The sequence below is a fragment of the Megascapheus bottae genome, chromosome 8, assembly GCF_031878675.1.
Source record: "Megascapheus bottae isolate mThoBot1 chromosome 8, mThoBot2.hap1, whole genome shotgun sequence".
Taxonomy (NCBI): Eukaryota; Metazoa; Chordata; class Mammalia; order Rodentia; family Geomyidae; genus Megascapheus; species Megascapheus bottae.
In genome coordinates, this window is record NC_143516.1 from 25437028 (window position 1) to 26590460 (window position 1153433).

Genomic DNA, 1153433 nt, shown 5'->3' on the forward strand with positions numbered 1-1153433 from the left:
TAGTTTATTGGTTGTTTTTAATCTTGGAATTAGACTGTTTCAGTACCTCCCAACTCTTCTCCCTTCCCTTTTTATAATTTTATTGTTATTTTTAATTTGAGCTAATGCAGTGATACATTAAAACATTAGTGGGACAGCATGCAATATGTTGATGCATACATATATAATATAATCTTATATATTATATATATTTCATAGTGTTTACATTATGGTAGCCATTTCCCCCTCTGAAGATACTCATCATTTCTTTATGCTTACAGCATATTAAAACCTATCTTCAGGCTGTTTAAACTGCACAGTTCACATTGTGTTATCTATAGTTACTTATGGTGCAATAGCACTTTAGAACTTTTGGGTCCTAGCTATAACTTCATATCTGTTGCTCAACCTCACCCACCCTCTTTGCATTCTCCCTAGACTCTGCAACCACAATTCTACTTTTATCTTCCAGGAGATCATGTTGTTTGGATTGCACTCAAGAATGAGATCATGGAGGACTTTACTTTCAGTCTATGTCTTTTGTCACTCATCAGAATGATGTATGGTTCCATAGTGCTGCCACAGATGATACTTCATATTTTTTGAACAGTATCATTAGCTTCTCAACAGAAGTAACACAAGTTATTTCTATTTCTCGTTTATTTTACCCTAATTTTCAAATAAATTATTTTGTTGAGATTTTATATTGAGTTTTCATCTCTGCTTTATTCATTCATGCTCTTAGATTCATCCTTTTCTTTCTGATAACTTTGCATTTGGTTTGTCCTTTTCTATTTCCATGATATGTACAAATAGATCATTTATTTCAGATCTCCTTTTTTGATGTGATCTTCTTTATTGATTGTTGAAAACATATCTCTTCCTACTACATTTTTCTGCAATTTATAGCTTTGAAAATCTTATCTCCGTTTTCATTTGTTTCAAGGATTCTTTTAAATTTCCTTTTTTAATTTCTTGAGTCATTTTTAATTCGTTTATTTTTATTTTATCTTTGAACAAAGGAGTTGCCATTTAACAAAACAGTTTATGAATATCATATACATTGATCAAAGTTACCCCTTTCAACATTCTTTGCATTTCAATTTTTATTGTCAGGGCGATGTGTAGAGGGTTGCAGTTACATTCATTGTTACCCCTTCTCATGTTTTTTTCTCCCACTTCCCCTCTGCCCAACTTGCAAAGTTGACTCATTTTTTTCTGAAAAAAATTGTTTGATTTTTATGTATTTAATATGTTCATTAAAGTTTTTCTTGTTTTTGATGTCTAATTTCATTACCTTTAGATTAAATATTTGACCATATTTAAATATTAGATTTTGATTAGATATTTGACCACATTTAAATTTTTTTCTTTTTGCATATGTACATGGCAATGAGTTTGAACTCAGGGCTTTGTATTTGCTAGGCAAGCATTCTGCCACTTAAGGAATGTCTTATATAATATATATACATACACACATAGATATATAGCTCTAGTTTACTTTTCAGAAAGGGTTCCATGCTTTTTTGCCTATACTGCAATCAGATTACATTCCTCCTATCTCAGCCTTCTGCCTCCCTGGAATTACAGATGCATGTTACAAAGCCTAACCCTGCTTTCATTTTTTTTTCAGGTTTCTTACCAAAAAAAAATATGTAATTGGGTTAGTCCTTTTAGTTACTCTATATTTTTCCGTTGGAGAGTTCAATTCAGTTAAGCTCAAGATAATTGTTGCTAGGTGAGGTGTTTTCTCCACCATTTAATAACTTGTTCTCTTATTTTGTTGTAGTTTCCTTTTCTTTCTTTCTCTTTCTTTCTTTCTTTCTTTCTTTCTTTCTCTTTCTTTCTTTTTTCTTTCTTTCTTCCTTCCTTCCTTCATTCCTTCCTTCCTTTCTTTCTTTCCTTCTGCCTGCCTGCCTGCCTGCCTTTCTTTCCCATCGCTTACTATCTTTCTTTGTGATTTTGTAATTTATAATAACAGAGTATTTTTTTGAGGGGAGAGGGGTCATGGGGCTTGAACTCTGGACCTGGGCACTGTCCCTGAGCTCTTCAGCTCAAGGCTACCGCCCTACTCCTTGAGCCATAACCCCACTTCCCTTTTGCTAGTGATTAATTGGAGACAAGAGTCTCACTTTAATGTCTGGGCTGGCCCCACTGCTCATCTTCTAGTGGTTAATTGGAAATAAGAGTCTCGTGGTTTTTAGTCTTTAGTGCCCGGGCTGGCTTTGAACCTCGATCCTCAGATCTCAGGTGTGAAAAACCCACACCTGGTCTAAGTGCCTCTTTTTAACATATTAGTATTTTTTAATTTTTTGGTTATTTTTATTTAGCTATTTCAATCTAGTTATTTTTTATGTTTTAGTAGAAAGATATAATAAATGCATTAAACTCCCTGCTTATAAACATTCTGAATTTGTTTGCTTAATGATTCTTATCGGTGAATTTTATGCCTTCCTGTTTTCTTCTTACTGGATGTTCCTTTCCACTTGAAGAACTTCCTTTAGCATTTCTTGTAGAGCAGGTTTAGTGAAGATAGAGTGAGCTATTGTTTATTTGGAACTATTTGTATCTTTCCTTTATTTGTAAAGGATAGCTTTGCTGGTTACAGTATTCTCAGTACACAGGTTTTTCTCCCCTTTGAAAACTGACATTTTCATACCTCTCACCTGGCCTGTAAAATTTCTGCAAAAATCCACTGTTGGGCAAATTAGGACACTTATTTATTTATTTATTTGTCTCACAGCCTTGAGAATATTCTCTCAAGCTTTATCTTTAAAAGACTGATTATCAGATATCTGGATAAATGGTAAAGGTAAAGGATGACTCAGGGATTTTTGGTTGTTTTTTGTTTTGTTTTGTTTTTTGTTTTTTGTTTTTATGCCAGTCCTGGGGCTTGAACTCAGGGCCTGGGCACTGTACTTGGACACTTTTGCTCAAGGCTAGTGCTCTACCACTTGAGCCACAGCACCACTTCTGGTTTTTTCTAGTACATTGTATCAAGGAAACAAACCCAAGGCTTAGTGCATTCTAGGTGAGTACTCTACCACAAGGCTATGCTCCTGGCCAAAGGACGATTCTTGATTATTCTGTACCTAGATATTTTTAACTTCGTTTATCTTGGGGAAGCTTTCTGTTATTGTTTGTTCAAATAAGCTTTCTAATCCCTTGGTATTCTCAAAGTCTTCTTGAATCCCAATAATCTGAATACTTATTCTTTTAATATTGTCCAAGAATTCCTATCATTCTTTGTGTTCTTTTCATTTTTTTCTTTACTTCCCAATGGTGTATTTTGAAATATTCTGTCTTCCAGCTTACAAATTATTTTTTCTGTTTGACCTTTCCTGCCATTGACATTTTCTATTACATTCTTAATTTTAATCCTTGATTGTGTATTTTCAACTCAAGAATATCTACTTGATTTTCTAAAATTTTTTTCCACCTCTTTGTTAAGCTTCTGGGTTAAGAGTATTGAAATAGTCTCTTTTGTTTTCTTCAAAGTTCCTGGTATCACTAAAACAACTGTTTTAAATATAAAACTCATATTTGAGAGTTCTCCAGAACTAAGTACTGTTTGGTCTCTTTCTAGCAATTCACAAGTAAGTTCATAGTTTCCTGAAAGTTCATCATCTTAGCATTGAAGAATTAAGTACGTATGCCAATCTTCCTGGCCAAGCTTTGTTGATACTTGTCGTTAAGAATTTTTTTAAACTGCTGGCTGATTATTTCTGAGCTTGTAGACATTTCCACCATTTCAGCACTGAAGGGCATCTGGATTTAGTTGCCTGGGAGCCTGCTGTTGATGTGCTATCACTACTTTACTAATAGAGGAAAATACAATTCTAATTTTTTTTCCAAGTAGACTGCGAGCATGGTTGATTAGAATGAATTATTAAAAATACTTAGAAAGTGAAATCTATCCCAAGACTTTGCTTAGGGCCAAGGTAGTTCCAGCTACTTTTTTACCATATGCCAACCTATGGCCTAATATTGAAGAATTCTGCTTCGCTCTGGTCAGAGTCACCATGGATCGATCATCCCATGCATTATAGCTGTGGCTACAATTCCACCAAGCGGTCACACTCTGCTCATAGCCCATTAGTACAATTTCCAATATAATCAAAGCCTTAACTTTTGCTGAAGTAAACTCATGACTGAAGACCACTAAAACCAGCCACAAGTCCTTGGCAGCCACCAGCTGCCACGAACTTCTCACGGATTGGCTCAGGTATCTTTTCCTAGGACTAGAGTTCCAATGTCTCCATCCATAGTCCACACTGAAGGTTGAAACCTCAAGGATCTACTCAGTGTCAGGTTTTACCAGCAGAACTAAGTTCTGAGTCAAATACATCCATTTACTACACTGATCTACCCTGGTAAATGTCTTCTTACAATCCCCTCTGCTGCTAGTAGTTGAATAATGTTTCTAAAAGCAGTCTTTTGGCTACATAAACCATCATCAGTTATCAAAGTAGGTCTTTTCTAAGTTTCATAGCTGCAGGGGACTGCATAGGCTTAAAAAGAGAACAGGCTACCTCCAAAAGACTGGAAGGAATGCAGGCCAAAACATGAATCTGTCCTGAGGCACACAGGTCTCTACTTGATACCCAAGAAGTCTCCCAGCTCTGTCAGCTCTAACCTGTATATAACTGAATATCTGTTTTTATCAGGTGATATCACAAAACCTTGTGCTTGCCTCTGTGTCCTACTGTTCAGGGTGTGAATTCCTGCTCCAGTGGGGAAGAAGGGGTGGTAGTTGCTGCTTGGCATAAGGCAATTTGAACAGTTGAGTCTGTTGGAATTGAGCATGTACTAAGGGCTCAAGGGGCTTCTCCCAGCACTTGCTTTTATCAAGGAATGAAAGTAATCACTCATTCATTTCCTACCCTCAAATGGGAAGAATTTCTCTCTACCTTCAAACGGGAAAATAACTCTGTTGAGTTATTTTGAGTTGTAAGAGGGGCAATGCCAGAAACTCTTGCCTTCTCTTCTTCTTCAATAGCATTTATATTTATTTTTATATTGAAAGTAGATGCTGTTATCTCTCCCTTGATATTCTTACCTCTTGTGAAGGTTGTTTCCTTGGTGAAGCTGCTCAGTTTGGTGTGCAGGGGGCAAAGATTATTATAGGACCATTTTACTCAGCGACTATTTTGCTTAGTTTCAACTCTGTTTGGGAGATTAGTTCTATAGAAGAAGACACAGATGGAAGATAGGACAGCACTTGCCCAATAAGTAAATATTGAAAAAATTCATCACAAATAGAATTTTCTCTAGTTTCTAGATTGAAAAGTAATTTACTCATATGCACTACAGTGAAAGAAGGAATAATAAATACAAAGATTAATAGCTTTTATTATAAAAGAATTTAAATACTGCAAAGAATGAAATGTAAGTAATATTAAAATGTCTAGAGCAAACTAGAAAATATTAACAGATAAATATTTTAAAAATTGAGATTATACAAATGTTCATAAAAACAACATAGAATACACTAGTAAAAAATATTCCAAAAAGTTCTTAAGATATAATAATTGTAGCCATAAGTTTTACAATAAAATTGATCTCTAAAAACAAAAATGATTTAAGTAATCAACGTATACTTTTTCACAATTTGTTTAGGAGAATGAGTCATGTGACTATCAATGTCTGTGAATAGCATTAGAAACCCAAATCAGATGACTAATTAGCAAAGATAATAATGGGGTCAAGACAAAAAACAAAAAACAAACCAAAAGAAACCCCACAAAAAATAAAGATGCATTCTTCACTACAGAAAGGATTTCCAAGCAAAATCACAGGTAAGGAGGTGGAGAAGGTCAGATGCAAAGAATCTCCAGCAAAGACAGGACACAGATTTTTTAGTCAGGTGACAAAAGCTTTCTTGCTGACATGAGAAATCTTTCTACCAATGAGGAACTTCCACCACTACCCTTCATTTCCCCGATGGATATTATCATTTGAGATCCCGTTAATCTATTTGCTGATAAAATGCTCAGGGTATTTTTTAAGAGGCTAGATTTTGCTGATCTGAGTATCAGTGTGGAAAGAATTGCACACAGAGAGAGGATAAGACATTGGCACAGATCACCTCACCTTCTAGACTTGGGATGAGAACTGATCTGTATATTTCTTTGAGGAAACTCTGGGTATTAGAAGGGGAGATTCACAGTGTGTCAGAAGACCATTTTTTCCTCTGTGGAAAATAAGACCTTGGGTGGAATACACACAATGGCTTTCCCTCAGCAGTGTTCAGAATTTGCTGTCTGGATCCCTAAACCAAAGATAGGAATTGAGACCTTAAAGAACCGGTCTGTTCCTGGATAACTTGTGTCTCATTGCAAAGCTCAGAAACATTTATAATGATACAGGAACATGCAGTGAATTTCACAACTCTATCTTGTATATATAAAAAGGAAATAAGACTTTTAATGGATAGGAAAATACATCAATCAAAAATTGACCTAGAAATTGCAGAGATAATAGAATGTATAAGCCAGGACAATAAAACAATTTACACAACAGCATACAGGTGTTCAAAAGCAATAGAAAATATGGAAATTTTTAAATATAGATGTTGATAAAAGGAAAAAGACCTAAATCATACTAATCACACTGTAATAATAAGCTTCAGAACAGATCTCAAATCATACATAAAAATTAACTTTAAAGTCAGGTGCCTGTGGCTTACACAGGAAGCTGAGACCTGGAGGACCATATTTTGAAACCAGCCAGGGCGATGATTAATTGGAGAGGGAGTCTCCCTCTCCAATTAATCATCCCCAATCTAAGAGCACAAGACTTTGAGTACAAGTCCCAGCATCAGCACAAGAAAAAAATTTGATATCACAAAAATATTTGCAACAATGCAAAGCAATGGGAACTCAAATATTCTTATTGAGAATAGAAATTTCTACTATCTTTGGAAAACACTGTGGGAGTTTCTTATAAAGCAAAACATTGTACTTAATGTTTTTCACTGTGTTTCATTCCTAAATATTTACTCAATAGAATTAGCCATATTCACAAAAGGATTTGTAAAGCACATCCAACATGTACTGAATAAAAATAATTTCCATGCAATGGGATATTACACATATATGAAAGAGAACCAAATACTGATCCATGCAATAGCATAGGTAAGCATCAGAAACATACAATGAAACTAAGAAGACCATATACTATTCAATTTCCATCTATATAAAATTCAAGAATAGGCAGAAACAAGGTGTTCATGGGGCACAATCCTAGCTACTTAGAAAACTGAAATCTGAGTTTCACAATTAGAGGCCAGGCTTTTATCTCTAAATAACAGCCAATAAATCAGTAGTGGAGCTCCAGCTATAGAGTGCTACCTTTGAGCAGAAAAAGCTAAAGGACAGTGTCCAGGACCTGAATTCAAGTTTCTTTACAGACATACACACACACACACACACACACACACACACACACACACACACACACACACACACACACACACACACACACAATTCTATACTTTAGAGAGAGAGCTGACACTGTTTACTGGGAATCAAGGGTAAGAAATGGTATTAATTGAAATGAAACAGACACTTTTAAAATGAACAAAATGCTTATTTTACTGTTTTTCCTGGAAAGTAACATCATAATCAGTGAGTATATTTGTCAAAACTCATTAAATTATGTACCTCAATTGGATGTATTTCTATACATAGTGTGAATAAAATTATGTGAGTTTTCTGAGACAGTATACCATCCATCTCCTCTCTAAGAAACATAGCTCTAGTATTTACTTTTTATCACTCTGACAAAAAAATTCTGAGAAAAGGAGAAAAAAAATAATTATTTTATATTATGGTTTCACAGGATTCAGTGTATGATTCCTGACTGCATTTTGGAGCCTATTGTAAAACATGGAGTCAGGATGGAAGACTGGGACTTCTCTGGAACAGAGAAGCTAATCTCATGGTAGTCAGGATGCAGAAAATTTGCACAAGATATAGAGAAAAGGTCTACCTTTCAAAGGCCTACCCCTGCTAGGCTCAGTTTCCTAATATTATGAATTAATCTGCTGAAAAAATTAACACATCAATTTTTCCCAAAAGTGCAGGTAATTTGTTTTAAAGAGAAAATTTCAGAAAACTCACATGTTTGGCAATCATTACCCTTTTTATCAAAGTCACAAATGGGACACTGGACACCCCTGATTTCACACATTTGACAATAAAAGTTTGTGTTAACAACTATATCATAAGCCTAGAGGTGCTCATGATCAAATAACTGAAGTTAAACAAGTCAACCAGGATTTACATTTATTTCCATGCATTACTCTTGTGCTGCCTTGCAATATTTCAATCTCATAATGACTGTGATAGATGCTGAGAAAGAAAGTTTTCCTAATAAGCAGAGCTATATTGAATTTTTTTCTTTCTTTTAAAAGAGATCTATATGATACACAATAAATAAGAGATTTCCCATTACTTGAAATTTTTGAAAGAAGCTTAAGAAGAAATTGATGGAAGGTTGGAATAAGAAGTGATAAATTTCTGGAAATGGGTGAAAATTGAAATTATTTGTTTCTCAAAATTAGTGCTCACAGACACTCATCGCCTCCAGTGTATTAATAAAGTAGAGATGATGATACTTTTGCTGGATGTTAGGCACTCTTTTTCTACAGTCACTCTACTTTGACCAATGAACTCATGAAAAAATAAAGTGAAGTATAGAAGCTTGATATATGTTTTAAAATATAGCCTTCTTTTAAACAAGTCTATTCTAGCTATAACTACTGCCAAATACCTAACATGCCATTAGCTTGATAGGATTCCCTTTTGTGGCTTCCTCCCCAAGGATATCTGTTAGTCAAGCTGATGATTTTCATCATCAAAGAAGGAGCAACATGTTTCACCAGAATAAACACAACAGATATATCAGGTTTTCTCTAAGTGCCCTGCTTTTGAATAACAACTACCTGTGAGCTAAAGGAATGCCAGATTCTTTATAATGATACCCACACAACTTTGCTTCCAGACAAAGAACATATTTGCCAGGAAGGAATGAGGGAAAGGATCACACCCCTACAATTTATTGCTCTTATCATGTTGCACATCACCTCAAGATGGCTTGCCTAAGAAAGCTGTGGAATTCCCAATTAAAGACCTAGTTACTATGCAGGCTAAGTATTTGCTTTTTGTGTTGTACTATTTTCATTATTTCATTATCTTTATTTACAAAGAGGGCTTATTTTCTAAAAATGAAACCAATATGTTACTATCCTTTCCCACAGCCAGAATTCATGGATCAAGCCAACAAGAAGTGGGACTAGAAGGAGCTTCTGTCTCTGTACTATCCTTTAAGATCTGATTTTAAAAGTCTTTCCTTCCTATTTCACGTCTTCCAGCTCTGCAAGTTTAAGGGATTCAGTTTCCGAAAACTGTTTCCAAAAGAAAATTTAATCATTATTTCATAGAATTTGTCATTCAAACTACATCATATCATTTTGGATTCTTCACATCAATTAAATCAACCACCCTAAAAGAATTTGCTGTACTAAGTGGGAAAGCTGAAGTTAATTGTTAAGTAAGTAAAGTTGTTGTTATATAGTTAGACAAAGACAATTCAAACAATTCTTTGAGTAGCCTATTAGTACTCATGTATTCAAAGTAAAAGGCTAAGAAAAAAGAGCAATGTGGTAAAGGCAAGGCTACTAATAATGCCAGCACTTTAAAAACAGAGTTTTACATTACTTCATCGGGCAAAGAATCATGACCAGACAAGATGCTTACTGAAGACAAACGGAAGAGGTAATGAGAGAAAGAAATTAAAGCAGTAATTATGACCTCCTAATTCATCTGCAAACCTTAGGCATACAGAAGCTAAGTGCATTTCTTTTCCTACTTTACAATATAAATATTTGAATACATCAACCCATTTTTAACCAACCTTCTTACTCTTCTATCTAACATGAAGTATTAGTAGAGATTAACCTAATAGTTCATCAGTTAAGTTAGAAGATATTAAGGGGGAGTTGGAACTCAGCCAGCAAAAGAACAGTCATCGCATAGAGACAAAGATAATGATTCAGAGAAGTTGCATTCATCCTTCAAGGGAGATGATAAAACCATATATGGATAAGACACAGTTAGATTATGTGGTAGCATGGAGTTAGGTTTTGTTGTTTTTGAAATAACAAAGTAGGCAGAGAAACAGTACTGGGCTAGGAATAATGGCACATGTCTATTAGTCTGGATACTCTGAATACAGATATCAGGAGGATTGTAAGTTGAAACCAGCCAAGAAAATGTTAGCTAGGCTCCCTCTCACCTAAATAATCTGGGTATGATCATGCATGCCTGCTACTTCTACTAAGAAAGAGACCATAGGAAGGCGGATCATACAATCAAAGGCCAGGCCTGACCAAAGTCATGACATCCCAAGCAAAAAAGAAGTGATGTCATGGTTCAAGTGGTAGACTACTTGTTTGACAAATATAAGGTCCTAAGATAAACCTTAGCACCACCAAATACAAAATCAAATATATATATACATATACATATATATACATATATATAGATAGATAGATAGATAAGAGAGTATACGCAGATGTTGAACTTGTCAGATTTCTGTCCCTATTTGGTAGTATCATGTCTATGTTTTAGCTTAGGAGAGAAATTTGAAATTCCTTTACCTGAAGACCATTTTAGTGGATGGCTATAGATTAGTCTGAAAAATGACAGGCAAAGCATTGTAGTATGGAAAACAAACAGGAAAAGTATATCACTTCTGGCAACAAGAAATATGACGTGAGAGATTTTCCAAGTCAGTACCATTGGGTACTTATAAAGCAGAAATATCAGCAGTTACCTCTGAGATTCTGGAGATTCACACAGCTTCCAGAAGACCTTGAAATCCTCTCTAGGTCAACTGGCCATTAATAACAACTACATCTATTTCTGCATCTATTTCTGGCTTCAGAGATAGCTTGCTGAAATCTAACAAATATAGGAAAATATTTATGCTTGAAATGGATGAAGAGTGAATGACAATGCAAGAATTAAAAATAATAACTGAAACCATGTCAGTGTCAGTTTTGATAAAGTCCTTCATGAGCACTGAACTCAGTGGAGGGATATTCTTCAAGAAGTCTTATCCATATGACAAACAGAAAGACTTTCGTCCCATTTTTTTCAAATCTTTACTAGCATACAAAACAGGTGGTATTTCATTGTAACATTTACATACATACATATGTGTGTGTATAATGTACCCCCATAATCTCTCCTTTATCATAGTCCTTCATTCCCTTCCCCACTTTGTAAAATAATATCTACAGACTTCATTATCCTATTATTCCAGATGCACAGAAAGTACTTCAACCATATTCATCCTCTCTATTCAATCTCTCTGCTCCGATGAATACTCACTCCCCTCATACCCAACACAGCCTGCAAAATCTCGATTCTATTTTTTAGGGTTTTTTTTGTCAGTTGTGGTGCTTGAACTCTGGGCCTGAGCACTGTCCTTGGACTTTTCTTAAAGCTAGAGCTCTACCCTTGAGCCACAGCCCTACTTCCAGCTTTTTTCTAAGTATGTGGTATTGAGGAATCAAACCTGGGTCTTCATGCATGCTAGGCAAGCACTCTACTGCTAGGCCAAACTCCCGGCCCCATTTTTAGGATTTTTTTTTTAAATTAACATTCATTACTTGAACAGAGATATTTTGTCCCTTACCTTTACAATAAAATTCCAGAGCAAGACATGGCACTTAGAGCCCAGTGACCTTTTCCCTATTTCTAAGGAAATCCACATACTAGATGTAGAACAAATTGTCTAGAAATCAGCGACTGTGACATGTTTTTTAAAAATGAAGGAAACTATATATTTAAATAATGAGAGGAATGTACATGAATGGCACCTTATTGAAGTAGAGAAAGACCTTTTTAAAATTTGCTACAAATTATTAGAAAGTCTGAGAATTCAAATACAAGAAGTAGAATTCAAAGTTTGCTATAATGAACAACAAATTTGGGATGACAGGAGGAATCTACACTTGAAATAAGGCAATTCAAATTATCCCTTGTCATTGTTTAAATATCAAATGCTCCCCAGCTCATGTGTTGAACGTTCAATGCTTAATTTTATTGAAGAAAGTATTTTAAACTGTGAGTCTCTAGGCTATTCTGCTAGAAGAGGAAAGAAATGTAGTTGACCACTGAGCATGAACCCAAAGCTTTAGTAAAATGAATTCCTTCACAATGCTTACAAAGGAAGAAAAAATCCTACACACCCAAATCTCTCATTTGTGTTTCATAGTTAACCTCCTAAACATCATTATTGGTAATCCTAGAATTACTACTCTAATTTACCATATTTAACATGCTAGCAACAGTTTATGAGTTATCCATCACCTGTGGAAAAGTGAATTTCATATCAGGTAAGTATTTACTGGGTTCATAGGTAAAGAAAATAATTCCATTTCCTGCTCCAAGAAACATTTTATGCCAGTAAGTGTAATTTAGGTTTCTTCTACAAAAATAATCATAAAATTAATTCTTAGGAGACATTCTTATGCATGCCATAATTAAGAACAATCTGAATAAAGGTACACTTCTAAGTACTAAAAGTTCTTAATGAAAACTGTCTATGTTTCTGATTTTATATTTTGTTTGTAAAAGATTACTCTCACTTAATAGGGGAAAAAGATTATTCTTACTTAGTAGGAAATATTTGTGGGTGTCAAAAAGAAATGTTATGGTCAATTAATGTTCCTTGTAAGAGCTTAAATATTTCATTGTTACAAGAGAACCCATCATTCAAATCACTGAATATTCATTCCTCTTTTGCATACTAAAAACAAGACTAAATGAAAGAAATTATTTATTAAAGATCCATTTTGCCTATAAGAAATAAACAAAACTTTTCAAGCTAAAAATAATCCTGGCCTCTTGCTATATTCTTAGCATGCTAGCAAATGGCATACTGATAGGAAATGAGCTAGACAGCTACGTGAAGTCATTGTATCTCTTGGCCCAGAGTCAGACAATGTTCTATCAAGCAACACCACCATAATGTGACACCGAAGTCTATCACCCGCTTCAGCTTCCAGATATGTTTCACAGTTGACATGTTCTCCTTAGCATCAAGAGGCAAGAGAAAGTGTCCAGCCAAAAGTTTTTAACTACACATACCCCAGAGGCATGACAATCTAATCTGTGTTCAATCAAGCATTTTGACCAACTGATCAAAATGTAACCAGTGACAACCAATTATGAGATAAATTGATTCTATGACAATAGCAAAAAAGACAGAATACCTGAAATCACTCCAGAACACACTACAATCTGAACTGAAACAATGCATGAAGAAGGAGAAAAACCAGAAAATGATCATAAGGAAGCAGTGATACCTCTTAGAGACAGAGTCAAAGAAAAAAATTGGAAACAAAAGGTTGCAATAAGCAAATGATCTTGAATAACAAGCATTTTACAAAGAACAGAAACTGAAGCAAAAAAAGACAAATACTGAATACTCCCTGGCAATATTTTTAGTCTTTTGTAAATATTGACTATAGGAAAATAATAATAATCACTGCTATATGTTGCCACCTATGCTAAACCAGATATGCTATAGGGCTTTTTACTACTTCATCTTAGTTAAGCCTTTTCGAAAAGTGTTTAAGGGGTCATTATTATCTTCATTTTACAAATGACAAAACTATGATTCAGAAGCTAAGGGATTTGTCCAAATCCCCAGAGGCAGCAAGAAGAGTAAACATTTGACCCCAACACTCCCTGGTTCAAAGTTGAATCTCCTACAGACTGGAGAGCCTAAAAGATAACAGTGCATACATACATACAAAAACGCTCATTCACCCAGAGTAACCATATACAGATTATTATAGTAGCTTTCATAGTCAACCTTTGAGCTCAAAGCTGACCATACAACCCTGAGGGGAAAGAACAAAAACAAAGAACAAACAAAAAAAGAAAATAGCTATGCTGACTTTACTCTGCTTATTAACTCCCTTTGAATAGTGAAGACAGCATAAAATCATGAAAATAATGGAGATAGATATAAGGGGAAATCAGTCCTAAAATAGGTTGAAAATATATAAAATGTTTTTGTCATTCTCTGGACTTTTTTACACTATTGAAACAATCTCTCTTATAAAAGGTAATTATTAAAGACAGTTGTTACAAGTCAGAGACATGGAGAGGACTTTGGCAAGGATTCTCTGAGAGGAAAAAGCATCAGTATGCAGTGAAACTCTTCTTATCGCAGAAAATTCAATAATTCTTTGATACTATTTGCCATGAAGTGAACAGCCTTTGGGTGTACCCTGAAGGAATAATCAGATCATACAAAAACTGGTCAAATGACAAAGTGTAGATTGATTTTCCGGCTAAAGATCCAAAAATACACTCACGTTTTCAACAAAGAAAGTTCCAGAAATTGGTAAATATTGCTGTTATTGAACTTTTACCTCAAGTTCAGAAGTAAAAATAGAATCTTATTCATTGTATACCACCTAAAAATTCAATCATAAACTTATCTGTTCACCTCTGGCAGTTGAAAATGTCTTCCATGCTCTGTTTTAGTAATCCTGGTAGTAGATTCAGAATATCTAGGATGAGTTTCCCTGGAAACTCAAAAGGGGAACAAAAAGTGAATAAAGGCCTCTATGTCTATCTGTGATAGGAAAGAAACCCAGGACCATTGTCTAATTAGCTGTACAAACTTCAGCAATTCAATATCCTGGTGTGCTTTTTATTTTCCTCCACTATAAAGTAAGATAATTGAATCAGATGATATCTACCAATTTAAGCTGTTAGTTCTGGCTGAACTCAAGGAGTTGGGTATCCAGGCTAGTGTTATCTTCCATGTTTTATTATTATTTAATGATGAACTTATATCATTTCTGTAAACAAAAATATTAATATACACTTTTTAGTCCATTATACTGTGATAACAGGCACAACTGAATTCTGTTCCTTTTGTTACCCATCGTAGTAACTATCCACTAGGCATCTTCTAGAAATAACCTCTGTCCACCCATTTTAAACACCTGGCAGACAATCATCCTTTCCTTTTTACAGAAGGGATCAGTTTCATTGGTCCTTTTAGTGAATAAATACCCCATCTTACCATCTCGTCTTTTTCAGCTTTAGTTCAGGTACTCTAACAAGGGACCTCATCAGGCTTCCCACACTATCTGACCAAACTCAGCATGATTTGAGCTTTTGGGGGTGGGGGAGAGGCCTCTTGCATTTCCCTTTTGATCATGTGTAGAGTATGTCAATCTTTTTCTTGTTCCAGCAAGAATGAGGCTGGTTTGCACTGCCAGGTCATTATCAAGTTTCTCTTGCTCATGCGATAAGGGTTTGGGATTTCAACTGACTGAGAGAGGACTCCCTGAAATTGTTCTTGCAGCTAAATTCCCTGAATTATCTTCATCTGGCCTACATCTCTGTGGACATCATGAAGTTAGGGGCTAGATTATAATGTTGCCTTTGTGTAAGATGAAAACATTTCTTACTAGTTTGTTCGATGTAAATTTACTAGGTCTGGCAACCACAGGGTAAACTCGAGAAAAAGGGTGCTTTTGTAGGTAGTCTCTTTTGAGTTTTGAAGCAGCAGGGTTTCTTTGTATTTTTGTAAACCAATCATTCAAGCCATTCATTTAAATTGGACTGCTCTTCAGATCTAGAAAATTCAGACACATTTGTTTCTATGGGTTTCCATGTTGAGAAACTATAACATAAATCTGACCAGGTGATGTTCAAAGAACAATCCAGAATTTGAGTAAATACTACATAAAATTTGACTGCAGTCTCCAGCCAGTATTGTAATGATAAAAGTTCATATCCTTTAGGTGACTAATGCTGACGAAACTGAAGGAGTCAATGGCATAATCAAAAACTAGAGCTCTCCCCTTCTAAGCCAAATTCTATTACTTTCTAAAGTACTTAGAATCAGGAGTGATGATGTTGCCTTCAACTCTGAAACATCTACTACCTCTGTCCATCATGTTCTTCACACTTTATTTTTACGTTTCACCATCTTACATACACTATTTAGAACCACGTCTTCCCAACCAGTTGGAATTAGTATCCTCTCCAATACAAACATTACTTTACAAACTATACTCCCTTTCTAAGGCTCTGATAACAAATTACCACAAATGTATAAACTAAAGCAATAGTAACATTTCCTCACAATTCTAGAAGCCAATGTCTGAAAGAACTATGCTCCTTCCTTCTAAAAGAACTATGCCCTAGTGTCCTTACTTCCTGCCTGCCTGCCTTCCTTTCTTCCTTGAATCACAGTAATTCTTTGGGCTCTGATATTTACCCAGGAGTCTATGGACTTCTATGAAAATATCCTTGCTTCCTATCTTGCCCATTAAGTCCATAACATTGATAAGTAGGCATGGTATGAATTGGATCCAGTTCTCTAAATGTTGAAAACTATTGAAGAAAATCTCTGACACCCCCAAATTTCAAGGACTTTTGGAGACCCTCAGTGTAATATGGGAGGAAAACATGAGGCCATCCAGGGTGCCTATGAGCGATTAAAGTAAAATGAAATGTCCCAGGATTTCTTCACCAATGAAAGAGGTCGCAATCAACAGGCAACTATGCCAGGGGTGGGAGGGATTGGGGTTGTAAGAAGGAGGAGCATAATGCATTGAAGTCCAGGCCCCCCCCCCCAAAAAACCTCTCTAGCCTGAAGATACAAAAACTGGCACAAACAAGTTTTCCCATGAGCAGGGTTCTTTCTCATTCACAAGGTAGCTGGGCAGAGAGCCATAAGAAGGAAATTATCCTGTAGAAAAGCCAGAAATTATACCGAGCCAGAAAAAAAATTAAGCTTATTTTTCTAACAATAAACTTGCCATAGAAAACTTGCAAAGTATACTTTAAGAGATTAAAATTTTTTTGTAATCCCCATTACCTAGATAAAATGACAAATGAAAAATTTTGTTTATTGTCACTATTCCCCTATAAAATTATGTGTTTATTGTTTATTTTATCTTTGATGCAACCATATAGTCATGCATACTATTTTGAGCTCATGTTATGTTTTACTTAACCTTCCATGAGGATAAATTTTGTACTTGTTAGGCATTCATAGCGAGCACAACTTCAATGACTGGATATAACTCTTGTGTAACTTTACCTCAGTGATCTTTAAACATTTGCTTCAAACTTTATATTACAGAAATAGTCCTGGAAAAAATATTCTATTACATAATTTGTCATATATATTGCTGATGTTTCCTATAATTTCATAGGTGCATGATTAATGTCAAAAAGATTAACATTCTAGCCAGGTGCCAGTGGTTCACACATATAATCCTAGCTACTCAGGAGGCTGAGATCTGAGGATCGCAGTTCATAGTCAACCTCCATATTATCTCAAATTAACCACCAGAAAACCAGAAGTGGCACTGTAGCTCAAGTGATAGAGTGGTAGCCATGAGCTGAAGAGCTCAGGATAACACCTAAGCCCCGAGTTTAAGCCCCATGATTGACAAAAAAGAAAAGAAACACTTCTAAGAATTTCAACACATTTTTCACTAGCCATACAACAGACAAAGGCCTCATACCTAAAACATATCTACAACTGAAAAAATTGAATCTCTCCAAAACAAATCTTCAAAGAAGCAACCATCCCTTTAAAAGAAGAGCTGAAGTCTTAGAGAGAGACTTCTCTGAAGAGGAAATAAGAATGGCCTAAAGACACATGAAGAAATGCTCCACATCTCTGGCCATAAAAGAAATACAAATCAAAACAACTTTGAGATTCCACCTCACCAGTTAGAATGGCCATGATCAAGAAATCTAATAACAACAGATACTGCTGGTGATGTGGCCAAGAGGGATCACTACTACACTGTTGGTAGAGTATAAACTTATTCAACCACAATGGAAAGTAGTATGGTGGTTCCTCAAAAGACTAAACATAGAGCTTCCCTATGACCCAGCAATTCTACTACTTGGCATTTACCCAATCATCCAGAAACAAGGACATACTAAATCCACTAGCACAACTATATTCATTGCAGCACTATTTACCATAGCAAAGATATGGAAGAAATCCAGATGTCCCTCAATATATGATTGGATCAAGAAGATGTGGTACTTATACACAATGGAATTCTATGCTGCTGTCAGAAAGAATGACATTGCCCCATTTGTAAGGAAATGGAAAGACTTGGAAAAAAATCATATTAAGTGAAGTAAGCCAGATTCAAAGGAACATAGGCTCAATGGTTTCCCTCATTTGCAATAATTAGTACAAAACTTGAACTCTCCTAAGAGAATTACAGTATCTCAAAATCTAGGTACATAAGGTCATATAGGATGAGACTAAATGAAAGGATTTCTAGGATATGGAAGCAAGAGCTTTATCTTGTGTGATTGTTGTTCTTTTTTTTTCATACTTTTAAGACCAACCATTTATTTAACTTGGAATAACATAGATTGTACAGGTGGGAATATAAATTAAAACAACAAATGAGTAGTTGTTGCTAGTTATATTCACAAAGATTTAAGACAGAATACTTTTAGGATTAGCAAAGATGCAGAGAAAAACACTTGTGCACACTGCTGACAACACTGAGAAAGTCATCTGACTCTGCCTGAACACATACACTGGGAAATCTACCACTTCAACAAAACGTGGTATAAGCTGGGTATAAGCTGGGCGGTAGCTAGCTCACACGTGTAATTCCTAGCTATTCAGGAGGCTGAGATCTGAAGGTCAAGGGTCAAAGCCAGCCAGGCATAAAAGAACCCAAGACTCTTATCCCCAATTAATATCTAGAAAATGGGAAGTAGGGCTTGGCCCAGGGGGGTAGGGCAGTAACCTTGAGCTGAAGAGCTTAGCAACATTGCCCAGGCCAAGTTCAAGCCCCATGACCCACCAAATAAACAAACAAACGACCAGGGTATAATCTTTAACCAGAATTATATGGGCAATGGACAAATGTAATCTGAATGTCAACAGGGCAATACCTGTGTACATTATGTACAGTATATCCATAGTTTATGATACAATAAATATAGATAAATATAGAAAGGCCTATACATTGGAAAGAAAATTGCTGTGTACCGTATGGACCCATTAAACTCTCCACAGCAACTTACATATACGGATGTTTAAAGAGGAGAGGCAAACTAGATGCATCTTAATCTGTCAATATCCTTTAAGCAGATAGGATTCAGAAAAGTTGGGCAAATTAACTTTTTGTTATTAACATCCTGTTTTAGTTTCCTAACCAATAAACAAAAACACATAAAATGAAAACTGGATTTTTATTAAGGTTAAAAAAAAAAAGGGATAAGTTGATAGCTCAACAAAGTGGTGAAAACAGAAGCAGAGCAGCAAGCACCTGAAGAAACACAAGAGAACTAGGGATGAAGTAGCATGCTTTGTCTGAAAAACAGAAATAGGTAAGAAGGTCTCCAAAATGACTTTGCTCATCATATCTCTGTATCTTTACCATATTGTGATTGCTGTTCTTAATGTACTATGTTATGTTGCTTCTCTTTTGTTGCCCTTTGGTTAATCTCAGATTGTTGCTGTATTGGGCTTTGTTACCTGATATATTATACATATGTTTATTTGTTTTTTGAAATAAGAAAGGGAAGGGGGAAACAAGATGATTGGGAGGAGGTGGGGGGAGGGAAATGGGGACAAAAACATGAAAAGGGTATCAATGTATGAGAAGTAATGTGCCTACTATCTGGCAAATATGACTGTAACCCCTCTATACATTACCCAGACAATAAAAAATAAAAAATAAAGCAAAAATGTGATTAAAAAAAGAATTTCATCGTATTTAATACTTTATATAAGTAATGGTACCATTTCTGCTGTATACACAGTACTAACTTAATGCTAATTCTTAATAATAATTTGCCATTCAAAACTATCATATAATCGATATTTTCATTTTCATATTCCTTTAACTACCATTTAACTTGAAATCCTTTTCTGGATCCCATTTGATGTTGAGAGATGAATCCAAATTTGACCCTCTACCAACACTAAATACCTATTTCCAGCTTCTCTGTTGGCCTCTGGAGGAGTGTGGTATTTATTACACTTCAATTTCTATGAATGAACCTTCAAAATGTTCCAGTATTTCAACAATGCATTTCCCAAATGTAGAGAAATGAACAGATGGCACATCCATAGACATGAAAATGAGAATTATTCCACATGGTTTGATATACTCTAAGGGATAACATTTGACTTTATCTAAGCATTGTCCACAGAAAAGATATCAAATTAATTCTGTTTCATAAAGCACCCAGCATACTGACACTGTTAACATTTGTTTCTCCCTCCCATATTTCGAAAAGCACTTTTGATTCAATGCAGAGTTGTGTTAGACTTGCCATGCACTTGCACATAAGGATGATTTATAAGGGTTCCTTACCAGTGTGAGCTACATAATCCAAAAGGGCTGACCTTTGGTCACTATTAAAATTGAGAAGAAATTAGCTCATTAAAAGGCAATATCATATCCCTTATTCAGCTGTCATGAAGTTCAGCTTGAAATAAAATATATGTTGAGCCTAAGCATGTATTTTTTCCAAGTCTAGGTCTTTGATATCATAGCAAAGACTCATTTATCCTACAAGAGAAATCATATCTTATACTTGAAACTGTAACATAAATTTTTCTTGTTTTAACAGTAAGTCTATATGTGACCATTATCCTAATCTCTCAGCATTGCTGTTGCAAGTGAACTCTTCTGTGTAACATCATTAGCTGTACACAGTACATTGATTTGAGCACTCATTTCAGTTTGAAGGTCAGAGGTGGGGTTTCTGCCCCAAGCCCATAATTGTCTACAGCATGAGCCATGTATTCAACATGAGATTCATATTTTAGATTGTGAGCAACTAAAAGACAACAGATGAGTACTCAAGATATATTAAGTGGAGATAAATATTAACCTATGATTTCAACACACATATTCTGAAAACTTTAAGTAGGAAAAAAATCTGTTCATCCTTAGAATAAATGCTTGTTGCTCACACCTATAATCCTAGCTACTCAGGAGGCTGAGATCTGAGGATCAAGGTTCAAAGCCATCCCAGGCACAAAAGGACCAGAGACTCTTATCTCCAAGTAACCTCTAGAAAACGAAAGGTAGGGTTTGGCTCAAGGATAGGGTGGTAGCCTTTAGCTGAAGAGCTCAGGGACAGCGCCTAGGCTGAGTTCAAGCCCTATAACCTACAAGAAAAAAAAAAAAACTTGTGTCTGTGGTTGAGATTTTTTTGTTTTGTGCCAGTATTGTGACTTGAATATGGGGTCTGGGCATTATTCTTGAGATTCTTTTGCTCAAGACTACCACTTTAGCCACAGCACCACTTCTGGGCTGTTCTGAGTAGTTTATTGGAGATAAAAGTTTCATGGATTTTTCTGCCCTGGCTGTCCTCAAACTGTGATCCTCAGATATCAGCCTCCTGAGTAGCTAGGACAACAGCACAGGTGAAAGTATTTATCAGAGAGAGAAAATAAAATAAGGAAGTTAAGGTAAGAAAAAAATTATAGAGTAAAAGGAAAGATTTATGGCAGAGGTGAGAATAAGAAAGGAAGTAGGAAAGATGTTTTCATTAAAGGGAGAAACTGTAATTGATAGGTGGCTCTGATAAGGAAATGGATTTCTAAGAGTGAAGAAAACATGATACAAATGAATGGGTATCTAACTGATAGTAAGCCATTGAAAGGTGAGTGCGGTGGGGATAACCTACCCATCTTCACCAATCTCCTTGGGTCTCCTGTTCACCAGCTTCTGGTCAATCTAGTATTAAATTTTGGTACTCTGTGTTGATTCATGGCCTTTGTTTTACCAGACCTTGACTTCATCCTCTGTTTTTATTTTCTTTTGTTGATGTTGGCTCTATACTACAGCTTTACAAATTATTAGAACTATGATCTCCAGTCCCAATTACTTCCAATGGATTTCTGCTCTTTTTTCCCCACTCTCCTCCTCCTTGTAATAGATTAGATCTGAAATACTCTCAACTGGCCCTTGGTTAAACTCACCATTTAAACAGAAAGAGACAAATGTCCTTGCATTAAATGTCAACCTCACAATCACTTGAGGGGGCCCACCCATCCAGACGAATCTATACTCAGCTTTCCTTGAAGCATTATGTAACATAGCTAACCCTTCTATAAGCTCCTATAAATAAGTATAAATTAATTCAATAGCAGCCAGTTGAACTCGAGAATACTTCTTGAGTTCAGTTCAGGAAGGACTCCGGTATCTGTACAAATAATAATAGGTTAGAAGATAGCTTTTTATGAAGAATGGTCAATAGTAAACTCAGGCTCACTAGTGTTTCCCTCCCCCTCTCTGTTTTTCTGTCTCTCATACAAATATACACATACAAATACCAGGAATATTTGAAATCTTATTTTGCATTTAGGTAGTCTATCTCAGATCATGGTAAGAAAATAAGACCTTATAAAACTGAGTTCTTCTATTTACAATGGTGTAACAATTTTTTTCCATTTTAAAAAATTAAAAAATTTTATAATTTATGTATAAAATTTTATAATCTATTTTAATAGGTATTTATGCCCTCAAATTATAACATGCTTAATAGTCTTGCATTTTTTACAGTATAACACATGCATATACTATAATGTTTTAAATCAATTAGTTTTGAGTCATTTAGGCTATTTACAGTTCAATTATTCAACTTCTTAATATTTTATTATTTCTGTCATATACATGTAAAAAGAAAACCAGCAACTTAAAGGGTACCAATGTTCATTTTCTGAAATGTTTTGAATCAAGTACTGAGTAAAAATTAGATTGTTTTTTTATTTGTACATTTTTTGCAGTTATTCCCTTATTTACTCAGTACATTTTTAGTACTTATGTACAAATTCAGTGCCAATTTTTTGAAACTGAGACAACAAAGATAAACAGCCATAATTCAAGCCACTAAAAAGCCTTGTGGTGGGAAGAAACAAACACAGATAAAAATAAAACTACTGTAAAGGAAGTGAGTACTTTAAAGCAGTATGGGTTCCAATTATACCTGTCCTCTTTAAATTATATACTTTTATATTCAAAGATGTTTTTGAAGTTGTATATTTTTTCCAGTAAAGAATCCTTGGAATTTGATATTTCTCTATGTGGTTTTCAACATCCATGTCTATGTAATCTCAATTATTGGAAACATTCTAATTACTTTAAAGCAATGATTAAGTTTTTTTAAATTGTGATTTCATTGTCTCTCCATTTTCTTCCAAAGAAATTTATCAAGAGTAAAAGCAGGATACGATATTGAGTAGACTGCCAAGAAGTATTGGGAACTTTGATAAATAAGTAGAAGTTGTCTTGTCATTCTCTTATCAAGAATTACAAGCAAATTTTAAATAGCAGAGTAAATGTAATCAATCTGTATCTGAAGCAGTGAGACTTTTTATATTACATTTAAAGAAAAACAAAATGGGATTACTTCTGAGAAATAGAAATGTATAGAACATAATTCATTTTGGAAAAGTAGAATAATTATAAAGAAAGAAATATTTCCAAATGATTTTTTTAACTTATTCAAACCTTCAAATAAATTACTGGGTTGAGCACATTGTTGTAACAGTTATAGTTTTGTTTGTGGTGTTGGCGATAGGACCTACAACCAGCAAATACTAAGTAAGGTCTACCCTGAGTAAAATCCCCAAACTCCAGTGGTTTTTTTTTTTTTTTCTGACAAGTCCAAGCTGACCCTGATTCTACAATTCTCCTATTACCAGCATCCTCAGGGCTGGAATTAGAAGTCTGCAGAATTAGCGGCTAAGCAGATATTTTTACTACACATATTTAATAGTTTTTTCATGTTTAATTTGCTGTCTTATTCATATACATATTTTGGAACTCTTTTACTCTTATCTTTTGTTTGTGCAAAAAAAAAAAAACAACACATACCCATTCTAGAAAAATCCCAAGTTTTATAATATCATATGAAAGCAAATCAAATCAGACAACCCACGGACCATAATTACATCTCCTTTGATCTTGAAATTTCATGGAACTAAATTTGTGTGTCCAGATTTAATCATTTAAATACTGTTAATTTGTCCTTCAATTGCCTTTTTGGATATTAAAATCTGGAGTAAATTAGTAATCAAGAAGATTAAAAACCTAGGCTCAAACCTTCTAGAATGTACTTAATCTATAGAGAGACTGCAGAAACAGAAGGGCTCTAACAAGAAACAAAATAAACTAAAGAGCCAGAGCTTTGTGAATTTCATAAATAGGTAGTACATAAAGAGGAAGTACTTTTGTCATTCCCCTACTCATCTTTCTCTGTAATCCAATAGAAAATTAAAAAAAAAAAAAAAAACCTCCTATCCTAGCGTAGGCAGTGTTAGGATTGTGAGAGCCACGTCCTAAACAAACCATAAGCTCACATAGCTAAACGTTCTACAATGGGGTTTATAGGAGAAAAGTGACTTATCAGAGTTGGAATTTCATAATAATCCAATATGAAGAGGAATAAATGGTTGAAAAGAAAATTTTATTTCTATGAGTATCAATGATTTTATACTGACCATACATTGTAGAAAGAGGAGAGTCAAGGTAAAAATATACTAAAGTCATTGTGACAAGAGTAAAAACCATGTACACACACACACACACACACACACACACACACACACAAATAGCCCCTCCCTAAGCTAGCATAGAACCTCCAATTATAAGCTCCTTAGTATATTGCTTATGAAAATAGTTTTGACTAATATGTCTCCTTTGTTTTTTTTAATAGTCCTACCTTCCTGCTTCTAGTCTGTAATTTAATTCAATTAAAAAATAAATTTCAATTAACAATTAGGCTTATCTCCATCTAATTTACCTATATTTCATCTATGTAACATGGTTTCAGAGACAGAATATATAAATCCAAGGAAGTAAATTTGTGCCTTGAACCTAGGTATAAAAAATAGTATGTCCAATGAAGGGAGTAAGTAAATGTCACAAGGTGAAAGGTGAAATGCTTTTTGAGGTCAGAGAAAGGAGAGATTTCATTTTGAGGTCAGAGAAAGGAGAGATTACATTCAATTGAAACGATCAGAGAAGGCTTTATGTAGGAGATGACATTTCAGAAAAACCTGAAAACATGTACGAATTTTATTAGGTGAAACTAGGAAGAGGGATATTTGCTTGCTAATTAAAAACCCTGGAATATCTTAGAACATTAGCCATAGAGTTGGGCCCAGATGCAAATCCAAACTAAAGAATTTACAACAATCACCTCTTCCAAGTCAGAACTTCAGCAATTGTTCAGTCTATTGCTTTTCTAGTGAATTATGCCTGTTTTCCAAAGCACTTTTGTTCAGGTCATTTAGGAATTATTTACCATGTTAAGAAAGATGGGAATTAGGCTAAACATTTAAATAGGAAGGAAGACTTGAAAAGTTTTTTGAATCATGTTCTAAATCATATCTCGTCTGTTTTTTCATAAGGACATATGTAGTAATTTTCAAAGATGTCTAGAATGCCACATTATTGAAATATTAGGTTAAAATTCTTAATTGGTTTTCTAACTGAGAAAATGCTAAATCAATTAGAAAGCAACTACAGCTACCAGATGCAGCTCTATGGGAGACTTCCAGAAATTTTGTGTATGTAACCTTCCACACTGTCAAGAGGACCTCTCAAATTCTGGAGAGAGAGATTTTTCTTCTCTCTAGTCTGAATCAGAGAATGTCATTGCTTTGCTGATACTCTGAAGGCTAAGGGCTCCAATTAACTCTATTAAGAAAATAGAATCCCTGTTTCATCTATGTTGTCTCTGCCCTTTATCTGAACAACAGATCAAAGAAATATAAACCTTATTGACCAAGGATATCCTGACTTAGGAAAGTCCTAGATTTTCTGAAATTTTCCTTAGCTAATTGAATAAATAATCCATTTATTCAAAAATATTTGCACTTGGGCCCCGAGCATGGCCTAGTGGTAGGGTGCTTGTCTAGCATGCACAAACCCTGGGTTCCATTCCTCAGTACCACATACACAGAAAAAACCAGAAGTGGCGCTGTGCCTCAAGTGGCAAAGCACTGGCTTTGAGCAAAAAAGTGTCCAAGGACAGTGCTCAGGCCCTGATCTCAAACCAGGACGGGCACCCCTCCAAAAAAAAAAAATTGCACTGATCTGGAATGGAAAAAGTAATCCACTTAACACCTCCATAATTAGAGTTATTTGCATTGCGGATGATATATATTTTTGAAACATAATTTATTTTAATTCTGTTTCAAGAAATGGGAAATCTTAGGAATTATCCCATTCTTCCCTGAACTCAAAATGTTATTCTTGCCATTTTTAATTGTATTTTATTGTCTGGATAATATGTAGAGGGGTTACAGTTACATTCATCAGGTAATGGGTACATTACTTCTCAAACCTTGATAACCCTTCTAGTGTTTTTGTCCCCTTTCCTTCCCCCTCTCAGTCATCTAAATCCATCTTCTCTCATGGGATTTTATCTGCAGTTCAGTGCTTTCTCTCTTGCCCTATATTGCCCACAGCTATTTTGAGCTTTTATAACATCTACTTTGAAAAAAAACCTGAACTATTGTTTACAATGATACTGCTAAGTAAGAGAGGGAAGTCTTTGAATTCCCCTCCTATTTTCCTATGTTCCCTGTCATCAGATTCAAATTTCACCTGTGTTGCTTTTTATACTCTCAAGTTAAACTAATTCTATTTCTTTTACCTTAAAATTAGTGTCTTCATCATTGTCCAAGATTCTACTGTTTGTCTTAGTTCTGGTTTCTTCATAATAAGGTACTTATTTGTCTCCCCTGCCACCTGTCATCAACGATTATCAAACACAAATGATATCTACAATGAAATGCATAAGGAAAACTGCTATTTGATGCTTTAATGTCTTCTTATCCTTTGCACATAATTGAAATATCAAACTACATCCCCATCCTTGTCTACCAACACAAACACAGACACACACACACACACACATTTACTTCTGGTTGGTATCTTCTTTTCCTTTAAAAAGCTCATACTATACATTTGCCTTGAAAATATTCTTTTATAGTAAATTTTGAAGGTGCATAATATGTTGCTATTTTCTGTGTGCATTTTTATATAGTGTGTGGATTCTTCACATATATTCCCTGTCTCATAGTAATAAGCATTTCCTTTTTTATATTCTTATTCCCAATTCACAGTGAACTTCTTGAGGATACAATTCACATTTTCATCTCTGTATCATGAATATCTAACCTGGTAGTTCAATGTTTTCAAAATACTTTGAGACATTTTTCAATGTTTTAGTAGGTTTAAGAGGTTAAAAACTAATTCCTTGAGGCAGAGAGTTTGGCCTAATGGTAGAGTGCTTGCCTAGAATACACAAAGACCTCAGTTCTATGCCTCGGTGCCACATATATAGAAAAAGCCAGAAGTGGAGCTGTGGCTCAAGTGGCAAACCGCTAGCCTCGAGAAAGCTCAAGGACAGTGCTCAGGCCCTTAATCCAAGCACCAGGAGTGGGTGGGAAAAAAAGCAAAGCAAAACAAAAACTTATCCCTTAATATAAACTTGTTTTGTTATTTTTATGCTTTTTTTATTTTGTTTTTTGGTTTTTTGCCAGTCCTGGGCTCAGGGCTTGAGCACTGTCCTCAGGTTTTCTCAAGGGTATGGCTCTACCTCTTGAGACACAGCATCACTTCTGGCTTTGTTTTTCTATGTATGTGGTGCTGAGGAATCAAACCCAGGTCTTCATGCATACTGGGAAAGCACTCTACCACTAGGCCAAACTCGGAGCCTGTTTTGCTATTTTTATAACTTGATATTCTCTTGGCTTATAATGTAACACTCCTGTCACATTAAAGAGATAGCTATGAAATTCCTAACTTTATTCTAAAGATTACATAATGGGTATTCAAGTCTAAGCTAATAGAGTGGAAGTCATTAACGATAAAACAAAACACAACATTCCATACATTTTTATTCTGCAAGAGCAGTTAGTTAAATAAATTAGGCCGAGTTTACTTGCTGATCTTTTCTTTAATTGGCTTTAAAACTCAAATTTATAACCCCATTAAGAAATGAAGACAAATTACTTGTTGTAGACAGCTTGTGAAGAAATTTGGCAAATGTAAACTAGCCTGTATAATTTCATTTGAAATTATTTTGGAAACAAAAAACACTACAGAAAGATAAACTTGCTATTTTTAGCTAATATTACCTTTATTGTCTTTATTATATGCATTCATTATTTCTTAACTAGTCAGACAGGTAAGCTTAGATTTGTTCTTACCAAACAAATAATTAAAAGGTAGCATGGACTTTGAGGAATTGCAACAATGATATAGCCATAACAACTCTAAGAATATATTTAAAGGGTTGAACTGTCTGCTAGGACTGTTTATCCTCTTATGCTAAGGAATTGCACAGGTGGCTAAAGAAATGAAAACAACATTTGCTTAATGCATACCTAACTTGTGACATCATTACTGAATGCAATCTAAATCCAGGGTAAGATAACAACTCACTTCCCCCAGCACAATGACAAAAATGAGTCACCTTCAGAATTTGCAATGCATCTTCTCCATGATCCACAACTCGGCACTTAAGACCATTCATTCCCAGTAGAGTGTCCATCAAGGCAGAGTCAGTAGTAAATTATTTGATGTCTTTTCTGACTCTCCATGGCATAATTCAACTTTCTTCCTTGGTTGTCTGATGCTGTGGCTATCTGCTATACTCGTTAGTTGCTTATTTCTATTATTTCATTTATTTGAAAGGAATCCCTTCATTGATTATTTTTAAAATGGTGTTAAAATATTCTGAATAATGACCTCATGCAAACTACATGAGGGATTCGAGATTAGAACAAAAAGCAAAGTCTTTTCTTCATGGGCTATATAGGTTTTCTGAGTAGGGAATGATATTATTCAAAGATTCAATTAAATACATATAATTCTGAACTTCACATAAGGTAATATGAATAGGGTGATAAAGATGTTTTATGGAGAAGTGGTAAAAGATCTCCTCTTTTAGTTTTTTTTTGGGGGGGTTGTTTTGTTTTACATTCTCACTCTTAATTCTTCTTAGTTCTGTTTATTTCCCTGCTCAGAAATTGCCCATTAATTACCCATTAGTAAAAGCTTAATTTGCCAAACATCACACAATAACTATCATGGAATTACCACTGAGATGTGTCATGTGAATAATCATCTTCCAGAGAAAAGTGAGCAAAAGCTGTGATGATAGTCAATGTCAAGTGGAAGTAGGTGAGTTGAGGTGGAGAGTTCAGCGAGCTGCAAGAGAATGATGAAAGGAGCACCAGGATCATGGTCTAGTGGTAGAGTGCTTGCCTAGCATGCATGAAGCCCTGGGTTCAATTCCTCTGTGCCATATAAACAGAAAAAAATGCTAGAAGTGGTGCTGTGGCTCAAGTGGTAGAGTGCTAGCCTTGAGAAAGCCCGAGGACAGTACCAGGCTCTGAGTTCAAGACCCAGTACTGGCAAAAAGGGAGGAAGGGGTGACTCAGAAGCATGCATTGTGTTAACCAGCTGACAAGTCAAGTTGGTATCTCTGTACAACTACTTAGGATAACAAAATAAATACAATTTAAAAGTGAAAATAATAATTATCTTCCAATGTATTTACATACATATTTATATTTTTACTATAGATACATTTACAATTGTGCAACAATTGTAAAGAAATCATACTATTGCCTGCTTTTTAAATGTGAGAGAATATTTTGGTTATACAATGGCCTTAGGGAACGTTAGGACCAAATAATAATAATAATGCTCTAATAAATAAGCTATATATATATATACATATATGGAAATGACTCCTTTCTGTGAGAGTGCATGCCTACAACTATATGGGAGAGAAGAGGAAGAATCATTTTTAAAGTCTCATCATTGTTCTATGGGATAATAATAAAATCATCTTGCATAAGGTAATTACTATGCACTAAAAGTGGCCTGGCATTCACTTGAACTTCCACATTCCTTTGCCAAGGTGAGATTCAGTCATACCAGAATGGTATTTAAAGCACCAGAAACTGTAAAAAAAAAAAAAAAAAAAAAAAAAAAAAAAAAAAAAAAAAAAAAAAAAAAAAAACTGTGTCCACTCTTTAAAACTTCAACCTGACTGATTTTGCATATGAAGCAAATTCTATATAAATATTAATTTGACAACTGTCAGTTCTACATAGTCAGAGTTAATGTTACATAAACTGTCAACCCACAGGCAGGTTGGAGAGGGGTTAAATATACTCTGGGGAATCTATCTTAATATCCTTCTTTCTATTTTTTAAGGAAGGGATCTGCAGAGTCAAGGGCAAAGCAGAGAGAACTGCAGGTTTTATGGATCCTCTCGGGTTAGGATTTTACTACTTAGGACAGGTGCACATTTGGCTTTAAGAATCCCTTTTCCGGGGATCCAAGTAGAGAAAGAGGAAATAAAACTATCCCTCTTTGCAGATGACATGATTCTGTATTTAAAGAATCCTATAGACTCTACTCCCAAGCTCCTTGAGCTGATTCAAAACTTTGGAAGAGTAGCAGGCTATAAAATCAACCCTCAAAAATCAACTGCCTTCCTTTATGCCAACAGTGAGAGGAACGAGGCAATAATCAGGAAAGAAACTCCTTTCACAATAGCCTCAAAGAAAATAAAGTACCTAGGAATTAGCTTAACTAAGAAAGTAAAGGACCTTTTTGATGAAAACTTTAAAACCCTAAAAAAGGAAATTAAAGCAGAACTAAGGAAATGGAAAAACCTCCCATGCTCCTGGATTGGAAGAATCAACATTGTGAAAATGACAATCTTGCCAAGAGCTATCTACAAATTCAATGCAATACCCATCAATATCCCAATGGCATTCTTTAAAGAAATAGAAGAGGCAATTCAAAATTTCATATGGAATAATAAAAGACCCCGTATAGCAAAAACACTTCTTAGCAGAAAGAACAGCGCCAGAGGAATTTCAATTCCAAACTTTAGACTGTATTACAGAGCTATAATTATCAAAACAGCTTGGTATTGGCACAAGAACAGGCCTGAAGACCAATGGAATAGAACTGAGGACCCAGATATTAAACCACAGACCTATGGCCACCTAATCTTTGACAAGGGAGCCAAAAAAATAGAATGGAAGAAAGACAGCCTCTTCAACAAGTGGTGCTGGCAGAACTGGTTAAGCACCTGCAGAAAACTAAAGTTGGATCCTTCTTTGTCACCTTGCACTAGAATTACCTCCAAGTGCATCAAAGACGTGGAGGTAAAAGCTGACACACTGAAAACTTTACAGGAAGGAATAGGAGATACACTAGGCCTCCTTGGCACAGGTCGAAACTTTCTTAATAAGGACCAAGAATCACAACAAATCAGAGAAAGGCTGGATAAGTAGGACTGCATTAAACTGCAGAGCTTTTGTATGGCAAAGGACATAGCTAATAAATTAATTAGGAAGCCTACAGAGTGGGAGAAGATATTCACCAACCAAACAACGGACAAAGGCCTCATATCTAAAATATATCAAGAACTCAAAAAATTGAATCACTCCCAAACTAATCTCCAAAGTAACAACCATCCCATTAAAAAATGGGCCAAAGACTTAAAGAGAATCTTCTCTAAAGAAGAAACAAAAATGGCCTATAGACACATGAAGAAATGCTCAACATCTCTGGTCATAAAAGAAATGCAAATCAATACAACTCTAAGATTCTACCTCACTCCAGTTAGAATGGCCAGGATCAGGAAAACGAATAATAATAGATGCTGGAGGGGATGTGGCCAGGAGGGATCACTACTACACTGTTGGTGGGAGTGCAAACTCGTTCAACCACTATGGAAAGCATTATGGCAGTGCCTCAAAAGGCTAAACATAGAACTCCCCTATACCCAGCAATTCCACTACTTGGCATTTACCCAACCATCCAGAAACAAGGACATACTAAACCCACTAGCACAACAATGTTCATTGCAGCACTATTCACCATAGCAAAGATATGGAACCAACCTAGATGTCCCTCAGTTGATGAGTGGATCAACAAGATGTGGTATTTGTACACAATGGAATTCTATGTGGCTGTCAGAAAGAATGACATCGACCCATTTGTTAGGAAATGGAAAGACTTAGAAAAAATCATATTAAGTGAAGTAAGCCAGACTCAAAGGAACTTAGGCTCAATGGTTTCCCTCATTTGTCATAATCAGTAGAAACCTTGGGCTCTACTAGCAGAGATCTGCAATAGAGCAAAATCTTGATACATAAGGCCATATAGTATGAAGCTAATTGAAAGGACCTCCAGGATATCGAAACAAAAGCCATATAACGAATGATTGTTGTCCTTAATGTACTATGTTGTCTCTCATCTCCTTTGCTGTCCCTTGGTTATCTCATATTGTTATAGTATCTCACTTTGTTATCTGATATATTGAATTTATTTGTATTTGGTTATTTGAAATTTGATAGGGTGGGGAGTGTGGGGGGGGAGGGAAATGGGTACCAAGACATGTGAAAGGGTATCAATGTATGTGAATTAATGCACCTTCTATCTGGCAAATATCATGTAACCCTTTTACTAATTAAAATAAAAAATGCAAAAAAAAATAAAGTGGAAAAAAAAACAAACAACAAAAAAAAGAATCCCTTTTCCATGTGGTCCTGTTGAGACATGACTGAGGTCCCAGCACTTAGGAGGCAAAGACAATGAAATCTGGAGTTTGAAGCCAACCTCAACTATACAGCCAATTTGAGCCTCCACTAATCTGCAAAGACAGGTCTCAAAACAACCAAAAAAGAAAAGAAAAGTCTCCTTTCCCTGTTCGCAGAAAATGATTTTGCCAAGGAGGTCAAAGATCGGTATTAATTCAGAGCATGAAGATTTTTCCTAGGGAACTCATGATATGATATTATTTCCAGGTAACAGGGCTTGTAGAAACTGGAAACTTTCTAGAATGCTCTATTCTACACCATAGGGGAATGAGAAAGGCAAAGAACAGAGTAGCCCTTGGCCAAAAAAAAGAAAAAAAAAAAAAAGCCAGGTTCATGGAGCTCTATCTCTGTTTGGGTCTGACTTATCTGTCCAGCCTTCTTGGCATCCATTCCAGTTCAGGTGCTCCAGATCAAGGCACTAGCTTAGTCCTCACTTCCCCCACATCCTTGATCTAAGTAGAGTGCAGCTCCTCCGCCCCAGGCATGAGGCTAGGTCAGCTCTTCAGCTGGAACTGCAATGCCTCTGGACACTCCTTGCCTCCCTCAGTGACTCATGCTAGCTCCCACCCACTAGAAGCTGGGAAGCCATGGGCACAAGTAGCTAGTTGTAGTCTTGAAGCCCATTCCTCTCCCCACACACGCACATCAGTGTTTTCTGCAGAAAAGTAGAGCATACAGCTCTACTTTGCATTCCGTTGGATTTGCCTAAAACTGTGTTGGAAATAGAAAAGGAAACCCACAAAACTTTAGATACATACTTTCTTCCCAGCCTGCTTTTAACTCAGCTCAGCACCATCTTACTATACTGCATCACTGATAATCTTAGGGTTTTACCATTTCCTGATGGTCTCCTACCTTAACCCCACAGAATAGATAAATACATATTCTTAAATTGCTAATTATCCACATCCATTCCAGCCAATAAAGGATACTTTGCCAAAAGAATTTTTCAAACTGCTATCTTCATCAGTACTGGCTCGTTACTATTCATTGTGGTTCAGAAATGACACTGTAACATTCAACAAATATGGCTTACTAACCCTTACAGGAGGCAGGAAAGTACTGGTCGATCAACTCTGCAGGGTAATCTACTTTCTATTTGCAAAGCTGATTTACAGTATGGCAGAAATGTACAGCTGCAGAGAATTGCCATTCAAGCACTGTTCTCAAACCCTGTGTGCCATAAATCCTCACAAGATCAAGTGCATTCCAAAGAAAGCAGTGACCATTCTCTTTATGTTCCTTCCATTCTGCCAGCATTCTAAAATTAATATAGAAGAGCATGAACAGAAGCACATCCATTGAAATCAGAGTGGACAGCATCAGGCAAAGAGCAGATCTCACGACTCATTCCAACTGCTTATAAATAAATGTTTGTGACCTTGAACAATGCTGAGTCTCAGTTTTCCCAGCTGCTTTCTGTTGTTTATTTTATTTTTCAAGGTACAAGAAAAGACCACCAGGAAATATCTGAAATGTCCACCAGGCCCTATTTATTTTTATAAATACATACTTTTAATAAACTTTAATTTCTAAAGTAGGCAAAATAAGACACTATTAACAAAAAGTAATAATAAAATAGAATGATTAGAATATTATGATATGTTACTTCTGACAGGGTTATGTTCTGAGATGTGTCAGGTGATTTTATTATTGTATGAACTTGCTACAATGTAATTAGGTAACCCAAGATGGTATAACCTATGCCACTTTAATAAATGGGATACACAGCATAGCCTATGACTCCTGGGACTATGATAAACAGAAAAACAATCAAGCTCAGATCAAAGGACCCTAGCAAGAGATACAATAAACACAAGGCTGCTGTCAGCAAAATATAGCAGATTGTTTACAATGAACTTTGTATATAAGTAGGAAAATGCTCTACAATGTAACCAGTACCTTAACCAACCACAAAGCCATCTATTATCATCGGTATGTCATCTAGATGTGAGCTCTTCTATACTGGCAATGCAATCGGCTTGTTTGTGCCAGCATTACCCCTAATACAGGAGTGAGATGCTCGGTGTTGTGAAACAGCATAATGTTTCAACTCCATTCTACTCTCTGGAGACTACCTTCATACCCATGGTCCCTTGTTGTTTGAACCATTGTTCTGTGGCACCATGACTTAAACTATAAAATTCTCAGCATCACCAATAACTGCACTCTGAGGCCATTATCAGTGATCTAATTAATTGAACACAAGCTCCATGATTCTGTGACAAGCAATCTCTCAACCTAGGCAGCTGTGAGCTTGTTTACTAACCAAGCTGAATATGCACATACATATTTACAGGTATACATTTACAGGTAGCATATACAGTGTGGATATTTTGAACCAAGGGTGATTCCACATTGTCAGCTACCGTGGCTCATGCCTGTAATCTTAACTACTCAGGAGGTTGAGATATGAGGATAGAGGTTCAAAGCCAGCCTGGGCAAGTCCATGAGAATTTTATCTCTAATTAACTACTAAAAAAAACCCACAAGTGGCATTGTGACTCAAATGATAGAGTGCTAGCCTTACGTTGAAGAGCTCAGGGACAGGGCCTAGGCCCAGAGTTCAAGTTCCTGGACCGACAAAAAAAAAACAGAGAGAAAAAACACCATCCATGTCACAAACAGTATAGAGGAAGGTAGCAAGAGATTTTTGTCATGTTTAGAAGGTGGTGCAATTTAAAACTCATTCATTATTTCTTTCTGGAATTTTCCACTTGATATTTTCTTTTTATTTATTTATTTATTTATTGTAATTAGTAAAAGGGTTACATGATATTTGCCAGATAGAAGGTGCATTAATTCACATACATTGATACCCTTTCACATGTCTTGGTACCCGTTTCCCTCCCCCCCCCACACCCCCCACCCGTCTTGGTTTTCCCCCCTTCCCTATCAAATTTCAAATATCCAAATACAAATAAATTCAATATATCAGATAACAAAGTGAGATACTATACCAATATGAGATAACCAAGGGACAGCAAAGGAGATGAGAGACAACATACTACATTAAGGACAACAATCATTCATTATATGGCTTTTGTTTCACTATCCTGGAGGTCCTTTCAATTAGCTTCACATTATATGTCCTTATGTATCACCACTTGATATTTTCAAACCACAAATAATCACAGATAACCAAGACTATATAAACTGAAAGCAGTGGTGAGAGAGGACTGCTTTTTTACATAAAATATACACAGACTCATGCCCAAAACTGTCTGCAATGTCTCCTAGCCTATATTGTTTTACTTTCCTATTTTGAATCTAAAAATTTCTATACAAATATTCTACTAATTGATCTCCAGAAACATATCTAAACATCAAGATTTGAAAGTAACAGTCAGTGTATTGAGAAGAATCTTTTTTTTCATATACTTTTTATTGTAATTAATAGAAGGGCTACATTATATTCGCCAAATAGACGGTGCATTACTTCACATACACTGATACCCTTTCTCGTGTCTTGGTCCCCATTTCCCTCTCCCCAACCCCAGCCCCTCATCTTATTTTCTCCCTTCCCTAAGTGACTTCAAATAACCAAATATGCATATATACATTATATCAGATAACCAGGAGAAATACTGTAACAATATGAGATAACCAAGGGACAGAAAAAGAGATGAGAGATAACATAGTACCTTAAGGACAACAATCACTCATTATATGGCTTTTGTTTCTATATCCTGGAGGTCCTTTCATTTAGCATCATCCTGTGTGGCCTTATGTATCTAGGTTTTGCTCTGTTGTAAATCTCTGCTAGGAGAGCCCAAGGTTTCTACTGATTATGACAAATGAGGGAAACCATTGAGCCTATGTTCCCTTCGGTCTGGCTTACTTCACTTAACATGATTTTTTTCTAAGTCTTTCAATTTCCTTACAAATGGGGCAATGTCATTCTTTTTTGACTGCAGCATAGAATTCCATTGTATATAAATACCACATCTTGTTGATCCACTCATCAACTGAAGGGCATCTGGGTTGGTTCCATATCTTTGCTATGGTAAATAGTGCTGCAATGAACATCGTTGTGCTAGTAGATTTAGTATGTCCTTGTTTGTGGACAAGTGGGTGAATGCCAGGTAGTGGAATGGATGGGTCATAGGGGAGCTCTATGTTTAGTCTTTTGAAAAACTGCCATAATGCTTTTCATAGTGGTTGAATGAGCTTGCACTCCCACCAACAGTGTAGTAGTGATCCCTCCTGGCCACATCCCCTCCAGCATCTGTTATTAGTTTTCTTGATCCTGGCCATTCTAACTGGAGTGAGGTGGAATCTTAGAGTTGTTTTGATTTGCATTTCTTTCATGGCCAGAGATGTTGAGCATTTCTTCATGTGTCTATAGGCCATTCTTATTTCTTCTTCAGAGAAGACTCTAAGTCTTTGGCCCATCTTTTAATGGGATGGTTGTTACTTTGGAGATTAGTTTTGGAGTGATTCAAGTTTTGAGCTGTTGATATATTTTAGATATGAGGCCTTTGTCCAGTGTATGGCTAGCGAAGGTTTTTGAGAAGAATCTTAATGTTGTGGAAGAAATAAAGAAATAGGTGTCTTTTTTGGGACTAATCAAAACGACTCTTCAGAAATAAGTATCAGTGTCTAAGAGGATTTCAAGTGTCGGTCAATAATAAAAGAAACAGAAAAATGTAAACTATGATCTCACATATGATTTGAAGACCTGATAGAACAATAATTAGAATCAATGTGTCTCACATGCAACAAAGAGCTACTATCTTTAGCCCATGACTGTGTAATTGTCTCCTTTCAGTGCTGCTGGAGACTCATTTGGTGTTTTCAAACACCACTGCTGTTTCCAGAGCTTTCCTGTTGCTAAAGCTCTGAGGGCAGATAAGAAAGTCACAGAATTTCCATCAGTGATACTGAAGTTAATTGAAGAAGTCTGAAACATTTTCAAATTTGGGGCAGGACACCAGGATGCAGTCCCACGAGGTCCAAAAGAACCCCAATGGATTAAAATTGACAAAGACTTGTCTGAAGGGTAAGAGGACCATGCCTTTCTCCTCTCCAACCCAGACCAAATTCATAGGTTTCAATCAAATAATTTTTAGTATATTTGCTTGCAATTTTTATTCCAATGTAATGTTATAGCACTTATGATAAAATCCCATGACAGTGAAATATTATCATCCATAAGTTATGACTATACGGTTATTTACCCTTATCTTCTCTTAAAGACTCTCTCTATAAGACAAAGAAATCTATTACTTATGATTTGAAGGTATTGCTTTCTAAATTATTTAACTGCAGTATATAGGCCATATTTAACATAATCACATAAATAGGTTTTTTATCCAAAATACATGCAGCCATTTTGGGGATGTTTGTTCCATGTTCTGGTAATGAGGCTTGAATTCAGGGTCATTTATACTATCTCTTGCTTCCTTCTTTAAAACTGGCAGCCAACCACTTGAGCCATTGCTCTACTTCCAGCTTTTTGGTGCTTAATTGCAGATGAGAGCCTCATGGACTTTGAATTTAGATACTCTATCTCAGCCTCCTGAGTAGCTAAGTTATGAGCGTGAACTTGTAGCATAGTTACAAATATCTGTACTAAGTGGTCACAGGAGTCTGCCTTGTAGACTTTTGACCTTCAGGATAGTATTCTATCCTGTGTTTCTGTGTTTACCTTTGCCAGTTACCTTTGTTCATTAACAGATTTTCTTTCCTGTGTTTTTGTTTGTTTGTTGGTTTTGGGTTTACATTTTGTTGTTGTCTTATATTTGTTTGATTTTTGTGAAAATGTGGCTGGACTCATGCCTCATTCTTGCTAGGAAGACATTGTACCAATTGTGCATGGCTTCAGCCTTTTTGTTTTAATTATGGTTCAAATATTCTCTTACTTTTCTCCAGAGCTGGGGTCTGGGATCATGATCCTTCTACCTTTCCCTTTACTCAGATAAATCTAGGACATTCTAATCTCCAATTAATCAGCAAAATCCTAGAAGTGAATATATGTCTAAGTGGTAGAGCACCAGCCTAGCTAACAAGCCAAGCAAGATCACAAGACCCTGAATTCAAGTCCTAGTATCAGCACATGAGAAAAGATAATTCACTTCATAAACAAGAACAAACAGTAAAGATTTGGGGGGGGGGGAGCTAGGATCTCTAATTCCTATTAGGAAAAATCTTCAGTGATCTGAAGACCTTAGGCCCTGCATGCTTTTACTTCTTAAAGAGAGAAAGAACCATATTGAGGCCTAGACTTTCCATGCATGGACTTTTTGAGAACGTTCCACATCAAAACCATAGCATCAACGAGCCAAGGTTTCACTGCATTTACTTTAATAAGTATCTGTGACTTCATTGTATTTGGTATTAACTCCAAGACTCAATATTAGGTACTTAATGTTATGGATATGGCCTTGGAGATATAAACATAACTACATAGACATAAAAATCTATGATGGGCTATACACCCTATAAATATGATGTTTTATTACATATATCAATATGTATCTATGACAGCTATCTTTTTTTAAGTCTTCTGAACATTAAAATCAAGTATGACAATTTAAAAATGTTCATTTTCACTATCAGCCTTTAAACATATTCTAAATAATGGTTTGTCCAAATTAATGAGATTTTATTATAAAGAGACAAAGTATAGAATAAGGTTCTATATAACAATAATATCTATATAGGTTTGTGTTGTATTTTCATAATTAATCTGTCCATGATCAACTTCTACTACTCAATCACCTTATAGAAAAATTCTTCATAACAAAATCATTTTCTCTTCTCTGTGACTTTAACAATCACTTATTTTGGTCAAATATATGGCTTGAACATATCTTATTTGCTCTGGAACAAAGGAAAATGCTTAGGAAAAAAACCCAAGACTTATTATCTGTGACTTGAACAGTAATTACCCTTTCACTTCTTTCAAAACTCATTCCAACTTCCAAATCAAGGTTTGAAATTTAGGGGGGAAAAAAAGAGACAAGTAATGAAAGAAATTCAGTAAAACGACCTCTTTTTACCACCACTTCAACTGTATTTACTGTTCAATAAACTTGCAATTTGTAACAATGAGTCCAAATTTTATAACAGTAAGGCCACTTGATTTTCCCAGGAAGCTTGCCATAATGGAATTACCTTTCAAATTACACACTGTTATTATTCAATAGTACTAAAATACTCCTACTGTGGGTGTTAATTTGTACAAACTACCATCAAACTTGGCACAGACAAAAATACAAATAATACAGCATAAGTTTTAGAATTGCATTTGTATTTGAAAGTGTGTCTAGTACCATTCTTTACTCTGAATATTAGAACCTGCCTGTGGATAATCTTAGGAGAAGTTATGTGCATCTGATCATATAAAATAATATTTCTCAAAATGAACTTAAAGAAATGGAAATAAAAGGTTTCTTTTTCTTTTCTGTTGCTGTTTTTTTTTTCTTTTCCTTTTTTGTGGTTTGTCAGTTTATATGTCTTTGGGAGGGTAAAAGGAGCCTCAGAAATGGTTGGAAAAAAGGATGAACAGATGCAGCAGTGGTACTGAATAGACACTGTGTTGAAAACAAATGTACAATCTATGGGTGAGGATATAGGAGGGAAAAACTAGGAGAGAGGAAAGGAAAGGGTGACATTGTTCAAAAAGAATTTGTACTCTTGGGGCCAGGAGTTTGGCCTAGCTACAGAGTGCTTGCCTGTCATGCACGAGGACCTGGGTTGGATTCCTTGGTACCACATACATAGAAAAAAGCTGGAAGTGGTACTGTGGCTGAAGTAGTAGAGCTCTAGCCTTGAGAAAGACCAAGGACAGTGCCCAGGCCCTAAGCTCAGGGCCCAGAACTGGCAAAAAAAAAATGTACTCTTTATCTGACTTGTGAAACTATAATCCCTCTGTATATCAACTTGGTAATAACAATTTAAGAAAAGGAATGAAAAGCAGGGAAACCTGCCTGTGGCTATTCTGTAAATTTATGACATTGTCCACCTAATGTTTGCTAAAATGAGAACTACATGTGCCCAAAACAAATGTAGTCATCTATAACTATGAGGACTATTTCTTGTATGAACTCCTCCCCTTACATTTAATTTGAGGAGAATTCTGGGTAAATGGAATTTACAAACACCAGGAAAAGTGGGAACTTATCCTTTAACCCAATAAATGACTGTGCTGTATAAATTTGTCTGCTTTATTTCCAACTGATCTGGAAATCTGAAGTCTATGGAACTCTTGCAGTTTCCAGAAGTTATATACAGTACAATGCTGTGGTTTGACCCATTAAACATTTTAGCATAAGAACAGCTACCAAAACTCTACAGACACTAAATGAAATGGGGGTTCTACAACCAAAGGAGGGGCTACAGCTCAGTCACTGACATCTATGCAGACTTTCTGGAGAAGCTTACTTGCAGCTGTGGGAGCAGACTGTTCTTTGATCAGTGATGGCTGCTTCAGCTCTCACAGGTTCAAACAAACAGCTAGCCAGGTTTTTTACTTCCTCATTTCTGTAAGCCCATTACCTCCTGCTGAGGTGATTACTAGGTCTGATTAAAGGTTGGTGACCCCTCCCATTTTTCTTACTCCCTTACTGAAAGACATATATTTAAAATAAAAATGTTCAACAACAGCTACAAATACATTTTTTTAAAAAGTGATTGAATCTGAAAGCAAAGAATCTGAAATAGAACTTAAGTGACTCCCAGGTTCTATATCAGACTGAATCACGAACAGCCTAACTTATATAAGCAAATACAAAAACAAAAACCCAAGTAAATGGAATATAGTGAAATCACATTAGTAGCATCAAATATTAGATTTTCATGAGAGAAGAGATAAACAGGGAGAGAACAAATAGGAGAGAGATAAGACAGAGAAAAGAATATAGCTCGTTGAAAAAAAAGACCTGATTCAAACATAATAGAAAAAGACTAAAACAACCATTTGAAAAATACTCAAGGAATTAAAGAAATATGTGGAGAAAAGAAAGTGATGCATGAAAAACAGGTTCTATTTTCAAACTAATCCACAAAAAGCAAGGCTGGACTCATGATTCAAGCAGTAAAACATGAGCACACTAAGTATAATCTCTAGGTTCAAAGAAGAACTTAAGATCTTATCTGGAAAAGTAGCTTAAAAAAAAAGAAAAGATAAGCTGGGGGGGGTGGAGCTGGTGACTCACACCTGTAATTCTAGTTATTCAGGAGGCTGAGATTGAGGATCAAGGTCCAAAAACAGTCCAGGTAGAAAAATCCAAGACTCTTATCTCCAACAAACTACTCAGAAAAAGCTGAAGTGGTGCTGTGGCTCAAATGGTAGAGCACCATCCTTGAGTAAAAGAAGTTCAGAGATGGCACAGTAGGACCTGAGTTGAAGCCTAATTCTGACAAAAAAAAAAAAAAACCTGCCTAAGCCGAGACCATGTCTTCAGACCCCAATAACTTCCTCACACAAGATTCTCCCATGAATTTCTGCTGTTCCGACCTATGTCCCTTAGATAAAGAATTAGAATTCCAGACTCATTTTGTCATCCACCCGCACCTAAAGTTCAACATAAGCCTTGAGATATTTGGAATCTGGCAAGTCCAGTTTTGCCTCTCTTTTCTGTAATCTGCTGAAGGACATACTTGGAAATTTCCATATCCAGCACAATCATTTTCATGTGAGGATAAGGCCCAAAGTTAAAGACAGGTTTCAGAATAAGAACGTAAGATAACACGAATGTAATAACAATCAAACAATAATAGTAGATGTCAAGGAATCATTAAAAGCAGCATCTAGCACTTCTATGCTGTATGAGGGATTTTAAGACTCTTCTATGAATTAATTTAGAAGAAGTACCATATTTATCCTCAACTCAAAGATGAGAAAACAGAAACAAGTAACATGGGAAGTTCATTTAATAGAAAACGGATAGATTTCCATCCAAATTAAGATATGAATGAGTCACATTCTTTGTGAACAATGATGCCATTTCAACATTTAATGTGAAAATCCATGCCATCAATATCAAGTTGATTGTATATACTAGAATGTCTGATGCTTTGGACCAAGGCAGATTGCTTAATTTCCATCTGTAGAAACATCCGCAATTAAGGTGTGACCAGCATAACTTCCTCCTTCAAGGGCTGCAATCTTTCCTTTCCTTTGGGGTCAGCCTGTTTCCCATTCCAAAGCTTATGCTTAGGCAATCAATCATGAAACCAATCATAGGGCCTACCCTTTCCTGTCACTAGATACCAGTGTAGCCACTCAGGCAGGAGTTAATGAGGGATATTAGGTTTGTTGGTGTGCGGGAGGTAGAATGCTGATTACAGAGTGAATTTGGAGAAATGCAGAGAGGTTAGGCAGAGGGTACAAGTTTCACTTAGACTGGAAATCTGCTGAACACTATAAGTAATAGTATAATGTATATTTCAAATTGCTAAAAGAGTCAATTTTAAATACACAACCACCCAAAACATAAGCATGTGAGATCATAGATATGTTAATTATCTTGCTTTATTATTACACTAGATAGAAACATTACATGATGCCTCATAAGCGTGTACAATTTTATTTGGAAATTAAAGATTAAAATGCTTAAATGTGGGAAGGGAAGATCATATGCTACTTTCTGAGACACATAGCTAACAATGATAATGATGATTTAATAATAATAATGATTTAAGGTTGCCCCTCCCTAGAAGGGCAAAGGTGGCTGGGCTGCTTTATCACTGTTCACCTTCCACAATGGGGCAGGGAACTCAGGCATTCAGGATGACGGAGTCCCTGCTCCCCTTAACAAAAGGAGGGAGGGCGGACAAGTGCAAACCCTAGAATCAAGATATGTTTTTCGAAGGCCTCTTCCCTCCCTATGACCTACTTCCTCTAACCAGGCTCCATCTCTTAGTACCCAAGACCTCCCAATGATGATTTCATAAATTGCAATGATACCTTTATAGACATGTGGTAGAAACCTCATCAACAGTCAAAGGTAATACAGAGACAAACTGGCATGATAGATGGGGGGAAGGAACGAGAGATTTCTGACATTCTTTGGCCTCCCATTGCTGCCCATGCCTGCGTTAGGAAATGCCTGGCATGGGTGCTGGACACCATGAATTCTTGCTTCAGAAAAAGTTTAAAGAGGCATTCTGTCCCTTGTAGCTGAGAGAGGTCTACTAAGAATACATTGGTAAACTAGGTATCTGGAGCAGCACACATTATTAAGTAGACTGATTTGCTTTATATTGCTGCACAAATGAATTAATTTGCTGAGAGTGCTCCTACCTAAACCTTTATAAAATGTATTGCTTATAATGTGAGACTCAGCAGGAGACTATTGCCCTATTTATACCATCCTGGGTGGTGAAGGCAACAAATAATCCTTGATAAAAACAGGAGAACAATTTAAGGTTCTCAACCAACTTGTATACCAGGCTCTGCCCACATATCCAATTTAACACATAAAACAATTAAGAGCAGTGACAAACAATTCGTAAAAGAGAAATTGTGCAGCTTTTATTACAATATAAATACAAAAAAAACCAAATTGCTATTTCTCAGCTATAAAACTTGAAAAGAAAAAAAAAGGAAGGTGTGATCAACCTAATTCATGTATCCTTACTGATGTTTTATTTATTAATATTAATGTACCATTGCAAGTTTATTTTGATTCTATTATTACTGGTGGAATAAACCAGAATATTGCTGAAAATATTGTGAAACATTCTTTTGCCCATATTCAAATCTGCAAAAAAAAAAAAAACCCTCTAAATATCATTACTCCTAAGAAAGGTGATAGGCAATGTTAGGCAGGTTGAGCTTAAGTTTTAGCCTTCCAGAGGAATGAATCTACCCAATCACAGCTCACCACACTTATACCTAGGTATCTGAACAACACTAGGGCAGAGTCCTTTGCAAATGGCAAACAACAGACAAGAATACACTTCTTCTGAAAGCCAGATTTGAGATAAAGAAAGAGGATAGTACTTAACTGACTATATTTTAACTACTTCCAAACTCACCAGTCATGTGAGTCCCTGTGATGGTGAGTCATCTAGACTGGGTGGAAAAGGCTGGCATGGAGAGAAAGTTCCTCCACCACAACTGCTAAGTCTCAGGAGAGGCATCTCACTCATTCCTCTACTGGAGCAAGGATTCTCCTTTGCTGGTGTCCAGTAACTAATTGACTTGCTGTTTTCTGCAACTCTAATCTCTCAATGTCTCCCAACTTCTTCGTAAACAAATCTGGCCTTTTGTTTATCAAGCATGGTGTTGATAAGCTCTTGGAGACAATGAGTTGCAGGATCAGCTTACCACTTACTCCTCTGGTGTGAGTTGTTGGAGAGGAAAGAAAGCTGCTGGAAGTAGATAATTGTACTAATTTATCTGTTGAGCATTCCATAGATGAAATGACTTAACTACTATAAAAGTTTTGTGTATTTTATGTTTTCACTCGATTTCTTTCTCAGGAGGAGAGGGGGAGATTCTTTCTTGGGTTTGAATCGAAGGCTTTGCATAGATTAGGCAGATACTCTGTCCCTTGAGCCATGCCTCCAGTGCTTTTCCCACAGAGTATTTTTGAGATAAAGTCATACTTGCCACCCTCCAGTTTATTCTTCGTATCACAGAAGAGACGGCAAGGGGCCGGGAGTTTGGCCTAGTGGTAGAGAGCTTGCCTAGCATGCACGAAGGCCCGGGTTCGATTCCTCAGTACCACATACGCAGCAAAAAGCCAGAAGTGGTTCTGTGGCTCAAGTGGTAGAGTGCTAGCCTTGAGAAAATCCAGGGACAGTGTTCAATCCCTGAGCCCAAGCCCAGGACTGGAAAAAAAAAAAAAAAAAAAAAAAGAAGAAGAGACGGCAAGTGAGAACCACCTTGCCTGTTTTTTGGTTTGGGTTGGGTTGGGTTGGGTTGGGTTGGGTTTTTTTGTTTGTTTGTTTTTCCAGTCCTAGGGCTTGTACTCAGAGCCTGGGCACTATCCTTGGGTTTTCTCAAGGAAGGCTAGAGCTCTACTACTTGAGCCACAGCACCACGTCTGGCTTTTTCAGTGTATGTGGTACTAAGGAATCAAACCCAGGGCTTCGTACATGCTAGGCAAGCATGTAGGCCACACTTCTGGACTGCCTGGTTGCTTATGTTGAGATGGGCTAGCAAGTTTTTTGTCCCAGCTGGCCTCAAAGTATAATCCTCTGAATAGCCATGATTATAAATATATACCATTAGCATCAGGCCTCTTCGACATTTTTGAAGTATGTTTTAGAAGGCATATAATACTTAAACCCTTAAGACTTCAAAAATATTAAAAGAAACTCTGACTTCTGGGCATAGTGGCTCACACCTGCAATCCTAGCCACTCGGAGGCTGAGCTCTGAGGATCAAGGTTCAAAGCTAGCCTGGGCCCAAAAGGACCTGAGACTCTTATCTCCAATTAATTTCTAGAAGACAGGAAGTGGGGCTGTGGCTCAGGGTAGGGCAGTAGGGCAGTATCCTTGAGCTGAAGAGCTCAGAGAAAGTGTCCAGGCTGAGTTCAATCCCCAAACCACATGACCCACAAGAGAGAGAGAGTCTCTGAAGCCAGACTCAATGGCTCATGGCTCACACTTGTAATCCTAGCTACTCGGAGGCTAAGATCTGAGGATCATGGTTCAAAGCCAACCTGGGCACTAAAGAATATGAGATTCTTATCTCCAGTTAACCACTAGAAAAATGGGAAGTGGGGCTGTGACTCAAGGGGTAGAGAGATAGCCTTGAGATGAAGACCTCAGGGACAGCGCCCAGGCCGAGAGCTGAAGCCCCATGGAGAAAGAAAGAGAGAGAGAAAGAAAGAGAGAGAGACAGAGAGAGAGAGAGAGAAGGAAAGAAAGAAAGGAAGGAAGGAGAGAGAGAGAAAGAAAGAAAGAAAGAAAGAAAGAAAGAAAGAAAGAAAGAAAGAAAGAAAGAAAGAAAAAAAGAAAGAAAGAAAGAGAAAGAAGCTCTGATTTATTACTTTCATTATATGAAATTTTTTCCAAAGGCAAATGCAGTAAATTGTCTTGATTTATTTAAACCAGGTGGTAACTTAGTTATGTTAGAATCTATTTTTTTAATCTCTGAAATGTTTTATAATAAAAACAGTAAAGTTTTTTTAATTCTAAAGTGGGCACAAACACCTATGTCTATTTAGATTTTAATAGTTGGGGTGGTCTCACCCACGGATGGGGGCCTTATTTCCTCCATGAAGCAGTGCTGAGAAGGGGAGTCCAGTGGAAGCATAACCCTGCTGCATGGATTAATGCCTTTCTGGAAGAATTGGGTTCTTATAGTGAGCTCTCTCTCCCACTCTCATGAAACTCAATTGGTTACTTGGAGAGAAAATTGTTATACAATGAGCCCACTGCTTGTGTATGTTCACATGTACCTACTTCTTTACTTCTCTGTTGTACATTGAAGAGAATGTACATCTAGTATGTGTCAGAAGCCTGCTGTTGACTACAATCAGAAGCTAAATAACTTCGTTTTTTATATACTGTTCACTTACAAGAATTTTTGTTCTAGTAGCAGAAAATGGACTAAGACAAAGTCTTCTCTTTCATTCAGTTCAGAAACAATGGTAGAAATGCACTCAGAATTCAGATAAAGGTCATGTCCTCTTATCACATATAGAAACTTGAGAAATATTCCTTCAAAATATTAGCCCAGTGGCCTTGCTAGCTCTGGTCCCAGAGTGTGCTCTTTCTGACACTGGTCCTGAGGGAACCTACAAGAGCAGATCCATCTCTCATCCTGAAGGAAACCCAAGCAAGCATCTCTGCAGGTAGACAACCCTGAAAACATTGGCATAAGCTGTTAATGTAGTTGTACAAAGGAGTTATATCATCCAACACATCAGTGCATAAGCACAGCACATCTTGATTGACAGGCCCCTTTCCTCATCCCTCAATGGTTTGTTTTCTTCTCCTTCATGCAGGCTAGAAGTCTAAGTAGGTTTGCCTTTTCAGGCTTCTTAATATAAGGTTGCATGAGAATTTTTCTGCTGGTACAGACTCTTTCTTAGTGTCTTTACTAGTTTTTATGGGGACATATTGTAGTTGGAGACAACCTTATGGAGCTTTCTTTTTTTTTTTTTTTTGCCAGTCATGGGCTTGAGCTAAGGGCCTGAGCACTGTCCTGGGACTTTCTCAAGGTTAGAGCTCTACCACTTGAGCCTCAGCACCATTTCTGGCTTTTTTCTATGTATGTGGTACCGAGGAATCGAACCCGGGTCTTTGTGCATGCTAGGCAAGCACTCTACCACTAGGCCAAACTCCCAGCCTGGAGCTTTCTTTAAATGTATGCCTCTTTAAAGACCCAGTCTCCAAATATACCCATACTGTGGATTAGGGTTTTGTTGTGAACTGCATGCAGGGAATAAAATAGTTCCATCCCTAACCTGTGATACACTTCAAACACAATCAAAATGAATGTTTACAAAATGGAAATGGGTTAAATAAATTAAGAGATGGAATTCCTTGTATTATTACTTTAAGACAAGTCCTTCCTTGCTAAAGGGAAACCATACAAGAGAAATGGAAGCCTGTGGCAAAGAAAGGAAAGAAACAAAGGAGGATTTGTTGCACAGAGAGATCTGCCAGTGCAGACTAGTTTTTCCTGCTCTGCAAGTCCAAGGTAGTTTGGGAGAATCCCTACTTCCTCATACTGAGACTCACTCATCAGTGTTACTCCAGTGATAGGGAGGGAAGCAGGGAGAAAAAAAGTGAAAAATGGGCATTTGAATATTAATAGTATATGAGTCTGGGGTGAGAGAAAAAGGCAGGGAGATGGGGGAGAATAATAGGAAGAAGGAAAAAGAAGTAACTAAGGAGGGATTGAGAGAGGAAGAGAGAAAAGGGTAAAAAGAGAAAGACAGGAGAAAGAATAGTTAATATGACACTATAAAGAGGTAAATATAACCGGGTGTGGAGGCTCACACCTATAATCCTAGCTACTCAGGAGGCTGAGATCTGAAGATCAAAGTTCAAAGACAGCCTGGGCAGAAGAAGACCTAAGACTCTTATCTCCAATTAACTTCTAGAAAACTGGAAGTAGGGCAGTAGACTTGAGCTGAAGAGCTCAGGGACAATGTGCAAGTCCAGGGGTAGGGCGGTAGCCTAGAGCTGAAGAGCTCAGGGACAGTGCCCAGGAGGAGTTCAAGCCCCATGACAAAAAAAAAAAAAAAAAAAAAAAAAGGCAAATATTTTTATGAGAAGCACACCTTAGTTTATGTCCCAGCTCATCCACACAAAGGCTTTGTGACAGTAAGGATAATCTCCCTCTGCCTCCTTTTTAAAATCTCTCCAATGACATAAAGAATGGTCATCCATTAGATGACCATTTATAGAGCCAATTAGGGTCATCTATGTGCAGCTGGCAGGTGTGGTTGGGCAAGTGCTCTGTTAGCGTCCACTGTTTTTTACCACTTGTGTTTATTGTGCACTTGGGATCCAAGGCATAAACCAGCCATGGAGGACTTGCTCAGCCTGGGAAATAGTTCATCCGTGTTTCTCTCCCACGATCGCTTCTCCAGCATGGCCAACTTTGACCACAGCCACTTTCAACAGATTGCCCAGTTTAGCTGTACTGAAGCCACTGGAACTTACACTGTAGTTCTTCTGTGATCCAGTAACTTCTGATTAGACCTCATTTCCTATCTAGGAAATGCTGATATTTCCTGCCTTCTCATTCTACAGGTAAGCAAAAAGTCGACACTTTTCCAGTTTTATTTTATTTGTTCACTGAAGATGCATTTTCATCCCTGACTTGGAAGAGTGACTCAAGTGGTAGAATACCTACACAGCAAATACGAGGTCCTGAGTTCAACCCCCAGTACTGCTAAAATAATACTAAAGTAGAAGCTCTCTCCTCACCAATTAAAAAAAAGAACACAGCAAGGCCCTTTTATTCTCTTTCACTTCACTGCACACAGGTTGATAAATGACACTAGCCTCTGAAGAGGACCACTGCTGAAATATAAGAGTACAGATTTTACTTACTTTAACATGGGCACTTACATCACCTGTCACCAGAAACAACACCACACAGAAAACAGAAGCTAAGAAAAGAAAAAGAAAAAAAAAACCACCCACCAGTCTTACTGTGTCCTTCCTTAAAACTTGTCAACAGCTAATTCCACGATATCACCCAATTAAAAGCATCACACATGGCATGATCCCCATAAATCTGAGGAACTGCTCTCTGGCAGGTAAAAAATAGCTTGGCAGTGAAGAATAGGGTCCTGTAGCTTCATTCATGCACTGGGGAAGCAGGATGTGGTTCATCAGATCTAGGGGTTGCAATGAGTCAGCGATGGAGACAAATGTTTCCATGGTGACCTTCTCCATTCATTCAGTGTGAAGCCTCTGTAAACCCATGAGGATTAATGACATGGCATTAACACTGATAATCATAATGAAGAGAGCTATCTGACAGTGGGGCAACCCAACCCTGACATTTGGGAGGATACAGGGAGGAATTTAGCCAATTTTTTTGAGAAAGAAAATTTTGAGAAAGAGAGAGAGAGAGAAAGAGGAAATTCATTTCTTCCCTTTCTTAGAGAATAGCATTCCTGCTGCTGACAGACTTCTGTTGTCTCCCCTCTGGGAATGCTCCTAGGGTTAGGACAGAGTGAAGCTGGGGAAAAAAAAATAACCCAAAGAAAAGATTCAGCTAAGGTTATAACAACCAGAACAAGAGAATATGCAATGTGCTTAAATGTTCTTAAATTCTACTTTATTTGTTATATATCATAAATTTTTCTTTAGGAAAGAAAATAGAATAACTGAGTTCTCAGATGGACTTTGTTACATGTATTGACATTTGATTCATTTGCCTTTTCTAGGCCTCAGTTTATTATCTATGAAATAGAGGTCAACATAATATTCATTTCTTAATGTTTTAAAAGAATTACATGGTTCTAGATAAATATATGTGTATATGTACACATATATTCATACACGGACAGTGTTTAAGATGAGTTTGTGTATCTTTTGAAACTTCAGTTAAAGTAGTGTACTCTCTCCCAGAAATATTCACAACCACAAGAACTTCAGTCTAAAATCATGGAATTTAGGAATTGCCCAAAGCCATAGGCTGCTTAATAAAAGGTTCTTTTATCCAAAGGAAGGAACCATTTTGCTGTTAAACTTCTTGTTAGGAAACTGCAGGTCAAAGTTAATTACAGTCAATACTCTACAGTAAATATTTCTCTACGATTGCCATCTCCTAAGATTTCTTAGTTCATTTATGTTAAAAACATACCAAATGAGAAAAAAAATCTGTGCAAATAAGGGGTCTTATACAATTACAGTAGCTCATACAGAATTGGTTCATAATAATAAGAAAAATGACTATGTGATTGTATATTAACTTATTTCTAAATGTAACTGTGTTAAGAATAAATTTTCATTTCTTATTTGTATGACATAAAAATTTCTTAAGGGAATTCTTTTCAGGAAAATCTTCTTTCAAAATTGAGATTTACATTTCTCTTAAACTTCATGGTACCACTTTGTCCCTTTGTGGGGAGAACACATTCTTCTCACATTGAGCTAATAGCATTTTCTTTTTCGTTTACAGAGATGCAGGACATTGTACAAATTGATAAAGTGAAACATTAGGAGCCTGCAATCTGACTCTGATGCCAGCCTCGGTAAAATTATTGACACAAAAAGAAACTACTACACTTTCCCAGAGCCACAGATACACACAATCTCACAGGGGAATATGACTCACCATTTACCTATTATTTGCATGATTATCTCTTTTTATTAAATTTTAAGATTCCATGAAACAAAATCATCTTATCATCTTTGTCACTTCGCATTACACAAACACACATACATTCGCATATACTAATACTCAGTCACATGAAAGAGCATAGTTACACAGAAGCTCTGACCCAGCACTCTGTCTTACCTCATAACTACTTATCTACTAAATGAGCAGATCTCACCAGATTAAAACTGTGAACAGGACAATTAAGCCCTTGTATCTGACATTTAAAAATCCATAGAGCCAAAATATAATGATTTTTTTAAAGTAATGTAACACTGTTTTGCTTTTAAGTGTTTAGACAAGTATACTTGACAAAAATACAATAAAGCCTCAGAGACTGTACATTTAATTTTTATTTTAATCATGAGACTCTTAAAGTAGCTGAACTATTCAGACTGATTAAATGATTTTTAGCAGAGCACTGATGGTTGGATCTACCGTGACATTTCTCAATCCATCAAATATTTAGTGGGCACCCACTTTAATAGCAATTTGCTCTTCTCAATCATCTTTCTAATTGCTTATGAAGATTCATTTACTAAATCTTCTCTAACAGGTAAGCACTATTATTAAAAGATTTTCAGACAAGTAAACTTGCTGAAATTTATATAAACAAGGGGGAGTAAGGTGAAGCAGGCTATCTAGCTCTAGACTACAAGCCTAATACCAGTTACTGAGTTTGAAACTAGAGATACCATAAGATTCAAAGGGTGTATGTACCACACAGCTTGGAGTATGAAGGGAAGACATGCAAAAACAATCAACCATAATCAAAAGTGGCAAGCGCTAGAAGGGCTTCTGGTGACAGTGATGCCATGCAGATGATCCTAATCTAATAATTATGAGGCTTGTCATACTCAGGAAAATATATTGGTAACAGAGGAGGTGAGTATCATTTTCCTATTGACCTTGTTTCCTAATGGCCTTTAGTAATGAGCTATGAATGGCTTGACCTAGAGATATTCAGCCATAGTCAGAAGGGAAGATAGATTTCCAAGTGTTTCCTAAGGCCGACCTATAGAAACTTTGGGAAACATACCTTCGGGAGGTCTGTTGAAGGGCAGAAGGTTAGCATTGAGTAGACAGAGACTATCAACCAAGGGAGACATGTCAGGTTAACCTTGGAGGGACAGTGTTCTCATGAAGCCAAAACTATAGACCAGTTCTTTCTAGAGACATGAGAGGTCAATAGGGATGTTGCTAAGCCTTATTGATATTAAAGAGAATGAATGCTTACCTACCAATTCTAAGAAGCCAGGAACCTGCTGAGAAAGTCTCTCTAAAAGTCAGTATAAATTTCAGCCATTCATTAAATACTCTTATTTATAATCATAATGATGAATACATATTGAAAAGTCCCTGTGTGCCAAATCTTATGATAAGATATGTGTGTGTGTGTGTGTGTGTATTTATTATGTAGGAAAATTCAAGTTCTTCGTCGATGATTTAATGTTTGAGCCTGCTAAAAACCATACTGACAATGGATTGATAGGAGAAAAACTATAACAAATTTACAAGGGTCACAGTGTATGTTTGACATGGAAGCCTTCAACTTGAAGATACCAAGACCCAACCCAGTGAATGATCCATTTATGGTTATATCTGGTAAAACATGGATATGTATATGGAAATAGAATTAGACTAAAAGGATATAACATAGTTATAATGGACTGAGAGTGGAAATCCAGCAACTCTTAGCTGTTCAGATTTTTTTTTTGGCCTCTGTATATGGCCACTTGGAACAAGACAGGACTCGTAACAACAAAAAGTGAGACCCCTTTGTACAATAAATATGTGCTACAAGCTAACAGGAGAGCAAAACAGACTCTGTTAGGGAGACAGGAACCAGTGGAAAGGGAAAAGCCAACAGAGAGGGTGAATTTGGTGGGAGAACTTCATAAGCATTGATGAAACTAAAACAATGAAATCTGCTGGAGTTATTTTTTGAAGTGATGAGAGGGGCAGTGCAGGGTGATGGAGAGTGTGACTCTCATGAATGACATTGTATACAGGTATGGAAATGTCAAAATGACACCCCTGTGCGACTAATACATGAGAACAAAACTTTCTTCAAAATGCTGTAGATCAGAAATTTTTCTTATGGCTATTTCTTGGCCAGAAAGGGAAGGAAAATTATATTAATATTCAGAGGTTTTGCGACAGCCTTTAAGAGAATTTTACTATCTATGGCTTGCCTCAAAATAGAAGGAGGCCAGACAGGATGGGAGATGTCAAAGAGAAATTTGTTTCTGAGGCCTTCACATTTGGATATTTCTATCTGAATCTCAGCACTGTTATCCTGGGGCAGAGTTTGGCTGAGATCCCATCCTCAATGCTTTCCAAAGCAAACCCTTCTAAGTAATGATGACTCTCTTCCAAATTCTTGCTTGTAGCTGCAAATGAGGAAGTTAATAAATTCATAGCAAATACTAAGGACTCATTGGATCTGTATGAAAACCTTAACCCAGGATCTCTAAATGAGTCCTAGAACAAACTTATCACTTGTCACCACTGATGTCTTTGTGTAATGAATAATACTCACCCAAGAAAACATTTTGGGGAAAAATGCAAATTCTCTCCTCGATTCAAAGATTTTCAGAGTTTCTAGTATCAGCCCAGTAGCTTCTTTCATTCGGGTTTCATTATAGCAGAAGACAGCAGCAGGGCAGAGGGGAGGTCAGGAGAAAAGCTAAAACTGGGGAGAAACACGTGAGAATGTCAAGAGGATAGAAGCACAAATCAGGAGTTTTGAAAGCCCTTGCGATCAAAGAGGCAAGTCATCAGAAATGGTTGGAAGAGCTGAAGCAACTCAGAAAGTGGCGAAGAGATGAAGCAGGACTTGTCTGACCTACAGCAGAACAAATAGAGGGTTGAGGCTGTATGCTCTGCTGCCCTGCTGAGATAAAGTAGCTGGGCAGGGTACCACTCAACCTGAAAGCCCAAAGCAGCAGCTAGTACTGGATTTGAAGCAGCAGCAAGCAATGCTATTGCTGACTTCAATGAAATGCTTCTGGGGTACAAAAGATAACTCACCGAGTTCATATAAGTTAACCTTAAGTGACTGAAGAATTTTAGATGAAAATTCCATTTATGTTCATCAAAATAAATGACTGAAAAATCACCTCTAAGACAGTTAGGACCAGAAAAAAAAATCTCACAGTGAGCTAGCTATATACTTGGGAACTTTCTAGAATTCTTCCCCCCTCCTCCCCAATCTTTTCCCAACTGTGTCTATGTGCTTTCTGGGTTCATTCTTTTTCAAACAGACATATCTGGACATCACATAAATTGCAGGTTAAGTCAGGCTTTTCTGTGGCAATCACCTTATACATGCCCTGAATTGTACCTTTATATCTGATTACAATTATTTTGTGGCTTATCTGTTAGTCTACGTTGCCTCATAACTGGGATTGCTAAATATTGGGAAAGGGGAAGCTAACACCCTTTATAAAACATGGCAATGTTTAAATAAATACCTATTCAATTCCAGGCATGACTCTACTTAACTATGGTATTCCTTTTGTAGAATGAAAGCTTAACCTGAGGTTGTTACTCTCAAATAATTCACTTGCTTCTTTGAAAACCCATATTTGAATGAGTTTCAAGTTTGAGCTTTCAAAAATTAACCAGCTCACTAATAGTGTGTGCCAAAAATAATTTCCTTATATTAATAAGAAGTATTAGAATTACATGTAGTGGCTTGGGTGGTATGCAGGTTAGAATTATGAAGGCAGAATTCCCTTCCTTGGATATTAACTCCTAACTGCAAGATAGTTATTGCCCTTGATGTGAGTACTTCCAGCTGGTTAACTAAGGATTTGTCATACTGTCTTTTGTCCTTTTGGATCCTGTTACTGTCTTCCCTTTTTTGAATTTTCTTTTTTTTTATGGTATCTATTTGGTTTTTGGAATCTGTTTTTCTTGGGTTGCTTTTTTCCTTTTGTACAAAATGTTGTCTTGTCTTTCTGCATTCATTTCAAAAGGCTCCCAAGTGACTTGAATTTGAAGGCAAAAAAAAAAAAAAAAAAAAAAAAAAAGCTTCAGGGTTGTAGCTCAGTGGAAAGCTTAGGATGACAGTAAAATCCCTATACAGAGAGACTGTGCCTTCTGAATAGGGAAACCTAAAAATAAAAGCTGTCTGCAGCAAGGGCTGTGCACCAAGACAACTATCAGGGAACTGCAGAGGAAATCAAAACAGAAACACACAAAACAGCTTGCTGGGAAGAACTCTGGTATTAAGTAGATGTCAGTGTAGAAAAGCGGGAGGCCAGCTTCGTAATATAGATGGTTGATCACCCATAGGTAGTTTGAGGTACAGCAAATTGCAAATTCCATTCATCCAAGGAACATCATGGCCAAGAATGCAAAGAGAGCTCAAGAAGCTCTAAGTCATTCTTACTCCTCACAAAAAATGAAAACAACACAAAATAAACTGAGAGGGCCCTATACCCCATCCAGTAAAACCTTTCTTTCTTCTTCCTGGTTAGTTGTTTTCCACCAGTACTTCTTTGCAATAGTCATAGTTCAGGATCTACTCTACCTGGTGGAGCAATATTTGTTCGCTGAAGGAACTTGAGGGGAAAGAGTAGAGATGGTGATTAGGGCCTCTAAAATGTCATTTGTCTCCCCAGCTGGATATATGTCCCCCGCCCAATACTGCCTGGAAAGTCCTTCCAGTTCTTTCAGCTAGGAAGCCCAAGTGGCATTTCTACTCTTCACTAGACTTTTCAATCTTCTATATCCTAAGTTATATTACTTTTTAGTAAAAAGCTTTTAAGAAAAACAAAAACAAGATGAGGGGTGGGGGTGGGGGGAAGGGAAACAGGGACCAAGACATGTGAAAGGGTATCAATGTATGTGAATTAATGCACCTTCTATCTGGCAAATATCATGTAACCCTTCTATTAATTACAATAAAAAGATATGAAAAAAAAAACAAAAAGCAAGATCGTGTATCATTCACAATCACTACTGAGATGCCTCTGACCTTGTCTCTCCTCCCCTCCTCTCCCTCTCTTCCCCTGCCTCTTTTTCTCCCTCCTCCCCCTGGTCTTCCACTTCTTCTTCTTCTTCTTCTTCTTCTTCTTCTTCTTCTTCTTCTTCTTCTTCTTCTTCTTCTTCTTCTTCTTCTCCTTCTCCTTCTCCTTCTCCTTCTCCTTCTCCTCCTCCTCCTTCTCCTTCTCCTTCTCCTCCTCCCTCTTCCTCTTCCTCCTCCTCCTCCTCTTCCTCCTCCTCCTCTTCCTCCTCTTCCTCCTCCTCCTCTTCTCCCTCTATTCTACTTCTTCTAACTCCTCTGTGGCAGGATACTCAAAACTCCCTGAGCCATGATTTCCTTTTTTTCAGACTTCTGGAATACTTTAGTCCTAAATAAGCTCCCTGTTAAGGTGGCATCTTGCTATCACCTTCCAAGACAAGAAGAGTGACAGAATGGCCTTCCTCACTAGTGATAGCTTTCCACATCAGAGCTGTGCTGTTTCACAAATCCCCACACTGGGTGGAAGTCTTGTGGGAGGCATGGCAGCTAACATTGCTAGCCATCTCTTTTATCTCACAATGGAGTCTTCAACTTTCCCATCTGTCCTGGGAAGCCAGCAACAGCCTTGGAACTTCTCACTGCTTTTTTCGTGGTTTGTTTTTTTGTGTGTGTTTGTTTGTTCTTTTTAGTTTCTACCTCTTTGTGATTTTGGCTGTTCTTCTCTTCCTGTCTCCAGAATCTAGTTTCTTCTGTGTTATGAGATTCATCTCCATGGGGTCAGATAGGTAAATTCTTCTAATCCTTGAATTTGCCATGCATTGTGTGTATGTGTGCTTAATTAATTGAGTAAAATTTTTGTATTTAACCCTTTCACCCAAGCATTAGGTGAAATAAAGGAGCTTATGACCAGTTCTTAGGTTTTCATATGTCCAGAATTCTGAAGTCTTTTCACAAAGAAGAGCCATTTATGTCCCTCTGCCTATGATTCTGCTTTTATTCTATGTTAGTGAGGATTTTATTAATGAGCAGCAAAAAATGGAGTTTAAAATATCTTCTCTCCAACTTGGAAAAAATCATATTAAGTGAAGCCAGACCCAAAGGAGCATAGGCTCAATGATTTCCCTCATTTGTAATACTTAGTACACACCTAGGACTCTACTAGCAGAGGATTACAATAACACAAAACGTAGATACATAAGGCCATATAGGATGAGGCTAAATGAAAGGATATGGAAACAAGAGCTTCATAATGTGTGACTGTTGTTCTTAATATACTGTTATTTATCTTCTCTTTTGTTGCCCTTTGGCTAATCTCATATTGTTATAGTATCTGACTTTGTTACCTGGCATATTGTATATATGTTTGTTTATTTGAAATAGGAAAGGGAAGGAGGGGAAAACAAGATGATTGGGAGGGGCTGGGGAAGGGAAATGGGGACAAAAACATGAGAAGGGGTATCAATATGTGAGAAGTATTGCACCTACTATCTGAAGAATATAACTGTAACCCCTCTATACATTACAATAAAAAAATCTCTCCACCTTTTAAGTATTCAGTGTATTTTTTCATATATGTATTCAGAGAAAGAGTTATTAAGAAAAATAATATATATACATAGATATATTAAGTTTAAAATATATAAATTTATATGTGTAATATGTATATATACATGTATATATATACTGTATATATACATATTGTATGTATATATTAATATCTTGTCTGTTGCCTTGGCATCATCTGCTCATTGATCTCTCTCTCAGTCCTGTAACTTCTCATTCTGCATTAATGAGATTACACTACTTGTTATTTTCCCTGAATTGATCTTGCAGTTTCCTGCTCTATGCTTTTCTTCTGGATTTTCTTCTATAGGGAAAGCACCTCCATCCACTGACCATCTGGTAGGAACATCTTTTTAAACCCTCAATGTAAGCCTACAAGTTTTCTATTTCATTATACCCATATCCTTTCCAAGTAGTAATAATGCTTCTTTCCTTTGGGCCTCTAGCATTCCCTGTATATTTGACTGCTCATGTTCCAGTAACATTTAAATGCACTTGTTTGTTCACTTGCCTTTCATAAGCATTTTTTATCATAGAGCACATTTCTTTCCTTTCTTTAGCCTATGTGCTTATCACAGTATTGGCAGTGGAAGGTAGTAAATTAACAAGTGACTGATTTACTGAACACATGACAGAAGGAATATTAAGGCTCCCCATTGCTACCTATTGCATATAATCTAGTACTATTTTGATATATAAACAATATTTTAAACTGAAGAAATTAAATTGGGATGAAAATTACAGTATTTCATCAACATAGAATAAGAAACAACAAAGTTTGTTGAGTACAAAATTGTACACAAATTTCTAAATGTTAATTGGATCCTCTGTATTTTTTCTTTTTCTACTTTTTAAAGAAATACAGACTGACATGAAATCTATAACATCTTCAGAAAAATTTGACCAAGTAATGGAGACTAGAAATGAAACAAAGAGAAGGAATGTCTTCTCTGGCCAAGTAAACATGCAGCAAATGTGCCATTTCACTTTAGGAACTGGTAGAAGGATTAAAAATTCGGGAGAGGGGTGCAGAATGTGACTCTAAGGCACTGAATAAGAAGTAGTCTTTTAAAAGTCAAAGTTTTAATGACAAGCAATTTTGACCAATTAAAGTTTAGACTAATTGCTGTGGTGATTTTGAAGAAGAATGAAGCTAATGAGTTTTTGAATGTCAACTGCAATTTTTGAGTACTTTTAATTTAGAATCCTTTTATTTAATGGAGAAAGCACTGAAGTCTCATTCTAAATGTATTCAAACTGCATTTTCATTTTTACAGCTGTATTTTGTATAGGAATTATGTTTAACTATAATATCCACTCAGGTTTTTATTTTTATTTTTTTTGAAGCAAAGCCTTAGAAAGGTTCATCTAGGACTGACACTGCATTCTGTAACATACCAAAAATAACAATGCTACACAGAAAAGGAATCTGGCCTGATATTCTAATCCTGTGATCTAGAAGCAAATAGCTAATAGATTTCTTGGCCCAGGAAATCATTTAGTTAACTCTGTTAAGCAGAGCAATGGCACTGCCATTTTTAACATAATTTTTTGATTCATATCCATTTCACTTAAAAAAAGACCATTGTGGGAAAATGCTAAGGATTTTTGAATTCGCTATAGTTTCAATGTCTGTTTCAGGTAGAAAGTAATTATTCTTTTTCTACATTTGCAGAGACAAATGGAGAAAATAATAAGGACAATTACATGTCTTTTCCTTCATGCTTTTCTAGATGTTAATTACAACAAATGCAAAATGACAACACACGAGCTACCCAGATAAATCTACTTCAGCCTGGACACTTACCCAAAGATCAATAGTTAGAAGTTCAGCCTTCAAGTATGCACATACCTAAATAATTGGTGCTTAGTCTCACACTTGAGGATTTTTTCCCTTTCATTTGCTAGTATTGATGTCTACTGTGAAATGATAGAACAAATCAAATGCACCAATCACAGAAGCCCAGTCTCACAGACGAGAGAGGTAATGAGCTGTTTTGCCTCCTTGTAATTTTCCCTTCTTGATTTTTTTTAACTCAAGAAATATGAGAAAGGGTATCAATGTATGTGAAGTAATGCACCCTCTGTCTAGTGAATATAATGTAATGCTTCTATTAATTACAGTAAAAAATATATGGGAAAAAAAGAAATATCTGATATGGGAGGAGGGGGTGAATGCACCATATAAAAACATGAATAGCCAAAAATTTTATTTTTTTTATTTTTTATTGTAATTAATAAAAGGGTTACATGATATTTGCCAGATAGAAGGTGCATTAATTCACATATATTGATACCCTTTCACATGTCTTGGACATCAAACTAGGGAAGCCTTACTGTGTCTATATTTCAGATTCAAGTTGCCAATTATTTCAAGTCTTAAGAAATTCAGAGACACAGAATGGCCTACTCCTACAGATATGATATTTTCCCATTTGTTTCTAGGGTGCAGGCAACATGAAAACAAACAAGAAATTATGCATTTGCACTGTTTATATTCAGTTAATGGTTTCCTAGTCTAACACTCTCTGAAATGAACTGCTGAAAGACAAAAAAAAACAAAAACCCTGTCTTCTAATATTGCTGTCCTCTTGTACCTGATTCTAACCACAAATTACATTAGATCTGAGAATTTTGCTTGATATACATTGGACTGATGTAAAAGCTTTGACCTTCATCATCTAACACAGGGGTACTAAGATCTGAAATAAACTTTAGGCAAGATAAACATACATATACAAAAGAGGTAATTACTGAGGACCAGAAGTCATCAAACTTAGTGTTTATATAGATAATAATGCCCATTTTCTACAGATGTATTATAATAAAGTATCTATAATTTTGTTTTTACTATAATATATTAATATACATTTTCCATAAGTATGATAAGTAAATTTTATATATTTATTTATTTATTTTTATTCTATTTATTTGATTGTGTGTATTTATTTGTGTGGTGTATGTGCACGCCAGTTCTGGGGGCTTGAAATTCTGGCCTGGGCATTACCCTTTAGTTTTTTGGTTCAAGAATATCACTCTACCAATTGAGTCACTGTTCTACTTACAGATTTGGTTAATTAAGAATATCACAGACTTTTCTACCAAAGATGGCTGCAAACCATAATCCTCAGATTTCATCCTACTGAGTAAGTAGGCATTAGCCAACAATGCCCAGCCAAAAACACAAATTTTCAGAGAGAAATTTTACAGCTTTCTTGTGGATGGTGATTACTGGAGCAATAGTCCATTTAAGTGATACCTCTGGAAATTTTTACACAACTGTTCAGAATGAAGTCTCTATTCAACTATTATTTTCAGAAAGTATTTAAATGATGTTTCAAATCCTACTACATTATCTGAATGATAATTTAGTAATATTTATAAGTAGAAAGACTTTTAAACATTTTACAGACAAATCTCTTTGACATATGAAGAAAAAGGCCCTGAGTGAAGCAAAGACCTGTCCAAGGTCAATCATGAAGTTCATAGAGCAATCAGAACTATAAACAAAGACTTAGATTTTCAGATATGCTCATCATCACTAAATGCCACTGAGCAGAAGAGCTTCATTGTCTTTTAAAATTCTGCTTAAAGACTGCTTACGGAAGCAGTCTTTAGTAGAGTATTTCTTTAGAATCACTCTGATATGGTTGACTTTATTTTCAAATTCAGGATTTTTCCAGTATAATATATTCTCTCTTGACGATAAAAAGGTTTTATGTAGCATGAAAAAAAACAACTTGGATTTTTTTTTAAAATATAGACATGCTTGTCAGTTTATATGTCACCTGAAATTCATTCAGCATTCAGGATCAAGGACTTAGGGATTGTTTATTATTCCATCTCTGAAGTTTACAAATATTAATAGAATATTTATCACTAGCTTTTTTCTTTTAAAGTCCAAACATACTTGGTAGCAAGAATGAGACTAACAAGTCAATTTGGAACATTAATGATTATTCATAAGGTACAAATGTTCTTATAGACTGTTTAGAGAAAAAGTCCAAAATGCATATTCTCTCAGCTGATTTAAGCACATTGATTTTATTTGTATGTGTACTTCTGTGTCTGTGAGTGAATACGTGTGTGTGTGTGTGTGTGTGTGTGTGTGTGTGTGTGTGAATCTATGTGGGTTTAATGTCAACATCTTAGCAAAAATTTTGATCATGGAAAAGAGCATTTGGTTAGTTATAGAACACCTTCTCTCTGACCACTGATTTTTATTTAGACAGGAAGAAAATATTAATGGAAGTTAATTTAGTTTATGGTATGCCCTGAAAAAAATGTTTTATTGCTACAAAGAATAAAGTTTACCTTACACATATTCATTCAAGTGTCTTAACATTTATTGAGTCACAATTTTGTCTATGAAGATTGTAAATTTAAGAGATCAAGTCACAGGTCATCAAAGGCTCTCAATTAATAAATATATCAATTGATATTCCCTTACAATTCTAATTGGTATCTTCTAGTATAAATTAAGCAGTGAATCATCTTTCTCTGTCTCTTTCTTTCACACACACATACACACATACACATACATACATGCATGTCTAATTTTGTGTTCTATATGGAGAGATATACCTGAGTGTTCATTGTAAACTAAAGAAGCATTAGTTCCTCCTTTCTATAGGGCATATTTGGCCATTGTTCAGTGACGGTAGCTGCTTTCTATGGAATCTAGCTTTGTATATGAGCCTCTAGTCTAACAGATATAATGATGCTTTATATCATGATCATGAAGCATTTAATTGCACAGAGCAATTTGGGAAACAAGAGTCTGGGGCAAGACAGATCATAATCTAAGACAGATAACAGTGATGTGGAAACCTTGGACAGAACACAAACAACAGCATGGTAAGTCGTGAATAATCATAGTGTAAACTTCATAGTTTCACTGTAGTTTCATTCAAGACAATTGCATTTTGGACAAGTCATCTTTCAATTGCTTTAAAGGGCCATCGGGCACTATTATTTCATTTATTTAGTGTTCGTAACTGCACACCACTGTATCATGAGGTAAATGGGTGTGAGTGTATGAAGAAGTACAGTGAAACAATAACTCCAAAGTATGATTGCTGCACAATATCACTTGAACAACTTGTGCCTTTAATTACAAAAAAATTATGCTTTTTCTATACCAGTCTTTTTGCTCAGGAAACAGTAGAGTACATGAATAACATATTATCACAATCTTTAAAAAAGCATTTCAGGTAAAACAGATCCACTCTCCAGAGTATTCAGTTTATAGGATGGAAATTCCAGAAATGAGAGGGGTCCAAAAAGTAGTTTATTCAATTTTACAGTTGTACAAATAGAGAATATTTCCTAAAAATATGTATTTTTTTTGCCAGTCCTGGGACTTGTACTCAGGGCCTGAGCACTGTCCTTAGGCTTTCTCAAGGCTAGCACTCTGCCACTTGAACCACAGAACCATTTCAGGCTTTTTCTCTACATATGTGGTACCGAGGAATTGAACCACGTCTTTGTGCATGCTAGGCAAGTACTCTACCACTAGGCCAAACTCCTGGCCCCACTAAAAATATTTTTTAAAAATATTTTTAAAAATATCCCATTGGACATCGCATGCACAAAGACCCCAGTTCAATTCCTCAGTACCACATACAGAGAAAAAAAGCCAGAAGTGGTGCTGAGGCTCAAGAGGAGAGCTCTAGCCCTGAGAAAGTCAAGGACAGTGCTCAGGCTCTAAGCTCAAGCCCATGACCAGCAAAAAAATAAATCACTAATATATATGTATGTATATTTTTATAAATATACTATATATTAAATATGATATATGTGCATATATTTGTTACATGTTTATAGCAAATATAGCCTTGATGTTGAAAAGGATCTAAAGTTTCCAATTGTAAAACAAGATGATTGGAAGGGTAGGGAGAGGGAAACAAGGACAAAAACACGAGAGGGGGTATCAATGTGTGAAAAGTAATGCATCTACTACCTGACAAATGTAACTGTAACCCCCTTATACATTATCCCGACAATTTAAAAAAAAAAGAAAAAAGAAAAGTTTCCAATTGTAGATTATTGTGAAGTGTGGAAGGAACATCTTTTAAACTCAACAAAAAGTTTTAACACTAGATGTGGACAAATGCCAACCTGTGAAATGTAATTTTAAATTCGATGCCTTTCTGCAAAACACATTTGTGGTTTTTTGCATTCACCTTGTTTATTCAGCAGATGTAGTATTTCTCACATAAGCAAACTTTCTCTTATGCTTAATATGTTTCCCCCTGATTTAAGTGAACACATTCACATGATTTTAAAAGGATAATTATTACAACACAACAGGCTGTATAATTTGGTTAAGTCAAGATTTTACTGGTAGGTACTAAATATAACCAGAAAGTAATTTATGTGGATCTCTGTGGTCTGGTTCCACACTATTAAAAGTACAAATTAAGTAAATGAATTGGTTAAATTCACAAACCACAGAATAGTGTCAATTGCCATGTTTCTTACACTAATAGTTCACAAATTTTAGCATGATCAGAACCAATTGTTGTGCATGTGAAAATTTATTTTTGCTCCTCTTCCAGAGTTTTTTTTTGTATGTTTGTTTTTTCTAATTTTCTCAGGAAGTGTTTATGCCTCTGGGCTGCAGAATGGGCCATCGACTAAAACTATTTGTTAGATCAACTATTGCTGAAAGCTTTTAGGGCATTGTGTCCCAATATTTTTCAAGGAAGAACACCCTTTTTCAAGGTCACACAAATGAATGCGAAGAACCCAATAACATACCTGCAACATTCTTTGCTCCAGTGTTAGTAACAAAAGAAACAATGAAGCACAAATGATAAATGTAATGCTAAGATTAACTATATGTTAGGAGTTTAGATCATTTACCAAGTATTTGTCCTTCTCCATTTTATTAAAACTATGCATTTGTAGGAAGTTGACCTCCAGGTGGCACGATTCAAATAGATTACATAGGTTAATCTTACCCTAGGCATCCATAACTGTCCAGGAGTGATGACTTGAGGACAAATTTTAGTTTCATTTTTTTTCAAAACACTGATCTTAAACTTTGTGCTCTCTTTCCTTCCCTTTTCTTTCTTTTTCTTTTCTTCTTTTTCCAGTACTGGGATTTGAACTTCAGGCATGGTTGGCAAGTATTCTACCACTGAGTGACACCTTCTGACCCCTTGGAAACAATGCTCTCATCCTACCAAAAACCACAGCAGATACAATGGTCACTCTAAGTTGTGACAGCCATTGTAAAGCAATAAGGCAAGTCAAAGTTTGCAGACACAGTAACCAAGAAAATGGCAGAGAAATTCATCAAGATACTTCATTAGTCGGAATCCGTAGAACACACAAAAAAATTTCAATAACATAAATTGATCAATTTTTTTGGGTTTTAAGCCAGCTTGAGTTGAGCTCACTCTTACTCAGACCAAAAGTAAAGCAGATAAATTTTAAAGAAAAAGGTCTCTTTCCTAAGTAGATAGAAAGCTAAGAAATTAGAGTTAATAATGAAGTCAAGCAGCAAGTATATTAAAAGGATGTGTAGAAATCTCTTGATGACATTTTCCTTGAAGTGAACCTAGGCTATTCATAATGCCAGGGTCAAAATTTTGTAAATAAGAGTTGTTTACCATGTCATGAAAAAGAGTATCAATGTTTGTGAAGTTATGCACCTTTTATCTGGTGAATATAATGTAACCCTTCTATTAATCACAATTTTAAAAAGTCTCTGAGGATGTAAAACATCTGGAACAATAACAAGCTTTTCCCATATTCATACTAGCTAGTCCTTAATTTTCTACAATAATATATGTAGAGATTTCATTTTACTCCAATCCAAAGGATCACTATCAAGAATACAACTGATAATGGCTAGTATATTGGATATACAAAATCCTCATGCACTCTTGCTTGGGAGGTAAACATGTACAAACCCTGTAAGACCATTATGGAAGTTCCTCCCAAACTAAAAGAACTACTCTATGATTCTGGGATACCATTCTTAGTCATTTGTTGAAAAGAATGTTAGTCAGGATACAATCAAGGAACTTAAACACTCAAGTTCACTGCACTACTATTCACAATAGCCAAACTATGAGGAAACTGCTCAAATATTCTACCACTGCTGACTGATCAAGACTATATAGTACACATATACAATGGAATATTGTTTGGACATGTAGAAGAAAAAAATATGTCATCTGCAGGGAAATGGGTGGATCGGAAAATCATCATGTGAAGCAAATAACCCAGGTTCAGCATGACAAAGGTCATGGTTTCTCCCATCTGCTAATCATCACACATACAATCACACACACACACACACACACACACACACACACACACGTTTGTAGTTATAAGACTGTTTGCCACCTGGAAATCAGTATGGAGATTCCTCAAAAGACTAAACATAGAGCTAGCTCCCCTATGACCCAATATTCCCATTTCTGGGCATTTACTCAAATGTCCTGAAGCAAGCCACACTAAACCCACCAGTACAACCATGTTAATTGCAGCATTATTCACCATGGCTAATACATGGAACCAACCCAGATGACCCTCAGTAGATGATTGGATCAACAAGATGTAATACATACACACCATTGTGTGTGTGTGTGTGTGTGTGTGTGTGTGTGTGTATATATATATATATGGAAATGGAAAGACTTGGAAAAAAATCATATTAAGTGAAGTAAGCCAGACCCAAAGAAACATAGGCCCCATGGTTTCTTTCATTTGTAACAAATTAGTATACATCTAGCATTCTCCTAGCAGAGGATCATGATAGCTCAAAAGCTACGTACATATGGCCGTATAGGATGAGGCTAAGTGAAATGAACTCCAGGACATGGAAACAAGAGGTTATCTTCGTGATTGTTGTTCTTAATGTACTATGTGAAGCTATTTCTTTTCTTTTCCCCTTAAAATTGAAGCAAGGACTCAACATGCTAAACAGGTGATCTAAATCAACTTTCCCCATCTCCAGCTGGAATAAACTCTCTGTGCCCCCTGAACCACCAGTTGATTTCTCTGATAAGCAACGTTCACATCTGACATCGGGACCATGAAACCGAAGGGTTTAATTATTCTTAGAAAGTAAGTGATAAACAATGAAGGTGGGGAAAAAGTAGTGGCACTTTAGAACTCACTTGTCTCCTGGAATACTTCTACAAAGCTGCTGAAATTATGGTCCAATTTACTCCTGCTTGCCAAATAGTAATAATCTCAAAGTGCTGAGTTTAAGAAGTGTACCTTTACAGCCACTTCCTGCTGTCTTTTTATATAATAAAACATTCACCACTAGACATTCCATCCATCAAAAATAATGCTCATTTCTAGCTATATATTTACAAGGCATGTGTTAATATGTAGGTGGCTAGAGTTCTGGTTTGTTTTGTTTTTCTAGTTGTTTTAACCTTATTTTTCCATCAGCAATGTACTTTTTAAAGGGCCTTTCTTGAATGCTAGTTTCACTTAAGAAAACTGTAGAATATACTCAAATCAATATGTGTGGTAAAAGAGTTCTGTGGTCTTTCAGCCTACCATTGACATCATACTATTTAAACTTACCCTTGGGTTTTTACTTGTAACATAGAAAGTTACGGGGAAAGTTAACTTAACAGAAAGAGTTGATGGTTCTCAATGCACATAGTTGATTCCCAATTTTAGCATTACTAGTGAAGATGGGATTTGTACCCAAGCTGGTCTGAAGATCAGTCCTCCTATTTACAGTTCACTGTTATCTTTAGGAGGACAAGCATTTGCAGATACGCCTAGCCTTTTCTTTTCAGACATGTGGCTTGAACTCAGGGAAGGGCAGCTGTTCCTGAACTGGCATTCTATCATTTTGAGCCACAGCTCTCTTTCCGGTTCTCTGGTGATTCATTGGATATCAGAGTCTCACAGATTTTCCTACCTGAACTGGCTTGAAGCTCAATCCTCAGATGGCAGGCTCCTGAGAGAGAAGATTATGGGCAGTATGAGCCCCACATCCTAGCCAACACGCTACCCTTTTGTGCTGAGATGGAGTCTTATAAATAAATGATTTTACAGGGGCTAGCCAGGGAATCCCCATGATAAGAGATATACTTTTGGAGGATAAGAAAGTAACTGAAGACAAGATTGTATCCTTTTATTCTATAATAAACATTGGGAAATTATATTTCTCTCAGAGCCAAACAATGTGTGGTTTTCTCCATGTATGTGAGAAAGAAAAAAAGCCTTCTACAATCTGCCAAATCTTTTTAACAAAGAAGATGTTGATACACTTTGATTCTATATATTTCCCATATCTTTTCCACATTCACATTAAAGTTGAACTCATAATACCTAAGTTTTCAAAGATGTTGTAAATTATATCCAGTACTGTCCTTGCTGAACTCAGAGCCATACATAATATGTTCTGCAAATAATCCTCATTTACTTCTCCTTGCATTCAAATATTTAAATTAAGCATCTATTATGTGTCAGGAAATAAAGATAATTCAAAAAATAGTTCTATCCCATACATTTATAAAGTTTGTAATTCAGTGAGAACGAGAGTTTAAACCTCCTTTTAAGAATGTATTTCACTGAATCAACCAGTATTTCTAGGCAATCAATAATTATATGCCAAGTTTATTCCCTGAAGAACTAAAAAATTAAGTTGGGTTAATGAGTATCGGTGTCAATATTCTGAGTTTTCTTTCCAGGTAGCTTGGTTATTAACCATTAGTTCTTTTTTTATTCTTTTTTCTATTGAGGGGGGAATTGTTTGTTATTGGTTTGTGTATATTTTATCTGTGTATGAGTGTTCTAGTGTCACCTTGTATTATTTTTAACACTTTTCCAAATATATTGCTATCAAAATGTTATGATTATTTATGTTTTCTTCAATAGCTATATTATGAGCTTACTGTGGATTGCATTTGGGTTTCTAATATGTATCAAAATCCAGAGATTTATAGATAATAAATAGTGCAAGGAAGGGAGGAAGAATTGCCTTTCTCATCACGAGCCACAGCAGTGAGTGGCTCAGGTTGGCCTAACCAGACTTAACTGGAACATTGTGGTTGGTACCTCAATAACAGCAACAGGATGAGGGAAAACATGATGTCACCCTCTCTTTGTTTTTACTTTTTGCCTGAGCTACCTGGATAATTGGCTACACCCTTCATTTTACCAGAATGCTGAGAGCGGACACAGCTATATGTGGATATTTGCCAGGTCTTAATCTATAGTATCAAGTCACCTAATTACTGAAACTAAAAAACAACTAAAAACACTTTAGGAAAAGTTCTGTTAAATTGGCATGCCCGATGCTTCCAGACTTGAGAAACAGAAACTCAAAAATGACTTTCAGGAAGACAAAAACACAAAAACACTAGGTGCAGTCCTCAGAGCAGGTTTGACTGGTGTGGCTGCAATAAGGTCACTACACCAAGTAGAGTGCACTGAGATTTCCTGCCCAGGGCATCTTCCCTGGTGGGGAGGAAGGAGGAACAAGAATGGCTTCCAACCACCAACCTGTCCCAAGAGGATATCTGTTCGGACAGCAGGAAAGCTATTATTCGCCAAAATAAAACTTTTTTAAAAAATCAAAAGTTATGATTGCACCTTCAATACAACCCAGCGTGTGGTGTGTCAGCTTTGCTAACGTTATTTTCCTATTACTATTCCAGGAAAGATCTCTATTACTGACTGCCTGCAGAGTAGGAAAAATGTCTAAAATAGAGCATTATAACCCCAATGGTAGGAAAAGAAGAGCAGCGACAAACCCGGATCACATATCCTTCTGACCCTGAGGAGAGGGAGGGATTTACTTGATTTCATAGAGCTTAGCTTACTCATGGAAGATTCTTTTAGATCCTGGAACAGAAGGAAATGCTGCATCCAAGCAAATTAAAACATATCTAAGATGCAGATGGATACTACCAGTCATATTCCAAACAGTGTTTCAACTTCACAGTGTCTCCTGTATTATCCCAACTGCAAATGATTCATTATCCTCCACGGTGGTTTGCATGTCTAGAATGTTCTTTCCCCTATCATCTTTTCCAGACCCCTCTCTTGGTCTAAAGGTTCAGCTTAAATCACCCCTTCCCAGAGAGACTGCTTCCCAACCTTCTCCTTCAATTAGTTTTCTTAATTGAGCTTTTTAGATGATTCCTACAGAATATATAAATATATATATGTATCAGACTATAACTATTTCTGCCATTCATCCTTTCCTCTTGGTAAAATATAATCAACCAGAATGAAAGTGCCGTCCCTGTCTTCTTGATCAGTCAATCTCAATGTCTAACTCAGAGTTTGACACACACGAAGTAATGATTTCTCTTGATTTTTTATTTTTAAATTTAAATTTTATTGTACAGAGGGGTTACAGTTACATAGGCGAGGTGATAAGTGCAATTCTTTTTGAACAGTGTGACCACCTCCATTTTCTCCCCCATCCCCACCAACTCCTCTCCCGCCCAAGTTGTGAAATTCATTCCCAACTTAGTTTCTAATGAGTATTACTGTTTGTTGGCTCACCTTTGTGAGCCACCATTTCTGTGATTGTCCTTCCCTTCCCTCAAAAAGGTATTTTAACTAAATGAGTGAATAATACAAACTGTTTAGATATAATAGTTCACGTATAGCCTTTGTTGTATAACCTTGAGAGTTATTTCCCTCTGTTAATGCAATTTTCCTTACATCTAAAGTAATGATAGTATATAGACGTACTAAGCATCAAGTGAAATAGTAAAAGTACAGACCATTAATAACAGTTTTCTAATGTTTTTCGTGCCTACAAGGTGAACAGATAAGCCGAACCAGATACTCACTTTGACTTATGTATGGAAAGTAGAGACACTGAGTTGTTGATTTTCAGCTTCTTGTAGGCAAATATTTCTCTAGTATAATTTAATTATACTATGAGGCATCATGCCTCCAAAGGAATAATCATCATTGACATACTTCTCACATAACATATTCAGAGGTGGTTCACTACTTCTTTGAAGAACTCTTAACAACTACCTTGTATATTTCACGAGCTCTATTTCATTCTCTAGAAGAGTTTGATATCAAAATTGAAATATTTAAGTTACATCCTATGGACAATATCTCTACTCACAGTAAATCTAGATTTGCCTAAATATTCTAAGTACAGAAGCTTGTACACGAGTTTGTTGTTGGGGGAGGGGTTGTTTGATTTTTTTCAGAGCATTTCATTTCGTCTGGAAGAGATTTCTGCTTATAGTCTAAGAAACCAAATGCATTATACTCCCCTATTACCATCAAAATAAAACTTACATATGAACTGATTTCAAAAAGACAAAAATAAATAAGGAAAAGGGGGAAAGAAGGAAAAAGAAGGAGAAATAATATCCTCAACTATAAAGTCACAGGTCTATAATAAGGAAAATATTATTTAAAGTAATTTACATGTAAACATGAACACATAAACACTTTATGCAAGAACATTACTAGATGTGTGGCATTGTCAGATACTTGTATGTACATGAAATGAATGAGGTATAGTTTGTGACAAGTAGGAGGATGTGTACTTGTTTTGTATAGGTATAGGGACATACAAGAATGGAAGCATTCATGGAAGCTAGAGCAAAAGTTGACTCCAACTGTATTTTCCTACTTTCCTAATACCCTATTGTACTGCATCTAATCCTAACTAAAACATCTCTCTGTCTCAGTCTTTGACTTTCTGTTTATTTCTGACTCTCTGTCCCTTTCTGTGTCTCTGTCTCTATGTCTCTGTCTGTATCCCTCTCTGTCTCTCTGTGTCTCTCTCTGCCTGTCTGTCTGCCTGTCTGTCTGTCTGTCTGTCTGTCTCTCTCTCTCTCTCTCTTTCTCTCTCTCTCTCTCTCTCTCACACACACACACACACACACACACACACACACACACACACACACACACAGAATCGAATATGATTTCATATCCCAAAAGGATCAGAGGCCAGTAAAATTTCCTCAAGTTCTCAAATTTCCCAGATGATAACAGAATATCTTCAAGTTCTCATTTCCCTATTCTGGACTCTGGAAACTTGAAAGTAGAAGCAATATTCAGCAGCTGATGTAGTTCAATGTCTTAGTTCAAGTTGCCATAGAGGTTTGTGTGTATTAAAAATCATTCTAGGGGCCAGGAATTTGGCCTAGTGGTAGAGTGCTTGCCTAGCATGCATGAAGACCCAGGTTCCATTCCCCGGTACCACATACAGAGAAAAAAAGCTGAAAGTGGTACTGGGGCTCAAGTAGTAGAGTTCTAGCATTGAGAAAGCCCAAGGACAGTGCCCAGGTCCTGAGCTCAAGCCCAGGACTGGCAAAAAATATAAATAATAATTCTAGAAAACTACATACAATGAAATGTTTGTACATTATTAAAAACAGGATCTGGATTCAGATGAAATTTTCATCTCCTTGAATATTTTGTGGGAAAATTTTATGCCATCTACAACTGTTATGTACACTGTAAGACATCAGTAAACACTGGCACATTTAGCACACAACATTGTGCCAAAATAGGAACGCTTTTGACAACCTGGATAAAGTTGAATTTCATCATAGAAGTTAGTGAAAGATATTGAAGCTTTTTTTATTTGCCAGTCCTGGGGCTTGAATTCAGGGCCTGACCACTGTCCTTGGGGTTTTCCTCAAAGCTAGCACTCTGTCACTTAAGCCACAACACCACTTCCAGTTTTTTCTATGTATGTGATACCAAGGAATTGAACCCCGGTCTTTGTGCATGCTAGGCAAGCACTCTACCACTAGGCCAAACTCCCAGCCCCCGAATAAAATCTTTTTAAAAGGAGAAATACAAGCTTTTATGCATTAGCCCCTTAAGGAAGGGAATATACATCCTAGTGTCCGCATAGTATTACCAGAGAAGAACCAAGATCATAGTAAATAGTTGGCACTAAATAAATGGATAAACAGATAGGTGGAAAGAAAGGAAAAGAAACCAGAGAGAAGAAAACAATTTAGAAACTAATATAATTATTTAATTATTAAAGGTACCCTAAACCAAAATATTATTAGTGGAATAGTAAGAAAAGCACAGATGATAAATATTTAGAAGAAATGATTTATAGGTCCTATGAAACAGTAAAATGTTGTAGCTCAAACATTAGTTCTTCAGTCCTAGTTTAGCTAATAATTTATTTCAAGCTCCAAGAAGGCACAGCCAAATAACAAGTGTTTATGAATTTATTTGTTCCCATAAGATATGTATAGTTTCTCAAGTGAATTTTTATTTTCATATTTCATAGGATTATACCCAGTTATATAGCAAAACTTGAATAAATTCTTGAATTTGTATGAATAAACAATATTTTTAGTCTCATTCACTTTATCAGGCTATTCAGATTCCCAACACTGTTAGAATTTCACCAATGCATCTTTTCCAGAGCTGGCTGTTATTGGATGAGCAGATTCTGTATACATTGGTGCCATGCTGAATTCTTTTCCCAATTTAACACTTGATGGTTGTGGATTTTGCCAGTTCCTTTTTGAACTGATCAGTTTCAATAGCAAGCACTTGCATGCATCATTAATTGCCAAAACAATACCATGTACATTTAAAGAAAAATATAACTTGTGGTAGGGGAATTTGAAGAATCTTAGTTATAAAGGATTCTTTTTTCATCATATAGATGTGAATTTCATAAATGCAACCATCTAAGAGAGAACAAAATCATTTAGAGAGTGGGAGGTAAATGGAGTTGAAAAAAGAAGAGAGAAAGTTAAAGACAGAAAGTCACAGACAGTGCAAAGGAGAGGCAGCTCTTGACAATCAAAGGAGAGCAAAGGACAGACTTGAGTACAACATGGAAAGGAAAGCAGAGTGGATTATAGGAAGCTTGATTTGGAGAGGCACAGAATAAGTGAAGGTTTGGTTATTGATTGGCAGCATTGACTTTGAACATCACACAGAAGAATAGAAACCATATGGCTTTATTGAGGAATTCAAGTAATCAAACAATTACATAGTGAAATTAAAAGCATTGTATACAAGTTACACTATGAAGTTGACAAAAAAGAAGCCAATCTTTTTTTATTTTTTTCAATTGTGTTTTATTGTCAGGGTTATGTAAAGAGGGGTTAGAGTTACATTAGTCAGGTAGTGGGTAAGTTACTTTTTGAATGCCATGCACCAAAAAGCATGAAAAGAAGATGAGGCAGGACAAATAGATGAGGAGACACAGGCTAATCATTTTATACAAGTATCAAAGAGGGCAGCCTATGGAATTAAAACCAGGAGGCAAGCTAAAGAATAGCAACTGGGTTCTTTCCTCAGCATCCTGACTTCTGGATGTTAAATTACAAGAACAGAAGAAATGAGGGGCTATCTTCATCTTCTTTCTCCTCTGAGATGCTAAAACACTCCAAACTCTTTCTGAATGGGTAGAAACAGAAAAGATGGAAGGCAAGTCTTCCAAAAGTGAATCCTTTTCTTTTTTTTTTTTTTTTTTGCCAGTCATGGGCTTGAGCTCAGGGCCTGAGCACTGTCCTTGTACTTTCTCAAGGTTAGAGCTCTACCACTTGAGCCTCAGCACCATTTCTGGCTTTTTTCTATGTATGTGGTACTGAGGAATCGAACTTGGGTCTTCGCGCATGCTAGGCAAGCATTCTACCACTAGGCCAAACTCCCGGCCCCAAATCATATATATATATATCTATATATAGAAATATATATATAGATATATATATAGATATATATATCATATATATATGATATATATTTATCTATCTATATATATATTTTTTTTTTGCCAGTCCTGGGCTAGAGCTCAGGGCCTTGGACTTTCTCAAGGCTAAACCTCTACCACTTGAGCCTCAGCACCACTTCCGGCTTTTTTCTAAATATGTGGTACCGAGGAGTTGAACCCGGGTCTTCGTGCATGCTAGGCAAGCACTCTACCACTAGGCCAAACTCCCGGCAAAAAAGTGAATCCTTTTGTCTAGACTCACCCACCCCATAATCTTACCCACCCCAAAGCACTGGATTAGGAGTTGTATTCACTCAACTCAGAAATAAAAATGGCGAAAAGTAGGAGCCCCCAATTCTGAGTCTTCAACTCGTATTTCCTGCCAGATATATGGAGAGCAGGAGCAGTATCTTTCAGTTTTGTATTTCCCTCTATTTTATCCTGTACACTAAAATAAATAATAGAAGGGTTGCATTATAGTCACCAGATAGAAGGTGCATTACTTCACATACATTCATACCCTTTCTCATGTCTTGGTCCCCATTTCCCTCCCCCCACCTTCACCCCTCATCTTGTTTCCCCCCTTCCCTACCCAATTTCAAACAACCAAATACACATTTATCCAATATATCAGATAACAAAGTGAAATACTGTAACAATATGAGATAACCAAGGGATAGCAAAAGGGATAAGTGATAACATAGTACATTAAGGACAACAATCACTCATTATATGGCTTTTGTTTCTATATCCTAGAGGTCCTTTTATTTAGCGTCATACTGTATGACCTAATGTATCTAGGTTTTGCTCTATTGTAAATCTCTGCTAGGAGAGCCCAAGGTTTCTACTGATTATGATAAATGAGGGAAACCACTGAACCAATGTTCCTTTGAGTCTGGCTTACTTCACTTAATATGCTTTTTTCTAAGTCTTTCCATTTCCTTACAAATGGGGTGATTTTGTTCTTTGGGACAGCAGCATAGAATTCCATTGTGTACAAATACCACATCCTGTTGATCCACTCATCAACTGAGGGACATCTAGGTTGGTTCAATATCTTTGCTATGGTAAATACTGCTGCAATGAACATCATTGTGCTAGTGGATTTAGTATGCCCTTGTTTCTGGATGGTTGGTAAATGCCAAGTAGTGGAGTTTCTGGGTCATAGGGGAGCTCTATGTTTAGTCTTTTGAGGAACTGTCATACTGCTTTCCATAGTGGTTGAATGAGTTTGCACTCCCACCAGCAGTGTTGTAGTGATCCCTCTTGGCCACATCCCCTCCAGCATCTGTTGTTATTAGTTTTCTTGATCCTGGCCATTCTAAGTGGAGTGAGGTGGAATCTTAGAGTTGTTTTGATTTACATTTCTTTTATGACCAGAGATGTGGAACATTTCTTCATGTGTCTATAGGCCATTTTTGTTTCTTCTTCAGAGAAGACCCTCTTTAAGTCTTTGGCCCATCTTTTAATGGGATGGTTGTTACTTTGGAGATTAGTTTTGGAGTGATTCAATTTTTTGCGCTGTTGATATATTTTAGATATGAGGCCTTTGTCTGTTGTATGGTTAGTGAAGATCTTCTCCCATTCTGTAGGCTTCCTATTTAGTTTACTAGCTATGTCCTTTGCCCTACAGAAGCTCTGCAGTTTAATGCAGTCCCACTTATCCAGCCTTTCTCTGATTTGTTGTGTTTCTTGGTCCTTACTGAGAAAGTTTTGACCTGTGCCAAGGAGGCCTAGTGTGTCTCCTATTGCTTCTTGTAAAGTTTTCAGTGTGTTGGCTTTTACCTCGATGTGAGACCTTCTTCTTATGGGACAGCTTGAATTGCCTTTCATGGAAGGATCTCACGGACCTGTAATTTTGCATAAAAATTAGAAAACAGAAGGCACCCTCATCCATTATCCAGGGACAAAGCCACACATCTTCTTGACAAATTTTCAGATTGCATTTCCACTTAGCAAAATCATTTAATGTACTTTTGAGTCCATAACAAGCAAATATGCTTTCACTATTCTCAGGGAAACATATCCTAAGATGATATGGAACAGGGCTACCAGCCTTTGTTCTCTGATCTAATGGATAGAAACTTCACATTGCTGCAGGTAATTAGAATTACTTGCTGCTGGGTGTGATGGCTTACGCCTGTAATCCTAGCTACTCAATAGGCTGAGATCTGAGAATCGAGGTTCAAAGCCAGTCTGGCACAAAAGGACCTGCGACTCTTATCTCCAATTAACCTCTAGAAAAGGGGAAGTGGGGCTTGGCTCAAGGGTAGGGCAGTAGCCTTGAGCTGAAGAGCTCAGGGACAGCGTCAGGCTGAGTTCAAGCCCCATGACCCACACACAAAAAAGAATTACTTGCTGATTATTTAAAAGCTATGACACACATTCAGATGATGGGATATAAACAACAGTTTTGCTTGGCAGCGTGCTCAGAATGAGACGATTGATTCTTGGCTCATCTGCCCCATCTTTTTCTCTGTCAGTATACCTTTCTAGGTTCTATACATTCGCAAGGTTTACCATTGGATTGGTCTTCATAGATAATATCTATTAAAATATTAATTGGAAGTAGAATGTGTTTCATACTCAAATAGAAAACAACCCGTTTTAGAAACAAAACAAAAGCATCTGGTACCAGGTGGTAAAAGAGGAAATTGGGGAATTTCACCATACACATAGATGTATGTTTTAATTTTTCATGTGTTCGCTGTATAGAATTCCAGAGGACTATTTGGCATCCACATAGCCTATGAGAATTTGAGTAAATTTGAATTAAACCAAGTATTCTTCATCCATCATCAATCCTCATTCCTCATTTATTGCTTGTGGAATTATGAATAGTAAGGAGAAATTTGACATAATAGTTCAAACTACAGAGAAAAAAGAAACAATGAATAAAAGAAGAAAATGAGATAATCTGTGTGATGAATACATGTATTTTTCATGCTAATAGTTTTTAAAAAGATCTAAAGATTTTTAGGACTATGGTAAAAAGTGTTGAGAATGGAAAATAACTCAAACAATAGATAAAACAGCATAGATAATACAAAGGTAAACAGGGGTCCAAAAGCCTGACAATAATAATGTTTGTGTTTTTTAAAAACTTACTAAAGGTAGGTGTTGATGAACTATAAAGTGTCTCTTCTACTCTATTTTCTTTTTACATACTCTATGCATTTTATCTGTTCGTAGCAGCAGATGAATTTTTCTGATCACATTATTAATTGAGGATGAATATTATTTCAGAAGATAAGGCCTTTGAAAGAAAAGTGTATTGTATTTCTTATTGATGGATGCTGTCACATGTACAAACACACACACACACACACACACACACACACATACACACACACAAATATTGTGGCAGCAGCCTTGCTGTCTTGTATCAATTATTGCTAAAATGATTAGAGTATTTTAAAACTGCTAATTAATTATATGTCACAGAACACCTATCAACAATATCTAAAGGAAAGCAGCAGTGAACTTACCAGTCCTGATATGATTCAACAAGCACGTAGAATGCTAATTTAATAACAGCACTGTGGCCTTTTAACAGCTGTTTTTCTTCAGAGTTCTGACACAGCTAGTAGAAACCTCTCCAATAATACAAAAATAAGAGGCAGAATGTTTTCTCTTTATGTGGATCTTAAATGCAAATTACAACTTCTTATGTAAACACTCACACACAGGGGCATATGCATCTATATTGAACCAAGCTGGCTAATGCATAGAACCTGAAACCCCATGAAGTACCTTTGAACAATTAACAGCTTCACAAAATAAGCAGCTGGAAGATGAAATGTGTGTTAGATGAGGGGACTAGAGGGAGGTGACAGATGAATGGAAAAGGGAACCGTAGACAAATACAGTCAGAAAACTCATTAATCTGTGTGACCAAACAAGTACAGAATGATGTGACAGGTGGGAAGAGAGGAGAGTGGGGCAAAAGTGATAAGAGGGGGCTGGGAGTTTGGCCTAGTGGTAGTGTGCTTGCCTAGCATGCACAAAGACCCGGGTTCGATTCCTCAGTTACCACATACATGGAAAAAAGCCAGAAGTGGTGCCATGGCTCAAGTGGTAGAGCCCTGGCCTTGAGAAAGCCCAAGTACAATGCTCAGGCCCTGAGTTCAGGTTCAGGACTGGCAAAACAAAAAAGAAAGAAAAAGAAAAGTGATAGGATTAAAATGTGCTGTACATATAAATGGATATGTTCTATTGCTGCCCCCTGGTACATCTGTTCATACATAGAGATTCTTTTGAAAGAATTTAAAATAAACTTAAGAAACAATCATTTAACAATTCTTTTAGTTGAATTATCACAGCTTTGTGAAATGATCATTCTATGTAGTATTCAAAAATATCACTTTTATCTGCCATCTATTACTTTTTACTTATTTTTCACCTCTAATATTGTTTCAATCTCTCCTATTTTTCCACACACAGTGTGCTTTTGATTTTTATTGCTCCCGCTTCCTTCACAATATTGATCTTCCTTTCCTGATGTAATGATATGCCAGCTGATACTTTGTGTCAAATCTAGTTCAGTTTCCACCCTCTTCCTCCATTTTCTTTATCTAATAAATGACCCTCTGTGAGTCATCTATGTGTTGTTCCCTTGGTGTTTAGGGATTCCTTGTATTTGAAAGCTATATTTCAAACCAGTGCTGGTTTGTAATAAATCAGGGACAAAGCAGAAAGAAAAAGCAAGGATCACAAAAAACAGCCCAAGTATAAAAAGTTAACTTATTGGTACTAAGAATCCTAGCCTTTAAAATTTCTTGAAACTTTTACTCAAAGATCTGCTTGATCATAGTTGAAAATTGTCCAAAGAATATTCTTGAAGAGATCATCATCTATGGGAAGTAGTCAATAGAGTGATGATATGCATGCCGCATTTTCATTTTTCAGAATTTCAGTTTCTGAAGAAAATAGAAACAAATTCTCTTATGGAAGTATCATGTATTGGCTTCAATACTTGGGCATTGGATAACTGTCCTCTCGTAACTATAGGAAAGCAATTATTATGGTTTTTCTCTGGTAAACTTTTCTTCACATTCTTACTCTCTTTGATTTTGCTTGTTTTACTACATCTCAATTTGTACTTACATCCAAGAACACTACAAAAAAAATGTACCATCTATTCTCAAAGGTACTTTAGTTTTTCCTGTACCCTTTTGTAACAATGTAATGCTCTAAGGAACAATATATAATCTAACCTAAGTTATGGATAAGCTATCTTATTCACTCTTAAATGGCTGGTTGCTGTGTTTACTATTATATAAAGAGAAGAGAAAGGGAGGAAGAAAATTATGTGGAGACAAAGAAAAAAGGAGATGAAAGACAAAGGAGAGAAGAGGGAAAAGAAAAGAGTTAATAAAGAGCACTTATTTTATTTTACCTTTCTTGTTTTCCTTTTGAAGATTTTTATTTATTGTGCTAAGTCATTGTCCTTACTTTAAAGTCCTAGAAAACATAAAAATAAGTGAAAAGGTAAATATTTCTAAATTCCCAAGTTTCATTTAAAAATGTTTATGCTGTCTCTTTTGCTGTCCCTTATCTCATATTGTTACAGTATCTCACTTTGTTACCTGATATAACGGATATATTTGTATTTGGTTATTTGAAATTGGATAGGGAACGGGGAAAACAAGATGAGGGGTGGGGTTGGGGGGGCGGGAAATGGGTACCAAGACATGTGAAAGGGTATCAATGTATGGGGATTAATGCACCATCTATCTGGCAAATATCATGTAACCCTTTTATTAATTACAATAAAAATATAAGAAAAAAATTTAAAAAAAGAAATGTTTATGGTGAACTTTTATCCAATATTTTTATGCCAATAATATCTTAAAATACGAATACAGATCAAAACCCATACTCCATATATACTAGACCCAAGTCCTTTGAAAGGTAGACAGTGTGGAAAGAAACATTAGTGGAAATTATTTTGACATAGTAAAACAAAAATGTAAAATGGGCAAACTTTTCATTTTAGATTGGAAGCTGATAGGTACAAATGCAGTGCTGTTTCTTCATTATCCAATTATATGCAAAAACAAGAGGCGCCTAACAGTTATCTGAATGTCTCTGCTTATTGTTCTATAGCAGATCTTCAGAGCGTGCCTCACAAGTACTGATGGACAAAAATAATTAGATTTCAGGTAAATGAAAAGAATCTACAAAGTTTAAAATTTTAAAGATTTTTTTAAAATGGAAAAACCATAAAATGATGAAGCTCCATAAAGTGGCAGCAAATGGACATTCACATACAATGCATTAGCTATAAACCAATGTTTAAAACTCAGAAAAAAAGTATTTCTTATTGTCAATGAGCATCATAGGAAATCAGCCTTGTATGGTAGCTTAGTAAGTATAAAATCATTCCCTTTTCTTGTCCAGAAAAGAGGTCACAGACTTTTCCCACTCACTTTCCTCTTTGTCTCCCTGTCTTTCTGTCTGTCTGTCTGTCTGTCTGTCTGTCTCTCTCTCTCTCTCTCTCTCTCTCTGTCTCTCTCTGTCTCTCTCTGTCTGTCTCTCTCTCTCTCTCTGTCTTTCTGTCTTTGTCTCTGTCTCTTGTCTCTCTCTCTCTCTCTCTCTCTCTTTCTCTCTCTCTCTCTTTCTCTCTCTGACTCTCATACACTCTCAGTTTTGAAGACAAATCTGTAAAGATATTTGGCATCTCATCAACAGAAACAGCAGCTGGAGAAAGGCCTTTCTTACGTGCCCTGTCAAGGGAATTGAAAGTTTAGGTGGATTTTAATAGACATCACAGGTTCACTGACATGACATAGATTGAATGCTTTCATCCTGTCTATTATCTGTGTCTTTCTCTTTTCATGGAAATGAAAACAATTATGAAACAGAAGACATAAAATTTTCATCAGAAATACAGTATTATATTGAACGTGGAGGAATAATCCAGCGAATATATGAGTATATAGATATTTACACATTGGATGTCATTGATTAAACTTAATTTCTGTTTTTGAATTTTGTAGTAAGGGCCTGTGAAAGTCAATCTATCCTAACAAATCAATAACATCCTACCTAAGTAGAGGAATCTATATAATATTTATTTATAAATATTTATAATATATGTTATATATTCATATATTACATTAAATATTGCAATTTATTATTATATATTATAAATATATATTTAACTGTTTTCTTGCAACTGTCTTCTTTACATTTCTAATTCTAATACCTTATTTATTTTTAAAATTATACACAATTTGTACAGAAGTACAAACTTGGCAAATCATCTCTGAATAAACCTCTGAAGATTTCACTCACTAGATGTTGACAGCTTTTCAATGAGCAAGCTCTGTGCCACCCTTCTGCAAGCAGTGGCCTCATGTTAAACATGAATGGTACTGCAACTCCTGCAGAATCAGGCTTCCATCTAAATTAACAGAGAATTGCACAAATACTACACTTGTTAGGGCTCTGTTGAATATATGAGGCGTAGGCATTATTAAACCGTCAAGTTACCCTGTGTTTGATTCATGTATAATTATAGGACCCATGAATAAAGACATAGGGCCAGAGTCACCTGCCAAATTCAACCTTCATTTTAAAGTAACTTTAAATTTTAAAGCTAAATCATATTTCTTGCAATAATTTTGGGAAACAGGTATCATTTGGCCATAGTATGTTAAACTCTTTCATCTATTTTCACTTCACCTTCACAGAAAGTAAGGAAAAGTATGATTAACGAAAGATTAAACCTGCTAGTGCAGAAAAAAATAGACAAAAGACAACAGAAAATTAGGGAAAAGGCAACAGTGGGTGTGAGATGTGAACAAAGTTGGGTGAGATAAGATGAACACGGAGTCACAGAGCCGTGGCACCTGTCTGTAATTTTAGCTACTCAGGAGGCTGAAATCTGAGGATCAAGGTTTAAAGCCAGCCTGGGCACAAAAGGACCTGATACTCTTATCTCCAATTAACCTCTAGAAAATGGGAAGTGGGGCTTGGCTCAAGGGTAGAGCGATAGCCTTGAGCTGAAGAGCTCAGGGACAGTTCCCAGGCTGAATTCAAGCCCAATGACCCACAAACACACACACCAAAAAAAAGAACATGGAGTCACATTACTCACTTTGGCAAAGCAAGATGAGCTCTAAGACTTGAAAGATTATTAAAGAGCAGCTTAGAGCTGGCGGTGGTTTACACCTGTAATACTAGCTACTCAGGAGTCTGAGATCTGAGGATCAAGATTCAAAGCCAGCCTGGACACTAAAAGACTAGGAGATTCCTATCTCCAATTAATCACTAGAAAAGGAGAAGTGGGGCTGTGGTTCAAGGGGTAGAGCAGTAGCCTTGAGCTAAAGAGCTCAGGGACAGTGCCCAGGTCCAGTCCCAGGACCCACAAAAAAAAAAAAAAAGAAAGACAAGAAAAAACTATCCCATCAAAAGATGGGCCAAAGACTTAAAGAGAGTCTTCTCTGAAGTAGAAACAAAAATGGTCTATAGACACATGAAGAAATGCTCTACATCTCTGGTCATAAAAGAAATGCAAATTACTCCACTTAGAATGGCCAAGATCAAAAAATCCAATGACAACAGATGCTGGAGGGGATGTGGCCAAGAGGGATCACTACTACACTGCTGGTGGGAGCACAAACTCATTCAACCACTATGGAAAGCAGTATGGCAGTTCCTCAAAAGGCTAAACATAGAGCTCCCCTATGACCCAGCAACTCCATTACTTGGCATTTACCCAACCATCCAGAAACAAGGGAATACTAAATCCACTAGCACAACAATGTTCATTGCAGCACTATTTACCATAGCAAAGATATGGAACCAACCCAGATGTCCCTCAGTTGATGAGTGGATCAATAGGATGTGGTATTTATACACAATGGAATTCTATGCTGCTGTCCCAAAGAACAAAATCACCCCATTTGTAAGGAAATGGAAAGACTTACAAAAAAGCATATTAAGTGAAGTAAGCCAGACTCAAAGGAACATTGGCTCAATGGTTTCCCTCATTTGTCATAATCAGTAGAAACCTTGGGCTCTCCTAGCAGAGATTTGCAATAGAGCAAAACCTAGATACATTAGGCCATACAATATGACGCTAAATGAAAGGACCTCTAGGATATAGAAACAAAAGCCATATAATGAGTGATTGTTGTCCTTAATGTACTATATTATCACTTATCTCTTTTGCTATCCCTTGGTTATCTCATATTGTTACAGTATTTCACTTTGTTATCTGATATATTGGATAAATGCGTATTTGGTTATTTGAAATTGGGTAGGTAAGGGGGGAAAACAAGATGAGGGGTGGGGGTGAGGGGAGGGAAATGGGGACCAAGACATGAGAAAGGGTATCAATATATGTGAAGTAATGTACCTTCCATCTGGCGAATGTAATGTAACCCTTCTATTAATTACAATAAAAATATATGAAAAAAGTCTGATTTGTATTTCTCAAAACTGTCAAAGTCATTAAAAAGAAGTAAGGTCTAAGAAACTGTCATAAAGAAGAGAGGGGGGAGGAAGAAGAAGAAGAAAAAGAAATCTTAGATGATATCTTGGGACAAATGCAGGACATTAGATAAGAAAAGAAACACTAAGAGAGTATATGTTTTAATGATAATATATTAATTTTAGTAAGTTAATTGTACAATGCAAGATGTTAGGGTAAACTTCACCAGGATAGGTAGATATGCTTTGTGCTTTCATCTCAATTTTTCAGTAAATCTAAAATGCTTCTAGCAAATAGTCTATTTGAAAAAAAAAATGAGTTTGGAATAGATACATTCTTTCAATGGGGAAGTATTCTACTTAAGATAGGAATTTCAAAAGTATAAATAGTTTCGAAAAGTGTGGCAAACATCCACCAACCATATGACTTATTCATTGTACTGGTAGAATATATCAGAATTGATTTGTGACGCAGCATGTAGATATAGAAACTGTCATATCTATGCAATGTATAACAAACCAGCATAGTGTGTGTGTGTGTGTGTGTGTGTGTGTGTGTGTGTCATGGGACTTCAACTCTGGGCCTGGGAGTTGTCCCTGTGCTCTTCAGCTCAAGGCTACTGACCTACCCCTTGGGCCATAGTGCCACTTCCCGTTTTCCGGTGGTTAATTAGAGATAAGAGTCTCATGGACTTTAGTGCCCAGGGCTGGTTTTGAACCCAAATCCTTAGATCTCAGCCTCCTGAGTAGCTAGGATTATAGGCATGAGCCACCATGCCCAGCTTAACTAGCTTTTTTAAAATGAATAAAATATTAAAGCCTTAAAATAAAATAAGGCTTGTGTTTATGTAAATTCAATATACATGTGTAGAGAAAGCATTGTTATTTTAAGAGAAGGGTTCCATGTACATCAAAGTTCCTTAAAAATATGACTTTAAGACTGAAAAGTAGAAAGTGAAAAAGAGAAAGAAGGAGGAAGGAAGGAAGAAAAAAAGGAGAGCAAGGAAAAGAGGGAGGAAGGAAAGGAGGGAAAGTGGTAGAGAAACTTTCTTATTGCAATCTGCCTTATAGAATTCTTGAAACCTCACATGCAGAAAACATAAAATGTTTTCTTTTATGATCAAAGAAAGGAAATACAAATACTCTGGATATATATGAGATGTGCTCCTAAATGTGAATTAAATGGGCCAAGACAGTAAACAATTACATGATTCACAGATCAGGGTGGCAGACCAGTAAGAACCATCAATCAAATACTTTTAAAACAGTTATAGTATGGTAGAAAATCATGGCATTCTTAGCAATTAATATAGTTAGTGCTAGGTGTCTGCTAATTAAAATGTGCTGGTAAAACAAATACATTTAAGTAGTTTTATCTAAAATTTACCTTCTTAATTTCCATCCCCAACAAGGCATAGTATCTTTTCCTTTGTTCTAAAGATATAATTTTGATTTGAAATCTAGTGTTTCCTCATTCTCTCTAACCAAAATAACTCCAATCCCACTTTTAATATTTCAGAAGAGTCCCTGAATTATTAATCCCTAATCCATTTCTAAACACAGCTGACCCTTAATGTAATTGAAATTAACTCATTTTTAAAAATAGATGTGAAAAAAAAGGTTGAGAGCTAAAATAAGAGAAATCTTGAAGGCAACCCGAGTCTACAGTCCCATTTCTGAGTCCTGTGGGGCTTGATGTATCACAATTAAGAACTTTTAATGTTGGAGTGGGGGAAGGTGGAACGTATCATACCAAAGATTGCAAATCCAGTGTTTTCAAAGATGACTGTTTTTGTCTATATGATCATGCAAACCAGATCATAAATAATTTCATGTTCAACCATGACAGATGTTTCATTAATGAAATTCAGGATGCTCTTGTTATCAAGATCGTGTTTGGATTTTAGATTTGCAGATATGGCATTGTGGATGTGCAGAGCTCTGCTCTGCATTTCAGTATTTAAAAATATATACATTTTAGGGGCCGGGAGTTTTGCCTAGTGGTAGAGTGCTTGCCTAGCATGCACGAAGACCTGGGTTCAATTCCTCGGTACCACATACATAGAAAAAAATCTGGAAGTGATGCTGAGGCTCAAGTGGTAGAGCTTTGAGAAAGTGCAAGAACAGTGCTCAGGCCCTGAGCTCAAGCCCAGGACTAGCAAAAAAAAAATTATATATGTATATATATATATACATTTTAATTGATTCCTTTACTATTAATAATATAGGACTTATTGATGATAATTGTTCAAATACTGTATGTTGGGGATTTTTAAGGATAAGTATTATCTGTCCTGACACAGATGACTTCTCAGTTGCCTTCAGCCATCTGCCTGTATTAAAATTTTGTATGACCCACAAATGATACTATAAATATTGAAATGGTTCTTGTCAGAAAAGTTGTTCCCTTCCAAAGTACAGCCATTTGGGTTTTTGAAAAGTGTAGTTATGTCCACTCTTTCAATGTTAACATCACGTGACTCCGTCTTTCATTTTGACTTTTTTTCAAAATTGTGAGCCTAAGATTTAAAAAGACAGTCTGAGATGATCTTGCCTAAAATGCCTACTATGGAAATAATTTATCATATATGTTATGTTAGTTTTATCCAGTGGCTGTAACAGAGTAATACCAATCTAGATACCTATGAAAACATAAGCTTATTCTCTCTTGTATCTGAAGACAAAAAGAAAATCCAAATTAATGTGTGAGTATGACTAGATAAAGTTCTTTTAGAAGAGCCTTTAGAGATTGTAGAGATGCTTAAAATAAAAATATGTAGCTATGAATTCTGAAACCAATGTTTATATTTTGCTAATTTTAGATGAACTATTATAAACAAAGAACAGATGGCCAAGTTAGCAATTTGAGTAGAAGCTAAGCAAAGGAAAAAAAAAGAATATAGATGAATTAGTCTCTATCAATAGTACTATTTTTAGAGAAAACAAAGTGTTATGAATGCTATGGTAGGCAGACATGTAAGAACTGTACTATATAGCGTATTTCAGATTGTATCCTTGGAACATACTTCAGCACTTGCCTTCTATTATGTATCTGGGATACAATATTACATTCCTATTACATTGAACCTTTTCATGATCTCTGGGTATGAGTAGGACAATCTTGAAGGTAAGAGTATTATGGTATATTTTTTAGATCCAAAACATGATAAATTCAGTTGCCTTCTTCTGTTCCAAAATACAGCATAAGACACAGGTGGCTCATGCCTGTAATCCTAGCTACTCAGGAAGCTGAGATCTGAGGATAGTCAGCCTAGACAGGAAAGCCTGTGTGATTCTTTTCTCCAGTGAACCACCTTAAAGCTAGGAGCAAAGCTGTGTATCAAGAATGTGAGCTCTGAGCTGAAAAAATTCATAGACAGCACCCAGGCCCCGAGTTCAAGCCCATGACTGGCATCAACAACTCCCACTCCTTTCCCCAAACAGAACTTTAAGTGTATTCCATTTTGATGGCTAAGCTAGTAGACATTTTCCTGTGTAATGGTCCTAGCTAATAGCCTAATTTTTGGCTTCATTTCAACATGGCTTTTATGTATAAGATTGTTTATTTAAAAATATGATTTTTACTCTGATTAAGTTGGGCTTATTTGATAAAGAAAGAAAATGAAAGAACTACTGAATATACATGAAAATTTGCATACTTACTTATACAGGTAAAACAGTTTTAGAATGCTGTGTCTCCATTGTGCTTCTCAGCAAATAAAAATAAAAACTGTATTTCTATTCTGTGAATCATCTAATGAGCCTTTCTCTTCATTTTGTGAACACTCTCTTCTTCAATTTCTAAATGTTTACTCACACAAAGAAAGGTAATGATTAGGATAACTATTACAACAATAACAGCAGCAACATACTCTGTTCCAAACCACTCAGATATTGCCATCATTACTCCATTCCTCAGATGGGGACCATTATATATTTCATAGAATGAGCTTAAGAAATTTATACCTTTCTATGTCGCTAGACATAGAGCCTTTTTCATGTTAGCCTTTTTTTTTTTTGCCATTTCCCAGGCTTGAACTCAGGTTCTAAGCCCTGTCCTTGAGCTTTTTTGAGGCTAGAGCTCTACCACTTGAGCCACAGCACCATTTCCAGCTTCTTATTCTATGTATGTGATACCGAGAAATTGAACCTAGGTTTTCGTGCATGCTAGGTAAACATTCTACCACTAGGCCAAACTCCCAACCTCATGGTAGCCTTCTCTTCATCTGGACAACACTTCTCAGTATGAGATGAGCTTATAAATTCCTTTTCTTATTTTTTACAAGGCCTGGGGCTCAAACTCTGGGCTAGAACTCTATTCCTCAGCTCCTTTTTGGCTCAAAGTCTAACACTCTACCATTTGTGGTATATAGCACCACTTCCAGCTTTTTCTGTGATTCGTTAGAGAAAGGAGTCTCAGCAATTCTCAGATCTCAGCCTCCTGAGTAGTCAGGATAGGAGAAAAAGTGTGAGCCAGGCTCAGTATTTTCGTAATGGTAAACAATTCTACATCTCAAAGATTACTGGTGTAAACACAAATACTCCCCAAAAGTTTCTGACAACCAGCCTAATAGATTCTTCAGAGCTATACCAAAATCGAGTAGAAAACAATGACTCGGGAGCTCAGAAATGTTTCATTTGTACTCTTATCACTATTATCCTCTCATTACTAGGCTAGATTGCCTAGTAATTACTTTTAGGTTCAAATGTCTCCTAATCTGAAATTGAGAGCTCTTGATACTTATCATTTGGGGGTCTCTTGTCTGAGCATTCTGAGTCTGAGTAAAAAATAAAAATAAAAATAAAAATTCATTGGACTCACTATGCCCTATTTAAACTACATTTCCATCTCTCTGGCCAGAATGTTTAGACAACTCCAAGAAGGGGCCAGATGTTTTGGGACATTTGATTAACGGCAGTTATCCCTCTGAAAGCAGGAGGGATTTATTTTGAGATGTGTACTGTTACTCCGGCTGCTGTTCCAAAGCTGTGGGTTGTTCTTTCCTTTTGCTGTAGCAGTACTTTATAATTTCAGTAAGATTCTCTCTGCATGAAATAATGTACTTTAATGTAGATTTCCTGCAGCAATCCACAAATACTTCTCTGTGGGGTTTTATGTTTCCACCATTTCACTGTACTCATATCACTTTTAAATTCATTTTTACTTACATTTTTATAATGTTCACCCTGACTTGTAATTTTAGCCTTGCGAAGTTTTTTTTCGGTTGTACTCTCTCGAAGTCTGAGAGCCCTAGAATTCTGTAATAGAACTTGCAAAATTCTCTTGTTCTCGGACCCCAATTTCAATATGGAATGATATGTCTTAGATCACAGAGTAAATGTCAACAAGGTTAGCTTGGTTTACAAAACAAAACAGACAACTTTTGGTAACTCGCCTGATGGAGTGGTTAGAGGTAGAATAAAATTTTTGTATAAAACTACATATATATATATATATATATATATATATATATATATTTTCCAACTCCTGGATTGGAGGTTTTGGTTTAAGCTTTTTAATTCCAGTTCCAATTTCAATAAACTTTATTGGCATGGAAAGGAATGCAAGCATGACTAGAATCCATAAATTATGTTGTGACTTTAGGGCACCAGGTCTCACAGAGGTAATAGGATTTTTCCCTCCTTGCATCTCCATTTCCTATTAAGTAAGGGAAGTGGAAGAGAATATTTTAGTTCTAGAAAGACAGAGAAGAAGAGGAAGAAAATGTACTTCTTCCTATAGCTGCTTTCTGAATGAAACATGAGCCAGAAGGAAACATTGTTTATAAAGAAATGTAAGAAAAAATTCAATATTTTCTTGTAAAATAACATGTCTATCTAGGAAAACATTCGGTTTTATGAAACCCAAGGTTTATACTACTTTGTGGGCTCTTTCTGAAAAAAATTAAAACATACAAAACTACACTCAAAAAATCAGTACTCAGGGGCCAGGAGTTTGGCCTAGTGGTTAAAGTGCTTGCCTAGCATGCACGAAGACCCGGGTTCGATTCCTTGGTACCACATACATAGAAAAAAGCTGGAAGTGGTGCTGAGGCTCAAGTGGTAGAGCTCTAGCCTTGAGAAAGTCCAAGGACAGTGCTCAGGCCCTGAGCTCAAGCCCAGGACTGGCAAAAAAAAAAAAAAATCAGTATTCAAAATGACAAAACAAATTATATAAATTTTTTTAATTTTTGAAAGTTGATTAATATCACAAAATTCAAAAATGAGGCATTTTTAGTTCTCAATTGTCTGCCATACCTTTATTCTTTTCATCTCTTTTATTTTATTTTATTTTATTTTATTTGGTGGGTCATGGGTCTTGAACTCTGGTCTGGACATTGTCCCTGAGTTCTTCAGCTCAAGGCTAGTTCCCTACACCATGAACCACAGCGCCACTTCCCATTCTTCTAGAGATTAACTAAAGATAAGAGTCTCACATTCTTTAGGTTCTCTAGTGCCCCGCCGTGGTGGCTTTGAACTGTGATCCTCAGATCTCAACCTCCTGAGTAGGTAGGATGACAGGCGTGAATCACCATCTTATCTGGCTCTTTCTCTCTCTTTTTAGTGTGTGTGTGTGTGTGTGTGTGTGATTTTCAAGTCCTTTTACATAGGGATTTCAATGTAACATTTCAATTTATGCATATAATACATCTTGATAAAGGTCACCCATTCATCACCCTGCCCTCTATCTATCCCAACTTCTACCCTCATCTAGGTCATACTTGTATACATTTCCTATAATGTTTTTGTTTGTATATTTGATCACTCCTGATATGACAAATATTTTCACTACTGTCTGCAGTTAGAAAGGAAACATATTGCAGTCTGTGCTCTACCATACACGGTCAAATGTATTTTAAAGTAATTGGAGTTTAGAAATCTTTACTTTCACTTCACAATTCATCACTGGTAATGCCATGCAGAGACTGTCCTATAAGCAGAGATGCATTGAGCATGTAACTTTAAGGGTAGATACACATGGCTTTACAGCCATTTATAGGACCACATAAGTCCTATAAATCCATTTGCATAAATCTCATCCAAAGAAAGAATTATGGGACATTTATAATTGTGCATGTGGCCTTATTATGTTCCTGACAGAAGAGTACTTGTATCCTGAGTAGTCATCTTTCTCTTAATTGCACACATTCAATGCTTGGGAAAATAATCTCAGCTTTTGGCTTATTTCAAACCTTTGCCTTTCAGCACCTCTATATGTCTAGTACCAATTACTATACAGCAAGGTCATATAGTCTTATCGTCTCAGGTCCTGCATCTTTATATGGTGACAATTATGTAGAATGTTATGGAAATTCATTTTCCATTCATACACAACTATGAATAACATAACTATGTTTGGAAGTGTTTGCAAGTCATTAAAAAATATATGCTGCAAAGCCAAAGTTTCTCAGCTGTTGGCACTGCCGACATTAAAAGCTAGATTAATCGATTTGGAGGAGGGGTTATTTTTTTGAATTCCAGGATATATGCCAGCTCCCTTATTTATTGACTAGATATCAATAGGACTTACCCAACACCCATCAGATTTCCTTAAAAACAAAAACCAAAACAGACTTTATTTTTTTCTTCCCTGGAGCTGGAACTCTGTCCCAGAGCTTTTTCACTCAAGGCAAGCACTGTACCATTTTCTTGTAGTTAATTGGAGATAAAAATCTCACAGACTTTTCTTTCCATGCTGGTTTCAAATCACAGTTCTCAGATCTCAGCCACCAGTAGGCTAGGATTGTCAGCCACCAGCCACCCAGCACCCATCTGATTTTTATACCCAAATATTTCCTGGGAAACAAAAATCGCTCCTGGTTAAGAACCACTGTACAACACAAACTATATGCTCAACTCATTGTATCAATTACTCATTCAAATCTATCTCTAACATAAAAATATGACATAGACCAAACTGAAAAGAAACGAAGAACCCAGTAGGATATCTTCCCCCTCTTCTCTTTCTCTTTCTCCTCCCTGCTCTTCTTACTCTCTTTCCTCCCTCTCCCTCCCCTCTTTTTGTTGGCCTTAGGGCTTGAACTCAAGGGCTTAACAGGGTGCTATTTCTGAACTCTTTTGCCCAAGGCTAGTGCTGCCACTTGAGCCACAGTCCCACTTCTGTGTCTTAATTGGAGATAAGAGTGGCATAGGACAGACTTTCCTGCTTAGGCTGGCCTTGAACAGCAATTCTTAGATTTCAGCCTCTTGTGTAGCTAGGATTATAGGCATGAGCTACCAGCACTTCAGTACAATATATTTATTTTCCAATTTTTCATAAAGCATAATATCATAAAAAGAATTAGTATTAAAATCATCCCCAAATTTCAGAAAGAATTCAATTTAAGTCTATTAATCTGACTCCATTATTAACCAATTTCATTTGTGCTTAAGGTCACAAATAGTCACTTTGGGTATTTTTATATTCTATTGCTTGAGGGTTTGTGAGGTTTCCAGCGGGATTTGGTTATTTTAGTGGTGCTGAAAAGCAAAGAACCTCCGTCAGTGGATGGTTCTGGGGTTTCTTACTCAGTATTACTCATCTTTATCAGTAGTGTGGGGTTGCTGAAAATGAGGACACTAATTCCTTCATATTAATAAGTCTTCTACTCTCTCAAGTTAGTCACTTCTTGTTTCCTGTTCCAGACAATCCTATTTTACCCTTAAGAAGCAATGAAAAAGGATAGTAAAATTTCAGATCACCAGCTACAATCAAGGACAACTTAGTTCTGAGTTAATAAATTAAACTCTACAGACCAGTAATAAAATGGCCTGAAGTAAGAGGTGATGAACTACAGATAAATGATTGTAGCCCACCAAAATGGAAGAAGCCATTTGATATAATACCAAACATCCAAATATTTGTGTATAATACAGAGAATCTCTTCTAATGCTTGCTTTACTCTACTGTCACATCAATTTCCTTAAAACGGACATTCTGAAAGAAATAGAGTTTGGTGGCTCTTGTTACATAAAAGAAAAGTCTACATTTATTGCCTTGCAAGTTAAGGAAGTTATGATCTTCACAATCTGCTACCTCTTTTTATAATTTATTTTATGTATTGATATTACCCAGCCCATGTTATGAACACAGAAGCAAACTTATTGAAGTTAAGAAGATTCCCTTGAACATCTAAATGATTTATAAATTTACTTATGTCTCAGAAACCTGTAAGAAATTTTAAAGTCAAATATAGCTAGTAACTTTATTTTGGTCTCCAGATAATCTCGCAATCTACAATAACTTCAAACTATGGAAATCAATCTGGGGAAAAAAATGTTCTAAAGACCCAAATGATTCTGTGTTTCTTGTTACCTCTATTTTCTCAGAATGAGGGAGAGATTTTTTTTCAAATCCTTCCTAACCAACTTCAACTTTTAGGTTTAAAGCTGGGTGTAGCTATTCTGGAGGCCGAGATCTGAGGATCAAGGTTAAAAGCCAGCCAGGTCACAAAAGAACCTGATACTCTTATTTCCAATTAACCTCTACAAAATGGAAAGTGGGGTTTGGCTTAAGGGTAGGGCAGCAGCCTTAGGCTGAAAAGCTCAGGGACAACGCCCAGGCCCAGGGGTAAGGCGGTAACCTTGAGCTGAAGAGCCCAGGGGCAGTCCCCAGGCTGAGTTCAAGCCCCAAGACCCACAAAAGAACAAAAAAAATAACCTAACTAGGTATGTGTTCCATACTAAAGAGGATTTCTTTAAGAAAAAAAAAAGCCAAGTGTGTTGGCTCCCACGCGTAATCCTAGCTATTCAGGAAGCTCAGTTCAAAGCCAGCCCAGGCACTGTGAGACTCTTATTTCCAATTTATCACTAGTAAAGGGGAAGTGAGGCTGTGGCTCAAGGGGTAGGGTGGTAGCCTTGAGCCTTGAGCTGAGACACAGCGCCCAGACCCAGAGTTCAAGTCCCATGACTCTCAAAAAAAAAAAAAAAAGAAAGAAAGAAAGAAAAGAAAAAGAAAAAAAATCCTTTAAGGCTAAGAAATTAAGTATTAAAGTAAGAGTACCTAAATTAAAGAAACTAATAAACTAAACATTAAACTGAGTTAAACATATTTTATTTTCTAGAAATGTGGTGTTTCTCAAACATAGCTAACAATGAATACTAATATTATTTGGATATAAGATTTCAGAATGCTATTATAGTAACTGAGAATATGAGATTTGACATCAGGTAGTTTGGTGTTCAAACTGGCTCATATCTTTACCAGCAAAGTGATCATAAAAGTTAATTAATTTTTCTAAGGCTCTGAACTATTGTTATCTGTAAAGCTGGGATCAAGGAAAAGGAGTAGAGGAATAAAGAAAGAAGAAGGGGAAAAACACAGTCAAGAATTCAATGCATATCCTACAAAATTTAGAATGAAGGAAAGGGTGGGTAATGGAGGAATGGGTGAGAATGTTGACAGGGTTGACATTGATCAAATAAACTAAATTCATAAACTGCTTTGTAAGACTACTTGTAGATAATTTAGAAAATTGAAATAAAATAAAATCTTTTTTTCTTTTTTTTTTTTGCCAGTCTGGGGCTTGAACTCAGGGTCTGGGCACTGTCCTTGAGCTTTCTCAAGGATAGTGTTATAACACTTGAGCCACAGCACCACTTCCGGCTTTTTCTGTGTACACACTCCCAGCCCAAATAAAACAAATTCTAAGTTGCCAGGGAAAGTAAAAAGAAATAACCTGCTTAGAATATTATTATATAATTTGAAACTAGCACAGAGGAAGTACCCTGTACATTACCGAGTATACATACATTCCGGTTCATGTTTGAGAGTGTCTCTTTGGAATTCTGCTTTGATCTCTTTATTCATGTCTGCAATCATCTCCTTGAACAGAGTCATGTTTCATGTCTCTTCAGGTGTCATTTCTTTGGATGGTGACATCTCTCTCGTCCCCTCACTCTTGTGAGCGTGTCTCTTTGAAAAAGCATTCAAGAAGCATCAATCTGATGTCACAGAAAAAATACTTATACTAACTTAAGAAATCCAACATGATAAAATAATTTAAACAGGAGGGTAAATAAGTGGGAGACCATGTGCTCTGTTATCACAGGGCATAAAATATGACAGTCACGTGGAAGGTATATTCTTCCACAATGGCTCTGAGAAAGTATTGGTAAATTTATAATTCATAGGCAACCAGGCTATTTTACACGTACACTCATGTATATTTTCAGTCTAAGAAAGACATCTGCAATTGGTAGGTCAAAGAGAAGTGACTTAACACAAGAAAACTATTGGGAAGTCTTGAGAAGACGTTAGAATGTTACAGGAGAAAGGAGAAAGCATACAGAACTGAAGACTAATCGTTCCTTGAGCAAATTTGGTCACTAAGCTGCTCCTTCATTATATTAAGTGAAATGCAGAACTTCTTCTGTGGTTGACATGGAAATAAATCTCACCCTTCAGCTTCCCATCTGACAGCCTGGATCCCAAATAGTCCCCATTAGAAGTGAGAGAAACAGATGGGAGGAGAACAGGCAGAGTGAAGATATTTGTCACCTACCGTTGCTAGAGATGACAGAAATTAATTGCCTCTTCAGCTGTGTTTTCACAGCGGGTTGTTTGTACCTCCATTGTGCTTACTGTGTTTGCATTTATTCCTAATTCTTTTCCATTTGTCATTATGATTGTCCATGGTGCTAACCAATGGATGGTAACTTTCACTCTTGGGGAAGTGAGTGCCTGTGCTTTATCTATGTCTCCTCAATGTCAAGTACAGGACAACAAATCAATCAGGAAAAGGAGAGGCAAAGAAGGAACTGCCATGTTGGAAGGTACTGAGTGGTATGATGTGTGAGAAGGAAGGCTGGAACTTGGATGAGTTGAAGTGGGGAAAAATAGAAGTGGAAGGTTAAAAGGAAGGTAAAGAAGATATTGCTGTTAGACTAGTTGCAAAACCTGGTTTCCCATTCCCTCACATTTTCTGATTATTGCTGACAGCTTTGCAGAGTTGCGCATGACAATTTATATTGAAGTAGTTTAGGACCAACTTTTCAATTTATTTCACTACTAAATAATTAATCTTCCCCTTGGGCACTTTAGGAAGCTGATCAGCTGTTGGGTTGCCACTGGACAAAGTATAGCTCTGGGATGGCTCTTGTCACTTTAATTTAGGCATCATTTTTCTCTAAGAAATCATACCTTTAAATCCAAATCACATAGTTGCTTTTTAATAAAGAGGTAGATAGCCTTCATTCAGAGACAGTTCAGATACTTTACCCAGTCTCCATAAACATGTCCAGTTGCACTGATTTATACAATCTGTACCAAGATTTATTTACAATGTTTGTAAGATTTGGGGAGAGTTGCTCATGTTAATTTTTTCCTTCAAAAAAAAATAGTCAATGATAACTCACAGAATAACAATGGATCTGATAGAAATCTTAGAGCTAAGAAAATTCTGAGTTAAAGATGCATAACTTTACATTCTTTTTACTCAATAGCTTTCAGAACACAGGAACTATTCTTACTTCAAATCTACCATAGCAAATGATTAGTTAGCTGATTAATTAGAAAGTAGCTTATAAACCAGGCTTCAAGATCCATTATGAATTCTTAAATTTCTGTAACTTGGCATTTTTTATCCAAAACTATTTAAGAGTAGTGGTTATCCCATGAATCTACAAAACTAAAATAACTGTTCTTTTTGGAATAATTTTGCTTATTGATCAGTACTATACTTAACCGGTATATTCAAACATAAATAAATATATTGAAATGAGATCTAAATCAGAATATGTTGTCATTGCACAATCCACAATTTAATGACATCTGAAAAGTTCCTTTGTCTTGTAAGGTAGAGTCTCAACTTCAAAGATTACATCATAAGAATCTTTTCTTTTATGGCAATATGTTTCCGTTACCTTGTTTACTGTGCCACTTAAATGTTTGTTTGTTTGTTTTGTATGTTTGTTTATTTTGAAACTTAACTGGTATTTCTGGTAGTCAGTGGCTCATTCATATGATCCTAGATGCTCAGGAGGCTGAGATCATGGGTTAAAAACAGCCAGGGCAGGAAAATTTGGGAAGATCTTATCTCCAACTAACCAACAAAAAGCTGAAAGTGAAACTGTGGCTCAAGTGACAGAGTACAGCCTTCAGTGAAAAATCAAAAGGACAATGCCCAGGCCTTGAGTTCCTGTGTTAATACTGAAAAAAAAATTACACATATTATTTCTTGTGTACATTTGTCTTGCCCATTGAGCATCTCTTTAATTTACTATGAAGTAATTAAATGGCCATCTTATAGCAGGTAGAAATTGAAATCACAATAAACTTCACTGTTTCTGCCTCTTTTCCCAGGCTATTTGAACTTGTCCTTTGACTCTGTAGAACATTAGCTTTTATCAGGTGTAGTGATCAACAATCTAAGAAGTTAATTGAGTATTTCATTATAGCCCCAAGAAATTGCATGGATTTTTTACAAATATAATGTGCTCATGTTAATATTTCTTAACGAACTCTTCTGAGTTTGTTTCATTTTAGATAGCTGCCATACTTTAAAAACATATAAACTGATATTATGAGAGATCTATTACATATTTTGTGCATTTTATTACACAAGTTTATATAATTAAAAAAGTGAGAAGCTGGCACAGTGGCTCATGCCTGTAATCCTACCTACTTAGCAGGCTGAGATCTGAGGATCGCAGTTCAAAGCCAGCCTGGGCACAAAGTCTGTGAGACTCTTATCTCCAATTAACCTCCAGAAAACTGTAAGTGGTGCTGTGGCTCAAGGGGTAGAGCAGTAGCCTTGAACTGAAGAGGTCAAGGATAACAACTAGGCCCAGAGTTCAACTCCCACAACCACCACCAACAACAACAAAATGTAGTCAAGAGCTGGTGGTTTGTGCCTGTAATTCCAGTTCAAGAGTCTGAGATCTATAGATCTTGGTTCATAGTCAGCTCTGGTGGAGAAAGCCATGAGAAATACTTTTCAATGAACCAGCAAAAAAAATTTAACTGCTCAGGTGGTTGAGCATCAGCTGTGAGTTCAAGCCCTATTAAAAGCTCAAAGAGAAAAAAAATTGAGCACTCATCTTCATGCTAGAAAAGTATCACAGTCAATGAGAGCCCCACTTTGGTTATTCACAGGTATCATGTTTTTTTCCCAGGAAGCCTAGTTCAGCAATTTAGCTCTTTAGGATTTCGTTTTTTTGTTTGTTTGTTTTTGTTTGTTTGTTTTTGAACTCAGTGCCTGTGAACTGTCTGGGGCTTTCTCAAGACTTTCTCTACCACTTGAGCCACAGCACCACTTCTGGCTTTTTCTATGTATGTGGTACCAAGGAATCAAACCCGGGCTTCTGTGCATGCTAGGCAAGCACTCTACCACGAAGCCAAACTCCCCGCCCCTCAAGACTTTTTTTTTTAAAGAATTTATTAACATTGAGTTTTACATCATATTTTAAATGACAAGTTTAACAAACAAGTGTTCAAGGGCCTCTCAAGACTTTTGTCTCCTCTTTCCTACTACAATGATCATTTGCTTCAAAATCTAGTTCAAAACAAGCCAGGCTTTTTTCTACATGTGTTCTTCATCATGAGACACTTTGTTTTCCATTACTTCACCTATAGCATGCATGTATTACGTATCTCTTTGAAATATGTGTGCATGTACGCACTTTGTGCCATTGCACATGTATTATGTTTTTATTCATTTATCTTCCTCTTCCTTTAAGCAGTGTGTTGTCTGTTATTTTATTTTTTTGTCTGCTGATCTAAATGTAAACTACTAATTCTTCCCTGTCCCCCATGGTGTAACTGGCACTGGGTTGTGCACTTAATAAGTGCTTGCAAATGACAAAATGAATTCCTTGCTTTGGTTAAAGAGGACTTCAGCATGGAAATGAGCCCCTGTGTTTGTATGTAGGTTTCAGTGGTTCATTTTCCTGTCAGACTTCCCCTGGCTATGAATGCTATGTCGGCACCGACAGTATGAAGGGAGGATTTTATTGGAGAACATTGGGAGGATTAGAAAAATCTCCAGGGCTTTGGAAACACGACATTTTGTGTTCAGATTTCTATTTCATTTTGTCTCAAGACCAGAATAAGCAAAGAAGAAAGATGGCAAGATCCACAGGGTTCCATATTTGAAGCCAACCCCCTAACCCCCTTCAGAAATAAGTGGGTGGAAGAAAGGAGTGTAATCATTAGAGAATTTCTTATTCAGCTGTGTGAATTCTCATCAGGCTGCAACTTTGCATATGAGCTCTTAACCCCACAGAATGTCTTACTGAATACATGATGTATTTAATTAGTTTCAAGTTATTCTCCTCAGTTTTTTCTAAACTAACAAACAAAAAAGCATCCTAAGATAATGCATGCATTCAAACCAAAAGAATTCAATGAGGCTCAATGGGATAGTATATCGCTGGTACCTTTCTTCCTTTCTTATCTTCTTTCCTTCCCCCAAACCACCCCCCCCCCGTACTAAACCTGGAAGAACAAAACACAAATTTGGGCATGGAGAATATTCAGTACAAAAAGAAGAATAAGGCATGATTTATCATATCCCAGAAAACACAATTCATAAAACACACTAGGTTACTATTAGGCCAAGCATTTGTTTCCTTCTCAAAGTTTATTCACTTATTACTATCACTAGATTAGGCTTTCTGAAAGGGAAAGCGATGCTTTGTATGAGAATATACCAATTCTGGAAGTGACTGACACTGTCCCATTCCTCCACCTCAATCCAATTCACACTTTTATGATTGGCTTCCTGTTTGACCCACGCTTGTTAATTATATCCAGCTGTAGGCAAATTGAGCTTCCAAATTGGCAACACAGAGCTCTCAAGCTGCTCCTATGTTTTTTCCCCTTCCCTTGATAAAACCTTTGGAGCATGCATTTTCTTGACTAGTGTTTCTGAACTAATCCCCAGTGACGGATATTTTTAAAAGGTTGAAGGGAGTCACAAAATGACTCTGATTTTGAATATAGGGTATTTCTTTCCATTCTATCAAAAGTTACCTAAGAACACATGGGAAAGAAGTTCCTTGGAGACTTGGAGGAGAATTTCTTCAGAGTCTAAGTCATATGGCCATCAGGATTCCTTGCAAGTATCTAGTTCTTAGCAACTCCTGAGAACTGGGTTTTCCTCTACTTCCAAGGCTCCAACACCCACACAGCACAATGTTTTTTATGGGATTAGCGAACACTTTCAGAAAAATTTCTACAATTTTATGTTCTATCCAAGGGCATTGCTGTTCATAAATTCCCTGTCTCTCCGTTCTCCAGGGATTCTGTTGACAAAACGTAAACCCTTGCAATAATTCTATGAAGCTCTTTTTCTTTTTCTTTTCTTCCCCCCACCCCCTTTTCAACTTTCAGGGGAGAACAAAATAGAAGCTCATTTTCACCTCCTACCCCAAGAGACTCTGCCTGATAAATTGGCCTTGAGGATGAGAATTAGCTACCTAGGAATCAGGAAGGGGAATGAGATACAGAATAAGACTCAGGTCAGAGTTATAGCCCAGCTATTAACCAGCTGCATATCCTTGGACCAATAGATTAATCCTCTAGGCTGTAGTTTTTTTCATTCGTTCTGTGGAATTAATAATACTACCTGCTTTGCCTACTTCACAGGACTGGAGTGAGAATAGATTGAGATCACATGGGTGAATATGTTTTGCAAAGTGAAAAGCACATAACCAATTAGTTCCTACTAACAAGCTGAGAATATTATCTAATTGCTTATAAATGCATGCTGTGTGTACACTCCTGCTCTGTGAGTGGGTGACTAAGACCTTGGTTCTGACGGCTACAGATTCGTTCAGTGAACAAGGGAGGGAGATGAGGAGAACAGCATTTATTAAGTATTTATCATCTAGGCTTTTTAGTACTTACAAATCAACTATTCTAAGGAAAAATAGATTTTATCTAATTAAAACCTGTAGTTTAGGAATCTCATTTTCATATGAAATCAAGATACAAACATACTAAGTACTACTAAAAGTGTTTCTTTCCAATTCTTTTTTTCTGCATCCTACTTCTGAAAGATTCCTGTTGTTTGTATCTTGACAGCCATCTCCTCCATTTCCCCCAACCACTCAAAAAACAAAGCTATTATTCTGAAGGCTTGGTACCGTTGGGAAGAGTAGAATATTTAAGACATGAAACCAGTAGGAAGTACTCAAAGGTGGAATGACTTCAAAGGGTATATCTAGATCACATGTTCTTCCTCTCAGTCTTTCTCTTCTGTGAAGAGAGTGGCTTCCTTCTTCAGGCTTTGGTTCCCTACCCTTTTTATCTTCTCACAGACCCAAAGGCAACAGGGCCAGGTGACCAAGGACTGAAACCATGAGCCAGAATAATTAATTTTTTCTTCTATATTGAATACCTTAGCTATTCCTTCAGTGATGGAAGGATACATTTGTCCATGCTTTCAAATGGAGGAACACTGCATACATTGCTGTCCTAGGCACCTTACCATATTGGTACTCATGGAAAAGATCTTACAAATGAAGAAACCTGTCTGAATTTGTTCAATCCAGGATGCTACAAAGCCATTTAACTGTAATATTATGTTTTCCAGTGACACTAATATGAACATCAGATGGAACTGGGGTTCTATGGAAAACATTTTACTTGATGCTGCTCCACGTTTGTGATTTGGAATTAGTCTATGGTGAAGCAGAAAGAAATAATGCTAATCTCTGTATTTAAAGAACCCTATAGACTCCACTCCCAAGCTGCTTGAGTTGATTCAAAACTTTGGAAAGGTAGCAGGGTATAAAATTAACCCTCAAAAATCGACTGCCTTCCGATATGCCAACAACGAGAGGATGGAGGCAATAATCAGGAAAGCAACTCCTTTTGCAATACCCTCAAAGAAAATAAAAGTACCTAGAATTAACTATGAATGTAAAGGACCTTTTTGATAGAAACTTTAAAACTCTGAAAAAGGAAATTAAAGCAGAACTGAGGAAATGGAAAAAACTCCCATGCTCCTGGATTGGAAGAGTTAACATTGTGAAAATGGCAATCTTGCCAAGGGCTATCTAGAAATTCAACACAATACCCATCAATATCGCAATGTCATTCTGTAAAGAAATAGAAGAGGTGATCCATATGGAATAATAAAAGACCCCATATAGCAAAAACAATTCTTAGCAGAAAGAACAGCACAGGAGGAATTTCAATACCAAACTTTAGATTCTATTACAGAACTATAGTGACCGAAACAGCTTGGTACTGGCACAAGAACCTAATCTTTGAAAATAGAATGGAAGAAAGACAGCCTCTTCAACAAGTGGTGCTGGCATAACTGGTTAAGCACCTACAGAAAACTAAAGTTGGATCCTCCTTTGTCATCCTGCACCAGGATTAACTCCAAATGGATCAAAGACCTTGGGGTAAAAGCAGATACACTGAAAACTTTACTAGAAAGAATAGGAGATACACTAGGCCTCCTTGCCACAGGTCGAAACTTTCTTAATAAGGACCAAGAAACACAACAAATCAGAGAAAGTCTGGATAAGTAGGAGTGCATTAAACTGCAGAGCTTCTGTATGACAAAAGACATAGCTAGCAAATTAACTAGAAAGCCTACAGAGTGGGAGAAGGTTTTCACTAACCATACAACAGACAAAGGCCTCATATCTAACATATATCAACAGCTCAAAAAATGGAATCACTCCAACTAATCTCCAAAGAAACAACCATCCCATTAAAAGATGGGCCAAAGACTTAAAGAGAGTCTTCTCTGAAGAAGAAATAAGAATGGCCTATAGACACATGAAGATATGCTCCACATCTCTGGCCATGAAAGAAATGCAAATCAAAACAACTCTAAGATTCCACCTCACTCCAGTTAGAATGGGCGTGATTAAGAAATCTAATGACAACAGATGCTGGAGGGGATGTGGACAGGAGAGATCACCACTACTCTGTTGGTGGAAGTGCAAACTCATTCAACCACTATGGGAAGCAGTATGGCAGTTCCTCAAAAGACTAAACATAGAACTCCCCTATAACCCAGCAATTCCACTACATGGCATTTACCCAACCTTCCAGAAACAAAGACATACTAAATCCACTAGCACAACGATGTTCATTGCAGCACTATTTACCATAGCAAAGAGATGGAACCAATCCAGATGTCCCTCAGTTGATGAGTGGATCAACAAGATGTGGTATTTGTACACAATGGAATTCTATGCTGCTGTCAGAAAGAATGACATTGCCCCATTTGTAAGGAAATGAAAGACTTAGAAAAAAGCATATTAAGTGAAGTAAGCCAGATTCAAAAGAACATAGGCTCAATGGTTTCCCTTATTTGTCATAATCAGTAGAAATCTCCTAGCAGAGATTTACAATAGAACAAAACCTAGATACATAAGGCCATATAGTATGGCACTAAATGAAAGGACCTCCAGGATATAGAAACAAAAGCCATATAATGAGTGATTGTTGTCCTTAATATACTATGTTATATCTCATCTCTTTTGCTGTCCCTTGGCCATCTCATATTGTTATAGTATTTCACTTCGTTATATGATATATTGTATATATGTGTATTTGGTTATTTGAAATCTGATAGAGAAGGGGGGAAAACAAGATGAAGGTCATGGGTTGGGAGAGGGAAATGGGGACCAAGAATGAGAAAGGGTATCAATGTTTGTGAAGTAATGCACCTTTTCTCTGGTGACTATAATGTAACCCTTCTATTAATTACAATAAAAATATATGAAAAAAACATTTTCTACTATTAAAAAAAGAAATAATGCTAATCTGTGCTCAGTGAAAAAGATTTATTATGTACCTGTACCAAAATAATAAGAAAAAGGAGCAACTTAAATTTTATTATTCTATATTTACTGGTAACAAATTTATTATGGGATGGTTATTTATTTACTTTGCAGTGCTGTGGATTGAACCTAGAGCCTTGGGTAAGCTAATTTGGCATTCTCCCTCTGAGCTGTCTTCCGCCCCCCCCCCCAACCTCCTGTTAGTCTTCTTCTTATGTCTTTTTTTCTTTTTCTTTTTTTAAATCAAAGAACAGACATTTGTCATCTGTTTTTACTTATTTATTTTTTAAGTATTGGGGATTAAAACTTAGGTCTTTATGTTTGCTAAGTAGACACTCTACCAGTAAGTAATGCCCCAATCTTCTTTCACTGGTGATTTTTGAGGTAAGATCTCGCTTTATGTATATTTTTGTGCATTGGATACTATACTCCTTCTTATGCTTCCCTCTTTTGCTAGAGATATGCCCAGCCATTGTGTTTCTGCTGTTACTAAGATAACAAGGCTCACACTACCCTGTTCAGCCTTAGGTTGAGATGAAGTCTTGATTGTTTATTTGTCTAGGGTGGCCTCAAACATAGCTTGTCATTTGATTTTTAATGTATACACACACACACACGCACACACACAATTATAAATTTTATCACACTAGTACTTCTGAGTGTATAGTGTGTGTCATTAATGTGTTTACATTTTACCTTCTTAAATCAAAAGCCTGTACTGTCTGCTGATCTTTATTTTTTCATAAGCATTTTTCCATTTTTTTTTTCAGTTTACATGTTTCACACCATTCCTTCAGCTCATAATCGGCCTGTTTCTGGACATTTGCAATGTTTACACTTTTCTGTTTTGTGGGTTTTTTGGACTATATAATGCTTTTTGCATTTTCATAATTGTTGTGGGCCCTGAGGACAGAAGGGTTGTTGTACTAGTCCAAAAGTTTTATTGCATTTCTTTGATTTTAGAAAAAAGTCACCTTTGCTCTTTGCTTATTATTAATTCATTAATTTATGTTTTACTACACCCGGGGCTCGAATTCAGGGCCTGAGCACTGTCCTTGGGCTTTCTCAAGGCTAGAGCTCTACCACTTGAGCCACAGCACCACTTCCAGCTTTTTCTATGTATATGGTACTGAGGAATTGAACCTGGATCTTTGTGCATACTAGGAAATCACTCCATCACTAGGCCAAACTCCTGGCCCTATTTCCTTATTTTTGAAGTGATAATAATTCTTTGCTTTTTGCCTAAACTCAAAGAGACATGGAACATTATTAATGCTGCAGTCTAATAGGTATTTTATCAGTAGTACATCCTGAACAGGCTGTAAAACACTACCTGCTGCTGTCACTTCTCCATGACAGAAGTGAGTGAGGTGCAATCTTCTTCCAAAGAATGGGAAGGCAAGAACTGCAACACTATATAAGTCATACTTTAAAGAAATTTGATGACTGTATTTCATCTTTCCTATAGAATAGTGCATATTAGTATACATATAAGATATATACTAATATTATATATGTATATTCTATATATGTATATATGATATATATATATACATATTATATGTTCTCTTTCTGCATGATAGGGCTCCACATATAGTCCAACCTGGAACTTGTGATCTTCATGTCTCAGACTTTTCATGTCTCAGACTCCCAAGGCTGTAATAATAGGAATAATAACATGTTATTCTGTTCAGACCTTTTATATATATGTCTTCGAGCTTTTGATTACTTCCGATCCAAGAAAATTTCTCAACTTAGGAAATAGGAATGGTGGTAGGATGTATTCAGATTACAGGTTAATGAGTTTAGAAAACATCTGTTTTGTACTCTGTTTTGAACTTTACTATGCTAAATGGAATTGACAGGTTTTAGGGTTGATGATTATTTTAATGTGCAAGGTATCAGGTTTAGAATTTCTGTTTAAAATAAACTTCTTAACAATTAAAAATGTCTTTCCAGCCATATAGTTGCATTACCATTTTTGGGTTGTGCAGTAGGCCTAATCATGTGTGATTTGATAAGTTATGCGAACACTATATTAAATTGACTATTGCATTCTCTTGATTTTGAAGGGCTAAACATGTCTGACTGACAGGTGTCAGTCAATACACTATAGTTAGAAAGTTGTAAAGATGCCATAATTCTGAATAGCTTATTCAACGCAATAGAACACATTTTGTGTTATTTTGCAAAAGTGAACCAAGTATGCACTGTACAGTTTTTTGTTGTTTTTTTAACCACAGGAGCAAGTCGGCATGGCATATGGTGAAACGACTTTTTGCTGCTGCACAAGTAGCGAACTGTAAAATTCTTCACTGTCGTAATATGGCTTGATGTTCCTCCTTGCTGATTATACACTGTTGCTTTCATTGCCAGTGTGGATTCCATTTGTTAAGTATTGGTATTTTAAGTGTACTCAATATATGAAAAATAAAAAAAAATATTGTCTACTCCATCAAAGACCTAGGTGAAAGGAAAGAGGCCATCACTGAAGTAGAAAGTTAAAAAGTCCAGCACCCTCTCAGGTGCATCACCAACAGCACAGAAAAGGTGACGCGCCAGCTGTTCACCTTGGAAAGTTACCGAACGTTTATTTTGGTCTGAGTCTTGTGTGTTGTATGAATGAGGATCCGTCTATTTTCTCGGGGGGGGGGGTGCCTAATTCTGTCTCAAGCAGTCTGGTTATTCTTCTAGGGAAGGATGGCTGTTCCTGCACACTTCCTTCCTCCCAGCAGTGGATCCCCATCTGGGGGCACAACCCCGGGTGGCCCCTCTGCTCGGGAAGGCGTCCCGCCACTCTGCTTCCATTCCCATGGTCTTCTGCAACAGGGCAGGCCTAATAACGTCCCACCTCCCGATCCTTGGGCGGCTCCGGGGTCCTGGGAAGAGTTGCCAGCGGGCGGTTGGAGACCCAGGCGGCGAACAAAGGCAGCAGTGGCGGGCGGTGAGAGGCCGGGCGCCGAGAGCGGGGCGCGGGGAGGGCGCGCGCACGTGCGCGCACGGCCGGGGCTGGCGCGCGTCTCTCCGGTGGCGGCGGCGGCGGCGGCGGCGGCGGTGGCGGCGGGGGCGCGCTGGAGCCTGCATTCCTCCAAAGCGCCCGGAGCCCGCCGGGCGACGTCACCACAGGCTCCGCCCCCCCGCCCGGTCCCTCCCCGAGCAAAGTAACTCTTGACTAACAGGAGCTGCCTCGGCCGAGCATGGAGAGCTGCCGCCGCGGCGGGCCGGGGACGCGGGAGACGCGGTCGCCCCGGAGCTAGTTCGGCGAGGGCGAAGAAGGAGGCAGTGGTGGGAGTGGGTGGGTGGGTGGGTGGGGGAGTGTGTGAGCGGGCGCAGACTCCCCAATCTCGCCCAGCCGGCGTCGTCCTGGCAGCTCGGTGGTGGATTTCGCCGCGAGCCCCTCCGGGGCAGCTCTTTTCCAAAGCTGCTTGGAGAAACTTCTTCCAAACTCTCCATGGATTCGGCGGCGCCGGCGCTGCCTGCTTTTCTGGCGCTCGTGCTCCTCTCCCCGTGGCCTCTCCTGGGGTCGGCGCAAGGCCAGTTCTCCGCAGGTGAGTGGCTTGGGGTTGGGGTGGTCGGGGTGGGGTGGGGGTCCGGGGTCCAGAACCAGGAGAAGGAGAGGCTTTGGTGGATGGCTGGGGGCGGAGGGTGGTGGTGGCCGGGGTCTGGAAAGAGATATCCTCCGAGTTTGTGCCAGGTGGGACGCGCGGGGCACTGGGCCGGCGCCACTTGGCGCAGGTAACTTTGCTCTCCGGGACCCATTGTTTCTGTCGGAGTCTCGCTTCGGGGTATGGGGTGGCACCTCTATGGCCAAAGTGAGTGGACACATTGTTTTTTTCTTGGGCGCACTGGTGGAGACTCGGGGTCCGGCGCCTCTGGTTTCCCCGAGGGGTTCGAGGAGGGGGGGGAGAGATGGAAAAAAAAAGTAGTTAAGAGTGCACGGACGGCTACTCTGTGGCTGGTTGTGCAGGGTTGTGGCTGCTGGCTGCACCCCCCGTGGTTAATAATAATAATAATAATAATAATAATAATAAATTGCCGAGGGCGCCTTTGTCAGGAATGTGGAGCCGCCACGGGACGGAGCTAGGCGCGCTTTGCCAGGTGCTTTTTGTCCGGGGAATAACCTCGTCCGGTGGACGTGGTCCCACCACTTCTTCCCGGTCGTCGCCCAGTCCTCGGTTGTCCCTCCTCCCGCAGCCCCAGCCTCGGGTTGGGACTGCTTGGACACTGTTGCTTGTGTATGTTGGAGGAGTCTTTCGAGATGTTTTGTAAATGCCATCATCCAGGATCCAGGCCCAGCGAACCCGGGGGGCGCCCGATCGGCAAAGCCTGACCACACTGGTTGGGGACCCGCTTGTCCCATGAAGCCATCGCCGGGTTGGCTCCGCACCTCCCGTGGCCCCGCCAGCGTGACCGGGGCTCCAGTGACTCCTGCCCGTCGGGATGAGGCCATCTGGAGTGCTGTTCCTTTCCTTTGAGCTTTTGGTGAAGCCACAATTGGGAAGTCCGGGGGCCTTAGCCCTCGTGGGAAGGGGACGGGGGAACCCGTCCTGGGGTCCTTGTTGTTGCTTGGTTGCTTCTACCCTTCTCCTCCTCTGATGGTTCTGAAGTTTCATCCAGTGGACGCTGGGCAACGGCCACCCAAGTCACCACCAATTTGCTTCCTTCCCGGTCCTGATAACTTTTCCAGCCAAGCCTCCCAGGTTCAGCTTGGCTTGCTGGTTGACTTTGCAGATGGAAATGCACAGAGTGGCCGGGAGGTGACCTAGAAGATAGGGGGAAACGCCACAGCCACACTCCTGGGCTCAGCCCGCAGGGTATGCCGAAAGAACTTACTTAGTGCTTGACCGGGTCTTTGTTGAGACTGCTGGATTTCCTGGTAATAAACGCACACTGTTGTTTTCCCCGGCAGTAGTGTGTAATTCTCTTTCGGTCTCTCCTGCCTGCCCTCCTCCCTCTCCCCCTCCCTCCCCCCGACTCAGAATTAGACCACAAATTCGGGTGGCAGCTTGTGTCATCCACTTAAGTAGAGGCGATGAAATGGCAGCAGGCAGAAGAAAGGCTATGGTTATGTGTGGAGATGATGTGTGCCAGAGCTCTGTGTAATGTTTTAATTTAATTCTCTTTGGACTGAACGTTACTGCATGCATCTCTGACACACTTACCCCTTAGTATTGGAACCAGGCTTGATGTAATTTATTATATGCAGCAAGTGGGAGTGGGTATCGATTTTTTGCACTGTTTGTAATGGCACAGAGAGCCTGCGCTTAAAAAGGCGTGTAGTTTGTTAATTGAAAGTTTGAACTCTACCAGTTGCATGATTAAACTTACATGTTTTCAGCAGCCACAGCTATTAGTATCTCAACAGCTGATGGATGTATTTTCAATAGTAAAGGAACTTTTTTTTCTCTTAAGTGTTATTTTCGCTTTAATGAGTTAGGGAATGTATTTCTTATGTATTTCAATGTAGTGATGGGCTTTCTGATACCTGGAGTTTTGATGTCTCAAATGAATAATTGTGTTCACGTACATCTAGTTATAAATGATTTTTTCTCAATATGCATGGCTTTTCTCCTTAGTCACTTTATATTGTATTTAATTAGTAGTCTGTGCAGTCCTAATAATTATAATACAGAGTTGGACATAAAAAATTTTGCCACTCAGGACATAGGAATAGTTGCTCAGAGGTGGATGTCTTTTATTCTCATGTTTAAAAGTCAAATTGTAGACTTTATAGTCTAAAAGTTTGGTCTCTAATTATTTCCATGTGCTGATTAATCATAAATCATTTGAAATTGTACTGTCATCAAACCCTGTGTCAGTCAGAATTGATGAAGGACATAGACTACAGATAAATCCAAGTTGATATTTGAACTTTTTTTGGACAAATTTGCATAAGCATACTTTATAATAAAGCATGCTTTAAAACAAATCCTTTTTTAAATTTGACTCTTCAGTTATTCTTTTAAGCATGTCTTTTAAATCACACTACTCAAGGCCAGTTCACAACCTTCTGAAATTATTATGTGACTCCTAATGTAGTTAGCTTATAAACAGTTTGAAAGGCAGATAGTTGAGCTTTTGATATATCATGTACACACTTAGTTTGCCTTTTTAAAATCACAATTTAAGACTCTTCATTATTATGTCTTCTTTCTTAGCTTTTGGAGTTAAAAAAACATATATCTCTATTTTAAAACCAGAATCTCTTGTAAAGTTCAACTTGTAGTTTTTCAAGTTCATTCATTTCCTTAAAACGTATGGGAAAACTGAAGCATAGAAATGCAAAAGAGGTTATATAGTACAATATATGTTTTGGGTTGTTGAGCTATTGCCTCCTGATATCATGTAAGAGAGAGTTCTATGGAAGAACTCAGATGACCTACAAAAACAGTCTCAGGGGAGATGACTTGAAAACTCAGCTTTCCCATCTATAAAATGAAGATAATAATACCTGTCCTGATCATTCCAGGTAGTTTTTATGAGGATGAGACAACATAGTTTATGTGACCTAGCACTGTCAATTGTAAAGCATTATGCAGCCGTCTGGTGTGTAATCATCATATATTAAGGTAGCTAAAGTACCTGAGTTTCAGTGTTTACTGTCCCCAGAGTCTTGGAACTCTCTATTGAGTGCTACTGATGACTGTTTAGAGTGTGTGTGTGTGTGTGTGTGTGTGTGTGTGTGTGTGTGTTTCACTAGTCTTTTCTTTTTCTCTTTTTCTTTTTTGTACCAGTCCTGGGGCTTGAACTCAGGACTGCATTGTCCCTGAGCCCTTTTGCTGAAGTCTACTATTCTACCATGTGAAGGTCAGCTCCATTTCCAGCTTTTTGGTGGTTAATTACAGACCAGAGTTTCACGGACTTCCCTGCCTCAGATATCACTGGATTGGGATCCTTAGATCTCAGCCTGTTGTGTAGGTAGGATTACAGGCATAATCAATATCCTCTGATGACTGACTAGTCATTCATTTAAATCATTGTTAAACAACCGTCTCCCATTATCACAGACAGTGACAGCACAGTGATTAAGTTATTCTAAATTCATGGACAAGCTAGTATCAATATTCCCAGCATTCAAATTACAGGAAAAATAATACTTTTAACCAGCTTTTTTTTTTTTTGAGCTATTTGTTGAACTGTTGGCTTAGCTTTTCCATCTCAGTGTAGAGAATAATATGCAGCTTTTAGATGCAGTCTTCGCTGTGACCTAGAGAGGGACTATTGTCTCTTCAGTATGATGTGAGACAGAAAATGCAGCTCAGGATCCTGCCTTGGCTGTGCTTCCTGGCATGTCACACTGGTAATCCCTTAGGACCTTGCAACCCATCTAAGCAGTGCCACTGTCCTTGTGTATGACTTCATATCATCCCTAAGACAAAACTGTTTTCACTTATATTTATTATCTACCAGGAAAATGCATTCTAGCCAGCTTGTATTGAAGATTGCTTTTTAGTTCCCTGGTTTTAATTGGCCATTATCTTTAGATAGATGTATTTGGTGTCTTCGTATATAATGAATCCACCTTAACATCACTAGTACTGATAGGTAACTGTGTATTTCTAGGCTTGTCCCTTTCTATCTGACTATCTGAATGCTGACTTTCCTAGATTTTGAGATGTCATGTTTTTGTGTCTGGCCTGCCCAGACAGAAGGAGGCAGGTTTGGCTGCTATTTGGGTATTGGCATGTATGCTGCTGACAGCTCCTCTCTTTGTGTTTATAAATGGGAATATAAAAAATAAATCAACCCCTCTGTCATTCCAGTCTTCCACATTCCTTCCCACTCATTTCTATCAACAACCAAGCTCTATCTACATATACACAAAATTGCAATCTTTTGAATTTTACCAAATATCCTTGGTGGTGGGGCAGGACCATCCTGGATTTCTTGCCTCTTCCTGCTCTCTAGCACAAGCCCAGTACTGACCTGAAGCCTTATTTTATTATTAATTAACAAGTAATAACTCTCTATATATACAAAGTTCAACATGATGTCATCATATAACACAGATGTGTCCTTTATTACTCCCACTGACAAAAAAACGAATACCCACTCTCCCACCAAACATCACATGCCTAGCAATAATGCTTGAACACATTTATACTTATTAAATTCATGTGATCTGATGCCAGCTAGAGGAAGTGTTTTGAGCCCTACTGTTTTTGAAGTACATGTTGCTAGTTCTACCGCGGGTGATATTAAGGGCAGTGTAAATCACATTGCAGGTAGACCTGTATTGTTCCCATTTCTTCTACTAGCTCTTCATAGAGGAAGAAGAGTGCTGGAAGATTGAGAGCAGGAAACCAAGAGAGCTTACACATTGTTTTTTCAGAACATAGGGAGTGTGTGTGTGTGTGTGTGTGTGTTATTTTCAGGAGAGGGAAAAGCATCCTATTTTTGACTTGTTTATTTGAATCAGCCTTTGCCTTTGTTCAAGAACATTTCATTTCTTATTCAGTCAATGTAAAAATTTTCCTCTGTGTATTCCTATCAGACTTTACCCTTTGATCATATGTATCTTGGTTTGTGTTCCTTTATTAAATGGTGTTTCTCTACCTAAAAAGGTTGTAATTGCTTTTGAACATGACTTTAAAAAAAAATCGAGATTCTTACTGTTTGTTGTAGTTTCCAAAAAATTGTGTAAGAAATATAAAATCATAATATATATATGTATATATCTTCAAGTAGTGTTTAATAATAAAGCTAGTTAGTGATCCATCAAACAGAGTACTTTTATTTCAAATGAAGCCAAAAGCCAATTGTATAGCCATGAAAAAACTCTTTAATGTCACAGGATGTTTATTTGTTGTATTTATCTGTCTCTGGATGAAAAAAGAATGAGATTTATGTTTCTTTTTGTATATAAGGATAGAAACTTTGAGCATCAGGTTGCATGGAATGTTTGTGATACGTTACATGCAACTGTGCTTTGGAATTTTTAAAAAGAGGTTATTATTTTTGAATATTTTGCCATACAAAGTTTGAGGTAATTTGCAAACTTCAAACTTCATCTCAGCACAAATAACAAGTCTTAAAAAATCATAGTTACAGATAAGAAATGTATCGTGAAGGTTCTGTTATGAAGTTTTTCTTTTTGTTTTCTTGTTTGAATTCTTTGGATTTGTTAATAATTTGGTAATAAAAGCTGAATGGTACTCATTTAAAAACTTGGTTTTGTGATATGTTTTTTCATTGTTGAGGTTCTGGAGTAACATTAGGCTTGGGATATGAGGACTGGATTGATTCTGTTGTGGAACTTTGCCATTTTCCTACTTTAGTTGAAAAAAAATTTTTTTTTGAGAAGAGGGGGTCTTTGTGTTTTATCTGTTGATAATCCATAAAAATTATCAGTGGCTTATTTTGTCACTTACAGTTGCTTTAAGAGCCAATTAAGTAATCCTAGATGACATGATTCATGCTTCCACTTAATATGATTGTGGAGCTCTGTTAGCAAAACAATGATTAATAGGACAGTGCTAGTTCCTCCAGGTGTCATGCTAGGAATTGCTTTAATAAGAGGAACTCAAGAAAAAAGCCACATGAAACAATGTGGAGTTCAGATACTACCGACACTGATTTTGCTGGGAAAGCTGTAAGTATGTATATCTTAGCAATGATAATTCATTGTACAAAGGGTCAGGTTACAAAGATGCTGAGCACATTTGGGATAATACAAAACTTACATTCTTAAAAATACTATTGGAAGTCAGGTGCCAGTGGCTTAGGCCTGTAATTCGAGCTACTCAGGAGGCTGAGATTTAAGGATCATGGCACAGGAAAGTCTGTGTGACTCTCATCTTCAGTTAACCAACAAAAAACCGGAAGTTGTGCTGTGCTGTGTAGAGTGCCAGCCTTGAGCTGAAGAGCTCAAGGACAGTGTTCAGGCCCTAAGTGCAAGCCCTCCAACTGACAAAAGAAAAAAAATAGTATTGGATATAGGTTTTATATTTTCTGTTTAATAGATGGAGAAACTGTGGTGATGATTAAATGGACTAGACATTGTATCCTCTCCTCTCCTATCCATCATTTCTTCAGGAGAAAGCTATCAGTTATCCTCTAGGTTATTGTCTATTGGTATAAAACTTTCCCAGTGCATCCTGTATGGATTAGACTGAGTCTCCAAATCTGCTTACCCAGCCAGAGGAATTCCCTGATGCAATGGGGTCTGGGGGAGTAAACCCACCAGCAACTTTGTCAGGCATTCAGCCTCATCTAGAGTGGAGAAGATGACATTCTATAGTGCTTACAATGCACTTAATCAGCTGATGGCTGATTGTTTCACAGTCAGGGTATTCTGGCCCTGCAAAGTTCTCTTAGGGTTTTGCTACCTAAATTGTGGTCCATGGACTAGTAGCATCAGTGTCACCTAAGAGAATATGGGCTGATCTTAAATCAGAGGTAACATATGACCTACTGAATCAGAATCCATACTTTAATAAGGCTTTCTTGTAACATTTAACTTTGAAAAATACTACAGGAAGACAAAGCCCGTATTAAAAAGAATCTCATGTGCACTTCTTTTAGAACTTGAAGACTATTGTGAAAGGATTATTTATAAGATGAAACAATTCTTTTGGATTTACAATTCTTATCAATATTTACTTGATTATAATTTAATATCCCAGACACATCAAAACATCCCAGACACATCAAACAACAATGCTACCTATTTTTGTTTTAAAGAATACTTAGATAAATTTGCAAGTGTTAGGTTCACAGGAAAATAAAAATAAGGGTAAATAGTTTTATTTATGAGTGCTTTGATTAGAATGTTTAGCAGCAAATATACTGAAGAACCAAAAATACCAAGTGCAGTTCATTTTACTTAATGCAGTTTATTTCAGGAAACTATTCCTTCTGACATTATTAGTGGCAGTGTCTTCATAATTCTTTTCTTCCAAGTATAATATAAGATCTTCATAATAAGAGCTCATTTATAGGACAGTCAAATTTAATGAATGGGAGTTAGGAGGCAGACTGCATTAAATTTCACAAGCATTCTTTTTACTATGCTTTATGCTCATATTTAAGAACAGAGATTCTTGTCAGTTTTCTCAAGAGAAAAATTATGATGTAACAGTGTATACTATTCTTGTCAAAGCACAATTTCGCTTGCATTTTATCGCTCGCTTTAGCATTCTTTCAGAAAATGAATTTTCCCAGAAGACCTAATTGCATTCTTATTAATGAGCCTGTGAAGTTTTTTTTGTTGTTGTTATTATTCATTTAATTCTAAATGTGTCTACTTGTGCTTGCTGTTTCAACAGTGAAGTCTCTGATTAAATCACAACTGGTGTATTTGTTTTTGCCATTCACTAGTGATTCAGAAAGTGCTGGCATAATGACATGGTTATAGCAGAGAATAATGAAAGGAAAGTCGAAATTAATGTAACCATAGTAGTTGGTAATACTGTGTTTTTAGAAGCTAGACTTACGGATAAAAGATAGTGGCTGATTTTCTTTTTATGTTTTTAAGGAAAATTTGTTCTTAGTCTATATTGTCAAAACCCTAAAACATATAGCTGATGGATTAATTATAAATCAGCATGACTTCTATGTTTTCTTAGGGAGCTTAGTGTTTCAAGGAAGTGTGTGATCTTATTGGAGACATTACTGAGAGAGAACTAGAGGTAAGAACCCTTTGCAAGTCATTTTTATATATCATCAAGACTTTTGGATTTCAAATGTTCTGACTAGTTAGGTTTTTCTAAATTTACCTCAAATTCTGGAGCTTGCCCTTTTCTACTACTCTACTTTTATTCTTGTCAGCAAGAATTAGGTTCATTTTTTTTTTTTTTAGGTTCTTTTATTCCTTCTCAAATTTGTGAAGAGAGATTTCTTCCCCACCCCCCACTTTTCCCCCAGAATATGACAGAAACAAGAATAGGAGCTCTCACTTACTGAGAACCTTATCCCAAGTGGCTGCGTGAGGAACTGGGTGAACCAAGTTATGTAGACACATGTTCAATAACTTGACATTCAATAGTAATATTGAATGTGTGTAGTAAGTATACATTCATGGTTGTACATTAGCAGAAAATGCAACCCTGTCTGGGGCAAGAAGAGGAGAATTTATTGTCTCTCTTGACAATTAAATAGAATTTCAGTTAGAAGTCTGCAGGATTGCACTGGGACATAGTCTCTGCCTGCTCAATGTGGCTCTGAGGGTTTAAATATAGAAGCAAAGTGACCAAGGCATCTCCGCCCACCCAAGTTCAGGAAAGTGTGAACTTACCAGTTTTCAGAGACTCTTGATCTTCACTGAGATTGCATCCAATGGATCATTCATCCCACTAGGGTACGAAAGGCTATGACTAAAGGGAAATAACTTGAAGACTTAGTTCAGGGTTCTGGGTTCAAGCCTAGATGCCACTCAGGTTATATGTGGACCCATTAGGGAACTGTGTTACCCTGTAAATTATCTGTTTCACACAGAGTGGGAAATAGATTCTGAAAAGGAAAGTGGAGTATGTGCTTGTTATGTAGTACAACTGGACTTGAACTGTGAAAAGAAGGTGTGAGAGAGCAGCCTGTTGCTGGTGACTCAGACTGTAATTCCAGCTACTCAGGAGGCTGAGGTCTGAGGATGGCAGTTGAAAGCCAATAAAGGCACAAAAGTCCTTGAGACTCTTATCTGCAGTTAACTATCAGAAAACTGGAAGTGGTGCTCTGGCTCAAAGTGGTAGAGCACCAACCTTGAGCTCAAGAACAGTGCCCAGACCTCAGTTCAAGCCCCACAGCTGTCAAAAAAAGTCCCAATAAAAAGAATATTTGGTGTGTGTGTGTGTGTGTGTGTGTGTGTGTGTGTGTGTGTGTGTGTGTGTAATAATCCTTCTGAGAAGAAGAAAAAATGATGTTTAGGAAAAGTCAGTTAGATTCAGTTGGATTTGATGGCAATACCAAGAGAAAAATGTAGCCATCGAAGCCTAAGTTTCTTAGGAGGCTTAATGGGTGGAAGAGCAAGAGAACAAAGGTATATGTGATTGATCGAGACTATATGTATGTATGTATGTATGTACGTACGTATGCATGCATGTATGTGTCTGTCTATCTCTGTCTGTCTATGTATTATCTATTTTTTGCCAGTCCTGGGTTTGAACTCAGGGCCTGGGCACTGTCCCTGAGCTTCTTTTAAGAAGCTCAAGGCTAGCACTCTACCCTTTGAGACACTGTGTCACTTCCAGTTTTTCTATTTGGTACTGAAGTATTGAACTCATGCTCAACAAGCACTCTGCCACTAAGCCACATTCCCAGCCTAGGAAATATTATTTTTATGTTGGTTTTATCTTTAATGCCTACTTCACAGCACATTTGCTTTTATTATTTTCATTATTCTCTGATTCAGTGTTAAATAAATCCAACATTAAATTAATGACTCCTTTATCTGAGATATTTTGCTCAGAGGCATAGGTTCTGGAAGAATTTGAGCTCAAACTCAAAATTTTAATATAGGGGTAAGTGTAGTACACACACACACACACGCACACACACACACATTTGCACCGATGTAGACATATGTAAATGTATATACATCTATGATCTTAATGGTAATTTGCATAGGTGATTTTTAAGAACTTCTAGAATTATTTTGGTTTGTGTCTAGAATTTTTAAAACACTGTTTCCATACACAAACTTGACTTAACGATGAGCTTTGATTGCAGTAATATTATGTGTATGAATGAAAGAGACCATTTTAAATATAACTGCTTGATGTTCGGGTATCCTAAAAGGATTTACTTGTGTATATATGTGCATATATTTATTTTTAATTACAGGCAGAAAGATTGCTCAGCTGTGCTATATTATATTAAATAACAAGAAATAAAAGAGAAATCAAACCCACTGTTTGGAAACCAATGTTAAAAAACACAAGAGGTGAATTTGTATAGAATTTTGATTTTCTAATCTCTGCTACCTAACTATAATGCTTATCTGAGCAATGTGGGTATTAGGAAGTTGAAATATTTGAGATATTGTATAATGAACCAAATGTAGGGAAGTAACAGCTGGATTGCCCTTTATCTAACCTCATTTTTAAATACTCAGGGAATATAGGAGGTAAAGGAGCTTTCAGGTCCCTGAGTCAGAGAGGGCCAAAGACTTTGGAGATCAGGGTGGGAGGCTGTCTCAGGCAATAGACACAGGGCCTGTAACAAGGAAAGACCTGGATTCCAGACTCAGCAAGAGAGAGAGCATTTGTCTTTATATATCCTTGGGACTCTACACCCAAAATAGCAAAAGATTACCAAAGAAGTATGCAGTGATTGCTACCAAGATAGTAAAATTCCACTAAGTGGAATTTCCCAAAAGTTGAGTAATCTGAAGAATAACACAGATGGTTGTAGGAGCAAACATTTGTTTCCTGGAGGCTCATGTTAGAAAAATGCTAGAGGTAGAACTGGGAAGGTTAAGTGGTGGGCAAAATCCAGATACAAACATTCTGTTTGGCTCTAGATTCAGACTTGCCACAGCTTTCAGCTGTTTGAACTGTCGGTGCTCCCAGGACCATGTAAAGCCTACTCTCTACTGCTGTTTTTTGTGGAACCCATTGCCTTGAGTGGTAGGCAGCCACCTGGGAGAGGGAGGCCAGAGACCAGAGGACTTGGCAGGGACTACTGAGGAAGCCTGGGGCTCCCCTCTCACTTCCTCAGCTAGCACCTGTATCTCAGGAGCAGAACAAATTTACATTTTGGCACTTCTGTCAGTCATTATGAAGTAAATAAGAATATTTACATTGTAACTTCTCCCACTGTTTTAGCAGAAAACAGACATTTCTTTCCATTTCTGTGTTAAAAAAGAACTTGGACTGTAGCACATGAATTCTGGAGAGAATTTCAGAAAAGGGTAAAGATTTCCTAGGCAAAATTAAAATTGTGGGCCGGGAGTTTGGCCTAGTGGAAGCGTGCTTGCCTAGCATGCACAAAGACCCGGGTTCGATTCCTCGGTACCACATGCATAGAAAAAAAGCTGGAAGTGGTGCTGAGGCTCAGGCCCTGAGCTCAAGCCCAGGACTGGCAAAAAAAAAAAAAAATTAAAATTGCCAAATTTCTCTTCAAACTTGAAAATACAAAATCTTAGAAAACTTGCTTCACTTGAGTCATTAATATTTTGTGCCCATTGTTGCAGAAATAGCCAAACACTGATTTTTCATTCAGAGGATATAGCATAATACGGAAGTGCAAAAGTGCTGGCGTCTGCCTGACAGGATCCAACATTTTCTTGTTTTCTGATCCTGACACTTCTCTGTAGTTCTGACTTTTGCAAAATGGGTTATGAATTTTGAAGAATCTTGACTATAAGCACCAGGCACACTAATGATATTCATTCGTATTAGCTATTATTATTGCCATCATTATTACTGGAGTAAATTAACTAATGTTTGCAGAATATCTAATCTCATGCTGTTATCGTTTCAAACCTCTAACTGCATTATCTTTTACTTTAAAATAAGACCAGCAGAGAGTAGATAATCAACAGAGAGTACATAATAGGATACCTGAAATAAATTAGCTCAGTGTGCTGATTAACACAGACACAGGCAACACTGTGAAGAATATAACCCATTGCTCAGGAAAACTAGAGACAAATTTACACCAATTTTTAGGAATCAGAATCTGTGGATGAATGATCACAAGAGCTATAAACAACTCTACCACCTAAACTCACCAGTACATACAATAAAAAAAACAGCTTCCCCAAGAGCAGGGTGAGGAGGAAGGTAGGGAGGGAAGCGGAAAAGAAAAGGCACATTATTTTTTAGGTATAAGAATACTCATCAGTATCTGATATATTGGATTTATTTGTATTTGGTTATTTGAAATTGGATAGGGAAGGGGGGAAAACCAAGACGGGGGGGTGGGTGGAGGGGAGGGCAATGGGGACCAAGACATGTGAAAGGGTATCAATATATGTGAATTAATGCACCTTCTATCTAGCAAATATCATGTAACCCTTTTATTAATTACAATTAAAAATATAAAATAAAAAAAGAATATTCCTCGGACTAGATGAAAAGTGCATTTCAATTTTTCTTTTCATCTTGTCTATAGTGGGAATTGAATTTAGGGCTCTGCCATGCTTCAGATCTTTCTGTTTTTAGGGTCTTGTACTTTTGCCTGGGATCAGGATCCTCCTCTCTGCTTTCCCAGCAGCTGGGATTATAGGTATGGACAACCACCTGCAGTTCACTTAATTTCTTTTAACCACTGGAAAAGATAGGAATTTTTAGGCGTATCTTAAATTATCCTGTGAAAAGCTTGACGGTCAGATAAAATAGGTAAGCCATAGTCTGGGAATCTGATTCCAGAGGCAATTGGCCCGAAAGTGGATGAGTGAAATCTCTGTTACTTCATTGTCTGACCAATGCGATTAGTGTCCAGTCTAGGAGACTAGACTAGAGAGGAGACAGATTAGTAAGCAAAAATGTAAGATCTCCATATACTAAGGATTATAGAGTGAGGAAAGGTTTGTTTGCATTTGACACCTGGACTGAGCAAATGCACACTAGCATTTAAAACATCTATTTACTCCTGACTGCCTTCATTTTTGTTTTTGTTTTTGAAGACTATGGAGATTTAATCTTCTTTAGTTCACAAAGTAATGAGGTAGTTTCAAAGCTGTTTACCCTAAAACCTTTTTAAGCCACTGTCCACTGACTACTTTTTAAAGCCATTTTTAGTATTGCACATGCTGTTGAGATCGTGCCAAACTCCTGACAAGTGTTAGCCCTTTTGCAGATTTGTTCTCTGGCCAGTCAAAGCAGAAGCAATCCTCTGTAAACTTCCCCAAGGGTTTTATGATCTACTTAATTTGTATCTCTTGTACTCTTTCACTTTTTTTTTAAAACAGTATCTTTTCCAGCTTTAATTGAAACCATTTTCACTTTTTCCTTGTACCTTACTTTGCTCTCTAGATATTTATAGTATGCAGTTATCTTTCTTACCAGAGCAGTGCTTTTCACTGCAGGCTTCAGCCTGACTCAAGTAAAGGTCTTCATGTTTTTCAGTGTTACTGTAACAGTGGAACTTTAGGCTTTGACTGTAAGCCTCTTGGTTTGTGCTGGAACAGTGGCAACAGGTATCTTCATCAGCCCCCTCTATGTCTAAAAAGTATCTTTTAGGTTCTTATAAGTTGCTCTAGCTGTTGTCATTTTGGTGTACTATTTGACCAGCGTTATTGACTTAATAAAAATGAATATTTTGTAGGAACACAAAGTGTGCTTTCCATTGAACTGTCTCCACAATACCTAAGTGATAATGAGTCAGAAAATGATTCACTGCAAATGGGAGATTGGCTTGCAGTGAAAAATCACACAATAGACAGGATGTTCATGTACAACAATATCCATGAGAAACTGTAAATTAATCCATGTGAGTGAGGTTCTGGCTTCTAATTTTTTAGCCATAGGGATTTGGGAAAACCACTATCTAAAGATCTAGGAGAACCCTAGTGCTGCATGGGCGTGGTCTTAGTCAAACTTTTAGTGTGTTCTTTGCTTGCTGTTATCAGCCATGTATATTCAAGCAGAGAAGCTTTGAGTGCTGCTGTGTGCACCTTTACTTTAGGTCAGAGGAACTGTTGATAATCCTTCAGGTTTCCCTGAATTTTCCACTTGAGATCTTTCCTAGTGTCTGAATAGTTTCCCCAAAGTCTCCTCAGTCAGCACATCATGGGATACCGGCACACTATCCACCCCCACACTTATTAACAACTATCTTAGAAACTTTACCAAGTGCACTTTTTTTTTTTAACAAAGCATGTGATTTTGTTAATGTTTCCAGGTGTTTTATATATTAATGAAGTGAAGGGTAGGGGAGCTAGGGGATGATGTCATATTAGCGTTCAACTTTCCAGGTACAATGCCTGGGCAGTAACAAAACTTTCTTGGGCATAGGCTCTTTTTGTTGTCATCTCCTCTATTGTTGGAATTATAGTTACATCAAATATTGTCTTTTATGGAACAATGACAGAGAGGATATATCTTTTCTGTATATTATGGCAATAGATTTGAACTTGTGACAGCCTGTCAGATATAATATCCTTTGGAGCTTGTTAAAACAAGTGATAGCAGCCTAAATCATTAGCACCCTTTTATTACAGCTTGTTGGGGACAGGAATCATTGATTTGTTGCATTCGTGTGATCGATTACAATCCCTGTTAGGTAGGATGGTAAACCAGTAGCCTCTTCATTCAACAGAATGTGCTTGGTAGAGCTGTCTTTTTCCCTTCATGCTGTCTACAAAAATGTGCCAACTAGTAAATTCGTGTCCCCTATGTGCCAGACCAGTGTGTGTGTGTTAGTCAGCACAGAGGGGAAAAAGATGAAATAGTTTACCACCCACATCTCTGCATGGAAGGACATTACAGACTCTTTGGAGGATCTAAAAAAAGTAAATAGTTGTAATTCAGAGTAGGGTCTGACTGTGAATGACATCAGGACGTGAAGTGAGGGAATCAAACTCAATCCTAGTGTAATTTACTCTTTTTTGGGTTAGGAAGCCATCAACTAAAGCAATCCCTAAGAAGAGCCACACAGTTCACAGGGGAAACTGAGGCAGTAATGATAGTGAATATTTAACAGTCAGTTCTCAAAAATGATCAGGCTTTTGCTGTGGCCAGTATCTGTACTAGTAACTGCCACAGTGGTCAATTTCAGACTTAAATTGGACAGATATTAGGAAGCATTGCACAGATAAACATTGCTGTGCTGTACTAACACATGGATAGATACAAGCAAATAACCCAAAGAATATAAATAAGATAGTTAGGAAATTATGTAGTTTTTAGTTATTAACCTCTGCTTTTCAATATGATTTATTTAGCTAGGGGTTTACATAATTTGATTTTAAGTAATGACTGTCATTAACACTGGTTAACGAAGTTCTTGAAAGTTATGTAACAAATAATGTCAGGAATGGCTAGGTGCAGTCTCATTTTCAGTACATGACTCTAATAAGCCTTTTAATTTGGAGGTGAGTATAATGGGTCCAATGAGTGAACTGTCTTCAACTACAAGAAATTTTTGTGAACATTTTTGAAGTTATCTTTAACTAGTTGTACAAAGGAGTTACCATATAACAAAGCAGCTTTAAGTACAATTTATCTTTATCAGTGGCAACCCTTTAAACATTCTTACCCATCTTTCCCCTCCCCATCTAACCCCCACCTTAGTTTTGTAGGCTATATACATTGAATTCTTTATTATTGTTATTATTATTATTTAGTTATGAGAGTTGAATTCTGGGTCTGGGCATTGTCCTTAAGCTCTTCAGCTCAAGGCTACTGCCCTGCCCCTGGAGACACAGCGCCACTTCCGATTTTCTGTGGTTAATTGGAGATTAGAGTTTCATGGACTTTAATGTGTCCAGGCTGGCTTTGAACCTTGATCCTCAGATCTTAGCCTCCTGAGTAGCTAGGATTATAGGTACATGCGTAAACCAGTGCACCCGGCTATAGGGTGAATTCTTGACTGCATTCTCCCTATCTTTTTTATTTGCCCATCTCTTTCCCCTTAACCCTCACGCCACCCCTTCCCAGTGTTTTATTTTGCTGAACTTTCACTTTGCCTTTCTAAGGAATTATACTATTTGGATTCTCCTTCAAATCTTCCATATTTCATTTAAAATATCTGTGAACATTTGCATGCCACCCAATGTATTTCCTTATAAGTAGAAACCACCAGACTTTATGAAGTTTGTTTTTTCTTGATTTGGGCTGTGTGGTAGGTACAATGCTCTCAGATGGACCTTCTGGCAATTCAGCAGCTTGGGGGAAACAGCTATGCTTTTTGGTAAGTGAGGTGTGTTAAATGCATTTTTAACTTAAATTGGAATGTAATCTCCTTGTTAAGCTGGGGAGCTTCTGTATAGGACAAAGTGCTGACTGTCTTCAAGTGATTTATTTTTAGCAAAATGGATTTCTTACTGTTAATTCTCTCAGTATATTTTATATGAAGTCTTTTCCTTCTTATCCTTTATATATAAAGTTTTCCCAAATCTGGGAGCTTTTTTGTACTTTGCAGTTTAAGACCTGATTTTACAATCAATATTTCGCAGACTGTAAAACAAAATACAAATTTCAATTTTGCTTAGTCGTGTCTCTCTTTGAAAAAATCAAATAGGAGACATGACAAATGTACTCAAAATTAATAAAGGTAAAATACTGATGGAGCTCCGGTGACTGATGCCTGTAATCCTAGCTACACTGGAGGGTGAGATCTCAGGATCCTAGTTTGAAGCCAGCCTGAAAAACAAAACTGGGAGAATCTTATCTCTAACACCAAAAAGTAGGAAGTTTAGGTACAGCTCAAGTGGTAGAAGAACAGTTTTCAGCAACAAAAGCTAAGCAAGTGTGCAAGGCTTAGAGTTCAAGCCTCTATATTGGCATGCATGTAAGTACACACACACACACACACACACACACACACACACACACACATAAATACTGACTTGGCTGGAGCTTTTTTTTTTTTTTTTAATTTACCATGTCTTCAAGAAAGAGGCACTTTTTTTCAGGCTACAGTTACTGTGAGCCTGTTACTGATAGACTTTGAACTCAGTTTCTCACCTTTATCTCTATAATGCTCTAACAACATCCAAGCAGACCTGAATTAGGTAAGTATAATGATAGATTATACTTTCATAAAGCTGAAAAGATTACTAATAGATGACCACATCCTTAAAATGAGATAATCTCTAAGTTAATTATATGATTCTGCCAATCAGGATGGCCTTAGAGCATTTGTTTTTGAGAGACTGCTTTTAGGTTGCTTTGTACCACAACATGCCAGACTTCCACCACGGCTTGACAAAGATCTGAGTTCATATCTCACCATAATATTGTTCCTCCTTTTCAGAAACATGATGCCTTGATGACAGCAGTGTGTGCTGACATTGCATCACTAAAAAATGTTTTATGTCTGGTTTTAGTGGCTCAAGCTTGTAATCCTTGCTACTCAGGAGGCTAAGATCTGAGGATCATGATTCAAGGCCAGCCAAAGCAGCGAATCCCAAGAGACTCTTATCTCCAATTAAATACTAAAAAATATGGAGGTGGAGCTGTGGTTCGAGTGGTAGAGTGCTAGCCTTAGGCAAAAATGCACAAAAACAGTGCCTGGGCCCCAAGTTCAAACCCCAGAACCAGCACACATGTACAAACATATTTTAGGTTCACTCACTCAGTGATAGAATTTGTAAAAATATCGTTTTTGATAACTTGTATTTTGTGTTTATTTTTAGCCTAGCACTACTAAGCACTATAACCCTTAATGTGGCTGTCCCTAAGCTCTTCAGCTCAAGGCTAGTGCTCAACCACTGGAGCCACAGCACCACTACCAGTTTTCAGATGATTAATTGGCGATGAGCCCAGGCTGCTTTGAACCGCGATCCTCAGATCTCAGCCTCCTGAGTAGCTAGGATTTTAGATGTGAACCACCAGTACCCTGTCGCCCCGCCCAAGATTGGCATTTCTAGCAGACTGTAAAGAACTCTGGATTGTGCTTAATTTGGTTATTAAATATTGGGTTTGAGATACATTTAATCAACCACCTTTATTTAAATCTGGTAATTAGTATTTAGAGAACCAAAGAACACGTGCTAACAAATAATAATAATAATGCCTTGTATTTGTATTTGGAAATGTCTATTCACATAAACTACCTTCTTTGTTCCTTTGAACCTTGAACTAATGGGTGGTATTATGATTGCAATGACTTGCTCTTTTGCTCTTTAAATACCAATTGACTACCTGGCTAGGCTAGGGAAGTTTAGATTAAATGTCTTTTAATGTATTTCCCTGCCTTAAAATTTGCAATCCAAGTTTCAGCAGAGGAGGTAACTCCTGTGGAGTACTTTATATAGTCCTTTGTTTCTTGTTTTTGACAAGATGTTGTAGTGAATGAAGAAACTATGGTTTATATTTATATTTACATTTTCTATTTTGGTATTGCTCTTGACAAAACAACAGAAGGCAAATGCACTTTGAATATACCTGTATAAACTCATTCATTTGTCTTCAAATAAACTTGAATCTAGATTTTTTTAAAGAAGAAAACACTATGGGCCAGGAGTTTGGCCTAGTGGTAGAGTGTTTTCCTAGCATGCACAAAGACCGAGATTCAATTCCTCTGTACCACATACATAGAAAAATGCCAGAAGGGGTGCTGTGGCTCAAGTGGTAGAGCTCTAGCCTTGAGAAAGCCCAAGGACAGTTGTTGGGCCCTGAGTTCAAGGCCCAGGACTGGCAAAACAAACAAACAAACAAAGAAAACATTATGCAAATAAAACGGGGTTGTCAAAAAATTATGAAACCATAATGATAATTCAATGGAACATTTAAGTCCTCCAGTCCTCTTTTTTTTTTTTTTTCATGCTGAATACTGAACTCCAGGCCTTGCACTTGCCAGGCAAGCATTCTTTCACTGAGCTAAATCCCTAACCACTAATCCCAAATCCTTAGGTTCTTAAAGTAATATCTCTGCCATTCCATTGTTGAGGCCCAGAAAATGACTACATAGGCACCTATTTTTTTTTTAATCAAGAAGTATATTTTTATTTATATTTATTCTATGGTTCAAGTTTATGATGCAATGATAAACATAGTTCTCATTTTGAATGATAGCATTGACATTGCTTCATTCAGTATGTGCCTTGAAGGTTTAGAGTTATCGGCATGACCATACTTGGATGTTTCTCATTTCTGGGACAGAGGAACATTCATAACCACTCTCTAGCAGCCTCTTGTCTGGTCTTCTAAAAGCTAGGAGGATATTGCCATGCAAATTAAGTTAGGGTCAGGGCTTCTGGCCAAGTGTTGTTTATTGAACTGAGTATCTCCTTCTTGGGTTGAAGGATGCTGATTAGTTGAAACTGGCAAGAAAATTTTGATTTTCTCCTATGTATCTCTCAAAGAGAGGCGAGCCTGAATTCCCCCACAATGAAAAGCTCAGCTTGGGTAGGCTGTTTATTTTGAAGCTGGAAACTAGAGATATTTTGGAAGTGAGGATTAGAATGGAAGCTAGGCTGTACTTTTTCTAACATCTGGTTGGGCAGACAGTGTCAAGGTAATGGAATGACTAGAATTTCTGATGATTTATTTATAATTCCCAGGCTAATTAATTCTCTCCTTCCTTCCTTTTCCCTTCCTTTCTTTTCTTCTTTCTGTGCCTGTACTGCAGTTTTTTGTGTGTTACTTGGCCTTTTCTGCTCAGTGCTGGCACTCTACCACTTGAGCCATACCTGCACTTTAAACATTTTCCTGATTAAGTGAAGATTAGAATCTCATGGAGTTCTCTGCTTAGGGCTGGCTTTGAATTGGATCCTCAGATCACTGCATCCTCAGTATACTAACAGCAAAGCAAAGCATTCATATATATATGTAAAAAAAATTCTTTACAGGACCTTTATCAGTATGACATCAAATTGATTGTTAAACAATACTTAATAAAATGTTCTTTACAATTCAGATTTTAAAATGACCCATAGATACATCATTCCACCTCAATTAGTGAGATTTCTTTTCTTTTTTTAAAATGTCAATCCTGGGGTTTTGAACTCAGTGCCTGAAAGTTGTTTGGGTGCTTCTTTTGCTTAAGACTAGCTAGTAGCACTCTTCTACTTTATCCAAAGCTCCATTTCTGTCTTTTTATTTATTTAATTTTGGGGGGGGAGTGATAGTTTATTGGTGATAAGAGTCTCATAGACTTTCTTGCCTGGGCTTGTTCCCATTTGCCGTTCTTAGATCAGATCTCAGCCTACTGAGTAACTAGGGTTACAGATGTGAGCCAGCCTTGTCCAGTAAAAACCTCTAACACCAATAGTGATAAAAGTTCAGGTAAATGATAACTCACTTAAACTTTGATCCAGATCCAAGGGAGCTATGTTTCTTGACTAAGGGAAAAGATGTAAGGCTGATGGAGTAAGAAATAAAAGAGAAATTGAGCAAATTTAGTCAAAACAAGAAGGGGAGAGTGTATTATTCTCATTTTGACACTGATTTGAGTACAATGTGGAGTTTTGTTTTTATTGATTTTTCAAATGAACATAAAATATCAAGTATTTAGAGGAATTTTACATACATTATTTGTTATGTATAGTCTGGAATAATGAAGTTAAGTAGATTTCAAAAGTGAGCTTCCTTTAATGCCATTTATTTCATTTATTCTCTGGCATTGTGATTAGTGTTCTGTAACTGCTGGTGCTTACATCTTTTTTCTTTTAACTTCTGAAATTACAACTTAACTGCTGGTAGTATGGAATATAATCATTTCAGTTTTGACAATTGCTGCTTGACAGTTTCATAAATGATTAACCATGTACTATTGTATATATGGAGAATTATCCTTTCTGAGTGTTATCTTTTTCAGTTTATAAGTTATCTTATGTTTGTTTCTATAGGAGTGGAAAGATGTGAAACCTTTCCTCATTCCTCATAAGGGCAGAGGTGTCACTCCTGTGAGAAAAGATAGATTAACAGTAGAAACAATAATAATAGTTATTTAATTAAAATTTTTATGACACCAATAATTCAGAATGAAGATCGTAAGACTCAAGAAAACTCCATTTTTTTTTGCATAAATTTGATGAAGAATGAAAAGTAGAAATGTGACTGAAGAAAAAGGATGGGGTCAAGAGCATGGCCTAGTGATAGAGTACTGGCCTAACATGCCTGAAGTCTTGGGTTTGATTCCTTGATACCACACATACAGAAAAACTCAGAAGTGTTGCTGGGGTGCTCCAGTGGTAGAGGTTTAGGATGGTAATAGATTAATGGGATTCTAGGGTTCTGTTCAGACTGTTCAGATTTGTCTTGGCTTCTGGAATGACATTCTTATAATTTATTGTTAGACAGGGTGGGTAGGTCAGAGAATTTCATTATGGCCAGAATGACTGGGAGTGGTGGTGGTGGTGGTGGTGGTAGTGATTAGAGTAACATTTGGAGGCTCTAAGATCTTTTGGCAAAAGAGGTTCATGTTTGGATGACCTGGCCTTTGGAGGGGATGAATGGTGAAAGACATTTTCTCAGGCTGTTTCTGAAGAAGGACTGACTAGGGAAAATGGTAAAGGGCTGCTGGGAATTCAGAGATTCAACCTTAAAGCTTGTCCATATAATTTCCTTATGATTAAGGGAACAAAGTCATTTCTGGGGAAATGAAGCCAGATAAACTAAGGAAAATGAGGAATGGTCAGCTTATTAGCAAATATAGGAGCTATTCTTTCATATACTTCCCTAAAGATTAGGGAAACAAAGTCATTTAAGTAATAAGTTAGATAACTTAAGGAAACAGGTATGGTGAAGGCAACTCAGAAGTATGACAATGAGAAACTTAGAAATGCTATCTTTGCTTCAGAGAGAGACAACAGAATCCATTAATTCTTGAGGGATAAATTTACGGATCCCCTCCTGAGAAAGATGTTTCCCCAACATTAAGTCACCTGCCCCAAAATGCAGTTAGCAGGGCCCTGCTTATATCAAGGATAAGGATCAGTCTTATGGCAGGATGCATTCTTACCTGGAAACATAGAGAATAATGGCAGTTGTGATTAAAGCACAAAGAAGCCAGCTTTGCGTAACTTGAAAGCCAGACCCTCTGCCTTTACCCTATAAAAATATCCCACAGCCCAGGGAGCTAGGTGTCTCTTTGGGTATCTCCTTGAGTCTTTTTGGAGTATCTCTGTGTGTGTGTGTGTGTGTGTGTGTGTGTGTGTGTGTGTGTGTGTGTGTGTGTGTGTGTGTGTGTGTTTTCTGCATGTTTGTCTCCCTGTGTCTCTGTCTCCCTATGAGAGCACCCACGCTGTGTTAGCATGTGCTCCTGTTCTTCTGTTTGTTTGTCTGTGTGTTTGCCTGTTTGTTTACTTACTCAATAAAGCTCTATCAGGTTTTCTTACCATTTTGACTTGTCTAGAAATTCTTATTCTGCATTCCAAGTCAAGGACCATAAGAGTTCATACATTTAACTAAATCCACTAGCACAGTGATATTCATTGCAGCACTATTTACCATAGCAAAGATATGGAACCAACCCAGATGTCCCTCAGTTGATGAGTGGATCAACAAGATGTGGTATTTATACACATTGGAATTCTATGCTGCTGTCAGAAAGAACAACATCACCCCATTTGTAAGGAAATGGAAAGACTTAGAAAAAATCATATTAAGTGAAGTAAGCCAGACTCAAAGAACATAGGCCCAATAGTCTCTCTCATTTGTCATAATCAGTAGAAACCTTGGGCTCTCCTAGCAGAGATTTACAATAGAACAAAATCTAGAGGCATTAGGCCAAATAATATGACACTAAATGTGAGGACCTCCAAGATAAGGAAACAAAAGCCATGTAATGAGTGACTTTTGTCTTTAATGTACTATGTTATCTCTCATCTCTTTTGCTGTCCCTTGGTTATCTCATATTGTTACAATATTTCACCTTGTTATTTGATATATTTTATATGTGCTTAATTGGTTATTTGAAATTGGATAGGGAAGGGGGGAAATCAAGATAAGCGGGGGGGGGGGGGGGGGGGGAGGGGGAGGGGGGAGGGAAATGGGGACCATGTCATGAGAAAGGGTATCAATGTTTGTGAAGTTATGTACCTTCTATCTGGTGAATATAATGTAACCCTTCTATTATTCACAATAAAAATTATTTAAAAAAACAGTTCATGCATTTAAAGGAATCTTCACTGAACCTCACCTCTGTCCTGTGACACTTCTAAGTCTTAAAATATTCAGCATGTTAAAAGATCTATATGTTAGAGTACCATTTTCTAATTCTTAACATTACCTGTAATGTTTCACTGATTCTAGACACGCCTTGGTTTACTGAACTTTTTTTTTTTTTTTTTGCAAGTTCTGGGCACTGTCCATGGACATTTTTGTTCAAGGCTAGTGGTCTACCATTTGAGCCGAAGCACCACTTCCGGCTTTTTCTGAGTATGTAGTACCTGGGGCTTCATGCATGCTAGGTGAGCATTCTGCCACCTGGCTATACTCCTTGCTCTACTGAACCTTTTTTGAGTTTACTCTAATTCTAAGCATTGTGCATGTAAATTTGACTCAGAGTTTTTGGTGTTTATAATAAACATATTTAAATGAGAATACTGTCATTCCCAAAACTATGCCTGAAACTGTTATATTGTCATTATTAGTTTATTTTTAATCTCGTGAAAGATTAATTTTTTTTATAAGTATATGGACAGGGTGAGGTTTTTTTTTTTACCTCATTTAGAAAAAAATAAATTTCCCAAGGTAGTTATAACTTTATACTTCAGACATGTTGTTACTTATGAGCAAAACCGAAGGGTGTTGCATTATTTGAAGAACATCCATTTAAGTAAGGACTACACCAGCACCTTGTCTTAAGTCCTTGGATGCTAAGTTAAACTTGAGTTACTTCAGGTGGCTTACTATTTTATGTTAGAAATGACCATCCTGCAAATATTTATTGAATGTGATTTGTGTAAAATATTTTGATAGTAGCAATGGGCATACAAAGACTATGAATATTTCCTTTGATCAAGTATATAAAAACCAGAGAATTGTGCACTTAAGATTTAGTCTTAAGTCTTAATGGTTTAGTACTGTTCTACTCAGTAGCAACCCTGTTTTTCTACCTCCTGATTTAGGAAATGTATATTTGCCATCAAGCGCACTGCTGGCATCTAAGATGAGGTTTTCTCATTTGACATGCCTTCTTCTGAGATTTTTGGAAGACACTATCAATCTTTTAAGTACGTGATAAACACCTTCTCTATGGCATGTTTTACGGATTGAAGATGGATCATTTTCCTTATGAGTCTTTTTTAAAAAAAATCATGGGCCTCATAGTGACAAGATGTTAAATAGATTAAATAAGTAATTGTACATTAGTCAAGTTCATTAAAGAAAGAGAGCATAAGGGGGCCTGGAGTTTGTCCTAGGGGTAGAGTGCTTGCCTAGCATTCACAAAGCCTTGGATTCAATTCCATGGTACCATATCCACAGAAAAAGGTGGATGTGGTTCTGTGGCTCAAGTGGTAGAGCACTTAGCTTGAGAAAGTGCAGGGACAGTGCCCCGGCCCTGAATTCAAGGCCTGTAACTGACTCCCCGCACAGCCCCCTCCCCCCCAAAAAAAGAGAGAAAGTCTCTCAGGGATTACACTTGTCTCACTGATACATCAAGAGTGAGTGGGAATTCTTGATGTGAATCAAAACTAGCAGAAGACTCTAAGCAAAGAATTTGAGTTTTTTGAGGAGTGGAGACTTGAAAAACATAAAGACACTGTTATGGGTGTGATAGACCCCTGACAGAAGCCCACCCATGACCATGATAAAGAGACTGATGAGAAACTTAGCAGAGAGTGGCAAGACTTTATTGCCAAGACCCAGACCATCCAATATTAACTGTTCAATTATTATAAGAATTCTGAGGAAAAAATTGGAAGCAGAGTAGAAAAAACAAAGACGTGATGTGATACCTATTTTAGGAGGATCTCTCTGAGAACTGTGGGGTCAGTGGCCTAGAAGACTCAGTATGTGTTCTAAGAGAAGGATAATCAGTAGTCTAGATGAAGGTATACTGGGAGAGAAGTGGTTGGGAGAAAGAAATATCTGGAAGGTAAGATTTGCTGACAAGCGTTTGGGGAATGAGGAAAAAAGAAGGCTTAGTAGTCTCCTGAGCACTGCTTTAGGAAAATTGAGGCTGGACTTTTGTGGCCTTTGCTGTAAAAGGATTTGAAAACAAGTTTGTACGTTACATATTCCTCTTCTATACAGAGTTCTAGTTTAGGTGACATGGTTATTTTTATTTCTGTCAAAATTACTTCTACTTATGTTATGGCTTACCACATACATGGAAGTAGTATATGTGCAACATGTTGGAAGTTTGCCATTGGAAATTACCAATTTCAAGTCTACATAGAGTAATTTGATCCTTATTCTAGATACCTTTCTTCTCTATTGTTTTCCTAGCTTTCTGTCTTGAATTCCTTCATTGATAAGCTTTATTGTTTTTGAGATTCTTCCTTTGCTAGCTTTTCTCTTCTGTAGACTACATATGAATAGACAATACATGCATCCATGACTATACTTCTATATGCATTATTATACACCTACAAACACAGCTGATTCCAAGTTTCTCTGTGTTGGTGTGTAGCAAAATTTGGGGAAAGGAAGAAAAGACTTAAAGTGGATTGTTTTATAAAGCAGACACATTCTACAACACTGAAAACAGATTTGTGTGTGTGTGTGTGTGTGTGTGTGTGTGTGTGTGTGTGTGTGTAGCAAACATTTTACAATATGTCTGCTTAGGAAAGGCAACAGAATAGATCCAGTGGTTTTGCTTTTTCTCCACATACTTTTAGGGCATTATGACGTTTCAATGTGAATTGTAAAATGTAGGAAGGTATATACTCTAATTCTCTTTCACGCACATAAATCAAGTTTCAAGCTCTTTTGGAAATGTTTACTCGAAGAAACATCATGGGCAGATTTTAAAATGCTTTTGGATTGCATGACTGCATGGTGCCACTTCGATTGAAGGCTTGTAATATTTTATTTTCCTTCCCAAAGAGTCAAGATAAATCCTGTAAACATTTTTTCTCATTTTGTTGTTTCTGTTGTACTATTGTGTTTGGCTGTAACCTTTTGCCCCTGGGAAACAAAAGTGTTTTTTTACTTCAGTGCTCCTGCTGAGCTCTCCAGCTGTCGGGCAGCAGTTTCAAAGTTGTTCTTTATTTACACACTATAATTCTGGCTGATCAGAAAGCTCCCCAAAGTCTTATCTGAATCATAACATACAGATTTTAAGGAAGATATTTTTGAAAGGGACTTTTGGGTCAGACATTACCGGGACCATCCTTTAAAAAATTACATATAAAATCCATTTTAATCACATCATTATTGCCTTAAAAATGATTGTGCTGAACCATAATGTTACATACACTAAGAAAATCCATCAAATGTCATTCATTCAGTATTAAACAATCATAGTATATGTCGGGTGCTATATTGGGCTCTGCTAAGGATCTGCAAAATCTCTGTGAGCTTTAGTTTATTTTGAGAGATGGAAATTTGATAGTGCTACTGCTTACTAAGGAATTCATGGAAGAAGTGGATACCCTGGAGAATTTGGGAACATATCTCACAGAGATAGGGACAATTGTGTTAGAATTTAGCCTTTGAGTTTGTGGAAGACTAGAGATATGGAAGAAAAATGCTGAATACCAAGGAACCCCTGTTACAGTGGTTGAATTTGATGACTTTTTTCTTTTTTGCTGTTGTTCTCATATCTTTCTGTGAATTGGATATGGTTTAAACATTGGTTTTAAGTCTGTTTTAAAACTTGTCTTGAGGAATTGGGGCTGTGGCTCAGGGAGTATGGCAATAGCTTTGAGCTGAAGAGCTCAGGGACAATGCCCTGGCCCAGAGTTCAAGTCTCACAACCAACCAAAAAAAAGTGGTTTGAAGTATTCATATATAGTAAGTTTAAAAGAATTCCATTTCAGTTCTGAGTCTTGATGGATTTTGTTAAATAGAATTTGCTTTATAGAAAAGTAAAAATGAGTAATTGCTTTCTTTTTGTAGTTGATCCATTCAACATATATTGTGGATTATGTGAAATATTGTTTAGTGAACGATGAAAAGAAACATTCCAATCTACTCCTTTCCATATCAGTGCTTAAATTTTGATAGCCTGTCTATCAAAAAGCCAGAAGTGGTGCTGTGGCTCAGTGGTAGAGCACTAGACTTGAGCAAAAAAGAAACTCAAGGACAGTGTCCAGGCCCTGAGTTCAAGCCACAGGACTGTAAAAAAAATAAAATAAAATAAAAGGAAATGAAAAAAGAATAAAAGAAAAAGTGTTTGCGGTACCACAAATGTCAAAATACATTACTTTGTCTTTTCAAAAAGAAAATGTGTTTGATAGTCTAGCCACAGAGAATGGAGACAGTGTTATTGGTTGTGATGGGGTTTATGTGGAGTGTGTGACAATACAGTGAATTTCTTGAAAGGCAGGACTTCCCAAGACTATGAGATAGGGTATTTCAGAGAATGAGAAAAATTAAGAGTACTTTTAGGCCAAAGAGTTAATCTCTTTGAGACAGGTACAGTAGCAAGTATATTTATATAATCCTTCAAAAAGCTCATAAAATAAGTATTATGTCATTTACATGACAGCTTCTCTACGGCCACCTAAGTGGTAAATGATAGGGAGAAGTTCCAAAACCAACATTATCAGAGAGGCAAAGTTATAAATTCTGAGCCTTCTACCATTCCAGCTTAGCACCAGCACTGGAACTCGGAGGATGCTGGCTGCCAACAGGCATTAAATGCTGGAATTTTGGTGTTTAGGTTTGGTCTGTGTGCTACTTTTTGTTGCTATGACAAAGTACTCAGTCAGTGGCCAAAAGAAGGAGGATCTATTTTGGCTCATGTTTTTAGAAACCTCAACGAATGGTCTGCTAACACCATTGCTTTTAAGCCTGTTGCAAAGGAGAAATATCATGGGGGAAAGAACACAGCTAAGGAAAACTGCTTATCTCATGGTTGCCAGGAAGCAGATGGAAGAGGAAAGGACCTGAGCCAAGAAAATTTTCCCTCTCTCCTTCCTCTCTCTTTCTCTTTCTCTCCTTCCTTCCTTCCCTCCCTCTCCCTCCCTCCCTACCTCCCTCCCTCTCTCTCTCTTTCTTTCTTTCTTTCTTTCTTTCTTTCTTTCTTTCTTTCTTTCTTTCTTTCTTTCTTTCTTTTTTTTTCCCTCCCTCCCTCTCCTTTCCTCCCTCTTTCTCTCTTTCACTCTGTTTGTCTCTCTCCCTTCCTTCCTTCCTTCCTTCCTTCCTTCCTTCCTTCCTTCCTTCGTTCCTCTCTCTCTTTCTCTCCCTCTCTCTCCCCTCTCTCCCCCCTCTCCCTTTCTCTCTCTCCTCCCTCTCCCTCTCCCTCTCTCTCTCTCTCTCTCTCTCTCTCTCTCTCTCTCTCTCTCTCTCTCTCTCTCTCTCTCTCTCTCTCTCTCTCTCTCTCTCTCTCTCTCGTACTTGGACTCACAGCCTGAACACTGTCCTTGAGCTTTCTTAAGGCTAGCGCTCTACCACTTAAGCTGCACCACCACTTTCATTTTTTTCTGTGGAGGTAGTACCAAGGAATTGAACCCAGGGTTTTCTGCATGCTAGGTTACCACTAGGTAACACTCCTGGACCCAGAAAAATTTACCCTTTAAAGTGACACTACCAGTGACTTACTTCTCTCTCCCGATAGTCACTTTGCCATGAGTTCATCAATGCATTTGCCATTGATGAAGTGGAACCCTTTTGGTCTCGGTGGTATCACCAGCTGCGAAGCAAGGCTTCAACACATGAGTCCTGTTGGGGTACTTTTCCTATTCAAACTACAACACTAGCCTACAAAATACTGTTATAAGTTTTGAGTAAATACATGCTTAAATATTTAACAGGTAGCAGTATAGTAGATTGCAGTATGATAGATTCACAAATAATGCTGGTAGCCTTGACTGAGTTGTGGGAACATACCAAAGAGGGCAAACCATTCAGCTGGGAGTTTGCCCTAGGAAATGATACTGGCATTGAGAATGAAAGGTGGCTCTGAAATTAAGGTGGCCTTTTTAGGCAGAGTAAACAGCCTGTGACACATGGGGAACTGCTGTTGGTATCTTTGAAGGTATGAGAGATTAATGTGGCACTTTGTTTGGACTATGTCATGAAACACTTGTGGCCTGTACCAAGGAGTACTGACTTTATCTTAGAGGCAACATGATGCCATTGAAAGGTTTTTAAATAGGGGAGATATAGTATCAGACTCCTACAATTGGAAGATGATATTAAACTTATTTTGGTTTTAATGCAAGCAGTAGTGAACTAAAATGATCCACTTCTTAGGGGAAACTGAATTGCCTAAGAATCATCCCAGCCTTGAAGCTTAGGCACTGTGTTCCAGTTAGCCTTGTGCTTCACATCATTTTGCTTCTCTTCTCTTCGCTGTTACCCATCATTCTATTCTTTAGCCTCCATGTTTGTGGCCTACAGAATCCTGGACAGGGTCATAAAGGCCAGTAGAAAAAGTAAGAAGCCCAAAAAGTTTTGGAGTAATGTAGGCCTAATGTTTAATCTGTTAATAGGAAGCTTCTGTGTTCTAACAAATACTCAAGCCTGTCTATTAAATCTGATGCACTCACCACAGTTTCCAGCCTGGGAAATGACTGCAGGTAAAATAATTGGAACTTATTGGTGTAGCCCAGACTGTATTACAGCTGCCAAGAGTGAATACAGGGGAGCCGGCTGCCTTTGTCTGCCTCCTCATAAACATTCTTTCTGCATTCTTTATCAGCACGTAATCTGGTGACACACACACACACACACACACACACACACACACACACAATTCTTTGTATCCTACTGGGCATGTGAAAAAATCAAACTCCTATCTGTCTGTTTTTCTCTTGCTTAGGAATCATTACATTTCTATATTAGCCACTTGTGTTTTAAATTGAGGTAAATATTACCAGCAAGATGTGTCCTACATTTCCTTCCTAAGATGTCCATACAAGACATCCCTTAAGCCAAATAATGTATCTGTTTTCAGGCACTATATCTATTGGATATGATACATAGATAAAATTTAATGACACTTCACCACAAAGCACTTTACAAAGCACTTACATAGAACTTCCTATTTGCCAGTCACTTTACCTGTATTAACACATTGAATCATCAACATGATCATGAGAGATAGATGTTATTGCATACGCTCTTACAGACCCAAATGTGTCCCTCAGGTTCATATGCTGAAACCCTGGTCCCCCACGAGGCAATGTTTTTAGGTAGTCCCTTAAGGAAGCAATTACAATTAATTTATGGATGGGATTCTTAAGGTGAGTTACAGAATATGTCCCGAAAATGAAGACAAAGAATGAATTATATAGAGTCTTCTTGAGATTGGGCTTATTTCTGAGTTTATTCTGTACATTTCCAACAAATGCAACTGTGTAGGTTGTATAAGAAAATACAACCTGCAACAAGAGCTTAGACCCACCATTCTTTTTTTTTTCATATATTTTTTATTTTAATTAATAGAAGGGTTACATGATATTTGCCAGGTAGATGGTGCATTAATTCCCATACATTGATACCCTTTCACATGACTTGGTCCCCATTTCCCTCCTACCCACCCCTACCCCTCATCTTGTTTTCCCCCCTTCCCTATCCAATTTCAAATAACCAAATACAAATATATCCGATATATCAGGTAACAGAGTGAGATACTGTAACAATATGAGATAACCAAGGGACAGCAAAAGAGATGAGAGATAACATAGTACCTTAAGAACAACAATCAATCATTATATGGCTTATGTTTCTATATCCTAGAGATCCTTTCATTTAGTGTCCTACTATATGGCCTTTTGTATCAAGGTTTTGCTCTATTGCAAATCTCTGCTAGAAGAGCCCAAGATTTCTACTGTTTATGATAAATGAGGGAAACCATTGAGCCTAAGTTCCTTTGAGTCTGGCTTACTTCACTTAATATTATCTTTTCTAAGTCTTTCCATTTCCTAACAAATGTAGACCCACCATTCTTTAATGGTCTAATTAAAGGAAGACTAGTCTTTGTGATTCCTTAATAGGTCTTTTGTAATTTGTAATTTGATAGAAATGATAAGAATTACATTTAGATTGTGTTGATTAATATGTTTGATTTTTTATGCTTTAAATTTATATGCTTGAGAGAGTTGTCTGAAAAGAGTAGTTTTAGCTTTGGAAGTCATGTTAATACCACTAGATACGTAGACTGTGTATCATCATACTAGACTATGTATCATCTCAGGTGTGTGGTTTTGCTTCTAGTCCATGGAACCTAATATGTGTGTGTGTGTATCTATCTATTTATCTATCTATCTATCTATCTATCTATCTATCTATCTATCTATCTATCTATCTATAGATTCTTACCAACACCTGAAGAAACAGAGGGATTTATTACGTTTTACTCTAATTGTGAAACCTTTATTTGCCTTTGGAATGAATTAAGAAAATTTTATCTCTATGTTTCTGTGTATAATTTCAGTAGAAAATAGATTCTACTTTTAGCATATTTAGCCAGAAGGCAAATAAATGCATCTCACCCCTAACATGCTACCATCCAAAGAACAACATATAATAGGTCTTGGTAAGGGTGGGATGGGGGAAAGGAACCCTTGTATACTATTGATGGGAATGTAAATTTGGGGACACTATGATTAATATAGAAGTTACTCAGAAAATTGAAGGACAACTACCATGTGATCTGGGGTTATACCAATTCTGAGTATGTCCCCAAAAGATTACTAAAGTGAGCTAACTACTGAGATGCCAGCAATTTATGTTCATTTTGGCACTTCCCACAACAGCTGGGTTATACAGTCAGACTGGATGCCTAGCCAAATGAATGAAGAGAATGTCTTATACACACACACACACACATGCATGCACCCAACTGGAGTTATATTCAGCCATAAATAAAAAATGAAATTATGTCAGTTGTAGGACAAAAGAATTGGAGATCATCTTGTTACGTGAAATAAAATATACTCAATTTCTATTCTGTGTAGAATCTAGAATACCAGGCATGAAAGTAAAAGAGGGACTATAGGAAAGGGAAAATTAGAAAAAGAAATTTAAGAAAGAGAATATAGTGAAAATGACTAAGGTATATAATATACATGTATGGGGATATCATAATGAAACTCCATTTTTTTTGTAAATTAATCCATACTATTAAACACATACTATTTTTTTTTGCCAGTCCTGGGGCTTGAACTCAGGGTTTAGGCAGTCTCCTTGGACACTTGGTGCTCAAGGCTAGCCCTCTGCCACTTGAACCACAGTGCAACTTACGGCTTTTCCTGTGTATGTGGTATCAAGGAATGGAACCCAGGGCTTTATGTGTGCTAGGCAAGTACTCTACCACTAGGCCATGCTCCCAGCCAAACACATATCTTCAATATCAAAATGTAACTATCTTAACATATATCTACTAATGTCAAAATAAAGCCAACTTTTAAGATTTACCTTATTTATTAATACTTTTAAATATACTTTGCTACTCATTGCACTGAAATTAGCTGTTATAGAAATATTTTTCAAAACTCTAGGATTGATTTATGGGAAATGTACCAAGCACCAAATGAAGCATGCCATATTTTTTTTCAGCATACTTTCTTCATGCTTTATTACATTAAAAAACACAGACATGTAACTTGTAAACAGATTTCTCTAATATATAGTCATCTTTCTTTCCAGCTACCAATCAATGGCTTGTGCTAGGTTTACATGTATATTTTTCATGGAAGTAATTTTTCCCCCCTAAACCATTGTATTTCTTAGTGAAAGCTGAAAGTTATAATCATTGTACTTGAAAATTCACAGCTGAAATTTGTTTTCTTTTGAGAATTCATATTCAGATTTCTAAAGAACTAAATGAAGTTTAAATTTGCTTATTGAAAAAGTACATCATGATAACCTAGGTGTATAAGCTGTTCTTACGAACAATATTCATTCAAGACTCAATCCCACAGACGTTGGCAGAACACATGAGTAAGCAATTTTAGCAGTAACACAACATGAAAAGTGGAGTGGAATGTGTTTCAAAGATAACACAAAGAGCATATCCTAATGAATCTTAGGGTAGGCAACTGTGTAGTAGATGTTCAGTATCTATTTCCTATTCTAAGTAGGAAGCAACATCCAGATTGTGCCATGGGAAGTGGTGTGTCCTCATTAGGTACAGTCATCTGTCCATCATTCATGGGACCGTGTAGCCCTGCCACATCCGAAAATACGAATCTTATCCCAGGACTGCTTCAATTAGGACCAAGAGAGGCATTCTCTGTGGCTAATAGTAAGACTTAAAATGTGAAAACTCACAGTATCCATCTTCCTCGCATTTGAGCAATGATGGGAGATTGTGACAATGGGAAACGAGTTTTCCTGGCATGTTGAAAAATCCCCAGATCTGGTTATTTATGAGAACTTGCTCCCTGCATATCTTGTTGTTTAATTATTTAGCATTTTCTAAGTTAGTTCATTTTCTCTTTTGCCTAGTGTGAATTATAAGTTCTGTCACTAAAACTAAAGCAGTAGCCACATTAACCAAGTTTTTTTTTCTACATTCATATTCTCTGGTCATAGGCATAGATTATTTGCAGTAATTATAGTAATATCATGTAGAATTTTGTTTTCTGCTTCCCTTCCCCATTATTACACATAGTAACACATGCTTCTTTTCTTCCATCCATAGTAACACATGCTTCTTTTCTTCCATCCTTTTTTATAGATGCCATAAGAAAACCTGTATAATGTATAAATTGGCATCCTGGTTTACTATTCGATCTATATTTGTCTTTTAAATTTATTTTTGCTTTTTCATTTAAAAATAAAATTAATGAGCTTCCTGAATTTTTTAGTCATGTTCCCAAGTTAATTTCTACAAGAGTGATGTTGGAGAGGAAAAAAAAGATCATGCCACTTAGTAAACAAACATTTATTTTGGAGCCCAAATATGACTGCATATAAATATAAACTGCCATTCACTGTTAAAGTAGTATTATCAACACTACTATTAATACTACCAAGAAGTTAAGCAATTATTTAGCATCTTAGTCAAATGAAGATAATAATATCCAACTTCTGTCTTCATTACTAGAAAGGAAATTTAAAAATGTATGTAGGTTATAAAAGAAAACAACAACAAAAAACCATGTTTAACTTTGAAGGGAAACTCATTATTCTTTATTGAGGTACTTTCCATTTTGAATATTTGATTATTGCCAACCTATTCCTTAGCAACATATTTCTGGCAGGAGCAGCACCATTTCCTTGTGGACACTGTTTACTTCATTATTCTGCTTCTACATCCTTTCTGTGGTGATCACCTGCAATCTGGGTATTCTGGTGAGCTCGCAACTCTAATTCCTCCAAGGGGTCTTTGCTTCTTTGCTTGAATCGTTCATTGTAACATCATCTCTTCTTTCTGTCCCATTCTCTTCTACCAGGGTCTTTGTTAGTTAGCTTTTTCCTTTTAAGGATGCTACTACCACTTGGCCCACCCCTCAGCTTCCTGATTTTTGCTGGTCAATTTCAGAGAAGAGTCTCACAGACTTTTCTACAGAGGCTAGCCTCGAACTGCAATCCTCAGATCACAACCTCCTGATTACAGTGCCAGACTTTGTTTTAACGTAACAGCATATATGAATTGTCTCCTCTAATTCTGATATCTTTCCTTTGCAATAAAAAATCATCACTGTGTAAATAGTCATTATCTCTGTATACTTTTTTTCCCCTTAAAACATTGTCTCACTGTGAATCCATGGCTAGTCATGAAATCTTTTGTGTTTTAGTTTCTGTGACAATCCTGGGGCTTGAACTCAGGGCCAGGGTATTGTCCCTGAGCTTTCTTGCTCAATGCCAGTGCTCTTAACAATTGGGCCACAGCTCCACTTTTGGCTTTGTCCCTGCTTGAGTGGAGATAAGAATGTCATGGACTTTCTTGCCTGAATTGGCTTGAGCCACCCATCCTCAAGATCTTCTCAGTAGCTAGGATTACAAGTGTGAGCCACCAGTGTTTGGCTAGGCTTGAACTCTTAATCTTCCTCCCTCTGCTTATTGAGTGCTGATATTGAAGGTATATATTGCCATGCCCAGCCTTGCAGGTATTTTCACAGCATAACTTACGATTTAACACTTAGTTATATGGATATGTAAGGTTCTGTCAGCATCAAATACCAGGAATATTTTCTTCTCTCCAGTCTAATTTTTATTCCAAGGGCGAAAAGCATTGGAAATTTAATAGCCACAGAATTGAGTGAAAAATAAATAACAGGATAGCTTCTTAGCTTGCTTAGAACCTGCTGATAACTATGTTCTTGTGTTCTTTTAAATAATTGGTTTAAATTTATGATGTCATTACTTAAGTGATTTTTACCAAAATATGATTATGGGTTGATTACAACAAAGTCATAAGTTAACATTTTTATAGACTACTAGACAGTTTTGATAATTTTTATAATCATAGTTGCAATGAAATTATATATCCTGAGTTTTTTGGGGGTTAACATTAAGTGTCATATAATTTACATCTCTTATATATAGATCATTTCTCTCTGTTATTGTAGGTTCAGAGACCTCCTTTTAATGTTGAGAGCATCCTATTGATTATCTGCCTGTTTGCATGGAAGTTCAATTTTTATGAGATTTGTATGTGTTTTGAAGCAAATTAAAATCACAGTACTTAGGGTTGTATATTTAATTTGAATTTTCTGGAAAGAAGGATATTACTGAGCTTAAAAATGTGATTTAATTTTTTTTTTGGAATAAATAAGAGTTTTTTTTTATTGTAATTAGTAAAAGGGTTACATGATATTTGCCAGATAGAAGGTGCATTAATTCACATACATTGATACCCTTTCACATGTCTTGGTACCCGTTTCCCTCCCCCCCCACACCCCCCACCCGTCTTGGTTTTCCCCCCTTCCCTATCAAATTTCAAATATCCAAATACAAATAAATTCAATATATCAGATAACAAAGTGAGATACTATACCAATATGAGATAACCAAGGGACAGCAAAGGAGATGAGAGACAACATAGTACATTAAGGACAACAATAATTCATTATATGGCTTTTGTTTCACTATCCTGGAGGTCCTTTCAATTAGCTTCACATTATATGTCTTTATGTATCAAGATTTTGCTCTATTGCAAATCTCTGCTAGTAGAGCCCAAGGTTTCTACTGATTATGACGAATGAGGGAAACCATTGAGCCTAAGTTCCTTTGAGTCTGGCTTACTTCACTTAATATGATTTTTTCTAAGTCTTAAAAATGTGATTTAATTTTTAACAAACAATGCTAATCAAATTTATTTTGAAGGACACTGTTTGGAAAAATATAAGTAGCTGCAATTAATTTTCTATTTCTTTTTATTGGACTGTAGAAGAAGGACTCAGTATTTTCTTTCCTTTTTAAGAAAATTTATCTTAAAGGAACAAAATCAGTATTTTCTTAAAACTTTCAAAACAGAGCATTAATGAAATTCATAAGTGGCTTATTTGTGATTTGAAATTTACTTTTTGAAACATTTGTCAGGAAATGGTTTCTTCCCTAGTTTATTTCTAACCACGGGAACAAACATATGTAAATATTATCACTTGACAACTGGCCAACAAGAATGAAATGAGCATCCCAGACTCAAAAACATGTAGGTAGAAGTACACTGAATACTAATACTTGAAATTGTATGCATACAAATAGTATTGAAAAGAACTTTCAGGGAAACATTAGTTTTCCAAAACAGATGATGATTTTACTGTTAGGAGTGATGTACTTATTGACAGGACTTCTCGAGGAGAAAGTAGAAAGCATAGTGGAGCTGAATTCTGCTATTTTTAGGAAAATATGTAAGTTTTGTAAAAGATTACAACTGTAAACCAGCTTTAGTCTGTCTTGGACATAATTTCAGATCAAGGATGATGAGTAAGCCTGTTAATGCCAAGTGAGAAAAACCAGGGATGCCCCAAGTCCCCCCATGTTTTATTTGGTCAACATGTCAAAGGCAATACATGTTTAGGATTTATCAGTTCCTACATTTGAAGAGCATTTTGGTGAGTAATTAGGATATGTTAATGATTAGGATATGTTTTTAAGGAATCAGGGGAAACTGGGGATTTGTAACAGACCCACGAAAGGGGGAAAATAAATTGAAAAGGAAGTGACTTACTCTGGAAATTATTAGGACATCCTGCGCAGGATGTCATTACCAAATCTTTGTTCCGTTATTTTTATTAAAAGATAAAATCTATACACACAAGAGGACAATGGCAAATGTAGACACAATTGGCCTGTGGATGCTTAGTACTTGTAATTTAAATTTCACTGTAATTACAGTTTAATTTTAAAATAGTTGCAGGCATTGGCCAGCTAATGTTGGGTACAGATATTATATTTGCAGCAAACTTTTCCAATCCGTGAACACCTACAATTGTGTGCAGAATGCTTATGAGTGACTATACACACAGTGACCATACTTTGGGCCATGGGAAATTTCTGAGTTCCTTTGGTATCTTAAATATTCATTACTCTTCTTTTTCCTATTCCCTTACTTATTAAGAAGAAATAGCATTTCTGAAAACAGGGTCAGGGTCCATATTGCTATGCTTGGACTACTAATTTATAATCTCAGGGATAAGATGTGAAAAGGAACAAGAAAATCAAAATTAGATTACTATCTATCTACTTTTTTTAAAAAATAAGAAACATCCTGCTCTTTATTTCTATGAAACACAGGGTGAACTGGTTAATTGGACAAATGAAATTGGTAGAAGACAGTTACTATTCATGTACAAGTAAAAAATTATTTTAGTTTCAAATTATGTTATTTTTATGAAAGCTGTGGTACTTATTTTACTCTTAAACATGGTAGAAACAAGACAAAAATGAGTCCATGGAATTAAAAATTTGGTAATAAACGTAATTCTTATAAGCATTATAAGATTATACTGTAATACATCACTCAACCTTTTGAAAAATAATACAGTAATTGCTTAGCTCAGTGTTGGTGGTGTACTGCACAGTGAAGAGCCCTATTAATTCATATTAATTACTAATATAAATTAGGCATTAATATTAGTGCCTATGAAGTAGGCATTAATATTAGTAGTCATTCCTATTAGCAACATTTTATTTGATGAAAAATCATGCACCTAAGGAAGTTAGCTCTTCCTTGGCTCAGCTAAGAAAAGAGCATGGTGTTGACGAATCAAGTGGTTTTATGAGCAGGATACCACCTGGTTCCTCCTTATTCTGCCTTCATTTGTTGTCTGGAATAATGAGAACTGTTCATTGGCTTAATGCCTTTACTTGTAGGAGACAGATGCTATCTGATCAGTCCTGTCAAAAGTATTCCCAGAATAAGCCATTCAGATCAGAACAATTGGAGTCTTGTTGATTGCAACAGTAGAAGAGGGAATTCTCTGTATTTTCTTGCACCCCACTTCTTTTGTTCATGTCTGCTATCAATAACAAAAAATAACATTTACTGACCTGACTGAAGTGGGGTGCATGTGGGTAACATTTGTGGAGTTGCTTCTCTTCTGTGATGAGGCTGCTGTTTATGACTTTTATGTAACTGTTTAGCACCTACAGATACCTGGTTTCCTTTCCCCATCTCAGTCTCCTATTTCACAACTGTGGTCACAAAACTTTCATAGGCAGGATTTTCTATGTCCCTATTTTGGTACATTTTGTCTTAATATATCTATTTCTATAGATAGATATAGATATCGGTATAGATATTGGAGAAATGCCCAGACTGCAGTAAAGCTCCTAGCACAACCATGTTCACTGAAACATTGTCTACTACAGCTAAGATAGAAAACAATCCAGATGCCCCTCAGTGGATGAATGGATCAAGAAAATATAGTATACATACAAAATGGAATTCCCTACTTCCATCAAAAAGAATGACATTTTGGGGCCGGGAGTTTGGCCTAGGGGTAGAGTGCTTGCCTAGCATGCATGAAGACCTGGGTTCGATTCCTCGGTACCACATACATAGAAAAAAGCTGGAAGTGGTGCTGAGGCTCAAGTGGTAGAGTGCTAGCCTTGAGAAAGACCAAGGACAGGGTTCATGCCCTGAGCTCAAGCCCAGGACTGGCAAAAAAAAAAAAAAAAAACAACAAAAAAAAAACAATGACATTTCCCCATTTGTTAGGACATGGAAAGACTTGGAAAACATGCTAAGCAACAAAAGCCAGACCCAAAGAAATATAGTTTACATAGTTTCTCTCATTTATAATAACTATAATGTGTCTGTAAATCTTCAGGTAAATCCAATGGATAGTAGAAAACCAATCATTACTCTTGGTTATGGTTAAACAAGACTCTTAAGCATTCACACAGTAAGAACAAAGGAAGATATTCTTAGGAGAGGATTGCAAGAACTCAATAACTATGTGCATATAATGATATAAAATGATCCTTACCAAAAAAGAACTCCAAGAAATGGAAACAAGAGGTTTTTTGGTTTGGTTGTTTGTTGTTTTGGTCAGTAGTGGGTCATGAACTCTGGGGCCTGGGTGTTATCCCTGAGCTCTACCAAATTGAGTCACAGCACCACTTCTGGTTTTCTGGTGGTTAATTGGAGATAAGAATCTCATGAGGCTGGGAGTTTGGCCTAGTGTTAGAGTGCTTGCCTGGCATGCATGAAACTCTGGGTTCAGTTCCTCAGTACCACGTACCTAGTATAAGCCGGAAGTTGTGCTGTGGCTCAAATAGTAGAGCGCTAGCCTTGAGAAAGCCCAAAGACAGTTCCTAGGCACAGAGGTCAAGCCCCCGAACTGGCCAAAAAAAAAAAAACATGTCATATGGACTTTCCTGCCTGGGCTGGCCTTGAACCATAATCCTCAGCTCTCAGCCTCCTGAGTAGCAAAGAATATGGGCATGAGTCACTGGCACCCAGCAAAACAAGAGGTTTTATTTATTTATTTGTTGTTTTTGTTTTTTGTCAGTCATGGGGCTTGAACTCTGGCCCTTGGTGATGTCCCTGAGCTCTTCAGCTCAAGGCTACCACCCTACCCCTTGAGCCACAGCACCACTTTTGATTTTCTGGTGATTAATTGGAGAGTCTTATGCACTTTAGTGCCTGGGCTAGCTTTGAACTTTGATCCTCAGATCTCAGCTTTCTGAGTATTTAGGATTACAGGCATGAGCTGCTGCATCTAGCAAGATATTTTTTTTTTATTTTACTTTTTGTGATTCTTTTTTCTTTGTTTTATTCCCTTTTGTTGCTGTATTTGATTTCTGTACCCTTTGTCTTGTTTGTAAGTCTATCTGATTTGGGGAGGGGAAGTGGAATTACAGAAACAGTGGGCAACAGCGTTTACCAATTCAGCAGTGTTATTTATTTACTAGTCTTTGTTAGAAATGAACTGTATACTTGGGTGTCGGGGGGAAGGGAGACTGGAAGACAAAAACTGGGAGAAGTCCAAGGAGTAGGTGACTACTGTTCAAAAGGAAATGTACTCATTACTTGACTTATGTAACTATAATTCTTCTGTACATCACTTTTACAATAATATACAAACACACACACACACACACACACACACACACACACACACACACACACACACACACACCTCCCAGGGCAAAATGAACTGTGAGAAAAGATGGATGGCGATGAACCTTGTATGCTGGGGTGGATATTACAGCCCTGGATATTTCAGTTACACGTTCAGTTCTTCCAAGAGCTGGATATTGTTTGCTGATGTCATTTGCTACATATCTAGCTTGCATTTGGGTTCAGAAGTCATTATTGTTCTTTGAACTGGTAGGGGCAAATGTTAGCAATAAGTAGCTAACATAATCTGCACCATGTACATTAGCCATTTGTGATACTGCACAAAATTTAAAAAGTCCATGTAAAATCCTAAAATCCACATAAGCATAGTTCATTCATGTGGATATACCTTTTGGATGAAGTTCTAGGTTGGAGAAAAGTAAATTTGGAGAGGAAGATGCACAGCAGTTAGATGATCTGTTTTAGAATCCCTCTTGAGATGCTTTATCAGGTGGCTGTTTTTAGCAAAGTGTATGCTGTATACTACTGGAAAGGTAAGAGACCTGTAGTTTGTAGTATATCAGTTCTTCTGAAGAACTTGGAAATGAATATTCATGAAACGTTTTGATACAAGCTGAAGAAGAGCTTTCAATGAATGAATAAAGGTATGATTTAAAAAAGAACTGAAGGTAATTGAGGAATGGTTATTATATTGGGTCGAAAAAGGAAGAGGGAGGAAGATTGAGAATTGGAGAAGAAGGTGTGGAAAAGATTCTTCTGCTTTTGTTGTTTGCTTTTGTATTTTGATATTGGAGTTTGACTTAACTATCTTGTAATTGAACAGATAAGTGCTTTACCCTTTGAGCAATGCCTTTAGTCTGTTTTGTTTTATTTTCCAGAGCATCTTGAATTTCTCTCTCCCTAGGCTTGCCTGGATTGTGATCCTCCTAATTATTATTATTATATAGCTGAGGTAATGGGAACATCTACCACACATACAGCTTTTGTGCTGAGATAGGGTTTCTCCAGTGTTTTGCCTGGGCTAGCCTTGAACTGTGATACTCTTCATTTATGCCTCCCTATGAAAAAGAGATTCTCCTAGTAATGGAAGCAATTCTCATTGATTTACCCCTTAAAAAGTGAGACTCAATTCACTCATGTTTGCCCACTGTCTCAAGGTCTGAATTGGTTAGTCTTTTGGGAATATTGCAGGTTATATTTATATCTATATCTACATCTGATAATACATAGTAAACAAAGTGCAGTACAATTGGTACCGGACAATTTGTAATTTGCGAAGGAAAAAGAAAAAGGATTTTCGCTTCTGAATTTGGCATAGAAGTTAAGTGTCCATTAATAGTTGAATTTAGATAATTTTTATGTATTATAGTCTGGACAAAATGAAAGATATGATGGGATTAAACAACATTTTTTTTTTACTTCAAAGGAATAGGGTATTATTTTTTAAAATAATTTTTCCCCCTTTGCAATAGGTTTAAAATGCAAGCCCATTTGACTCTAAACTTATCTTAAAACTTTTCTCAGGGATATACTGTATCTAGAATAGAGGACTGTCTGTTCAGGATGTAGTATATCACTGATCCAGCAATGAGATGAAAAGTTATGTGGGCTTGGGTGTGACAAGGAGTGTTTCCTGGGGCGGAAAGGTTATGGTGATGAGTAATGAGTAATAAATCTGGAGAAGCAGGGGAGGAAGTACCTTTAAGTGTATGAATGGTGCAGGCTTTGTGCAGTGTGAGGCCTTTTACAGTGTATGATGTGTGAGGACTCCAGGCCTTGCCTGTGGGTGATCTCTGAGGCTAGAGACAGCAGTGGGTGGAACAGTGGACCCAAAGTCATGGAATATGGAAATGTGAATGTGTTACTTCACCTCTTTGACTTGGTCACCAGAACAATGGTCTCTAAAATGCCTTATGTGGTGTGGGAAACCTATTCTGGCATTTCAGTGTTGAGAACACAAAGTGAAAGCAGGAGGAGGAATTTGAATTTAAATTCGAGAGATAATGGCTTGATTTCAAATGACATTTGGAATTGTTGAGGGAAATATAGGTCACAGAGATTAGGTAGAGGTGGAACTGGAAATTTAAGGACAGGTTGAATGTGGAATGTGAAGAGAATGTAGACAATAACTTGAATTTGTGAGTTTAGAGGATTAGGAGGTCAGAGGGCACAGGGATTGAAAGCTGTGGTGAATGTCTGGAACACTTGCTGATGGTGGGGAAGAAGATGAGTTTAGGTTTTCACACACACAGCTTTGGTTGACATCCCTTTGTGATATCCTACCAGATTATGGAAGAACAAACTGGAGAAGAGAATAACCAGCCAGATGTTGGCCCCTGGGTGTTAGCCACAGCCAGGCTGCCTTTAGACAGTGAATGACAACTAAAGAAGGTTGTAAGTTAGAAAACAAAAAGTGTTAGCTTAAGATTTGGTTCTGGAATGGGAGTAAGGGAGAAGTCTTTCATGGGAGAGAGCCAACAGCATGGAAATCAAGGATGGAAGAAACAGAAGAGAAATGAGAAAGGACAGGAAAGTGACAGAAGGCTAAGGGAATGTGAGAGACTGAGAAAGCCACTGGGTTTGTTAATGAGATAGCAGATAGTCTCCAAGCATTTCCCATGACCCATTTTTTTGCAAGATTGAAATAGAAGAAATATTTTTATGGAGGAACTGGAGATTATAGGAATAAAATTCCTTATTTAATCAAAAGGCAAGAATGAAAGCTCTAGTAGGAAAAGCAATAGTGTTAGGTAAAACTCAAGGTACTTAAGTTTCATGGCATGCTAAGTAAAAAGGAGGCTACTTTTTCTACTTTTGCTTTCAATCCTTGCTCATTTTTCCTCTTTAAAATGTTACCTATACTTCACTCTGACCTCAAGCCAAATGAAGTAAAACTCTCTCCTAGGAAGCTGAGAGAGAAACTTAGATGTTAGACTTATCCCCTCCAGTACTAATGATGACACAATGACCCCCTCACCCTCAAGTCTTGTTTACTGTGAAAGGAAGTCTTCACATGCTTAAGAATCTGTAAACATTGGGTCTGGATTAAGATGGATTCTATCTCTGTGGAATTTGGACATGGACTGGGATTGAGTCAGTAGAGGAATTTCTTACTCTGTTCACTTGGTAGATACTTAGTAAATAAAATGTTTTAAAGCGAAATTCAAAATTTGAAATTCTCAGGGGTCTGTAGAAGGAAGGTTAAAATTACTGTTTGTTTTTTTTTAAGTTTTCATGACAGATCCATTTCAGAATGAAATGCTAATTGTTTGTTTTTATTTTCCTGCCCAATTCCAAGACATCTGATTTGCTGTCATAAATTTGCATCAGAATCATTGTTTTGTTGACACTGATGAAGTATAAGCCCTTCAGTCTTCTTTGGCAATTGAACACATTGGCCAGGCCAGAGGAAGTTTTTTTTTCCCCCCAGAGAAGAGTCTTCTTAACCTGACTGTATAAGTCACTGAGAAGACTGCTTTCAGTGGCAATGTCAGCTGCTACTCAAGCATGGTTAACCTTTGATCTAGCTTTCCGCAGCCTTTATTCTACTCCTTTTTCTAGTAAGAACATCTTGTTTTCTAGGCAGCTTCTAGACATCGATACCTGCTGAAACTGGGAGAAAAGTGCATACCTGAGACTGATAGGGAGCCTAGTGTCTGCACAGATTGTAAAATAGATGGGCTGTTGATAGAAGGATTTCAGTGCCAGCATTAAATATTGTATATAGATACTCAACCTTCAATATTATAATGTGGTGTCATCTGTTTCTCCTCTAGAAGAAGACCCTATTATTTTCATCAGTGAAATGATGGCTGTCAAATAGATATTCCAGCTCAGAATTTTCTTTCATGCTTCAGATCTAAAACTAACCCACAAGGATGTCTAGCAGTACTGCAGACTCAACACTTCTAACAACCTTCTAACAACCTTTCAGTTGTAGTTACCTAAGCCAAAAGCCTGAGATTTTGCCTTGATTCTTGTTATTTACAAGATTTGTAACATCTCCTTGAAATCTCTTTTACTTAGGCCTTCTTCCTTTGGGTGATGCTAGGATTGAATTATCATCACCAGGCTGTAGTTGTACAAATAGCCTTCTCTAATGTTCTATCATTCATTATGTTCTCATAGTCATTATAAGAAACAAAAATTTGATGGATGATGGGAGTTCTGACTTCAGTGTTCCTTGTCTTTTTGTTGCGAATCAGCTATAGCTTTGCTTCTTTTTTTTTTTTTTTTGGCCTGTCCTGGGCTTGAGCTCAGGGCCTGAGCACTGTCCTTGGGCTTTCTCAAGGCCAGAGCTCTCCCACTTGAGCCTCAGCACCACTTCTGGCTTTTTTCTATGTATGTGGTACCGAGGAATCGAACCCGGGTCTTCGTGCATGCTAGGCAAGCACTCTACCACTAGGCCAAACTCCTGGCCCCTAGCTTTGCTTCTTAAAATTTTTTTTATGTCCAAGGAACTCTTTAAATAAATCATATTGTAATCATTAACTGAAGTATTAGTTATTTTCTCTATTTTACAATAAAAGAACTTTCTGGCTTAAACAGTCTAATTCTAGATGTCTGGTAGGTAAACAGCTTTATTTAATACTTCTATCATGACTTAACACTTCTAATTCTTAGCTTTCCATGAAGATAGAGTTTGAAATTCAAAGTTGAAAAGAGAAGAGAGGTTACTTTTATATTGTTCTATAACCAAGAATATGGACCTTCTGTATTTTCTAAAAGGCGATTGTTTGTAATTTTATACTGCGAAATTAACTCTGAAAGTGTTGCTTCTTGACCTGGTGAATACTAATGGTTTTGAAGCTATTTTACATTGTATGGTTTAGGTATAGTTGAGACCTGGTACATTTTGAAATGCATTCGCAGCACTAATAACAGGATCATTTTGTTTTAGCTGTGTCTTCTCCTGACCTTGTGTTGTTGACAATTTGGGGCAGATGTCTTACTACAGAGAAAAATTCGACTCTAAATGTTGCTATAAGGCTCTTTCTTTGCTGCTTTTGCCTGAAACCGTCAGGAGTTTTCCCTTGTTACACAAATTCAAAAAAAGTTTATAATTCTAATGGACTGAGCTATTGCAAGGCTTTTCTCTTTAAGTTTGATTTGAGAAGGAGAACCTACGAATACAACAGTATTATCCGGCCTAATTTTCTCATTTTTTTGGTCATTCTTTTAATCTGTATTCTAAACATGTATGCTATTTTGTGAAGTTGCAGGATTTCTTTTAAGGTAAAGTGAATATCATAGAGCATTTTTTTTTCAATTGAAGGGTGTATATTTTCTTTCTATCTGTCTGTCTGTCTATCTATCTATCTACCTACCTACCTACCTATCATCTATCATTGTGGATGATATATAGTGTTTCACCCACTGGAAGACCATGTTATCACAGTTTATTTGTCATCATTCCTTTAAACATTTATATTCCTTCTAGCACATGACTTTCTGGAATTAGGGGAGCCAGGTATATAATTGGATAATTGGTTTAGTTTTTCCTTGAAAAAACACTGGCAATTACTTTAGGTATGATTTAATTAGTGGTTATTATTTATGATTTCAAGTCCAAGACAGTTGTTACTGAATGATGACCTTTTGCCTTGATAGATTTAATAGGATGGATTGTGGGCAAACTCAAAATCTAGAGTATATTAAAATGTGATAGATGTGTGTGTGTGTGTGTGTGTGTGTGTGTGTGTGTGTGTGTAAGCACGTGCGCTGCTTATCTCACATGCCTCTTTCCTGCTATCCACTGCATCCATGAATGGTCATTCTGATGAGGGAAAAATCTAACACTTACATTACTAGTGTAATCTAACACAAACGCCTGCAGGAACCTTTAGTTCATTAAAAATAGGAAGAAGCATTCTCCCCAGTGAGTCCATCTGTCTGGTCCATTTTGCATCTAGACCACTCTCCTCTTATTGATTGGCCTGCTTTTGTTGAGGGTTTTCTATTAAGTGCATTTCAACTTTGCAGTTTTCACTAGCTCATTTTTGTTTCCCTTTCCGATCACTCTTCTCTGAACTCTGACACAGTCCTGGTACAGTTCTGTTGGCCCTCATTGCACCTTGTGCTTGTCATTCTTCCTGGCAACGCTGACATTATTGGTTTTCTTCTAAAATGGTTTGTCACTATCTTTGCAGCATACCTTCTATGATATGTTGAATCCTCTGCATTTTTCTTTGTTTCTCTATTCATTTTCTGTCCCAGTTTGTACTAGCTAACGGTAGCTGGAAAAATATTGCATATATGTATTCTCTGGTGGTTTTCTTCTATTGACCTTGACTGCGAGTCACTCTGAGGAATACTAAATACATTTAAAGCAAATGGAACATTGTTGCATAAAATTTACTTTTAAATGATGTCCTTCAGTGGTTTTCATATATTCCAAGGATATTTTGATATTCCAGCTTACAGGAGATTCAGCCTAGCTCTCTATATAGTAACTTTCCTTGTCTTGTTTCTTTCTCAGTTTGCCTATCCCCATCTCCCCTTAATATCTAGAAATTCAACCATGGTTAAAAACAGAAAAATGTATGACAAGTTATGGATGATAAGCAATATAGCCAGACTGTGTAGATATTTTTTAAAAAGATGTATTATTCCTTATTCTAGACAATTCCAGTAACTATGTTTACGTTGGCCTTAAAATAAAAATTCTACACCATATTGACTTTTTTTCCACCCCCGTATTCTGAGATATTACAGTGCCTTGTCTTGCTTGAACTTGTTCTCTGGAAGACGGAAGTACCATAGCAAAGCAAACTAGCAGTTAGAGACTGAAAATGAGAGTCAGGGATTATTATGAATAATTGTTTGAATTTACATCATATTTAAAATGAATGCTTTTGGTAAAAAATATGTTCATTAGAGGTTAACAAAATGATGTCATAGGAAAAGTCCAATCTCAGACAATGTTTTAACACTTTGCATTTAGGTGGCAAAGACAGAAGGAACTACAGAGTTCCAGGAAACCTTAGGATAAGCCAACAAATTCCATTGTATCAAAAAAAAAAAAAAAGAAAGAAAAAGAAAAAACATAATAGGAAACAGAGCCAAAGAGCCAAAGAGAAGTAATTTTGTAGGGCCTAAGGTAAAGCAGGCATTTTTTTAAAAAGATCAAATTATATATATATATTATAGTAAGATGATATATTAGTATTATTATAAACCTAACTCTTTGTTGTTAAATGCAGACTATTACATACATTTTCTATGGCTTCTTCAGCTATTTCAACAAACTCAGTAACTAAAAACATGGCAAATGTTTATTTTGTTACACTTGTGGTCAGAGTTAAAGTGGGCTTCTCTGGTTCCATATAGGTGTCTTCAGAGCCATGTCTCTTCTGTAGGCTCTGGGCGAGTGGCCATTTTGCATTTCTCTTACTTGCTCTTCCCACCTTTCTTTGCTGAATATTTTTTTTTAAATTTTCTTTAAGTAGTTGTGTACAGGAGATATCATTCAACAGAGAAGCTTATAAACACAGTGCCTCTTGATCAGTAGTATCCTTTCAACATCTTCATCCCCACCCACCCCTATTCGCTTACTTTCCTTAATTTTCACGTTATGTATTGATTTTTTTGCCATTTAATAAAGACATATATGGATAGAGTGCATCTTGATCTGTGTCATTCCCTTCAACCCAATCCATTCCCTATTTGTTCTTATATCTGTGGTATATATAATGCATTCTTTTTCTTTTTCAGTCCTGGGACTTGAACTCAGGACCTGGCACTGTCCCTGATCTTTTGTTCAAGGCTAGCTCTCTACCACTTGAGTCACTTCTGGCCTTTTCTGTGTATGTGGTGTGGAGAAATCAAACCCAGTGCTTCATACATGCTAGGCAAGCATTCTACCACTAAACCACATTCCCAGCCCATACCCTGGTACTATTTAATTAGTCTTTTTGAAGAGCTATACTATTTTCACGCTCCATTGAGTTTATTATACTTCAGTTAATTCATTTATAACCAGTTGCATACTACCTAGTATGTTTACTTATAGATTATGGGAAAGTCTCATCCATCAGAAAGAGTAATATTGTACCATTTGTAAGGAAATGTAAAGACTTGCCAAAAATTATATGAAGTGAAGTAAATAGGATCCAGAGAAATACAGGCTACATGGATTCCCTCATTTGTGGGAGCTGGAATGTTCCTGTAAATCTTTTCATCTTCTGGAAGTTATGAAAAGTCTTCTAGGTATATGATTTTGTGTGTGTGTGTGTGTGTGTGTCCTGAGACTTGAACTCTGGGCCTGGGTGCTGTCCCTGAGCTCCAAAGCTCAAGGCTACAACTACCCCTTGAGCCACAGCACCACTTCCCATTTTCCAGTGATTTTTAATTGGAGATAAGAGTCTCACAGTCTTTAGTGCCCAGGCCTGCTTTGAACAGCGATCCTCATTTCTTAGCTTCTTGAGTAGCTAGGATTATTGGCGTGAGCCAATGAGCCCCACTGTCTGATTCTTTTTTTTTTTTTTCATCTTTACAACCAGCAATATCAGATGGTGAAGCCCTCCCTATACTGCGATTTATCTGTCTCTCCTCTTTTTTTTTTTCCTCTGTCTTTTTTTGTCTCCCACATCTATGGATACTTACAATTATATTTGGCTTTACTTGTGTAATCCAGGATAATCTCCTGATCACAAAGTTAGCTGATGAGCAATCCTAATTTCTTCTTCTACTCTAATTTCTCTTTAGTATACAGCCTAACATATTCACATTTGTCAGGGATGTCATCATTGACACTTACCAAGCAATGGGGTGGGGATTGGTGGGGGGAGAGTTGTTATTTTCTTTGCTACAAGTAATCTGGATAATCATGTTAAAATAAAAACAGGACTGGGAGCAGCAAATACTTATTTGTTCCAAGGCACAGAATCAGTTTATTTTGCTGTTTTATGGCACTTTGGTCCTAAATCCTTATGTTAGAACATCTACAGAAAGCTACTGAGGTGTTCATAAACAGCAATAAAATAAGAAATAGTCAGCATTTTGTCTTATTGAATGTAAAGGCGTTTTCTAGGTCAGAATATAAATTATCTTGGAGGCAGTTCCAGGTTATGAAAGTTGAGCAAATCAGCTGTGCTCTTCTTGTATGCATTCTCACTTTATTAATTTGTACCAACACCTTCCCTTGGCATACCTCTGCGGCTAAGTACATGAGATAACCTTTTGTTTCATGATGGGTGCCTTAGTACATGCTTTCTAACTAGATAAAAATACACAGAGGGAAGCACTTCCTCATAGTGATCATTTCTCTGTGTGGTTTGGTTAATCTTGCCAGCAAAAATGTTATTTTTCCATAAAAGTGAATAATACATTTGTCATTGCTATTTAACAAGTACCACATTCCAAAATTGTAAGCTTTATTTTTCAAAGGAAACTTCTGTGAAAAAAGAAAACTTATTGTATATTGGTGAAATGAGATCTTTAGACATCTTCGTTTTGGGTGGAGGTGTTTAATGTGGATCTGAACTTCTCTAGTCTAGGGTTCTGCTTTAATTTGGCATTAAAAATTGGGGAGTTTTTGTTGTTGTTGTTGTTGTTGTTTGTTAAAGAGAACCATTGCACATTTTCAAAGAGGAGTAGGAGGAAGTGGCACTGTGGCTCAAGGGGTAGGGTGGTATTCTTGAGCTGAAGAGGTCAGGGGCAGCATCCAGGCCCAGAGTTCAAGCCCCATGAAAAACAACAACAACAACAAAAAAGAGAATTCTCTGGTTATTTATAAGGATGGGGAAACGTTTACTTGACAAGGACCACTTGGGATATCTATAAATCATTTGTGGGCCATACAAAACTATCAGTATAATCTGAGGACCAAGGATAAGAAGTCTAAGAGAAGAACTAATATCTGGTTTGTCATACAGTAAATGATTTGTTGAGACTTATATGGCCCATAAGTCAGAAGTTACCTTTGATGAGCTAAGTACTAGAGATGTAGAAATAATTATTAGAAATAAAACAGAACCAGAACAAAATCTGATCGCTGGAGGGTGCATATATCCAAAAATTACCAATGGCAATTAGATATTGCTAACAGAAATATGGAATTGCTGGTGGTTTGTGGGAAATTGTTTACTGCGAACTTTACTTCAGAACAATTTCTACTGATAACAGGCTGTACAGTACTATAAATACAGACACAGAGATAAAGGAGTTTAAATAGAGACATATGACATAAAAATAAACATTACATGATAAGAAATGTCCAATCATAATATTGACTGGCTTTTAAGTGGCAGCACCCAATAAATACTTCCTAAAGACTATAGGTAAAGACTGAAGCTTAAAGCTGGGAATTCAAGATTTATGTAATGATGCTAAATTGTAGTTGTATCTACGACAATGTATTATGCACATATATTTGGTAACAAAAGTCTATCACTCTGTTAGTTTGTTGTTTTGACTCAGTCATTAGTAAGAAGATGTCATCTCTATCATTAGCTAAATTTCTCAAATCATATGAGACTTGAGTGTCTACTCATTGACCTGCATTATGGTAGCAGTTAGGAGTAGAATACAAAAGACAAATACATTTGATATCCGATCAGGAACTTATACTCCTGAAAGGGAAGACACATAATAATCAATTGCACAATGATATGTCATGCAAAACAGATACATGGTAACATGTTAGAAAATTCATCAAACCTTTAAGGTGAGAGAAGTTGGTATCTTGATTAATGTTTAAGGATATGGAAAAAAGAGAGAATGTTAAAAAGTATAATCCTAAGTCTTGGTGATGGATTCAGTGTGTTGATAAAGGAAAAAGGGATATAGGGAAGAGACATGCAGAAGGAGAAGGGTAGAAGGAAAGATGAAAAAGTGAAAAGAGAAAAGCAGTGTTGAAGTCTCAGTTACAATGTCTTCCAAAGTTTGAGAAGAGGAGCCTTCTCAGTTACAGGTGAGGTGTGTTAGTGAATATATTAGTGTATATGCCTAGAGACTGACAAATCAAGTAGATGTTTTGATCCGTAGTACCACAAGTCAAAGGAAGTGGCTGAATTAGAGAATTCAGCTTTAATGAGACAACGACATTAGCCTATTATTGTAAAGATTGATACTAATGAGAAATCCCATTTAATGGCTAATTAGAGGACCATGGATTTGAAAGGAAATGTAGGCGTGACCAGAATGGTTATAAGAAACTTGAGGACATGTATATCATAAAAATCCTGAAAGTGAAGAGTAGAGCATGATTATTAGTATTTAATTTTGCAGAAACAAGATGCAAATTACATGAGTGAAACAGAAGTCATCACTGACCATGCTTTAAATGTCTTTTTTTTCTCATCAGTGCTGACATTAAAACTCAGGACTTTTTGCTTTCTAAGCAGGCACTTTATTACTTGAGTCACACCCTAACCCATTTGCTTTTAGTTATTTTTCAGATAGGTCTTGTATTTTTTTGCCTGAGTCTGCCTTTCACTGCTGTTCTGTTATTAGGTCTCTCATGTAGTTTGGGTTACAAGCCAGCATAATGAGATGGGAGGAGGGAGAGCTCCCCAACTTTTTTGCCTGGGCTAATGTGGAAATGTGATCCTCCTCATTTCTGCCTTTTGAGTACCTATAATTACAGAGATATGCCATCATGCCTAGCCTGATTTTTTTCTTTTAGCTTTACTAGATCTGTAAGACTTACTGACATTACTTTAGGGTATATTGGATTTATCTATTATTAGTCTCTTAGTTTTTACTTAAATTTTATGTGTAGTTAATACCTTAGCTTAATGAAAGGACTGGGCACAATACTTTTAATTATACTAAAGCTTTTCTTTTGCTTCATAATAATTGTATATTAATTCTATTAGTATGAGTCATATTCTCTTTTTTCTACATTCATAAAACTGTTATACTTTCGTCATAAACATCACTTACTGTTAAAGTGTCTAAATGTCTGGCCATAAATAACACCTCTTTCTGTATTATTAGAAATATAATTGTCGCCCATGTTTCTGGTCAGTCTGACATTTCAGAAGCCTGAAATGCCTCTGTTGACATTCGTTACCTAAGACCAGTAGGAAGTCCTTTTACATTATGCACAGGATGCATCTCAGCCGTAATTGCTTTATTTCCCAGGTTAAAAAAAGGGCCATTTGTTTATATATTCATTTATGTCATTTTTCTACATGCTGTTATTCAACTTTCAGGTCTAATTTTCTTTTCCCTTAAGTATGGCAAAGCAGATTGTCTGTCCCATGAATTAATTGGTAAGATTTGTGTAGCCAGTTACTTTTTTTATTCTTCTTGTTAGGAATCTATTATTTATAATTGCAGCACTGATAAGGTCTTGGCAATAGATATTGTAGAGATTGTAATAGATATTGTAAAGATTCAACAATGGAGATAGTGCTAGTTTTCAGTTGATGCTTTCCGCTCCCCGCCTCTTTGATTTGAATAGTAATTCAGAACTTGCTACATGGGCAGGCATCAGAATCCAAACTCAGAGAGGGATTACACTTTGGGTATAGTGTCTTGGGCTAACTGTGTTGAAGTTGCGGGTTGTTGTTTTTTTTGTTTTTTTTGGCATAACTTGATTTTGGGTTTTGTAAATGAAGCCTAGGAGAACAGTGGACCTAGAGCTTGAGGCTTGGATGCTAAATATGCATATAATTGACTCCCATAGACTCTTTCTGTGTTCTCTACCGATTCTCCTACCTCCTACCCATTAACTGTCTGCCCTCTGCCCCTCCAGGGCCTTGGACAGGGAATGGGGACATTTTAGTCAAGCAAGTGTCTACTGCTTACAGCATTATGCATGACACCTTGATGTGTCTCTGAACACTCCAGGAGTATTCCCTGCCAAAGACAGTAAATATCCAGTAACAAATAGAAAAACAAAAAACCCATAATGGTGTGTGTGTGTGTGTGTGTCTGTGTGTGTGTGTGTGTGTGTGTGTGTGTGTTGGTGTGTCTGTGTATAGGTGTGAGAGATCTCAAAACAAATGTAAAATAAATTTCAAAAGTTATAATGTAAAATAAGTTTTTTTGTATTTTCATTTTGTCCTAGGCAACTTAAGTTTGCCTTGAAAATGGTCAATGGTGAAGTAATTACTAGAGACAGACATCACCTTTGCCAACTTAGTGATTGTATTAGAAATAAGATCAAGAGTGGTACCTCAGATTTTTACCTTTTCTGAAATATGCAGGAATGAATTGGGGTCTAGTTTGAATCTTAAGGAATTCTTAAATATACTATTTTAGAGCTTGCCTTTCCAAAACCCATGTTGTTAGTCTTTTCTTTTACATTTTATCTTCAAAATTGAGCATTTCTGTCTTTCATAATAGTTGTAATCTGAATTTAAACTGTAGATTTGCACAATTAATCCAAATTTTAATTATGCTTACTTACCCTGACCTTCAAAAAATAAGCTACTTGTTTTAATAAAAATTCATCATGGCTTTTAGTTAAGATTTTATTTCAGTTTGGTAATTGGAATGTTGTGGTATATGTGTGTGTATGTGTGCATGAGTGCATTGTGTGTATGTGTACAGGTGTATATGTATGTATATGTGTGTTAGGCAAGCAGTCTGTCTCTGACCTACATTCTCAGCCCTAAGATTTTTTTTCCCCACAGTCCTGGATTGAGCTCAGGGCCTGAATACTGTCCTTGGACTTTCAAGGCTAGAGCTCTACCCCTTGAGCCTCAGCACCACTTCCATTTTTTTTTTTTCTATGTATATGGTACCGAGGAATCAAACCTGGGTCTTTGTGCACGGTAGACAAGCAGTCTACCACTAGGCCAAACTCCTAGTCTTCCTAAGATGTTTTAAGTAAAACTTTATATACCATTACTACTGAGCATAGTTATTTAACCACCTCTTCCTTTATACTAGTTTGGACTAAGTTTCTAAACTATTTTGGTTAGAAATTACAACTTTTTTTTTTTTTTCCAGTCCTGGAGATAGCTCAGAGCCTAGGCACTGTCTTTGAGCTTTCTCAAGAATAGCACTCTCCAACTTGAGCTATAGCACCACTTCTAGGTTTATTTTCTGTGTAGGTAGTACTGAGAAATCAAACACAGGGCTTTGGGCATGCTAGACAAGTACTATACGACTGGACTACACTCCTGGCCCAAAATTATGTTAATAGGTATGCTTTATTAAAACCTATTTGCTTTGACTGGAGACTTAGAATATAGCCTATTATTGGCAAAGTCTCAAACCTTCATTCAGTGCAAAAGAAGGTGCCAAAAAAATAGAGACTAAATTGGCTTTAATCTTTCTATCCATAGCTGTTGTGACCTTTTATTCCACTCCTCTACCCTTGTAATACTTTGGTTGTATTGTTGTTGTCTATTTTTTTAAACCAGAGCAATTTTGTTTTTTTTCTCTAAAAACAATTGTCACACCTTGGCAGAGTTAATCATACTGGTGTTAGAGGTACTGTCTGTGAAACGTGCTGCAGCCATTGTGTGGCCATCTGTTGTTTTGTGCTTTTCCCTTTCTTTTAAACTAAAAGCTTCTGTAGGTCTTGTGATGTGTCTGTGTGTGTTATCTCTCTCTCTCTCTCTCTCTCTCTCTATATATATATATATATATATATAATAGATAGATAGATAGATAGATAGATAGATAGATAGATAGATAGATGTGGAGAGATATGGACATATGGAGAGAGATGAGAGCTTAAAAACGATTAATTTATTACTTTGGATTATGAGCCATAGCAATAAAGTAGAGACTGGAGATGTGTTTGTAGATTTTACTCAACTTAACTTTTTACTTCTATGACTGTTTTCTAGGGCAGATTAAAAAAAAGGGACATTGTGGATGATTAATGCTCTTCTCTCTTTCCCTCAAATCTTAGAGATTTTAAATAATTTTTCTTTGGCTTCTATGCCAGTATTTATCTAATTAATTGGCTTGCATTTTCTTTTTTTCTAGCAGTTAGACTGATCCTCTGTTGTAAGAATTGAACTTGTGACTTTTTTTCTAGCAGTTAGACTGATCCTCTGTTGTAAGAATTGAACTTGTGACTTTCTAAATTATTCCCTAGTAGAACCAACTGTTTAATTATAATGTGATATCTGAAACTTGCCTGTTTACTGTAATATTATGCAAGACTGAGTATGTACTTCATAGTTTCTAACTCTGTCATGGAATTAATGGGTGGAATCACATATTTAAAGTTGAGAAAGTTCAGTTACTTTGGAGCATTTTGAAAAATCTTTGGTTGTCTCGTCTTTTCTTTTTTAAATAGCTACCTTAATTTTGTTGTTAGCTAAAAAGTGAATACTGAAGTATAGATTTGTCTGGGGTGAGATTTGTTGGAGTGGTGTGCGGTGACTTGGGGTATAAGTCAGTGGAAGGGCACTTGTCTACTGTGTGTATGGCTCTGGGATACATCTCCAGCACTGGAGAAAAAGAAGGAGTGGGGAGAAATATGAATATTTGTAGGATGTGAGAATTAGCTAGATGTGGTATTAAGATGCAGGTCTCAGAGAAAAGCGTGACCTTAGTAGTTTTAAGTAGTGATTGTGCATCAGAGACATTTAACATGGGTAAGCAGAGATCCAAATAAAAAATGGATTATTAATCTTGGGAATAGCATGTTGGAAGCTGCCAGGTGATCAAAACAGACTTTTAATTTTCACTGTTATAATAGTGACAGTGGATTATGTTTATAGGGTAGTAGTAGGGGCATGCAGCATAGAAGAACGGCAGTTCTAAATGAACCCTCCTGTTTTTAGACCTTTTCTGTATTGCTTTATCTGCATTTATTATAGAGAGCACATAACATTCTAATTACTGATGCTTGCATTTTGATAGTTGTAAAGTTATAAGACAACATGTGTTGTGTAGAAATTCAAATTTATGTGTTTTCCCCTGACAGTCACTTCTTTCTCCATACTCTGTTTTTTATGATTAGCAGCATTATCCTCAGTTTCTTATTCTCTCTCTAGCCACTCTCATCTTTCTTTGATGCCTTTCTCCTGGTACTCTATAGATCTGGCAACATTTTAAATATATTGGATTACATAAAGTACTTGTAAAATTAATTTTGTTCCAGTTGAGGTGGGTTGTGCCAGTGATATTTGGGTGACTAAAATTGTGAGGCTATGATTCTAGGAGAACACAGGAAAAAAGGGTTCATGAGATCTCATCTCAACTAATAAAAGTTGAGTCTGGCAGTATAGGCCTTTCACATCTATGTGAGAAGTGTAAATAGAACGAGGTCCAGGCTGACTCAAGCAAATAGTGAGATTCCTTTTGAATGAATACCTAAAGCATAAAGAGCAGAGGGCAAACATTAAGTGTTAGATGTCTTAGTAAATGTGAGGTCTTGAGTTCAAGCCCAAGTACTCCAATTAAAAAATACTGGATTCTTTTTTTTCTCTAAAATCAAAATATATATGTGTTTCTTCTTCTCCTTCTCCTTCTCCTTCTCCTCTTCCTCCTCCTCTTCCTCCTCCTTCCTTTTCTTCTTTCTTCTCCTTTCTTCTTCTTTCTTCTTCTCTTTCCTCTGCCTCCTCCTCTTCCTCCTCCTCCTCCCTCCTTCTTCCTTTTCCACTTTGTCTTCTTTGTCCTCTTCCTTCTCATCCTCATCGTCCTCCTCCTCCTCCCCTCTCCTCCTCCTTCTTTTCCTTCCTCCTCTTCCTACTCTTCCTCCTCTTCTTCCTTCCTCTTCTTGTCAGTCATGAGGCTTGAATTTAGGGCTTGGTCACTGTCCCTGAGCTCTTTTGCTCAAGGTTAGCATTCTACCGCTTTGAGCCACAGCACCATTTCCAGCTTTCTGGTTGTTAATTGGAAATAAGAGTCTCACGGACTTTCCTTCCCAAGCTGCTTTTGACCTGTGATCCTCAGACCTCAGCCTCCTGAGTAGCTAGGATTATGGGCATTAGCAACTTGTGTCCAACTCAATTTAGAATTATTGCACACATTATATTCCTATGAGAGAACATTGTTAGAGACTGTGTCATTGATTTTTTGTGCCAGTCCTCTGAGGACATGTTTCTGTTCTTTCTGTCTTCAGTTCTCAAAAATATTTTTCTTGGGGTCATGAAATTGGGAAACTGAAATATACCCAAAAACTGTCTTTCAAAGCAAGTGGTAGATGGACTATAATTTAGTAGTTATCAATTGAATAAATTTTAATTCATGTTACCATGTAGATGAACATAAATATGTTATATTAAGGAGAAGAATCTAGGCATATATATCTGGAATTACATGTATATATTTCATATATATGTGCATATGTGCACATAGTATAGCCATGTATATACAGATAATATATTTCATGTACACACACATATATATGCATATATATGATACATCTTGCAAAGGGTAATCAGTACTCAAAGTAGATCATTGGGTACCTTGGATGGGAGAGATGGAAAGTGAAGAATGAGTGACAATATGTCCTTGGTTTCTTTGATTGGGGGCGAAATATATAATCAGATAGTAGTGATTTTTGCATAACTGAATATATTAAAACATCCTGAATTATGAATATAATAGAATGAATTTATGTAATGCAAATTATGTTTTATAACTATTGAAGTAGCAAATATCAGATTTTGCTCAGGACATTAAGGGGTCTTTAGTTGGCCTTCATAGATAGTTTGTTCCTAGTTAGGGCAAACTCATCTTTTTATTTATTTATTTATTTATTTTGCCAGTTCTGGGCTTGAGCTCAGGGCTTGAGCACTGTCCTTGGACTTTCTCAAGGCTAGAGCTCTACCACTTGAGCCTCAGCACCACTTCTGGCTTTTTGCTATGTATGTGGGGTACCGAGGAATCGAACCCGGGTCTTCATGCATGCTAGGCAAGCACTTTAACCACTAGGCCAAACTCCCGGCCCAAACTCATCTTTTTAAAATGACTCAATTTACTTTGTATGTCTTATTAATCTGTCTAGCTATCTGTTTACTACTCAGTAACATACTATGTATGTTTCTATTGTCAACAATGCTTTTGTCTTAAGTATTCCAAAAATACATCACCGTGTATAGGAAATTTTATAAGTGATTACTATTCCTTTTAAAATATTAGTCTATATGCAGAACAGTTATTTTAGTGCTATTTCTTCCCTAAACGAGAGTTGTTAGGCAAATGTATTTAAGTATGACTTTAATGCTTTTTAAAAATAAACTTTTACTTATTCATTTATACTTAAGTGATATTCCACCATTTGATGGATTGTGGGTTTTCATTAGGACATCTGGATTTTGTCTATAGAAAAAAGAAAAAACAAAAGGGAAAAATATTTTCATAAGGTAGCTACACATTTTAAACTATCAATATATGCTTATATATATATATATACATATATATATACATTTTTTTTTTTGGTAACAATCCTGGACAATACAAGTATCTGTGTGTTAAAGAGAAACATTTTAATTGAATTGGTCCATTAAAGAAAAGTGAAAAAAAAATAATGTTAGAGTAATTTTTAAACAATTTATTTCAAACTGGATTTTCTTTTGCCATTTGCTTATATATGTAACCACAAACTACCCTGTATTAAATAAATATTTTTATAGCTCTTCCTCTACATTTTGATTATTTTCTCTATTCTCTTCCATTACAGATGGTTTGTTTTCTGTCAAAAGAAAAATTAAGCATCTAAAAAATGAATTATGATCCATTTGATTTTAAGTGAATTAAAAAATCAGAGATGAGGTCTGGGAGTTTGGCCTAGTGGTAAAGTGTTTGCCTAGCATGCACGAAAACTGGGGTTCGATTCCTTGGTACCACATACATAGAAAAAAGCCAAAAGTGGTGCTGAGGCTCAAGTGGTAGAGCTCTAGCCTTGAGAAAGTCCAAGCACAGGGCTCAGGCCCTGAGCTCAAGCCTAGGACTGGAAGACCCCCCCCCCCCAAAAAAAAAAAATCAGAGATGAAAGTTTGGTGGTTCTTATCATTCCTTATATAGGATCAGGTTCTTGTGTAGAGGGCTTTCTTTCTCCCTCTCTCTCTCCCTCTCTCCCTCCCCCCCTCTCTTTCTAGCTTTCTTTCTTTCTTTTTGGTCTGGTAAACTTTTGACAGTAGCTGAGCCTTCATTGTATTAGGTATTTTACTTCAAAGAACTTAGTGGCTTAATTTGTGCTGGTGACTTAAGAGTCAAAGAATCCCTAAATTTTGTGATTAAGTCCTTAATAATAGTACCTTCTGCTGAAAACAAAAATTACTTTTGATGATGTAAGGGGCCTATCTATTGTTAATAATGGCAGGCAGGTACTATCTTCATGCAATATCTTTGTTCTGGCAGGTACACACAATCTTCTTGCTTATTTTAAATTAATGGTTAAGTTAATTTAATTAGTGTTGTATTGCCTGCTTGCTATGCAGGCACTATACCCCTAGTGGTTTTTGCTTTGGTTATTTGGATAATGTCTAGTTTTTTTGCTCGTGGCTGTCCTTAGATCATGATCTTCCTAACTACCTCTTATCATTGCAGTTAGGATAACTGATGCATATTGCCACATCTAGCTAATCTGGCTGATTTCCCCCCCCCCTCCCCCTCCCCTCCCTCTCCTCCCTCTTCTCCCTCCCTCCCTCCTTCCCTCCCTCCCTTCTTTTTTTTCCTCTGTTGTACTAGACCTGTAATCTTCTAGATCTCTACCTTGCAAGTAGTGGAGCCACTGTGCTAGGCCTCTCATTTTAGAAATGGCAGTCCATGAGCTGAAGATCTGGCTCAAAGGGATAGAGCACTTGTTTGTGTTTATATGCCATGAAGATTTATTATTTGGAAAAATGTAAAGAAGTTAGTAACCAGACTATTGATAGCTTCTTTCTGTTTTTAGAAGGTCAGACCAGTCTTAGATATGACATGATTTGATGTTTGCAAATAATTCTGTTTGTGGTTGCCGTGGTTAGTTTATGAGTTGGTGGCAACTATGGGTATAAAGGTTTCAAAGACAGCATTTCTTAGTCTATAGAAAATAATTTGAGCTTATATTTAAAATTACTTAGTAGAAAATTATCTGCCATTATTGGTTAACTGACTAGAAATCCATATTGTATGAAGAAATTATCTTGTATTTTGATTATCTTTATTTCACAATAAAGGACATGAACTTACTTCTATGGATGAGCAGATATTTGACTTATTAATCTGCCCAGTGTTTCCTGGCTTTGTTTCCTCCCACTCCCCAAACAATTACCCACTGTCTACCTTTCTTTAGCTTTGATAAGTGGAAAGGGATCAATTTTGTTGTTATTATTGTTCATCTTGACAGTTTAGGCCATTAACGTGAATACAGGTGGAGGGATGTCTGAGAACTCAGGTCTCAAAGGGGACCCTAGTGTTGCTTAGAAAAAAAAAGTAGAGAATGCAAATTGTGAGAGACTTCCTTGCCTTCTCCACCACTTACTTGTACATTTGACAGTGTAATGTGTTTGAGGGCAGTGCATGTGGGAGTGTTAAAGAGTTAACATTAATAGAACTGTGGCTAAACAGATGGTGTAATTAACCCGCAATAGGGAAGAACAATGTTTTCATGTGTGGATAAAAAGGGCTCCCTGTGGGAGGTAGAGTAAGAGCTTCTAAATGTCAGTGCCTTACGAAGATCATTGTATACCTCATGATTTAGAAATTTATGTCTTTATGCACTCATATGTAAGCTACAACCCTTTTCGAAATCAAAGTAAAACAATTCTTATAAAAATTATCTTCAAATAATTATTCAAGTGGTTTTAATAAACCTTAGACTGAGAGATATGGCTAAGTACTTTGGAAGATATAGAAAAAATTGTTTTTTTTTTTTTGCAGGATGTTGGTGGCTTGTCTGTAACCTTAGCTACTCAGGAGGCTGAGATCTGAGGATAATGCTTTGAAGCCAGTCCAGGACTCTTATTTTCCAAATAAACAACAAAAATCCAGGAATGGAGCTATGATTCAAGTGACACAGCACTTAGCCTTGAGCAATAGAGCTCAGTGATAATACCAGTTATCTATTAGTCATGGGACTTGACCTCAGGGCCTAGATGCTTTCCCTGAGTTCTTCAGCTTAAGGGACAAATAGCAAATGTGCAAGCTCTGGCAAGCATTCTATTAGAATATGGTATATTGTACTTTATATTATCTGTATATTAAAGCAAAACAAATACACATCATTAGCCAAGTTCAGTATTCTTCACAGAGAAAAGAATTTCATTCAGTAAGAATGGGAAAAAATCAAAACTGAGTTGTCTCTTCCACTGGTGGAACCGTGTCATCTACTTCCTTATGTGGAATAATTTGCTTTTGTCAACTCTGATTTATTCTCAATTGGTTATATATTTTGCTGCAGTACAAAATGTAATGCTATAACCAAAAAAAGCATAATCAAATGAAGCTTACTGTTTTCTTTGCATAATTTGAAGATGCTGTCCTCCAGCAAATTTACAGGTTCAGATTGGTTGCATTCTGAGCTGTGTAGGTAGGTCTTACTCAAGTTTTTATAATAGTATAAATTTAGAAGAGAAGTGCACACCTTGGCTAATTATTAGAGATATTTGCAAAGGATTTTTCCCCTTGTCAGCCCATCTGCTCTTATGATACAGTCATAATGTGGAAAACATTGACATCTCAATTATTTCCATGGCAACAAATTGATGCAGGCATCCCACATTTGACTGCACTGCAGGACCAAATAGGACTTGGATTACAAGGGTGTGCTGGGAATTTTCACTGAAGTGCTGGTTTTTAAGCACTTTAAATAGGAATGTCTTTGGGAGATAATTGTATGTGTGTGTATGTGTTTGTGTGTACACATATGTGCAGGTGCTCACGCATATGTACATATGTGTTTGTATGAAGTTTATGTGTACTTTTAACACTGCGCATAATGTTCAATGACTGCTTTTGTAAACAAAAAGGACATTTGCTCTGTTTTTGATGGTTGTAAGTAAAAGCTGGTTTAGTGTGGCTGAGAGCCTGGTATGGTGCAGACTCCAGCACTTGTCAGTACTACCAAATCATGAAAGTGTAGAGCCATCACGCTTGGAGTTAAATAGTTTAAATAGACAAATATAAGTGTTGCAGCCTCACTTTAAATGATGTAGATCATCTCCGTGTCTGTGGTTTAATGTACTGTAACTGGAGTTGGCCATCCATACTACGTAGACCGCATGCTACATGAGTTTTGGGCTTGTGTCATTTTCCATTACAAAGAAGGAAATTTAGTATTGTCTTAATCAAGATATGAGGCCTACTGATATTGCTAATACTCAGGGGACACAATTATATTTGATTCCTATTAACAAACTCCGTTGAATGTAAAAATATTTCTGATACCTTTTCTGTTCTATTGCCCTTGGTATGTAACTTGCTGTGAGGCTAGTTTCATTATCTCACTTGGGCTCTGGCTCCCTGTCTTGATTATGAAGGTGAAGACTTTTTTTTTTTGTATTGATGGTGTCTCTGCAGTTCAGTGTTGGGTTGTGAGTTTTATAGTTTAAAAATTTAATCTGTTTTTAAGAGACTGATAATCTGAGAAAAGACCAAATTATTGTATATAATTGGTAATAGCTCATTGATTCTGTTATCTTTCTTTTTTGTTTGTTTGTTTGGTGTCAGTACAAGCCTGGGTCCTATCCTTTAGATTTTTCTCTCAATCTAGTGCTCTACTGTCTGGTTAATACTCTACCACTCCACTTCAACTTCTGGCTTTTTACTGGTTAATTGGAGATAAGAGTCTCATGGACTTTCTTTCTACAGTGGCTTTGAACCATGATCCTCAGATCTCATCCTCCTGAGTTGCTAAAATTAAAAGATTGAACCATAGGCACCTGACTCTGATTTCATTATTTTTGAGGATCACAGTATTGATTACATGGTTGTGGGATGAATTAGTCTGGACCTTGATGAGTTAGTTGATGAGTTAGTATATAAATGGTCTGTAGATTTTTCTTTTCTGGTACTCAACAGCCGTTTTTTTTGATGGGAGTGTTTTCTTACTTGCCAGTGTGGTGGATGATGCCACCAACAATTTTGTTCCCCTCGCCTCAAGAATGACTTGCATGGTTTCATTCTTCCATTAGGTATTACTCCTGACAACAAAGTGTGCATACACGTTTCCATTTCCTTATGTTCTCCAATTCTAATGTTCCCAAATTTACACCCTGTGAGAATGGCTACCCATGTAAGTACAGAGGGTCTGAGGGTGAATGGGCATCCTCACTTTTCAATCATTTTACAGGTCTGGCTATGATTTAACTAGCATTAAACCTTTTTTTATATATTTTTATTGTAATTAATAGAAGGGTTACATGATATTTGCCAGATAGAAGGTGCATTAATTCACATACATTGATACCCTTTCACATGTCTTGGTCCCCATTTCCCCCCGCCCACCCCTCATCTTGTTTACCCCCCTTCCCTATCCAATTTCAAATAACCAAATACAAATATATCTGATATATCAGATAACAAAGTGAGATACTGTAACAATATGAGATAATTAAGGGACAGCAAAAGAGATGAGAGATAATATAGTACATTAAGGACAACAATCATTCATTATATGGCTTTTGTTTCTATATCCTAGAGGTCCTTTCATTTAGCATCATACTATATGGCCTTATGTATCAAGGTTTTGCTCTATAGAATTAAATCTTTTAACACACTTTTCCTTGTAAGAGAATGGAAAGGGTAGACACAAATGTGTAGTAACTCCAATGTGACTTCCCAAACTAAGAAAATGCTGGGACTTGAATCCAATTTGAAAATCAGGGTTTTTGCCACTGGGTTCCTTTGGAGATGGACAGATAGTGGTTGGAATAGCACACATAGCTGTGTTTGAACACTTCAGTATTGGAAAGTAAACAGGTTTCAGATACTCAGAACTTCTCAGAACAGTAAGAGCAGTAGTTTTCCACCTGCAGCACCCCTGCTCTCTATGTTGGTGAAACTATGGATTGGCATGAGACAGAGGAGAAAACGATTATTCTTAAGGACAAGCATTTATAATGAGATTTCATATGAGCAAATATGCCTGTTTGGGTCCTCTCTGCAGCTTAATAGCACTGTAATAAAAAATTTGCTAGTTTAGATGATTTGTAGCCAGCACCTGTCTGAATTAACTGACAGTCTGAATCACAGAATAATCTTATAGAAATTGCATTATTATTTTTTGATATGCATAATTTGTGTATCATTTAGGAATAGGAAGAAAAACTAAGATTCTGAGTTATTTAGTTTATATTAGCACTGTCATCTTGTTTATGCTATTAATCAATTTGGCAAATAGTCACATATTATCTACTTTGAGGTTGGCTTTTTGGAAGAGGCTTTCGTGTACATTGCCGGAGTACACATGTACAGAAGGGCGACCTACCAGCAAAATAAATTTATCACAGCTTGGAGCTAGGTTTAAGGTGAAGATGCCAATAGATTCAGTACATGGTGAAGTAACTACCTGGTTAACAGCGAGACTGCATCTGGCAGCACCTTCATGCTGTTGGAAGGTTGAGGACATTCTCCAGGGTACTTTTATCAGGGTACAGATCTCATTATGAAAAGCAACTTTCTTAAAAGCACTACTCCTACATATCATTATATTGACGATTGGGGCATTTTGTGGGGACATAAACAATTGGTCTACAGCATTAACTAGTTTTCTTCTTTCCTATAATCTTTCCTTTCTTTCCCTTTCCTTTTCTTGTCCCTTCTCCTTTGCCTTTCCATCCATCCATCTAGATTATATTTCCAAATCATAGTGGAAATGTGTTTTAGTGGGTTTTTTGTTGTTGTTATTTGTTTGGATAGTTTCTTGATTGTAATCCTGTTTCAATCTTCCAGGTTCTGGGATTACATGTGTATATTGTTATACCCAGCAATAATTGTTCATTTTTTTCCTGGATAGTCATTAGAAATTTTCTTTTATGTTTTTGTTCCAATTCAAATTTGTACTCGTTAGACTGAATCATTACTCAATGGGGATACATTATTGATTATATTATTATTCTAATGTTTTGCTAATCATCAATAATCATTCTTGAAATAGTGACTGTGACTGACTTGCACGGTTTAAACATCTGACGATGTAAGTAACAGATCTGACAGGGGCTCTGCTGTGGAAACTGAAAAGTCACAATAAGGAATTGGGAGCTGTGTTAATAAAGAACAGTCATGTTGATGGTTAGAATCAACTCGAGTCAAGAACTTGATTGTCTTCAATACCGTTCAGGTTTCTGACTTTATCCTTTCCCTTTCATCATTTCTTCTTTCCCTTTCTCTTGAATCTTCTTTGTCCCTTCTGATCACTTCTCCTGTTTATCTTTCTCGTTCTTTTTTCCTAACTTCTCTTTCATTCATTCTACCTTCCCTACCTCTTTTCCTTCCTCTCTCCTTCCTAAGCTCCTCCTCCTTTACATTGTCCCTTTTCCCCCTCAAGTGCTTTCTACATCATTTTTTTCAAGAAGACATTGACTTGTGTCATGTCATACTGATAAAGCTGTGTTTCAGGTGGTTGAGCACAATTGTTTCATTATGGTGTTAAAGTTTATGCATGTGGAAATATTATAGTTTATAGTGGCAAAGTAAGATTGTTATGTGTTTTTTCTTTTCTTTTTCTCCATAGTGAGGTGGCCTGAGTGCTGTCCCTGCACTCTCCAGCCACTTCTGGTTTTCTGGTGGTTAATTGGAGATAAGTGTCTCATGGACTTTAGTGCCTAGGCTGGCTTTGAACCGCAATCCTCAAACCTCAGCCTCCTGAGTAGTTAGGATTTTGGGTGTGAACCACTGGCACCCAGCAAGATTATTTTCTTTCTTATGTGTTAGCTTTTGTCATACTAAGTTGATGTCCCAGCACACATAGTGTTTTTAGATATCTCTCCACGTGGTTGTTTTGGGTAGAGAGGATCCAGTGTAAAGTTTGGATGCATATCTCATATCCTCAGGTTTTACTATTTAACGTGAAAGCAAATTTATGTAATAGCTATTGTTTTCCACTACATGATTTATTCTGTATCACAAGAATATGGATTTCATTCAAAGCAATTTCTGCAAGAGTGTTTTGGGAGTTGCTTGCTTATATTCATTCATCTACAAACTAAAGTAAATGAACCATGGAAGAAACACTCCAAGGGTAGCCTGGAAATAATAATGCAAGAGCTAACATTTGTTTAGGGCTTGTTCTGTGTCCACTTTCTTACTCTGCCCTTCTGAGGCATCATTTCATTTGATCCTTGTAACACCTCTGGAGGCAGATAATCTAATTCCTGATGTAGCAAAAGAAAAAAAAAACCAAGGAGTTAAATTTATCTACAGTTATGGGGCTAGAAAAGAGTGAGGCTGGGAGTGAAGATACAGACTGCTGGAAAAATGAGAAGTCATACCATGAATTCAGTTCTCTACTCCTTTCAGAATGAGGCATTTCACATATGTAATTCATTCCCTTGTGAGGATTTTTTTCCAATTCCCATTTAGAGGCAAAAGCTGGAATGATTTTTACTGTTTTAATTCTGCCATAAGGGAATGACATATGCACAGTATATATATATATATATATATATATATATATACACATATATATACATACGTATATATATGTATATATATAATGGTTATTTTGATTAGACCATGATAACTAATATTTTCCAAGTGATTACATTGTGATGCACACAATATTATTTCTCTTCATGAGATCATTTAATCTAGAAATATGCAATTGTTACTAGTTTAGGATCAAGAAAAGTGAATTCTTCATGTGACACTTTGTACTTTGAACCTGAATTCAGCTGATTTCACAAGCTCTTTTCTCTTTACTCATTATGTTGACTAGGCAGAGGAAAATTAATAGGAATTAATGGTAAACTGGATAATAGCCTGCCTTACAAGCCAATTAAAAGTGGTCTTCCAGACAAAACAAGAGATCATATGTAACAACAAGCATTTTGGAGATGGTGACCCAGATAACCCAGTGTCTGAATTTGGTCTCATCTTTACAGTTTACTTATTTCAGTTTTCAGTATGCCCTGATGTTGCACTGTGAAGGAATTGGCTATTCATATTCAAAATGTTTTTTTTTTCTTTTCCCAACAGGTATTGCTCAGTATTTTGAAATAAGCACTCAAGAAGAAATTTTGCTATGTCTTATTCTTGCATGGTTTTGCTTCATTACAATGGAAGAATTTGAAATTTAGAAAAACAATCTTACTCATGCTTTGTGGCATATGCCTATAATCTCAGCTATTGAGGAGAGATGGGTGATAGGAGCATTGAAAAGTTCAAGATGAACCCTGGAAAATAGCCTGGGAAAATAGTGAGATTCTATCTCAAAAATGAAATGAAAAGCAAATGAGTTGGACTTAGACCTCAAAAGGTAGAGGTACTGCCAAGAGAGCAAAACCCAGCCAACAACAATAAAAAAAAAAAAAAGAGGAAAAGGAAAGAAAAGTTAAGACTATTTTCTCCAATGGCTTTAGCCTTATTTTATTTTGTGTGTGTAAGTGTGTGTGTGTGTGTGTGTTTGTGCTGGTTCTGGGTCTTGCATTCTTGTTGGGCTTTCTTTTGCCTAAAATTCTACCATTTGAGCCCTACCTCCAGTCCAGCATTTTATTGGCTAACCGTAGATGTAGTCTTTCACACTTCTCTGTCCCTGCTGGTTTTAAACTACTTAATCCTCCAAGTCTTATCCTCCTGGGTAGCATGGATCAGAGGCATGCTTGCCCTAGGAAAACCTATCAGATGCTTTTGTTGTTTGGTAGTGTGAGGGTATGAACCCCGGTCCTCAAACTTCCTAGGCATGTGAGCAATCCCCTAACCCCCTTTTTTATTTAAAATTATTTTTTATAGATGGCTTTGCATTTTTGCAGGCACTCCAAATGCATTTGCTATGTGGATGATATCTTTTAGTAGTTATCATATGATAAATCAAAATGGTCTCACTGTGTTTATCGTAAAAGAAAGCATGATGCTGAAATTAGCCAGACACGGGTGGCTCATGTCTGTAATTCTAGCTACTTAGGAGGCTGAGATCTGAGGATCTTGATTGAAAGTCAACCTAGCCAGGAAAGTTCAGGGCATCGTTATCTCCAGTTAATCTACATAAAGCTGGACATGGAGGTATGGCTTAAAAGACAGAGCATTAATTTTGAGTGAAATAAGTAAAGGACAGCATCCACACCCAGAAGGGGGAACCCCTAATACTGGTATACACGCATGTGTACACAATCAACCACACACCCACACACATACACTCATGTGAAACTGAGAAAAACAGTTAAAACCCCACTATATATCAGCATAATTTTATTTTTTTTAATCTTTGTGTCTGTTCTGGGGCTTAAATTCAGGGCCTTGAGCACTTACTTGGATTTGTTGCAAGGGATTTGTTGCTTGAGCTGCCTTTGAACCTGTGTCTTCAGATCTCACTTTCCTGAGTAGCTAGGATTATAGGTGTGAATCACTGGTGTCTGATAGAACCCAGGGCATTGAGCTTGCTGGGCTGGTGTATTCCTATTTCTCAATGCCAGTCCTCTAAATTTTTTTGTAAGTTTTTAATCTCCTTGATCTCTCCAAAAAAAAAGTAGAGAAAGTAGAGTTTATTTTAAAGAGATATTTTGCAAATCTCTTATTTTTAGCTTTCTAGAACATAGTTAGATGTTAGTATCTGCAATTGTACTTGAATCTTTTATAATGTATGATTATATATCCGTAGATATCTGAATATAGTTATCATGATAATATATCTTGTTTTTTGTTAATTAGGTAGCTTTGGAAAAGGGGCATATTTCATTGTCTTTCCAAAGAAATATAGATATTTCTTTGATGCAGTACTAGAGTTCCATAGGTCTTTGCCCTCCTTCTTCTTTTTTATTTCCTCCTCTTCGTCATGATCTTATTTTTCCTCCTCCTGCCGTGGTTTGACTTCGGGGCCTTACACTTCCTAGGTAAGTGCTCTACCATTTCAGCCACACCCCTACTTTCTTAAGAGTATTCATAAAGAATATACAACTGCATCAATAAACACTTTGCCACATTCAATTACATTTAAATATTTAGCATATATCCTTATGTAACAGCATGTACTGTTCAGTTGTAAAATGATGTTACATCAAGTGATTTAGCTACGAACACCATGTACTATGAAATGTTGACACCTTTCATTATATATTAAACATCAAATTTACTCATATCAGGAAAACTTTTAAGTATCAGATATCTGTCAAACTGGTGATTAAACACTGTCAGCTACTGATGTTTACATAAAAGCTCCAATTTTATCATTGGCAACATGTATCAGTTAATTTCCTTCCTGTGACAGGCTCACTCCTTCATTTTTCCAAAAATGTCATGGTCACATTGAAATTATTTTGTCTTCAGTCACACACTCAAGTCTACATAATGTTTCATTCAGGTTGTATTTGCCCATAAGTGGTCATACTGCCCTATTGTTTACAACAGTGTACACTTTTCTTTTAATGTGGAGTTAAACATGTATTAATTTTACAGGTTTATCTAAGACATGTTGAGGTGAAATTGCATTGTGACCGCATGTAGGTTAAGCCTAAGATGACTATTAGAAACTGGCATCCCTGCCCTGATTCATGCTAAGGACTTCCACACTTTTACTTATCAGCCTTTTCTTCACCAAAGACTAGAAAGATAAATAATGTCATGGTATCATCTTGAAAATATGTGACTTCATAGGACACCCCGAAGGCTTCTGAGGAATTCCTAGTTTGAATGCATTTGGTTTAGGAATGTGGTAGTTATGAACAGTAAAGTCACGTCATATATGTTTATGTAAAAGTTATTACTCTGCATTTCTAAAGATAAAATGCCTTCCTTGTATTAGAATAAATGCTTTTGTTTAATTGGTTCATTAGCAGCTCCGGAAAGTTAGATTGCCATTACAAAGAAAAGAATAATTCATTTTTAATTTTCAAATAAATTAAGCACAATGATACTTCCTAGGGCACTTCTTTTTTTTTTTAATATTGTATAGAGGAGTTAGAGTTACATTCATAATAGGTGCACTATTTTTTGCACATTGATACCTCTTCTCATGTTTTTGTCCCCCTTCCCCTCCTCTCACTCCCTCTTAATCATCTTGCCTTTCTCCCTTCCCTTCCCTATTTCAAATAAACAAATAAATGTATATGCAATATATCAGGTAACAAAGTCAGATATAGTAACAACTTTTTTTGCCCATAAGGGCAAAAAAGATAAGAGAAATAGCATAGTACATTAAGAACAACAGTCACACAAGATAAAGCCTTGTTTCCATATCATAGAGTGCATGAGTACACTTCTTAATAGTGATCTTGTTTTTTTTTTTTTAACCTTTATAACAAATACGGTTTGAGTAGATGTTACACTTCTCTGTGTCCTAAGTGTTACTTATTCCTCTGCTTCTGGATTCCTGGTCTGACTTTTGTGCTACTGTATTTTAATTTCATAAATGTAGGACACGGGAAAGAATAATATAAGTGTAAATACATTTTACTTTAACTTACTGAATTCATACAGGGCCTGCTCTAAACACCAGAATTAAATATTAATTTCTACCTTTTTTTTGTTGTTGTTGTTATTGGTCATAGGACTTGAGTTCTGGGCCTGGGCATTGTCTCTCAGCTCTTTAGCTCAAGGCTACTTCCATACCCCTTGAGCCACAATGCCACTTCTGGTGGTTAATTGGAAATAAGTGTCTCACAGACTTTAGGTCTGGACTGGCTTTGAACCACAATCCTTAGATCCCAGCCTACTGTGTACCTAGGATTACACTACACCCGACTAATTTATACCATTTTTAATCATCAAATAAATTACGTATAGCAGGAAAAAGTCATTGCTTTCATTGTAGAAAGGGATGAGTAATTTTTTAAAAAATATTTTCTATCCCCTTTCTCTGAATTCTACCATCCTTTCAATCTGGAATTTCCTTCTGGGAAAATGAAACAAAACAAAACTAGCTTTAACTATAAGGTAGTACAGGTTTTCCTAGTGTGTCAACAATTGTGTGAATTGGTACCAAATGGCCTGAGTGAACGAAATAGCAAGTTCTAATAAAATAGAGCACAAAACATAGATCTTAATCCCTTTTAAGTAATATAAGGATGGGTTGGGGATTTAGCTCAGTGGAAGGGCACTTGTTTGTCTGAGCTTGGTTCTCAGCTGTGAAACAAAACAAAAAGCTTAAATAATATAGTGATGTAGGTAAATGAAATATTAAGAATATTGAATCATTTTTTCCAAATGCACATACAGAATGAGGTTTTTGTGAAGCTCTTCCATAATCATGTTTATTTATGTCTAAAATGGCCAAAGCACAAACGTTTACATCCATTTAAAAAATTTGGGATGGTGGAGGACAGAAGCATAAGAAATTGGTGTGGTCATGGGAAAGTTTTGCATTTTGTACTTGGTGATTAAAATGGTAAGTTAGAAATGATTATTGCTATTTCTTATTTTCATCTCACTACCAAATAGAAACATCTTTGAATATTAAGGGGAAGAGCTGTTTTTACATAAACTCATGAAGAGCTGTTTTTACATAAACTAGTTATTTTTTTTCTAACCATTTTTGCTTTTAATTTATAACTTTTATCTATATAACATATAGAGCTCACATGTCTAGTTTTGATCTGGGTGAATGTTACTAAACTAGTTATTTTTAATAATTGCTTAGTGCTTAGTACAGAACATGATCTGCATCAAAAGTTCAAGACCCATGAAGCGAAAGACCAGTTTTTATATTTTAATAGAGGATACTGTAAATGAAGAAAAAGTGTTAACTTCTAAAGCCTATGTTGTGATGCCTTAGCCACAGTTCACTTCTGTTGTAGTGTGTATGTGTGTGTGTGTGTGCGTATGTGTATGTATGTGTGTGAGAAAGAGACAGACAGAGACACACAGATTGAGACAGAGACAGAGGGGGAGAGGGAAGGGGAGAGAGGGCAAAGAAGCCCTTGCAGGCCAGATGTGAAGCTTTGATTATATGTTTTCAAATGCCTTAATTATTAAAAATAGCAATCCCTGAGCCAAAGTTATTAGTTCTTCATGTAGTGCTGCCATATTTATTTCTAAAGTATCTAGAACATCTGTTTATGGAGCAGTCCTGGGAATACAGACATGAATGCAGGCCACAGGCCAGTCTGGTAGGACAGTCACCTAATATCTGTAGCATACACTAAGGGTCCTGGAAATGAGACCGAGGGACCTCTCACACAGCTGGTGGCTAGCCATATTGACGAGACATCCATACTTGTCTTCATGGAAGAATGGAGATGCTTCTGAATCATGAAGCATTATTTTATGTGTATATAGAACCAGTTAAATGAAATTATTTTTATTTTGTCGGTCCTGGAGCTGAACTTGGGGTCTGGGTGCTATGCTGGAGCCTCTGTGTACTCAAAGCTAGTGTTTTACCACTTGAGCCACAGTTCCACTCCCTGTTCTTGAGTGGTTAATTGGAGATAAGAATCATGAGTCTTTTCTGCCCTGGTTGGCTTTGAACTGTGTCCCACACATCTCAGCTTCCTGAGTAGCATGAAACACTGATGCCCAGCCAAAAATTGATTAATTTAAAATGCCTTTGTTGTCTCATTCATCACTAAGGAACATGATGGTAAATTTGTACCCTGGAAAACAGTGAAGGTTTTCCCAATGTCTTAGCATTCAAAATAGTTTTCTTTGGGTTTAATTCCCACCACTAATTAGGGTTTGAGTCCTAGGATGAGGTAGGTAGCATTTCTAAGCTTTACTATCTTCCTCTGTAAATCAGACATTAAAAACAGTAGATGACTCCTATGGTTTTGTGAACATTTGATAAAGTAACCTATGTAAAAGGCTTATCAGTGTGATCAATGTATGTATAGTGTGTACTTGTTTATATATTATAATCATCAGCATTTTTCTACTAAAGGAATTGAATAAACTTCTTAGTATTTAGCCCTCAAAATAAGTCCTAAATAGGTTTCATTTCTGTTACTTCACTAGTCAGATAGAAATGCTGTAATTCTTCCAAGGTTTTGCACCAACATGCAAGAGAACAACCTTTCTTGCTTAAATAAGGAGCAGCTTTTTGTGTTGTAATTAGAGAGAATATTATCTCTTTTCTATTAGATTGGATATAACATATTTCTTAACTCTTCACCATGGGCAAAGCAGTGGGGAAGGATCTGAGATAAGAAACCTCTAATTGACATTATTCTGTCCTTTTAAGGTCATAAAGATAAAACTAAATTATTTTGATCATATTAAGTGAAGTAAGCCAAAGAAACATAGGATCCATGGTTTCCCTCATTTGTAATCATTAGTACACATCTAAGACGCTCTTAGCAGAGGATCACAATAACTCAAAAGCTACGTAAATATGCTCATATAGAATGAGACTAAACCGAATGAACTATAGGATATGGAAACAAGAGGTTTATCTTTGTGATTGTTTTTCTTAATGTACTATGCTATTTCTTTTCTCTTTTTTCCCCCTTATGGTTAATCTCTTGTGGTTACTGTATCTGACTGGTATATTGTATATACGTTTATTTGTTTATTTAAATTAGGGAAGGGAAGGGAGAAAACAAGATGATAGTGAGGGAGTTGGGGTGGGAAATGGGGACAAAATCATGAGAAGGTATCATTGGGCAAAAAGCAATGCACCCACTACTTGACCCCTCTATACATTACCCCGATAATAAAATTAAAAAACAAAATTAGTTTGTCCTGAATGAGCTTTCACTTCATCATCTTAAATAAGGTAATGTAAGGTAACATTTAACAGTACAATAAAATGCAGTTTCTTTTAAGTAAGGGCAAGTATTACTTAGGTTTGTCTCATTTAACCTTCAGATATTCTAAGGGATAAAAACATCAGATTGCAGTTGTTACAAAAGGCCTTTGTTAAACATCTGTTTTCGAATGTTTTCCCTACTGCTCCCCTTAGTTTTAGTTCCAAACTAGAGCAGGTATTAAAGATGGAAGTATTCTGGTGGGAGACGTAGCCCAGAGTGCTTGAAGCAGTGCTAATTTCAAACCTTGTAATTTAGCTAAATTGAAACATAACTGCATTTAGATGAATGGGCTGCTAGTTTTCCTTCCCAAAGCAAACATGCCAACTTTTCATTACTTCCTGTTTTTGTGCTATTCAGATCTGCTCATTTACACATAATTGACATGTAACACTATTGCATATACGTGTGCGTGTGTGTGTGTGTGTGTGTTGTGTATACAGGTTACTTTCTGCAGTGTACCCTATCAATCATCTCATTTTCCCATTCAGAAATGACGAGAGTAAGTGCAGTGTTTCTGTGGAAGGTGCTTTGCACTTGGCTCAGAGTTTTACAAACCTGGAGGTGAATAAAGTGACACAGTAGGTCTGATTACAAATACAGTTTATCTTCATTTGGGATCCATGACTTCTATTAAATTTAATTACTTCCCCTGTGGCTTCTATTAAATTTAATTAATTTCCCCTGCAGCTGGCTTGGGAGAGGTGCTGCTGCTAAATGAAGGTGATTGTTAATTGGAGGGAGTTTTCTGAAAGAGGTTTTACCCTTTCTCTTGTTTATCAGGAATTGCTTATCCAGCCAGACATCTAAGCATGTTACTGAGGAATTGCTGGTTACAAAGTCCTAAGTGAGTTCATTACCATTCCTTAAGTAACTGTAGATTTTGTCTCCTTCATTTTCCTTCCTCTCTTCCCAACTCATTTTTCCCTTCTGTCTGGTCTATCAGTTAGCCTGTCTTTTGGTGAGAGGCTAGTGTAGGATTCTAAGGGAAGAAAACTGCCCCAGTCCTAATGTTGACAAGACAGAACCTGCAGCCCTTGCTACATGAAGAGGTTTCTGGCAACTGGATCAAAGTTAATTATTGCTCAGTTTTAAAAGCACAGAAGAGAAGCAGAGAATTTTGGGTAGTGTATTACTCATCTTGTGATCATTCCTTGAGGGACTTCCTCAAATTACAGGTGATCTTATTGTTAATATAGGTTGCTGTACTGTGTTGTCCTTCTCTAAGAATGAAGATAAATATCAGTCTACAGATCTAAGATAAAGCTAAAGAATTGAAAGTACTAAGTAAAATGAAGATAGTGCAGTCACTATATACCTATTGCTAATGCTTTGTCTCTGAAATTTGGTGAGCTGTTATATAGAAATACATGTTGTAGTTTGATGTATGTATTTTAATGTACCTTTTATTCTCAGCTTTTAACTTTTTTTTTTTTTTTTTGTCGGTCAAGGGACTTGAGCTCTAGACCTAGGCATTGTTCCTGAGCTTTTGAGCTCAGGCTAGCACTCTACCACTTGACCCACAGCGCCACTTCCAGTTTTTAAATTTATAATAGAAAAGGAGTTGTGTTTTTGAGTATCAACATATACCAAAAATTATATATGTACATTATCTCCATACACATTTTTTTTGTTGTTGTTGTTGTTTTTTAGCTAGTCCTGGGACTTGAACTTGTCCTGGGCACTCTTCTTGGGCATTCTCATGGCTAGTGCCATAACACTTGAGCCACAGCACCACTTCTGGCTTTTTCTGTGTATGTGGTATCAAGGAATCAAACCCAGGGCTTTGTGCATGCTAGGCAAGCACTCTTAATACTGGGCCATGCTCAATGGCCATACATTTTATAAGAATAAATATTATGTAAACTATTTTACATAATTGTACATAAATATACTGTAATAGCATACATAGATTCATAGTATGTATACATTAATAATCCCAACAGTCCAATGAGATTTTTTTTTACAAAGTTTTGAGACTTAAGTTCTTATCTTTTCCTTCAGTAGTTGTAATTGCATGCATAAATAGTAATATATTAGTTATACCTGCCTCTCTAAGCATAGTAATATATGTGTTTGAACAAGTTCTATTGACCTTTGAAGAGACTAACTACTCTCAATGTTAAGGTCTTAAAAAAGTCACTTATTTTTTATAATTTCATTTTTCCTCCTACATTTCTAGATACTCTGGAAAGTTTTGCTTAACTTTAATTATAAGGTCATTGTCTCTTACTTTCATTTCCTTGGTGCTTCATAATAGACCTGCTCTTTTGTATTCAACACTGTTTCTATGATCTATAAAGTCATATTATAACTATTAGTACCATGCCTAAACAGACTCATTATTACTGTTAAGTTATAACTGCAGTCTGTCTCCAATAAGTCTTTTAAAGAAAACCAGAGCTGCATAATAGTTGAAGTGTGTAAAAACAGATTTTATTCAGGAACTATTGCAATGGGGCCTCAGTAGAGAACTTGATCTGATTCTTTCTGTAATAGGAACATGGTAAAGGAATGGGTGTGTGTACTGAGGCGGGGGGAAAACAATAAATGAAAAATAACCCAGAAAACTTGAGGGGAAGGAATAAGAGGAAAGATTCTAGTTAAACAGTTCTGAAAATATTGTTTTAAGTCCAACATGATCATCTGGGGAATATTGTGAGATGAGAGATTTGATCAGGGATAGCTAGTATGTGCATGTGAGGGGAGCCAGACAAAGGAACCCAGTCCCAGAATCTTTTCTCCATTCATGTTCTCACTTTAGGTGTTTTCCAGTCATAGGATAAGACCTAATGTATTCCTGCACATTTTCCTTTGTCTTCATCCTTCTTAACCTTGACTTGGTGGTTAATGTAGACATCTGGGAGTCATAATTTCTCCCTGTCCCTAAAAACTCTATTTTTTTTTTTGCCAGTCCTGGGCTTTAGCTCAGGGGCTGAGCACTGTCCTTGGACTTTCTCAAGGTTAGAGCTCTACCACTTGAGCCTCAGCACCACTTCCAGCTTTTTTCTATGCATGTGGTACCAAGGAATCGAACCCAGGTCTTTGTGCATGCTAGGCAAGCACTCTACCACTAGACCAAACTCCCAGCCCCTAAAGACTCTATTTTAAACAATAAGTTCTGTCTAGTCTATTTTCACAATGATGTCTTGTTCTGTTTTACCCTTGCCTCAAAACTTTTAGTCTGTACCACTCAGACTATTGTGTGTTCTAATGCTTGTTCCCTAATGTATTTAGTAAATCAGCTCAAAGGGTAAGAGCTTTCTGGTTACATGATCATGGCAGATGAATAGAAAGGGTAACAGCCACATGAAACATGGGCCAAGTGCACAGGGTGCCCTGTTTTGAACAACTTGCTCTAGAAAGCAAACCTGATGCTGTGATGTGGAGCTTAGTATCACTACTGTTTGGTGGCACCACTGGTCTTCTGTGAAATGGTTTTCTAGAGTCTCTTTGGACGATGGTACAAACTCTTACTAGTCTTTCTGCTTTCTTCCCTCCCTTTCTCCCTCCCTTCCTCCTTCCCTCCCTCCCTTTTTTCCTTCCTTCTCCCCCACCATTTTCTTTCATTCTCAGTAAGGGTGAATAAAACCAATCCCTAGACTTTCCTGTTTAACCATTTTTATATTTCTATTTGATATACTTTCTTTTTTATTTTTTTTTAGATAAGTTTGGGTATATCTGTTTATTTCTTTTTTGGAGCTAACGTTGTTATATCTCTGTTATTTTCATAGATGATAAAGCTATCTGACTCACAAGCTTCTGTAGATTAGCTTTATTCTAGGTGGTCTAGAGAGACAAGACAAGATTTAGGGCCTTAATAATAGGATTAGGGCAGACTTTATACTTTGTGTGTGAGCTCTGATTCTTCCTAACACATAAACATAAGTCAGTTGGCTTAATTTTCTGTTTTCTTTTGCTTTTCTTAAAAGAAAACTTTCAAACATCTGGGCCAGGCTAACTATATCTCTGTGGATTATTTTTTTGTCCAATAATATATTATTGTGATCATTTTCATCTTGTCTGAAACAGTATCACTTAAAGACTAAATAGGATGACTGAATCTCCAAAAACCCAACAGATATTTTTCTTTTTTTCTACTGGTCATGGGATTTGAACTCTGGGCCTGGCCATTGTCTCTGAGCTCTTCAGGCCATGGCTACTGCCCTACCCCTTGAGCCACAGTGCCACCTCCCCAGATATTTTTCATAGGTTTAAATGACTGCCCCAACTTTATACTGTTGCTAAGATATGAAAACACTATAGAAAAAGAAGTATATACTTGTAGATAGATGAAAAAGATGTTCATTCACCATCTATTAAAGGAAGCGCCTATTAAGATTACTAAGAAATGTAATTTTATTTTATATACTTAACATTTTGGCAAATATCTACAAACATAATAATGCTTTTGTTAGCAAACATTTATGAAATTGCTATTTTTTCCACGTTGATATATATATATATATGGACAACTCCCTACAGAGGGTAGTTCAGTTGTGTCTGTAGCTGTTAACATCTTCTTTCAGGAATCAGTTCAAACTATCTATGAACAAATGTTTATAATTTTTATAGCAAAAGAGTAAAAAATAAATATCACTGTGGAGCTTAAGTGTAGTGCCCTTATAAAGCAGAATACTTTGCAGCTGTTGAAAAAGTTAGAACTGGTAGGTTGTTCTTAGCAAATATACAAAAGGGCAAGGCAATTTATTAAAGATTTTCAAAACTAGTATCTAGCAAGATGTTCAATGTGCAACAGATGCTTGTTTACTGACCTAGTGAAGAATTAAGAGGCAGAAGAGTAGTAAAGTGTAGAAAAGCACGAGTACATACTCTTTCTGAGAGAGGCCCACAGCAGGCAGCCTACTGGGATCTTATTGGAGGGTGGTTATGTTATAGGGGCCCCTCCCAAATCTGAGTTTGGGCTCTGCCTAATGGCCTGTGCACACCACTGCCCTAGCTCACTTTGCTAGTTATCTTGTCTCAGGTTATTAGTACAGAAAGAAATCCAATTGGTCCCAGCTTGTTATGTACAGTATGGAAGTAGTTTTGATTGACTCTGCCTGATTGTGCACTACTAATGTGGGATTTTAATTGGGAACCTAGGGTATTGTGGGAATAAGAAGCACCATGATGGGCCAAAATGTTTCCATTTTTCATCTTTGCCTAATTGTTCTCTTTCCTTTTACCCACAGGTCATCTTAGCCAAAAGGCTGAGAAGCAATAGCCAACTATTAAATAGGTGATAAAACAGGAAGTACATACATACATACATATGTACATACAGGCACAGGTTTAGGAATATACTAATGAGAATACTACAGTGGGCTGGGAATTTGGCCTGGTGGTAGAATGCGTGCCTAGCATGCAAGAAGACCCAGTTTCTATTCCTTGGTACCACATACATAGAAAAAGCCAGAAGTGAGGTTGTGGCTCAAGTGGTAGGGTTCTCTAGCTTGGAGCAAACCCAAGGACAGTGCTTAGGCCCTGAGCTCACTCCCAGGACTGGCAAAAAAAAAAAAAAAATACTACAATATAATAGTAGAAGTTTTCTATATAAGGAGAACTTTCTATCATGTTTTAAATTTTGTTTGGGATTTTTAAATTTTGAAACAGCATGTATATCATAACATTAAGCATTAAACATATAGCCAGGCATTGATGGCTCATGCTTGTAATCCTAGCTACTCAGGAGAGGCTGAGATCTGAGGATCATGGTTCCAAGCCAGTGCCAGCACTAAAGACCTTGAGACTCTTGTCTCCAAATAATCACTACAAAATTGGAAGTGAAACTATTTCCACCGATAGGGCAGTAGCCTTGCGCTGAAGAGCTCAGAGATAGTGTCCAGGCCAACTTCTCCCTCTAACTATCCAGTTTGAGTTTTGTCAAGAACATTAGTTATTTAGTATGTTTTTGATTCTCTAAGGAATCCCTTGCTACTCACCCCACACATACATTTTTTTTTTTCTACAAGATCTCAGGATCTTGTGCTCACAAGTATACTCTAACCAATTTGAGCCATACTCCAAGCTAGTTTGTTTGAAATTTGTGTTTTAGAGAGGACCTCTCTGATATTGCCAGGGCTACCCTGGCATTCAAAATCCTCTTGCCTCTATCTTTCCATAGCCGGGATTACAGGCATGCAAGGCTGGAGAATTTCTCATTTAAGCAGCAATCGTTGGATTATTGTAAGGTATTTGTAATGCTATTGCAGTAAGGCAGTGGCTTACCTCTCCCTGCTTGGAAACTTTGGGCACTGCCTGAACTCAATTAGGTGAACTTAGGACCTAGCCTTGGCCTTTATTCTCAGGTCTAATAAATAAATAATATTAATAAAAGAAAAGAAATGCAGGAATACATAATATGTAGTACTTTGAATTTATGTTTGGAGCATGATGCAATCACTAGTTAAATAATTGCAAAGTAATATTTTAACTATTTTTCCTTCAGAAATTGAATCTTACTCAAGCAAAAACACCTCCTTGAACTCATATAGGGAGTTCTCTGTGTACCTAGCACACTAGAAGTCCTTTAAATGCTAAGCATTATTTTGTGATTAACTTAGAAATAACAGATCAGTAACTGCTTACATGGTGGTATTTGTATTGTCAATGTGTTTAAGTTTCAGCCTTGCAGTATGAATTCTTTTGTCTTTCGGTTTTTCTTAGCCCAACTTAGTACCTGGGGCATCAGTAGTTCACTGTTCATGTCTTCATAAATTGATTCTGCGTTGCATTTGAGGTGGGTAACAGCCCTTTGATTTGATCACTAAATCAAAGGAGAGGAGATGAAGGCAGGCAAAGAGAACTGGAAGCAGTGAGTTGGACAGAACTAGAGAGATGAATGCTGACTGGCTTCTCTTCTTGGTTTGCTCTGCCAGTGGCAAGCAGCCAGCTGTTTCCTTAATTCAAACTTCTGTGTGCCCTGGCAGTGACAAAGCACATTCTTCCTAGAGAAATCCCTGCTGGCAATTGCATTTCAAAGAAGAAACTTAGAGTTGAAGAATTTTTATGGCTTTAGAGTGTTAATATGTGTAGAAATACTATAGCTGGTGTGAAGAGCCACAGCCTTGAATTGGCAGACATGGAGAGGCAGTATGCCAAATCTGCATTTATTTTCTTGCTTATGATTAGAGGTGGGAAATGACTCTGTGTGTGTGTGTGTATGCATGCGTGTGCACATGTGCATGTGAGAGCACGAATGCATGTGAGCAAGGGAATGGCTTTGCCACTCACAAGTTTCCCTTTAATATCCTCAGTGATATAAAGAGGTTTGATCCAGACAGTCAGTCCTAACATACACACTCTGGTGGCTACACTTTCTGGCCTAAGTGAGGAGCTGTGTATTTTAACCCTCTTCTTTACTGTCATGCCCTGTTATATGCCATAGCACTGAGCAAACACTCTCCCCCCTCCCATTTGATTTTTCTCTCCTTATTGCTCATTTAATTAGCTCATTTTCTTTCTAATGTGACTTTTTTTTTTTGCTTCACTAACTGCCTTTGGTCACCTTAACACATGACATTTGCCTGTTGTTTAAGATACATTTATTTTTATGCTTATGACAGCCACATTTATTAAAGTAAGTAAAACACAATATGAAGAACACTAATTGTGATAATACTCATAGTATATATAATCACTAATTGTGATTATACTCCTACTATAACTATGAATCATGAAGCAGATCTCCAGAATTATTTATCTCACATAAGTTGAACATTATACACATTAAACATGTTCTCCTTTTTGCTTTTTGTAGACTTTGGCAAGCCCCATTCTATTTTCTGTGTCTTAGAGTCTGACTATTTTATATAAGTTTTAAGAGGAATTAGGCTTCATAGAAAAATAAACACTTCCTGGGGTTTAGTTGGTTTAGTTTTTTCTTTTTTTTTTTTTTTTGCCAGTCCTGGGCTTGAGCTCAGGGCCTGAGTACTGTCCTTAACTTTCTCAACATTAGAGCTCTACCACTTAAGCCTCAGCACAACTTCTGGCTTTTTTCTTTGTATGTGGTACCAAGGAATCGAACCCAGGTCTTTGTGTATGCTAGGCAAGCACTCTACCACTAGGCCAAATTCCTGGCCCTCACCTTTCTTGTGTTCCAAACCAGTTATCTAATACTCTATGGCTTTCCTTTCCTTAAAAAAAAGTGGGCCAGTAAAATAAAGCAGATAAAATTCTCATCATTTCATATGGAACAATCTGATTGGTTAGCTTAATTATTTGGCTGCAAGTGTACCTTTTCATTCAAGTGTTATCATTTCAATTGATGTAATTACTGCCTATATATACTCAGTGTACGGAAAAGAAAAGTCATTTTTGGAGAAAGTAGCTTTTCACCAAATTAAAAGTAAGCGGAAATGTCAAAAGTTATGTTTAGAAATTTTATATATTTCTCACTATTTCCTTTTCACAGAATTTTCAATTTTTTTAAGTCTCTAACAGGAGAAACCTATTTTCATAGATTCCTTCAGTTGGATTTTTTAAAAATTATTTTAGTTGTTAGTCTTGTACTTCATTATTTCTCATTTTACAGTTCTAGAACAGACGTTTTGCAAAACAGTCTGAAACCGAATTTAAAGCCTACCAATTTTAGGGAGCTGTCTGGGAAACTTACCTTTTTTCTTTTTCTCCTTTTTCTTGATTGGTCGTTGGACTTGAACTCTGGGCTTGAGCTCTTCAGCTCAAGGCTAAGACTATACCACTTGAGCCACAGAGCCACTTCTGAAGCTTATCTTTAAAACAAACAAACAAAAAACAGGGCTCAAACTGTGGTTGAAGTGGCACAGCACCAACTAAGCAAGAAAGTTAAACAAATGTGATGCCAAGAGTTACCTAGTTTAGTTATGTTAAACTAGTTGGTTATATTGGGGCATCACTGGCTGCCCCTTGCTTTCCAAACTTTTAGAAATTTCAGATTTTTTTTTTAAGTAACTTTATAAATGACCTGGAAGGATGAGAAGAACAGGTATATTTTTTGGTTTTAAAAATAAAGGAAGTGGCTTTGAGAAGCTTCCATTTGAATCACATATTTCTTTCCTGAAGTGAAATAATTGTGTTTTCAAGTTTAGTTTGCAGTGGACCAAAAGAGAGAGGGAGAGGGAAAGGGAAAGAGAGGGAGGGAGGGAGGGAGGGGGGGAGAGAGAGAGAGAGAGAGAGAGAGAGAGAGAGAGAGAGAGAGAGAGAGAGAGAGAGAGAGAGAGAGAGAGAGAGAGAGCGCGCCCGCATGAAGAAGGAGGAGGAGAAAGAGATTCAAATATTTTAAATTTGAATTCTTATTTTAAACTAGTTACATTTGCTGAGTTAAATTTAAGTGCCAAACATGCTTCTAAGAAATGTGGGACCCGTTGTAGGTCCGATGCGTGTGTAGAATAAATGGATTGCGATTCCAGGAGGTTAAGCATTTTGTTCAAGGTCATCTAGCTATTAAGTGTGGGGCCTGCTCTATGAATACTCATCCACTGGATTCTGCTGTTCTGTGAATGTGTGCGTCTTTCACAAAATAAAGCAGAAATAGTTTCAGAAGTATCTGGTTATGCTCTGTTCTGAGTCCTTTGGAAACCAAGTGAAAAAAGGCTTATTTAGTAAATCCCATGTGTGTCTTTGTCTCTCCGAGGAAGGTTTGCTCCAGAGAGAAAGCCACAATCATATAATAGTGCTCAGAGACTATGGCTTTTAATACATGCACCTGCCTCCACAGACAGTCTTCAAATTGTCCTTGAGTCAAGAAAATGCTTTTTTCTTCAATTCACCTGGGCTGTTGTTTCACAGGCCAGCTTGTTTTCAGCAATTGGAGATAATTTTACCTATGCAGTCCCTAGAGTGTCTTTGAAACGGACAAATAGTTAGCTTGGCTCAGCCTGGGGTGCCCAACTTACAATTCCAAGAGTAGGGGCAGTGGGGCTGGAGAATTGTGAGTTCTAGGACATCCTGGGCTATGTATGAGCCACATATTCAAATTATGATTTTTACATGTGACTTGTGCAATGTTTTTCTTTGATTTTTCTCTTAATGAGTTTCCTAGTATCTGTTTAAGGTGGGGGGGATTTCATGCAAATATCTTTAAAAACTATTGGGAAATAACATGGAAAATCAAAAAGGAATAAAGAGCAAACATTTACAATAATATTAAAATCAGGAAAAGATAACATGGTTACAAAATCAGAAGACAAATGAATATGGTTGCATTGAGGAAAGAAATTTTTTTTTTCCAGTCCTATGGCTTGAACTCTGGGTCTGGGCGCTGTCTGTGAGCTTCTCTTCCTCAGGGCTAGCTCTCTACCACTTGAGCCACAGCACAGCTCTGATTTTTTCATGATTAATTGGAGATAAGAGTCTCCCAGACTTTTCTGCTGGCTTTGTGTTGTGTTCCACAGATCTCAACCTCCTGAATAGCTAGGCCGATAGGCACTCTGCTTAAAGAAAGAAAATTTAAAATAAGATAATGACTAAATGGAAGTTAAAATAAAAGCATCAATGTAAAATTAAATTACACTGTTTCAGCTGTATATGTGTATTTTTACATGTTGTAAACACATACATGTCTATGCATATACTTTAGAATGCTATCACTTTGGAACTGACTTTTTAAACATTTGTTCCATTATAGTCTGGCTATATTGTGAAAGACATAATGTTTTATGCTTTATTTCAGGAATATTGTTATTATGTTACATTGCAGGATATGACTTGGCTTTTCTTTTGCCATTTGTGGGGCTTGAACTCAGGGTCTGAGTACTGTCCTTGGACTTTTCTCAAGGCTAGAGCTCTACTACTTGAGCCACAGCACTGCTTCCAGCTTTTTTCTAGTATATGGTACCGAGGAATTGAACCTAGGCCTTCGTGCATGCTAGGCAGGCACTCCACTAGTAAGCCAAACTCCTGGCCCAAATCTTGACTGTTATGAAAGAATCCAAGACTTTTTTTTTTTTTAAATTTTATTGGCTGTTAGTTCAGTTGCTTACAATGATAGTCAACTTCACATCATAGATTTCTAACCTGGTAGACCATAATTTTTCTGCCTTTGTTGGCACAAGTTTGAAAGAGCACCTCTCAGCTCTGTCACCAGGAAGTTGGGACAGGGCAGATCAATGATTCATGTGGGAAAAATTACTCAACCCTCAGATATTATGATCACCAAAATGTAGGAATTTCTGCTTAGAAAATCTGTTTTTTTGTTTCATTTTAGAGATCAGAAAATGCCTCTTGCCTTAGGCCAGTGAAACAAGGTGGATTTAAGACCCTCAAATTAACTATAGAATCTCTTGTCAGATAATGGAAATGATCTACAGATTATTGAAATACACTTTGGGTATTCTCCTAGTTTGTGCATTAACAAGTTTGATCTTAGAGGCAAATCATGTTATCAAGTTGTGATAACAAATGTTCATTAGGAAGGAGGAAAATTACCTAAGTCCTCTGATTCTTAGACTTTCTTAACTATTTTTTTCTTTTTCTTTTTTTTTTTTTTTTTTTTTTGCCAGTCCTGGGCTTGAGTTCAGGGCCTGAGCACTGTTCTTGGGCTTTCCTAAAGGCTAGTGTTCTACCTTGAGCCACTGCACACTTCTAGCTTTTTCCCATGTATGTGGTACCAAGGAATCGAATCCAGGTCTTTGTGCATGCTAGGCAGGCACTCTACCACTAGGCCAAACTCCTGGCCCCAAACTTGCTTAACTTTTGACCCAACATTAGACAGTTTATCCTAGCCATCTTAGGGAAATTACTCTTAATCACATTGTTGCTCTTGTACCTGTCTTCATCATGTTATCATCTCTTTAGTAAAGAATTCTTTCTAATCCTCTAGACTACATTTATATATCTATCTGTTTAACATGTCTCCTTAGTAGCTGGTTACCTGTGGCTAATACCTGTAATCCTATGTTATCAGGAGATGGAGACCTGAGGATTGAGATTCTAAGTCAGCCTGAGCCAGGAAGTCTGTGGGACTCTTATCTCCATTTAACCACTAGAAAATCAAAAGCGGTGTGGTAGAGCACTACCTATGAGCAAAAAGAGGTCAGGGACAGTGTCTAGGACCTGAATTCAAGCCTCATGACTGACTCCCCTCACCAGAAAGAGGGGGAGGATACGATTTTTTAAACATCATCTTTGTTGTTCTCATTAGAATACTGACCATATTTAATAAAACTTACTGACAAAATCTGAAAGATTATAGGATACATATGGTAAGCTTACAATGTGAATAGACTTATGTCTGATAGTTACAGCTAATTCTAGCTGTGGAGAAGACTAGATGGAGAAAGGAAGCCTGATGTGGTCTCGCCATCATCATGGAATTAAAGACTTCATTTCACTTTGAGAGGCTTGAAAATAATTAAGAGAGTCAATACACTGTCTTGGTTTATCTAAAGGTATATGCATTAAATTACAATGACTAAAAATCATGTTTATATTTTATATTATCTTCCTACAGGATACCCTGTCCTTGAGGGAACCACATACATTATTGCTTTCTAATATCACTCCAGTATCATTTCAGATCATCAGTAACAGGAAGAAATGTATGCTCATTGATGTGAGGGGTTCTCTAACTATGAATGCGATTGTATAATATTTCTATTATGTCTTAATACAAGTCAGGCAGAAGATCATGGTGAAAACCTATTACTAGCTATTGAAATTAGACTGATTGCATAACACCTCCCTAGATTTTGATATGTCTTCGTAAGAAGTAGTACTGTCTTCATAGAGTTGTCCTGAGTGTTAAGTGACATGAGCTTTACACTTACACAGTACAAAGTTCATAGTGAATGCCATTATAAGTTTAGCTATTGTTTGATTATTATAATTATTTTTTATAGCATTAGGCTCAAACATAAGGCCTCACAGTAACCTAAGGACTCAATTTTTTCCCTGACTTCTCAATCCCTGTTGCTATAAGCAATGCAGTCAATGCTAGATATGCTTGGCTGTTCAGTACAAATGCAAGGTTGAACACCTGAAAGGGAAATACATTGGAGAAAGTTTGTAATTAATCTTTCAATGTCTGAGGATTTTTATGGTTTGAAAGAATTTATGCCTCATATAGTTACAATGTTGGTAATATAGACTATCCCCTTAGGGAAGGGTTGCTATTAACGAATATCAGGAAAACTCAGAGCTCTGAGATCCTGAGTGTATATTAATTTATTAGAAAGAATAGAAAAGATTCCTTGGGCTAGGAGTTTGGCCTACTGGTAGAGTGCCTGTCTATCTTACACAAAGATCCAGGTTTGATTCCTTGGTACCACATATCTAGAAAAAAAACCCGAAGTTGGGGGGGAGAGGGAAATGGGTACCAAGACATGTGAAAGGGTATCAATGTATGTGAATTAATGCACCTTCTATCTGGCAAATATCATGTAACCCTTTTACTAATTACAATAAAAAATAAAAATAAAAAAATAAAAGACAAAGCAATTAAAAAAAAAAACCGAAGTGATGCTGTGGCTCAAGTGGCAGAGTATGAGGCCTTGAAAAAGCCCAAGGACAGTGTTCAGGCCCTGAGCTCAAGCCCAGGACTGGCAAAAAAAAAAAAAAAAAAAAAGAAAGGTTCCAAATGCGTTTTTTTTCCTGTTTCTTCTTGAACCCCCATTCCAAATATGGATCATACAAAATGACAAGAAATGCAAAATGTTCAGTAAAAATTTATAAACTATAACCTTTTCTTCTGAAAGTGTTAGGCTTTGTTCTTGTGTAATTTTAAAGATGTACTGACATTAAATGCTGACATTAAAAATTTTTTTTTCAAAGAAAAAAAATACATAAAGAAGCTTGGTGTTTGACCAGGGTTATAAGAAGTTACAAGGATTAAGCTAGATGTGAATTTTTCACTTAAGACATAATTAAAGTCTGTTGGGTGCTGAGAGCAGTAAAAAGATGGATAAAGTCCAGAAGCTACTTTCAGATGGATTATAGAGATTGAATGAAATACTAGAAAAAATAGCTTCATTGAAGTGGAAGAGTAGACACTGAAAACAGAAGTAGTAGAATTGGTGTCCTGGGCAATGTTACTTCTAGCTGGGGACTTCAACATTTAAAAATAATCAGGTATTTTCACTTGGTCCTGAGAGAGATCGAATTGATATCTATTAATATACTTTGTAGGGCATGAGGAGGAAATGTGTGCATGAAACAGGACTATAATGTGCAAGGACTCAGGACAGATGTCAGGAAGAAGGGTGGGAAAGACTAAGCATAGTTTATTCTACTGAGAATACTAGTTCCCGAAGACGATGGACACAGAAAGGTTTCTATGGTAAAACTAGTTTCAGAATCTTTAGGCATTGGGAAATTTTTAACTACAGACATTCAGTAATTCTGAGAATTTATTTTACTAGAAAGGTGTTTACTATTCTTTATACTAGCTTATTTAATTATACTTTTATAGTAAAATATACAAAGTTACTGTGAAAAGATTTTTTAGTGAATGTGTGTGTGTGTATTATGGGGCTTGAAACTTAAGGCCTGGGTGCTGTCCCTGAGCTTTTTTTATACTAGGCTAGTGCTCTACCATTTTGAACCAGTTTTCTGGTGGTTAATTAGGGATGAATCTCACATACTTTTCCTTGCGTGGGCGGGCTTCAAACTGTGATTCTCAGATCTCAACCTCTTGAGCAGTTAGGATTACAGGTTTCAGCCATTGACACCTGGCTCTTAATGATTCGAATTGGAAGTGCTGGTCTGCAAAGGTAAATTTCAACAAAATATTGGAAGGTTTAGATCAGTTAAAAATCTGTGGTATGTGTAGGATAACTTCTGCCCCTTTCAAAGGTTAGTATGCAGATTATATGAGATGGGATGGATTGAAGACTGGCAAGAAATTTGTGGTGGGTGTCTTATAATAAACCTTATTCAGAGTACTAAGCTTGAGTTAATGTAGGTATTACCTGAGTTGGTATGGTAGTAATCTGAAAGGAAAGAAGCCAAGTCAGCCATTCTTAAATATTTTTAATTTTTATTTTTTTGCCAGTCATAAGGTTTGAATTCTGTGCCTGGACTCCGCTTTTCAGCTTTTGTTTTAAGGCTAGTGCTGAGCCACAGCACCACTTCTGGCTTCTTCTGAGTATGTGTTACTGAGGAATCAAACCCAGGGCTTCATAGACAAGCACTAGACAAGCTAGACAAGCACTACCACTAGGCCAAACTCCAGGCCCAAATATATGTATATTTTAAAACCTGGACTTGGGAAACATCTTAACATTAATTTATGTCAATGTTTAATTTCAATGTCTTTCAATATTTAGTACTACAAAAATAGTTAGGTCGACCGAAATACCTTTGGGAAGTATATTTTGAAGTAACGGAGCAGAGTCGTTTGGGAGTTATTTGGATCTAGCAGTTTGGGTTGTATGATGTGCTCCATTCCTGTTCGGGAAGATGGGCTCCACTGGAAGGTCCCTGCAGGGATGTGAATCAAAGGAGATACTGTTTTGATTCAGAGAAACAGTGACAACACACCAGAACCAGGATTCTCTCATGGATTTTGCTTCTCTTCACAGGTCCTTGCAACCCATTAGTGAAAGGAAAAAACGTCCTTGGGAACTAGTTTTGCTGATTTACTTATTACTCCAGCTTTCCGAGCCATGAATACTGGGACTTTAAGTAAAATTGCTGCTTTGTTGAAAAATGGGGAGCTTACCCTCCGCCTTCTAGATTCTAACTTGATAGGATGAACTTGACATGTTTCCTGTCTCATACCACTTTTCATTGCTGCTAGTCTCTCTTGGGTATACATCTTTGTCCTGAAGTTGTGAAAGTAAACATTTTACACCATAAAATTTACTTGCTGTATTGTTCTCTTAGCAGTTATCTAATCTGCTATTTTTAAAACAAAGACTCTGCATGACCTGTATGTGTTCACTATTATACATTCTATGTTTGTGGTCTAAAAAGCCCAGTTTAATATTAGAGAATATGAGAGAACCTCTTCATGAATACCTATGCCAAAACTTTTTAAAATGAATAAGGATTATTCAAGTTGCAGTTCTTAAATTGCTTGTTATGATTTAATTAATATGTAATTCTTAATTGTTCTATAATGCATTGTTTAGTTCTATATGTACATGAATGGTATCATTCATGATTTTTTTCATAAATTATCAACTAACTTCTCTGTTATGTTTTGACAATTTAGTCACTTTGTGAAATATTAAATTTTTGATTTTTCCTTTGAAGGTTTAGATTGGTAATGTTTCTAGTCAAGAGAAGAGACTAAACAGTTTTTCTATGTTGCTAATCACACTTATATTACTAACAAGTAGTTGGATTCCACATAAAGATCACAGAAAAAGCATGATTTTTTAAAAATAAAAATAAGTTGGACTTTACAATTTTCTTTTCAGATGGACCGCTTAGCTTGACTGTAGGTAATCTAGAAAATACTAGGTGCAAGTTGATTTGTGGAAAAGGTTTTATTTTGAGAGGGAGTGATCCTGTTTTAAAGAGTTATGCTGTTCTTGAGTTTGAAACACAAAGAATACAGAACCAAGAGGGATAATTGTGAAATTTGTAGATTAAAAACAGTATTATACGTCTGATTTACCAGGTTATTTTGTGGCTCAGCTTCAATCTGTTTTCAAATATTTCTGAATAGCAGAAAGGTTTGGCTTATGTATTTTATTTAATAAGAAACATCTGTAAATGTTTTGAGTTCTTGGGAAATAAGTACTCCCCATGATATAACAAATGGGACTAATAATGTGTTTGTTAGGAAACTTTTGATTGTAGACAAAGATCTGAGTGTGGAAAATAGCAAAGAAATCTGTTAGGAAGATATATGAGAATCCAAAGACAAAATGAATTCTAAACAGCTGGCCATGAGGAATTTAGGGAACAGTTATAGCAGGATGAAGAATCCACAGTATTTTCATCTCAGTTCCTCTCATTTCTCTGCTTTTCTTTCCTCCACTTTGTAGTATGCTCTTTTTCTCTACTGAATAGTATGGCTACTAAACATACAATGACATAGATGACGTATGTTGTAAAATAGTGAGTTTATACTTGTGGAGTAAGACATCAAAATTTATTCACCACATGTAGGTACAACATGCAGGAAATCAACATTAGATTCAGAAGAAATATTAATTAAAACTGTACATGGGAAAAGCAAGGTGCCACAAAAGCTTGTTCATAAACATATCTGCATTAGTAGAAAACACACCGCACAAAAAGAGTTTGGAATTGGGGAGGCACTCTTAAGTAGAAGTACAAAGCAGCTTTGTTGGCTCATAGTTGCTGGCTAAAGCTGTAAGGTAGGTGAACCTTTGTAGGTTGCTTAGCAATGTGTGTTTTTTTTTGAATGGACTCTGCCTCATGAATCATGAATTGTTCGTTTACAAGAGAAAGGTGTTCTTAGAAGCCTGCCAAAAATGGTAACCAAACCCACACCTTGTTATACCAAATGACTGTAAGAGCAAAATTTTAGTTTTTAGATTTGTTGCAAACTTTAAGGAAATATTACTTGATAATTCTATCATTATAATCAGACACTCATTAAATTTTTTTAATGCTAATCTCAGTGATTTGTCAGACCAATAGTGTCGCGGTCTTTCATCCCTGGTCCCTCTCTCCTAGTAGGGGGGATGGGGAAAAACACATCCTGACCAGGCCAAGCCGCTAAAGGAAGGGGCCCACTGTCCTCCCCCACTCAGCCTTCTTACCCTGGAGCAGGAACAGAGACTCCACACAGCTTCATCAAGGCAGGAAGATCTCTATTCCCTAAATCCCTCCTTATATTGGGTGAGGGAGCCTATCAGTATACAAGATGGACAGGACAAAGAGGTCCACGTGTTTTATCCCTACTACAAGCCTCAGCAGAAAGTTATTAGACATGGTGTTACTCGGCCCCCAAGATCTCCCCTGTTTTTATCTTAAAAAAGACAAAAGTTAGGATATGTGGGGCTACCACCATATTAGATCAGCTGTGCCTGCCTTAGGTGTCTCCAAGCTCATTAGTCTTCTTACCCGTCATGGGATCACCAAGTCCTTTTTACTTGGCTCCTGTCTTAGGTCGATAGGCTAATAGCTGGGACTTTCCTGTCTTTGACTACCAGCTGTCTATTTAAGCAAACTAGACCTGAGGGGATGCACCTATTTCCATGGGAGCAAATGCCTGTTGCATTAGCATTCACTTTCTGTGTTGACTTTGTATTATTTTAGGCAAGCAATATAGACATATTACAATTATAGCACACAAAACAAATCCAAACTGATCAATCCTGCCCATCTTTGATCAAGTCCTAAAATAGTCTCTAATAAAGATAACCAATCATTTTAAGTTCAACATGTGTCTGATTAACAATAATGATTTGTGTACATAGAGAAGTCAAGTTGTCAGTGTACAGAGAAGTCAAGTTGTCAAACTAAACATTAGACAGATTAATCGCTCAACTGAAAATGTTATATGGCAGTTCCATCAAGCAAAATCTGGAACAAGCAGCTACACAAAAGGTGTTTATCACATGCTCCAGAATATTCAGTTGTTCTTACAATAAATCAATTCACTGATCAAGCATAACAATTCCATTCCTCATATGCTGATCAATGGCTTCTGAGATCTACAACGTAATATTCAAAGCATTCTTTGTAGAAACTGCAGTGGCAAGGGCAATACTTGAAGCAATAACGGCAACTGCAGATGTGGCAGATGTGGCCACCACCACGGTCAGGAAAATACTAAAGTCTTTTTTTTATTGATGAGCGGGAAAGCACTCTCCTCTGCCTGTACAGGCACTGTTATATACTGGGGGCTCTGACTACAATAGCCAGAGAAAACAGGGAAGCATTCCAACATTAACTAGAACAACATTATTAATAATTAGAGATTGAAACCAATAGAAAACAAAAACTATCACATAAGCAAACTGTATAGCAAAGCAATAGAAGAATTAGAAATACTGAAGAAGTATTGGTTAGAGGAAGTGGCCAAGACTGTTCAGGTCCCAGCAGCGTGATCGTGATCCTCAGCGACGTTGATAGGCTCATCACTGCCGCGTGGATTCATTTGGGGAACTGCACTCATAGTAGAAGTCTTCATCTTGACCAATAGCTTCCGAGGAGTCTCCACCATCTGACGTATCAGTCTGTCCGGCACCCAAATGGGACTGTCAGCATCCTGTGGAAAAACACAAACACTTTCTTACCCCCACATGAGGACAGGGTCTGGTCCTTTCCAGTTTCCAGAGAGAATATCTTTCTTCAATACTAAAGGTTTATGACTTCTAGAAGGATTAAAATGTCTGTCTCCTGCAGAATGTCCTTCAGCATCAAGAGTTAGAAAGTTTAAACTAAAAAGAGCTATAGCAAGTCTATCCTTGGGAGTCTTCCAATCTCCCCCCTTTTGTTTTAAACTACTGTTCAAAAATGACTCTGGTCCCTTTATTTTAAGGGGGTTATGGGCGAAGATCCATTTTCTGTAACTTCTTCAAGCTGACTCAGGGGCATTGTCTCTGTATTTTGCTAGGGACCCTAAAAAGCTTTAGCCTGTTTTCAACTAGTCTGAACCCAAGCACAGGCTTTCTAAATCACTACCACTTAATTCTTAAGTATTTTTCCAAGTGTCTCTGTGCTTCTTTTCACCTGTTCTTAAGCTGTTTCTTTGGGTGAAAGTAAGTACTCCCGAGTAAGTTGCCACATAGGAAATGTTCCTCGGAGGTGGTCTCCCTGTTTCAGTGCTTTCTCCAAATCTAATTTATGTAGATCCCATTGTGGCACATTAAGAAGTTCTTCCTTTAAAAATCAAGGACTTATTTTTGCTATCATATCCACATAAGCCTCAACCGTGGCTTCTTTTACTGCAGTACCATTAGCTTTAAGTAAATCTTTTATAACTCTAACCATTCTGTTCTTAGAAACATCTGAACCCATTATTCCGGCTTTTTTTTTTTTAAAAAAAAAACAAAACCCCTTTCACACACATTTACGGTTGTTCCAGTATGAACCCATTCGGTTCTATTCTAAAATACCGGTTGTTCCGGTCTGAACCCATTTGGTTCTATTCTAAAATCCCTTTCACACACACATTCGCAGTCGTTCCAGTCTGAACCCATTTGGTTCCATTCTAAAATATCCTCGCCCGTATACTGCTCTGAGAGGTTCCTCCCTACCATGCCTGAAGTGACCCGCACTTCGGAGGTGATCTGGAAATAATTATTGCCTCACCCTCCGAGAGATTCCTCCCTACCGTGCCCGAAGTGACCTGCGGAGATGATCTGGGAATAATCTGTTAAAATCTTTTACTATTAAAACACCTAGCTGCTTCTGCTGTGCTTGCCTCTCCACTTTGACACAGCTGCAGCTTCTTTTTGGGTTGCCTTCTTTATGGGTTTTTTCAGGTTTCTCTGGTTTTTCAGTCTTTTCTTTAGCCTTAGGTTTGGGAGAAGTTTTTTTTTTTTCATGTATTTTTTATTGTAATTAATAGAAGGGTTACATGATATTTGCCAGATAGAAGGTGCATTAATTCACATACATTGATACCCTTTCTCATGTCTTGGTCCCCATTTCCCTCCCCCCCCCGCCCCTCATTGTAAAGAGTATTCTTAAATGCTTTGTGAGGAATTTCTACTCTTGCTAGTTATCAAGTATTGAATCTTTCTAAGATTAATATTTCTATTGCATTTTTTACAAGGAACTGTTAACACTTTTTTCTTGTTTCTTTATTCTTATTTTATTACTTTATTTTTGAACGATAAACAGACTTCCATCTTCTTTTAATAGCGCAAGCATTTCCTTACAAACATTCATGATATTGCTTCCAACAACGGCAGTCTCTTCTTTCCCTTTCCCCTTCCCCTCTTTCTCCTCCCCCTCTTCCCTCTCCTCCCCTCTTCCTCCTCCCCCAATCCCCCCTCCTCCCTCCTCCCCTTCCCCTCCTTCCCCTCCCCTCCCCTTCTTGCTCTGACTTTGTTTATTCTTTTGGATACTGTTTTCTCTTGTTTTTTTCAAACGTATGAAGAAGAAAATTACACATTTTAATATAGTTGGTCTTTGTAATGAGAGATGTATTTCCTGTCACACCTTTGTTGCTTTGCTTTTTTTTTTTAAAGCTATTTATGTATCTATCATGTCTGTCTGTCTGTCTGCTTTATTGCTCATGGCTACATAGTTATTGAAGAAGAGTCCATTAATACAGTAACTATAAAGAGAAGTTTTATGTACTGTTCATACCTAAAAAATATAGCCCTTAATAATACAAACTCCCAAACCAATAATCTAATATAAATCATGGAAATCATTTAGTAATACTGACAGCATCAGATCACTTTAACAAAGAAAAACTAATTTGTTGTTACATCATTAAAAATTCTGAGTCTATTACTGCTATAAATCCTCTGATCACTAAGAAACATTTAATAATTAGACAATAGCATTTAGACTTCTATCTTGATTTGCTTAATTACTATCATATTTCTTTAATCACAGGATTTTGGTCACTTAGTTTCTCTTAATTTCCCCCATAATAATAGTGCATGAATTTATGGAAATGAATTCTTTTGGTCCCTGAAAAACCATCAGAGTTCCACAAGTGATTCTTGTTCACCTGGTATGATAACAGAAAAGGAAGTGCCTGGACAAAGTGACCATTATCTTAATAGTACCTCCACCAAGGGCTTTGTGAAGTTGATTTGTGAGCAGGATGACTTTGTCTTAGTCTTTTTTTTTTTTTTTTGCCAGTCCTGGGCTTGAGCTCAGGGCCTGAGCACTGTCCTTGGACTTTCTCAAGGCTAGAGCTCTACCACTTGAGCCTCAGCACCACTTCTGGCTTTTTTCTATATATGTGGTACTGAGGAATCGAACCCGGGTCTTCATGCATGCTAGGCAAGCACTTTAACCACTAGGCCAAACTCCCGGCCCTGTCTTAGTCTTTACTGTACATCTCATATTACACTTTTTCCATTAATGAAATAGGAATATTGTCTTTTTGTGTTTTTTATCATAATAGTTAACTTTATTAAAAGTGAAAGCTTACTTTAATAGAGGAAACTGTCTCGTGGCCTTGGACTGGATGAAACACGTTAACTTAGTTAACTTTTTTTTTTTTAACATGATGCCTCCTCTAGATTCTTAATAGAAGAAAAACATTTTGAGTAAAATGCTGTTATGTTTACTTTTCTTGCCATTGAAGATAACCAAGGGTTATGGGGGGAAAGAGTGAAAGCTGGCACCCAGAGACTGTTTTCTAGCATATTGAATTAAGAAATAAGTATGAATAAATTAGAGAAATGTCACTGCATAGACACAAACAAAACATTACTGTTACCTTGGTAACGAGGTGAGGTACATGTGAGTAGTTTCTTCTCTTTCTTAATTTTATTACCTGTAATTAGGACGCTGATGGCTCTTGTTTTAAATGGATTGTTATTGTTTTGTTGTCAGATACATAATACTTTCAATTCTCTAATTAAGGATGTTAGTATCTTGGCTAGGTCAATGAATAATGATGCATCTCAATGTTCCAGTCTGTAAAATGAGAATATTTTCAATGATCTTATTTGAAAATAATGAATGAGATATTATCTCATAAAAATTTAAAATATGGAAATTAGTATGTGGAAATATTACATTAAATGATAAAAAATTAAATGAAATGTTCAAAAGCATTAAATTAAAGTACTAACTACACTGGCTGATTTAATAAAGCCAAGTGGTTTAATTTCTCTCTTTCTTTCTTTCTTTCTTTCTTTCTTTCTTTCTTTCTTTCTTTCTTTTTTTTTGGTAGGTCATGGGTCTTGAACTTGGGAGCTTTAACTAGGCCTGGGGTACTGTCCCTGAGCTCTTCAGCTGAAGGCTACCACCCTACTTTAAGCCAAGCACCACTTCTCTTTTCTAGAGGTTAATTGGAGATAAGAGTCTCAGGTCCTTTTGTGCCCAGGCTGTCTTTGAACCTTGATCCTCAGAACTCCTCCTGAGTAGCTAGGATTACAGGCGTGAGCCACCACGCCCAGCACGTGGTTTAATTTCTTTTTAAAAAGTCATTGTTTTCTTCTTAAAACAATTTCTTTTTAAAAAAGTTACTGCTTGGTTTCTTATTTTTAAAAATATGTACCACATTTATTAGGTAAAGATAAGAATGGCTTTGTTAACTTTAGATAAATGAAAGAGATCAATAAAAAGAACCAATCTCCTGTAGAAGATGAGGTTTAAAAAAATAAGTACTGATAAAGCAATTCAACTACTCCCCTGTTTCATTCATTTAAAAAAAATTAGATGAATGACAGTATCTTTTAAATTTTTTTCCCATAGTAAGAAAGTTCTATTTATGCATTCTAGTAAAAATAAATAAATAAATTGGCTCAGTGAGGCCAGTTGAATAATAGCTAATCTACATTATTGAGGGTTATAAAAGGGGTGGGGGAAAAATTTTCTCTACTAGACACAGGAGTCCTGGGCTGTGGTCTTTTATAATTCTTTTAGTCTAGGAAGTCAATTAACCTTAGAGTACAGCACCTTTTTTGCCTGGAAATAAGGAACTCAGTCATGTTAAAATTGTTGACATCTCATTACTTTTATTAAAAGTTGGGGAAAGCATCCATTTTCTGTGAACATTTATGTTTAACATTACACATTTACTTGATCCACATGGGTTTGTGCAGTTAAATATGAGTTGGGTCACATAGAATTTGTTATTTTGTATAGACCTTCTTAAAAGCTGAATAAATCAATTTTCAAGTTTTTCTTAGTTATAACTTATGAGATGTCATGATGCCTATTAGTACTGTAATCTGATTTCTTTTGGTGACTTCTTAACTTTTATTAGTCTAAAAATGTCAGCATGATCAAAGTGACATCAGTAGGATGGAAAGAGAAAAGTATAAAGGACCTTCGTTTGAGTAAAGAAAAGTTGGTGGGAATGAAGCTTTCTTTAGAAAGGTCATCTTTTAGAGTAAGCCATCACAGTAAGCTTCACTTGTGTGGCCCTTTTACTTCTCTAAGTTAGATTTACTTCTCTAATTTGGATTGTAGTCTAGGTTAATGCCTAACTTGTGCCTACAAGTGCCTACATGTCCATTTCTTAGGTCTACTGGTTGTGTGAAGTCTACTGGTTGTACTAGGGTATAGCTTTGGAGAAGATCTAATTTCTCAGAGACACCATGCCATTCAACGTGAATAGCCAAGTGTTTTCAAAGATATCTTGGAGAAATACCATTGACTTCACAGGTGGCATATCTTTCTTATGTTGAAGAACATGAAAAATATCTAAGCAGATGCACAGAAGCCATCTGTCCTGAGACTCTAGAGGACATTCCGAAATTGGGTGGAGACTTGTCCTCAGTGAATCTTGAGAATCCTTTGCAGTTTCCCATATAACTAAGTCCTTTGACTTTAAGAAAATGAGCAGTTAGAATAGAAGATTTCTTAAATTTTACTAGAGAATGAGGATTGATTTTGCGGAAGACAAGGACAAATGCCCATTCTCTTGTACTCTTGCTTCAAGCAGCACTCTGCAGAGAGGAGTTGGTAGGTATCTTTGATATTATGATTCTTTTGAAGGATTGCATTGAACTCTGTCAAAAGACACTTAGATATCACTGCTGTGTCCTACTTTAGAAATACGTAGGTGGTTTAAGTACTGTTCTATCCTGAAAATAGTGAGTTTTAGTAAATTAAATGCCCTTTACTACTGAGGAAATATATAGGTTGTAGATTTTTAAATAAACTAGGTTAAAAACATTTATTCCACAAAAGAGATGTTAACTGAATGAAGCATGTATCTTGATCTCCCAATAATTTCTTGCATGTAAATAGCATCTTCACAGGCTTGTCCAAATTCCTAGTGCAGGCATGTAGAATGCACAGCTGAGTCACAGCTGCTAAAAGAGTCCATGCACCCTCCTTCTCTCTCAAGAGAACTATTGGGAGAAACAATAGAACTAGTGCCACAACTTATTTAAATCTGCTGGCTTCAGAAGTCTGTGAGGCTCTTGGGCTAAGGAAAATGATTGTTGTTTCTGCTTCTTGCTTTGTGACAATTGTGAGGCTTGAATTCAGAGCCTAGACACTGTCTCTGAGGTTGTTTGTTGTTGTTGTTGTTGTTATTGTTGTTTTCTCAAGGCTAGTACTTTACCACTGGAGCCACAGCTCTACTTCTGTGGTTTTGTTGGTTAATTGGCAATTAAGAGTGTTAGTGACTTGCCTGCTCTGGCTGGTTTCGAGTAGTAATCCTTACAGCTCAGTCTCCTGAGTTGCTAAGATTATAGGAACCCATGCCTAGCTGTACTTTCTTCTTTCTCTAGAAATCTTCCCTTCATATCTAGAAAGAACAGAGTTATTTGGCCTTTAAGAGTCTACTTATTTAATCTGCATGTTTGAACTTGTAATACCTGAGATATTGGTTGGGTCGTTCTTCCACTTTTCTTTTTGAAGTGCTCATTTCCAACCGTTCAAAAAAAGTTGGGAAATGCTGGCTTTGCTTGATTTGGATGCTGGCTTGGACTCTTATTAGCAATATGATGAAAAAAATGAAGTTTCCTTTACTGTATTTTCTTCATTAATAATATAGGGAAAAATGATAACACATCTCTTAATGTTGGAGTATTAAATTTATCCATGCTAAATTCTTACAGTAGGGTTCAGTATGTAGTAGCTACTCTGTCATCTTTGGCTGGGGTTAATTTTTTTTTGTGTGTGTGGGGGAGGGAGTCATGGGGCTTGAACTCTGCCCTTGGTGCTGTCCCTGAGCTCTTCAGCTCAAGGCTACCACCCTACCCTTGAGCCACAGCCCCACATTCTGTTTTCTAGTGATTAATTGGAGATAAGAATCTTTCGGCTCTGTGGCTTTGTATTGCCTGAGCTGGCTTTGAACCTTGATCCTCAGATCTCAGCCTCCTGAGTGGCAAGGGTTACAGGCATGAGCCACCTTGCCTGGCCTGGGGTTATTTTATTTTATTTTATTTTATTTTTTGCTGCTGCCTTCCCAGGCCTCTTATAGCCTTCCGCTGCATCCCCTAACTCAAAACCCATTCTATGGGAAGGAGATCAGAAGATACATGTAAGTGGATGGTAATCTTTTAGTCATTGAGTGCCCCAGCTAATAGGAGGAGGCTGGTTCTTTTCAGTTCAGCTTCAGCAATTGTTATTTTTTTGTTGTTATTAATTTTTTCTCCATACTGAGACATAAATTCACACTGAGACATCACAGTGGATTCAACTGCAAAACTATTGGGTTTAGATCATTAGCAACATGATTGGCAACTCACAATTTTTAGAGACATGGTTACTTCCCAAAATGTCATCAATAACTGAATACCCAATATAATATGTAAAAGGTTAGAAAGGAATTGAAGTACATATATTAACCCTCAGGATCTCAGGCTTAGTAGGAAGATATGAGATCTTTTAAAAGAAATAAATCCTATTGTTTATTTAACCCATTCTGTGTAGTGAACTGTGTTAAATTTAGGTATTTACAAAATAACTGTTGGCTTTATACTTCATTTGTATTCTGACCAGATGTTGTCATTAATTCCTTTTGAGAGCCATAAAGCCTATCCAACATATTTGTGAATTTTAATGCATCTAAAAATTTTAATTATAATATGCATTTGAAATGATATGTATTGTAATTTGATGCTACTGATATCTGATTGAAGCTGTCAATATCTGGGAAATAGATTTGATCATAAGATTAATGGACAATTGCTGTCAATTTTAGAGTGAAAACTTAAAAACTTCACCTCCTTTCTGTATGTGAAAATATTATGTTTTCTATGTATTCTTCATGCATAGTAAAATAATTTCATTTTCAACAAATTGAGGTGACTACATTGAAGATAATAATAACAACAAAAATAACAAATTTCTATAAGTATCCAAAATAAAAGTCAGTGGGTTTTCTCCATACAAAGGAGGAAATTGTTAAAATTTGCATAGTTTATAGACATACTGCATAAACTTTCTTTCCTCATATATACTGGATAATAATGTATCAAGGCAATTAGCATTACTATCTTTTAAAATCTTTATTTTTAAATGTTGTACACCTTCAAATCCCTCCCCTAATGCTTAAAACAAAATGCATAATAAATTGCTATGAATGACAGTTGTACTGTGTCTTAGAACACTGCTACTATTCCTATCTAACTATATTTTGCTGCCTCTTATTTCCTTATTTCCTCTCCCCTCTTTTATTCCTAACTGTATTCTGTTTTTGATTTCTGTGAAATCAATATTGCCTTTTATAGTTGAGAGAGAACATGCAGTATTGGTTTTCCTGTTCCTGTTTTAAAATTGTTTTTCTTATTCCTGATTTATTTTACTTAAGTTAATGTCCACCAGTTTTATTCATGTTGCCAAACAAAATGACAGGATTTAATTCTGTTTTAATATTTAAACCATATAATGTTGATTCATTTTGATATGCCTTTTTTCCTAGGTACCACTGAAATTTGGAAATTTAGAAAATACCATATGCCTAATACTTAGCATCATTGTAGAGTTTTACTTTTCTTCTGTTCATTGTCTTTGGAGGCTGTGGTTTGTGACTGTGGTTATAAGCTCAAGGCTGTGAAGAAGGAAGTTTTGCCATTGAAGCTCAACTTTGGTCAGGTTGGTGATGAATCATGAAGTCTGCTTTCTTGCTTCAATTACTGAGTCTGATTGCTCTTCTCTTGTGACTTCCCGATCAGTACTTTATAGTACTATAAAGTTTTACTCTTGGGCTCATTGGAGTAGTAACCAGTGCAGCTCAGTCAGATTTAATGCTTAGTTTAGTGAGAACTTGGGGTTTTTTTCACAGGATTTCAGTTTAGGACTGGATTTCTCTTGTGATCTTCACCAGGTAGTGCCAAGACTCTATATTTATCGACTTCGGACATTTTGTTAGAAATTATATTCCCTGACAGGCACTGTTGGCTCACTCCTGCAATCCTAGAAGCTCAGTAGGCTAAGATTTGAGGATTCCAGTTCAAAGCCATTTGGAGCTGGAAAGTCCATGACACCCTTATCTCCAATTAATCACAGAAAAAACTCAACATGGAGCTGTGGCTCTAGTAGTTCAGTGCTGCTACCCTTGAACAAGAGATACTCAGGGACCTCACCCAGCCTAGATTCTCAGTTCAAACTCCAGGACTACGGACATTAAAAAAAATAAATCTTGAAAAAACTGTGTTTTATTCAGCATTTCTAAAGCAAAATAAGTAGTCTTTTTGTTTGTCTTAGTATATTCTCATAACATCAAAGGAAATACACCTTACTCAATCCTTTTGGAATACCTAAGAGGGTGTGGGAGCATATTACAGGTTTCTATCAATAGGTAATGTTCTTTTGGGAACATTTCCTTGTGGATCTGATCACAGCTTGGAATAGCTTACCATCTTATACATTTCTGTGTAGATTTGGCAGTCCTTGTCTGATAAAAAGCTGAATACATCAAAATTACCTATCTATTATGAATTTGTAGGCATCTCTTCAAGTACTACTATTTTATAGACTTCATGGTATCATGAGTGTCATGTAACTTATTTCTGAATTGGGGCTTTCTCATTTAGACCATGTGGCACTAAGATTCTATTACAGTTTGTCTAGACCTCCATTTCAGGGGGTTTCTATGCTCATTTTCCACCCTCTTGGATCTTCCAGAATTACTTAGCCCCCGCTCTTTCTCCCCTGCAACCTAGAGTCCCCTTTCTTGGATTAAAAGATAATTGTTGGAAGGTGTTTGTCAATTCTCCTGAGGTGTTTAATATGTGATTTCACTAATTGAGTGCATTGTGTAAATGATGGTTCAGTGCCTTGAGTAAAATAAATTTTATTTTGCTAATATCAGATTACTAGTAAAATGTTATTTTATACAATGTTATAAATAGGAGTATCTATATAGTCACAATCACAGTTCCAGTATTTTATGAAGAAATGTGATTATGTTTACAGTCTCTGGTTCAGTTTTGAGCCCACCCTTTGCTAGGAACATAAATATTTTTGGTGTGTTATTTTGAACATTTTTTAAAAATAAAGTTTAATTATCTCTAAGTAATTATACAAAGAGATTACATTTAGCGAAGCAGTTTATGAATATGAAGCATCTCGATTAATGTCACCCTTCAACAGTCTCATCCTTCTCTTCCAACCCTCTCATTCCCTTTCTTTTCTTAATTTTGTAGTTATACACACACACACACACACACACACACACCACACACACATATTGCATTCTTGACTATTTGCGTTCCTGATTCATTAGATGATGGAGGTAGGAAAGCGAAGCCAAATTATTTCTTTGGTGGTATAGAAAAAAAATTTCAGCACCCCCCCCAAAGACCTGAGTCTTATTGAAGACCAAGACAGAACCTCATTCAGTCTTCTCTCACTTGAACTGTCTTCATTAGGTTAGAATGACCATGGACTTAATAATGCCATTTAAAAACCTGTGTTTAGTGCTTTTTGTTGCTCAAAAAACCTTCCTTTTCAAACCCAGGGCTTCATGCATGCTAGACAAGCACTCTACTACTAGGCTACAATCTCAGCCCTGAATTATAATTTTTTAAGTTCTATTTTTAGTAATTTTTAGGAAGTCTTTAAAAAATCATACATGGGCCTGTGTTTTTATATAAGTTAATTCTAGATAACATATTCATAGAAAATTTTTATTTTATTTTTTGCCAGTCCTGTGGTTTGAACTCAGGTCCTGAGCACTGTCCTTGGGCTTTCTCAAGGACACAACTTGAGGCACAGAACCGTTTCCAGCTTTTTCTGTGTATATGGTACTGAGGGATCAAACCTGGGTCTTTGTGCATGTTAGGCAAGTACTCTACCATTAGGCCAAACTCCTGGATGAAAAAGTCTTATTTTAATGCAAAATATGGAAGGATATTTGTCATCCAATTGTCTGTCTGTGGAATGGTATTTTGGCCTTTTACTTGGTAGACAGATGTTCTACCACTTGAACCATGCCTCTTTTTGTCTTGCTTATGATCTTTCCTCATGACCTACAGGCTTGGGTCATTATCCCCTGACCTGTGTTCATCCATGTTGCTGGGGATAAGAGGAACTAGACACTGTGCCCAGTCTTTGTGTTTCCTTAGCTGGCATGTTAGGTACATGCTACCATGCTCCACCTTTGGTTGAGTTGGAATCTCATAAATATCCTTTTTGTGTGGTCTTGTCTTGACTATGGGTCTCTGCTTTCCAAATAGGTAGGATTAACTCCAAGCTTGAACCACTAGCTGGACCAATTTTTTACCCCCTTTTTATGATGCATTGAATAGTATACCTCTCGTTAGATATGTGTTTCCTTCAAGTGTATTCCAAAGTCTTCTCTGAGTTGTTGATCTTGAAATGTAGTTGAGCTTATTTAAGATGCTTTTTGCCAATATGATATCAGACATTACATTTAAAGCTGGACTTTGCCCCTCCTCTAGAAGGGTAAGTCAGAAAGTCTGTTTTTCATGGTTTTACTCTTCCTTAGAACTTCCTTAATCAATGACAAATGATCTCCCATCTATCATGCTTGAGCTGAGTCAGGAGCAATTTCTGAAATAAGCCAGAAAGTGTCTAATGTGGGCGAGGTGAGCTCACCAGTAATTCCTCCATGGAAATCAAACAATGAAAGGCTTCAATATGAGCTTGGATGATTTCCAATTTTACCAAAATATAAATATGGCTTCAGTTGAGAATTCTATTTTTCACTACATTTATTCTCAATTACATTGTTCAGTGGTCTTCTCTAGATTGTGTATCTAATGCTAAGCGAAAAAGATGAGATTTTACTGGAATTATTAAGAGGATAAAAAGTAGTAAAAGAAAAAAACATCTGTTTTTTTACAGTTAATGTGAAAATAGGATGGAAAATGATCAGAGCAAAATTGCTTATAGTTTTGTGAAATGATTTCATTAAGTCAAAGACAGTTCAGTCGTTTGTATACATAGGTTTCGGGCAAGGTAAGTAAAAAGTGAAATTTGCCAAGCTAGATTCATAGGTAGTTTAATTATCATACAAAATCTTAGCCCATTCCAGTAATTTCTTGTACCCATCAGTAGAAGTTGTACTGAATGGTATATAATCTCCCTGGCCTAGTCTTGGAATTTGTGCTTGTCCTGAGGCTTAAACTCAAGGCCTGCCAGTATCCTTGAGCCTTTCTGCTCAAGGCTAGTGATCTATTACTAAAGCCACAGCTGTATTTTTGGCTGTTTTGTAGCTCATTGGAGATAAGAGTCTCATGGACCTTCTGGCCTGGGCTGGCTTTGAACTATGATACGCAGATCTCAGCCTCCTCAGTAGCTAGGATTATAGGCATGAGCCAATGTTGCCTGCCAGTCCTCCATTATTATTTTATTTTTTTTATTATTTATTATTTTTCATTGGTTGTGGGTCTTGAACTAAGGCCTGGGCACTGTCTTTGAGGGCTTTTTGCTCAAGGCTAGGACTCTGCTTCTTTAAGCCGCAGCTCCACTTCTGGTTTTCTGGTGGATAATTGGAGGTAGGTATCTCATGAACTTTTTTCTCTGTGCTGGTTTTGAAGTGTCTATACTCATATCTCAGCCTCCTTAGGAGGCAGGATTACAGGTTTGAGCCACTGAAACCTGGTTACTTTCCTTATTATTATTATTTTTTTTTATTTTTATTTTTGCCAGACCTCGGCTTGAGCTCAGGGCCTGAACACTGTCCTTGGACTTTCTCAAGGCTAGTGCTCTACCACTTGAGCCTCAGCACCACTTCCAGCTTTTTTCTATGTATGTGGTACCAAGGAATCGAACCTGGGTCTTTGTGCATGCTAGGCAAGCACTCTTACCCCTAAGCCAAACTCCCAGCCCACTTTCCTTAATTTTTATCACCATTTCATGTAATGATACAGGTTGAAGAACTTACAGTGTTTAAGTTTTGGTTTTTCCTTTGATATTTTCTTACTTTGGGATCATGAACAATTTTATTTATTTTTTACAATGAGATAATTTTTGTTAATATGTTGCTCTTACATTTTAAGAAAGTCATTTATTTTTTCATATATTTTTATTATAATTAATAGAAGGGTTACATTATATTCACCAGATAGAAGGTGCATTACTTCACAATCATTGATACCCTTTCTCATGTCTTGATCCCCATTTCGCTCCCTTAGCCCCCATCTTGTTTTCCACATCTTATTTCAAATAACCAAATAAACATATATACAATATATCAGATAACAAGGTAAAACACTGTAACAATATGAGATAACCAAGGGACAGCAAAAGAGATGAGAGATAACATAGTTCATTAAGGACAGCAATCACTCATTATATGGCTTTTGTTTCTACATCCTTGAGGTCCTCTCATTTAGCATCATACTAATGGCCTTTTTGCTCTATTATAAATCTCTGCTATGGAGCCCTAGGTTTCTACTGATTATGACAAATGAGGTAAACAATTGAGCCAATGTTCCTTTGAGTATGGCTTACTTCACTTAATGTGATTTTTTTCCTTACAAATGGGGCGATGTCCTTCTTTCTGACAGCAGCATAGAATTCCATTGTGTATAAATACCACATCTTGTTGATTCACTTATCTGAGGGGCCTCTGGGTTGGTTCCATATCTTTGCCATGGCAAAAAGTGCTGTAATGAATATCATTGTGCTACTGGATTTAGTATGTCCTTGTTTATGGATGTTTGGATAAACGTCAAGTAGTGGAATTGCTGGGTCATAGGGGAACTCTATGTTTAGTCTTTTGAGGAACTGCCATACTGCTTTCCATAGTGGTTGAATGAGTTTGCATTCCCACCAACAATGTAGTAGTGATCCCTCCTGGCCATATCCCCTCCAGTATCTGTTGTTATTAGATTTCTTGATCCTGGACATTCTAACTGGAGTGAGGTGGAATCTTAGAGTTGTTTTGATTCAAATTTCTTTTATGGCCCAAAATAGACCACATTTTAGGGCATAAACAAACCTGTGCAGATTCAGAAACACTGAGATTATTCCCTGCATTCTCTCAGACCGCAGGGCATCAAATTGGAACTGAACACCAGTCTCCACCAACAAAAACCTTGTAACTCATGGAAATTTAACAACACATTATTGAATCACCAATGGGTCATGGGGGAGATCAGAACAGAGATTCAATAGTTTATGAAATTTATCATACAGGAGCACAGAAAATACCAACTCCTTTGGTACACAGCAAAGGCAGTACTCAGAGGAAAATTTATAGCTCTGGGTGCATGCATTAATAAATTGGAAAAATTGCAAGAAACTCATTTTATCTGTGAAATCATTTCTAAAGCTACTGCACATTAACTCACCCATTAATACCTACCTATTAAGGTTGGATGAAGTTATGTATGTACTGTCCAACCTCCATATGTTCCTGAATCTGAGAGTTTGGAAAAGAAATTTGAATAGTTGATACCATCTTTTCTGGATCCCTTCCTACCATGGGCATGTGATTACATTCATTTAAAGAAGAAACTTGGCTTACATTTCCCCTATTCTCTATCTTTCTTATTCACATTATTCCTCTTTATTTCACACATGGAAATAATACTTCTTTGGTGACTGTAGTAGGACCAGGAGGCATGCATGTGTTTTCATGTTATGTGTAGGGTCACTGTATATACTGTATTTCCTTTTGTACTCTTATAGGGTTGAAGCCTTTGGACTAGAGAACCTTGAAAGTATCTCTGTCTTATAATCTCATAGATTTTAACTTAATATTCCTGTCCAAGCAGACAACAGAATTAGATACAAACAGAACTATCATTCAGACAACATTTCTGATTCAGTTTCCTGGCTGCTGTCTGCTGCCACTCATGTTGATTGATATATGAGGAAGAAAATTGAGTTATATGGAGGTAATATAGAACCATAGACTCTTTTGTAAGGTTCTAACCAGTTTATAGCAATGTTTTAAAGAATACTTAACCCAAAGGTTGGTAAACAGTTGACTCTGGGCCATATCTAGCCTGTAACTTGTTTTATTCAATGTTCTATTGGAATGGAGACATGCTCATTTTTTAGCTATTTCCTGGGGCTGGTGGAGAGCTACAATTATAATGAACCATTATAGTTGCAATAGAAATGGTAAGACTGACAAAGCCTGAAACTGTTTACCAACTGACTTTGTGCAGACATTCTGGATCTGAAGGAATGTATTTCCTGTTTGAAAACTTTTCCGATGACTGCTTAGAGAAAATTAGTGTCTGTATTGTAGTAACTGTCTTTAAATAAACAACCTGTAGTCTTTCTATGCAAAATAGGTGGAAACCATCTTTTACAGAAACGTGGCAATAGGTACATTGGGTCAGAACTATATATAATAGCACATGGAATAAGCTGAAAATAGTCAGAGTGCATTTTTAAAAGTCTGTTGAGAATGAACTTTGTGTCGTATATTGTGACTAGTCCATCATTGCACTTTACCTATCACTCCCCCTTCCTGAGGAGGAAATTGAAGATCAAAGCAGTGAAATACCAAAAACCATGTATGTAGTTATACATGAATCCATGTGGCATCTATGTACATATCTCTTTTGTGCTACCAGAATGAACATCATATGAATATTTTTATTTTTCTTGTTTTTGTTTTGGCTAGTATCAGAGCTTCAATTTAAGAATGTACACTCTTGCTTGGTATTTTTTTATTGTAATTTGTTTATTTTTGCCTATGCCTGGTACCACTTGAGGCATAGTTTTTTTTAGTGTTGCCTAAAGAATTTTTTGTATACAGTAGTAATTGTGAAATTATTGTAGTAGCAACTGGGATATATAGCTGAGTATGACATTTCAAAGCTACATCTGTGTTGGATGTTCACACACAGAAATGGATTCCTTAGCAAATTTTATCCTGTCCATAATTTACAAAATGCCAGAAGCCTAAGTAAAGTATAGTCAACAACACACTTGGTTGAGCCACATTTCTTACTTCTATTTTTTTTTTTCTTTTGCCAGTCCTAGGCTTGGCTCAGGGCCTAAGCACTGTCCTTGGACTTTCTGAAGGCTAGAGCTCTACCACTTGAGCCTCAGCACCACTTCCAGCTTTTTTTCTATGTATGTCGTACCAAGGAATTGAACCTGAGTCTTTGTGCGTGCTAGGCAAGCACCCTACCACTAGGCCAAACTTCTGGCCCTCTTACTTCCATTCTTTTATTGGTTAATTATTATTAGAAATCTCTCATGTTTGTTTGTCTAGGCTGGCTTCACACCTTATCCTCAGATCTCAGCCTCAGATCTCAGGTAGGATTATAGGCATGAGCCACTGATGCCTAGTGACAATTTCATAAGTCTTCAGTAATTGAAGTACAGAAGACTTTAATATCATTTCTATGCAAAGATAGAAGAATATGAAATTGGATGTTTTATTCCATTCTGCTTAATTCAGTATTATTAAAGAATGATTATACAGTCGAAGTATAGCATTTGCCTTGAGTCATGGGCATTTGAATAGAAGCCTTATCAGATAAATAGTCTTGGATTATATATATTAAACATATATTCTTGGTTGGAGTTGGAACACCAAGAGTGAACAATTGCATAATTAATGGGTATGTTTGAAATGAGTTCTTTTGTCATCATTAAGATATATTTCTAACTATAATAAATGATGGGCCTGGATTTCCATAAATGTGTCTAAGTTCCTTTTTCCTTATGAAGTAGCTAGACTCAAGAAATATTTTCACTTAGTAATCAACTGTAAGCACTGGGAAGCAGATTCTTCTAGGTCTGACTTATCTTTTTCTCTATATATCTTTCTTCCTTTTTTCTTTTTTGGTGTCAATTCTGGAACTTGAACTCAGAATTGTATAGAGGGTTTTTTTTCTCTCAAAGTTAGTGCTTTATTACTTGAGCCACAGTTTCACTTCCATTTTATAATTAATTATTTTGTTTGTTTTTTCCTGAGACTTGAACTCTGTGCCTGGGAGCTGTCCTTGGGCTCTTCAGCCAAGGACACCATCCTACCCCTTGAGCTACAGCACCACTTCTGGCTTTTCTAGAGTAATGTGGTAGCCCAGTAATCAAAGTCAGGGCTTTTGTGCAGTGCTAGTGCAAGCACTCTATCCAGCTAGACCATGCCCGCTACGTCCAAAAAGATTTCATTAAAAATATTTATTTTTAATGAAATATTTTTGGAGTTGGGGCATGGTCTAGTGGTAGAGTGCTTGCCTAGCATGCACAAAGCCCTGACTTTGATTACTGGGTACCACATACTCAGAAAAAGCCAGAAGTGGTACTGTAGCTCAACTGGTAGATTGCTAGCCTTGAGAAAGACCAAGGACAATGCACAGGCCCTGAGTTCAAAAGTCCCAGGACCGGCAAAAACAAACAAAAAATTGCTTTTGCACTTAATAAATATAGGCTCGAGCAGTTTATCTTTCTTTAAAAATTTTTTTAACATTGATTTTTTTGCATCGTATTTGCATGTCAAGTTTAACAAGTAAGTATTCAAGAATGAGATCTCTATATGCAATCACTGGCACATAAATTTTGGAACAAAATTAAAATTAAGTGGAGAGTTTTATGTTATAGATACATATCCATCCATATAACATTATGTCTATGGAGTATATATCCCGTCATAGATTTTTACATCTATGTAGTTATATTTATATCTCCAAATTCATATGTCAATGAATTGGAGTACCTGAATCATCACTCCTGTACTGTTTGGATGTAATATCCACATATCAAGGAGACCATGCACCTGTTGTTCCTTTGGTTTTGACTAATCTCACTCAACATGATTTGCTCTAGTTTCATCCAATTCCCTGCGAATGCCATTATTTTATCTTGTCTGGTGGTCATGTAGAATGCCATTGTATATATGTACTACTTTTATTTGTATCCTTGAATGGATTATCTTTTAAAAAGCTCTTATTCATAAAAAATTCTTAGTTTTCTTCTTACTTGGTATGGAATTGCAGCACCACATCACAAACAGGGAATAATCTATAGGTTCCTTAAGACATTAAATTTTTGTAGTTTGATTTTGGGGGGGTATTTTAATTTTGGCACATACACTGAGAAAATGTTGCTTTATCCTAAAATGGATACACAATTCCTAAATATTGATCATATCTCTCATTCTTGTTCTGTAACATTCCCAGAAGTTAATAGGGGGAAGTATTTATTAAGGCATGCAGAATATTTCCAGGTCCATACATATTTTATGTAAAATCATCAATGTCTGTATTTTTTCGAATAAGGTATATTTCTGGGAATAAACTACATTTGTTCAGATTACATTTGTTCAGAACTACATTTAAGATATTTAGCAATAAGTCTCATTTAGTCTTTAATTTTTTGGAAGTAAATTGGCTTCTTTGATGAATTTTGGATATTATACAGGTAAATTTAGTTTATGGTTTCTGATTAGCTTAATTAATGATGACCTATTCAAAAGTTAGTTTAGCCCAGTGTTATATAATTCTTAAGGCACCGTGTTTTAATCTTTTTCTATGTCCCTGATGGAATAAAGATCATTCTAAAGTTGATTACTTCTTTATGCACAAATTTGTGTACTGTAGCTTGATTCACAATTTGAAAAAGTTAATTTTCTCTACTTTTGAAAATGATCAAGAACAATTTTCTTTTTAAGGCTAATATATTTCACATGGTTTAATAAAATAAAGTCTCCTATATTTTCAGCCAAATAATGCTTGCACTTTTTAAGCTGTAGGAGTTCTGAGGAATGATTTTCTTTCTTGCGATTATGATATTCAGTCAGAAAATTATAAATATGCAAGCGTTTTATGTGGGAAAATATGAAAGATTTTTCTGCATTATCTTTTAATTAAAAGATTGTCATACAAAAAATTGTCAAGACTTTAAGGACTCTATCCTTCTCCTATTTAACCTTATTTAAGTTAATCTAGTCTTGGAGTTTATCAAAAAGTTTGGTGTCAGAAAGGATTTGAGTTTTAATATATTCAGTTTTCATGCATTTTATAGAAAATTTCCTGGTGCCCATATTTTTTTTATGGAGTTAACACTTATGTGAATGAGTATTTAAGGAATGTTAGATATTTGAGAAATAGTTTTGTGGCTGGAAAAGTCTATTGTTTTATATGCCAGTGTTACTTACTCCTTCCATTGAACTTTATAGGGAGGACAAGTCCAGATGAGCCTGGTTTTATATTCAAGTGAACAGGATGCGAAGGTCATGAAGTTGCTTGTCATAGTAGGATCAGAATCTGGCAGCCAGAGAACCCTCTGGTAGCTGATTGATTGGCAGGGAAGAATTAGCAATCTATGAAATACACTCTAGAAGTAATTCTCTTCTAAGGGTCAAGAACTATGGTCACTCTTTTCTCTGGTATGATTTGCAGTCTTCCAACCACTGAAAATGGAAGATGTTTCCTCTTTTATTTTGCTCCCTTTGTCTCATATCAAATTTGTATTGCCACCTGCTGTACTGCCATCTATCTGAGTGAGACTTAAAATTCACCAGCCTTGTCTTTATTTATGAATTTGAGGCTTGGTATTTTTTCTTTTAAATATTACAACTCAGAACATGTGCATGAAGGACAGTATAACCCAAAAGATTTGGTAGTTAGTGCTGTGTGATGAATCTTAAGTAATCTTGAAGGAGAGACTATGATGGGACATACACACACACACACACACACACACACACACACACACACACACACACACTCTTTTTCTGTTGTAAGGCTACCCAAAATTTGCTATGTCCTTTTACGTCCTTCCAACTTTTTATTCTCTGTGGCTGCTGGAGTTGTTCTCATTATTTTTTAATGTGGCTTGAAGCATGTCATACTCTTAGGAACAAATCTTTTAATGGTTTGAGTACAATGGTAGGGAAAAATACGAACTCTTTCACAGCCTGTAAAATGTGTCTTATTTGTGTTTCAAGCTCATTCTTTCCATACTTTTCATGCTTACTAATCAAAAGTTACTTGAAGTTCCCCAGTATTTCATGCTTTATGTATATAAATATATATTTATATATAAATGTTTTATACATGTGTGTTTTGTGTATGTTTTATATATATGATTTTTCTTCTACTTTATCTCTATATATGTGCCTTCTCTTTTATCTCTATATACTTTATCATATATATCATATGTATCACATTTATCACATATATATATGTATAAACTCTTCTGCTTTATCTGTGATTGCAACCACATTTCCTTCTTGCCTCTTTTTCTGGTGACATCTTTGAGTCTTTTCATTAAGTGTGACTCAGTATGAACTTCACTAAACCAATCTAGGTATTCAGATCTTCTGTATTCTTCATATTGTTATCCCTTGTAACACCATATTTGTTTAATTCATTTGCCTCAGTTGATTATTTCATATTTCTAATAATTTTCTATACTAATATTAGTCATTTTCCTTAAAATACAAGAACTGTTATAAAATAATTATAGTAAGGGGCCAGGAGTTTGGCCTAGTGGTAGAGTGCTTGCCTAACATGTACAAAGTCTTGTGTTCGATTCCTCAGTATCATATACATAGAAAAAGCAGCAAGTGGTGTTGTGGCTCAAGTGGTAGAGCTATAATCTTGAGAAAGCCCAGATATAGTGCTTAGGCCCTGAGTTCAAGCCCCAGGATTGGCAAATAAAATAAAATAATTGTAGTAAGCTTTAAGTTTGTCACTGGTGGTTCATGCCTGTAATCCTTGCTATTCTGGAGGCTGAGGTCTGAGAATTGTGGTTCAAAGCCAACCAGGAAAAGTCCTTGAGACTCATATCTCTAATTATCTACCTAAAAATCCAAAAATAGAGTTGTGTATGAAGTGATAAAGCATCATCCTTGAGTAAAAGAGCTCAGGAACAGTGCCCAGGAGCTTCAGCAATGGCACATGCACACACACACACACACACACACACACACACACACATACACACACACAGACATATACACAATTGTAATAAAAATATTTTACCAAAGATTTATAATATATGCTTTTTATATGCTAAGTAGATACATGAGACCCCTTGGATTAGAACTTAATTATAAATCATATACATAAAAATCATCTTTGAAAATATGTGCTCTCATTCAATCATGATTTTTAAGACTCAATGGCATTCCTCTATTAAGAATGATATACAATAACCCACTGATTTTGTACTGTTACTCCTAGTTCATATTGTTAATCAGAATTCTGGCATCTAATATTAGCAGTGGCTATGAAGGGCAGCAATTAAGGCCATTTGTCTTCCAAATGAGTCAGTGCAGATTCAACTGGCAGTTTAAATGTATGTACAGAGGGCACTTGTACCAGTAGAAAGGGTAATGGGTGCCCTGAAGGCATGTGTTGCAAAGCAATAAATCATTTTAGGATTGTGATATCAAATTACATTTTTGAGGAAAACTATCCTCTTGCAATGTGAAATGCATTTTTTAGCAACCTCACTTGTGTTTATTAATTTTAAATTAAAATGTGCATCATTTTTGATGGCATAATGTTTAAAGAGAGGTGCTTGGGGAATACTCGAAAGAAAATGTGAAAATGTTAAGTTTTCAAATGGCTAGAGATTGGGTTATTTTAAAGGAATAATATAGTCTTCTGAGGAATTCGAGGATGCTCACAATATATTTTACTTTTGAAAGTTTTTAGGGCTATGGTGTTACCTTGTCTATTCTGATATGTGCTTAGCTATTGACATAGCTCTTCTCTATCATTAGTGAGGGATGTGACTTTCATGAATATTTAGATTGCCAAACTTTTGATGGGGAGAGTGAGATGAATTTTTACCACCTATTAGCCTATTGTTTCTGGTTCTAGAAATCACTCTGCTTCTTCTCACAGATCCCCATGGAAACTAAACAAATAAGCTACTTGAAAGTCGACAGGTTATTGGTTTTTCTCATTAAAGCTGCTGCTGGATTTTCATTAGTTGTAATCCATTTTCTTTCCAGATCAGACATATACACCAATTCTTACTTTCAATATTCGAATAAACTAAGTATGTTGTTGGGGGTGTGCCTGTATAGGTTGGCTAAGAAACAAAAGTAATCAATCTACTTTCACAATGCAATTACAATACAATTACCCAGATAATAAGAAGTAGGTTATTAGATAAAGTGGAATTGGGGAGAGTGATTGTAGGCTAATCAGTTGATTTTGTGGTTAGTTCTACCTGCAAATCATAATTGTCTATGAAAGTAATCTGAACAAAGTATGGAAGTGTATATCTCAATCCCCAAACACTATGGGCCCTCATGATAAAGGTTTAAGTTTCGTTACTGCAAATACATTTCATAGAGTTGTTTTAAAGCTAAGGATGTGATAACACTTCAATAGTAACTTTACTACTTTTTGAATTTTCATGGCAAGAAACAACAATTTCCACTTTTTCCTTGTCTTCAGGAAACTATTAAAAATTATTTAGTGGTAATGTGTATCTCAGAGAAACTTCACTGTACATGTGAAATAAATAAAAATTCAAAATCTTTGCCTCAGCCTTCTTTCTGAAGCTTAAATTTGTTGATTATTCAAATATAAAATGCTAATAGGTATTTCTTTTGAGGTGAAAACTCGAAGAGAATAATGGTAACAGGATTGTTGAATATGAGTGACACATTACATGTTTTACTATAATGTGCTTTCCCTAGTGTTTTCCTAACCTTTTTACAAGATTTGTTTAGTGAGTGCATAACGATGGTCTCCTTTATCTAGGTGGCTGCACTTTTGATGATGGTCCGGGAGCCTGTGATTACCACCAGGATCTGTATGATGATTTTGAATGGGTGCATGTTAGTGCTCAAGAGCCCCACTACCTGCCACCTGAAATGCCTCAAGGTGAGGTGCATGCCCTGTACTCATTACCTGGAATATTTTGGGGGGCTATGTAGCATTTTCTTATCTTAATTATAAAAACAGTAATTTATTTGCTAGCAAAAATTAATTGGCTGCATCTCAGATTCTTAAGGAATTATTTGACATAATCACACTGAGGGGACAGACTTTGCTTCCCTGGTCATATGACAGACTGTCTCAGTCTCTTAGCTGATCGTGAGCATGCCATTGGCTTGGAAATAAAATTGGAGAGAGATGGTATTTTCTGAGTGAATTATATAAAACTAGGGCTAAGACATAAGACATATTCATTGCTTGTCTAGACTTTGTCGTATCCTTTGATTTTTGTTGTTGTTGTTGTTGTTGTTGTTGTCAGTCCTGGGGTTTGAGCTTAGGGCTTGGGCACTGTCCTTTAGCTTTTTTTTCCTCAAGGCTAGTACTCTACTACTTGAACCACAGCACCAATTCCATCCCTTTCTGTGTATGTGGTACCAAGGAATTGAACCCAGGTTTTGTGCATGCTACGCAAACACTCTATTATAGCTAGGCCACATTCCTACTTTCCTTTGATTTTTTTTAATGTTTTAAGGTAATACTAATTCCTATTTTTTATGACACATTGATTCATGTTTTCTTTTGCTTGTGAAAAACACATTAAGCTAGCACATAAATATGTGCATTCCATTTTACACAACCCTAAGCTAACCTTTGTGCTTTCACTTCTGTATATTAATTTGGAACTAGTTCTAAGTCATGCTTAATCATAGAATTAAAAATTGTAAACATATTAAAAAAATTGGACAACAGAGCTATTTTGCTTTTTTTGGGGTGTGGTGGCGTGTTGTCATAACACTTGAACTCTGGGCCTAGGCATTATCCCTGAGCTCTTTAGATCAATGCTAATGATCTACCACTTGAGCCACTTCCAGTTTTCTGGTTAATTGGTTTTATGCCCGGGCTGGCTTTGAACTGAGATTTTCAGAGCTCAGCCTCCTGAGTAGTTAAGATTGTAGTCATGAGCCAGCAGCGTCCAGTTTCCTTTTAATTTTTAAAGATGAATAAAGTATATAATTACAAACTACATATATATATATTTATACCTATATAATCATTATAGTATGAAATCATAAAATTGATGTTGATTTTCTATTGCTAATAATTTACTTAACATATATTTATTGTTTTTATTATGACATACAATATAATAGGTTTTTCTACAATTTAAGACAGTTCTTCTAAACAGTGTAAAATTAGTGTAAATGTCAATTCCAGTGATTGACATTATCATCTCTAAACTTGCTGCTTATTATGACTTATAATGTCAAAAGGAAAAACCCAAAAATTGATCAAAAACATGCCATAAACTACACAAAGAAAACAAAACAAAACCCACAGATTAACATTCATAGTTGTTGGTCATAAATGAATATGGTAAATATACCTATGAATATTCATTTTGTGTTTGAATTGAAGTTATTTTTTATTCTGAGATGTTGCTATGAGTGAGTATGCTAATTGTTATTTCTCAGTCTATAGAGGCCATAATTTTTTTTCCTGGCAAATATATTGACACTTTGTAGTTGACATCCTTTACTTCTTATGTTTGACCCCTACATTGTCAGCAGACTCATTTATTTTTGTGTCAAAGATTGTATTTCTTTTCAAGCTGCATAACCTTATTTTCCTGGTGCATTTTAATTAAAGAAACTACTGTAATTTTTCACTTGAATTTTCTCTGTGGTATATTTAGACTGAATTTTCATGTAAAACTGAAGAGGGTGGGTTGAAATGCCCATATTTTGACTGTTTATCATCAGAGAATAATCAGAAAGGCCTTGATTTATGGAAATGTTACCATTACTAATTGCCATTGATGGTGGGTAATGAATAGCTGAGGAGATAGTGCAGTGTGCAGATGACCTTGTTGGCTCACCTTTGTGCACATCTTAATCGGTGGTTACAGTAAAAGATGATATGTGCATAAAATGAAAGTGTTTGAAATTCACCCACATCCTCCAATTAATAGGACATTAAGTAATTAATCATGCAAAGAAGGGTAATGGGTCATGGGTACTTTGTTTTTGTCCAATGATGTAACTAGCTATGTTTAGGCTAGAGAGAGATGAATGAAAGCACTCATCTGAGTGCTATATATTCTCCTCTTTTAAGGAAAGATTCTAGGTTTTCCATTGTCCATAAGCTGTTACTTAAAAGTACAAGTTGAACATGATCTGCTAAGATATTAGCAAAAGGACATAGAGATTTATTTTTAAATTTTAATGACCACCTTATTTTCAAGGAAATAGGCAGGCACGCTTTTTTCTGTTTACTCAACACACAACACACAGCACACATATACACACTCTAGTACAAAACACAAAGGGAGCATTAGTCACTTCAATGGTAACAAGGCTGCCTCAGTGACATCAACTCCATAATACTTGGGGTTGTTAATTGTCTTTAGTGCCCATTGTTTTCTGGCATTTCTGGTCTTTCTGGTCTAGAGGGGGAAAATTAGAAAGGGCAAATAAATGGCATAGAATCAAAGAAGAATGAAGATGGGTAGATGGAAGGCCAGAGAAAGGACGCAAATCATTTCTTCACATGAGAAAAAAATACTATTTCAAGAATTGCTCAGATTGTTCTCTACACATATACTTTTTGGGGCTGGGAGCAATACTGAGGTTTAAAGTCAGGGCCTCACTGCTGCTTGAATGACACCCCAGCAGCTCTTAGGTGCTTTAGTTATTTTTCAGATAAGGGCTTTGGTTCTCTGACTATGACTTTCCTGTCTACCTTTTCCATGTAGCTGCGGTTACAGGCATATTTGTTGAGATGGAAGTCTTACTTACTTTTTCTTATGCTGGCCTTAAATTGAAATCCTCATGACCTTTATCTTTATAGTACTAGGATTACTCTCATGTACAGCCCCATATACTGCTTTTTTTTAGATGAAAATGATGATGGCTAAAATGCTGGCTAGATATATTTGAAAATAACATGCAAAAGATTAAAATGTTGACCAAAAGAGTTTTAATGGCCAGAAGTTACAGGGTATGAGCACCTACTACACTAAGTCCTCAAAGAAATGCAAATTAAAGCCATAATGAGAAACGGTTACACACATGACAGGATGACAATTATAAAGCCAGGTGTTGGTGAGACAAATATAGAGCAAGTGAAACCCTCACATAGTACTGTGGGAGGACAGATTTCATGTATTCAGTTAACAGCAAGCAAATCCATTCAAAGTTCTATGAGATCTGTGTAGATAAGTTACCCAGTAAAAATACAGGTATGTTCATAGCATAAGCATTAATAGTCGTCCCAATCAAAAAGTAATTGTAATTACTTTTGGTAATGAAATGGGCAAATTAATGAGGATCTAGTCCTATAGTAGGATTTCATTACTTGATATAAATGAATAAAATACTACTACACATTATGCCATAGTTGAAATTTGTAAACATATTGAGGGAATCAAACCTAAAGGAATACACATTTTATTCCATTAATATAAATTTAAAAATAGGCAGAACCAATGGGCACATTGTAAATCCAGTTAATATTACTTACAACTAATGCTGGTTATTTTTGTCTTGGCCTAAATGTTGTTTTTGTAGCTGTGTTCAAGCTGTAAAGGCACATTAAGCACTCCATTGGTGAATTATGTACTTTCTTGTATTGACTAAGTTAAAAAAAAACAGTAATGAAGTATGACTAAAACCAATATTCAGATGGATACCAGTGGTTCACTCCTGTAATTCTAGTTCTACTCAGGAGGCTAATATGTGAGTATTGACGTTCAAAGCTAACCTGGGCACCAAAGTCCATGAGACTCTTGTCTCCCAATAACTACCAGAAAATCGGAAGTGGCATGGTCGCTCAAATGGTAGAGAGCTTGTCTTAAGCTGAAGAGTTCAGGGACAGAGTTTAAGTCCCACCACTGACCCACTCCCCCTCCCCCTTAAAAAATTAAAAAAAACAAACAGTGTTCAAAAAAACAGTTTTGGGAAACTAGTTTTGAATGGTTCAATTTCTTCTGTATTGAAACCTAGTTCTATTCCCACCTGTTTTTTGTACAGAATGAAATGGCTGGTCTTGTCCTGGTATCATTTTCCTTTTAAATATTTCCTTTCCATGATACACCATAATTTCCTCATGAGTATACACCATATCTTTTCATATTTCATTTCCCAAGACAATATTCAATTCATTTCCTTAAGGGGAAAAATGCCAACTTCTATAATATAATGCTTAAAATATTTTGGTTAGAATTTAAATGTTGAATTTTTTTCTCTTGTTAAAATGTAATTGAAGAAAAATTTCATTTCCTATGCATCTTACCAAATTTATTTTTTTAATGTAATTTGAAGAACCTCATATGAGTATTAATATTAGGCCTTTGCCCTTACAAAATGAGATTACCCATTTATTTGAAACACACTTAAATTTTATTAAATTTTCCAAGAAAGAGCTGTCTTTTACCTTTTTTGTCTCTGCCTCTTGTCTTTCTCTCTCTCTCTCTGGAAATTAGTACCTGTAGTCTCAGAAACCTATAATACAAAATACAGACCAAGAGAGAATGAGATATGTCTCATTGAACTAGAAATCATTCTTTGATCTTAGAAATCTATGCAAATGACACTCTTTTGTCTTGTAGTCTAAGTATACTTTTATGATTATGACCCCATGAACCTAATTATTTGATTATTTTATATATGTTCTTCCCATATCTAAGAGTAGAGATTGTGAATGACATCTCAACACATTTGTCTTAGAAATTATAACTGCTTTTGCTTTTTAACAAGTTTCTATAAAGTGACTAATTGAATTTTAGTTTGAGTCTCTAGAGTAACCATTTGACAGTATTTAAAATTATGACCCTATTATATTCAACCTCTGTCTGCTACATTTTACTGATAATGTAAATCATCATGCAGTTCTTCATTTAAAATGCACACACTGTATATTATAAAAATAAAATTTCCCTGTCATGAGAGTAATCTGAGGATTGTAGCAAGAAACCATTCTTCCTCTCATAAAACTTAGTGAGCTGTGATCCACTACTTTAAGGCCCTGCTAGATCTCAATTGCGATACACATCAAAGCTTCCAACTATTATTTGGGGAGCAGAGATTACACAATAAAAGAAGAGAAATGAATAAGCTGTTAAGAAATGGTCCTTTATATTTATTTGTTATTCTTAAGAATAGATGTCTTTTTTCTCTTAGATGAACCTATGAATTATTAACCAGGTGGTTAAAATAAGGCTTGCCTTCTTCAAATATTTATTTGGTGAGACACAATGTGCTTCTGTGTTTGGTAGGGAATGTGCATTGGTCATATGATTTTTGTGGTTGACTTTCTTCTGATAGTGTGATGTCATGAAAATTCAAACATTGTTTTCACAGTGACTAATTTACACATATACAATGGTTGGTATATACATATATGTTTGTATATAAATGTTTATATACAAATATATGTGTGTTACATATATATGTATGTTTAATGGATAAGTAACATTATTTCAGCTGATTTTTCTAATTAATGGCATGTCTTTTAGATTTTGTGTCCCTATTGTCTTGGTGCCATCTTCAATATCTTTTAGTTTTATAGAACACAAATAATTTACTAAAGTACTATCACCAGTGTCATGAACACTTTTTAATGCATCTGAACAGAACTTTCAAGGGAGTCTAATTTACCATTTTGAATGTTTAGACTTTCTCTTTGAGAAAGGTATTCACTTACTAAATCTAGTAGATCACTTTGTTTTTTTATTTTCATCACATACAGTATAGAAAATAGATACTAAGCCTTTTATGAGATAGGATCTCACTTTAACTTAAAAGGCACGTTTTCATAAAAATCATACCTGCTGGGAATCTCACACAGTTGAATTAATGGAATTTTTTGACCGCATTATCTGCTAGAAACAGAACATGGCAGTGAGTGGTAGAATAAGGTTTATAGGCATGTGGTGTTGCTAATGAGATGTCAGATTACTAATACTAAGGTTAGTTTCTTGCTTTTTATCTCGAGAGCACAGCTGTTGGTTTACTTTCTTATTTATTTATTTATTTTTGCCATCTAGCCTGCATTGTTTACTAACAAACAAAGCAGGTGTGTGAGCAATCACTTGTGGTGTGATCATATGTGTGATCTCCTGCATTCCTCATAAGGAGAACTGCGAACTGAAGTGGTGGTGGGGAAGGAGTAAAGTGGAAGGGGAGAAAGTATCAAAAACGATGAAGATGATGACACACAAGTTCTTTAATACAGGTGTAGAAATCTATCAGCCCTCGGGAGAGGAATTAAATTCTGTTTTCTTTTAAAAATGATCTGGAAGCAGTGGTACAGAGGTATCAATTTCACTGCTTCTGCTGTTCTTCCCCATCTCTTGAAACCCTACCCATCCCCTTCAAGTAAAGATTCGCTTCTAAGGATTCTGGAACCCTAAAGTTTCAATGTATAACAAGCTAGGGTTTGGTCCACAAATTTGGTCATCTTTAAGCAACTGGTTTCTTTGTTGTTGTTTTTTGTTTTTGTGTGTCATGAGGCTTGAACTTGGCATGGGCTCAGTCCCTGAGCTCTTCAGCTCAAGGCTACTGCCCTATCCTTGAGCCAAGTCTCACTTCCAGTTTTCTAGAGGTTAGTTGGAGATAAGAGTCTTAGGTCCTTTGGTGTCCAGGCATGCTCTGATCCTCCGTCCTCAGATCTCAGCCTCCTGAGTAGCTAGGATTACAGGTGTGATCCACAGAGCCCAGCAATTTTTTTTAATCTGATACTTAGCATTCAGAAATGTAAAAAAATAAAAGATGGAACTAAATATATTGATACCTGCTTACTCTGTACCATCTTGTCTCCCCTGACCCAGCCTCTTTCTCAGTACTCCAGCATCCTCAGCTAGAATCTCAAAAAAACACTGAAAAGTTTTAAGACCCCATGGCTAGTTGGCAAGCAGTAGTTGTGCCAACTCGGATACTTTCAGATAAGCGTCTCTGAGATGAACATTGTTACTATTGTTAGCCATCACTTGCTGTTAGATTTCAGTTTTATTATATTTTGAGATATGTGGTATGTACACCTGTGTGAGCATACTTGTGAAAATACAAACACCCATGCATATGTACACACATTTGAACCGAGGGCCTTGCAATTGCTAGGTTTATGCTCTCCTACTTGAGCCATTATACTCCAGCTCTTTTTGCCATTGTTATTATGATCATTGTCATCATCATCATCATCATCATCATCATGATCATCATTATAATTTTTTTTAAATTTTTGCCAGTCTTGGGGTTTGGCCTTGGGGCCTAGGCACTGTGCCAAGAGCTGTTTTGCTACCAGTTGAGCCTCAATCCACTTCTGGCTTTTTGGTGATTAATTGAAGATAAAAGTGTACAAGGCTTTCCTGAAAGGGCTGACTTTGAACCATGATCTCCCCATCTCTCATTGTCATGTGTGCAACTAAAGTTGCACACATGAGCCTGTTTTTCTATCACTTTTTGAATCCAGTCTCACAGTGATGATCTGTCTGACCTGGAATTTTACCCTCCTATTATGTTTCCTGTGTAACTGAGATGAAAATGGTATGCCACCACACCCAGCTCTTTCTTTCCTTTTTTGGTTGAGATGGTTCTCACAGACTTCTGCCTCATTAGGCTGAAAATTTGATGCTCACCATGTCTGTCACCTAGTTTTTTAGATTGCATTATAGATGTAAGCAAATCTATCTAGCAAGATAGTATGTCTATACTTTTGTTCTACACAAGGACCTACAAAGTAAGTGAATAAATCAAATAAATCCAGGAACAGAGGTCAAATTTAGGTCTCTCCACCTAAATATTATAAGTCAATGTTGTCTCAGTCGCATCCTGCTTTGCCATTGTATCTCTGCTGACTCATTTCCTTGACTTAGACATGAACATTAAAATCTACTATGTAATGAGTGACTTCATTTATTCTATGTATGCCACGGTGATTTTTTTTTTTTTTCTGTTGGTTGTGAGGCTTGAGCTCTGGGCCTGGGTGTTGTCCTTGAGCTCTTCAGCGCAAGGGTAGTACTCTACCACTTGCCACTTCTGGTTTTGTAGTGATTAATTAGAGATTAGAGTCTCATGGAATTTTCATGCCCAGTCTGGCTTTGAATCACAATCCTTAGATCTTCTGAGTAGCTGGGATTAGTGGCATGAGCCACTTATGCCTGGTGCCATATTGATATTTATTAGTAGTTTTCTTCTTTTAATGCTGTAGAAGTCCATTTATAGGAAATGGACTCTCAGGTCTTCCTTGTTTGGAGTTGCTACTGAGATCTAGGTTTCCCTCCATAGCATTCTCAGCTCCTATGGGGGTGCTCTGCCCTTGATTTGATTTACCTGTAAGCTATTTTTAGTTATTTGATGAATACTTGCTGTTCATCTGTGTAAATCAACCTTAAGAAACACATATCATTTTTCTCATGAGAGCCTGGCTAGTAGGCAAGAAATTAATGGGCTAAAGGAATCAGATGAAAGTTAGGGTTTGAAAATAATTTCAAAGTTTGTTTGCAGTGGGGATATTTTAGGTCAAGAATTATGGGCTTACTTCAACTCAGTTCTACACCATGTTATCAAGTGTCTGTTGGTGCTTTTTTTTTTTGCCCTGAGCACAGAGAAGAGAGTTTACTACTTTCAAGTTGCTTATTAAGTGCAGTGAGAGTTGGAGGCAGTACAGGGTGAGAGTGAAAGGGTATAATGAATGGACTGCTTGAAGGGTGAACCACTAAATGAAGGCTAGTTTTTAACGTAAGGACTATTACCCGTATAGGTATAAATGCAGCATGAAGAATGTGTAAATTACAGAGGATAGAACTGGCATGCTGAGACAGGAGGTTTGCGCACGTCGCGTGTGTGTGTGTGTGTGTGTGTGTGTGTGTGTGTGTGTGTGTGTGTGTGTGTGTTGGGTGGGGGGATGAGGAGCTGCTATTTCAGGGATGTAATGTATCTTAGTTTGGTATATCCCAGTATATCTCAGGGGAAACACAGCTTAGTATTAAAAGAAAAAAAAGGAAAAGAATTATGCTCCTAAATAAATTAAGAGGTAAGAATATACACTAATTTCAAAATCTATATAGTCACCTATAATATATTTTAATATCAATACATAGTCCAAGGAAAACAAAAATTGCTTTTCCTTGCAAAGAGTATGAAAGTACAGGATGACTTTAGACAGTTCGTTTCTAAAAATAAACTTGTCTCATGATAGCTAGGATCTATCTCAGTTTACCAATGTTTATTATCTTCCAGACATCACAAGAATGATTTTGAAATAAATTGAAAAGTTACAAAAAGGGAAGTAATTAACATAGGCCTTGCTTAGGAATCTAAATGATGTCAATGATCTCACATAGTTAATGTTGTGAAAGAAATATTTGGCAATCAGCTATAGTAGTGGTATTTTATAGTATGAATATTAATACTTAATGATAGTAGTAATTGCATTAGTATTGTAATTGATTTTAATATTTAAAAATTAAATAGAAGAATGTAATGTGACTATAAAGAAACAGCTCTTGCAGAATATTTTGTTTTTAGCTGCCAATACCAAGATATCAGCCTACTCTGCAAATTATTTTGCAGAAATAAAATTACTCAGATTAAATATAAGACTAAAAGTAGGTCTTAGATTAGATGTGATGTTATGCACTTGTATCTCAACTTACTTAAGGAGCCACGGCAGTACCTTAGTAATTCCAGGCTAGCCTAGGTAATATGGAGAGGAGAGACACTATATCAAAAAAACAACAGGGCTGGGAATGTGGCTTAGTGGTAGTGTTGCTTGTCTAGCATGCCTAAAGCCGTGGATTTGTTTCCTCAGTACCACATAAACAGGAAAAGCTGAAAGTTTTCCCATGGCTCAATTGGTAGACCACTAGCCTTGAGCAAAAGAAGCTTCTGGGACCTTGCCCTGGCCCTGAGTTTAAGCCCCACGATTGATAAATAACAGCAACAGCAAAGTAGTAGAATATGTGCTAACTGATGAAGTCACCAACAGCACTACCAAACTAAACCCAACCAAAAACAAGATTAAGTCTTATAAACTTCAGGGCCTGAGCACTGTTCTTGGGCTTTCTCAAGGCTAGAGCTTTACCATTTGAGCCACAGCACCACTTCTGGCTTTTTCTATTAATGTGATATCAAGGAAATGAATTCAGATCTTCATGCATGCTAGGCAAGCACTCTACCACTAGGCCAAACTCCTGGCCCATTTTACAAACTTTTATTAGCCCCATACTGCTAATGCTAAGATTAGTTTGCTGTTTTAACAAAGACTCTTATTTAACACAGTATGATTTCAGTTCAGTGTTATTGTTATGACAGTGAAATCATTGAGGGAGGGAGAAAAGAGAGGACAAAATAGAGAGAGAGAGATAGCTGGGAAGATATAAAAGGCTGTTAGAACTAAATCAACTTTGGCAGAAGTTTTGCAACAGAGCCTATTACTTGTTTTCAGAGCCTTACATTTGTATCATATTCAAAGAAAAATTTTCTACAATTTTTTGTTACCTTTTCTAATATCCCTTTAGTTTTCATCTTTGTCTAATCTTTTGCATCTTCCAATAACCAGAACATTTATCAATCCCTTAGAGAGAATTACTGTATTTCCCCTGATACTGCTGTCTCTATTTCAACTCAGCAATCTCCAATTAATGTTAAAAATCTGTTTGTTCAGAAGTTCAGAGGTTCTCTGTGAGCACACTAACAGATAATTTTTCTATTGTTCTTATTAGCATTATTAGTACCATTATTTTCATGGTGCTGGGGATTGATTTATCCTGGGTAAGCCCTTTATCCTTGACATACACAGCTTTTGAAGTTTTTGAGTCAGAAGTGAAAGTATTTCCTCAGAAAAAGTTCAAAATATTGCCAAAAATATTATAGGGCGATTTTTCTGTTACGTGAATATGTTGAGAAATCTCTAGGGGAACGTTTTGTCAGTCTTTTGCTGTGTAGAATGTATTTCCAAGAAGACAATGTGAAGAACCAAAAAAAAAAAAAAACAATGCTAGCGGTTCAGGAGTTTGGCTTAGTGGTAGAGTGCTTGCCTAGCATGCACAAAGACACAGGTTCGATTCCTCGGTGCCACATACATAGAAAAAGCTGGAAGTGGTACTGCGTCTCAAGTGGTAGGGCTCTATCTAGCCTTGAGAAAAAAGCCCAAGGACAGTGCTCAGGCCCTGAATTCAAGGCCCAGGACGGGCAAAAAATATATTACTAGTTTTTTTTCACAAAAATTATTAGTAGGTTGTTTTTACAAGTCTTGACTACACATGACAATCAAACATATTTATTCTTATTTGTCTTTATGCTTTAGTGAGAAAGGAGTAGCCACAGAAAAGGAAAAAGTTACCTTGATATATTATTTTTTACTTAATAGCTGATAAGAAGAGAGCCTAATTAGGGTGAGAATGTAACTGAACTGAGTAACAACAGATTATCCTTCTTTTTAACAGTGTTTAAGAACTAAATTCAGTAGTAACTGCAAAAGTTCTTTGGATGGTTAGTTTTCTTCTAGGGTTTGATTTTGAAGAGGGTTAAAAAATAATTTGGCATTTTATACAACAGTATAACGTGTTTAGATTCTCAAGACTTGTGAAAATAATCTAGTACGAATTTTGAGTTGCCACTTTAAGGCTTCAAGGAATAACATCTAAACTATGTTAGAGAGTATGCTAGTGTTTGTAAAACAATTATACTTGTGACAAAAGATAAGAAAATATTGTTAAGAGTAAGGTGAGACAATGTCATTTCACTCTGCAGTCCCTTCACAAGACAAAACAATCATTGAAATAGTCAATGAATAACTCAAAAAATCTTAAAATGTGATTTAGTCTTTTTAAATTTTCTGTTTTTTTTTTTCTTGAGAGCATATATCACTTGTGGAATTCAAATTTCTGAATGTGTGGAAAAATGAAAGGACAATATTGGTGTAGAAGAAGAACAGTGAGCACCCAGCTGGGTAATTCACTTTGTAGAGCATAAGACTTTTAAAAGAAAAAAAGAAAAATATTTTGGCTAGGAGTTTGCCCTAGCATGCATGAAGCCCTGGATTCGATTCCGTGGTACTACATACAGGGAAAAAGCTGGAAGTGGCGCTGTGGCTCAAGTGGCAGGGTGATAGCCTTGAACAAAAAATGTCCAAGGATAGTGCCCAGGCCCTGGGTTCAAGCCCCAGGACTGGCAAAACAAAACAAAAAAAGAAGAATATTTTGGAAAATGATTTGAATTTAACACAGTACAATATGCTAAAATATTTTATTTTTGCTCCTATTTCTTTAGAACCTTTTATCTTTGTAGCAGTCTTGGAAGATAATATTTTATGGTATGTTTTATAGTTTACTATAACTACTAAGAGTATGGTTGTCATCTTTCTTTACACTGTACACCAGTGAAACTAAGCAAATAGATTTTATGTAGTAGTGAAAGTTTCCTGGATTATTTTCCCCTATTCACATAACAAGCTGATGGGAAAAGCCAACTATTGCTGCTATATGTAACAGTCCTTATCTTTAAACCCTAAATTTCTCTCTACTCTTAAATTAAATTACAGCTCTTACCTGTAATTATAGCTAGCCAAGAAGCTGAGATCTGAGGATTACTGTTTGACTACAGCTCTAACAGGAGAGCCTCAGATATTATTATCTCTAATTAGCTACCAAAGTGCCAGAGTTGGAGCTATGGCTCCATTACTAAAGAACTACCCTTGAGCAAAAAAATGTTAATGAATAGAGAGCCTAGGCCCTGGATTCAAATCCCAGTTCTGGGACCCATACAGTAAATAATATAGTCTTTATATTGCTTTCTTAGTGTGCAAGCTGAGCCATGATTTCAGAGGATGAAAAACAGTGTTCTAAAGCACTTTGAAAATTTTAAGGGTCCATATATCAGCCAAGGAAATAGATACCCACAGGTGTCTATGTGATATATATATATATATATTCCATTTTGTGGACACTGATCAAATATACTGAAATAAAAAACATTGCTTGATGCTCAGTTTGCCTGATTTTGACATAGCAAATGCCCAGTTTAAATGTTATAGAACCCATCTTGGTAGCACATCAGAACTGGTTTAGCCTTTTATTTTGTGAACAAGACAACTGTACAAGTATTTAAACAGATGAAAAAATTAGAGTAATGAGTTTTAAATGTAGATTCTGCTGGCTACAATTTGGTCATGACTTTTAGATTTTCTGAGCTTCCATTTCACTATCAGTGAATTAAAAGATTCTTCCTCAACTTTTGTTGTGCCAGTGCGAGAAACTACAATGTTTGTTTAGCATCTTGGTAGTTCCTGGAATGTAGTTTTTGCTTAATGAATATTATTTGCCTTTTCCCTTTGGTCCAAGGTGACATGGTTGGTTAGTAAACTCATTAATCTGTAAGAAATTGATTTGAATGCCTTTCACTTACTTATTTTAGCACAGAATAAATTGCATTTCCCCATTATAATTTTTCAGCAGCTCGTTAGGAATTATTTTATGTTCAATTCAGAAAATTACCTTTCCTACATAATTGTTCACTGCATGCAGGTGCTTTGTGCTATGATACATAATGATATCTGAAAACGATTTCCATAAAACAATATTGTAGGTCAGCTTGGACATTTGAAAGATTCTTCAGTAAGATAAAATTCTTGAGATGTGCCAATTATTTTTAGAAATGTTTATTTTTCCTTAACTCTTTGATAACATTAAAATGTAGTTAGTTGTATCTTATTCTGTAGTTATCCTATTTGCATGGAATCACTTCGTGGCTTCTTTTACTTTAATATTTTTTTGCTTATAAACTTCATCATTTTGATTAGGAGCATAGTGTAGTGGTAGAAGACTCGCCTAGAATTCACAACACCCTGGGTTCAATTCCTTGGTACCACATACACAGAAAAATCCAGAGAAATCTCAAGGATAGTGCCCAAGGCCCTGAGTTTGAGCCCCAGGACTGGCCAAAAAAGAAAAGTATCTCACTTTGTTACCTGATATATCGGATATATTTGTATTTGGTTATTTGAAATTGGATAGAGAACAGGGAAAACAAGATGAGGGGTGGGGGTTGGGGGAGGGAAATGGGGACCAAGACATGTGAAAGGGTATCAATGTATGGGAATTAATGCACCATCTATCTGGCAAATATCATGTAACCCTTCTATTAATTACAATAAAAATATATGAAAAAAAGAAAGAGAACTTCATCACTTTACTTATTATTAATAGCACAGTATGTAATTTGAGAAAGGTAGAATTAAAATATTAAGCTTTTTTTTTTTTTTTCCGGTTGTGGGGCTTGAACTCTGGGCCTGGTAATTGTCCCTGAGCTCATTAGCTCAAGGCTACTGCCCTACCCCTGAGCCACAGCCCCACTTTCTAGAATTAAAATATTAAATAAAATTAAAACACCAAGAAATGAACAATATTTAAAAACGTATTGCCTTATATAGTTGGAGTCTCTGTTACTATATTCTTAAGCAGTCACTAGAGCATACTGAGGCTGTATGTGACTAATATTTGCCCTTGTTTTTAAAACCTAAATATTCAATAATACATACAGATTTTATTTCTATTTTATTCATTTTTATTTTAATTTTTATTTATATCTGTACAAGTGCTTATTTGGATTTGACATGTTTGAATGATTTTTTAAAATAACTTTTTACTAGCTATTAGGACTGAGTAGTTGTTCTTGTGAGTTCTTGTTAAATGAAAAATTATCCTATCTCTGCTCCGGTTATCTCCTCTGAATAGTGAACTAGGGTGTAGGCTCATTTTTTTCTGCTTTTTATATATCTTGTCTATATATTATGAGCATGATAATTATTGTATTATAAGTGAATGAATACTAGATGTTGCAAAAAGTTTATAATTCTTTAATCATTGTTTATATGTGTGTTTGTACATTTTTGTGTAGGAATGTATTTAATTTTTTTAAGCACTAGCCCATCCAAAGACTTGCAAAGAGTAGTGAGAATGACATAATTTTATAGCATATAAAGGAAAAAGTGGGCAGTGTACTAGGTGCAAGGTCCTTGCTTCCCACCTTCCTCTTTCCCTCTCTTCCCCCTTTCTTTCTTTTTCTTCCCTTCCTTCCTTCCTTCCTTCCTTCCTTCCTTCCTTCCTTCCTTCCTTCCTTCCTCCCTCCCTCCCTCCCTCCCTCCCTCCCTCCCTCCCATTCCTCCCTCCCTCCCTCCCTCCTTCTCTCTCTCTCTCTCCTCCCTCCCTCCCTCCTCCCTGCTTCCCTTCCTTCCTCCCTCCATTCTTTTCTCCTTTTCCCTATTCCCTATTCCCTTCTCTGTCTCCATCCATTTGGCTCCTCTCTTCCTCTCCCCCCTCCCCCCATTTTGTTTTGACACAAAGCTTTCTCTATAGTTCAGGCTTACTTCATACTTGATATCCTCCTGCCTCTTCCTTCTCCAGTGATAGGGAACCATATAAATTATTATGAAATTCCTTTTGCTCCTTATTCATTGTAGCACACTGTTGATCATTACAAGTTATGTTATCAGTGAAAACATTATCACTAACAAACAACAAAATGTTAGCAAATATAAACAAACAAAATTAGCATTCAGAAAACCTGTTTCATACCCTAAAGTAACTATCCTAGAAAGGTGGAGTTTGTTTCCTCACAAATTGAGCATGTAACTAGCATTTTCCACAAGTCTATGAATATCCTCCACATTTACACAATATATTCCAGAAAATATCAAAATTGTTTCTTTTGTTTTCCCATCTCAGGAAGAAAAAGTGAACTCTTGTAACATTTTTTTTTCATCATTGTATTTCTTTTCTTTCTTTCTTTTTTTTTTTTTGTTGGCCAGTCCTGGGCTTGAGTTCAGAGCCTGAGCACTGTCCTTGGACTTTCCTTAAGGCTAGTGTTCTACCCTGAGCCACCACACCATTTCTGGCTTTTTCTATGTGGTACCCAGGAATCGAACCTGGGTCTTCGTGCATGCTAGGCAGGCACCCTACCACTAGGCTAAACTCCCGGCCCTGTACTTCTTTCAACAAGCTCAAAATTTGGAATGTGAAGTTTTGATTCTAGCGTTTATACCACATAACTAAGACAAATGGTCTTCTCTTTCCTGACTAGTAAATCTGAGACATTATGGACTTAGTTTTACTTAAGGAAGTTGTAAGGATCTTGTTAAGTTATCGTTGTAAGCAAACTTTGAAACATTGGAAATAATTTTTAATGATCTCTGAAAATATCCACGTCTAATTTCTGTAATATAAATGGATTGGACCTTAGATATTTAATTACTTCATGTCATTTTACTATTTCATACATCAAAAAAACTGACTAAATTATATGGTTCATGGCAATGTAAGACTAGGTATTTTATGTAATTGATTCACAGTGTTTTATTCCATGTCTTTAGGGAAGAGGGTAGATGGAGAATCGGAAGCACAAATGATGTAAACTGGAGTGCAAGGGAATAAAGATAGAAGCTTTTAGTCAGAAACTGGGCAGACTGATAAATTATCAGAGAAGTTAAGGGCCACATTAAGAAGGTAAAATTTAGGTATGATGTTATATTCTTTGCTTTCCTTATATATTGTCTAGATTATATTGTATTATTGTGGATGTCAAATAATTAAAATCAGTTCCTATGTTTTAGTATTTAAAGTTTTGTTTTGTTTTTGATCAGTTTTGTAGCTTGAATGCGGGGCCCGGGTGCTGTTATTGAGCTCTTTTGCTCAAGGCTAGCCCTCTACCACTTTGAGTAACAGCTCTACTTCCTGCTTTTGAGGGAGGAAAGAGTTTCATGGGGACTTTTATGCCCAGGCTCATTTTGAAGCACAATCCTCAGATCTCAGCTTCCTGAGTAGCTAGGATTGTAGGCATGAGCCACCAGCACCCAGCTTTTAAAGTTGTTTGAATGGTAACTACTCATTTCTACATTTTATTTTTATCCTTATTTGAACTTTCCAGAATACAATAATTTTAGTGGAGCTGTGGTAAAAGTAAGAGCTAATTCTTAATAGTTAAAACATAACATTTTTAGAATGAATAGAGGAAACTTTGTAATCACAAACCTTTTGTATATAATTCTATTGGAAGTTACTCAGTTATATAAGCATATTATTCACTAAATTCTTTAGATTTCATTGGGCAGAGAATATTCACTAACTATAATTATTTAGTTTAATTCATGCACTTTATATTTTTTAAAACAGTTTTTGTTCTTTGTAACTTTAAAATATTTTTACATATAGAATATGAAATCAAACCTTATAAAAATTGTGTCTCATAAGCAATTAATAGTCAATATTTTGGTGTTTATTCTTCACAGTGAGAGGCAGTCCATACTTTCATATGCTTAGAGTATTTGTACATCTATGTATGTAGTATGTATATGTATGAAAACCTAATGAAATAGCATATATACATTTACTTCGCTGCTATAATTAATATGGCAGCAAACATCTAGAATTTCTGTCCTTTATAGTAATTATCCTTCCAAGGTTGATTCAGTAAGGTCTTTACAGTCTATCCAGAATCAAGGCCTACTTATGAACTTCTATCACTTACTATATCATATTTCCTCTCTACAAGATAAATATTAATTTTAATATATGTAGAAAAAAGCAACTTATAGTTCATCTTTATTGAAATATAACTTGGTTAACTATATGTGGTTATTTATGTTTCTGTGAAAGTATGAGTGGTAGACTTCATTCACAGATTATATCAGAACTACTGTTCTGGACTTTATTGGAGTCATGTGGAATAAAGAAAAAGTACTTTTCTATATCAAGAACGGAAGAATTTTTAATGTTTTAAAAATACAACCTAGTTTATATGCTCATAACAGGCTTGATGTTCATTCAAAGTCTGTACACGGAATGAAAATTATATGCAGCTCTCATTTTACTTGACCTTCTATGTTAATTAGGACTTTTTATTTTTTATGGCCAGTCCTGGGCCTGAGCTCATGGCCTGAGCACTGTCCTTAGATTGTCTCAAGGCTAGAACTCTACCATTTGAGCCACAGCACCACTGCTGGCTTTTTTCTATGTATGTGGTACCAAGGAATCAAACCTGGGTCTGAGTTACTAAAGATAAATCTCTTCGGTTTCTAGCGCATTTTTCAACTTATTGGAAACTGTTTTTAAAGATCAAATGAGCAAACTACTACACATAATTTACCTGTCATTTTTTCTTTGGTTTTCATAGGTACATTGAAAGTTAGAATTTTCTGGGGTTTTTTTTTGTTTGTTTGCTTTTTTTTTTTATCTTGACTCTTTTGTTCTTAGGTGATTTTGTGTAGGAACATGGTTTTAAGCACAGATCCAAGCTTAAAAGTGCTTTCTTCTCTATAGATCATTCATCAACTTTATGTCTCCCTTTACAATTTAGTTTTTTCCCCCCATCTCTGGTCTTTTGCCAGGCCTCTGTGGTCCATTCCCTTACTTGCTGTTTGAAATCACTAGTAGAACTCTTCATACAAAATTCTAACAACATATAGTAAAAGTCTTATAGTTGGAACTTGGCATCGAATAAAATGACTTGGGCATGTGGCCAATTTGCCCACAAGAAAGAAGTGTTAAATAGGGCCTGAAACAGTAGAGAGAAACCCAAGCAGCCACTCTAGCACTATAGTATATAGAGTTCCTAATCTGTGATCAACTTTCCTCAAAACAAAACGACATGGTATTCATGGATTCATCAGAGAGAAACTAAGAATGTGAGGGTAAAGATCTTTTCCCAGAGATTAACATGTTTATTTGTTTTCCCAAGAAGGAAAGGTTAGTGGTTGTTTGGATGAGTTGGTGTTAGTGTTATTCTCAGTGTCTCACGTCCAAACCTCAGTTGGTAAGCCAGCTGTTAGTTCAGTTCTATGAGCTTAAAGAATGTGTTTCATGTATACCCAAGAATCCAGATGACATTAAGAGTTCTATTTATTTCAGTGTATGAAGTAAACTTGCTAATAAGCTATCCATTGGATAGAAATACATTGCAATAAAAGTGCTGGTTCAGGTGCTATAGAAATCTAAATGAAAGAAAATGTCATACAGCAGATAGTGTATAAACTGGTCAAGCAGATGGGCCTGATAAAAAGAATCAACAGATTATTCCTTGTAAGGGGAAAGAAGTAATCATAAAGCCACTGTTTCTCTATAAAATTTTGGTTGTTATGGGTGGTCTAAAGGCAAGTATGTGGGAAAGCGCAGTACTGTATAATTCATAGATAAATCCCAGTATTTTTGTTTGTTCAGTTTCAATTCACTGACTTGTCTGATTATAATTAAGTTGTTCATATTGCTTACTTGAAATGTTTTGAGGCAAATGAAATCTTTGAAGAATTCAATTATACTGAAACAATAGCCACAAGACACAGTAAAGTTATTGCTGAAGCTAACAAAGGGCACTGAGGGAAAACACCATCGGTAGTTAGTCGTCTTCATGCTATTGCTTGGAACCAAATATTTAAATTAATTTCCAAAGCAAACAGACTTCAATTTAATAATACACTTTTGTAATGAATCATAAAGGCAAGCATTTTATCTTTTAAAGTAATACAGTAAAAATGCTTTTTAATGAGGTGAGCTGCTTAAAAAAATGGCAACAACAAAAGTCTAAAATTAATTTACTGTATGATGACTTGTTAGCTGGACTTCTGTGTCTAAAGAAACATTTGGAATATTACTGTGATAATTTTGAGTTTAAAACAAGAGTTTTATGGAAGTGAAGAACTCAATGGAAAATAATACTCATTTAAAATAAAAAAATATAAATAAGATTTAAATGCTTTAATATTAGAATGCACTACCTCATAAATAGTATGGCTATCAAAAATACTTAAGACCCACCCCCCCCAAAGACTTCTAAAGGGAAGAAAAATAATATTTAGGATATGAAACATTATCTGGAGCAGTCACTTAGGGAGCCCTCAGTTCTATTCCCTATTTTACTATTAATTCTGTAGCTCTGAGCAACTAATTTAACCTTCCCAAAATCTCTCCCTCATTTGGGTATGGAATGAGTAATACTTTCTAGCTACATCAATAACAGGGATGCCCTGGTGGATGATGGTGTTTATTTAGTACATTTGTCTCTGTGGGTGGGAAGGCAAGCAGTACAATATGAACACATGCTATCATCACTGAACCTCTAGTTTTTAAATGCTTCCTTAAAAATATTTATTCTGGGACTGCTAGGGACCAAAATGATGCATTCTTCCCAGTAGACTCAAAGCCCTCCTGAAAAGCAGATTCCATTTCTTACTCCATTGAAGTCTTTGCTGCCCATGCTAGACATCTGTAGATGTCTAGTTAGGCCACGGATGTTTTGAATGATCTCAGATGTGAATGATTGATTCCTCTATGATGCTGACAGCCTGAGGAAAAAAAAAGAAACTTGAATTCTCTGACTTTCTTCTCATCGTTTGTTACTGGGATAAAATGTTCTGTTCTGGAATAGATTTCTTTCTAAGAGAATATTTTCCAAGAAATGACATTTAAATCTTCATGGTACTTGCCACAGTAGGTATCTACTCTAATGTTAGGGAAAGGATATAAGATAAATTACTTTGTAAAAGACTTTTTTTTTTCCCCCAAAGAAAGTACTAATTTTTCATAATGTATCCAGCTCTTTAATAAGTGAGTTTTCTATAAGCTTATTCTTAAATATCTGCTACATTTTATTCTTTGGACATGGACTTCAACCGACATATCAATTCGTTTTCTCAATGTGAAGCATTAACAATCAGTTCTGACTTGTATAATTTTATTTTATGCAGTGAAATATAAATTTAAACTTACATTTACAACTAGGGCCAGCTCTGATTTGAATGTCTTATGAGATGTTCAGGTTGCATGGTTTTCTAGTGTTTTTACTTATATTGTCAGTCTTTGAACCTTATTTACATATGGACCATTTTTTATTTTCCCTTGAGAGCTCTTAGAAAATCAAAACTGTACTTTTGAAAAAAGCCTACTCTGAAATCATTGCACTTCTGCAAACTATATTTATTTTTAGGAATATAGAAGTAGGAAATGATTCATTAAAACTTTCATAAAAGAGTGGTTCGACAATGGGGGGGATCCATGTGTAAATATACTTTCAGTATAACTTTTTTTTTCATTTGGAGAGGTACCTACTGTGTCTTAAAGGCAGCCAGCTTGGCTTGTGAAGTGGTAAAGTTGAAATTGCATGCAATGCCAAGGCTCTTGAAAAGAAAGTGAATTAAGTCGACTATGCAGCTTAGCTCTTTGGTGATTTTTCTTTTGGAAAGAAGTGAAGAGTTTTATTCTTATGTAGTCTCTGCATAATGGAAAGATTTTCTGGTATCTGCATTTTAAAACACCATTATTATAGTCTATAATTTTAAAGTACTTTCGAAGTAGTTGTTACTGTTGAAATCTAGCCCAACTTCCTTCCTTTGACAATATCAGAACCTATTTCCAAAGAAGTAGGACTATTTGCAAGTGAAGAGCATTAAGCTCCTTAAAATTAGAAGCAGGAGATACTGGTCCCTCACTCTAGTTTTGTGACCTGAAAGAGTTAAAGGAGAACTACTTCTGAGTCACAAATTCTTTATCCCAGTTAATGGCAACCTTGGGTCAGCAGCTCTTATTTGGTGTTAAAAATAACTTGGAAATAACTTGAAAAGAATGACAAGGCTTCACAGGGGAGAAATTAAGATTACTCAAAGGAAGCTTCAGTTAGTCAGAGGAAGCAACCAGGAAAGGAAGGATCTTTCTCATTTGCCCTGTCACAGAGTTGATATTTTTTTTTTTCCTTTTTAAAAAAGCAAAAACAGATTACAATAAAAAATATACTAAAAAAAAAGCAAAAACAGTTAATTGTTAAGGGACTTCTCCCATCATTAAAAGTGGACTGTTCCTACATTATTGATTTTGTTTTGTTTGTTTAAATAGAGCAAAATCTTCCTTCAGTTTATTTTCTCTGCTCTCTTTCACCTTGGATTCATTTTCTCTATTCTTCCTGTTATCCCTGTCTGCTTCTAACGACCTTCTTTCTTTAAATCTAAAATCCAGGAAAATTAGTATCTGACAATTTCCTGACATCTATAAAGCCGGTGACATAAAATATATTCAGCAATGTTGGAAAAAGCTAGAATGTACGCATTTCACAGTGTGTTTGAGTAGGTGTGGAGATTGACAGTGGGTATACATTAGAGAGTCATATCCCCAGCATTCATCCTGGGTTGTTTCTTAACTTGCTTTCTAAAACTAAACTCACACTCTAACCTATTATAGTGAGAATAGTTTCTCAAATTTTCAGGTAGAGAGTGGATTTGGATTTTGTGTTGTAGTTCATGGTTTCTATTTCAACAGTGTGAATTAATGTACTTACGAGATCTATGTGTTAAGGCAAGCATCTGGGATTAAATGGTTTAGGGGTTTCAATTTACATATTTAACAACTTAGAAGGAGAGGTGTTTATTATTGTCATATTTTGAAATTATATTTTAATATGGATTTTCTGCCAACTATTAACTATTAAGCACAGTGGTGATACAACTTGGCTGGTTTAGACAAGTCTGGAAGTCTTAAAAAAAAACAAAGAAAAACAGTTGTGTAAGGTCCTACCTAAGACTACTTACATTTAAATCTCTAGAAATAGGAGCAAGGGTATTGACACTTTGAAAAGCACTCCAAATATGTCAGGGTAGGGAATGCACATATATAAGGATAATCATTGAATTTAGTAAGAGAAAAGTTTATGTGGGTATTTTAATGGAGTAGCTTTACATATATTCAGAAATTTATAATATTGGGAATTTCTCTATGTAATTCAAACTGTACAGAACTAAATGGAGGGGTAGGTATGAATCAGATAATTCAGCATTACTTTTAGACAGTATTGGAAAATGACTACAAAGAAAACAGTAGGCTTGTGTTTAATTTAACCATCTACCAACATATATTTACTGAGGGTCTGCCATGTGATAGGTATTAAGAGTTAGAAGGTAAACTAGATAATAAAATATTCTTTATGGAGTTCATAACTTTGGTGAAGGTACCTCATAGGGGTCAGAATTTAACATAACTATTTCCCCAACTGCACCTATATGAGATAAGACTTGCAGGGATAAGAAGTAAGTAACAAGATTCAGAGGTATCTAAGTAATTCTCATTATTCACTTTGACCTCTGTCACATTAGGAAGTGCCTCTGAGCTTCCTTTTGTCTGTAATTATTTCTGTCAAGTTGCAACAGTATTGTGGCTACAAAGTCTTTGAATCAAGAAGATTTGATTTAATTTTCATATCTGTCTCCTGTACTTTATCTTCAGCTTCTTCAGGCCCTTATTTACTCAGCCGTAAATTGGACTTTGGAATTGTACTTTGTAAGGATTCTGTGCACTTTTAAAGTATTTAAGGCCCTCAGCCAACTACTTGGTGTAGTTACTGTTAGCAAAAGTGCTCATTTTTATTTAATACCTAAGATCCAGAGCTGTGTAAATTATGAAAAATGTTAGTGAAGAAGAGGCGTGAAACATAATTTATGTCTTTCCTCACCATTTAAAGGTTTTAACTTCATCAGTTGGTTTAGCAGATTTTCTTGGTGCTTTTGCAAGATGTGATCCATGTTTGCTTCCCCCACCCGAAAAGTTTTACCAAAAGTATTACCAAACGCTAACAATTTAAAACCTAAAAAGTTAGTCACACATGAGAAAGGGTATCAATGTATGTGAATTAATGCACCTTCTATCTGGCAAATATAATGTAACCCTTCTATTAATTACAATAAAAATATGAAAAAAAGTTAATCACAGTGATATATTACTTCCAGAAGCATCCAGGGTCCATTTCACTTCTGTGCTTACCTTTGACTTCTCTGTATGACCCCAATTCAGATGTTTTGCTTTTAATAGTAAAGGCTTATCTGTCAAGCGAATTCTACAGAAAGCCTTTCTCTCTGCTACTCAGATAGATAACTCCTTTCCTGTAATTAATCTCAACTTGGCGCAAGGGTAAAACACTATGGTTAGAGATGTGAGGATCAATATTACCAGTATGAGTTTCTTCTGATAGAGTTAAAAATAGTGTAGCACTTGAGTATGAAGCCTTGTTAGGTTTTAAATGAATCTTTTCAAATTGTCCTTTCTTTTTTTTTTTTTTTGGTTTAGCTTCAATATTTCATAAGATCGTTTGCTTGGAAAACACTCAACTCTAAGGAGAGATACTTGTACCTCTTCTAAAAGTACATAGGCCCAGATAGATACAGCTAATCTAATCTAGTACACACTCAAATATAGCCTCCATAGCTATTAGCTACAGAAGCAAGGACACTGTGGCTTGTGAATATGTGACACCAAGATTCTTATAGATATGAGTATGTCTGGTCTCTGGGTAGAAGAAATACAAGTTCTACTTCAGATCCCTTACTAAAGATTTTTCAAGGCCTTTTAGAATCAAAATTTTGATCTTCTGAAAGTTACTTTTATTTTGTTAATGAATTGGGATTTAGTTAACTATAACCTCATTTCCTTTTACATCTACCTCTATCCAAATGAATCCAAATTGCAATTGTAATTTAGATACTTTTAAAGTTATATTCACCAGATAGAAGGTGCATTGCTTCTCACACATTGATACCCCTTTTCATGTTTTTGTCCCCACCTCCCTCCCTCACCCCTCCCCTCATTTTTCCTCCTATTTCAAATAAACAAGTAAACATCTATATAATATACCAGGTAACAAAGTGGACAGAAGTGACTTTTAAAGGAACTGTCTTTGGTGGTGGCTGTAGAAACTTAGATAAGGTTGTTATTACTAGCAGAAAAGACGTGCAGCTTATCCAAATTTTATTGTAACTAGGCAAAGAGAAGTTATTGATTTCACCATTACTTCTTGTAAAGCTCAGATTGGATGTCAGATGGTAATTTTTTGAAACATAATCTTAAGTAGTTTCTAGTTTTATGCATAACTGAAATAACAAAAGACTATGCAGAAGATGAAGACAATTCATTACTATATTTAATTTAAAATTTAAAAGAGAAATTTGTTTAATTTGGAGGGAGAGGGGAATAAGTGAATGGTTGTTCTAGACTTGATTCAAAAACTTGGTTAATAATGCCCTGATTTTGTTTAGAAAAGTATACAAGATGTAGAATGTCAGACTGAAATGTTGGCACTGTCTTAACTCAGTTAATGGATTTCTAATGACATATTCCCATATATAAAAAAATAAAAAATGAAAGCTAAAAATTCTGTAACTAAAGCAAGTTCATGTATAGATCTTTTGCTGTCTATAGTAGGAAAACAAACAAAAGACATAATAGAGAGACATAATAGAAGACGAATTTAGGAAATATAAAGAACAGATGGAGTTCAGCTTCCTACCTTTCAATTTAGAGAATTCTAAATTCTGACCTGGCTTGTATTACTATATTATACTATTTTTTCTCCATATCTTGATCTCTGTATTCATTTCTATTTTTGAGGAATGTTTCCTAACAGTTAAATATATGACTAATTCATACTGTTATTGGCATATACACATTACCATGTGATGGGAATTTATAATTATATTTGAAAATTTCATTTTCTCACTTTAATGGAAGGTTTTATTGTTGAAAAAGAAGTATACATTAATGTTCTCCAGTTCTTTGCCTTTGTTTGTTAGTCCAGGTCTATTTGAAAGTGGCCTTTTTATGTTTAAAATACTTTTATTTTTTGTGTGTGCTTTTACTTGGGCTTGAACTTAGGGTCTCATGCTTGCTTGCTCATAGCTAGTGCTCTACCACTTGAAACACACTGCAGCTCTGCTTTTGTCTGGTTAATTGTAGTTCTTTGTTGGATAAAAGCGGCTGAGAGACCTGAAAGTTGATTGGAAGCCAGCATTGGCAGAAAAGTCCTGAACACTGTCATAGTTAACCAACAAAATATTGAATTGGAGATGTGATTTAAGAGGTAGAGCTCTAGCTATGAGCAAGCAAGCTCAGTGAGCCCTGGTACCAGTAAAATGGCAAATCACAAGAACAACAACAACAAAAATTAGTCTTCTGTGCCTAATTAAATACATGACTAAACTTGTGCTATGAGATAATAATAATGATGAAGATAATGATAAATAACAAATTTAAATGAATTATTTATTAAGGGAAAGATAAAGGTTTAATTTTACTGAAGAAAACAGTTTGCCATTCATTGGCACAAAATGAGAATGAAAAGAGCAAATTCTCTTATGGGGTTTTAAAAATTATTTTAATTGTTTGGTTTTGTGCTTGATAGAGAACAACTTTCTATGAATGGTTTTGGAAACAGCTCATATATAGCAAATAATTGAAACTGCTTCTCCAATCCCTGTAAACCACATTAATTATGAAGCATTTTAAATGATTGAAGAGCTACTCCTCACAAATGTAAATACTGCATACTTGACAGTATTGATGTAAAAAGCACTAACAGGAAGACTGGTTTTCACATATCCCATTTTCAGTATTCCAAAATAGGCTCTTGTAGCAGGGCATTGGTAGCACATACCTGTTATCCTAGCTACTCAGGAGGCTGAGATCCTAGAATTCAGCTATATGGGGATAGACTCTTGTAGCTTTCTACAAGAGTCTAATTTCCAATTAATGACCACAAAGCTGGAGTGTAGCTGTAGCTCAAGTGGAAGAGCTGTAGTCTTGAGAACAAGATCTCAGGGATAGTGCACAGTCCTGAGTCAAGCTTCCAGACCCACATGCATTCTCTGTCTCTGTCTCTGCCTCTGTCTCTGTCTCTCTATTTCTCTCGGTCTCTATGTGTGTCTGCCTCTGTCTCTCTCTGTCCCTCTCTGTCTCTCTCTGTCTCTCTCTGTCTCTCTCTGTCTCTGTCTCTGTCTCTGTCTCTCTCTCTCTCCCTCCCTCCCTCCCTCCCTCCCTCCCCCCCCCCCCTCTCTCTCTCTCTCTCTCTCTCTCTCTCTCTCTCGCTCGCTCGCTCTCTCTCTCCCCCCTCCCTCCCTCCCTCTCCCTCTCCCTCTCCCTCCCCTCTCTCTATCTCTATCTGTCTCTATCTCTATCTATCTATCTATCTATCTATCTATCTCTATCTCTATCTCTATCTCTATCTCTATCTCTATCTCTATCTTATCCACATGTACATAGACACAGGCTGTTGTGTTTTTAACACCATAAGCTAGTAAAACCTAAACAGCTCCTAGTGTTCACTAAAGTGTTGTTATTTTATAATTGTGACATTTCTCATCACTCAGAAAATGACAAGATTTGCATATCAGAAACAATGAGTTCTTTTCATATCAGTGGTGCTCTGTGGAAAGATGACTGGGAACGCTTAAGTTGTATAGTGGGGAAAAAGCATCCTCATTCTACCCTGTGTTGTGCCTGGCTATTGGCCTCTTAGTGTTTATTTATAAAGTTACTAAAGTTGTTCTCATACCTAAATTACAATGAAGGGAGTTACATGAGACCCTGTCATAGGACTACTTTTTTAGAATGAGTGGAGGACTCTGTCAAGGGAAGTTGAAGGCATAGAATAAAAAATGTAGAGGTAAATTACCGGTTCAGACTTACCACACATCATTAAAAAAAACCACATTCAATATATATGTTTCCATTTCCAATTTGTTATTCACCTTGACATTATATAATGCCATCTATCATCACATTTCAATATTTTGTGATTACTTCTTTGACACTGGTTGATAAAATTTCAAGGCAATGGTGTTGACATTCTGGCTGTGCTAGTTACAGATCCTGGATTTCATGAAATGTTTCCTTTACTGGAATACAAAGATTAAATGAGGTAATAAGTGTCAGAGTTTAGTGGTCTGATCTTAGAAACATTTGCTTCATAATTCATTTAAAAAATTTTATTGTTATGGTGATGTACAGAGGGGTAACAGTTATATTCATCAGGTAGTGAGTACATTATCTCCTGACTATTTTTATCCCTGCTCATGTTTCCCTCCCACTTTCCTCTCCCCACCCCTCCCACTCATCTTGTTTTTTCCTTACCTTCCCCTTCTCAAATAAACAAATAAACATATATACAGTATACCAGATACCAAAGTCAGGTACAGTAACAACATGAGATAAACCTTAAACATAATTCTTAGTTATGTTGTTTTGAATGGTGAGAGGTGTCCTGGATAATAATATGAGTTCATATTTATTTATTTATTTATTTAGTTATTTAGTTAGTTAGATTTAAGTTAAGATGTTATAAGAGAAAGCTCTGTCCTTATGAAAAAATCATGACTGTTTCAAATGTTGATTTTTGTTTTTTAACTCTCAATAGCATCTAACCCCAAAGAACAAACAAAAAAAATTAGGAATTAGTTATTTTAAAAGACAAGTAAGTTTTTGTTTGAGGTTGAATGCATGCATATTGGTAAAGAGTATGTTTTCCTGAAATGAATTGGAATTATAGAAGTGAAGGCTGTGAAAGAAATCAGCCTTCGTTTACTTCTAGATCAATGAATAGAATCATGATTTCTCTCATTTGTGATGATTAGAATGTGCTTATAAATCTAAAAGTAAACCCCGATGGTTAGTAAAAGGCAAAAAATCACACTTGGACATGATAAATTAGACAGGACTCTGTAAACATTTACACAATGTGACCAAAGGAGGATATTCTTGGGAGAGGATAACAAGGGCTCAATAGCTCTGTGCATATAAATGTATAAAATGATGCTTATCAAAATTAACTCCAAGAGACCAAAACAGGAGGTTTGTTGCTTTACTTTTTGTGTTTTTTTTTTCTGTTTTCCCCTTTTATCACTGTTATTGATTTCTGTGACTTTGGTCTTGTATGTAATTAATTTGGGGAGGAGGAATAAGAAGCTCAAAAATGATGAGACAAAGAGCAAACAAATTCAGCAGGGATACTCCCTGGACACCATGTTGAAAATGAAGTACACAACTTGAGGGGGAGGGAATTTGAGAGAGAAAAAACTAGGAGAAAAGAGGAAAGAGGCGACACTGTTCAGAAAGAAAGATACTCAATGGGGCCAGTAGTTTAGCCTAGTGGTAGAGTGCTTGCCTAGCATGCACAAAGACCAGGGTTCGATTCCTCATTACCACATGCATAGAAAAACCAGAAGTGGTGCTGTAGCTTGAGAAAAGGACAGTGCTTAGGCCCTGAGTTCAAGCCCCAGGACTGGCAAAAAAAAAAAAAAGAAATATACTGAATGTCTGACTTATGTTACTGTAACTCCTCTGTACATCACCTTTACAAAAATCAAAAAAGAACCATGCCACATGTACCACCTACTAAAATATTGCTATGTAGCCTAAGGCTAGTTTTTCACTTGCTGGTGGAGTTAGAAGGCAAACATTGACTCACAGATGTGCTAGGCAATTTTACTGAAGTACAAAAAAGAAAGAAAATAATTTTCTTATTTTGAATGCTATTAAATGTTATAAAAATTTATTCCCTAGGGAAAATTGACACATGATATCTTTACACTGTGAATAATGTGGATTGTACTTACAGAATATACTGCATTTTAAATTAAAATTGTTGGTAAGTTGCATAGATTACAGATACTGTTACAAAATTAAAACAAGAATTTCAGCATATAGTAGAAAAAGCCTGGTTCTTAAATAATAAATACACCTGTAAAACAGAATATAATATGATACCAATGAGGTAGTAAAAGTACTCATGGCATAAACAAATGTGATGTTCTACCAAACTGGATAATGGAAAACTATTTCTTTTTTTAATTTATTGAGTTCTCGCTATTTTTTATTTTAATGTGTAGAGGGGTTACTTTTACATTCACCAGATAACAGGTGCATTACTTCTCACACGTTGATACCCTTTCTCATGTTTTTGTCCTCATTTCCCTCCCCTCACCTCCTCTCAATCATCTTGTTTTTTTCCCTTTCCTATTTCAAATAATCAAATAAATGTACATACAATATACCAGGTAACAAAGTCAGATACAATAACAACATGAGATTAACCAAAGGGCAACAAAAAAGAAGAGAAATAACATAGTACATTAATAACAACAATCACGCAAGATTAAAGCTCTTGTTTCTATATCCTGGAAAACTATTTCTAAACTTCACTGTTTATCACTTGACAAAACTCTCTGAAGTTGATCAAGGTGCAACATTTTCTCATGTAAAAGAAGCCGTCTTTCATAACACCTGCCTTGATTTTTCCCTCCATTTTTCTTTTTAAGGCTGCCAGGACTAGGGAGGGTATAGAGAATTAGGAAATCATGTTAGCAGTTTTCAGAGTGTGACTCCATACCTCTGAACTCATTACAATGTTTATACTGAAAGAGATTGATTCAAGAATCAGAGCATCTGGATGTGCAACCTGGAAATTGACCCTCTTGATGAAACACCACTGTGTTTTCATTGCATACACATCCTTAGGTAGCTCATGTGGTAGAAACTATGCTTGTCTCATGTAAGTAAAACTGTTACCTATATCTCTCCATCTCTGTATAATCAGTCTCCATACCCTACTCTTCCCTTCCCTTTTGTCTTCAAGTATGAATGGTCTCTTCCTAATTGAAATACATTGCTGCTTTCTAACTGCTAACTGCAGATACTTAAAAAAGTCAAAACCAGTTTCTCATTTTATAGTTATAATTATTATTTTTTGCCTATTCATGTGCTGAGGTAACATGCTAGATATTTTTATCATTCAGTTGGGTAGGAATTCTGTTTGCATGACTTTATTTTGCTATGAGACAACAAACACAGAAAGACATCTTACTGCCGAGTAGTCTGTTTCTGAAAGACTGTATCCTTTTTTTTTTTTTTTTTTGACAGTCATGGGGCTTGAACTCAGGGCCTGAGTTCTGTCCTAGGGATTTTTCCTCAAGGCTAGCAGTCTACTACTTGGGCCACAGCTCCATTTCTGGCTTTTTCTAGTATGTGGTACTGAGGACTCAAACTCGGGTCTTCATGCATGTTAGACAAGCACTCTACAACGAGGCCAAACTCCCTGAAAGACAGTATCTTTGATTTGTTGTTCTGTCCAGTGAAAAGTTTTGATAGATGAAACTTCCCAGTATTGGAAAAATACCCGAGAACTGTGCTCATTTTCCTAATGTGGCTTAAACATAGGGATGCATGACATGTCTATTCAAAATGCTGTTGGAGCAGCCTTCCCATTCTGTTATACATTGTTGGGTTGCACAGAGCAGGCAGCTGCTGTCTATGGGACTCCTCATGCTACTGATTCTGTGAGTGATGGTGGGTAGAGAAGATAGGACAGCTTGCATGGTGTGTTGAGAGAGACCTGCTGCTCAACCAATGATGGTGTCTGAATGGAGTTGGAGAAATTATTCTGAATGAATTGGAACCCACTGCTTCTTTATAAACTCAGTTGCCTAGAATTTCGTTTCACTACCATTTTGACTGGTTTTAACTTTGTGACAGACATGCCAGTTTTGTGAGTTATGTAAATATAAATTTAATAGATATGATCATTTCTCCTACTCGCAAAGCTGAATCTGTTGTTTCTACAAAAGAAGGCACTCACAAAAGTAATGTTTACAGTCAAGCTGGATAGATTATATATACAAATACTAGTTAATTACCAGCATGCTAGATCATTAGCAAGAATCATTAGTGAGGCACTGAAAATAGAAGAAAACCCCCTAGCTTTCATTTGGAAAAAAAAAAGAGACAGTGTCCCTAGAATGTATGAATATTTATAATTATTTGGATGATGTTGATCTCTTCTGATTACTGAGAATAAGCTAGTATATAAATATAAATAGACAGAGGCTGGGAACAGTGTGTGCTGTGACAGTGGCTGGACATGATAAGCTCTTAACCCTCCTGTTGTATCTAGATGTCAGAAAGCCTGGATTCCTCACCCGAGCCCTCTGGTGATCTCTTTCTGGGATTTTCCCCCTAGGAACTGACAACATCCTCAATGTTGTTATACAACTTACAATAAGCAATTAATAGTCAGGGGTCTATGAGCCCTCTTTTTGCTTTTTCTCTACTGCTTAATATTGTGATATCATAGGAGATTATTAAAATGTGAACTTTGATCCTTACCTGATTAAATAGCTTCAAAATGACTCCTGAAGATTGAACAGGCTTATGGCATAGACTTCATAGCAGCATAGTAGTAACTGACTCTTATTGTTTCCTTAGTTGTTTGAATAGATAGTAGAACAACAGCAGCAACAGAGGGTATTCTCTCTTCTCTTATCTTTTCTCATGCTTCCACTTTTTCTGCATTTTTCAGTTTTGTCTAGAATTTCTTCCTATGCTAATCTCAAGTCTTAGAAATATGCCAGCTGCTTCTCTACCCAGTGGTATTACTATCTAAGCCAAATCACTTTCTATTTCTGATATATGTTTTTTAATGAAGGTAAACTTTAGATTGTCCTTACTAAAAGAAAGGTTATTCTTTAAATTGTGATTATTCTTTAAATTTTATTTGTCATGCTCACTAGGTAGGTGCTCTGCCAGCTGTGCCATGTGCTTCAGGTCTGTTTGATTAGTTAACTTTTCAACTGGGTCTCATTTTTCCTGTAAGAATGATGTAGCTGGTATTATAAACTTGAGCTACCATACCTAGGCTCAGCTGCATTCAGTTATTAATCACTAGTAGGAAAATAATGCTTATTTGTAGAAATGTTGGACTTTAAATATTTTGCTACAATTTTCTCTCATACATGTGTGTACATATATGTGTGGATATATAAGGAATAATTTCTCCTGTTTCTACAAGAACGAACCTCCAGATTCTCAAAGGGGACACAGTCATTCTAAGATCCTCTGTTTCTGGTATCAGACATAGGCTGGCTGGCCCCTAGTATAATTTCCTTTCTAATAATGCTGTCTATCTGGAAGTAGCCTTCGATTCCTCCTCTTGAAGGCTCATTCCCACGAAACTGTCCCTCTCTTTAAATGGCAGTCACAGGAAACATGTGTTTCTCTCACATAACAGCAGTCATTCAAGTATTCTCCCTGTCTATTCCTCAGATGGGATTAGTTTGCTTGAGTGTCTTACAAAGTCCAGGAAAGCATTTTATCAGCTTATTATAGATAGCATTACAAAGGATTGAATAAAAGAGAAGAACACATGAGTTCAATTATCAATCAGCTCCCCAAGCCCAGGACTTTTGGCTTTTATGGAATACTACATGTAGATGATATGCAACATAAGGTAATATATACATGCATGTGCATGATGTGTATATGCATATATGGATCTGTGTATATGTCTACGGGTATATCTATATATAATATATGCATATACACATGCACATATACCTACCTATATTTATCTATATAGCTAGATAATATACATGATATGCATTGATTCAATAAATCATTGGCTATTCACTTACTCTCAAGCACTGCATTACAGAGAGTTGGTATAGAGATGGCTAGGATGCAAGTCCCAATATTCTAATCCTCCTTGGTTTTCATATACTTAGCCCCCATTATAGATGTAAGCAATGTCAGCCACCAGACATCTTATTGGTGTGTGGATGTCACTGATCACTAAGGAGATTACCAAGAATTTTAATGGTGATATGTAAGGAAAAGTAGACAAAAAGTAAGAGAGAGAGAGAAAGAAAGAGAGAGAGAGAGAGAGAGAGAGAGAGAGAGAGAGAGAGAGAGAGAGAGAGAGAGAAAGTTTGTATGTATGTATGTGTGTGTGTGTGTGTGTGTGTACAGGTTTATGTCTGTTTTGAGTCAAAGAATGAGTACATTATTATTGCTCAGTAAAGAAAGTGTTCTTAATATACATAGTATATTAAGATGTAAGTATGAGCGATTTTAATTTTCTCTCAGTATTTTGATTTTTTCTGTTTTTTTGTAAATACACACATATTTACAAAATATATATGTATGTATATTTTATAAAATATACATGCAGATATTCTAAAACTACAGATTATTCCAAATATATAACATTTGGGCACTGAAAGCAAAGAACAAGAATAATAAACCTTTATTTGGAAAGCAATGCCTTTCTATGAAATGAAGCATGTCAGTACTATGGTTTGAACTCAGGACCCAGGACTCAGGCCCTCAGGCCCTCAAGCTCACTAAGCTTCCTTGGTTGGTTTGTTTGGGCTACTGACACTCTTCCACTTGAGTTCCCTCAATCCTTTCACATTGTGTGGAAGAGGCACACTAGATCCACTGTTTATTTTAAACTCCAGCTAGCATGGAGTTTTTGTTGTTTCCAAACAGGCAAATGGAAGCCTGAATACATTTTATATATGCAAGTAAGTGAAAGAGAAGATCACAAGATGATATACTCTTGTTGCTAAGCTTTTAGTTTGCTATTTGTGTCATTTACATACAAGTTTATAACTATTTTCTAAAGTTTGTAATGTTGTGATGAAAAATTTCAAAAAACATTAAATAATCATTAATTTTATCTTTCATTATAAATACTTATTTGCATTATTATCTAGCTAGGATTGGCATTTTTATATTCTACAGTACTGAGCAAGTAAGAAGTGCTTAGAATCATTGAAACTTGAGATGATGAGCTTTGTTGGGGGTTATACAGGATGAGGTGGAAGCATGTGAAGGCAATTGTGTTCTGCATGAACAGCACTTAGCCAAGTAAAGGTGGAGTTTGTAGGGCACTGAATGTGCAACGATTTGTAGATAGGAAATGACATGGCATTATGGAAATAAAAGAATCCCAACCAAAACATGAGAAAGGGTATCAATGTTTGTGAAGTATGCACCTTAATATGACCCTTCTATTAATTACAATAAAAATATAATATATGGAAAAACAAAGAATCTCAATGTTGCTGAATTACACAGGAAGAAACTAGCAGAGAAGCTGTGCAGGTTTGAGAGGCAGTGTCATTGTAGCCCTGCAAGACTGGCTCATGTCAATAATCCCAACTACTTCGGAGACCGAGATCTGAGGCTCACCATTTGTAACCAGTTTAGAAAGGAATTTCTCTGAGATTCTCATATCAGATTAAGTGCATGTGCACGTACACACACACACACACACACACACACACACACACACACACACACACACGCCCCCAAGAGGGGCTGTGGTTCAGATGATATAGAGTAGTTGTCTGGGGCAAAAAAGGCCTGGGACAGCTCTCAAGGCTTGAGTTTAGGCCACAGGAATGGACACACCCTCACACCCCCCACGCAATCACAGATAATATATATATTATATATATATCCTAATCATAATAAAACACATGGTAGTTTTTTCTCTCTAGAATGGAGAAATTGACAGGCATGTAATTGATCAACTTAGTATTTTATATTTAGAGTTGTTTGAAGATTTATGTTTGCTTGGTATTTTGAGTTTAGTAATGATTTTATATTACAGTGGACATATTTTGCCTAAAACTGAGATGATGATCCAGACTGCAGAGGCCCAATTTCTTTAGACTACATCCAACTCAGACTCTGTCACCATCACTGTCTTTCCAACCCCTGGATAATTCAATGATCTTTGTAGGCTGGACTATATTACATGGAGGCCTCGGAGGCGTTTTTACTTTTATTGGTTTTTGTGTAAATTTCATTGCATGATTTAATTTTGACATAGATTTTTTTCTGTGAACAAAGTGTTTGAAAGTCTTTGCCCTTAGGGTTTTGGGAATTCAGGTTGGTAAATGCTAATTTAAAAAAGGCAAATTTTAAACTCCTACTTTTCTTTCAAATAAGAATCAGGTGAGAAAATGAACTACCAGAAACTTTTATTTAATCAATTTGACATGTGAAAATTATGTGAGAAGCTGATGACTGGTCCTTTGAGATACTTTATTTGTAAAGTTTAAGTTTCTCTGTTCTTTTACTGCTTTTTATTATAGGCATTCCTCTAGAATTTCAAGGAATTGCTCTGATGGTTTCCCCTCTATCTATCCTATATGTCCCACTCTGTGTTAATTTATAGTTCATTTCCTGTATTATTTTCTATATAAAATAGGACCATTACTGTCTGGATTTACAGATGTTCTTCATCTATATCTCTAGTAAATTTTCACTTCTTTTGACATTATCTTGCTGAGGTTAGGTCAGCAACCTCTTCAGTTTTCTAGACCTTGGATTTCAAGTATATAGAAGTTCACTAATTGAAAGACTGAATGGATCACATTTCAATTTTAGACTCAGTCAGTTCCTTTTCTTGGGGGAAAAAATGTTTCTAGATGACCTCAGAACTTGCCTCTTGGCACGATTCAACGTAGCAAGCAGCATGTGTACTTGTTTATAGAAGCACAAAAGAATTGAAGAAGTTGAATTGAAGTAATTCTGACCCTTGTCCCTTATTAACTTCTCTTAGTTTAAAGTTAAAGGAGCAAAACATTGAATTAGAGGTTAAAAATACACATATCTTATTCTCCCTTCCCAAGAAAAACAAAACAATTAGCTTTCCTGGTAAAGGAGTTATTGTGGTTTGCCAATCCTGCCGGGGCCAACCGGCAGCAAACCAGGGTTTGCAGATTGGGGTTCCTGAAATAGGGGACAAGGACTAGGAAGAAAAAGAAGAGAGACAGACACACCGGGTCCGGGATGTCCGCAGTCCAGGCAAAGACTGCTGAGACTGCTGCATTTATTTTCCACTCCCCCTTCTTCCCTCCTCCTGACCCAGGGAACCTCCAGGTGTTACATTCATATGGTAATTCTCAGGTCATTTACATAGAATAGGGCCAGAAAGCAATAAGACAATAAAGCCATCGTCTGATGCAAGTCAAGGTACAGTTTGATTCCACTCTGGCTCCCAACACAATCCAATGATCTATAAGCCAGAAGGTAATAGAAGCTGACATGTTACAAATTTTTAAAGTGTAAATACTGAGTACTATAGTCACCTTTGTTTGCTTTATTAAATTGGGGGCTCATCATTGTATGTTACTCTCAGTTGTTATAGAGGAATAAAAGGATCCAATATTTAATGTTGCAGTTTCATTTGAAAAGTATTGACTTAGTTTATAAATGTCCTCTGTAACCCAAAGTTTTCTGTGCACAGATTCCACCTCATTACGAGTCTGTAAACTTTGATCTGGAGTCCACATTACTAGATTGTATGTTAGTGAAATGAAGTTCATGAAGATGCCTCTGCAGGCTCCTTCTACCTTTTTTCCTCTTTAAGAAAACTGCTAAGTCTACTGGCCCTTGACTTTTACTTTCTCTTTCCCTTTTATTTTCTCACTCGAATAAATATAATTGTTGTTTACTTCTTACAATAAGAATAAAACTTTCAAATAGTGAAATCATTTTTACATCTGACCCTATTTGATACAGTTAGTACTTTTACCTTGCCTCATTATAGGCTCCCCCTTTAGTAATCTAGTGAACTTTTGGTGTCTTTGATCACCTAACTCATCTTTCTTTGTTAACTGGAGATTTTACATTTTCTTGTTTCTCATCAAGTTGAGGCATAGGTGAGGTATGTCTGTCGACATAGCCTCCGTGTCTTGTTTCATTAGTATAAGATTTATTTTTTCCCTCAATACTGCCCAAGATGCAATTCTTCCATCATACTGAATTGCCAGTATATTGTAATTTGCTGAGATATAATGGATTATGCCTTGTTTCTTGAACAAAATTAAACAGTACCTATTTCTTCTCTGTGTGTGACTCTATACTTTGGAGAAGGTTGTTTTTATTGTTATATTTTGTCATTCCATAGGCTTGAACTCTGGGCCTCGGCACTGATCTTTTTCTCAAGGCTCCTGCTCTACTGCTTGAGTCATAGCCACAATTTGCCCTTTTCTGGGTGGTTTCCTAGAAAGAAGGGTGGCATATACTTTTCTGCTTAGGTTGCCTTCTAACCGTGGTCTTCCTGAGTAGCTAGGATTACAGATGTTTTGATTTTGAAGTACTAGAGATTGAACTTGGGACCTTGAATATGCAAGTGCTTTACCATTTGAGCCCCACTTCCCCATTTGTATTTTGTATTTGTCTGAGTTGACCTTGAACATCAGATTTTCCTGCTTAATCTCCCCAAGGAGCAGGAATTAGAAGTATGCACCACTGTACCCAGCTCTATTAAGGATGCCTACACAGTCACTTGTGTCATGATTTTTCTCTTCCATAGTCATCACTGAGTTGACATTGCCCAGTAGATTAGCCCAGACCAAAGCGTTTGACTAGATTAGATGCATAAAATTTTCCTTTTACATCAAGAAATCAAAACAATATGACAATCCTTTTTGTTCAGCCCTTCTTTTCATCAAAATACTTCATGTAGTTCACAAATAAAGTTAATAATGTATACTGACATATACCTGCATTTTTTGAACAGGATGAATATGGCTGTGTAGCATTTTGCTTCCTTAAAACAGAATCAGCTTATGAAGATCTGTGGGTTTGTTGTTAAGTGAAGCAGTGAAACAGCGCAAGCTTTTCATGTAAATTGCCGCCATGGGTCTCTCATCTCACATTTCACTTATTCACTTATTTATATTTGACACAATAAAAAAAAAACCAATAAGAAGGCTGAGACCACAAAAGTAGCAAGCCAGAATGGATTTCTGTGTTTTTATTGTTAAATATCCCCTTATTCATCTGCAATGGTACATTCAATTATATGCAATTATCAAGGGGATTTAGATTAAAAAAAATTCTACCAGGATTTTTTTATGGGTAAACTGATGTCAGTGTTTTGTTTCCTTCTTACAATTGATTAGATGAATGTGAAGGAATAGTGAATAGTAACATTGTGCTAAGTTTGTAAACAATTTCCCTTTGTTTTTGTTTGACAGCCAATCTTTGTGCCTTTTTCAAGATTCTGCACTTGTGCTTTTTGGAATTTTGATGAGAACTTGCTTTCCTGCCTTAGTAAGGCATGTGTTCATGATTACTTTTTTATCTTTTATTTTCTTTAACTATAGTGTCTCTTTTATTTATTATAAATAAAAGGGGCTGTAGTATGTAATATCTGTTTATTGAAAGCTAAAGCAATCTCTAACATTCTTAGCTAGGTGGGCTTTTCATATTTAATTAGGACATAGACATTTCTAAGATTTGATGCACACGTGTTTTTATTTATCAACAACCAAATTAGAGCATTGTTCTTATTTGTGCTTGATAGGAAGCTTGACTTGCTTCCCTTTCAATTTAGAAGATAAGCAAATTGGTATAGGACTTCCAGAGATTTCATATGCGACTTATCACAAACGTGCCTACAATCCTTAATGAGTAACTAAAAAGTAATTTTCTCCAGTCTGATTGTTAAAGTTATATGCCTGACAAATCTGTTTTTTATAATAAAAACATAAAAAATTAAAAATCAATTGTGTATATGCTAACATGGGACATGGAAGTATCACTTCAGTCACCAGAGGGTACTTGGATCATATTTTTCAGAAATTGTTTTGTAAATTATTAACGTTATGATATTCAATATAAGCAAAATACAGTAAGCATAGCTGTTAATGTCAGTCATTTTAAAGAGTTGGGAATGAATTTTAAGTAAATAAAATTAATCATATGAATATCTTAAAAGCTGTCTTTGAGCTATATAACTGGTGTTCATTGAGCTCATAAAAATTCAAAAGTCGGGGCCAGGAATTTGGCCTAGTGGTAGAGTGCTTGCTTAGCATGCACGAAGACCCGGGTTTGATTTCTCGGTGCCCCACATATATAGCAAAAAGCCAGAAGTGGTGCTGAGGCTCAAGTGGGGGGACTGGCAAAAAAAAAAAAATCCAAAGTCTTAATCAAGACTTGATTAAAATGTTTATTTTAACAGAATTTTACATTGTTTGGTCTTGGTTTACTAGAGTATTTTAGTTAATAAGAGGTTTGTAGTTAAATATTATTTTATATATTAGTGAATTAATGAGAAAATTCATTACCAAATTATACCAATATGTATATATTTGGAAATAGCATAGCTTCATTTAATGTATCTATAATACTAATAATGCTATAGAAATTTCTGAATGTTATTACTTTCCTGAGAATTTTAGCAAAACATGTTTTTGGAAGCAGCATTAGCTGATATTTGAGAACCATGTTTTAGCACTTTTTTGGGTGGGGAAGAATTATATTGGAGTAATTAGAACAGTCTAATTCTCATTAGGATTCTATTGGTGGTAAAGCAAAATTTTACAGACTTAAGAGAAACAGTAAACAGCAATGAAATCAACCTACTAATACTTCCAATTCATCTAATATTATATCCTTATACAGGGTTGCCCTTTAAAAATACAATTATAATGTAGAGATTGATGTGTTATAAACAAAATGTAAGGAACTCTCATTTCTTAATAAGCTTATTTCTAGATAAATTCAATTCACTAACCTAATTTATAATGAAAAAAGTAGTAGTATATGCCATTTAATTGAATATAATACAATAAATTAATATAATATATTGCAATATATAATATAAATATATTACAATAAAATATATGGAAAATATGAACTATAAATGATGCAATATACCCACTATCAGAATAAATAAAGATCATTTGTTTCATTTCACTTCAATACACACTTTTGTATTAACAGCCTTTTCATGTTGAAATATAGCTTTTGTTTGTCTTTCATTGCAAAAAAAACTGTACAGTCAACACACTGGATTTTTTTTTCTTTTTCAAAAATTAAAAAAAAATTAGTAGTGTTCCTTGGGCAAAAGAATTATAATGGAGCTTTAAGACCTTTAAATATGAGATTACATTTCCTATATTTTTCTCTATACTCATGCATGCTTACATATAGGCTTTTATGTATAAAATGAAACATTTTGATATATTTGGTACAGGCTTGATTTTTTTTTCTGCTTTTTAGAGAAACATATAAACAATTGAAAAAGAAATGTCAACTTCCTGTATTGACCCGTATTATAAAGGTGTACTCAGTTTATTTAAGAATACTAAGGACATCTTAAATGCTAAGTTCCAACTGTGTTTCTTAAATTAGCACTGTTTGGTGGTACCATTTTTGCAAGAGAGAAAGTGCTATAAACAGTCCCACCATGATATTAATGTACACATGGGCAACATCAGCTTTCTGTGAGTCTGGAGACAACAATGAGTATGTGCTTGACATAGTCCTTCTTTCTGTTACCCAGTTCTCCTATCCTGCTTGCTGTTGCAGGCTAACTTTTTTTTTTTTTTTGTGACCAGAGATCCAAGAGTAAAATAATACCTAAGACATTATTATCATTGGTAGCAAAAGAATGTTGCATTAGTCATACATTAATACATCATTTAAAATTTTTATTAATGTGTTTGGGGGGGGATCAGATTTATCACTGAAGGCTGTTTGGTACATGTAAGCTAATAGTTTATCATTCTTTTCCTGTTTACTATTGGAGTTGCAAGCCATCCCAAGATGTGGGAAGCCTCAAGCCAAGTCCTGTCAATTCTGTGAGACAGAATGCACACCCCGATTTGACAGATGAATGACCTGTGTTTCACAATAGGAAAAATTCAAGATCATGCATTTGTACTATTTGTACTGCACCTATCAGCTATGAATTTCCTGGTTTTTTTTTTTTAAATCTTGCCCCAAATCTTCTTGTTTCCTAAAGGAATATAATCTTCATTGGGTGAGTTTGTTAGGCAAGTAAAAAGAAAAATAATCAATTAACATAATTTGGAGTGTTTGCCAAATCATACTTAGAAAATGAGTGAAAGTCTTGTTATGATACCAGATATAACAGAAAATTGGTTAGAAGTTCAACTTTTATAAATGACATGATTATGCTCAAACAAAAATAAAAAGACTGCCTGTTAATTTTCAACTTTCTGTTTTCCCCTGCTTCCTTGAATATTTAAGATATTTGCCATATGTCACTTCAATGCGGTGTTTTTCAAATCTATAAACTACAGAATGTACATATGGCAGAATCAAATGATCTGTCAAATCTGTACAAACCACACAAATCTGAGTTTTTGATCATACTCAGCTTAGTAAATAAGACATTAGTATTTAAAATACTCCAACACCACTATTTTGTTAACTACTTCTGTTGATTAATTGGAATTTTTTAAAAAACAAATGGATATGTACCAAAGTGATAGCAGATTCTTTCTTTGCAAGATAAAGTTTTACTGCTTGAAATATATATAATCTTTAAAATCTTTAAATAATAACTGAAAATAGCTAAAAATAACAACAGATTAAACAACAGTTAGGTATTAAGACTATATCTACCACTTTGTAGTTAAAGAAAGCTTTGTGTTGTTTTAATAATTATACATGTATATTATCTGCAGACATCCTATCCTTATTTGTATGTATATAATACATATATAGTATATCATATATAAGGCTAATGGAATGAGTGATGCATTTAGAAGCTGATAATTTAGAGATTACATGTGAGATCACACTTGAAATTATATATGAAATTACTTATGAGATTAAATGGATACCTTAAGGATAGGAAGATATACTAGAGGAAGGACAGAAGAATGCATAATATGTATTCATTCCTTCGCTTGGTGATTAGCTCACACTATTATCTCTCTTGCCTGTACAGATAATTCTGCACAGTGCTGGAGGAGTAATACATTGGAAAACATTCTTGCATCTTCTGAAGCTGACTCATAGCTTAATTATCTGTGTCTCAGATGTTGGGATTTTTCTCAAATGTCAGTGATTCAATTAGCCAATACTTATTGATTCCTGACCCCTTTTTTAAAACAACGTTGAATGCTCTAGTTTGAAATAGCACAAAGTATTGCCATCAGCAAGATGGCCTGTCTTATTGAGAAGAAGGCAAAAGCACACAGGATAATCAATCAATAAGCAATGGGCTAAGAACAGTTACTGTTTTTCATTACTGTTCAAACAACTACTATTATTCAGTATTTAATGACAATCTAAGCATTAATGTTCCATATATTTAACAGAAACAAAATTACATCTTGCTTAGACTTCACAGCTGAATTCTCCTTGGTATTGTACAACATAGCATGTATTCAGTATAAACAAACTAGAATATGTTCACTGAAAAATCTACTATATGATTTTTATGTATTATGTACATCTGTTGGTACACATATAATATACTAAGTAGAAAAAAACTTGCTTTAAAACAATCTATCTGATTTCTCATACTTTCAAATCATAAAGTATATGCCACAGGTGCCTTTAATATTCTTATATAATAGGTACTGATGATTCTTTTGTTCAGATAGAGTCCAACTATATATGTGAAGGGGAAATGATGTATGAAAATGACTGTGTGGCACTAATACCAGGATTGCATCTAATGGTAATTTGAATCCCAAGTTGATCGTCTCAGCAATATAGTTAGAAAAACAGAATGGCAGATGTTTCTTAACTAAAAAAGCTGTCCTTTCTTTCAAGTGGACATGGGACAAATAAGAACTTTTCCTTTGTATATTTTGTCAAGCATTTAAGAATGTGAGCAGCACCGTTTTCACATCATTTGTGAAGTTTTTTTTAATAAAAAACATTCTGCAACAGAATTGCTAGTTTCAATTGCTTCTGTTTTATTATGAGACTTTATCAGTAGAACTCTCATTGTATTTTGTATAGCTATGTTACATGAATTATGGTCTGTGAATCATGTCTTCAGTTTCTGAGTTTTTATAGTCTTAAAGTTAAATAAAATCTTGGATTATTCTTAAAATAATCCTCCAATTTAGCCTTTTATTTATTTGTTATTTTGAAGGCAAGCACTCCTTAAGTTTTTTTGTTTTTATTTTATTTATTTATTTTATTTTGTTGCTTTATAGCCTCAGACCAGGATTTTCCTTTCAGTTCTTTCTACGTTACTGGGATCAATGTAATGAACCATCATTCCTAGCTTTGTTGGAACAAGATATCTCACTATCTTTTTGCCTGGACAAGCCTCAAATCTAAGTCTTTCTAATCCCCGTCTCCTACTTAGCTGAAATTACAGATGTGCACCACCACACCTGGCTTCTTTTTAATTTTTTTTTTGTATACACATATCATCTTTCTTACTGCACTAATCCCTATTTTCAAGCTACATGAAAAAACAAGAAGTACTGTTTTACTACCACCACTCCCAGTTTTAGGGGAAATATTTGTAACCTTGCAACAATGAAAATAAATGTTTTGAAAAAATTACTAGAATAAGCTTTTTTTTTTTTTTTTTTTTTTTTTTTTTTTTTTTGGCCAGTCCTGGGCTTGAGCTCAGGGCCTGAGCACTGTCCTTGGATTTTGTCAAGGCTAGAGTTCTACCACTGAGCCTCAGCACCACTTCCGGCTTTTTCCTACATATGTGGTACTGAGGAATTGAACCTGGGTCTTTGTGCATGCTAGGCAAAGCAATCTACCACTAGGCCAAACTCCCAGCCCCTATAATGAGCCTTTTATTTTTTTATTTTTATTTATTTATTTTTTTTGCCAGTCCTGGGCTGGAGCTCAGGGCCTGAGCACTGTCCTTGGACTTTCTCAAGGCTAGAGCTCTACCACTTGAGCCTCAGCACCACTTCCGGCTTTTTTCTATGTATGTGGTACCGAGGAATCGAACCCGGGTCTTCGTGCATGCTAGGCAAGCACTTTAACCACTAGGCCAAACTCCCGGCCCAATATAATGAGCCTTTTAAAAGGAAAGATGTTATGTGATTTGAGTTCATAACAATTTTCCTTTGACTCTATGTTTTTTATTTTATTCAAAATTTTGATTTTTTAATGTTGTTCTAACAATGTGATAATCAATTACAGTTATAAAACACTCTGATTAACATTTATGATACTCTTGACAAGAATATACGTAACTGTTCACAGAAGATTAACTGATATTGTGGCAGAGGCCTGACTCCAAGATGGACATCTTTTCTTCACATAGCTATATATGATTTAATGTCATGCTAAAGAGCCAGTAGATGTCTTAGTAATTCTTGGGTATGGTTTAGTAGGCAATAGTAAATCACTATCATTCTTCACAAATTTACATAGAATTGTCTCTTAATGACTTAGAAAATTGATATTAATAGCAATTTGTGATTAACTTGTAGTTAATAGAAATTATTTCATTTATGTGCACTCTTATGCTTTTCTTTGTTATATAGGTAAATTGCAGTGATACATATCTATGAGAATTACATAAATAGCAATGAACAATAAAGAAATAGTGTCAGCTGTAAAAATGCAATCATGAGGGCCGGGAGTTTGGCCTGCTGGTAGAGGGCTTGCCTAGTATGCACGAAGACCCAGGTTCAATTCCTTTGTACCACATACATAGGAAAAAGCTGGAAGTAGTGCAGTGGCTCAAGTGGTAAAGCACTAGCCTTGAGAAAGCCCAAGGACAGTGTCCAGGCCCTAAGTTCAAGGCCTAGGACTGGAAAAAAAATGCAATCATGGTTATAGAATCATATGTGTGTCCAATAAGACTAAATTCTAAGGCCTAAGAAAGCATAAGTTGCTGTTTAGCTTGACCCTCCAGATGCAAAGCTTTCTTATAACTGGTTTGTAAAGGAAACGATTTTTAATTCACAAACCCTCTCCTAGGTCCAATCATAAATTGTGGTGAAAGAAAGTTACAGGAAATAGTGTTAGTTTTTTCTTTTTTTTTAATTGTTTGATCTTTTTAAGTGAGTTTCTATTAAAATTTTTATCTTCAGTAGAATCAAGCTATGGATTTTCTTTTAAGAAAATGAATATAGGTGTGTAGAGGCACATTTTGTTCCACTCTGTTGTTGATTCTTACTCTTTCTTTTTTTTTTTTTTACTACAGTTACTTACCTTTTGTGATAAGTTTTTGAAATTGAGTTTATTATTAAGTTAGATTTGAACTCAGAATTCTTCAAGTTGTATAAAGTTTTTAGATTTTGTGTTCTTACAGTTATTAAAGTCATCTAAGTATGGTGATGTAGCCCTCTAATCTTAGTCCTGAAGCAGTAGAGATAGAAAGGTAGAGAAAACAGATTTGAGAGATGAGTTATTTAGTTTGGTAATTATGATTTATGTTAATCATGGGGGTTGAATTCAGTATGTTGGCACTATTTCCGAGCTCTTTTTCCAAGGTTAGCCCTCTGCGGCTTTGAGCCAATGTACCACTTCTGGTTTTCTGGTGGTTGATTGGAGAGTCTCAGGAATTTTTCTGCCCCTGGTTTGGAACTGTACTCCTCAGAACTCAACCTCTGGGGTAGCTAGGACTATAGGTATGAATCACTGACACCAGGCTCAGGTACATTTGAAATATTTGTGTTTAATTCTTGTCTGTGTCAAGTATGAATCTGGAGTTTAAATGTCAGTTTAACAGCAATTGTTTGCCTTGTAATGCATGAAGAACTACCAGATGATAAATACACTATTTCCTTTTTTCATATATTTTTATTGTAATTAAAAGAAAGGTTGCATTATATTCACCGGATAGAAGGTACATTACTTCACAAATATTGATACCCTTTCTCATGTCATGGTCCCCATTTCCCTCTCCCCCTTCGCCCGCACAACTTGATTTCCTCCCTTCCCTCTCCCATTTCAAATAACCAACTAAGCATATATAAAATATATCAGATAACAAGGTGAAATATTATAACAATATGAGATAACCAAGGGACAGTAAAAAAGATGAGAGATAACAGTACGTTAAGGACAACAATCACTCATTATATGGCTTTATTTCTTTATCCTGGAGGTCCTTACATTTAGCATCCTACTATATGGCCTTATGTATCTAGATTTTGTTCTATTGTGAATCTCTGCTAGGAGAGCCTAAGGTTTCTACTGATTATGACAGATGAAGGAAATCATTGAGCCTATGTTCCTTTGAGTCTGGCTTACTTCACTTAATATGCTTTTTTCTAAGTCTTTCCATTTCCTTACAAATGGGGCAATATTGTTCTTTCTGATAGCAGCATAGAATTCCATTGTGTATAAATACCACATCTTGTTGATCCACTCATCAACAGAGAGGTATCTAGGTTGGTTCCATATCTTTGCTATTGTAAAAAGTGCTGCAATGAACATCATTGTGCTAGTGGATTTAGTATGTCCTTGTTTCTGGACGGTTGGGTAAATGCCAAGTAGTGGAATTGCTGGGTCATAGGGGAGTTCTATATTTAGTCTTTTGAGGAACTGCCATACTGCTTTCCATAGTGGTTGGACAAGTTTGCACTCCCACCCACAGTGTAGTAATGATCCCTCCTGGCCACATCCCCTCCAGCATCTGTTGTTATTAGATTTCTTGATCCTGGCCATTCTAACTGGAGTGAGATGGAATCTTAGAGTTGTTTTGATTTACAGTTCTTTTATGACCGGAGATGTAGAGCATTTCTTCATGTGTCTGTAGGCCATTCTTATTTCTTCTTCAGAGAAGATTCTCTTTAAGTCTTTGGCCCATCTTTTAATGGAATGGTTGTTTCTTTGGAGATTAGTTTTGGAGTGATTCAATTTTTTCAGCTGTTGATATATTTTAGATATGAGGCCTTTATCTGTTGTATAGTTAGCAAAGATCTTCTCCCACTCTGTAGCTTTCTAGCTAATTTTCTAGCTATGTCCTTTAGACTCTACTCCCAACCTCATTGAGCTGATTCAAAACTTTGGCAAGGTAGCAGAGTATAAAATTAACCCTCAAAAATCAACTGTCTTCCTATATGCCAACAGTGAGAGAAATGAGGCAACAATCAGGAAAGCAACTCCTTTTGCAATAGCCACAAAGAAAATAAAGTACCTAGGAATTATCTTAACTAAGAATGTAAAGGACCTTTTTAATGAAAACTTTAAAACCTTGTAAAAGGAAATTAAAGCAGAACTGAAGAAATGGAAAAAATCTCCCATGCACCTGGATTTGAAGAATCAACATCACGAAAATGGCGATCTTGCCAAGGGCTATCTCCAAAGTCAATGCAATACCCATCAATATACTATTTCTTTTAGGAGTTAAAGATATTGTGACTCAGCATCTGATATGTACATATTAATGTGGGCATGCTTATTGCCAATAAATGTAGTGGATCTAGAAAATAATTTTTATTAAGTACTTTGAAAATGATTCCTATTTTATCCTTTTGGGATATATTATGAAACTTTTTGGTGCATCAAAATGAGGAATCTGTGGCTGGAAGTCATCATTGCCTAAAATAGCAAACCCTATGATGAAATTGATTTAAAATTATCTTTTTTCATGGCCAAAAATTAGAAGAATCAGCTGGGCACAGTTGCTCCCACCTGTAATCCTCGCTATTCAGGAGGTTGAGATCTGAGGATCACAGTTCAAAGCCAGCCTTGGCACTAAATCCTTGAGACTCTTACCTCTTAACCAACAGAAAACCGGAAGTGGCTCTGAGGCTTAAGGGGTTGGGTGGTAACCTTGAGCTGAAGAGCTCAGGGACAACGCCCAGGCCAAGAGTTCAAGCCCCACAACTGACCAAAAAAAAAAAAAAAATCAGAAGAAGCTAGCAGTGAATATATTTTATGCACAATATAGGTTAAATTTTTCTCTACCTTACATAATACTTTATAAATTTATTTCTCAAAAAATGTCAAATAAGCAATAGTTTCACTTTTTGTTCTTATACATCTGTTGCTTATAAAAAATAAAATACTCAGGTACTTGTGCACAGTTCAAATTAATGTTTAACTTTTTTGAGTTAAGTTTTGTCTTTCAAAGATTAATGATTTACTCATGTTTCTGAAGCATTGAGTCACAGCTTTGCTTTTAGATTGCTTCATGACATGTGAATTTTCTCTAACAGTTTGGACCTGTTGACTCTTAGCTCTTTTTATAAATTTGTTGGAGCATGGAGAAATAATTTGTATTTCACAAAATTAATTATTTTTCCTCTTTGTTTTCTTTGTTGTTGTATTTTATTGTCAAGGTAACATATGGAAGGGTTACAGTTAAATTTGTAAGATAGTAGGCACATTACTTTTTGAACATTGATACTCCTTTCCATGTTTTTCTTTTACTTTCCCTCTCCCCACCTCCACCTAATCAAATTGTTTTCCCCTTTCTTTCCCCAAATTATTTCTTTTGGCAAGGAGTTTTAGCCACTGGAGAAACTGATTCTCCTGGAAAGTTTTCTGAACATATCTATGAAGTTTGTCCAAACAGTTAGGCTTTTTGTCCTCTTATATTTTCTGTTTGCTCGGTTTTTCCTTGACACCATTTTCCATTTCTAGTTTTATTTTGGAGAGGATATTAGCTTAAGCATTATCTGGGACAACCAGAAAGATGGATAGGATGTCTCCATCCTTTGCTCACACTTCACATGGTAGCTAACCTATTATTGGGCTGTTTCTGTCTGTCAGTTTGTGAGAACACCTATGGCCTGAATGCTGCCCCTTCCTAAAGAACCCCTAGGGATCCACTCCTTTCTGATCACCCAGCAGCAAGTTCATCTGCCAGAAATGATGGTTATGAACTTGGGGTTAGATTCTCATTCATGTACATCATTTTTCATATATCGGAGAGTAATTTTGTGCCTTTCTTGGCTCCCCAAAGCAATTTCAGATCAAAACTATTAGGGAGAAGATCACACCAATTGTGTTTCAATCATAATCATTTCTAATTTTGGCACTCCAGATACATATGTCTCTCGTGGCATCTTGTCAATTCATTCTTTTCCAGAACATATTGTCTTTACATTGAATGATGATCAAGATAAATGTGCGAACACCATGCTCAACAAGGAATTTAGGTTTTGTGTTTGAGTAAAGAAAACAAGTAAATGCCTATTGAGATGTGAGATGTGTTTCCTGAAGGTCAGGAGGTAATTTGTGTGTGTGTGTGAGGTATCCAAAATAATTGCGTATGCTTGTACGTGTTAAGATTAGATGGCTTTTATCCAGCTTTAGTCAAGTGTCTGTCATGAAGTCACCCAACGTGTTAATCATTTTTAGAGTAACACTTTGGTTAAAAGAAATGGGAAGATAATTCTTCGTTATGAAAGCTACTCATGTAATTTAGAGATTAGGACTACATATAATCTTCCTTGCCCCTTGTAACATTTCTCTCATGTTTAATGATGAAAAAGTTTGCAGTCATTTACCATTTGGAAAGTTTACAATACATCATGGAATGAAATGGTTTTCAGTGTTTCATAATGATATGCACGGTAGCCTTTTATAAATTTACCCTTATATTTCATTTACATAATATTTAAGATCCCTTTGTTTTTACAAAAACAAAAGGCAGCATTATGAAAGTTGTATAAACATATACAGAGATAAACATATTAGAATAATACAGATATATTTATAATGTATTATTTGCAGTGCATTAAAATAATTACTATAATCGTTGTTATACATATTATAAATTATGGTTAAGATATCTCACTCCTCCTTGACGCCTTTCCTGGAATTCATCAACAATATTCACACTTTTCATTCCTTACAAAGTATTTATCGTTGTTCTTGCTAGTCTTTCCTTTATTTGGTGAATTTCTTGCCTTATGGGATATTATAACTCTTGAGGAAGAAAAGTGATATAATCTGTTAGCCATCCTTTTACTAAAGTATGTCCACAGATGACCAAATTTTCACTGTATAGAGCATCCCTAAGAATTTCAGATAGGAAGCTTATAGAGAATACATCATGACAATTTTCTTCTGGAAGATAGAGGTCCAAACATACATGCAGGTTAGCAAAGTGGGTCCTGGAAAAAACTGATGGTAGGGATTTGGGAGTGTTTTGATCATTCCTTCGACTTCCTAGTATACTTCAATTCTCTTTTCTTTTAATTTCTGGATATAATATAGTAACTTATGTTATCTACATTGAAGAATATTAACTTATCTCTCCCCTCCAACTTAAACTTTATCCAGTATAATTTGGGTTTAGAGCACATGTCTCTTATATCTTATATATCTGATACATTACTAATTCTTCTTCTTCTTCTTCTTCTTCTTCTTCTTCTTCTTCTTCTTCTTCTGCTTCTGCTTCTGCTTCTGCTTCTGCTTCTGCTTCTGCTTCTGCTTCTGCTTCTGCTTCTGCTGCTTCTGCTTCTGCTTCTGCTTCTGCTTCATATGTAGGTCTTTGCTCAGTGCTTAACCATACAGCTGTAATTAAGTATAGACTTTCTGTTCTTGGACTCTGCAAGTTTTTTCTATCTAATCTCACATCTTCCCGAATGAGCCATGTCTCCTTTATTTTTCTGGCAGGGTCTTGTGGAGTATTAGCCTTGAGCAATGATCCTCCATTCCCTCTTCCTACCTAACTGGGTTTTAAGTGTGAACAACCATGCCTGACCTATATTAATTTCTGTCATCACCATATTGAAACCAGAATAGTCCTCCAAAATGTGAATCTCAGCTGCAGTTTTTTCTTTTTCTAGCCTAAATCTTTTCTGTGGACTCCTATAGCCTCCGAGGAAAAGATAACCACTTGCCTTTGAATGCACGACCTCCTTGGTCTTTGTACTTTCCTCATCTTCATATTCAGCTCTTTCACTCTCCTTAATCTAGCCAAATTTTCAGTGTTATGTCTTCATTCATTACCCTGAGCTCTGCCAAAGGGTTGCAGAATAACTCTTTGACTTTTTTCCCCCCTGTAGGTTGTGGTCCTTGAACTCAGGGCTTATGCTCTGTCCCCGAGCTCCTTCATTAAGGCTAATGTTCTGTTTGGAGCCACAGCACGACTTCTGGTTGTAGAATGACTCATTGGAGATAAGAATCTCAGGGCCTTTCCTGTCCAGGCTGGCTTTGAACTGCCCACCTCAGATTTCAGTTCACAGTTGTGAACCACCAGTACCCAGCTTCTTTCCCTTTGGACTATAACTCAAGCATTAATTTCTCTGAGTCTTTTTACCTTCTTCGTGAGATCATATCTCTATAATGCATACTCTTATAACCAGTATATCTTTCATGCAGTCTTTCTTTTATTTATATATGTTCATGCTTTCCTTGTGCAATGTAGAACCACTGAAATATTTGTTAAACTGAGAGTCACTTTATTTTCTGTGACATTTCAAAACTACTTAAATTATATTATCCAATTTAAATTTCTTACTGCAAAAAGCAGCTTAACGTACATGCTGAAGAAGATTGTTAGTGAGAGTTGGATACATTTGCTTAGCTTTTTTAAATCTGACCTTTCTAGTCCTTTTTTTTCGCATTTAGCATGTAAAATAATCACTGGGAGTAGAATGAAGTCATCCTACTAATTAATACAAGCTACCATCATCACTTCGACTGATGTAGTATTATCATCCATGTTTAGATCACTAGACAATGAGAGGTAACAACCATTAAGAAGTTTACAACTTGGGAGGGGTGGGGGAAGGGAGACGGATAAAAATACCTGAAGGGGTATCAATGTGTGAGAAGTAATGCATCTACTCCTTGATGAATATAACTGTAACCCTTCTGTAGTTTTATCCCGACAATAAAAAAAGAAAAAAGTTTACTACTGCTGATTTTAGAGAATTCTACCCAGTCTAATAATAAAAGATAAGAAATATATGCTTTGTTAGGTACCTAAAACCTTATAAAATTGAACATAAGAATTTATGGAGAAGTTAATATTGGAGATCCCTAGAGCAGAATAGAACAATTTAAGACTTTAGGAGTGGGGGAGAATGGTAAATATAGGTTACAATATATGTATATATACATATATGTACATACATGCATATTATTATTATGAAGTGTGGCTGGTTTGTGACAGATAAACACTGAAAAGTTCTTATGGTTTAATTTTGAGTGATAGATTGTATAGTTCTTAGCTATGTTCAGACTTGTAGGGAATTGTTCAACCAATAAATTTGTGTTGTTTCTTTTTGGTGAATACATAACTTTGTGAAATAAAATAACTCCTGTCACCCTGAGATACTTGCTGAGTTTATTCCCTACTTGTAGGATCATCTCAAAGACTGTTTTTGTTGTTAGTCACAGTTCCTAGGAAGATATTTGATAACAACATAGTGAAAGAAAATGCCCGAAATATATCCTTGTATATAGTTATTGACAAGATTTATGGATATTAGTGAATCCTGAAAATATATGTGTGTAATAGAAAGAGGGGAAAGCTCAGTGTCTTGAAATTGTTGCCAGTTTGTTAGTCTCCGTTTGTTATGAAAAGAAAGACTACCCTTGGTCTTGGGTATGGGGTTAGGGGACACCTGTGATGCTAGTTGGTCAGATATCCCACTGTTACTTGTTTTGGTTGGAATTCTTTTCTATTTTAGTTTCTTCAGTGCACCCCAGAAGGAAGTTTTAAAAAGTGAGAAAAGTCTGAAAAGTCTACAATTTCACAATGATTATCTTTACCTACTGAGCTGTACGTTAGGATTTAGAAAAAAAATATTAAAGAGCAGTTCTTACTTGTTTTCTAGGTTAAACACATCACAGAGGCACACACAGAGGCACACCCCCCCAACCCCCCCCACACACATGCAAACAGGCACACATGCATTCAAACAAAAACACTTTGGGAGTGATCATTTGCACCATACTGCTTCTTTGCTTAGTTCAAAGGAATGTTTCATTGGAGGAATAGCTTCCTATGATTGCTATTTGCTAAGAAGAAGTTGTATTACTTGTCTGTTTATATCATCAAAATGTTAGCTTGCTGGGATGTTCATCAGTGGCCTATGGAGTATTTTGTTAACTAACCCAGATAAGTTTAGGAGGTAGGTAAAGTAGTTTATCACAAAGAACAGTGATATAATTCACTATTATACATTCTTGAGGGACTGAAAACTACCAATTTCAGTGGAGATGCCTTAAAGTAATGTAGACTTTGAAGACTTCATAGACTGATCATAGGTGTGTTTTAAAAAAATTATACTAGGGCGGAATTTGGCCTAGTGGTAGAGTGCTTTTCTAGCATGCACAAAGACCTGGATTCAATTCCTCGGTACCACATACATTAAAAAAAGCCGGAAGTGGTGCTGAGGCTCAAGTAGTAGAGCTCTAGCCTTGAGAAAGGCCAAGAACAGTGCTCGGGCCCTGAGCTCAAGCCCAAGACTGGCAAAAAAGTAAATAAAGAAAAAATTATGCTAAAATATGGAATTATACATTTAATTTCTTGTGGTTGAAATCTGAACATTTGAGACAATGATGATGTTGTTTTGATTCCTGAAACTTCATTTTCGTTTATCCTGTTTGATGGTTTTTGATGTTTTTATAGAAGACAGAAACAAAATAATCCCATTTATCCACCATCTTTGTCTTATCTATTGCCCTGTTTTACCATCCCCACATATTAAAGTGTATACACAATTGTCTCCACTTTTTACTCTACTCAGTCTTTCTGTTCTTTTTGTTGTTGTTGTTGTTGTTGCTGTTGTTTTTTCTTTTTTTGGTTTTGGGTTTTATTATTATTATTATTTTTTATTTATTTTTTCCCAATTCTCATTTGCCCTTATTCCCTTATAACACAGGATTGCTAATCCAAGAAAGCAAACAATCTTAGATAATACTATGTAAATAAAAATGGGAGAAAAAAATGTTTGTGCTTTGACAGTTTTCAATTCTGTAATCCTTACAGCAGTCCTCTCAAGTGATATTTTATTATGTTTAAAACACTTACCCTTTCTGAACTCAAAATTTTCATCAGTGAAATATGTCAAAGTGAGGAGAGCTAGACCATTGGGGATGGTGATATGTGCCACAGCCTGCATTCTTAACCTTTTCATGACCAGAATTTGCAAAATGGTGGACAATATTCTATTCTTACAATTAGTAGGGCTTTCATTTTGGGGAATTGGACCTGGATTCAGAGTTTTGCACTTGATAGGCAGATGTTCTACTGTATTAGTCATTTTTCCAGCCCATTTTGAGCATGTTATAAGGTATCTGTTTGCTGTAGTAATAAGCAATACTAATGGTTTATTAAGTGTATGAAGGAAAGGAATCCCGTAGTTTCCCAGTTTAAACTGCACCCGTCATCCATTCCCTTTGAAGAACAGCGCCCGGGTTCTTGACTTGATTATTACTTGTTATTACATTGTTCAGAAATGAACAGTATTATATTACCATAGTTAAAATCAAGTAATTAAGAATTGTTAATGAGTTTTGAATCAACATTAAGGCCTACTTGTTCCTTTGGTATGTTCAGAATCCTGGACTATAAAAACATGGTATTGTTACTTAGAATGTTTTAACTTCAGGAATGGCCATTTCTATGGGACAGGGAGAAGCATGGTACACACTTTATTGACCTTCAGTGCCGGCCTTCTATTATGAACAGGGCTAATATATATCCAGAGGACAAGTTGCAATAGTGAGGTTGACATTTAGTCTCTAGGTTATAATCTTCCAGGGACTGCAAGTTGCACTGCCTTCCTTTACCTTTTCTGTTCTCTCTAGTCTTGATTCATTGGGAAGGGAAGTGATTACAAAATTGGCTTCAGGACAAAGACTCTTGCATTTTCAGGATAATGCAGATCTGATTACTTCCTCTCAACTTGCCTTTCATTTTAGCAGCTACTTCTCAAAACATTTCAGTACCACATAACATAAAATGAAAGTTATTCAGGTTAGAAAGCTATAGTAGCATAGCAGTATTACAGGAATGAGAAAAATCATATACTAGCACTTAAGGTTAGAGCATGAATTCCTTAAAATTGGTAGTGTGTATGTGTTTCTGAAAGGGAAGATAGAAGAGCATTCCAAATTTTATGATCTCTAAGTGTGATATTCCAAAGAAAGAATGAGTGAGAAAGGGAGGGTTAGGGAGGAAAAAAGAGGGAGAGAGAAACCCAGAGGAACAGATGTGGGGAGGAGGCTTGGCTCACATTCAAATGAAAGGCAGAGTTGTAAGGGAAGGGTTAATGATGGTTGTAACGTTTAAATGCTAAGAAATTGGAATTTTCTGTACGTACTGCTCTTTATCACTGTCATTTCATTTTTAACATTTCAAAATGTTCATTTCACACATTTCCAGCGTTCTCTATACTGTGTGGTTTAGAATGAACAAGTCCAAGAGAAGAAATTATGGAGGACTTATCCCTCCTGCTCTTCAGCTTATCATATAGACTGAATTCCTATTATCAGAGGGAGAAATGTGTCAAGATGAGGTAACTAAGGTAGAGATGTGAAATTATTTTCATACCACCTACTGTTGGTAGATACATGAGAAGTTGAAGCATTGAAGATCTAGTAAGTCTCAGAAAGAAGGCAAAACCAATCATAAAATTTATCATTTTAAAAAAGGAGACCAAGGGCCAGGAGTTTGGCCTAGTGGTAGAGTGCTTGCCTAGCATGCACGAAGACTCAGGTTCAATTCCTTGGTACCACATACATAGCAAAAAGCCGGAAGTGGTGCTGAGGCTCAAGTGGAAGAGTGCTAGCCTTGAGAAAGTCCAAGGACAGGGCTCAGGCCCTTAGCCCAAGCCCAGGACTGGCAAAAAAAAAAAAAAAGAAAAAAAAAAAGAAAAAAAGGGACCAAGACATGTGAAAGGGTATCAATGTATGTGAATTAATGCACCTTCTATCTGGCAAATTATCATGTAACCCTTTTATTAATTACAATAAAAGTATCAAAAAAGGAAACAAGATATTAACTATTTTAACAATCACTTTATAGAGTTAGCTATCTCAAAAAGTTCAAAATGAAATTTTTGTGTTTCAGATAAGGGTCAGATGCTCGGGTTTTTTTCACAAAGGGTGGTTGGTAAAGAGAATTTAGAGAACAATGTTAGACTCATCTTTAAATTTTAGCAGGTGCCAGAGAAACTGTACCAGAAGATAAGTTTTCTAAGAAGCAGAAATACTTAGTTAACTTTTAGCTTCTGTGTGTGTGTGTGTGTGTGTGTGTGTGTGTGTGTGTGTGTGTATGATGTCTGAAGTCTGAAGGTTTTAGAAGTTTTTTTTTTTAATTAAGGTATCTTTTGGGTTAGCTGATAATAGCAAACATACAGTTGTTACTTGGATGGTAAGAGGGAGTTTATTTTTCAGAATAGGAAGAAGCAGTTATATGCTGGGTTTTTTTTTCCCTCTCCATTGTTATCAAGAATAAAGTTGTTTAGACCAGAATTCTTCAGAGATGTAATTCCAATTCTTTTGGAGTTTCCATAGCAAGTTTAGTTTTCCTAATGTGACATTTTAAATAGGTACCTTTTTCTGTCTTTGGAAACAGTCTGTGGGGAATAGAGATGAACTGCCACTCTATGAGAAGCATTAGCTTTAAGAATGAAATACTGTAAAATTTGGAAAAATTACTGATGGAATCTGCAAAAAAAGAAAAAAGTGAGGGCAATTTCTCTCTCAACCAAAGAATAGACTCATTTAGGAAATTTTCAAGATTGAAGACAATGATTAAAGTCACTTAAAATTTCATTGTTTTCCTTTTTAGTTTATTTTTGAAAGTAACAATTATGATTTCAGATTTTTGTCTTCATGATTGCTTGCTTTAAGTTGAGTTGACCGAGTTTAAAGGTGTATCATCCCTGCTATATGTTGTTGGTGAGAGAAAGGGCTTTCTGATCTTGGAAAGTTTATATGTGGAGTAGAGAGATACACAGACAAGTATTCAGCATAAAAGAGAGCATGCATTAGATATATGCCCTGGAGTCAGGAGCAAGTTTCAGTTAAAAAAGAAAAACCAGCAAATTTTGTTATGAAGGCATTCTCAAGATAGAATGCTCAGTGCATTGTTCTAGACCTTTGGGTGAATAAAATAGTGTGAACACCCACATTTGCATACAATTTTTCAGTCAAGTAAACAAAAAGTTAATTCAGTTGCAAGTGATATAAAGTTAAAATGGAAGTGATTTTAGTTATTTATATTTTATTTTTTACATATATTTTTATTATAATTAATAGAAGGGTTATATTATATTCATCAGATAGAAGGTGCATTACTTCACAAACATTGATATCCTTTCTCATGTTTTGGTCTACATCCCCACCCCCTCAGCTTGTTTCCCCCCCTTCCCTATACTATTTCAAATAACCAGATAAACATATATACAGTATATCAGATAACAAGATAAAATGCTGATTTATTTTAAAGAGTCTTAAAAAGAACTATTAGTTGTCAGAAGAAAGAATGCTTCACCAGCAGGCTGTATTAGAGCACAGATGTTGGTGTTGAGATGTTTAAGGAGGTAGCTTTTCCTACGTAGAGAAACTGGACAACATAAATTCAGACATTTTAAAGGACAGGAGGAAGCCCACGGTGTCTTATCATAAGTAAGGGGAGGCAAGGGATAGGAATAATGTGGGAGCTGACATGTACCAATCATATTGAGGTAGAGGAGTAATGAACTTGGCTTTTGTTCACATTGTAATGTGAGAATACAATAATAATTAATTTTGTATTTTGAAAAATTAATCTCCCTGCATGTGGAAACTTTTGTATGACTGTTTGTATGGAACACATTAAACCAGTTGAAGTTATATTGGTTGTTGTTTGTAGGAATGACCAGAGTTTGGTTAAAACAAAAACAAATCAACAAACAAAACCTGTTGAGTATGAAGAGAAGTGGGTTGGTTGAAGAGACAGCTTATCAATGGAACAAAAATAATTGCAGATGAGTTATAGAAGAAAGCATGGTAAGGAAAATAATAAAGCTATCCCCGACTTCTTAGTTTTAGCACTTTTGGTGTTGTCACTTAAGTAGATGTAGTAAAATATTGAAAGAAGAAAGAAAACATAATACTGATAGTAAGGGAAAGGTATTGTCTTCAGTTCATATATTTGCGCTGCAAAAATTATTTAATTACATTAATTTTAGAATAACAAAAATATCCCAGAAGACCTCTTGTCCAAATTCTGACTGTAGTATTTACTTCTCTACCGGAGATCTCATTTGTTGCTTCTTAAGCTTTCTGGTTGTGAAATTATAATATGGTATGTTTTCTTTAGTTTTTTCATAGCAACAGTTTCTGGCAAGTTCTTTTGTTTCTACTGGGAAAGTTTCATTCAATGCCAAGAACTCACTGTGCTACACAGTGTTTTGGAACTTTGTTGCTATTGAAAATGATCATAAGAACAGCAGAGAAATATTTTCCTTATTAGAAAAGAGTACTACCTATGTATACTACCTTTTGCATACTGATATGATTCTGATTGTGAGCAACTAGAAAAGAGGAAAGCCCTTTGTGGTACTTAATTTTGTCTTGTTTTGTTGCAGATACAGTATTCCCAAATACTTGGCTGCACATTCTTTCTTAATCTGCCTTACTGTAAGATTACCATTTGAAACAATAGAGTCAAGCAGATTACCCTTCCTCAACCTATCCACTGAGGGCCTGACTAGGAATAGAAAATTCCCTATAGGCATGATTATTTTGAGCTCACACATGAGTCTTTAGACTTCAGACTTAGACTTGTACTGCCTTCAACACCATTTTCTTTCCTAATTTTTAAACTCTGATCTAAATAGGAATGTATGCAATTGGTTCCCTTGCTTTTTAAATCTTTCCTTTCAGACTTTGGCTTTCCTGGACTGAAAGTTTAACCTCCATAATTTGATGTCCACATACCTGTCTTGCATGATTGACTATCTATCTATCTATCTATCTATCTATCTATCTATCTATCTATCTATCTATCTATCATCTATTATCTGTCAAGATATGGATACATTAATCATCCATCTGTTTGTCTATTGATGCATGCATGTATGTATGTATGTATGATCTATCTGTCTATCTATCTATCTATCTATCTATCTATCTATCTATCTATCTATCTATCTGTAATACTGACAATATATATAGATTTAAGTAAGAATACTGTCTATAAGATGGATTGGATATACACCTCATAAGTATCATACAGCCTCTTCTACAGTCAAATTATGCTAACATAAATTAAATTTAAAATGTTATATACCATAAAATATATGTGTGCATGGGCCGAGAGTTTGGCTTAGGTAGAATGCTTTCTAGCATTCACAAAGACCCGGAAGTGGGACTGAGGCTCAAGTGGTAGAGTTCTAGCCTTGAGAAAATCCAAGAATAGTGCTCAGGCCCTGACCTTAAGCCTAGGACTGGCAGAGTGTGTGTGTGTGTGTGTGTGTGTGTGTGTGTGTGCGCGCGCACGCGCGTGCAAACATAGACACAAGTAAGTACTACAAATCTGTCATTAAATTTTTAGATTAGTTATCTGGACCCTGAACAATAGAAAAAAAAAACTTAGTAAAACTGAATGAAGTATTGCAATTTTAAGACTGTGAGGACAAACTGTTCTGAACATTTAGGAAGGCTAATGGGACCATTGTATCAGATATGTAACCTGTTGGGTAATTTGTGACTATATCACATCAGCTGACAAAGTTTTAATGGCTTTTAGTGATAGCACTCACTTTTTCCTGGTTCTGTGAGGTAAATGCATTGTTATCCTGTACTCAGAGAATGTAACAACATCAGGTTTCATTGAAAAAAAAGAGATTTAATTTTCAGCAATATTTTATGAAAATGAGTCCTTCCTTCCTTCCTTCCTTCCTTTTCTCCCTCCCTCCCTCCCTCCCTCCCTCCCTCCCTCCCTCCCTCCTTCCTTCCTTCCTTCCTTCCTTCCTTCCTTCCTTCCTTCCTTGCTTCCTTCCTTGCTTCCTTCCTTCCTTCCTTCCTTCCTTCCTTGGTTTGAACTCAGGACCTCAGGCTTACTGTATATGTGTTGTAATGCTCAGCCACTCCTCCAACTCTTTCAGTTAATTTTGAAGTAGTCCTGATTTCTGTGTAGGTGAGCACCTGGACCTTAGCCTTCTAGTTTTCTTTGCCTTCATAGTTGCAGTGACTGGTGTGCTACCATACCACAACCAGTCTCTTTCAGTGGAGATTTGCAAACTTTTCTGCTTTGCCAGGCCTAAAACAGTGATCCTTCAGGTTTCAGCCTCCCATGCAGCTGAGACAATAGGCCCATGCTATTGTATCTAGCTATGGATTGTGAATAGGGTCTCTTATGTATGCTCAGGATGACTGGGGCTTAAACCATTATAATCCTCCCAATCTCACCTACCTTAGTATTGAAGATTATAAGTGTGTGCTGCCACCACCTGGCTCGCTCTGATTTCTTTATTAGTTAACCTGTTTTGAGAGACATTGGAATGTTGAAATAATTTAGATAAGCTTTTATATGTGACTTTTGCCTTTCTACTTGTCTAATTTGGAGGATTTACAAATAAACATAGTTTATGTATCCCAATTCTTCAACAGGTAGCCTAAAAATGCAAATTGCTAAATGGTTAATGTCATAATGTATAATTAAAATAAGATATTAAGCATATTTTATTACCAAATTTATTTTTATCAAATGAGAAAATGACCACTATGAAGTTAGTAACATTAAAATAGATCATCAGAAGCTATGATTGACACAACTTGTAAACAGGACTTAGATGGGGAACTGTGATTATACATCAGTGAAAAAAAATTTGATAGCAGTGCAGAAATAGGTCACAGGTTTATGAAAAATGTGAGGCCTCAAAATACTCAAAAACTTACAGAAGATAAGGCCTGATACTAGTTAAGATCTATAATTGTCTGCTAGTATTAATAGTATTAATGAATCTGAAGGCATCTTGTAAAATCAGCTATTTCTTCTAGAATGTGAAGATTATCAGAAATAGAAACATCTGCTTCTGTAAATTAGATTAGGAAACAGGATGTCCTATTACCAAAAGATACAGACTTTACAAAAATATACACAGATGATTTATTTTGTTGTGTCATATTTAGGAATCCAGAAGAAAAATAAAACAAGAATTCCAGTTTTCAGAAAAGATGTCAACGGAAACTTGAAGTGAACAATCATGTCATATCACCCATTGCTTTTGTAGTATGTGTATGTAATGAAGGGGTAGACAAAACTCTTCATGAACGTTCTAGAACCACAAGTCACCACTCCAGATATGAAATTTATTGCTGACATAGTTGAGTTTCTCCTCTTTTCCATAATTCAAACCTATTACTTGAGACTTGTTGAACCATTAAGAAGAGTAGTCACTGCTTATTTGATATGTCTTAGGTTTATGTTACACTTTCCTGAAAAAAAATACAGAGTACATATCAGAGATGCAACTGAATTTTATAACATTAACACCTTTTAATTAAGGTGGGGGTATTTATAACATAACTTTATCTACTTAAAATGTGACGAACTGGAATATGTATAAGTTATGTGCTATCTAATCTCTGTTAAATCAACTGAAAGATGAAAGCAACTGTTTTTCATGGATAGGTTTTTACATTGATTTAGTAATCTAGTTTTGAAGGCCTGGTTTTTGTTTTTTGTTTTTTTTGTTTTTGTTTTGTTTTTTGGGGTTTTTTTTTTTTGCTAGGCACTATGTAACTTTGCCTGCAGTGAAGTCTACAGTAAGTTGTGCAAAGATGGAACTTCACTTCCTTGTTCGTTGAGATCTCATGCTATGTGAACCATAAATATTTAAGCAAAGATTGTGGAACAAGTTAGTCTCACACTTGGATTTTGTTGACTTAGAAGGCCATAGGATATTGCAGAATTGAAATCAATAGGAATGATAATGGGCTGACAACTTAGTGGTTGAGAATATATTGAATCTATTGGGTATTCAAGTGTTACTTCTAGAAAACTTTAGCTGATATCCAAACTCTACAAGGTGTCATTTGTCCATGAGCCGAGGTTGAAAGTGGTTAATAAATGGAAATTATACAAATAGTAATGTTGGGATTTAAAATTTATGACAATTCCATTGCCCGTACCATTGCATTTCTGGGCCATTCTAAATAGCGTAAAAAGAAAATTGTCTCTTCTATCTTCATCAATTTTAGGAAGACTAGAGAATTATTAATGAGATCTCAGTTTGAACTAGTTTCTACCTATTGACCCTGAAATATTTTTTAATTTTTTTGCTTTTTTGATGGTGGCATTGGGTCTGAAGCTTGGTGCTGTGCGTGAGCTTTTTCCCTGGAGGCTGCACTTTACTATTTCAGCCACAGCTGTACCTTAGGGCTGGTATCTTTTAATTGTCTTATATTCCAACTTGGCTAATGTATTCATTTACTGTTTTTATTATTTGTGATGTCATTTCAGGTTCTTATATGATAGTGGATTCTTCAAATCATGACGCTGGAGAAAAAGCCAGACTTCAGCTGCCCACTATGAAGGAAAATGACACTCACTGCATTGATTTCAGTTACCTACTATATAGCCAGAAAGGGTTGAATCCTGGCACTTTGAACATACTGGTGAGGGTGAATAAAGGACCTCTTGCTAATCCAATTTGGAACGTGACTGGATTCACAGGGAGAGATTGGCTTCGGGCTGAACTAGCAGTGAGCACCTTTTGGCCCAATGAGTATCAGGTAATCACCTATGGTTTTCTGCTTCATTCTCTGCTTTTTTGGATATTATTCAATGTATCATTTTTGGACATAAGCATTGGCCCCACAGAAAGTTTGTTCCTTTTTTCGTCTCTTATTCTTATTTTTGAGGAGGATTTTGAATATGTTGGCATAAACCCCTATTAGTGGTGAAAATATTTCCACACATTAGGGGAAAAAAAGTAGGTTGAGGTCCAAAATTTGTTTTGTGTTTGGCAAAAACTTCTTTTTGGCAATCATGTTTCTATGGCTTTGTTCAACAACAAGATTTGAAACAACAAGAATTGACTGTACTATTCAGACTAAATTGGTATACTGATTCTTGAAAATAACATTTGGAAGATAAACATGAAACAGTATTTCATGAAATGTTATCTTGCGGGGTGGCATTTTGATTAATTATTTCTATTTTTGTCAAATAAGTGGAGTATAAAAATAACCAAACTAGGGGCTGGGAGTTTGGCCTAGTGGTAGAATGCTTGCATAGCATGCACGAAGACCTGGGTTCATTTCTTCGGTACCACATACATAGCAAAAAGCTAGAAGTGGTGCTGAGGCTCAAGTGGTAGAACTCTAGCCTTGAGAAAGTCCAAGAACAGTGTTCAGGCTCTGAGCTCAAGCCCACGACTGGCAAACAAAACAAAACAAAACAAAACCAAAAAACTAAAAAGACAAGTTGTTTTACAACATCTTTGAATTTTTCCACCCAGAAATGCTTCATCTGCTTATGATTAAATCAGACCACAAATAACATCGTTAAATGCTGTAGGTTTATCTGATTTTTATCTGGATTAATAAACGCAAAACAAACAACACAAAAACATTTACCATTTACCATTTTGAAGACTTGTTCAGTAACATTGCCTTCTGCACCTGGAAATAGTTTCTTTTCTCAAACCATGTGGTGTGTGTATGTTAGATAATGAGATTTAAACAGTTAATGGAATTGCTTATGTACAGCTTGCTATAGAACCTAATGACTGTATTTGTTCAATAATTTACTTTATGATTATCAGTTCACTTAGTATATAAAATAGCTGCAGTTTTATTTGTGCTTCTTAAGAATTTTTTTCTTCAAGATAAGTTTGATTTTTCTTTCTGAAGACAACACAATGAACACTTTGTCTTGCATTTTCTTCAGATGATTATTTTTTTCTGTTTTATTTAATATTTCTTACATCCTAGGCTTGGCCCTATGTGTAAAGTTCTCATTTTGGGGATATGTGTCTTGAGATGTCTGTGGTTTTTCATTCTGTATCTGTTAACTCTGTCAATCCTGAAAAGAGGAATGTTTCTAATATTTTCAGGGCTATCAGTTTTGGGAGGGCTGGAAATATGTAATAAGGTGTGTGTATGTGTGAATGCTTGCACATGTGTGAACACACCCATGCACTTGTGTAGTGGTATAATTTATAATAAAGCAATGGCTGTGAGAGAAGAAAACTTGTATCCAACTTCAGTAGTTTGGTAACTGTCAACACTGGATCACTTCATAATACATTATCGGCATACTGACTTCCTGACAGTCTCTCTTTGAAGCTTAACCTAACACTGTATAAAAAGCTGTTATTCGGCAGAATAAAGCTGCCAACACATTCAGATTCCATAAAGCAAATTACACCCCCCCAGAATAAATCTAACAACATCATTACATATGTTTTGGCTGGAATCTGATTGCCCATATTCAAACCTGTTCGCTTTTTGTTACCTGTGTTGATTGTTAGATGTTTTAGTAATCAAACTCCTATTTATTCCTTTAGAAAACAAATAGCATACAAAAAGGTTTAGATAAATCCAACTGTGGTTATCTTTTTCCCCTTCATAATTAAGGAAGTATATTCTCAGTACTTTGTTTTCTCTTTGAAAACATCAGTAGATATTAATCAAACTTATAGTACAGCTGAAATATTATTCTTCATATTGAGAAACAGTGCCCCAAACTGGGTAAATGAATCTTTGTGTAGTCTCATTTTGCCTCAAGGACCTTTATGTGGACCTGTAAAACAAACTGTGTCTGCATTTTTTTAAATTTTTATTAATTAATTTATTAATTTATTAATTAATTAATTTATTTATTGCCAGTCCTGTGCTTGAGCTCAGGGCCTGAGCACTGTCCTTGGACTTTCTCAAAGCTAGAGCTCTACCACTTGAGCCTCGGCACTACTACTTCCAGTTTTTTTCTGTGTACGTGGTACCAAGAAATGGAACCTGGGTCTTCGTGCATGCTAGGCAAGCACTTTACCTTTAGGCCAAACTCTTGGCCATGTGTCTGCATTTTTATTGTTGGTGTTTTGGTTTTTCTGAAGTAATTTTTTTCTTACTTATCTGGTATTCTATTAGTTGAGCCAGACCCACAACCCTTTTGGCTTGAGTTATTTTTCATAGGGTCTTGCATTTTTTTTCCTGGGCTTGCTTGAAATATTATCCCCTCGTTATGCCTCTTGTATAGCTGAACGAATATTCGCCACTATTCCTAGCTTTGTTGGTTTTGATGGGGTCTTTTGAACATCGCCTGTCTAGCTTTAGTACAATCATCCCTAAATTCCACCTTCTAAGTAAAGGGGATTTAAGGGGATTAGCCACTGTGCCTGACCTCCAGAAACATTTTACATAAACAGATTTAAAAATTATTTTCTAAGAGAAAAGGAACTTACAAAGTAGCATATCCTTGGAACTTAGAAAATACCACATGCCTATTTTGAACAAAGAAAATTTGAGACCACCAACTAGATTCATATATTGTTCATTACGAAGATAGAACATGTTATTAGACTTGCCAGGCTGAACTATTTTCAGATCAGGGAAAATTTATTCAAAGAAATCTTCCATTGGGCTCTGTCATTTGCTATTTCCTACTTGAATTTTGCTGTTGCCATCCTTTGTGCAAGTCTATTTGGTGCTCTTCATGATTGCTCAAACTCATGCAAAAGTACTGTCTTCATCATGTGACAGATTAAATATTTCCAGTCACTTTTATGCAGAAGATAGCTATTGACAATATAGTTTTCTTAGCATTTTCATTCCAGTAATATACCAATACCTGAAGAACTGTTTCTCACCTTTGCATTCAGAATAACAAACATCTTTTCAGCTCAGCTTTCTAATAATAGAAATTAGATTTTTTCTGTCATTCTTGGAAGATACTATTGCACAAATTTTTATAGTATGTAAGCTGATGTAAATTTTAAAGTGAGAGTTATATAGAAGATAAAATATGAAATCTAAGTAAAATGAGGTATAAGTTAATATGCATAATACATATATAGGACACATTATATATACATGTTATTGTACATATTATACAATATAATATATACATTTATTACATAATGTCACAATACCTTAATACATTAAAATTACCTATATTATACCAATTGTATTGACCCAATTAGCATATTTAATTATGATTATAATTTTATAATAGTGTACTGATCATATCATATATCTTAATATATATAATTTAACACAGCTCAGCATCACAGTATAACAGCAAATCTGCATATCTTCTGAAGAGTAATTTTCTCCACTCTAGAAAACTGACCTGTCTTGTACTCATAAAACTAAGTTCTGCTTTGGGATTAAATCCATTGCTTTCTTACTGCACAGTAAGGTTGTTACTAAATGAGGCAGACAGATGATGCACATAACTTTCAAAACTGTTAGTGGAAACCTAATCTGCTGTTTTCCATTAACTGGGTGCACATCATTAATCACAAAAATGATGCATGATGAAAACTACAGGGGTTTGAACAGAAATTGGAAAAGTGACAGTTTAGCAGAAAATCCCTCCCCCTGACCTCCACTTCACTGAGAAACAAACACTGCACTTTTTTCCATATATTTTTATTGTAACTAATAGAAGGGTTACATTATATTCACCAGATAGAAGGTGCATTACTTTACAAACATTGATACCCTTTCTCATGTCTTGGTCCCATTTCCCTCCCCCCATCCCCACCCCTCATCTTGTTTTTCCCCCTTCCCTATCCTATTTCAAATAACCAAATCAGCATATATACAATATATCAGATAACAAGGTGAAATACTGTAACAATATGAGATAGCCAAGGGACAGCAAAAGAGATGAGAAATAACATAGTACATTAAGGATAATGATCATTTAGTATATGGCTTTCAAACACTGTACTTTTACAGTCCATTCTCTTCATAACATTTTCTTTGTCTTGTTTAAAGAAATGTAGGACCAGGAGAAGGAACCTTTTAGTTTTGTCTCTTTTTAAAAGGGTTTTGTTAACATGTATCACACTGATTTTAGCAGTAGAAACCTTTCTACATTCTAGAAATCCTGCTGGCCTTGGGTCCAGAAAAGTTTGGTACTAAGCCAGGTACATGGCTCATACCTGTAATCCTAGCTACTCAGGGGGCTGAGATCTGAGGATCAAGGTCCAAAGCCAGCCTGAGCTCTAGTCTGTGAGACTCTTATCTCCAATTAAGTACTAAAACACAAGAAGTGGGGCTGTGGTTCCAGGAATAGGACAGTAGCCTTGAGCTGAACGACTTAGAGACAGTGCCCAGGCTCAGGGTTAGGGTGGTAGCCTTGAGCTGAAGAGCTCAGGGGCAGCGCCTATGCTCAGAGTCCAAGCCCCCCAGCTCCCCCCCCCCCCTGCAGGAAAAAAAAAAGGTTTTAAAAGATGGATTTACAGGCAGAGGGACCTGTGTAAGTTGAGACTCATGACTGGTCCTGCAAGGAGCAAGGAGGAGAGCTCAGTCCTATGATAGCTCCTGGGATTTCTCCAAGTTTTGTTAGTCTTCTTTCATCTATATTTAGTCACATTTTTAAAAGGAAAGGGAAAGGAGTATTCACTCCTAGACATGGCCCACAGATGTACTTACTTAATTTGTATGCAACGCAAGTGATTCTGAATCATTATCTTTAGTATTGAGCTATGTTTTAGTTATTGTTGTTTTCTAATCAATAGTCATTTTCCTCACCATCTTCTCTATTTGACAGGACTTCATTTGCCTTGATTTTCTTCCCCATTCCCTTCTAGAATGGAGCAGTTTTATGATATCCATCTAGATAATGAGTTAGAGGAATTTTTTTTCAGATTTCATGCCAGAGAGAGGAGTGTTGCTGTATGAGTCTATGGTGCCTTTTACTTGTGAAGCTATCTTGTCACTATGAAATAATAGAAAGTCCACTCCTAAAAGTGATAGAAAAACCTATGCAAGAGCCTAGGGCATACTCTCCAACAATGCAGAGACTACAATAAAAATAATATCACTGATAATTAAACAATATTTACATAAGTAATCTGTGGAACTAAAACCTTTCAAATACAGTATATCCTATTTTTCTTGAGCTCTTAACATGTATGACATGAAAGAACTATCATGGAATCTAAGACTAAAGTAATAAATATTTCTACTCCATTTGGATATACAACACAAGTGTACATAATTGGAAAGTCAATAGCATCAAGGACTTAAAAGAAAGGAAAGAAAAGAAAGGAGTAAAAAATGCAAAGATGATGCATTGTGTATCTAACGTGTATAGACTCTGGGCTGTCTACTTTCATGTGTGATTTGCTTTTAGTATTTTGTCAAATGCTAAGTAAATACTTTTTATCTCCATAGGTGTACATAATTTCTTGTAATCTATTGGTGGCTCAGAATTAGTCTCCATTTTCCACTGTAATAATTTCAAAAATTGGGGATTTTGTTTTACTAGTAACTTCTGAATTTACTCATTTATTTTGCTTATGGCAATAGTAATTGCCTGACATGTTCACTGTGGTTCATTTTCACATTGCTGAAAATTTACCTCCAATTTTATAGATGATTAACAAAGTAGTCCTTTGCCTTTTTAATCTTCAAAATTGTCTTTGTTACAACATAGTGCACTTAACATAGCTTTGGAAAGACTTCGATGTTATCATTGTCATTCTTTTCCTAAAATTTGGAACTGTGTGATTTCTCCCTGCTTCCTCAGATTTGTCTTTACTTTAATTAAAAAACTTCAATCCTACTTTAATTCTAAATTCTGTATTGAGTAGTCAGTGAATATTTGTCCTATAAGTTAATAAAAATAAATGGACAGGAGTTCTGCTACTTAATGTCATTTGCATGTGAGACAAACATAGTTGTTCACTCTTTTACAACTGTTTTAATTGAAGGCAGCAGCTGCAACAGCACTCCTAATTTGCTTTGTGGGAATATTTTTTTTTTATTGTAATTAGTAAAAGGGTTACATGATATTTGCCAGATAGAAGGTGCATTAATTCACATACATTGATACCCTTTCACATGTCTTGGTACCCGTTTCCCTCCCCCCCCACACCCTGTGGGAATATTTTTATTAAATAATTTAACCCCTTTTTACTGATTGAAAAATTAGTGAGCATTAATGGAAGATAGGCATTATTCATTGACATTTTTTTCCTTAGGAATGTGTTTTATCTGAAGGAAATAGGTAGTTGAAGAATTGCAGGTTCTTTACCTTTGTCTTTAATTTGCACTCAGTTCAGATGGTTGAATCTGAGTCAGCATACTTCATATTTCTCATTTTGCCTATGTCTTTATAAATTATGTAGTTCATATTTGTTGAGTCAGTCCTCATGAACCATTATAAAAATCATGGAGCCAGATGCATTATTTATCATAAAAATCATTTCTTTGTGAACAATTTAATGATGTTTCTGACAGTAATTCTATGTTACAGAGAGAATACAGGCAACACTTAATTTTTTTCTTCAGTTATCTGCTGATTTTGATAGATTATTAGCACTGGTTTTGAGGGGCTTTCTAATCTTGAACACCATCCAGTTTTGTGCCCTCCCTCCCTCCCTCCCTTCCTTCCTTCCTTCCTTCCTTCCTTCCTTCCTTCCTTCCTTCCTTCCTTCGTTCTTTCTGCCTTTCTTTCTTTCTTTCTTTCTTTCTTTCTTTCTTTCTTTCTTTCTTTCTTTTTCCTTTCTTTCTGCCTTTCTGTCTCTATCTCTTTCTTTCTTTCTTTCTTTCTTTCTTTCTTTCTTTCTTTCTTTCTTTCTTTTTCCTTTCTTTCTGCCTTTCTGTCTCTATCTCTTTCTTTCTTTCTTTCTTTCTTTCTTTCTTTCTTTCTTTCTTTCTTTCTTTCTTTCTTTCTTCTCTTGTCTGTCTGTCTGTCTGTCTGTCTTTCATTTTGTTGATTGTGGGTCTTAAATTCTGGGCCTAAGTGCTGTCCCTAAGCTATCCATGTCAAGACTTTAAGCCATTTTGCCACTTCCAGTTTTCTGCTGATTAATTGGAGATAAGAGTCTCACCGACTTTTCTGCCCAGGCCAGCTTTGAACCATCATCCCCACATTCCAGCCTCCCGAGTAAGCTAGGATTATAGGCATGATTCACCAAGGTCCAGCTGTCCATTTTCATTTTCAAAGACTGCTTCATGTTCAGAATAATCTGCATGTAATATGGGCACAAAATGTTGGCTCTCTAAAAGGAAAAGAGAAGTAAATGGCATTATGTTTTTATCCAAAATTAACTTTTTTGCTATGGGGGTTTCAAATTCATTTCTTAGATCATAATAGGACAGTAAGGATGAGATTATTTTAGTATAAGTTTCAGCTGAATGTGCAGTAGGGAGGAAACAACAAAGGTAGGCATATTGGAATATTGTAGTCTATATGTATTATGTCATTTTTCGGCTAACACGAAATTTAATTTTTCTGTTATTAGTAGTGCAAATCAGAATGTAAAAAAAACCAATATTCTAAATGTAAGTAGGTATTTATATCATATAGTAGAATATTTGTAGTTAATTTTATGTCTTTAAAAAAAGATATCATTAACACTTACCAGGAGCTGGGTCTGTTGGTACATGAGTGTTATCCCAACACTTTGGAGCCTAGGTCAGGCAACTTATGAATTTGTGGCCAATCTGGAAAATTCAGGGATACCCTGCATCTTCTTCCAAAAAGAAAAAGAAAAAAAGGCATACCATACAACCACAAAGCAAAACAACTTGTCATTACAAAGCTAACTGCATCATCTTATTTCTGTATTTTGTTATAAATTACCCGTATTCAGCAATGGAATTCCTTGATGAGCATAAGATAATATTCTTTGAATGATCTTTTAAAAGTCATTCTTCTTAGCTTCCTTGAAGCAGTAAATCAATTCTCATTTTATGTTTAAAAATAAGGTTTGTGGTCCTACCTTCCTGCCAAGTAATCCTTCAGTAAAGTAATAGTGAAGGAATAATTTCTGGCTCCTAGATAACAACTACCTTTAGATCCTAGTGTTTTGCAACAACAGCACAAATACAAAGATTGAAAACCCACACAGTGCTTCGCTAAGTTAATAATTCTTAAAAAGACAATTAAGGTTTCATTGTGAATGTCAGTGAAGCAGAGCTTACAAGGCTCTGAAATCAGTTCAGTCGCATAAACAGTAGGATACATGTCTCTGCTTAGATTTAGTTATAGGTTATTTCCTTTTTTTCTTTCTTAACATATATATTTAAATATATGCTTATATTTACATAATATATAATGTACTTATTCATATATTTTATGTATAGTATACTTGTGTAACATATTTACATACATTTATAGTATTTACAAATAATATATATTATATAATAGATACACATGTATAGATAACATTATAGATGTAACAAACAAAACAATAAACATAACTCTATTTTTTTGAGGCTGGAGTCTGCAGAATTAGGAGTAGCAGTTTTCATTATTATATGGTGGTAGATAATGGAAATGTTTTGTCAATTAGGTAAATGCTTGAACTGGATATTATTTGACCCGTGTTCAATAGATGTTTCATCTGGTCAAAGCTTTCATGCTTACAGACAACATATGTTGTGGTACCTTTTGAGTTTTATACCCTGCAAAGTGGGATGTTTGCTAGTCTACTCATAGCAGGTACATTTTATTAGGCTTAAGGTATAATAGTAAAGAGGTACAAAACCATTTGGGAATTCCCCCGACATTTGAGAAAAGTTGAATAGCCATGGTGAACCCCTGAGACCCACATTAGCCCATGGAAAAACACCTAGGGTTCACTTTTAGAAGGTGTGCTATGGTTTGTATATTTTTATGTTTGTTAGTTATTTATATTTTCATTTTTTCATATATTTTTATTGTAATTAGTAGAAGGGTTACATTATATTTACCAGATAGAGGGTGCATTACTTCATATACATTGATACCCTTTCTCATGCCTTGGTCCCCATTTTCCTCCCCCGACCCCTACCCCTTATCTTGTTTTCTTCCCTTCCCTATCCAACTTCAAATAACCAAATATGCATATATCCAATATATCAGATAACCAATACTGTAACCAAGGGACCTGGAAAGGCATAGATAATATTTGAATGCCATAGGTGTTGAACAAAATACAAAAGTAGAAAAATGTAAGAGGTGGAGTTTTGGATAAAGAGTTAGACCAGTTGCTTTAGGAAGGAGTACATGAGGTCACCTTCAGTTTACTTCTCTCTGTTAATAAAGAACTAGCTCTTTGAAGGTGGGGGGAGAGGCCTTAGCTGTAAAACACACACATATCCCCCAGCGAATCACTAAATCCAGAAGGAGGTTCGCATGGAGGAGGCCGGGACTTGTGGAGAGTGGTCAAGCATTACTTTTGTCAAGATGGGATGCTCTACCATTTGAGCCATAGCACCACTTCTGGCTTTTTTTCTATGTATGTTGTACCAAGGAATCAACTTGGGTCTTCGTGCATGATAAGCAAGCACGCTATCACTAGGCCATAGTCTCAGCTAGGATGCATAGATTCTAATGAAGTGGATTTCCTTATAATCTCAGCAAGGAGTGACTAGTTCTAGAGTTTTTTTAAATGTACGTTTTACTGTTTTTGTGAAGGTGATGTAGAGAGATGTTACAGATTGGTAAGTCAGGTAAAGAGTACATTTCTTTTTGAACAGTATCATGTCAGGGTTTTTACTTGGTCCCTCCCGACCTGCAGTAGGGATAGAGAGAACACGCCCTGACCAGGACAAGCTGAGAAAGAAAAGGGCTGACTAGCTCTCCCTTGCTGGAGGACAATCAGGTGTCAGGGAGACCCGTCAATACAGGAACTCATTTATTGAGGAAGTACATTCAGCTAATATAGGATGCAGGAGCCTATCAGCACAAAGTTGAGCAGGGCGGGGGAGGTAGGTAAAGAAGGAGAATTATGTGCTGTCCAAGGGGTTTGGACCTATTCCAGAGGTGGCCTTACTTTACATCACAAACCACAGCCACAGCTTCCAACCAGGCGACAGGCACCATCTCAGCCACATGTGGTCTCAAAACCAGGAAATGAGCACTGGGTCAAGAGTTAGGCCTCTTTTTCTACAGCATAGGTTTCCATTTCCCTTATGTGATGTGCCCCACAGTATCACTCTTTCCCTCACTTTTTCACAGTCTTCCTGTCCCCACACGTAAGCTGCATAATTCATTTTCAACCTAAGTCTACTAAGTATAACTGCTGAATGTTTTCACCTTTTGTCTTATCATTTCTGTTCCCTCCCCCTTACTCTCCCAAAGACAGATAAATGGTATCAAGGGATCCTGTTTACTCATTCTTGTTCTCATCTGGGTGCATACTCAAAGTTTGTTTTCTCTTGAACTTTTTTCTGCCTACTCTATTCACAGCTTTGATTGTCCCATTCCAATAACAGCAACAGATCCCTAATTGTACCACTGTGTTTTGAGCCATCTTATAAATCACTTGCTTTTCTTGGAATGTTAATTTGCTGATATTGAGTTCCTCAGATATTGCCAGAGTTTCTTTTAAAGTATTGCCAAAGTTTTTTTTTCCCTTAAAGCTAAATCTCAGTCTTTAATTTGAGCTCCTCATAATTTAATATTCATCAACTGCTCCAATCTGTAACTTTTTTTTCCTTTTTTTGTAATAGGATTTAAACTTGGAGCCTCTCACTTGCTGAGCTTTTATCATTGATTGGCATTTTGAGCCATATTTTCATCCCATCTTTATGCTCATTATTCTCTGCTGGGGCTGGCTTCGAACTGTGATCTTCTAGATCTCAGCATTCTGAGTAGCTAGACTAATAGAGGTGAGCCACTGCTTCCCTGCTGTCCAATCTCTTTATTTTTTTTCCCTTCCACCCCTTTTATTTTTTTTAAATTTGTTTTTATAGGCATTTCCTGATTTGCTTACATTGCTTTAATCTTTGGACAGTTTAGTAACTTTTTTTCTTTCTGTTTATACTTATTACATATAAGTCCAAAATACCTTTGTTTCTTCTTTGCCTTCTTTTCATCCTTAGGGAAAATTCCTCTGAAAATTATATGAGTATATGATACAGACAGTGTAACATATGGTATTTTGTATTTTGGAATGTAATTAAAACATTAGAAAGAATTTATCTTCCCAATAGTTTTGTGAGATCACCAGGAAAAGGAAAAATGTGACTATCTTTAAATAAAGATAAAAATTCATTGGCTTACTGTAGGCCATATCGCTATCTGGAATTCATCTAGGTCTCATGACTAGTGTGTTGTGAAGTATTCCAATCTGCCATGTGAAGGGTGTATTAATCATCATTTTGCAATCTTGGTGCCAGAAGAAAATTTGGCTTGCTGGTTAAATTTTCAGTGATGATTCCCACAGAAAATTATAATTTCTTGCCCATAAAATTTCCCATGAAAATAATCTTTTAAAAATATGGGTTAGCAGGTGCTAATTTACAGGGTTGCTGGTCCCTGTAATTCTAGATACATAACGAGGCTGAGATCTGAGAATCAGAGTCCCAAAGTAGCCTTGGCAAATAAGTCTGTGAGACTCTTGTCTCCACTAAATTACAGCGAAAAAAAGAAAGTCAGAAGTAGACCTGTGGCTCAAGTTTGTGTGTGTGTGTGTGTGTGCGTGTGTGTGTCTGTGTGTCTGTGTATATATCAAGGCTGTGTTATACATATAATATTTCTTTTGAAATGTTAAATGGTTATATAGATTTGCTCTCTAAAAACTGAATGCAAGAAGTAAGCTGAACCTTTGAGGGACAACTCAGAACTGATGTGAAGTGAGTTTAAATTCATTGTCACAAGTAGATATTGGGTTGCTACAACCTACTTAAGCATTAGCCTGGGCTTTGCTAAAATGTGAACAAAAAGGTATCATATCAAGTTTTATTTTTACTTTTCTTGAGGGAAAAGAAAAATCCTCTAAAGCAGTTTCTCACTTGTTGGTACTTTTTGTTATTAGATGAGTGTTGAGTGATGTTTTCCTATATAATTATTCTATCTATGGGTGAAAAGCCTATAATAAAGCAACAAGCAAGAATGTCTTTATGGAGATGTAACATCCATGTTGGCATATCTTGTGACATAACTAACGATGCAGAGAAGCGAGGAAAATAGTACTACTAAAGAAGCTCCCACTAGAAAACAATGCCTAGGCTATGTGGTCAGAAAGCTGGGCATGTGTTAGGAAAGGCTGGCAGGGAAGGATTTGGGGATGTAGTCTGGGCTTCACAGTTACAGACAGCCTCAGATGGGCAGAGATGGGAATGATCACATTGGGTGCTGCAGCCACCACACTGGCCTGGCTGAAATGAAGAGGAATGGCAGATTACTCTGAGTACATTATACCTTATTGTGGAGGGATTTTCAAGGCCAGGCCAAGAGACTTTTGTCTGTTCATTTCGATTTCAAATGCTTGTAAAGTCATCCAAAGAGGCTAGTCATCACTGTGTGGTGATGACACGGTGGTTTTCAAACTCATTTTAAGGATGTAGCTCAGTAGAACAAAGGTGGGCTTGCTCTGAGTCATGAATGGTCTACTATCCCTGACTCATATCTGTCTTTTCAAACTACACTCTTGAAGGCATGATGTTTCACATTTTTGGTTGCTCACCTGCAAGGCAGAAGGTGTTTTTTTTCTTATCTTTTGCAGCTATAGCTTGATTTGAAAAGTAATCTGATTTCTGCAGACATCTTCACATTTTAAAAATAGAGGGGGGTCTATTCAAGAATTCTTCTTTTGTCAACAGAACTGCTGTATTTTTATTCATTTCTGCTTCTTTCTGTGGGGAACACTAGGGAACTTGCCTGTATTATAAAAGATGAAGGATGTCCAGATGATGCTCTTCTCCTCCATCTGCCTGCTAAGTCCTTAATCTTCTACACCTGGGTGGCTTCTAATCTTTTATTTGCTTTATGTGTCAGTGGTTCCAAGGCGGGTGTCCCATATGCCATGCAACTTTCCCTGTGCCATGAAAGGGCATGCTGTTCCCGCAGATTGCTGGAAAATAAAGTGAGCTGCTGTTCACAAAATGGACCAGGTTGTATTAATACAACCTGGTTCAGAAGTGGCAGTCACTCACTCTATAACCAGGAGTTCCCCATTTATTGGCAGCATGAAGCTCCTTGTTCATCTTGAGAGTTCCTTTTTGCTGGGCTGCTGGCTGATAAGAATTATTAGTGCACTACCTTTCTGATGTAGCTTAAGGTCCTGTTTCCTTTTCCCCTTGCCTTTTGCTTCTGGGTTTGGAGCCATATGAGTTATTTAGTCATAGCTCTGTGCTAGAAGGTATGATTGTTTTTTGTGAGTTTGTTTTTGGATTTGCTTTTGTCTTTTTTTTTTTTTTTAAAGACTATCCAAGCCCAGAATACAGGAGACATGCCTTCTTACTTATCTCTATTCTAATTTAAATTCCACGAATGACCAAGTCAAGAGGTTATGCCCTGGATTGAATTTCAGCCTCCAGTCCCACTCAAGTTTGAGGAGAGCTCATGTTGCAGAAATAATTCTCTTACCTTGGGCCACATAAACCTTCCTAAGAAATCATCTCTACACCCATGAAGACCATATATATCCATCAGTTAGTTTACAAGGTGACAGAGTGAAACAGAAGGTGCAATGTACATCGGATTATCCAAATAAATGCCTCATCATCAACTGAAACATGATGGTTCCTGGGCCTACACAGTTGCTCATTAACATTACAAAATATGGAGAGGAGAGGAGAAGAAAGAGAAGGAAAAGAATAGGGAGAAGAGGGGGCAGGAAAAAACCACAAATGTTTTCCATTGTGAAATACTTTTGTATATGTGATTAGTCCTAATTTAAATGCATGGCTTGGTTTTTAGGAATATAGACTGAAATAAACTTGTAGTATTTTTTGAATATTGGTTCCACTATTAAACAGTAAACAGGTTTCGTGTGTGCGTGTGTGTATGTGTGTGTATGTGTGTTGTGTGTGTGTGTGTGTGTGTGTGTGTGTGTGTGTGTGTGGTGTTATTAGAGTTTGAACAAAGGACCTAGTACTTGGACAGGTATTCTAACACTTGAACCATCCCTAGACCTTTCTTTGCTTTCGTTATTTAATTTTATTTTTTGAATATAGTGTGACATTTTACCCATGACTAGCCTAGGTCCATACTCCTCTTACCTGTACCTTTCAACCACATTTACGCGTGCGCGCACGTACACACACACACACACACACACACACACACACACACACCCCATTTTGTTGAGTTGGGGTGCTCATTAACTTTTGCCTAGGCTGACCTCAAACTATATTCTTCCTGAACTTCAGTTTCTGAGTAGCTGAAATTACAATCAATCATAAGTCTCTACACAAAGACAGAAGGAAATTCATAAATGATTATTTGGAATCATAATGCTCAGAGCAAATGAACTGGCATCTGACTACAGAGGAGGGATTTTCACTAATAATGGTGATTATCAATCTAGAAGAGAGACAAAAAAAAAAAGAAAACTTCGAATACTTTAGCTTATGGAGAATTGTGTGGGAATTATCATTCCTTTCCTCAGTGTTATTGAAAGTTTAGTCCCAGGCTCATCACAAGTTTCTGCCTGTGATAATGTAAGTAGCTCTTATCACATCTAGGGTGTCTGTCACCATATATAATGTTGGAGACCAATGCTGCTGTATCAGCTCTTGATACTTTCACACTAATTCCCTGGTTCCCAGAGACCTCTGATTCCGCCTGGATCTTAGACTCATCCACCCTTCTCTGCTTTCAGCCTTGGTCCACTAGGTCCTATTTCTAATCTTTTTCCTCTCTCTGACCTCTGAAGAGCGATGCCCCTGTTTGGAAAGAATCTTGCTCTGGATCAAGAGTTAACAAAATAGGGGAGTGAGAGAGGTGATGCTTCTAAGATAATCTTTAATTACACTCATTATTAAAAACTAATCCTAGTGAGTACTTAAATGATTTAGAGTCCATGTTAAATTACAAGGTATTGAACTGAGAAAGTGTTCTGTAGCAGGGCTGTAATTTGTAACCTACTGACCTATTTTAATAGGGAATATCTGCACCATAGTTTTTGAATGACCACAGTTAGATTATTATTCATTGAGAAGTGATCTATTCTCCCAACTTCTTTTCTGTGGCATCTTTGGTGATTTTTCTGGTTCACTGAGTGTCCCCAGATCTCCTATCCCTTTATGCATTTCTATGCTTAAAAATATCATGGTGAATCTCCTGTGTTAATATATATATAGATATATATATATATTTTTTAAATAGCCCTTTGGAAATGGTGCTGTGGCTCTGGGGGCAGGGCAGTAGCATTAACGTGTTTTTTGTTTTCATTTCTCCTTTTCTGGTCTTCTTTCTTTTCTAGTCTTCTTGATGTTAGCAATTCTAAGTATGGGGCCAGTGTAATTTTATAGATATTAATTCTCGGGGAAATACTTTACGAATATCTAACTAACATGGGGTATGAAAAGTAGAAAAACAAACATATATAAAGCTATAACCCTGCTTAATTAGCTAGTAATGTAGCTCAGTGGCAGAATGCTTTGCTTATACAGCACAAGGCCCAGAGTTCTACTCTCCTCACCCACACCCCTGGTTTTTGCATGTCTATCATTTACAACCATTATAATTCCTTATCCCATACACATTATTAGAATGAGTCATGGGGGTAGTTTTATAAGTTAAAATACATGTGGTAAAATTTTGCTTCTTTTATTTGAAGTGGTGCCACTGTCAGTAGCAATATTAACTGAAAAGTTCTATTTCTCCCTAAAATGATCTTTAAGTAGTTGTACAAAGGAAGTGCTATTTAACAGAACAGTTATGGTCTTGCTCAGTGTCATCCCTTCAACATTCTCACCCTCTTCAGCCCCCTCCGTCCTTCACAGAGCCTGTGGAAAGAGCTCTTCTGTCACTCAGCGTTTACCAGTGAAGAGCAGAAAGTATCATTATGGCTCTCACAGTGTGTTTAAGTAAGCCAGAGAAAAAATATCTACACACTCCAGGATGGCTTTAATGCTTCAGAACTGCGGAAGTCATGGGATGTGATAGGATTTTCCCTGGCTGTGTTTCATTCTGACTAGAAGGCAGCCTTTGTCTTCTGAAGGTCAGCTTCTCTGTTGTTTCAACAGGTACCTAGACCTCAAATGGTTATGAAAATTTGTGCTAGAGCAGAGATAATCAGTTCTTTTGTGTAAAAGCTTATGTCCTTTAAACTCTAAGTAAAAACTCTTCAAGTGTTTTAAAGAAAATCTTATTTCAGAAAGAAAATATTTGAACAATTTATTTTAAAGCATATTACATATATATGATATGTATGATATATTTATATATCATATATATTTTTCGGGGGGAGGCACTGTCATTGAGCACTTTTGCTCAATGCTAGCTCTCTGCTACTTGAACCACACAACTACTTCCAGCTTTTTCTGTGTATGTGGTACTGAGGAGTCAATATACTAACAGATGTGATTTCCTAGCTAGCTGAACTGGCAAGCCCTAGGAAGCTTGAGGCCTTGAGTTCAAGCCCTGGTATTACCTAGAGAATATCCGTGAGACTCTTACCTCCACAGATATTCTATGTCCCACAGGTTGTCCAAGGTTATCTCCTCATAGACTGACAAGAGACCACAGGTCTTTTAACCACACAACCAGTTACAAGGAACTTCCCTAGTATATAGAAAAGTAGAGTTCAGTGGACAAATAAAGAGAGGCTAACTTTGGAGTATCTATTTGAGAAATGAGAAGCTAAAAGGGAATACTGAACTCATCTGATTTAGGAGATACCTGTTGTGGTTTAGGTAAGAGATGGGGACAAATGGATTGAAATAGCCACTGACAGTTCCAAAGTGGGCTGTGTCCATTAATTTCAGAAATAGCTTCAAGGTAGAACTGATAGTGAAGGTAACTTATTTGGTTATGTGACTTTAAGGGAAAGAAACTAGAGGTGATATCTAGTTTTCTAATTTTAGTAGTTTATATGTGCTAAGAGTGATTTTTATTGAGCTATGGTCTAATTTGATAACTAGAAAAATGATATGTGTATATGTCTGTCTCTGTCTGTCTGTATGTCTCTCTCTCTCTGTATGTGTGTGCATGCTAGGAGTTGTAAGAGTAGGAGATGCTGATTGTTGGTCAGTTATGTGGATTTAATTCTAGTTTGAATATCTGAAACGTATGGAGACAGCTGTTAACGAGGGACATCAACACAGAGAATGATCTAAGTAAGAGGAAGCTAGTGTTGACCAAGAAGAATAAATTTTATAAGAAGAGGGTGTCTTGGACCATAACAGTTAAGATAACCTATAGGATAGTCCCATAAGGCCAGACTTCAATGAAACCATTGAAGGGGAATAAAAGAATACCAAGAATTCAGAGAAACTGTGATGGTACAGGAAATGTAGCTAAGAGAATATTTTGGGGAGGGGTTAAATGACTCTAAGAAAATAAAATTATAAGGAAATACTGACTTTGGTATGGAATAATTTGTTTTTGGTTTGTTCAAAATCATATAGGTAGACAAGATGGAGCTAAGGAAAGGCAAATAAGTTCTGTGGAAGGAAACTTTTGATTTATAAAATGATAGGCTTTTAAAGTTTCTTTTCTAATTCTTTTATCTGTCATTTAGTAGTAGAAACTTGGAACAAAGCTATTTGGTCTTACCTACTCTGAAAAGACCAATGTTTGAAGGTGCTACATACTTACCTGCCAGTTACAGGCAAGATAGTACATGTTTATCACTTTAGTTTACACAACCTAGAACATAAATTATTGTGAGAAAATCCTTAATAATTAAATAATATACTTTTCCAGTAGTCAAAATAAGAAGGGTAGTTATGAAAATGTGTTAGCAAGAATAATTCACTTACTAGAACTCATAATGCATTTTTTTCTTCACTTGTGGCTGATTATCTTTGAATGGTGATATAAAACAGTCACCGTTCAGCGAATCAATTTATGAATACAATGTGTTTTTACTGATGTTACCCCTTTCATCATTCTTCCCCATCCCTCCTAACCTGATTTGTTTTGTGTACAGTATTTTTCTGAATTTCTTATATTTTTAAAATAGCAATTAATTGAAGAATTTACCTATAAACTGATAAGACACTTAAAACATTAAGTGAGATGAAAATTACTATTTGGTGTTAACACAGAAAATGGAGGAGTTGAGTAAACAGAATGGAAAATTTCTGACTTTAAGATCCCAAATAGATAATATGAGTGAAAACATTATTATCTTGGGAAAAATAGAATTTTTAAGTGCTGCCAAAAGTTATTTTACAATTGAATGATTGTATATTTTCATTGCTTTATTTAAAAGAAATTATATTTATCTTCTATTAAAGCAAACCTTCATTTATTTATTCAACAAATATTTCCCAAGAGTCTTTTTCATGCCAGGCACTATCTTGTGTGCTTTCAATGTACCAACAAATAAGAGAAACAAATAAATCTCTGTCTAAAGAAGTCTTTTTGTGATGTGTATGTGGAGGAGGGGACCCATAGTAAATAATAAGAAGCTAACATTATAAATTGGACTGCATGGTAGTAGCTATCAAAAAGAAAATAGAGCATTGTGCTTTTAGAGGTGTTTAGAGGTGTTGTTGTTTGGCAATGGAGAGAAGGAAGACAGGTTAGGATTTTAAATTGAATTGAAAATACCAACATGGTTGTTGAGAAGAAAGATGAGGGTATAAACTGCATACCTGTCTGTCTACTCGTCATGGCAAAATGCTGGTCTAGTAAGAAGCCACTGTTGGGGAGCAGTGAGCTTTGGGAAATAAGGGAGGAAATTTATAGTGCCCGGGAGGATTTGGCTTACTAGAAAGATGTGGAGAAGCAATAGAAGTCTCAAGGAAGAGAGACTTGATTTCTATGCTGATAATAACATTTTTTTAAAATAATATACTGTGCACTGAAGGATGCAATTGACCTTTTTGTTTTAATGTTTACAACAGTGAATTACTACAGTGTAGCCTCCTGGCCATATGTGGAATTGCTATTTGACTATTTTTAGGATTCTCAATATGCCTTGTTAAAGATATGGTATTTGAACTCAGGGTCATATTTTATTGCAATTGAAGGCCAGTTTTCCTCACAGCATCTTCTATACAAAAATATAAGTGTTCAGGTGTCACTGTTTCATTGCCTTCATTACAATTTACTACATTAAAAATAATTGACAAAAAAATCTGTTATTCCTACTGAGGACTAATTTGTTTAAAAATTATTGCTTTATACTTAAATTGAGAGATACTTAGGGCAGAAAAAAAGAAAAGGAAAATCTGTTCTAAGTTCTTTTTTTTTTCTTTTTTCCTACCACTCTAGGGTATTGATTTTGACAAATTATTGCTAGCTAGCCAAATTTGACCTGTATCCTGACTTTATACATACGGTATACCTTCTGATAATGTTTTCTTGCATTTTTGAATAGATAAAATGTTCTTGACATAGTGGCTGTGCTTACTTTTACCTGCTTGTGCTAAGGTACAGAAAAGCTTTTAGTCAACTGACTGAGAGTTGCCTGAAATGAATGAAATATTTCTAGCAAAAAGTTTACTCTCACCTGATGTAATGCTTTTTAGGGTATGGAATTCTCAGAGATTAGAGAGGGACCTACGGCTGATTCCGAAGTTCTCCTGGGTGACCCTTGCCTTGAGGTTTATCTGTTTGAATTGACCTGTCTCCCTCTAGCTTACTCAAATAATTTGTGGAAAAAGGAAGTAGATTTGTTTTGTTACTGGTCTAGAATGGATCTAAATTAGCCTAGTGCAAACAAGAAATACAGTTCTAAGATACAAACCACATACATTAATTTAGATTATGTGTTTTCCTTCCTACAAATATCCGAGCACATTAAAATACCCATTTCTGTTTTCTTTTTTCATTCCTTAACATTTGTCTTTTTAATTTTTTGTCATGTGCTTTATAGCCTTTACAAGTTTCTCTCCATTATTCTTTGTGGAATAATGATAGGATGTATTAGTAATGCTTTATGTATCATATTTTTTTTCCCCATGTGTCATGGGACTTGAACTCTGGCCTGGGTGCTGTCCCTGAGCTTTTCAGCTCAAGGCTACTACCTACCCTTGGGCCTAGGCATTGCCCCTGAGCTCTTCAGCTCAGGCTACTGCCCTGCCCCTGAGCTAAACCCACTTCCGTTTTCTAGAGGTTAACTGGAGATGAGAGTATCAGGTTCTTTTGTGCCCAGGCTAGCTCTGAACCTTGATCCTCAGATGTCAGCTTCCTGAGTAGCTAGGATTACAGGCACGAGCTACCACACCCAGCTTGTATGATCTTTCTTTCCTAATTTCTTTTCCTTTTTATTTTAGACAGCAAATATAACCCAGAACTATAAAGTTTTTTTTGAATCATATATCATTTGAAGAAAAGTAGTTAAAAATCTTCATGCTGATAAACAGTTTATTATTGTTTGTTTTTTGATATTTTTTATTGTAATTGATAAAAGGGTTACATGATATTTGCTGGATAGAAGGTTCATTAATTCACATACATTGATACCCTTTCACATGTCTTGGTCCCCATTACCCAAATGGATCAACAAGATGTGGTATTTGTACACAATGGAATTCTATGCTGCTGTCAGAAAGAACGACATCGCCCCATTTGTAAGGAAATGCAAAGACTTAGAAAAAAATCATATTAAGTGAAGTAAGCCAGACTCAAAGGAAGACAGGCTCAATGGTTTCTCTCATTTGTCATAATCAGTAGAAACCTTGGTCTCTCCTAGCAGAGATTTGCAATAGAGCAAAACCTTGATACAAAAGGCCACATAGTATGACGCTAAATGAAAGGATCTCTAGGATATAGAAACATAAGCCATATAATGAATGATTGTTTTCCTTAAGGTATTATGTTATCTCTCATCTCTTTTGCTGTCCCTTGGTTATCTCATATTGTTATTGTTTGTTTTTTGAATCCAGTCCAATCAGAATAAACTTACGAGAGAAAAATCTGATGTTAAAAGAGTTTTTTATCTAGTATAATGAGATCACATAAGGAACTCTAGACCTCTTAATGTGTGATCTTATATTTTTGTATCTTATTTTACAAATGTGTTTTCTTTTTTGATGTTCACAAAAGATTTGGATATAAATTTTTGTACATGTTAGACAAGTCTTTTATTTCCCTTAGCCCCACAAATGTTGCTTTGAGAGGTGTGTGTGTGTGTGTGTGTGTGTGTGTGTGTGTGTGTGTATACACATGCAGTGGTTCTATGTCATAAATTCAGAGCCTAGGACCTTCCAACATCCCTTCCCCCCCCCCAAGGCTAGTGTTCTACCATTTAGACCCCAAATGCCATTTCTGGCTTTTTTGGTAGTTATTTGGAGGTATCAGTCTCACGAACTCTCTTGATCCTCATGGCTTGAAATCATGATCGTCAGATGTCAACCTTTGAGTAGCTAGGATGGCAAGTATGAACCACCGGCACCCAGATCAGGAATGTATTTTAATGATTAAGTCTCTGTTCCTAAAACTCTACCACAGATTTCCATTTGAGTTGGTCATTCCCTTATCATTTACATATATATAATATAATAATTTTGCTTCCATGCAATTTAATAAAGATAGTTGAATTTGGGATAAAACATAGGATACATCATAAAAACTTTGAACTTAGCACATCTTAAGACAGTTTACATAGAACTTTATCATACCAGTTTATGTTTACTCCCTTGGATTTGGCTCCTAGACAATGTGGCATTGAGCTAATTCTTAAAATGTGTTGTTAGAGAAGACACATTTTCAATTAATTTAAAATATGCTCTGTCTAAATGTGTAAGATAAAATTCAATAGGCTGCATCTTTTGTCCCTGACATTTAATTTGATAAATTAATTTGCTAAAATTAAATAAGCAAAATGCCCATAGGTATGTGCTAAATTTCCTGACTGTAGATGGAAAAAAGCAAGATTCTGAAACGTAGGAGCAACTTAGACAAAACCAAACAGTTGGTTAATTCAAATTTCAAAGAAGAAAACATTATAACAAGATTTCTAATTTAGGGTGCAGTGAATAAAGCAAAAGGGGGAAGGATTTCATATGCCATACCAAGGTAATTGGGGGAGAAGATGATTGTGTCATGAAAGAAGGCTGTTGTTTATTCAGCAGTAGTCACTGGAAAGATTGAGCTTCAGCTCTAAGGTTACAATGAATCTGCTCTTAACAGTCATAGGAAAGCCACCATTGATTGATTTCTTATTTTTAAAGAAAATTTGCTTGATGACTGAACTCTGCAAAATAAAATGTAAGTTATTAAATATATTTAAGGAATGTATTTAGTATATCAATATGTCAAGTAGAAAATAAATGCCTTTATTGGAAAAATAATGTAATATGGTGGAGGTTGGGAAACATGGGGAAAAAAAAACCCACAAACAGCACCAAGATTTCGAAAGAAAAGATTCTCAGCTATAAGCACAGTCATTATTTCAGTGGGATAGAAGTCAGGTTTTCCTCCTACTGTGAGGTAAGGTATTGTCTGGTGAGCCCAGCTGGCCAGTGTATGGGCAGGGAACAGATCCTGTCCTGTGTTCCTGTATCTGCCTTGTACATTTGCATATGACTTATCTGTGCTAAGCATTCCCCAAAATGGTTGAAATTAATTCTACTTCAGTCAATGAACACCTTCTCTTTGCTCTGTAGCTAAATTACATTATTGTTATTTAATTATAGTGGACACAACAGCCTGTAAATCAGATAATTCTGAGAAAGGAATTTGAGCTGGTATATTGCTTAGAAAGGGTCTTGAGCTTTGCTTTTCCTAAAATTTTTTTAGCTGCTTTACTTTGGTTTTAAGATAAGCTGGTAAAGGAAGGTTGGCATTTCTGGTCAAGTTTCAGAAGATCATGGTCAAATGAAACCATAGTTAATAAAAACTTGGTATGTTGTCTTTTATACAGGGTTAATATGGCTCTGTTTTGAATATTCCCTCCAAAGTTCAAGTTCTTCCTATGTGATAGTATTGAAACTTTAAATATTAAAGTACTATACTTCAAACACTAGCTTTAAACTCTAAGCACTGATGCCATCATCTGGCTTTCTTTTTCAAATAGGAATAGGACATTTATAAAAGACCATAGCTTGCCCTCTCCATCCCATGCCAACAGAAGGCATAACTCCTCATTTCTGAGGAAGAAACCACTAGGTACCATCTTAGAAGCAGAGAGGAGCCTTAAACACACATCTTAAATTGTCAGAGCTTTAGGACTTGCTCTCTTCCAAAATTGAGAGGAATTGATATCTGTTCCTTATGAAACACCCATTTTGAGGTATTTTGTTATGGTCACACAGAAGAGCATACATAAACTGCATTATGTAATTTGATATTTTAACAGTTGGGTGAACTGAAATATTAATGAAATATGAATTAAACTTAAAGACTTTTGAAATTTTCTTAACCAAGGTTAGACAGCAAGTAAATAAATATTTGTTGGACTTGTCTGGGTCACTTGTTTAGGATAGGTATTCTTGGAGTGTGTAGTTGCAAATTGATTGTCATAGCTCTTTTGAAACTCTAAGTTGATGGTCAGTATCTGTCAGTGTTCTAGGAAACCCAGAAGGGTACTAGCATTTGCTTAAGACTGGCAAAGGAAGACTATAGAACACATGTTTTTCCCCCCACATTGTACTTAAAAGAGAGGAGAAATTTCAGGACAGATAGAGAAATAGTGTATAATCCAGAGTTGGGAGAGATGTTTTAGATATTATATTGCTTTGATATAAACCATGGAGAAAAGAAATATAAATTAATATGTGATATAAATCAGTATTTTCAAGGGAAGATTTGTTAACTCCTCAAATTCATATATTAATCTTTAGCTTGGATAAAATGACAGAATGTCAAGGTTTTTGGTACTTTACATTTATACCCTTTCTTTTTAAATTTTGTTTTCTAGTGACAAAAATAACCTCATGTGTTTTGAACTGCTTTCTATAACCCTAAACTATAGCGTAATCTTTCTAATGGACTGCTGATTAAATTCACTACATTCAAAGAGTTGTGAGCTGGTACTTCAATCCTGAAATTCTAGCTACTCGAGAGGCTGAGGTTTGAGAATTGTGATTGAAAGCTTTCCGTGGCAGGAAAGTCCCTGAGACTCTTATCTTCAATTAACCACCAGAAAACCTGAAGCGGAAGTGTTGGTCAAAGTGGTAGAGCAGAGTGGTTGAGCAGAAGAGCTCAGAGACAGTGCTGAGACATTGAGTTCAAGCCCATGACCACCAGAAAAAAAAAATGTTTTCTAATATTCTATTGGTAGCCATTGATATCATCTTCACAGAATGCCCTATTTATCTTTTCCTCTCTAACAGTGTTATAACCCTATTCCAACCAAACAACATTTCTGCAAATTTGAATTGACTAAAAGGCTGTTATAATTGTAGATGACCCCAATTCAGAAAGAGAATAAAAATACCAGGGGTGTCTCTGGTTATCAGTTTGAAAACAACATGGCACCATGGGGAAAAAAATGAAGATGTTAAAAAAAAAAAGTGAGACCCAATAATGGCTCAGTCTTTTACTAATATTGTGACATAGGGTATGTTACTTGTTGTGTTAAATATTCAAATTGCTATGATAATATAGTAGCTGAAAATGATCAAATTTATAATGTTATCATTCCATAGGTCATGTGTTTGATTCTGGTTGGTGGGACAAAGTTAGGGGTTTTCCAGGAGTTTCTTTCATTTGGCATATATAGTAGAGGGTTTATTTTCCATTCCTTTTCATTTCCTTTCTTTTCTTTTCTGTTCTTTTCTTTTTTTTCCCAATCCTGGGGCTTGAACTCAACACCTGAGCACCATTCTTGGGCTTTTTCCTCAAGTCTAGTGCTCTGCCACTTGAGCCATAGCACCATTTCCAGCTTTTCTATATAAGTGGTACAGAGGAATTGTACCTGGGTCTTGGTGCATGCTAGGCAAGCACTCTACCACTAGGCCAAACTCCCAGCCCCTAGAGAGTTTCTTTTCTTGTCTTTTCCAGCCAGAAGAAGCTACTGTCCACTATTATTAGCTCATGGTCTTTTCTATTTCAGAACCGGCACTAGTAGATAGATCTCTTTTCCAATTTCGTCTTGCTTTTCTGAAGTTTGCCTTTGATTCTCATCACCCTCTTCTAATTTTTAAGACCAGGGTTCTCAACCTGTGTTAAAACTAGTGATTGCCAGTCTTAATTTTCTTCATAGCATCTTTCTGAATTCCATGGGGCTGCTTTCTGCTTTTTATACTCTATCCAGCAGTCTAATAGTCCTCTTCCCACTTGTGTTTTCCAAACTTGAGCAGGCCCAGAATACCTAGATCTTACCCCTTCCTAGGCTGTGTCATTCAAAATGATGTGGAAGGACTCAAGAATGGGCATTTCTAACAGACTCAAGAGTGGTTTTTGGTGCTACTTGTCTGGGTAGCCTTGTGAGAAAAATGCTATTTACATTCAGGGCTATAAAGAAATGGAGTTAATTGGACTTACTTCCCATGTGCGCTAAGTGTACTGTTCTGACATTTTATTGGCTCATAATTCTCCAGAAGTTGGAAATGGTAGGAAGTGTCATGTTTTAATGGAAGTTTTTCTTATCTTGGGTACAAGTCTACTTTCAAAAATATTTTTATCAGAAGTAACATATCTTGTAGCAATAGAATAGATACTAGAACTTGGAATCCTACACAAGGATTTGCATCAGACAGAAATTCGTAAGGAAACCTTAGTTATTTTCTACCTCTGTCTACTCAGTTAATAAGGCTGTTTTTCAGTTATGAAAATGACAAAATGAAGTAGTTCTCTGATTTTTTCATATTGTAATTAATAGAAGGGTTACATTATATTCACCAGATAGTTCTCTGATTAGTTTACAGCTTCCTAAATTAAGTTTCTAAATAACTGTTTTGAAATTATTAAACTTGGTTACAATATTTTTGTAACATGACATTGCATGGTAAAATACTTTGTTTTTTAATGCATGAAAAATAAAATGTTTAATTAATAATGTTGTGGGAAACATCATTGAAATTGTCCGTAAGTTATAGCAATTTGAAATATATAATGATTTGTGTTATGTTCAAACTCAGAATGCTTTGATATAAAACCTGGAATAGGTTTTTAAAAGTTTTTTCATCTCCATAAGCTATGTGAAGGTAGCAGTTGTCAAATTTTCTTCTTTTATCTAGGTGGTAAATGTTTGAGACTTTAAAGGGAGGAAAAAGAGCTCAGAGATATTGCATCAAAACCTTCAAGTAGTTATTTAAATTTTTTTATTAGAAATTTTTAAAGAAGTTTCATGTCATTACATTGATTAGAAAATAAGAGAAAAAAGCATTAAGTAATTTGATCTTTGCCTCATTTAAACTATAAATCAGACATTGTGTTCCAATAGTTTTGTACTTTGACTAGACTTAAATTTTATAAAGTTGATTTGTGATTTATACTCATTTCCTGAAAGAGAATAACAAACAATTAATCACATTTGGTGATGTTAATGTTGATTGGGATATTTTAGTCAGATAATGTACTTGGACACATCCACCCTTCCAATGATAATGGGATTTGAATTTCAGATTTTGTGCTTGCTAGGTACAGATTGTATTGCGGAGCCACAGCTCCAGCTCTTTTTACATTGGTTAGTGGGCTATTGCAGTATAAATAACTTATTAAAATGAACAAATAATTTAACTAGATAATGTACTTTCTTAATACATGTTACTGATCTTAACCTTAGTGTACAGGTTTCGTCTACTTATGTTTTCTAGTCTACGTTTCTGTATTTGGGAATGATGCTTTGGGAATTGTTACATTGAACAGATTGGGTTGAACAGGATAATTTGGATAATATATGTCAGGTGAAATCATTTGGTGTGTGACAGGGCAGACATTTATGCTTCTCTGTTACCTGTAGCCTGTCTGATAATAAGATTTTATAATAAGATTAATGATAAGATTTTGTATGTCTTGCAGGTGATATTATACAGCTTCCCACCACTGAAAGAGCATTAAAAATTATTAACTTTACTGGGTGATGTTTAGGGACTTACAGTAGCGACTTGTACATATAAGTGTGTATATTCTTAAGTCTTTCCACAATCCAAAGCAGGATTCCTTTTGAGATAGGAGAAAATTGCTTTTCCATTGTACTTCAAAATTAGGAAACTTTTGCTATTAATTAAAATTGCTAATTACCTTTTTAGCTCTCCTAAGTAACTTCATCTCCTCATTTGATTTCCATTTTGGATTCCAGTTTGTTGAGGAGATGGGGCTTTATTTTAGAGCCTCTTCATTTTCCTTTTTTTTTTTTTCCCCCTTTCTGTCACCCTTTCTAAATTGATGGCAACACCTTTGGGGGAAATGGTCTGTGAAGGCAAGGTTTAGGGTGAGCTGAAAGCCCAGAGAAAACAACACTAAGCTGGGTTCATACTGTACTTTTCTTTCTGGAGGACTCAGAGCTTTTTTGAGGGAAAACCTGGCTTGTTAACCCTTTATGATCAGAAGATTTAGTGTAGTGCTCTGAGCAAAGCACCACCCTTTGTTGTATATGTAAGACTAATATATTTATATTTTCTGCATTTTGTCAGTCCTCTAATCTCTTTTATTAGCTGTCTCATCCATTTTGATCCCAACTACTGTGTCTTTAAAATTAAAAAAAAAAACTCATAGGTAAGTTACATGTCATTCTTCCTTTTGTGTCACAAATTGTTGCTATATAATGAATACATAGAGTTTGTAAGCTATTTTGATAAGAGCTCTCACAGTGCTTTCTAGAGGTATGTACTAATTAATCTTTATAGAATCCCCATGAAGTAGACACACTGGATAGGGTAAACAGTACACAATGCACCGGACTGTTCTGTGTCTCTGCGGTGAACAAGAATTATTATTATGTTCATAAGGCCTTATAGGATGAGGCCAAATTAATGGACCTCCAGGACATGGAAACAATAGCTTAATTATAAATGACTATTATTCTTTATGTATTATGTATTTCTCTCTTGTCTTGCGTTATCCTTTGGATAATCTCATATTGTTACAGTATCTCACTTTGCTATATTATATAGATTTTTACTTCTTTTTTTGAAATAGGAGGGGAAAATGAGGGGAGGAGGTGGGGGGATGGAAATGGGGAAGAAAACATAAAAGGGATATCAATGTGTGAGAAGTAATATACCCTCTATCTGGTGAATATAACTATAACCCCTCTATTCATTGAAATAAAAAAATTAAAAAAAGGTTAAGGTATAAAAGATGAAAAAAAGAATTATTATGTTAAAATGTTTATTCACTGAGCATATACATTTGTAGAGATTGGTGTGAACCAAATCTCTTGATGAAAGTGAGCACCTGTCAATAGCATAAGATTGCAATTGTAAAGCAGGTTTTATCAGCTCTGGTGTGTAAAAATTTATTCCAGATATGCACTACTGAACCATTGTTGGATAGTTTGTTTCCTTTACCTTGCTTTTTGGGGAGTAACCAGGGGGCCAAATCTACCTGATTGTAATTTCAGCATTTTTCATTGCATGATTTAAAAATAATAGCGGGGGAGGGTGGGAGGGAAATTGGGACCATGTCATGACAAAGGGTATCAATATTTGTGAAGTTATGCACCTTCTATCTGATGAATATAATGTAACCCTTCTGTTAATCACAATAAAAAAAGAAAAAAATAATAACAAGTACCCATGGCATGTGTATGACTTTTCTATGTGGTTTATGTGATTAGTTAGATTTTGCTGATAATCAAAACCAAGCATTTAGTTGCTTCAGGCATAGTTAGGGAATTTGGTAAGAATCATTTGTATTCCTCTTTTACCAGAAACAATGGGTTCTACTGTGTTTAATGGAAAGCAATTACATAGTAGTAAGTCACTTCAGTGGATTCACTCGGACCAGGGCAATTAAAGCATAGTGTGAACTGGAATGCTGGAGAGGTAGGGTTTAGCCATCATTTCCCTTCTTTCATTTGTTGTTGTTTCTCAGTTTAGGCTTGCTGCCTTGCTCTCCCCACCTCCTCTTCAACTTTTTACTGCTGTGGATATTTGAGAAAACAATGATCTTTGGATTTATATATTTCTGCTGAACAGGCAATGATAGGAAATTGGTTCTAGCTTGTATTCTTGGGTGTACCAGAGGAGCATGGGAGTGGTAAGGAAGTCATGTTTACCTACCAGTAGATGGCCTTACGTTATGATAGAGGAGGGCAAGTGTGGGGGCGAGAGAATTTTCATATGTAAACATAAGGGCTATAGCAAGATAGAATGAATTTTGCTACCACTAAGGTAGAATTTCCCTGAAAAGGATTTGGAGAGAGATTCCAGAGTTATGTAGTCAGCTGTTTCTGAACTATGATAAGGCATAAGATGAAGTCTATAGTAAGACATAAGGGGCTGCTAGACATCAAGAGGAAGAAGGGCCTGTGCCTTCTTTAGAGAAAGAAGTTCACATCTGGCCTCCCTGGTTGACAGTTTACCTCCCCCCCACACCCAACAACAGCTGCTGGGCCTTGATCTGCCCTCTGATCTCTGACCCAGCTCTGCAGGGTTCAGTAGAGTGGATCTTGCTCATGGGGTCATCAAGATGTCAAACTGTCCTTGTATATTGAAGCAGAGAAATAATTGCTGCATTGTGCTTAATGTGGTCACATTATTTGCAAGTATAGATTTCTTTTGACTCCTGTATTCTCACAAAGAAACAAATTATCACAGAGTATTTTTTTCTTAGATTTAATTTAATTGCCCGCATAGTTTTTTGAGAAGGATTATTCAACTATGTGCTACAAAAAGAAAATTTTAATTTGAAATTATTTCAAGTTCCAGATATGTAACCTAACTGCAATTAATATGGTGACATTTTCTAGATGTTCAAAAGTATTCTTTTCACAAAGAGGGGGCCATAACCTGTTTGAAAATTGAAATGTCCTTGTGGAATAACATTAACCCACCTCATTTTGGCCTTGGAAGTCAGAAAGGATGGCTAATGTCTTCTGTTGCTAAATTGTTTTCCCTTAACAATGTTTGAGTCACAACAAGTCACTTTGCAAATATAATTTTGTGAGGTAATATGATTTTTCCTCATTTATGAAATCCAATGCAAAGAGGAGAGTGATATTTTTTTTGTCCCCTAAAATTTATATAGGTAATTTAAAATTCTCACTCTTTGTTCTCACTCTTTGTCTTTTAGAAGCCATTCAGTGCCCTGATCATGAAGACAGATTCCCTTGCTCATTCTCTAGACTCTGAGGAGACACTGGTCAGGGAAAAGCTGGAAACCAAAAACCTTGCTAGTGGCTGTCAGAGAGGTTTGAATTGGGAGGTAGAGGACAAGAACCACACTAGCTTAAATTCTAGTTATGTTTTCAGAATGTAAGAAGTGGGGAAGCAAGGTTAATTTAGTCAAAAACACAAAAGCTTGTATTTACTATGCCTATTTGAGTGGAAAAAAATTGCTACTAATACTCAAAGCATTCTCCCTCTTCCTGTACCTCCCTCTCTCTCCCCTCTTCTTTTTCCTTCTTCCTCTCTCCTCCCCTTCCTGATACCCTGATGATGGACTTTTCAGTGTTACAATATTTACATTATTTTCATCTCTGTGAGATAGGGAGCAGCAATGCCTTGGGAGGAGAAGGGAGGGGTTGTTAACATGACAGGTATTAGCTGAGATCCTGGAATCCTCTTCTCTCACAGCACTAAGTTACTAGTGTATCTCCGCCATTGCAATGGTGGTAGAGAAACGTGTACCAAAAATGACATAGTCTCAAAATTTAAATAAAATACTTTAATGGTTACTTTGGGGATGTATATTTTTTTCATTACTTATTACCCCTGAAGATCTGAAATGATGCTTACAAAGAAACAATACTTTCTTCCAAGTAGCTCTTAGGTTTACCACTGCACTATGCATTACCCAGATTCCAGCCGCATTGATCGCTATCAGAGTGGCTATTGCTCTTACAGATTTAACTGATAAGCAGTTCTCTAATCTGCAAAGAAAAGCCATTCATTGGGGGAATGAATCCATTTACTCTGTGTTTTTAATTAAAGGTGTCTAATGCTGAAGTACTTGTTGCTTTTCCATTTTCTCAAACAATACAAATCAATATTTTTCTATTTTTCTTAAATCTCCAGTTTGATGTATTAATTTTTTTGGGGGGGGAATTGCTTTTAATTAGAATCAGCCTGGACCAAATTGAGTGCATAAGTTTTAAGCACCGAACAATTTCACTTAGCTCCCCTTCCTTCCTTCCTTCCTTCCTTCCTTCCTTCCTTCCTTCCTTCCTTCCTTCCTTCCTTCCTCCCTCCCTCCCTCCCTCCCTCCCTCCCTCCCTCCTTTCCTTTTTCTTTCTTTTTTTGTGGTTATTTTTCAACTGCCCTAAGTAGAAATTGTTAGATTTGTGCCCTTAGGGGTTAGCATGATTTCCTACTCTGTTATAGCCTACTTGCAGAGGCTCTCAGTGTGTGAGCTGCTTCTCCTCTAAGTAAGTGCTTAGGATGATTAATGACTTAAGGGGAAAGCTAAACACATCACAGTTTGTGGACTAAAGACCAGATCAGAGCAGTCCTAATTCTGCTCCCTTCCATGGCCTGTATGTGCAAGACTCACTTCCTCACCTGTTCTTCTTACTGATTACAAATGTCCAATCTTTTGATGTATGAGCATGTTGCAGTGTAATATGAGTGCAGACTGAGAAACCAGGTGAAAAGTGGTTTAAGATTATTCCCACTAAATTTTACTTTGCTAGATGTATTTCATTATCTTAATACAATAATTCAATTTTCTCAGCCAGTGTGTTAGTTTTTCTTCATATTTCTTACTTGTGTTCAGTAGGTATTTGATAGTTTCATTTTCTTCTTACAGTATTGGGTAATAATGTTGCAGCAGCAGCAGCAGCAACAGCAGGGGTAGCAAAAAAACAATAATACAAGGAAACTAAGGCTAAAAGACCAAGCTTCATACAGGATGCAAGAGGAATTCTTCCTGCACAATAACAACCTTTTTTTAAGTATGGAAGGCACATTAATCATAAAGTGACATTGCTCTGCTCTTATACCTCTGTTTTGCCTATAAGTGAAGGGTAAAGATTTGCCAGATACTTTATTAAAATATGGCAACTGAAAGCTGCAGTATTTCCTTTATCCATTGTTCAGAGATTTCTAACATTTGTTTGAAAATACTCAAAAAGTTTTCAGTTAAAATACCAAAATAATTTTCCAAACTTTATTTGGCAACATTGATTCCTAGCTTTTCTTTTCTTTAAAGGCCCGTTTATTCTGTTTTTAAATATACTAAAATTGTATTTTCCTTATCTTCTCATGTTCTACCCATTTTTATTATTTGCAATAATGGTGAATGAATAGTACGTTTCTGATATTCTCTCAACAAAAAGTTTTAAGTTTCAAAGAAGGGTCAGCTACTTCTGCAAGTTTTCTCCATATTTTAGGATGTTGTTTGTTTGGACTAAGAGACTAGAATTAATTTTAGTCAATGTCACTAGCTGAGTTTGATTCATAAATCATTCTAGAATGTTATTCTAACCACACAGAAATGAATGTGTGTCCTTTCCCCAACCTTTACTTCTTTGGCCAGGAGTCAGTTATGAGCTGGGCTGCGTAAGCTCCATATACACTCCCACCCCAGTATTGATCTCCTTTCAAAATCTGTCTCTATTATTACTATTTCTAGAGTCAGGGTCAGCAAGAATATTGTTTTCAGAGAGCAGGTCACATATTTCATTAGAGTAACACATGATTGTGTTCTGACCTCTCCTCTCTTAAGTTGATTCTCAATGTTTGGCAGAGTCTGTATGCCTGTTCCCTCTCCATAGACTCAAGATCACCATTTTCTTTCATGACAGTTTCATAGTTTGTCATCCTAATCAAAAAGTGCCGTGTGTCATGCTGATGCATTATTTTCTTTGGGAAAGTTATTTTGACTTTTATACTTATCTGGCAAATTAGTTTATTCTTCAATGATGCTTTTATAAGGCTAAACATGCAACTGTCTGTTTTATTAAATTACTTTCTAGATGAATATGAAGTTGTTTTAACCATAGTGAAACTTTCAGAATGTTATGTCCGTGACAGGCTCTAAGGAGAATAATTTCTTTAGATATCAGGTCACTCATGTCGGAATCTTGCATTTAAATGTCACTATTGAAAATTTTTATGGGGTGTATGTTTCCAAGGAGCAGTCTTAAGCTCTTTGCTTCCTCTATGTTTTCATATTATCTACATATCTATCCCCAAATCAAACCAGATATTCAGAGACTGGCACAAGGAGTGAGTCAGTTTGCCTTTCAATCAAATTGTGTTTCTCAATCAAATTAAATGAGGAGCTGCTGGCTTGCATCATTTATTGCTAGAAAACTTAGAGCCAAATTGTCATTCCCTAATAAGAAGTATATAAATGTTTATGGTAGACATTTGAGTTTTATTCCTGCTCTAATTGATGTCTTCATCCTCAGTTTCTCTCTCTCCCTGTTCTTTTTTTCTTCAAATTTACACTTACCCTGTTTTCTTAGATTTGATCCACTTTTTTTGGTCACTTAAGCTGATCTTTTCTAGAGTCAGAATCTAATCAAATATGAAGTATCTGTGGCAGAAACGTATTACTAGAAAAGTATGTATATGTTTCTTTTCAACTTGTTCTATGGTTAAAAGCAATTTTTCTGCTGACCTTGATAAAGGTTCTGTGGTAAAAGCAGTTAGTAGGTCTAAATAATAATGAGTGTTGTTGTCCTTAATGTACTATGTTATCTGTCATCTCTTTTTGCTGTCCCTTGGTTATCCCATATTGTTAATATTTCACCTTGTTATCTGATATATTGTATACATGCATATTTGGTTATTTGAAATAGGATATTAATTACAATATTAATTACAATAAAAATATATGGAAAAAATTCAGGTTTAAGTTTCTTACAGATACCGTAAAATTTATATTGCTTTGAGCAGAATTCTAGGCTCCTGTTAATTGATTAATATGGTATACTTATAATTAAGACACAGTCTTATATTAATTGTGACTTAAATATGTAATCTCTAATGTTTAATCCAATATTTAATATTTATCTTATGTGAATACTTTATTTAAAAACTTCAAGTATATTGATGAAAAATATTGTACACAAAAGCAAACTTAGATCTACATATATCATACCTCACATTATATGAGTAACTGGGTTATGTTATGCCAAAACAATTAATAAAGGAAACAAGGCAAAAAAGTATAAGATATGAAATTCTGAAGTAACTTAAAGATTACTTCTAATTTATCAAGTACAAGTTACTTTTAGTTTCATGACATTTTTATACAGAAAACGGCCTTAGAAAGCCTTTAGTCCAAATATTCCATCTTATCACTGAAAATGCTGGAGTCCTTAAAGAATTCCCCACTTAATGATATATACTTGGTTATGAACAGAGTGTGGTTTAAAGTTAAATCTTTTGATAGCCAGTCTGGTCTGTTTCTCCTAAGCCATGCTTCCTATTGCAATGGTCCACTGCAACACCAACACTTTTAGGAAAGTATTAACCATCCTTGTCATTGGGACCACATAATGGTATAACTTTATATTAAGCAGTATAATCCTTGTTTTTCTCCCAAGAGTAGATATAAGACCTTTACCTCCTGGTTCAATATTCTTACACTTTCAGTCTCTTAATTATTGCAATCATTCTTAAAATTAAATTTTATTTCTTTCACTTAAGAGTTGATGAGCTGTTTTCTCTATATATCTAAGTAGACCCTGAGTGAAAAAATCCCATAGTAGGCCCTTGATCATTGTCTTTATTCTTTTGTGAAAGGTTATGGAATTTCTTCATTGTTCATAAGAATTAATAAGCAAGGATTTGGGTCATGACTAAAGTGGTAGAGATCCTGCCTAATTATGAAAAGGTTCTGATTTCAAAACACATACATAGATACAGACACAGCACATAAACATGCATGCACACTTCTGAAAGCCAAACAGAATAACTAGATTAAGTATCCAAAAGTCTGAATACACACCTTACACTAATGAAAGTAAACAAACACATTATCAGGCATAACTTGCTCACGGCAGTGTTACTGAATGAGAATATAGGAAGCTTTTAAACATGGTTCTGCACAATAACTTTAGTTCAAAGATTTTACTGGCAACAAAATTCCATGTTTATTTATATTGATATTGTTTGTAGCTTAAACTGGAAATCTGCTTTTTGACTTCTAGATAATCTAGTTACAAAATCTTAGTTCCTATTCCTCTGTGAACTGACCTATAAATTTAATAGTGAGACTGTCTTGTTGGAAGTATATCTGAATCATTGGTTAAGACTCCAAACTCATTTTTTTTTTTTTTGCGGGGGCAGGGGGTTAGGTCATGGGGCTTGGATTCTGGGCCTGGGCATTGTCCTTGAGCTCTTCAGCTCAAGGATACTACCCTAGCCCTTGAGCCACAACGCCACTTCCAGTTTTTCTAGTGGTTAATTAGAGATAAGAGTCTTATGGTCTTTAGTGCCTAGTCTGACTTTGAACCTCCATCCTCAGTTCTCAGCCTCCTCAGTAGCTAGGATTACAGGCCTGAGTCACAGAGCCTGGCTTCCCAACTCCTCATTATCCTGAGATAATGTGTGTGTGTGTGTGTGTGTGTGTGTGTGTGTGTGTGTGTGTGTCTGTGTGTCTGTGTGTCTGTGTCTGTGTCTGTATACGTGCTCGTGCGCACACATGTATACATGTGTTTGCCCGTTCTGAACTCAGGACTTGGGTCCTGTTCTTTAGGTAGGATTACAGGCACAGGCCAGTGATGCCCAAACAGCCTGTGATTTCTTATCTGAGTACAAATACCAGTCATTGAGTCTGCAGTTCTCTTGTACCTGGGACTATGACATAACTTTAAATTTATTCAGGTGCCTTTAAATTATAGGAAACAGTTTACTGTGAGGTGGTTAATTCCCTATCATTATGGGGCTTTTGAGACATTATATTAACATTTATTATTTGTATATTGCCTAGTTTTCTACAAACTCCATACCAATGTGCTTTTAAGTATAAGGTTTGTGAGTACAATAAAGAGATTTTTCCATCTCCGTACAAGTTCTACTGGCACATGGCATATAGGCATGGTTTAGGATACAGCATGATCCTAAAGTGACTATAATCAAAGTCATTGCAATTTAGACTAAGTCTGCAGGAGTTTGGCAATTCAGGCTCATAATGTGGGATCTGTAGATCAGTAGTTTGTCTAATTTTGTGCTTCAAAGGCTTGTAAACTCAATTTTCCACTCTTTTTGTGGAAAAAGAACTTCGGTTTTCATAGAGAGCATTCTGAGCCTTCACAGCTATTAAGTACCATTACTTTCTATGAACAGTTGATTCAATTTTTTTTTCTGTGCTTAATACTAAAAAAGGAATTCACTGTCTTTTTTTCCCCCCTCATGTTTTAATGACTCGTTCAGATGTGGATAACGCCATTTTAATCAATGTATAAAATTTCATTATAATTGAAATTGAGCTTCTGTTTTAGGAAATTAAATTGTTGTCATATTAAAGAGTGCTATTAATGTGCCAGTTCTTTTTATTTTATCACCATAAAGCTTTCATTATTTATAGTAATTTTAGGGCACTCTTTTCAACTTTTCCCATAAAATGAATAAACCAGTCAAATATGCTAGAACCACAGAGCCTTGAGTGGAAATTAGGCATCACTAGACTTGGAAGAGAACCAGGGATATTACAATCGTAGCCAAGTTGGAGTGATGATGCCTTCAAAGTTGAGAACTCCAGTGTGTGAATATTATGTGAATGCTTCAAACTTTAATGGAAGAGGGGGCTTCTGAGCTTAGGCCAGGATACCCAGGGTGATTTGCACCTGACCAGACCTTTCTTTTTTTGAGTACTTAATAGCTGCTTCTGCCAGAAAACCAGATCAAAGCATAGCAGGGGAGATTACTACATGGGTTTTATCAGCCATTTTTCAGCTACAGCTCTTATAAAGCTGATAACAGGGTGGGGGTGAATGAAATCATCTGCTTTCAACCTCCCTGTGGTGCTTTCATCTTGATTTGTTTAAGAACCTGAGAGGACCAAGTCTACTGTGTGGACACCTGGTCAATCCCCTCTCCAACCCTGTCAGAGTTTCAAACACTAAACTGGTAATCACTGCTCTGACTCTGGCAGTTGGGTGCCATGTTTCCTTTGCTTTTGACTTGGCAACTGCTGTGGCTTCTTCAGCACCTGGTCCTCTGCCAGCCATCTCCCTTGTCTTGGATTGACTACAGAAGACTTTTCTGAAGGTTATTTTTCTCCCACTATTATCAAGGCAAAGTGCCACAGGTTCCGTATCCTCCCTCATGAAGCTTTTTGTCTGTTCTTTTTTATTCCTTCAAGGCTGCCCTGTTGTTTAGAACGTGTATAAAGCAAATCTTACTTTCCCAAAGTTAACAACTAAAGCCAGAATGATAGAACTTCAAGATTATTTTTAAAGACCTTACTCTGCCTTCTCTTTTGACCTAGCATATTCAAAATTAAATAAAACAAAACAAAGCAGAAATTACAATCTTGGTCTCTTGTTGCTTGGTGATTGCACTGATTGCCCCATTGAAAAAAAAAGGAGGAGGAAGAGGAAGAAGAAGAAGAAGAAGAAGAAGAAGAAGAAGAAGAAGAAGAAGAAGAAGAAGAAGAAGAGGAAGAGGAAGAGGAAAAAGAAAGAGAAGAAGATTATTCTATGATGGCTACATTGAACCACAATGATTCCTGACATGGTTTTATTTTTTCTTTTAGGCTGAGGAACAAATTAAAAATGTCCAGAATAGCAGTGTGAAGAAATATGCATTATTTAAAACATCTCCAAAAATGTTTTCTTATATTAAGACTACAGGATGTTGTATACTACAAGCTCAGTAAAATTTACATATAAAATGATATTTGGGATATTACTCATGCACACTATACATGGAATATCTTCAGAACAGAATATGATGGAATTACATGTTTCCCATAACATATGTCCACAGTACATAATTTGGCTTTTCTTTTTAAGAAAATCAGTATTTGGGCCCAGGAGTTTGGCCTAGTGGTAGATTGCTTGCCTAGCATGCACAAGGACCCAGGTTTGATTCCTTGGTACCACATACATAGAAAAAAGCCAGAAATGGTGCTGTGGCTTAAGTGGTAGAGCTCTAACCTTGACAAAGCCCAAGGACAGTGTCCAGGTCCTGAGTTCAAGGCCCAGGACTGGAAAAAAAAATCAGTATGCATTAGTTATTCATGACCATAGTAGGTAGATTTATAAGGTTGGTGAGAAGTGAAGAATAACAGAATTTAAAGTCAGTAGAACAAAGTCCTATTTCTGTCTGCTATATATGGACCCCTGTGGAGTCAGATTTAAGCTCTGTATCACTTTTCTCATTGAAAAAATATGATGCTTCATTCATTCTGTTTAGGCAGCTTTCTCTATTTCCACTACTATCTTTATTCCTAACTGGGCTTCTGACTAATTGACCTTACTGTCACCAGGAGACCAGTTAGAGCATTTTGATCAATGAATTTCTGTGAATCATTTTGACATTGAAGAACCCAGTCTTTACCCAGATTTTCAGGCCCATCTACTCCTAACTCCTCTTGATTTCACATGAGTTAAAATGTAGCTTTTTGTTTAGGCTCCACAGCTTCACCTGACCATCTGTCCTCTGTGTCTCAGCAGATCATAACTCCCTCTTATACAGCCCATATAATATCCTCTGCAACCATCTTTATGTATTCTTATCCCTGACTGTTCCAAATGTCTTTATTTTCGTGTTTGCCACACTGCCCGACACATTCGAGATAGATTGTAAATGAGCTCTATTTCTACTGAGAAGAGGATTCCCTATATTCAACATCAACCTTTCCCAATTGCACTGCACAATGCTGACCATAAATTATACATGAAGATTCAGCATTGTCACTTAACCTTTATGGCAATTAGGGATATATTCTGATTTCTGTGAAGTAATGATCTTCTTTCACAGATTCCTGTAGAATAGTATTTGTTTTAAATGCTTAAATACTGAAGTATCCTTTTTGTTGTTGTTTGAAATCGAGGCCCCACCTTTGCTGGAGCTCCACACACCACCATCCTAGCTGATTAATTGTGGAGCTGAAGTCTTGTGGACTTTTCTGGCCAGGCTAACATTCAGCTTCTTGGTTCTTTGGTTCTCAGTCAACCTAGTAGCTAGGATTATGGCCATGAGCTACCAGTTCCTAGTCTCTAATTCTTTTATATATTTAACAATGAAACAATATTTCTTCATACTGACAGATATACAGCACTTACTTATGGTTGTTGGTCCACAGTGCAGTTAGTTATTTCTTATTTTAATAATGGAGAAATTAATGAACTTAATGAATGAAGTACTTACAATTCCAAAAGCCAATTAGATACTAATTCAGTTTTCTTATATGACCGATAAACTTTGGAATTTTATAGAAAATTTTCAGACGTCATTTCATTAAGCTGTCATTATTTTAATGAATAAAATAAATTCCTGTCCTCTGGGACTTTGCTGGCAGTAATTAGTCCTTAGGATGTGAGATATGAGACACTTATTATCAAGTGGTTCCCTAACTTCTGGCTTCACTTGACAAAGATATTACTGGTAGATGTGATATCTGTTTCTGTATATAACATTAGAACACCTATTGCATTCTGTTTTATCTGGATACTTTCTTTTGATGAATGTAGTAAAATTGGAAATGATAGAAGAAAATCACATAATAGATGAACATGTGCTCTTCCCTAAGAGTTCACATTTTTATTCTGTTGACAAGAAGTGATGGGTAGCACTCATGGGCATTCACTGAGATGGAGAAAAGAAATTGGAAAAGTGCTCCTTAAGACCTCTCTTTGTTGTTACATTTACTGATAAACATTGTATTTTTATCTTCAGGTAATATATGAGAAGCAACAAATAGAACACTAAGAATGGCCTTAGTATATTGAAAATATGTTATTTTTTGCTAGGTACTTAGTACTCTATAATGGTCCTTTTTAAACTTCAGCTATCAGGTTATTGCCCAGTAATTTAACTATAGCCATTGCATTTGAGAGATTGTAAAACAAATGAATTGTTGAAAATAATTTTACTGTTCAGTGGGGCACGGTGATTATAACAGAATAATGACTTTCTATTGGCAATTCAGTTGGCAAATATAAGTAAACTATTTTACTCTTTTTTTGGGATCTTTGATGCGTTGTCTTCCTGAATATGGACTTCATCTCTACCTCCCAAATTTAAAACCACAAGCATTTCTAATTACTCTTTTCATTTTGCATATACTTTAATTAGTATCTTTCTCATTTTATTTATATTTTTATGGTTCCTTTCAGATAGAAAGGAAAAACTGAAAGAGGAACAATAGACATTTTATGCTAAAAGAATATTGGTAGTTCTATGAGGACTCAGTAGATAGGTTAGCTAAACTGTTCATTTCCATGTAATCACTAGAAAATGAGAGTGGATCTATTAATGGGAGTAGACTATTAATACCTATAGAGATTAACTATAGCATCAGTTCACTGACTATAGCTAGTTTTGTTGTTGTTTGTTTTATTTTGTTGGTGCCTATACAGGAACTTGAATTGTAGTCCACTTGCCTAATTTTTTTTGCTCACAACTAACATTCTATCAATTGATCCATAACACCTCCACCTGTAGGTTTTGTTTTTGCTTTTGTTTTAGCTGGTTAATTGTAGGTAAGAGTCTTAAGGATTTGTCTGCCTTCCAACCATGATGCTCAGATCTCAGCCTCTGCAGTATGTAGACTTATAGACAGCCTCTGGGACTCATCAAAACCAGTTTTTGCTTGTTTGTATGTTTATTGTTTATTCATTTACTTACTTGAGGCAGAGTTCTTCTATGTACATTACACAGTAGTATGTTACACGGTAGCCCAAGTTATGGAATTATTGGGGTATTGATTGCCAGGCATTGGCTTTAACTTGTGGGAGAATACTACTAAGCTGGTCAGCAGAAGTGCTCATCACTACCTGACAGACAGCTGTCCTTTGCTGAGCAATGGTGGGTAAAGGAGTCATAGAAACTATACCATTTTTAGTAGGAAATTAAGCATTTTTCGAGTCCCTCTTTCGTGTTAAGATCAATCCCATCACCACTGACTTAAAGAAGGAAAGAAACAAATGGGAGGCTAACATAAAGGTCCCAGAGTTACATGTAAAAGAGGACACATGGCCCAGCTCAGGTGGGTGAAGGCTGAATATTAAACTTGGAGGGAAAACCTGCCTTCATTTGTAAAGTCAACTTTTAAAGTTTTTCTTTTGGTTAGCATATTCTAATTCCATTAAATTATAGTGTCATTTCTAGTAGGGTATCTAATTGGTGGTACTCTTAGTTTGTTTCACATAGATATATACCCATATCTTTTTTTCTAATTTTTGTTATGGACACGAGAAATACATTGGGTTTACAAGATCAGTTGGCTTTGAAGAAATAAGTGAGAGGAATAAAGAAAAGGACATGGCATAATCTACAGATTATGGCTCTCAGTGATCTCTCTTTTTGCTAAATTGATTGAAAAATATTTTCATTTGCTCCTCTGAGCATCTCTGAGCAGGTAAGTCACAGACTTATACCTCCTTTCCATTTCCTAATATATCACTGATGTGTTATTTTCTTAGTGTGTAATAATATGTGAGTATTTATGTTTAGATCCTTTGGGGAAAAATATTCAAGTTAGAATTTATTTAACTATATGATTTTATGAGATAACTAACATAGGAGTGTCATGATAAATAATACAACATTTCATTGTGAATTTATTGATTATTTGTATTTTCAAGGTAAGAAATAACTGACATTCATCAACCTCAGCAGTTTCTGTATTTCTTCAGTTCCCTCTTTTATTTTGTTTTTGATTATCCAAATGCCACAGCTGTTGCTTAGGTAAGCTTAGAAGCTTTGTTTTCAGAAAATATGTGAAACTTTCTGAATGATACTTAGCTTAGCACAAATTCATTTCTGGTGTCATCTTAGTCTTTCCTGAATTTATTTTCCCCTTCCCTTTGAATATCTTGTGACATCATTTGTTCTTCCAGACATGCTGCATTCCATGTGGCTAATACAGAATTATAATTCTTGAAAGAGCTCAGATTTTGTCACCCAGTGATTTAATTTCCTAGAGGAAAGGATTGTGGCCTGGAGAGATGATATGGTGGTTATACAACTGAAGATAGCATAACTAGAATTAGAACTTGGTACCTGACTATCTCCTTTATTTACATCATCAGTTATTATCTAACCACTGGAAAGTGAGGAGAATTAGAATTTACTAGGTATTTTCTATATACCAAGCACAAATAATCTCCAGAATTCAGATAATAATTTTGTGTCTTTTCTTGTGCTTCAGTAACTATCACTCCTCGGTTTTTCAGTCTATTTCTGCTACCCTGTTTGAATAGAATATGTCTCTACTTAGCTTTTTAGATTGTTATTATAAAGTACCATGAATTAGGGAACTTTATAAACAGCACACGTTTATTTGTTACTTGCCCAGAAGAGGGAGGACCCCAAATAATTATCCTGACACTTTAAGTATGTGGTAAAGACTTATTTTCTGGTCCACAGACTGATTTTCTCACTGTGACCTCACATAGCAGATGGGGCATTCAATCTCTTTGGAACTTTTTTTAATAAAAAAATCCATTGGTGTAGCCCTAGCTACTCAGGAGACTGAGATCTGAGAATCATGATTCAAAGATAGCACAGGTAGGAAAGTTTGTGAGGTTTTTTTTCCCAAGAAACTATTCAGAAATAGCCAGCAGTGGCACTGTGGCTCAAGTCATAGAGTACAAGCCTTGTGCACAGAGAGGATCAGAAACAATGCCCAGATAGGAAGTTCAAGCCCTGGGGACAGGAATGGGGGAAAGTGGATCCTCATGACTTTGTTGTCTGTCTGAGACCCCACTCCTCATGCCATAATCACCTTGAACAATAGGTTTCCACAAGATTCATCAAAGGACATAGACAATACAACCATCATATGTAGTTATTTAAATTTCAAGATGTCTTTTTAAATGCCTAAGGATCTAGCAAATTTTATACCACCACAGAAATGAAAATGTACCTTCAAGTTTAAATTGAAAGTATTCCCGGTGATGAGTTTTACATGCATTTTATACATTACATGAATTTTGTACATTTTTACAAGCCTCATACCAAAAAGTAGAGGACTGTGATGCCAAACTTTTTCCTAGGTTTGAATCCTGGTAGGAACATGCCACTAGCCATGTGGTGGTGATGTAAATCAAACAGCACTTCTCTTTGTTACTATGTCTTCTTTAATAATGAGAGCCCTGTGAAATATAGCATTTGAGAGGACTCTGTTAATGAATGTTTTTGAGTCATAATCTTTTCAAGTATATGACCATTAATATCTATTTTTTTAACAAAATAATAAAATTATGATGGTCTTGAAAACATGAGTTTCCTAAAACATTGGAATTTGATTCAAATTAAAAACAAAATAGTTGCCTAGCAGAATGTTTGTGTCTTAGTCACGGCACAGATAATAATAAACCAGCTAGAATCATGGTTCCTCCTGATCTAGTAAATGTAGAGAATAGAGCAAAGTCAACTGAATAAGAAACTTCGTAGGCCTTTGAGCATATATTGACTTTTGGCTTTTAAGTGATTTTACTCATCTTCATTTTTTTTAGTATCTGTGAATACCTCTTCACAGTACCTGGAAAAGCTTTTGTTGGGATCAAATATAATAATGTGCATTAGCATACCTTGTAAAATATCTGAAATAAATAGTGTTATTACTGTTTAGTGATGATAACTTGCTTACTCAGAGCACTTTATATCTCCTTGCCATTGATATAAATCTATGATAGAAAAATGTGCAAGCAGAAATAACAAGACTCTATGTATCAACATTTGCCTGATCACAGTATTTAAAGTAGCAAAGAGCTTTTCTTTGAAAATCCCTTAAGTTTGTTTCCAATTTTGTGTTCATAGCAGCAACCTTTGTACATTATTCTAAATGATAGCAACTTCACCATCTATTTTATCCATTCATTCAAAGCTTTCAGTTTAGGAATGATCTGACCTATTTCCGTATATCCAGCAATTATTTTCAATTAGGTTTCATAAGTCATTCCTGACTGACTCTTGACAACATGTTGAACAAATTGGATAGTGTTCAATCATTTCAGACTATGAAAACTTAGCTCTATTCAAATTAAGTCTGCCCTTTCACAGTTCACATTCTCCTCTAACCTATCACCTGTACTTGCTGCTTGGCGATTAAAAGAGTGGACTTGGCTGTTTTTCTTGTTTTCTCCCACTTAAGCCTAGGTTTGGTAAGAAATGTGTAAGAGTCACTTATCTTCCCCCTTAACTGATGGATGGTGAGTGAAGGAAAGACCACATGATCTTGCTCTGACTTTCTTCTTTTATAGCTATTTAGTCTATGCACCAAAGCTCCATGGATGGCATGATGCTTCCTCTTGGTGCAATGCTTTTCTTGGCTTCATAGAAGCCACTTCTGGTTCTCAGGACTCCATTGGAATGAATCAGCCATGTTCCCTTAGGATCAAAGGGATCCAGTCTTCTGGCCTTATTAATAAATTTTACATAGCTGCTACCTGGGCAGACAAAGTACCACTGATATCACATCTATGTGCAGACAGGGAAAGTGCATTGTCTGTTCAGGCCACCAAGGAAACTTTCACCCACTTACCTGGCTTGAAATGGCTTGCATATTCAAAATGTGAAGGCGTTGTGACGTCATTACTAACATAGTCTTCACTCAGTGTATGTTCTTACAGGTGATATGAAACAGATTTAATAACCCCTTTATATTTATCATGTCTAATTACTTGCTGCAGCTGTGATTGTCTGTGCACTTGATGTTGCTTTGCATCCAGTTCCATTTCATGCTGGACAATATTGAGATGAAAGGTTCTCCTGAACATTCTGACCCATAGAACAATTCAAATTAGGAATAGGCTATGATGGTAGTATATCCACCACTGAAACAGATTGAAGAATTTACAGTTTGTCATCCCTCCACCATCCAATTATTGTTGAACAATAGAATCTTGGGCTCACAGCACTTTTTTTTTTTCCTTTTTAGTCCCTCCAGCTCTAGGCCCTAGACTCTTTTTTTTTTTTTGCTTTACAAAATATAAGTATTTTTATTATTATAAAAGTGATATACATTGGGATTAGCATTTCATAAGTCAGATAATGAGTATATTCCTTCTAAACTCTTAAGTGATGCTCCTCATAGAGAAGGGAGTTCCCTTTTTATTCTCAGGAGCTTTTAACCTTCCAAGAACTGCCTTATAAACAATTAGGCTGGCAGCCAGGTGCAAGTGGCTCACGCCTGTAATTCTAGCTACTCAGGAGGTTGAGATCTGGAGGTTGCAGTTCAGAGCAAGCCTAGGAAGAAAAGTCTGTGAGACTTTTATTTCCAATTACTACCAAGAAAATCAGAAGTAGAGCTGTGGCTCAAGTGGTAGAGTGCTAGCCTTGAGAAAAAGATCTCAGGAACAGTACCCAGGCCCTGAGTTCAAGTCCACCACCTCCAAAATAATAGAAAGAAAAGAAAAGAAAAAATAGGAATTAGATTGGCTGCTTCCTCTTTGACAGGTACTTCTTTTCTCAATGAGTGATTCTTTTTTTTTTTCAAATAAACCTTTTATTATATTAAAGTATAGTGGGTATGTAGAAAAGCACACAAATCATAAAATCAAATTGAATGAATTTCACAATATGAACATAGTCATATCACTTGTTTTTCAGGTCAGGACATAGAATAATAACCACTGTAGCAGTTCACTTCCTTCTCCCCTAGAGACATCCTATCCTTACTTATGAGTGATTCTTTTAGAGAGCTGTTCTTTCATTTGGACCTGAGAAAGTAAATAATTTTTCTTATTCCTTAATTTGGGAAGTTAGTTTTGCCCATTTGCTTTTTGTATGTGAGAATTCAACCTTTTTCAAAAGAACTTACTATGGGAATAAAATAAAAGTGAATGGTTAAGAGCTTAAAATCATAATGTATAGATATTGCTGGTAAATGTTAATACTTTAAATTATGATTTTCAATGATTCCCTTATGACAACTCTGTCCTTTTAACATATACTTTATATTTTCACTGTCTTGTACTTAGACTCAGTAATTTAATCTTGAGTTTGCTTCACACTGTTGGAATCTCTGAAGAAAATGTGTTGGAACTGGACAGAAAATTTGTGAATGAGCAATTTTGAGTTTCAGTATAACTTTCACCATGCTGTTTAATTTGTCATCCATAAAATTGGGATGACAACCAAACCTGGAAAGTAATATATGACTGAAATAGCAAGCTATACAGCATTACTTGAGTCACATAAAGCACACTCGATTGGTTCTGTCATTTACACATGTGGAGAGTGTTTGTTCAGGCTGAGCAATTCCTGGTATTAGATTCTACACTTAACATGTCACTCTTGCTTGTTCATGCTATGAAGTAATTAGTCCTCCATGTAAGAGTCCAACTTGAAACTGTCCTCTGGAATACAACATACATTCTTGACTCTCATACAGTTTATCTTACTCTGATTTGGGAATTTGTACTGATATATTTGTTGGGTTTTTTTTGGTTACTTTTTCTTTGACTATTAATAGCACACTTCCTCTGTGTTTTTCTGCAGATTTGAAATTCATATTGCAGAGTTCTTCTGTTCAATGAGATAGCCAGTAGCCTGATACATCATTAAAGTCATAAATCCATTTCTTTGATCTGACTTGCCACAATTCAAATATTCAATGTCTATGTTGCTGGCTAGAGTCTCCTATGTAGAATGGACATAGAACTTTGCTTTATGCTTTTAAAATTGTTTTATTGTTAGGGGTTACAGTTATATACACAGGGAGATAAGTACATTTCTTATCTAACACTGTTTCCCCTCCCATGTTTTTCTCCCACTTTCCCTCCCCAAGTTGTAAAGGTCATTTCCAACATATTATCTTGTGAGTATCACTATTCCATTGGTTCATGTTAAAACAAAGGACAAAGGGTGAACCAGTGCTTTATGCTTATATGAGATAGGTAGGCTATAGATTGGGAAGTTGTACACATACATTATTTGAGTTTAATAACTTCATATATTTGGCTATATTTCAATGTGTTTTAAAAATCTTACTCATTTTGAGTTGATGACAATTTATTTTGTAAATATAAAGAAATCTGTTAGATTGTTACAGTATAATGTTTCAATTATATTAGAGACTAAACTATTTCTCAAGGGCTACCTTGGAAAATGACCCATTATTTGTTATTTTTAATATTTTTATCCTCTTCAAAACATTACTCGAATTTCATGCTCCTGTGATCTATTGAAAAAAGTGTGTGTGAATATAAATTTTCAATACTTTAAGCCAGATGAAATAAAACAATAAGTTGTCTGATTTGAATAGAAGTTTTAGTGGTTTTTGAAACTATTGAATTGGATCAAGAGAGATAAAAGAGAAATTATTGCCATCCAGGCTCAGGATGCAATGCTAAGTAGAAACATTAGCCTATAACAAAGGAGAGGGATGGCAAAAAAGATAAATTAGTTAAGTATTTTGGGATAAAAAATCATTTTCAGGCTTTAGAGAATGATACAATTAAATGTTAAATTGTTATTGAAGTATTTCTTAAGTATCTTCCCAACAACTCAATTTGACTTCAGTGTTTCTTTTCTCACTGTTTCCAACATTTCAAACTGGGTTTGTTCTACAAGTTCACTGAAGAAGAGAGCATTCTGAAATAATTTTGCTCACTTGCTTTCAAATTTATTGTAAAGCTTTAATACTCTGAGGATTGGGAGATTGGTTTTAGAAGTAGATAATACACATATATTTTAAAGAGAAATGTTACACCTCTCTAACTCAAATTGAAAAAGCAGTAAGCACAATCCAGCCTTATACTCGGCCTTCCTTCCTTACCCTTTCCTTCAGACATGTTTATGGAAGGCAGCACACTACCTGTCACTTGCTCAGCTAGATATGGGCCTGACAAAGATAAGACTATTTTCTCCATTTCCTAAGCATCCTCATGGTTAATGTCATTCTCTCTCCTTGAACAGCTACAGCAGTCTCTTTATTATTGTCTACGATTTTTCTCTCCCATAAGCCACTTCTCACAGTCCTCAATATAAGCTTCTTTAGATCATAATTCAGATTATGTCAGTCCTGTGCTATAAACCCATTCGGTGACATTTAGAATAATGTTCAATCTCTTTCTAAAAAAATGAAAAATGGAATTAAAAATATATGTTGGGATAAGTCATATCATCAAAAGTTTAGTCCAGAGGGTGTCAGTCCCACTGAATAGGCCTAAAAAGATTTTCTGAATTACATAGGTGACATGTTGATACTGATGTATAAATATTCAAATAGAACATCAATAAAATAGAAAGGGAAATTTCTCCTATATATCACTGCATCACTTCCACATAAACTCTCTCACTATAGGCAATAACTGTTTGGTTACAGACCTTTACAAAAGAAATAATTTCTATGTTGTCCATTGCTTTATATGTCTGATGACAGACTAGAGCAAAGAGGTTTTACAGACTACTTTTTAGGTGCTACAGAAGCAACTCACATTCTTTATTTCTTTTTTTTCACTTTGCTTAAGTAAAAGGATATTTCTATATAGCTCCAGGCCAGACTTTCACTATCTATTTTTTTTTGGCCATTCCTGACGTTTGAATTCAGGACCTGGGCACTGTACCTGAACAAAGCTAGTGCTCTATCACAAGAGCCACACTCCACATCTTTCTGTATTTTGGGGAGTTGATAGATAATAATCTCATGAACTTCACTGCTCCAGCTCTTTGCACCACAATTCGCAGACCTCATCCTCCTGTGTACATAGGACTAAAAAGCTTGAGCCACCAGCTCCCAGCTTATTGAAAGCTCTTCTTATAGTATACTGGTCTTTTTTTATGATTTAATCTATTTTTTACTAATTTTATTTTTCTTATTTTTTAATTTATTTTTTATTGAAAAGTTGATGAGTGGCGGGGTGTTACAATTACATTAACATGATAATGACTACATTTGTTTTGAAGCACTGTTACTCATCCCTATTTTATCCCACTTACCTCTCCCTACTCTCCTCCCTATCCCCCATCCTTCCCTCCCAATCAAGCTGTGCAAATCCAACCTATTGTCAAGCATTCATCCTTTTTCCTGCTGTTTTTGTGATTCCCTTTCCCTTCTACATATCAAGTACAAGGCACAAGGTAAAGAAAACTAAGAAAAATGAAACAAATAAAACCTACAGACAGGGCATAATTAGAATGTCTTGTTTCCATGTCTTGGAGTTCATGTTGATAAGCTTCATTATATTTGGTCCTGTACCCTAAGCAATTAGATTATTGAGCTTCTCTTTTAAGACATATTCTAGCCTACTTTTCTTTGTCTGTGACTTACTTCACTCATACAACAGACAAGGGCCTCATACCTACATCTCAAGAAATTAAATTACTCCAAAACAAACCCCTAGTGAAACAACCACCCCATTAACAAGTGGGCTAAAGGTTTAAAGAGAGAATTATCTGAAGAGGTAATATGAATGGCCAAGAGATACTGAGGAAATGCTCAACACTGGCTATAAAATAACATGAACGTTAAAACAGCATTAAGATTTTACTTCACTCCAGTTAGAATGGTCATTATCAAGAAAACAAATAACAAGTGCTGGTGGGGATGTGGCCAAAAGGGAATGCTGCTACACTATTGGTGGGAGTATAAACTTGTCCAACCACCCTGGAAAGCAGCATAGTGATTCCTCAAAAGACTAAACACAGAGCTCCCTTATGATTTCTACTCCTGGGTACTTACCCAAATGACCACAACCATGTTTATTGCAGCATTATTTACCATAGCTAATATATGGAACCAATCCACCTGTCCCTTCATAGATGAATGGATCAAGAAAAAGTATATATGCAGAATGTGATTCTATGCTTCTGTCAGGAAGAATAACATTCCCCCATTCTTAAGGAAATGGAAAGACTTGGAAAAATTATATTAAAAACACTGGTTTTTAAACAAGTACATTTCAGATATTTGCAATGTGCACCTAAGATTTGTAATCCAGCCTTTTATTATCATAGGCTTGATTTCTGTTGAACTTTGTATAAACTTGCTCTTCTCTGCCTCTTCCTTTGCCCTTTGATTTTATCATGCTCCAAACTTGCTGCTTTGTAAGGTCTTTGTGCTTGTTATTGATCTTGCTGGGATGGTATTTTCTCTATCCCATTCAGGAGTCTATTCATGTTTTTACCTTCTTAGACACTTGCCTTATTATCCCTTATACCTCCATTTTGAAATTCTTTCCTCAGAGGTCTTAGGTCAGCATGACATATGTTCATGATCTCTTCTCTGTACTAGAGTGTCTTACTTAAAGATATCAAATTAATCAATTTTGTGCTCATGTTCCTCACTTTTGTACTTTATTAAATGCTGGATAAGTAGTTATGTAATATCCAAGTACATACATTAAAAGGGCATGTATTTGTATGTATATGTGAAGGGGTAAGAAGACAACAAAGGGTACATAGTGTCTTTTATACTTCTTTCATTCTTTCAGGTTTTTTTTTTTTTTTGCTTCAAATTTCCTGCTAAGACAATCTCTTTTTTTCTTAATAGATTTCTTAATAAAAATGTTTGGCCTTTGGCCTTTGTTTTTATACCAAGATTTAGTATGACTTTATGATCAGTAAAGCTTAGCTCTGTGTACAAATACTTTGGGTTTTTATGATCCATTGCCTCCTGCGGTAACATAGCCACTTCAGGAATAGGTGAAAAATTCTGTTATGCAACAAAATCATGAATTAAACGATTGAGATGGCATCCATTGATTATATAAGGTATTTCCATCTTTTTAAAAACATTTTTAGTGTAATTGAATGGAGCTTTGAAACATTACCTTGTGTATATTTGGTCATTATTGTATACAGTAAAGGTTGGAAAAAATTAAGATGAAATCAATCACATTCCATTTAATGGTAAAGCCCTGTAGTCATTAATACACAACCAGAACAAAGGACAGATCCTTCAGGTGGCATGATATTTTCTGCAAGTTAAGGTGCCAGCCTCCAGCCTACCAGTCCTTACTCCTCTGTTGCACTCATCCTAGGCTGCTTATTCCAGAGGTCATGTTGTTCCCTATTTTAGTTCTTGTGCACATTGATGCCAGTTGAGCAGCATTTCTCACATTTCCACTATTTTCCTTTTGTTTTAAAATCCTACTCTAAAATTATTTTTTGGACAATCATTATCTGTTTTTCCAGAACAAAATAGTTCATCAAAGATTTTCCAATTTCTATGTAAGCCATAGCGTTTTCCCTTTTGTATTTACCCTTTCGTATTTCCTTGTGTATTTACCTTTGAATCCTCGGTGGATAAAATATTTAGCTGTGTGCTCACTAAATGCTTGGTGTATGAAGAATGTTTCCTTTGGTCAGAAAAATATTTGACAGCCACCTTTTCTGCAGTCTTTTGCTCTTCTCCCAAGTGGAATTTTTTCTCCCTCTTTTCAACTCTCTTATTACCTGTCCAGCTTTGCTTTTTCACAAAACAACAACAAGAAAAACCTCAAGAAACTATGCTATAGTTATTTCTGAATGTGTCTGACACTTTGGCCATATTGTGACTCTCTTGAGTAAAGAGTTGGGAATTTCTTAATATCTAATATTATTCAATTAAACTTAGATAATCTGAAAATTATTGATTTACACTAAAACCAACCTCTAATTTAGATGCGTATTTTGTCTTAGCTATCTGATAAGGAAATTCTGTGAATCCACATTTTTAGATTGATTTTCTACACAAAGAAAAAGTTACTGAAGCAAGAAAACTGATTTTTAGAGCCAGTTCTTCTTAGAGACTTCACAGCAATCTCTAGCTCAGTTTCTCAGCACCTGCATTATGGAAATCAGCCTGTATATGGAGTTGTATTGTTATCTATTTGTTCAGTTCTCTGGACAAAAAGGCTTTTGGTTTGCATACACTAGATTGGCAATCTCTTTTAGGCCATCCAAACCAATTTAGGCAGACTTCTACCCTTTAAAGAAAATACCTGGTTATGATAATATCTTGTGCTTTCCTATGATTCTAACCAAGTCCATCTAATAAAAGTAAAGCTTTCTCTCCTATTCTATCCTGTAAAATTCATTACCTTTTCCTAGCTTTCTTTACAAAAAAAGATCAGTTTCAGTATTCATTTATTTTATATATGTAACAAAATTGGTCTATGAATCAGTCATATATTGAACATACACACACACACACACACGCACACACACACACACACACACACACACACACACACACACACACACAGAGTTTCAGAGCTTGTGTTTGCTTCCTCTCAGTTTTTCAGTTTTATTTTCTTAAAGTCTACAAACCGTTTTATTGACCATCAGACATTAAGATAGGTTATTCAAATTCTTTAATTTTTTTTGGTGTTTTCTTTCTGTTGTAGTTGATTAATTACTCAATCAAAAACTCTAGACTCTAGTTAGCTTTTTTTCTAAACCTGAAAACTTTCAGCAAGAAAAATTGTCAAATTCTTAAAATTCTATATTTTACTGAATTCATGATATATGAATTTTAAATCACCAAATACATGAATTGATATTTTACAAAGAAAAACCTGGACTGTAAATTTGCAGTTTATTCATTTTAAATACATCTTTTAAGTCCAGGCAAATACTATTTACACATTAGTGTATTTGTTTTCATTTTTTAGTAAGGATGCGATTTTTTAATGTTTCCCATTATTTTCTTCTGTAGGAATTGAGTATAAAATATGTTATGACTTCTCATGAATAGATTTGAATTCTGAGTAGGATTTTTGCTAGCTCAAAGCACTAACCTCATGAATTTTACAAACTGTAACAGATATTTGTATTGCTTAATTCTTATAACCCAAAGATATCACTTTTTCCTTGATTATTTTACTTTGGGGAAAAAAACCCCAAATTCCATAAAAGAGTTCAGAATCATTCTATCCCTAAACTCAACTGAGATTATATAACTACTCTGTGAACTAGATGTTGAAAAAAAAAACCTTCTCACACATAAGTCTTATTTTAATACTTATAAAGTACTTTTGAACTTGCTTAATTCTTTAACTACTATGATATATTTAGAGGGTTTTCTGATACGTAGTTTTTAAAAGAAATAATTGTTCATTAATATGTTTGAATTTATGATTATTGATAGTCTAAGTTTAGAATTTGATTGACTTTGCCTAGATGCAGAATAGTCAATTGTTGTTAGATTCTTAGTGATGTATGAATCAATCACCCACTTTACCTAAAGCTTACATTTCTATATCAGTGCATATTGTCCATGGATTTCACAAGTGAAGGTATTTATTGTATCAGTATGTATAGAATGCATCACTAATTTTGATTTTCCTAATTTCATTTGTGATTCTACATTAAAACTCAGTTATACTTGTCAAAAAGCATTTTTTTTGCAGATATAGTTGTGTAGCTGTGTAATATTGTAAGGTTAGGCCTGTGAATTGTAGGAAGACAAATGGCACATCTCTGGAAGAGAGGAAAAATAGTACTGTAATTCAGTGTCATGTTGATAGAAATAGAAACCTTAACCAGTAATCTTTTATTTTTGGCTCAGACAAGTAACTATAAAATATAACCCAGATGGTAGAGCTCTGATAGTAAAGATACAGAAATGACACTTTGCTGATGAATTTTCTGCTACCCTTCTTCCGCATTTTCATTTTTATAACAAATCTTTTGTGGTTTAAATTCTGTGGTTATGTATCAAAGGACAGATTCATAGGATTAAAAAAATATGTGTGCAGTGGAAATTTTATGCCTGGATTTCTTAGTTTCCTCTACTAATTATTCCTTTCTTTTTACACTTTTCTCTTTTTTTCCCCTTATCTCAGACATAACATAAGCAATTCCATGCATACTGTATCATATTTTAATTTTGTTTCTGAATACATAGTTTAAATGGATTTAGAATATATTTTCTCATTTGCCTGCATGTTTGTCTGTGTTAGAATTGGAAAGGCCTCTAAGGAAACTGCAAATGTGACACAATTTGTCCTGTGATCTCTACTTTTAGCAAGCTTCACTTTATTTTTGGTTTGTACTGAAACAGGAAAGAAGCCCACAACCCACCGCCCTCCAACCTCTGAGGGCAGTTTAGTAATGGGCAAGTAAGAAACAAAGTAGGACAGATAGTTGATCTGTAGCACTGAGTTTTTGGAGTACAGGAAGACTGAGCTCTCTATCCTTCTCATCTCTAGCATCATTGTTTCTGAAGCTGCTCTTGTTTCTCACTTTGTAGGCTTTTAGGCATTCTCCTTTATTAATTTCTGAGGAAGAACAATTTTGAAGGAAAGGGTGAATGTCTACTAATTTGTGTATACTGTAATTTCAGTCACATCTCACAGTGACTTTGTAAGATCCAAACTAGAATTTGAATGGAGGTCTGTGTGAATCAGTGTTGAGGCTATGCTGCCTAAGGTTGACAGGTGTGTGTGTGTGTGTGTGTGTGTGTGTGTGTGTGTGTGTGTGTGTGTGTGTGTGTCTGTGTGTGTGTGCTTTTGTAAATACCTTTTCTTCAAAAGTGTTTTATTGATACAGGTAATATGAATAGAATACAAAAATGTCTTGTTTATGATGTGAATAATATTTTACTTGAGTTTACATTTGGGGCTTATTTTCAGAGATGAAAAATTTATCTAGATCATTTTTTCATCAAATGATGAACCTCAGAGTCATTTTAGCACGCATCAAGAACTTTTAAAAGTCTTAAAATATACCATTGGCCATCTTTCAGAAGTACACAGTTTCAGTAATGAAGAATTAATTTGAATAAGTACAGGACTACAATGATGAACTTGGACTGTTATAACAGCTGAGAAATGATCGTTGTTAATTTCTTCATTTAGAAATTCTAGATACTTTTGGTGATTGCAGTAGAGAACACCAAATCCCTGGCCTAATCCACAGTACAGGAATTTCAATGTTTACATATTTACCTCAGTAACAAAATTCGTTAGGCTTATGTTTTATACTTTTATATAAAGGCTCTTAGGTTTTCTTTTTTTTTTAGGTCCTGATATTTTAGTTTCTGAGACCTTGGCATGTGCTTTAATCGATGTTCTGTTGCATATCAGATGAAAAGTAATATCACTCTGAAAAGGGTTTTTCTCAGATGGGTGCTTTTCATTTGTCTAACCTCCTCACTATTTTAACCATAACTCATCCTTTAAATACCTATTTTTTGTTGTTTATTATCTTGAACTATGATTTTGTGTTTCCAAGGAGTTATACTGTGTTCTCTATTAGATATATCTGCCTATTAGAAGGGTTGAAATCAGGGCCTGGGTATTGTCCGTGACCTTTTAGCTCAGTGCTAGGTCTCTACTATTTGAGTCACAGTTCCACTTCCAATGTTTTGGTTCTTAGTTGGATCTCATAGGCTTTTCAGCCTTTTGAAGATCTGAGAATACAGGTGTGAGCCACCAGCACTTTTTTTTTTTGTGCCAGTCCTGGGGCTTGAACTCAAGGCCTAACACTGTCCTTGGGCTTTCTCAAGGCTAGTGCTCTACCACTTGAGCCACAGCACCACTTCTAGCTTTTTTCTGTGTATGTGTACCAAGGAATCAAACGGAGTCTTCATGCATGCTAGGCAAATACTCTACCACTAGGCCAAACTCCCGGCCCAACCACCAACACTTTGTACAACCAAAAATTCTTGTAAGAAAATTCGTTGATGTTTTATTCAAGGATATTTGGTAACCTGAAAATAAATATTTGCAATGTAAAATCCATTTACCACTGTTATATTGCAAGAAGAACACTGGTAGGTAGGCAGGTAGGTAGATAGATAGATAGATGATTGATAGATAGATAGATAGATAGATAGATAGATAGATAGATAGATAGATGTAGATACGCATTAAAGAGATAGTATATATAAACTCTTAAGTAGCTGCTGCTGAGTTTCCTATACTATAGTCATACAAAAAGTCCATATCAGGAAACGTGAGTTTTAGTTCTGAGGCCCAAATTACTTCCTAGAGACTCTAAAATCTTTATGTAAAGTCATATGATAGTGGCTCACTCCTGTAATGTCAGTTATATTGAAGGGTAAGATTAAAAGGGTGAGAGTTTAACACCAGCCATGATTCCACCTCTAGAATAAATAGCCAAAAAAAGGGCTAGAGGCATGGCCCAGGTAGCAGAGCACCAGCTATATGAGCAGGAAGCAAGAAAATAGCCAGTATGAGACCATGAGTTCAAATTACAGTACCATCTTCTTTTCAATGAAGAAAAAAAATCACATTCAATTTTGAGAGGACTAGTTATAAAATAAAGGCCATTGTAAAGAAAATAACGGATTTTGAATTCTAATGTATGTATAAGTTGTGGTAGTACCAAGGATAGTTAAAATGTGAGACATCTAAAATCTGAGTTTAGATGAAGAATGGATTTGTGCTTGATTTTATGTATGACCTGCTTTGTATATTAAGTTAGCATATAATTAGAACCCTCCAGAATGTCTCAGTAATTCCCTGTTTACATGTCTATGTGCCTTTGTGATGTTCAGGCTTCTAGCTCCATGAGAAATGAAATAACTAAGTAACCAACAGACAAGTGATAGTAACAAGAAATTAGTGTCAGAGGGGCCCAAGGCCTTAGTCAAACTATTTTCATACTTTATTTTTGAAGATGTGAACTGTTACAGGAGTTAGCAAGCAAAGGGCCATTCAGGCAGCCTTCTGACACAGGAAAGACCCTTTCTTCCAACACTGACAGGCAAATCCTGCTTGATAAAGCAGAATTGCAAATTGATGGTGTCTGTGCCTTAGTTACAGCAGGTTAAGGACAGATACTGTTTTCATGTTGAGCTTTTGGTATCACCTATCTATCAGGTGTTAGTTTATTTTTAAGTATGAATGAAGATTAAAAAATTTACATTTGGAAAGTAATCAGACTGTAGAATTTAAATTTTGCACATATAACACACGTGCACACCCATACACTCATGCACACGCACATACACACACATACAAGTACATACATATATTTTAGAGAAGATCTGCAGCCTTTCAGGCAGAGGGAAGTAATTATTTTTTCATGATTTTTAAAATCCCTTGCTAAAATTCTTCAGAACTTTCTGAAGGGAGTGTTATTTTATTTTATTTATTTATTTTTCTTCCAGTCCTGGGCGTGAGCTTAGGGCCTGAGCACTGTCCTTGGACTTTCTCAAGGCTAGAGCTCTACCACTTGAGCTTCAGCACCATTTCCAGCTTTTTTCTATGAATGTGGTACCGAGAAATTGAACCTGGGTCTTCGTGCATGCTAGGCAAGCACGCTACCACTAGGCCAAACTCCCGGCCCCAGAGTGTTATTTTATTTTGTCAAAAACATTTTATGAGTTAGGTATAAATGATCTAAATACCTCATCCCAATTTTTCCTTGGAGAAAGCATCATTCATTAGGATCTACTGATATCACAGTGTTTTCTATGGCTCATTGGAACTCTTTCCATCCCTGACTCCTAGTAGGATTCGTGTGATTCAGTACTAATATGAGAGGAGTATGTGAAGTCACTGCCCTCAGTGTCTTTATTCTTATAGAAACAATAAAAATCAAGATTTTATTTCTGCTGGCATTATGTCCCTACAAACATATGATTTTCTTCCAACTGTCAGACACATGCAGACTCCATATTGATTCTCACGTAAGTTACAAAGTTACAGCCAGGCCCAGGGGATAGGAGAAAACTTTTTTTATTCTCTTTCTCGCTTAGTTTTTCTTTTCCCACTTAGTTGTTTTCCCCCTTTTACCCATGTCATTATCGTCCAGTATACACTAAAATCGTATTTTTCTATTTAGCATTACTTGTGTTTTGTAGTCATTTAGAGTGGATCTCGCCACTCTTTTAGGTGGCTGTCATTTGAGTACTTCCTTCAATTTCCCATCTCCAAAATTTACCACCCTTTTATTTTTTTAACCTCAGTAAGCTGCTGCTTTGTTTAAATAGATGTCACCTTGTTCTATAACTGTCTTAACTGTGCATGTATGCCTCTCACTTCCTACTCGTAAGTCCCTGTCATTTCCCTGAATGCATTTTATTAAGCTTCCTCCAACCTCATAGAAACCCAGCCTGTCATGCGATCTGAATTCAGGTATCTTGTCAATAAATAAACTTGTATTTCATCCTGATTAGATTTTTAGACATTGTCCCTGTCTTTAAACAGTTTTGGTTTCCTTATACTCTATGCGCTTTTTCTGAGCTTAAATCTGAAGACTCACCACATAGAGGGAGGTACTGAGGATTAACTCAGGGTCTCTCCTTCACTAGGCAGTAATCTGACATGGAAGCTATGCCTTGACCCTTTCTTGGCTTTATTTTGAGGTAGGGTCTTTTGTTTTTATCCGGGCTGGCCTTTGACTGGGATCCTCTTATCTGGTTCTTTCATGCAGCTGAGACCAAAGATTTTTCTTCACACCTGGCAAGGACAGGCCCAATGTTTTGAAGCTCTACCTTTTCAGTATCTTGATTTACCTGTATGAGACAAGGTGCTCAGCATTGTAATAGGTTTTCTGCTATTTCTGCCAATAAAATTCCTGCCATTACTGTCAGTGCATGCTATGATATTCCTGGAAATTCTACTTGCTTCGTATACTTGTCTTCAGTTTCTTGTCTCATTGGTGTCTCTCTTCCATGACATTTGGCTCTTTGTAAACTTCCATAACCTCTTCTGTTTATCAGTTCATAGCTAAGAATATTAAAGCCATATCACAGATCCTCTTTTAAGGTAAATCCTGCAAATTATATCACCATACATCTTTTTCTTCGTACTCTTAAAAAGTTGGTGCGCCTCGTGTTGCCTTTGATATAGATCCTATCCTGTCTCACATTAGCACATCAATTTTCTCTCCTGTACAATCAAAAATTGTCTTATCAAGTTAACATATTAATTTCTTTGCTTTACTCGTCAGCATAAGAATAAGCAGACCTAGTCTCCTGGACAGTCAGGGATATCTTCCCCTAACATGTGATACTTTCTTGTCTGCATTAAACATTTCCCACAGGATAAAATTGCCTTTGTTCTTTGGATTTGCCACATTTTCCTTTTCCTCCTCCTCTTTAATTCAACCTTACTCCATTTATTTAGTTAATAATCCAGGAATGTTGCTAGAGTAGCAAAAATTTGATGAGAATCATCACCTTCTGTATTTCAGGTAATGGACTGGTGTAAAAACAGCTTGAAAAGTAGAGCCCCTGGTCTCCAGTTCCCAGGGTGTCCTCCCGGACAGGTTAAAGTTGACATCTGCTGTGGCACCCATTGTTTTCTTCTTATGGAAAGCCTGGGTTGATCACTTGACATCAGCCATTCGATCTGACCTGAGCATTAGCCCAAGCAAGTGCTGTATAATTAAGCAGTTGAGATTTGTTTCCCCTGGTTGGACAGAAGAGCTTTACAAGGTGAGGTCTCAGTTGAAGTGGTAATGCTGATTACATCGTAGTAGTAAAGAAATCTGATCTTAGAAATTTCCTCTAGCTCTTTTTAATGATGCGAAGACAACACTTAGAAGAGAAAATGAGGTCACTACAAAAGAGAACCCCCTTTTTTTTTCTTTAATAAAGAACCAATCATCTTGCCTTCTTTTGAATCAAGGCCTAAATTTATTGTCCTGAATAAACCTCAATTTAAATGAACAAATAAGAGTGTCTTCTCAGGGGGATAGAAATCTTGTTTAAACTTACAACCCATCAGCAACAAGAGAACTTAAATGACTCTAGAAAGTAACACTAAGGTAAGCCAGGAAGTTAAAATAAATTTAACTGTGCTGACAAAGGCAAACTGAAATAATTAACAGTGGCCAACTATTATGCATATATATTGTTTATTCAGTAGAATGTAACTTTTTCATAAACAGAATTTTTTCTTTTTATTCTTTTCCTTGAACCTCTCTTTACATCAATAAAAATGTACTTTCCTAAGGTTCAGTTTACATCCTCACCTATAAACAATGCATACTCATACCAATAGTAGTTATCCATTCCCTAGGATTCCATACATTTCATCATGAAATTCGTTTTATATACACATTCTAAGGTGAGAATGTGTTCTGGAAGTCTCCCAGCTCAAATCTATGTGATTTGCTTGAGAATATGCTAATGAGAACTTGGAATAGGATGCAGATTTCTCACTGGCAAGATAGTATTCACTACCCAACAATCATCTGAGTGACATATTGAATATTTGCATTCTATTTTCCATTCGTTGCTAGTCCTTTGTCCTGTTATTAAATAATCTGGCAATTGGATTTAGTCTAAAACCATTTATGTGAAATGCAGACACATCCCCCTACATTTCTATGCTCATACATTAGCAATTGTGCTAATAGATAGCATTTTTTTTCTGAGACCTCATTCTCCTGAGCTTCAAATTAATAGAGCAACATCAGTATCATCAAGGGAAAATTGGAACTAGAAGATGTTAACAAAGAACAGAGTTTGAGCTGAGAATGTATGGAGAAAAAAAGGAATCCTAAGTTCCAACCTACTAGTTAGTTCCCTTCGTTAGTGAGTTTTATTTAGGTAGTTGTAAAGGTATTGCATGAGATAGGTGTCCATGATATTATCATTTATTCAATATGCTATATGAACAAGTGTTCTATTTGAAGTAACAGTACTTCTTATTTAAAATTTAGCATTTAGAAAGGACATTTGAAGCCCATTTTAAATGAAAGTCTTTCACACTATCCATTCTTAATGTGAAAGGCCTTCTAGGGTCCCTCATGTAAACAAGCTCTCCTAGACAGTGTGGTTCCACGCAGTTCTGGTGAGCTGTACTACTTGTTAGTTGCTTGTCCTTGATCCATTTCTTTTCTTTAAAGTGTAAATGGATATAAAACTTACCTCACTCCTACATTATCTGAATTTATGTGTGTGGGTCTATATAAACAACAATGCAAAAGCAAGTATGAAGATGAGTGCTGGCTTAGGACTCAATCTCCAATTTTTTCAGAATAAAATTCTGCTAGCCAATGTTACCTGAGATGTAATGGCTAACTCTCATCAATACTTTTAAATTTCACTTTCCCTGGACCCTCTCTCCTGTGTTTGTTATTATTCAGTATTACTTATATCATTACTTTCATTCAACAAAGCCTGTATATTATTAACCTGGAAGGCTCACTGCTTCCACTGATGACAAAGGTCATCAGTTCCTCAGTGTGTGTTGAAGCAGAATCACAGCCTGATCCAGGAAAGGCAAATATTCCCTTGGGAAGGGGGAAAATGGTTAAAGATCAGGAGGCAGTACTGGAAAGGCTCTCCCCACCCAGCATTTGTGTTCATTGCGTGCCATCATTTATCCTTTATTTTTCTTTCTGTGCTGTCTCACTCACCCATCACATTAGATTCAAATTAAGAACTTCCTGCCATCGGTGGTGTGTTGCTACCTTCTAGATTGAGTCCGTTATTTTAGAGCCATCTTTTCTCCTCCATATGTGTCTACCTAGTTACCTCTTATATGTCTCATGGTGAAATTAAATTTGACATGTCTGAAAGTATCTCTCTTCCTTTTCAAATTTGCACTACATTCTGTATCCCTGGTCCTGATGAGAGTCTTGATAAGCTCATTCACCTAGGAGCCCAAGCCAGAAATCATCTGTCCTCTCCACAGCCAACCCTTCAAAGAGTTCTAGCATGTCCCTTTGCTTAACATTTTCCTTAATACCTTGCTTTCCATCTTTTGCATGGCTACCAGCATATTGCATACCTGTTCCTTACAGATTATCTTCCCCTACCTTAGAAGTGAAATACATTTCTGTAGACCAACTTGATTATGTTATATCCATACGTGATACATCACTTCTATTCTCTTTTTCAAAATGCTTTGCAAACTGCACCAAATGTTACTTCTGTACTTCTGTGAACATTGACACTCTAAAGGCTAAATCTTGGTTTCTACTGGGATCTCACACAATATATAAAAGACATGTGAAATATGGTATTTGCATGCATAATAGCCAGCTCTGGAGCCTGGATTGTACTATGACAACTTATTTTTGTTGTTTTTTTTATTGTCTATCTTTGTTAATTTTGTTGATTTTTGTTATTGTTGAGTCAAGATATTCCTCATAAATGAAAAGATTTAGAAAAAATCATATTAAGTGAAGTAAGCCAGACTCAAAGGAACACAGGTTCGGTGGTTTCCCTCATTTGTTATAATCAGTAGAAACCTTGAGCTCTCCTAGCAGATATTTACAATAGAACAAAACCTAGATACATAAGGCATATAGAATGACACTAAATGAAAGGACCTCCAAGATAAAGAAACAAAACCCATATAATCAGTGATTGTTGTCCTTAATGTTATCTCTCATCTCTTTTGCTGTCACTTGGTTATCTCATATTGTTACATGGTTTTCCTGGTTATCTGCTATATTGTATATATGCGTATTTGGTTATTTGAAGTCAGATAGGGAAGGGAGGAAAACAAGATGTGGGGCTGGGGGAGGGGGAGGGAAATGGGGACCAAGACATGAGAAAGGGTATCAATGTATGTGAAGTAATGCACTGTCTATCTGGCAAAAATAATGTAACCCTTCTATTAATTACAATAAAAATATATGAAAAAAGATATTCCTCATCTAAGGCCTTCAATATGTACTTCTAACGTCATGCTTCTCATTGGATGCTCCAAGGCTTTGGCTGTAGTTTATTTAATTGTTCATCACTCAGTGTGCTTGTAATTCTAATAATGTATGTTTGTCTCTATTCTTAAAATCTACTACTTTATTTTATTTGATCTCTTTGGCAGTTAGCACTTATTTTTGAAAATAATACATATACCAATATCAAATAAATAATACAAATAGAAAAAAATGATGAGAAACTTTACTTTTAGAGTTAACTATTTTTTATCTCATTTCCCATTCATACTAGTAGCTGCTTCACGAAAATCTGAGCTATTTGAATTTAGTAATATAAATATTTTTTCTTTGTACAAGGTTTCCTTGTACAAGGCTGTGGATACAATGAGCCTTTCAGTTCTTTAAAGAGTTACAATTCTTAAAAGAATTCTTTAAGAATTCTTAAAAGAATTTAAAGAAGTAAAAAAAAAATCAAATTTACATTTTATGTGTACAATAGCTGTCTTCTTACTACTATGGCCGTCCTGCAAAATTGCTATTGTAAATGTTTCTTGTTTCTTCCCAACAGGTAATATTTGAAGCTGAAGTGTCAGGAGGGAGAAGTGGTTATATTGCCATTGATGACATCCAAGTTCTGAGTTATCCTTGTGGTAGGTTGTGATTCTCATTTGTTTTTTTTTTTTTTTTTCTCCTGTGTTCTTTCAACATATGTCTTTCATCAGCAATGACTGTTGATTGTTTAGGATGTGGTGATTGTTCTCCTTTTAATTACTGCTAGTCCTAGCTTTTTCTTCTTTTGAAAAGAAGACAGACATATTTTTCGAATCCCCATTCCAGTATTTTTTTCCAGATTTGTATCTAAATATTAAAGGGTGGTTGTAAATGACTTTGTTTCTGCAAACATAAATGCAAAGACGACTCTCAGTTGGAAGTCACATCACTTCAGTATTATCCAAATGTGTAGGAAAATTAAAAAAATAAACAAAACCTGGCTGAATTATTTGAACTGCTGATTTCAAGATCAGGCACAACAGAATTAATTTACCTTGTTCTTAGGGCTGTCTTTTATTTTGATGTAATAGTGAAAAATGTCTGGTTAGTTGACATTAAAGAAGTAAGTTGACAAAACAGATGCCTATTTACTAATCTAAATGGCTTATGAATGATGTTAGAAACATATAGATTGGTTTTTAGATCATATATCTTTGTTTAAATCAAATTATTCAAAAGAAAATTAATTATAGTATACACTTAGAGGAGCTTAAGTGTAATGAGACATAGCTTCAGATTTTTCTTGTTATGTCGCAGCAGCAGCCATGAAACCCATGTACACTGGATCTCCTCTGTGTAATAATCCTTTCTGGTATCTCCATCTCTAACTCATTATAAACATGATGCACAGGGGACCCCATATAAATGATCAAGTTTTGTGTCCCAGCTGGCTAGTTGTCATCCTCTAGTGCATCAGAATCCCCTATAGAGAATGGTAAGTCAGAATAGGCTTGGGTTCTCCCCTGAATTTGACTCATTAATTCTGAATTGGGACCAGAAAATTTACATTTCCAGTCTATTTCCAGATGCTGCGGATGCTACTGATGTATGGATTTCTTCTTTGCGAATGATGTTTCTGCTATTTATTTTAGCTCAAACATTGGTTCCCCCCCTGAGCTCTTAGTAAAGTTAAGGCCCTAAAGAAAGATGTACCCTCCAGACAAAGGTCAGTTATATTGTCCATATTGTATGTGCTTTGTTAGAAGAGAACAAAATATTCACTCAAAGTTCAGGTTGGATTAGTAAATTTTTTCCGTCTATATGACAAAAACTGTGTGTGTTTCTGTACACTGTTCATGTTCAATTCTTAAATGATAGATGGACAAAGAAAGGCTTCATGAATAGGAAATTGTGAATTGGCTATAACAATGTCACTTGTTCCCTGATAGGGTTTTCTAAGAGTTCATCGTTTATTCACAGTCTTCACTTTTTCTGTTTATGTTTTCTGGAAATGAAACGTACCAATGGAATTTCAGTTTCAGAAGGCAATTGCAAGACTCAGTTGATAATCATAACTCATAGACATTGAATACAATCATCTTTTCATTTATTTAATATTTCTTTTTGATACTGTTCTTATGATTATAAAAATAGGAAGTTGATTTAACAGGTAAGCAGTTTTCTGTTTTTGAAAACTATAAAAACATCCCCCTTTTCTTAGAAAATGGGAGTTTTTGAAGAAAGGGAAGGAAGAAGGAATGAAGGCAGGGGATGTAGTTACTTGAATCATAGATAACAATAACTACTAAATTGGAATTATATGTTCTAGGCTTTACGGTGGTCAGTATTTACCAATTGTTATGTTTTTCTCTCATACATCATTTCTCTTTGTTCTCTTTTTCTTATTTTGTCTCACAACCTTACAATCTACTTGTTGCAAACAAGTAACATGAAATATTATTTTCACATTATGTTTTTCTACATTTACAGATAAATCTCCTCATTTTCTCCGCCTGGGGGATGTAGAAGTTAATGCAGGACAAAATGCAACATTTCAGTGCATTGCTACAGGGAGAGATGCTGTGCACAACAAATTATGGCTTCAGGTAAGATCCAACCAGCACCTGAACTGAAGAATTTATGGGTGCCTTTTTCAAAAAAAAAATAGCACTGGTCTTTGTGTGTGTGTGTGTGTGTGTGTGTGTGTGTGTGTGTGTGTGTGTGTAAGTGGGATAGACTATGTGAGGTCAGTATCTCACTTTCTAATGAAATATGAATAAAATATGAGAGCACATAGTCAATGATTGCATTGGTCTCTAGTAAAATCGAATGATTCTCTGATGCTTCCTTCAAACTGTAAGGAAAAAAAATCTGTAGATCCAAAATTGGAGTGAAAAATGAAAATTTGCTAATTGAGTAATTCTTGGAAAATAAGAAATAAGAGTATAGTAGTTAATTCTTGGAAAATAACTAATAAAAATATAGTATATACTTAAGAATTATCTTTATCTGTGAAAGTATTCAAAAATATTTTAAGTAACTCTTAGTATTATTTCAGGAGATTTCAATTGGCAGAGTGCCAATTAAAATTTTGTTTAGCTTTTTTTTTTCCATAGCAGGGATAATTGCTGATCTATAGTTAAGACATCTGCCTTAAATATATTTAACTTTTAATAGATCTGTATTTGCCAGTGACAATTTAACATACATGAAAGAATGTAAATGACACATATAAATAGCTTCAAAAGAATCAGATGGGGAAAATCCCAACTCTGTACAGCAAGAAATATTTGTTTTCCTCCAGAGAAATTAATGAAAATCTTCTGTCAAACCTGAAGTACTGAGGGGAGGGTGGAGCTTAGGGAAACTCAATAAAGGAGATGGGACCAGGGTCAGGCGGTGGTTGAACTAACTAACATTGAAAGCTAGATGATATCTAAGTAATCATTCTCCTAAACATTATTATTGCATCTGCATAAGGAAAAGGATTTAATTAGTTTTGTTTTTTTTTGTTTTTGTTTTCTTTAATGGGGCTTGGACTCAAGGCCTGGGATGTCCTGACCTTTTATGATGAAGGCTAGGGATTTGAGCTACAGTGCCACTTTTGGTTTTCTGGTGGTTAATTGGAGTTTCAAAGACTCTCCTGCCCTGGCTGGATTGGAAGTAAAATCCTCAGATCTCAGCTTCCTATAGTTAGGATCAGAGTTGTGAGCCATTAGCACTTTGCACTTGTGACAGTGCCAATCTGGATCTTACAGAAGAATCTGTGTATGCTTACCTTAGTTTCTTCAATGTGGACATCGGGATTTGTTTCACTATATTTCTTGGGGAAGGAGAGAATCTTGTGCAGGTATTTTTTTCATATATTTTTTATTGTAACTAATAGAAGGGTTACATTATATACGCCAGATAGAAGGTGCATTAATTCACATACATTGATACCTTTTCTCATGTCTTGGTCCCCATTTCCCTCCCCCCCGCCACTCTGACCCCTCATCTTGTTTTCCCCCCTTCCCTATCCAATTTCAAATAACCAAATACAAATATAACCAATATATCAGATAACAAAGTGAGATACTGTAATAATATAAGATAACCAAAGGATAGCAAAAGAGATGAGAGATAACATAGTACATTAAGGACAACAATCACTCATATGGCTTTTGTTTCTATATCCTAGAAGTCCTTTCATTTAGCGTCATACTGTATGGCCTTATGTATCTAGGTTTTGCTCTATTTTGTGCAGGTATTTTGGATTGAAGTTATAATATATGATTATAGAAAACACTCTTACTATACTGTTTGGTAGACTAGGTGTTATATGTGTGTTACCTAGTTTCATCAGGATAGTATAATTAATACACTTACTGTTTTGTATTAAATTGTTTTCATCATTTTGTGACTTATAAATAGCTTCCAAAGAATCAGGGAAAAATCTCCCTATCAAGCAAGGATTATTCACTTTTCTTCAGAGGACATAACAAAAGTCTGTTAATCCTGAAGCAATGTGGGTGGGCAGAACTTAAGGAAACTGAGTCAAGGAGATTAGATCTAGGTTAGATGGCTATTGAACTAAACATTTAAGGTTATGAGAATACTATCTCTCTTGCCCAAATTTACAAAGCAAAGCTTTGTTCTCATTATGCTAATTTCCCCTACAGATATTGAAATATATGCTAATTTTTGCGTACTGTACACATACTGATAGTTATATCACGTCATTGTAAAGTCCTTTTTTTAAAAAAAAAGATCTTTTCTCTGTCCTTAATGTACTATGTTATCTCTCATCTCTTTTGCTGTCCCTTGGTTATCTCATATTGTTACAGTATTTCACCTTGTTATCTGATATATTGTATATATGCATATTTGGTTATTTGAAATCGGATAGGGAAAGGGGGAAAACAAGATGAGTGGTGGGGGTGGGGGAGGGAAATGGGGACTAAGACATGAGAAAGGATATCAATGTTTGTGAAGTAATGCACCTTGCACCTTCTATCTGGTGAATATAATGTAACCCTTCTATTAAGTACAATAAAAATATATGGAAAAAAGAAATCTTTTCTCTCTTGGCCAATGCAAATGGCTTAAAATGTGATTTAAATTTTATTTTCTAGTTATTCAAATTCTTATTTTTTTCATCTGAATAAAAATATCAGTCAGTATTTGGCTTTAGTTGTGAGCCATCTAATTTTTTTCTTAGGGACAAGGCTCTGTAGTCTGGCATTGTAGCTTCAAACTCCTGAATTTAACATGGTAATGAAATAAAAAGGGTTTTGTGTCCACAGATACCAGCTGTCTTGTGGCAACACAGACATTCTGGACTGTCCTGGCTGAGTAGGTTGCAGTCATAATACTGTTCATTCTTTTACTTTTTATCTTATTTTGTACATTGTCTCATTTATTATAGTTCCTTATTTTTTCCTTCTGTTTTTCATAGAGAGAATGCACTCAGTTCTACTCTCTCCCCCTTTTTCACTTTGCATCCTTCACAGAGGTGAACTGTGTATGTGGTTTTCATGTCAACATGACCATTTACACAGGTTTCAGCAGTATATATGTATCTCATTTATCAACAAGGCATTCTATCTTTTACTCTACTACCATGTAAACTACTTTAATTTACCTTTTCAAATCAGTGTTTTCATATTCAAGATGTCAGAATACATTTAATCACTTACCATGGGGGTATTTGCAAGTTCACAAAAAAAAGACTTCTTGTGATGATATCATGTTACAATCAACCATATAAGACCAGTATTCATATATATGACTGTAACATAAAACGACCCTTATTTTAAAAAAATGTATTCATCTTAGGTTGAAATAATGAAAGAAATATTTTACCCAGAAAGAATTCTGATTACATGGTCTCTCAGCTAACCCAAACACATAGATGTCAAGTTATTTTCATTTAGGATTGCGACCAACCTCATATAGTTCATCAGACCCAGTTCTTAATTCTAACCTTAATTCTAACCCTTCTATCCTAATTAAGGACAGTGAGTTTAGAGATTTTGTTAAACTGTTGTGGCCTTTTATTTCTTTATCTATAAAAAGATATAATTTGATAGAGACTAAAATTCCTTCTGGCTGTCAGATACTATATTAGGATTTTATATTATTTTTGATGACCTGAATGTGACCTTGATAACCTCCTTTGTTTGATGGAATAATGTAAAATTTTTTCTGTTATTAGTTTTGTATGGGAAAAGAATGGTGTCTTAAATTAACTTTCACTGTGAGAACAAGCGCTGAGAATACCTGTGGAGAGTATTGAGAATGGATGAACTTGAAGCAACTCAATGAAAGGTCACTGCATTCTATCACAGAAGTAATGGAATAATAGAGTAGCTATTACACCTGCATGGTCAGGTGAAATCATAAATGGCAACCAACTTTCCTTTTAAGTCCTTCAAATAACATAGGTATGTTGTGTTTAGCTTCACTCGCTAAAATGCTGTATAAATATAGAATTAAGTAGCAAGCTTCCAAAGCTGCCTATTTTCTATTATAACCCCCCCCCCAAAAAGAAAGAAAACTATATGAGATAGGTTAAGTAAAATAGCTAAACATATTTGTTATTTTAAGACTTTGCATTTTTTTGTACTGGGGATATGGAAATATGTTTAAGGACTAACTCCATTCCTTTATTTTTTTGTTATGGTTCATATTTCAAAAACTTTGTTGTCTAAAATTAGTTGGCAGTTTGGTAAATTGAGAAGGGGAGAGAAATTAAAGTGACTTATGATAAAGTTATTGTTTTCATTTCCAAATTACTATTGCTTCATAAAGCTCAAAGAAGTATACATCTATTCATAAATACTTAAGTAATACCTTTTTGCCCTTAATTATTTATAAAATTTGTCATATAAGCATATATTTCAGGTCTTGAAAATTTCAGAATTAAGTTTTATTGTGTTCCTAAAGACTTCAAAGCTAGAAAAATTTGTAATTTATGACTAAGGACTTAAAATGAAATTGAGATTATACAAAATAGGATCACAAATTAAATTCAACATAAAACATGTACTGAAATAATATATTAGACAATTGCCTGATAATTTTCATGCATGTAAAATGACTATTAGGTTGACTACATGTAGAAATGATAGTTTATATTTTTGTTATTGTATCTTAACACAGAACAGTTCAAATGATGGTAGAGTAAATGATGAATTTTGAAGCCAGGACCAGTGGCTCATAGCTGTGATCCTAGCTACTCTGGAGGCTGATATCTGAAGCTTATGTTTCAAAACCATCCAAGGCAGGAATGTCCATGAGACCCTTATCTCCATTTAATCACAGAAAAACTGTAAGTGGCACTGTGGCTCAAATGTTATGGTGCCAGCCTTGAGCAAAAGAGATCAGGGATAGCACCTGAACCCCATGACTGGGAAAAAATTTTAAAAAGGAATAGAAAAAGAAAAGAATTTTGAAGCATATAATACAATGCAGCATTTCCACTCCTAGGTATTTACTTAGGAAAATTGAAGACATATGCCCCATGAAAAGACTTGTACAAGAATGCTCATAACCTGCTTATTTATAACAATTAATGAAGAAACCTTCATGTCCAATAATAGAAGGATGCATAACATTTGAACATTCAACCTGGGGTATGCCTTTTATGTGTAAAAGGGAATGAACTACTGGTTCATAGAATGTATATATGAACTTTAGCATCTAATATCTTACACAATTCCATTTATAATAATTTTCAGGAGAAACAACTGAAATCAAACTAGTGATTGCTGGCTTGATTTAAGAGTTGGACTAGAAGTAGGAATGGGGATATTTTCTGAGGGTAATGTTAATACCACAACTTGATTGAATATTGGGTTCTATGGGTGACTGACATACAACAAATATTAACACCAGCCTAATTCACTGAATAAACATTTTATATAAATAATGGGTGACTGACATACAACAAATATTAACACCAGCCTAATTCACTGAATAAACATTTTATATAAATAAACTCAAACAAGGACAACCTCAAGGTAATGGTTCTTTCTTTTTTCAACTAGCCAATGTAATGGCATATTGACTAATCTCTATAGATGGTAGTAGGCCACATGACACATTTTGTCAACTCTCCTTTATATGGATATACTAATCAACCTAGTAGGTGGCGCTAACCTGCTAACATTACATGCTTCTTTGGCTATCTTGTCCTTTCATAGGGTTTTAGTTCATGTCAAAAATAATTTGTAATCATTTGTTTCAATTAAAATGGAGAAGAAATCTTGCTCAGTTTGTTCTAAGAACACCCTTTAACTGGAGGATGAAAAGAAATTGGAATGGGTTTCACTGTAACAAATAAATTAGCATTTTGTTCAGGAAGGTCCAGTGTAAGTGGACCATCTACATGGCAAACCAAATAAAACCCATTCCTAGAACATCTGTCAGACCATATGTTTTGGCCTCAGGTTCAGCAGAGAAACTAAAATGGTAATGACTCCATCCATCATTGCAGAGCCTGGCAGACATGCATCACTGAACTGGGCAGAGAAATTCAACAGTAGAGTTATTGAAAGTGGGAAACTGTGTGGATAGGTTTGGTGGCACCATTTGTTTTGGTGAATTAAAATGAGACTGTTTAAAGTATGACTGGTAATCCTATGCAGATTGCCCTCAAAGCTCTGGCAATTGGGCCAGTCTGTCAGCCATCGCCGCAGGTGCTGGCCTGGTGCCGCCTCTGTGGGCCTGCCAAAACAGGAAAGTCAGCCACCACTTTGCCCTTGGTGAGTGTCGTCACTGCTAATGTGGTGTGATACAGCTGGTTTCTCAGCCAAGGGAAATGTCATTCCTTATGGAGCAACAGATAATTTAAGCGATGGCTTGAGAGTAATAATAGGAGAGTGAAATTAGTAAAATGAGATGCAGATTGCTCGGGAAAAAAAAAAACAGCTAGAGAGAAACTGACCTTTTTGAGTGCCAACCCTTGCCAGATGAGGGTCAACAAAAGTAGCTGATCTGAAACTGCCCCCCAAATGGTATATTTTACCTGCACAGGCAAATGCCATACTTAGCCTCATTCCTATACAGCATGTCATCAAATAGTAATGGAAATTTTATGGTAGACAAGTTTTTGTAAACAAATTGGAGAGGAATTGTTCACAATTCACCTGATTAAATGTTAATATGTGATCTGCTTACATTAGTACTTCTTACATTAGAAAGAAATACAATATTTCAAAACTTTCTCACCACCAGGACTTTGTCAAAAGTTTTGACAGTTGTAGGTAATTAGAGATTGTCTAATATCACTCTGAGATACTAAAGTAACAAAGGCAGCATTTAATCTCTAGCACACAAAGTGAACATAAAGAATGGGATTTCACTTTGGCTTAAGGTATTTGTTGCACAAACATACCTTGTGGAAGGTGAGTATGTAGATAGCTGTGCTGGGAGGTAATAACATGACACTCTGAGAATGTCCAAACATAGTGCAGATAAACATTTGCCAGAGATGTATTAGATCAGTTAGGCCCTCATCTGAATGCTTTGCAAAATCACTTTACCTCGAAGGAATTATCCTATAACCAAGTAAGCATGTCTTTTGGAAGCAAGGTGTTCAAAGTGAGCAAACACAAAGGCGCATGCCTATGACCATATAAAATAATATTCCTTGGAATTAACTCTAGAAAATGAAAATGAATTTTTTTCCTTGTTATTTTTCTTTTTTGTCATTCCCTTTTGTTTGTTTGTTTAACTTTCTTTGGAAGGGTAAGGAGGGGATCCAGAAATGAAGGGACAAAGAGTGACTAGTGGTACTAACAAGACACTGTGTTAAAAATGAACTATAAAATTTGAGGATTGGAAAGTGAAAGAAAAACTGAGAGTGAGGGATGGAGTGACATTGGCCAAAAAAAGAAATGTACTTATTACCTAGCGTGTGGAAATGATAACCCCACTGTATATCTATATAATAGCATTAAAAAAAATAAGACTATGTGCTGGAGGTTCACGCCTCTAAATCCTAGCTACTTGGAGGATAATATGTGAGGATCAAGGTTTGAATCCAGTCTAGGTAAAAAAGACCCTATGATACTCTTATCTCCAATTAATCATTCAAAATCTGGAAGAGGACCTGAGGCTCAAGTGATAGAAAGTTAGCCTAAAGGAGCTCAAGGACAGCATCCAAGCCCAGAGTTCATACCACAGGACTAGCTAGCTAGCTAAATAAATAAAAAATTAAAGCAAAACAAGCAAAGAAAGTTTAACAAACACAGAGAATGCAAGCCATCTTACTAATCTCAGGATTGAAATAGAGCTGCAAAGAAATGTTCTTTCTCTTCTTATTCAAGGCTAAGACACAGACCTTCCATAGCTTTGGTTCACTGGGTGGCAGATATTATGTCCTCTAGGGTCTTTGGAAAGCTATGTATGGCCTAACTAGAAGCATACTACCACAAACTGTTCACTAGTGGAAGATGCTAGAAGGAGGTGCTAGCTACTAAGCACTGTAGGAGCACTTACTGGTAAGGGAAGGAGAAAACCAATAAGATGAAGGTTAGAAACATGGACTACGATTCTGTGAAATCATGAGTAATTGATGGATCACTTGACATTGACATAGGACCTGAATAAACAAAGATGTTAAGAGGGTATGATTTTTTGCGGCAGATTTGAATCACAGGAAGCATGTAAGTGTCTGTCTGTGTGGTGTAAGATGGGAGTGCAACAAGAGGATCTTCTTGAAGTGAAGAAGAGGGAGGGGTCTGGATCATGGAGGTAACTGCAACTGGCTGTGTTGTCAGTATTGATGTCAGTTAATCAGGGCTTTCTGTTGGACAGTGAAAAGATACTGCATGGGAGGTGCTAGGCTTAAAGAAGACAAAGGGATTTTACTCTGCTTGGTACAAAGTTGACAGAATCTATGATGTTAGAATGAAATCAGAACAATTTTCTAAATTTCCTCTAAGTCAACTTTTTTCCTCTTTTTTTTTTTTTTTAAAGTATTCAATGAATTTGTTTTCTTATTTTCAGTGTAGGACCTAATTCATCTATTCGAATCACTGTGCATGTTTTTTTCTTTTTTAAAAAATCTTTTTTCTACTTTCATAATAGCATATAAGTGATCCTAAGTAGGAGTGAAAGATGAGGCATTCTGATGCCTTTTGACTGTTTTTTATCTTAATATATGCCTTCAATTTGAAGCTTGTGGTTAACTTAAATTTCTAGGCATTCCCGATACCACTAAGGAGAATGAAGTGATCAGAGCATGATTGATATGGCCAGTATTTGATGCTTCAGTTCCTATGGCCAACAGATCAGGGTTCTGAAGTGATCAAACTTTGTTTTTATTCTGTCCTGACTTCTTGTAATTTGCCCTATATTTAGATTGACAGATAAGTACTGGCTTGCTATTTGATTCTAATTTTCCCAGCTTATCTTTTCATTAAGCTGTAGTGATGTTTCCACATACATCCTGGTTTACAATTAATTCTGTTCCAATTAAAGGACCATATTCTATCTCTAGTTAGTACCTGTTGCTCTTGTCAGGCTTGGTTTTGCTGGGGCTATGGGATCTTTGAAGTCCCTGCATTGTACTCTTCATTCCTGGATTTATATAAAGTATTTTCTTTATTGGACTAGACATAAAACCACTTACAATCTGCCATGAATTGTAAGGTTAATCTTTTACTTTCTAGTGCGTATTATCTGGTGAGCACCACAAAGTTCAACACTTAATTTTTTAGGGTTGTTAAATATTTCTGAGCTAGTTGGGTTGCTATTCTGTAGCTTTCTATATAGAGAGTTCAATGTGTTACCCTCATAGTATGTTATTTTATTTTTTAATAATTTGTAAATTCTGAATTAATGTCTACACCTTGCAAACATGATTTTAAACAAATAATATGTGGCATATTCTTTACCTGCCTTATCTATCCCTAGAGCATGACTCTTACAGATTGAAAATCATATATGCTACATGTTTTCTCATATCATTATCTGTAAATAATGACTTACTGCTTTCCCTGAGCCTGAGTGCTGAGTAGAATTGTCCTGTTAGTGTGTTTTTGGAATGCAAGACATCAGACACAACAAGACTTTCCTAAAATCAGTGAGCTCCTAAAATTGGTATTAAAACATGGAGATTAGGCAAAGACCAGAGTTCTTCCTTATGATAAACAGATGGATAAACAGATCTAATTGACATAAAACCATTTTATTATACAGTAGAACATAGATAATGGGAGGAAACTAAGACTATTGTGATGCAATGAGTTTTTATAGAACAAATGCTATTTAGTTCAAGAAAGAAATGTTATGTACTGGGGGACCTAGGGTTTTTGCTGTGTAGTTTACCACAGCCTTTAGTTTGGTAAGCTAATGGTAATATCCTCTTTATTACAATATATCTGCCTACTTCTCTGTATTTTCTGCCAATTGGAACCTGGGAACAAGTTTGATCCCTTGGCAAGATCATAAGTGATACTTGGTATAATTACATATGGCACAAAAATGTTTCTTCTTTCTTTATGGATCTGCACAGCTGCTGATGTTAAATGCCTGTATTCTTTCCTCAAGGTTGAAAATTATAATGTTCTCTTTTTACCTTCCTCATCTCTTAGCTCTTTTGTATTTGTGTAGCTGACAAAGAAACCCTTTTCTCTATTTTGGTTACCCAGGGAAGCAGTATCATTAGAAAGCAAGGACAAATGTTCCTCCAGTCTTGACTTCCTTATTTGATTTCAGTGTAGGAAGTTGATTTTCCCTCCTTCCCCCCAGTGATAACTGATTTTAAAAAATCATTATGAGTACAAAATTTAAAAGTATTTAAAAAGTTTTGATTCACTGTGTTTTTTACTGATGTTAATGCTCGTCTCCAATCCATAATAATTGAGTCTGTGATACTTCTTGACATGAGCTTTGTAGGTTTTGTGAACTTTCTTGTTACCTGAGGATCTCCTTCAGGTCCTCAAGCAATTCTGTGAATTTGTTTTAGTTAACTATACTTTAAAAACAATTTCAGTGTTGAATAATATTCATTGTTTGCATAAGCTTGGAAATAGACACTTTTTCCCTGTCGTTTTTTTTTCTTTTGTGGTACTAGAATTCATATTTATTGCCTTGTACTTGCTAAACAAGTGTTCTGCCATTTGCTCGGTATAGCCTTTTGTCCTTTAGTCATTTTTTTAAAATAAGGTGTGACACATTCTTTTTTTGGTTTGGACTGTTGCCATCTTATTTGTGCTTGGTGCACAGTAGCATAAATATATACAACTCTGTCCAATTGGCTAAGAGAGTATCCTGCAAATTTAGTCTCATCTCATCTGGCCTTGTTCTCTGAGCCTTAATGTCATCACCGTCCAAGAGGCCAGCATTCGAAATGTGATCCATTTTGCCTGGCTCATGAATATATATGTAAAGATAAAGTGTGAAGTAACAAGAGAATTCCCATTGCTATATCAAATTCAAGTCTAAGGATGTCTCAGCTAATATTTCCCCCATTGCAGTTTCTCCATTACATTTCCGTTTAGCATTCTGGTAATGTTGATTGTCATTGATATTGGCAAATTAGAAAGTTCCATAATTTCTCATTTTTTTGACCTTATGTTATTTTAAATACTTAATACCAGGCTTCCATTTCCAGCAACTTAAATACCACCATCATAATGTACTCTCCCACTTAGACCTTATTTAAGCTTAATATTAAATATGACTATTTTGAATGTGTGATGTCAGTCTCTATGCTATGTTTTCCTAGTTATTTTATATATCTGTACTTAATGTTCACTCTTTTCACATTTAATATTAATTTTAATTGTGTCAATACTCTGATATAATACAGTTTACCCTTGTAATTAAGATGTATACAGATCGGCAATGCAAAGTATATTCTTGTTGCACAGTAGACTTGAAGACGTTGAAAACTGAAACCCTCTGAATAATGGCCTCTTTTTCCTTCATCATTCCTCCCAGCAGCCAATCCATAGCCTACATTATGTTTCTCTGATTTGCACTACTTTGAACCATTCACATAAGTGAAGCCAAACTGTATTGTTTTTCTATCACTCACTTCATTTTTTAATATATTTTTTATTGAAATTAATAGAAGGGTTACATTATATTTGCCAGATAGATGGTACATTAATTCTCATACATTGATACCCTTTCTCATGTCTTGGTCCCCATATTCCCCCCCGACCCCCATCCCTCATCTTGTTTTCCCCCCTTCCCTATCCAATTTCAAATAACCAAATACAAATATATCCAATATATCAGATAACAAAAAAAAAAGTAAGATACTGTAACAATATAAGATAATCAAGGGATAGCAAAAGAGATGAGAGATAACATAGTACATTAAGGACAACAATCACTCATTATATGGCTTTTGTTTCTATATCCTAGAGATCCTTTCATTTAGTGTCATATTATATGGCCTTATGTATCTAGGTTTTGTTCTATTGCAAATCTCTGCTAGGAGAGACCAAGGTTTCTACTGATTATGACAAATGAGAGAAACCATTGAGCCTATCTTCCTTTGAGTCTGGCTTACTTCACTTAATATGATCTTTTCTAAGTCTTTCCATTTCCTAACAAATGGGGCGGTGTCATTCTTTCTGACAGCAGCATAGAATTCCATTGTGGCCAGGATCAAGAAAACTAGTAACAACAGATGTTGGAGGGGATGTGGCCAAGAGGGATCATTACTACACTGCTGGTAGGAGTGCAAACTTGTTCAACCACTATGGAAAGCAGTATGGCAGTTCTTCAAAAGACTAAACATAGAGCTCCCCTATGACCCAGCAATTCCACTAACTAGGCATTTACCCAATTGTCCAGAAACAAGGTCAGACTAAATCCACTAGCACAACGATATTCATTGCAGCACTATTTACCATAGCAAAGATATGGAACCAACCCAGATGTCCTTCAGTTGATGAGTGGATCAACAAGATGTAGTATTTGTTCACTCACTTCTTTTATTTAGCCTTCTGTCATACAGATTCATCTATGTTACAACATGAGACAGGATTACTTTTTGAAGTTTAAATAACATTGCATTGCATGCATATGATACAAATTGCTTTCATTACATGTTTTCATTTTAATTAGTATATGATACCTGCTGTGTCATATGGAAAGCCAGGTGATGTTTTGGTAGTGATTGTGTGAAATTCACACTAAGGGAAGTGTATTTGTCGTCTAAGAAATGTTGTATTTCATTATGGCAGAAACCTTAAAACTCCTTTTACATGTATATTTATATATACATATGCATTTCATATATACATTTCACATGTTTATATATACATTTCACACATATCTATATATAATTTCACATGTATATATAGGAAATATATGTGAATGCACATATAATCATCCTACATGTGTCTAACCCTGCATCTATTTCCTTTCTAACTTATGCAGTTGCAGTGATCAACCTTTCATCATTATTCCTTTCCCACTAAATCCTCTGGCCTTTGCTAACCAGCATTGCAAATCCAATTTCTATGAGTTCAGCTTTTGTTTTTTTCTTATCAAATGACACGATGTGGCATTTATCTTTCTGTTCCTAGTTTATTTCACTTGACATAATGTCTTCTATCCACAGAGGTTGCCAGTGGCAGCATTGATTCCCATTTTCATGGCAGAATAAAATTACATTGTGTCCATGTGCTGTTTGTTTCATCTGTTTTTCCATTGATGACAACTTAAGTTTCATTTCTTGGATAATGTTGTAATGCTCCAATAAACACAGGAGTGCAAATGTCTCTTCCACACACTGATTTCCTTCCTTTAGAAGTGATACCAAAGGGGAAGGATTGATGGATCATGTAATAGTTTTAGTTTTAATATTTGTGGGGACATACATGGCGGTTTTATAATCCATTTATCTACATCCCTGTGAGTGATCGGTACAAGTTTCCTTTCCTCCACCTCCTCTCCAGTGCTTGTTGTCTTTGTCTTTTGGTTGACAAGTATTGTAACTGATATAAAGTGATAGCCCATTTTGACTCACATCTCTGAGATTATGTGTGATGTTGTCATGCTGAGTATTTTTTCCCATACATTTTGGATTTAATTGTGTTTTTTTCTTTTGAGAACTATTTAGATCTATCATCTACATTTTAAAAATCAGAGTATTGACTAATCTTTTCCCCATCCCCCTCCCCCACGCCTCCTTGCTCTTCCCCTACCCCTGCTCCTCCTCCTCCTCCCCTCCTTCCTCTTCTTTCCCCTCTTTTCCCCCTCCCCCTCCTTCTTCCATGGGCAAGGTGTTGATTCTGACAGTTTTACTTTCTCCTTCCCATTTGGGATTTCCTTCATCTTGTTTGTCTAATTGTTCTTTCTAGAATTAATAATACTACTACTACATTGAATAGAAAGATAAACGGCATTCTCGTCTCCATCCAGATTTTAAAGAGAAAGCTTTGAACTTAATATCATCCAGTATGATGTTTGCCCTAAGCTAAACCATGGTCATCATTATGTTTTCTTTCATACTTATTTTATCCTGAAAGGCTATTGCATTTTATCAAATGGTTTTGTGTACCTTTTAGATGATACTGTTTTTTTTTCTATTCTTTCCATTGCTTTTTTTTTACATTTAATTTGTACTAGTTGCATTATCTTTGCATTACTAGGATAAATCCGCTTGATTGTGGAAAAAACACACAAAAATTTTTAATGTGCTTTAGAAGTCAGTTTGTTAATATTTACCAGAAAATTCTTAACCATCTATAACCATCAGGAGTAAATGGATTTATGTTTTTCTTTTCCTATTGCCTTTGTCTGATTCTGGTTTAAGGGTTTATTTGTTGTCTAGAATGAGTTGGGAAAATTTATCTTACTGAGTTTTTGTGAGTGGTTTAAGAATTGTTAGTAGTTACTTTGGTAGACTTTGTAATGAAGGCATCAGTTGTTATGGTTTTACAAAAGGATAGGGGGTTTGTAAACTTTCTGATTTACTTGTCTGTTCACATTTTCTATTTATTCATGAATCAACTTAGATAAAGTGTATTAGCCAGCCCATATCTCCAACCTAGATAACTGCTTGCTATATTAGAAAAGGCGTCTCAGGATTTTCTTATGGTAACTGGCCTTGAATCTTGGACCATGGGATCTCAGCTTCCTAAGTGGCTTTGATTAGAAACATGAGCCACTTGTGCCTGTATTTATTTTGTGTGTTTTTATGTGGTATCATGTAAAATCTACTCTTATCTCTGGTATATTTCAGTATTCTTTCCTTCTTTGTTATTATAACTTTAGTTTTATTTATTTATTTTTATCTTTATTTTTGCCAGGCCTGGGGCTTGAGTTCAGGGCCTGAGCACTGTCCTTGGGCTTTCTCATGGCTAGAGCTCTACCATTAGAGGAACAACACCACTTCCAGATTTTTCTATGCATGTGGTACTGAGGAATCAAATCCAGGTGTTGATGCATGCTAGGCAAGCACTCTAACACTAAGCCAAACTTCCGGCCCCTAAACTTTAGTTTTAACCAACCAATAACTCATCAATTACCAAAATCCTATTACCTGTACTCCTAAAATTCTGTGACCTTTGTGAAGTTGAAGACAAGCTGCAATGCACAGAAGGTTCCAGGCCAGCCTGGTTGCAAATGAGGCAAAGAACATACACATATCTGATATCGCTAACCCATAGTGAACAACAGTGATACACATTCTGGTAAAATGTAAACTTGAAATAAATAGAATAGCATCATCTTGACAGCTAGAAAAAATATGACTTAAAAGAAGAAAATTAAAACTTTCTCACCAAGGGTTAGTATCTACCTCCCAATAGCTCTATCAAGATGTGAATCTATGATGGGATTAATATATTGTTTTGGTCAGCTTCACTATACACTTCAGAAAAGCCCAACCGCTACAAACATTTTGAATACAGTTAATTAAACTACATTTTATTTATTTTTGTGTGACTTCATACTCAAAGAAAAGAAATCCAGTGAAGCATAAATCCCAAAATGACTTTTTAGCATTATTATTATTATTACTATTTTAGTTCAATTTCATAGCTGAGTTTCATTGATTCCATTTTTCATCTCATGACTCATTTTTTGAATGCTAATCTGGGGATATTAGGTCATTCTTTTGATGTATTTTGTACAGATATTTTTCTGATTACTTTCATTAACTCTAGGGTCTCTTTCAGTCTTGAGTTGCCTTAGATAAATTTAATCTTTAGACTCTCTATTTGTTTATTTTTATGTGAGATATGTATTTTTGAGATTTATATTGAGTGAGCATACAGAAAAATTTTCCTAGATTCATAGATTTCTTTCACAGCTTGCTTTTGGGGGCTTCTATACTTTGTTCTATTTAGACATTTGTTTTCCTTATACTTCCTTGTTTGTTTACCTGTCTGTTTTAATATGCAAGATTCAGAAAATATTGCAAACTTTCATTTCTGATATAATTACTTATGAAATTGAAAGTTTCACATTAAGGGATCTTGGTGTTATGAAGACTTAGTATTTATGTACTGTCCTTTTTTTAATTTGAAGTACTGTGTTTATATTGTTATAATTTATAAGAGTCAGAGTTTATTTGGGAATGAATGGCTAAGGCTTATAATCCTAGGTTTTTGTGATCCTCAGGTTAGGATTCATGTTTAAAAGCCAGCCTAGACAGACAAATCCAAAAGAATCCATCTTCAATTATCTAGGCAAAAAAAGCTGGACTTGATGTGCCACTCAGATGGTCGAATGCCAGCCAAGCAAGCAAGCTCTGAGCAGTTAGTAGGCTTTGACTTCAAACCTTGCAATCAACAAAAAAAAAAAGAAATCTCTAATTTTTCTCTCTGACATATTTAGTGAATATGATTCATTTGAACAAAATATCCAAGCATCATTTAAATAAAGACAAAAATACTCAATGACATGAAAGGAAAACTTGTAAATAAACACAAAACTTCTATCCTCAGAATGACATTGATATACCAGAAATAAATGTACTTTATTGTATTAAGATACAAAATATAAAAACTAGGTCTCAAATTTTAATATAGGTCTGTGAAGGGTATTTGGGGCTAAATCTATGACAGTACTCAACAGTAAAAAGGTATGCTCTACAGTGTAATGGAAATAAGAATCTCGCGGGGGGGGGGGAGGGAAGGGATGCTGGATAGTTGATAATATGATGGGGGAAAAAATCTCAAGGTTTAGCCATTGTTAATTTGTTTCATGATTATTTTTGTGTAAGAAACTAATTTTTGCAGAAGTCAGTAGATTTAAGATAATTACAAAGAAATTAACAGTATTGTCAATGTATATACTACAGAAGTTAAATGAATCTGAATTCTTTGATGTTCAGTTCCCTTGCATCACCGGCATGGTAAAGTAAAGGAGGGAATATAAGGTCTCACTGAGATCAGAGGACTGAGGAAATAGAGAAAAAATTCCCACCAGTAATTCAAGAGGGAAAACAAGCTTATTGTCAAGTGGTAATGAAGGCTATCAGAAAATGATTAAAGTTTTAGTCTGACAATTTTGTCATATGCAAACACAATCAAAGAAACCATATTGTCGTTACCATTAATGTAACCACCTTTGAGGTTAATAGAAGTAAATATTTTATATTTTCTTTATATCTTCTTAGTTAATGACTTTTAAAATTTAAACTCAAAAATTTTTATTATGTCAACAAGAAGAAAGTAAAGAATAATATTGACCAATTCTTTTTCAAAGTGCTTCTCTTTGCCTTTTGCCCATGTTAAACATAGCTTTTTTCATATATTTTTATTGTAATTATTAGAAGGGTTACATTATATTGACCAGATAGAAGGGCATTACTTCACATACATTGATACCCTTTTTACGTCTTTGTCCCCATTCCCCCTCACCCCCGCCCCTCATCTTCCCCCCTTCCCTATCCTATTTCAAATAACCAAATAAACATATATCCAATATATCAGATAGCAAGGTAAAATGCTATAACAATATGAGATAACCAAGGGACAGCAAAAGAGATGAGAGATAACAGTACATTAAGAATAACAATCACTCATTATATGACTTTTGTTTCTATATACTGGAGGTCCTTTCATTTAGTGGCATACTATATGGCGTTAAAACATAGATAGCTTTTAAAATAAACAACTTTAAACTTTTGGAATAATGATTTCCATTTACTTTTATTGGCTATATACATTTTCCTTTTTATAGCCTGCCTACTTTTTGATTGAGATTTTATCTTACCTAACTGTAGATCTTTACATGTCCTCATTATTTATTTTTATAGTTATTTTTTGACAAATATCTTAGCTCACAGTTCTCTTTTCCACTTTATTTGTGCTGTGTTTCAATAGATAGAAGTTATACATTTTACACACCTCGGACTCTCCTAGCAGAGGATGACAATAGTGTAAACCTAGATACATAAGGCCATATAGGATGAGGCTAGATGAAAGGATCTCCAGAATATGGAAACAAGATCTTTATATTGTGTGATTGTTGTTCTTAATTTAATATGTTATTTCTCTTCTCTTTTGTTGCCCTTTGGTTAATCTCATATTGTTACAGTATCTGACTTTATTACCTGGGAAATGGGGACAAAAACAAGAGAAGGGGTATCAAAGTGTGAGATTAATGCAACTACTATCTGGCGAATATAACTGTTACCCCTGTATACATTACAATAAAAAAAAGTAGTTATACATTTTATTACCACTGAGATTTTCAATCACTTCCTTTATAGTTTATACTTATTGGTCTTGTGTATAATACCTTACATCATAAATATGCTTTCCAAATTTTCATTTTCAAAATTGACAGGTCCTTTTTTTAGGCTTTTTTGATTACTTATTCAAAGTGAATAAATTGACTCCCAATGACAAAGAGAAATGTGATGCAAAGAGTGCAGATTTTGTTTTGATTCTAAATGATTCATTAGGATTTTATTGTCATTCTGTGACCAAGGAATGCTGTATTTGTGGAGTTCAGAGCTGTGCAGGGTGTGATGTGGATCTTGTACAAGAACAAAGACACTCAACTTATGTAAAGCAGTGTGAAAAAGGCTAAGTGAAACCAGTCATACACACCTACAAAATCAACAGGATGGGACCTTTTGCCATAGAGCCATTGTTTCTTGTTAATTCATATTATCTGCTATAGGGACATTACATAAAAAAAGCAAAACTACAGCTATAATATCAACCATGTTTTTTTTTAAAAAATTCCACAATTACCGAATATCCTTTAGTTATTTAAATGACAGTGGTAAAAATTGGTAGAGATTTTCTTTGTAATTTAGCAACAAGAATAATTTAGCACAGATATCCCTTGCCTAAAATGCTTTAGATTTATGGGAAAGTTGCAGACTTGCTTTTAAAGATGAGTTTCTGTTTGCAGAGACGAAATGGAGAAGATATACCTGTCGCCCAGACTAAGAACATCAATCACAGAAGATTTGCTGCTTCCTTCAGATTGCAAGAAGTGACAAAAACCGACCAAGATTTGTACCGCTGTGTAACTCAGTCAGAACGTGGTTCTGGTGTGTCCAATTTTGCTCAACTTATTGTGAGAGGTAAAATTGTTTTCACTTCATAAAATTGCATGTGTTTATTAGCACAAAAGCACTCTGTGGTCATTTTTGATTGATTTTTAAACTGCAGTGTTCTATATTGCAAGTCACTATAAATAACATATCATTACCCACGTTCTGATAATGTCTTAAGTTAAAATTAAGACTATATTTTTAAAGTTTGCTAATCAACTTTCCACAAAGTGATTTTCATCAAAGGTATCTGAGGTATCTGATTTACCCTGCTCCAAATAGCATGAGACATATGAAATGCTTTCTTTATATTGCAGTCATTTAGTTTGCATTAGCTCTGTTTCTTTTGCTTCAAAAATGTGTCTCAGCTGATACTGCTGTGCCTTGTTCTTCAAAGCACTGTAAAGTCAATGAACTTCTATTCCCATGCAGATTATTAATTATACCAGTATTAAATCACCTTAGTATTGTTTATTAATTCTATTCTTAAATACAATTACAAAAACTTAGGAATTTTGAGAAATCCTCATCTTAGCATTCGTGTGTGTGTGTGTGTGCGTGTGTGTGTGTGTGTGTGTGTGTGTGCGTGCTATTACTGTGGTTTGAACTCAGGGTCCTGTGCACTTGCTTGTCCTTCTCTATTTAAGGCTGAGTCCTGTCGCTTGAGCCATATCTCCATTTCTACTTGTTTGCTAGTTAATGGAAAGTAAGAATCTCACAAATTTGTTGATCTCAGCTTGTTTCTAACAAAAAAATCCTCAGGTATCATCCCTGGCTCTTGTCCTTAGTATTTTTAGATGCAACAATTAAGAGAGGACTAAGACATGTAGGACAGAGCTTTAGTAAATTTAAAAGATGTTCAAGAGCAAAATGTGCACCGTATGCATTCAAAAATAACAAGTCTATTATATATAAACAATGCTGTATATTGTTATACAGATATATCCAGAAATGAAATATCAAGTTCCTGTCCACATGGCACTTAATATTTATGAACTTTAGGCCATTTCTCTACCAAAATATAGAAAATCTAGTGTCAAGTCATGCAGTGTTTTTTGAAGATAGCATGTTTTGAGATGTGGCAAATGAATTCAAACCTTAAGAAAAAGTAGAATTTAACCATATCAAGATGAGAAATAATGTTTTTGTATCCAATATTGAATATAAATTGATATTGATATTCATGAAAATAAAAACAAATTGTAAATCTCTTCATGGATAAGTTTGGCAGCCTCTAAACTGGGTTAAGGTTTGTTCAAGCCACCAGTGAAGATACTTAGTAATGACTTTTTAAAGGTTAGATCTGAAAGTCAGAAAATTTTCTAGATAGGTCATATGGATAAGGAAGTATGGGTTAGAAAAAGTGCACCTGCTGGTTTCTAGCCCTTAGAAGAAAAATATGCGGTATGTCCATTTTATCTTAATTTTTTGGGTAAAGTTGTTAAATCTTACTAATTATCTGATATATATGTAAATATGTTTATAGACATATATTTGTAAAATCGCAAGATTTATTAGATTTTAATATTTTAACCTTTACTAGTTATATAGGGAAGGAAACAAATTCAAGTTATTTGGCAATTTTCCCAGCATCACAAAAAGCTAGTAAATGATGGAGCCAAAACACAAATCCTATTTTTCATACCCTAATAGGGAGATCATTCTTTCCCTACTCAGCATTCTCTCACATCAACATTATTAATACTGTCATATGTTAGCCTCTTAAAAGTTCTGGGAATACTCAAGTTTTAAAATGTTTATATTTGTAGGTTGAATTTCTTTCAAATTTCAGTGAACTTTCTTTCATAGTTTTATTGTCAGCTCATATCACCTGCATAAGTTCTGAAATTACAGACCCACTAAATCAAGAAAATGTGAAACTATGTAAAGGAAAAGTTCATAGAAACGATTTGTCATATGATCATATGTGATAAGTATGTATGCTCATCTTTGTGGAACTTCAGGTTAGAATCTTTTTTCCGTGTGCCTAAGTTTGAAAGCTGAAATTGAAGCTGCCCCTGTGGGTGATCCTAGCATGATTAGTATACTTTGGGTGGAAGGATCTGGATGTGTTGTTGATTTGTCATCTTCACATACCATCTGTGCATTCACTACATGTGTCTACAAGGGTAGCATCCTATCGATTAAATTAATTAGTATGGAAGCCAATACATGACTCGTATTGTGCTCAACCGTTTGAGCTGTGCCTTGAGACATTGGGTTTGTGTTTTACTTTAGGATTTGAAATAGGGTCTCCTTAGCTTTTTCTGAACTCACCCCAAATATGTGACCCCCCCACTGCTTTCACCTCTACATAGCATGAGTCATGGGTTAATGGCATCATGCCCAGCTAAAACAATTTTGAGGCCATGCGCCTGGAATGTGTTCATTAAACATGTGGCAGAAAGCAAGTGTTGATTCATCCAGGTTACAAATTATACATATAACTAATTTTTGTATGGCTATTTATGTTTATCTTAGGAGAATCAATTTGCTTTTATTGAATCTCTCTCATTTATTTTTGCTTTTGTGTATTTATTTGTTGTTTTGGCAAACTCAGGGAAGATTTAATCAAGAGTCTTATGCCTGGCAGCCATCAACTATGACCCCACACTCCCTGGCTCAATTAACAAATTATGATAAAACTTTACCATTTTACAAAGCCTCTTTTTCAGTAAGTTTTAAAGGAGCATCCTTAAATTTCATACAAAGTTTCGATTTTCCTTCTTTTTAGTCATTTTTATAAATAAGTATTTCCATATTTCATGTGTATTTTATCTCATTGGGTTAAAACTTAATAGGGCTTTGAATGTGCTAATCAGACTATCTGTCAACGTTGTGGACATGTATTTTGGTCATTTTGACCATTGTATTAATTTTTTTAAATTTTTTGGATCTATATCTAAAACTTATAGGTGCTATTTTATTGTATTTTATTGTCGGGGTACAAAGGGGTTACACTTATATTCATCAGGTAATAGGTACATTACTTCTTGAACATTGATACCACTTGCCTCCTTGATGTTTTATTAAGAACCAATATAGGTAATTTTTTCTTGTTTCCCCAGATAACCCCAAATAAATAATCCTAACAAAAAGTAGACCCTTGGGGTTCCTCTGTCCTGGTGTTGAAATGGTTTTGAGCCTTAACTATGGTGACAGATCGTGTCTCTCATTGGCACTTTTGAAATGACATCTTGTTACAGAGATACAAAAGATGGTAATTTTAAAGGAAATTTTTAGGGCATTGATATGAGTAGGCTTTAATAAGAGCTGGCATCATGTTGCCTGTTGTCAAACATGACCCATGGGTAAGAGTTTATTAGTGCATTTTCTCTTCAACTGAAACTGACAGGGTATGCTTAAGGCTCTTTTTTGTTGTTGTTACTGTTTGCTAAAAATGAAAATTTTCATTGTAAAATTCTCATAACGAGGAGTATTATTGATCTTTGTTTTCCCACATCCACAAGAAGAACAGGAAAGGATAGGAAAACTGAATGTGTTCTGTTGTGACTTAAGCATTACTTCTAAGTCATTTTGACGAATAATAACATCACCACTTGTGGAAGTTGATCTTTGGTGACAAAAAGTGTTTGGGTACACATGAACTAGAGGAGACATTTTTGTTCACTGATTCAGTAAGACCAAGTGGTAAACCCTGTGAAAAAAAATGTATTTGTACTCCTTGCCACCCACAAGCACACACATGTGGAGGAAAAGTAGAGTTCACTTGTTTCACAGGGAAGGAACCAATTTCCTTGTCTGTGTTCTAAGTGATTTTGATCATCCTCTTTTTGTGATCTTCTTTTTCTAACGGTGTAGAACAAAGACCCATTTATACATACCAGACTAACTGACTCACTGTAAATTTCTTTAAAATTCTCTAACTGCTACTCTGGATTATTATATGCTTATTTGAGCTATTTTAAACTTTGAAATTTCAGTGATACTTTAATATCTTTAAAGTAGTTTTGATTGTTATTAGTAATGATTCGATTATTGAAATGTACTGTCAATTATTAGCTATTATCAGAATGCTCTAGATATGGAAAGTATTCATTCATTTATTGATCTAGTAATAGTAAATAACAATGACCTCTAGCTTTAGATTGAGATAGATGCCAATTCACTTAGCCACATTTATTCAAAAATTTACCAAAACTGTATGGTTGGTGAAGATCTTCTCCCACTCTGTAGGCTTCCTGATTAGTTTACTAGCTATGTCTTTTGCCATACAAAAGCTCTCCAGTTTAATGCAGTCCCACTTATCCAGTCTTTCTTTGATTTGTTGTGATTTTTGGTCCTTATTAAGAAAGTTTCTACCTGTGCCAAGGAGGTTTACAGTATCTCCTATTCCTTCTTGTAAAGTTTTCAGAGTGTCGGCTTTTACCTCCAGGTCTTTGATCTATTTGGAGTTAATTCTAGTACAGGGTGACAAAGAAGGATCCAACTTTAGTTTTCTGCATGTGCTTAAACAGTTCTGCCAGCACAACTTGTTGAAGAAGCTATCTTTCTTCCATTCTATTTTTTTTTGGCTCCCTTATCAAAGATTAGGTGGCCATAGGTCTGTGGTTTAATATCTGGGTCGTCAGTTCTATTCCATTGGTCTTCAGACCTGTTCTTGTGCCAGTACCAAGCTGTTTTGATAAATATAGCTGTGTAATAGAGTCTGAAGTTTGGTATTGAAATTCTTCCTGCGCTGTTCTTTCTGCTAAGAAGTGTTTTTGCTATACGGGGTCTTTTATTATTCCATATGAAATTTTGGATTGCCTCTTCTATTTCTTTAAAGAATGCCATTGGGATATTGATGGGTATTGCGTTGAATTTGTAGATAGCCCTTGGCAAGATTGTCATTTTCATGATATTGATTCTTCCAATCCAGGAGCATGGGAGGTTTTTCCATTTCCTCAGTTCTGCTTTAATACAACAGACAAAGGTCTCATATCTAAAATGTATCAACAGCTCAAAAAATTGAATCAATCCAAAACTAATCTCCAAAGTAACAACATCCCGTTAAAAGATGGGCCAAAGACATAAAGAGAGTCTTCTCTGAAGAAGAAACAAAAATGGCCTATAGACACATGAAGAAATGCTCGACATCTCCGGTCATAAAAGAATTGCAGATCATAACATCTCTAAGATTCCACCTCACTCCAGTTAGAATGGCCAGGATCAAGAAAACTAATAACAACAGATGCTGGAAGGGATGTGGCCAGGACGGATCACTACTACACTGTTGGTGGGAATGCAAATTCATTCAACCACTATGGAAAGCAGTATGGCAGTTCCTCAAAAGACTAAAGATAGAGCTCCCTATAACCCAGCAATTCCACTACTAGGCATTTACCCAATCGTCCAGAAACAAGGACATACTAAATCCACTTGTACAACGATGTTCATTGCAGCACTATTTACCATAGCAAAGATATGGAACCAACCTAGATGTCCCTCAGTTGATGAGTGGATCAACAAGATGTGGTATTTGTACACAATGGAATTCTATGCTGCTGTCAGAAAGAATGACATTGCCCCATTTGTTAGGAAATGGAAAGACTTAGAAAAGATCATATTAAGTGAAGTAAGCCAAACTCAAAGGAACTTAGGCTCAAAGGTTTCCCTCATTTGTCATAATCAGTAGAAACCTTGGTCTCTCCTAGCAGAGATTTGCAATAGAGCAAAACCTTGATACAAAAGGCCATATAGTAGGACGCTAAATGAAAGGATCTCTAGGATATAGAAACGTAAGCCATATAATGAATGATTGTTGTTCTTAAGGTACTATGTTATCTCTCATCTCTTTTGCTGTCCCTTGGTTATCTCATATTTTTATAGTATCTCACTTTGTTACCTGATATATCAGATATATTTGTATTTGGTTATTTGAAATTGGATAGGGAACAGGGGGAAACAAGATGAGGTGTGGGGGTGGGGGAGAGGGAAATGGGTACCAAGACATGTGAAAGGATATCAATGTGTGGGAATTAATAATGCACCCTCTATCTGGCAAATATAATGTAACCGTTCTATTAATTACAATAAAAAAATTTACCAAAAGTTGTTCAATATTAGTGCTTCAAGTGATAGGAAATCTTGATTATTTTTAATCAAGGACTTGGAAGTCAGTTTGAAACATGAGTTTTTACTGATTTTTATAACGGTTAGCTGCAGAGGTATGTTTCAGTGTTGTTAGATCTTGTCATTAGATCTAAGTTCTTTGCAATTTTTCGTCCCGTACTAAATGATTTTTGATTTTAATACAAGCCTCAATTGTCTCAACAGCAAAAGACAATTGATTCCTTGGTTTCATCTAGTTTGGGATAAAAAGGATGCTCTGTCAAACAATTATGGCTTGATATAGAGAACCATGAGACTGTTTACTTGAGAACTTAATGCAGAGTTCTTTAGTAAATAAAGTGTTAGTCATAGTTATTCTTTGTATTAAGAGTGATAGTAGCTGTGGAACTATTTCAGGAGAAGGTACATTATTACCACAAGTGTTATAAATACTTTGAAATATAATACTCTTGGAGGAGGGTGTTACATTTTTAGGTCAACCCATGGGATGACAAATTATTTGGCCCATGGTGTGATGTTAGTGGATTCGTTAAGTAATTGCGTTTAAACTGTAGTAGTCTACTTTGGATGTAATTATCTGTAGTTCCCATAGGGTTTTTCTAGTTTGGATTTGTTTATTTCCATAACTAGCATAAATATTTAAATAAAAGCATGGTATACTTTTCTCAAATTAACAAGTAAATTATATAGACCAAGTTAGAATAATTGGCAGACCCTGGGATATGTAGAAGAAAGGTGATGAGCCTCAAACTCCCACCCAGTCTACCAGTAGGGTGGAACTTTCTGCTGGAGAAGAAATGAGGATGTCAGTCATTCTATAAAGAATGAATTTGTTTCTTTTCCCTTAAAAGGTAAACTAATAGAAGTGATTCTTAAATTTAGCTTGAAATATTTTTGATAAATTAATGTTGATTTCACTAATATTTTAGTGTTCTGCATATACTAAATAAAATCAGGTCTGAATATTTTATTTTTTAGTTGCAATAGAATGTTTTAAAAATAGAGAGACATGGGCCTGGAGTTTGGCCTAGTAGAATGTTTGCCTAACATGCATGAAGACCTGGGTTCGATTCCTTGGTACCATATGCATAGAAAAAACCTGGATGTGGTGCTGTAGCTCAAGTGGTAGAGCACTAGCCTTAAGAAAAGTTCAAGGATAGTGCTCAGGCCCTGAGTTCAAGTTCAAGTCCCACAACTGGCAAAAGAAAAATAGAGAAACATAATTGGGTGCAAAATGTCGGTAAGACTCTCATTGAATAAGCTACCAGAAAACTGGAAGTGGCAGTATAGCTTAAAGTGATAGAGTATTAACCTTCAGCTGAAGAGCTCAGGTACAGGGATTTAGCCCAGAGTTTAAGCCCCATGACTGACAAAAGAGAGGGGGGGGAGGGATGCAGGCAGAGAGAGAGAGAGAGAGAGAGAGAGAGAGAGAGAGAGAGAGAGAGAGAGAGAGAGGGAGAGGGAGAGGGAGAGGGAGAGGGAGAGGGAGAGGGAGAGGCAGGCAGAGAGAGGCAGAGAGACAGACAGAGACAGAAGTAAGGAAAGAAAGAGGAACAGAGAGAAAGAGGGAAAACATTATATAGTTTTGCTACTTGCTTGCTAAAGGCCCTGGATTTTCTAGCTTTAGACCTTCAACAATCCTTCTAATAGCACACATTATTGATTTTAGCTAGTTTTCATAGTACAACTGTCAGACTTGTGAATTCTTGTAAAGATATTTTTTTTTCATAATGGTGACTTCAATTTGCTGTTTCCTTATACTGTGAAAGCTAGTCAGCTGAACAGGAAGTTTGGAGTTCTTTGACAAAAGGCAATTTAGACATCGGTGCTTTATACAATCTAAAATAACAAAGGTCTCACAGTCCATTGATAAACCACATTTTAATTTTCTTCTAATCCTCTTACATAGTTAAAGGAGCCTTACTGTTAGTCCATATCAAATATCTTAAATTTGAAGGAGACTTGAAATGTCTCTCATTTAATTTAAAAAAAAATTGCTACCCTTGAGGAAGTCAAAGGAAACATTCAGAGTCTCCTTTCATTCATAGTTCCTACTTATAATTCAGGTGATTTGTTCTTCAAGATGTCTGGTACATATCTGAATTTTAAATGAGCAAAAGAATACTAGATGTTCTTGTTTCAAATGGTAGACTGTGGTACAACCAGAAACGATACTGTTTTAAAAAGTATTCATATAATAATATATTTTTCAAATTTGATAAAACTAATTCATATCATTTAAAATTCACAGAGAAATGATTTATACGTTTAATAGCAATATTGATTAGAAAGTAGATCTGCATGTGTATACTATTATTGCAAATTCTTTTATCTGTTTTTTCCTCCTGTGAATTTCTTTTTAGTTTTCTGTAAGTATGGTAGAATGCTGCACTTGTTTACATGTAACTATGTTTTGTATTTATTAACTTTACTTTGAAAATAAAAGTGCAATGGTATTATTTCTCAAAGTATATCAGAATATTTTCCATGAATAATTCATGAATGTTTAATACAACATGGAAGTGGATCATTGGGGAGGGTGTGTGTGTGTGTGTGTGTGTGGCCAATTATATGACTATGCACAGGTTCAAGGAAGTAGAAAAATCATTTAAAATGACCCATTAGATATCTGTGGAACTTGAGGAAATTTGATTTCAGATTATTGATAACTGGTCCATGCTCTCTGGAGCATTTCATTTCTCTTCTGGAGTTTGTGGTAAATATAATCTGGGCTCACTTCTATCAAAGGACTTAAGTCCACTTTATGTACTAACAGTGTCTTTGTTATTTATACTCTGCTTCCTCTTCACTATTTTTCTTACCCTTATCCCTAATCGAAAATAAAACAGCAAAGTCAATTTGTACTAAGATTTTTCATTCTCTCTGTGTTCCCTTGCAACTTCATTGAAAAATCAGCTATCAGCCTTTACTGAGTACTTAAGGTGTTAATAAATAGGCTGTGAGTCACATCAAAGACACCACAGTTGCAGTTCCAGGCCTCAGATAGTTTTATAATTTAATTGGCTTTATAGAAAATGTACAACTACAATCTTGACACAGGATTTTCAGTAAGATTTTAGTCACATTTTTAATTCTATAAGAAAAAATATTTTCTAATAAAAATAAATGCCAAAAACACTGTTCTATTAAATTCTATTACGCAGTGCTAATATGGTAAATGCTGTTGTACTTCCTGGGTCTTCTAATTGAATCATAATTGAACACAAGCATTAAAGCTGACATTAAAGTCAATCTTTGGTGGTGGAGAGGTCATTCATAGTGCTTGGTGTCATAAACAATAAGATGGTGATTTAAGTTCTGGGAAAGACATTACCTTGTTAGGAACATTTTTATATTCTGCCTTATAGAGAGTGAATCATAATTGTCTCATACCAGTTTGTTCCCTGTGGCTAGATTTTTTTCTATCTGTTTGGTTTTGCAATTAACATGAATTACTTGTTTGTCAAATATTAATAACTTCTGTGTGTGTGTGTGCCATTTATGGGACTTGAACTTATGGCCGGAGCACTGTCCCTAAGCGTTTGTGCTCAAAGTTAGCTCTCTACTGTTTGAACCACAGCTCCATTTCTGGCTTGTTGGCTGCTTATTTGGAGATAAGAGAGTCTCATGGAGTTCCCTGCCTGGGATGACTTTGGACCATGATCCTCAGATCTCAGCCTCCTAAGCAGGAGTGATTACAGGAATGAGCCACCATCATCTGGCTAAATATCAGTTTTTTGGGGAGGGGAGTTGGTTGTGGGGCTTGAACTCAGGGCCTGGGCACTGTCCCTGATCTCTTAAGCTCAATGCTGCGCTCTACCACTTTAGTCACAATACCACTTCTGTTTTTCTGGTGGTTAATTGGTGATGAGAATCTCATGGACTTTTGTGCCCAGGCTAGCTGTGAACCATGAACCTCAGATCTCAGGCTACTGAGTAGTTAGGATTGCCGCATCTGGCATAAGCATCATTTTCAAAATTAGCTAGTTTACATTCTGCCTACTAGTCAAACGCAACTGGAAGTCTATTATTAAACATTTAAATCTCAGGAGCTATAAAAGATACATTCATGTCATATTAGATGTCTTACAAGGAAGGTAGATAATATAACTTCTATAACGTCATGACTAAATCATTATTTGCATACACAATGCTATGGACATGGTACTGGAAATATAAACACAACTACATAGACATAAAAATGTATGACTCTGAAGACATCATGTTTTATTACATAGATTAATATGTATCTATGATATACAAACCCTCAGCCTAATTTTAATTATGTTCTAAAATCTAAGTGCCAGTGATTGTATATAGAGATTCCCTTCTTGAATACTTGTTTGTTAAATATGTCATTTGAAATAGGATGTAAAAATCAATGTTAATAAAAAAAAACTTCATAGGTTATCATAGTCTATGCAAACCTCTTTGGTTTCCATCTACGTTAGTATGAATGAGATCATTGCCCTTTGTAGGAAATATTTAAAATCAAGTCTAAAGTTAACAAGAATAGCTACAGATAAACATTTGTATATTTTGTTAGACCACAACATGGTTTTTGTTTACTTTTCAGTCAGTGGTTTGTAGAAAAGAGGAACATTTTTACCATTTCAGTGTTAAGTATGAAATACGGGGACTGAGTCCAAGCATGTAGCTTTCCTTACTGTGATTTTCTATAGCAGTGTTTTTTTTTTTTCCATACAGGTTTACCTTAGTTTTATGATTGTAGAGGAAATATGGCCCATAGATTTGTTCCCCCTATTATGACATACAATATTGCTTGAATTTAAAGGTATAATCAGATACTCTCAACGATCTTTTTCCTGCCAGGTTCACACCCGTAATCCTAGCTGAGGCTGAGATCTGAGGATCTCAGTTCACAGCCAGACTGGACACTAAAGACCTTGAGACTCTTATCTCCAATTAACCACTAGAAAACAGGAAGTAGGGCTGTGGCTCAAGGGGTAAGACTGTAGCCTTGAGCTGAAGAGCTCAGAGACAATGCTCAGGCCCTGGATTAGGGCAGTAGCCTTGAGCTAAAGAGCTCAGGGATAGCTTCTGGATGCAGAGTTCAAGTCCCATGACAGACGGAGGAAAAAAAAAATATATATATGTATATATTTTTTTTCCTCCTTCCAATTTGTGCTTAAAACTATTTTTTCCTGCCATATTGTCCAATTTGGGACCAGATATACCTGTTAGACTGCAAAATTTATGATTGTAGTAAACAAGTAACAACCACAAAGCCCCAAATGTGTGAACTTTACCATAATTACAATAAAATTTACCCACATGGTTATTTATATTTTTCTAGTTCTTATTCATATGGAAGACTTGGTTACCACTTTCATGTTACAGAACCCCTGCCTCTAGTTATTTCCATTCAAATTAAGAAAATAGAAATTTATTTTTCACAACCTTTTCTAATCATTGGGTCTTCGGTGAAATATTCACAGTCGGTTATTCCAGATTTCTTTTCTCTCACCTCCTGCCTTAGACCTTTGTGTTCACTGCCCTCTCAAGTTCACTCTCCTTTTAAATGATGTATATTTATGCTCTCCTACATTATTATTTTATTCAGGTTTATATTATTTTTTTTGAAATATCCACAGGCCAACTGTTAATTATTTTTGGTATTTGACGTGATTTATATAGGTCTATAATTTCCCCAATATTATTTAGCATTAAATTTTAAAATATTTTGAAGGGATATTCTTTTTTTTTTTTTTTTTTTTTGCCAGTCACAGGCTTGAGCTCAGGGCCTTAGCACTGTCCTTGGACTTTCTCAAGGTTAGAGAGCTCTACCACTTGAGCCTCAGCACCATTTCTGGCTTTTTTCTATGTATGTGGTACCAAGGAATCAAACCCGGGTCTTCATGCATGCTAGGCAAGCACTCTACCACTAGGCCAAAATCCCGGCCCCTGAAGGGATGGGATATTCTTAACACAAAATCAGTGTGAAGCCAGAGAGCTTCCTCCAATATTTTGCCTTACTGAAACATGAGCACACAGCAAGAAATTAATTAACTGCTTCCAGCACTTTATTGTCCATCTCTTTTCATTTCCTTCTCTGTTTCCACCTGCCCACAGCCCATCTCTTCTTTACCTCACTTCTGGAAGTGGCTTGTCTACTGGATTTCCTCCATTAGCACCAAGTCCTTCAAATCAGTCCTTACAGATCGGCCTCGGTGACCTTATGGCACAGAGTAAATTAGATAGTGGTGAATCTGATTCAGTTGCATATAAATATCAGGATGATCATCATTGTCTTCAGAACCTTCTTAGTCTCACTGGGGCAATCTTCCGGAAACTCTCATGAAATTTGGTGGTCGCTAAAGTCTAACAAAGACTTTCTTCTATTTACTTCAGTGTATCCACTTCCCTGTCATTTTCTGCCACACTTTCTTCATAAGTACTTCTTCCCAGATCTTCTAATCCAACCTACATTTTGACAGCTGCCTCTCCTGCTAGACTAAGGATGCTTAGTACCATTGACCCATTCTTGACGGTGTCTTGATATCTAGCACCATGCCCAAAGTCTGGCAGATGCAATCAAAAGAATTTCTTATCAAGAAACACGAGCAATTTGTGTTATAATCTTCCAAGGAGAGGCCTGGATTTAATGTATATGTCAGAGAACGCCACCCTTAGTGCCTCCTTTCATGGTCATTGTGTGCATTAAGGCAAAGATGAAGCTGCACATGCTCAATGATGGATGGATAGGAATTGGACAGCCGGAATAAGTCAAGAGTGTTGTAGACAGAATAGCAAAGAGAAACATGTTCCAGACTCATATTAAAGTAGCTGTAATACAGTGCTTTCGAGGGGAGAAATCTGTGATAAATTGAAGATCCAGGAGGTGGCTTTACTGTGGAAGTATTTGAATGTTAAACTAATAATTAGAAATGCATTGTACCATTTAACTTGGGAATCTCTGAGAAATTTAAAGTTGGCTACTGATGCATTCACCTTTGTTTCAAACAAATTCCAATTGGGTACAATTTGCAGAATATCCTTTTTGAAAAAAATTTTTTCAGTCCTGGGGCTTGAACTCAGGGCCTGAGCACTGTCCTTGGGCTTTCTCAAGGGTAGTTCTCTACCACTTGAGCCACAGCACCATTTCTGCCTTTTTCTGTGTATGTGGTACGGAGTAATCGAACCCAGGTCTTCATCTATGCTAGGCAACCACTCTACCACTAGGCCAAATTCCTGGTCAAGCTCTTCAGAATTTGATTGATTTTGATAACAACACTCCTAGGTCTATCTTTTTCTTATAGCAATTTTTTTATGTTTTCAGAGGAGGGGAATTTTCTTTCTAAGACTTTTGGCCAACAGCATTTCTTATTCCTCAAAGAATGTCATTCACTATAGTAAGTGGTTTGAAAGTATTTACCTAAGGGCAGATAAAGAGTTTCTGCCTGTCATAATATCCCTGTGTTAAAACTCCCACTAGGTTTGACATTTCTATGTTTTGTGCAGGATTGCTTAAAAGTAGTTACCATGACCAGACTGATGGGTGCATGGTAATGATGAAAAGCAGGGTGTTTGGAATTCAGTATGGATAGTAGAAATGCAAGATGTCAGAGAAGCCATATATTAAACAGAATTTGAATTGGAAACTGAATCCCAACCTGCCACCAGGAGCATTTTGATCATTTTGATTTATTAAACTTTTATAACAGCATTCAGATAGAGCTGAATTAAAACCTTAAGTCTTGTGTAGTTTATGGCATGCCAACTACTTTTTTCCTAGTATCGTTTTGAAAATTCTCTTAGCACTTATAGAACAGGGAAAGAATTAGTGAGTGAGAGATTTATATAAGGTAGTCCTTTATTTTCATTCTGTTGCTGAAAGATGTTTTTCAGTATCCATGTATAAGGTTCCTTAAACATTTGATATTTTTATCAAGGATATTTGAAACTCTGGTGAATCATTTTCTGATTAAAATGTTTCACACACATATACATATATGTACATGTATTTCTATACATATATATATATGTATATCATATCTATCATATATTTTATTAGAATATGCCATTCTGTCTTTTCATTTTTATGTATGTCTTGGTGCTCTTAGAGAAATCTAGGCCTCACTGTGTAAGTTTGTCTCTGAGTTTTGTAGGTAAATATTCAAATAGAAACACTAATGCAGCTCTGAACTCTAACTTGGAATGCATTTCCCAATGACTATTTGAATGATATCCATCACCTTCTTTAAAAATTATCTTCCAGCATCAGCAACCTTGCTTAGTCTTTTCTGAGCAGGGCCTCCATGATAAAGAGAAATCAATTACTATTAGAGAGCCACTGCAGGTTAAAGACATTATAAGTTTACACTTGGTTTTGCAGCCATGAGGGTATACCTCACTGTGAGTCAGGAATGATGGAAAAGATGGATGAGACAGAGTTCAAAGAGCAGTAATGTGAGGGTCCAGACTATCATTTCAAGCTGTCTCAGCTATAATGATGGATGATTCTGTGGCTAGAAGTAATAATACCAGATGATGAAACATACATTCCAGCAACTTGAGCCTCAGCATATCGTCTACCTGTTGGAATTCAGGAGCTTGATAATTCCTGATTTGAAACCAAACAAGTCTGCTGCATTTAATAACGCAGCTTTTTGGCAGTTATGGAGGAAGCAAGTAGCATATCGAATAATCCTGCACATTGTAAATTTAATTACCTCATATTTATGCATAGTAGTTGTTGACAGGAACTTGTAAGCTATGCTAATATGTTAGGTAATTTGTTACCTACAGAAATCATTTTCCATGTGTCTTCTGATCATTATCATGAAACATGATAAATGATCTAGCCCATGAGGTATAAATGAAAATGAAATGGATAATTGGATTCTATGTCTAAATTGTGTCTGGAATCATTGCAGAAATTATAATGAAATTTATCTCATAAAGCTGCAGTTGGTAATGTATCAGTGACCTTTTATCATGTTGAGCCAAGATGGTATATGAAACTATTCTTAGGGGTGATTACAAAAAACAATGTTCATACAAATCTTTCTTAACATTTAAATTTTATCTTTACCTATTCAGTATTAATGTACCTTCTTTATTCACTGGTATTTAATCAATTATTGCTAGTAGTCTTATTTTTATACTAGCAGTAAAGCATCTTCTTATTTACTAATATCTTGTCAAAGGGCATTGTTTTGGAAACTACAAAATACAATGAGATTGTTTTACTGAATTCCTTTAACATTGTCAGTCAGGTCTTTCTGGATAACAAAGATGCTCTCTGTGCCTATGTTTATTTTGATATGTAGGAAAGAGTATTTCTTAAGTGCCAAAGTAGAATAGAGTTTGTTATATAAATAATCAGTTAATTCCTGTCTTCTGCTTCAGTGTAAATAAAAATTACACCATGTATTTAAATGTATCATTTTAGTAAAAATAATATCTACATCATTACTTTGTTCATTGATCAGATTACAAGTTGGACAGCTCCCATGAGATAATCATTATTAACTTCTTAGCAAGTAATTGATTAGCTTACTAGCAGTTATTTTCTACTAATAAATGAGATATATAATCTATACTGTTATGATTCAATTATAGTTTTTCACAGTCTCCTATAATTCTTTTTTCTTATCTGGATTCTGTTTATGAGAGTTCAAGAAGTTCATCCAGGCCTGTTTGTACGGATTTTATATTTCCTCCTAAAGAAAAAGTATGAATTTAACTTACTCTTGCGATGATTAAATGTTGTCTGGTAATGTAACTTTTCTTTTGTATGTGACATGTCAGGAAGCAGACCATGTCCCTAGGAACTTCTTTCCTTCTAAAGGGGGAATGTTTTAAATGTTATAAATTTCCATAGTGATTGATAGTGAAGATGGCATAGTTTCAAGTTGTAGCTTATTTAGTAACTGAACATTTTAACTGGAGATAATGAACTTGGTTTAGTCATTTCTTCCCTCTAGTAAATGGAAATTTGTTTAAAATAGGATCTAAGGGTTTACTACAAATGGTAATAATAGACACCTACTTAATTATCCCACATTGACCATGTGACAAGTTCTGTGATAGATGATTTACATATAATGTTTGTATACTTTAAGAACAGCAACATTTGTCATCACTCTTTACCAACAACTTAGGTAGACTTACTTTGTTCATGTTTCTCAGAGAGATTAATAATTCACATTCATCTGCACCAGCATACTGTTCTTTTTTTTTTTTTTTTGGTGAGTCATAGGGTTTGAACTCGGCCTGGCACTCTCCCTGAGCTCTTCAGCTCAAGGCTACCACCATACCCTTCAGTGAAGCCCCACTTCTCATTTTCTGGAGATTAATTGGAGACAAAGAGTCTTGGGTCCTTTTGTGCCTGGCTGGCTTTGAACCTTGATCCTCAGATCTCAGCCCACATTGTAGCTAGGATTATAGGTGTGAGCCACTGCCACACTATTCTTTTAATTTTTCTATATGGTAATACTACGTAAGAATTAATTCATTATGCTAGCATTAAAAAATGTTACTTGAAGCAATATTTAAATAAATAAGAATAAGAAAAAAAGATTTGTGAGATTTTCCTCTTAAATTTAAATGACATTCAATATTACATTTCTCTGGTTATTATCTTGTCACTATATGAACTGGTACATTTACTTTTAAATGCTTGGCTCTTGTTTTCAACTGTACTTTGCCTAGACAAGTAGCATGGTAGCCATACTCATGCAGATGCATAGGCATTTACAGTTTTTATTTAACTTAGATCCAAGGCCAGGCAATCTTTGTTACAATCTTGGAATAGCCAGACACAAGAATAGTTTATGCAAAGCAAAGAAATGATGTTATCATTCCTCTTAATGAAAAATCTCATATTTCAGAGTTAGTTGTTGGGGGAGGGAAATGAAAGAAAAAAACTTAATAACTTATTCTCTTTCTGAAGACAGTGTGCTTACTAAGCAAAGAATGTCTATCAGCACTTAATCTTCATTTCCTATGAATATTAAAATCATCCTCTGATGCTCAGCATGGTGGTGTTTTGAATGACCCAAACATCTTTGATGGAATCATATGGCAATACCAATCTCTCATGTTCTTTCTGTTGTGTCACTCCATATTCCCTCTATTACATTTTTGCATTGGGGTACAATCCTTAAAGACCTCAGCATGAGATTCTTCTTGGGGGTACTTTGAAGATGGGAATTAGTGAATTTTTTGGACTTCACTTTGTTTATTTTCCCCTGTAATTTTGAATTATGTTAGTGATTATTGAAGTATTATGTAGATATACATGAAAGTAATTTATAAATAAACACATCACAATAAATGTATACTTCTGTATGCCTCCACTACATTATAAAACGTCTTTAAAAGGCTGATAATTTTGTCCAAGTGGCAGAGTTCTTGCTTCTCAAATGAGGTCCAGCACTGAAAAAAAAATCCTTGAAAAAGGACTGGGATATAGCTCAGTGGCAAAATGCTTGCCTAGCCAGTGCAACATCCTAGGTCCAATCTCCCATGGAAAAAAAAAATCCTTAAAAAGTATCAACAATTGGCTGGGCACAGTGGCATATTCTTATATTCTTAGCTATTTGGTTGCTTGGGATAGGAAAGATCGAAGTTCAAGGCTAACTCATACAAAAGGATATAGATCTAGTGGTACAAGCTTCTCATCCCAGATATATAAGAAGAATAGGAGGAAGAGTGTATGGTCCAGCTTGACCTGTAAATGAGAGGACTTATCCACAAAAGAAGGGAAGCAAAAGGACAGGTCTCAAGGGATACAGTGCCTATATAATAAATACAGGTCCTGAGGTCAAACCCCAGAACCAATAAAAATAAAAAATATCAATAATAGAGATTTAGCTAGTCTATAATTATTCCTGTATATCTCTTATTAATATGACTAAGATATTGTATATTTGACCTCACTATGCCATCACAATTATTTTTGCATTAAAAGTTTCCGAATTTCACTTGTATGCCTGGCCAACCCTTTCTCACAAGCTATGTTTTGGTGCATATGGTCCCCAAGCATTTGTAGAGGAATCACTGTTCTTGCTGATATTTTCCTTTTGATGCCTTCCTTTACTACAAGCAGCCATTTTGTCTTAAAATGTAGTATTATAAAATAAATATAAATGGAGTTATTGTGTTCCAAATTCCTTTACAATAGTCTAGAATGGAAACATGATCTTTGCTGTGTAACTGAGACATTAACATGCAAATAAAATGTATATTTTCATTTCCAAACTAAATCCCCTTCTATTCATTCTCCAGATTTCTACCTCCTAAAGAAGACTATTGAGATGGTGATGTGATTATTTATTTATGGCTTTAGACTTAGGAAACCAAGCATAGATTGAAAACTTCCCTAGTTTTGCTACTGACTTGATTGTTATTCTTCGAATTACCTGGATGTTCTTTCTCTGAAATGTTAAGAACAGTTTAAGCTCTAAGAAAGCTGAAATGCGGATTAAATGATTATAGGAAAACTCTCCTATACTTATTAATGTACACCTTGTAGGAAAGGACCTACAATTTTCATTATAGTGTTTAATAATGTTCCCTGTCAGCTTATTATACTGAGAAGAATGTTTGTGAAATGTTAAATTTCCACAATATTCAATCATTCTGCAACCAATTCATTTCATAGATAATACATAGGAAGAGGGTAGATTTTGGAGAAAATAAGGTACAAATTTAATTATCTTACAGATTTATTTCATGGGTCCCAAAGCAATAAACTTTACTTCTCAAAATCCCTTCACCTTTTTATGTAGCTTACATATGATTCTAACCTTGTTTTTTATTTTTGCTGACTGATCAAAAATAGTATTTTGCTTTTGTACCTTTTTATTTCAGGCAGGTAATAAAGTTATTTCAGCAGTGTTTTTGAGTCATAGTGAATAAAATGCCCTAGTAATGCATAGGATATAAAATTCAATATGCAAAATTTCCAATTTCATTACTGAAATGATTCTTCTTATGTCAGCATTTTGACAGCAAGTAAAAGCAATGCCATAGAGATTAAATACTTTGATTCTACAGATCTTGAAGATTTAGAAAATGAATACACCTTGCATAATGACTTCAGATGCAAAAATGTAAGGTTGTTTAATATGAAGAATGACATATTTACCACAAGAATTTCTTCTTGTCCTTACCTAAGGTTTTTTAAGCCAAAAAAAAATGTATATATGTCTTTTTTCTTCTTCAAGGAATATGTATGTGTGCATGTGTGTGTGCAAGCTTGTAAGTGTGCCCCTATGCAAAAACAATTATACAAATATACCTATGCATAGATATACATATATTCTCTGATATGATTTCAATTCTATATGAACACATATCTATATAATAAATGTGTATTTGTGTGTATACATGAATAAAGGCAAGCAATTTTAATAGAATAAAGGTAAGAAATGGAAAATAGGGAGAAACATTTCCACCTCTTCAGGCAAAATAAATGGGAGTGCTGGTGCCCATGGCTTACATCTGTATCCCAGCTCCTCCACAGGCTGAGATCTGAAGATCTTGGTTCAAGGCCTGCCCAGGCATGCAAGTCCCGTAAGACTCTTATCTCCAATTAACTACTGGAAAACCAGAAGTGGCACTGGCTCAGAGTTCAAGCCCCATGACCGATTTCCCCCGCAAAAAAATATTAATGGGAGTAAAGATACAAAATAGCTATACTTACCTGTTTCCATTTTATTTTCTCTGCTGGGAGAATACTCACGGGGGTTAAATTATCAAGAACTGGTTCTGTTTATATTCCATGATAAGGTCTTTTCAGTTGTTACTTTAAACAAAATAGAGAGAATCTGACCAACTGAGGTATAGAAGAAAGTATCAGTGGCCCCTTTGCTTATCTCTCCCCCTCAATTAAGTACTGCTACCCCTTGCACAAACAGAACCAAGAGTGATCAATAATTGATGTATCTTCATAGGATAGATTTCCTCACAAAGAGTAAGATATGTAATGGTATCATACTAATCAGTTAACCATATCTATAAGAATCCATTCTTTGTGAATGCTTGGTTTTAGTTACTTTTGGAAGAGTTGACAGAACTGATTAGATTTTGCTGATTTTCACACATGATATCTTTTTTGGGTGTGGGCTGTCATGGGGCTTGAACTGTTTTTGGTGCTGTCCCTGAGCTCTTCAGCTTGAGGCTATCTCCCTACTCTTAAGCCAAGTCCCACTTCCAGTTTTCTAGAGGTTAATTGGAGATTGGAGTCTCAGGTCCCTTTGTGCCCTAGCTGGCTTTGAACCTTGATCCTCAGATCTCAGCCTCCTGAGTAGCTAGAATTACAGGCATGAGCCACCATACCCAGCCAAACAAGCTGTCTTCATATTAATAATGTCAGGATGGCCTGCAACTTGCTGTGTATTCTGAAGTGACCATAACCTCATGGTTTACCTGTTTTAGTTTCCCAAGTACTAGGATTACCGATATGTGCCCTCCTGTCCCTGTGACTCTGTCTTTGTTTTGACAAGTTACTCTTCTTTGGACAAATTTCTCTGAAGGTATCCATTTACCAAATTCTGTATGGTTTGGCTTTGACTGGCATGAGGTGTCCTGAATCCCAACACAACCTTCTTAAACAATTTAAAATAACCATGAGATTTGGGAAACTGGGCTTACCTAATATGCGATTCTGTGTTTAGTTTTATATGCTTAGCTTTGGTTGTCTCCTAGTATCATAAAAATGATAATGCAGTTCATTATTTTTCATAAAAGTGGTTGTGCAAAACATAAAGAGACAACAGTTGTAAATGTCTAAAATATAAAACAAGCAATGAAAGCATATAGTTAGATAAAGCGGGTTTTATTATATACTTAAAAGAAATCTATTGACAAGATAGGTATGTATATATGTGTTTGTGTATTAATAAACTATCTCTCTTTACTTTAAAGTCAGTTATAATGTATATTTATAAGTAGGAAGGAATGTTGCCTATCATAAATATTATCCTAAAATGATCTATGCAGTGAAAATAGCTACATTATTTTTTCACTTGTTAAAACATTTACAGGTTTCTGGGAATGGCTGTTCTAAGTGTTCTTGTCATTTGCAGTTTGGACTATCTATCTCTTAGATATTATTTTACTATTCATTGAAATAATCTGTAACATGTAGCTGTTTTCAGATATTAAGTTTCAGTTATATATTTTATATGATTAATGTGTTCAAATTTTATTTGTATTTGTATGTATTTTATATATTCAGATATCTTTGAAGATATGGGGGGATTTTTTTCTGTGGAAATGCTTTTAAAAAGCATTTAAAAATTTTATATCAAATCAAATTATTTGATTTGGCTAAAAGACAAAATAAGAATTAGTTCTATATTTGTAGCTGGGAGCTTTTTTACAAGCTACATATATCTTGTAATGCCAGTTGGTCACTAAGCAGTTGTTTAGAAAGTATTCTTACTTTCCAGTCAACTAACTCCTTTAATTAAATAGTAACATTTTGTAGGTGCTGTGTATCAATGTCAGAGCAATTGCCTGGCTACATGGCTCAGAATCAGAGGTAGTAAATCTTACTTTCAGCACACTTAATTTCAGCACCTGAAGAAAAATTTTGTAAATAAAATTACACAAGTGGGTCAGGAGCGTGGCCTAGTGGTAGAGTGCTTGTCTAGCATGCACAAAGACTCAGGTTCGATTCCTCAGTACCACATACATAGACAAAGCTAGAAGTGGTTCTGTGATTCAAGTGGTAGAGCTCTAGCCTTGAGAAACCCCAAGGACAGGGCTCAGGTCCTGAGTTCAAGCTCCAGGACTGCTCCTCCCCCCAAAAAACAGTATAGAAATATTACCATCTCTAAATGATGATTCTTAGAATCTAAGGAATTTGTTGGGATTGAAAATGTTAACTGTTGGGAAAAATATGAAAACCATGAAAGTATATTGCTCTTTACAACATGAACCTAGGTGAGAGCCCATAATTGAGGATACAGGTAGAATCTTGTTAAATAACTCGAAATGTTTTCAAATGTTTACTTCATGTTTCCAGCATTTGAAGAACAATAAAATGCAAGTATGCTGCCCAAAGAAACTGCTCCTCTTTATAAATGATCTACTTTCTGTTCATAATGAAGTGAAGATTATCTTCCTCTTCATCACTGATGTTATTTCCTGTCTGAAAACCCTCAGATACTATTCACTTATCCTCTTATCTCATTGAAGGATAATGCAAAAATTATTCTAGGGTAGCTCATAAATTAAATTCCCGAAATATTTGGTTTAATGATGTTATTTTTTCTTTCTATCAATTTCTCTACTGTCTATTCTTCCTTACATAAATATAGAGAGTGAATTTAAACAATAAGAGAAGTGAATATATTATGTAACAATCACATTTGGACTAAAATTTCAGTGAGATGAATACAAAGAAAATATAAAGTTTTTTCAAATTATCTGCTTAATTAATAAAATTGTACCAAATAAAAATTTGTCTCCTGCATATAGTCTAGCATTAAATTTTAATATAATTTCTACATTCTAAAATAGCATTACTTCTGGGGCTATTTCAATGTTCCTCATCTTATTTTTTTTATTCCTACCATGACAAATAATTAGTGAAAAGTAATATAGATAACTTTCAGTCATTTAAAAGAATCACTTCATCTGCCTAAAGCATTAGGAAATTATGTATGTATGTATGTATGTATGTATGTATGTATGTATGTATGTATGTATGTGCTGGTACTCATGCCTGATCCTAGGGCTTCATATTTTTTTTCCCAGTCTTAGGGCTTTAACTCTGGGTTTGGGCGCTGTCCCTAAGCTCTTCAGCTCACAGCACCAATTCTGGTTTTCTAATGGTTAATTGGAAAGAAGAGTCTCACAGACTTTAGTGCTCTGGCTGGCTTTGAACTGTGATACTCAGATCTCAGCTTCATGAGTAGCTAGGATTACAGGCATGAGTCACCTCCCTTGGCCCAAGTGCTGTCGCTGAGCTCTTCAGCTCAAGGCTACCGGGCTTCGCATTCTTCATTCTTGCTCAAGATTTTTACTCAAGGTTAATGATCTGTCACTTGAGTCACACCCTTACCAAAGTAACTAGAAATCATAATGCTTAAGCTATCTCTCGCAGGGTGAAGGAGATCCTCCTGCTCCATGCCTATCACAGGCTGAAAATGTTCCCAAATTGTATTGGGTTTTCATTGTTTTGTTTCATATATTTTTATTGTAATTAATAGAAGGGTTACATGATATTTGCCAGATAGATGGTGCATTAATTCACATACATTGATACCCTTTCACATGTCTTGGTACCCATTTCCCTCACCCCCACCCCCACCCCTCATTTTGTTTTCCCCCATTCCCTATCCAATTTCAAATAATCAAATACAAATATATCCGATATATCAGGTAGCAAAGTGAGATACTGTAACAATATGAGATAACCAAGGGACAACAAAAGAGATGAGAGATAACATAGTACCTTAAGAACAACAATCATTCATTCTATGGCTTATGTTTCTATATCCTAGAGATCCTTTCATTTAGCGTCCTACTATATGGCCTTTTGTATCAAGGTTTTGCTCTATTGCAAATCTCTGCTAGGAGAGCCCAAGGTTTCTACTGATTATGACAAATGAGGGAAACCAACTGAATGTTACATTATATTTCTTGATAGTATTTTCAGATGTGCTTATGTTCAGGAGTTAGGAATGGTGAGCCTATCTTGAATTGTGCATGTGTCCCCAATGCATTCACAATTTTCTGCAAATACATACCACTTACTAGAGACAGGAATGGAGAACGGAAGGGGATCATTGGCCAGAGGGGTTTGAAATAAAACCACGTACACCGGCAGACACAATTCATTCCTTTTGCTTAGGATCTTGGAGTGGCAAGGAGTAGAATTCTCTGACATTTTTATTTTGATTGAGTGCTCCTGATTTAGTTTACTGGGTTCAAGAACAATAAAATAATAGATTTTTTCCCTCTTAAAGTAGCAAAAATTGCAACAAAGCTTATTGTAATTTGCTCCAGAGGACCCAGGAGACTGAAGGGACATCACTGCCTACTTCTCTAGTGAGAGAGTTAATCTTAGAATATTTCATGCTAAGGCTTCATTGACAAACAAAAACCATTAGGAGAGAAATAGAATCACAAGGTGTTTTGTTTCTCTACTTGGAAAATGGATGTAGAAGTGTTATTTGCCTTGACATTTACTTTGTTACTGACATTTTCTGGCTTTGTGACTTCTGTTTGTGATTCTGCATTTTATTGATTAGGTGACACTTGATAAGCAACACATGCTTGTAAAATACCAATAGTATATTGATATTTTCTGGATGAGAATACATTTTTATAGTGATTTGCTTGAGTTTCACTACCTAATGAAAAAAAGTATTTGAAATACAAAATTAGTAAGTTAATTGAAATATATAACTGTGACATTATAAAAGGTAGGCACTAGAATAATGAATGTAAGTCATTAATTGGTAAAGTTTATCTTGTATTTTTGCGATTGCATGCTTCACTTCATACTTAGTGTGCACTTGGGATTTATTTCCACCATACCTTTGGGTCTAGTGTTGTATTAAGTTATGAAGAATATTAATATTGCTGCAGAACAATTACTTGTTCATTTGCTAACTGATTAAAATTCATGTATAATTTATCGAAATGAATAGGGATTTTATAAATAAATCTCCTTGCTCTCAAGGGTCCAAAAACAAAGTACATATGCTAATATAAATCTAGTTTTTGCCTCCAACATAAAAAATTAATATGTAGTGGTATATTACTCTCATTAATGTGAGTTTTCCTTTTCATAGTCATGCTGCTATTCAGTGCATATGTTTGGTGGACTCCTGTAATATCAGCACCATTCAGAATTGGAGCTAGTGCTTTGCATCTGAGATTGACCCCCTTTTTTGTGTGTGACATAGCTGTGAAATAGGAAACTGGCCACATGGCCTTGCTGCCTTTCCTGAGATGACCACACTTACTCTCACAGAATACTAATGTTGAATATTCATTTCTGGTTTTAAAATGTATGTACCCACTGGACAAAAAAGAAGCAATTAGTATCACTGATAGGGCTTGAGGTTTTATTTAGAAGTATTAAACATTTAAAAACTCTTTTGTATAATGCCAAGTTAAATAACTTGATCACAATTTCTGTGCTTTGAGTATATAGGACTGTGTGTATTGAAAGTTATCTTCCTCATTCCAAATTTTATTGTATTGATATGTCACTGTGTAAAGAAAGTAACCATAGAAACCAAATGTTTGTTTGGAATATTGTGGTTAGCTGTAGCTTCTGTCTCCTTTCCTCTCCTTCCCGTCTCCTTCGCTCTCAAATCTTGCTTGCTATTTTATTTTACTAGATGGCAACTCCTTGCAGTATTTCTTAAATTATTTTATCAGTATAGAGTTATGTATAAAGGTTACATTTACATTCATAAGGTGATGAGTACATTACTTCTTAAACAATGTTACCCCTTCCCATGTTTTTTCTCCCACTTTCCCTCACTCCCCCCCCCCACCAAGTTGCAAAGTTCCTTTCCTACAGTATTGTCTTGTGAGTATTGCCATTACACTGGTACATCCTTTATTTGTTTATTTGAATTAGGGAAATGATGGGGAAAAACAAGATGATGCTCTTTATTTTCTATGGCAAAGTATCAAGAGTGTCAAAGGCTCGATCTCATATTGCATAGAAAAACATAAGGCTAGGTTTCTGAAAAACCTATTAATTTGTAAATTAATGAATGTTATTCATGAATTATTTCTTCCTGTTCAACAGCATGCTCAGTTCCAGAACTGCTTAGAGCAATGCTGAACTGTAAAATGAGTGAGGTATTGTGGCTCTGGCATAGAATTCCAGAACTGTGGACTTATCATTGTTTTCTATTTTAACTTAAATTAGTCCATATATGAGCCATCTGGAATGAAAACAAATGTGGTACTCATGAGGCCACCCAGCTTATTAACCAAGTACAGTATGTTTTTTAAAATATGGCTAACATTTAGAGATGGGAAAACATTTGCATGCTTCCGCTTATGCATATCCCCTTTATAGTTCAGGATTTAGAGAAAATTATGTCTTTCTTCCTGACTAAAATAAAAATATTAGAAAACTCTAAAGTTCAGAGCTTTAGGCTAGTTGGTAAGATTTTATTTTGAAATGAAATGAATATCATTTTATCTGATAAGTGAAACTTTGAAACTATTTCGGCTTACTTTAGCTCTTTCCTTTCTTTCTTTCTTTCTTTCTTTCTTTCTTTCTTTCTTTCTTTCTTTCTTTCTTTCTTTATTTTTGAGAAAAGCTTCATAGAATTCCATTGTAAGATAGAAAATAATTTACCCGGGGTACAACTTTAACTTCATATTACTAAATCAGTTCGCAAAAAAGACTAGATTTTCTCTTTACCACATTAAAATCAGGTGTAAAGAACTATACTTTCTTATAAGTTGTTCTAAATGTGTATGATGGTTGTCGTACACATTTGTGTTTATTTTCTCTTTAAGCATAAGTGTAGTCAATCAAACAGTTGTATTGTTCTTTAAATAGCTAGTTTGAAGGGTACAGCCTTAAGGAGCTGATTATTTAATAAAACATTACTTGTATGGTTAAGGTGATTTTTTTTCTTTTTCTTTTTTTTTTGTTGTCTGTCATGGAACTTAATCATTGGGCCTGGATATTGTCCCTGAGCTCTTCAGGTCAAGGCTACTGCCCTACCTCTTTGAGCCATAGCACAACTTCTATTTTAATGATTAATTGGAGACAAGAGTCTCAGAGACTTTTCAGTACCCAGGCTGGCTTTGAACTGTGATCCTCAGATCTCAGGCTCCTGAGTAGAGAGGATTACAGGCATGAGCCACTGTGCCTGGCATTAAGGTGATTTTTGAAGTGAAAAAAATGTATTCAACTCAAATGTGCTATTTGTTTTATGCTAATTTCATACTGAATTTAGTTTACATTGTCCATTCTTCCTTCACAATGTTATGGATGCCTAATATCTACAAAGACTCAATAGGAGCAGTTACTCAGTAAATATTTGCACTGAATCATGGCGTATTCGTGGAAATTATTTTCGCTTCTGTGAACTTAGATGAATTAAATCAGCTTGAGACAACTAATCTGTCTCATTGTAGAGATCTGTGCCAGATATTTCTGTCCATAACAGCAGAATTACAAGCTGAAAACTCTTGATTCATTTAGACTTACATAAGAATGTGAGGGTTTTTTAAATCATAGTTTCTGAATATCATGTATTGCCAGTGGATAATATCACAGAGCCGGTCTGTACCTAAATGTTAACCTATATTGGTTTCTTCTCCAGTCCACCTTTGTGTAGGTTGATTAGTGTGAGGGAAGTATTTTGTGGTTGCATTCAGATTTTCCTTTACAATGTTTGCTCTATTAAAAAATAATGTTTAGGGTTGGGAGTTTGGCCTAGTGGTAGAGTGCTTTACCTAGTATGCACGAAGACCTGGGTTTGATTCCTCAGTACCACATACATAGAAAAAAGCCAGAAGTGATGCTGAGGCTCAAGTGGTAGAGCTCTAGCCTTCAGAAAGTCCAAGGACAGTGCTCAGGCCCTGAGCTCAAGCCCAGGACTGGCAAAAAAAAAAAAAAAAAAGCAATCTTTAAATCAATTTTATGGCAGTTACTGGTTTAGAAGAGTAACATTTTGCTTCATACTCTTTTAACTTCTCGGTGAAGTGTGAGAAGTGTTTTAGAAGTTAAAGGCATCCCTTTCATTCTCAGTCCATTCATTAGAATTTCATGTCATTGTATTTCCCATGAAAGACATACTGACAGATCTAAGGCTGCTTTACCAAATGTCCCTCTCAGAGGCTAAGGTTAAATAGAAATTTGTGATTTTTTTCCATGGTGTCAATTTCATTTTCCCACTCTGTGAGGTAAGTATGTAAAAATCAGTGCCTTGCCATATAGGATGAGGCTAAATGAAAGGACCTCCAGGATATGAAAACAAGAGCTATATAATGTGCGATTCTTGTTTTAGTGAACTATGTTATTTCTCATCTCTTTTGTTGTCCCTTGGTTATTCTCATATTGTTACAGTATCTTACCTTGTTAGCTGGCATATTGTATATACATTTATTTGCTTATTTGAAATAGGAAAGGGAAGGGGGAAAACAACATGGGGGGGAAGGGAAATAGGGACGAAAACATGAGAAGGGTTATCAATGTTTGTGAAGTATTGTACCTTCTATTTGGCAAATATAACTGTAACCCTTCTATTAATTACAATAAAAAGAAATCAGCAACTTGGTCAAATATAGCTCCTTCTCTTATCTGCTGGTACTGTGAAGAAATAAGGAACAAAAATATCTATCTGTGTATCTTTCTTTCTTTTCCTTTCTTTTTCTCTTTCTTTCTTGTTCTCTTTCTTTCTTATCTGTTGGATCTTATCAGTGGATCAATCTACCTACCTACCTACTTACCTAACCTGGCCATTTTAATTTTTACATGAAGCAGGGTATTAATAATATGCTCTTTCCATTTGGATCTTATGAGGCATTGATCGCCAAGTAGATGTTCTTCATGTCCTTTCTGTACTGTCGTTTATAAGTTTATACCACAGAGAAGCAAGGATTCTTTTTGTGAAAAGAGTACATGCAAAAGTTTTCAAAACTTAAAAAAAAAAAAAAGAAGTCCAGTGGCCAGGTTGTTCATCTGACTTTCTTTTCGACACTTATTTATGCTTCTTAATGAATGATTCATTGTCTTTAGTGTTTTGCAGATGCTGACACATTTTTGTATTGTCACATTTTGGACTTTTTTTTTCCTAATGAGAGTGTACATGCATCTCTTACAGAACCACCAAGACCCATTGCTCCTCCTCAACTGCTTGGCGTTGGGCCTACATATCTACTGATTCAACTAAATGCCAACTCTATCATTGGTGATGGACCCATTATCCTGAAGGAAGTAGAATATCGCATGACATCAGGATCCTGGACAGAAACCCATGCAGTTAATGCGCCGACATACAAGCTGTGGCATTTAGATCCAGATACTGAATATGAGATCCGTGTCCTACTTACAAGACCTGGTGAAGGTGGAACCGGACTGCCAGGACCGCCGCTGATCACCAGAACAAAATGTGCAGGTAAGACTCCACCTTAGAAATATTTCATAACAGTATTGGATAATATCCACCCAACATTACAGTGTCAAACTATGGGGCATACAATGTGAAAAACTGCTCTAGGAAGTCTCTATTTTGGTTATGTCATAATTCAGCTGGTACAGGAACAGTGTCAATACTTACTACCATTCTATTATGAATCTGGAATCTTTCTTTGAAGGTGTGTTTGATGAACTTTTTTTTTCAGCATAAAGAAAAAAATCTCTTGATAACTGCAGGAGGTAATTTTTTGAGAGATTTCTTTTGTTTGAGTAACACTGAAAACTCTTGTGCTACTTGGGAATTATCTTCCTCAGTAATACTATCATAGTAGATGAAGAACTGTCACTACACAGTGCCACAACATGATAAATAAATACTTCATACAGAAAAATTCGATTGTTGACAATTTTTTCAACTGCTTGATGGCCACCGTAGGATCTTCTCTCCTCTCTGTCACAGTTTCTGTCTCTGTCTCTGTCTCTTTCTGTCGCTCTCTGTCTCTGTCTCTCTCTCTGTCTCTCTCTCTGTCTCTCTGTCTCTGTGTCTCTCTCTGTGTCTGTCTCTGTCTCCTCTCTCTGTCTCTCTCTCCCTCCCCCCCCCCCATCAGTTCTGGAGCTTCAATATGCGCTGGGCACTGTCCCTGAACATTTCAGTTCAAGGCTAGTGCTCTACCACTTTAAGCCACAGCACAACTTCCGGTTTTCTGGTGGTTTACTGGAAATATGTGTATTAAAGGACGTTTGTTTCCAGGCTATCTTTGAACTATGATCCTCAGATCTCAGCCTACTGAATAGCTAGGATTCTAAGTTTGAGCCATCACCAGCACCCAGTTACAGATATATTTTCTTTGTTATTTCCTCACCATACCTGAAACCAAGTGTTGAAAACAGCAGTAGGTGAACTGAACACTAAGAATGGAATAAAATACAAAGTAATGTTTTATGTATCTTTTCTATAATATATTGTTACAAGTTATTTGAATATACATTACAATGCAGTGGGTTTTTTTTTTTGTCTTTTTTCTTTTTTTAAGACTACCCCACAGCTTTAGTTCCTGTTGTTGATGGTTAATCAGAGATAAGAATGTCATGGCCTTTCTTGCCCAGGTTAGCATTGAACTGTGATCCTCAGATCTCTTCTTGCTGAGTAGCAGGAATTACAGCCTTGAGCAACCAACACTCAGGCATTGAGTTGTTTATATATATATTAATTGCACCTCTCCAAGGAGCCTTACTAACTGAAGGAAGTATACTTGCTCAACTATCCATTTAATAGTTAGTAAAGTCTAACAACTTGGTGATTATCCTATTTATACTTGGTCTTTTAAAGTTGTAGAAGATATATTTTTATCTCTAAGGCAGGGTTACAATTTGCTTTCAATATTCTGTAGTGCTGTATCCCCCTGTTTGAGGTCATAAAACAGTTCTTACTGAAGTAGGTAAACTTTCTGATGGGAGTTACAGTGAGCCCACAATCTCAGTACTCAAAAGAGGTCATTATAATGGGGAAACAATGTGGAGCCTGAGAAGTAGTTTATTCTCCATTACAAAATTAGCATCCTGTTTTAGCACAAAAAGATAATCAAGGGTCCATTATGTTAAGTATATTTTTACATACTTTTTTATTGAAATGATCTTTTTTCACATTTAATTCTTATAATGTATATACAAATTACCATAGTCAGTATGGATTTGCCATCCCATTCATCTTCTTCCTGACTTCCTTTCCTCATGAGAAAATATCCAATCTATTTTCTTATTTTTATTCACATCAATTCCATTTTTATTTTATTTTGTCTTCATTTTTATTTTAAAGTTGCAGTACAACAGTTACCATACTGAACTTTTTTTTTGTTAAATCTAGGGATTGTTTGCAATTGATCATTACTGTGAGAAGTGTAGAAATTTCACATAAATTGGACTGTGGTTTAAGGCTAGTGATAATGAATCAAGTAAGTGAAATCACTATGTTAATCAACATTGATTTATCTTTAGTGAATGTGTATGTTCAGTGTGCATATTAAAATGTGTTATGTAAAACTGGCTCTATTATGCTTGGAGGTGTTTTAATCTGAGAGCAGCCTCATTGGTATCGGAGGGAATAGAGTAAAAATAAATCATAACTCCTGCCTATCTTAGGAAATGCCTTGAAATGTTGCAATTATATTAATCTTTTTTATCTTATTCTTTGTTTCAGCAACATTTAATTTGTGTACTCTTAATGGAATTAGATAGTATTAGGCTGAATCATTAGTGATTTCACTTTTAACTAGAGAGTTTTCACATGTGATGAGTCGTTGTCACACATGTTTATTATAGTTAATTAATGTCCTCACAAGTTTTGGCTGATGCCAAGTTCTTGGCTGGTCTTAAGGAGTGTGAGATAATCAAGTTCATTTTGGATTTGAGAGAAACCATGGTTACCAAATCACTAGGAATGTTTTATTCTAATATAAAAGAAGGGCACCTTATGGAAGGATATATGATATTTATCTTTAAACATTCCCTAAAAAGAAGTTGAACATAATTTATAAACATGGTATATCGAAATATAAAATCAGTACCAGTTTACATTAGGATGTCCATCTCCTTTCCTTCCTTCCTTGTTTCCTTCCTTGTTTCCTTCCTGCCTCCCTCCCTCCCTCCCTCCCTCCCTTCCTTCCTTCCTTCCTTTTTCTCTCTCTCTTCCTTCTCCTCCGCCCCTCTCACTTCCACTTCCTCCTCTTCATCTAATACCTGCTTTCTCTTTTCTCAAATTTCAGGTTCCAAATATTTTATAAGTACCATCATTAGTCTCCAGTGCCTACAAAAGCCAATTCAAATTGTGATAACTCTCTAGTAAATATTTCTAAAGCTTAAAAATTCTTTATAATATAGACAAATAATCCTTTTGAGATATCAAACATAATCTAATTCTGTGAAACTTACCTTCCCTGGTCACTGACCAGCACTCAATGCTCCATCTAAAATCAGTCCTATTTTAATCAGGGAAAGTGTGCTACATTCTGAATGTAGAATCTTAGCCATTAATATCTTTTGGTTGAATAAATGTTTACCTTGAAGTTGCTATTTTAATATGACATACATGTGACATCACCTGGAAGGGTTTTTCAGAAATCTTTGCATTAATTTTCTGTATCATAGAGAAAACAATTTACAAGAATAGATTACTTACCACTTACAATTTTTAAATCCCATTTTAATGCATTTGGATCACTGCCATTTTATTTCTGGCAACAGTATCTGTTGTTTACTTTGAAGTAATCTGTCAATATTTGATTTTTCATCCAGGCAATTGAAAAGTTTTACTTGAATGTATAATGAATGAAATTTTACCCTTTGCTTTTGGAAAGAGAATTTGTATTTATAGTATATCAGTATTGATTTGCACTACTACTTCAGAATCAGCATGTTATGAAGCTATACCATATCTTTTGTTTTCACTATTAGATATACCATTATCATATTTTCAAATTTAGCAAATCATGTAGTGACTTCTCTAGCAGCTCCCATCTCCATTACATGATGCTTTAGGAGGCAGAAAGCCCCAATTCTCATTTTTCCTCCCTCTTCCATCCAGCCTGCCCTGGCCCTTAGAATAGTTGAAATGTGTAAATGAAATGACAATAAGTTCTTGGAAGTAAGTTCTTCCACTTTTTTGCAACTACAGTACATTGTACTTAAGATTTCAATATAAACTATATTTTTGGACTTTAAGCCCTGTTTAAAGAGTATGAAATGTGTTTATCCATGTCTGAAAATGTCCTACCTTGTTGGCAAAGCTATTTTTTTGTTTACTTTCTAAAGTACATTAAGTTCATTTGGTAAAGTACAATTACCTGCTGCAGGGTCTCTCAAGTTGGGTTAGGTGGAAATTACAGCTTCTCTTGGCTGAAGCCACCCACGCCTGCTTCCTGCTTCTCAATAAACCTGAGGGGTATGATTATTCTACTGTTAGTCTATAGCTCCACTCATGCTATTGTTCACATAACATTTCTCCATGCATTATATATAAATTTTGAAAAGTGCTATAAATGTGAAGCTGTCTTCAATGGGAAATAATTCAGATACTCAATCAGAGAAATCACTCCTCCATGTCTGTTACCTCTGGGAATAACATCTGGGATGGATGCTAGGAAAATACAGTCTCTCTCTCTCTCTCCCCCTTATTAAATGGAAATAAAATATGCCCTCATCGTGAATTGTCTGCCTTGCATGCTTTTGCAAGTGCACGTTAAAATCGCTCTTTTAAATTGCTTTCTGCCTTAAACAGCTTCATGATGAACTGACATTTGAGCAGCATCTCCTTCATAGGGAAGGTCAATAGTTCAGAGTGTCCAGAATGTAATATAGTAACACATTCTGGGAAAACTACTCTGTACCCTTGTATTGAACTTCAGTGCTCTTTGCAACTTTTAGTAAAACGTGTAGCTGCATAAGGCACTGAAATGGAAAGTGTCTTTTTCAAATGTAAACATTTATTAAAAGCCACAATTTGAGGAATGAAATCTTAAATCTTTTTTTAACAGTTTTTTTTGCATTTTTTATTGTAATTAGTAAAAGAGTTACATGATATTTGCCAGATAGAAGGTGCATTAATTCACGTACATTGATACCCTTTCACATGTCTTGGTACCCATTTCCCTCCCCCCCCCCACACCCCCCACCCATCTTGGTTTTCCCCCCTTCTCTATCAAATTTCAAATAACAAAATACAAATAAATTCAATATATCAGATAACAAAGTGAGCTCCAGTAGCGCAATCGGTTAGCACGCGGTACTTATAAGAAATCTTAAATCTTTAGATATGAATTTCATCAGCAAAGTTGTAACATTGAATTTTGATATGTTGTATGATAGTTATCTACTGGAAAGACCAGGTTACTGCTGGCACTAAAGAAAGTAAACTACTCTTTTAAGAATTCTCTTTTGTTCTTGAAAGGATGACATTGTTCGATTTAAACTGAAGGCTTATATCGGTACTGATATTTTTTGAAACATAAGTACATGATCTTTTGTCTTTGTGAGTGAGAGTTTAATAAAAAGCAATGCTACTATTACTGAAATCAAGAAAACTAAACATTTAAAAAACGTAAGAAAGTACTGGATATCAGTCATTTTTCTTAAATATTAAAACAAAAACCCAATTTTGAATCTTCCTACTGAGTAATAATCTCAGTTAACTGCAGTCTGTTTTTCAGATTGTGTAGAGGACAATGACAATTTGAGAAACATTTCCAGCACCTTTTGTTGGCTTCTTTCTTTGTTAGGCATCTGGATTATGTACTGGATTCTCAAGTTATACAAGGAGTGCTTTGCCTGTCGGCCTTTGTGGTCACTAACAACAGACATGTAAACAAAGCAAAATGTTAAGAAGATATGAAGAGAATTCCAAGTAGAATCCACCAAATGTTTAATACAATGGTAAACACTGCAGATGTTTTACAGCTTCTGAAAATAAATGGATGCAATGGATCACAGGTTGTTTCTTGGCTTGTAGTTTAAACATGTCTGGTGGTATAAGCTTTGGCTGAGTCCTACATGACTCAATTGTTTTAAAGTTGATTTCCTGAAACAGGGACATGACTAGCTTGGTCTTACAAAGGCAATCCCTTCCCAAAACAAAATGGACTAGATTTGAGAAAAACATACAAAGCAGAGAGAACATGAAAACATATTCATAATTTATATAAAAATATTTCCTATGATCTTTTCTTTCTAAGAGAAATAGAAAACTCTGTAAATACTTAGGCAATATTACCATTTTTGGAAATTTCAATATATTTAAAATTCTTAATATTCAGTAGAGGTTTTACAGGTATTTTGTAATTGAGTTTTTAGTTTAATGTGCAGCTTAGTTCATTGTTTGAATCTCATTGTGTAATTATTTTAAAGGAAAAAAATCATGAATGGGCAGAAATTCAAGTGCTAGTATATATTTGATGAACTAGATACATACTTTCTAAGTTTGATCAATGACTCAAGTTGTGCTTAGTTGTATCTTCTGTAGAAGATATAAGATACGACAAAATTTCTACTATTTGGCAAAAATAGTCTAGCTTTATACAATATAACTTCACAGTAAAAATAGATACTTCAATAAATTTGAAATTCCTGCATCAATTTCTGATCCAAATATTTTTTTCCCAAGCACTATTAAGTTTTCTAAAAAAGGTGAAATAATGTTACGCTAGACAAACCCAGAACGCATCCCTAATTCCTTATCTGTGCTATCATAGAATATACATATAATGAGTCTAATCAGTAATCACTTCATTGGTTGCTTTGCCTTCCTTCTTTACTTTCCAATCTTCTAAGAATGTCTATGCAACAGATGGAGGAATTATAAGTAAGGCTGTTATTCACCTTGTAATTTAAATCATCAAAATAATTTTGTGGGAAATCTGAGCATTACAAATTTGAGAAATGCTATTCTAAATATTTATGGAGAGAGAAGCAGTTTTAGCAGGTAATTGACTTCAGTGTATTCAGCTAAAGGTCATGGTAGGTTCTAGCCAAGAGTGATGAAAGCTTAAGAAACATGAAATCATGCCTACTATGTCCCTTATTTTTTAATCTTTACTTGTGAAACAGAATATGCAATCATACAATCCATGGCATAGTCCCTTATAGGTGACATCATCCTTAAAAATGTAGTTACCTCTATTAACTAGAGTTGGTTTATTTTCAGCTTCAATTTTTCTCTTCTGATTTACATTGTTGATGAAAAACATTTGGCAGCCTGTGAAAATTACACTATATTTATTTGTCCTTAGTACATTACCACATGTTGAGTCTGTTAATGTTATCATTAAATACTCTTTTTATTGGCTCCATTTGTTTTTATTGAATTTTTCATACTGAAAACAAGTTGACAGGTGGAAATGATTGAATAACAGCATCAGTCTCATGATATATCATGAATCTTCCCCAAGTCTTAAGGATTCTTACTTGATATCAGCAATTTGAAATAGGTTTAACAAGAAAAAAATCATATATGAAATATATCAGGTGCTGGTGGCTCATGCCTGCAATCCTAACTACTCAGGGAGGCTGACATTTGAAAAGATTTGAGCATCATGGTTCAAAGCCAGACTGGGCAGAAAAGTCCATGAGACGCTTGTCTCTAACCACCAGAAACCCAGAAATGGAGCTGTGACTCCAAGTGTCAGTGTGTTAGCCTTGAGCAGAAAAGCCAAGACTTGGAATTCAAATCCCATGATTTTTGACTTACAGAAGGAATGGGGAGAGAGGAGGATAGAAGAGGGGAGAGAGGGAGAGGGAAAGAAGAAAGACAGAAGAAAAAGAAAGGAAGAAAGAAAGAAAGAAAATAATATGGGTGTCTAATGGGAAAAAAATGTATGAAACCAGACTCAGGGGCCCCTGCTTGTACATTTGTGATCTCTCTGATGGCTAGTCATATTCATGCACAAGGATGTATTCATGAGCCTCTTCCTTTTAGATAATCTACCTCTTCTATCTTCAGTTGTCATTCCCTGTTTATTTTTTTTCTTTGAATTACAATATGTATTCTTTGCTTTGTGATAACATTGAGTTTGTGATAACATTTGTTTCGTTTTTGAGTAGCTGCTGGAGAAGGTCAGCCAAATGATTTGTTTTAAACCTCACCATTCTAAACTCTTATTCATTTTTTGATGGAATGTTGGTTAGGTGATATTGTACCATTCCTATTTTTTCTATCATATTTCTATCATTTTCTTTAACTTTTCTGAATCTGCACATGCTAACATTGCCTAGAGACCTAATTTTCAGGTCTTTGCTACCTTATTACAGAGTAGTATTACTTATAAGCATTATATGTAATTATAACAATTATAGAGATGACTTACACAACCTCAGAAAAGAAAAAGAAAAACAGCTTATTTGGAAGAAAGGGGCATGTGGTGAAGTCCAATCTAGAATCTTACAAAACACATCAAACTTTTGGAGCCCAGTAAAAATTAAATTTTAAACAGTAGAAACTCATGCTATTCATATTATAGTAGGCAAACCTGTGCAAATTGAGCTGTCCTTACATATGATCTAGAAATCATTGACCAAGGTCCATTTTAATTATTTCATCTAAACCATGTTAGTGACTGTGAGGTTAAATATTTAACTGTCTTTTCATGGTTTTGACATTATTTTCTATTTCTCTATATTTTTCTCTACAGTAAGAACGTAACAAATGACCAGATCAAAGTTTATTTTTATGTTACCCAAATCACTCTTTTAATATATCTTCCATATTTGCTTTTGCCATTAAAATAATTTATTTAGATCTGGAATCTGTTTTAAACTTATATTACCAAATAACACTCAGAATTGCATTGTTCCAAGGCTCAGTGCTGGTGACTCACACCTGTAATTTTACCAACTCAGGAGGCTAAGACCTAAGGAAGACAGTCTGGGCAGGAAAGTCACTGAGGCTCTTATCTTCAATTTACTACTTACAAAAAGATGGAAGAGGAAATGTGGCTCAAGTCATGGAGCACTAGCCTTGAGCACAAAGGCTCAAGAATAGCACTTAGGCCCTGAATTCAAGCCCTTGGTTCCCCTCTCCCCTCCCCTCACCCTACACAGTCATTATTCCCAAGTCTCTTTTCATGCTTCTCCATCTGTCTTTTTAGTATTATGTATATGTGAATGGCCTCTAAACCAATCAGATTTACTCTGCTTAATTGGAGAAAAATGACGAGGGCCCACTATCACTTAAGTTTGAATTATTTGAAGGTTCACTGCTATAAGTACCATAATCAGTAAAGAAATTCACATACCCAAATTGTTTTGTACATTTTGTGGGATAAACAATACCACATTTTACAAAAAAAGAACTTTTGAAAAAGCAACTTTCATAACACTTCTGTAGTCATAGAATTGTAACTGTGACGGTACTCAGAAGGTTGGTGGACAATGTCACATGATTTTATTGATAGCAGGGCTTTATAATTAATCAAGTCCTGCTCCTCTGTTACTCAGCATTCTTGTCACTGAGACTCAATAGTGAAGTACTTTGATCAATATCAGTTACTTGATGAGAAAGGTAAGGCTACCATTCATTTTGTATTTTCTTGTTTTCTTTCCCTTGAGTTTCTCCTCTATGTTAGCTAGCATTAAAGCTACCATTATTCTACAATGAAGACTCATAGTGTAGGCACTCAAGAATTGTGATCTTGCTGAATGTTTGTATTGTAGCAGATATAATTTGGCACTCCCGAGTGCGTATCTGTTGTTCAACTTCCTAGAGAGGTAAGGAGATAGGCATGTAGGGAAAAAATTAGACTCATAAGCAATATTTAAATGTGCCCTGTTGTGGTACAGTGGAGCTCCATATGATGACTAGAAGTTTTATTGAGAGAGAAGATCAAAAGGACTAGTAGTTATGGGTGTCATTTTAGGAGGGTAATATTTTCAAATACAGAGAGAACCCAATCTCTCCAATGTTCCATTTCTCACATGTAAAATAAGAATCCAGAGTCGAACCTGCCCACATTGATATGTGTGTATTGATTAGTGATGTGTTGAAACTATTAAATATGTGAATATTTTCTCATTACCTATTTGGGTTTTTTTAAGTGAAAGCAGACAAATGGAGGGAAGAGGGTAAATAAATGCAGTCATTGCATGCAAGGAACATTATGTAAGCAATGAACAAAGAAACTGGAGAATGACAGAGGGGGGTTTGGGGGTAGGAAGCAGCTGAGAGGATGACATTGATCTAGATGCTTTGTGCTCAGAGCCTGACATATGTAATTATACTCTCTTTGTACAACTACTTAATACTAAACTAAACAACACAATCTACTATTTTTCTGCACATCCTCTGAAATAATTCATATAGGCTGCTGTACCAGTATGTGTACCAAAGGTTTTACTAGAAGTTGCTGTATTAAAGCATGTTTCATTAATGATGTTTTGCTGATAATCTAAAAAAATGTATCTTCATATTACCACCAAATAACAAAATATATAGTGAATACCCCAAATCTAATAGTATACTGTACCTTTTGGTATTTTTGTAATACCTTGCATTTATGTATCCATTAATATCTTAGTTTTTATATGAAGGAGAAGAATTGATTCTGTGAATTTTTCACCAGGATATTCAGAAGGATCTATATGTTGTTTAGAAATATTTCTCTAGTGGTAATTTAGGGAAAGGATTGAAAGGAGATTTCAGTGAGATTAGAAGGCTGTGCTACTTCACTGTAAACAAAAATTGATCAGAGTTTGAACCAAGGCAGTAGAGATAAGAATTCCAATGAGGAGTAAAGGTTGAGCGAGATTTGAGGGGTGTAATCAGTGGAATTTAGTGACATATTGGGAGTGAATTCTGGCTTGGGAAATTAAAGTATAGTGACAGGTTTTAACTTGAAGGAGTAAATACAATGGGGAAGTCTTAGCAGGAAAATTCGTTTTATTTTGAGGAATGAGATAGTGGGTAGACAATTATATTCTTGGATCTATGGTTCAGTAGAGAGTTCAAGGAGCAAGCTGCACAGATTTGAGTGTCATCACATTTTATTCACTGCCTGAAAATCACAGGTAAGTTATAAGTTCTATAACTGGAAATTGCACCAAGTTTCTTTCAGTTAGTTTCTTAAAAGATACTCTTTTTTAAAAGTGAAAATTAGCCTGCATTTTTAATATCTTACTGCATGACCTATTAAAGGCAGATATTCTTAATGTTTCTTTTACACAGATGCATTTTTTAATGCATCAGGTTGTTTTGTGTTTGCAAATTATTAAACTTGTTCTAGCTAATTTTTAGAAAAAGTGATCAGTTTGTTGAAGGGTGATATACATAAATGTTTCTTAAACATTTCCCATACTAGACAATTTAGAACTGTTTGGCTAAAAATAGAAGCAAAATGTAGTCTAGTGGAGATTTTCACTGCCAATCCTGGGCGTACTTGGCAGTGTGTCAATATAGTTTGAATGTATTTTTTCTATTGCTCTTCTATATTGCATTGCCCTTCTTTTTTCATGGTACCCTTTTGCCACAACATAATCTTTCAGGTGTCTCTACAAGAAGCAAGTGAATCTGGGAGCCAGTGAACTCTTTTCTTTTTCTTTTTTCCTTTTTCTTTTTTTTTTTGTCCTAGGGCTTGAACTCAAGGCCTGGGCACTGTCCTTGCACAGTTTTTGCACAAAACTAATGCTTTTCCACTTGAGCCACAGTACCATTTTTGGCTTTTTCTGTGTATATGGTATGGAGGAATCGACCCCAGGGCTTCATGCATGCTAGGTAGGCACTCTACCACTAGACCACATTCCCAACTCCAACCAATGATACCCTTTTACTCTGCCATGCTCAATCTGATGAATGGGATGCTTCCATAGGGCAGTGAGTGAAATGTTACAAACATGATTTACTATAATTGCAAATTGTTACAGCTTTAAAAAAGAAACAACTTTGTCTCAAATGTGAGGCCTCTGAAATTCAATTATAAATATATAGATTTGTGGCATTTTCATGAAAGTAGAGGGAATAGAATACCTATTTCTTTTTCATTGGAGAACAGAAAATAATTGTTGCTACTCTCTCAAATTTGGGTAAAATGTTTTACAAACTGAAATGTTGGTCAGCAAATACGAGGTTTTCTTTTGGGAATTTGTTTAAATATTTTATCCAAAATAGTTCTATATTTCTTATTATTAAAAGGAAAGGTAGGGAATTTTTTTAGTGATTTATTTTTAAAGCATTTCAATTTTTTGATATAATTGTTAACCAATGCCTTCTTTTAAAGTTATGATGATTTTATTATCTTGAGTTTTCAAAAGTGTTTCAATTGCAGATTTCAGTTGAGTACCATGCATCTTTTTAAAGAAAATTACGTTGGTGTACAAAGCAGTTGCTATTTATCAAGTCAGCAAATGTGTAAAAAGGATCACTGTCACCCTTTTTGTCACTCACACCTATCTCTCTCCACCCTATCCATCCCCTCAATTTTTTTCATTCCATTTACCCATATATACACAGGATATTACATTTTCAAGATATTTTCTTTCAGTTACAGTATTTCTGTAATTTTCAAATAACCAATAAATTTTGACTTTTCTGAAAATTATCTAAGTAGTTTTATAAAAGCATTTTTATTCAATGTTTCAATATATGATAACAGTGCATCTTAATCACGATTACTCTTTTCATCCTTTTTATCATTCCCAATATTTTTTTTTGGTAGGTTATGGGGCTTGCTTGAACTCTGGACCTGGGACCTACCCCCTTGAACCACAGCCTCACTTCATTTTCTAGTGATTAATTGGAGCTAAGAATCTCAGGTTCTTTAGTGTCCAGGCTGGCTTTGAAACGTGATCCTCAAATCTCCGCCTCCTGAATAGCTATAATTGCAAGCAAGAGCCACCACGCCCAGCCTCAGTAAACTATTCTAAACCTGTGGTTAATCAAACCATTATTTATATGTAGTTTTTACAAAATATTCTTAATATACACCTGTGTTCATCGGTTTTTCATTTCTACAACAAGTAGTTGAGGTAATTAATGTTAGAAACAGGGTTAATTTTTAGTCATGATTTTAGAAATTTGTGCTCATCAGTGTTCTGCTTCTTAGGGTCTGTAGAAACATTTCCTGACAGACAAAGCACTCACTCCTAGCTGAGCAGTGAAAAACACATTGTAGAATTAGCTCCAGAGATATGAAAATCTTCCACTGGTCCCCACTTTTTAAAAGGTTTGTATCAAAATACCCCCCTGTAGGCATAGAGCTTTTGCATTATGGGCTTTGGAGAAATTAAAGATCCAAATGACAGCCACCTCCTAAAATTGGTTGAACATTGGTTTTATGTTCTTTCAAGAAAATAAATATCAACATGATCGTGAGAATGGCTCTGAGCAAAAATGAAATTTGAAACTGCTAAATTCTTGGAAATATTCTTGAGTCCTAAGCATATATATGTATATTTGTGAATGCAAAGACAAAAAGTCCAATGTGGTTTTTGTCTCAATTTAAAGATGAGGAATTATTCTGATAAAAATTTCTTCAGAAGTAGAAATGGTCTAAAAACTGAAAGAATATAATTATAATTCTTTACTATGAAGACTTTTTTTCCTTTTTTTCACATATCTTTATTGTAATTAAAAGAAGGGTTATATTATATTCACCAGATTGAAGATGCATTACTTCACATACATTCTCATGTCTTGGTCCCCATTTCCCACCCACACCCCAGCCCCTAATCTTGTTTTCCCTCCTTCCCTATCCTATTTCAAATAACCAAATAAACATATATATATATATCACATATATAACATATCAGATTATAAGGTAAAATATTTTAACAATATGAGATAACCAAGGGACAGCAAAAAAGATGAGAGATAACGTAATACATTAGGGACAACAATCACTCATTATATGGCTTTTGTTTCTATATCCTGGGGATCCTTTCATTTAGAATCATCCTATATGGCCTTACATATCTAGGTTTTGCTCTATTGTAAATCTCTGCTAGGAGAGCCCAAGGTTCCTACTGATTATGACAAATGAGGGAGTCCACTGAGCCAATGTTCCTTTGAGTCAGGCTTACTTAATGTGATTTTTTCTATCTTTCCATTTCCTTACAAATGTGGCACTGTCGTTCTTTCTGACAGCAGCATAGAATGCCATTGTGTAAAAGTACATCTTGTTTCGCTACTCATCAACTGAGAGGAATCTGGGTTGGTTCCATATCTTTGCTATGGAAAATAGTGCTGCAATGAACATTGTTGTGCTAGTGGCTTTAGTATGTACTTGTTTCTGGAAGAGTGGGTAAATGCTAAGTAGTGGAATTGCTGGGTCATTGGGGAGTTCTATGTTTAGTCATTTGAGGAACTGCCATACTGCTTTCCATAGTGGTTGAATGAGTTTGCACTCCCATCAACAGTGTAGTAGTGAACCCTCCTGGCCACATCCCCACCAGCATCTGTTGTTATTAGATTTCTTGATCCTGGCCATTCTAACTAGAGTGAGGTGGAATCTTTGAGTTGCATTTCTTTTATGCCCAGAGGTGTGGAGCATTTCTTCATGTGTCTATAGGCCATTCTTATTTCTTCTTCAGAGAAGACTCTAAGTCTTTGGCCCATCTTTTAATGGGATGATCGTTTCTTTGGAGATTAGTTTTGGAGTGATTCAATTTTTTGAGCTGTTGATATAGTTTAGATATGAGACCTTTGTCCTTTGTATGGTTAGTGAAGATCTTCTCCCATTCTGTAGGCTTTCTAGTTACTTTGCTAGCTATGTCCTTTGCTGTACAGAAACTCTGCAGTTTAATGCAGTCCCACCTATCCAGACTTTCTTTGATTTGTTGTGTTTTTGGGTCCTTTTTAAGAAAGTTTCGACCTGTGCCAAGGAGACCTAGTGTATCTCCTATTCCTTCTTGTAAAGTTTTCAGTGTATCTGCTTTTACCTTGAGGTCTTCGATACATTTGAAGTTAATCCTGGTGCAAGGTGACAAAGAAGGATCCAACTTTATTTGTCTGCAGGTGCTTACCTAGTTCTACCAGCACCACTTGTTGAAGAGGCTATCTTTCTTCCATTCTATTTTTTTTTGCTCCCTTATCAAAGATTAGTTGGCCCTAGGTGTGTGGGTTAATATCTGGATCCTTAGTTCTATTCCATAAGTCCTCATGCCTGTTCTTGTGCCAGTACCAAGCTTTTTTGGTTACTATAGCTTTGTAATAGAGCCTAACGTTTGGTATTGAAATTCCTCATGTGCTGTTCTTTCTGCTGAGAATTGTTTTAGCTATATGCTATCTTTTATTATTCCATATAAAATTTTGGTTTTGTTTTTTGTTTTTTGCCAGTACTGCACTTGAGCTCAGCGCCTGAGCACTGTCCTTGAACTTTCCTCTAGGCTAGAATGCTACCCTGAGCCACCGCACCACTTATGGCTTTTTCTATGTGTGTGGTACCAAGAAATCGAACCTGGATCTTTGTGCATGCTAGGGAGGCACTCTACCACTAGGCCAAATTCCTGCCCCTCCCATAGGAAATTTTCATTTGCTTCTTCTATTTCTTTAAAGAATGTCATTGAGATATTGATGGGTATTGTGTTGAATTTGTAGATAGCCCTTGGCAAGATTGCATTTTCACAATGTTAATTCTTCCAATCCATGAGCATGGGAGGTTCCTCAGTTCTGCTTTAATTCCCTTTTTCAGGGTTTTAAAGTTTTCATCAAAAAACGTCCTTTACATTCTTAGTTAATTCCTAGGTACTTTATTTTCTTTGCAAAAGGAGTTGCTTTCCTGTTTGTTACCTCGTTCCTCTCATTGCTGGCATATTATAGAAATCCAGTTGATTTTTGCGTGTTAATTTTATACCCTGCTATCTTGCCAAAGTTTCTAATCAGCTCAAGCAGCTTGGGAGTAGAGTCTTTAGGGTTCTTTAAATACAGACTCATGTCCTCTGCAAAGAGGGAAAGTTTCACTTCCTCTTTCCTATTTGGGTCACTTTATGCTTGCTTCTTGCCTTATTGCTCTGGCTAGGAATTCTAATACTATGTTAAAGAGGAGTGGAGAGAGTGGGCATCCTTGTCTCCTGATTTTAGAGGAAATCATTTTAGCTTTTCGCCATTAAGTATAATGCCAGCTGTGGGTTTGTCATACACAGCCTTTATTATACTGAGGAATGTTCCATGGATTCCTAGTTGCTCTAGAGCTTTTAGCATAAAGGGGTGTTGGATCTTGTCAAATGCCTTTTCTGTGTCTACTGAGACAATCACGTGATACTTGTCCTTGCCCCTTTTGATGTGTTGAATTATATTAATTCACTTGCATGTGTTGAACCAGCTTTGCATCCCTGTGATGAATCCTGTTTGATCATAGTGTATAATTTTTTTGATGTGTTGCTGAAGACGGTTGGCCAGTATTTTGTTGAGAAGCTTCGCATCAGTATTCATCAAAGAAATGGGTCTATAGTTCTCTTTCTTTGTCTAGTTTTGGGATGAGGGTTATAGCAGCTTCGCAGAATGAGTTTGGCAAAGAGCCTTTGTTTTCTATTTCATTGAAGAGCTTGAGGAGTATTGGTGTGAGCTCTGCTTTGAAGACTTTATAGAACAGCTATGAATTCATCTGGCCCTGGGCTTTTCTTGGATGGGAGGTCTCTTATTGCCATTTCTATTTCAGTGCTTGAAATAGGCCTGTTTAGTTGGATTAGGTCTTCTTGGTTCAGTGTGGGTATGTTAATATTGGCTAGAAATTCATCCATTTCTTCTAGATTCACAAATTTGTTAGCATTAAGGTTTGAAAAGTATCCCCTCATGATGCTCTGGATCTTGGTAATTTCTGTCCTGATATTACCATTCTTATCTGTGACTTTGTTTATTTGCGTGTGCGTCCTCCTTTTTTTGGTAAGATTTGCTAAGTGTCTGTCAATTTTGTTAATTTTTTCAAAGAGCCAACTACTTATTTTGTTGATTCTTTCTATTTTTTTTTACTCCAATTCATTTAATTCTGCTTTGATTTTAATAATTTGCTTCCTTCTGATGGGATTACGGTTGGTTTGTTGCTCTTTTTCCAAGAGTTTAAGGTGTGACATTAAATTGTCCGCTTGTGATTTTTTTTCCAGTTAATGTAAGCACTCAGAGCTATAAATTTTCCTCTGAGTAATGCCTTCGGTGTGTCCCACAGGAGCTGGTATTTTATGTGCTCCTTTTTTGTTAAGTTTCATAAACTGTTGAATTTCTGTTCTAATCTCCTCAATGAAACATTGGTGATTCGACAATGTGTTGTTTAATCTCCATGAGTTATCACGTTTTCTTTGGTGGAGATTCATTTCCTATTTGATGTCCTTGTGGTCTGAGAGAATGCAGGGAATAATTTCAGTGTTTCTGAATCACAGGTTTGTTTTATGCCCTAAAATGGGGTCTATTTTGGAAAATGTTCCAAGTGCTGCTGAAAAAAACATATATTGTGATGTTGCTGGGTGGAATTATCTGCATGTGTCTGTTAGATTTAGTTGGTCTATACAGTTGTTCAATTCTGAAATTTCCCTGTTGAGTTTTTGCTTGGTTGATCTGTCCATAAGTGAGAATGGTGTGTATATATGGTTTTACTGAAAGTAAAGTGTACTTGATGAAGTTCTGCGCTCTGGGATTCGGTGTGTACAAATTTAGGATGTTTATGTCCTCCTGGAGGAGAGATCCCTTTATTAGTGTGTAATAACCTTCTTTGTCTTTTCTCACTAATTTTAGTTTGAAGTCTATTTTATCTGATGTGAATATGGCAACCCCAGCCTGTTTTTGGTGGCCATTATTAGCTTGATAGATTTTATTTCAACCTCTCATTTTTCAAAATACTATGAAGACTTTTATAAAATGTCTCATTTTATAGAGAAATACGTGTCTACCTGCCTGGAGTAAATCAGGGAAACTGATCTGCCCCTGTGTTACAAACAATGCATGCTATTTTAATTTTCATGGAATTAGTAAAGCATTTGTCATATTCTGATTTTTAGCAAGGAATATTTCATGTGCCTTCATTTTAAAATATCTTATCAGCTTGGACAGGTGGTATTTAGGATATAGAATGAGAAATGGTTTGGCAGTATAACAAGTCACATTACAAGTGCCTGCCTTGCAAGAAAAGAGAAGGAGACATTCTCCATTACTACCCACTGTTAAGGGGCTTATATTATACCCTAAACAACCTTGTGCTATGGCAGTAATCATGCATTGTCATTTTTTTGTACTAATATGTACGTGCAATTCAATCCTTTTTGACAAATACTACATCACTTCTACTTGGCAGTTTTTGTCACTTTTGTGTGAGTGTATTGTGGCATACTGGCTAAAATCATCTAAGATTAACTGTGTTGCATAAGGAAAATTTTCCATGTTATCTTCCCCCCCCCCCTTTCCCTGCTCTCTCCTTTCTCTGCTGTCTCCTGGACCCTGTTCCTGTAAGTTTGGATTCATCCCACTTCCATGTTCCTTGACAGAAAACTGCACATCACATCTATGGAATATCTTTCAATGAAACTGAAGGAAGTACGCCATATGAAAGTGCAATGGGGCTTACTTCTTTTCTTTCTTATTCAGTCTCATTTTCTGTAGAGATCAATTATGTCGCATCTATACCCCTGCCCTCTAATGGTCATACATTTTCAATTGGTGTGAGATGTAGATATTCTGCATTTTTGCTTTTATGACCTTGTGGTTGAAAGTCTTATTTTCCTAAATTGACCTTTACAATTATATGTGGTTTGGAGGTAGCTATATTAATTTTTCTTCTTCAATAATGTACACATCAGTCATGGAGGAGAAACAATTAGAAAGGTTATTGGACTTATGTGAAGAGATCTTTTCTCAGGTAAGTTAATAGTCAGGTGTTATCTATTTGCATTTTACATACAGTGATTGAATCAAGAAATTTTATGGTTAGAAAATGTAGAATGAAATCCATAGATTTTAAATCCCAAATGAGATTGTAAATAAATTACTCATATAATTAATCTCTTTATTATTTCTTTGCAGAATAGTACCCCAAACATATGTAGGATTAGTTATTGATAGAGATGTCAATGGATGCAAATTTTAAATAGTTATATCCAGTACAATGTACTTTTATTTTCTCTGGTTCTTCTGTGTGGTAAGCACTACAGTTTTAATCAATACCTAATATTCGTACCAAAAGCATGTAGTCATATCTGCCTTCTTTATTTTACATTGGTTGTTCTATATATTAGGCTGTCAGTTATTAAAGTTTTATACTTTACATATAATACCCCATTACTATTCAATATCCAGGAAGGATGAGGGAGTTTCAGAAAGGATGATTGTGATTGAAATACATTGTCGGCAAATGGAAATTACAAAAATCTAAGGCCGATAAAATGTAGAGAAATAAGCTTATATTGACATTATTAAATAAAATTAAGAACACAATTTAATGTAAAATCAGCTAATAGGCATCAATCACTTAATCTAAACACTCTGCCTAGTATTTCTCATAGGATCATTTATTGACATTGCAGTGACCATGCCAGGAGTCCATATTGTTAGAATTTTATTTCCATGAATAGGATTTCAGACAAGTGAATTCTTCTTCCTGAGGGCACACAGGTATTTAAAGGCTGAGCTGAAATAGAAATCCAGGCTAGACTCCACAAACTTTGCCAAAGAAATAAGTTTTCATAAGGAGATAAATAAAAAAGGAGGATTGCCTTGATATGAGTGTTTTTAAAAAAAAGCATATTCTGTGGAGTTTAGGCTGACTCAAAAATAAAATGGAAACTGTACAGAAGAATGTCTATAATGCATATCCTTCAGGCAATCCTGGTGAGTATCTTTCTGCTTTTTGTCCCTACAAAATTACTGTGTCTTTAGGCTGTGAGTGAATTGATTTTCTCAATGGAATGTCTTCTATAAGTAAATATTAATGCCCATGGGAAGATTTGTGGGACAAGTTTCCTGAACAAAATCAAGGAAAAAGGCTCATAACTGAGAGCAGAAGTCTAAAAATTGCTATATTGTGCCGAATTTGATAAATACAAAATGCTGGTTTTAAATGTTTTTACACATACTATATCAATCTTTTGTCTTTTAAGTCATTACATTTATCAATATAGACATCTTCCTACATCATCTTTAACAACATATTTCCTAGTTATTAAGAAAGTCAGAATGGTACTGTTATATGGCATGTCCATTTCAGTTGTTATTTAAATAGTGACATTTTACTCCAAATTGTCATATTTCTATTTCAATCCCAACTATTAAATGTGTCTAGTTCTATTTAATATTATCAAATTTTATTGTTCGGTATAACAACAAGTGTAAAGCTGCTTATATATAATGAACGGTGGCAACACAATGTTCATCTCTCCCTTCCCCTCTCCTTCTCCCTGTCCATTCTCTTTTCTTTTTGGTGATGCAGTACTATCAAATTAAACTGAAGACCTCAAGCTTGCTAAACAATTGCTCTACAACTTAAGCCATGTCCCAGTTCTTACCTTTTGCTTGACACTACCATTTTTTAACTTTCATTGTGATTGTTTAGAGAATTTGTATAGTCTGAAGTTTGTATAAAAACAAAAACAATTTAATATCTACCTGATATTCTTCAGCTGATAATGAGTTTGTGTAGGTGTGTGTGTGTGTGTGTGTGTGTGTGTTCATTTTCATTTTGTAGATATCCTTTTTTTAATTGTTGGGATAATGTATAGAGTTGTTACAGTTACATTCTCCAGGAAGTAGGTGCATTACTTCTCATACACTGATACCCCTTCTCATGTTTTTGTTCCCATTTCCCTCCCCAACCCTTTCCCAGTCATCTTGTTTTTCCCCCTTTTCTTTCCAATTTCAAATACACAAATAAACATTTATACAATATACCAGATAACAAAATCAGATACTGTAACAATATGAGATTAATCATAAGAGCAAAAAAAAAGAAGAGAAATAACATAGTATAGTAAGAACAATAATCACAAAGATAAACCTCTTATTTCCATATCTTAGAGACCATTCCAGATGTACATAGCTTTTGACCTATTGTGATCCTATGCTAGGAGAATCCTAGATGTGTACTAATTATTTCATATGAAAGAAACCACGGAGCCTATGTTTCTTTGGATCTGGCTTTCTTCACTTAATATGACTTTTTCCAAGTCTTTCCATTTCCATGTGAATGGGCGATGTCATTCTTTCTGATGATAGCATAGAATTCCATTGTGTATGAATACCATATCTTGTTGATCCAATCATTTATTGAGGGTCATCTGGATTGGTTCCATATTTTTGCTCTAATAAATAATGCTTTACAGATATTCTTGTTGTGTTCTTCCTTTACCTGTCAGCAACTTGTTAAATGTTTGTAGTTGTTCTTCATGTCCACCTGTTTGCATATTTTATGGTTTGCTTTTTAAAGCAATTATATACCTACCAGCAAAGTTATATTGATTAAAGATTAAAAAGTAGAAATTATTGAGGACTTAATTCTGTATTTTATTCCTATTTAAATATGGAGATACTTATTTAGATTCATTGTATTGGAACAGTACACACCATTTAACTTTTTACCTTAAATTAGCAGTGTTAGAATAAATATAACACCCAACTGGGTACTATTTTCTTATACAAATTTCAAGTAAAATGGCAACTGGTGGCAACTCAATATATGTAGTGAGTGAATTCTTCTATGAAGAATTCAACTGAGAGTAGATGGAGTTATGAGTTAGAGAAACTATGATATAGGTTCTTACCAATTTCATGAACAATAGATACACTTTCTATTATGTGAGCTACACTTTCAAACTTGAACCATGAATATCTCCCTGTATTGCTTGTTTCTGATTCATTATTAATTCCACTCCCTATGAATTTCTCTGTATGAATATTTTTGTCAGTTTTAACCACTAGTAGGAGAAGTGTAATTAGAATCAACTGTAGAATAGCCTACAAAGAGGAGAAGCAACAAGGGACATAGATTTCCACAGAAAATGACAGTGTCATAAAATACTCCTCTATACCAGGGATTCTAAATTTAGGCATTCTTAAATCGCTTAGGCAATTGGGATGTGAAAAATATTATACCTAATTTCATTAATATCCACCTCTAAATTAGCATTTTCTTCAATTATAAATCACTCACCAGCCACAATACTTAAAGTAGTTGTGTCCAGTCTTCAGCACTGATATTTTTAGGTGATGCTTGAAAATTTAGAATCTCATTAATGATATTGTTATTAGAACTTTGAAATTTTATCAGTGACTCTGCTTTTATTTAATGCATTAGTAATTATTTGTTATTGAACCAAATATAAATAACTATTATGAACTTCAAGTAATAGCCTCTTGAGGGTTTTTTTATGAATTTTAAACTTTTTCTTCACAAGGGGACTAGATTTTAGTAGATTTCTTAAAGGTACCATGACATAAGGTAAAACACAAAAATCTTTGCTTTAATCAGATCATTGTTTTATTTTTATAAGATTAAATATAGCTAAAACAATGAAGATAAAGTTGGTAGCTTATTTTGTTGATGGTGTGTGTGTGTGTGTGTGTGTGTGTGTGTGTGTGTGTGTGTGTTTCCTGATCCTGGAGCTTGAACCCAAGGTGTAGGTGCTTATGCAGTCTCTGAGCTTGTTTGTGCTCAAGGCTAGTTCTCTACTCCCTGAGCTACAATATCACTTGTCTTTTTCTGAATAGTGTATTTAAGATAAGGATTTCATGGACTTCCCTGCCTAGGTTGGCTTCCAACCATGATCCTCACCTCTCCACCTCCTGAGTAGCTAGGGTTATAGGCATGAGCCATTGGCTCCTGGCTAATTGGGGTAAATTTTTCAATGCTATTCCAGTCCCAAAATTCGAAACATCACAATGAACAAAAATCAGAATGGAAGTTGAATTTCAGAAATTTTTCAATAAGCAAAAAGTATTTTCTATTAAATAATATCACTGATTTTGTTTTCATTTTCATTTTGCCTTTGTGAAATAGTTTTAAGAGGAATAACTTACAGAAATATGAAATACATAGCATGTAAAATTATGCTTTGCAGGGAGGAAAAGTCCTGTGTGTTTTGGTGTTTACTTGGCTGTTCTTCCTGAAATTTTGATTATCTCTGAACAGGTTTCTGTGCAGAACCTCTGTCAATATTTGTAAGAGTCCTGAAATTTATTTTATGATTCAGTTTCTACCATTAATGGAACTCTTCCAAATAGAGTGAACTATTAACTAAGCATGCCTTTTTTTTTCCTTTAATCACTTTTCTCTCCATTAATCAAGCACATTAAAAAGGTACTTGGCCCATTCTTGAGTTGAAATACAGCCTCCACCAAGGATTTGACAATTACTTATTTCTAAATATATTTGGAGCTATTGCTTTCACCTCAGGCTCTTCTTGTGTGAGAATTGTCAGGGCAGCGTTAGGAAATATGGGAATGAGTCCCACATTCTGGTTCTTCTTGCACAGAATGGACAGTGAAACCCTAAAGAAAGATCACTTTTCTATCCCTTTTTCATTTTTAAGCTGACAAATATACCCAAAGACAAAAAGAATATAAATGAATATAGAGTAAAATTCTCAGAAAAAAATGAAACTGTTACGTCATTGATTATCATACATCATATCTTTTATTTACACATATCAGTCTTAAATAATATAAATGATGTAATCAGCTTGTAAAACATGTAAGCCTGTGAGTCCAGCATAAAATCTAAACATGAAAACTTGTATCTTCATTGGCTTGTATTATGGTATATTGACACTTGCTGCTATTTAAATGTCATCCTAATTTCCTTTTTGTCATGCTGATGTTAACCTTGTAAGCTCTAAATTGTGTGGAAGTTAATTGTCTGTTATATGAGTTTGATATCTCCTTATGAAAGAATATTAGATTATATTATGCAGTTTGAAATGTAACTTGATCTCATAATCATAAATATGACATAGTCTTGGTTGAAAATAAAGTTTTTTTTGTTTTTTGCTGCTGCTATTTCTATTGTAGAATAAGTGGACAGGTTTTTAATGTTTTGTATCTCTAAATGAAACAATGACCTAATTAAAGGAAAAGATCTATCTTGTTAGGTATATTTATTTGCCTATTATCTATACCTTGGTTTAGGGGATAGGGAAAAAGTAAACATTTTATAAAGACTAGAGTGTTTATTTTGAAAATGAAATTTTATGCTTATATATTAAAAGTTGGTATATTGTGCAGCATTTAGTCTGGATGCATATACGCTCATGTCAGAGTTTAAGAGTTTTTAAAAAATTTTATAAGAGTTAAATTTGAATTGAAGCTAATGTAACTGACAAGAGGGAAATAGAAGCGATTGGCTTGCACTAAACAAGTTTGAATGGTTGTTAATGTGAATGACTTTCAGGCAGTGAATGTCAGAACAGTAGATTACTTTCCTTACCGCAGGCATTTTAAGCCATCTCCTGTGGTAGGACTGACATAATTTCTCTTCCTCTCTATTTCTCTCTTGAAACTGGGAAGCAAAGTAATTGGAGTCTGGTAATTTTGGCCCATGGCTGATGAAGATAAATCATAATGAGCTAGAGAATACACACTGACAATTCACATAGGGCTATGAGAACATGAACTCACACTAATGTATTAATCAAATGTTGATGTCTTCTGATTCATATTCAAGAAACCGATACAACTGTTTATTGTGACTATAACTAGTATTTTTCATTTTTGACTAAATTTAAGATGCCAAACAAATTGCTTCAAAATGTAAGCAATTATGTTTTACAAGCCTTACCATTTTCATTACATCTATAATACATGAGTTCAACTAGTACGTGTTTAACAAACTGTTGGAAGTTTTAAAATAATAGAGGTGGAAGAGAATTTAAAGCCATCTGCTCTGCCCTCTATCCTTAGGGATAATAAATGTTTAAATCCTTTTGAACAGATGGAGGAATAGTCACCTAAAAAGTCTTAAGATGTTCATTAACTTGTTTTTTTGAATTGGATCATTTGAACTGTTAAAATATTCTGGATTGTACCTCTTTTTTCTTTTCCTTTTTTGTCAATCGTGGGGCTTGGACTCTGAGCCTGGACACTGTCCCTGAGCTCTTCAGCTCAAGGCTACCACCCTACCTCATGAGTCACAGTGCCACTTCCAGTTTTCTAGTGGTTAATTGGAGATAAGAGCCTCATGGACTTTAGTGCTGGGGCTGGCTTTGAACAATGGTCTTCAGATCTCAGCCTCCTAAGTAACTAGGATTGCAGGTGTGAGCCACCCCACCCAGCTTATACATCATTTTATTTAAAGTTATTTCATTACTTCAAGTAGACTTTTGACAAAGTATTTAATCAATATTTTATCATAATTTTTCATTTACTTTCAATGCATTATACTTTATACTAAGTAATTACCTATATGGTTGCCTTCTATGCAGGGTTCAAAGCAGTTTAATGCTTAATTACCATTATAGATTTAGGAAATTGAGGCTTGGGATAGGTCAGTAAATTAGCCAAGTCACATGATTAATGAAGATTTTTCTGCATCTTAGATGCATTTTTTTCTGCTTGAATTCTTTCTTACTAAACTACTCTTCCATGATGGACTTTCAGCTCTTTACTCTTTGGCACTCGATTTTGGTTTTTATCAATCTGTAACTTACTTTATTTACCCAAAGGGGAGTTGTCATTGTTTTTAAACTTGTGTACATTATCACCTTCATCAGTTATTTTAGAAAATTATTCTCTTATCTCTCCTAGTGAAACATTAAAGCCAAAATATGCAAACTTGCTTATTTGCTGTCTTTAAATAAATATATGAACCCATCTCCGTGGGAGTGATAGTGGTCCTTTAGATCACGTATGTGGTATATCACAATTATCCTTTCAAAATTAGACAAGCACATATTCCAGTTTCTAAATTTTAGATTAATTTGTTAGGGCATGAAAATTTTTTTTAAATTTTATTGTCAGGGTGATATATAGAGGGGTTACAGTTACATTTGTAAGGTACTGAGTACATTACTTCTTGAACATTGTTACCCCTTCTCGTGTTTGTCTTCCAAATTTCCTTCACCCCACCCCTTGTCAAGTTGTAAAGTTCATTTCCAGCACATTGTTTTTGTGAATAGCGACCTGTTACATTGGTTTATCCTTTGTCCTTTTTCTCATCTTGTTTTTTTCACTTCCCTCTTTTATTCAAATAAACAAGGAAAAATGTATACACAGTATTCCACGTGCCAAAGTAAAATACAGTAACAACAGGGGATAAACAGGGGAAGAAAAAGAAGAGGAAAGAAATAACTTTATAATGTACATTAAAAACAGCAACGAAAAAGATAAACCTCTTGTTTCCATATCCCAGATTTCACTAAGCCAGACCCAAAGAAACAGGCTCCATGGTTTCCCTCGTTTGTAATAATTAGTATACCTCTAGGATTTTCCTATCAGAGTAAAGCAGTAGCTCAAAAGCTATGAGCATATTGCCATACATGATGATGATAAGTAAAGAATTTTGTTTTTGCCAGTCCTGGGCTTGATCTCAGGGCCTGAGCACTGTTCTTGGACTTTTTCAAGGCTAGAGCTCTACCACTTGAGCCTTAGCACCACTTCTGGCTTCTTGGTATGTATGTGCTACCGAAGAATCGAACTCGGGTCTGCGTGCATGCTAGTCAAGCACTCTACCACTAGGCCAAACTCCTGGACCATAAAGAATATTTTTAAAATCAGTAATACTCATCTTTTTAAAAAATTATCTGAGCCAGGCTAGGTGGCTGTAATCCTAGCTACTCAGGAGGCTGAGATCTGAGGATCAAGGTTCAAAGCCAGCCTGGGCACAAAAGGACCTGAGACTCACCTCCAATTAACCTCTAGAAAATGGGAAGTGGGGTTTGGCTCATGGGGTAGAGCCCTAACCTTGAGCTGAAGATCTCAGGGACAATGCTCAGTCCCAGAGGTAGGACGGTAGCTTTGAGCTTTGAGCTGAGACACAGCTTCCAGACTGAGTTCAAGCCCCATGACCCACAAAAAAACAAAAATTATCTGAATTTTTCAATTCCTTGGAAGATTAGAAAATTTTTGAAGAACTATATAAATACAAATATGAACTGTCAAAATAAGTGAAATTAACTTAAGTATTCCAATATAATTTGTGCTATTGAAATAAAAACAGCAAATAAATATAATCTATCTATGGACTGTGCCAAATATTCTGTTTATCCTCTAGTATTCCATTTTTGGTTCAAATCCTTATTCCTTTCTGTTTTGACGTCACAGTTTATTGCCATGGAAAAGATTGATAGTTCATATTTATCTTTATGTCTCTGCAGTAGTTTTTCATAAAGGAGATTGTCAGAAAAAAATAGACTTCATTGGCATTGGTGGACTTTTAAAGATAATATACCTCTTTTTATGTTCGTCTTCATTTTCTTTTGAAATATGAAAGTTGTAAGTAGTACTTCTGAAAGTACCCAAACTTCATTTTCCTTTTTCTAATTTCTTTCAAAAAACATATTGAGAATTATGGTGCTTTGTAAAAAAAATGTAAATAATAGGTTTTCCAAGACTGTTATTTTGTATGTCAAATACACGTTCTTACAACTGTTGGTCAAGAAACTATAATAACAGAACAGCCAAAACACCATGAAAATTACTAGGAGATTTTTATGTAGTTGTTCCTTTATTTGTACTATATAGCTTCATTGAATCACCAGGATAAAATGAATATTGAAAAAATTTTTGCATCTTACAATTATACTCACTATTCAGGTATTCACATAGATGGAACTAATGGTTTAGAATGCAAAAAAAAATTCTCTCCCACTTTTTTCCCCATGAAACTTATTTCTGTCCTATATTGAATTTGTCAATTTTTACATCTAATATTGTCATATTTAATTGTGTCTTTGTCTCTCAAAAGAAATTTTGACTTTATAGTATTGCATGATATATTCAAAATTTAAAAGGAGTACTATACAGTAAATCAGATTCTCTCCCAAATAATTTTCATATATCTTAATCTTGAGAAGTTAAGAGGAACTTCAAAATTTATTACCTGCAAGAGCTACTTAAGCCAACAACTGCATTTTCTATGTACATTCTGACAAGCAGGCTAGTGTATATCCTACTGATGTGGAAAGCAGGCTTGCAGATCAAATTAGGGGAGGAGAAAAATAAAAAGATCTAACAAATGTTTACTTGAGAAATGTTGAAAGGAACAAAGATGAAACCGGAGGTAGCCAATGTGTAAGTATGTTTGGGATGACTTAATGAGTCATGTATTTGCAAGCATTAATGCTTCAAAGGAAAAATAAGAAAATAAAAAGTGGAAACCAGGAAGCTTATGTGGACCTGTACACATTAACTTCTGATGATTTATTTGAAAATGTCTGAGTGTCAGGGTTAAAGCATTCAGACCTTGCTCAGGGGCTTTGACCCTCTTCTATTATGGTATGCCTTGCTTTTTTCAAGGTACACAAAACTCAGGTAAAATGAGCAAGACACAGAAGCCATTCATTTTAAAAGTTTTCATTTTATCAGAAATTGCTTAGAAATATTTTTTCTTAAATATTTAGGTTTAATGTTTTAAAATATAAATAAAATTAGATAATTGAATATTGGAATGTTTTCAGTGCACACTAGCTGTATAATAAACCATTATTCCTGTAGCACTTAAAAGCATTTCATTCTTTATAGAATTTATAGTTTATTTGGCAATTTTGATTACTTCATGGTGTTAATATAGTTCTATGTATATATCTAAAAACTATTAACCTAATAAATATAATTTCAGAAATAAAATTATCTCGAGAAATTGAAGCATTTTTTCCCATTTAAAAAAAAAGTGAAAGAAACTGGGTGCTGTGGCATACACCTTTAATCCTAGCTACTCACAACACTGTGAGATCTGAGAATCAAGGTTCAAAGCCAGCCTGTGCAAAAACAGTCTGTGAGACTCTTGTCTTCAATTAACTACCAAAAATCTGGAAGCAGAACAGTAGCTATAACCTGTAGAGTGCCTTGAGCAAAAGAGTTCAGGGACAATACCCAGGCCCCAAGTTCAAACCCAAGAAGAAGGAGAAGGAGAAGGAAGAAGGAAGAAGGAGGGGGAGAGGGACGAGGAGGAGGAGGAGGAGAAGGAGAAGGAGAAGAAGGAGGAGATTTTTGTGGGAAAACAATTTCCTTGTTCACACATGAAAGCCTAAAAACACATAGGTTTGATCAGGCAGATTAATACCTCTACAGACAGAATAAGCTGTTATAGCATAGATCCTTAGATAGTTTTCTTAGATTTTTTTTCTTCTGACTTTTACTTAAAAGATTAGTTCCTTTTTTTTTTTTTTCTTTTTTTGCCAGTCCTGTGGTTGAGCTTAGGGCCTGAGCCCTGTCCTTGGACTTTCTTAAGGCTAGAGCTCTACCGCTTGAGCCTCAGCACCATTTCCAGCTTTTTTTCTATGTATGTGGTACCAAGGAATCGAACCTGGGTCTTCATGCATGCTAGGTAAGCACTCTACTACTAGGCCAAACTTCCAGCCCCTATTTCCTTTCTTTAACTTATTTATATTCTCACAGTTACATAAGTCATTAGCATGCCCATTTTAAAGGTAAAGAAACCAGAAAAGAAGAGTTTAGTAATTTATTTGAATCACCTGAGTCTTAAAAGAAGGAGGTGAATAATCTGAAACCATTCAATCCATAAATTTATCGGGGTCTTGCCTTCCTATTTTGAGAGATATACACAAATGTATGAAGCCACATGTTTACATAAAGAAGCAGTAAAGAATCCATTAGAAGTAGTTCCTGAAAACACTAAGAGTTATTTACATAAAGATGATTTTCTCATAATTATTATTGTATACAATACTTATCTTTTAATTCTTCTAAAGCATATGTTCTTTCTTGAGATGATTGTCAGACCTAATTATTATATTTTGTTTTATAGATTAGAAAGTTCACTCTTTTCTGCCAGTCCTGGGCCTTGAACTCCGAGCCTGGGCACTATTCTTGAGCAAGAGCTCTACCACTTGATCCACAGCACGATTTCTGGCTTTTTTCTATGTATGTGGTACCAAGGATAAGAGTTTCAGTGACTTTACTGACCAGCTAGCTTTGACATATGATCCTAACATCTTAGTCTCCTGAGTAGCTTGGCTTATACTGAATCACCAGGGCTTGTCTTCCTTTTAGGAATTTTCATTAACCAGATGGGCTTGTGCTTTTTATTTTGCAAAGATATAGGGACACTTATGTAGAAATAATTCTCCTCTAAATATAATTAACTCACTATTAATGAACTTCCCTTGTTAGTGTACTGTTAACATTTTCTTGTTGCTGTAGCTACTTTTAAAAGTACTAATTTTATTGATAGAAATCAATTAAAACATGAATGTACCTGGGCCTATATTTGATACCAAATACATACATACATACATATTTTTTTTAAAAAAATAAGGATCAAGGACAAGGAGTTTGACTTAGTGGTGGAGTGCTTGCCTAGCATGCATGAAGACCTGGGTTTGATTCCTCAGTACCACAAACATAGAAAATAAACGGAAGTCATAAAGTTCTAGCGTTGAGAAAACCTGAGGACAGTGCTCTGACCCTGAGTTCAAGTTCCAGGAGTGGCATAAATAAATGAATGAATGAATGAATGAATGAATGAATGAATGTCAATATGAAGGATGGTAATCTCTGCCACTCCAGAAACAACAGTCAACATGATAGGTTTTTCTTGGCCAGTCAGACCAAAACATTAGCAAGGCTCCATCCCAATCAAGAAGCCAGGTATGAGGAAGGACGTTGTTAGGCGAATGGAAATAAGACCCTAACTAAAAAATGGCCAAATAATGAAACAGATGGAGGGTGTAGCTCAATGGAGAAATACCTGCTTTTTAAGCATGAAGCCTTGACTAAATTTTTAAGTTTTTTTTTAAATTTAGTCTATAAATAGAGATAATATGAATTATTTCTATTCTATTTGTATCTTTTATTTATTTATGTTTTTGCTCTATAAATCTGACTAGGAAGTGTGAAATGAATGTGTTTCTCTACCACTCCCTTAAGTATTCTTTTAGAAAATCTTAATTGTCTCTAATAGGAAAACAGTTGGTGTCCTACTTACGTGCTATCATTTTTAGTTAGACACTAAGTAGATGGTATCTACTTAGATACTATCATTTGCAGATATTGTTTTGTAAAGTTTAGTAAGGACGATTTTAAGAAACAGGAATATTACTAATAATCATGCTAGCCTGTGATGAATGTGTAGGTATATGTATATTGTATAGCTTTCTGTTGTGATGGTGGTTGGTTTTCTATTGTTGCTGATGTTCTTTTTCTCTTTTGATCTCGGTATCCATATGGAAAAGTCCATGGTCTTTTTTTTTTTTTTGTAAGAAAGTTTTTACATACTTTTTTGTGGTCTTATTCTATTTGGTTTGAGGTTACCTCATTATGTGTTCTCTCTGTTGGAGGTTTTCTTCACTACTTGTATTTTCTTCTCAAATGGAATATATCACTCTCCCTAATGATTTTAAGTCAGAATGAGAGGCTGCCTTGGTTTATGAGTACCATGCAATTAATAAGAATAAAAGCACAAATCTCAAATGGAGAAAAAGCTTCTTCCCTCTTCTTGCTGTCAGCATTCTCTTTGTCTTTAAAGTTCCCATTCCATTATAAATTCATCTCAGCTTAACATACTTTTTTAGCTTTCTTTAGTGCCTGTTTTCACACTTTTTATATCTCAATCAAAATTACTCTCCCATCCCATATTTCTTAATTTATTTTGATTATTCTTCTAAAACAAAACAGCATTTCATGTAAGTTTTACTGACATTTTGAAAGATATACATAATTCAATTTTCCAAATACTACCCTACTGACTTGACTTTATGTCTTATTCTCAAAACAAATTTTAAAACTGCTTGGTGTCTTTTTTTTCCTGTAATGAATGAGAAACAAAAGGTTAAATTAATTCTCTTAGAATTTACCCTGCATTTGACCTTGGTTATACCTTTCCAAAGCCTTGTACTATTTCTCCCCTTCCATATTTGTACATTTGTCTACCTGAAACTGCACAAAAAAATGTGATATTTAGGAGGGAACAAATAGATAAACAGATGTTTATGTAATATGATAACAGGGTGCACTTTCAAAGTACTGTCTGCAGCTGACTGTTTGAAAGTTGTATGAATTGGAGAAGGCCAGACAGAAGGAGTAACATTTGGCATGCCTCTAGAAACAAGAACAAGGCTGGCAGGAGAGAGAGGTGTAACATTTTTCCTAAGGAGGAAATGTAAAGTACAGATGCTTCAGAGGCCAGTAAGCCTAGAACACAAAGTTTCTACAAGGTTATGTGGCTTAGACTGAATTTTTACATTGACAGGGTATTACAGATCCTTTCTCATATACATAAACATACATACATACATATGTACACACATTTCAAAAGGACTAAAATTATGATTGTATAATATTAAGTGCTTAATGTAGTAGAAACAAGCCAGTGAAGTAATTATCAAACTTTTATGGATTCTTATTCCATCCTCTAGGGATTTTGTCATTTCAGCTTGCTACTGTATCAGATATGTCCAAAGTGCAGCCACAGCCATCAATCTTGAGGCACTACTTTTAAACCAAGTTGATACTAATGAATACCTTAATATCAGCTGTTGCTTCTGTACCTTAAGCTAAGATTCAGTGTCTTTCATGTAATGGTCACTTAGGGTTATTGAGATACTGTAATTCTTATGAAATTCAGGTTGGTTGCAATTCTCAGATTACCATTTTCATAGTAAACACCTACAATTAGCTGGACATGATCTCAGTTTCAAAGATACTTAACAAAGATTGCTTCAATTATGTATCTTTTATGTGCACAGAAATTCAGAACTGGTTTTGTTTTGTCCCAGTATGGATTTAGCAAGAGATGCTGTGATTATTACAAATAAGCTTCAATGTCACAAATACAATAAGGGTTAGAACTTAGAAGGGATTGATAGTCTAGCAAGTGAGAGCCACACTCCCACCTTTTGGTTTTGGTTTATTTATTTATCATCATCATCATCATCATCATCATCATCATCATCATCATCATCATTATTATTTTGACAGTCATGGGGCTTGAACTTGGTGCCTGAGCACTGTCCTTGGACTTTTTTCTCAAGGCTAGAGCTCTACCACTTGAGCCACAGCACCACTTCCAGCTTTTTTCTATGCATGTGGTACCAAGGAATCGAACCCCAGTCTTCATGCATGCTAAGCAAGCACTCTACCACTAGGCTAAACTTCCAGACCCTGGTTTATTTTATTTTAAAAATATTTCATGCTTTTGCTCAAGCCAGTTTTGAACATGGTCTTGATACTTCAGTCTCCCAAGAAAGTGGAATTGTAAACATGATCCATTGCTAGGTTCTTTATCAAATATTTTACATACATGTTTTACTATTTATTTTAATTGTCCCAACTACCTTTTAATATGTATGCATATATTTTAATATATATGTATGTATATATATTAAGCTTTATAAAAAATGGAAAAATAGCCATATTAGGTTCAGGTAAAGTGTCACACAGTAGATATTGGATTGGAATTAGACTACCTGCCTAGCCTATCTCCTACATGTATGTAACTACAAAATAAAAAATGTTTCAAAGTTAAACTACTGTTCCTACATTAGACACCTCTTAAAAAACATTATAGTACATTTCTCCTTTAATAAATCTGCCTTGTTCTTTAGAATTATTTATATTAATTTTACTTTATTTGCTATGCTGTGTCAAAGAGATTTTGTTTGATATTCAGTGACAGCCTACAACATCCTATCAAAGCAGCCTGATTAAGTTCATGGTTGCCTTTGATTAAAATGCATCATTCATTTTTATAAGATACGGTCGATGAATTCCCCTTGACATCATGGAAGCAGGTAATTAAATTCTGTCATTTTCCCAAACTTTGACTTTGTTCTTTTTTTGGAAAGACATTATATAATCTTAGACTAAACTAGGTCTCAAACCCCCAAAGTTAATAAACATGCAAATATATTTCCTACACACTAGTGATTGCTTTTAGTATGTAAATCAATGTAGATGGACATAAGATTTTTAAGTATATTTTTTTTATTTCTTCATAACTCCAAAATATTTTGGAAAATTTGCAAAGGTAAGAAATGGAAAGCTAATGTATTCTTTTTGCACAGTCAGTTCTCCCTTTCTGCTCTGATTGTTACATTGAAGAAATACTTTGCCTATAACCTGTTACACTATCTGATTTTTGTTACCTGGCATATTGTATATATGCTCATTTGTTTATTTAAAAAAGGTAAGGGAAGGAGGGAAAACAAGATGACTGAGAGGGAGTGGGAAGAGGGAAATGGGGACAATAACTACTCGATATATTACAATAAAAAATACCTAGTCCCTTCAGGAAAGGAATATTAATATGTTCATGGTCATCATTAACCATTTGTATTGGAAGGGATTGTACTGAAATGTTGTCTGTTTCTTGACAATAAAGGTTTTCTTATACTGGAACCCCAACAACATTTCCTGAGACCTGTGAGACTACTTGTAGTACAAATTCTTTGAGAGAAGTATTTTGTATTACTGTTATTACTACCTGAAATTCCAGTGCATTGCATAGTGTTTTCTTACATAACATATGCTGAATTTGTGTTTATAAATATTTTAAACTAATAATTAGAAAGCAATTTCCTTTTCAAAAGACAGTATCTAACTATTTAAGTAAAATGTATTCTTATTAAATTGACAAGAAATTGTCAGACTCAAATTCTCTTTCCATGGATGTTCAGCAATTGTTGAACATTCCAACAAGTTCATCTTGGTCCCCTGAAAAATGTAATATGGAGCAAGGAGTTTCATATACTGTGGTTCAACCAAGTTCTGAATGTAAGTATTTCACTTCCCTCTTCTGGTCACTGAGACTACTTTACAATTTTCCACAATCTTTTCTTGGCCCAAGTTTAGGAATCAACTCAGTTTTCTATGTATACTTTTATTGTTCTTTCTTTCCACCATATGTATTATATATAAATTGACACAAAACCCTTCTCCACAAGGAAAAATATGTGTATATTAAGAGTTGTGAGGGTGGCAGAAATAAAGGAAGAAGACTATTTTTCTTTGATGACCAGAGCAAGGAGTGGGGAGACAACATGTACAGTTATGTCAGTGTTTTGGACATCATATGTCTTTCCCTCCTGCCCTTCCTTCCTTCCTATCTTCCTTCCTTCCTTTCTCTTTTTACTCTCTCTCCTCTTTCTCTCCCTCTCCCTTTCTTCATCTTTCTTCTTTTAATTTATTCATTCATTTTTGGTGGTGTTAGCTAGCAACTGAACACGATTCACACATGCCAAGTACACTTTGTATGTGTGTGTATGTGTTTGTGTGTGTGTGTGTTTGTGTGTGTGTGTGTGTGTGTGTGTGTGTGTGTGTGTGTGTGTGTATAGACTTTGAACTCAGGGCCTGGACACTGTCCCTGAGCACTTTTACTGAAGGCTACCACTTTGAGCCACAGCTCTACTTCTGGTTTATGAGTGGTTAGTTGAGGATAAGCGTCTCCAGGGGAATTTTCTGCCTAGGCTGGCTTCTAACCTCAGTCCTCAGATTTCAGCTTCCTGTGTTGCTAGGATTACAGGTGTGATCCACTGGAGTATGGAGGTGTTTTTGTTTTAGGGTTTTTTTTTTTGTTTTTTTTTTTTTGCCAGTCCTGGGCTTGAGCTCAGGGCCTGAGCACTGTCCTTGGACTTTCTCAAGGCTAGAGCTCTACCACTTGAGGCTCAGCACCACTTCCGGCTTTTTTTCTATGTATGTGGTACCGAGGAATTGAACCCGGGTCTTCATGCATGCTAGACAAGCACTTTAACCACTAGGCCAAACTCCTGGCCCCTTGTTTTGTTTTTGTCAGTTGTGGGGTTTGAATCCCTCAGGGCTTCAACACTGTCCTTGAGTCCACTACCATTTTGAGCCACAACTCAACTTCGGATTTCTGAGTGATGAAGTGGAGACAAGAGTCTCACAGGGACTCTTCTGCCGGCACTGGCTTCAAAACATGACCTGTAAATCTCAGCTTCCTGAATAGCTAGGATTACAGATGTGAGCCAGAATCAAGGGTAAGCACATACTTGGTTAGCTCTCCTTCTTTAAGCTTCTCAGGTATCTATTCATTCAAAACATTTCCTTAATTGGGTTATGTGTTTTGTGTTTTTATCCTATGTCACTTTCATATGAATTATTGTTGAACTGAGACACACATCTATTATTTTGAATTTAGTTTCAAAGGTATTCATAGGTACCTACATTCAACCTAACTAGTCAATCACAGCCTAGCAGCACAGAAAGATTTGCCTGAATGAGTAATAAAAACTGTTGAAATTTACCTATTAAATTCATTATTTATTAAAAACTTAACTTAGGGCAGGGGGTGGGGGGCATGTTCTGGAACTTGAGCTCCAGATCTGAGTATTGTCTGTCACTGAGCTTTTGTGTTCAAGGTTACTGCTCTGTTACTTTGAACTACAGCATCTTTTCCAGCTTTGTGGTGGTAAACTGGAGATAGAAGTTTCCTGAAGTGTTTTGCTTAGGCTGACTTTGAAGCTTAATCTCAGATCTCAGCTTCCTACGTAGCTAGATTACAGGAGTGTGCAACCAACATCCTATAAGACTTAATTTTTTTTCTTGTTGACATTATATTTTTGTTTTCTTTAGAGACTTAAAAGTCTACTTAAACAACAAAAACTAAACCAGGTCCTTTCATGGGAGAGAAACATTGACATATGTGTTTTGATGGTAAATATCTAAAGGGGTGCCCTGGAAAGCAAATTAAGGTTTTGCTTTTTAGTACCTAATAAAATGATAAATGATTTTTTTGATATCTCAAGCTGCTCCTGATTTTATATTTCCATATAAATACTGTACAAAAATTTATCATGGCCATTTAGTCTTGAGTAGAATATTTATTTACTAGAATTATAAACCTTTTTAAAATACAATTTATGTGTTCACAATATTTCCTGTATATATACACTACACTTCATATTCCATACATAGTACACATTGAAATATGTATGGCAAATAATATGTACTTAATACCCAGGGTTAATGTTAAAAATGGAAGCACTATCTAATTTATACAAAAGCAATTCCTTGGTAGATAACAAAAAATAAACAGAGGTGGAAGAATGAGCTAATTAGATTGAAATAGAAGAACCATTCTCACTTTGTTTCTCAAGTGCCTGCTTTTATTCAGGCTATTCATTTATATTAAAACATGTTCTTAATTGAAGCAATTACATGATGCTTACAGATTTTGCAAATGAGATATGCAATTGTTGGATATTACATACTGCTCCACTGAATAATATGAAAGTATTAATTTCCTGCCTTGTCACCGACTCCTATATCATGTTTACAAAACAATGCAATCTATCCAAATTGGTAAATATATTAAAACAATTCTAAAACACGCCTAGTAAAACATCATTGTAGCATATAACAAATTATATGAAGCAATACATTAAACTTTTAATTTTTAAAGTCAGGTTTATTATAGTTTAATAGAGTAAATTTTTTTCCTTTTTGGCATGTGATTTTATGAATCTTCATAAAAATATAGCACCAAGCTGTGCAACTTTTGCATCACCTCAAAATAGTTTCCTCATGTCCTCTTATAAGGCATTGTTAATGCCAATAGATTTAGCATCTCCTGTATTTCAGCAGCACCCCAGAAAGGGAGTGAACCTATGATCTCTCATTGGCTGGCCTAATTTAAATATTAGTAACTTTGTAGGAAAGAAACTCATTGTGTTCATGGAGGTGAAATTATATTGGGAAGAAAGAAGAGCAGTAAGTAATAAATAAGGTTGCCCAGTAAATGATTAATTCCGGGAAGCAAAATCATTGTGAGGGAAATGATGACATTTAATTTGGGGAGATATGATAGAGTGGACAAAGGAGATAGCTCTAATGTAGTCAGTTTGAACTGAGATTAAGAAGATAAAGACATGTCCTGAGACTTGGGGAAGAATACAACTGAGTAAGTAACAAAAGCTACATCTGAAATGGATGGCACTTGGCTTGTCACATTATATTGCATAGAGTGTCACCACGATGCTAAGTTATTACTGATGTCCAGTAAGATAAGGCAAAACTTGAGTTTTTACACCAACGTCAATGAAGTTCTTGAACATATTGAATATAACTAGGCTTATTCCCAATTGGAATGATTGCCTTTCATCACAAGTAATTTAAGAAGCACTCTGTTAGAGGAAGAAAAGGGAGTTACTTGTGTGAATTAGAAGAGTCTGATTGAGCTAGGTAGGGTTTTTTTCTCTTTTGAGTTCACAAATGCCATACCAAACAGCCAAGACTAAGAGTAGAAATAAAAAGAATCAAGGGGGAAGTGACCCTGTGGCTCCAGGGGTAGGGCAGTAGCCTTGAGCTGAAGATCTCAGGGACAATGCCCAGGTCCAGAGCCTAAGCCCCAAGACCAACAAATAAATAAATAAATAAAAATAAAAGAATAAAGGGACCAAAAAAAAAAGATGTTGGGACCAATAATATCACTGGCTGCCTCTCACTTCAGGTTGAGGGTAGGGGGGATAAATATAAATCCAGTAATCTGAGTTATTTCTTTTACTGTTTTTCTTGTTCAGATTTTTGTTTTCAGCAGAAGAGCCAGAGACAGGATTTAACCACTTGTTGAGTTTTCTTTCTCTTGCAAAATGTTAAAGGGGAAGAAAAAAGATTTGAAAGCTTGTAAAAGAGGTTGATAGTGATGTGTTTCTGGAATCTCAACTGGATAGATTGGGATTGTGAGGCCAAAGTAGATGGTAGGGAATAAAAAGCTTCCTGGGCTGATGGGACCAGTGAGGTCTGGAAGGAAGCAGTGGGAATGCCGCAGACCACGGGCCCAAAGAAAGTACTGTGAGTCAGTAGAGCAGTAATCCAACAGGTGATCTGGACATGATGGGTCTTGGTAAGGGCTGAGCCGGAAGAGGTCTCCTCATGTGGCAAAGTTCTAAAATAAAACACTGGCGGCCTCATTTTCAAATTTACCTAGATCAGAATAGCAATCTGGTAACCAAATTTTAGGGAGTTACCTCTCAACACTAGAAAGACAATATTGATGCATACTAATGATCCTTCCCATTCCAAACCATATTGTGTTTTTTTTTTAATAAGGCTTTTGTAATTCCTTTTCTTCTCAGGGTCTTCATGTGCTAAGCAAGTGACTGAACACAAGCTGTAATCTTCACCTCTCAAATGCTTTTCTTAAGTAAATATTTATTCTCATCTATTTGTGTATCTGGGAAAGGTTAAGCTCATTTTGAGGGGATTCCATGCTGCTAAAAATGATAGAAGAATGGAGGGGGAACCAAGAGCTGACTTATTTTATTAGTGTAAATTATCATATAGCAAAAGAGCCAACTTCTGTTGTTTCTTTAATTTACTCTGTCTGGGAAATGAGGGAAAAAAGAAAGATGCAATAGTGAGATTTGCCTTAGAGAAGAAAAACAGGGAAAAAAGTATAATAAATTTCAGCACCAGTCTGCTTTAGAAAAAAACAACACTGAACCAGGGCTCAGTGTCTCACACCTGTAATCCTAGTTACTCTGGAGGCAGAGATCTGAGGATCACCATTCTAAGTCAGCCAGGGTACTATAAGGCCAGGAGACTATCTCCAATTAATCACTAGAAAAGGGGAAACGGGGCTGTGGCTCAAGAGTAGGGTTATAGCCTTGAGCTGAGGAGCTCAGGGACAACACCCAGGCTGAGTTCAAGCTCCATGACTTCCCCCCCCCCAAAAAAAAAGGAAAAAGAAAAAATAACACTGAATATTTTGAATATTCGGGTTCCTTCAACAGAGATGTTTTAGACTATTGTTGAGAAGTAAATGAATCAGGTAGAAGTAAGTGAATCTTGTGTAGCTGTATTAAATAATGTAGAATTTTCTTAGGAAGCAAATTATACTTGCTTATGGCATAATATACTGTGCTCTGTATTTGATAGCTTCAGAGATTACTTTTATATGTGAAAATTGACTTTTAAATTTCTGAAACCAGTATATTGAGATGGCAATGCATAGTATAACTAGAAAAACATTCCCACCTTGTTAAAAGTACTCTTTATTTTGTTGAAAGCTGAGTATTAACTGGACTCCTTTGGATATTACATACATATGCTCTAATTTTCTTGAGTGTCCTTTATTTGAAAAGGACATTTCAGTATTTTTCTCTGTATTTTTTTAAGGAGAAATATATTTGCATTTGTGAGACATAGTTTTATAAAGGCAATATACATGGGTACATTTTTCAGTATTCATATTCTAACTTTCAATGGAATCTTATCATTTCCCATGTGTTTCCACTGTTTGACTTCCCTCGGTGAGAGCTGTGATAGATTTGTTCATTTTAGATGCTATTTATTCTTTTTGCCTCATTACACATCACCCACCTATGCAAGATCTCCTGGTCTGTGGTAGACTTTATACTCTACTAGACAGCTTATCACCTTCTTTGCAGGCTCCTCAATTTGAATTTTAAAGTAAAAATGAATATAATTATGTTTCTTGTTGAGCCTATATTCTGAACAACTGCTCTCTGCTTCTGGGGTGATAACTGGAGCAATGGATATCAATGTCTTGGACTGTCACCTGCAGTTGCTGCATTGTATTCATGTCATCTTTGTAAATACACTTATATGTATGCACATATATGGGGATACTCATACCTTATTAGTATATAACTAAATGCAGATGTTCATGTTAACTAATATTATCTTTGCATGTCTAAAGGAAAAGAAGTATATAGATTACTAGAAAGAATTTGATGTTTGAAGAAAAGATAAATGTACCATCGACAATATAAAATGAATCATCTTTCTGGACATGGTGGTCCATGTCTGTAATTCCTACACTCAGAATTGAGGTAGAAGCATGGCAAGTTTAAGGTCAGCCACCACCACATAAAACTTTTTTGTTTCTTCATGGTGTGATTCAAACCAATGGTTAACTTTATCTCACCACATGAAAAAGGGCAGTCTCAGAGATGAAGGTCAAGATGAAATGCTACCATTTCATAATTGAAGAAACAGGTAACCATGAAAGGAGCTTTTCAGCCAACATGTAATAAAGATATCTGTAACCTCTCAACACAGTTACTTTACCACATAGGAAAATTGCTATGGTGGTTTGCTTTAGCTCAGTTTCTTTCTGCCATTGCTATTGTTGCTAATTTCACATTTCACAGAATTTTGGTATGGAGATAATCTTTCTGCTTTTATTTTTCTTTATAAGATCATTTGTTACTGGTGAATGAAATCTAAAACCTCCTCACATCCTCACACATTTATTACATTTACAAGAGCTTATACTTCTATGTCTTTAGAGCAATTTTGAAGGTAATTGAAGATGGAAATTTATTTCATTTTAATTTATAATACATAGCCCTTTGTCACAGTGTATAAAATGATACTTTTTAACTTCCTATCCTATTTGTGACAATATTTGTCACTATTCTATAGAAAATTTAATTGTTATAGATTGTTTACTCCAATTCTCAGAAAATTTATAATTGCAGTGCAGATTTTCATAGTTCCATTTATGCGACATTGATTTTGGATGCTATTTAACAAAATATTAAAATAGCCTAGATCTTTTCTGTTTTAAATTCAACTTCTACATTCAAGAGATCATCCTCAAGCTTTTACTTTGTACAGGGGACCTTTTGTGGGTCAAAAGGGAAATCCCCTTAAAATGTAGTATCATAAAATGTATGAACTGTAGTTTTATAGGTTCTTCTCTGTGTGTGTGTGTGTGTGTGTGTGTGTGTGTGTGTGTGATATTTTGTCTCTGAAATTTCTGCTTCTGAGACTGTTTTAAAGCTATTTGATTCCCATGACTTCACAAATGCACAATTGAACTACTTCTAAGCCTACCTTTAGAGAATAAAATCTCTGTACACCAAGTGTATATCTTTTCCTTATACTGCTTTGACTTCTATATTCAAAACCTGCCAGGACATACCATTGCAACATCTATATCCCTTGGTTAGGATTTACAGTCATATGGCTATTCTCTTTCTAATCTTGTTTCCTATTGTCATCTTACCCGAGACTCAACTCCCACCAGCCATAGTTCTTTTCTTTCCCCTGACCTCATGTTATTTACTCTCTGCTCCTCTAGCTCACATCACTTTTCCATTCTCTGAACTATTACTGAGGTGATGCATGTGGTGTTTAATTGCCTGCACTCTACCCCATTTGACTGAAGTCTCTTAGGGTGACAGAGTCCCTGTCATTACTTTGTATTCCCCACATGATGTGTGTGATGAAGAGTGCTGTCTACAGGGAAAAGCACTCAGGTGATTATAGAATATGTCCATTAGGTTTCCTAATTATAAGCCCCCTGCTTTATCTCCCATTATTCTGCCACTCTGAAAACTAAACAACGACTCTGAAATGCTCAGTGTTGCTTATGCTTTAAAGAAAGGCTATCTAGTTTCCTGGAGTTTCAGGCAGGAGATGGAAAAATAATAGTTTTAGTATAAAATTGAAATTGTTTAGCAAAGCAAATGGGAATAAATGAAAGTGGAGGTGATTAAAGTTTATTGAAGAAGTCTTGATGAGAAAAGCTTAGGAAAAAAAAAAACACCTGAAAAATAAAGTCACACCAGGGTCAGTGGCTTATGCCTATAATCCTAGATACTCAGGAGGCTGAGAATTGTGATTAGAGGTCAAGTCGGCCAGGCAAGTCCAACAGACTCTGATCCCCAGTTAACCATGAAAAAGCCAGAAGTACAACTGTGGATCAAGTGGTAGAGTGCTAGTCTTAATACATTTTAAAAAATAGGGGGGTCGGGGGGAGGGTAAAGGGGACCAAGACATGTGAAAGGGTATCAATGTATGTGAATTAATGCACCTTCTATCTGGCAAATATCATGTAAACCTTTTATTAATTACAATTAAAAATATTAAAAATATATAAAAAATAAAAATAAAACATAAAAAATAAATGGTTAGGGAGTTCAAGCCCCAGGATTGGCACCATGAAAAATAAAATAAAATTTAAAAAAACAAAGTAAAATAAAGAAGCATCTTTGGAAAATTTAAGAAATTTAAATCCATAGGTTAATTAACTCTAAGATGCAGCAGATATTTTGAACATTCCTGAATGAAGAATGAAATTATAGAGCAGTCACAAAATCATGTGGTCTCTCCATTCTTATTGATCAGTATCAGCAGTCCACATTATTACATTTATACTTCTCAGATGAAAAATAAATGAAACCAGCTGGGCACGGTGGCTCACACCTATAATCCTAGGTACTCAGCAGGCTGAGATTTGAGGATCACGGTTCAAAGCCAGCCCATGTACTAAAGACCCTGAGACTCTTATCTCCAGTTAACCACTAGAAAACCAGAAGTGGTGCTGTAGCTCAAGGGGTAAGGGAGTAGCCTTGGCTGAAGAGCTCAGGGACAGTGCCCAGGCCCAGAGTTCAAGCCCTACAACTGACAAAAAAAAAAAAATGAAATCAAAAATGGGAAGTGTGACAACTTAAATTATACGGTTTGTATAATTCCTTTATGTTCACATGGGGCGTCTGAGAAACCCTTATACATAAGCATTCTGAACACATTCTGACCAGTTCTTAGTACTTTGTAAGCATTCATATTCAACAGCTCTTCTATCTTGCAGAACGCTGAAAGGATACCACAGACATCATTTTCAATTTTAATTTGGAGACTGTATATATTAGTCCCTATAACTATTCTGTCACACATCCAGATTCACTTTTTCCCTTGACCAAAAAGAAAGAAGAAAGCAATGTGGCTCTGTTTTTATAAAGCCATACATTTTCTAACCCTGTCTTTGTAAATATGTAGCAATAGTTGTATTTCAAATGGACAAGGAAAAGACCCAAAGTGATAGACATGAATTTTGTGTCATGATCCACATTGTGTGAAAAAAAAAATCTTAAAAAGGGAGACCATTTCTACATTTAATGCTTGGCAAGTTTCACATGGCCTAATAAAATTTTCATTAGTATATATTATTTTAGCTAGTGAGAACATTTAGCATAATTATTTTGAGTGTTCTTCATTAGATTTAGTGCCTCTCTGAAGAATTCAAATAGGATGTGTATTCACTAAGTAGATTGTGGAGTCTGGAAAAAAACCTGAAGACCATCTGTAATTATTTTCTCAGATGTTTCAGTTCCTCATTTTCTGATACTTACATGCATTAATCTACTTGAGCTAACATTACTGAATAGCTGACCTGAACAACAAAAATTCATTTTCCCCTGCATCTGGAGGGTGAAGTTTCAAGATCAAGAAAGATTGGTTTCTTGAACTTGACAGCCCTCTTGCTTTGTCTTCTTGCTTTGCATGTACACCTATCCATCTACCATGTCTATCTGTGTGCTGAATTTCCTCTTCTTAAAATAATATTGGACTAGGGCCCATTTTTATTAATCTTACTACAATTTATTTGCTTCCTTAAGACCCTATCTCCAAGTGTAGTTAGAAGTCTGAAAAACTTACAGTCAGTATGACTATATAGGAATAGGGCAGGACAGAACACAGTTAAGCCCACATAACCACATTTATTGATATGACTAGTGACTTTTTAGTATTCAGACAGTATCCTTTTGGCTTACTTCATAGCAAAGGCCTTTGCATGGTTTTAACACTTACTCAAGGGTAAACTCAGAGCACATCTTCTAGACTTTATGTCATAAGAAGTTATCTTCTTAGTCTATGCTTCTACAACAAAAAGTCTAGGCAGTTTGTAAGGAATAGAAACGTATTTTTCTCATAGTTCTTGAAATACTCTTTGTACAACACATGAAGGCATCTGAGGGTAGAGCAGAGTAGTTTCCACCACCCTCCAGGTCACCCTTTAGGCCAAATCTCAATAGTATTGAAAAGAGGTAAATTCCAAGGCTCATACATCTTTTCATGATCTCTCTCTCCCTCTCCCTCTCCCTCTCCCTCTCCCTCTCCTTCTCCCTCTCCCTTCCCCTCCCTCCCTCCCTCTCTCCCTCCCTCTCCCTCTCCCTTTCCCTCCCTCCCTCCCTCCCTCTCTCTCTCCCTCTTTCTCTCCTTTTTATTTTTATAATAGCAGTATTGCTTAGGTTCAGCAAAACTTCTTTTGTGGACAGAACATTCCCCAAGTTGAGTTGAAGTCTTAAACTTTACATTAGCATGCATATTATTTTACTGCCTTACTTAGAGAAGTAGAATTTGTAGCTGTACAATACTTCATAATTAGTAGTCTGAAAAATTGATTTGACCTCTGAAGACATCAATTTTGTACATCAGTGGGATTAATTTATTTAAAATGTTTATAATCAAACTATTAACCAGTCAGTATTTTCCCTTAGTGTAAAAATAAGCACTAGTGTAGAAAAATGCAGTGACTCATTTTTCTACTTTCATTTCATGTTACAAAACGTTACAGAAGTACTTGCTTCTAATTTGGTATGAAATAAGTGCAGCAAAAAATAGTTAGAAACGCTGGCCATTCTTTTTAATAACAATTAAATCGTGGTTTAAAGCACATTTCCATTTATTTAAACAAATACATAATGATGTACATTTTATATGCATGTACAATTTATGTGTGAACTATTTATAATAGTACAATTACTATTTGATTTGAAAGAGACATTTTATTATGCAAGTGTCCAAATTTTGCTTCTGGCTGGAGGGTCAAGGGACATTTTTTTCAGCAAGACCTTAATGAGAAATGGATGTCTAGTATCATGAGATGCTAAGGAAGAAAATCGTTAATTTTACTATTGCCTAATACTAAGTGGATGACATTGATCTAAACACGTACCTGTCATCTTCCCACAATAAGCTAGGACATTGTAACTAGTGACCTCTCATGTGATGTACCTCCTCTTAGATTTTTGTGAGGTTAAGCATCCTTTGCTTAGCACCTCATATGATAGTACTCATTGTGTTACCAGAGACAAAGCTTTTCAGCCAACACAGAGCTTTCACCTCCCCTTGGTTATGAATTGAATTTTGTCCCTGCACAATTTGTAGTACATCATTTGAGTTGTTTGTACTGCTTGAATTGATTTTGCTTTTCCTTTTCATTGTACCACCCTTTCCTCAATTCACTTTCCTTAAAACAGAATAGAGAAAGAAATAGAGCATGAAATGTCTGGGAAATAGAGCCAAAAAGTAGATAGTTACAATCCCAGGAAGTTGAGAAATGGATGGAAATTATGACATAGATAACCACCACTTGCTTATTCTACACCAAATTATATAATGCTGAATTGAGGAAAGCAACCTCAGACCTTAACACCTTTAACACTCAATTATTTAAATATAGTTCAATCACTCAGTTATCTAAATGTGTTTACTGTCAAGTATGTCCTTATTCCTGGAGTATTATTGAAATTAAAAGTGGCATCACTAACTTTTTATAACAATACCATTTTTTTGGCTTACAAGAAAGTAGATTACTGTTTTCTCAAATAGTCAGTAGCATTCAGTATCATTTTGTGTATTGCCTAATAAGTTACTTTTGAAAATCACAGTGCAGATACACATGATCCAGGTTCCTTATGTTTTATGAATGTGCATATACCACAACGTTTCCAAGATAAAATACTGTTTTCTCAATCCTTTTCATCTGGTTTTGTTGTATTACTATATATACACTCATATATATGTGTATATATGTATATATTCAAGAATTGCATAGATTTAAACAATTCGAAAAGTTTCTTACCAAGAACAAATCCCTTAAGAAAATATAATATTCATAGAAGCAGATTTTGTACTCTAGGTATAAACAAAAATAAAACTTTAATATATGAGAAAATGTGTAAGCAGAACTAAGTAAAACAAATCATATTCCATTTCAAGATATTTTCATCTTAGATTTTAGAAAGTACTCTACTTTGGATTTATTGCTATCTGATTTAGAGAAAATATACCATAACAACACCATGCTTAATGTATTCACGTATCCCCTTGGCAATACATGAGCAGAGCTGTTCATTTACACTGACAAATACGACCTGGCACTGAAGCTCACTCCTGTAATCCTAACTACTGAGCAGGCTGACATCTGAGCATCTGAGAATCAGGGCTCAGACACAACCAGGGTAGAAATTTCCTTGAGATTCTTGTCTCCAATTAACTGGCAAAATGCTAAAAGTGAAAGTACAGAAGAAGTAGCAGAGCACCACTCTTGAATGGTAAAAAAGAAATATGCAAGCACTAGGCCCCGAGTCCAAGGTCTATTCCTTGGACAAATTAAACAACAACACTAAATAAAACACAAACACACAAAACAAAAGGGTGGTATGATAATTGTCTTCATCTGACATCAGCTGATGATACGCAGATAAAAGCGTTTAGACATAGAAGAAAGAGAAATGCTTCATTACTTTCCGTGGATATGATTATTTTTTCTTGAGTCTAAGCAAGATTAATGTTCTCAGATGACACAGTGACACCTCTAGCTGTGAAATGACAAAGTAATGCATGCTATAGGGAGATGGGATGCTTACTAAAATGCCCTACCTTATTTATGTTTTCTAAATAGTATTAGTTTGAAATTGAACTGGAGGTGATGATGTTCAGCTTGTAAATGTGTTACATCAGCCATTATGTTTATACATTATATGTGTGCACTGTTTTCATTGGCAGTGATGAATCATCTCACCATCCCCTTTGCTTCTGCCTTAGGAAAGTGATGGTGTTTCTTACTTTGTTCAGGACTATTTAACTAAGGTTATGAGAAATTACTCTATTTAAGGTGCTGTGGAAATTGTCTTTATTCATGCAAAGAAAGAGGAGTACCTGACAACATCAACTTGGTTTAGCAAGTTTAACAAACAACCATCAGACAATTTTTTTTAAAAAGTGGTCTCACATTTAATTAGTAGGGACAGATGCAATAAAGCAAGAAACAATTTGATTTTTCAAGCAACTAAGTCAGGAAAGCAGATACTCCCCAGGACTAACATCCTGAATAGTAGTGTTACTGCTATAGTAGAAATAGAGAAATCAGTTGAGTACATATTCACCTAAATAGTGAATAGATATCATGAAAATAAATAGCTGTAGACAATCATAAACCAACTTAAGCATGTAATGATAAAACAAAATTAAAAGATCCAATTCTTAATACCAAGATTACCCCATGAAAATCTGCGGTTCTACAAATATGGCCATATTCTCAGATTTGAAACTATTTCCCTATAAATTCAATAGGCCTCATTTAGCTTTACTTTATTCCACTGAGTGAATTATTAGAGGACATTAGAGTATTGGTTCATGGTCTTTCTGTGCCTCACTAAGGAATCATTTATAAAGTCTTTTTTGCATAATAATTTTGATCATACAAAAGTAATGTATGTGACAGCATCTCCTATCAGATATCATCTATATTAGAAAATGACCTCTGACAAATTCTGAGAAAATTGAGAATACCACAAGACTACTGTATCTCCAAGAAAAACGTTTGTTGACTATGTATGAATTTCCCTTTTGTTCTTCTGGTATGCTAATGTAATTTGGTCCCTAAAGTTGGATATTTAATGGAGTTTGGGCACACTTACATTGTGGTTCCTACTGTGTCTGTTCTGGGAGTCTACACATGCCCTCATTTGAGGAACACATAATCATTTAGATATTGTATAACCGTCATGAATTATTAATACAATGATCGATCACTCACTATACTCTCAGAGGATTGAGGGAAACATGACTGTTCCTGAGAATCCAGATAGAATTTTCGGTAAGCCTTGGATAACAGGAAGGCTTTTGGTGAGGTGGGAAGAAGAGTGGATCTCCTAAACTGAATTAATAAATTTCCCAAATTAACTGATGCAGTAGTAAGTCAGCAGAGTTTAATTTGGATGGTAAAACTCAAAGGTTTCTCTAAAGACTATTTTAAAGTCATCTGAAATACATCAGTGTTTTACTGAGTCAGCTATTTAGTTAAATTATGTAATTAGCCATTTCGACTTACTTTGCCAATGCCTGCATAAGGTCTAGAACTGGCCGACAAGGTGAGAATATCTCCAGTAAGGATGAAATGATGTCTAGATATCACCTTAGCTGGCTCATTATGCAGACTATGGATCTGGGCCATTCTATATAGAGAGTACAGACAATTCATTAACACTGAACCCCATTTTCAATGAAAGTGTTACAATAAATAACTTTTAATCGATAGTTCCTTCAAATTTTAAATTTCAATATAAATTAATCATTGAAAAAATGCTTTTTGATAAAAAGTTTTAGAAAAAGAATTGGTTTTGATTGACAATGACCATCCAGTTGGTTTTGCACTCTTTTCAAAACCTCAGAGTCAAACAAATATAATTCATATAGATAATGCAAATAAATGAAAAAAATGTAATTTTTTATTTTGCCATGCTAGTATCGATAATCTCTTATTAAACTGACTCAGAAACTCTTAGAGAGATATAATTGGAAAACCTTATTTTGACTCTGATTAAGAAATTAACTGTTGCTTACAGTGTTAACTAGTTGGATTCGTGTGGAATATACAAACATTTTGCTAGACATACAATGTAAAGATATATGTAACTGTCCTTATTCATAGAAGATGTGTTTATGTAGAAATAGTTTATGAATCTACAACAAAAAGAAAATAGTTCCTGGGCTGGGATGTAGCTCAGTGGCAAAGCGCTTGCCTAGGAAGTGCAACGTCCTGGGTTTGATCCCCAGTGCTAAAAAAGAAAAGACAAAAAAAAAAAAAGAAAAGAAAACAGTTTCCTCGTATGAGCAGTAGGTATAATGTCATTTACAACAATGTTTGCATAGAAAAAGGAAATTCTATACATTAACAAAAACAATGGAATTTGAAATAAGACAAGATAATTTAATAAAATACCCCTTAAAAAAGGAATGCTTAGATATAAATCTAGCTTTGACTGTGAAAATAACTAACAGTTAATATAAACAAAATAATTAATATACTACTAAATAGTAAATATTAATAAAATGAATAAACTTGCTTAGAGTACACTGAACGTATCTATGGAATTATCATAATGAAACCCCTCTGGTATGTTTTTTAAAAAAGCTTAAATGTATAAATACTTGAAGGGACTTACTGTGCTGATAGAACCTACCAAGACTTAATTTTTGTTTTTTGCTATATAGATACAACCAAATCCATATCCCAATCTCAATCTAAATCACAGCTGTTTTTGGAAAAGAGAAATAAGTATATGTCAGTACATTGTAGCATCTCTACAAATTTTATGTAATTGTATAGCTTTGCTAAAATTTAACTTTGGACATGCTCTTGGAATGTACCCCAGGGTCAACTTAAGAAAAACCTATACAAAGCTGTTGTAAATCACATGCATTCATTTCCTATAATTGATTCCACAAATGATCATAATCTGAGTGGAACTTATTCCTTCATGGTTTTGAAGGACAGAAGTGTGAAATCAGTATGTCTGCAGCTCTGTGTGTCTTCTAGGAGGTGCGTGTTCTAGGAGGTAGCTTTGTCTTGCTTCCTCCCTACTTACCTCCCTCCCTGACTCCCTTCTTTTCTTCCTTCCTTCCTTCCTCCAACTTCTGGTGATCTAATGACTTTTGCCTTTTCCTGGCATTTCTTGAACTTCCAATACTAAACTTCAGTATCAGCCTCCATCTTTACATGACTATGTCCTCTTGTGTTCTTGCCTTTCCAGTGCCTTGAGAGGACATTCATCATTGAGTTTACAGAACACTCTAATCCATGATGATCTCTTAATAAGACCCTTACCTTAATTACATAAACAAATCCTCACCTTAATTATATATGCAAAGAGGCTTATTCTAAGTAAAGTCCCACTCTGAAGTTTCCTGTGTTGATTCCTGGTTTTGAAGTCACCATTCAATCTACTTACATCAGGTCATATCTCTAGGACATTAAAACAATGCATAGACATGACAAAAGAAGTCTACAGAAAGAAAATTAATCTTTAGTATAAGTGAACCTAGTAGTTGTCTCCCAAGTGAAATTTGTCTTAATAATAATGATAATAATAACAAGATATTGAAGTCTTATGAAATGATTATGTATGAATGTTAAATTTGTTTTGTTTGCATCTTTGTACTTTAAGCTACATGATTTCTTGTTGACAGAGTAAAAGCACTGAGATTGAAGAAACATGCCCCAAATCACATAGCTCATAAATTTCATATATGTGTTTAAAAGTGTTTATTATACTTGAAACACAAGTGAAATGCATGCTGAATTCTTTATTCCTCTTCTACAACTTGAAAGTTCCACTTTAATGTGTAGAGCTATGCAGGAAGTGATGTTAGCCTGATGTATTTTTTAGCTTCTCTGTGTGAAGATATCTCTCTCTCTCTCTCCCTCCCTCTCTCTCTCTCTCTCCCTCCCTCCCTCCCTCCCTCCCTCCCTCCCTCCCTCCCTCCCTCGCTCTCTCTCTCTCTCTCTCTCTCTCTCTCTCTCTCTCTCTCTCTCTCTCTCTCTCTCTCTCTCTCTCTCTCTCTGTTTAAATGATGGAAGGCTGGAAGTACCTTGTAACAGAGATCAATAAGGCTGTAAAAATGTTTGGATTTCAGGCAAGATTCCACTTCCCATTATTTAACTAGCTTCCAAACAACACTTCTTTATTAATTTCTGTTTCCTTCTAAAGATGGCCTACTTTCTTCATCAACTTACCCTCTTCTTGGAATTACCTGCTCACCTCCAAGCACATATGCCCACATGTGCTTTTTTAAAATCATTTAATTTTTGTCTTCCCCCAAAGACTTAAAAATTCCATCTTAATTGTGTAAAGTCTCACAAATGCTGTTATAACCAATATAGCATTTCTAGAGGCTATTAGAAATACACAGATGCCAAGTAAATGTATATGATGAAGTAAGTGATTCAAATAGAACAATTAACAGATGGCAGGAACAATTACTTATTCATATTTCTGGCCAACAACATTTGGTAGATATAATTACCTTACAGGTGTTAACTGCCCTTGTATCATGGAGTGAGACATCTTTAAACACTAGAGAGGCACAGTTAAATGACTGATGGTCACAAATTAGCAAAACTTCTCTTGGCTCAGTTTTTAGACTTGAATCAGAAAGCTAAATTCAGTTCTTGGAGTCTACAGGAAAGTTCAGAAAAAAAAAAACGTGGAACTTAAATGGGAGAGCAGGTGTGGTATAATCTTCAGGTTGATTGCTGGGGTGGGAAAAAAAAACTGCACATTAAAAGACATTTAAAATTTACTCTGCATTTGGAAGGTACAAAGTCCAAACAGGCAATCATTCAGGGAAAAGGTAGCAGCTGTTATGACTTATTCCTTTGAGTTTCTTTCATTACCTTAGTTTCATATGCAAAATACCATTATTGTACCACTTTCAAGTTTTGAAGTTTGCAGAAAGTGTTTAGTTATATTTTTTTTCCTGGCATGAAGAGTATTACACTAAAAGGAGGACACAATATACTATTTGGTTTTGCTATTTTTGTTTTAGCATTTTGTTAAAAAGTACTTTAAAATGCAGTTAGCATTAACACATTTAAACACTAATTAGGTCATTCAGCATTCTCACTTTTTTTTTAATTTCCTACTGGGAAGAGTAAATATTGAGTATTTTGATAAAACATTTGAATTAGTTGAAGCTATCTGCTCATGGAAGCATTAAATAAATATCAGTTCCTACTGGGATTGATAGTGTCTGATTACACTTAGAAAATTTCACCCTTTCTATTCTACCTTTTCATCAAATCTGAATCATTGAATTTGAGCTATCATAGGCACCTTTATTTATGGTTTTTATTTAATTAATGCTTTAAAATATTTTGACTATCATTGTTTGCAAAATAATATTTTCAAAACTATGTTGTAAAGTCCTTGAATACAATATGTTTGGGATTTTATTTGTGGGCAATAATTATAATTGTAAATGTTTGTAATTGCTCAAGTTCTATATAAATAAACCCCCTTGCACCTTTGTGAAAGGTGGTGTTTATACTGCCCAGGTTGCTTGAGCTTCCCAGGTCTTCCTGCATTAGCATCCTGAGTGATGGGATTTCAGGCACAGCCTGCCAAAGTGAAGCAATTAGGTATCTGTCCTGCAGTTTTGCTAATATTGGTTCTATAGAAATGAAACATACCTAGTATAAGTATTTTAGAATTTTTTCTCATGTACTCTGCTCACTAATTTTCCATTATAACTAACCCCATTTTGACATTAAGCACGAGTAGCCACGACTTTGAAAACTATGTGAAAGTAAGTCTTTCCCTTTTGGGATAAAATCAGTTTAGTCCTTGAGTAAATTTACTTTTCCAGTTATTATTTTCTCACATATAACTTTTGCTTATTTTTAGAAATAACTGCCAGTTTTGGTTGCATGAGTGGTAATACTCTTGAAAATATTTCCACGCTTCTATATCATTCTGATTTTTGTCATTATACTTAAGTAAGGTTATTAAATATATGTTGTAAAGAAAATTAATCATCCAGATCCTTTACATTTTAAGAGAATTTGCATTCTTCATTTGACAGTAAAACTGAAACTTAAATGAAAATTCATATAAAACAGAACATTACTTAATATTTGAAGGTTAATTGAAAAATAGCAATCGAGGTAATACAATGTTGTTTGATCACATCCTTTTCATATTTTTACTTTATTATGTTTTAAAACTGTGTCTTCAAACTGTGCATAGTGGCTCACACCCATAATCCTAGCTACTCAGGAGGCTGAGATCTGAGGATCATGGGGTTCAGAGCCAGCCTGGGCACTCAAGGCCTTGAGACTCTTAAGACACTTAACCACCAGAAACTGAAAGTGGCATTGTAGCTCAAGGGGCAGAGTTGTAGCCTTGAGCTGAAGAACTCAGGGACAATACCCAGGCCCAGAGTTCAAGTCCCATATATTTGTATTTGGTTATTTGAAATTGGATAGGGAAGGGGGGAAAACAAGATGAGGGGTGGGGATTGGGGGGGAGGGAAATGGGGACCAAGACATGAGAAAGGGTATCAATGTACGTGAATTAATGTACCTTCTATCTGGTGAATATAATGTAACTCTTCTATTAATTACAATAAAAAATATATGAAAAAAAGAAAAGTCCTCATTGCTGAAGAAATTCATTCCTAGATAGGTATTTTTTACTATACATTTAAGTAGTTACACAGGAGTTTTAATTAGTAGATGTAAATAGATGGATTATACCTAATGCTAACAGGAAACTAAAATTGAAATTTTGCCTGGCCTTTTGAGATTTATTTCTATACTGATTGAAAGCTAATTTCTAGAATTAGAGTGTTTAAATAATGTTTCTTACTGATCTATTAAAGGCTATGCAATGCCTTACGTGACAGAAATACAGGTGAAGAAGAATGTCTGGGTGGTTCAGAACTAACAACAACAAATAATGTGTTTTTTTGGTCAGTCATGGGACTTGAACTCTGGGACATGAACTCTGGGCATGGGTGCTGTCTCTGAGCTCTTTGCCACAAAGTTATGCCCTACCCCTTGAGCTACAGTGCCACTTTCAGTTTTCTGGTGGTTAATTGTAGATAAAAGTGTTTGGGCTGGCTTTGAACTGAGATATTCAGATCTCAGCCTCCTGAGTAATTGGGATTACCACCGTACCTGGCTACATTTTTTTTAAATAAAACTATGAAAGTTGATAATCTTGGACCAAGAAGAAAAACTAAGTTTCTTCACAGATATAATAATGTAGAATGGATATTTAACAACCTAGAGATAAAAGGCTAACTTCTTAAATGGAAAAGGTTAATAGTAAAGATGTTCTTCAGATATGTGTATGTTTGATAGTCTTGAATTTTTTAATGATTTAGGAGATGATTTGGAGGGTTTTTTTTCCATTTATATGATGTCATCTTATTTAGATAATACAAAGAAAGGGAGGATTCAGAATAGAGGTAAAAGGAAAAAGTGAACAACTTCTTTTAGTTCAGAAATCAGAGCTTGCCTATTATTGCCTATTATTGGTTGAATTTATATAAATTGATGAGTAAGAAATTTAAATATTTAAAGATTGTGTTTGTATATGACAAATATTGTACTGGAATTGGCATTGTTATCTGTATTCTATACTCAAACAGAAATAGCCACATGAGTGAAAAGAATGTAGAGATTGTATATTCATAATTTTATTTGAAATAGAACTAATTATGCCTTCCTTCTCTTGAACAATTTTGGCAGCATTGGGCCTGGCTAATTGAGTCTTGTGCTCAACTCTGTTGAGTAGGAGGACAGTTCATGGAGTTATTTGAACCAGAGAGCACAATGGTTATAACAGATATAATTATTGCTTGCCTATAAATGTTTGACAATAAAAACACCTTTAGGTAATGAATGATTTTTTTCAAGCATTTTGTTTTATGGGACTGTTCTCATTCGTGTATAATATGTACGTTTTCTGACTTCTAGATCTTATTTGCAGTACTACAATTCAATAGTTCTTATTTTTGCTTGAACTTAGGGCTGGGCACTGTCCGTGAACAATTTTGTTCAAGATTAGTGCTCTGCCACTTGAGCCACAGCACCACTTCTGACTTTTTCTGTGTATGTAGTTCTGGGGAATCAAACCCAGGGCCACTAGGCTGCACTCCTGGCCCCAGTTCAATAATTTTAATTTAAAAGTCTATGATTCTTGCTGGGCACAGTGGCTCATGCCTGTAATCCTAGCTACTCAGAAGGCTGAGATCTGAGGATCAAGGATCAAAGCCATCCTGGGCACAAAAGGACCTGAGACTCTTATCTCCAGTTAAGCTCTAGAAAACAGGAAAAAGCTCAAGAGGTAGAGTGGTAGCCTTGAGCCAAAGAGCTCAGGGACAATGCCTAGGCCCATGGGTAGGGCATTAACCTTGAGCTGATGAGCTCAGGGACAGTGCCCAGGCCGAGTTCAAGCCCCATAACCAACCAAAAAAAAAAAAAAAAAGAAGTCTATGATGATGCTTTTATGTAAGCACTGATATATTGAATATTAAAAACTTACATTTTAAAAACTACAGATCTTTATTGATAAAGTAAATGAACTTGTACTCTTAAAAATGCTCCAAAATTTAAAGTGGGCAGATTATATAATGTTGTCTTTATGTAACTCCTCCAGCTTATAAACTATTTTTTTAATTGGAAGGGCTTTTATAAGACTTTAGTATGAAATGTCTCTCTTGACTTAATTATCCTTAAAGAGCTACTACTATAGAGCAAAAAAATTTCTTAGAAACTTTCTAATTTCCTTTTGATAATCAATTCTCCTATATTAAACTAATTTCTTTCATGGCATCTTACGCTATGTATTTTGGGCATTCTGTTATTTTCACCTAAGTTTATGTTTGAATTGTGCCCTATATAGTTGCCTGGTCAAATGCAGCAGCCTGTGCACTTCAGAGAAATCCCTTTTTAATTCTTTGACCCATCTTTTAATGGGATAGTTGTTTCTTTGAAGATTTTTTTTGGAGAGATTCACTTTTTTTAGCTTCATATATTCTAGATATGAGGCTTTTGTCTGTTGTATGCCATGCCAGTTTTTAATCTCTGCAGCTCCTCTGGGATTCAAGAATTGTTTTTCACTAGAATGTCAGACAGAGGAAATGTGAGAATACAGAAAAATTACTAGCACTTTATTATTATTCTTTTCATTGTTTTCCCCTCCAGTCCATGTGTGCATATGTGTAGTGCTGTGTCTACCTTTTGTGTATTCTGTGCCATCTTTGTATAACCATCATATGCTTGCCTATGTCATTACAAACACAGAAAAGTCCAATGGAGGTGGAGAGTAAGATATTTAGTTAGGAGGTTATGTTGTTCTTCTTCAGGGAGACCTTAGAACAATGGGGGATTTCCAAAAACACATTGGAAAGTTTGATTGGAAGTTGATTTAATAGAAGTATATAAAAGAGGAGAAAACTAGGGCAAATAGAGTTTGAGTAAGTATATGGGCAATGGTAGAAGAATCCAGTTTGAAACACAGACAGGACTGATGAATTCATCAGCTGACATGAAGCTGAATTGCCCTTTAGAAATCAAACTACATCGTCTCAGTGAATTAGTCTGTTTTAATTCCCAGAGGAAGAGAAAGCTGAAGCATCAGGCCTCTGACCTTTATGTGCTAAACTATATTTAGCTTCCATGTTAGTAAAAGCATGGTGAATTATTAAGGGAGAGTGTGACTCTCTTTCCCTGGAGAAGTTTTGCAAATACACAGAAACATATGTCTTCTGTGTGTAAAAATGATCTAGCTGTGGTGGAACAAATGTCAGCCTAGGTACCTGTTAAGTCTCTTCCAGCAATCGAACCTGTGAAACACTTTTTTCAGATAAACTCTGTCACCAGCCATTGGCATGCAACATTCTTCCTAATGACATGTTCACTTCAATAAGCTTGAAACAGTTCACCGAAGTTTAGTAAAATCCATACCTGGCATCACAACTTTAAATGTCAAGATCTCATATTAACTAAAAATGTACTAATTCTTCAACACTTAATTTTCTTTTTAGTGTGTTTTCATCTGAGGAGTATAATCAATACACTTTGAGAAATTATATTGTATGCATTAGTGTAGAATACTGTTATTCTGCCATATATTTCTCATTGATTTTAAGGAAATTTCATGAAATGCATTTACTCCAGAAAGCAAGAAAGCAAGAGCTTGGGTGCATTAAAATAGAATATGGATTAAGAATGGGATATAAAGACTGGCTCCAGGGAATTACACCTGGGAGCCTAGCAACTTGGAAAACTGAGACCTGGAGGGTTGTAGTTTGAAACCCTACACTGGGAAGAAAGTCCAAGGGAGCCCTTCTTTAAAATAGACAGCAAAAAGCAAGACTCGAGATATTGAGTTTCAGTTGTAAGCACAAAAAAAAACAAGTGAGGGTGAATATAATGAAACTCTTCTATTAATTACTATAAAAATATCTTTAAAAAGAAAACCAAGTGAGAACAGGAGGACTAGAGTTCAAAGCCTCAGTACTGACACACCCATAAAAATAGAAATACATCAAAGGATTTAGAATAGCTAATATTTCTATTGAGCAAGTCTGTAACTGCTCCCTTCACAACTAGATTTACTTCTCCACCGAGGCTCAGATACTGAAAGTGAGTCTAGCGATAACATTAGAAGAATAAACTTATTAAAGCTGTAAAAGTTTTCCAACACCTTTCTGTCTGCTTTCACAGGTAAAATTGAGCATTCCTTCAATCAGAAGTCATTTATGGCAACACCTCTTGTGTGTTAGGTATTGTGCTAGATTCTGGGAATAGAAAGCTGAAAATGAAAGTAGAAATACTCTCATCTAAACCCAGAGGAATTTCGGCTGATAAGATTTGTGCTAGCTGGATGTTATAAAAGCAACTGCTTTATTCAAAAACACTTGTCCTAAGTTACACAAGATGTAAAGAAAGTGAGCCATATAGGTTGAGTCGATGAGAGAGGAACCACCATGGCGGAAAATTCATTTCAGAGGACCATCAGGAAATACATCTTCGAGGTGAACAAAATGAATCTGAACATGGGAGCCACAGCTAGCTTAATATTCCAAAGATGTGAAGAGGTAGGCAGTGAAGAAGTAAATAAAGTTTGCACCATTGAAAGTATTGCTCATTTGGCTAAGGGATTAGTTCTTTACCGAATAAGCCTATGTTTATCTCATTGGAATTTAGAAAGCATAGTTATAAATACATATTTTTAAGAAGCACAAACTGTTTTCCTATCAGAAAATGATGTCACTTATAGTGGTTTTCTTTGCTATTATTATGTGGAATTATATATTGTATATCCAGCTTAAGCTATAAATCTAATCTTTCTTATTCTTCATTGTTTAAAGTTAGGCAAGGGCCAAATAGGAATTATAAACCGATGAAAATTATCTTTATCAAGACTTTGGTGGTTGGCAGTTCTTGAAGTTCTAGTTAATGTGAAATTGGAAACAATAAAGTAGTTTATTATAAAGGATATTTTGCAAACTGTTGGATTTGAAATGCGTAATCTTAATCTGTATTTTAAATTATAAGATAATACATGTTCTGCTGTTACATTCAGGAATGGAAATTACTTCTATGATGTTACAGCACTGGATGTATTTTCAAATATGTGCCAGAAGAAATCAATCATTTTTCCTCTAAACATACTGGAAAGCATTTGCGTAAAGTAGATTTAACCTTACAGTAATTGTATCAGTTATAGTATTTTCAGTTAGCTTAAGAAAACTTTCTTTAAATTTTCCTTAGTAAAGTAAATATGCTTATAATTTGGTTCCATTATGAAGGATTTTAGGAACCTATGTAAATTGACTATATTGCTGAGATTGTATTATTTGAGTAAGCTACTTGAAAAGGTTAGATTACTTCTTAATAGCATGGTCAAAAATAAGAAAGAAATGTCTTGAATTCAACTTTCGTTTAGAGCCCACGTGAGCTTGCTTCTTCTCCATAGTATCTTTCAATATGGCAGAGATGTTCTGTATTCATTGCCTATTTCTTTACTGGGTACATTAAAAATGCCAGATGATTAAATTCATTATAATCATGAATAATAAAATTTACGATTATTACTTCTTTCAACACTGAAACAAGATCAAGTATTATACTTGACTCAGCTATTCCAAGATTCATTAAGTATCCTTATTGATATTCATACTTGATTTTTTTTCCTTCTCCATGGAAGTTTGTGTTTAATCAGGATTGAATCCAGTGCCTATTTCCTATATCAGTAGTCCTCGTTTGTACAGAAGAATTGAAGCCAGGGCTTCATACATGCTGGGCAAGCACTAATTTACCACTAAGACACATGCCCAGCCCAAGTTTTGGAGCTGTTTATCACTGTCGTTTATTCCACACATCCATTCAGAACACATGTCTGAACATCAGTGATTTGATTAGCTAACACATGCAATGTCTGCAACTACTTTTAAGAGACAAGCATTGCTTGTTCACTGTGTGTAACTCTGACAGTATGCCATGTTGAACAAAGTTTATTGTTATAAACATCTTGCCAATACTTTTCCTGATTCTCTGAGTGCATAATAGTTTCCATTAATTTTCCCAGTGGCCTTCTAAAGAAGCCTTTCAGAAATATTGGGTCTACCAATATTAGTTTGAACTCTCTGCTTTTGATCTTTTTCCTTTCTAGTGATTCATTCACATGTGTCACCATGGGAAATATTGTCTTGCTATTATTATTCTGTAAGAAGTTTTGTGTCATTTACAGAATAAGTAACAAGTCATTAAACTTCTTTTAAAAATGATGAATAATGTCTCAATGGATTTAGTACATATACTAACACTGAAGATCATTCATAGAAGAAAATCTAAGTTTCAAGTAGATGAGTTATATTTTCTTCCTACCTCTCTTGCCAACTCTTTGTCCCAGCTGAGACTATCACATAGTCCTCTGTTATGATATGCAGGCTTTCACGGACTAAATCTGACACACGAATACATTTTATATTATTGCCATATATCAGCAAAACAGTAACCATTTAAAAAATCTATTTAATATATGTAAGTAATACATGCTGCTTAAGAATGAGATGGAGGAGATAACTGGGCCAGCAGGTGTGAGTAATTAATAATGTAACAACTATTAAAAATGTGTGTCCGGTTGAAAATCATAATTTTACTTTTCAAGCTTCTGACACATGTGAAGCAGGGCAAGGGTGCGAAGCATGGTGCTCCTTCAGGACCCATCTGTAAGCTGTCATTGTCAGCTGGATCACTCTGTCCCATTGTGCTGTCGATGTGAATTGAAGTAGATGCTTGGTAGCTATTTTCACTGTTATTTAATGTTTCATTATATCCCATTCCCTTTCTGTGTGTTATGAGCTCAGTATTTGGTCTTTCAAAAGGCCTGTGTTGAAGTTGATGATGAGATGATGTGGGAGGTAAAGACGGTTTCTGGCATCTATCAAAACTGGGCTTTTGTTCTGGTGGTACTGTTTTAAAATTATAAAATCCACTCTTGCCTTGTTATCCTCTTTCAGAAAGGAAAGGGATAGAAATACTCTTTGGCATTTGTGGCTGCATTCAGTAAAGTAAGACACTTGAAAATCTTGAAACTTTTCCATAGCATAAACTACATGGGCAAGTTAAGCGCCTCTGCCTTTTCCCCCTCCACCCTGGGTATTTATATGAAAATTTATCTTACTCTTTTTTCATTGTTTTTTTCCAATATTTAATGATTTAGATATTCCTAATCACTACAATAAATAAATAGGGAAGGAACTCAATTACAATAGTTAAGCAGTGAATAACATTAATACTAAAATAATATCAGCCTTAAGATTGTTCTTAGGAATCAGTTTTCAGTGATTAATGTGTGTGTGTGTGTGTGTGTGTGTGTGTGTGTGTGTGTGTGTTTACTCTTGCTAGTTATAACTTCATTTTGATTTTGACATGGCCTGGTGACATAATGAATAAGTGATCACTTCCAAACCCTTGTGAAGTTAGAAGAAAATTGTAGTGATGATTGTATTGATGAATGAAAGGAAGTCAGATCATGTCAGGAAGCACTGAGTCCTCTCTTGGCACAGTCTTTGGCATGTGCCCATGTGTGGAGCTGCTGTCTCACCCAGCAGGAGATGCCATTGCAATTATACCACTCAGCATGAGCCTTGCCAAATGACACAAGCCCATGGTGATGGAATCAGGGTTTCCGTTGAAAAGGCTTGAACATTCTCAATCCCTGAACCATTCCCCCAAATTATTGCAAATTTATTATTTTGCACATAGTTTATTATATTGTAAAGGAAATGTGAAAGACTACAAGACAAATTGATATTGTCTTATCCTTTTCGTGTTAATTTTGATAAATAGCTGTTCATTTTTAACTTAAATATATATAAGACATTAAAGATTACTCTTTATCGCTTTCTGTACTGTTCTGCTTTGGAATAGATTAATTAATACAGCTTTCTGCTTCATGGGAGATGTGTCAAACTGTCTTCAAAATATATATTTTTGTGTGCCACATCTCTTGAAAAGCCAGAGCAATCAATAATACGTTCTCTTAGAAAATGCATACCAAAATGTATTCTCATGGCATATAAAATAGATGAGGCTATTACAAACTAATTGATAAAAACTATTTTTTCAATTTACTTAAAAGCCTTTCATTTTTGCTATAAATTTCTTCTACAATCAGGAAGGACATAGGCTATTACTAAACCATTAATTACCCTAAGTGTTATAGTATACTTATATGTATTATTCAAATTGCTTTTTTTATCCTAATATATTGGTGTCTGGAACTATTATACAAGATTAAGTATATACATTCATATAATTTAGAACAATCTAAAAATTAAAAGTGTATGGCTACATATTTGAACCCAGTTGGAAAGTATTCATAAGCTATATTTTGTGAGAAATTCAGATATTTTTTATATTTAACAAATTCTTTGTCTTTACATTTACAGACAATATTCTAAAACATTCCAACAAAGCATGAAAAAAATACTAAGATATTATAAATAATTCTAGTTTGAATATAGGTTTGAATATGAGTCTGAGCTATCAGACATAAGTGACAAACAGACAACAAAAACTTAAAACAGTTTTCCCTGTAGCTTTACATTCAAAACATCAATATTTGAAATATTTAATACTAACATTCATTTAAAGATGTATTGAAATTTTCACTTGCAGAGGAAAATGAGGGGTAGACCCAGGGGATTTACTTCTATAGAAAGGCTTTCTGATCAGCACAATCATGTCTTCTTCCACTGATATTTCTCTTTGTTAAGTTTTTGTTGTATGTTAGTGTTGTTTATATTTCAAGTTGGATTGTTCCTCCAGAATCTTATCCACATATTCTCCAAGGACCAAAAATTGTTTTAAAAAAATCCTTTTATTGTATTTATGGAAGGCAGAAGATGGACAGATAGCCCAGATGACATATCATTGTATTTTAGAAATGGGAAAAAAACAAAATAATTCTTCCCTAACCCTTCTGGGCTATATTCTTACATGTAACAATGCATACTAGAAAATAAAGAAATGACAGTAGAATTAGTAGGCACATTTAATTCAAAGTTCATGCCAAATACATTTAGGATTGTTTTATATGTTGCATCTTAATTTGTCCTTAGTACAACTCTAGGAGCTATGATTCATTTACAGAGTAAGTAACAAGCCAGTAAGCACCTTTTAAGAATAATGAATGTCTCAATAGATTCCATATACCTAGAGACCATCCATATAGCAAAATCCAAGTTTTCTTCTATTCCATGGCTTTTTCAAGTAAGTTGTACAATATCCATAGTTTGAATCCAAATCCACCCTTTCATACTGGCATGTGTGTGTGCGTGTGTGTGTGTGTGTGTGTGTGTGTGTGTGTGTGTGTGTTGTTTATTTAAGAGAAAGGGAACAGGAGAGGATTGTGGTCCTCCCTTATTGTTACCCTTGATAATTTAAGATGTTTGTATCATGTACAAATTCTTAGAAGCCTGAATTTTTTTCTGTATCACTCCAGTAACCAAACTGGGAGAAATTATAAGCAGTGTACCAGGGGAGTTGATCCCACAAATAGAGACCCTGATGGACAATCAAGTCATGATAAACAAGAATGATTCAAGCTCTAACTAAAACAGAAAAAAACAAACAAACAAACAAAATGAACCTTTAGGTCTCTATAGGAATGAAAACAATCACGTGTACATTTAATAGCACCCTCTGTTCTACAGTGTACTCTAAAACAAAATCAATTATTTTTTTTGTTGTTGTTTTTTCCCTTGCTGGTCCTGGGCTTCAGCTCAGGGCCTGAGTACAGTCCTTGGACTTTTCTCCAGGCTAGCACCCTACCACTTGAGCCACAGCACCACTTCCAGCTTTTTCTTATGTATGTGGTACCGAAGAATGAAACCTGAGTCTTTGCATGCTAGGCAAGCACTCTTCCACTAAATCAAACTCTCAGCTCCAGGAAAATCAATTCTTTATAAATTAAGTTTAAGTTATGTAGAACACATAATTTTTGAGCTACAGTTATGAAGTACTTTAAGACACTGAAGATCTGTTCTTCTTTTATGAAAGCAATAGCTATTCACCTCTATGAAATTATTCTTGTCTTGAGATTCATTTTGATATTTTATGTGCAAAGCCATGGATTTCATGATGTATCTTTTGGGGCAAAATTTTTTTTTTATTGTAATTAGTAAAAGGGTTACATGATATTTGCCAGATAGAAGGTGCATTAATTCACATACATTGATACCCTTTCACATGTCTTGGTACCCATTTCCCTTCTCCCCCCACACCCCACCCATCTTGGTTTTCCCCCATTCCCTATCAAATTTCAAATAACCAAATACAAATAAATTCAATATATCAGATAACAAAGTGAGATACTATAACAATATGAGATAACCAAGGGACAGCAAAGGAGATGAGAGACAACATAGTACATTAAGGACAACAATCATTCGTTATATGGCTTTTGTTTCAATATCCTGGAGGTCCTTTCAATTAGCTTCATACTATATGGCCTTATGTATCAAGATTTTGTTCTATTGCAGATCTCTGCTAGTAGAGTGGGGCAAAATTTCTTAAAAGTTAACGCAGTCGTTTCCTTGCACTATGCAATAGTACACTGAATAAAATAATAAGAGCCACAATAACAAGTAGTAAATATGCCCTGCAGCAGCTTGTCTAGTTGGAAAAAAATGAGAAAAATTTAAAAATTAAAAAATACTGTATTTAAATTAATCTGGTTTCCTGACATATATATGAATCTTCAAATTGACCATCATTAAATGTATCCTTCTTGCTATCAAAGATCTTTTTGTTTTTGGCCTTACTTTTTGTAAGGGCTGTTAACCTTTTTATCTCTTGGAGTTGATTTCTCCCAGTCATTTTTGTTAATCACATGAAGTCAGTTTTCCTTCTTAAGCTTTAAACAAGTTAATTCTATAATAGATTGGGTTGAAAACTTGTTTTAATCTCACAACTGAATTCAGACATCATTTTACTTTTCTACTATATAGAGAATACCTTTCAATCAGCAAAAATTTGGAACTTATGTGCCAGCAGCTTACTAAGAGAAGATGGGAACTGTCAGTCTAGTAATTCATATATTGAATAACTCATTCATTTCTTAGAAAATCTGTTCAATAAGTTTTGCTTATGAAGCCAGAATTATAATATAGAAAGATGATAATAATATAAGTAAGATATAAATTATGTTAGCAATACATTATGAAGAAAAATGAGTTACTGGATGCCATTTTTAAATAAGGTGGCCAAGGAAGTCAACGATAAGGTGACATGATCTGAGAAAGTGTGGTTGGCTGTTGGTAGAACATTCTAGAGCAGAAGAGTAAATGCAAAGTTCCTGCATAAGGCAAGAGCGGTGTCTGGCCTATTTGTGTGGAGTGAATAAATAAATGTAAAAGAACAGGAAGCAATGGAGTGGGAGGCAAAGTATGCTGGAGGATATGGAAATTCATTGTGAGTGCCTTCACCCTTATACCTACTTAGCTCGTTCTCAGTGGAGAAGTTTGACAACCGTGAGAAGAGTGGCAGAGGGGGGAGCAGAGTTCATCCTATTTTACTGAATGCATTCGTGTGATAATGGCTAAGATCGAAGCAATCGCATGGTTAAGTGGTCAGATTCTACACACATTTGGGAGGGATATGGGGAAGAATTGATGGATGAAGTGAACTTGAAGTGTCAAAAGGAAGGAAGACCTCCAAACATTGCTTAAGATATGGAAAGACTCCTCAAGAAACAGCCATTTGGCTAAGATTTGCAGATTTTCATTTGAGAGACTCCCTAGACAAACAACCTGAGCTGTTTGCTAGGCAATGGGAAGTAAGAATAAAGTTACATTAGAGCACCCCCTGGAGCTTAAATTCATACTCCTTGCTTTCCCTGTGGTATTGGAAGTCCCTGTCTGGTATTCCAATAAAAACTTCCTACAACTCTGTCTTTCTTCCATCCTAGTGAAAACATGTCATTCTTTGACAAAGATCTTCATTGTTCGTTTAGTGAAATGGCATGTTATTTCTTCTATCCTAAATTTTAAAAAATCATTTACATCCCAATAGTGTTTATTCTTTTTACATTAGAGTTTATGGGCTCACATCTTCCTCACACTGTGATTCAGCTAAAAGAAATTCTGCCTTCTTCAATCACCTTGTACCATGATTATTTGCCCTGGCACAGTTGGGTAATTTGGCCCATTTACCTTGGCCCATCTGTATTTACTTGATTATTTGATTATAGTTTGGGACATTTAAATGTCTAGGAGAAACTGATGTTAAAATTTATTTTTGTATTTTAAAACTATGTATTAGAAACATTTGCTTATTCTACTTTTAACATTGCCTCGATACTTTTTCTAAATGTCCTGGTTTATGTGAACAGGTTTATAATCTCTGTCTAAGGCATAGTTTCAACTTTGAGTTATAAATAGAAGCCACTGCATTTATTGTGAAGGCTCTGTTGAAAGTGTGAGAATTGAAGATAACTTTTCACATTGTCAAGCTAGACAAACTTTCCCTATAAGGAAAGTGTATTTTACATTGGACATTGAAACATTAAGGGAGGTTATATTTTAACTATAATGTAGGGTAAATAGTACTTGGATGATAGTACTTAAACTGAGCAATTTTACGTGAACTTTATATTGGCAGTTGTCGAGGATACTAAGAAAGGAACTGAATTACTGTAAACACTATATAGATCTTTGGTTATAACACAAGAGATTTTAGTACATTTGTACAACATTAAGAAGCCTCACCCAAAAAAAAGTTTTAATGAATGCTATATAATTAGAACTGCATTTTGGAAGGCCTAGATGAGACTGTACTTCAAACATTGTGAAGAACATTAATTACTGATAGTTGAAGTGAGAGAATATTAAAGCTTCAATTAAAGAGAAGGGCGAAGAAGGAGTAGTGATTTTATAAAGGGATGTATTAAATAGATGGAGCAACAAAAGAGCTACTATATGAAGGGCAGAAGAATAAAAGGTGTCTTCAAGTTTTCTGTTAAGGGAATAATGCCTTTAAAAGAAGCTGGAAGGTGAGGAGGCACTCAGGAAGACATAGTAATTTGTGGGGGAGAGGGAGTCATGGTGCTTGAACTCTGGGCCTGAGCACTGTTCATGAGCTCTTCAGCTCAAGGCTACCATCCAACTCCTTAAGCCACAGCCCTACTTCCCCTTTTGTAGTGATTATTTGGAGTTAAGAATCTCATGGTCTTTAGTGCCTAGGCTGGCTTTGAACCCCATCCTCAGATCTCATCCTCCTGAGTAGCTAGGATTACTGGTATGAGCCATTATGCCTGACATGGATGTTAAATGTTGTTTACACTGATGTTGTATATTAGCATCCAGATGGAAATCTGCAGACTGTTTAATATGGAGAACAGGATTCAAGCCATGAGTTTGAACTGCTGATACTTGAATATTGAAAACACGTGATCAAAAAAGGAAACATATATCCAGAACAAAGAAAGTAATTCCCCAGTGATTTTACACTTCTCCACACTATCTACTCTGTTTACATTTTTTCTGTGAACCTCGTAATGATTAGGGAATTCTGCATAATATTTCAAACTCATATTTTGTTTGCAGAATCAAAGAAGTTTCCTGGTTTGTCATTTTTGTGTGTCTTCAATAATCTTTGCTTTCCTTTCTAACCATTTGAAGATATTATTAGATGTTCATAGCAAATATCTTCACAAAATGCCATGCATAAAATAGCTAATGATATATAAAGTGCTTGCTTACATACATAATTAAAGTAGATTTCAGTTCCTGTCAAGGCCAATAGAAGAACACTGAAACATGTGAGTGACCTTCCTACAGCAGATTACATGGCTCAGGAAAGTCCATTCCATGCTATGGAATGTTCTTTTTTTTTCCCCGAAGCACATAAGTGGAGTTTAATATAATCTAAATAATGTATATTAAGATGAAATACCTGAATATGAATCATCAAATGTAGTGCTGGCAGATCTGGGATAATATGAATAGTGGAAGAAATTTTCAAGGAGAAGCCCTATAGCAGTATTAACAAACCCATAATATAATGTGAAAAGGGGAGAAAAGGACTTTGAAATTGATACTAGCTTTCTATAATGTTTAGTGAATATGTAGATTCTTCTTAACTTTTCTGGGAAATCATCAGACATTACATAGTGGACATAAAACACATAGGGGAAGTTGAAACAATGTTCAAGAAGTGATATACTCACTACCTTATGAATGTGACTGTAACTCCTCTATACATCAACCTGACAATAACATTTTAAAACACATACACACACATACGGTATGTTAATGGCTTATAAAGTAACAATATTTGTAACACAGATTTGGCTATACCTTCTGTAATCCCTACTTGCTTTCTTTAAGATAGCAGTATGTATTCTAGAAATTAAAAAGACAGTCATTACTCCTTGATCTCAAAGGAGATTGTGAATTGTCAGATTTGCCAGGTAGAAGTTAAGGAGCTCATTATTTTCTTTGTCAATTTCCGCATTTACAAATGAGCTGAAGCAATTAAATCTTGAAAGTTGCCTGTATTAATTATAGTCTAAGGCGGTTCCCTTGCAGTTTTGTAATTCTTTTTGTCACATTCTCCCTGTGTTTACTATCTCAGCTTGATGCTTGTTGACATGCTGATTCATGCTTTACTGCAGTAGATGGGTTTATTCATCTTTAGGAACCAATAAAGAGAGGTCACACCTATAATCACACCAGCATTTCTAGTATGTGCAGGCCATATATCTCCTTTTAATTTAATCTCTTAAAAAATGTACAGGGATTTCTGCCGCTAAGCTCTACAAATCGATAAAATTTATAATCAAGGCTGTCTAATCGCTAAATCTAATATAAAACTTCACCACTATTGATTGTATGTGAAGGATCTGCAAGCTGTTAATCAGGCATGAAAACATGGAATAAATGGTGGCGTCAGCCAAGGAAATGAACAAATAATCATCAGCCTTGCAGCCCTTCTTTCTCTCTATTTTACTGAAGCAAGCATACTACAAGACGCTTGTATTTGGTGGAATTATATGATGTGTTAAAGTGCGTTAATAGACAGGATCATTTTGGAAGCTTAGGATACTTTTCTTCTATTATACCTTAGAAGTTATCAACTTCCTACAGATACATAAAAAAAATTGGCCATTGTAAATAAGTTCATAGAAGGAATAAAACATGGATATATGTTGTAAATCAAAGCAGAGTAATTAGTCTTGGGAAAAAAATGAGTGGTAAACACTTGGAATTTTTTTTTATATAATACAGTTTTTGTTTAGGTAAAGCATTTTCCATGTTAATATGATACCCTCCTTCCTTAACTCATGCTTGTCCACATTGCATTTGCTAATATATTTTAAAAATGATTTTCCACATTTGAATGGACTCATTTATTCAAGGGCAGATAGAAAATATTTATGGAAAACATCTATAGTTGAAAATGTAATGTTAGACATGTCTGGATACAAATACATATGTGAATGTATTTTTTCTGTCAGTCCTGCTTACACAGAAAGAAATGTGTACTGAAATGTAAACTGAGCTTTCGTTCTGCCTCCAAACTCAAGTTGACATACAGAATTAAAATATTTTAGTAAGTATGATGTTGTAAAGAAAGGATAAATTACTTGTAAGCTGCTATCCCAAGTATTACTCCAGAGTGTTCATGGGTCTTAACACTTAAAGGAATTGTTATTTTTCTAGTATTTATTAGTCTCTTGAAGCATGGTAAAGAAATTAACCTGCTCTCCAAAGCACCCAAGAAAAAAGACAGCATGCACTGATTTGAAAGTCAGTCTTTAAAGCACGTTCTCTACCACAGTGGAGTCTGGCACATGTCATGCTCTTAATAAATATTTTCTAATGACAAAAACAAATTGCTAAGTGTGCTTGTGGCAGCACCACACAACTCAAAAGTTCTGCGATTGTGGTTTTGTTTTATGTTAACATAATCACTGTTAGAATCTTTACGATGATATTAAGTGAATGTATTAAATAAGAAGAGGAAGCATTAATGTGTTAGTCTCTCCTCTGTGGCACAGTGAAGTTGTATATTGAGTAACTTCTGGGACTGGCAACTCAAGGTTGGTGGCCGGGGGAGGAAAGAGAGGGGTAGTGGTGTTTGATCAAGTTGGCTTTCAGTGATTCAACTCTGGTCTGGAAACTGGACTCTGCTCCATTCTTATTTGATGTTTAGGAGCTGTCTGAGCAAAAACACAGGGCTTTTTGAGATACTGGATGACATCTAAGGTACCCCCACTTTCGCTGCATTCTGTTGAACAAAACAAATCACACAAGGCAAGGCTCAGATCGATGGATGAAAAACAGACACTGTGAGGAACTGTGCAGTGACAGGGTAAACAGTGAGGAGAAAAGACTTGGATCATCATTACAAATCCTACAGAAGAAACTGAGATTGCAGGTTGAGGTTTCATTTGTTTTGGGACTGAAAATGTGTTAAGTCTGTATTGTTCATAAAGTACAAATTGTCAAGCATATAAATTGTGCCTTGCTTACACAATATTTTTCACCTTTTTCATAGTAGTGTAAAAGGTAGATCATTTATCTTCTTTAAGTAGTGAAGAAGGCATTGAAGTCTTCTTTTAGAATTTCGTTATTGCTTTATACAACTTTAACAAAGTCACTGTATTTTTTACACTGCCCATTATCTAGCAGTGTTTTACATATTATTTTTAAGGTTTATATGCAAATCATTCTATTTTTTGTCTGTCATTTAGTCTGTTGTTATAAAAGGGTATGAAAAAAATAAAGCTTGTTTTTCTAGAAGTGTTATTCTCTTAGCTCTGTAAATTAAGAAAATTTGTTCTTTGTATATTGTTTCCTCCAATATTAGAGTTCATCATAGAAACTCATTTATGTTTTTGTGGTTTAGTTCATACCTGTAATGTACAATGCCAGAAAAGAATCCACAGTGAAATCATTGGGCATAGTTACATGTTTTCATTCAACACATTCTAATTTGATTATATGAAATATAAGTGAATGAAAAACATTAAAAGGCTCACAAATATTCAATCACTCATATTTTGAGAAATAAGTCTCCCAAGACCCACTGGGGGATTTGTTTATTGGTAAAATAATCACCTTTGTCTTTTCTTTATTAATATTACTATTCATGTCACTTTGATAATACTGTTCTTAAAAGAAAAATTAAGCAAATGCTCAAATGCCTTAGCATTGTTGTAGAGAAAATTGAGCTTGGAAAGATGAGAAGGGCAGCAAGGACTTGCTTTGGCTTAATGTGATAATGTGCTTAGGGTGGTTCTGATGGCATTGGGTAAATATTATTGGGACTCTGCAGGAGAGCAAAGAGATTCACGCACCCTCCGTCACTGTTGTCCCCTGAGTCCAAGAATGTCACTTTAGCCACTCAACCAGAAAGCTAACAGAACTGACAGTTGGCTTGTGATTATTCCTGGTCCTGAGGCTCTCTCCTGTTACAGCCCTAATCAAGTCATCTCTTCAACTTACCATTAACTCAATTTGACTACTGGGAGCGGAGCGGGGATGAAATCTTTTTTTTTTTTTTTTTTGGCTATAACATTGAAAAGATGTAAGATGTAAAACCTTGATTATGTTCAATCCTTACGAGGAATACAAGGGAAAAATGCAATAGATTTAAAAGTAAGAGTAAAAAAAAATAAAGTTTTCTGATGATCTAAATTTTTTTCCTTAAGTGACACAGTTTTTTTCCTTTCATTCATTCATATAGTCATTCATTCGTTCCTTTATTTGTTTATTTAAAACTCACCTATGTTCTGAAATCACCTCAGTTCTTTCATATTTCACACTAGCAAATATCTTTTTGGGCACACCAGAAAATTCTCTTTTCTTTTATTTCTTTCAAGAAATGGAAAGGAAATTCTGTCTGACAGCCAGGTTCTAAGATTTCTGATGAAAGGACAGCCAGGAGCAAGAAGCTGCTGTCATGCTTCAGTGTTTTTAGTGTGTGCACAAGATCTTGCCTTTTATTTTCCTATGCATGGGCTTTGGGATAGCTTCTGTTTTTTTTTTCTGACTGACAGTTGGATAATAAGTTTCATCATTAAAAACTGATTCTAGGGAAATATGATCCCTGCCCTCCATCTCTTATAGCTGCTAAAGCTTTTGTTTTCACAACTCTTTCAGAATAACTGGAGATTATCACTACAAAAGGACATCGATATTGACCTGTGCAGCATGTGTTGTTTAGCAAGTAACAAAGAAATAGAATTCCCTTTCATTTATTCTCTGGAACTATTTCATAAACCTAGTTGTTGAAAGATGACTCAAAGCCAACCAGTCCAATGTGTCCATGTTGCATTTACTTTTACCAACTTCTAGAAAATTATCTAGTGATTCTTTATTAAGTTGGGTTAACTTTAATTCTATAAATTATTACAGACAAAAATTCCCATTGATCTGTTCAGAATTTTAAGTGAAGGCAAAAAGATGTTGTTTCTATACCTGCTAATTATGTAATTATGACAACAGATTTTATTTCATATGATTTAGGATACTCTCTAACACCTAATAAATGGACAGTAAAAAAATCTAGGAAACATTGCTATACTTTGTTGGTCCATATTTGGATATGATTATGAAACGAATAGAAACACTTCCCATTCCAATTTTTTTAACTTGTATTTTATTGTTGGGGTAATGTATAGAGGGATTATAGTTACATTCCCTAGGTAGTGGGTACATTACTTACTTTTTTGTTTGTTTGTTTGATCAGTCATGGGACTTGAACTCTGGGCCTAGACATTGTTCCTGAGTTCTTCAGCTCAAGCCTACCCTAGCCCTTGAGTCACAGCACCACTTCTGGTTTTCTGGTGATTAACTGGAGATAAGAGTCTCACAGACTTTACTGCCCAAGCTGGTTTTGAACTGAGATCCTCAGATCTCAGCCTCTTAAGTAGTTAGGATTACAGGTGTGAGCCACCTGCACCTGGCATATATTACTTCTTGAACATTGATACACCTTCCCTTCCCTTGTTTTTCTCCCACTTTCCCTCTGCTCCCCACCTATTTTTTTAATTAAGTAAGCATTTTCATTGAATTTATTGGAAATGAATCAATGAGAACTTTATGACAAAGTATTCATCTGTCTAATGGAGATATAATAAGAGAGACCAACATTCATCAGCTAAAGAGCAAAGTAAAATAAGATGGATTTTGCTTCTTGCTCTTTTTCTTTTAGCTGCTTCTTAATATTCTATCTGCCTCCACCTCTCTTCTTCAAGCCTGGCATATCAAAATGAATGAAATTTTAAGCTTTTTTAATTTCTCTTCTCCATCCTATGTCACAGATTTTATCCTGTCTTCTTGATTGATGATTTACTAGGAAGAGTTGGCTCAGTAATTCCCTTGTAAAAGAATTGAGGAGAGTTTGATTACTCCTTTTACCATCTTAACTTTAACTTGGTCTTTACTGACTAATCTCTAATCTGATTATTCTCTCCATTTTATAAGGCTTATAGTTGTTATACAAAATAACTATTTTGACTTATTCTACTAAGTAGATGTATCCATACTCTTCAGGTGAATTCTTGCTTTTTGTTAAGCAGTCCTTTTATCCCTTGCTGTCTGTCTGTCTGTCTGTCTGTCTGTCTGTCTGTCTCTCTCTCTCTCTCTCTCTCTCTCTCTCTCTCTCTCTCTCTCTCTCTCTTTCTCTCTCTCTTTCTCTAATACACACACACACACACACACACACACAAACATATCACACATCACAGAGCTATATATAGTTATACACATCTACTTTTCTAGCAGAAAGGTTATATTAATAACAATTATATACCTATGCTGTGTTTGGTTCATTTAGAGTTACCAAAACTTATATCACATAATGGAAACAAAATTGCAATACACAAAATCAGGAACTGATTTAATCAAGGCAAAATCTAAGGTGAACTCAGAACTAGAAGTGAGTTTCAAGAGCATTCTGGGTGAGAATTCTAAGACTAATCCTTCACAGAATTTGCCAGTTGTTACTGCATGCACATATTTTATCCTGTCAAAACTTTTCCCTTAATCCTGTGACATAATCTCTTATCTATATTTTAAAGAGAGTCAATGCAGTTAGATTTCTTTGTGGGGGGGGATTTGTTTTTCTTTTCCACATTTGAACTTTCAATCCTGTTTAGTTTTTGCATACCTGATTTATCTAGTGTGACTTATAACATATATCATCAAATAAATTATAAGTAGATATTACTCTAGGCAATTTGTTTCATCATCTTGAGCCTCAAAATAAGAATGACAAATATTTATTAAAGACAAATATTTATTAATCAGACTCAATGCTGTGAGCCAAGATAATAAAGTTTTTTTAGAGTAAAGCATTATCTAACCATAAACTAACATTACTTTCCATATCATCAGTAGATAGATGTGATGTCATGCATTTGATGTGCTCTTTTGTCCATACATGACATGAGAACACCTACCCTGAATCAATGGAACTATAAATATGATCTGGTCTCATTCAACAGAGCACATTTCTTAGATATCAAAAATGTTCAAACTGAGAGAAAATGAAGTATTTGATCATATTATAGATCAAAATAAATTTATTGTTAGTGTATCCATTGTGGATGCATTTCTTATGTGTCCATTCCTTTTCTCTTCTTTCTCTGTTGTCTTCTATGTTGTTCATCTTCCTCCTCTGAAAAAAAAAAATGGTGGCTTCCTGTTCCTTGAGGAAGGGGCAGGCAATTTCATTTAAATCTTTTTGTATTATCTGGAATGTTCTTTAATTACTTTAGGAACAGACCAATTTAAATGCTGTTTGTATATTTTCAATCCAAAGAACATTCTCCAATTAATCTTTGCATTATTAGTTCATATATACTTCCAAAAGAAAGTAGTAATCAATGATACTACATACTTAGATCATTTTTTCCTGTCAGTATGTCCCTCCTTGAGCTTACTCTTTCATTTAAGAATACTGTAATTTTCTTTACCAGTCCATTGTAACATTTTAGCTACATAGTATCCATTTACATCTCAACTGTAGACCAGTTTTTTTCAGCTGTCCTCACACATGTTTTACTTAACTATTTTTCATAGCATGTTGTATTCTTTTGATCTACTTCAATATTTCTATACTTTACATTGCCCTCCAAATTAATGTTTCTAAAAGATGTCTTTTGATTTATAATCTGCTGCTCAGAGACTTCCTATAGCCCATTAGGTTAAATTATCTAGTTTACCATGACATCGAAAGTTTGCTCGTCTATTTTTCCAGCCAGTTTTTCCTACATTTATTCTACCCAGTGTTTTCATAACAAGCAAATGAGATTATGTTGTTGATACTTATTCACTTGTGTTCTACATTTTTATTTTTATTTCCTTTAATTTGCCATTATTTACCCCAAAACTATGTCTATTGCTATTTTTGTCTTCTGAGACCTCCAAAATATTCCCCCTCAGGGATTCCTATGTAGTAGTTTATTCCATCCATGTATCATTCCACTCGTTTCTCTTTTGTTTTATCTATAATAAATAAATGGAAAGTTCCTGAAGTTCTAGTTTTGTTTTATTCACATTAGTGTCTTCAGTGGAGCTCCTTGCACTTCTATAATACACATGCATTTTTATTTTGTAGTATATGTTTAACTCGATCTAGACATCTTTATAAGCATTTGCTAAATTAATGCATCTCCATTGCTGTGTTTCTGCCCAAGTTTCTGATAAAGCTTTGTTCTACAACTTTTTCACTTCCTTATTTTGCTGCAAATTACTTTTCAGCAGGAAAGTGTGGAATAACAGGGGAAAGAGAAAAAAATGACATAAAATATTATATATGTTATACATATATGCATACATAAACCAGATACCAGAGGTTTACACCTGTAATCAGAGCCATTCAAGAGGCTGAGAGCTAAGAGCTGAGGTTCAGGTTTGTAGCTTGAACAGATGAATTGGAGAGACTTGCCTCCAACTAACAAGCAAAAAGCCTGATGTGGAGGTATGTCTCAGTGGTTGAGCATAGACTTAAGCCAAAAGTTAAACAAAGCTGTGTGCTTACACACCTGTATCCTACCTACTCAAGAGTACCTGAGATTTGAGGACGGAAGTTTGAAGCAGTAAAAACTGGAAATTCTGTGAGGCTTATCTCCAGTTATCTACCGATAAATGAATAAATGAAGGAACAGGTAACAATGGTTGACAAATATATTCACTACATATGTAACTATAACCTCTATGTATATCAACTTGACAATATAATTAAATTTAAAAAATAGTATAATATATTGTAATTTAATAATAATAAAAGCCAGCCAAAATGCTCAAAGCTACCATCCAGACCCTAAGTTCAGCCAAAGGGACAGCACACACACACACTCACATAAACACATACAAAATAGAAGTTAAAGAAAAGTGCCCTGAGTTCAAGGCCTAGTACTGACACACACAAATAATAATATTAAAGATAAAATAATACATAGTAAAAAAATAATACATATGCATTTCTCAACAGCAACTTATCACAAAAGAGCCAAAAAATTGGAGAAGAAAATATTTAGCATATTCCACAATGATCAGTGAATATGATTTCCATTGTTTTACTGCCATTGGTTATTTACATTGCTATTCCTATAAATGCCCACTACTGTAGTCTCTCAACTGTCCTTTATCCTTCTCATCCTTTCTTTGTTATTTAATTATTAAAATACCTTCTATCCTCATGATTTATACAATATAATGGGTCCCAAAGCAATGTTTTCATGGTTTCAATTATTCTGTGACAATTAAGGTAATTATTATTACTTAGAAACTTATTTTTTGTATAGGTATGCATACTGCAGGAATACTATTACTAATAGTCCATTAGTTAAAACGAATTAAAATGAGAACTTTTTAGTTCTTTGATAAAAATTTCCCTTAGATTTCCTAAAAAGCTTTGCATTGATTGCTAGCCAATGATGTTTATAAAAATCCATAGTAAGTAATTATCAGCTCATGTTAAACTAACACTTAAGAGGACTTGAATGACCAAGTGTTTATCATAAATATGTTTGCAAACATATGCATACTTCAGTACATAAATGTGTATACATATGCAGTATTTGTATACACACAGACAGACAGACATTGACACACACACACACACTTGAGAAGGTGCCATCACAATAAAAGTTGACAAAAATAGGCACTTGCCAAATAATAGAAATTTTAATTTGACCATATCACTTAATAATAGTAGCGTTCCACTGATAGTATGTGTTTATACCTGTTGTGCCATCAGTTGGGAGGTGGAGACAGAAGAATAGCAAACTTTACGACATAGTGAGACTGTGTTTCAGAAGATCAAAACAAAATTAAGCAGTGAGAAATAAGAAAAATAAGTGTTAAATACAAAGCATAAATCTCTGTGTCAGCAACCGCAGGGCATTTTAGAGCATTTATCCAGTGTGTGAATATATGAATTATAAATTACACAGATGTGTTGAAAAAGTCTGGCTTACAAAAGTATCTCTATACAGTTTTCAAAACTTAAGTTCAAAGTGGGTTGGTCACTGAAATTTTATGATAATATTATATATATATATATTCAGAGGATTAAATGAAGCTACTTCTTAGTTTTAAGTGAAACTTCTTAGTGTAATTCACTATGAATGCCAAAGTCAACAAAATTTAAATTAAAAATATTCTTAAAGTGAGCCCTGTGGATTTTTATATAATGGTAAAAACATTTTTCACTAAGTCTTAAATATGGGAACTTAGAGCTACACTTTACAGCATGTAGATGTTGTTATGATTTAAAATTATATTTGACTACTATGGGATTAACTTAAACTTAATATCCAGACAAAATAAGACCACATGATGGCATAGAACTACAGAAATTGATAGAATGAGAAGTCATCAGATTCAAAATGAGACATCCATGATACTAGTCTAAATATTGGGCCTAAACAGCAGTACATGCAGGAGAACATGTTATTTTTCCCTATTTTTTATTCATACCCCTCCAGGTACTTTTCTAGTAATGCTTACTCTCTTATACCATAAACAAGTAAAGAATAATTTTTAGCAATACACTTCAACTTGAACTTAGCCACTAATGAGCATCTTGTTGCTTCTCGGCCACAGTAAAATCAAGTCTAACTGGAAATTGTTAGTGTTCTTCTAGCTGCTTGGTCATCGAGTGAACTGTAGTAACAGAGTAAGTCTTACTGGGTTGAGAATATCATTGTTATTTCTTTACCAAGTGGGAAAAAATGTTAGCAAACATTTATTTAAGTATTTAGAAAGCTATATCTTTCTTCCAGTCTATATGCCTAAAGTAGTGTATATATAAAAAATAGGGAGAGTAGATAGTCATAAGTTTGGAAAAATAACATTTAAACTGTAGGCATGGGCACCATCCAAGGTTTAATTCCAATGTTTGGAAATGAGTTTTGAATTATTGAGTATTTAAATTAAATACCTCAGAGATAGTTTTAGTTCCCACATTAAAATCATTGAACTGACTTCCCAATTTAGTTATTACCATCTGTGTGGCATACTAATTATTTTCATAGAATTGAAATTTATATTCCTAAAATAAGGTTGTATAAAAACACCCAAATTGGACTTTGGTGTATTTTTTTCCATGACTGATGATGTTCAACTATCTTTAGTGACTTTAGGGGAGCACAAAAGCTGTAGCCTTGGCCCTGGCTTTTATATTTTTGTCAAATCAGTATATTAGAGTGTGTGTGTGTGTGTGTGTGTGTGTGTGTGTGTGTGTGTGTGTGTGTGTGTGTGTGTTTACTGTGTAGAGTTTTCATGGTCATTACTTTAATAGAGTAATTAATTTGATGAAGTTAAACTATTAAACTTACTCTTGCATGAGAAAGAATGCACCTGGGAAGTGATGATGGAAGGACTCCAGTCTTCAGAGTGTTCCATTCTGTCAACATTTTCCAATTAAATGGAATTTCACCTCCTAATGTTGGCTTGGGAGACAGTGAATGGATAGTTAGGCTTGTGTATTTACTAAAAAAAAGTCAAAAAGAGATGAAGAAAAAAGGAAGACAGTCTTAATATCCATATGTGTTCTTGTAATCTTTTTTACTTTGATGAACAACATCATTACTGAACTAATTAACGTTAATTAATAGCTGTGTCATTTTTTTGTAAATGGTAGTTTAGTGTTACAATTAGACTAATTACTGTACACCATAGTGTAGTGACATGACAAATCATAGAGCAGAACACTCTGACTGTTATCCATTTTGATATATGAGCTAACCAACTTGCTCTGCAATGACAACAATAGAGGAGACCAGGAAATGAAGCGAGCAGTAACAAGAGCAACAACCAGAACATTCCTAGCTTTTCATTTTTCTGCCAAGTTCTTGACTATTAAGAGTTGTAGTCTCTTTTCCCTTATTTTATTTAGCTTCTTTTCCACATTGGTGAATCATAGCTCTGAATGAAAACTTTCAAGAGTAACATGATGAGTAAATAAAGCGTAAATAAACAACAAAACATGACTCCCACATGACTCTGGGTTTGCATGTACTCTATTATGCTAAGTGTCTGCTTTGTTTTGTTGTATTTTCCCCATAATAACTTATGGCCAAATTTACCACTTTCTACTGTTTTACTCTTCAGAACCTATGAGAACCCCAAAGACATTAAAGATTGCTGAGATACAGGCAAGACGGATTGCTGTGGACTGGGAATCCTTGGGTTACAACATCACTCGGTGCCACACTTTCAATGTCACTATCTGCTACCATTACTTCCGTGGTCATAATGAGAGCAAAGCCGACTGTTTGGACATGGACCCCAAAGCCCCTCAGCATGTTGTCAGCCATCTCCCACCCTACACAAATGTCAGCCTCAAGATGATCCTCACCAATCCAGAAGGGAGGAAGGAGAGTGAAGAGACCATCATTCAAACTGATGAAGACTGTGAGCCCCTGTTTTCTTTCTATGTAGTGACAGTAATGTCATTTCTTAAGCTTATTTATCTTGCCTACTAGGTTAGACACTGAAATAATGCTAAATTATTTTAATACCGTTAATTTTGCAGGGTTTTCCTTTCATAAAATTTTTCTTCTGAGAAGAATCCAGATTCTCAATGCAATGTACCTCTATTGTCTTTTCTTTTTAAACAATGATAAAGGAGTGACAACTGAAGTTTTCCGTATCAACCATTAAAAAAAAGATTGTATTATTTATGTCAGTATATGAATTACCTATGATAAAGTTAACTTCATTACCAAAATTAGGCTTTTATATTTTAAAGATCAATCTTATAATCAATATTATATTTTATTTTTAACTAATGTTTGAAAGTAACTATACCCAGTCCATTTAGATTTACACGGTATAATGTGAGTTCACATACAGAAGAAAGCACTGATAAATCTAAATAAAGATCATAATAGACATTTTTATCTGTATATTTCCTCACTACTGAAGTAATAGAAGCCTACTTTATTCAATTTCTGTTTTATTCCTGAATACACAAATTATAGAAAAAAATTAGACTACTATTTAAAAATACATTTATCTGCTTTAGCAGTGCAATGCTTCATGAATGTGAATATGAACACATTTCCTAGCCCAACAATTTATTTATTTAAATATACTAAGATTAACAATAATATACTTGCATTACAAGATGTTTCATTTCTAAATTTTATCATAAATTTTGGCATGCCGAGATGAAAAATGCTTGCAGTCGTAAGTCCTCTGTAATAAAGCTCAGTAATTTATTTCCCCTGTCTAGCTGCAGATTTCTTATTGATCCTTGAAGTAGTTAATGGAGATAATCCCTGAAGTTCCATAATCTTCCAAAATTCTCATTTCATTGCTGGCTTAATGAGAAGGCCACACAGGCTCAGAGAAAAAAACTGTGTGATTTACAGGGAGATCTTTACAACTTCCCTCTAAATTTTAAGTTCAAATGTATCTTTCGATGCCTACCAAACAGGAGGCATCCATACAATGAGTTAATAATACATAGTTTCTGAGATTTCTCCTACTCTTGAAGTAGAAATGTCATTGTCTTGTCCTGTTGTTTTATTGTAAAATCAAACAAAATAAGGTAGAAGTGAGACCTTCTTACATACTAAGATTTCAGAGCGTAAACCTAAAACTTATTTGATAAATGTGCTTTTAATATAGTCTGAGTTCATCAAATTTAAAGTATTTCAAACAAGTAGCAATATTTGACAAATCTACAGTGCCACATGAAAATTCTTCTGCCCCTCTTTTACAAACACACACACACACTCATACACACATGTACCATTCACGTCAGATTAGAAATAAGCTATTTTCACTTGGCATCTTTCCAACATTAACTTTTTTAAATCATGGGTTTTTTTATTATATTTTATTGTTGGGATAATGTATAAGGGAGTTACAGTTACATTCATCAGGTAGTGAGTACATTACTTCAAAAAATCATGATTTTTTTTAATTGATAACTTTAGAAACATTCGCATGAATTTTGTGGTGAAAAGCATAGCCAATCACCCTTTAGTAATACAGTTTATGTTGGTTATGTTCTTTAGTGTGGATCATTCATCTACTCTTTTCTCCACAAAAGAGTGCATTCAGGTTTCATTTCTTTAGCATACAGAAAGTCTATTTTAATAACCGAATATGAAAAGCTGTGCAATTTTACTCTAAGTTGATCAGATTTTTCTGATATTTAAACTACATGCAAAATTAGGTTAGTAAGAATAAAAGTAACTGTATATTCTAATTTTAATGCTATTTTCAGGCCTGAGTTTAATTTTAATTTGTGATTTTAATATTTGACTCATCTAAATGACATTAAGGTTCATTATTATTTCATACCATGATCACAAAATAACCCTTCTGGTCTGAGTGGTAAGATTTGTTCTTGCTCTTTCTGTGTCACATATAATACCTAATGATGGATCTACAAACTTTTATGAGGGATTTGTAAATATCTCTGTCTTCAAATCTACCCATATGATATTCTGTTTCTACACAGAATGCTTGATGTTATGAACATTAGTTCATAGACAGAAGAAAAATATCTAAATCATGACCCAGTATTGGAAAGATCGATGGACTGTGATGATCTGATTAAGGCAGTCTTACTAAATTATTGCTGCCCTACATATATAGAAAAAGAATAAATTATCAACCATCCAATAAAAGGGTATAATTATATGAATAGCATACTGGGACACCCATAAATCATGAAAGCAAAGCTAGCATGATTTCCCACTAGAACCTTAAGGTAGAATTTATATTTAATTTATTGCACACATTTTTTCACTCGTGGGCAGAATTTTTTGCATGACTTTTTTTGTTTTCATTTTTTATTCCTGCTTTCATAAAAATCAATATTATGACATTAGCTGTGTAGAAAATCTGGGTTGGGTACACTTTTTGATAATAGAAAGCTATTTTTATAAATACATTTATCACCTTTTAAAGATGACAATACTATGCTTATTTAATATAATCTAGCCCCTTCATCCCACCTGTGCTTCATTTTTCCTTGCTTTTCCATTCTGTAAGTTGTATTTTAAAAGAGATTGTTACACTTTTTTTTTAAAAAAGTAGCTGAAGCAGCTCTAATGTAAATCACAAGCATAGAAACAAAAGTCAGCATTCTGTCTCCATTAAAAATTGTTGATGTGGAAATGTGAACTGATGTCCCTTACAGTCAGTAGAGGCTGTGGCAAGGCTTTCTTTACTAACTTTGTGCTGCATGCACACATGGACTCTTAAGTAGACTGTGATAACTTCTGTGAATATAACTTCAACTCCCTGCAAAAGAACAAAATTAAGGATAGAATTGGCTTGTTACAACATGCCATCCTTAACTACTTCCATTTTGTGAGTGTGTGTGTGTGTGTGTGTGTTTTGAAACCCAGTGAAGTGTAGGTCTTGCTTTCACTCACTCAAATTTGTCTAAGGAATCAGTAGCATAGCACATTTTGTCCATATTTTCTCCCATTCTTTCCATCTCCAAAATGTGACTTACGGATAAACGTATGAATTTTATCGTTTCATCAGCATTTTATATGTCTATGAAGGACATAGATATATATAAATTCTGAAGAAGTTTTCCAGTTCTTTTCTTTCACTGCAGCAAGGCAAGCATTTCAATCAGTTCCTAATTGAACTGGTTAAGTGAACAGTTTTAAATATCCCCACGACACATTGCAGGCCAAATAGTGTTAGGGGAACATAGGTAGCTATATTTCTAACATCATTAAATAAATACCTTCTCACTGCTGGGGATTTTGTCCCTTCCTTTTTATCACCTACCACGAATGAAAAGTAAAGAACTATCATTCCCTTAGTTACTGCAAGGTGCTGCATCATTGGTAGAATAGCAAAATAGGCCTTCCCCTATGGAACAGAGGGAAACATGGCAGCCTCAGCCAATGCCACACATTGCACAGCACAGAGGTGAGGCCTTCAGCTGACAGATATGGGGACACTCCTCTTCTAAATTCAGTGCTGGCATCTTTTCTGTTAGCTATGGTTTTCATTCCTCTGTGAATTTATTATTCATGTGCCAAATGATGTTGCCCGTCTCAGAGGTCATAACATCATTCATAGTCTCCTTGTAGATTGATATAAATCTTATTCTTGTGACACATCATTCAGAATGTCTTGATGCTGCAGCCAAGAAGCAACGCATTTCCTTTGATCCAGTGATTTTTAATTTATTTCTGTCCTCACAAAAATTGCTCTATACTTTGAAAGGGCATTTCTAGATAATGTCATGTGTGAAGTTCACTGAAACGTTAGACTAAGGGAAAAATACTAATTAAAAAAATCATACTTGCCCAATATTGGTTGATGTTTTCAAAAGGAAGCAAGTTTTGAAGCTAAGGATGCTATGTTGTACATAATAGTAAATCAAAGCATTATCAGAAATAGATTTTGGGCAATTGTGTGAATAAATAGATAAATAGTATATAAGGTTATGAATATATATATGAATTAAAGTAAAATATAAACAAAGTCAAGGAAGGAGTCAAGGGACCAAGGGTGGTAGGCATTTGCCTACCACATAAACAAAAGCAAAAGCACTTTTTAACAGATCATTGACTTCTAAACCAATAGGGTTATAAACTAGTTTAATTCCTAGCACTGACATTTGAATATGTCCATCTTTAACACCTTTAAAAAACTAATTGTAATTCTCATCGCTGTCTTTTTAATTATACAAAAGTATAGCTGTAAAAGTCTAGATGATTATTAATGGCCATCTCAAGTTAATGCAGTGTGATTTGGCTTTTGAGTCCAAAGAGTGCTAATTATTATCAGTATTCATTATTTTATGAACTTTGTTTATGGAGACTTCAGGGGATTATCATAATCTTCAAAAATCCTTCTGGGAAATATAGGCTTTGTTCTTGAAACAAACTACAAATAAGATCTGCATGTTATTATAGTTATATAGCTGAGAAAACTAGATTGTATCATTTATATAATTCTCTAAGGTTATAGAATATTCGTTTGAGTAAAAATAACCAAGTTATTTCTTTATATTTTCTCTTTAAACTTAAAGAATAATTTTAAGTTGCCATATATTGGAACAAAGTTAGATAGCTACTGTTATAGCCTTTTATGTTGTTCAAAACGCGTTTGCTTTTATTTCAAATTTTGTATGTGTTTTACATGATGTACTTTTTCTAATTCTGAGGGAACCATTCTTATAACTGAAAATACATATATTTATAGTGCCTGGCCCTGTTCCAGTCAAATCTCTCCAAGGAACATCTTTTGAAAACAAGATTTTCTTGAACTGGAAAGAACCTCTGGATCCAAATGGAATCATCACACAATATGAGGTATTGAGAGACAAAGAAATTAATTCAAATGTGGGAAAGGAATAATATGGAGGGGGAAAAGGTAGAGGAAAATAATGGGAAAGAAATTAGTAAAGATTGAGCTATTGAAATATTACTTTTTCTTTGCTTTAACTAAAAAATTCCTTCATTTTGAAAAGGTTTCTCAAACCAAATTTTTTTTTTTTTTTTTTTTTGCCAGTCCTGGGCTTGAGCTCAGGGCCTGAGCACTGTCCTTGGACTTTCTCAAGACTAGAGCTCTACCACTTGAGCCTCAGCACCACTTCTGGCTTTTTTCTAGGTATGTGGTACCGAGGAATCGAACCCGGGTCTTCGTGCATGCTAGGCAAGCACTTTAACCACTAGGCCAAACTCCCGGCCCCCCAAATTTTCTTCTTATAAAATTAAGAAAATCATATTATGCTATTTTAGGAGAGGCAACTGAATGTCAGTTATTTCAGGGTGAGAAATGGATATCTAAAAGAAACTTAGATTACAAAGTTGTTTCAGAGTTGCATTACAATTTTGTTTACAAATCACCATGTCTTGAAATACAGGAAGTTAAAGAGAAGAAATAGAAGGGTGCATTTAATTGCACAAATATACAGTTCTGTTCTTGCATAGTCAATGTTGATTATAACATAAATTTTTAAATTTCTACTTGCTACAGAATGAGTCATGGAAAAGAGAAACTACTCTGATATTTTTAACTATTTTAGCATGTTTAAATGTTATTTTGTGGATTTGTTACATATTTTAGGCAGAATATTTAATAATAATAATAGTATTTGTTAATAGTATATGTATACATTAAAATAAATAGCCATAAAATTTTGTAAATATATAAATATCAGTTTATTACTTCATGTTTTTAATAATATATATATTCAGTTAGTCAATATAGATCTGGGATAGGTATAGACACATCTCTAATATTTTTAAATAACCATATAAAATTAAAATGAAAGTGCAGAAAAGATTTATAATTGACTCTACAAGGGAGCATCGCGTATCATTTTATTCCATTCGAGGTTTAGTTTTTGTTTTACTTCATTATGAGTTGTCCTGGATATGTATTTGAATATGTCTTTTGCACCACAGGTCAGTTATAGCAGCATAAGGTCTTTCGATCCTGCAGTTCCAGTGGCTGGGCCTCTGCAGACTGTATCGAATTTGTGGAACAGTACACATCATGTGTTTATGCATCTCCACCCTGGAACCACCTACCAGTTCTTTATACGAGCTAGCACCATCAAGGGCTTCGGGCCAGCTACAGCCATCAATGTGACAACAAATATCTCAGGTATGCAGGAAGTGAAAGGAGGACTGGATTTGCTCTTGACTTAGATAATCTTTAAGTATGGGCCTGAAGAATTACATATATAGTGTGTGTTGCTCACTTTGTTTATGCCATCTTTAATAAAGTTACTCATGATGGAAAGCACTTCAAAGGGACCCTGTAACTACAAATTACTATTGGTAATATGTTCGATTCTAAGCCCTTCTCACATTTAATTGACTAGAGTCATTTCAAAGCTTGCAGTATATTAATATTTTTAAAAACTCACTGAATTTCATGATGGAGGATAATAGTATTTTATTTTGTAAGGATTCAGTAATGGTATTTGACTTCAGCTATAAATTAATTATTAATATAGAACTCCAAAAGATAGTACAATATCTGTAATAGTATTAAAATACCACATAAATTTTCTCTTCAGTATTTCTTAATATTCAAGAATTATAAATAAAAACAGACTGTCCATTTTCTCTTTAAAGGAAAAAAAAGCTCCCACGAAAGCATCTAAATTTTAGAACTTACAGGAGAATTTTAAATTGATAAAGATAATTAAATTTTACACCTATCGTAATCATAATTTTATAGTTTGCATTCGCCTATATTGTTTACATACAACATTTCTTCTTTAGGCCATCAATTGAACCGATATAATTCTTACAAGGAATTTATTTTATAATATGTCCTAAATTTATTTTAATTTCTAAAATGTTTCATCTGATCTACTTAAGATTATTATAAAAATTGTAGAGGTAGAGAGCTAGTGTTGAGCTGATAGAGCTGAGGGACAGTACCCAGGCCCAGGGTTCAAGCCCAATGACTGACAAAAAACAAGTATAACACACACACACATACACACACACACACACACATACATACACATTACACATCTGGAATTAAATTTGAATGGTAAAATTTTAAATGTCATCTACCTGACATTAAGGAATTAATTCAGGCTTTGAATTATTTTTATTCATTTTCATTATTTTTATATAACACATTCATGATGTATCAAAATATTGATTATAAATTCTTAACATTATTCTGAATCTGAATATTTATATCAAAAGGAAGAGTCTCAGTACCTAAATTGTTTTCAATCTAAAATTTTATTTGGAAATATGTTAAATGTAATATAAAACTGGAAATGAATAGCATGAATAAAATTAGCTATTCTAATGTTCTCTTGCATCATATTTGATTAGTAAAATGAACATTTTAAGATAACATCCATATGCTAGAGAAAGTGAATTAAAATTGCTATTTTATTTCCTGTTGGAACAATTCTGGGTCTTCAAATTAAAATATAAATGAATCACTTTATTAGAAAATAATATTTGGTGATGTTATGACAGTTTCTTATCCTCTTTAATTAGCAGTAGTTCTATAATTGAGTGGGATATTTCCATAGAGATCACTACAAAATTTGCATGAGCTTGTAAAACGGAGAATATTGAACAAATGTACATTTCTGAGAGCCGTTTATATATTCAGAACAAAATCCATTGTTAACTATCCTTTAACCCAATGATCATTTTTCCTAGAGAGTTTCAAATCAATTGAAGTAAAAGTAGCATTATTGTTGGAGTTGTAATAGTTGGAGTTGTATATGCACATTCATACACACATACACAATATGTGTGAACAGATGCTGCATGTATTATGTTTAATATTTCTTAGATCTGCTTACTAAATAAAAGTATTTTTACATTCTAATTTAATTTACCGGGTAGGGTACAGTCAACCTCACTTATGCAGATAGCTGTTTAGAACACACCCACACATCCAGTCCTTCCAGGAACTAGTATCTTCAAACACTGTCTGCGATTACTGAAATTAACTTTATCTTACCCATTGCTTAAGCCCTGAAGTTTTCTTCTATTTTATCATTTCTGGTTCAACACCAGATTTTCAAAATTGTGTTTCCATCAAAATATCAGCTTCACTTGAGGACTTTCTAGGAATGCATAGGTTTCTTCCCAGACCTACTGAATATGTCTGTGTGCTAAAGAGAGGGACAGTAATATGTCTTTGAAAAAATTTAAAAACAAACACTATAAATATTTTCAATCTTAGAAGTTACTGCTATTTTGGCAAGTTACCTACTTATCTACCTGCTTTGGCCACCTACAGTACATTTATTGTGTTTTTATGAGAATGTCTATTTGTATTACATTTACAGTATATAAATGTCAAAAATGATATTGAATGCTATATAATCTGTAAATATTTAATGAACAGGTGAACTTCAAATAGTGTACTGCTATTGCTCAAGTTTTTATGATAATGCACATACTTCTCTGGGTATGTGTTCCTCAAATATATTTATACCTTGGAAATAACCAAAATCTTTGGAAGTTATTCTTTGATCCAGCTCATGGTCAGGAATCAACCAGTACCCACTTAAACAGTACCTAATATTATTACAATTTATACTTTCATTTCAAAAATGTGATAGCAAATGGAAGTTTTCATAATGAACCAAGTAAGATTTATTAATGCTTCAACTAATAAAATTAAGATGCCCATCCCTATTCACCAAACTTACATGGTGTTTCCATAGTGATCAGAAAAATGAAGAAGAATCCATAGAAGAATGCCAGTTCTTCTTCTAAGTCATTAAAGTAAGAATGGCCCTGTTCCACCAGGCAGCCTTAGATCACTTCTATGTTTTCCAAGTCTTCCATTGCCAGTATTCTTGAATCTTACTTCACATCCCTTCCTTGCTGAGTTAAAGATCCTCCTAAAGTGAAAGCAAAAGAGTCTTCAAAAAAATCATTCAAAGCTGGGGTGTTGGTGGCTCACACCTTTAATCCTAGCTTCTCAGGATCTGAAGATCATGGCTTTTGTCAACCCAGGTAAACAAAGCTGAGAAGCTTTTCTCTGTAGTTAATCAGCCAAAGCCAGAATTGGAGGTGTGGCATGTGTCTCAAGTGGGAGACTGTTAGCACTGATCAGAAATTGATCCAGAAATACAAGGCCCAGAGTTCACTCCCCAGTATATTCTCCCTAATACACATACACACTCTCTCTCTCCCTCCCTCTCCCCTCTATCTCCCTCTCTCTCTCTCTCTCTCTGTCTCTCTGTCTCTCTGTCTCTCTCTGTCTGTCTCTCTGTCTCTCTCTCTCTCTGTCTCTCTCTCTCCCCCCCCCTCCTCCCTCCCTCTCTCTCTCTCTCTCTCTCTCTCTCTCTCTCTCTCTCTCTCTCTCTCTCTCTCTCTCTCTCTCTCTCTCTCTCTCTCTCTCCCTCCCTCCCTCCCTCCCTCCCTCCCTCCCTCTCTCTCTCCCCCCCCTCCTCTCTCTCTCTCTCTCTCTCTCTCTCTCTCTCTCTCTGTCACACACACACACACTAGGCCAGGAGTTTGGCCTAGTGGTAGAATGCTTGCCTACCAGAATTCGATTCCTAGCTACCACATATATAGAAAAAAGCTGGAAGTAGTGCTGAGGCTCAAGTGGTAAAGCTCTAGCCTTGAGAAAGTCCAAGGACAGTGCTCAGGCCCTGAGCTCAAACCCAGGACTGGCAAAAAAATAAAATAAATAAAATAAGTAATAAGTCAGTCTATTTAAGTGGATTCGTTTACTTATACTGATCCATGACATATTGTTGTAAGCTGATATATTCTCTTTCTCCCTCTCTCCCTCCCCCCACCTCTCTCTCCCTCCCTCCCTCCCTCCCTCCCTCCCTCCCTCCCTCCCTCCCTCCCTCCCTCCTCTCTCTCTCTCTCTCTCTCTCTCTCTCTCTCTCTCTCTCTCTCTCTCTCTCTCTCTCTCTCTCTCTCTCACACACATTGTTCACTTTTCAGCTCCAACTTTGCCTGACTATGAAGGAGTAGACGCTTCTCTCAATGAAACTGCCACCACCATCACTGTGCTGTTGAGACCTGCCCAAGCCAAAGGTGCACCTATCAGGTAAGAGGCAATAATTGCCAACAAAGCAGCTACTTAGAGAAACATGTTCTCATGGTTACTTAGCAGCAAATAAAGTAGCCCTAATACCTTAGAGACATTCTACTTTATAATTAATGTCAGGAAGGTTTTATTTTTGTTTTTATTTTCTTCTGGTTTTGCCTATTCACTTTTCATTTGGATGAAGCCTGTAAATAGGCCAATAGTTAAGAGCAAAATTCTAAGGAGATTTGAGATATTCATGAACTGAACCATTCACTGCTGAGCTATTTGATTGAAGAGCTTTGCTCCTTTTTTTTTCTTTAGTCTCATTTCATTTTGCTTCTTATGTTGGTGTCTGTGGTATAAAAGCTTTGAAGATATTTTTCAGAAATAGAATGAGGAAATGACTCTTGTTCACTGTAGTAAATCAGTTATGAATAATTTCATGAGTGGTTGAAAAATAGGAAGCTTTGAGGAAATGTAAGCAGAATAGTGAAAATGAATGAAACCTATGTGACCTTTTGGTTCCTACATTGTTCTTTATCAGAAATTCTGTAGTGAATATTAAAATATAATTTGCTATTTCCATTACCTTTCCAGTGTGAAAATTTATCATCTTTCATTAAGAATGATTTCATCTTTCATAAAATTGTGAGTCACGTCCTCATAGGGGACTAGTCACATCATACCAAACATTGTAATTTTTATTGTGTATAACCTGTGAAAATTTCCATTTGAAATTAATAGATTAATGGAAATTTTGCTGCACACCTTCAAAGAAGAAAATCCAGACACAGAAATTAGTGCAGATATATAATAATGTAATCATCTTAAGTAGTTCACCTATTTTTTCTTAAAAAATTAAAATGTTTTTGTTCTATAGGTAAAATGAATGTACTTGATCATAGGAGCACTTTATTAACTATGTATATATGATATTAATTATGCTATATATTATCAACTATGTAATACATACAACATATCAATATATGTAACATATGAGACCATAAATCATAAAGCAAATTCTCACTTTCTATCTGGCTAACTTAGGGGAACACCGCACTTCCAAAGAGAGGTACCTAAGTGTACTTGTAATATAAACACTTCTGAAATACTGACTACTTGAAAATTCAAAGTAAGAATATAGTGCTATTCACGAATCAATGATCTCTGAGTGTATCTGATTGCTGATCCAGAGGAGAAAGGGAAAATGCCGCACTCAACATCTTTTTCTACTGACAAGTAATCAAGGTCATTCACAAGTTCCTACCTGTGATAAAAATTACTTTGTAGGTGTGAAGTTCTGTTGCCATTTAAATGAGCTATCAGATACTTGCATTTATCGTAGATGTATGAGTGAGGTTAGTTTTATTTTACATGGACTGCAAACAAAGATTATCATCAGTTATTATTATATTATTATTATTATTCCACTGCACTATGCAAATATAATTTATATTAATTCTCTTCACTTGCTCATTTTTTCCTACAAAATTTAACTGACCGTATATTAGGTATTTGGTATTATAATGGGTATTGTAAACCAAATATAAAATGACCACAAGAAAACACAAGGTCTGTGACCAGGTTTGTCATAGACTATTATAGAATATTGGACATTCTTGCCATTTTGTAAGTCATTTTATCATTGATGATGTTCAGGATTTTAGTATATATTCTATAGTACATTTTAAATTCAAAGTCTCTTTATTTTGTTCACCTTTTTATATCTCAGAACATTTGATTATTAAAAAATGCATGTAGGGGCCAGGAGTTTGGCCTACTGGTAGAATGTTTGCCTAGCATGCACAAAGACCCGAGTTCGATTCCTTGGTACCATAAACAGATAAAGCTGGAAGTGGTGCTGTGGTTCCAAGTGGTAGCCTTGAGAAAAGCCCAAGGATAGTGCTCAGGCCTTGAATTCAAGCCCCAATACTGACCGCAAAAGAATTCATATAAAATGAACTCTATGAATGTGAAAAGTGAAATTTTGACGAACATACAACCCTTTTTTCTGTCACAGAAATACACTTTATATTTTAGTTAAGAAGGTTTTTCATTGCATATGGATTAGAGCCCAGTGGCTGAAAATTCCAAGTAATAAAATATAGGAGAAGAGAGCTCAGAGAAAATCACCTTAAGTTACAGAATACTATAATAAACAATTTAATAATAATATAAAGAAATAGCCAGTTTGAAGTGAATGTTACTATTAAGGAAAACTGTTGATTTCTAATTGATATCCTGATTGCACCCAGTACCACTACAGGGCATCTTTAAAGACTTGCTCAGACTAATGACAGGTGGAGCCAGTGGATGGAACTTCTTGGTCTCATCAGAAATTCCATGTTAAATGCTTGTAGAGTTTTCTAATCAAGTATTGCTGCCATTTTCCTGTGTCCACAGTCCTGTCTTCCATTTCACCACCAAAAAAACGGGAGCCATACTTAGGGCTTTATATGGTCCATTGCTCTACAGTTTTCCCTAAAGAAGGACAACTCAAGCTGATGTCTTCAGCCTCGGTGGCACTGACTATATGGTCTAAACTTGCATACCTGTGGGCATCCATCATCTACTTAACTGTACTTGAAGCTATTTGAAATTCCTGCTTTATTTCTTTGTTACATATCAGCCTATAACGGTCTATTTTTGCTTGTATTTAATGCCACCCTACATTATCTGTGGTCTCCCCCGCAAAAAAGGCAGCACAATTTTTCACAAGCTAAACCTCTAAAGAGCCAGCTGATGATTATCTTGTTGGCTGATCTCAGCCTGAAATAGTGGGTCTGTCTTTCCCTACATCATAATAATTCTACCTTCTGTTAGATAGCGTTTTACCTAACTTGTTTTTCTAGCTCCATTGGAAATGTATTTTTTTTTGCCTCTGATACTCCTAATAGCAAACAAACTCTGATTCCAATATCTTTTTTTTGTAGTAACTATAAAACAATATTGTATAGCGCTTATACATTTAATTTCAATTAGTGTTCCTGAAAACTGAAATTAAGCCAGGTGCCATTGGCTCATATCATCCTAACTACTCAGGAAGCTGAGATCTTAGGATGGCAGCTCAAAGCCAGCCTGGGCATGAAAGTCCAGGAGACTCTTATCTCCAAGTAACCACCAGAAAACAGGAAATGGCGCTGTGGCTAAAGTGGTAGCCTGCTAGCCTTGAGCTAAAGAGCTCAGGAACAGTGCTCAGGCCCATAGAGTTCAAACCCCATGACCAACCAAAAAAACAAAAAAGAAAGAAAACTGAAATTAATAATGGTTTCCATCAGTAGCATTCTAAGTGTGCCAAGAATTAAGTTGGATTCGTATGTCCATGTGTGAGAATTGTAAGCTCACAAATTAGTAACAGATGATAATTCATAATATTACAATGATATCTGATATTTACACGGGGTAAGTTCTATGACAGCAGATAGAGCACATATTCTATCTGCAGGATTATTAAGGAGAGGGAGAAACTAATTTGGCCAACAGTCACTTTGACCAAAGGAACAGGTTACTGAAAAGAAAAATAAGCCTTCCAACTGACCACAAAGAAAATAATGGCATATGTGATCTAGCACAGCACATTTGAATAGTTCAGATGGGACAGTAACTGAGGCTGGAGAGTTAAGCAGGGGCTAGAACATGAGGCTGTATAGTGTCAGCCTAAAGACTGAAGTTGGCCACAAGACTGTAAACTACAATTACCATGAACAGTTTTACATTTTAGAAGGATCACCAAGAGAAGCATAGAGGATGGCCTGAGGTTAATGCTGACAGAAGATTGAAATGGTCCCTGTGTGATGCACTAATATGCCACATTAAGACAGTAGCGATGAAAATACAAGCACAGTTGTGCTCTTACACAAATTCTTAGGCTGTATTAATCTTCCACAAGTTAGGACATGTAAAGCTTAGAGGGAACGGAATACAATAACATTTGTTTGTAGCTGAGACAAAAGAAAATATTCAAGGTCTTGTTTTTAAAGATATTAAGTAGTATTTTGTTTGTGTACCCACCCTAACTCAAAAACTTTCCCTAGAGATTGAAGTTATTTCATATATGCTGTTTGCCTTGTCAATATTTTTCAACAAGATTTTCTCTTAAGTTCATGGTAATTACAGTGAAAACACCCATTGTAAAAGATACAACAGTCAGCACTGCTTACCACTCTGCCCATCGCAAGTGCTCTGGTGTACTGTGTGTGGAGTTGTTTTCACAAGTATAGTCCTTCAAGAAAGTTACATTCTTACTTTGTAACCATTCCAAAGATAAATGTTACTGTCTTAACTAGAACTTCCTATTTCTTTTCTGCCTTTTTTTTTTGAGATCTGTCCTCACACCTGTCATCACTTGACAATCATTTCTATGATTCAAAATAAATGTAATCTGCATTTAAAATCAATTTCATAGAATAATTTGGCTCACTTTTTTAAAAAGAGTAAAATGTTATTAAAATGCATGCTAGTTCCTCTGTGACAAGGGTTAGTTTGTTATGAGACAACGTAAGTGGATGTGCATTTTGAAATGTTCCAAATGTAGGCTCAGTGTGTGTGTGTGTGTGTGTGTGTGTGTGTGTGTGTGTGTGTGTGTGCATGCTAGTAGTGGGGTTTGAATTCAAGGCCTGAAAAATGTTCTTGAGCTCTTTTGCTCTATTTCTTGAGCTCCACTTCCAACTTTCTGATGGAGACAAGAGTCTCATACACTTTGCTGCCTGGGCTGGCTTTGAGCCTTGATTCTCAGATGTCAGCATCCTGAGTAACATTACAGGTATCAGCCACCAGTGCCCAAGTCCTGATGCCTGTTCTTGATTTATTGTTAAAGTCTTTCTCTGGTTCTTTTTTTTTTCTTTCTCTATTTCTTTCTTTGTCTTTCTCTATCATGCTGCCGCCTACCTGCCTGCCTTCCTTCCTCTCTCCCTTCCTTCCTTCTTTCCTCTTTCTTTTTTTCTCAAATTTTCATTATCTCTAAGTGGTTATAATAAATGGTTTCAATTCCACATTTCAGCTTCTGATTAAACAATAAATCTTAATAGATCTCATCTCTTTCATCATTCTCTTTTATCCCAACTCCACCGATCCCCTCAATTTATCTGGTTCCACTTTCACACATGTACATCTAATTTTGAATTTATATATCGTATAAATTAGTGAACTCATTAGTAAGATAATTCAGATATAATCATGAAATACAGCTTAAAAACACACTGTTTTCTTAAATTATGAAAAGAAACTGAGTAAGTAAATAAGTCCAGTAAGAGCAAGCTAAAGCAGACCAAAATATAGAAGTGAGCCAGGTAAGTGCTAATGGTTCACACCTATGATCGTAGCTACTCAGCAAATCCAAGATTCTCTCTTTACTAATTAACAAGCAAAAAGCTCAAGTGGATAGAGCACCATTTGTGAGCAAAAAGCCAAGCAGAAGCACAAGGCCTAGAGTGCAAGACTCAGTACCAGCAAAAACAAAGACAGAAGCCATTCATTCCATCACTGTATATTAATAGTCTTCCTTTGTCCACTTAGTCCTGTATTCAATTTAAACATTATGGATACAATCTTTGGTCATCTCCTAAATTTAAAGGAATTACACTAAGCACTATCACAATAGCACCACCAAAATAATAACTTGAATTTCAAATACAAACTTACAAAAAATTTTTGCCATTTTCTGACCATGAAAGACATAAATTCCTGTTAAATCAAGTAAAGCTTAAGTATTTTCTGCAGAATCATATCAGATGGAGTTATTTCTACTAGACAATGAGAGGAGAGGCATCCTTCCTTTTATGTCTTTCCAGCCTTTAGATGCCTGCAGCCTCAGCCTACAGTTCATTGTAACTTCATGAGAAAATGCAGCCGAACTCTCTAGCAAACCTACTTTTGCATCTCTGACCCCCAGGCACTTAAGCTTACCTATGTTGATGATTTTGGTTACAAGATAATCCATTACATAGGAAGGAATAATAATGTCCATCCATATAACTGAAATCTTTTACATCAAGATTTCTGTCAAAGGATTTTCAGGTTTCTTAACCATCCCATACAATAGCACTTTCCATTCCCATATTTCCATTTCTTTCATCAGAGCCCTTATTACCTTTTCTGTTTTGTTTTTGTTGATGCTGGGATTTGAAGTCTGGAACTAGATCTTTTTAGGCTACTGCAATACCACAGATTCATACCTTCAATATTTTTAATTACCAATAATTTTTAGACCGTGGTGTCACTCCCTGTCAGGGCACACCTGTGCTTCCATCCATGCAATCGTGCCTTCCTGACATTATTTTGATCACAGAATGTACCACCACACCCATCTCCCCTCTCCTGTAGCCATTTTTCATGAACTTTTCTGCTGGGTGCACTGGTAATACAATTCCCCCAATCTATGCTTCACACGTAGCTTTAGATGACAGGGGTACATCATTGTGACCAGTTATGAATGGAGAAGGGGTTCTCATCAACCTTTATCCCTGCATGGTCCTGAACTGCTACTCCATCATTCTCAGCCTCCCACATAAATGTAATTATAGGCCTGATACTTACGCTTTTATTTTTTTTAACATCTTTCCACTAAAATGTAAGCTTCATGAAAGCAGGGTCTTTCAGTACTATTTTTGTTACTTCGGTCACAACGTTGAAACTGACCTATAACAATTACTTAATAAATATTTTGTGAATAAGATAGTACTTGTAATTAATGAGTTCCTAATGTCCTAAAGAAAAGACACATAAAAAGATACTTGGGCAGCATAATAACAAAAAGGTGTTTGTAGTACTCTATGTTCATGGAAGCAATATATATTTTTTACTTGCCCCTTGGCCTTTCTGCAATACTAGGATGTCTGAGGATTTAGTCAGTGTCAGTAGCATTATAATTAATATCAGTAGGTAGGTAAACAATTAGATTGACAAGCCATCCTACTCAACCACAAGAATTACCTTTATTGCTTCTAGAAGAGAGGAGTAGTAGAGAATGCTTCTTAGTTGTGATAGAACAAAACCATAAAGAGGAAGCAGGAACCTCTTGATGGTGCATAACACATATTTGAGTAACCAGGCCTTACTAGCTTCAAAGAGATGTTATGTATCAGTGCAGAGAAAGAGTGAAAATGAACTATATGGAAAGGAATGTGATGCGCTACTAACCCAGTTAGAGTACATAGCTTGGTTTGTGAAATGATGATGTGATGATTTCATAACTTAATCCTATACAGAAATCAAGATTCCTTGGAGAACTGGCTTATGTGCATAAGAAGTGAGTTGGTGGAGACAGAATTAAATAATTGGGATGGAGGGTGATAATTTAACCTTACTCTTTTGGCCATTAGAATGTTAACAGCAGGCCATTGCATACAAGAAAGACCAGGGGATTGGAGAAATACATTGGTGAGGGGAAGAGTAATCTTCAGAGCTAGGAAATCTCTTCTAAAGTATTAGGGGCATTTTAGACAAAAAAAGGAGTTGCTTGTAAACTACTGAATAATTTGCCATTTTGTTTTCTCCATGAGATTATGCAGCCTCAAACTCACCAGATCCACAGATTTACTTAGTATCATTCTTTTTTTCTAGAATCCATGGCAGTTTAAACCAGGTACTACTGGTTTCAATTGAACATTAATAAATTAGGAAAACTATCTGCCATAATATCATATCTTTTTGTGAGCTAATAGAAAAAAATTCCTTCTGTTTTCTTACAGGCTTTAAGCTGCAGGGAAATTAGATGATAAAAGGTTATCATTTGGCCTCCATAAAACCTAAAAGTGAATACTACTAATGCTCAAGTTTTATTTTGGAAATGAATGTAATTTTAAAATTTTACACATGCAAATATTTTATTTGTGTATTGGCTAAAAATTCATCTTGACAGTATATTGATATTAAAAAATCAGTTGAAAGGATTGGGAAATATGTGAATATTATGGGATGAATAAAAATATAACAATAACTTTGGAATACATTAGCCCTATATACTAAACTCAAGTAATTTTTGGATCTAAAAATAATGTTAAGTAATTAAACAACCATAAAAACACAAAAGTACTAGATCACTTCATGTAATCAATCAAATCCCTTCTAATTTGATTTCTTATTGTCTATCCTTTAACTAATTCATATTGATAAATAAGGTAATACAGGTAAAAACAGATTTTAAAAAGTGGAAGCACAAGGCCCCCAATTCAGTCCTCAGTATGAACAAAAATAAGGGGAGTTACGAACTTTTCAAATTGAAAAATGAAAGAAAAGCAGTTTCTTTAAGAACAAACTTTGAAATTCATAGTGAGGAGTTCCATTTTAAGTTCATTGACTTTAGGTTATTTTCATAGTTCCTTACCATGTGCAAATATTTTGGTAAGAAGTAAGTATAATTACCGTTCATGTCACTGAACATTAAACACATGCTTTCTCAATGTGCAAGAAGAAACAAGAACAAGAGCATAAGGTGATGTATGTTTGAAGGAGCTGATTGAAGTCTGTCCAATAATGACAGAAAATACTACTAGAGGATTTTGAGCAGTGTTATTATAGGAAAGATAACCTTTCATTTTTCTAAGATGTTGATTGGCTATAGCAGATGGATGTGAACCAGATTTCTTTTTTTTTCTTTTTTTTAAGTATTTTTTAGGGAATGTTTCTTGATCTATTTCAGTCTGGTTTGAGCGTAATAGAAAGGGACACAGGAACGATGTTCTAAGATGATTCTGAACATCTCCTTCTGGGTGGTTGTCACTGTCACTTAAAAGCATGTTGTGCACAATGACAATTCAGAAGTGGAAAGGGTTTTAAAGAAATTAGATATTTTATTTTTTTGTTATTGTTTTTAAATTGGCTCAATCTTGAGAGGGATTTGAAAGCATTTCAGCAGTAGTAGAGTTCTTGACGTTTTGGAATACACAGAAAGCAAAAGCAAATACAAAACTCCTAAGAACTGGAATGTTTACACCTTGATCATTATCCTATTTACAGAAACATTAAAAAAAAACTGGTCTCTTCTCTCTTGGCTTGTGGAGTTAAACATTGTTGAGGTTGAAAAATATCCAGAAATGGAGCTAAGTGTCACATCATTTTTCGGGCACGCTGAAGCAATGGAATGGAAGCTGAGTGGCAATAGGAAATGTTGCTCTCTGTCTTCAGAATATCTTAAGAATGTGCCTGAAAGCAAGATTTCTCGTGTCTTTTTCATATGAACACTTTTCTGTTTGCTCACACTCCAGCAACAAAATCCTAGATAGCTTAAATGATACATTTCTATTTCTCACACTTCTCAATACGGCACAGCCTAAGAACAAGGGAATAGACTCAGTTCTGGCTAAGAGCCTGCCATTTTAACCAACTGATTTTCAAAGACCTCCCCGTCTCCACATACTATCACATTTGTTTGGGATTTTAACTTGAGAATTGGTGAGTAAGGCTTGGCACAAACGTTTAGTATGTGACATTAACATAAAACAGAGAACATGAGACTCATTGGTGTATGTCTGTATGTGTCTTAGCTTTACAGTAGTAACACAAGTTCAGTATTTCATTCCTCCTATGACATTCAAAGATAAATGAAGAATCCAGGAGCTGGTGGCTCACACCTGTAATCCTAGCTACTCAGGAGGCTGAGATCTGAGGATCACAATTCAAAGCCAGGGCAGTCATGAAAATCTGTGAAACTCTTATCTCCAATTATCCACCAGAACACTGGAAGGGATACTGTGGCTCATTGTGTTGGAGCACCAGCCTTGAACTGAAGAGCTCGAAAACAGTGCCCAGGCCCAGAGTTCAAGCCACACGACCGAAAAAAAAAAATAAACAAACGAACAGTATTAGCAAATAAAATTTTGTATTGCAAGATTAATATTATTTGTATGAACAGGTATAAATTTGCCTTATTGAAATAACTACAATTTACAGTAACCACAAACATCCCCCTTATTTAATTGGCAACAGTACCAAATGTGAAAGCTAATCAAAGGTTGGCGTTGATTCTCTATGGAACTGTACTCAAAATATTCTTTCCCTAAGAGCAGATTATACCTTCCTTTTCTTGCTTCTGAAATATCTGGAGAACCGCAAGGTGTCTTGCATGAATTAGCTAAATTTGAAATGTAGAAACATTGTCAATTTAAGAGAATTGGTTAAAATATACTTTCTGGATTTTTCTAGAAGTGAAGAATAATTAACAATATGCTGGTTCTTTTAAGACAAGCTAAATTATTAGCAAGGATGGATAACTATCATTATCAATTATTGGGAGCAGAATAGAAAGTTAAATTTTAATAGAAAGATCAGTATACATGTGTAAGTCTATGAGTGTATCCATAGGTCTATGAATTATAAATTCAAAGGGGCTAGATTTGCTTAACATGTCAATGATGACCATTCTTTATATCGTTCTCTGGTGCTAAGCTTGCATATTCTCAGCTGTTTAAATTGACCAGTATGTACTTAATGGGAAACTGGAGAGCATGCATTTAGTCAATAGCACTTCTGCCATTAGTAGCCTAGCACAGCAGAGTTATAGAGAAGCATGCAATACTCATGATTTGAAATTACAAAACTTCTGACTAAAATCATAGTTTATAGCATTAGTAAAAATGTATTTCCACTTTCAAGAGATACTAGGTTTTATTATCTTAGTAATATTTTAATGAAAAAGAATGGAAAGTTTATAATTTATAAGAAAGGAGATTCTTTGAATTAATAATTAAATTTAGTTATTTTGCTAATCAGTGAAGGTCTTTGGTTATTATGTATGAGAAAACATCAATTTAAATTAAAATCTCATACCACATCCTAAATTGTTTTAATTTTCCTATATGCAAACTCAGATGTCTCTCACCCTTCATATTATTAAGGTATATTAAGATATACTTTGTTTCTTTGGAGAGCTATTGAATAGTAATTGTTTTACCTATAGAGAAGGACTAGAAGGAGAAATTTTGCTAAATTATGAAGTTTTGATTTGCAACCTGTATTGCTCGTCTGTATTGAATTTTTTTGTCTGTATTGAATTTATACAAGCCTCACCAGTGAATTTTTCTGGCAGTATTAAAGAATGTAAAAAAATGTATTTCTTTTTTTTTTGTAAAAAATTATTTCTTTTAACAACATCAATAGTATATAAAATTACAATGTCTAGTTTCCCAGCTATACCTTCTCTAAAACTTTGACCCCCCCTCCACCTAGGAAATTTTCTATGAAGAAATAATATTTATATCTCATGTTCAGTAATTTATAAGAAAAATTATTAGATATTAGAACATTAGGTTATCATTTTCCTTTTCTTTTCTCCATAAATTAGCAGCAATTTTCAAAAAGTTTTAAGATGTTTAAGCAAGTCTGAGAAGGTTCAGATTAGAGTTTTAATAGGCCAAATGCCATCTGTTTTTACAACTTGTAACATTTTATTATTAACAACTCCAGAAGAAGGAGGCGGTCTATTTTAGTGGTGAGGACAGATTTCTGTCCATCTGTGCCCACATTGCCACATGTCACTTGTACTTTAGCTCTGCATAGCTCTGAGCCAACAAAGATGCCATAGCAAGGTCAGGAGGTGAAGAAGCCTGTCAGCACTTTCTGTTGCTAAGGCTATGACAACTGCAAGCAGGCGCCTCCAATCCCACCCTGAGGCTGTCATTCTGCCAGGCCTTGGAGCTGGGTCCCCCATAATACCATCTCAATAGAAAATGTGAACTTTAAACGCTGAAAAATACTGAAGAACTTCATCCACAATGTGAGTCTGCTTAATGTCAGGGTCCTTAAGAAGTGGCTTACTCTCAATCTTTGAGTAGGTGAATGCTTGTCTGGTGGTCTTCCTTACTTTCCTCTGATCCTTAGCATCTCCGTTAGGGGAGAGGGGACAAAAATGCATGCCAAACCATTATTTTTATTGTGAAAATCATATAAACAAGAATGCAGTGGGTGAAGATTGATTCTTTGAGATGTTACATGTTCATTGTTAACCACTTGTTCTTTTGAAAAACTGGAAGAGGTAACCGTGTTCAACAAGACATGTACTCACTACATTACTGTATAGCTGTAACCCCTCTATACAGCACCTTGACAATAAAATTCAATTAAAAATTTTTTGAATCTTAGTATTAGGTAAGTCAAGCTCATAGCGACAAATGGTGCATAAGTTTCTCTCATATGTAGGAGATAGACCTAAGATACACTGGAACATAATAAATTAGTACTCTAGGCATTCACACAGTAAGGCCAGAGGAGGATATTCTTGGCAGAAGACTTGCCTCTGATCATATAAAATAATATCAAATATTTGGCAAATACTTATCAAGTGAACTCCAGGTAATGAAAATGTGGCTTATTCTTTGTTGTTTGTGTTTTGTTTATTCATTTATCTGTCTTTGAGCTGGCAAGGGAGAAACACAAAGGTGAACAAATGCAGCAGTGGTACTTACAAGACACGATGTTGAAAAGGAACGACACAACCTGTGGGTGGGGGCAGGAGGGGAAAGCTGGGAGAGAGTGAGGGAAATGTACTCTTTACCTGACTTGTGTAACTGTAACCCTTCTTACATCACCTTTATCACTCTAAAAGACTTATCTTTTATAATCTTAATGTGTGTGGACACATTCCCATTTACCGACAGAAGAATATTAGTCATGAACCAAAAAGTATGTTATCTGTGGGGAAAAATGGACCTAGAAAAAATTACATTCACTGAAGTAAGTCAGGCTCAGAGAGAAAAACAGCTGTGGAGATCAAATCTAATATACAGAATATATGAAAACATATATGAGGGTGTTATATGCCTAAACATACAAACAAATTGACTAAAGGATGGTATACTCAAGGAAAGAGTCCAGTGACATAACCCCTGTGAATAACTAATAAGCCATTTAATCAATTAACAAATGAATAAAGGAGGATAAAAAGAGAGGGCACATGGAGGAAGGAAGTGTGGAACATAGTGATTGTGTTTAATGTATATTATATGAACTTGGAACTGCATAACTTGAGGGCAGGGATGTGAAAGAGAGAAGATGAAGAACAGTGAATCCAAATGCACTTCCTATTGTACTCATAAGCAGACTAGTGGGCTTGAAGCCCCATTGTACAACTACTTAACTATCAATGATGATGATAATAATAATAATGCCTTAATGTTCTAAGTGCAGTGTGTTTCCTCTCCCCACAGTGCTTATCAGATTGTTGTAGAGGAGCTGCACCCCCATCGAACCAAGAGAGAAGCTGGAGCCATGGAATGTTATCAGGTTCCTATCACATACCAGAATGCCATGAGTGGGGGCGCATCCTACTACTTTGCAGCAGAACTGCCCCCGGGGAATCTACCTGAGCCTGCCCCATTCACAGTAGGCGACAACCGAACTTACCAAGGCTTTTGGAACCCCCCACTGGCCCCACGCAAAGGATACAACATCTATTTCCAGGCCATGAGCAGCGTGGAGAAGGTGAGTTTTCACTCAGATTCCCTGGGTTTCATTGCTCTGAGGAAAAAGCCAGAGCCATATTTTATAAATAGGAGCATGTATCAAGAATTTTATGTATTTTCTTTAACGAAAAGAGAATCAATGTGTGGCTGGTGGTGTTGTTTCTGTGGCTGGTGAGCAGTAAGCACAGTTTGGGACTTGGGGGGAGGGTGGGAAGGAGGCCAGGCAGCAAGCCAGTTACATTTCACAGATCCCTGTCTCCTAGTAACGACTGCTGCTTGAGTTTGCTTCAGGAAAGCCCACAAAAGCAACTGTGAGTAAACGATTTGGAAAAAGTGGGTGTACAGCAGCCCACACTCCACCCTGAGTCATTTTCCCTGCATTGTTCTGCCCGCCTTGGCTCCATAGTGGCACACTTCAAAAGATTAAATTTATTGCAGGATAAACAGAGTGTGTGTTCCACAGTGGGCTAATAAACCCTGATAAACTTTTTAGGGGGTACAAGCCAAATAGCACATAACAGGTAACAATCCTCTGATTACAAACTAACTGGAGTCCTGAGGTACAGCTGACAGAACCTAAACAGAAGGCTGCTTGGTGATGGCTGATGAGGTGCTGTTACAAAAGTGGGCTTTCCAATTCCCCAGCTGCCCTTCCTTTCCCCAGGCCACCCTCCCCCCTCCTTTTCCCATTTTGGACACAGTTGTTTTTGAACATTGCCGCTGATCCCAAATGAATATTGAAGAGGAAAACACAGCAGGACAAGCGAAAGTACACCAGCCATTCCATGTGTGGAGAAACAACCTGGCCTCATGCTGTTTCTTTTTGAAAGATTTCTTTCCTAACACTTTCATTTGTGTGTTTATTTATTTATTTAGAATTTGGACAGAGGTATAGGAGAAAATAAAAATATTTGAGAATAGAAACTTTCACAATTTAGAATCTCATTAAGTATTGGCATTTTGGAGGACTTATAGCTAAGTAAGAAAAATTGTTGCATTTGTATACATGAATCTCCTAAGGTGAGCACTTGAGAGATCACATAAAACATGTGATCTACTGTGTGCCAGTGGCTCACACCTCCAATTCTAGTTATGTGGGAGGCTGACATCTGAGGACCAGCATTTGAAGCCAGCCCAGGTGGGAAAGACCTTGAGTTCCTTATCACCAATTAAACACACACACAAAAGAAAAACCCACAAAAAATAATAAAGAGAGGAGAGACAGAGAGAGAAACAGAGGAAGGAAGGAAGGAAGGAAGGAGGGAGGGAGGGAGGGAGGGAGGGAGGGAGAGAGGGAGGGGGGAGGGAAAGGGGAAGGGAAAAAGAAAAGGAAAGGAAAGGAAAGGAAAGGAAAGGAAAAAGAACACTTCTGATACCCATTTTCATCAGTCCTATTCCATCTTGAAATAGGACTATTTCAGCAGAGGTTAAGAACTTAGGTTCTTAAATGAAAGCTGTATCTTTCTGCTTGCCCATGAGATTAGCTTGCAGTACACAGTAAAACAAAAACAAAACAACAAAAAACCTGCCACAGTCTATTCTAAGATATTGTGTATATGCTGTAAAGCCAGAACCTTTCATGGTTGAAGATGCCCCGCATCTCTAGCCTCTTTCCATGGCAGTGGGGAAATGTGGAGGCCATGCCTCCCTCTGTGTCCTTCCAAGGCATTGGTGGTGGTACACCTGGGCTTCTCAATGAAGAGCATGCTGTGAACATTATTCATCTATTCTGAGCACAAATACCAAAGTTAGAAAACACAGTTCAGTGTTTGGGTTTTCATGAAGAGTTTTAAAAATTGTTATCCCTCCCAGCCTATGGAACACTAACAGCGACGGCTTTTAGGAAATTAGAATTTCCTTGGACCTCTATGAGAGTATGAAAAATTCTCCTTTTTTATTACTTCCTCACTACTTTAATTTCAAAATAAATGCTTACAAAGAGATGATATAAATTATCTTGGATTATCAACATACCTAACTATTCAAGGTGCCATTATAAATGTATCTTGTAAGCAAGCAGCCTCTTTCAAAAAAGATCTACTCCATGGAAGAGAGTTTACTGTGAAGGGGGAAGCTTTGAACAAAAAGATGTAAGGAAGACATGATCAGGTCCTGATCCAGAGATGTACAAAATGCAATTTATGATCAGGGAATTATAAAGATAGCCCTCATGGGGGGCGTACATCTTGGTACAACAGGGGATCCTCACACTCTGTGTCAGAAGGAAGGGCATGATAACTTCCTCAAAGATGAGCCACAGCCAAATCAGTGTACCAGGGCTTCTTCAAAATCTATTCGCCTGTCCATTATCAGTTAAGAAACAGTCCAAGTGCCAGAAATTGGCACAAAGCATTTGACTGGCTCTCTTATGATCTATAGAGTTCACGATGCACAGCTGAAGCATCTGGCTGCCAACATGGAATTAAAGCCAAAATGGTTGTAGTTAAGTCAAGGTGGTTCTTTCAAGACTGTTTTGCTCCTTAGCTTTGACACACTGTCTAACCATCTTTTTTTATTTTAATCAAAAATACACATTGAGTGGACTAGGTCTTTATGAAATGAAATTTAATCCCAAACTAGCTATGTTTTCTCCCACCACTCCACTATATTATTACAAATTATGATAATTGTTTTCCCTTCATCCTTTGCTTTTCCTACTTCTGCTCTGTCTAGTAAGAAGTAGAAAATGACCCACATTGGAAAACTTTTTAGATCAAAAGAGCAGACAAATCATGATGTAAATGATAAGAAATATTTTGATGATCTTTCTAGAGGTTACCATTTAGCTTTTCAGCCATGTAGGATTCCAGTGATAGTATATAATATTCTTCATATCTTAGTCTGTAGCTAACAGAAGAAAATTAAATATTCGGTTCTGATTTATATTAGCTTTGCAGACATATTTTTCTCTCTGATAGCTAAGAAGCAACAATAAATGCAAATAGCAGACTATACTACTTGTCACCAGCGGGCAAAGTCTACTGTATCACAGAGTGAAAACCAAACATCAGCTTCTTTAGAAAGTTCTTGAATTTTTAAGGTTTTATTTTAGATTTTCATTTTTAATTGCCAATAGCAGGGCACCTGTAATCATGCCTGTAATCCTAACTACTCAGGAGGCTGAGATATGAGGACTATAGTTTGAAGCCAGCCCAATTAGAAAAGTCTATAGGATTCTTCTCCAATTAGCTACCAAAAAAAATAAGCAACAAGTAGAGCTGTGACTCAAGTGATAGAACGCTAAACATAAAAGATAGAGAGAAAGAGAAGAAAGAAAGAACGAACGAAAGAAAGAAAGAAAAAGAAAGACAAAAAAAAAAAAACCATGGTGTCTGAGGTCTGAGGCTCATGTGTACAAAACTAGCTACTATGGGAAGGTTATGGTTTAAGGTCAGCCCAGACAGTAAAGTTCTTGACACTCTTTCTCAACAGATACTTAGGTGCAGTGATGTGGGCTTATTTTCTCAAGCTAATTTGGTGGCTGAGCTGGAAGAATCATAGCAGCACACTGGCCTGGGAAGAAAAGCCAATGAGTCTATATCACAAAGTGAAGCTGGATATGATAGTGGGTCCCTGTGACCCTAGTGATAACAGGTAGTCTAAAAAGTAGGGAGGTAGCATATCATGGCTGACATGCATACTTTTATTTTTGCTTTTGTTGTTATTGTTTGGTCAGTTATGGGGCTTGAACTCTAGGTACTGTCCCTGAGCTCTTCAGTACTCTATCACTTGGAGCCTTAGCACCACTTCCAGTTCTCTGCTGGTTAATTGGAGATAAGAGACTCCTTGGATTTCATCTCCAGGCTGACCTTCTGAGTCGCTAGGATTACAGGCATGAGCCACTGGCACCCAGCAACAGCTGTGAGTCATCTTAAAAATAACCAGTGAAAAACAGAGCTAGAAGCATGGCCTAGTGCTGTTGTGCCACCTAAGCAAATATGAGGTCATGAGTTCAAATCCCAGTATTCCTCCAAAAGTATCTCTGAGAATATATATCAAGAAACAAAAAAAAAGTCTTAATACTGTAAATGTCTGGTGACAATCATATTTTATGACCCCATTTTCGTCTTGATGATAAAGTTTATGAAACAAAGTATTATCTCTACATTGACTTACATTATTTCATTTTACTTTATCAGGAAACAAAAACCCAGTGCGTAAGAATTGCTACAAAAGGTAAGAGGTTTTACTTTTTTCCTCCCCCCCAAGTTCTATTCATCTTCTTTCTAAAATGAAAGAGCTTTGTTGCCAGCTTCAGGCAAATTAAATGTGGCATTTCTATTACAGAGTATTTGTACTGGGGCTCACTTAAAGTACCAGCCAACTTCTCCAACTCACTTGGGTATCTTTATACATTATGGGTGCTACATCCCATGCTCTAATACTTAACTGAAGGAATCTTCTTATGAGAATAGAAAGGATTTAGAAAAACCATAGAGGGCTTACTTCTGTCATTGAGTACCTAAAAAGTTTGTGCTACTTATCAACCACTCTCTTAACAAGAGCAGTTCAAAATAGCAAGTTGCTTATTTTAAAACCTCTATTTGCTTTCTGTAATACATGATCGAACATACAAAGGCAAAGCTAATGATACATAGTTTGGGTATGGAGATTGTTCTATCTTGGTACTATAGGGCTGTAAAAAGCATGGGGTTTCTTTTATTGAACTGTTGAGAAGAAGAAATATTGCTGGGATGGCTGATAATCAGGTCAATTCCTTCCAACCTGATGATTATGATTTAGCTGGCTAGTTTTTTGGCAGAACATATATATTCATCTTTGAATGCATATTTAGAGTTCTGTGTGGAGAAAAATCTCCTGTATTTAAGCCATTTGATTGTGTCAACAGGTGGAGATGGTTACTTAATATATTATAGCAAGAAAAAGAAGATAAAGCTGTCTGCATATATTTGTACACCTCCTGTGGGTTGGTTGTCTGGATGCCAGTTAGTATCAGACCCACATTTTTAAGCCTTAGTTGATTCATTTATGGGGAAAAATATGAATAGCCATGTTCTGTTTGTGTTGGCAACTTTCCTGTCATTATTTTACTCCCTCCAATCACCACTATGTTCAATAGATTTGTAAAGGCAATAAAGTTCCCCTGTCCTGGTCCCTGGCTCATGAGACTCAGAAAGAATCTCTCAGAAGTAAAAGCACACTTGTTCAATTCAAATATGAAGATTATTTCTCACAACAGCCTAAAAATATGCAACTCTTAACAGAGAAAACATCTAAAAATGTATAGACATTTATTGCATTTCCAAATTTCAGCCAGTGGATCAGGAGTTAAAGTTTTGGAAGTTAATAGTGAAAGACATGTAGATATATATCACCTGTGCTTTTCCAGATGTGAAATATAAACATATAAAATGAAATATGAAAGGTTTTCACATTTCCTGGTAAGAAAGTTGTGAAGATTGGATAGCAGTGCATTTTTATAACTGAGGAAAAACACCTACAAGTTTATCTGACATTTAAATTTTTCCTACTCATTTATTTGTTTTTGTATGAACTGTTTAAGTGACATTTTGTTTCTCTCTGAGGACAAATAAAAGCACAGTGACAAATAGTATATACTCTTGGAGATGGTTGAGCTGACCGAAATGGACCTTACTATGTAAAATAGGATGTCTTCCTGATAGTCAGAATCCTGTTGTGGCCATTCTTCCTTGTGTAGTGAGATAGTGAGATATCCCTGCTATACTTCTGGAATTGAGTTGAAAGAGTGATGTCATGAGTCAGACAAGGACTCTGGTTCAAGTTCATTAACATAGGGAAAATTATAAAAGCCCTCATCCTCCAAATAATTGGAATACTTCCTCTTGTGATTATGAAATTGGTATATACAGTCACCCCTCATTGTAGATATGGCTTTTCATGATTTAAGTTACCTGTGGCAAATCATAGCTTAAAAGATACAAAATTGAAAAGGTTCAAAAGGGAACAATTCATAAGTTTTAAATTGCATGTCATTTTAAGTACCATAATGAAATTTCTTATCATCCATTCTGTCCCTCTCAGGACCTGAATCTCTTCTGTGTCCAGTGCATCCTTGCTGAATATGCTCTCCCACCCACCTGTTAGTCACTTAGCAGCCACTCACCTGTCAAATCCACCATGTCAGAAGGCAGTGCTTGCACTCAAGCAGCCCTTACTTTGATTACTACTGTCCCCAAAGTATGAGACTATGGGTGTGAAATACTATTTTTTTTGGTCAGTCCTGGGTCCTGAAATCTGGGCCTGGGTACTATCTCTGAGTGAGTTCTTCAACAAAAGGCTAGTGCTCTACTACTTGAGCCACAGCACCACTTCCAGTTTTCTGGTGGTTAATTGGAGGTAGAAATCTCACCAACTTTTGCTCGTCAGCTGGCTTGATCCTTAGATCTCAGCCTCTTGAGTAACTAGGATTATAAGCATGCACCACTGGTGCCTGGTGCCAAATACTATTTTGGGGTTTTTTTTGGTTGGTCATGAGACTTGAACTCTGGGCCTTGGCATTGTCCCTAAGCTCAAGGCTACCTCCCCACCCCTTGAGCCATAGAGCCACTTCATGCTTTCTGGTGGTTGAGATAAGAGTGTCACAGACTTTAGTGCCCTGGCTGGCTTTGAACCACTATCCTCAGATCTCAGCCTCCTGAGTAGTTAGGATTACAGGTGTGAGCCACTGCCCCCAGCTGAAATACTATTTTTATAATGTAATATAATGTAATTAATTGTTGAGTTTCATTATACTTGTGAAAGTTTTACTAGCTTAATTTATAAGTTAAGCTTTATCATAGATACTAGATATAAGTAGTATTTTTCTTCAATGCTTAGATTTAAACCCAGAGTTTCATACTTACTAAGAAGGCACTATTCTACTCACTTCTTACCTCTTTTTATTCAGATTATTTTTGAGATAGGAGGTTATTTTGTTTTGTTTGTTAGTTTGTTTTTCTAGGCCAGCCTAGACATCGGTCCTCCTATTTTCATTTTTTATTATAGCTCGAATGACAAGCTTACATCACTAATCCTAGGGAATTCTGTTGAGGTAGAGTGCTGCAAACTCTGTGTGCCTGACCTAGCTTAGAAGTACTATCTTCCAGATCTCAGCATCATACAAGGTCTTTCACTGGTTTGAAATTTTCAATATAAACATAAGAAGTTTGAGTCCGGCGTGTAGCCATTGCTTAATATGAATTAAGCCATGGTTTTGATTCCTTAGTATCACAGACACAAAAATACCAGAAGCAGTGCTATGGCTCAAAGTGGTAGAGCCCTAGCCTTGAGAAAGCTTAAGGACAGTGCCCAGGTCCTGAGTTCAAGCCACAAGACTGGAAAAAAAATAATAAAATTTAAAAATAAAATAAAAAGGGTTTTGCCATGATATTGTAATATTGTCAAGGCACAGTAAATAATTAAATGACATAACATATTGACTAAGAAAAAGCATTGAGAAAATGTTTAATGAAGAATGGACTAAGTTATTAATAAGTGTGTACATGTTGAAAATTCTTAAACTATATAAATCAAACGCAGATGCACATATAGGCACACAAGAAGGTAGTTATTTCCTCAATGTGAAACTTAAAAATGAAGAAGACATTAAAACTGAGTGGCCATAGGTAGAAATAATGCTGAGTGCACAGAGAAAGCTCTGGCATTTGGAAGGCTGTTCTTTATGACGTCACTATTGCTTTTCCCCATTCCCCAAGCCTTTTCATTAAGCAAGACAGGCCCAACAAAGGGCCTTTGGAAGTCAAGTTTAATGTTGTGATTTAATGGTCTTGTATATCACAATATCTCCAGGAATAAATATATGATGAAAGTTATATTAACTACAACAAATATTTGGTGAATCAGTCACTGAATTTAAACTAAATTTATGGCAGATGATTCAGTTTTAATGTTGAAACAAACTAGTTATGACACTGCCTGAAATTCTGAGTAGTGTATACATGAGTTCAAACACATTTTGTATACAACTAGAGTTTTGTTTCTTTGTTGCTTTTTCAAAATGTTTATTAACATTAATTCATATACAAAGGGCTTCCTGTTGTTTACAAGTGTAGCCCTTCTCTTTCTTTTTCTTTAAACAGTTTTGTTAGGTTATATTGTGTTATACTCATACATATAGATTATCTCTCTAATATTTATCCCTGTAACATTCTCCTTGTTTCTATAAGTGTGCATATATATCATGATATGTTTCACTTTCTAATATAAAAGCTAAAACCATTTCATTCCATGTAGAACACAGTAAATTAGAAATATTACATTAAATCAGTCCTTAGCTATCTATATGTCTGTTTATTCAAATATATTTTCTTTCACTGAGTTCTGTGACAATTATTTGTTAATGAAAGAGCTACATTCTAGGATAAATCGATAAATCATCCTGCTTAAGTTCTCCAACTTGATCACTGCCATTTTTATGACTGTATTCTTCTATTCTATAGCTTCTTTCCTGTCCTGAAATGTTCTTTTTACTATGAAAGATGCATTCTTCTGACTTAAACAGAATTAAAAATTATGATGTGTTCGGGCAGAAGTTTAAAGGAACTCTGGAATTGACCTTGTATTACTTAGATTCTGGAGGTCATCATTATGATGAGAAATTAAAGCTTTATTAAATGTCATACCCACAATTACAACTCAGAAGCATGAGAATAACACATAATTTTTTTTTTGCTAATGAGAAACTTTTTGACTTCATTTGGTGTATTCAAATGTTACCATCAAAGACAAAATAAGAACTCCGAATCTCTTGATGGACCTCAAGTGTAAGATACACATTAGAAAATGAGAAGATGTGTATCACTTACTGCTATTTTGAACATTTTTCTTTTCCTAAAAATTTGAATGAAAATTATGGTTTGTTCTCCCATATCACCTGCTACTCTGTAGCTTTCTATGTTGAATGGTCCCTTTTTGGGAGGATCTTCCAATAGATATAAACTTCTCTATCTGCCCCATTTATTTTTATATGTAAACTTTTATACCCATGTTCAAGTGAAATATCTTACTCAACTAGGAAACAAATATTAATTGAAAATTTTTGAAGAAGAAAAGACATTCTCTTCATTCTGTCCCTAAACAAGATGGGAATTAAGTATCCGTTACTTTTTAAATTAGGCAGATAAGTTGAATATGGTGACACAAGCCTGTAATCTTGCTATGTGAAAGGTAGGATTCGAAGATAACACTTTGAGGCAAAGTCTGGCATGAAAGCCCACAACACTCCATCTCAGTCAATGACTGGACACTGGCAATAAAGGCTCAAGTGGTAGAAAACATGATTTCAATCCTCAGTACTTCCATATGTACATTCTGCATTTCTCCAAGGTTATATTAGAGCAGTATATGGAAAGTGTCCATCATGGAAACTTCTTAGAGGCTTGGTGCCCAAGGCTTTGGCAACAAGGAAGGTGGATACTCTCTAACTTGTAATTACCATGATTCCATATTTGCAGAAGGGAAACAGATTTTCAGCATAAACAATGTTGTTTGCACAATGTAGACACAATTTAGTTAGTCTGCTGTAAGTGGAGAAGCAGTCTTGCATTCGAATTTAAAACACTTTATCCTTTTCAGATCCTTCTAAAAACAATACTTTATTTTGACACTTCCTTTAGGGGAGCATACTGGCTTACACTTCAATTCCCTACTTCAATAATTATAGAATTCTGAAAAAAATTACGTTTTCCCATTTCCTATTCATTCCTGTGCTGTGCAATTCAGATGTTCAGGGAGGTAAGTGTAACTACTTGAAGAGCTATTTCAATAAAATAAAAGAAAGCAGCAGAGAGATTAAATGAGCAGATAAAACTAAGTGATAACATGTACTTTGTGAATCTCAGTGATATGTAGAAGTAGCACTGAACAGAAGAATAAGACATGTAGAAGGGAAAATTAGAGGTTAGTTTCCACAAAAACATAGCCTTTTGGCCCTTGTTAATGAAAATTCCTCACTCAGCTTAGATATGTACTGAAAAGAAACTAAAAACCAGAGACATTAAAGAAGAGTGAAGACAGAGTGAAGGACAGTGCCACAGAGGCCTGGCTCTTTTGCTTAAAATGAGGGTAGAAATAAATGAAGAAAAGGAAAGAAAGGTAAAGGCAATGAAGACCACATAATACTTTACCTGCCAGGACTGACCTCAGAACTAAGGCCAGGATTCAAAAGCCTACTTGATGTACCCAGCCCATAAAATATCTGGTGCTGTTTTACAACATACTGAAAGCTGAGGGAAATGCATGTTCAGTCAGGGTCTTTGTGTAGAAAGGTAGGATATGATATGGCAAAATATAGGAGGGACATATAAAGTGAAAAATGATACTGGTGAGTAATTTGTTAGTATCAAATAAATAAACAGAACTGGATAATGTGTGGTGCATAGATGATATAGATCCAATTTAACCCTTCTTACTTAAGTTTTAAGCCATATTTAAAGTATAAGCATGAAACTATATACCATGGGACCTGTTTATTTGCATGTCTTCATTTGAGGCAAATTATAGGCTAAAGTGTTTCTCCTCAGTTTTGCTACTGATTTTGTCATACTGTCTCAGTTTTTGATAAGTCTTTGAGTGTTGTGTTGTTTGCTTAAAAAGTTGGAATCAAGGCAGGGCATGGTAACTCACACCTGTAATCCTAGTTTCTCAAGAGGCTGAGATCTGAAGATCATGGTTCAAAGCCTGCCCGGGCACTAATGTCCATGAAACTCTTATCTCCAGTTAACCACTAGGAAGGTGAAAATGGCGCTATGGCTCAAGGAGTAGAGTGGGTAGCCTTGAGTTGTAGAATTCAGGGACAATACCCAGGCCCAGAGGTAGGTCAGTAGCCTTCAGCTGAAGAGCTCAGGGACAGTGCCGAGGCCCAGAGTTCAAGGCCCACGATGGACCAAAAAAAAAAGTTTGTTATATCAGAGTAAACCTATCACTTATTTGTTCACTAAAAATAATAGTTGAGTTTGAATTTTAGGTTGTCTCTTGAAGCTTTAGAAGCTTTCAGATACCTAAAAATAATACTGTAAGAGGGATTTTTATGCTTAAAATTTTAGTTCTACAGTTTTGCTTTGCAAGGAATTCAAAAACAGAACTTGAATAAAATGGAGATTATTAAAGTCATGTAGTCTAAACACCACTTAATGTAGAATCATGTCCAGGAAGATGGATAGTAAGTGTTTGGTCAGCCTTCCCGCCACTTAAAACAATTTAGAGCAGACACGCAGAGAAGTATTTAATAGAGCAGATTTATTTTAGCTAAACTAGAATTATTAAAGCAGAAGAGATGATAAAGTAATAGTGCAACACTGAGGGAAACTGAGTCCCATCAAGCAGTCAAGTGTCCCCCTTCAGCAAGTCTTTGATACTTTTTTTTCTTCAGTCATGGAGCTTGAACAGCCTGAGAGCTGTCCCTGAGCTCTTTTTCTCAAGCTTAGTACTCTAGCATTTGAACCACAGCTCTTGCTTTTGTTTGGGGGAAGTTAAATGGAAGTTAAAAGTCTTATGAATGCTCATGCCCATAGTGGCTTTGAACTCTGATCCTTAGATGAGAGTGTAGTCTCCTGAATAGCTAGAATTAATGGCTTAAGCCACAGGTGTCCTAGCTCTTAGTTGTATACTTTTATGTATGTTTTCATTATTATGCTAATTAGTGTGCTATGGTATGTTATCAATTATGACATTTTCCAAGAAAAAGAAAGGCATTTTGAAGAACCAGGGACATTTAAATTATTTATTTTTTATTAAAGTGTCCTTAGTGTCAAGATGGCCTTTGATAAGATGGAACCTCTAGAATAGGGAAAGGTTCTATAAGAGTTGTTGCCAGAGGCTTTTGGCCACTGGAGCTAGAAATAGCCTCAGTATTTATTCCAGGACAACAGTGGGGCCAAATGTGTGGCCAAATGTAACCAGACATGGCACTGCCACTATCTTGGTCCCTTTGTGCTATTTTTCCCTTTCTACTTGCCAAACCCATAGCAGAAGGATTCAGGAAGTTAATGGTCTCTTTGAACTGTTGTCATATCCTGTGACTTAAAGTTAGAAATTAGTCTTCTTCCTCCCATACCGTGAATTCCTTTCTCTCTTTCCTGGTCAGTGTCTTGTATGAAAAGACTCACTAGTGGTAGGGCTATGAAACTGTTCCAGTACTATTTAGTTCCTAACAGGACTTGAGCAATCCACTGACTTTCCTGTGACTGTTTGTGTGTACAGAAGAAATGGAGTTGAAAATAATTAATTTTCAACTCTAACAGAAACTCAGCAATAACAGATAGGAACTTCTTAGTAAAATACTTCACATGAGACATTTTCATTTACTATCTATTATAATTCTTGTTGCTACTGTTGTCATTATTAATAATACTCATAATTACTTATGGTTAGGAAGCTAAGGGAAAGATTTGCTGGAAGAATAAGCATATTAAATTGAACTTTTAAAAATGGATATTATTTTGTCAGTTGGAAATGAAAGGCAAAGCATTCAAAGGAGAAATAATTAGATAGAACAAAAGCTTTGAGACTAGAAAGTATATCCTTACATAGAAAAATACTTTACTACATCCTATTCATGTTAATGTGGAATAAGAACAGCTCTGAAATGCATGTTCACATTTGACAGGGCCTTCAATTCCAACTCCGTCTCAGAGGAAAACAGTGAATCACTACCCAGTTTGGATCAAACAATGACTTAATTCCAGCTGTATGTGATACTTGAAGTACAAAAATATTGTGTATTTGTTAGACTAGCACAGTAACACAATAAAAATCAAGAAATGAAAAGCTTTGTACAACTCTACTTCATCTTCTTCAGTCTTTTCTTTTCCATCATGTCATAAACAATTCAAGCTAAAAAGCAGAGTTCCAGTGGGATGCTCACAACAGAAAAAGAGAGAAGCAACAGAGGCTCTCATAGCTGATTAGAGCCTAGGAGAGGGAGGCAAGACATCACCAAGGAGGAGAAGGCTGGAGATCAGGATGTAACTGCTTCACATTGTCATCAGTATGGATGGCCTAAAGCCAGTGTGAGCAGTCAGGGTTTGAGCAGGGTAGAATAAGTGTCTACCGGAGGAAAGTTTGGGAACCTAATTACAGTGAAGAATTAAATGGGGAATTAAGGCCCCAGGCTTGTGAAAAATGCTGTCCCAGAAAGAGGGACAACCTTGCATGTGGTGTGCAACAAGAAATTAGAGATAAGGATAGAATTTGATTTGGGTAATGACTCAAAGTGATGTTCTATAACTGTGTATCAACACAGAAAGGTATCAGTATGAGATAGTAGATTCTTCCTGATCTGGGTTAGATGAACTTGCACAAAGGTTTGCCATGTTCATGAGGCCTGAATCTGTATGTAGTGAAGATCATCACAGAAATGGAAATGAAAGCAGAGAAGGAAGAAGTGTGTGTGTATGTGTGTCTTTATCTGTGTACCTGGGAAAGTATGTTCCATAATTCACTGTGAGGGTCTGAGAATAATTACACTAATATCCTAATTATATTAGGACACCTGAAGATTGGTGTCTAAATCCCATTATCTCATGAATGTAAATAGTGCTTCTTAATGAGAAGTCTGATTTAAAGCTGGATCAGGAAACTACAATGATTTTGTTTTGTTCTTGGGCACTGTAATGATATCACTGTATAATCAACAGTATCTTACCTTTATGTGTCGATATTCTTTTCAGAGTGATTTTGGTTTGTTCTGTCTTTTTACATACAATTTGTAACATTTCCCTCATTTTGTATTATAGAATTATAATTATTAGGTCGTAAGTATTTTGTCCTGGTACTATAAGAAATTATACTGACACAAGTACTCAAAGGAAATAAGTTTGATAAGTAATATCTTATGGTTTCATTTTAAAGTATTGACTTATACATATAAATTCTAACAAAATATATGCAGCAGATTTTCAAAATTAGGTTTCATTCATGTTAAATTAATAGGAAATTATCTTCAAAAACCTTCCATTTTATTATGCTGTTCTATTTAGCCTGTCATTTAATTTTTTCTCAGTGTATAATTACTGAGAGAGCCATGTATTCATTTATCTAAAATTATTCTCAAAGTACAAGAGACAAACAATTATAAGAATCCAGATCTTAAATACTTCTGTGGAATAAGGCTAAAGACTAAATCTTGATGTTGGTGCTACTATGAGTTATAAACATGTATAATAAAATTAAGGAACAAAAAATATTAAAATGGTTTGTAAATCATACAAACACTAGTAACATATTTCACTTTCTTTTTTCTTCTCTCTATTTCCTAGTTACTTGATAAAGACATATTTTAAAGAAGCATTTTTTCAACTTCATTTTATCTCATTCTGTTTTATCTTTATTGGTGCCCTTTTCTCAGAATGTGCAGATGGATGAAATCCTTTTCTTAAGTGACAGACATTCAAAAATAACAAACATAAGAAACGGAACACCAAATCTGTCAAGATGTTATAGAAAGACTATGAATTCCATTTGGTTATAGCTATATCTGTGTAGAAATTTTTTCACTGAGTTTATTGTCACCAAGGCACACACTTGAACTTGAATTTTAGAACATTTCTAAAAGCTGGCTGCTGGAGTTCAAAGCCAACTCAGATGACTAAGTCCATGAGACTCATTATTTCTAATTTACTACCAGAAAAGCAGAAGTTGTGCTATAGCTCAAAGTGGTAGACTATTAGCCTTGATCTGAAGAGCTCAAGGATAGCCCCTAGGCCCTGAGTGCAAGCCCTAAGACCAGCAAAAATACATATAAATAAAAAAAAAACTTCACAGTGAGTCTCCATTTTGTAATAGAAGCTTTAGGCTTTATCATTTTACAGAACTTAAAAGGAGTAGAGGATAGTTTAAAAGCCAGGCTAAGACAAAAGTATATTCAAGTGAATTATTCCAAGTTTAAAATCTAGGTCTTAATACTTTATGTTTTATTAAGAGGGAATCAGCATACATCATTCTATTGTTTATTGTCTCTGTACTTGTTTTTAAAAATTAATCTTTTTGGCTTGGGGTTTGGCCTAGTGGTAGAGTGCTTGCCTAGCATGCACGAAGACCTGGGCTCGATTTCTTGGTATCACATACTTAAAAAAAGCCAGACGTGGTGCTAAGGCTCAAGTGGTAAAGTTCTAGCCTTGAGAAAGTTCTAGCCTTCAGAAAAATCCAAGGCTCTGAGCTTAAGCCCAGGACTGGCAAAAAAAAAAAAATTAATCTTATTTTAGGCTTCTTTTAAACTCAGAGGTAAAAAATTACAGGGAAATTATTTTACTAGTACATTAATTGAGCCCCACCTAAGGAAAATGAACATATACAAATCAAACCAAATCAGGATAAAAATCAATACTTAAGAAAACTCAAACCAGTGTTCCAATATTTCCTTTGATCTGTCAGACTTCTTCGCTAATGACGTTTTTAATAAAGTTAGTGAAAATTGCCAACTAATAGAATTTCAACCTGTTTAATAAAGTAGCCTTTTCCTTTTGAAACACGAGCAGAATTTAAAAAAAATGTAGTATTTCCACAATGAATTCAAAGTTTGCAGGAGTAAACTTATTCATTATTCAGAAATTTATCAGGATGAACTTTCAGCAGACTATTAAGTTGATAAGGGTAAGGATGACAATGTGCATATATTTCTGTCTTTAACTGATATTTAATTGAAATGTATCAATCTTTCTGAAATAGACCAAAGAGTATTTGATGTTAATCAAAGTGTTACTAGGTAAAATAATTCAGAATTACTCTTTCCAGTGCCCTGAAGATATATCAGGTGTTTTTCTACTCTATGCTTGTATTCCTGCCTAGAATATTAATTTGAGTAGAAATTCTGCTTGTGTTTTGTTCTGTTTTGCATCCCCCAAATGATTCTACAGTCTCAGAATGAACAAGACCTAGGGAGAAAACTTTTTCCAGAGTTCTTAAATTTATTAATTCTCATATTAAGTCTCGGTGTTTCATCAGGAGAAAACCAGGTTTAAAAAATTAATTAAACGTTTTCCCTCTTTCTTCCCAGAGAAAATTGTAATTCCTGTAAATGGCAGAGGCAATGATATGAAATTACTTGATTTTGAAAAACTTAAAGACCTGAGAAAAATCTCAGTCTAGAAACCAATACAGTAAAAATTGTTTGTGTTGAGCAATAGACTGTGTTTGTGTTGAGCAATAGACTGTGATCACAGCACTTTATATGCAAGTGAGAAAATACCCCAGGTAAAACCCTTTTGTATGATAAATACTAATTAAAGAAAATTTTCTGACTTTTGTATACTATTTATGTAAGCATCCTACACGTTGGGATCTGTGAATAATGTCAGTGGTTTCTTAGGAACAAAGTCTTGGAAGTGATGAATTCCAATCTGTCTTACGCTTTCATTTGAATTATGTGACTGATATAAGCCAATATAGAAAGGTTGTAACTCAGACATTATCTTAGCACTTTCCCAAGTTCATTCATTTATTCAAAAACAAAACAAAAAATTTAAATTCCATTCCTTATCCCCACTCATCACCCTAGGTGACAGAGTGGAATGGTGAATAGCATATTGCTTCTTTGAAGGAGTTTAAATTTTAGGTGTGGAGACAGAAGATATGTACAAATTAAATAATCAAAGGAGTTTTAAATTTCTGAAACATTCAAAGAAGAAAATAGAACTGCAAGATGTGATTTCAAGTGAGTTCACTGAGTGAAGCTAATTCTGATAGGATTTCAGATAAATCCTTTCTACAGTGATGCTGGATCTGAGACTTAAAATGGAAAAAAAAAAAAAAGTGCAAAGCCAGCAATCTGAAATGTCCGAAAAGCTTACCAAAGAGCTAGACCCTCCTGTCAGAAAAAGCTACAGACATTGAAGGACTAATGAAGATCTCAAAGACCTTATAAACTATGGAAGAGGGTTTGCATTTTGGTTTATGTATAAATTGAAATCACCAGAGCATTTAAACAGGGAATTGTGATTTCCTTTGTTCTTTTAAGCCAAGGATTATTCTGGAAACCCCATGGAGTAGATGATAATGTCTGATTGTGTTAGGAGAGTGCAAGTTACTGAAGAATATTGCAGTTTTAAATGCAAGGCAGATGGTATCTAAGGATAGGCAATGGGAATGGAAAGGAGAGATAAATCCATAAGACTTTGTGATAGATTAAATGTATTATATGAAAGAAAATAAAATTAAGGATGATTCGATTTTGCTTTATAAAACTAAATAGATGTGTGTCCTGTTTCACTTGGTTGTATGAAAATGTAGATGTATGCCCTTTCAAATTTGAGAAAGTTAAAAGTGAAATCCAAAAAGAATATGAAGGTTGAAAGTGTAGTATTTGATACAGAAGAGCCAATCATCATTAGAAAATACATCATAGAATTTTCAAACTCAAAGATATTTAGTAATTAATATTTTCTAAAAATTTACCCAGTGTATTTTGCCAAAATTTTAAAAACTTTGAGCATATGGGCTCCGCTTTATTTCTGAAGTGTAAAAGACAAAACTTTTTATTCTAATGATATTGAAATTATATGACTGGTAAAATCATGAAATTGCAAGTTCACTTGCCAAAATGATAATATAATAGGGCAATTGCAGGTGCAGATATTTCAACAACCAAGTAGAATGTTAATGTGAGTACTGTTTAAAATATTGTTTGTTATCCTTATCACCTGGTGTCAAAATCATCATTCGATGCTTGTTTTCACTAATAGGCTTTATAATTTTTTTTCGAGAAAATATATGGAGGGGTTACAGTTACATTTGCCAGTTAATAGGTATATTGCTTCTCACACATTGATATCCCTTCTCATGTTTGTTTTTATCATATATTTTTATTGTAATTAATAGAAGGGTTGCATTATATTGACCAGATAGAAGATGCATTACTTCAGATACATTGATACACCCTTTCTCATGTCTAGGTCCCCATTTCCCTCCCTCCACCCCCACCCCTCATCTTATTTTCCTCCCTTCCCTATCTGACTTCAAATAACCAAATACGCATATATCCAGTATATCAGATAACCAGGTGAAATACTGTAACAATATGAGATAACCAAGGGACAGCAAAAGAGATGAGAGATAACATAGTACATTAAGGACAACAATCACTCCTTATATGGCTTTTGTTTCTATATCCTGGAGGTCCATTCATTTAGAGTCATTCTATATGGCCTTATAGAACAGTTTTGTTCTATTGTAAATCTCTGCTAGGAAAGCACAAGGTTTCTACTGATTATGACAAATAAAGGAAACCATTCAGCCTATGTTCCTTTAAGTCTGGCTTACTTCACTTAATGTGATTTTTTTTCTAAGTCTTTCCATTTCCTTACAAATGGGGCGATGTCGTTCTTTCTGACAGCAGCATAGAATTCCATTGTGTATAAATACCACATCTTGTTGATCCATTCATCAATTGAAGGGCGTCTGGGTTGGTTCCATTTCTTTGCTATGGTGAATAGTGCTGCAATGAACATCATTGTGCTAGTGGATTTAGTTTGTCCTTGTTTCTGGACTATTGGGTAAATGCCAAGTAGTGGAATTGCTGGGTCATAGGGGAGTTCTATGTTTAGTCTTTTGAGGAACTGCCATACTGCTTTCCATAGTGGTTGAACGAGTTTGCACTCCCACCAACAGTGTAGTAGTGATCCCTCCTGGTCACATCCCCTCTAGCATCTGTTGTTATTAGTTTTCTTGATCCTGGCCATTCTAACTGGAGAGAGTTGGAATCTTAGAGTTGTTTTGATTTGCATTTCTTTTACAGCCAGAGATGTCAAGCATTTCTTCATGTGTCTATAGGCCATTCTTAGTTCTTCTTCAGAGAAGACTCTAAGTCTTTGGCCCATCTTTTAATTGGATGATCATTTCTTTGGAGATTAGTTTTGGAGTGATTCAATTTTTTGAGCTGTTAATATATTTTAGATATGAGGCCTTTGTCCTTTGTATGGTTAGTGAAGATCTTCTCCCACCTTTCTAGTTAATTTACTAGCAATGTCCTTTGCCATACAGAAGCTGTGCAGTTTAATGCAGTCCCACTTATCCCAAATTTCTCTGATTTGTTGTGTTGGTCCTTATTAAGAAAGTTTCAACCTGTGCTAAGGAGACCTAGTGTATCTCCTATTCCTTCTTGTAAAGTTTTCAGTGTATCTGCTTTTACCTCCAGGTCTTTGATCCATTTGGAGTTAATCCTGGTTCAGGGTGACAAAAAAGATTCCAATTTTAGTTTTCTGCAGGTGCTTAACCAATTCTGCCAGCTTCACTTGTTAAAGTGGCTGTCTTTCTTCCATTTTCCTAAGTAGACGTATCCATACTCTTCGAGTAAATTCTTGCTTTTTGTGTGTATTACTTCTCACACATTGATACCCCTTCTCATGTTTTTGTCTCCATTTCCCTCCCCAATCATTTTTCCCCACTTCCCTCTCCTATTTCAAATAAACATATGTACAATATACCAGGTAACCAAGTCAGATACAGTAACAATATGAGATTAACCATAAGAGAAAAAAAGAGAAGAGAAATAGCATAATACAGTAAGAACAACAATCACACAAGATAAAGCTCTTGTTTCCATATACTAGAGTTCATTTCATTTAGTCTCTTCCAATATGACTTTATATATCTAGGTTTTGAGCTATTGTAATCCTCTGCTAGGGGAGTCCTAAATGTGTACTAATTATTACAAATGAGGGAAACTCTTGAGCCTATGTTCCTTTGGATCTGACTCACTACACTTCATATTACTTTTTCCAAGTCTTCCCATTTCCTTACAAAAGGGGAGATGTCGTTCTTCCTGAAGGCAGCATAGAATTTCATTGTGTCTAAATACCACATCTTGTTGATCCACTCATCAACTGAGGGATATCTGGGTTGGTTCCATATCTTTGCTGTGGTAAACAGTGCTGCACTGAACATCATTGTCCTTGTTTCTGGATGATTGAGTAAATGCCAAAGAGTGAGATTGCTGGGTCATAGTGGAGCTCTGCGTTTATTCTTTTGAGGAATTGCCATACTGTTTTCCACTTCATAAGTTTTTTTATTTATTTTACTTTATTTTATTTTGCCATTCGTGAGCTTGAGCTCAAGGCCTAACCACTGTCCTTAGACCTTCTCAAAGCTAGAGCTGTACCACTTAGTCTTCAACACCACTTCCGGCTTCTTTCTGTATATGTAGTACCGAGGAATCGAACCTGGGTCTTTGTGCATTTTAGGCCATCACTCTACCACTAGGCCAAACTCCCAGCCCCCCACTTCACAAATTTTTAAACGGCATTGCTAGTAAGTTTTAACTTAGACTTATTAATAAAGTATTTGAATTCAGTGTAGTCTTTTTTTTTGCAAAATGATTTCACACTACAAAATTTGGATCCCCTGACCGTAACATCTTCTTCTTGTGGATGGTATTCACTGATGACTTGATTTCACCAGAAAATACATGATTTTTTTTTTGTAGGTAGTGAGACTTGAAGTCTGAACCTGAGCACTGTCTCTGACTTCTTCAACTCAAGGCTAGCCCTCTACCACTTGAGCCACAGTACCTCTTCTGTCTTTTTCTCTGTATGTGGTACCAAAGAATCAAATCCCATGCTTTGTGCATGCTAGGCAGTACTCTACCACTAGGCCAAACTCCCTGCCCTAAGCACATATGATTTTAAGTTTGAGAATAGAAGTCATTTCCCTATATTTGTTCTATGTATCATTTATTCCACTGTGCCTGTCTAGAAAAACTAGCTTAAACATTATTTATGTTCCCTCTTCACCATCATGTTAACAATGGCAACACAAATGCCCACAGTAGCCATCAGTCTTCTAATATGATTAAAAAACCAATTTTGAGATTTAATTTGGAGAATTTGCCCATGTAGAGTTTTATTCAATATCAACAATGAAGTCTCAATGTAATTCCAGGAACATGATCACGAGTGACCAATAAGACTGAAATAACTCCACAAATCATGTAACATGTTCATATACATTAGTGATAGCAAAGATAGCAAGACCTGTGTCGACAGGATGAGCCCTCCCGTGTCTGTTTTTAAAGTTGTCAGTCCCGTAGTAGCTAAAACAGTAACCATTTTTACAGTGTTGTATTAAATGGATAAATTATTTGCAATATACATTCTGAGTCTCAGAAGGTTGTACATTTTAACTCTCATGATAAAGGTGACTTTGTCATTGTAATTCATTTATAGATCATGAGATGAGAAAATTATCTTGACTTTTCCAATTATCTTGACCTGAGTATCATTACCAGAATCTTACAAGGGAGAGAAAGAAGGGTCATAGTCAGAGATGGTATTTTATGACAGAAGCAAAGGCTGGAAAGAGATGCTTGGAATAGGAATGGAGCCATGCCTAGGAATTATATAGAAGAAGAAACACTGATAGATATTCTTCCTCTTGAGTCTCTAGAAAAGTAAAGTGTTCCCAACATCTTGACTTCAGTTCCATAGGACTCCTTTAGGAGGACTTAAGAACTCCAAAATTATAGTAAGTTTAAATTGTCTAGCCCACATTTTGGTCATCATTATTTAGAGCCTTATTACAGATTCCAACAGATTTTGTCATCTAAAAGGATTCCGACCTGAGAATGTAGAAATGACCTTGGAAATGTGCAGTGGTTCAGAAACTTAGGAATTTTGACGAGCATCCAAGAAAAAAAGCCTAGATTCCTTTAAACCCACTATTTACAGAAATATGAATATTACAAGAAAATAAGAAACATGTTCTTAGAAACTGAGGGAAATGTTATCTTTTTACATGGCAGAAATCTAGCTAAATTGTGTCTTATTGTTTTGGAGAAAGCAGAATTTGAGGCAGATAAACTTGGATATGAGATAAGAAATTGTTTAGCAGTGCCTAAGAGGCAGCCTTTCCATACACACACACACACACACACACACACACACACACACACACACACACACACACACACACACACCTATGCCTTTGGTAAAACAAGGCTAAATACATATAGTAAAAATATATGTGTAAACATCCATAAAAGTTCTTATTACTATTATCTATGGAGTGGAAATACAAATTCCCAATTTTAATCCCTTGAGCAAATGATAAATCACAGGAAAATCTAAGTATCTTATTCTTAGCAATTAAAAACAGGTCTTTAGAGTGAATCCCTAAATCAAAAGGATTACATTAGTTTTATTGCAATATTATGGTAACATGATCTCTGCCACTCTTTTTTTCTGTGTTTATCCTGTTGTAGAAAAAGGAGATTAAAATCCTATTTGGTCTCCTCAGGATACATTTACAGAATGTTATAGAGCATAGGTTTATGATTATCGCTCTTATTACAGACAAACAAAATGCCCTTTATCCTCTACCAGTTTAGCCTCTGAAATTATGAATTCTATTCAGTTTTTAATGAAATGTGGATTACTTTGAAGATTATCTTCCTGATTTAATAAATGGCATTAGAGTTGAAAGTTAATTGGATCTTCCTTGAATGAGCAGTAACCACTATGTGTGATTGATTGAGGAAAATAGTAATGGATGTAACTAGACTTCTTTTTTCATGTGTCCAAAACTATCTTAGGCTAAAAAAATTTTTTTGTGTGAACAGTTTCTCAAATAAATTGGGTAACACCCTTAATATTCACAAATAGTAAGAAGAATTCAAATTAATTTTCAGATAAAAATGTCTTCTTACCTTTCGTAGTATGAGATACAAAAAAAGGCCTAATACTTCAACACAAGTGTTGTATATCCTAAAGACGTAGAAAATGAATCTCATCCCCTCACTTGAATGTTCATAGTGTTTGAATGGATTTGGATTTCTTCTTATTTTTGACACAGCTGTTAGCTGAGGTTCAGTGTTTGGAACCTTTTCCCACTTTTTCTGTTTCCTATTCTTTATTTCATATCTTCTGCTAGTTTCTGTACTTTCATAAACTTGGAAAACTGTATCTGTAGTCTTCATTGTTTAAAGGTTCATGTGTGTGCTGATGGCAGAATGAGAGATGGTAGAACTGATGGTAGAACTGATACGTGATCTTCATCACATTTTTGTATGGTCCTAATAGTGGCAGAGAGAAGTTTACAGCTTGAATAGTACTGATCCTTCAGTTAAAAATACCAATTATCTTTTTGAAAACCATGCTACTCTTTCTGAGAGATGTTTGTGTATGCAGGTGTGCTGTCCATATTGTCAGTTCTGAAAGATAGGGTTTGAATTGCTGGCTGCAGCTGTTATTTACAACACCTGGCTGTGCATCTGTGCCTCTTAAAATTCCAGTCCTGGCCTTTGTTTGAGGAGGCCACCCAATTCTGGCATACCTCCTGCTTTCTTGTTCTGTTTTCTAATCTGTTTCCCAGATGAAAACCCAAATAGGACATGCTTTTCAGGCTTGGGTTTTGCTGTTGTTGTAAAACTTTCTTGTATTCATCCTGATAATATCTTCGCCATTCAGACTCCTTTATGCAAATATACTTTATGGTATACAGATATTTTATTGACAAGTTCAGTCACAAAGTGAGCTAGGTCAAAAAATATGGTTCATTACTGGGAGACTAGCTGTGGATTACAGAATAGAACAAAAAATTTAATGTAAAAATTAGAAGAAAATGAAAGTCTGTAGGCTAAGCTTTTATCTCATGTGATGGTTGTAGACTTTTGTTTTGTGCTTTTCTAGCATAACATTTCTGAGATATGAAAATAGTAAATTCTTTATTGCTTTTTTTTAATTTAAATTTTACGTTGGTATGGTAGCACAAGCCACAGAAAGAATGCATCTTTTTCATTGTTTAGTATCCGATACAATGTTTCTACCATCTGGTAAATATTACAGATTTAGTCATTCCTTCAGGGAGGATTTATTGTGCATTTTCTGTCAGGTACTGAATCGGGTACTGAGATCCAGGAAAGATGGTTGTAGGAGGGAAAGCATGATATCTGAATACAGTAACTATGTGCACAGCAGGTTTCGGCTTAAAGCAGCCTTTGACCACATCACATGAGCCATTCCATAAAGTCCTTCTCAAAGTGATTTCCCAAGTCTGAAGTATCCTATCAGTAAAGTGCTTACAATCTACGTCACACCTTTCTATACTTAAAGTTTACAAATAACCTTTGTTAACAAATTACAATTCTCATCTAAAACCATAAAAGACTTTTTTTTTTCTCTTTCAGTTCTGATTTGATGAAACAAGTCACCAAATTGTTTTCAACTACTGGTGCTTATTTGCTTAGTAGGAGGATTTCTTCTCAGATCTATCTATATATCTATATCAATATATAATATAAAATATTTTTAAATATCTATTGTTCTAAAACAGTGGCCTGAAACTTTTAACTTTTTTTTTTATTCAAACAACATGTTGAGTGTCATTTTTAAGTTAGAAAATGAAGACCATACATTGTATGGGTGTACTTTCATGCCATTTACATTGTTCAAATTTTGTGGCAATTGACTGTAATCCTTGACAAAGCTCTTTGAAATACAACAATTCCCTAGAATTAATAATAGTAGGCCACATAATATGTATATATTAAATAGTTATAGCCAAATTACCCTGAAAATTGTTATGTAAATTCACATTTCATTGTATTGGAATCTCCTTTCTCCATATCCTTCCCACTATTAAGTAGTACCATCTTTGAAAATATTGCTTATCTCATCAGCATATATTTTTAATATTTCATGATATTTGAGTGTAAATAGCTTAAATGAGGATGCTACTAATTGTTCAAAAACTGTCCCACCAAGAACAAAGGGATGAATTCAGTTAATCATTTCATTTAGGTGATACATTTTGCCTTAAGTGGATGAGTGAAAGATGTTAGGCAAATACTCCAAGCTCTTTAATTGAAGACTTCTCCTTAGGGGCAATCCCTGGAAATACTTCTATTTTTTCTTTGGTGTATAATAGTCCTGTCACACTGTCTGAGCTACAATAGATGCTAAATTGTCATGGATGGTGATATACCTTTATTAGTCACTGGTAGTCTGAGATATTAGAATTCTTCAGATTTTTTCTTAGTGAGGGGAACAGCATTCCCCAGAATCTGTAAAAAAAAAATTGTATTTCTTTATTCTTCAATAAAGGTAAAATGTGTCAAAAAAGGGAGGGATAAGGAGAAGAAAGCTACACAAATTATTTAGAATTTGTTATATAATCCAATTGGCAGAAGCAAAATGGGGAATGTTTTCAAATTCACTGTGAAAGAAAAATTCTTTTTTAAGGCTACAATAAAACCACTGTTCAAAAAACTTCATCCAATACTTTTAAGGAACGACAATAAGTGGAATGTCACAATAATCATAAAAATGCATAAAATACATTAGTATTTTTTAAATTCTCCTGGAAGGAAAATAGCTGCCTCTCTTCAAAGACATATAACAAGTTGGAAGAAAAATATTAGAAAAATATGCACATCATATTTTAGTTTAGTTTCAGTTCTGTTAACCAGATGTTCTAATAGACATCTTTTTCAGTATTCAATAGAATGAGGTCTGTGTCTCACATAGCTGTGAAATATCTAAGCTATTTAATTAAAATGACATGGAAAGTTTGTACAAAGGCAAAATTTAGTGTGACTTTCAATAGAGTGATCATTTTAAAGGTCTTAAAGATATAAAAGACTTTACTATTTTACTACTACTGTTTACTAGTATACACACACACACACACACACACACACACACACACACACAGAGTGTGGCCATCCAGAGGACTATAATAAATATAATAAAATGATTCATATGGCCCAACTAAAAAACACTTAGCCAGGAGCAGTGGCTCATGCCTGTAATCCTAGCTACTTCGGGCTGAGATCTGAGGGTTGCGGTTCAAAGCCAGCCTGCGCACTAATGAACATGAGACTGAGACTCTTTATCTTCAGTTTACCATTAGAAAACTGGAAATTGTGCTGTGGCTCAAGGAGTAGGGTGGTAGCCTTGAGCTGAAGAGCTCAGGGATATCATCCAGGCCAGAGTTTAAGCCCCATGACCCACTCCCCCCCCCCAAAAAAAATACTCATGTAGTATTGAAATTTAAATACTCATGTAGTAAAATGCTAATTTTGCTTAAAAATTACATATGAATGAATTGTATTTTAGGAATGTATGAATGTCAAACGAATGAGCTACTCATTTTAAGGTATGCATTCTAAATAAATGTCCTAAGTGGCTGTAAGACAGTTTACTTGGGTATCTGTACCTGGCTTGTCCCACTTTTTTTTTTTTTTTTTTTTTTTTTTTTTGGGTCATGGGGCTTAAACTCAACCTGGGCACTGTCCCTGAGCTTTTCAGCTCAAGGCTACCGCCCTAATCTTGAGCCAAGCCCCACTTCCTGTTTTCTAGAGGTTCATTAGAGATAAGAGTCTTGGGGACTTTAGTGCTTGTGCTGGCTTTGAACCTTGATCCTCAGATCAGTGTAAGCCACTGAGCCAGGCTTTTATCATACTTTTTTTTTTGCTCTTTTGTTTAGTTCTATTCCCAGGAACCATTGCCTATCACACAAACTATTTTTTTAATGACCTACATTAACTTTCCTGAAGGAAATGAACTGACCACACAATCCCAGACTCTAGTGACAAATTTCCCCGATATGTAAATTAATTCCATCTTAATCTGGGATGATTTAAATGACTAAGTACATAATGTCTCTCTCAAAGAGAATCTTATCAGTGATGAGAGATCTAATTATACTGGTCTGCTTTCTGAAAAGAGGAAGAAAAGTCCAATTAGTTTAGGATAAAAGAAAGGAGGAGCAAGGAGTGTCTGTACAGTGAGTATTATGCTCTTCCTAACACAACTGAAAGAATGAGTTAGAGAGATGACAGAGAAATCAGGTCACTTATATTTAAAAGATCTTGGAATCATTGATAGTACTTTTCATACATCCTTTATAATTTTGCCATTCTTATTCTTTCATATTTATTTCAGTATTCTATTTTATTAAGGCTTTAAAATGCCACCCTCCAAATATTGACAGTGTCAGAAATACAAATATGAAAAAGATATGCATGTTGACTTTAAGACCTGCACAGCCTTGTTGCTCTCTCCATCTTTTGACATTTTCATGGATGAAAATTATATCATCTGGTGTTCACGGCTAAAAATTACTTTTTTAAAAATCATATTTTGTTGCATTTTCTGACCCTTAATATTTCTGCTCTCTGATTTAGTCCAGTGTAAGTCCTAATGTTGATCTCTGAAGACTGTCCTAAGGGAGGCTGATTCCAGAAACCCAAAGGAGTTCACATGGATTATAAGTACACAAAAATCTCATTGAGTTATTGGGTTTATTCTCTCACCTTTGAAGAGGCCTTGCTTGTCTCTAACTCCTTGTGTTCACATTTTGAGGCATGCCTGAAACAGTGGCCACTCAACCCTGTTTCTGACACTCTTTACCAAAAGAGAGACCTAAATCCCATTTCATGGGCCAAGACACACCAAAAGATAACCAAATTTTAATGATAAAAACAGCTAAAGGAAAGTACTTAACATATACTTATTAGCTGAATGCTGGAAAACAAACACTTGAAAAGACAGAAGGTGCATTTCTGCTGTTTGGCATTGCTCTTTGAACCACAGTGTGCAGCCAGCACTGGGTCAGCCTGTCCTATGCTTCTAGATAGGGTATCAGCCATGACCTCCTCCCACTAAATGCTACAGGACTTTACCTCAAATTAGTGAGAGATCAAAAGACCCTTACACATCATTTCAAAAAATCACTTTCTGCTTTGCTGAAAACCATTGTTATAGAACATAATTACCAAACTGTCTCGTTTTTGACATCTGTCTTAATTTGATAACTTATTTCAGTGATGGTTTCTCTCTAAATCTTCTATGAACGTACTAAGTCATGGGAGATGCCCACTGTTAGGTATGCTGTGTCTTTATCAGTGGAAATCCAATCTGTGCTTATGTTGTGTCATTACTGTTATCATTTTGTTTCCAAAAGATCTTGTGGGAAAGCACTTAATTATTCAATTATGTTTTGCCAGAAAGAAATTTAATATAATTGTCTGAAATAAGCAATGTCCTCTGAGTAGAAAGTCAGTAAATTTAGCAGGAGAAAATGAATACTTCCTGAATTTTCTTTAGCCATCACAGCCTGGAGCAGCTCCACAATTTTTTATCTCTTCTTGTTGTTACCATGTTTTTCTGACACTGTACAAAGCATCACGTATTATTTCACTCATGTGTATGTTTAATAAAACTTTTACTTTGTCTAAACATTTTATTCAATCCACGATTATTTATTAAGGATGCATATATTTTGTGCTACTCCAGTTCGTGTTTTGATCATCAAAAGTGCAGACCTTTTGTGATGCCCAATCTTTTCTTCAAATTAAAAGCAAAACAAGGCTGGGTACTGGTGGCTCAAATCTGCAATCCTACCTAATCAGGACACTGAGATCTTAGGATCACAGTTCAAAGCCACCCCTGGGAAGGAACATCTTTGAGACTCTTGTCTCCAATTAACAATCAGGAAAGTGGAAGTGGAGCTGTGGCTCAAAGTGGTCAAGTGTTAGCCTTGAGCACAAAAGCTGTACCTAGACCCTAAGTTCAAGCCCCACAACCAACAGAAATAAATAAATAAAATTTATCTGTACAATTACGCCATGCTTCAAAGAGGATTTGTAAATTATAAAACTAACACTTCTATTTTTCCCTCCTCATGGCATGTTTACTAATCTCTAGATTTCATACCACGTAAAACTTTGTTTCATATCACTTTTGAACCAAAATATTTCCTTTACAGAATGTTCAATATCTAATAATTTTGTATTGAATGAATGAATGAATACACCTTGCTTGTTAAACATGGCTACATATTTCATTTGTGAAGATGTTACTGATTTCTTTTTTACTACTAGGAAGCTTATGTTTACAACATCAGAGTGTTCTAAAATCTGCTGATCAAAAGTTTATGATCATTTTGAATGCGAGTTATCTTTTAAAAAGGAAAACATTATTTTTGGGTTATTTCTGCAAACACAAGGAAGATGTTGATAGAGGTACTCACATGCCTTTTTCCCTTACTAGGTATAATTAGTCTTTACCCTTTTTAACTATGGCTATGGATGTTTCTGTTGATTTTGTTTTTTAGATATACTGCTTGTTGCTTAAAACTGATAGTTTAGTTTCAATGATGGTTTATTTTACACAATTGTGTAAATAGAATGTATAAGTATTGCTTATTCTGACAGATTAGTCTATATTCAAGAAGGTGTACAGAAATACAAATGAGCATTTCTTTGTATGTGAAAGTGAGGAGCTTTATAGATGCAAGTGAGGACGTCAACTTCTCTTTAACTGACAAAACAATAATCATCATCTATATTGTAGACTATGTCATCCCCAGCTAGTTCTGACAGCTCCCACCTGTAATCCTTACCTATTACAGAAGCTATACTCCAGAAGACGGAAGTTCAAAGATAACCACGGCAGAAGAGTCTTTAAGAAACCATTTCCATGATAATAATCATCAAAAATCAGGGTTTATGAGTGTGTTTATAGTGGTAGAACACTGGCTCAGCAAACTCAAGGCCCTGAGTTCAAGCCCTAGTACGAGAGAAAGAAAGTGAGGGGGGGGGAGAGAGAGACAGAGATTGACACAGAGAGAGAGGAAGAGAAAGAAAGGGAGAGACAGAGAAAAAGGAATGGACAGTGGGAGGAAATTAACCTCTAAATTCCAAAGTTTACTTTATAATTCTAAAAGCTTTTACGTATATACATATTCACCATTCTAAATGCTGGGTTTAATACCTAAATTATTATGTCAGTAAAATAAAACATTTATCTTCATGCAGTAATAACAGACATATCCTGTTCTGACGTGTCCTCTGAAGTCTGACAAAGTGACACCTTGTGAAAATAGCTATGATCTCAAGCAGTTTGAATGTCATTCCAAACATTTTGGATAGAGAGGTTTGTCAGCTGAATATTTTCCTTCTATATCTCAACTCAACAATTGCCATCTTTTATTACAATTATATACCTTCATATCCACTTCCGCATCCCCTGACATTCCCAACAGCGCCCACTGTGAGACTGAAAGGCCAATTCTGTCGTATGTGTGAGACCTCAAATGATACCTTTCTCTATCAAGATCAGTAGTGCCTTTCCACATTGCTTGGTGGGCAACTGGAAGTGATTTAGAAGTATTCCATGTGAGCTACACACACATATGTCCAACTTCTTTGCATCTCCTGCCTCCTCAGTCCTAACATTTACACATGGTCTTCATCCACCTTCCCATCAGTTATCCACACACAGCTCAAGGGCTTCCTTCCTCAGAAAAGGGCATGGCTTTAGTGTGGACTACTGGGTTATCAGGACTAATTGTCAAATGACATTTATCATTTAAAAGAGTAAGATCTGGGCCTGGTATTCCTTCAGTAAGAATCTAATCAGTGTCTGCTGTTAAGGGTTCCTTTTACATGAGACTGAGTATTAAAAAGATAAAGCCATAGACTTTACATTTGGTAGACTTTTGGCCCTAGAATCTGGACTTACTGAGTTAATCTTTTCTTAAAGAGTACATCTTTCCCTTTACCACTAAATTGACTATATATTTTTGATGTTTACTGGACCTTTTTTTATACCAATTTACAATGCAGAAGCTTGATCTCATTATAAATAACCCATGAACATGGTTGAACATCTGTGGAACTGTGTATCCTTAGAGCTCAAATTACTCTATTAAAAATCTGAATGAGCTGAGCAAGGTATCTCATGCCTGTAATCCTAGCTCCTCAGGAGGTGGAGAGCTGAGGAGCACTGGGTTTGGCCAGCACAGGAACTAAAGACTGCAAGACTCGGGGCCAGGAGTTTGGCCTAGTGGTAGAGTGCTTGCCTAGCATGCACGCAGACCTGGGTTCGATTCCTTGGTACCACATACATAGCAAAAAGCCGGAAGTGGTGCTGAGGCTCACGTGGTAGAGTGCTAGCCTTGAGAAAGTCCAAGGACAGTGCTCAGGCCCTGAGCCCAAGCCCATGACTGGCAAAAAAAAAAAGACTGCAAGACTCTTATTCCAATTAATCCTAGAAAACTGGAAGTGGTACTGTGGCTCAAGGGATAGAGAACTAGCCTTGAGCTGAAAGACCACACAGGCCCAGAGTCCAAGCACCCAACAGAAAAAAATAATAATAATAATGAATCAATGAGGCTACTAGAGTGGTAGTTTCACTAACCTATAACTGAAGAGCCAGTGTTCTCTTTCTGATGTGAATTACACAACTGGCTAAGCCTGAGAAAAGCAGTATGATAATTCACTTCACACAGAGCCAGAAGCCTGAAGGAGGAAAACTATAAAGTTGCTAAAAATAAAATAAAAATAAATCATACCAAAAAAAAAAAAAGAAAAGAAAAACATACGTCAGAGAAGCAGGAAGACTGGGTAGAGCAGAAACCAACCATCACTGCTTGGAAAATGGAGAGGCAGGAACTCCAGGAAGGCAAGAAAATGAATCCTGGGTAGTTTGCATTATACTGAAGCTGGAAATTAGGAGCAAGTCATAAGTCCAAATCCAATAGGATGGTTGAGATCATAGTAAGCGCAACAAACCAGAAACATTAAGCTGTTCAAAACATACCTGATTCTGGCAGTGAAGTCCCTGCCACTGATGCCACTCTGACCTGCTGAAGCCTGAAGCTGAGTATCCTACCCCAGATGGGGCTATGGGAAGAACCCAATACTTACCCACCATACACCACACTCGGATGTATTGAGGCTTTTCTCTCAAGAAAAGGGAAGAACAATATGTCTCTGTCAATTCTCTATTTCATTCAAATTATTTCAAGAGCTGCAAAGTGGAAGTTTAAAGATGAAAATAAAAGTCATCTAGATACCAGTAGCTAACTACTGGGAAAGCTAAGATCTGAGGATCTTGATTCAGAATCAGCCGGGCAGACAAATCCTCCAAGATTCTTATCACCAATGAATGAGCAAAACAAAACAGATGTGGAGACATTGCTCAAATGGTAGGAAAAACCAGCTTTGAACAAAAAAGCTAGATAGGAGGTAGGTGTGGTGACTCACAGTTGTAATCCTATCTACTCCGGAGACTGAGATCTGAGGATTGAAGTTCAAAGCCAGCCTGGGTATTAAAGACTATGAGACTCTTATCTCCAATTAACCACTAGAAAACCCACCGGAAGTAGGGCTGTGTCTCAAGGGGCAAGGCTCTTGCCTTGAGGTGAAGAGCTCAGGGACAACACCCAGGCCCAGAGTCCAAGCCCCACCACCAGGGAGGGAAAAAAAGCTAGATAGGAATTTGGGGCCCTGTGGGCAAATCTACTAATTGCAAGCATGTGCGCAAGCGTGTGCACAAGCATGTGCGCAAGCGTGTGTGCGCGCGTGCACACACACACACACAAAAACAATTAATGCCAACTTCAAGCAATTTTAATTATAGAAACAATGATGAGAGGATATATCAAGACAGAAATAGTTAAAACATACAGAACTAGCCTTTTCATTCTCTTATATTTTCTCATTAACTCTGTACTTCCACAGTAGCAAGGATCTTCACTATGTTTAGTATATTTCATTCTTTCTGTTTTCCTTCATTTTTTAAGAGGTGCTCACAGTATATAAGCTGGCCTGAACTCACTGTGTGGCACAGGCTTGTTTCCAATGAGCAGCCATTAAGCTACAGGAATGTACTGCCATGTCTGTTATTAGTCAGAATATTCAACTATTCCATTAGATATAAAAAATTCATCATTAGTTTCTTCTGTGAATGATTTGGTGGAATTCCATGTTTGTAAGATATTAGTATAATACAATTTTGTATTAGGAGTGTACAATTCTCTTTTCTAAAGTACAAGGTTTCAGAGAGCAAGAATTACATATTATATATATATAGATAGATTTATATATATATATATATATATATATATGTTTGCTGAATTTTTTTTTGGCCAATCCTGGAGCTTGAACTCGGGGTCTGAGCACTGTCCTTGGGCTTTCTCAAGGCTAGAGCTCTACCACTAAAGTACCACTTCCAACTTTTTTTTCCAGATATTTTTTATTGTAATTAATAGAAAGGTTACATTATATTCACCAAATAGAAGGTACATAACTTCACAAACATTGATACCCTTTCTCCTGTCTTGGTCACTATTTCCCTCCCCCCGACCCTTGCCCCTCATCTTGTTTTCCCCACTTCCCTATCTAATTTCAAATAACCAAATACGCATATATCCAGTATATCAAATAACAAGGTGAAATACTGTAACAATATGAGATAACCAAAGGACAGCAAAAGAGATGAGAGATAACATAGTACATTAAGGACAACAATCACTCATTATATGGCTTTTGTTTTTATAACCTAGAGGTCCTTTCATTTAGTGTCACACTGTATGGCCTTATGTATGTAGGTTTTGCTCTACTGTAAATCTCTGCTAGGAGAGCCCAAGGTTTCTACTGATTATGACAAATGAGGGAAACCATTAAGCCTATGTTCCTTTGAGTCTGGCTTACTTCACTTAATATGATTTTTTCTAAGTCTTTCCATTTCCTAACAAATGGGGCAATGTCATTCTTTCTGACAGCAGCATAGAATTCCATTGTGTACAAATACCACATCTTGTTGATCCACTCATTAACTGAGGGACATCTGGGTTGGTTCCATATCTTTGCTATGGTGAATAGTGCTGCAATGAACATCATTGTGCTAGTGGATTTAGTATGCCCTTGTTTCTGGATGATTGGGTAAACGCCAAGTAGTGGAATTGCTGGGTCATAGGGGAGCTCTCTGTTTAGTCTTTTGAGGAACTGCCATACTGATTTCCATAGTGGTTGAAGGAGTTTGCACTCCCACCAACAGTATAGTAGTGATCCCTCCTGGCCACCAGCATCTGTTGTTATTAGATTTCTTGATCATGGCCATTCTAAGTGAAGTAAGGTCACTTGCAGCTTTTTCTATGTATGTGTTATGGAGGAATCAAACCTGGGTCTTCATGCATGGTAGGCAAACTCTTGACCACTAGGCCAAACTCCTGGCCCCAGGAATTTCAGATTTAACTGATAGAAAATGTACCAGTCTAGAAGCAGGTGCTAGCAGAGTATAAACTTAGTGTGGAGGCCTTAGTCAAATCACTATTCATGCTTAGTTGCCTAAGCTGTAAATCCTATTGAAAGAGTTCACGTGGAGCAACAGGAAGTGAGGGCATTCCCATCTTAGGTTCTATTGTTTGTGCTTTACTTCCAGTGCCTCAATTCTCAATGTTTCATGTAGAGTTTGTGCATATGACTTTTGTTGTCTTTGTAAAATTTATATTACTACCCATGAGTGGTAGCTCACACCTGTAATCTGAGCCCTCAGGATACTGAGATAAGAAGATAAAAAATTAAGGCAAATATGAGCTATTTAACAAGATCCCATCTCCAATACCAATAATAATAGCAAAAATTTATTGGTGTGCAATTTCTCCAAAACTTGTCTTATAACCGTGTATGGGAGTAAAATGAATGTTCTGATTCATCTAGGCAGTATTCAGATTTTCATATCACTTACCATGTTCAAAGTTTAGAATAACCTAGAGAGGGATCCTTTAAGGGGAACTAGGATAAAAATTCTTCATGAACTTGATTTTTGCCTTGGAGAAATAAACAAACCAGATGTGCAGTGCTTTGTAGAGAATGAGCTGCTTTCAGAAGAACAATCCAGGTGCTTCTTGATTAGTGTCGTAGGACTCAATTCACAGACATGAAGAAGCCTTCCCTTTTCAGCTTCAGTCACCTACTCGCAGAAGGGACTCTTAGATCTTCTAGAAACACTGCTGTTTACTTTGCAGGTCTTGTGGTTTATAGCTTTTCAAATGTGTCTCCTTTTTTGCTGCTTAATATTATTCCTAAAATGCCAGTTACATTGTCTTTTAAAAGTCATGTTTGTGTGACAATACTTGCTTTTTGTGCCCTGGCCAGAATCCTTTAACCAAACTTATAGAAGTGCCAGTTGCTGCATTAGTTACTGATGTTTCTGACCCATCAGAAAACACTTGCTTAGCCTAGGATGTTCATGGCTCACCTCTCTATCACTGGCTCACAGCCAGTGACTGACTAACTGGAGTTGGGTGGGGGGGGGGGTAAGGTCACTCCCTCACTTTAAGGCAAGGTCATTCTCACAGTTTTCACTCTACAGGTCCTCATGAGATGAGGTTGATGTTTGACTGCAGCTATTCTTACATATCCTTGTGTCCCCTGCCCTGCTTGTCTTGTGTCTCTCTCCTTTTCATCCAAGAGCGATGCTTTAATAAATCATGTGTACTCCAAATCCTTATCTCAGGCTTTGCCGCAAGGGAACCTAACCTAAAGTAGTGATATTTCTGACAACACAGATTTTGTCATCTTTTATCACTCATCCTCATTCTCTAGCACACCTGGAATATGGTATTTATAAGTTTTTTGAAGCATGACCACAGTAAGAGTTTTGACATTAGCACTCACAGTAGAAGATGCATGGTTGAAATCACAAACAGTCCAGCACAATGATAACCATGCTTTGACTCTGAACTCTGAAGAACTGGGACCATAGCAGAAATCAGCAAGTAAGAAGTATTGTAATATCAAATTGAAATCCATTTTATATCCTAATAAATCAGAAACCAGTAAAGCATTATATATAAAAAGAACCAAATGTTTTCACTTTTAAAAAGTTTCTTAAAACACTTAATCCATGTAATGCTGTTACACACCTACTTTCTATCACATATCCTATACTAAGTATTGAGCAGAATTTGAAAATAAGATTTTCACACTTAGAAGTGTGACTAGTGAGAAAGCCTGATAGAGGAGGTGATAGTGCCATGCAGTGTGTGTAGATATAAACCAGAATGCCATAGAAAATGGTACTTAGATAAATTGGTGGGAAAGATTCAAAAAATAAACATAGCAGTATGAACCAAGGTATGAGCTAGTAAGAGCTAATAGGAGGTTAAGGAAGAATATATAGAGAAATATATATATGACATTAAGAATACTGTACTATGAAATGGCTGTGAGAATAAAGGTTCACTGCCTTGAGAATAGATGAGCAGGTCTTCATCTTTTCTCCTTTAAAAATGGTTGTAACAGCCAGGCATCTGGTGGCTCACATCTGTAATCATAGCTACTGAGATCTGATGCTCGAGGTTCAAAACCAGCACAAGCTGAAAAGTCCATGAGACTCTTAACTCTAATCACAGAAAAAGCCAGAAGTAGAGTTGTGACTTAGGTGGTAGAATACCAGACTTAAGCAAAAGAAGCTCAGGAATGGGGCCCAGATCTCCCAGAGTTCAAGCCCAATGACTGGCAAAAAACAAAAAAGTAGTTAAAATAATTTAAGAAACATAAAGATGTTTGGGCATAATATCATAAGCAAATATTAATATTTTTGTTTTATTTTTCATCAAGCACTTATGTATATATTTTCCACACTTTCACTGATGGTCATTTGCTACAAATAATTTTGTAGTTGCAATTGTATCCTTAGCTTTTCTCTCAATCATTGGTATTTTTAATGTTAATGACTAAATACTGTCATAAATCATGTGACTACTCTTTCCCTATTTTCATTTTTTTTTTTGGCTGAAAGCCATGTCCACATTTATATAGGGCAAAAACAAGTTTGTATTTAGGTCTTTACACAGAATGTATTAAGCATGCATTTTTAGATTGGGCTGAATAGGAGAGAGGATCAGAACCATCAGTGAAGTAAATGGCTGGTAGAACAGAAAAGAGGTATCCCAGTCCTTGCCTAGCAAGAGGAGATACAGCAAGTCCCAGAGGTGCTTGTGAAAGTTAATTGAAATAATATATTAAAAGAACTTGGCATTTATGATGCTCCTAAATGATCATTCATTCGATGGAGAAATCTGTGGGAAAAAAAATTAAAGGTCAGTTTGACTTTTTAGGTATCCAATTTCCTAAAAGTCTCTGAACTCTTAAATTTAAGAAATGTCTAACTCATTCCATGTGATCACTGCCCTGCCTGTCTTATATTATTATTGTACAATGTGTCTATTTCTGCAGCAGGTGATCTAATGAATGGTCAAATAGTAAAGAAAAAAAACAAACAAACAGGTATGTAGGTTTTTCCCTTGGGTGGTTCTGAATCCAAGCCTCCAAATAATAAAAATCATGTACATCATAATGGAGCTACTTTATCTTAAAAAAAAACTCTATTCTTTAAGTACATGGTACATGCTTATGTTGTAGGGAAATAGACTAGTAGAGTTTGTTCTTAAGGAATATGTTCTTAAGGAATCTAATAGCCCAGGAAACAATGCGTAAGTGGGCACACATCATTCATCATGTGGAAGTAGATGTTTTGTTCTCTTGCCATGAATTAGCTAAGTGTTTGATGTAAATTATGAATGAAATAGATGAGAGCCATTAATTTTCCCATTTTTTTTCTGATGCTTGTGAAATAAGAACGACTTAAAAAGGAGTATATTGACTTTTTCCTATGTATCACTGAAATTAGTACACCCACTTCCCTCCTGAAAGCAGAAGTTGGCTCAGACTTAAAACTGCTTCATCCTATAACTTAGCAGGTATTTAAAATGTTTATTAAAGAGATTAAAAATGCAAAGTGAATGAAATGGGATGCTGGCTGCAGTTCTGGGTGAACCAGAACTGTGGTGCTTTGTTCTACTTAGCACAGTAGGAAGGAAAGTGGCAAAAGTAAGTAATAACCTGCTTACCTGCTACTAAATCTCTATTCCTTTATAAGCAAATACATGACAAAGATCTGCTACATAAGACAAGCTACATAGAAAGAAGTTTTTTTCTCAAAACTCTATAATCCTCTCAAGAATAGAATGCATTGTATGCTGTTGACTGCTCACTTCCTCACACTGACAGTGATAACAGCTACGTTCTCACTGTGTGCTAAGCTCTTCCAGGCTCTTAAACGTATAGTTAATAATCTTTATTATAAACGTGCAGAGCAGGAATTATTTATCTCACATTAATGATGAGAAACCCGTATCAAAACCAAAATTGCAGAATGAGTTGTTTCAGGTCAGAAAATTGTTTTTTTTTTCTGACTCAAACTTTTTTCTAGCTCAGGGAATAAATAACTCATCCTTTTATCTATTGGAAGCAGCTATTATGACTGGCTTGTTAAGCTATTTTTGACACATATAAAAACAGGAGAATAAAGTATGGCAGTACTTTTTATAATGAGTATTTATGTGAATGAGTGGAGAACCAGGAGAAGTTTTGTTTTCTTCCTTGTTCACAGTGGCCTCACTTAGATCTCTTAAAACGTAGATCTCTTGGGATTTTCTTGGATACCAAACCAAGAAGTCTATTATGAAACAAATATTAGAAATGTGTGTAGTTAAAATAATATCAGATCCTGAAATAATAGTCAGATCCTGATACTATTAAATTAATGATAATAGTGTCAGATCCTAGAACCTGTAAATGTTACCTTTTAAAGAGATTTAAGTAAAGGATCTCAGCAGGGGAAAATTATCATGGATTAGCATGATGTGCCCTAAATTGGGTCAGATATGTCATTGGAAGAAAGAATAAGACAAACAGCTTGTAGATGAGAATGACCTCCAAACACAAGGAAACACAAGGCAATATGACACAGAGATAGAGACTGCCTTGCTGTCATGTACTAGCCGACAGCTGCCCATTGCTGGAACAAGTGAGGAGTTGAGCCAAAGAAGCCTCAGAAGCCCTCCTTCATCTCAATGTGGCCCAACTACATTGTCTTTGGATTTATAGCTCCCCACACTCTGCTCAATGTTGTTTCCTCCTGTGAGATTTGGGAGATTTTTTTTTTTACAGTGAACATGGAAAACATATGTATACATGGGAAATGGTTTTACAACCCTTTCCCTGAGGTGCACGTGTTTAATCAACATTTTATCTTACTGAGCTGGGATCCAACCAGAATTTTCTAAATGTAACAACAACAACAAAAACCACATTGATTTTTATCCTCATTTAAATGTATTTACCTATTCTTTCTATTCAAGGTAGGACAATTTAGCACAAGATTTGTAAAACAGTGTTGTATCCTCTGAGATTCAGATTAAATAACTGATATAACAAAAGTCAGGGAAAACAATCTTTGAATCAGAGACTTCAGAATATGAATGCATACAAACTAATAAAGGAAAACAAAACTTAGCATCAGAGGGAGACAGTGTCTTATGCAAATCTTGTCAGCCAAATTCATTCAAGCAGAATGCAGAAACATGGTTCCTTGTTTGCCAGAGATTTAGGAATGACTTGAGATAATGTAATTTAAAAGGACTAACAAATCATTTTTGCTTTGTAGAATTTATTCCACATATGTCAAAGTATACCTATTATACTGCCAAATGAGCTAGCACTATATGTAACCTTACTTGTAAAAGTAAATATTTCAGTTTACATTTTATTCTCCCATATTCATTCATTCTATTTGGCACATGTTAATGAATAGGAAAAGTATAGCATTGATGTTGCACAATGTGCTGGATGTTATCAGAATTCAGTTGAAATGTAGTTCTGCTTTGTACACGAAAAAAGATTAATGTTAATTTTCATCAACAATCCAGGTAAATAAGATTTTGTAAGACAATGCTTTGCTGAAATCATAGCAACAGAATCTTAGATTGAGAACATCATCTACTACAATATAGGAATGTGTGCTCACATACTTAGACTCATTGCCCAACTTCATGGTGATATGACATGATAAGATTTGTGCAAATATTTACCCAGATTTTACACAAAATTATTTTAGTATATGAGTATGCAGTGAACTTAAATGGATTGAATGACTTATGACTCAAAACATTTAAGTAGCTCTGAATTGTGGAAATAGGTTCAATGCCTATTTAGAATAGAGAAACAATAAAAGTAGACAAAAACAAAAATATGTGAATTGCTTCATTGCCTTAGAAATGTTAATTATTTTGGTTAAAATAGGAGATGGACTGATTCTGTTAAAATGTATATGCTAGATGAAAGTGATGGTGTTTCTTTTTTAGTTTTGTGTGTGTGTGTGTGTGTGTGTTTGTGTGTGTGTGTGTCTGTGTCTGTGTGTCTGTGTGTCTGTGTGTGTGTTTAAAAAAAATACTTCCCAGCTGACTTTTAGTGGAACCAATCTACAGCAATGTAGAACAAACAGAAACTTCATTTTTTACTTTAATATGTTTCCTAGTCTTCCCTGTAATCTTGCTGGTAACTCTAGTGATTTGCAAATTTTAGTTAACATATTGTGGATTCATATGTTATTAAAATATTAAGTTATTGTTTCTTTCTAATACAGAATTTATGCATTTGTTTGAACTGCAAGTGGGATCATTCTTTTGTTGTTCTAGTTCCTTCAAAATATTACTGAGAAACAAGAAGATTCCTAAGTTTAGGGTTTGCTGATCACTCTCAGAGCCAGATGGCTCCAACAGTCCACAAAAATGGAGCAGACTAGGCCCCGCCGTTTCCAAGCAAGAGTCATTCATACTTTTTTCCACCAGACTGCACTATCCAACCAATAGCATAGTTTTCCAAGAAAGATCCTATCTTATCCAGAGGCAATAGTATAAAAATATGGAGAGTGAAGAAAGAGTTTAAGTGTGGGAATTTGGCCAAGTTGGTATTCTATCCTATGGTTTCTATCATTTTTAGAAATATCTGTGTATACTTAGACTTTCCAGAGAGTTTCTCTAAAGATATATCATCCTCCTGCTCTTCACCCTCCTTCCATAAGGCTAAGTAAAGAATCTTTAGTCTCAATCCTTGTTTCAGAAACCAACTATGTCACACTCAGGCTCTTTCACACTGCATACTGGTGCTCTCAGACATTAGCCCGATTTCTTCATATCTGTGGGTCAGGTTAGAGAATGTTAAAGAAGTAAAGGAGGTAGCATATAATAGCAGGACAACAGGTGCTCCAAATCCTGTGCAGTTCTTTTCCAGCAATGACTGTGTTGTGCTTAGTTCTCTTTACTAAAACCGTTGTTATGCAATAACATAAAAAATGGGAATAATTTCTCTTTGACTATGACATAACTTGAATTCAAAAAATCACCTGTCAGCATCATTATTGCCTCCACATTTAGTGAAATCAGATCTCCCCATTGCCACAGGTTCACAGTAGATAAAAATGCCTACTATTGTGCAAAGAAACAATGGTATTGGTTGGACCCACCTGAGACCTGCTGGTTCCCAAGAGAAGTCACAGAAGTTGCCTATGTCCATTCATTTCACTATCAGGGATTGACAGGATCTGCTCTCATATGTCAATGTGTATTGAAATCCTTTGAATCTCTCATCTGCTTCTGAGGACTGGGGAGAGTTTTGCCAGTTCATGCTGCCATAAATACAGCCTGAAAACCACAGGTGCAGCAAAAGCTGGCAAGTAAGAGTAGGGAGCCTGCATGGGCATCACGCCACACTGTTGCCCTAGTATTTGCAGTCACAAGGCTAATATACTTGGAGACGGCTCACAGGTCCATGATAGTACAGAAAGGAGGCATGAGAAAGAATAGAGTATATATTATCCAGGAAATGGAAGGAGAAGAAATTGGGGTGAAAAAAAAAGAAATGAAAGCTAGAATAAAGACTAATTTTCATTTTAATTCTTGTAATACTGAATTTTATTTTCCTGATACTTTTAATTCTTGTGGTATTTCTTGCAAAGCTGATTATATAAAAACTCTTCATTTGAATTTTCAACTTGTTTCTGACTAAAACAATTAAAAATTAATCTCAAAGTAAGTATTTTAGAATATAAAAAGTAGTGAATAGTTTCATGGATCTGTTCCTCAAATTGTGTTCGTTTGTTTTAAACCTTTAGCCTCTGCCTTACTTGTTTTGCTTTTGCCCCTGTTTCTTTTGTTTTTTGTCCCACTTCTTTTTTTTCCCACTGCACACTTCACTACAAGTTAGAGACATTGTTCCTTATTTTAAAGCAGGAAAATCTGTTGAAAATAGGATTTAATCATTTAAAGTTTTGATGATTCTAAGTTATGTAGAATCCAGCACCCAATTTCTCACGTTAGTGTAAATATGCAGGAGAGTTTTGTTGTCCTTAATGTACTATGTTATCTCTCATCTATTTTCCTGTCCCTTGGTTATCTCATATTGTTACAGTATTTCACCTTGTTATCTGATATATTGGATATATTTGTATTTGGTTATTTGAAATAGTATAGGGAAGAGGGGAAAACAAGATGAGGGATGGGGTGGGGGGAGGGAAATGGGGACCAAGATATGAGGAAGGGTATCAATGTATGTGAAGTAATTCACCCTGTATCTGGTGAATATAATGTAACCCTTCTATTAATTATATTAAAAATATATGAAAAAAAGTTTGTCTAACTATGAAAGCATAAAGGGTGAAGTGACTGAAGAAGCAATGTTCATAAATATGAGCTCAATGAAGTTTCTGAGAAGGAGCAGGAGCAGTTTCTGAGATCCTCTTGAGGTAGGGCTTCCCAGAGGTATCACTGTGTCTTCTGATGATTCAGGGCATTCTTCAGAATACATCGCATTTGCTTTCTTTCCAAATGCAGAGGATTAAGAAACCAACTTGAAAGAAGGCAGAACAGTTAGTGAAAGACATATGTAATCACTGAAAGAAAGAAAAATGAAGTCACTTTAAAAATTACTGAAAAGTAGATTTGAGAAGGAAAGTAAGAAGCCAAATGTTTCGGTGGCAAATTTCCAAAAAGATAAAACCAGCAAAAGCCCCTATGGCAGAGCTGGCCTAGAATGTACAGCACCAATACAGAAGAAAATATTGCCCAGAATATGGTAGAAAGCACTAATGCAAGCTTAATTCCATCTAAGAATTAATTTATATCACCTACTGTAGCTTTAGCACAATAGGCAAAAGATTAGTAGCTCATTTATATTTGTACTCTAAAACATCTTCCCAACAGTGGCAATTGTGCCAAATTTCTTATGTAAAGCTGTGTATTTCTTAAACGTTTCTTCCTTTCTAGAAAGTGGAATGCTGGTATATGGCCTCACAAAGACAGTTGTGGAAAAGATACAGAGATCTGACTTTATCATTCTTCTTCAGTGTTATTTAACCCAAAGTACATAGGAAAAAACATTATCACTTCATTGTGTAAGAGAAGCTATATAAACACCTCTATGTTTAAGCATCACTTCAGAACTCCTTTTTCTTGCACTTTTTAAACCCTATTTTTATTCAGGTGCCAGAGGCTCATACCTCTAAGCCCAGTTACTCAAGAACCTGCAACATAGCAAGTTATATTTCAAAGCTTGTTTGGGAAAAGAGTCTGCAATATTCTGTCCTCAAAATAACCAGCAAAAACCTCATCTGAAGATGAGGCTCAACAAGTAGAATGCCAGCTGTCACCAAGTGAGCCCTGATTTTGAGCTCTGATGCTAGCCAAAAATAAAGATTAAAATTAATTTAAAAAATACAAGCAAACAATAACAAAAACACTTTAGGACCAGAATGTGGCTGAATGGTAAAACACTTGTCTAGATAAGTCCCTGAGATCAATTTGATCGAAGGAGAGATGGGGATAAGTGAACAGGATGGAGGAATTCAGAAGATCTGGGTGGGATGAGCATCTTAAAGCCAGCTACAAGAAATAAATGAAACTTGCTCATACTGAAAAGGTCCATTTCTCACAAGGAGAAGGTGTTGAGTACTAAAAGGTTAATTATCGAAGAGCAGACAAAATGTTCCCATTAAAGTGTCTCAGATATAAGGGTATGTTAGCTAGTTGAGAATTAGAAACTGCAAAATGTAATCTATAATATGTATAATTTTCAATAATCAAACATTTGAAGCTACAAAACCCAGTGCCACACACCAGAAATCCTGGTCACCCTGAGAACTGAGGTCTGAGAATTGTGGTTTGAAATCAATCTGATCAAACTAATTGTCAAGATTCATATTTCCATTTAACTAGCAAAAAGCTGGAAGTGCATGGGTGGCCCAACTGATAAAGGACCAGCCATGACAGAAAAAAACTGAACAAGGGCACAATCCTGGAGTTCCAGCTTCAGTACCATAAGGCACATGCATAAACACACACACACACACACACACACACACACACCACACTCACAGTGTTGGAGACAAGGCTCAAGTGATGAGTCCTAATCTATACACAAGCCATGAGTTTAAACCCCCGTATGCTTCCTCATTTAAAAAAAAAAATAGTGGCTATCTATTCATTCACTCAAAGCCAAAAGATATTTTAAGACTAAGAACCAATCTCAAATGCCAAAGCATTAATAATTTAGAATTTATACTAACCTATCTTAGAACAGCTGCAAATCAAATAAAATCATTTTTTAATCTGGCTCCTCTCTCCAGTATTAAGGCAATCTCTAATTTAGTAAATAAACACCTGTGAAAATTGCAGTGCAACCTCTATTAATATGATTTAAACCATGTCGTGTGTTCTCCTGAGATATGCCAGATTAATGAATTATCTAAGCGTTGGTGGAAAATGACCTGCTCAAAATGAAAATAGAATTCATAACTACAAGCAGCCAAAAACAACAGCTTGTCTTAACCCTTTGATTTACAAATTAGAACAGAGAATTTGTGTAAAGCTACATCATCTTTGTTATTTTAGAGCACATCACGCTTTTATAATTTGAGCATTACTATAGGTTTTGATTTTTAGTTATTTCTCTATCCTTCACCATATTTTACATACAAATATGGTTTTCTTTCTGTGCCCCCCATCTGTATTTTGGATAACATGTTTGGACGATTGTGCCAGGTATGGCATTCTGAGTTTATGCCAAGAAAAATGTCAAGTGCATTTACCTTTTAATTACTGCCAGTACCTAGGTTTTATTATTCCAAAATTTTCCCTGAGGAAGAAACTCTTCTGATCCTGAGGTTCATGAGAGGAAGGAAAATGCCACTGACATTACCACAAAGCTTATTTCCTCTAGCATTTCCACGTTTTACAAAACATATCACGTGTAAGTTTAACCTTAGTTGTTCCCTAACCTGTTCTGCTCTGTAAAGATTATGTGTAGTATATCCATGATTCAGGATTGTTGGTTTTAACTTCTCTACATCAGTTCCAGGGAATCATCAGCTCAACCCACTTTACATTTAATAGGCCATCACAAATTTACTGTCTCACACATCATAATCACTGTGTAGAAGAGGCGAGTCCTTTCCATTCCCTTTCCTTTGCCTATAGCATGTATGTGGATGGGCTTGTTGTTCTGTGGAAGTACAGATTTATATTACCTAACTTCATAGACAACCTATTGTTATGGTCCAAACTCATTCCTTACTTGATGTGAGGAAATGATTTTATTTATGAACTAGACAGCTTATCTCTGAACTCCCTTTGTTACTGAGTATATGGGAGAAACAAATACAAGATCCTTTTCTGTTGCTAAGAGACAGTCTACCTTATGTCTGTGAAAAGCTATGCCATCCTCCTCCATGTCTTTTTCCGAAGTGTTTCCCCATGTTCAAATCTTCGGTACTCACCAAGCGGCTTTCTTTATTATATCTTAAGAAGACAGATAACATTTTGCTATCATGGGATGATTATGTATTGTGTATTGTTGACATCACAAGAACGTAAATGATGTAGAGAGGAGGCATTCATTGAGGATTGTTCAAGTCTACAAATATGCCTGGGACCACAAATAATTTACAAAATTTATGAAAGGAATGAAACAATGAAAAAATAAAGTACCTTTCTCATAAATTTAAGACAAAAGCATGGAATATATTTTTCTCTTATTTAACATTTATTTTCATGATTTCAAGCAATCACTCTCCTGGATTGATTCCACCTCTCTGATGAAGTCTGTTTTTTCTCCTGAAGGAATTTGTTGGCCCTGTCAGTCTATTTGTATTTTTATGTTTCTCTCTCTTTAACTTTACTTCTTATGAAGCAGTCATTAAGGTTGGCACTTCTCATATTCTTTTTCCTCTTTATTCCTATATCGGATATATTTGTATTTGGTTATTTGAAATTGGATAGGGAAGGGGGGAAAACAAGATGAGGGGTGGGGATGGGGGGAGGGAAATGGGGACCAAGACATGTGAAAGGGTATCAATGTATGGGAATTAATGCACCTTCTATCTGGCAAATATCATGTAACCCTTCTATTATTTACAATAAAAAATATATAAAAATAAATAAAGTATAATAAATACATGGAAAATGAAAAAAAAAACTAGGTGGCAGCAAAAGAACTTTTTTAGGGCTGACAACATTCTCTCCAAGTAAGAAGGACACATGAGTGATCAGAAAACAAAAGCTCTATATTTAATTGTGTCCACGAAACTAAAACCATGAGAAGTTTTTCCCCTTTAGAGCATTTTGTTTTCTTATCTGCAAGTTAACTTGAATGCTTATGAAAATGATTTTTTAATGGTGATGTCAGCAAGCCACATACAGTCTCTTTTTCCTATTCTAGCACCTTATTTTTGCCTCCTGGGTAGTGCTTGCCCTAACTTTAAGTACAGTCATTCAAATATCACTGCTTCCACTTACAGATTATACACTATTTAAAAGAAAGCTCTTGTTTATTGTTGATCATGTTAGGTTTTGTACTGTTCATCCAGTATGTGATCAATAACATTTAACCAAGTAACCTGATAGTCAGATTTCTGTTTTTATAACAAAAATAGATTATTGACCTGCACCTTCAGTAGTCAGATCTTTAGGCTGTTTTGGAGACCTCAGTTAAACCCCTTGATACTGTCCCTAGACATGACGGTATTTCATAGTGTGGAAGGTAAAGGAATCTTCTGTGTTCACTGATGCTGGGAAGCAAAGAGAGAAACTGGGCTGACTTCCCAATGTCCCCTTCAAGATGACACCTCTGATTATATAACTTCCTTCCCCTAGCACTGCATCACTGTGGGGGAGGGACTACAACATTAGCACATGGACTTTGGAGGACCATTCAAGACCTAAGCCAAGTCTAATCAAATCAGATTTGTTCCAAAATCCAAACTATATCTATTCTTTATCAACAAATGCTACATAGAAAAGATTTTTTTTCTTAAAGGAAAAGTTCTAATCATCGTAAATTCAGTTAGCACTATGATTAATATATCTTTTCACAAACATTAAAATGTTGTGTAGTTCATTTTAATTGATATGTGTTCCTGTATATTAGCACACTTTGAGAAATAATGATGATTTTTCACCTGTTATTTATTTATCTCTGAAGTAGAGACAACACTTTCACCTCAGATTTGCTACTGTATAAATCTTTAGAGATTTAAAGTGTGAGCAAGGCTGTTGTTTTTCTGTCTTCCATCACCTTCCCTATCTACATCTGTTGCAGACTTACTGAAAAGTACTTATAACAGGTTTATTTGTTATCAATGTCTTAGAAGTCTGAGCAGAGTGTCTATGATGGATTTCAGAGATAACATAGCATATAGGGCTTTCCTTACCCCATGTGAATATTTTTAACTATATTGAAAGCTTGTTGAAAATATTTCTGTACAATAAAACATTTCCGCTTAAATTACCAGAAAGTAAAATAATAGTTCTACATTTTTCTCTTGAAACATAACACATGATATATTGGGGGTTTTTTGGCTTTTCTTTTTTTCATATATTTTTTATTGTAATTAATAGAAGGGTTACATTATATTCACCAGATAGAAGGTGCATTACTTCACATACATTGATACCCTTTCTCATGTCTTGGTCCCCATTTCCCTCCCCTCCACCCCCGCCCCTTATCTTGTTTTCCCCTCTTCCCTATCCCATTTCAAGTAACCAAATAAGCATATATACAATATATCAGATAACAAGGTAAAATACTGTAACAATATGAGATAACCAAGGGACAACAAAAGAGAGGAGAGTTAATATAGTACATTAAAGACAACAATCACTCATTATATGGATTTTCTTTCTATATCCTGGAGGTCCTTTCACTTGGCATCATTCTATGTGGCCTTATGTATCTAGATTTTGCTCTATTGTAAAGCTCTGCTAGGAGAGCCCAAGGTTTCTACTGATTATGACAAATGAGGGAAACCATTGAGCCTATGTTCCTTTGAGTCTGGCTTACTTCACTTAATATGATTTTTTTTCTAAGTCTTTCCATTTCCTTACAAATGGGGCAATGTCATTGTTTCTAACAGCAGCATAAAATTCCATTGTGTATAAATACCACATCTTGCTGATCCACTCTTCAACTGAGGGGCATCTGGGTTGGTTCCATATCTTTGCTATGGTAAATAGTGCTGCAATGAACATCGTTGTGCTAGTGGATTTAGTATGTCCTTGTTTCTGGATGATTGGGAAAATGTGAAGTAGTGGAATTGCTGGGTCATAGGGGAGCTCTATGTTTAGTTTTTTGAGGAACTACCATACTGCTTTCCATAGTGGTTGAATGAGTTTGCACTCCCACCAACAGTGTAGTAGTGATCCCTCCTGGCCACATCCCCTCCAGCATCTGTTGATATTAGATTTCTTGATCCTGGTCATTCTAACTGGAGTGAATTGGAATCTTAGAGTTGTTTTGATTTGCATTTCTTTTATGGCCAGAAATGTGTAGCATTTCTTCATGTGTCTATAGGCCATTCTTATTTCTTCTTCAGAAAAGACTCTCTTTAAGTCTTTGGCCTATGTTTTAATGGGATGGTTGTTATTTTGGAGATTAGTTTTGGAGTGATTCAATTTTTTGAGCTATTGATATATTTTAGATATGAGACTTTTGTCCTTTGTATGGTTAGTGAAGATCTTCTCCCACTCTGTAGGCTTTCTGGTTAGTTTGCTGGCTATGTCCTTTGCCATACAGAAGCTTTGCAGTTTAATGCAGTCCACTTATCCTGAATTTCTCGGATTTGTTGTGTTTCTGGGTCCTTATTAAGAAAGTTTCGACCTGTGCCAAGGAGACATAGTGTATCTCTGATTCTTTCTTGTAAATTTTTCAGTGTATCTTCTTTTATCAATACATTTGAAGTTAAAGAAGGATCCAACTTTAGTTGTTTGTAGGTGCTTAACCAGTTCTGCCAGCACCACTTGTTGAAGAGGCTGTTTTTCTTCCATTGTATTAACAAATTTGAAAAATCGCAAACCAACAATTTAATGTGGCACCTTAAGCTCTTGGAAAAAGAGCAACATACCAACCCCAATCCCAGTAGAAGGAAGCAAATTATTAAAAATCAAAGCAGAATTAAATAAATTGGGGTCCAAAAAAACTATAGAAAGAATCAACAAAACAAGGAGTTGGGCTATATTGGATTTTTAAAAATATTTCTACTCTTCCTTGGAATTTTGTGTGACATTTTGAGCTGTATTTTTAAAATTAAATGCAGCTAATCTAAGATCTAAGCAGTCTGGATCTGAGATGTAAGTACTGTGAAATTGATTTTAAGTATATTAATTGATACTTTTGTTTCTTAGTTATTTAACTTCTTCATAAGGTTCTGCAATTTTATCTTTCACATCAGAAATTTTGAAAAACATAATCTTTAATATATGAATACATTATCCTCCCATTTCTGTTAAAATGTGTGGCATGTACTATTCCCTTATTTCACCAATGACAATCAATGAACCATCTTTAATAGTCCACAGTCTAAAAATTTACACATTTCCTGAGATCATGTGAAGTGATGAAGCAGAACAACTTCAAAGGATCATTCAGTTAAATAATAAATACTTCAAGACGCCTGTAAGGCTTAAGCTGTCCACTGTGGCAGGCTATTTAATTAATAACATGTACTTTACAAAATCCACCATTATATATTTATGTGACAGACTGCTCAGACTTTTTAAAAACTGCTTTTTCAATACTGTTACTTCCCCTCTTTCATACATTTTCACTTTTATTTGATAAACCAAAAAGGCTAAGCCCTAGGTTATATCGGCCCAATAGACTTTACTAATACTTTGTTTTCACACCATTATGGTACTTGAGATACTTATAGAGCACATAATACAGGTGCTACTATTATTTTGTAGATGAAGGTATTTAGAGATGTCAACTTATTCATTATAATGCTGCAAATCATGACGATGGATTTTGAATTGTTTCATGAGAACAATGTACACTGGGAAGCAGTTTAGGTTATCATCAATCCCCTGGCAATATCCAGTTACCTGTATAGAATAATCTGTAATCAAATTTGGGCCAATATTTAAACTGTCTAGGGCATATTGATTTCATGCTTATATTATATAGTTTTAATTACTATAGCCATAGAATGTTATAATATATGAAATATGTTCATATATGAATATATAAGAAGCAGGTGTCCATAATTCTTAGCATCTTAGCTCAGTGTTTTTCTGGGTCACTGACTTCAGATAGGAAGTCAAACTAGTAATGCATTTCATCAACTAAGTGAAGGAGCTGAGAATCAGAACAGAATTTCTGACACCAAATCCTTGTTCTGTGTGTGGCTATGGAATTTCCTTTTGCTATTTGGTGGTAGATGTTGGCGAACCATGGAAACAAATTCTAGGAGGCATACTAGCTCTTGGGCATGACATGAGGAGAGTACTAAGAAATGTCTATGCCAGATATATCTTCATTGAACCTCTAAAACAATCCTGTGTTTTTAGGAAGACAGATGATTTTTAATATGCCAATTCTAGCTACTATATGTAGGATGAATGTCACTTGTTATCATTTGTGTCACTTGTATTTTTTCTACTTTTGCTTCTTTTTAAGCCCTACTAGAAATACAATGATAAGCAAAACGTCCCTGCTTATGTGGACTTTATTTTAGGAAAGGGAAGCCAGTGGAGAGTCTGTCATCTCTGCAGTGATCCTATCTGATTATTATCTTATTATATTATTATATGCATGTTGATTTAATATAGGCAAAGAGGACAGTCAAAGAGATGCAGCAGACCATATGAGCAGGATAAGAGATTATATGGATCTGAGTTAACGTAGGAGGATTGTGGATGGAAAGAAAAGAAATAGTTTAAAAGTACCTGATTACATGAGCAAGAGAAGTAAAGAGACGATGTTGCCCAGGACAGTTCAGACTTCTATCTTTTCTCCAAGCACCATTATTAATAGCATCCTCTTTCATTTTCAAAAGCATCTGAAATTGGAGAATAATTTATGTCAACCTTCGAGGTAAAGAGAGGGAAAGGTGTAGAATAGCTAAGATTGCTGGTGTGAGCTACCAGTGCCTGGCCTTGATTAATTTAATTATTATAATCTTTATACTCTGAACTTAAAATTGTTCATCTATCATTTTCATGACCTATATGTATTTACTATGCCTGGTGGAACTTAATAATTCTGAAGAGTCATATAAAATAGAGCTATATGTGGCATAGTGTTATGTGATATATAATTAGAAAATTATCCTATGGCAGCCTTAGCCTTTGTTGATGTTTGATTGGTTTAGTTTATGCCAATGCTAGGGCTTGAATTTAGGGCCTGGGCATTGTCCTTGAGGTTTTTCTTTTTCTTTTACTTTCCCCGCCCCCCCTCAGGCCTAATGCTGTACCACTTGGGCCACAGTTCCACTCGTGTATTTTTTCAGTGGTTATTGGATTTGAGAGTCTCTCACTTTTTTCCTGCCCAGACTGTTCAAACCACGATCCTCAGGTCTCAGCCTCCTGAGTGGCAGCTAGGATTACAGTTGTGAGTCATCAACACTCAAATTCGATAGCATTGTTTTACTGAATTAAAATGTTTTTGAAATGGGATGTGACCTGGTTGTTTGCCCTCAGTAATGGTACAGACCCCTCATGTCTGTACCATGGAGTCCCTTAAGTAAGTGAAGGACCATGTTGATCTCAGTCACAACATTTCTCTGGCAACTTAGGTAGGTCCCTTGCTGGCCTGGGCAGTAGTGATTACCGGATGTTATTAGAATTCATGGGGCAGTGGCTATGGAGCCAGAAGAATGCTTCATCGACCGTCAGCTGTGGTTATAGTGTAGCTTCCTCAAAATGTCAACTGTGGAGGAGTTGACACTGACCAGGAGCACAGTGAAACTGTCTATGTAAACCTGCCCAGGAGACAGCCAGGCCATCCTGAAGGGGTCTATGAGGTGTCAGCTAGCACAGCATATTGTCCTAGCCTCCAACTTCCTCTCTCATAAAAAGGAAACATAAACACTAAGGAAAAAAAATCGTGTAACCTGACCAGAGTCTCAGTCTGACATTCCGAGTAGGGTTGGTAGGAATTGAGGCTATCTAGTACCCCTTTCCTAGAATGGGAAAGATGCTCTCAGCTTCAATTGCCCCACATTAATTTTCTACATGAACCCCTCCCCCTACCTTATCTTACTCTTTATTGTTGTAATTAATTGGCTTTAAAAAAAAAACTCAGCATAACAGAACTCAGTTGGGGCAGGGAGAGTCTCCAGGGTCCTCTTTCCTCTTGGCAGCACCCCAGGAGGTCAGGTACTGAGGGAGACTACCCCATCTACCATTTCCTTCCCCTAACCCCCACTCCCAGAGGCCCTAGGTGGGGCTATAGTCTATTTTCAAACACCTTGATGGGGGGGGGGAGTGGGGTATAATTTTGTTTTTTGCTGAATTAGAAGAGCAATTATGTTCTAATTTCCCAAAGAAGGGGAAGTATCCTGGGTCACATTCCTGTACTGGCCACCTCTTTTGTCACTCCTCCCATAATTGTTCACATCCCTCCAGAGAAAGGATCAATTCAGGTCCAAGCTTCAGGTATGCATTCCTCTCATGTCATAGAAAAGTGATTGATGATGATGTCCATTCAAAAGTGTGCAGTCTTAATGTACAGTGCAATAACATCAATAGTTATTTGGTAATATTTAACAGTAATCTAAGAACAATAAACCCTTGTACCATCACCCTAGGGAGCAGTGGATTCCTACTGGCCCCCACAAACACATATTCTCATATATGTGGTGGGGGGGTATGGAGGTGAAATCAGCTCTGTGAAGGAAGAGATGTCGTGTATTTTGGAAAAGAACAGCAGGAATATGTGCAATGTGAGGATTACTCGTCATTATGGGGCTGGAATTGCCCTGCAGTTTGTATTTATGCAAAGCAAAAAATCATACAGGAAAACTCCTTTTTACTGCTAGAAAACCTTGGTACCAATGATTATCCTGTAAATTAAAATGAAGAGGCAGTTAGAGTGAATTGTTTTGCAAAGTCAGTGTTCTCTGCTTTTTTTTTTGAACAATTACCTATCAAAGGATATGCACTCTTTTTTATTTTTTATTTTTTCTAATTAAAGCATTTATTCTTATTGATCTGTACATCATATTTCAAATGTCATGTTTAACAAACAAGTATTAAAGAAGGGAATCTCTGTATACAATCACTGGTACTTAGGTTTTAGAGCATAATTAAAATTAAGCATTAGCTTTAAATTCCTGTATTGTCATACAATGTGTTAGTTCCTTTAAGCTTCTGACTTTGAAAAATTAAAATTTTATTGGTCTCATTTTGATCAAAACTGTGGACAAAGTGTTGCATACGTTGACATATATAGAACTTGGAGTTGGGAGAAAAGACACCAAGAGGAGAAATTAAAGAAAGGATTAAGCAAGTGGAAAAATAAATAAATAATTCTTTAAAGAGAATGAACTGTCTGCTGGAATAAGGTTAGGCCTCTTCTACATAGTTGCTCACGTTGTCACTACCTCTAGCCTCCATTATCAGGTGCTGGGATTGCTGTCTATCTTAATGAGCCCCTGGGCTTTGGTCACATGGATTCTTAACAGTAGGGGCCACAGATCTAAAAATTGAGAAATTCAGTTTATATCCTTGAGCAATTTATAATCTCTCCTTAATTCTATAAGCCTCGGGTTTTCTGTAAAGTGTAGATAGGCATTCTGTTTTTGCTCTTCTCAAACTCAGTGAAGTAAACGAAAAATATCCTCAGAAGGTTTCTAGGGCTTATATAGTGATTAATGATTCTAATCTCAATTGTGTATGTACATGAGTGGTGAGGTTAGTTTTGGGAAGGAAAAGGAAATGAGAGATAAAAGTAGTCAAAGAGAAAACCATCTTTCCCAAAGTCATCTCCTACACATATTATCTGGGTTTTATTTGATGAGAGAAAGTGAAATAATCCTGAATGTATTGCTTTGTGTATTTTTTCCTGTTGGACTATTCATCTAAAATCTTACAGATAGAATTATGTGTATTTACCGCTAAGAGTTAGATGAAGCATTTATTTAACCTAACCTCTGTATCCCAAACTAATGTCAAAGATACTGCATTAAAGCAACAACTGCAGTACTTGATTCAAGAAGTAGTTTTTCCTGTGTAAGTTTGTTTTTTTTCCTTTTGATCTTTTTTTCTTTGCTTTTTTATTTTTGAGGTACCTCAGATAGGCCTCTAATTCCAGATCTCCTGCCACAAGTGCTCTACTTTTACAGTGCTGGAACTATATGTGTACAGTACTTTTATGTTCTGAATTTTAAGAACATACAGAGAAAAACAGCCCTATCTTTTGATTTTGTGTTGTTCAATAGAGGGGAAAAAAATCCAGAATAAAGCTTCTTTATGAGAATGACCTTAAGCCTCTTTTGCCTCTCATGCCTGCTTGTATATTTATATTTTATGTTATTGTTATTCAAATGTAATATAGATTGTCTTTTATAGTAGGTTTGGTTGGGGATAAATTTCTTTTTTGTGAAAATTAGCTGCTCTCAGTAACTTATTTTTCTGATTTGTTTAGCAGCAGCAACAGAAGAACCAGAAGTGATCCCAGATCCTGCTAAGCAGACAGACAGAGTGGTGAAAATAGCAGGCATTAGTGCTGGGATTTTGGTGTTCATCCTCCTCCTATTAGTTGTCGTATTAATTGTTAAAAAGAGGTAAGGTCTGATGCTGTTCTTTCCCCTTACGAGGGATGTGACTAATTTTCAACTTCTTTTCTTCCACTGAGTATCCTAAAATTGGAAGAAGAATTTAAAATTGGAGAGATTGCCTACACTTGTGTTTTTTTATTCAGATTTTTATTTGGTTATTTATGTTCTGAATTTGGTAATACATTTTTTTATTAAATTAACTGAAAAATCGCCGTAAGAATTTAGATTTCGTCAATGCAGAGATACTTGACTCATTCATTTATTTTGAGTAACAATACATATTTTTGTGCTACTTGGGTCATAGTATGTTATTCTATGTTCTGTGTTTTTCTAAATCCTGACTGCAAATAAGAAATAAAAATATAGCATAGTATAGTGTTGGCATGTGTTAAATTTTTACTTACTAAAAATTTCAAATGTAAATTTTTGTAACAGCATAATCTTTTCTAACAACCAAAATAAATCTTCCTTAACTATAGAGGCATATTAAAATGTGGGATAACTTCAATTGCTCTTTCTGAAGATTAAAATATATTTCTATGGAAAAATATTTCAAAGAACCTCATTTTTATTATTTGAGTGTTTCACCACCAGATGAAATATCACAGTCTGTAAATAATTGTCTTGGAAATTAATACAGCACTCCAGTCTTTATAGTAATGTGTTTTTAGATAATAATACAGTGGGAAAAAATTATTGTTTTTTTTTAAAAAAACTTTACATGAAGAGTACATTGCAACAGCTTGTGTATAGAAGTGGTTATACTTCAGTGAATAATATCTTAAATGACATAACTTATATTAAATTGAATAATATGCTATTATGATTATGTGATACCCAAAGTGAAGCATTACTATTATGGATGACTCATACTACCTGTTTTAACAATTCCGTGAGCATTTATTTTAATATATTGCCTCTTTACCCCCTGGAGATATATATGTTGGAGAAGACACATCTGCATTAGAAACATTAGGTATGCATTATAGTGTTTTGTGTTAAATTAGCTACATTATGTGCTTTCCCAAAATAGTGCTTTCTCTTTTTTGCTGTTGTACACCTCTGTGATTGGAAATTACATCCTATGTGAAGCAAGAAGATTAGAGTGTTTAGAAATAGCAAATTTTCCAGTAAGGATCAATAAGATTGTGGGACATAATCTTATACCTTATGTCTCTGTCCAGCCTGAATTTATGTCTGGAGAAAGAGATATAGCCTAAAACAGTTTAGAGATGGAACTAAGCATTACACCACAGTTGAAATTATCATAGATACTTCAAGTTGGCTATGTGAAAATGGCCTATGTCTTTGGCTCTGTATTGGAATAGACTTTCTATTGTTTGTTATTAATTTGAAAATATTTATTTGTATTTAGTTGTTCTCCTCATCCCATGGTAAAATCTGTTGTTGGAAGAATGAAAAAATATTGAAAAACGTATTTCCTAAAGCATGCTAACAACAGTCACTAAATGACATTTGAGGAGGGGGAAATCAAATGCTCTAACAAAATTAATATTGCAGAATGTAATTTATCTGGAGTTTTATAATTATGAATAAATTGATAGATGGAATCTAGGACTTTTCTTTGTTACCAGCATCTCTATGACTATAGACAAATTTCAGTTTTATAGATGGATCAAGTTCCATATGTTACTTTCTAATATGTAATATTAAGACTACAGTACTCACCGACTAAGCAACTTCGTGAAGACTTTTACTCATAATGTCACAGATATATTATGTATGAGTTAAATGCAGATATGTTTATTATACATACCAAAAATCATAGCTATTATAGAAATATTGGATACAAAGTTTAGCCTAAAATTTTAGGGTAGGTACTTTCCCTTTTCATACAGAAATTTACATTAAAAAACAGGAAAGCATAATATATTAGCATTTTCTTATCTGCATATTTCTGGGAAATTGTTGTTTCTCAAAACTTTAGCCCATACTGGCAGAAATACATGTGGGTGTATTTCTCACATTGAAAAAAAGCTCCATGTGCTTTTGGCTGTAAAGAAATGGTTTTGAATTCAGCAAAGTAAAATATTACAGCTGAGGGTTATATGAAGTAAGTTTTTAGCCTAAGAAAAGGGATATTGCATCTTTCAGAACGCAATGTCATTGTTTTTAATTTAATTGCTGTTGAGCTATTTCCAAACGTATGCCATTTTTCCATTGATTGTGTATTATATATTTTACATGCACAACATGAGCACATTAATAATTGCAAGCATCTATTTGAAATTATTTTTAATACAGTAAATGTTTGTACATGGCATCATGTTTACATGCATCTACTGTAGAAATAGCTTTGTGTATATGTATTATTTGGTACATATGTATATTAGCATAATACATATGTATACCTGTGTGTCATTACAAAATCATTATAGAAACTGGGGTGTTATTGTCCATATATTTTATATTACCATAGTAGATCTTTATGTTTATATCTAAAGAATAATAGTATGTTTAGTGTACAATTCTATACACAGCTGTTCCATCTGTCATGACACTTTGATGGTAGTAGATGTTACTATGCTTTACTGCATGTTGAAAGATAGACAATCCATTGAATTTCTTCAAATTTTGGCAATAAAAGAAATGTCAGCATGTTATTTTTTTCAAATTAATGTATTTCAGATTTTATTTTTATTGCATATCTGTCTGTTAATTGCATGGCAAAAGAAACCTAACAATGCATGTGCAAAATGAAATGCAAAGCAAAAAAAAACCCATGAGTTTCATTTTATTTTGTTTTCTTTTTTAACGCACATTTTCTGCTTTATTGAATGTGACAGAGTCACGCTTTTCATTCACCATTGCTTCTTTTTTTCCACTGTCTGTGATTTGCTTGCCAGGAGGAGCTACTATTCTTACTCCTACTACCTGTAAGTAGAAAACGGGTGATGTACTTTACATGTGTTAAAGATGCAGTATCCCTTTTCAAAAAAACAAATGAACCATGTTTGTTCCTTTGGTAATTTTTTTAAAAATTACATTTTTCTGCTCTCTAAAACTTCCAACTATATTCTGTTTTGGCAATCTTTTTAAAAAGGGATATTGTATTTTTTTGTGTGTCCAGCTACTTTTAATTTTTATTTACATTTTTTCCATTAATAGCTCTAGTCTACAGCCAGAGAAACATGACTTAAATTGACTTAAATGAAGCCTATACTTTATTTTAGAAATTCGACACTTCACTCATCTGGTAGAGAATAGTGGTGAAAATCCCCCATCTCTATTGTTATATAATTCTGTTATATATGTGATATATTTATAGAAGAACATTCACTGAGCCAGGTGATCATGGCTCATGCCTGTAATCCTAGTTACTAAGAAAGCTGAGATATGAGGACTGTGGTTCAAAGCCAGCCCAGGCAAGGAAGGTCCATGAGATTCAATTCACGACCAAAAGGCTGGAGCTGTGACTCTAGTGGTAGAGTTAAAAAAAAGTGGTTGAATAAAAAAAGCTTAGGGATTATACAAAGACTTTTATATTTAAAGTCAAGTCCCAAGAACAGTGGATGTGCATGTTCTCACAGATATGCGTACACACGTGCGTGCACAGGCACACAAACACACACACACGCGTACGCACGCACACACACACACCTGCATTTACCAAAAGCAAATAAAATCAGGTGTACATGTGATAACATCTCTTTTCACATTTCCAGACATGCAAGGTGGGTTATAACTTCAGAAGACCTTTGTTGACCATTAAGGCAATCATTATGCTCTAGTTAAAATGAACCAAATCATGATGATTCATGGGGAAGAAAGCAACTCAGTTTCAGAAAAGGAAAAACTTGAACTTATTTAGTATGCTTTAAATAGGACAAAGACCATGTAAAATCAAAGCAGGAAAAGAAAGAATTAAAAAAAAAACTTGAAAACCTCATTTGTTCTTTCTGAGTTTACAACTCTTCTAGATTGAAGTCTAGCAATTGTATGTTTGGGTAGGTATCCCACAGCCTTAACTGCACGAGGTAAGTTTAAGATAGCTTTGCAACAAAATTTATGAGTCAATCAATAAAACACAAGTCTGCCAACATTTTAAATATGACAAACATTTGGCTTCCTAAAAATCGGCTAAAATAAGCAGGTGTAAAATAACAGTGCTCCTAGCTTATTGTGATGAATCATAATATGCTTGTTAAATCATGTTTGATGAAGCCAAAGGTAATTAACTGTACCATTTCGTACAATGATGGAGTACTTTCCCCCTTTATGGCCTACATATACATCCACCTGCAGAAGTTTATGCTGTTGGCTGCTTTGATAATGAAAGTCATTTGCACATCTGTCAAACTCAAGTGCTTACAAAATGAATTGCTTAACTGTCCTGAAGTGCACATTTTATATGCTGCTTGCTCCAAGGAAGACAAAGCATGAGCTATACTAGAATCAATAAGTATTTAATTATGAGAATGTCAGTAAACTACCATTAACTGTCACTGTATCTGTAAAATTAGAATGGGATTTGCTTTGTTGTATGTTCTAAACACTAACATGCTTATGTTACTGTGATACTTATGTTTTTGGGGGGTTTCTAAGCCCTAACTAAAAAAGACAATTGGAGGGATGGGGTGTGTGTGTGTGTGTGTGTGTGTGTGTGTGTGTGTGTGTGTGTGTGTGTGTGTGTGTGTGTGTGCCACACACACATATGGGCTAAAAGAAAGACTTGAAGTCACAGCCTCTCATTCTCACTTAGCTTTTTCCTCATGGCTAGTGTCTCCCACTTGAGACATGCTTCCAGTTCTGGGTTTTTTGCTTGCTAGATGGAGATAAGTGTCTCTTGGATTTGTCTGCCCAAGCTGGCTTTGAGTCACAATACTCAGTTCTCAGTCTCCTCAGTAGCAAGGGTACAGGCATGTGCCAATCATATTTGGGCATAGAGATGTTTCTTTAAAGGCTACACATCCCTAGAGACACTAATAGGAGTCAAGAATTTTATGTCATCAAAGTAAGGATAAACCAGAGTAGAGCTTAGAAAACAATGTGTAATCTTTCAGCTAAATTCCATTGGCATCGTATCATATTAGCTGTCAGCTTTTTTTGGACATGACTTTAGTTAATTTTTCTTTGTTTTACTATAACTTGAATAAAAACCTATCTCACAGGGTTGTTGTGAGGATTAAAATGTAAGAAAGAACTAAGCTGATAAGACATGACATCTAGCTGTCCACAAGATTATAGATCCCATGTAATTTGCCAGCAACATCCTCAGTTTGTGGATTTGGAAAGTAAAAGTTCTTCATTGCATGAAAACTTTCACTTTTCATAGATTTGAAAATCCATTACTTCTTAGTTTTATCCAATCTTATGAAATACATATAAATTAGGTTTAAGGAAATTTGTAATTATCCTTGTTACTTGTTATTTTCTATTTGTGTAACTTCAAAATTTTAACATTATTTTGAATCTAAATCTCAAATTGTTCTACTTTCATCTAATTCAGTCTGTTATTTTTTGTTTCTTCTTTTTCAAATCTAGGAATCTAGCTTGTACAAGCTAGGAAAGTGCTCTGCCACTAAGCTAAATCTTAAAACTCTATATTCCCTTCAAGTAACCAGGTTCACAATTAGTGAAAACAAACAAAAAACAGTCTAAGTGAGCTTTTAAATGTAATTAAACATTTAGAAGTCAGGGATGCTTTATTTTTTTATTATTGTAAGTTTGATAAATGGCAAAAGCAAAGATTGGACAGGCAAGAACATATAACATAATCAACCTAACCAAAGAATAATTGCAGAATTAACATGGGAAGCAGTTCTTCAGATCTGCTTCCAGATACCCCTGGAAAGTGTTTCTTCAAGAAAATTATGAACAAAATGAGAAACTTGGTCAGATATAAGTAAAAGGCCTTACAAAAATGGCTCTTTCTTATAATTCTAGCTACTCAAAAGGCTGAAATCTGGAGGAACTTGGTTTGAAACCAGCCTGGACAGAAAATCTGAGAGATCCATATTAAAAAAATATATGAATTAACTAAATTAAAAAGCTAATAAGCAGGCCAGGAGTTTAGCCTAGTGGTAGAGTGCTTGCCTAGCATGCACAAAGGCCCAGGTTCTATTCCTTAGTATCACATACACAGAAAAAAGCCAGAAGTGATGCTCTGGCTCAAATGGTAGAGTACTAGCCTTGAGAAATCCCAAAGACAGTGATCAGGCCCTGAGTTGAAGGCCCTGGACTGGCCAAAAAAAAAAAAAAAAAAAAGCTAAACCAAAGGCATTTTAGGTACCTAAAAAACCCATACAAATTGAGAAGTAATTATACACATTTATAATTTCCTAGTATTCGTTCTTCAGTTGTCTCACATTTTTTTAAGTAATCTTACCATATCTCACAATTTTTAGGGAATGAACTATTTGTTCTGGCCTGAGAAATTAAGATTGGAATCCCTAACAGATGATCTTCCTCTTCATAAAGCATCCAGTGGAGTAAAAGAGCAAAAAGTATTAGCAGTGATATGTAATGAAAGTTATTAGAGTCAAGCATTCTACTACAAAAAAAATCACCTGAAACAGACTGTAATGGGATCACCAGATAAAACCTCCACGGTAGCATGGTAGATGACTCACACATAGAATTCTAGCTACTTAGGAGGCTGAGATCTGTAGATTACGGTTCAAAGTCAGCCAGGCAAGAAAATCCATGAGACTCTTATCTCCTGTAAACTACTCAGAAAAAAAGCCAGAAATGACTCTGTGGCTCAAGTGATAGGGCTTTGAACACAGAGAAGGCTCAGGATCAGAGCCCAGGCCCTGAGTTCAAGCCAGAACTGGCAAATAACAAAAAACCCTCCCTGGTAAGTTTTCTTCTAAACTGAGACAGAACAAATCAACTGTTGCTGGTTATTTAGAGGGTAAAGACCATTGTAGGTTCAAAAGCAAATTCTGTATGATGGCCTAAAGCAAAGTTTCAAACGGATATATCTATAGGCTAAGTATGGCCTGTTGATATTTCATTAGGCCTACATACTGTTTTAGAAAGTAAAACTACTACAAGGAAATATTTAAAAACACATAATATAAATATTCTAAATAATGGTTGATATTACAAAGCTGTAGTAATAAAAAGAGCTTAGTACTGACACAAGGATGGGCCTGAAGACCAATGGTATAGAATAGAAGACCCAGAAATAGACCTACAGACCCATCACCATAATATTTGATATGGGAGCCAAAAAGCACAGGATGGAAGAAATGCAGCATCTTGGATGGAGCTGTCAGAATTGACTATACATGTGCAGAAAGCTGAAGTTAGATCCTTATGTATCACCCTGTACCAGAATGAATTCTAAATGGATCACAGACCTTAGTGTAAGACGAGATACCCTGAAAATATTGCAGGAAGGTGTAGAGGAAACCTTAGGGTTCCTTGACACAGCTCAAAACTTCCTAAGTAAAGATTCATATAAATGGGATTGCATCAAACTAAAGTATTCCTGCATGGCAAAGGATATATCTAGCTCAATAAATAGCCCACAGAATGGGAAAAGATCTTTACTAGGACTTTTTTAAAAAAATCCAAGCTTAATTTCAACATTCAGATTGAATGTAGTAGATCAAGAGAGTTGTACCTGTTACCTGTCTAAAACCTATGTGTTTGTTAAGACATGTTACCTTTTAGCCCAATAAGAAGCACTGTTGCTGGTTTTGTATAGAGAGCAAATATTGACGGTGGTGATGGGTGTGATAGTTGTATAGATATAGTTGTGGTGGTGATGGTAATTGTGTTTCTCTCACTGTCTTCATAAATATTACCATTACTCTAATTATTACTGTTATTTCCTTGGGTAAAATGAGTTCATCTCCGATGTAAGATCTGTCCTACCAGAGTTTTCTGTTTGGGATGTCTTCCCCGGGGCCAAGTACTACAGTTTACAAAAACAAAATCAAAACACATTGGAGCAACACGCAAATTGTTCAAGGAATGTTTCAAGGAAAAGCTTTTCAAGAAAAACACAAATCTATTGAGGTAGCTTTTATGTCTACTACATTTAAGCGAGAAAAGCCTACTCATGAGGGTCAGAAGAAAAATCTGACTGTAGTATCTGAGAAACGGTGTTCTTAAAAACAATTGAGTAGACTCCTGCCATAAACTTAACTTTTACATAATTTGCCTAGTATAGGCTTTTCCAGTATGTTATTTTAATATCCTATTTCAGATGCCTGGCTAATGTGATGTAAACATCTTATATGCCTTTAATCTTTTCACTTGCATATTTGATGAGTAGTTTTCACACACACACACAAAAACTATATGTAGCTTATATTCCTGATAACTAAGATAAATGGGTCAGTGCTAATTCAGCTAATTTCCAGAAAAGCTAAATAATCTGCCTTGCTTTCTGTATTTATAAGGCATTTTTAAAGTGGATATTTTGCCATCGTTAGAAAAGATTTTTATAATGTTTTTAGTTTTTTACTATATCAGAACTCCAAGATTATGATAAATTACATTATACCTTCATGTAGCATTTATCCTGTTTTAGTATCATTCTCACATAATATATAATTTAGTCCTAGATATTGTCATCTCCTCCGAAAGACTTTAAACCAGGTTCTGATAAATGTTATTGATTTATTGCCAAATCTATTAATGATACGCATGTTGCATTTTTACTTATTAGTAGCAGACAGAATTAAGAATGAAACTTTTATTTGTCCTAACTGAGTATCTATAATAAGAAAGACTTAAGTCATACTGTTTCTAAGAACTAAGTGTTGATCAAAGAAATTAACTATCCAGATCACAATATAGCTTTGACGTAAATCATCTTTTGACTGCTCCACTACACAAATGATTATCTATTCTTTGCATAAAATAGACTTTTTGAAATTTGTTTTGAAATAAGAAAAGAGATAATCAGTTTGGGTTTTCCATTTGAGTATTGATATATGCAGCCAAAAATATTTAAAAGGCAGTTTTACAGCAACCAATCAGTATAATGGTTTGAGTGTCTACTTAATTTCTGAAATTGTGACTAGTTGATTGGGTTTTTTAATCCATGTCTATAAGCTTATTATCTGCGAGCCCACTTGAACAATTTGTTGCTTCATGTCTTACACTTAAGGACCTTTTGTATTTGCCTTGGCAGCAAGCTTGCTAAAAAGCGCAAAGATGCCATGGGAAACACACGGCAGGAGATGACTCACATGGTAAATGCAGTGGATCGAAGTTATGCTGATCAGAGCACTCTGCATGCGGAAGATCCTCTTTCTATAACCTTCATGGACCAGCATAATTTTAGTCCAAGATGTAAGTTCTTCTGTTCCTATTTTAATAATTGGCCACCTATTACATTTGTTTTAAATTCTTCATGTTATTTTTTGAGTAATGAAAGAAAAATGAAAAGGGTTCAGAGAAGGAGCTAGCAATAGAATTAGAGGATAGTATGGAACTTGCAAGAAGATGATGTTTGCTCCTGATTCTGGATTTGGTTTAACTTCAGATTGTTAAACCTTTATTACTAAATCATAAGAAATATTCCAAATGTATACTACTCACAACGTTAGAGATTTAAGTTAACATGTGATTTCCCACACTTGGGCCCTGTCAGAATTTATACTTATTTTTCCCTTAGCATCTTCCTTAGCGTAAGGATAAGTTTCTTTCTTTTGAGCAAGAAGAATTAGCAAATCTTTCTAGATATTGATAGTATGGGTAACATTATTCCATTAATATAGTCTACCATGGACCTTGGAGAATTCCAATACCAAAAAGTTATCTAAGGAAAATTTAGTTTATATGTTCCTAAATATCTAGTACGAACTCTAGAGGTGTACTTAAATTGGTGAATTTGAAGGGATAGTATAATCTATCCATCCACCCCTCATAAGAATTACTAACATTGATTTGTGAAGGCAGTCCTTTGAATGTATTTCTACTAGAGTACTATTAAACAGCAATTTGAATAATTACCTCAGAATTGATAATATTATTTAATCTTTAACCTTTTCCTATGAATTTTAATTCTGTTCCAGAGTGCTTCTGTTTATGTTGACTTAATTACGTTTAATTTACCTAATTTTATTGTTTTAGATTCTTGTGTGAAATTCCTCATCATATAAATTTACAGAAAGTAGAAGTTAGAAATGTCATATGAGCCATTTTGTAATTTAATTGTAATTTAATCGTGAAAAAGTTTTTCATGATTTCTTGTTTTACTGATAATTTGCAAGGGAGAATGTAAAATAGTGCTAATATTAAGAGGAAATTTAACTGAAGATATAAATGTGTTATCTTGAAGTACTTGACTTAATGCTTAATCAATTCCACACTTACAAGTATCTCTGATAACCAAACTTTTCTGCAGGTTGTTTGTATAGTATTAAAAAGTTCCAATTCAGCTATGTAATCATAAATATCTATGTATGGACATAAGGAAAGAATTAAATCTACTTCATATATTTAACTAAATATTTATTTTGAAAAGAAATGATAATTATTTCTATCAGTACCTTACATATGTACAATATAAAGTACACTTTCTTGTCACCTAATTTTGCAATATTTATAATGTCAAGCTGAACCTTCTGGTTTTTCAATTGAACAGAGTACCAAGCTCTAATTACATAATTTTCTTGATGTTTAGAGATAACTAAAACTAGAAGTGAGCATTTTAACTTTGCAGTTACCAAAACTAGTTCAATAATTATATTTCTTAAGAAACTGTAAGTCTATTATAAGGAGAAAAATCAGAATACAATTTTAGAGAAGTATATTCCTTCATGAGCTTTGTTTTCCTGCAGTGCCCAATGATCCACTTGTGCCGACTGCTGTGTTAGGTGAGGCCCTAAATCTTTATCACCATTTTCATTTTATTTTATTTTATCTGCATGGATCACAACTCTTTGCATGGGTTGTAGCTTTGTCCATATAGTAATGACTTACCGAAAGCATCTTGATATTTAAAGTAAACACCCACCGTCTTTTCAGAAACAGCAACTGTGTTCTATCAAATCATAGATCTTAAATTAGCAAAGTATACTGTTTATGAAAGCACTATATTCTTCAGTTCATGATTCTACAAGATTTAAAGCAAAAATTCTGTAGCACCATCTGGGCATTTCTAATGTTAACATACCCAACCAAGCCAGAGAAACTCAAGTGCCTCTAATATTTGCGCAGCAGCCTTATGGAAAGGGAATTTTCTAAATCCTCCTAATTTTATAGCAAGAAAAGAATACATTTTCAGGTTAGCATTGGGACTGTGTGCCTTTGCTTTTGTTTTGTCTTTACTAAGAATGTACATCCAGGTAAAATTGTAGAATTTTGATATAGGATTTAACCTTGTATGTAAGCATTGCATTCACAATAGTATTGTCTTTAGAATACTTGGCTTACCACTATGGGGAACTTGTAAAAAAACCATTGGTTTTGTTAGTGATGATTCCAACATTTCAAAATACAAAATTACATTCACAATTAAATCTAGCTATATTGCTTAGAATGAAGTGCTTTTTTGTTTTTTGTTTTGTTCTGTTTTGTTTTGTTTTTTTTTTCAACTTTCAACTTGTACCCTGTTTCGTGATGAGTTTAACTTACACTTGGGCTCTTGTTTTTATGATCAAGTTACTCAGTGGCTAATTACATTTTAAAATATTTTGGAGTAATATAACAAATTTCAGTTACATGAAATATATACTACTTAATGACACAACTATTTCTTTAAACCTTACTTTTATATTTGAAAAAGGCATTTTTTTAAAACATGTGTTGTTTGCTTCCTGTATGAGCACATCAATAGTGGGTGATTTGTCCCAACAAGTAGCCTGGTTACAGAGAGAGGAGCCATGAGTGAGAGTCACAGACCTCAAATGCCCTCTGCAAATGTCAACTTTGTGGAGTACTGTAGAATACTCACTGCCAGTACCCAGTGGGTAAAGCAAGTTCAATGAAAGAAAGAAATCACTTGCCTTCATTATAATAATTTTCGGGGAACATCTAGAATGAGGTCCAACTCTCCATGCCTCTATTGACTTACAATAAGAATTTATTTTTTAATGCATTTATTTAAAAAAAGCAATTTGCATCTTTATCCTTCCATTTTTTAAAACACTATAATCGTGTCCACCATAACATTTCCTATAAGGTTGTAAAGAGAAAATGAGATAATGCCTGTAAGTTTTACAAATCACAAAGTTGAAATAAATATTATTAAATTTTTCCCTGTGAAAATAGATGTTCAGGCCAAGGAAGAATTGTGCTAACACAATGGAATCCTAATATAATCTTCTATCATGCATTTTATTTTTAGTTGGAAAATAAAGCAGGCTGATTTGTTTTTGTTTTTGTTTTTTTAAATTGGCATTCGTTAAAAGTGGAGTCACTCATTAACCATCCTAGGTGTCGAAATAATTTGGTTATCTTTTTCATCATTCTTTGAGTCATTGTGTTTATAATTTTGCATCCAATTGATTTTATATTTATAAAGCAATTTTTGAAATCATTTCAAATATTGCTTAGCATTAATTTCTACTTAATTAATTAAAGGGGCTTGTAAACTTTTCATATTGATTCATATTTTTGTTTGTGTTTTTTTTTGTGTGTGTTTTACTGCTTCATTGGGTTTAAGTCCCTATAACTGGTAAGTGTATTACAAAGAACTCTAGAAAACCTTTCAATGAAGTATTTAGTCACAGTTATTCTTAAATGTATAATAAGGATAATGATTAGTACATGTACCCTCACTAGTAGTCACATTATTAGGTGGTTTAATGAGGTGGAAATGTGTTAAGATTAATAATTCATTTGTCATGATTTTAAGACCTTACTGCTGATTGTACCACTGTATTAAAGCTTAATGCAATATAAAAGGCACTGTCTATTTCATATTGGAATAGGATGGTCTGTAAGATTTGCAATATGGTTGAATTCTGTGTTTCTCTCTAAGCCTTTTAACAATTGTTAAGATCTCCCCCAGCCAGTAGCAGTAGCCTGTGGGTTCTAGGATTGCTCCTCAGAGCCTCAGAGGCCTGGGTAAATTACTGTACCTTGAATAGTCACCCATTTTGCCTCCCTGACAGCATATGCTCTCTATGTCTTGTCTTAAACTTTTTATTCTGTGGCGTGCCTATACTAGTTGCTATAGGATTTAATTTTACTGGTGAGATGTACATATTCTTTATGTCAATCTATGTAATATTTTAGCAAATGCAGACCAGTTGATTACAGCCTAATAGAAGAGGTGATGGTCCTGAATAATGTTTGCTAGCAAATGTTTGTGTTGTAGAGGGTTGAGAAAAGCCTGAATAAAAGACATGAATATTTTAGGGTAGTAGGGCACAGCAGAATGCACTGGTTTTGTTTTTTCAGTGTGGTATTTTTGGGAATGAGTGCAAAATAAATACATTCAGCTTACTAAGACAGAGTAAAGATAAATGCAATCAAGCTAAATTATAGAGGCACACAAATCTGATTGTAGGGTTCTTTTTTTTCCTCCTCCAGGAAGAAAAAATGTTTATCATGGGGACAACAATTCATTTTTTGCCATATCCTATTTGTAGAGTTGGTGATAGTACAGGCAAATGTACCAGCACTTGAAATATGTTAACTGTTAATTAAATATCATTCTCTACAGTATGCATTATCATTAAAAACAAAAGTTCCCCTAAGAGTGTACTTTCTTTTCTGTTAATGAGTATGACAGTATAAAGCTTTTCAAACATCCCTTAAAACACTTGTTTTTTTAAAGTGGTAAGTTTAAATGTGATAAATATAAGCATGTTTCTCATTGTAATGATTAGTACTTTTGGTCATTAAAATACTGTTTATTCTTCATAGGCAAAATGTTCTTGTTTTTTTCTTCCTCTTTATGACAGAAAGAAAATTGAATATTTATTTCCATTTTGAGCTAACACAATTGAGATGGAGGGGGGCCTACACTTAAATATGGGTGGTAAGGGATTCAACTAATTTTAACCAATCTATCAAATTGGGGTATTTATTGAACTACAGATATGTACTCGAATTTTTTTTAAATAATGCCATCACTCTACACTCTAGGCATTAAAGGTTTAGGAACAAAAATAGTCGTGTAACTAAAATATGAGATGAAATGACCTAAAAGCCAAGGATAAATAAGTAGCCTTATTTCTCATCCAAGGGAAATCCAGAGGAGGTACCCAAAGTTTTCTTCAGCTCTGATTTCTCTCATGTGGTGGTCAAAAGAGTCAAAATACATTAATAATGAAGCCAGTGATAAGAAGGAGAAACTAAGGAGCAGAGACCATATAAAGGCATTTGTTAACTGACTAGCAGTCAGAGTGGGTTAAGAAATGATCCTATCAGTACTCACAATTCCCCACTAGGGTGTGTGTGTGTGTTGTGTTAAGAAGCCTAAGACAATAGTGCAAAGGGAAGCCACAAGAGCAAGAACAGCCATGAGGAGAATGGGTTGTCTAAGTCAGGCCTCTGAGATTGGTTGGGCTCTCTGATTGGGAAGGAGTTTGCTCATCTCACAGTGAAAGAACATGTCCAGTTGACAACTTGGTCTTTTGTTCACCAGCTTCTACTGCTTAGGACTATAGGTACAAAGTACTGAAAGAATTCAGCTAAATCTTCTCATTGTAGACATTTAGTCTACACAGATGTTTCCCCACATGTCACAGTATCTGTTGTCTTCCTTATACATTTGTCCCATGCTCTGACTTCAACCCTTCAGCTGAAGTGCAAGATAAATAAATTTTTAGGTTGCTGTTCTAGGCCTGTATTGGCTAGTATTTCTTACCCCTCCTTCTGTTATCAGAAAGATCTTATAGTCTTTAAAAAAAAAAGTCTTCTTTGCATAGATGTATGTTAAACAAGATAACTTTATTTCTTTTTTTTATTCTTCTGTGATATGAAAATGCCAGATGAGAATCACAGCGCCACTGCAGAGTCCAGTCGCCTTCTAGATGTACCTCGCTATCTCTGCGAAGGAACAGAGTCTCCCTACCAGACTGGGCAGCTGCACCCAGCTATCAGGGTAGCTGACTTGCTGCAGCACATTAACCTCATGAAGACATCTGACAGCTATGGATTCAAAGAGGAGTATGAGGTGAATGCTTCAGAACTATGATAAATTTGGTTTTGATCATTTGTTTCAGTAGAACTTAGCATAGGGAGAATGTAACACCCCATGGCTTCTCTAGCACAGTATTTATGAACATACGATCAAATGTCTGTTCAGGGCAGAGGAATGAAATTTGAAATAAAGATTACTTCCCAGAAATGGAATTAGGTATACATTCATTTTGGGATTGTGTTATTCATTTTACTTTATTGTTAGAAGCATGTCATTCATTAGACACTCCTTACCATTCCTCCTTGACAAATTCAGTAACAAAATACCTGGGGTTTCATTGCATCATTATGGACCACGAGACTTGAACATCTTTATTACTGAGATTTTCTCTGCTGCCTCTTTGTTGACTGATCTTCTCATGAAGAAAGATGAAGCTATGTGCTTTGCATGTGCTACTTGCCAGTCAGTTTATTTTTGTTTGCAATTAGTGGCAGAGAGGAAAAAGCTCACCAAATCAGCATACAACATTCAGCTGGCCAGGGAAGAATGTGGAAAATGCCTCTTACAATACTTCTCTGTCCCACTTAAACCAAAATGGAAATTGATTTGAACCCAACATTCCAACAAACAGAAATAAAAAAGACTTAACTTTTATAGCTTTCACATATAGAAAAATGTCAATCTGGAGTGGAGAAGTTTATCCATAGACCTGCCCTACACCTACCCACACACATGCACAGGCTCACACACACGCACACACACATACATTTTAGACATAAAGAATGAGACTATTCAAACTCCATCCAACTTCATGAAAGAAAAATTATTTAAGTTCCACATTGTACCTACAGACTACTTGTGTGCTTTCATTTGGAAGTGAATTATCTTTGAATTTTAAATGTTGATTTTTGCATATATGCTGAAACATTATGCTTTCCTAATAAAATAAGTACAGGGAATTACAATAATCAGCTAAAACTGGATTTGGGGGATTGTTTTGTTTTGGGGGGGTAGGGAGACTGGTTTATTTCATGTGGAGTCCTGTGTACTTTGCTTCATAGACAACTGGCACTTTGAACCTTCATTTCCTGTGTTGAGAAAAGCTGAAGTTTGCCTGGAAAAGGAAATCTTTGCCTATGTTTTTGTTACATACTCTAAGTAAACCAATCAGCAAATTCATCTCTCTCTAGATTCTCAGAGAAAGGGACTCTTTATATATCAGGCAGTCTCTTGTTGCAGAGACTCAATCTTGTTCATGATTTTCAAAGACACTAAAATGTGATGTATTGCACATGACTAAATGAATAATTATGTGCAGTTTTCTCCTGTTATAAATGCTAGAGAATACACATTTGAAAGATACTCATTTTTAATAGTTTTTGCATTTTTTGCTGCATTATTACTCACTGTATTTTGAAAGAAAATCATCTTTTTCTCCTTAGGTCTCACAAAGTTAGAGCTGTATTACATTTGAAACACTTTCAAGGTCTTTTTTTCTACAGTTTTTTTTTGTCCTTTATTTGAATTCAACTCAATACAAGATAAACAGGAATGAGTCCTACAAGCCAGTGATGAGGTCTGAGAAAGAAAGTTGTTTCCTGCTGTAGGAATCCCCATCACCCTGAGAAAGTAGCTTTTACTATTTTAATCTTCACAACAGATAAACCTCTTTTGAAAAGTGGAATTAATTTTAATCTACCTTTTTCCCCCCTAGAGCTTCTTTGAAGGCCAATCAGCGTCTTGGGATGTAGCAAAAAAAGATCAAAATAGAGCAAAAAACCGCTATGGGAACATCATAGCATGTAAGTTCTCATAAAATTCATGGTAAATTTAAAGTATTATGTGTACAAAGATAAATCATGAGTGACAAGTTTTCCTTACATGTTTTTACTTTTTAAGAAAATACTGAAGCGTTCTACACACTTCTGTCTGGATAGTCATCTATTTAATGTTAAAAACAGTTCTAGCTACTAACAGTGACTCTGGGATCGCCACAATCCTCATTCATTAATTTGATAAGAATCTTGACCTGATGAAGAGAACGTACTGTTTGATTTCATGTATGTACATCCATGAAGTTGTTATCAAATAGCTGAGTATGAAGATAATAAAAAAGATTTTTTAGTTATAAATTACTGTAACATTCCTACAGAACATATTCAAATTTGGAAGATTAGTCTTTCCACATAACTTACTTTTTTTACTTGGAGCCAGGAGCTGAACTCTAGTTATTCTGTACTTTACATCGTTTACTACTTTCTCCTGATTAGGTCTTCACAGTGTATACATTAGAAAAATAAAATCATCACCATTGGAAGCCACACAACAGTAAGGATTAGATAGTTTAACTTGTAATTAACTCCCAATCTCCTTAAGCCATTCTATTCTGAATTTAAATTATATGAAAGCATCTAAAGTATCTCAAAATGTAACCTTGAACTGTTAAGGAATAAAATATAAGTGGAGCTCAGAATTCATGGCCTGGTTCTGCTTAAAATCGTTAAGGAAGAGGAGGAGGAGGAAGAGGAGGAAGAGGAGGAGGAGGAAGAGGAGGAGGAGGGCGAAGAGGAACAAGAACAAGAAGAGGAAGAACAAAAGAAAAGAAAGAAGAAGAAAGAAGAAGAAGAAGAAGAAGGAGGAGGAGGAGGAGGAGGAGGAGGAGGAGGAGAGGAAGAAGAGGAGGAGGAAGAGGAGGAGGAGGAGGAAGAAGAAGAAGAAAGGAGGAGGAGGAGAGAAGTACGACATCAAATCAGCCAGGCATCAGTGTACTCTAACTGCTTAGGAGGCTGAGATCTGAGAATCACGGTTTAAAGCCAGCTCAAGCAGGAAAGTCTGTGAGACACTTCTCTCCAATTCATTACTAAGAAGCCAGAAGTAGAGCTGTGTTTGAGTGGTAGAGCATGCTAGCCTAGGGCTGATAAAACTCAGGAACAAGAGCCAGGCTCTGAGTTCAAGCCCAGGACCTACACAAAGCAAATATAAAGTTATTAAAGAATCGGTCTAGGAAACAAAAGGAGATGTTAGGCAAGTTCAAGTTTATAGTCAATTCCCTGACTCAGACTTCAACATCTTCTCTGCAAGCTTTTTAACTCTGGAGGTACAAGTCAGTGTGTTCTGGGTGATAATTGTAATAAGTAATGAGCTCGTTATTATTCTTGCATTTCCTCAAATGACTGATTACCTAACCTTGAATTATACATGGAGTATTGGCAAGTATGGATTGCAGAGACTGAGTTACTTTAAATCGCTCCTAGTGACATTGTCTCAGGAGAAATATTAATGGCTTTCATTTTATTATTTGACCACTGTAGATGATCACTCTAGAGTAATTTTACAACCTGTGGAAGATGATCCTTCTTCAGATTACATCAATGCCAACTACATAGATGTAAGTAATTTTTATAGTGTGTGTTTTATATAGTACAGCTGCTTATTAGCTTGTAACTGAGCCCTTTTGGTTATGTTAAGTATAAAGTGATTGCTGCCTTTTTAAATAAAGAACAAACTGTACACTTTGCCCTGTTCTACGTCCCAGTACTTACTGATGTTGTTGTGCTTTCTTTCACACCTGACTTTGGTTTGGGCTGTAGATTTGGCTGTACAGGGATGTAAGTACCACTATATGTAAATAACAGCACTCTATTGTAAATATTTAATATGAATATATTCTTAATTGCAGTTGTTACTAATGCTTACTAGTTATTTATGCATGCTTCACCTAATTAGTCTCATATAGTATATGTCTCATTTTTTGTAATTCTTTCACATGTGTGAAGATCTATTTTTACCCCCTTCCCTTTCCTTGTTTAGAAAAGAGGATCATTTTTTTGGCTTCGACAACATTTATTATGTACTTGGGTTTTATTTGTTGATGATTTCTGTTTCTGGTTCTTACCTTTCCTAGAACACATGTGAGAAGCTGGATAGTATGGATAGTGTGATGTGTATTGGAGTTACTCGATTTTTTATTTTACATTTGATCTTTGATGTTCAAAGAAAGCAGGGAAAATATTTTGTGGTATGTGGTATTGGCTTATAAAGCAGTAAAACTTTTTCAAATAATTACTAAGTCACAATTGTACAACAATACATCATATATATATATATATATTATAACCTAAAAAGAAAAGTTTGTGCACATCAAACAGTCCCGTTGGGGGAGTCATTGTCAAATGAAATATGAAGCACCATGAAAAGAGACAATACATTATATCTTATATAGGGAGATTAGGTTCTTTGGCTCTACTACCTTGTTCAAAATCACCCTGAGAATCAAGTGAACTTGCTCCCCCGTGATTCAGCTCCTCATCTTTACAGTGGGGATAATATAATTAGTACTAATTCCACTTGATAAGGGAATTAAAAGAATGTTCTGACCATGCCTATCAAGTACCAAGCTCTCATTAAGCCTCAGCTATTATTTCCCAAGTAAAATGGAGGTGCTGAGTTTAATTGATTGAAAGTGTACATGTTTCTGCAGCAAAATGTAGAAGAGCAATATTGCAGCACTGTGTGTAACTTTTATACATAAAAGTACTAACTATAATGACCAACCTTTTTCTAATTCATATGTATAGAAAATAATGTTCGTCACCCTTTATTTGTTACAGTTATTTTCATAGTTATCTTTATTTAATTGAATCACTGATTAAGTATAATAGGAGTATGTCAGTTAAATGGCTGACTATAACCTTATACTCATTCAGTACCTAAATTTAACATATAGACACTAAGGAATTATTTAATTTTTTTGAGGTACTGGGGTTTGTGCTCAGGACCTTGTGCTTGCTATGGTGGTGATTTACTGGTGAGTCAGGTCTCCAGTCATTTTTGGTCATTATTTTTTAGGTAGAGTCTTATATCTCCTGCTCAGGAACATGTCAGGACTGTGATCCTCCTATTTTAGTCTTCTCAGTGTAGCTAGGATGGCAAGCTATGTCACTATTTCTAGTTTCTCCCATTGAGATAAAAGCTAGCTGTCTCTGCTAGCTTTAAACTTGAATGCTCCTGATTACAGCCTCTGAAGAAGTGAGGTGTCTAGCTATTGGTGTACTCTTAGCATTAAAAAAAAATCAACATTAGCCAAGTAGTCACTAGAAAACCAGAAGTGGTGCTGTGGCTCCAGGGGTAGGGTGATAGTTTTAAGCAGGAGAGCTCAGAGAAAGAACCCAGGCCCAGAGTTCAAGCTGGTCTTTCTGCTAAAACTCCACTGTGTTTTGGCTGATAACCACACAAGTTTATAATTTCCTTTCCTATTCAGTTACTATGTTTGAAAGACATTTGAAAGTGGTAATTATTTCATTAAAGACAAGCTTAAACTTTTATTCATATTCAATGTTGGCATATTAAAAAACATAGATCTTCAAAATTTGCAGCAGTATATTGCCCAAACTATTAAATTTTAGATTGGAGATCCCAAATGGCAGTCTTTTACGAATGTATTAAGTTGCCCACACCAAAATGTGGACATATCACAGACTGTCAGTAAAACTGTGATGACCTTGAAACAAGTGTACAACTTAGTTCCATCATCCCAGCAGTACTTTTCAACTCCATTTTGCCGCAAATCAATTCATTATAAAGCAATTAACAACTCATTGCCTATCAGGAATAATTTATTGGAACAATATTTAATGTTTTAGATGAGCTTTTGGCACATTAGGAGGAAACTACCAAACTTTTTGTTCAGTTTTGAGAACTCTTCTTTGTGGATGCGTGCCTCTGCAATTATCACCATTCTCAGCAGTTAGCAAAATTCTTTTATACAGATTTCTGAACATGTTACAGAACAGAAATACTTATCTGAGAAAAACCTTAGCAGTACTTTGATTTGAGACATGCATGCATTGTCCAGTTCTAACATTGGAATGTTCTGTTGTTTTTTTTTTTATGGTTCTAATATGTCCTCGTCCATTTGTAATGCAGTGTGTTGTACTTTTGGATGATGAAATAAGAATTAGTATTTTAAACACAGTGTTTCCAAGTGTGAATGACTAAAGATTAACATGAAGGCATAAACAACTTAGTAAAACTAAACAAAATCTATGAGGGTATACCATAGCAATCCAAACTCAATTAATTATACAATATATTTATATTCTAATCCAGACTCTTTTTAAATATTCAATTTTGTTCTATGTTTACTTTTCAGATGGCATAGGTTTGAGAAGTGAACTGTGTGTTCACTACTCATTTCTGGACTTTTTCTATAACTTAATCTTAACAGGTGGTTGTCTTCATCTTTTTATGCCTTCATTCATTTGTTTCTGGTACTGATGTAAAATGATAACCAATTTGATCTCCTATTTTAGGGCTACCAGAGACCAAGCCATTACATTGCAACCCAAGGTAAAACTTTTGTTTTTTTAAATATTGTAAATTGGGTACATTTGGAGTATTTAGTCACATGTGATTTTTTAAATTTAGATCAATGAAAAAAATCACTACTTAAAATGATACTGCATTTTTTCATTTTGTAGAGCAATATTTTATCTACGTATAATTTACATTTGATTTTTTTAAAGTAAAATGTTGGACTGGATGTATGGTTCAAGTTATAGTATGCCTTTCTAGCAAGTGCAAGCCCCTGAGCTCAAACCTCAGTACCAACCAAAATAGAGATAGATAGACAGACAGACAGACAGACAGATAGATAGATAAAAGTAAATGTGGGGCCAGGAGTTTGGCCTAGTGGGAGAGTGCTTGCCTAGCATGCACTAAGACCCGGTTTCAATTCCTTGGCACCACATACATAGAAAAAAGCCAGAAGTGGTGCTGAGGCTCAAGTGGTAGAGCTCTAGCCTTGAGAAAGTCTAAGGACAGTGCTCAAGCCATGAACTCAAGCCCAGGAATGGCAAAAAAAAAAAAAAAAAAGTAAATGTGAAGTTGCCAGGTGCGTCTGTAATTTGGTCCTTGGTGTCCAGAGAGCACAATGGACTAATGTAGTGCTGAGAGAGGAATTACTTACCAGATGACAACAAAGCAGGCTCTTCACATGTAAGGACCCTGTCTTCTTCCAGCAGACTTTGGGTCAGCTTGGAATGTCTTAATATCTCCTACCCATATTGTGATAATCAGGCATTACACTATCTTCCAGCAATTTCTTGGCAAGTCATGACTGGACATAGCGGGAGGGAATTTAGGCAAGTTTGGGTTTTTTTTGCAAAAAATAATAACAAAGTGGGTAATTCTTACAGAGGTGCACTAGAAATGAAAGTATCCAGACTAGGAAATATATACACATTTGATTATTTCTCCAAAGTGACTATTGCCATTCAAAAAAAGATTTGCTGAGGCCCTGTCTCTGAGCCTCTGTACACAGGACTAGTGCTCTACCACTTGAGCCAAAGTGCCAATTTTCTTGTTTATTTTAAATGAATATTTTTGAATATTTTTTGAGTAAGTGAGTTTAATTGCATATTTTCTAAAATTTAAAGTCATCTAGTGGGCTGAAGTTTTACAGTACTGATCAAAGTGTAATCTACCCTATGTTTTCATAGCTTAGAAATAATCCAGTATATTGGGATGTGTCCTGTCTATGTAAGGACACATCAACTTCATCAACTTCTAACTATGTACTAATTACAAGTGGTGGACAGTCATTTTTCTAGTAGCAAAATAATTATTTTTTTGCTAATTTATTATTAATTACCAACTCATTAGTTAATAATGAATTATAGTTATTAAGAATTTATGCTGCTTGGTAGATGGTAAAATAAAAGTTCTTTTTTCATATAAAGGTGCATTGGAGTGATTAAGTAAAAGTAGAACATAGCAATTCTTTTTAACTGGGAATAAAAGCCAAGCTGCACTGAAAACAAAAGCAACTTGCATATGCCTATTTTTTCCTGTATGATAAATGCATCTTTGAACCGAATTTAAGTCATTTCAGTAACATTTGGTCCTTATCTTTTTCAGTTTATTTCATTTACTGTGCTTCTTAACTTGCAATTCTCATATTGACTAAAAGATTTCTCTGGTATCATAATAAACCCAATTAAAACACCATTTCTAACAAATGTCTTTGTAGGCCCAGTTCATGAAACAGTGTATGATTTCTGGAGGATGGTCTGGCAGGAACAATCTGCCTGTATCGTCATGGTTACAAATTTAGTTGAAGTTGGCCGGGTAAGAGAAAAAGATTTTTTTATATATAATAAATGGCAGCATAGTTGAGAAGCAACACATAATTCAGTTTAAAGAGAATGTCATCCAATTATCTAAAAATATTTCATCAGAATACTATTTCAAATAAATGCTTCTAAGTGGATCTTATAACGCAGAGAATTATTTGATTTCTCCTTAATTTTTTAATATACTACAATCTAATTGAAGTACTATAGTTATGTTTTCAGAGAGCATGTAAATCTATTATGTAACTTTTTTGTCAATGGTTTTCTAACTGGATTTTTATGGTGATTTAATGTGCTATTCTGGGACTTTAATCCTCTTGACTAATTTTTGCTATGTGTGTATATCTACCTATAAAGTATTCTTTTCGGTCATGTAGGTTAAATGCTATAAATATTGGCCTGATGATACTGAAGTTTATGGTGACTTCAAAGTAACCTGTGTAGAAATGGAACCACTTGCTGAATATGTGGTTAGGACATTCACGCTGGAGAGGGTAAGTACTGAAAAAAATTTTTTTTGGAAAATTCTTGTAAGAATATCTATACTGAAATGTTTTTCTCTGAAAGTCCCTGTCAGGTTTTGCTTTGATGATCCTGTGAAATCTATTCATTCAGTCTCTTGAGACCTAACCATGTGTCAGATATATTTTCTAAACCTTAAGACAAAGGGAAATCTCTTCTTGAACAACTATCATACATTTAAAAACTTTTATGACAGGAATGTATAAAAGGTCCTATTTAGGGCAGGAATGTAAGTAGTATGGAGAGAGGGAGGGAGAATGGAGAGAAAAGAAGGTGGATATGATCAAAATACTTTACATATGTGAAAATAGAACAATAAGTCTTTTAGAGATTGGTGTGGAGAAAAGTTGAGCAGAAAGTGAACTAAAGAAAGATAGGAGAAAGAGTAATTGAGCAGAGAAGGTGATATGGATAATGGAAGCAAAACAGACTGATAGAGTGCTATAGAACAAATTTACATTCATAAATGGCTTTGTTAAATTGCAACTCCTTTGTACAACTAAAAATAATAAAATAAACTTTTTAAAGAAAAGGTGAATAGGTTTGACCACACAAATAGACAGTAAAAACACATGTGTGTGATTATCAGTACCATTAGTGTCTCTGTGAAAAGACTACTACTAAAATAGCTATTTAAAATATTTACCTTAAGTTATACTAACAGCTTGTGTATGTCAGGAGGCTAAGACCCAAAAGATCAAAGCCAAACCAGGTTCAAGCCAAACCAGGCAGAAAAATCTCTAATATTCCATCTTCAGATCACCAACAAAATGCCATACTGGAGGGGCCAAAAATTTGTCTTAGAGGTAGAGTGCTTGCCTAGCATACATGAAGACCCGGGTTTGATTGCTTGGTACCACATACATAGAAAATAGCCGGAAGTGGCACCGAGGCTCAAGTGGTAGAGCACTACTTTGCGAAAGTCCAAGGACAGTTCTCAGGCCCTGAGCACTGGCCATAAACAAGGAAACTGAGTTGAAACCCCAGTATCAGGACCAAAAGAAAACCCAAACAAAAAAACAAGAAAACCCTTACATACAATATGCTATTTTGTAACTTCACATAAATGAGTAATGTTAAGAAAGACTAATAACACTATGTGTATTGAGGGAGATATTTTACATGTTGGCAATCATAGTTAAATTCTTTAAAGTCCTCTGTAAATCAATAAAGCATTAAATCCTTATAATCTTAAATTATTGAAACTTTTATGCAGTTTATACCTTCATGAACCATTCCTTGGTGATTTATTTATACACGCTAACTTCATTTGCAAATTCTTTGAAATTGAAATGAATTCTTTGAAAATTATAGATAACTGTATATAACAAGAGTAGAAGTAGTAGTTAAACATAAAATCTAGAAATAGCATTCTTTACCCATATATATATATATATATATATATATATTTTTTTTTTTAGTGGATTATGGGACTTGAACTCTGGGCCTGGGCACTGTCCTTGAATTCTTCATCTCAAGGCTAGCACTCTACTACTTGAGCTATAGCACCATTTCTGGTTTTCTGGTGGTCAGTTGCAGATAAGGTCTCATGAATTTTCGGAGCTGGGAGTTTGGCCTAGTGTTAGAGTATTTGCCTAGCATGCACGAAGACCCAGGTTGGATTCCTCTGTAACACATACATAGAAAAAAAAAAGAGTCTCACAGACTTTCTAATGCCGGACTAGCTTTGAACTGTGATACTCATCAGCTTCATGAATAACTGGGATTATAGGTGTGAACCACTGGTGCCCAGCTTTTACCCATGAGTTTTGAAAATAATTCCCCAACATCAAAAGGTGATTAGAGAAAAATACTAAGTAGAAAGTAGCAGCACACAGAACAACATAATTACAACGATCAAAATTCTAAAGTACAAATGGAAATTTCTTAGGCATATTATAATATTATAGTAGAATAATATAAGTGTTGACAGGGAGATCTTAATCATTTATCTTGATTTAACAAATAATAGAATATGCATTTTCTTAAAATTATGTTACCTAATTATATAAAAATTGTTCATGAATTTAGTAAAGAAGAACACCAACTATTTCACTCACTGCTACTCACAAATCACTGACCTATGAGTTTACAAGTTAACTAGAAGCCATCAAACTGTTGTTTGAAAACATTCTTGAATAATTTTCTAAAAACTAAAGTTGTATAGCAAAAAATAAAACTAGGGTCCAGGAGTTTGGCCAAGTGGTACAGTGCTTGCCTAGCATGTACAAAGACCCAGGTTTGATTCCTTAGTACCACATACATAGAAAAAATCCGAAAGTGGTGCTGAGATTCAAGTATTAGAGCTCTAGCCTTGAGAAAGCCCAAGGACAGTGCTCAGGCCCTGATCTCAAGCCCAGGACTGGCAAAAAGAAAAAGAAAAAGAAATAAATCTAAGAATTCATCCTAAAATATTGTATTGCATAGACCAATTTCCATAAAAGTTGCCTCATTATTACCATCTAAGAAAAAGTTATGTTCATAAATGATTCCTATCTTGAAAAACACTTAAATCCTGAGAAAGTCATAAAATTTGCAAACCAGAAAATAATAGAGCAAAATAAAAATATAGATATGGAATACAAACAATAAAATATAAACCCCTATTCCCTTGAGAAGATCAATAAATTGACTAAATCATTAATTTCTAAGCAAAGCAAAATGAAAAATCCTAATATTCTATAAAGTCAACTATATCAAAACACAAAGAAGATCTAATGACCATTTTATATTTACTATTAGGAAAGCTCTAAACAAAAATATTACATATGAACTTCAGTGTGGATCTTTATCTACACTTCATTTTATTCCAGAGACAAATTATTATTTCGAACAGATTTTAACTCAAAATTGGCTAACAAAGAAACAAAAATTTCCAAGTAGTACAAGAAAAGAGGGTGAATGATAAATTTAAAATTGGACTATGGTAACTCAAAAGAACATAGGCTCGATGGTTTCCCTCATTTATCATAATCAGTAGAAACCTTGGGCTCTCCTAGGAGAGATTTACAATAGAGCAAAGCCTAGATACATAAGGCTATATAGAATGATGCTAAATGAAAGGACCTCCAAGATATAGAAACAAAAGCCATATAAGGAGTAATTGTTGTCCTTAATGTACTGTTATCTCTCATCTCTTTCGCTGTCCCTTGGTTATCTCATATTGTTACAGCATTCTACCTTGTTATCTGATATTTTGTATATCTGGTTATTTGGAATAGGTATATCTGGTTATTTGAAATAGGATAGGGAAGGGAGAAAGATGAGGGGCAGGGGTAAGGAAGGGAAATGGGGACCAAAACATGAGAAAGGGTATCAGTGTTTGTGAAGTAATGCACCTTCTATCTGGTGAATATAATGTAACCCTTCTATTAATTACAATAAAAAGTATATTTAAAAAATGGGGCTATGAGGGCTGGGAGTTTGGCCTAGTGGTAGAGTGCCTGCCTAGCATGCATGAAGACCCATGTTCAATTCCTCAGTACCACATACATAGCAAAAGCCAGAAGTGGTACAGTGGCTCAGGGTAGAACACTAGCCTTGAGGAAAGACCAAGGACAGTGCTCAAGCCCAGGACTGGCAAAAAAAAAAAAAAACCCAAAAAATTGGACTGTAGTTTCATAATCTACTCAACTGTCCTTATTCTTTTAAAGAATAGCCAATACTATCCTAGTCAAACCATTTTGGCCAAAGAAACACATTAAAAATAATCAGGGGCTGGGAGCTTGGCCTAGTGGTAGAGTGCTTGCTTACAATGCACGAAAACCAGGATTTGATTCCTTGGCACCATAGAAATAGGGAAAAAAAAAAGCTAGAAGTGGTACTGTGACTCAAGTGGTAGAGCTCTAGCTTTGGGAAAGCCCAAGGACAGTGCTCAGCTCCTGAGCACAAGGCCCAGAACTGGCAAAGACAAAAAGAAAAGAAGAAATATATCAAAGTGCATTTAAAAAGCTCTCCTAACAGTGGTATCAGAACTAACTAAAACAAACAAAAATATCAGACTGGAGAATTAAGTGATAAAGAGTACTAGCAGAATGAAAAAACAGCTTAGCAGATGCAAGTCCTGAGTTCAAACATTGGTACAGGTAAATAAATCCATAAATAAAAATAGTTCTTTATGAAGCTCATTGGCTCCATGTCTCCCCTTTTGTGCGCTCTGTTACTTTAGTACACACATTGTAGACCCATTCAAATCCAGAAACAAATTTCAAAGTAAAATGGCAAAAGTTTGAATCCAGCAGTGAGCTAATTAATGCTTAATTTTAATTATGTTCTAAAATCTAAGTGCCAGTGATTATATACAGAGATTCCCTTCTTAAATACTTGTTTGTTAAACATGACATTTGAAATACGATGTAAAAAAATCAATGTTAATAAATGCTTTAATAAAAAGAAAATCTCACAGCAAGGATACTAAGAATTGAAGGATATTTTAGCTGTGGGAGAAAACCTAGCAAGATATTTCATTATACTAGTACACTAAGGGTACAAATTATGTGTTCTTATTAACAAATTAATGAATTTAATTTTATTGAAATGATGTTTAATATGATAGCAAAATAAACTTTGTAAACATGATAAAGCACTAATCAGTAGCATGATAAAGCACTAATCAGTAATGTATATCTTAAGGAGTGGATTACTAAAAGCCTCTTAGTTTGCTTATAACCAGTATAAAAGATATTATTGCTATTATCACCAGGAAATAAATATATATAACCTTGCATATAATCTTATATATACATTATATATAATATATATTGCATACAATATTATAATATATTATATAATATTTAATATACAATATTATATAATTATATATTTATATTGGTCAATCATAGGGCTTGACCTCTGGGCCTGGGAACTGAGGCTACCATTCTACCACTTAAGCCACAGCACCATTTCTGGTTTACTGGTCTTAATTGGAGATAAGAGCCTCACAGACTTTCATGCCTGGGATAGCTTTGAACTGAAATCCTCAAATCTCAGCCTCTTGTAGCTAGGATTACAGGCGTGAGCCACTGGTGCCAGCTGAGGTGAATATTTATTCTCACTAGTACTTAATTTTATTGAAAATTGTAACAAAGTAAATAAGAGCAAAAGAAATAATCTGTAACAGATTAGAAAAGGCAACATTATTTCAGCATTAAAAGATTTTACATTAAAAAACTATTTTAAATGAAACAAAGAAATGTTTAAACAAGTAAAGTCAAGAGAAATACTATAATAAATGATTAATTCCTTTACTAACAATAAACTGCAAAATACATTTTTAAATTCTTTTTTAATATATTTTTATTGTAATTAATAGAAGGGTTACATTATATTCTCCATATAGAAGATGCATTACTTCACAAACATTGATACCCTTTCTCATGTTTTGATCCCCATTTACCCCCCTCCCCCCTCTTCTCTAGCCTATTTCACATAAACAAATAAACATATATACAATATATACATATATAGAATATATACAAGGTAAGATACTATGAAATAACCAAGGGGCAACAAAAGAGATGAGAAATAATATAATACATTAAGAACAACAATCATACATTATATGGCTCTTGTTTCTATATCCTGGAGGTCCTTTCATTTAGCATCATACTATATGGCCTTGTGTATCTAGGTTTTGCTCTATTGTATTGCCCTATTATATTATCTTGCCCTATATTAAATTTCCTTCATAAAAATAAAAGTACCAAAATATCTTTGGCTGTATTTAACAAGATTCAAGTCCTAAATGAATACAGCACAAAAGAGTAATAAGTAATGAGTGAAAAGACATCATTTTCTCCCAGAATATGGGAGTTCCTAACATCAATATCACTGTACAGCTATATATACAACACACACATACACACACACACACACACACACACACACATATACATTTTTTTGGTGCCAGGCCTGGATCTTGAACTCAAGGGTGCCATCCCTGAGCTTTTGTCCTCAAGGCACTTGAGTCACGGTTCCATTTTCATCTTTTTTTTGTGATTAATTTCCATGGAATTGCCTGCTGCAGTCCTCAGATATCAGCTTCTTGAGTTACTAGGATTACAGGAACAAGACCTAAGCAGCCAGCTCACTGCGCAGATTTTTATAATAATCCAGTGGCCCCATCTTGAGATTTTTAGTTTCAGTTTTCTTCTCATTATTAAGAACGCGAAACAGTTATTTGAGGAAAACACATTTTGTCAATCCACTGGAGATTTTAGATAAAAGACTGATTAGGAGGAACTTAGCCAAGCAAGAGGGAAAAAATATTTTAAGAAGGAAATATTTTATATATAACAGAAGGACAAAAAGTACTGAGGCCCATTATAGCTACTCTAGTAAAATGTATCAAGGGAAAGGTAAAAATTCATTTATGACCTTTATTCCTAGAGTTGAATTGCAAAATAGAAGGAAAAAAAGGGATAAGAAGGTGATTTTTCTTTCATTTGTGGGATTTGAACTCCTTGCCTTGCTGAGCTTTTTTACTAAAGGCTAGAGCTCTAATTGAGCCACAGCACCGCTTCAGTTGTAGGGCGGTTAATTAGATGAGTCCTCAAGACTTTTCTGCCCAGGCTGACTGTAAACTGATCCTCAGATATCAGCCTCTTAGGTAGCTAGGATTGCAGGCATGAGTGAGCCACCAATGCCCAGCTTCATTCTTCTGTTTCTATGATTCCACAACAGTGTTTGCCCTGGAATTATAATTATTTGTTGAGCGTTGCTTTGTGGAGCTTATTTATCAGGAACAAGAAATGAAAACTATCCTAAGATCTTATCACTAAAGATCTTAACACTAAAGTTAAACAGCCTTTCTCTATTTGATTTGTTTATTTCATATGATATGTTTGCCTTTTCTGATAGAAGTGATGAGACTGACAGCCTCATAGGAAGCACACAGTAAACTTAGACTGGCAAAAATTATAGCCGGTTCAATTCGATAAATATGAATTTCTCAGAAATGAATTTTGCACTATTTCATCTGTACTCTCCTAGCTATGCTGCCCCCAAATCTATGTTTTTTATCAAAAAAAGAGAAGGCTTCAAAATATATATTTACTTGGTTGTGTTCAACTACCCCAATAGCCAAGATGGGCAACAGTGAGAGCCTTGCTCCTTTCATTGTGTGCTTTTGTTATGTGCTGAATTATTTCACAGAGCAAAGAAACTAGTTTACCCAGAGAACAGTTTAGTTGCCTATGGGTTTTCACAAACCAATCTAGATCACCACTGTCCTGGAAAATCCCTACATGCTATGCTTCAAAAATATTTTCAACTTGGATAAGCAAAGCATTAAAATCTCTCAGTGAAGTGAGAAGCTGGAAAGTTGCTGTTAGACACTGCTAGAAAGACCAGACAGTGGGTCTGTTCGGCGGCACTTAAACTTTAGGCTTTCCCTACTTCTCCCAAAATAATTTTATGTGTTGTGATTCACAGTCAGAAGCAAGCTGCCAGGATAAATTTTTATTTACCTTGACTTAACAGAATTGAGCTAAACACCTCGATTTCTTTGCTACCAATTTTCTGAAGATAAAGGTAGACCCGTAGGCCAGGTTAAGCCAGTATCCTTGTTGAGGAAAGTCATGATCTCTGCTCAGTTTTTAATTATTATTGCTATCTATCAGCTCCATTATCCATAATTATATCTAATGGCTTATTTTGTCCCTTGTGATATCACTCCTTCCATTTGGGCACAGAGAGCATACAATGAAATTCGTGAAGTGAAGCAGTTTCATTTCACTGGCTGGCCTGATCACGGAGTACCATACCATGCTACAGGGCTTCTATCCTTTATCCGGAGAGTCAAGTTATCCAACCCTCCCAGTGCCGGACCCATCGTAGTGCACTGCAGGTGAGTGACAGTCCAGATGTCTCCACTGTGCCCATTCAGCTTTTGAGAAGTTTATCAAGTTAAGGCTCTTCACCACAACAGCTGATGTTCTTGCTTTCAACATGCACAACAGAAAATGTGAAACTACAATCAAAGAAAAGTTTGCTTTTAAGTAGAATGTAAAACAAATTAGGAGCTATATACATTTATCCTAATGTGTGTGATGTTACCCACAGTTATAAATGTGGAAACTGCCTTTTAGTGCAACATCTGGGTTTAGGGAGATTCTTAACACTTCCAATATTGTATGGGATGGTAGGTTGGAGTAGAGATTCCTTGCCAATCTAGTAAATTCCCACTAGAACTCTTGCTTTTAAAGCTGAATTTGAAACATACAGAGTTACTAAGTGGCCTAAATTGCAAGAATTTGTACCGTGAAGCAACTGTTTAAAGTTTTGTTTTTCAAACCATCATCTATCAAAGGACCTTGAAAACTACATCAGTGAGAGTCATTTAATATATGCCAACAATCATGAACATTACATCCAGGTTTCTGATGAGAAGCTTCTCTTAAAACAAGTATTCTGAGACACTAAAACAAGCTATATGTCCTCATTATTTTAGATGAGATAAAGAAAAAAATAAGTACAGCATGTAAAAAGCTTTTCTAAGTGCAACACTCCATCTTCAAATATTACTACCTCCAAACTTAAGGGGATATATTTAAACACAAAATCCAACTTTTTCAAGATTTCATTGACCTGTATGAAAGGCGGTGGGGGAAAAAAAAGCAAAAGGAAAGCATTCTGTAAGGATCTGATACTGTGCTCCTTGAAAATAAATCTTCATTTCAATCTTCTGGAGAAATCTGATGTAGTATTCAATTACTTTCCTGTCTCAAGCATGAGAACAGTGATTGAGAAGATGTTAAGGGAAAAAGAAATAGAGATAGCCACAATGTCTCTTGCTTAAATGTCTTTAAGAACAGTGACTCTAAGAGAAGTGACTGAATCTAGATAACAAAGAAATAATGCTATTAGCTTTCTAAGCATTTAGGAAATTAGATAAATAGGTTTCAGTTCAGGCATCCCTTCAGAAGTCAACTTTCTCATGAATTGCTTGCTTCGTAGTTCTCCAGGATTCTCACAACTTCTTGTGAAACAGAAGTAGCATTTTCCTCCACACTTTGGCATCTCTGCATTTATGCAAAAGCAAGAAACTGATTGCAATGTGACTTTTTAAAAAAAAAAAAAAAGGAAAAAACCTTTATCTTGTTTGCTATACTGGCTTCCACACATAAAACTGGAAGTACATTTGCAAAAACTAAAATAAACAATGTGTAATTATGAGTTTTTAATGAGATATAAGATGACTATAGGGGTGGGGGTGGGGGGGAGGGAAATGGGGATCAAGACATGTGAAAGGGTATCAATGTATGGGAATTAATGCACCATCTATCTGGCAAATACCATGTAACCCTTCTTTAATTACAATAAAAATATATGAAAAAAAGATGACTATCAGTGTAACCTATGGAAAGACATATTCTACATGTCACAATTCATTCCTAGTTTCTCTATTTACTGTGATTTAAATAACCATTATCCTAACTGGCCCTACTTTTTATGTATCTTGGCAGTTCCTGTGAATGGTAGTTCCATCTCTAAACTGTAGGATGAAGATGCTTAGCCAGCATTATTGCTTGATTGTTGGAGAATCCATACCTTAGAAGGGTATAGATTTCAGTTTGGAGTTAAACTTAGATCCACCCCACCAATTCTTCCCATTCAATTACAAAACAAATTGGCATAGAATGCCAATGGTGTGCTGATGGAACTAGAGTGACATACACACGTCATTCAGGAAATGATTTGGTGCTCTTATTCTGATTTTTACACCCAACCGGATACTCCATGTGAAGCTGTTTGTGAACTTGCGAGTCTTCACATGGGATATATAAAATGTGCTTTGCACACTTGTTAAATCCATTTGATGTCACTAAATTAGAAAGTACAAAATATACTTAAGGTTATGAAGATAAATACTTGGTACTATTTTTTCTTTTTAATCTGGTGTTTTTCAGTGCTGGTGCTGGGCGAACTGGCTGCTACATTGTGATTGACATAATGCTGGACATGGCTGAAAGGGAGGGGGTAGTTGACATCTACAACTGTGTCAAGGCTTTAAGATCACGGCGCATCAATATGGTCCAGACAGAGGTATACTGATTTGCTGGTAGTAATTATTTATCTTAGTTATTTTTATTTTTGCTTTTTCCAGGAAAACAGTAGATAATTTTTTGTGTACATTTTCACTATCCTCTACCTACTACTGAAGAGTTTCCTTAGAAGATACTGAGTGTTTCTTCTTTCTTTTGGTAGGAACAGTACATTTTTATCCATGATGCCATTTTAGAAGCCTGCTTATGTGGAGAAACGGCCATACCTGTCTGTGAATTTAAAGCTGCATATTTTGATATGATTAGAATAGATTCTCAGACTAACTCATCACATCTCAAAGATGAATTTCAGGTATGGACTATTTCTAATGCCTCTTTTATGACTTATTACAACTCATTCTGGGTACTAATAATTCTTTCATGAAAGGTCTTGGCAAGTCAAAATTGCAACCTTTGACCCTACTTCAAGTGTAATTTAATACCTGTCTCTTCCATTATATGTGTTACAGAATCACGTTTGTACTAATCGACTTACATCTGCCATGTCCTGTAGGGCAAATGAGTTGCATATTCACGGAGGGAAAGGCTTAATAAAAGTCAACTTTGATGGTGATTTGTACCTTTTTTTCATGCAGCTTTATAGATATTTGATTATGTCATTTTCAATGTGATATATAAAAACAAATAGCTACTCAGGAGGCTGAGATCTGAATATCGTAGTTCAAAGCATGAAAGTCCGTGAGACTCTTATCTCCAGTTGACCACTAGAAAAAGGAATAGTACCAGGCCCAGATTCAAGACCCATGACCAACCAAAAAAAACAAAACAAAACAAAACTAACCAGTAACTAAAGTGTGTACTAAATATTGTCTCTAACTAGCCAAAATGGTTCCCTTTCCTTAAAACATCTCTGAAGATAAATGGGAATGAAGTCATGAATACCCATAGAAAACAAGTACTTTCCTTCACAGTCTGTTTGTTCTACCAAACATTCATTGTGAATCTTCAAGTGTGATGTGCCAGAATGTGATTACAAATTATACTAATACAGATTCCAATTTAGATGGGTCAGCAGCAGCAGCCTGGCTTATCTGGGTTGTTTTGTGTTTGGTTAAAGAATGTATTTTTCAGGTAGCTATGTTGTTTCACTTGCCTTTTCCTTTTGAGAAGTACATTACACAATGTATGTCTTGTTTCCTTGATACTCTTCAGGCTTAATTAGCTTTAAGTATAAAGTCTTATCAGCCTGCCATGCTACTTACATGGCTTGCAAAATCTTTCCCTTTCTACTTGGTCTCCTGAATACATGTCAGGTCTGTGTCTTGCTATTATATGGGTCATTGTCTTTTAACCCGGATTCCCATTTCTTTTTAGACTCTGAATTCAGTCACCCCTCGACTACAAGCTGAGGACTGCAGTATAGCATGCTTGCCAAGGAACCATGACAAGAACCGTTTCATGGACATGCTGCCACCTGACAGATGTCTGCCTTTTTTAATTACAATTGATGGGGAGAGCAGTAACTACATCAACGCTGCTCTTATGGATGTAAGAGACTACCCTCTTTGTTAGTTGAAAACGCTATGAAAATCCACGTATGCCACTGAACACTGGCTACTTTTCTACAAAATTGAATGACCCAGAATGGAAAATTGGAAACTTGTATGGACATTTTTTTTTGTAGAAAGTGACCTCCAGATTCATTTGACCTACAGAGTCTTAGTAACTATATATTTTTTTAGCTTTACTATAGAATTTGGGCTTGATTAACAATTGTTGTATTCATAGAAGAAATTCTGAAAGTTGTATTTTTTTCATTTTAATTGTTTTGCTAGAAAATAATGGAATTATGCCTTCTTTATTTTGATTATCATTAGGAATGCCATATCTTACCAAAGTTGGGAATTTTATGTGTTATATAATATTCCCATAATTTATAGGTAGCATTTTTATATGCTATTAGTTTATAAGGACTTTTTTGGAAATAAGTATATGACATTACTGTGTATTAGCCATAGGAGCTATGAAATGGGGCTTGCTTGTCATTTGTCATATTTACTTCTTTGAAAGAAGTGATAATTCATTTCTTCACTTGTATTCCCATGAAATTAACTCAGTAATGATTTCACTATATTCCAGTGGTCCTCATGGTTTAGGCAACATTTTGATCCATCACTGCATGAAATGACTGCTTCCTCTGGCAGTCATTTAAATCTGTTGGAACAACTATCATTTGTGTGCTCACATTTCTTCATCTACTGTGTTTCTTCACAGAGCTACAGGCAGCCAGCTGCTTTCATCGTCACCCAGTACCCACTGCCAAACACTGTGAAAGATTTCTGGAGATTAGTGTATGATTATGGATGTACCTCCATAGTGATGTTAAATGAAGTCGACTTGTCCCAGGTTAGGAGGCATCGGTTGCTTTGTGCATTGATATACACAAAGTATATCTATAGATAGACAGACAGATAGATATGCATTGATATACATATATATATATGTATACACAGAGTTTAAAATAGTAAAGATCATAATTTCTACTGTATTAACCCTAATTAAAAAACTTCATACTCATTTCTTTTTCTTTCAAAATATTTCTCATCTAGGGCTGTCCACAGTACTGGCCAGAAGAAGGGATGCTACGATATGGTCCTATTCAAGTAGAATGTATGTCTTGCTCAATGGATTGTGATGTGATCAATAGGATTTTTAGGATATGCAATCTTACCAGGGTAAGTCTTTGTTGAGTCATTTGAACTGATTTAGAACAAATGAATAATTATGGTGATGAACATAATTCTTCCCAGTTATCTGGAAAAGATTTAGTAAGAACTACATAATGCATGCCATATCTTATCCCTTGGTATAAGGACAAGAACAACAATCAAATCAAGAAAAAAATGGAGGGCTGGGAGTTTGGTCTAGTGATGGAGTGCTTGCACGAAAACCTGGGTTCGATTCCTCAGTACCACATACACCAGAAAAAAAGCCGGAAGTGGTGCTGAGGCTCAAGTGGTAGAGCTCTAGCCTGAGAACGTACAAGGACAATGCTCAGACCCTGAGCTCAAGCTCAGGCCTGGCCAAAAAAAAAAAAATGGAAACAGAAAAGTCCATTCTCTTTCCAGTTACTAACTAGGTTAGCCTATCGCATCCAGAAATCTAGATTCAGATATAGTAGCTCAGACAGATTTTATAGCCAGGCCTGCATTCTCAGAATCGCATGCACTTCAGAAGAGGTGGTCTGCATATCCTATTATTGATGTCTAACCAGAAAAAGGCCTTTGATTGAAAAGTAAGAACATATATTGATGATGACAAAGATTGACCTCAGGAGGGAGGAATATGTCAGAGCCTCTATTGTAGGAAACCCTTAGACCTGCAATCAAGGTAACAGTCCAGGCCTGAGGGAAACTGTATATAGTCACCATCACGTAAGATTCTGCAATTACCCACAATTCTGTTTTCCTAAGCATGCAAGTTCTGGCTCTTCAAGACCTAAAGGGAGAATCTGCTGCCACCATTGTGCCTGTCAGGAGTTCTTCCCCTGACTTGTCATATGCATTTCACTGAATAGCGAGTTCTTCCCCAAAGAAGTACTAATAAAGACTGTTTAGATCATTTCACTAGAATTTGAAAACCATAGTTAGAAAGCTGCATTTTTATAAAGGGAAAGACTGCCTCTGTTTTCAAAGGACCCGCTCTATGTTTATGTATTATTTTAAGTGTGTGATTGGGACTGTCATGTTTCAGTGTTTCTTAGATGAAAATGGCTACATGTGTGTCTGTTAGTCTATGTCTATATAACTATGAACACGGGGTAAAATCCTATCCAATTCTGTCGCTCATTTCAGTGGAGAAAAATGCATATCTTAGATGTTAATTTAAATGAAATCTCATTATATCTGCACATCTATGACATTATGGTTCTAGTTATATTTTAGCTGAGCAACCATAGCTGCTAAAATAAGAAAGTAAAACACCTCTGTGAATTGAGCTGTTTATATGAAAAGTCTTGTAGGAAGAAAATCTAAAACCAGTGTTATTTTTTTCAATATGAATGTTTAATTATTCCTTTATTTTCCTCTATAGCTGATGTTTTGGTACTTTTTAGGACATCATAGTTTTTCTGTTCCTGGTCTCATTATTTAATATGATTTGCTTCATCATATACTTAGTATGCACAAATGTCAAATTGGGAATTGTATCCCATAGAGACTGTGTCCTGCCAAAAGATATGTAAGCCCTTGGCATGTAGAAGTTCAGATATGATACTTTAAGATATGGCTTACTCAGTTTATTTCATATTCATGTCTTGTGAGTTTTACATTTTGATTTCATTTAGCAGTATTGGTATTTGGAAGGTACTATGCAAAATACTTGTGACAGAGTTTGAGGCAAAAGAGATATATCATTAGCCTTAGGGAATTTATATTTTATCAGGGAAGATAAATACTAAATAAGTAATTGTATAGGGCCAGAAGCATGGCCTAGTGGTAAGAGTGCTTGCCTAGCATGCACAAATCCCTGGGTTTGATTACTTGGTAACACAGAAAAAGCCAGAAATGGTGGTGTGGCTCAAGTAGTAGAGCATTAGCCTTGAGACTGCCCAAGGACAGTGCTCAGGCCTTGAGTTCAAGCCCCTCAACTGACAAATAAATAATCATTTATTTACTAGCATGATACATATGAGACAGAGGGAAAGCACAGCATGCAGTTTATTTATAACCGGAAGGTGAGACATACCTATGTGATCACAGAAGGCATCTCTAAGATACTGGTATTTAAGACCAAATTTGAAATCTGTAGGTGGTATGTGAGGGTGAGAAAACAGCTATCTTGATTTGCTCAAGACAGAAAACTTTCCCAGAATACATGGGTTTCAGTTCTAAAGCAGAAAAATTCACAGGCAAACCAGGGTCAAGTTACTCCCCTGCGTGGATTAAGATCAAGTTTCCAAGGCAAAGGAGACAGCATCTGCACAGATGCCAAAACAAGAATTGTCTTGATGATGATGATGCATGGATGAAAGGAGACCAGTGTAAAACTAAGTCACACTGGCTCATGCTGGCAATCCTGTCTAGTCACGCTGAAATCTAAAAGATCTCAGTTGGAAGATGCTGGGGCAGAAAATTCTAAAAGACTCCACTCTAATTAACCAACAATGTTTATGGACTGGAGGAACGGCTCATATAATAGAATGTAAGCCATGAGCAAACAATGAAAAGCTAAGTGAGAATGAGAAACCATTTTATCTACTAACTAGGTAGAATAAAAAGAAGTTTGGAAAAGGATGTGGAATGAGATCATGTAAGGATTTTCAGGTCACAGAAGAGATCTGGATTTTATGCTGAGATCATTTGAAGTCATTCATGTTATCGACATCATAGATGTCTGTAGTAAGAGTGGATCCAGAAGGTGTCAAAGTTTATTCAGAAAGATCCACGTCAATTATTAGAACTTGCAACTACCAGTGGCATTAAAGTGATGGAAATGAATATGAAAGAAATGTAGTAAGCAAAATCATAAGACTCAAGCCCTGGAGTGGGGATGTGAGGGAAACCACAGATCTTAAGACAGTTCCCATGTTTCTCACTGCTATCACATGGAATTCTGTATGAGCATGTGTCATCTAGACTCCAGCCAATGCACTTTATATCAGAAAGGATGTCATTCTTACATTCTTGTGAAGGTTCTATTTTTACCTTACTCTCATAAAAGTATTTTTCCGTCTTCAGCCACAGGAAGGTTATCTGATGGTGCAGCAGTTTCAATATCTAGGGTGGGCTTCTCATCGGGAAGTGCCTGGATCCAAGCGGTCATTTTTGAAACTGATACTGCAAGTAGAAAAATGGCAGGAGGAATGTGAGGAAGCAGAAGGCCGGACCATCATCCACTGTTTGTGAGTAGGGCAGATTATCCTGGCCACAAGAGAGCGCCTTAGAGCTCATTTTCTTGTGTGCTTTTTTTTTTTTTTAATTCTTTATTGTTATTGTAAAAGTGATATACAGAGGGGTTACAGTTATATAAGTCAGATAAAGTGTACATTTCTTTTTGAACAATATCACCATCCTTTCCCTTCCTCTCTGCCAGCTTTCCACTACCCTGTACCCCCACACAAATTGTATAGTGTTCAGCATAATGTCTTAGTATCACTACTGCATTTGTTCACTCTTTGTTCCTCCATTTTATATGTGCCCCCCCTACCCTCCCAAAGACAGATAAGTAGACAGAAAAGACAAAAAGAAATGAAAACCAGCCACAAAAAGAAAAGTTAAACCTCTTGCTTCCAATTTCCTGGCATTCATTTCAATAAATATTATTTCATATGTTGAGATGCACACAGCTCTTGCACCTTCATCATCCCTCCTAAGAATACCCTCTTTGGATGTCAAGTGATGTATGCTAGAGTTTCTTACATCTTCAACGAAACTCTTGAATCTACCATATTTCAGATAATACATTTTCATACTCTCTCATAAGAGAATAATTAATTGACTTTCATTTTGTATTTTCTTTTTCTTCTCTTTTTTTTTGCCAGTCCTGGGGCTTGAACTCAAGGTCCTAAACACTGTCCTTGGGCTTTCTCAAGGCCAGAGCTCTAACCCTTGAGCAACAGCACCACTTTCAGCTTTCTCTATGTATGTGGTACTGAGGAATAGAACCCTGGGTCTTTGTGCATGCTGGGCAAGCACTCTACCAACTAGGCCAAACTACTGGCCCCTCATTTTTGTATTTTCTAGATATTATTATATAATTGCTTTATGACTTAAACTCTTTTGAACACTGCACTGAAAAACTTCCCTGATGCGATAGTGTACACATATATTGAAATATCAAGGTATACAGGATATTCCTACAGAATAGCTCTCTATATAAGCTCCTGAGTAACCCCATCCTCATATTTCTTATTTCCTACCCCATATACACACATGCACACATACAGTGAAAAATCAAGATAAAAATGGAACACCACTTAAAAGCTCATGTCTTCTATAAGTATACGTGATTCTATTGCTTTTGGTTCCCTAAAGCTGCCAAAGTAAATTTGTTTTCTCTACTTTCAGAAATGGTGGCGGGCGAAGTGGCATGTTCTGTGCTATAGGCATTGTTGTTGAGATGGTAAAGCGGCAAAATGTTGTAGATGTCTTCCATGCAGTGAAGACACTAAGAAACAGCAAGCCGAACATGGTGGAAGCCCCGGTAAGTCACAGGGCTTTAGACTCATGAGCAATCTTAGAGATTGGCTTATCCATGGATGTCATGATTTCATTTCATACAGATGAGAAAATAAGCTATTATGGGAACCTTCCCCCTAATTTCTAGATTGCAGAGTATCTCTCATTCATGACAGCTCATCTTTTATACATAAACAGTTACTAATTTTAAAAATGGCATTTTTCATATAAAATATAGAATTTTCTTATAAGTATATCAGTATTTGCTTTAAGAAAATGAAATTAAGCTCTTTTCTCACTTTTTTCTTATTTTTATTTTATTTACTAATTGTTGCTACTGGGGCTTGAACTCAAGGCTTCATGCTCTCATATGGTTTTTGCTCAAATGAATGCTCTGCCACTTGAGTCAGACCTTTACTTCTTGCTAATTAATTGGGGATAAGAGACTCCCTGACCTTTCCTGACTGGGGTGACCTAGAAACTTTATCTTCAGATGTTTGCTGCCAGAGTAGCCAGGATTATAGACAGAAACCACTAGCACCCAATTTTTTTCCCATTTTCTAAGACATATTGGGTTAACTAATAAAGCATTTATTTATAGTCATGTTCATAGATTATCTCAGTGTCTTTGGTGTCAACGTTTGCTTTTGTTTTATTCTTCTTCTTATTATTATTATTGCAGTGCTAAGAGTAGGACCCAGGGCCCCACCCATGCCAGAGCTACAACTCTAACCCAACTACATCTAGGATTTTTAAAGGCTGACACTGAATCACTCTGTTATTTTTTTCCTGATTAAATTATAAATTATTAAACTATCATTGCTGATAGTTTTCAGCTTTTATCATCTATAAAGTATACTTCATGTGATACCCCATGAAGTTGCCTGGGCTTGCAAAATCAGAATATGGCTTACAAACTAAAAGCAAGGAGTGCATAAAAGTGAAATTTCTCTTGGGTGAAGCTGTGTGCAAAGTAAAAAGATTATTACCTCTCTGACATATTTTACTTCTAAACCAAGATGTCTGGGTTTCACACATACACAGGATAGGTCAAATGAGCATCAACTTTGTAGTTGAGACTCAAGAGGAAAGTAAACCAGAAAAACCAAGGTATCCTTGTTGATTGCCCTACACTTATCAAGATGATCAGATAACTAAAATGAGCAATTCAGTAAACTTTTCATGTATTTTTTTTACCACTTCCTGCTTCTGGGTTGTTCACACAAGAGATGAATTGCTTCCTGAGACAAAATTTGAAGACTTAGGTTTGTGCTATTTAACTTTGATAAGGAACAGTAGACTACTGCCTTTTCTCAAGTGGTTTACTCTCTTTATTTCCCTATGGACATGATGATATAGGTTTTTTTCTAGATTGGTAGCAACTACAATTGGAAAAAGGTGAATTTGTGGAATGCTTTTGGTAGAATTTTCAGATCTTTACACAAAATGGATGGGGTACTATTTAAGTAATTCTAACTTGAAGAGCTTTAAACTGTAACATGCAGGCTCTGGGAAGCACTCATCTACAGAATTCAACTTTTGTTCCATGTTTAACGTTATTGTCTTTCCTTTCCTTGAAATTAAAAATTTCAAGAACACTGCTTTCTTTTTTTGAACATTCAGGTTTGATTAATACTAAACACCTTGTTGAATCACAGTTGATAATTAATTCAGGAATTGTTTGGCTAGGAAATTTAGAGTTAAAATTAGTAGCAAATGTTTAAAGAGACAGAACTGATCCCAACAGTTTTTGGCTTAAAGAATGATCTCTAAGGGGTAGGGAGGTAGCCTTGAGCTGAAGAGTTCAGGGACAGCGCCCAGGCCCAGAGTTCAAGCCCCATCACCCTCCCCCCTGAAAAAAAAACCTAACCATCTCTAAGATGGACTTGCTGCAACAGCAGGCTAATTTAAATCATACTTACTTTGAAAAGAATATTAAATACCACTTGCTAAAAACTTCTATAAATAAGTAATATTCATTTATAAATAATATTAATTTTAGATTATTCTCCAGTCCAGTTACTTAGACTAGATTGAGAACTTTTCGATGAAATGAATATTGTATATCACAATTTGTAATACACTATAAGAATTTTTCTACCTCCTAAGCCAGGCACCAGTGGCGCAATGGCGCCTGTAATCCTAGCTACTCGAGCTCTGAAGATCACAGTTCACAGCCAGCCCAGGCGTGAAAGTCTGTGAGACCCTTATCTCCAGTTAACCATCAGAAAAACTGGAAGTGGCCCTATGGCTCAAGGGGTAGAGTGCTAATCTTGAGCTAAAGAGCTCAGGGACAGCACCCAGGCCCAGAGTGTAAGCTCCACAACCAACCAAAAAAAAAAAAAAAAAAAAAAGAATTTTTCTAAATCCTTACTAGTGGAGTAAGTCATTTGGACTGGCAACTCAAATTATCATGTATAATTCAAATTTTTATTGTCAGACACATTCTCTTATGTAAAGAGAGGTTTACCTTAATAACATTTGATGCATAGGTAGACTTGAAAATTTCAAGAATCACTTGCCATCTGTGTACAATTTACTTAAACAGTAGTCAGGTGGACTACGAGCTATAGCAAAAATAAAAAATTCGAGCCAAGCCCAGGTGTCTCATGCCTGTAATCCTAGTTACTCAGGAGGTTGATTTCTAAAGATCGTAGTTGGAAGCCAGCCCACATGGTAAAGTCTATAAGACTCTTATCTCCAATTGACCACTAGGAAACCAGAAGTGGTGTTGTAAGTGGTAGAGCACTAACCTTGAGCAAAAATACTCAGGGACAGCACCCAGGTCCCGTGACCAGCTGAGAAAAAAAAAACAAAAAAGAAAAAGAAACTGGGAAAGGCAATTCATAATAATTAACTTTGCTTCGATCTTCATTCTTTCCTTTTTTTTTCTCTCCTAGGGATATAATATACAATGTGGAGAAAAATAATAGCAAACATTCTTTGTAGCCATATAAAAAAGAAAAATAGAAAAACCCACTTACTGATCCATAGCATAGAATTTTTTAATATTAAGAGATCTGTTAAATAGAAAAGAAACATACCAATGTTACATAAAGTAAAATAAAAAATTGTTTTGAATGTTTATTCTAAAATGATTATGATTTTTAACTATGTTCTTTAAAAAACATAGTAAATTAAGGCCATATCTTTACAATTTCTTCTTATGATTGAATTATATTTCTTCTGTTTGTTTTTTATTTCTGGGAAAATTTTCTGTAATGATGAAATAATACTGTTATAACCAGGTGTTTTGTAATCTGGACAATTAATGCTTCTCTTGACGAAAAAAAGTAGGTGGGCAAAGATAAAATATCTTTCCTCATTGTTTTTTTTTCTTAACAAAGAATTATTAGACTCAAATAAAATAGTCCTCCTATATTTAGAAAAAAGTTATTTTGCCACTGTCTAGTGATTTACATCGGGTGTTGAGTTTTCATTTAGCAGCTACTCTTCACCATTAGCTTTTTTCCTAACTCACCCTTTCTGTTGTAATATTTTGCAGGAGCAGTACCGTTTCTGCTATGATGTAGCTTTGGAATACTTAGAATCTTCATAGTTGGGTGAGAATTTCCACAGTGCATCCACACACAAACCTGTGCATCTGTTCAGCCAGCAGCAACTATAACCCGTTACACCTGTGCAGAGAGATTTTAATGTGGGGGGTGGGAGGATTTTACATTTGAGAGGTAAAAGTATTTTTCTTATGAAGATGTATCTTAATAAAAAAAAGAGAGAATTTGATTACTTTCTATCGCTGTATTAAAGCATCCACATTCAATGCCACATGAACTATGTTTAATAAGAACCAGAGATTCAAATGACAACTTCTCTTGTAAATTAAATGCACAACATTTTCTCTCCTGCCTTAGGTAAAGCAGCCACTACATGTTGCATGAATTAATACTTTTTATGTGGCATTTTCCTCCATTTCTAAAATGAAAAACTGTTGAATCCTTAAAGGAAGAAAAGGTGTTCAAATTCACAATTAATTTCACTTTTATATATGTTCCAAGTGTAGCAGATATCTATATAAATATATAAATATATATAACTGGCTTATTTTCTTTTAATGTGCAATGATGGCTGGATCATAAAAAATTCTTTTTAGAAAATAACATAAGCCAAAGACTCAAGTGTAAATATGTGTATAAGGAAAAAGCACATTCTATTTATTGGTTACTTACATTCCTTTTTTCAAGGCAAAAATACTACCACCATGCAATCATTTTTTGTTTCCAGAGAGTTTCTTTTCCTTTAGCAAAAATCAACTCTAAACGATTTTTGTAGATTATTTTTTGTATGTTTTAGTGTAAGTAGAAGATAAACTTTTTATTCATAAACCAGGAAAGCAATGTTCTTTATAGTGATTCCCTTGTGTACATGCTTGTGAATTAAATTTATGTAAAACACCTTGGCAATTGTCTTTTAATAGAGGACCAAATTAAAAAAAAACATTTTTTGGCTGAAAATGTAGTTTTTCACAATTTCATTAGTAAATAATAATTAGAGAAACACACACTGCTACATATTGGAAGGCTTAGTATGTGATGACACAAGGTTTCACACAGCCCTGAAATGTTATCCTGAAATGTTATTTAGGTTTTGAAGGAATCCATCTCTTCAGACTGTAAGCCCTAGTCAGTAACACTAACAGAAATACTGATGCTTTTTTAGGTCAAGTTTCAGCAAACTGTGGATTGTCATTGTGATAAAATGTCAATGTTTACATGCACAGACTGTGGGCTCGATCATAGCAAGTATGAGCAAATCAGTGCCAGCCTGATGTGTGTATTGTCCTGAGATTCTCGGGTGAACTTCTCTAAATATGGTCATGTTCCGTGATCCATGAAGCTGTAACTGCCCATTGTCAGCTTGCAGTTGACAGTGACTAAAGCTTTCTAGTGTCCTCTTTCTACATTGCCAGTTCACGACATGGTGCTTCTAAAGATTTAATGGAAGTAAGTGTGAAATAAAGATTTTATAATTACAACAGCTACTGTTTACATGTCTTTTTCTCCTCTTCATTTTCACATCTTGTTTCTAAATTGTTGAGACTCTGAGGCTACAAAATTCTACTAAAGTGATAACTACTCTAATTTTTAAATTGTTTTTCCTAATTTAAATAACAGCCTGGGTAAATGATAAATGAAATAGCCAAGGATTGTCTTTTTCTCCTTCCTTCCTTCATTCCTTCTTTCCTCCCTTCCTCCCTTCCTTACCTCCTTCCTCTCTTGCTCTCTCTTTCTTTCCTCTTCCTTTCTACTACATATCTGAATATCTATATTGGTTCACTCCACATGTGCACTATGACAAAATACCTTAAAAGTAGGAAAAGTTTAGTTTGGCACACTATTTCAAAATTTCAGTCCAGGGTGAGTTGGGGCTGTGGACTCAGGCCTACATCGAGGATGAGCATGTGGCAGCTGTTATTATTTTTTAAAAAAAGTCCCTCCTCTTTAACCTGTTGAGCTACAAATATATGAATGGAGGTGATTCATCCATACATTGGGCTAGAGACCTCATGATCCCATCACCTCCCAAAGAACCTGAGCACAGGAGATGGGGGAGGTATTCTATGATATGAACCATGACATTATCCATTTAAATAGCACATTTCTGTACTTCTTTGTAACAACCTTGATAATATATGTATATATATATATATGTATATATATGCCAGAATAAGGAGATTCACATCTGAGGCTGACTTAGCTCTTCCATCCATTGCCTCTGTGTATACAATCTTGCAAAAGCAGTCACTTCATTCTTTTTTTCTCTTTTTTCTTTCTTCTTTACCAGTCCAGGCCATGAGCACTGTCCTTGGGCTTTCTTAAGGCTAGAGCTCAACCACTTGAGCCACAGCACCATGTCCAGCTTTTTTCTATGTATGTGGTACCAAGGAATTGAACCTGGGTCTTCATGCATGCTAAGCAAGCACTCTATCACTAGGCCAAACTCTTGACCTCAACTTCATTTCTTATTATTGGTTATTATTTGGTTTTCTTATGAAGCATTAACATTACGAACATTCTCAGGCTCTCCTTTGCCACGGACAAGAGGAGAGCACTAGAGACATCCCTCAGTAAGGACGCTTCTCCTAGGAAAACTTTTCAAATAAAGATGGAAACGTTTAACAAAGATGGAGGCTGCCTGTAACCCAATTTTTTTGTTTTTACTATGACAGATTGTTGTGGAAAGCAAAGAATTACTTTGGCTCTGGTCTAGAGACTAGAAAAATCTAAGACCTTTGAATCAACATCTGCTCTAGACTTGTGGGGAGGGCCTTCCGCTGCTTTTCCTAGTGGAGAGTGGAAAGGCAGTACTTGCATGTAAAGGAGAGAAGGGCCCTGCGGAGAGCTATCCCGTTCCCACAATTGACCTCCTCATGGGCGTTTCACCCTGTCACCCAAAACCATCCACAAGGCTTCCCCTTCCAACTTGAGTGTTAGTAGAAACAAACCAAGCCTTGATAAAGGCATTCAGCCTTTATCACAAACTCATCCAATCTACCTTTTTTTTGCCAGGCCTAGGCTTGAGTTCAGGGCCTGAGCACTGTCCTTGGACTTTCTCAAGGCTAGAGCTGTACCACTTGAGCCTCAGCACCACTTCAGGTTTTTTTTTTTCTATGTATGTGGTACCAAGGAATCGAACCCAGGTCTTCCTGCATGCTAGGCAAGCACTCTACCACTAGGCCAAACTCTCAGCCCCATCCAATCTACCTTTATGTGGCAAGATTCTATCAGGGCTTCAGAGGCTTTTACTTGCTGAATGGCAATAATGTCATTCCGACTCATGTGAATATATGACACTCCACCAAAGTCATCGTGAATATAGCTGTCCACACAGTTCTTTCTGCATACATCAAAAAATCAAGACAGGTACTGGTAGCACACACTTGTAATCCTAGATACTCAGGAGCCTGTGGCTTAAGACTCTTAATTTGAAGCCAGCCCAGGCAGAAACATCCAAGAGATTCTTATCCACAATTGAGCAGGAAAAGCAGAAAGTGGTAGAGTGCCAGACTGGAATGAAAAATCTAAATGAGAATACGAGGCTCTGAGTTAAGGCTCCACTACCATTACAAACAGGAAAAAAGAAAAAAAAAAAGACAATCAGGCTAGGTGTGTGGCTCTACTAATAGAGTGCCTACCTACCAAGCACAAGCGCTGAGTTCAACTCCCAGTAACATCAGAAAAATAAACTATTTTTCAAAAAGGATAAACAGGGGCTGGGAGTTTGGCCTAGTGGTAGAGTGCTTGCCTAGCATGCACGAAAACCCAGTTCGATTCCTCGATACCACATGCAAAGAAAAAAAAAAGCCTGAAATGGTGCTGAGGCTCAAGTGGTAGAGATCTATCCTTGAGAAAGTCTAAGGACAGTGCTCAGGCCCTGAGCTCAAGCCCAGGCAAAAAAAAAAAGACAAACATCTCATGCCTGCTTCATTTGGGCACTACAGAAAACAGTTTAACAGGAGACAACCAACATGAGAGGTCTAACTTTTTCTAAGAACTCACATTTGAGCTGGATAGGGTTAGGTACACCTGAAACGCCAGCATTCGAGGACACTGGATTCCGAGGACTGAGATTTCTGAGCCAGCCTGGGCTACATAGCAATTTCAAATCAATTTTAGATTACCTAGTAACCTAGTAACACAAACACGACACACAAACACACACAACAGGAAAACTAAATACTTTTACTTTATACCTTGAGGAACTCATTGAGTAGACCTAACTCTCTAGAGGGCAAGGAATCTTGGCAGAGTTCCAAAGAGTTGCCTCGCCTTTCACAGTTCTCCATGCCTATCAGTTGTCCCATAAGGGTTGTCACAAGTCAGACTTCAAGATCCCTTTCCTGTATATTTACACTAGGGACATGCTGGGAATATGCATTTACAGAGAACCTAGCATCTAAGAAACATACCAGACTCCAGTAATCATTAAAAGTCAGGGAGAGTATTGTTTATAGCTCGACTAAAAATAAGACAATCTATTAAGTTAAAAGATCACTTTTGAGATTGGCCTTAATTTCATAAGGGAGTGATATTTGTCCATTTGTATTTAATTTCATAAGGGAGTGATATTTGTCCATTTGTATTTAATTTCTGTGAGCTTTGGCTGGCATTCGTTTTTCTTAACAGACTAGCATGAAATGAACTTTTTGTCACATAATTAAAAGTAATAGGTAATGTCTACCAAAAAATATTACTATAGGCAGAAACTTCAATCCTCATTGATTCCTTGGAGAATTATATAATAAGCAGGCTCAATATGATATTCTATGATATGACACTACTTTATGTAAATATAAAAGACAATTGTCTGTGCTTCTCTTGGTTACTTCTACTTGCACACTTCCATAAAATACCCCTGCAACTTACTGAGTAGAAGTGGGAGTGATATTATCTGAATGAATTCCCTATGCTGGCCTAGCTAGGCAGTCTACAGAGTAGAATATTACCTCTCTGAAACTAAAAGGAAAAGCTTTCTCTTGGGATCTATCTTACATAAGCTATAAGTAACTTCTGGAATATAAATTTTCCAAAAAAATCAATGGAAATGTGATAGATGTATAACACTTCTGAACTTCTAGCTTCTTCCAGAGTGAATTGAAGTACTCACCTGGAAGATAACCAATCCCACAGAAGCACTGTTGTTATCAAATCCTAGAAGAAATTAATGGATGGGTTTCTAAACCACTGAAACAAACATAGATCCCTATAGATTTTCTGAAAGCTCTTCTTTTAATGTTAAAATCTGTCCTGGGAAGGAAGCAGGGAGAGATTTTATGACAGATAAAACCTGTCAATGTACTTGCTAGTTGTAGAAAATGAACTACAATTACTAAAATGTAATACAAAAAATCAAATGCTGATTTATTCTGATGTAGTGGTATTCTGAACATACTGACTTTATTTTAGGTTTCATTAATCTTGATTCAGTTCTAAAAATGTAACAAGAAAAAAGAAATCCAAATAGACAAAAAATGACCCTCAGAATTTCCAGGCCATCTATGAAGATACAAGAACAAGAATATTTAAGCAGAGTCACCAGAGACTTCTTTACTAACCTAGAAACTAGAATGTACAGACAAGCAAAGTCTGTGTTATGTGGTCTTGGAGATAAACATCAAACAGAAAACAGAGTGCAATTGTAGTGGCATCCATTATTATTTATTGAGAAAAGCAAAGAAAACTAATGGATGTGCTCCAGCAGGTAAGTTTGAGTGAGGAAATTAGACCATGGATTTTTTTTAATATAACTCCAATTCTATAACCCCCGAAATATCTGTAGCTAGTGGTTTCTCTCATAGGACTAATTTTCATCTTTTAAAGGATCAAGACATGTGAAAGGGTATCAATGTATGTGAATTAATGCATCTTCTATCTGGCAAATATCATGTAACCCTTCTATTAATTATAATAAAAATATATGGAAAAAATAAAGATACTCCCTCAAGGAAACAGTGAAGCAAGAGTGACAAAAGGAGATGTACTCACTCAATGCTGACTTATGAAATGGCAACCCATTTGTATATCACCTTAATAATAAAAAATTAAAATTAAAAAGTTGAACAAAATACTCCTCCAATTTGCCAGTGGAGATATCCAGCTGTAAGGGAGATAAATGGGCTACTTCCTAGCTTTTGTACCCATAATTCTTTCTGTGGCTTTGTCCTTACTCACTGAAAATGAGAAAATTTCTACATACCACTATCTGCATATATGAAATACCGAAAATGACACAACATTGAACACTCCCTGGACCTGCTGTCTTCTGTCTTTGTGACTTTCTGTGACCATTTTGCAACCTGTTGTGTGTTCTATTATGCACTGCCATTATTTTCCATGCATACATTATCACCTTGAATGGATGTGGAAAAAGGGACAAGTATTCCCAATTATCTCAGTGAACTGAGGAGTTGGATATTTGCATATTCATCAAAATTATAATTCTGGTGCATTTTTACTACCAATTCTTCTAAAAACATATCCTGGAAATCTAGGGAGTAGAAATGGTAAATATTTGAATAAATAGATAAAGCTAATATTACTGTAAACATCTTCATTTCCAATGAAAATAAAGGTTGTCAAAAATTCTTTAAAATGTGTAGGCAAGTACACAAACAGTGCTCTATTTTAAATAGACCATGTGTCCTTCAGATTCATGTTGGATTTTCAACTTCCATAGAGGCAGGAGCGATGGTAACTACTATTTGACACTGAAGCCAGCTCCCACATGACACTAAAGTATACCAATGCCCAGCGAAGAGCACACACACCTCCCACGTAGCATCTCTGTGTGACAGTGTGGATCCATTTGTTTCTCATTACTTAAATCAATATACTTCATTTCTTTTGAATGTTTAAATATTGGCAACCACTGTAGTTAAAAATATACACAAAACAAAAACAAATCTCTGGTTCCAACTCTGCAGGACAATCAAAAGCCATCTGAAGATCACATCTGGTATTGATTTTTAAGAGTTCCCGCCTCCTGGTTTGTGACGTCTATGTGGAAAAAAATGTGATGTGATCTTTTAGATAAGCATTTTTAAAGATCAGTTTTAATAATTTAAAAATAGCTATCATAATTGGTTTTTAATAGTTTTATTCTTTGTGCTTTATTTTCTCACACATTTATTTAATGCTGGGTAGATGATTCTTGAGATAAGAAAAAAAATCAAAAATAGAAAAAAAGTCGTTGTCTTATTTGCTCTCTAGTATTTGAATTGGATCAGAAAAACACACTTCGGAAAGTAACTAAAAAATTTCTCCCAGTCAGCACCCCCAAAATGATGACTGGAAGAGGATAATTCTGGAAGCAACAATATTGCAAATCCATGATAAAAATAGCAAAGCATTTCTTCTTGAGCCATGGGATGGCATAAACCATTTGAGTCTCAAGTGCAGAATAGCATCTGTGGGTCCTGCATTTCCAGATTGTGATAGTACCTGCTGACTTCCATGGCAGGTGTGAAGCAGTGTGGGCTCTTCCAGCCCACAATGGGAACCTGCCTTCCACCTTCATAAATCTAATTACCTGGAGCACAGTCAGCAGACTGAAATTGATTTCTTTTCACCTTCCTATTATATTCTTGGCATGAAAAAAATTGTTAATTACTTATCTTCCAATGTCAAGTTCTTTACCAACTGAGATCAAGTGTGGTCAGTAAGAAGGAAAAAATCTACATACCTATAAGAAATCAGAGAACTGGCTTTACCTATGAATAATAGAATACGAGAGGAATATTACAGATAAAAATATCATGCCTTTATTAATAACATCAAAAAGTTAAAACCAAAAAAGGCATGCAGCTATCTATAAAAGTCCAGATGGTTGATATTTTCATCTTCGTGGGCTATCGATCTCTATTACCTGTGATGCTAGAGACGCCTAGAAGATTAGCTAAGGGTTGTTTTTCAAACAGAAATGAAATCATGAAAGAGGGAATTTTCCAAGCATTAGGAAGGAAAAGCTTGTAAAATAATATTTTAAAGTGGTAAAGTTACCTATATGGAGGTAAGTTTTCCATACTAAGCTCAAGAATAACAAGATTTTATGTGAGCTCATTGTAATACCCAGAGAAGTCACTATGAAAATTATATCAGAGTGTGACACTAGAAGCTAATCAAGATGGATTTCTCAAACATTGCATAATGCATGAGAAAATAATGAACTAGATACTGAAGAATAAGAGAAAAAGACATAACAAGTAAATGGCATATTTAAGTGATAATTCTAATTATTGCTATAAATGATCAATATATGCTAATAAGAGATATAGGTTGGAAGCCAACAAAATGATCATGCTGTATATTATATATAATAAATTGACTCCATATTTAATGAAATGGCCAGATTGAAATATGTATGCTATGAAAACATTCAAATAAAAATACATGCAGTTACATTTCTGAGCAAATAATTTACCATGGCTATAGAATGTGTTACATAATGATAAAAAATCTATGAGGAAGATAGAATGATTTTCAATATGCACACAACAAATATAGAAACAAACCTGAAGCAAAAGTTGATGAAGTTTAAAAATAGAAAATAGCAAATAAAATCAAAATACAACATGTCTAAATATGTGACGAAGCAAATCTGTGACTACAGAATAGAATCAAAACTTGCATCTAAGTAAAATGTAAAACAAAGTCTCAAACTATCAAAGACCTTATGTTAACAAAAAAGGAAAAGAAAAAAAAAGAACAAACCAAAAATTAAAAAGGAAATAAGAGCAGAAAACAATGGAAACAGAAATAGAATTAAAAGATCATTGAAACTAATTACAAAAGAAAATCAAGGGGCCGGGAGTTTGGCCTAGTGGTAGAGTGCTTGCCTAGCATGCACAAAGACCCGGGTTCGATTCCTCGATACCACATATATAGAAAAAAAAGCTGGAAGTGTTACTGAGGCTCAAGTGGTAGAGATCTAGCCTTGAGAAAGTCCAAGGACAGTGCTCAGGCCCTGAGCTCAAGCCCAGGACTGGCAAAAAAAAAAAAAAATCAATAAAATTTATATTCCTTTAACTATAGAAACAAAAACAAGAAAACATAAAACATATAACTTGGGAATAAGAAACAGAACCTCTCTGCAGATCTTACAGCTGCTGTAAAGATAATAAGGAATATTAGAAAAACTATTAACTATTTTAAAAAAAGAGGAAAAATGGTCAATTTGTGAAAACCACCAACTATTAACATAATCAGAATAAAGTACTCATAATCATTAAATTCATGCTGTGGACAAACTGGACCTTTTATGCATTGCAGGTGAGAGAGAATATAAAATGTTAAAGTCACTCTGGAAAATACTAGGGAACACTCTTAACATGCAATAACACACAATTCAGATGTACACCCCAGCATATTAATCCCAAGAAAATGAAATTCATTCCATTTGGCTGCTATAACATAATGGTACAAACCAGGGTGCTTGTGAAACAACAGAAAATTCTCACCATTTTCTTCCATGCATTGACCTTGGTTTTCCAGATCACCAAAATGGTGGTTTTTTGACTCGTAGATCAGTGATGATGACAATACAGGATAGAGATCTCTACGGGATTTGTTTCCTGTGGGCACCAGTCTTATGTGGGGACCATTAAAATGACTGAAAGATCCTGCAGTATCCTCATTTCCTATTATAAGCTTGAGGATTAAGATTTCTACATGAAAAATATCTCCATCTGTCTCAATAGCTTCAAAAGATTGAGTTTTCTTCCACTGTCAAATAAAAGTTTAAAATCCAGTTTTGGTGCCAAGAGTTTGGCCTAGTGGTAGAGTGCTTGCCTAGCATGCACAAAAACCTGGGTTCTCTTCCTCAATACCACATACACAGAAAAAGCTGGAAATAGTGCTGTGGCTCAAGTGGTAGAGTTCTATCCTTGAGAAAGCCCAAGCACAGTGTTCAGGCCCTGAATTCAAGCCTCAGGACTGGCAAAAAGAAAAAAGAAATCCAGAGTCTCATCTAAATATCATCCAGACCAACTGTGGATAAGATTTATGATACAATTCATTCTGAAGAAAATTGCTTTTGTTTCTAAAACAAGGACAAGCATAAGACACACATTCTCATTCTGTGAGGGAAGGATGGGAAAGAGCAAAGGAATGGCAAGGTCCAGACAACTAAAACCTTAAAGATGAAGGTAATTTTCTTTCAGGGCTCGTGACAACAAAGGTACCACATTCTGGACCCATTAGGCTAGTGGCAAGATATGCAGGGTAATATCTTACTTTCTGAGCACATATTTGATCACATAGGCATTTGTATATGAGTGTTTATTGCAACTTTATTCATAGAATCCCAATACTGGAAACAATCCAGAGGTGAATGGCTAAGGAAATTGATGCATCTATACTATAAAACATCACTAATGATGAAAAGCAATAATCTGTTTATAGAGGCAGCAACTTGGATGAATCCCCAGGAAATCAAGCTGAGTTTAAAAAAAAAGGCAATGCTAACTGATACATTCTGTATAATTCCATGTGTGTAACATTTTTTAAAATTATACATATTTAGAAATGAAGAACAAAGAAGCAATTACCAGAAACTAAAACTGAGAGGGAATGGAGAAGAAGTGGTTTTGAACAGAAACACAGGGGTCTGTGCAGTTCCAGAACCATTTGGTTATGATGATGGATTCATCAAACACCATACATGACAAAGCTGGGTAGGACTACATACATGTATAGACACACAAATGTAAACATAAAGAAACAAGTCTGGATAATATTGGTGAGTGTATCTGTGAGACATCCTGGTAGTGATATTTTACTTTACTATTGAAAAACAAAAACTAGAGATCAGATTTCCTTGAAATATAAGATGGAGAAGGAGATTGTTGTGCTGGCTTATGAAGTGAACTCCCAGCTGCTCTAATAAGTGCCTTTAAAAAATGGTTGCTTCATTCCACTACTTGGCATTGAGCCAATCATCCAGAAACAAGGACATACTAAATCCACTAGCACAATGATTTTTATTGCGGCACAACTTACCATAGCAAAGATATGGAACCAACCCAGATGCCCCTCAGTTGATGAGTGGATCAACAAGATGTGGTATTTGTACACAATGGAATTCTATGCTGCTGTCAGAAAGAATGACATCGCCCCATTTATAAGGAAATGGAGAGGCCGGGAGTTTGGCCTAGTGGTTAAAGTGCTTGCCTAGCATGCACGAAGACCCGGGTTCGATTCCTTGGTACCACATACATAGACAAAAGCCAGAAATGGTGCTGAGGCTCAAGTGGTAGAGTGCTAGCCTTGAGAAAGTCCAAGGACAGGGCTCAAGCCCTGAGCTCAAGCCCAGGACTGGCAAAAAAAAAAAAAATAAGGAAATGGAGAGACTTAAAAAAATCATATTAAGTGAAATAAGCCAGACTCAAAGGAATATAGGATCAATGGTTTCCCTCCATAATCAGTAGAAGCCTTGGGCTCTCCTAGCAGAGCTTTACAATAGAACAAAACCCTAGATACATATGGCCTCATAGTATGATGCTAAATGAAACGACCTCTAGGATATAGAAACAAAAGCCATATAATGAGTGATTGTTGTCCTTAATGTACTATGTTATCTCTCATCTCTTTTGCTGTCCCTTGGTTATCTCATATTGTTACAGTATTTCACCTGGTTATCTGATGTATTGTATATATGCTCATTTGGTAATTTGAAATTGGATATGGAAGGGGGTAAACAAGATGAGGGGCATAGGTGGGGGGAGGGAAATGGGGACCAAGACATGAGAAAGGGTATCAATGTGAAGTAATGCACCTTCCATCTGGTAAATATAATGTAACCCTTCTATTAATTACAATAAAAATATATGAAAAAATGGTTGCTCCATTTGGATCATATAAAATGATGCTTATTGAGATAAACTCCAAGAAATGGAAAACAGCTTTTTATTGTACTGTTTGTGCTTCTTTTTTTGTTTTTCTTCCCCCTTTTGTTGCTGTCTCTATTTCTGTGTACTTTGTCTTGTATGTAAGTTTATCTGATTTGGAGAGGGGAAGAGGTAGCAAAAAAATAGTGTGACAGGGTAAACTAATTCGGCAGTGATACTCACTATACACTATGTTGGAAATGAAACTATATGAGGAGGGGAGAGGGGAAGAAAAATCTGGGGAAAATGAGGGAAAGAGTGACACTGTTCAAAAAGAAATGTACTCATTGCCTGACTTATGTAACCGTAACTCCTCTACACATCCCCTTTACAATAAAAAGAAAATGGTTGCTTAAAAGTCTTTTTAATAAGGAAGTGGTGCTGTGGCTCAAGGGTAGGGCAGTAGCCTTGAGCTGAAAAGCTCAGGAACAGAGCCCAGACCCAGAGGTCAAGTCCCACGACTGACAAAAAAAAAGTATTTTAATAAAAAGAAAATGTGAGTTTTTTTGTTTTTGCCTTTTTGTTTGTTTGTTTGTTGTTCTGTTATGGGGCTTGAACTCTGGGGCCTGGGCTCTATCCCTGAGCTCTTCAGCTCAAGGCTACCATCCTACCCTTGAGCCATAGTGCCACTTCCAGTTCTCTAGTGGCTAATTAGAAACAGAGTCTTACAATATTTTAGTGCCCGGGCTAACTTTGAACCTTGATCCTCACATCTCAGCCTCCTGAAGAGCTAGGATTACAGGCGGGAGTCCCTGCGCCTGGGTAAGAAAATGATTACATGAAAAGAAAATGGTTGCTTCCAAATCTTATAGGGCCTTAATAGCCCTTGTGGCTGCCAAAAATATATATGACCAGCAAGGAAGAAAATATGTGTGGCTTTCCAATATGGTTAAGATTTCTGGCTTCCTTTTCACAGAGTACAGCCCTATGCTATGCCTCACAGCCCCCAACCAGCTCCTTTGGGTGGGGTAAAAGAAATTTTAATTATTACAAGGTCTACAACTAGCGTAGTGTTACTTTTATTGTGTTGTTTTAATTTAATTTCCCATTGACTTCCATTACCTAACCAAAATAATTAATACTAAGAGATATTAAGAGATAACAAGAGATTCTCAAGAGAACTATAGCAAATTGTGAGGAACATGGTAGGACTGAAAAACAGAAATTTATCCTTTTATATTTCTGGAAGCCAGAAGTCCAAAATCAAGGGATGACAAGGCCAATTCCCCTTTGAAGCTTGTAGGGATTCATAACATGCTTCTCACCATTCCTTCCGATCTGTGCCTCCATCTTCATATGTTCATGATGATCTCAGTTCAAGATTCTCATTAAACAAACAAAAAAGAGACACTTTCCAATTAAGATGACATTTACAATGTCTATGTGGACCAATCTTTTCTTCCAAAAAAAAAAAATCCCTCAGCTTCTAAACAATTATTCCAGCAGTCCTATTCATTTTGACCATTAGGATTAATCACCCAGTGGCTACAGAAACACAATAGTACACCACACTCCCCAGCCTATAGTTTAAGTTCTTGGAGGCCAGAAGGCCATCGGAGTGGCAGACACAACTTCAGCTCAAGATACTGTTCTTGCATCCTTTGGGAAATAAGACTCCAAGATTAATAAAGCTAGTGTCACGGATGAAAGGCAGAAACTTCTGATTGTTTTCTTGTCCATGGTATTGAGGAAAACCTGTCTTACTTTTACTCTTTGATTCAGTTGTCTCTCTGCCTGTCTAACCAGCAAAATTTGGGAAGAATTATACGTGTTTATGTTCACATACTCACTCCCTTCCTTCATTTCTTCCTTCCTTTCTTTTTTTCTTTCTCCCTATTTCCCCCATCACTCTTCCTTTCACTCCTCCCTCCCTCTCTCCTACCTCTCTTTTCCTCTCTCTAGCCTCCCCTTTCTCCTTCCTTCCTTCCTTTCTTCCTGCTCTCCTTTCTTTCTTTCATTTTTATTGGTCAGAGGGCTTAAACTCAAGACCTGAGTGCTAACGCTGAGCTTTTTAACTCAAGGCTAGCACTCTACCACTTGAACCACAGATCTGCTTTTGGCTTTTTCATGGTTAATTGGGGATCAGAGTCTCTTAGACTTCACTGGCCTGGCTGATTTGAAAATTCAGTCCTCAGATCTCAGCCTCCTCAGTAGCTAGGATTATAGGCATGAGCCACTGGCACCTGGCCACAAACACATTTCTGGCATGTCCCCTTGTCAACATATGTGACCTTCTAGATGCTACTATACAAATATAAAATACTTCAACCACCTCATCTTCATCTATAGACTCTCTTCTTTTGTTTTGTTTTCCCATTTATTTCTATACTTTTTCTTTGCTTTCAAGCCAGGGTTTTGCTACATCGCTTAGGCTGGCCTAAAACTCATGATGCTTCTGCCTGGATCTCCTGGATGTTGTAATTGCCATTATGTAATACCATTGTTGACATCATTAAACTTCTTTTTCAAATAGAAAAGGTACATTTCACAGCATATTCTTTTTCTTACTGCTGCAGTAATTACATCCAGACAAAAGAGAATATGCAACAGAGTTCAAATCAAAATCTTGTGTTTGTCTAAAATTATGCCAAGTGTATTAAACCAGATAGAGAAGACAGGAAAGAAATACCAACAAAATTCATACTGCAAATATATAGAACAAGAACACACCATAGATAATGCAGAGTGACTATAGGAAAGTGATATCCCACCAAGGGACCAAGGTAATGGAAGAGAGTAATGGAGAAGACCCTAAACTGTGCAGAAGCTGAATGTGCACACAGAATAAAAAAAAATGAGGGGGAATGAAACAGTGGCACAACCTGGGGTCAGGAGGAATATCACAGCATGCAGGGCTTCACAAGCTGAGCCAAGAGTTTGGATATATTATTCATCATCTCTCCCTCACACTGCATAATCTGGAGCTCTATGTATTTATTGCAGTGCACATGTTAGATTTCAGCACATGTTTACTAGATAGAATTTAAGCCAGGCCTAAAATGCAAGCTTCTTTCTCTTCCTGTGACTTTCTCACTACATCAGTGTCTCTGTTTCTTAAAAAAAAACCCAAACAAATAAATGAAACCCAAGGCATCTGCTCCTGGGACATTTCCAGGCTTATCCTTTGAGTACACTAGGTAGCTCATTCCCCTAAGTACTTTGGCACTTCATTTATAGTATTCACGGATTCAATGAGCTCTTTACTAAGTAATTTGACTCAAGACCATGAGAAACAAAAAATAAATCTGGGTCTGAGGAGGTGATGGCACACATCCAGTTCAATATCACTGATTGAATATAAACAGAATCCTCCTTTCCAGTCCAAACTCATAAATGATACAACATATAAACATATTTTATAAACACAGAGCCTACTGTGAAAACAAGAAGGAGAAATCTCATACATCAGAAACAAAGAGGCATTCCTAAACTGAAAATGGAAAGTTTGAGCAGTGAATTGGGCCTGCAGCTTTGTGGTCTGGGGATGAGGAGGGAGAGAGTGTCCAAGCTTTCCCACCTCTGCACATGTGAGACCGGATCCATCACAGAGTAGAGGAATCACCCACCTCTACCTAATGGAGTGTGATACTCTAGAAGAATACCATACACCTCAGGTCAGTCCTGAGGTTGTATTAGATTCTTGGGGCTGTGATCACAAAGTAGAACAGACTTAATGACCTAAACCAACAGAAATTCATTGTCTTCACTCTGGAAGTGAGAAGTCAAATCCAGGTGCTGACAAAGCTATGTTCTCTTTGAAACCTTTATGGGAGAATACTTCCTTGCCTCTTCCTTTAATCTGGTGGTTTTTCCACCATTTTTGTTATTCCATTTCTCAGTTGCATCACTCCAACTTCAGCCTCTGTATTCACATGCTGGTTCCTCAGTGTCTCTTCTCCTCCAATGATATTGGCCCTATGGACTATAGGATTCATTCCCATATGATAACTCTTCGTTGCCATATAACTAACAAGACCTTCACTGCCTCTGTTTCCAAATAAGTTCACATTCTAATGTACTAGAGATTAGGATTTAGACTAGCTTTTTGGAGCCCACATTCCAACCCATGACACAAAACAAGAGATAATACACTCAGTGTAATTATTCATACACTCAGCCCATAACAGTGATGTATTCAGCCCTGCAATCTTAGTGCGTACTGTTAGAACATCTTAGCCTTGCATATTTATGTAGTCATAATATATCACTCTTACTCAATTTTAAATACTCTATAAATGTTTTCTGTGGGTATGTTACTGCCGCTTTCTGTTGTTTGTTTTTAACATTTTTGAGATTCATTTACATTGAAAAGCTCATTCCGTTTTTAAAAGTACTATATGAGATTTAATTACAGAGATCTAGCCTTTTTTGTCCAAATGGTTCTCTTGTTAATGAATGAGTATAATTTGCCTGTTATGGAATATTTTTTGCCCTTTGTGTCCTGGATATATGTCACAACAGACTGAGATCTTATGATAGTATGATCTGAATCACAGATAGCACCAACAAAGAACCAACTGTCAGGAAGAGAAGAAAAAGATACATTACCTTGACTGATCCATAGTTTCATAATGGCAGCTTTCCTACCAATGTCCTTTAAGGTAGTCTGTTAACTCATAGCTTTATCTATCGGCCCATAGCTTTCTACACTCAATAACACTTCACGCTTTTATCTTTGGATCTACAGATGATAATAGCTTTCAGCTTCTGCCACTTTTTGGGTACTTTACCAATGCCTATTTGTTCCTTAACCTTGTTACTATCAGTTTCATTATGCTCTTTCCTGACTAATTCTCAACTGCGATTGATTCCAGAAGCAGCCCTCAAGCAACAGTCCATCCAATTGTATTGGGGGGAAGAAGAGCTCATAGGTGTGGTGAGCCTGTGACTCCACTAGGGAGAATGGACCCTTTATAATTTGAGATGAGCAATGGCTGATACTTTACTAAAATGTATCTGCCTCTGGCATGTGACATGGACCTGCTGATCTCGCAAATGCTTTCTTCTGAGTTCTTTTTCATCAGTGATGATCACTTACAATACCTCACCTTTGCCCAAAGTTTCAACAGTCCACCTTGCTGTCCTTTAAGGTGGTCTTGTCTGACCTTAATCCTTTTAGACTCTTGACTAAAGCACTGATCGTCACAGTGCTCTGTGTGAACTCTTATCTGGTCCATGTTTTCTCATGTGTCCCCAATGAACTAGGAAGTTCAAATCAGAATGATAAATAGGCATTGTCTGACATTACAAAAGATTTTTTTCTTTAATAAAAAGGCAATGCTTAGATATGCATTCTGATGTAAGCTACTTGTCTCCTTGATTCCAAGAGGTATGTTGAGTGGCTGCTTCTGGGTCTAGAGGGTAGTTGTGAGTTGTAATATCCAAAACGATGTCACATTTGGGCATGCCAGGTATGCCATATCCTGTGGTAAAAGCTAAAACAAGACCCTCAGAAAGACAAACACATGACCAAGAAAAAAGGGAATCTATGTAAAAATTCTATCAAGGTTGTTACTCAGTGTGAAAATGTCAGTCTGTTCCTTCTCAAATGATTGACAACTTGCCTTACTTTGCACACCTCACAGAAGGAATAGGTCTTCATGATAAATGTCATTGAAATGGAGAGGCAGCAATGACCACATCTACGTCTATTGCTCTGGTCTGTCTATTGGGTAACATGTAAGGTTACCTATTCCAAAAAGCATTTAAAGCAAGACTGTCTATAGCAACAAATCCAGGCTTCTGCATAAGGCGAACAGCCACTCAGGCCTGTGACATAGCAGACAGAATAGTAGGTACTTGAAATATTTGCTAGCAAAGAAGATAGAGAATGTTACCAACCACAGTGACACTATGCTGTGGGTATTTGGAGAAAGATGGCTTCCCTTTTTGTCAATTATTTCCCCCATTTATAGCACTGCATTTATTAGCTACTTGTCCTTGTCCTTGGTTAAAAGAAAGAGACCAAGAAAAGAAAGACACCAAGAAATCATAAGAACAAAGCCTTCATCAAAAGCTGAGGGTTATCTGACCCAAGACTTTATAAAGTTGATTATGTACTTCAGAGAAAATGTAAACAGTTTCTTGAGGGTTAAAAGTGAGCAGCTCAAGAAATCACAAGCAAAGTTCAGGTGGGTGGTTGAGACTTTCCTCTGACATGTACATCTGCTCTTTACTGCCTCTCCTTAAACTCACATCTGTGACCTCATGAAGGTACTAAACAAATCATCGTGGTTTTGTTGCTTAGGGATAGCATTGTTGCTATGCCAGTGCTACTTCCACCCATCTTGTTTCTCAGAGTTTAAGGCAAGGGTTGGCAAACAACTTCCTATGGGCCCAAACCAGCCTGCCACCTGTTTGTTCTTCTTACAAGCCAAAAGTGGTTTTTAATTTTTTAAGTGGTTGCATATTGGTATGCATGTGGGGAGGGAAATCTAAAGAAAAATAAGAGTATGCAACAAGTAAACATCAGAGATGCAAATTTTGTTATCTATGGGATGCTTTGCACACTTCAACAGCAAAGCTTAAAATACTATCTTGCCTTTTATAGAAAATTTCCAATTAGATCTAGAAGTCTGGAGAAAGCATTGCTCAGAATTCCTACCAACAGATTGAAGGGGCTTTTCAAAGGCTTAGAAGGAAGAGCAAAGCAGAAGGCAGTTTTCCCCTGTGTAAGAAAACTGAACAGGGTTGGGTAGAGGGCAAGTGGAAGGAGCTAAGCAAGTGGAAGATAAGCCAACAGTTGCTAGTTCTCTTGTCAGTTAACCACATAAGCCCAGGCAATTCCTGATGTGTATGACGTTCTGATGGCTTCACTCTGGACTTTTCCTACTGGAAATATCTCAATCGGATAGCTTTAGTTTTCTATACAAAGCTGGACTCTTGTCAATTAGGAAGGGCAACAGGGAGTTGGGAGTTTAGCCTAGTGGTAGAGTACTTGTCTAGTATGCACTCTAGAATTGATTTGATTCCTCAGTACCACATACACAGAATAAAGATCAGAAGTGATGCTGTGGCTTAAGTGGTAGAGCACTAGCCTTGAGAAAGTCCAAGGACAGTGCCCAGCCCCTGAGCTCAAGCCCAGGACTGGCAAAAAAACAGTTGATGGGCATTGTGACAGTATAAGGAGGTAGGACTTTTGAGGTGTAATTGGGCAGTGAAGGGGCTGCCCTCATGAAAATGCTTTAGAGCTACTACGATGGAGATTTATTATAAAGGAGAAAATTATGTAGCTTTTGGTTTCTTTTTCTCTCAGTTCTTTCAGGTGTTAAGGTACAGACATCTTAGATTTCCCTGTGTGAGAACTTGTTCTTCCTAGATTACTCAGTCTTAGGCATTTTGTTACAGTAGCATAAAACAGAGTAAGAGTGTTAAAAAAAATGCCAGTAGATCTGAAAGTTATGGAGCGATATCAGATAAAGCTGCACATGGAAAGGAAGAGACTGCCTAGTTTAGAAGCTTCTGGAATGACCTAGGGGCGAACAACTAAATTTACTTCTTTGTTGGTCATGAGCTCTTTTTCATAGGTAATGTAAGAGGTGGAAATTGACTAAGAGTAAAGGAGTTATGAGAGAAGAGCACAAAATAAATGAGTACATGATGACTTAGTAATTGGTGTATCAGCCAGTAAAACTGGAACACAGTAGTGATGAACACAAAGCAAAGTGTGAGGGTCTTCGCATGTCACAGGTTTAGATTTATTTTTGCTGATGATTAAATGTGGTGGTAAAATTTAAACTGAAACATAAAATTAGAATTAAGACTGTTGGTTTTGTTAATGATAAGGTTTTGTGGTTCTTGAAGACAAAGGCTTCAAGATACAGGAAATAAGTGGCTTTGGTAAAGTAAAACTGTTGAAGTTGCTTCATATTTAAAGAAACAGTTCCAAGTTTCATTTTTTCTTTATATCTTTGTAGGTTATAGATTGGAGAACACTGGAACTGTAGATGACTAAAAGCAAAATACCCTATGTTGTCTGCAGTTACCCAGGTCTGGCAATCTTAATTCACGAAGAAGAGAATGAAATGGAACCTACATGAAATTTTACACCAGTATCTCAAGAGACATTTTTTTAAATCACTAAAGTATAAGTTCAGAAGTACTATTCATTGTCTTAGAAAGGAGAACATCAACAAAGTTAAATAATGGTACAGATAGAATAGCGAGGGTATTCCTTCAGAGATGCCCCAGTGGCCAGAGACTATCTTCTTCTATTTGTCCTCTGTAATTGCATTAACCAAGCATTTGTTGCAAGCTACCCAGATGCTACAGTTATAGCCTTAGACAAAGAAAAAGCCACAAACTCAAGTTACACACTGAGAAGGTATTCAAGTAAAAGCAATTAACAGTCACCACTTTTGGCAGCTGGTTGATGAATTCATTGCTCTGGATGGGAAGCCTGGGAGCTAGGTGAGGAGTTACAGAGGGATAGGGGCAGGACTACCCAGCACATCTAAATGGTTCAAGGGATGTACATATAAGCCATTTCCAATGTTTGGGGCTTTTAAGTGGTTTAATCAAAATCTGTAAATGTCACAAGATTATGCTAATTACCACATGTAGGTCTTCAATTTAAGCAGTATAATTCAATGTTTTCTAGGACATTTACCCATATGTGCATTACTATTTTTTACTTATTCTCTTGCAAGGAAGTTTTGAGGACTTCTCTGTTTTTTTTATACCGCAATACCTCTTACCTCACAGATTAAAGAAGAAATTCAGAAATTAGGCCAACTACCAAGACTTCTATGGGAATCAGAGACTAAGAAAATGACACCAGCTGTGTGTCATTAACTAAGTGAAAACACTATGAATTAGACCAGGATCAAGAATACATTTCATCTCCTGAGTCTCACATCACCCCTCAGGGGGAGAACAACAGTTCCATCAATCCTCTAAATGTTTAAACACCCCCATTTCCAACATCTAGTGACTTGAGAACATGGTTATTTTTTCATTTGGAGAAGGGATAGAGGAATTATTACTGAAAAGTTTGCATTGTTGCCATAGATTCCTTTCCTAAAGGTAATCAACTTTAGGCAAGAGTTTCCAGATCTAAGAAGTAGCTCAGGTCTAGAATATGAGAAGTGAATCATGACTTCATATAGGGATAGGCCAATTCTTTTTTTTTAATTCTTTTAATTCTTTTCTCTTTTTGATCACTCTTTTGTTTTAATTTGTTTTATAAAGGTGATGTACAGATTACATTATTCAGCTATTGAGTACAATTTTTTGAATAATGTCACCCCTCCTTCACTTTCTCCCAGTCTTTTCCCTCCTAGCCTTTAATTTTCTTTACTTTTATTTGTGCCAAATATTTTTGTATTTCAACTTTATTTAGTGTGAATTTTCATTTTCACCAATATCCTAGAGTGAATCTGCCAGTGAAACAGCACCATTTCCCCAGGTTCATACCAATGATTTAAGTCCTATGTGAGAGTGACCCATATAGAGGACAAATATATCCATACCCAACCTTGCATTTCGTAACTCTCATTAGAACATTCTTAAGAGCTGGCCTCATATGTTTTCCCAACTCCTACTCATACATGTCACCTACATTCTTTAGTGCCTTGGGTTTATAGTGACTTCGTTAATAGAAATTGCACTTTCTTGGCTTTGTCTTATTGTGAACATATTCTAACTATTTTTGTAGCACTGGTAGAGAAAGTATGCTATGTCTTGAGTGGATGATTGGTTACCCTTATGTCAAAATCTGTTTTGTCCCAACCAAGGGTAGAGCAATAATCATTATGAATGATAAATACTTATGTAGTCCAGGATTTCAGAGGGCACTGGTGCTTCAGAATTCTTTGATGTATTAAAAGATATCTTCCAAATGCCTCTATTCCAACTCTGGGGTTCCACTCTTTCTTGCACACTCTTGACTCCAGTACATCCGTTCTGCATGAAAATTGATTACAAGTATCTTAACCTTCCTAATAGTTAAGTTTTGTTTTTGTCCTTTAGCTTTTTCTATTCTTTTCCTGGAGGGAGTGGGAGCCACTGGATAGTGTCAAGGAGACACTATTTAACCTTATGTTGGTGATTAGTCTCCTTCAGATTCTTTGTTTCTAATATACCATTTGTCCCATCAGTGACCATCAGGTATTATCAGCCTTATCATCTCCCACATCTCTCAACATTGTAAGATACTGTACCTTCCAAGGCCTAGTAATCCCCAATACAGTTATCTCAATTCAACAATGGTGAAAGTTTTAGGAGTCAAGCTAGGGGCTAAGTGTTCCACCTATTTCCAGTGACCAACTACCTTCAGTACTGGTCTTTCTTTCACTTAGTTAGGAGAGCTTGCTTCCAAATCACATTTTTGAGTGCCCTTCCTAGCAGCAATCTGTTACCAGCTCTCTTAGATTGGTTCCTCAGGAAGAAGACTCTAAATGCTAGAGATTTCCATGTTATATTAGAGAGTGCTTTTCCTGGGATACACCACAAATAAGAAATAAGGAAGGCACAAATAGGGCAGAGAACTCAACCAAAGTGTGAAGAGTTGCAACAGAAGCCTCACCTCTTGCTCAAGAAATTCTGGAGTATCTTCACAGAATTTTCTCTATTTTACAATGAGATTGATATCTGTGTATTATAACTCTGACTACTCATTAAACTCAAGAAACCTCGAAGAAGTGTCTTAACCCAGATTTGAAGCAACTTCAAATCTTCATCCAAGACCAACTTCTAGATATGAATTCAATTGGGAGCCACTGAGTTGAGGTTCTCCAGCAAGTAGGTACATTAATGCAACAGTACTAAACACTTATCTTTCATTTCAGCTGGGGTGTCACTAAAGTAATAGCAAACACATAAACCAATATATAACCAGGCTTTTAGAAAGAAAAATATGCAGAAATCTATAATCTTGTTGTATTTGTATTGCAAGAAGTAAGTGCAAAGATAAAAGAACAGAAACAGCCTTTGGGGCCAGTCCGCCTTTAATGATTAATATTTTCCCTCCAGCTAAATTTGACTTTAAAGAAATCCCTGCCCACCATACTAATTTTGAAGACCCAGAAGAGATAAGCACTGAGAATTTTATAATAATGCTATAATCAACTTTGGAAGGAGGAAAATTTTCAAAACTGACACCTCTGGCATTAGGAGTTCTGGGTTCTTAAGGAAACAGAGGGGAGTAATTCTCTAAAAATTTCATCTTGATTCCTTTGAAGAAATTTGACTAATTCTATTTCGCCACTTAAGACATCTTTTCACAAATACTAGAAAAAGCATAGACTGAAACTAGACTCATTGGAATCAAGTCCTGTCTACTATCTACCAATGGGGTAAAAAACAAGTGCCTCAGTTTCCTCATTTGGAAATTGGGGATAATCATACACTTCTATCTTAGATTAATTGTAATGATTAAGTGTCTTCTATACAGAATTAAACAACCCAATCGATGATAGGGATTCCTGTGTTGTCATCTAAGAAGTCTTGGTCTCTATTCTTTTTCCTATTTTCATCTTTATTTGTATCAGAAGTTAATTTAATGTCACATTATGATGTAACAAAATGAAATTAATCAACATTTTGTTATCCTGAATTCTTATACTTCTTGGAAAGATACTCCCATTTTAAGATTATAATGTTATTCACTCAAATTGCCTTTTAGTATTTTATAATTTCTTCTTTATTTCCTGTTCGTTTTTTCCCCTTCCTTCACATTTAAATTTTTTATTTATCTGGCACCTATTTTCTCATAAAAGATTCAGGTTTCCTCTCCCCAAATGTTTAGTCAGTAATCAAGTGTTATTTATTGAAAATTCAACTTGATCACTATTCTTGATAATCTCAACAGGATTACTCATAGCAGGTAGGCAGGATATGAAGGGGATTTTTTTCTTTTTTTGTTTTTTTTGTTTTTCTTTGTTTATTATTATAATAAAGTTGATGTACAGAGGAGTTAAAGTTATATAAATCAGGTAAAGTGCATTCCTTTTTTTTTGTAATTAGTAAAAGGGTTACATGATATTTGCCAGATAGAAGGTGCATTAATTCACATACATTGATACCCTTTCACATGTCTTGGTACCCATTACCCTCCCTCCCACACTTCCCACCCGACTTGGTTTTCCCCCCTTCCCTACCAAATTTCAAATAACCAAATACAAATAAATTCAATATATCAGATAACAAAGTGAGATACTATACCAATATGAGATAACCAAGGGACAGCAAAGGAGATGAGAGACAACATAGTACATTAAGGACAACAATCATTCGTTATATGGCTTTTGTTTCAATGTCCTGGAGGTCCTTTCAATTAGCTTCATACTATATGGCCTTATGTATCAAGATTTTCCTCTATTGCAGATCTCTGCTAGTAGAGCCCAAGGTTTCTACTGATTATGACGAATGAGGGAAACCATTGAGCCTAAGTTCCTTTGAGTCTGGCTTATTTCACTTAATATGATTTTTTCTAAGTCTTTCCATTTCCTAACAAATGGGGCAATGTCGTTCTTTCTGACAGCAGCATAGAATTCCATTGTGTACAAATACCACAACTTGTTGATCCACTCTTCAACTGAGGGACATCTAGGTTGGTTCCATATCTTTGCTATGGTGAACAGTGCTGCAATGAACATTGTTGTGCTAGTGGATTTAGTATGCCCTTGTTTCTGGATGGTTGGGTAAATGCCAAGTAGTGGAATTGCTGGGTCATAGGGGAGTTCTATGTTTAGCATGAATGAAAAATGTGAAAATATAAAGAAAGAGATAAGGGAGGATTTCTTCTTTTGATTGATTCTTTGCTGTATATTTCAGATTCCACAAGTGGCCATTAGCACAGACACAAAATGTTTGGCTAAGATTAAGTGTAGAGTTTGGGTCAAAAGTACCTCATTTATGCCTGATTTATCAAGATCTTTGGTACCAAATCAGTAAACTAGAATCTCTAGTTCAGATTTCACAATTTATTTTAAGGGATCACAGGGCTATTTTATATTATTTTCTAATGATTTATTTTCTATGTACTAAGGTTTCTATTAGCTATCATTAGTGTTAGCATTATTAAAACTTGCTTATACTATCCAATATATTGTAAGATACAAGAGTGAAGAACAAAACTTGACTATTTCTCCTCATTACATGTTTTGTGGAGGCCGGGTTTCATTATACAGCTCAGATTGGCCTGGAACTCCCTATTTCACCCTAAACTCACACTCCTGACTTCAACAACATGATGGGATTAGAGGTGTGTTATCACCACACCTGGCTTTTCATACAACTTGTTTGATCTCAACTCCTTCATCACACTATAGAGTTCTAAAAACTTTGTTAGAAATAATTTTTGAAATTAAGTTTATATATACCCAAACAGACTACAAGACAGTTGAAGCCTTGCACTGGTTTCAGTCTTTTCCTATTCAAATTTCATGCTGATTGTGAACAAGATAGCCATGCCCTGATGAAGGGCCTGATGGTTTGTTTTTCTTCCTTTTGATGAGACAGGAAAGAAATCTGAAGTAGCCAAGTGAAGGAGAGAAAGGATCAGAAATAAAGGTGCAAGTCTTCCTTGTATTTATCTTTTACTTCTTTACCACAGTTGTTTTACTTCCTCTTAGATTCGATTGACAGATAAGCTGTTCAGGCTTGCTTCAGAACAAACACTGAAATGCTACTGTGTGTTGATTGCGTTTCTTTCCTTGGGGGAACTTGTATGAATTCTGTACTGCATGGTTTCTTAATCTGGATGATATTCTTCATCATTTACTTCTAGGGTGCTTAACTCTGATTCTTCACCTGGAGGATACATTTCATTTTCTCTACCTGCTAACCTTCTGCTGGCTCAGAAGTCCATCCTAATAATAAATCTTCAATATAAATGAATCCTAGTTTTCCATGGCAAACTTCTGGGAGAACTGGCTATATAATGTCTGTGTCTTCAAACGCTACCATGAGGGGTGGCTCCAGCAATTAGTTTATCACTAATACTGCTCACATGACAGGAAGATGCCTCGCTCAATGTTCAAACATGATCTCCCAAAGTTCAGAGGTATTGAGAATTCTTACATCCCACCTTATCTTGGTCCAGTGAGATAGGGAGGGTCTGTGAGTTCCTGAAGCTTAGCAGTTATAAGTGAGGGGGTAATCATTTCTGGATTGCTCTCTTGGATGGCACAGTCCTTGGACCAGCAAAAGAAGAAAGGAAAATAGAAAAGCTACAGCTCTATTAATCTAATTAATAATGGCTATCTGAAAAGACTAATGACTATCTGAAAAGACAATGTAACTCTTAGAACATGGATGTCAATCTGAGGATAGTTAGATTCTTTGATTTTTCTTTCTAAAACACCTTACCTGGATAATATAGTGGCTTTTTACTGCACTGAGCTGGCTCCTGTTATTTATAGTTTATAATACTGATATTTAGCCAAAATTCTATAAGATCAAGAAAATTCCAATTTGTCTGTTGGAATACATTGGAAAATTGCTAAATCCCCTAGTTCTTTTTTCATATTTTAAAAAGGGAACAAAATATTAGCCATATTTCTAGTTGTCTTGAAGCTTATATACGAAAACCCATGCCAAACTCATTATTTATAGCTATGGAGTAAGAAGTCAACCAGTGTTAACTGCCATTAGACAGTATGATGTAAGCATTTAAGTAAACACACTGATTTATTCAACATACATTTCCAAATCACTTAATAAGTATAAGCATTTTGGCAAGAAATGATGCATGAATCAGGTAACCCCATCAAACTCACATTTTGATGAGGGTAGACAACTAACAAGCAATCAGCAAGGATTTAGTTCATCATATTGTAGATAAGAGGTATAAGAAAAGCAAAGCAGGGAAGGTGGTTCAAGATGTGAATTGTTGCTATTTTAAATGTCCAATGAAAATGTCCAATGAACTTGAGGATGAGGTGGTATTTAAGCAGAGATGCAAGGATATGACATGTTAATAAAAAAATGTGCTAATTAAATTCAGGATTACTATCTTGAAAAGCCTGAATATATTTTCACTGAGATAGGTAACTAAACCTTATAGCCAGTGTAGAAAGACAGCCTTGAACCTAGTAGAGGAAATCAGGGGTTTTTTTGAGGCAGTTTGTACACACATTATGAAATAGGCTATCACCCTTTTTCTTGGTTTTTAGCAATTTGTTGTGATTTTTTTCATTTCATCTGTTAAAAGCCAGATATGAGATAATGGTAAAGATGTAAAAAAGTATAAAGATTTTATATTAATCATTTAGGAGTTGAACAACGCATCACATTTTCTGTTGCCAGAGCTGTAAGTGTCCTTGATTTTTCAGGCTCCTCTTGTGACTTTGACGTTGTCTCTTTATTCTTCTGGACTTCCTAGGAACTGCTCCTTAGACATAATAATCTTCAAAGATTGCATTTCTTCAAACAAGAATCAGTAGAGAATTATTTTTCCTGAAATGCCTGAGATACTCCCTGCAAAGTAACATCAATTCACGTGGACCATGTGTACATGGCATAACCCTTTTTTAACAGAGTGTAGGACCGAGCTTAGGAGCCACCGTATACATCAAACACTTTGAGTGTACCTAGAGTTTAGTAGAAAGACAGCTGAATAAATGTTGACATCTTTTTACTATCCACAACTACATTCTTGAAACTATTGAAAAGAGTAGTGTGTGCTATGATTTGCTGAATTGTAATAAATGTATTTGCAGCAGAAACTCATCAGGCAAAGAAGAAAGTAAACAAGCTGTAAATGGGCCCAGCATGCTTCTTCTGCACTGTATTCATAAACTGCTTTGTTAAATAGCAACTCCTTTGTACAACTACTTAAAGATAATGAAAACATTCCAAAAAAGCGGAAACATCCTAATAAGTAAAAACAAAATCACAAAACAAAAAAAACTAACAAAAAATTGTAAATAGGCTTTTGCCAGAATGTTTTGTGCATAGAAACAACAACAACAACAATGAAACATCGAAGTAGTCAGTTGCTTTTAAGTCACAATACTCACAAAATAATCAGTCAGCAAAATTAAAACAGTTTCGTGATTATTTGAATGATGACTGACTTGCCAAGAGGAAGTTGAATTATGATTTTGCTTTTCTGATATAGAATTATTCCTTGCTTTTCTGATTTTGTGTTCTCCAAGGAAATTCTTTGGAATTTAAACAAATAAAATCTACCTGAAGATTAAATGTCTTCTACATATATATTTAACATAAAATATTATATAAAACTATCCTATGCTCTCTAATGTCCTAATTCTTTTCATTAACAGGAGTCACTAATAATTAAAATACACTGCAAATATGGACAAATGAAGTAATATGTTGTTAACACCCAGAGTCTCAGAAAAAGTGGGGATAGCATGAGAAAGAATATGTAAGAGGCATGTCTTTCCTTTACCAGAATGAAAAGTAGATGAGACATAACAACAGTAGCCCAAGGAGGCGTTTTCCCGCTAGAGATGCTTATCTTTTTGCCCTTCATCCAAAAGCATCTGTGCGCAGAATAAATATTCAATGCTGCCTGTTTTGAAAAATCCAGTGCCTAGATTGTGTGAGGAGAATCACACACTGGAGTGTGAACTAAGTTCAAATGCCTACCTTCATCAGGGTTCCTTTGTGTCTTTAAATAGCCAGGAATCCTTAATTTTAGTGCTAGCAAATCTGACCATCCTCTTTCCTTCTCCATCTCAGAGGTGATACATTCTGTGCCTACTATGCTGTGGGGTTTTGAAGTGGTTGGATACTCGGATCATTGGGTCTACAAATCACTATCAAAAATACAGAGGAAAAGTGGAAGGACTGAGTGTTTCCTGTCCAGGAAACCTGGGCCCTCAAAGAGAGAAACTTCCTATTATTCCCCTAGTATGAAGTCAGTGAAATTTAAGCCAAAACTTTTGTGTTTCCAAGCCTATTGATTCTTTTATTATAAAAATCATTGTGTAATATAATGTTTATATAGTGAAAAATAGGAAAACTCAACAGCATTTATAACATACCTGAGTACATATACTAGATATATGACTTACGTAAATCTATTGAGCCCATTTCACAGCCAGGAAACTAGGGATACACAGATGCTAAGAAAAGTACATAAAGTCAAATAAGGTAAAGGAATTGCCAATAGAAACTAAGCATTATCAATGATGGTCCAGTTTATAGAGGCATGGCTGGACTCATTTACTTCCTCTTGGATGGGCTACTAGTATGTGTTTCCAGCCTGATCACAGGAGATAACTTCTCCCTTGGAGAGCACTTCTGTAAAGAAGACTCCATGCTAAAACTTCCCAGAACTGTCCTGAACTATGCCTCCTTGGATCTATTTGTTTTCCTAGAGTGCTTTTCAATTCTGGTCTAGCTCTCAGATCAGAGATAAATAATTATTTTTTCTGTATCATGCCAATCCACACTTCTGTCTCTTGTGATCATTATATTTCTGAGAATCTTTTGCCCCTCTCTTGACTAATAAACTTTCTTCAGACCATTCCTCACCAATTTCTACAGACTTTCTTAGTTTTATGGGCTTTTTTTTTCCTCAATAAGTGGAATCTCGAAGATGATGCAGTGTGCAGATAGGTACAATGTTAGTGGTAATGGAGATGATAAATCTTTTCTTACTGTGAAGTAACTTTGAACTGAATTCTGTTCCAGTGTATTTCAAATTGTAGATACACTATTATCAACCTATTCTGTCTCTCTAGAGCTTCAACATGAGTGTGGGAGAGACAAAGTCTTTACTTGAGGCTTGGATAAGTCAGCTTGAGCTGCCATCAGTTTTCAGAAGAAAGAAAAGTGTTAACTTCCAAGCTGCCAAAGAACCTAAGTCAAGTTCTTGCTTCTCCATAATTGCTGCTCTGACACCATTCACTGAACATTGTCTCACACCAGTCTCTCTTGCTGGAGAACTCCAAGAATACTTGACTGCTGTTTTCATCCCACAAGCACTTCTTGAGAGCTATAGATGTGATATATACTACTGGGAGATAAAAACATGAGGGAGACAAAGGACCTTTCCCAAAGAGCCATTTTATTTTATTTTTTTTAAATTTTTAATTGTAATTAGTAAAAGGGTTACATGGTATTTGCCAGATAGAAGGTGCATTAATTCACATGCATTGATACCCCCAAAGAGCCGTTTTAATCCGTTTGAGTAAGGATGTGTAATTCTATGTGTGGAAGACGTCTAATACAAGTAAGTGAACAATCCCTCTCTCAACTAGAGATCTGACAAGTAAAACCGAGGTACCTGCTATTTATGAATATGAGAGGCCTGAGAGCTGTATACTAATCAATGAATCCATTCGTGAGTTCCTAACAGGATGGCATTTTTGGAAAGCAGTGAAAAGGAAGAAGTGTGACTTAGAAGTATGTCACTGGGTGTGTATTAGGGAGTTTCTCCATGGATCTTTATGCTTCTTGTCTTCCATGAAGTAAACAGCATCCTCCTTGATATATTCTTGAGACCATGATGTTCTGCTCAGATCAACACCCCCAGAAACATGGAATTATTGCTCTGTGCAACAGTGAGCCAAAGAAAATCTCTCCTACTTTCAGTAGGTTTGGTCAGGTATTTTGGTCACAGAGATGTAAAAGTAACTAATAGAAAATGATTGCCAGAGAAATGGACACATTGCTATGACTCATCATGAGCATTGAGTTTCTTAAGACTTTGGAAACTGTATAAGAAGTTTGAAAGCACTGAAAGATGCAGGAAGAGGCCTAGAATAGAGTTTGAGAAGAGCTTAAAGTGATTCTGGTGGGAGCTCAGAAGACCAGATCACCAAATGTAATGTAGACAGTGAAGGCTACAGCTTCTGCAGTTTCAGACAGGAATGAAGAGTCTATTGGGAATCAAGACCAGATATACTAGAAGCCATGGATGTTATGCCTTAGAATAACTTGCTGTTTTGTTCATGCCTTGTGACTTTTTATGACGCTGAATTTAAAGATAATAGATTCATCTGACCCAGGAAATTTCAAGTCAGCTGTGGAATGTTAATTGCTGGCTGATTTTAGCCAGGTTTACAGCAACAAATCTGGAGGCAATATGAGAGTAGAAAGACTGAAAGGAGCTTAGAGTTTAGTCCAGCTTGTGCAAATTTGGGGTTCAGGCTCAATCCATCTCATGCTGAAAGGGTATGAAAAAGTCATACCCAAAGTAATTTGGAAGAATTGCCTTTGAGGAGAAAGTCTATCAGTGAAGTCCCTAGGCCACAGTGTATCCCAGGAAGCTGATTTCCCAGGATTCCTTTCACCAGGCTTAATCGTGCAGATACTCAGAAACCAGTAAACCCAAAGCCCAAAGGGATCAGCTGTAGGTCAGGATGTCAAAAGTTCTTGCCACTGTGTATGATCCTGATATTGCAGGAATACAAAAGGCTGAGAGTTTAGAGGTTATAGGGTCTTCTAATCAAGTTTCTGAGGAAAACCTGAAAAGACCAGGCAATGTTTGGTTGGGTCAGCTTTCTTATAGGCAGACTCTGAGAAGGCAAGGCATAAAGTTGTGAGAGTTAATTCTAAGCTGCAAGGGAAATTTCAGGATATTGGAGGGTCCAGGAATATGGTAGGTTGGCCAAGGAAGGATGGTAGCAAAAAATGGAAGCAATTCCAAAGAGAAATTATGTGTACTATAAATGGCAAGACCATAGGGGCAGGACTTTCCAATTCCATTGGAAAAAACATGACAACCCATGTCTTAAATGGTTGATGCTGAATCACAGGACTTAGTGTTTGCCCTGCTGGACTTTGGCCTTGCTTTGGTTTGATACTTTTTGTTAGATTCCTGTTTCTCCCTTTTGGAATGAAAATGTCCTGTGTTATTATATCTTGGGAATATATAACTTTTGATTTTATAAGGGCTCACACATAAGACTTTTTCTTGAGTCTTAGAAGAAGAGACTTTGAATTGGGGTTTTTGAACAATGTTGGAACTATTAAAACTTTGGGGATGCTTGAAGGTGGACTCAAAGTATTTTTTTTCCTGTATCATGAAATAATCACAAGCCTTTGGGGGAATAGGAGTGAGACGTTGTAGCTTAAACATGATATATTTGCTATGTGCTGAGGCTTAGTCTCCAGCTGATGGCACTATTTTAGAAAATAGTGAACACTTTTAAACATGCATTGTCCACAGAACGTAGGTCACTGGGGTATACTTTTGTAAGCTGTTCCTGGTTCCCTGTCCTTTTCTTGGTCATTGCTTCCACCCCCTGTGAAGTAAACAGCCTCCTCCTCTGTATATTTCCATGATGTTCTGTTTCACAGTGGATGCAAAATCGTTGCAGCTAAGGACTATGGCCTTTCTGGAACCATAAGCCAAAATCAGTCCTTCCCTTAGGTTGTTTCCATCACATATTTAGTCACAGTAACAAGAAAAGTAACTAACACAATTCCAAATGGAATGATCACTGATTTTCATTAGTTACATGCTGCTGGGCAGGTAACTCAGTAGTAGAACACCTGACTAACTTGTGTAAGGCCCTGGATTCAGTCCCTAACACTACAAACAAACAACAACAAGAAAAATGTAACAGCGAAAATGATATAAAGTGTGGTAGCCTCAAACAGCAAACTCAATTAAATGTGAATTTCATAAAAATAGTAAATATTCTTATTGCAGTTTTATTTTTCCATGATAAATTTGATAACCCTAGTGAAGTATTAATTCTAGTTAATAATTTTGATTTTGAAAAAAAGCAATGGTACACAAGAAAATATACTATATTTGAACTTATTAGATGAGGGTTAGTGTGCGAGTTAAGTCATAAGTAGTCTCTTATGTTCCCTGGACTTTGAAATACTTGCCTTTTAAATACTTCTTATAATGTTAGTCAAAAATGTTTTCCTATGCACAATCAGACTTCAGATGAATCATTATAATGCTTCTTCCCTCTTGTGTCTATCTGTAGAGATAGTTTATTCACATAATATCTGCAAATGTCCCCCTTGAACTTCCTCTACCCTGAGTGGTAGACTCAGGTTATGTAGCTTCCTGACTGTTTAGCTTTTCTAAGAACAAGCATTTCAAATGATTGCCTCCTAAAACCTGGCTCAGATTCTATTAATAATGGAGATTATCTTAATAGTTCACAGCAATTGCAAATTTTATTTAGATTTAGCTCTCAGTGTGTAGTGTGATAAAGGTCTTGTGGCCACCTATAATCCATCATATTAGTATTTAAGTGTTGTATGGAAGTGGGTAAATAAAAGATGTAGGCCAAAGAGTGAAGAACTGTAAGAAGAGTTAAGATATAAACTTTAAAACTGAAAATACGGATATTCCAAGTAAGTTTAAACTACCGATATATTTCATAGTTTAGCTATATGGTGTGAAATATTTAAGCAAAATATATAACATACTGTAGAAATAATAGTAATAATAGACCCAAAGCAGTGTTATATTTTGATGCTAGTTCATTAAAAGGAAAGTCTCTAGATAAATTTGCCAGACATAAGGGATTTTTGCCCTTACTTTTTGATAAGACTATTCTAGTCTTCTTTGCTTTTGTCATTCAAAAATGTTTCTTTTCTATTCAACAGAATTTACCTTTGAAAAGTCAGGGACTTAGAATAGTTCCTTATTTTTTTTTTTCATGCCTTTCCTATTCTTTTAACTTAAAAGATTTCAAACAACATAGTGGCTTTGTAAATTTATTTTTTTGTGCTAAAAAATGATTCCAGTCTTCAACCTCCACTTCATTTTGAGGACTTCACACAATAGGTAGAAAAATTCTCTTATATGATTGTCAACGTCATTGTAACCAGAACTTTCTTTATTCTTGATATCTTCATCCATACTTCTGTTTCAAACCTTCACTGTCCTCATCTCAGAGTGATTGTTCATTAAAACCATGCAAATTATTTAAACTTTTTTGTCTCCTAGAAAGAAGTGGAGGGAAATATGGGGCCTGAAAAGGGATAATGAGAGAATAAAAACCACCAGGACTTTAAATGTTAAAAATCCACAAAATATGCAAAATGCCTTGAGGCAATATAATATCACTGTCTCACAGAAGGCAGAAAATTACTAAGAGAAATTTAAATGATGTGCTGGAGAATGTCAAATGCATTTGGAATGGAGCTTTGGATTTTTATAGGAATTGAATACACATTTCAGTCATTAAAATGAAACACTCTGAAATTGTTTCAGATTGAACTTTACATAGGCCAAGGAAAAAAATTACAATTAAGTATATCATGCCAAGTTTTTTAATTTATGAAATGAGACATGGAGATTTCTCAAAAGGAAGTAAAATGAAAACATTTTTTCTAGAATCCTTTCATTTCCAGTGTATTAATTTTTTTTTTTTTGGTCTGTCATGGGGCTTGAATTCTGGGCCTGGGTGCTGTCCCTGAGCTTTTCAGCTCAAGGCTACCACTCTACCCTTGGAGCCATAGTACCACTTCTGGTTTTGTAGTGGTTAACTGGAGATAAGAGTCTCAAGGATGTTAGTGTCCAGGCTGGCTTTGAACCACAATCCTCAGATCTCAGCTTCCCGAGTAGCTAAGATTACAGGTGTGAGCCACTGTGCCAGGCTGTATTAACAGTTTGGAACCACAATTTCCCTTCCTAATCCTTCCCCCTTAGAACCTGTGAACATGTTACAGGGATGTCCTCTGCAGCTTCAAGAAGGTGAAGTCTAACTGGAAGCGAACAGAAAGCAGTGGTTTGGAGTGTTTCTTCCCCAGTCTTCACTTCCTTTTCCACCCTCACTACTGGTGTTACCTCAAGTTTTGTTTAGCTGTCCTATTCTGCCTTTCCGAACCCACTGTAATTCTTTTCTGGTTTTATTTGTTCTAATACAAAATCCTGCTTTCTAGCTTAGTCCGTTTAGTTAAGGATGTCATTGTGACATCCCTGACCTTGGAGTAGCCATCCAAATGGGTAGCAAGAAGAACTCGTTCTGAGGAGTCTCCAGACTTGGACTGGGCCCATAGATAAACAAAATCTCATTGACAAATAAGGTCCACCTGGATTTAGCATGGCATTGCTCTGCAGATAGGTTAAATGACAACTTGAGCCAGCAAAAGTGAGGATTTCCAAGTAAAATCAGATATTCTTGATTATGATGATGTGAACTTTAATAGTCAATTACCTTACTTTAATATCAAGTCTTCAATATTTTCTCTCACTCATTTGTTCTGTTTTTGTTCTTTTCTTTCATCTCCTTCTTTCTGTACTACTGTCTCTAGATTAAAATTTTCATATTTTATATGCATTTTTCCCATAACACAACCCATTTAACAATTACTGATCTTTGTTGGAATGTGAATATAATTCTTTCAATTAGTTTTAAATGTAGCTATAGTTACAATTATGTTGGAATCTGGGTATATAATATAATGGCATTAATTGTGAAAAAATGTTCTCTTTTCTACCCTTCTTACTTGTTTCAGTTCTGCCTTTTTTCTCCCTGGATGTATTCATTTATCATTGTCATATTCTTTTTTTTGCATTTATGGGGCTTGATCTCAGGGCCTGGACACTGTCCTTGTGTTCCCAAGGCTAGCGTTCTACCACTTGAGCCACAGCACCACTTGCAGCTTTTTCTGTGTATGTGGTACTGAGGAATTGAACTCAGGGTTTCACTCCTGCTAACCAAGCACTCTACCAATAGACCAAGCTCCTGTGCCTCTTGTCACGTTCTAACAGGGAGAATTAAGAAAATATTTCAAGAGTAATTAACCACATTGGCATCTGCATGATGAAACATGACATCTGGTGATGGAGAATCCAGAATTGGAATAGCAATCCTGTGATCCCATTTCCTTCAATAATTCCTTTAATAGGTTATCTCAGATGTCCTTTGAACTTAGTACTGAATGATAATGAACAGTTACCAACATGAAGATCTTTCTCAATAGTAAGTGGAGGGAAGACCTTGAGTTTGACTCATTCAAAAACCAAAGCCAGTTGAGTGGAGGAAGAGAGTCAGGTGAGATGTGGTTAAAGTGGTATGCAGAGCCAGATCAGCTCATGCAGCTACTTGAAGACCATGTGAAAGACTGAACATTTGATTTCAGTTTCAAGGCAATGAATTAGAAGGTTTTAAACAGGAAGAATGTGGTATGTATGACTTGCCCAGTTAAGGTTTGCCCTATGAGCTGTGTGAGGAATGGAAGCTGGGGGCCAGGAGATGGCTGAAGAAGGCACATGAAAGCTAACAATGACTTGGTCTAATGAAGGGGGTGGGGTATGAGAAGCATCAGTTTGCAGCTAATATTTAGGGAGTCACAAAGGTTGTACTTTTAGGTGATTGCATACGAAAGGAGAAAAGAGAGACTTTTTTCATTGATAATAGTGCTTAGAGAATCTGGCTAGTCCTGGTGCTGGGTCTTCCATCTTGGTTTCAGTAAGGCAGGAATTCAATGGGGTTGCCTTAACTCAACCTTGATGTGACAGCAATCTCCAATGGTGCCTGGAACTATAGCAGTGAAGAATTCACTGGATCTCTCTGTCTGATCTCTTCATACAGCCTCTCTGAATGAATTAGTTTGAGCTCCCTCATAGTGTTGAAACCATAATGTAGTCAACCTACTTTGGCCCTGAGCTGATTGATGGCTTCAGGGGACAAGGCTGGTGGTGAAAACATTCGGCCACCTTCACCTGCTGTCAAAAGTCACTCAATATCATTTCTGCACTATTATATTGGCTTTTAAGGGAGTTAGTGAGTCATAAACCTAGACTCATGAGAAGGGAGAAACAAGAATGTAGAACAAATGGGGTGAAAGATACAGCAGTTAGCTTTGAAAAATTCAGCTGCCACAGAGTGAACTCTGACCTCTGTGGATCCCTCCTTTATAAAAATCACACCCTACAGAGAGGGATTTATATTCTTATCTCATTGTAGTATAGGGTGTGGACACAAAAGGCATTGTTTGACCATTTAAATCGTATATACTGACCTCAAGTGGTTGGATCAGGCCCTTTGAGTTCTGTTGTTGAACTAAGGGGAGATGCAGTGGACACCAAAGTTGGAGCTTGTGCTTAACACTCATGAACTGTTTGGTTTATTTCTAACACACCCCCACACACACCCACATACAAACACAAACACAAAACAAAACATTCTTTTTCTCCCTACCCCCAAAAAACAAAACAAACAAGTAAGGAAGCCTCTTACCTCCCCACATCCTTCCAATGTGCAGTGGTACAATAGACAATACCTCTTAGAAAAGGGACAACCAGGAGGCCCCGAACTGTCCTGCTCTAGAGCAGTTCTGGAATCCAGTTATGTGAGTTCTTCAGTTAGATTTCATTCCCGCTTTCTGTGAGCTGTTCTCTGTACTGTAGCTCCTCTCTTATTGCTACACCTTTGGAGTCATCTTTTTATGTCCCAACAAAAGTCTTTAGTGGTTGCAGTTGATTGATTTCTTCTTCCTGCCTTCTGTCTTTAGAAGTTCCAGAGTCCAAAGGCCTATTCAATTTTGAATGGTTTTCTGATAGAATTCTTGGAAAAAAATTGTTCCCTTTCTGTACATTAATTTATAATCAAAGGCATGTGCACAAATCTCTTCAAGATACATCCTTTTCTACCTTGGATGTAGCTGTCAGGATCCTTAGTCACAATCTTCTTAAGGTTCGAAGACCCCTTTTATTGAAGTGAAAAGATCTGTGAGGCATGTCTCTCCTGACCATACTGTTTGAAAAGCATCTTATAGCAATTCCAGATAATCTCTTGGTCACATTTTATGCCTAATCTTTAGTCGAGATGTTTTCTTATTTGGGGAACTTTTTTAGCTTTGAAGACTATTTTTTCATTTTTGTATAAATTCTTTAAATTTCATTTAAAAACTTGAACAATTTGAGGGATGTTTTTCCTCTCACTTTATCGTAGGCAGCTAGAAGCAGCCAAGTAAATACTGCCAACAGTATGTCCCGAAATTGGTAGATCATTAGATGAGTAACAGTATACTGTTACTTTACTTTTGTTAATGTTATTTAAGAATATGGTCCCATCCTTCTTCTACATAAAAAAATCAAGAGGCATTGGGCCCGGGAGTTTGGCCTAGTGGTAGAGTGCTTGCCTAGCATGCACAAAGACTCGGGTTTGATTCCTCGGTACCATATACATAGCAAAAAGCCAGAAGTGGTGCTGTGGCTCAAGTGGTAGAGCCCTAGCCTTGAGAAAATCCAGGGACAGTGCTCAGGCCCTGAGTCCAAGCACAGGACTGGCAAAAAAAAAAAATCAAGAGGCAGAGGTTTTGTAAAGCAGCAAGTTTCATTGAAAGCAAGACTGCAGACTCTTTTAGGGACAGATTTTAGAGATGATATCCAATGAAATTCCCAATGAAAGAGTTTTATGCTCTATTAACCATTTTACTACCCCAGTACATGATTGAGCAGTGGGGGACCACACTAAAGAGTGGACCTCTCCTTGGTTTCTGCCACTGGACCTGAGCAAAGAAGTAAGTCCAATTAGTTAAGCACCATAATGCATGAGGTATTATGTTACTACTGAAATATAAGATAAGGGAAATTTCATTTCATCTTTTGAAGAAGAGGAGAAGCGTATAATAAAGCAATGTTTTCTGCCTATCTATAAAAGCATAGGAAGTCCTTCATTGAACATGTGAAAACAGAAGATTGGGAGGCTACTTAAAACAAACAAAACAAGACTCTTGGAAAGAATCGGTGAATTATGATAAAATACAACTTAGGAATGACTACTATCTTGTGGCAAAGGACATCTAACACAAAATTTAGCATTTTTACCATTTACATATAGTACAGAGAAAATACTTTTTTAGGATGAATAGGTTTAAAACTTGAACCATGAGTAGTGTTGAGGAAGAAAACACAGTTTCAACAGAGGAAGTGCACAAAAATTAAGGAGAGATATGGAAGTAGTGACCCCTGCCTAGTACAGGGCTAGAGATGGGGCTGAATCCTGGGTTTACATGTTGCTGAGAAATATTGTCAGCAGGCTGTCATAGCACAGTGAGGCAAAACACATAGCACAGTGAGTACAAAACTTTGACAAGATTGGTTAGGAACTATGCATGATAGTAACATAATCATGAAGCCAAAACAGAGGAGATAGCAGACTGGTAAAATTTCTCAGTTTCTGTCTTAATAAAAAGATTGGGTTTCCAAACTAAAAAGTTTCATTGCTGCATAGGAAATCATGTAGAAGAAAAATTATCTCTACGAAGGTTCTCGCTAATAAAGTAATCAGCAGGAAAAAATAAAGCAAATATATTAGTCTTATTTTGTGTAACACATCTTAATCATTACTTAGGAATGTGTATGACGGTCTTCAATAACTAAATAAATTTGACTTTGCATTGCCTTTTCATTTAATATATTCTAGAAACTGTTCACTAACATGGGGTTATTATATTTTTGACTAGACATTCAACCAGATAAGGAAAGTGACAAAACCATTTTCACTCTAGTACTATTATAACTCTTTATTGTCAAGAGAGCCAGGCTGTTTGCCTTTTATTCTATAAGAAATTGTCAGTTGATAGGCAAAACTTCAAGAATAATTAAAAAAATAAGATAGGTACACTCTCCTGGGAAAATTACTCTGTTGCAAATGTATTTAAATGAATTCAGTACCCTTTCCTTTTAATAATGCTTATCTGGGCAAAAGCATTATTTTAGATTTTGGTATGCACTCAGAAAACTGTGATCCTTCTTTAAAAATGAATTACAGTATAAAAGTCACAGAGAAAACTGATTGAAAAGGAAAAAAAAACATTCTCCATGTGTTTCCTTTTGTCTTTTGTGCACTTAAAGTATGCCAAATAAATCCCAGAATACTTCCTGCTACTTAAGACTGTCTGGAAGTGTCTCAGTAAATGTTTAATGCGTCCTTATTTTTTCCTTAGACTGCCAGGAAAAGAGAGATTTGTTTTCATCAGGGATTGGATTTGGTAAATGCCACAGGTTAATGGGGCAGGTGTTAAGGCATCTGTGTCAATGAGGAAGATTTGATGGTTGCCTAGAAATATTGGTCTTTCTCTTTGGGAAAACCAGACTTTGACACTTGGATTAGGACACAAATGAATGTCAGGTCATCTGTTCACCACACACACACACACACACACACACACACACACACACACACACCCCTACTAAAAGATAGGGATTTTTGTATAAACATAAATATCCCAGTTATGAGTATTCTCAAGGCTATAGTGTTTGTGTTTAGAATTGGAGACTGGATAATAAAAGTGTCTGAAGAACTGACACAGAACAGCTATTTGATTAGCCAATTCCATAAATATATTTCACATGCATGGGGATACTTAGGTGTTCCATTATCTCAGTGAGATACAGACTGAGAAATACCCATCCCCCACATTGTACCTTAAAAAAAAAAAACAAAAAAACAAAGAAAGCAAGCCAAGATTTAGGGAGTGTCAATGACTTGTTTAGAGGCTGTCTGGGACTTCAAGATCTGTGAAGCTACTACTGTGAAGCCGTGTTAGAATAAAAAGTAGATTATAGGGAAAATGCATAAAAGCAGACATTCCTGAAATGATTCATCAAAATCATTTAATACCTATTCATTTAGTGCAATTTACCATTTAGTAAAACGTGGAAGGACTTAGATTTTTCATAGCTCATTTTAGTTGCTTTCAAGCAGCAGTAAAATGAAATAGAAATTACTTAAAACCAGAGTTAAAAGATTTAAATTTTATTTTACCCCTATTATACACAAGCTCACTAAATATGGATAAGCTACAGACTCTTTTTTTAATGACAAAAAGAGAAAAAGAAAGATTCAGAGGCTTTTACTTATGATTCTAATGTTTACTGCATGTTTGCTTACTCAACAGTTCTGAAACCTTATAATGATTTTAATATTACAGTTAACCTAATTGGAGTTAGCCAACACAGCAAGCGATCTGTGACAGGCTCAGCTAGGCTTAGTAATAACAAAATTTATAACTTTATCTTTTTCTTAGACAAACCAGATCACAATTAGAGATTTCTGCAGATGTAAAGGTTTAAACTTATGTCAACCTTTCTGGCTAGAAAATGGGGGTAAGATGTCCTTCATGGATCCATTCTCTGCAGAAGAAGATCTACAGTTCTCATGTAGAAAATTATCCTTAACATCAGCCTCTCTGATCAAAGCACAGCTCATTGTAGCATTGTAGGATGCTTCTTCACATGAGCTTCAAGGCCATAGCTATCTATAGCAGCAGCAGCAGGGAAAGGAGGGGGAGGAAAGAGGAGGAAGAGAAAAGTATTATGATTAAAATGCTAATCACTGGATATATGTTATAGCTGAATTTATTTGTTTTTATTTTATTTATTTATTTATTTATTTATTTATTTATTTACTTTTGCCAGTCCTGGGCTTGAGCTCAGGGCCTGAGCACTGTCCTTGGACTTTCTCAAGGCTAGAGCTCTACCACTTGAGCCTCAGCACCACTTCTGGCTTTTTTCTATGTATGTGGTACCAAGGAATCGAACCTGGGTTTTCGTGCATGCTAGGCAAGCACTCTACCACTAGGCCAAACTCCCGGCCCGTTTTTTATTTGATTTTAATATTGAGTGTCCTTTTGAGTTTTTCTTTCTTTTTTTTTTTTTTTTTTTGAGAGTGCTGGGGCTTGAACTCAGGGCCACTGCTATGCTTGTATTGGGATTCAGGGATATCTAAAACAGTGGCCTGTAATATATCAATTGAAATCATTGCAAGCAACAAAACAGACTCAGGCTTAAGCATTAAGAAAATTTTCTTTGTGGATAGAGGGGAGCTGGATGGTTCGACTGGCATTTGGAATTTGGTTCTACTGGCATTTGGAATGTACAGAAGTAATAGGTGTGATCTACCATGCCCACTTTTATTGGTTGAGATGAAAAAAAAATCATTCAAAACATGAGGTAATGCAGTGATATAATTCTAACACAATCCTTCCTCATATTTCCCAGGTCATTTAAAAACAAGAGATGTCTGAGAAAATGTTCAGCCCAGAGGAACCTAAGGAGATACTGCAACTGAATGTTATCCCTCAATGGGATCTTTAAGAAAGAAAAAAGAGAGGTGGGAAATGTGGCTTAGTGGCTTAGTGGTAGAGTGCTTGTCTACCATGCATGAAGCCCTGGATTTGATTCTTCATTACCTCATAAACAGGAAAAGCTGGAAAGGTGCTATGGCTCAAGTAGTAGAGTGCTAAAAGAAGCAGTGATCAAAAGAAGCTCAGAGACAATGCCCAGGTCCTGAGTTCAAGGCCCAGTACTGGCAAAGCAACAAAACCCTTCCAGTAATTTTGGCCTTAACTTACTAACAACACCACATAGTTGGTCTCAAAATTGCAATAATGTAAAGAATTTGTATAGGGAAATGTGTAATGTGGATATACTGGATGTTGCTATGCCATATGTACAATTTTCTGTGACCCTACAGCTTATTCTAAAATAAAACAATAATTAAAATAATTGCTGCTCTACTTTATAAACTGTTTCATATATGAATGCATGTAATTATTTTTCTTGAGGCCTAGGGATGGTAATATCAGGACCCCCAGTCCTTTGTTCTAATCAGTGATATACTTCAGTATGGATTAAAATATTAGGTTCCTTTTGAATACATGCCATCAGAAAACAAATGCTCATGTAAGGAGATTATGATTGTATCAAGAATTCTTTTCTTCTCTGATAAAAATATCTGGAAGATAAATTCACTATTTCTAGGAATAAAGTAAATACATCTTCTGAAACAATGAGCTCAGAAAATGATGATGCCGGCTGTATGCTCAGGGCTTAATTGGAAAACATAGTTACTGAGAAGGTAATTTGAACCACATCTATAAATCTTTGTGAAAAATAATCACCTATAACAGGCTTTTACTTCATTTATTTTTAGCTCTTTCATACATTCCCCAAAAGGAAAATTGGATACACTAGAAAGTAATGAAATCCAAAGTCATTTTTTTTCTGTAAAGTGAATCTGTAAATTTCAGTACTTCTCCTCTTTCAATTTCTTTGAGATTTTTTTTTTTATTTAGAGGGTAGTGTCTGCACAGAATGGATATTTCTTTGTGGTAAATATTTTGTTGTCACTGGATCTATGACTTTTCCATTTTAAGATTACTTCAATAGTACTGTGCATCCCAGGCAGTTTGGAAACAGAAACACAGTTGAGCAGCGTGGCTCATGGCTAGGGATCTGAATCTGTCAGGTGAGCAAAGCAAGTTCTTCAGTTGTTTAAGCACATGAGAAAACTGGAATCTTGATCACTCACCGCCAGTGTGTGTGTGTGTGTGTGTGTGTGTGTGTGTGTGTGTGTGTGTAAAGTTGTTTTATTATTTGTCTATTAACTTGCTTATTTGCTTACTTATCTGTTGAGATTCTTGTTATGGAGCCCAGGGGTCCTTAAAGTGGCTACTTGTCTCAGCTTTACAGGACTAGGAAATAGGCTTACACTCTCATGCTCACATGATATATTTGGATGTGTGGACATCTTTATCACTTTCCTCATAATCAATTAGAGATACTGGTAATCAACTAAATATGCCAGTAATGCTGTGGAGCTTGTTAGTTACCTGAAACTCCCTATTCTAATTCTTTTTGGTGGTGTTGGCTGAAAACATATTATTGCTAATGAATAGTTTCATACATGCATTTATCACATTAGGCTACTGGTCAATTGCCCAATAAACCTTTCTCTTCTAAATGCCTCTTAATGTTAAATTTACTTTTCCACAAAATATAGTTTCTTTTGCATAATGTGTGATGACCACTCTTCTCTGAGTCTTTGAATTTTAGATTTTGCAGTTGCAATATGTGTATTTTAAATAACATCTTATATGCATTCTTTATTAATATTAATTTGTTACTTTTCTTAATAAATATTTATTTTAACTTATTCCATTAAAGCCAGGCTACGGTAGCGAACAGTTCAAACCAAGCCAAGTCAGGGAAGTTGCACAGATTTTGATCTCCAGTTAAATTAGATGAATGAGCTTCTAAAAAGATGAGGCTATAGTTCAGTTCACTTGCAAATCAAAAGTAGAGCTAAGCCCAAGGTAAGTATAGCTCCAAACAAATAATGGAAATGTTTTCCAAGCTATTATGGAGATCAGAAAACTCATATTACCTTGTTATTAATTTCCATGTCTTTTTCCATATTGTATCCCTCCTCTACCACACTTCAAGATTCAGCAACCTTTTTTCATGTGGAAGGATGAAACATGGTTTCGATATTCACTGCACAGCAGCAGGTTTCTAAAATCAGCTGACACAAAGCAATGCCCAAATTTAATGCAGAAAGCACAACAGTATGCAAGTAACATATGAAACCAAACTTTAGAAATGAAGTTGAGAGATTAACAAACTAATGTGATGCCGTTTTGGGGGCTAGAACTTAGTCCTCCATCCCTTTGGTCTTTAATAGTGGGCAAGCCACAGGTAACGCTTAGCCCAGTTTCGCTGCTGCTGGCACTGAACACCTGGCCAACAGCACAGAAAGCAGGAACTTGCCATCATTGGTATGGCAGAGTCTGTTCAGGCAAACTCTCTCCCTCTCCCCCCCTCCCCACCCCCACCATTCTCCTTTAGTGTCAGAAGGAAATAAAACCACAAAGAGCTATGATATCTTTTGTCTCCTGCCTCCCTCCCTCCTCCCCCACTTAGAGTTGCTCCACCCCATCTGGTTCCCAGGTGACAACTTGCCTGCCCTAGGGAGAATTGGTGAGTAAGGGCAGATACCGCAGCGAAGTCTCATTGGTCTTGTAAAAGAGCTGTCCCACCCAGATCTTCAGTGGCACGTCCTACCTATCAGAAAAAGAGATTATGAGCAAAAACTGCAGCTTCGGGCAAGTAACATCCAGAAACCAGAAGTTTTTGTAAAAAAAAAAAATCCAGGCCTGCAAGAATGGCATTATCCCTGCAAGAATTCATCCACTCCCTAGATCTCCGGACCCTTCCCAGGGTCTTAGAAATCCAATCAGGCATCTATTTTGAAGGTAAGCATTCAGAAATTCCTTAACTGGCTATAAAATCTGTACTTTTGGGAATTCATGGAGGAAATTTTAGCAAAGAATATAAGCTCTGAACAGGAAAGGTGATTACATGAAGAAGAAACATGACCACAAATATGGGGCCTATCCGTAATCAACATTCAACAGTGTTGAAGAGAGGAGAACTTAAGGGTGGATGGGAATAAAGAATTATAGTAAACGTCTTAAGCTTTGAGTAGATTTTCAATAGTTATAGAGGAGGGGTGGATTATTTCTGCCTGCTGTTTGAAATTGGTTGTAATAAAGAGTAGAAAGTGTTTGAAATCGGTTGTAATCAAGAGTGAACAGTTTAAAGTTATCCATATTTGTTTCTAGAATATAAAAAAAATTAGTTCTTCCAAAACAAAAGTAGCTGTCAATGCTTAACAAAGAACTCTTCCCAAAGTCTGAACTATTTGTAGATATTACTTCTTACGTCAAAACTTCCATCACTTTTTTTTTCTTTTTAGAGTATAAATTAGTAGTTGTACAAAGGAGTTGCCCACTTAACAAAGCAGTTTATAAATACAATGCATCTTTATCAGCGGCACACTTTTCAGCATTCTCATCTCCATCAACCCACCCCATCCCTTACTTTTCTCAAGTTTGTGGTATATACAATGAATTTTTCACTTCTCTCACTCAGTGATGAGCTAATTCTGAATTCTTTAACAGGGAGAATTTGTATTTAGAGGAATAGAAATTAAAGTTTGTTAATCACAGGTAATTTTTCAAAACCTATGTCAAGAAGTCAGAGTTAAAACTATTGAATAATAAATTGGTGAATTTTGGTGTAACTTAGTACAATAAATGTATTTTTGTTTATAAGAACACTAGAATTAGCCAGGCAGTGGTGGCTCATTCCTGTAATCCTAGCTACTCAGGAAACTGAGAACTGGTTCAAAGCCAGCCACAGCACAAAAGTCCTTGAGACTCTTATCTACTATTAACCATCAGAAAACCGGAAGTGGTGCTGTAGCTCAAGTAGTTGTACCCTAACCTTGAGCTGAAGAGTTCAAGGATAGCACCCAGGCCCAGAGATTAAGCCCCAAAACCTAAAACAAAAACAAAAACAAAAAATACTAAAATTAAAATAATAGAATAAGTTCTGAACAAATGACTGGGAAAGTAACTTCAAAAAAATGTTGGTGGACAAGTCTTTTCCATTCATAGACAAATATTCCATCATTTAAACTCTTACAACCATTCTAAATTCAATCACTTGCATAAAATATTAAACAATATATTATAATAAAGTAGGCTTTTGGTTAGATTATGTGCCATTAGTGTTTTTGAGCATGTTTATGGTAAGCAGAATAAACTAGGACACTCTATAAGCTTTTCTATTTCCTTTTCTTCACATTTTAAACTTATGCTATTTTCTAATTACAGAAGGTTTATTAGGCTCCAACCCAATTAAGTGAAGAAGTACTTATAAGCCATTATGAAGAAAAGTAAGGCTGAAAAAAATCAAGTTCCATGGTTACATATGTGTCTGTGTATGCATAAATACGTATAACTATTCTTTCAGGCCCTCTAAGCTATTTAAATTATAAATTTTTCCTTAATTCATTTGTAATTGGCTATTTGAAATCAGATCATCTTTCATCATGAGTACCATATTATGACTTGTGCCAGTTGTAAGCCATTTCTTGTCAGCAGGGTTTAGTTTTTGTTATTGTTGTTGTTTGTTTGTTTGCCAGTCCTGGGGCTGAACTCAGGGCCTGAGCACTGTCCTTGGACTTTTCCTCAAGGCTAGAGCTCTTCCACTTGAGCCATAGCACGACTTTCGGCTTTTTCTATGTATGTGGTACTGAAGAATCAACTCTGCATCTTCATGCATGCTAGGCAAGCACTCTATCACTAGGCCAAACTCCTGTCCTAGGGTTTATTTTTTAAGGACTCATGTGAGAAAGCTTTCTCAACCTCTAGGAAAAGATGATTCCTTATTTTATGCTAATTTTAAAGTTATATTTTTATATTTGGTTTTTAGTCATTTGGAGGAGGATCTTGTCCTATATAATTTTAGCCTTCTTTGTTCTATAAATCTTATTTTCAGTATACCAAATGTGTTTTCCCTGCTGATTTTTTTTTTAAAATGTTTATTTTTCCATTTATTTTATTGTAATTAATAGAGGGGTTACACTTATATTCACCAGATAGAAGGTGCATTACTTCACACACATTGATACCCCTTCTAAAAATTGTATTTATTATTATTATCATGTAATGTATGGAAGGGTTACAGTTACAGTCATAAGGTAGTGGGTACATTGCTACTTCAACATTGTTCCCTACATATGTTCCCTGTTGATTTTTAAGCCACCTTTATGTCATACTGTGTGTACAGATCTATCAATAGATCTCTGAAACAAATATTTATTCATTTATTTACTTTGCTCAAAATATGTAATTTTAAATATAATTGTACAAAATATAAGCTAAAATAATTATTAGTACACAGTTAGTGCTCAGACTACTCCCTTGTATTCATTCCATTATGTAATTCATAGACTTTTTGAATACATTCTTTTTTTAAAAAAATTGATTTCATGAGACCCAACTGGTACTTTTGTTGAATTGCATTGACTTTACAATTACTGAGAAATAGTGACAATTTTATATTATTTTGACAAAAGAAACTTGTAAAAAGCATCATTTTCATTCATTATTACTTTATTACTACATTAAAATTTAATTAAGATGAATTTTCATAACCTAAGAACATTCATATAACTGCCAGCAAGAAATACAAAACAATAAAAGTCAAACTTCTAGCCTTTGTCCTTTTTCAATTGCTTCATACCATCTTCTCCTAAAATTGTTAGTATGAATATTTTTGGATCACTTACAGATTTCTTTTGGGGGGGGTGGCCATGGGGCTTGAACTCTGGGCCTGGACACTCTCCCTAAGCTTTTCAGCTCATATCTACTGCCCTACCCCTTGAGTCACCGCCCCACTTCCTGTTTTCTAGTGGTTAATTGGAGATAAGAGTTTCTGGCTCATATAATGTACGATTGTTTTCCTAAATGTACTAATAGTCTCTCATCTCTTTTGCTGTCCCTTGGTTATCTCATGTGGTTACAGTATTTTAACTTATTATCTGAAATATTATATATGTTTATTTGGTTATTTGAAATAGGACAGGGAAGGGGGAAAAACAAGATGGGGATGGGGATGAGGAGAGGGAAATGGGGACCAAGACATGAGAAAGGGTATCAATGTTTGTGAAGTAATGCACCTTATATCTGGTGAATATAATGTAACCCTTCTATTAATTACAATAAAAATATATGAAAAAAAGGATCGCAGTAGAAAGGTTTTGGAAGCCTCAACCTGTGAGGAGAGTCTGGCTGCTATTGGAGAACAGAGGTGATAAGAGAGCTAACTAATCATTGTGAAGCAAATGACAGTACAAATTCAGAAGGAAAAAGGAGATGCAAAGGCCACAAAATTGAACCAAGGGACATTGCAATCAGAGAATTAGAGGAAGTACAATAGACCTCAGATAATCAAATTAATTATGTAGAAATTAAACTTTAGCTGCATTCTGAGAGGGAAGTCCTGTGTAAATAGAAGGAAATAGTCATCTCTGTGGAGTTATTGGACTATTTAACTTAAAAAATTAAAAACATGTCCTCCATAATGGATATGTATTGATTTTGAGAGAAAAGTTGCTTTTAAAATGGTGTTTTTGGTATCTATTCTATTCCTGAGTATCTACTTTATATGAAATCCCTCAACACACAAGAAATCAGGACAGTCTTCACTTGTATAGAAAAGGACAATGAAAAAGCCCCAACTAAAGTGAAGTGTACATGGTATTTTCTCTCACTAAGACTTGAAGAAGCTAATTGTAAAAGAACTTCCAGACTTTGACTGGAAAGATGGAATGTCTTACCTCCAGGATATAGAAATAAAAGCCATATAATGAGTAATTGTTGTCTTTAGTGTACTGTGTTATCTCTCATCTCTTTTGCTGTCCCTTGGTTATCTCATGTGGTTACAGTATTTTACCTTATTATCTGAAATATTATATATGTTTATTTGGTTATTTGAAATAGGACAGGGAAGGGGGGAAAATAAGATGAGGGGTGAGGGTTGGGAAAGGGAAATGGGGACCAAGACATGAGAAAGGGTATCAATGTTTGTGAGGTAATGCACCTTCTATCTGGTGAATATAATGTAACCCTTCTATTAATTGCAATAAAAACATATATGAAAAAAAGAGTCTCAGGTCTTTAGTGTCCAGGCTGGCTTTGAACCTAGATCCTCAGATCTCAGTCTCCTGAGTAGCTAGGATTACAGGTGTGCATGAGCCACCATGCCCAGCCATTTACAAATTTTATATAGTTGGAAATTACAGTATTGATTCTTTTCTGATTGGTATGTATGTTTATCATTATATTTTATTTTATTCACTTTTTTTTTGCCAGTACTGGGCTTGAGCTCAGGGCCTGAGCACTGTCCTTGGTCAGGCTAGAGTTCTACCACTGAAACCCAGCACTCCTTCCGGATTTTTTTCTGTGTGTGTGGTGCTGAAGAATCGAACCTGGGTCTTTGTGCATGCTAGGCAAACACTCTACCTCTAGGCCAAACTCCCAGTAACATTATATTTTAAAGTAGTCTGCTTTCTGTATATTGAATTCCTTTTCAGTGTAAAAATGTAAGCAATATCCTATTGGATAAATATATTAATATTTATCCACTTGACTGCTGATGGATATTTGGATTCATTTCTGTTTGAAGTTCTTAGCAGTAATGTTGTCATGAATATTATTATACATTCATATTCACATGTATAGACATGTACTTAGGTATATGAATAAGTGGGAACTGGGTGCTAGTGGCTTATACCTATAATCCTAGCTACTCAGGAGGCTGAGATTTGAAGATCATGGTTCAAAGCCAGCCACATCAGGAAAGTCTATGAGATTCTTATCTCCAGTTAACTACCAGAAAACTGGAAGTGGTGCTGTGGCTCAAGTGGTAGAGCACTAGCCTTGTGCTGAGGCGCTCAGGGTTATAATGTTTTCCAGTATACATACACACGTGTGTGTGTGTGTGTGTGTGTGTTTCAAAGTTGGTAGGTAATAAAAAACAAGTTTCCTGAGTACTTGTTCCATTTTACATTCCTGTTAGCTATTTAGGAGTTCCATTTAATCCATATACCTGGTAACAATGTTATTAATTATTTTTAGATAAAAATCTTTATATACCGCCTAGATTGTTTCTGAATTTATGAAACTCCTGAGTTGTGGGATTATGGAAATATACCAACATACCTGGCTATTTGTCTTCTTAACTTTATTCTTCCTGTTGAGAATCCAATGTCAGCTCATGGTTTTGATTTACATTTCCCATATATAATAAGGTTGAGCACCTTTTCCTTTGATCACTTGGTTGTTTAGAGGTTCTCTTTAGGTTATTGCTCATACATCTTGCCTGTTTATATTAGATTTTATAATTTTTTATTACTGCTTTCATAAAATACAAATAACATTACACTGTCAGTGATTTGTGTTGCCAAAATCATCTCTCCATATGTATAGTTTATCATTTAATTTTTGAACAATGGAAATTTTCGATTCACTCATTGTGTTCAATAATTATATTGTTTTCACATTGTCACAAAATTTTCTCTAATATACGTTATGGAAAGTTTCTATATTGTCTTCTACAAATTTTATTATTTACTCAACCCCAAATCTGCACTCTCCCTGGAAATGATGTTTTTGAAAATGATTTGAAGTTGAGGCCAATTTTTTTTTCTGCTAGATTCAATGGATGCTAACCTTTTCCTGATGCTTACTATGTTATCTTAGTGATGAGCAGTATGTGTCCCACTTTGTAACAGCCTCTACATTGTTCCACTCATCAAGTTATTATCCTTATCCCGATTTTATCTAATTGTAATTAATGTAGATCTACAACCGTATATCATTCATTGATATCACATATATACTGATAGGCTATCGAGCCTTGGTTCTCAAACTTGAGTGCATATTTGAAATACCTGAAACATTTTTTAAACTGTAGCTGACTGGGCATCTCCTTAAGAGAGAAGGATCCAATTATGGGCGAGGTATGGTGTATCATTGTCAGGTTTCTAGAAATCTCTCTGCTGCTCATGAAATGAAGCCACATTGAGAACTGCTTCTGCAGAATAAGCTCTCTGATTTATTATTCTCCTTCAAGTTTGGTTTTTTGAGTTTTTCAAATGCATTTTAGAATTAACTTATCAACTTCCACAAAGTCCTCCTGGAAGTTTTGATTACCAGTGCATTGGTTTGGAGGAAATAAACATCATTTTAAATGCAATTTTCTGATCCATGAACTGGATATAGCGCCAAAGATATACAAGTCTCTTTTGAAACTCAGGCTAGTAATTTAGTGTACTATTCAGTAGAGTTCACAATTAAGGATCTTCTTGCCCCATTCTGAAACTCAGAAAGTAGCAGTAATTCTCCTTTAAGTATACTCACCTTACTTTAAAGAACCATTTGGTTTCTAATGGCTTTTTAAGTAAAACTTGTGTTTAATATAATTCCATCTGAAAACTGATCATATTGTATGGTTTTATTTTTCTACATCAATAGTTTTTGAATGACGCTTTACTTTGGCAACAAAACCAATTCTGTCATTTATAACGAAATTTAAAATTTTTTCTCCTGTCTTTAAGATTTTGATATGTTTTATAGAGAGTAACATTGGCTTAATTCTTTTCTTTCATTTTGCTTTTCTTTTTGAAAGCTGGTTTTGCATTCATTGTCCTTTTGTCTCAGTCTTCCAGGTACTAGGATTACAAACAAGCATGTGATGCCATGCCTTACTGCCTCAGAAATTTGATTGTAATGTCTTAGCTAGGCTTTTATATTATGTGAAGTTGAAGTGATGGAACTTTTTGAGAATTTTGCTAGTCTGATAAAACTTTGAGGGAAAAATGATGTTATTTCTTATCTAAAATTTACTCGAATTTTTAATGAAGCCAAATATAGCAAATGTTTCTTTTTTGAATTTATACATTTTTGTTTCTGAAATTTTCTTCTTAATAATTTAGATATTGTTTGAGTGTGAGTAACTGAAAATATAATGTAAAATTAGCAGATGTTTCTAATATAAAGTTGTCTTATTTTTCTTCAGTTTTTTAAAAAGAAAATCTCCACATCCAAGAGCATTTTTCATTTGAAACATATAACAAAACGCCTTCTAGGATACTTTTAAATAGATTTCAGAAAGTGTCTCTATTGGTCTATGAATCTATCACACAGATCTTATGTGTTCCGCACTAGTTTCTAGGATGTGTATTTGTTTGTATATTTGCATAGCTATATTAAATTGATACCATATTTCTTGTCTCTTTCTTGGTTACATCCAAGGTAGAAAAATTCAATGAAATAGTATCTCTTCTATTGAAAAGCCTACTCTTTTATGAATCCTAATAGATTTTTTTAGTTCATTAATTTCCCTAAGTAGATATTAATATCATTAGATGTCACTGAGACATGCCCCTGTTTCTCCATTATTTTGTTGTTATGTTTATAGTGTAGGACAGGGCCTCTATTACTATGCTAAGCTATCAGGAGAAGCCTTGTATTGTTCCTTATCTTAAAGAAAGTTATAAAGAATTCCTTCCTTAAGTATCATGCTCTAAGTTTTAGTATTTAACTCTCACTAAAGTTTAGAAGTTCTTATTTTTTCTTATTTTCTAGATCTTTTTTATTGTATTTTATTGTTGGGATAATGTATAAAAGGGTTAGAGTTACATTCTTAATGTAATGAGTGCATTACTTCTCAAACTTTGATACCCCTTCTCATGTTTTTGTACCCCTTTCCCTCCTCACACACCTTCCCGATCATCTATTTCCCCACTGAACTGAATGCTATTAATATAATAATGTGTTTTTTAAATTCTGTTTATATAAGTTACTATTAAAGGGTTTTCAAATATTGGACAAACTTTAAATGTAAATTGAAATTTGATATAGGATTTATTTTATCTACTTTGGGTTTTTGTATTTAATTACAATAAATTATTCCAATAGACTTAATAACCTCTTTTTAGTTCTTTTTCCGGCATGGGGCTTAAACTCTGGGCCTGGGCGCTGTCCCTGAGCTCTTTAGCTCACGGCCGCTGCCTTACTCCTGCCCCTTGAGCCACGGCTCCACTTCATTTTTCTAGTAATTAATTGGGGATAAGAGTCTTACGTTCTTTAGGGCCCGAGCTGGCTTTGAACCACAATCCTCAGGTCTCACCTTCATGAGTAGCTAGGATTACAGGCGTGAGCCAGGTCGCCCAGCTGACTTTACCTTTTTTTTCTTTAAGATAACATTATCTTTCTGAGTTATATAGATTTCTATTTCTGAAGTAATTTTCCCAAAAATTTATTTTAACATCTCTTTTTAAATTCTATTTTATTGTTGGGGTAATGTATAGAGGAGTAACAGTTACATTTGTTAGGCAGTGAGCATATTACTTCTTGAACGTTGATACCACTTCCCATGTTTGTCTTCCACTTTCCTTCCCTCTACCCTCTCCCAATCATCTTGTTTTCCCCATTTTAACATCTTGAAAATGTAGCTGGACTCTTTTGTAAAACTGGTGAGCAAGAATTTATTTTTGCTAATATTCTTTATGCTTTTGCTCTCTTGCTTGGCTTTTTCATTTACTCTGCCACTGAGAGCTACCTCTCCACTTCCTTTTTCTTCTTGATAAATGTACTTACTAGTAATTTTTCTGCATATGTTTTATTGTGTAGCATTTTTAAATGATTGTTTTCTGAGTTTGTTTGGGGTATTTTGGGGGGGGGGGTTGAAACAGAGAATCAAATTAACTTTGTTACTGTCTCAACCTTCCAAACACTAAGATTGCAAGCATTTCGCATCACACTCAGCCCTCATTATCACTCAATTCTAACTTCAGTAGCTGTTTAACAGTTGATCACACAGCATTTTATTTAAGTAGCCTTTGGTTTTTCTTAATATCTTTATTGTTTTTAGTTAGAGAACAATAGAAGGTATCGCTGGGTTTTCTTTTTCTTTTCTTTTCTTTAATTGATTGTGGTTTCCTGTGCCCTTGGCATGAAATATGCCCTACTTGGAGGCTGAAGAGAAGATGCAAACAACTGATACCTGGTGATACAAAATTCTGTGGGGTTAACTAATCCAGCTGATCACCATAATGACAAAAGGCAAGTTATTTTAGTTGACAGTTTGCCTAAACTGTCAGTACTTTAGGAATGCATGTTTACACTATAATGTTAAAAGACAGAACTTCAGAGGGTAACCCCGCCTCGTAAGTTCAAATGAGAAATGATTCTCTGCCAACTTAAAACTGAAAGCACTGCATTGTCCTCTGCTAAGAAAAATAGATTATTTTATCCTAAAAATTGTGGTGAGATTAATTGGGCTATTGTATACAAAGTACACAATAAAATGATGGCCAGTAGTCAGCTTTTCATACAGTGTGACTATTGCTACTAGCTAAATGTTGACATATAGTAAGAATGACTCTAACCATTTCCAAAACATAAATAAAGGGGTCTCTAGGTTATGGAAATAAGAGCTTTATCTTGAGTGATGGTTGCTCTTAATATACTATGTTATTTTTCTTCTCCATTGGTGGCCGTTGGTTAATCTCATATTGTTACTGTATCTGACTTTGTTATCTGGTATATCAAATATATGTTTATTTGTTTATTTGAAATAGGAAAAGGAAGTGGGGTGGAAAACAAGATGATTGAGAGGGATTGAGGAAGAGAAATGGCGACAAAAATATAAGAAGGGGTATCATTGTGTGAGAAGTAATGCACCCACTATCTGGCAAATGTAACTGTAACCCATCTATACATTACTTCTATAATAAAAATAAAATAAAATAAAACATTTAATAACAGGAAAAAATCTAATTTGAATTCCTCTGCCTCACAGGCTAACACAATTGCTACTTCGAAAGAAAATAGCTAAAATAGAGATATCCATCAAAAACTACATAAGAAATTTAACTTAAAACTAAAATAACTTTTAAAGTTTAAGTTTACAAAATAAAACTTTATTATCAAAAAGCACCAACACACTAATATATAAAGAAGGCAAATTATTTTAAAAATTCACAGTATGTTTAGTAGAGAGATTCTAAATATTTTGACCTTATAATTGCTACATAACATTAAACAAAAGTAAAGAAAAAATTAAAAAATGGGCAAAAATGTAAAAAAAGGCATTCACATAATATTAAATTACTTTAAAATATATTCACAAAATATTTCTGAAGCCAAGTGCTGGTAGCTTACCCGGTGATCCTAGCTACTCCGGAGGCTGGGAAATGAGGACTGCAGCCAGTCTGGACAGGAAAATCTATGAGACTCTTATCTCCAACTAACCACTAAAAAGCTGGAAATACAGCTGTGGCTGGGGTGGGCATGAGCCTTTAGCAAGAAAGCTGAGACAGCACACAGGCCCTGATTTCAAGCCCCAGGACTGGTACTAAAATATCCTGTATGAAATAGCAAATTATCATTTACTTTTCAAGGTAAGTGAATAAAAAAATAAAAAAAGAACAAAAGCAATAAAAAAGAAGACCCTGTATAGCATAAATAAGGCAGAAATACAGTGAGACACAATAGGTGTATAAACTATTGCCTGCATTCGAGATAATACCTGGGTAATTGCATCAGCATGGATAATGTGCATCCACGTGTAACCTTTAGAAATTAACGCTAAAATATAATTACAAAATGCAAAAATAATGATTATATGAGAATGCTTACAGAAGCACGTTTTATAGACAAACATTAAGGAAGCTTTAGCATAGAACAATTTGCATAAATTTCTATAATCCATTTTCAGGTATGGTCCAAAGGGCTAGAATTATAGTTGAGAAAAATGCAAAGCCCATTTCCCTGTTGGAGCATACACTATAGTCCATGGGATAAGTGCCAAACAAGTGATAGGATTAAAAATTGTGCAAGAGCCAGGCCACAACAATGGTGTATATGTGTAATCATAGCTATTCAGGAAACAGAGGAGGGAAGATTTTTGCTTCTTTGTAAGCTTGGACAGGAAAGTTCCTGACTTGTATCTCTAATCGAGCACCAAAATGCTAGAAATGTGACTCACTAGGTTTGAGTGAAACAGCCAAGGGACAGCACCTAAGGCCATATAATCAAGCCCCAGTAACATACACACACACACACACACACACACACACACACACACACACACACACACACACACTGATAGTAAAACAACACATTAACTTGAAGGTGGGGACAGTAGGAGGGATTTAGGGGAGAAAGAAGGAAGGGGTGACATTCACCTCAAAGCACTGTACTTATAATCTGACTTGTGGAATTGTAACTTTGTTTTGTGCAGCTACTGACTAATCAATCAATAAGTTAAATACAATCAATAATAAGTAAAATAAAATTTTGGAGATAAAAATAAACAAAAAGCCAAGGGGAGAGATGATCTTTTGCTAGGGTGACCAGGATTTATATATTAGTCATTTTCTTACACACATTAGCTACTCCTGACATTTCTACCTTTAACACCTGAACTAGTAGATTCTCTTAAACTAAACCAAAGCATCATCATTTGGTTCGGGTTTATGATTGCTCAGATGAAGTAAAACTTGAGTTGAAATCTGAATAAACTGAAGAAATGTGTCTTACTGAGGACAGAGAAAGCTTCTTGTGGCTAAGAAACATGGAGGAGACCAGAACAATGGAAGCCGAAGCTAAGGAACTGGGGGAGGAGGGAGGGTGAAGGAAGAGAGAGGGAGATGTGGGTGGCTCATATCCTGTAAGTCTCAAGTGACTTATAACACATGGCTTGAGTGGATACAAAAGAGGTGGGGCTACTAAGATTAAGTACTCTGCAAAGCCCAATAGAGCTGATTTTGGAGGCTTCATGGGAATATTAATCAGAAACAGTGAAGTAAAGATCTGGCATGTTGGAGAATGAACTGATAGAGCAAACAAACACCTGGAGACTAGAAGTAGGATATGTGTGGAAGGAAAAAATAATAGATCTGTACTTACAGCCTGAAGGAGGCTGGGTGCAGAGTTAGGTAAGAAGCTGAAGCTGGACACTGGTGGCTCATGCTTGTAATCCTAGCTACTCAGAAGGCTGAAATCTGAGGATTATGGTTAAAAGCCAGCCTAGGCAGGAAAGTCCATGAGACACTTGTCTCCAATTAACCACCAGAAAACTGAAAATGGAGATGAGGATCAAAATGACCCCTTGAGTAAGAAAAGCTCAGGGACATTGCCTCAGCCTAAGTTCAAGTCCCAAGTCTGACCAAAGAAAAAAAGAAAAGGAGTTGAGTTTTGATGTTGACAAAAATGAATAGCAATGACCTGTTAGACTGATAGGACTTGACTGTTTTTGCATCATCATTGGCTGCTCTAGAAATAACATGAGATAGGGGAGCAAATGAGTTAGGAAATGGAGTAGAAAACTATGCAGTAATCCTGAAGAGTTTATGGGGCCTTAATTTAGGTTTGGCTTTAATATTCTCCTCTCCAGATCTTATAGTACTCTATGAAATATGTATCACACTTGAAAGATCCTTGCTAGGAGATAACATAATTTCTACCATAAGTTACTTTTATGCCATCTGTAGTTCTTTGAAAGAACATCTTATTACCAAGGAACAAGTTTAAGAAGTTAAAACCTCTTTGGACATAAAGTAGAATAAGACATATTATTGTTTAAATCTTTCATATTTTACTGTAAATTATCTTAACATATCCTAAACATATCTCATCAATACAATGAGATGTGATAGACTTTTTATGCACTATGGCTGGAACTGAATCTGGTATTAATGCAAAATAATTAGAAAAGCATATTTAGAGTTCCATAATATCAGAAAAATTACCAGAGTAATAGCTATCACCTGCTCACAGAGAGGTAAACTCACTACTTTGTACTTAGGAGATCGTAACTCTGGCTTCTTTGATTATTGTTCAAATTGCTAATACTCTAACTTATACATGTAAGTTTATTTCATGCATGCAATCATTTTGATTTCCATTTAAAAGTTATTTACAAAATCAAAGAATTTTAGAATTCCGATCCTTTTGGTAAGCATATGGCAATATGGGATAACTGTGGAAAAATAATTACTAATAAATCTTAAATAGATAGAAATACTATTCATACTTTGATAACTTATCATTTTTATGAATGTATGAGCTACCATTTAAGTGGTGCATAATTGATACTAATATCCCTTTATCTCATGCATTTTTGCTTTCTTTTCACTATTTTTCACAAATTTTATTTATCACCTTGGTTCATCGTAATTTATTTCCAACATTAAATTGTAAATTACAATTTGTACCTAACAGCTTCAGCCCAGCAAGCACAGACTTATTTCCCAGACATGTATCAGTCGGTCACTCTGTAGTTAAATACTTTCCAGTGGTTCTGTTGACTCCTCAAATTACAAACTTTAGTAAGTAACAGAGCCCTACATTGTTTCCTGCCCTATTATTCATATGAGCTCATGATTTACTTACCTTTCTCTGTCAACTACACTGGCTTCTTCACTATCCCTCCAACTTGAGGGCTGTTCTGCCTCAAAGTTTTGCTCACGTTCTTCCCCTCGGCTGGAGAAGTCCAACCACCGCTATCAGTTTAGCTGTCTCACTCCTTGAAAAGAGTACACGTCAATGGAAAAATTAGAAGCCCATGACTCTGGGAAGGAGGGAAAGAGTGGCTAGAAATGTTATTTGAGAGGAAATGGTGAAGATCTTTATCTATCTCTTTAGAGATTGACTATCCCAAGGAGAACATGAAGAAATTAGGCTAAACTAACAAAAGAAACTGTTGGAAAAAAGAAAGACTTCTTTTCCACTATGAATTTGGATAACACAGGCCATATGCTTTTCATTTTTTATCAGAAAAATATTGATCAAAGCCCACATATTACAGAATTTAACCATAAATATGATATTCAAAAATGTGTCTTATAGTAATATTGAAATGTCAATATGTGGTTTTTCTTTACTGTTTTGAGTTAATATTTCTAACTATTATATTTTGAATATATTAAAGACTGTTTCTTGTTCCTGCAAAAACATATGTTAAAAACCGTGGAGCAAATATTCCCTAAAGTTTTCTCCTTTCTTCTTTCTTTTTTTTTTTCTTTTCTCCTTCCTTCTACAAAATGAACAAACTATGATTCCTTCCCGGGAGGCATCCTTAGGCCAGTGGAAGAAGACAGATATATTTTTGAAACCAATATTTCTAATACAATGTGAAAAATGCTTTGATATAAACTGTTTTGAGAACACTGCAGAGTATATAACTCACCACCCAGGAAAGCCAGGGAAAGCTTAACAAAAAAAAATGATCTTTTGTTAAGGTTTGCAACCTGAATTGGAGATGCCTAGATAACTAATAACTTTTAGAGTGAGAGATTATTTAGAAGATTAAATTTTAAAATCCACAATGTGGTCCTATCTAGTGACTTCTCAGAGAATAGTAGATAGCCAAGCAATTTGTAGTTATATCTCACAAATGGCTCCTGAATTATATAACAAGGTTAGCTGAACTTCTACTGTAATCAATGTGAACTATGAAACTATTTTATAATGAACTTTGAATTACATATTTATTCCCTCACTAAAAATCTTGAAATGATAATGTCACAGATAGGACAATACTTAAAGATAAGGCTTCTCAAAAGCAATTAGGGGACCAGGAGCATGGCCTACTGGTAGAGTGTGTGCCTAGCATGCACAAAGACCTGGGTTCGATTCTTTGATACCACATACTTAGAAAAAGCCAGGAGCGCTGCTGTAGCTCAAGTGGTAGAGCGCTAGCCTCAAGAAAGCCCAAGGACAGGGATCATGCCCTGAGTTCAAGGCCCTGAACTGGCAAAAAAAAAAAAAAAAGCAATTAGGTCAAATGAAGTCGTAAGGTGAGGCTCTGATCTGATGGTATTAATGTCCATGTAAGGGGAAACAGAACTATATATTCTCTCTCTTTCCCACTTCACATGCTCCTCTCTCTTCTCTCTACCTCTCAAAACCAAGGCAAACATTGGGTAAAGACCATGTGATACCAGTTTAATAAGACATGGAATCCAGAAAATGCTCTCTCAAAATAAAATATTGCATCAGTCAGGACACCAATCATGAACTTTCTAGCCACAGAGCGATGACAGAGTTCATTCCTGTTATTTAAAATACGGTAGTATTTTGTTATGGAAGCACTATCCAACACACAAGATGTCTTCCTAGCTGTAGAACTAGAAGATGTTTATTGCAGTTAATTTGATAATTATGGGAAACCCCAGCTACTTTCTGAGATACTTCAGGTGGAAAAATTTTCCTACATAGTTAGAAGAGACAGTCATCCTAGCAGAGGATTGCTAGCTAACAGAGATGAAAAGGAAGCAATTATGAAGGAGCTAAGAGCATCTATAGAGACAGAACCTCCAACCATTTTGAGAAGTTTTTGAGTTTGACAGCTTAGGAGAGCTAGTGATCCAGGGAAAAGCTATAGGCTATTAACGAGAAACAGGGTAGACAATAAAAATACCAATTAGAAAATTCAATTCTAGCCCAATGATTCAAAGGCTGTCATAAAACCAGAACAAATGAGTAACCTTATGCAGTCAAAAGTACAAGAAATGAGAGAGTTGTCAGGACTGAAATTACACATATAGATAGATGGGTGAAAAATATCTTGCTATTTCATGGGTTGCCTTATAAGCCACGTGGTATCAGAAAGAGTATGTGAATCTTAAAAGAATACTAGCATGAGTCAGGAGAGAGGGTAAAATAGGGACTTGAAGAGCCAAAATTTAAAATCCCAAAACAAAAACCAGAAAACAACCACCTAAATAATTCCCCCCAAACCTGTCTCTACGTCAGAGGTTAAGCAATAGAGAGTGCTATCATTTGTTGGTGAGCAGAAACAACATCCAGCATCAGGACAAGAGTGTCCAGGATGAATCTTTGATTTTTAGAAAGTGATTTATGATAGACCATTAATGAGAATTGTAACTGTATATATTGAAATTTTATAATGAAAGGGGCCTTATGTTATGTCTTTATATACAGATTCAAGCAATATATTATACACACACGTGTATTTGTATAGTCTACACATGAATGTGTGAATAGAATAATACAACATTAATAATTAAATACTATATTATTATTATTATTATTATTATTCAGATGGTCTCTCTATGTAGTCCATGCTGGCACTGATCTCAATTATCCCTCCTCAGTTTCTTGAATGTATATATACCATGCCCATCTTTTATATAGCTAAGCAATACCTTATGTACATGTTCATCTATTCATTTTTAGTGTTCATTTGTATATATGTAAAATACATTTGATCTTATTTAAATTAATTTGTCAATTATTTAACCCATGAGAACCTTTTATGAGATTATTACGATTGTCAGCTTTCAGGATTACCTGTATGCTATAAAACTTACCTCTATCCTAGAAATTATGCTACAGAAAAGGTTTTTTTGTCTTGCCCTCCACAAGTGTTTAAATGAAAAAAATCATATAGTATATGCTACAGTGTTTTCATCTAGGGCTCTCTAAGCAGAGGATTATAATAGCACAAAACCTAGATACATAAGGTCATATAGGATGAGGCTAAATGAAAGGATCTCCAGGATATGGAAACAAAAGCTTTATCTTGAATGATTGTTGTTCTTAATGTACTGTGTTACTTCTCTTCTCTTTTGTTGCCCTTTGGTTAATCTCATATTGTTAACTGTATCTGACTTTGATACCTGGGTATATTGTATTTACATTTATTTGATTGTTTGAAATAGGAAAGGGAAGGGGGGAAAATATGAGAAGGGGTATCAATGTATGAGAGGTAATGCACCTACTATCTGATAAAAGTAACTAACTTCTCTATACATTACAATAAAAAAATAAATTAAAAAAATAAAAAGTAATAAAAAAGAATTTACAGTGTTTTAAGATAATTTGTAACAGTTCACTAGTAGCAATTTTTACATTCAAATATAATTGCTGAAGTAGAAATATATAAGAAATAACTTGTGGTAGCTCCATGTTTACTTTCTTAATTACTTATTACTCATTGCAACTGGATATACAGAACATTGAATAATTGATTCTAAAATTAGTTGAATACATACTAAATAATTGCATTTAGTTACTTATACATTTATGAGCATTGCTTTTATAGATTTAATATTTATATGAGAGTTTATATGTAAAAATTATGCCCATTTTAATGCTTACAAGTATTTCATAGCTAATTGAGTTTAATCATTTTCTAACTTAATTTAATTATGACCTGGTAGTAAAATCAGAGCAAATAGGAAAATTACATAACTATATTCAAGTTGCCTTTATTGATATTTTATAGTTGTTTAATATTTAGTCAAAAGAAAATCTTATTTTTATTTTAATTTTTAGTATAAATACTGATTTATATAAATTCAGAGGCACAAAATTATATGCAGTCAATATCTGGCTAGTCACATATTTTGTTTTGTCTTATTTTGTACCAGTGCTGGGCTTGAACTCAAGGTCTAGGACCTATCTTTGGGCTACAGCTCCACTTTTGGTTTTTTAGTGATGTACTGGAGATAAGAGTCTTCCAGTTTCCAGCCCAAGTTGGTTTCAAATTGTTGATCTCATATCCCAGGCTTTCACAGAGCTAGGATTATAGGTGTGAGCCACTGGCATCTGCCTAGCCACCAATTTTAAATATAATTCTGTGAACAGAAACTGAGAAACAGCATTTTTACATGAGCTTATGTTTATAAAGATTTATTGAGGACATGTATTAAATGTCCAAAATAGAATATTTCTACATGTTTATAGTAACAGTCTCTTAAGCTTCCAATATATGAAATTGCTATGGAGTCATAACAACCTAAGCCCACAGACATTGAAAATTGAGAACTTATGAAATTTTACGTGATTAATGATTTATTAAGGAATGTAAATTTGCTCTGTGTGATGGAAAAGTATTTGAACACCAAGATGAATGTCAGAATGGAATCAGGAGATTTTAAATGTTCAGTTCAGTAATATTGGAATTGTGTTCATTTGACCAAGTGCAATAATTCTGCTTTGGGGCTATATTCTCAAAGATACAACTTTAATTAAAGTGATATTTAAAGGTTGTCTTTCTTTATAAACTTTGGCTGGAGTTATGACTCAAATAATAGTGTATCAGCCTAGCAGGCATAAGGTCCCAAGTTTAAAACACAGCACCTGAAATTTGGGATATATATATATATGCAAGTGTAATTCACACCTATTTGTGTGTGTATATGTATACACCCAATATGTATAGTGAGTATGTATATACACACACAAAATCAAGCTGCATATTCATAATTAACTACTGGAATTCATTTAGTCAAATACTATATGTCATTAAGAAGTTATTTCTTATTGGGATAACTACTTTTGGGTAATTAGTTCTTAGATTTTTGAAAATAAGAAACAAAAGTTTCAGAGTTTAAAAGCTTAGTGTATTTTTCTTTGTATGTTTGAGCAGAATATATTTCTACCTAAAAGTTAGCATAAGCAGATCTCACTGATTAGGAAAAGGCTCTTAGACAGGTGTCTTACAAACAAGTAAAGATGAAAGTAATTTCGGTTGTGTTCTTTTCTAAAGTTGTAAAGAGAAACTGCCTGAGCAATTTTTATGTTGTTTACTTGGAGAGTTGCCAAAATGTAGACATTTTTGTACTATAAAGTACATCGTTTACATATGTACTAGTGTATTCACACTCTAAAAAATCCCACTTGAATTTTATTAAATACTAATTTTGATTATATAATAGAATGCAACCAAATGGAAAATGACTTCTCATATAATCATATGGATAAGTTATTTATATTGTCTTCATTTTGTACATATGAAGAACTAATAAGCAAGAGAATAAATATTTGATTGTCTGGGTAGGGTATGTATTACATGCATTTTAATAGGCACAAATTATTGGTCACTTGCTCATAATAAGTATAAATTACTGGTCATTTGCTTACAATGATATATCATGTAATCACACAAAAGCATTTCTCTTAAGAGGAATAGCTGTTTTTATATGATATGATGTTAGATTTTGTCATGTGGTGCTAAATGAGTAATCAGTAAGTAGTAAAATGAAAACAAAAGTAACTTGAATTAGTTTGTCAAAAAAATCCTATGTACTATGTTATCTCTCTTTTGTTGTCCCTTGGTTATCTCATAGTGTTACAGTATTTTACCTTGTAATCTGATATATTGTATATGGGTTTATTTAGTTATTTGAAATCGGATAGGGAAGGAGAGAATACAAGATGAGGAGTGGGAGTGAGGGGAGGGAAATGAGAACCAAGACATGAGAAAGGGTATCAATGTTAGTGAAGTAATGCACCTTCTATCTGGTGAATATAATGTAAACCTTCTATTAATTACAATAAAAACATATGAAAAAAATCCTAAGCCTTCTTTTTAGAATTATTTTTTAAATACTATTTAGGTTCTTGAATTAGAAAACTTTATGTTTACCTCAAACATCCAATCTATTTTGCTCCCAATAATCAATTGGAATCACTGCACTGCTTAAAATCAAAATTTCAGCAAAACCAATGAGATAAATAAAAGTTAGTGTTTCACATAAAATAAAGCCTTCCAAGTGGAAATGGAAATCCATTATTTGACAATGTGTTTGTCATTAAAAATATCAATTGAGGGCCGGGAGATTGGCCTAAAGGTTAAGTGCTTGCCTAGTATGCACAAAGTCCTGGGTTTGATTCCTCAATACCACATACATAAGAAAAAAGCCAGACATGGTGCTGAGGCTCAAGTGGTAGAGCTCTAGCTTTGAGAATGTCCAAGGACAATGCCCAGGCCCTGAGCTCAAGCCAGGACTGGCAAAAAAAATAATAAAATAATAAAATTAAAAAAATAACAGTTGATTAGAAGTTTCCTTAAAACACTTTTTTTTTTACTTATCAGTGAAATTAGATAAACTATCCAGTTTTCAAATTTTTACAAAATATAGTCAGGACTTCAGAGACTATCATTTTGCTAGAGAAACCACATTTGTGTCAGTTAAGAAAAAGCAGCTGTTCTAGTTGTGTGTGAATCCGAATTACACATACCTTTTTAAAAATGTTCTAGATCTCTGTTGACTTCAAAATAAATGAAACTTATGTTGAATTGTGATTAAGCAAAGACATTCTGACTTGAAAATTAACAACTTAGTTGTTGTAATCTTATTTTTTTTTACTATTTTTCCCTGCAATACTTGGCTATTAAAAAAAAAAGCATTTCTCTATCACTGGAAAGTCAATTTCACTTTACAATGATAAAAGATTCTACATCTCTAAAACTTTTTGATTTTACAATGAAAATGTATCCAAGTTTTAGTGTTACAGTTATTTCATTTACCCAATGTGAATAAAATTATAAAACATTTCATATGAATAGAAGTAATTATGCTTCTTAATGAAACTTAAATATAAGGACAAGATTTTACTCATCTAAGACTAAACATCCAAGAAAATCATTTATTTGGCTCTCAATTTTAATGTTGTAAGTCTCACAGAACTTAAGGATTCCTCTGTGAAGTTAAATGTAGCAGTTACAAATACATTTCAGTATGTGGTGAATGGTAATGTCTGTTCAACAATCAGGTTCACTCCTGAATAGCTATTGTTTTTGTCGACTATTAATTAGACTACAAGAATTTTCATATAATATACCTAAAGAAATTTCCCTTGTCCTTTATACAAATAATACTTTCAAAGACATTGTTTTCCCAAAGTTGACATTTAACAAATAATATTTTCTTGTATTACATGCTGTAAAGTTTAAATGAGTGTTTAAATCCATTAAAGATTGATAAAAGGGGACTTTAATTTCTTCTATTAGATGTGGTCTTTTTTTTCTCAGAATAACAATCTCGTCATTGATGCCTTTGAAAAACTGACAATCCACATTAATTTCTGATAGATACCATTATATGACAAATGACAGATAGCATGATACTTCTGCTGTTGGTTTTCATGTTCATTACTGTTTAAGTTGAGATCACTTGACAGAATGAAAGACAGAATTATTCACAGAAGCACCATGTGTATATGTGATTTTAAAATGTTATAGGCTTGTTGTTCAGTAAAATTCATCTGCTCCTATTCATTAAAATTAACTCACGGAGGAATATTAATTTCATCCTTATTTGAGTAACTGCAGAGTCTAGAAGTTTAACTCAGTTGGTAAAGCAAGTATGAATCAGGTTCAATCTCTAGCACCAGAAGGGATGCAGGGGGAAAGGGTTAACTGGAAAATCATATGAAAATGTCCAGATACAAACAGCTGTTGTTGCCAAGTGACCAAAATTGATCGATCAATCATGATTATGGCATTATTTGGGGTAGACATTGAGAGCCCTCAGTCCTTAGAACTATAGGCCAGTTATTGATCTCTTCCACATAAACTTAGTAGTATAGTGAACTAGTGTAATGAAAGAAAACCATTTTTCCAAGCCTCGTAAAACATTTCTTTTCAAGGCAGACATAAAACGCTATGTGGCTAATGAGTGATTGTTGTCCTTAATGTACTGTTATCTCTCATCTCTTTTGCTGTCCCTTGGTTATCTCATAGTGTTACAGTACTTCACTTTGTTATCTGATATATTGGATAAATGCGTATTTGGTTATTTGAAATTGGATAGGGAAGGGGTTAAAACAAGATGAGGGGTGGAGTGGGGGGAGGGAAATGGGGACCAAGACATAAGAAAGTGTATCAATGTATGTGAAGTAATGTACCTTCTATCTGGTGAATATAATGTAACCCTTCTATTAATTACAATAAAAAATATATGAAAAAAATGGTATGTGGCCCTTGTGGTGAACTTGATGTCAACCAGCTTTTTGTCTTTTGGAGTTTTCTGACACTACTGTGCATGAAAAGTTCGTTAGGGATGTCTAACATTTAGCAGCATGATTAAACGAACCCTTCCAGTTAGAATCAGATAACAAAATGGCTTTGGATCAGCTGTTGAGACCAGGTAACAAAGTTTGGCTAGTTTAACTGCCCAGTTTCTTACACCTCTTCAGAGAAACATAGTTGCTCATCCCATAGGCAGAACTACTCAACACATTTTTTCACCACACATTTTACACACAAAGCAGCCCTTTTTAAGAACTGTTTTTTTCTAATTCTTAAAAAAACAGTGTTTATAGGAGAACATAGCAGTGACAATTGTCATTTGGGAGCTTCTAATTAATCTTTTTCATACAACTAACCCTTTGGGTTGCTATTTCTGATTGGTTAACTTTAACATGTTAACTAACAATTCCTCTCATTTTTTCTCCAAGATTAAAATTATGGAGCATATGATGGGCATTTAATTTTCTCTGTTGAAATGGTTTAAAGATGTTGTATAGTATAATAAGCTTAGATATTTATATCCACACTTATCTCAGGTTTTCTTATTCTTTGTGGAGAACTTGCATATGCTTTAGTTTTGTGTTATTATCATTTTTTTATGTTTTTAAATGACCCCTAAATCAATATCTTATTCCAAGTAGCTAGGTAATAGTGTAACTTCTATTGCCCTACTCAATAATGTGCAAACCTAGTTAAACTTGTAATCTAGTAGAAATTTTTAAAATAAAGGATGTAGTCATGGATTCCACTTCTAGCATACAATTGAAAATGTCGGAGGGTAGCCCATGCATCCATGTTTTGACATTTTTCCCTGCTGATTCTGATGTAGCTTGAAGAAGAAGTAGACTGGCTAGACACTCAAAGATGACCATTTGATAGATCAAGAACTAAGTTCAGTGACTTTACTTCAATTTTCACAGATCAATGAATCTTACTACCCCATCATTCTCTTGGTACCTCAGCACCTCACATTGTACATTTGATCTTACTTTTCTACTTTTTTGGACTAGTCCTCCTGTATCATTTCAATATTTGCTGCTGTCATCCTGTTCAAGTTCTTGCGCATACCTCTGTCACTACCATAGCAAATCTTTGTGGCAATAGTGATTTCTGACACATTCTGAAAGCAGGGTCTCTCAGAAAAACTTTCTTGGGAGAATAACAATGATTTTTTAAAAGTTTTACAAAATCTAATTCATGAAGTTTTCTTAAGAATAAAACTAAGACCACTTAAATACAACCAAGTTTCCCTGAGGATGAAAACTGTTCTGAAGTCAGGAGAAGAGTATATTGTTATTACAGGCTGGGGAAAGAAGGACGATGAACAGAGAGATGGGGAAAGGTCAATCAATGGGTACTAAGTTGTAGTTAGATAGAAACAAATAGTTTTCGTGTGATGCTGCAGAGTATGGTGATTACAGAGAGCCAGAATGTACTGTGCATTTCAAGAAGTTGGAAGAAAGGATTTTTAGTTTGGTGTGCTCATGATATTTGTACATACATATGTAATGTATATGCATGGTGCATACTGTATCATTAATAGGTATATGATATAACATATAGATACAGCATGATTGGCTAATGTTAGCATTTTTCTTGTATACTAGAATACTTGCCTGATATGATCAGGATCTAATTATTTGGCAACTTACAACTGGTGGAAACTGGACTGCTATAGCTGATCTCCATTGCTTGGTTATACATGGATACTTTTAAAGGCACTGTTTGTTTATACATCCAGTTAGGGTACAGTTTAGACCTGGATATTTTTTCTTCAACTTGACCATGTCTAGTCTATTGATAAGGCTTTCAAGTGAGTTTTTATTTGCTTACTGAGCTTTTCATTCTATAGTTTATTTGTATTCTCTTGGAATGCATTCAGGTATTTATTTGTGACCATTTTGATTTTCATTGTTCATTCTTATCATCATGTTTTCTAATTATTTGGGATTCATTCACTTGCATTAATGTTTATAACTTTGGAGCTGTTGGCTTTTGAAGAAGTCATATTGCCTTATTAGTTTACATTTTCTTGTGTTTTTCGTGTTCTTGTATTCAGATTTGCATATCTGAAGTCACATCATTGGTAGGAAATTTTAATAGCCTGGAGTGACCTAACAGTCAAACAGGACTGAAGAGCACACATGTAGTATTCCCAGCGTTCAAGCAGGCCTTCAGTAGCATGCTTCAGTTGAACTCGGTGTCCACTTTACTGGCCAAGCATTTGCCTATATTCTCGAGGAAAGAAGATGGCTACCTAGAACCATTCAGAGGAAAATGAGTCTCTTACACTTCTTTGTGTACAGATTATAACTATATGTGGGCTGGAAGCAGGGCCAATTAAGTTTTTCTTGTTCAAGTTCACTTCTCTTTTGAAGCTTTGCCTTTTGTGTTTGCTTTTGATACTGGGAGCTACTGCTGACTATGGGGAATCAGTGGTCTCTGTACTAAGCAGGTTTATATTTCACAAGCCTCCCCTCCACCCCAGGATATTAAGTATCAGATTCTTAGTGGAAGACACAAACACAGCATTGACTTCTGTCTGCTTGAGAACTGAGAGACTTTGGCTGCCAGACTCATTCCTTCAAACCCCACCCAGCAGATCTGTGCAGGGGAAAGGAGGAGCCTGACATCATCACATGATTTTTTTCAGGATGTTTAGTGAGACTTCATGCTCTTACCTGACAGTAAGTACAAGCAGCATCTCCTAGAGGTTATTCTAAGTATTTTCAGACACCCCCACTCCCTTGCAGTCCCCCACTCTGTGTGGATGTGGGAAAATTATTGTGATTTTTGTGCATTTGGGATGAATGCTCTGAAGTCCTGCTTCGCAGCAAAGACTCCTCCTGGAGGAAACTCCCAGAGGATGAGCTAGTATTCTCTTTCTTCTGTAATCCTCAGATGATCAGACTTGTTCTTCTCCAGGGAGCATGGGACCACTGAACTCTGAACCCTTCATTGCTTGAGCTCCCCGATGCTTAAATTTTCAGTAGATCCATATCAGACATCAGACCCTCCCCTCTCCAGAGTTGTCTCTTTCTGTCTCCTGTCCAGACACTGTTTCTGGGAGTTCCAAGGTTCTCTGAGCTGTGATTATTTCCTGTTTTCATGTGTCCGGAGTAGCTGATTCTCAAATGATAGGTCTTTTCTCAAAACAATACTCTCCCAAATGAGAAGCCACAAATGAGAAGCTTCTTCTCTGAAGCTGATGTACCATGCAGGAATAAGCACTGTCACACCATTTTTTAAAGCTTAAAGGAAGTGTGGTTTTATCCTGTGGCTAGATTTGCCAGTGTAAAGCTGAGGGCTAGAGGCTCGGTGATGTAATACCAGTTTCTCAGAAGGCTTGCACTCAAAGGATGGTGGTTCAAATTCAGTCCAGGGAGGAACCATGAGACTTCATCTGCAAAGCAACCATCAAAAAGCCAGAGCCGGAGGCATTACTCAGTGGTAGAACACCAGTCAAGAACATAAGTCAAATAAGCAAGCTGAGGCAGCCTAAAGATCTAAGTTTAAACCCCAGTACCATCAAAAAAGAAAAGAAAAGAAAAGAAAGCAAGACTAAAGAAAAGAGAGAAACTGGACAATTGCTTGTCTCTTGCCAGGATCAATTTTGTTGTTTCATTGGTATTTCTTATTTATTTATTTATTTTTATTGTCGAGGTAATGTATAGAGGGGTTAAAGTTACATTTACCAGGTAGTAGGTGCATTACTTCTCACATGGTGATATCCCTTCTCATGCTTTTGTCCCCATTTCCTTCCCCACCCCCTCCCAATCATCTTGCTTTCTCCCCTTCCCTTTCCTATTTCAAATAAACATACATACAATATACCAGGCTGCCTTGTCTTTTTTGAATATTTAGTTCTTTTTATTCTTCATAGAAATAAGTCAATGACTTCTTTTTTACTAATTTTTAATTTTATTGTCAGGGTGAGGTATAGAGGGTTACAGACCTTTAGATTATCCCAGCACTTTGCTTAGAGTTACAAATGAAATTCTAATGCTAACATTGGACTTTTTTTAGGAAGTCTGATCATTAACATGATAGATGTTTTTATGCCTTGTCATGGACAGTTGTCTTAAATTCAACTAAGATAGATTTAAGACATATAGTTTCTTTGGCTGGATTTCTTTTGACAAACAGTTTGCTAGTCAATTAGCCCAATTTAAGGATTGAAATCATTAAAAGTAAATACCAGCCAAAGGGTCTTAAGGAAAGCAAGTTAAATCATAGGTTAGGACTAGACTTGTGATAGTTTATACCTATTAAGCCATCTTTATTGATAGATCGCTATCTGGAACTGTGATTTGAAGAGGATTAGTAGTCCACACCTTAAGTCAGCTGGAAATATGCCATAGAAGACAGTGACAGCACGATCAATTCTCAGAATATACTATAACTACTTTCTGTCTCTCTCGTTTACAATATCTCTCATGTTCTTTAGGTAAAACTCACAGAATTTATTTAGGGAACATGATCTATTCACGGCTCTGAATCTCACCTATGTAGAATCAGCAACTCAAAATATTCCAGGTCAATTAGGCTCAAGCACAGGCTAACCCAACTCAGAAGAGTATAATGTAAAAATCAGAACCTCATTGTAACAATTTGCAATTAGAACTATTACTGTCAAGCTGATTAAAATTTTGTCTTTTAGTTATTGCACCCAGCTGCTGGTGTCATTGAGATAGATGAGTTAATAACACTGATTAAGTCTTTGTATATTAACCTGTAACTTTCCTTTTTTTCAGTTTGTTCAACATTTGTGCTCACCAACTCCTTAAGGCTGCATTCCCAGTTCCATTTTACTCTGATCATATGTTATTGTCAACTTTCCTCAAACTTTCTGTAGTAGTACCCAGTTAATTTGTTTCTCTAATCCACCATTAATTAATGCTTTGATAAATTACAATATAAATGAGTTAAGAAAATTAAAGATATAATTTATCAGAATAATTTCTGTTATTTAATTCAACTGACATCACCTCCAAAATTTATATAATATTTTCTAAATTTTCACTCTTAATCTATATACCATAATCCATATGCAAAATAGATAATGAAGTGCTTTAATTATGATAATGAACATAAAGAAGTATCTAACAGAGTAAAGCTTTTTTAAGTGTACTGGGTGAACGTTTTTTATGGTACATTTGAACCCTGTATTGAATGCCATCAATACACTGGAGTTCATTAAATAGGACATAGAGAACAGGTTTATGATTTTAAATAGCTATAGAGTTCTGTTATAATAGCTTTATTTAACATTTAGGATATAAAATATAAAGTATATTAAAGTAGATAAAATGTACTTGAAACAATGTCCTTCATAAAAATGAAACCAGCTCTTAATGTGATACTGTTTAAACAATTTGCTTAACTTTATTCATCAAGATTTTTGGAAGGTTGAAATTTGGGTAAAACATAGGGACTATTTGATTTTAAAAGTGCCAGAAGGTAAAGACCCGTTACATTGTCACATCATAGGAAGATCTTTTGTGTCTGTATAGGAGAGACGTTGGTTTCATACATGGCTACCCCTAAGTCTGTTTGCTCTGGTAACCACTGATACAAAGAAAGGACCACACTAATTATTGTTTTCATCATAACCACTACTTACAACCCCTCTTAGTTCAGTTTTTCAACTCTATTAAATTAATAGGTTCTACCAGTTAAGAAAGTAAGTCATTTTTCCTCAATCACGAAAGCCATGCAATTCATTCAGAATAGTTGGAGAGTTGAACACTTGTGGATTCTAACTTTGTTCATATTTTGATCTGCTTTGGGTTTTTTTTTGTTTTAGTTTCACAATGAAGTCGTTCTAATCTAATCTAATGGAAGCCCCAAAGGGGCTTCTGTTCTTTCCCATGAACACTCCTCTGAAGACAACAATTATACTGTCTATCACTGCTTGTAGGCTTTACTTCTTGAATAATATCTTAACTCCCAATTAACAAGAAGCATTTGCTATCCTTAAAGGCTAGAAATAATCCCTATTCCTTAAAACAGCTTCTACTTTCCTATTACTTTTATTTCAGTCTTCTGAATGCCTTAGACTGTTCGGTAGAAATTGGGGAAAGAACAGATACCTTGAAAGATCATTTGTTGTTCATGTTCAGATATGTCTCTCAGAGGAGTATTCATATTTTGGCAAACAAAATTTACCCCCAGCTAAGCAATGAGCCTGCTTTTTCATGTCTAATTCTCTGTACACTGCATTCAGATGCAATGCACATTTATTTTAGATGTGTCATTCCTATCGTGATACTTTTCTTTACCTTTTAGCATATTGAGAAAGCATTCTCTTGGAAAAATGGTTATGCAAAGGTCTATCACAACCTTGGACCTCTTTAAGCTTCATTCCTGTAGTGAACTATCTGTAGACTTAAACGTATCGCTCTAATGGTCTCTTTAATGCTTTATCAACCACAAAATCTAGGGATATGTATGATTACAATAAAACAATTTCACATATAGGGACTTATTGTATGGGGCTACTCCTTGATAATTTATGTTATCCTTAAGCAAAGACTAAACACATATATTTACTAGAAGCCAAGTTATGTCTCCAACTTCAACAGGCTCTGATGTGTCTATTTACCTTGTTTAGTAATATGGACTATACTTTGCAAGTACAAATTCCTAAAACCTATATATCTGTATCAGATCATCATACGAGATCCTTCTTCAAGTATAGAAATATATAAATAAACACTTCTGGTGGCTCACACAGCAACTCAAGAAGAGGTAAAATCCGAGGATCTCTATTGAAGTCTAAATTGGCAGAAAAGTCCTTGAGACTCTTCTTTTCAGTTAACCAGAAAAAAATCCAGAAGCAGAGGTATGGCTCAACTGTTAGAGTGTTAGCTTTGAACAAAATAATCCATGTGACAGCTCTAGGCCCTAAGTTCAGATCCTAGTACTGGCACAAAAAATTCAAATCAAGAATAGCCAAAAAATAAACAAACAACAAAAACAACAGCAACAATAAAACCCCCAAATATTATTGTAAAATAGTAAGCTCAATCAGTAGAAATCATATTAAAGAATCACCTTCCCTCGATATTCTTTTTCTAGGATATTTACAAGATAGCTAGCCAATCTGTAATATGCTTACATCTTTGATAATCAAAATTACTAGTTTGTTAGGTACCAAATAGCTCATACCTATAACTTTAGCTACTCAGGGAGCTGAGATCTGAGGATCATGGTTCGAAACCAGCCTGAGCAGGAAAGATCCTGAGACTCTTTATCTCCAATTAACTACCAAGAAAAGTCAGAAGTAAAGCTATGGCTCCAGTGGTGGAGCTCTAGCCTCAAGCACAATAGCTCACATATAGAGCCCTAAGCCCTGAGTTCAAGGACTGGCACACACACAAATGCACACACACACATACAGAAACAAGCTAATTGAAGATACAACCTATGCCAGAAGCTTGAATCGAACATGTTTTAATTTGACGATGTAGGACAACAATTATATTTGCAGTAACTTATTGTTCTTATCTATCTAGTAAGGGTAAGTAACAGTCTGACTATGCTAAGTAATAAGCCCTGTTATTGTTGTATAAGAGGTGTGTAAAGAAATAGTCAATGCATCTATTCTAAGAACTCATAATACATTTTATACTATACATAATATCAAGTTAGGTAATAATAACCCACTAACAATCTATGGCAATCATGTCCAAAAGGTTATAATGAGATACATGTGAAGTGCTCTTAGATCCTAGATGAGACAAATAATTTTTAGGTGTGAGATCCTCTTCTTGACGAAAATGAGGATTAGCTGAATCTTTAGGGTTGATTGGACTTCAGTCTGTGAAAAGGTAAGGGAATGCAGAACTTACACTACTTTGGGACATGGTACATTTGAATAAGGATGGGAAATCTATGCAATGTAGTGTCATCTGGGTACCACATATTTTTATCATTGAGGGAAAGTGGAAGGGAATCTGTTAAGCCAATTGTTTTGGCTATTCTGATGTGATCATAGCATTGTTTGTAAGGATTGTCAGACAAGAGATGAGCTTATAAAAGACTATTAATGTGTCATTTTCATTGAGCAAAGCAATATTATAGAGAAGGTGATTTCAAAGGCACATGGCTCTTTCATTACAGCCTTCAGGGGCAATGTTTGATCACTGAAACTTGGCTGCTTTGTTCCAGTTTTCTCTGATGTTTGGCATTTTTGTGAATACATATGCTGTGACTTAGAATCAGTCTGTAAAGATTTAATAGATTCTAGACTTGCATATTCAAAATATATGCCTTGGGGTTAAAAATAAAGTGAAGCCCATTTTTAATAAGTATGTATCTATATGCACAAATATATTTTAGATACATGTCTCAATAAAATTTTAAAAAACAACTACACATATGTGTTTGTTCTAAAATTATGAACATTAGTGATTTACAAAGCTTACCATTGTATATATATATTAGTACTAAGAAAAAAAGTATATTTTAGGAGGCATTAAATTGTTGATGGCTGGGCGTAAAATGCCACCTTCTTTCAGGGATTTGACTTGGGGCTTGAACTCAGGTCCTGGGCATTGTCCTTGAGCTTTCTCAAGGCCAGCACTCTACCACTTGAGCCACAGTACCATTTCCAGCTTTTTCTGTGTATATGGTACTGAGGAAATTAACCCTGGGCTTTGTGCATGCTAGACAAGCACTCTACCACTAGGACATACTCCCGGCCCCTAGATTATTTTTTTAAGTTTTTTTTAAATTTTATTTTAATGTATAGAGATATTACAGTTATATTCACCAGATATAAGGTACATTATTTCTCATACATTGATACCCCTTCTCATGTTTTTGTCCCCACTTAATTCCTCCCACCCCTCCCCTAATCTTTTCCCCATCCTATTTCAAATAAACATATACATAGTATACCAGGTAACAAAGTCAGATACTGTAACAATATGAGATTAACCAAAGGGCAACACAAAAGAAGAGGAAAAAATCATAGTACATTAAGAACAGCAGTCACTCATAATTAAGCTCTTGTTTCCATGTCCTTGAGGTCCATTAATTTGGCCTCAACCTCTATGGCCTTATGTATCCAGGGTTTGAGCTATTGTAAACCTCTGCTAGTAGAGTCCTAGGTTTGTAATAATTATTACAAATGAGGTAAACCATTGAGCCTATGTTCCTTTTGGTCTGGCTTACTTCGCGTAATATGATTTTTTCTAAGTCTTTCCATTTCCTTACAAATGGGGCGATGTCATTCTTTCTGACAGCAGCATAGAATTCCATTGTGTATAAATACATCTTGCTGATCCACTCATCAACTGAGGGACATCTGGATTGGTTCCATATCTTTGCTATGGTAAATAGTGCTACAATGAACATCGTTGTACTAGTGGCTTTAGTATGTCCTTGTTTCTGGACCACTGGGTAAATGCCAAGCAGTGGAATTGCTGGGTCAGAGGGGAGATCTATGTTTAAAGTTTTTATTTTTATATAAAGGTGATATATAGAGGGATTACAGTTGATAAGTTAGGTACAGGGAATATTTCATTTTGGACAATGTTACCCCTTCGTAGGGTCTGTTTTTTTTATTATAGATATAATCTGTCTAGAGCAGGGAATCATTGACTTAGTAAATATGGGTTAATAGCTGCCTTGATTAGAAAACTTTAGAGAAACTTAAGAGGAGTTTCCAATGTCAGCACTGACATGAGCTTCTCCTTATATAACTAAAAGAAGTGATCTTTTTATAAAATAAAAGAGATTCTTAGAAAAACTCCTTAACAATCCTAAGTTTTTCATAGGGACACCAAAACTTACATAATTTTCTATTTATAGGTTTGTTTGGTCTCTATTCCTTGGGCATTGATGTGTACTCTCACACTTTTAGCTATTCTTTTTCTTTTTCTTTTGGTAGGGGATTGAGTTCTAACTTAGGGCCTCACACTTGCTAAATAGTTATACCAGTACTTTTGTATTTTAATTATTTTTCAGATAGGATTTTGTCTTTGCACAGACTAGTACTGGACTGTGTTCCTCCTATTTATACCTTCCAGTTAACTGGGATAAGAGTAAACTACTATATCTGCCTTATTTGTTTTAATAAAGCCTTGTCACCTATTTTTTGCCCTACCTGGCTCTCAATTGTGATCCTTCCACTTCCCAAGGGACTGGGATTATAGGTGTGTGCCACCAATCCTAGCCTTTATATTGCCATTTTCAATTCCAATTAAAGATTTGCAAGAAAGCTGGAATCCCAAGTCTAACAGGTAGGCCTACATCCACAAGTGGATACACTTTGCATTGAAATTAAGCCCAACAAATGTCCACTGAAATAGTCTGGGTTAAATTATATTTTGTTTCATGTGATCAAAAAAATCTTATGGTACCACTTCTTTGTTTTAAGCCCTTCCTTTCCTTATTCCTCACAACCAGTGGCAACAGGCTTTCTTTGTGAGTAGTGTGGCAACAATATCAAAACATGCTATTTCAGTTCTAAATGTATTGCCTAGACTGGTGCTTTACACACTTTTAATATACTTACAGAACATCTGGGGATTTTGTTAACACTGCAAGTTCTGCCTCAGCAGACCTCAGGGCTAGCCAGACAGTAACCAGCTCCCAGATGAAGCAACGGACCACACTGAAAACAGCGGCTGTCTAGTGTTCAAATGACCTCCTATTAACTTGTTATGGTTCTGGACTTTCAAAACTGGAAATGTATGTTCTCTGACTTTGAAGTTGCTTCTAACTTGGGGTGGCTTTTTTTTGTATATTAATCCATCCTTCCTTCCTTCTCTCTCTACTTCCTTCTTTCTTCCCTCCCTCCATCCCTCCTCCTTTCCCCCTCCTTCTCTTCCTTCTTTCTTTCCTTCCTTTCTTCCTTCCTTCCTTTCTCTCTTTCTTTTCTTCTTTTTTGTTGGTTGTAGGGAAACTCAGGGCCTAGGCATCCATGAGCCTTCTTAGGGTTTTTTTTGTTTTTGTTCTTTTGTTTTTTTTTTCTTTGCCAGTACTGGGCTTGAGCTTAGGGCCTCAGCACTGTCCTTGGACTTTGTCAAGGCTATGGCTCTACCACTTGAGCCTCAACACCACTTCCAGCTTTTTTTCTATGTATGTGGTACAGAGGAATTGAACCTGGGTCTTTGAGCATGCTAGGCAAGCACTCTACCACTAGGCCAAACTCCCGGCCCCCCTGAGCTATTTTGTCCCCAAGGTTGGCACTCTACCACTTGAGCCACAGCACCATTTCCCATTTTTGAGTGGTTTGTTGGAGATAAAAGTCTGTCTGGGCTGTCTTCAGACCATGATCCTTAGAGCTCAACCCCCCCGAGTGGTTAGGATTACAGACATGAACCATTGGTGTCCAGCAGAATATTCCCTTTTTTTTAGTCAGCAATAGAATTGTCCAAGGCTATTACCTCTCTTCTTATCATTTACTCTCTAGTTATTTCTCTATGTATTAGCCTTCCTACAGGGGACAAACAAGGAAAATAAATGATGGAAAGTATAACTGGTATCTAGGTTAAAGGGTTTGTGCATAGGATTTGTGTGAGTGGAGTCTAAAATTCTTTTTTTTCATATATAACAAATGAGGAAAACCATTGAGCCTATGTTCCTTTGAGTCTGGCTTACTTCACTTAATATGATTTTTTCCTAATGCAGACTAAAATTCTTAACTACAATAAATCTTTCCTGTTTGGGGGGGCTGGTCTTGCCACCTATTGCCATGAAGGTATGGAGAATTGTTATAGCTTGTGTAAGAAGATTGGTAAAAGTCTTATTTCATAAAAAAGAACAGACTACATATAGTGAGGAAATATGATGCTCTTCATAGAAAGCCTGATTTATAAATCTCTCCAACTTTGAAGCTTGGATTGTATTAATCTTTTTCTATCTTTCTTTCTTCCTTTCTTTTCAGTATTTACTTAGATCATTATTGACTCATGAATCTAATTCTCTGGCCCAGAAAAAGCATACCATAAATCCCAGCAGTGCTTGTAGTTTGACCTTGGCTAAATGAGCTAGTTGCTAAGGAGACATAAGTTTAGTTTATAATACTATACAATATGATTGCTTATATTTTACCCAGAAAATGAAGTTTAAAAAATCTAATGTTTCTTAGTGCATGGTGTACATCTTGGAAGTTATTATTAAATTTCTACTTACTGTAGTATATAAATCACAGAGGAACTAAGTAAAAACCTCTCAAGAGGCTCTGACTCCATTTTGTTTTCATTATTTCATTCCTTTATATTTTTCTTTAAGAAAAGCAAAGCTCTTTCTCAATTTTTTTTTCTTTACAGGCTCCATTTATGAAATGTTTGGCAATGAATGCTGTTTGGCAACGGGCGAAGTGATCAAAATCACTGGTCTCAAAATTAAGAAGATCTTAGCTGAAATTTGTGAGAGTATTGAAGGCAACCAGTCCCCCAAAACCTTTGAACTGCCTATGAACTTTCCAGGTATAGTACATCCTGACCAATTCTCACTTGTAAAATGCTGTTGCTAATTATCACATCCATCTATGCAACCAGAAGCAATAAGCAAGTGCTAGGGATTTCTTGTTGATGGTTTTGTTTTTGGATTTTTTTTGAGATGAGGTCCCACTATTTAGTCAAAACTCCTATGTGATCTAGATTGATCTGGAGCTACATCTGGACTAATCTCTAGGTCCTTCTGCCTCCCTATCTCCTGTTGTTTCAGGTGTGCACCATTGGTAATAATTTTTGTTCTTCTCGTCTAGAGGAATGGCTAGGGGAAAATATCAGAATTCTTATAGTTAAAATCACTTAAGAAATATTAGTAGGAAAGTATTTTCAACTTTTTTTATTTTTAAACTAATTTCTATTATATTTTAGTAGTTTATGTTATGTAAAACTGCCTGACACTGTTGGCTAATGCCTGTAAATCTACCTACTCAGGAGGCTGAGATTTGAGGAGGACTTTGTTTCAAAGTCAGCCCACATCTCCAAAAAACTATTAAAAAGGCATGAAATGGAGCTATGACTCAAGTGGTAGAGTGTTAGCCTTGAGCAAAAGAAGTTCAGGGATAGCACCAAGGCCTTGAATCCAAGCCCCAGGACTGACCAAAAAAAAAAAAAGGATGTATAGAACTAGAACTGTTATACATCATTTAAACTTATATATCCTCTATTCCTGTGGCCATTGTGTTAGTTCCTTGGACCACTGCTTAGCTTATTGTTTGATTCTTCCTGACAAGTTCATTATACTTAGTCTTCCAAAGTGTAACCTGTTCAGGATTGTTCTGGTATATTCCTGTGGTATGTGGGATACCACAACTCACACATCATTGGGCCAGGACTGGTGATTTGCTTGTCCTTTGTCTCTACAGCAAGCTTTGGCAAATGTTCTCTGATGTGACAGTATTTTAGGCTTTGTAGCCAGAGAATCTGTCATAACTACTCCTCTCTAAATGTCATAATATAACATTTAAAAGGTACCCATAGATAACACATAATGTTCAAAGTGTTCCATAACAAAAGTTTCTTTACAAAAAATAGTGACCGGCAGAATTTGGCCTGTCAGCTATAAATGACTGACCTCTGCTCTAGACTAAAACTTCTGACTGGGTGCTTCGACCTGAAACTTCATATTCCTAGTTCCATGCAATTTTCTGGTGCACAAAATTTCTCAGTAGTTGATTACTGAGTGGGTACATAAGTAGAGAGCAAAGCCTCCAGTGCATTACAATATATTCTTTTCAGTGATAATATGACTGAAGCTTATTTTGCTTCTCTGGTTTCTCAAGGAATTTCAAACTGTGATGGCTCATGTTTTAGGATATGAGGCTTGGGAGTTGGATTTCATCTCCAAGCCTGATAATTCTTAGTCATGTAACCTGGGCAAGTTATTTGCCTTCCTCATGTAAAATGAAATAATAACATTATCTGTATCACCTAGTGTTGTTGGGGAAACCTGTGTTGACATAAACTTAAAATTCTTGTTATGGGGGCTGGGAGTTTGGCCTAGTGGTAGAATGCTTACCTAGCATGTGCTTGGTACCACATACATAGGAAAAAAAAAGCCATAAGTGGTGCTGAGGCTCAAGTGGTAGAGTTCTAGCCTTGAGAAAAATCCAAGGACAGTGCTCAGACCCTGAGCTCAAGCCCAGGAATGGCAAAAAAAAAATCTTGTTATGCAGTTGGCAAAGAGGTAGTCTATAAATGTGTTACTTTTATTAATTATTAAGATTTTATGGTAATATGTAGAGGAGGGAAGAACAGTTTTCAGAGAATGTTGCAATTGAGCAGAAGAATGTTAATGAACTGAACTGAGTGTGTGAGAAAGATTCTTTACAGTGCTCTAATATATTTCCCTTTTTTGTCAGTACTGGGGCTTGAACTCAGGGCCTGAGTGCTGTCCTTGGGCTTTCTCAAGGCTAGAGCTCTACCACTTGAGCCACAGCACCATTTCCAGCTTTTTCTATGTATGTGATACTGAGGAATCGAACCTTAGTCTACATGGATGCTAGCCAAGCACTCTACCACTAGGCCAAATTCCCAGTCCTGAATATGCTTCCCTTTTAATGGAAGCCTGTTGTCAAAATCTAATTATGCTTTCTTATCCCTGCCTTCTACAACAATTGTTCTCAAACATGGGTACAAATTGCAATCATAACCAAATCACCTTGGGGACATTTACAAAATCATAATGCTTTTAGGTCACTTGCATGTAACATTCTGATTTATTTGGTTGGGATGAGGTCAGAGCAATGAAGATTTCTTAAGATAGTAATGAACAGTCAAAGTAAGAAAGAGTGTTGCCTAAGAAGTTTTTCCTATGTATTCTAATTTATATGACAACTCCTTTATTGAATCACTGTAGTGCAACATGCCTCAATTAACACATTCATTGCATTTTGTATGTAACTGCAGTATTTCGTGTGCCTATTTGACTAGCAACATCTAGCAGATAGTAAGATTGCTTAGAGTAGAAGCTCAGTTTCATTTATTGATATAAACTTGTGGTATATAATAAACATTTGCTAATTTAAAATGTTGAGAAAATTTTCATACAGTGAGCATTTTCTTTCCCTCTCTTCCGCCTCATCTTCCTTTTTCTCTTCCTTCTTCTATCCTCCCCTTCCTTTCTTCTTTTTTTCCTTTGATTGATGGGATGTTGATTCTTTGTTTAATTTCTTCAGTTTCTTGTATATTCTGGATCTTAGGTCAGAGGAGTAACTGGAAGAAATCCCCCCATTCTATAGGTTAGCTTTAAATAATTGAAAGTACATAGTATAAATACTGTTTTCCATTTGCAGGGATTCTTATTCATTGATAATTAGTAGCTTTATTGAACTAATCAGTAAAATCCACATAATGTCTTATGTGGTTGCTGATATCTCTATTCCATTAGCTTAAAGGATAGGCAATACTTAGATTGATTGATTGATTGATTGATTGATTGATTTAACACAACTGGCAAAAAAAGAAGTCTCCAAGCTCTTTGAGGGGCTCTGTGTTCATTTTGAAGCAAGCCTTCACTATTTAGCCAGGCATCTAGAAACATTTATGTAGTTTTTACTCTCCCAGCCTCAAAGAGTTTCCTCCCATTTCTTCTGAATATGCACACCACCTTGCATGTGTATATGATTTATACAAGCACATGGCATCGTATCACCTGAAGAAACACATAGGAACTATGTCTATACAGACATGTCATTTCCCAGCTCCTAGTGAAACTTTGAGGTTATCCTGTTGCATTTCCCTCACCATTGCATAACCACAAGCAATAAAACTTACCCTTGTTTTTGATAAATGTTCTAAGGAGAAAGATTTCCCTACTGAATGATTTCCATGTTAGATTTAATAGAGCTAGCCATGTCAGTATGTCTGCTCTGGGGCCCATCACCCAAGCTAAATAATGGTAAATATCAGAGACTAGGCTTGTGATAGCCTCAACCTCTTTCTTCTCTGGTTAAAAGCTGCTGCCTTTAGTGCTAACAAGAAGCAAATGGAAGAAGAATGGGAATAGAACAAGATAAAATGCTTCAGCATTTGCTGTTCTTCCCAAGATTTGGCCCCTTAAATAGGTTTCCTGAAATAGTTCTAAATTTTTGGTTCATTTCTAGAGTTCTAAAAAATTCTTATGTTTTTATTTGGACCATTTCTCTCACTGCTTTTATTTAGGGGGCAATTGTTAGAGGCCTTTTTTTGTGAAATCAACATGTCAGATTATGAATACCGTGTGTCTTGACCACTGTCACCTCCTCCATCATCTCCCTCCTGTCACTCCCAACCTTACCTATTCACCCCCTAAATTTATCTAATTCCATTTTCACATATGCAAACTGCATATTTTCAGTACCTTTCTCTACATTTCTTTCACCATTCATCCACCTTCCTTCCCCTCATATTCCTCCCCACTACTAACAGTGTACATTTAAGCTTCCTGGTATTCACTTTGTTAAACTGTAAGTTAGCTATAGAAAGGAGTTATACCAGTGCACGTCTTTACTACCTGTACCGTACCAACATGTTTGTGTATATACATATGTGCATACAACCTTATACATTTTTTCATCTAACTTCCACATATGAGAAAAAAACATGTGTCCTTTGTCTCTCTGAGTCTGACTTTGTTTAATGTAATTTTTTCGGGTCCATAAAGTTCCCTGCAAAGATACAATACATTATTTTTCCTGATGAAGGAGTAAAAGTCATATACATGTAAATAATATATATATATGTGTAGTATATATATATGTCTACATATATATCACATTTTCTACATCCATTTTAGGATATCTGGTCTGTTTCCCTAACATGTGTATGGTGTATATTTTCTGTAGGTCTTTTCTTCATCCCTTTGCTGATACCATTCACATTAAAGAGCACAGATTCCAGTTTCATATACTAACACAAAAGCTTTGATGAAACCTGGGAAATAAAGGAAATCCATTGGAAAAAATAAAGATACTGGCCCCTATTCAATAACAAGTCTATAGAAGCAGCTCAAAAAAATTCAAACCCAAGCAAAAGTCAAGAAAGGGAATGTTTGCAAAGATTTAGAGAAAATCACTTTTCTAGAACACATTACAACCTTTTTTAAAATACTGAAATGTAAGTGTGGAAGTGAACTTCCATTGCTACATCCTATATGTTATGCTTCCATATGTCTCTATTTTGTATCTCAAAATATGTTCAAATACATTAAAAGAAATAAAAAGCTATCATCTCATTTCTCTACAGGAATAAACAAACTGTCTTAGAAGCACAATTTGTTCTTTTAGGAGACAGCTCTCTTAGCTGAGTTTTTTTTTTATGAGCAAGAATACATGCTGTTCTTGCCAAACACAGTAAAAATATATCTTGATACTTAGTAGTTGACTGCATTATCTCCATAGATTGTTAAATCACATAATATTTGGTTTATGGTGGAAATCTAAATTTCTAGATTACCTCCTGGATTTATTCTTCCTTTGCAATGTTATGAAGCATGAATAATAAATGTCTCCAATTTAATCATGAGAAATATCCTGAAAGAAAATGTTTTCATCCATCTTTATGATGAACACAGACTTTTTCCTCCCCCCAAACCTGAAAGTTTACATGGTATCACTAACTATATGTTAGAAGAAGGCTGTACATATATCTATAAAACTACTGTTAACATTACACAATTAGACTGAAGAAAATTTTCTCTGCATTTTCAAATCCCACTCTATGAATTATATTACTATATAGAAATTTTTGTTTCTAAAGGTTGTAGGTAGATAAGAAATGTGGAAGTAAAGCTTAGAGATGTAGAATTACATTCTATCATTAAATCAAAAAATAAATGTAGGTCCTGACAATGTGTCAGACACTGTTCTTAATACCTGAAATATGACAATTATTTTATGTCTGGATTTAACTCTCATTTTGCAGTTGAGACAGAGCTAGAAAGGCTGAGCATAATTCATTCAGTCACATAGTTCATAAATGGATTTGTTGAATCTGTACTATCACTTATCAATAGAAACTGGTCATAAGCTACAAAATTAATTTTTCATTGGTTCCAACATTAAAAATTACATTTGAAATGCAGTAAGTGTGATCTTATGTGTTTCTCCTAGCATGTGAAAAGTTTAGAAGAATTAAGAATAAGCTATGAACAAAATTGAATCAAAGCCAGGTGCAGTGGCTCACGCCTGTAATCCTGGCTACTAAGTAGGCTGAGATCTGAGGATTGTGGTTCCAAGCCAGCCTGAGCACTAAAGAATTTGAGACTCTTATCTCCAATTAATCACTAGAAAAGGAGAAATGGATCTGTGGCTCCAGGGGCAGGGAGCTGAATAGCTCTGGGTCAGCACCCAGGTCTAGAGTTCAAGCCCCATGATTGACAAAAATATGAATCAATGAGAAGTGCTTACACATAAAATTGACAAAGGTTGCAAAGCTTCAGGGCTTCTTCCCCAGATGGCCCTAACAGTTTCCCAAGCAAAGACTCCTGAAATTACAACTCCCAGAAAACCTGATTATCAGTCAGTGAAAGAAAAATTAAGGACGATTCAGCTGATTGGCATAATTTAATACTGAAATGGGAATCCTTCAGTGATGCAGATTTTACCAGTGCAAATAATACTGCTAATCTGAAACTCAGCATACTGGTTAAAGAGCAGATAGAATTAGAAACTAGCAACCCAGTGTTTGGTAAAAATAAAGAAAAAAGGTGTCTGAAAGATGATAAAGGACTTGAGTCACTATGCAAGGAACTTCAGGTCCCCTTGGATGGTTTGTCTAAAATACAGGTGAAAATGGAAAAGCTGTCTTCAACCACCAAGGGAATTATCATTATGTTGAGGGGCTGGGAGTTGCTTAAATGAGCACAGTAGAGAACTTTAGAAGAATAAGCCATTCTTTTAACTATCAACTTCTCTTATGGAATTTCTTCCCTACTGTGCTCATTTAAGCAAAATAAATTCAGCAGTGTTTAATATACAAGATATTTTCTGAAAGATAGAGATATTCTGTATAAACTCTGAAATAAAATGTCAATTAACTAACATACAAAAAAAGTCAGATTTTCATAGTCATTAGCAAGTCTAGTCTCTCTTAGTAAAGTTTCCTTCTATACTTCAGTGCATGATTAGATTATGTCTATAAGTCATAGGCCTTTGGATAATGATTTATTATCTGAGAGACAAACAGACTGCAATTCTAGGTTGACATGATCTTGATCTTTTACCATATATACTTCAGTATCAGACCAGAATTCTGTCAGAAATATCATTTTTATTTTATTTTTTTATATATTTTTATTGTAATTAAGAAATATCATTTTTAAATAGGCAGTTCCACAAATAGCATTATTCTACAAGTTTTTATAGCTTTAATAGGTCAATTTTCTAAGTTCTATTTTATTTCTCCTTGCTCTTAATGTACTCCATTCCTAATGGGCAATTTTGTAAAATATCTTAATTTTGTTATCTTGGCCATTATCACTGAGGAAGGCCTATCATGAGAATGATCACAGTGCACTTAGACTTACTCTTCAGTGCCTTGACTCTTTACTGCAATAGCATTTCGGTGGTTTAAAAGTTCTGCTATTGGAATACAAGCATTTATGCCAGTGTGAATATATTTGAAATAAATGGAGACTTTTATTTTTAATATATTTTACTGTAATTAATATAAGGGTTACATTATATTCGCCAGATAGAAGGTGCATTACTTAACAAACATTGCAACCCCTTTTCATGTTTTTGTCCCCATTTTTCTCCCTCCTCCCCTCCCCTCATCTTGTTTTTCCACCTTCCCAATCCTATTTCAAATAAACATATATATATATAATATAACAGATAACAAGGTAAGATACTGTAATAATATGAGATAACCAAGGAGAGACTTTTCTTTACAAGTACTTAACCTTCACTGACACCCCAATTCTTAATTTGCATTAGCATTCACTCTGTATCCATTCTGGGATTTTGATACATATTTCACAATATGTACTTAGTATTTTGTATCATAAAGGTTAGTTTTATGGCCCTAAGAATCTTCCAGTCTCTGTCTTTTAAATCCTTCTCTAACCCCTAACTCCCTGCTGTCTCTGTAGTTTTGCTTTTTCCAGAAGTTAATAAGTTGGAATCATATGAAAAGAAAACTTTTTAGAATACATTCCTTATCTTCCTAATATATATTTAATATTCTTTTGTGGATTTCTGTCACTTGATAAGTTTTTTTTAAAGAATCTTAACACTGAGTAATATGCTATTGTATGTATGTAATATCCATTCACCTCCTGAAGAACTTCTGATTACTTACAAGTTTTGGCAGTTTTGAAAGATACTATTTTAAAGATTTAAGTGCTTTAAAATGGTAAAATGTATTGATTTGTCCCAGTTTTACAAATAACAGATCTATTTGCAGAAAATTACAGAATGGAATAAAATACTCAAGTTAGAGCTCATCACTAGATCCATATAGCATTAATATTTTGACATCTTTACATTGTTTGTTAGTAAAATGTACATCTCTACATAAGATACATGATGTGACATAATCAAAAATTTACATCAGAGAAATTACTTGCTACTAATCTACAAAAATATTTTAATTTTTTACATTTCTCATATACATTTTGTAATTTATTTATTCAATTCATTCAGAATGTGGTAATTGATGCAAGTTTTACTATAAAATTGCATTTCTGACTTACAATTTCATTATCTAGGGTCATTGGTTCAGAAGTAAAAATGATTTTGAAGATCTCAGTATATATTTTGAAGTTCACAATACTTACTCTATGAATTTGTATGTCTAGTAGAAATATTTAAGAGGACTAACCCAACAGCATTATTGAAATTATCATTTGACTACCTATCTCTCTAGTCCCACTCTTTAACGGTTAAAAGCTTTTGGGGGAATATGCCTTACGTAAAATTAAATTCATCTGCTTAAAATACACAATTTATTGAGTTCAATTTGACCAAAATAAACTATATACATATTGCAAATATAGCAGTGAAATCCTCTCCTACAATTCATTTATGCTAATTAAAAAAATTTAATAGGAAATACACAAGTCAACGAGTTTTTAAAGTATCATTGGCTGAATCTTTCCTCAATCAGAAATTTAAAATCACTACAATCCTAGTTCCTCAAAAGGCTGAGAACCAGAGGATTAGGTAAAAGACCAGCCCAGGCAAAAAATTCTACAAGACTCTACTCTCAATTAACTAGCAAAAGCAAGACTGGAAGTATGGCCCAGCTAAGCAACTGAAGTCTTGAGTTCAAACCCTAGTAATAGCAAAACATACACTAAACAAAAACAAGCCATTAGAATCTTAGAAGGGCCTTGCGGCAAATATGACACCATACATGAGTCATGTGGTGTTGTTATTAGGTGTCGTCTTTGATTCATTTCATAAAATTGTACTAAAATCTTGTACAAGTATGGTTAGAAAACATAATTGTAAATAAGAATATATGGTCATAACACCCCATGCAATATACTTAAGGATTATATGTTATAACTTTTATCTCACTTGTTCGCTGAAATTTCTATAGTGTTCATTTATTTTATTAAATAAAAAGGTAGATTAAGTATTTGAATCCGAAAACTGAGTAATGTAAATATACATCAATTGTATCTGAATTAAATTTTAAGTTAACACATGGATACACCGTTTCCATATAAGCAAGTATTTTAAAAAAGTAAAATGTCAAAGAACTATTTTTCTAACAATATTAAAGCTAAATGTGTGTGGGGTTTTTTTTTCTTGCCAGTCCGGGCTTGAGCTCAGGGCCTGAGCACTGTTCTTGGACTTTCTCAATGCTAGAACTCTACATTTGAGCCTCAGCACCATTTCAGGCTTTTTCTATGTATGTGTTACCGAGGAATTGAACCCCGGTCTTCCTGCATGCTACGCAAGCACTCTACCACTAGACCAAACTCTCGGCCCCCTGAATGTGTTTTTAATAAATTACAATGTATCTTTTCAAATCCAACATTTTGATGGCCAAAAATCAAAAGCTAGTTCAATAAGTCATTTTAATAATAATAGAACTGGCCATTACAGAAATGTTAGAGTAATGCTTTGAACTTGACTCTAGGCCCTTAGATATTGTTTTGAGCCCAGAAGAAGACTTTATTATAGAGTATTACTTTCTATTAGATAAAACTGATGCTATAAAACTGGAGATAAAGAACTAGTAAATTATTCCAGTGCCAATCTTATAATACACAGCAAGATAAATCAGAAATAGATGAAAGGTAACATTTCAAGTAAAACTATTTTATGTCTGTACTTAAAGCAACTTTGAGACTACATATATAATGAAAACCCATGAAGAATAAAAATGAAGCTTTCTAGGCACTGATAAAGTTTAAAAGAGAGAAGAAAAGGGCTGGGAGTTTGGCCTAGTGATAGAATGCTTGCCTAGCATGCATGAAGACCTGGGTTCGATTCCTCAGCACTACATACATAGAAAAAAGCTGAAAGTGGTGCTGTCGCTCAAGGGTAGAGGTCTAGCCTTGAGAAAAGTCTAAGGACAGTGCTCAGGCCCTGAATTCAAGCTCCACAACTGGCAAAAAAGGAAGAAAAGTTTAATAACAAAACATGGGAAATAGCCAAGACCAGATATTACCAAAATGTAAAATAAGAAATCAATAGACAGTCTAGTAAAACACTTACTGGAAAATGGACAAAGAATAGAAAATATTTGAATATCTCATAACCACATCATAATAATTTTGATTCATTTAAATGAACAATAACGAAAATTTGTCTGCATGTGTAATTAGGTAATCTTTTTCTGTTATGACAATAATGTTTAAAAAAGATATTGTTTAATGGTCACTCTGAAACTCAACAGAAGAGTATATTGTGATCATTCTAAAAATATAATAAACTGTCTAGTCCTATAAGGATAGTTGCCATACTACAACTTCTATAAATTAATTAGAAAATGTTTATTTTGTGCATATGTAGAGATAATGATTGGCAAGAGGGTGTTGCCATTCCAGAACAGGTATTCTGTTAAAGAATGGCCCTTTTGTAATGTCTAGCACTCTAATTTACTGGTTCCACATATAGCAGTAAACTCCAAAGAAATAATCATTGTAGAAGTATCTGTGATAACAAAATGATAGAATCTACTTAAATGCCCAACAATGAAGAAATGAATGTTCAGGGATTAAAAACTAGTATTTGTGAAAAACAATTTCAAAAATTTGGTTTAATTATAGCTCAGTGGTAAGAGGAAAAAGTAGGATCCCACATGTAAGAAATTGTGTTTCACTGTTGTTAAAACTTTGTTCTGTCTATGTGTATATAAAGATGGAAAAGCATGTGCCAAAATTCTAAAAGGAGTTAATGAGATGTGATATTATTTTAAATTAATTTAAAGTTTTGTAATATATACATATATATATATATATGCAAATACTTACTAGCCCCTCTCATGAAAGGCTGAGTAAACCTGATGAAGACAGGTAAAGTTTATCTCATTCACTGAGATAAACTGAGTTGGGAAATACTAATAATATCTCATAAAAGGCTTCCAAGAATTAAACAAATGACACAATCATCAAGTGCTTACTATAAAACCTTGCCACATAGCAATTATTCAATGATTGGTACAACTATAATTGTCTTTTAGAAATTTAGATAGGTTCCTGTAGTTCATTAAATGCAGCATAAAAGAGCCTCTAATATTCTCATTCCAGCTATTTTCCTATCGGAGGAAAAGATCGTGTTAAGTAATGTGAATTAATGCACCTCCTATCTGGCAAATATAATGTAGCCCTTCTTTTAATTACAATAAAAATATATGAACAAAAATCGTGTTAAGTGAAGTAAGTCAACCACAGTGACAAAGAATCTATATTTGCTTTCCTATGTAAAAGCTAGAGAATCCATCAATATATAAATATGTACTTTGTCATGATAATTTGTAGATGGATGAAGAGAGTAAGGTGTCTGCAGTCATAAAATTGGATACATATCCTGCAAAACTTGGGAAATTTGAGGGAAAATGTAGGATTGTCAGCAACGGGGGAAAATGCTGAAAGGGGTGACTGGTCAAGAAGCAATGTGTTCATAGGTTTCTTTGTTAAGTGGCAACTCCTTTGTACAACTACCTAAAGATAAATTTAAATAAAAATAACTTTAAAAATCTTCCTGATCTGCTACTTCTAGTTTTAAATGATGTGGTTATGTTTTCATCTTTCCCTATCATGTTCTGGGTTTTGTTGTGATTACTTTATGAGGAAGTCGGAGGTGTGGTCACTTTGGGTTGTTGATATTTCAAGCCCTCTCAATTAGATAAAAGGCACAGAAAAGGCTAGTTTATCTTTTGTCATCTGAAGTGATCACAATAGAAAGGCCCTCTGGTCTGTTCTACTGGGTGGGTCAGTCCCTCCCCGTAGCGTGAAGCAATTCCTTCAGAATTAGTTGCACTAGTGACAAAAAGCTCCAACACTCTGAGTGGGCTAAGGCATGGCTGCTGGCTGGTGCCAACTCAATTCTCTTGAAGAGGCCTATCAGACACCTACCCATCAAGCCACATAGGGGGATTGCTTGCTGACCAATGGAAAAGCCCAATGCCAATTTCTATTGCTGGTGTTCGTGTGGGTTGTCTAGTAATATGGAACCCAAAAGAGATTCTTAGAAAAATGTACCTTTTTCCATGTTAGTGAATTAAGAAAACAAAAAATTCAGTTCTTTGTATTGTGAGATTCAAAACCTATTTAAATCATAAGCTCTGAAATCCATTTAAAACGTATGGTTACATTGGAAAATTATACCTCTTCTTAATTCGAATTTAATGCAAACTGATTTTTAATTGTTTTGTATAACCCTGGATAACAGATCTTTTTTTTTGAATGTTGCATAGCAAAATTCAGCAAATATGTCAGACAAAGCACAACATCACAAGGAAACGCCACAGCATATGTTGACAGCTATAAAAGAATTGCTGCTGTTTCCACCCTTCACACCAGAATAATTTTTTCAATATTTACCTCCCATGTGTAGAGAAGGAAACATATGGGGCTTTACATAATCGTAAGCATAAACAGGTGGCTACTTAGGTACATTTAATTTGAAGGCAACATCAATACTGAACAACAAAATCAGCTCCACATGGTTCCCAAACTCTTTGTACTAACATTCCATTAGCAAATTAAGATCATTAAAATAGAGGGGGGGTTATATTCCTCCCTCTGATGGCTTCCACTACCTTTCACTCAGGAATAAAACACATTTTCAAAAGTATTTTGTTGTTCCTTTTGTTCATGAGAACTTCAGTAACTGTGCATAATATAAACCTTGCAAATAAGTGCAAGCAGCATAGTATTTGCATTTAAATATGCTCACATCTTTTCTTCTCCCTATCCAGTAGCCAGTCTGCTGATTATGGGCACAAAATTATGATGGTTAGATTCTACATAGTTTATCAAAGCATGGGGTCAAACTCCTCCAAACAACTTGCAGACACTTTCCTAAATGTAGTCCACATGAACAGGTTACCTGAGACTTATTTCCATTTTCAAATGTGGTGGTAAAATTGGTGGAAAATTGGCTCCATTCCTGTCGGAAAATGAGCTGTAAATTGTATATATTTTGTTTCCACCATTTGATCCACAACTGAATATCCAGTCTTTCTTATTTGACACTGAAATTTTTTTTATTTTTTCATATATTATTTATTGTAATTAATAGAAGGGTTACATGATATTTGCCAGATAGATAGTGCATTAATTCCCATACATTGATACCCTTTCACAGGTCTTGGTCCCCATTTCCCTTCCCCCACCCCCACCCCTCATCTTGTTTTCACACGTTCCCTATCCAATTTCAAATAACCAAATAGAAATATATCTGATATATCAGGTAACAAAGTGAGATACTATAACAATATGAGATAACCAAGGGATAGCAAAAGAGATAGATAACATAGTACCTTAAAAACAACAATCATTCATTATATGGCATATGTTTCTATATCCTAAAGATCCTTTCATTTAGCATCCTACTATACAGCCTTTTTATCAAGATTTTGCTATATTGCAAATCTCTGCTAGGAGAACCCAAGGTTTCTACTGATTATGACAAATGAGGGAAACCATTGAGCTTAAGTTCCTTTGAGTCTGGCTTACTTCACATAATATGATTTTTTTCTAAGTCTTTCCATTTCCTAACCAATGGGGCAATGTCATTCTTTCTGACACCAGCATAGAATTCCATTGTGTATAAATACCACATCTTGTTGATCCATTCATCAACCGAGGGATATATAGGTTGGTTCCATATCTTTGCTATGGAAAATAGTGCTGCAATGAACATTGTTGTGCTGGTGGATTTAGTATGTCTTTGCTCTGGATGATTGGATAAATGGCAAGTAGTGGAATTGCTGGGTCATAGGGGAGCTCTATGTTTAGTCTTTTGAGGAACTGCCATACTGCTTTCCATAGTGGTTGAACGAGTTTACACTGGCACCAACAGTGTACTAGTGATCCCTCCTGGCCACATCCCCTCCAGCATCTGTTGTTACTAGTTATCTTGATCCTGGCCATTCTAACTGGAGTGAGATGGAATCTTAGAGTTGTTTTGATTTGCATTTCTTTTATGACCAGAGATGTTGAGCATTTCTTCATGTGTCTATAGGCCATTTTTGTTTCTTCTTCAGAGAAGACTCTCTTTAAGTCTTTGGCCCATCTTTTAATGGGATGGTTGTTACTTTGGAGATTAGTTTTGGAGTGATTCAAGTTTTTGAGCTGTTGATATATTTTAGATATGAGGCCTTTGTCTGTTTATGGTTGGTGAAGATCTTCTCCCACTCTGTAGGCTTCCTAATTACTTTACTAGCTAAGTCCTTTGACATACGAAAGCTCTGCAGTTTAATGCAGTCCCACTTATTCAGCTTTTCTCTTATTTGTTGTGATTCTTGGTCCTTATTAAGAAAGTTTTGACCTGTGCCAACGAGGCTTAGTGTATCTCTTATTCCTTCTTGTAAAGTTTTCAGTGTGTCGACTTTTACCTCCAGGTCTTTGATCCATTTGGAGTTAATTCTAGTACAGGGTGACAAAGAAGGGTCCAACTTTAGTTTTCTGTATGTGCTTAACCAGTTTTACCAGCACCACTTGTTGAAGAGGCTTTCTTCCATTCTATTTTTTTGGCTCCCTTGTCAAAGATTAGGTGGCCACAGGTCTGTGGTTTAATATCTGGGTCTTCAGTTCTATTCCATTGGTCTTCAGGCCTGTTCCTGTGTCAGTACCAAGCTGTTTTGATAATTATAGCTCTGTAATAGAGTCTAAAGTTTGGTATTGAAATTCCTCCTAAGCTGTTCTTTCTGCTAACAAGTGTATTTGCTATACAGGGTCTTTTATTATTCCATATGAAATTTTGGATTGCCTCTTCTCTTTCTCTAAAGAATGACATTGGGATATTGATGGGTATTGCGTTAAATTTGTAGGTAGCCCTTGGGAAGATTGTCATTTTCACGATATTAATTCTTCCAATCCAGGAGCATGGGAGGTTTTTCCATTTCCTCAGTTCTGCTTTAATTTCCTTTTTCAGGGTTTTAAAGTTTTCATCAAAAAGGTCCTTTACATTCTTAGCTAAGTTAATTCCTAGGTACTTTATTTTCTTTGAGGCTATTGCAAAAGGAGTTGCTTTCCTGATTATTGCCTCATTCCTCTCACTGTGGACAAAGAGGAAGGCAGTTAATTTTTGAGGGATAATTTTATACCATGCTACCCTTCCAAAGTTTTGAATCAGCTCAAGGAGCTTGCGAGTAGAGTCTATAGGATTCTTTAAATACAGAATTATGTCATCTGCAAAGAGGGAAAGTTTTACTTCCTCTTTCCCTATTTGGATCCCCTTTATGCTTGCTTCTTGCCTTATTGCTCTGGCTAGGAATTCTAATACTAGGTTAAAGAGGAGTGGAGAGAGTGGGCATCCTGTCTCATTCCTGATTTTAGAGGGAATGGCTTTAGCTTTTTGCCATTAAGTATAATACTAGCTGTGGGTTTGTCATACACAGCCTTTATTATATTGAGGAATGTTCCATGGATTCCTAGTTTCTCCAGAGCTTTTAACATAAAGGGGTGTTGGATCTTGTCAAATGCCTTTTTTGCATCTACTGAGACAATCATATGTTTTTTGTCCCTGCTCCTGTTGATATGTTGAATTATATTAATTGATTTGCATATGTTGAACCAGCTTTGCCTCCCTGTGATGAATCCTGTTTGATCATAGTGTATAATTTTTTTGATGAGTTGTTGTAGACGGTTGGCCAGTATTTTGTTGAGAAGTTTTGCATCGATGTTCATCAAAGAAATAGGTCTATAGTTCTCTTTCTTTGATGAATCTCTGTCTGGTTTGGGGATGAGGGTTATACTGGCTTCATAGAATGAGGTTGGTAAAGAACCTTCATTTTCAATTTCGTTGAAGAGCTTGAGGAGTATTGGTGTGAGCTCTGCTTTGAAGACCTTATAGAATTCAGCTTGACTCCATTTGGCCCTGGGCTTTTCTTAGGTGGAAGTTCTCTTAATGCCATTTCTATTTCAGTGCTTGAAATAGGCCTGTTTACTTGGGATAGTTCTTCTTGGTTCAGTGTGGGTTTGTTAATATTGGCTAGGAATTCGTCCATGTCTTCTAGATTCTCAATTTGTTGGCGTAAAGGTTTGAGAAGTATTCCCTCATGATACTCTGGATCTTGGTAATTTCTGTCATGATATTACCATTTTCTTCTGTGATCTTGTTTATTTCGGTAGGCTCCCTTCTTTTTTTGGTAAGATTTGCTAAGAGTTTGTCAATTTTGTTAATTCTTTCAAAGAACCAACTCCTTGTTTTGTTGATTCTTTCTATAGATTTTTTGGATTCTAATTCATTTCATTCTGCTTTGATTTTAATAATTTGCTTCCTTCTACTGGGATTAGGGTTGGTTTGTTGCTCTTTTTCCAGGAGCTTGAGGTAACACATTAAATTGTTGGATTGCGATTTTTCCAATTTGTTATTGTAGGCACCCAGACCTATAAATTTTCCTCTGAGTACTGCCTTTGCCGTGTCCCAAAGGAGCTGGTATTCTGTGTGCTCCTTTTTGTTAAATTTCATAAAGTGTTGGAGTTCTGTTTTGATGACCCATTGGTGATTCAATAATGTGTTGTTGAATCTCCATGAGTTACAGTGTTTTCATTGGTGGAGATGTGTGTTCAGTTCCAATTTGATGCTTTTGTGGTCTGAGAGAGTGCAGGGAATAATTTCAGTGTTTCTGAATCTGTCCAGGTTTGTTTTATGGCCTAAAATGTGGTCTATTTTGGAAAATGTTCCATGTGCTGCTGAGAAAAACGTATATGGTGTTGTTGCTGGGTGGAATAATCTGCAGATGTCTGTTAGATCTAGTTGGTCTATATAGTTGTTCAATTCTAAGGTTTCTCTGTTGAGTTTTTGCCTTGTTGATCTGTCCAAAGGTGAGAGTGATGTGTTCAAGTCACCAACAATCACTGTGTTTCGATCTATGTATGGTTTCAGTGAAAGTAAAGTTCACTTTTTAAGTTCGGAGCTCCAGGATTCGGTGTGCAGATATTTACGATGGTTATGTCCTCCTGGAGGAAAGATCCCTTTAGTAGTATGTAGTAACCTTTTTTGTCTTTTCTCACTAATTTTAGTTTAAAATCTATTTTATCTGATATGAGGATGGCAACTCCAGCCTGTTTATGGGGGCCGTTAGCTTGATAGAGTTTATTCCAACCTCTCATTTTGAAAAGGTCTTTGGTTTTTTTGGGTAAGATGTGTCTCTTGAAGAAGCACAACGATGGATCCTGTGTTTTGATCCAACTAGACAGACTATGCTGTTTAATTGGAGAGTTAAGTCCATTAATATTTTTTTTTGCCAGTCCTGGGCTTGAGCTCAGGGCCTGAGCACTGTCCTTGGACTTTCTCAGGCTAGAGCTCTACCACTTGAGCCTCAGCACCACTTCCAGCTTTTTTCTATGTATGTGGTACCGAGGAGTTGAACTCGGGTCTTTGTGCATGCTAGACAAGCACTTTAACCACTACGCCAAACTCCCGGCCCCTAAGTCCATTAATATTGAGTGTCAGGATTGAGAAATATTTATTAGTTCCTGTAATTTTTACAAGCTTTCATTAGGGCCTGTGTCTTAATAGTTTTTGTGGTACTTAGATGTTATGAGTTTTAGGTGCCATGTCTTTCTCTGTATTGCATTTGTGTTGGTTTTCTATATGTGGAACATCTTTGAGAATTTTCTGTAGTGTTGGTTTTGTTACTACATAATGTTGAAGCTTTTCCTTGGAATGGAATGTTTTTATTGTTCCCTCAGTTGTGAATGAGAGCTTAGCTGGGTACAGTATACTTGGCTTATAGTTATTTGACTTCAGGGCATGGTATATATCCTTCCAATCTCTTCTTGCTTGCATGGTTTCTGCTGAGAAATCTTGGGTTATTCTGATTGGTTTGCCTTTATAGGTGATTGTTCTCTTCTCCCTGGCTGATTTTAGGATCCTATCTTTAGCCTCTATTGATCCAGTTGGGATTATATTGTGGTGGTGGGATGTCCTTTTCTGGTCAGGTCTGTTTGGGTTCTAAAAGCTTCTTGTACCTGGATGGGCCTGCCCTTCTGGATATTTGGGAAGTTCTCTGAGATGATTCCCTAAAGTATATTTCCAATGCCATTGACCTCTTTCTCCAGATCCTCCTAAATACCAATTAGCCTTAAATTAGGCTTCCTAATTGTATCTTGGACCTCCTATAGCGTTTTCTCATATTTCCTAGATTTGAATTGACTCGTTTTCTGTTCTTTCTCTATAACAACTAAATTATCTTCAACCCCGGAAATTCTCTCTTCTGCATTGTCTAACCTGCTATCAAACCTATCTACTTTATTCTTCATCTCCCTTGCTTCTAGTTTCTCATTTTTGATGCCTTGCATCTCTTGTTTTAGACCATGTATGGATTTCTTTAACTCCTTGATTTCTATTTGAGTGGTTTTCTCAGCAGCTTTATTCTCTTTGAACATTTGTTGCAGTTCAGTTACCTTTTTGTTTGTAGATTCTATGAATTCGTCCATTTTGCTTTGAAAAACCTTTATTATGGCCTCCTTTATGGCTTCCACTTTTTCATATATCATCTTGTTTATGATTTCCTCTTGTTTAGCTGTGGCTTCCTCCCTTATCTCTTTCTTTTTGTTTTCACATTTTTCATTAATGATGTTTATGAATTGCATTTGTATAGCACTTGGAAGGCTCTCCTCTAGATTTGCCACTGACTGCTCCATTGCCTGTTTATATTGGGTGGGAGATGCTATTCCTTGATTTGACATTTTTCTTGAGTTTCTTGTTCTGCCCATTTGAGAATGGGAGCAAGATTAATACTAAACAAGATCATAATTTTTCAGATATAACCAACCTAGACCATTTTAGTTGCCTGACAATAGATATTAGCTCTTTTAGATTGGTAATAACACTCTCTCTTTCTTTTTGTACACTTACATACAAATCTAATATAATCACAGATGACCAATTTATGACCCAAACAATAAGCCCCTCAATCCAACCTCTATTGTTTTTAAGTCCCTCTGGACCTAGAGTATAATTGAACACCTAGATACACAGCATTGCTCAACAACCATCAAATGTAGATCCATGCATTATAAGAGTAGAAGGATGAACAGAGGACTAGAAAAATAATATGAAAGATGACAAGGGAGGTAGGAAAAGAATAATACAGGAGTGTAAGAATATTATAGTAATGAAGAAAGGGTATTGTGTAAGAATAACTGCCCTAATGTGATAGACAGGTAGAGTATTTGTGTAGAAAGTTTAGATGAACTTAGATAAAACTTTTGAAAATAAGAAGAGTAATAAGAATATATAGAGAAAAGAGAGAGGTTGATATAGGAGATTTCAATGATACCAATTTAAGAAAGAAAAGAAAACAAGAAAAAAGAAACAAAACTGCAACAAAAGAAATCAGAACACACACACAGACACACACACACACACACACACACACATATACACAAAACGAAAACACACAACCAAAAACAAAAAAAAAAGAAAAAAGGTGGGGAGAGATTTCTCACTGTTCTGAGTTCTTACCCAAGAGATACTAGGGTTGAGAACCTAGAGTTTAAAAAGCAGGTGACTATCAATATGGATATTGTTTTTGTTCAAACTGTACCCAGAGTTGTCACTGTGTTTCTAGGAATGACCACAGTGACAGCAGGATTGCAGGAAAAGCGAGGACAAAAAAAAAAGAAAGAAAAAAAAGGAATGAATCATAATATTATAAAAAAAAGGTGTAGGATAAATGGGAAAGAGAAAAATAAGAACATTTAAAAATGCAAATGAAATGGGGTAAAAAGAAATTTAAAAAAAAGGGTATTCTTCACTTGTTTTTGTTTTTTTTTTTTTTGGTGGGGGGAGATGTTAGGAAACTTGTGTCTCCACTAAATTCGGGACCTAAACACTTCACAAAGTGTTTTTTTCTTGTGATTTGGCTTTGCGGTTTTTCGGATGAGATTGCTTGCTTGGTAAAACAAAGGTGAAAGATCCTCGGGTGGCTTTGTTTACAAGGTCTGGGGGCAGCGGAGGGGGATGGACTTCAGCAGCGCTGGGACCCGATTTCTGGCTAAGGGATCTCTGGGAAATCCTTTGCCAGTAAGAAAGATGGCGCTGTTAGCAACACCTCTCAGGCTCCAATTGCTTTGACTTGGGTCATTGCCAGCAGTCAAGATGGCACTGCTCTCAGCTGGTGGGGGAGGAGCTCCCTCCCAATGCCGTTCTGAGAGCAAAAGTGGAAACTACTTGGAGCTACTCACAAATTGCTGGATTGTCCCGTTCCATGAAGCTGGCACTGTGCACGGCCGGTGTCGGCTTTGGGCTCCGCTGGCTCTGTGTGGCTCTGTCTGCAGCCAGCGGGTTTGCGCTGCTGTGGAGTGCTTTGTCTGCTCTGATTCAGAAGAGCCTTTGTCTCCAAGCCGCTCTGCGGCGGAGCTCCATGCTCTCTTTTCCCGCTGGTATTCTTCCTTTTTTTCCTTTTTTTCCTCTCTGAGTTCTCTGTGGTCCTAAAGCTTTCTTAGGATCAGTTTCTGTTAGAGGACTGTCTCCTGCACTGCCAGTACATGAATCTTGGCAGGAGCTCAGTATGTCTCACCCTGAACCGCTGCCATCTTCCCTGACACTGAAATTTTAATGGTATTAATCTTTCTGACCTTATCAACTTTTCTGACTTTGTAAGCAATGGCTTAAAAGTTCAGAGTACAAGAGCGGGGGGAGAGGGGGAGGGAAATGGGGACCATGTCATGAGAAAGGGTATCAATGTTCGTGAAGTAATTCACCTTCTATCTGGTGAATATAGTGTAACCCTTCAATTAATTACAGTAAAAAAAGAAGAAAACGTGCAGAGTACAGGATAAATGAAGAGAATTGCCAGATTTTCCTTTTTGCTTTTTGAGGTGAATGTTTACCAGGTATTACCTAAACATGTTACATGTTTTAGCTCATTTTACAGCAATGAGATAAGAAAGTGATGTCATGTCCCCTACATTTTAGAAGAGGGAACCAGCCCTGAGAATTTCAGATTTCATGTTGCCACAGGGAGGGAAGGGATGAGACCTGAAGAGAAAGGAGGCTTCAGAATGGACAATCCACACTCTTCACCACTTATTTTTTGTTGACATAGTTAGATTTCCCCTTATCCTGAAAATTACAATGCCCAAAGTCACCTGGGGCCTGCAGGAGGAATGCTGTGATATTTTCAAGATCTTCCTCACAAAGCTCGATGAGAGTTTGAGGAGGCACAGAAAGAAGGTCATTGGAGGCTTTTTCCAGCCCACTACTACAATGCTTCTTCCCACCACACCAGGGACAGAGCACTCTACAGCCCTGTAGAGAGGTTAGAATTTGCCCCTCTCACCATCATCACCAAGAATAATGAGAAAAGATTTTCTGTTCTCATCTGAGCTCAGTTATCCCTATCACAGCTTGAGAGAGAAAGAGTTTTAACAGGAGTGCCTATGGCAGCACCTTTATTAATAAGCTGTGCTTACAACAGAGCTTTATCAGGTTATGTTATTTGCTTTCAAGAGCTGACATTATTAATGGAAATTATTTGCTAAACATCTCAAATGTGTTATATACAGCAGTCACCACCTTTCAAAGAGTTTATATGGCATTGAGAAAGGTGTTTTGTTTCAGTTATGCTATACAAAGTTGAACTAAAGAGATAAAAATAAATGGCAAGGCTTTATAATGTATTCTTTTACCTCCAAGTGCAAGAGTTGGCAAACACCCACACGCGCGTGCACACACACATACACACACACACACACACACACACACACACCCATCACCACCACCACCATCACCACTACTACCATGACCACCACCACCACCAATAGCTATTACAGACAGTTGAAATTTAATTATTAATGAAACACATTACCTACAATTTAACAAACTTGTGTTTTGTTGATGGTGTTAAATAACTCCCTAATGGACTCAGATATCTGGGTAAATTTTGTCATAGTGTGGACATTATTGTCCATTGGACTTTTCTGAGGGTTTTTAAGGTGGTGTTGTTATTGTTTGTGTTCTATTTATGGTACTGGACTTGATTCATGTCTTTATGATTGCAAGACAAGCATTCTACCAGTTGAACCACACGTCTGGCCTTTTTTTTCCCCTACTGAATGCAAAGAAGGATGAGAGTCAAGACATGCTTGATGAACCAGACTGTGAGTCATGTGGAAAGGGCAGGCAGCTGAGCATAATGGCAGAGTGTACTGTACAGATGTGCAAGTTCTGACTGAAAACTTTAGAGCCATAATTTGAAGACACAAAAACTGTTCATATTTCCAGTAATAATTTGTCCTTATCTTTAAAGGATTACTATATACATGATGCACAAATAGTAGTTATTACTATTAATGATTGCAAATCATTAAGAACTGGTTGAAAATATTAACTTCCCCAAAAGCTAAAATTTAAGAAAAAGATTTGAATAAGGTCACTCTTTAAATAAAAGGTGTGAATCTTCAAATTTTTAAAAGAAGTTCTCTTTTAATTATTTTTCAAAAATGTAATTTATTTCATTTGTATTATTTTTATTTCTTAAGTGACATATTCTTTAACAACACTTTTTTCTAATCTGGCATTAACAATGAAATGCTTCTTAATAGATAATCCAAAGTGGAAGTACATCTATTTTCTTTAAGCTTTTAACTTACAAATGTTATTTGTAAATAGAACTCATCATGATTCAGCTCATATAAAGCATTTTGATATTCATTAGAAGTATAATATAGTGTATTTTTTTCTAGTTTTAATTTATTATATCCTCTGTGGAAAAGTGGAAAAATTGCCAGATTTGGGGCAGATCAGTTCTGGTGGTGCTTTAGTTTATCTTTAAATTTCTGCATTGTAAAAACTGAACTTCCAATGTTCCAGCATATTCAAAAGTTTACCTTAGTGTACATGATGGAAAATGACTGCTTATGAGGAAGAATTGTTTGCATTGGCTGCAGCTGCAATCAAGTGAGATAGTCAAGTATTTTGTTGTTGTTATTGTTGTTGTTGTTTTACCCTAAATTTTGCCAATTAGTATGCTAAGCTATATGCTACAGTATCTTTTAAGAGAAAACACACAGATTCATAGATGCATTTTCTTTAGAGATATCCAACAAGGCAACAATTGAGGACCATGAGTCACTGGAAATAACAGTGGCCCTTAGGGTTTCAGGCTGTTTCTACTATTAATATGTTAAGGCCATTATTATCTTATGTGAGCTCCATAACTCAAGAGAGGAAACACTGATTAATTCTGTGGTATATGTCACCAATATAGCTGGGATAGAAATAAAACTGTGCTTCTACATTTTATGACATTCTAGGCAGTTATTTACAAAAGAAACCAAAACTAAACACAAGAACCATTTCACAAAAAATTGTTGAATTTTCTGTTTTCTGATAATGACTTGGTTATTAGAGATAAATCTATACATACTGACAAATGAGATTAAACTCTGTAAGTGAGCACACACACACACACACATACACACACACACACCCTCCAATACACAATGCATCAACTACAGCAAAGATTACTTTTCCAGATTTTCATTTATGGTATTTTCCCTGCCATGAGACATGATACAATAAGAAATTATTTCAACATAAATGCTTCTTCTCTTTCTTTTTGCAAGCATATCATGTATTAGATGGAGACTTTTCATTTTCTAAAGCTTTTGGGGGCAGAGCTTATGTGCTGTTGGTAATGGGTCACTAAAACCCTATATACCTAACCAAAACCCAAATGCAGCTATGAGAAAAAAAGCCTTTAAAAACCACTGCTCAAAAATATTTGAATGCCAACCATAAATATGCATACTATGAACTAATAAATAAATAAATAAAGATATAGATGACTTAGAGTGCATTTGTTGGGTAAACTAATAAATGATTTCTCTAAGCTATCATATCCAAGTATGTTTTAGAAATACACAATCTGATTTTCACTAATTTACCTCTTGTTTGAGAAAACAATTAACGTTTCCTTTGGAATTTATTAAAAATCCACTCAATAAATCATGTTCGGAGACTGATCTGAAGCAGATGTGCTCTGGAGTGAAAACAAAATAGTTCAAGAGAAACACTTAAATACACCACTGTTAACTTGCAACTATAGAAAGCTATTTCTTTAATAGTAAATGTTCATTATAGTAGTGATACGCAAAACAGCATTAAAGAAATCTTTCTAAGAATAAAATTAGAAACATTTATGTAGAAAAAAATAAAGAAAATTTAGACAAATAAAAACAATGGATGATACATTATCAAAATTCTTCAAGTCAGACAATTACCTTAACTGGCCATTTTTGTGACATGATGAACAATGACATACTATATATACTATAATACTGTTTGACATATGTGCATTGCTAAATAGTATTATAATGAAAGAAATTTGATTACTTCTGAAGTGTATATTCCCTTCAGAGAGCTAAATGTCATTTGAGTTTTCTAAAAAGTCTTATTTTAATTAGAACGATGATGGTATTTTTCATCATCGTAAAATACACATAAAAATTATTTATCACTTTGGGCTAGGATGTAGCTCAGTGACAAAACACTGGTCTAGCAAATGCAAAATCCTGGGTTCTCAGTACCAAAAATGAAAAAAATGCACACAAAAATGCAATTAAACTTTGTTTTTATCACTTCAAGAGTTGATTTGGGGGGGTTAGTTTTTTGAACTCTAGATATATTTTAGATATGAAGCTCTTATCTGACCCATAGCTGATAAAAAGCTTCCATTCTGTGGGCCCTCCATTTATCTTGTTAGGTATCTCCTTTGCCATGCAGAAACTCTTCAGTTTTATGTAATTCCATTTATCCATTTCCCCTACCCCTTCCTGTAATATTTATGTGATACCTGGCTTTATATTAAGGTCTTTGGTCCATTTAAAATTGTTTCAGATGCAGGATGACAATGGTGCAGGTAAAAATCTAGCTTCAGTTTTCCACATGTGGATAGCCAATTTTGCCAACACCATTTGTTGAAGAGACTGTCTCTTGTCCAATCTGTGTGGTTTTGGCTCCCTTATCAAAATTAGGTGACTCTAAGTATGGGTTCATTTCTGGTTTTTCTATTCTGTTCCAGACTTATTCTGTGCCAGTATCAAGATTAAGCCTGTTTTTATTGCTATGGCTATGCAATGACGTTCGGAATTTAAATTTCTCCAGCACTGTTCTTCCTGCGAAGGATATTTATTTATTTATTTATTTAACAATTTGGGGTTATTAAAATCTATAAGTCACCACTATTTAATGCATTAGCCATGTTGTTTGGCCTGTCACTATTATCTAATTCCAACTACAAGACTTTTCAACCAGTAATCTGATTGTGAATCAGATTCTGGAATACATTTTAATTTTGTTGTATCTATGGAGAAGATTCATGATAATCTCTTTCTAAAACTAATAATGTACTTAAACTGGTTTATCACCTTCCTTGAGATTTCATTGGCAGTTGACACAGAACTAATATCTTTTTAGATTTCCTATTGCCAGTAATAGACATTTTCTACTTCCAGGTATGTCTCATTTATTGTCATTTGTGTGTCTGAGCTGATGAGCTAGTAATCTAAAAAGAGTATGCTGTCATTTTACCTAGAAAAACAATCCACATTAAAACCTTCAAAAAAAGAGCATTACTACAGCTATTCTATGTCTACTTTATATTTTGTTTTTAGGTCTGTTTCAGATCGTGGCTGATAAAACTCCATACCTCACCATGGAAGAAATTACAAGGACTATTCATATTGGACCTACTAGATTAGGGCATCCTTGCTTCTATCATCAGAAGGATGTAAAACTGGACAATCTCACCATAAAGCAAGGGGAGCCAATCACACTCAGTTCAGTTGAAGACATTGATGGAGAAATTATGGTGAATTGTGGAATAGTAAGGAATCATCAAAATCACTCATTTACTTTGCCCTTGGCACAAGAAGGTGAATTCTATGAGTGTGAAGATGAACATATTTATACTCTAAAAGAGATTGTTGAATGGAAGATTCCCAAGAATAGAACACGAACTGTGAAACTTACAGATTTTTCCAATAAATGGGACTCAACAAATCCATTTCCTAAAGATTTTTATGGCACTCTGATTCTCAAGCCTATTTATGAAATCCATGGTGTGATGAAATGTAAGTATGCATTGAGAGGGATGTTCTAGGAGCTACAGTACTGTGGGAACTAGCAAGGAGAAAGGTTTTTTCCCATACCAAAGAATGGAATTCTGTCTCTGTTTTAGTAAGTCTTTCAGACATGGTGACCTCACCCATATAGAAGTAAACCACATGTCTATAGTAAGGATCAAATAGAATAATATACTGTAAATTTTATAATCAATTCCATTATGACACTGTAATTATTAGGTACCGATAAAGTAAAATATTAATCATCTTGTATTACTAAGCATGGTAAAATGGCTATTAAAATTCATTTTTTCCTATATTTTTATTGTAATTAACAGAAAGGTTACATTATATTCACCAGATAGAAGGTGCTTTACTTAACATACATTGATAACCTGTCTCATGTCTTGGTCCCCATTTCCTGCCGCTCCACCCCTGCCCCTTATCTTGTTTTCCCCCTTCCCTATCCAATTTCAAATTACCAAATACAAATATATCCAATATATCAGATAACAAAGTGAGATACTGTAACAATATGAGATAACCAAGGGACAGCAAAAGAGATGAGAGATAACATAGTAATTAAGGACAACAATCACTCGTTATATGGCTTTTGTTTCTATGTCTGGGAGGTCCTCTCATTTAGCATCATTCTACATGGCCTTATGTATCTAGGTTGTGTTCTATTGTAAATCTCTGCTAGGAGAGCCCAAAGTCTCTACTGATGATGACAAATGAGGGAAACCATTGAGCCTATGTTCCTTTGAGTCTGGCTTACTTCACTTAATATGATTTTTAAAATTCATTTTTATTGGCAAATAATCATTGTACCTAGATGTTTAATTGTGACATTTCCAAGCACATGTAGAAAGTACTTTAATCAAATGTATTCCTTGTAGTCAGAATGAATGGCTCAAGTTGTAGAGCATCTGCCTAAGCAAGCACAAGGCCCTAAGCATAAACTCTAGTACTACTATATATAAAACGTTCATTCCATATTTTCTGATTCTCCCTATTTTTTAAGATTAGCTTATATATGGTATACAGGGAGATATTATTATTGTTATATTTCCACACATGTTCACACCTTATTCTAACCAATTTCACCCCCCTATATCATGTCCCTGTCTTCCTCTTCTCACAAAATAGCATCCTGGTCTTGGGCTCGAACTCAGGGCCTGGTCATTGTTTCTGAGCCTCCTTCTGTTCAAGGCTAATTTTCTACCACTTGACCCGCAATACCACTTCTGGATTTTTGAGTAGTTTATAGGAGATAAAAGACTCATAAGAATGTTTCTTCCTGAGTTGACTTGGAACCACAGTTCTTAGATCTCAGCCTCCTTGGTAGCTAGGATTATAAGTGTGAGCCACCTCACCTGGCTTCTTGTTTCATTTTCATGCCTATAACTAATGTATAGAAAACTTGCCTATGACTTGTGACTTATGATATTACAAAATAATCAAGACCTCTACAAAAGTTAGAACTTTGTATTCGTGTTAGGTAGCTATTCTAAAATATGCAATCAAGAAGAATCATTAAGTTTTTCTCATTTTTATCCACTGTTCTCATTTTAAAACCTAGAGCCTAAGCATATGAGCAGGATACTTTTAGCAGTGAAAGAATTAGATGGGAGGTAGATTTTTTTCTCCTTTTTGGTCTGATGCTTTGGCTCATGGGGACCTCTGACCCCTAGAGGCTGAGTCTTGATGAATGCATAGGAGAGCAGAGGCTAAGGCTAGGGGCAACAGGGGAGCCTTGAAAAAAAATGCTGGTAGGAGAATAAAGAGAGGGAAAACTGAAGTGAATATGAAAACATGCTCATGGTAGTGGACTTGATCCTAGAAGATTCTGGATCTGTTCCAAGGGGTTGAAATTGGTCCTAGTCAAGAAAGTTCCTTAAACTGAGAGAAAGAGCGTGGAGTGAAGTGATGCCAGCTGGACACAATGCCAGCACAGATCACAATGAGACAGAGAAACACTTGGGATTAATGACTGTATAGAAGTGCAAGAATCTAAGTTTGAAGAGAGAAAAGAAAGTCAATCTTACTGCTATCCTTTTCCACCTTCTAATGTTGGCTGGAAGTGTGTGTATTAAGTATAAGTGTCAGAAAAGCAAAGGCTATTAACAAACTTATTCAACCAGTGTGAAGTGTGGTTTCTGTGAACCAAAATCCCAGAAGAAATCCCTTGGTTGAAATAACAGTCTTTTGTAATCTATTTTGGTTCAATTTTAAGCTCTAAGATTTAAATTTTTATTTTTATTACTCAGAACCTTAATTTCTTGAGGATGATTTTATATGTTATTTCTAACCTTATAGCCGTTTGGGATAGGGGTTGCATGAGATCAGCTTGTATATAGACAGTACAGTACTCCACTAAAATGGAGCTTGGCTATCTACCATATTTCTCCATTCTAAAGCATGTTGTGTTGTAGGTATTTTTTCTCCTACGTGTAAAATGCAAAATATAGACAGTGCATTGAGCCAGTGATAATATTCTTTTATTTATTTATTTTTTTAAGTAAAAGGCTCAGGCATGCTTTCTGCGTGTCTTTGGTATCCAATGTAGAACAAACCTTATTGGCTGGAGCCCTTCTTTTCTAAAATGTCACTGAAATGAATAGACATGAATTTTGTTGGGAAGTTTCATCTAAACTTTAGGGGACAAGCAATATAGAGAAGAACAATAGGAATATATAAAATATTGATTTACGAAAGGGAACATGGCAGAGAGGAACATGGATATAGCATATTCTACTCTCATTATTTATTTCAAATATGTTTTTACTCTGACAAGTTGGGCTCCATAAAAAGGAAGGGCAGGAGTTTGGCCTAGTGGTAGAGTGCTTGCCTAGCATGCACAAAGATCCAGATTTGATTCCTCGGTACCACACACATAGAAAAAACCTGGAAGTGGTGCTGAGGCTCAAGTGGTAGAGCTCTGGCCTTGAGAAAGTCCAAGGACAGTGATCAGGCCCTGAGCTCAAGCCCAGGACAGGCAAAAAAAAAGGAAAGAAAGTAAAGAAGTAGAAATATTGAAATGAGATATCTCCTTCTGGAACTCTTTTTGAAATTCCCATTAGATGCCAAAATCATGAGAACACTCCTCACACATGTAGTAATTTGTAAAGTAAATAATTCTCTCTCTCTCTCTCTCTCTCTCTCTCTCTCTCTCTCTCTCTCTCTCTCTCTCTCTCTCTCTCTCTCTGTCTTTCTGGAAAATAGATGTAAATGACATTCTAGTACCTCTCAAGTGTGTCGGTCTCACATAAGGCTTCTATGAAATGGTTGTGTTTTTATAGGAAGATAAAATTTCTTATTATTTTAGGAAACAGGAGGTGTAATATTTGCAAATGAAAAGCTGAGTTATTTAAATTTGCTTCAAAAAAACAGAGGTCTTGACCATTGAGAGTTTGTAATTCATATTATGTTTTTATATAGAGATTGATATTATTTCCACCTTAGCTGGATATTTCATTAGTGTGCAAGTCTTGTCTTTTAGAAGAAAATTCTAACACTGCTCAAAAACTGGGGGTACAGTCTTGGTTTACAAATGTCAAAAATTAATTCATTTTATATGTAGAGAGCTGAAATCACACAAATAAACAAGAGACTCGGAACATTAGATGTGAATATGGTATATGAGAAAAATGGATCACAGAACAAAATGTCTTTAGTATCTTAAGACTTCTCTCTTTTAAAAGCAATTTCCAACCTTTATTAAAATAAAAAGGTCAAACTATAGCAAGATAAAACATAACAAATTTATTAACAAACCTTGTACCCTACCTGGTTACAATTTTCCTCACCTTTTGATTCTCTGAACTGATTCCTTTCGATGTTTTCCTACTTTTTTGGTGTCCATAATTCAAAAGAATGGAAACATTATTGTCTTTGAAGTCCTTGCCTTTAGATAGTAAGTACTAACTTTCACCTATGGCCCTGACAATATGATTCTCTTAGAGCCTCACTTTCCATTTCTGTGGCAATCATAGGTTGTGGTCAAGTATTAGCATTTTCATTACTCTGCTGGTTCACTGCAAAACCAAACCACAGAGTATAATGGCTATAACTGTTTTCTGTCATGATGGCCTTACTTTCTCTGCTTCCTCTTCTACACTTCTCTCCTAAATCTCCAATATCTTTGTAAAAATAAATTCTGCAATTTTTCAGAGTCCAACCAATTTCTTTTCTTTTTGTTTCCCTTCAAAGCTACTCCTCTGGAACTCTTACCCTTACACTCTAATCTCAACTAGTTGTTCTTGAAACATACTATATAAGTATAGTAATGGGGCTTCCATTTAGAATTATTCTTATGGCTTCCTTTTGACTTGATTCTGTGTTGAAGAGTAATTCCTGAGAAGACTTATTTGTTCATTAAGATATATTTTCCTAAAACATTGCAGAGTTTATAAAATTATAAAATCTGAGTAGGGAAGTAGCTAATGATTCCTGCATGAGCTCTATGAATTTAAACTTAACTCCTTGGTTTTCAGAGTGATGGTTCTTTTCTACTCAGAATGTCTAGTTTCCTAGGAACTGTGTCCTGCTTCTTTCACTCACAGAGGTGAGTGAAGATCAGAGCAGAAACACAAATTGAGCTATTTAGTCATTCAAATAAACTGGTTTTTAAGCTCCTGGCTTCATTTCCACTTGTAGAAGAGGCTTCCATTCCCAAAGCCTTTGAGAACCCTAAAGGACATAATACACAGGAGTTACTTACATCCTGCTCAGTCAATTTCTCCCGTATTTATTTTTACCTTCTTAATGCACAAATACTTCTTAATGCTTCTATCTCAATATCTTACTAATACAGATTCAGAAAAGGAAGTATATGAATAAAGTAAAATATCATTTATGTACATATTCATTCATTTGTTTTACTATACAAAGTTCCTAGTTAGGGAATAAGAGGTTTTCTCACTGATCGTTACAGATTGGACTGATTATGAGGATGTATTTATGATTTCAAATAGTTTAAAAGAATACTGACTTCATTGTAATCACAGATGTTACCATTTATATTCATCTAACAGGATTTTTTTTATCATTATTATGATGCTTTTACTAACGCAGTCATGAAAACGCTATGGTGACATGCTGCTTAGATAATAGGTACATTAGTTGGTTTCAAATTTATTTCTTTCTCTTTGAGTGCATTATTAATTTTAATAGAAGTACCAAACAGAAAGTAAAGAAACACATTTTATTTTTTTATTTAAACTTGTTTATTTTGATGTGTGTGTGTGTGTGTGTGTGTGTGTGTGTGTGTGTGTGTGTGTGTGTGTGTGTTGATCTTAGGGCTTGAACTCAGCCTGGACACTGGCCCTGAACTTTTATGTACAGGATCACATTCTACCACTTGAGTCACAGCTCCACTTCAGGCAGTTAATTGGAGATAAAAGTCTCATAGACTTTCTTGTCTAGGCTGACTTCAAACTACAAGTGATACCTCTCAGCCTCTGGAGTAGCAAAGAAAGATTGTATAAATGAGCTACAAGTGCCCAGCCAAATGTTGAGCTTTAAGGCTACCAAATAATAATATTTTATTACAGAGTATTCTCTAAGAAAAATATAATTACAAGTTATGTATATTATGTCACCAGTATATCACAACAAAAATATAACATATCTATATCTGTCATATATAAAATTATACATTAAATATTATGTTAAATATGCAATATTGTTATAGCATATAATTGTCATTTGTAATATTATATAATGGACAATTTCATAATATAAACTACATTATTATAATTACATGTTATGTAGCATTAAAATTATAATAATTATAATAATTATAATAATTATATTAGTATAAAAATTATATTATTATATATTATTATATATTATTAATATATCATATTTAATACATTTTAGTTATGGTTAAGTCTACTTATTTTATATTCATTTATATTCTATGTTTATATGTTATTTTTATTATTCTATTTATATTATTTAGTTAATTGTATGATATGATAAAATATTCTATTTGATATTTTTATTTGAAAGTATTGGCTCATGCAATTGTAGAGGTTTATTTTCATATATTTTTTATTGTAATTAATAGAAGGGTTACATGATATTTGCCAGATAGAAGGTGCATTAATTCACATACATTGATACCCGTTCTCATTTGTTGGTCCCCATTCCCCTCCCCCTTCCCTCATCTTGTTTTCCCCCCTTCCCAATACAATTTCAAATAATCAAATACATATATATTCGATACATCAGGTAACAAAGGGGTGTTGGATCTTGTCAAATGCCTTTTCTGCATCTATTGAGACAATCATGTGTTTTTTGTCCCTGCTCCTGTTAATGTGTTGAATTATATTAATTGATTTGCATATGTTGAACCAGCTTTGCCTCCCTGTGATGAATCCTGTTTGATCATAGTGTATAATTTTTTGATGAGTTGTTGTATTTTGTTGAGAAGTTTTGCATTGATGTTCATCAAAGAAATAGGTCTATAGTTCTCTTTCTTTGATGAATCTCTGTCTGGTTTGGGGATGAGGGTTATACTGGCTTCATAGAATGAGTTTGGTAAAGTACCTTCATTTTCAATTTCGTTGAAGAGCTTGAGGAGTATTGGTGTGAGCTCTGCTTTGAAGACCTTATAGAATTCAGCTGTGAATCCATCTGGCCCTGGGCCTTTATTAGGTGGAAGTTCTCTTATTGCCATTTCTATTTCAGTGCTTGAAATAGGCCTGTTTACTTGGGATAGTTCTTCTTGGTTCAGTGTGGGTTTGTTAATATTGGCTAGGAATTCGTCCATGTCTTCTAGATTCTCAAATTTGTTGGCGTAAAGGTTTGAGAAGTATTCCCTCATGATACTCTGGATCTTGGTAATTTCTGTTGTGATATTGCCATTTTTGTCTGTGATCTTGTTTATTTTGGTATGCTCCCTTCTTTTTTTGGTAAGATTTGCTAAGAGTTTGTCAATTTTGTCAATTCTTTCAAAGAACTAACTCCTTGTTTTGTTGATTCTTTCTATAGTTTTTTTGGATTCCAATTCATTTAATTCTGCTTTGATTTTAATAATTTGCTTCCTTCTACTGGGATTAGGGTTGGTTTGTTGCTCTTTTTCCAGGAGCTTGAGGTGACACATTATATTGTTGGTTTGCAATTTTTCCAATTTGTTACTGTAGGCACTCAGAGCTATAAATTTTCCTCTGAGTACTGCCTTTGCCGTGTCCCAAAGGAGATGATATTTTGTGTGCTCCTTTTTGTTAAATATCATAAACTGTTGGATTTCTGTTCTGATCTCTTTGATGACCCATTGGTGATTCAACAATGTGTTGTTGAATCTCCATGAGTTACAGGGTTTTCTTTGGTGGAGATGTGTGTTCAGTTCCAATTAGATGCCCTTGTGGTCTGAGAGAATGCAGGGAATAATTTCAGTGTATCTGAATCTGTCCAGGTTTGTTTTATGGCCTAAAATGTGGTCTATTTTGGAAAATGTTCCATGTGCTGCTGAGAAAAACATATATTGTGTTGTTGCTGGGTGGAATAATCTGCAGATGTCTGTTAGATCTAGTTGGTCTATATAATTGTTCAATTCTAAGGTTTCTCTGTTGAGTTTTTGCCTTGTTGATCTGTCCAAAGGTGAGAGTGGTGTGTTAAAGTCACCAACAATCACTGTGTTTCAATCTATGTATGGTTTCAGTGAAAGTAAAGTTTGCTTGATGAGAAATCTGGGGTTATTCTGATTGGTTTGCCTTTATAGGTGATTGTTCTCTTCTCCCTGGCTGATTTTAGGATCCTATCTTTAGCCTCTATTGATCCAGTTGGGATTATATTGTGGTGGTGGGATGTCCTTTTCTGGTCAGGTCTGTTTGGGGTTCTAAAAGCTTCTTGTACCTGGATGGGCCTGCCCTTCTGGACATTTGGGAAGTTCTCTGAGATGATTCCCTAAAGTATATTTCTAATACCATTGACCTCTTTCTCTAGACCCTCCTCAATACCAATTAGCCTTAAATTAGGCTTCCTAATTGTATCTTGGACCTCCTATAGCGTTTTCTCATATTTCCTAGATTTGAATTGACTCATTTTCTGTTCTTTCTCTATAACAACTAAATTATCTTCAACACCGGAAATTCTCTCTTCTGCATTGTCTAACCTGCTATCAAACCTATCTACTTTATTCTACATCTCCCTTGCTTCTAATTGCTCATTTTTGATGCCTTGCATCTCTTGTTTTAGATCATGTATGGATTTCCTTACATCATTGATTCCATTTGAGTGGTTTTCTCAGCAGCTTTATTCTCTTTGGACATTTGTTGGAGTTCAGTCACCTTTTTGTTCGTGGATTCTATGAATTCGTCCATTTGCTTTGAAAAACCTTTATTATGGTCTCCTTTATGGCTTCCGCTTTTTCACATATCATCTTGTTTATGGTTTCCTCTTGTTTAGCTGTGGCTTCCTCCCTTATCTCTTTCTCTATGTTTTCACATTTTTCATTAATGATGTTTATGAATTGCATTTGTATAGCACTTGGATGATTCTCCTCTCGATTTGTCACTGACTGCTCCATTGCCTGTTTATGTTGGGTTGGAGATGCTATTCCTTGATTTGACATTGTTCTTGAGTTTCTTGTTCTGCCCATTTGAGAATGGGAGCAAAATTAATACCAAACAAGATTATATTTTTTCAGATATAACCAACCTTGCCCATTTTAGCTGTTGACAATAGATATTAGCTCTTTTAGATTGGTAATAACACTCTCTCTTTCTTTTTGTACACTTACATACAAATCTAATACAATCACAGATGACCAATTTATGACCAAATAAGCCCCTCAATCCAACCTCTATTGTTTTTAAGTCCCTCTGGATCTAGAGTATAATTGAACACCTAGATACACAGCATTGCTCAACAACCATCAAATGTAGATCCATGCATTATAAGAGTTGAAGGATGAACAGAGGACCAGAGATAGAAAAATATGAAAGATGACAAGGGAGGTAGGAAAAGAATAATACAGGAGTGTAAGAATATTGTAGTAATGAAGAAAGGGTATTGTGTAAGGATAACTGCCCTAATGTGATAGACAGGTAGAGTATTTGTGTAGAAAGTTTAGATGAACTTAGATAAATCTTATGAAAATAAGAAGAGTAATAAGAAGAATATATAGAGAAAAGAGGGAGATAGATATAGGAGATTTCAATGATACAAATTTTAAAAAGAAAAAAGAAACAAAACAGCAACAAAATAAAAGAAAACAGAGTACACACACACACACACACACACACACACACACACAAACACACACACAAGGTGGGGGAGATTCCTCACTGTTCTGAGTTCTTACTCAAAAGATACTAGTGTTGAGAACCAGGAGTTTAAAAAGCAGGTGAATGTATCAATATGGATATTGTTTTTATTCAGACTGTACCCAGAGCTGTCACTGTGTTTCTAGGAACGATCACAGTGACAGCAGGATTGCGGGAAAAGAGAGGAAAAAAAAGGAATGAATCATAACATTATAAAAAAAAAGTGTAGGTTAAATGGCAAAGAGAAAAATAAGAACATCTAAAAATGCAAATGAAATGGGGTAAAAGGGGAAAAAAAGGGTATTCTTCAGTTTTGGGGGGTTTTTTGGTGGTAGGAGAGGTTAGGAAACTTGTGTCTCCACTAAATTCAGACGTAAACACTTCACAAAGTCTTTTTCTCTTGTGATTTGGCTTTGCGGTTTTTCGGATGAGCTTGCTTGTTTGATAGAACAAAGCTGAAAGACCTGCGCACGGCTTTGTTTACCAGGTCCTCTGGTGGCGCAGGGGGATGGACTTCAGCAGCGCTGAGGCCGGACTTCCGGCTAAGGGATCTCTGGGAAATCCTTTGCCAGTAAGGAAGATGGCGCTGTCAGCAACACCTCTCAGGCTCCAATTGCTTTGGCCTGTCTTTGCCAGCAGTCAAGATGGTGCTGCTATCAGCTGGAGGGGGAAGGGCTCCCTCCCAATGCCGTTCCGGGAGCAGAAGTGGAAACTTCTCCTCGGAGTTACTCACAAATTGCTGGAATGTCCGGTCCCGTGAAGCTGGCAGCTCCGTGCACGGCCTGGTGTAGGCTCTGGGCTTGTGCAGGCTCTGTGTGGCTCTGTCTGCAGCTGGTGGGTCTGTGCTGTCCACATGTGCTGTCTCTACTCTGATTCAGAAGAGCCTTTGTCTCCCCGGCTGCTCTGCGGCTGGCGGGGCTTCATGCTCTCTTTTTGCGCAGGTATTCTGCCTTTTTTTCCTGTCTGCCTGAATTCTCTGTGGTCCTCACGTTTACTTAGGATCAATTTCTGACAGAGGACTGTCTCCTGCACTGCCAGTACATGAATCTCGGCAGGAGTTCAGTATGTCTCACCCTGAACCGCTGCCATCTTCTGCTGATCTCTTGAAATTGTAGTTTGATAGGTTCTAAACCTCTAGGTCAGGTATGCATCTAGAAATTTAGGTATAAATTAATAATGTAGCCTTAAGGAAGAATGAATTTCTTTTTTCTTGTAAGACTACCAATTATATGTATGAAATCCAGCTACATTACAAAGACTAACATTCTTTATTAAAATGCTACTAATTTTAGACTGCTAATTGTATCTGTAAAATTCCCTCACAGTAGTTACCAGGTTTCTATTTGATTAAATATCTAGATATTGTAGCCTAGCCAAGTTTATGCAAAAAAACTAACCAAAATTAATATAAAATATGATGGTCTGTCTCACCTAGTATAATAAATTTTCTTAGTTTCTAAAAACTAAATGAAATTGTGAAAGATGAATGATGATATCCATAGCTCATACCAGCATCAAGTGCATTCATTTTAATTGACTTCTGATTTCTCAAAAAGGGTTATCATCATTTTTGTTTCAAATACAAGAGATAGGGAATGATTTTGAAACACTATCTGAAGAGCAAATGAGACAAAGGAGAGTATCTAACAAAATGGTAATTTATAAGACAGCTTCTCTTCAGTTGAAATGAAGCTGAATGAAACAGAAAAAAATAATGTAGAGAATATTCACAAGGACAACTTAGATAAAATACATGGATTCTAAATAAAATTTTATTTTAAGACTAGAACAATGAAGAACTTGGAAATTATTAGTTAAGTTTCATAATTGCCATGTAGCAGAGTATCTTGAAATGTAAATACATAACATAGCAGTTCATGAGTACTTGTGAGATGGAAATAAATTTATGATAATATTTTCAAGTAAAAGAAGTGTCTTGGAAAAGTAACTGACAAAGAAATGAAACTTAAAAAGTGAATATATGCACATAGTAAATCTTTATCATTGTTAATATTATATGAAAAACTATAGATTGAGAGAAATTAGCTTATAAGTAGAAAAGAGAAACAAGATTGGGAGAAATTAGCTTAGAAGTAGAAAACAATAGAAATAATCACCATGTATTCAAGACTGATAAGATTTTTCAATACTAAATAAATTTAGGTTCAGTTATGAAGGATAATTTCCCATGTGCTAAGTTTGAACTGAGTGTGTATCCTACCATGGAGTGTCAACTGTTCAATATATATATATATATATCTGTATATATATATCTGTATATACAGATAGATAGATATATATTGCTCAATGCCAGCTAAAAAATTAAGTGTAATTTTTTGTCTTCACTTACAAGTTGTTCTTTAGTAGGTACAAAAACAAGGATTTAGGAAAATGACTCAGCATATCTGTCTAAATCTGTTAGAGAAAATTGTTTTTAACAGAAGCTCAATTTCGAAAACTAAAACTTTTCAGCCAGAATAATTTCATGTTCACATGGAAAGAAAATTTGGGAAGTTTAAACTAAGATTGTTTAAGCTTCAAGTTTGAAGCTGGGAATTTTGTCATAAATACCTTTAGAAATATCTCTCCTGCTGAGTTTCTTCTTTCTTGTCTATAATTTTGAAGTCAGAGAACTTTTCAGAAAGTGACATTTTTAAATTTAGCTTGCTGTCTATATGTTCTCTGAAAGAAGATTATGTTTTCCAATCATAAAATAGCAAATGCTTATTTAAAAAGCTTATGGTACAGCCAGGTGTGGTAGCTCAAGCCTGCAATCCTAGCTACTCACGAGGCTGAGATCTGAGGATGAGATCTGAGGATCAAGGTTCAAAGCCAGCCCAGGCACTAAAGTACTTGAGACTCATATCTCCATTTAACCACTAGCAAACTGGAAGTGGCATTGTGGCTCAAGGGGTAGGGTGGTAGCCTTGAGCTGAAGAGCTCATGTGCCCAGGCCAATTGCAAAAGATGAAAAAAAAATTTATGGTGCAAAACTCTATATAATATTATATACTATATATTATATATAATATGCTATATAATTATATACTATATAATATTGTATGTGATGTATATTTATATCATATAATGTTTTCTATTAAATGTATTTTATATATTATACTAAATATATTATTTATTTTAGACTGAAGTAGTAAAGATCTAAGTTTTTACAAATTTATTAATAGTTATAATTTTATCTCTTATGTTTTAAATACTTTATACCATCATGTTTACTAAGAAAAACAAAAAAATAATACTTTATTTCCTTTAGCAGAGATCTTTATGTGCAGTGTCTGTCTTAAAGATTAGTTAAACCAGGTGCTGGTGACTCACTAATCCTAGCTATTCATAAGGCTGCACTCTGAGGATCACAGTTCAAAGCCATCCCAGACAGGAAAGTCCCTGAGATTCTTATCTCCAATTAACCACTCAACAATCAGAAGTGGTGCTGTGGCTCTGGGTGATGGTTGAGCAGTATTCCTGAGCAAAAACGTTCAGAGATGGCACTCGGGCCCTGGGTTTAAGCCCCATAGCCAAATTTGAAAAAAAAAATGTTAAATGTATTCCAGTATAAAAACTTGAGATGGTATTTTCAAAAATTTTAGTAACTTTAAACAAGTGCCTTTATTTCAACATTTTATAACGGAAAACTTAAAACACATGGAAAAGTAGAGAATACGATAAAAATAGTTATGTTTTAATGTTTTAACAGAAATTGATACAAAAAGAAATAGGCAGAGTGAGTTCTCAATAAATTCACAACCTATTTATATTTGTAAATAATGGAATAATGGTAGACTAATTCCTCATCTTGTCTCTATACTGAAGTATTATTTTGTGTCTTTCACCCCCAAATTAGATGTGCTATTTTTCCATTCCTTTCTAACTACTGTAGTATTGAATCTTTCATATGTCTTCATAGGTCTTCTGTTTTAGTGTATCAATGACATTGTAAAAAAATATTTTTGAAAATGTTGTCCTAGAGTTTGCTATATACATTTACAATTGATTCAAGTCTTCTTTCAAACAACATTTTAAAAAAAGCTCATGAATACTAAAAATATTATACAAGAAAGTATTCCCCCATCCTAAAAAAATCTATTCCAACACTACCATGATTTATTTTACTGTTTGCATTATTTTGAAGAAGTTGTATGCCACTGTTCCTCTAAAGTAAGTGTAGCTAATGAACTTTAGTCTTCTCTTTGACTCAAGAGAATTTAGGCAAGGCATCCACACAGTTAATGTTGTGAAAGGGAGAGTTTACTAGAAAAAAATGTGGCAGAAAAAGTAGATACATGGCATGATGTCACAGGAAGATGACAGTTTAGTTTGTCTTCAGCCATATTCAGGATACAGACCTGACCATTAGGTTTAAGAAGAAGAATTAGGGGCAGAGGACAAAGAGATGCAAAGTTTAAGATTAAAGATTTTGCCTGGTTGGTCATTTTCAATTCTGGCTCTGCCCATTCTAGAGAAGTAGTTATCACTACTGTCACATGAGTAGATCAGCCTGATCATTACTGCCCTACAAGACTTTAGTTTTAAGGGACTAAAGTTTTTGTCCCTTGTTATTGAGTAGTCCTGTCTTTCCTAGAACCTAAGATGATTCAACAGTGACTGTGGAGAAAATGGTTTAGAGTAATAAAAAACACAAATTAAAGTCAGAGATGCTAGGCAAAAGCACTTTAGGTAACTATTACAAATACACTTTCAATAGACTAAAATTTTGTACCTGTGATAAGAAAAATAGCACTAGCTTTGTCCATCCTCTTGTCTATCAAGTAATCCATCAAAGTAATTCTCCATTTTTTGTTTCTATCATTTCTTTACTATTTTCCATCAGTCTGATTATTACTCATCTTTTCTTCTTTGGTGTTCCTGTTCCCATTCCATATTAACCACACATTAAATTCTTGGTTTTTCACTTCCAAAAGTTGTGTAATTTGAATACTGGCTTTGTTTCCCAGTTTTTTTTTTCTTTTAACATATCGTGTACTTTTTTGTGGGAAGCCAGACAGGATGTTTCAGTGGAAAGGAACTAAGGTAGTATGCTATAGTGGGAAGTTCTCTGTTTATCTGGCTAGGACCTTATTTGTAGGTATAGTTTCCTGTCTCATTTTCTCTCATGTATATTCCTAAGGACTCTATCTTAGGTAGGGTCTTAAATGGCATTCCCTAATTGATGTAAGTCTCTATTGATGTAATTATAAGTTGTTGAGGGAGGGGATAATTGTTATCATTCCATAATGTTATAACTAGGTTTTGGTCATTCAATGAGCCTGCACATCTGTGATGAGCCCTTCATCAGCTCTTCTCACATTTTTCTTTCCCTTGTGGGACACAGAATGGTTAGTTGGGGCTTTAGTTAGGAATTTCCTTTCCCTTCTGTGGGAAGATAAAAGGATTTGGAGTTGAGTATTTCCTTTTCCCATGTAGATGGTTACAGGTGGATCAGGTAGGGTAATTACTGTCTTCCATGGTGGTTAGGCTATGGTTAAAAAATTAAAAAAGATAGATTGTGGTGAAATGGTTATCATGTTAGGTAGGTCTTTTTAAAAGCAAATAGGTTTATTTTACAATGCTTATTTTTTTTTCCCCCTTCACCCTGCCAAAATCACAAGGCGGGGCCTGGAGTTTAGCCTGGTGGTAGAGTGCTTGCCTAGCATGCACAAGGACCTGGGTTCAATTCCTTGGTACCACATACATACAAAAAAAAAGCTGGAAGTGGTGCTGAGGCTCAAGTGGTAGAGCTCTAGTCTTGAGAAAGTCCAAGGACAGTGCTCAGGCCCTGTGTTCATGGCCCAGGACTGGCAAAAAAAAAATCACAAGGGGTTGTTCTCTAACCATCACACAGGCAACATGGTGGAGTTTCTGGAGATACCATGCTCTCTCAAGCCACTTTACATTCAACCACCAGAAAACAATAATTCTTTACATACTTCTCATAGTTGTGGAGTTTCTACAGTAGTTTTTCTACTTGCAATAAGTTTTGTCTCTATATTCATCTCTTCTCTAGTGTCAGAGGTAATGGTTTGTTCTGTGATCTGAATTTTGAGAAGGGTCTAAGAGAATGCTGCATGTGCAATTTCACTGCTTCTTTTGGCCATGCATATGGCAATTTTACCTGATCTTGTTTTTTCTAAAATCTTGAAAGAAAAAGAGCTCACTCTGCCTACAGCTTTATACATAAACATCTATATTATTTTGTCAAAACATAACAATTACTTAGAATATTGGATAGATCATTACATAAAATAACTATCACTTCAGTACTGTGTTTTAAACAAAACCTACAATGTCTACTCAGATTTATGAATATTTTAATGGGGCAAACTTAGATCACATAATGAAATTTAATATGGAGCTCTGTTTGTTTACTGAACCACTTCTTTTATTGAAAACATCAGTATATTCTGCTGGCAATTATGTTATAGTCATTTAACTATTCAGGAAATATCTCCTATAATTGAGATACCATTCTAGACATTGGATGTATTAACAGACAAAGCTATTAGTGACTCTGTCTCTGGGAATAAATTCTCCAATTTGGGGACATAAAGTATAGAAAAGGGTCACCATAAATATTCACATTTTTGGAAGGATTGAAGTTAAAGAAATAGAAGAAAAGTGGAGAAACAGAGGACAAAGAGCAAGGATGGTTGTATTTAAAAATTATATTTGTAGTAGGTCTCATTGATAAGATAATATTTAAGATAGAAGAATTGATGAAGAATATATCTGGCTGAAGGTTAGCAGTCAGAAGAAGCATGGAATTCAAAGTGTGATAGAAAATGAAGGGATAGGGGGAGATAGAAATGATTTAGAGTGAAAAAATGTGGTAGAATATGAGATCTAAGTAACATCATGGCCCAGGTAAAGACTTTTCTTTGGAGTAAAATGGGTCAAGTTGTAGACAGACAATAAGCATACTTGTTTTAATGTTTAAGGAGAAGATCTCTGGCAAATTTCTTTTGACACTTGACTATAGTCAAGTATAACATCATTATACACCAGACACGAAATAGTGTTGCAAAAATCAGGAAAAAGTTGATGTAGTGGACATCAGATGCTAACGAGTATTTCTGAGGTGTGTAAGTTAAACAAGAACTTGTTTTCCCTAATAACTGCAATGGAGAAACAATCTGATTGACCAGGCTTGAGGGAGAATAGGGAAATCACAATTTAGTTTGAAAATTTTAATTTTAATCTCTGAAAGAGATATATGGAATTCAGGAGAAAGATTTGGCTAGAGCTATACTCAGTGGAATCCTTAACAGATATATGATATTTGAAGACTTGAGACTGTAAGATTTCTGTAGGCGTGAGTGTAGATCAAGGCAGAGAACTAAGACACACTAAAAGGCATGTGTTTCAATAGTGGGTGGTGTGATGAGAGAAGAAACAAAGAAAATTTTTGAGAAAAATCAAGATAAAAGTGAAATAAGTGAGGAAAACAGATCAAAGCAGGGAGAGCCAAAAATCTGCTTTGTCAAATGCTGTCGATATTTTATTGAAATGACATTGACTATCATAATTTCAGAAGACTTGAAAAGAGGAGTATTGAAGTCAATAAATTAGATTCAGGAATTTATTATAAAGATTGGGTAGCCTGGTCTAGAGGCTTGCCTGGGGGCCATAGTGTTTCAAATGTAATAAGGCTAATCCTGGCCCAAAGCATCTAGAAACACAAATATATTTTGGGATCCAGCTTGCCTTGGGGCCAGTGTGTCCTGGTGGACTAATTCAGAGATTCCAGAAAGTACTTCATGGCTTTGATTGTATCAATCTCTTGTCATTCTTGAGACTGGAGGAATAACGTACAAGTACTACATCCATTTAGCTCTAGAATATTTAAATCTACTTAATTTTTGCATCAATAAAAAGATTTTAGTTTCTAAAATTAACTCTGGGTTCTAGGAAACCTGTGGTAATAATCTCAACCAAGCCAGGCACGGTGGCTCACGCCTGTAATTATAGCTACTCAAGAGGCTGAGATCTGAGGATGGGTTCAAAGCCAGCCCAAGCAGAAAGTTAATGATCTGTGTACGCATGAGCAATACCCCCCCCACACACAATTCAAATCTAGAAAGTCACATTAAAAACTGCAGTTTTCTAAGCATTTGAATTCTTTTTAATTCCCTAGATTTAAAATTATCTATGTCAATAATGAGTGATTGGTGTCCTTAATGTACTATGTTATCTCTCATCTCTTTTGCCATCCCTTGGTTATCTCATATTGTTACAGTATCTCACTTTGTTACCTGATATATTGTATATATTTGTATTTGGTTATTTGAAATTGGATAGGGAAGGGGGGGAAACAAGATGAGGGGTGAGGGTGGGGGCTAGGGAAATGGGGACCAAGACATGAGAAAAGGTATCAATGTATGTGAATTAATGCACCTTCTATCTGGCAAATATAATGTAACCTTCTATTACAATAAAAATATATAAAAAAATCTATGTCACTAGGAGAAAAGGTCACAGAAAACATTTTGACGTCCTTTCTTGTTTTTGTTTGTTTGTCTGTTTTCAGTTCGAAAGGATGTCGTCCGCCTTCTCCCCAGTTTAGATGTGGAAGTGAAGGACATTACTGACTCTCACGATGCTAACTGGTTTCTTCAGCTCTTATCTACCGAAGATCTTTTCGAAATGACCCATAAAGACTTTCCTATTGTGGCTGAGGTCCTAGAAGCACCTCCCAGAAACCAGCTGTCCAGCAGTATTTTACAGCCTGGGAAAACCATTGTGATCCACACCAAATACCAGGCGTCCAGGATCTTGGCTTCAGAAATCAGAAGCCACTTCCCTAAACGACACTTCTTGATCCCCTCCAGCTACAAGGGCAAGTTCAAGAGGAGGCCTCGCGAGTTCCCCACCGCCTATGACCTGGACATAACCAAGAGTGAAAAGGAGACCCTGCACGTGGTGGCCACCAAAGCCTTCTCCCCACTTCACCAAGGCCTTTCCTCCGTGTCCGTCGGGGACCAGTTTCTGGTGCGTCCCTCGGAGACCACTGAAGTCCTCTGTGAGGGCCTCCCCACGACGGTGGAGGTGCTGGCGTGCGAGCGGATCCTCCCGAAGGCCAAGGAGGCGGCGCGGCTGCCTCTGTACATGGAAGGGGGCTTCGTAGAGGTGATTCATGATAAGAAGCAGTACCAGATGGCCGAGCTCCGCGCACGGTTCCGCCTGCCCTTCAACGTGAAGGTGTCTGTGCGAGACCTCTCCATGGAGGAGGACCTGCTGGCTTCCACCCCCGGGCTGCAGCTGGAGGAAGACATCACAGACTCTTACTTACTCATCAGTGACTTGGCCCACCCGCGGGAACGGTGGGAAGTGCCCGCGGGCCGCTGGAATATGACTGTTCAATTGGTCCGCCGTGTGTCCGAGGACACAGGTTCGTTTCTAGTCAGGAGTCTGGTGGAAGAGATCACGGAAGAACAGTATTACATGATGAGGAGGTATGAGAGCTCTCTCTTACACCCTCCACCACGACCCCCTAAACACCCCTCCATCAAGGAAACGGAGTTCACCCTGCCGACCCTAACAGAAGGAAGGAGAGTTGATCTGCCTACCTCTCCCAAGGTAAGGCTGTGATTTTCCCAGATTGTCTTCTGGAGTGTTTTATTCCTAAGCCAAGTCTTTTGTTGAGTTTGCTTTACACATGCGTGTAATATTGGACCTGAGCCCTTTCTGATGTACACTTGGTGAATGAGTATTACCAGAGCAGAAGCTGTGGCATTTTTTGTATTTTGTGTTTTGCATTTTGATGCTTAACTAGTAAGCTGTGGCAGGGAATCTACATGGATAGCGGGGATGGCATTCAGATGCAATGGCTCACCTGCTCTTCCCCACGGATTTGGACAATTAAGAAGGCTAACTAAGCTGCAGCAGAAGCAGGTATCTTTTATTTTGGATGAGGAAGAGTGGTTTGTTTTCCCTGGGTAGAAGTATTTTAATACTTCATACAGGAAATGAGCATGCGATAAACTCCATTTTATTTTCTGGAAAGTTTCTGTGAACATGCATCTCTAACACATGTCTTCATTTTGTTTTATATGAAGAAAGATGTAAAAATATCTTGGCAGCACTGTGTGCGAAAATGTGAGCATCTGCCCACATTATGTCTATCTCGGAATTGCAATCTTTAACAGTTTTATTGGAAAACAAAATCAATAAAATTGCAGACAGTATGAGATCATTATGGAATTAACAACTCCACTACCACTCTAAAGAATCTGGATGGTGGCAGCAGCTTCATTTCTATTTGTTGTCTTTGTCTGCCTTCTGGTTACCTGGAAAGAGCTTTTCAGGTTGTTTATCAGGCTGTGGTTCTAGGGAGTGTAGAAGAAATACATTCTGTCCTGGTAAAGGTTGTGCTAGCAGCTTAGGAATCTAGACAATTACTAAGACAAAGAGAGATGCCATGTTTACTCTCTGTACTCTGGAAACATAGTAGCCTTGGGCTTGAAGGCTCAACTATGGCTTTTGAGACGTTCATTTTGCCTCTCAAATACTGCATTTAGATTGTCTACTGGAGAAATCTAATAGGGACTGCCAAATTTATTGTCAGAAAAAAAAGCTAGCAGTAATATTCTTTTCTTTTGGGTATAACAATTTAGGAAGAATCATGTCAGATTTTAAAGAAACAGTTCAAAGTGTTGATTAGCAAGTTGTGAGAAGTGTCTGTCTTTGGCTTCTTCTCCTTGACATATTTCAGTGCTGAGTCAGATGGTGTGAAGAAAGGAGTTCTTTCCTAGTTTTTTTAATTCTGGTCATTTACTCAAAGAAGTGTACATCTAAAGTTTCAGATCATATAAAGGTTTTATATTGCATATCAAAGGAGATTTTTTCATGTATATGTAAAATTCAAGGCCTTGAGTTGAAAAGTTTATATTAGATTATGCAGGTGGATACAAATTAATCACAGTATTTGTTTATTTATTTTGCCAGTCCTGGGGCTTGAAATGCGTGCTGGGCACTGTCCCTGAGCAACATTTGCTCAAGGCTAACACTGTACCACTTGAGCCACAGCACCACTTCCATTTTTTTTTCTGTTTATGTGGTACTGAGGGCTTCATTGAACCCAGGGGTTCATGAATTTTAGGCAAGCACTGTTCTACTAAGCCACATTCCCAGTCCTCTATCACTGCATTTAAAAGAACTTTTTATTCAGTTGAGGTCAGGATTAGAGAATTATTTTTAAAAAAAGATGGAGAAGGGGAGTCCTGAACCAAGTTAAGCAGGCAGCCTTTAGAAACAAGAAAAAAAAACTGGCAAACATTCTTTCTTAAGTGTCTGAAAGATGCCATAGCGAGATGCTGGAGGCATGAATCAGATAGTAAACCACCTGCCTAGCAAGCATGAGACCATGAGTTCAAACCACCTTACCACCAATGAGAGAGAGGGGGGGGGGAGAAACTATAACAAAAAGAACATCGGCTGGAGGCAGTGACACTGGTTTAAGTCTCCTGACTTACAGAACTAGGAGACCATAAATTGATAATATTTAAACTGTTGAGTTCATGGTCACTTGTTACAGCAATGAAAAGATGAAATATGACATAAATAATATAGGTCATGAAGTTGAAAGGGGAAATTAGTAAAATAAAAATCCTTGAAAGTGAAATCCATATTTCAGCTACTGTTGATTTTGTTGGCTTTTCCCCCCTTATAATGAATTTATTGTTCATGGAGAAATAAAGAGTACATCTAAGTCTCAGGAGCTACTGGAAATAGCCTGAAATGTCCTTTACTTTTGTTTACATATTGGACTTATTTTCCCAGGAAAGTTTTGGTCATACAGGTGACATGATTGCTCATATTTCATTGTTTCATTACTAGAAAAGTATGCCATATAGGTTTACATGCCCATCTCCACTGTCAATCAACTTACTGGCCAGCCAAATTAGGGACAAGATTGATGAATATTCTAGACTCAATTTATTATCCTAGAAAATCATAGATGGAATAATTTATAAAGAACAGAAGTCTGATGTCTTGTATTCCGGAGAATGAAAAAGTCAAAGTTTAAGTTGCCAAGGAGTTTGTTCTTTGGTTCCAACATGGTCCCATGTTCCAACATTATACCAGAGATGAGAAAAGCACATTAAGCTGCCACATGACAGAAGGGCAGGAGAGAGAAAACTCACTCCCATAATCCATGTGCCTTACCACCCCCTTTATTTTTGACAGAGTTTAGGTATGAATTCAAGGCCTTGCATTTGCATTTTTGGTTTTCAATTCTTCTTCAAGTAGAGTTTACCATTTATACCCAAGTGACTTGGACCACAGTGTTACAATTTACACTTCCCACATTCCTTGTTTAGCAGGTGTGCGCCACTGTACCCAGCATATTTTAGTTGTGATGGAAACTTGTGAACTTTTCTCCTTAACTGGCCTAGCACTCCTGCCATGTTCTTCCTTCCAAATAGCTGGGATTACAGGCATGAGCCACTGACTTTGATCCCACAAGCCCTTTTAATTTAAACATCTCCTGACAAACCCCTCTTTCCAGCACTAGTGCTCTGACAATTAAATTTCCAAAACATGAATTGGAAGTAATAGATGCATTCAAACATGAAGAAAGAAATGAAGTCTGGTTGTATCAAATAATAGAGATATTAGAACTGTAAATGTATAAACATTAGAAGATACAAAATCATGCTTATGGATTGGGAGATGAAACAGAACAGGAAGGATAAAAAAACCTAAGTCAATAAGATATCATTCATATATTATGTTTTCCTTAGGCATATGAAAATAATTTAAATGCTTTCTTAGGAGGGAAACATAAAAAAAGCATTATTATCTCTAGGCAGTAAGGGTGAATGAAGTCTTTTATGCAGAACTTTATATCAATTTTATTTATTATTGTTTATTTATTGGTTAAAACTTGCATTTTGGGTTGGGAGTTTGGCCTAGTGGTAGAGTGCTTGCCTAGCATGCACAAAGACTCAATTTCAATTCCTAAGTACAACAAACATAGAAAAAAGATGGAAGTGTGCTGAGGCTCAAGTGGTAGAGCTCTAGTCTTGAGAAAGTCCAAGGATAGTGCTCAGGCACTGAGCTCAAGCCCAGGACTGGCAAAACACACACACACACACACACACACACACACACACACACACACACACAAAAAAAAAAAAAAACACACCTTTGTATTTCTTCATGGTATTGAATTCTGAGTCCCAATCTACAGAAAAGCATTCATGTTTGTAAATGGTTTTTAAGATGGTGGGAGGTACTTAATGGCAAAAAGGGCAATCTCGCTATCCGGTTATAATATCCTCACCATTGTTTGAGTCTCAAACTTTCAGTAAAAGTTTACATCAAAGATAAGATAGTGCCCCAACAAGTATGGCCAAGATTCTGAACTCAGACAATGACAGTTGCTGGCAGGATTGTGGAGAAAAAGGAACCCTACTGCACTGCTGGTGGGATTGTAAACTAGTTCAGCCACTCTGGAAAGCAGTGTGGAGGTTTCTTAAAGAACTGAAAATTGACCTTCCCTATGATCCTGCCATACCACTTCTGGGCATCTGCCCTGAACATCATAACTCAAGATATGATAAGGATACCTGCTCAGCTATGTTTATCTCTGCACTATTCACAATATCCAGGCAATGGAAACAATCAAGATGCCCTACTGCAGATGAATGGATACAGAAAATGTGGTATGTATATATATATATATATGTATATATATATATATATAATGGAATTCTACATAGCCAACAGATAAGATCAAATAATGGCATTTGCAGGGAAGTGAATGAATCTAGAGCGAATCATGTTGAGTGAGACAAGTCAAGACCTAAGGAACAAAAGGCACATGGTATCCTTAATATGTGGCTATTAGATCCAAACAGTACAAGAGCGAGGACTCAATATTGCATACCCAATGCTATGGACATGGTACTGGAAAAATAAACACAACTACATAGACATAAAAACCTATGACTCTATAGACATAATGTTTTATTACATAAATTAATATGTATCTATGATATACACACCCTTAGCCTAATTTTGATTATGTTCTAAAAAACTAAGCGCCAGTGATTGTATATAGAGATTCTCTTCTTGAACACTTGTTTGTTAAACATGTCAGTTGAAATATGATGTAAAAATCAATGTTAATAATTTCTTTAATAAAAAAGGTAAAAAAAGAAGATAGTGGACTGTAGATCAGTGATGTTGTTAGGGAATCTTGCTTTGATTATTATTTTTCAGGCAGTAAAGAATAATATATATCTATTCCTTGCTTGTACAGTAAATAAACTACTATATTTTTTCTGAAACCACCTAAAATGTCATCAGATCATATTGTCTACCTGTATTCACCTGGATGACCTCATTTTCAGTGATGTTTCTTATCACAAAGATACAGACCTGCTTACTCAGTCATTTATGGAGTATCAGCAAAATATCCATCTCTGTATAATCTATTTTTTTTTGCCAGTCCTGGGGCTTGAACTCAGGTCCTGACCTCTGTCCTTGGGCTTTTTCAAGACTAGAGCTCTACCACTTGAGCCACAGCACCTTTTCCAGCCTTTTCTATGTATATGTGGTACCAAGGAATTGAGCCCGGGTCTTTGTGCCTGCTAGGCAAGCACTCTACCATAGGCCAAACTCTCACTCCCTGTATAATCTATTTTTTTAAAGTCTTCCAACCAACTCTTTCATATTATCACAATGTTACCCTTAAATACATTTCCTTTTGATTTCTTCTGATATCTACATTAAAGCTCTTCTAAAATGAACACTTCGGAAGTGATTGGGTAGCGAACATTATGCTTTACATGAAAGAAGCCATGACTGAAAATAACCTCTAGAATTTTGGTTAGGACACAGAATATTCCTCTAACTTTGGAGAACTATTTGTGATATTCAGAGTTTAAACATTGAAGCTCATTTTGTGTATTCAAATGCTTTTTTTACACATATAGAAAAGAATTCTACATGATTTATTGTATGAGTTTACTTTCACTTTCCTAATGGATCATTAACTTTACTAGATCATTTCTTGCATTGCTAAGTAATAGGACAGATGTATAGGCAGTTTAGGATGAAGAATGTAGGAAGTACTTAGTATTAGCCAAATTTATCTATAAAAAGATTCCATTTTCAGCTTTGACCACTGTAAGTTCATCTAAGAAGTTCAGAAATTAAAAATAAATGAGGATATGTTATATTTTTAAAAGTAGATGTGATAAAAATAATCATTTTCCAAGGTATGATTCTTAGTTATGCTTTACCTTCAGTAATACATAGATAAGAAGAAACAAGTAAAAACTGTATTAGAAAACTGAGTAGTAATTTAAGTATGGTGTGGGACAGGGAACAGTGTGGGTTGGATATTTAAAAGAATGACAAGCTACCTCAAGCTCTGTGTAGTTTTACAAGAAAGGACTTTATGTTTTGTCAAATGTGTTAGTTAATGTTCATGTATATATATATGAGAGACTTACCAAATGGCCCTTAAAATTTCCCTTAAAATGGCATAATGTCATAATGTGGAAATAATATCTTCAAGATCTGTGCACTTGGATCTTTTAATCAAATGAATGTATTATAATATGGCTAAATAAATGAAACTGTGCCTAAAATGCTAAGTGACATATATCTGTAGTGGTGGTATAGACTCTCCTTCCTGAAAGGTTAGTTTCTGTGAGAAGCAGTTTCAGATCGTTCAGAGGAACATATACTCACTGGGGTCTTTGCTTGTCGTGAATATATACGACTATGGCTACTGAGTACCACACGGGAGAAATGTAACTTGTGCATTCTGATGAAAGGGCCTATCACCAGATAGAAAAACAATCCGTTGGTTGAAAGATGAGATATTCCATGTCTTCAGAGACTAAAGCTGGGACCAGAAATCTTGCATTTCACTAACTCTGTTTGGCTATCTAATGCCCAAGTGTCCACTTTGTTGCCAGAATTTCTAGATTTCTGTTGGACAAGAATTCCCACAGGACACATTAAGGCAAAGAACAAAGGAGACCATAATGCCTAGGTACTGTGCAATGTGCAGGAAGAAACCTAAACCAGAATGCACACGAAGGCTGGAAAGGGCAGATGGAAAGCTACAGTTCCTGGAAAGTGCAGACAGAACCCTCTTTAGCAGCTGCTGCTGCTGCTGCTAAAACAGCACTTCTGGTCTGCAGTGACAGAAGTGTGGCTGAAATGTGTATTTTTTTTTTCAAAAAAAGCCCAAGCTCTTGGGCTAAATCTAGATCTTCTCAGAATAGGGACGCGTATAACATCCACCCTATTGTTATTGATAGGTTTCAGTCACAAGCCATATGATTTCCTTCTGGTTTTCTTAATGTGATATGATTTAAGTTCATTGAATCTTTTTATTTACAAATGCCTCTGAGCTTCTCAATACTGAGAATAGTCTACTATTAGTATGTCCTCTTGCTTCACTCTAGAAGTGGCAAATCTGTTTTCTCTCTAGTAGACATCATAGCAATTTTCAATGCAATGAACGTTGAAATATATTCAACTTTAAAGTTGAATGTTTGAATTTAGAAATAAGAGCTTCCTTTTCTTAAAATGTCAAATTTTGACTGTAAGATACAGTTGTGTGGTTTTCTAGCAGATATATGAGTTGTTCTTAGAACACTACACAAACAGATGAATAAATCATGGTGTTTGAATTCTATGAGTTTGGTTTGGTAAATGGCCTGGTCTATAAATGGCCAACTATACCAGAGACATGTGAAAAAGGTGTGAGAAAGCTAAGCCTGGATAAAGGAAGTGTTAGGTTGAAAACTGGCTCAAGTTGACGTAGAGTGGAAAAACTCCCAGGTAGAACTCTATGCCAAGTGGGATGTATGGCATATTTATAAGTACTTTCTGTGCTTCTCAAAGTAGGAAAAGAATCCAAACTTTCAAAGTTTTTGCTCTAGGCATAACATATCTAATGTTAATACTTAGAGTTGTCTCACTGAAAAATGCTTTAAATAAGCTTTAGAAGAGCCAGCTAAATTTAGCAAGATGCTCAGAAACATTTTCTGGTTTTAGAAAAGCTTCAACTAACAATGAACAAGTCATCAAACAAAGAAGAAAATGTTAATTTTCTCTGGAAATTTTTTATCTAAAGAACATTATTTCATTCTAAGACGATTAAACTGAACTCCCACTAGGAAATCTTCAGTGAGCCAAAAATTCTGGCCCTCTTAACCTTTCAAGCAACTGAGAATGCTTTCATCCAGGGAGAAACAATGAAAATTTTAGTTAATATTATTTCCAACCCTTTATCTGTGATGTCAAAAATTAAAATACAACCAAACATGTAATTATTGTGTCCTCAATGCTAGAGGTTGTTATTCCTTAGCTATACAAAAACGTGCATTTCTCCTAGAAATTAGAAAGACAATCTATTGAAATTTGGAGTCAATTACTTTTTATTAGATTTCTGGCTTTAAGGAAAATTAGAGTGAATTTCCTTTCCTTAAACTTCTAGCACATGGAAATCCCTATTTGAAATGACCAGCAATCATAGAAATTTGGGCTGTTCCATGCATTGTATCTACAATGTTAAGGACAATTGAACTGCCTGTAGTCACTAAAATGAGTGTGGGGTTACTAGATAAGCAAGCCATATACTTTGCTCTCTCTATGGCCAGTTCTGCTTTCTTAATTAAAAACAATCGAAATAAATGTTGGAAACAGGGGAGTATGAAATTCCAGCTGGCTTTACAGTTTCTAAACAGGATTTATGTACAATTTCTATTACTGTATATATTAGTCCAATATTTGTTTCAAAATAAATCCTTGATAAAATATATACTACACGTTTGCACATACAAGGTTTGTTACAATTCCATTATTTCTCAAGGCCTGAGCACTGTCCTTGGACTTTCTCAAGGCTATAGCTCTAACACTTGAGCCTCAGCACCACTTCCAGCTTTTTTTTTTTTTTCTATGTATGTGGTACAGAGGAATGGAACCCAGGTCTTTGTGCATGCTAGGCAAGCACTTAACCACTAGGCCAAACTCCTGGCCCCTTTTGGTGCTATTTTCATTCATGTTACATTTGTATCAATGAAAATATTTTCTCATTTGCTTCTCTAACAAAGTTTCCTGTCTCTGAAAGAATAAACAAAAATGAATGATTTCCCTAAATTGGAAAAAGTAGGAACTTTAGGGCATAAAAACACAGTCAAAACAAAGAAGAGTTGAAATTAGAAATTAACTTTGAACTTAAGTAAGATCAGAGTGTCTAAAAGTACCCTAAAATAAAAAAATATTCATATAAATTCATACTATTTATAAAGCTAAGTGCAATATTTAATAAATATCTCTCAGTCAACCTTAAATATTTTTCATACTTAGTTGTCAAGAAGTCAAGAACCTAACTTCAACATTATCCTCTTAATGTCCCTGAAAAATTGGATTTTGTTTACTTACTTTAATATGACATACTTCTAACAGAGCAAGTTGCTTTTAGCCATGTTGTAAAATAATTTAAAATTATTAAAATGTAAAATACTTACCATGAACCAATTGCATAGTTAACTTTATATTTGATGAGAACAGAGAAAGAGAGAGAGAGAGAGAATTTATAAAATCGGAAGGTAATTACTATGATTAGTTGTATAAGTGAGTATAATTGCCAAATGGGAATCTATTTATGAATTGAATTACAAGACATGGAATCAGCCTAGATGCCCCTCAATGAAGTTATTGTAAATTATTTATCAGTAATTATTTCAGCATGTCAAAATACTTTACTGTAATTTTAATTCCTTATGTATACAACTTTAATTGTGTGCCTTTTGCTGTGATATGCAATGCTAATGCTAAAATTTTTTGGTATAGGCAGTCAAATGCCGAATAATGACCAGAAGAAAGATCACATGTGTGTGATAGTGTATGTAGGCATAACTCTTTCATGACTTGGGAAGGACTTGCATTGACTGGACTGCAGAGCAACGATACAAAAGTAGAACATATGTCCTTAATGTACCATGTTATCTCTCATCTCTTTTGCTGTCCCTTGGTTATCTCATATTGTTACAGTATTTCACCTTGTTATCTGATATATTGTATATATGCTTGATGGGTTATTTGAAATTGGATAGGGAAGGGGGGAAAACAACATGAGTGTTGGGGGATGGGGAGGGAAATGGGGACCATGACATCAGAAAGGGTATCAATGTATGTGAAGTAATATACCTTCTATCTGGTGAATATAATTTAATCCTTCTATTAATCACAATAAAAATTATATAAAAAAGTAGAACATAGATGGTCAGATGATAAATCTATGGAACTATTTAGTTTCTTAGCTCAGGGTTTTCCATTATAGATAGAACAGGAGGCTTCCTTACCACTAAATTGCAGGTTCCTGCCACATTACACTCTTCCAAAAGATCAAGAAGTTAGGATTCATTTTGCTTTTCCTAATGCTTTTATCAACCATCAAATTTATATGATTTTTGGACCCATCTCTCTTTAGCCAAGGATTTCTATGATGACTTTGAAGAATCCCCATCTATTGCCCCGTCTCTTTCTTTTTTTTCATAATTCTTTTCTTCCTTTAGTTTTCTGAGGATAGTTATTTTGTCCTTTATCCTTGCCCCTTCTTTAACAATGAAATATAGGATGCATTAACTCATTTCTAAAACTTTAGCACCTGACACCAACTTATTTCCATTTTCTTCTCATCTTTGTAGATAAAATAAGTAATATAGGGGCCGGGAGTTTGGCCTAGTGGTTAAAGTGCTTGCCTAGCATGCATGAAGACCCGGGTTCGATTCCTCGGTACCAAATACATATAAAAAAAGCTGGAAGTGGTGCTGAGGCTCAAGTGGTAGAGCTCTAGCCTTGAGAAAACCCAAGGACAGTGCTCAGGCCCTGAGCTCAAGCCCAGGACTGGCAAAAAAAAAATAAGTAATATATTTTATTCTACTACAATAATGACTGAAGGAAAACAAAAGCAGTTTTATTTCATATTAAAAAGACTTGACTTTTCTAAACATCTCTAAATTTTAAGGAACTTAAATCTCCTCATAGGCACAAAAAATAGAGTTCATTTTAACATTCCCAATAGGGGAATAACTATAATATTTAGACACAAATAATTTAGACATAAGATATCTGGAAAAAGCAAGACTATAGAGATAGAAAATGTATTAGTGGGATGTATTTTGGGATGATGAAAAGGTACTAAAACTGGATTGTGATAATCCATAACTTTTTAAATTAGTATTTGTACAGTTATAATGGTAACATTATTCATACCCAAATAAAGCAATTAAAACTGTAATTGTAGAAAGATAACTCACATTAAGACAGGGAAGTCTCTCTGCCTTGTTTAGAAAGCTAACATAATAATACATAAAAGAGAATGCTGCCTTAACAGATGGAAGACATATTCACGAAAATTTATGATATGACATTTTTTGTCAATTTATTTTTTATTAATAGGGTAATGTTTAGAGGGGTTAAAGTTATATTTTTCAGATAGTAGATGCATTACTTCTCACATATTGATACCCTTTCTTATGTTTTTGTTCCCATATCCCTCCCCTACACCATCCCAGTCATCTTGTTTTCCCCTTCCCTTTCCTATTTCAAATAAACAAATGTATATACATTGTATCAGATAACAAAGTCAGATACAATAACAATATGAAATTAACCAATTGGCAACAAAGGAGAAGAGAAATAACATAGTACATTAAGAACAACAATCACTCAAGATAAACCTCCTTTCCATATCCTAGAGATCTTTTCATTTAGTCTCATCCTATATGACCTATGTACCTAGGTTTTGAGCTATTGCAGTCCTCTGCTAGGAGAGGTCTAGATGTGTACTAATTATAACAAATGAGGGAAACGATTGAGTCTATGTTCCTTTGGGTCTGGATTACTTCACTCAATATGATTTTTTCCAAGTCTTTCCATTTCTTTACAAATGGGGGGATGTCATTCTTTCTGATGGCAGCATAGAATTCCATTGTGTGTAAGTTCCACCTTATCTTCATCCAATCATCTACTGAGGGGCATCTAGGGTGGTTCCACATCTTTGCTATAGTAAATAGCACTTCAACGAACATTGTTGTGCTAGTGTCTTTATTGTGTCCTTCTTTCTGGATGATTGGGTAGATGCCAAGGAGTGGGATTGCTGGGTCATAGGGGAGCTCTATGTTGAGTCTTTTGAGGAATCGCCATACTGTGTGCCACAGTGGTTGAACGAGTTTATACTCCCACCAACAGTGTCGTAGTGATGCCTCCTGGAAGGGCCTTCATTTTTAAATTTACTCAGATAGTAAAAAAAAATTACAAGAGAATCTAGTGCAATATTTTGATCAAAGCTATGATATGAAATTTATAGGATGTGTGGTTGATATAAGGTAAGGAAAAAGAAAGCTACATGTAAGGGTGGTATCCTGGTTTCTGACATACCCATCAAAATGGGATACTGAAATTCATTAAAATTCAGTAAGCAGCTAGGCCTAGTGGCTCACACCTGTAATCCTAGCTACTCAGGAGGCTGAGCTCTGATGATCGTGGCTCAAAGCCAGCCTGGTTCTAAAGTCCATGAGACTTTTATCTCCAATTAACCACTAGAAAACTAGAAGTAGCACTGTTGCTCAAGGGGTAGGGCAGTAGCCTTGAGCTGAAGAGCTCATGTACAACATCTAGGCCTTGAATTCAAGCCTCACAACCGCCAAAAATAAATAATCAGTAAGAAACTCATTAAAATAAGGAGCAGAAATAGAACAGAACTAGGACAGAACTACAAAGGTTCTTTTCATGAATACTCTCAAGGTTTAGTGGGTCCTCAGTTGGAAATGCCTGTGAAAATACCTTAGCTACAATATGTGGTGTGACATTAACTATGGATCTATGATTTCAGAAAGAAACTTTGCTATAGATGGTAGGTGAAATGCTGTCTATAGGAGAGAAAGGAATTTGAAGAGTGAGTACAACCCATGAGTGAAACAGAAGATAGAATTCTTCTCTGAGAAATTTTAAAATACAGGGGACAAAAGAAATACATAAAGAGCCTCAATGATACGAACCTATCAGTTTTATTATCTTAGTGCTGACAATGGTTAGAACTCTAATTCCTTCACATCTAAACTCATTTAATCCACACATAAATCTAGTTAAGTCAGCCCTACTTCATTGTTCTTATCCTGATTTTACAGATAGAAAAAGCTCATCAATATTGATGTTAAGTCTCCAAAATTGTAAGTCTGATTGTTATTTTTCCAGGTAGAAAAAAATGAACATTATTTTAAGGCAGTTAATGTCATAAAGAAAAACTTTGATTTTAGAATTACAGTTGATGCCATGGCAATAATTTTTCTTACAAAACATTGTAGATTGGAGTCCAGTGGCTCACACTATAATCCTAGCTACTTAGAAGGCTGAGATCTGAGGATCATAGTTCAAAGCCAGTCCAGGCACATAAGTCCATGAGACTTGTACCTCCAATTAACCACCAGAAGTGGCGCTATGGCTCAAGTGGTAGGGTACTAGCCTTCAGAAAAAGGAGCTCAAAGACAGCACCCAAGTACAGAGTTCAAGCCCCCTACCACTACCAAAAAAAAAAAAAAGCATTGTAGAAATCATTAAAAAATGTAACTAGTACCTTAAATAGATAAAACTCTAAGAAAAATGTTTCTGAAATTCCCACTTTCAATTGGTTTTTGTAAGGGGTGGTAGAGTACATTTTAAACAAAAATATGAAGTATCTCTCTCTGTTCATCTGTTCTCTAGTCAGAAAAAAGTATTACAGGCCTTCTCCATGTTGGGGTGAAAATGTGGTCATGTTCTATTAAATATAGAAGTAGGAAGAAACTGGGCACTACTGAACATTAGAACTGCAACATTATTTTTTTTTAATCTCTACATTTACTCCTTATCTGTACTCATGTTTAGAAATACTAACATGTTACTCTAGCTTAAAGCAGACATCTAGGAACTTCTTTAGCGTTTCTGGAATAGTGCATTAATACATACTTTCTTACTTTAGATCATTACCAGTTCTAGTCTGTATTATTGAGACCTAGTTGTAAATCATCTTTTTGTTTCTTGTCATAGTGTATTCAAATTTCTATTCACATCACTGACATATTGATAATTTTAAGAGAAAAATCTTAGATATGGTAAGATTTCTTTGACATTCCTTGTTAATCATTTTTTCTTTATTTCTCTTTATATCTAGCCTCATATTTATACATTTACTAGTGTATCATATATAAAGTGTACAATTCATAAGTGCTTTCTATTCTTAGTCTCTGGTCTTTCCAATAAGTTTTTGCAATTACTGTTTATTGTTAATAACTATTGGGCTTACTAAATTCTAAAAAGTTAATTCCCATTGGATCCTCTCAATGTCTTTTTGAGGGTTATTAATATTTTCAACTGCAAACAATAGACAAGGGAAAATTAAGGCATGACCAAGTGCCAGTAGCTGATACCTGTAACCCTAGCTTGCCTACTGTTTTCATCTTCTCTTTCCTTCTCTGAAAGGCTTTTTCCAAAGATCTCCTGTTAAGAATCATCCCTCCCTATTTCATTCCTGCATCTCAGAAACTTGATTAATTAGAATTGTGCCATTCCCTTAGATATGCACATAGCAATACCTTCCTCTTTTTGTCCATTCATCCTTAAAATTTCCCTTTATTTTACTTTGATTCACCTTTAGAGCTCTCTCTGTGCCTATTCTTCCCATCCTCATGTTTCCTTTGTTTATCCATTCCTCACATTTAGTTTGCCTTTATTCCACAGTGCATCAATTCCAGACACAGATGTAAACAATTCCTTTATGAAACTAACTCAATTTGTTTTCAAATAAATATAACAGTATTGTTTTTCCCATCTCAAGGGTGTTACATTTATGACTCTATTTGCCATTGAGACACCAGAATTAAGATACTAAGAGGCTGTGCAATGAAAGGCAGAAATAGCTTGTTCTCACAAAATGGAAAGAAATTTAGCCTCATTTAGCTAAAAGCATGAGACCTTTCTAATCAAACGTTTGACATCATGACCAGGCTGAGGGGAAAAAAGTGTACCTGTTCAGTTATAATTGGTTCTGCTCAGAGAAGTGGATTTCTCATTGTCTGTGCAGCTACAGGAAATATGGTTAATAAAAGCCCATGTCAGCCAGAGTGAAGCTGTTCTATAAAGCTCTGCCAGACCACTCTGTGAAACTGTTATTTCCTATTATGAAAACTAAATCTCGAGTCACGGTTAAAAGGTAATCAGTCTTCGAGAGAGCAGTCCTGTAGAGGTAAGCAGTAATTCCAATTTGATTGGTGCCATAGGCTTTTCAGGGAACAGTTTCAAAATGCAGAATATTTGGAGAGAGAAACAGTCCGAAATAACATTTCCAAGAATTTTTTTCTAACATCAGATTATATTAGTAAATATATTGCAATTTACAGAAAAAAATTGTGTCTTTCCAGGCAACTATAATAGTGAAACATAGTGGGTTTGAATGTTCTCTGATTTTTTCTTGTTAACCCATATAGTACTGAGAGGTGCTTTGTGCTCATCTTTTTACAGCAGGAATCTTGCCCAAAGGGCAAAGGTTCACAGTCAGTCTCAGGGCTGGCTTGGTTCTCTGGATTCCTCCCCATAAGAGCCCAGGCACTTATGGTCCCATGATGCACACTGGAAAAGTGATTTATGAGGGCTTTCTTTTTTAATGGTTTGCACTTTTATTCTTAGCAGAGAAGCTATGTTTGTGTTTGCCAATGCCAGAACAATAGCATTTTCATAAGAGGGTGCTTTTGAAGGCAAAACCCAAAGAAATAATATATGCCTGTGTGTATATATGTATATATACATATATGTGTACATGTGTATATAAATACATGCATGCATGTGTGTATATGTAGAGATATACATATGCTTATCTATATATATACTACCAAAAGAGAATTAATACGGCTTCTCCTAAGAGATATTTTAATATGAAAATATTATTTGACATGAAATGATTACTTCTAGGAAAAAAAGGTATTGTGTTTACTCCATGAATGATAAGTCAAGAAACAGATTTTTATTTTCCTATAGAATGTCATTACTGATGTGCTGTTGGAGCATCAGGTGTTTTACACGAGTTTCCTGGTTGGTTTGTAGTTTTGTATGCTGAGGAGGTAAAGTAAGCATTTGGCCAGCACATCGATTCCTTTTGTCTACTTTCTTTTCCTCTGAGCAGATTTAAGTTCCTGGATATTTTTCATTTCCTTCAAGAGAATTTCACTGAGAAGTACTTTGGGCCATGTAAACAAGGGATCTCCAACAGTTTTCCTGGAATTTTTAGCATTCTAGTTTTTTCTTTAGATGTTTTATTTGATAACACTAGCATCTACAGACTCATATTATCTCCTTTCTTAGACCTGTGATGTTCTGTACAGAAAACATCATGTTCTAGATATTTAGGAAGTCATTGTCTAATGTAGGAGAAGAGACACCTGAAAACTTGCTTTCTCTGAAAGCATTTCATTGAATACTGAATTTATAGGGTTTCTGTATAGATCTAAGCAGCTCTGAAACTTTGTTCTAAATGCATGCTAATTGTACTTGATTGATTAACAAACAATTTATCCTTTGGTTAAAAGATATATGGAAAGCAAAACAAAATTTTAAAAATGAAAACTGTTAACGTGGGTTTTGTGGAGTATTCTAGGCCTTTGAAAGAAATCAGATTTTTTTTCTGTGACTGAAATTGGAAGTGATCATAGTCTTTGGAGCAAATAAATGATGATATAATATCTGCTTTAAAAGAACTACTATAATTCTAAGAGAATCCTAATGATTAGCACCAGTAATGGTCCAAGCAACCAGCCTTTATTTCTAAGGTATTCTAGATACCAAGGCCATTTTATCTTCTTTTTGAAATTCATTGAAATATAGAAAGTGAGGAAATACAATCATACAATCAATGTACATATTTTCTCATATGTGGAATATATAATTCACATGCACAAAAATGTAAGTAAATGCCTTGGGTGGAATACAAGAGTCCATACATGTATTGATTGAAATTCTGGTAGATTTAGAGGAGTAGTCAAACAGTGCAATTCCTTAGAAAGACAAAAAACCATAACTAAACAAAATAGACACAAGTAAATGGATACTTGAAAGGAATAGGTAGTATCAAGGGGAGTCTGAAAAAGGGTGAAGAGAAAGGGAGTAAGTGCAGTCAAACCTTTAATGTACATCCTACAAAATTAAGGAAAGTTAAGGGATATGTGCATTGGGTGGATGGGTAAGAATATATAAATAGGTGACACTGTATGAGATACATTTTATTAATAAATTGTTTTATTGAATAGCAACTTCTTGGTACAACTACTTAAAGATAAGAAAAATATTTTTAAAAAATAAAAAATTAAAATTTTAATAATTCTGCTTTATTAAAGTAAATGTTATTTCTCTAACAATTTGCCATATTTTGAGAGTGTAAGGAGTTAGCAAGGATTAAGTTAAATAGTGTTGTCTGACAAGAGTTTATAAAATACAAAAAATAAATTTCTTCTCAGTAATGAAAGAGAATCTCTGTTGTGATGATCCTATTCTTGTGCCTTTTAAAGAAAAACACAGGGTTAAATGCTAAAGGACTTTCCTTTTTTTCAAGTAAAATAGTATAATTTGAAAATGTTGCTTAGTGGTATATAATGATCAGAAAACTACTATCTCCAAAGCTCCAATACTTGGGTAGAAGGCAAAGCTTTAAATATGATCTATATGTTTAGCAAAAATACTAATAATAGATAGGAAAATATTTCTCCATTGAATTGGAAGCCTCCTTCATATTGAGCCTTCAATCTTCCACTATTTAATAACCAAAATGTAAGAGCAACATAGGAAAGCTCCCCAGACCTTTTCATCTCAACCCTGACTCTGGCTGCTGGGCAGAAGTCTCCATGAATACAATGTTACACCATTGTCCTACCTTTTTGAGAAGAGAGTATGGAATACTGGATTCAAGGATGATCATATAATAGCAAAAGGATATTAAAAGATAGAGGTAGTTATCCCTCAGCATCTTGGAACTGTTCCAAGATTCCTTTGGACTCCCAAATCTGTAGATGCTCAAGTCTTTTAAAGGAAACTATAGTGCTTGCAGCTAACCTAATGCATACATGTAGTGAAGTAGGGAGTATTTATGATCTTATATTACAATGTGAATTTTATGCAAATTGTTGTTATACTACATTGTTTGAAGGATAATTAAAATAGGCTGTGGATTTTCCTTTTCGTTCAGAAATTCCCAATATATCTCTCACCTGTCCCTCATCAGAGGAGATAAGGGTCCCTCTGCTGTTCAGTTTGTGTGTGTGTGTGTGTATGTGTATGTCTATGTGTGTGTTTGTGTGTGTGTTTGCGTCTGTGTGTGTCTGCAACCTCAGGAGACTAAAGATTTTGGTTTTCTACTTCATTTTCTCTCATTCGTCTACCTACTTATCTGCATATATATATACACCTCCTTGTATATCTTCCTACCTATAATTGCAGCAGGTTGATTTCTCAGCTTATATGTTGAGCGATGGCTCAAACATTTCAGACTTCATAAGTCTCATATCATGTTGATATTTCTACTGGTCAGTAGCAAGTATTTTACAGTATGAATAACAAAGATCTTCTCTGTTATTTGTTCTCTGTTATACATTGATAAACAGGCCCCAGAAATAATATATAGACAAGTATGTATTTTTTCATACACAGAAATATATGTCAATGCTTATGTAACTATTGAAATGGAGAGATAGAAGCCGTTCCCCACTGGTAAGGAGGAGCATGAATGAAAGTTTGAGATAATGTCTTAAAAGATGTCAGCTAAGAGCAGGCTGGATTCAGGCTGGCATGGAGTAGAGTTGGGCTCTTTATTTTCATAAACATATATTGAAGTGTTTTATTTTTCTGGTTAAAAGAAATTGGGGTAGATGTGTGTGTGTGTGTGTATGTGTGTGTGTGTGTGTGTGTGTATCACAGACAGACAGACAGACAGAGATTAAACAAGCAAGTAAGGGAGATTTCTAAAGGAATAAACCATTACTTGAATCTTGTTTACTGTAGCTGGCATCACAGACCCAGGAAGATGTAGTGCTAAACAATTGCTGCTGATTCTTTGATGAGTGCCCAGCTGGTGGCTGCTTCTAGGGAATGTGTAGAGTTGGTGTAAACAAATACAAGCCCTGTGAACAGGGCTTTTTCAGGGACATTCTTACCTGCTTGAAGAATGACACTGCTGTAGGAATTTGGATATTGGAAAAGCACTATACAAACTCTGTTCTGTGGTGGATTTCAGATTATTGGGGTGTGCTTTTGTTTTAGTTTTGTTTCATACAAAGTCTCTCTATACAACCCAAGCCTCAAGCTTTCGATTTTCTTCTATATCCAACTCTCTAATGCTGTGACTATGGCTGTGAACTACATACAGGGCTAATGTTGTTAGGTTTGGTTAGTTTGTTTGGTTATGCATACTGTGGTTGTAAGCCTGATGTTTTCCAAGAATTCTAGGGATCTAGGGAGAGAAGAATAGGAATAGAGGGATTTAAAGCATCAAACTGTTCACTGATTCAATTTATTTATCATTTTCCTCCTCTTCCTCCTCCTCCTTCTTTTCCTGCATTATTGTCTTTAGATAATTTCTAAACTTTCAAAAATGTTGAGTGGGATTGTTTTTGCTAGTGTTCATTTTTGTTTATGCATGAGTAGATTTTCAAGTCCCAGAATAACAGTCCTTAGTTTACCATGCCTCATTTAATCTGATGCAAGGTAATATTTTCTTTCCTAAATATATCTCATCAATAAAAGAAATACTAGCATGTCTAAGAGAGTTGTAGGATTAAGTTAATCTATCCAGAATAGTACCTATCACACAAGGAACACCTAATAAACACCATCCTATCAGTAGATTTATTTCAAATGCATGGGTTGAAATAGACAAATGAGATTATATCAAACTGCAATGCTTCTGCATAGCAAAGGAAGCACTCAGCAAAGTAAAGAGACAACATACTCAAAGGGAGAAAATGTCGCAAACTCTACATCTAACTCTGAAAATTGAATAGCAAACATATAAAACAATTTAAAATAGACAATATATCTAAATAGCTCTTCAAAACAGGTTTATTGGCCAAGAGTGTAGCCTAGTGGTAGAATGCTCATTCAGCATGCATGAAGCCCTGGGTTTGATTCCTCAGTACCACATACCCAGAAAAATCTGAAAGTAGCACTTGGCTCAAGTGGCAGAACGCTAGCCTTGAGCATAAAGTGTCCAAGGACAGTAGCCAGGCCCTGAATTTAAACCTCTAGGACTGGATAATAATAATAATAATAATAATAAACAGGTTTATTAAAATATTCAACATTGCTACTCATCATGGAAATGCAAGTTTAAAAAGCATAATGAGACATTGCCTCATCCTAGTAAGAATGGCTATTATCAAAAAAGACTAAAGATAACAAATATGGTCAGGGGTAGAAAGAAAAAGAAACCCCTACATGCTTTTAATTGGAACATAAAGAAACCATTATGGGAAATAACATAAGGTTCCTAAAATAATTACAGATTGAACTTTCATTTGATCCAACAATTGAATATATATTCAAAAGAAATAAAAATCAGTCTGTCAAATTTACATCTATCTACATGCCCGTATTTAGGGTTATCAGTTTGTGCAATTGCCAATGCATGGAATAAATTAAGTGTTTATCAGCTGGTGAATGATTTAAAAATATGGTATGTATACACAAATAAATACTTTCATCTATAAATTAAAAAAGAAGTTATATTATTTGCAGTATCATGGTTGGAGATCTTTCTATTAAGTAAAATAAGCCAAGTAGAGAAAGACAAGTGCTGTGTGACTTTACTCAGCTGAGGACACTAAAAAAACCAAAAAAGTGCCTCCTAGAATTTGAGAGGAGAGTGATGGTTAACAGAGTCTAGGGAGAGTAGAAGGAATGGAGTGATGAAGTAAGATGACTGATCATTGGGTACCATGGTACAGTTTTAGAAAAGATCAACAAAGCCTGTGTTCTGTTGCCCAGTACAGCAACCATAGCAATGGACATAAGCTGTACATGTAGAAGAACTAGCAAAAAGGGCATTGAAAGGTTTTTACCATATATAAAAATAGTTGGGAGAGAATTGTGTGTTTAGTCTGATTTCAAATGTATATAATATACACATGTACCAAAGTAACACCATTAATCCATTATTCTGTACACCTTGCATGCTTCCAAGTACCAGCTACATTTAATTTTGTGATAAGGAAATAAACATATTCAGAGGATAATGAGCTCATCCTTTAGTTGATCTAAATTTTTGTTTGATGTGAAAGCCACATTTTCTGTTTTCTGAGCTGTTTCATTTGGGAAGGAAAGGGTACAAATTATATTTCACAGAGCCTCCAAACATAACAGTGGATGATGTTGTTTTACATTCCATCACACTGAATATTCCCTAAAGCTTTTTGAAACAATAACAGATGGTCAAGCTGTTGAAAACATTATGATTCTACTTACTTTTCAAACATTTAAGCTGAAAACCATACCATAACAGGGTAATTTTGCCTTCATTACCTCAGAAAAACAAGTGTGTTCCTTTCATTTATATATTTTTTTCAGTGTGACATAAAATTGCACTTTTGGAGGTTTGTCTCCAGGTGCAAATAAAACATGTGAAGTATTTTATTGAATACCTAGATAGATCAAAGTCATTTAATATTTTAATGAAATATTTACATGTTTAATGACAAATGAAGCTACTTTCTCAAAAGATCATCCACATACCAAGGACAAAAGATGCTGGAAGGTAGGGTCTCCTTCAGTAACTTATGGGCTAGCAAATTAGTCTGTCAGTGGAAGGGAAAGCACTCCATAGACTTGACTCATCTCAGTGGCTCATGGAAAATATTGAATAATAAATCTATTGTGAAAGATATTCATTTTCTGTCTGCTCCATAAACCTGATGCAAGTTGATTATTGATATGATAGTCTAGAGTCATTCTCATACATTTTTTCTTTTGCTCTATTATTTGTTAGTAATTTGCAAATTTGTTTATTTGCTTATTCCAACCAGGAGTTGAACTCAGGGCCTCAAGCACATACTCTTCCACTTCAAATTGATTTTCAGGTTGAATCTCATGCTAAGTTTTCTCCAGCTGGCTTAAACTAAGATTCTCCTATCTTTGCTGAAGATAGCTGAAGTTATAGGTATGTAGAGCCACACCTGATCCCTTTGATTTTCAAATAAAGTAGGAAAGATATTTATAGAAGTTCTACAGTTGTTCTTTTTTGTTTTCTTTTTGGTGGTAATGGGGAGCAAATTCAGTGTTTCATGCTTTCATTGGCAGATATCCTACCATTTGAGCCATACTCTTGGCCCTTTTGTTGGTTTGTTTTAGCAATTTTTCAGAAAGAAAATAGCATTTTTTCTCAAATTGGTACTCACTCCACAATTCTACTTCTACCTCCCTTGTAGCTGGGATTACATGCATGCACATAATGCCCAATTTGTTAGTTGGAGTTTTGCTAACTTTTGTCCTGGCTGGTCTTGACAATCTCAATCTATGCCTCTAGAGTAACTGAGATAGCAGCTATGAGCCCCCGTATCTGATGTTCCAAATGTTAAGTTTTGAGATTGAACTTTTTTTTTGCCAGTCCTGGCCTTGAGCTCACAGCCTGAGCACTGTCCTTGGACTTTCTCAAGGCTAGAGCTCTACCACTTGAGCCTCAGCACCACTTCCCGTATTCTTTCTATGGGTATGGTACAGAGGAATCGAGCCCGGGTCTTTGTGCATGCTAGGCAAGCACTCTACCACTAGGCCAACCTCCTGGCCTACTTTTAATGCTTAGGATTCAAAGATTGTTTCATATGGTAAAGATAACACTAAATCAATTATAAAGAACTTTCTTGGTGGTGCATACCTTTAATCCCAGCATGTGAGAAGTTATGATAGCCAGTTCAAGGTTAGCTTGGTGTATCTAGGGAGACAATTTCAAAGAAAAGGATAAGGGAGGAAGTAGAGGAGGAGGAATCAGACTAGGAGAAGGGGGAGGAGGAAGGAGCAAGGAAAGAAGGAAGGGAGGGAGCAAGGAGAGAAGACAGGGAAGGGAGAAGGGAAGAGTAAAGATGAGGGAGGGGAGGAGAAAAAAGAAGGTATAAAGAAAAAGAAGGAAGCCTGGTGCCAGTGGTAAATGCCTGTAATCCTAGCTACTCAGGAGGCTGAGGTCTGAGGATGGTGGTTCAAAGCCTGCCTGGGTAAGAGAGTGCATGAGGCTCTCATCTTCAATAAACTACTTAGAAAAAGATGAAGGAGATGTTATGTAGTAGAACATTAGCCTTGAGTGTAAAGAAGCTCAAGGACAATGCCCAGGCTCTGAGTTCAAGTCCTAAGACCAGCAAAAGGAAAAGACAAAAGAAGGAAGGAAGGAAGATACTTTATATAAAGATTTCTGTTAACTGTTTCACTTTGTAGAAACCACATATCTGACTACATTTTATGTAATTTTCCACAATTGTAATGGACTGTCTTTGTAATCCAATGATTAGGAATGAAAATCTTTTCTTATACAAACATTGTGACAGACCTTCTTGTGGTTGCTAATGACAAAACTCTCATTCTAAATTGGGTTAAGTAAGAAAAGAGTACAGGAGTGAGTTCTTCCAGTGTTGGGGGAAGCTGGATTAGGGTAATCACAGCTGTATCATGGCTTGGGCCTCTTCATAGTCATTCCACTCACAGTTTGATTGTAGTCACCAGTATCTTAAGAACCATGCCATAGACACATTCAGTTTCTCAAAAATAAAGAGCTCTGCTTCAGCAAGAACTTATATAAAAGTAATTCTACTAAGTGACTCATCTAAGTCGTCCATTCTCACATGGAGGGAGAGGCATGCTGTTTCACTCTGATCACCTGGGCAGTGTGGAGAGAGGTAGCCACCATGAGAGCCCAAACTCTACTAGAGGAATCAATCCAAGAAGAAAGGTGTTGCTGGTGGAGAATGTAATCACAGAATAGATAACAGTTTCACAGCTTTGTCTATGAAGCTGATTTTTTTAATTTGTAGGGGAAGTACAGTTAAATAAAGCAAGGTAATTAAAGCCTTTAAGTTATAGATGTGGGTCTTCTAAATGTTTCTTACAGAAGAACAGCTAGAGACCAGAGTAGTTTCAACATTTGTCCTGTATTACAGTGTCAATTAGTTCGATTTGTGACTTGCCAGGAAAAGCTACTTTTAAAGAAAGGAGAGTTACATGCACCAGTTCATATCTCTGATATAGTATTTTCCACACTACATTAGAAATGCTACTTTTGTCCAAGTCTTTTAAGCAGATATTTTATTCTTTAGACCCTGGTGTATTTCTCAATGACTTGAAATTTTATTTGGAAGATGAATGAGCACAGTAAAATGAATCAGGTAATGATTGATGATTGATTGTGTGACTGGAGAGGTTCAGAAGACTATGTTGATTTAATCATCACCTCTCAATTCTAGCTTGGAAGAGCTACTTGTATGTTTCTTTTGTGAAAGATAAGGTACCAACAAGTTCAAAACTGTTAAGACACTGAGAGATTTGAGGTGGGTATGATGTTAAAGAGAAGGTCTCCAGTGAAACTCTATTTAAAGATACCGTTTATCATTGTTTAATGGCTAAGGAAAGAGCCTAAGAAAAGATCAGTGTGGAAGAAGAGCTTTCAATTCCTTCTAAAGATGATAAAGTCAAGAGTAAGTGAGAGCAGGCACTTAGAGGAAGATGCTGAACCCAGAGTGTGCTCTGTAACTATCTTTTTGATGCAGTGACTGATCATCACATATAGACTGTCTGTAGTTTTGGTTTTCTGCAGAAATTTCTTTCAGAAATTCCTCATCTATATTTCTTGAGAGAGAGAGAACATTTTTAATAACTCTGTGTGTCATCCAAGAGATGTATAACATGAAATGGCTCCTAAGTTAGATGAATCTCTTTCTCTGTGCAAGATAATAAAATCGACTCCATAAAAATGGGAGCTTGAGTTCAAGCAACCCAGTAGGTATTATTTCTTCGTTCTGTTACCTTTTTTGTAGCAAAAGAGAAAAAAATGCCATCTGAATGACTTTTAGAACTAGACTTTAATGGACACTTCAGAGCAGTTCAGAGTGAATAAAATAACGTCCTGTGTAACTTACTAAAAATAAAATTCAAAACTGCACACATAAAGAAAATGGAACTGCTCTGCTGATTTTCTTTCCATGAACAAATGGTTTGTATATGACAAAAGGGATTGCTGTCCTCGTGTATCTTCTAAATTCTGCCTTCTCCAAAGGACTGTCCATTTTCAAAAGGTTAAACTTGTGAGAAATGTCCAATGTTTATCTGATAACCAGATCTGATGAAAAAAAGTAGCATCTATAATAACATTAAATGTGAATGGCTAAACAGTCCAAGAGAAAAAGAAAGTTGTGAGATCGTATTTGAAAATGAATACCAACCGTGTTGTCTAAAACAAATGCCCTTGAAATATTAAACTAGGTTGAATGCAAGAAAATGGAAATGGACCCCCATTTCACCTATTTTTCTCCATTGACATGGAGAAGTGATTTAAAAAGGGAAACCGAATCTCAAGGAAAACTTTTAGTAGGAGGTTGGGGATAGAGAAACAGCAATCAAGAGAGAGGGGGTGAGGTATTTTGATTAAAATGAATTCAGGCACATCTGAAATATTACAGTTAAACCCCTTGGTAAAATTAATGCACAACAAAAATAAATAAAATGAATGCCAGGAAAGTAAAACAGTCTCTGTTGAGAGATAGATACCAGCAGAAGTGAAAGAGAATGGAGAAGGTACATGAAGATGAATAGTTAAAGTAGTTTATTTACATAGAAAAACAATAATGAAACATGTTGAAATTATTTGAGAAGAGCAAGCTGGGTAAGGGAAAATGAATGAGAGGATGGGTTTGATATTGTAAGTATTCCAGTGAAATATTACAATGAAATCCCTATAGAACAATTATGATATGCTAATAGAAATAATCTTGTAAGTGAGTAAACATGATTGGAGGTAGATGCATGAATTTTTAAATGTTTGAATAATAAAATAAAGAAAAGGAAACAAAAGAAAACAGTCCCAATTTCATTTCCTTCAAATTGTGTAAAGGTACTTTTCTTTCTTATTTTCTTTCTGTTAATTATTACTGAGTAGTATGCTATTTCTGGGCATGAGCTTTACAATCCCATACACATGTACACATGTACATGCAGGATTTTTCACTTCACTTGCTCAGTCATTCTCCCAGCATTGAGAATGCATTGAGAGGCCTACATTCAGTTTAACAAACTTGCAGAAAGAAACAATGTAGTGTTATGCACGTGTGCCCATGTCAAGTTCTAACCTCACTAAGTAGAACAGCATTCAAGCAATCTTGATTTCACAAAGAATAGATCATAAACTAGGATCATCTCTACGAATGTAGTCATGGATCCAAAAATATTTGTAAACCTCTGTGCTCTTTCCACATGTCTCCTACACTAAAAAAAAAAAAAAAAAAAAAAAAAAAAGTCACACTAGTGAACCATTGCATTCTGTTAATGTTATGTTGATGTTGTTAATATTATTTTTAATCCACTCATTTGACCCTAAGATTTGTTCTTGATTATGGAAGTATCACAGATTATTTTCATGACGTTCCATCTCTTTACAACTTAATTTCAGAAGGGAGATCTCATCACTTCTGCTTTATTGTCTTGTTAGATGGCCGACACTCAGTAAAGGGGCTCTATAACAGAGTGAATACAGGACACAGGAAGCATTGGGGGTTATTTTAGAGACAGGAGCCTCTTGAACATATGTTAGGACATGAAAAAATATTACTGGAGTGTAGACAAATTATACAAATAAACCCTCTGATCACAGTGAAATTAGTTAGAAGTAAAAAACAAAAGCATATGTAGAAGAACCTTTAATTACTTGGCACTTAACATATTGTCAGTGTCAAAAAAGAATTCACAAGAGAATTAAAAATAATTTGAATTTATTGAAAATAAATACAATATACATCAATTTTAATAATGCACCCAGAGCAACATTTATTCCAGATTTATTTATAATTTATAATTTTAAGTATTTGCTATAAGGAAAAAGTAATATATAAGAATCATCTATCATACTTTTTAAAATGTAAAGGGGAAAAGAATGTAGTAAATTAAATGTAAACTAAAGGGTGGAAATAATAAAGTCTAGAGCTAAATTAAAATAAGTAGATAATAAGCAACCAATTAGTAATGAAAAAAAATTTGGTTCTTGAAAAGAAGAAACGTTTATGATACAAAACTAAGAGGAAGGGAAACTTTCTCATAAACTAAAAAAAATTCAAAGTTGACCTCATGCTTTCTCATGAACTAAAACCTTCTCATGAATTAAAAAAGTCAAAGTTGAATTAATGCAACATTGATACTCACTTGACACTGTTGAATATGAACCTTATAGCTTGGCAGGAAGGGAAGTAAAGAGAGAGAGCAAGGGAAGGAATAACACTGTTCAAAAAGAAATGTACTCTTGACTTATGTAACTGTAACTCTGCTATATATCACATTATAACAGTAATTGTAAATTGAAGGGAAAAGCTTCCCCCTCCCTGCCACTTGTCCTAATCCTCAAATCCCTGGGTAATTGTCCACCATATTGGATTTGAAAACCCTCAATGATTTGCTTTTAAGTATTTCAATGTGGCAATTATGTCTTTGAATCTGACATCCATAAGAAAACCTTAGGATTGCCTCCAGCTTCCATGCAAAAAAAAAAAAAAAAAGTTGTGCACAGCATCCTAGTAGAATCCTACTTCTTCACAAAAGTGCTAAGGCATGTAAGGAGCCATCTTGGATATCGGAAACCCAGATAATAAAAATAAGTTTGCTTCCTGACCCTAAGTTCATTTCATATCTTTTCCTTTGAAATTTTATTTTAGTATAGCAGGTAAATATAGGAAGAAATTGAAAAGAAACATTTCCTGATCTTCATGTGGGAAATGGAATCCTACTTGTAGCTTGTGGAACTGGGCTAATCTACTTGAACAGGTTGTCTAGCAACTCCTAAGTCTTACATAATGTTTTTGGGTAAGATAGAATTCTAGCCCACCGGATCATTTTTCTATAACATTACATAGCTACTCCTTGGACAGTTGTTAGTTTATTAATTATACCTTATGTCTTCTAGCTTCTTTATTAAGATGATGCTTTTTTGTAGCATAAAGTTAACCGATGCGTTACGTCATTTATAGATCTTGGCAAGATAAAAGGTACCAGCTGTCATATATATGGTGAAAATATCCAGAATCTTCCTGTTGTCATGAAAAAAAAATCCTTTTGGAAGAAGAAGTTTAGATTCCCTGTAACTTAGCAATCAGAAATATATAATTCTTTAAGTGCATATTTTAAAAATCTCTGAATATTTTTAACAAGGTTCTAATTTTAAGGTAAAAACGGGTATGGAGGCTCAACATGCTCAAAATATGTAAATTCTTCTGGAAGATTTTAGAACTTGGCATACCAGTTCTGCTGCACTATATTAGGAATATGTTTGATGATGAGAGCTATAACCTGGTACCCCCAAACTCTTTGATCTGTCTCAGTACTCCCTCATTAGCTAACGTATATGATACTCTTACAAAAAGATACATTTAATGTTTTGCTATCTCAGCCACTACATTCCTAGTCAAAGCTAAGTTCCTTTATCAGCAAAGTCTTAGAACTATGTCAAGCTTTTAGTCATATTTTAATCCTCCAAATCATGAAAAAAGTTTAAGACCTTCAGAATCTTAGTTTGATCAGCATATATTAATATGCATGCAGACAACAACTTCTAGAACTTATCCAGTGTTATCACATTGATTTAACAACAAAACTTCATGTTTCTACTAAGTAGATTGTGACTGTGAGAGCCAGAAAAGGTTAGTCTGATAAACAGACTTTGATTTCTTACAGAGCAAGAACTTCTTTAAGACCAGTTTATTTTCTTACTCCTTGTAACAAACTGTGTAAATGAAAAGATTGTGCTTCTAAATCTTTCACGGTAACCTCACATATTTAGACTTCTCTGGGTATAAACATCATGACATTGAAGTAGAAAGTTACAGTGATTGTTTGTGAGAAAGAGCTATATAACTAAAAGTCTACTGGGAAGCATGCCTACTAACAGGAAGAGAGAGAGGACTGTTTGCAATGACAGAAATAAAAATGTTTTGAGTGATAATGGCTGTGCAAAAATGAGCATAACAAATCCAGATTTTCCCAGAGTTGACCCTATGAGGTTGATCTTTAAGCAACTTGAGTTCAAAGCCCAATACTGTTAAGTAAACAAGAAGCTACAATAAATCTGCCTTAAGTTTCCTTAGCAAATAGATAAATGGTGTCTCTGAGAATCAGTCTTTCTTATGTTCTGGAGAAAATAGAATGAACAACAAATTTTAAAATGAATTGAATGTCAACAGGGACAAAAATATAAAGAAAAATGTTTTAAAAATTCATAATCTAGGAGAATAAAGAAGCAAGTTCTTTTATACCAGCCTGAGCCAATGGCTCTCTCGAGTAATCTAGCAACTCAGGAGCCTGGGATCTGAGGATCTCAAGTCAAAACCAGCTCTTGCAGTAAAGTCTGTGAGACCCTTATTGCCAGTTAGTATCACCCCCACCACAAAAAGCAAAACAAACAAAAACAAACCAAAAAGTGGAGTTGTGGCTCAAGTGGTAGAGTGCTATTCTTTAGAAAACAAAAACTCTGAGTCTGGCTTATTTCACTTAATATGATTTTTTCTAAGTCTTTCCATTTCCTTACAAATGGGGAGATGTCATTCTTTCTGATGGCAGCATAGCATTCCATTGCGTATAAATACCACATCTTGTTGATCCAATCATCAACTGAGGGACATCTGGGTTGATTCAATAAGACAGACTCAAAGGAAGATAGGCTTAATGGTTTCCCTCATTTGTTATAATTAGTATAAACCTTGGACTCTCCTAGAAGAGGTCTACAATAGGGCAAAACCTAGATACATAAGGCCATATAGGATGCGGCTAAATGAAAGGGCCTCCAGGATATAGAAACAAAAGCCATATAATGAGTGATTGTTGTTCTTAATGTACTAGGTTACTTCTCATCTCTATTGTTGTCCCTTGGTTATCTCATATTGTTACAGTATCTTACCTTGTTATCAATATATCAATATACAATATATCAATATTGTATATATGTTTATTTGTTTACCTGAAAAAGGATAGGGAAGGGGGGAAAACAAGATGAGGGAAGAGGGTGGGGGGAAGGAAATGGGGACAAAAACATGAGAAAGGGTAGTAATGTTTGTGAAATAATGCATCTTCTATCTGGCGAATATAATGTAACCTTTCTATTATTTACAATAAAATATATTTTTAAAAAAGAAAACAAAAACTCTGGGATAGTGCACAAACCCTGAGTTCAAGCTCCAGGACAGATACATACACACACACACACACACACACACACACACACACACACACACACACACATACACGTATGCATACCAACAAATAAAATAAAATTTATAATAAAAATAAAAATGAAGGGGCTAGGGGAAGGAAAAGAGGACAAAAACCTAGAAGGGGTATCAAAGGTCAAGAAGTAATGCAACCATTACCTGACAAATGTAACTGTAACCCCCTTCTATACATTATCCCAACTATAAAAAATGAAGATATTAGGGATAAATCATTAAATGTACTTATTTAACAAGATAAAAAAACAAGGTGGAACATGAGTGGTACATGCCTATAATCTTAGCTATTCAGTGGGCTGAGACCTGAGGGAATCATGGTTCAAAACTAGCCCAGGCAAAAAAAATTCCCTATACGAGATCTCAAAAATAATTATTTAAAAAGTTAATCTGGAGGTGTTGAAGTGGTACTGCACCAACATTGCAATTGGTGCCTTGAGTTCAAAGCAATACTGTTCTCTCCCCCCAGTCCCCCCAAAACCATAAAACAAAAACATACAGTTTTATATGTTGATATAGGTGTTGTGATGTATCCCTGTAGTCTGTGTGACATTCATGCATCCAGCTGTTTATTTTCTTAGTGAGAGAGGAGATAAGTATAGAGAAATTTTAAAAAAGGAAAATATATTCATAGTTCAGCTTAAAAAAATCTCATCTCTCATTTAAAATAATGGATAAATGAACTACAAACAATTACTTTCATAGTTCCAACTTCAAATGGGAGGTTGGTATTTGCTATGGAATATAAAGGTAATCTTTAAAGTACTTTATCTAATGGAGCAGAAATAAGACCTTGTTAAGCAAGATTGGCAGGAAAGAAAGCCATGCAGAGTGGATGAACTTTATTGAGCACAGTGCACCATCTCTGTCTCTCTGTCGCTTGAGAAATTAGGACATGTGTCCTGTCTGATAAGTTTCTAGGGGAAAAGAAAGACCGTATTGTAGAACATTTCAGATACCACCCACACCCTCAAATCTTGACATGTTTTTATCTAGTCATAAAAATACAACAATCTCAAAGGTTTAAAGAACTTCTTCCAGCTCTAAGTAGAGTAAAATTAAGAAAATCAAGAAGCACTAATTCAAATAATTTATCCCCCTTGAAGCAGGATTCTAAAAAATGTTTGCTTTATGCAAAACCTAGATACATAAGGTCATACAGGGAGAGGCTAAATGAAAGGAACTCCAGGATATGGAAACAAGAGCTTTCTCTTGTGTGATTGTTGTTCTTAATGTATGATATTATTTCTCTTCTCTTTTATTGCCCTTTGATTAATCTCATATTATTATAGTATCTGACTTTGTTACCTGGCATATTGTATATATGTTTATTTGTTTATGTGAAATAGGAAAGGGAAGGGGGGAAAACAAGATGATCGGGAGGGGGTAGGAGGGAGGAAGTGGGGACAAAAACAAGAGAAGGGTATCAATGTGTGAGAAGTAATGCACCTACTATTTGATGAATATAACTGTAACCCCTCTATACATTACAATAAAAATTTAAAAACAAAGCAAAAATGTTTGCTTTATTTACATCTATTTTTTTCCTCATGAAAACTTTCATTGTAGTATAGCTCTCAGGAATGTAATAGTTCCCCAAGAATTATTTATGACTTCACTTTCTTTTTTTGCCAGTCCTGGGCTTGGGCTCAGGGTATGAGCACTGTCCTTGGACTTTCTCAAGGCTAGATCTCTACCACCTGAGCCACAGCATCACTGCTGGCTTTTTTCTACGTATGTGGTACCGAGGAATCAAACCTGGGTCTTCCTGCATGCTAGGCAAGCACTCTACCACTAGGCAAAACTCTCAGCCCGACTTCACTTTCTTATGAAGATAAAAGTTGGCCAAATTCAGAGAGCCACTTGGTAAAGGAAATATAGGAAGTGAATTAGAAATGCACATTGTCTCCTCAAGTTGTGTTAGAAACCAGGGACTATTTGCATTTTCAAATGAGCTCGGCATTATGTTATTTCAGGTTGAAAAATTTTTCAGGGTTTTCTAAGTAATAAGTCTGATTCTGTGCCCAAAAACTTAGACTGTGCCTGCCAACAGTGTTAGAACTTCTTAGTAGAAAGCAAAATTAAAATGAATAAAAAACAATACTTTAAAATGGATCATCTACCTATGTTCACATAACTTTGCAGAAATGATGAGCAACTTGGGAGCTTCTGTTTGGAAATATTTTAATTTTTTTCAGAACCATTAAATTTCCCATCTGAATAGTCATGTCAGAATACATAAATAATTCAGCTAATTGTCTTGTAAGATGTTGAATAACCTGAATTTTAAAAAAATATAATTAATACTCTCTGAAGGTATTGTTCATACTTTGCCTTTATTCTTTCATAAAGGAAAGTTGCCTTGTCTTTTTCTTTTTGTGGGAAAAAGGCATACATATTTTAAAAGGAAGCATTGATTAGCATCTCTATTGTTTTCTTTGCAAAGTATGGTTTCTTTTTAGATGAGCCAATTCTCCCTTTAGACTATAAAACTGATGATGAAGCAAAAATGTTTATGCTTTGAAGTCAGAAAGAACAGCTTGCTGGTTGACAGAGGAAAGGGGAGGGATATGTGCCTGGACTGCTAACGAATCTTAGAAACAGTATGGCATGTAAGTCAGTTAGAAGAAATGGAAGATGAGTCTTTAGAATTCAAATAATGTTAGTTAACATTTATTTTATCTTAAAAGTACAGTTCTTCAATTAAGTGGAATTATCATATTCCGCTACCAATTGATAACCTATGTGAATGGGAAAAAATTGAATATGTAGGCTTAAGGAGAGAGTTTAATGATGTGTTTGAATGCATATGTGTGATAATACAGATTTTAAGAAAAGAGATATATTTATGAATGTTTGAGGGATCACTACCATAAACTTTCAATATGTACCAATTATAATGGACTTGTTGAACATTAATTCATGTGTGCTCCAACCTGAAAAGATGAAATAATTCTTTTATTACTGGAAGTAGAAAAGGAAAGAGACTCTTTGTTTAACAAAGACTATTAACTAAAATATCATAACAAGCATGTTTAGAAACCAAGATTTCCAAATGCTACTTAATAGTTCATGACACATTTAATACTCAATGAAACTGTTAGTTACAACATCAGTCAAACAAACAATACAACAGGAAGCTCACATTCCCAGCCCCATCATTCATTATAATATTACAAAATTCTCTTTAAGATTAATGAATAACCTCCTAGTTTAATCACATCATTGTATGTAATATATGACTGAATTCGAATGTTCTATTCTTCAAAGCTGGTGAATTGGAGTCAACGTCGCTTTCTTAGTAGGCAATTCATAGCAATATGGCCCATTTATTGCTCTATTTCCTACACTGGTAAGCTCAGGACATAATGAAATCTATGTGGCATTCTAAAATATTTCCCAGAAAACTGTAATTTGATCACGATAGGAAGAAAGAAAAAAGCAGGAAAAGTGGCCATTTTTAGCCCTTAAATAGACTTATGCATGGACTTAGTTTGGAGTAAGACCACTGAGAGTCTGTCCACCTACATGTTTTTTTTTCTACTGCTTTACTGAATTTTCAGGAAGGGATTATGGATTATAATAGTATTCCTGACTTTCAGAATTCTTGAAACTCTCAGGAGGAATCCCTTGAGAATGCAGGTTTTCTGTGAGACAATTAGATTTTAGGACCCTTGTAGTTTATAAGAAGCTTTGCTACGCACAGCTAACGTGGTTTCCTTGGTGGTGGATCATACAAATGAAGGTGTAAACTGCTGCAGTTGGAGATGATAGAACTTTATGAGAATGTGAGAAAGAAGAGCAAACAGAACAGAGTACACAGCATCATTTATATAAATCTCTTCCGGAAAGCAGAGTTCATGCCATTTCTAAGGATTTTCAGGAAGAAAACATAAACATTGGAAAAAAAATCTAATGATAGAATTAGACTAGGTATAAATTGTACGTGAGCTACAGTGTAATTCCAGTAACCAGGATTGCCATAGGGAAATACAAGCATTCTCCACCCTGCCACGGGGGTTACTGTGAATGAATGTAACTACCAAATGCATTATCTCAGGAACCAATATGGAATATCTAAGGAATGGACAAGATGAGTTTGTCAGCCACTCTCCCATGTAGGCCTCCTTTGAGACTCTATGTACAAGTAAGAAGCAGCTCCTGATACACTTTCATCTCATTAATCACAGATTCTCTTACACACATAACATTGATGATAATTTTTTCTCATTTTGATGTTTCTATCACAAAATTAAAAATAATGTAGGAGCCAGACTCCCATGGCTCCTCAAGAAGCTGAGATATGAGGTTGGTCAAAGCCAGCATGGGCAGAAAAGGCTATGAGATTCCAAAAGCCAAAAGTGCAACTATCACGGTTTAAGTGATACATCACAATCCTTGAGTAGTAAAAGCTAAGGGAGTTCAAGCCTTAGTACCAAGATACACACACACACACACACACACACACACACACACACACACACACACAAATGCTAATAATCTACTTCATTTCACAAAAGTTTAGTGTTACTCAGAAACACCGATCTCATTCAACTATTAGTTCTTTTCTTAAATAATTTTTATTGTGATTAATACAAGGGTTACATTATATTCACCAGATAGAAGGTACATAACTTCACAAACATTGATACTTTTTCTCGAGATGGTCCCCATTTTCTTCCCACCCTCCCCCTGCTTATCTTGATTTCCCCCCTTCCCTATCCAATTTCAAATAACAAATTAAGCACATATAAAATATATCAAATAACCAGGTGAAATATTGTAACAATATGAGATAACCAAGGGATGGCAAAAGAGATGAGAGATAACATAGTACATAAAGAACAACAGTCATTCATTATATGGCTTTTGTTTCCTTATCCTGGAGGTCCTTACATTTAGTGTCCTACTATTTGGCCTAATGTCTCTAGATTTTGTTCTATTCTATCAACTATTAGTTTTTTTAGCTATTAAAAACCAACTTTTATTTAGGAGCTACTAGTTTTTTCATTTTAAATATGTATTACTTATTGAATTGAAAGTCATCTACATGCTTCTATAGTAGCCCTGAGCCACTTGATATAAAGCCTCACTGCCAGCAGAGCATTAATAAGTTTAAGAACAATGCCTACTGATTTTATATCACTGAAATATTTAAATATAACCAATATATTTTCATTTTGAACTTCTCATTATTAACAACTGTTATAACTATAGCAACAAAAAAATCTTAATTTTGATGACCTACGGAGAAAACTTACTATAAAAGCATCCTGTGACACAATATACGTTTTTTTCAGCAGCACATGGAACATTCTCCAAAACAGACCACATTTTAAGCCATAAAACAAACCTGAACAGATTCAGAAACACTGAAATTATTCCCTGCACTCTCTCAGACCACAAGGGCATCAAATTGGAACTGAACACACATCTCCACCAATGAAAACCATGTAACTCATGGAGACTGAACAACACATTGTTGAATCACCAATGAGTCATCGAAGAGATCAGAACAGAAATCCAACAGTTTATGAAATTTAACAAAAAGGAGCACACAAAATACCAGCTCCTTTGGGACATGCCAAAGGCAGTACTCAGACGAAAATTTGTAGCTCTGAGTGCCTACAATAACAAATTGGCAAAATTACAAACCAACAATTTAGTGTGTCACCTTAAACTCCTGGAAAAAGAGCAAAAAATCCACCCTAATCCCAGTAGAAGGAAGCAAATTATTAAAATCAAAGCAGAATTAAATGAATTGGAATCCAAAAAACTATAGAAAGAATCAACAAAACAAGGAGTTGGTTCTTTGAAAGAATTAACAAAATTGACAAACCCTTAGCAAATCTTAACAAAAAAAGAAGGGAGCATACCGAAATAAACAAAATCACAGACAAAAATGGTAATATCATGAAAGAAATTACCAAGATCCAAAGTATCTTGAGGGAATACTTCTCAAACCTTTATGCCAACAAATTTGAGAATCTAGAAGAAATGGACAAATTCCTAGCCAATATTAACATACCCACACTGAACCAAGAAGAATTAAACAGGCCTATTTCAAGCACTGAAATAGAAATGGCAATAAGAGAACTTCCACCTAAGAAAAGCCCAGGGCCAGATGGATTCACAGCTGAATTCTATAAGGTCTTCAAAGCAGAACTCACACCAATACTCCTCAAGCTCTTCAACGAAATTGAAAATGAAGGCTTTTTACCAAATTCATTCTATGAAGCCAGTATAACCCTCATCCCCAAACCAGACAGAGATTCATCAAAGAAAGAGAACTATAGACCTATTTCTTTGATGAACATCGATGCAAAACTTCTCAACAAAATACTGGCCAACCGTCTACAACAACTCATCAAAAAAATTATACACTATGATTAAACGGGATTCATCACAGGGAGGCAAAGCTGGTTCAACATATGCAAATCAATTAATATAATTCAACACATCAACAGGAGCAGGGACAAAAAACACATGATTGTCTCAGTAGATGCAGAAAAGGCATTTGACAAGATCCAACACTCCTTTATGTTAAAAGCTCTGGAGAAACTAGGAATCCATGGAACATTCCTCAATATAATAAAGGCTGTGTATGACAAACCCACAGCTAGTTTATACTTAATGGCGAAAAGCTAAAGCCATTCCCTGTAAAATCAGGAACAAGACAGGATACCAAGTGTCTCCACTCCTCTTTAACCTAGTATTAGAATTCCTAGCCAGAGCAATAAGGCAAGAAGCAAGCATAAAGGGGATCCAAATAGGGAAAGAGGAAGTAAAACTTTCCCTCTTTGCAGATGACATGATTCAGTATTTAAAGAATCCTATAGACTCTACTCGCAAGCTCCTTGAGCTGATTCAAAACTTAGGAAGGGTAGCAGGGTATACAATTAACCCTCAAAAATCAACTGCCTTCCTCTACGCCAACAGTGAGAGGAACGAGGCAACAATCAGGAAAGCAACTCCTTTTGCAATAGCCTCAAAGAAAATAAAGTACCTAGGAATTACCTTAACTATGAATGTAAAGGACCGTTTTGATGAAAACTTTAAAATCCTGAAAAAGGAAATTTAAGCAGAACTGAGGAAATGGAAGAACCTCCCATGTTCCTGGATTGGAAGAAACAATATCGTGAAAATGACAATCTTGCCAAGGGCTATCTACAAATACAACGCAATACCCATCAATATCCCAATGTCATTCTTTAAAGAAATAGAAGAGGCAATCCAAAATTTCATATGAAATAATAAAAGACCCCTATAGCAAAAACACTTAGCAGAAAGAACAGCACAGGAGGAATTTCAATACCAAACTTTAGACTCTATTACAGAGCTATAATTATCAAAACAGCTTGGTACTGGCACAAGAACAGGCCTGAAGACCAATGGAATAGAACTGAAGACCCAGATATTAAACCACAGACCTATGGCCACCTAATCTTTGACAAGGGAGCCAAAAAAATAGAATGGAAGAAAGACAGCCTCTTCAACAAGTTGTGCTGGCAGAACTGGTTAAGCACCTGCAGAAAACTAAAGTTGGATCCTTCTTTGTCACCCTGCACTAGAATTAACTCCAAATAATCAAAGACCTGGAGGTAAAAGCCAACACTCTGAAAACTTTACAAGAAGGAATAGGAGATACACTAGGCCTCCTTGGCACAGGTCAAAACTTTCTTAACAAGCACCAAGAATCACAACAAATCAGAGAATGGCTGGATAAGTGGGACTGCATTAAACTGCAGAGCTTTTGTATGGCAAAGGACATAGCTAGTAAATTAATTAGGAAGTCTACAGAGTGGGAGAAGATCTTCACCAACCATACAACAAAGGCCTCATATCTAAAATATATCAACAGCTCAAAAAATTGAATCACTCCAAAACTAATCTCCCAAGTAACAACCATCCCATTAAAAGATGGGCCAAAGACTTAAAGAAAGTCTTCTCTGAAGAAGAAACAAAAATGGCCTATAGACACATGACATCTCTGGTCATAAGAGAAATGCAAGTCAAAACAACTCTAAGATTCCACCTCACTCCAGTTAGAATGGCCAGGATCAAGAAAACTAATAACAACAGATGCTGGAGGGGATGTGGCCAGGCGGGATCACTACTACACTGTTGGTGGGAGTGCAAACTCTTTCAACCACTATGGAAAGCAGTGTGGCAGTGCCTCAAAAGACTAAACATAGAGCTTCCCTATGACCCAGCAATTCCACTACTTGGCATTTACCCAATCATCCAGAACAAAGACATACTAAATCCACCAGCACAACAATGTTCATTGCAGCACTATTCACCATAGCAAAGATATGGAACCAACCTAGATATCCCTCAGTTGATGAATGGATCAACAAGATGTGGCATTTGTACACAATGGAATTCTATGCTGCTGTCAGAGTGAACGACATCACCCCATTTGTTAAGAAATGGAAAGACTTAGAAAAAAATCATATTAAGTGAAGTAAGCCAGACTCAAAGGAACTTAGGCTCAATAGTTTCCCTCATTTGTCATAATCAGTAGAAACCTTGGGCTCTCCTACCAGAGATTTGCAATAGAGCAAAACCTTGATACAAAAGGCCATATGTAGGATGCAAAATGAAAGGATCTCTAGGCTATAGAAACAAAAGCCAAATTATGAATGATTGTTGTCCTTAAGGTACTATGTTATCTCTCATCTCTTTTGTTGTCCCTTGGTTATGTCATATTGTTACAGTATCTCACTTTGTTATATGATATATCGGATATATTTGTATTTGGTTATTTGAAATTGGATAGGGAAGAGGGGAAAACAAGATGAGGGGTGGGGGGGAGGGAAATGGGGACCAAGACATGTGAAAGGGTATCAGTGTATGGGAATTAATGCACCATCTATCTGGCAAATATCATATAACCCTTCTATTAATTACAATAAAAAATATATAAGAAAAGCACTTCCCAGATGTGCAGCTGCAATGACTTGAAGAGTGAATTGAATAGGCTCTGGTCTGGGACTGTGAAGACCTGACTTCAAATCCAAAGCCTCCCTCAACTTTATTGAACTTTCTGGATGTGATTCTGAAGCTACAGAGCTGGCATGTAGCTCCAAAATGTGAGAAGATGCCAGAAAATAAATATGAGTCTTAGATTTTTTTTAAAAAAGCATCCTGTGAAGTCCATATCTTAATATACTGCATTATCAAGGATCAAGAATTCTCAGTCATCTGAAGTATTCATTGGTGAGAACACACAAAATCGCTCTGTCTCTTTTGTCAATGAACTTCTCCTTTATGAGTTAATCAAAGATCAGGCAAGCACTTTTCTTCCTCAAACTGTTCTCTGCACAAGGAAAACAAACACTTCTATTATAGTTTTACAGAAACTCTATGGGCAACATAATGATGGAATAAGAGAATGTTCTTTTGACTTAAAGTACATTTTTTATATTTTACTTTTCCTTGTTAAATTAGATAACCATTTTTGCTATTGTGCTCCTTTGTTATTATTTTTGCAACCAAAAAGTGGCAAATTGGCAGCTGTGTTCTAATGAGAAAATGTCTGAATTGAAATCATGACATATTGTACTCTTCAAAAAAATTCAAGATTAATTGTGGTGGCATTTTCTGTTAGGATGTAAATAATTGAACTGTGGAACATGAATAGTTTAGACTTCAAAGTAACATTACTTCTCCCTCATAAAAGTTAAGCAGTGTACCACTCTGATATAACTTTTGGAATTTATTTGTCTAGCATATTAAAATCTCAGGAACTATCACTTTAGGTTTATTTTTCTTCAGCTAGAGATTATAACTGTCATATTAGTAAATAATAATTAGCAAAAAATATTTCATTATGATATGTCTGAATGACAACAGAGAAGTGGAAGTGAAAACTTCTTTTAAAATTATTAGAATATTTTTCTGAAATGTTTTACTTACTGATCATTCTCATTTCTTTATTTTTGTTAGCATCTTGTCAAAAATAGACTTTGGAAGCAGTGAGTAGACAGCCATCTTGAGTAATATCAAAGTTGACCATGCAAACATTCTGTTGAAAACTGTCACACAATAGTTTTCATCTTTTGTGCTGTGGCGAAAGTGAAATTGATTAGAAATAACCTTGGGTATAGCCAAAAAAAAAGAAAGAAAAAGAAAAAAACCTTTCCAAAATTTTATAGTTTCATTTCTGGCATTGATCTACAAGTTAATGAGATGTTTTAATGCTACTGTTTTAAAGTGACAGCAGCTCTGTACAATTATACCTGCAAAGCCAGGCTCGCACAAATGAGTGCCCGCTTGCAGATTGAGATTGGATTTTTACATGTAGTGTTTTAGAAAGTTAAAATGAATGATGTTAAAATGAAATTATTCATTTTTAAGAAGGAAAGAACCCTTTTCCTGTCTCATTCTGAAAAGGAAGATTATAGAATAATCCTTTTTGGCTATAGACATGAATCCTGCCAAGGCTCGGGCTCTGATCCTTTTACTTGTGTGTTACCACATCACTGGGGTAAAAATTTTACACCATTATGTTCATTCTTTGTCCTTCCCTCCACAGTTGAGATAACAGATACTCGCTACTGTGCCTAGGCATTGGTTGAAACAGTCTCTACAATTGTAATTCCCAGGCTGGCTTCGAACCCTCAATCCTGAATCTCTGCCTTCTATGGCACTAGAATTAGTCTTGAAAAATGTTAAGGAGTGTCTATTCTGTCCTTCTTAGGAATCTTGCCATTATAAATTCTTACCAACAGTATGCTACTTTGTATTTCTGTATTATCAGTTAGTAACCTCTCTTTTATTTATAATTTTACTTATTTGAATCTTTTTTCCTTAACTTAGCTAAGGGCTTGAGTTTCACTCAATTTTTAAAAACTTATCATGGATCATATTGTTCTATTGTTTTTCTAATCTTGATTTTACTTATTTCTGTTCTAATTTATTTCTTTCCCAATGAAAACATTGTATTTAGTTTAGTATTCTCTTCAGTGTATAAAGATAGGTTATGTATTTGAAAACCATACTCTTTTCTCATTTGGTCATTAATTATGATAAACTACCTGCTAAAACTGCTTTGTCTGCATTTCATAAGTTTGGGTTTGTTTCATTTTCATTTTGAGTTATCCCAAGGTACTTTATGATTTCTTCTTGATTTCATTTTGGGTCCATGAGCTGTTCAAGAATGATCTGTTTATTTTTCATCTTCCTGCTTCTCGTTTTATGCCTTGTGGTAAGAAAACATATTTGACATGATTTCCATCTTCTTTTTGTTTTTTGTTTGTATAGTACTGAGGATTGAACCCAGAGCCTTTCTCTTTTTTTCCAGGTGATAGCTTTTATTTATTTTGAGATAAAATAACTTATACAAACACCATTATTTGCTTCTGTACTTAAAGGACTTTCCGATACATTTCCTTCATTATGTTTTTCTCTGTAAAATTTAAACTACATCACCTCCAACAATTATTCAAGCTTGTCCTCACCCATTATGGAGTCTTTCTCTTGAAAGGCAAACATGCCACAGAACTGTATACTTACTTACCTGATAGTCTTCTTAAACCATCCAGGACTTGTTCTATAGCCTAATATGTGATCTTTCCTATAGAATATTACACACATCTTGAGGACTGTGGGTTCTGTTGCTATTGTATGTTACTTTATGAACATTGTTCCTGTCCACCATTTCCATATTGACTTTAGGCCTGAATGAATAATCTATTGTAAAGGTATTGAATGTATTGCTGATTATTCATCCTTTATATCCAGTTAATACTTAAATATTTAGGGATCCCATGTTGGGTGTATACATATTTATACTTGTTACAGACATTTGTTGAATTGACTCCTTTTTGTTGTTGCCGTTGTTATTAGTGGTTGTGGGGCTTGAGCTCTGGGCCTGGCCCTGAGCACTTCAGCCCAAGATTATTGCTCTACCACTTGAGCCATAGCTCCACTTCCTTGGCTCCTTCATTACTATATGATGATGTTTGTTGCCTCTTGTGACAGCTCTTCATTTCAAGCCTATTTTGTCAGATACAGGTATTGTCACCTCAGTTTTTTTATTTACTCTTTTACAGAATGTCTTTCCCCCACTCCTTCACATACAGCTATCTTTTTCTTTAAAACCAAAGTGAATTACTTTATTCATTTCCTCTTGCATTGTTTTATGATTTGACCTTTTATAGTGATGTATTTTGTTTCTTTTCTCTTTATCTTTTTGTGTCTACTTTAGAATTTCTGATTACTTCATTATAGTTGTTACATAGAATAATCTCATAGACATAACAGCTTAACTATAAATACTATACTTTTACCTGTTCCCAATATTCATAGAGATGTCACTGCCACCTTTGTATCCACTAACAATTACTGTAGCTATTGATTTTATCATTTGTAAGTTAACTTTTATATGAGAATTAAAATTATTTATGCATTTTCATTTTACTGGAATTCTGAATTTGTATTTTCATTTTGCTAATTAGAATTCTTTCATTTCATCAAGAACTCTGACATTTCTTATAAGACTGGTCTGGGGCAGAGGATTCTCCCAACTTGTGTTTGTCTGGGAAAACTTATTTATCCTTCATCTCTGAAGGATAGTTTTGCTCAATAAACCCTCATGGTTGACAGGTATGTATTTTTCTCCTTTTAACACTTTTTGGAACAATACACTATTGACTCTTGGCCTGTAAGGATTTTGCTGATAAGCCTATTAATTCTTTTATGGAATTTCCTTTCTATAATAAGATGAATCATTTTATAAGATACATCATTTTACTCTTTTATATTTTAACAATTTAAAATATTTTAGATGGTATAAGGAGCAGACTGTTTTTCCTGTCTGAAACCAGATTAAAATATCTAGTTAAACTGTCTTGCACAATTAGTATGAGAATTTACCATTATTTATTTATTCATCTGTTCATTTGTGTTATGTTTGGCGGTACTAGAGATGTATGCTTGCTGGCTTAAGTGAATCAAGCCTCCAGCCCCATTGTTGCACCAATTATTTTTGAGACAGTATCTTGCTTCTTGCCTAGGCAAGCACCAAAATTTGAGTTCTGCCACTACAAGTATAATAAGGACATCTACCATGTTCAGCACCTTCTATTGAGATTGAACTTTTCTGCCTGAGCTAGCCTGGAAACACAGTTCTCGCCATCTCATACATTGTTTGGACAACAGGTGTGAGCCATTTGCCTCAGCTCACATCCATACATGTATGAAGAGGATAGTTTGTGCCAGGCTCCAGTGGCTATCACTTATAATCCTAGAGCCTAGAAGTCTGAGATCTGAGGATTGCAGTTAGAAGCCATCCCCAGCAGAAAATTCCATGACACTCTTATCTCCAATACACTAACAAAAAATACGCAAGTGCAGATGTGGTTCAAATGGTAAAGGGTTAACCTTGAGTGAAAGCCAAGTAAGAGCACAAGACCCTGAGTTCAAATCTCAGTAGTGGCAAACACACACACAAAAAAATGAAAGAATAGGTCTTATACTAATGTGTGAACAGGCATAAAGGAAACTAGGTCCACAATGATTGAATTACTTTGTTTTCTTTCTAGAATTTTCAACAAAAATATTATGAAATGTATACTCTAAATGATTTAGCACTGGTGGCTCAAGCCTGTAATCCTAGCTGCTCTGGAGGCTGATAATCACAACCCAAAGCCAAACCCAGGCAAGAGAGTCTCTGATACTGTTATCACCAATTAAACACCAGAAAACCAGAAACACCACTGTGGCTCAAAGATGTAGAACACTAGTCTTAAGCAAAAGAGCTCGTGGACAGCAATAAAAACAACAACAACAAAATCGCAAATATATGAAAGAATACTTTCTTCATAGTGAAAGCAATGAAATGCAACATACATTTGACTCAACAGAATTATATGAGTAATGTCATTTCTTTGTTTATGTCCTTCTTAGGAGACAGAACATTTCTTTCTTCACCTGTTGGTAACCAGATGCTAATATTAATTGGCAAAGGCAGCCAATAATATTTTTTATTGCTTCAAATATAGCTTTTTCCGCACAAGTTACGACTAATTCGTTAACTGAGACCTCAAGAGAAATGTGGTAGTGTCACCAACATAAGAATTATGATGAATCCCTTAATATTGGGCTTGTTTGAACCCAGTGATACATATAGCAATGACAAGCATTTCTAACGATATATGTGATTGAATAGCCAAATTCTAAAATTAGTAAAGTTAGGGGTTTTTATTAATGCTCAGAAAAAAATTTCCAACAAAAAACCTCTTATAAATATCTCAATCTCCTAAAAACTACCAATCTATCCCTCTGTTCTGAAAAGCCAGTGACATGGTGTTATTGTGGTCAATGGAGTTAAGAGCAATTCTCTGTGATGTATATGATGTTCTTATAAACTTTTAGTTCAGCTGCTTCTCCAGAGGGTAAGGCCTATTTTATGGCTGAAACTTCACTTTGAGTCTAGTAAGGTCCAGAAACATTTACCTCTATTGCCTGGTAATGCTTTGTCAGGGTCTTATGGAAAATGATTACTTGACTGGAGTCTTAATCCCCTTTTACAAATTTTCTAAGAGAAGTCTCTATCCTGTCATAGTATCTGTCTGAGACTCTCCTTGCATTATTTTCCTGCTGTGTTAGGGATGTGACATCCTACTAGGGCATGTGGCACACACAGCCAACCCCTAAGAGAGAGCTGGAAATATGAGTGAGACTTATGAATATGAATCATACTTTTCTGTTTCAAATAAAGCTGCTAATATGTCATATCTCATACCTAGTTTCATGAGTGCTTTTCTTCCACTTTAATGTGACATAAAATGCACCAGTCTCACTGAGTATCTGTGGCTCAAGCCTGTAATCACAGCTATTCTGGGGCTGAGATATGACAGTTGAGGGTCAAAGATAGCCCTAGCAGGAAAGTACATGAGATTCTTATCTCCAATAAATGACTAACGGCTAGAACTAAACTTCTCCACAAAAGCTTAGGGACAGTGACCAGGCTCTGAGTTCAAGTCCTAGGATGGGCACAAGAATAAAATAAAGGGGACAGGAGCTTAACCTAGTGGTAGAGTGCTTGCCTAGTATGCACAAAGCCCTGTGTTCGACTCCTCAGTATCACATATACAGAAAACACTGGGAATGGCTCTCTGGCTCAAGTGGTAGAGCACTAGCCTTGAGCAAAGGTATACAAGGACAATGCCCAGGCCCTGAATTCAAGCCCCAGGACTGGCAATAGATAGACAGACAGACAGACAGACAGACAGACAGACAGAATTCAATTAAGCGCAGCCAGGTGCTGGTAGCTCACATCTGTAATTCTTGCTGTTTGGAAGGCTGAGAGCTGAAGGTCCAAGTTCAAATCCAGCACCAGCAGGAAAGTCTATGAGACTCCCATTAAGCACACAAAAAGCCAAAAAATAGAGCTATGGCTCAAGTGGGAGAGCACCAGCCTTAAACAATGGAGGAAGCAAAGCTCAGGGACCACACCCAGGCCCTAAGTTCAAAACTCCCAGGTCAGGCAGCAAAACAATCAATCAAGGCTTTGAATAATTATTGCGCTCACTTGAGTCAGATACAATGCCTGTAGATGCAATTATCCATAGTTCAAAGGGAATAGATTGTGTAATCATGTGCTTTTCCAGTTTAAAGTAAAACTACTGCCTTGTGCTGTGTTCTCGATTCAGGAGGCATAACAAACTCAGGGCTGATTTAGGTTTTACTATGGAGAGTTTTGCCAAATGCAATATTCTAGGATATGATATTATTTCAGACTCTTTCTTTAAGAAGTCATGAAATGTTAGCCTTAAGGAGAAACTAGAGTTCATTTGTTCTCACTTGCAGGTAGATTTTTAGCCCCTGATTAATTGTCAATCTAATATCCGTACAAGTTTGGAGTTGAACTGATAATATAAACTGAATACTGACCTGAATCACATTCCAATCTGGCCTCTCATCATTTATCACTATGGAATAATAATCACTTGTATATGAACGTTACTAACATCTACATATTACATAATTACATTATTTGAAATGAATCTGAAATCTGAGTTTTGGGGAAAATATGAATATTTTCTAAGACTATAAAATAATAGTAACCAAGCTGATCTTTAAATTCCTATTTTGTTGCAGTATTCTTGTCCCATCTCTGTTGGACCACTGGATCTTAATTGTGTGATCTAATGCTTTGAGTGAATAAGTCCAAATGAGTGTCATCCCCCAGTGGAGGCCAAGTTGGATCCTAGCAGCAGTGGATGCTTCCTGCCGTTAGCCAGCATCCAATAGCATTGCTAATTCTAATTCTGAAAAGTGCTACTGAAAAATTTGAGTCTCTTTTTGTGTGTGCTCTCTTCATAATGCGACGTTTTAAGCATAGTTTCAGTTTAAGTAGTTGTCATGGTTTTCCTGGAAGTATCTAGCTAGCGAGCTAGCCAGCTAGTTAGCTAGCTTTCTGTGTAGCACGTGTGATGGAAGTGAGGAAATGGAAGATATTGGGGACAATTGAGAAATAGACAATAAAGGCAAGTAAGTGGTGGGGGGGAGGTTGTGTCTCTCAAGCATCCTCTGGGTCAAAGTGTGAAGAATGTCCATTCAGCGTGCATTATGAGCTTTCACTTCTTCTGAAATCACTTCACTCTGTGAGTAGCTTTTATCCAAGAATATTTTGAAAAAGTAGTAGATCAACATCAATATGAATTTGCTTATAAAGTTACCTCAGGAATTTTGATGAATGCTTTTTTAGTTTATTTGCCCCTGCTCATTCTGATTTGTAATCAGCTCTTTTCAATTTATTTCACTTATATATGAGGTTTTCTACATACATTTTCTATACATGTACATATATGATATGTTATGGATATCCTACAGATTTTTATGTAACCCATCTTGTAGTATTTCTTTGGTTTTCCATCATTTTAGTATAAAATGTAAATATATACGATATCCTTGTTAAATCATTTAGCATATGTTTCATATATTACTTATTATAAGTAATATATTATATATATATATTATATTATTAAATTTTACCATAAAATTAAATTTGTGATTGAATATCCTAACCTTGATTGATTTAAATAGCAAAGATACCATTCATAAAATATTTTTATACTTACTTTATTCTGAAAGCTGCTAAAATGAAGATCAATGTCTTTGTGTCAGACTCCTATTTGTTTTATGAATGTCCATTTTTCCTCCTTACTAATAAACAAACCCTAGGTTTTCAGGGTTCTATTATAAGCATTAGCTCTCCTAGCATCTCCTACAACTAGGCTGGTTAGAGAGCATGTTATGCCCAATGAGAGATAAACACAGAATGACAGTGTTTCTGAGGATTGACGAGTTGAGCTAGTGACTGTATGAATAGAAAAGGCTGGAGTTTCAGAACCTATTTGGGTTGTAAAGAGAAACCAGTTTTTTAAGATATATAGATAGATGCATTTCTATGTGTATATATAATAGATATTTATGTAGATGGATACAAATAAAATAGATACTAGATAGATGATAGATGACTGATATAGAGATAGATGATAGATAGCATTCAAACTCTTGAGCATGACAGAATTTGCACCAGTTTAAAGTTGTTTCAGTGTTATAAATATTCATACTAGCATCAGAAATTCTATGTTTCTAAATCTTCTAGTACTGCAGACAAATTTTGAGACTTCTATTCACTTATAGAATAAGAGGTCTATGTGATAACTTAAACCTTTATCCATTTCATAAAGCTAGTTTTTTATGTATGTCTGTGCTCTATAGAGTATATTTTTACATTCAGATGGTGATTAATGTCCTCTTCATTCACTAACTGTAGAAAACTAGTGACTAAACAGCCTAAATCAGAACTGATATAGCTAGGTTTAACGTATCTTTCTGTTAGTAAACACCACATAGCACCATTACTACTTTTTCTTTGAATGTATCTATATCATGGCTAGTATGAACAATGATGCAATTACAGGTGAAGCAGATAAGTCTATTTCAGGCTTTCCCTTCTGATGCTTTCCAGTTGTTCACAAGTGCACTAACTGGGTCGAATCTAGGATAGCCCAGGTATTAAAGTAAGTTGAAGAACTGAGAAGGGAGAAGGTGAGAAGCAAGAGGAAGAGGAGAGAATGAGTAACAACAGACAACAATGAATACATTTTGCTCCCACTGACAAATTTCAAAGGATCACCTCCTCTGTCATCCTAAGAAAGGTTACCAGATGACTGTCACTCTGACTCCACATGAAGAAGGGAATCATTCCTGTTGCAGCTAGTGCACAATCTGTTCTGTGAGTAAATCTGATAGATGTGCCTGATCATTATATATTTAAAACTTAATCAAGTTCAATGACTTAATTTTTAAAAGTTTGCCTTCATTTTTCCATAATTTCAGTCCCTATTTTTTCCTGACTTAAAATGCATTTTAAGGTATATAACCCACTATATTGATGGAAATAAATCCTAAGGAGTTGCTGTTCTTTAAACTAAAGAAACAGTCTATATAAGTCTATGGAAGGCATAATACAAAAAAGCCTGGAATAATAATATTGAAAGCATAAACTCTTTTACACTATGTATACTTTGTTCTCCACAGAACTACTTCTAAATACTAGATGTGCTTTTATGATATTTTGTGTACCTAAGAAATTTAGACTAAGATTTAGGAAAGCAATTGACTTATTCATCAACATTTTCACAGTAGCACATACAATGAACAGCTTTCAGCACAATGGCTATCGGTACTTATATTTAAACTCCGTATCTGCCCACAAAGCTAATATAATCACAACTAAGAAACATTTGTACATTTTCCTTACAAGTTTCTATCTTAAGACACCTTTTGTCCTCTCATCCCCTCAGATTTAAAGACTGTACAGTGTATCTTCAGAACATTTCAGTTCTACTTTTTTCTCTCTGACTCAGAAATTTGATTCTTTTACTCCTCTTAAACATCAAGTGTATTTCTAACATGAACTTCTTTTATTCACGTCCATAGATTTCTAAATGTCAAGCGGACTTTTTCATTTTGCTTGGCTTTGGATGGGAGAAAAATGGAATGGGACGACATTTTTCCAGACATAGACTTAGAATTTACAGTGTTTGAAACCTAGAAGATTAGCAGCTAATTGATGAAATTGAAATTTAAGAGCTCTAATGCAAAAACCTTCACTGGGGCTAAGATACCATCTTTTTAACCTTGGAGAATGCAGTCGCTGAGTGCTGTTTCTTGCCTTTACTATTTATTCTTCCCCGAGCTACTTCCCGGCATGCTGAACCTTAGAAGAATAGTCTGTTTTCTCTTTTTGTCTTTTCTTGAATGAGTTATCTTCCTCATACTTTATATCATTTGCAAAATAAATTTGTTCTTTTAGAGTTTTGTTGGTGCCTCACTTCGGAGGCGGACTGGAAATGATCTCAGACTCAAATAGCTGCAAGCAGAGGTTTTTTATTTCTCTCTCCTCTCTTCTCTCTCTGTCTTTTTCTCCTTCTTTCTCTCTCTCCCCCCAGAAATCCTCCACCATTTATATCATACAGCAGCCAATCACAATGAAGGTTATCTGCACATGCAGCAAGCATACATGGAAAAATCTAGCGATCACGCTCTATCCACAAGCATGGAAGAAACAAATCAACCAATGCAAAGAAACTTCCTGGTCAGCAAGTGCTGACTCATCCTCTTTGGTGAACTGCCAGGCGCCATCTTATAATCTTACTTCCTCAGGAGGCTGAAAGCAATGTCTCCAACAGAGTTTGGCCTCTTTTAATAAATGTTTTACACAATCCAAGAAAAAATGTTCTTCATATACTGTTTTATGTTGTTTATTAATTTTAACAAATAGCTAGTCAAGGTATATATTATAGGGCACAATGTGATATATATTAATACCTCTATCAAATGAGGTCCTTAGCACATTCATCACCATATTAGCATGCATCGGTTTTCGAGGTTGGAAACATTCAAAATCTTTACAGAGCTACTTTGCGATATACACTGTTAGTATTAACTTAAGCCTGTCTGCTGTGTTGACAGTCAGATTTACTTCTCTCGTGGAATAGTATTTATGTTCTCATTAGCTTACATTGGTTCTTCCATCTTTCTTACTTTTCTTAACCTCTGGAATCCTATAGTTAAGTCCAAAGTATCTACTTTGAAATTTTCACATCAAGACCCCACAATATTGAATTTGCAATTTGCCAAGTCTTAGAATACAATTTAGTATAAAAGGACATCCACACTGTTCTGTGACCATTATTATTATCATCCAAAAGTAAAGACTGGTAACCATTCTCCTTTCTGTCTCCACAAATTTGATGATAGGTACCACACATCAGTGAAATTGTATGATATTTCTTCTTTTTATATCTGCCTATGTCACCTGGTATGTTTCAGAATTCCTACAATTTCAAGGCTTGATAGTATTCCACCATATTTGTGTACTTATTGAATCATTGATAGATACTAATATTTTTTTCTTTTGGGGGCTATTGTGAATCATGCTGCAAAAAGCATCTGTACACGGTAGATGTGGAATAAGAGCTAGAATTTCTTAATCATATAATTCTATTTAATTTCGTGTGTGTGTGTGTGTGTGTGTGTGTGTGTGTGTGTGTGTGTGTGTGTGTGCTGGTCCTGGAAATGGAACGCAGAGTCTGTTCACTGTTCCTGAGATATTTGTTCAAGGTTAATGCTTTACCATTTGAATACTCAGGGACTTTTCTCTATTGGCTGGCTTTGAACTGAGATCCTGAGATTTCAGCCTTTCTGAGTATCTAGGATTACAGGCAACAGCCACCAGTGTCTAGGCCTGTTGATTGTTAATGCGAGGAATGTGTTTAAACTGCCTTCATTTATTTTTGCACAAATGAATAGTATTGCAATTTTTCTGATCCAGTTGGTTATCTGCTTGGGCAGTAAATCTCTCCTGAAGGATTTCAATGATTTGGTCTATCTTCTGGCCTAAGGAGACTCGGGTAATTTTCTTCTATTATTGTGATCAACCAGTCACTATTATTCCCATTTCGAAGCTAAGAAATTAATAAAAGATTAAGTGAGAGATTATTTCACATGCTAATTAGAAAACTGAACAAGTGATTATAAAAATCAAACTTTCTAAATTCCAAGTAGAATATTTTCTGTTGTATCTCTAGGTTTTAGTGTGTTGTAAGCCTTAAGAATTCATGATGGTTGTCTATATTTAGCTGGTCTGCTTTTTCTCTCATTGTGCTCTTGCACCTTTATTTTATGTGGAGTATATCACAAGGTAGATGTAGCAGGTACTTACTCCTTTTATAATACTGCTGGTGAAATTTGATGAGCAATATCACGCACTGCTACTGACTTATCTGTGTTCAAGATCTGAGAAGATGAAAAAGTAAATACAAAGGAAAATTTAACTTTAAATGAAGGGTAGGTCATCAATTAACTCTTAAAATAGTTGATGAAAACAATATCAAATTTCCAGGAAATGGTTAGCATATCTACATGTTTATAATTCCTATTGTTTGCTGTTAGCTTTTGCTGCCTTTGTACCTATAAACTACATGTTTGTTGAGAAATAGTGAAGCTGAATTTCCAGGCTTGCAGATTTAAAACTGAATTTTCTACTGAGCTATGTTAGTTGTAGCGTTTTATTGAGACTCATAGATATTATCTATAAAATTTGAGTACTTCTAGGTGTAGGCAAGCCAACACACAAATGTCTCTTTATATATACAATGGAAGGAGAGAGGTTAAAATATTTTCAAACATGATTGATAAAGCAAACATTTTAAAGGCTTTTGAATTTTAGTAAGAGTACTTGCTGGTCATATAAATCTATCTAAATCATAAAATGTTCTCTAAATTATTATTTCTCTTTTTTAGAAAAAATATGGATGGTAGCAAATGGTGGATAGTTTATATTGTGAGTCCTAGTAACTACTAGAGACTCTCTATATAAGTACTATATTCATTGTAGTTTGCTTCAATAAATACATCCTCCTCTTCTTTACTCTCTTTTGTAACCACATATGAATTTTATTTTAAGCTAGAAAAAGACAAAATGCCCGAGTTATTTCTGTTTTTGTGTCTTCCCTGGAAAGACAATAACGGGATGGTTTTATATGGCTGCCTTTATCAAGGGGAAAGGGAAGCCTGAAGCAATTAAGAACAAGAAGAATCATGAAGGTTGGCTCCACTCTTGAATTTGATTAAGTCAAATTTGTTGTATGTTTAAAGTCACTGTACTGTGACTATTAGCAGTTTGAACTTTATATCCAATAAGGATTCAGCAACAGTCAAATCTCTGTCTGTCTGTCTGTCTATCTGTTTATCTATTTATCTATCTGTCTGTCTGTCTATCATCTGTCATGGGCATTTATTTCCAATACCTAATGTCATAAGTATTTTAAATGATTTTAATTTAACTTGTGGTTAAATTTTCTTATCTACCTCTCCAACCTCTCCAAAAAACTGAAAATAACGATAAAAACCACAAGGTAGAAAAAAACAAAACTTAACTAGGTTCCCATTACAACTTTTCTAATTAATTCCCCACTTATTTCTCTGGCAGAATCAGGAAGGAATCTGTGACTCCCTATTTCAGAGATACTTTTCCATGCTGCCTTCCATGCGTATCACCGTGTGAAGTGATGAAAAAGTTTTCATTGAATTTCTTCAGTTAATCAGAATGTGCCTGGTAGAAAAATGTATGCTTCTCAGTTGTATAGTAAAACACACCTGGCATATATGAGCTCTGAAATTTATACTAGCCATCACTCCGACTTGTAACAGCACAATGGAATATGAGGCTACTGGAAAAACATCAGATTGTTGATTTATGCAAAATCTAATTTAGTTCATACGTTTTGCTAGGCTAAGAGCATTGGGTAGGTTTCCTAGATTCCCCCACTTCACAAGGTCACCTCCATCTTTCAACTTGTCTGTTATTTTTCCTTTATTCTCAACTCTTCAAGGGAGTTGGAAATCATTCCATTAATTTTTTTACTCCACTTGCTCTTTGTCTTATGTTTTCACTCATTTTCCCTTGCGTTCTCTCCTCTCTCACTCTCTTTATTTCTTAGGAGTGAGCTTAAATTTTCCTTTTGGGTTCTTATTTACTTTTAGACCTAGTTCCCAATTCTACTTTCCTTACTCTTCCTTAACCTTCTTCAATATGGCAACTATGTGGTTAAGTCAAAGATCTCAAGGAATTTGTCATGAAGTAACTGACAACCCCTAATTCAAACCTGATATCCTTGAAAGAGAGAAGCAGGTAATTTAGATGCACAGAAACAGAAAAGTCAACATGAAGATAATGGCAGAGGTCGGATAGGTATAGCCACCAGAGAAATGTGGCAAAGTTCTGACCTCCAGAACATTAAGAATATAATTTTTTTGCCAGTCCTGGGCCTTGAGCACTGTCCTTGGGCTTTCTCAAGGCTAGAAGTCTGCCACTTGAACCATAGCACCACTTCTGGCTTTTTTCTATGTATGTGATACGGAGGAATCTAACACAGTCTTCGTGGATGATAGGCAAGCACTCTACCACTAGGCCAAACTCCCGGCCCAAGAGTATAATTTTTTAAGCCACCCAGTACACAGAGAGCTCAGAAAAACTAACAGAATGCACAAGATTTTGAGATTTTCCCATAACAATATAAATAGATGAATATTTGGAATATTTTGGAAGTTAACATAAATATCCTCATCAGAAAATTAACTAACTCACCACATGTGTATTGAGGGCAAACTACAATTTTAAATGATAACTAGTAAGAGGCTCGTGTACTGTCAGGGTGAACCATCTGGCTAGACTAGAAAATAAGTAAAACATGGGGCTTACTCAAGGCATAGCAAAACAAGGAATAGCAGAGAATATATTCCATGGACTTGCAGAATAGCTTTAAAGGTGACAGACTGGACCTTTTTTGTGTGTGTCCACTAAACTATGAGTTATACAGGAATTAAATCAACTACTAATTTCCTATCAGAAAATGGTCACCCTTTACTATGCAGCTAGCGTAGAACTTGTTTTCCCAAGCAGTACTGTGGCCTCTCCATGTTGCATTGTATACTTAATAATTTAGTCCCAAATTCCCAGTCCATAGAACGTTTTTTCTTTCCTATTCATGATTGTTTCAATCTATGCTACATTATTTGGAAATTGGTTTACAGCTCCATGCTCTGTGGATGTCTGTGAATTTAGATCTAGGTAATGAGTATTTTCTATTTTTACTAAATTCATACTGAATTCTAACACTTTATATTATGCATATCAAAATTATATTATCTTTGTTTGCAGAATCATGCTAGTGCATTGTGTTGGGGTAAGGGGAGTACATTAATCCTTAGCCTCCTTAAACAACACATGCTTCTTTCTGTTGCCTATGAATAGAACATAGCCAGGGTATAAGGGACACATCGGGTCTCCATCCCCCAGACCCCGTCACCTTTTTCTGAGACATCCTCAGTGCACCATCTTTTACCCTGAATAGGTACACAGATCTCTAATGAGAATGTTCCCAGGCTTTTTCTCTACCTAAAATTTAGAGAGCAGCCAGAACAGTACACATAGTAAAATAGAATAGTGGTTCACCAGTATTGATCCATGCTAAGTAAATATGTCTGTAAAAGGTACAATTTTTTGCCAGTCCTGGGCTTGAGATCAGGGCCTAAGCCCTGTCCTTGGACTTTCTCAAGGCTACAGCTCTATCACTTGAGCATCAGCATCATTTCCGGCTTTTTTCTATGTCTGTGGTACCGAGAAATTGAACCCGGATCTTCGTGCATGCTAGGCAAGCACTCTACCACTAGGCCAAACTCCTGGCCCCAGGTACAAATTTTTAAAGCTAAGAAATGCATTATTTTACCATAAAGAGAAATACTGAATATCCCATTGCTCATAATTCCTGATAATGCCACTGATCTTTGTGGTAAGCCATTTATATTCAAACTGGTTTATTATATATGTGTGCCCACATAGTTAAAGAGTAGAACTTTCAAATCTAGCATATTAGAAGTCTCGGGGACATAATGTATAAAAAATTTATTTAAATGTATTTAGGTAGTTCTTTGCCAGGAAAATGAAAATGTTTTAAGTAAATATTCAAGAGTTAAGATTAGACAGAAATACTTGAGATCTGTGTGGCATTTGAGTACTTCTTACTTGGCACTGCTGTTGAAAACACAATACTGTCCAGCATTTACTAGCGTGGTACCAACTGCTTGCATTCCTCAACTTCAAGAGAACAGGCCAACTGTGATTCTGAGAAGCTTAAAGAAACTTAGTGTTTATGTAAATAGCCTTTGTCCTGAAGATCTATGTATGCCTGAAAAAAAACAAAAACCTCTGCCCATGGAAGTCTCTTTTCACGTGAGAAATAGTTAATCCTGAAGTCATGGAATCCTGCCAGATTTCCAATATTCAAATAGACTACAGAAATAAAATGCTACTGCTTTATCAGCTGCCAATAGCTGCTGAAGCTGGAAGGTTCTGCCATGAGCCAGGGAATACTGCCATCTGGTGGGAATATAAAGTTACTACCAAAATACGAGCCAAACTCTTGGGTGCTTGAAGTATTCGTTTATGATTGAACTTCAAAATAATAACTAATATGTGTGAATTGATTAAATTGTATAAATTAAAAACATACAATTACTTACTGATAAGATTCATACCATTACCCTCTCCTTTCCTTTCTGTCTCCTGAACTTCTTCCTCAAAACTTAATTTTAAGGCACGTGTGAAATGAAAATTTAAATCAAACACCATGGAGATGAAACTAATAATGTTTTCATTAGCAATTGATATTAATTTTACATTTTCAAATTCTGTCTTACATTTTGTTCTATAGTTTTATCATTCTTTTGACATGAAACAGATTTTATTTGATCTTTCAATTTATCCCAACTAATCATTTCATAGTTTTAAAAATCCCTGATGTTTCAAAAAAATAAGTCAATGAATTGTTCACCTCACAGTGCATTAAAAGACAGAAGAATATAGAAGAATCAAGAAAAGGAAAGATATCCCAAAAGGCCTGCGAATCATGGCATGAGTTTGTTGACATGGACTCTATAGTTCACAGGATACTGTCTACTCCTTTTGTACTTGTTTGAGTTATCAGCTCTAGCTCTTACTCTAAGTTTCCCTCTCAGTGTGGTTTTACCTTGGTAAATGATTGTGCCAGACCAAATATTTGTATAGAGATTTAAAAATACTTAAAGTGTGGGCCGGGAGTTTAGCCTAGTGGTAGAGTGCTTGCCTAGCATGCACAAAGACTCGGGCTCGATTCCTCGGTACCACATACATAGAAAAAAGCCAGAAATGGTGCTGTGGTTCACGTGGTAAAGCTCTAGCCTTGAGAAATCAATCCCATGGACAGAGACCAGGCCCTGAGTTCAAGGCCCAGGACTGGCAAAAAATAATAACTTAACGTGCTTATATGATGCTGAGGCTGAGGCTAGATATTGATAATATAAAACTTTATCAATAAATGTTAGACTCTCTACTTTCTCATATATACTTGTGTCTAAATTTAATATATATATTTTATAAAATCAATACATGACTTTAAGTATGCATTTCTAACCCATGCCAAAAAGACCCATGTCAAAAGAAAAAGAAAACAAAATAAATAATTTTTTGGTATAATTGTAGATACAGGTTAAAAAGGCACTACACTCAAATGTACTTTTTTCATTTACTCCCTGTAATCAACTAGGTCAAAATGCTATGCAGGACAGTGAACTTGGGCACACTAGATTATGTGGTTTGTGTTATGGCCCACTGCAAGTGCTTTCAGGTAGTGGAGAGTTCTATGACTAGTGTAGGTGAGGGGAAAATGCCTTCTATCTGTGCTTCCTGATTCCTCAGTTAAGCAATAAAGTAACACAGTAAGTCTGATTCATATGAGAAAAGACATATTTAGTTACATACCTGTGCAGAGGAACACACAAATACACACACACACACACAAACACACTTGAAATTTAAACTGTCAGGCACACAATCAGAACTTGAAGTTTCTGAGTGATGGAAGGTAGAGAGGAGAAAATATATGGTAAATAAAGATTGCCTTGTGGTGTGGATTAAAAGTCTCTTAGGTAATAGAAATTGACTCAGAATAATATACCCCCAGAATAATAATAAATAATGTGACTGGATATGGTATCTATTTTGTTTCCTCTCCAGAGACCCTGAGTTAATCTTCTTTACTTGATTAAGATTCCTTGGAAAGAGGTTCATGCAATCCTGAGTGTCCCACTGTTACCAGTATACCAACATGCTATATCCGGGGACGGCACTTCCTGAACCCTTCCACTGGATTTACTGATGCTTTCTTTAGCAAGCAATGCAGTAGTTTAATGCAACTTTTGAATTTTGGTGCCTAAAAATCTTCATGAAGAGCTCATAAGATGTGAGAGAAAGATGAACTGTGTCATGTTGATTGTGATGCATTAAGGTCGTTCCTTCACATGTGGAATTGAAACCTTCCTTTTACAGCTAAAGATAAGTTAAAAAATAACTTTTAAAAAGGAGGTCATGGGCCGGGAGTTTGGCCTAGTGGTAGAGTGCTTGCCTAGCATGCATGAAGACCCGGGTTCAATTCCTCAGTACCACAAACATAGAAAAAAGCCGGAAGTGGTGCTGAGGCTCAGGTGGTAGAGCTCTAGCCTTGAGAAAGACCAAGGACAGTGGTCAGGCCCTGAGCTCAAGCCCAGGATTGGCACCAAAAAAAATAAAATAAAATAAAATAAAATAAAAATAAAAATAAAAAGGAGGTCATACATTTCATGCCTTCCTGGAAGAATTGCTAAACATTGTTAAATAAATAAAATTCCCATTCTCCATATCCTGGAGCAAGCTACACAAAGTAGTTCATGTGAACAAAGCTTCATGAAGGCCTGGGGTCCAGAGGAGCTGCTAGCAGCTGTTCAAGCAATTTGGTCAGGGTGAGCTGATGCAGATGTTAACTGGCTTGGTCATCCAGGTCCCTCTCACAATAATTGGGTATATTCAAAAGCTAAAAGTCTCAATCATACCACCCCCACTTGAGTGGAAGGGGAAAGATCCAGTCATCTTGAATGATATAGGAACAAGGCAAGGAACCCATCTCATGTAGAAAGATGATCATTGAAGCCAAGAAACATTCTGATTTTCAGCACAATGAGAACAGAGTCTGTTTGTTCCTTCTACACTGGAAGGACTTCAGCTACCCAACAACGGTAGTACATAAAAAGTGGTCACTGTATGTAGATCACATGGAAGCCATGGTTTGATATTTTGTTCTTCACTGAAAGGCAATGCCCTCTATATGAAAGATCACATCTAATATAAATTCCAAGGGAAAATCAAAGCTGTTTACAAAAAATAACAATGCATTTCTTTTTCTTTTCTTCTTTTTTTTTCCAGTCCTGGGGCTTTAACTCAGGGCCTGAGCACTGTCCTTGGGTTTTCTCAAGGCTAGAGTTCTACCACTTGAACCACAGCACCATTTCTTGCTTTTTTCTATGTATGTGGTACTGAAGAATCGAACCCAGGTCTTCATGCATGCTAAGGCAAGCTCTCTATCACTAGGCTTAACTCTCAGCCCCTTATTTCTTTCATAAGATGTATCTGCTTCAAACAGATTTATAATCAAAATATGTCCCCCAAAAAAGACATGTGAAGGTGGGTGCGGTGGCTCACGCCTGTAATTCTAGCTACTCAGAAAGCTCAGATCTGAGGATCAAGGTTCAAAGCCAGCCTGAGTACAAAAGGACTTGAGACTCTTATCTCCAATTAACCTCTAGAAAATGGGGAGTGGGGCTTAGCTCAAGAGTAAGGTGGTATCCTTGAGCTGAAGAGCTCAGGGACAGTGCCTAGGCCAAGTTCAAGCCCCATGACACACACACACACACACACACACACACACACACACACACACACACAAAAGTCATGTGCAGGAAGAATCAAACAGGATCACTTATAAGAGCTAAGCTTGAAATTGACACAAGCATTCCTCAGCAGTAGAATGACCCTTTCTATTTTGGTATATTCATGCCAGTAGTAGGCTATGGATATAAAGAAAGATTCAGACACAAAATAGGACAGACTACATGACTCAAAATACACAAAATTTCCATACAGGAATGAAAACTAAGCAATGATATTAGGATATCATGTTGGTAGTTATGTTTGGAGAAAAGGGACAAGAAATGTAACTGGAGATACTAGGGAATTCCATTTGTTTCAAGTCATTGAGCCACATTTTTTTTTTTACAGTCCTGGGGCTTGAACTCAAGGCGTGTGTGCTATCCTTGAGTCTCTCTGTGCTCAAAGCTAGCACTCTACCACCTGAGCCACAACACCACTTCCTGCTTTTTTTGAGTAGTTTATTGGAGATAAGAGTTTCGTGGACGTTCTTGCTTGGATTGGCTTTGAACTGTGATCCTCAGATCTCAGCCTCCTGAGTATCTATGATTATAGCCATGACCTCTGCAGCCTGGCTAAGCCACGTCTTTTTGACTGATATATTTCCCTGAAATTACTAAACATTACAGCAAAGACATTCACTATAATATTGCACTTATATTGTAAGCAAGGAAAAGTTGCATTTTCAAAAAGCAGAACTGACAGTTTTGAAACACTTGTAACATTTCTCTATCAGCCATGTTAAAAGAGGGGAAATTATGCTCATCAAATGTCAGTAACGTCCTTAATATTACAAAGAAAACTGAAATGAAGATTTATAAACACTCCAGTGACAATGTATTTTACCATATTTTGTTCTGTATTATGTGAGATTATCCACTGACAAAATGAAGCTATCATGATTAACAATGTATTTTAAAACTGAAAAAGAAGAATATGAACATAATCATCCATATTTTCTGTGCTATTTTAAGTTATTATAGTCCAAACATTATTTCATTGTATTCAAAATTCACTACAAGTAATATTCTTTTTGAGTTTTTAAAATAGTCACAAAAGTGATATATCACTGAATATGCTGATTCTTCCTGAATATATCCAAAATAATACAAAGAAGCAATATATAGTGACACGACTATTAGTTTTTCTGTTCTGCCCATTTGGAAATGGGAGCAAGATTAATACTACAACAATTTGTTTTTCTGAAAATTCGCTTGGAACATGCTTACCAAAATTCCAAGGAGCCAGGGACTGGTGTTCCCCACCTGTAATCCTTAGCTACTTGGGAGACTAATATCAGAGGATCTTAGTTCAAAGCCAGTCCATGTAGAAAAGTCCATGAGAAATTATCTCTGATTAACTACCAAAAAAAGCCAGAAACAAAGGTGTGGCTGAAGTAATAGAATGCTATCCTTGAGCTCAGGGACAGTGCCCAGGCCCAAAGCTCCAAGACTGACACCAAAAGTCTTGCGAAAACAAGAAAGTTGTATTTTCCTTTTGTCTTGTTTTTCCATTTGTCTTTGGGATGGTAAGAGTAGGGCACAGAAAAGGTGGAACAAAGGGAAAACAAATACCAGTGGTACTCACTAAACACTACCTAGAAAATGAGCTATACATCTTATAGATGGAGATTTGGGGGAAAAACTGGGAGAGAGCGAAGGAAGGGGTGATATGGAAATGTACTCATTAATTGATTTATGTAATAATAATCCCTCTGTAAATTACCTCTACAATAACAATAACATATTTTTTAGAAACTGAAAATTTGAACATTCTACAATATGTGTAACTACTAAACACAAAATAAATGTTAACTATTATGATTATTGGTATGAACAAAGAGCTTGGTGTAGAAGGTTTTCTGTAAAGTTGCAAGAGAGTTCAATTTTTCCCCCTGAAATATCTGTTTATGGTATTTTCTAGATTGGGTTTCAATAATAAAATAAACCAAGAAGTAATTTTTCTACATTATGCCTTTATTCTGTCCCTGAATGATCTCTGTAGTAAAACCACTATTTTTGGAGTGAATTCAAAAACCCATACAGCAGCTATATTATTTAAAACTTTTTAAAGTGATCTTAAAAGAAGACTAAAGAAATGTCTCTACCTATGATATACATTTCTAAATTATGGAAGAATGGAAATTATAGCCAGAAGTTTACAAATTTCTGCAACATGTTATGAATTGGACTAACATATAAATATTTAAGGTGTAAAAGAGCAATAGTTTCATGGTACATTGTGAGGTGGGGAATGACTGCACAGATGTTTGCACCATTTTGAGATTTGCTGATTATTTTATGACAGAAATTTTTGTCCAAAAATAAGGATTTATCAGCAATGAGGTACAGATTTAGCAGTCATTGGCAGTAAACACATATGACAGTAGAAGTGGTAATTTAACCAAAAAGCTGACAAATGTGACTGTAATGGATGAAGCATCCCATAAAGAACATTTTGAAGGCTGGATATCTTGGAATATCTGTGTTATGTGATTTTTTTGATAAAAATAGGGGTAACCTATAAAATCTCTCTTCTTGTAAAATTCATGATATGGAAATGAAGGTTCTAACCACTTATAAATTCTTCTAAAGAATTGAAGTGGATTTTAAGTCCAATAGTTAAGGTATTAACTAATAATTCAATGTTTACTCAAGTTTGTTTTACTTCCATTAATTAAGATATTAAATAATTAATTATTAAGTCAAGCATGTTTCACTTTTACAGTTTGACCTTCTTACAATGGATAAGAATTTAGTGGCCTGTGTCACCAAAATCTTTGTTTTTGGTTATTTTAGTTTTTGTCTGTTCGATGGTGGTGGTGGTGGTGATGATGGGGCTTGAAATCACAGGCCTGGGTACTGTCCCAGAATCTTTTTTGTCAGGGCTAATATTACCACTTTGAGCCATAGCTCCACTTCTGGTTTTAGAGTGGTTAATTGGAGTCTCACTCTGCCCAGGCTAGCTTTGAACTGCTATCCTCAGATTTCAGCCACCTGAGCAGCTAGGATTGCATGCATGAGCCAGCAAAACCTGGCAACTTTGTTCTTTTTATTTGTTTGTTTTTATTCTAGCCCTTCGGCTTCATTCAGGCCCTTGATGCTATCCCTGACCATTTTTGTTCAAAGCTAGCTCTCTATCACGTGAGCCACAGTTTCACTTCTAGCTCTTTGTAGGTTTGTTATAGGTAAGAGTTTCATGGACTTTCCTACATGGCCTGGCTTCAAACCACAATCCTCAGAAATTAGCCTTAGTAGCTAGGATTACAGGCAGCTTCCACCAGTCCCCAGCTAAACAATATCTTAGCATAGAAAATGTCTGTGTACCTGTACCTGTGTATACATTCATATGATATATAAATATATTTTATGTATATAATTTTATGGCTCATACTCAGTATTTATTTACTTCCTTGCTTGGTTACTTTATTTGGGCAATACTAACGACTGAACTCAGAGCCCGTCCCGTGATAGGCTGGAGATCTATTCCTTGAGCCGCACTCAGCCCCTTTTTGCACTGGTTGTTTTCAAGATTGTGTCTTCTAAGATGTCTAGGCTGAACTGGGCTATGATCTTCCTCCTTATGCTTCCCCAGGTCACTAGGGCTGGCAGATGTACACCACTGTAACCAGTCATTGAGTTTCCCCCATTGCTGTGATAACAGACACAGGTCACCTACCCAGCCATTGGTTGAAACTGAATCTCCCTAACTTTTATGCACCAGCTGGCCTTAAACTACAACTCCCAAATTCACCTCTTACATAGCTAAAATTATGGTTTTGTCCTCCCAGGCCTGGTTTATGCTTTAGACTTTTGGTCCGTCAAGGGGCTTGAAATCTGGGCCTGGGCGCTGTCCCTGAGCTCTTCTGCTCAAAGCTACCACCCTACCCCTTCCTGTTTTGTAGTTGTTAATTGAAGATAATAGTTTCATGGTCTTTAGTGCCATGGCTGGCTTTGAACCGAGATCCTCAGATCTCAGCCTCCTGAGTAGCTAGGATTACATGTGTTAGCCCACCACGCCCGGCTCCAGGTTTATGATTTTTAAGAATATACAGTCAGCACCCAGGCCCCAAGTTCAAAACCAACCACCAATTTAATGGGGACCAAGACATGTGAAAGGGTATCAATGTATATGAATTAATGCACCTTCTATCTGGCAACTATCATGTAACCCTTTTATTAATTACAATAAAAAATATCAAAAAAAGAGAAAAATGCAGTCAGAATGGTTTAGAAATCACTGGTTGAGAAACTAGAAGAAAAGAGAAGTATTACAAAGAGGTAAATATACTACAAAGAGGTAAATATACCAGGATCTGGGAAACAGATGAAAACAGCACCACTGGAGGCTTATGAGTTCACGCAATAGAGTGCATCGGAAATACCAGGTCTGTGAAAGACGGTGAAACTTATGACAGAAGTTTAGAAAATTCTTTGTGAAAACATCTTTAGTTCAGTGAAAAGAAGAGGGAAAAAATAGAGCCTTGAAAGGAGAGTATTCTTATTAAACTTTGACCAGAAATGATGAGGCAATAGAGAAGAAGACTCAGCTCATATAAGTAAGTGTCACTGATTAAGTCAAGCTGAGAGTGGGAGGGGAAGGGGTTACAATCAAAGGAGGAGGCATTTCCTTCAGAAAGACAGGACAGTGAGTGAGTCAGTAATAAAGATAAGAGACTGAGAAGGAAAGCTGTGGGAATTGATTTCAGACGGCCACTATCTCAGTGGATTAAGTGATTAAATAGCTTCTGAGATTGAGCAATGCCAGGCTTCAGTGGGATGTATGATAAAAGCGTGGGGTTTGCCATCTCCTCTTGGGCTCTCACATGAGAAAGCAGGCAGATATCTTCAGATCATCCATCCATAGTGAGGACCCAGGTACCAATAGGTGGCAAGAATTTCCATCAGAAACAAACAGGACACTTAGAAATTGCAGGTGGGGGTGTAGGGGACTAAATAACAAAAGGAATATTTTAGGGACTTGCAAAAAGAGTAGGATGGCAAAGGATTTGCTCTTCACTTAGCAGGTGCTGAGGACCCATAGGTTAGGGAGACAAACATACCCTGTAGGAGGAGGCTCATGATGGAAATGAAGACTGGGAGAGAAGAGCAGGGTTAGCAGCAGTAAATGTCAGCACAGAGCAGTTTTAGAATCTGAAATCATGGGAAATTAAATATTCTGGAAGGTTTTTATTCTAGTTCCATTATAAGGAGCTAGAAGAGTAAGAAAATAAAAGATAAAGCTCTAAGGTCCCTTGATGACCTGCTAGGGGAATGGGGAATGAGACATGAGCCAAAGAGGACATTCTAAGCAACATGAAGGAAATTTATATATATGAAATGTAGCACCAGCACTGTAGATACAGAAATATGGGCAACATGTAGGATTGTGGCATACTTTAAACCGTGTACAATATACATGTCCTGAAGCATTATGCTATACTATTAACAGTGTGTTCCTGAGTTAAAAATAGTTTAAAATGTTAAATAAGGAGTCATATTAAGTGAAGTAAACCAGATCCAAAGGAACATAGGCTCAATGGTTTCCCTCATTTGTAGATGTCTAGGACTCTCCTAGCAGAGGATTGCAATAGCTCAAAACCTAGATACACAAGGCCATTTAGGATAAGGCTAAATAAAGGATCTCCATGATATGGAAACAAGAGATTTATCTTGTGTGATTGTTATTCTTAATGTACTATGGTATTTCTCTTCTCTTTTTTTGCCCCTTGGTTAATCTCATATAGTTACTGTATCTGACTTTGTTACCTGATATATTGTATATAGGTTTATTTGTTTATTTGAAATAAGAAAAGGAAGATGGAAAAACAAGATGATTGGGAGGGGTGAAGAGAGGGGAATAGGGACAAAACCATGAGAAAGGGTATCAATGTGTGAGAAGTAATGCACCTACTACCTGGCGAATATAACTGTAGCCCCTCTATTCATTGTCCCTACAATTAAAAAAACTACCATCTACCACCACTCCAGGTCAGTCACAAAACAAACAAATTATATAAAAAATAATAGAATGAGAATAATGTCTTAGCATAAAGTAAAACCCATAATTTAAAGTGTTATGGGTATTTTGTAGCTCTGGCTTTAACAAAAGGGCAAAGTAAATTGTGTAATGTTGGGGATAAACCAAGAACCTGAAGCACATGGTTCACTCGATGAAAATCAGTCATGTACTTAATCAACACTTAATAAGTAAATAAATAAAGCACTTTTATTGCTTAAACTAGAAAAAAGAGTATAAATAAATATATTAGAAGGAGGATGGGGGAACAGGCAGACCCTTGAGTCAAAAGTGGGCAGAAGCGAGGCTTCTATGGGAGGTTTTAAAGGAATGTTTGCAGAATTGAGCTGATGTGAGGTGGAAAAAACCCTCCAAGCACTTCGATCTGCATTGGGCACTTGTCCACAACAGCATATTTTTCTTTTTTATTTTAGCAGCATTTGACTTGTGTCATGTGAATTCTTAAAGAACTAGTGAGGTAAATCATACTCATCACCAGAGTGGTTTCTGGATCAAATAACAATGAAACAGTGGCCCAGCCTTATCAAAGGCTGATGTGAGAGACTATGTTTTAGCATGCAGAAGGTTAAGGTGATATCACATGCAATCTGAAGGAAATGAATCTGGAACAATTTTCTTAGCTACAAACCTATTACGTAGCAGGCAAAGGTGTCATCTGCCATCTGCAGTATGCACGATTCCACTAGACACTGTTCAAATACTATTCATTTGTCCCCTAATTCAAAATTAATTTCACCAAAAACTAATTTAACCCCCCTCCCCAAATGTGCCACATACTTTCATGCATTGGAATTTCTGTCCCTGTGATTCAAAATAAGATTATTTTCTTGCCCTCTGGCCACCAATTACCCTCACAAAATCCGAGAGATTTTATTTTCCCATTAAACAAGGAGCCATGAATGTTTATAACCATCCCATGCAAATTAATTACTTCTACATTGGTGGGAAAGAAAAAGGAAAAGAAATACTTATCTATATAATGTGCTACTCCAGGGTTCATACACTCAACATTTTAGGTAAACTAAGGTGGGTGTTTGCAGAGAAAACACTTACCATGTTACCTTCAAAATAAACATCCCTGGGCTGGGAGTTTGGCCTAGTGGTAGAGTGCTTGCCTAGCATGCACAAAGCCCTGGGTTTGATTCCTTAGTACCATATACATAGGAAAAGTGGGAAGTGATGCTGTGGCTCAAGTAGTAGAGCTCTAGAATTGAGAAAACTCAAGGACAGTGCCCAGGCCTTGAGTTCAATGAAAATTTCAAAGCAGCCCTTTCTGATGCTTGTACAGTATCTGGAGTGTTGAACCTAACATATTAAGGCATCAGGGCTTCCCAGTTATCTCTTTGAGAATCACAACTGTATAAATTAGCTAAGTATTCAAATCTGTTTAAAAAAAACTTAGATTAAGCATCACTTAAAATGTCCTTTACATCCTTTAAAATGTCCTTTACAACATTTGAGTTGGAAGAAGCAGAGTGCAGTGATTCATTAGGTTCTCTATCCAAATGCTGTGAACAAGAATTCCTAAACTTTTTGGAAGTATAACATTATACTGACATCTTATAGTAGAGAGCTAGAATTTCATTTTTCCTAAGAGGATGATCAACTCAATATCAAATCAGGATGGAATGGCTTTGGAAATGCCAAATAAAGTCCTTTCCTGTTTCAGCAAGGATAATAGAGGAATATGTTATTGAACTCTGAGTACTGATGATGTCTTATTTTAATACTTAGCATGCTGTTGAAATAGGTATTAGAAGGTGAGGGAGGATTTACAATAATCTTATTAGGAAGTAAAGGATTTCTTTCCAAGGGAACAGTACAGGAGCTTTTTTATGTGATCATGGTAAGAGTTCTAATCATAATTTGACAGAGATGTCTATTCTTGAATCTAGTCCCAGCCAGTCTAGGAGAGATAGAAGGCCTGTGAATGAAAGAAAAGCTTTCATCTTTACCAGAGGAACTGGGAAAGTAGCTACAGGCAACTTTCATTCTATGGCCTAATGTCTCTTGTATGATCTTAATGAGGATGGAAAACTCCAATTTATTTTATTATTTTGTGTGTGTGGCAGGGTAATGGGGCTTGAATTTGGCCTGTGCGCTCTCCCTGAGCTCTTCAGCTCAAGGCTACCACTCTACCCTTGAGTAAAGCCCCACTTCCCATTTTCTAGAGGTTAATTGGAGGTAAGAGTCTCAGGTCCTTTTGTACCTGGGCTGGCTTTGAACCTTGATCCTCAAATCTCAAACTCCTGAGTAGCTAGGATTACAGGCATAAGCCACCGCGCCCTGCTCCAATTTTTTTTTTAAACAACTGAACTTCTGGTGATACATGGAACAGAGAAGAATGGATTTATCTGTAGTTGACTGCCTGTCAACCACAATTGAGCCCAAGAATTTTCTTTCATCTGGGACAAAGATTATATAGAAGACAATTTATGAGTGTGTGGCTATTAGAATTGCAGGAAATTTCAAAGTGTTTAAGGGGGTGGGGGAAGAGAGGACCACATGATTTGATTTAGATTGTTTTTCACAGGTTACATTCTTCTTTAAGTATTTTCCTCACACAAATTCAAACCTTTGTCTCTGTGAAACTGCATCTTTATAAAACATAGTTAGATTTTTCTTTTTGGTGATATTAATTCAAGTGATATTAATTTGGCAATACTAATGCTTGCTACATAAATACTGTGCCATTTCAGCCACACAGTCAATTTTGCTTTAGGTTAATTTTTCAGGAAGGATTTTGGTAGTTTTTTTCTTCTTGGATCTGGCTTCAGATAGAGATGCTCTTACCTTCCGTGTAGCTGAGAACACAGGTGTGTTACCATCATGCCAGTCTTATTGATTGAAATGAGGTTTTGCTAACTTTTTGCCCAGGCTGACCTCAAACAATTATTCTCCTGACCCCCACTTCTAAGTGGCTCAGATGATAGGCAGGAATAACCACACTGGGCTACATCGTTGCTTTTTAAAAAAATATTTCTAAAAAGACCACTTGGTAATCTTCTAAATTATTTATGGTATAACACATATAACACAGAAACACACACACACACACACACACTCACACACACACACACACACACACACACACACAGAGTAGAATACACAACGGAAGGACAATTGCTTCCAGAGTTATATAGTCTCAGTAGGTACAAAAAAAGTGATCTTAATAATATTGTAGGTTATTACTTATGGTAATTAAACTGTAAGAGAACTCTGTACCCCAAACACAAAGAGCAAGATTACCTAGCATACTGAGAATTCTCTCGAATAAAAATTAGAATATTATAGCAAACCTATATTTCTCCAGATTGGCTTATGGTTCTCCTTTAATGTATGGTTTCTGAAATAATGCTGTTGTTCTGTTTTAAGTCAAATTCAATTCTCAGAAGAAACTTAAGGAGAAGTTCAGTGGATATCATTTGAAATTTCTCATGAAGTATCTCTTAAATTTCCTTTCTGATTAAAAAATAAGTATTGAAATGGAGCAGTTGTTTGTATATGCAGAAAAGAAGCAGGTTATATATATTTTTTTAGCCAAGTAGAAGGGTATTGCTATTTTTACAAAGCACCAAGAAAACTAAATTATCTGGGGTGCCTCATGTTGTTTTAAATGTGTGGCTATTTCATCCATGGCCAAGACAGGTCATTTGCAGCCCTCTAAGAAAATCAAGCATCTTTGCCTTTGGGGAGAACGGATACCAGTGGATATAATCATGAACAGGGAATTGCAATAAATTGCATGGTAAAGGAATATTAGCCCAACAAAATGGCCTTACATTTATCATGAAAGATAAACAAAGAGGAAAAAAATCTTTCATTTTTTTCATGGATAGCTTAGTGATCATTATTTTAAATAATTTTTTCTTCTTTTCTTTGTTCATGAGAAGCATAATCAGTACTTGAAATTAGATCATTACCTTTGCAGGAACACTAAACTCAACAGGCAAACTATAAGCCAAGAATAACATGGAAAATAATTCAATAGTCACTTTGTATTAGCACCCAGGATCCTAATAACTCATTTCAAATGACTATTTAAGTGAAAAAATACTCAAAAATAAACATGATTTATTTTTAAGTGCAGTTATAGAATGTTCTTAAAGGTTGATGCATGCTGATCCAAACTTACCTATTCTTCCATGAATTCTTTGCATGCCTTTACATTTTCTCAATGTTGAACACATGATGTTGTTGCTAGCATTTTTATTTCTTTGGTTGTTATCATGCCATATCTCTGAGCCTGAGGCACAGAGGTCTCACCATGTGATACATTCAGTTCACAACCTATCTTGTCACTCAAAATGGGAATTAGGGAGTTACCTACAGATGACTGACTGCACTCTGTTTTAATTCACTGCTTTAGCAATTTTATTTTTTTTATTTTTCAAATTTTTTATTGTAATTAGTAAAAAGGGTTACATAATATCTGCCAGATAGAAGGTGCATTAATTCACATACATTGATACCCTTTCACATGTCTTGGTACCCATTACCCTCCCCCCCACACCCCCACCCGTCTTGGTTTTCCCCCCTTCCCTATCAAATTTCAAATAACCAAATACAAATAAATTCAATATATCAGATAACAAAGTGAGATACTGTAACTATATGAGATAACCAAGGGACAGCAAAGGAGATGAGAGACAACATAGTACATTAAGGACAACAATCATTCGTTATATGGCTTTTGTTTCAATATCCTGGAGGTCCTTTCAATTAGCTTCATACTATATGGCCTTATGTATCAAGATTTTGCTCTATTGCAGATCTCTGCTAGTACAGCCCAAGGTTTCTACTGATTATGACAAATGAGGAAAACCATTGAGCCTAAGTTCCTTTGAGTCTGGCTTACTTCACTTAATATGATTTTTTCTAAGTCTTTCCATTTCCTAACAAATGGGACGATGTCATTCCTTCTGACAGCAGCATAAGAATTCCATTGTGTACAAATACCACAACTTGTTGATCCACTCATCAACTGAGGGACATCTAGGTTGGTTCCATATCTTTGCTATGGTGAATAGTGCTGCAATGAACATTGTTGTGCTAGTGGATTTAGTATGCCCTTGTTTCTGGATGGTTGGTAAATGCCAAGTAGTGGAATTGCTGGGTCATAGGGGAGTTCTATGTTTAGCCTTTTGAGGCACTGCCACACTGCTTTCCATAGTGGTTGAACGAGTTTGCACTCCCACCAACAGTGTAGTAGTGATCCCTCCTGGCCACATCCCCTCCAGCATCTGTTATTATTCATTTTCGTGATCCTGGCCATTCTAACTTGAGTGAGGTGGAATCTTAGAGTTGTTTTGATTTGCATTTCTTTTTATGACCAGAGATGTTGAGCATTTCTTCATGTGTCTATAGGCCATTTTTGTTTCTTCTTCAGAGAAGACTCTCTTTAAGTCTTTGGCCCATTTTTTTAATGGGATGGTTGTTACTTTGGAGATTAATTTTGGAGTGATTCAATTTTTTGAGTTGTTGATATATTTTAGATATGAGGCCTTTGTCTGTTGTTTGGTTGGTGAAGATCTTCTCCCACTCTGTAGGCTTCCTAATTAATTTACTAGCTATGTCCTTTGCCATACAAAAGCTCCACAGTTTAATGCAGTCCCACTTATCCAGCCTTTCTCTGATTTGTTGTAATTCTTGGTCCTTATTAAGAAAGTTTCTACCTGTGCCAAGGAGACCTAGTGTATCTCCTATTCCTTCCTGTAAAGTTTTCAGTCTGTCAGCTTTTACCTCTAGGTCTTTGATCCATTTGTAGTTAATTCTAGTGCAAGGTGACAAAGAAGGATCCAACTTTAGTTTTCTGCAGGTGCTTAACCAGTTCTGCCAGCACAACTTGTTGAAGAGGCTGTCTTTCTTCCATTCTATTTTTTTGGCTCCCATTCTATTTTTTAGGTGGCCATAGGTCTGTGGTTTAGTATCTGGGTCCTCAGTTCTATTCCATGGTCTTCAGGCCTGTTCTGTGCCAGTATCAAGCTGTTTTGAAAATTATAGCTCTGTAATAGAGTCTAAAGTTGGAATTGAAATTCCTCCAGTGCTGTTCTTTCTGCTAAGAAGTGTTTTTGCTATATGGGGTCTTTTATTATTCCATATGAAATTTTGAATTGCCTCTTCTATTTCTTTAAAGAATGCCATTGGGATATTGATGGGTATTGCGTTGAATTTGTAGATAGCCCTTGGCAAGATTGTCATTTTCACAATGTTGATTCTTCCAATCCAGGAGCATGGGAGGCTTTTCCATTTCCTTAGTTCTGCTTTAATTTCCTTTTTTAGGGTTTTAAAGTTTTCATCAAAAAGGTCCTTTACATTCTTAGTTAAGCTAATTCCTAGGTACTTTATTTTCTTTGAGGCTATTGTGAAAGGAGTTTCTTTCCTGATTATTGCCTCGTTCCTCTCACTGTTGGCGTAAAGGAAGGCAGTTGATTTTTGAGGGTTGATTTTATAGCCTGCTACTCTTCCAAAGTTTTGAATCAGCTCAAGAAGCTTGGGAGTAGAGTCTATAGGATTCTTTAAATACAGAATCATGTCATCTGCAAAGAGGGATAGTTTTAGAGGAAATGGCTTTAGATTTTCACCATTAAGTGTAATACTAGCAGTGGGTTTCTCATACACAGCCTTTATTATATTGAGGAATGATCCATGGATTCCTAGTTTCTCCAGAGCTTTTAACATGAAGGGGTGTTGGATCTTGTCAAATGCCTTTTCCGCATCTATTGAGACAATCATGTGATTTTTGTCCTTGCTCCTGTTGATGTGTTGAATTATATTAATTGATTTGCGTATGTTGAACCAGCTTGGCCTCCCTGTGATGAATCCAGTTTGATCATAGTGTATATTTTTTTTTTTTGCCAGTCCTGGGCTTGAGCTCAGGGCCTGAGCACTGTCCTTGGACTTTCTCAAGGCTAGAGCTCTACCACTTGAGCCTCAGCACCACTTCTGGCTTTTTTCTATGTATGTGGTACTGAGGAATCGAACCCGGGTCTTCATGCATGCTAGGCAAGCACTTTAACCACTAGGCCAAACTCCCGGCCCCAAGTTTTTTTCATGAGTTGTTGTAGACGGTTGGCCAGTATTTTCATGAGAAGTTTGCATCGATGTTCATCAAAGAAATAGGTCTATATTTCTCTTTCTTTGATGAATCTCTGTCTGGTTTGGGGATGAGGGTTATACTGGCTTCATAGAATGAGTTTGGTAAAGAGCCTTCATTTTCAATTTCGTTGAAGAGCTTGAGGAGTATTGGTGTGAGCTCTGCTTTGAAGACCTTATAGAATTCAGCTGTGAATCCATCTGGCCCTGGGTTTTTCTTAGGTGGAAGTTCTCTAATTGCCATTTCTATTTCAGAGCTTGAAATAGGCCTGTTGAGTTGGCTTAGTTCTTCTTGGTTCAGTGTGGGTATGTTAATATTGGCTAGGAATTCATCCATTTCATCTAGATTCTCAAATTTGTTGGCGTAAAGGTTTGAGAAGTATTCCCTCATGATATTCTGGATCTTGGTAATTTCTGTCATGATATTACCATTTTCATCTGTGATTTTGTTTATTTCGATATGCTCTCTTCTTTTTTTGGTAAGATTTGCTAAGGGCTTGTCAATTTTGTTAATTCTTTCAAAGAACCAACTCCTTGTTTTGTTGATTCTTTCTATAGTTTTTTTTGGATTCCAAATCATTTAATTCTGCTTTGATTTTAATAATTTGCTTTCTTCTACTGGGATTAGGGTTGGTTTGTTGCTCTTTTTCCAGGAGCTAAGGTGAGACATTAACTTGTTGGTTTGCAATTTTTCCAACTTGTTGTTGTAGGCACTAAGCGCTATAAATTTTCCTCTGAGTACTGCCTTTGCTGTGTCCCAAAGGAGTTGGTAGTTTGTGTGCTCCTTACTGTTAAATTTCATAAACTGTTGGATTTCTGTTCTGATCTCTTCGATGACCCATTGGTGATTCAACAATGTGTTGTTCAGACTCCATGAGTTACAGGGTTTTCGTTGGTGGAGATGTGTGTTCAGTTCCAATTTGATGCCTTTGTGGTCTGAGAGTGTGCATGGAATAATTTCTGTGTTTCTGAATCTGTCCAGGTTTGTTTTATGGTCTAAGATGTGATCTATTTTGGAGAATGTTCCATGTGCTGCTGAGAAAAACGTATATTGTGTTGTTGCTGGGTGGAATATTCTGCAGATGTCTGTTAGATCTAGTTGATCTACATAGTTGTTCAGTTCTAAGGTTTCTCTGTTGAGTTTTTGCCTAGTTGATCTGTCCAAAGGTGAGAGTGCTGTGTTAAAGTCACCGACAATCACTGTATTTCGATCTATGTATGGTTTCAGTGTAAGTAAAGTTTGTTTGATGAAGTTCGGAGCTCCGGGATTGGGTGTGTAAATATTTAGGATCGTTATGTCTTCCTGGAGGAAAGATCCCTTTAGTATTATGTAGTAACCTTCTTTGTCTTTTCTTTCTAATTTTAGTTTGAAGTCTATTTTATCTGATATGAGGATGGCAACTCCAGCCTGTTTATGGGGGCCATTAGCATGATAGAGTTTATTCCAACCTCTCACTTTCAAAAGATGATTGTTTTTTTGGGGTAAGATGTGTCTCTTGAAGACAGCAGAATGATGGCTCTTGCTTTTTTGATCCAACTAGACAGCCTATGCCGTTTAATGGGAGAGTTAAGTCCATTGATATTGAGAGTTAGGATTGAGAGATATTTATTAGTTCCTACCATTTTTTAAAGCTTTTATTAGGGCCTGTGTCTTGACAGTTCTTGTGGTCCTTCAATGGTATGCTGTTTAGGTGCCATTTCTTTCCCTATATTGCATTTATTTTGGTTTTCTATGTATAGAACATCTTTGAGAATTCTCTGTAGTGTTGGTTTTTTTGTGACCTGTTGCAGCTTTTCCCTGGAATGGAATGTTTTTATTGTTCCCTCAGTTATGAATGAGAGCTTAGCTGGGTACAGTATTCTTGGTTGGGAGTTATTTGACTTAAGGGCATGACATATATGCTTCCAGTCACTTCTTGCTTGCATGGTCTCTGCTGAGAAATCTGGGGTTATTCTGATTGGTTTTCCTTTATAGGTTACTGATCCCTTTTCCCTGGCTGCCTTTAGGATCCTTTCTTTGGTTTCTATTGATCCAGTTCGGATTACGATGTGGCGGTGGGATGTTCTTTTCTGGTCAGGTCTGTTTGGGGTTCTAAAAGCTTCTTGTATCTGGATGGGCCTGCCCTTCTGGATATTTGGGAAATTCTCTGAGATGATTCCCTGAAGTATATTTCCAATACCATTGACCTCTTTCTCCACGCCCTCCTCAATACCAATTAGCCTTAAATTAGGCTTCCTAATTGTATCTTGGACCTCCTGAAGCGCTCTCTCATTTTTCCTAGATTTGGATTGACTCATTTTCTGTTCTTTCTCTATAATAACTAAATTATCTTCAGCCCCGGAAATTCTCTCCTCTGCATTGTCTAACCTGCTATCAAAGCTATCTACTTTATTTTTCATCTCCCTTGCTTCTAATTGCTCATTTTTGATGCCTTGCATCTCTTCTTTTAGATCATGTATGGATTTCTTTAGCGCCTTGATTTCCATTTGAGTGGTTAAACTCAGTAGCTTTACTTTCTTTGAACATTTGCTGGAGTTCAGTCACCGTTTTATTTGTGGATTCTATGAATTCATCCATCTTTCTTTGAACAACCTTTATTATGGCCTCCTTTATGGCTTCTTCTTTTTCACTTATCACCTTGCTTATGGTTTCCTCTTGTTCAGCTATGGCTTCCTCCCTTATCTCTTTCTTTACATTTTCACATTTTTCATTAATGATGTTTATCAATTGCATTTGTATAGCACTTGGAAGACTCTCCTCTAGGTTTGCCAGTGACTGTTCCATTGTCTGTTTACATTGGGGGGGGGGGATGTTGTTTCTTGATTTGACATTTTTCTTGAGTTCTTGTTCTGCCCATTTGAAAATGGGAGCAAGATTAATACTAAACACGATTATAGTTTTTCAGATATAACCAACCTAGACCTCTGTAGCTGGCAGACACTAGATGCTCACAAGTTTTGATTGGTGTTATCACTCTTTCTTTTTGTGCACTTACAGACCAGTCTAATACATCCACTGATAAGTGATTTTTACCCAAAACAATAAGCCTCTCAATCCAATCTCTATTGTCTTTAAGTGCCTCTGAGCCTAGAGAATAATTAAACACCTAGATATACAGTATTGCTCAACAGCCATCAAGTGTAAATCCATGCAGTATAAGGGTTGAAAGACGAACAGAGGTCCAGAGATAGAAAAATAGAATGAGAGAGGTCAGGGGAGGTACAAGAGGATTAACGTAGGAGTGTAAGAATATTGTAGTAATGAAGAAAAGGTATAGCATAAGGATAACTGACCTAAGTTGGTGAGTAGGTAGCGTATTTGAGTACAAAGTTTGGAAAGTATTAGAATAAAACTTATGTGTTGCTGCATGACTAGCTCTTAGCCCAACCAGTGGCCTCACAGTGGATTCTCAGAATCAAAAAGGCACGGCTCTGCCCTTGGATCCCACGTCCCCAGCTGGGCCCAGCCCCTGGGAACAGAGGGGCCTCCTGCTGGTCCTGCTGAGAGCCCCTGGAAACTCTTAATCCCCAGACCCTTGGCTTGGGGCTGCCCCTGGAAGCAGCACAGGAAAACGTCTGCCAACCGCGCTCAGACGGAAGCTCGCAGGCCCATCCCATGGTCCACTGTACTCAAATACGGTTCTGCTGCTTCCGCCATTCTCTGGCCCGGTTCTGTGCTGGTTTCTGCAGCAGTTGGGCTCCAGGCCTGGCGCCCTCCACTGTCGCTGCTTTTCGCGGCTTGGAGCCGGTGCCCGCCACTGCTTTTCGCGGCTTGGAGCTGGCGGACAGAGGTGGGGGTGGGGTCCTCGCATTCCGAATTCTTTGAGAAAGTTGGATGTGAGCTTTATGTGGATTTCTTTTCCGGTTTGAGTCCTTCTCCATTGCTTTTTGAGTTTGTTGTTGTGGATTTCTTAAGGTAGTTGGCTCGTGGTACTCCCTGGTTCCCTCTTTTTGTGAGAGAGAGCTAGGCAGCGTCCCTATTGTCTCGGCGCCATCTTCCTTCCCCCCTTTAGCAATTTTAGACATTGTATTTGACCCATAAGGTATCTCTCTCACCACCCCCAGTATCTAGGATGTCATAGATATGTCATTGTTGCATTTGCCAGTTATCACCACACAATATCACATTACCACCAGAAAACTTTAGTAGCATGCAGTTGAAATAACCATTGTTTAGTTCATTAGTTGACAGGGCTTACCTAACTCTGATCTAGGCAGACTTCGTTCAACAATCTAGGATTCCTTAATTTGGGCAAGTGGGGTAACGTCTCATGGTCTAATGAAAGCCCCAAAATGAGCAAAAACAATTCTGTAAGCATCTTTGATGTCTCCAGTTGGTCCAGAAAACAGAAACAAATGGACAATCTAGAAGGCAGAATAGGAAAGCATGCATAGGAGCTGGACACAGAAGACAGAGGACTGGAAACATGTGAACAATCGGTCCACTGCATTGAGAAAAATGAAACTGATCACTCACAAGGTCACACAAAGTGCCTTGTCCTAAGCCTTGTGTCACTAAGGAATGCGGTGACTGGGAGTCTTTGTCAGAGGGCTCGTACCTCTGATCCCTGGCACTGTTCATTTTAACAAAATGATGTAATTAGACTGATAGTTTTCTTATTGGTACTCTAGAAGCCTTAAAAGCTTTTCATTCTATAAAATCAAGTTTTTAATGAATTTAATTCAACACCGCATCCATGAGAGGAACTTTAGGGAAAAGTTATTCATTATCCTACCTTATAATGAGCCAAAATAGCTAAAGTGGATGGCCAAAATTAATTGGCTAATTTTGACTGTGAATCTAAAAACATTCTATAATCATGTTCAAATTGATAAATTGTGGTCTGAATTTGAGTATGAGACAAAGTATTGAAATTTCTTTTTCTACTTTGGTCTTCAGTGTAGGTTCAAATTGATTATTCTTATGAAGTGTACAATGAGTCAGTATAGAGGCAAACACTAGATCTCTCACAGTGATAAGTTATAAGAGCCATTGATGTTGAATCTTTGCTATCATAAATCATGATGCTTAAATTAACTAAAGGAGCTTTGTCAGATTTGCAGAATACTTATAACATGGATTGTAAATTTAGAATATCTATTAATGTTTGTTCTGAGTTGGTTGTAGAGGTTCAAATCTGTAACCTAATTATTTAGAAGATAAAGACGGTGGTTCAAACCCAGCCAGAATTAAAATTTCAGGAGATTGCATCTCAATTAATGACTTGATGTGTTGACATATGCCTAAGCTATGGGAGAAACAAAATGGCTGAGCTTATTGATATATACCTCTTATCCTAGCAATAAAAGGAAGAGCAAATAAGAAGGCAACAGCCCGTGCTGCTCTGGGAATAAGTAATCCCATCTTGAAAATAACCAGTGTGAAAAAGAGCTGGTGGTGTGGCTCAAGTAGTAGAGCACTGTTATGTACAAAGTACAGATTCTGACTTCAAACCACCAAACATAAAAAGTAATAAAAAAATATTTTTTCTCTATGAAGAATACAATAATAGCCCAGGGCTGGTAACTGTAATCCTGGCTAATCAGGAGACTGAGATCTGAAGATCATGGTTCAAAGACAGCCCGGGCCCTAAAGTCTGTGAGACTCACCTCCAATTAACCACCAGAAAACCAAAAGTGGTGTTGGACCAGCCTTGAGCTGAGGAGTTCAGGGAGAGCACCCAGGCCCAGAGCTCAAGGCCCACAACTGATTTAAAAGAATACAATGATATAAAACTGACATGGAGATTTTTTTAAAGAGTGGAAATGGAAATATAACTCAAGTTTTAAAGTTACCTGCCTAGCATACACAAATTCCTGGATCTAACCCGAAGCATTACAAATATAATGATAATAACAATAATAATAAATGTTAATACAAATTAATAATAATTAATTGTATAGTGTAGTAAAAAGCTAGGTTATCTAACTAAGAGAATATAGACTGGGAAAAATATTCTAAATGAGAAATATTTTAAAAGCTTCACAAAGCAAAAGTGATATACAAGTAGTATTTTTTTTTGCCAATCCTGGAGCTTGAACTCAGGGCCTGAGCACTGTCCTTGGGCTTTCCTCAAGGCTAGTGCTCTACCACTTGAAACACAGCACCACTTCCGGCTTTTTCTATGTATGTGATACCAAGGAATTGAACCCGGGTCTCTGTGCATGCTAGGCAAGCCCTGTACCACTAAGCCAAACTCTTGGCCTACAAATAGTATTTTAAGGTGACTTTTTCTACTTAAAATAAGTTCTTCTAGTCACTAAGGATATCTAAAAAATTTACACATACATTTCCACCATGTACAATATATGACTTGCTTTGGCATAGGGAAGGTTCTTTTAACCATACAGAAATGATTTGGCTATATGATAAATGTTTATCCTTGTCATATTTTAGGGAACATTTATTTTGGGCTGATAATTTCCTTCTGAAATCAATCATGTTGACCTGTTTCATTTCAGAGTCACCGTGTGGACATAACCAAGAAAATTAACTCAAATCAAGCTGGCCTGGATTCAAGAGTACCAGTTGGTCGTCACAATGATTCCGCCAAGGTGGAGAAACAGAACAGCAAGGATGAAGCCCTGCAGTAGCAGGTACTACCATGGCTAGGGGTTAGTTAAGCAGCAAGATTGTGGTCTCTGTGGCCTGTCTGACAAAGTTACAATGTGTATGTTTGTACTGCCATTTGTTTGGAATATGCTCCTCATTTGAAGTTGCTACCCTGTCCTCCAAACCTTTTAGAAATGAAGTTTTTTCATATATTTTTATTGTAATTAATAGAAGGGTTACATTATATTCACCAGATAGAAGGTGCATTACTTTACAAACATTGATACCCTTTCTCATGTCTTGGTCCCCATTTCCTTCCTCCACCACCCATCATCTTGTTTTCCCCCTTCCCTATCCGACTTAAAATAACCAAATACGCATATAGCCAATATATCCGATAACAAGGTAAAATACTGTAACAATATGAGATAACCAAGGGACAGCAAAAGAGATGATGAGAAATGAAGTTTTAAGTGCAGCATGATATTAAACACTCACAATAATGATAGCGCTATTTGTTGTTTTCCATAATTAGGGTTTTTTCCCTTCAATTGTGGCCCGAGATACGTTTTGAGATTACTTGAATTGTTATGGTAATAATGTTTTGGTATCTCTACTAGAAGAATGGACAAGAAGGATTCGTGGCTTGAAATGAGGTTAATAGTTGATATGTCTTAAAATTCTTAAATGTGTCAGATAAGTAAACAAATGTAGACTTCAGCTTAATTTCTAGAGATAATGATCTGGAATTTTTTGTCTCTGCAAAGAACAAAACCACAGCAAATGGGCTCATGGAGTTGGTAGCATTCAATTAAGCCACCGGACTAACTTCCATCTGGTAGAAAGCAGGAATGAGTTAGCAACGGAAATAAGAATTTTCTTTTGACAATATTGTAGAGACACACCAAACCAGCTCAATTTCTATTACACTTTATCTTTGAAACTTCACATTTAGTTTGTAGGAAAATTGAAACTGTAATTATTATTAAGCATACTGTAGGTTCACCTCCTTATTTGGTTTTGTAGCTAGCACACTTTCTTCTCCAAGGACATGTAAAAGTCAAAATACTAGATAAAAAGTCTCTGAAGTGTTTCTGCTCCAAATCCTGTCTGTACAATCTGGATTCTTTCATGTGGTTAGCTTACTGGCTTCTGACATTCCTATAAAAATATCCCATAGAGCTTTTCTTATTACCTTTTCATTGACTCTCTGCAAGTGATAAAAATGAAATTCTGTAAAGGGCTTTGAAAACCATGCATATTGCAATTCCTCCACATTTCAAATACTAATCAAGTGTGACTACAAAAGAAACAACCACCATAGTGAAAATTGCTGTAGCGTGTTGAGACTCAAAGCCATTATTAATTCATTGAAAACTGTTTTTTTTTCTTTTGAGATTATGGATTCTAAAAAAGTACAAGATAACACAATTCCTGAGATCAAAGTTTTTGTTTCATGCTAAGAGAAACTTGTTATCTAATCTTCTCTTTTGTGTATACATGTTTCTCTGGAATAGTAGAATGGATGCCCAGCTCTGTGCCTTGCTGAATAATGCAAAATATGCCTCTTTTCTCAACATACTTCTCCTAAGTGATCGTTTTAAAGACTTAAGAGTCCCTGGGATTCAAGTTATGGTTCAAGGCAAATGAGATTTCCTACCTTCATTCAAGAAAGTGAAATGAAATCTCCCTTCTTGGGTTAATTTCCATGTATGTTTGGTTAGAAATTATCCCTTGTGTGTATCTGTTTTTATTTGCTTTCCTATCTCCAAATTTGATAAATTAGAACTTTTTGGTTATGAATATCTCTCTCTCTCTCTCTCTCTCTCTCTCTCTCTCTCTCTCTCTCTCTCTCTCTCTCTCTCTCTCTCTCTCTCTCTCTCTCTCTCCTGGTTTCACTATGTAGCTCATCTAAGTATTGAACTCATGATCCTCCTGCCTCTGTCTATTGAGTGCTGGGATTATAAACAAACACCACCACACCTAACTTTCCCTTGTTTTTGTGCTTATACTTTCCAATTTTTTCCAAATGAGAGAGTCATCTGTAGAACCTTATCTTAATTGAGGTTACTACTTTTCTGGCCTTGCTGCTTCAGGATACTCATATTTATTCTTTCAAGAATATGATATGGATCCTTTACAAATATTTGGCTAATAATGTACTTAAAGGAATTCTTTGAAACATCCAGTATAAACTACTGGGACTGATATGAATGGCTGGGGCAAATTATGTAATGATATGCTATTGCCACCAGGAGTATGAAAGAAAAAAAGGAAGGAGAGAGAGGGGGGACAGGGAGAGGGAAGGGAAAGGAAAGGGGGAAGAGGAAGAGAAGGGGAAGGGGAAGAGGAAAGAAAAGGGGAAGGGGGAGGAGAAAGGAAAAAGAACTGCAGGCAGTGCTGCCAACCTCTACTTCTTTCCCTATAAAGCTGATGAAAATATTTCTCCAGATCTCATCAATGACCTTCTTCACAGTGGGTCCTTAATTCAATCATGTGGTTTGGTGCTTCTCACATAATATTTCTTTTTTTTTTTTTTTGCGAGTCCTGGGCTTGAGCTCAGGGCCTGAGCACTGTCCTTGAGAAAGGCTAGAGCTCTACCACTTGAGCCATAGCACCATATCCAGCTTTTTTATATATATATATATATATATATATATATATGGTACTGAGGAATTGAACCCGGGTCTTTGTGTATGCTAGGCAAGCATTCTACCACTAGGCCAAACTCCCAGCCACTCTCACATAATATTTCATAAACACTATAATTGATTCTGTGTGTTGCCCCTTAACAGCTACGAGTACAGTTGTATGAGAGCAGAATAGACAAGTGGAATGAAGGTAAAGTTCAGGCCTCTTGAGTATGAACTGAGACTGCTTTGTCTCAATTTGTGGCTCTTCCACTTGCTAACTTTGTATTAGGAATAAGTTGTCAAACTCCCTATGTTTTTATTTATCAGATTGTGTTACTATAGGGGGGCTATATTATATCACTTTTGAAGAATAAATTAAACAGGTGAAAGTTAATCTAGTACATAATGAACTTTGATTCATTTAGTGCAGCAATATTACCTCTTTACAAGTAGATTGCTAAGGAAACAACTCTAGTGTACGGATATTTCCTACAATTTCATACCAAGTTTTGGCTATAGCTACTTAATGCTATGGATTTGTAGTTTCTGAAGTTTCTGAGTCTCCATCTGCATTTATGTTTTGAGAACATCATCCTTTGGGGACACTGATGGCTCTTATGAAGCTAGGAAGAGACGAAAACCTTTTTGGAAATGTCACTAATTTCTGAGTTTCAGGAAAACTCCAACTATGGAAGCAACGGGCTTTTTCAGTGCTTTGGCACATTCTTGCCCTCTTGATGCCCACAGCACTAATTTACAGAGAACACATGTTATCACTGATAATCAGCCAGGAGTTCTTTTTAGTAGGGGAAATGTGGAAAAGTTGGCATTAAACTATTGGTCACACATCAAGTTCCCTGGGTTGCACCTGGAAGATTGATTGGGAGAATTGTCAGGAAAAACATCTGAGGCATCCTAACAGACCTGAGCAGATGACAAATCAAGATCTAGTCACTATAAAGACTTCACCTAACTCTGCAGGGAACTAAGGAATTGTCCTGAACTGGAGGGCAGGCTTCTCTACACACGTCTGCGTAAGTCAGTTACTGATGTCGTCCTTCAATCATGCACAACGTACTTCAGAACAGGAAGATTCTTATTTAGATGCAAAGGCATACTGTTTATTATATGAGTCACCCATTAACTTCTCCAGATGCTTTGCCTTACCAAGCAGAAGGGAATTTTCTTTTTTTTCCTCATCTGTCCCTCTAGGAACTAAAATTTTGGCCAGAGAGTATAACTATTTAAACATGTCTGTTTTTATCTCCTAAAATGTTCTCAGTTAAGCTAATTTTGCATTCTCTCCCCTCCAATTCCATTTGAAGCTTCAGCTCTGTTCCTTGAATTATTTCTAATCTTTAGACTGTGCCACCAAGTATCCTTCATAAATTAGTCTAGCCACCCAGTGAAAGGAATCCTGCTTCAAAAAAACAAATACAGGGTCTGCAAATTGTAGTCCTATCTCTGACAAAACTTAAATGGGTAGCTTTTCAGAAAGCCTATTGTTTCTTAGAGTTTCACTTCATTTTCAAACTCAGAGGTAGTCTTCCTGCCTCTGAAACAATTTGAATAGTTCTGCTTCAGTGACGTAGGTAGATTTCACAAAGCATTGACATTGCTGGACTCAAACCATCTCTAAGTAAGCTGAACATACAAGTGCTTCACTGAGTCAAGGATCTTCCTGGTTTTGTTAAATCAAAGTTCTTCACTTAGGGCAAGATAGAAAGAAGCTGAAATATGAGGAATGGACAGGAGGGAATTTAAAAAGTATTGATATTGAGAATCGGTTATTATCAAAAAATATTGTTTCTCAGTAAGTTCATATTACTTTAAATACTACTCTAAATCAAATACTTTAAACACTTGATCTTTTTTTTAAAAAATAGGTAATCACTGTTACTTCAAAGCCCATATTTAAAATATTGCATAATTTACAACTGATAACCAAAACAGTATATCTTGAATTCTATTCTTTGAATTATATGGTAGTTTTATTTTGATTTCTACTCTTCTTTAGTTACTTAAGTATACAATTTATATATATATATATATGTAGACTATAGTGTGATATTTCAATTATATGTGTTATATTATAATTTCAATATATACTATGTACTGCTCAAATCAGGATTAATATATTTTCCATGTCCTTATCCTCTATGTTCTGAACCTTCAAACTCCTCTATTCTTGTTTTCCATAGTAGGTATTGTTTCCTTTTTCTTTTTCTTTTTTTTTCTTGTTTTGCCAGTCCTGGGGCTTGAACTCAGGATCTAAGCATTGTCCTTGGGCTTTTCCAAGGCTAGAGCTCTACTGCCTGAGCCACAGCACTGCTTCAGATTTTTTTCTATTTATGTGTACCAAGGAATCAAACCTGGGTCTTTATGCATGCTAAGCAAGCACTCAACAACTAGGCCAAACTCCCGGCCCTTCTTTTTCTCTTTAAGGTTAAAATAATATTTTCCATAAAACAAAATAATTTTTATATAATAACAAAATATTTCTATATAAACAAAATAATGATACTAAGAGAGTTTTGCACATATATATGTAATGCTGTCTGAGTTTGATAATACTGACACCCTAAAGTAAAAAATTATAAGATTGCTCTTCATTTTTTACCAACCCTGTTAAATGTTTTAGAAGGTACTGGAAGGAAAGCCACAGTCATTTACTTCTTTGAACAATTCTGAAATATCATTCTCTATTAGACAGTTCTGTGAGCACTGACAACCTTGCCCCTTTTCTTCTCTAGAGATTAATTTATTTCCTCAGTGCTTACTTTTTATGGAAAAAGCTCACTCATCAGCCTTCACCAAAGGGAGATCTCGAGATCTCATAGCAGAATGTTAAATATAAAAGCCAGGCCGTGTGCTGAGTTGAAAGAAAAAACAAGTTCTCCAGACAAATAAATCTTCTTTTTCCTTTCCAATCTATCTGCTTCTCATTCTGTGGCTTCACAAGACCATTAGGTATGAAGAAAATATTCTACAAGATGGTGAGGAACTGTGGGGAAATGCAGGCTTTGCAACCAGATAGACCTAGGATTGAATTCTAACTCAAAGACTGTCCCAATTCATTTTGAGCTTTCTTTCCAGTCTCAAAACATAGAATAAAAGTATTTCCCTGGCATGAAAGCTCTTATGCATTACAAATCATTTGATGTATAAAGTATGTTCAAAGTGTGTTAAAAATTTATATTTGGGGGGATCTTTTTCCTAGAGAAGGATTGGATGACTGTGGCCCATGAATCAAATTCGTTCCATTGTTTGCTTCTGTATAAAATAGGAACTATATAAATGTTTTCTTTTCTCATTATAAGTGGTTTAAAATGTAGAAAGTAGGATACGTGAGAAGTGAAAAAAATGTAAAGTTTAAATGTCAATTTCTGTGACTGAAGTGCTGTTGGGATATAGCCACATTGGGTCATTTACATATTGTCAACAGTAGCTTCAATTCTATGTTGGCCAAGTTGAGTAGTTGTGACAGATATTTACCATTTGGCACTTTACAGAAAAAATCATAAACCTGTGCTCCAGACAATGATTCAGAGATTCTTCACAATGCCAGAATCTTTTGCAGAATGGTCTTCTGTTAATTCTAATGCAAGAAGCCTGTGAGAGAGATTTGCTTCTGTGCCAGTACTGAGGCTTGAATTTAGGACTTAGCTTTTTCCTTCAAGGCTACCACTCTACCACTGATCCACAGCTCCACCACCAGCATTTTGTTGATTCATTTAAGATAAGCATCTCATGGACATTCCTACATAGCCTGGCTTCAAACCAGGCTCTTTAGACTTTAGCCCCTTCAGTAGCTAGAATCACAGGCATGAGATACTGACTGACACCTGGCTCAGATTTTACAAAGTAATTAAGTAAAATAATTCAGAAAAGTTCCCTTCTCTTGTTCTCACTCACTCATCATACCTACACTATTAGCGAATCCACAGCTTTAAGCAACACATAAGATGTGATTGTTTCTCTTCCATGACCTCTACTTTCAATTCTGTCTCATCCACATCTCGTCAGGATTGTGGGGGCTTTCTTATCCACCTGCTTCTCTCTTTATAGCTGAGTATCCATTCTTTGCTATGCTAAGACCTCAGGGTGCTTAAGTATTCTTAAACATGGAATACCTCTCCTGACAGGCCTCAGAAACTTCTGCATTTCTCCCCCTCCCCCCACCACTCTGACAACACTAGAATCCAGTTTTCTGAAACCTCAAAGGGAAAACCATCCTGAAGTCTCACACACATTATTTTCCCTGTGTAGCTTAATCCTTCACTAGAAGTCCTCATGGCCGTGCCTTTCAATATGGGTGTCCCTTACAAAACTACCTCATCTGAAATTATAACTCACTTATCTGGAACTGCCTATCCAATTTCCGACACCACATGTGTGTACTTCCTTTTGAAAATTTGATTATTGTTCATTTTTCTACTCACAGGGGCTTTATAAACACAGAAGATTTTTTGATCAATTGGCTGTATTTTTAGATTCTAGAAAAAAAAATCTGGCTCTTAGGAAGTCCTTGATAAGTATTTCTTGAAAAGAAAATATAAATTCCAGACCCTTATTCTATACTTGACAGATAATTTGACATTTCTCAAAATTCTTTTATAGGCAAAAACAGTTGTCGTAAATGTGTGAGGGTGTGTGTGTGTGTGTGTGTGTGTGTGTGTGTGTGTGTATTGTCATCTGTATAAAAAGATGCGATAGGGCCAGGAGTTTGGCCTAGTGGTAGAGTGCTTGCCTGGCATGCATGAAGACGCAGGTTCGATTCCTCAGTACCACATACGTAGAAAAATAAAAGCCAGAAGTGGTGCTGAGGCTCAAGTGGTAGAGCTCTAGCCTTGAGAAAGTCCAAGGACAGTGCTCAGGCCCTGAGCTCAAGCCCAGGACTGGCAAAAAAAAAACAACAAGATGCAATACTAATTAATCATTGCTAATGAGGGGTCATTTACTTGTTCTGCCTCAGATAACAATTGAATTACAAAAGGTATCAATGAAAAGAAACTAGGCAATGTGTACAATTATGAAAATATGGATGTAAATCCTACTGAAAACATTCAGCAGAGATTTCTTTAGTTGTTGAGAAGAGGCTTTGGCCTTCACGGCAGCTGCTTGCCAAGGAAGTGGATGACTTGCTAAAGGTTTTACTGTTCAAAGCCAGATCAGTCTTTAGGAATTGGGCACTCAAAGTTCCCAAGAAAGTGAGGTGTGAAAAGGCTAGATTTACATTACTGCTTTAGGAAATATCATCTTAATAAGAGAATATATTGTCAGTTTGAGATATGTTTGAATTTGATTCCTGTAGCATATGAAGAAATGGAGGTTTTCTTCCACTTCAATCTTCCCATTCAAAGAATTATCCATCTGATTTTATGCTTCTAGCTTCATTTTTTTTTTACAACTGAATAGCAAGATTTCTGTTATTTGAGCTTTTCTTTTTCTTCTCTCTTTTTGTTTTACAGGGATACATTCTAACCATTGAGGAGGATTTCTTTAGCTTATTCATTTTGGAAAATAAAACTTTATGTTTATTCTTCCAAGGATGTAGTGGTTTTTGTTTGTTTGTTTGTTTTGATTGCCATGAAACTTAGTCTATATGAGTCCAAATTCCTCAGTTAATCTCATCTACTTAAGTAAGGAGACTGGGTCTGTGCTTTCCCTGGATAATTGGCCCTTGATTTCCCCTGACTATTTCCCTAAATGGTTTGCTTTTCCATTAAGTGTCCTTATCTGGTTTGCTGAGCTTATGTATAGCACTTTTTTTAGGTTTAATTCCACATACCTTATGTGGTTTTGGCCTATATGAACTTTGTGCTAGCTACAATTGTGGTTGCAGGCCTTTGAAACAAGAATCCATTAGCAAGCAGTCTTCCAGCTCTTGCATAAACACTCATAACTCAGCATTTTAAGAGGTGGCTTCTCTGTTTCTTGAAACTGAATTTCCTTACAACATTATAATATTCAGTGAATATTCAATGCAATATAAGAAATACCCCTTGAATATCAAATTTGTCCCCACAAAAAAACACAAGTAATGACTGCTCCCAGATGAAGATTTGGTTAATTTGGATTTTAAAACTGAAGTAATTATTTAAAAAAACAATTTCTGGAAAGTGGTGCTGTTGTTCAAGGGGTAGGGTGGTAGCCTTCAGCTGAAGAGCTCAGGGACAGAGGTGAGGCCCAGAGTTCAAGCCACACGACCAATGACAAAAAAAAAAAAAATCTGCATGTTTTGAGATTTCTTCAAAGTTAATACTATCACAGAGTTTCTATTTGCTGCAAAATTTGTGGTTTTGTCCGTTAGAACTGGCCACTAACACAGGGATATTATTTGGAAGATTTCGATAGCAGTTTGGAAGATTGGACTAGATGATGTGACTAAGGTGAAATGACTTATCTAGTCCCTTCTAAATTAAATGGATTAAATTCTATTATTCCATTGAGAGATAATTTGATTATTCTTATTTTTTCACCTCCCACTTTTCTGCCTGACTATGTAATATTATAAATCAGTTTATTGACAAGGAAGCATAAGAGTAATAACTGTCAAGATGATAGATTGAACTTTCCAACTGCAGGCTAATAATAATTTTATGTGACTATGACTTAGTAATAACAGGTAATATCTCTTTAGCAAAGCACTTTGCAAATCCATTATTTCACTTTCTACTTCTACAACTCTATGAATAAGCTATTGTTATGAAGTTATTCAGTAATAAGAGATAAAATCCACACTCTAGGACATAGGCAGTGAGTTGTAGAGTTGGGGCCTAGACCTAGATCTTCAGATTCCAGTGCTTTCTATTTGAATGCATCTATTTCATTTTTCCTTATCTCCCTCCACTAAAAAAATCAACACTGTGAGGGAGAAATGTTGTTATTTCTTTTTACAGATAATATTTCAAAGATAGAAAATCCTAGAAGTATAAATTAAATCTGGTCATATTGCCTAAAATCCATATGTTTTCTATATGTTATCTATAATGTATATTCTATAATACTTGTTTTTCTATTTGTGATGTCAGAAATATCTAAATATCTAAAGGAATCCATTTGGCAAACAAGTGGATCATGGGGAGAGAGAATGAAACCAAAATTCAAGAGAACAGTGCACTTTAGGCTTTCCTACGTATTAGTTCACTATTCTGCTTCTAACTCCAGTTAGCAATGAGAGATGTTGAAAATTAAAAAAGAAATGAAAAGAAAAAGGAAGCAATTTCATGATTCATGGAGAAATTCTACTTTTTTCCTATTTTGACATCATCTTCCTTTTTCCTGTGAACTCAGAATTCACAAGGCAGAGCATTTTGTATTCCACCCATACTATAAAAACAAAGAACAGGGGCCAGGAGTTTGGCCTAGTGGTAGAGTGCTTGCCTAGCATGCACAAAGACCTGGGTTCAATTCCTCAATACCACATATACATAGAAAAAACCAGAAATGTTTCTGTGGCTCAAGTAGTAGAGCTATAGCCTTGAGAAAGTCCAAGGACAGTGCTCAGGCCCTGAGTTCAAGGCCCAGGACTGGCAAAAGATGAGAGAAACAAAGAGAGAGAGAGAGAGAGAGAGAGAGAGAGAGAGAGAGAGAGAGAGAGAGAGAGAGAGAGAGAGAGAGAGAGAGAACAGGCAATGAAGCAGTTTTAGGTTATTTCAACTCATTTAATCTTCCTAACAACATCATGCAACAGACATCACTACCCCTTTATCTGTCCTATGTTTTACAATAATGACACGACATCGATAAGATTATGTAACTAATTTCAGGTCATCTAACTAGTATTAATAGAAAAAAATTCTAGAAAAGGAGGAAATGAAGAATAACAGAAAGATTAAGGAAAGGAAAATGGATGAGAGTAAGAAAGAAAGGGAGAGAGGGAAGTCTGAACAAAGAAAAAAGAGATGAAAAAATAGTCATAGTGTAATGACTCCTCAAGAGCAAATCCATACAGGCATAGTAAGTTTAGTGGCTAGCACTGAACAGACCACTAGTACAATCAAAGGATGAGATTTCTGACTTTCTGTACCACTTGACAAAAGTAATGCTTGCTAGTTTGGCTTTTTATCTACTCATGCTTTGTGCTTTAAAAAGACATAATGGAAAGAAAGAAAATGTCTTGTCTGAAAAAACCAGAATTCCTTTGACTTTACTTCAAAGTTTGGTAGGATGTTGTATTAATGTTATGGTGGAGTGCATGTTAATTAGCAGCTTTCAACTAATATATATATATATATACATATATATATATATAGCTGATGCTTGAAGCCTATTACTTTTATTTGTCATACTAGCATTTAGAGATGCCCTTCTCCACTGCAGTTGTTATACCTCTACCAGTCAACATGCCTAGTGTCTGCTCCAAAGAATGTTGGGTATGGAGTCAGGTATTCATGGATCTCAGTCGGCTCCAGCCTGCCAGTAGCTTTGTGATTGGTAGATATGGAAGAACTTTATCTTATATTATCCATACAATAAAAGTAGTACAGGATTAATTAAAATGCACAGGAAGGTATTTTGCAACAACACTTTTAGAAATTCCAAATCTTATCTTCTGATCTGGTGGATTAAAAACCTCTATCATGTTTCTAAAGAATTCATTTACATCTCTTCTTTTTGTTTTGGTTTTTTTATTTTTTGCCTTTTTTGGGGGTTTTGGTGGGGGGTTTTTTTGCAAATTATTTCTAAAAAGGCATCTGACTATTTTATAAACAGTATTGCATAGAAGGAAGTTTCCTTTGTGGTTGTTTCTAGAACATACTTCTGATGGACCCCTCTCTTTTTTCCTTTACTTACAGAAATCTTCAAACATGAAAAACATCAAAAATAATAAGATATGAATGAACCCACATGGGCAGTGAGCATAAATGTTGCAGTGGGAAAGGAAGTTCAGTCTCCTAGCTGAAAAACAACTGTTTTCCCGTGGAACTCCAGGAGAATTTTGTTTGACCATTGACAGGAGAAAACAATCTTGAAAGTTTCAACAGCTAAAACTCACAGAGAATAGTAGGATAGGGAACTTTGTATTCCGTTGTATCAACATCTGCATGCATTGTTTCATTGTGGGTAAGGACATATTTATTTATGTGCACGTTGTTGTGGCTATTTTTTAGTTTATGATTTTATTAACATCATATTTACATCATATTTCAAATGTGTGTTTAACAGACAAGTATTCAAAAGGGAATCTCTATATACAATCACTGGTGCATAGATTTTAAAACGTAATTAAAATTGAGGGTTTGTATGTCATAGATATATATTAATCTATGTAATAAAACATTGTTTTATTATTGTTGTGGCTGTTTTTTTCTTTTATCAGTGCGTGTGTGTGTGTGTGTGTGTGTGTGTGTGTGTGTGTGTGTGTGTGTATGTTGGTCCTGGGACACTAGGACCACAAATACGAGCCACTAGCATTGTTTAAGCTATTGAAAACTATATAATACTTCGACTACTGAGTGAAACTACTACAAAAGCTCACCAAATATTTTCACTTCATTCTAAAATTAGTTTTGCCACTTTTCTAATGTTACCACCATTCCCATGAGACTAACTGAAAGGAAAATAATTACATTTACAAATCAAATATAATCAGGTTTTATCTTTGATTTCCTATGGACTATGGAAATGAGTTTAACTTCACATTTTCAGTTTGCTATATAAATGTATATATATATATATATATACTGTAAATTAAGGTGTTCAAGTTTCAACAGACAAAAAGTATTGAAGTCATAGAAATTTTTCCTAACTTGTCCCTCAGTACTCTAAGAACTAGAGTTTTGACTGAAATATTACCAAAGTTCTGATAATATACCTATTCATTTATGTAATTATGATCCTTTAGGGAAATGTTTATTAGAATGATAACAAAACTATCAAGTTAATCATAATATTTGATGAAAATATAACATATAACATATAATAAAACTAGTTGATTAGAAGCCAAATTGATTCTTATCAAATACTAGAATATAATTATTCTTACATAATTTGTAAAAATTACTTCAAACGCTATTTTTATAATTTATATTGTTATATATCATGTATACAAAATATTATTTTGTCTCTAGAAAATAAATAGGATTTAACTGTTTAAGTTACACAGGTATTTAATGGTAAACCTTAGATTTTGTTCATAGGTCATTCTTTTTCTCTTTTTGCAAAAATAGGCTCTGGTTTTATAGTTAATTTATATTATGTGGAAGACTTATTTGATTATTTAGCACCAGTTCATAAAGATAATTAATTGTGAGACAAATTGTCAACAGATAAAAACAATTGCATCTAGAAACCTTTCATACAATCTTCATTTGTAATATATTATATAGTATACTTCATATTATTTCTTTCTTTTTAATTGATGAGTACTGATTTCCAATGTCCTACAGGTTGTCTTGTGTTTTGATTGGGGTGAGATCACTTACTATATCTATAATTCTGAAATTTTATAAGGTGACTTTATTTAATTTGCCACACAAACAAAAATGAAATTTTTGTTTATGTGTCCCTATTGAAATTTTGAAAAACACAAAGTATCTTGACAACCTTCATAAGCCATACCACTGACACCATTGAGCCCATAGAATTTGGCATTTTTCAAGAAATAAGAGCATGCTTCATATTTCTGTTTTTGTATTTATTTAAGGATGGTTTAATTGTTTTTTTTTACTTTTAGAAGACAATTCTCTAGTTAGAAAATCAAGAGAATCCATAGCTTGTTGTGGTTATGCTTTTCTGTTGAAAATCATATGTAAAATTTCTAAATTAATATTACTCCTTTTATATGCAATCCTCACAGTTATCTTAGTAGTAAAAGTATAATAATTTTAAATCTCAATCTACAGAAGTTTTTTTGAAATTGAAAGTAAATTTGCTAGTATTTGTCCATATATTTTTATTTGTCTATGTCTAGTATTCTTTGTCATGTTTGATTGTGCAGAAACTATCTCCTTATAACAACTAAGTTAAAATATTTTAACTAGAATAAAAATTTATTTTTTATGACTAAAGAGGAGGCTGTTTGTATTGAAGAAGAAGAAAGTGATATCTGTTTCTGACATCCCTACCTCCTATAGACCTACAGTGTTTGGCTCAACCATAACGGCCAAATTTCATGGAATGGTTATTCTGCACAAACAGATGCCAAGATTACCAGTTATAAGTGCTAATGATGAATAATACTGCTTTCTTTGTTATTGACTCAATCAGGCAGTTTTGTAAATGGCAGTGAAAAGGAATTAAAAGATATATAGAAATTTGATTCTTTGAGAAGGAGTGAATATCTTCTTAGTAATAGGCTTTTAAAACAACATTATATGGCTTTCAGATGTTTATTCAATGGTTTATAATTCATGTTTCTGGGAAATGGAAGAGAAAAAGTGAGAATCTGGAAGAACTAGTATTAGAATATGATTTATCTTGATAAGCAAAAATACCAAAAATGATATCTAATAGTATGAAAGTATCCTTTCAAATTTCCAATCACAGTATTTCCAAGATCTTATCACAATTTTTTACTTCCACTTCTACTGTGGTTCAAGTGTTAGTCATATAGTTTTATTTATTGAATAATGCTGAAACCATTCTCTCCACTCATACCCTATCTACATACCAATTAACTCTTAATAGAGCCATTAATACATTTATTGTTATTGTAAAAGTGATTTTCTACAGTTACAAAAGCCAGACAACAAGTCCATTTTTTTTTGTTTTTTTGTTTTTTGGGTTTTTTGCTAGTCCTGGGCTTGAGCTCAGGGCCTGAGCACTGTCCTTGGACTTTCTCAAGGCTACAGCTCTACCACTTGAGCCTCAGCACCACTTCCTGCTTTTTTCTATGTATGTGGTACTGAGGAATCGGACCCGGGTCTTCGTGCATGCTAGGCAAGCACTCTACCACTAGGCCGAACTTCCAGCCCCTCCATTTGTTTTTTGAACAATGTCATCCCTCCCTTACTCCCTCCCAGTTTTTCCCTCCTGTCCCTGCCCACAAGTTGTATAGTTCATTTTCACCATAGTGTCTAGTATAATTGCTGCATTTGTTCACCCTTTACTTGGTTTATTGTATATACATTTATTCATTTATTTGAAATAGGAAAGGGAAGGGGGAAAAACAAGATGATTGGAAGGGAAATGGGAACAAAAACATGAGAAGAGGTAACTGAAACCCCTCTATACATTACCCCAATAATGAATAAAATAAAATTTTTAAAAAGACAGAAGGGAGACAAAGCCAACAACCAAAAAAACTGTCTTCTTTCCATTTCTTGGAGTTCATTTCAGTAAATATTATTTTATATGATCAGATGAACATAGCTATTGTGCCCCTGTGATCACTTCCTAAGAATATCTTCCTTTGGTCTTACTCTGTGAATAACATGTGGAGATATGGCCAGAGAGGAACTCTACTACCCTATTGGTGGGAATGTGAACTTGTCCAACCACTCTGGAAACCAGGATGTCAGTTCCTCAAAAGACTAAGCACAGAGCTCCCCTGTGACCCAGCAATCCCACTCCTGGGCATTTATCTACAAATCAGGCCACACTAAAGCTACCAACACAACTATGCTATGCACATTTTAGGATTGTTTCACCATAGCTAAGATATGGAATCAACCCAGGTGCCCCTCAGTAGAAGAATGGATCAAGAAAATGTGGTATATGTACACAATGAATTCTACTTATCCAACAGAAAGAATAATATAGTACCATTCACAGAGAAATGGAAGGAATTGGAAACAATTACATTAAGCAAAGCAAGCCAGACCCAAAGAAACATAGGTCCCATTTGTAGTAACTAGAATATGCCTACAAATCTACAACTAAGCACTCTGGATAATAAAAGAAAAAAGTATAGCAGGGTAATAAAATAAAACAAAAGTATACTGGGACATAATAAATTATACAGGTCTCTAGGCATTCATCTAGAGTGAGGCCATTTATTCCTAATGAATTATTTCATTAAAAGATGCCACAATTGCTTCCCAACTCATTCAGTGTAAAAGCCCCAATTCCTAAAATGATCTAAGTAATTCTACCCAAGCTATTCCATTTACTTTTCTAACTGCTTCTTACTCACTTTGCTAATATCTTAGTGTTCTTTCTATGGTTCTGTAGCTACACTCAAGCACACCTTGTTTCAAGATCTTTGCATTTGCTGTTCTTCCTGCTTAGAAATTTGCTTATTCATTTGATTTTTCTCCACGAAGTTACTTCCTCACTCTGTCCAGAGTTTATAGAAGTTACTCTCTCACTGCAGCATGCACTGGTGACCCTGCCTCAAATTATAAGAGACATTTCATATCTCACATGTCTAGTTTGTTTTTATCTTGTCCCAAAAGGGCCCAAGAAGTGTGTGAAATGTTTTAATGGAAAGCCAAGAAAAGTAAAGGTAATCTTACAAATGTTGCTGTCCTCCCAATTTTCATGTTTAATACAATACTTTTAAAAGGTAAGATCTTAAGGAACTGTAAATCATGAATCATGAGGTTCTCCCATTCAAGAATGCTTTTAGTGCCCATATAACAGAACTCTAATGGCTCACATTTGTCATGTATTTATACTGGGGGTGGGAAGGAACACCATCTTTGAGTAGATCAAACCTCAACCCCATATGAAATTTGCTGGCACCTGAATATTGGCCTCCCCTAGCTCAAAATTGTAATTTATAAGAATAAATTTCTCTCATTTATAAATTACCTGATATAGTATCTTTGGTTACAGCAGCCGAGTGAGCTGAGGGAGTGTGATACATTGTTCTCTTCTTAGAGGAGATTGTTAGCCATTCCCAAGCCAGTGGAACTCCAGATACATGGCCCACATTGCAAAATTCTGGGATTTTCACAAATTTATCTTATAGGCTTTGGGGGTGCATGGATCTTGTCAGAGAACACACCTTCCTTTACATCATGTCAAAGTCATAATAAAATATTGTCCATAATGTGTGCCAATAGGATATTTCCAGGTGATCCTTGTTTCTTAGACTGTCTGTGGCAGAAAGCATGACAGTCGACATTTCTCTGAAGGAAAGCTGATCTGAGAAATGGTTTTGATCCTTCTTGTTCATATTAAAAGTCTTTAGTGACTCAGAGTTCACATGGTAATGCAAAGACTTGTAAATTCAGTCCTTTAAAAATATTGTGTTTATAATTAAGGTTACTATATGGCTAAAACCATTTTCTACTATCATGTTATATTAAATTTCTGTAGGGAATCGATTGCTAAATTAAATGGAAATATGTCAGACTATAACCTCCACATTACTTCACACTCTGAGAGTAGCACAGACTTATGTCAATACGTGCAGGGTAGAATGTTGCTTTATGTGGGGCTGGGAGTTTGGCCTAGTGGTAGAGTGTTCACCTAGCATCTACGAAGGCGCAGGTTCCATTCCTTGGTACCACATGCATAGGAAAAAAGCCAGAAGTGGTGCTGAGGCTCAAGTGGTAGAGCTCTAGCCTTGAGAAAGTCCAAGGACAGTGCTCAGACCCTGAGCTCAAGCCCAGGACTGGCAAATATATATATATATATACATATATATGGCTTTATGTTTATGTCTTGGTTAGAAATAAGTGTTATTTTGGAGAGTTCACTTCAGCTTTTCCTACTATAATTGAGTATTAAAATCACACACAAATAAAACTACTTAAAATTACCAACATAATCATTTTAGAAGCCCAGACCTAGAAGATCATGATTTTGTGTGTCATCTCTGTTCAGGGGCCATGCTAATAGGTGTATTGTTTCAATGTTAGCGTGTGTGCTGCCGACGCAAGCATGCATGTATATGTCTTTGAAGGACAGGCAACACTCCTGATGATAAAAAGAAGTGAGGAAGACGTTTGTAATTTAATTGGTGATGACCTTGGAAGGGGGAACACAGTGGACACATGAGAGGATATACACCCAGCTTCCTGGGATGAAAATGGATTTAAATCCACCAAGCTAACCAGTCCAATAGGAATCATTCATTTCAGACTAGAACTTACTCCTGAAGCTGCAAGTGGTTGTACATGAAGGATTGAGTCTTGCCTTATTCCCCAGGGGCAAGCAAGACAGCAGGTGCACACGGACAAGCTTGAGCACATAACTGTCCACAGGTGGGCTATTCCTATCTGGGACAAAACCACCCTTGGTCCCCAGGTGATAATAGCCCTTCAAAACAGGTGGAACATTCCATTGTGTGCCTGACCAAAAACATCGCCCTAGGTCCCCAAGACACCAGAACACATATTTTATTTTTCCTAGTTAAGCCCTATATATAAGCCTGCTCCCAAATCCAGTCCCCAGCACAAGCTCCAAACCCGCGGGAAGGTCTGTGCCCCTCGCAGTTCCTCAATAAACAGTCCTGGCCTGTGGACTATCCAGTCCGGCCTATTCCTTTTCCATTCTCCTCCATTTTCCTTACGGTACATGCCTATAAATGTCAACATTTTGGAGGCTGTTGAAGGAGTATTGTGAGTTCAGGCCACATGGTGAGAACTACATAGTGAGACCATTAATTAATTAATCAACAGTTAATTCCTGTGGGAAAGTTTCAGAAGAGAGTGTGGATGGGATTCTAAAGGCCCTAAAAGATAAAAGGCATGGGCAGTGTTGTATTTTACTTTATCATTATATACATCCATGTCTTGCATATGTGAAGTATTTTCATAATACATAAGGGGAAAAAAAGCATAAGGAAAACATTTTTATTTGGCCTGACAACAGAGTGGGCACATACTCAGTAAGCCACCCTTAATATCAACTCTAGAATCTCCAGCGTGCACATCTTTTATCACATGAAGTATTTTCACTCATGTACTCTCATTCTGCTACCTTGCTTGGATGTGTTTTTCAGAGTGATTTTGTAAACTTTTTTGAAATTTTTATTCTACATGATAAAAGATAAGTACTTCTTTGCATTCACCTTAAGATACCTGGCATTCTTAAGTTGACAATAAATGCTTTCCACATTGTGTGTCAAAATCTTATGTTTTGTTGTATTCTGGAGTGCAGCTAAACCTTTTAGTCTGCATTATCAAAGTTCTTAATGTACTTCTTAATGCTTATGATATTTGTATACTTTGTATATAACCTTGACATTTAATGTTTTATGTTCTTGTGCATTCTGAAGGAATCACAAGCTTGGTTTGAATATTACCTATGTATTAAAAAGATAAAAATAGTTCTATTCCTCTTACAGAGTACTAGAGAAAGTGTACAAAAGTATTTGTGTTTATTTCCTTGACAAGATTAATAATACTCAATTAGAGGTGTTTGCTAGATTAATTCCCTCCACTCCTTACAAGGCAATAAACTTTGTATATAATACTTGCTTCTACTTTGAAATAGTCATTAAATAAAGGTACATACATGAATTTCTTATTTGGATTGTAAAATTTTCAAGTATAAATCCAGATTTTCAGACCTTGTTAGAAATAGGTTTCTGAGAGCAGTATGGCGATTCCTCAAAAGACTAAACATAGAGCTCCCATATGACCCAGCAATCCCACTCCTTGACATTTACACAAATGTCCAGAAACAAAGGCATACTAAAGCCACTAGTACAACATTGTTCATTGCAGCATTATTTACCATAGCTAAGCTTTGGAACCAACCCAGATGCCCCTCAGTAGATGAATGGATCAAGACGGTGTGATATTTATACATAATGGAATTCTATGCTGCCATCAGAAAGAATGGCATAGCCCCATTCATGAAGAAAAGGAACGACTTGGAAAAAATCATATTAGGTGAAATAAGCCAGACCCAAAGAAGCATGGTTTCTCTCATATGTCTAGGATCCTCCTAGCAGAGGATCACAATAGTTCTAAAGTTATGTACATATAGCCATATAGGATGAAATGAACTAAATGAAATGAACTCCAGGATATGGAAACAAGATGTTTATCTCTATGCTTGTTGTTCTTAATGTACTAGGTAAAGTTGTTTTCTCTTTTGTTGCCCTTATTGTTGTTTTTGCCCTTATGTCATATTATTACTGAATCTGACTTTGGTACCTGGTATTTTGTATATGTTTATTTGCTATTTGAAATAGGAACAGAAGGGGAAAAACAAGATGAATGGGAGGGCTGGCAAGAGAAAAAGTGGGAGAACATGTGGGAAAGAGTATCAGTGTTCAAGAAGCAATGGACCCACTACGTGATGAATGTAACTGTATCCCTCTACACAACACCTCAACAACAAAACACAACAAAAATGAAAAAAAGAAATCGATTTCCCTTATGAAAATGGAAACAAGTTTGTATTTTATTTTAATTATGACTTGTGCTTAAAAATTATCCTTTGTATTCAGATACCAGACACCTATAATACTAGCTTCTCAGGAGGCTGAGATCTGACCATTGCAGTTTACAGCCAGCTCAGGTAGGAAAGTTCATGAGATATTTTATCTCCAATTAACTGCCCAAAACAGCAGGAAATTGAGCTGTGGCTCAAGTAGAGAGCACCATCACTGAGTACAATTCCTCAGGGACAGTGCCCACTCCCTGAGTTCAAACCCTAAGACTGGTATCCAAAAGAAAAGATACTTTGTATCTCCAAGGGATTGGTTTTTCATATTCCCTGAGATTATCAATGTCCTATCTCTTCTATAAAATGCTGAATTATTTGCAGACACCCTATACAATCTTTTGCATATATCTTACCTGATTTTTTTATATTTTTGCATCTGTTAATTTTTATTTGAATTGTTCTTGTTTTCTGGGAAGATGAGTTACAGCACTAGGTTATTTGAAGTCTGTCTGGTTATTTAAATAATGAAGAGTGTCTGCCTGTCTATTCAGCAAAATGGTTGCACTCTTCTAATCTCTGCATCCCTCCAGGGTTCTGACTTGACCAAGTGAAGACCATATAAACAGTGTTCCACTGTCTGTTAAGGCTCTTATTCTGGAGAAAGTGAAAGAGGAAGGGAGGTAGGCAGGCCCTATGTAGTAGCAGAAATTCCCTCTAGCTACTCAGGAGAATGAGACCTGAGGATCCTGGTTTGAAGTAATTCCAGGAAGGAAAATCCATGAGACTCTTATTTCCAATTAAACCACCAAAATGTCATAAGTGGAGGCATGACTCAAGTAGTCGAATAGTAGCCTTGGGATTAAAAACAAACAAACAAATTCTGGGACAGTGTATCAAGACCCTAAGTTTAAGTCCCAAAGCTAGTGCAAAAAAAGTCAGAGGAGAGGAAAGAAAGAAAGAAAGAAAGAAAGAAAGAAAGAAAGAAAGAAAGAAAGAAAGAAAGAAAGAAAGAAAGAAAGAAAGAACGGAAGAAAGAGAGGGGGATGAAGGGAGGAAGGGAGGGAAAGAAAATAAGGAAAAAAGAAAGAAAGAAGACAGAAAATAGAAGTTTGTGCATACCTGTTTGTATTGCACATATTGATATAAATGTTTAATTATATGGTAAAGAAGAGAGCAGTTATTCATAAAAATGGCCACTAGATGGAGGAAGCTGACTACTTTATAAAGCTGCAGTTTCCATTCTCAGAAGCATGCCTCTCAATTCATTAATATTTTTCAAGCACATAGTTAATGCAATGCCAGTTTTGAATAAAACTAAATGATTTTTAAAATCTGGAATATTCAACATCCAATTCTTTATATTTCACCTTTTTACTAACCTCTTTTCTTTATATTTTAAAAAGTAATATTCCAAACTAAAGCACCATATCTAAAAAGCTGTTACTATTTGTGTCTCTATACAGATATCCATTTGGATATTTTCTGCTATATAACTAAAAATAATTATAACTTGGTTCAACTGGGTAAACTTATTGTATATCTAAGGTAAATGAGGAATTTTAAAAGGTTCAACTGCCTTGGCTTCTTTCTTCGTAATCTAGGAATTGGGGAAGAATGCAGCCAAATGTTAGAATTTGGGCAAGAGATTTTTGTTCATATGCCAAATCTACAGAATAAGATAGGCAAAATTCTGAAAATGTAGCTTTAATTATTGTTTTTCTTAGTTGAGTAACTTGTCTGTATTTAGCTTTTCTGTTTTAAGAGGACAAGTTGTTAAGCCCCAGGAAATTAATAGAAAGCGTTTTCATCCTAATAATTTGACTCCTAAATTGTTATATATCCAAATGCATTCTTACTGTACACTTAGAAGATATGTGGCAAAAAAAATAGATTAAGCCAAATTCGTAAGTTATCCACGCTATTGATTATCTCCAGTAATTAGAATCGATAGTGGCAGGCCTCTAGAAAGTAGATTTATGTTGCTTATAGATGCAGCATTCTACAAATTCTCCCTTATGATACTCTAATAAAGTCAAAATAAACATTTACTTTTACATAACTCTTACCCCCATAATTTTCAAAAGAGAATTTTAGATGATTATCTGTACCACAAATAAATATATGAACTCAGTCAAATTTTTTTATTTTGAAAGATGTTGGTAACTTTAATTTCAATAGTTTGGAAATCACAAATCAGATGCTCATACCTTTCAGTTTTGAAAGGATTATTTCATCACCTGTTAATATTAAGGCTATATAATACATGTTTCCTTGTACATCAGGCTAAGTAGTATAAAATATCAGCTAACATTACTCTCTCTGGCCATGAGAAAGTAACACTGAGATTACTGAGTTCAAAAGCCAAATACAGTATGTTGACCTGTCCTATGAGCCAGGAGAACTTAAAATATGAAGCACCACCAAAAAGAACTAGGCTTCCTCTTTTTCTATATTTGATTTTCAACAGCCTCTCTGCCCCCTTTCCAGCAAACTTAGTAAACGATGGTAATTTTTAAATGTACTTCATTTTCTTCAGAGACCTTTAGATTGATACCAAAATGGAAAGTACCACGTCTGCTCTTTAGCAGCAATAGAAAAGGGCTCAGGCAACCTGTCCCAGAGTAATTTAAAAGTTACTTTGCCCTAACCCTTAAAAAGAAAAGTACCCCAAAGTATTCTCATATAAACCAATTGGCGAATTTATTGTAGTGTTGTCTTCCTGTCCCCACCTTACCAAAACCAACTGTTGAACCTTTCCCACTTGGAGCACCTAGTCCTGCCTCTGTGCAATGAAATGCTTCCCAAACAGACCTTTGAACAAAGAGACCAGTTACAATTTTGTTCTTTTGACAAAGGAAAGCAAGAAGCATCCTAATGGAAAGTATGCGTTGTGACAGTGTTCGATCCTGTTGGACCACAAGGTGGCGCTGACACATAGAAATCAACTGGGTGAAGTGACTATGTATTATATTTTTCCTCTCCTCTCATGCCCTTTGGTTAATCTCGTATTGTTACAGTATCCCACTTTGTTACTTGGTGTATTGTATAGATGTTTACTTGCTTATTTGAAATGGGAGGGGAAAATGAAGGGAGGCAGTGGGGGAAAGAAAATGGGGACAAAGACATGAGAGGGGATTTCAATGTGTGAGAAGTACTGCACCCTCTTTCTAGTGAATATGACTGTAAGCCCTCTATACATTGAAATTTAAAAAAAAATCAACTGGGTGATGATTCAGTTCTATGAGCATTGACTTGATACGTTTTTTCCCTTCCTTTTTTCATTTATTTTAATTGAAGATAATCTTTGTAGGACATTTTTTGTCTTTACTTTTTCAAGTAATATAACAGACTCTTACTTATCCACTGATATACATAATCTCTAAATTCATGAATAAGCTCAGAAAACCAGCCACAAAGTTGTCTAGGAACTTCTAAGCTTACCTCAACATGTTGGAACATGAATTTGGTTATTTCTAGTGTACCAACGATGGTGAGAAGAAAATCAATGCAAAGGTCTGCGACAGGTCACAGAATGATCAGAGAAAGACTGACTTAACACTGGGCCATTTTAAAGGCTCTAAAAAAACAAATTGACAGAGACTAGGTTGAAATTCAGTCTGATTTGTGTAAATTTATCCAATGAAGTCTGTCTCTCCACAATGCAATTTCTCTTTTTCTTTGAGACTTAACCAAGACTGAATATCCTTTGGGGAAAGTTTCATAAAATAGTTTCATGTCAGTTCTGGAAGTCCTCCTCTCTTGGCCAGAGAATCAAACCTCTTAATAAAAGAGAAATTCTGACAATCTGGATCCTGAAGTGTTATCAAGACTGAGTGAAAAACAGGTAACTGTTATAGATGTGGGCTCAGTAAGGTAAAGTTATTTCTTTACTTTTGGGGGATTTTTTCCCTTATGGTTTGTTATCCCCTGTTGTTGCTGTATCTGAGTTTGCTATCTGTTGTATTGTATATACAATTATTTGTTTATTTGATTTAGGGAAAAGAAGGGGAAAACAAGATAATGAGACAGGACAAAGGGTGAACCAATATAATAGCGATATTCACAAGACAATATGTTGGAAATGAACTTTACAACTTGGGGGTAGGGGGTAGGGGGAGGCAGAGTGGGAGAAAAGCATGGCAAGAAGTACAATGTTCAAGAAATAATGCACTCACTACCTTACAAATGTAACTGTAACACCACTATTATATCACCCTGACAATAAAATAGAATTCATTTAAAAAACACACAGGAAAAAAATATGCTTATTCAATGTTATATTTCACAGTGAGGTTTTATCAGTTTTAAAGACTCACATTATCTGTAATTTACTTCAAATCTTTCAAGACTTCATTATAAATTGGCAGAATACATTGCTATTTATCATGAAATAACGTTACTTAGGTTAACCACAAAGGAATCGTACTAATTTTATATTTATTTATTAGTGAATTTTGGATCTTAAAATTGAAACATTGTTGAACTAATTTTGTGATTAAGGGTTATTATTTATTATTTGTTCAAAAAAATCATAATGGCCCACACACCAGAATCTATTCTACTACATGATTGTGGTCAGTTTTTGAAATTTCTGATTCTTCAAACTTTATAGTTGTGCATTTTAAATTCATGAATACTTCTTGGAAGTGTTTCTTTAGAAAAACCTTTAAAAAATATGTCCAAATAACGTAGAATTATGTTTCTTCAAGAAATCTGCTAGACCTGGAACAGACAAGAAAAAAATATGTGATGTAAAATCCAGTACAAAATCTTTAGCTTTATTTGGTAGTATGCGATAAAGAAATTTTATTTCATTTCCTTTCTGCAACTTAGTGATAAAAATCCTCCCTGATATGATGAAAATATAGCATGTCCATTTTTACATTATTTTCAGTGTCATTTGACAAAGACTGGTCAACTAATTTGATTTCATCATTTCTGTGAATTTAATAATGAAGGTAAATTACGAGCATGGTATTTTACTGGAAAGAGCTTATAAAATAATGCACATGGTTTTGGTAAACTTATGATTATAAACTACTATGACTCTATTAGACAAAAAAAATTGAAGCAACCCAATTTAAAGTGAAAGCTTTAAGAAAGACTCATACAAACAGAAGGAGACTTGGTGTAGCACTCGATGTGTGAAGGAAGGCTGCCTGGAGTCTCTTATCCACATTCTACAGCTGGGCTGACTTCCTAAAGTTTGTCACATTTGTCTTTCCTTTTCTTTCTTTTTCATTCCTCTATCCTTCTTGCCTGCCTTCTTTTCCTTCTTTATTTTCATTCATACAGATAGATAGACAGACAGACAGACAGACAGACAGACAGACAGACAGACAGACAGACAGACAGACAGATAGGAGTTTGAACTCAGGGCTTTGCAGTTAATAACTAGGATCCTTACGCATTCCTTCTGGCTGCTCTAGTTATGCGGATGTGGGTCCTCACTCTTTCCTGACCAGCTAAGATTGCTTTCTAATTCGTGTTTCCTACTATATCTGGGATAAGTACATACCACATTGCCTAGTACTTCGTTTTGCCAAGACTGGCCTGAAACTACAAGCTTTCTGAGCTCGGCTCCCAAGAAGGTAAACCTGTAGGCATTAACCATCATACCTGTTGTGTTTGGATACCTTTGATTCTCTGAAATGCAAATGTGCTTTTAAAAAGTTATATAATCTATTCATGCTTATTTCCTTTACTTACACTTTTCAGCTTCAAACATTTTACTTTGCAAAACTCTAATACTACAATCATATTTTAGTTTAGCTAAAATATAAATGACATGATATTCAGATATTCATGATAGTCTTTTCAGTGCATTTTGAAAAGTTTTCTGTAAAATCCAACATAGACGTAATGAGACAGAGGAATTCTTCCATGACTAATACCATTGGATCCCCCAAAACTTGTATAAACCAAATTAATAATGATTCCATTCATTGTGGTACATTTCATTTTAATATTTCTTTATGTTCTATAAACTTAAGAACAAGTGATAAAGTTATAAACAGTGTGTTCTTACCTGTTATTCTTTCCCATTTGCCAAGAGCACTTAAAACCACCAATACTGAATTCTGAGTAGCAGTAAAGTCTTTAATAAAAATGGCACTGTCCGTACTAACAAGTATGCGTGGTGGCAGGTGTTTCTGAAACTCACGCGTTTTAATCAATGTTGTAGGAAACCTGACGAGAGCTAAATAATCAACTGCAATAAGCCAATTTTTCATAAAGTCTGCTTCTTGGTTGGAATAATGAGCATACCTAAAAGAGAAAGTGTTCCATTATAATCAAACATGTCAGAATTTTAACACACTTGTTTCAGGAAGGAGAGGATCATTTCATGCAAATAACAAAAAATTGAAATGGAGACAAAAAATAAAGTAAAAGATGGTTCTCTGAAAAGATCATCAAAACAGATAAACTTTTAGCCAATCTAAGAGGAAAAAAGAAAAGACCTGATTTAAAAAAAATAGAGATAATATAGGGAACATCATAATAACACCAATGAAAGTCAGAGGAAATATTTTCAAAACACACGTTCGGGTAACATGAACATTTCAGAAACAGTGATTTTACACAGTGCATAGCAGAAGCAAGAGAGATGACTGAGAAGTAATCAGACATTACTGGCTGGATGCATCTATCTATTAGTATGGCACCAGTGAACCCTCTTTTCTTTGTTCTTATCATTCTGGTGCCTAGTATCTGTGATCAAGATAAAACTCTCAGGATGGGGGAAGGGGGAATCATGAAACAAGTGAACATAGTTCAACATGCATTGTATTTATAAACTGCTTTGTTAAGTAACAATTCCTGTACATAAATACTTGAAGGTAAGCAATTTTTAAGAGGGAAAAATTCACTCATTAGCATGTCAGATTTTTCTATTCTAAGAATTCGAAAATCTGTTGCTTTCTGGATTTTGCTTTTTTGTTCTTAGGCATTTGGGCAGTTAATTAGAAATAAGAGTCTCATGGACTTTCCTGCCCAGGTTGGCTTTGATCCTCAGATCACAATCTCTTGAGTAGCTAGAAATAGTCATGAGCTCTCAGAATCCAACTTTTGTAAGACTTTTAAATTATTTGTATGATTTTTTTTTTGCCAGTTCAGGGCCTGTGCACTGTCCTTGGTCTTTCTCAAGGCTAATGCTCTACCACTTGAGCCACAGCACCACTTCCGGCTTTTCTATGTATGTGGTGCAGAGGAATCAAATCCGGGTCTTCATGCATGCTAGGCAAGCACTCTACCACTAGGCCAAACTCCTGGCCCCTGTATGAAGTTTTTAAATGCAACACTTTCTCTTGGATTTTTGTCCCTCATAAAATAATTTCTAGTCTAGACCATACTCATCATTATAATCTTTAATGGTAAGAAATGTAATTTATCATTAAGCTCACATCAGGCACAGGCAAAGAAGGAAAGAAAAAAGGTAAGACAGAAAGGAAGGAAGAAAGACATGAGGATGAGGGAGCGAAGGAGAGAGGGAGGGAGGGAGGGGGGAGGAAAAAAAGAAAAGAAGAGAAAGAGAAAAGAAAGGAAGAAATAAAGAGAAAGAAAAAGAGGAAGGAGGGCGGGAGGGAGGGAGAGAGGGAGGGAGAAGGGAGGGAATCACCAGGAATAGTGGCAGTGTGTGTGTTTCCAGCTACTATGGAGGCATAGGTAGGATGGTCTTGAGTAGAGATAATTACTAAGCAGCACAAGATGGCTTGCAAAATAAAAATAATCAAAGCAGAGAGAGTGGGGGAGCACACCATGGGCATGGTTGAAATGGCAAACACCTGACTGACATGCATTAAGTCCTAAAGCCTAACACTGCCAACAAATAAAACATCTTTTAAAAATAACCTGGGATTCTTTCTTACCTGTCTTCAAAGAACTTGGCAGAATTTTTCAGGGATGAGATGTGTGCAGCCCATAAGTACTTCAGGATGAGAGTGAATGTACTCGAAGGTGACTGTATGTACTAAAGAGAAGAAATTTATCGTTATTTGAGCTGCTATAATAATTCTTCTTAAATTGCAAACTTGATTAGAAATATAGCTGAGAAATATTCTACAATGATACAATTATGTTTAATATATGAGAGATTCTAGTGTCTAACAATGTAAAGGGCAAAACATGTGCTTTAGTTTTAATACAGTATGTAAACCTTAAAAGATATTACCTTCAAGTATCTTCCAATGCTATATATATTATATTATATATATATATATTCCTTTTTTGTAAGTCAGCTCAAGGCTACCACCCTACCCTTGAGCCAAGCCCCACTTCCTGTTTTCTAGGGGTTAATTGGAGATAAGAGTCTCAAAGTCTTTAGTGCCCAGGCTAGCTTTAAACTGTGATCATCAGATGTCATCCTCCTGAGTAGCTAGGATTACAGGCATGAGCCACCGTGCATGGCTCCAACTCTACGTTTTACACAAGACAAGAATCTTTTTGATCATTTTCTTCTACATCCATTATTAAAACTCTCAGGAAATCTTAAGACTAACAAAATTTTGTTTCAACTTCAAGTTTAGCTATATTTAAAATAATGAATTCATAATCTAGGCAACTGGTAAGTGCCTTATTAGTCACTGTCTATGTTTGATTCATGTATTTGGGGAAGAGCATTGAATATTTAATTCAGAAATGTAATATAAATCTGTTATTTATGTAAATATGTGAGCATTAAAAATTTGATTGTAATATATTGAAAGATTGTTCTATAATCAATTCTTTACTTGCACTTTATGTAAGACATCATGATTGAAAAAGTTCATTTAATCATCTTAGCCTATAAATATTTTGTTTAGTCTGGACTTGTGCTATAATTTTATGAAATGAGAAAATCAGATAAATTCTGTTTTGGACAGTGAGAATAATGAGAGACAATGCCCTACTAAAGTACTTTGTCATATCTTAAGAGCATAAACTGTGAAACATAAAGAAGGAACCTGAAAAAAGGCGCTCCATTTGTTTATTACATCAGGGTAGGATGAGAGACAGCCAGAAACACTGTAACAAAACCTTTCTTGATTCTTGTATGGTGGCAACAGCATGATTTGATCTGATGATATCCCCATGATGCCAGAATCAACCGCAGAAAAGAATGGTAATACACTCAGGAAATAATTCAAATCTGTCAGAGTAAATACCTTATTGTTAAAACAATCAGATACAAAAAGCAGAGTGCCTCCACAGGATGGCTTAAATCAATAAGGAAAAGGTCACAGATTCAGAAAACTGGATGTTTGCCACTTAGAAAACACTGGATAGTAGACACTTAGAAAAACATGGTGAACCAACATATGCATGTTTACACAATATAATACCATATATATTATATCATATCTATGTATATTAAAATATATGTATATATACATATATGTATAAATATGTATGCATATATACATATATGTATATAAATAAAGTACCATCAGGGCCTTGCTTCTAATATTCCTATAATCATGAATATATGATTTAATGTACATAATTATAATCTTTTTAAAGAAAATTAATTCTAATAGAAGTGACAATAATTATTTTTCAAATCTGTAAGTGAAAAAGGAAGAAAATATTCTTTGGAATTTTTACTAAAAGCTAACTTAATCCAGGAATTTTACAACTTTTTGGTTGAGATGATTCTTACCCTTCATTAGGATGCCTGGAACTCACTGGCCTTAAACTCTTGATCCTATCGACTTAAGCCTAACTGTGCTATGTTGATTAGAATGTGGCATCACCTCTAGCAGAGATGACTACATCAATTTGGCTAAACCAATTAAGTTTATATTGATGTCTACTGTAATTCAGTGATACAACTGAGTTTTCATTATGTATGCACATTTGTCTTTCTCTGTCCCAGTGTTCAGCTAGAACTCCGGTAGGAGAAAAGGGAATTTTGAATTCCAGATCTGTGGGCATGACTTTTCTTTTTCTTTCTTTCTCTTTTTTTTTCTTTTTTGGTAGTCCTGGGGCATGAACTCAGGGCCTGAGCACTATCCTTGGGCTTTTTCCTCAAGGTTAGTTCTCTACCACTTGAGCACAGCACCACTTCCAGCTTTTTCCTGTGTATGTGGTATCCAGGAATCGAACTTGGGTATTCATGCATGCTAGGCAAGCGCTCTACCACTAGGCCAAACTCCCAGCCCTCTGGGCATGACTTTTCAAAAGATTTTCAAAGACTGTATTTGCAAGACATACAGGATGCACCATATATGCTATTTTTGGTACATTAAAACAGTGACCTTGATTCTGATTAACAGAAAATATAGTTAAGATATTATTGCTGAGCCTCAGAGGCTCATTTCTGTAAGTCTTACTGTTCAGGAGACTGAAATCTCAGCATCAAAGTTCAAAGCCAGGGGCCAGGAGTGGTGAGTATGGCTCATGTGGTAGAGCTCTAGCCTTGAGAAAGCCCAAGGACAGTGCTCACGCCCTGAGTTCAGGCCCCAGGACTGGCAAAAAAAAAAAAACACAACAACAACAACAACAACTTCAAAGCCAGTGGGGACATGAAAGCCTGTGAGACACTTCATCTCCAATTAACCAGCAAAAAGCCAAAAATGGTGTTTTGGCTCAAGTACTAAAGTATACACTTTGAGAGGGAAAGATAAGGGAGAGTGCCAGGCTATGTAAGCAAGCTCATAGGATATACACATACACTCACACACACACACGCATGCACACTCAATTGTTACATCAATTAATATTAAAATGAAAATGTATGACAATTCCTTCTGATTATTTTACCATTATGTACATGACTAGGGTCATGACATAAGGTACATGGAAGGATTAAGCCATAGTATCTGACATGCTTATGAGTTTCAGTATTTAACAATCTTGATGTGTGCAAAAAGTAAAATCATTTCCTTTGTCTTTCAATTCTCATTCTTTCTCATTAGCAAAATCTGATGTTTACTTTTTTTTTTTTTTGCCAGTCCTGGGCTTGGGCTCAGGGCTTGAGCACTGTCCTTGGACTTTCTCAAGGCTAGAGCTCTACCACTTGAACCTCAGTACCACTTTTTATTTCTATGTATATGGTACCGAGGAATCGAACCAAGGTCTTTGTGCATGCGAGGCAAGCATGCCACTAGGCCAAACTTCTGGCCCTCACGTTTACTTTTATGACCGGTTTAAATGCCTTGGTCCTTGGTTTAGTCTTTTCACTAAATATGCTCTAAAAATTATTATTATTAACTTGGTGTGTTGCTTTTTTTTTTTAATTCTAGAGACCAGGCCATGGCATAGGTGGTGAGGTTGATTAATTTTAGAAAGGAATTATATTCTTTTTGTGTTGTCTCTTTCTCTAAGATTTAGGCTAAATGTTTTCTTTGGAGACATATATCATGTATTTTGCTATTGAAGTGAACTTACCAGCCCACCAGCTGTCCACAGACAGGCACAGGTCTTCAGGACCATGGACGCAGTTAGCTCTTTTAGTGGGATCCACCAATCTGCCTAGAAGACAGAAAACCACAATGACATTTCTTATGCACATTCACTTAACTGACACATTTAATTTTTCAATGCACAAATCTTTACTTTTGTATTCCTTGTATTTGTAATTCCTATAGTTCCTATCCAAACATTCCATCATTCCTATCCAGACAGAATAATATTTGGTACATCAAGCAGTTGTTTTCTATGATAAGAGAAACCATAAAAATGTTTCACTTGGGGAATGGGTGCTACATCAATCTTAGAAAATGATAAATCATTTAAAACAATATTGCTACCATCTCCCTACTCCACACAGGGTTATAAGAAATTTTATAACATCTTGTGTTTTTCTGGAGTGTTGTTTTTACTATTTTGTTCACCCCAGTGGTTAGGAAAGAGTTAACCCTTAAACTTAGTAGTAATTATGAATATTTATCAACTTCTCAAAAGATTGAACATATCTGTTTGTAGTTGTCCAATGTGACTATATCTCATTGAAGTTTCTTGCAGATATCAGTAATGGAGAAAGGAAAAATGTGAAAAAGAAAAGAATTAAAAAAAACAATGATTACTAGAGAAAGTAGGAAAGAAGAAAGTCAAATATCAAAAACATGTATGGGATATACCGACATATTTTCCAAATCCTTCATGGTTCTACTGCTAATCACAGAAAGCAAGGTCTTTCTTACCTGTTTTAAATTGCCAGTCAAGCTGCAGAGGTAATCCCCATAGAACATTTTGTTCATTTTCTGGAGCAAATTTTGTGAAGTATTTGGCTGTTTTATTCAACAGAATTTTATACAGCCCCAATCTGCTAGTAAACAACCAGGCATCAATCACATAAATTCCATTCTGCACTGAGTAGTCACTGAAATCAGTAGGACTCTCCTTCCACCGTGAGGGATACAGATCTGAAAGATTAGAGAAGCCTGCTAATGAGGAAGAAAGACAAACTACTAACACCCATGTCCAGGAAAGCAAGCAAGCCATTGTTCATCTTGGAATCCAGACTGTACCAGAGCATTTATTGAAGAATGGAGGAGGAAGTCACAATATTTTTTAATCTCAATATCTTCACACCACTTTGCCTTCTTTTTCTGATATGTCAGAGGTGATGGCCCATTAGTTCATATTTAAGGTGGTGGAGTTTTGCCATCTTTTCATTATCAGTGCATTGAGTCAGCTGTGCATTAGCACAGCTTAGACATACTACATTTTGTTTAAAACTATTTATTCACTAACCAAAATTTTCCAGAACTATTTTACCCTACATGTAACTATAGAATATGTCAACAATACCATTTGAATTCTTTCCCCTCATGGATATATTTTAACTTATTTTACAAAAATACTCATTGGAGATTTAAATTACTGGATTGTTCACGAGATTCAAGATGTACTGTAAAATAGGTGGTGCTTTAAAGGTAAGTTTCTGCTTTATGAATGAAGCTTCATGTCTAGCCAATCAGCCAAATCAGATCAACAAAACCAGTGTGTCGGACAAAACCTGATAATTGACTCTTATCCGTTTTCCCTTTTTTTCAGTAAAAGAAACAGCATTTTAGCTAACTTGTTTTGTTGAGAAAACATTGTTGCCAATTATTGCAATTAAATGTTCCTTATCCAGAGGATTTTGGGGTGGCCAGGTATCCTCTTCCCTCTTAATTTGTTGTCTTACTCACTGAGCAAGTCACAAGGTCACGAGCAGACATTAATTTCCAAGTCAATGAGGTGCCAGGATGCTGTGCTAACTTAGAAGCAAAGTGATTTCAGAAGAGGGTTGATTTCTCAAGCAGGGTTCTGGGAGCTACATCTCTTCATATTACAATGAGTCCCTGTGTACCCAGAGGAAAAAGAGGCTTACCTCACATTCTCTTCACTGAGCCTCCACTCTGCCCTGCCTTGCGGACCAGGCTCCCTAAGAGCTGTCTTCTGTATCACTTTCCATCTTTTTCTGATTTGCTACAGAGGACTATCCTGTGATAATCTCAAAAACTGAATCCTTTTTGTGATCACATATTTTCCTTTTTCAGTGTGTCATCATGATTTGGAAAAAAATTGTGTAACACTTGTGAAGCTTGTGGCTCCTAAGAGAAATATTGTTGCATACGATAACTGCATATTCACAAAAATCACATAAATACATAATCATGTGATAATAACTTATTTACATTATAATTTCAAAATATCATTGGCAAGCAATGATTAAGAAAATCTGTCTACTGGTCAAACATCCCAAATTTCGAGTTAACCACACACCCAGATGTTTGTTCTCGGAGTCCTTCTGTTACATAACACTCAATTTTCTCTGTTGTGAATGAGGATGGAGATGTATCACTAACACTTGAAGATCCAATATGATAATGTACATGTGATGTAAATGTACATGTACATGTGAACCTAGTCACATTTCCTGGAGCTAAATGTTATAAAGGAGCTAATTTGCTACTCTTAATGCAATAGGGACGTCCACTTCTAGAAGTGGAAAACTCAAATCTCTACAGTATAATGAGACAATGGTTTGATAGTTGCAGAGTATGGTAGTTGCCTGGTTCTAGACACTCATTTAACCACACTACTCTAATCCCTCTGCTCTATCCTTGTTATGCAAAAGCAGGACATATACCAGGAAAAAATGGGGATTGTGTTCTCTTGCTGCTTTTATGTGGTCAAAGAGAACAGATGGAGTGAAGGGGGCAGGGTCTCTGGCAAACGTGAAGAGACAAGAAGGCTGACATCATTCAAAGTTTGACTCAATTTTATATGTAATATACTGCTAAATCTTCATGATTTTTTTTGTTTTGGGGGGCGGTTGCCAGTCCTGTGCTTGAGCTCAGAGCCTGAGCACTGTCCCCGGATTTTCTCAAGGCTAGGGCTCTACCACTTGAGCCACAGCACCACTTCTGGCTTTTTGCTATGTATGTGGTACCGAGGAATCAAACCCAGGTCTTCATGCATGCTAGGCAAGCACTCTACCACTAGGCCAAACTCCCGGCCCCTATCATGATTTTTTTATTCTAAAGTCTTCTCATTAATATTTCTCACAATATAGTTTCTGCTAATGCTATTAGGGAAATATTTGGTCTGTAGCAAAGCACTTGATAACAGTAGTTAATACATTGCAAGTGAGAAGGGGGGATATAAATGAATGAAAGCAACAGTTTGGGGGCTTTGTTTTTGTCTTTACACAAAGGAAGAAGGAATAAAGGTGAACTTCAAGAGAAATCTTTTCAGATATGTTATCTGGATGATTTGTTGGTGAGTTTAATATGTGTGATGAAATGGGACCATAAAATACATAAACTTTAAGTTGCCCAAATGAAGTTAAAAATAGATACACATGAGCCAAAGAATCTTAAATTCAGGTTCTAAGATTGGAGGACATTAGGTCACATAGTAGTCCATGCTGTCTCAAGGTAATAAACACCTCTTAATATAATTTGACCTAAAGAATGTAACTGGTGGGGCCAGGAGTTTGGCCTAGTGGTAGAGTGCTTGCCTAGCATGCACAAAGACCGGGGTATGATTCCTCAGTACCACATACATAGGAAAAACGAAGCTGGAAGTGGTGCTGTGGCTCAAGTGGTAGAGCTCTAGCCTTGAGAAAGCCCAAGGACAGTGCTAAGGCCCTGAGCTCAAGGCCAAAACTGGCAAAAAAAAAATGTAAGAGATAAGATCCAAGGGCTGTTAGCTACTATGTGGATGCTTATAATTGTGGGTTGAATTCTACTTCATTTCATATCATCCCGTCTTTTGTCCCTCTGGTGTCATGTAGGAATTCTTTCCCATAGTTCAGTCATGGGATGATTTGTGCATTAACATGGGAAGCCATCTGACACAATCCTTAGAAGCTTGAAATACATTTTTGCAATTGTTTTTAAGCATCTAGATCTACCTAATGGAGCAGAAAACAAGTGCTGCAGGCCTGAACTTCCTCTTTCACCCTTGCTGGGGCCAATGTTAGCCCATGAGAAAGTGAGTCCCCAAGTCAGCAGCTTCCTTGCTGACCTCCTGATGGTTGAAGGAAGCCTAGGTTTGAGGTTTGTGCCATACACCTAACATGTGGCAGAAAGGGTTGTAAATCCTGACAAGCTGCACTTCAAAATCGGTTTGTTTTGCTTTGTTTCATTTGTTTGTTTCCATGGTTGGTTTCCCTGCCCCTTCTCTCATTGGTAATAGTTGCTTTATGTTCAATGAACTCCATGTGTCAATAGTATGTGAAGCTTGATGCATGAATTTCTTTGAGCCCTCTAAAGTACCTTTGCTATGTAATATGTATATATACATATGTATGCTTATGTATATATATATGTATGTATATAAAATTATTTCACTACAGCTGTATATAATATTTATTTTCCTACTTTTATCACCACTAAACTCATAATTCCTATTTTCTTCCATTGAATAGTACATATGTTAGAATTTTTGTTTAATTTTTTGCATGGATAATTCTATTTAACCCAGATTGTTCTCCAACTACTGATCCTCCTGCTGTAGCTTCCTGGTAGCTAGGATTACAGATATGCTCCACTCTGTCTAACTTGATTTGTGTTTTTGAGACAGGAACTCACCACGTAACCCAGTCTTCTTTTGGATTCCTGATATTCTGGCTCTCCTCCCCACACCCCCAAACTCTGGGTAACAGTATAGGCTTTTTTTTCTTTCTTAGATTTAATGTAAGTCCATTTTATATGTGCTGTCACTTGTACACATCCTGTTCTTGCAAAAACAAAACTGTGCTCCTGACCCATCACAAGAGTAATGTGTTGTAACCATGTAACCAAAAGCAGATTAACAAAAGAAAGCCTAACCAACTTACACATACAATTTGTGTATCACAAGAGGAAGGAAGAAAAGGCACTAAACAACTGAAGAGTAAAAAACTATATGTTTAAGTTCAAAGGATAATGGACACTGTGCAGGAATAGGATTGAACAAAAATACTTAGCATTTATTAAAAATCAACTGGGAGGAATCTATGAAGCTGTGTAAGTGTCGATATTTGTTTGTTTGTCCTGTTTTGTTTTGACCTTAGGATGTAACATTTCTTTCTTCTAGAGATAGTGAGGAATATTCCTTGCATTTTGTTTGTTTGTTTTTCAGTCCTGAAGCTTGAACTCAGGGCCTGGGCACTGTCCCTGAGCTCCTTATACTCAAGGCTAGCACTCTACCACTTGAGCTTCATGGCCCACTTCTGTCTTTCTCATTGATGTGGTACTGAGAAATCCAACCCAGGGTTGGATTCATTCATGCTAGTGGTATTCTACCACTAAGCCACATCCCCAGTAGCAACCTTCCCTATTTTATGGACCTTCTAATCTACTTTCAAGAGACATTGTTCAGAAATTTCATTTACAGTAGCTCCTATTCATAAAGGTGACAAAAAGTCAGAGTGGCCTTTGTTCTTTAGTTTTCCCAGTTGCCAAATTGCCACATTCCCGGACACTGACTGGTGACTCTGCTGTTCAGGAAACAATGCTGCACTATTGTTCCTTCGCTTATCACTGTTTATAAGAAATGTGGTAACCATTAGGCTTTTAGTCCTCAATGCCCCAATTATCATACTAGATCTTTCCTTTTACCTGAAGGATGAAGGGATTTGTGACTTATCAGCAGATTAGATGACTTAAATGCTTGATGTGTTTTGGGTCATTCCCTGGTCACAGTTGGCTCTGTATTTTTTTGTACTCAGTCCTCTGTTTATCAGTAGTTGCTTTTAACCCTACTGTCTTTCTTGCCTTCAATGTTTTTGGTACTTCTAATCTAAGCTGCCTCTATGTTTGAAACTCTCATTTTTAAGATACTCTCTTTCATATTTTCTACTTTTTGGAATGAAAGCATCTTTTTTTCTTAATACACTCACCTGCTGCTTAACTTTAGTGGAACTTAGTTTAAAAAATATCATCTGTAAGAAAGATTTATCATTGTCTGTGGTTCCATGGCTTTTCTATAATCTTCAATTTTATGTATCATTATTGCAAAAATCAGGAGGCTATTTTATGGATCAAGAATAACATTGACAGTTCAATGAAGTAAATATCTGGGAGAGGTGGGGTTGCACCCAGAGGATTATTTCAAGAGTGATTTGTTTTACATTCATACATCAATAAAATGATGTACCTTTTATTCTTAAGTACCCAAGATCTCACAATATTCCCATCAGTGGAGATAAGAAGTGAATGCAGCACCAGAGTCAAGATGGTCATCTGCAGGAGTGGGGTGAACGAGCTGGAAGAGATTCACAGAGGTGGAACACGAGACTTCCTTCACATCCAGGTCCATGAAACTCATCTGACTTGGTAAGAGCGTATGGTTCCTGGCAGTTCCCCATCTATTAAGGAGCTTTCAGAATCAAAATCAGCGTTCCAACAGAGTGCTCCTTCAAGCCATAGAAGATCACAATTTAAGACAAGGAGCTGTTACCCCAACATCCATGCAAAACGGCAAATCTGCGTGGCAGTCCTAAGTGTTAAGAACTGGGAGCTAGCAAACCAAGACTGAGCAAATCGTTCAGTTCCTCCTATCACTACTGAGTACTCTCCAGTCTAACCTAGCTGTAGAATAGTCTGAGTACTATTTAACAAATATTTTTAAGAATCCGTAAGGTCTCAGAAATATGAGGGAAAGCTACCTGTGGACTAAAATCTGCTGTGAAAGATTACAGAGAGGTTGAGCAGAGAACCAGAGCAGTGTATTCAGATGCTGTGAAACAATGCTCTGTGGGAAACTGACATGTGCGCCACCTGGTGTTTGCTTCTGCAGTTACCAACTTCCTACAGTTCTCTTAATAATGGTCTAGGTGACCTGTAAAGAAAAGATTTTAACAAGTTTTCTTTGTTAGGAAGAGGAAAGAGAGAAAGGAAAAAAGGAAGAGAGAGAGAGAGAGAGAGAAAAGGAAGGAAGGAAGGAAGGAAGGAAGGAAGGAAGGAAGGAAGGAAGGAAGGAAGGAAGAGAGGGAAGGAGGGAGGGAGGAAGGAGAACGTATTGTAAGACATGATGGCTAAATAGATCATCTATAAAATATTTCTGTATAAATTATTTTTAACATGTATTTTTAATTAAACCTATCTTTCTCAAAGGAGAACTGGGGAGCTCAGATGTCTCACTTTCTTGCTTGCCCTCTGGAAATGAAATCTGTTCTTTTTTTTTATTGTAATTAGTAAAAGGGTTACATGATATTTGCCAGATAGAAGGTGCATTAATTCACATACATTGATACCCTTTCACATGTCTTGGTACCCGTTTCCCTCCCCCCCCACACCCCCCACCCGTCTTGGTTTTCCCCCCTTCCCTATCAAATTTCAAATATCCAAATACAAATAAATTCAATTTATCAGATAACAAAGTGAGATACTATACCAATATGAGATAACCAAGGGACAGCAAAGGAGATGAGAGACAACATAGTACATTAAGGACAACAATCATTCATTATGTGGCTTTTGTTTCAATATCCTGGAGGTCCTTTCAATTAGCTTCACATTATATGTCCTTATGTATCAAGATTTTGCTCTATTGCAAATCTCTGCTAGTAGAGCCCAAGGTTTCTACTGATTATGACAAATGAGGGAAACCATTGAGCCTAAGTTCCTTTGAGTCTGGCTTACTTCACTTAATATGATTTTTTCTAAGTCCATTTCCTAACAAATGGGGCGATGTCATTCTTTCTGACAGCAGCATAGAATTCCATTGTGTACAAATACCACAACTTGTTGATCCACTCATCAACTGAGGGACATCTAGGTTGGTTCCATATCTTTGCTATGGTGAATAGTGCTGCAATGAACATTGTTGTGCTAGTGGGTTTAGTATGTCCTTGTATGAAATCTGTTCTTATTTAAGTCTTGATTGCTTAAAATGTGTTATGAAACTTCCAGTGTATGACCTTTAAGGGTTATATGAGTTATAATCTGATTGGTTCTTCATGAAATACTCCCATGACTTTATCTCTTAGCACAATTGTTTGTGTTTATCTAGTCAGCATGGTAGTCACCTCTCTGACCTCTCTCCCATCATGCCAAGCTGGAAGAGACCCTTATGAGATTTGCTTATGAACTTGAAGATTGAAAATGTCTGCTTGTAATCACTATTTTTGCCATTCTTGATTTTTAAAAAAATAATAAAAATGAGGAGAAGATTGCTGGACTAGTAAACATCTTCTGTTTTTGTTTTTGTTTTTTTTCCCAAGCACTAGTGTGTGTTGGTATATCTAGTTTTATGGCACCTGTGGAGCTTGTGGTTCACATGGGAGCACCGTATGGAATGAATAAATTCACTTCAGAACAGTTTAAACTGTTATTTGTTAGTTGTGTTAAGAAAATTCATCTTCTGGTCAGCCTTGCAAAATTTCAGTTTAGCCACAGATTCAGCTAGATGGAACTTAAATGCATGATACTTAGACTCTTCTTTCGTAAAATGAGGGCTAAATATGTCTTTCAGAGTGTTTGAAAAGATACATTTTGATCAAATGTTTAATGATCTTAGCTGTATTGCATGAGTCTATTACATTAAAAAAAAGTTCTCTAGTGGCTATTATTATTTTAGAACTTCAAAATAATATACTCTTGAAGGTGGGAACTTTGAAGTTTTTTTAGTGATACAGTTGTATAATGATTAACACAGTATGTTCATTGCCTTGGTAAAGAAGTTTCACTTAGCTACACTCCTCTTAATTACTACCTTGACCTGGTTATGCAAAACCAGGGCACAGAACCAGGAGGAAACTAGAGTCACCATTCAAAGGCTGCCCCCTTGTGACCAAGCCGAACACGCTCAAGTCCCAAGTACAAAAGAAGCAAAGCTGTGTCTTCTTCCGGAAGGTTTTGATAAAAGGGTATATAGTAGGTTCGTACTGCTTTAGAAAGCACATGATTATTTTTTATTAAAGATTTTTTATTGTGATTAATAGAAGGGTTACATTATATTCACCAGATAAAAGGTGCATAACTTCACAAATATTAATACTCTTTCTCATGACATGGTCCCCATTTTCCTCCCACCCACCCGCCCGCTTATCTTCCCGCCCTCTTCCCTATCCAATTTCAAATAACCAATTAAGCACATATAAAGTATATCAGATAACAAGGTGAAATATTGTAACAATATGAGATAACCAAGGGATGGCAAAAGAGATGAGCAATAACACAGTACATTAAGGACAACAGTCACTCATTATATGGCATTTGTTTCCTTATCCTGGAGGTCCTTTCATTTAGTGTCATACTATTTGGCCTAATGTCTCTATATTTTGTTCTATTGTAAATCTCTGCTAGGAGAGCCCAAGCTTTCTACTGATTATGACAAATGAGGGAGACTATTGGGCCTATGTTCCTTTGAGTCTGGCTTACTTCACTTAATATTAGGAAATTAGGAAGCCTACAGAATGGGAGAAGATTTTCACTAACCATACAACAGACAAAGGCCTCATATCTAAAATATATCAACAGCTCTAAAAATTGAATCACTCCAAAACTAATCTCCAAAGAAACAACCATCCCATTAAAAGATGGACCAAAGACTTAAAGAGAGTCTTCTCTGAAGAAGAAATAAAAATGGCCTATAGACATAAAGAAATGCTCGACATCTCTAGTCATAAAAGAAATGCAAATCCAAACATGATTATTTTTTATTCTAACATGTTTATGCTAATAATTTTGTTAACAAATTTCTGCTTATGCTATTGGGGAAAACATAGAAAGATAAAATTATTTTCTTATCCCATTTCTGTTGGTTTGTGTTGGTATAGGGAGCTTGAACATGGGGCCTTGAATTCCCTCTTGACCTTTTCTACTCAAGGCTGGCTCTCTACCACTTGAGCCACATTTCTACTTCTAGTTTTTGCAGCTTAATCAGAGAAGAGCTTCACAGACTTTTCCATCCATGCTGGCTTTAAATTACAATACTCATATCTCAGCCTGTTGAGTAACTAGGATTATAGATATGAGTCACCAGTACCTGGCTTATTTAAATATTTCTTCGTAAAGAGCTCCTGAAAATTATTCTAGCCAAATAACTGGAATTATTTATTTCATGTATTTTACTGTTTACTTGTTTTTCCTCAATTATATAAAATAGTTTTTCATAGCATGGTTTGAAGATTCATATTTTTGCTGGGTGGAATGTATGAGTTGACTATATCCTTTCTTGTGGAACTGAGATGATCAAAAACAGAAAAGTTTCCTCAGTGGACTCTGAATGAGAAGAGAGATTATATTTGCCAAAAAGAAAGAGGGCCAAGAACACTAACTAGGGGCAGAACCATAGCAGAGTCCAGAGAAACAGAGAATTGATGGAGTAAATTTGCAAACAGTTTTTTTTTAACTCCAGCCTTGACTCGCCTCAGAGAGAAAAGAACCTACAGCCTCCACCACAAGGTACGCTGAGCAGAATCTGTGACAGGTGAGCAGAACTGCCTGTAGATGAACCCATTCCCTCTGCCAGCCCTAAACTCTGGGGTGGGGATTTAGCAGGACAGTGACCTCCTTTGTCTGACAAGCCAGCAAAGAACAGGCAATCTTTAACTTGTCATATATAGTAGGACAGAGATGAGGCACCATCTTGACAGAGGACCTCCTATTTTAGACTAAAGTATTGGAGGGTCCTGAAAACAAGGAACAATTGCAAATCAGGGTATTCTTACATATCCAGCCCCAGTGTCTGGGAGGTAGTCAGCGAGAGACTCAAGAAAAAGAACAGGCTTTGACGCAGGTGAGCTGACAGTTTAGTTGAAACCCAAGAAACACAAGATAGAGTGGTTACAGCCTCATGCTACCTGGTGAGAGCAGTGTTGTTGCCAGATCATGTCAGCAGCAAACCCTGAGTGTTGGGCTGGCAGAATGCTCAGCTTCCATGTGATGTGGCTAGCTGCACTGATCAGCAGGCACACAGAGTTTGGGACCAAACTACTCTGCAAACAAGAGAAATAAAGGACAATCACAGGTGTGGGTTTCTAGGGATGTCATTTCTTGGGATGGGAAGAGAGATGACCTTGAGAGGTGGTCAAGGAGTGGGAGGATAAGCACTGGAAGCTGTTGGTTAACAGCCTGGGGATTGGTGGCACTACCCTTTCTGGCTGGCATCAAGTCCTAGTGCCTGAGTATTAATACAGAAACACCAACCCTGGAGCCCCAAGAATACCTTCAGTCTGTGAGGTTTTGCTGCTAGACACAGCTGAACGCACTGAACATAGTTCCTGGGCTTACAAGATCACTCAGCTTCTTCCCCAACTCAAAGTGATGAATTTCTTAATGGCCAGGATCTGTAGGCAGAGCAACTAACTCCCTTAGTAATCTACCAGCCATGCAGAGCTCACAACTCCTTTGCACCCTCTCCCCAATCATGCCCATTTGGAAAATTCAACTCAACTTCTGCAGAATACAGAACTTTCTCAAAAGTATATCATTCTTGAGGACATAAAGCAATCTTAACAAAGACAAGAAAACAGAAATGGCTTTTTGTGTTTTGAGAAATCAGCATGGAATAAAACTACAAATCTATGGCCAAAAAATGAAATACATGGAGACTGACAGTGCTGAATGAGGAAAATAACAAGGAAAAAAATCTGTCAGATGGAAATGAAGTTGAACTTACTAGAACTTTTCAGACATAGAAATGATGTTTGATAAGTCCTTAGCCATACTATTAAAAAGGAGAGGGAAGGCCATAGTTAATAACATTAAAGATGAGAAAGGGGATATTAAAACAAACATCAGTGACATTCAGATAATCATAAGGGGATACTTTGGAAAATTTATATGAAATGTTCAAATTTTAGACTAATATAATTTGTCTAAATTGACCCAAGAAGATATAAAACACAAACAGGCCTATCATGAGCAAATAACAATTGAAGTGATAAAGCATTCATTAAGGAAAAAAAAAGATTACAGGATTGGACATATTCACTGCTGAATTCAATTAGACCTTCTTTTTTTTTCTTGTGAAAAATCCTGGGACTTGAACTCAGTGACTGGGAGCTGTCCCTGAGCTTTTTGGCTTAAAATTAGTACTCTACCACTTCAACCACCCTTCCACTTCAGACTTTTGTTGGTTAGTAGAAGATAAAAGTCTCAGGAGTTTTCATGCCAGGGCTAGCTTCAAACCACAATCCTCAGATCCCAGCCTCTTGAGTAGCTAAAATTATGCGTATGAGCCATAGACTTTCCTGCTCAGATTGGCTTCAAATAGCAATCCTTAGATGCCAGCCTCATGAGTAGCTAGGATTGCAGGTGTAAGCCACCAGGTCCTGGCTCCTTTTGTTTGTAAAAACAAAATATCCTATATTACCCCAATGGATCCTTAACTCCTAGGCTCAGAGAACCTACTAGTGTAGCAGACCGATGTGTGTATCACCATATATTGTTCATTTTCATTCTAATTACAGCTGTTAATTTCTGTATGAAAGCTTATGACTTTTACATATTAACCCTGCAGTGTTCAACTTTGATATACTATATTCTTTCATTTGTTTCAGAGAATTTTTTGTTCATTTCTTTGGCATTTTCTACATGGACATTTATATCATTTGCAATAAAGACACTTGATATATATATATATACATATATATATAATCTCCAGATTTTGTATTTCATTTGATACTGTTTATATTGCATTGGGTTTCTAGTAGTGTGATGAATAGAAGTGATAAACTTACCATTGCCTTTCCCCTAGGTTAAAAAGAAAATGTCCAGTTCCAAGAATGTTGTTAGCTGTAGACTATTTCTACATAGCCTACATCAACTTGAGGAAGCTCTTCTATATTCCTACCATACTAAGAAATTTTATCTTCAATGGATCATGGATTTTATTGAATTCTTTTTTAACTTCTTTATATAATTAATGAGTTTTTCTCTTATATTTATAAAAAAATAGCACGATACATTGCATTAATTGGTTTCAGAATGTGATTAGCTCTACAGTTCTGGGAGAAAGCATTCTCCTCCTGAGTGATATTTGTTGGACAGCTTGCTCACTTCAATTGATTACCATTTTGTTAAAAAAAAAAATGTGGAAGAGTTTGGCCTAGTGGTAGAGTGCTTGCATAAACACCAGGGTTTGACTCCTTGGTACCACATACACAGAAAAAAAAAAAGCCAGAAATGATGCTGAGGCTCAAGTGGTAGAGCTCTAGCCTTGAGAAAGTCCAAGGACAATGCTCAGGTCCTGAGCTCAAGCCCAGGACTGGCAAAAAAAAAATGTGGAGCTCTTGTTCACCAAAAATATTGATGTATTAAATTTCTTCTTGCTTTATCTTGCTTTAACTAGTTTTAATGTTAGAGTCATATAAGCATTATAACGTGAGTTTAGAAGATTTCCTCTATTTTTATTTTAAATTTTTACTTCTGGTAATTGTTGGGGAGTATTTACTGTAAAATAATGAGAGCCAGAGTTCATTTTTGAAAGGTTTTAATTCTTAATTTATAAAGTACATATGTAAGAAGTATTCATTGGCTTTGTAAGTTGGGCAGCTTTTGTTTTTCAAAAATTGGACTGGGCCATTGTGGCTCATGCCTGTAATCCTGGCTGAATCCAGACTGATGCCAGCCGGGGCAGGAAAGTCTGTGAAACTTGTACCTCCAACTAAATCACAGAAAAAATTGAATGTGGCACTGTGGCTCAAGTGATAGAACACAGGCCCTCAGTTCAAGCCCCAGCCTGGACCAGCAAACCAAAAAAAGAAAAAAGAAAAAGAAAAAATTGGTTTATTGCGACAGACTTACACATTAAGTTTATGTTTTTAAGTAAAATCTAACATATAACTCCTCTTCTTGTGCCTTCTGAGTGACCATGAGATGAAAAGCAACAACATATTTTGCATTTATAATATGGTCATTTATCTCTTCAAAGTTTTCTTTTAGATTTTTTGCTTTATTTTGTTTTGTTTCATTTTGTTGTTTTTCTTTGTTTTGTTGTTTTGCATTTTTGTTTTGTTTTGTTTCATTGTTTTGATTTGTTTTGTTATTTTGGTTAGTAGCACTTATTTATTTTACTGAACTTCTCAATAGTTCATATTTATTTTTATTTATTTCATATGCATTTTATCAGTTTCAGTTTTGTTGCTGCTTTTATTTGGGTTTTTGTTGTTTGCTCATTTGGGAAACATTGGAGTTTGAATTCAGAATCTCACATGTTTGATTTACACTATACCACTTAAGTAGTATGTGTAGCCTGGCCTTACTTATCTTCCATATAAACTCTCTTGGACATTTCAATCTAGACCCATTCAAAGCCAACATCCTCCATTATCTCAACTTCTTGAGTAGTGGGATTGCAGCCACTACTACCTGGCTCATTATTGACTTTTACAATTTATGGTCTATGTTTTAATTTTGCTATTTAGCAACTGTGTCATAATAGATTTAAGACCAAGCGAGTTCTCTGGCCATTATGGGATTGAGGTAGAAATGGAATATGCTAGAAACACAGCATAAAAGTTGTCTGGAAAATTCTCAAATATTTGGAAATTACATTGCACATTTCTGAATAAAACTAAAGTGAAAAAGAAATATCAAGGGCCAGGAGATTGGCCTAGTGGTAGAATAGTTGCCTACCATGCACAAAGACCAAGGTTCGATTCCTCGGTACCACATCCATAGAACAAAGCTGGAAGTGATGCTGTGGCTCAAATGGTAGGGCTCTAGCCTTAAGAAAGCCCAACAGTACTGAGGCCCTGAGTTCAAGGCCCAGGACTGGCAAAAAAAAAAAAAAGAAGTATCAAATGAAATGAAAACCTTTTAAATAAAATCAGAATGATAATACTGCTAATATATTGGCAAATTACAAAAAGAAGTGCTACTTCAAAGGATAGATGTTATGTTACAGAAGAAGTGATTAAAACACTATTCATGAGCCAGGCACCAATGGCTCATACCTATAATATTAGCAAAAAATGAAATAAAACAAAAGTGGAGCTGGGGCTGAAGTGGTAGAGTATTAGCCTCGAGCAAAAGCTTAGGACAGTACCCCATTTCTCAAGTCAAGCACCCACCTCCAACACACACACACACACACGCGCACACACACACACACACACACACACACACACACACACACACACACACTGTACATACATGTGTAAAACACCAAGATAAAACCTTTTCAAATAAGCATCACACACTAAAAAAAAATGAATGTGAAAACAAGTCCTGTTCAGGATGACTGGTTCCCAATGGAAGAGCAAGCGATGAGCATGTCAAATCTGGTCAAAATACTTTATATAGAAGTATGAAATAGGAAAAAGAAAGCCTTATGAAATTTATCTGGGAATGGTGAGGGGATAGGATGAGTGCCAATTTGTTCAAGGAGCATTGTATGACTATATGGGCATGTGAAAAATAAAACCTTCTTGTGCAATTAACTCATGCTAATAAAAACTTAAAAAGAAAACAAAAGCTGTGCACTTGAATTTCAGTATTTTAATTAGTGATTGGTAACATTGAAAAAAATCTCTTCAAATCTTAAAACTTAAATATTGATTTTTTTCATATATTTTTATTCTAATTAATAAAAGGGTTACATTATATTCGTCAGATAGAAGGTGTATTAATTCACATTCATTGATACCCTTTCTCATGTCTTAGTCCCCATTTCCCTCTCCCCCACCCACATCCCCACACCCCTCATCTTATTTTCCCCCTTCCTTATTCAATTTCAAATAGCCAAATACAAATATATCCAATATATCAGATAACAAAGTGAGATATTGTAACAATATGAGATAACCAAGGGACAACAAAAGAGATGAGAGATAACATTGCACATTAAGGACAATAATCATTCATTATATGGCTTTTGTTTCTATATCCTAGAGGTGACATTAAATATTGATTTTGAAAAGGAAGAATGATTGCTTGAACAGCATAATCAGGGTGCTAATTTCAATTAGTACATAGATGAATTCTTTTAAAAATGCAAATCTGTGAAAAGCATCAGAAACCATAATGCTGCACAGTTGTGCTCATTCTTTTGTGAAGTACTATTTCCTCCCCGTCAACATTTCTCATTTATTAACCCCCTTATTTTGAAAATTTTCAAGTAAATATTTTAAGAATTGTTTCCATGGACAGCAGCACCAGCTTCCTTGTAGTACTTGACTTCATTAAAATTCTCCAATAATTCAGTGATTCAGAACCTAGAAGACATGTAAAATTGGTGCACATGAACCCAAAGGTTTTGGTTTTTTGTTTGTTTGTTTTCTTCTTACTTCAGTTTGACAATAAAGACAGATGAATTCTATTTCATTTCCTTTCTGGAGATTAGTTGCAAAATCATCAATTACACAAAGAAAATAAATGTGTTATTTTGCCCTTTCATTGTTCACAATGAGAGGAAAATGTTGATGTATATGACCTACCAATTTGATGGCATCTTTTTCATGAATTTAAGTAGTAAAATCATAAATTATACCAGAAATGTACACTAATGTCCATACTTTGATGATGAAATTCTACACATCTTTTTTGTAAAGTGAGTTGAATCAGCTCATTTTGTGGCATACTGCTCCAAAATAAATTTCCACTGACAGACAGGGGAGAACCCGTGTAGCAGGAAAGCTACACACAATGTACACAATCTATAGTGAAATTCCCTACCATGCACAGATAACAGGTCTTACTGGCACTAAGTAGAGCTACAGCCATCACTCTGATACCATGCAACTCCAATTGTAGCAACACTCTACTGTATATAAATGATTGAATATGTAATGCTAAAATTTTCAAAAATACATGTGTATAATGTATAATGTGCTTTACTTGTAAGATTAATTTTTTCTTTCAAAATAATCACAGTACAAATATGTGTTTACCTTGGCTCAAAGTTTCAGTTCATGTATGGACTATAGGAATGATACAATCTTTATTCATGTAATTAATAAATATTTCTTTTCAATTTGCTGGGAAGTTGGGCATTAGAAGAGATGAAACAAAGGGCTTAATCCTCAATTAATACTGTTGGATCAAAGGAATGTAGAATAATCAATTTCCTTTCATTATGTCAGATTTTAAAACATCCCTTATTTTTAAACAGCTTAAGAGCAAAGCAGAAAGGTTATTTTTTAAGTTCTCATGAACAAAAACAAGAAATATATATCTGTGTGGGAAAGAAAATGTGTTTTAGGGCCAGGAGTGTGGCCTGGTGGTAGAGTGCTTGGCTAGCTTGCAGAAAGCCCTGAGTTTGATTCCTCGATACCACATACACAGAAAAAACAGTGGTGCTATGGAAGAGTGCTAGCCTTGAGAAAAACTCAAGGACATAAAAAACACGGTAAGAGAGAGAGAGAACGAGGGGGAGGGAAGAAAAAGAAAAAGGAAAACATGGTTTTGGTCAATATATATACATATATACGCATATGTATGTATGTATATATATGTATATATCCCAGTATTTGAGATGAAAAGATGGTATGAGTGGGAAAGCCAAGACCAGATAAATACCATACATGAAGATAGAAATGATGCTCAAGAGTGATTCAAGGCCGGGAGTTTGGCCTAGTGGTTAAAGTGCTTGCCTAGCATGCATGAAGATTCCTCAGTACCACATACATAGAAAAAAGCCGGAAGTGGTGCTGAGGCTCAAGTGGTAGAGCTCTAGCCTTGAGAAAGTCCAAGGACAGTGCTCAGGCCCTGAGCTCAAGCCCAGGACAGGCAAAAAAAAAAAAGAGTGATTCAAAATATATCTGGAATATTTTTATGTCTGTATCTCTGATTTATTTACATTATTTCAAGTCTTGATTTTAAAGTAGATTTTATTACCTGTTGATTCATTCACTTCCTTAAACATAGTCAGTGAGTACAAGACTACATTTTGGATTGGAGTAAAGTCCTTGATGAATGGGGCTATGTCCATTGTAAGAAGAACTTGTGGTGGCAAGACCTTCTGGAAGTCATATGTTCTAACCAAGGTAGCAGGATACAAGGCTGCAGCTAGATAATTTACAATAAGAACCCAACTTTTCTCAAAATTGGCTTCTGGAATGGAATAGTAAAGAAACCTAAAAGACAAATGGAAACCATAATTATGACTAATCATCTCAGAATTTCAACCTTACTTCATTCAGAAAAGATTATCTTCTGTTAAGAAAACAAAATCCATACTTCATTTAGACATAGGTCTTCAAATAGACTGACAGACTATCTTTCAAATGTTGTGGAGATGGCTAATTAAGTTTTTTAATCTGGAAAGGACCCTGCCACATTCATAACATTTTATATACTTCACTAAAGCACACAGTGAAAACGTTATGATAGTTGATTTATAAGAATTTTAAGAGTTTAAATAACTCTCTTTGGTAGTGTATAAATAAGTACCATTTGTATGTGTCCCCAGGACATTAAGCATCCTAAAGAAAGACGTTAACTTTTCTTTTTTCCTTTGTTTCTTGGGGCTTGAACTCAAGGCCTGAGATCTGTTCCTATTTTTGTGCTCAAAGCCAGCAGTATATCATTTGAACCAAAGATCCACTTCTGGCTCTTTAATCATAAAGTTAGACATAAGAATTTCATGGATTTTCCCTGTTGACTTCAAATAAGACCCTTGGATCTTATCCTTCTTCCTGAGAAGCTAAGATTACAATTGTGAGGCAATGGTGCCCAGTTTTGCGGGGGCTTTTTTTTGAAGGAATTAGAGGCTTTTAACGTGAAGAAAATCTCTCAAAATGTTGAACTTCTTCATACTTATGTATCTAAATTACAGTTGGAAGTAGTTAACTGTTGCATAACTCTACAGTTCAAAGCTTCTGTCTTAAAGAGCTATTTCAGCATGCTAAATAATTTAAAGATATGCAGAATTTCTTGTTCCCATGATACATGAATGCAACCTTCCTGGATCACTTAGAATGTCATCACTTTTGCCATCTCATTGGAAATCAGCAATTCCTTCTTTTTATATCCCCATGGCACCATCTACCTACTTGAAAGTTTCTTATATAATTAGAACAGATTTTCATTCACAGAAGCTAAGTTTATTTTCATTGTGTAGTTTTAGAAACTACCAAAGAGGAGATGCTTGTATTATGTTTGTCAGTGTTAAGCAAAGTATGGAATGACCAAAGAACACAAATAAAAGGAGGTAGAAAATACCCCAAAGTAGCAGTAAAATCTGATCATAGGACCATACCTGGCATTTGGGCAAGTCACAGAAAGTGCATTGCTTGCATAGAAAGTGTATGTAAACAGACCTTTCTGTGAAGAGGAGATGCATACAGTGTATAGCAAAATACCACACAGTATAATAGGGTTATGTGTACAGAGCACCAAGACAGCCAACACACAGGACAATGATCATATCTCAAGGGTGTGAAACTGTAAAGAAAAGTGATGCATTCAGTGTAAGACAAGGTGTGACTAGTGATTACAGCAGAAGAACTGTAAACTCTGAACATCAACATAAAGAAGATGACTTTCAATGTGATTTTTGCCATTTGTCATCAAACGATTTGTAAATTATGCTATAACCACTGATGATGGGATTTGTTGCAATTTTGTTAGTCGTAGGGAACTCAAGGCCTGGGCATTTTTCCCTGAGCTTTTTGACTCAAAGCTCAAGCCCTACTACGTTAAGCCACAGTTCCACCTCTAGTTTTTTTGTTTACATTTTTTTGGTGATGGTTAATTAGAGATAAGAGTCTCATAGACGTCCATTTCTGGGCTGACTTCAAGCCTGCATCCTCAGATCTCAGCCTCCTGAGTAGCTAGGATTACAGGCTTGATCCACCAACTCACGTCTGGGATTTGTGTTTAAATATTTAAGATTTAAAATCACTAGTTCTCTAGAGAAAAAATAAAATGATGTAAATAAATTTTAAGTCATTTATCATCTCAAATTTATTCTTACCTATCTTCAAAATCTCCTAAAGCTCCTTCCAAGGAAGAGGTATGTGCATGCCATATGTGTTTCAAGATATCATCAAAGTTAGTAGAAGGTGACTTCAGATACTAAAGTATAGAAGAGAAACTATGATTTGAAACAAATTCAAAAACATTGAAGTATTTCTCAATTGAGAAATATTCTACATGAAATTAGCTTGAGTTTCTAAGAATTAATATGTATAAGATCTTAGTGTCAAACACTTTGTAAATAGGATATATATATGTGTATATATGTATAGGTATATTCATATATACATATATTACTCTGAGTAAAGCCCATTCATCCTGAAAGAAAGAACTTCAATTATTTTCAAAGGGTAAATAGTCATATACTATCCAGAAGAGTCTGTGTCATGTTTGCCAATAAACATTATTAAATTACCATGAAAGAAAGGAAAATTTTGCTTGAACTTTAATTATATTAATAATAAATTAATAAACATTAGTAAATTAATAATTAAATAGATAAAATGTGTATTTATTGATAAATTAATGAATTAATGAATTAATAATTAAATAAGAAGGATATCTCATTTGCTTTAGTCCTTTTCTATATTTGCTTCCTCATTCATTTTATTTATTTGGGGGAACTAGGTTTGAACTCTAGATCAAGGACTCTAACACTTGAGGCATTCCTTCACACATTTTCAGTCTTATTGTTCAAGGAGGGTCTCATATTTTTGCTTCATCCTATCTCAGACTACATTCTTGAGCTATATGCTTTCCCTATAGCTGGACTCATGTGTCAGCGTGCCTGGCTCATTGATTGAGATGGGATTGTACTGATGTTTTAGTGGGCCTTGAACACTAATTCTCATAATCTCTGCTCCCAGGAGTCAGGATAACATCCAAAATCCATGATGCCTAGGTTTTCATTGAATATTTATGTCAGAAAACTATCTAATTGTTTAGTTCTTCCCATATATGATTATTTATTAATCTTCATTGAAATAAATTGGTTCCTCTAAAACCAATTCTGTAATTGCATTTCTCCCAAGATTTTACAATCCACATAAATTTACTATTAGCCTTCTAGCTTGTCTATCTTATAATAAAAAATCAGTTGTCCTCACTTTGGGAGTTATACTTTATTTGAATTGAGAAGCATGTATGAATTTCATGTTAATGCTGTGTTGGAATTGTAATTATCAGTTACATGCCTTGTATTAATGTGATACTTAGTTTCACTATATGGAATATAACAATTCACATTTTCATAAAGAAAATATTTTTGTGCATTACCCCCAAAACAATCTTTAACAAAAATTGTAATATAACTGAAAGAATCTCTTGATTTGTCACTTCTAAGCATATATGATAATACTTAAAGAACAAACCTGATAAAAAGCAGTCCAGTTGTTCATCATCTCAGGGTGGGATGAACGACAGTCAGAAACATTGTAACAAAACCTCAGCTGATCCTTAGGTGGGGGCACTAGTGTGACCTGGTCAGCTGATATCCCTATGATGCCAGAATCAACCGCAGCAAGAAAAGGTATTGCACACAGAAAATAATTTAAATCTGTAAGAAATAATGAACAGCAAGAGAATTGTTATTTGCATGTGTGCAGGTCACAGGGGTTGGGGTAAGGGCTTAACACTGTAACTCTTTTTGGGGGGGTTATTTTGTTTTCCACTCCTGGCTAATGATTTACCACTTGAGCTATGCCTCCAGTCCAACTTTTTTGCGTGTTAATCAGAGATGGAGTCTCAGCCTCGTCTGGCTTCGAAATCTTGAAACTTAGATCCTCTGGACTCAGCTTTCTAACTCATTAGGTTTAAAGGAATCAGCCACTGGTACCAGCTTCAAAAGCATGTTTATTATATAGTATATGAGTTGCTGAGTATGTAAACGAGTTCAGCCACTCTGGAAAGAAGTATGGAGTTTCCTCAAAGACTAAACCTAGAGCTCCCCTATGAGCCAATAATCTCACTCCTAGGCATTTTCCCAGATGAGCACGTACAAGGCCTCAGTAAAGCTACCAGCACAACTATGTTTATTGCAGCATTATTTACCTTAGCTAAGATATGCAACTAACCCAAATGTTCCTCATTAGATGTCAAGAATCTTTGACAAGGGAGCCAAAAAAATAGAATGGAAGAAAGACAGCCTCTTCAACAAGTTGTGCTGGCAGAACTGGTTAAGCACCTGCAGAAAACTAAAGCTGGATCCTTCTTTGTCACCTTGCACTAGAATTAACTCCAAATGGATCAAAGACCTGGAGGTAAAAGCTGACACACTGAAAACTCTACAGGAAGGAATAGGAGATACACTAGGCCTCCTTGGCACAGGTAGAAACTTTCTTAATAAGGACCAAGAATCACAACAAATCAGAGAAAGGCTGGATAAGTGGGACTGCATTAAACTGCAGAGCTTTTGTATGGCAAAGGACATAGCTAGTAAACTAATCAGGAAGCCTACAGAGTGGGAGAAGATCTTCACCAACCAAACAACGGACAAAGGCCTCATATCTAAAATATATCAACAGCTCAAAAATTTGAATCACTCCAAAACTAACCTCCAAAGTAACAACCATCCCATTAAAAAATGGGCCAAAGACTTAAAGAGAGTCTTCTCTGAAGAAGAAACAAAAATGGCCTATAGACATATGAAGAAATGCTCAACATCTCTGGTCATAAAAGAAATGCAAATCAAAACAACTTTAAGATTCCACCTCACTCCAGCTAGAATGGCCAGGATCAGGAAAACGAATGACAACAGATGCTGGAGGGGATGTGGCCAGGAGGGATCACTACTACACTGTTGGTGGGAGTGCAAACTCGTTCAACCACTATGGAAAGCAGTGTGGCAGTGCCTCAAAAGACTAAACATAGAACTCCCCTATGACCCAGCAATTCCACTACTTGGCATTTACCCAACCACCCAGAAACAAGGACATACTAAACCCACTAGCACAATGTTCATTGCAGCATTATTCACCATAGCAAAGATATGGAACCAACCTAGATGTCCCTCAGTTGATGAGTGGATCAACAAGTTGTGGTATTTGTACACAATGGAATTCTATGCTGCTGTCAGAAAGAATGACATCGCCCCATTTGTTAGGAAATGGAAAGACTTAGAAAAAATCACATTAAGTGAAGTAAGCCAGACTCAAAGGAACTTAGGCTCAATGGTTTCCCTCATTCGTCATAATCAGTAGAAACCTTGGGCTCTACTAGCAGAGATTTGCAATAGAGCAAAATCTTGATACATAAGGACATATAATGTGAAGCTAATTGAAAGGACCTCCAGGATACTGAAACAAAAGCCATATAATGAATGATTGTTGTCCTTAATGTAGTATGTTGTCTCTCATCTCCTTTGCTGTCCCTTGGTTATCTCATATTGGTATAGTATCTCATTTTGTTATCTGATAAATTGAATTTATTTGTATTTGGATATTTGAAATTTGATAGGGAAGGGGGGAAAACCAAGACAGATGGGGGGTGTGGGGGGGGAGGGAAACGGGTACCAAGACATGTGAAAGGGTATCAAAGTATGTGAATTAATGCACCTTCTATCTGGCAAATATCATGTAACCCTTTTACTAATTACAATAAAAAAATAATAAAAAAATATAAAAAAAAAAGAAATAAGAATAAAAAAAAGAAATGTGATATATATATGCACAATGGAATGCTATGCTTCCATTCAAAAGTGTGATAACACACAATTCCTAAGAAAATGGAAAGACTTGAGGAAAAAAATCATATTAAGAGAACTAAGCCAGATCCAAAGAAACATAGTCTTCATTAGTATGTGTCTAGGATAATCTTAGCAGAGGATCACAATAGCTCAGTAGCTATGTATATGTAACTATATGAAATGATGCTAATCAAAATGGTTTCCAAGATGTACTAATGACCTTATTTATGTAGCAGTAACCCCTCTGTGCATAAACCTTAGAATGAAATAAAATAAAATACTCACAGAATCAGAGACAGGAGATGAAAATTCAGGACAAAACTCAAAAATATTATATAAAAACCTCCCTAAGGATCACACATATAAATCCAATGTACTTCTGTTAGTTATGCTATAATCATGACTATAGGCTGGGTCAAGTGATGTATTCACCAAAATACTGTATATTTAAAGGAGTACTCAAATAGCATAATTCCTTAGAAAGGCAAAGTCAAAATTGAGTAAAAATAAAACACCAGGAGGCAGGTACCTGAAAGGGGTGGGGTGGAGTGGGACTGGTTCAAGGGGAAGAGGAGAAAAGGGGGAGAATTCAGTCAAGGATCCTATAGTAAGAAGATGATGGAAGGGAGAGATGGGTGAATATTTTCAAAGGGGTGACATTGATCAAGATGAATTTTATTCATAAATTATTTTGTTAAATGGCAACTCCCTTGCACAGCTACTTGATAGATAATAATAAAACCAAAAGAACAGCCAGGTACTGGTGGTTCATGATTGTAATCCTAACTATTCAGGAGGCTGAGATATGAGGATCATGAATGGAAGCCAGCCTAGGCAGCAAAGTTCCTAAGACTCTTATTTCCAATTAATCACCAGAAAACTACAAGTGGAGCTGTGGCTCAAAATGGTAGAGCATGATCGTTGAGCAAGAGAAGTTCAGGTACAGTGACAAGGTCCTGAGTTCAAGCCCCATAATCAACAAGTAATTTGCTCTCTTCCTAAAAAAAGAAAAATTTTATTCCAAAGACTTAATTATTGAATCAATAAACACTTCCTATGTAAACTCTTGAGCTCTTATCACATTAATTTGTCATATTTCAAAATAAAAAATAATTTAATAGACAGCAAGGCTCATTTTTCAAATACTAAATAAAACAGGAAGAAAACTATCTAATTGAGGTTCATACAGTAACACTCACCAAGATTATATTGTGAATTGTAATTTTTCTGAAATTCGCTAACATGATTGAAGATTTGGCAAATAGATATTTTCTCTCTTTTAGGGGTATCTTTCATTTGAAGACACATTCAGTGTTTGGTTTTAGCTTTTGTTTTATCCCAAGTCTCCAAACCAAATGATTCTTGAGTTCTAGCAGTAGATCACAAGATCAATAATGCGACTGACAATCATATATGATTAAAGGTTCTACCTCCAAATACCATATTACACAGATTTGAATATTCTAATTCATACTGATACCCATTAGAAGTCACTAATGTACCATTGCTATGTATTATTTTCATAATGTCTTATGTCCTTTCAGAATGGTATGATATGCTGAACTACTAAGCTAATGGGGGTGTGGGAGGAAATTTGAATTTTAGATTTATGACAAGCTTATTTTTGCACTTTTGAAAATAATATGTAGAGTAGTAAGAGAGATACATAGCACATATAATCTGAGAAAGTGAAAATTAATCTTGTCTCTTATAATTGGGGAATATCTCTAAGAAGCAGTTGTGTGTATTAGTTTTTGACAATCACACAAAATTATAGAATGAGTTTCTTTCAATGCATTTTAGTACCTTTTTATGTGACTAGAGCCTTAGATTATGTGTTGATAAAATAAAGTGTGAAAATCAGATTAATAAATCTGATTCATTTAATCCATTTGGCCCAGAATACTAAGGCATTGTTTCTTGACTCTCACTTCCTATCTCCCTCCGTTCAAAAGACTCTATATCACTTTGGGGACTTTGTTTGCTAGGCGTTATTGTTGACCTCTCAGAGATCATGACCTCCTTCAGTTTTGTGGTTCAGTTCTCCTGGGAAAAGCTGACTATGTCCTTAAAATGACTGTAGCTGTTACATTTTATAGTATGACAATGTCTACCATGTACCTGGTGAATTGGTTTCATTTTTATAAGAGAAGTGTGAGTTGAATGCTTTCACTGGGTAAAAGGTAGCAAAGATTCTTGTAAAGTAAACCTACCAGCCCACCAACTGTCCACGGAGATACATAGATGATGGTCTGGTTCATAACCACAGTTAGTCCTTCTGGTAGGGTCAGCTAACCTGCCTGGAGAACAAAGATTGCACATAGAGAAGATTAGATATAGATATAGTAGTAATTGAGTATCTCTAACACCAATAATTGCATTTGGTAATTATGCCTAATTTTGTACTGAGGTTTCGACCAGAAATAGACAAAAAAAAGAATTTGTGGACAAAGGAAAATAGTAGAAACTTAATTATTCTAATGAGGAAAAAACAATCAATTTTCAAAAACATAGGTGTCATATATACAGCTCCATTTTTCATAGATCAAGAGAAGAAATACAAGAGTTTTCTCACCTGATCTGAATTGCCAGCCATGTTGCAGAGGTAGTCCCCATAAAAGATTTTGTTCATTTTCTGGAGCAAATTTTGCAAAATATGTGGCTGTCTGGTTCAACAAAATTTTATACATCCCTATTCTCTTAGTATAGACCCAGGGGTCAATAATGTATATTCCATTCTCCACCTCATAGTCACTCAACTGGCCAGGGCTCTCCTCCCACAGAGGGGGGTAGAGACTTGAAAGGTTAGAAGCACCTGCTATAGAAGAAAGACAACCCATTAATACCCATGCCCAGGAAGGAATGAAAGCCATGGTGCCAGTGTGGAGAACTGGAATTGTGTCAGGCTTTTATAGAAGAATGAAGGAGGAAGTTGTAGCATTTCCTATCTATATCTTATCACCATTTCTTTATTGGACGGGTTGAAGGTATTACACCTTTGATGCTTTTGTTAATATTCACTATAATTTAGTTTGCCAACAGTACAGAATTCAACAAAAATTAGGCTTATTATCCTGTACTCTGTGAAATATTTGTCAACAACAACAAAAAAGAATTCCAGATGTTTTCCCACCTATATTGTGGTTTTAGATCATCAGTGGCATTAAAGTACTTGCCCTCATTTTTTTAAATGCCTTAACATGCTGGCAAAACTGGGCAGCCACATGAAGAAAACTAAAAATTGATCCTAGCCTTTCGCCATGCACAAGCATTAACTCAAAATGGATCAAAGACCTCAATGTCAGACTGGAAACCTGGAAACTACTACACTGCTAAACTGCTAAAGTAGGAGAGACACTGGAACTCAGGCACAGGCAAAAAAGTCCTGAATAGAATCCCAGGGTCACGACAGATTGGAGAGAGACTGAATAAATGGAACTACCTAAAAATAAAAGTTTCTGCACAGATAAAAGCATAGCAACTAAAGTAGGACAGCCAACCAACTGGGAAAAGATATTTACCAACAACACATCAGACAAATGCTTAATATCCAGTATCTACAGGAACTCAAGGAACTAATCCCCCACCCCAAACCCAACAAACCAATCACGAAATGGACAAGGGAACTAAAGAGTGACTTGTCAAAAGAGGTTAAAATGACAGAAAAACATATGAGAAAAGGCTCATCATCCATGGTCATAAAATAAATGCACATAAAAACAACTCTAAGATACCACCTTATTCCAATTAGAATGACCAAGATTTTGAACTCAGACAATGACATATGCTGGCAGGGATGTGGAGAAAAAGGAACCCCACTGCACTGCTGGTGGGACTGTAAGCAAGTTCAGCCACTCTGGAAAGCAGTGTGGAGGTTTCTTAAAGAACTGAAAATAGACCTTCCCTACAATTCAGCCATACCACTCCTGGGCATCTATCCTGAACATCATACCCCAGGATATGATAAGGACACCTGCTCAGCTATGTTCATCTCTGCAGTATTCACAATAGCCAAGCAATGGAAACAATCCAGATGCCCTACTGCAGATGAATGGATACAAAAAATGTGGTATATGTATATGTATATATATATATATACACACACACACACACACACACACACACACACACACACACACATATATACACAGAATGGAATTCTACATAGGCAACAGACGATAAAATAATGGCATTCGCAAGGAAGTGGATGAATCTAGAGTGAATCATGTTGAATGAGACAAGCCAAGACCAAAGGAACAAAAGGCGCATGATATCCTTAATATGTGGCTATTAGTACAAGAGCGAGGACTCAATATTTGCGTACCCAATGCTATGAACATGGTATTGGAAATATAAACACAATTAGATAGACATAAAAATTTATGACTCTGGGGGGGGAGTTTGGCCTAGTGGTAGAGTGCTTACTTAGCATGCACGAAGATACAGGTTCAATTCCTCAGTACCACATTCATAGAAAAAAGCCAAAAGTGATGCTGAGGCTCAAGTGGTAGAGCTCTAGCCTTGAGAAAGTCCAAGGACAGTGCTCAGGCTCTGAGCTCAAGCCTGGGACTGGCAAAAAAAATTATGACTCTATAGACATGTTTTATTACATAGATTGATATGTACCTATGACATACAAACCCTCTGCCTAATTTTAATTATGTTCTAAAATCTAAGTGCCAGTGATTATATATAGAGATTCCCTTCTTGAATACTTGTTGGTTAAACATATCATTTGAAATATGATGTAAAAATTAATGTAAATAAATTATTTAATAAGAAATGAAAAAAGAAAAAATGCCTTAACGTATTTCACATAAAAGAAAGTAACTTGATCAGTTCTTACCAGTTTATTGAAGAAAGAAGCTTGAAGTATATCCTATTATCCCAGTTCCATAGACATAACCAATCCATCCATTGGACTAAAGCTGCTAATAAATTCCCAATATTCATTCTTTGCAGTAAACAATCTTAAAAGGTTGAACTGAGCACCAGTGGCTCACCCCTGCAATCCTAACTTCTTAGGACTCTGAGTTGTGAGGATCTCAGTTCAAAGCCAGCCCAGGAAAGGAAGTTCATGAGACTCTTATCTTGACCAGCAAAAAGGCTAGAAATGGAAACTGTGGTTCAAAGTAATAGAGTGCTAGCCTTGAGTGGAAAAGCTCAGGTACAGCTTCCAGACCCTGAGTTCAAGCCCCATGGCTGACAAAAAAGAACATAAAATGTCCTATACTTAAAGCTATATTTGGGCCAGGAGTTTGGCCTAGTGGTTAAAGTGCTTGCCTAGCATGCACGAAGACCCGGGTTCGATTCCTTGGTACCACATACATAGACAAAAGCCGGAAATGGTGCTGAGGCTCAAGTGGTAGAGCTCTAGCCTTGAGAAAGTCCAAGGACAGTGCTCAGGCCCTGAGCTCAAGCCCAGGACTGGCAAAAAAAAAAAAAAAAGCTATATTTGCAATGTCCCTTAACACTAACATTACAGAACTAAGTGTTGACAATGGGTCATAAATACAAATGATTTCCCCACCCTGTGACATGTCCGTAAATGGAGAGTATATGCCATTGTCACTTCCCTTCTGGCAGAGTATGGCTTGAAACAATGATGAGAACTCAGTTTTGATCGCCATACATTAGACACTAATTTTAGGTATTATGGACTGTCAAGGTGGATATTGCCCAAGGTCCATAAAACTATACTACAGCCATGAAATATTTCAGAATACCTAGTCTACAATGTTGCAAGAGAAACATCTTGGTCTTTTTTTCAGCCACTTATTTAAGTTTCATTCACAGGTAGTTGAAACTGAAAATCTGAATTGTTAGCTGAACTATAGCCATACATTGCTTAGGGTTCTGTTTAACCTTGTATAGCAGGTTAAAAGGTCTGTTTAGTGTTTGAAATGTCTTTCAATTGGAATTATTTTGTAAGTCATAGGTGGTAAATCTTATTTTAACCTATTTTACACTTGCATTTTATTCTTAGAAGAAACGTGGTTGGTAAGCAAACAATTCTTGTCTGGTATTGAACATATAGTCTAACGTCATTAAGAGTTAAATTGTTTGCCATAAACAAGGTTGGGTTTTGGATTTTTTGTTTTGTTTTTAGTTTTTTAAAAAGGAAATCTAGGACTTGGCTTCACTCTTGGTTAATAAAGTCTTACAAATCCAAAAAAATAGGTCTGTTTAACATTGCATAGCAGGTCAAGGATTTTGTTTAATCCTACCATGCCTCTAGATTAAATAACTTCAGCATGGTTCAAATATTTATTCTTGTAATACTATTTTCCCAATAGCCACTTTTTCTATTAAATATTGAAGTTTCCACAAATAACAATGTAAAATGAAGTACTTTGAATTGTTATTATTCTCCACAGCTAGAACATGAGCACTACAAATTTTTTAAATGTTTTTGTCATATTTGTAAAAAATAAATACATGAATATATTGCATATTTCTCTAAAAACAAGTTCTAAAATCATTAAAAGAAAAACCTTAAGAGTATTCTTTTTAATGTCAAAAACAAGATTAAAATTGTTAGCAGTATTCTAATCATTTAACTTTTGTTTATGATATAGGAGGTGTTCAGTAAAGACCAAGAAATTAGAATTATAAACATGACAGTGAGAAAATGATTAACAAAACAATTTTTTGCTAGAAGACAGTAGCTAACACCTGTAATCCTAGCTACTCAGAAGGGCAAGATCTGAGGATCACAGTTCAAAGCCAGCAAGGGCTGAAAAATCATAAATCAGCACCAAGAAATCAGCAGTCAAGCTGTGGCTAAAGTGATAGAGAGAACTAGCCTTGAGCAAAAAATATCTGGGAGAGCAACCAGTCTCTTGAGTTCAAGGTCCAGCAGGGAGAGAGGGAAGGAGGGAGGGAGGAGAGAGAGAGAGAGAGAGAGAGAGAGAGAGAGAGAGAGAGAGAGAGAGAGAGAGAGAGAGAGAGAGAGAGAGAGAGAAATGGAGAGAGAGAGAGAAATGGAGAGAGAGAGAGAAATGGAGAGAGAGAGAAATGGAGAGAGAGAGAAATGGAGAGAGAGAGAGAGAGAGAGAGAGAGAGAGATCATGAGAGATCATCTTAAAATTATCACTAAGATACCATGTTTTATAATTATTTAAGATGAAATTAGACTCTTTTCTTGGGAAATACTAAATATAATCAGTGCATCCCAGGAAGAGCAACTGATAAACAATGACCAATGTATTCTTCCAATGGATTTAGAAAAACAAAAGCAGAAAAATAGAAAGAACCTGAACTAGACTCAGTGCTTTGAAGCATATTTTTCAGCTCATGTTGAAGTCTTGCAATACACCCTTTGCTACCTACATTAAAGAGTTTGTAACCATAGAATACTATTTTATTCATACTGAACAGATTAAGAACCCATACTTCTATTATTCTTATCTTTATATTGAAAGTTTTAGAATGTCAAGCACCTATGGATGATGCCTGAGGTCTAACCACAATAGTTTAAAGTCAGTAAGAAAAACTTGTGAGACTTTTATCTATGATTAACTACCAAGTATTAGAAAGTGGTGCTGTGGCTCAAGTGATAGATTGCTAGCTTTAAGCACAAAAGCACAGGGACAGTGCCCAGATCCTGAGTTCAACCTCCAGGACTGGCACCATAAAAAACATTTTGTGTAGATGTTTAACTAGTGCTTGGAAAATATGGGAAAATAAATTGGAAAAGTAAAACAGAGAAAGAAATGATTTTTTGTTACATGATATGTCAGGTTTTTATATTGATTCAATAGTATCAAAAGTAAATTTGAAAACCAAGAATCACAGATATTAGCTATCATCTAATTTTTGTGACATTTTTAACTTCAGTAATCAGAAATTGTACCTAATCACGGAGGGCCATCTGACATATATTGTATTGTGTTGAAATCAGGCTAAGCATATCTAGCTTCTCAAATGCCTGCCATTTCTCATGATGGAAACACTAAGAACTCTTTCCTTGACCTTTTTGATATAGAAGGGACCTGTGTTCTATCATCATCTAAATTCAATGTCAGAACTTCTTACCCCATCTGCAACTTATTACCAATTGATCAACTCACCCTCCAAATAAAGCCCTAGGCTTTGATAATAATCATTCCAATTTCATCTTCAGTACCATCAGCTTTTTTGTCATAAATTAATTCTTCAAAAGGGCTTTAGCATGTAAAGTTTACAATATCCACTGAACGCCTGTACTGATGTCAGGCGAAACTCCAAGTATGTGCAGACATGCTTGAAGTGCAGGCAGGGCAATCTAATGTGAGCCTGGCTGCAAGCATTCCATTGTGGGCCTAATCTACAAGGCTCTGAGGCTGAGTGAGGCCTGGAACTGGTTAAGAGGTTGGATGACTGAGAAGACGCTATCTTTCTTCCATCCTATTTTTTTTTTTTTGGCACCCTTGTCAGAGTGATGTCATTCCTTTGGATATATACAAAGTAATGAATTGTCAGATAATATGGGAGTTTCATTTATGATGCATTTTTTGAGGAAGCACATAACGTCTTTCCTAATTTGCATTCTTAAAAACACCATGCAAATATTTTCTTTTCTACACATTTTTCCTGCACTATTGCCTATGTCTGCTGTCATTTTATAATAACTAGTCTTAGGGTGAGGTACTATTTCAATGTAATTTAGTTTTATTTAAATCATGATCAGTAATGTTGAAGTTTACCTGATACCTCTTTCTCTTTTTGGAAAACTCCATATCCTACCTTAATTGAATTGCTGATTGCATTTTTATAATCTTAAGTTGTTATCAAATATTCTCTATATCACTTCTTTATCAGATATGTAGTGAAAAACTTTTCTCTCCCTTTTTTTTTTTGGTGGATCATGGGGCTTGAACTTGGCCTGGGTGCCATCCCTGAGCTCTTCAGCTCAAGGTTACCACCCCACCCTTGAGCTAAGCCCCACTTCCTGTTTTCTTGAGGTTAATTGAAGATAAGAGTCTCAAGTCCTTTTATGCCCCAGCTGGCTTTGAACCTTGATCCTCAGATCTCAGCCTCCTGAGTAGCTAGGATTATAGGTGTGAGCCACAGCGCCCAGCCTCTCTCCCATTTTAAAGGTTGCTTCTTCACCTATTGTTTTTTTCCAGTACATTCTAGAGCTCATTAGTTTGATGAAATCTTATTTGTAAATTTTTGCTTTTGTTTCATGTGCATTACTGTGCCTTCCAGTTCCAGTATACAGATGTATTTCACCAATGTTACACATAAATATGTCTAATCTTTCTCCCTATTCCAGACTGAAGACACCAATACTAATAGATTTTAAAGTTTACATGTATTGCAGAACCGTATTTCACCTGCCAAGGAACTGTTTCAGACCAATAATCAGTGCCAGCAATCTTTCTTTCTTTCCTTCTTTTTGTGCCTGTCCTGGGGCTTGAACTCAGGGCCTGAGCACTGTACTTGGGCTTTCCTCAAGGTTAGAGCTCTACCACTTGAGCCACAGCACTACTTCGGCTTTACTGTGTATGTGGGACTGAGGAATGGAACTCAGGGCTTTGTGCCTGCCAAGCAAGCACTGTACCACTCGGCCACATTTAAGGCCCAAGCAATCTTTATTTTCTTATTTTATTTTTTGTAGAATTAGGTTTATATTCATGGTCTTGCTTGAGTTGATCTTTTCTTGTGGTTTTTGCCTTGACCAATGTTGAACTGACATCCTCCTACCTATTCCTCCAGTGTAACTGATACCACAGGTGTGAACAACCACTCCCAGTTTCCACAGTTAATGCCATTTTATCTTTATGATATACTTTAGCAAAGTTGTTTTTTATTGAATCGTATATCTTAAAAGCTAAGAAAAATATTTTTATAGATAATACCTTGGCTCTTTTTATTTTCGATTGATAGTAGCAACCTATTTGTAATTATATAAACCAGTCAGTATAGAAATTAAAAATCTTCTGAATATACTGGAAATGGAAATTCTGCTCAAGATGTTAATTGTTCTTAGCTCAGGAGCTCTCATTTTATAAATGCAGAGCCCTGCCTCCCCCAAAATAGAAAAAAAAAAAACAAGGCAAAGATCGTATTTTTTTTAAAAAATGCAACTTCCCAGTTTAGTTATGACTAGTATTTCAGCCATTGAAAGCGATAAGGACATATTATGAGCAAATATACTAGACAAAGATTGAGTGAAAAGCTTGATTAACTGTGCATTCTATATTATATATATATACTTTTCACTAGAACATCATTTCTGAGACTAAATATGATCTCCGAGCTCAGGTAATGTTTATTTGTTGTAAGGAAAAAATGAGAACAGCTCTTGGAACCAGAAGGGGCCCCAGGAAATCTCAAAAGCACCAGGAAGCAGAAAACCCATTCACCGGGTTTTACATAATAGTTCCGCTTATAAAGATATTTTAAGTAAATACATTTTATCAAAATCTAAAATATACATAGGTGTGTACTTTCAGAATAGATTAATAGTTCCTATTTAGCTGTAGAACTATAGCTGAAATTGTTCAGTTAACTTTTTACACAGGTCCTGGAAGGGAGCCAAGCAATCACGGGTGAAATGAAGGCATGTCCCTGGAAAATGGCATGTAAGTAATATACTGTCCAGGATATTGGGAATACCTCGATTTGTGAGGAATTTACACTTAATTGTGAACAGTAACCATTTTTTCCCAAATACCTGGTGGACATTCATGTGAATTCTTTTGAGGGAGGTCTATTTATGTCTTGGATTATCAGTGGTTTGGTCACTACATGACTGTGAAGATGTCTCCTCCGTTTCCTAGTTTCCACATAAAAACCACAGGTTCCTGAGATCCAGGTAAAGCATTTCAAGGTAGAAGTTTTAAGAAGGAGTTCAGCATACCAGACCAAAGTAGGAAGAAAGCAAAAACAAAGTGAAGAAATATTTGCTGCTCCCCAAGGAGGAAATGGAAGTAAAGACTCAAAATAGTAGTTTCTATTAGTAGCCTTTATGCTTTCTGAGCTAAGAGAATAAACATTGTCATATCTCCTAGAAAGCCCTAATTCTTAGACAATAGTTTTAAGTGGGTATGGTGGGTGAGACCAATCAATATTAACCTTCAGGACTTTCTTTTGTCAGATATGCTAGTTGTAATCGTTCAAGGAGATTCTTTAACAAGTAAGGAGGTGTAGATATGCCTTTTATGTTGCCCTTTTGTAATTCAAAGGAGTTAACCACATTGTCAGTTTACTCCTTGGTTCTAATTTCTGAGCCTGGTGTTTTAAATATTTACTTGGAAAAATACAATTTCCCTTAATATCTGGAGTGTCTTATAAATTCGGGACATTTGTCCACTGAAAAATGTACACTTTATACATGTTTTCTCCCATAACATAGGTGCTTTTTTTTGTTTTTGCCAGTCCTGGGCATGGACTCAGGGCCTGAGCACTGTCCTTGGGTTCTTTTTCTCAAAGCTAGAGCTCTACCACTTGAGCCTCAGCACCGTTTCTGGCTTTTTTCTATGTATATGGAACTGAGGAATCGAACTTTGGTCTAGGCAAGCATTCTACCACTAGGCCAAACTCCTGACCCTGCTTTTTTTACTCTGATAGATATTTCCAATACTACGAAAGAACTGCATGACCGTTATAATCAATATATTATCACCCTGCAGCCTTTACAATGTACTGTTTCAGACTACTAAATAGAACTAGAAATTAGCAATTGTTGCCTTACACTAAAGGAGGGCCCAAACGCTGGTATAGTATGTTGCTTTCCTGGTATGTTCTCTCTCTGTGTCTTCTGCAGTCACCTTGAATTTGTAGGATAACAGACCAGATTAATAAACATTTTATACTAACCTTTTTACCCCTGATAGTAACAACTTATTTATCACTGATGGATAATTACACAAGTCTCCTGAGATAATGATTGCAGAGAACCAGGTTTGGCCAAAACCACCATCTATACAAATCCTCGACCATTGTTTTAGTTATTATTGTTCAATGTAATCTCTATTATTCCCACTTGCAAGACAAAAGATTCTCTGGGGTTTTTTTGTTGTTTTTTGTTTTCTTTCTTTTCTTTCTTTTTTCTGGAGCAATTATACGGAGAAGAAACAGTTTATCACCAATTTTGCCCTTCAATTGATCTTTGAGGAAAATTGAACAGACCTGAATTAGGGGACTCCTAGAGCCAGGTAACTTGGCTCTAACTACAGTTTCATTTATTTTAGGTCTTAAACTTAAGTGCATATGTTCTTTCATGTTAATCTTCATGACATGATAATGAGGGTTCTAGCTTTATTTTTCTGCATGTGGATGATGAATTTTCTCAGCACCATATCTTTCTCTTTATTCGATTCAATTGTGTTTTTCGTATCTTATATTGCCTTTATAATATATTCAGTGACTCTATTACTTCATTGATAGTTGTTGTTGTTGTTGTTTGCCAGTACTGGGACTTGAACTCAGAGCTTGAGCAATGTCCTTAAGCTTTTTCAAGGCTAACACTTTACCATTTAAGGCACAACACCACTTCTGGCTTTTTCTTTGTGTGTGGTACCGAGGAATCAAACCCAGGGCCTCATGAATGCTAGGTAAGCACTCTACCACTAAGCCATACTTCCAGCCCCTTCACTGATAGTTTTTAAAATCAATCTTTTTATTTTATCTATTTAAATTTTGGAGGTTTGTTTAGTGGAATGCTGTAAAGTTTTTCAGTGATAATGTTACCTTTTTCAGATTTATGGGGTTTATATATTTTTATATCTATTTGGATAGATATTTGTTCAACTTTTATGTGGTTGAACATTTATGTTCAACTTTTGAGGTTGAAAATTCAGAAACTGATGTGTTGTATGGCATTGAATGTAATTTTAAATAAACTTCATAGAGTTGATTATCTTTGCTTCTTTGGTTTTGAGTGCAAAGGCCCATTTTTTTTAATTAAAGAATTTCTTAACATTGATTTTTACATCATATTTCAAATGACATATTTAACAAACAAGTATTCAAGAAAGGAATCTCTATATACACTCACTGGCAATTAGATTTTAGAACATAATTAAAATTAGTCGGAGGGTTTGTATGTCATAGATACATATTAATCTATGTAATAAAACATGGTGTCTATAGAGCCATAAATTTTATGTCTATGTAGTTATGTTTATATTTCCAAGACAGAGGATCATGTTGCAAATTTGACAAGCATATTGTAGAGAGAGGAGTATGTGGAATATATTCTCCTCCATGTTTAGTCTTGAGTCTTGTCAACAATGTGTATTTTATTTTTGTGTGCCAATGCTGGGGCTTGAACTCAGGGCATGGGCACTGTCCCTGACCTTTTTCCTCATGGACAGCACTCTATTGCTTGAGCCCCAACTCCATTTCCAGCTTTCTGGAGGATGATTGGAAACAAGAGTCTACTCTTGGGGCCAAAAGCATGGCCTAGTGGTAGAGGGCTCACCTAGCAGGCACTCAGCCCTGGGTTCAAATCCTCGGAAACACATACACAGAAAAAGCTAGAAGTGGTGCTGTAGTTCAAATGATAGAGCTCTATCCTCAAGAAAGCCCAAGGATAGTACCCAGGCCCTGAGTTCAAGCCCCAGGACTGACAAAAAATGAGTGCTCTTGTAGGATTGGCTTTGAGCTATAATCCTCATGTCTGAGCCTCTTGAATAGCTAGAAATATAGGTGCAATTTTCCTCAAAAAGCAGTGCATATTTTGAGAAGGTGTGGGAGTGACCAGTGTTGAGATATTTATAGGTCTCTATCCACAACAGTTATTTTACATTATGACCACAAAAATTTATAACATTCCAGTAAATACAATTAATTAATTTTAGGAAGTTGAACTACCTTTGCTTTTCTGAAATGAACACCACTTGTTCTTCAGTGTTACTTGTTTTACTTCTGCTGAATTCAATTATTTTTCATTTTCTTAGGGATTTTATGCTTCCGTATATAACATGCTGATGGATATATGAGCTATTACCTGAAACCTGAGGTTAGAAAACATGGTCTATACTGTGTATCATTTCCCTAAGGAAATATACTATTTGAATGTGCTAAAGTCATTATCAAAAATATAGTTTACAATTTTGTTTTGTTGTCAGGAAAATGTATAGAGGGGTTACAGTTATATTCACCAGGTAATAGGTGCATTACTTCTCACACATTGATACCCCTTCTCATATTTTTTTCCCATTTCCCTTCCACAACCCCCTCCCAATCATCTTGTGCTCCCGCTTCCCTTTCCTATTTCAAATAAACATATATACAATATACGAGGTAACAAAATCAGATACAGTACCAATATGAGATTAATCATTAGGGTAATAAAAGAGAAGAGAAATAACATAGTACATTAAGACAAACGAGATAAAGCTCTTGGTTCTGTATCCTAGAGTTTCCTTTCATTTAGTCTCATCCTATATGACCCTATGGACCTAGGTTTTGAGCTATAGTAATCCTCTGCTAGGGGAGTCCTACATGTGTACTAATTATTACAAATGAGGCAAACCATTGAGCCTATGTTCCTTTGGGTCTGGCTTACCTCACTTAATATGATTTTTTCCAAGTCATTCCATTTCCCTACAAATGGGACAATGTCACTCTTTCTGATGGCAGCATAGAATTCCATTATGTATAAGTACCACATCTTCTTGATCCAGTCATCTACTGAGGGGCATCTGGATTTGTTCCATATCTTAGCTATGGTAAATAGTGCTGCAATGGACATGGTTGTGCTAGTGGCCTTAGTATGTGCTTGTTTCTGGACATTTGAGTAAATGCCAAGGAATGGGATTGCTGTGCCACAAGGGAGCTCTATGTTTAGTCTTTTGAGGAACAACCATACTGCTTTCCAGAGTGATTGCACAGGTTTACAGTCCCACCAACAGAGTAGTAGCATTCCCTTCTGGCCACATCCCACCCGCATTTGTTGTTATTGGATTTCTTCATCATGGCCATTCTAACTGGAGTGAGGTGGAATCTCAAAGTTGTTTTGATTTGCATTTCTTTTATGGCCAAAGATGTCTAGCTTTTCTTCCTGTGCCTATAGGCCATTCTTATTTCTTCTTTAGAGAAATCTCTCTTTAAGTCTTTAGCCCAACCTTTTTCTATATATTTTATTGTAATTAAGAGAAGGGTTACATTATATTCACCAGATAGAAGGTGCATTACTTCACAAACATTGATACCCTTTCTCATGACTTGGTCCCCATTTCCCTCCCCACCCCCACCCCTCATCTTGTTTTCCCCCTTCCCTATCCAATTTCAAATAAACAAATAAGCATATATACAATATATCATATAACAAAGTGAAATATTGTAACAATATGAGATAACCAAGGGACAGCTAAAGAGATGAGAGATAACATAGTACATTAAGGACAACAATCACTCATTATATGGCTTTTGTTTCTAAATCCTGGAGGTCCTTTCATTTAATGTTATAGTAGGTTTTGTTCTATTGTAAATCTCTGCTAGGAGAGCCCAAGGTTTCTACTAATTATGACAAATGAGGGTATGTTCCTTTGAGTCTGGCTTACTTCACTTGATATGATTTTTTCTAAGTCTTTCCATTTCCTTACAAATGGGGCGATGTCATTCTTTCTGACAACATCATAGAACTCCATTGTGTATAAATACCACACCTTGTTGATCCACTCATCAACTGAGGGGCATCTGGATCTGGGTTGCTATGGTAAATAGTGCTGCAATGGACATCACTGTGCTATTGGATTTAGTATGCCCTTGTTTCTGGAAGATTGGGAAAATGCCAAGTAGTGGAATTGCTGGGTCACAGTGGAGTTCTATATTTAGTCTTTTGAGGAACTGCCATACTGCTTTCCATAGTGGTTGAATGAGTTTGCACTCCCACCAGCAGTGTAGTAGTGATCCCTCCTGGCCACATCCCCACCAGCATCTGTTGTTATTAGATTTCTTGATCCTGGCCATTCTAACTGGAATAAGGTGGAATATTAGTGTTGTTTTGATTTCCATTTCTTTTATTTTAGCCCACCTTTTAATGGGGTGGTTGTTTCTTTGAAGATTTGTTTTGGAGAGATTCAATTTTTTGAGTTGTAGATATATTTTAGATATGAGGCCTTTGTCTATTGTATGGTTAATGAAGATCTTCTCCCGCTCTGTGGGCTTTCTATTTAACTTGCTAGCTATGTCCTTTGCCAAACAGAAGGTCTGAAGTCCCATTTGTCCAAACTTTCTTTAATTTGTTGTGTTTATGGGTCTTTATTAAGAAAGCTTCGACATGTGCCAAGGAGCCCTAATGTGTCTCCTATTCCTTCTTGTAAAGTTTTCAGTGTATCTGCTTTTACCTCCATGTCTTTGATCCATTTGGAATTAATACTGGTGCAGGATCCAATTTCAGTTTTCTGCAGGTGCTTAAACAGTTCTGCCAGCACCACTTGTTGAAGAGGATGTCTTTCTTCCATTCTATTTTTTTTTTGGCTCCCTCATCAAAGATTAGGTGACCATAGATCTCTGCAGGTTAATTTCTGGGTCTTCAGTTCTATTCCACTGGTAGACTGCAATTTTTTTTTGCCAGTCCTGGGCTTGAGCTCAGGGCGTGAGCACTGTCCTTGGACTTTCTCAAGGCTAGAGCTCTACCACTTGAGCCTCAGCACCACTTCTGGCTTTTTTTTTTCTATGTATGTGGTACTGAGGAATCGAACCCGGGTTTTCATGCATGCTAGGCAAGCACTTTAACCACCAGGCCAAACTCCCAGCCCGTAGACTGCAATTTTAAAATGGATCCACTAGGTGGAGATAAGGTACATTCAGATCAATAAAACACAATTTGAGATAGTGCTTGATACCCTTAAAATCAGTTTGCCTGAGTTCCTCTCCTAATATTTAGTAGGATAAGATAGTCAGTAGTAAACAAATAAAGAACAACCCTGAGATGAGTGTTTTAAAGTTTAGAAGGAGAAACATCATTTCAACATATAACTCAAAATATTCAATATATTTCCTAGGAGACTGAGGCCCAGAGACAGTAATTTGCTCCAAACTGCATATTGGATTAGAAATATAGCCATGCTTAGAATCTGCATACTACAATTCTTTCATCAGATATTTTTATTTTATAATTGGTGCCCTGTGCCTTTTGGGCCAATCAAGAACATGATATTAAGAAGGTTCTAGTCATAAGAAGATTCTTGGGTACAAGTGGCTTTTTCATTCCCAGAGAGGTCATACTATTGAAACACTACCAGCAGGAGGTAAGAAACTGACTTCTTGAAAAGAAAATCCATCTGAGAAGTTATCAAGCTGATAAATCTTTACCTTCTAGTCTGTGTCATTGAAGATTATATGTGTTCGAAGTTTTCAGAATTCTGGTATTCCAACTTACTTTAATTTGTAACATATACTGAGTGAAGACAAAGATATTCACAGGCTTTTTAAGAATTATTACACCTTTGGTATGATTGGAAGTGGAGGAGTAAAAAGAAATACCTGCAAAGGCAGAAACGATTGATGAGTTAATGACAAAGAATATTTATAAATCTTTAACATAGTCATAATTGTGTGAAATAGCATACAGAAAGACTGTTGAAAGATACAGAAATAATTCGACATACCAACCAGCTCCTTTTTGGAAATCAGGAAATTGAGACAATAAAAAAGAAAGAAAAAGGGAAGAAGTAAAAAGATTCTCAGCCTAAGGTGCTGACTGTGTAACTTTCTTAGAGGACTAAAATGAAGGTATCTGAAGAAAAAAGGGTATAAACTGCAGGTAAAATGTCACATGCATTCCACTGTATTTTGAGGTTTGAACTACTTATAAAAGTAAATAAACAACTAAGAACATAAAGAAAATAAAAGTAAAGAATTTCCCTTAAGAGTTAAATGAGCATTATAAAATGTACTTAATATCTTTGTCATACCGAGTGGAAAATTTTCTACCCTAAATGGGAATTGGTACATAAACTTAACGGAAAGGAAATGCTCTCCTTCGTGCCTCAGCTTCTCCTTATTCTTAAGGAAGGCAATGGAAGCCCAGCTTGTCAAAATACGATTCAAACAATGAGGCTGTTCACTGTGAAGACTCAAGGAGGCCTGCAAAGCATGGATTAAAATAGTCAGTCTCTAGAAATTCGATCATTCATATTCACAAACGTCAAGTGATCCAAGTGGGGCTGGGTGGGGGCGGGGAGAACACTTCTTATGCAGAAGGAAAAATAGAGGGTTTTTCTTAGTATTCAGTGTTGAGCTAAAATTCAGTGTTGTCTGTTTACATAAATAAGGACAATGGTCCATATAACAGTTTCAAAAAAAGGCACTGTGTCAAAACATGTGCCTATTTCTTTTACAAAGTACAGTTTAGTACAAGTATGAATTTGAATAAATTGTTTCTTATATAATGTTAAAATTTTTCTAATAGAATGTCAAAATAACACTTTCGTTGTTCTATTTGCTTTGAAACAAGCCTATAATCCTCTGGGAAAACATGAGTTTTCTAGCCATTCTAAACTATATAGTAAGATCTTGTGTGAAAAAGAAAAGAGAAAGAGGAGAAATAGGAGAAGAAGGAGGAGGAGGAGGGAGAAAAAAGAAAGAATGAAAAAGTAGAATAAAATATCGACAAATAATTTCAGCTCAATAGAACCCTAACAAGTTTTGTCACCCAAACCAGAATCACATAATGAACATGAGGTTGTTTGTCACTTTAAAATACTCCTTGTTAGTCAAGTGAAGTTTTCAAACTAGGATATAAAAACACACTAAAACCCAGAATTTGTTCATTGTTCTTAGTTTGGTAGCTCTTCCAAATCACAATGAATGAATGCTTTCATTATGACCAGAGCAAATCCAAAGATTCACAAAGTTCCATTAAAGTGTTCAGATCCACTTTTCTCAACCTGGGACCAAATATGGTGCTGCTATAATCAAGGTCCATCAAGTCAGAAAAGTCTTATAGATGACTTAAACAATGATGGCATTTTTCACTAAGGTGTGCAGTGTGTCAACAGTCAAATAAAATCAAATTTTTAAAAACACTAGGAATTATTATTATTTTTCCAAAGCTGAGGGCTGTTACTACTGCATTTCCTTGAATCAGGAAGTACTATTGACTTAAGGGAAGCCAGTATTTTGTTCAAAACGCTCCCATTCTCACTATTTCTCATTATGTTTTTCCTGTTTTGATATACTAGAGTTTGAAAGACCTCATCAGATTCTTGGAGATGTCTGAATTACAGATTACAGCCTTGAGAGCATAATATATTCAATTATACACACACACACACACACACATATATATATATATATATATATATACATATAAGCTCTAGGTATACATCTAGTGCTCTGAACACATATACTATAAAATACCACTTCTGGAATATGAATGTCATTTTACATTGACATTTTACATTTACATTTTTATACACAAAGATGCACAAAGTAAAACTGTGCTCCTCTGTATGCAAATGGTGAATGTGAATACCGTCATGAATGACACCTTAAAAACTAGGAAAAGGCTGCAGCATGTAAATGTGGATTCTGAATCAAGCCAGCTGATTTGCTGCAGAGAGCCCTGTGAATCCTGGCCTCCCTTCCCAGCAGTGAGATGGCAGAGCAGTCCCGAGCTGCCCTCTGCTGGAAGCCAGTACATTATCAGTACAGGGTTGTGAATGGGGTGGTAGAACTGCCAATTTACCAGGCACTGTTTCATTTCTCAGGTCCTCTGTGTGTTGCCCAAAACAAAGGTGTCACCATATAATATAGACTAACTATTGAAAATCTTAACATCTTCATTTTATGTAATACTTGAGAATATATTCTTATTTTCTGCAAGAGAATTGCTATCAAAGTTTTGTTGTTGTTGTTTTGGTTATTGCTGTTTGTGGGGTTTTTTTGGTTATTTTGGAGGGCTGCTTTTTTTGTATCAGGTTCTTTTCTTCTTATTTGGGGATAAGATATTGCTCTATCATTCAGACTCACTCCGATTTTGCTATCTTCCTGTCCCTACTGGGATTAAAGTCCCGTGCCAGCTTATCTGGATACACCAAACTTTACACAATTCAAAGTGAATGCAGCAACAGTGCAAAAATAGCTGAATTGAAATCTAAAAGAATGATTCTTTAAATGAGTGTTAATCTACTGTAAGGTTTATGAGCCATATAAATATATAGTAATAAATGTATTGATTTATGATACTTCTAAAAGGTCACATCAAGAAAACAAAACCCAGAAATACAAGCATGGCACATATAAAGCAGGAATGCTCTGGCTCATCACTACATGGTACTGTATCACCTATTGAACATAATGTCTTTTTCCCTTATTTGCACTTCTCTACTTCAGGCTCTTCCATTCTGCTTTCTACTGGTGAATTGAAAGCGGGGTCTCAAGGATGAACCCCGATCCTCCAGATTTTAGCCTCCTGGGAAGTTAGGTTTGAGCCAGACAATCAGCTCTAAATAGGTTTTTTTGTTTGTTTGTTTTTTGTTTTTTTGCCAGTCCTGGGCTTAAGCTCAGGGCCTGAGCACTGTCCTTGGATTTTTCTCAAGGCTAGAGCTCAACCACTTGAGCCATAGCCCCACTTCTGGCTTTTTTCTATGTATGTGGTACCAAGGAATTGAACCCAGGTCTTCGTGCATGCTAGGCAAGCATTCTACCACTAGGCCAAACTCCCGGCCCTGTTTTTTTGTTGTTGTTTTTTTTAATATAACTGTTGGTCTGGTATAGTACTGAATTCCATAGACATTGATCAAATAGTAATAATTTAGCGACTTTTGAGCAAGTCTTGTTTCTGTTTTCTCATCTACGAAAACACTTTGTTCTCATACAGATACTCACAATGTGGTTTCTTAATCTTGTCTGCAAAAACCAAGGAGAGTCTTTGACTTTAAATGCGATGGGGAACTATTCTCTGATACTTTCCAAACTGGACGGAAAAACTAGCTAATGCTTCCTGGTAGTATTAGGAAAATGGGGAATATAGGTGCTGGATAAAGCAGGACAGGAAATTTGAGTAGGAAGAAATAAATGAACCTGTAAAGCCAACTGTTGTAGTTTGTGTCTGAAATTCCTGAGAAGAGATATGCTAGGAGGGGAAGGAAGTGAAAAAGGCTAGGGATTGGAAAATGGGGACTCATGCCTTCGTGTAATCCTATCTACTTAGGAATCTGAGATCTGATGATCACAATTCCAAGCCAGCCCAGGCAAAAAGTCTGTGAGACTATTATCTACAGTTAACTACCAAAAAAACAGTCATTAGAAGTACAAGTAGAGCTGTGGCTTAAGTGGTAGAGCACTGGCCTTGAGTGAAAAGCTAAGGAATGGCTCAGATTTCAAGCCTTTGTTCTTGCCAGAAAAAGAAAGAGGAGCAAGGAGGAGAAGGGAGGGAAGAGGTAGGGCCCTTGAATAGCATAGCATTAGTGTTATTCCAAGTGTTGACTATTCATATTTTAGTCATTGTTGCTAATATGATGGCCTTCTAACAATTACCTCTTTGGTCCTATGTAATCTAATTGGATTATATTTATATTTATCAAATGAATTATTTCTTGATATTCCAGGTGATCATTCATATGGTCTATTCAAAAAGTTACTAGAACTATTTAAAACTGTAGTTTGTTCAAGTTTAATAATACCACAGGGGACAAATGACAAACAATGTAGAATAGACAGGTCAAAGAAGAAAAATGAGATCAAAAGTTGTAATTTACTAAGACTAAATAAAAATTTAGAGAGAATATACTTCACAATTTTAAATACTTGGGAAATGGTTATTACTTCTTAAAACCATTACCTCAGTCTTGGAGGTTAAGATGGCTCAGCCCTTCCAGATATTCTATCACTGAGCATTCAATGGTTTGAAAGAACAGTAAATAATAAAACTTTATTTTATTTATTTATAAAGATCCTATCTTGACAATTAATTGGGTGAAGCTATTCTCAGGTTAAGTATCAAGCTAACTTTCATATGGAAAGATAACTTGGATTCCAGCCCAATATAGAACCCAGATCAATAACTCCCTCTCTCTCTCTCCCTCTTTCTCTCTCTCTCTTCCTCTCCCTCTCCCTCCCACCGCCCCCCCTCCATCTCCCTTTCACCATCTCCCTCTCTCCATCTCCCTGTCTCTTTCCCTTTCCCTCTCCCCCTTCTTGTCTACCCCCCTCTCTGGTGAAGGCCTCATTCCAGAAGACCTTGTGAACACCAAGTCATGAAGAGCAAAGTTTATTGTCAGCAAGTTGACAGGCTGACCCTCTCTAGCAGGAACATCATTTGTCCTTGAGCAAGGGCGTTTATAAAGCTAGGGGGCTGGAGGATGAGGAATGGGGAATTTCACTTGGGACAAGGAATACACTGCAGTCTGGTTTGTGTGAGACATGGAATTTATGAGGTGTGTGACAATGGAGGATTTTGTTGTGTAACGACTAAGGTTTGTGGCTGAGCTGCCTGTGTCACCTGATAAGTCCTGTATCAGTAATTTTGGAGAAAGGTCTGTGTCACCAGATTTTGGAGAGGATGATGCTTTATAGCAGGGCCTAAGTTAGCAAAGTTGCTCCTAAGGTGGAGGAGGTTAGGCTAACAGTAGGATTTTTGGAAGCCATTATGTCAATGAATCTCCATGAGCATGGAGTTCTAAAACAGGACATACCTGGAGAGCTAAGTCAAAGAGAAGCTGAGGACTCATTAATTAGTTTTATGACCCTAGAAGACTCAGTAGTAACATACTCTAATTTGGAGTTAGAATATTTTCTCTGCAAATTACAGCAACTTGTTATATGGAAGAACACCATAAAATATAAAAAGGTACTATGTTATCTCTCATCTCTTTTGCTGTCCTTTGGTTATCTCATATTGTTACAGTATCTCACTTGTTACCTGATATATCGGATATATTTGTATTTGGTTATTTGAAATTGGATAGGGAAGGGGGAAAAACAAGATGAGGGGTGGGGGTGGGGGGAGGGAAATGGGGACCAAGACATGTGAAAGGGTATCAATGTATGTGAATTAATGCACCTTCTATCTGGCAAATATCATGTAACCCTTCTATGAATTACAATAAAAAATATATGAAAATAAAAAGAAATAAAATCCTGTCAGGCCCTGTGTTCAAGTCCAAGAACTGGTACGAATAAACATGAAAACTCAATAATACTAAAAAAAAAAGGCAATTACTAAATTGTGATGATAGTTTCATTGAACAAAACCTAAGGATTAACATTTGATTGCTGTACATTTTTTCCATACATTACTTTTTTCTCAAAGTATTTTCTTATAATTAATTTAATTCTACAGAAATTGATTTTTCACATGTTGGATTTTGACCCTTTCATCTTGGATGGATGCAGGTATAAAACGGATAAAAAGGATAGTGGTAGAGAGCCAGCTGTCTACCATTCCTCTGTGCAAGAAATTTTAAAACAAGTGATATTCAATTAGATTTCAAGATGGATTGTCAAAAACCTCACTGTCAATGAACTGTCTAAGTATAAACAACAGGCAGTGTGAGCCCAGAGGAAAGAGATAAAGATGATAAAACTGCTGACTGTGCTAAACAAAAAAAAGCCAAATGGATTAAAAAGAAGAAAAGCTTTTTCAAATATATTGAAGAAAAACTATCAGATACATTAGGAAGCAGGATTGCAGATGAACAGGGTGGAACAAATTCACACTGGCTCAAGTGTCTCCAGAATGAACTGCTTTTCAAAACCTGTGTCTGACAAGGTGAACATACTTTGGGCAATTGGGATGTAATGAAGACCTGGTTTATTAGAAAATGATTTTGGCAGCTGATGACACTTGTGCATATTAATAGGCAGAACTTGGAATCCCCCAGCATGCCTGCTGCTATCTGTACGAAAATGACTATAAAGCAATTTACCATTTGAGCCACTCCCTTGATGCAGAAGGAAAACCCGATCCTGCTTATAGCTCTTGAATAACTCCATGAAATTTTAAAAAATCAAGTAGACTGTGTGAAGATTTAAAGGAGTCATATAAATGTCAGGGAATCTAGGCTGTGAGTTTAACCCTACTGTACATCCATGGTGTCACTGTAATCTCTGTGTGTACTCGTCTAATTTATCATCAGGACAATTACATTCATCTATGAACATGATGTGGCTTACACAAGTTTAGTAAGTATTATAAATAGGCTAAGCATGAAATGCTTGTGCATCATGTAAGTCAGAAAGACAATGTATTCATATCTGGAAGAATTTAATAATTGTGTTCAATTTTCCACAGAGGCAATGTAGTCTATGTAGGCAAAGTACCTTGGCTCAAGCCTCTTTCTTTACTGTTATGCCAGTGTTATAGATCTTCTTTTCCTTATTTGTCAAATTAGACTTGTTTATTATAAGAATGAAATGAGATAAGATATATAATGCTCAAACATACCTGTGGCTATTGTCAGAATAAATTTTCTTTGTCTTAAATAAAAAGTAAGCATGTAAACTGAGAACAGCCTTTTATGGCTATGCAAGTGTTATCTTTATTTGCCCTTCTCAAAGTATTCCTCCTTGACAATACTGTGGGTTGAAAAAGACTTTTTAAAAATAGTTTTTAAATAGGAAATGATCCCTGGGTTATGGTAATAAGGGCAAAAGTGGAGAAGACTTCAATTGGGCAATTTGTGTGTGTGTGCAGAACCAAGATGTTCTGACTGACTGGGATGACATATGAGGAGAAAAAGAGGAGCTGACATCGTGAGTTAAATAACCAGGGAAATGGAGCCTTACCAGCTGACACTGAAGAAATGCAGAAGGTATATACAATCATATATTCATAGGAAAACTTCATGTGTTTTAGTCTGGCCTCTATTCTAATATAAAAATATTCTAGCCTATTAGACACAAAGAATACCGAACAGATACTGAATATACATTATCTTATAGATAGTGGATACTGATTCACTATCTACTATAGGGATATATAATCATGACCTGTGACAAGATTGTTCTCAAGAAGTTCCCGACATAATTCTGAAAGCTTAATGTATAGTATCCACATACCATGGTCGGAATATAACAAATTTCCATTTATACATTAAGTAAAAATAAAATGAGAAACACCAGGGTTAAAGAGAAGAAAAAGAGCAATACAAGCCAGAGAAAATCAAATTAGCATATAGAACTTCAAGGCCAGCTTGAATTATATTACTCTATACGGTTTTAAATGACTGAATTCCTCTCTTGCAATTTTTCTCATCACTCCCACATGATCAATGACAGTCAAAAATCAATAATGATCCTATGAAAATTAAAAAGACATTCATTTTCCCCCAAAAATATATACATTTAGAAAAATTATAATAGGAGTTTCATAAAGTTGACAAGCTTATTCAAACTTTTGTCTGAAAGAAAAATGGAAACAAATGGTCAAGAACAAGGTTTAAATAAATAATAAGGAATATCTTCTAACAAATATCAATATTTCATATGATTTGTTTGTGATTGAAAGAACCTACCTTAGCATAAAAAATAGACCAGAGACAGAAATATGGTTTGCTTGGGAATTAAATTACATGTCTATTTTGGGACAACTAAATATCAGAATTTCATTCTTTTGGGAGTAGGGCCTCAACTTCCCTTTGGAGATTATAAATATTTCACATTTTTGTATTGACTAGTGAGATTTTCCCCCTATTACCTAGCTTAAGAAACCGACAGGTGGTTCAGATTTAGTCATGATAATTCTACATACCCATGAAAACCGAAAGGGTAGACACATGGCCTAATGTGGATCATGAGAGTAGCTAGAATTTCACTGGAGCTACTGGGAAGTAGATTTTCTTATATTCCTAGTTATTAAAGCTGGAGTTTCTTTAAAATGATTAACCTCCCTGATATTGAAACTAGCAAAAATGTAAGCTGGAGATAAACTTTGAGTGCTGAAATTTAGCTGTAGCACCTGCTCCCAAAGCCACAGTTTCTCCCTTTCCCTCTACCTCCCTCCCTCCCTCCTTCCCCTTTGTGGGTCCTGGAGCTTTAACTCAGGATCTAGGTGCTGTCCCTGAGCTTTTCCACTTAATGCTAGCATTCTACCACCTTGAGCACAGCACCACTTCTGGTTTTCTTGTGGTCAAATGGAGATAAAAGTCTCAAGGACCTTCCTACCCAATATAGGTCTGAACTATGATCCTCAGATCTCAGGCTTCTGAGTTGCTAGGATTACAGATGCAAGCCACCAGCACCTGGCTCCATAATTTGTCTTGAACTACTATTTTCTTACATTTAGAGGTAACTTCTATCCTAATTAGTTATCATTTATTGGCTTTTTTCTAGTTATTTGATATGCACAAATCTTAGTCATATATTTAGTTTCACGGTTTGGTAAATTATTGAGTCATCTATTTTTTTATTTTCTTCTTTTGTTAAACTCTCTATACTTTTAAAATCAACTCTGTTGCTTCTAGGTATAGTTCATTCATTTTTAGTATTTATGGTATTACATCAAATAAAAATATTAAAGTTGAATTATTCATATAGTTGTGAAAATTTTGATATCACAAACGTCACTAGGAACACATCCTGATAAGTGGACATTAAAACTTTAGTATAATAACATCATCAGATTCTTTAGAACTGAGCTGGTACATAATTTTATCAGCATAATATCTAAGACAACGACTAATTTTGCCTCCTTCGTAATCCTTAAACGTAGCTTTTCCTTCATTACTTCCTTGTATGAACTTCAGAACAATATTAAATAAAAGTAAAGCTAGTAGGCTTTCATGTCTTGTTTCTAAATTTAAATTAAATATTGTAATCAATCAGCAAGTATCTTGATTCCTATGGGAAATTTTTACAAGCATACTATATGAACATAAGAAAGTTCCCACTTATTCCTAATTCAGTAATTGCCAAGTATTCGTATTGTTAGTCAATAGTGTATAAGATGGTCTAGCCATAAAATAAGAAAATCAAAGTCTAGCCTGTCTGAGCTGTATTAGCTATCCCCTCCACATATAATTTGGATTTCCTTGATCAGCAAATAGAGATTTCAAGCAGACCAGAGGCAATGCAGACGTTGAAGTAGTGGTAAATGTCATTCTGAATCTCTCACAGTGGGATCATCTTGGTTTTCTCTGTCATTTGATGGGAAACACTGTTCTTTTCAAAGTAGCAAGCTCTGCATGTCTTTTTTGTAGGTTGTGGCGATCACTGTGCCCCTCCTCCTCTTAATTTTCCTGTCAATGGTAGCTTGCTTGTTGACAAACTGTGATGATAGTGCCCGCTCTGTTATTTAACTCTGATTATTAAAATATCCATTTTGGTGTTCTGTACCTAACCCACATCTTCTAAAATATTCCCTATGAAAATTATGTCTCTAGAAATTATCTTAAATTGAATGAATTAGCTACTTGCTTTGAAGGTCCCAAATATTTTGCTTATGATTAGTATAATTGGGTAAGTAATTAATTAAATCAACAGAATCTAACTTACTGTTAGATGAGTGTGCCCTGGTCTCTGTACTACATGTACATCATTTATTTATATACATAGATAGAGATATACATATACATATGTATATATGACAAATGACTACACATAGAATTAAAATGTCACTGATAGCTCAGAATTATAAGAAAGGGACATCTGTAATCCTTGCTATTCAGGAGGCTGAGATCTGAGGATCAAGGCTCAAAGTCAGCCCAGACACAAAAGAACCTGAGGCTCTTATCTCCAATTAACCTCTAGAAAATGGGAAGTGGGGCTTGGCTCAAGGGTAGGGTGGTAGCCTTGAGCAGAAGAGCTCAGGGACAGCGCCCAAGCCAAGTTCAAGCCCCATCACCCACCAAAAATAAGAAGGGGGGGGACAAGGTTAGAACATAAGACACAGGTGGTGTTTGTTTCTTTTTTTTATAACTAGGTAAATGAACTATTAAAATACCTTCTCAACTTTCTAAATACTGAATACCAAAAACAATTGTATTATTTTATTTACTATTGTAAGTGGAATTTTTTGCTAGATGGAATATTTTCTAGATACTGTTTATACAGAGGCTCTTTAGACATTTTATTTTCAGACACTAAGGGAGAAGGTAGAAACAAGAAACAAAAAGATGTACTGGTTTGGCGCTGGCTCATGCCTGTAATTCTCAGAGGTTAAGGTGTGAGGATTATAGCTTGAAGCCATCCTAGATAGGCATTCATTCAAGTGACTCTACAACTAACCAGCAAAAGCAGGAGTGGAAGTCTGGCTCAATTGGTAGCAGCTTTTCATGAAAAGCAAAGCAAGAAAAAAAAAAGTTTTTTGCCAGTCCTGGGATTTCTCAAAGCTAGTGCTCTGCCACTTGAGCCACAGCACCACTTCTGGCTTTTTTTCTGTGTTTGCTATACTGATGAATTGAACACAGGGCTTTGTGCATGCACTCTACCACTGGGCCACACTTCCTGTCCCAAGAAAAAAAAATTTAAGATGGGAAATTTTGTGCTGAAATTTCTCAGGGAAGATTAAGGCAACTTAAAATGTTACCTTCATTGGTTAACTACGAGGAAATTTTGCCTGCTATGCTCATTTTACAGCATAATAATTTTTTTGTTTTTATTGTGATGTATAGAGGGGTTACAGTTATATTGGCCAGATAGTAGGTGCATTACTTCTCACACATTGATATCCCTTTTCATGATTTTGTCCCCATTCCCCTCCCCCCCTCCCTTCATCTTGTTTTCCCCCCTTCCCTTTCCTATTTCAAATAAACAAATAAATGTATATGCAATATGGGGGTGTGGGGGGGAGGGTAATGGGTACCAAGACACGTGAAAGGGTATCAATGTATGTGAATTAATGCACCTTCTATCTGGCAAATATCATGTAACCCTTTTACTAATTACAATAAAAAAAAGATAACTTGGAAAAAAATGTATATGCAATATGCCAGGTAACAAAGTCAGATACAGTAACAATATGAGATTAACCATAAGCATAACAAAAGAAAGAGAAATAACATAGTACATTAAGAACAACAATCATACAAGAGTTCTTGTTTCCATATTCTAGAGTTCCTTTCATTTAGTCTCATCCTATATGACCCTATGTACCCAGGTATTGTGCTATTGTAATCCTCTGCTAGGAGAATCCTAGACGTGTACTAATTATTACAAATGAGGGAAACCATTGAGCCTATGTTCCTTTGGGTCTGGCTTACCTCACTTAATATGATTTTTCCCAAGTCTTTCCATTTCCTTACAAATGTGGCAATGTCATTCTTTCTGATAGCAGCATAGAATTCCATTGTGTATAAGTACCACATCTTCTTGATCCAGTCATCTACTGAAGGGCATCTGGATTTGTTCCATATCTTAGCTATGGTAAATAGTGCTGCAATGAACATCGTTATGCTAGTGGCTTTAGTATGTGCTTGTTTCTGGACATTTGGGTAAATGCCAAGGAATGGGATTTCTGTATCATAGGGGAGTTCTATGTTTAGTATTTTGAGGAGCTGCTATACTGCTTTCCATAGTGGTTGAATGAGTTTGCACTCCCACCAACAGTGTATTAGTGATCCTTCTTGGCTACATCCCTGCCAGCATCTGTTGTTATTAGATTTCTTGATCATGGCCATTAGATTTCTTTCATGGCCAGAGATGTTGAGCATTTCTTCATGTGTCTATAGGCCATTCTTATTTCTTCTTCACAAAAATCTCTCTTTAAGTCTTTGGCCCATCTTTTAATGGAATGGTTGTTTCTTTGAAGATTTGTTTTTGAGAGATTCAATTTTTTAACTTTTTAAAAATATATTTTTACTGTAATTAATAGAAGGGTTACATTATATTTGCTAGATTAGAAGGTGCATTACTTCACAAACATTGCTACCTTTCTCACATTTTTGTCCCCATTTCCCTCCCCTATCTCTCCCCTCATCTTGTTTTCCCCCTTCCCTATTCTATTTCAAATAAACAAATAAATATATGTACAATATATCAGATAAAAAGGTAAGATACTGTAACAATCTGAGATAACCAAGGGACAACCAAAGAGATGAGAAATAACATGCTATATTAAGAACAGCAATCACACATATATATGGCTCTTTTTTCTTGTACTAACTTTTGCATAGAGGCTTTCTACAAATTTACTTAATAATGGGCACATCCTGGGGAGAGATTCAATTTTTTTAGCTGTAGATATATTTTAGATATGAGGCTTTTGTCTGTTTTATGATTAGTGAAGTCCACTCTGTGGACTTTCTATTTAACTTGCCAGCTACAGCATAATAATTATTGAGGAATTAATGCTTAGAGTTGCATGAGTATCCAGAGTAGGTAGAATAAATGGTAATGTACTGTTTCTGTAGAACATTTGATTATTCTTAGTTACTAAAGTAATGATATTGGGGCTGGGAGTTTGGCCTAGTGGCAGAGTGCTTGCCGAGGATGCACAAAGACTCAGTTCAATTCCTCAGTACCACATACATAGAAAAGCCAGAAGTGGTGCTTTGGCTCATGTGGCCAGAGCGCTAGCCTTGAAGAAAGAGCCCAAGGACAGTGCCCAGATCCTGAGTTCAAGAACCAGGACTGGCAAAAAAAAAAAAAGTTAAAGTGTGATATCAATGGAAAACATCTTAAATTTAATCTTAAATTTGAATAGCATTTATAAAAAACATATTGTACTTGTTGAAAAGCTCCACTGAGATTAAGATGAATTTGAAAATGAAGCTGCATTACAGTACTGCATTCAATAGTATTTTGGCTACACTGGCTGGCTAAACATTGTGTTGTGTTATCAAGTCTAAATATCCATGAACATTTACAGAAGTAATTCAACATAACTTTGACTATGTAAGATTCAGCTGCAAACATATACAGCAGCAATGGCATTAGTAATTAAATCATCCATGTTAGTAAAGTATCAATGTTATTCACAAAATAGCTTAAGTTCGGTACATCAATTATATCAAAAAATTATTGGTCATGACATTAAATAAAATATATATAAAGCTGTACATGGTGATTCATGCCTGTCATCCAGCATTCGGGAGAATGAAATAGAAGAATCACAAGTTTGAGGCCATCTTGGGCTAGATAGTGAGACAGCATCTTAAAAATTAACCAAATTAACAATGATAACTAAAAATGTGTACATTTAACCTGGGAGTTTGTGGAATTTCCTTTATGGAGCTTTCTGATGCTAACTTCAATGTATAACATAGTTTTGTTAGCCTACTTAGAGATAAAAGGAAGGATGAATCAGGTTGTTTGCAACCCAAAAGAGTCTATGATTCATTATTATTGAAAGTGTCATTCAGAGAACAAATGTAGTATGTGACTTCATACACATGCCAGTAAAGGTCAGGGCACATCTCTTTGCTGTATTACTCTTGAAAAGAAGAGGCTAGATTTTCAAAATATCAGCTTCTTCTGGTAGGAATCGGCTTTCTTCTGGTAGGAATCAGAAATCAGTTATTATACATTTAATGGCTTGTGTGTCTCCTGGAGAAAATGAAGAATATGGCATATTATTTTAAGGCATTTGCCATCTGGATAAATGAAGTAAAGTAGATAAGATCTACTTCAGAGATTTTTGTAGGCACAAAGTAAAAGGACCTTGTAAACTATACAACTACATAAATTTACAAAGATGATTTAGTTAAAGTAACAATGATTAAAAGGTGTTTTTAGGGGTTTCAGTCTGGAGACTTTGGGTTTCTTCTCTTGATTTAAGATGGGTATCTTCTGCTGTGGCATATAATTGTTGATGAATGATTACAAGTAGGTTTCTGCCTGTTTCTGAAACAGGCAAAAAATAAAAAAAAATTGCTCTAGATTCTGGAGAATAATCAGCTCTGAGGTTCCCTTAACTGAACAGTATAATGTTAGTTAGTAAATAGGGAATAAACTAGAAAAACCCATAGTTCAATAGTTTATTCTTTTACATTATATTTATATTAAGAAAGACATACCTTAAACATTTCTTTTATTTATCCTGTATGATTATAGTCAACCTTGAAAGTTCATACTACTAAGTTATAAAATGAAACACTTAAGCATATTGTTTGACTTAATTATGTTCAATAATACATTCTTATTTCATAGTAGACTTTTAAAAGATACTGGTTACATTGAACCCTTATTCAAGGTGGGAAAAATTAACATAGAGATGTTTGAAGCTTAGAGGACAAGTTCTTAGACAAGGAATGCTATGTTTGTGTCCTTGGACTAGAATGCCAATGTTTTGTTTATAAAGATTATTCTGGGACTGGCAGTTTGGCCTAGTAGTAGAGTGCTTGCCTAGTATACACAAAATCCTGGGTTCGATTTCTCAGTACCACATACATAGAAAAAACCGTAAGTGGTGCTGAGGCTCCAGTGGTAGAGCTCTGGCCTTGAGAAAGTCCAAGAACAGTGCTCAGGCCCTGAGTTCAAGCCCAGGACTGGCAAAAAAAAAAAAATCTGCAAGCTATCTCTATCTCTTATATATCTTTGCTTTGAATGAGATGTGTGGATCTTGAAATTTCTCAAAAATGTTCTGAGTTAACTCACAATGAGAAATTATCTAATAGAAACTCAAAATAACATGATTACATGTTCACTTTGCTCTTTTCTCCCTTTATTTTGATAAGCTAGTGAAGTGTTTGAGCTTTTCATCATAGATGTCATAAATACTATTTTTGCATCTTCCCAAGTTATTACAAGTATAAGAAAAATAACCCCAGTTCTCTCAATTCTAGGTACCATGCTTGAGCCAACACAATTTCCAGACTTGTATTCTTAGCACCTTGGACAGTGCCAGACACTCACCATGTATCATAAAATAATCTTGTTATGATAACAATTGCCTCTTCTGTTACTGATGATTATTAGTCACTGTGGCTTTAACACACTTTATTTTACTGTAATGACTGTTTGCCTTCCAAATGTGCTTTCACTTCTCCTTTAAGGTAAAAATGTATGCTTGTGAAAAAAAATCCCTTACACTAAAATTCATATTAGCACAAACTCTTTGTTTCATGGCATTTACCTCCTATCCCTACAAGAGCAACCCTAGCAATGTGAAATAAATTTGGTTTCTCCAAAGGCCTTTTCCAAAACATTTGCTTTTATTCTCGTGTTCCAATTCACAAAGGAATCCTTGTAGGTAGGAGGGAGACTCAAAAAATAATAAAGAAGAAAAAAAGAGAAAATTCTTTTTATGAAAAGGAAACATTACTGTCTCGCCGTCAGCAGAAGAGTAAGTCATGAAGATCTATATTTTTAATTCCCTTTTAAGCTGCTATTTTATAATAAATGTATTCACCCCGATTCCATCGCTCAGTGGCACTACAATAAAGATTGTGAATCACAGCAATTGCACTTGGTTGTTGCAGGGGCGTGTGTGTGTGTGTGTGTGTGTGTGTGTGTGTGTGTGTGTGTGTGTGTAAAATCTGTGGCTCTGTGAAGGAGAAAAGAAAATGTGCCAAGGGCTGAATCCCCAGCAAACCATCCCTTAAGTTAATCCAGGCTTCGCAGAAAACCCTTTGTCTGTGGGACGGTGGGCTTGCCAAGCGTGATCTACTCGTGGAAAAGACGTCGGGTGACTCCGCCCGAGTTGGGGGTGGGGAGGGAGCCCGGCGTGGAGAGCTCGTCGGAGAATTAAAGTGAGTGAACAAAGAGAACTGGGGCCGCCGCGCGCTGGCGCCACGCAGCTGCAGCCGGAGAGGCCGGGCTGCAAGGAAGACAGCAAAGCGCTCAAGTAAATAATTGATGGAGATTGATCCCAGCCGAGACAAAGCTTTGCAGAAAATCAATGCATCCGATTTTTAAAGCGGTTGGGGGATCCTTTGCCAAGTACGGGAAATGTGAGTGGAGCTAGGACTTGGTGCTGGGATGCAGCTCTTCCAGTTCGGGCGTGGCTCGGGCCTTTCTAGTCTGCTTCCCTCCCCTACCCCCCTCACTTCCACCCCTAATCTCCCCTCCCCCTCCAACCCCCACTTTCTGTTTTTCTCTTCAAAGTAACCTCTCCCGCGTTACTTCTATCCGGTCCTGCTTTCAATCCCGCCCTCTCTCCTGCCCAGCCCGGTGAGGTCAGCTCATGAATACTGCTGCACTTCCTGGGTAGCGTCTGGCACGGCTTGGTACCCCGGTGTTAGTCTGCTGGATCCCAGCCTCGGATAGACAGCGCGGAATCCTCTCCCAGCCCAGCTGAAATCTTGAGGTCACCGCCATTGCTTTTTTTGGGGGGGTGGGGGAAATCCAGTGGATGTGGAACTGGGGGAGCAGCCGTGCTCAACCAGAAAGTGGTTCATATACACATTATACTACAAAGTTGAACTTTTCTCTACAGACATTGAACAAAGCCCTGAAGTGTCCGGAAAAGCAGAAGGAAAGCTCTGTGGATTCGCATCAACTTCTTGAAAACATCCCCTCTCCTAAGAAAGTGAGGTGTTACCCTGGATTTCTAAAAGGATGGGAAGGAGCCATGAAGTGGATAAGTGGGCAGGTAAAGCTTGAGATACAAAGTGTTCGTGTGGGCTGTGCTGAGGTGACTTGGGTGGGGATTTCCACGGGAGAAGAGGAAGGTGGCATCTTGTCATTTTTGTGAGAACCTCATGAAAGCTGTCAGGTGCCTTGGTTATGAATACTAGTATTGGAAGCCAAGCTTTGTTTGGGATTCAAGCTGGGTTTCTTTGGGGGGAGGCGGGGAGTAGGTAGCCTTTAGCGTTATGCCTTTCAGCTCCAGGGTGATTCTGCCTAATTACAAATAAGTTTGCTTTGGCTTTGTAATTTTGTTGGGCAGACCACATTAATTTAGCCCAGGCTGATTAAACAGGCCAAACAGTTTCATAGGATTGTGAGTTCCTGAAAAAGATGTAGAAAGTTGGTGGGCAACTTCTTTTTTTCCCCCATGACACCTGTATTTCAGTGAGTTTGAAGAAGAGCCCCAAAACAGAAAGGAAGATGCAGAAGCAGGTTTTTTGGTACTGTTCCTTTATAAAAGGAAAACGATTACTTTCTAACAGAGTAGATAACAACAAGAAAGATGGAGGCAAAGCAACCAGAAAGTAACTTCCTTTTTTTAAAGTAGCTGATGTTAGGCAGTATTGGATGTTTTTTATTTTTGCTTTTTTTAAAGCAAGTGTTATGCCTAGTTATGCCTTTTCAGTGCTTTAGAGAAAAATAATAATCACAAGGAGAAAGCACCAAATTGACTAGCTGACTGGATCACCAGAGAGGAAAACCCAGGAGGCAGTACCTTGCTGTTTTACTGACTAAAGAAGTTAGTAATGGATCTAGCTTGGAAAAATATGGAAAGGAAATTCATCTTATTACCAGAAAGGAAGGTGGAATGCATCGCCTTTTAGGTTCAGGGTCATTCTTTTTTTCCATATATTTTTATTGTAATTAATAGAAGGGTTACATTATATTCGCCATTTAGAAAGTGCATTACTTCACATACATTGACACCCTTTCTCATGTCTTGGTCCCCATCAGGGTCATTCTTTCTCAAAGTTTGACTCCATTCAAAGAAATTGGCACATTAATGATACATCTTTGCATATTCAACACTAAAAGTACAAGCTAGATGATTATACATTACCTAAGATGTCTACAAATGAAAATACTAGGAATTACCCATAAAACTAAAATGATTCTCAAAAACTACAAAAGGAACTACATGTAGAAAAAAATCATAAAAGCAACCATGTAGGACTGCCATTAACTTTTCAAAAATATACTTGCAAGCTAAATAACAGGGAGAACACGTCCGCATTCTTTAGGATTGTGAATTTTTTAACCCCATAGATCACTCCTGGTGTCCTTATTTTCTTGACACTGGGGTTGATTTAAGAATCATTATTTCTATTTTCTTGTTAATCCTATTCCAAAGACAACAGGCTACATTTCTCTAAAATAGCAATAGGAGTTCAAAATGTTTGAGAAAGATGTCATGTGTTCGTAACAAATTTCCTCTAGGTATCTGTATCCTAGCTCTTTTTCTCTAGTTGACGCGGGGATACTAGTTTAAGGAAAACTTTTCCAATAAAAGCAAGCTTTCAATATAGATTTGATGCTCAGGAAAGCCAACCTTGTGGTGAAAGGCTGAGGTTTGGCAGCTTGGCGTGCGTGCTTTTCTCCTTTTCCCACCAAAGCTTCTTGATCTTTTTTCTCCTTTTCTTAACTCTCTTCCCATCAATGTCTCTCTGACCCTCTACCTCACCCTTCCGGGAGACCTGCTACCTACACAATGAAAGCTTCAGCCGTTTCCGATCTGTATTTTATTTTATTTTATTTACAGACAGAAGGAATACAGCGCCACCAGGAGCGCAAAGGGGAGGTGACATCTCCACATCCCACGCCTAGGTCCAAACCTCAGTCCTGAGAAGCCTGGGGTGCAGCAGCTTGGCTCGGACAGCACCGCCGGGTCTGGCTCTTTGACCAGGCCGACGTGCGGCATCTGGCTCTCCTTTGTGTCTCTTCCCTCCCCGGCTTAGAAAGCCAGGTTGGTGGCGTTGAGGAGGGGAGAGGAGGACCTAGCGATGGACGATTCCACCTCGCCTCCGGTAGGCTCTTCCTAGACTTGCCATGAGTCAGCCACCGACCGGGGGCGCTGCCGCGGCGGCAGTCTCCACGTCGGTCGCCCCCGAGGCTCGCGTGCACCCGGAGGGCAGCAGCCGAAAGCAGCCGCGGGCTCAGTCACCCGCCAGACCCAGGGACGGTTCCCTCCGACAGACAGCCGGGGCCACGCGGTCCCCGGTGGGGGCCGCCGGCACCAGACTCAACTCCATCCGGCAGCAGCAGCTGCAGCTGCAGCAAGGGAACAAGACCCCGGGCCGCGCGGCGCCCCCAGCCGGCAGCGGCTCCCGGACGGGCGCCGGCGCGGAGAAGGCGACGCCCCCGGCACCCAAAGGGGCCGCTCCGGGAGCTGTCCAGCCCGCGGCTGGTGCTGAAGCGGCCCCCGCGGCGACCCCGTCCGCGACGGGCGGCGGCCGGAGGCCCGGGTCTCTGGAAGAGTCACCCCGGGGGATCGAATCCGCGCCCTCCAAACTCGGGGAACCCCTTCCGCCCGGGGAAGGCGGAGGAGGAGGAGGAGGAGGAGGAGGAGGGGGACGGGGAGGAGGGGAAGGAGGCGGAGCCGGCGGCGGCTCCCGGGAAAGGGAGGGGGGCGCTCTGCAGCCGCAGCCGGCGCCGCCGCCGCCGCCCAGGGGCTGGCGAGGGAAAGGCGTCCGCGCTCCGCAGAGGGGCGGCAGCGGCGGGGAGGGGGGCGCCCCGTCTCCATCATCATCCGCCTCTGCCGGGAGCAAAGGCCCGCCGGGCGCCAGCGGGAGAAGCCCCGGAAGCGGCGTCTCCGGGGGCGGCGGCGGAGGAGGGGGCTACTGGAAAGAAGGATGTCTGCAGTCTGAGCTCATCCAGTTCCACCTCAGGAAGGAGCGCGCCGCGGCGGCGGCGGCGGCGGCGGCAGCCGCGGCTCAGATGCACACGAAGAACGGAGGCGGCGGCGGCAATCGCGGCTCCCCGATCGCGGGCGCCCCTGCCATCTGTGAACCCCTGGTCGTCGTCCCTTCCACGTCCCCAATGGCGGCGGCGGCCGAGGGTCCCCCGCAGAGCTCCGAGGGCAGCGCCGGCGGCGGAGCCCTGCAGGCGGCGGCGCCCCCTGCCTCGCAGCCGCCGCCTCAGCAGCTCCCGGAGCCCGAGGAGGTGATGCACGAGGAGATGGAGAAGCTTCGAGAGGAGAACGAGACGCTCAAGGTGAGCGGAGGGGGGACGTGGAGGGGACTCGCTGAGGGAGGGCCGGGGGTCCCCGAGAGGGTTAGGGCGTGTCCGCGTCCCCGCGGCTGCTAACCTTGCGGGATGGTGGGGGGGGGGGACTGAGAAGATGGGGTTGTCCCCAGGCCTGGCGTTAGGGCTCCTGGGAGCCCCAGTCCGGGCCTGCGTTTTGCCCTGGATCAGCGTTTGCCCCACTTTTGTTTTTTGTTTTTCTTAATCTGGAGAAAGCTCGTGCCCGAGAAAGGCCTAAACGCGGGGCCATTTTTCTGCAGATCTCTGGTCAGCCCCGGCGCTGTCTGGGATTGGGGGTGGTGGTGCGGTGTAGCCGAGCGTGCGGAGTTGGGATGGGGTTGTGTGCGCTCGGTGTCCACGGGAGGGGACGGGAGGGATGGGAGGTGGAGGTGGAGGTGGACTCGCGGCCTGTGGTCCCCGCCCCAGAACGAGATCGACGAGCTGAGGACCGAGATGGACGAGATGAGGGACACTTTCTTCGAAGAGGACGCCTGTCAACTGCAGGAAATGCGCCACGAGTTGGAGAGAGCCAACAAAAACTGCCGGATCCTGCAGTACCGCCTCCGCAAAGCCGAGCGCAAGCGGCTGCGCTACGCGCAGACCGGGGAGATCGACGGCGAGCTGCTGCGCAGCCTGGAGCAGGACCTCAAGGTTTGTGGGCGTGGGGGCGGGGGAAGAGGCAGACGGGGAGCGGGGAAGGACGGGGCATGGCGGCGTGGCGACTGCAGAATAATCAGGGTTCCGGATGGAGGAAAAGATCTGGCAGGTGGATGTGAAGAATTCCGGTGCGCGCGCGCAGAGATGAGGCTACGGGGCGTTCCTGGAAGGAATGGAGCTTCAAGCAGAAGTGCGGGAGAGGGCAGCTCCTTCCTGGGCTGCCACAAGGGCGTGGCAGCTCCCTGCCTCCAGCCTCCATCTGCTCTCCTGGGTCGGTTTTCTTCAGTGAAAGCCCTGGGGGAATTAAAGGCAGTTTGAGATGGACTCCTGCAGAGATGGTGACTTACTAAATCAAGACAGTATTACTAAGGTCTCCACCCTCCCACCCCCACCCACACTTCACTTCTTCCTCTCTGTACTTCTCAGTTTCTTCAGGAAAGGAAAATGGTCCAAATTGCCACCCATTGGGGGAGAAGTGTAGACCGAGCCTCCTTTAAAAGTGAAGTAACTCCTTTAAGAGTCTCTCCCAGGAGAAAGAATGCAACCTTGAAATGCAGTTCTTAGACTGTGTGGTGTCTTAGTTCAGGTTGATTTACAGACAGATTTAGTGACAATGCACATCAGTTATAAAAAGTCCTTCACCAGCCTGGCATGGTGGCTCAGGCCTGTAATCCTAGCTACTCAGGAGGCTGAGATCTGAGGATCAAGGTTCAAAGCCAGCCCCAGCACAAAGGGACCTGAGTCTCTTTTCTCCAATTAAACTCTAGAAAATGGGAAATGGGGCTTGGCTCAAGGGTAGGGCCGTAGCCTTGAGCTGAAGAGCTCAGGGACAGCGCCCAGGCCGAATTTTATGTTCACTTCAACATAAAATATAATACAATTTATTACCCCACATTCAGGAAAACTATGAATTTGTTTTGTTTGGTTGGTTGTTTTTTTTGTTTTGTTTTTTTTTACCAAAGTCATTGTTACATCCATTTTCTCCCCCTGAACATTTGCAAGTCCCTTATGCACCAGGCTTTGTAGCAAGCATTGTTTCATACATTCCTTTTTCATTTACTTTCAAGGAAAAAATAATGGAGTAGAGATTATTGATAGAACTGTAGTGCAGGTAGAGAGGTTGACAGGTTTTGTTCCAGTGCCCAGATCTTGTTCTCACTTTAGAATATCCAGGTTCACCACTCATCAATCTAAAACCACCGCATTTCAGCATCATGCAAAAGCTTGGAGCAAAAATGCAATCGTTCCAAAAATTCAAAGACCAAATCAAGTTCCAAAATCAAGACTAAAATGTCTCCTAAATTCAAACACCTCCTAGAAGCCTAGTTATAAGATCAGACTTCATCCTACAACTCCCATTTGTAGAAATGTCTCTCCAGTTTTCAATAAATGCAATAACCAAAGCATCTACCTCATAGTTTATTGCAGAACTTTAGATGTATGAATGGCTCTGTATGTGATCAAATGTAACCAAGTATTCCAGTCTACTACAGAAGTCAAGGTAACAAAGTCTGGAACTGCCCCATCTGGTGTCCTGTTAGCTGGGTAATATTAAGCATCTTGATTCATCTGTCTGCCATTGTTTCCACTTGTATAAAAAATGACTTGTGAGTAAGGCATTTGGAACACATAGCTCTCACTTGGTAGGAGTTTTTTGTGTGTGTTGTTCCCTGGACTTTTAATCAGATCCTGGGCATTGTCACTGAACTTTTTTGCTCAGAGCTTTACCACTTGAGCTCCTGCTCCACTCCAGCATTTTTTAGTAATTTATTGGAGATGAGAGTTCATAGACATTCCTTTCCAGGCTGGCTTTGAACTGTGATCTTCAGCTCTCAATCTCCTAAATAGCTAGGATTACAGGCATGAACCATCAGTGCCTGCCATTTTGATGCTTTCAATATGAAGAAAAACAACACGTAAGTATAGGCTGTTAATATTTTTAGTATGCATAACATTATATTCCTTTTTTTTTACAAATTTTAATTTAGGTAGCAAAGGATGTATCTGTGAGACTTCACCATGAGTTGGAAAATGTGGAAGAAAAGAGGACAACAACAGAAGATGAAAATGAGAAACTGAGACAGCAGCTTATAGAAGTTGAAATTGCAAAGCAAGCCTTACAGAATGAACTAGAAAAAATGAAAGAGGTCAGTAATTGCTTATCTTACAATGTAAAGGAATCCTAAAGAATGATATTGCTGGTAAAATAATTCTATTTTTTTATAATTATAAGGCAGTTTCTTGCTCGTGTAACCAAGGTACTAAAACAAATACATTACTTCATACTAGCAAGTGAGTAGCAAAGAAAAAGAAAATCTAAATTCTAAACTGAGCGTTCCCACTGGCACCATGCACTATGGACTGTGACTAAATGTTTTGTTCCTGGACATTATGATGTATGCTGATTAAATGAATAATTATACCATGAAACAGACTCAAAGGGCATCAGGAGCAGGAAGGAGTGGTGCTTGTGTTAGATGACAGGGACAGATTTGTGGTATTACTGTCGTTTATAGAGCAATGAGTTTCTAGAATGGTCAACACTGTAAGGTCTAGTCAATCGATTCAATCATTGCTTGACTTTTTCTAGTAATAAGGTCCTTAGGATGGTGTCTAAGGTGATATCTGAGTGACCAACATTGAAGATCAACCAGTTTAGTTACAGCATATTTCTGTTTAAAGGATTTCTTTCTGTTGAAATCACTTAGTAGTAACAAAGCAATTCATCTAGTTCTGTCAAAGGATAGTACATACTGACAATTTCAAGATTCCTACCTTAATTATGTTGAGTCATCATAAAGAACAAAATAAATATCACTTACCATAGAGAAGAAAAAACAGAAATGGTTTTGCCAATATATAATTGGGCTCATAGTAAATATTAACTTTATTTGAATTAAAATACTTTTCTTTGAAAACTACCTAGGTATGTATAGTGAAACCTGAAAGAACTAATATTGACAATTAGCAAATGCATACATGACTTTCTGAAAAATTTACTTAAATATACAGAATCCCAAAGAAAATACTAATCTTGCCATGGACCAACTGAGATATTAACCTGCCTATAATTTCTGTGCTTGCTTTGGAATGGTACACACATGATATAAATATATAACTATACTTATGATATAACTGAAAACATTGGTAGATTAACTTTGTAGAGTGCTTTCAGTAGAGGAAGCTATTTTTTGTGATGTTTGTATTTATTTATTCTTTTTTTCATATATTTTATTGTAGTTAATAGAAAGGTTGCATTATATTCACCAGCTAGAAGGTACATTACTTCACATACATTGATTCCCTTTCTCATGTCTTGGTCCCCATTTCCCTCCCCCCACCCCAGACCCTCATTTTGTTTTCCTCCCTGTCTATTTATTCTTATATGAAACTTATTTTAAATAAAACATGGAAAACCATTTTGATGATCTATGATCCTTGGCCACTAACTACCAGTAGATCTGTGTTACATATAAAAATATGGAGAATGAAGGGCTTGTAACTCATTTTCACAAATGAGTAACTAGGGGACCTTTTAAGGCTTCTTTTACTTTGCTTTATTTATTTGGAAGTTGTTTTACATAATTTTCTCATAAAATTCAAGGCACTGCCATTTAACAAACTATATATATATACATATGTATGTGTGTGTGTCTATGTGTTTATATAAAACTAAAGAAATCAAACATGAAATTAATATAAATACAAGAAAGAAAGGAAGGAGGGAAGGAAAGAAGGAAAAGGAAAAGATGGAATGAAGCAGATAGCTGTATTTATTAGAGCTGCTATAATGAAATAATAAAAGTAGATAGCTTGAAGAAAAATTTATTGTTTAACAGTTATGGAGGCTAGAGATCCCAAATTAAGGTTCAGCAGGGTTAGTTTCTTCTGAAGGCTGTGAGTAACAAGTTGCTTCTAGGCTTCTCTTCTTGACTTATCAGTGGCCGTATTCACGTGCATCTGTCATTCTCTCTGTAGCTGTTTTCAACTTTACCTTTCTTTTGAGAACTTTAGAGTTTAGGATTTCACCATATGAAGTGGTAGAGCAGATGGAAGAGACTGTCCCATTAGGTTCCATTTCCAGTTCATTCATTGCATCCTATAATGTCTTTGTGTGTGTGTGTGTGTGTGTGTGTGTGTGATAAAATAATGGAAATGAGAGGAAGTGAGGTGGTGTGGAACAGGTGAGGAATATTGAATAAAATAAAAGACAAGTGAAAAATATTCCAGCACAAGGGTTCCACTTGAGGCCAATCTTCATAATGTTTGGAGAAGTGTCAGTAATAAAAAGAGGTAGTTTAAAAATGTCTAGAATCTGGCTAATATAATGTAACCCTTCTATTAATTACAATAAAAATATTTTAAAATGTCTAGAAACAAGAACTGGTTTATTCAAAACCAATTATTTTTGTAGTGATAACTTTGTTTTCTCTAAGAAGGTAAGTATTAAAACTGAGTTGTAACAGTAGCTTGATTATTTTTTTGAGGCAGGAGTTACTAACCGTGTTCTCTCTTAGTGGTGAAGTGAAAACATACTCAATTCCTTCCTGAGCTTATTAACCACATGAACAGCAAGCTTTTTGTGTTATTCTGCCAATGGAGGAAAGTGGAACCATGCCAAGTTCTCTATTATGATCAAAAGACATTCGTTTTGGTGAGAAACATAAAATGTTAACTATAATATACTGGGAAAAAAGCCGACCTCTAATTCTAAGATTTTAGTTGCTCGTATGGAGGCATATAGATGTTGAATGGTGCCATTGGGGCCAATAGACCATCTGCTAGAGTTTGGAACCATTTACTAAGGCTTTTAACTGGCTTCAAGGGTATTGACCAATTGTTCTCAGAGCTAGTAGCTACACAGAGTCCTGTGTAGCTTATCTGCTTCTCCTGAGGATGGAGTAGACATTGAGAGAGTAGAAAAACTGAGTAGAAGTAGGATGGAGGTAATTAGTTTAGTCTTCTGCCACTTATTGCTTGTATTGAAACAGCTGATATTCTGCCAACTGCAAACAAGAGGGACCTTTTAAATGCTGCCTTCCAATCTTTATAACATTCGCATCCCAGTTATAAAACATTGATTGCTAGTAGCAGAATGCTTTCTTCTTTGAGAAGAAAATGTCTTCAACTTCCTATAATTTGGGAAAATGATGGTCTATCGCTTAGCAGTAGAGATTTCTGCAAAAGCTCATGGAAGCAACAACAAGCTCTTTGAATGTCATGATAAGTTTGTGCATGAATAAGAGTAAGGGAGGTTGTGGAGGAGGCTATGCACAGCACATTCTCTGAGTTGGGATTATTTTTGTTCCATCTAAGTGGATGGTCACTCCCTTTCATGAAGGTTGACTGGCACTTGGAAGGAAAATTATTTGGAAACCTTTGAAACTCCCTGTGCTCTTAAGGAGGGAGGGGATACTTCATGCTACTTACAAGGTCTGGTACTAGAATTGATGACGGAAAATTGGGTAAAATAATCATCAACATTATACTGAGGGGAGAAACAAGTAATTTTTGCTTCATTCTTTATCCCCCTTTAAAAAAGTGTTAAAAGAAAATAATTTTGATAATTTTTTCCAGACTTTGCTTTAGAGGGCATTTAAATGGCCTACCATAATAATACCATCTATCTTAGGGATTTTTTTTAACTTAATTCTTATGTCCTAAAAACTACAATGAGCTTTCTTCTAGAACACAGAAATAATTAGTAGTCTAAGAGTAGTACCTCTGCTTTTTAATACAATACACACACATACATGTGTGTGTGTGTGTGTGTGTCTGTCTGTCTGTCTGTCTGTCTGTGTGTACCTGGTTCTCTTCATATGCAGAACACTTCAATAGACAAATTCTTGCTCTACATGTTTTCCATTACTTATTTGTTTTGTAAAGGACTATCACAGCCACACTTCATTTTGATAGGTGCCAAAAGGATTGCAGAGTGATAAATCATTGAAGAACCAATGAGGCAAAAGAGCAATTTTAATGGAGAAGTCTTTGGAATGTGAATATTTTCTCTCATTGGGTTCATTAAAATTTGGGAGTGGAAAATCTTGAAGTGTGCCTCAGATGGTAATGCTGAGAAAGTATAAAGCCTTGAGTTCAAAACTCCAATATCATCAAAAAAAGGAAAAGAAAGAAAATGGAATAATAATCAATATTTTAAAATAAAATGACAATTATTTAAAAATGCTGAGTTCATTTTGCCATATATTACTTTAGTCCAACTTTCTAGAACCAACTTTGCTGAATAACTCGGGAAGGAATAATAAGAAACAAAATTAAAAGCAAGAATTCACTGCTAAAAATTGGCTTTATTTTAGGATTGTCCTGTATTATGATGTGCTGGCAAAAGTATTTTCATTTAGGACCTATAAACTTTACTGGGTTTTCAAAAGTGAATTATATTTGTAGTTTTATACACTTTGAAGTCATTCCCAAGGTTTAGTCTTGGGTAAGTAGTTCTTTTACCAAAGGGCAGGAAAGTAGTCCCCAAATTAGAAATTGGTAGTTTATTTTGTGAAATATGTTGAATTTTTATTATAAACTTCAATGTTTGGGTTATTTATTTTACAACAAAGGTAAAAAGGAAAAGGTGTAGTGATATACACCAGTAAATCCTAGCATTCTGGAGACTGAAGCAAGGTGATTACAAGCTCCAAAGCAGCTTAACAAGTCCCTATCTTAAAAAGATTTTAAAAAAATTCAACTTAGCATCATGAACCCCCCACGTTACAGATCAAATCTCATATTTTTCTTCACCGTGATATTCTGAACTTTATATTCTTGAAACCATTAAGTAGTCTACAAATAGAAATTTCACCTCTTTAAGCAAAGCTTTAATTAATATATCTCTAATTTTCCTACAAAATTAGTTTTAATGTTGGAATGGGCTTCATTGTTCAGTAATTACATGGTTGTGTGTTTGTCCTCTTTGCTAACAAAATTACATTCTCTGCAGCTACGTGTGTCTAACCAAGGATCCTGCTTAGAGTCTAGTTTAATATGACCTAGGGCTGAACTGGGGACTTACCAGGAAAGTTAACAACTTTCCTGTGTTAAATATCTCCATAACAATTACAAATATAGTTATTGAAGGGTTTATTTCTCTTCTGTATCCAGGTTACCTGAAAAAAAATCGAAATGATTCACAATGAAATAACAAAGCAATTGAAACAAGCGTTTAAAATTTAACTCAAGGCATGGGCCAGGAGTTTGGCCTAGTGGTTAAAGTGCTTGCCTAGCATGCATGAGGACCCGGGTTCGTATTCCTCGGTACCACATATAGAAAAAAGCCGGAAGTGGTGCTGAGGCTCAAGTGGTAGAGCTCTAGCCTTGAGAAAGTCCAAGGACAGTGCTCAGGCCCTGAGCTCAAGCCCAGGACTGACAAAAAAAAAAAAGATTTAACTCAAGGCATTGATGAAATGGAACTAAGCTAAGCAGTACAAGGATAGTGATGGGAGGGTGAGAAGGTGAGAGAAAGAATTACAGCTAATACTTAGTAAAAGGAAGAAATCAGGAAGAAATAGTTTTATTGTCAATATTTAAAGAGTTAACCTTTTTCTTAGTAAAACTTGAAGTTTTTTGTGTTTTTCATCATTTATAAGTTTTGTAGATTAGAATGATGATGCAGATTATTATGAAGTAAAAATGTGATTGTGACTTTAGCTAAGTAAACTACATCACAGTACTGTGAAATATATGTAATTGTTTAGTCTCAATAAAGAAATCTTTAGCCTGGCCAAAACTGTGCAATATAATTAGTCAATTCATGCTCTTAAGATTGTTAAAATGTTTCTTGCTTATTTGACTTTTTCCATTCTTTTCTCCATATAAGAAAAATACATCTCAGAGACCTGGTTTATTAATCCACATGAATTAGTATCAATAAGCTGTAAAGAATGAAACAACATATATAACTACTTTTATGATAAAATAGAAATCTTTAATTCTGATTTCTGTAAATATATCAAATGCTAATACACTACTTCTATGCATTTCTTTATTTTCCCTATGCAACATCATTACACCTGTTATTATTTCCTGTACCTTGAGTGCAATGTTTAACTTCTTAAAAAAAAATCTGTCTGTTAGTATTGATATTGATGTTATGCCAAGTATTGATTTTATGTATCATGCAGAACTTTGTGACCTTTAAAATGTATTAGTAAGTACAGAATAGCAGGAGTAGAAAAGTCATCATCCACTGCATTGTCTCGTCATGAACTAAAGGAAACTGTATTATTTGAGGTAAAGAATAAAAAAAATTTTAAGAAAGAGAAAGAAATCTTAGGATAAAAAATATTAAGTCAAGGAAACATAGAGGGAAGATGAAGGAAAAGCATCTGAGAGATACACATTGTTTTGAAACAGCTCAGAGTTTAGTAACAATCAAGGCATGGAAAGAAATACTGAAAGAATTTCTCTCCAAACTTTGACCAATATGGAGGCATCACTGAATTTCATATAAAAGAAACATGAAGACAAGCAATTATAGTACAGAAAAATGTGGATAGACTATTGTAAGTAAATATGACATGACAACAACATAGATGTATGAGTCTTCCAAATAATTGCCAATTTTCATCTATGCAATCAACAAATTAGGAAATAAATTTTCCAGCAAATACAATTAAGACATCTTGTCATTATCCATAAATTTGAATGGCGTTCATTAGGAAGTAATTATATCATGGAGCCTAGTAATAAACTTGAGACCTTATATGTCATTCCTTATGACCTTCAGCAAATATTTGAAGTTTATAGGCCTCAATTTCTTTATTTGTAATTACAGAAACAAAATGAAACAGTCTCTAAGATACCATTATAAAATAGTTATCTCTTAGTTATTCATCTGTTTCCATAAGTGTCATAATCAAGAATGAAATTATATTACCATGATTTAATTACTATATTTCATATATGTCATTAACAGGTATTTATTGACTTTAAATTTAATCTCTATTATAGAGTGGCCATCCATCCAGATTCACAGGGATGACATGAAACAGTGTTTGTGAAAGTGCTGTGTCCGCAGGAAGGTGCTATGTCAGTGTGTCCTCATCTCTGCCCTAGTTAGCTGATCAAGATCTAAACCTAGCAGAATTTTCTTTTCTTTTTTTTTTTTGAAAAAAAAAAATAACTATAGCAGCAATCCCAGGTTGGCCTGCAAGTCATATCCTCCTGCCTCAGCTTTCTAAAGATTGGGATGGTAGAAGCACACTATGACTCTGATGCTAGAAGGCATATTGTTTAAGAGTAAAATTTTATTTTGCTTTTTGTTTGTTCCTATTTACTTTTAGTTTTAAATACTGTGTTTGTGTGTGTGCACACACGCATGCTTTGCTTTTTTGAGACAAGGTCTCTAACTATGCAGTCCAGACAGTCCTCAAATTTGTAATTCTTTTGACTCTGCTCCAGTGCTGTGAGTTTAGACATGGACTAGCACAAGAAGCAGAGTGAATTTTTGGATCAGATTAAGGCACATTCGTTTATGTAAATTTGGCAGGGCCTTATCTTTCTCTTCTCGTCTGTCCTTTTCCCTGGCTTACCTGCTATTTTCACATGCTTGGTAAACCACCTCTATATTCATCAGCAGGGCAGAAGATGCTGCTTTCACAGTTCAGTACCTCTCTCCTACCTTGCTGTCATCAGAGAGAGAGAGAGAGAGAGGGAGAGAGAGAGAGAGGCTTACCTTTGATCAAAAGTATTAAACGATTAAAGTTCAAGACATCTGAAGTTGCTTGGTAGCTTGAATTCTAGCTTTGATAAATGCTAGCTTTGATAAATTTTTATGTCCTTTGAATTTGAATACCATTTTTCTATTTAATTCATATGCATTTAGTATCTAATGGCTGTGGTTTAAAGAAAAAGGATTTTTAAGAGGAAAGGACTGCTGACAAATTCATTCACTGTTAGCTCCTTAATTAGAATTGACTGTGTTCTTTCCTTCTGTCGTACTTGTGCTACTTTGTATTGTTTTGTTTTTTGTTTTTTGTTTTTTTTTTTGGTCTGAGACTGGTACTCACCTGGTATCTAATCCTTTGGCCTATAGCTCTACCAAATGAGCCACTCTACCAAGCCCCTCATTTTTTCTCTTTTTTAAATTTATTTTTTTAACCTTTAAAGAGGCTCTCACTACTTAGCTCCAGCTCATTAGGTGGTCATTGAATTTCTAATCATCCCAACTGTTAGGATTCCAGGCTTGTAACCCCCTCCCCAGCACTGTTGGGAAGCCTTTGAGAAAGTATGGAGAGCAACACCATCTTCCTAAGTATTGGGATTTATTTTCAAAGTTAAAATATTCATTTACTTCTTAATGATTTTCTACTTGACTAAACAGTAATGAAAAACAGCTATTTATTTGATATTTCTTCTCTAATTCTATTTTATATTTTAGGGTCACTTAAACTGAACTTTATTGAGATGGTAAATGACATTTGAAGATAATATTTGAACATGGCATTTAGCTACTCTGAAATTTTCCATCTTATACTTACACATTTCACTTACTAGAGCCATTTATATTGAGTACGATTCCACTTAGAGGCACACAAAATAAAACATTCAAAGTATTCTGTGTTCATCTGCTGCCTATTTCAGTTAGTTTCAGTGATTCAGTTGCTTAACTATCGTAGTAAGCAGTTCTTAAAAAACTCCTGACTTTTTTTCCTCTCCTTTACAAAGTATATTTCTTACCATTACATTGACTGAGAGCCTTCTCTAACAATGAAATTAGATGGCCCAGTGTTTCTGTTTTAAAGTGTACAATGAGTATCTTCTATGTTGATACATAGCTGTATACTATTCCTCCTTGCATATGCACATAAAAAGAAAAACTTTCCCAGAAGTTTAGCCAATTAATCTATCTGTGTGTACTTAGGAGAATCTGGCATATGAAAAAATACCATCTTTTAAGTATAAAATAAAGCTATTGGATTCTTTAATGTCTAAATTTAAATTAGACTAGTTCTGTTCTGCAATGATTCTGAAGGTAGTTATCCAATTTTTTTTTGCCTGGACCTTGAACTCAGTGCCTGGGCCCTGTCCTTGAGCTTTCTCAAGGCTAGAGCTCTACCACTTGAGCCACAGCACCATTTCTGGCTTTTTTCTATGTATGTGGTACCATGGAATCGAACCCCAGTCTTCTTCGTGCATGCTAGGCAAGCACTCTACCACTTGGCTAAAATCCTGGCCCAGTTATCCAAGTTTTAATTTTATTGCTGTTAACTTTAATGTTTTTAAAATAGATAATGCATATGATTTTCAGTTTTCCTAGGTAGTGAAACCAAAAGTGAAACATGTAATTAAAAATTCTTTCAGTTAATTCAACCCCCTTAGACCATTGTTTGGTTCTCATTAAAAAATAGTGTTCTTCAAAGCTGTCTTCTGATTGTTGTATCGTAGATAAATCATTTTTTATTTCCATTGTTAATTTTAAAAGTCCACCTTGGGCCGGGTGTTTGGCCTAGTGGTAGAGTGCTTACCTAGCATGCACAAAGACTCAGGTTCAATTCCTTGGTACCACATACATATAAAAAGCTGGAAGTGGTGCTGTGGCTCAATTGGTAGAGCTCTAGCCTTGAGAAAGCCCAAAGACAGTGCTCAGGCTTGAGTTAAAGCCTCAGGACTGGCGGGGGGAAAAAAAAAAATAATCCACCTAGTAAGTTTCTTAAGTAAACAATCTAGTTATCATCCCAGGTTCCCACATTCTGTTCCCAACCCTAACCTTATTCAACCATGAATCCATTTTCCAAATGGCTTTGAGTTTTCTGAATACTTCATGCAATGAGGGACAATTTTCACTTTGGTTTCTCTCACTTAGACAGCCAGAGTTTTTGAGATTCATTCCTATGGCATGTCTCAAAACTTTTTTTTTATTTCCAAATAATGTTAAATTTATATATGCTACATTTATTTAAATGTATTAATCAGCTGATGAATACTGCATCCATGTGTGTGTGGGGTGTGTGTGTGTGTGTGTGTGTGTGTGTGTGTGTGTGTGCGTGTGTGTATGTGTGTGTGCTGGACCTGCAGCTTGAACTCAGAGCCTGTGTATTGCTTTTGTGCTCAAAGCTGGTGCTCAAACACTTGAGTCACAGCTCCATTTCCAGCTTCTTGTGTTTAATTGGATATAAGAATGTCAGAGTTTTCCTGCCTAGGCTTTCCTCTGAACAATGATCCTCAGATCTCAGCTTCCTATGTAGCTAGGAATGTAGGTGTGAGCAGCTGGTGCCCAGTTCTTTGCATACTTTTCTATTTAATGATTAATGATACTACTGATTTTTATGTGGATATATGTGTTTGATTTGTTAAAGAAGCAGAGAACTGTTTGTTAAACTGTATCATTTGCATTCCTTATAGTAGTTTGCCAATGCTTAGTTTTCCTTATAGCTTTTCTGTTGGATATTATATATAACATTATGATCTTAATTTGCATTTCTGTAATGGTATTGAACGTCTTTTCATATGTTTATTATACATCTACTTCTGTGCAATTTCTGCTAATTTTTTCATCCATTATTGTTTTTTTCCAGTCCTGGATCTTGAACTCAAGGCCTGAGTACTATCCTCGGGCTTTCTCAGGACTAGAGCTCTACCACTTGAGACACAGCATCACTTCCAGCTTTTTTCGATGTATATGGTACCGAAGAATTAAACCACAGTCTTCGTGCATGCTAGTCAAGCACTTTACCACTAGGCCAAGATCCCGGCCCTCACCCATTATTTTTGTGTTTTTGATATATTTCTGTGAAATTCAGTTTAGTCTAGGTATAGATATATTATTGGAAAATGTTTTCTTCTATACCTTTTCTTCCTTATTTTTAATTGGTGTAGTATTTTTACTTACTTAGAGAGTAACAGTATGATTCCAGTCCTAGGGCTTGAACTCAGGACCGAGGTGCTGTCTCTGAGCTTCTTATGCTCAAAGCTAGTTTGCTCTATCACTTCAGCCACAATAACAGCTTTTTCTAAGTAGTTTATTGCATATAAACCTTCCTTCCCAGAGTAGCTTCAAACTATGATCCTCAGATTTCAGTCTCCTGAGATTACAGGCATAAGCCACCAATGCCCAGCAAGTATCATAATTTGGTGCACATATACAATGTGTACTGATTAAGTCAAGGTAATCAGCATTACTGTCTCTTTAAATATTATCAAAATCTTCTCAAATTATTTGAGTATGACCACTAAAGAATTTGAAACCACAGTTGCCCTAGCATGCTATAGAATGCTAAAACAAATTCCCCTGTCTAATTGTATTGTGGCATTTTTTATCTTCTATGCTCCTTTCCCCCTGTCCTTTCTACCTACCAGTGACCACTGTTCTATTCTTTATTCCTGTGATTAATATTTTTTCATATATTTTTTATTGTAATGAATAGAAGGGTTACATGATATTTGCCAGATAGATGGTGCATTAATTCCCATACATTGATACCCTTTCACATGTCTTGGTCCCCATTTCCCTCCCCCCACCCCTACCCCTCATCTTGTTTTCCCCCGTTCCCTATCCAATTTCAGATAATCAAATACAAATATATCTGATATATCAGGTAACAAAGTGAGATAGTGTAACAATATGAGATAACCAAGGGGCAGCAAAAGTGATGAGAGATAACATAGTACCTTAAGAACAACAATCATTCCTTATATGGCTTATGTTTACATCATATTTTAAATGACAAGTTTAACAAACAAGTGTTCAAGGAGGGAATCTCTAATTACAATCACTGGGACTTAGTATTTAGAACTTGATCAAAATTAGGCTAAGGGTTTGTATGTCATAGAAACATATTAATTTATGAAATAAAACATTATGTCTATAGAGTCATAGGTTTTCATGTCTATATAGTTACGTTTGTATTTCCATTACTATGTCCATAGCATTGGGTATGCAGTTATTGAGTCCTTGCTCTTGTACTCTTTGGATTTAATAGCCACATATTAAGGATACCATGCGCCTTTTGTTCCTTAGGTCTTGACTTGTCTCACTCAACATGATTCGCTTTAGATTCATCCACTTCCCTGTGAATGCCATTATTTTATCTTGTCTGTTGGCTATGTAGAATTCCATTGTGTATATATACCACATTTTCTGTATCCATTCATCTGCAGTAGGGCATCTGGATTGTTTCCATCGCCTGGCTATTGTGAATAGTGCAGAGATGAACATAGCTGAGCAGGTGTCTTTATAATATCCTGGGTCATGCTGTTCAGGATAGATGCCCAGAAGTGGTATGGCAGGATCATAGGGAAGGTCTATTTTCAGTTCTTTAAGGAACCTCCACACTGCTTTCCAGAGTGGCTGAACTAGTCTACATTCCCACCAGCAGTGTAGTAGGGTTCCTTTTTCTCCACAACCCCGCCAGCAACTGTCATTGTCTGAGTTCAAAATCTTGGCCATTCTTGTTGGGGTAACGTGTATCTTAGGGTTGTTTTTATTTGCATTTCCTTTATGTGATTAATATTTTTAACATTCACAAATGAGAATGTGTTATAATTATCCTTCTTTCTAGTCTTTTACTGTACATGATATCATGTATTCCCATCCATATTCCATAAGTGAGAAACTTTCATCTTTCAAATGGCACAATTATATTCCATTGGGTATGTGAAATGGTTTTCTGCTTGAGCGGGTTGAGAAACACTAAGGAGATTAGAGATGTGCCTCCCTGCTTGTGTCTGTGAGGGTGTTTCCAGAGACAAGCACATCATGAGGTTCTGATTTAGTCAGGGACTTAATTCATTGACTCATTTAAAACTGGAGTAGATTATTGTGAAATGATGAGACTATAGAAGGTGAGACCTGGGCTGGAGCAGTAGGTAAATGAAGGTATAACTTGGGTGATATATCATACCTTGGCTTCTTCCTATTATGGATCTACTTTGCTTCCTGTCTGCCATGATAAGAATTGCTCTGCCACGGTTGCCCCCATCGTAATGATTATAAACTTCTCAAATTCTGAGCTAACATAAATCTTTCCTCCTCCTTTAAATTGTGTATATCAAGTCAGTAATGACAGCGAGGGAAAAAAAAGCTCTTATGGTATATAAGTGCTATATGTTTATACTGCATATGTTTACTGAATGTCTGGCTTAGGAAAACTTCACTCTACTAGTTATGAAGACTGGATTTCAGTTTAAAGATATATAAGCACTGTTAGCAAATCATAGTAGGACAAGAGCAGTGGTGTAATAAATAATATTCAGCACTAGGAAATGTTTTAAAAGTAAAAGATCCTGGGGCCGGGAGTTTGGCCTAGTGGTAGAGTGCTTGCCTAGCATGCACGAAGACCCGGGTCTGATTCCTCAGTACCACATACATAGAAAAAAGCCGGAAGTGGTGCTGAGGCTCAGGTGGTAGAGCTCTAGCCTTGAGAAAGTCCAAGGACAGTGCTCAGGCCCTGAGCTCAAGCCCAGAATTGGCAAAAAAAATGTAAAAGATTCCATATAAAAACCTTTTGGTCTTGACATGACATCTCTAATATCCACATACAGAAATATTTTTTCTTTCATTGGTGGAAAACAAAGTTCACTCATTAGTGTTGTCTAATGATAAATTTATATAATTTTCACCAGTCTAATCTCTGCTGGAGGTATCTACTCTAACTCAACAGGAATAGAATGCAGGAACCAAGGAAAGAAAAATGTATTTGTCTATTGATTAAAAAAAAGAAATAATAAAGAACACAATCCAAGTTCTTTCAATTTGCAAATTTTGATGGGTCAAAATTTTTAGAGCAGAAAAAAGTAAGTTTTTGTTTGTTTGTCTTACTTTTAGTAGTTACATTTTTTAGGCATTTACTTAAGAAAAGGAAAAATACAGTGTTTATAATTCAGAAGACCATAATAGGGCCTGAGCTCACAAGATGGAGGAAGAATAGAGTTGTCTAAGAGAAGCTTAGATTGTTGGTTGCAGATTTGATTTCTGACTCTATGACAGAGATGTCTGTGTGCCAGACACATCTTTCTACCTCTGTCATGTGTCTTTATACATATCCTCAGAAGATCACTATCTTCAGCGAGCATGAAACTGTGGCTTTTTATTTATGATTGTCTTCTGGAGATAAGTTCCAGGAAAGTGTCCCTCTCCTGAGTTTTCCAACATTGATTGTTGTTAATGATGGTGTTTTTGTTTGTTTGTTTATGTTCTTTTTTCCCCATTTTTTTTCTTTCCTAAATCTTGGTCTTCTTAACTATTAATAGAAACTTGGAAGAACGTACTCCTAAAGTTATATTCGAGACTTTTTTTCTGTATGTGTGGATCATGGGGCTTGAACTTGACCAGGGTGCTGTCCCTGAGCTTGTCAGCTCAAGGCTACTGCCCTACCCCTGGGCCTGGGCATTGTCCCTGAGTTCTTCAGCTCAAGGCTACCACCCTACCCTTGAGCCAAGTCCCACTTCCCATTTTCTAGAGGTTAATTGGAGATAAGAGTTTCAGGTCCTTTTGTGCTTGGGGTGGCTTTGAAACTTGATCCTCAGATCTCAGCCTCCTGAGTAGCTAGGATTACAAGCTTGAGCTGCCTTGCTGGCTTCATTTTGAGACTTTTCTAGGATAAGTTCTGTTTGCATTTACTTGTACGCTTCAATTCTGACCAACTTAGAGAGCCAGAAATGAAAATTACTTTTCTTTCCTTGCCTAAGAAAATTATAGAAACCAAAGGACAAACTAGATTAGGTGATAGGTTTAAGTCAGAAACCTAGATCTAGGAGATTACCTGAAAATGAACGAGAAAAGTCAATTTCAGATGCATAAAATACTGCAAAAATGTGTTGATCTGATCCCTGTAATAAGCTTCAATGCTATATGAACTTTTTATTTTTAGCTTAATGCAGATCACACCTCTGATATGATCAGTTACTTTTACTAGAAGGAGCATCTGCACTGGAGGAAAGGAAAGGTAGGGTTAACATTGTCCAAAACAATAAAAAAGAAAAGAAAAGAAAAAGAAAAAGAAATGCACTCATTTCCTGACTTATGAAATAGTAGCCCTTTTGTACATTTTAATAATAACAATAAAATAATTTTTAAAATATGGAGAATCTGCAATTTAGAATGGTAAGCTTTTAAAACAATTTACTTGGAAGTGGTGCTGTGGCTCAGTGGTACAGTGTTAGTCTTGAGCCTGAAGAGCTCAGGGACAGCGCCCAGGCCCAGAGTTCAAGCCCCATGACCGAGAAAAACAAAACAAACAAAACAACAACAACAAAGTTTATTTAAACCCAGTTTCTTTCTTTCTTTCTTCCTTTCTTTCTTTCTTTCTTTCTTTCTTTCTTTCTTTCTTTCTTTCTTTCTCTCTTTCTCTCTTTCTTTCCTTTCTTCCTTCTTTCTTTCCTTTCTTCCTTCTTTCTTTCAATTCCCTTCTGGCCTCAAAAGACATGGGGAAAAATATATTGATGAGAATCTGACTTTTAAAGCCTGGTCAATTCTTGGTAAAATGTTACCAGAATAAATCCATTATGGGATCCATGCCTAGTGCCTTAGTAAATCATGGTTCTAACTGTGAGCAATATAGAAAAAAACACTACAAGTTTGGCCTGATCCCCTTTTTATCTGCTTCTCCATCACTGTTCTTCTCCAGAGTCCAAATTATGTCGGAGTAAATAAAGGTTTTCACCTTTCAGGGAGAAAATAGATGTTAGGTCCCTGTGCAGAATCTCTGCATATTCTCACCTATCTTGCCACTGCTAGGCTCTCTGTGTGTTAGGATATAATTTGAAGAATAAGAGAAAAAAGATTCTTCTAGGTACAGAGCCTCTCCCATGTCTCCCTATGACCTGGTTGTCAGAGAATTTCTGCCTCTTTAAGTTTCTTTGCATCTTCAGTCAGATAACCCTGGACCTCCTACTCCATGTTGCCTGAAATCACAGATATTTACAGATTGATTGTCAGAACCTGTAAGTGTTCTGCTGGCCCCTTAGTTGAAAATGTGAAGACATATTGCATATGTGTAATGTATGTACAACTAGTACCCTACATGTATGCAGCCATGCAAAGAGAAGATACTCTCAGAAATAACAAAGCCTTCTTTGTTAGCTTGCACATTTCTTACTTTAGAGTCACAATATAAACTAGCAGTTCAGAAAAAGAGAAATTGTGTCATTTGCATGCTGGCTTTTACCTTTCTTAGCCTGGTGTTTTATTCTTTGCCTAAATGAGTAAATACATGGTTTAATCACCATACACACAGATCTGCCTTTTATTTTATCAACGTAAGAGAAATTTATGTACTTCACATATTTTTGTAGCATTTTTGGAAGGTTCATCTTTGCTACCTAATTGCTCAAAACTTAAAGGTATTACACATTGAGAAACAGACCAAATTTCAGTTGAGCAAAAATGTCAACGTCAAAACATTTTCAGAATATGAAACATTTACTTTATATAACTGCTATGCAAATGTAATGATTGGGAAAAAAAAGAATTCCTGTCCTTCACTTGGATAAAAAGAACAATATAACTACTGTTGGAAAAAGCTGAAGTCAGGAATGCCAAGAATTAAGAGGACAAGAAATGTTTTCAACCATATTGATCTGGAAACTCATATAACGTGGCTGTTTCATGAACAATGAAAATCTGAGGTTTCATTGTAGTCTTCCATCTCAAAGAGGTTTCTAGATTTGTGGGTGAAGGGCAAGTAGGATGACCGGACAAGAAGCAAGGCAGTTTTATCCTTGGGGAAAGAGACTGTTAGATTGACATTATTACTAGGACTTTTTCCATTCTGCAAATCATTCATCTTTGTTTCACAGGTAGAAAGTTGGTTTAAAACCTAGTAGAATATAAAAAGATGTTTCACTATTTGTTGAAAATTTAATGGTGATACCTCAGGTAGTTTAAAAGCAATGTACTATTTTTCTGAACTAGACCAAACTTTTACCTGTAACCTGTAACATGTCATCCTTTTATCTTATGGCTAGATTGCCACCTGTATGTCTTTTTATTGCTGAACATTGACAGTGTAATAACGTTATACCTTGCTTAAAACTCATCACTGTTCCTAGAGGACCACAGAATCATTTTCTCTTAGTGAGATAAAATTTCAACTTTATGGGAGCTGGGAATGTGGCTTAGTGTTAGAGTGCTTGCCTGACATGTACTGGGTTCAATTCCTCAATACCATGAAAACAGAAAAAACAAGAAGTAGTGCTGTAGCTCAGTAGTAGTGCTGTGCACCTCAGAATCATTTGCTCTTAGTGAGATAAAATTTCAACTGTATGGGAACTGGGAATATGGCTTAGCGGTAGAGAGCTTGCCTAGCATGCACTGGGTTCAATTCCTCAGTAGCATGTAAACAGAAAACGCAAGAAGTAGTGCTGTGGCTCAAGTGGTAAAGCGTTAGCCTTGAGCAGAAGCTCAAAGACAGTGCCCAGGCCCTGAGTTTAAACCCTAGGACTGGCACAAAGAAAAAAAAATCAACTTTATTTAGTACCTTTACCTGACATAGAGCACCAACAAATTTTATGTCACTTTCCTCTTTATACTCTGCTACATTCATACTGGGTTTCTTTGTTTCCCAGAAATGGGTCTTTTATATGAAATGATTTGTTATTGCTTATCTTCTTTTTCTATCGTTTGTTACATGATACTCTTCTAGCAGATCCAAAATGAAATATTACTTTATTCTGGAAATCATCCCTTAGCTACTTCACTATCTATGTTAGCTCCAGGGTTGATTAAGCCATTTCTCCCCCTGCAATCTAATAGGTACCAGAGGTCAAAGTCTCTTGGATCAGGATGTGAATCTGCCATTTATCTAATGGTAACTTTAGACCAGGATAAGTTGTGCCATCAGAATCACACTCAGAAGCTGATGAGGCAACCCATACCTGTAATCCCAACATTCAAGGGGCAAAGTGAAGACAATTACAATTCTAGCCTAGCTTGGTTATCCAGCAAAACTCTGTCTTAAGAAATAATAACAAGAAGCCATAGACCAGAGGGCCTCATACTTAGGGTTTTTTATTTAGAGGGCTAAAATGATATACAAAATTTCTTTTTACTGGCCAGGAGCATAGACTCATGGTAGAGTACTCTCCTAACATGCATGAAAGCCAGAAGTGGTTCTGTGACTCAAGTGACAGAATGTTAGCCTTGAGAAAAACATGTCCAAGGACAGTGTCCAGGCCCTGAGTTCAAGCACCAGGACTAGCAAAATAAAATAAAAGAAAGAAAAAAGAATTTGCTTTTACTAACAGATTTTTCCAGCTTACTTTGATATTGCTCTTAGGGTGATTTTTCCAGCTTACTTTGATATTGCTCTTAGGGTGATCATACTTAGTAAGCTGTGCTTTATCGAATTTATTTCTAAGCATTAGTTTCAGTATCCACAAAGTAAAGCAGAAGAGATGTTTTTTGTCAGTTATGGAGCTTGAACTCAAAGCCTGGATGCTGTCGTTGAGCTCTTCAGCTCAAGGCTACCTCTCTATCACTTGAGCCACCACGCCACTTGTGATTTTCTGGTGGTTAATTGGAGATAAGAGTCTCATGGACTTTTGTGCCCAGGCTGGATTTGAACCTTGATCCTCAGATCTCAGCCTCCTGAGTAGCTAGGATTTGAGGCGTGAGCCACTGGTGGCCCAGCTAGAAGAGATGTTTAAAAAATAATTCGTTGAGATAATGTGCGTAAGGTGCCATGAACTATTTCTCATTCAATGCCACATAATAACCATTTTTATACTACCAATGTTTCATCATATTACTGAATTGGGGACAGAACAGGTCATGTGCATTAGACTGAGAACCCCATAAGAAAGTAAAGGTAGCACTGGTTTTCATTGTTGTGGCACAGGAGCTTTATGAAGTGCATTAGTGGGTATGATGTGAATTAAATACAAGGAAACGAATTCAATAGAAAATGACTCAGTACATTTTTAGTAGAACTAGTTTACTATTCCCTGTAGGCATTCTCTGCCTAGAATGTTCCGGGTTCTCTATTTCAGCTCTCTAAAATTCTTGGTACACTTGGGACTGTTTTCATATGATTGCTTTCTACATCACATTTGATTATGCTGATCATCCACCACCTTTCATTTCTGAGAAGGCTTCTTTCTGTAAAGAATTAGAAAGGATGTGCTATATGGATTTGTTCATCTCTATTGTTCCTGTTTGTTCTGAGTGAAATCATCTTCAACATTGTATTCTATGTACCTGAACATATAGTCATCATTGAATACTGGATATTAGTTAATGTTAGGAAAGATCACATTGAATAAAGGGAAGGAAGAAGACAGAGGGGCACTAGGTAACACCAAACAGTCAGAGATACAAAGGCCCCAGAAAGTGGGAGTCTAAGGTTTAAGCAAAGTCAAATCAGGATGCTATGGATGATGAAATACTTCAGATAGTTGCAATAAAACGTTCCACCCTGGACAATGCATACTTTTGGGCTAGGGAAAAGAGGTTATAGTTTATAATTGCTCCATGGAGGCCACTCCTGAGAATGGGAAGGAGGGGACAGTTAGTGGGCCATGGAGGCAAAGTTGGATTATGAGGGCAAGGCAGATTTTCATCAGTGAGAAACTGAAATGTGAAGAATTTGATATTCAGAGTTGGACAGTTTATGAAGCCTCACCTCTTCTTTGATCTCTTCCTGCTTTTATTGTCAGTGTCTACTTTTGTCATTCGCTTTTTTTGTCATTCACTTTCGATTTTAGAATTTTATAGTTTATATTTATTTATCAGTTAAGCAAATATTTTTCTACTACCTCCCAGGGCAAGCATTGTTCTCTGAGATGATGACATAATTAAAACTAAAAATCCCAGCTTTGGACTGGAGTTTGGCCTAGTAACAGAGTGCTTGCCTAGCATGCACGAAGACCCAGGTTCAATTCCTCGGTACTGCATACATAGAAAAAAGCCAGAAGTGGTACTGAGACTCAAATGGTAGAGATCTAATCCTGAGAAAGTCCAAGGACAGTGCTCAGGCCCTCAGCTCAAGCACAGGAAGGGAAAAAAAAATTCTAGCTTCACACTCCCCTCAAGCATGGCATTGACTAGTTTGCACTGCAATGCTTAGCTTCATTCTTGCCCATAAGCAAGAATAATCTTGCTGGAAGATGCAATATCCCAAATCAAACTTTTGAGTCTATAGCTCAGTAAATTGTATATGGTAGATGTTTCTACATATTGGTAATTAGTATTTTCATAGGTCATTCATTGTTGGGAGAAAAGGGAAGTGATAATTGAATTCTATATACAATGGTTCTCAGACCACACTGGCACTGGTTCTGTGAATTGTGGAAGTCTTGGTGAATTTTAATTAGGATAAGCTGATAAAATGTGAGAGGTTTTACATAACAATCCAGATCCCCAGCTTTCCTTGGAAAAGACCACATTTCTGCATTACACTAATGAGCTGGAGCTGTTCCCAGTCTGACTGTGTTTTGAGAGGGAGGCTGTCTTTCTTCTTTCTACCCCCTCCACTTTCTGTTATATTAAGCATGGATGTGTATGGGGTTTGTTTGATGGGAAGAGAGAAAGAATGTATATTCTTTGTATTACACTGGAAATCTGTTTTTACAAGCATTTGGCAACTTTGTTCCAACATAATAAATAGAAACTCTTTTATTTTCTTTAATGACATGGAATGCTAACAAACATTTGCCTTCATTTGAACTGGACTATTGAATGATCAAGTTACTTATTTTTGGTTTTGTCAGTCATGGGGCTTGAACTCCGGGGCTGGGTGCTGTCCCTGAAATTTTTCACCCAGGGCTAGTGCTCTACCACTTTGAGTCACAGAGCCACATCCAGGCTTTTGGGGATAGTTTATTGGAGATGAGAGTCTCAAGGACTTTCCTGCCTGAGGTGGCTTTGAATCGCGATCGTTAGATCTCAGCCTCCTGAGTAGTGAAGATTACAGTTGTGAGCCACTGGGGCCTGGCAAAACTACCATTTTTAATGAGTTGTTTTCCTGCATTTTCTTGAATTCATGAGATTTGTATCAGATATATACTACTGTGATGAATATAGTTTATATATATATATATACTTTGAAGTGAAAATGTATTTGAATCTATACCGTTTAATTATGATTATAGTGTGAAATTTTTTATTTGTATTGTTATTATGCAGTTATAGGACACTTACTACATAAAATTGATTTAACTTTATAGTTTGTTAAACCAAACATGTTCATGCTTTGTTTCAGTTATCCTTAAAAAGAAGAGGAAGCAAAGACTTGCCAAAATCTGAGAAAAAGACTCAACAGACTCCCACAGAGGTATGTAGAAATAAAATTTCAACTAGAACATCAAGCACTTCTGAATGTACAAGAAGCTACATTCATAAATAGACATAATGGCCCAATAGACTTATGTAAAAACATAGTTAAATTATGCCTAACAACTATGTAGCTGTAGATTGAGCTGAGATGAAGAACTCAGTAGATTTGCTTTTCAAGCCAGCATTAGCTATCCCTGTTATAATTGCGTTTACGCTATAAGCACACAGCAAGATGTCATTAGTACTTCATGTGTTGCCATATGGAAGAACTCTAACCAGGGTACAAATATCCTTCTTTCATAAAGAGGTTAATTCAATTACTGTTCCTAGAGTACTGGAAAAATGAATAAAGAAATGTAGGAAAGGGGCAGAGGAAGAGAGAAGGAAAGAAAAGAAGAAGCAGAAGAATAAATATAAAACTGAAGTACTTCCCATATGCTTACTGAGATCATTAGAACACATTCACAGTGAAGAGTAGTTCTATGTATTTATATATCTGGACAATTTGTGGTAATCATTCACCTGTGAGAGAAACGATCTTGGTAGTTCTGAACCTCACTCTCCCTAACATAAGAATCTCCGTTTCCATCCTATTCTGTTCAGGGAGTAGATGCTATACACTTTGGGTTCTAAAATCTTAAGTTTGCTTCAATCAGAAGTTTCCTTAAAAAGATACATTTAACTTATGTCAGCCTTTCTGTATTAAAGTGTATTGATTCCATCAGCTGTGGTCTGAAATAATCTAAGAAATCCATGATTTCTTCACTTGATTCCTTGCTCTGAAGCCCATTACATTCTTAGTTGGACTTTATAGAGGTCAAGATGCTTATAGTCACAAACTTTTATTTCATGGGCACAACTTATTAGAATATTACAGGAATACAGTTGTGGCTCACTATCATTTTAAAGACATTTATTTCATTTTATGAGATATCACTTTTCAAACACCTACCGTAGGTGACTGCCTTGGATAAGAAATCTCATTTATACAAAGTCTCAGTTTTATAGTTATTTTCTGCTGTCCAGTCAAAGGTTGAAGACTATTAGTTCACATGTGTATAGAGTAATACAAAATCCCATTTTTCTATTGTAATACTTGTTAGAAATGGATCTCTCCTACTGAGTCAAGACATTGTATGAATAGGATCCCCCTTATTTAGTTTTGAATCATCTGTGTGTAGAGTCTAGGCATGTTCAATATACATTTTTGGAGGGAGGTTCCAACATCCTTCATTTTGAGATCAAGCAATAGGATGTTTCCAGCATGCTATTAATTTTGATCTTCAGTCATGGCAGTTTCACATGATATAACTTCCTGTTACGCCTGTACCTTATATTTAGTTTTTGTTTCTTTGACTTCTTTAGTCAATTTCCTACAGGTTTCTCCAGCAGCAGGATGACTTTTTTTTTTAACTAACAAATCATGTTGCCTAGCAATTAGAAGCAAGAAGTTTAGGATTGTGTTACATAGAGTTGAACCTCTGGCATATACTAAGTGTGTGATCTTTGACATGATACTTGTTCTTTCTGTGCCAGTGTTTCTTCATCTATAAAAGGAAGAATGTAACTGGGCACTGGTGGCTCATATCTGTCATCCTAGCTACCCAGGAGACTGAGAGTTGAGAACTGCAATTCAAAGCCAGCCTAGACCAGGGAGACTCTTATCTCTAAGTAATTAGTAAAAAAAGAGCCAGAAGTGGAGCTGTGGCTCAAGTGGTAGAGCTCTAGTTATAAGCACAAAAGCTCAGGGACAGTGCCCAGGCCCAGAGTTCAGGCCCCAACATAGGTGGGCGCAGACACACACACACAGACACACACACACAGACACACACACACACAGACACACACACACACACACACACACACACACAACCAGTTGTTCAGTTAATTAGATGAATTAATATATAGGATTGGTTAGAATAAAATTTAGCTTCCAGCAATGGGTTTCTTAAGCTCAGGTCACATCTTTCTAGCAATTCATCATCTTCATTCATCATTCTTCCTCTTAGATCATTTCTATCTTCTTATACATTAGTCTTTAATAGACACCAAAATGACAAGTTGCTTCAAGTCTTGAAACACTATGATTCTTTTTTTTCAGGTTTACTAATCATTGTAGAAAATAGGAGTGAATATTCGATGGGCAGGTACAATGGACTAGACACTTTTCATTATGATTCCTCTTCATTTTTGCTCCCCCTAACAGTTATGCTTCCCTGCCCAGCTTCAAAGATAGCTAAGCATTTTTTTAGTTGTAGCCAATTCAAGTTTATTCCATTTGTTATTGCAACACAAAACTTAAACACAGTATTAGTTAGCATTCTGGTGTACATGAACTAGGGTACTTATGAGAAACTCAGTTGTGTCAAAAGGATGACACTGCGGAAAAATGAACTGAAATATATCAAAATGCACAAAGTACTAGTCTTCCTGTTACAGCTTAGAAAGGTATGATTGTTCCTTCATGTACAAAATAGAACCAGAACAGTTTTATTGTTTAAACTATTGTGCGCAAAACACTGCAGACTGCTCATTTATGTAGGAAGACACTCTTACCAGCTTCTTTTTTCATATATTTTTTATTGTAATTAGTAGAAGGGTTACATTATATTCATCAGATAGAAGGTGCATTACTTCACATACATTGATACCCTTTCTCATGTTATGGTCCCCATTTCCCTCCCCTCCCACCCACCCCCCTGCCACTCATGTTGTTTTCCCCGATTCCCTATCCAATTTCAAATAAACAATCAAGTATATATCCAATATATCAGATAACAAGGTGAAATACTGTAACAATATGAGATAACCAAGGGACAGCTAAAGAGATGAGAGATAACATAATACATTAAGGACAACAATCACTCATTACATGGCTTTTGTTTCTATATCCTGGAGGTCCTTTCATTTAGTGTCATCCTATATGTGTCTAGGTTTTGCTCTATTGTAAATCTCTGCTAGGAGAGCCCAAGGTTTCTACTCATTATGACAAATGAGGGAAACCATTGAGCCTATGTTCCTTTGAGTCTGGCTTACTTCACTTAATATGATTTTTTCTAAGTCTTTCCATTTCCTTACAAATGGGGCAATGTCGTTCTTTCTAACAGCAGCATAGAATTCCATTGTGTACAAATGCCACATCTTGTTGATCCACTCATCAACCGAGGGGCATCTGGGTTGGTTCCATATCTTTGCTATGGTAAATAGTGCTGCAATGAACATCGTTGTGCTAGTTTAGCAGCTTCTTCTATACACAGTTGAGTACACTATATCGCATGGATGGAGATCAGCAGCTCAGGTGAAGTTAAAAAAATAGATACATAAATTTTAAATCCATTAATGGGACAGAAATCAATTTTTTATAAGAAGAATGTGAAACAAGTTGGCAGACAGAGTTCTTAAAATGTATGTGGCATTGCAACATTCACAGTTTGTATCTTGAAAAGATGCCATTTTAAGTATGCAAAGTAATTGCTGTGCCATCATCATCTTGCTACATATTCTCCTTCATGATGACATACAAAATATGCCCAAGCTTGAAAATAACTCTCATGTTTTCATTCATCCTGACTAAGAGAGCTTATGTATATACAAGTCAGGTAGTTTTTCTTTTATTTGCTTAACATGGCTAGTGAAGTGTAATTTTGCTCACTCTGCAGCTTGTATTCCACCCACTGCTGTTTTAGTTAGATTCAGACTGTAGCATATTAGAAAAACATTCCAACTTTTTTTCTTCTGGTGGCCATGGTGGAAACATTATATTTGCTATAATAACACTCATTCTTGACTTGGTCTTTCTAACAAAATTTGGCTTATATTAAATCATATTTAATAGTTGGTCATTACTAGTTCACATATTGTTTCTTATTAGTTTAGTAGCCTACATGGCCTTAGATTCTCTATGCAATCTTTCCTTCTCTTCTTATATGTCTCTGTAACTACCATCATAGCTACACCCATCACATAAAAGAACCTCATTCTAATGTACTCAGCAGATCTGAGTTCTCTTCATGAAGTTGACCCTGAGATTCTATATGCTTTTTTCCCCCTAAATTCTTTTAATCCATCCCTTTATTTTAAGGGAAATATTTAAAAAACATACTCCCAACCCACTCCTTTTGTTCTCTGTCCCTACTATCGGCAATGCAACATAGTGAGACAACTAAGTTCAGAGCATCAGGGTTATCTTTGGTTCCTTCGTTAATGTAATCTAAACCATTATATTTCCTGGTTCCCAAGTCTTTGGTGGAGAAATTTCCATCTCTGAGAAGCTAAGGAACAAATCTTATAACAAATCATAAATCTTCCTTTGGTCACTACTCCCTTTTTCCTCCTGTTTGTATATACTACTGAGGTTTTTTTTTTTTAATTTCTGCAATGTTCTCTTCTTTTCTGCTACTTCTTTTCTATAATCTATTCATCCCATTTCCCTGGTTTTCTTTTCTGCAGCTGTTGTAGCGGCAGTGTATGCAATACAGAGAACATGAGCTTTGGAATCAGCCTGAATGCATATTCTGCTCCGTGCTCTGATCTGCTGTGTTAAGAAACACCTCCTCTCTGTAAAAGGAAAAAATATCACTTACTCAAATAGCTGATAGAAGTGTTTCTTGAAGGAGAGAATGTGGTTTGCGGACTCTACATAGCCAGCAGCTCTCCATTAACATATGGAGGGATAGGACACATGTCCCCTGTCCCACATCACTTCCATCTCAGAGGTTCTGAATCACACCTGTGGTATTTTTTCTCTACACTTTCTATTTCTTTGTTAGCATGCATCTCAAACATAGGATATTCAGAGCCAGATGAGGGAAGGACTTTTTTTCTAATATTTTTGTATTGTATTTAATAAAAGGGTTACATGATATTTTCCAGATAGAAGGTGCATTAATTCACATATATTGATACCCTTCCACATGTCTTGGTCCCCATTACCCTCCCTCCCACCCCCCCTCTTGGTTTTCCCCCTAAGGGAAGGACTTTTATCCCTGATATTTGTTGTTGTAGTTGTTAAGAGAAAAGCTTCCATTCAATGATAGAGAGCTTGTTGCGTATGTACTAGATAGAGATTATACTCTTGGAACTGCAAAGTAAATAAATTGATGATAGATAGATAGATAGATAGATAGATAGATAGATAGCTACTAAGTAAAAACAAAGGATCCAAAGTCCACAGGAGTTACATGCCCAAAAGTGCATACTCAGAAGTTGAGTAATGTCCCTTGGGAAATGCAATCTGGGACATAGTTAATGTACTCCTACAAAAACTCCCAGAGAAAAATAGTTCCATTTTTTTTTCCTTTAGAATTTGTCATTGTAGTTAATGATTCGGAGTTGATGATTGTATTAAGAATGAAGGACAGGACTTTCTTCCATGTCTATTCAGTTATCCTTTCTCCAAAAAGAGTCAGCAATCTGTTTCACACTAATGGCAGTGCATTCTATTTTAGAAGTCATGTGTAATAGAAAACCTATCCGACTGTCCTTGGATGGATCATTTTAGTGTTAAACCTTCCCTACTAATGAACTTTAAAACAATTTTCTCTGATCGTAGAAGATGATTCCTTGGATGGCAAAGTGATCAAGAGCCTTAGTTTCTGATGGAATGAAATCAAATTCCACCTTTTTTTCTCCCCATTTCTTAGCTATGTGCTTTTTTTTTTTTTTAGCTATGTAACTTTGATCAAGTTACTGAATATCTACAAACTGGAACTGTATAACCTTACAAGTTTATTTTCAGTGTCACATTGTTCATAATGGTGGGAACATTCGTGCATTGAGTAAATGAATTGCTAAACGTGTTCCTCACAGTCCTAGATTTCATGTTTATTACAATTAAGGAAATTTACATCGTTTGAAAACAAAACAAAAGGAGCGCTGTCAAAATGACCATCAAACACTTATGCATAATTATAACACAATAGTCTCTGAATTGTGACGACTTATTTTTTCCCTTTTCATATCCCTTCTCCTTTTGTTTCCGGGATGCAATGTTACCCTGGTTTCCAGTTGGCCAAAGAATGTATTTGATTTGGAGAAAATACCCAACATCCACTTCTCCACGTGCCATGACATCTTAAGGACAAGAAAAAGAGATGCCTTTTTTTTTTCTTTTCTTGCAGGTGTTTTTTATTCATGGTTTTCATTTCCATAACAATGACCGCCTGCCTTTTTTTCCCCCCTTACATGAGGAGGACAATGAAGATCTGAAATGCCAGCTGCAGTTCGTGAAGGAAGAAGCCGCTTTGATGCGCAAGAAAATGGCCAAGATCGACAAAGAGAAGGACAGATTCGAACACGAGCTTCAGAAGTACAGATCCTTTTATGGCGATCTGGACAGTCCCCTGCCCAAAGGCGAAGCCGGGGGTCCCCCCAGCACCCGAGAAGCTGAGCTCAAACTACGGCTGAGGCTGGTAGAGGAAGAAGCCAACATCCTGGGCCGGAAAATTGTGGAACTGGAGGTGGAGAACAGAGGCCTGAAGGCCGAATTGGACGACCTGCGGGGAGACGACTTCAACGGCTCGGCCAACCCGCTCCTGCGGGAGCAGAGCGAGTCGCTGTCGGAGCTGCGGCAGCACCTGCAGCTGGTGGAAGACGAGACGGAGCTACTGCGCCGGAACGTGGCGGACCTGGAGGAACAGAACACGCGCCTGACGGCCGAACTCAACAAGTACAAGTTCAAGTCGTCGGGCAGTCACGACAGCGCGCGCCACCATGACAACAGCAGCAGCAGCAGCGCCAAGAGCGAGGCGCTGCAGGAGGAGCTGAAGGCGGCGCGCCTGCAGGTGAACGAGCTCAGCGGCAAGGTCATGCAGCTGCAGTACGAGAACCGCGTGCTCATGTCCAACATGCAGCGCTACGACCTGGCCTCGCACCTGGGCATCCGCGGCAGCCCCCGCGACAGTGACGCCGAGAGCGACGCCGGCAAGAAGGAGAGCGACGATGACTCGCGCCCGCCGCACCGCAAGCGCGAGGGGCCCATCGGTGGCGAGAGCGACTCGGAGGAGGTGCGGAACATCCGCTGCCTCACCCCGACGCGCTCCTTCTACCCTGCGCCTGGCGGCGGAAGCGGAAGTGGAGGCGGAGGCTGCGGTGGTCTTGGCGGGGGCGCCTGGCCCAAGAGCTTCTCCGACCGGCAGCAGATGAAGGACATCCGCTCCGAGGCCGAACGCCTGGGTAAAACCATCGACCGACTCATCGCCGACACCAGCACCATCATCACCGAGGCGCGCATCTACGTGGCCAACGGGGACCTGTTCGGACTGATGGAGGAGGAGGACGACGGCAGCCGCATCCGCGAGCACGAGCTGCTCTACCGCATCAACGCGCAGATGAAGGCCTTCCGCAAGGAGCTGCAGACCTTCATCGACCGCCTCGAGGTGCCCAAAGCCGCCGACGAGCGCGGCGGCGGTGCCGAGGAGCCCATATCCGTGAGTCAGGTACAGTTCTGCCTTTTGCGCGCAGGGGCGGCGATGGCGAGGCTGGCCCGCGGAGCTGCAGTCCCCCGTGGGGCGTCTCCACGTCCGGATTCCCATCCCCGCCCTAGGCCAGGCCCCCCAGCCCCTCAGCCCCGCTGGGGATTCAAGCCCCCCTAGGTCATCTGTGGGTTATTTTTTATTTTAAACACCACGATTCTTCACGCCCCGAGCCTGTGGATATGTTGTTTTCCTTTTTTATTTTTTATTTTCCCCTGTAATCCACTCGTTTCTAACTATCTCTCCTCTATTTCTTTGAAGGGGAAAATTTGAACCCCACCCCTCCACCCTTGCTTTTTCTGTGTCAAGATTAAAGGATTTCCCCCCCTCTCATTGTACATGATTACCTCAGGAAGTCATTTCTTTCATAGGATTCTACTTTCGCAGATTGGCCTACCAACTAACAAAACCTCTTGAATAGGACTTTTCAAGTGTTCACTTGAGATTGTTTTTTTTTTTTTGAGCCAAGCTCTAAATTGAGCTTCAGATTTAATAAACGCAGAAAGAAACAAGATTGATGGACATTTACCGAGACACAATCTGTGCGTAAACCTACATCAAAAAATACACACTATGCAAGCTACCTCCCTACCATAAGTTAGTCACATGATTTTCTAGAGAAAATCGCTCTTGGCTCGGTAGTAAAAAAGTCTCATGACTAGTAAAAGAGCATTACAATATAGCATTAAGAAAACACCAGGCCACAGACTTAGTAATAAAGATTCTAGACCAGGGGAAATCACCATTTTTCCTCCATTCCGACCTGTAGAGGCACAACGGATGAATGGAACTGGGCCACTCAACAGGTATGGTGGCCTTTGAAAGACCATTTGTCAAAATTCATCAGCATTTACCAAACGAAAGACAAGTTTGCCTTTTGGGGCAAGCCTGGCCTCTACCCAATGGAGAAGGAACCCACTGAAGTACCACAGCTTGCATGGCTTTTAAGACACACAAGACTAATTTTTTGGTACTGGGGTTTAACATCGGGCCCTTGCAGTCTCCCTTGCACTCCGGCTTGGCTATTTGGCTGGCACTCTACCATATGAGCCACCCCTCCACTTCTGGCTTTTTGCTGGCTAAGCAGAAATACGAGTCCCCAAGACTTGTCTGCCCCAAGCTGGCCTGAAAGAATTTTCATCAGATTTCAGCTTCCTGAGTAGCTGGAATTATAGACATGAGCCACCAGTGAGCACCAGTGAAACATTTATATTTAAAATTTAGTCTATGCACTGAAGCATGACATTAGATTATCTGCTTTTTAGGATCACAACTAGCAAAACTGCAAACCCATTGCTTATTTATCTTGCATGTTGCTCTGCTTTGCCATGAAAGAAGTTTTATGAGAGACATATTGGATTTTGAAATGTTAAAGTTTAATTTTTCTATTACAGGAAACAATTAGTTTTCTTATTAATATTCTGAGCATGTGTGTTGTTTTTTAAACTATATCCTCAAGGGGAAAATAGAAATGAGAGTGAAAGAACTGTGTACTGGATTCAGATTTTGGTTAATAAAGGCTTCAGGGAAGATTCCTGATTTTAAGTTAAATAAATAGTTAATTGATGGGAATATGTGTCAAAAATTATTATTAATGAACTCTTCTCTTTGTCTTTGCATTTACCTTCCCAGATGTTCCAGCCTATCATTTTGCTTATTCTCATTCTTGTATTATTTTCATCACTTTCGTACACAACAATATTTAAACTTGTCTTCCTTTTTACACTGTTTTTTGTACTGTAAATCTTTCATCATTTACCATTCATTGTAGTGTTTTCAGTTTGTTTTATTTTGTTCATCCTTCAAGACAAGAAGTAAAAGAAGTATAATTTCTGTAGTAACCAATGCTGTAAAAACACTGAAGACTGCTTATTTCTGTAAAAAAGACACAACTCATCTTTACCACAGCCAAATTTAATAAGAAGCTTGAGCACGAAAATATATCAGGTAGGAAAATCTGACTATCTTTTGGTATAAGTCGTTTTAATTTTTGCTTCTTTCTTTAACTCCTTCATTTGCATTTGTATTAATAAATACAGACTATTAATGAATAGTTTAAATGACACCTTTTCTTTATACATCTAGATGTAGATTTGTATGAGATTATCTTTGCTATCGGTTATTTAGGTTTATAAAGTACATTGCCAACAAGATAACCTTAACATCCCACATTATCTGTCAAAAACGCATGAATAAATGATATATGGGCCTCATGGAAACCAGCTAAAACATTCTCTGTGTCCTCTGTGTAGACATGTTTTTAGAAGCCTGAGTGTGGATTAGACTTTGAATCATGCTATTTTATTTGACCAGTTTCTCGCCAATCTAATTCTTTCTGCATTTACTTTGTGATGAAATTTAGTATGTGGAGTTTGTTCCTCTGTAATAAACTGCCCCCTTCGACTGCCTTCTGAGAAAAAAAAAAAAAGCTGGAAATGTGGTTCATAAAACATTTCAAGCAGAGAAAACAATAGTCTTTAACTCATAGGACAAATCAGAAGCATATTTTGAGGGAGTGTTATGAGAAAGATCCTAGTCTGTCTCTCTGTCTGTCTCATTGGTAGTTTACCCAGTGGAAACCTAGAATCACCAGTGCCATTCAAGATTGAGAATTCCTCGCACTGTCGTCATATACTTGTGATACTCAGAGGTTTTGGTTAACACAGATAAAAAAAATTCTGTAATAAGTATCTTGGCCTTAGCAAAAAACATAATACGTAGAGGACATTTGCTTTAGTAAAGTTAGTATCAGAGCCCAGTAGTGATGGCTTAGACCTCTAATACTTGCCACTTGAGAGTCTGAAAGTGTTAGGATCAAAGTTCAAGGATATCTCAGGAAGAAAAATGTTCAGAAGATTTCTCCTTAATGAAGAACTGGATGTTGTGGCACATGCCTGTTAATCTAACTACTGGAAATTCAATATAGGTGAAATGCATGTACCAAGGCAGGCAGAAAGACCCCATCCCCAAAATAGCAACAAAATCCAACTGCTGGTGGCTCATGTCTATAGTTCAAACTGCTCAGGAGACTGAGGATTAAAATTTAGAGCCAGCTTGAGCAGAAAACTGTGAAACTCTTATATCCGATTAGCCACCAGAAGGTAGAAGTAGAGCTGTGGCTCAAGTAGTAGAGTACTAGCCTTAAGCAAACACATACACACTCACACACACAGACACACAAAAGCAAGACTGGCGGGTCAGTGTAATGTTATCTACTCAACAAGCATGAATCCTGAGGTCTAAGGTCAAACCCCAGTACCAAGGGGTTTGGTACGGGGGTTTTTGTTTGGTAGTTACGAGGTTTGAAATCAGGTCTTTCACATTTGGTAGACAGGCAATCTACTGTTTGAGTCATGCCTCCTTTTTCTTGTTACTTTTGAGATAGAGTCTTGCTTTTTTGCTGAAGCTGGCCTGAAGTATAAGTCTCTTATTTATGTTTTCTGTTGAAACTGGACAGGCATGTATTCATCCAGCTTTTTCTGTTAAGATGGGGTCTTGCAAACTGTTTTGCTAGGGCTAGTCTGGAAACATAGTCTTTTTAATCTTAATCTCCTGTGTAGTGAGGATGCCTAGTGCCCACCACAGAGACTAGTTATTATCAGAGATAGATAAAGGTCTTGTTTTCTGTTCAGACTGGTCTTGAACCATAATCCTTTACATTTCCATCTTCTAAGCATCGAGGATTACAATGAGCCACTATATAATCATCAGTTGTCTAGGTTTGACTAGACCAGAGTAAGAAGAGGAAGGAAAGATGAAGAGTGTGAATACAAAGTCAAACATATTCAGAGATAAAGGTCTGGGGGGCCATACTGAATTAAAGCCATATGAGGACATGATACTTTATTACAAAAACTCCCACAGGCATTCTTCAAAGAGAACTAAACATGTACAAGAGTGAGGAAGAAGAGGTGTCTAGACTAATCAAACACCAGCCTCATCTTCAGATCTTCTTGAAAGTCAGCTCTTGTCATCTTGACAAGAGAAATGCTAATGTTACTTGTGAGCTCCTAAGGCACTGATTTTACAGAGTTTAAGAAGAATCTTGAAATCCCATCCCAGGCTTCAAATGAAGAAACCTTATACCAAACTGGGGGAGGAGAATGTAGATTGAAGCACAACGCACCTGACTGCTTCTCACAGACACGGAATGCCTCTGACAGCTCTGAATTTTGTGAGGCAACTTGTATTCCACTGATGGTAAGAAAGGGTTTGTTTCTACAACTCTTTCCTTATCCATTAAGTGGACTATTTCCTACATGTACATGCACAAACTTATTTACACACACACACACACACACATACACACACACACACACACACACACACACACACACACACACACACACACACACACACACACACACGGTATCCTATTACGGCCTATAAAAAGATGTGCATCCAGGTCAGGGCACTGAGTCCTGCCTGTGACTCTGGAACACTCTGGGATCCAGTGGATAAAAGGTAGCTCAGCACACTGCCAATAGGCACAAAGCAATCTTTTTCTGACTATTTTCTCCCTGTTCCCTGAGGCTGTCCTGAAGGCTCTCAGCATCTAGGATATATCTGTCATACCACAAAATCTTGACGAGTATTTAACAGGTTATGTCTAAGATATCTAAAAAGAAATCCATAGCATCTCCCCATTGACCCTGTTGTTTGCATTCTTTCTGTTTTATTAAGCTAGCTCTGAAAGAACACCCAGTTTGTTTGCTTGCTTATTTGCTTCTTTCTCTTTCTTTCATTCTCTTTTCTTTCTTGCTTGCTTGCTTTTCCTTCTTCCTTTCTCTTTCTTCTTTCCCTCCTTCCTTCTTTCCCTCCCTTCCTCCCTCCCACCTTCCCTCTCTTCCTCTCTCCCCCTTTCTTTCTTTTTGCTAATACTGGGGCTTGAACTCAGGGACTGGTCAATGTCCTTGGGCTTTCTCAAGGCTAGCATTTTTTTTTCTGTATGTGTGGTACCAAGGAATCAAACCCAGGGCTTTGTGCATGCTAAGCAAGCACTCTACCACTAGGCCATGCTCCCAGCCCCCACCCAGGTTTATTTGATTCATCAAGATAGCAGAAATCTCCCAGTTATTGAAATAAAACTGCTTTTATACCTTTGAAGCTATCATGATTTAAACATCACACTGGAAATAAACACACCAACAGCAAATCTTATTACGGAAAAATGTCTTGCATCACATTCTTTGGCATAGGAAACATGTCTTTGTTAATTTAGCCTGGATTTAAGAACAAATGAATTCTTTTGGTTATTTTTAAATATAAACTACTGAAAGGAATTAACAGAAAGGAAAATTAAAAGCTGAGCCTGGAATTGGCTCAAATTCCTGAGTCTTCAATTTTATAGCAAAGTGAGATATGGTTATTTAAGCAGCTGTCAGCAAAATTTGGAATGTCAACTTGGTAGTTTAGTCTTAACTCCAAATATCCACAGAAAATGGTAGAGGATAGTGTTACAATGTAAGAAAAATTAGCTGCTTATTAAAGTAACAGGGTTTGGTATTTCTTTAAGTATATATAGAAACTTAGCTGTTTTATCTTTAGTTATGGCACAATTTGATTTTGCATGGAATTTTAAATGGGGTAGTTGCATATGCATTTTGGTAACAGCTTAATGTTATTAAGACTATATCCTGATATTCTCAATAGCCCATGGGTAGCATTTCAGAGAGCAACTCGGGCATAGTAAGAATGTTTTGTGAAGCCACTCTTAGGTGGCTCACACCTGTAATTCTAGCTACTCAGGAGGCTGAGATCCGAGGACTGCAGTTCAAAGCCAGCCCTGGACTCTTATCTCTAACTAACCACCATGAAAACATGAAGTGAGTGCTGTGGCTCAAGTGGTAGAGAGATACCTTTGAACTGAAGAGCTTAAGGACAGTGCCCAGGCCTGGAGTTCAAGCCCCATGACCAACAAAAAAAAAAGGAAAGAAAGAAATTAAAAAACAAAAAAGTGCTTTGTGGCTTAAGCATGACAGGGAACTCTTAACAGTTTTGTTAGTAGAGTGGCATCCCAGGTACTGCTGACATCTCAGATATTTCTAAACTGTGCTTTTTGTATTGCTCAGTGAGGGGAAGAAAATGTAGTGGTGGCTTCTTTTTATTCCATATTGACTGCTTTGAAAGTATGCAGAATCATAGAATCTCTAAAGGTTCTTTTCATGTTTCTTAACATATATATATATATATATATACACACACATATATACCTATATAAGCATCCATGTTCTGTCTGTTCAAAGCTGTTTTCTTTATTTATTAGTAGTTTTAACCTGTAGCTGTCCTACTAAAGATGTGGATCAATTTTTGAGATACTTTCAAGGTTTCTGTTTCGGGGAAGTCCATTGAACAAAAGAATACCAGTAGCAAATGTTGAAATAGAAATTCTTAGAAATCAGCCAGTCATGGTGGCTCATGCCTATAATCCTAGCTACTCATGAGGCTAAGATCTGAGGATAGAGGTTCAAAGCTAGCCCAGGCTCTAAGTCCGGGAGATTCTTGTCTCCAATTAACCACTAGAAAACCGAAAGTGGAGCTGTGTCTCAAGGGGTAGGGCAGTAGCCTTGAGCTGAAGAGCTCAGGGACAACACTCGGGCCCAGGAGTAGGGTTACTATAAGAATATATGATCTTTCTATTTTTTTAAGTTTTTTTTCAGCAGTCGATCAGTCTTTTCAATATTGGTCATATAGTTTTATTGACTTGCACCTTAGCATTGTTTTGCTATGTTGTTTAACCCAAATTCTTGTCTAGGTATTGAGAGATTTTTGCTTTTTTATTTTATGTATTACTTTATACTAGATATACCTGGAGAGGAATTTCATTGTTCTATTTTCATACATGATTAAATTATATTTCAATTACTCTTCTTTCATCCTTTCCATTCCCAACAATTTCAATAGATTTCATTACTCTAGATTCATAGATGTACTCTATTTATATTGATTGTATTCATCCTCTTTCAATTTTCTCTTTTTAAATTTAAGTTTCTTTCAAGGTACACATATATTAGGTAGGAAATGCTAATTGTTTATGGAAACTTTAGGCCTCTCTTCTTTCCTATATCCTTATCTCTTGGTCCTTTATTGCAATCTCATGAATATGTTTCCCCAAATCCCATCAAAGTCTATCTATGTAAACTCTACCCTTCTAGTCCTTGCTATGTGCTATTTTGTTTTGTTTCGATTTTTCCTGTGCCAGTGTATGACTAGCTAGTAATTGGCTTCTCTGTCACTGTTAATTTAATATACAACTACTGGACATATACTGACCTCACTCAGTTTTGATAACTCGAACATCTTTTCTGGTAGATGATACAGGATCAGTAGCTCTCTAGAGGATCATAAATTAATCCTCATGTCCTTCCTATCATGGCCTCTCTCCACTAGGCTTACCTGCTAGAATTTCTAGCAGAGAGAAATGACTCAGGGGGGCCCTCTTGTGGTAGTCAGACATTCACAGGACTTTTTGGTAATTAAATAAAAAGAAAGCCATATAACTGTCCTTTTATTATTTTTTATTTCATTGTCATCATCAACAATCACTAGCTTGGGGATCTGTAAAGAATATAACAAGGATCTAAAAACAAGTTTGAAAATGAAGTAAGCTCTGTCTCTAAATAACCCATGTTTCTCAAATATGTTACTGTTTTGTTCAGAATCTGTACCCTGACATTATAAGAAAAGGATAGTTCAAAACTGCTCTTTTGGAATACCTCTGCCATCTGGAAACTCCTTTACATAAGCCCCATGACAGATCTGCTTTTTGAAAATATCTGTTGACATGTCATCAACCCTCAGAATAGAAGAAAAAGACAGTATCCCATGATTCGTAGGAAAAAAAATATCCAGCACTTAGAAAATAGTGTATTTGTTGACACACATGATCTGGATTTGAATCTTCCAAAGATAATAAATACTCCGAATGTACCTCATGTAGTTGCAGTGTGCAGCTAAGGTGAAAGTTACACTGAACTGACATATCAGAAGAGGCTCTCCAAATGTTTTTATAATTGTTTTCCAAGGATTGGCTACGTAGGATACAGATGATCACTTGTGCAAGCAGACCATATTTTAGGGACTCTTTGAAGTTGGCCAGTCTATTTGAGGATAAGGATTCTGTCTTGATAGCCTCATGCTCTTAAGTTTGTTCAATGAAATATTAGTTAAAGACTCAATATTTTATTTAGAAATTCAAGATAACTTCAGATGGAACAGTTTTGCTATACCATTGAGATTGCATATCTTTAAAATGTTGACATTCCTTTAGGATTTGTTACTTCAAACATGTCACCCACAATAGCTTCTTAACTTTAATGTGAATAAGGATATATTTTTTGAAAGTCATTCTCTTTTTTAATCATTTTTCATCTTTTTTCAGACAAAAGTAGAAATCTAGTATGTACCTCTTACTGTTAAATATGAGTAAGTGGCATAGAAGGGGTCCATTGAAAATTGACATAGGCAAGAAGTCAGAAGCCATTTAAGCAGGGTTATCACAGCATAAAAATATTATGTGACTGTTTTGTGGTATTTCAGGATCATCCAACACACAAAACAGTGCTTTGAATTATGTAGGCTGTGTGCTCCTGATTTTTTTTTCAAATGCTAAGTTAGAATTGTTTTGTCTTTGTCTTTTGACCCAGAATTTAGATTACCTAAAAGCATAAACCTTTCTAAATAGTAATCAAAATAAACGTTCTGTTGCCCAACTCTTAGGTCATATTTGAAAGATAAGAGTATCCTACCTCTCAATTTGGACATAAAAGAAAACTGAATTTAAAATTTACCGGAACCAGAAATCGGTCTCTCACTTTTCTCTCTCAACTAATGGTCCCAGCGATGGATTTGGTTCCTTTCACTTGTACTGTCTGGAATTTTAAACTTTAAGACACCCATCAGGAATGAGAAGGCCTAAATTCTATTCTTGGTCTGCTAGTGAGTGGCTTTGTGACCTTGAGCAGATGACAACATTAGGGCCTCTTCTCTCACTGTAAAATGAGAAGGTTAGCTAAGTGATTTCAGAGGCTCTTCCTGGCTCTAAAATTCTTGAAGTCTGAAAACACCTGCTAGTGACATTTATGTTTCAGAATCCTTTTTTTATTCTTTCCAAAATGTCTTAGTTTGTGGCTTAATACTGTCATCATTAAAGATCTTTCCAAATCATATATATATATACATATATAATTTCTACAACTGCTGTATTTTTTGCATCTAATTTGTCATTAAACATTATGACATATTTCTGTATATATCTGCTATATAAAGTTGGCTTAAGTGGTCTTCAGGCTGAAAGACTGTATGTGAGTTGTTACAAAACATAAAGTAGTCATTTGGGTACATTTTGTATTTGAGGAGTTAGGTGTTCAAATGGTTTAGAAATAACCTGTCACACAGAAAATCCAAGTAAACTTTTCAGCCTAACACCTGAAAATGTCAGGCAGTTCAAGAGGTCTGAATGTCACTGTAGAACTGAACACACTGTAATTAGGCTTTATAATGCATTTTTCTTCTTTTTCCTGCTTTCTTTTTCTCTTCTTTCCTTTTTTTCTTTTCTCTATTTCCTTCCTTTCTCTCTTTCTCCCACTTTCTTTTTTCTTTTCTTCCCTTCTTTCTTTCTTTCTTTCTTTCTTTCTTTCTTTCTTTCTTTCTTTCTTTCTTTCTTTCTTTCTTGTCTTTCCTTATTATTCTTTCTTTTTCTTCCTTTTCCTCCCCCCTCCCCCTTCCTCCTCCTTTCTCCTTCTCCCTCTCCCTCCTTCCTTCTTTCACTCTTTTGGTAGTACTGGCATTTGGGCCCAATCAAGCTCTATCACTAGAACTATACTCCTAGCCCACTTTGCTTTAGTTATTTTCAAATAGCTTTTTGCCTACGCTGACTTCTGATAATGATCTCTAGCCAAGCTACCTGCAACCCCTAAACTGAGATTACAGATGTGTGCCACTACCCTTGAGTCAATTTAATTGTATTTACATAACTGCAGGGTTTTTGTTCCTAAAGCTTTTTTTTTACAGAAATGTTCAAAAGTTGTGTTGAATAGCTGCCTTTTTGCCATATCATCTAATTGACTTTATCTAATTTTTTTATGTGAAACATGGCAGAGAAAATATGCATAACATAAACATTCTTAACAGAGTTAGTTCTAGATGAGTGGCAAACTTGATCAGAATCTTTTGCCAAATTTTGATTCCACACACAATTGAAGAAGTGTTTGTAGAATTACTGGAATGCACAGGGAAAAGGACATTGGAATAAGTATTGCTGTGTGACAGTCTGAAGTTTGGAGTGAGAAACTATGATGATGCTGTTTGATAGCTCTGATGGAAGTTTTAAGTAATTCTTTTCTTCACCCTCATTCTCAGAATCTTCTGTTTTTATTAGTAGGAACACTTACTGTTTCCTTATCACTATATGTATCCAATCAAGAAAGAACATAATTATTCATGTAAGGAAGAAACGGAGACCCCAAAATCAGTGAAGAAAGGAATGGCAGTTGATCTCTGTGACAAAAACTTTTCAATTAGGGAAACTGGCCCCAAGCTTTAATCTCCACCTCCATATGGATGATTTTCTATGAAAGTTGACAAGTTACTTTAACTCTCTAAGCCAGGATTATAAAACCAAGTTCCTAATACCTCCTTTTGCTGGGTGTGGGTGCAGGGAGGATTGAGATAAAGATCTACTCAAAGTATTTACTTAGCACAGGGCCTTGCAGAGAGCTGTTCTCAATTAATGTCATTATTGCTCTTGAAATGTTGATGCCAGGCTCTCCAAACTCAGACAGGATTTCAGGTTTTTGTTTTTAAAGCTATATTAAAGTCCTACTATGCGTTAATATTTTAGTTACCTATGAAATATTATCTGGAAACTAACAAGAGTAAACATGTGAAAATTTGTTCTGCTTCAAACACCATACTGGGGAAGCCCTTCAGCTTGAGGACCTGATGATTTTAAACTATAATGTGTTTTATTTGCTTCATTAGACATAAATTGCTGTAGAGACTTTTCACAAAATTAAGCCAAACACGGTCTGCATCATCTAATACACACAAAAGAATAAATCACTTAGAAATGTTATCAGGAAGGCAAAATCTCTGGATGTAAGATAGGCCTATTTGAACTAACTTAAAAACATTTCTATCCATTTGAGTTGCTTTGTTTTCTATTTTGGGCTTCAGCCTACCTCAGCTAAAAATAAGTACAAGGATATATCTCATTCTGATTTTTTCCTGATAAGCATCAAAGATTTTCCCCAATATAAAGACTTAAATGTTACTGTAGATACACAATATGCTACTGTCATATCATCAAGAGCTACAAGATTGGTTACACACACACACACACACACACACGTATGTATGTATCCTAGTTCTATTTTATGTAAAGGCAGAATTTCCATAGATTTTACAAGCTTTTTAGAGTATCTACATGTGTGTACATGTGCATATAAATAAATACACATATAGACACAGTCACTATTAGTTTTCCTACCACATTCTGGCTCAGAATCTTAAAGTTCACTGAGGGCTACACCCTGAGAAAGGGAAAAGGAGAGAAATACAAGGCAAGGGATAGCTCTTGCCCACAAAAAAATGAGTTTACTTTTCCTAATAAAAGAAATCTAAAATTGTCCATTGTCATCGTGCAGTGTTAACAAGCAGCTCTTTTTTTTTTTTTTTTTTTGGCAAGTCTGAAGATGCTGGGCTCCATTATAAAAGTTAAAAATGTCCTGGACCTGGAATTGTTTACCCCAGAGTCCAAGCTGCTCTAAAGTTACAGAGCTGTGGTTGGAAGCAGTGGCTTGAACGCCGCCTCCACGTAACTGACGTCACACAAGTCTCAGCTGCTGTTGTGACACTGAGCTGAGCTGCAGCTCTGCCTGAGAAAGTGGCATGCATGTCTGAGACACTTGTCTTTCCCACTCTGTGGCGTCCTTGGATTTTTGCTGCATACCATTTTCTTCCAAAAGATAACAAGACTCACGGAGCTGAGACTGCTCTGCTCTTTAAGATGTCAGCTGTCTCTCCTACTTCCATCTGTCTATCGCTAGACTGTCGAGAGGTCCAGCTGCCCTAGGATTGCCCGCACCAATACAAAAGGTATGTTTCTTTCCGGCAACTTGGAAAGCAAGCATCAAATGACAGCAAGACAGGGAGAGGCTGCTGCTGCTGCATTTCAAAACTGTACTGCTGAAATAGAGCATGATTTCAACATCTGCCTGTACTAATGTCTGTGTCTAGGCTTCAGATTCAGAACAGTGGGTGGGGTGCATACGAACTGAACTGACTCAGGGTAGAGACTGGTCAGCTGCTGTGGGTAGATTTCCCAAGGCAGGACTGACAGTGCCGTTGGCTCTCTGAGACTGTATCTCCAACAGACTGCTTCTCAGTTGGTCATGAAGCACTCAGCATGGCACAGGATTCCATTAACTAATTTATTAGAATGTTGCTTGTGTTAAGATGGAGATTTTTAAAAAATAGTTACACATTAAATTTTACAACTCCTGGGCCTGCTGGAATTTGCAAGTTGCAGAAAGACTTAAGTAAATGATCGTTTCACTCAAGATGACAATGTATATGTATGCTGCAGGATGTGTGTGTGTTCTTAATTTGATCTTAAATCTGAGCTGTTCATGATGAGTTAATTTATAATTAGGAGCAGATTTCATCAGTGTATCTTCTACTCCAAGTGATTATATTTAGACATTTATTTTCCCAAGTCCAAAAGACTTATCAAAGCTTCTATTTTATAAGTGCAAAAAGGTAAAATAGGTGTGTCTATAGCTGAAATGCTTTCCAGTTTGAGTATATTGTTGGGAGATATTGAAAGAAATGATAGTTAAATGAGAAAACAAAATTGATGTCTTTGCAATATCATATGATTGTGTCTCTCTGACCTTGTTGAAACATTGAAAGTACACAGAAATAGCAATAGATAGCAATAAAAAAAAAGTCTTCCTCTCACCCCCAAATAAAATCAAAGCCGGATAGTCTCTGGAAAGATTTATTTGCAAATGAACAATAGAGGAGCAATTGGACTTATTAATTTATTGAAATAGTGCCAATTATTGATAAGGACCTGGAAAGTAGATGAGAGTTTTAGAGGGAGATATTACATCACTCTGAAAGGTATAGACATGGAAATTCCTAATCCTTAAAAGTTGATCCAGAGCAGAGCTTCTTTGGGTTCAGTAATTTGTTTTCAGGAATTGTGTAGTGCAATTAGCAGTATCCGCAATATATAAAATTTTTTATTGAAATATACACCTTCATCTCAGTGAAAACTTTCCAATTACATGAAAAGTAGTATTTTTTTAAAAAGAAAATTAAAGAGCAAGAAACAAGTGCTCGGAGGGAAATCCTCCAGAGAAATAGCAGTGGAGTAATCTCTACTAACAGTGTTTAGTTTGGTTGGCTAAAGTATGATTTTAAAAAGGCAAGATAGAGATGAAAATGGTATTGACCAAGGAGCAATCTTCATAAAAAGAAGTGTTACCATTACTAAACTAAACCTAACGTGGGACAAGAAAATAGTGATATCCCTGTGTTACTCTTCAGTTTTGCTTCTTAGTTGAGCTACAAGTTAGCAAAATAATTTGCCTTCCAGTATTGCCACCTTTGCACAATTCCCTCACAACCACCCTGGCTTTCTGCCTAGGGGAGGAGAAGTAGGTTAAAAAGGATTATATATTGCTAGCTTTGAGTTGTTGAAGGAAAGAATGTCTGAGTAAGTAATGCAGCTCACTCAAGTCTTTTATCATTGCACTCATAATTTTTTATTCTGAATGAAATTCTAGAAAGAGTAAAATGAAAGGAAGAGTAAAGAGATACAGGGAAGAGAGAGCCAGAACACAGAAATCCTTCTTTCTCTCCCACACAGATGCCAAGAATTGTGGGAGGAAAAGAGTGACAACTGAGAACAAAGAGAACTTTTATATTCGCCTTGCTGGAGAGCAATGAGTGCTCAAGTACTCTTACCCTATAACTTCTCATCATAGAACGTTCTGGAACTTCAATAGTCCTCCTTCCATTTGGCTTTTAAATGTTTGATTTAAAATGGTAACAAAATCAAATTCATATGAGATTTACTGAATCTCCATTATTGGCGTAACATTTCTCCCTTATTAACTTCACATGTATCCTTGAAACATTTGGAAAATACTAAGAAACAGGAAAGCACAGGGAACAGAAAAGTTTAACATTTACTTGTGTCAGTTTTGTAATTTAAAATCAAAATTATAAATCACTTTTATTTCAGACAAAGGTAATGGGATAGAAAGATATGAATGATGGAATGAAAGAAGGGATGAGAGGAGACAAGAAAGAAGAGGAAGACACCAAGAAGTAGTTGTTTATCAAGCATTCATTGTGATCCAGTGTTTACACATTACTATTCTGTGCCCCTCCCTACTTTATTTTTCAAGGAGGAAACAATAAATTTAGCTATTGATATGCACAAGAGTAAAATGTTAAATCCTCACACGACTGGCATGAATGCTTCACAGAGGTTTTCTTGCTCAGGCTTCTTCCTTTTCTTTCCTTTTTTTAAAAACTTTTTGCCAGTCCTGGGCTTGAGCTCAGGGCCTGAGCACTGTCCTTGGACTTTCTCAAGGCTAGAGCTCTACCATTTGAGCCTCAGCACCACTTCCAGCTTTTTTCTATGTATGTGGTACCCGAGGAATCAAACCCTGGTCTTGGTGCATGCTAGGCAAGCACTCTACCACTAGACCAAACTCCTGACTCAGGCTTCCTTTTCATCCATAATCATATTTCTTGGCACTTAGAGTTGCTCAGGCCCTGGAAGGAAGGGAGACTGTGCAGACTGCCCCTTCTCCCTATTAAGTGAGGAGCTTGGATCTTTGCAAATAAGCATAGATTTGCTAAAGTTTCACTAGTATTATTTGTATGAACTTATCCCTGTTTGCCCAGGAAGAAAACTGATTTATTAGAGTATTTCTTCATAATCTTCTGGTAACCCCCCACCCCAAAAAAAAGAAAGAAAAGAAAAGGGTATGGCACCTTTGTAATTCATACAGAATTCAGGAAGAATTAGAATGGACCGGGTGTGGTGGTAAATGTCTGTAATCATAGTCATTTGAAAAGTGAAGGTAGGAGGACTACTGCCCAAGCACAGCCCAAATCCCTATCATGAAAACAAACTAAAACACAAAAAGACAAGGGTATGGCTGAGGTAGTAGAGCAGCAAGCACAGGCATTGCGCTCAGTCCCTCATATACCCAAGCAAAGAAGTAGGGTTGGGTAGTTAGGAATAAATGGAAAAAATAGAGCCATTTGCTACATTACTATAGGAAAAGTTTATGATGCTATATATATATACACACACACATACATGTGTGTATGTGTGTTTGATGAGATCTATATATATATACATATACACATGTGTGTATATACATATATATGCAGATATATACAAATATATATCTGCATATGTATATATATCAAAAATTTCCTACAGTTATGTAACAAAGGTGAGTGTGTGTGTGTGTGTGTGCTTAAAGATAAGCTAAAACTAGGAATTTCAGACTTTAATTCCTGTTTCTTGTGCGGAGAGCAGGAAATGTTTCTCTTTTTTTCTTTTCTGCTCTACTTCTGCTTTATTTTATATTAAATTCTAAAAGTTACAAATTAAAAAAATAGAATACCATATAATTTATTTTCTAGATATCTTGTCATTATTCTCCTTTTATAAGCATCTTTGGTTAAAAACACAGCTATCTCAATATCTCGAAATATTCCACTTTTGCAAAGAGGTTCCAGTGGCAAATAACTTTTAGTCAGCCAGATAGTTTCAGCTCACAGTTAATTAAACATAGTTAAGAAGCAGTCTTCCTGTTTCAGAACAAGCAATGTCTGTATTTCCTATGAATAGCTGTTAGATGAACCTAAAAGATTACCAGGCAATCAAGATCAGTAAAAGTTAAATTTACCAAAACAGAGAAAAAGTAAATTCTGTAAATTGTTTGGTATTATAATTTTGTTAGATGGTTGTCTTTGTTTATTGTGGCAAATACTTGTGTTTACTGGCTTATTAGAGTGAGTAGTAGTAAAGGAAAGGGGGGCCAGAATAGAAATGAGATTAAAACTAGAGAGTAGGAATAAAATGAAATAGAAGAGCATATCTACATTTGAAATTACTGTATTTTTCTTGACTGGATTAGTCATGACATTGTTCATTTCAAAGAAATAAAACATTACCATAGTATTATTAGCAAATAATGGGCGAAACGGATAAAAATACAGATCCCAATATTATTAGGATTTTTTGAACTTATAACCCAGCATATATACAGCTAAATTTAATGTCCTTACTAGGATATTATAATTCATTGTCCAGAAAAGTCTAACAAAAAATACAACATCCTTTATTGATGTCTGTGTATAATTTGGGATATGAAATAAATAGCTATCTTCTGTGAATAAACAATTATGCTTGATGTCTAGTTATGTAGAATGAATTCTACACTGCCAATACCTGCAGAGTATTGTCCGTTGGGGTAGTTTGTACATAGCCATATAAGTGACTATTGGTAAGCTATGGTGTCATGGTAGCTAGAGAATTCAATTCCTTCTTCTTTTCCTTTTTGGTGTAAGAGATTGAACCTAGGGCATCCCAAATGCTAAGCTCCTGCTCTACTACTGAGCTGCAGCCCTGTATTTCTCATAGGCGTAATTATTTTAAACACATGTATCCATTTTACACATTATTTCATAATCACTGAAAAATATATGGCTTTATTAATAAAACTATTTTCAATTGAACAGAAAGGAAGTTTATTGTTTGTTTGCTTGTTCTATACCAGTTCTTTGGTTTAAACTCAGAGCCTGGGTGCTGTCTCTTAAGCTTTTCTTGCTCAAGGCTAAAACTCTACCACTTGACCCCCAGCTCCACTTCTATCTTTTTTGGTAGTTAAGGAAAATAAAGAGTTTCACAGGCTTTGCTATTTTCAAATTGCAATCTTCAGATCTCAGCGTCCTGAATAACTGGAATGACAGGTGTGAGCCACTTACACAGAGCTAAAGCAAGATTTTGAAAGCAAAAATGACATTTTTGTTCTTAATGTACTATGCTATGCCTCTTCTCCTTTGTTGCCCTTTGGTTAACCTCATATTGTTACTGTACCTGACTTTGTTACCTGGTATGTTGTATATACGTTTATTTGTTTATTTGAAATAGGAAAGGGAAGGGGGGAAACAAGATGATTGGGAAGGAGTGGAGAGAAGGAAATGGGGACAAAAACATAAGGGGTATCAATGTATAAGAAGTAATGCACCTACTATTTGCTGAATGTAACTATAACCCCTCTATACATTATCTTGATAATTTAAAAAAACCTACTTTGCATTCATTATCTCAGTCAATGTTCATAACAAGTCCATAAATATCACAATGTTAATGTAATAAACTAAATCTTAGGAATGTTTGATGGCCTATAACAGTTTCTATATATACCCTGAAGGTTAGAAACCTAATTATTTCAGTCTTTGATGTAGTAGATTACTTGAAAACTGACCAAAAGGTTTTCTCCAATTCTTTGATATCCTAAGCAGATTTAACACACATAGTTTATTAGAAGGAAAGAAAGCACAAAACTTAACATATGTTTCAGGATGGTCTTGATGCTGTTAAATTTCATTTTTATAGTATAGTTTGGCTTCTTGCTTTATCTACCAGCCTTTAAGTTGACTACCAAATTTGGAGTCTTATTAACTGTGGATGAACATGATCTCTTGAGTACCCAATTGAGATTCCAATCCTGTCTTGGATCTGGAATTTAAGTCACCTTATATTCTGATTTCAGCCGAACAAAAAAAAGCTATTCTAGATATTCTGCCACACTCAGGTTGACTTTCATACTTAAACTCTTGGATGGTCATGAAAAATCTGTTTTTAAATTAGCTGGTTTAAGGAATATTAATATCAAATAGTGCATGTCACCATCTTGTCTACTACCATATTACTGACTGGTTTCTAAAAGGAGGAACATGTGTGTAAACAATAGCTCTTATTTTATTGACTGTGTTAGTTTCTTCTTAAGCAGGTGGTTGTGATCTCTTCCTTTGAGTTCAGTTTCCTAGTTTATGTTAATGACTTGGCATAATGATAAAATACATTTTCAGAAAGCATGTGAATTTGGAACTCTGCCTTTTCTGTTTATATTAGGCTTCATTTTAAAGGCAAGTGAAATTGCTTCAAATAAAACAGCTCCAAGTTTACAAGAAACAGTTAAGAGAAGGCAGAGACAAGCAGACCCACTTCTTTGTGGAAATTTGCGCAGTTGCCATGGACCTACATAAGGAATGGGAGGACACAGAGGCCAGCTGGCATAAGGAGAAGATGGAATTGCTGGACCAGTTTGACAATGAAAGGAAGGAATGGGAAAGTCAATGGAAGATCATGCAGAAGAAGATAGAAGAGGTACAAGTTGATTTGTTTTGAATGTATTCTAAACTTCAAGTTCTGGTTGAAAACTTTGTTGAAGTTCATTTTTTGTATTCTATATAGCACTGAAAGAGATACAAGTATCAATAATATTTACTTGATTGATATTGCATGACTTTTCCTCATGGCATCTTAGGGATTTATACTTATTTTACAACATTGCATTAAAATTAAGATCTTGAAACTTCACTCTATAGTACATCCACTTTTTAAACATTTCTGACCAGAGAGGCTTGATATTAAAAGTTAAGTTTATAATGAGGTAACAGTGGGTCATGACTGTAACCCTAAATTCTCAGAAGCCAGTATGTAATTTATATGGAGTCTGTAGAGTGAGTACACTTGGGCAGTGTACTTACTGAATTTACAAGTTTAGCCAGGCAGCAGACTGTTTTACCTACATGGCTAAACAACTGGCTAGATTAATTATGCATCCTTAATTATTTTGACTGCATGCTAGAGTTAGGAAATTGTAATCAACTAGACTCATCCAGCCAGTGATCCATGAACGTGCCAGTTTCTGAGTTTTAGATTCTGATTGACCTCCGTACCTCCTTGTAGATCCCATCCAATTTTGTCATGTGTAAGTGGAGGAAGGAAGGGGAAATTAAGGGAGCAAAGAAAACATAGTTTGCAAATCACAGAGGCAAGTTATGTCATGCTATTATGGTTTGTTTCCTGTGTATACAGTTATGTAGTTGGGAATGTATTTATATAATGTACTTACCCAGAATGTCCATGATGGTACGTTTCAATACCTGAATACTAGCACTGTGCTCTACTTATCATCCATACACTTATATGTAAATGTACCAGATATGCTACATTCTTGTAAGCTACGGAGCTACAGTAAAAAAGAAAGGGGGTGCAAAGTATTTTCACAGGTCACAGAGAAAACCATTTTTTTGCCAGTCCTGGGGCTCAAACTCAGAGCCTGAGCACTGTTCTTGGGCTTTCTCACGGCTAGAGCTCTACCACTTGAACCACAGCACCATTTCCAACTTTTTTCTATGCATGTGGTACTGAGGAATCAAACCCGGGACTTCATGCATGCTAGGCAAGCACTCTACTGCTAGGCCAAACTCCCAGCCCCAGAGAAAACAATTCTTAAACTAAAACAAACCTATGTCCTAGGAATAGCACTTTTCCCATAGTTTTGAAATGAAAACACTTGTTTTCCCCACACTTTCTTAGAAAAAGGGTGATATTAATAGCAACCTTCAGGCAATACCTCAGGTAGTATGTCTTTCAACTAGGATTTGGGGTAAATACAAAGTAGCCATAAATCTGTTATTACATGATCCTTAGAATACATGGAGTATGCATATTGATTGTGGTTTTGTTTTGTTTTTGTTTTTGTGTTTTGTTGGTCATGGGCTTGAACTCTGGGCCTGGGCATTGTCCTTGAGCTCTGAAGGCTAGTGCTCTATCACTTGAACCGCAGTGTCACTTCTGATTTTCTGATGGTTAAATGGAAATAAGAGTCTTATGGACTTTAGTGCCCAGGCTGGCTTTGAACCATGATCTTCAAATTTCTGCCTCCTGAGAGTAGCTAAGATTACAGATATGAGCCACTGGCATCCAGCTGATTGTGGTTTTGCAGTGTAGGCACTTGTTCTAATAGTTACCTGATGGTCCCTTTTGAAATTTGACAAACTTTCCAAAGAATAAAGAGAAGGCAAATCTTTAGGAAGAAATTGAGTAAGTGCCTGCAGGTTTAATTAAAGCCTGAACAAGAAAAAAACTCAAGGATCTGCTTTATTATAGACAAATAGATGAATCCAGGGGTTTAGCTCTGTTATACATAGGTCATTGCCACAATCTTAGCCTTAAAAGCACATTAATTAGTGAAAACTAATTATCTAGCAACTAGGGGAATAAACATCTTTTTGACTGGCCTCTATGTGCTTAGGGAACAGAATGAGGCAACTTACTAGGTGAAATATTAGTAATTTCGACAGTTAAGTGTTGCTATCCAAGTAGAATAATGACTAAAACTCATTATTTTAATGTTAAATTCTTGCTTCTCCCAAAATGCAGGTGGCTCAAGCTATACTCAGGGGGCTGAGATCTGAAGATCACAGTTTGAAGCCGACCTGGGCTGGAAAGTCTCTGAGACTTTTATCTCTAATTAAACACCAAAAAAAAAAAAAAAAAAAAGAAAGCCAAAAAGGCCTAAAACGGAGCTATGGCTCAAATGATACTGTATTAGGTTTGAGTACATAAACTCAGGGAACTCAAGCCCCAGAAGTGGCAAAAAAAAAAATCTTGACTCTCTCTGAAAGCAATTAGAAGCATGACCAATGATTGGTTCACTCATCCTAATCTTGTGATTGTACTACTGCATTATGTAAAAACATAAGGGTTTGTTTTATCTTTCATTGATTTGTTTTCTAGTTGTGGGGCTTGAACTCAGGGTCAGGACTCTACCCCTGAGCTGTTTTGCTTAAGACTAGCACTCTACTGTTTTGGGCCACAGCACACTTCCAATTTTCTGATGGTTAATTGGAAGTAAGACTCTCCAGACTTTCTTGCCCAGGCTGGCTTTCAGATCTCAGCCTCCTCAGTAACTAGGATTACAGCTTTCAGTTTTTTTTAATTCTAATCATAAAAGAAGAGTACTTAAGGGTGGTCAAAATGTTCCAGCTAATCCATAATTTAGAGGACCCATTTGGAGGCAAAAGCATTAATATCTGGGAAAGTATGAAGTAAAATGGCAAAGAGGACTTGTCAACGTGGATTGGGAAAGTTTTAATTTCTTTCTTACAGCTTTGTCAGGAGGTAAAACTTCGGAGGAAAAACAACATGAATGAACGATTTAAAGTCATTTGTCTTGATCATGAAAAGGCTGTTCAAGATAAAATCTTGGAATCTTCTCCAAAGGACCCCAATTCAGAACAATCTGATTTTACAGGGGTACATCACAGGGACAGACTGGGAAAAGAAAAGAAAATAGAGCAGAGCTTTCTCAGTGAAGAGAATGGAGCGTTTAAGGAGCAAAAAGCAACCAAAAAATCAAAAGTGGGGTTTACAGATCCTTTGGCCACAGACAAGGACTGTGAGGGCTGGCCTGGCCGGAAGACCTCTGAGGAAGAAAGTAAGAGCTGTTCAGGAGCCCTCAACACTGTAAGTAAGATATGATTGGCCTTGGACTATGTCTAAGGAAATATTTACATTTCTAAGTGCTAACATGCTATTGTTTATATGTGCAAAGGCCCTTGAAGAACTTGCCAAAATTAGTGAAGAGTTATGCAGCTTTCAAGAGGAAATTCGAAAGCGGTCTAACCACAGAAGGTAGGCTGGCACATATGTAATTGTTTTATTCCAGAAAAACAGTATGGATACTGGTTTTAGTTAGTGAATCCAAACTGTTTTCTCTTTACAGTTTTTAGAATTATTGAGTAATAAAATTTTATTTTCTTGGAAACAAGATGAAGGGCGGGGGTGAGGGGAGGTAAATGGAGACCAAAACATGAGAAACAGTATCAGTGTTTGTGAAGTAATGCGCCTTCTGTCTGGCGAATATAATGTAACCCTTTTATTAATTACAATAAAAATATATGAAAAGAATTTATTTTCTTGGATACAAGAGGCAATACTCCCAACTGTATGTCTTGATTTGCGCTTTTTTTTCTCTTGCCAGTACCAGGCCTTGAACTTAGAACTTTGTACTCTTGCTCAACTACCCTCACCTCTACTTTCATCCTCACCCTCATCCCCACTCCCACTTCCAGCTAACAGCTGATTATTTACCACTGTGCCACACCTCTAGTCCAGTTATTTGTTTTGTTTTTGTTTTGCTGGTTTATTGGAGACAAAGTCTCTATTCTGCCTGGGCTGGGTTCAAACCAAGATCCTTATATCTCAATCCCAAGAAACTAGGGTTACAGGCCTGAACCAGCTATGTGCAAATACTCTTATATACATCTTCTAGTTCTCTTTGTCATTTATGAGAAATACTTTTACTTTTGGTGTTTAGTTGAGGTACACGTTCTACAATAAATTAATGGGCGTCCTCTACTGAAGCTTTTTGTTCATTTCTTAAATTTGGCCTGGAGAAAAGTTTGTAATGGGGCAAATCCTGTTAAATGTGGTATTTTGATTATACATTGCGATTCAGCTGAAATATTTTACGTCTGATTCATTTGTTTCTCTATGATTAGCCACTGTATAATAACAACATGTAATTTTCAGAACAGCATATAAATGTGTGCACATATACACATGCCTCAAAAATGCTGCTTTAGTTTGCAAACAGTATATAACTAACAGTTGTAGCCAAAAAATTTAAAGGTACTTTAGAGTTTTGATATGGTAAACAAAGATGCATTATTCTGGGATCAGTACTTATTTCCTTTGGGGCCAGTTATCTGTTTTTTGTTTGTTTGTTTGTTTTAGTTACTAATTAGTAAGGATTTATTTTAGTATAACAGTGTTACTGTAGGAAGAAATAGAAAAAGAGAGAAAGACATTTCTTACTCTTGATCCAGGAAATGGAAGTTAGTGACTCTTAGGAAGCTATGACAGTGAGAAACTGTGAGGATATTTTTTTCTTACTACAGAAATAGATTGCTTGAACCACTTCTTTGAAGAATTTATCTTAAAATAAAATGATCACTAAAATGCCTGTTTGATCCTTATGTAGGATGAAGTCAGACTCTTTTCTACAGGAAATACCAAATGTAATCAGCGCACCTCAGAAAGAACATCTGATCAACAATGACCAGCATGTTCTTCCAATCAGCTTAGAAAAGGAAAAACAGGAACATAGAAAGAACCTGAGCTATACCCCTGTACCCCAAAGCAATTCTATGAAAAAATGTGGAATTGATACGATTGATTTGCAAAGAAATGAAACCCCACCACTTCCTCCTCCAAGAAGCACATCTCGAAATTTTCCCAGCACATATGCTGAACAAGTCCAAGAGAGACTGAAGGAAAGTTTAGCCCACAGAAACTGGGTGGCCCACAAGGGTCAAGGAGAAAAGAATGTCAAGATAGGTTTCCTTTCTGGGAAACCTACTTTATGTCCAAGGGAAGAAAAGGTTTTAACACCAGAGATCAGCATACATAATAATCTTCGAGGTAAAGAAGACACCAGATTGCCTATGTGGTCACATGACTTTGGGATAGGTACACAAAAGAGCCCTTCTGCTTTGTGCTTTCAGCAAAACAGCTCTACTCCCAGTAACCCTAAATCTGAAATGATTCCAGAGCACCTTCCCAAATCTCCCTCAAATCTTCATATAAACAATGACTGGAGTTCCTCAATAACACAGAGCAGTGGCTCACTTGCAAGTTTTGGTTGTGGCTTTGAAAGGATGACAAGGAATGAAAGGCTGGCAGCGAAGACAGATGAATTTAACAGAACTGTGTTTAGAACAGACCGAAATTGCCGTGCAATTCAACAGAGTCAAAACTACTCAAAATCATCTGAGGATCTTCATCCCTGTGATAACACTGCAGAAAGAGACAATGTGAAAACCAGTGGGCATGTGCTTGTGTCCATGCAAAATATGCTCACTAATCCCACCAAGAAATCAACAGCAGCCCTGATAAGACAAATGCAGGATTATGGAAATCCTAGCAGTTACTGGAATATGTTCCATGAGCACGACTGGAGACCAAGTAATTTTTCTGGTCGACCCAGGTCAGCTGACTCCAGGTCAAATTATGGTGTTGTGAAAAAGCTACTGAAAACCTATGAGACATCAACAGGGCCTGCATGTCAAAAGTCTAAATGCTTCCAGGATAACTGGATCAAATGCAATTCTGATGCCAGTGATAATGACACATTAAGTCAGCATTTAGAAATACATCCAGTGGAGCAAGAATTTCAGCCAAAAACAGCTTTGTTTGTGGGACAGCAAGTGAAACGAGGAATAGATGAGAAAAAGATAACAGAGGTAAGAAATTCAAATTATACATTTTAGTAGACCTGCATCCATAATTAGCAGTGGCTCTGAGTTCAATTGTCCATTCATACACATATGAATTAGAAACTTAGCCTCTGAATCCTTTGTGAGTATATGTCAGCAACATGAATTTAAACTGTAGTTTTTAAAGACCAGGGTTAGTATATTCCTTAAAAATAAGTTAGAGGTGCTGAGAGTTTGCCCAAGTGGTAGAGTGATTGCCTAGTACACACAAAATCCTGGGTTCGATTCCTTGGTACCACATACATAGAAAAAAGCTGGAAGTGGTGCTGAGGCTCAAGTGGTAGAGCTCTAGCCTTGAGAAAGTCCAAGGACAGTGCTCAAGCCCTGAGCTCACGCCCAGGACTGGCAAAAAAAAACTTAGAAAAAAGGGCCGGGAGTTTGGCCTAGTGGTTAAAGTGCTTGCATAGCATGCATGAAGACCCGGGTTCTATTCCTCGGTACCACATACATAGAAAAAAGCCGGAAGTGGTGCTGAAGCTTAAGTGGTAGAGCTCTAGCCTTGAGAAAGTCCAAGGACAGTGCTCAGGCCCTGAGCTCAAGCCCAGGACTGGCAAAAAAAAAAAAAAAAAAGTTAGAAAAAAATAAGTTAGAGAAATATGTCCAGTGACTTTAAGAAGATTAAATGTCTATATTCTTGGATGAGAAATTATTGAAAAATGTGCATTTGCTAATTTCTAAAGTTTTTTGAAGTATATAAATATTTCTAAATAGCTTTCACTTTTCAGTCATTTTCTATGATCAATCATTCGTAGCATTTGATTCATGTTGGAAGGATTAGTCACAAGAATGTGAATATTGGCTAACCACATCATTTAAATAATGTCTTAGTTTTATTATCCATGATACTAAAAGACCATATATGGAAGCCGGGCACGATGGCTCACACCTGTAATCCTAGCTACTCAGGAGGCTGAGATTTGAGGATCAAGGCTCAGAGCCAGCCCAGGCACAAAAGGACCTGAGACTCTTACCTCCAGTTAATCTCTAGAAAATGGGAAGTGGGACTTGGCTCAAGGGTAGGGCAGTAGCCTTGAGCTGAAGAGCTCAGGGACAGTATCAGGTTGAGTTCAAGCCCCATGACCCACCAAAAAAAAAAAAAAAAGATCATATGTGGGAGCAAGGCCACATGGAGATATGTTTAGCACGTGAAATGAGAGAAAGAAGGGGGAAGGGAAGAGATAAACGAGAGAAAGAATGGAACCACAAAATTTAAATAAATCCATCCTTTCTCTGTAGTCCATATCCAAAAGAGTAAAATTTCCATGAATTATAAGAGGTCAAATAAATTGATAAAGTGAAAACTCATAAAGCATTTCCTTTCCATGTGTATAAAATTACAAAGCATTGCAAGGGATTATTTACCAGTATTTCAATGAATAATCCTTCTTTTACATTTCTCTATTTTTCAGTTGAGCTCAGAAATAGCTCTGAAATCCTACAGCTGGAGATATGCAATAGAAATATACACATTAACCAACAAAAATTCTCATTAGCTAGCAAGAAACAATAAATGGGTTTTTCCTTTTTGTGTGTGTGTTTTTGATTTGGAAGCAAGATGCTGTATTATAGATGTCTATAAGTAGACTTTGCTTTGCTTTAGGTTGGTCAGCTTTCCCTTATAATTAATTAAAACAATAATAAGCCTCCAAAGAGAGAAAAAATAAAATGCAGGTTATTGTCAGCCATGGCTAGAATAGTAGAAACTGAGGCCTCTGTATTGTCCCTTGTCAATAAAAGGCCACAAGCTTTGTTTAGAGATTAGGTAGAACCAAGGGTAATCTTTTTAATAGTTATGTTCACTAAAATTAAAATAAAACAAAGGAAAGAAGACAATGAAAGGATAAAGAAGGAAAAGCTTTTCACTCATCATAAGACTCAAATTAGCTAGCAAATCTTATTAGCAATTTCAAATTAAGTTATATTTGGACAAAGGTAAGGGCTGGGTATATAGCTCAGTAGCAGAGCATTTGCTTAGTATGTGTGAGACCTTGGGTTCAATCTCCAGCATGGCAAAAAAAAGAGAAAGAAAAAAGAAAAAAACTTTAAGGAGATAAGTACAGTTCTTAAACGTTTGTGGGACAGCGTCTCAGTGATCTCTAGTTTAAAAACAAAACAGGTAACTTATGTTTGAAAGCCTTGTGCTTTTGCTTTCTAAATGTATCCGTTGCCTGACATAAACAAACAACTTAATACAATTGCCTGATTATCTTTTTATTATTTTCAAATACCATCAAACATTCTAGTATCCCCCAAGAAATAGTCTGTAGATCCATCATATTGAAATTATTTGACTTGAACTTTTGGATCTTGAGCTCATAGTCCTACAAAGCCATCAACTATAACAAGATTTGCCAATGTGACGAGAGCTGTAAGAGTATCAAATACCATCTTCCATATTACAGTTGGAGTTTGGATTCAAACTGACCTTGATTAAAACACTCATGGCTAGCTATATATGCTAGATAAATACCTGCTTTCTTTGCTTGTAAATGCATTATGAAACCAACCCCCAAGTTGGGACCCATAATGTTATGCTGCATTGCTGATGTGTGTATAGTAAGATAAATGCATTCATTTTTGTAGGAATCCATGGCAATGAAAGCCTCAAATGGAAAAGGATTTTCCCGACCAGCTAGACCTGCAAATCGCAGGCTGCCATCCAGATGGGCGTCTAGATCTCCATCAGCGCCCCCTGCCTTGCAGAGGATCGCACACAACTCTAATCTCTCTCTGCGAGCTGAGGCACACATGATCTAAGTCTCTAGCCTGGATTAATAGATTACAGAAGTTGTAGTCCCAGTTGCTACACTAGACATTCTGAGTGTTTACAGCCGGTCCTGTTCTCCTCTGCATCTTTCAGGATTACTAGGAAGAACAGTTTTTTTTAAAAAAAAAATCTTAACTTTCCATCAGTCTTCAGTGTTTTTAATCTACAGAAGAATTATCTCTTTGTAGTTTGATTTCTTAGGTCAGATTTTTTCAATGTCATCCTTATTAATTTTTCACTGTGATTTAAGTTGGAACAGTGTACAATATTGTATATTCTAACTTTCCTGCAGTTTGCAGAAAGCAAGGCGATAACGCATGGCCATGTGTTTGTAGCTGCATGTGCTGTAATAAGTATTCTAGTATGTATTTAGGTAAAAAAAAGTCTGTGCTAGTGTTGACTTTGATGTATACCTATATATTCTTTGTTTTTATTTAAATGTTTTGAAAATATACAGTACTATTTATATTTTGTATACCTTTTAATAGGTATTCACCTAAGGCATTTGAGGTTCATATATTAATTAATCACTTTCTTGACCCACAACTACATTTTAAAAAAGAATTAACCACATATCTAACAGTAGTTTCTAAATATAGCATATAACTAGCTTCTTAATCCACGTGAGGATAGACTTATACCATGGATTTTCTTGTTTATTCTTTTAAATAAAATTGCAACAAATTTAACAAGTCAGTATTCTTAAGTCAGCATAAAATGTTTATAAATGCTTCTCTATCATTTGGTAGTCTCAAATGGCTTTACCTGTATACTTGATCCTCAGAGCCAACATCATAAGACTGCCTTATGAATGATAGGACTAAATAATAAGTTTATTTTGTCAACCTCACTGACAGATACTCCTTAAATTTTATGCAAAATGAAGTTATATTATGCTGAGTTTTACTTATTTCTTACAATTATGGTAAGCTTTTAGTTTAGTTGTCTTATCTGGAGCTATACATGCTTAGAGGTAAGTATTTTTTTCTTTTTTCTAACTTTTCCCCTAAAATTAGTGATAAAAGACTAGCTCACTTTTTTATTGACAAGGAAGATCAGGAAAAAATATCTCATTGAGAACTGAATTATATTTCTTATAATGTGCTATAAAAAGGCCTTAAATATTGGCACCCACAGTAGCATAAGAAACAGAAGAATGTATGTTTTGTGTGTGTGTGTGTGTGTGTGTGTGTGTGTGTGTGTGTGTATACCTTGGCTACAATTTTCCCACAGTAAATATATGGATACAATCTTTAGAACTGGCAGAACTGGAGTGCTGAAGTGCTTGGAATTCCACATACAAGTTCTTAGAAGCGTCTTATGTTTATTTGCCACTGCCTCTATTCACAGCCAGTTATATTATTATTTAGATATTAATTCTGTTTCATCTTTTAATACCAAAAAGGTCAAGAAGTTCTTATGCCAAATATATGTAAAGGGATCTCTCCTTATGATGTTTTAGCCCCTAAGAGGGATTCATTTTATGATACCCTGCTCTGAGGTAAAGTAAAACATTTGCAAATAACTGACTGCCTTAAAAGGCTCACTACTGTAGCATAGTGATGACTAGATCCATGCTGTACAGTAAGTTCCAGGAGGTAAGCTGAATTAAACTAAAGGGGGAGGATGGATCTGATGGCAAGGGCTATAGACGTACTCTACTAATTCTCATTTCCTTCAGGGATTATCTTTCTTTCTCACATGACATCCATCAAAGAAAAGTAACCCAGATACCAAGTGATGGCACTTTAATCATACACCTTTCTAGTTTAAGGAAGAAAATATTGGAAAGGGGATTCCCTGGGATGTAAATTGCTATATATGCTGCCCTTCAGCCTGCCTGGTAGAAGTGACAATTCTGCCTTTACCTGCAAATCAAGAGTCTTGAAAAGTTAAACTGCTGCTAAATCAAAATCCTCTGGGAGTACTTAATTAAAACAACAACAACAACAAAATCGAAATGCAAGCTATATGATGACCAATCAGATACTAACACAGTGCCCCCCCACTTACTCTCCCCACACCATCCTGAGATATGACTTTGTTACCTATAAATGAATTGTCAACCTTCAGAATTTAAGCCATTTTCTTTTTATTATTATTTGAATGAATAAGTGGGACTACCTTAGTGACACATTGACTAAAATCATGGAATATTAAAGCCCCTGATTTCAAACTGCACAGATAAAACAGATTAACTATTCTGTGTTCTCCTTTAAAATATTTTATAATTTTTTACGGAAAAAATTAACGATCAAGTGGAAATTCTCCTTGAAAAAATATTTTTGAGGTACAATCGTGCTTTATAACTGGTAATTTTTCTACTTTGGATAGACATTTTCTTACCCACTGGTACACTTCATCATGCTGTCATTTCTGCATTTAAGGAATTTGTAAACATTTATGGAAATCTGATTAGATGCAAAACTTATAGATGTTTTTAGAAAGAAAATCTCACATTACTTCATAGAGGACTACTGATATGGTTGGCTACACTCAGAAATAGTAAGACAAAAGTAAAGAAGTATTCTTAAATTTCTCTATGTGTGTGCATGCGCACATATACCACACACACTACTCTTACATAATTTCTCTATATTGCCTTATGTCCCAAAGCCAAATATAAACATATAAACAGTGCATTGTATAGTTCACTGTTATTCATTATTGATTATTCACAGATTTGATTTGTTTTATATAGAGACAGTAAAAGTAATGTGTCATTTTGTTGGTGTTGCCCTAAAACTTGATTTGCTTTTACATAGGTGACCTTAACCAGCCACCATCTCATCCTGAGGAAGCTTCTGAACCTAAGCAGAGTATCCACCTCTCTAAAAAGATCTTGAAAATAAATTTGTAGGCACATTTCTGATTGAATGATTACTTGATATTGCAATCTCCTTCATCCTTTGGAAGCTGTTAAATAAAATAAGTTTGGAAACACTTGGTGTGTAGTTGTCTACATTGAGAATATTTTCATGTCTCTCCTTTTTACAGGGAACTGCAGCAAGGGAGACGATGTAAGTCTAAATTCAAATGTGTACACAATTCCGGTCTAGATTCTCCAAAAATATCTCTGGAATTTAAAATACATCTGCTTGACTTCCTGCTCCTAACCACATACAACCTGATAGAGTTTCTCACACAGACATCCACTCTGTGTCATTTTGCTGCTAAGTAAACCTGGCAAATGTTGAAAAGAGTAATCACTTCTAGGATCTTCATTCATGGGAATTACTTTTTGGGAGATGCAAATGTATAGTGTTATTTTGTTTCACTTTCTTCATTTTAGAAATAGTACAGAGTGCCTTTATTAACAAAATTTACAGCTATGACTTTATTCATTTAATTAGGAAAGTAAACTCCTTTCAAATACAAGCTTCAGAGTGAAAAAAAGTCAAAAACAAAACAGGAGATGGCAAAGACAACCACCATTCATTATGTCATTTTTTTCATAGGAAATAATTTTTGTATTTGTAAAACAAATTCACATGGCATAATATATTTGGGTCTGATGAAATCTGGACCAGTTACATAGGAAATGATATAGAAGTTTAGGAATCATCCAGAAATGGAATCATCATAGAAGTTATTCAGTAAAATGTTGCTCAGAGAAGAGAAATGTTTGTGGCTGTCAAGGGTTCCAGGATGGGATCTAAGTTGATCCTTGAAGATCCCTGCTTTTCAACGTTCCTATGTTCTTTGTGCATCTGTGACTGTATTTGTAAACCTCACTCATTCACATTCCATTACTTGTTTTGCTTACAACAAATATCAAGGCAGGCTTTGTGATTTCCATTCCCAATCAAAATATTGAGAACAAATATTTCTCAAGATAAAGGTTAGAAATAAATGAGGTGACTTTTGCTCTCCAGACTCAGATCCTTTCCCAAACAAGCAGGAGAGAATGAAAATGAGCTAATAGTTATTTTCAGGTTTTTGATATATTTCCTAACCACACTGGGGCTGTTTACTTTCATTGAGTGTTGTCAAGTGATCTTTGTAATTTTTTTTTATTGTGTTTATGTGATACCAAGGAATCAAATCCCTAGGTAAGCACTCTACCATTAAGGCACATTCCTTCCTCTTTTTCAGTGATCTTAGCTAGCAATCTTGACATGGAGGCTTAAAAAGTTCAAGCAGTTGCCAACAACATTCACAAAAAATGGACAATATTTATAATGCTGTATTTTGATTTTATATAAAGCTTTATGTAGGGCACATTGTCAAAGGTTAAAATCAATCAATGGACAATCTTAGTGTTCCATGAATCATGACCTTCCTGTCTTCAAAAGGATCAGGCTATATAAAATTAATCCATGATTATGACAAGGCTTCATTAGAGCATGGCCTTAGGCTAAATTGAGTAACTTGTAAAAGATAATAGTTTACTTTTTTGCAGTCCAGGAGGCTAGAAATAATGTGTGGAAAGAGCTGTTCTTTGTATCCAAAATGGTGCCTTGTGGTTGTGCCCTGACATTACAGAAAAAGCAAAACAGGCTGAACATGTATCATCTAGACCCCATTTCAAGAGGGCCTTAAAATTCCCTTCATGAAGGAGGAGACCAGATGGTCACTTCTTAAAGCCCCAAACTCTTAAAACTATTACAGTAGAGACAGCATTTCAGTGTGAATGCTGGTAGAACACATTCAAACAATAGCAAGCAAGTTATTTCCAGTCAAATCAAATCTTTAAACTTAAGGGTGCTTTTCTTGTGCAAACTTTATTTTTTTCACATTTTATTGTAATTAATAGAAGGGTTACATTATATTCACCAGATAGAAGATGCATTACTTCACAAACATGTCTCATGTCTTGGTCCCCATTTCCCTCCCCCCATCCCCACCCCTCATCTTGTTTTTCCCCCCTTCTCTATCCTATTTCAAATAAACAAATAAACATATATACAATATATCAGATAACAAGGTAAAACAGTGTAATCATATGAGATAACCAAGGGACAGCAAAAGAGATGAGAGATAACATAGTACATTAAGGACAACAATCACTCAAATGGTTTTTGTTTCTATATCCTGGAGGTCCTTTCATTTAACATCATACTATGTGGCCTACGTATCTAGGTTTTGCTCTGCAAACTTTATTTTTAAACCAAATTATTTATTTACCAAATGTGTAAGACTCAATAAATAAATTTATCTGCTTGGAATTTGTACATCTTTTCTGCCCACTGCCACACCTAAGAACACAGAACTATGTAGTCCTGATTTATGTGTGTGTGTGTGTGTGTGTGTGTATTTTATTTTATTTTATTTATTTATTTATTTATTTATTTATTTATTTTTTGCCAGTCCTCGGCTTGAGCTCAGGGCCTGAGCATTGTCCTTGGACTTTCTCAAGGCCAGAGCTCTACCACTTGAGCCTCAGCACCACTTCCGGCTTTTTTTTATGTATGTGGTGTGTTTCATTTTAAATAGTAAAACAGCACTGGATTCTGTTCAGAGGAGTAGGAGTCTAGGTCAATACTGGCAAAAAGCTCTATACTCAAGAAGCCAGTAGCTTGGAACCAACATACAGGAAGTGGGCACCCATTTATGGGAAACTAGGAGACTAATGACTATCAAGCAGAAAATGATGGGTGGTGCAGCTTAAGCTCTTATCTGAATGTTTTCAGATAAGAATTATCTGAATTAGAACTGACAGGATGTCATCAGAGGACTGCACTGGGAGGAATTGGAAAAGATGGAAAGATGGTGAGGTAGAGATGGGCCTTTGCTTTTATTTGTACATCTTTACACTCCAGATGTTCATTACCTTCTTTAAGTATTAATGTAGTTAATGTGAATCAGGCCTCTGGGATGAGTGTGGAATAAATGGAGAAACTGATAATCAGATGGTTTAGAAATCTATCATAATGTACAGGTAGAGCTTTCTTATTTTTCAATATGCTTTTCTCTTAATTTTTCTTTTTTTTTGTCAGTTTTGGGGCTTGAACTCAGGACCTGGGCACTGTCCCTGAGCCTCTGTGTGAAAAAGTCTAGCATTCTACCAGTTAAGCCACAATGCCACAATGCCACTTCTAGTTTTTGAGTGGTTAATTGAAGATAAACTCATGGGGAAATTTTTGCCCAGGCTGGTTTTGCACTGCAAAAATGAGGGTAAGTACATAAGATTGATAAACCATTGGAGATTGTTCTTTATATTTGGCATCTATGCCTTAAGTGAACATCTCTGACTCAGATTGTCCTAATATGATGTATAAAAATGTACGTGAATTAATGCACCTTCTATCTGGCAAATATCATGTAACCCTTTTACTAATTACACTAAAAAAAATAATACAGCTGCAAAGTTAGGTGCCAGCCTTTTACCCAGCTTTGCTGAAACTTTATAAAGATCCCAGGGGTATTAGTGAGATGGAAAGGAGAATAATGACTTGCAAATGATTGTAATAAAGCAATGGGATCTTCTGGATTCAGTCTGGAATTTTGGTAAAAGCCCCTTTGAATCTCATAGAAAGGCTTGGCTGATTCAGTGATATCACCATCATCTTTTCTAAATACATATGATACATGTCTCATACTGACACATATGCAATGATACGTGCCATAATATTAACAGCTAGACACACAGAAATAAAGTGGGTGTCCTGAAGAAACATGGAAAGTGTAGAGCAAGGAAGTCTTCTCATTGTCCAGGTTTCTCACTGGAATGTGCTTAAACAAGAGAGATGTCATGGAATGGGAGAAGGACTTCATCTGATAGCACCACACTGCAGGTGTAACAATAGAGAAAGATACAGAAAGGGGTAAAGAATAGCTATTTGACTTGAATGATGTGTCAAGAGGATCTTCCCTTAGTAAGAGTGTGAGACTGAAACAACATACCCTTGCTTCAAAGGGAAAAATCATAGGACTTGGTTATGGATGTCAGTGATGTTCTTTCGTCAAGCTGACTGGATCAGTATCCATTTTAGCTACCAATAGGGGGAGAAAATGAGCTACCAAAGTCAGCCATCTCAGGAAGGCTCTATTTACTATATTTCTGAACTGTAAGGCCAAGGTAGGAGAAAGTGTTTTAGAAAAGTTGTTAATAAAGAGCTACTCCTTTGATTATAGGAAGAAATATTGTAGGTCAAAAGAGGAATCTGATATCTGCAAAATATGTTTGCATTTCCGCTCAAGACATTTATGGAAATAAATGCGAAAAATAATTTTTTAAAGAAAGTGTATGATTTATTTTGTTTAGCCATGGATGACATAATGAGTTCCGGGCCAGCCTAAATAACAGAGTAAGAGCTTGACTTTAAAATAAATGACTAAATACACAACGCTCTCTGAAATCTGAATCTCAGAAGTCATAAAAAAGTTTTAGTGCAAGCATGTCCTAAATACTGCATTTATTTATCTAACAAATAGGAAACTACTTTTGCTTTAAAAAAAGAAAGAAAGAAGAATAAAAAGAAAAAAAGAGAAGCAGTGATTCCTTACTTGGGGCCATCAATTTCCTAAAAGCAAGAGAAAAACTTGGTTTCCTTGTCTCTCTTTTTTACCTGTCTTTGCAACTGATCAACAGCATCTTTTCAAGGAAGACAGAGAACTGCCCTCCCCACTCCCAGGAAAGGATTAGCAGAGCCTCGACGGGGGAGGAGTTAAGGTGGCTGGAAGGTACAAAAAGTTTCAGGACAGGCTTTGCATGTTTGTGGTTTGGGCTAGAAGTAATTTACACAGCCTGTTGTGCGAGCCCACTGAACAGGTCCCAGTCCAGTCAAGTGCTGCTTGCATCAGGGAATTCAGGTGCCTCTCACCTTGAGGGTTGGGAGAAAGGACTTTCACATTTTAAGTATTGTAGATTTCCATCAACAAATGCAGTACATTTCTTTATGTAATTTCTAAAGTACTGGATATAATGACAATTATAAACAAAATCTCCCCACCCACAAAACCTGTACATAAAGTAGTGAAAGAAAACACTTTTATTAACTAGAATGTGATCCATATCACGGATAGTTCACTGAATAATTGCAAAGACAGAAAGAGCCTCATCCATCCCTTCATTATATATAACCCACTTACATTTTCAAAAGAAGCCAGGATTACACAAGAAAAACAATGCAAAAGCATGTCTCATTTACCTGATAATTAGATGACAGTCTACATTAGAAAACTGATCTAATTCAAAAGGAAAACAAATCTATTTTCTGGCAATAGGTAGTTGCTTGAAGCTTAGTAACTACTAAAGTTTGGCCCCTCACACCAATAGGTGTGCTAATCTCTCTTCTGCTGCACTTGGAAGATAGGTCACATGTTGGGGGGGGAGAGGCACCAAAAGGCCTGATGCTGAATGAAGCTCCTGGAACTGTTCTAGAAGCCCTCATTTGATTCTTCAGTCTGTGGTCTGTTGTGAGACTGACTGGATTTCACACTTCCCTTGTGGCTCTCCATTAGCCAGTCAACGAAGACATGGAAGGATCTTTGATGGAAAAATCCCCATAGCCATGGCAACATTGTGAAGAACTGTTGTGAGGTGCTGTATGGTCCCTGGTCACCCCACTCCCACTGTGCTGGATCAGAGAGGTATTTTATTACCAGAGGAGAGTAGAAGTCAAGTACCTTCAAGTACTCAAGAGACCAGTAGTAGCCTTGTGCCACAGAGTAGACCACATGAGCTAAAAGGAGATGACACAAGACACCAGCACTCTGAAAGAGATGCCTCCTCCACAGGCTCCAGAGCCACCACGCGAGGCAGCTGAAAATGACAAGTAGTCTATTTATGAAAGAGACTTTGGTTTGTGTTTAATTAGGGATTACAAGTTAGAAAGAAAAAAAAAGAAACACAGAAACACTTGTGGCTATTAGAGTGAGTCTCAGGAGATATATCACCTCCATGTTTCTCATTCATAAAGTTAATAAACACAGAATCCCTCATCCGTTTCTGCACTCAAGTAATCATACAGTCCATCTCATTATGTTGCATTAAATGCGATGAGAGAAAAATACTGTTGTGGAAGGCATGTAACAGAAGACCTTGCCTAATCTAGGGCATTAGGAAAAGTTTCCCTGAGAAACATGTCATGAAATGACAGGTACAAGATGAGTAGGAGTGCATTAAGAGAACTTAACTAGAGGACTAGGCAAAAGATCATAAAAGCCAAGCTCTGAATTGGCTTGAAGCTTTATAGGCCATAAAAACTGAAAGTAGGTCAGGGCATCTGAAAGTGATTCAAGAGAAAGAGGGATAAAGAAGGGGAGCTGATGGGGGATGCTGGGACCAGATCTTGAGGCTAAGGATACAGGCCAGACTACAGTTTTAATTAGGTATGTAGTAGTTTGTTGTATAATTAGGGTGTTTTCGTCTATTCCCAAATGTCTTCTTCTCTGTATTTTAGTATTTATTTATTTTTTGTGGGTTATGGGGCTTGAACTCGGCCTAGGTGCTGTCCCTGAGCTCTTCAGCTCAAGGCTACCATCCTACCCTTGTCATCCCTGTATTCTAATGTACTTAACTCAGGTATTTTTACAACTGGTGAAGAAGCAGGAAAGTTGTCATTTTGCAATAAGAAAGTTATTAATGGATCATGTAATGAGCAGGTCAGATTAAGAAAGACTAACATTTGGTGCTAAAACTTATTTAAAAACCAGTGATGAAAGCAAGTTTTTACTGCTGACACTTTTAGCAAGCTGTGAAAAGCTAGGATCACCAGAGCTGATAGGTGTACTGGGCTAACGAGCAGCAGATGTCAAACTGATAAATATAGATTTTTATAGTTGTTTCTGTCATTTCAGCAATACTTAATTACACATTTTGTACTTTAGTTCTTGTGAACTTGCCTTAGAGACAAAAAACAATTATTCGGATCCAGCTGGTAATCTTTGATTTACAAGTTCTGCTTCAGATCTCTCAGTATTCATTTTTTTAAATCCATGAAACATGATTATAAGAAACATACCCACAAATTCTTATGATTGTTAAATGGAGGACTCTTTTACATTTCTATAACAATACTTTTAGTGTTAAGAAAAGTATACTAATAAAACTTAGAGTTACATTTTATTTTACTTATTCATTAATTTCTGTTCATCCTGGGGCTTGAACTCAGGGCCTGAGTAATGTCCCTGAGTTCTTCTGCCCTACAACTCTAAGCTACAGCTTCTTTTCTGGATTATTGGTTGTTGACTGGAGATAGGCGTCTCATGGGCTTTCCTGCCCTGGATGGCTTTGAACCATGATCTTTAGACCTTAGCCTCTTGAATAACTATGATTACAGGCATGGCCCACCAGGGCCCAGCATAAGTTATATATTAAAACATAGAAAAGAAAACTGTCCAAAAAACTGACAAAATGAGAGCTGGGTAATTCTAGGGTTAGAGCAAGGAAAGTAAAAGGTAAATTTAAAACCATTTATTGGTTAGTTTATTTGGCTATTTATTGAGTTGTTGATTCTTGGGATGATTAGCATTTTGAGCTTCCTTTATATTCTGGCTATTATATCTGTTTCAAATTTTCTCCCATTGCTGTAGATTCTTAGTTTGGTGCAAATATATTTATCAATGTTTGCTTTAATTTGCTCAGCTATTGGATTCTTTTGTGCAAAAGCACAAGGCCCTGGGTTCAAGCCCCACTATTGACACAAAATTAAAAGGAACGGAAAAGAGCCCAAGAATGAAAACTTAAAACTAGCCTATAACAGAAAGGAGTATAAGAATTTTTATTGTTATACATTCAATACCCACAGAATGTCAATGAGCACACACACATAATCTCACTGTCAACCAAAATTCTCCTATCTGAAGAATAATTCTTAGAGTAAATGCAGAAGTAACTCAAACCAATGGCAAATCAAGGCCTGGGAGTCCTTGCTTAAGCAAGTGAATTCAGCCAGCAAAACCCTGCATTAAAAATATTACCATCGGGGCCAGGAGTTTGGCCTAGTGGTAGAGTGCTTGCCTAGCATGCTCGAAGACCTGGGTTTGATTTCTTGGTACCACATACATAGAAAAAAGCCAGAAGTGGTTCTGAGGCTCAGGTGGTAGAGCTCTAGCCTTGAGAAAGTCCAAGGACAGTGCTCAGGCCCTGAGCTCAAGCCCAGGACTGGCAAAAAAACAAAAACACAAACACAAACAGTACCATCAAAGATAATACGCCTTTTATGCATCAATTCACCATGAGCTAGCTTTGAGCCTATAAAACTTCTGCTTCACATACCTTTATGGTATAGACCAGCACTTTTGCCCACTGCTATGAATTAGATGCCTAAGAATTGTCTGCTCTTATTTTCTGCACTACCATGTACTTACTCATCAAGTTTTATATTAAGTGAAGTTGAAACTTGCAGGTTTGGAAACAGCATTCCCCTTTGGTTAATAGAAAAATATTTGTTTCCATCAACATCTGTTTTCCTTTATTTAAAATTTTTCAGAAGTTATCCTGATGGCCCCAAAATTTCCTGTTGCCCTGATGGTACAAATTATTCAGAAGGTTTTCAACTAAAATCATTAGGTAGAACCATAGACAAAGGACTGGGAGGTTGACCTATTTAGTAGCCTGATAATCAAATGTCATTTTTAGAGTGGGGAAACCCAGAAGGGCCACACAGTCCTCCTGAGCCACCTAGTTTTAGTCACAACTGTGGACTTGCACCAGAATTACCACCTAACATGTCAAAGTGACATAAAGAGCACAAATATCCTAAATAGCTCTGACATCTCCTAAGGTCTGTTCTGGTAGACATAAAAATAGAAGAACATTGTAGGTTAAGTTTTTTTTATAAACCATGGCTGGAAATACCAAAACATGAGCTGCCCTCTGGAGAAAAGGAGTAGGAGTTGGTCAACTGCTTTGTGTGAGGGAGGCAGCAAGATAATTACTATGTTCATTATTTATAGCCAGGTAGTGATACCATGTGTGTAATTTACATTATAAATGAGTATAGTTATTTTTGAGTAAGTCCCACCTTGTATTTAAGTGATACCAAATATCCAAGTAAGAAAAATTTGAATGATAATCTGAATGGGAAAATGCCTATAGGATCGATGTTACAAAGGCAAAATAGTTCTCTCATAGATGGAATACTATACATTCACACTTTTTTTTAAGATCACTCTTAAAATCATATTGACATGGCCCTGAACTTTGACAGAGGTTAATTACTCTTGGGAAATTGTGAGTTTGGGGAGGCCAAGAAATACATGGGTTATCTGTGAACCAGGTTATCTTGTTTTTATTGCTGTGGTATTGCTACTTTATTTACTAACATGCAGCCACAATCTGGTAAATACTTGTTCTGCCAAATAGTCACACATGAAAGGTTCTGAAACTTGTTTTAGTTCTGAAAATAGCTGCAGCATTACAAAACCTTTTGTTATATTCTACCAAGAGCTCTATACTTGATGTTTCAACTCCTTATTCAGTCACATTAAAGTCTCTTTTCTCTATTTCTGCCAGTCCTGGGGCTTGAACTCAGGGCCTGACACTATCCTTGGGCTTTGTCAAGGCAAGTACTCTACCATTTGAGTCACAGCACCACTTCTGGATTTTTCTATATATATAGTACCAAGGAATTGAACTTAGGGCTTCCTGCATGCTAAGCTAGCACTCTACTACTAGGCCAAACTCTTGGCCCACATTAAAGTTTCTGGAGATTTTTGTGGCCTTGCATGTATGTTCTCCTTCAAAGATAAACTTTAGTCTTGCTCCACAAAATCTGTCAGAGATATTGAAAATTTTTTATTGTATTTTATTGTCCAGTGATATATGGAGGGGGTTACAGTTACATCATCAGGTAGTGGGTACATAGCTTCTTGAACATTATTACCCCTTCCCATGTTTTTCCCCCACTTTCCCTCCCCCCACCTCTCTGCCAATTATCTCGATTTTTCCCTTCCCTTTCCTATTTCAAATAAACAAATACATGTATATACAATATACCAGGTAACAAAGTCAGATATAGTAACAACATGAGATAAACCATAAGGGCAAAAAAGAAGAGAAAAGAAATAACTTCACATAGTACATTAAGAACAACAATCATAAAGATAAACCTCTTGTTTCCACATCCTGGAATTCATTTCACTTAGACTCATTGTATATGGCCATATAGCTTTTGAGCTATTGTGATCCTGAGCTAGAAGGATTCTAGATGTATACTAATGAATACAAATGAGGGAAACATGGAGCCTATGTTTCTTTGAGTCTGGCTTACTTCACTTAGTATGATTTTTCCCAAGTCTTTCCATTTCCTTACAAATGGGCTGATGTCCTTCTTTTTGATGACAGCATAGAATTACATTGTGTATAAATACATCTTCTTGATCCACTCATCAACAGAGGGACATCTGGGTTGGTTCCATATCTTAGCTAAGGCAAATAATGCTGAAATGAACATTGTTGTGCTAGTAGCTTTAGTTTGTTTTTGTTTATGGACTTTTGGATAAGTGCTCAGGAGTGGGATTGCTGGGTCACAGAGGAGCTGTATATTTAGCCTTTTGAGAAATCACCACACTGCTTTCCAGAGTGGTTGAACAAGTTTACACTCCCACCAACAGTGTAGTAGCATTCCCTTCTGAACACAGTCCCTCCAGCATCTATTGTTATTAGATTTCTTGATAATGGGCATTCTAACATGAGTGAGGTGCAAGCTCAAAATTGTTTTGATTTGCATTTCTTTTATGGCCAGAGATATGGAGCTTTTCTTCATGTGTCAATTGGCCATTTGAATTTCCTCTTCAGAGAAGACTAAGTCCTTAGCCCACCTTCCAATGGGATGGTTGTTTCTTTGTGGATTTGTTTTTGAGAGATTCAATTTTTTGAACTGTAGGTACATTTTAGCTATGACGCCCTCGTCTAGTGAAGATCTTCTCCCACACTGTGGGCTTTCTACTTAACTTGCTAGCTATGTCCTTTGCCACACAGAAGCTCTGCAGTTTGATGCAATCCAAGATACTGAAATTTCAAAGCAAATATTACTGACATACGTATTTAATTTGTGTCATTATTCAACCTTCTTTTGTTGGTTTGCTTGTTTGATTTTTGGAGATGTAGCCTTAAACATGTAGACTTGGCTGGTCTGGAACTTATTCTATAGTTTAGGCGGGTATGTAACTCACATCCTTTCTGCCTCAGCCACTCAAGTGCCAAGCTATTTGCATTGTTATACCATGAATCTTTGTTTTCCATTTTTACTAATTTATTCCACACTTGATTTCAGTAGTTGATTTTCACAGTTGAATGCAGCCTTTATACATATTAGTTAATTTTCATTTGTTTATATACAGAATTATAAGATAATTGCTAACTTATGAACCTTAATTATTGTTTTTAAGTATTTGTGAAAAATACTCAGGTCATTCCCTATGATCCCACCATACCACTCCTGGGCATCTATCCTGAACATCATAACCCAGGATATGATAAGGACACCTGCTCAGCTATGTTCATCTCTGCACTATTCACAATAGCCAGGTGGTGGAAACAATCCAGTGCCCTACTGCAGATGAATGGATACCAAAACATGTGGGATATATATACACACAATGGAATTCTACATAGCCAACAGACAAGATCAAATAATGGCATTCACAGAGAAGTGGATGAATCTAGAGTGAATTATGTTGAGGGAGACAAGTCAAGACAAAAGTAACAAAAGGTGCATGGTATCCTTAATATGTGGCTATTATATCCAAATAGTACAAGAGTGAGGACTCAATATTTGCAAACCCAATGCTATGGATATGGTATTGGAAATATAAACACAACTACATAGACATAAAAATTTATGACTCTATGGACATAATGTTATATTACATAGATTAATATGCATCTATGACATAATTAAAGTGCCAGTGATTGTATATAGAGATTCCCTTCTTGAATAATTGCTTGTTAAATATGTCATTTGAAATATGATGTAAAAATAAATGTTAATAAATTCTTTAATTAAAAAATACTCAGGTCAAATGTAACTTTGTAGGAAATAAATGGGATAGAAAACCTATGCTTTACAAAAACCAGAAAATCAGTTATTCGTAGCTTTTGGTGAGAAAGATAATGGGATGTATACTCAGGGTTTTGTGCTTGCTACCCTGGTATTCTATCAGTTAAACCATAAACTTAACCCTTCTTGCTTTATTTTTTCAGATAGAATTTTGTGATATATATGTGATATCATGTTATATGATTATGCATATATATTTTTTTTCCTTAGCTTGGTCTCTCATCCTGGTGTTCTCAATCTCTGCCTCTCAAGTAGCTGTACTTTTAATGGAAAAACTGTTTTGTTTGGGAGGGATTTAGTGTTATTATCTGTAAAGCTTGTAGCATAGTAAGATGCAGAGTAGGCAGCTGCTAATATAATCTCCCTTGTCTACTCTTTCGTCCTTCTTAGTAGTTTAACATTTAGTAGCTTTCTTCTATCTCTTTGCATTTCCACATAAAATAGAAAAATTGTTTAACGCTTGTTCCCATTATTTTCCTCAGTTCCAAAGCCTCAGGGGGGAAAACAAAACAAAACAAGACAAAAATGCTGGTATGGAGCAAGGTGCCAAGTAGTCGAGCCTGGAGAACATTAGGTCACTGTTCTGTCAAGTAACTGACCTATACTAATTCTGCAGTGGAACAGAAGCCACGGTGTTCTCAACTTGTATATCCCCGAGTGTTGCAGAATGGTTACTTAGAATCTCTCTTCTGGGAAAATTCTCAGTATTTCTTGAAAAGTTATTGCCAATTCTGGTCAAGTGTTCACTGAAGCCAACTTCTAAATAATTTAATTGTCTTATTAAATGAGGACCGCTTTAAAAACTTATTCATTCCCTTATACTGTGTGTTGTTTTTTTTCTTTTAAATAAGCTTGTATGAGTCTAGTTTTGATCTGGAGAAGACAGAATAAGAGTATGTTGGATTTTTCCAAATGGATAAATAGTCAGCTCTGTAGGGAAAGGTCAGATTATATAGAGCAATGATGGTAGAAAGAAAGACAAATATTGCTCCTTTTACCACTGTTCTTCATGCAAATTACAGAACACTTACATGCCCTGGTCCAGTTTATGAAGTAATTAATAAAGTAAGGTCTGAAAGCAAGAGCTTCCTGTAACTTTCCAACAATTAAAATTTGAATCTTCTCTAATTGCCTCCAGAACAAGTTCAGGGTATTTATACATATTGGATTTAATAAACATGAAAAGTTTGCTTGCTTGTGAAATTTGTTTTAATTCTTTCTTAAATGTGAACATTATAAGGTATATGGTTTAGGAAAGGTAGCTGATGGATTACTAAATTATATATACCAACAGGGATTGGATTATAGGGGAACATGCAAATGAAATGTACATTATCCTGTGGGAAATATACAAATAACATCAGTTTTATATAAAATCTCAAAGTTTCTCTTACTTTTATCCATTATGCATAAAATCTTATTAGACTATACAAATTAGTTGGTGCGTATGAGTTTTATGACTTCTATATTAGGAAAGCAAGTTTTTTAGCATGAGAACTTACAAAACAAAAGGAAAAACATTAATAATGTTTGCCAATCACAGATGACAAAACCATTCAATTGGGGAAAAAAAGGAAATTTCACCTGCAAAAGTTGATTTGAAACTTTAGGAGGAAATATTTCACACAATCTTTAGAGCTAAGACCAAAAGTCTGATCTACAATTATGAAGATAAATCTATCAATAAATAGCCTATCAATATTAAACATAATGTAACAGATAAAACTGCTAAAGACACTGATGGTATTTTTCCTCAAAAATTAAAAGTAGAATTAGCATGTTATTCAGTAATCTCCATACTACCTATATATCCCCCCTCCAGGTCCACTGCAGCATTGTTCACAGCAAATGTACATAAGCAAGGTAAAAGTCCATCAAAAGATGAACAAAAACAATATGGTATGTGCGCGCGCGTACACACACACACACACACACACACACACACACACACACAGAAGAGAATAGTATTTAGCCGTAAAGAAGAAAGAAATGCAGTCATATAAACCCAGGTAAAGCTGGAGGATATTTGCTAAGTGAAATAAGACAAGGTAGACAAATGGAAAATAATTTCACTTATAAGTGTGGTTTTGTAAGTTGACTTTGCAAGAGGAAAGAGGAATCATTGTTACCAAAAGCTGTATCAAAAGGGGGTGTTGAACAAAGTTTCAGTTAGAGAAGAGGAATAAATTCAAGAAATCTATTATATTCTGGATAGCTATACTAGTGATTTAGTACTTTTTTTGTGGGTCATGGGGCTTGAACTTGGCCTGGGCACTGTCCCTGAGCTCTTTAGCTACCACCCTACCCTTGAGCTAAGCCCTATTTCCTGTTTTCTGGAGGTTAATTGGAAATAAGAGCCTCAGGTCCTTTTGTTCCCTGGCTGTCTTTGAACCTTGATCATCATATCTCAGCCTCCCGAGTAGCTAGGATTACAGACGTGAGCCACCACTCCCACTTTGATTTAGTACTTTTGTTGTTGGTGGCTGTGTGGCTTGAACTCAGGGCCCTGGCCATTGTTCTTGAGGTCTTTTGCTCAAGGCTAGCACTCTACCACTTTGAGCTACAGCATTAGTTAGCTTCTCATCCTTGTGACCAAATACCTGAAAGAACAACTTAAAGGAGGGGAAGATTTACTTGGGCTCTAGATTTCAAAAAGGTTGGTCCTACAATCCTCAGGGGCAAGGGCAAGATGTGGTAGTTCAGTTTACATCATGATGGACAGGAAGTAGAAAGAGGAAACAGGAAATAGCAGAGACAAGATACCCTCAAGGACTTACCCTTCTAGCTAAGCCTTATTGGCTAAAGTTTCTAGAACCTCCCAAATCTGCAGCATTAGCTAGGTACCAAACCCTCAGCAGAGGAGCACTTAGGTAGGGAAACACTCCATATCCAAACCTTCTCAGTAATTACAAATCCTATTTTCTCTTCATATTTAAAATTTCCTTTATTTTGACTTACAAATTTCTCCAAGTATAAGGCCTAAGTTGATTTCTTTGTTTTAAAGGGTTCTGGTTCCATATTATTTGCATAAGATGATGAATTTTCTTAGAAAGTTAGATTCAAACATAAAAATAATTTAAGGCCGGACTTAGAGGAAATAATGAGTAAAATGATTTGGAAGGAGCCACAAATAGATAACCAACAAATTTTTTTCTTCCTGGTTCTCTGTCTTCATGAGAGCCAGGGAAAGGCATGCAAGTGAAAAAGTCAGTCCTCTAATGCACTAAATTAAGTGAAATTTTTGAAGAACTAGAATCTGTAAGCCCACATCCTGAGCGACTATATAGATGTCTAGCTTTTCTTCCTGTGCCTATAGGCCATTCTTATTTCTTCTTCAGAGAAATCTCTCCTTAAGTCTTTAGCCCAACTTTTTTTCCAAATATTTTTATTGTAATTAATAGAAGGGTTACATTATATTCACCAGACAGAAGGTGCATTACTTCACAAACATTGATACCCTTTCTCATGTCTTGGTCCCCATTTCCCTCCCCCCACCCCCTCTCCTCATCTTGTTTTCCCCCCTTTCCTATCCTATTTTAAATAACCAAATATGCATATATACAATATATAACAAGGTGTAATACTATAACAATATGAGATTACCAAGGGACAGCAAAAGAGATGAGAGATAACATAGTACATTAAGGACAACAATCACTCATTATATGGCTTTTATTTCTATATCCTGGAGGTCCTTTCATTTAGTGTCATACTTACTATATGGACTTATGTATCTAGGTTTTGTTCTATTGTAAATCTCTGCTAGAAGAGCCCAAGGCTTCTACTGATTATGACAAATGAGGGAAACCACTGAGCCTATTTTCAAAAAGATATATTCTAAAACAATCATTTGCTTGCCTATTTTATTTTATTTTACATTTGCCTATTTTTGTGTAAGAATAAGGGAGTATCTTAAAATTCCAAAGCAGGGTGTTAACATTTCTTACAAAGCTGCCTATATGAAAGATACTTCAAGTTTATAGTAAAATTTATAGAACATTTATCATACAATTATTGGGCTATCTGATATTGCAGCATGATATCTAGTGGGAATAAATATTCTGCATATATTCTGGTATGGAGACACTCTGAATTTGTGTCTTTTATTTGGACTCAATGAAACATTATTGGTGTCATATTTCTACCATTCACTGAACACTATATAATGCTATATATAAACTCAAGGCAATTTTAAAAGATAGAGACTAGTATTATTCCTGTTTTACCTAATATAAACTTAGGTGAAAGTTATACAACTGGTAGGATCCATAGTCGATTTCAGAACTGATTAATTCCAGGCTGAATGTTTAAACAATATCATGAAGTAGTTCATTGAAATTGTACCTTTTTTCCCTAACGTAAGGAGTAAGATGAGAACACTATAAATGCAGTGTAAGAAAACAATTGCACTGTATTCCAAGTTAAATACTTAATGCTATACATTCTTGAGAAGTACAACACTTCTCAGAACCTTACAGTGTTAGTTTGAATTCGTGAACTATTTTTGTGCTACCTTTGTATTTATTTTATATTTTATTTGATTTAAGATATAATGGGTTCCAGTTATTTTTATAAGGAAAGCAAGGCATTTAGAAAAGCCTAATTAAGGTGATAGTTATGAGAAATTTTCAGTGCATGAACACCAACAGTCACTTCAGCTAAGTTCAACCAACTTGGTTATCTAGTAATTTCAGAAACCACCTTTAGCCCTACACAGCTTACGGTCAACTAGTTTCCAAATGGGGATACATGCTCTGTTGCATCTTTTTAAGGTATATATAATAAGTCCTACATCTAGCAATGAACTTCCTTTTCACTTACTCATATAAACTATAATCTTATATATCACACTTATCATCTCTTCAGAGAATTAGACACAGTTTGCAATATCATTTTGTATCATCATTGCCAAAAAATTATTACAAACAAAAATAATGTTTTCTATTTTTTTCCATCAGAGTTTTATGACTTGTCATTTGTAAACTTGTATTTGTAAACACCTATCTTGGTATCATGTCATACATTTTATCATTGGAAAATGCATACATTTCAAAATGCCTTAGAAATATTTCTAGCTAAGAAGTATATGAGATAGCTTTCTGTCACTACGAATATGCAGAATGGATGAAGAAAGAGAGCAGGATACCTGAGAAGCATGGCAAAGGTCAGGAAACAGGAGAAGGTGTGGCATTGTAGCACAATGGTTAGGTAAGATCAAGATCACTTCACTGAAATCTTGATATTTCAAGTATGGGATTTGTTTCTTTGAGAATTTATGTCTTAGAATTAAATATGATGTTTTTCCTAATTAAAAATTAACATACTACAAATGCTTCTATAAATAACCAGCTAATTCATTTCTATTTTCATGTAAGAAGGAAATGCATGCAACAACTCAGAAAGGAAAGTAGTAGCTAAACAACTGCATTGACTGGCTACTTCAGATAGCTACAGAATATTCCACACAGCAGCATCGTGATACCCACTTTTTCTTGGCAGCCTATGGAATATTTTCCAAAATAGACCATATCTTAGGACCCAAAGCATATCTGGAGATTCAAAAAAAATCAAATTTTCTCCCTGTTTTCCTTCAGATAACAATTAAACAAAATTTGAGCTAAAAACAAAATCCACCACACATAGTGCTCAATAGTTATGGAGACTGAACAATGCATTGCTGAATGACCAGTGTCCATTGGAGAGATAAGAAGGGAATACAACATAAACAAGCATATGAAGTATCAGCTCTTGTGGGACACAGCAAAGGCAGAACTCAGAGGAAAGTTAATAGCTATGAGTACCTATATCAGGATAGTAGAAAAATAATAAATCAATGCTGTAAGGATGACCTGGAACAAGCCAAACCCAAAACCAGTAGACACAAAGAAATAATAAAAAGTAGATCAGCAATATAAATGGATCAATAAAAAGAAATGAAATGTCAATAAAAGACCTTCCATTCAAGAAAGCCCAAACACTATAAATACACTGGTAGATTTACAGCCAAATTCTGTAAAGTCTTCAAAGGAGAATTGACATCAATATTTAAATGAAATCAAAAGGAAAGGATTGCTACCACACTTATTCTATGAAGCCAGCATTATACTCATCTAAAAACAAAGTAGGGATTCATCAAAAAAGGAAACCCTAGATCTATCTCTTTGATGAACATAAATACAGCAGTTCTCAATAAAATTCTGATCAACTGAATTCAACAACTAACCTAGAAAATCATACCTTGTGATCAAATGGGATTCATCTCAGGAATGCAAAGCAGGTTCTGCATACATAAATTTCCAAATAAAATACAACACATCAACAGAAGCAAAGATAAAAATCACTATGATCATCTCAGAAGAAACAGAAAAACCTTTAAAATGGATCAAGTATCCTTTATGACAAAAGCTCTGGAAAAGGTAGGAGTATATGAAACATTCCTGAATATAATAAAGGCTGCTTATGGCAAACCTACAGTTAACATCATATTAATGTTGAAAAATAAAAGCCATTTTATCTAAAATTACAAATGAGACAAAGATGTCTGTCTCTCCATTCTTCTTCAATTTAGTTCTGAAATTCCTAGCAATAGTAATTAGTCTTAGAATGATATAAATGGGATTCAAATAAAGATAGAAGAGAATCCTTACATATAGATGAAATAATCCTATGTTAACAGACCCTATAGACTCTTCCTCCAAGGTACCAGAACTGATTCAAAACGTTGGCAAGTAGCAAAGGGAAAATCAACCCACAATGATCAGTAGCTTTCCTGTATGCCAACAATGAGAAGACCAAAACTAAAGTTAGGAAAGCAACTCCATTTGCAATAATCTCATAAACAAACACAAAATGCCTAGAAATCAACCAAGAATGCAAAGAGTGAAAATTGTGAAAACTTAAAGAAAGAAATTAAAGAAGACATAGAAAGTGGAAAGACCCTTTATGCTCTTGGGTTGGCAGAATTAATATCATGCAAATGGGAACACTGACCAACTCATTCTACAAAATCGCTACAATACCCATTGAAATCCTAACATCATTTTTTAACAAGATAGAGAAAGCAGTTCCAAAGTTCATATTGAATCACAAAGGACCCTGAATTACAAACGTAATCCTTAGCAGGAAAAGTAGTGCTGGAGGAATACCAAGCTTCAAATTCCACTAAGGAGCTATGGTAATGAAAACTATTTGGTACTGGCACAAAAACAGACCTGATGACCAGAGAAACAGAATAGAAGACCGAGAAATAAATCCACATACCTATAGCCATGTAGTATTTGATAAGTGAACCAATAACATAGGTTGGTAGAAAGATAGCTATTTCAATAAATGGAGCTGGGAAAACTAAAATTGAAACTTGACCTTTATCTATCACCGTGTATCAGTATCAACTAAAAAATGGACCAAAGGTTTCAACATAAGAAATGAAACCATGAAACCATTAGAAGAAGGAGTGGGACAAATATTACTGATCCTTTTCAGAGCAAAAACTTTCTGAGTAAAGATCAAGAAGCACAGGAAGGACAACTTACGGAAGCTGAGGCCTGGTGTAGGAAACACAGAAGTGCCATCTTTGCTTCAAAGAGAGACAACAGAATGCATTCTTCCTGAGTGATGCATTTCTCACCCCAAGAATTACCACTTACCTAATGGGACATACACCTTCCTGAGGAGAGGGGAAACACTTCCCCTAAACTTCAGCACCTTCCTTATCTCAAGGAAAAGGATCTGTTTTAAGGCAGGATGCATTCTTACCTGGGCATTCACAAAATAACACCAGGAGTATTACACCTACAGTCTGCTAAATGTTCCCCTATCCTTCAGCTTATCTGTATGCTTTTTGTATGTTTGTCTGCTTGTCTTCTTGTTTACTTACTCAATAAGGCTCTGCCAACTTTTCTTGCCCTTGTGACTTGTCCAGAAATTCTTATTCTGCTATCAAAGTCAAGGACCCTAAGTGAAGAGTTCCTACATTTAAAGGGAAATTTCACTGAAGCTCATCTGCATCTGGTAATAATTTCACATTGTAGTCTTCTGGGATTTTCTCCATATCCTGTCCGCTCACCTTCAAAAGCCACAAATATGCTAGAAACGGTTTATGTGGATGAATTCAGAAATTTCTTATTTATCACCTTCGTATAGAAACCTCAATACCAGGGCCGGGAGTTTGGCCTAGTGGTAGAGTGCTTGCCTAGCATGCACGAAGACACGGGTTTTGATTCCTCGGTACCACATACATAGACAAAAGCCGGAAGTGGTGCAGAGGCTCAAGTGGTAGAGCTCTAGCCTTGAGAAAGTCCATGGATAGTGCTCAGGCCCTGAGCTCAAGCCTAGGGCTGGCAAAAAACAAAAAACAACAACAAAAAAACCCCTCAATACCAAATTAGTTTTTCCTCTTTCCATCTGCCATGTTAAGTGTAAATGTAATCATCAGAATGCCTGACCTTGTAACTTTCCAGCCACCATAACTCCAAACCTTTCCTTTCTACTTCCACTTCAGTCTGAAATTCAATTGAAGATTGAATTTCAAAGTTCCACCTCCACATAGTGCTTCTTCCTATTCAGTTATTTATGTTAACTACAATTCACTCTCAGCTTCTAGTTTCCTTGTCCTTATTCACTGTCTTGGTATTGCTTGTAACCCTGGCTGGCACTTTTACCACATAAACCACACGTCCACTTCAGGCTTTTTTGATGTAAGACGTTGACACTTTAACAATTCTCACAATGACAGTGTTTGCTTATTTTCCTCAGAATGTCCAGGGCTAGCTGCTCTGTGTCCTTGATGATGAGAATCTGTTTTGTTCTCATAACTAAATGCTGTACCTGTGGCCCACTAACGACCCCATCTTTGGGGACCCCTCATGGTTCTCAGTAAAATGTCACTTCTGACCTTATCTGAAAGTGAAGGACAATAAATCACAAAAAGGACATGACAAAGACATTCTAGGGAAGATCTCTTCTTGGAATGCACTGAAACCTAACCATTTCCCATCTTCCCCCTTCCCCCCCAACACATATAGGCACTCTCTGCTCCTTGCTAATTCAACCCTGTTTAGTGTCAAATAGAGTCCTTCTACAGCAATGACTAAAGCTGCTGGTTCTAGTCTGTTGAGGTCTCTGTCTTATTTCTCTCTCTTTTTTTTTTTTTTTTTTTTTTTTGTTGGTTAGGGGCTTGAACTCTGTCTGGGCGATATCCCTGAGTCCTTCAGCTCAAGGCTACCACCCTACCCTTTGAACCACAGGGCCACTTTTGGTTTTCACGTGGTTAGTTGGAGATAAAAGTCTCACAGACTTCTGTGCCTGGGCTGGCTTTGAATCATGATCCTCAGATCTCAGCCTCCTGAATAGCTAGGATTACAGTTGGGAGCCACCAGTGCCCAGCTTCTTTCTCTCCTTTTTTTTTTTTTTTTTTTTTATTCATTTGATTTTTCCCTAACAGATGATGCCAAAACTTGGGATGGAGGTTTTTTTTTTTTTTTTTTTTTTTTTGAGGATTCTATCTTCTTTCTCTTTCTCTCTTTCCTCTCCCCTCTTCTCTACCTCCTGACTAGAGATCATGGGCCACTGGCTAGCCTACACCCACCACCAGCTATTTCTCCTAAGAGCATTTCCTTCTGTCATTATGAGATTAGGATTCTGTTTTCCCTCTCAAATGGCTCTTGAGAGTGAAACTTTCTGTGCATGGGTACTGGAGATACTCTGGCTAATTTGTTTTGGGCAACATCTTAACCATTTTTCCTTTGTTGCTCCTGTCACTAAATGTTTCCTCTCTGTAATCCAGATTCTCTTAGCTGATGCTGTTCACTCTAAGCAAATTCTGCTGACCTTCACCCCATGTTTACCAGGCCTGACAAAGGGTTGAGTGGGTATAATCTTCCAAAGGCAACACAATTTTCTTTTTCTTGTAAATGTAGTCATGGCAACAAATTAACTGCCCTGCTTAAACTCCAAAAAGTAGAGCAGGGCCCCCAAATTTCCCTAAAAGGGCTATTTAATGTGGCTTCAAAATATTTTAACGATCAGAATGAAGAGGCAAAAGGGAAAAAAGAGACTTCCTAACATCAGATACCAACTCTTGACTCCTGTCATGCAGCCCTCAAATGGGCTACCCTATTTCAGACCACTACCAAAGTGGTCCTCTGGCTCTTCTATCACTGCATGTGCCTGCCATGCAAACACTATGGGGTAGTCTCTCCCTTATTTAAAAGGCCTGATCCTCTTCTCACACCGAAAATTCCCATAATGGGCAAAGTTAGACTAATAGCAGATAGTCTGATAGACTGAGCAAACCCATCCTCTTCTGTCTTTGGGGCTCAAACAATAATCCATAGCTTTTCCCTTTCTTCAGTCTACTCACTTCTAGATCAAATTCCTAATTTATCTCATAAAACAAAACTTCTTTGGAGGCTACAACTGGTCCTCTGGAAGATTCCCTCATATCTCTTTCCTAACTGAAGCTTTTCAATCACAAAAACATTCCCTCTCTAAGGCTTTTTTCTGTACCTCATTCTCAAGAGAAAAAAAAGAAAAAGAAAAAGAAGTATTCAAGTCTAAAAATGGGTGGAAAACAATTGAAGCCACTCTGTACCCCTTAAAATGCATGGTTAGCAAGAGGGATTTTGTAAAGACTGTTAAATCAACTCCTAACAAATTCAGAACACTTTTGGTGTAGGATGGGAGTTGGTAGACACTTAGGAGCTTTGCCATTGCCTCTCCTTGGAAATCTAGTTTGGGCACTTTTCCCAACTATCTCTGCAGGCCTTGGAAACTGACCCTACCTAGAGGAGTGTTCAAAGGATAATTCATATGTTAATATGCCTCATTAACTATTTTTTTCTTGGCAATCTGTTTAACCATGGAGATTCTCTTAACTTCTTTGTTGTTGGCAAAAATTTTGTGTTTTGTTTTGTTTGCCATTGTTGCTTTTTCTAGCATTGACTATGTGGTTACATCATGCAATGGACAAAAATGTCATTTGCCACTGGTATTCCAGAAAACTCACAAATTTCTTCTTTTTTAAGAATGTAAGTGCATAACTTTTGTGCACAAGTGCGTATGTATATGGAAACCTGTTCAAAATAACCTTCATTTTAATACATTAAAAATTGACATATTGTGAGAAAAAGCATTGAGATATCCTGAAATTAGCTTTTTTTTTTTTTTTTACTTACTTCACTTGTAGCTATTAGCTGTGCTGTTTGTGACTAGCAGCCATATGAGAAATGTAAATCTTGGGTGGAGGGAGTTAATGATCTATTGTGCTGCCTGGTAGGAGAAATCTTTAGCAATGGGAGTAGTAAAAAGAATGAGACCTTCTTTTGAGTGGGAGCCTTCCACTGACCTCATCAACCTCCTCCAACTCTATGTGCCAGCTACCCTGTTGCCAGCTGCACACCTAGCAGGATGTGATGGAAAAATTAAGGAATAGCCCCCGTTCTAACCTTGATAATCAAATATACATGGACTATGAGCCTAACTTCCTGGCAAGGAATGACAGTTTGGATTAGGATAAAATATTTGCAAACGGCTGTGCTCGATGTGTCTGCCTAGCTCTGGGTCAAGTAACAGTACTGCATCCTTTTGCACAAAATTGCCTTGAGGAAGCCTCTTGCATTGTTGTAAAGTGCCAAAACAGAAAAGCCACATTTTGAGAAGTCAAACTGGGAGTCTTTATTGAAGTGTTGATGGTCTGAAGGTGGACACAAAAATCTGAGCCCAGGTATACACTTAACACTGTTAGAATACTGAGCCATGAGAACCAGAGAGGAAAGAAAGAGCAGAAATACAATGCCAACAAACCAAATCAACTCTAATGGGGTGTTTAAGTGAGATGCTATTTTGACTGAGAGAAGTACCAGGAGACACAGAGACATAAACATAGAGACAAGAGGTATGGCCTGACAGGGCCTGAGCTGGTCCAGGCCTCAACAGGGTCATAGTAGGTTCATGGGGAGTGTGAGAATTCATGACCCAAGACATGCAGGTCCAGTGGTCTACTGTAGTCCCAGTCTCTAGGAGTTCATCATGTCTCCACCACGTGGCCAAGATGGTTCCAGGTAGATTCAGCACCTTACTTCAGCATTTCTCTTGTTTCTATTCATTTCTCACACTGGAGACACTCTGTGCATTTCTAACAAACATAACCAAGAGTGAACTACCACTGCAGGCCAAAAAGGAAAAATGGGCAGTTTTAAACTCTAACTGCAAAAAAATCTCATCAGATTTGGGTTAACAAATGTTTGTAAGAGCTATTGCATTATATTAAAAAACAAAACAAAACTGTTTTGCTCTTTTCCTCCCTGGCTGTCTGAAGGTCTGCCGTCATCATGAATGACACAGTAACTAACCGACCAGGAAGTTCATGACCAGCTGACTGCTTCAGAGGAAGCAGATGGTTATTGATGTACTTCACTCTGGAAAAGCAACAGTACCTAAGGACAGAAATCCGGGAAAAAATTGCCAAAATGTACAACACCACACCCGATGTCATCTTTGGATTCAGAATCCATTTTGATGGTGGCAAGACAACTGGCTTTGGCATGATTTATGATTCCTTGGATTATGCAAAGAAAAATGAACCCAAACACAGACTTGCAAGATATGGCCTGTATGAAAAAAAAAAGACCTTAAGAAAACAGTGAAAGGAAGGCAAAAACAGAATGAAGAAAGTCAGAGGTACTGCAAAGGCCATTGTTGGAGCTGGCAAAAAAACCAAAAGATTGAAGATCCTGCAGTGATTTGACCTGCAGTGATGATGGATTTTTCATAGAGGGATTAATAAATTGTAAAAACTTGGGGAAAAAAACAAAAAAACTCTTTTGAGGTCAAACATTTTCTAAGAGTTGGCTATTATTTAAAAACTGATCTAATGATTTTTCATGAGGTCAAGATTAATATACTGATTTAAAACCAGCATATCATTCTCTATGTCCATCTATCAAATTAATTGCTTATGTAATATTATGCTTTTCAAGTTTCTTTCAAAAGTGATTTAAGTGTCTGTTTATAGCAAGACCCATTAAATGATCACCTTTACACAAATATGCACAGCTAAAATGCCATTTTATATTTTTCCTGTTTCCTAAGTATGTAAGCTGCCTTGGGTATCAAGCTAAAAACAAAGCAAAACAAAATAACAAACCATGAAGCAGGACTGTGTTTCTGCATTCCTCATTATAATAAAAAAAGGCTTAGTGACATCTACTATCCTAAAGTTCTATATGAGAACCTTTGTCTTCTATAAGTTTATCTGATTTGAGGAAGAGGGGAGGAATCAGAAATGGCAGCACAAAGGGGGAACCAATTCAAAAGGGACACTCATTAGACACTGTGTTGGAAATGAACTGTACTACTTGAGGAGGGAAAGGAGGTGGAGGGACACCAAGTGGAAGAAAATGAAGGAGAGAATAACAGTGTTCAAAAAGAAAGGCCTCATTACTTTACTTATGTAACTGCAATCCCTATGTACATTACCTTTGCAATAAAATTTAAATTAAAAAATTAAAATGAACCAGGCACTGTAATACTAATAACTCAAGAGGCTGAGATCTGAGGATCATGCTTCAAAGCCAATCCAGGCACTGAAGTCAGTGAGACTCTTACCTCCAATTAGCAACCAGAAAACCAGAAGTGGTAGAGTGCTAGCCTTGAGCTGAAGAGCTCAGGGACAGCACCCAGGCTCAGAATTCAAGCCCCACAAATGACCAAAAAATAAATAAATAAATGAGGCCATTAGAAAAAAAAAATCTTTTTTTTTTTTTTTAAAGAATAACTAGGTTGGGGCCGGGAGTTTGGTCTAGTGGTAGAGTGCTTGCCTAGCATGCACGAAGACCCGGGTTCGATTCCTCAGTACCACATACTTAGAAAAAGCCAGAAATGGTGCTGAGGCTCAAGTGGTAGAGTTCTAGCCTTAAGGAAAAAATCCAAGGACAGTCCTCAGGCCCTGAGCTTAAGCCCAGGACTGGTTAAAAAAAAAAAAGAATAACTAGGTTACTTAACCAATTGCTGTTTCAAAGCTCTCTTAAGATTTGCCATTGCAGGTTTAATCTTCTGTAGCAGTTACAGTAAGGCCCAAAGAGAAACAGATGACTTACAAGTTTGTTTGTCAAATTTATGATTCTTAATGATACAGATAAGCCCTGCTTAAAAACAATTTCTACTGATCTCTTTGTTGCATAAATAAAAAGGTTTGTTGACACAGACTCTCACCTTACCTGTCAATCACCACCTTCTAATGTGGGATTCAGCCAACTGGAACACATCGGCCAGCAGTGTACAAAAATGCCAATTGGGACATTAACCCAGCAAGGACCAGATTCACTGGGACAGATCAAGTTCTGATGACAAGGGATTACTGAGGAAGTTGGGAATAACTGCTCAGACAAGAGGGAATGGTGTCAGATCCTGAATGCAGTCATTTGTGTTTGTCCCTTCAAAAGTAACAAAAGCTGGGTGGTCAAAAGAAAACAGTTAATTTCCAGCTTTCTTGTGGATGACTGGAAGTAAGTGTTTGCCTAGCATGTACAAAGCCCTGGGTTCGATTACTCAGTACCACATACACAGAAAAAGCCAGAAGTGGTGTTGTGGCTCAAGTGGTAGAGCCCTAGTCTTGAGAAAGCCCAAGGAGAGTTCCCAGGTCATGAGTTCAAGCCCCAGGACTGGCAAAAAAAAAATTCAGTGACTTCTTCAGTTAACTTTCCTCATATTTCATTACTTAGAAAAGAACAAATAATCTTTCATTACGTTTTATCTACTTTCAATAGACTAACATATTAAAATATATGGCATTAGTAAGTATGGGACATAGAAAAACAATTTCTATTGTTATATAATACTGCAGGTTCACAAAAATTAAAGGAAAGGAAGAATAACTAGTAGAAATTATTTTGAATGTTTCTAGTATGTTAAGAAAACACATTTATCATTTGTTGTATGTGTAAGTTTACACACAGCCAAACATATACATACATATATGCACACACATATATGTACACACAGACATAATCAGTGATTTGACCACAAGAAAATTTTATACATGTATTGCAATATTACCCTGTATTTCCTAAGTAGGCGTAATAGCTATATGTCAATTAAAATAATGCCAATAATGCCATTAATGTACTGCTCATTTTTTTTTTTTTTTTTGCTGGTCATGAGACTCTGGGACTGGGTGCTATTCCTGAGCTATTCAGATCAATGCTAGTGCTCTACCACTTGAGTTACAGTGCCACTTTCAGGTTTCTAGTGGTTAATTGGAGATATGAGTCTCAGGAACTTTCATTAAAATATCCGCTTTCCTCCTTTAACTGGAAATACAAAGGTATGGAATGATGAATAATTCAGATGTAAAGTTTGATCATAATTCATCAAAGTGCTTTGAGGTTATTATAAAGTTTTAAAAAACAGTTAAATATAACATAGAAAAGAAAATTTTATGTATCTGAAAGCTACCCAAGTCAATTTCTCAAGAAGAATAGATACTATGAAGTCCTGACTACAGGCTTGGGAGTGTATATGAGACACATTGCCTAGCATGGGTGAGGTAACTAGGGCTGCAAAAAAAAAGGCATACAAAACTCAGTCTTACAGAACATTATACAAATGAGAGAGGAAAGAAAGGAGTTTAATAGTGAGGTAAATGAAGGTGGGTTATTCTGTGCCCAGTTCATCTAAAAGTTGTTGAAGAGGCATTACTTAAGCAGGAATAGAAAAAAGAAGTAATCATAGTCACTACGAAAAATATAGGTATTCTTTTGTGTTGTCTTTGTACTCCTACTGGTTGATATTTTTCCCTCCTTCAAATTTCTAAAAATTTCCACTGTGCTTTGAACTTGATAGTTTAGTTTTTTCCTTTCATTTTTTGAAAGCACATTTCATCTTTTTAGTAAATTCTTTGTGATAAACAAGTAATGAAATACTCATATGACTTGACCCTGGTCACTGGGTAAGATAAATGGTTCCTGAAAAGAAAAAAAAAAATAATGCAAGGACAGACATGGACAGCAGGAAGTAGTCTTATTAACGGGAGAGTAGACAGGTTCAAGACACGGCGGGTGACTTGATGTTTCCACAACCTCCAGATTCTACTGAGGTCTGCAGTCATTTTGACCAAATGTGTTGTGTGCCATTAAATCCTAGAAACTTCTGTGTCATCGATTCTTCACATGTGTCGAGTTGGGGTGCTATGGACCTTATATGGTCACGTCCAGGCTAATCATTTAGTGTGGACAGTGTGGTATCTGGGTCATCAGATCCTGCGATTCTTGTAATATCTGTAGCCCAGGAAGTGGTTACTGATCTCTAGGCCACTTTTCTCAGCCATATGGTTTCTTAGCTAATTGCTTAGTTTGTTACCTGCAAAAGACAAGACAAATGATGAAAGGGTATGTCCTCAAATGATACCATTTAGTCTCTACTTCTTAAAGACAGCATCAGGAGGCCATCCCACACGGAACAGAGACCAAGCCTTTCAATCACGGCTGTCAAGTTGGGACAGATGCTTTCAGCCAGAGTTACACCTCTGCTCACCATCTTCACTACGAAGCTGGCCGATTCAATGTCCAAGATGACTGTTTACTCAAGTAACTTCACTGTTTGAACAGTCAATCTGAACTGTACACTGGGCAGTATATTTGCTGTTCCAACAGTAAACAGCTTAAGGCACAGCATGACAATTCGATACGTCTGTGCTAACAGTTCTAATCCTGGCGACCCACAAACTCAGCATCCACGGACTCCTGACAGGAAAGTGGTTTCTTTTCCATGACTTCTGACCAAGTGAATGAGGAAAAAACAAAACAAACCAAGGACAACAACGAAACAACCACCACAAACCTCCAAAACCCGGGATGCAGTGAGGTCGCTTTCCCAGGCTGGCTCCCCAAGCACGCGAGTCAAGCCCAAGCAGAGCCCAGCATTTCGAGTGCGGGGCGGAGGGCGCGGGGGCGGGACTTCCGGCGTCGTTCGCGATCACCCGAGACAGTGGCTGAGGGCCGCGGCATAAGTAGCCTGAGGAGAGGCGAGTGAAGCGGCCGGCCGGCGTTAAGAGCAGCAAATCCACACAAAGCGGGTCTCTGGGGAGAAGAAAGGAGAAAGCTGAAGGTGAGGGCTTCGGAGGGATAGGAGAGCGAACGGCTGAGGTTCGCGGGAAAGCGGGGCCGAGACACGAAAGCGGAAGCCGGTGGGAGGGGGTTGCGCGGGAGCGGAAGAGGGTCCTGCAGCCCGGAAGAGGGTCGAGGGAAAGGGAAGGGGCCGTCACCAACGCGGGCCCCGGGCCTTTATATTCTGTGCTGTGGCGGCTCTGTACTCCCGGGACGAGGTTTGACTGTTTTGGGAAGGATGGGTGCTGGCTTCCTTCCAGGTGAATCCTCCCGCCCCACTGTCCTCCCCCCCCCCCCAACCCGAACCTGGCATCTGGGTAGCAACTGCCCTCTGCCGGGCGTTGCCAGCACTGCCACAGCCCCTGCCGGCCCCTGCTCCCCCCCCCCCCACTGTCCCCCCACACCCCGGCAGCCGCAACCCGGCCTGGTGATGGGCTGGAGGGCTGAATGGATGAGTGGCACTGTCCAAACCGAAACATCCCCAGCAGTACACGAAGGTTGTGACTTCTACGCACCGGATTCCATTCCGAAGACTTCAAAACCCCCAAGTACTACCTTGGGCTGTGGCTCAAGGAGTAGAATACTGACTTAAAGTCAGGATTCTTGATGCTACAGCTATACGGATAAACAAGTCCCGGGAGCCTGTAATCCTTGCTACTCAGGAGGCTGAGATCCGAGGGTCAAGGTTCAAAGCCAGCCTGGGCACGAAAGAACCCGACACTCTTATCTCCAGTTAACCACCAGAAAATCACAAGTGGCGCGGTGGCTCAAGTGGTAGAGAGGTAGCCTTGAGCTGAAGAGCTCAGGGACAGGCGCCCAGGCAGAGTTCAAGCCCCATGACCCACAAAAAAACCAGGCCCTGGGCAGCAGTAACACAGGACCACATCATTTAAGGACCTGGCACTGACTTGATAGAAATAAGCTGCAATTATGAAATCGACTGGGTGGGGCAGGGTAATAAAACAGGTGATCTTTAGTTGACGCCCTTTTGGGTTCTTACCTGAAAGATGAGTGCATGCTAATTATTTAGGTCACAGGCAGTGATGAGCATTTCAGTAAGGAAAACCGGCTTGTGAAGAGGCAATAGAGTTGAAACAGAGTGAGTTATGAGAATAAGAAATAGGGTGGTTGGGCATTTGGATGTGGCTTGTTTCTTACACCTCAGGGTGGAAGTTGGGTTTATAAGAAACTTACTTTTTCAGGCAACTGCCGCTGTCCTTTTGGCAGCTAAATTTAGGGCAGTGCAATTAAGCAAGTAGTTGTGTCAGTTGGGATTTTGATAAGGGATTTAGATGTTCTGAGTGCAGATTTTTGTGTGTGTAGAGTATTAGAAAAATTGCTCTGAAGAAGAAAAAGATGCAACCAATCATGTAAACATTTTGTAATGGCAAAAATCCTGAAGGATTTGAACTTTGTTTATTGTGGGTGTGTACCTTTATGTACTAGGCACACATTGGGAAATTTTAAATTTGGGTTACATGGCTCATTAGTGTTGACTATACTGCCACTGTAATCTGACTTGGAGACAGTGTGAAATTCGTTGTCTTCTACGCATTAGGAAAGCTTCAGGCAAAAGATGAAAGATCTCTAATATTTCAATAACAGATGAAAAGAAAAAACAGGAAAAAGATTAAACAGGTACTTTACAGAAGTACATGCACATGAATTAAGAGCATAAAAATGGAGCTTACCAACAAAGGATGCCAATGTTTATATTTCATAACTTGAGAGGCTGGGCCTGGAACCCATGAGTTTATGCAAGGAGTCTCACAGGGCCATCCTGCACTTAGTTCTGTGTCTTCCTGCACAGCATGAGATCCTGTCTCAGAAAAAAAAATAGAAATGTTGCTTACCATCATTTTAGAACTCTAGAAATATAAAATGAAACTAAAATGACCTACAGCCCATTAAAATGCAAATGATATATATGGTTATATAACAGGACATTTATTACTTGGTAGCAATATACGTTATACCAGTAACTTTAGTATGGCTATTTTGGAAAATTCATTAGCAGCATGTTCTAAAGTTGAACAAACCACCAATTATATATACAATTTGTAGTATTCTGGCCGTCCAGCTGTGTGTGTGTGTGTGTGTGTGTGTGTGTGTTGTGTGTTGTGTGCATGTGTAAGTGTAATTTCACAAGAAGAGAGATTGATATCAACACTATGGTCAGTTGGGAGCATCCAAAAAGCAAACTTGGAAAAGTGTTACATATTTAATAGTCAATGTGAGTGGAGGTGCAGCACACCAGCCCAATCATTCCATTCCTAAACATGTATCATCACAAATATGTATTGGAAAAAGAAACATGCTCAAGTGCTTCCAGCAAAAGTTACTCAACCCACTTATCTATTAACATTAGAATACATAAATTTTGGCACATCGTTAGAATCCTGGAATGAGAACAGTGGACTCTTAATAGACTCAATTAAATATAGTAACAATCATGAATGTAAGAAATAATGTTGAGACTAAACACAAAAGAATATAATACAATGTATGTAACATGTATCAGCAGGTGAAGTAATTGTGGTTGTCTGATGGTCATCCATACTTGAAGGGCTACATCTGGAAGGTAATAGGGGCCTCTTGAGGTTTGGATTATATTATCTTTCTTCATTTGGATACTATTTTGTATCTTGTGAAAATTCATTGTGTTTTATGCTGTGGACCAGTTATGCCAAGCTATCTCTGAGGGAAAATGGTTGGAGATTGAAGAGCACACATACACACATACACAAATTAAAGAAAGCTGGGACCAATTGGGCTGTCAGCACCAGAAATCTGAGGTATTGAAGCTACCTCAGTTTTGGTTCATTGTATTTATACGTAGAGTTTTTTTTTTCTTATAAGGAAGGGAAGGGACAGATACAGATACTAATAATAAGTTACATTTAGCAGATGCCAGCAGCTTTGTTAATACAGGAAACAGAAAGCCAGTGGTCAGAAAGCTGAGTTCAGTGTCTAGCTTAACTGTTAAGGTGAGAGAAATGTCCTCTTTCTATGTCACATGGCTGATCAGCTATTGCCACTTCGGGTGAGCAGGTGACAATGTCAGGATTTTTGCCCTGAGAGCTCATGTCTCTTCCTGTGGACAGGTTGACATGACATGTCTCTGGCTCCTTTTTCAAATGTGTTTTATATCAACACAAATGTTTGTATAGACAAAAAATACCTTAGGGCAGAAAGAATATGTGCATAAAACAAGAAGAGTTGCAAAATCTTGAATTACAGTAGCAATAAAATGATCCACAAGCATTTCTATCTCTTGTCTCATTTTCCTTAAGACCCTTCTCATTTTTTGTCAGTTGAGGAGCTTGAGCTCAGGGCCTGGGCACTGTCCCTGAGCTCTTCTACTCAAGGCTAGTATTCTACCACTCTGGGCCACAGCTCCACTTCCAGTTTTCTGGTGGTTCATTGGAGATAGAAATTTCGCAGACTGTCCTGGCTGGTCTTGATTACAGCCTCTTAAATAGCTAGGGATTACAAGCGTGAGCCAGTAGCATCTTCCCAGTTTTTTATTTGGAAGCATTGAGAAAGATAAGGATAATGCTAAGAATATTCTTGTAGTGTTCTGCACAGACTGAATTACTTTTGGTTTTTTAAAAAGTTAAGTGTTGAAGGATAAAAAATATACTGAAGAGAAAGGCCTGAGATGGCACAAAGCACAGAAAAACATTTTCCCTCAAGCATTCTAGTGAATTGAATCCCAGGGAATACATTTCAGGGTGCTATCTGTCTTCATTTGATGCTATCCTGAAATGATACATTTTGTCAGTAATTTGATTTGTGAAAGAAAGAAAAAAAAAGGAATTCCAAACTGATTATCCCTGAAAGAGTACTTTTTTCTCCTTTTCCTTGTGTATGAGATGGGTGTTACCTTATTGCTCAGATTGGACTCAAACTCAAGTGATTCTCTTCCATTAGCATCTTCAGTAGATGGGACTGTAGACATGTGCCATTGTGCCCAGTGAAAGAGTATTTCTGAAAGTGAGGATAGCCTCCTACTTCAGCAGAAAGTGCCATTACAATAGCCCTCTATGCTTAATAGAAACTTATCTGGACAACCATGTACTTACCTCTTTTCCAGAAATGGCAAAAAATCTCTTGATGACATCATCTCTGCCTTCAAGAACAAAACTATTGCAGCTAACAGGAGTGTCACTTTATAATGTTTCTCATGGTTTCCATGAGGAAGATGTGAAAAAGAAACTCCAGCAGTTTCCTGGTGGATCTGTTGACCTTCAGAAAGAAGACAACGGCATTGGTATTCTAACTCTGAACAACCCTAGCAAAATGAATGCCTTCTCAGGTATCAGAAAAAAATTTTTTTTATAAGGAATAGCAGGAAGCAGGGTGCCAGTGGCTCATGCTTGTAATCCTGGCTACTCAAAACATGAGACTCTCTAAAAAAAAAAGCCAGAAATGGCATGGTGGCTCAAGTGGTAGAGTGCTAGTTATTAGCCTAAGGCCTAGGGACAGCTCCAGGCCCAAAGTTCAAGCCCTAGTACTGCCAGAAAGAAAAGAAACTCTGCATATATAAGAATTTTATACACCCTGGCAGCCAGTGGCTTGTGCCTATAGGTACTCAAGAGGCTGAAATCTGAGGTTCAGGGTTGAAGCCAGCTAGGGACAGGAAAGTCCATGAAACTCTTTATCCCCAGTTAGTCACAGAGAAAGTTGGAAGTGGCTCTGTGGCTCAAGTGGTAGAGCAATTGCTTTGAGCAAAAAGGAACTCAGGGATGCCACCCTAGCCCAGAGTTCAAGCCCCAAGACCAAGAAAAGAAAAAAAAGGAAAAGGAAAAGAATATTATGTTCATATCATCATGTTAAGCAAAATAAGTAGCTCCAAATTTCAACTTGCATACTTTTTTCTCATAATTCTATTTTTACACTTTTTGTTTAATCTAGATTCTGCATGCGAGAATGGATATATATGATACATTTTCACTTTTTATCTATATGTTTTTATATATATTTGTAATAAAATTGTTTTATTAAAACATTAGCATATATTAGTTGTACAAAGGGGTTAGTTACACTGTATACTTAATTTTTAAGATAGACACGTGATGAATTTAATCTTTTATAACAGGGACTATCCTATATACCTAGCTTATATACTCCACTGTATCAGTACAATAGATATTTCATAGATACTAAGTATTTTTAAGATACAGAGTGACTTAATTTTTATGAGTTTTCGGTTTCCCTCTGTGTTTATGAATTTTTTTCCTTCTGCCCTCTCTGGCAGGTGTTATGATGTTACAACTTTTAGAAAAAGTGATTGAGTTGGAAAATTGGACAGAAGGCAAAGGCCTCATTGTCCGTGGAGCAAAAAATACTTTCTCTTCAGGATCTGACTTGAATGCTGTAAAAGCCCTAGGAACTTCTGAGGCAAGTGTTGTATGGATTATGCACTAGATTTTATGGGCTTATTGGACTTCTGTGCGTGAGATACATTTTCCTCACATTTTGGTCTGAATTATCTTCAGACCATGATTCTCCTGTCTATGCTTTCCTTGACTTTGGGATTATAATTATAATCTACCACAACTGGATTCTTAGCTGAAATAAGTGGGGATGTAACTAATATTTTTGAGCTGGCCCCAAACCATGATCTTCCCGATCTCCACCCTTGTTATATATTTTGTAAAGTATTTTCAGGATAGATTAATCTTTTCTTATATTTTTTTTGAAATCACCTTAGTCATGGTATAAATTTTAAAAATGAACAATTTGAATACATTTCTGTTTGTGAATGATACGGCTATGTATAAAGCATGGCCTATGTTGATCATATGATAGCTTTAAAATGAATACAAGTAGGAATGGTGTGTCTGAAGTTCCTTCTAGTCATTTTTCGGATAAACTATATTCTTTTTTTTTCTTGTTTATTTCTTTTATTCAAACTTTGAACATATGGTATTTTAAGGGATATATATATATATATATATATATATTGAGGATCACAATATAGTTTTCTTGGTCTATTTTCTCTTTGCTCAAAAATTATTTTAATATGAAATATTTAATATGTTAATATCTGATAATTAGTATATCATAGATTAATATTTCACATTAATTCAGTAATACATTAATAGCTCACATTAAATACATAATTCTTTCAATATTTAATATTGAATAAATTGATGTTTAATAGTAATTTAGTATTATATTAATATTTAACATTCAATAAATATATTTCAATTTTTGATATTTAAAACAATGTTTTCTATTTAATAAATTCATGTTCAGTGCCTACTTCTTAATATTTAATATGCATTTCATAGAATTTAAAATAGATACCTTTTCCAGTAAATATCTTTTTTTATTGTAATTAATAGAAGGGTTACATTATATTCACCAGACAGAAGGTGCATTACTTCACAAACATTGATACCCTTTCTCATGACATGGTCCCCATTTCCCTCCCCCCTGCCCCCGCTCATTTTGATTTCCCCCCTTCCCTATCCAATTTCAAATATATTCTTGAATATATTGAAAAACCCTATAATTATATGCAAGCCTCAAATTTAAATTTAAATGGTCATAGGACTTAGGAAATTGCTTTATATGAGTTGCAGCTCATATATAGAAATGCATCTGGCTCTTACAGCTGAGCTGTTCTGAGACCCAACTGACTTCCCCTTGTAACAGTTTCTCTGTCAATGAGGCTCTTTGTCTTTTTGTTGTTTTGATGCAGCTCTAGCAGGTACTTTTGGATGAATTTGCTTTTTCTGAGAATGATGAGCTACCTAAAATATATGGTGTTTTTAGTAATTGGATTATGTTGTCCTCTATAATATAATTCTTGAAAATGACTATTAAATAATGACTTTAAAAAAATACTGATGTCAGGACCGGGAGTTTAGCCTAGTGGTAGAGTGTTTGCCTAGCATGCATGAAGACCCAGGTTCAATTCCTCCATACCACATACATAGAAAAAAGCTGGAAGTGGTGCTGAGGCTCAAAGTGGTAGAGTGCTAAGCCTTGAGAAAGTCCAAGGACAGTGCTCAGGCCCTGAGCCCAAGCCCAGGACTGGCAAAAAAAATAAATAAATAAATACTGATGTCAGTGTTTTTGCCACTGTAATCTTTAAAATGTAACAGTATCACCAACTATCAATACTTTACATTTCTTTTACTTTATATTTCTGTAGCTTTTATTCAACCTTTACCCCCCTTTAATCTGTAATTGATCCCATAATTGGCTTCATTCTGGTGATTTTTGTTTTATGAGCAGGAAAATAGGTGCCAGAATAATTCTTTAGTGACAATTAGGGGCTAGGAGTTACACTAGCATAACACAAAGATTGTTTCTGAAAAATTATTGAAAAGATAAAAGAAAATAATGTAAATATGAGTCATATTATACTGGCATTTGATATGACATTTCCTTTTGTTTTTGTCTGTTTTGGGGCTTGGAGTCTGGGTCTGGGTACTGTCCCTGAGCTCTTCAGCTCAAGGCTATCCCTTGAGCCACAGTGCTGTTTCCAGTTTTCTAGTGATTAATTGGACATAAGAGTCTCATAGTCTTTAGTGTCGGGGCTGGCTTTGAGCCATGATACTCAGATCTAATCCTCCTGAGTAGCTAGGATTACAGGTGTGAGATATTGCACTCAGCTGATATGACATATTCTTTAGACTATAAGAGGTCTCTTTTGATGGAAAAAGCTCTCAAAACCTATTTTTTAAGCATCTGGATAATGGGAACTAAAACCTGCTTACTTTGCAATGAATGGATATAAAGCCTTAAGGAAAAGTGTGTTTTTTAAAAAATTTCTCTGCTCGTAATGCAGCTTGAAGAATAGCCTCCTTTGTCTGCTGATGTGTTTTTTATCTTCTGTAAATTAAGTGGTCTTTTGTTCTCTGTTTAAATTTCCAAAGTGACCCCAAAGTTTTTGCAAGAAGATTATACTTACATAATCATCTAGAGCGTATAGATACCTTTTTAGCTTCCTCGTCATCCTTTAAATGGCATAGAACGGATCATTTTTTTGATGCAAAGTTTTTTTTAATTTTTAATTGTAATTAATGGAAGGGTTACATTATATTCGCCAGATAAAAGGTGCATTCCTTAACAATCATTGCTACCCCTTCCCATAGAACAGATCATTTTTATTTTTCATTCCTTAGTGGGAAGAAATGAAAAACATTTTTTTATTCATGTTATTAATTAGTGGTGGTGGCCTGGGAATGTGGCTTAGTGGTAGTGTGCTTGACTAGTGTGTATGAGGCCCTGGATATAATTCCTAAATGCATATAAACAGAGAAAGCCCGCAGTGGTGCTGTAGCTCAAAATGGTAGAACACTAGCCTTGAGTAGAAGCAGCTCAGGGACAGTGCCCACACCCTGAGTGCAAGCCCTGAGTTGAATTCTACACTGTGGTAGTTATATGGACTCACAGTCACAACTGAGCCCAGGGAGCTCTAGAATATAACAATTGAATATATCATTTAAATTTCAGGCAGCATCAAAAAAATTTAAGTAGAAACTTTATTTTTAAAAAGTTTGATATATTTTTTGCCTCATTATGTTGTTAAACCTAAATTTTTAAGTATATGAAATATGGCTTTGTGAAATGAGTTTGTTTGTCTTTCTTAAGGATGGAGTGGCCTTGTCTATGTTTATGCAAAACACCTTAACAAGATTTACTAGGTAATGTATTTTTCTTTCAAGAAATGATTTCTGAAAGACTGAATTAGCTCTTTATTATTCCATTATTTGCATCATTTTTAATAAAGTTTATTTTTAAATTATGTTGAACTATTTCTTTGTTCACGGAGAACTGTCTTTTAATTAAATAGTAGTCTGCATATGTGTTTTCTAAAGGAAGGCTATGGAGAAATCTTTTTCTGAAGGGCTAATGTAATGAGGATGCTAAGCCCTGGACACAGGGAAAGTCAAGGGTGGACATTAGAGCAGAGGAGAGGTGTTGATCAGAGAGATAAAGACTGGAGAAAGGTTTAACAGTTCCTAAGAAAGGTGAATTTACTGTTAATTTACATGAAAATTTGGGATTACACACCATGTTTTGAGGCTAGGAATATGACCCAAGTAACAGACCCTCCTAGCAAGTGTGAGTCCCTGAGTTAAAAACTACACAACCCAAAACTACACAATGTTCAAGAAGTAATGAACTCACTACCTTATGGATGTAACTGTAATCCTATACATCACTCTGGTGATTTTAAAAAATTGGATAATTTTTAACTGGGTAGCTTTCTGGTTGCATTTTCTGAATATAGGCAATTTAAAATATATTCCATCTAAGAAAGTTTATATTAAAGCATGCTTAATGTAAATGGGCATGATTACATTTTTGGTATTCATATCTGAGTCTAGAAAAATCAATAGAATCACAAAATTGCCACTTAAAATACTTTTCCCATTGTCTTAGCTCTTGTTCACGATTCTCCCCTATTATACTTGATTTTCTTCTATATAAGAAGTTACTCTTTTAAAATAATGCTTTCCACCTTGTGGTAGTATATGTTAAGAAATACACAGCTACTTTATGATTTGTATTTCATTTTGTTTAGAACCCACAAAAAATTCTATGCTTGAACATTTTAGGCTTACTATTTCGTATTTTTACACACTCCAGCACCTGTACACAGGTGCATAAAATTAGTCTCCGAATCATTTCAGGTAGTCATTGGAAGATTTTTTTTTCTTCTTTTTTTTTTATTGTAATTAGTAAAAGGGTTACATGATATTTGCCAGATAGAAGTTGCATTAATTCACATACATTGATACCCTTTCACATGTCTTGGTACCCGTTTCCCTCCCCCCCCACACCCCCCACCCGTCTTGGTTTTCCACCCTTCCCTATCAAATTTCAAATATCCAAATACAAATAAATTCAATATATCAGATAACAAAGTGAGATGCTATACCAATATGAGATAACCAAGGGACAGCAAAGGAGAAGTCATTGGAAGATTTTGACAGGAATCTTTTTTTTTTTTTTTTTTTTGGTTCTGGGGCTTGAACTCTGGGCCTGAGCACTGTCCCTGAGCGCTTCAGCTCAAGGCTAGCACTCTACCACTGGAGCCACAGCTCTACTTCGTTTTCTAGTGGTTAATTGGACATAAGAGTCTGATGAACTTTTGTGCTCCAGGACAGCTTTGAACTGCCATCCTCAGAACTCAGCCTCCTGAGTAGCTTCGATTATAGGCGAGAGCCACAGGGACCCAGCTGATAGGAATCTTTAATACATAGTTTAGGAACTATGTGTTCTGGACCACATTTTGTCTCTTTGGAAACAATCTTCATTTTCCCACCCTTTACCTGATATAAGTAAAAAGCAGATTAAGACAATAATTGAAGACAATAATTGAATTAGTCCCACTTTTCTGTTTGCAAAGTTCAAGAATCTACCTACAAGTTATATAGAAGAATCAGTATTTGGAAAGAAGTTACAATGTGGTTTAGTTAAAAAAAAAACAATGAGGAACTATTTTGATAAACTTACAAGGCATTTAGTATGAGTATTGTCTTTTTTAGTGCTATACTTATTTTTTCTTTGTGTACAAACTCAAAATTCTACTGTTAATGTTATAAACACACTGCAGTAATTTTGCTTTTGCTGAGTTTTAAGATTCAGAAATAGTATCTGTAAATTGATATTGAAATTAAAAACATTCACATCCATTTTTCCTTCAATATATAGACTTCCTTTAATAAGTGTTGCACTAGTTCAAGGTCGGGCGTTAGGTGGAGGAGCAGAATTTACTACAGCATGTGATTTCAGGTAAGCTGAAAACTTTTCCTTCTCACATAAATATTATTAGTCTATGCCCAGATTACTTCTTTGCTTTAACTTCAATACTTTATATATTCTTAAACAGGATAATGTTAATGAATATGTGTGTTAGTAACAAAGACACTGAATTTAGAATGATTATGATATTAGTTCATGGATAGATAACTATCGTAAATCAGAGACTTTCTAGTATTTGGTATATTTTATTCTTGTTGTTCAAAGTTTGAGAACTTCCAAATTATTTGGATCTATGATGTATTTGGATGGTACTTCTGTATTGGCCTTCTAGTTTTTATGAGACTATAATGAAAACTAATAATTATAGGGCCGGGAGTTTGGCCTAGTGGTAGAGTGCTTGCCTAGCATGCACAAAGACCCGGGTTCAATTCCTCAGTACCACATACATAGAAAACAGCTAGAATTGGTGCCTTGAGAAAGTCCAAGGACAGTGCTTAGGCCCCGAGTTCAAGGCCCAGGACTGGCAAAAAAAAAAAAAAATATATATATATATACATATATATATATATATACACACACATATACATTAGAAAGCTTCATATAAGGTACCATCTATAGAGCTTTTGTTTAGAGCCTATTTTTTTAAGTGCTCAGTAGGTTTTATTAAAGAATTTATTAACATTGATTTTTACATCATATTTCAAATGACATGTTTAACAAACAAGTATTCAAGAAGGGAATCTCTATATACAATCACTGGCACTTAGTTTTTAGAATATAATCAAAATTAGACTAAGGGTTTGTATATCATAGATGCATATTAATCTATGTAATAAAACATTATGTCTATAGAGTTATAGGTTTTTATGTCTATGTAGTTGTGTTTGTATTTCCGATACCATGTCCATAGCATTGGGTATGCAAATAGAGTCCTCGTAGAGCCTATTTTAAAAATATTTTACATGTTACAGTATTATATCACTATCTTCTTTCTTAACTCCTGGCTATTATCATATATAAATCATAGTTTCTTTTCTTCAAGAAAAGAAAACCTATAGAGAATAATGATTTAGATCAAGAATTGGGAGCAGTCAGAACTTTTAGAGTCTATTGCTTGTCTCCTCTGTCATAGCTCCTCCTTTCTAGGAGGATTAATCATGCCTGAATTTTATAATTCCTTTTTTTTTTACTTTAATGTTTTCTCTAACAAATATGTATTTTTCCATCCCATGTTTATGGAAAGGGGTCATAGTACAATAGAAATAGTATGCGATTCAGTGAAGGATTTGATGTAAAATATCAACATTTTATGTATTTTATAGTTTGATTTTTCTGTTAAATTGTTATTTTGTATTCATTTAGATATTAAAGTAGGTTTGGTGTATGAGACAATTTAGAGATATTATCCACTGAAAACTAGTAATTCCTAATGGAAAAGACTAATTTACACAATGCAAAGTGATTTTTATAGTGCCCTCTGCTGTCATTAATGCACTAATGCAGATTGCATTAGGATGCTGATGCTAGCTTTTGTTCTGTGAGGAAGCAGTGAATGACTTTGAGTGATGTGAGCCTAAATAGGTAATTCTCTGTGGAAAGGTTTTTCTTCTCATTTTACCACAAAATCATCTGGTTTAAATATTTAGTAATACACTTTACATGTTTAAAGAGTTCTAAAGTAATATGCAAATGTGCATTAAAACTCCTCTGCAAGCCAGGCACTAGTGGTTCAGTGACAGCCCGGACAGAAAAGTCCATAAGACTCTTACTACCAATTAACCACCATCACAAAAAGAAAAAAAAAAGTATGTTACCTCAGTTTTCCCACATGTAAAACTTGGAATTGTTGTAATATTCGTTACTTAATAAATCTCTTTGTGGTTTTTGTCTTAATAACTATACTTTAAAGAATTAAATCTGAATTTTTCCTTATTAAGGCCGATAAGTCTGCTTCTCTGATTTGCCTCCCCATTACTTTTTGCTTGTTTCTCTTCTGTTTTGGCTTGCTCTCCAGATAGTAAGTATCTCTGCTTCAAAGCTTTTGCACTTGGAATTCTTGAAATACTTTTCAGGTTTTTGCTTTGGTTGGTAGGTAGCCACTCAACTATTTAGAAGTCTTCTTCTCCATGTAAATTAGTACATCTTCAACACATGCTCTCATGAGTTCCTTTCTCTATCCATCTTTTAATAATAGGTATCATCTTACAGTGTCCCTTCTCTCCAAACTGGTAGGTTAAACTTCAAAGATTTCTACTTTGCTCATCCTTTTAGATTCAGTGGCTAGAACACAATATAGCATTACCAGTGCTTAGTATTGCTAAATGATGTTGGGCTCAAGTTTCCTCTACTGCATCGTTTGAGGAGTGGTAAGAAGGAAACTTACTATGCAATTTTAACAGTATACAGCATTGCCTACGCCCATACTTTTTTTTTTTTTCCACCTGATCCAGGTTTCTACCTGTAGCTCACTACTCCCTTTACAAAGACAACATTTGGGCTTTTAGAAGAAAACATTTTTGCAGAGAATAAGCAAGCACAACAAAAAATGTTTCTTACTGTTAAGTACTACCAAATTAAATTCTAGATGGACATTTTTCTAACATTATTTTTAATACTTTGTCTCTGAGATCAATGGAGCATCACTATTTAATTTGATATTAAATGTCATTATATATTTAATTACAATAATGTTTCCGTCTTGCTTTTACAGGTTAATGACTGCCGACAGTGAGATCAGATTTGTCCACAAGGAGATGGGTATAATTCCAAGTTGGGGGGGTGCATCCCGGCTGGTTGAAATCATTGGTAGTAGACATGCTCTCAAAGTCTTAAGTGGCGCCCTCAAACTGGATTCCAAAAAAGCTTTGAACTTAGGAATGATTGAAGAGATCTTGCAATCTTCAGATGAAACTAAATCTCTAGAAGAGGCACGAGAGTGGCTAATGCAGTTTATCAATGGGCCACCAGAAGTCATTAGAGCTATGAAAAAATCAGTTTGTTCAGGCAAAGAACTATATTTAGAAGAGGCATTACAGAACGAGAGAGATCTCTTAGGAACAGTGTGGGGTGGACCTGCAAATTTAGAGGCTATTGCTAGGAAAGGAAAATTTAACAAATAGCTTTTTAAAACTTGGATCTATTACTAGAGAAGTTCCAGTGGTTAATACAAATGGAAGTTAAAATTACTTAATATGAACAGCAGAATTATACTCAAGTCTAGTGCTCTTAGTTTATAATTTTTTGAATATCTTTTCATACACTTGTTGCTTAAAATTATGTCAGTTTCTATATTTCTATAGTAGCTCTTAGATCACTGTGAAAAGATGTTGTTCTTACATCTATTTGGGGCTTGTTCTTCATGTTTGTTGCCTGAAAATTATTTACAAAAGTAACAATGAAACTTTCAACCAGTAGAAGTGGGGAAGGCACAGGACAGGAAGTAAGAAAGGGTATGTTAATTTTCTTCTGCTTCAGGCATGCTTAAGTAAAGTTGGTCCTTCACTCCTCTCTATAATAAATTAGTCTTGTCTCTTATTCCAGTGTTTTCTATTAAATTATCTACTAAAAAATGATAGCCCATGTCACAGAACATAGGCTGACTATACTAATTGACCTTTCCTGTTAATTAGAATTTCTAATCTGATAATAGTATTTTTGATAGTTTCAAATCTGAAGCTCTCTAGATTCTTAAAGTATCCTACAACATAAATTCACATTTTTCATCAATATTTGAAGACCAGCTAACTTTTATAATAAGGTATCTCTTAGTAGCAAATTTAACAAAACTGATACAACTCAAACAACCAATTGATCATCCAGGTAACTCAAGTCTTTAAAAACATATAGGTCTAGCCAGGTGCTGGGGGCTCGTGCCTATAATCTTAGCCACTCAGGAGGCTGTGATCTGAGGATTGTGGTTCAAAGCTGGCCAGGGCAGAAAAGTCTCTGGGACTGTTATCTCAAATTAACCACTGGAAAACTAGAGGTAGAGCTATGAGTCAAGTGATAAGAGTTCTGGCCTTGAGTACAAAGAGCCTCAGGGACAGCTCTGAGTTCAAGCCCTATAACTGACACACAAAAGTGTAAGTCAGACAATTTTGAGTTTAACTTATCAAAACAATAGGTAAAAGATTTCAAAGTAGTGACAGTATCAAAGTAATAACAGTAGTGACAGTTTTTAATTGTGGTTTTTATTTGGTAGTTTGACATTCGATTCACATTTGAGAATCTTAGTAAAAATAACTTCATGTTTTGTTGCTAGATTATTTTACTAATCTAAGAAAATTCAGTACGATAGACATCTTGTTTTTTAAGGACAAATGTTAGATTACCGTGTTTACCCAGTATTTTATACTTTGCTAAAACATAAAAGTGTCCAAATGAAAGTGAATTTTCTGATCTACAGCTTGTGAAAATTCCTATCTGTAAATGCTGTTTATATTCAAATCTGCCATGAAATCTAGGCCACAATACCATAAGATTGGGAAGGAATATAAAATATGGTGTTAGTGGTTTTAGAAATGGACTTAATTCCATAATTTGTTTACTCCACACATAATTCTTATATAGTTTCTCCCGAACTGTCTCCTATGAAGATACTAAACTTCTGAATTGGTGAAACTAAACTTCTTAATTGGTGATTAAGCAGAATACAATCAATTCCACTTTTATAGTGACCTTTGGCAACAACCACCAAAGTTTTTCCATCCCTTTTCCAGACTCAAACCAGAGACAGATTATTTTTGATAAACTCTAGTATTTATTAAATTATAAACTTTTTAATCAAAAAGAAAAATGCAGATCAAGAGAAACCTCAAAGTACAAGGACTAGACAACAAAGCTTATGGGAAGGAACACGACGAAGTGTTACAAAGATGCCGAAACATAAGTTACTAGCTGTTCCTTTACATTTCCATTTCAATACTTCAAATCCACATTAAATTAAGCTCCCTGCATATAATGATATCAAACATCTTACGGGTGCAAAAGTTTAGTAATGATTTTATGTTAACCCATGCAAAAAAATAAAACAGTGCAAGAGTCAGATGTGGACCGTTTATGCACAGATAAAATACACACTCCAAAAGAACTAAGGAAATCCTTTAAAAAATTTAAAGTAAACATGTCAAGAAAACTGGGTTACTACTAAACAGCTCTCAACTATTAACACCCAAATTTCTTACATTAAATAAATTTCTCAACAGAGATATGTTAGACATTTTAATTTCCGGCCTATCCTTCCCATATCCCTTCCCACCCCAACTCCCAAAATGCACTATTAAGGATGAGTATAATGTTATGTGGGCAGAAATTTACAGATCACCATTTCAGCTTTGAGCATGTAGCTGGAGATGTTTATTTAAACTTCAGTTACTGTGCACTGTCCATCAGGCCTTCTAGATCTGACACTAACACTCACTGTTCCTCCCCCTGCTACTGAACGATCGGCTCCTGATCGATCTGACCGATCAGCTACTGTCTGGTTTGTATTAGAAACCAAAAGTCTCTGTTGGGTCAAAGAGTGTTGTGCAACAACTGCAGAAACATCTTCACTCTCGCTACTGGCATCAGATTCAGTTTCTTCATTGGAAGTGTCTGGTACCCTGCCTGAAGATGGTGATTCATGATCTTCTTCTCCTTCCCCCCTATGACTCCTTTCAGCTATGCTGTCTCCACTGAGTTGTAAATGAGCAAAAGAGTCTTCCAGAGAAGTGCCTGCATCAGGGGAGGGTGTTGCAGGACTGGTTAACTGCCCATCTATTGATGTTAAGGGCCTTACAGAAGATGACACCGGAGGCTGAGCAGAAGCTCCACTCTGTGCTGATATACTGTCCGCTCCATCTGCAGAACTCTCTCTTGCCAGGTTTACAGTATTAGTGTCACAATCCAGTCTAAGTCCAGCTACACCCTTCTTTGGTATATCTATTATATCTCTCTTAATCTTCCTGCGACGTCCATGTTCATTTCTCCTATATTGAACCATATTTTCAAGATCAGCAACATACAGAAATCCAGCAATTAACATCTCAGTGTTCTTTTTACCTTTGGAGAAAGCATCTTCCAGCTCTCTACTGGTACGCTCATCATACTGCCACCACCCGTTTCTTCCTTCATAATACCATGCATATTCACCATTTCCTCTACTTGCTGCCTTGAGTTCTTCTGGTGACAACAAAGTTGGCTTATCAAGGAAATCCTCTGGAATTTCTTGTCGACAAAGGGCACATCTCTTCCCAAGCCATGAAGCTCCTTTTACACACAGATAGCAGAAAACATGTTTACAGGGCAAACTGACGGGGTGAACACAAGTTTGCAGACAAATGGCACATTCAGGAACGGGTAGAGATGGTGTACTATTAGAACAGGACTCATTTGCTTTCCTGTTTGTAGGAAGCATGTTCATCGAATGATCAATCTCACCACAGCCCGCCATCCTAGGAAAATGAAAAAAATGTAATATTAAAATCATATTTCAACATTTCTAATATTTTTAGTTTAACATTGTGCTCTCATACTCAAAACCTTACAATATACTTACGTAAGTCAAAAATTTCCTATTCAAATCTTTTATCAATTTTCATTTTTATATCTCTATGTGTCATGCAGACTAATCATTCTGAATTTGCTTGCCACAAAAATAAAACATTTGTTCATTATTTGTGTCATTGAACTAGGCCATAGTGAGTTCCTTGGTAATCAGCATCTAGATTATCTGATTTAGAACATTAAAAACAAAACAGGCTGCAAATGGGGACGTGCTTCTGGGGTAGAGCTCGATAGAGTTCTTGTTTAACAAGTATGAGGTCATGGTGTACGCGTGTGTGCGTGTATTTTTCTTTTTTTCCAGAGAGGAGGAAAATGTTCTTTATTCCAAAAAATTGGAAACAATTTCCCTCCCTATCAGGAGGGAGATTCTGATTTACTGGCTCATGGTTTACAATCTGGGTCTCTGTTGCTGAGTAAATCTACCACTTGGGTAAATCTCCACTTCCATCTATTTGCCAGTTAAACGGAATTAACAACCTCTTGGCTTCATTTGCCCAGGCTGGTTTCAAACCTTGATCCTCAGCTTTCAGTGAGTAACCAGGAGTTCAGGCATGAGCTACTGGCATTTAGCTGATTTTTTTCCCCTTTAATGTACAGAGACACATAGCATTAAGACACATTTGCTCCAATCTAAATCATCTAACCTACAAGATTACTCTGGTGTAGGAATTTGAATACTGTAGTCATTGAGGTTTTTTTTTTTTTTTTTTTTTGCCAGTCCTGGGCTTGAGCTCAGGGCCTGAGCACTGTCCTCAGACTTTCTCAAGGCTAGAGCTCTACCACTTGAGCCTCAGCACCATTTACGGCTTTTTTCTATGTATGTGGTACCGAGGAATCGAACCTGGGTCTTCGTGCATGCTAGGCAAGCACTCTACCACTACCCCAAACTCCCGGCCCAGTCACTGAGATTTTAAACATGTTTTTCATGCCCTTCAACTGTGATGCTCAGAATGGGAAACACTTCATTGACAATGCAATGAAGTACAATATGAGCAAACTCAATAGTCTAACATTTTAAAACATATCACAAAAAGACTAAAAGACAGAAAAACACAACTAGCAAAACTACAAATCATGGGAGAATCTCAGTTATGGTATCAAGTTCCTTAAATTTTAGCAATTAGTTTTAATGCCCCCGCCCAACAACAAAAACCTTACAAACGTCAATTGTCTGCTGCCTTGATTATTGAAGGAAAAAGAAGGTAGGACACCTGGAGGCCTTCGAGACCTCTTACCCTTTGTGTTGTGAGCCGTATGAACACATTCCTCCATTTTCACTTGTTATACTTTATGAGAAGACTTTTGGAAGTTTCTTTTTGTAAATGTAAGATTTTTAACAAAGCACCTACAGACAACATGAAATACTCATTTTGTATAATTAAAACTACAGGACAGATCAATTTAACTCACCATACTTTATACCACACAATTTCAGTTTTCGCAAAACCAAATACTTACATTTCCATTACAGATTCCGCAGATGCTTGCCACAAAAATAAAGCATCTTCTTTACCAGCAGTCAGCCAACTTGCAGTGGTTTCTCTTCTGCTGCTGGTTCATTCCCTGTGCTGAAAAAATAAAAAAACCAACATAAACTTCTTCTCAGACTAATTAAGATAAGCAGAGTTGGCTAATTTTGTATTCTTTACAAAAGGGGCAGGTTTTAACTTGAAAGTAAAAAAAAAAAATCAAGAATGCCTGCTTTCTCCACTGTTAAACACTATAGTACTAGGAAGCTCTAGTACAGTAACTACACTGGAAAAAGAACTAAAAGGTTGACAAGTTGGAAAAAAACTGGGAAATAACTAAAAGGTAGACAAGTTGGCAAAAAAATATTTTCATTTCTGCAGACTGTAAAAAGAATTGTTCTAACTTTGCAGACTTTGCAGACATGTTACAACCTTCACACACACACCCAACAATTGTGTTTGTATATACTGCAAGTAGTTAACAAAACCAAAGAAGCATTTCCATTATAATAGCACTTAAAGAAATAATGTTGCTAAGAATCAGTCAATGAGCTGGTAGACTTACATATTGATGGTTATAAACTTTTACTGAAATTTCTCAAAACAGCTTCTATTTCCAAGGTCAATATTCACTAGTCTTGCAGTAATTACGACAGCATGGTACCAGCATAAGAACAAACGCATCAACAGAGGAAAACTGAAAATGCAAAAATAAACCTATACTGAAATCAGTTCACATTATATGTAAATATAACTCAAAATCAATTATCTAAAAAATATAAGTAATACCATAAAACTCTGAAAAATACTGGGATACATCTTTTTGGGACTGGCAGTGAACTCCTAGATATGACACCAAATGTATAAGCAATGAAAGAAACCGAGATATTAGATTTTATGAATATTAAAAATACAGATCAAAGGATATTGACAAAAAATTTGAGGAAAAAGTTTTTGTGAATCATGTGCCTTATTTACTATTCAGAATAAAGAATCCCTACAATAGAAAAAGCTAAAAATAGAATGAATTGTTGAGAATGGGGGCTACTGCTTATCAGGTACATTTTCTGTCTTGAATGATGCAACACTGTGAAATAGAGAAGGGCCAGACACAGCCACTCAGGCCTATTATCCCAGCAATTTAGAGGCAGAGATGAGAGGTGCTTCCAAGCCAGGGTAAACAAGCTTGCAATATTGTATCAATATGGTCTCACAAGCTTGCTTAGAATCTCTGCTACTTAGGAAGCACAGGTAAGGCATAGGTAGGATGATTGTGGTCCAAGGCCCAAACTATAAAGAAAAATAACTAAAGGAAGCCAGGGCTGGAGGGTGGCCCTGAGTTCTAAGGCCAATTCAGCTAAGAGCAAGTAGGCGGAGAAGAGGCGTGGATAAAAGGACAAGGAGACTGCATTATTTACATTTTGCCATAATAAAAAGTTTTAGTCAAAACAAATAAGTCAATATCCTATCTCTAGTTCTGAACATATTTAGCAGCTACTGACTTCCGACAAAGACAAAACCTTAACAAGACTCTGTTCACGCTCCCTTTGTTCCTATGTTGATGTATGCTTTAACCCAAAATTCACTCAAGCTGCCTTGTCCAAGGAATGCTGGAGGCATCATCCAGAACATCATCTTACTAACTTTTCTTTCTTGTACTGCACAATGACTAATGCAAGAGACACACAGCACTACATAGAACTTCCTAGCTTACCACAACTAAAGAGGTAGACCCCTCACAGTAAACACAAGCACAAGACTTGAGCCCTGTCTTTCAGTTCCACATGCTTCTCTCCCTGTGTGGACATCTCCCTAAGGTAATAAAAGGTTCTACTGTTTAAGGCACTGGTATAATCATGTATGAACCCTAAATATGTACCAGCTTATCCCACCAAACATTTATCACAACCATCAGAGATTTCCTAAGAAAGATTTCTAAGAAACCTGGCTTTTTATTTTGCTCTCACTTTAGATGATATGAACTCCTACTTCGATTTTCTTCTCAACTCTTTCAGTTTGTCCCCAAGGTGTCCACAACTTCAATGGCATCACAGAACATTCAGTCCTGCAGCCTACTAAAAACAGAAACTATCCATTTTCGCATTCACTCATTTACTCCCTACCCAGGTCAGGAGGAGACACTACTGTTACATCATTACTTATTGCACAGAAGTGTCCTCACCAATGGCTGCAAAATATGCCACAATCCCCTACTGCACTCTCTCAACCTTTAAGGCACTGACTTCATTATTTAAGTATTGCTCATTTCCTTCCCCCTATTTCCTGACACCACTGTAAGTTTAATGTCCTTAAAAATTATCCATCCAACATCTATATCCACCTTCCTCCAACTTATGCCTTTTAAAATCAAAGATGTCTCAAGGCTATATTCCTACAGATTCTAAGTTTCAATTTCTAAACTCCTAAAAGCCAGGGGATTTTCATTATTGAAGAATTCCTATTCCACTCAGCAGCAAAGTATCAACAGCTCCCAAAAGTGCTCCTCTTTTGAAACCATAATCACACTTAGATCACAAGTTCTGGTTATTCCAGCTCACTCATTTTCACACCTGCTCTTTAATTATGGAGACTTCTGAGTCTCTTAACCATCTCCTGTCCTTTATCTCATCTTCCTTCCTACCCATTTTGGAACTCACTTGTTTTTTAAACTTTCTTTCTGTGCCAGTACTGGCTTGACCTCGAGGACTGGGTGCTATCCTTCAGCCTTTGTGCTCAATGCTAGCATTCTACTTCTTGAGCCACATATCCACTTCTGATAAGAATCTCATGGACTTTCCTGCACTGGCTGCCTTGGAACTGCTCAGTAGCTCCTATGTAGCTAGATTATAGGCGTGCCTGATCTAACTTCTTTCTTATAGAACCATGAGCTCCACCCTTTTCTCTCTCATCTCATCAACTTTTATCACCAACCTTTTTTACAATCTATCCTGTATTCCTTACTCATGACTACTGCCCTAAGTTTAGATTCCGGTCTCATCCTGGCTACCACAGCGACTATCTTGCTTCAGTACCACTCTGAAATTTATTCACTAAGATGTGAATGAATTTTTAAAATGCAAAATTGACCACGCATTTTCCAACTGAAGGAACAGTATTGATTCCCCATTCTATACAATAAAAGCAAAAATTTTCAGGACAATAACCAAAAGCCTTAATGATTATCTCTGAAAATCAGATTACTGTTGTTATACTAAATTATTCATAGATCACCAAGCCTTCCTTGATAATTCTGTATTTCTTCCTGCATGTTAGAACCTTTTTCTTTTACAACTTACAAATACCTGTAATATACTACACAGAAGTAGTTATTGCCACCATTATGACTACCTCTAGATGGTTTACTGTTCCCTCTTCTCTATTTTGTGCAATTTTCCATGACTGAACTTATTAAATGTTCTGACAGTACTCATTCACAAATGTCCTTGGGCTTTATCCTCAAGGCTAGCACTCTGCCACTTGAGCCACAGCCCCATTTCTGGCTTTTCCTATGTATGTGGAACCGAGGAATTGAACCAGGGTCTTCATACATGCTGGGCAAGCACTCTACCACTAGGCCAAACTCCTGGCCAACTTTGGTTATTCTTAAACCAATATTTGAATTCTAATTGTGAACAAGGAATCCAACTAAAGGCTAAAAGGACATAAAACACTGTTTCTTCAAACAACTTCAAATGTAGTATTAACTACATGTACAAATGCAAGATTCGAATCATCTTTATACCTTTTCGAGAGCAAATTGTTTACCTGCCTAGTGTCCACTTGCAATGGGTTCTCCAGAATGCAAATACAATCCAGCAATAGTTTCTACATAGCCCAAACACCTTCAGAGCTCTTGTCTCAATAAAGGTAAATGCGACTATAAGGTATAGCCCAACACTAGTCTAGTTTATCCCTGCTTCTTGGAAAAAGCATCCTATTTTGGAAAAATTATAATCGACAAACTCCCCTTTCTCTTATCACCAAAAGTCAAATACACTGCACACATTTTAAGATGAAGGTTTATAATTACAAGAACTCCTGCTGGATATTGCTGCTTATCATTATCTTCTCCTTATGTCTTTTAAAATAAAAATAATCTTGTTGGAGCAACTAAGATGAATAGACTGTACATTTTAACTCCTGTAAAATACACAGGAAGTGGGTACTGGTGGCTCACACCTGTAATCCCAGGAATTCAGGAGGCTGAGATCTAAGGCTCACAGTTCGAAGCCAACCTGGGCAGAGAGTCCGTGAGACTCTCATCTCCAATAAACTACTCAGAAAAAGCTGAAAGTGGAGCTGTGGTTCAAGTGGTAGAGCACCGGTCTTGAGCAAAAGAAGCTCAGGTACAGCATCCAGGCTCAGAGTACAAGCCCCAGGATCAGCAAACAAACAACAAAAATAAAATCCACAGGAAAAAATGGCTATTTCTACTTTCAATCCTTTCTAGCATCCATTTTCACTTTTTCTCTTTAATAAAACCCCAATGATTTCCTCTCATCACTTATTTATGCCAATCTTATCCATAAATACCTGATCTTTAAAATGTCTCAACATTTAAAAAAATCTCCTAAAAATCTTGTATTTGGACATTTAAATAAGTCATCCTTTTTATAAATCTTACATAATCGAAATAAACTCATAAGCACAAGTATTAAAGTAACAGCTATAATATATATTTGGGTGAGAATGTTGTATAGGTGAAATTGATCACAATATATTGTATTCATAAACTGTTTTGCTAAATGGAAACTCCTTTTTATAACTAATTAAATATATTAAAAATATTATGCAAAACAAATGACTTCTAGCAAATTATCAACTAAACATATTCTCTGATGGCCCCCTCCCACCCAGCACTAGGGACCTATTTATTCAATAAACAGTAAACATCTATGAAATTGCCTTGGCTACAAAATAACCACACTCCTTCAATCTGATCCTTTTCCTTGAAAAGAATACCCCTACTATCATCCCATGCTTCTATTAGTGTACACTGACGTTCAAATATATATTTGTAAATCAACATAATCTGACTCTTCTTGGCACATTTTCAAATACTACCTCACCAATAAGTTTGATCTCAGCTAAAAGCAGGTCAATGTCAAATAGAACTCCTCCACTTATCCTTAAGGGTGCAGAGTCTATAGGTTTTTTCTTAGAATCTAGCATATTGGAACCTTTTCTATCTCTATATCCAATAGATAATTTTCAAAGCAGACACTAAGTAAATGAGAAAGTGGAGAGAAGGAAAATGAACTGAAATACAGTAACCTAGGTCCTAACTCTGCACATGTAAACTGTGATCCCAAACCCAACAGTATCAGCTTTCCTGGAAGTTACTTATGAATGAAGCCCCACCCCAGACCTAAGGAACCAGATATCCAGATGATTTCTATGTGTGTTAGTTAGGGAGGCACTTGTGAACTCATTACATAAAGGCATTTTCAGAAACCTATGAACTACATGCATTTTATGTCATGAGGAATCTGACGTTCAAAAGGTTAAAACTTACCTATAGTCACAAAGCTATCAATACAGAATCAGACTTAAATAGACACAGGCTTAAGAAATCCTTTTTAGAAGACTGAGCATCATGGCACAACACATGTAACCTCTGTACTGGGAAGGCTGAGAGAGAATGGAGTTTGAGACTAGCCTGATTTACAGTGTCGCCTCATCTCAAAAACAGCCAGATAGTTCTACAATACAGTGTCTTACCATGAGAATGTTTAGTATTTTCTAACATATATGTTGCAGGCCATACATCTAGTTTCAAACTTTTAGTTACATTAAAACTCATAAAAAGAAACAAGATCAATTTAATAATATATTTTTATTCAAATTAGTTTATCTACAATATTACCATTCCATATGTCATCAACAGAAAAATAAAGGTGAAATATCTTTACATTTTTGTGTGCACTTTATCAAGTACAATGCAGACTGGCCACATTTCAAGTGGTATAGCCCCCATGTGGTAACTACTCTCCGAAATGCACATCTACAATGGCTTACACATTAAAACAAAGATTAACAACTTTTTAAAAACATGAGATGTGTTATTACAAGAATCACTGAACAGAAAAACAGGAACACCATGCTAGTTTATCAACATCTTCATTGAACACAGATAAAAGTATTGTGTTCTGAACAGAGATGCGGATGGATTCATGCTAAGCTTACCCATCATCCACACTTTTGCAAGTTATGTTAATGAGACACAAAAGCACACATTAACCCTCAAACATGTGAAGCCTTAACATATTTTTTCCCTACAGAAACTATTAATTACAGCTCCATTTTTAAGCCAACAATAAGCTCAAAAATTTTCCAGATAGTAAATATCAAATTTAAAATATTTGACACATGGGCCGGGAGTTTGGCCTACTGGTTAAAGTGCTTGCCTAACACGCATGAAGACCCGGGTTCGATTCCTCGGTATCACATACATAGAAAAAAGCCGGAAGTGGTGCTGAGGCTCAAGTGGTAGAGCTCAAGCCTTGAGAAAGTCCAAGGTCAGTGCTCAGGCCCTGAGCTCAAGCCCAGGACTGGCAAAAAAATAAAATAAAATATTTGACACTTATTCTAATTTAACAGGTTAATGTGTAACAAAATAGTTTTAGTCGGCACTTAAAATGCACAAATGTCTAGAAGTTCTGTGATAGGAAAAAATAACCTCAACAACTTCCAACTTAAGAGTAAATACACACACACACACACACACACACAGGCACAACTAGAAAAGGAGAAAAGATCAGGTACAATGAAGCAGATACATTCAAACAGTTCTTAAGAGTTCCACATTGAAAAATATACCTAAGTGCCATAATGCATCCATTTTTGGTCTCTATTACTTTTTTACAAAACAGCTTACAGAAAAGCCTAGGTCATACTTTGAAACCAATCTTCATTCAAAACTTCTTTCAGTTAAATGGGCTCCAAAACACAACCTTTCCCTTACAAAACCTTTAAATTTCTCCTCTCAAAGTAGGCCTTGCATCATATTTCAATAAAATATGACATGTAAATGTGAACAAATAAATTTATCACATAGATATTCCTGGCTACCAAGTATTCTGTAAGAAAGTCTCTTACTAATTACTTTTATGACCTGGGTCGTCATAATTTTCATGTCTTTTCACTCAAGCCTACAATTCTATATTTCTAAATGTTTTAACAGACACTCAATGGTGTGTTTTAATTAGTCTAAAAGATAATGAGCAATGAATATTACACAAGTAATTATCGCTAAGGGTTGATATATTCGTACACAGAAGGTATGACTGGTTATAATTCAGCCTGTTGTAGCACAAACTCAAGACTCAGTCAGAGGGCAATGAAGCAGAGAATAGGAAAGACATGGCAACTTCCACTGTTAACACTGGAAGAAAAAGTATTCAGATCTCCACTGCAACTGGTTAGATCTTTCACACTAATAGATGGCTAACTTGGAAACCAAAATTTATTACAGAGATAAATGTGCAAAGATTTATTCCTATGTTTTTCTTCTTAAGTCAAGAAATGATCTTGAATATTTTCCAAAAAAAAGTGTGCTCCTTTCTTTTGACAATTCAAGTTGGTGAAAACTGAAACACTTTACCAGCAGTTGACTTGTCTCCTAAAAGAAAAAAAAAGGTCATTTCCTTTTTAATTCCTTTTATCTAATGACTAGTTAGTTGAAAAAAGTTTTTCTGATGCCTGTAATTCTATCAAGTTCTTAGCAAGCAGGAACCATTCACTGTTTAAATATCAGTATTTTTATTCTGTCCACAATTTACAGGGATCCATTTGAGGCATAAACTCTGAATCCAAATGTTCTACCTTAAGAAAGTCAGAGACCAAAACAAACATATTCCAGATCTACTTTTAGAGTGTCATTCATTCCTCCTTTTTCTTTAAAAAGAGATCTCTTGACCTATTTCCTTTTTTTAAGAGCACTCAGTCACTGAACAAACTTTTGCTAGGTAAAAAAAAATGACAACAATTACAAAGCCCAACATCAAAAATTCTGCCATTTGCATGGGTCATTTTCTTCATGTGTCTAATATGCCACATCTTAAAAAAATTTACAAATTCAGTCATTACACTGTTCTCCATATGTAAAATTATACACGCCTTTGAATGCTCATGTAACAGATTCAAATCCCATTTGAAAAACACCACACACACACACACACACACACACACACACGGAAGGGGTTACACCCTGGCACTTGAAATGTCAATTATTAAAAGAACAAAGCTTTTCCTATCTTAAGTCTCTTCTCATTTCTATACCATTTAGGTATTTAAAAATTTAAAAAAAATCCAGAACAAATAAATGCTGGCTAAAATATCATACACATATCTATACATCTATCTATTTATCTATCTATCTCTATATAATATCCAAATGATTAACAAAGCATGTAGTTGCCTGTGTGTGTGAACTTAACAGACCCGTGGAGGTGATGGCTCCACCTCCACAGTTTTTAAAAACAATGTTACAGCCTCGCCCCTCACAGCTCTCCGTAAAGAAGACAGCGACCACCATGGAAGAGAGCCTCATTCTTCTGGGCCGGGACGCGGAAGGGGACCGGGCAGCCCACCATCACCTCCACCGCCAGAACAAAGCGCGTTCCCGGGCTGTCCCGACGCGCGGCGGCGGCGGCGGCGGCGGCGGCGGGGAGGTGGGGGGCTCCGGGGTCCTGCGGAGACACCTCCGGGGTTCCGACGCTTCCCGCCGCCGTCGACACAACTCCGGAGAGGCGGCGCTGCCTTCCACCCGGGGAGGCCGGGTGGAAAGACGACGGCGCGCAGGCCGGAGGAGCCGGGCGGGCGGGCGGGCGGGCGGGCAGAGCAGAAAAGCAGGACCAGGGAAAGAAAAAAGGACAACCACCACCAAACAGACTAGGGTGCCGGGGGTCGGACCCGACGCCAGGGTCCGCAATCCACACAGCACACGCCACCGCCCCTAAATCTCAGGCCAGCAGGTCCCCCGGGTCGAGGCCCGGCCGCCCCGCCGGATGGGGAGGCGACGGACGGCGGCTGGCGGCGCGGACCCCGGCGGAAGAGGGTGCGCAGTAATGGCCGCTGCTCCGCCGCTCGCACGCCGGCCCGGTCCCGGCCAGCGCCCGGCCGTCGCCCAGCGCCGGGGCGGCCGCGCTCGAGGAGGGGAGGGGGGGCCGACGCGGAGGCCGTCACAGTCCCTCCCCGGCCTGCGAGAGCAGCCCGGGCCAGGCGGGCGGCGCCGGCACGGCAGCGCCCCCCCTCCCCGAGCGCGGCCTCCGCGCGGACCGCCGGGGCCGCGCCAGCCCAAGGGCGTCCATCTACGTACCGGCCCCTGACCCCGCCGCCACCGCCCCTTCTCGGGCCCCGAGCGCCCGGCCGCCCGGCAGCGCGTCGAGGCTGGAAGTGTCACCGCGGACGGAACCACCGCTCCCCGAATGAGGAACCCCACGGGGGCCGGCATTCGCCTCGCCCTCCTGCCAAAGCTTCGCCCTGTCTCCCACCTCTCTAAGCCACAGCCACGGGCAGCTCGCAGTCTTTTCTCTTCGGCCTGGGAGCCCGCAGCGGACGGGGACGCGCGCGGCGGTCACGTGATCCCCAGCGCTGTCGGGGGCGGGGCCGCGCACGGCGGAAGCCACGCCTCTGTCAGCGGGCGCGCGCGCCGCAGCCTCGGCCCTGGCCGGCTTTCTTAGCCTGGAGCGGGCCCGCGCTCGCCCGCGCTCCCCTTCTCTCCTGGTGAGGGCAGGGGACTTCGTGGGCTGAACCCATTCTTTCCTCTCACCCCCCATCTTTGTTTGTTGTAATTATTTTTAAGTACATAAAGAGGGTTTAGTTTAGGCGTCGAAAAAATACAAGCCGATCAGAGATTTATGGCCAAAAGGAGGGAGTTGCAGATAGTGTGATCCTAAAAAAACCTAATAATGAGTAAAATCCCAGGTTTGTGACCCCCAAACAAGCTCTTAGGCCGCCTAACTGAAGTTTCAGTCTGAAAAAAAAAACAACAAAAAACCTAAGCAAAAGTCCTGTGTACTCTGAAGACCAAAACAAAACCAAAGAAAAAAAAGACTCATTTTTTTTCCTAACACTAAATAGGGCACAGGAAATAGGAAGAACAAAAACTAAACTCCAGAAAAATCGAAAGGTCCTGGTTTACTTTAGTATGCACATGGCCTTTTTCTGAATAGTGCATTTTTTTTCCTCCAAGAGGGGATGGGTGGTGGGAAACTGGGAGAAAAACATGAGAAGGGGTATCAATGTCCAAGAATTAATGCACCCACCACTACCTGACGAATGTAACTGTAACCCCTCTATACATCACCCTGACAATAAAATATAACTGCAAAAAAAAGTAGGTAGCTTGAATATTGTATACGTTTCAACATTCTATAATAGTATCTTCTTACTTGCAATAGTGTTATACTTTGAGAATTCATTAAGTCATTCACGATTGAGAACTTAGTGTTTGCACTTACACTGAAAGGATTATATTTTGTTTTATTTCTATGAAATCAATTTATTCCAGGGTCTTTATTCATGCCTATTAAGGTCCTGAGGGAAAACGGGTACCTCAGTGATATATTCTCTTAAATAATACCCCCCCCAACCTCTGTAAACATAGAAAAAAATTGGTGGGGCACACATAAGTCTTCCAATTTGAGGCTTAGCTCTTTATTAGCCATATGATTTTACTTTTTATCCACATGAAGCATGAAATAGCAAATACTGAAACCTAGTTGATTACAGGTTGAAGAGATAATGCTGATATTACCTACCAATGTACCAAGTATTATTCTAAGTGCTTTACACATACGAATTTATTTAACTCTCCCCAAACCTCTGCAGTGGGTCCTATTGCTGTGGCCATTTTATAGAAACAGAGTGCTGAGATTTGGGATCCAGACAGGCTATAGTCTACCTCACCATTTTAACAATTAGAAAATACATGTAATGAGAATAAATAACTTAAAGACTTTTTTGTTTCAGATAGAGCTGTGATCAAAACATAGTTATGTTTTATGGCCCATAATTTTAACTTATAATTTCAGAAACATTTGAGTTTAATTATTTGTTTAATTTTATTGTTGAGCTGTTCTGATGCTCCAAGTGTATATTTATCCCAAGTTTTCTAGATTAATATGGTGAATTATATTTTACATTGAAAACCATTAGCAAAGAATGATTTAAGAGAACTCACTAAAATAACCTTCCAGGTTTTAAGCTCTCTCAATTATTGTCAGTTTCACAAATGGTCCCATTATCCTTATCTAAACCTATCTTTATTAGCTCTTTCACTATGGCTCATATTCATTTTGTAAATAATCTCTTGGCTAATTTTTTTTCAAAACATATCCAGGACTCAACTACTTACTACAATCTGCACCATCTCTCCTTGGGATTATTAGAGCAGCTAGGAACTGGTCTATTCATTACAAAGAAGCAAACCTCTACTCAAAAGGAAGTGAGATCATACCATTCTTTTGTTCAAGTTTTCTCATGCTTTCCCTACACAAAGTAAAAACAAAAATTCTTACAATAATATCTACATCCTTTCCTTATTACCGCTCTGCCCTCACGGACTGCTCACTCAGCTTTGTTCCTGCAAGACTATACAAGCTCCCAGCCTCATTTCCTTTATGATTGCTGCTTTCTTTGCTTCTCAGATTCTTATTAGACCTTCCTGTACTCAAGCGTCATCTTTTCAGTCAGTCCGTCACCTGCTACCCTATTTTAAACAAAATTTCTTATCCCATTTCCCCATTATCTAATTAATGTTTACTATGATATAATGTATATTTTGAATCACACATTTCTGTTGTGCTTCTCTCTTTGCTAAAAATAAAACATAGAAGGGCAAGAATCTGTTTTCTATTTTAAATTCCAATTGCCAGGAATAGTACCTCCATAAATACATAATGCTCCATAAAGGCTTTCAGTAAATGAATGAATGAAGATATTCACACATATGAGAATGCATCCTTCATGTTTTTATACTGAATAAGATGAAATTTAGAATACAGTTATATATTTAATAAAAATTAAAATGTGTATATAAAAAGAATAATAAAATATAAGAAATACTACATATAGCATTCTTTATATATTCCACTTAGATATTTCCTCCTATATATTTCACACACACATTCTACTCTATATTTTTACTAACACCACCACCATCCATCTTAAAGAAAGGTAGTGATAAGTTTTTTATCTTTGGATGATTAATAGAAGACAGCATTTGTTGTCATTGTCAGAATTATTTTAAAAGTAAGTGATCTCCCATGTACATGAGGCCCTCAGTTAAAACCCTTGTACTGCAAAGGGGAAAAAGTAACTATCTTTTCAGTAATTGTTAAATACCTATACATTCAAATTAGTTAAAGAAAAACACCAGGGCCTAACAGATTCAAATTATCTCTCTAATAATATTCCTGTTATTGAAATTCTACTATGCTTCACCAAATTAAAGGCAAAGAAGTTGAAGCATACTGATGAGAATCACCCATTATTTATAATTTACTATTTCCCACTAGCTCATGAAGTAGTTTTGTGACTATTACTTCCTTCACGCACGCACTGTTTCACATTCTCACTTCTCCAAACACACCCAGAATTGTCTGATGTTATTTGTTTTACTTAAGGATCAAAGCATTCATTTTTTCTTGCTGGAAGACATCCAAGGAAATGTCCATGAGAAAATCATATATGTTGCAGTAGAATATATTTTGGAAGTCAAACATTTATCTAGCCAAGGGGCAACATCTTTTAAAAACATTGCCTAATGACTGTTGAAGAATCACTTCTGAAGTTTACAGAGGGCTTGCAAAGGGAAAATTAATTTCATGATATTACTCTTTTGGTTGTGCACAAAACTGTACTCTTTCAAATATACAGTAGCATTTTTCAGATGCTGTATGATGTGCCTTATAGTAAAAGATTGAAAACAATAGATCTCAGAATATGACTACCTATTAAGCCAGGCATTAAGGAGATTTGCAACATGTAAAATAATGCCATTTTCTGATTATCTTTGTTTTAGAAAACATAGTTGCTTTTCATAAAATGTTACATAGTTTTGGCACAAATTAGTCTATTTTTAAATTAATTCACAAATATTTTATACAATTCTCATTTTAAGATGGAGGTTGGTAAATACTTACCAATACATAAGTAAAAGATCCTTGGAATCTGTAAAATTTTAGGGGTTTAGAAGGGTCTTGAGACTGAAAAAACCCAAAAACATTGATCTGTGCTATTTCCAGTGCCAACTTACTCTAAGCTAGATTTCTTTCCATCTGAGAACTATCTTCTGGTAGCTGTAGACACAACTGTATTATGTCCAAAAGTAGAACAAATGAGATTAAAGAATGAATCAGTCATTACAGCTAATGGAAGAATGGAAATAAGACCAAGAAGGAACTTTGGAAACCAAAACGTTTCCATTGTAATCAAAAACTTGGCTCCCACAGCTGGCACAAAGCTTGATTAGTGATCTATCATTGGACATTGTTTGTCTCACAGTAACCAAATAATATAGACTTCTTGAAGTAGACGTGTTCAGTAAGTAATAGTTATTCGTTGATTGTGCTTGTGTTTGTCTTTTTATATAATGTGTTTATCAGTGCTTTCTCCTTGACTTGCTTCATTTCTTATTCTAGTCCCAGAAGTTACAACTGACTTGTGAGAATAATTTTACTGCCAAGCAACTGAATCTTAAAATGTTTGTCAATGTTTGCAGATATTTTAGTGTAGAATTAAGGTGAACGGAGAGTCTGGCTGAGGAGAAGTGAACATGATGTGAAGCATCCACCAATCAGAACTGCAGTGAAGCAACACAGTCATGCTCATTGATAACCTCCAAACCACAGTAGTCCAACATGTATCCATGAAACTGAGGTAAGCTGTGGTCCCTATTCATACTTGATATGATGTTTCAGATAAAGTATCTATACAAGGTTGAAAACTTTTACCTGTGACAATTATATTATTCGGCCTACCACAAATACTATGTTTTACCAGAGACTCTCACCTAGTTTTGCTCAAAAGCAGTAAGAAAAAGAGCCTGTAATTTGTAATGTTTTCAGTTCTGTTGCCTTCAGAAAAAGCCGGTTCATTACCTTCTAAACTGAAATAGTTTGAAAAGAATGCAATTTCAAAATTCAAATATGATTTTTTGACATTCCCAGTATTATTGATTATAAATTTTAGATGTATAACATTTGTTAATAAGAATTAACATGTAATACTTTACTAATGATTAAGAGTTAATATGTAACTTGCTTTTCTAACTTAATTTTACTCTAAGAATAATTTTTACATCATATTTTAAATGACAAATTTAACATACAAGTGTGTAAGGAGGGAATCTCTATTTACAATCACTGGGACTTAGTATTTAGAACTTAATCACAATTAGGCTAAGGGTTTGTATGTCATAGAAACATATTAATTTATGAAAAAAAACATTATGTCTATAGAGTCATAGGTTTTTTTTTTTGCCAGTTCTGGGCTTGAGCTCAGGGCCTGAGCACTGTTCTTGGATTTTCTCAAAGCTAGAGCTCTACCACTTGACCCTCAGCACCACTTCCGGCTTTTTTCTACGTATGTGGTACCGAGGAATTGAACCCGGGTCTTCATGCATGCTAGGCAAGCACTTTAACCACTAGGCCAAACTCCTGGCCCCTAGAGTCATAGGTTTTTATGTCTATATAGTTATGTTTATATTTCTATTACCATATCCATAGCTTTGGGTATGCAGTTATTGAGTCCTCGCTCTTGTACTCTTTGGATTTAATAGCCACATATTAAGGATACCATGTGCCTTTTGATCCTTAGGTCTTAACTTGTCTCACTCAACATGATTCACTCTAGAAAACATTTCTTTTTAAACAATGTCATCCCTTCCCATTCATCTCTCCAAGTTTGTCATGCCTGCACCCATGGCTTATTTTCAAAATAGTGTCTAGTGACTATTACTGCTGCATTTATTTACCTCTTGTGCCACTTTATCTAGGTTCCTTCCTGCCCTCTCCCAAACAGATAAATGAACAGAAAAAAAACAAAATAAAAAAGACAGCATCAAAAAATCTCTTCTTCTTTTCAGCTGGAGTTCATTTCTGTAAATATTATTTCATATGATTAGATGCACATAGCTATTGTGCCTTTGTGATCCTTTCCTAAGAATATCCTCCTTTGATCTCATTCCATGTAAATGCCTAGAGACCTGTATAATGTATCATGTCCCAATGCATTTATTTACTTTACCACCCAATATGTATACTTGTAGTAGATGTATAGGCACATTCTAGTTACCATGCAACCTGTGTTTCTTTGGATTTGGCTTTCTTTGCTAAATATAATTTTTTTCCAAGTCTTTCCATTACTTTATGAATGGAAGAAGATTCTTTCTGATGGATGAGTAGAATATTAGTGTGTATATATACCACATTTTTTTCTTTTTTTGTGCCAGTTATGGGGCTTGAACTCAGGGTCTAAGCACTGTCCTTGGACTTCTCTGAAGGCTAGAGCTCTACCCTTGAGCCTCAGCACCACTTCCAGCTTTTTTTTCTATGTATGTGGTGCCGAGGAATCGAACCCAGGTCTTCGTGCATGCTAGGCAAGCACTCTACCACTAGGCCAAACTCCTGGCCCCTATATATCACATTTTATTGATCCATTTGCCACTAAGAGTTATCTGGGTTTATTTCATATCTTGACTATGGGAAAAATGCAATGAATATGTTATTCTGGTAGCTAAATTATGGCCTTATTTGTGGTTTATTGGTTAAATGCCCAGGAGTGGAATTGCTGGGTCATAAGGAAGTTCTTTTGAATAGCCTCCGTACAGGTAGTTGAACAAGATTACATTCCCACCAGCAGTAACTAGAGTTCCCTTTTGGCCACATCTCCAGCAGCATTTGTTACTGTTGGATTTTTTTGATTTGGGGCATTCTCTTAACTGGGGTTGGGGAAACTCAATGTTGTTTTAATTTGTATTTTTTTTCCTGACCAAAGATATCGAACATTTCTTCTTGTGTCTTTTAGAGATTCTTACCAGAAATGAATCCACAGACCTATAGACACCTAATATTTAATAGGGGAGCAAAAATACACAGGTTAGAAGAAAAACGGCCTCATTAACAAATGGTGCTGGCAAAACTGGCTACACGAATGCAGAAAATTGAAACTAAATCCCATATTTCACCCTGCACAAAATTAATTCAAAATGTATCAAAGACCTCAATGTATGTCCAGATATCATGAAAACAGTACAGGAAGGGTTCAGGAAAACATTAGGGCTTCTAGGCATGGGTTGAAACTTCCTAAGTAAAGATCCATAATCACAGTAAATCGAAGAATGACTGGATAAATGAGACTGCTTTAAATAACTTCTGTAAGGCAAAGGGCATAGATAACAAGATAAATAGAAAGCCCACAGAAGGAGAGGTTTATTTTATTTTGCTTATTTATTTTTTACAAGCTATGACAAGGACCTCACATTTAAAATATACTTAGAGATCAAAACATTAACCCCTCCCCCAACCAAACCCTCAAAGAAAAAAAGCGTATTTAGGATATTAAAAAATCAAAATATAATTACAAAACATATCCAAAATAATGGAATTGGATCAAAATATGTCTAAAGCACACTATTTTCAAGTTTTCAATAAACGAATCTATGTTAAAGTGATATCTCATAAAACACTAACAACATACTCAATTATATATGTATCTGAAATAATGCATCTAACATTTTTCTAAAACCAGAAGAAACATGTCACCTTTGTAGACTTAGGAAAAAAATGACAATAGTGTGTATTTTTGTGTACTAATCATGAGGTGCTATCCCTCTTTGCTTTCGCTCAATGTTAGCACTCGACTACTAAAACCAGAACCACAGCTCCATTTCCAGGCTTTTGGTGATTGACTCTAGAAAAGAGTCTTATGGACTTACCTTCTTCAATTGGCTTTGAACCTGGATCCTCAGATCTGAGACACCTTAGGAGATAGAATTCCAGCATGACCCACCAATGTCTGGCTGACACATTTATATATTAGTTATATCCAGAAAGGATATAAAATTTCCTATTAGCATCTTAAAGAATGTTGCTGGTGATGAACACATTCCTAAATTTGCCAAGATGCAAAATAGTAAGCAAGACAAAATTGGAAAAGAACATCAGTGAAGGATTCTTGTTTTGAAATTATGAGAATATTTTGTCCCATTAAACTACAGTCAAAGTACTATTTAAACTGTTATATGAAATTTATTATGAAAATGACAGTGATAGAATATTTTAACCAGTGAGGTACCTCCTAGTGTATACATGTACAGTATTTGTTGAAAGCAGGAATAAGGCTTTAGAAAGAATGACTGGCTTTTAATGTTTTGGGATGCACATTTCCTACCAAGGAGAAAAATATATAGTATACATACTGTTTGAAGTATAAACCAAACATTACACACTGGTCAGTATTCTAGTATACTGGACCATAAATATATACTGTTGGTTGCTTTGTATTTTAAAAATGAGAACATTTCACACAAAAATACCAATGTTTAAAAAAATATCTTGGAAGAACAAGTAAATCAGAAGATATAACAACTCCAGACTCACATTCCCAGATGGCAGTATTTGGCATAAACACAGTGACAGCACCCCTGATACTTGGCAATTTGGCACATTTCTCCCCACCTCCTGTTACATGCCAATCTGCCTCATGAATTTATATAAATGGCTGAATCCCTGTAGCCATTTGAAATAAAAAAATTTCAGGCAGGTCAAGAGTTTGAAGATAACACCATGAAATAAGTAGAAGAACGTGAAGATAGATATTAAACTGATTCCTGTGAACAAGCTGAAGGTGATTTTATTCTCTAAAGTTCTTAGTGTATTTATCTTAATTAGTAGTAACCTCCCCCAAATTTAGAGATAAGTAAAGATTACTTTGCACCATTTCTTTACCAGTCACACATATACTAGAAATTTCATTAGTATCAAGTCTTGGTGCCATCTACAAGTGAATGAGATATAGAGCTATACTTGAATATTATTCATGCAAAGGTAAAAATATTTTCTTTCTTTTTTGCATATATTTTATTGTAATTAATAGAAGGGTTACATTAAATTCACCAGATAGAAGGTGCATTATTTCACAAACATTCATATCCTTTCTCATGTTTTGGTCCCCATATTTTTATATGTAATAGTATATCTAATGTTAATATTTCTTTAATTTCACCAGTAACCTATTTGATCAACCAAAACTCTTTTCTATCATTTTTATACTGATAAATTTATTTTCTAGTGTTGGTCAAAGATAGATTAGCTAATGGACTTCAAGTCTACGGACTATGGCATTCTGGCTAAAGGCTAACTGACTACCTTTTATATATGAATTCCTGATTTGAACAAAAAGACCTAGCTAAATAACACTCATGAAAGCACATTGTCTGTATTAAAGTTTAAAAAATCCCATAACTATGGCCATACTACAGTGGTAGAACATGGGGCTAGTAGAAAATGGATCCTGGGTTTGACTTGAAAAAAAATTGAATGAATGAATAAATGATGAATAAATAGCTAAGTAGTTAATAAGAGTTAAGGACATTAGTGCATTAGGATTTTTTTTTTTTGGTACGAAACTGCAAGCATAAGAAAAATGGAAGAAAATACAGAAGATTAAAATAACATGTTTTCACCTTTAAAAGTGGCAAGATTCTGCACATCAAAAATACACAAAAACAGAGGCCGGGAGTTTGGCCTAGTGGTTAAAGTGCTTGCCTAGCATGCACGAAGACCCAGGTTCGATTCCTTGGTACCACATACATAGAAAAACGCCGGAAGTGGTGCTGAGGCTCAAGTGGTAGAGCTCTAGCCTTGAGAAAGTCCAAGGACATTGCTCAGGCCCTGAGCTCAAGCCCAGGACTGGCAAAAAAAAAAATACACAGAAACATTTAAAATATGATATAAAAATCAATGTTAATAAAATCTTTTAAAACATACACAAAAAAGAAATGGAAACTTGGGAATATTAGTAGTAACTATTTCAAAGTGAAATACACATTGTGCTATATATATTTTATATACATATGCTATATATAGTATAATGTATACACATAATAAATATATGCACGCACATAGAAATAATGTTTTTTTGCTATTTCGCGTTATGTTTTTTTTTGCATGTGTGTATCAGTCGAAGCACTTGAACTCAGGGCTTGAGCATTACTGTGCTCAAGGCTAGCATTTGAGCCATAGGTCTATTTCCAGCTTTTTGGTGATTAATTGGAACTAAGAGTCACACAGACAAGGATACAGTAAAGCCACCAAAACATCCATGGTTTATTGCAGCACTATTCACCATAGCCAACATATGAAATTAGCCCAAATACCCTTCAGGGGATGAATGGATCAAGAAAATGTGGTAAACATACATAATGGGAATTTTACCCATCCATTTAAAAGAATGATATTATACCATCTGTAAAGAAATAGAAATACCTGGACAAACTTAAGTTAACTAGTCAGGCCCAGAGAGACAAAGGTGGCATGTTTTTCTTCATAGATGGAAGCTAGAATTAATATGCAAACTTATTAATAAATATTTTGGGTGGTATCTAAATGTCTATCAACATTTTAACTGAAATTAGGTAGATTCAAGGGAGAACTCAGTGTGATTCTTTAGAAAGTCAAAATCAAAGTTCAACAAAATAAGCACCAGAGAGTGGGTATTTGAAAGGAATGAGGTGGGGTTAAGGGGAAAGAGTAGATTGATGAAGAGAAGAGGTGGAGAATGCAGTAAAAACCCAATGTATATCCTATAAAATTAAGAATAGTGAGAAAAGGGGTAGGTAGGGGAGGGGAGGGGAGGGTGACATTAAGATATTTATAAACTGCTTTGTTAAATGTCACTACTTTGTATAACTTCTTAACGATAAAAATAAAGAGAAAAATATATGTCTCACGGATCCACAGGCTGCCACTCAAGCCACCTATGTGTTCCTTTTGCGGTTAATTATAAATAAGCATCACTTGGCTTCCTTTGACCCAAGATCCTCAGATCTCAGCCTCCTGAGCAGCTGGGAGAACAGAGTTGAGGCACTAGTAGCGCCCAGCATCTGTTACAGTTTTTAACACATTAGCTTACCGCTCAAAAATGGTGATGCTCTTTGTAATCCAGGTGTACTTGAGAGACAAAGATGGGAGGATGATTTTTCCAAGTCAGCTCCGAAGATCTGGATTTAGTAGCATGTGTCTGCCACCTGAGCTATGCAATGCACAAAACAGGAGGATCATGGTTTATGGCCCAGACAAATAGGAAAATGTATCTCAAAACTTAACCAAGCAAAAAGAGGAAAGTGGTAGAGTGCCTTCCCAGCAAACACAAAGCTCTGAGTTGAAAACCTTAATCCCATCATAAATGAAAGGGAATAATGTTTTCCCTGAATGTTTAGGGTACATATGTTGTTCGGACATGAGTGTCCAGCATTCTCATCTTTCTTTTATGCTATGCTGTCATTGCTGCTGCTTCTTTTGAGAGTTACTTGGTTGGCCTTTCTGATTGCTAGTGAAACCCCATCTTCATCTGAAGCAAAGAAACTCTTTCACCCGCAGGCTAAATAATGTCTTACTGGTTTTTCTGATGACGTGGAGTGCAAACTTCTTTGCAAGGGGTTGATTGGGCATATACCAACTACCTACAACAAACTCAGAAGGACTTTCCTCGTATGGGAGCAGTCTCCAACCTCTATGCCATAGATACTATAAGCTTCAGAACAGAGCTTGGATTTCTTCAGGGACATTGTGGCTGCCACATGCATAGTAAACAATGGTTCTCAGCACCCACCATAGACAAAAGCAGCACTCATATGCCACTTTACGACTTTCCTGTACCTCACTGAGACAGATACACACTTTTATTCCTAGCCTTTAACCATTTTCCAGAATGGTTCATCTTCATAAAATTCTTACATTTAAGAAGAAAGGTCTTGTACCAAGGTTACATTTGCAATCACAATTTTGCTGTACATTTCTACATTGGCCCATTTCCCAAAATCTGTGTTATTCAGTCACACAGTGGACATCTGTTGTTACTCTCTGCCAAAATTCCATTCCCCTTATTTTGAAATGGTGCCCTGAACTTACACTGGGAAAGCGACTCCCTCACTATGGTATAGAGCCATGAAATTGATAATCAAGATGTCCTCATTTTCTCTAGCCAAGGAATAGACATATGACCCAAGTTCTACTAATACAATGCTTTGTTCTTGGAATTTTGGAGCTCATATAAAATGTAGAGAAAGGTATGAAAAAACAATTGCTGATGATTAATCCCATCTGGCTGTATTAGTATCTATTTTTTCCAGAATAACTTTGGCTCCTTACTTCCAACTCTATGATTGTCCAATAGTGTCTATATTATTCAGGACCCCAATGCATTTTTTTGCCAGTCCTGGAGCTTGAACTCAGGGTATGGGCACTGTCTTTGGATATTTTTTGCTCTGCTACTTGAGCCACAGCGCCACTTTTGGCTTTTTCTGTGTATGTGGTACCAAAGAATCGAACCCAGAACTTCATGTATGGGAGGCGAGCACTCTACTAGGCTACGCATGGGCTTCCTACCCATTTTTTCTTGTGCTTACTGTGCTGGATTGATAGCTATGGAATTCTGACCAATGCAATTTATGCTCGATTGAGTTTTTACATAAGTTTATTCTTTAACCAAACTTATTTTTACTAGGTTTCACATGCTTGTCAGGATGGAACGATAAGTTGGCTCTGCTATCTTATGAGCATTATTTGGTCAACTTTTCTCATGAGTTACTGGATCTATCTCAAAGCACCTAACCACTGATAGAAATGGCAAAGAATGTGCATGAATGTAAGGAACAGTTATGGGGCCCTATATAAAGTAAGCCAACATAATCAGGGATGAGATTTTGATTTCTGGAATGACTAAGTGAATTTTTATTTGGAGTGATAGTCTCTTGATCATAAGCTTTCTTAGAAATATCTCTTGAATCATGTATATCTAAGGCAAAAGAGTATTCATTGTTTTTAAAAAGCTATTTTAGGATCTATGTATTATATGTTTTATTCTTTCTTAGCTTTAAAAAATTCCCTTGAAAATCTAAGAATTTTATGAGATGGTACTGGCACAAGAACAGGCCTGAAGACCAATAGTATAGAACTGAGGACCCAGATATTAACCCACAGACCTATGGCCACCTAATCTTTGATAAGGGAGCCAAAAAAAATAGAATGGAAGAAAGACAGCCTCTTCAACAAGTTGTGCTGGCAGAACTGGTTAAGCACCTGCAGAAAACTAAAGTTGGATCCTTCTTTGTCACCCTGCACCAGGATTAACTCCAAATGGATCAAAGAAAGCAGATACATTGAAAACTTTACAAGAAAGAATAGGAGATACACTAGGTCTCCTTGGCACAGGTTGAAACTTTCTTAATAAGGGCCAAGAAAAACAACAAATCAGAGAAAGTCTGGATAAGTGGGACTGCATTAAACTTTAGAGCTTCTGTATGGCAAAGGACATAGCTAGCAAATTAACTAGAAAGCCTACAGAGTAGGAGAAGATCTTCACTAACCATACAATGGACAAAGGCCTCATATCTAAAATATATCAACAGCTCAAAAAATTGAATCACTCCAAAACTAATCTTCAAAGAAACAACCATCCCATTAGAAGATGGGCCAAAGACTTAAAGAGAGTCTTCTCTGAAGAAGAAATAAAAATGGCCTATGGACACCTGAAGAAATGCTCAACATCTCTGGTAATAAAAGAAATGTAAATCAAAACAATTCACTCCAGTTAGAATGGGCAGGATCAAGAAATCTAATAACAACAGATGCTGGCAGGAATGTGGCCAGAAGGGATCACTACTGCACTGTTGGTGGAGTGCAAACTCACTCAACCACTATGGAAAGCAGTATGGCAGGTCCTCAAAAGACTAAACATAGAGCTCCTCATGACCCAGCAATTCCACTACTTGGCATTTACCCAATCATCTAGAAACAAGGACATACTAAATCCACTAGCACAGTGATGTTCATTGCAGCACTATTCACCATAGCAAAGATAGGGAACCAACCCAGATGCTCCTCAGTTGATGAGTGGATCAACAAGATGTGGTATTTGTACACAATGAAATTCTATGCTGCTGTCAGAAAGAATGACATCGCCCCATTTGTAAGGAGATGGAAAGACTTAGAAAAAAATCATATTAAGTAAAGTACGCCAGACTCAAAGGAACATAAGCTCAATAGTTTCTCTCATTTGTCATAATCAGTAGAAACCTTGGGCTCTCCTAGAAGAGATTTACAATAGGACAACACCTAGATACATAAGGCCCTATAGTATGACACTAAATGAAAGTACCTCCAGGATATAGAAACAAAAGCCATATAGTGAGTGATGGTTGTCCTTAATGTACTATGTTATCTCTCATCTCTTTTGCTGTCCCTTGGTTATCTTATATTGTTACAGTATTTCACCTTGTTATCTGATATATTGGATGTAAGCATATTTGGTTATTTGAAATAGGATAGGGAAGGGGGGAAAAGATGAGGAATGGGGATGGGGGGAGGGAAATGGGGACCAAGACATGAGAAAGGGTATCAATGTTTATGAAGTAATGTACCTTCTATCTGGTGAATATAATGTAACACTTCTATTAATTATAAGAAAAAGTATACGGAAAAAAAAGAAAACTTACCCTCTGATTTTATAAACTTGTGTGAATAGAAATAAAATAAATGAAAAATCCAACAAAAAAGAATTTTATTAGAGTATGTTGGATCCAAAAAATAATTTGTGCAATTTCTCTGTAAAATATAGAATGCTTTGTTAAATGTGTGCTATTATCCCCTGGTATCTCTTACAGACTGACCCTAAGACAACAATCCTCCAGATCTGTGACCTTTCAAATCCCATAAACTGTCATAGTATGTGCATGTGAACTATGCCCATTTCCTATACACACTGCATCATTTGTAGAGTACCTATAATACCCAAAACAAGGCAAACGGTGTGCAAATAGTTGCTCCACTGTTTTGTGTAGGAAATAAGAAAAAAATCTTCTGTCACATTCGGTTGTGATGGAAACCTTATGAAGCTGACAGCATTTTTGACTTGGGTGGTTGACTTGGGTGGTTCTATACCTGTGTGTATAGAACCAGGGACTATGGAGGGGCTGAGTGTACATCTTTATCTATAGATGTGCAGGTGGCTAATCACATTCAGATTTGGATGCAGGCATAAATTTATATTCTATGTAACAACATCTTACTTTAGGCATATCCCTTAATATATAGTAAAGGCACACATATCTATCTGTCTGTCTGTCTGTCTGTCTGTCTGTCTGTCTGTCTGTCTGTCTGTCTATCTGTCTGTCTGTCTATCTATCTCTATCCATCATCTATTAGACATGTTTTGATGCATAGGTAAATAGAAAGAAATAACCCTGTGCAATGTATGTTTTTAGAATAAGTATGTCTGGTAATATTTGGGACACATGTGTAAAAAAGCTATTCTTTACTTGAAATTCAAATTTAACTAGGTATCTTGTGTTTTTATTTACTATATTGGACAACCATAATTTAGTATAAATGATAGTTTTGAAATATTGTTTTCAAAAATGTAGTAGAATCAATTTAGGACTTATATTACTAAATGATTGGGGATGTAAATAATAACTTGTTAGGTTTATTCCTGTGACTTAAAGAATTTATTCTGAATGAGAGCTATTAAATACTATTGTTTTGTCTAATCATCTTATATCAGGTTAATCTTATTAAACTTCATTAATTGGTGATAATATTAGATTTTTGTATTTTCATTTGTATCACATAAGAACACCAAGTATATATTTCTTCTTTTCTAACCCATAGGCATTCTATTTATAAATATCACTTTGATGCACATACTAGGACCTCCAAACTATTGTTAAGTAGAAGTGCTAGTAGCAAATATTCTTGTCTCTAATTTAAAAGGAAAGTATCTGTAATTTTATTAAAAATATTGTATTTACTGGAAGTTCATGTATAGAATTGTTTTGCCTGTCCTGGGGTTTGAATTCAGGGCCTGGGTGCTGTCCTGAGTCTTTTTGTGCTCAAGGCTAGCACTCTACCACTAGAAGCTTAATGCCATTTCCAGCCTTTTCTGAGTAGTTTATTGGAGATTAGAGTCTCACAGACTTTCCTGCCTGTGTGGCTTTGAGCTAGGATCCTCAGATCTCAGCCTCTTGAGTAGCTAGGATGACAGGTGTGAGTCACTGACACCTGGCTTTAGTCGATGGCTTTAATACTTTTCCATTTCTTCTTTGCTAAGAGCTTATAAATATCATGAATGAACATTAAGATAACAAAATATTTTGTACATCCATAGAAATTTTTCTGTAGCTTTTTCTTGTACTTTGTTAATGTGGCAAAATTGCAGTAGTAGGTTTTCTGACAGAAAAAATATCATTTGATATAGATGTACCTAATTTAGTCATGGTATATTGTATACCCAATTTAGCTATGGTATACTTATGCAGACACACAACTATCACATGCATCCCACCACCTCATACAGGTTTAGTGGGTTTCACCTGCTAACATTTCTGTATTCTATGTGAGCTTCTGTTTTCTTTATAGTATTTATGTCACATTTTGGAGTGACTGCTAAGTATAACGGCCTCATAAAAAGACAGTAGTAGATGTGATTTTTCTTCCTTTTATATCTTTGAAAATAGTTTGTATACTTTTGGGTTTATCCTATCCTTGAAATAGTAATTCTTAAACTTCTTCATGAATCCTTATAAATATTCATAAGCCTTGAGCTCAGGCTTTCTAATTTGGTAGGTATGAAATGAAACTTGAGAATTTTCATTTTTAACAAGTTTCAAGGTGATTCTGATGCTTCACTCTGAGAACTAGACTTCAAGAACCACCTGAAATTTTGATAAAGTTTATTTATAATCAGGTGGACCAATTTGCTATGCTTTGTTAAATAATGGGTAGGTTTTAAACTATTCACTCCTTTAATGATTATAATCTATTTTGGTAAGTTACATTCCTTATGGAATCACAGGCCCATCTGATTTTATAAGTGACTTAACATCTTACTTAACTGTTCATTTAAATTTCCAGTTATTGCAAATATTTTCCTCTTAAAAAATTTAAATACATCATGTGCCATCTTTCAGTCCTAATATTTATGTCTTTATTTGTTTAGTAGTAATTCTGGAACTGTTCTTAACAGCTGCCCAGAGTCAAGTGTCTATATACTTCTCAATTTGCAATCAGTGCTATCACGTTTTGATACATTAGAGTTAGCACTGGAAGAAATAACTACAATGAATTAAATAGAATCCCCTACAAAGTAGAGATCTAACTGGCATCCCTAGAGAACATACTGGTGTGATACTACATCCTTTTCTTTCTTTGTGTCTGTCTCTCTCTCTTACTGTTCCCCTTACACACACCCACCATTTCTCTTTCTCTTTTGCTGCCTTTTATCTTTTTCATCAGACCTGCTACAGATTTTCTGTCTTATCACTTTAGAAATATTTCAAAGTTTATTAGCTTTGAAAGTTTATTTTGTTGTGTTTTTGCTTTGTTTTTATGTTTATATTTGGTCTTCGTTTTATTATTTTCTTTCCTCTGTTTCTTATATTTATCCGATTTTTTTTACTTCTTCACTAATTCTTATGCGCTTTCATTTTGCAATATAGACACCCTAAAATCTGCCTTAACTATTTTTCAGAACATTTGTTATGCAGGAATTTAGTTGTAATTCATAACTTCATATACAACATTAATCGCTTTTTGTATGATTTGGCTTGCTATTTTAATATCTAGAGTTTTAAAATATATTTATTCACTTCATATTAGGTTAACTTTTCATTGTTAATTTTTTTATAGCAAACTATATATGCTGTGTACTTTAGCATTTGTGAAAACTTATTTGTAGCCAGAAATTTACCAACTTTCAAAGACTTCTTATATGAACTTGAAAACAATATGCATTCTGTAATTGTTTTCTATGAATTGTTAATATTTGAGTCAAAATTTGCCTGATTGAAAAATTTCCTGCATTAACTATTTCCTAGAGAACTATGTTAAAAATCTATTATTTAAATTATTTACCATTCTTTGGCCCTCTTATTTGCTAGAAACGCCAATCCTGACTGTATTTCATTGAATACATCAGCTTTGCCTTCTTTTTTTTTTTTTTTGCCAGTCTTGGGCCTTGAACTCAGGGCCTGGGCACTGTCCTTGGGCTTTCTCAAGGCTAGAACTCTACCACTTGAACCTCAGCACCACTTCTGGCTTTTTGTTTTTCTATGTATGTGGTACCAAGGAATCAAACCCAGCTCTTTGTGCATGCTAGGCAAGCACTCTACCACTAGGCCAAACTCTCAGCCCGCTTTGCCTTCTTTTTTTACTGCTTTACTTCTTGGTTAATCTTGGAGTTTTATTTTTCATTTTCAAGCTAAGGGTTGTATTACTTGTTTTAAAAGTATTTCATCTGCCGGGTGTGGTGGCTCACGCCTGTAATCCTAGCTACTTAGGAGGCTGAGATCTGAGGCTCAAGGTTCAAAGTCAGCCCGGGCACAAAAGGACCTGAGACTCTTATCTCCAATTAATCACCAGAAAACCAGAAGTGGGGTTTGACTCAAGGGTAGGGCGGTAGCCTTGAGCTGAAGACCTCAGGGACAGTGTTCAGGCCAAGTTCAAGCCCCATGACCCACAAAAAAAGAAAGAAAGAATGAAAAAAAAGAAAAAGAAAGAAAAGTATGGTTAATTCCATCTGTATCTTTTTTATTTTTATTTGCTATTCCTTTTTTTCTCACATAGTATCCTGGAACACGTTTTTCTTGTTATTTTCACTTAATTTTATAAAATCACTTCAAACTTTTGATTTTCCTATGAAAAATCTTTTAGGAGGGCAGCATACTTTGAATATATTTTTAGATCCCATCTGTCATTTTGTTCTTTATCTGCTTTAAAAAAAAATCTGTTGAAAAAAATCTGTTGAGATTTGGCTTACATAAATCCATTCATTCAAAACTTTTTTTCTCATGTTATAAGAATTAAAAAAAATTATGAAGAAGCCTGGCTGTAATCCTAGCTACTCAGGAGGCTGAGATCTGAGGACTGTGGTTCAAAGCCAGCCTGGGCACTAAAGTCTGAGAGACTCTTATCTCAAATTAACCACTAAAAAAGTTGTAGTGGCACTGTGACTCCAGGGTAGGGTGGTAGCCCCTTGAGCTGAAAAGCTCAGGGATAGCACCAGGCCCAGAATTCAAGCCCCATGACCGGAAAAAAATTATGAACCAATATCACTGCCGCAAAATTTAACCAATCCATAATATTAAGTAATTTCATTAATTAGATTATCATCAAGATGTTTGAAAATTAATCTCATTGACCATTTGTAAACTAAGAATGACATGTTTATTTACTCACCTTACACATTGTGTAATATAAAATACAGACTTTGTAATATAGCATTTGTCAAATAGTAAGTGAAAGACTAAAAGGTTAGAGAATTATGCCTTAAAGCAGAATGGATTAGCTTAACACATTTTAGTTTAATAACATTGAATGTGTGGCCCATGCTATTACTGGAAAATAAGTTAGAAGCAAACTCTATAGGTTTCTGAAATGTAGGCAAAGTAAAATGCTATTAATCAATAACATTTAGATTATAAGACAGTCCAGGATATTTGATTTAATTATGTAGTAAGCATTATAAATATATTGTTTAGCTTTAAGCAAGATATTTTGGTGGGGATGATGATTAAAAAAACAATGTATTTGGTTTGAAGGGCAAGAGGTCTGGGATCTCTTGAAGAGGGAAACACTAGAGCAGAGCCTTATTTAAATACTTTTAAACACTAGAGTACAGCCTTATGACTTTTTTTTTTTTTGAGCTTGGTAACCTGGAATTTTTAGGGTGAATGACTCCATTTGTACCTTTACTTTGCCTGGTTTGTTGGAACCCAGTGCCAAAGGTCAGCCCAATTTTTATTTTTTATTATAATTAATAGAAGGATTACATTATATTCACCAGATAGAAGGTGCATTACTTAACAATCATTGCTACCCCTTCCCATGATTTTGTCCCCATTTCCCCCCTCCCCTCATCTTGTTTTCCCCTTCCCTATCCAATTTCAAATAAACAAATAAGCATATATACAATATATCAGATAACAAGGTAAGATACTGTAACAACATGAGATAACCAAGGGACAACAAAAGAGATGAGAAATAACATATTATGTTAAGAACAACTATCACACCTTATATGGCTCTTGTTTCTATATCTTGGAGGTCCTTTCATTAAGCTTCATCCTATATGGTCTTATGTGTCTGGGTTTTGCCCTATTGTAAACCTCTGCTAGGAGAGTCCAAGGTTTATACCAATTATGACAAATGAGGGAAACCATTGAGCCTATGTTCCTTTGGGTCTGGCTTACTTTACTTAATATGATTTTTTCCAAGTCTTTCCATTTCCTTACAAATGGGGCGGTTGTTCTTTCTGATGGCAGCATAGAATTCCATTGTGTATAAATACCACATCTTGTTGATTCAATCATCGACTAAGGGGCATTTAGGTTGGTTCCATATCTTTGCTATGGTAAGTAGTGCTGCAATGAACATGTTGTGCCAGTGGATTTAGTATGTTCTTGTTTCTGGACAGTTGGGTAAAGGCCAAGTAGCAGAATTGCTGGGTCACAAGGGAGCTCTATGTTTAGTCTTTTTTTTTTCTTTTTCTATTTCTTTTTTCTTTTTTTTTTTTTTTGCCAGTCCTGGGATTGGGCTCAGGGCCTGAGCACTGTCCTTGGACTTTCTCAAGGCTAGCACTCTACCACTTGAACCTCAGCACCACTTCCAGCTTTTTTCTATGTATGTGGTACCGAGAAATTGAACCCGGGTCTTCGTGCATGCTAGGCAAGCACTCTACCACAAGGCCAAACTCCTGGCCTATGTTTAGTCTTTTGAGGAACCACCATACTGCTTTCCATAGTGGTTGAACACGTTTATACTCCCACCAACAGTATAGTAGTGATCCCTCCTGGCCACATCCCCTCCAGCAGCTGTTGTTATTAGATTTCTTGATTATGGCCATTCTAACTGGTGTGAGGTGGAATCTCAGAGTTGTTTGGATTTGCATTTATTTTATGAGGTCAGCCCAATTTTTATGTAAGTTTCTTGACTCTGACTCATACTGTTCTTAGATTCCATGATGCCCTTTATTCTAACCCCACCTGCTATTGGACAGAAGGCACTGGTAGTAGCGTATTGGTTACATGTATGCACAGCTCAGAAGTGTCCACCTAGGATTATAAGTTTTGCAATTTGAATAAATAAATCCAAGAGGATTGTGGGACAGTAACAAGATAATGAGGTATTAGTTTCCGTAGTAGGTTGTCATAGGCTTATTTGACTAATTTTAAGGGGCTGGTGTGAAATACACATTACATTGAAAACCAGGTGGAACAGCTAGTTTAGCTGAAAGAGATAATAATTAGCCATTATCAGTGGGAGAAAAGAATATTGGAACACACTGCTTGTTGTTTGGACTTGTGAGTTTCAAAGAAAAGTCAGAACTTAAAATTTTAGTTTTTGGATCAGAGATACATTGTAGTGAAGTTTAAAAAAGGCACAAAATGTTCCAACTGAAAAAATAATAATGTAGCCATTTTATAACTTCACAGTATAAGTTTTATTCCAAAACAAAATTCATCACAGTTTTTAAAAATATCAAAGAATCAAGCAACTGATAATATAAAAACCCATAATGCTCATTACTAATTGAAACTGAAATGAAAGCTGTCTGCAAAAGTATAGAAGAATATGATTCATAACTAGGAGAAGATACATTAATAGACACTGATCCAGACAGAGTAATGATGCATCTGTCACTAATATATAAAGAGGTGTTACAAATAAGACCCAAATGCTCAAGAAGGTAGGACAAAATGATGATGATGATCAGGAAAAGGAGAAGATATAAAAAACTGCCTCACAAAACTCCTCAAGATCAAAAGTACACAACTGAGGTTTCTTGAAAGAAATGAATTGTCAAAATTCACTCAAGAATAGATGGATAAATGAACATCTCTGTAGTTGTCAAAGGTATTTCAATTTGTCATAATTTGTCACAAAGTTAATTCTAGGTGCATATTGTTTATCTATTATTAACAAATATTTAAGAGAAACAATACTCTCATATAAATCATTCCAAAAGTTAATGACTAAGAAATGCTTATTTTTCATATAACTTTTATTGTAATTTATAGAAGGGTTACATTATATTCACCAGATAGAAGGTGCATTACTTCATAAACATTGATACCCTTTCTCATGTCTTGGTCCCCATTTCCCTCCCGAACCCTCACCTCTCATCTTGTTTTCCCCCCTTCCCTATCCTATTTCAAATAACCAAATAAGTATGTATACAATATATCAGATAACAAGGTAAAATACTGTAATAATATGAGATAAGCACGGGACAGCAAAAGAGATGAGAGATAACATAGTACATTAAGGACAACAATCACTCACTATATGGCTTTTGTTTCTATATCCTGGAGGTCCTTTTATTTAGTGTCTTACTATATGGACTTATGTATCTAGGTTTTGTTCTATTGTAAATCTCTTCTAGGAGAGCCCAAGGTTTCTACTGATTATGACAAATGAGGAAAACCATTGACCCTATGTTCCTTGAGTCTTTCTTACTTTACTTAATATGATTTTTTCTAAGTCTTTCCATTTCCTTACAAATGGGGCAATGTCATTCTTTCTGACAGCAGCATAGAATTCCATTGTGTATAATTACCACATCTTGTTGATCCACTCATCAACTGAGGGGCATCTGGTTTGGTTCCATGTCTTTGCTATGATAAATAGTTCTGCAATGAACATCACTGTGCTAGTGAATTTAGTATGCCCTTGTTTCTGGACGATTGGGTAAATGCCAAGTAGTGGAATTGCTGGGTCTTAGGGGAGTTCTATGTTTAGTGTTTTGAGGACCACCATACTGCTTTTCACAGTGGTTGAATGAGTTTGCACTCCCACCAACAGTGTAGTAGTGATTCCTCCTGGCCACATCCCCTCCAGCGTCTGTTGCCACTGAAGTATCTGCATAATAATAAAGGAAATATTTTCTGTTGCCACTGAAGTATCTGCATAATAATAAAGGAAATATTTTCTAGAAGAGAATAGGTTTAGCAGGATAGGAACATAAAGGAAGCCAAGTAAAACATCAGTCTGATTTTCAAGAATGTCAAATTCCCTGAAATAAAAAAGTTTACCCCAAACTCAGAGGGGAAACATCTATGCTTTCCTATTTTTGCATCAGTAAGTAATTGCCCAATGGCCTGGCAGAAGAAGCACATAAGCTCCCATGAGCATTCAGCTCCTTTCCTCTAAGACTACAGGCAAAACAGCTTCAGACATTTTTATGTGTCTTAGATACTGGCTAGAAAGAGTCACAGAAGACATCCTGAGAAAGGGTAAAGGAAATCTGAAGAGAACTAGGCAGAGCACTGAGTATCCTGGCTCTACACATATCAAAATGCAAGGAAGGAGAAAAATCATATTATAGAAATAGGTTTGACAATAATAAGGATATACTAGAGAAAATAAGTTGTTCCAAGGCTCATATCCATCAAGGTTTATCAACTTTTTTTCTAGTCAACAAGATTTCTAAATCATTTGGCCATAGCTAACCTTTTGGGCTATTTGAAGTGACCTAGTCTACCATGAACAAAATCAAGTTGAATAGCTTGATTCTGGGATTGCAGACTCCGAAAGGACGTTGGTGATTGCCTTGAAACCTTTGTCTGGCTGTTTCTCCCAGTTCAAGAGGCTAACTAGGGAAAGAAGCATGAAGCAGTAATGTCATAAAGTTCTTGTCTCTTCTTCAGTTCTCCTTTACAAAAAAGGGAAACTAAGTTTTAGCTATTATATCTGTGGTGAGGTATGTGAAGCAGATAAATAGATACATCCTCAAGCTCTCTTGTCAGTATTGACAGGGCATGGATTGTCTATGTTAGGAACATTTTAATTATTGTAAAAGTTGGTATCCCATCTGAAGATTATTCTTCCTGAAAAAATTTTGAAACACAATACTAGTGTTCTTCTTCTTTCTTTCCCTCTTTTCCCTGCCTTTCCATCCATCCGTCCATCTACCTGAAAAGAAGCAGAGGGGTGTGCATGTGTGTGTGTGTGGAGAAGTGAGGGAGGGGCAGGCAGAGAGATAGAGAGAGAAAGGGAGAGAGAGAGAGAGAGAGAGAGAGAGAGAGAGAGAGAGAGAGAGAGAGAGAGAGAGAGAGAGAGAGAGAGAGAGAGAGAGAGAGAGAGAGAGAGAGAGAGAGAGAGAGAATGAACAATTCAGGTTAAGAAAGCAGGCTGGAAGCATATTTTGTAGAACAAATTAGAAAATTAGAAGAGTCAGTTCTCTAAAGACATGAACCAGGAGGGGAATTTGAGTATTTAAAGACACAAAAAAAGAAGACTATTCTGAAAATAGTAATGAAGGCAATTGAGAAAGATGAGAAATCCCAGTGAAGGTGGCCGGAAAAAAACCTATCAGGGCAATATAAAAGATATGAAACCATCCTAGATTAAAGTATTAGCTGCATTGAAACTGACTGCGGGAATGTCACAAGCTCATTAGTTAAAAAGCAAACAAGAACAAAAAAACCCTTAAAAATTATTGTATGTTGGCATGTCAAAACCCTACATAGTCAGGTGTATTCAGTTATAATAAAATGTGATAGGTTCTTATATGAGAAATGCAAGGGGCTTGTTATGGAAATAATTAACCATCTTGATTCTAATTTTATAAGCATCATAATCATCTATTAAGGAAAATAGATGCACAGAAATAAAGTTCAAACAAAGAAATATTTTATTACTGTCTGAGATTGGTTCCAAATTTCCATGGAAAGCTCCAGCAGGCTAGGCTCTCCTTTCCTGTTCATTGAGACCTTCACCCTTAGAAGGCCAGCCCCAAGGTCATATAGAAGGCCTACTTGCTTTCTTTGCTTCAAGTCCAATATAAATTTTGAATGTCAACACTTCTTGAGTCAAGAAAAGTACACTATCTAACATGCAGTGGAAGAAAGCACTGAAAACCATGATCATATTTGACCCAAGACGTGGGGCAGATCTGGTTGAATTCCCATCCTCTGTGTGTTTGGGGTTGGCTGGGAAAGGAACTCAAGGGAGATCCCTTGGCTCTCCTACTGCAGCTGGATGGAAGGAATAGCCAGGATTATGCAACATATACCAGATAAAAGCTGAGCTCAGTTATAAGAGGCCAGAAATACAAAGTGCCTGAAAATTGTTGTCTTTTTATAAAACTAAAGGAAACAAACTCTTTCTCTGAATCAAGACAACCTTTGTTCCCAAAGAGCAATGAAAAGTCTCTAAATTGATTTTACGCTCAAATTATTCCTGAAGAAATATTAAACTTCTAAAATAGCCCAAGAACATCTATTTTCTTGTTTCTTTGTTGGTTGGAATTGGCATTTATGACTTTCAAAGTGTGTGCTCGACAACTCTAGATTTAACAAAGCTCATTTATTTTCACAGTGGTTCCTTTCTTCTTTATGCATAGGTTCCACTGATTTCTATTTTCAACTACCTGGTCCACTTGGAAGGTTTCAAGGAATAGTCTCTGGGTAAAAATATTTTGCAAGCTGAGCAAACCAGAGTTCCTTTCTATGAATTGAATTTCTGTCTCAAACTGCAATGCTATTTTAGTTCATCAGAATGCATCTCATATACTCATCCTATTGAAAATCCAAGAAAACAAGAGATGATACCAAGTCACCTTCCAAGGAATTGAGAAGAATAGAGAATTTCTGAGAATATCACTCTGTGTAGAATATTCATCTCTCCATATCTGGTTTATCTCTAGGGCTCATTCAGTACTTCTAGGATGCTTGGGAACTTTCTTGGCCCTCAACTTACAATAAGGATCTCATCTATTATTTCTTCAGCTCATGTAATTTCTGTCACATATATATGATAAAATCTTAATATATCAAGACTTTCAAATGTTCATTTATTCGATAACAATTCATCTACCAGTTTCAGTTGAGGTGTCAGCTTCAAATTCCAATTAGTAACTCCAGCTGATAAGGTTTGTCTATCAAAGTACCCATTTTGTTGAGATTGGATTAACCTAAGTATCCTACAAAAAAAAAATCTCCTTCTCTTGCTGCTAAAGATGGTTATGTGATTAAGTTCTGGTCAAAAAGTGTGAGGATACATTGTTGTTGTTTTCTTGACCGTCTTTCAAAATCTGTAGTGCTCAACTCAAGTGCTCTTTTCCTCTTCTTGCCAACATTCTTTTTTGAGATTGTTTATCAACTTTTCTGAGTGCCTTGTATGCTATGTAGTTGTACTTTTGGCTTTCCTTACCTATCTTTCCAATTTTCTGTTGTCTTATTGGATATATGTTATTACTGACATTTCTTTCAAAGATAATGCAACATGAAGAGACAAAAGGAAGGAAGAAGGAAAGAGGCAAAGGAACCGAGGAAGGAAGAAACAAAGGAACAGAGAAGAAAGGAGAAAGATGTGGAGTGAGAGGGAAGAAAAAAAAATAAAAATGAAAGGAAGGAAAAGAATGCCAGAATCTACCCAATGCTGCCTTACAAGTGAGGAAGCTGATTTAGACATGATAAGTCACTTCCCTAAACTCACTCAGTTTAGAAATTATCAAGTGACTTCCTATGTCTTTTGAATTTAAAAGTTTGCACATTTTTGGATTGACACAAATACTTGATTCTTCTCATCTTAGTAGTTGGGCTTTCTATTTAACATGAGTGTATATAGTTTCTTTAGGCAATGAATGCCGCAAGCTTTGCCAATGAGAAACTTTCTAGGAAGCTTTATAGTATGTTTGGAAAATTTTGCGTTGCTAATAGGGAGATGTTAACTGAAAAAAAGCTTGATGGATTTTGATGTGCTTTAAGCAACACATCTTTCACACTTTAAGTGCAGAATAGAAAAAAATGCCTTGAAAATTTAATGAACCACAGAGCAACCAAGAAATATTCTAATATTTTGAAAGAGAAGTACTGAGGCCCTGAGTTCAAGGCCCGGGACTTGTTTAAAAAAAGTAGAGAAAATGAAATCTATTTTTCAAAAATAAGTGTTTCAAAAATAAAAACCACTCTGATATTTGTATTGAAATTTTGCAAGTCTTAAATAGACTGCTATGACTCACATATTATGGAAGCAGTAGAGATTGTGCAATTCTTTGAACCATATGGAATCTGAGTTTCTAGAACACACTGATCCATCTGGCTTGTCATTATTTCATTGTGCAACTAGAACTATGATTGCTTGTTTTACATGATTTTTTAAATTTTCTCTGGAGATCAATATAATTTAAAAAGCTTTTGTCCACAATAACAGGTTCTATTCATTGAGGAGAAAGGTTAAAATTGAAGAGAAAGAATACATTTTAAGACCTCATTGAAAGCCAAAGCCATAACCCTAATCCCATTTAAAGACTGTTCTCATTGAGTTGTTCAGATCAGAAAACATTAGTCATCCAAACTCCTTCCTTTTCTTCTACATCCTGCTTATAACCTATGAGCAATTGTTGTGGATCAATTTCCAAAATTAATTCAGAATGTGTTTTTTTAAACAGTAGGTCTATTGCTGCTACCACATTCAAGAAATGTACTCATTACCTTACATATGTAACTGTAACCCCTCTGCACATCACCTTGACAGTAAAATTAAATTAAATTAAAGGGGGAAAAAAGAAAAATAAGAAGAAAAATAAGATATTAATGTTCTTTGTCTTATAAACAAAAGATTCAGTCTCTAATTTTATTTTCAACAGAGAGTGACATTGTGGAATTATTAGTCATATTGTGAAACATCTCTGCTCAGATTCTTGAGTGGTTCATAGGTACCATAGTAAAAGGCCAGGGTCAACTGTAACACATTTCTGAAGGCTGCTGGCCCTCCATTTTCTTTAAAAGAAAATCATTTTATCTCTGGGTATTATTTTGTTTTTGCCAGTCCTGGGCTTGAGCTCAGAGTCTGAGCACTGACCTTGGCCTTTCTCAAGGCTAGAGCTCTACCACTTGAGCCTCAGCCCCACTTTCGGCTTTTTTCCTATGTATGTGGTACTGAGGAATCAAACCTGCGTCTTCGTGCATGCTAGGCGAGCACTCTACCACAAGGCCAAACTCCCAGCCCCTATCTCTGGATGTTATTAACCACAGGTTTTATATTATTATGGTTAGCAGAAGTTGGGTGAAGTTTACTTGCCTATAAAAAGGCAGAAAAAGAAAGCAGTCTCTAAATGGCTACAATCTACTTGTTTGGACTACTTTTAAATAAATGAATGCATAAAAATTCCAGCTTAATATTTCTGAGCTAACTAGTCTAACCCTATATTAAAGGAATAAATAAACTAGGAACTGACAGTGAAGTGATTGTGGACTCATTCATATAACAAGCATTTTTAATCTATTTCTCTCTTTCAGCCTTGTTACTTCTATTGTTTAGTCTTGGTATCCTAATTTTGTCTTCTTATTGTTTTAAGGATTAGCTTAAATAATTGATTATTTTTAAGAATTTAAGTAAATAGAAAAAGTCACTGTTAGATAATAACTAATCAAAAAGTAGTTGTTAGTAGTTTTATTGAGGGAAATAATGGACAATGTTGGTAAAAAAGCATTCAGCTGTGGCAGTGATTTCTGCAGAAATAGTGAAGAATCTCTTGCCAAAGGAAAGGCCAGCACATGCTAGTGATAATGGAATAATAACAACAAGAATGGGCTTAATAAATATTTTAGAAAAAATGATGACTAAATCAATGGATAAAACAATTCTGGAGGGAATTGGTGGGATGTATATTATTTACAAAGGCAGAAAAAAAGAGATGAATAAATTTAAAGACTGGAGGAAGATGAAGAATTCACCTTCGAGCTGTATAATGTTGAAATATTTCAGGACATTCAAATCAAAAAGTTTTGCTTTATTTTGTCTTATACACTGGCTGTAAGAACACAGGGAAGTCTGGTTAGAAAGTTAGATGTTAGAACATCAATGTCAAATATAGGTAACATTTATAGGTAAATGTGATTTTTTGTGGATGATATGAGGAAAATAAGAGTAAATGAAATAATAAAAGCACATGAATAAAAAATTTCAGTGCAGTTTGATAAGCATGTATAGACATAGTTCCTTGTCAGGTAATAACTGAAATGTATCTGTTGTTTCTAGCAACTAGACAGACATTTGCTAGACTGATTTTGTGTAACAGTAGTGGAGAATCACAAATTCAGTTATTGAGGGAGTCCTTTTCAAAACAGAAATAATGTGGGCTTGGGGTGATGTAGCTCAGTGATAGAGTGTTTGTTTAGCATGTCTGAAGTCTGGGTTCAATCAGTATCACTGCAGCACAAACACAAAATGTGCTGTCCAAAGTAAATACATGCTTTTCTTTGGAGAAACATGACTTTCTAATCTTTTTAAATGTTGAAAGGAAAAGTATGGTGGTCACTAAAAGGAGAAAAAGGGAAAAGGTAGACGATAGCAAAAGAAAAAAGTTGAATTAGAGAAGCTAAGGAGATATAACAATTTTTTTAACTATGGTTCATTCCCCTCCTCCCACCTCAAATGGAAAGATTTGGTGTAAAGAACAGGTAGAATAATTGACATCTAAAATGCAGGAAAACCATGCAGTTAAAATAAAAAAGTTTACATTTTTTGGTGTGGTAGGAGAGTCTGGAAATAGACAACATTTTTACAAAATTGTTGACATTTTCTCTCTGAAGTAGTGTTCAATTGCTAAGAGTGCTAGAGAGAATCAGAGTAATGTATGTTTGAAAATATTATTATAGGAAAAGAGAGAGAAAGTGTAATATGGGTTAGTTAGAGGTTTTAGTGTGTAATGCTAATAACTCAACTGATGTGGGATTTGGCACGTTTATAGTGGCCTCAATCCATACCACTGTGTCATTTGTTTTCAGTGGTCTTTGGCAGTCAGAGATGACTAAAAAGGGAATGATTAAGTTAGTTGATTCAGAGTTGCAGAAGAAGGACAAATGACAAGACAATTTATGTTATTGGTAATAACATTTTAAACGCAATATATTATGAAATTTAGAGGACTAAGGTTGAAAATGTCCATTCAATATCTCCTCTTAGTAGGGAGCAATGCTATGCTTTCCCAGGTTTCTTTACAAATGAGGACAATGTAACTTGTCCGAATAATGAAGCCAGTAGGAGCATGAGAGATTAACATAAATTGAAGTCCTTTGTGAGATTGAAGACTATTGATAATAGACAACAGAAAACTTAGTATATTATGGACCAAGTGTAGTAATCCAGAAATTATAAATTGAGAAGTGCTGTGGATGCTGTTGTACATGCATACACAATACACACATATGGTACTTAGAATGTTGGATACATTGTCCATTTAGAACAAACAGTCACCATGATAATAAAAGACGTGTATTGTTGACTCTGGCTGAGCTCAAATCTTTTGCTTTTTTGTGGGTCTTGGGGCTTGAACTCTGTGCCTGGGCATTGTCCTTGAGCATTTCAGCTTAAGGCTACTGCCCTATCCCTTGAGCCACAGCCCCACTTACCATTTCCTAGTGGTTAATTGGAGATAAGCATCTCTGGTCCTTTTGTGCCTGGGCTGGCTTTGAACCACGATTTTCAGATCTCAGCCTCCTGAGTAGCTACGATTCCAGGCATGAGCCACCATGCCTGGCTTGAACTCAAATCTTGTATGAGTCCCTGAGGAGCCATTAAAGGAAAAATAGCAATGGCACTGAAGAGTACAGCATGGTTTTTCTAGATGTTCCAAGCTTAAAGCAAAAATTGAGTTTTCGTAAAGGAATATGAAACTTAATTCTAGTTTTTCTTCCTTTATGCATGTTCCGTTCATCCTTGGTCATTCCCAGCCCCAATTCTATGCTTTTCCTCTTTACTCTATGGTGCATCTAATCAGATTTATCTATTCCTTACTCCCATAGCTCTCCCAATATCACACCTAGATTTTTTTTAATTGAGCTGTCAACTTCCTCAATTTAGCTGAACCTTCAATAAATCTCTCAATCACAGAGGTGGCCTGTGACAATACAGCTCTCAATGTTGGGAATCAGTAGCCCCATATTTCCTGATAGAAGTTAGGAGCAAACTTCAGCAGACTTTTCAGGGTTCTGTGCTGACTGGGATGAAAAGAAAAATTGTTATGGTGCTTCTGAAGAAATTCACACCCAGGATTGCAGGCATGTGCATTCATCCATTCCCAGCACCTGGGATCCAGTAGAAACAGCAAGAGTCCTCAATATGGCAAGCTTTTCATTGCATCTCTGTCAGCTACCCTGCCTGTTCCTTTGCTCTGTTAAGCTTTCAGTCAATCAAACCCTCTATGGCTTGATTTCTTCCCCTTATCAATTACTATTCATTCCTTTGTTACTCATTCCTTTACAGTGTGTTATAGTTTAAAACAGGCCTATTCTTTTCCTTTTGATTTTGCTGTTTGAGTCTAAGTCTAGTGTTCTAGGTTGCTTGTCTAGGCATTATAATTTTGGTTTTCTCATTCAAAATACTACTATTGACTTAATTGTACTAAGTATCACCTTATCATTTTCAAATTTTAAGGACATATATTATCTTTAAAATTTTTAGTTTGTGTGACAGTACTGGGGTTTGAACTCAGGGCTTCATGCGTGGTAGGCATGTGATCTTCCACTTGACTCCAGTTGTTTTTTCTATTAGCTGTTTTAAAATAGGGTCTACTTAAAAAATTCACTGATGATCTCCTACTATGATCCTCCAATTTAGGCTTCCCCAGAACTGAGATAGTAGAGATCAAGCTTATTTGTTGAGATGGAGTCTTGTTAACATTTGCCTGGGTTATCCTCAAAACTCTGTCCTCTTAAGTAACTAGGATATACAAGTGTGAATCACTGTGCTCACTCCTGGTAACCATACTTTCTTTAGCTTCATGTGTTACTGAGATAACACTAATAATGCAGGGTGAAGGACATAGATTCTGGTGCATTTATTGAACTTGCAGGTTGACACTGGCAATCTAATCAACATTCCTTATGTAGGGTTGTTTAGTAAGGTATGGTGCTGTCAAAATATAGGAATTTCTGTAAATATTATTCATAAATAAACCCAGAGAAATTGTCAAATCCTGTCTGTCTGTCTGTCTGTCTGTCTGTCTGTCTGTCTACCTATCTATCTACTCATTTATTTGAGGTTTTTGGGAAAAAAAGCCTTACTCTAACTCAGAGCCCCTTTAACTTTTGCCTCAGCCTCCTCAGTGCTGGGATTGCAGGCATATGCCATCATGTGTGATAATTTTGTTACATTTTTTCCTTCTATAGCAGTATTTCTAAGCAACACCAATAACATCACAACAAGGAAGTACTCTCGTCTTCCAGCTTCTATATTAATAGTTTTATGTTCTTTTTAGAATTTTTGTCAGGTATCAGCACGTAACTTTGTAGTCTATAGAATATACATTTGTTCTAAGTGACAGACCATGTTATTTAAGCACAAGAAAATACATTCAAAAATAAATTAATTTGAAGTTGTTTTGGAGGTGTGTTGAAACATAATTTGACATTTTCTTTTCAAAAAGATGCACAACAGGTATAATAACATTGTTCATTGTTCTGGTGTGATATTTGAAATGATTTAGAATCTTTCAAGTAGTTCTTTTATCAACTTGGGAAGAACTTTGAAGATGTACATTTTTTCTTATTTACGTTCTCTCTGAGGTCCACTGGGTATAAAACTAGAATTTTATATTTATCATTGGATCCATACTATGTGTATTACATTAGGCTTCTATTTTTAGATATTAAATAACAAGTTAATGGATACAACTCAGCCACATTTTTGCTGAATACACTAAGTACAAGATTCTTTCTGCTACTGGGTACATTAATAAAACATTTCATTTTTAATTGAATAGCTGAAACCAAGCCAATATGTGAAAGATGAAATTATAAACTATTACAAAATATAGCAGATTTTAATAAATATTATTACATACTATGAACTGCTGGGTCATAGATTTGAAAACAGAAAAGCAAATACATGAAACAAAAGATATATTAAGTGGGTGCTAGTGGCTCACGCCTATCATCCTAGCTACTCAGGAGGCTGAGATCTGAGGATCGAGGTTCAAAGCCAGACAGGGCAGAAAAGTACCCCTGAGACTCTTATCTCCAATTACCAAAACCAGGAGTAGCTCTGTGGTTCAAGGTGATAGAGTGCTAACCTTGAGTAAAAGAGCTTGGACAATGCCTAAGCCCGGGGTTTAAGCCCCATATAAAAAAAGATATACCAACATGCTGAATTTTGTTGCTCTTTATAAATCATTTATAAACTTCTCTCTGAATTTTCCCATTAAATATTAAGCCATTTGCCACTGATTTCCTGCACATGCAACTCCTAAACTTTCTTTTTATTGAAACAGTATATTTTTTGCCAGTCCTGACCTTGAGCTCAGGGCCTGGACTTTTTCAAGGCTAGAGCTCTACCACTTGAGCCTCAGCACCACTTTTGGATTTTTTTTTTCTATGTATGTGGTACCGAGGAATTGAACCAGGGTCCTCGTGCATGCTAGGCAAGCACTCTACCACTGGGCCAAACTCCTGGCTAAACCTTTTTTTTTTATTAAAAAACCCCAAATTCTCCAAAATACATTGACTTTTTATGCTAAAGTTTTTTCATGGTGTGTAACATGAAATTCTGTGTTTTTCTAACTGGTGTCAGAGGCAAGGAAATACTCATTCTTGAGAACTTAGCTCAGTCGAGGAACAGTCATTCTCTCTTTACATATCTCTGTAAAAACATTACTCATCCTTGGATCACTTTGCCTGTTGTGATGAGAAACAACGGTGAATGTCATCCACAAAAGTATTCTTTTTACCATGAAAGCATTCTGTTTTCTAGGATAATCTCTTTGAAGTCTTGATTTCTCTAGCCCAAAAGAAGAGTTAGTTTTCATTTTTATCAGTGAAATACTAATTAGTTCTAAGCACAAACCTTTTCATATCTAAACGAACAGGATATGCCGACTAAGATTAGGCCAATGTGTGAAAAGATAGTGTGTGTAAAAGCAATATTACAGTCTTTGGAGCTTAAAAGTAAAATCATCACAACTCTGGTTCATGGTTGCTTAACAGTAGAATGCATTCCCTCAGATTGAAAACATTAAATCTATACTTCATTAGTGGTACTGCGAAAAGTTTCCAGTCCCCCTCAACCCACTCTGCAAAGCTGTATCTCCAGATGCTAATTCCTACTTATTTTGCACTGTTTATTATGACAGTCCAAAACATTTATGTCTTAGGGCTACATTGGCCAGCTCCTCGACGTGAAGAAACAGTTTACTTTGGGTGTGGGCGAAGCTACACAGCAATAGAAAGAATGGGTGTGCCTGGTTTCCTCCTATGTGTTTCCTATTATCCTTCCTTTCCTTTCATTATGAAAACTTAGTTTTACTCAGTTCTTTTCTTTTTTTAATGCAGTAAGCTTTTATACAACTTACCCTGTGAGAAATAGTCGGGCTCCTGGAGCTGTTATATCCTGCCAAGGAAATAAAAGAAGCCCAAGGAAGGCTGGATGATAGACATTGCCACATTTGCTTCAAGCCTGGCTCCTGTCAAGGGGGAGATGGGAGTTGCTGAAACTTTCCTCCAGCACCCAGGATAGAGAGAGAAGTTGGTAGTATGTTGATAGGATCACTGGTACTGCTCCACGGAGCCTTAGTGGTGGCTTGTCGAGGGCCAGACAGGCACTGTGCATGATTGTATGGATGTAGAAAGTTGGTTAGAGGTCTCACGTGTTGAAAGATTGTGTGATCTCTCTTTAGGCATTGCAAAAGAGAGAACATTAAACTGTAAAACCAGAAGAAAGCACAACCGAATTTTCACTTTCTTCTATTTTTTTGACTGCTTCATTGTCATTTTCCCTCACTATGTGAGTGACATTGCAACCATAATATAGCATTTTGTAGTGAGAATACAGTTGAGATTTGCAAATTGGAACCTGTAGGGAATAATAGTAATTATAAATTATTATTAATGTTCTTTTTAAAGCCCCAGCCTGGGGTTTGACCTCAGTGCTTGAATGCTGTCCCTCAGCCTTTTTGCCCAAGGTCAGTGCTGTACTATTTGAGTCACGTCTTTATTTCTAGCTATTTGATGGTTAATTGGAGAGGAGATTCATGGACTTTCCTGTCTCTGCTTTCCAACTGCTGTATTTCCCATTGATAAACTACTCTTGATTCAGATGAATTTATGCTTAAATAATCAATACATTTTCACAATATGTAGTGTGCTGACTTTAGATATTACTTGGTCAATTTAGTTTCAGTTTATCTCTTGTGAACTCACGGATATTTTGTGGTCAAGCAATGGAAACAGTGGAAAAAGTGAGAATAATGAAAGTCCTGAATTTCAGGTTTCTTTGGTTTGCAAGAATATCTCTCTATATGATGATGGAAAGAATTCCATAAGAAATTTATATAATCTAGAGATCTTGGAGCAGTGTGTTCCAAAGGTCATTTCTTTTCTATTAACAGTACCATTCTGGATTTCATTGGACTATTTGTACGTTCACATTAAGATCTACCCTCTTAACTTCTTTCGCTGGTATACTTCCTCTTTTTATCTTCTTTAAAACACTAACATTTAAGAATGAAACTGGGGGCAGGGAGTTTGGCCTAGCGGTAGAGTGCTTGCCTAGCATTCACAAAGACCCGGATTTGATTCCTCGGCATCACATACATAGAAAAAAGCTGGAAGTGATGTTGTGGCTCAAATGGTAGAGCGCTAGTCTTGAGGAAAAAGCCCAAAGACAGTGCTCAGTCCCTGAGTTCAAGTCCCAGGACTGGCAAAAAAAAAAAAAAGAAAAAGAAATTGGCACAAGAACCTTTAAATTTATTTGCATGAATCAGATTCACTTTCCTAAAGTAACTCTACTGTCTATATCTGTTTCCTTTTGGAATCATAACGTATTCTTACTGCTGGTATGGATAAAACTAAAATATATTTTGCTGGCATATCAGCTATATTTCTAAGGTGAGTCACGTCATTCCTTCCCAACCCATAATGGGCAAAGGATCAAAAGAAACAAACCACCAAGCACCAGTGACTCACACTTGTAATCCTAGCTATTCAGGAGGTTGAGATCTGAGGATGGTGGTTCAAAGCTAGTCCTTAGCATGAAAGTCCATTAACCTTTTATCTCCAATTATCCAGAATGCCAGATGTGGCATTGTGGCTCAAGTGGTAAAGTGATAGTCTTGAGCTGAAGAGCTCAGGGACAGCACCCAGGCCTAGAGTTAAAGCCCCAGGACAGACAAAAACAGAACAAAACAAAACAGGGAACAAACCTAGTGATAAATGGGGCAACTACATGAGGACAACACACTGGATGTTAAATGTTATTTTTTTCCAGTTTTTAAAAAGTTTTATTGAATATTGCTTTAAGAACTATTAATACTATTTTTTGCTTGGTTATATATTAAGGGTAAAGGCATTTATTAAATTGTTCATTCCCAATTTAGTTCCATGATTTTTCAATAACAATACTGTAATTGTTTTTGCCAGCTACTTAACCCCAAAACACATGATAGCAGATAGATAGAATGAAGCCAGGTTAAAGGTCTAAGGCCAGAATGAATCTTCTGCTGCTGTGGAAAATCCAGTACTGCATGGTGTGCTATCCTGGGGGCAGGCAGTACACATTGTTTCTGTGTAGTTCTAACAATGAAGTGAGGGTCTCATTCTTGAAATGAGATTATTTTTAAAGACAAACTTTGAGATCATCACGGTTCATGGAACTGTTAGATTTCTTGTTGGATCTTGGGATCAATGAGGAGTCATGGGTCATTTGCAGCACTATATTTGGAATTGTTAATTTACTCAGTGATGACTCCAGTTTAAGACTCAAGATTTAGTAGTGCTTATTCTATTCTATTTGTTTATTTACAACATTTTCAAACTGAAAATATGCTTCTAGCAGCATCTCTGATGTAACCCCGATGTTAGAAGATAGAAGATAAGGAAAAATAATGAACAGAAGGAAAGTCTACATTGCTGTTTTTTCTCTCCTTCCTTCCTTCCTTCCTTCCTTCCTTCCTTCCTTCCTTCCTTCCTTCCTTCCTTCCTTCCTTAATTCCTTCCTTCCTTCCTTCTTCCCTTCTTGTTTTTCTAACTATGCCCCTTTCCCACATCTACACAATTTGCTTACAACTTCAGTGAGATCACCAACCTCACCAACTTTAGTGAGATCCTGTCTGGAGTATTTTATACATCCCTGCTTAAAGGCATCTGTTTTTCAGTTTTTGTTTTGGTTTGTTTTGCCAGTCCTAGGGCTTGAACTCAGGACCTGAGCACTGGCTTTGGTCTTTCTCAAGGCAGGAACTCTACCACTTGAGCCACAGCACCACTTCCAGCCTTTTCTATGTATGTGGTACCCAGGAATCCAAACCCCGTCTTCATGCTCGCTAGGCAAGCACTCTACCACTAGGCCAAACTCCCTGCCACAACACTGCCATATTTTCAAGCCATTGTTTGCTTCAGGTACTAAAAAAACTGTCATTTTGGGAAGTTATAGATAATTTCTGATGAGATTGAAATCTTCAATCCAGGCAACAATGTGAGGAACTGGAAAAGGAGAAGCAATCAGCTGCAGTACCTAGCAATAAGTTAGCCACAATGATAGCTATATATTTATTTTGCTCTACTCTTTCATAGCTGATAGTAAAAATGAAAAAACCTAATCCATTAGATAAACCTCAATTATCCAGATTGTTTGGTAAACTTGATGCCCAATTTTGTTTAAATTATGAATTTGCTTTATTTGGAAATGACAAAAGTGTCTTAGAATCTTGAATTGTCTGCATGCCATGTTGGATAATTTCCATTTTATCAGATCACAAGTACAGAAGTGTAAGACATTTTGAAAGTCATGTTATTTTTGTCTTCTGAGCTTTTCATGTGAAAGACAGGGAGGCATCATTTAAGGAAGTTGCCTTGGCAGTTCCAAAGTGATTGCTTGATGTTTCTTTGTGCAGCATTGCAATTGTGAATGAGGACTCAGGCCTAGATGGTCGTGCTGGTAAACCTGCTCTCTACACACTGGAATGACACCCTCTTCCCTGAAGTCTGTGATTTCTCAAGGATTCAGATTGGCTGTTCCTTTTGGTTGAATGTTCTTTATTCTGGTACACAACCTTCCTTTCTCCTGGATTGAGGTCTGTAGGATTTGATTTGTCAGGTTTCTTCATGAAGTACTATTTATTTCAGAATATGGGAAAACTCTTCGCTATTTTGTGTCATATGTAGGTGATCTTGGGACTAAGAAGGGACATGATGGAGAGGAAGAAACATAGGCTTTGGGTTCGCCTAGGGTCAATGAGTGCTTGTGTTGTATATAATATGGCACTTCAATGTGTTACAGTTTCTTCATTTATGAAACAAGGATGTCAGTAAAGGGCGTAAGTTATTTGAACCAGGGAAAGGAAGACAAAAAACAAGATGATGAGTCTAAGGACAAAAGATGAGACAGTGTAACAGAGATATTCACAAGATAGTACATTGGAAATAAATTCTACAACTTAGGAGGGGATGGAGAAGGGAAAGTGGGAGGAAAAACATGGAAAGAGGTAAAAATGTTCAAGAAGTAATGTACCCACTACCTTACAAATGTCTGTAGCGCTGCTATACATCACTCTGATAATAAAATAAAATTCAAAAAATAAAGGACATAAGTATGTCGAATAACTTACTCAGAGGGTAACTGGCTAGCCAGAAGATTGTGTTTCTTTAGTTTCTTCACTTTCTAGGAAGCTTTGAAATAATATAATAATCTACCTAGTTTATGATATGAGTGAAATGTTTAAAATAGGAAACATCTCTATGATTCTATCATCTGACTACCAGCCTTTTATTTAATTTAATTTTTTTTGTCGGTCTTGGGGCTTGAACTCCGGGCTTGGGCGCTGTCCCGGAGCTCCTCAGCACAAGGTTACCACCCCATCCTTGAGCCCCAGCCCCACTTCCTGTTTTCTAGTGGTTAATTGGAAATAAGAGTCTCAGGTTCTTTGGTGCCTGGGCTGTCTTTGAACTGCAATCCTCAGACCTCAGCCCCCTGAGTGTGCGTGAGCCACTGTGCTTGGCTCAGCCTTTAAAAATTATGTTCTTTTAGTGGCACACAGGCTCTACAAAACTCCTGTCACATTAGAATGTATACCCTGTAGCAATTCGGGCTCAGAAAAAAAGTTCTTCTTCTTTAATTTCCCCAGAAATATTGAGAAATGAACTAGTCAACCTTTATTGTTATTAAAATATATCTCTAACAGTAGAGCACGTTGGCACATGCTTGAAATCCCAACAGCCAGGATACTGTGACAATAGGATCAAGGATACACGGCCAGTTTTGGATAGATAGTTAGCTTCTATCTCCAATATTTATGTGTGTATATGTACACACATATATAATCTATATATGAATATATCTAATCTATGTATCCTTCTACTTACATCTATTAATCCTATGGGAAAGAAAATGTATTTATGTATTTATACTCACTTATAAAACCCAATACTAAAAATAAATAAATAAAACACCAAACTACATACCCATAGTGAATGTAATTTTGAGAAAACCTCAAGGCAAATTGTAAATTGGTGTTTAACTTTTAGTTATGATTACTTATTTCATTTTCACCATTCTTACACATGCATACATATATTTATATTTTGAAATTATTATATGATACACTAGTAGAGATAGATACCATCATATAAAATTAGCCAGAAATACACTTAATTTGTATGTAGGAGTTGTGGAATTCATCCTTTTTATTGATTGTATTATCTACAGAATAGTTTTTATCACGTAGAGTGATAAACTTTTTAATTCTCATAATAACGTTCAGAGAAAGGGAAATGTTATTATTTGTATTTTTCAAATGAAGTTCCTCCAAGAAACCCCACAACTCGCCCAAGGTCATAGCAGCTACAATCAGGTAGTAGTAGAACTCAGGCTTTAACACAATGGCTGTCTAAGTAGATGCAAATCACTCTCCACTTTTCTTCCCATATTCTGTGAGGATTCATCTCTATTCTTAGCACAAACTGGATCTGTATATACTTTTCCCTTCCCTATATAATTTATTCCAGCATATTCATCACCACTGCTAGGAGGCACTTAGAGTTTAAAGACATTTGGGCATTGGGATTAATCTGTTTCCTCTGACTTCCACTTTGAGAAAAGCAGAGTTTCTAATGGATACTCTTAGGGTTGAAGTCCCTGAAGTCACAGAAGTGTCAAGGTTTTCCCTGTCTGGCCCACAATGAGCCTGTCCCACTCTCTTTGTTTTTTTATTTGAAATAAAAAATGAGACATGAAGAAGTTAAGTGGCATACAGTGGTTGTGTATGTGGAACTACTGCATAAATCCTCTGATGACAGAATGGAGGCCTCCCAGTGAAAAGCAAAATTTGGAGACCATGGTGAGAATATAGACAAAGCACTGACGGTTTAAGGCTGTTTCACTCCTTCAATTCTGTCTTTGTATCAAGAATTTCCTGGCCATCTGTTACTACCAACAATGCCTTCTGTGATGAGTATACGAGTTTTACAAGCAGTTGATGAAGGACATTTTCCCCCAAGTTAGGAAGGCTCCGAATTTGAATATTGAGTGATTCCTCCTACTTAGGGAGCTATTAACACGGACTGAGAATTATAGTACAAGTTGATATATCTTTTATCATGTATATTTTATTCAACCTATAAAGCTGACTGTTAATCACAATTCTCTTTTCTTCTGTACTTATATGTCAACTTGTTTCAAAGATTTAGATATGCATCCAATCTTCTAGATCGTGTGATAATAATTTGCCACCATTGTTATGTCCTGGTAGATGGAACACTTCTTCCAGCATTGCCTTTGCAGGTATAGACCTTTCCAATAAGTATTTGTTGAAAGAACAGTGATAATGATAAACACAGAAATATATGCAAGATTAATTAGGCTATTCTACTCAATTAAATAATACTGAGACAAAGGCGGTATTGGTGGTATGTGAAATTACTAAAACATGGCCCCTGACACAAATCTGGTTGTCAAGACTTTGTTTTAGTTGAAGATAGAATTTCTTTATACATTGTGAATAAACCTAGTACTTGACATACCTATGTTATGTGGACGAGGAAAGAAACACGAGAAAAGGAAACAGGAGCATATCATTAAATTTTTTTTTATCTTAGAAGAAGAAAGATTTGTTAACCCATTAAGCCAAGCAGTCCACATGAGAAACACAGTTAGCAGAGAAAGGGTGCCCCATACTAGGTGAGCAGAAGCAGACTCATTGCAAACCTTCAGAGAACAGTGATGTTGACAGAGTTAAAGTACACCTGATGGACAGAGCAGCTGTGCATCCTCCTGTTACAGCAGGAAGGTTAAGGTAGGCCTTAAGAATCTGTGCTGCACACTCAAAGATATGCCTTCTCCTTTGCTGGGCAGGTGAGGTCCTCTGTGAAACACTGGTGAGGCTTTCATCTAGGTGACTCCATTTCCCAAAAGAGATCCACAGACTGAGAAAACATGGAGAAGACAAGGCTAAATATTGAAGACACAGGAGGAACAGACACACAGAAAAGATGCTCATTTTAGGCAATGGATGGGAAGCAGTGAGATCATTCAGGTAGGCTCATACAACCATAAATCTAATTTTGTTGATGAAAATAAGAGAAAAAACTGAATAAATATCTCAGGGGAGCCCATAAAGTTGATTCCATTGATTCAGATAAAGATGGACTCAAAGCACAAACACTGTGAATTATATAGGATACAAGTTCTATAACTTAGCAGAATTCATAGAAATTCATGTGTCTGTAAGCATACAAAATTTCCAATAAAACAATAAATAAAACAAAGTGAACCAAACTTTAAAAACTATTAACAAATATATTTATTGTGGTGGCTTTTTCCCCTACTAGATAGGGCTTGCTAGAAAGTAGTGTCCTTTTTAGTTCCAGGTGGACCATGAAGCAGGAAATAAAAGAAGTTTTTCCTCCTCAGTCAGAGAGAAAGGAAACACAAGACTTTGCAAACATGTTCTATTCTCCTCATTCTATTTTTTTCTTTTGTTTTCTATAAAACTCAGAGTTTCTTGCAGGAAGTACAATTTTGTTTTTGGAAGAAAATGACAGGCACATGTTTTAACAGACATATAGATCCCAGTGGTAATAGAGGCTGAGTCATATAGTGCTGCCATAGATTGCAGGAGACCCATTCCAGGTGATCACAACCTTTCACAGTTTTGGAAAGCACTGCAGTCATTTCCATCTCTATTATTTCGTCCACAATTTGCCTTCCACCAATCCCATCTAGTGCATTGAATTCTGGTACACACATTTGGGTTCCTTGCCGAAAAACACAGGATGAGGACAAGAAAAAGTAACCTTAAAATAGTTGCTTCTGTGATGGTAACTCTTTGGATTCCACAAGCCAGGCCCTATGTCTGAGCATTCTCCTGATCTGGACAATGCCATACTGTCCTTTGAACAATGTTTCTCTCTCCTGATCTCTTCCTTGCTTTGAAGAGATACTGTAGCTTTGAATTTGCAAAATTTTATCTTTTACTTCTTAAAATGATAGCTTGGAAAAAATATTATTTTGTATAGGGAAGAGATGTTTTCTTCTCTAGATGTCATCATTATGTGGGCAACTGCTTATAGCTTATTGATAATTATGTACATAATTTCTTGTCCTTAAAAAATGCCTAGAAGCACATAAGATAGCCATTTGAAAATATCCTTTCTTTTGAACTTTTGGCTCTTTGTTGTTACTATGCTTGTATGAAGAATATAGCAACTATTTGGAATGTTGTTTAGACAGAGCTGTAACTGATAGGTTTTGTCCATTTGTGGTGCTAATAGCTAGAACATAGAACACCTGTCCTGGGCATCTGGATGAATAGCAGCATATGAGTCTACAATAATCGGATGGGACCCCACTAGTGTACAGTGCTGACGGATACCGGTTTCTGTTGTTTGTCTTGGACTTTGCGTTTCTTCTGCTGCTGTTTGTCTTTGTTTTCTTGTTGTTCTGGCGTTTCTCTGCTAGATTCCAGGCCTTTGTTGTCAGGGATTGCTTCCTTACTGTCTTCTTTATTCAGTTTTTTTCTTTTTCTCTCCCTTCCTTTCTTCCCTGAAATGAAAGAACACACTTTGAAAAATCACATTCAATTAGTTGCCTGTATTTAAAAAAAATGACATAACTTTCTCCTAGGGTGTGCACAGTACCGATAGATTCCAAATCACCACTCTTTACATCACTCATTCAACCATCTTTTATGAAGTCCATGTGATATTTTCAGGAATGTAAGCATGATGTATGTATGTAATGAAATGAAGAAAGTAATACATGGTGAGTTTAAAAGCTACTGAGTTCTATTCCTATAAATATTTTATGTTAGTAATTTATGCATATGTAATACAAAAATTCAAACACATTTGCCATTTAAAATACAAATTGACATGTGTAATTTTATCTCACTCATATTTAAGTCATGACTTTGTATTCATTTTCTTCCACATAGCAATTACATATATGCAACCCATTAAAATAGATGCAGGTTATCAAAGAGAAGAGAACTGATTCACATACAAATATGGAAACAACACTTCATGGTAAATATCAGTATAACTCAACGTTATTTTATATTTCATGCTATTGCTGGGGCATGAATTCAAGACTTGGGCTCTGTCTCTGAGCTTTTCTTTTCTCAAGATTGGTGCTCTGTCATTTGAGCCACATCTCTCTACTGGCTTTTTAGTGGTTAATTGCAGATGAGAGTCTCATGACATTCTTTCATAGGCTGGCTTCAAACTGAGATCCTCAGGTCTCAGTTTTCTGAGGAGCTAAGTTCTTGGGCACTACTTGAGGCCTTTTTGCTCTTTTAAAGTTATTGTTTTATGGTAAGTAATGCACCTTCTGTCTGGCAAATATAACATAACCCTTTATTAATTACAGTAAAAATTATAAAAAATAAAGTTATTATTTTAGATAGGGATCTTTTATTCTTACAGTTGCACTTCAATCCTTCTATCCTGTGTAGCTGTAGGTTAGTACCCCTTACCCCCCGGCTTACTTACTGAGATAATATTTTACCTGGATGGCCTCAGTCTACAGTCTTCCTAATCTCCACGCCTCAAGTCAATGGCATTTCAGGTATGCCCCACTAAACACAGTTGTTTATAATAAAAAAATAAAAACTATTTCATGGATGTGTGCTGGATTTCATGCAGGCTCTTGACCTTAGGCTTATTTGTGACATAGTTTTCACTCAGATTTCATACTAAAAAGTAATTTTACAGTTAAAATTAATATAGCTATAATGGCTTTCATGTTTCAGAATGGAAAACACATAGCATCATTCTGGCAGCATGGAGCCTGGATGAATATCTGAATTTTGTTCTGTTGACATTCTGTTACAGAATTTGAAAGAAAGAGGGACCAGGAGTTTGGCCTAGTGGTAGAGTGCTTGCCAAGCATGCATGAAAACACAGGTTTGATTCCTCGGTACTACATACATAGAAAAAGGCCATAAGTGGTGCTGTGGCTCAAGTGGTAGCCTTGAGAAAACCCAAGGATAGTGTTCATGCCCTGAGCACAGGCCCAGGACTGGCAAAAAAAAAAAAAAGTTTAAAAAGAGCTGGGGGTTTAGCCTAGTGGTAGAGTGCTAACATTCGCTTCTTCCATGCCACATACTAGAAAAAGGCCAGAAATGATACTGTGGCTCAAGTGGTAGAGCTCTAGCCTTGAGAAAGCCCAAGGACATTGCCCAGGCCCTGAGTTCAAAGCCCAGGACTGGAAAAAAGGAAAAAAGAAAGAAAGAGGAAAATTTGATCAAGGTACATGAGCCAAATACCAAATTGTATACATTTTTTTTCTTTCTATATATTGAATTAGCTAAGCATTTTCTTATATAAAACAGTTTACCTACATAATTGATACTTTCTAAGGGCAATTTCACGAATGTTCATTAACATATAGATTCCAAAGATAAATTATTTATACTAAAATCAGTATCATAGGAAATGGAATATGGGAACCAACTATCCTTGAAGAGATGCCAAATCTGAACATGGACTCTATGCTCTGAGCCATGAAAAAATTGAAACTAGTTTCTATCTACAAGAAGTCCATTTGGACAAAAGCATTTTGGAAAAATTATTTGCATGAGGAAACCAAAATATTTTCATGTCCTGAAGCAGGCTGCAAATATTGAATTTAGTGGTTTGGCTCTTCGTTCCTTGAGCTCTGGTTACAGAATCCTAGGGAGTTGAGCTATTAATATTGTATACATATTCTGGGCCAATATATTCTCCCTGGATTAATAATTTTATGCCACAACTAACTTTGTCATGAAATTATGTTTACAGAACCTTCCAGTTACTTTATGAAAACTTGCCTTGTTCAGTTCAATAAAGTATATCTCCAATATCAGAACCCTCAAAAATATGGAACTATTTGGGGATATGTTATAATGAATAAAATTATTCATGTTGACTATTTTTTCTGCTGAACTATTTATCTACTGACTTTCCACTTCCATGATTCTTTACATTGTAAAGAATATATTTCCATTGATAACATTCCTCCAGACAGAAACTAAGACTTTATCATGCTGGATTTAATAATATGAAGACTTGAATGTGGTAACTAAAAGAAGCTTAAGAACAGATTTGCTTTCTTGAATATGTCAGTTTAAAGTGTTTGGGGTGCACCATCTTTCTTTTTACTAAGCAAGATGGCTGCAAAGACTGGGTAACGCAATAATTCCATTTTGAGGAGCATTTTTGGAGGTGTTTAAGTCGAAAAACACTTGTCAATGAAAAATCCTTCCAAAGTTCCATAAAATTTACTGACCCCAAGAAAAATGTAATTTTTATGGAAATCCTCCAGAAGTTTAGTGTTTGACGTTGTTCACTTGATGACTGTCCAACATCCTACAGCTGTGATCCCAAACATAAATGTCTTAGAAACATATGAAATGTATTGTCTCTTCTATGGTCAATGATTGATTTATATGTTTTTTTAGCCACTTGTGACAATACACTCAGTTTGTATAGCATTTCTGTTTATTTGCAAAGCTGATACAATTATTTTTTAAAGACAGGCAGGGATAGTTTTTAGAAGTGTAATGAGACTCAATATTAAAGCCTTATTATTCAAGGACTAGTGAGTCTGGGCCTCAAGTGAAAGGGGAGGCTTTGGTCAAGTAACAGGAAACTAGCACATTGCACATTGCTGCTGCTCAACTGAAAGCAATTGCACAATAGAAAAGTGGGATTATTATTTTTTTACAAGCCATGTGTTAGTGGTTGGAAAGGTTAACTACCCTTCTGCATAAATAATGTATTTTCCTCTTATCCAAGAAATAAAATAGAAGCACAGAAGAGTGGCTGCAGTCCATTAAAAATACTGTGCAATTTGCGATACTTTTGTAAGTTTTGTATTACAACCGATCTCTCTATTCTAGTTACTTGGTCACTTTTCATTGCTGGGTTAATTGTTATTCTGTGACATTTATTTCTGTATTTTCCTTACAATTTTGCAATCTAAGCATTTCAATTATGATAATCTGGTGTGTGTGTGTGTGTGTGTATGAGAGAGAGAGAGAGAGAGAGAGAGAGAGAGAGAGAGAGAGAGAGAGAGAGAGAGAGAGAGAGAGAGAGGGCTTTGCCATTCATTGAATGTGCATGTGTGTATGTATGCATATGCACAAATGTGCCAGAGCTTGGTTCAAGCTTCCAGAACAATGAACCAAATAAACTTCTATTGTTTAAAATGTATCTGAGCTGCTATTTGGTTTGTAGTAACAGCAAATGGGATAAGGCAGCCCTTGTGAGGCAGCCCTATGGTGTAAGATGGAAAATAGCTTCTTTTGTGTCAAAAAACTACCATGTTCCAGTTTTAAACCTTTGATCAAATACTTCAACCTTTGGGTAGTATCTGATATTTCTCAAGATTAATTTTATGATATTTCTAGTAGGAAAAATAATTTTAAGTGGAGTGTCAGGGGCTCCTGACTGTAATTCTCTGTATTTGGGAGGCTGAGATCTGAGGATCATGATTTGAATGCAGCCCAGGAGGAAATTCTGTGAGACTCATATCTCCAATTATTCATAGAAAAAGCTGGATGGACCTGTAGCTCAAATGGCAGAGCACTGGTCTGTAGCAAAAGAAGTCATGAATATGGCCTAAGCCCTGAATTCAAGCCTCAGGACCACCAGCACAGGAAAAGAAAGCAAGAAAGACGGGGTAGAAGCACGGGAGGGAGAGGAAGAAAGAAGAGAAGGAAAGATCATTATTATCTGTGAAACTTCGTAAGGATTCAATGAGTTATTTGGAGAACATGGAGTACAGTGTTATTTCAGAACTGACATTAGCCAGGGGATGAATGGAAAGGAATATTGAGTCATCACATGATCATAAATGAAGCTTCTTCTCTATGCTTTAAATGTGCTAAAACTGATCACATGGAGATCAAGACAGTCATCATTGCCACATATTCATGGTAAACTGGTGGCCTGCACAAGCTCCTTCTGGGAGCCCAGGTGAGGCTGGGTAAGGAGGCTTTGAACTCTCCAGGTAAGATAGTATTTAACTGGAGCTAGAAGACTAAAAGTTTGCTACTGAGGGAACTGATATGTAAATAGCTTGAAGGCATGCAAGGTCATGGTCACCTGGGGCACCAAAAGTAGACTTCCTCCTCCTCAGTGTAATCAGAGTCTATAAATAGGACATCACTAGGAGAGGCTGGGGAGATGCATGGGAGTCCATGACCATGTTGGGAATTTGGCCTGAGGACCAGTGATACTCAACATTGGAGAAGGACAAGTATCAGAAGCTGAGATCAGGGCCCAGTTGGGATGTTTCAGTGACAAGTCTAGAAAAAGACAGATGGGATATTCTCAGAGGTGACTTCATTTCTGCTGTTTTTAGAAATTGCTGTAACAAGAATCTATGCAAAAGTTTCAGAAGAAAAAGAGAACGGGAAAGTTAAAGAAGGCCTCCTAAGGATTTGGAAGAGGAAGTGTAACAAGAGAAGAAGAAAAGAAAAAGTAACAGAAGGAGTGAATATGAGTAAAACATGTCTTGTGAGAAGGTTACCCCTTTCCTTTGTACAATTAATATACACTAATTAAAAAGAAAATGCGTAACAATGAACTTATAAAGAAAATACAATTATGGATGGTATTTATATTTCATCCTTAGTTTTTGAAAGAACAGCTAAAATTCTGTATGCACAATTAAACTGATACATTATTTAAGGTTGGGCTGTAAGCTACTATCTCTAAGGAGATAATTGACACTGTTGGAGTTGTGTGAGTATTATCTGTGAATAAAAACACATGCAATTTTTCACATAAGCACTCTCTGAGGCCTTCTACAGATAAGGTTCCAAGCATGAATGACTTTTTAAAACATGGACTTTTGAGGTCTCGCTTCCGGAGACTATGATTCATTAATTTGATGAGGACTCCAGGGAACTGTAGTTAATCAGTTCACCCAGTTTGTTTTGATGTGCAGCCATATTCAAGAACTACATCTGTAAAGCAGTAGAGTACCCTGTTTTGAGGACATTCAGTTGATTTACTTTTCCTAATGGTTATTAAATGTGTTTTTAATTTACTATTCCTACTAATTTTTTAAGGAATGTTTTCTCATTCGATAAATTTAGAATAGGCACACAGATATGAAACTAAAATTAGTTGCAGATTGTCTTTAAAAAAAAAAACAGTTGAAATACAACTAAAATCAGAAAAGTATAAACATAAAAACAACAAAAGAAAATGGTCCCAAATTATTTTGTTCTGTTACATATTGTATAATTAATTTCCAAGAGAAACTACAAACCTTGGAACAGGTTTGGCTTTTATGGAAGGTTGGTATATTAATGATCAATTAACCATCTTCAAATAGTTGTACAAAGGGTGTTAAGTTGATCATATCTATTAATATGTACAATGTATCTTGATAAGTGTCACCCTTTTCTTCATTATTCCCCCTTCCAGCAGGTCCTTACCCAACTAAAATTCCCTAGCTTAATAGTAATGTATATAATTAAATATTATGAAAGTATCCACTTTTCTTTCTTCTATTAATTTGCTGACCACTTCCCTTAGTCCTCACTCCTCTCATACAAGACATACAAGACATGTTTTGCTTTGAAACGCATTTTGTTGAAGTGTTAATTACTCAAAGGTGTAATTCTTTTCGGCACAATAGGATTATGTATATGCTTTATACTTCCTCTAGAATCATATCTAATTAATTGTTTCTCTAGATCTAACTCATAGAGAACCACTTAACCATAAATTCAGGTATCAGTAATTGGACTAATACTTAGAAATGTTATTCTTGTCTTTAAAGGGGCTTCCTCATGTAGTTCATAAAATTGCCACTAAGTGGAGCCATTGAGCTATCAGTGATTTCCTTTCCCATGACGAATTAGGCTGCAGTCTTCTCCTAGAGCTAATATATATATATATATATATATATATATATATATATATATATATATATATATATATATATACATGTTGAAAAACAACATGGGATTAATTCTATGGCTATGATCATTAAAAAAAATCATATGGTTAAAATGTAAAAGTCAGTATCAGGTCTTTTCTCTGTTGTAAAATGGCCTTTATTTATATGGTCTGAAAAGGCAGAAGATGGTGCAAAACAGAGGTTTCTCTAATGATTTCAAATTCTAGAGTTGGACTTGGTTTTTATGTATAGAAGATAAGAATTTCAACTTTTCTCTTCAATTAATGGGTTGCTACTGAAAAGTTGTAAAGGAAGGGAATTTTTTTAATATAGCAAGTATGATCTGTTGTGTGGATACATATTTAAAGGCCTTTGAACTGTGAGCTGTATAAACACAGGACAGCCTGACCCAGTGGTGAGCAGTACAGCTGAAAGTCATCAAGGCCAAATTTCCTTCTACTGTAGTATTACTAGGTAGAATTGACTAGAAAGATGGTTTCAAACCTCTTGCCTTTTTTTTGTTGTTTGTTTGTCTGATTTCATAGAGTAGATGCACTTATTCCATTTGCTATAATTTAAACAAATACAGTCAAATCACAGATGTGTTCCTTCCAATCAGTAAGAAGACACATTTTTAAAGACTGAAATTTAAGGTTATTAAATTATATGAATTATCCTGCAACTTATACTTGAATATATCATGATGATTGTATTTAATTTCCAAGATGCCTTTCATTAATTACTAAAAAAATTAATTCAAAGACTAATCATTCAACTGATCAACACCCTCGAGTTTGGGCTATTTCTTTGAGACTATTAAAATTTTTTTTCAATGGAAGCTTTGCTCATCAATAAATATTAAGATTAAAATGGCATTTTGTTGGGGCCGGTAGTTTGGCCTAGTGGTAGAGTGTTTGCCTAGCATGCACGAAGACACAGATTTGATTCCTAGGTACTACATACATAGAAAAAGCCAGAAGTGGTGCTGAGGCTCAAGTGGTAGAGCTCTACCCTTGAGAAAGCCCCAAGACTGGCAAAAAATTAAAAAAGTAGTATTTTGTTGCCAATCGAAAAAAAAAGCCAATTTAAGGGGTTCTATCTTTTGGTACCATGTTCTTTTGGGAATTCAGAAACAGGAAGATATTTATTGCATGATAAATGTCAACTGAAGGTAGGGAATCAGATAAACTCAAACTGCTTTTTCATGTTTACAAGGCAGGTCCTCTACCACTAGAGCCACACTTTCAGCCTCTTTTTGCTTTAGTTATTTTTCAGATAAGATGTTGGAATTCTGCCTGGCTGGGTCTATGTATACCTTCACAAATTCTGGAATCACAGGCACGAACCACGGCTCTAGCTCCAAGCCAACCTTTTTTATTTGGCAAGGACATTGATCAGGTATAATCTTTTACTTCCTTTCTTTTTCTTTTTCTTTTTTTTTTTTGCAGTCTTGGGGCTTGAACTCAGGGCCTGAACACTGTCTTTGGGTTTTCTCAAGGCTAGAGCTCTACCACTTGAGCCACAGCAGCACTTCTGGCTTTTTTTCTATGTATGTGGGTACCGAGGAATTGAAGCCAGGTCATCACGTGTGCTAGGCAAGCACTCTACCACTAGGCCAAACTCCCAGCCCCCATTTATTTTCTAAACGGAGGAATTTTGTAAAAATTAAACATGTTAAAAAACAACGTATTTAATCAACCTCTTGATATTTGCTGCCTTGGCAGCAGTTTTCTTATAAGAGTCCATCCAAAATTTGGAATAAATATTTTTTCCTTTATAGCATCATCACTGTTATCTACCAAGTTTTGTTTGTTTCTGCTCCTTCAACATAGAGAGGTATAATGTAAGTGTAATTTGGAAATTAGTTTTATGGTAGCCTACTTTATCTGCTGGGAATTTCTGTTAATATCCTCAGTGGAAGCATGATAACACAGGTGGTATTGTACTATATAAGGGATTCATGCACATTATGTCTATATATATGTTAGTATATACTTATAAATATTTAAAAGTTCCAGATATATTATATTTTGTTATATGTAATTTAGAAACAGAAGGAGGACTGGGAGCATGGCCCAGTGGTAGAGTGCTTGACTAGCATGTATGAAGCCCTGGGTTTGATTCCTTGGTACCACATACATAGAAAAAGCTGGAAGTGGTACTGTGTCTTAAGTAGAGTGCTAGCTTTGAGGAAAGCCCAGATACAGTATTCAGCTCTGAGTCTAAGTTCCAGGACTGGCAAGAAATAAAACAATAAAACAAAAAACAAAAAAGAGGGAAAATCACTTAGATTTTATTTAAAAAAATCTCACTGAGTTTTGAATACAAACTGAGTGCAAGTAGTTTAATCTTATAGCACATACTATAAAGCACAATCATTACATTTGTTTAGAGTCTGCATTTTCATTGTCTGTTTGTTTATATGAAATGTATTTATTTAAACATTTTTCTCTTGCCTAATTCATTTTGTTTTCTATTAAGGATTCAAAATCTGAAATTTTGAATTTTGGTTCTTTGTCCTGACAAAGTTCCTGTGACTGTTGTACTAAGATAACTCCACTCCACTCATTGCTTGTGTGCAGAATTGCAGCCTGGAATTTTTGCCAGCACATAAGAGAGACATTAGCTGGAGTTCAAAAGGAACTTTTTAAAGATATTGGATCTTGCATAGTAGGATGTCTTCCTGTTGCAAATCATCAGTATCAAAAGAACAATTAAGTACAGACTGAGAAAAATACCCAGAGGTATTTTTAACTATCAGCAATATTTCAATACATGCATTTAAAAGTGCAATGTATTTTGCTGCATAGAATTTTTAATACCATAGGATATGACAAATTCATGGTAGATAAATATTTTACATTTAGTATTCTCCATTATAAGGGTTTCTTTGGTCAGATGTTCAGTTAAAATAAGTAATTTCAGTGTTTCTTTTGTCAATGTAAAAGCTCTTAACTTTGAAACCTTATCCACCACATTAGGTTAGATCACAAAATTCTTGGAAATGGGATCAGACACATTGCATGTTGAAAATTTCTTGATCTAAGCATGTTTACATGACACTTTTGAACTAGACCATGGATCTTAAGCAATTGTATATATTGGATAATTATCTAAATTTATTCTGATTTTCACTTGATGTCAAAGAGTGTTTGAATCCAGTCAGATTTTGCTCATTCTGTTTGCCATGAAATTCATGATTAATTCATGAAATGAATTTTAGCATTCCCTAAACATGATCTTTCAGAGAACATGATGTTCGTTACATATACTATTTGTAAACTATTGCAAGAACAATGTTTTCTTGTTTTTTTAAATTATCTTTGGACATTTAGATGGAGTAGCTCAGCTCTAACCTTTCAAAGACCATAAGAAACATGTTTGGTAACATTTTCAAAATTCCTATCCACATTTCAGTTTGAATCTGATCTTCACAAAATATTAATAACTGTCTCCAAAATGAATTGATAAGTTTGCTCTGTGTGTGTGTGTGTGTGTGTGTGTGTGTGTGTGTGTGTGTGTGTGTACCGGAGTTGCTTTTGTTCAAGGCTGGCACTTCACCGCTTGAGCCACAGCACACTTATGGCTTTTGTTTGTTTGTTTGTTTGGTGGAGACAAGAATCTCAGAGACTCCTACTACAATCCTCAGACCTCAGCCTCCTGAGTGACTAGGATTACAGACCTAAGCCACTGGTGCCTGTTTTTTTTGTTATTATTATTATTGTAATTAATAAAAGGGTTACATGAAATTTGCCAGATAGAAGGTGCATTAATTCACATACAATGATACCCTTTCACATGTCTTGGTACGATTACCCTTCCCTCCCCCATTACCCTCCTCTCCGCCCCCCCCCCCCCCCCCCCCCCGTCTTTGTTTTCCCCCCTTCCCTATCAAATCTGGTTTGTTCTTTTTCTAACAAATACTCTACCAAGTCTTCCTTCTTACTTCCCACGCACTGGCGCCCCCTGCTGCTTATTCCTTCTATCTGTGCCAAATACAACTGGCCTTAATATTTGGGAAGAACTGGACACATGACCCAAATCTGTGATGGCTTCAGTCCTCGGTATAAAATCATGTAGGATTTCTGTATAACCTATGCTTAGTCTCCCCTATGCTCTTAATCATCTAAGAATTACTGATATTACTTTAATGTAAATGTCACACAGATAGTTCTTCTCCATTATTGTCTAGGGATAATGACAAAAAGAAAATTAGCCCATATTCAGTATATCTGTAATTTTTCTCCCCAAGTGTGTTCAATCTACCATCAGCTGAATTCTTAGATATAGCACCATAAATCTGACAGATGACAATTTTCACTTTAGAAAATCCAGAAGTTTAAATTTAGTGAACAGTGAAACAAACTCCTTGAAGATCCCTACCACACACATATTATCCTAAAAATCATTTACAACCAGAATCCACAATTATCTAACGGAGAACATATCCAGTGATTGGCTCTCCCAATTCTAAAGCATTTTGAATTTAAAAATCTTTCATTCTGCATAATAATTTACCTAGTTTTGTGCCAACTGAAAATGAATGTTGATAGTCAACGATTAGGTTGAAAGGCATGACTGTAATAAAGATTACTCTGAAAATAAAACTTTCAGAAGAATTTTTCCTTGGAAGTTATATCATTTGCTCTAAATCATTCAAAGTTGACTATTATGCTATTCCAGCTCCAATAACATTTTTAAAATTAATATACTTTCAAACATTTAAATTGATTGGTTTTTCCAATTCATTCCGCTAACAAATTCAGAAACAACAGTTATATATATATTTTGATCGCTAAGCATCCTAATATTTATTAAGGTTTTGTCTTTATATATTCTTATCATAAAGGAACATATTGAGAATTTTCACATAGTCCTTAGAACAAAAAATGGCATTTGATTTTTCCAATTTTCCCTTAGGTGGGTAGTCTCATGATTCATACTTTCATGCTTGAAATAAATGTTCTAGAATTTCTTTGTGATAAATAGCCACTAAATGCTTTTTCCCTGTTCTTTTTTTCTTTGTTACTTTTAAGAAGAGACTCACTAAGCCAAGACCGTTGTCTTCATCTTTGATGAAATATAGCTTTCCAATTAGCAGGAAAGGTCTTTATTTCAAAAGGCTGAACAGAATGCTACTAGAAAATACATCCCAGCTGGGTAAATTGAAGAATTGAAAGAATTCCAGTGAAAGAATATTCTTTGGGCATTTATCACTTGATTTTCATTTGGATAAGTTTTGACTGCCTCCAACGTTTTGTCTTAGAGTTTTGTTCTTCTGAGACAAAACCAGGAAGTGTTGTTAGCCATGTTTCACTCTGCTGTACTTCTTCGAGTGCCCAGATTGTGTGCTCTGCTCAGCTGGGTTGACAGGAGGGGCTGGCTTCACACTTGCTGACATATTTGCAGATTGATTATACCAGAACTCTTCCTACTATTCTATTCTGTTCTACCAGCGTGTGCACCAATTGACTCTTCCTCTTTCTATCACAGTCTGTCTCTCATTGAACCTTTTTACTGGCCTATAGAAAAATACTTCACTCTCATCCAGGGTTGTATTACAGATGAAAAAGAAGCTCCCAAGTCTCTTTCCAAATACACTATTCCAGAATATTTTAGCTAGATATTAAACATTTTTATAGTTGCCATTTAAAATACTTTCAGCTATTCATTGACTCCATAAAGCAAATTTTAAATTGTTTTTGTTCCTTTATCATTACGGTATACCATTACAAACCATTCAATTAAGTAGTTAGAAAAACACAAATGAGCTGGGCCAGCACGTGTTCAATGCTACTATGAAGAGTCTAGGTTCAATCTTGAACATCACAAAGTTAAAAAAAAACAAAGCCAAGAAATAGAAAACCTCATTATGACTTTACTGTATTAAACTTTTGGATAAATTAATTTTATCCATGATGGAAATGAGATAATAAGGAGCATATTTTCCCTAAATCAGGTAAACAGAGAGTTGTAACTATCGTTTTGTTTTTCCTGTCTTATGCATCAGGGCAAGTATCTGTTTTTAACTGAAAGTACTTCCCACGTGTATTTACATAACGAGCAACAAGCTCCTTTGCAATAACTTCATCAGTAGTTATATTTATTTGAGTAGAACACAAATGATTCAATGTCTTGACAATGCTTCAGCAGTTGAACTTTTGCTGACTTAGAAATATCCTCCCTATAAGTAAGCAAGATTAGATTTTACTGTATCTAATTCAGGGCTTTCCTTTGTTATTGTATGTGTGGTAGGGTGGGGAAGATTAGATGCATGTACAAGTAAAAAAATATATATATCTGTATATATGCGTGTGTGTTAGAAGATATATTTATGCACATCTTTATTTATAGGTCTCTTCCCACCACAGAGGGAAAAATTCCAATTTTGGGGGTGGATTTTAAAGTAAGAATTCCAAGACAGATGGTTTTTTTTCTATTTAAATTTTAAAAATTCTTAAAGGAGATGTTTACTCTTTTAAGAGTTTTAAAGAAAACGTGAAGCTTTAAATTAAGAGGTATGTCTAGGTTTTATGACTCAACTTTTTCTATTAAGCATATTTTTCTATTTATTTATTTATTTAAAATGTACCTTCCCTACCACTTTCTAAGCAATCTTTCAATATGTTGTGAAAGTTCAGCCTTACTTACCACAGACAAATAAACATCTGAGTAATGAGAAAAATCGAAGAATTACTTCTATTCTTCAGACACTGGGTCTTCTGTGTTCCTCTGATTATTTGTTTATTTCTTTGTTTATGCCAGTTCTGAGGCTTGAACTCAGAGTCCCCATCTTTTTGTTTCCCCTCAAAGCTAAGTTTGCCATTTGACCCATTGCTCCACTTCTGGCTTTTCATTTTTATTTTTTTGGTTGTTAATTGCTGGTTAGAGTCTCATAGATTTTCATTTCCCATACTGGGAACCCAAATCCTCAGATTTCAGACACTTGTGTAGCTAGGATTACAAATATGAGCCACCAATGCCCAGAGACACTCAGCCTCTTTATTGGTGGCCTCTATCTCCCAACATCAGCTAACTCAGCTCCTACCCTCCTTTTGTTACACTAGTATGTTTACTCCTATTGCTTCCATTTGTGTTCTTTGTATCAGAACACATATCTATTTAATTTTGATGTATTCTTTTACATTGTAGTCTGTTAAAGTGATACTGAGCTTTGTTTCTTTTCAAAAAATAAAGTTAGAAAGAACGTAACAACTATAAACATGATAAACATACTCGTTGTAGATATTCAACATGAATTTTGATTCACATGTTCAAATGTCAATATGATTCATAGTTCAAAATACTTAGAATTAGGGAGGGATAGATAGTACTGGAAACTCTGATCCATCCACATAATTGTATGCACAAGGTGGAGGATATGAAGCATATATTCCTAGTTTCTTGGAAATTTTGCTTTTGTTTTGTTTTATCATGAGCCTTCACATAAGAGCTACTCAATAGATTCTTATTGACTCTATTAGAGGAAAAAAATGTTCCTTGATCTCATGGTCATAGCTCTATTTGAGCAACGCTGAAGAAGAACAGATAGAAAGACAGAGGCCTTGGGAATTCATCCTCTTATGCAAGCATGTTAAGCTTGTCCATTGTCCTGAACAGTTTGTCTATGGAGTTCTCAGTCTTTCAGTTCTGTTACTGGCTTCCAGGAGCTACCTTCCCTATTACCCACCCCTGACATCATAGCTCCAATGGAAATCATTTTGACCTATCATGCTCTCAGAAATTATTTCTGTGAGCACACCAATGCTGAATAACTGTCATAAAGAAAACTTAGATAAAGGGATAAAGGGCGAACAAATTCAGACCCTAGTTATGAATATACAGAGGCCAAATGAGGCTCCATAGCTATGGACAGAAACTCCATATCTATGGACACAGGATCATATAAAATAATATTCAGTGAAATGAACTCCAAGAAAAGGAAACAAGAGACATTCTGTAGTGGCCATTGTTGTTATTTTTGCTTTCCTTTTGTCTTGTTGGTTAGTTTGTATGTATTTGGGAGGCCATATAAAAGGTGGAAGGATGAACAAATACATTGGTGATACTCACTTGACACTATGTGGAAAGGAAGTGAATGTCTTAGAGGTGGATGGGAGGGAAAGAATGGGGAAGGGGAGACATGGTTCATAAAGAATTGCATTTATGACTCATTACCTGTTTCATGTGACTGTAAAAAGGAGAAAAACAATTAAAAAGTCTGAACTAGACACTGTTGAACATGAACTATGTAACTTGGGGGAGAGGGGTGTCCTTCTGGAGTAACAAAGTCACAGGGAGAAAAATAAGAGAAGTGACACTGTACAAAAAAAGTTATCCTATAACTCTAAACATGACCTCTGTACATGACCTTTATAATAAAAATTATTAAAAACAACAAGAACAGAAGACTTAGAAAGGCCAGGTCTCCCAGAGGTGACAGAGGATTCTATTGTTTCATATTCTGAAAAAAACAAAAACAAAAACACATTTAAATGTCAGAGTTTTTAAGGATTAGAAGGCTCTGAGAGTCCCTGAGGCTGAGATTATGGGCCATACTCCATATCCTGGTCCAAAGCTGGGAATCAGTGGTCTAATAAAATGTTTTTGGCCTTAGAGAAAAAGTTGGTTAGGAAGAAAAACAGCAAAATGCAGGAGGAAAGGAAGTGATTTTAGGTGACTAGTTGAAAGATTCAAACAACAACTTTCCCTTTCTTCAATTATCTTCTGTAACAGGCATGAACGATATTTTATCTGGTGAGGCTGGGAATGTAATCTTCTAAACACACGATGTATCCTGGCTCTTCGTGCCCAATCTTGGGAGTTTTATATGCTCTTTTGAAGTGGCATTACATCGTTTCAGAAGTCTGACTTTCTCTTGAGTTTTGAATGACTGTGGCTTTTGTTATAATCCATTGAATTTTGCTTTTAGTGGAATGCCACCAATATTCATCGGTAATATGATGAAATTTGCTTTGAAAAGGGAGTAACAGCGATGGCACATGTAATGCAGTTAATAAGAAGAGAAAGTCCTGGGGAAGAATTAAGTACATGAGTCCACAAGGAAGGAAAACATGGCAATCCCTGAAGGGATTAAACGTTTTTGCTCAGTTTCCCAGAATGAACACTCATTATTTCACAGAAGTACTTAAGATGAAACAATGATCCTGAAAATGAGGACAGATGACATAGAAAAATCCATAAAGCTTCTGATGATCTGTGATTCTGTGTGTTTTAAGATTTTGTAAGGTAGAAAAGAGGATAATTATTACTGGGGCATGTATAAACCCTTCTCTTTCTCTGTCTCTCTGTCTCTGTCTCTCTCTCTCTGTCTGTTTCTGTCTCTGTCTCTCTCTGTCTCTCTGTCTCTCTCTCTGTCTGTCTCTGTCTCTGTCTCTCTGTCTCTCTGTCTCTCTCTCTGTCTGTCTCTGTCTCTCTCTCTCTGTCTCTGTCTGTCTGTCTCTGTCTCTCTCTCTGTCTGTCTCTGTCCCTCTCTCTGTCTCTCTCTCTCTGTCTCTCTCTCTGTCTCTCTGTCTCTCTGTCTCTCTGTCTCTCTGTCTCTCTGTCTCTCTCTCTCTGTGCCCCTGCTAGAGAATTTCTAGAAGTAAAATGTAGTCTTCAGGAGAATACTAAACTATTAGAAAGTAAAAACACTGAAGAAAAGCAAGAAGTGTGAATTGCTGGCTTTTCTTTTGCTGTGCTAAGTTGGAGGGGAAGCAGGAAGATGCCTTTCTTCTCTCTTCCAACTTGGCTACCCTTCATCAAAACCGTTTCCTGAAGCTACAGAGGATGTGTGGCCTGAAGCACAATATGTTTCCTGGGAAGATTTTGCTAAGCATGAACAGGTCTTGGTATGAGTTTATGAATCCATTCAAACAAATGGACAACAATATCAACTGAATTCTAAATAGCAGCAAGTATTTCAGACATCACCAAGTGATGTAGGATATACACAACTGATTGCCATAGTTGGTAAGCACTCAGTCTTTACATTCATTAAAATATTTGACATTTTATTTATGCATGGGTTGCTATGTTTACGTATTTTTTTGTGGATCATGGGGCTTGAGCTCTGGGACAGGGCACTGTTCCTGAGCTCTTCAGCTACTGCCCTACCTCTTGAGCCACAGCCCTGCTTCCTTGTTTACGTATTTTACTATCCATATCTATTAAGTATTGAATCACCTCCATGCCTACATTCTTCAAGGTACATTTCATTGACTAATTTTGCATGAAGTCTTCACCGATAAAGTGGATAAAGCAGAGCTAATTTTATCTTGGATTTTGAAGTCAGAAAGATCTTAGTCTGAATTTTTTTCCCCTAGCCATTTAAACATTGTCTATTCTGGGGGGATATTGCATTAAGTACCAGCTTTCATTCTTTAATGTGTTTGCTTGGAAAAAAAACAGAGATGTTAAGCTTTCAAAATCTAAATTAGGTACCAGGAGATGTGCATTTTAAATGTAGCTAATATTTATCAGCAATATGACTTTGAATAAAGCACTCTCAGCCCTTTATAAATGGTCACCTGAGGTTTAAAGTAAAGCTGATTAACCCTTGACATGGTCACAATTTTGGCTAGGTATGAGTGATGCACCTGTATCAGAAAATAGACCTGAATTACAAAATTAAAACATCTAAATTAGTATTTCATAATAATGGTCTCTGTGAAACTACAAAAAAAAAGCTTTGTGAGCTGAACACAGCTCAGTCTTAATGGAAGACTGATTAAATGTCACGCACAGCTAATTCCTTTAAGACTTTTGGTGAACGTTCTCAACCAGCTCACGTCCACATGCCTTAGTTCATTTATGAATATTTTTCATCTTTGAAAAATATCGTTGATCCTTATCCTCATTTAGTTCAGGCATCTCTAGAATGCATTTTTGCCAAACTTGGATTCTTGTTTTTTTTTTTTTTTTTTTGCCAGTCCTGTCCTTGGACTTTCACAAGGCTAGCGCTCTACCACCTGAGCCTCAGCACCACTTCCAGCTTTTTTCTATGTGTGTGGTACTGAGGAATCAAACCCGGGTCTTTGTGCATGCTAGGCAGATACTCTAAGACTCTGGCCCCAGAGTCTTGTTTTTGTGTGTCCCTGTGTACCTCCAGGTTTCTCCCATCTTGCTGTTCTGTTGCAGTATGATGGGCTAGAGGGCTGGCATCTTGTTCCTGTTGGTGTCTAGTTTTTAAATCTCCCTACTGTTGTGCTTCCAAAGTTCTCAGTCAGAATGAGAGGGCTCTTGGGAGTGTACCTGTAATTTTGTGGTGCATCACCTCATACTCTGTCTTTCCTTTGCTTTAGTCATCCTCTGTGTGTCAGTATTATTACATCCCAGCATGCTCTTTGCTTTTTAGCCTTGGTAGGTGCTAGTTGAGTTCCTTTCCCTTTCTGTAGCTGGAAATGTTCTATTTGGACTTCAAGAGCCCAAACCACTTTCCCACATTTATCTGAAAAATAAATATTCACCCAATCTGTCTTGACTTGCTTATAGCAAACTCTCACATGAAATTATTTTAAACGTCCAATGAGTCTCATATATATTTGCAAATATTTTTACTTCCATTTCTAGTCTTCAGCATAGATCCTGGAATATAGCAGTTGCACTAAGCCTAGTATGTAGAAGTTACCTACAACACATACAAATCAAAAGAAATAAAATGATAAGAAAAGTGTACTCAGTGCCACTTATCAGGTAAAGTAAGATGGGTGGTGATACCACAAGGATCACATAATATTATGACCTAATAACAATTCCATTCACAAACCCAAATTTTCTGGTGGTACAAGTCATTTTTTGGGATTCATTTTGTTTTTGTTGTTCAGATTATTTTCTTTGTCAGTGTGTCCATGGTACTCATGGTAAAGTAACGTGTGATTTTGGTGCTTATATGATCTAGTAAATGAAAGAATTCTATATGAGTCAAGGTGTTATTGCATCACTCCAGCTGGGAGCAGTGGGGATCCAAGACTTCTCTCAGTGCCATCAGAGTTAGCTTCCAAGTTCTAAACGTCAGTTTGACTTCTGTTTAGTATGCATACCACAATCATGCATGAGTTAGGGATGGAAGATTTAGTCATTTTTTTCCATACACTGTGTTTATGAGAAGTATTAACTTTCCTTTCGAAGTAATGAAAGATAGAGGGGAAACACAGAGTCACAAAGAGAGCAGGGAAATAAATCTTAGCTGAATCCATCCATAATTGTCATGGAGGAAGTAACTGTCATGAACATACACTTCACAAAAATAAGCACTTCCACTTGGTGCTTTCCTCCTTGGCTTACTGGACATTCACCCAGGGTCTGTAAAGAGTGTGATGAAAATTGAGAGCACTTCAAATTTCTAAGATGCATGAAATCTTTCTCTGAAGTGTTTTTACAGTAAGGCAGAAGAATAGCATCCCCCACCACCCCCAACCCATGTTTTATTTTCTGAAACCTGTGAATATGTTACTTTGCATGGCCAAAAGAATTAGAGTTGCAAATTGGCTGACATTGGAAAAGGGAAACTATCTGGGACTACCCAGATTGGTTCATTTAATTGCAAGAGTATGTAAATGGAAGGAAGAGGTCATTCAGTGAGATGTCAACTGAAAAGGATTTAACCTGCCATTTCTCACACTGATGATAAAGGAAGTGGCCACAGGCCAAGGAAAGGAGGCAATTTCTAAATGGAAAGGGAAAGGAAATAGATTCTCCCTCTGAGCTTCCTAAAAGAAGCACAGCCTGGCTGACATGTTGGTTTTAGCCCTTTGAACTGTAAGATAATTAACTTATGCCAAGGCACACAAGTTTTGGTAATTTATGACTGCAATAGAAAACTAATAATACAAACTAAAGTTTGTAATTTTTTTTCCAATTATCAATTCCGTAGGCAAAGGACTTCTTAGGACCATGGATCCACTATTCCAATGTTCAAGAGAAAGCTGAATGAAATCATGTTTTGATCTACATAGACTACAAGAACAGAAGAGCTTTAATTTTCTTTCTTTGAACCCTGTCTCAACAAATTTGGAGAAAAATGAATTAATTGATGGTCAGTGGCAAAGAGATAAAGGGCTGCTGAGTATCAGAAAGATAGAACATTATTGATTTTAAATATTTTTATTTCCTAGAAAGCCAAAATCAGAGCTCAGAAAAATAAAACACCAAGGAAGCATGTACTTGAAATGGGTGGGGTGGAGTCAAAGGGATAGGGAGAGACAAATGAAGAGTACAGAGGGGCCATCCAGATACAAATCTAATGCATATACTACAAATTTAAGAGAAGGGAATTGTATGGGTGGGTTGGTTGAATATGGTGAAAAGGAGAACATTGATCAAGATGCATTGTTTTCTTAAACTGCTTTGTTAAATGGCAACTCCTTTGTATAACAACTTAATGGTAATGTAAAAAGAAAGTAAACCAAATTAAAAAGGAAGGCATGTTCTGCTTTCCCATTATGAGTTCATATCTTTACTTCCAACCTAATTTTTATGACAAACAAATATTCGTTTTTCCTAAATACAATGCGACTGTTCATTAAACTGTGAATGAGCTATTATAGTCTACTTGGTTACACTCTACCTTATTTTTCCATATATGGTAAGTATATTTTCATGTCAATTGTGAACAAGAATTCCTATTAAGCAGAAATTCATCTGGACTATATCAACTGTAAGATCAGTTTTAACACAAATGAAAGAATGTGAAAACAGAGAGATTCCGTAAGAATGAAATTATGCCTTCCTCCATTACCCATCACAGTGTGGTTAGAGAACTTGGGAATTTATTTCTATGTTTTCACTACTTTCTCCATTCACCACTTCAGTTTTTCCTATCAGAACCTCCTGAGGTTAGAGTTTTGCCCTTTCCAGAGCCTTTATTTATTTATTTTTTAAAAGTTGGTGAAGGCTTTTGAGCTAACCAGAAATCAACATGGGATGCTGCGTTATGTCAGACCTGCGTGTTTAGTCTGCCTTCCTAGAAATAATCAAGAAGAGTTATATATGAAAAGACACAGATGCTCCTTTTTCAGTGACATTTTCATACTTTTGAAGTATGATATAGGAAAAAGTAGTTGCAATCTAGGAACATGTATATTTTAAATATCCATGTATTTTGATTTCATTTATAAAAAAGTACATTTCAGGGTGATACATTTATATCACCTTAGCTTAGCATGTTTTGCCTTGAAAATTGACATTTAATTTAATTCTCATTTATTACCAACCATGTTTGTAGCAGGGAGAACCCTTTTATTTGTTAAGCTCTCAATTATTTAAGAAATGGCCCTGAAGAATTATTTAAAACTATTCCATTTGAAATTTAATATTTTGTTGCTTTTTTAACTGTATTTTTGTGTCTTTTTTTTTTTGGTACTGAGGGTCGAACCCAGGACATTGCACTTGCTAGGCAAGCACTTTGCCACTGAGCTACATCCTAGCCCTGGAATTTAATTTTTTACTTATCATCCACTTTTGTGATTATGAAAAATAGCACTCTTATTGAGCCTGCTTTAAGATATGCATTCTATTTAGTAACTAAAAAGTTTGTGTATGGTACTTAGATAATCTCGAAGAGTCTCTTGTGATATTATTAGTTCTTGGCCTGCTCAAATACAACATAATGGTCCCATGTCAACTTCAATATACAGTCTTCTATTTTAGAATCTACATAATGAAATCTAGCTAATTTTTAATTTCTTACAATCTTCTGCTCCTAGGATGCACAGCCCAAGGCTATGTGTATCTGTAAATATCAGTGAGTACTTAGTTCACACTCATTTCTGGATTTTAAATTGAATTTAAGCAAGAGTGTGTGTTCCACAGATTATGAGGCTAATACTAATGTGATCAAATTGTTTCACCACTCTTGTCTCAAAAAAAAAAAACAACCTCAATAAAACTCCAATAACAAAAACAAAAACTTTAAGCCTACGCTTTGGCTCTGTCTAATTCCCTTCTCTGAACAGCATTTTCAGTTGACTTTTGAGGAAAAACAAACACATGTGCTAAAAAAAATTGGCTTCTTGTAAGTGCTTTCCTTCCTTGTCTTTGAATTACTTTTTTCAAGCTATAAAAAAAAGTAGACACAAATCTTTTCTATTGACTTTGTAAATACTTCAGTTCTTATCTCTTTAGTTTTTCTCTATGTATCATTCCTGCATTTTATGTATTACTATCCTCACACCTTAGCATTAATTTCAATACAGAATTAAGTTCAGTGATCAGTACTTATTAATAGTATGAATATCAATTCCATACTATATTTGCTTCCATGTTATATTCCTGACAGGGCCCTACTCTCTGCTGTTTTGGGGTCAAATCCATCGCTCTTTCCTGGTTTTATCACCAGCTGGGCTCAAGGCAGAGGAAGAATGACAGAGCTGCCAGCTACCAGGTGAACCTGCCTCTAGTGTACAGCTGAGATCCAGCACTGCCCTTAGTAAGCTTTTGTTATCCTTTGGTAGCTCAAGATGGGAAATTATATTTGTATTATCTAAGTTTATTTCCTCATTGGCTTATTTCCAGGAATTGGGCAACATTTTATAGTTTTATGATCTGTTGAAAATTTGTTATTCTTTTAAATTCCCAGGGAATGAGCAAAATACCCACTGGGGACATTGATGCAAGCAATAGACTCAGTCCTCAGTTTCATCAGTGGAAATACCAGAAGACAGGCCTTCTGTGGGTCAGAATTCTCTTTAGTTGGAGGCACTACTACTATGGAAAAATCAAGTTTAAGAAAATTCTTGGCTTAGCGTGTAAGGTTGGGCGATCTTAGCATGGCATGGGGAGAAACAGGTAGTATATTGAAAAGAAAAATGTGTTTTACTCTCACGAGTACAATCTCAAGGAATGATGTGCAAACATTGTTCAGTATGGTGCTACTGGTATCATCTGAATGGAATGAAGCAGAACTTTGAATTCTAAGTGAAATTAAATAAGTACACAGTCTTAAAGTTGAAAATGGGTTTTTTAAACTGTTCCTTGAGTCTTTTCACTGGATGCATGCTTGAATTCTCTTAATTTCTCCTAAATAATTTTCCAGTATTATCTAAATGAAGTCCAAGAAATGGAAATGAGGCTTTTTAAATTTTACTTGATGTGCTCACCCCTTTTATTGCTGTTATTGATTTCTGTACCTTTGGTTTTGTATGTAAGTTTATTTGAGTTGGAAAGGGGACAGGGGAACATAGAAATGGTGGGACAACAGATGAGCAAATGCGGCAGTGATGCTCACTGGACACTGTTGCATTATACAACTCATGGAAGTGGGGGAAGGGGTGGAGAGGGTCAGAACTGGGAGTAATGAGGGAAGACATGGCTCTGCTGAAAAAGAAATGTACTAATTACCTGACTTAGGTAACTGTAACCCTTCTGTATATCACCTTTCCATTAAAAATGGAATTCTTAGACATTAAAACCTACTGAGCTTATTCATTATATGGGTATGTATCAGAAATAGACATGAAAAACACCTAATTTATACAAGTGGAGTTTTGTGACCCAAACAAGCCAATAGGAAGGAGTATTTTTGTTGTTTTCATAGGCTAGGAAATGACAGATTCCTTGATGTTAGCATTATAATCCATCCGTTAACCTGTCGCCCTTCTACCCTCCTTTACTAGAGGCTTGTTTTGGCTTCCCTTTTTCACTGAGTTGTGGCTTCCAGCCCTACTCTAAGGTTGACTTCATCACCCTTGGAGATGAATGGTCTACTCTTAATTTTACCCTGTGCAATCTGGACAACCTCAGCTTTGGTGAGGTGCCTCTTGGGTGGTTTTTGTTCATTTCAGAACATTAAAGTATCTCATAAATCTATATTTATTATATTGGTGAGTGACCTACTGTGATTAAATATGAAATGCTGAAGATGATGTTAAGGTAAAACTGAGGTCACCAACCTCTTTTTATAGTAGTTTCATGGCTGCAAAATTCTGGAATTTCCTTTTTTCTTTATGCTTGGATCTGCTTAATATTACAGAGCATCTGAGTAACGTATCATTTTCAGATAGGCATGTTGAAATGTTTTCTGATAATAGTGATGAGTTTTGGTGATAAATTCACCATGTTTATTAGAAAGCAACATAAAATGAATCTTAGTAGGGATTTAACATGGCCTTAACATATGTCTCATATACAAATAATGGAAATTTGGTGAAGTAATCTGAACAAATATAGTCTGAGAATGTCCAGTTTTGATACTGTATATATTCTTACCAGTTTTTAGACAGAGAACAGTCTGAAAATCCAGTTATTGGGCTGGGCAGTAACAAAATGAGCTAAAGTTCAAGGGATTTATGATTTAGAAGGAGCTGTGACAGTTAGGTTAAAGTTGACTTTTGCAATATTGTCAGGCAGTAAAGGGATATCTTAAGCGAATTAAAGTTGAAACAAACAGTTGTTTGAAAAGATACTTAGTGACCACAAAGTGTGCCGTTTTCTAGCAGTTTGTACTCATTAATAAGCAAAATCAGTTTCAGTTGATAGTCATATATTATATCTGAAGCTACTATCTCTCCGATTTCCACTTGGCAACAACAGACGACAAGCAACTACAATGAAGACAGTAACAAAATGGCGTTTCTTTCAAATGCGCTGTAACTCAGACTAGCAGATCTTAAAATTCTTTTGAGTTTCTTGGCTTCTGATATTCACTAGAATGCATTATTCTCTTCCAACATACAAAAACGAAATAAAATACTTTGGAACTTTATCTCTAAGAGAGCTGTTTTTGTTAATCTAAACAAACACAACAAAAAACACAAAATCAGGGAAGACAGACTGAAGGGCAGACAAAGGAAGAAATCAACATCACTTGATAACTTCTTTTGGGAAAATGAGTACGTCAGGGGCCCAAGATATTGAGTATAAGAAAATGAGGTGAACACTGAGTATTTTTGTGTTGAGAACTATATTTCTGGTGCTAGGGTTCCACACATATTACTTTAAGTTATCTTACTACTTAAGTGTAAAATGTAATAAGTTTTCTTACTACTTAAGTGTAAAATGTACATACTTCAAATGAGGAAACAGAGTAAGAATAATTCCATTCTAAAGCTCAGAAGAATATGGTGGCGGAGTTCAACTTGAAAAGCTATAACCGTTATCTTCCTGTAGGACATTGACAGTGAAGTAACATCTAAGGAAATAGTTTCTAAATGTGTCAGTTACTCTGATTTCACATTCCATGATTCTCTTGGACCTGTCATAGCTCTCGGTTTTCTGATGGAAACATAGCTACCATTTCAAAGCCGTACTAAAGGGAGTGTTTACAAAAATACATAGGCAATGCCCAATGGGCAACCACAAAAATTGCATTAGGTCAATCTCAAATTTGTAAATCTCTAATTAGGTTTCAAGTAGTTTTAGAAGGCTTACTAGATCACAAGTAGATTTTATTTCTTTGGACCCCCATCTTAGATCTGTATAGAAGTTAGAGGAAACATATCCGTAAGTTTCTGACCAGCTTGCCATTACATCTGCTTTGTGAACTCAGATTGATACCTGCCAGGTTTCCCTGTCTCCAGTGTGAGGCTGTGATATTTTAGGGGGAATTTTTGCATCATTTCTCCTTAATCTCCTGTGACTTCTGCAGATGTCCATTACCATTGGGAAAGCATGTGATTATTATTTTTTTTCCCATACAGTTGTGTCTCCCGGAGGAAAGAACCAGAAGTCATGCTGCATCTGCTTTCTTCACACAGGCACACTGTGTCCTTCCCTGGAGCCCAACCTCACCTCCCACGAACAGCATGAATGTTGAGGATTCTCCTGGGTCAGGGAAACTTTGCTTCTGTCATGTCCTCAGACTCTCAGAATGTACAGGAACAGATAGTCTGGACTTTTGACTTTTTTTTTTAGTAACTTTTGTTTTGCATTCACTGCTATTTCCTAGTATTTTAGTTTTAGGCTGCAGCATTAGCTTACAATCCTTTTAGAAGAGTCAATGATAAGCCTTACTAGAATTCACATTTATACACAGCCTGAGAAAACTGCAAGAAGTACCCTATCGATTGACAGAGGCTTTGTTTCGACAACATGATACTGCTAACATAACCATCTGTTGCACTTGGCTGTAATGTTGGCAATTTCTGAAAATTGTTTGGCTTTTAAGCCTCAGTATGATTTTTTTTATAATTTTTTATTGTGATTAATAGAAGGGTTACATTATATTCACCAGAGAGAAGGTGCATAACTTCACAAACATTGATATCCTTTCTCATGACATGGTCCCCATTTCCCTCCCACCCTCCCCCCACTAATCTTCATTTCCCCCCTTCCCTATCCAATCTCAAATAACCAATTAAGCACATATAAAATATATCAGATAACAAGGTGAAAAATTGTAACAATATGAGATAACCAAGGGATGGCAAAAGAGATGAGCGATAACATAGTACATTAAGGACAACAGTCACTCATTATATGGATTTTGTTTCCTTATCCTGGAGGTCCTTACATTTAGTGTTGTACTATTTGGCCTAATGTCTCTAGATTTTGGTCTATTGTAAATCTCTGCTAGGAGACCCCCTCAGTATGATTTTTAAGCAAAATGGAAATCATTGGCTGATTTGCTTATTAAGTTCATGATGGTTCTCTGAACAGAAAAATTAAAAGACAGAAAGTAAGAACTTTCGGAAGTAGAAAGAGAATTTTCCATTTTATCAGCAATATCAGTACTGGTAACAATAAGAAGTAATGCTTAACATTAACAATGATGTGTGATTGATAGACTTTTCAAAGGGCAGGCAAAAAGTAAACGATCCCCTGGAAAAAGTGTTGACCAAGACAGAATGTCAAGAAGTTTATCAAAAGATCCATGATTGAATCAGCTCTTATCTATGGTCATCTTCAGACTGTCATCCTGTTATCTCTGCCTTCCATGTAACTAAAATTACAGGTGAAAGTCACCTTGCTTTGCCTAGAGGATACTTTCTTTTGGGAGTGGTGGGGGGGGGACTTTCTATTAAGGATTGGTGAGCTCAGGAGCTTGCACTGGTAAGTTTAGCCATATTCCAGCTCTTTTTGCTTTTGTTACTTTCCTAATTGTGTCTTAGGTGTATGATCAGGTTGGCCTGGATCACGTTACATCTATTTACACTTTCCACATGTCTCAGATGATGGATGGGTGCTTCGCTATTCCCAGCCATGGTTGAGATGGGAGAGTCTCCTGGTTTTTGCCTGGGCTGACTTCCATCTGTGACCCTTCTGATCTCTGCCCTCTGTTCCCTGAGTAGTTGGAATACTAGCTGGATGTGAACCACTATCATCCAGCCAGAGGTAAAACTCAAGGTAGTCGTATATATTCTAGCCTTGATGACTGGAAATCTTAATGAGATTGGAATCAGGTCTGGATATTAGTTCTCTGTAACTTATTTCATGCTTTTTTACATGTACTATCTACACTAAAAGTTATAGTGTCAGAGTGGGAAGACATAACCAAGGTTTATTATAAACATGCATGGAAATTCACAATGAAAGCCTTTTGAGCAGCTAATATATGCTTATAAAAACAGTGCAAACAACGGGCTTAAATTTTCTTATCTGTAAAGTAGTGTTGATAACAATAATACACATATACCTAAAAACACTTAGAAGTTATGCTAGATAGTTACACAAAACTCTCAACAGCTCTATTTTTCCTTTCTGAGCTGGTTTTTCTTGGCAGTTTGTTTTCATGACTATTGCAGAGTATTAATGTACATGACTATCTGTTTTAAACAATATGGCACTTTATAAAAATGTGGCTAAAGCAATCCATTTTATAATGTGTACTTTTAAACATAAACAAAAACACTATTGACAATTAAATAAATAATGTTGATAAATCATAACCCAATGAGAAAGAATATATGTTAGGGGATTCTTTGTGATTATAGCTAATGGATAAGATTGAATAAGAATATAAAATGCAAGTAAGTTATTTTCCTGTATGAGTGTTCCTGTATGAGAAAGTCTACATGTAATTCTCCAGAAAATACATTTCTTTTTGCCAGTTCTGGGGCTTGAACTCAGGGTATGGGCACTGTCCTTGGACACTTTTGCTCAAGGAAAGTGCTCTGCTACTTGAACATAGCATCACTTCTGGCTTTTTCTGTGTATGTGGTATTGAGGAATCAAAGCCAAGGCTTCATGAATGCAAGGCAAGTACTCTACCACTAGGCCATGCTCCCAGCCCCCTAGAAAATACATTTTTTATATCCCTTGCAGTAACTGACCCAATAAATATATGTTAAAATAAATATCTGGCAGAAAAAGTATCTGCCAGCTGTTACACTATTTAGTGGTACTCTCTGGAACATTAACATTGAAGCCAATTTAGCTTTTGAACATTATTATTTTTAAAATTTCTGATAGCTAAAACTATACATATTAAACAATTTGATTTTAGACTTTGAGATCAACACCTACCTATGTCTGAACATATATGCATGTGTGCCAGTGTACGTGTGTGTGTGTGTGTGTGTGTGTGTGTGTGTGTGTGTGTGTGAATAACCTCTATTTCAGAAAAGTATAAGTTTATAAAGCAAGATTTTTAGCTTATGGTACTAGAATTCCATGGCACATCACTGGCTAATACAGTGACAGAAAAATTTTCTACAGAAATTTAGGTGCTTGCAATTAGAGAATTCTGGATCACATTTTGATAGTTTTATTCTTTTTAGAATAAGGCCATATAGTATGAAGCTAATTGAAAGGACCTCCAGGATATTGAAACAAAAGCCATATAACGAATGATTGTTGTCCTTAATGTACTATGTTGTCTCTCATCTCCTTTGCTGTCCCTTGGTTATCTCATATTGTTACAGTATCTTACTTTGTTATCTGATATATTGAATTTATTTGTATTTGGTTATTTGAAATTTGATAGGGAAGGGGGGAAAACCAAGATGGGTGGGGGGTGTGGGGGGGAGGGTAATGGGTACCAAGACATGTGAAAGGGTATCAATGTATGTGAATTAATGCACCTTCTATCTGGCAAATATCATGTAACCCTTTTACTAATTACAATAAAAAAATAAATAAATTAAAAAAAAAGAAATTTAGGTGCTTGCAATTAGAGAATTCTGGATCACATTTTGGTAGTTTTATTCTTTTTAAATATCCTAAACTCAGTTTTAAGAAGACTTAGTATTGTACACACAGTTTTATTTAAGCAATAAACATCTGCCATTTATTAATATTAATTATAAATTGTCACTGGCTCATTGAATCCAAGTTCAGCAGCTGAGATGTTTCTAAATTTGAACTCCTTCATGTTTATATAAAAAATATTTAGTTTTCCTAATGTCCTAGAAAATTTAAGGCCGGTTTACTAGTTTTTTTTTTTTAATTTTTCTTTTTTGGTGCTATCCCTGTGGCTTGAACTCAGGGTCTGTGCTTAGTCACTGAGCTTTTTTGCTCAAAGCTTGCACTCTACCACTTGAGCTATAGATCCACTTTTAGTTTTTGAGCATTTTATTAGAGATCAATGCCTCACAGACTTTCCTGCTGGCTTCACCGTCCATGGTCAGTTCTCAGTCTGCTCAGTGACTAGGAGTAGAGCCACCAGCATCCTACTGTTTTGTTTTTTTTTTAACTTCACATTTAGTGTTCAAAGAATGAGGCACAAATGAAAGAAATCCTGAAAGCTGCATGCCAGAGATTATGTCAGCTAAATAACAAGAAATATTTTTTACATATGATGCTATGCGTTAAACATACTTCAAGAAAAGGCCACACGTTCAATATTTGTGTTAAAATGATAACCAATTTCATCTTTCTCATTCCTAGTTGTACTGCATCAGATGGTAAATATGGAAGAACCATTTCCATAATTGAATGTAAGTGAAAATGAATTTGTGGATAAAACCAAGGAAATAGGGCTAGGAGTTTGGCCTAGTGGTAGAGTGCTTCCCTAATGTGTAGTGTGCACAAAGACCCAGGTTCTATTCCTTGGTACTACACATATAGAAAAGGCCAGAGGTGGTGCTGTGGCTCAAATGGTGGAGCTCTAGCCTTCAGAAAACCCAAGGATAGTGCTCAGGCACTGAGTTCAAGTGTTCCCTGCCCCCTACACCGGGACTGGAAAAACAAAAACAAAACAAAACAAAAATAAGGTAATAAATGTAAAGACCAGATAATTAACATATCTCATCACAGTTTCCTGTTTCTTGCCACCTACAACTCATCACAAGTGCACCATAACGATACTAAGGTATATGAAATAATCTCTGCATGCCATCACTGGAAACACACTGAAATAGTTTTCACTTCTCAAAATCAAGAAACTTTCCTAAGGGGAAAAATGTGTTTTTTCTACAGAGTAATATCAATTTCAGATGTTACTATGAATAAGTGAAAAACATAAAGAAGCTTTAGAATCATGTGTTTAAATAAAATACAGTTTTTAAATAAAATACCATAGCATATGATTATTGGCTGGTTAGAATTCATTTCTTTCTAAGTATTTATTTTCGCTCTATTTTGGCTGGGTATGAGGCTTGACCTCAGGGCTTCGGTGTTGTCCCTGAGCTCTTCTGCTTGAGGTTAGCACTCTACAACTTTGAGCTATAGTTCCAACTTCTGGTTTTCTGGTTAATTGGAGATAAGATGCTAACAGACTTTCGGCCTGGGCTGGCTTTCAACCACTATCCTCAGATCTCAGTCTCATAAGTAGTTGGATTATAGGCATGAGCTATAAGCATCCCACGTTATCTCTTACGTTTTCTTAAATATTTCTAAGCTCAATGGCATTGATAATAGTCAAATTGTTGTGTAACAATCACAACTGCTAGTTCTGAAACTCTTCAAGATTTACCCATTAAAGAACTTCAATTTCTTTTCCCTAGTTCCTGACATTCTCCACTGCTCTTTATACTGCTATGCTTTTGTGATTGTTGGTACCCTCATATAATTGGAGTATTATAATATTTGTCTTATGACTGGCTTATTTCACCTAATATAGCACCTTCAGGTCTGATTTATGCTAACATGTGTCAGAATTTCCTTTTTTTTTAATATGATGGCATTCCATTGTATGTACATGTTACATTTTCTTCATCCACTCATCCATTAGTGGTCTCTTGAGCTCCTTTGAACATCTGGCTATATATATGGATATATAAATTTCTCCTGACACCATACTTTTAATTCTTTGGTATATATTCAGAAATATGGAATTAAAGTGTTATTTTCCATAGCTCTGTCATCTTTTATTCTTGCTATCAGTCTATTAGAACTCCAATTTCTCTCTACTGTTACCAGCAACAAGACACACTCATATACACTTTATCCACATTGTACATATATTTATATATTAGATTTTATATTTTATTCTACTTTATATTTACCCATTATACATTTATTTTATATATTCATATATTGTATTTATTGAGTTCTTTTCAGGATAGAAAAACTCATTAAAACTCAGTTATTAAAATTCATTTCTAAAAACTTTTTCTAAGGCAATCGTCTTATCATGTTAGTATCAGTGTGTAGCCAAAGAATCTATCACCAGATACATAGAAAGACCAAGTAAAAAGACTCCTTTTGCTTCTATAAGACACCTATTTGCCTTTTGTTTGCTTGTTTTGTTTTTTTTTTTTGTCTTCCTTTTTTGGCCCCCCTTCCCAGAATGCCTTTCAAAACCCAGGTCTTTTACTTTAATACTCAAATACCTTCTTTTCAGAATGTGTCTCCAAACTATTGACAGCAGTGAAAAAAAACTCTAGAAGATCCATATCATTGAAGGTAGTGAAATTATGTGGTATACAGAGCTGGAATCTAGTGGCTCATACTTGTAAGCTTTCATAATCAGGAAACTAAGATCTGAAGACTGCGGTTCAACCCAGATAAGTTCATAACACTTTCATCTCCAATAACCACCAGAAAGTCAGAAGTAGAGCAGAAGTGGTTCCAATGGTACAGAGTGTTAGCTTTGAGCAAAAAAGCTCAGGGATAGCACTCAAGCTCTGAGTTCGAACTCCAGGTCCTGCACAAAAATAACGTGTTTTTTTTTTTAAACAAGGTGAATAACATCTGTATCACGCTAGCCATCATATTCTGTAAATTTGTGTAGTTATGTGTCAATCATGTCAATCAATAATAACTTTTACAAAATAGGACTGATGAAAAGTGATCCAGAAAAAAAGAGAAAGTATGTAAAATTGGTATAATGATACACTGCTAACATCAATGTAGTTCACTGAAAAAATGAAATGACACAAAATACTGCATCAGAAATCGGTATGGTCAAGTGGAAACTGTTTTGCATTAGTATTCTGTTTCATCTCCTGCCATTCCCAGGCTTGTAATAAGATCATCTGGAAAAAGTCACATAAACACTTTTGTGTTACTTTTATTTTTTGAAGTTGATCATCAGTGAATCATTGAGGTACCTTTTTACTTTAATTCTGATTTTGCATATGTTGCCCTTCTAATTCAGGACAAGGAAAACTAGAATAAGAATAATTTTAACATGACGTTTTAATGCAACAGCAGACACAAAGTGCTTTTAGAGAGATACTGGGCAATCACATTCCTTTCATATTGAGAGATCAGCATGTGTACACTCAAACACATTCACACTAGTATGCCTACAATTATGTCTAGTCTAACACGTAAATGCTGCTCGTTTAATGTTTGTTGCATAAATACCCATGCATAAAAAGTCCAGTATTTAACAGGTGAAAAAAATCAGTAGTGTAGAAGGAAAGGTGATTATTTAAAATAATCTCAGTATAAACCTAGATAAATAATTCAGAAGACTAGTATTGAGTAAGGGGTATCCTTGTTCTTCAAAGAAGCATTATAACTGCTATGACTTACTTGATATTAAATGTTAGAAAATGAGGAAAAAGAAGTGGGCATCTATGGAATTCCACCTTGCTGACTGATATGTCATTTATTGACATTCTGGAACATGCTTATAATAAGGTATCACTTGATACCATTGGATACTTTGCCATTCTGATGGCAAGAATTCAAGGGCTGAATATGACTGTCCTATTCAGTCCTTTGAATGGAAAGTAGCTTACAAACAAATTTCTGGGGAGGGACTTCTCTTTTACACTAATAAGCATGAATTGTACAGAAAAGCTTTAGAAATATTTCTATACATGTGTATAATGTTCAGTGGTTAAATTCACCTCTATTAATTTTTACCTTGATCTCTCCTTTTAACAATTTTGATAGATCTCAAATTCCATTTTAATACCTACACATGAGGCATTGCAATGATAGTCCTCTCCGCTTCCTCTCATCTGTTCATCTTTTCCAATGCTTCTGGTTTTCACCCTTGGAAAATTTCTGCACCCCTATTTTATGCTCATGCCATTTATTTTTTATTCAGATTTAGATTCTGCTTGTGAGAGAAAATATCTGATAGCTTTCTTGTCTTTCTCAGTCTGGATCATGCATTTTTTCTGGTTAATAACCTAATTTTATTTTTCATTTTGGCCGAATACTACGAAAATGCATAAACAGACCACATTCTCTTGACTCTCTAGCCATTAGTTGATGGGTACTTAGTCTGATCTGATAATCTGACTACTATGCATAATGTTATTATAAACACGAGTGTGAAGATATTACTGTTATATCCTAATTATACCAAAGTTTTGTGTCTTACATTAAGGTGAATAAAGTTTCTGTATAAGGGGGGTTCAGTTTCAGGTTCTCCTGCATGAACATAACTGGTAGCAGATATTTATCATGTGAATATTTTTACTTTTTGGGATGTTTCACTATTGGAAATGAACATTCCACCAAGGTTTATTAGTAAGTATTCTACTAATCATATTATATAAATTAAGCTATTTATCTCAATTAGGATAATACTTTTTGTTTATGAGTTATAATTAGACAACAACTGCTAACCCACAATATGGACATTTTAAGTATTGCTTAGCCTTCCAATTATAAATTATTTATGTTCCCAAGCATGGGTTTAGCACATTATTTCCTTGCCTGACATGTGACATTACTTGTGAAGGTGAACATTCAACATTGTGATTCCATGCATTAGATTTCATGTGATGTAAAAGTCAAAGGACTACATCATTCAAAATGTACATACTCTTCTTCACAATATAATTAGACTTTGTTGAGAAACTTCCCTAGATCTGTGTCTCTTGCAAAGATACAAGAAACAGGCTCTCCTAGCAGAAGCAACAAATAAACAAAGCTATTCTTTATAAGGCACACTTTCTAATTATGGCAACCTTGTCTAACAGAGGCTAGAGTTATGACCTACTGGTGTATGCAAAATATAAACACAAGAGTTTGATAATTAGGTTTGAGTTAATCTTAAATTTCCAGTGGCCTAGTGCACAATCAGGCAAAAGGTCATTACCCACACTCGTATATTTCACACAGGATGCTGAGCAGCTAGACAAGGCTAAGGACATGTCTGCACTGATCCCTGTATAAATCACTCCCAGAAGCCATTCATAGGAGTAGCGGATTCTTTTACATGCAGTTAAAGCCAGATTACTCCATAAAAATGTTGCTAGTAAATTCAAAGAAGCTGGAGAAATTGGCAAAAAGAATATATTATTACCAGTGTTGAGCTTGCATGTCGAGCCTAAATTTCCCTGAAAAACCTTTGGATATTCTTTCTTATTTAAATTAGTTTTCCATGAACAATATTGGATGGAGATTGTCTTTTAGACTGGATAAATTTTGGACTTCTTTTTCCTTTGCAAAGGGGTCATTTATCCTTATTTTTAAGTATCACAGCTCACAATGGCTTGGGCTTCTGTACCAGGCCCAGTTGCCCTTGGCTTCAATTTTAGGCATGTGACATAAACAGACCAATCAGAGTATTCAAATTGCCTGACACAGTGATTGATTCAAGGAGTGAACATGTGACCCAAGCTGGGTCAATTAGAATCATTTTACAAGCTTGGTGAATGAACCATGGACCCTGAGGTGTGTGTGTGGGTGTGGGTGTGTGTGTGAGAGAGAGAGAGAGAGAGAGAGAGAGAGAGAGAGAGAGAGAGAGAGAGAGAGAGAGAGAGAGAGACAGAGAGAAGGAGGGAGGGAGGGAGGGAGGGAGGGAGGGAGGGAGAGAGAGAGAGAGAGAGAGAGAGAGAGAGAGAGAGAGAGAGAGAGAGAGAGAGAGAGAGAGAGAGAGAATTAGAGAATTGCCTTTTAACTTGAGAATGAGGCAGATACAGACTTTGGGTGGCTTAGAGCTAGATTTATTTCCCTCCTAATTGGCAAAAGACTGCAACACATGAGAAAAGTCAAGTAAATTTTAAAAAATGGCAGGTTGATTTGAAATGATGGAGTGATGCTGAATCCAATGAGGGAATGATGAACATTGGGTACTTAAAGCAATCTGCACCTAAGCTTTGGAAACAGCCATATGCCTTACAATTGATGGATAAAGAAAATCTGTTAAATACACATAGGACAATATTTCTCAGTCATAAGTAAGAATGAAATTATGTTATTTGCAGATAAATGGCTGTGAATGGAGATTGTTATATTCAGAAGGACAAGGTCAAAGGTCACTTATTTTTCTCTTGTGGAATCTAGACCTAAACATTGTATGTATGGAAAGTCACATATGTCTTTTTTATTTTTTGCCAGTCCTGGGCTTGGGCTCAGAGCCTGAGCAATGTCCCTGGATTTTCTCATGGCTAGGGCTCTACCACTTGAGCCACAGCACCAGTTCTGGCTTTTTTCTATGTATGTGGTACTGAGGAATAGAACTTGGGTCTTTGTGCATGCTAGGCAAGCACTCTACCACTAGGCCAAACTGCCGGCCCCTCGTGTATGTCTTTTATCTGCTCATTTATTAATGTTTTAAGTATTATGGATGCATATATGAAAATACATATATGTGTGTATATTTATATGTATGTGTGTATTATTTATATGTAGAGAGAATATGATTGGAAGTACGTGACTGGAAAGATGAGGTGAAAAACAGTATCTTCATGATGAAGTGCAAATACTATTCAAGTTATTGAATTAAGGCAGTAGACAAGATGGGTAAGAAATAGCAATACAGGGTACTTGTCTGACTAAAATATAATATATACATGTATAAAACCCAACAGGCAACCATTTGTATAATTAATTACACTAAATAAATGAATGACAGAGGTGCAAATTATTCTGTTTGGGGAGGGTGTTAGTGGTACATGGGAGAGTGAATGGAGAGAGTGAGGGAGAATGAATATGGTCGAAGTACTTTACACACTTGTGTGAAAACAGAATGGTAAGAAATGGGATCAAGGAGATGGGGGAACAAACTGAGAGGTAAATTTAATCAGCGTACATTGGATGAATGTATGGAAGCATCACAATGAGCCCTCTTGTGCCACTAATATATACTAAGATGCTTTTAAAAAGAGATTTTGAAGAATTAATCTTCTATATCTAGTTTTTGTTACACTAATAATGGTAACCTACTAGTGGAGCATACTGTTGTAGAAAGTTCACATTTGCATATGTCCATCAGTAAAAAGTTTACCTTGCTGTATCAGGAGTCTGGTTTGATAGCAATGTTAGATTAAACCATCTGAATGGTTCATTCTCATTTCCAAGACCCCCACACACCAGGTTTTCTTGTACACAACTTTAATGTCCTTCTGCTTCACTGGTGGTACAGAACTTAATTGTGACTTTGTTGCATTTGCTTAGTCATCTCGCTCCTTGGGAGACCTAACATAAAGTTAGCTAGACTTTCTGTTAGACTATGACATCTACGAAGAAAGCTTGTCAAGTTCCTGGAGTAGATAAAAAGAGAAAAGATAATGGCCTACAGAAAGAATAATTCTTTTGTGCCTTCGAATGTGAGGTGTCTCTGGTGCCAAAGAGGTTTTAGTAACACCAGCAGTTTGAAGCAATAACTGTACTAGGGATGTGGGAAGGCAGACAGCAGCATGTGTTTACTTTGTAATTAGCAAGGACAAGAAGGCCCTTTTGGAAACTATATTGGGGGTCCAGAATTTAAATTTATGCTGATGCTCTCTGGAGTCTCTCTCTAGGGAATGTTCCTTAATTGGCAGGGTTCTCAGTTGGCCAGAAGAGGTTTTGTTTAAAGCCAAGGTCTTGGGGTCATTTTTCCAAAGGCCCAGTTAATTCAGTTCTGTTCCACAGCTACACGTTGTAGTTTTAACCCTACATAGACATTTTAAAAGCATATATAAGCACAACAACATGATGGTCCTAGAAAAAAATTACGGATATTTGCCTTGAACCCATATAGCGAAATACATTTCATTTTTGCAAGCTTAAACAAATATGTATAGAACTTCTAATGGAAACTGTATGGTGGTTATAAGCATGAGAATGAATGTTACCAGCACAGGTGCATTTTCTGTGAGCGGGCTGATGGTTGATCGTGGGTTGACGATGAGAGATTGGATGGAACTATAGTCAGATACCAGCACTGAAAACAAAACCATGATGAAAGTGACTTTTGTCTTCTTTGTTCACTGCTGGTGCTTTAATAAATATCTATCCAGTGGATGACTGCACCTTGGCCTGATTTTATGTTTTTTTCTTCTTCCCAGTTTTGGTCCTGCTCTTCCTTTCTGGTGTTATATGGAGTTTGAACTCAACACCTTACTAGGAAGCTGTTCCACTACTTGAAGCTGTCATTTTACTCTTCACACATGGAAAAGAGCACTAGAAACAATGTTCTACACACCTCCTTGATCAAATACTGACTGTGTTTTTATGAAGGAAGGGGCCATCTCTTAATAAGATGTTGTGGAAATATCAAGCAATCACATTCCACTAACGGCAGCCAAGAGAGAGACTTTTATGGTAGATTGCAAAGACGGTCACCATTTTCCATGTCTCCTGTCTCAAGTGTGACACCTTGCAAAGTAACATTGCTGCTTCTCCTTTAACAGGTGCAACTGATTTCGTTACCTCTTGTGTCAAGATTGTGGCTAGCAGAAATGAGCAGAGGTTGGAGAAGTAGAATCGTGTTAGTTTTAAGGTTAGCCTCAAGAACCATTTTTATTCTGCTTGGAATCTTACAGACCCTATAACTATCTTCATGATGATAGCCACACAGCTATTTTCTTCAGGCTTTGGCCATCAAAATATGTAAAGGACCCTAGCTAAGTTCGGTGCTGCCCTGGGAATCTCAGCCTATGTTACTTAGCCACAGATTTTTCACAGATAGTTGATGCCTTAAGCCTCTATATATTGAGGGTGAAATAACCCTCATGCATGGGATCCAAACAATATCAGATAGTTGTTTGATTATGACCTGAAGAATGGTTCAAATAGCAGAGGTGGTATATTTTCAATAGCCTGCCTAGTGGGTGTTATGTGAAACATATCATAGGGTAACAGGCACAGGGTACTTACAAATGTCACAAAAAAAGAAACCTCAACAATTATAGGCATTTGTAAGGATCACCTATTTGGAATATTTGAGAATAGGGATACTGAGGCATATGCCAACAGCAGAGAAGATTAAAAATACTTGTTTTACCACCATGGGAAGGAAAGGTCCATATGAATAATTCTAACACTTAAGTATTTCCACTATGAATAATCTATTATTAATAATATTCCCTATATATTAGGGAGCCAACAAATAGAATGACATTCTTGTAATTCATTATAGTTAATGACTCTTGGATCAAATATTAAAAATGATAAGAACTACAGACTTGTAAGACATGACATTAAAATGTCCTATTTTCTGCTGGACTTTTTCTTTAACAATGAGATAGTTGAGAACATGATTGAGATGGTAAAATGTGTTAGAGGTAAGAAGTCCAATGAACTGGCATTTCACATCTTCTACATATCCCCAAGTTCTGGCTTGTTTCTCCTGTCACATTACAACACAGGAAGTTAATTGTACTTATAGAAAATTTTAGTTGGCTCTCTAACCTCCAAACCTGGGGAGCAGTGAATCCTTAGAAAGGAATCAAGACAGGCTAACATCTGTAACTGAGGCAGACAATATTTTCTTTAGCCTGCATGCTTGTGAAAATCCACACATATCTCCTACATTTGCAAACTGATTTATTTTGGTGATTAAATTAGAATTGGTGGGAGAAAAACAAGAACAGAGTAAGAGTTGTGTACGTTGGCTAAGAGAAAAATCCCTGTCATATAAGTGAGAAAATGAGCTGTACATGAACATGATTAAAAGGATTTGAGGATAAAGTTTATGTGTGTGTGTGTGTGTGTGTGTGTGTGTGTGTGTGTGTGTGTGTGTTTAGGGAATCTTTCAAAATTAGAAATTAGTAATGTCTATAATCTTTCAGCAACAAGAGTATAATTGTTCTATTATAAAAGCCTAATACTTAAAATTAGTTTGCAGTATAAATAAACTGTAATTTCTCAATTTGTAACAATATAATCTAGGGAAGGTTCTCAGTTCTCATATTGGAAAAATTTAAGGAGATGAGCTCCTAAGTCTTAAAGTTCTTATAGTATTATGGTGAACCCTATGAAATGATTAGTATTTGACTACAAACAATGGACTAAATAAAGACAGTTGCATAAAAAGTATTGAATCTCATAGAATAGAGAGGATTGGTGATCAGAAGAGAATGCAAAGAGCATCAGGCATCATATGGGTGGAAGTTAAGATATATATCTAAATATATATAAAGGAAGAGTATGAAAATTTAAACAATAAAATGGATAATCTTTAAGAAGATGAAAGTGATATTTGCAGTGACTTGAATGCTACACACTGTGTCAGATTATCATGATGTGCCCCCAGGAAGATGTACACATAGCACAAACAAACAAAAGAGGGAGCTGCAAATGGATTTGATGTACATAATAGAGAGTATTCCAAAACAGGAGATGATTGTAATTGTGTAATTAATTTTAGTGAAGAGACAGTGATTGAACAACTTGGTATGCTTCTCCATAAGCATATTAAATAAAACATTGAATTTACTCCATAAGAGGTGAGACTGCATTTGCCTCATGAATTTAGTCCATAATAGGAGATATATACATTTGCATCAAGAATATTTCTTGGGAAGTAAAAGTTGTTTATTCTAGTGGGCTGGCTTTCTTGTGGGTTTTAAACAGGATTAAATATTTTAGGTGGGCATTATAATATTTTTAATTGCAATAATACAATTATGGATAATAACTTTACTACAAAATGCTCACATACTTTGCATAATATCCCTATCTACTCTAGCTTACTTGACCTTACTATCAAAGTTTCTAATATGCACAAATTTTTTCTTGGTGGCAAATGGTCCTTCTCAGAATGTGAATAAGTATCCCATTTGGGTAGGAAGGACAAAGCCCAAGAGAGACATCAAGATGGCTGAGTTACACCAGAGTTTCTTATCCTTGTACTATTAGTAAAGAATAATATTCTTTGGGGTAAAAAATTGTTCCCTATGAGAACCATAGTCTTGTAGCATTATTACTTCACCGATATATTTTGTTGTCTTTCCCTTTAAGTACTTAGTCTACTTAAAGATAGAGGTAAAGTGCTAAAGCTCTCACCCTTTTGTGCTTAAACAGGATTAACATCCTTAGGCCACTTGGCCTTACATGAAATGAAAATGAGTAGAGAGCATGCTCAACACTCAAAGCCATGCAACCTCAATTATTTTGAGCAAATAAATCCATCCAATGACTTCTGATGAATTCTAAAACCTTGACAGATTGTCTTGTCCAAACTGAATTAGTACTTAATAAAAATCCTTCCTGTAGGAAAGAGCTCAAAGTTGTTGAAGTAGTCAAAACTATTTAAGAAGTAAAACAGGTGCAATGGATACTAGGTCATCTTTATATCAAGAAGGTAGACCTCACTCTTGTTTCTCTATGACACTTCTCTCTTCTATCTTTAGTCTATCTGCTACATGTAATTCGTTAAAATCTCATTCGTGAGTTAACCAAACATTTGATATTTCTCTGTGTCTTTGTGAATTTTCCTGAAAAAATCCATGCTTTAAATTATGATAATGTGTAAATGATTGGGAAATATATTGACAGTTCTACCACCACCAGACAAGTATGCCTATGTTCTTGTTCTGTTTTCCTTCTCCTAACCTGGGATAGTTACACCTAGCATGTCAAAAGAGTCATGCATTATAAACTGATGACTATTGGAAATGTACTTTCTTCGTGTTTAGTTCTAGTTCAATGTATTGTGTGGTAATAGCCTACATGTAAACCTGTATAATCTCTTCAAATATACACTATATGGTTTGATGTCACAAATACAGAATTCAACTGACAGATGTTCATGATGGAAAAAACTTATTGAAGCTAGTAATTGATGAGCAAGTCAAGGTGGATTAAAAATCCCTATGTCTGGTAAAGGAGGATAATACAACATGGTGTAAACAAATAATACATTTTGGATTTGGAACTACAAAAATTTCATTCTCATCCTCAAATTAATTTTCTATTGCTATTTTGAGCCTGAGAAAAAAGTGATAGTTAAAAAAGTGTACACAAGATTTTGCAAAAGATATGGAACCAACCTAGATGTCCCTCAGTTGATGAGTGGATCAACAAGTTGTGGTATTTGTACACAATGGAATTCTATGCTGCTGTCAGAAAGAATGACATCGCCCCATTTGTTAGGAAATGGAAAGACTTAGAAAAAATCATATTAAGTGAAGTGAGCCAGGAACTTAGGCTCAATGGTTTCCCTCATTCGTCATAATCAGTAGAAACCTTGGGCTCTACTAGCAGAGATTTGCAATAGAGCAAAATCTTGATACATAAGGACATATAATGTGAAGCTAATTGAAAGGACCTCCAGGATACTGAAACAAAAGCCATATAATGAATGATTGTTGTCCGTAATGTACTATGTTGTCTCTCATCTCCTTTGCTGTCCCTTGGTTATCTCATATTGGTATAGTATCTCACTTTGTTATCTGATATATTGAACTTATTTGTATTTGGATATTTGAAATTTGATAGGGAAGGGGGGAAAACCAAGATGGGTGGGGGGTGTGGGGGGGGAGGGAAACGGGTACCAAGACATGTGAAAGGGTATCAATGTATGTGAATTAATGCACCTTCTATCTGGCAAATATCATGTAACCCTTTTACTAATTACAATAAAAAAAATAAAATTTAAAAAAAAGTAATGAAAGTAAAAAAAAAGAACTGATTGACATTGCTTAAAGTTAAAAAAAAAGATTTTGCAATATACTTTTACAATACCCATATTAAAAGACAACTCACAACTGGAAAAATCCATTCTGTTTCTAGGAACTATTTCCTTCTTCTTTGTATTAACTTTTGGAAAGTCATTTTTGTATCTCATCCTTCTTCCCTGGACATTGCTTTGGCAATTAGAATATAGCAGAAAAACCCCAAACACATGTTACATACCTATTCTAAAAGATTTATCTATGCCTATCATTAATCTCTTTGGTCAAGGATCGCTGATATAAGTTTGCATTCAAGGTTTTTAGGTTACGTTTTATAGTGAGAATTTTCCCCTTTAGTTTACTTTTATGTGATCTGGCTATGAAACTAAAAGAATCTCCCCATTTTTATGAATTTCTTCTACATACTTTAGAAGCAATCTAAATTAATAGTGGAAAAGGAACTTATATTTCCACTACCTAGTGATAGGAGTCATTTTCATTGTATTTTAATAAGAAATATCACTCCTCAAAAGCTGATGCTGGTAGTTCATACCTTCCATCTTAGCTACTTTGTGATTACTAACAATTTAGTTTATAAATTCAGAAAATGATTAAGTTTTAAGAATGTACACTATATCCATATATTCATATATATATGTGCATGTACATATGTAAATATATCAGAGGACTTGAGTAATGTGTTGATATGATAGTTGGTACAGTGCTTATATAGGGATGTGCACAGGAGATAATCATTTGTTTTTTGTATGTTTGCAGAGAATTAGTAAGTAAACATTTTAAAAATTAAGAAAACTATTGAGCTAGAGGAATAAGGAACAAAGAAATAAAAATTTTTCTTCCTAACTTAAGCACACACATTATACACACTGAAACCAGAATGAAAAGTAAGTTGAAACTGGATCTGGGATTTAATTATAGGGGTGCATATTATTTGTTAGTGTATGAATTATTTAAGTTTTAAGATGAATAAAACAACTATATTTTGTAACTGTAAAAATTCACTTCACAAGTGTAAACTATTGCTGTGTTTTCAAAGAGAAGAAAATTTCAGTAAGAAACTTTTAAGGCAAGTCTTATATCACAGGTTACTATTTGAAATATCTTAAACTATTATTTATCTTCCAGCTGCTACTTTTAAAAAATGTTTTCAATGTTAATGTTTAAGCCCCATGTTGGAAAGATACATTCTCAATTATAAAGATACATTTTCAAATAAAGACCTAAAATGTAATCAGTAGCATAATTTAATTTTGCTATTGCGTAAGCTTATCTTCATTTAAACTTCAAAGCACATTGTGCTAAATACTGATTAATTCTGTAGATTCTCTGTATAAAGAATGTGAGCAGAGACCACCTGTGAGTCATTATATTTCAAGAAAATCTAGTAAACATAAGTAAATGTACAGCTACAGGAACATACCAAGTACAATGATGAAATATTTGACTTCCAAACCTAACTGTTAAAATGCAACATGTTTTATATTAATTGGTAACAAATGCCAAAAAGACCTTTTTCACTAGCCAACTTCCATGCCTGAAACTAAATTATACTCAAAACCACTTAGAAATTTACAAAACCTTGAAGTTTCTTTTAAAATAACTCCTGTCCTCAAGAATTTTAAGATGTTAACTACTTGATCATGGTGGTAACAAAAGGCTTGATGTATGTGATGATGGTCAGTTCGATAGAAGAAAATGTCCTTCGCAAAACACAGGTGACCTCAATCTCTGACTTCTTGTATGAGTACTAAAAGAAGTACATTTTCAAAATATCCTTCTCTGTGTTCTCATTAAACTTAGTTCTTCTATCTATCTTACTCTGTAAGAAATGCTACTGCAGTTATCTATTTAAACATCTAGTGTTCTATTGGACTGTTCTTGTTTTTGTTTGGTTTTGATGGTACTGAGGTTTACACTTGATACACCACTGAGCCTTGTCCCCAGTCCCTTTTTGCACTCATTCTTGAGATAGGGTCTCGTGTTTTCTTCAGGTATGAATCTGGACTGTGATCTATATTTTTGTCATAGTGTGAATGATAGTTCCATCCATTATGTCCAGCTACTTTCTGATCTAGGTAAAATCATGGACTTTTCTACCCAGGGCCTTGAACTTTGGTCATCTGATTTTCAGCTTCCCAAGTAGCTAGGATTATAGGTCTCAGTCACTAGTATCCAGCTTCCACAAGGTTCTTGTTTATACCTTCACAGTGTGCTCCCACAGTATTCTATTCAATTGTCAATCCATATGAATTAAGATTAGATCATAAAGAATTCAATAATTTCATGTAACAAATAAAAAATAATAAAATGAGAGAATTAAATAACTAAAGAAAGTTCAACTCCACTGGCAGAAAACTCATTTAAAAAGGTAATTAGTTGAGAGAACAATTTAGAGACTTACCAATAACTACCAATAGTTAAAGCTACCAAATGTATTTATAGGTGGTAGTGAAAATGATGAATGAGAAAGATAGGGAAATGATATTTTAAAGGTAACTAACTGTAGTTCTAAATGAAAGTGTATAATCTCTCAAGCATCACATTAGTGTATTTAGTTTTAATTCTCAAAGGATTTTAGAATAAATCCTGGCAGTTAAGATTGATCCAGGGGCCAATAATGTGCCCTAATGGTTAGAGTACTTCCTTAGCATACATGAAGCTCTGGGTTCGAGTCCTCAGTACCCCATGCACAGAAAAAGCCAGAAATTGTGCTGTGGCTCGAGTGACAGAACCCTAGCCTTGAGAAACCCCACAGGTTGAATCCAGGCCCTGAGTTCAAGCCCTAGGACTGGAAAAAGAAAAGAAAAAGGACTAATCCAATAGGTTTTATAATCTTGTATAAAAAGGTAGTATAATTTGAAAAACACCTGGGGATAGAATGTCATTATTTGCTGTGACGTATTCATAAAATATGGCCTTGATAATTAATTCAAATATGATCCAATAGTAAAAGTAAATGTTTACCTCCAAAAGCTTTTAACCTAATTGTACTGTGCTGATTTGTAGGCATTGTGGAAGGTGTAAGTTGATGGTGGTGTTTTGTTGTCATGGTTTTATACCAGATAATATTAGACCTTATGTTTATGAGAGCTCCCAAAAGTTTTCTTGGCACTAGAAAGGTAGATGGGATCACAGCTAAGATTATAACTGAAGGCTTTGCACAGCTTTATGCAGCATCATTCAGTTGTCATACTTCTATCACCAAGATATTGAATACTGATATGAAATTCCGTTTTAAAAGTTATCACATCTATAAAACTGTAATTTAGGGATCATATATTCTTTAGGGTTTTAGACATGAGTGATATTGCCAAATGTTCCCTAGGAAATAAAGTGAAATATACATCTGATTATGAGAATCCAAGCAATCACATATTGGTAGAATCATACCTCGTTCTCCCTTCTGGCACTTCTTTCTTTGCACTGTACACTTCCGTGTCTCACTTGTAGGAGGACACAGGTTACCCTTTGCCGAAGGATGCTGTATTATTTCTCGAACCCGTGTTTCAGTCCCTCTTTTGAAGCCACATGTTTTCCCTTTTTTTGTGCATTGGCTCCAAGGACTCCATTCACTGGTCTCACAGTGCACTGAAACCAGAGAACAGAAAGAGCCTTAGTTGGTTTGCAAGCAGATTGTTAAGTCAGGAAAGGTTAACTTTCAGCAACACTTGCCTAAATTCTGAGGTCAAATCCTGCAGACCAAAATTGTGTAAGATTGTTTAAATGAAGAACAAAGACAATACAAGAGGCAGAGAATATTTTCAGGTTATTATTTTTTTTTTGGCCAATCCTGGGCTTGAGCTCAGGGCCTGAGCACTGTCCTTGGACTTTCTCAAGGCTAGAGCTCTAACACTTGACCCTCAGCACCACTTCTGGCTTTTTTTTTCTATGTATGTAGTACCAAGGAATCAAACCTGGGTCTTCATGCATGCTAGGCAAGCACTCTACCACTAGGCCAAACTCCTGGCCCTTCAGGTTGATTTTTGTGTGTGTGAGTGTGTGCTCACATTATTAGGTAAACTCATTCTTAGGTTTACTATTTCCTGTACTTTTTGTTCTAGGTTTCATTAACCACGACACTATATAGTTTCTCACAGTTGACCAATGCCTTATAATTTCTAGAGCAATGCTATACTTGTTGAATGATCTTTACTAGAGCTTAAGAAATGTTGTGATAGCTGGGCACGGTGGCTCACACCTGTAACCCTAGCTACTTAGGAGAATGATATCTGAGGATCATGGTTCAAAGCCAGCCCAGGATGAAGGTCCATGAGATTGTTATCTCTAATTAACCATCAGAAAAACAGAAGTGGTGCTGTAGCTCAAGCAGTAGAGCACTAACCCTGAGTTGAAGAGCTAAGGGCCAGCACTCAGGGCCAGACTTCAAACCCCATGACTGACAAAATGAAAGAAAGAAGGAAAGAAAGAAAGAAGGAAGGAAAGAAAGAAAGAAAGAAAGAACTGATGTGATTGCTTGTTAGAAAACATTTTCTCACACTTCAGTTAGAAAATGAGTTCTCAAATTTTAGAATGCATAAAAAGTGCTAAAATATTTTTGGGTAAAATGTTAAATCTTATCCCTAGAGTTTCAGATTGATTAGTCTGGGGGGTAGAGCTACGAATTTGCCTTCCTAATAATGCAGAGGATACTGACTTGTAGATATTGTTTGGAACAACTTTTAGGAATCCATTGTGTTAGAACAAGGCTGAGCAAAAAAAGCAAATGCAGGATTTTTTTTGCCTACACTTGCTATTATATCCTATTTTCTTCTTTTTTCATATATTTTTATTGTAATTAATAGAAGGGTTACATTATATTCTCCAGATAGAAGGTGCATTAATTCACATACACTGATACCCTTTCTCATGCCTTGGTCCCCATTTCCCTCCCCCCCACGCCCACCCCTCATCTTGTTTTACCCCCTTCCCTATCCAATTTCAAATAACCAAATACAAATATATCCTATTTGTTTCCTATTTTCTATTTCTTGTACCACTGGATCATTTATTACTGGAGCACATCATGGAAAGATTGAATGCAGTTGAACCCAGAGGATGCATAGGCTTCATTTGACCTTCAAATCATGGGTAGATAGTGTGGATAGGTTGTGATATGCCTCTTTCATGCCAGCTCTACATAAGAACATTATCTCTCTTGCTAATGACTGATATATTAAAGTTAAAACAAGATGATGGTGTAGACTCTAGCAAAGGGATTTCATTACTTTGGGGGACCATTGAAGAGCCAAGGGCTGGTCACAGCTCTGGGAATTTATAGTGTGCCTATAGGGTCAACATTTTACCTTTCTGTCCTAGTTTCCCACTTCTTAATAGAACAAGCTGAACGTGTCTTCATGTCAGGGATCGGGTCATCATTTTCACTGAGAGTTTGGATCAAGCCTCCATGTGTTATACTTTTAGATACCACCTTAGGGGATCCATCATTTTGGAATAATCAGCAAGAGCCAGTCCTGATGAGTCTGATTTATACTACTACCGGTGTCCTAGCTTGTTTGTACCTGTTAAATGAGCCAAAGATGGCCAATGACCTCAGCACTGCAAGTGTCTACTTCAAAATACTGAAGCATTAAATTTGGGTAGTTTTAGGGACCATAGACAGTTTTAAAGACTAATCCCAAAATGACAACTGTACGATGGTCTCACTTTCAAAAGAACACTAATAAATTTAACATAAATAATCTTTTAAAAGAGAATGCTAAACCCACCACCACTAAGAAAGTTGAAATACATTTTTTTCTTGAATTAAGAAATGCCATAGTCTTTTGGTAATTAAAACTGGATTTTTGTTCTGGAATATTCCACAAAAGTCTTTCCTATTTTTCCACTGTTTGGAACTTATATCTAATCATCAGCCTTCAGGACTTACACAAGGGATGAACTTGAAGCGCTTTCTCATGTGCCTTTTACCATTTCTCAAGTTGTTTCTCTATGTTTTCATTGACTAGAGAAAAGACTTAACTGAAGAGAGCCATGAACTGATTCAGCGTTATTCCCCCCTCCCCCCAATGCTTCTGAGGTCAGCTTTGCAATATCCGCTATTGTGTTTCAATCTACCAGAAGCATTGTTCAGGAATACAAGTTTGAGGTTTGAAAGAGTTAAGCTACCACCTTACAGTCATTATGCCAACGCTTCAGGTCCTGGTGGAGCTGTACTGAGGAGGCCGGGGGGCGATCCTGGAGACTATCTGGTACTGAATCAGGAGGGTTTTTGTGCACACATGCCAGCACCAGAGCAGCTTCAAAGGTTCCTACAGTTATTGCCCAGGGGATTTTGAGCTTCCCTATGCTGTTTTCCCATTTGGTTTAGCATCTGCTTCCCAAGTGTTCATTAAACCCATGGCTCTAGTAGCTGCACAACATTTAAAAGAGGGAAAACATAGCCTGACAGTGATCTGTTATTTAGACAAACAACTTGTCTGAGAGACCTCCCCTCCAGGAAACTCAGCCTGCAATTAATCAAACTCTCGAAGTGTCTCTTCTGTCAGTTTGAGTGAGTCTACAATCCTCTCTTTCTTGTTTCCAAGTGTCTGTGTGAGGAGAAATAGTATAGGGCATGTCAAGAGAAAATGTCTTCTCCTTGGAAAATAACTCTGGTGATTGGTTGAGATTACGCCTAGTTGTTTTGTCCTAAGGCTGCTTCCCATTACTGATACAAAACAAATTTCTATGATGATTAGACTACTTTAAAAAATAGTCATCAGTCATTATGAAACAATGGAGTATTTACTATGGTAAGTTACACTCTGACTCGTGTTAAGGCTCTAAGGACACTTTTATGATTGTATGTTTATAAAAGATGAAAGCAAGAGCTCATAGAGGTTTCTCAGACCCTTTTAAAATTACACTTTGAGGAGCACCTGCAGGGAGCTGACAAAATTCTCTGAGTCATTTCCCATCTATTCTAAACCTGAGTTCTTTCTCACCAATACTGACGCACTCCATGGTGTGGTTGTTAGCTTCCAACCCTTCTGGGCAATTGTCAAGGCACTTTCCAAGGTGTAAGTAAAATCCACTTTTACATTTTGTGCAGAAATTTTTGTTGAAACAGGTATCACAGTCAGCTTTGCATTCTGGAAGACATAAGCAAAACAGGTTTTCACAATCCTCTAAATTATGATTGACCCTATAAAACAAATACATGGGCTTAAGTTTTGCTGAATGACATTAAGGGTTTCTCAGCCATTTAGCTGATTTATATCACTTGCTAATTTCAAAATCATTATAGCAGTTGTGAATAAATTTTGGTAATATAGGTGGAACATTTCTATTTCAGGTGTAGTATCTGGTGCATAGCAATGTGCTCAAGAAAGTTCAGATTTTGAATCTTCACTTTAGGGCTAGATATTCTACCAGGAAATTTTATGTCAATATTGCAATGCTTCTAGTCTCTGGTATTTTAGATATGGAATATTCAACCTGTTTTACGTAGATATGTATATATTATTACATGTGTGTTTGTGTGTTAGGCATGGATGTATATATAGACAAACATAATGACTAAAAAATGAAGCACTGATTCATATAAATTGATAGTGAACATGTTTTGTTTTGAGTTGTTTTGTTCCCAGTCCTGGGACTTGAACTCAGGGCCAGAGCACTGTCCTTGGGCTTTCTCAAGGCTAGCGTCCTACCACTTGAGCCACAACACCACTTCCAGCTTTTTCTGTGTATATGGTACCAAAGAATCGAACTCAATCTTTGTGCATGCTAGGCAAGCACTCTACCAAGCCCAAACTCCTGTCTTGACATGTTTTTGTATAACTTGAGATATTGCCTTTGTATTATTCTTGAAAACTTGTTTAAAATTCAAAACATATTTCATTATCCACTTAGGTGGAGCATTATTTTGGATACTGGTTGAATACAGTGCACAAACAAAGAAACCAGTCTCCATTCAGCTTGCATTGTAGGAAAGTAAGTAGTAAATGGTAACAATAGTTGGCATTTTATTAGGTGATTATTGTAAACCTGAATAATTATAAGTGTTTTGCAATATTGTGTAATTTAAACTTTGATATTATTCCAAGATGTGGTCTCTGTTATGATTCCCCATTTACAGAAAAGGTAAATGAATTTCCAAAAGATTACATAACTAGCCAAGAACCATTCAGAAGATCATCTTTTTTCTCAGTAATGCCATTTGGTTCTACAGTGACTAACGCTCTGGAAAACAGCAACAGCAATAGAGAAAGGCAGGAAGAGAAATGGGGGAATTGACAGATAAAGAAGATAAGACGGTTATAGAATGCCAACTCTGAGGCGGTAACTTAAAAGAATGAAGTAAGAAATCTAGTTAAACAAAGATGTGTACAAACAGCTTTCACAATGCCAGAAGGGTCAGTGTAGAACAATTATTGAAGAATTTTAGGTAGGCAGATCTAAGAAGGGCAGTGAGGCTGGTGGAACATGGTGGAAACAGAGTTGTAGATCATGGTTAGATGGGTTTAGGTCACAAGAGATAGAGATACATGTGAGGCTTGTATAAAGTAATACTTCTGAATTTACATTTTGAAAGATCAGGTGGTGTTGAGTATTGCCAGTATACCTTTAGAATTCCACTATTTGTAGAGTGCCAATATTTGTTTTCAACTGTTAAATATATCATTTGCTATACTGGAATCTTTCTGGAACCCAAATTAGCTAAGTTGATGCTCCAGGTTAAATATTTGGATTTTATGATGGTGTTTAAAACTCTGATGGTATTGATACATGTAGTATTATTTTCTATAGGCTCACTGAGTAACAATCATTTTCCCAGCCTGAGCGTTCATTTATATTCTAAAATAAAAAGTCAAATAAAACATGAGTATTTTTTGGAAGTTAGTGGCAATTCTTTTTTTTCCTACCCTTAGGTCTGAATATAAGTGTACATAGGAGTTAGCCTAAATATCAAGTAAGCACTATTATTTAGTTAACATTCACTATCGCGGATATCAGAGGCCATCTGGTAAAGTCCCCCAAGGATGAGATAAAAATATAATGTTGTGTAGGCACTTACTTGTACACTTATTTATATCTGGATATCGAGTTCCGTAATATCCACTTGGACATGAAGAGAGACACACTCCTATCTGCTTCATGCCAATTCTTTCCAGAACAAAAAATAGTCTGGGCTTACATGACAAGCATCCATTGTAATCTGAACAGGTTGCGCAGCCGCCCTGGCAGCCTTGGCTGACACTGGGATGCACTGAGGAACAAACGTAAAAAGATAAAAAAAAAAAAAAAGGTTAATCATACATATGGATAGACGGGCAGGCGGGCGTTAACTAGCATGTGGGGGCAGTACATACAATTCCTTCGTTAGCTTTCACTTTTAGGGAACTTAGTGGATACGGTGCGACTTTACATTTTTGTGAGCTTGGCTGTCTCTTCAATACATATAGTGCCTTTAATCTCAAAAGTCATAAAATGTGTGCATTTAAAAATGGAGACCGTGTTTGGTTCAAATCATTTATATAAAATATACGTAAAATATCCTGATCAAACCAGCACCCTGGGAAATGAAGGGTTGGCAGTCTGTGCTCATTTGTATGTGGGAACGGCTATATTTCATTCAAGTGTTGTAGGATTTCTTCATTTATGTATGAGATATAAAGGATGCCTCTAGTTTCTTTGGCAAGTATAACAGCATACACTACAGCTTAACCTGAGCAGGGCACGAAGTTTGAGAGTAATTTTCCACTATGGCCAGCTGAAAAGACAATTTGGCTCTTTGATTCAATTGACTGTGAAACTGTTCGAGCAACTCAGTACACTTCTAGCCATTCTAGACAGATTTCTTCTCATGTGGGTTTAATAATGATCCATTCAATTCAATAGAAAGATGAGAATACGGTATATAGATCTGATGAATAATGCCACATGAATCAGATATGAGTGTGTTGTTGTTGATGTTTAGTCTTTTTATCTTTTCGGAAATAAGTCTCATCACTTCTCTGCTCTTAGTCAAGGGAAAGGCAGATTGGGTGAGTATGCGCTGGTCTTGCCTGAGGATCTTTGTGACATATGTTGCCAGATTTACAAGGGTCAGTAATGCAGGAGGTAAGTGTTCCCTAGTGAATATGGATAATGTGACCAAATACTTTGGAGACTTGTGTTTTTTGAGATTGGGACTTTCCTTCCCACTTTACCTTCTAGGACCATTAACTATGGATGACCTGATAGGAACTGCTAAGGAGGAAGGCATCTTTCCTGTGGCTGGTGTTTGGGTGACATCTGCTCCTGAATGTGTTCTTTAGTGACACATAACGCTAACCTTTCAGAGTCCTTTCAGGATGCATAAAAGGAACAATAAGGCTCCTTTGGGATCGGAGGTGGATGCACAGAAATCTAAAAGCATCCCCAAATGTATTTGTCTTTTAGGCAGTTAAAGGTAAAAATCTCTTACACACCTTCCATTATTTTTTATAGTGATGTCAAGGTTATAAGTTCTTCTTTTGCAAAAGACAATCCCCTCCGGTCCCCACCGCAGGCAGACATAGAAAATACTCACAATGCTATAGAGCTCTACTAAAGCATTGCATGGTTTAGCTGCAGAGAGGTCACTCAGTTGACCAGCATCCTCTGCCTGGAGGAGGCCATCTCTGAGTCAACCACAGGAACCACAAGCAGCTCATTCTCATTCCAAGACATTTTGTAAATAAACGGAGGAAGCGTGTGGGGGGAAGGGAAGGTTGCTTTTCCTGTGCATGCTTTTTTGTGGGGTGGGGGACGTCCTATAAAAGTGGCACAGGAGGTTTAGACATTATAGGACCTAAGGGAGTTGTAAGTGAAAACGGCTTTGAAAGTAACAGGGTCATTTTTCATGCCAGGAACTCAGCACTGGAGACTTACAGAAAGTGTGTACATATTTTAAGCAGGGAAACACCTCCTCCCCTTAAAAAGGGGAAAGCAATTGAATTCTATGGATTGAGAGCCAATCAATATGCAGTTGAAAGAAGTTAGATGCATAGGTAAAAACCAGTAAAACTTTTCCACAAGAATTTCTTTTTAAAGGAAACACGTACTTCACTTGAAAGAAAATTGCTGCTAAGTCCAAGGCACTTAGGGTTCTATGAAGACGGGTGGGATTTGTTCATATACAAGTGCTGCTGCCACTCAAGTGCAGGGAGTAGTAGACAATGCTCAATTGGAATTTTATTATCCTGAAATTTTTGCTAATTAAAAGTGATTAATAAAAACATGACATGTACTTACAACCTCAAATACTGACATTCCTTGAGGTAAGGAATTGAAAGCTATTAAAAAAAGAAGAAGAAAAGAAAGAAACACCTCTTGGAAATGTTCAAACTTCTCCAAAAGAGATCTTTCTACAGTTGTCTTTATTGGCAACAATTTTCTCTGAATTATAACATGTGCTGCAATACTATGCTCTATTTTCTCCTTCTCTGAAACATTTACTGAGGAAACAAAGCAAGTCAATGCTGAGATACAACAAATCTTTTTTTTTTTTTTTTGGCCTTCACAGGGAAAGGTTTACAAATATGAGTTTTTTAAAGTCAAGGAGAAGTCGATTGTTTCAATTTTCAGTGAACATCTGTGTTGATCAGTTAATTTTTTGTCATTCTTTTATTTATTGTGATTAATAGAAGTGTTACATTATATTCACCAGATAGAAGGTGCATAACTTCACAAACATTGATACCCTTTCTTATGACATAGTCCCCATCCCCCTCCCGCTTATCTTGATTTCCTCCTTCCCCATCCAATTTCAAATAACCAATTAAGCACATATAAAATATATCAGATAACAATGTGAAATATTGTAACAATAAATCAGGCAATGAATTTTCGATGCAAATGAAGGCAAGCTTTCTCTTTAAAAAATGTGAGTGGTAAGCTGGGCATGGTGGCTCATGCTTGTATTCTTAACTACTCAGGAAGTTGAGATCTGAGGACTGCGGTTTAAAGCCAACACAGGCACAAAAATCTGTGAGACTCTTATCTCCAATTAACCAGCAGAAAACCAGAAGTGGCACTGTGGCTCAAGGGGTATTGTGGTAGCCTTGAGCTGAAGAGACCAGGGACAGTGCCAAGATTTCAACCCCCACGACTGACAAAAAAAAAGAAAGAAAGAAAAAGAAAAAAATAAAGAAAAGGAAAGGAAAGGTGGTAACTGCAAGTAATGAGTGAAATTGAGACAATCAAGGTTAGCATCTATGATTTTATATTCTTGTGGTTGAGAATTAGGAACTGTTGTGTTGTGTTCAAATTATAGTCAGTATTACACAACTAGATACAAATTTCCCAAACATCATCTTAAGGCAAGAGCTTTTACTTTTTATGTGGAAACCACAGAAAACTTGGGTCTGGATTGACCATAATAACTCTTTCAGTCATAAAATCTTGATTCTAAAACAGAAAATAGAATTTTACTTTTATCATGCTTCCTTTGCTTTTATTTTTTGTAAAAGGCAACATTCTAATAAAATAACTACTGTACATTCTGAACTTCTTTTTCAAACAATATTTTCTATTATTTTTTATAAATGAAGGAGATGAGGGAATGGAAAAGGTAAGGGATGTTTCCTATATCTCAACTTAATCTTAGAAAACAAGTTGGTTTTTATTGGCACATGCAGCTGGGCTAGAGGAGGAAACACCACAGCTTCACCAACTGAGGAGAAGGGGATGAGTCTGATGCAACTGTGCATCAACAGCAGTGGGTGAGAGTGGAAAGAACATCGAGAGAGGAAACAAAGGCTAGATCTGGATTATGGAATGCTTTGGAGACATGCTAAGGATGCTATTCTGTACACTTCGAGTGTTTTAGTCTGACAAGTGATGTGATGAGATTTCTGTTACCAAGTGCTTTCCTGGCATTGTAGTGTATAGTGGACGTATTGCATGTGGATGCATTACATTGTGGAGAACAAGGAAACATATTCTAAGGATCTGTACAAGATGAAATCCACCAAATCTAATGACCAACTGAATGCAGACTGATTCAGATAGGGGACTTGGGATGATACGTTAAATTTGTTCTGGCCAGTAAATAGAGAGAAGAGTACCGGGGAGAGAAGTCCACAGGTGTTTTTAGGACAAAGTGCATGGGACATAGAATCATGAATTTTCAAGGACAGAACTTACCTTGGATGGGTTGTTGTGGTTGTATACGGGACATTGCGATTGTGGCTGTGGTGGTGATATGCACCTGATGCAACAGTGCCTAGAAATTTGCTATTCTTATGAGAGTTAAAATTGATTTCAAAAAATCACAGAATTTAAAATGGGATCAGAGTGCTGCTGCCATATACAGCCTTTAACTTCTTATTTTCTGTGTGAATGAAGGATCAAATCAGTTACAGTGGGAGTACTCAATTCTGTTTCTGTAACACTTTAAATTAAAGCTTCAGGGATTTGCCTTACTTAGTTCCCTTCTACTGTGTAACTGAAAATTTGCTGCCATAAATTACATTGCTGTACGAAAGAAATTCATTATTGAGTATGGTCTGTTACCTCTGGTAGTTCTAAATTTGCAGACAAAGAATTTCCAGAAATATAAAATTAAAAAAATTTAAGGCTAACAGCACAAGCCTGATTGGATGTAAAGGAGATGCTTAATACATCAAAACAAATTCTTGATATCATAAATAATTAGACATTAATATATACACACATTTGATCAAAGTTATTTTAAGCCAACTGAAGAATGAAACAACCGACAAGCAAAAACTTATGTCAAGTCTCCCTAAAGCATCCTTTAAAACATTACTGGCTGCTCTTCTCTACAGAGAGGCCTTAGGAGAAAGGAAAAGAAATGTATAGAGCTCCATAACAATAGGCACATTTCTTTTCATTTTTTTCTTCCAGTCCTTTTAGAAGGATGTTCATATTAAATGTAAGTTTCTTGAGGACAGGGGAGTTTGGTTAGTTGGACAATTTCTGGGTAACTTTCTTGATACAGCTCAGCATTAACAGATAATAACCATTTATTGCAGAGATTCTCAATGAAGATTTTGATTATTGGGTGGATAACTGCAGTAGTTTAAGTAACATCCTATATTTTGTTTTAAAAATAATAAATAAAATGTTAGCACAGTAAATAGTTATGAGAAGCTACCTACAATCTGTGATTTTCAGTGGGTTGTGTGTATAAATATCTGGCTAAACAATCAAGTTCAAAGTCACATGTTGAAGATGTTTAATTATGACTATGATATATCATTCAAAGTGAAACAATGAATATTTTTCTAGATGCTATTTAATTTAGTAATTTGTTTAACTAGAGAAAATGTGCAATTTTTTCTGGTTAGAAAAACACATTTTTACCATAACTTGGGGCTGGATTGTTAGTCATATTTGGGTTCAGAGTAACATAGCAGCCATTGAAAATTAGAGGATGTTTCATGGTTCCTCTGGAATGCTTGGAAATGTTCACTTTAAGAAAACTCTAACATTAAAAATTTGAATTACTTGGCACTTCTATTTCAAATTTGGTTGAGTCAAGAAATTATTGAGAATCATGCTTTTGGTTTATTCATAACTTAAAGCTTCCCAATTAGAACTGACAGTGGCTAAGTCTCCATAGCATTTAAGCAATTCGAGAAGTTAGGTAGAGTGATTAAAATACATATAAAAGGCTTTATGACTAAATATAATTACATATTGGAATACAACATTCTTTTACATTCCAAAGCTATGACATCTGGATGAACAGAAATTTATTCACAATCTTCTATTGTTATTGTTAATAGTTCATTGGAAAAAACCACATGCTTAAATAGATTTGCTATTTTTGACATATTCTTTATTATCTGATGTTATAAACATTCTTTATTACATGATGCTATAAACATTAAATAAATTAAAGCTCACCTGTTATTTAAATGTACATATGTAATTACACATGTTCATCTGTATATACATGTATGCATAAAATTATACATATATTTGCAAGCCCACTAATGCATGTTTTACATATTGTACATATTTTATCCAAGACAATAACAGGGACATCACTTCACCTATAACTTTTAGGACAACATGGTCTCTTAAGTCTTTTGTGCCACTAAATCAATCTATAATCTGAAAGTCTGTGCTGTCATGAATGGGTTCACAGTATTCTGAATGCTCTCAGAGAAGAATATCATCACTATTTCTGTATCTGACTTTGTTACTTTACATTTATTTGTATATTTGAAACAGGAAAGGGAAGGGGGGAAAACAAGATGATTGGGAGGAGTGGGCAGAGGACAAATGGAGACAAACCCATGAGAAGGGTATCAAGATGTGAGAAATAATGCACCTACTCTCTGGTTAATGTAACTATAACCCCTGTATACCTTACCCCTACAATAAAAAATTAAATTATAAAAAGGAAGAAGAATATCATCACTAGCCCAACTGGTAGCCCACAATTATTATAACATGGGGGGGGGATACATCGTTTTTCATGGAAGTGATTTCTTTGAGAAATTAGTAAACCTACTTTTTTTCTGTCATCAAATAATCCTTTTCTAAGAGGAGTCTAATGTTTATATTCTGTAAATACTTCAAAACAAAACCACAGCTATAAGACAAACCTAACATTAAATAGTAATTATTCTTTCCACTAAAATCAAGTCAGCAGAAAATATTAAGACCATGATGATAGCTGTAAAATTCTTGAAATCTAAAATATACTGAATAGCTAGTAGTGCACTTTGTTGAAAGACTATGTTTTACCTAACCATATGTTAAAGGACCAGGGCTAGAAATGAAGGTGACAGAAAGGGTTGTCTTATATATGAACAAACTTGACCAAAAGGAGATCTCACCCTGCTTCTAATTCATGATAGGAAAATGCAAAAGTGAATGAGACATCCAGTTTCTGGGATCATTATATGAGTGCTGAACAAATAAACAAATACAGATTGTCATGATAGCTGTAGGTGAAATAACAGGTGAGTAAAACAAGGGAGGTACTTTGAGAAGCTGTAGTAAACACAATGATCACAGAGGATGTTTTGGGGTTATTGAGCCTTAGAGAGTGAGGAGGAGTCAGCCACAAACACCTGAGGAAGACTCATCTGGGTAGAGTTCCTGCCAGTAGAAAGCTTTGACTGTAAGGGTGAAGGTAAGCACAAGAGGAATCCATGAGGCTAAAGTTCTGTGAGTGACATGAGCTGAGGTTGGAGACGATGGGTGGATCCTGAGCCTAAACATCCTTCATGAATGAAGTACACAGCCTAAGCACATGGAGACTGTCTTCTTGGCCAGTACCAGAAAGAAAGGAAAGAACACGTGTGGCCTGAAAGTGTATTCATTTTAATTCCTGTTAATTTTATGGCTCTGGGAACTGAACCAGTGTGTTGTATTCTACAAACTATGTTCTCTTATTAATTTTTATATTAGAGGAAAATGTTCTAGCTTGTAATGAATGTGGGAATTTGCATTCCAATTCCAACCTTTGAAGAGATGGTGCATCAATCCACATGTGTTTTGCTCTTGGGAATGTTGCCTTTCTCCTGTGTTTCTTCCCATTTCCCATCAGCAGTAATTTTAGTTTAATTTGGGGTTTTAAAATTTCATTTGTCTTTTACTGAAGCGTGTGTGTGTGTGTGTGTGTGTGTGTGTGTGTGTGTGTGTGTGTGAGTGGAAGAAAAATAGGAAAGTTGTGAAACTTATAAGAGGTCATGTGAAGAAGGAATAAACACATTTAAAAATTTCAATCTTTCATTTTTCTGAATCTTGCCATTAACAACATGTATTGAGACAGCATATCATTTAGAATGAGAAGACTCTGGTTTTCATTTCCAATATATACTTTTGAATAAAAACTTTCAACACTCTCATTTGATTCATTATATTTATTTATAGTCGATGGGCTAATTTCAAAGCTAATTTTTAAGGAGTGGCTTTCTTGTGACCAGCCAGTCACCTCTAGCTGATACTGCTGTAAAGATTGTACCAAAACATTTGCAGGATAGGCAATCAGAACCTTTTTCCTAACTCAAAATAGAAATGTCTACAAAGTTCATACACTCTGCGTGGGTTAAAATGTAAGGTACTGATTCAGCATCTCCAGCTGTTGCTAAGGGAGGAAAGCTGCTCCTTTTCCAAATGGCCGTGGTCCCAAGTGGAGGTGAATAGAGGACAAGAGGGGGTGGGGAAGGGGAATGGAGACCCAGATTCTGCAGGGAGCCAGGAGCTGTTGATGAGTTAGTGGGTGGTAATAACAGCGTTTTTCGTGAGACAGATCCAACAGTGTTCATCCAACAGTGGGAAACATTATGTGCTCTGGTCTGGCTAAGAAAGCCAGTCCCTTTTTATCCCCCCTTCTTCCTCTAAAAGGAGAAATAATTAGAAATCAACATAAACAGAAAATGTGATTGTTTAATGGTCATGAATCTGCATGGGTGTGAGTCCATAACTACTAACTTCACATTCTTGGATGAAACAAACTTATGTTTGTGCTAAAAAACAAACTCTACTTTGTTATATTATGAATAAACTTGGATCTTCCTGCCACATAGCATACTAAAGTAGCATATCTGATGGCTAAAGACTTAGCATAAGCAAACAGCAGGCAAAGACTTGTGGTATTTTAACAGGCACAAAAAGATGTACAAATAGTAGGCATACTATTAAAAATCCAGTTTTATGACTCACATTTAAAGTTTGGAGCAGAGAAAACCAGCACATTTTTCTCCTACATTCACAATACTTGTGATAGAAGAGAAGAGTATATATGCTCTTGTGAGTATGATGTATGCTTGGATGTGTTCACACAGCTCGCATACTTCCACCTCATTCAGAAATGATCTCTGCACACTTCTCAGGGCCCAGTGGTTGGAGAGCGCTGTTTCTGAATTCATGGTTTTAAATCTAAGTTCAGACATTTCCTAGCCAAATACCAGCAGTTACTTCTTAATCCAGCTATTCATTGAAAAAATTAACACCCATATCCTGCTGGTTAGTACAAAGATGAATAACATCAATTATCTGTGTCAAGGAATTTGTAATCTATTTATATAGACAAAAGTTGCTTATGTTCTTGATCCAGGCCTTCCTTACCTGCAATGTGGATCCTGCTTGACACATTACTGAGGATATTACATAGGGAATTCAGTAAAATGATAGGTGAAGCACCTAGAATTCTTAAGGGTAACTCATTAGAAATCCAAAATATATACAGCAGTTTGCTTCACTCACAAGAAGTTTGTGTTCCATCTTCATCTGTATTTGGGGTCCATTTAGTCAATATTAACCACTCTCAGAAACCTCTAAGCAATAAGAATCACTTTCTTGATCCTTATTTGTAATGTAGGAGATTAGGCAATTTACAGAGCCAGAAGCTCAATAGTTGGAGAAAGAAATGAATGTATAAGAATCACAGACATAGATTTTAATGAGTTTCACTCATGACCTCATACAACACCCTGGGCAAGATGGCTTTGAGGTTCTGGAAACTCACTGAAGACAAGCATGTATTTTAAGATACTAACTAGTTTGGAGCAGAGATCCAAAAGTCTCTACTTGTGGCTCCAGAGCTCTACTGTGAGCCAAAGAGACCCAGAGTATTTGTTGAAAATTGAAGTGCCTGGGTTCCACTCCCAACAATTTTTGTTTGAAAATGGCCATGGTGAACTTATAAGAAGCATTCCAGATGATCTAATGCTGGTGATACAAATGATATGTTCATTACCATCAATAATAAGTATCTATCCAGCTGTTGCTGGAATCAGTCTTTGAGGGTCTAATCACATGGAGACATAAAACATGCCTCAAGAATCCTGCAACAGTCTTAGTAAATCAACCTTTCTGAATTCCAAAGTTTACAAATACACCGATGAGAAACTTATTGCAACAGAAAATTAAAGGCAGGAACAATTACTGATGGATGAGTTAATACAGAGTCAAATTAGAATAGTTAATGGGACTTTTTGGGAAACTAAATAAATTAATACAAATGCAAAGGGGGAAAAGAGGAAAAGTTTTGAATGAAATACAAGGAGACAATTTGAGAGTGGTGGACATATGGATGAACTTGAAAGGAACTCAGAGCTCTTTCTTGTGAATTTCCAGCTGAGAATTCTGAGATTCACATAATTAGTTCCCCACTGTTAGAAGGGGAAACCCTGGGAACTGTGGAGGGATCTAGTGTAGAACTGCCTCCCCAGAATTGTATGTGTACTTTATAATGTCAGTAAATTTTCTTCTTCTAAACAAACAAACAAAACCAAAATCCCTTGGTATCTACTTCTTTGCAATGTTGAACTTACATGAGCATCTGTTAATTCAGTTTATTAGCCAGTAAGAATCTTGTTCATAGCAAAGATTTCCTTTAATGCACATGCATTTATAACCAGTTCCTTGAAACTATATAATATTAGACGCTTTAGTGGAGGGATATAGGGAGATTGTGACAGTGAAAGAAAATCCATGGATTTTTTTTTGTTTGTTTTTGTTTGTTTGTTTTGTGGGTCATGGGGCTTGAACTCCACCTGGGCGCTGAACTTGAGCTCTTCAGCTCAAAGCTACAGCTCTACCCCTAGGCCTGGGAGTTGTCCCTGAGCTCTTGCGCTCAAGACTGCCACTCTACCCTTGAGCCAAGCCCCACTTCACATTTTCTAGAGATTAATTGGAGATAAGAGTCTCAGGTCCTTTTGTGCCAGGGCTGGCTTTGAACCTTGATCCTCAGATCTCAGACTCCTAAGTAGCTAGAATTACAGGCGAGAGCCACCGCACCTGGCTAGCAATAGAGTTTTATAGGAAAGTAAGTATATATCCTCCATCCCTGTTTAATTATATCTGCTTCCTAGCCTTAATGCTATATGAATGGATTATCATCTCCAAATATCTACCTGTCAAATGACTGGGGAAATCTGTTCTGTCTGCTTTAAAAGGATATAGAACTCAATCAAGTAAATGAATGATGACGAAGTATAATTCTGCATAAACGGATCTCAATATGAATAATTGATAATATAAATCGTTCATATATTATTAATAGAAATAATCATTATTGAATATGATTTATAATTATTGTGCCATAATTATATTGACATGAATTATTGTGACTATGATACTTTAACTGCTCAGAGCCAGATATGAAACTTTCCTCATCACCAAGAACAGAATAAGTATGTCTTTGATGAGAAAATTGGTAATTTAGTAAGAAAACTGATCATTTGAAGAGAGCATTTATAACTGATTCATTTTTTAAAAACAAATGATGCCCTATTGTAAGTCATCTTAGATTAAATAAATAAATTATAACATTTTAATGTTTGACCTCTTCATTGACGTAAGGAAATAAATTGTGAAATCAATCATTAGCCAATGAGCAGATAATTTTCTTTTAAAGGACCATTAATAAGAGAAATATGAATTTAATTGCCGGAAGATCCACAGAATGTCAATTTCTAAAATCAGCTGTTCTTGGGGCCACAGAATGGCCACAGGAGACATTTCTCCTAATATCATTGCTGAAATGTGACTTCAATCAAGTCACTTTCTTCTCTAGACTTCTTTTTCTGCTTCAGGAGCATCAGGGGTTATGTTTTACACATGATTTCTAAAATTCTTCCAAGCTATCAAAGCATATTGTTTATCTTAGACATGTGCTAGTAGCTCTAGTATTGTCTCTAGTACTTTCTGTCTTAGAAAATGTCACCATCCAGTTGCTAGGGGCACAAATTTGGAACTGTTCTTCATAGTGGTTTCCAGTTACCATTTGCTATGGGGTCAACCTCATTTCCTACTACTCCAACTATTACCATTTAGCAACCAGAGCGATCTCATAGAAACAGTAGCTGAAATCTTATTGGGCTCCTACTTGAAGAAGAGCCTAAAAAGTCAATGTACTACCCAATCTGTCAATTAGCCTGCTTCATTCTCTCTCCGCCTCTGCCTCTGTCTGACTCAATGCTTATGGCATGCAAAGAGAGAACTGTCTCTCATTTAAACCTCCTTTGGCCTTGTCGCTAACAGGCTTGATGCGAAGCAGAGTGCCATAGGGAAGCTGTTCATTATGTCAGCAGGACTCAGTGTGCCTCTTGGATCTACCATTTTCAGGTTAATTTGGTCTGGTTGTTGTTTTCTTTATAATGTTTCTGTTTTAAGCCTCAATTTCTTCACTTATAGAATAATCAACTGGGTATCAAGCAGTCATGGCAACTGTTGTGTCAGATAGCATGTGGAGAAATAGTGAATTGTTTCTTTTCAGAAGCAAAGTTACTTTCAAGACTGACAATTAGCAATTGACATCTTCAGAGCAATCAACTGATGTTAGGAAAGGTAATCAACAGAAGATGACAGAAGAAACCCAAATAAATTGTCGATATGTGTTTGCTAAACTGGTGCTTTACATAGATAGGAGTCTATGTTCCATGTAGTGGTCAAGGAGTTACCATAAAAGGTTTGAGAAGTGCCTTGGACAGATGAACAAAAATGCACTATTTTTAAACGTACAATATTTTAGTGTTTGTTTGATAAAAGTAATTCCAGCTAATGAACGAGTGTGAAAGTTCAGCTATAGGAATTAATCTGTGTGCCAAAAATGGAAATTCTCTCAGCCAAACTATGCCACTCCATTACGAGCTTTACCTAACAATGCCAACTAAGTTTATAGTGTGCATAGTACACTTCCTATGATTGTCACAAACCTCATGCTAAGTGATGGCTCTGTTCATTGGTCGTAAATCTTGAGACAAGAAAATACTGGGAGGCCAAGTAAATTCCTGTGTTTTCAGTTGCTCTTCCTTCTACCTTCCTCTTGCGCTCCCACAATGCTGCCTGGGATTCCTGTTTTCCAGGGGGAACTATAGCTGTGGATTCAGTTATTTGAAAGCAATCTAAAAATCTTATCAATTTTACTTATATAAATCTAGGACAAAAGCATTATACAAACTAGAAATGGTATCTTAAGTGTTTGAACTTAGATACCGATTTGTGAAGCAAATATTGATTTTTTAATTGTCTTCATATTTTTATATTTAATCACTGTAAAATGCTGCAAGGGCAGGTTTTGGGAGTTCTTTAGAGACATAAAAAATAACCTTAGCATATACTAACTATTGTACAAATAGCGGTTCAACAAATGAAGAAATTTACTGTGTTTTAAGGTTACATTTACTTTCATTTTTTCCTCTTGATGAGATTCATTTTCTTGTTATTTCTCTAAAGATGGACTAAAAATTCCAAGGAAGAACAAAGAGAAACTTATTTTTGAATTCAAGCCCTAATTTCACATTCTTGAAGTTTTGACAGACAACTATCTAAGGTTAGAACATGCTGCAAGAAGGACAAGACAGAATTTGTTGATCTTTCTGCTGGAGGGACTTCAAGATCAGTTTCTTGCCCTCATACAAATGAGAGCCAGAGTGCCATTACAGTGCATGAAGCTCACTCACAAACTGATTTGTCTAAGCTATACTGAAAGATAGAAATTTGAAAGTAAGCTCCCTGTCTTCTAACTGGATTTGTCTGTATTCTAAACTCAAGATGCTACAGGTTCTAAAAAGGGGACCTGAATTAAGTGAATCTTCTGCAATGAAGTTTATAAGATTTCTCTTTATATCCCATGGTTCTTTTTTCATAAATTATATGTACAAGATTAAGGGTGGGAACCAATTGAAAACTTGGCAGTGAATGAGGGCAGCTATATAAGATTGAAGCAAATGAGAGAGAATCAAAATTATATTGTAGATGTTTCACTGTTACTTATATAGCAGTGTGTGTGTGCGCACACGCGTGTGTGTGTGCTCAAGCCCTGGAGCTTGAACTCAGAGCCTAACCCTCTTAATTGGCTTTCCTGTTACAGTTGGTCTTACATCATGGCATGCTACCAGCCCACGTAATATCTGATTTATATACCAAAAAAGTCTTAATATAAAGTTAAAGAACACTTAATAGAGAAGTAACACGTAGATGGCAGGAAGAAAACTTAGATTGTTACTTGTCAACAGTCTCTGTATGTTCCTACAACCATTTAGGGAAGGATAACCACTGTGTTGAAGGATGTTGCTCTTGGAAGCATCTTTACTGTGGAATTAATGTGAAGTTCAATCACTCAAGTGTTTGATGGTTTGAATTGCTTAGCTGTTGCTTCCCTGATCTTACCTATTTTTAAGTCCATGGGTTCCACATCAGTCCATGGGTTCCACATTGGGCTGGGAGTTTGGCCTAGTGGTAGAGTGCTTGCTAGCATGCACGAAAGACCTGGGTTCGATTCCTTGGCACCACATATATAGAAAATAGCCGAAGAGGTGCTGAGGTTCAGGTGGTAGAGCTCTAGCCTTGAGAAAGTCCAAGGATGGTGCTTAGGCCCTGAGCTCAAGCCCAGGACTGGCCAAAAGAATATCTCATTATTTATTTATTTTTGGCCTTTAGTATTTGTACAAAGGGGTTTCAGTTCAACATGTGAATTTTTGAATATCATGTGTCTTGACCTGTGTCACCCTCTTCACCATTCTCCCCATCTGTCTCACCCCTCCAAGAATCTTTTTTCAAAAATACTGTGCTAATCTTTACAGATCTTTTCTGTTTTCATTGTTCCCTGCAGAACACAGTGTAACCACTGCTTTCTCAGCATTTACTTTGCGTGGGGTAAGTAATTAAGAGATGATTTAAGTATGTCAGAGGAGGCAGACAGGTTATATGCAAGGATTGTGGTATCTGTTCCTGGAGCCAAGCCCCTGTGGACATTGAGGGAATGAGGACTGTATGTGATAATCACTTTTAGCTTCTGTAACCATGAAATGCATGATAAATGTGACTTGGTGAGCTTTCATTCCCTAGACTTCAGCCAGCCTACTTTTAACAAGTGATATTTGGTATAAGCATTATTGGACAGCCATTATCACTTTCAATCATCACATAATATTGGTATAGAAATCAGGGATCATGCCAAGCCGTATCTCTGATACTTTACTTCCACGAGTTTACAGTGAAGGAACCGAGGACCCCATTTGAATGGGTGTGGTGATAAGATTCACAATATATACCAGTAGCTAACATTTACTCATCTGCATTTCGGTGAACTCCTTTTCTCTACATTCTGTGAATGTTTAACTATATCATTCGTATAGTTACTTGAAAGTATATTTGCTGTTTAAACTAGAATGCAAATCCTTCTAGTTCTTCTTTCCCTTCTCCTTTAGTCTTTTCTCTGGTATAAAGTATCAGAATGTGTGCATCAGAGAGTATTAGGTTTGCTATTGCAAACCTTAATAAGATCTATCATTTAGGAGCAGTTACTTTGTTTAATCTCTAATGGAAAGGATTTATCTAAATATTTACATGAGAATAGTTGTCAGAATGAATCCTGCAAATTGCTGGCTTGCTCCCAGAAAGAGAGGGCTGGTGGAGAGTGGAGGAAAGGAGATTCTTGGTCATTTAATTTTAAGCAGCCCTAGAATTCCAGGGAACTGCCTGTTAGAATAAGAAGGGTTTGTATTAACACCAAAGGTACTTTAGAGTGCAGAGCAATTGAAGTAAAGCATTTGAATAGCCACTTTAGTTTATTGCTCTTGTAAAAGTAAGTCTCCATTTGCTTCAGGTTTGCAGAAAATGCATTAGATAGATTTCAGAGTAAATAAATTGTCTATGAGGAAACAAACTTGTATAAGAAGTGTGAAGAACTTCAAACTTACTCTGAGTAGTGGTTTTCAAAGTACATAGGAATTACTTTCTGTTTTCTTGAGTTAGCCATTATACAAAAGGTGGATGCTAGGGAGGGAATTCCACCAATCTAAATGCAGCTGTGTTTTATAAATTAAATTGTCTGTGCACTTATTTTTTCCTTTGCAAAGTTCTAAAAATCAAGTCTACATAACTCAGCAGTAGTTTAGCATTCAAAGAGAATCAGGAAGTGAGCTACAGCCATGAAGAAAGAAGAAAATATCCTGATTTGGAAAAGCTTGGAAATTTTCATTTTTTAAACATCTTATCTCATGAACTACAGGGTTTCTGCACAAAAGCAGAAAAAACAACAAGTAGTTTTTCTTAAACCATTGTGGAGAAAGCTCTTGCATTGTATGCAAATCTTCTAAAGCAGGAGCAAGATATTAAATTCAGAGACAAAGAGTTCTAACTAAATTCCTAGAATGTCAGTGTTATTACCTCTGAATAAGAGGTTAAGAGTTGTTTGAAACAATATGGAGCTCCATTTACTGGAACTCCTTCTTATTATACTAGAAATTAGACTTTGAAATATTGGCATATGAGGCCACAGGTCTGAAAACACGAGTGAATTGAGTTAAGTACTTGAGAGTTGGCACTATATTTCATAATAGTGTCATCCATCTACATGTTTAATCAGCAAAGTGGTAGTCTAAATCTCAAGTAGTACTGAAATAGACAAGTCATTCTGAATCACCAGGAATTTGAAATTTTAAAGAAAGTGACCATTCGTGTCTTTAGATTTTTGTTTAATTAAAGATCCATCAAGTGAAGTGATGGCATTTCAGACAATAGCAATGGTTTCAAATACAAAGTTTCATGTAGTATATGTTCCTCTTATCGAAAGACTCAGCAATCTTTTATCTACTCATACAATAAAATTTAAAAATGCTAGCCACATTTATTTGTTGACAATTTTTACTTAGCTATTTACTAACACTGTATTTCCAAAATGTATTACTTTAAGCAAAAGAGATCATCAGTTTACTTGTTGCCATTTTTGGTAGATGTGGGGATTTTAGAACTCTTGTCTTGATATACATTCCATTAGTTACTACGTCTTCATAATGCCACATGTTCATTCAATAATGTTATACCACTTAAATTGACCTGAAACTGTTTATAAGTATTCTATTTCTTTTCCTTCTTAGTCAGATGCTGCTTGTATGAGAACTTTCACTGAAATCCTAGGGTTCTTTTTAATCTGCTCAGGAAGGAGAAGGAGAATGTGCCATGATGACAACAGAAGTTGTCTAAGTGGACTTTGCATTTATGCGGGCAGACAGGTAGTTTACAAAGCCAGTGATGTACAGCGCATGCACTGCTGGCATGGTTCCATCTCCTCATGTATTGGACAAACGACCTATTGAGGAAAAAAATTAGTGGAAAAGCATTGTTTTCTAGTGGATTTCCTTCTCTCTGTAACTCATGATTGCTCCCAATCCAGAGGGAAAGTAAAGAGGTCTGACCAGGGACCAGCGGCTCTAGCGTGCTAGGATGACCCTCCTCCGAAAGAGCCTGGTTTTTTTCAGTCTAATTACTTTTGGCAATTGTGGTTATTGGGATTTGGCCTAGTGACTCACTGGAACCCAAATTTTCCCAAAGAGCCCCCTTAACAAGCAGAATTAAATCTGACAGGAAGCCCAGACTTCCACCTCACTTTTACATGGAGATTTCCCTGATTTATGGCAAGGTTTGAACATTCTTCATGGACCAAGAAAGAATAATAAACAGGATTTAATGAAGATAACTTCTCAAAGAAGAGCACATTAGCAATGGAGTAAAATATCTATGAATAAATGACCTACCACAAAACTTAACCCATTACAATAGAGTTGAAAAACCATGCTATTTATAGAAGTTTTGCTGATCACTGGAAGTCAATCTAAAGTTAATCAAGGATTGTAGAAACTTGACAAGAGAGGAATGTGTATTTCTCTTTAGGCAGGTCCCAAATCATTAAGATTTCCCAAACAACAAGGAGGGTGCTGAGATGTAAAACATAGTTGTTTATTATTAAGTAGTTTTGGATAAAATTATGAATATGGTTGATACGCCACCTTCCTTCCACAAATGAGCCATTTACTGCCTCACTCCCCTAGTAACATGGTCATACCTCTCACAGAAGTATTGCTATTTTTCTGGGAAACCAATGTCTGCTAAATTCACAGTCAAGTCTTACAGTGTGCTCTTTATTCTTTTATAGACTCTTTGTCTAAGACATTACTGGGTCAAAAAGTTCCACATGCCTACATCAGAACCTCAAGTTTACTCAATGTTCCATTGGCAAATAATATGGGCCACCAGACTGGTTTATATTTTAAGTGAATATTTAGTCATATGACACATATCTCATTTAGTCCTATATTTCACACAGGTTCATTCTGTTTAATCCTTGTGAACCAGACCTTGTTTTCAACAGTTCAGCTGCAATGGTTACACTTGAATTAAAGTTCTAACAGTCTTTCTTAGTCTGAGCTCCATATTAGAATCACCAGGACTACTTATTAAAATGAGGATATTCAGTCTTCATCCCCAAAGGTCATTTCATTTGATTTAGGGTGGTTTCTGGGGATTGGTATGTTTTGCTAATGATCTCTGGATGATTATAGCATGAACACAGCATTGAGAACCATCATTCTACGGCCCATAAAGCAAAAGTCCAGAGTGTAGGTTACTATTAATGCTCATAGCACAAGTAAGCTAAATAACAGATTTTTATGAAGCATCATAAAGATAACTTTTTGGATAACAAAACCTAGCCTGTGAACTATCTATTATGGTTGTAAATGACATAGAAGGATTTTGATATTTAACTGCAAAATTATAGACTTTCCCCACATCCTCATGCCTAAATAAATCTTCTCTTGGATTTGTACACCACACTTGGGATGAACAATTGTAGAATATTTTAAATAAACCATACAATTCTGTTGCTTCTAATGACAGTCAGCCATTGTTTTGTGTTTGGCAAACCTCCTAAGTCAAGTTTAAGTAGAGAGGATAAACGATAGAGGAAAGAGTAAGATGTGTACAGGGTGGAATATGTGACACCAGAAGGACCTGCACATTCAATATTTGAAAAAGATATGTTGGGCAGATGAGGAGCAAGATAGAATGAACAAAGAAGAGAACCCAAGTGAAAGGAAAAAGTAAGGTGGGATTTGAGAAAGTGCTCCCAGGATTGCCTCCAATTGCACTCCCTCTATTCGGGGGTGGAATGATGGAAGCAAGTAAAGGTCAGGGCTTTGGACTCAGGAGAAGGCAGCAATCCACTGAGTGGATTGGCTAAAGTGAGTCAATTGGTCCATTCCTCTTAGGGTGGGTATGACAACTGTATGACATCATTTTTACAGAGACATCAAGTAAAGAGGCATCTATTCATAGATGATTAAAACATGAAAGCTACTTGAAGTAACACAGTAAAGTTTACTTTAAAAACACAAAATATGTGCAAAATAAAATACATAGGAATATAATGGTAGCTTTAAGAGCTATGAAGTAGTAGTTTTCTAGGAGTCATTTAACACATTTTGACATCTTATTTTACCCTTTATTGATGGAATATATGAAATATTTCCTTTACTTGGACTACAGCCTATGTTAAGATGGCTGCACTCATCATAGCTGGCCATGTTCATACCCTTTGTATGAAGTCCCTTGGTACAAAACATACCATGAGAATGTCACTAATATAACAGTGAGAAGCTTGTTTTTAACCAACTGAGAATATGTTAAGAAAACAGTATTCTAAAATAAGCAGTTCAAAAATCTCTTATTTTATGCTGTGTGGTGGTGGTTTGTGTTATGTGATTATAAAATGGGGTCTGCTTTACCACTTCCTTTCAGGAATGTGCTTTGTATTGGGATATAATTATAAATATGCTTCCCAGCTAGTTTTCTGGGGACAGTTTTCAAAGTGAATATAGAGGACTGCAATATTTTTGCCTTTATTTTAGAAAGGTGTTTGAAGGAAACAAAATCTTGTCAATGCCTCTGACAGATAGATACTCAGAAGGCTAGAATAGACTGCTTTTGATATAGAAGATGTGAAATGACTAGAAGGGGGGGAAAAGATAGATATTTTATGCCTGGCTTCTCATGAGGCTGGGAAAATCTTCAGTGAGGGTTTTGTTGTTGATGTTTAATTTTTTGGCAGTATTGTGTCCTGAACTCAGGACTTGTGCTTGCTAGTCAAGCATTCTGCCGCCTGACTTAGACATTGTATGGTGTGGGATGGACTAAATTCATTCAAGCCCCAAGATTTTAAGACAGCATATATTATTGAGAAATCTTAAAAACAGATTAATGGCTGCCATTTTAAATAAATACTAGGACTAAATGTCATGGTCCAATAATCATTTTTACAACTGACAAAAATTTCTGATTTATTGATATAGTTTTTCAAGTCTTCTCACAACCTGTGGCAATATATTTCATAGGTAATAAGACTTTCAAGTGTGACCTCCAACTACAAGCATTGGCATCTTAGAATTGTAGCTCATGATACCAGAGTCAATTCTCTTATAGAATATACAAAGTGCTGTGAAAATGAGAAACCACAGTTGTGAATGATACATTAACATAATTCAAATGTATGAAGTTCTTCACTATTACTAATCTGATTTGATATTACCATGAAGAATAGGTCTCAGTGTCAGAAATAAAAAACATTTTGATAATAAACAAGAAATCACTAGATTTTTTGCTCATGGCCACTTTTGTGTGAATAAGTGTAAAATTCTTTTTATGTGTATGGGACTGCTAGGAAATTTGAACCCAGGTCTTCATAGTTGCTAGGCATGCATTCTATCACTTATGCCATGCCCTGGAGTTCAACTCTAAAGTTCTTGACCTTAGTCCTTGATACTTTCTGAAACTGACTTACTAAATGTCCTTCTAACTCATTAAATTTAGTTCCAATAAGAATACGTTAACAGGGGCCGGGAGTTTGGCCTAGTGGTAGAGTGCTTGCCTAGCATGCATCAAGACCCAGGTTCGATTCCTCGGTACCACATACATAGAAAAAAGCCAGAAATGGTGCTGAGGCTCAAGTGGTAGAGCTCTAGCCTTGAGAAAGTCCAAGGACAGTGCTCAGGCCCTGAGCTCAAGCCCAGGACTGGCAAAAAAAAAAAAAAAAGAATACGTTAACAAGCCAGGCATTGCTGGTATTTCACTCCTGGAATCCTATCTGCTCAAGAGATTGAGGTCTGAAGATGGTGATGCGAAGCTTGCTGGAATATAAAAGTCTATGAGAATCTTATCTCCAATAAACTGTACAGAAAAAGACTGGAAGTGGCACTGTGGCTCAAGTGGGAGAGCCTTGAGTACAAAGAAGTTCTGGGACAGTGCCCATGGGGTGAGTTTAAACCCCAGGACTGACTCAATAAATAAATAAAAAGTTAACATGCCTATTTGTCCTATTTTCCTGTCTTCATGTAATCTCTTATTTATGTTTCTACTGATGAGCACCTGAATACTTATACTCTGAAGTTTAATGTCAATTGTATAGCCTTCAAATGTATTGAAATTTCCAAAAATGACTGATTTCATTAGAATAAATCATCTTCCATATTCTCCTAATTATTAACTGTCAAAACATGTCCAGACTTCATCCTGGACCATGAAAATTAGTTCCTCATCAGGTCACCTCTGAATTCTGCCAGGGCAAAGCATTCCTCTACTTGGTGCTCTAAGCCAGTTCTCTCAGTCTGAAGACTTAAGGACCAAATGGATCTGTGTATGTTGATGGAAGCTATGGCTGTGGTCTTCAGGTTCTAGAAACTATCAAGGGTGGGCCATAGCATAAGTGACTTGCTTCCTGTTTGATTAAATTACTTACTAGCTCATATTTATACACTAAATGAGATATATTTACTTATAATAAGTGAATAGTTCTCTTTGTGCTCATTCTTAGTCTTCATCTACTCTACTTAAATGACTAAGAAATACAAGTTGAAACAGAATGCAGGGGGGCTCATGCCTGTAATCCCAGCTACTCTGGAGGCTGAGATCTGAGGATCAAAGTTCAAAACCAACCCTGGCACTAGAAATTTGGTGAGCCTCTTATCGCCAACTAATCACCAGAAAACTAGAAGTAGCACTGTAGCTCAAAGGATAGGGCTTGAGTTGAAGAGCTCAGGGACAGTGCCCAGGTCCAGAATTCAAGCCCCACGAATGACAAAAAGTGGGTGGGGGAAGAAAAAAAATTAAGTTTAGAAGGACTTTTAAGCTCCCTGGTGATCATTTATGTTTTCATACAGAAGATGAAGAGTGGAAGGGGCTATTGCAATGATGTGGCTGTAAATTACTAAATCAAACTTCTCTTTCCCATGGATGGCATATAGATAAGCCCGGCACAAGGAGTTGCCTTGGTTATCAGATACTTAGCCACAATGGTGGCTCTGGAACCCAGGTCTTCAGTTTGTCAGTCTTCTACTCCCAATATCACTGGGGACTCTCTCTTCTCAGGTCTCAGTCTCTGTCACAAACTTCTGATACCTGTTATTCATCAAATTCTTCCAAGTTGGGTGGAACCCTAATATGGTAGTGCTTTGAAAAGGAGATTAGCTTTTTTGCATAAAATGCAAAGATAGTTACAAGCTATTAAATTTATTTAATTGGGCAACTGTGTGATTTAGAATCACTGAATATTTCTTTCAAACATTTTCAAAAGTTTAGTGACAACAGATGGTAACTAGGTCCCTTGCCAAGTTTATAAATGAGGCTTAAATGCTCTCATCAGATAAACGGCACCTGCAGCTATATTTTAAAAATAAAATTTTAATTATTCATATTGTTTATAGTCCAAGTGTTTCACTTAAGAATTTCATGTTATTGAAATTTTGAGAGCAGAAAAATGGGTTCATAACACTCAGAGGTCTTAGTCATTTAGTATTACCAACATCCCTACAAGCTTCCACAATGGAACATTTCCCACTCCCCCCGACACACACATTTCTTTTCTCTTTTGTGGTTCATCATGGGACTAGAACTCAGAGCCTGGGTACTATGCCTGAGCTTTGCTGCTCAAGGGCTAGAGTTCTACCACTTTGAGCCACAGCTCTACTTCTGGTTTTCTGGTGGCCAACTGGAAATAAGAGTCTGATAGACTTTCCTGCCCAGGCTGAATTTGAACTGTGATCCCCAGTTCTCAGCCTCACGAGTAGCTCAGTTTACAGGCATGAGCCACCAGCACCCAGCCCCATTATTTTTTAGTGTTGTTAGATGACTGCATTCATCTGGATGCTAGTAAACACAAAACAGAAACATTTTTCGCAAATATATACCTGTGATTTATGTATTAAATATATTACAAACATTTTAAATTTACCACATCATTCAAGAGATGGTCAATTTTAAGGTAATCCAATTATCTTAATAACTGAGGAAAAGCAACCTACACCTTCCCTCAAGTCAAAAATAGAATGCTGTTTTCCTAATGATATAAGCAAAGTTGATTCTTACATTTCATGAAACATAATAGTCACTTCCAGTGGCATTTCAAGAATTCATTACTTGGAAAATGGTATTTTTGGAGGTGTGGAATGGCCACTTCCCCAGAGCTCTTTTTGAGCAAGGCTACTGCTCTATCACATTGAGCCACAGAGCCACTTCCTAACTTAACACTTATTTTTTTACAAAGTATTTTTATTGTTATTGTAAAGGTGATGTCTAAAGGGGCTATAGTTATGTAAGTCAAGTAATGAGTACATTTGTTTGTGAGCAGTGTTACATCTTCCCTCATTTTCTCCCAGTTTTCCTCCCCATATCCCCTCAAGTTGTGTAGGAAAAAGGTGATTTAGTAAATTACTGTTTTGATGATAGTTTATTCTCAATAGCCCATTATTATAAGTGAAAAAGAATCTTTTGGTTTTAACTCCACATGAACTTCTCACAACTCTGTATTATGTAGGGCTGCAAAGAACCTTTGCATAGTAAAAAGATCAGCCATTTAACTAGAAAATATTCTAGACAGTTGGTAGCAGTCTGAAGAACTCTACCCAGATTCAAATCTTCAAATATGATCAAATGTCAAATAAACTTGTAGTAATGAAAGTGAGGGTTTTCTCATATTAAACTTGAAAATCAAATTTTATGTCATAATTATGTCATAATTTTCCTTCATTGCTTTCTGGGGACTTAATTTGTAAAATATTAAATGCCAAGGAAATCCTTAATGGAGAATTATTTGGCACAGCTTATCTACTTATAAGTTGAAAAACTGCTCATATGTCACATTTAAAGAAATATTGAAATAGTCATTTAAATTATTTTATGCTCCTTTTTTATACTTGTGATTACTGACAGTAACCTGGGGCTACGTTTTGATATGCTTCTCCTGGAGCAATCAACAAAGAAAACAGTTACAAGATAGTTTAGAAAACAACCTTGATAATGTTAGGTGATTAAGTTAGCAATCCCAAAGGTAAATGCTTTCTGTTTGTACTTAGTTGTGGTCGCGACAATGCCTATGAGTTTGAATCTGTCTTTGATGTGGCTATCACATGATATATCTCAGAATTTACTTTTTCCAAAATAAAACTGTGCCTTTCTGAAACAATGTTGTTTTCCAACAATGTAGACTGGTAACAAAGGTAGACAAGTAAGAAATGGGCATTATAACCAATCTCCAAAGCAAACTTAGAGCCCTGATGAATATTTAAAACACTGGGACGATTAAAGGAGCTTCTGTTTTTGCGATCAAATTGTTACTTTCAGAGAATCAAGAGTGTATCAGAATTTCAAAGAGTTATTCTATACCTGAAACAATGTTGTGAGCAGTGCCCAGTAAAGTCTGGTACTTGTGCTTTTATTTTATTAGCCCAGTATAGTCTGGTACTTGTGCTTTTCTTTTATTACCATTAGACTAATTTTCTTTGTATTCATGCTTTTCTTTTTTTCAGATTTCTTTATACAAAAACCTGTAAAGGCCTTATAAATTATGCAATGGAATGCATTGTAAACAGAATATGTCTAATAGTTTTAACCTTGCTTCTGTCTAGAATCAGAACACGTTTAAAACAATTGATAGCAAATAAAAAGGACATTCACTGGCATCTCATGTTTCTAAGAATAGCGGTCTGGAACAGTATCATCCTACAATGTCTATTTAGCAACCCTCACTATTTTGAATTTGATATTTAATTATTTGACATTGGTCACCATTAGATAATATACATAAAAATGTGAATTCCAATATTTTCAGTCAAATAGAGCAGGTATTCTCCAAATACATTGGGCAAAGAATACCCTGATGACTATCAAATCTATTATTTGATAAGCTTGATATATTTTCAGTAATGTAGACCAGCATATAGTAAAATGATAAGGATAGCAGTGAATGAAGCTCCTGACAGAAAACTACTTCTACATATCCTGGCCACATAGCTGCATGCAGGTTCCTTATACAACATTTCTCAATCACTTACAGCATAAAATATAGACCCCTTTTCTGCCTCTACACTTCAATTAGTTATTCTGTGGCCAAAGTGAATAATTCAAATGAAATTGTAATGTACCGGCAAGGTATTATTATTACAGAGATGCTTTTGAGATTCTGAAATTCAAAGGTGCAAATTCTGTCAAGGTGCAAAGGCTGAACTTGAAGTGAAATTAAAACAGAAATCAGGGTTTTAAATTTAACATCCTGCATCCAGACCTATGGCTTCACTGTCAAAAAGCATTGGTAGATAAGAATTTTCTTTTTCAAACATATGGCTACATTTAATTTTATCTTAACCAAATTCAATTGTGTTATCCATAGGGTCTGTGTATAGATCTAGTTAGATAAAACTTTATTATGTTTCACCATTATAATTAGATATTTTGAAGCGTGACTCTTGATTTAAAAATCATGTTTTTACAAAACACTCCTACACCACTTTGTAGTAATCTGGATAGCTAGTTTATATCAATGTAGAAATTAACGGAATAAGGATTGTTTTAGGGAAACCAAAAAATAATGATGTGGCTTATCTGCTTTATCAGAGAGAGAGAGCCAGGGTTATTTAGAAGTGAACATATTTAACACTGCAGATACATGTCTTTACTTAGAAACAAACAACCTTGATACCAAAATATTCAAGCGACCATTTCCAAGGTTCTGGAAAACAAGTCTTCGTCCACTTAAAAAAAATTTCTCTTTCTTTACTGATGGTTTTTAAAACACCATGAACTGAAATTATTAATCAACAAGCAAAGAAAGGACGCTCTCGAATATTTATTTTAGTTACCTGTTGGGGGGAAAGAAGAGGTTAGCAACTTCAGCTCTTTTTTCTACTTTTAATCACTATCTTATTTTTTTTTTCATTTTAACCACCTTCCTAGTTGTTATTACAGGTAAGTATATTTTTCAGAGATTTCCAAGGAAATGACTCCATTTGAGTTCGGGAATGACGCAGTTCCCCTTGGAGTTTCTGGACATGTTAACAAGGGATCATTCTACCCTCTGTTCTGTCCCTAATTCCCCCAAGAAGCTGCACCTGCCAAGGGTGTCGTTCCGTCTCCTCGGAGGACGCCAGGGGTCGCCCCTCTCCCAGAATTGCACGGGCAATGCAATCCCCAAGCGCAGAGGACACTACAAAGGCGCCAGGAGCAAGGCTTGCTGGATCCAGAGCGCTCTCTGTCTCTCTCTGTCTCTGTCTCTGTCTCTGTCTCTGTCTCTGTCTCTCTCTCTCTCTCTCTCTCTCTCTCTCTCTCTCTCTCTCTCTCTCTCTCTGTGTCTCTGTCTCTGTCTCTCTGTCTCTCTCTCTGTCTGTCTCTCTGTCTCTCTGTCTCTCTCTGTCTCTCTCTGTCTCTGTCTCTGTCTCTCTCTCTCTCTGTCTCTCTCTCTCTCTCTCTCTCTCTCTCTCTCTCTCTCTCTCTCTCTCTCTCTCTCTCTCTCTCTCTCTCTCTCTCTCTCTCCCTCTCTCCCCCCCTTCCCCCCTTCCCAATCTCTGAATTTCACCCCCATTCCCTTTATTTCCACGTTCATCTTCCCAATACAACCAGAGCTCGCCTTTAACCTGGCCCTCAGACGGGCAAGACAGGTCAAAAAGTGAGTGCGCAAACGGTCCTCAGCGAGAGCCAGAGGCGACCATCTGGCTGGACCCGGTGTTTCCTGTTCATCGCTGAGGAAAGATGGGCACAAATGGACAGCAAACTTGCCTTCTGTTGTGTTGCTTCCCAAATAGGGATGCCCCAAACCACACAAGCAGGCATCACATGGGCACTTGGTTTCTGGGGACCCTGCTTCGTCTTGGCAAGTGTGCGAAGTTGTGGCTTTGGTGGGGACTCCCCCTCCACGCAGTTAAGGCAAAAGTGGGGAGTGGGCAGAGTGAGTTTGATGAGCAAGGAGCTCCTCTTCCTTCAGACCTCAGCTTCCCCACAGGCACCGAGACTTAGCCAGCAGAGGAGGTGGGGACCCCAGGCTCGAGGACACGGAGGAGCCCTTGCACGAGGTACCAGTGCAGCCCGGGGAGCTGAAAGACTGGGTGGGAAAGTTGGGAAGAACACCGGCCATTTGGAGCCAAGAATAATACATGGGATGCTCTGACATGAGTAGTTCAGGCCCTTCTGCACCCCGCGACTCCATCCTCCAGGCGGCCAGCCCGGCCGGAGCCCCTGGCCAAACGACTCGGTCACTTTTCAAATTTTTTTTTCTTTTCTAAAAAAGTATTTTCAGGTGAATCAAACCTTGTGTGGCCGGGGCTGGTGGCACAAAGGGAGCTTTGAGGGGTCCCTCCCGCCCCGGGGTAGGGCCCAGACAAACAGCAGCGGCCTGCCTGCCCGAGGAGCGACGACTGCATTTCCATCTCACACAAGCTGTGTTGTGTCCGTCCAGCTGCTCTCGCCGCGAAGGGGCTCTGCGGCTGGACACTGGGGGTGGGACCGCCCGGGGTGAGCTGGGGCGGGGGGGGGGGGGGTTAGAGAGGCCAAGGGTTGTAGGAGGACCAGCCATGGAGGTCCCAGTGTCCCCAAGTAGCGTCCCTTAAGCCAGGCAGCCGGGGTGGCTGCGCGTCTGCGGAAGGGACCGTGGGACACCCCACGCGGGCACAGACCCCTGAGCAGCCTGTGGGCCCGGCTGCCTCCCAGCAAGTGGCGATGTCACCCTCTGATCTGTGAGGATGCCACCTTGATTGAGACAGCGCAGCTCCGGTCGAGCCTGCCCCCCCCCCCCCCACCTCTTCACGACGCAGTCCCAAGTTCATCTCCCAAGCAAGGAGCGAGCAGGCGAGCTCGAGTCCGGACAGGGGACGGGGCACCCCAACCTCAGAGTGTGACCCTCTCCAGGGAGCCGCTGGAAAGCCCCCCCCCCCAGGCCAAAGCGCTACAGGGTCCCTGGAGACTCGGCGTCCCCGGGGTTTGTTTGGGTGGGAACCCCCGCGCGTGGACACGTCGGGCCCCCCATATGCAGACACGCGAGCTCCCCGCTCGTCCCCGCGCCATTCCGATCCACTGGTGCGGGTCGCGGGAGCCTGGCTCGTCCCGGGATCGGCTCTACCCCTCCATACCCTCTGGGGCGCAGCCACCCCGAAGACGCCTCTGCACGGGGCTGGAGGCCGCCCCGTCGGATCCCCCCCCCACCCCGGGAAAGAGGGAAAGCATCGAGGTCTACAGCGAGCTTCACCAAGGACGCAAGGAGCATTCCCAGAACCTCAAATGACCACGGGGCGGGGGAGCCCTCGGAGCGCGGGGCCCCGGACTCCAGCAAGCCTGGAGATGCTGGAGGAGAGAGGGGGGGCGCCGTCCAACCCTCCCTGCGCCCCCAACCCTTTACCGCCCCCGGGAGGAGTGGGAGCGCAGGACTGTCACAGCTGGGCGTTGATTGAGGACAGGCAAAGCCCCTCGACAGGTGAACGGGGCAGAGAGAGCTAACGCACCACACACACACACACACACACACACACACACACACACACACACACACACACACACACACACACACACACACACACTCCACAACAACACAACGCACCACCACCCCGCAGCCTCCCCCTCCCCGCCCGGTCCACACTACTCACTCCTTCGCTGGCGCCTTCCTCGTGGGGCGTTCTGGCTGCCGATGTATTCCATAAAGTTCAAAATGATAAAAAACCAAGAAATGAGTCGCAAGTGCATAGTAACCCGGTAAGCGTGCCCTGCTTTGCCCTCCTTTTGTCTCTCGCCCCCCCTCGGTGACTGCGGCCGGCCGGGTGCGGGCTGCGCGTCCGGGGCTCGGCGGCTCCGCTCAGTCAGTCCCGCGAGGCGCGCGGCGCTGGCCGGGGACGCGGGGCGGGTGGCCACGGGAACCGACGACGGCAACTTTCAAGTCGGCCGCTCCAGGACGGCTCGGCGGGACTGGCTGTCATCCCGGCGCTCGCGGCTGGGGAAAGCGGCTGCAGGTAGCATCCTTGGGCGGGCGGCAGGTTCCAGGCGAGCGGCCGCAGGGGCCGCGGGCGGAGACCCCCCTCCCACCCCTACCCGCCCCTACCCACTTTGGAACTCAGAGGCTGCGGCGGCCGCGGCCGTGGCGGGGATCCCGAGAACGCCGGGGAGCGGGCGAGGCCGTGGGCAGCGCGGCCATGGCCAAGGGATAGCGGAGAGACCCTGAGCTGCTTCTGGCGTGGTGGAGCCCGAGTCGCTCGTTCCAGTGTGGGGCAGGGCTCCCGGGAGCTCCCCATAGGGGAGGAGGAGGAGGAGGAGGGGGAGGGGGTGGGAGGAGGAGGGGGGAGGGCTGCGGGAGGGGGGGGGAAGCTCGGGGGCGGGGAAGGAAACTGCTGGAGCAACAACCCTGAGCGACCTCAATAACTTTCAATTTCAAGAGGGAAAGAGGGATCTGGAAAAGTACAGGCGCTGCAATTTGGCAGAGGCCCGGGAAGAGGCGCCTAAGGGGTCCCGGGTCTGCGGCGGGGCGTCTTTGGACAAGGGGCGGGGGGGTCGGGTGGGGGTGGGCAACCGGAGAGGGAACCCGAGCCCGAGGCCGGGTAGGGGTGCTGCGTACCGAGTGGAGTCCCTGGGAAGGGCGCATGTGGCGGGGCGAGGTGGGCGCGATGGGGCTGGAAAGGTTTCAGGCCAAACGTCCAGCGGGGCAGGAGTCCTCCACCCACACACCTCCCTCCCCACCCCCAGGCTGGCTGCTCTCCCCGACCTTGGGCTGGCCGCACCCTTGACCCTGGGTCCCCGCGTGCTTCCACCTACCCCAGAGACTGGTCCTGAGCAGCCCCTTTGGCTGATGGCTTCTGGCGGCGGGTTCTTCCCCAGCTCGCTTCAGCCTCTTCTCTGCGCCTCTCCTTTCTCTTATTGGACGCTGAGTGGGTGGTCAGTGGGTCAGCTTGGCCTCAGTTTACCTGCACAGAGAAAGGGTGACTCAGAGGTGTGTGGGGACCCTCTGGTTGGGGAAGGCGCTATTGTGCCGCAGCTTTCTCCCCTGCCCAGCCTCTGCTGCAGCTCTGGAAGATTCCTCCTCCCTCAGGCGACTCCTCAGTAGGCAGACTGCTCAGCCACTTTGGGCGCCCTCTCCTAGTGTTCTTGGAGGATTTGGAGTACATTTTGGGTTCTTTAGGAGCTGGCAAATGGGGGGGTGGTTGTTGGAAAAATATGAAGAAAGATTTCCCAGTCTCGAGGAAGGAGAAATTCCATTACGTTCTGTTGTTCAGTTTCAGTGGCATAGGAGGACCCATAGGAGTAGACAAACAGCTTCCCTGGAGGGAGGGGAGGGGAGAACCAAGAACTGGGCCTTGCACACTCTGGCTGGTAGTGATGGACCTTCCATCTCTCTCCTCCATGATCACAGGCCCCCCTCCCAGCCTATTATATGATAGTATATTACATATAAACATGGACATTCTTACGCTATACTAAGACAGCTTTACACAGCCACAGCACTAAACTTGGGAGACACATTATGACCAAGTCTCCGATTCCTGGACACTTTGCTCATTCTTAACACTCAAATAATTTCAGTTTAGCAAAATCTCTTAAGTCCTCCTGGAAAACCAGAAAGATTTGCAGGGTTGAGAGCAGATTTGTCTTCACTTTATATGTGTCAGTGAATTAGAGTATCAACAAAGGTTATGGCCTGTATCTGTTCCACTTTTCAAGGTTCCAAAGCACCTTATAGATCCCCCGTAGTCCTTTCTTGGGAACATCCCAGCAGTGGAACTGATCTGTTGACATGCCTTAGATGTAAAGATGGGAAATATGTGTGTGTGTGTGTGTGTGTGTGTGTGTGTGTGTGTGTGTGCTTTTCAAGTTGCTAAAAGTTAGAATCTGAGAAGCTGGCATCTTGGTTCAATTCCTTAATCCAATACCATCTATTGTTTTCATATGTGTGTTGGAAATTTGAAAATAGGAGTGAGTTCCATTAAGGTTGGAACTTGCCAGCCATATTTTTTTTTGAGAATTTTTATTTACCACGTTTATCTCTCAAGGATAGAACCTTCTGAACATCCTGCCTGTCTTCCCCAGGCCTCATCCCAATTGGTTTCACAATTTCTAATTGTGAATGATTGTGTTTACCACTCTAGACTGATTATTTAGAAAAGAAGACATTCATTTGCTGCCCCATCACCATTCCCTCTGCCCACCCCCCACCTTTTCTTTTTTTGCTTAATACCTTAGGTCCTGAATAACTGCACCATAAAATATGGGGGACTTAAAGGGTATGGGAAGCTCCCTTTGAAAATGACTCCAGAGACAATCTTTCTAATCCACAATACTTGAACCGGATGGGATGAGATTGCAACAGGGATGTAAAAAAGCAATTTGGCAAACAATTTAAGGGAAATAAATATGAAGAAAGACACTTACTTTTCACTGTGTGTTATACAGACACATGTTAGTTTGGATGAGAACAGGAATGGCAGTATAAGTAAATAAACAAACCCAGTGAGAAGCTACAGTTCTTGAGTCACCTCAGAAACGAAGTGTTAGCTGCAGTGTGCAGGAAAAGCTTGTCAAGGAATAAATGTTCTGAGGAAACATAAGGATAACATTAAATAAATGAGGAGAATATTCCTTGTTTCTTGATGCGATGCGTTGGAATAACTTTTTATCTCTTTTCATGTTACAGTATTAGTAAATGTGTGCTAACTTGCCTGGCTGAGTCCTACATTCCCTCAACTATTTCACAAGCTTATGATAGACATACCATGTCCCATGTCCTGCTAAAAAATCTATCTTTGGACTTCATACCTATAGTTGCTTCAATGAGGAAAGCAATGCTCACCAAAGCCCGTGCCTGGAAGTAAACCTTATAGTCGAAACTTTAAGCGAGTTAAAGGCCATGAGTAGGTCCCGCATAAAGATCATTTATTTCTTTATTTTTTTCCCCAAGTAAATCAATAGTCACAGGGAATTTGTATAAATCAAGAGTTTCATAAGAAACTGTGACCAAGAGAACAGTATGGTTTAGGATAAAGATAGAAGGTTAAACATATGCAGAATTTCATTGCAATTTCTCTTCTCTATCCCCTCACCCCATTGCCACCAGCCAGAGACAACAGTAACAAGTTATTTTTATCCATTGTGGCAGTGGCACTTAAAGGAAAGCAAATGAGTGTCATATTGTTGAATCCATACAGCAAATATGTGGAAGGGGGCGTGCTCCAGAAAGGGAAAGCAAGCCCAATACTTTGGAATGGGCTGCAACTAAGCAGTGATGAGAGATGTTTGGCAAAGCTGGGGCTGACATCAGTCATTATACCACAGAGTTAATATGCATGCAGATTCTGAAAATGCTCCACTCTCCAGTTGCTCAGATCTGGAGACATCTGAGTGTGTAAGTCAAACAGGGTAGTGCTGGCAGGTTCTGTGTTACTAATGCAGCTAGAAATCATCTCTGGATCATGGAGCAGACAGCAGTATTCAAAAGCCATTGAAATTAGTAGATGAAGGAAATCGACTATTTTTAGACAAAGAAAAGGACATGGAATTATTATAGCAGTTGAAAAGTGACTAAATGCCATATAGAGTTAAGAACATGAGAAAATCAAGAACCATGATGGATTTCTTTCTGTCAACGAGAAAGGATGTCTTCCACTTAAGTGAAGTTATGGGATATTTATTATGTTGTGTTGAGTTCTGTGTGGCATGCCTGTTTTCTTTTTAAACTTATTTTCTTTCACAAACCAGTTAATTGCTGGGATCACTTAAGTGAATATCCATTATAAGGATTTTATTATCGGAGAAAATCTTCTCTATTATGGAACTTTCATATAAACAGTGTGCGTGCAATAATAGGAAGGCTCTGGTTGAGGAATCTGAGGATCATGGTTGGGTCCTGGTTCTGCAGTTTTATTGTGTCCCAGGTTTCTTCATCTGAAAAATGAGGAAATTCAACAAAGTAATTTCCAAAGTCTTTGTTAGCTCTGAAAATAATGACCAGATTTTTAAAAAAGAAAGACAGACTTGTAATTGCAAATGTCAAAGCTATTTCTAGTGGTGTGACATCACAGCTTTCACTTACAGAGTTGTGTTTAATTGACCTGATCCAGATTTAGAAATTGTCTTTCAAATGTGTTGATTTTCTGGAAATGCCTAAGCCGTTACAAGAATCCAAGATGACTCTGACCCAGCAAAGATAAATTCAGGACTAGTTTAATGTGTCTAGATGTCTTTAGACTTTGGGATACAAAAGAAGAGAAATATTTTTCTTTTTAAATTCTAGGCAAACTCCTAAAGAAACTAGGGAAAGGAATTACTGCTTTTCGCTCAGTTACCAATTCATTTGGTTTGCTTTTAGGAATCAAAGCGGTAGGAAGAAATAGACTTTATTGAATCAGGGCTGTTCTTTTCTTTTTATTTTACTCCTTCCAGTTTCAGAATAAATCATCAGAAACAGAAGTCACTGATTTTCTCGTTTGTATCTTTTGTATCCCATCCTTCCATGCCTCCCCACCCACCCATAGGATTTATTTTCATATGTCTCATGTCTCAGAGTCTTTAGTAACTGTGGCCACAGCTTAAGGTTGAGGAATTATTAATAAAGATATAAAGGCACTGTAAGACCAAGAATTTCAGATGAGAGATAATATGAATGAGAAAATTTGCATGTACATGGGCACTTATGATCTCAAAATAACCTCAAGAAGACATGATTTCAGAGAAAAGATAACTGAAACCACAGAAGTGAAGTCATTTGCTCAAGTTTGGGTAAAGAATATTAAGGATGTTTGATACTGCCTCTGGATCTATTGTCTTTGCCCACCTTGTCCCTTGGAATCTTGACTTCTCTGGACTAAATTATTAGGGTTCCTTTCCCCTTGGTTTCTAATTCAATGCAGCCAAAACTCTGCAGAAAATTGTGATGGTGCTACCCCCTTGCTTCAGCAGCATTCAGGAAAAGCCTGTATTTTGGGAATTCCATAATCCTATCAACCAGTCAGTGCCTTTCCCATGGCTTCAGCAAGCACTGAACCAGGCTTTAATATAATCATGGACTAGCCTCTCAGCCTAGTCTTGGAGACCAGTGATAGCAGAGACATGCCACTCTTCCTCAGTATCACCTTGATTGTTGCTTTTACCCTGTCTGCCCTCTGATAATGGTTACTTTTTTTTTTTTGCCAGTCCTGGGCACTGTCCTTGGATTTTTCTCAAGGCTAGAACTCTACCACTTGAGCCTCAGCACCACTTCCAACTTTTTCTAAGTATGTGGTACCGAGGAATCGAACCCGGGTCTTCGTGCATGCTAGGCAAGCACTCTACCACTAGGCCTAAGTCCCGGCTAATGGTTACCTTTTTTTTTTTTTTTTTGAGAAATATGTTCCTAAATGACACAGAAATGTCAGAACTGGATCTTAAAACCAGATCGCCTGACTTTAAAGCCAGTACTTTTCCTTCCATACCATCCTGACTTTTTCAGACTGAGTTGGGTGAAAGACAGGAGACTAGAGCAGGTGGGAGGGATGACGCATACAGTACGTGCACACAATAGGCATCAGAGCAAGGCCATTGGTGAAACCGCAGCAAAGAACTAGTATCAAAATTGCAAAGAGCAAAACAGAGTTCCTATTCAACATTATAGCTAGGCAATCAGAAACAAGGAGACAAACAGGAAAAGAAAGAGCAAGACAGTCAGGAAACAGCTGCAGCAAGAGTGAAAGCTGACATGAAGTTTTTTCCCTGCTAGGTGTAAAATGAATCTTGACTAGTTCACAGGTAAGAAAGAATACCTAGTTGGAGGCAAGAGAATAGTGGCAAGGAATCAAACATCCATGCCTCCAACAAACATTTGTTGAAGTCTCCAGTGGGTGACGCCACAGAGGCGTTGACACTGAAATAGCCTTTAAAGCAAGTATATACAAGGAATAAGTTGATGGATTGTATTGGTGCTTATTCATCCAGATTCATCCAGAAAAACAGCAGAGCAAGCATTTCTCTCCACTGTACACTAACCCGTGATCTAGGTTTTAGATTCGTTCCATTGTCAATGACTTCCCTTCATTCCCATATTCACTGAACATGGGTCAAGTATTATGTTGGCTCTAGAAATTACGAAACTGTAAAAACTAGGCCCAGATCCTCATAAAGAATAATCACAGTGAGGAAGAAAGACAGATAAACCATTAAAAGCTTCTTTGTGATAAGTGCTGTATGATAAGAGCTATTTGGAATATTGTGGGAAGAGGAAAAGAGCAGTAATGCTTTGGAGCAGTAAGGAAAGGGATTGTCTAAGATGTACCGCATTTAAAGTGGTGAATCCTAACTGTTGGTAAGGAAGGATTCCTTCCCAGGCTTTAGGTAGACTGGGATTTAGAGGTGGAGGGGTGAACTCTTTCTTGGTATTGTTTGGTGCAGGTCAATGGTTTCGGATGGCTGCCTGCTTTCTAGGGAGGCAGCCATACTGTAAGAGTTTATCAGGCCTCCTCCGCCTCCAGCAATTCGTTGTAGCTGTGTTGACCATGTGGGAGTATTGGTAATGGCTGATGCTTGTGTGGGGGAAGGTTGTGGGTTAATGATTTTACAAGTTTACTGTAGCTACATTATGGGCAGATTCCTCTCATGAGAGACAAATGATATTTTATTTCTGTGTCTTAAAACTGTTTGAATAGATAGAATCAACATAGAAATTAAGGCTAGCCTTCTTAGGTATCTGGTTGCTCCATTCTCCCCATCCATTGTTCTCCACACATTCTTGTGTTGGTTTGGGGAATGTAGTCCCTAGACAGGGTGCGATGCACTCAGCCTTATCAAAAGTTCCCCTGCTGAGTGTCATCCGGTTTGATTTTCCAGCCCTCTCCAAGCCTGAAGTTAGCTAATCTGAAACCTAACCCTTGCTCTAGTATTAGTGACAAGGGGATAGCTTAAATCTTTCTCCTCCTCCTCCAAATACTCTTTTCTTTCTAGAAATACATACTGATCTCCCAGTAGCCTATAGGAAATTCCAAGGCATCATGAAGGAAAACAGTGGTCCTCTGTTGGTCTTGATATTTGAATGTTGGCCTCTTTGATGCTATTCATACTTTGACAGGTGGTATTCTATATTTATAGATAAAATCACCCCAGTAACTATTATTTGGTAGGGAGAAAATGGAATCAACATATTTTCACCCACAGAACATTGCATCAACTATGTATTGCTGTCTAACAAACCATTCCTAAACTTAATGGTTTAAAATAAATGTCCAACTTCTTTCAACTTCGTAAGTTGCCTGGTATTCTCCTTGTTTTCCTTGAAATCCCCTCTCCCCAATATTTTACCTGCCAGGCCAGCCGAGAAGAGAAAGATGGTAAGCCTCTATTCTGAGATAGTTATTTTTCAGAGCATAGAAAATACACGTTAAAAATGTTTAATTAATTAATTAATTTTGTTTATGTGGTACTAAGGACTGGAATCCAGGGCCTCATGCATGCTAGGCAAACACTACCATTAAGCCAAATTCATAGCCCTAACTTGCCTTTAAGAAGCCTTTTAAGCCCTTAAGAAGTCCTCCAGTGTCATTTTTGATGCCTTTTATTGATCAAATCACATTTCAGGGCCAGTCTAGATTCCAGAATTTATCCACTACACCTCAGTTTTTGGTAGGAGGAAATGACAAAGAATTATTAGCTATATTTAATTGACAACAGAGCTAGTAAGTAGGCTATTGCATAAAGCCAAACTTTCAAATGTTTTGACCAATAAGAATATTGATTTTGAAGTGGAACGAAAGAGGCAAAATTGAGTTTTACTATTTACTCTGTGTGGCCACCTCTGGGAATGTTCTGCTTTTAGATTAGTTCTTCTGGGTTGAATTTCATTTCTAGACTTGAAGACATAGATAGTAAAATGTAAGTTTCCACTTTGCCCATTTTTGGTGTTGGCTCTGTACGTAAAAATAATTACAGTTTGGTACTCAGAGAAAAGCCTCTGGGGGAACATTCCCACTTTGGGAACAAGCTATGTAATGGTTTCTTTTGTAGAAAAGTAAATTTATTGTGTTATTTCCTTCCTTTTCTCTCAAGAGCTAAGAGACCAATTTTTAAGATTTGTAGATACAACATAGAAAGGTCCTAGTGAAAGGGAAATATAATAAACCCCCTTTGTACAAATACTTAATAAAAATAAATTTTAAAAAAGGATAAAAGATAGTATTCAATGTATGTTTTTGATCCATTTAAAAATATTGCTCAGATTGTCACTGTTATCAATATTTGTTCGTGAGCATTACATAGAAAGATTTTTCTCTGCCACAATCAACTTCTAAATGATTTTCTGGAGAAATTCACTGAGGAGAATCAGACATGTTTGATTTATGCATTTGTACCTATATCATATTCTAATATAAAGGCAGTCCCAGTTAGTAAGAAATATTTGGGTTCATAATCTTGATGCTTAATATTCCCTTATGTCTAATCTGAAGAGGGTAAATAGTTTTGAATGTGTTAAGCAGATGTACTTTCTTTCAGTCCCTGAAAAATACATGACCTTAAAGTTACTGTTCATATAGAATCAGGGCTCTTTATCACTTGAATGTAAGGGAAGGTATCTCTTAGAACAAAATTCCATTGTTTTGCATTGAGTCACAAAGCTGCCTTCCTCAATTTCCTAGTAATAATAGCCTACTACGGATTTGTTGAGAGAAAAGGGCAGGTTTCTGAAGTTGAATTTCCTTTATATGAACTAGCAAAGTTTTGCATCCACAAATACCATTTTACTGACATCCATCATGCGGTAAGGATTCAAGACTTAAAATTACATCTTTATTAGACAGAAAGGGAAGTGCAGAAACATTTCCTTTTCTGAAACTTAAGGGAAGAAAGTGGGAATGCAGAGCAACAAAGTCAGACTTCTTTGGAATTAAGGAGAGGCAGAATTATTATGGACGTTTAAAACCTTGTTTGAAATGTTTGCTAAGAAGTTATAATCAAATATTCCTTTTCATGCTGGTGAGAATTGATATATTTTTTCAAGGGCAGCTATTTGGGAGGAGGGTAGGGGAGACCAAAGGCATTTTGTGTAAGCACTCAAATGTGGATGGAAAGTGCCCAGAGGAGTTTTCCTGCAATGCCGATTGTGGCATGGCATCGTAGGACAGCCACAGAGCTGTTCCGACACATAGTTCTGTCTCTCCTCACTCTGCTTTCTGGACACATGTAGAGACTGTATTTCCTGCCCCTCCCTTAGGCATGGGATATATAAATGGAAAGAAATGAGAACAGAAGTGACACTAATCATTTCAAGATAAAAGCTTGAAGAGACAGTGTTGAGTTTACCACATTTTCTTCCTCGTACTGTTGTGATCATGGAAGCATGTGACAGAATGATGCCTATGTCAGATGACTCCCAGAGTGAAGATGGTGAACAGCTAACTCCTCAGTCCATTGACCTATGTGGAATGATAGCAGGAGTGAGAAATACCACTGTGGTTATTATACTCTTGAGATTTCCCTTACATCAGATTCTGAACCTTAGTCAGGCTATGCCTTAGTATGTGTCAATCAAGGTACAGTTACATGTACAGGAGAATAAATAAGACAATTTTTATCAAAAGACCAAAGTGAGAAGTAATGAAATTTAGAGTGCAAATTTAAAAGGCTCTGATAATGGGCAAGTTCTTAAAGCATAACTGAGTACTGAAACATCAGAATTGCGGTTACTGATTTATTGCATCTTTAAAATTTCTATGGCTTTATCTGTCACTGTTAAAGAATGATTTTTCCATATTAGCCAATTTTTATTGTTGTAATGAAATACCTAAGACCCACTAACTTCATAAGGATAAGCATCAGCTTATCTTGTAGCAGGAATATCTGAAGGAGAGCTCACTGTGCCCAAGAGTGATTAAGTAGCTGGCCTGGCTCTTAAAACAACTCAAGGTCATTGCTGAGAAAGGTCAGGAGTCATACAAGAACTATCATAATTTCTTCTGAGGGAAGCTTTGCCAATAACCTAAAGTCCTCTCACTATGATTCGCTTCTTATAGGCCTGCAAAATCTTTGGGGAACATGCAAACATTCAGAATTAACCTTTAATGTGAACTTGAGAGCGTTTATCTCAGCTTTATCACTCATGGCTGACATTCTTCCACCTACGCTATACTTCTAGTTCCAAGATGCTTGTAGCCTCAGACTTCAGCTTCTGGAGTAACTGGAATTATAGGAGTGACCACCATCAATTGGCTTATTTTAAAAAAACTTGATGAGGCCTTGGCAGATTTTCTTGGTTTAAATACTTTACTTCTAGTTTTTTGGTAATTTTTCATGGGCTTTCATATACTTCTCATTTGGAAAGTATAGGTTCTGTTGAATTCTGAAGATAGTTGAAAGAAGGTATTGTTTTTTTTGCATTTATTTTGATAATTGAAACCCATATTTGTTTCTTACAATCATCTTTCATTGTGAAATTTTATGTGGAATTCTTTTCCACTTAAATTTTCTGGGCAAATAGATCCTGCTTTAATTTTTACTTACACTTAAGATAAAAGTAGCCTGCTCCAATAAAGAAGAATATACTTACATGATATTTATTTTCATAATGTAAATTATTGAAATGGAAAATCAGGTATGCAGTAAGTTGGCAAAGTGCCTATTTATATGGGCCATCAGTGTAAATATTTTAAACATAGTGAGAATGACACCAAAGAAATGAAGAATGTAAGTTTTCAGGAGCTCAGAGTTTATTCGTGAGGATGCCTAAAGAAATGTATATAAAAAGAAATCTTTATACTTTTCTTACCATTGGAGAAAAGTCACTCCTAGACTGTAGATAATTAGTAGACTAGGTTTTTTTCATTTCATATCCTTGGAAGGAGCCTGATCTTGTTGTTGTTGTTTTTTGTTTCGTTTTCCTTGCATTCTTCATCAGGTGAAAAAAGCAGTAGGCTCAAGAAGCAGGGAGAAACATGGAAAGTATAAGAATGAGAGATAAGATTCAGGTCCCAAGTATTTGAAAGGATAGAAGCAGGGGTGGGGCGGGGGTGGGGGGATGTGGGGGTGGGGAAGGGGGTGGGAGGTCTCTAATCATTCTACCCCCCTTTATCATTATCAAGAGCCATTGCCACACCCAGGTTAGTGAATGATTCTCAACAACTCTGAATCCCCTTGTTTGGAGAAAAGACTGCTCTGGAAAGGGTGTATTCCAGAGAAGATAAGGAGTGTTTTAGGGAGAAGAGGCTAGTGGAATGGTTCTCAGAGAGTCTTCAGATTCAACATGAAGGGTGAGAATGAATACCTGTTTTCCAGACCTTTAGTTTATTTGTATGGGCAAATGAATACTGATTCAAGAACCAGTAGTTTCTTTACTGGCATAGGTGACATAAAAGGCAACAACACATTCCTAGGATGAATATGGATTACACTTACTGTATATGTTTAGTATATCTGTCCTTTTGATAGACTATTCAGTTAATGTGCTAGGTAATTCTTCATGAAGTTATGCTAGCTGTCACTTAGGAATTCATTCTCTTCAAAATCCTACATTGAATCACAGAGTTATTTAAAATGGTATTTGTATTGTGTAGTAGGAGGAAAATGCCATATATCTTTAGCATCAACATTTAAAAAATGGATCCCTAGATGCCACCACGAGAAAATATAAGAAAATACAGGTCTGGGTGCAGAAAGGTTTAAATTTTATTTTTTGAGGAGCTGATGTCAGGGTTGTATATACAAAAAATAAACAGTAATGGAGCAGAGTCTACACTGAGATCCAAATAGGAGCTCAGACAGGAAGTGCGGTCTGTGCTGTAGGTACTGATGTCTGTGTGTTCGGGTTCTCCTTCACAAGGGTGCTCATATGCATGGGGAGGGATTTTCTAAGCCATCTTCATTTCTCACCATATAACTTCGGTGGTATTTAACTTCTTTGAATATGTGTTAGTGAAGGAAAATGCAGTAGAAATTTTAAAGTAGTGTTTCCTTGAATTTTCCCTGGTGCTAAACTTAAAGGACCTTTTGAGATACTATGAGTTATCTTATCTAGTTTATATATCTGGAGAAATTATATGATCCTAAGATAATTAGCTTTGGTAATAGGCACCCAAACTGAACATTTGGCTGATAATTCATGTCCTGACTTTTTCTAGCAATGGCTTGCCATTTCCCAACAGAGGAAGGGGAGTTGCAAAACAGCAGGACTTTGCTACATTTTGTAATTAATGAGGTGCTAAAAGTGCCAGAGTAGAGGCTCCCAGACTGCAGTGTGTGACTCAAAAGGATCCAAAGCACCCAGCATTTCAAACAAGTGTCACTTAAATAAACAGCAAGTCAAGTGAATCTGTTCTGTGGAATGGGAAATGGTCAATTGATATGGAGAGTCATCCCATGCCTGTGTAATGTAATATTATAAGGATTAGTCACTGTATTTTGCAACTTGTGAAGCACTGAGGGCTTCTCCCTGGGTTTTGCAGAAGGTGGGAAATTATCTGTCTTGTATATTAAAGAATGTGAAAATAGGGCCAGGAGTTTGGCCTAGTGATAGAGTGCTTGCCTAGCATGCATGAAGTCCAGGGTTTGATTCCTCAGGACCATATACATAGAACAAAGCTGGAAATGATGCTGAGGCTCAAGTGGTACAGCTCTAGCCTTGAGAAAGTCCAAGGACAGTGCTCAGGCCCTGAGCTCAAGCCCAGGACTGGCGGGGGAAAAAAAAATGTGAAAATGAACTTTCAATGGACCACACTGTTCAAATAAATAACTAGTCTGTTACAGTATCCCAACCGGCATGACATTGCTCTATTCTTTTAATGCATATTAATCAAGTTAATAATTAATATTAGTAGACAGCCAAAGCACTTTACCGATCAACTAACAACTAACAACAGAGAAGCCAGACACTAACAAGAACTTTCTTTACTCAAAGAATTACTAAGAAATAATGGCACAGGTGATTGTTTGGCCAAAAATAGGATGTTTCTACAAAGGAAAAGAATTCTTGAATAAATTCGGATGGACATCAAGCTATTTATCCACATCAGGACTTTAAACTTTCTTCTTTCATATCATTTGCAAGTTTATTTATGTAACTATTTATGTTTTGAGGTTGTCGATGTTAATAGTGCTTACCAGCATGTGATATGGAATAAAGCAGAATTTAAAAGAACAGAATTTAGATAGATATTTACATCCATAAGTAAACCTTTAGATTAAATGTGTGTGTGCGTGTTCTCTGCTTTTATGAAAATGGACCAACAAAGGTTTGATATAACTTGATTATCTTAGCACGGGTGCATTTTCTCTGGAGATTCTATGCAAACTTTTGTCATGGAAGCAAGGTATATAATACTCTGGTGGCATTAAGAAAGTTTGTTTGTGAATAAGTCTGTAAAGCAAATGGAGCAACTTCCCTAAATATATTGGGCTGTTAAAGTTTTAGGACATTAATACAAGTGCTTAATTCTGTTTTCTCCCTGCAATGTAGACTCAATGCATGTGTACTGTACCTCAGAGAAGCATGTCACATTTATATGGATGCAGCTTACATGTCTTTATTGTGGATTTAAACATTCGAATCTCATTGGAATGCCTTATGAACTTTAAACTGTAGAAATACTTTTTGATAAGTTTAACTTGATGGTGTTTATTAAATGTGAGCTCATTAAAAGAAATTAAGTGCATTAAAGTAATTGTTCTTAATTTTTGAATTTTCATGCTTGAAATCACATAGGAAATGTTTAATGATCTTACTCTAGAAACTTCCATTCTGTCACCAGTAGGTGACAGAGCTAAAGAGGCAAACCAGTACTTAATGTAGCAGAAAGTTGAGATCTATTCATTCAAAAAAGACTGAATTGTATTGTCTTATTTTCTCTTGATTTTTTTGGGGGGGAGGGGTAGTTTTGAAGCATGAACAGTCTATGTCTTAAAATGTGTAGTGCAAAAGAATTTATTAGACCAAGTCTTTTCCTCCAACATACTCTAGAGGGAGTCAAATCTAAGAAAGTTATGTTAATACACTTCAAGTACTGTGGGTTCTCTTTATGAATTACTTTTCTTGGTGATGACCCTCTTAGTAAATAAAGACTCATGGCAGGAGTTGGATAGTACCTGGAGCTAATGAGGAAAAAGAGAGATCATGTTTCTGTGTGAACACCTCAGTTTCAAACAGAGAATATATTATTTTCCTTGTTTGCTGATTATTTGTCATTGTCCTCATGGGGACCAATATTTGGATTGGCACAAATAGGAAGCAAATGACAGAAAATTCTTTCTCCAAAATGGGAATAACAAGCTCCAATAATGATCTCTATAATGAGCTGTATCAACCACTTACCCACTTTGAGATTCAAATGTTCAAATCAAGTAAAATGGAAGTTTCAGTTAGAAAGCCTTAGGCCTCTATGTTGTATGATATTATTTCCACAGAAGACAGTTTTATAATTTGCTTTAGAGAATGCCTTGAAAATCTGGGTATAAGCCAGTAGTTCCTAGGAAAAACCTGGAAGTCTGTTATTTTGTCATTAATTTCATGTGTCATCACTAAACATGCCCAACCACACTATATGTATTTCCAAAACACCTTTTGTGCTTTTCAATATTTCCTCTTTTCATTCACTATTTCTTTTGTTTGGAATTCCTTTCAACTTCTATTCATGACTGCAGAAATACTGTATTCTCAACGCTCAACTCAGAGGTACGTACTCTATGACATAGTCTTTGTTCCTTCTTAACACTATGGAAATGATTTCTGGTCCTTTAAATTTTTCTATTTTTCTTTAGATACTATCAAGTTCTCTTTGCATGACAAGGCTGGCTTTGAACTGCAATGCTCAGATTTCAACCTCCTGATTAGCCAGCATTACAGGTATGAGCCACTGGCACCTGGCTTCAAATTCTTTATGTGGGTATGGATCAAGTGGTTCAAATTTTCTCTTTTCTGTCTTAAGCAACATGATTTGCTTATACCAGATGGTTAATACAGATTTACTGACAATTTAAAAAAGGAATACTGGTAAAAGAAAAGAACACTTGATTAAAAATGTATTTGAGTAGATATAGAGTTACCTTATTGAGAGCAATAGTTGCCACAGTATTGAATTCATGACTCTTAAGTTTATGTGGGATCAGTTAAGACATTTTCTCTGTAGAAGTTGAATGGGGAAAATATTGGTATTTCTTTTTCCTTTGTTTTCCATGCTTCTTCAAAGAACTTATACAGCTGCAGCGTTCTTTATTAATTATAACTGGCTATCTACCTCAAATAGTTTTGAAAAACTTTCCAATTTTGTTTGGCTGGTTATCAGTGTTTGAACTCAGGGCTTTGCAGTCCCAGTGGATTCTCGTGGTTTTAGCTAGCAGTGTACCACCTGAACAACAACCCCAAACCATCTTTTCACTAGTTAATCAGAGATGGAGTCTTGCAAATTTGCCTTCCTAGAGGTGTACCTTGAACCTTGATCCTTTAGATCCTAGCCTCCTAAATTGGCAAACAGAACAGACATGAACTATCAGAGCCTGCCTTTTAGTC

General features: G+C 36.1%; 9 protein-coding genes, 4 long non-coding RNA genes and 1 pseudogene across 28 annotated transcripts; 9 read left to right on the forward strand and 5 right to left on the reverse strand.

Annotated features, from left to right (window-relative positions):
* Positions 1 to 30036: 30036 nt before the first annotated feature.
* Positions 30037 to 752059, reverse strand: LOC150059682 (uncharacterized). Its single transcript, XR_016536473.1, has 2 exons — positions 751960 to 752059; positions 30037 to 30092 (listed from the first exon to the last, which is right to left on the reverse strand). It is a non-coding gene; the product is annotated as an uncharacterized LOC150059682 (long non-coding RNA).
* On the forward strand, positions 107193 to 603271 carry Ptprk (protein tyrosine phosphatase receptor type K). Of its 9 annotated transcripts, XM_090338149.1 has the most exons (34): positions 107195 to 107405; positions 223184 to 223306; positions 286078 to 286349; positions 349840 to 349921; positions 351753 to 351868; positions 370596 to 370770; positions 399615 to 399908; positions 478974 to 479276; positions 484059 to 484168; positions 485267 to 485468; positions 489266 to 489371; positions 502493 to 502766; positions 506887 to 506923; positions 557283 to 557421; positions 558350 to 558391; positions 560283 to 560312; positions 566531 to 566691; positions 568185 to 568220; positions 572289 to 572473; positions 574155 to 574242; positions 575752 to 575828; positions 576031 to 576048; positions 578752 to 578788; positions 580470 to 580567; positions 580950 to 581066; positions 588786 to 588940; positions 591003 to 591138; positions 591301 to 591450; positions 592473 to 592646; positions 593373 to 593504; positions 593708 to 593833; positions 596837 to 597000; positions 598166 to 598301; positions 601782 to 603271. In XM_090338149.1, the coding sequence occupies exons 1-34, from the start codon at positions 107309 to 107311 to the stop codon at positions 601833 to 601835; spliced, it is 4446 nt and encodes a 1481-aa protein (XP_090194275.1). In that variant the 5' UTR covers positions 107195 to 107308; the 3' UTR covers positions 601836 to 603271. The 9 variants fall into 9 exon arrangements, with proteins under 9 accessions (XP_090194283.1, XP_090194275.1, XP_090194276.1 ...); XM_090338150.1 differs by lacking the exon at positions 568185 to 568220; XM_090338152.1 differs by lacking the exons at positions 558350 to 558391; positions 560283 to 560312 and having other exon boundaries at positions 557286 to 557421.
* Themis (thymocyte selection associated) lies at positions 646263 to 804560 on the forward strand. Its single transcript, XM_090338159.1, has 5 exons — positions 646263 to 646559; positions 680796 to 680954; positions 706717 to 707175; positions 724981 to 726029; positions 804414 to 804560. Exons 1-5 carry the CDS (start codon positions 646469 to 646471, stop codon positions 804543 to 804545), a joined length of 1890 nt encoding a protein of 629 aa, XP_090194285.1. The 5' UTR covers positions 646263 to 646468; the 3' UTR covers positions 804546 to 804560.
* A 24481-nt stretch (positions 804561 to 829041) lies between these two features.
* LOC150059685 (protein LEG1 homolog) lies at positions 829042 to 836798 on the reverse strand. Its single transcript, XM_090337750.1, has 6 exons — positions 836498 to 836798; positions 835743 to 835826; positions 833318 to 833502; positions 832244 to 832344; positions 830404 to 830642; positions 829042 to 829097 (listed from the first exon to the last, which is right to left on the reverse strand). Exons 1-6 carry the CDS (start codon positions 836796 to 836798, stop codon positions 829042 to 829044), a joined length of 966 nt encoding a protein of 321 aa, XP_090193876.1.
* Positions 836799 to 851839: 15041 nt separating this feature from the next.
* Positions 851840 to 862198, reverse strand: LOC150059686 (protein LEG1 homolog). The gene is made up of 6 exons (XM_090337663.1): positions 861901 to 862198; positions 861539 to 861625; positions 857014 to 857198; positions 855642 to 855742; positions 853562 to 853800; positions 851840 to 851940 (listed from the first exon to the last, which is right to left on the reverse strand). The coding sequence occupies exons 1-6, from the start codon at positions 862196 to 862198 to the stop codon at positions 851840 to 851842; spliced, it is 1011 nt and encodes a 336-aa protein (XP_090193789.1).
* A 31118-nt stretch (positions 862199 to 893316) lies between these two features.
* Positions 893317 to 895663, forward strand: LOC150059687 (uncharacterized). Its single transcript, XR_016536396.1, has 3 exons — positions 893317 to 893397; positions 893527 to 893682; positions 895480 to 895663. It is a non-coding gene; the product is annotated as an uncharacterized LOC150059687 (long non-coding RNA).
* A 103-nt stretch (positions 895664 to 895766) lies between these two features.
* On the forward strand, positions 895767 to 930059 carry Mtcl3 (MTCL family member 3). Its single transcript, XM_090338160.1, has 6 exons — positions 895767 to 896930; positions 897387 to 897611; positions 899606 to 899764; positions 920768 to 920839; positions 927030 to 928277; positions 929946 to 930059. Exons 1-6 carry the CDS (start codon positions 895767 to 895769, stop codon positions 930054 to 930056), a joined length of 2979 nt encoding a protein of 992 aa, XP_090194286.1. The 3' UTR covers positions 930057 to 930059.
* Positions 930060 to 946610: 16551 nt separating this feature from the next.
* Positions 946611 to 958419, forward strand: Kiaa0408 (KIAA0408 ortholog). 2 transcript variants are annotated; one of them, XM_090338161.1, is made up of 5 exons: positions 946611 to 946746; positions 949540 to 949896; positions 949985 to 950064; positions 951416 to 952676; positions 955293 to 958419. In XM_090338161.1, exons 1-5 carry the CDS (start codon positions 946612 to 946614, stop codon positions 955464 to 955466), a joined length of 2007 nt encoding a protein of 668 aa, XP_090194287.1. In that variant the 5' UTR covers position 946611; the 3' UTR covers positions 955467 to 958419. The 2 variants fall into 2 exon arrangements, with proteins under 2 accessions (XP_090194287.1, XP_090194288.1); XM_090338162.1 differs by having other exon boundaries at positions 946659 to 946746; positions 949685 to 949896.
* A 24337-nt stretch (positions 958420 to 982756) lies between these two features.
* LOC150059690 (small ribosomal subunit protein eS24 pseudogene) lies at positions 982757 to 983082 on the forward strand (annotated as a pseudogene).
* Positions 983083 to 987420: 4338 nt separating this feature from the next.
* On the forward strand, positions 987421 to 1001797 carry Echdc1 (ethylmalonyl-CoA decarboxylase 1). Of its 3 annotated transcripts, none has more exons than XM_090338168.1 (6): positions 987421 to 987530; positions 991626 to 991847; positions 992790 to 992932; positions 996143 to 996195; positions 998213 to 998293; positions 1000974 to 1001797. In XM_090338168.1, exons 2-6 carry the CDS (start codon positions 991628 to 991630, stop codon positions 1001380 to 1001382), a joined length of 906 nt encoding a protein of 301 aa, XP_090194294.1. In that variant the 5' UTR covers positions 987421 to 987530; positions 991626 to 991627; the 3' UTR covers positions 1001383 to 1001797. The 3 variants fall into 3 exon arrangements, with proteins under 3 accessions (XP_090194294.1, XP_090194295.1, XP_090194293.1); XM_090338167.1 differs by lacking the exon at positions 987421 to 987530 and adding an exon at positions 987668 to 987789; XM_090338169.1 differs by lacking the exon at positions 991626 to 991847.
* Positions 1001798 to 1002999: 1202 nt separating this feature from the next.
* Positions 1003000 to 1015858, reverse strand: Rnf146 (ring finger protein 146). Of its 3 annotated transcripts, XM_090338165.1 has the most exons (4): positions 1015773 to 1015836; positions 1006844 to 1006975; positions 1006268 to 1006377; positions 1003000 to 1004697 (listed from the first exon to the last, which is right to left on the reverse strand). In XM_090338165.1, the coding sequence occupies exons 3-4, from the start codon at positions 1006273 to 1006275 to the stop codon at positions 1003623 to 1003625; spliced, it is 1083 nt and encodes a 360-aa protein (XP_090194291.1). In that variant the 5' UTR covers positions 1006276 to 1006377; positions 1006844 to 1006975; positions 1015773 to 1015836; the 3' UTR covers positions 1003000 to 1003622. The 3 variants fall into 3 exon arrangements, with proteins under 3 accessions (XP_090194291.1, XP_090194290.1, XP_090194292.1); XM_090338164.1 differs by lacking the exon at positions 1006844 to 1006975 and having other exon boundaries at positions 1015773 to 1015858; XM_090338166.1 differs by lacking the exons at positions 1006844 to 1006975; positions 1015773 to 1015836 and adding an exon at positions 1015598 to 1015766.
* Positions 1015859 to 1020009: 4151 nt separating this feature from the next.
* LOC150059693 (uncharacterized) lies at positions 1020010 to 1056916 on the forward strand. Its single transcript, XR_016536475.1, has 3 exons — positions 1020010 to 1020162; positions 1056173 to 1056272; positions 1056843 to 1056916. It is a non-coding gene; the product is annotated as an uncharacterized LOC150059693 (long non-coding RNA).
* On the reverse strand, positions 1054367 to 1138938 carry Rspo3 (R-spondin 3). Of its 3 annotated transcripts, XM_090338170.1 has the most exons (7): positions 1138748 to 1138938; positions 1137592 to 1137932; positions 1108977 to 1109168; positions 1106902 to 1107048; positions 1103348 to 1103545; positions 1058362 to 1058531; positions 1054367 to 1056938 (listed from the first exon to the last, which is right to left on the reverse strand). In XM_090338170.1, exons 2-7 carry the CDS (start codon positions 1137686 to 1137688, stop codon positions 1056879 to 1056881), a joined length of 864 nt encoding a protein of 287 aa, XP_090194296.1. In that variant the 5' UTR covers positions 1137689 to 1137932; positions 1138748 to 1138938; the 3' UTR covers positions 1054367 to 1056878. The 3 variants fall into 3 exon arrangements, with proteins under 3 accessions (XP_090194296.1, XP_090194297.1, XP_090194298.1); XM_090338171.1 differs by lacking the exon at positions 1138748 to 1138938 and having other exon boundaries at positions 1054369 to 1056913; positions 1137592 to 1138013; XM_090338172.1 differs by lacking the exons at positions 1054367 to 1056938; positions 1138748 to 1138938 and having other exon boundaries at positions 1057267 to 1058531; positions 1137592 to 1138011.
* Positions 1056920 to 1063486, forward strand: LOC150059695 (uncharacterized). The gene is made up of 4 exons (XR_016536474.1): positions 1056920 to 1057023; positions 1058923 to 1059013; positions 1061765 to 1061832; positions 1063335 to 1063486. It is a non-coding gene; the product is annotated as an uncharacterized LOC150059695 (long non-coding RNA).
* Positions 1138939 to 1153433: the final 14495 nt, after the last annotated feature.

Excerpts from the sequence above, each read along its gene's own strand:
- Rspo3 (XM_090338170.1), bottom strand. The coding sequence starts at position 1,137,688 with ATGCACTTGCGACTCATTTCTTGGTTTTTTATCATTTTGAACTTTATG. Across the intron at positions 1,107,049-1,108,976 it reads AGATATAAATAAGTGTACAA|AATGCAAAGCTGACTGTGAT; the intron begins GTAAGTGCCTAC and ends TATGTCTTCCAG. Across the intron at positions 1,103,546-1,106,901 it reads CATGGAGTGCGTCAGTATTG|TGCACTGTGAGACCAGTGAA; the intron begins GTGAGAAAGAAC and ends CTCTGGTTTCAG.
- Kiaa0408 (XM_090338161.1), top strand. The coding sequence starts at position 946,612 with ATGGACCTACATAAGGAATGGGAGGACACAGAGGCCAGCTGGCATAAG. Across the intron at positions 946,747-949,539 it reads TGCAGAAGAAGATAGAAGAG|CTTTGTCAGGAGGTAAAACT; the intron begins GTACAAGTTGAT and ends TCTTTCTTACAG. Across the intron at positions 950,065-951,415 it reads AAGCGGTCTAACCACAGAAG|GATGAAGTCAGACTCTTTTC; the intron begins GTAGGCTGGCAC and ends ATCCTTATGTAG.
- Echdc1 (XM_090338167.1), top strand. The coding sequence starts at position 987,768 with ATGGGTGCTGGCTTCCTTCCAG. Across the intron at positions 987,790-991,625 it reads GGGTGCTGGCTTCCTTCCAG|AAATGGCAAAAAATCTCTTG; the intron begins GTGAATCCTCCC and ends CCTCTTTTCCAG. Across the intron at positions 998,294-1,000,973 it reads ACTACAGCATGTGATTTCAG|GTTAATGACTGCCGACAGTG; the intron begins GTAAGCTGAAAA and ends TTGCTTTTACAG.
- LOC150059686 (XM_090337663.1), bottom strand. The coding sequence starts at position 862,198 with ATGGCTTTCATTCCTTCCTGGGCATGGGTATTAATGGGTTGTCTTTCT. Across the intron at positions 861,626-861,900 it reads TGGCTGGCAATTCAGATCAG|GCAGGTTAGCTGACCCTACC; the intron begins GTGAGAAAACTC and ends TTTGTTCTCCAG. Across the intron at positions 851,941-853,561 it reads GGAAGTGAATGAATCAACAG|GTTCTGAATCACTGAATTAT; the intron begins GTAATAAAATCT and ends CATGTCTTCTAG.
- Themis (XM_090338159.1), top strand. The coding sequence starts at position 646,469 with ATGGCATTATCCCTGCAAGAATTCATCCACTCCCTAGATCTCCGGACC. Across the intron at positions 646,560-680,795 it reads ATCAGGCATCTATTTTGAAG|GCTCCATTTATGAAATGTTT; the intron begins GTAAGCATTCAG and ends TTTTCTTTACAG. Across the intron at positions 707,176-724,980 it reads AATCCATGGTGTGATGAAAT|TTCGAAAGGATGTCGTCCGC; the intron begins GTAAGTATGCAT and ends GTCTGTTTTCAG.
- Ptprk (XM_090338149.1), top strand. The coding sequence starts at position 107,309 with ATGGATTCGGCGGCGCCGGCGCTGCCTGCTTTTCTGGCGCTCGTGCTC. Across the intron at positions 484,169-485,266 it reads GAATCATCACACAATATGAG|GTCAGTTATAGCAGCATAAG; the intron begins GTATTGAGAGAC and ends TTTGCACCACAG. Across the intron at positions 502,767-506,886 it reads CCATGAGCAGCGTGGAGAAG|GAAACAAAAACCCAGTGCGT; the intron begins GTGAGTTTTCAC and ends TTACTTTATCAG.
- LOC150059685 (XM_090337750.1), bottom strand. The coding sequence starts at position 836,798 with ATGGCTTGCTTGCTTTCCTGGACATGGGTGTTAGTAGTTTGTCTTTCT. Across the intron at positions 832,345-833,317 it reads AATGGAGCGCCTTTTTTCAG|TACATACAGTCACCTTCGAG; the intron begins GTTCCTTCTTTA and ends TCTTCTCTTTAG. Across the intron at positions 829,098-830,403 it reads CAAATGGGAAAGAATAACAG|GTCTAGCAGATTTCTTGAAG; the intron begins GTAAGAACACAC and ends TGTCTGTTCCAG.
- Mtcl3 (XM_090338160.1), top strand. The coding sequence starts at position 895,767 with ATGAGTCAGCCACCGACCGGGGGCGCTGCCGCGGCGGCAGTCTCCACG. Across the intron at positions 896,931-897,386 it reads AGGAGAACGAGACGCTCAAG|AACGAGATCGACGAGCTGAG; the intron begins GTGAGCGGAGGG and ends TCCCCGCCCCAG. Across the intron at positions 928,278-929,945 it reads AGCCCATATCCGTGAGTCAG|ATGTTCCAGCCTATCATTTT; the intron begins GTACAGTTCTGC and ends TTACCTTCCCAG.